General features: G+C 39.6%; 3 protein-coding genes, 1 long non-coding RNA gene, 1 other non-coding gene and 1 pseudogene across 40 annotated transcripts; 3 read left to right on the top strand and 3 right to left on the bottom strand.

The window, feature by feature from the left end:
- Nucleotides 1–6,036: 6,036 nt before the first annotated feature.
- On the bottom strand, nt 6,037–58,323 carry BEND6 (BEN domain containing 6). 2 transcript variants are annotated; one of them, XM_073810896.1, is made up of 8 exons: nt 57,773–58,323; nt 43,039–43,136; nt 38,899–39,044; nt 32,519–32,696; nt 19,095–19,315; nt 17,375–17,567; nt 16,054–16,190; nt 6,038–7,241 (listed from the first exon to the last, which is right to left on the bottom strand). In XM_073810896.1, exons 3-7 carry the CDS (start codon nt 39,016–39,018, stop codon nt 16,063–16,065), a joined length of 840 nt encoding a protein of 279 aa, XP_073666997.1. In that variant the 5' UTR covers nt 39,019–39,044; nt 43,039–43,136; nt 57,773–58,323; the 3' UTR covers nt 6,038–7,241; nt 16,054–16,062. The 2 variants fall into 2 exon arrangements, with proteins under 2 accessions (XP_033719590.1, XP_073666997.1); XM_033863699.2 differs by lacking the exon at nt 43,039–43,136 and having other exon boundaries at nt 6,037–7,241.
- On the bottom strand, nt 54,525–54,650 carry LOC117314023 (small nucleolar RNA SNORA18). The gene has a single exon (XR_004528710.1). It is a non-coding gene; the product is annotated as a small nucleolar RNA SNORA18 (small nucleolar RNA).
- Nucleotides 58,324–58,485: 162 nt separating the features above from the next.
- On the top strand, nt 58,486–556,237 carry DST (dystonin). 30 transcript variants are annotated; one of them, XM_033864472.2, is made up of 104 exons: nt 58,486–58,801; nt 59,368–59,402; nt 105,350–105,550; nt 156,372–156,579; nt 281,843–281,904; nt 316,391–316,480; nt 318,734–318,811; nt 320,485–320,577; nt 345,426–345,592; nt 365,904–366,016; nt 366,112–366,218; nt 373,359–373,478; nt 375,574–375,669; nt 376,163–376,290; nt 379,363–379,456; nt 379,749–379,903; nt 380,951–381,413; nt 381,495–381,623; nt 381,777–381,854; nt 381,933–382,094; nt 382,184–382,288; nt 384,920–385,015; nt 385,857–385,982; nt 386,584–386,736; nt 386,925–387,079; nt 387,286–387,412; nt 387,886–388,069; nt 389,002–389,159; nt 390,070–390,248; nt 391,181–391,319; nt 392,145–392,338; nt 393,512–393,674; nt 394,521–394,604; nt 395,319–395,426; nt 395,949–396,047; nt 399,604–402,258; nt 406,050–406,178; nt 408,409–408,497; nt 409,490–409,625; nt 410,724–416,180; nt 416,300–416,449; nt 416,590–416,805; nt 416,979–417,128; nt 418,511–418,744; nt 419,960–420,112; nt 422,189–422,422; nt 423,098–423,364; nt 426,405–426,953; nt 429,000–429,176; nt 433,976–434,099; nt 439,646–439,854; nt 441,073–441,390; nt 442,192–442,358; nt 443,989–444,145; nt 445,034–445,160; nt 447,616–447,678; nt 448,276–448,517; nt 449,397–449,526; nt 452,445–452,644; nt 454,090–454,585; nt 456,444–457,915; nt 473,197–473,358; nt 474,863–475,033; nt 477,419–477,585; nt 480,034–480,193; nt 480,392–480,718; nt 481,462–481,546; nt 482,886–483,127; nt 484,027–484,233; nt 494,902–495,021; nt 495,188–495,295; nt 496,984–497,202; nt 500,613–500,816; nt 502,087–502,318; nt 503,139–503,365; nt 505,006–505,128; nt 505,261–505,362; nt 507,417–507,518; nt 509,828–510,001; nt 510,317–510,472; nt 516,865–517,062; nt 517,408–517,536; nt 520,152–520,322; nt 521,165–521,320; nt 521,523–521,729; nt 524,793–524,912; nt 527,572–527,741; nt 529,276–529,435; nt 531,810–532,004; nt 532,513–532,641; nt 537,408–537,551; nt 538,214–538,402; nt 539,522–539,648; nt 541,619–541,782; nt 542,733–542,895; nt 544,445–544,599; nt 544,771–544,845; nt 545,746–545,763; nt 548,510–548,627; nt 549,526–549,597; nt 550,530–550,729; nt 551,316–551,426; nt 554,308–554,431; nt 555,216–556,237. In XM_033864472.2, the coding sequence occupies exons 1-104, from the start codon at nt 58,621–58,623 to the stop codon at nt 555,476–555,478; spliced, it is 25,977 nt and encodes an 8,658-aa protein (XP_033720363.1). In that variant the 5' UTR covers nt 58,486–58,620; the 3' UTR covers nt 555,479–556,237. The 30 variants fall into 30 exon arrangements, with proteins under 30 accessions (XP_033720363.1, XP_073666979.1, XP_073666978.1 ...); XM_073810878.1 differs by having other exon boundaries at nt 59,368–59,429; nt 409,490–409,613; XM_073810877.1 differs by having other exon boundaries at nt 59,368–59,429.
- A 72,674-nt stretch (nt 556,238–628,911) lies between these two features.
- Nucleotides 628,912–643,075, bottom strand: LOC109549340 (septin-2 pseudogene; annotated as a pseudogene).
- Nucleotides 643,076–670,028: 26,953 nt separating this feature from the next.
- LOC141279747 (uncharacterized) lies at nt 670,029–688,666 on the top strand. 3 transcript variants are annotated; one of them, XR_012334527.1, is made up of 4 exons: nt 670,029–670,643; nt 675,867–675,960; nt 679,442–679,581; nt 684,713–688,666. It is a non-coding gene; the product is annotated as an uncharacterized lncRNA (long non-coding RNA). The 3 variants fall into 3 exon arrangements; XR_012334526.1 differs by having other exon boundaries at nt 670,035–670,643; nt 688,365–688,666; XR_012334525.1 differs by having other exon boundaries at nt 670,157–670,643; nt 679,442–688,666.
- A 96,755-nt stretch (nt 688,667–785,421) lies between these two features.
- COL21A1 (collagen type XXI alpha 1 chain) lies at nt 785,422–971,772 on the top strand. Of its 4 annotated transcripts, XM_073810876.1 has the most exons (30): nt 785,422–785,605; nt 844,027–844,152; nt 849,238–849,789; nt 864,234–864,402; nt 864,494–864,710; nt 867,703–867,876; nt 868,952–869,029; nt 870,977–870,985; nt 871,286–871,369; nt 878,721–878,783; nt 892,187–892,240; nt 892,332–892,385; nt 904,359–904,412; nt 904,930–904,985; nt 905,548–905,599; nt 905,724–905,777; nt 923,209–923,262; nt 951,059–951,103; nt 953,274–953,327; nt 954,939–954,992; nt 957,861–957,914; nt 959,529–959,600; nt 961,283–961,318; nt 964,043–964,087; nt 966,773–966,805; nt 967,387–967,533; nt 967,623–967,677; nt 968,185–968,385; nt 969,195–969,272; nt 970,607–971,772. In XM_073810876.1, the coding sequence occupies exons 2-30, from the start codon at nt 844,065–844,067 to the stop codon at nt 970,792–970,794; spliced, it is 2,874 nt and encodes a 957-aa protein (XP_073666977.1). In that variant the 5' UTR covers nt 785,422–785,605; nt 844,027–844,064; the 3' UTR covers nt 970,795–971,772. The 4 variants fall into 4 exon arrangements, with proteins under 4 accessions (XP_073666977.1, XP_073666975.1, XP_073666974.1 ...); XM_073810873.1 differs by lacking the exons at nt 785,422–785,605; nt 844,027–844,152; nt 849,238–849,789; ... (3 more) ...; nt 868,952–869,029; nt 870,977–870,985 and having other exon boundaries at nt 871,097–871,369; nt 878,721–878,775; XM_073810874.1 differs by lacking the exons at nt 785,422–785,605; nt 844,027–844,152; nt 849,238–849,789; ... (4 more) ...; nt 870,977–870,985; nt 923,209–923,262 and having other exon boundaries at nt 871,094–871,369; nt 878,721–878,775.
- Nucleotides 971,773–972,697: the final 925 nt, after the last annotated feature.

Below are 972,697 nucleotides of genomic sequence, written 5' to 3'. Positions count from 1 at the left end.
GAGTTATGAGATTTTAAGGAAGGGTTTACGTAGGTGAAATGTCAGTGAAACTGTTCTGATAGGGTCAAAAGCAATTATAGGGCCGCGTGTAAAGAGTTCAACATTAGGTCTGGACTGCAAAGGTCTTGGTAACTTGGGAACTACAAATTAAGGTAGATATTAAATGATGTATCCAGGAACCCCTGTGCCAGGTGTGAGATATGAGGCTGGTTCTCTATATCAAAGAGACCAGCCAAGAGAGGGGCATTTCATTCTTACTGATACATTTTCAAAGAACAAAGTGTCTCATAGTCTGATTTTAGAGTACAAAGTTTCTCATTGAGCAAATAAGAAACCAGTAGTTATCAAAGTCACTTTGACTTTGTGCCGTATTTCTTTGGTAGAGATATTGTCCCTTGTTACTGTTTAAGCTGACTTTAATGTGTGTGTGATATTTAAGCCCAGCAGACATTTAATTTCTCGTCGGAGGTCCGTTTTTGCCAGTCTAAATGAGCACATGACATTATGTTCATAGGTGGTATTAGATACGACTGTTATAGTTTTTGCATTTTCACAAAGTGCACTTGTTCCAACTAAATTTGGGGCTTGTAAAAGAAAGTTGCGAACAGGAGGGACCTACCATGATGATCTCCCCAAAAGCCACAGGTAAGTTAACCATTTCTAAATCCCTTAAATGTCTAGGAGAGGGTTGCATTTAAAAGATTTTCCTAGGGGCTTCCCTCTGGGCGCAGTGGTTGAGAGTCCCTCTGCCGATGCAGGGGACACGGGTTCGTGCCCCGGTCTGGGAAGATCCCACATGCCGCGGAGCAGCTGGGCCCGTGAGCCATGGCCGCTGAGCCTGCGCGTCCGGAGCCTGTTCTCCACAACGGGAGAGGCCACACAGTGAGAGGCCCGCGTACCGCAAAAAAAAAAAAAAAAAATTTTCCTAGTCTGCTGGTAAAAGTTCAATAGAAACGCACTGTCATAGGTTGCCGTTGGGAGTTTTCCAGTTAAGCTCTTGGTAAACAGCAGCACGTATGTGCCTAGAGCCCAAATGTGCTCATGCCCTTCATTTCGGTAATTGTTGAGGGGATGGTCTTTTCCATTTAAGATATTCTAATAGGTATGTAGTGATATTGCATTATGATTTTTTTTTTTTTTTCCGGTACGCGGGCCTCTCACTCTTGTGGCCTCTCCCGTTGCGGAGCACAGGCTCCGGACGCGCAGGCCCAGTGGCCATGGCTCACGGGCCCAGCTGCTCCGCGGCATGTGGGATCTTCCCGGACCGGGGCACGAACCCGCGTCCCCTGCATCGGCAGGCAGACTCTCAACCACTGCGCCACCAGGGAAGCCCTGCATTGTGATATTTTTAAAAAATATGTATTTATTTATTTGGTTGCACCAGGTCTTAGTTGCGGCAGGTGGGTTCCTTAGTTGCAGCTTCAGGGCTCCTTAGTTGTGGCATGCATGTGGGATCTAGTTCCCTGACCAGGGATCGAACCCAGGCCCCCTGCATTCGGAGCAGGGAGTCTCTTATTCACTGCACCACCAGGGAAGTCCCCTGCATTGTAATCTTAATTTGCATTAACCTAATGACTAATAACGTAATAATGTTGAGCATCTTTTTATGTGTTCCTTTGCCATCGGTATGTCTTCACTGGTAGTGTCTGTTAAGACCTTCTGTCTGTTATTTAAATGAGTTATTTATTTTCTTATCGAATTTTGAAAATTGTTTATTTATTCTGGGTACAAGTCCTTAACAGATATGTGATTTGCAAATATTTTCTCCCAGTCTATGGCTTTTCTTTCCATTTTCTTAAAATTGTCTTTCAAAGGGAAGTTCTTACATTTGATGAAGTCTAATTTATCAATTTTTTTTTTTTTTGGTGGTGGTGTATCTAAGCAAGATTACAAATATTCTTCTTTGTTTTCTTCTGAAAGTTTTAAAATTAGGTTTTAATTTTAGGTCTGTGGTCCATTTAGAATTCATTTTTGTATATGATGTGAGGTATGCATATGTATATACCATTGTTCCAAGACCAGCTGCTGAAAAGAATAGTTTTCATTTGAATTGCCTTTGCACCTTTGTCAAATATCAGTTGTCCATATTCGTGTAGGTCTGTTTCTGAACTTTCAGTTATATTCTACTGATGAATTTATCTATCTTGACACCAGTACCACACCATCTTGATTACTGTAGTTTTGCAATAAGTCTTGAAATCAAATAGTGTTAGTCTTTCAGCTTTATCTTCTTGTTTATCTAATTGTTGTAGGTGTTTAACTTATCTCAACAACGTTTTGTAGTTTTCACTGTCAGATGTTATCTTGTATCTTGTATTTTATATCTTGTTATCTTATATATCTCGTCAGATTAATTGCTAAGTATTTCATATTTTTTGATGGTATTGTAATTGGTATGATTTCTCAAATTTCAATTTCTGATTGTTCATTATTATTACAGAAATAAAATAGATTTTTCTCTAGCTTTATTGAAATATAATTGACAAATAAAAATTGTATACATTTAGGTGTGCCACATGATGTTTCAATATTATTACACATTGTGAAAAGATTACCACAATCAAACTAATTAAGATATCTGTCAACTCACAGAGTTACCATTTTGGGTGTGTGCATGGTGAGAACACTTAAGATCTACTCTCTTAGCAAATTTCAAGTATACAATACATTATTGTTAACTATAGTCACCATGCTATCTGTTAGGTCTCCAGAACTTACTCATCGTATAACTGGAAGTTTGTACCCTTGGACCAACATCTCCTCATTTCCCCCACCCCCACAGCCCATGGTAGCCACCATTCTGCTCTCTGTTTCAACAAGTTCATCTTTTTTAGATTCCACACATGAGATCATGTGGTATTTATCCTTATGTGTTTGGCTTATTTCACTTAGCATAATGTCCTCCACGTTCATCCACATTGCTGTAAATGGCAGGATTTCCTTCTTTTCTAAGGTGGAAGAGTATTCCACTGTGTATGTGTACCATATTGTCTTTATCCAGTCATCTGTCAACAGACATTTAGGTTGTTTCCATGTCTTGGTTATCATAATAATGGTGCAATGAACACTGGAGTGCATATATCTCTTTGAGATACAGATTTTATTTCCTTCGCATATATACCCAGAAGATATATGCTAGATCGTATGGTAGTTCTATTTTTAATTTTTTGAGGAATCGCCATACTATTTTCCACAGTGACTGTATCAATTCACATTCCCACCAAAAGTGCACAAGGGTTCCCTTTTCTCCGCATACTTGCCAGCCCCTATTATTTCTTATCTTTTTTATAATAGCCATCTTAACAGGGGTAAGGTGATATTTCACTGTGGTTTTGCTTTGCATTTCCCTGATGATTAATGACATTAAGCACCTTTTCATATAACTGTTGGCCATTTGTATGTTTTCTTTGGAAAAATAAGGTCAGGTCCTTTGCTCATTTTTAGATTATTTGGTTTTGTGCTATTGAGTTGTATGAGTTCCTTATATATTTGTATGTTAATCTCTCTTTAAAGAGATTTGGTTTATGGTTTACAAATATTTTCTTCCCTTCTGTAGGTTGCCTTTTTGTTTTGTTGATAGTTTGCTGTGGCAGAAACTTTTTAGTTTGATGCAGTTCACTTGTTTATTTTTGCTTTTGGTGTCATATCCAAAAATATCATTGCCAAGACCAATGTCAATGAGCTTTTCCCCTACATTTTCTTCTATTAGTTTTTCAGTTTCAGGATTTACATTTAAGTCTTTAATTTAGTTTCAGTTAATTTTTGTGTATACAGTAAGATAAGGGTCCAATTTTATTTTTTGCATGTGAATATCCTGTTTTCCCAACACCATATATTGAAGAGACTATTCTTTCCCCATTGTGTGTTCTTGATGCCTATGTCAAAGATTAGTTGTTGATATATGGGTGGTTTTATTTCTAGGCTTTCAATACTGTTCTGTTGGTCTATCTGTTTTTATGCCAGTACTATATTGTTTTGATTACTATAGCTTTGTAATATAACTTTAAATCAGGAATTGTGATGTCTTCAGCTTTTGTTCTTCTTTCTCAAGATTTCTTTGGCTATTCAGTGGCTTTTGTGGTTCCATAGGAATTTTAGGATTGTTTGTTCTATTTCATGAAAATGCCATTGGGATTTTGATAGAGATTATAATTGAATCTGTAGATCATTTAAGGACATTTTAACAATATTATTCTTACAATCTATGAACAGACCAGTGGGGGTGTCCTATTTGTGGGGGTCTGCATGTGAGGTGTCCCAGGGGGCTGGTGGGCAGGCCTCCTGGTGGAGTCTGTCAGTCAGTAGGATCCTCAGCCCTTTGTTGAGTCTGGCTCCTGGTTTCTGTAATTCCCATCTCTCTTCCCTGCACCCAGCCTCTCCCCTATCTAGCCATGTCAAATACCTCGGGATTCTGGGTAGGCAAGAAAGAAGTGGACCTCTTAGGCAGCGTTCAGCATGGCTTGGGTGGACCAGCTCATTCACTACCTCTCACTTACCCCCATGGGAGAAATTATGGTCCAAGGGGGTTTCTCTTGGTACTAAGCTGTGCCACCTTGGGGGAGTGGTGATGTGGGTAAAGTGAAACTGTTCTTACCATCTTCAGTCCATCTATTCTTGGATTTTTTTGTTCAGTGCTGTGCTAGAACCTCTCTGCTGGACCCCTGGGCTCCCACAAAGATAGTCTCATCCATGGATGAAGATGATGGTAGAAAACTCCTATTCTGCCATCTTGCTGACCCGACAGCTGAAATACAATGATTTCTGTAAATTGATCTTGTATCTTGCAACTTTGCTGAATTCATTTTTTAGTTCTTTTTTTTTTTTTTTACACTTTTTTTACTCTTTAGTTCTAGTACCTTTTTGGAGATTCCCTTAGATCATCTGCATAGATAAACTTGTTGTCTATGAATAAAGACAGTTTTTCTGCTTCTTTTCCAATCTGAATACTTTTTATTTATTTATTTTTAAAGACTTTGCACATTCCACTGACTCTTTTTTTTGGTTGCACCAAGTCTTAGTTGTGGCAGACAGGCTCCTTAGTTGTGGCTCGCAGGCTCCTTCGTTGTGGCTCGTGGGCTCCTTAATTGTGGCTCATGGGCTCCTTAGTTGTGGCATGCATGTGGGATCTAGTTCCCTGACCAGGGATCAAACCCAGGCCCCCTGCATTTGGAGTGTGAAGTCATCCACTGCACCACCAAGCAAGTCCCCTGAATACCTTTTATTTCTTTCCTTGGTTTATTGAACTAGTTAGAAGCTCCAAAATAATCTTGACTATATGTGGTGAGAATGAACATTCTTGACTTGTTTCTGACTTTAAAGGGAAAGTATTCAGTCTTCCATCATGAAGTATAATGTTAGCTGTAGGTTTTAACTGCTTTGTTAATTTTCAGATTTGGGACTTCCTGAGACACGTTGACTTTTTGACCCTGTATTTGACTATAACCAGGGAACAGGAGCACTGATATTTGTTATTGACCCCCAGGATGATTAGCCCTGCCCAGGCTCCACCTCACAATGACCAGAGCCCACAGAATGAACATGGACATACACTTCCAGTGGATGGTCTATCAGGTGACCACAAAATTGAAACCCAGAGAGCAGACAATGACGTTGCAGACACTGAATTAAAAAAAATTCATCTCAGCTCTTATTTGACAAGCATATATGATCATTCAATATATGAAGCTTTTTATTTTTATATTTTTAGGTTTTTTTAATCTTTTTAATAAGTCTACAAATAATAAATGCTGGAGAGGGTGTGGAGAAAAGGGAACCCTGCTACACTGTTGGTGGGGAGGTAAATGGGTGCAGCCATTATGGAGAACAGTATGGAGGTTCCTTAAAAAACTAAAAATACAGGTGCCGTAGGATCCAGCAATTCCACTCCTGGGCATATACCCAGACAAAACTCTAATTCGAAAAGATACAGGCACCCCTGTATTATGTAAAGAAGCCATCAGCCTAGAAAATGATTTTCTCCCTGGATTTTATACATTAATAAGAAAAAAGCAAATACTTTTTATGTTTTCAATGGGACTTATTTATATTTAAGTAAAAATAGCAAATGTTAACATAAGTTATTTCCTTAAGAATATTTATTTTGTACAACCACATTGTTATCAAGCAACATTTATGGAATGTTCCTGGGTCCACAGTGCTGGACTTTTTAACCATCATAATCATCCTCCTTTCCAAGTTTGAACATGGCCTTGTGCACTGAAGAAGCATGGCTTGACATTGTACAGTTGTCACGTGTGACAACCTGATATCAAACGAGAGGCCTGTTGATAAAGAATGTTTTATCTTTTATTCATTTACAAAATGGTATTTGTATATATGTGTGATTACTAAACCCATATGATTTTGTTTTCAATTATTTTCTCTTCTGATACTATGAAAACAAATCAGTTAAAACTAAGCAATGTAGCAGTGTGATGTTTTGTATTACACATGCATATTTAATATACTTTGGGCAATAAAAAGAAGCATGTAAACAAACAAACATGAAAAAAGATTTTTTAAAAAGTTGATGCATTGTTTTAGCAATCATGAAAACTTGGGTTTATTTCTTTTTCAGGAGCACAGTGGAATAGTTTAATATTCAAATAAAAAGGTCTTGCTGTTCTAATTTTTTCAGATTCTTATTTTATACAATTTTATGTAACAGAATAATCCTGTAATCTTATTGCCAAAACTCTGTTACTTCATTAGATATGATTATCAGATTTTAGGCTGATTTTGCTGCTGTCATGTTTGTGAACATTGATTATTTCACTGTTTACTTTTCCAAACATGTGCTTATACTAAAGATCCAAAAGCTAAAATGGAGAGTCATTGGTAATAATAAATGTACAGGGATTGATTAGGACAATGATGAATCTTTGGGGTTAAAGTTTTTGTTGCTAGGGTAAGAGCTCTGATTGTCCTGTTAGTTTAGCTGTACAAAGGACCACTTTGGGGTGGGAAAGTGCATATTTCCAAGAAACCATATTGCATGCTCATGGGCCTGCTAGAAATTCTCTGGTTTGATGCCTCACTGGTACTGAGGGTGAAATCTACATGCAGCTTCTTCACAAGCTTGTGCTCCATCAGGGCAGCCCAACAATGTCGCAGGTTTCTCCCAGCCTGTCACTCACTGCACCTGTCCCTGTGCTCACTGCCAGGGAGGCTGCAGAGTCTCCAGCAAAATCCAATGTTAGATTTACTACTGAAGGTTCTTTTGTTTCAGGTAACTATAATACCTATAAAAAGCAAGTAAAAAAAAAAAACAGAGCAAATTTATGTTAGAGTTCTTATAGTATTTTTAACAGTTTTTAGGTTACAATAATATAATAACAGTATGAGTTATTTATCTTTGTGTCAACTACAAATTTTTGCTTAAAAATACAAAATTGTTAATAAGAACAATTATTGTTGAGGTGACTTAGGAATTATTTTATGATCTATTCAGAAGAATTCCAGCATAGATAACAACTAAAATATTTAACATATATTTTTATCTCACAAGACTTTTAAAAAACTCAAACACACAAAGGAAAATTAATGATCCCCACATACGCATCTTAAAATATTATCAACAATTCTGTTTGTCACTCTTTGGTAACACTTATTGATTGTTTAAGTATCAGGAAATTTCCCAAATCTGCCTTGCCTCTGTCATATATATATCTTCTTTATCCATTCATCTATCAATGAACACTTGGGGTGCTTCCATATATTGGCTATTATAAATAATGCTGCAGTTAACATAAGGGGTGCATATATCCTTTCAAAATAGTGTTTTTGTTTTCTTTGGAAAAATATCCAGAAGTTGAATTGCTGGATTTTATGGTAGTTCTATTTTTAATTATTTCAGGACTCTTCTTACTGTTTTGCATAGTGGTTGCACCAATTTACATTCCTACTGACAGTGTATGATGGTTCCCTTTTCTCCACAATTTGTTATTTGTTGTCTTTTTGACAACAGCTATTCTGGTAGGTGTGAGGTTATCACTCATGTGGTTTTGATTTGAGTTTCCCTGATGATTAGTGATGTTGAGCATCTTTTCATGTGCCTGTTGGCCATCTGTATGTCTTCTTTGGAAAAATGTGTGTTCAGGTCCTCTACCCATTTTTTTTAAACATCTTTATTGGAGTATAATTGCTTTACAATGGTGTGCTAGTTTCTGCTTTATAACAAAGCGAATCAGCTATCCATATACATATATCCCCATATCTCCTCCCTCTTGCATCTCCCTCCCATCCTCCCTATCCCACCCCTCTAGGTGGTCACAAAGCACCAAGCTGATCTCCCTGTGCTATGTGGCTGCTTCCCACTAGCTACCTGTTTTACATTTGGTAGTGTGTATATGTCCATGCCACTCTCTCACTTCGTCCCAGCTTCCCCTTCCCCTTCCCGTGTCCTCAGGTCCATTCTCTACATCTGCATCTTTATTCCTGTCCTGCCCCTAGGTTCATCAGAACCTTTTTTTTTTTTTAGGTTCCATATATATGTGTTAGCATATGGTATTTGTTTTCCTCTTTCTGACTTACTTCACTCTGTATGACAGACTCTGGGTCCATCCACCTCACTACAAATAACTTAATTTCATTTCTTTTTATGGCTGAGTAATATTCTGTTGTATATATGTGCCACATCTTTATCCATTCATCTGTCGATGGACACTTAGGTTGCTTCCATGTTCTGGCTACTGTAAGTAGAGCTGCAATGAACATTGCGGTACATGACTCTTTTGAATTATGGTTTTCTCAGGGTATATGCCCAGTAGTGAGATTGCTGGGTCCTATGGTAGTTCTAATTTTAGTTTTTTAAGGAACCTCCATACTGTTCTCCATAGTGGCTGTATCAATTTACATTCCCACCAACAGTGCAAGAGGGTTTCCTTTTCCCCACACCCTCTCTAGCATTTATTGTTTGTAGATTTTTTTGATGATGGCCATTCTGACTGGTGTGAGGTGATACCTCATTACAGTTTTGATTTGCATTTCTCTAATGATTAGTGATGTTGAGCATTCTTTCATGTGTTTGTTGGCAATCTGTATGTCTTCTTTTGAGAAATGTCTATTTAGGTCTTCTGCCCATTTTTGGATTGGGTTGTTTGTTTCTTTGATATTGAGCTGCATGAGCTGCTTATAAATTTTAGAGATTAATCCTTTGTCAGTTGCTTCATTTGCAAATATATTCTCCCATTCTGAGGGTTGTCTTTTGGTCTTGTTTATGGTTTCCTTTGCTGTGCAAAAGCTTTTAAGTTTCACTAGGTCCCATTTGTTTATTTTTGTTTTTATTTCCATTTCTCTAGGAGGTGGGTCAAAAAGGATCTTGCTATGATGTATGTCATAGAGTGTTCTGCCTATGTTTTCCTCTGTAGAGTTTGATAGTGTCTGGCCTTACATTTAGGTCTTTAATCCATTTTGAGTTTATTTTTGTGTATGGTGTTAGGGAGTGTTCTAATTTCATTGTTTTACATGTAGCTGTCCAGTTTTCCCAGCACCACTTATTGAACAGGCTGTCTTTTCTCCATTGTATATTCTTGCCTCCTTTATCAAAAATAAGGTGACCATATGTGTGTGGGCTTATCTCTGGGCTTGCTATCCTGTTCCATTGATCTATATTTCTGTTTTTGTGCCAGTACCATACTGCCTTGACTATTGTAGCTTTGTAGTATAGTCTGAAGTCCAGGAGCCTGATTCCTCCAGCTCCGTTTTTCTTTCTCAAGATTGCTTTGGCTATTCAGGGTCTTTTGTGTTTCCATACGAATTGTGAAATTTTTTGTTCTGTGAAAAATGCCATTGGTAGTTTCATAGGGATTGCATTGAATCTGTAGGTTGCTTTGGGTAGTATGGTCATTTTCACAGTGTTGATCCTTCCAGTACAGGAACATGGTATATCTCTCCATCTATTTGTATCATCTTTAATTTCTTTCATCAGTGTCTTATAGTTTTCTGCATACAGGTCTTTTGTCTCCTTAGGTAGGTTTATTCCTTGGTATTTTATTCTTTTTGTTGCATTGGTAAATGGGAGTGTTTCCTTGATTTCTCTTTCAGATTTTTCATCATTAGTGTACAGGAATGGAAGAGATTTCTGTGCATTAATTTTGTATTCTGCTACTTTACCAAATTCATTGATTAGCTCTAGTAGTTTTCTGGTAGCATCTTTAGGATTCCCTATGTATAGTATCATGCTCTACCCACTTTTTAATTGGGTTGTGTGTTTTTTTACTGTTTGATTGTATGAGTTCTCTGTATATTTTGCATATTAACTCCTTATTGAGTATGTCATTTACAAATATTCTTCTCCCATTCATTAGGATGCCTTTTTGTTGATAGTTTCCTTCATTCTTCCTTTTTTTCTCTTTTTCTGTTCTTTTCTTTGCTCTTCTTTTGCCTCTCTTCCCATGTGATTTGCTGACTCTCTTTAGAGTTACATTTGGATTCCTTTCTCTTTTTTGTGTGTGTATGTATTATAGATTTTTGCTTTTAGTTACCATGAGGTTTATATATTGTATATATACATGTGATTATTTTAAGTTGATAGTCTCTGAAGTTCAAACACATTCTAACAACCCTGCATTTTTACTTCCTCCCCAGCATGTGTCATGTTTCTGACATCATATTTACATCTTTTTGTTTTGTGTACCCCTTAACTACTTATTGTGGATATAGATGATTTTGTCCTTTAACTTTCCTACTAGCTTTGTAAGTGGTGGATATACTACCTTTACTGTATGTTTGCCCTTACCAGTGAGATTTTTTCCTTTTGTAATTTTATATTTCTAGTTGTGGTCTTTCTTTTACACTTAGAGAAGTCCCTTTAACATTTCTTGTAAATGTTAGTGCAGTTTAGTGGTGCTAAACTCTTTTAGATTTTGATTGTCTGGGAAGCTCTTTATCTCTCCTTCAAATCTCAATGAAAGCCTTGCTGAGTGGAGTATTCTTGATTCAGGTTTCTCTTTTCATCACTTTGACTATATCATGCCACTCCCTTCTGGCCTGCAAAGTTTCTGCTGAAAAGTTGGCTGACAGTGTTATGGAAGTTCCCTTGTGTACAACTAGTTAGTTTTCTGTAGCTGCTTTTAAGATTCTCTCCTTATCTTTAACTTTTGTCATTTCAGTTATAATGTGTCCTGGTGTGGACCTGTTTGGGGTCATCTTGTTTGGGACTTTCTATGCTACCTGGACATGGAAGTCTGTTTCCTTTCCTAGATTAGGGAAATTTTCAGTTATTATTGCTTCAAAAAAGTTCTCTCCCTCTTTCTCTCTCTCTTCTCCTTCTGGGACCCCAACAATGTGAATGTTAGTATGTTTAATGTTGTCTCAGAAGTCTTTTAAACTGTCCTCATTTTTTTTTTATTCCTTTTTTTTTGTCTCTTCAGCTTGGGTGATTTCCACCTCTCTGTCTTTCAGTTTGCTGTATCATCTAATCTACTGTTGATTCCTTCTAGTGTATTTTTCATTTAAGTTATTTTATTCTTCAGCTCTGTTTGGTTCTTCTTTATATTTTCTAAGTCTTTGTTAAACTTCTCACTGTGTTCATCCATTCTTCTCCCAAGTTTGTTGAGCATCTTTATGATGATTACCTTGAACTCTTTATCAGGTATATTGCTTATCTCCACTTCACTTAGTTCTTCTTTGGGTGTTTTATCTTGTTTCTTCCTTTGTCACCTCATTTTGCCTAATTCTCTTTGTTATTTGTATGGTATGTAACCTAATGGTAGGTTGGTTACATTTCATGATCTTGGAGAAGTGGCCCTTTGTAGGAGTCATTCTGTGGGGCCCAGCAGCACACTCCCCTCTGGTCACCAGAACTATATGCTATAGGGATGCCCCCATGTGGGCTGAGTGGGCCCTCTGTTGTGTTGGGGCTGACTACTGTGGGTGCCCTGGTACACAGGACTGGCCTCTGGTCCAGTTGGCTGCCAATCCCTACCTCCTACAGAAGCTACCAGCTGTTGGTGGGTGGGGCCACATCCTGGCACAGCTGGCTGCATGGCCTGGGGAGTCCTGGGGATGGTGCTGGCCCACTGTTGGGTGAGGCAGGATCCTGGCAATTCTGGCTGCAGGCCCAGGGTGTCCCAGGTCAGCTGGCTGCAAGACCCAGTGGGTCCTGGGGCTTGTGCCAGCCCACTGGTGTGTGGTGCAGGGACCTTGCATGCTGGCTGTGGGGCTTGGGGCTCCCAGTGCGGGTTCTGGCCTGCTAGTGGGTGGGGCCAGGCCCCTGTTCAACCTGAGGGTGTCCCAGGACTAGGGGTGACTGGCTGGTGGGCAGGTAAGCCCCAGCACTAATAGGCTAGAGGGAGGACTCCAAAATGGTGCTTACCAGTACCAGTGTCCTCATGGTAGAATGAGCTCCCAAAAGTGGCTGCTGCCAGTGTCTATATCTCCAGGGGAGTTCCAGTTGCCTCCTGCCTATCCTGGAGGCTGTCCAAGGTCAGCAAGTGAGTCTGACCCAGGCTTCTTTCAGATTGTTGCCTCTGAGCTGGGACTTGGAGCATCTGAGATTCTGTACCTGCCCTTCAAGAACGGAGTCTCTAATTCCTACAGCCCTCTGGCTCTCCTGAACGCAAGCCCTGATTTCAGAGCTAGATGTTCCGGGAGCTTACCTTCCTGGTGCAGGACCCTAGGGTTGGGAAGCTTGAAATGGGTCTTGGACCCCTCACTCCTTGGGAAGAACCTCTGCAATTGTGATTATCCTCCTCTTTGTGGGTCACCTACCCAGGGATGTGGGTCTTGACTGTACCACAACTCCGCCACTCCTACCCTTCTTGTTCTGGTTCCTTCATTATATCATTAGTTGTAGAAGGCCTTTTCTGCTAGTCTTCAGGTTGTTCTCATAGACAGTTGCTCTGTAAACAATTGTAGTTTTGGTGTGCCCCGTGGGAGGAGGTGAGCTCAGGGTCTTCCTACCCTGCCATCTTGGTGACCAGGAAATCATTTAAATCAGGATTTCTAAACTTTGACAGAACTGACATTTGAACTGGGTAATTATTTTGTTGTGGGGGCTGTCCTATATATTGTTGGATGTATAGCAGCGTTCCGGGCTCCTGTCCACTAGATGCCAGTAGTATCGCCCAGTTGTGACAACCCAAAATATCTGTGTTTTCAAACCCCCTCTTTCAGGGGCAGGGGACAAAATCCCTCCCACTTTGTTTGAGCACTGCTGTATTAGATCACCTTTAAGTTATGCGTATGTAATATTATGGTAGAGATTATGTAAACTGGGACAGCTTTGGACATTTCAGTAGAAGGCTGTTAGAACACTTAGTGGGATGTTATAGAGGTGATCTTCTAATATTCTGTAATTCTTATAAATAAAATTTTCTTTAGCTCTCGTAAGAAAACAAAAAATGGAGAAAGGTCAGAAAGATTGGCAACATCAAGCTCTAGGCAGAGTGCGAGCTGCTAGCAAGTTGAGGGCAGTCACAGGAGTGAGAACAAATAGATGACAAAGGAGTCAGGATGGGATTTAGCTCTTGCTTTCACAGAAATGAATCTTAGCAGGGAAATGGTTGTCCTTTCAAATGCAAGCCAGTGGCAACTTCGAGCTCAGTCCTGAGTGGAGGGCACAGTCTACCAGGGCCCCTGGTGGGGTTACTGGGCTTCCTGGATGTATTGGAATTTGTAGAAATCTACATGGTTTCACAGTACCTATTGCCTTGCTTATAGTAATGGGAGGACAGTTGTTTTTCCAAATACTTTTGAGGGCAGGGGGAGGAAGGGTATGGTTTGCCTGAATAAATGTGTTCACTTTAGGCTCCTATTAGTTAAATGAGCAAGAAGAGAAAAATATAGCAGCATTCCACCAGGTGGTGCTATATCTGACTCATTCACCAAGCATGGCTGAATTAGGTTTCCTGTGACCCTGTCTCTCCCAGTGTATTTTCTCAGTCCTTTTGAAATAATGTGGATTGAGCTATACTTCAAATGAAAGATATCTGCTGGTTGAAAAAAAAATTCCATTCTAGTGTTAATCTCTACTTCTGACTCAAAATATATGCATTTCTATTCCAAGGATCTATCTTGACAACCAAGCTCAGGCGCAGAAGGCGCTAGAACATATTGTGTTCATAACAAAAGATTTCTCCCTTTTTTCAATTTTTTTTTTTTTTTTTTTTTCGGTACACGGGCCTCTCACTGTTGTGGCCTCTCCTGTTGTGGAGCACAGGCTCCGGACGCGCAGGCTCAGCGGCCATGACTCACAGGCCTAGCTGCTCCGCGGCATGTGGGATCTTCCCAGACCAGGGCACGAATCCGTGTCCCCTGCATCGGCAGGTGGACTCTCAACCACTGCGCCACCAGGGAAGCCCTACCTTTTTTCAATTTTAATTAATGCTATCGCCAGGTGATTTGATAACACTGCGACTGGCTGGTACAAGCAAAACTGATATAAAAACTTTTTAACTTCAATTTCTTCAATACTCTGCTGACTTATCAGAGATGAATTTCATGCCTACCCTCATCAGCCTGGGATATAAAAAAGGCAGAGGTTAGGATATTAAAATGCTTTGCAGAGCTCTGAAATACAATGTGCTCCAGAAGACAGCCCTATGACCTGGAGGTCTGGTTACATGGCATTTAAACAGGGAACTTGGCCATGATACACCAGGACAACTGGATAGCCTGACATCAAACTGAGAAGTTCTATATATTCAATATACTGTGATAAACCATAATGGAAATGAATATGAAAAAGAATTTTTATGTATGTATAATTGAATCACTTTGCTGTATAGTAGAAATTAACACAACATTGTAAATCAACTATACTTCAATTAAAAAAACAAAACAAAAGAGAAGTTCTAAGGGCTCATTTAAGCAATTATCTCTTAACTGGCAAGTTGTGAGATTCACCATCTACTGAAATTTTTAATCCCTTGGGGAGAAAAAGGATACAAATATGTTTATCTTTTATAAATCTTCAGGTCTGTCTACCAGTATGCGTGAGCCAAGAGAAAGAATTCCCCTTCAGCTGTTATAAGTAGGTTTTTTGGTTATTTTGTTTTGTTCTTTTTAAGGAAGAGAGACTATTATTGACCCTCAGCAGAGGTAGCCTTAATTGAATAGTAACATACTAAGGGACCCTCAAGGAGGATGGGGCAGTAGTTAAAACAGTGGGTGGGGGTGGGGTGGGTCCATATCCTATTTAAAACATGGTCAGAAGAAAAAGACAAGTGACATGGTCTCAGGCGAAGAGCAGGCAAATGGAAATCAAAGATAGAAGTAAAGAAAATGGAAGGAAGACCTGCCCTCATGTTTTTATCATATACGTCTGTTTATCAATTAAAATATTAATAGCGCAACAATGCATATTTGTCATATATTTTCCATCAAAATAATGGAGAGGAAGGGTGACAACAGGTGGAATGGCCAGGACTTTGAGTTGCTAAAGCAAACACAAAGTTCCTCATCACAGGCTTGCCTAGGGCAGGGCCTGACCATAAAGTGTATTTTCTTTAGAACTCGCTGCAAACAAATATTTCTTCCTTTTAGTATTTTAATACAAACATATTGGTAAAAATCCTTATCAAACAAATACAAACTATAACAACTGACTTAAAGATTTAAAGACATTGAGAAGCAGGATGGGGATGGTAGAGTGCACTAATCTACCTCAGAGACCTCCTAAAGGTCTGTATTTCCCTTATTCTAGAGAAGCACTTCCTAAATTGCCACGTGTCCCTCCTTTGGCTGCTTTCTACCCCTCCCCACAAGTTAACATGTGTTGTGTGAAGAGAAAGAAAAGCTCCTTAGTGAAACACATTTGGAAAACACTCTACACTATATGCCCTTCTTAGAGATTTCTGGTGCACTTGGGCATATTTAAAGGGCATCAAAATATTTGAGAGGCTCTGGGAAAGGAGAATCCGTGTAACTGACTCAGCATTTCCCAAGTTTAAATCCCCATCCTGTCCCTACCTTCACCCCCAGGAATACTCATTAGCATCTCACAGGCCTCTAGTCTCCTCTAGTAGAGTGTTTGGGAAATGCTATTCCATAGATACAAGTATTGTGTCTTCTTGCTACATTGAAAGGATTGTGAAGATTTACAAGACTTACCGAAAGGATCTACTTAATATCCTGAGAGTTCAGATTTTTGCTCAAATATGGCTTCTTGGTACAATTGTTTAGCTTTTGCCCTATCATTCTCCTAATTGAAACATCATCTGTGTTGGGAAATAATTGTTTTGTGATTCCTGTAAAAACAACAACAAAACACAGAAAAACACTTTGTCAGAAGGATGTAGACTCACAGATGCAGAGAACAAACCAGTGGCTGCCAGTGGGAAGGGATGGGGGAGGGGCGATATTGGGTAGGGGGGTAAGAGGTACAAACTACTATGTATAAAATAAGTTATAAGGATATATTGTACAACTGGCAATATAGCCAATATTTTATAAGTATAAATGGAACATAAACATTAAAAATTGTGAACTACTATATTGTACACCTGTAACTTATATAATACTATACATCAACTATACTTGAATAAAAATAAATTAATTAATTTTAAAAAACCACTTTATCAGGCCTCTGCATCTTAAGGTATGAACTGAAATAAAACACCAAGCAATTCACATTATAATTTTGTCTCTATTTTGAAAAAGCAGCCCAACACCCATGAGATATTTAAATAGATGAATCTCTAGGCAGATTTTTCAAAGCAAAGCAAGAGATAACAAAAGTCTATATCATAAACTGAGAGCATACATATATGTCTTCCTATGGTACCATTCAGCTTTAACCTTGCTGCTTGCTCTGAATGCTAAGTGCCCTTGATCCAAAATGCTGGGAATTTATTTTTACCCATTCCCAACATCAGTTGAAACAAGCAGATTCTGACTGACTCTTTTCCAACTAAGAAATGATGCACTATTAAAATATAGAGAGCTGTGATTCAGTGAGTCCTTAAATTTGTTGGATATTTGCAAAAAAATTACTTGATAACCTAAATTATTATATTTAAGGAGGTTAATTAACTTAAAAACCATAAGTAGGATGGTTAAATTAACTCTGTTTTTTTCTGAGTAAAAGATAAGGGATATTTCTAACCAAGATAAGAAAAAGAAAATAAGACATAAACTGTTACTAAAATTTTGTTGGAAAGGATTTTGAAAATTTACTTTTCTAAAGCTATGAATTTTATGAATTCAAACTTTTCAGTGATATAAAATTCATTTTTATTTTAATAACCATTTTTAATGTAAAGTTGTTATACAAAATTCCCCATATATCATAAGAGGTTTAGGCTATCCTCAGATTTTTCTCTCATAGAAAAATAAACTTGAAGAATAAAAAAGATAATGAAAGAACAACTTAAAGTTGAATGGTAAAATAATTTCAGATTCATGTGACAATATAATACAAACACATTATCACCTATGATTTCTTGAACTTCATTCTGATTCATAGCTGGTTTCACTGCCTTGTCCCTTGAAGTAGAGGATTTTGCCCCCGTCAGGCTGTGTGTGGCCATGTATTCATTTGTGTAGAGCACTTGCATTAAATCATTAATAAACTTCTGAGGCTTGCTCTTGTTGCAACGGGCAATCTGCCATTTTTCAATCTTGAACTAAAAAATTAAAAATAATAATTGAAATAACTGAAAAAGGAAAGGAAAGGAATATCTGAAGAATATATTACTCATTGAATTAATACAGACCAGAAAACAAAACCAAGTCTTTAAGGTGATGTATGAGACTTTTAATATATATTGTACATTTCAGGGGTTAGAGTTAGATGTTAACTTTGAGATAATTCCCAACATATATGAGGTATTTGTTCTAGAGTGTATACAAATTCTTGTCATGTAATCTGGATTTGGTGCTTTAAGGATTAATCCATACTTAACATTTCCTACTAAGCATGGTAGCATAATAATGGCCCACTGACAATATTCACATCGTTATCCCTGTAACCTTTGAATACGTTACCTTATATGGGAAAATCAACTTTGTACGTGTCATTAAAGTACCTTGAGATGGGGAAAATATGCTGAGTTATCCAGGTGGGTCCAGTCCAATCACGTGAGCCTTTTTTTTTTTTTTTACACTTAAAATTTGTGTACTTTATTGCAGGTACGAATATGTATATTTACATACACATATAACTTTATGTTTATAAATATATACACACAGTATCTGGTACGTAGTAAGCACATCATAAATGTTAATAATAATAATGAAAATGGCTAACATTTATTGAGCACTCACATGAGCCCTTAACTGCTGAAGAGGGAGGCAGAAAGAAGACACAGAGGAAGGAGGAGAGAATAGAAGAGTGAGAGGGCTTTGCCTGCCCTGACTGGCTTTGAAGATGATGGAAGTGGACCATGAACCAGGGAAGGGGGATGCCTCTAGAAGCAGGAATGGCCTTCAGTTTATAGTCGACAAGAAAACAGAAAACAGGGAACTCGGCTCTAGAAGCATAAGAAACTGAGTTCTACAGCAACCCCCATGGACAGGAAACAGATTCTTCTCCAGAGCCTCCAAAAAGGAGAGTACCTGCCAACACCTTGATTTTACCGCATTTCTGACCTACAGAACTCTGAGGTGGTAAGTTTGTATTATTATAAATCACTAAGTTTGTGGGAATCTGTTACACAGCAAAGGAAACCAGTACACTAAGATTCAAATATTCTGAATGTTAGATAGTGAGCATTTAATTACTGCTCTTGAAGGCATAATTTCCCAGGCCGATTCTAACAAAACTTGTATTTTTAGCTTCTATTTCTTGATTAAGAGAAGTCGGGAAAGTAGAAGAATTGTGTTCTGCCAGCATGTACAGCCTAAAATTCACCTTGTCTCAATGATACAGTTTTATAACCTTTAATGCATAGTTGTCCTTCTGTCACTGGTTTAAGAATTTCCTAGTTTAATAACGTCATCATTGTCCACCATTTGACTTTAATTTTCTGAACTGGATATTCATTTCACAAATATTAGATTTATTGTAAAAGACTGTTTTACGTAGTCAGAATATTATGATTGACCTAAAGTTACATAAAGTGATCTGATAAGACAGTGATTATGTTGTACAGTAATTTTAATTTTGTATGTAACTGTATCCCAGAGAAAGATGGGATGGTCTACCAGCTGACCTGTTTCTCATCCACGTGATGCTCCTCCTCAGTTTTCAAGGAAATTGGTGAACTGTAATTAGAATTAGAATTACTACATGTGGAGGCAAATGAATCTGGTGAGGAGTTATTTGTTGCTCTCCAGAGGGTGGACGCAGACGTGGACAGGGTTCCTCCACCCTTGAGCAGGGCCTCCGCCATACCAACCAATTCTTCAAACTGGGTGACGGCCTGAGGTAAAACTAAAATGGCAAGAAAAAGTAGTACTTTACAAATACTTGGCATAGCAGCATAGATACATATTTTCTATGATGTGTATATGCATAGAAGTATGTAGACCAAACTGTTAACACTTGCTATCTTTGGAAAATAAACATGGTAAGAAGAATGGTTGGAACATATTTACTTTTTTTTTTTTTGGTGGTACGCGGACCTCTCACTGTTGTGGCCTCTCCCGTTGCGGAGCACAGGCTCCGGACGCGCAGGCCCAGCAGCCATGGCTACGGGCCCAGCCGCTCCGCGGCATGTGGGATCTTCCCGGACCGGGGCACAAACCCGTGTCCCCTGCATCTGCAGGCGGACTCTCAACCACTGCGCCACCAGGGAAGCCCTAACATAATGGTTTTAAGACTTGATTCTTTTTCTAATTGCTAATGATGTTATTTGAAGGTGTTTAAGGAGACATTACTGATTCTATCACCTTCCATCAGGCCAGTTTAAGTGACAAGATAAAATAAACCGTTTCTCACAGATTGAAATAAATTTTCTATGGCCTTAGTGCATGATTTGCCAAGGAGTCAAAGGCCATCAAATTAGTAAAAATTCATGGCCACAGTTCAAATCTATGTGTTCACATATTAAAGATGGATTTTGGTAATCAACTGAATGTTCTCTTTGTTCCTTTTTTTAAATGGAAACTTACACATTCAAAGCTTTCATGCCTCCATGTTAAATGGCCTTCTCTTGTTATATCTAGTTTCTTTCCTAAGGACAAATAACATTTTGTTGGAGTTGGAAGACACCTTGAACCCTGTGTAATTCAACTCCTCACTCTATGGTTGGGGGTAATGCCTACTGGAGAGGTGAAAAGACTGAAACTTTTTTGTACTTTTCTAAGCATATTATTGAGCTATATAATCTTTGGAATAATAGCTGATTGGAGACCTGAAAATCAGACATATTGATGACATGTCCAAATCAATACATTTAGTACTATGTTAGTAGAAAAATTTTTAAATCTGCTAAAGAAGAAAATCTTATTTTATATTTTTTCAATTAATATTTGCTAAGCACCTCTCATGTGCCAGACAGTTGTTCAATCAGCAATTATTTATTGAGCACTTAATAATATTAGACATTTATCTAGCTTCTACTCTGTGCCAGGCACTATTCTGGGAACTTTACTGATGTTCATTTGTTTACTCCTCATTGCAACTCTCTGAGATAGGTATTATCATTACCCGCAATTTACAGATGAGGACAGTTAGGCAACGAGAGGTTAAATAACCCATCAGGGTCAACTCAGTGAAAAGAAGAGGCAACATTCAAATTCAGACTCTGCCAATTCCATGCTATAAACTTCTATGTCATGCCAACTCTCAGCATTTGCCCACCACTCTGTTAGGTGCCAGGGATGAGACTGGGAGCAAAACCAGATGTGATCCTAGACTCTTGGAACTGGGAGGGGGTGGGGGTATTGTTTACCTAACCATGCTGTATGTAAAAATTTGGCCTGCTCAAAGAAGGTCTGGCCACCTGTCCTAACCGCCACCCACCACCCCCCAGTTCCTGAGAAGTAACCTCTCAACCCTTGAATTTCCCGAGCGATAGCAGGAGTGTCTTTGTTATTCATGGTGAGCCCCTTAGAACACACCTGATTTATGTTTATGCTAAGGAGTTTCTCAGGGTGGGGACAGTCACACCCAATAATCTTAGGGTAGAAGCTGGCCATAGCCAGAAAGCCAGAAAGACCATGTGGGCAATCAATCAGTGAATCAATCATGCTCACGTAATGAAGCCTCAGTAAAAACTTTGGACACCCAAGCTCAGAGAGCTTCCTGGGTGGACAATCCTCTGTGCATTTTGTTGTAACATATAAAGACTAGTAGGTAATATATCCTGAGGACAGAAGTTCCTCACTTGGAAACTAACCAGACTCTGCCCTATGTGTCTCTTCCAACTTTGCCTGGTTCTAATTTGTATTCTTTCCCTGTAATAAATGTAACCATGAATATAATAGGTTTTGGTGAATTAAATTTCTCTGGCAAATTACTGGACCTGAGGGTGGTTTTGGAAAACCCCTAAACTTGCAGTCAGTATCAGAAGTCTTAGAAGACTTGGCAGTCTAGAGGACTGTGCCCTTAACCTTGAGGTTTGGCTAACTCAAGGTGCATGCAAAGAAATAAAAAATCACAGTTGTTAAGGTCACAGAGGAGAGGCAAACAGCCTAGAGAGGGAAGGGCCACAGAGGGCTTCTCTTAGGAGGTCAAGATTGATCTGAAACCTGAAGGCTGAGCAGGAATTAAATAACCGGAGGGAATGAGGAGGTCATCAGAAGCATAGGAAACATAAGTTCTGTATTTGAGGAACTGAAAGAAGGCCAAAGCTGGAATGTAAAGAGAAAAAGGGAATTCTGCATTAAAGTGGGGTTTAAAGAATATTCACTGTTTTTTCTAATAATGAAAGTTATACATGTTCATTGGAATATATCCTTCTTGCCATTTCTATTTTTGTATATCTCTATTCATGTATTTTCTTTTACATAATTAGGACAATGCTATATGCATAGCATTGTATCATGGTTCTTTTTTCCAATTAAGACCATAAATTGAATATTTTACCTATTTTATTAAATCTTGGAAAATATGATCTTTTGAGGTCTAATTTGCTTAGAATCAAAGTCAAGATCTTATGTGAAGTCTGAGCAGAATTTAAGTAGGTAGAGGGGGATGAGTTTGACAAAAGGATATACCCAATTAGCTCACACTAATATGTTCGAGATATAGAACATTTCTGCCCACCCAGAAATTTGCCTCATGTTCCTTCCAAATCAGTCCCTGGACTCACCTCAGGGGAAACCATTAATGTGACTTCTTTAGTCAGAGACACGTTTTACCTGTTCTAGAATTCCATATAAACGGATACAAACAGTATATTCTCCTTTTTTTGGTCTGACTTTTTTGTTGTTGTTGTTCTGCATAATGTTTTGAGATTCATTCATGTTGTTGTGTCAGTCATTCTTTTTTCAGGAGGATGAATATTATTTTTATTTTTTATTGAAGTATAGTTGATTTACAATGTTTCAGGTGTATAGCAAAGTGATTCAGGTATGTGTGTATATATATATATATATATATATATATATATATATTCTTTTTTGTCGCTGAGTGACATTTCATTACATGGATACTCCACAATTAAAGTATCCATTCATCTGCTGATGGGTTATTTTCCACTTCAACACACGACTTTAAGGATTCCCTAATATCTCAAGGTATTGATGTCCTCTAATTTATTCAAATGCTCCTTTTATTCTTTTGGAATTTAGGTTGCTTCCAGTTTTTCTTGATTACAGACAAAACTCTTATGAACCACCTACCACACACATCTTTATATGCATCTCTGATCGTGTCAATGCTATAAATTCCTGAAAGCGTAACAATAGGCTCAGAGGTATAAATGTTTCCAAGACTCAGTTAATGTCATTGAATGGCTCTCTAAAAAGAGTCTTCCATCTTAAATGCCCACTAGCAAGGTAAGAAGTCAGCCACATCACTGCACCATCAACAAGAGGTGCTCATTATTAACAACAATATTCACTATTTTGATAGGTTAAAATTTTAGTACAATTATTTAAATTGTAATTATTGCAATTATTTGATTATTGTGAAGTTGAATACATATTTATTTGTTTATTGATTATTTGAACTTATTCTATGAGATACCTATTAGACCAAAGAATGTTAGTACTTTTTAAATTTTATGATAGCTTAGATGGTTTTTGTAAAGTGCTTATAGGAATGCCTAGTGCATTATAAACACAATGTATTAGCTATTGTTATTAATTCCTTAATAACACTTTAACCTTTATATCTTAAGCACTTTAACCTTTAATTTGTCATAAGTTGCAATTATTTTTCTTAGAGTATTTTAATTTTAGTACGTTTTAAATGTACACACTTACAATACACTTACAACTTACAACTAATAACTAACACTTACAACTAATAACAACCTGCTATATAAAATAAATAAAATAAAATTTTTAAAAAAGCACACACATATTTTTAGTTTTTACTTAATTAAAAGTAGCAGTCTTATGGAAGCAAACTAAGTGTCCATCGACAGATGAATGGATAAAGAAGATGTGGCACATATATACAATGGAATATTACTCAGCCATAAAAAGAAACAAAATTGAGTTATTTGTAGTGAGGTGGATGGACCTAAAGTCTGTCATACAGAGTGAAGTAAGTCAGAAAGAGAAAAACAAATACCGTATGCTAACGCATATATATGGAATCTAAAAACAAAACTGGTCATGAAGAACCTAGGGGCAGGATGGGAATAAAGACACAGACCTACTAGAGAACGGACTTGAGGACACGGGAAGGGGGAAGGGTAAGCTGGGACAAAGAGAGTGGCATGGAAATATATACACTACCAAATGTAAAACCGATAACTAGTGGGAAGCAGCTGCATAGCACAGGGAGATCAGCTCGGTGCTTTGTGACCACCTAGAAGGGTGGGATAGGGAGGGTGGGAGGGAGGGAGATGCAAGGGGGAAGAGACAGGGGGATATATGTATATGTATAGCTCATTCACTTTGTTATAAAGAGGAAACTAACACACCATTGTAAAGCAATTATACTCCAATAAAGATGTTAAAAAAAAAGTAGCAGTCTTTTCCTTAGTTCATTCATTTACTTTACACTTAGCAAGTCATTCAGATCAGTTAAATATTCACTCATATATTTCATACAGTTTAAACATCTTTTCACAAGTAAGTTTTTTTTCTCCCCGGATATATTTTTTTCTAACTTTTAATGTAAAAATTTAAACACACACACAAAATAGTAAACTCCCATGTACCCCATGCCCTAGTTTCCAACTCATGGCCAATCTTGTTCCACCTGTATCCCCACCCACTTTCTTCCCACCTCCAAAATTATTTCAAGCAAATCACAGGCATCATTTCATTTTATCTGTAAATATTTCCGTGTATATCTCCAAAGGTAAGAAATTTAAATATATATATATATAATATATGGTTTTATATATATATATAACCATAACACCATTGTCACAGCCAGAAATACTTAGCAATAGTTCTCAAATATCATTTAAAAAAAAAACCAAACTAGCAAGTGTTCAAATTTCTCTGACTGTCTCATTTTTGTTCTTGTCTTTAGCTTGTTTGAATCAGAATCCAAATAAAGTCCATACATTGCAATTAGTTGCTGTCTCTTTTACAAACTATAGGTTTCCTTTTCATCTCCTAGTTTTTTCCTTGCAGTTTATTAGTTGAAGAAACTGGGTCCTTTGTCCTGCAGGGTTTCCCACAGTCTGGATTCTGCTGATTGCACCCCTAAGGGGGTGTTTAACATATTCTTCCCTGTAGTTAGATCTAAAGGCTTGATCAGTGTTTTAACTTCCAGCAGGTGGCATTGAATGCATGGTTACCTTTTGTTGCGATATTAGCGGTCACTGATGATCACTGCCTAGATTCATCAGGGGTTGCAAAATGGTGATATCCTAATTCTTCATTTAGCTAGAATTCTACCAAGGGAAACTTTCTCTCATCAACTATTTGGCTACCCTGAGGTTCATTTCATATAATAATGGCAGGATAAATGCTTGATTTTTCAGTCTGTATTTGCCAGTTTTCAAAATAATGAGTTGGTTCTTTCAGATGACCATTAAGTTTTTTCTCTTTTGAATGAAGTCATGCATGTAAATATACATGATAACCAGTTGCCCTGATCATTATTATTGATGCTCCAATAATAATGATCTTTAGCCAGTGGGAATCTCTTCCAGTTGACACATCCACATGGTCTTTGCTGACCTCCTTGCTTTCTGGTAGGACAAGATTTTCATCTATATTTCCTGTTTGAGGCTCCTGACAAATCTTGTCCATTTCCTGTGCAAGTTCTGGAATTAGCCGTTTCTCCAGGGAACCCCAGCTCCCTTTAGTGGGGAACGGTATTTCAAGGCCACACCCAAGTGCTGGGAGTGCTCTTTGCTATTGGGTTCTTGTTTCTAGATCTCTTCGGTGAACAGTATTAGAATATACGTATTATTAATTTTTAAAGATAAAAATTCATCTTGTGTCAAAACCAGTACTCATTCAAATTCAGAACATGGAGTTTTAATTTAAACTGTACAGTTATGTTTTTAGTACGCCACATGGTGTGAAATGAGAACCTAACTTAAACCTGCCCCTCCCCGCCACATTGGAATATCAGTTTTCCCAGCACCATTTGTTGAATAATTCATCCTTGTCCTAAATGGCTTGCAGGACTCGCTATGTAAATTGTCAGGCCCATTGCAAATGGAAAATGCAGGACTCCTTGTTCAAAGCTTCTTCAGAATTTTAATATGGTGACAGTATTTTTAACCAGTATGGGGGCCTTCCTAGGAGCAGGGCCCGGTGTGACTGCACTGGTCATCCTACAGTGATAAGCAGACACTATATGGCACTCACCTTACCAGGTTCTGCGCTGAATACTTTACATGTCACCCAGGGAAGTACTTTTATCATTTCCATTCATCTCACACTCAGTTACACAGCTAGTAGGTGGCAGAGCCAGGATTTGAACTCAAGTGACTTGGCCCCTGTAAACCCATGCTCTTGTCCTCTGTGCCACAGTGGCTCCAGGACATTTCTTCCCTGTATGGGAGGTATTATCCAGGGATGTGTGTTCTGTTCCATCGACCTGCTGGCTCTTATCCTAGTAAGTTGCTTTTAATTATCAGAACTTTATATGAGTTCATGTTGACAGTTAGGCCCTCAGATTCTTTTTCAGAATGTTCTTAATTGATTTTGCCTATTTATTCTTTCAGGTTAACTTTAATATAATTATTGTCAAATTACCACAAAAATCAAAATCAAAACAAAACAATTATGGGCATTTGATTGGGACTCTAGTCAAACTGTGAGTTATTTTGAGATGAATTGGCATCTTCTCATCTATGAATTTGACGTCTCTCTATTTAGATTTGTGTATTTCTCCATTGACTTTTTAATTTTTCATCATAGATCATACACATTTCTTGTTAGGGTAACTAGTAGATATCTTATAGTTATTTGTAATTAATGTGTAGATTCTTTTTAATTATTTTTTTTAGGAATAAAACCAGCAATTTCTGATCTATAAGGAAATTACTGATTTTTTTAAAAAAATGGTAGATATTACATTTGGGGCACCTATTATGTACTAGGCATTTATTATTTTTTAAATACAATAAGGCTTATAATGAAAAATAGCAGTCCTCTGCCCTACCGCTCACCACCCTGGATTACCTACTACTCCTAGAGGGAGAACTTCTGATCCACTTACCTGTTTCTCTGGTAGTTACCTTCATAGTCTTAAATAATAATAAGCATATACAACTACTCTTTTATTTTTTCAGATTCATATAATTATTTATTGACTTTCAACTACGTAACATGACAAGGCAGCCCTCTTTCAACTCCTCCCCCAGCCACACAGAAACACACACACGCGGTACCCACATGTGCAAACACATACACACTCTTCTTCTCTCCATCATCCCAGGATAGTTGTAACACAACTGCTACTTCAATAAATACTGTGCTTACATTATATAGTGATGTAATTCTCAATTCCTTTCCTTTAAAACATGACTTTTTTCCTAGAGTTAAAATGATCTCATTTTTAAAAGCTTGCTTATTATTATTTAACTGTTTCTCTGACTTAAACATCTCAAAACTTCCTACCAGAGGTGTAAAATCTCCTTGCAGTATGTTTGGTAGATGACATCATGTCATCTATCAATTTCATTTTTTTTTTCAGTGATCTCTCTCCTGTAACCCCTGTACCTGTCCACCTCTAGACCAGCTGCTTCCAGGCTACTGTGGACCTGTCACCCTGGAGTGTCCCGTCACTATTATTCTGTGGCTACATCCTGTCCCTCTCCTGTACTGGACTACCTGTTTTCTGATTGACTTTCTAGATTCACTCTCTCATTTTGAAGGAGCACACCCTCCCTTAGCTTTTGAAAAAGAAAGCACAGGAAGTACATTGAGACTTCATAAGTATGAAAATATTATTATTCTGCCCTCACACTTGGTTGATGGTTTCACTGGGTATAGAAGTCTAGGTTTAAATCATTTCCCTTTAGAATTTTAAAGGCATTGCTCAATTATCTTAGAGCTTCCAGTGTTGCTGGTGAAAAGTCTGATGTCACCTGACTCCCATTCCTTAGCGGATAACATTGCTTGTTCTCTCTGAAAGCTTCTAGATTTTCCCTTCCTGGTGTTCTGAAATTTCACACTGTTATGGCTTAGATAAGCCTTTTTGCTTTTGGTGGTATCTTTTTGATGTGCAATAAACTTTTACTAATTACTACTTCAGTGATTCACTGGTTTTACTTTGGCTATTTCTGAAACTTTGACAGCTTTCTACTATATTTAAATGAACCTGGGCAAAACATAATTGATTTTTCCTTCTTTACTGAAATCTCATTAGTTAATAGAGTGGAGTTTTCGGCTGAGGCATTGTTTTCCCTGGGTATACATTCATTCTTTACAAATAGTGATAATTTAATACCCTTTTGCACAATAGACATACCACTTTTTTCCTTTTATATCTTATTGTGCTGGTCAGTTGTGGTCCACAAGATATGTTTCAAATGTTTAACACATGCACGTAGAGCACACACACGTCTGTCATTCTGAATGTCTAGAATGGCATATACATTCTGCTATTTTTCTTAGTTAGCAGGCTTTATAGACAGATAAACAGCTCTGATTCTTAGTTCAAAGAGGAATATTGCTGAGCAAAAGTTAACTAACCACTCTGCACTCTCCTCTCAGACCCCTTTCTTATTTGGATTATACATTAAATTTCAACTTTCTGACATCTTCCTAGTTCCCAACTGTAGCTTCACAAGGAGGCCTACTATGGCCATGATATTTTAAACTGTAAAACACCCCCTCTCCCTCAAATCCCCATCCTCCTTTACCTCTCCTATTTTTTCCATAGCATTTATCACTAGCTAACATATTGTATAATTTACTTAATTTTACTTAATTGTTATTTTTCATGATTTTGACTGCTTGCCTCACTGGAATGTGAGCTCTGTGAGAGTGGCGATCCTTGTTTTGTTCACTGGGTTTTCCTAGGTACTTAGAGCAGTGCCTGACATACAGAGGACCTTGTAAATATTGACTGAAAGAAGAAATGCATGCATGAATACTGCAGTGGCAGTTGGCAGTTCCTGACTCTTCCTGTTGCTTGAAGTCTAACCAATAGCCAACTTTACTTTGGTTTCTAAGGGTACATACTAGTGTGTGTGCATGCAGGGGGGCAGACAATATTAAATACAGAATAGAGTATGTAGACTTTTAAGTGCCAAAGAGGAAACAAAACGGGAAGGGATAAAAAAATGTTGCAGGGGGAGAGAGGTTGAAAGTTTAGATGGAGGGAGGAGGTCAGGGCAAAGATGAATTTACAGTGAAGATTTGAAGTACGTAGGGTGCAAACTATGTGGATATCTGGGGAAAGAACATCCCAGGCCAAGGGAACAGCCAGTACAGAGATGCCGACGTCAGGTCACGTCTGATGTCTTTGGAGGGAAAGCAAGTGGTCCGGTGTGGCTGGATCACAGAGAAGGATGGGGAGAGAGTAGAAAACAAGGCCAGAAAGGTATGTGGAAGGGAGGTGGCTGGATCATGTAAGGACTCAAAGATCATAAAACCGACTTCAGTTTTACCCCACGTGAGGTAGACGTGCACTGGAAGGGTCTGCAGAGAGGAGTGACGTGAGCTGGCCTACATTTAGCAGGATGTTCTTGCTGCTGTGTTGAGAGTGGACCACACAGTAGCATGAGCAGAAGTGGCAACACCAGTGAGGAAGCCACCATGATAACCTGGGTAGGAGATGCTGGTGGTTTGGACCAGAGTGGCTGTAGTGGGGGTGGTACAAAGAACTGTATTCCAGAGATATTTTGAAGGTGAAGCCAGTAGGATTTGCCAATGGACTGAGTGTAGGGTGTAAAAGAAATACAGAAATACAAGACAGCATCGTGGTTTTTGAGTTGAGAAACTGGAACAATGAAGTTAGCATTAACCGAGGCGAGGAAGAAAGAGAGGAGCAGGTGGCAGGGGAAGAGTGGGAATGTGGTCGTGGGTGGTGGTGTTTGTCTGAGATGCCTGCCAGTCTTGTCAATACGCAGTTAGCCCATGACTCTGGAACTAAAGGGAGAAGTCCAGGTTGGAGATAAGTCATAGTTATTGATGGATTTAGCACCATAGAATTGGATATGATCCCCTATGGAGTGAAAGCAGATAGAAAAGAAAGAAGTCCAAGGACTGAGCCTGGGGCATCATCAAATATTTAGAGGATAAGATGATGAAATGAGGCAGCCATATAAACTGAGACGGAAAGCTCAGCAGTGGAGGAGGAATGTGGTGCCCTAGAAGCCAAGGAAGGAGAGGTAGCCAAGGTGTCAGATGTAACAGGGCACTTAATGTGATCCTTGAGAAATGACCTTCGGGCTTAGCAATATGAAATGTTATGGGCTGAATTGTGTCCCCCCAAAAAGAAATGTTGCAGTCTAAGCCCCAGGACCTTAGAATGTGACCTTATTTGGAAATAGGGTCTTTATAGATGTAATCAAGTTAAAATGAGGTCATTAGAGTGGGCCTTAATCCAAAATGACTGACATCCTTATAAAAAGAGGGAAGTCTGGACACAGAGACAGACAAGCCCACAGTGAGGTCATCACATGAAGACTGGTCTTAATGCTGCCTCAGGCCAAGGATCAACCAGAAGCTAGGAGAGAGGCCTTCCCCAGCGCCATCAGAGGAAGCGTGGCCCTGCTGACACCTTGATTTTGGAATTCTGCCGTTTAAGCCACCCAGTCTGTGATACTTTATCATTGCAGCCCTAGGAAACTAATACATGGAGGTCATTGGTGATCATGAGAAGAGACATTACAATGGAATGACAAGGACCTAATTGAAGTGGGATACAAAGGGAATAAAAGGGGGAAAATTGAAAACAATGTATAGGGTCAACATGTAAGGAGTTTTCCTACAAAGGGAAGGAGAGAAGCAGGGTGGAAGGCAGAAAAGCAAATGGCCTGAGAAAGGTGGGTTTTTTTTGGTTTGTTTGGTTTTTTTAATGGGAGAAATAATTGTATGTCTGATGCTAATGGGATGATTCATTAGAGAGAGTGGGGAGGATCTCTGGAGCTCTGTCCTTGATCAGCAGAAAGAGGACGCATAGATGGACATACTGCCTTTGGCTGGACAAGAGGACAGGTCACTCATGGGTGACAGGAGAGGAAGTGGAGGTTAATACAAGCACAGGTGCAGGGAGCTGACAGTCTTTTCACATCCTCCAAGTTCTCCATGAAGCAAAGGCACCAGCTGAGAGTGAGGATATGGAAGGTGTGGGAAGCTGGCAGAGAGAGGAGAAAATGAAACAGCAACTCCAGAGTGAGGGACAGAGAGAAACTGTTCATAGTGATGATTCTTTTCATATACTATATTTTTAATATTATTTTTTGTCTGTGCTGCGTGGCATGTGGGATCTTAGTTCCTGACCAGGGATGGAACCCGCATCCCCTTAACTGGAAGCACGGAGTCTTAACCACTGGACTGTCAGAGAAGTCCCCTTCGTATACTATTGAAACTGATTTGCTCCTCTTGCATTTAGAATTTTCTCATCTAAATTTATGAAAAAAATGGATCTAATTTTCTTTTGGGGGGGGGTCCACGTGTCAAGTTCTGGTGTTAATAAAAACAGAGACAGAATCAATAGTGATGATTACTGAGCACCTATCATGTATCAGGCCCTGGTAAAGCATTTCTTCCAATTATCTAATTTAATCATCTTGGCAAGAAGGACATGAGAGATTGGCTCCACTGTGTAGATGAGGAAAGTGAACCTGGGGCTGAGGGCAGGACAGTGACAGGGCCAAGGCTTACAGCTAGTAAGCAGGGTTGGGATTCAAACCAAAGTCGGTGACTTCAAGATCAATACTTGAACCAGCAATGTATGCTAACTTTATCAACTAGCTTTTCATCTTACTCTACGTTCTGGAACAGATGGTATAAAAATAAGAACAATCTGTTCTTCGAAAATTGCAAAAGCCTCACCAGGAAAAACCATCAATTATAAAGATGCAATATTTAAAGCGTAAAAAATAAGGAGAGAATGGCTTGTTGGTGGAATAAACATCTTATTTCCATTCATGTGTGCCTGTTTCTACTTAAAATTAGGAGGCCTTCAATTTAATCAATATCTGTAGGAACTCATCTGAGCCATTACTCTGTCAATCTAGCTCACCACAATGTTCTGTCTCCTACAATTTCTGCCTCCCCAAATATTGTGGAATTGTCTTCTTTATTTCCACAGCCATTGCCCTAGGCAAGGCTGCCATCCTGTTAGTCCAATGACTGTAATACCTTCAAAAGTGGTTCTCCTCGACTCTCCTTTCTGTGCCCCTTGTACTCATTTTGTACACAGAAGCCAGAGGGATTTATTTTTAAAATACTCTGTGTATTTACTGTTTTATAACAGAATGCTGCCCCACATAGGATATATTGCCAAATATTCAGCTGTACAAAATAGTGCATGATGCCTAACTACAAGTGGAAAACATAATTAAAAAAAAAAAAACACTTAAACACAATATAGGATTCTGCAAAAAGGCATTATTCCAGGTTGTTTTTAATTTTCTTGGGCCTGTCTTTCCCCTTTATGTCTTCAGTGGAATGTGATTATTTTCCAAACCACTGCTCCCAACCCCAAACCTGAAATTTAATATGTGGAATCTTTAATTCCAGTAAGTCTATAAGAGATCACAACAGGCCCCATTTTCTAGTGCTTTCCTTAGCAGAGGAGAATGAGATAAGTACATCATGAACACCTTGACATATCTGTTGTCTTACTGATCTTTTCTCTCTAAGCCTATATTAAACACTCAATAAATATTTGTTGGACAGTATTAAATGAATATGACATTTGGTATTTTGTAGGAATAATCTAAAATTTTTTTATCAATAAACTAGAGGCTTCAGTAGAGTACATCCATATTAAATAATGTAATCATAGATTTTCTTAAAATGTGGTTTTTGATTTTTTTTCTCTAAGGTACTGAGTTTTTCATTCTTGACAGCTGATTTCAATACTTTCCCTCATCAAGTATTTTTCCTTTCATCTAAAAATGTCAATTTTCTCTAAGTTTACCTTGAAGCATGACCAAAGACTGTCGAAGGCGGCTGTTTTCTTTCCGGATGTTTGTTAGTTTTTGTTTCAGGCCTCTTATTTTTGTGCACAATTCCTCCTTCGACAATTCTGCTAGAGGGTCTTCATCCTCACTGGAGCTCTCACCGGGCAGAAAGGCATTTCCCGAATACGGGTCTCTCTAAAATACAAGGCAGGCACAACAAAAGCATCAAGGCAGCTCTCGTGGTTTATCCTGTGTTCTGGATGCTGCTGGGACTTAATTAGACCTACAGGCTCCTGCTTTTCCAGGAGGGGAGCTGAGCCCTTGCGAGTGATCTAGCCTCAGCTTGGTCCTCCACTATACAGGGGAACTCAGAATAAAAGAGGACATCAAAGTTTCACACACACACACACGTCTCTTTCAAAACAGTAATCAGGAGCTTCCCTGGTGGCGCAGTGGTTGAGAGTCCGCCTGCCGATGCAGGGGACACGGGTTCGTGCCCCGGTCCGGGAAGGTCCCACAGCGGAGACCTGTGCAGCGGAGCGGCTGGGCCCGTGAGCCATGGCCGCTGAGCCTGTGCGTCCGGAGACTGTGCTCCGCAACGGGAGAGGCCACAACAGTGAGAGGCCCGCGTACCGCGAAAAAAACAAACAAAAACAAAAACAAAAAACAGTAATCAGGATTCTGACTTTCAGCCTAACTTCAATGAAAAACACAAAGTAGAAAAATAGTATAACAGAGTAGAATCAACCAGACCACCATTCAGATCTTTGTAACTCATCTACGTCCTCCATTTCTCTCCCGACACCTCATCCACAGCCTCTTTGTTGAGACTATGCCATGAGGCTAATTTGGGGGTTTATTGCATCAGAGAAAGGAGAAAGATTTACCCAGAACAAAGCACTGACGTCTACCTTTTAGTTTCAAAAATATTTTTTAAGGACAGCAGGACAATAGTCCGAAAACGTATGCCTTTGAGTCGTAAAACCCAGGCTTTGTTGAGGCAGAAAAGAATTTTCTCAAATTACTAAGGTGGCCTTTACATTAATCCAAATCTGGAAAATTGGAGCACAGAAGGAAATTTATAAAGATCCAAATCTAGAAGCCTGGAGTATGATGTTTATAAAAATAAACTTTAGGGCTTCCGTGGTGGCACAGTGGTTGGGAGTCCGCCTGCCGATGCAGGGGACACAGGTTCGTGCCCCGGTCCGGGAAGATCCCACATGCAGCGGAGCGGCTGGACCCGTGAGCCATGGCCGCTGAGCCTGTGCGTCCGGAGCCTCTGCTCCGCAACGGGAGAGGCCACAGCAGTGAGAGGCCCGCGTACCACAAAAAAATAAAAATAAAAAAATAAACTTTAGAAGACATAAAGGCACATGTACACCAGAACACAACATTGTGAATCAACTATACTCCAATAAAAATTTTGAAAATAGAGAGAGATCAAGAAAGTTCCTGCTGAATAGGAAGCGAAGAGACCTCCTGGGGCCAGGCTGAGGAGCAGGAAGGACAGAAAGTCAGATTCCAGTGTCTGCTCTTCCTGCCCCGACCTTTGTGGGGAAGAGAGGTGGATCAACGGGGTTAGGGTAGATGATAGAAACATCCAGATGAATGAGGGGCAGTCCCAGGGCAGCAGGGCCAGCTCCGTGCTTCTCAGCACATCATAAATGCCCTAAAGGGGCCCCATGTCCAGCAACACCAGGGCAACACGGTGCCTTCTGGGCCACGGATCAGAAATGGACAAAATTGGTGTCTGAACAAATGGACCAGAGACAATGTCCAGACTCCCCAGAGCTCATGCAAAGAAGCTGGAGAATCCAGAGGATCCCTGTGTCCCGGTCAGGAACTGGGTAAGTGCTGGGGGAACTGGTGAACAGAGAGGCTACAGGGTGCCAAAACCTTACAGAAGATGGCAGCGGGTCCCAGCACAGCAAACGTCAGCAGATGGTGCCAACAGAACCCCCTGGGAGCTGGAGGGAATGCTGTGCCTCAGCAGTAACAGTACTGGACACTAAGGAAACACGCAGAAGACTTAGAGCCTGGGCAGAAGACCAGCAGTCCTTCCCCAGATGCTGGATGATACGTAAGACTCCTCAAAACTTGAAACACTTCCCAGGAAAAAAACAGGAAGTGGAGGAGAGTGAGAATCTAGTCTCCATTGAGACTTAAACCCTGAAGTGACTGAAACTATACCAATACCTCAAAGGGATTTTAAACACCAGAACACTCTAACTGGGCTTCCCTGGTGGCCCAGTGGTTAAGAATCCTCCTGCCAATGCAGGATACACGGGTTCGAGCCCTGGTCTGGGAAGATCCCACATGCCGCAGAGCAACTAAGTCCCTGCGCCACAACTACTGAGCCTGGGCTGTAGAGCCCGCGAGCGACAGCTACTGAAGCCCATGCGCCTAGCCTGTGCTCTGCAACAAGAGAAGCCACCGCCATGAGAAGCCCGTGTGCCGCGACGAAGAGTAGCCCCCTCTCCCAGCAACCAGAGATAAGCCCGTGTGCAGCAACGAAGACCCAATGCAGCCAAAAATAAAATTTAAAAAAAAAAGAACACTCTGTAATTCACTGTCAATGGACAAGTTCAAGCTTTCCCCCCTCCCCCTTTTCTTATCTAGCAGGGATGGAGAATTGAAAGCCAGATGAGATCAGTTATAGAAAATACAATTATATTTTTGTATGATCAGTAATGTATACATTCAACCTCACTCCTTATTTTACAAGTATACAAATCTATGTATGTATACATATTTCATTATTCCACTTGTGTGTGACATATATAATATATATAATGGTAATGAAAATTACTATTGTTCTATGTTGGCAAGTAGCTAAAGTACTCATACTAGATATATAAATCTTTAATAAAAAAACTGATGCATTTGGTTAAATAGAAACGAAATATTTATTTTAAAAAACTGAAGGATGCCTATTGAGATCATAGTTCTATGCCAAGTAATTGGGAAAAATAGAATATATGGTCTAGTTCTTGCAGCAATTTCCCACAAGAGAGAAATGAAATCAAGCATAAATCCATTTATAAGCATCATTGGAAGACAAAGTTAATAGACAATAGATTGGGATAAGATATTTGCAAAATCTAAAACCACATGAAACTAATTTCTACAGTAGATATGGTATATGCGCCAATCAATAAGAATGGAACAGGAACCCACCAGAATAGACTAAGAAACCCAACAGAAACTATAAAAACTCAATAGAGAAATGAACAGTGGCAGAGACTGCTGGCTATCACCAGGTATTTGTTCTCCCATTCTTCTACAGTAATAGGTTTTTAGCTCAGCAGATAGGTGTCAGCTAGATTACATTTCCCAGACTCCCGGACAGCTCAGTGTGGCTATGTGACTAAGCTTCCGCCAATCAAATAAGAGTAGAAACAATGTATACCACTACTGGGTCATGACCTTAGGAGGAATGGGCTGGCCTTCTCCTGCCTGAATTCTATTTTTGTTGGCAGAGACGAAGGCATGCAGGTGGGAGCTGGAGTAGTCACCTTGACCCAGAGACAGAGGCTGTGTGTTCAGGAAGGTAAATGAACAAGATAAGAGGGATCCTCAACATTTTGGCACTGCTACAGCAACTAGGACTGCTCTTGCTATTATATGAAAGGGAAATAAACTTCCATCTTTATACGGCACTGTGATATTTGGGTCTTTGTTACAGCCTTTACAACATGCATCTTAACTAATGCAGATTTTGGTACCTAGAAGCTGGATACCCAAAACTTGACATATGTTTGAATTACTTAGAGGTCAGGTTATGGTCAAAAAGAGCAAAGGTATAACATGCTGGAAGATTGTTGACTCTTGTTAGACCTTGGTGATGACACATTTGGTAAAACCGTCGCCTGCAATGCCTTGGAAGGCACACCATGTACTTATTGAGACTGGAAAAAGAATGTCTGTGTGTATCAGTGATTTCTTGTCAGTGCTAGCTAGTTTGCAGAAATGGAAGGCTTTCTCCTTCCATCTGCATTTAGAATGTAGCATGCAATTTAAACTGAGTCCAGTCATGTTAAATCTTCAAGGTTTGAAAAAAGTGAATGACGTCTACATCTAAATTGTAAGAGATAAGAAAAAAAGCCTGTGAACTCAAGGCTTTCTCAAGAGCTTCTCTTTAAGTGTTCTCTGCCAGACACTGAAATCCACCCCAACAGCAAGCCTCAGCTTCAGTGCATTATCTTCAAGCTTTTTGTTTCATATAGCAATTAAGTCACTGCCAAAAGTTGGAGAGAAAAGAGGCTGAGCAGCCGTAATAAAAGAGGAGAGGTTTCAGGCTTGTTTATGACCAAATAAGATCTCTGGCTGTAGCTACTTGCAATGAAACCAAACAGAAAGAAATAGTCTGGAAAGTTATTAAGTTTTTGAGAAACACAATTTGCAAAAGAAACCATACTGGCCTGCTAGAGCAGGTGACTATTTTGCCCTCAAGGAACCACTGGACAACCCTCCCCCTCCAAAACCTGCACCAGCAAATTGAAACAAGATATAATTTTCTCCCATCAATTGCCAAATATATGAAATAAGGACATACATGCTAAGTGTTGGCAGGGAAGCACAACATGGAATCCCTTATGCACTGCTGCTGGGCATGTGGACTGATGTGGACATTCTGGAAAGCAATTTCATTGTCATATGAAAGCCATTACTCACCCTTCTAAGTGTTTATTCCAGAGACATTCTCACGCTGTTTCTTAAATGGACATGTATGCGGACATTTATTTTGTCATTGTTTGTAGTACCAAGATGCTGGAGGAAATCTAGGTTTTCATCATTGGAGGAAAGGATAAGTAAAATGATGCTATGCTTTGTTAGACACAACGTATCATATATAATAGCAATATAGATGTTAAAAACAGTGCTGATTGAAAAGTCAAACAGATTGAGCTATATATTATGATACCAATGTACTACTAAATGATGTGTGAAATGATGGAGCCATAAGGTTGTACAGTGCAGCATGATTTGTAAACAGAAAAAGATTGGAAACAAGCCACATGCATGCTAGGGGACAGTGGGTGATGATGTACAAAAGAGAAAGTCCTTTATATACTAGTGGAAAAATTGTCAGAATACATTAAGTAAAAAAGCAATGTACAAAGCAGCCTATCTAGTAAGTTACTTTTTGTGCAAAAGAGGGGATAAGAATATCTATATTCATATTTGCTTTATTTGAACAAAGAAACACTGGGAGGATAAACAAGAAAGCCATAAATGTGGTTACATGTGGTAGGGGGCCAGGAGTCAGGAACAGGGCTGGTGGGGACAGCTGTGTGGGAGACTTTTCACAGACACGCTATGTAGATATACAGATATATAATTTTTAGGCTTTTGATTTTTTTATTACTCAAAACTTCATCTTAAATTTAGCTTTCTGACTCTGTGCTTGTGCCTTCAACACTTTCACAAGAATTTTCTGCCCCTCCGTAGGAAAGCATATATGACCGGTCATGGACATGCTTAGCAGACACGGACCCACCATGGGCCTGGCTGACATGTTTCGTTTCAGGAAACCTCATAAGAACTTTAGGTCTCACAGCAACAACTTCTCAAAGTCGGCCTGGGCACATTCCACATGCAGATTTTGGTGCTTTCCCAACCTTCTGGGTTTAAGAGTAAACAATTCTATTGCCAGGGGTTCGGGACAGCCTCGTTTTGTCAGAGGCCGTGTTGTGGGGCAGCCTAGGGTGTGCGGCATGCCAGATGCTGGACCGTTCTCAGTGCCTCCAGACACTATCCCAGGAGAGTAAAATATATTTTAAACCATGAGAATGTACAGTATGTATTTTAAAAATTAAATGAAAATACATGCACATAAGCACTCCATGTATTACAAAGACACACAAATAAAAAATAAAGGATAAACAGGTGGATAGTTTGTCCAAAGTGTAAGAGGAGAATGGGAGTGGGGAATTCAGATCAAAAAGGAATAAATGAATAAATACAAATAAGAAAGGGGCCCTGGCCAAACCTGTGATGAGGATGGGCTGCAAACTGGAGTCAAAAAAAAAAAAAAAAAAAAGCAATAAATTTTAGAAGAGGTGTTCCAATTTCTCCAGTGGTTTTGGGAGGAAAAAAATATTTTCTGCCAGTTTGCTGATCTTTAATGTCCCAGGATATCAAGGAAAGTTTGGACAATGTATAATTGGCCACACTTCAATAGAAGCTGGTAAAATGGCTTGTGAATATATTTCTAATTCAACTTGTTTAACATTAAAAAGAGAACATGAAATTTTATTCCTTCAGTTGAATAAAGAATTAAAGGGAAGAATCTATTAATACAAGAGGGGGAAATGCACTAATAAATTGTGAAAGGAATTATGGAATTATGGCAGAGCAAGGGAAGAAAGTACCACCACAACAACAGCACACCAACCTGCCCTTTATCCAGGTCACTGTTCGCATTCTCTGAGTCCATCGTCTCCGTCCTTTTCCTCTTTCCTTTTCTAAGAGCTTGGGTATTGGTAATTTCCTCTGTTTGCAAGATCTTCTGCATTTTCTTAGTTAGTTACCAAAGGTTTTCTGAAATTGTAGGAGGAGGGAATGCCCATGAGATGGTGCTACTCTGGACGTAGTCCAAAAGTTAATGTTTTTCCTTAAAATGAAAAACAAACAAAAGGATCCATAATATGTTTACAACTGTATGTTTCATAAAGGGACTAGCCACTCAAGTAAATTATTTTACTCAATACTTCCTGTCATTCTTTCTCCCACTGGCTAATTCAGGACACACTTTCACTTGGTTCAAAATCATGAGGATATCATGTTTTCAGAACGTGGGATACAGGAAGTTGTCATTTATAAAATCAAATAGTATAAATTTTTTCCATCTTTTCAAGTTTTTTCTTGTCAATCAGTTATGAGGAGTCTAAAAAACAAAGTAGAAACCTTGTAAAATTATGCAAATGATTTGAGGACTGAAGTTATATAACTTTAGGAAAAAGACATTAATAATAGCAGATCTAGGGTCTTCCCTGGTGGTCCAGTGGTAAAGAATCCGCCTTCCAATGCAGGGGATGTGGGTTCGATCCCTGGTCAGGGAACTAAGATCCCACATGCCGCGGGGCAACTAAGCCCACGCACCACAACTACTGAGCTCACGCATCTCAACTAGAGAGCCTGCGTGCCACAAACTACAGAGCCCATGAGCCCTGGAGCCTGTGCACCACAACTAGAGAAGAGAAAACCTGGTCGCCACAACTAGAGAGAAGCCCACATGCCTCAACGAAGAGCCTGCGCACCTCAACGGAGATCCTGCAGGCCTCATTGAAGATCCTGCGTGCCGCAAATAAGAGCCGAAGCAGCCAAAGATAAATAAAATAAATAAATGAAAATAATAAATAAATCTTTAAAAATAATAATAGCAGATCTCATCAGGACAAAAAATATTCCAAGGGAGATCAATAAGAATGGCCTAGAAATTTGTTCTGTTTTTTTTCTGAAAACTCTGAAGTTTTGAGATGGAAGATTTTCTTTGGTGTAAACTTAAGAGTAGCACCATAAAGAATGCAAAAAAATCTCAAAGGCAACAATGCATTTCATTAAAGTTTTAAGGTAGAATCATTTTTTCAAAACCTGATAAAACAGATGATAGTTTTTAGGTTTAATAGTTTTGAAATGATCAAATCTAGCTTTTGCTGTGTATGGATGATTCAACACTTTTGGTCATAGCACCTTTTTTTTTTTTTTTTTTAATATTTATTTATCTGCCTGTGCCGGGTCTTAGTTGCGGCACGCAGGATCTTCCTTGCTGCATGCGGGATCTTCATTGTGGCATGTGGGATCTAGTTCCCTGACCAGGGATTGAACCCAGGCCCACTGCATTGAGAGCATGGAGTCTTAGCCACGGGACCACGAGGGAAGTCCCTGTAGCATCCTTATTACTTGCATATGTTGGTTTGTTTTCATGAAAAGATATTTAATTATAAATAATAAAACTTTACAGAAGAGACTAGCTTAAAGGGAGTTTGACAAATATGTGGATTGTTGAGTAGAAGGTAACTATACTCTTTACCAAATTACACCAAGTAATCCTTTTAGAAAATATGGTTCTTTTACCTATTTTAAGAGAAATTCATTATTCTCTACTCCAAGCATAAAATTATATTTAGTCTTTCCAAGATTGCTTGTTGTGACTTTTTGAAAACTTACTTTATGTTTTCAAATACATGAATAGTGCTTCAGCTAACACATGGGACTGGACTGTAATATCTAACTCACAAATATCAGAGGTCTTACTTAGTATCAAACTTTATTAATAATTTCAAAGATACAAGCAATCAAAAGGCACAGGCAGAATGGGGAGGTCTAGGACATCCAGGCTTTGTAGGTTCTTCCTTCTAGAATAAGAGGTGAGGCCTCTAACTGAGGTTTGGGGGTCACCTCACACAGTGGGTGTGTTTAAGTCGTGACACTTCTCCATTTTATACCTTAGAGTTGTACAGCTTGCATGACCTTCTCCAGGGAGTTATAAATCCATAGATCCTAGGTATGTTTGCCATAGGCAATTTTAAATCAGGGATACACAGTTAAGAGCATTCCATAGACAAAAACTCCACTTGTAGCAAATATCATTCGTCTGTTTACTCAGAGCAAGGTCAACACACATTTTCTGTGAAGCGTCAGATAGTACATATTTTAGGCTTTGCAGGCCAAGGGGCAAAATCAAGGATATTATGTAGGTACTTATAAGCAAGAAGAAAATAGATCTTCACAAAAGTTTTATTCATAAAATTGAAACTATACTAATAATAATTGAGTATAACTTTTTGTCAGACAGGCCTACAAATGAGACTGGAATTTAAAAAAATATCTTGTTTAATTAGGGTTCAAAGTGTTCCCTACCATCAGAATTAATGGCAAATGCTTACTTGCCAATGCTGACCCATTATGAGATTTTATGAATTTTGTGACCTTGGGTTAGGCAATGATTTCATAGATATGACAACAAAAACGTTATTTTCATAAATGATACCATCAAGAAAGTAAAGACAACTTACACAATGGAAGGAAATATATGAAAATAGATCTCACAAGGGACATGAATACAAGATATATAAAGAACTCTTACAACACAATAATAAAAAGACAAATGCTCCAGTTTTTTAAATGGACAAAGGATTTAAACAGACAACACTTCAAAGAAGATATATAAATAGCAAATAAGCACAGGAAAAGAGGTTTAGTATCATTAATCACTACATAAATGCTCATAAAAACTACAATGAGAGGCCTCTTCATATGTACTAAGATGACTATAATCAAAAAAGACAGAAAACAAAGTTTTCTTAAAGATGTGGAGAAATTGGAACCCTTATATCTTGCTGGTGGGATTGTAAAATAGTGCAGGCATTTTGGAAAAGTCTGGCAGCTCTAAAGTTAAATATTACGTCATCATATGACACATCAATTTCATTCCTACGTATATACCCAAGAGAAGTGAAAGCATACATCCATACAAAAACTTGTACACAAACCTTCATAGCAGTATTAGCCATAATAGCTAAAAAGTGGAAAAAAACAAATGTCTATCAACTCATGAATAGATAAATAAAATGTGGTGCATCCCTACAGTGAAATATGATTCAGCAATAAGAAGAAAAGAAGTTCTGATACATGCCACAACATAAATGAGCCTTGGGAACTTTATGCTAAGTGTAAGACATCAGTCCCCAAAGATCACACATTGTATGATTCCATTTATGTGAAATGTCAAGAATCGTCAAATTTATAGAGTCAGAAAACAGATTAGTGGTTTCTTAGGAGTGAGAGATTGGGGGATTGGGGGAGGAATGCCTGCTAATGGGTTTCTTTCAATGGGGACAAAAACGTTTTTTAAAAATTGGATTGTGGTGTTGCACAAACCCTCTGAATAAACAAACAAACAAAAAACCATTGAAATATGTACTTCAAATGGGTGAATTGCATGTGAATAATATTTCAATACAACTATTTAAAAAATACATAATAGGGCTTCCCTGGTGGCACGGTGGTTGAGAGTCCGCCTGCCGATGCAGGGGACGCGGGTTCGTGCCCCGGTCCGGGAGGATCCCACATGCTGCGGAGCGGCTGGGCCCGTGAGCCATGGCCGCTGAGCCTGCGCGTCTGGAGCCTGTGCTCCACAACGGGAGAGGCCACGACAGTGAGAGGCCCACGTACCGCAAGGAAGGAAAAAAAAAATACATAATAGGTTCAAATATTTTCTGCAAAGTACCTTCTGATGAATAATAAAATGAATAACTGTAGGCTTTAAGGACCTTACATTTTCACAAGTTTTGTAAAATCTTCCAACAAACATTTCTCCTGCTCCACACACATTTTTAACCACCATCAATTGTATCAAGTCTTAGCAGATTCCACCCAGGTTGTACTGAATTAGTGCTTTCTCAACCTCTTTGGATATATTCTCTCCCACAGTTGTTTCACAGACTATTTATAATGGCTAATTTGTGAGTCACTCTAAATTAATCAGCAATTACTTCTCAAATAAATAAGAACTGAGCAATATCAGTAATACCTGTTGATTTGTCAAGAGCCAAGAAAAACTCAGTCATTTGCCGTGTGTTTTAATTATGTTGCTCCTGAAGTCCTCATTCCTTTGAATAACTGTTTTTGCTGAAAGGCAAATAGTCTTAAGTAAGTTTATTTTTTTCTGGGCACATGCCTTAAGCTACTGCAATAAAACACGATTTAATTAACTCACTATTGGTAAATGGCTTTCCTTAATTGGCTAACAAACAAACCACCCAGAAACTTATTTTGGTTACAGACTCATTTTTGTGAAGAAACTCTGCTGTGATATTTCATTTAAAATTTTCTAATTGTTGTGACTTGTCCTGTGAGTTGGATGAATACTGAGTTTGGTAATGTGACATATATATGTTTTTTTTTAAGCACAGGTATAGTGTCAGTGTATAATACACACAATGCTTTGCCGTCTAGTTTGGTGACAAAATAATCCACACGCCACTCTGCTTTAAAAGCACTAAGTCAAATTTTCTCTTTCTTTTCTTGCTTTGGCATGATTGGCATACACTGGTAGTAAAAAAATAAAATGCAGTGTCATACAATGGTATGACGATATGCACGACATTAAAACAATGTCAAATTATTACAATGGCATCACTGTGGTTTGTGCTGCACTGAGCGGGCTACCCCGTGTGGTCTCTGTCACAACTACTCAGCTCTGCCCTTGCACCATGAAAGCACACAGGCAATCTGTAAACACAGCAGTGTGGATGTGCTCCAATAAAACTTTACCTGTGGACACTGAAACTTGAATTTTGTACAGTTTTCACATATCATGATATGCTATTCTTATATTGGTTTTTTTCAAGTATTTAAAACTATAAAAAACATTCTTAGCTTATAGGCTGTACAGAAACAGGAGGCAGGCAGAGGGGCAGCAGCTTGCTGAACCCTGATCTAGGGGCTCAGTTATCACGTTGAAAAGGAATTCAGATGTGTCACATGCTTCCTTTTCTGTCATCCTCATTTCTCTTCCTGGCAAGCAGAACAACCGCTTTAACTTCTTTCTCCCCAGTGCCTTACTTCACTGCACATTATTACTAAACATTTAGAGCAGCACTTGAGAGACACAATATATAGCCAGTTAGATCCTACAGCAAATTGTTATTATTTGATAAAAGTGGATTTTGCCAGATATAACTGTTCACCATCACTAAATAATCAGTATTATTTAGTGATGGTAACAGAGCCAGAGTCCTGGTTCACAGGGGTTGCTGATAAGCCCAGGGTGGGAGAGGGGAGACTGGGAAGTTACTGATTAATGGGTATAGAGTTCAGTTTTGCAAGATGAAAAGCGGTCTGGAGACGGATGATGGTGATGGTTGCACAACAATGTGAATGTACTTTAGGCCCTTGAACTATACACTTAAAATGGTTAAGATGTAAATTTGATGTTATGTGTTTTTACCACAATAAAAAAGTTGGAAAAAAATTAGTTTGCAAAAATACAGATTTTGTAATATCCTAACTGTACTAAAATTTTCTCCTGCTGATATGATTTCATTAAAGAGCAAATCCTCAAGTTTCTTCACAAACACACAATTCATTCAAGACCAACCAGAATGGACATATCAGACCTCTTTTAGAAGCTCTACTTTTCAGTAGATTTCAGGCCACTGTTCTTACATCCACAGACAGGTGGGTCAAAGTTTGTACTACCTGCCAATTAGCAAATTCAGAATGGGTATTATGAATATGGCTCTATAATAAACACTACTAGTTCCTATAGTTGGTAAAAAAATTTACCATGGAGTTATCTGCCACTCTTTATTTATTTATTTTTTTAAATAAATTTATTTATTTATTTTTGGCAGTTTTGGGTCTTCGCTGCTCCACGCGGGCTTTCTCTAGTTGAGACGATCTCATTGCGGTGGCTTCTCTTGTTGCAGAGTACGGGCTCTAGGTGCCTGGGCTTCAGTAGCTGTGGCACGCAGGCTCAGTAGTTGTGGCTTGTGGACTGTAGAGCACAGGCTCAATAGTTGAGGTGCACGGGCTTAGTTGCTCCATAGCATGTGGTTTCTTCCCGGACCAGGGCTCGAACCCGTGTCCCCTGCATTGGCAGGCGGATTCTTAACCACTGTGCTACCAGGGAAGTCCCTGCCCTGTTTTATATTTTATTTATTTATTTATTTTTTTGCTAACAGAAACCATTTGATTAATTCCCAGGTAGTTGTAAGGGGCAAGATTAAATATAACCACAGCCATGAGACTCTCCCAAGATATGTGGTTGGATGAATAACATGTCAATGACTTTCAATTTTTTTCCAATCTTTTGTAGCTCACGGCAAAATATACATTCTACATTTTGATCCAGAAAACACACATACACACATACACCCACACACAAAAAACTAAAACAAAATTTCAGAAAACATACTCACTTTTACTGCATGTAATGTATTCTTTCAGATTCTATTCTATCTACTGTATTTTATTTCATTTTAGTAAGTGCTGACTGATCACAGCATGTTAAGTTGATTTCGCAGCTCACTAATGGGTTATAACCCATAGCTTGAAAAATGTTCTAACCAGCCTCCAAGTTATGGAAAACATGTACGAGAAATAAGACATAGAGAACAGAGAACTTTGTAATTAATGAAAGCAAATGAAATTAATAAAAATATAAATTATTAATGCATTTAGGTTTACTTTTAATATGTCAATAGTACAATTAATGCAGGAGTTCAAAAATACAAAAGCTGCCTCTGAAATTCTAAGAAACAAAAGGCACCATATATATATTTTTAAATAAATATTCAGCACTTTTTTTTTTTTAGATGTTGGGGGTAGGAGTTTAGTAATTTATTTATTTATTTTTGCTGTGTTGGGTCTTCGTTTCAGTGCGAGGGCTTTCTCTAGTTGTGGCAAGCGGGGGCTGCTCTTCATCGCGGTGCACGGGCCTCTCACTATCACGGCCTCTCTTGTTGCGGAGCACAGGCTCCAGACGTGCAGGCTCAGTAGTTGTGGCTCACGAGCCTAGTTGCTCCACGGCATGTGGGATCTTCCCAGACCAGGGCTCGAACCCGTGTCCCCTGCATTAGCAGGCAGATTCTCAACCACTGCACCACCAGGGAAGCCCGAGGCACCATATTTTTAAAAAATAAATTTATTTATTTTATTTTTGGCTGCGTCGGGTCTTCATTGCTGTGCGCGGGCTTTCTCTAGCTGCGGCGAGCAGGGGCTACTTTTTTTTTTTGCTGTGTGGGCTTCTCACTGTTGTGGCCTCTCCCGATGCGGAGCACGGGCTCTGGACGCACAGGCTCAGCGGCCATGGCTCACGGGCCCAGCCGCTCCGCGACATGTGGGATCTTTCCGGACCAGGGCACGAACCCGTGCCCCCTACATCGGCAGGCGGACTCTCAACCACTGCGCCACCAGGGAAGGGGCTACTCTTCCTTGTGGTACGCGGGCTTCTCTTGTTGATGAGCAAGGGCTCTAGGCACACAGGCTTCAGTAGTTTTGGTGCACTGGCTTAGTTGTTCCGCGGCATGTGGGATCTTCCCAGACCAGGGCTCGAACCCATGTCTCCTGCATTGGCAGGCGGATTCTTAACCACTGTGACACCTGGGGAAGCCCAAGGGACCACATTTAAGGAAACTAAATGAACATCAAAATATCATTCAGGTATCTCACCTCCCTTTGTATTTAAATAAAAATTCTGTTATGAATTAAATAAAAATCATGAAAGGCAAGTACGGCACTACAATAAAACTTAAGTACCCTTTCAAATTGCCGAAAGTTTTGGATTGTTTTCTATACATATCGGTTTTGGAATGTACAGACATAGAAGGTCCTCTTCAGTACTCCAGTCGGAGTATGAACTGAAGACTCCCCTCTAAATGAGTTCCAAAGTGCCAGGAAAAAAGTGCCAACATATTTCTAAATATCCAGTGGCTGGTTTAATGTTCTCTGTAAAATGGGCTACTAGTTTCAGCTCAGCCTTTGGCAAGGCATGGAGGAGGGACATGTCCATATTATTATTTTTTAATTATATATACACTAGAAGAAGGCAAATCAGGATAGGAATGGCTCTGAATCAATTACACTTCAATTTTTTAAAAAATTGAAACTCTACCAAAAAAAAAAAAAAAAACCACCAAAGATCAGAATGGCTGTGAAGGGTTGGGCGCCCTCTCCTGCAGCAAGCACAGCGCTCTACTGAGCAAAGCAAGTGCTTCCTTATCAAAGTGTTCTTGACTTCTGGAGAGAAACTACAGGGTTTTACTAATATCTATTAGGGAGCATTTCAACTCACTCTTTTTCCTCACGCCAATTCCAAATGCCATCTAACGTGTTTTCAATTTCCAAGTTGTTCCAGAAATACTCCAACTAAAAAGATGATCAATATACTTTAGGATGATACGGCAATGCTGCCAAACTATGATTGCATGGCTTAGACTGATTGGAGACTGTGTGTGAACCTCAGAAACACTAAATATGTTTGAGGGACTCTAGACCTGAATCATTTTCAACTTCCTATGATGAGAAAGGAAAGAAAAACAGTCTCATCAGGCCAGAGTTTGTGGATGCACTTTTACTAAAGCTAATTTAACCAATGAGCTGTGATGTCATGCACTGTCATGCATGTAACCATTATCTAGGAAAGGAATTCATTTAGCTCCCCATCCTGCCCTACCTGACATCCTTAGATCTTTCCAATCCTGTCTCCTTCATTTAATAACAATAAAAATATAGTTAATATTTACTGAGTACTTACTATACCATTCAAAGCATTTAACCTGTACTACCTCATTTAATTCTCACCATCGTGCTCCAGGGTAGGTCCAAGGATTATTCACACTTAACAGATGAGGAAACTGGGGCCCCAGTGGACCCTGGCAACCAATCCCAGTTGCTAACCCATAAGAAGGACTCGAGCCAGAAGTTAGAAACTAATCATCAAATCAGCTTTTCAGCAAATTCTATCACCTCCAGTAACTAGCTTTTGCTTTCTTTGCTTGATGAAGCTCTTACAGGGCCCTCCTTGCCAAGTTCTGCCTCGTAGTCCCATTTCCCCAGAGACTGGAGTCTTGACAGGATCATCAGAGCTTCTCAGGACTCTCATCCCACTCAGCCACAAGGGCTGGAGACCCTCTCTTTGCCCCTCTGATCCCTTCTCCCCCCAATCTTTAAGCTGCTCTCTAAGCCTGGAGGTTGACACGCTTGGGCTCCCTTGCCCTCGTCCCAGCTGGGTTCAGCCAACAGCATGTCCAAGCAGGAGATCAGAGGGAAGGAGAACAGGGAGTTAGGAGGATGTATCCTCCTGCCTCCCTTCCTGTGGGGTTGCCTTGTCTATGTGACCCTCTCGTGTCAGGTTGCGATAACCACTTCCTGCCCTTCCCTGTAAGCCTACAGCTGGTGACATTTCCATTATGACGAGCCCCGAGGTACAGCACTGTTCCTCCTGGTTTGCCTACATCCGGCTGCTATGGTCAGAATGGGTCCTCCCAAAATCCATATGTTGAAATCCTAACCCTCATAGGTTATGGTATCAGGTGATGGGGCCTTTGGGAGGTGATTAGGTCATGATGGGGGGAGCTGTCATGAATGGGATTAGTGTCCTTATTAAACAGTCTCCAGAGGGATCCTTGGCCCCTTCTGTCAGGTGAGGACACAGTGAGAAGTCAGCAGTCTGCAGCACGGAAAAGGGGCTTCGCCAGAACCCAACCATGCTGGCACCTGATTTAGGACTGCCAGCCTCCAGAATTGTGAGAAATACATTACTGTTGTTTATAAGCTACCCATTCTCTGGTATTTTGTTACAGCAGTTTGAACAGAGAAAGACACGAACTGCATCATCTGAACCAGAGTCTCTCTGCTGCTCCTGACCTGGCAGGAAAGCCAGATGCCAAATAGCTCAGCCTCTGTCTCATCTGTAATGAGACAGTGAGACCAGCTCATTTTCATCTCGATGTGGTCAGGAACAAGACACCTACAGCAGAGAGATAATAGTGCAGAAATCAGAGGCTGAGAGCGTTGGAAGATAATCTTCACCTGCTCCACAATGTCACCTGTCCCCTCAAATGTCTACGAAAAGCCTGTAGCCACATAGAGAACAGACTTGCAGTTGCCAAGGGGGAGGGGAGTTGGGGGAGGGATGGATTCGGAAGTTGGGGTTAGCAGATGCAAACTAGTATATATAAGAATGGATAAACAACAAGGTCCTACTGTAGAGCACAGGGAACTATATTCAATATCCTGTGATAAACTATAATGGAAAAGAATATGAAAAAGAATATATATATGTATAACTGAGTCACTTTGCTGTATAGCAGAAATTAACACCACATTGTAAATCAACTATACTTCAATTAAAAAATAAAAAAGCCTGTAGCTGTATGTGTGTGTGGGACCACCTGCAAGTCTGCACAAAAAAGTATATGCAAAACTCAGAGGGACTCTGGATAAGTTTTCCTATGGTTCTAGGGCCTCCAAAACCTTTTCTGAGGAATATCAATTTTTGTGAGTATTTTTCTCCTTGGCTATTCTTATGTTATTACCTGTCCCCATCCTTGATATTTATGTGCCTTTTCCCCATTTATCAGAAACACAAGTGCAGTGTCACGCTTAAAGAAGAGTAAGAACAATGAAGAAGAGTAAGAACAATTTCACATTTTTTTGATTAATGTAGAACATTCTATCCATCTTGAAAGTTGAGTGCAAGATGAGATCATTAAGATTTTTGCTTTAAGGAACCATATTCTAGAAAATTAATAAGTTTCAGACCAATTTTTAAAATTCACAAAATGTAATAATTTTGATGCAGGAATCAATGCCTATGCATAAAAATCAGGAGTGATGCAACTTTCAAATATTAATTTATCTTATCAGTTATAACATGAAAGGACAAGCTAATTTCTCTTTGAAATATCTGCCATGTTAATATCGTATACTAATGAAATTAAGTGTATACCATTTACCAATGTGTCTATTAATTTTGTACTTTAATAATCTTGAAAGTTTAGGTCAACATAATCTGCTGAGTCACATATTTCAGATAATTTACTTAATCAATCATCTTAACTGCTTTGCCCTCTCATCTACTACCAATATTAGATACTAATATTATTTCAATACAATATTATTACTACCAATTTCTTGCTCTAATATTCTTTTGTATCCTGTTGAAGCAACATTACATTCCCTGATGAGGAAACCCAGGACATGGTCCTGTACCCTGTGGGTGAGGAGAAGTAAACAGGGACCATACCAGCCGACTCCTGGGGTTCTGGTGCCCCTTAATCCAGGCACCTAGACCCAGACTCCATCAGCTCACCTGGGGCAGACCGCCAGGACATGGGGGACACTAACTGTGACCCTGCAGTGTCTGCTCAAGGTGGGTTCCTGCTTCACTGCAGATGGCCCCAAAATGAAACTGCAAAGAATAGACCCAGAGGGATCTGAGACGCTCAGGAAATTGTGGTTCAAAGGCTGTCTCTGGGTGGAATGCATGAATATTGTACAAAACCCTTCACAGCCTACGGGGTCAGCAGGGAACCTGGAGGAGATAGAACCACCAGACGGAGAGAGTAGGACACCCTGGAAACTGGACTTGCCCACTGGAGTGAGGAAGTCCCATGATGAAATAACCAGCCTTTTAATGTGATGGAATGTGATCACAGTGACAGGACATGGGGATCTAGTGTCCTGGGAATATGGGGGGCGGGGTTCACAGGCACGGCAAGCGTGGGAAGCCCGAGACAGTGGGTGGATGGAGCTCAGCCACTAGGATGGGTGGGCGGTCTTCCACACCACAGGCAGGGTTATCCTGGTAGGATCCAGGGCCCCAGCTCCCAGGTGTCCGGGGAAGGCTGGATGTTGAAAAGCCTCACAGCTGAGGCTTAGGCAGGATGTAGGAGGAGTGTCTGCTACATTCACCAGGATATCCAGGAGTAGTTTCTGGGAGCCTGATACTACGTCCTTGCCTCTCTTTTAGCCTTAAGACTATGGAGATCCTTGCAGATTCAGCTGAAGACTGAATTCTAGGACCAGTGTTTTTCGCTCAGAATGGGCTTATGCATTCAAACATCTGGATGGTTGTGGAGTGGCCCTAGATCGTTAATACAGGCTTCCCTTCTCAGGGCTGAAACTGACATTCCAATGAAAGTTACAGAGTGAACTCTCTTGCCCCTCTCCCAATCTGTTTAAACTCTCGGGAAGACAAGGAAACTCAGAGAACACTGTCTCCACTTAGCCGTAGGGTGGGCGGTGTTCGCCTGCATTGGGGAAATGTCCCTGAACTTGTATAGGTTAGAGCTGAGTGCTTCCTCAGCTCATCCCAGGCTGATGGTGCTCCAGACCCTTCTCCCAGTCTCAGGGGAGGCACTTAGGTGACCTGATGCCGATGGATGAGAGAATGATTTGATGCTGCAGAAGCCTTGGTATCTGTGTGGATTTGTATGGTTTTGAGGATTCTCTTTTTCTTTTTGGTAATAACTCCTTAAGAACCTGGTGAAAACTATGGACCATGTCCCTCTAAAGAGAGTCACAGTTTTACATATAATTTCAGGTCCCTAGAATCCTGTTCGTGAATTCCAGGCTAAAAGCTCCTACAGCAGAGATAAGACCAAGAACAGGCTTTAGGTTTTTGGCTTTCTTCTTTGAAATGTAAACTTTACTGGATTCTAATTCAGTGAGTTTGCTATTTGTTTCCCTGTCTTACTCCATAAAGTATTTTGGAACCACAAAGACATTTTAAGACATATTTTTCTTTCTGTTCCTAAATCCATGAGATGTCATTACACTGGGATAATTTCAATACTCTCTGGAACTGTGTGTGTTTGAAACATCTTTTACTAATTTTCGGTTACTCATCCCATTTTCCTTGATACGCTTGCTATCTCTGTTCTCTTAGTGACATTCTTTCAGGCCATCAGCATGCTGATGCATTAGCATACAAAGCTACTACCACAAAATATTTAACGCAAAAGTCCTACAAAAAATTATTGTAAGAAATGGAGATAATTTAGCTATTAAATATTGCTGTTGTTTTATTAAGACAATCTGGAATTTAATTCATAAACATCAGTTAATCAAGAATTTATTCATCTCATAACATATTTACTATGTAACTTATAAACCTCTTACCTTACTTTTTTCCCTTTTTTCACTTAAGAATGTTGAAATGCTTGTAATGAACATGGCAACTCTTATCTTGGATCTAGAAGGCAATGACTTCTGCTTTCAAACTGGCTTTGTAAGTTGCCCATTCTTAGAAATGGTGGAAATATTTCACACTATCTGAATAATAATGAACAACACTGCACAGTGATTTATAACTCTGAGAGCTTTATAATTTGATTTATGAACAGCTCTCAGATTTTCCATTGGCAGTTCATACAACTCTGAGTAAACTTTCTGGCCAAATGACTCAGTATTTTGCTGTATGACTAATCCCACACTCATTGTGGAAACTGGAAATGAATTCTATTTGCTTGTGGATAATAAATGATTACTTTACAAAAACTGTCTGCAAAGCATTATAGAGTAGATGAATTCAATTATACTGATGTTTTTAAAGTCTCAAACTCAGCAGACTTTTTTGAGAAGTCTGTAATGTTCACAAAAAAGAACAACCCCTCCCTCCAAGCATTATCATGGATTTTGCCACCCATAGGATAACAAATCCTAATTAGGCTCTAAAATTTCTAAAACATTAAAAGAACAATTTGGGATGATGTCATTTGAAATATTTTCTCTTACAATGATGCCTTTAAGTTATTTTCCAAGTTTTTATTACTGTAAAATAAAGTCCTTTCCTGGGATATATTTGCTGCAAAGATTTGATATTATTGCAAATAACAATTGTTTCTCCTTCATAAATGCAAAATTTAAAACGACAATAGTGATGCATCTGTATGATGGCTCCCCTGATTCTGGTGGCTGGAAATTGCCTCCAAGATTATGTTAGTTGCTGTCGGTGCTCCCAAATGATGTAGCTCCTTGAACTTTCAATACAAGAACATGTATATGGTTGGCATAGGCCCTGGTCTCAGACTGCCATGAAAACTATTTGGGAATAAACAGGTATACAACATGTTTCCTCAGATTCCTCCCAATTCCTTTCATGCCATTGATTTCTGAGAGTAAAAAACTTCACTTAGGATCAAGAAGGTTGCCAGTCCAAAATCGGTATGATTTACTTCAAATCATTTATTGCTAGAGCCATTCTTACCCAAACTTTTGGTTTTCAAGGGGGTAATATTCCAATGGAATGTCTCTGTGTGATTACCAGTTGGGTCATCTACTACCTTCTATCGAGGTTTGTAATAAACGCTTACAAACAGCCAGAGCTACATTCCAAGGCATTCGTTCTCTTTCCCTAAAAATCCTTCTTCTAGTCTGAGCATTAGTAGCCAGGGCTGGTGGGGAGGGGCCCAGGGGCAGGGAGCCATCACAACCAGTCAGGGTCAGTTTTAATTCTGCAGAGTCAAAGGCAGTCTGAGAGCAGAAAGAACTGGTCTGGGGGACCCAGGGAGCATGAGGACAAGTATCTAAACCACAAATGCATTGGAGAGGTCACCTTCTCCCCTCCCTTCAACTCTCAGTTTCTCTCCCACTGCTGGCTCCATCTCCCAAGTTGTACCCCTGTCCTGACAAAAGCCCATGTGTTGCCCTTTACTCAGGCTTTACTTGCATTTCTACCCATGCATTCTAGAGTTAAATTTCACCAAAGACTGTAGACAGCGCTCTTGCCTCTTTCCCACGTCCTCGTCCCTCTCCAATCCACTCCCGTCCGGGTTCAGCCTCTCCCACTGCGATGAGCCAGTTCCCCGGAAGGTGTGCAGAGGGCTCATCATCACTGGTCCTCAGTCCTCAGGCTCCTTACCCCAGATGTGCATCTGTCCTGGGAACCCCTGAACTGGAAGCACTTCCCACGTGTCATCTGCTCTCCTTCTCCAGTCCACAAGGGGAAGATATCTCCAAAGCTCTGATTCCAGCTTTTGGTTTTTTTTTTTTTACTTTCTGCACAAAGTGTAAAGGTTTTTTTCTTTTTATTAAATTATGTGTAACATAGGCAAAATTATTTCAGTCAATAAATTTTTAAGGAATTTCACATGTTCTGATTTTTTCCACTGCCAATCACATTTGTTTCACCAAAGCCAGAACCTTCAAGATAAGGTAGCCCTTGCAAAAAGAAGTTTTGCTCAATCCACAGTTGTCATGTCAGTCCGTCCACAATCCTTTTAGTTGGGCTTCTTTGATCTCCAATGGAATATGGACAAACTTCAAAATTCCCCACCTGTAATCTTTGGGATCCAATTTCCTCAAGCAGTTTTCTTTAGGACCATGTTTAGGGTCAGGAGATGGATCTGCCTGGTTCTGAATTTTAGATACCCTTTAAAAATGCATTAAGTTCAAATCATATTCACTCCTAAGCTGTCACACCCTAGAACAGTAGAGATCATTGGGATGTGCCAAATACCTAAGATAAAAAAAGTTTTACTGTTTGGCTTTTCACAGTTCACTTGTCAGCTCTGTCTTGTAGTTCTTCCCCACAGATCTAACACATAGTTCTAGGAGTAAAGGAAACCACATAGTTACTCTACGAGGCGGTTCCAGCGATGCAGGTTTACAGAAAAAGCCCCATCAGGGCTTTTTCTGATAGAACTGATACCAGTTCTTTCTACACTTTCTCTTCCATAGTCATTTCGTCCACATCAGTGACTTCAACTATAATTGATGTGGGTGATTCCCATCTGTCTCTGGTTCTCAGTCTCCAGCCGTGTTTTCATGGGTAATTTCACACGGATGACCTTCTGACACCTCTGCCCCTCAATGGGTCTGAAACTCAGTTTGTCACCTCTGCCTTCACAACTCTTCCTTCACCTGAGCCCAAAACGTGAGTCCTCTGCAATCCCTGCCTTTCCCTCAATTGGTCACCACACAGCTTAGATGGATCCTTCTCTTCTTTTCTATATTTCTCCCTGACCCAGACATCAGGAATTTGTGCCATAACTTCCTACCTCTAGGGAGGTACTGCAGAAGATGTTTCTGTCATGTTATTAAAGCCCCTTACTCTTATCTTTGGGAGCAGAATGACTCAGTGATGAGGGGCCTTGGGGAGGGCCTGGGGCCACCAATGGGCAGGGCTGGTATATAAAAGGTCCCTCCTCACACACGGTCCTGCCTCTTGCTCACTCGTGCTGCAGGCCTTGTGGATTGGAGAGTGTCAGGCTCTTTTTAGCCTCTGGTCTTCAGGTGAGAAGTAGTACAGGTAGGGTTCTTTCCTGCTTTACTGTTGGGAAGGACTGTAATTCTTTAGCTGTGACTGGGCGGGGGTGAAGAGTTAGTGGAAAAGGAATAAGACGCCCCATTTTGGCTTTGAGCCTAAGCTATGCTCTTCAATCTGACTTCACCCTGAATAGGGTTAACATTTTAATTTCCTTTCAGTTCCTCGTGTGTGTTCTCAATTTGGTTGAGCATCTAAAGGGAAAAAGGGCTGCAGGGTGGACCATCTTCTACATACCAGATACCAAACTCTCTTAACTAATTTCCCCAACTCATTTGTCTTCTCTTGTGTGACAGTGCTAGCTCACTATCATAAAAAGTCAAAAAATTATATATACTTTTCCATTTTCATTTTTTCATTCTTTGGTATGAAAGATTTGGCCATGGACTTTCCTCCTCCACCCCTACCTCCAAACTTTAAATTTGTGAATTTGATATAATGTCAATTATTATTTTTTAATGAAAATCTATCAGAAAGAAAAGGTATGAATTTTACTAAATTAACTTCCAAAAAGGATTGATTGGTTGATTTAATATTTATTGAATTCCACAACGCATTAGCATCACACAAACACACAGAAAGAAGCAATTAATAACATGCCATTTGGAGAAGGGAGTGATAAATTAGCAACAAACAAAGCAGAAAACAATGGAACCTAAATACTAAATTCTTTCAACGATTTGGTTTGCTTATTATTATTATTAGTATCCTTGAGATAACTGATGCAAAGAACAGAAATGAACGCATCTAAAAAGAAATATCTATAATCCTACTGCAGGGCAGTTAAGTATTTGCCTGCCAAAAGAGATAAATGATGTTCTTGTGTGCACTTCGAACTTACAAATGGCTGCAGCAAGACTCAGAGTGATAACAAGTTGTAACTCAAAATCATAATTGCTATTTAGTTGCTTTCTGTTGTTATAAATGCACAGTTTGGGGCAAAATGGTTACTATGCTGTATTTGCGGTCTTCGGCATGTTTCAAGGATATTTAGGGCCATTTCAGCTCACTCACAAATTTTCCTCAATAAGTATAAAGTAACGATGACCTTCCTCATTAGTTATTTCTCCCAATGTTTGCAAAAGGTTAATTCAGTTTTGTTGTTGTTTTAAATTACTCCACCAGGCCACTGTGAGGCAATGCGGTACAGAATTCTTCCTTTCCTGTTGTGCCCCACACGGCAGGCTCCCAGGCTTCTCCTCAATAACCCCTGCACAGTGGATGGCAATGTGGTCTCCCACTGCAGTGGCTGCGGTATCAGGAAACCTTTGAGCGACCTGCACAAATGCAGTGCTACCTATCAGGCCCAGAGCCAGGGACCTTGTAAGCCCATCCTGCAGGCACTCTGATTCACCATTCTCACTTTATACAGCATCTGCAAGCAAGGTCCACCTTCAAACCAGAACAACTGAATGAGATAATGCTTATTTTATCATAGGAAACAAGATGTACATAAGAAAACTCAATCCATTGTTTCCCATGGTGATGAATCTGGCATTTAAGATGTGCATTATTCAATGCCTTTTTGAGTGTCCTTTAATGCTTACACGTGGTAATACGTTAAAGGCCTTAAGAACATCAATGGTAAGCCTTTATGCAGAGCTGAATAGTGTATTTTGTATAGTTAGAAAACCACACTGATCTTGAGATCCTACAAACAAATAACAAAATTAAGTATTGTCATCGATTTTTGAACTGCTTTCCGGAATTTTACAAAATACTTTATTAAGACACAATTTCTTCAGTCTCCGAAATATTCCAGAGTCCACCCTAGTAGTTACTAGCAACTCCACAAATGCAGTAATGGGTTACCTTGTCACTATAATTGCAGTTTCTCTACGCGAGCAAACAAAACAAGCAAAACCCAGCCCCGCACGGGAAAAGCCAGCACTGGCTCGGGAGCAGCAGAAGGCGACAGAACACCGGCCGGCTGAGGTCACTGTCGCAATTGGTCCGGGCCAGGTGGCCCGGCGGCCGCAGGGACAGAGGCCACTGCAGCGCCCCCGCCGCGCCTCCCGCGTCCGCACTGCGCCAGCGGCCCCAGGAAAATCTCCAACTGCAGGATTCCTTTTGCTGATTACGAAGAAAGGGGAGGGGGCAAGAGGGAGAAAGGGAGTGTGTGCGTTTTGAGTGTGATAGATCACTACTTCCTCACTCGCCCTACAAAATCTCTCCTCAAAATATTTACAAGCCAATCTCCAACTTCCTCCATCTGCTGGTTCCTCAATCTGAAATTGCCTCTGCCTCCAATTGCACTAAAGGAGGCAAGGTTTTAGGGTCAACATGGATACAAGAGTATGCAAAGTGCCCCCTTCTCGGCTGAGTGACAGAGTTCAAGTCTGCAGACCCGAGCGCTCCGCCGGGGAGCGCGCCCAGTTCAGGGGGGACGGACGGGACGGGCCCCCGTTCCGGGGGACCCCAATTCCCAGGAAAGGCCCTGCCCGGGGCTCACGCTTCGGCGTGCAGGAACCCCCCGCAAGCAATAGCTCACCCAGCTGCATCCTCCGAAGCCCCAGCCTCAGGGTGGGGCGCGGGGAGGTGGGAAGCAGGGGCAGCACCGCCTGCAGGCTCCAGTCGGCGCCTCGCGGTCTCCCCGTGGCTCCGGGGCGCCCCCTGTCGCCGGGTTTCCAGCGATCTGGGCACGGGAGGCTGGAGAGGTGGCAGCCCGGGCGTCCGGGAACGGAGGGGCGCCCGGCCCGTGCCCCCCGGACGGTGCGGACCGGCGGGCGGCCCCGCGGGATGGCGCTGGACGCTCAGGCCCGGGCGCAGCCCGCGGCTGCCGCCGGAGCCGTAGCAGCCATGTCCGCGCGCCCGCGCTGCCGCAGCCCGGCCGTGATGTCATCCGCTGAGCCCCCGCCGCGACGCCCCACGCCCGCCCCCCGCGGGCCGCCGCGTCCCCGCCCCGCCCCACGTGCTCCCGGCTTTGGGGATGCAGAGGCCGGCGGTGGCCGTGGGACGATGCGCAGAGCCCAGGTGGCCCCGTTGCCGGCGGCGCTGCCCCTCCCCGTCCGCCGCGTCTCCGGCGGGGCTGCGCCCGGGGGCTGCGCACGGGTGGGGGCGGGGGCGCCCGGGGAGGGCGGGGTGGGCTACCCGCGGCCAAGTCCGTGCCAGGTCGCCGTCTGCTGAGTCATGGCCAGCGCTGCCCGCAGCCCGGGCTCACTCGCGTAGCGCGGCGGACGCGAGTGCGCAGCCATTGGGCCGGGCGCGGGGCCGCAAGCGTCGGGCATGACGCGCTGAGCTGCGCTCGCCCGTGCCCGCAGCTCAGCGTGCGCCCCGCGCGGGTGCTTGTGCCGCCGCCCTCCAGCCCCGCCGGCAGCCGCCGCCGCTTCGCCCCGCACCATGATTGCCGCCGCTTTCCTCGTCTTGCTGAGACCCTACAGCATCCAATGTGCCCTTTTCCTCTTGTTGCTTCTGCTGGGCACCATCGCCACCATCATCTTCTTCTGCTGCTGGCACCGCAGGCTCCAGAAGGGGAGGCATCCGATGAAATCGGTCTTTTCGGGTCGTTCAAGGAGCCGAGGTAAGACACCCCGCGACGGGCTTACTCGGGCCGGAAGGAATCTTTAAGCCGATTTGAAGAGGGAAGCGCGCTCTCTGGCTTCCGCGCTGCTCCCTCTACCCTATCCACGCCCGCTCCCCTAGCCCAGTGCGTTTCCGTGTTTAGCGTCCCTGTCCCCCTCCTCGGGTCGGCCGGATTGGGGTGACCGCGGGAAGCAGATCGCCGGGAGGTGGGGGGAACGCACCAGATGCTTGGTGTCAGTGTGCTTAAGCCCTGGGGATGGCTGGAGCGCAGTCCGGGCTGCGGCAGCCTCGTCCACCCCCACCCTCCGGCCGGCGCTGGACCGTGGAGCATGGAGAGTTCGGGGCTCCCCAACTCCCCCAGAACTTTCCCTGAAACTTCTCGCGGAGAAATCACCTAGAGACCGATGGCCTAGTAAACAGCCCTCCCAGCAGGCTGTCCCCACTGCGTTAGAGGCGTCCGGAACGCGCCTCCCCGACCCTCGTCCCCCGGGTAAGTCGTCCGTGACTCGGCAGGTGAAGAACAAGGAGTTAATTGACGTCTCGTTTTTCTTTTTTTTTCCGCAGATGCTGTTTTGAGATCACACCACTTTCGTTCCGAGGTAATTTATTTAGCGCGCACGCTCAAGGTCAGAAGAAGTTCTCTTTGCTGGGTACCAATATTAATCATATGGGTGTTCAGAAGCCAGTAGGGCGTTGAATGGCGAGCATGCTACCCCCAAGCCGAAAGGGACGTGTTTCCTTTTAAGTGACTCCCCAGCATGAGTGCCTAGTGAACGGTATTGGCAGATCTCTTGTGTCCTGGAGCCGCTGTGCTGGAAGGGGTGAGACAGCCCTTAAAAGCGGCCAGACCTTAGGAACTGAGCCTCGGGATGGATCTCAGTTTCCTTGACAATCTATAAATCGCCCGAAGCTTTCTGGGTGCAGGCAGCTGGCGGCGGCTGTTCACTTGGGTATCTAACCTCAGCTGGGAGCTTTTAGGGAGCTGGTGCAGAGCAGTTTGATCCATGTGCATTTTCCTTTAGACTTTCAAGTTTATATTCCTATTCACCCGGAAAGAGCTCCATGTTTTACTGGGGATGTCTGATGATTTTTGCAGAGCGATGGTGGTAGTGATCTGGCTTTACTAACAAAACGTGGACCATCCCTCCATAAACAGGTGACCTGGCTTTGCAGCAATTCAGTGGAACTGTTGTAGGACTAGTTCCGCTGGAGATAGACCAAAATGAGAAACACAAGCTCTCCCTGACCCAGCATTTCTTGATGAATTTCCAGGCCAACCCTCCACTTAATGCGAGATGATTGTCCCTCTTTTCCCACGAGTTTCACACAGCCAGGAGGGTGCTGGTAGCAATGTTTGATGCCCTTTGCTCATTTTAGCAGAGACTTCATAGTTAGAAACGCTCCATTGACTTGCCATTTACCTGAAAAGTTATTTTACATTTCATTTCACTAGTTAATCCAATGTTTTATTCCACCCTAGATGTTTGATTGGACTCTGGTTGCTTGATAGCTTTTACTGCATTACTATAACATCGTTATAATGTGGCACAATGAATAATTCTACATGGAACCCCAGTGGGTGAGAACTATTAACTCAATTTAGGACTGTAAAGAGAATAAAATAACCAGTCAGATAATCAGAGGTTCCATTGCTGCCTTTACACTAACTAGCTGTGTGGTGCTGGGAAACTCTCTCAACTTCTCAGCCCTTCAACTATAAAATAGGGCCAATAGTACCTTATAGGGCTGTAGGGGGAGGGCAGGTTTACCAGTAATCATGTTAACAAAACCCCACTTAGTTCATAGTAGCTATTCAGTACTGGGTAGGTATCATTACATTTTGTAAAATTGAATTAAAAATGTGTAAAAATAAAAGATCTGTCCACAAATCTTAAAGTCTTTATTAGATTAATTCAAAGTTATGTGAAACAGCATAAGCTGTGCCTGTTATGAACCAACACTTTTTGAATACTTGATTAATTTAATAGAATAACCCATTTAGAGGTGACAAAAAATAAATCACAGCCAGGGTGCGAACACCAAAATTTAGGATTTTCATTTTTAAAGGAAATCACCAGTCCAGTACGTGTAAATGATAGAACCAGAATAAGAATCCTGTTATGGGTTGTTAGATTAGTCATCAAGTGTTTCAACTAAAGCATAGGCAGAAAAAATGAGATAGGTCTACGTTTTGTCTAGTTATCTGTCAGTTAAGCATTTGTCCTGAGCTTGCATTTGGTTAGGAAAGCTGGGAGTGATTGTTTAATGCCATAGCTCATTTCACAAGATTCCTGGTACAGGTTGACATCCTGTGTGTGCTTCGTATTTGCCTTGTCTGCCGGGCTGGGAACATCATGACGGCATGGACCAAGTCTCTCTTGTTTAGCGCTATATCCCCACTGCCTGGTGTATAATGGGCTCTTAATAAGTATTTATCAAATGAGTGAAAAATTCTCTGTGAGTGCCAGTTCTTGTAACTGGGCAAATACAACTCAGAATTGGGCCAAAAAGAAAAATGCACATTCTCAGGACGTTGCTCAGAATTCAGCATTTGCTGAATCCCAACTCTTATTTTATCTTTCTAGACTTTAAAACATTGCCCTGGAGTTTGTGTTAAAAAATGTAAATCACTAATTATAACAAAATGTATTTGGTTAGATTTTTTTTTCTCAGAAAGTTCAATGCAGTATTAGCTTCATTTGTTGATAGGCCCCCCATGTTCCTTTTCATACCAAGTCCCTGGGTTAAACTACTCAAAGAATGTCATTTTATAAGTAAAAATCGTGAGACTGTTCCATGAGAATGTCATATTTCATCATTGTTTCATGTTCGCCACAAATAAGACATTTTCCTCTACGGAAAACAGAGGGGATTTTTTTTCCTTCTCCGTTTCTACCAAAATGCCATTTCCAGCAGGATTTTCTCCTTGAGAAATACCTATGAAGTTTTTGGATTCTAGCGTGTTAGAAAATTAGAACTTGTGTCACATAATGGCTATTCTTGTTGCTTTGTAGCAGTAGCTGCTGCAAAATAAGTATCAAAGAAAATGTTTTGATTTTCCTACAAGTTATAGTCCTGTCGAGTATTCTATTCCTCATCCCAATCTCAGTCAGTAGATAATTCACTCTCAGTATTGCCGTGGCTGTCAAATGAGGAAAATGGGTTTAGGATCTGAGGACTTATTTTGAAATGTGAAAGAGCTTTGGGAAAGCCCTGGAACACATGAGGAAGTTCAGTTAGCTCTTGGCTGCTTTGCTTGGCGGAGGATATTGCTTCTGCTTTCCACACGTCCAGGAAAGTCCAACTGGAGAGGAAATTTCAGGATGTTTCTTCCCAGGTAGGGAGAGAAATACTTCTCCACGGGGGAAACCCTGGCATCAGGACTCAGTGTGCTTTGGGGAAGTTCTGCAGCAGGAAAAAAAGCCACGTATCTCTTGTGAGGGGCTGCAGCTTTTCCCCCCTCACTAAGTGGATAATAAACACCTTTCTTCAACTCAGTTTCTTCCTCATGAAGCTAGAAATAAATGATTCAGAGATTTATGAGATGTTTGGGAACCATAACCACCAACAGCCCCTTTTTATTTTCATATACTTGCAAACTCATCTCTACTGGCTTAAGAGTTCTCTAAGTTTTAATAATAGCATATGAGAATGTAAAATTATTAATCTACTCAGCAAGGGCTCAATCTCCAATTCTCTGACAGATAAAAGGCCCAGTTAGATAGCTAGAAATATGTGCTTTGTATATGAAAATAAAATACTTGTACCATATATATAGTAATAAACAATATATATAGTGATGAGAGGTGATTTCACATGGAGATGGGACACAGTCTGGAAACCAAGTGTTCATTCTGGGTCTCTAAGAAGGATACTTTTCCTGGGGACTTAATAATGTTTGATGCTGTGACTTTACACAATGCTTAACTGTTTCCCTAGATGCCTGTGGTGAAGATCAGACAGTGACAGTCCTGATTTTAAGGAAATCTCGGAAAGTGATATGGGTAATTGAGGTACCATTAGATTACAAGAAAGAACCTTGTGAGCCCTTCAGTAGAGTGAAGACAATTACATATAATGCCCTTGGAGAATACCCAGCATGAACAGTGGTACATGATCCCTATTCATCAGCTCGGTGGAATAAGGGCAGCCTTGTTTGATATCAGCAGAGGCAGGAGGGTGTTTTGTGTCCATCAGGATTGAGTAAATATCTTCACTTCCTGTTTAAGGGAAAGGAACCAAAAGAGTTAACTCTAGTTAACTCAAGCGAGATAAGGACTCAGTAAGACAGGAACCCCCAGCTACATTTTGTCTGCTGTGTAGTGTTTAACTGTGTCACTCACAGCTCAAAGAATCATATGCCCAAAATTCTCAATGAAAGAGAGAGGCTAAGTGGAGTGAATTTTTAGTGGCGATTTCTTACAAAGCTGAATGGGCAAATCCTTTGGGTTTTTCCAGTAATTTTCCACGTTATCGTAGATGAAAGGATGGTCCACACTGACCCTCTTGGCCTCATCATGTTTCCAGAGAATCCCTGCACCAAACCATGGAAAAATGGTCAGTGGAATACCCATAGTTCACAGCTTGTTGTGGAATTTGCATCTTTCATTAAGGGTTACTCAGTGGATTAGAGAAACTGATAGTTTATTATTTAGTTCTCTTTTACAATTAGGTTATCTTTATAAAGATAAAGATAAATAAATAAAAAAAATTTATTTATTTATTTTATTTATTTAAAATAAATTCTTTGCCTAGAGTTAAATTCTAGGTCTAAGTTAGTTTATGCTAATTAAATCAGTCTTAAGTTGAATTCCACACATGATACAGGGTTCATTTTGTTTCACACAATTATTTTAAAAACAAAATTTACTTTTTCATCCTTTATGAGGTATGATATTAGAGGATAGGAATAAGAATGGGTCTGAGGTGTAGTCCCTGCCTTGACGATGACTTCCAGGTCACTCCCAATATCAGTGCTGAAATTTTATAGTTACTGGTTTCTTCTGCTCCAGTAACTGAACTGACATCCAACTATGAATCACAAATCTGATGGGAGCATCAGAGGCCAAGCTGTGCAAGTAAAGCTAGTACATTTGTGAAAAAGACAAATTCACCCCATTCACCAAAGTCACTACCACCATATAATTTACCCTTACTTCAGCTACGTGGCAACAAAGCAGAATGCTAAAAGCAAAAGAAGAAGAAGAAGAAAGAAAAAAACCCACTTTTTTTTTCATGCATCCAAACCTTTTAAATCCAGTCTAGATGAAAGTGGAAACAAAAGCTTTTTCGGAGAAGTCTGAAATCTTTGTCTAACCTCAAGGGTTAGGAATGACTCTTTTTGAGATTGCAGTTACAACATAGAAACAGGCTAATAACAAGTATTGGTTTAATGAAAGGATTACAGGAGTAAGAGTTCAAAGTCCTGGCTTTGGGTTCCAGCTCTGCCACTAACAAACTGTGCTGTCTTGGTCTAGTATTTTAGGGTCTCTGAGATTCAGACTTTCTGTTTTCACTGGTAACATGAAGATGATCTCTGAATCTCCTTCAGAGTAAACAGGCCCTGTTTCTGCTATGTGCAAAAAAGCATCCTGCTAAAAAAAGGCATCATGTAAAACGTGATTCCTTCTAGGAACTGAAGGCAGGTAAAGATAAAGATATAATTAGCATAAACACAAAGTAACAAATTATGTATAGAAAAGGAATGGTTGGAATACTTCTGATGACATGATTGCTTCTGGCTGGGGTGATCAGAGAAGCCTTCCAGGAGGGGGTGATATTTCTGCTGCAGCATGCAGGCTGAGTAGTACCTGGCTAGACAGACAGGGGCTCAGAGCAAACCCCCAGGCCAGCAGAACCGCTTAAGAATAGGCAACGATTAAGGAAACACACCTGTTTTCAGAGCTCAGAACACGCCAATATGATTAGAAGAAAGGGGTCTTGAGATCACATCAAGATGGAAATATAAGTAGGTGCCAGCTATAATAAAAAATAATTTTTGTGTACCACTTGACAGCTGACAAAGGCTTTGACAGAACATTATTTTATTTGAATGCCTTAGGAGGGCACCTGCTGTGAGCCCTCTCAAGAGAAGGAAAGACTTTTGATTTCTTTTCTAGTAACTATGGCCAATCAGCCTGATCACTCTTTTTTCTCTGTTACGGAGAGTGGAGAGTTGTGGCCTCAGCTGCGGAGGCCTGGGACCATGATTGGCTGGGGGCCTTTCTGGTCACGCCGAAGCTGTACTCTTGCAGCGCATTGCATGTTTCAGGTCTAGTGCTCAAGCATCACTGCGTTATATTTGACTGCAGACACCATATGTCCAGGGGTTTGTGACAACCTGCTCCTGTGGTCATTACAACTCCTAATGCAAAGCATAGTAAATTTGCAGGCAATTTATTATGTACAAGGCTATGTAATATATTACAGTTTTTAAAAGTATTTGAAATGTGTCTCTGCTTTTAAACTTCTTCCTTGAAGAAAATCCCTCTCCCATAATAATCTGAATGTCTATTTCCTTCTCAAATCCTCAAGCCTAGCCCTTCGCCCTCAGCCAGTGACTTTTGTCTCCTAACTCACAGAGAACAACTTCTTGCCCCTACAAACTAAGTGGCATCTTAATCTTCCCTCCCAGCCCAAGGAAAACTTCATCTGTCCTCCCTATGGGTATTTTATGCTTATGCCATGAATTCCTTGTCTTCCTGTCTCTTGGGAGCTGTTCTGTGAGTCGTCCCCTCCTTTCTCTTCTGATGCTCCCTCTCTCCTGGCCCCTGTTTCTAACACATAAACATCATAGGTGCGTCCTTTTGAAAACAACGTAAACCTCCCAATACCACCAGCTCTTCTCTTAAGAAAAGTTCTCTGAAATCTGCCATCTCCTATTCCTCGCCTCTCATTTACTCCTCAATTTAGTAAAATCTGGCTTCTGCTGCTACGACTTGAAACCACTCACCCTTAGCTCAACATTGAGTTCTAAATTGTTACATCACATATTTCCACCTTAGGTTTAATCGACTTATCTTGCATTGGACTTTGTTGGCCACTGATCCCTTCTTGAAACTCTCCCCCACCCGCAACCTTTTTTCTCTGGCCACGGCTCCCTCTGTTCCTGCACTGGACCCTCTTCCTACTTAGATGTTGACATTCCCAGCGTATTCCCTTGCTCATAATTTTTCAAATAGCTTTATTGAGATATAATTCACATACTATACAGTTCACCCATTAGAAATGTATCATTCAATGATTTTTAGTGTTTACAACGTTGTGCAGCCATCACACAATTTAAGAAGATGATGCAACAATGCAGTCATGCATTGTTGGTCAGCTTCTGGCTGACTCACAGTTTGCCTCTACGTGGTCTGTCCTCTTCCATCAAGCCAACCCAGGCTGGTTCACATGCAGTTAGATTCAGGTTCCAATAGCAGCAAGACTGGAAGTGCACTAGGCCTCTTGAGGTCTAGGCTCTCAGCTCATAGACAGCCTCTGCTCACACATTGTTTTGGGGAGTGGGGGAAATAGAGGGCTGATGGGAGAAGTTAAATAGTGTTGTGGCCACTTTTGCAATTTTGTAGCTAATCTTTTGATTTATGTTTAGTTTGCTGCTGTCTACTATCTCTAAAACACTCATTTTAAGCTTTTTCTGTCGTTTTCCCTGGGCAGTCTTTTCTAATACCTTCACTTACATCTGTATAAAAATTACTTCCACCTGAAATTTTTAAGCCTAACCATTTCAACAATTTTGGGGGCTATACTTTCCAGTTTTAGAATATTTTCCATCACCCCAGAAAGATTTCTCATGCCTGTTTTCCACTGATCCCTGTTCCTACCCCTAACCTGCAAAACCATGAATCTGCTTTTGGTATCTGTGGATTTGCCTTTTCTGGACATTGTATGTAAGTGGAATCATATAATAGGTAGTCTTTTGCATCTCTGGCTTCTTTCACGCATGTTAATGTTTTCTAGGTTCATCCATGTTGTAGCATGTATCAATAGTTTGTTCATTTTTATTGCTAAATAGTACTTTATTCTATGACTATACCACACTTCATTTATCCATTCACCAGTTGATGGACATTGGATTTTCCCCCAATTTTTAGCTATTATAAATAATGCTGCTGTGGATATTTGCTTGAAATCTTTGTGTGGACATATGTTTCTATTTATCTTGGGCAGATACCTAGGAGTAGAATTCCTAGCTTGTATGGTAAGTATGTATTTAATTTTTTGAGGAAATTGCCAAACTGTTTTCCAAAGTGGCTGTTCAGTGTAACATTCTCAACAGCAGGGTATGAGGGTTCCAGTTTCTCCACATCCTTGACAATACTTGTTATTGTCTTTTTGATCATAGCTCTTCTAGTGGGTCTGAAGTGGTATCACTTTAGTTTTCATTTGCATTTCCCTAATGACTAATGATTTTGAGCATTTTTTTCGTGTGCTTGTTAGCAGTTCAGAGATCTTAGTGAAATGTTCAAATCTTTGCCCATTTTTATTTTATTTTATTTTATTTTTTACTTTATTGAAATACTGAGTTTCGAGTTCCATCTTTAAAAACGAAATGGGCATTTTGGACAATACATTTGTTACAGAAACGAAATAAAATGGAAAGTTCTAGCAAACTAAATAATCTTCTTAAAGAAATTTCCTCCACTGCAGGAAATCTTGCATAGTCTCCTGGCCAGTCATCTGGAGCAATTCTTCACATAATTGATGATTTTAATTTAAAATTTAAGTATTCAAATTCTTTATGTATACCTCTTAAGATTTTCTATTTTTTCTTGAGTCGGTTTGATAATTTGTGTCTTTCTGGAAATTTGTTCATTTTATCTAAACTGTCTAATTTGTTGGCCTAATAGTATTCTCTTTTGCTCCTTTTAATTTCTGTAGGGTTGGTATTACTTTTGTTGGTTCCTTTTGTGTTCATCCAGCCAGAAGGTTGGGGTTTGCTCCCCTATTCGTTGCACACTTCTGTGACTGTGCTTGTGTCCAGGACCAGGTGGCAGGAAGAGAGGGAAAGAATACAATGGGAGTTTGTCCTAGTTTCTTGGGATCAGAAAGGAAGGTTTCCTTCCTAAGAGTTTTATTTTCTCCTCCTTTGGGATTTCTAATGTCACTGCTCGTGGGATTGCTTGAAAGCTGAGGCTTAAGAGAACTCAGAGAAGAAAAAGATGGGGGATTTCTGCACTCTGAGTCTTAAGAATTCTCTTCTTCACTCCTCAAGCCAGAATGAGGGGACTTTTCCTGGAGCTGTCTCTGCCTCAGCTCAGTACCCAGCTCTGGGTTTCAGGCTGAGCTGCTTGCTTGCATTCAGTCTGGGGGATACTGGAGAGCAAACATGGCAAACTCATCACTGGTTTGGTGGTACTTCGAATTCTGGCCTTTTTACTTTAAGCCTCTCGCTACTCTTTGCTTTTCAGGATCCTCAGAAGCTACTCAGTGCATTCTGTCCAGGTGTACAGCCATGCTCAGTGGGAGGCATGTGATTGTTCTAATTTATTGTAACCAGAGCCAGTCTGTTTAAAAAAGATTTATTTATTTATTTATTTATTTATTTTTGGCTGCACTGGGTGTTATGGCACACGGGATCTTTGTTGAGGCATGTGGGATCTTTTTTAGTTGTGGCATGTGGGCTCATAGTTGAGGCATGCCGGCTCATAGTTGCGGCATGTGGGATGTAGTTCCCCGACCAGGGAACGAACCTGGGCCCCCTGCATTGGGAGTGCGGAGTCTTACCCACTGGACCACCAGGGAAGTCCCAGAACCAGTCCGTTTTTAATTAGTCTATCCACCCTCCACCTTAAGCCCATTGCTTTCCTTCTTTTATTATTTAGTTTTTGGAAAATCTCATAGCATTTTGCCATCTAGTTAAGATGAGGTTGGCAGAAATGTGTATTGCTACATATAACTCACGCAGTACTGAAGAGTCCCCCTATTTCATTATTATGCAGAATTTTTAGGAATCTAACTTCAATACATTGTCATTTGAAAAAAATTTCTTTTTGTTCAGTCTTGTCATTCTCCAGATTTTCTGGATTTTCCACTAATTCTTGAAAACCAAATAGATTGCAATACCTGCAGATTTTATTTACAAAGAGAATAGAACTCTCACATTAAGAAGTAATTTATCAGGGGCTTCCCTGGTGGCTCAGTGGTTAAGAATCCACCTGCCAATGCAGGGGACACGGGTTCAAGCCCTGGTCCGGGAAGATACCACATGCCACGGAGCAACTAAGTCCATGCACCGCAACTACTGAGCCTGTGCTCTTGAGCCCACGTGCCACAACTACTGAAGCCTGTGTGCCTGGTGCCTGTGCTCTGCAACAAGAGAAACCACTGCAATGAGAAGCCCACGCACGGCAACGAAGAGCAGCCCTCACTCGCCGCAACTAGAGAAAGCCCATGCGCAGCGAGGAAGACCCAATGCAGCCAAAAATAAATAAATAAAATAAATTTATATAAAAAAAGAAGTAATTTAGCAATAGACTGTTAGGTTTCAATAACTAACTGACCAGCTCTGGAGAATCAAATCCCTGACCTGACCCAGCCTGTAGTGGCTGCAGCGAGGAGGCAGCAGGCCTCTGCGAGCATTTCCAGCAGATCCAGATTGTAACTCTCTTGTTTTGAAAGCTGCTGTAGGGCGTCCTGAAGGAATTACAGATATATTTGGGAAGATTTGGTGAGATGGTCCAACTTTTGTTTTTTTAAGTGAGTAGTCACAAATAGAAACTTAAAATTTTTAAAAATAAAATAATAATAATGAGGTCTAATTAATTTCTACCGTTCTGAAGTCCTTCTACAGGATCTTAACTGTTGGTGGACATTCTGAGAATCTCATGAAAGCTCTGGTCCACATCTCCAGAAAAATTAGAGCTACATAGACGTATACTTTCTCACATACTTTCAGGTGCCTTCAGGGGCCCTCTTCATGCTCATCTGTGGATCCTGGGGCAGAGGTAGACCCCAGTTAAGAACTCCTGCAGTGAACTGACTAGATATCCTGCCTAGTTAGGGTCGCTCTGGGCAGTGCCTTGGCAGGGCGGATTGAGCTCAGGTGTGAGATGTGGTAGAAAAACTCCTGTAAATTACCCGTGATACTTGGAGAAATAGTAATTCACAAAGTTGTCCCCAGTCTACAACTTGAAATGCCAGCTCAGATCTTTTTCCTGTAGCCAGGAGGTAGGAGGTACCCTTCAGGCTGATGCGATTGCTCCAAGTTTGTTTGTTTGAACTGAAGAAGTGTGTGTTCAGGAATATACGGGGCTACAGAAGCTCCCTGGAGAGATGTTTCTCAGCTCCCCCCCCATCATGCTGCAGTGATAGGGCCGCGTGAGAGGTGTAGTGGGGAGGGTCCTGACCATACAGAGAGGTGGTAGGGAGGGTCCTGACTTAGGCATTGAAGACCTGTGGTCAAGCCTGTTCCTTAGCTCACCTTGAGGGTAAGTCACTTATTATTGCTGAGATTCCCTTTCTCTTTGGGTAAACTAGAAATAGCAATGCCTGTTCTTTTTTTTTTTTTTTACAATTTTATTTGTTTATTTATTTTGGGCCATGTAGCATGTGGGATCTTAGTTCCCCAACCAGGGATCAAATCCGTACCCCCTGCATTGGAAGCATGGAGTCTTAACCACTGGACCACCAGGGAAGTCCCTCTGTCTTTTAACAGGACCTGTGAGAATCAGTGACAGTAATATATGTGATTTTTAAAATACCTAAGCCACTCAAATGGAAAGATAAAGGGATGCATAGCATAATAGCTATGACAGAATGGCACCTTCATTCACCATGCGTTTATTCACTGCATTAGATGATAGTAAATACCTATCATCTAATACCACAGGACATATTTAATTTCCCTGTGCTCCTGGTTGGGAAAATGGCCCTTCTATCTCTCAAATACTTTTTAGAATCTCCTCATTGTATATAGAAGAGAGAATAAAAGGAAGTTTGGTGATACAGAAAGAGAAAGTCAAATGATTTGTGTGACATTTAGGTTGGAAAGATCAGTAATTGAGTAGTTTATATTAGTTTTTTTTTAACATCTTTATTGGAGTATAATTGCTCTACAATGGTGTGTTAGTTTCTGCTTTATAACAAAGTGAATCAGTTATACATATACATATGTTCCCATATCTCTTCCCTCTTGCGTCTCCCTCCCTCCCACCCTCCCTATCCCACTCCTATATTAGTTTGTAAAATGATAGTCAAGGGGAGCAGGATGCTTTTAGGCTCTTCTGAAAATAGTGAGATCTCACCCTGCTCTACATCCTGTGCTGGAGATGACCTAGTTATGGGGAATGATAATAGCTGCCATTTTCTGAGAGTGTGCCTGTCTTTATAGATGTTCTATCTCATTTAATCAGCCCTTGCCCAGTGACTCCCAAAGCTGAAATCCCAGCCTTGGCTCTTTTACCTGCAGAGCCCATGCTCATAGCTACCGAGAAACAGGAAAGTGGGGCTGAATTACAATGAGCTGAACTGGCATTTGCCCTTCCTAAGGTTCATAGGGATCAGTGTTAACTTACAGCCTTTAACCTTGAAAACTGAGAATAACCTTTGAGCTTGCTCTTCAGGACTTAGAGATAGTGGTAATTGCCATCTGAAAGCAGGGTGGGGACTCAGATAGAAGCAAGTTTTCTTTTTTTATTAATTAAAATTAAATTAATTAATTAAATTTTGGCTGCGTTGGGTCTTCATTGCTGCATGTGGGCTTCTCATTGCGGTGGCTTCTCTTGTTGTGGAGCATGGGCTGTAGGTGCGCGGGCTTCGGTAGTTGCAGTACACGGGCTCAGTAGTTGCGGCTCACGGGCTCTAGAGCGCGGGCTCAGTAGTTGTGGCTCACGGGCTTAGTTGTTCTGTGGCATGTGGGATCTTCCTGGACCAGGGCTCGAACCCGTGTCCCCTGCATTGGAACGTGGATTCTTAACCACTGTGCCACCAGGGAAGTCCCGGAAGCAAGTTTTAACTTAAAGAAGTAAGGTTCTCTGAGCTCCACTTGTTAATTTTTGAAATCCTCAAAGAAATGAATTTCCATTATTTAATCTATTTTCTGAGAGCTTTTTTCCAACATATTGGAATTTACATTTCTGAGTTATAAGATACAGAGCAATAAGATTATAACAACATGCAAATACAGTGCATTTTCTCCATTATTGTTAGAAAGAAAATGTGCTGGTGTTTCCACAGATGCAGTCAGTGTATTTGTTAGGCTGAATTCCCCCTCATTCTGGGTCTGCTGGTTACATTACCGACGTGGCAGAACAGAAGAAAGCAAAGGCTGAATTTTAAGTAACATTCCTAGTTGTTTAGACTCTCTTAAAAATATTCGGAATACCTAGCTATATGTCTGAGTCATCTGCTGTACTGGGTGGGAGGTAAAATTGGGAAATTTTGGCTGGCTACTGCTATGTTACAATTTCTCTAGAAACCTCAAGAAAATAATGGACTCAAGCATGCCTTGAGCTTTTCTCTGAGAAACTATGGCAACGGGCCTTTTAATTAAAGCTGAAGTAGTGTGTGTAGCTTAGGAAAACAGAGAGATGCTGCCAACTGATAGGGAGAGTGTACAAGAATAATCCAGACAACTAAAAAAAAATTCATCTTAAATCTGTTTGGTAATTCTTTGTTCTCTATATTGTTCAAAGAAATGGTAGGAAACTTTTTTTACTGGATATCAGTATTTGACTTTGGAAATGTTATATATATATATATTTAAGAGAATATAGTTTCCTGATCACGTTTTTTAAGATTATTGTTCAAATGAATTTATATTTCCTGAGTACACGTTAACTGACAGATGGAAGGCCAGCCCGGAGGGCAGCCAACCTAGGGTGGTCACAGAATGGATGCTATTTCCATTTTGATAATGGAGGTTGTTTACATGCCCCAGTGGAATGCACTGGTGGGTTGAATATCAGCAAATTAGTAAACTGTTCCCCTCTTGAGCTGAACCGTTGACAGCCCACATGCTAGAATTTATAAACTCAGAGCATACCAAACAGTAATTTAAAAAACAGAAGCTAAATGGAAAAGCAAGAGTTGCCATTTTTCTCAGATCAAAATCTGTGTTGTGCTAACATGTCCCCCTGCCCCAGTGATGGAAAGATTTTATCACCCTCTTTGCCAGAAAGAATTTGAGTTTATGCCTATTGTTTTGGTACTTCCAGTCACTCTTAAGAATGTACCTGTTTGGAAGATGAATTGTGTAGTCACCTGATAAGGGCAGTAGCTGGAGAGGGGAGGGGCATCTGATGAAATACAATGTCGTGGTGACAAACATAAAGCTGGGGACAGGGAAGGAACCGGCTCTTACGATAGTCTGTTATCTGGTCTCCTTGCCTCTGGTTCCAGTCCGCCTCTTGCTATACTGTTGGCAGAATTAGTTACCTGTAGTCAGATCTGACTTCCCACACTGTCTGCCTGCGAGATTAGTAATTTTTTTGCAGCCTCAGCTCCAACCACCTCCAACGGATGCATACCCTAAACTCAGACAAGGCTCAGCTGCCTCATGTTCACTGTCCTGTGTTTTCATACTGTTGCCAGTGCTGGAATTCTACTCTTTTTTTGGTGTGTGTGTGGCAATTCCTACTCCTACTTCAAAAGGAGGATTAAACATTGCCTCTTTCCTCCGTTTATCTCACAATCCTCCTTTAATCCTCCTGAACATCTCCCTCCAGGACCAGATGAGGACCCCAGGTGTGGGGACTGACACATCTGTCTTCTCAAAGCAGGTACTGTGTGCTTTTCATCTTGTTTCTCCATAGCCTTGTGTGGCATTTGGCGTGTGATGGGTCCTTACTCACTGTGTGTTGAATATTTGATGTTCGGTAAATGTTTGATGAAACGATGAATGGGATTAAGTGGGTAAAATAGTTGGAGTCACTAGGGCACATGTGAGAAAACACAAAGTATTTGAAATTTGGTTCTGCTGTTTTCCCTCCTCTTTCTCATCCTCCTTCTCCTCTGGGTACCACTGCTCTCAGGCTGTTTTTTGGTTTCCCAGAGCACTTTCCTCCGCATCTAATAGGCTTGCCCTATCCCAAGTGCCCCGATCTCCTGCAACACCCTTTCCTCCCCAGACTTCTACCTTCAACTCCAGTCAGAATGCCATTTCCGTACTGAAGAATGCAGCTAGACATAATTAGAGGATAATCACGTCAACCTAATTCATTCCACGTTATAAAAGACTGACAGGGAGGCCCCAGGAAGTGTCTGAAATTTGGATTTAACAATACACGGGGTTGCTTGTCTGTTCAAATTTCTGACTGAGTGTATTACCTTCCCTTTCATGCGGTATATTAATGCCCTCTCTACACAGGTTTTTATGCCAGGATTTTGGATTATGTTACTCAGTCATGACAAAGGAATATTTTGAGAGCTGCCTTGCCTGTGACCCATTTCAGTAAAATTACTGCCTTTGTTCAGCAGCATTTGTCAATAATTTGAACACTTTTTTGCATCTTTTTTTTTTTTTTTTTTTTTTTTTTTTTTTTTTTTTTGCATCTTTTTTTTTTTACATAAATGAACATTGGAAAAATGACTGCTGATGCTGGTGTTGGGATATTAAATCTCATACAGCTGATGCACTTCGGACAGAGATGTACAAAATCATCAGGTGAGGCAAGAGAGTCAATTCTTAGCCTCAAATGTCTGCTCATGGAATTGAAGGCCATCTACAGTCTTTTATTACATAGGAAAAAAAAAGCCAAAGCAAGGGACCTGTCTGGAATTCTGGAACTCTGTCCTTGAAGGTTGTGTGTAAAGGGGGAGCTATTACTAAGGATTTTTTATCTTATGTTTTAGTTTCTGGGCCTCCAACCTAAATATCTCTTACGTGACTTCCTCACATTTCATTTCTTCTGTGCTTTCACAAACACATTTTGTACAGAGGAGGGGCTGCCTGTAAAAGGTAAGGAAGATGTGCCCGGGTTTCCTTTAAGCTGCCCCCTCTTGGATGTTATTAACTCTTGGTTTAAACCCTCCTAACAGCTGGAATCTCGCCAATACCTTTGCTACAACTAATTTAGTAGATCCCGAGGTCAGGGCCCTGTAAGCCAGGCTGTGGCATATGCCCTGGGTTGGGTACTGGCACCCACAAGGGGAGGCCAGAGGCTCTGCAAACCATCACCACTTTCCTTACCTGTTTTCCTTATCCATCTGGGAACCACCAGAGCCTAGAGGACAGCTTACTCTGGACCATTGGCTCTGAAGGGCTCAGTCTAACCAGAAGAGTGAACCCAGCTGACTGAGAGAGGCCTTCCATCAGAAACCTTGGAATAAAATCAAGTTGAATAAGACCTGCCCCTACCTTTGAAGAGCTCTCTTTTTCTTCTTCTTTTTTTTTTTTAATCTCACAGTGATGTGTAAGCCGATGAGAAATTTGTCATTCATTGAAGTTAGTGTGAATGCTTCCTTTCTTCTCTTCTTTGGCTGTACCTGTATTTCCCCAAGTTTCTGTGTCTTGGGTGCAGAGTCAGGGTGTAAACTGGGATTATTGTGTGTGTGTTTTTTCTGACTCTACATGTAAGATTTTCATAATGGGATTGGGGGAGTGGAGAAAGGTAACAGGAAAAACTTTTTGTGTGCTGGTGTCTCTTCCCTGTGGGATTAAAGATTTAGTTTGGTAGCATTTGCTGTTACTGTTTATTTTAATATTATTTTAACTTTCGCATAGGTATTCAAATATTCAATAGTCAAAAATTAGAACATATAAAAATATATCAGTGAGAATTCTTTATCCCATTCTTGTTCCTCACTTTTTAGGAAATTTAGATAACCACTCTTCTTAGTTTCTTGTGAATCTTCTCATTATTTATTTTTCTATATATGAGGAAGTAGAAATTCATTTTATTTTTCTCTTATATGAATAGTAACTGTGTATGCTATTTGCATCTTGTTTTACTCAATGCACCTAGCTGAACTTTCCATTAGGAGTATTCTATTTCTTTTTATGGCAACATAGTATTCCATTAGATGCAAGCATATAAGGCAATTAACCATCCTCCTGTTACTGACACTTGGGAATTTTCTAATCTTTCGTTGTTATAAACAATGCTTAAATGTAAAACCTTAGTCATTTCACATGTGTGCAAATATTATCTGTAGGATGAACTCTCAGAAGGAGAATTATGGGGTCAAAAGTTAATATATTTCCCTTTTGATAAATCTTACCATATGGCCCTCCATAATGGTCTGGTTTAATTATTGAGGCTTCATAACATGTTGTAGTCCTCTCTTATTAAAATACACTTTTGCTTTGCTATTCTTTTGAATGATTTCTTTCTTGCAGGTTGTCTAATTCTAAGGAAAAAGACAGTATTTTTATTTGAGACCACATTAAATGGGAATTTTGCTAAAGGAGAATGGAATCTTTATCATTTTGAGTTTTCCTGTCTAAAAACTGGTATCCTTTTCTATTAGTTCAATTCTTCTTTTGTGGAGGAGTGTTTTTCATGTAGTTCTTTCACATTTTTGGTTAAGATTATTTCTAGTATTTTATCTTTTTGGTTGTGGTTAAAAGTGAGTCTTTCTTTTCCATTATATCTTCTATTTGTAGTTCTGTACAAACAGTTGGTTTCATTATCTTAATCTTGTAATCTTCTAACGTACTTCATTATTTCATGGTTTGTAGTACTTCTCTGTGGTGTCCCTTTGGGTTTTCCAGGTATAAAACACATCGTCTGAGACTAGAGATTATTGTACATCCTCCTTTCCAACTTTCACATTTCTTATTCATTTCACTTGTATGTTTGCATTGGCTAGGACATCCCACAAAATGTTAAGTAATAGTAATAAGAGTAGGTAACCTTTTCCTGTTCCTGACTTTATAAGAATGTTCCTGGGGTTTCCCTATGAAGCTTTTGGGTTGAGATAAATACATTTTATCATGCTTCAGAAGTATCCCTCTGTGCTGGTTTACCCTTGGCCTCCTGGCTTCACCTCGCCCTTGTATACTGTACTCCGGTGTGGAGCTGGGGCTCTGTAGACCACATTTTCCAGATGCCTGTGATAGCTGCTTCCCAATGGGATCTGTCATTAGGAGGGAGGAACACTTCCTGTCTCCTCTGCTCCTGGCAGAGGTGCCCAGTAGAGGCTCTCAGCACAGCCTCCAGCTTTTTCTCTAGACTTTGAGAACCAGCCTCACCTCTGCGCATAGGTACAGCAGCCAGGCTGTGTCCCTCCCTGGAGGTGTGAGCCCTCCCCTGAGCCCCTGAGGGGCTGACGGCACCTGAGCAGTGGGCTCTTCTCACAGGTCCGAGCTCCAGCTTTGTGGGGCCTCTCCTCTGAGCCCCGACATTCTTGTAACCTGATTGCTTCCCCTCCCTCCAGCTCAATGGGTGTTAGTGGCTTCCTGCAGTTGTTATCGCTAGGTTAACATTCTACCGTTCCAGTCCTCTAGCACCTGTTTCACCAATTCCCTTTATTAAATCCCCTGTTTTGAAATACTTTCTGCTTTCCCGAAAGCACCCAGTCTGATGACTCATCTGTTCCTGTTTTATTGAATGTTTTTATCAAGATTGTTTCCTGATATTTTTTCCCCAATGCTTTTTCTGTGCCAATGGAGGTGATTGTGTGTGTGGTTTTTTCTTTAGACCCGTGAAATATAATAATGGATTTTCTAATGCTGGACTTTTCTTGAATTACTGTAATAAATCTCCCTTCATCATGGTGTACTTGTCTCATGGGCTGCTGATTCTACTAGCTGATATTTTCATTAATATTTTTGCATTAACATTTGCATATGAGACTGGTCTGAAGTTTTCTCTTTTTGGGTGGTCTGTGTCAGGTTTTCATTTCAATGCTGTTAGTTGCTTTGTAAACGTTTGGGGTTTCCCATGTTTTTTCTAAGCTCTGGAACCATTCAAATAACATTTAACATTAACCATTCCTGGTTTCTGTTATTGTATCTCATTTTATTTCTTAAAGTTTGGTGGCATTCCTTTGTAAGATTCTCTGGGATTGGTGCTTGTTTGGTATCATATAATGGGAGATCTATGATGTCTGATGCTGCATTAGCTGAGCTAGTTGAGAAAAGGTTTTGTGGGTGCCAGAGCTGATCCAAACCAAGCTGTGAAACCCGTAGTGTGTCTTTGGTGCCCTTTTAATCCCATGATCATTGTACTCATGTCTCTAAGTAATTCTCCCTCTTACCTGCTCCTCTTTTCTGTCCTATTCTGATGCCAGTCCCTGCTGAGGTTTCCTGCTACTAACTGGTACAGTTTTGGGGATATGACCCAAATGCTTACATTTAAAAAAATTTTAAATTTATTTTATTAAAGTATAGTTGATTTGCAATGTGTTAGTTTCTGGTGTAGAGCAAAGTGACTCAGATATATATATATATATATATATATATATTTTTTTTTTTTTAATATATATTCTTTTTCATTATGGTTTATCACAGGATATTGAATATAGTTCCCTGTGCTATACAGTAGGACCTTGTTGTTTATCCATTCTGTATATAATAGTTTGCATCTGCTAATCCCAAACTCCCAGTACTTCCCTCCCTGCCACCCCACCCTTGGCAACCACAAATCTGTTCTCTATGTCTGTGAGTCTGTTTCTGTTTTGTAGGTAAGTTCATTTGTGTCATATTTTAGATTCCACATATGAGTGCTATCATATGGTATTTGTCTTTCTCTTTCTGACTTCACTTAGTATGATAATCTCTAGGGCCATCCAGATTGCTGTAAATGGCATTATTTCATTTTTTTTTTTTTTTTTTGCGGTACGCCGGCCTTTCACTGTTGTGGCCTCTCCCGTTGCGGAGCACAGGCTCCGGATGCGCAGGCTCGGCAGCCATGGCTCATGGGCCCAGCCGCTCCACGGCATGTGGGATCCTCCTGGACTGGGGCACGAACCCATGTCCCCTGCCTCGGCAGGCGGACTTCCAACCACTGCGCCACCAGGGAAGCCCTATTTCATTCTGTTTTATGGCTGAGTAATGTTCTATGGTATATATATGCCACATTTTCTTTACCCATTCATCTGTTGATGGACATTTAGGTTGTATCCATGTCTTGGCTATTGTAAATAGTGCTGCTATGAACATAAGATTGCATATATCTTTTTGAATTATAGTTTTGTCTGGATATATGCCCAGGAGTGGGATTTCTGGATCATATGGTAGCTCTATATTTAGTTTTTTAAACTGTACTGTTCTCCATAGTGGCTGCACCAATTTACATTCCCACCAGCAGTGTAGGAGGGATCTCTTTTCTCTACACCCTCTCCAGCATTTATTATTTGTAGACTTTTTAAAAAAATTATTATTTATTTTCTTTATTCTTTTTGGCTGCGTCGGGTCTTAGTTGCAGCACATGGGATCTTTGTTGAGGCATGTGGGATCTTTCGTGTGACGCTCGGGCTTCTCTCTAATTGTGGCCCTCAGGCTTCTCTCTAGTTGTGGCGTGCGGGTTTTCTTTCTCTGGTTGTGGCATGTGGGCTCCAGGGCGCATGGTCTCTGTAGTTGTGGCTCGCGGGCTCCAGAGCGTGTGGGCTCTGTAGTTGTGGTGTGTAGGCTCCAGAGTGTGTGGGCTCTGTAGTTTGCGGCACACGGGCTCTCTCACTGAGACTCACGAGCTCAATAGTTGTGGCACGCGGGCTTAGTTGTCCCGCAGCATGTGGGATCTTAGTTCCCAAGCACACATCGAACCTGCGTCCCCTGCGTTGGAAGGCAGATTCATTACCACTGGACCACCAGGGAAGTCCTTATTTGTAGACTTTGTGATGATGGCCATTCTGACTGGTGTGAGGTGTATACCTCGTTGTAGTTTTGATTTGCATTTCTCTAGTAATTAGCGATGTTGAGCATCTTTTCATGTGCCTGTTGGCCATCTGTATGTCTTCTTTGGAGAAATGTCTATTTAGATCTTCTGCTCAGTTTTTGATTGGGCCGTTTGTCTTTTTGTTATTGAGTTGTATAAACTTTTTGTGTATTTTGGAAATAAAGTCCTTGTTGGTTGAGAAATGCTTGCATTTTAATAGCAGAATCATGAATGTGGTCATGACAAATTCTTGGGTCCTAGTACTTCATTTTCTGTGTCCCCTCTGTCTTCTCTTTTAGGTTCTCCAAAAGTCTGAGGTGAGGCATAAGTGTACCAGGTTGGGGAGAGTGCATCTTCCCATGGACTCAGTTAATAAGTTTTCCACTCAGGAACGTTAGGGGGTCCCCAGCCTTCTTTAAAAAACCCATCAGGGTCACCACGTAGCTACCTTGGAGTAAGTAAAGGAAAAGATGGAATAACACCTTGTCAAGTTTCTGATCTCAACCCTAGCCTCCTATCTCATCAATTATTTTCACTCTTTCTCTGGCCAGCAGGCCTTTCCTTGCCCTTGACTCGTTTTTGAAGCTGTGACCCTGGCTTCTCACCCAGTGCTTCCCTCCCGCATGAACTGACCATCTCCTCAATTGCTGTGCAGTGTCTCCTGAGCACGCTTCATGTTACCTTCATTGCATCCCTTGCTTTACGTCTCCATTCCCCTCTGGACTGGCCACTCCTGGGCTGCGTTCTGTGTCTCTTCACTTTTGTTTCCAGGGCTTACAGTGCTGCACATAGGAGGCCTCAAATATCTTAGTTGAATTATTGAATAAATGAAACCCAAGTAAATGTGGACACAAAGAAAGATGGATAGCAAATGGATAAATGGACCCTGAAGGGGCTTCAATACCATGTGCCAGAAACTAAAAGGATTTTTAAAAATAGTTCACTTGCAACTGTATGAAAGCAAACATGGTGTTTTCATTCAGAGGGAATTTAATTTATATTTGATATGTTTACATTGCGGATGCTTTCCTGGCAATACACGTTTTAAATCTGCTTACTCAGAAGATGTACATCAGAATAAGTCAGAAAGACAGTTTTCAAAATCTAAAAGCCTCTGGCGGCTTTTTAATAATACACCTTTTGTATCAGGAAATTTGTGTTTTTCCTTCCTGCTTCAGGGAATGATGATAGGAGAGGTAAGGGACACAAAGGGAGTGATACGGGGGCTAAGTATAGATCTTTGGGGAGATGGGCTGACCTGAGAGTGGAGGATTAAATTGAGGGGTTTGCGGGAAATCAAAGCTCTTTCCATGATGCTGCTTCCACCTGCAAAGTGTAAACATAAATAGAACATGGGATTAGGTTTTGCTTGAATGTGTTCCCATCTTGAGCTGCTGGAAAAATTTTATCTTATTTTATTTTTTATAAATTTATTTATTTATTTTTGGCTGTGCTGGGTCTTCGTTGCTGCGCATAGGCCTTCTCTAGTTGCGGCGAGCGAGGGCTATTCTTCCTTGCGGTGCGCGGGCGAGGGCTATTCTTCCTTGCGGTGCGCGGGCTTTTCATTGCAGTGGCTTCTCGTTGCGGAACATGGGCTCTAGGTGTGCGGGCTTCAGTAGTTGTGGCACGCGGGTTCAGTAGTTGTGGCTCACGGGCTCTAGAGCGCAGGCTCATTAGCTGTGGCGCACGGGCTTAGTTGTTCCGCGGCATGTGGGATCTTCCTGGACCAGGGCTCGAACCCGTGTCCCCTGCATTGGTAGGGAGATTCTTAACCACTGCACCACCAGGGAAGTCCTGGAAAATTTTTAATTGGCAAGTGCTGTTTGGATGACAAAGGGAGGAATTTCAAATTCCTTGGACCCACTTTAGGCACAGAAATTATTCCAGACCATCAGAACACTGTTATCCTTATCTTACGGCTCCACTAATGCTACCTGCCCAGAGTACATCCCAGTGTATTCGTGTGTTCTTTATTCTTACTCTCTAGGTAGATATTTTACGTGCCAGTTTTTCTTATAGATGTACTAAATTATGTTTAGTCATGCTGAATCGTGTAGGGACAGTTTTGGAAGAGATTTGCACATGTGTCTATGCTTATTATTGAATTGTATAAGTGGTCAAAATTAATCTTTATAAAGAGTTTAGCATCACTCCAAAATGAAGGAAAATTATTTGATGGTGACAGTATGAATTTGCTGATTTGATAACTTGGCTTCACAGGTGTTTTTCTTTTTCACTTTATCCACTGCGATAGAAGAAGATTAATTCTTTTAAAATATTTTATTTATTTATTTATGTATTTATGTATTTATTTATTTATTTTTGGTTGCATCAGGTCTTTTGGTTGCACAGGATATTCGTTGAGGCATGTGGGATTTTTCGTTTCAGCGTGCAGGCTTCTCTCTAGTTGTGGCCTGCGGGTTTTCTCTTCTCTAGTGGTGCTTGGGCTCCAGGGTGTGTGGGCTCTGTAGTTGTGGCGTGCAGGTTCCTGAGAGTTTGGGCTCTGTAGTTTGCTGCACACAGGCTCTCTGGTTGAGGTGCGTGAGCTCAGTAGTTGTGGCGTGCGGGCTTAGTTGCCCCGTGGTATGTGAGATCTTAGTTCCCTGACCAGGGATTGAACCCCCGTCCCCTGCATTAGAAGGCAGATTCTTTACCACTGGACCACCAGGGAAGTCCCAAAGAAGGTTAATTCTTACCTGTAAATCAATATGAGTGCTTCATTCTACCCACCAGAGCTCATTTCTGTCTTCTCTTGGTGGGGGATGAGGGCTGTGGGTGCAGGATGGAGCCTGTAGGGGGTTGATCTTGTGGTTTCTTCAGACAAAGTGTCCTCCCCTCATCCCCAGGGAGACGCTTCTCCTCTCCACGGGCACACAATGTGGACACCCCTGCTGCCTCCTGTCCTTGACATCGATGCACACTGGATCCCAGTAAGATCCAATAAGGCTTTAGCTGAATGCTCCAAAACGCCGGGGGTGGGAGGAGAGAGGGTCAAGGCTCTGTCAAGGGCCAGCCCAGGCCTTGCTGCCCAGACCTTTGGATCTCTTTTACCCTTTAACTCTCATTGTTTTTTGGTCTCTCTACATCCTAAGCACAGGTGCTTTCTCTTCTTGTCTTTGTCCTAGACTTTGTATCCCCCCTCCCTCCCTCACCCCTAGCATCAGGCATCCTGTGAAGGTCGGTGCTTTCTCCTTTTCTCATTCTCTGAGAAGGGCAGGGTGAGCTCTGGCTCATGACTGCTGGCTTTGACAGTCTCTGCAGGGTCTAGATGAGAAAGTCACACTCTTCCTGCTTAATGCTGCTTTGACTGTATATTTTTGTGACCAGTTGGCCTCACATTACTATGCTAAGAAAGCTTTTTAAATTAGCCAACCGTAAGGGTACCCAAATGAATTATCCTTAATCCCTATAAAAAAAAGTACATACAAATACAATGTCAACCAATTCAATCAAAGTTTGGCATGAGGTGGAATGTTGTGGTCCCCCTTCTCCTTCCTCATAAGATTAAGGGAATAATTTTTTTTAAAAGCAAGCATTTGAATTTTGGCTTTTCCTTTAAACTCAAATGGCCACATATAGAACTCGGTAACTCTCACAGTGCCCACAGAAGTGTGATGTTCTGTTCTGTCGGAGGTGTTCTAACCATACAGGTGAGAGAATCAGCCCATTCCCATCGTGTAAGAGCAGAGCCTCTCATTTTAGCCTCCCTTGATTTGATTTTTTTTTTTACTGCGATGAGAAGTTATTTAGGAACATTTTAGGGCACAGAAGACGCGGTGAAGTGAGAGACCGTTTCTCTACTGTGGAGGTAGCCCATGCTTTTGATGATTACATTAAAATAAGTGAGATACGTGTTCAAAAACAAGAAAAGATCACTTTTCTAGTTTGGACACTTTCAGTGATAAAAAAAGTCTGGCTTTCTAGATATGTTTATTGCCTTTGTCACATTTCCTTTTTTTTTTTAACATCTTTATTGTGGTGTAATTGCTTTACAATGGTGTGTTAGTTTCTGCTTTATAACAAAGTGAATCAGTTATACATATACATATGTTCCCATATCTCTTCCCTCTTGTGTCTCCCTCCCTCCCACCCTCCCTATCCTACCCCTCCAGGCAGTCACAAAGCAGCGAGCTGATCTCCCTGTGCTATGCGGCTGCTTCCCACTAGCTATCTACCTTACGTTTGGTAGTGTATATATGTCCATGCCTCTCTCTCGCTTTGTCACAGCTCACCCTTCCCCCTCCCCATATCCTCAAGTCCGTTCTCTAGTAGGTCTGTGTCTTTATTCCTGTCTTACCCCTAGGTTCTTCATGACATTTTTTTTTCTTAAATTCCATATATATGTGTTAGCATACGGTATTTGTCCTCCACCAAAAAGTATATTAGTAGAAACCTAAGATGACCAAAGCTGAGAGGAAACAATATAAATTGTGTCAGCAAGACACTGTCCTCTCAGATCTTCTTGTTTAAGCATATTAAGAATGTCCTTGAACACAGGAAAACCGGAACTCTTTGTGTGTGTGTATATATAAATACATATCCGTATCAGTATAAAAAAAGGTAGAATTAGTCTCCATCCAGTGGTGGTCTGGAGCTGGCTTCTATCAGAAGGGGAGCCACTTGTATGCATCTCTTTCCCATTGTGTGTTCAACGTTCAGAGACATCATGGCCGCGATGGGAATATTTACACCATGGAAATTGGCAAACACTCCATCATAGACTCCCCCCCCACCCCTGCAACCAGTGAGCCCGTTTACCAGCAGCCACTGTCTCCATCTAATCTAGGGAAAAAATCAGATATTCCCAAATAAGCACCTGCTAGTTACAAGATTGGTTATTGGAAAACAGAACTGTAACATAAGCCAGTTAATATTTCAGTGAAATGCTTATTGAATTTTGTATATTTATTTTTATCCCTTTATCTTACCCAACTCAATGATTTCTGACAGTTTTTTAATTGATTGCTTAGATTTTTCTGCTACTCAGACACATTCGTAAATGATAACTTTGACTTTTTTTTTTTTTTTTTACTAATGCTCACACTATTTATTTTTTCTGTCCTATTTCATTAGCTATTGTCTCCTAAAATTTTTAAAATAATTGTGATAGTGAGTACCTTTGGCTTGGGTTTACTTTAAGGTAATGCCTTTACTGTTTCACATTTATCATAATGTTTGCTGTTGATTCCTGATAGGTAATCCTTTTAAAATTTAGGAAGTTTCCTTCTATTTCCATTTCACTCAGTTTTTCATCAACAGTTGCTCTTGAATTTATTTGCAATTTTGTTGTGCCTATTGATATCATTATTTTTTCTTTAACTTATAACTGTAATAAATTATGATGATGGGTTCCCTTTTGTTGAATCAGCCTTTAATCATTGGAATAAACTGTTTCATCTTGGAATGTTATTGTTTTCACTCACTGCTTTAGTTTTGGTAAGATTTCATTCAGGATCTTTCTATTTAGCTCCCTGTGTTAGATTGGTGTAGTTGTTTCTTTTCTTGAATTTATCAAGTTTTGTTTTTACTGTGTTAGCATCTTGAAATTAAGAAAAAATTTCATATTTTTCTATTCCTTGGAGTAATTTGAATGATAAAGTAATTATCTGTTTTAAGGTTAGATAGAACTTGAAGGTGCCCCTTTTAGCATAAAGTATATGAGAGTGTGAACTGAGTCAGTGCTGTTGGGATGTGTTTCCTGCCTCTGTAAGTTGACAGTCATTCTCCCGTTGTCCTCGGATTCTGTGGAATAAATAATGTTTTGTAGCCATTCTTCTCTCTGTGGTTCATCAGGCTATTGGTTAGTCCTTCCATCAAGGATATCCATCAGGTTGCAGTTAGTTTCACATCTCTGTTCTCTGTTTCTTCAGTTGTTTCTTTCAAGGTGTCTTGAGTCTTTGTGACACTTCTACTTTGTTATTCAGTGTCTCCTATTTTGTTTATCTTGGCACACAGGTCTAGAATTTTCACTGGCACACTTCTTGGTCAGTAATTGTGGGTCAAAACTTTTAGCCAGAACACAAAATACAGACAGACCAGAGTGGGATAATTGTTATATGTTGTAGTAGCATGTGCTTAATATGCTACAAAACCCTCTGTGACTGGGAGAGCCTATGGCAAAGTGCACTGGTGCTTATCAGCTTGAAGTGTAGGTACTGCCTGGGAGCTACGCTGGCATATAGCATATGGGAAACACAGAAATTTAAATTGTTAATGGCGGTAGGAATTTAGAGTATATATATATATATTTTTTTTTTTAATATTTATTTTTAATTTATTTATTTTTGGCTGAGTTGGGTCTTTGTTGCTGTGTGAGGGCTTTCTCTAGTTGTGGCGAGTGGGGGCTACTCTTCCTTGCAGTACATGGGCTTCTCATTGCGGTCGCTTCTCTTGTTGCAGAGCACAGACTCTAGGCATGCGGGCTTCAGTAGTTGTGGCACATGGACTCAGTAGTTGTGGCTCATGGACTCTAGAGCACAGGCTCAGTAGTTGTGTTGCTCTGCAGCATGTGGGATCTTCCCAGACCAGGGCTGTAACCCACGCCCCCTGCATTGGCAGGCGGATTCTTAACCATTGAGCCACCAGGGAAGCCCTAGAGTATATTTTAAAAGGGATATATATGTATATATATCAGGGGTCCCCAACCCCTAGGCCATGGACTGGTACCAGTCCGGGGCCTGTTAGGAACTAGGCCTCACAGCAGGTGGTGAGCGGTGGGCCAGTGAGCGAAGCTTCATCTGCTGCTCCCCATTGCTCGCATTACCTCCTGAACCATCGCTGCCCTCCCCTGCACCCTGTCCATGGAAAAATTGTCTTCCACGAAACCAGTCCCTGGTGCCAAAAAGGTTGGGAACTGCTGATATATATAATCTATTATTTTAATTAATATTATAATTAATATTAATTTCCTTGAATACATACATACTCATAGATTTATATCCATATATATCCCTTTACATAAAGGAAATTATTTTAGAAACAAACTATAGTATAATAATTCAGTGCTCTGTGGGTGGAATTGAATGGGGGCCATGTGAATAAGTCTTTATGCCTAGAACTTTATTTCATGTTATAGTGTCTATCCTCTTTAGTATATTCTATGATTATTGGTCCATTTAGATTTTTCTTCCTCTTTTATATGTTTGTTTTTTTTGTTTGTTTGTTTGTTGTTTTTTTTTTTTGGCAGTATGCGGGCCTCTCACTGTTGTGGCCTCTCCCGTTGCGGAGCACAGGCTCCGGACGCGCAGGCTCAGCGGCCATGGCTCACGGGCCTAGCCGCTCCGTAGCACGTGAGATCTTCCCAGACCGGGGTACGAACTCGTGTCCCCTGCATCGGCAGGTGGACTCTCAACCACTGCGCCACCAGGGAAGCACCCTCTTTTATATGTTAAAGATAAATATACAAGATAATGAAGGTGTCCTTTTCTACCAGTAGTCCTCACAAATTTGCCTATATGCTCCCCAGTAAGATATAAGTATGTACACTCAATATATATATGTATTCTTTTATAAATTATATATACATACCTCTATGTTAATGTATTATGTATATTATATATTATAACAAACTTCATTTGGAGAAAAATGTAAACACTCTTAATTTTTAAAAAATCTTTGCTTAATACTGTGTAATTCAGCAATTCAAATGTCAGTTATTTTAAGCTCAGTTTATTTTAATATTTGGTTTTAGCCATTGTTATAGTTGAAAAAGATAACCGGAAAAATAGATTCAAATGGAAAAAGTGCACTGGTAACTGCTCTTACTAAAGATGACATTCATTTTTCAATTTCATTAGCTGATTATGCAAAATTATTTTAAAATAAAATTTACTAGTAAATTTTCATTTTTCCTGATGTCAGTTTGTTTTCTTATAAATGAATCTGATGGAACTGATTTTTGTGTTTTTAACAAATGATGCCAAAACTCACTGAAAATCTTCATTTGGGTGGTTTTAAGCAGATTGAAGAACTCTCTTGAAAAATTTAAAAATCTGTAAAATTAGAGCTTTTCTAGGTAATAAACTTACATTTTATAGGGGAGCAAAGTCCTGTGTTAGTAGAATTGTGTCCAAATATCCATTTTCAAAACACTTAGTCTACAAACTTAAAACAGCAGTTACTTTCTCATTTGTTATTCAAACATCACCTTTATTTGTCTGATTTGTTTGGAAATATCTGCTACTCATGGCTTCCTGTCATTACTTAGAGTTAGAAATTTTGGAATTCTTGTCTTTCTATGATATGAAACAGCGGAATTTGCTTTTAAATTTGATGACTCTTTTAAATGCCTTTAAAGATAATCAATACAAGTCTATGGTACACAATTTTTACGCTCATTTTTATACTAAGAACTGTGACTTTTCCTCAAAGTTCATCCTTCCCTTATTTTTGTAATATAAATGCTGCGGTTATAACTGGGCATATGGTGAAATAGCGACAGCCTCCATTTCTCAGCCTCTCCTGCAGTTTTGTTCAGTTGGATGTTAGCAGAAGTGATGCACGCACGTTGCAGGTCGAGTCCTTCAGAGAGAGTTGCTTGTCTCCTGTGGTACCTTCCTTTCCTCTGTTTGGAAAGGAATTGTGGTGGTGGGTGACCAAGTTCAACCATGTGGACAAGGCATGCCTTTGGGGAAGGCACAGCAGCAATGGAGTAGGATCCTGGTCCTTGGCTGATCTCATGGGTTAGAGGCACCTGGCAGCCGCAAGAATTAGCCGCGAGGAAGATGAATTTCTATCTTATTTGTATCACTGTAGTTTTGGATTTATTTGTTACAGTAATGGGCTTGTATTTTACTGTATTTTTCAGCTCATTAAAATGTAGTATAAAGAGTATATTCCTATTGTTTTTACAAAAATTTTTATGTGTTTCTATATTTTTATAAAAATAACCATGTTGATTAAAGTGGAACAGAGCAGATTGTTCAGCTATATGTCCAAGTATATGTAGAGGTTTAATAAACGATAAAAATGGCATTTTGAATCAAAAGGGATGGATTGATAGTTGCTGAGGCTAGGTGGTGGGTACTTAAGAGTTCTTTATACTCTTTTGTTATCAACCTGGGTCGTTGGACTCTTTAATCAATAGAAATTGATAAGAGGCCAGACAAGAAATTCAGGCAAGGCCTTATTGGAGTTCGAGCAGCAGCAGGAGGGAGGGAAAACAAGTGACAGGTGCCCTTGCTCACTCCCTGAGGTGGAGCAAGCTGGTCCCTTAAATAAGGTTTGGGTGGGGGCAGTTGGATGGCTGGGGCCAGAGGGTTGGCTTAGGTGGCTGCCCACCCCCTTGGTGGTACCCCCCCTTGGTGACGCAGGGATCATGTGCAGTACCCTGCTTTTGCTCCCGGCACCTCAGAAGTTGATTCTTGGCCGTTTTGTTTCTTATTGTTCATAATTTGCCCCAACTGGGCATGGGTGTAGTTATTTTTAGTCCTTTATAGTTTCTTTGTATATGTTGCAGGAGGAGATGTTTGTCCAGGTGCATGTGCAAGTGTTCAGGTAGAGGGCCCCAGGTCCCAGCTTACCTGACTTCTACTTTGTTTTATATATTTTGAAATTTTCTATAATAAAAAATAAACATTTAGAAAATTAAAAATAAATAAAATAAACTCTGGAGAAAGAATAGATAATTCAATGGGTGATATTACCCATTGGAAGTAAAGTTAGTCTATACTTCACACTATACTCAAAAATTAATTTCAGATGGATTAAAAATATGCATGTAATTAATTCCAGATGGATTATAAATGTGCACGTAAAGGAGGTAAGGAATCGAAGAAGATATAGGAGAACATTTTGTAATCTTGCAAGCTGGGAGAAACTTCCTAGGAAAAAAACAAAATTTACAAGTCATAAGGGGGGGGGATGGTTAAATTAGGAGTTTGGGATTAAAATATACACACTACTATATATAAAATAGATAACCAACAAGGACCTACTGTTTACCACAGGGAACTCTATTCAAGGAACTATACTCAATATCTTGTAATGACCTATAATGGAAGAGAATGTAAAAAAGAATATATATTCATATGTATATGTATAACTGAATCACTTTGCTGTTAGCTCCTGAAACTAACACAACATTGTAGATCAACTTATTATTTCAATAAAAATTTTAAAAAAAGAACTCATAAAGGAAAAGATGGGCAGGTTTGAGTAAAAGAATTGTAGACTTATGTACTGTAAGATTAAAAGGCAGGTTGTAACCTAGGCAAACATACTTGCTGCATATATAGCAAATAATTGTATTCGTATTATATAGAAAGCTTCTACAAAAAAAAAAAAAAAAAGTGGCTTCCCTGATGGCGCTGTGGTTGGGAGTCTGCCTGCCGATGCAGGGGCCACGGGTTCGTGCCCCGGTCCGGGAAGATCCCACATGCCGCGGAGCGGCTAGGCCCGTGAGCCATGGCCGCTGAGCCTGCGCATCCGGAGCCTGCGCATCCGGAGCCTGTGATCCGCAACGGGAGAGGCCACAACAGTGAGAGGCCCGCGTACGGCAAAAAAAAAAAAAAAGCTTCCACAGAAGCAATATGGCACATACATACAATTTGTAGAAAAATGAGTAAAGGATGTGAATGGACAATTCAAAGAAGAAAACAAAAAAAAGGCTGATAAAAATATGAAAAGATTTCCATATTTTTTTACTAATAAAAAATACAAATTAAGACTTGTTTTTTACCCATCAGACTGGCAAGAAATAAAATGATTGATACTCTCCAGTGTTGATGGGGATAGGAGGAAACAGGGCTTTCAGAGCATTGCTAGAAATGTGGTTGGTTCAGCATTTTTAGAGACACATTTGGTGGTGTCTTTACAATGTAATTTTTCTGTGGCCTGGTAATTCCATTTCAAAGTAAAGATTTAGTTAAAGATATATATATATACATCTTGTTTATTGCACTGTTTATAAAAGAAGAAACCTGAAATATCCCATATTTTAAACAATAGGAGTATAGCTAACTAAAGTATGGCATACCAGTATACTGGAAAATTATTCAGCTGTTAAAAATATTGTAAATCTGAAATGCCATCTCTATCATTGTTAGATAAAAAGAGCAAACTGCAACCCAATATGTATAGCAAGATCTTATTTTTGTGAAAAATTATTGTTTATTTGTCTGTAAATATCTGTGTAAGCATAGGAAAAAAATCAGGATGTTATTTACTAACTTCCCAGGTATTACTCTGGAGAAATGTGTTTCGAGGTACAAAACAGGGACATCCATTGATTTATATACTTTGAAAAGAGTGTGGTATACTTGTTTGGGAGGGTTTAACTTTCTAATTTGTTCTTGTCTGCAATTTTTAGACAACTAGATCTTTAAAAAAGAAAATCAAACCCCAAACTTAATGAGAATGGACTTTGTGCCATGTTCAGGTAGGAACAATGAAGGACAAAGGAAAAAGAAGCCTGTTTCTGGCTTCATATCCACAAATACATTTTAAATGAGTCAAACTGTGGTAAATGCTGTTTTTTTTTTTAAAAAAAAGCCACATTGAAATAAACACCACTTTAATCAGTCTACTGGGAAAGTCAACAGGATCATATGATCTAGGTTAAAAAGTTCCTAGCTCTTGCCCAAATAACTGCAAGAGGGAGTAACTAAATCTCTTTAAAGCTTTTAGCTACTATTCAATAACATCATCTCAGGAAAAACAGTCAGTACAAGGTGACTTCTAATGCAGAGATTTTGCTGATGTCCCTGTGATATAGGTCAAAGACAGAGCAGAAATGCACCGTAAGTGATGCCGCAGCTACCCCCAGACTGGACTAGCTCACGTTTCTCAGTGTCTGATTAGCTGTTTTTGTTTGGCCCTTGGTCCTTTTAGCTCTCTGCTCCTTCTCTCTCTCTCTTAGTATCAGTTATCAGAAGATATTAGGTTGTGAAAACAATTTTTTTCTTCTTGCTGATGAGTCGGTCTTCAGGGTAAGCAGACTTTGAGAGTAAATGTGCTGCCAGAAAAGCATTAAAGACTTGGAACACAGGCCAAGTACACATTCAGTTAGTTTCTTTGGGGGCAAAGGTTCAACCTTCAGAGTATGATTGGGAGCGCCCTGCTCATCCCCAGTGGGGACTGGTGATACTTCGGAGACATTTCTGATCATCGCCTTGTGTGCTGGGAGCTTGTACCCATCGAGTCTCTGGCTTTCTTCCCAGGCATGTGCCTGGGGCTTGGTGCTGAGCTTGGCAAGCATCCATCCCCTACTCCTGTCCCAGGGCTCAGTAAATGCCTCCTCCACTTCCCTGTGCTAGTGCTGTAGCTCACCTTTGGGACTTGAAATCCTGCCCTGAGCAGTGGGCACTGATCAATCAGAACAGGTGCCGACCGAAGGCTGATGACTTTTAATTGCTAGACCCTGGGGGAAGTTCGGGAGCTCAAGAGTGGGAAGGAGGTGGGCAACAGAGAGGACACCCAGGGGTCTTGGGGCTTCTACCCCTTAGGGCCACCGAGGCCCCACTCTGCCTGAGCTAATCAGCCGGTGCCCTAATACTCTTGCACACCCGACTGGAGCCTCCCACGGCTGTGCCCACCCACAGGATCTTTGCCTGCATAGACTCGTGACCCTTGGCAGGCCTGGTTGCTACACCATCTGTCTCATGCCTGAGTTGTCCTGAGTCATATCAGCCTCAATTTAGGAATTTCTCACGAAACAATATCATATTGGGATTAAGTTGGACCTTAAGACTAAGCTGTTAATTTAGAATAGCTTGTTGGGGACGCTGTTGATATAACTGTACTTGTAAGGTTAATTTAACCACCGTTCTTTCTTTGTGTAGAGTGTTAGTTATTCAATTTGCATACACGCTTAGGTCTTTTATTTTGTCTTGGTCATACGTAGTCCGCTGCCCTCGCCTGTGTCTTGAGTGGTTTCTGCTGCACTGTCTGATAAATGGACTTTAGTCTCTTAAAGACTCTGATTTTGTAACAGGTATTGAAGATGCTTACGGATACCCTTGAAAAGACTGAGTGACCACTTGCTAGGACTTTGCTGTGACTTGTTGCAAATGAGCACAAGTTGGATTTTTCCTCCCTTTCCTATTTTCCTTCTTTGCTTTCACATCTTCGTTTTCTCCTGCACACTCAGTGAGCACACGACGTCACGTCTCCTCTGCCTTTCCTCCCCGTGCCCTTTTTGTTGTTCCTTTGGGCTGCCTCTGGGCTGCCTTCTTTCTTAGGACTGATGTTTATGACCTCTGCTTTGTGTGACTGTTCACCACTTCAGTCATCTCGCTGTTTGGGTGCTGTTTGGCATCTTAGCAACTGGCAAGTTGTAAACACTTCACAAAACATGCTTCCTGTTTTATATTATCTAGCTTTTTATCTTGAAAAGGACGGTGTCTCTGGCATATTCCTATTTTAAACTGACTATTTAGTAGACACAGTGGCTGGTTACTGTCTGTGAGTGGGTAGCTCAGAAAAGGCTGCCTGCAAGCCGACCGTGCTCAAATCTAAAGAATCATCTGTGAGACTCCCTCAGTGTGTAATTACAAAGGCTGGGTTATGATTTGCTGGTTGCTTTGCTATTTATAGACACTGCCACTGCACATGACTGTCTGCTCCCGGGAGCTCCGGCTGCAGGAGAGCAGATGGCAATGACTCTCCTGTTTTGCCCTCCTTAGCCTTGCTCTAGACCTCCATCTACCCCCCACCTCACTTCCCAGATGCCTGCTCCTTCTCTATCCTGATGCTACCTGTGTTCGATGTACATACTCCCAATGTTTTGCTGTTGCTGTCATTTTTATACTGATGGATTTGCTGTCCCCAGAATCTCTTTACTGTTGATTCTTTGCTGTCATTGGATGTTAAATATGGCGCATCAGCTGTTGATGGCACTGCTTAGGAAATCAGACTTCATGTTTGTTGCAGGTCAGTTTCCCAGGGAAATAGACTTTGAGATGAAAATTACCGTGCACTTGCGGGGAGGGTGCCCTCAGGAAGAACACTTAAAGGGAACAGGGAAGCAGGATCCAGCAGAGGAGGAAGTTGAATTGTGATGCATATGCACCAGAGGCCTCAGCTGATCCCACAGAGTGTTCTGGAGCTGAGGGACCCTTCAGAGTTGTTTCTAACTGAGGCAACGACTCGCCATTTCCCCTGACCAGCGTTCGCCCTGGAAGAGGGGGTGATGGTGGCCAGGCAGCTAGTGCTCAGGCTGAGGGTAATTCCCACATAGGGGTTCAGCTAAAAGCCAGGGGCTGCCAGCAGTCTTAGCATCTGGCTCATGAAGCTGGAGTTTGGGTGGTGCCCCACAGCATCCACTAAAATGCCCTTTTTCTAGTTTTGAGTAAGTAGGTGCAATTTCTACCCTACTTTGAACTTGATTTTAATGTGAACGTAATGTAGGTTCCACATTCTGAGTCTTTTAAAAGCCAAGCATACTTATATTCTTTTTATGGTTCATTTTGGTAAAAAAAAAAAAAAATGATGATGAATTCCATCAACAAGGCTAGTTTCAACAGAATAAGCCTTGCCTTACTGGACAGCCACTGCCCATAAAATTCACTGTCACTCTGTGCTGATGGCTTTATCTCGAAAAACCAAAGCAGGAGGTGGGAATGGTGAAGGCGTGAAAGCTGTCTTATCAAAAGCTGTAGGGTTAATAAATTTGTGCAAACCTTTGGCTTGGTGGTTACAGTCCAAATATAAAAAAATTGTCGGGGAATAGGCATAATCCTTATAAGAAAATAATGCAGGTGCATCCTTTGATAATATCATCTATGTGTTTGATGAAACAGTGTAACAGATGTTGTTAAATCTGCCTGTGAAACCACAAACAGACGGAGTAGACCAGGCTGCCAGAGGGATATTAGACTAACCTGTATATTTCACAGACCAGGTTGTTGGGGCAGAGTACAGATTAGCTGACCCAAATGGCCGAGTCAGAGCTACTTCTCAGCCTATGAAAGAGGCAGAGTGCTCCAGGCCCTACAGGATACTGCAGAGCAGGGGCTGGCAAAGATTTTCTGTAATGGACCCCCTGTTAGAGATTTTTGACTTTGCAAGGCATGTGAACTCTATTGCACCTACTCAACTGTGCTCCTTTCTAGCACAGAAGTAGCCATGGGCAATAAATGGGAGTGGGCATGGCTATATGCCAATATAACTTTGCAAAAATAGATAGTGGGTCAGACCTGGCCTGAGGGCTATAGTTTGCTGACCCCTTATGGCGAGGGCAGGTCTGGTTGCCTGAAGGCTCAGTCGTAGAGCAGATACTTGCTAAGACTTAGGCAAACTTCTAAGTGTATATTTTTCTTTAATCTGTAAAATGGCATTAAAATATTTACCTCCTAAGAATACTACAAGAAATAATGAAATAATGCGTGCTTGGTTTTTGGCACATGGGAAATGCTTGATAACTGGAAATTATTATTATTTACGCAACTCTAAAGAGTTAGAGTTGGGTGAAGTTAACCAGCTGAACAGTGTTGGGAAAGTGTTTGATAAATGAGGCTCAAATTATGTTTGGCTGTGTAACAAGACGTGTGTAGGGAACTCTTTTTGTCTTAGTTTGTCTGAGGCCCCAGGAGTTGTAGTTGGTGAGGCTCACACTGCCAGAGAGAAGAGGACTAACAAAGGAGGTGGCTAGCTGGGGAATTGGTTTTGCGACCAGCTCTATGGCAGAGTCTGCTGCACTCACTGACACCGGTGTGTTCTCTTTGTTCTGGGCGTGTGGCCTAACCACGTTTTTCAGCTTCCCTTGCAGTTCATTGATTGCCCACATAAATAGGTTCTGTTTAATGAAGTGCGAGAAGTCATGGTTGCTGTTTGCAGGCCTGGCCGATGAACACCATCTGCACACAATCCTGGCTCTTTTTCCATAAACTGACAATGTGGAGAGGACATTGGGCACCTCACGAGCCACAAGGTGGAAGGTGCCTGGTGCCCTGAATGACTGTGTGAAGCAGAGTGGCTGTCCCACTGGCTAATCCTGTGTGACTGTGCCCTGTATCATTTTTTTTTCTGAAAAAGAATATATATTGGGCTGGCCAAAAAGTTTGTTCAGGCTTTTACGTAAGATGGTTAAGGAAAACCTGAACGAAATTTTTGGCCAACCCAATGTATGTATAAGTATAATTGAATCATTTTGCTGTACACCTGAAACTAACACAACATTGTAAATCAACTATACTTCAATTAAAAAGTATACGAGTATTGCTACTCCAGCTTTCTTTTGATTTCCATTTGCATGGAATATCTTTTTCCATCCCCTCACCTTCAGTCTGTATGTGTCCCTAGGTCTGAAGTGGGCCTCTTGTAGACAGCATATATATGGGTCTTGTTTTTGTATCCATTCAGCGAGCCTGTGTCTTTTGGTTGGATAATTTAATCCATTTACAATTAAGGTAATTATCCATATGTATGTTCCTATGACCATTTTCTTTATTGTTTTGGGTTTGTTTTTGTAGGTCCTTTTCTTCCCTTGTGATTCCCACTTAGAGAAGTTCCTTTAGCATTTGTTGTAGAGCTGGTTTGGTGGTGCTGAATTCTCTTAGCTTTTGCTTGTCTGTAAAGCTTTTGATTTCTCCATTGAATCTGAATGAGATCCTTGCCAGGTAGAGTAATCTTGATTGTAGGTTCTTCCCTTTCATCACTTTAAATATGTCATGCCACTCCCTTCTGTCTTGTAGAGTTTCTGTTGAGAAATGAGCTGTTAACCTTATGGGAGTTCCCTTGTATGTTATTTGTCGCTTTTCCCTTGCTGCTTTCAATAATTTTTCTTTGTCTTTAATTTTTGCCAATTTGATTACTATGTGTCTCGGCATGTTTCTCCTTGGGTTTATCCTGTATGGGACTCTTTGCACTTCCTGGACTTGGGTGGCTATTTCCTTCCTATGTTAGGGAAGTTTTCGACTATAATCTCTTCACATATTTTCTCAGGTCCTTTCTCTCTCTCTTCTCCTTCTGGGACCCCTGTAATGCGAATGTTGTTACGTTTAATGTTGTCCCAGAGGTCTCTTAGGCTGTCTTCATTTCTTTTCATTCTTTTTTCTTTGTTCTGTTCCACAGCAGTGAATTCCACCATTCTGTCTTCCAGGTCACTTATCTGTTCTTCTGCCTCAGTTATTCTGCTATTGATTCCTTCTAGAGTATTTTTCGTTTCAGTTATTGTGTTGTTCATCTCTGCTTGTTTGTTCTTTAATTCTTCTAGGTCTTTGTTAAACATTTCTTGCATCTTCTTGATCTTTGCCTCCATTCTTTTTCTGGAAGGTTGCCTATCTCCACTTCATTTAGTTGTTTTTCTGGGGTTTTATCTTGTTCCTTCATCTGGTGCATAGCCTTCTGTCTTTTCATCTTGTCTGTCTTTCTGTGAATGTGGTTTTTGTTCCACAGGCTGTAGTTTTCCTTGCTTGTAGTTTTCCTTGCTTCTGCTGTCTGCTGTCTGGTGGATGAGGCTATCTAAGAGGCTTGAGCAAGTTTCCTGATGGGAGGGACTGGTGGTGGGTAGAGCTTGCTGTTGCTCTGGTGGGCAGAGCTCAGTAAAACTTTAATCCACTTGTCTGCTGATGGGTGGGGCTGGGTTCCCTCCCTGTTGGCTGTTTGGCCTGAGGCGACCCGACACTGGAGCCTACCTGGGCTCTTTGGTGGGGCTAATGGTGGACTCCGGGAGGACTCACACCAAGGAGTACTTCCCAGAACTTCTGCTGCCAGTGTCCTTGTCCTCATGGTGAGACACACTGCTCCTCTCTAGTTGTGGCATGTGGGTTTTCTCTCTCTAGTTGTGGTGCGCAGGCTCCAGGGTGCATGAGCTCTGTAGTTTGTGACACATGGGCTCTCTTGTTGAGGTGCATGAGCTCAGTAGTTGTGGTGCATAGGCTTAGTTACCCCACGGCATGTGGGATCTTAGTTCCCTGACCAGGAATCAAACCCATGTCCCCTGCACTGGAAGGCAGATATTTTACCACTGGACCACCAGGGAAGTCCCAGCAATCTGTGTTTTCATCAGCTTTCCTGGAGGATCTGACGCTTGATAAAGTTTGAGAACCACTGATTAGGTCATGGAAATTCCTATGGCAAATGCACACTTCAATGTACAATGTTCAATGGCTCAAACAAAATAGATGTATATTTGTTGCTCATTTAGAGGTGCAGGTGGTTGAACAGGTTGGCAGAGTGGCTTCCTCCAGGCAGTTATTCAGGGACCCAGGGTGATGAAGTCACTGCCATCTTTAATACGTGACTTTCAAGCTTTCTCTGAAGGTCATCCCAGCCCAAAGAGAAGAGCGTGGAGAAATGGCTGTAGGATTTGTTTATGGGCTGGGTCCAGAAGTGGCATACATGTCCGTATTCCATTGGCTAGAACTCAGTCACATGGCCCTGCCTACCTGCAAGGGAGGCTGGGAAATGTAGTCTAGCTTGTGCCCAAGGAAAAGAGGCAAACAGATTTTGGTGAGCAGCTAGGAGTCTCTTTATGGACATTTCTGAGGTTCTCTGTATTTTGGACCTCTTTTATGTCACAAACCCCTTTGACAGGTTGAGCTCATGGACTCATTCTCAGAATGTTTTTAAATGCATAAAATAATAAACAGAATTACAGAGGAAACCATTTAAATTGAAATATAATTATAAATTGTTAAAAAAAATTTTCACCTAGAATTGCCAAATCAATCTTGAGGAAAAAGAACAAAGCTGGAGGCATAATCCCTCTAGGCTTCGGACAATACTACAAAGCTACAGTAATCAAAACAGTGTGCTATTGTTATAAAAACAGACATATAGATCAATGGAACAGAATAGAGAGCCCAGAAATAAACCCACACACCTACTGTCAATTAATCTTCGACAAAGGAGGAAAGAATATACAATGGAGAAAAGACAGTTTCTTCAGCAAGTGGTGTTGGGAAAACTGTACAGCCTCATGTAAATCAATGAAGTTAGAACATACCCTCACACCATACACAAAAATAAACTCAAAATGGCTTAAAGGTGTAAACATAAGATATGGCACCATAAAACTCCTAGAAGAGAACGTAGGCTAAACATTATCTGACATAAATTGTACCAATGTTTTTTTAGGTCAGTCTCGCAAAGCATTGGAAATAAAAGCAAAAATAAACAAATGGGACCTAATCAAACTTATAAGCTTTTGCACAGCAAAGGAAACCATAAACAAAATGAAAAGACAACCTATGGACTGGGAGAAAATATTTGCAAATGATGCGACTGACTGACAAGAGCTTAATTTCCAAAATATACAAGCAGCTCATACAACTTAATAACAAAAAACCAAACAACAAAATCAAAATATGGGTAGAAGAGACCAAAGAAAACATACAGATTGCCAACAGGCACGTGAAAAGATGCTCAACATCGCTAATTATTAGAGAAACGCAAATCAAAACTATAATGAGGTATCACCTTGCACTGTTCAGAACGGCCATCATCAAAAAGTCTACCTATGATAAAATGCTGGAGAAGGTGTGGAGGAAAGGGAACCCTTCTACACTGTTGTTGGGAAAGTAAATTGGTGCAGCCACTATGGAAAACAGTATGGAGGTTCCTCAAAAAACTAAAAATAGAGTTACCATGTGATCCAGCAATCCCACTCCTAGGCATGTATCTGGAAAAGACAAAAGCTCTAATTTGAAAAGATACATGCACCCAGTGTTCATTGCAGCACTATTTACAGTAGCCAAGACATGGAAACAGTCTAAATGTCCATTAACAGATGAATGGATAAAGAAGATGTGGTATATATATCCAACGGAAAATTACTCAGCCATAAAAAAGGGTGAAATAATGCCATTTGCAGCAACATGGATGGATCTAGGGATTATCTTTAACTAAGTGAAGTAAATCAGAGAAAGACAAATATATGATATTACTCGTTTGTGGAATCTAAAAAATAGTACAAATGAACTTATTTATGAAATAGAAACAGACTCACAGACATAGAAAACAAATTTATGGTTTCCAAAGGTGAAGGGAGGGAGGGATAAATTAGGAATATGGGATGAACAGATACACACTACTCTGTATAAAATAGGTAACCAACAAGGACCTAGTGTACCCCACAGGGTACTATACTCAATATCTTATAATAACCTATAATGGAAAAGAATCTGAAAAAGAATATATATATGTATAACTGAATCACCTTGCTGTACACCTGAAACTAACACAACAGTGTAAATCAACCTTACTTCAATTAAAATTACAATTAAAATTTTTTTAACAGAGCAATATATGTATTTATTAATGCATTAAATAACAAGATCTAGTGACAGATTTAATAATTATTTTGATTTTGAAGTAACAATGAATATAAATGATATTTCAAGATATCTTCAGCCACTATAATTTAATAGTTAAATATCTGTGATTTCTTTTAGGGGCAAAAGTCAGATATTGCTAATAATACCAGGTTTATGGCCTGCATTTATAATTGAGGGATATGCTAAGTTTGTTTGTTTTTTGAAATTTATTTAATTAATTTATTTTTGGCTGCATTGGGTCTTTATTGCTGCACGCAGGCTTTCTCTAGTTGTGGTGAGCCAGGGCTACTCTTTGTTGTGGTGCATGGGCTTCTCATTGAGGTGGCTTCTCTGTTGCGTAGCATGGGCTCTAGGCACGTGGACTTCACTAGTTGTGGCACATGGGCTCAGTAGTTGTGGCTCTCGGGCTCTAGAGCACAGGCTCAGTAATTGTGGCACATGGGCTTAGTTGCTCCACGGCATGTGGGATCTTCCCGGACCAGGGCTCGAACCCGTGCCCCCTGTATTGGCAGGCAGATTCTTAACCACTGAGCCACTAGAGAAGCCCTATGCTAGGTTTTAATTAGAGTTTAGTGAAAATAAAGACATATTTTTCCCCATCCGAGTTCATTGATTGCCTGCTCCATCTCCCTTGAATTTTATCCATGGATTCAAGAACTTCTGCTCTATACTTTATTTCTAGCCTTGGATGAGGAGAATCGTAGGGTTTTTATGGGGCATTACGTGCTTTATAAACAGCAGCTTATTGAGCTTCATAATATTTGAATATGGTAAATCTATGTCTTTACCTATAAACCTTAGCTTTTCAGGTACACCAATAACACAAAAACAATTCTATATAAAATACTTATTGCATTAAGTTTCCATTTGTTCAGATGCTTCATCAGTAAACTGGATGGTGCTTTGATCTTATATAACAATAATTCTTCCTTGAAAATGTTAACTTTTTCAATTTCTGCCTGACTTATCTAAAATGTTTATAGACATTTCTTGTTTTAATCAGTCAACATATGTTCTGAGTATATGTAGAAGATTAGCTCTGAATGCATTACTGCCTTATAACCTCCCTACCTAAGAGCAAAGTGGAGAGGGCACAGGTTTGGAGTTAGAAAGACGAGCTTTTCTATTTGTGAGTTTTGGCCTTAGGTAGGTTACTTAGTCCTGGTAAGCCTCAGTTTGGTTGTCTATGAAGTGGATATAATAGGCTTAGCACCTAAATGGTGCTTAGTAAATTATTGCTATTAATATCTTCTCCCTTTTTTGACAGTCTAAACAAACAGCCTGGTTAAGTCTGAGTATTTGATGTGTGAGGAAAATAGCTAGCCACGTGAAACCTAACAGAAAGAGTGTGCATCAGGGGTTTTGTTTGCAGGCAATGGAATTTGACTCTGACTTAAACCAAAAGAGAATTTATTACAAATGTATGGTAGAATTTACAACCAAAACTGAATTGTTATAACAGAAATAGGCAGCTTCAAAAGGTCTTTGGTGCATCCACTAGACTGATGAATTCCTTCTGCTATTTTCAGTCTTTACATCCCTCTGCTTAACATTCAGTGTCCAAGCAGAGAGGCTGCAATGGGTTAATCCTTGACCGTGAGCCTCCCTGGGAACTATACCAGGTTATTGAGAGGGAAGATGTAGAGTGGGCTGTGGAGAACCTGGACTTAGCTGTGTATCAAGACTGTGCATCTGAGAAGTTACTGCCCAAAGGGTGCTGATAAAACAGGGTGGCCTAAAGACATGAAAGCAACCTAAATGTCCATTGACAGATGAATGCATAAAGATGTGGTAAATATGTACAATGAAATACTACTCAGCCATAAAAAAGAATGAAATAATGCCATCTGCAGCTACATGGATGGACCTAGAGATTATCATACTAAGTGAAGTAAGTCAAAAAGAGAAAGAAAAATATCATGTGATATCACTTATTTGTGGAATCTAAAAGATGGTACAAATGAATTTATTTACAAAACAGAAATAGACTCACAGACTTAGAAAATAAACTTATGGTTACCAAAGGGAAAAGGGAGGGAGGGATAAATTAGGAGTTTGGGATTAACAGATAACATACTACTATATATAAAATAGATCATCTATAAGGACAAGTATACGAGTATAGCACAGGGAACTATACTCAATATTTTGTAATAACCTACGTGGGAAAAGAATCTGAAAAAGAATATCTATATCTATGTCTATATCTCTGTCTATGTCTATATATCTGAATCACTTTGCTGTATACCAGAAATTAACACAACATTGTAAGTCAACTATACATCAATCAATAAATAAATTTAAAAACAGTGTGGCCTAAAAATGGCAGAAGTCCACTACCAAGAGACTGCCAAGTTCCCATCACCTACTGGTTGAAGGGCATCCGGGCAAGATCAAATGGCTAGAGGGAGAAATGGACTTTATACTGACTCCATCAAATCCCGTTAACACCTGTGAGAGCTTATAGCACCACCTACTGTTTTAAAAGAAAATTTCCTTCTGTTAAAAGTCATGGCTTATTTTTTATAGTATTTAGGACAAGCAAGTGTAATAAACCCCAAACCAATAATTATCTGCAGTGGTTTAGGGAGATTAAAAAAACGCCTGCTCAGCAATGACTGTGTGCTGTTTGCAGTGTTTGTGATCATAGCTCTGAACTGCTGGCAGGTGAGTTGCTGCTGTAGCATCCAGGAAGTGAAACCATAATAATGAGGGGGTCCATTGACTACTTACTGTCATCTGTGTACTGTTCTAAGAGGCTGATGTGGACTATCTCATCTAAATACCATGTAACTCTACTAGAGGGGGAATACTGTATGCATTTGGCAGAGGAAGAAGCTGAGGCTCAGAGAAGTAACTTGGCCAAGATCGTACACCTAGTAAGTGGGAGAGCTGGGGTTCTAGCCCAGACAGTTGGACTCTCAGGACAAGTGCCTGGGATTCTCTAGAGCAGGGAACTCTCTCCTGATGACCAGGGTGGTTGGTACCTCATGTGTCTATCAGCAGGGCACACCTGCAGTGTGATTCATTTTCCTGTTTACATCTGATTAATAACACACTTTTGTCTTTAAGAATATCTTTTATTCACACAAGCAATATACCTAATAATCATAACCAACCCTTATATATCGCTGTGTGCCAGGCACTTTTCTAAGTACTTTACATTTATTAATTCATTTATGCTTCTCAACATCCCTATGAATTAAGTACTGTTTTGAATCTCCATTTTACAGATGAGGATATGGTTCAGTAACTCTTCAAGGTCACATAACTAGGAAGTGACAGAGGCTGTGTGTCAACCCAGATAGCCTGGCTGCTTGCTGTCTGTGTACTGCCCTGTAGTGTTTGTAAGAAGTTATTTTAAAATAGTCCATGTGTATTTGGATATAAGATAAATCACAGAGGTGTGTATGATGGTGCTCAAATCTTAGAAAAATGTGAAGGTGGAGTGAAAGTGAGAGAAGTTTAAGAAAGACTGATTTAAACAGTTTCTAATTTTTATTGTAAGCAATGCTTGAATATCTACTTGGGCCTACTTGCTAGAGTTTCTCCAGAGTAGATACAGGGGTGTGGATTTACTGGGTTATTGTTCTCCAGAATGACTGTACCAACATGTTTTACTTTTTTTTTTGGTCACTATAAGTGAGTTTTATGTAGTTTTCCTAAGAGTTTCTAGAATTTGTAGGCCCTCGAGGACTATTGGTAATAATAGAAATTAAGTAGAATTTGGTTGTTTGTTACTCCTAAGAGCATAAGAGAAGGAGAGTCTGCATATTTACCTAAGAAATATGCTTATCTCACCCCACTGTGGCAGAAGCTAGTGTATCATCAGAACACTCAGTTCATTCCACCAGAGCACAAGTTTCTGGAAATCAGTGCCACCTAGTGGTGACTAAACCCCTCAGTAGCTATCAGAGTGTGGTGTATGTGTGCCTGAGTGTGTGTGGGGAGGGAGGGCGTAGGGGGAGGACATCCAGGAAACTGCATATTTAAAAAGCAGCCCGGCTTAGCCATTGGCCCAGTTTCCCCTTCTCCATCCTTTTCACGGCACCTGCTGCACAGCCCTGGGATTACATGGGAGTCTGGACATGTTCTGGGCCTGTTTGGGGTTGAGGACCGCCTTCCCCCCAGGCCTGCACACAGAGGAGACGTGGAAACAGGCTCATGTGTTTGGGGTAAGAAGAAAGTGCCCAAACTGTGACCTCAGTTTTGCCAGATCCATTTGCATTTCCTCCCTTGTTGATTTCTGTTGACCTCCGCCCTCCTTTGACTTTGTGGCTCACCTGGAACTTCTGTCTTTTTCTCCTTCATCCTCAGCCTGGTGTCTAGGGCCCCATCATCACACCGCAGATTCTCACCTCGTCCGTTTGTGCGCTCCCCTGCATGTGAGTGTGCACATCATCGAACAGTGTTTCTTATTGCTACATAAACATTCCATCCATCCATCCATCCATCCATCCATCCATCCATCAATCCATCACTTTACTTCTTCATTCTTGACTTATGTTGTTTCCTTGCCTGGAACATAAATTCTATCCCTTCTCCACATTCCACTGGTCCGCTGAGCTCAGCTTCATCGATTGATTCCTCCTGTAGGGTCTGTCTGCACCTCGCGCCCTCCACTGCCCCTCACCCCGCGTCGCCCATCCCAGTCTGCTCGTATACTCTGCAGCAGACTTCTGCTCTGAAGCAAATCGTCAGCTACTCCAGGACAGAGGTTATTTTATGTAATTCTTTGGTATTTTCCAAAACCGTGTGCATGTTCCCAGATGCACAGCTGAACTTGTTTCCTTGCCCAGCGAGTCGTCCTTATACTCACCATACTGTAAAAAAGAAGGAAAGTTAACATTTCATTGAGCACCTGGTATCTGCCAGATGCTATTCTTAGAATTTTATGTCTAAGCATAGTATCTGCTTACGTTTGCTTTTACATCTGTTACGTTATTGAAAACCTAAAAACCCTGTGAGGAGAATGTTATCCATTTCTTAGGCTGGAAAAATTAGATCATCAATGTTTAATAAATGTGTAGCTATAATGAACAGGTCAGCATTTAGACCCAAGCCCATCTGACCCCCCAAACCCATACCGTTTGCTGCACTGTCCTGCGCCATTTGGTGTTAGACCCTCCCTTTAAGGTGTTTCATGATGATGCCTTGCATTCCTGACTTCCTTCCTGCACAGTCCACTTCCAGGGGAGCAGAGCATCCTTTTCCCTGGGGTAATACTGGGTCCTTTCCCTGTACCATCCTGACGCCCACCTGGAGTCCCCCTTCTTCACACTTAGTTTGACTTATATCCACATAAGTAAAGTAGTATGCCTGCCTACTTTTTTTTTAAACTAGCATTTCTGGATTAAAACATCTCTTAAGGTAGAATAACTCTGGGTCCCGGAACACGAGATGCTTTGCAGGACACACAAACCTTGCTACACTTTGAGCTCACTTTTTGAGTGGTCAGAGAGCTCACAGAGCTGGTGTCTTTGGACGTCTCTGTGCAACTAGCCCCAGAGAACTGCCCAACTGACTCAGGACCAATCTGCATCTGTTCGCTTGTGTTTCCTGCCCCAGGGATTCCGAGCCAGCCCTCGACACCTTAGGAGACGGGCCGCAGCGGCTGCAGCTGCCCGGCTGGAAGAAGCCAAGCCTGCCGTGGAGGTTCACCACCAGAGCGAGCAGGAGATCTCAGTGAGGAAACGAAGAATCAAGAAAAGCAGCCGCGTCCAGCCAGAATTCTACCACTCCGTCCAAGGCGCTTCCACCAGAAGACCTGTAAGTAGGGAATTGTCTTTTCAAAGAATATTAAATACATTGTCACATGGGGTGGTCCTTCTCTTAGTCTTCAAAAATGATCAGATCGACTTTAAGTAATTCAGTTATTCTCTTATTGTCCCAGCAAGTAGTCGGGAACTCACGTGAGTGCCAGCGAGGAATGTGGTTTCCCAGGAAGCGCTGGTCAGCGGTGGGCAGGGATATTGAAAGCTGGTGAATCCTGACCACATGAGAGTGGGGTCTAGAGCCCGGATGGGGCCATGGAGTAACCCAGCTGAGGCCTGCAGTGGTGAGAGCTGAGTTGGCGGAGGCGGGTGACAGCAAAGCAGCATCGGGATGGTGAGGTGTGGAGGGAGGGGCCGACCCCCTCATCTGCAGCTGTCCTCCAGGTGATGCTGAGGGAGCTGGCCCCTCCGGGTGGCTTTTATGTTGCTCCCAGGCGGCACTGCTGTCCTCTTCTAGCAAGTGCCCTGGGTCAGCCGAGCTGCCTTACCAGTTACCAGGGAAGTTACCTGAATAGTTACCTGGGAAGCTTGGTGCCCACCTGGTCTTCACCCCTTCTCCTCTCCTGAGCACACTGTTCCATGTGCTCTGACCTTCTGTCTTGGTTGGGGCTCTTACACAGGGACTCGTTGCCGGGGCTGTGACAGTTAAGAATTTGGGGCTTAGACACTGACATTTAAAAAACTTTCAAGGAGTATTTCATGACTGCAGTAATCTTGCATTGCTTCAGCATTAAAAAAAAGTTTCCCTATGAGTCCTTCCTGTGCTGTGGAGAGCCTATGACTGTCGTGACTCATGCCAGCTGAGGGGAGCCAGCAAGATTTGATGTGATAATACGTCTCTGTAAATTATTAAGATAAATTATTAAGATGGGGCCGGAATACCACTGTGTTTAAACTTCATTTTCTGATAATACGTCATCTTAATTATTAAGATGACAGTTAAGGATTTGGGGCTTAGACACTGACATTTAAAAAACTTTCAAGGAGTATTTCATGACTGCAGTAATCTTGCATTGCTTCAGCATTAAAAAAAAGTTTCCCTATGAGTCCTTCCTGTGCTGTGGAGAGCCTATGACTGTCGTGACTCATGCCAGCTGAGGGGAGCCAGCAATATTTGATGTGATAATATGTCTCTGTAAATTATTAAGACAGACCTGCCCTTCTGTGGGGTAACTGTGTAGCAGACGCATGTGGAGTTTGCGGCCAGGCCAGTGACAATGGGAAGAAACTGAATTCCTTTACAGAAGAGGTCCTGTTTAGCCAATGGTAAAATAAACACATACTTAGAGATGAGAGCCTTCCTTTCATGATTGAATAAAACAAAGGCTAAGTAGAATTTGGTATCTACGCGGAGCAACAGGAAATTGTAGGAAAATTTATTCATTCAACAAACGTAAGCTTTTTTATACAGGAAATAAGAGATGCACAGGTATGTATTAATAACTAATGGTTATTGAGGACTTACTTGTATAACTGGAATTATTCACCTTCTGAATGATGAAACTGAGGCCCAGAGAGGTAAATAACTTGCCTAAGTTGACCCAGTTGTTTGGGGGTAGAGTCTAGGCTTTGGGTCTAGGCAGTGGACTCCAGGGCCCCAGCACGTCCTCTGCAACCTTCTGCCTTCCTGCGCCCCAGCACCTCACCACTGAGTCCATGGACAGACACGCACACGAGTAAACGGAGTGCAGGCCTGTGTTAGGGAAGTGCTGCCGTGGACCGTGCACCCGGCATTAGGGAACATGGTGCATGGCCAGAAATACTTGCAGAGAAGCAGACGCCTGAGGCGCGTCCTGAAAGAGGAGGAGTTGATCCGGTGGGAAGTGGAGGGAGGCGTCTCTGACGAGGAGAACGTGTGCAAGAGCACAGAGGCATGACGGCGTGGCAGGCCCGGGGGACAGCTCGAGGTGGTGCTGGTAGATGAGACCAGGGTCATTAAGGGATACATTATGCTGAATCGTTGGGTTTATCTTCTGTGACAGGGCTCTGTTGAAGGTAGGGAATAGGCACATTGTTTCTCCTGCTCAGAATCTAGCTAATTCTTTCTTCTAATCTCCCTATGTGGATGGAGAAGTACGTGATCATCATCAAAGTTTAGGAGCCCTCCACCCCCCCTTATTCCCTCCTGAGCACTGTACCTAACTGCCTTGGTAATAAGACATAGTTCCCATGCCTGGTAACTCTGCCCTGGAACACCTCTCCTTGCTCTCTGTTTGCCTGGAGAATTCCAGTTCACCTCTGAACACTGACTCGAGATCAGGCGGCTTGTTCAGGAAAGTCTTTTCTGATCCTTCCCATCAGAGTGAGGTGCATTCTGCTTTGGTCCTTGGCCCTTTGTACAGATCTCCAGCAGCGCAGTTACTCAAGTGAAAAAGGCAGGCCCTGTAGTGAGATGGACACGGGTTCGACTCCCGCTCTATGTATCTGGCAGGAAACAGCTGGCACCATAAGAGTTTAATGGAAGGACTGTTTCCAGAAGCATGCGCAGGGCTGAGATGCTCCAGCAGCCTTCAGGTGGAACCTACCTACCTATCTACCTACCTTCCACCCCTTGCCTGCAGGGGTGGCAGACGGCAGGGGCCTTGCTGGGTCCTGGTCAGAGGGCTGGAACCAAGGAAGCAGCCTTCCCCAGGAGCTGTGGCCGAGGCGTGCAGCCCGGCCAGAACCCAGTGAGTCAGGAAGGGGGCCGGGCAGAGTCACCAAGGATGGGCAGAGTCTGAGGGGACAGACAGGGACCCTGGCAAGTAAAAAACATACGTGATCATCTTTGCCGAGCTGTTCAACTCCTCGAGACTCAGTTTTCTTACTGTGAAGTGATAATAACAACGGCGACCTCACTGAGGGGTGAAGATGAACTGACGTGTGGAATTAGGTGGCCTGCTTGGCATAAATACTCAGTACATGATAATTCCTTCCTCTCCTTCCCCCCCAGACCTTGACTTCCTTGGGGTCCACATCGTCTGGCCTAGCATATTTCCTGGCATATGACATCTGATGCATTTTATTGAACAAATGAATGAATGATATTTATACATGACGTGTAGGTTAGGCACTATAGGAATTCAGAGAATGGAGAGGTTTTTTTCTTTTACCCCCGAAATAAGGTGGTTAGGGGGTAACTACTTAATGGAAGAGACAGGATTGAATTGGGCTTAATTATGTGTAGGAATTGGAGAGCCAGCAGACGTCAGCTCTGGGAAATAGAGTAAGCAGAAGTGCTGATAACTGTTTGGCTGGATGTGGGGGATTATGAGAAATGTACAAGATAAAGCTGGGAAAAGTGATGGGGCCGGAATACCACTGTGTTTAAACTTCATTTTCTGTGCTTCATGGAGACCCTGGAAGAGATGAGTAGCATCATCATAGCAGGATTTTAGGAATTAAACCTGAGCAGGCTGGGTCAGAGGGGAGCAGGACAGGGCCGGGTCAGTAGCTACTGCAGAGGTCTGGGTGTCCGGTGATTAGGACCTGAGCTTGGACATTGCCTGTAGCTCTCTGCCGGCATCTGGTGGTCACTGCTGGTAGGGAACCTGAGGAAAGCCTTTGCCCTCTCCTCTTCAGAAGGATCGTTTGGAAGGGAGCAGGGTTAGAGGACAGGAAATAGCAGTGGAGGCTGCCTTGTTGCTAGGGGCAATAAAAACATTCCAGGAGCTTCTTTGGGGCGGGTAAAGCTCACTTCCTCCATCTGTGTGCTTCTCCTAGGGTCATTGTTTTGTAGACTGGAAATCGTCAGAGTTGGTGGCAGGAGGCTGTTGGCTTCGTATGTCATGTGATTCCTGCTTAGCCTCTGCTGACATTTCCCTGTTTTCATGCTGTAGGTGGACTTGAGCTCCGGCCTTGGGTCCTCTTCTGGGTTTGGTTAGGTGCAGCCAGTAGGGCCAGCACATGAGCCCGGAGCCTGTGCCTTTTCCAGCTTACACAGTGGGAGGGAGAGGGGGCACGAGTCAGTGTCAACTCTGATGGTGGCCTGGAGATGAAATAAAAATAAATCAGCTGTGGTGACTCAGGATTATTTGAATGACTTTATGTGAAGCACTCCAGGCGTTTCTAGCAGCAGTCTGAGTAAGAAACAGGCCCACGAGTCAAAAGACTGACACAGGACGTAGCAGCGAAGGAGATGACTCAGAAGCTGTGACAGTGCACTTTCAGCCAGGAAGCGGGCCCCGAGCCACATGGAATGCATTATACTTTAGCATCTCCGGCTGCTCCAACCTAGTTACTTTTTCTGAATTCATCATTTGTACTCCAACGTGGCTATAAGAATTAGTAACGGAGATCCTAATATAAACATAATTAGTAATATATGTGTTTTCTTTGCTCCTCTTTTGAAAAATGAGATGTTTCTAAGAGTGAGTAAGCCAAACATTTATCCTGATTTTCTCTTTTAGGTCTTGGGACTTATCCTATATATTGAGACATGTCACTGGAACATTTAGGAATTTTTACCACCTTGGAGCAGAAAAGATAATTAGATCCACATCTCCCTTGGTTCTTTAGTATTTTGACATTGCAGTTGGGTCTGAATCCTAGAGCTTGAAACATCACCATCATCACCACCATCACTGGAGCACTCACATCACTGCACGCTCGCTACCTCGGCAGCCCACAGGCAGCAGGTGTCTCTGTGCTTCCCTGTTTTCTCCCCTTTCATCTTCCCAGCAGTTCTCTGGGGCAGGTGCTCACTCTCCGGAGGAGGAAACCTGTCAACATCACACAGCTGGTGGATGATGGAACGAAGATATAAACCCAAGTGTTCCGACCGGAGCAGTTGGAATAGATTCAAATGATCATGTTTCTAGGCCTAGAGGTTTATCCTAATGAATACTTTCATCAGTTTGAGTCTCAGGTTTCCTAGCTGCATAGAAGTTTTTTAACTTTTGCGTCAATCAAAACCTATTTTTAAATGGTACTGGAAAGCATAGATAAGCCCCAAACCTCACTCTTGCCATGCTTTTCGTTCAGCCTCTCCTCCTGGGGCAGAGGACCTGGGAGGCAGCAAGAGTCTTTCTACCTAGAGCCCTCACTTGAGCCTGTTAATGTAGAACAAAAAGGGGAAATCAAAACTTTAGAGCACCTGAAAATAACCAGGCACCCTGACTCTGTCCCTGTTACATTTCACTGATTCCAGTTTTGTGCACATGTCAACCCCATCGCCTGCATTTCCTGGACTTAGAGTCTCTGACACTAGCTCATAGAGGTGAAGGACTCTCTGATTAAAAACTGCCAGCGCCCCCAGGTACCGGCCAAGCGGTAGCCCTCTCCCTGTGCTGGCAAAACTGAGGCCCACGAGCTTCTGTCCTTCACTCTGGGGCTCCTGCCCCCAGTAACTGGATTATCAAGCCTGATACATTTTAAAAAAAATTTTATTGAAGTGTAGTTGATTTAATGTTGTGTTAATTTCTGCTGTACAGCAAAATGATTCAGTTACACACATATATATATATATATATATTCTTTTTCATATTCTTTTCCACTCTGGTTTATCACAGGATATTGCATATATTTCCCTGGGTTATACATTAGGACCTTGTTGTTTATCCATCCTTATATAGTAGTTTGCATTTGCTAATCCCAAACTCCCAATCCTTCCCTCTCCCACCACCCTCCCCCTTGGCAGCCACAAGTCTGTTCTGTATGTCTGTGAGTCTGTTTCTGTTTTGTAGATAGGTTCATTTGTGTCATATTTTAGATTCCACATAGAAGTGATATCATATATTTGTCTTTCTCTGACTTACGTCGTTTATGATAATCTCTAGGTCCACCCATGTTGCTGCAAATGGCATTATTTCATTCTTTTTTATGGCCAATATTCCATTGCATCTATGTACCACATCTTCTTTATCCATTTATCTGTCAGTGGACACTTAGCTTGTTTCCATGTCTTGAACCCGGTACTTCTGACTCAGGCAGGCTTAACGCAGACAATTGGCGGTCCTGCTTTCTGAAAGGTGAACACTGGGGAAGAAGCTGGTGTGGCCTGAGGGGTGGAAATCAAATTTCCAGTTTGGATATGTTAAGTCTGAAATATCTACTAGATTTCCTAGGGTCTGGATTTCATGGGGTTGTCAGTACATGGATATTATCAAATCCAGGAGACTGATCAGGATAACCCAGGAAGTGAATACTGATAGAGAAGGACGTTGAGGGCTCAGTTGGGGTCCTCCAGAGCCAAGAGGTTAGGAAGAGGACGGAGGTGCCCTTTAACTTCTGATGCCTTCCTTCAGAAAGACAGATGCAGAGAGCAGATTGGTGGTCGCCAGAGGTAGGGGGTGGGGGTAGGGGAAAACACAATTTAAAAAAGTACACACAACTGAATACATCTGTTGTTTTCAGTGACACAGAAAAACAAACCCTTGAATACACCAAAAAAAAAAAAAAAAAAGAATGAAAGAAAAAAGGAAAAAAAATTCCAGGTGGCTTATGCAGAGGTGGGTCCAGGGCTCTTGACTTTCACTGAAGGATGTTCGCCTTCCGCCAAGAAAGGGCAGCATGGCAGGCAGAAACTTTAAAGAGCAGCAGAAAAGGATTTCCCATGCAAATGCATTACTCCTCCCCAGCCTTGCCTTTTCTCCTACCAGACCACTTCCTTGACCTCACCTTCCTTTTCCTTCCGTTGTTGGATTTTGTTTTCGAGTCTTGGGGAAATTTTCTGTTTTTCTCTTTGCAGCTTAGGTCATTGTAAGGCTGCAAGATACTTTGGAACATTGCACAGTTATTTATTTATTTATTTATTTATTTGGCTGTGCCAGATCTTCGCTGCGGCACGTGGGATCATTAGTTGCGGCATGTGGGATCTAGTTCCCCGACCAGGGATCAAACCCAGGCCCCCTGCATTGGGAGTGCGGAGTCTTACCCACTGGACCACCATGGAAGTCCCTTTTGCATAGTTTTTCTTTGTTTTAAATTAATATTAACAGGTTTCAGGCCATCTTTGTAGTCGGGAGCCTGCTGCTGTGTAGAAAAGACTAGCCAGACATCCTTGATCTTGTTGAGAATGTAGGATGTTTCTCTGTCCCTTTCCTGCTTAGGTTGTTCAGTGGTCTTCCCTTTCCCTTTCCTTTTCCAGTGTGTAGCCCCATGCGGCTTTATTTGCATAACCTCAGGACACTTCTCTTTCTGGGGAAGGCTTGCTTACAGCTCACACCTTCCTTTGGGTTAATTAATTGGTGAATACAAAGCTCCTAAAGGAAATGTTTGTTTCCTTTTCCCTTTGGAGTTCTAGATAATGAACTGAATGAATAAAGTCAAATTTCTTTTGCTAACTGCTTAAGAAGGATTTTGTGGAATAATGTCCATTCAGCTTACTGAGTCTGTGCTCATTGCTACACCTCCCTTACAGGACCTTACCAAAGGTTTCATTTATTATAAAACTGCTATCAGTAGCTATAAGAATAATTGGTGCACAGGATCATGCGGCGTACATGGTCTATATTAAATGAATGGTGCTAATATAGATAGAGTTTAGTTTCTCAAACAACTCATGAAACCAAAATGAACTTGGTGAAGGGGTTCATGTGCTCTGCTTGGAGAAAAATAAACACATTCTTCTAACTCATGATTCTTTTCAAAGCCAGCATTTGACTGAAGCAAGGCCTGTTGCCATTGTTTTTGTCTTTCTTGTACTCAGCACCACTTGCTGTCTTGAAAACCTTAAACTCTTTAAGCTCCAAGGAAATAAAACTTACAGAAAAAAAATTTAATTAATTAATTTTTTATCTTTTTATTTTTGGCTGCGTTGGGTCTTCATTGCTGTGCACGGGCTCCCTCCAGCTACGGTGAGCAGGGGCCACCCCTTGCCACGGCCTGCGGGCCCCTCACCACGGTGACCTCTCCTGCTGTGGAGCATGGGCTCCAGGTGTGCTTTAGTCTTCTTTTTTTTTTTCCAGAAAATTTTTAGATAGCCACTTGTGCCTTCAAAATTTCCATGGATGGGGTGGATAAAAGAGCTGAAAAGATAGCTCCTTTAGAGATGGTCTAGTTTATTTCTTTACTTCTAACCAGAACAGTCTTTACTTTATTTCTAACCTAACCAGAATGTTAAAATGTTCTGGGAAGATGGGTATAAATTTCTTTATTTTAAAGGACACAGCTCTTCCCTTGGAATTCTGTTTGATGTTTAACAGCCGTGTTTGCCTGGGGTGACTCCTTGACCTTTGCCTAAATCCTGTGGTTTACAACTTAAAACCATTTCCTATTGTACCACCTGTGAAGAGGTACTGTGAAAGATCTAGAGCTTGTCTCTCTTCGTCCAGTGCTTTCAATGATGAGGTCTCCACTTGTCTGATGGCTTGTATTCATAGCCAGTTCATTGTACTTGAGAATCAAAGAGCTGCTTCTTTTCTGGGCTCATGGTTCCATCTCTCTGGACCTTTTCTCCTAGACCTAATTCTCCGTTCTTCCAAATATCACTGTTGTGCTCCTCTCAGCCCCCTCCTGGTGAGTGGCAAGAATCCATCTGATTTCTCTCAATAGTGCCTCTCTCTTTTTTTTTTTTCCCAATTGTGAGGTGATGAGTGTGGTTCAAAAAAATCAAACTGTGGAAACTGAACAATCGAACATATCCAAACAGAATTTAGTTTGTGCCTTGGGAGAAAAGTGGTCAGTTCTGGAAACGACAGTGATGTTTCAGGAAAACTGCTGCTTTGCAGTAACTCTTGTGAATGAAAAATGCCACCTGCCATATTAGTAAGCAAAAGATGTTGCAGCCATCAAGCCATCACATTACAGCCACCTGACAGTGAGCCCTGGGGGAACTCAGGATGGAAACAAAGAATGCCTGCCATCTAGCAGTCAGTCACTGCAGTCTCCCCTCATTGTGCACCCCCCCAAAGGGACTCAGGATGAGAAAGCACAGGATACTGGCCCCAGATAGCTGAGGTACATATCAAAGGAAGATTTCAGGTAGCCCAGACATAGGCTCTTCCCATACGTAGAAAAGTGCTAAATTCCTTAACTTGAGATGTCTGGTTTTCTTTATTAACAATAATCTTTTGATATTCTGACTACCTGGTCTTTGTTGCAAAAACTCCTGTATATCCTGGCTCCCCGCTTGCCTCTTTGGAGCCGTCCCTCAGAGCTAGCTGAGAGGCTGTGTTGCTGGATTAAGTCCTCAGTTTTGTCTGCTGAATATAACATAACTCTCAACTTTTAGGTTGTGCATTTTTTTCACACTTCATATTTTGAAAAGTGTGTTCATATTCATGATCTCATTTAATCTGCACAAGCAACTTGTATCTTGAATGGGGCTTAATATTGTTAACCCAGTCTGACAAAAGTGAGTTTCAGAGAGTAAGGACTGGCCCAGGTCATCAGTCTAGATGGAAGCAGACGTCCTTTGTCCCTGCCGTCTGTTAGGAAGAGCTTCAGCTCCAAGAGCACTTGGGGATTGGGTGGGAAATTTCAGGGACAAGAATATAGATTCCAATAGACTGGAGGAATTATGCATGTTTTCATCCTGACTCATTCCTGAGGAGTAGCTATATACCTTTGAGAGCATGCTCACAGCCTGCATTATCTGTACCGCTACCCCAGGGTACCAATGTATTGGCAAGTCCGCTTTGGTCTAATACTACCAAGTCCATGCCGCAGCCTCCACACTTTGTGCTCGGTTATCACATGGTAAAGTAGCTAATTAACTCTGATGCTGGGGAATATCCTTGACCTGTCAGCACTGACCTCCCACTGCGTGCAGCTCAGCATCTCTGTGGTGGATGAAGATCAGATACCTAAATTAATCTGATGTTAAGATGAGGTTTAAATACTTTTGTGTACTGTTCCTGGGAATGTGGAATGGTGCAGCTGCTCTGGAAAACAGTATGTCAGTTCCTCAAAAATTAAAAATAGAAATTGTAAGGTCCAGCAATTCTACTTCTGGATATATACCCAAAAGAATTGAAAGCAGGGTCTGGGAAAGAGATGTTTGTACACCCATGTTCATAGTAGCATTATTTGTATTAGCCAAAAGGTAGAAGCACCCCAAAAGGTGCATTGATGGATTAATTATAAACAAAATGTGATGTATCCATACAATGGAATATTATTCAACCTTAATGAGGAAGGAAATCATGACACCTGCTGCAACATGGATGGATCTTGAAGACATTATGCTGAGTGAAATAAGATAGTCACAAAAGGACAAATATTTCTCTGTGAGGTTCCTCGAGTAGCAAATCGTAGAGACAGAAATTGTCAGCGCAAGTTCCTGTGCCTGACGCACAGTGAGGCCAAACAAACGGAAACATCGGAGTTTGGAGCAGAGAAAGGTTTATTGCAAGGCCATACAAGGAGATGAGGTGGCTTGCCCAGAAAAGCCTTGAGCTCCCCGAAGGGTTTTGGCAAAGCATTTTTAAGGACCAGGAGAGGAGGGGTCTCAGGGTATGTGATCAGCTTGTGCACAGTTCTCTGATTGGCTGATGGTGAGGCAGCAGGGTGGTGTCACAGGGGTTAACATTATCAGTCCTTAGGCTCCAGGAGGCCTGGGACTTGTGCTCATGGTCATCAAGTAGTTCTTCCATTTAGTAGTGGTGGTGGGGTTTCACATCTGCAAAACCACTCAGGAAATTTGCATTAAATACTATTATCTAGGTACTTCAGAGAGGAGCTAAAGCGGAGGATATGGGGGAAGGCCTGTCCCAGGAAGGCCCCATAGGGTCCTGCTCTGTTACAAAAGTAGAATGTCGTGGTTGCCAGGGGCGGGGAGGAGGGAGTGGGGAGTTGTCTGATGAGTATGGCCTTTTAGTTTTGCATGATTAAAAGAGTTTGGGGGAAATTCCCTGGCGGTCCAGTGGTTAGGCCCGCTTTCACTGCCGTGGCCCTGGATTCAGTCCCTGGGTGGGGAACTAAGATCCCGCAACCTGCATGGCGTGGCCAATAAATAAATAAATAAATAATAAAAGAGTTCGGAGATTGGGTGCTCAACAAGGTGAATGCGCTTAATAGTACCGAACTGTATGCTTTAAAAAGGTTAAGATGGTAGGTTTTACGTTTTGTGTATTTTACTGCAATTAAAAAGAAATTGAGTTTAAACAACAGCTGCAGGCAAGGAGGCAGAAGAGTCACAGTAAAGGTTCACAGAATAAGGGCCCAAATGATAAGAACATCAGAGAAGATACATTTAGCTTATTTTAAATAAAAAGCTCATGGAGTGTGAGAAACACAAGGTAGCAAGGTACAAGTAGCAACTGCTAAGGAAAGACTCACTTACTAATTGGAGGATGTGTTCTTATATACATGGTGCAGGCATGACTGTGGATTGAATGTCACATGTCAAGACATGCTGTTTCATATGCATGAAATGACAGTTGCTATCATTCTTAGAAAAGAGAAACTCCTTAGAATGTAAAGTCTTAGTTGAGGTTTTAAGGGCTATTGTATAATACATTTGCATGAGTTAAAATATTGTACTCCGGGATAAGCAAGATTGATCTAAAACAATGTAAACTTGCATTTTAAGTCAAAAGATTGTGGGCTTCCCGGGTGGCGCAGTGGTTGAGAGTCCGCCTGCCAAAGCAGGGGACGCGGGTTCGTGCCCCCGTCCGGGAGGAACCCACATACCTCGGAGCGGCTGGGCCCGTGAGCCATGGCCGCTGGGCCTGCGCGTCCGGAGCCTGTGCTCCGCAACGGGAGAGGCCACGCCGGTGAGAGGCCCAAGTACCGCAAAAAAAAAAAAAAAAAAAAAAAAAAGATTGTGTTATTTTGTGATCGGTTTGTGTTCTTGTGTCAGAAAAACTTCAGAAATAAAGTAGATATGTTGATGGTGTTCAGAGCCAGGATTTTCAGTTGGGAGAGAGAAGAGATGCAGGTGTGAAATCAGGAAAGTTAAGTAAATCCTTAATTGAATTGGAAATATCAGTTTGAACACACAGTGAGGTTTTTTCATTAAAAAAAAAAATTTCCTGGCTCTGCCCACTGAACAGGACTAGAAATAGTGACCAATCCAGTAGAAATGCCCATACAGTATTACAGTATCCTAATGTCATTCCTTTTTAAAAATTAATTCATTTTTTAAATTGAAGTATAGTTGATTTACAGTATTATGTGAGTTTCAGGTGTAGTGCATAGTGATTGAGTATTTTTGCAGATTATACTCCATTGTAGGTTATTACAGGATAATGACTATAATTCCCTGTGTCATTTCCTTTTTTTCTTTTTATTGGTGAATTTTATTTATTTATTTTTAAGATTTTTTTTTCTTTTTTTTTTGGCTGCACCACGTGGCATGCGGGATCTTAGTTCCCCAACCAGGGATCGAAACAGCGCCCCCTGCCTTGGAAGCGCGGAGTCCTAACCACAGGACTGCCAGGGAATTCTTTTTCTTATGGAAACAAATCCAGGCTGTGTCTTGGGTCAGGTTCCTTAGGCACAGCCTGAGAGGCTGTAAGTGATGTATTGAGGGGGAGGGTCAGGAGAGGAACAAGGGAAGCAGGGAGGGTGGGGGCAAAGTCAGATGCTGGCTTGGCAGGGGCTGGCTCTGCCTGGTCCTGCATTGGCTCCAGGGAACCAGTGCACAGAGTTCATCTCAACTGGAAGCCAGCCTTTTGTCCCCAGCTGAGTTAGTCACAGGCTCTGGGCTCCTGGAGAGGGAGGGTGTGAGGAAGCTTGGGGTAGCCCAGGGGAATGCTGTGAAGAAGGGGCAGCTGTGAGCCATTAGGGTCAACAGCTGGATAGAGGGATGGAGGGATGGGTGGCCAGGCACTCGGCAGCCATCACAGGCTCCTTGGAGAAATGGCTGATTCCAGGTCTAGAATGAGAAAGGGAAGATGAGCCCGACACACCTTTTTTTTTTTTTTTTTTTGCCTTTTATTGACAACTCTTTATTTTTTGAAATTTCAAACTTACAAGTTCAAGAGTAATAACTATGAACAGTATAATCTTCCTCTAGATCATCAGTAAGCCTTTTGCCATTTGATTTCTCTGTACACATAAACACACACACACATTTTTGGGAACAGTTTGAGGAAGTTGCACACATTATAACTCTTCATCCCTAAATACTTAAAATATATATCACCTAAGAACAAGGACTTTCTCTTATATGTTACATTTCAGTTATCAAATTCAGGAAGTTTAACATTGATTCAATACTATTGTCTAACGTGTACCTGTGTTCAAATTTTCCAGTTGTTCCAGTATTGGCCTTTGTTTTTTCTATCCAGGATCCCATTCTACATTTAATGGTCAATAAACTGACCTCTTTACTTAGTCTCCTTTAATATACACACTGGCTACCAAGTTTGGAACCATAGGAGAGTATGTAATATGTGGTTTATTAATATTACATTAAGATACATGTAAAGTAATAGTACCTGTTTCAAGACTTCATAAAGCCAGGCACATCTTGTCAAACCAGAAGACAAGGAAGCATCAAAGATTACTGTGGTCTTGTCAGAAGAATCAGGAGTTAAACTTGGAGAGGCTCCTACTGCCTAGTCAATAAGAATAATGATCACAGTGGATTGAATATCACATCAGTATATTTAAAATCCGTGATATATGACATTTCAAAAAAAACCAAACTCTCATTGTTGACCTTTGGAGAATGCTAAGTGAACTAACTCACTTTTCTGGAAAATAATAAAGAGAAAGAATCAAGCATTGTCGTGTCTTTGCTGTAAGAGTTTATTCTACATGGTAATCAAATGGTGTTGTGGAGGGAAGGAGTGATGGAATTCGATGTCACCACTTTGCAAATCCAGGTGAATAATGACCTAGACTGGGATGGTGATCGTCAGTGACGCTGACACTGCAGGAGAGACATCAGGTGCCTGCTGATGAAAGGACCGGTAACAGTATCAAACTGCTAGTACTAATTACAGAGTTACACAGAACATAGGGTGGAGCTATGTGTTAGGTGATATATTGAAGACAGAGTTAGCAAAATGCAGACTCTGGGGAACTTCGGGGCAAACACTCCAATTTCTTCGACGAATAAATTGTAAGAAATAAAAAGTAGCAGGAGTAATCTATAGATTAAAAGAGATTGAAGGGACCTACCAACCAAATGTAATGTTTAAGCCTTGTTTCAATGAGCAAACCAAATGTAAAAAGAATTCTTGAGAAAGTTGGGGACTGATTGGATATTTGATGGTATTAAGAAATTTATATTAATGTTTACATTGGCAATGGTTTTGTGATTTTGTTAAAAAGTCATTATCTTTTAGAGATATGTACTACAGTATTTAGCAATGAAATAAGATCCCTGGAGTTTGCTTCAAAATAATCCAGTAAGGGGCGACGGAGAGAAATGTGGGTTAGGGTCTGATTCAAACAACACTGACCAGGAGATGGTAATTGTTGAAGCTGGGTGTGTGTAAATGGTAGTTTTAAAAATTTTTCTATTGTTGTATAAACTTGAAATTTTTTATAATGAAAGGTTTAAGACCTTTAAAAATAAGAAACACATCTTCATTTAAAATTTACCTCATCAACACTTTGCTTCATCAAGTCCCTCTTCTGGCTTTTGTTTTCCATAGAGTGAGCCTAAATTTTTGTAAATATCATTTCCAGACTTCAGATATTTACTTAGAAAATTTAAAGTATAGTTGATTTACAATGTTGTGGTAGTTTCTGGTGTACAGCAAAGAATGTACATATTCTTTTTCATATTCAGATATTTACTATAAGAAGGTTTTTAGAAAGACAGAAGGGGGCAATATTCCCATGGCTATCTTTTGATGCTTTTTACTTCTTTTTTCTTTTAACGAAGGACTATTGGCATATTTGTTGGCTTTTTACTTGGAACATTTTATAAAACCATGTTCGTGAATGGTGGGAAAATGTGCTTATTATTTAAAATTTAAACAACTACTCTAAAACAGATGGGGCAATTATATAGGCATATTCTTCCATTGTAATATCTGAAAGCTGATTTTTCCCTGAGATTGCTATTTTTGTTCTTCGTAGATTTATTAATATGAGAACAATCATTATTGAAACAAAACTAACCCGAAGCCAACATGCCATCACATGGCATGACTTTGTCTTGCTGAAACTCAAATAATACCTAGTCTTACAGTCTTTTCATAGTAAGTGGAATTCTTCCATTCCAGTATTACTTTACTACAGCAGATTGCACTTATGTCTTCTCACAGAGCTCATGAAATTTTGATGAGGGCTGAAATGTGAGCAATTGAGTCGCCTAATCGATTTGAGTTAATCTTTAGTATTGACATCACGTTCCATTATGTGACTCTGCTCAGGAGATGGTTTTCCGGAGGTAGATTATTGCTTTCATTTTGCTGCTCATATTTGTACTTCTTTGTTGCTAAATAGGGCCATGAGCTGATCACATTTCCAGTTCTGTTCAAAGCTTACTTAAGACAGCTTGAAACTCTCATTAACTCTGTGAATTTTATTTAGCCCTATTAGAAATGGGCATGGATAATTGAGAATGGATTATAATTTTCAGCTGCTTTGCCAAATGCAAACCCCCCCCAAAACAAACAAAAAAACCACTTCTGTTTACTTTTGCTAAACTGGACAGCTAAGCGTGGATCTTTAAGAAGCAATGGAGTTCTAACAGGATGTGTGCTTTCATGCTATTAATTTTTACAACTTGCTACTGCAGAAAAATAATTCTTTTTAAATAGGCAGCATAAGTGTTGAAAGTGAGCTCCTTTCCTATTTAGCTGTCAGAGTAACCTTTCCCTTGAACCGTGATTATAATCAGTTGTGACAGTTCACTATCAGCCTTTCCTCCTCCTGCGTTCCAAGAAGGTTAAACATTTTTGAGCATCAACCTTTGTCCCGAGTTCAGAAGGATAAAAATTATCTATTCAACCTGAACATACACTTTTGAGTGGGGTTCCATTGAGCTCCTGGGAATTTTAAAGAAGGGAGGTCAGAAAAGTCATTCATTGTTGGTACCTTTTCCATCCTTTTGTTTGATGCTCTTTGTTTTTTGGTCTCTGTGAAACAGATTAGCCTCCCATTTATTTAATAAAGTGTGAACTAGACTTGATTTTTTCCACTGATGACAAATTAAATTTCACCAATAAAAAAAATCACATGGTTTAGATATATGATTGTTGATTGCTTTTGAGTTGTGTTATTATCTGTTCTCAGGAGTAAAAAATTGAGTATGGCTGGAGAGTTTTAGAATTCTGTGGTCCATGGCCTGAACCTTAAAACCTGGATGCTTCCTTTTTTAATATAAAAATAAAATGGGTCTGAAGGTGGAGGCAGAGTGGGAAGATGAGTCAGTTGGATGTCAGGCATTGTCTGATTCTTCTGAGAGTTACTTGGTGTTTGCTTTAAATTCTTAGTTATTTTCACTGGTTCTTTTTGTTTCCCTAGGTATATATAATTTGAGTAAGAGAGTATTTTATATTGCTAGGCATTGTATAAGCATCTTATTAGCTGATGTTTTAAAATCTCTCTTTCCCTAATTGTGGAGCCAAGTAAGTTGAAAAACAGGACAGTACTGCTTTCTTAGAAACATGCGAAAATTGTCTTTACAAAGCCATTGCTTCATTGTAGTCTTGTCTCTGCTCTGACTTTAATAATGAGAATAATGGGAACTATATTCAATAGCTTGTGATAAACCATAATGGAAAAGAATATGAAAAAGAATATATATATATAAATATATGTATAACTGAGTCACTTTGCTACACAGAGGAAATTAACACAACATTGTAAATCAACTATACTTCAATAAAATTAAAAAGAAAAACCTAATGAGAGGAATGATGTCTCCTCAGAAGAAAAAGACTGGACTTTGTGTTCTAAGCCTCAGCCCTAGGGAATTGTGGGGTTTCAATAAATGTTTAATAATGAACCTCTGATCGCCCTCTTTTCTGAATAGTTATTGCTTAGTCATCACGGAGTAAGAGAAAGGTGAGAAATCAGGGCGAGGAGGCGTGGAGAAAAGGAAAATCATAGGCTCAGTTATCATGGCAAATAGCCAAGTTAGATTGTAGTTTATATATCCAAATGTACCTTTCTTGAGACTTTTGAAAGTCATCTGTTCATCCTGGGACCCGAAGTTTGAACATTTGTATATAATATGCTACAACAGTACCTGGTTTATTAGCAGGCTGGGCCTAATTTAATTTTGCTTGAGCTAAGACAAGCTTTTGAGCAGTGTAAGCAGTCTGATGGAGATGCTGAGAGTGTGTGTCCTGGAGCCACATGGCTGTGTGAGTTTCACTTCTGGCTTTAGCACTTCGTAGCTCAGGGCTGTGGGCGCTGTGACTTCGTTTACCTCCACTGGGCCTCGATTCCTCAACAATAGAAGGGCGGCCAATAACTTCAGCATGTTACTGTGAGCATCGTCTTTTCATTGTGCTCAAAAGAATACTTGGCACATAACAGTGCTGCATCTGTTTACTCCTTTTCCTCATTGACATCCTGGCTTGGGATAGGGTTCCAGATGGATTGGATCCTGGAGACATGGAGGGTGAGTGACATAATGCCCCAAACTCCAGGACTTTCGAGTCTCATGGATGTGGACAAACAGCTTTTACAATGTAGTAGGATAAGGGTGTTCTAGGAGAGTATTAGACACTTAGCTCTAAGAAGGTCAGCAAAGGCCTCTTGGGAGAAGGGGTTGGTGAGCTGAGTAGGGAGGGACTAATTGAAGAAAGAGGGACGAGCCTTCCCAGCAGAAGGAGCTGCATGCTTGAAGGAGCAGGAGAAGGAGAGAGCTCTGTCCCTTCGGAGAGCTGGGAGCAGTTCCTAGTGAAGCTGGTGTGGAGGGTGAAGCTGGGTGGGTCTGGTCATGAAGGACCCTGCTTGTCCTGCCACAGAGTTCGGGCCTTTATCCTTTGGCTCCAGGGTCCCTGAAGGGCAGTGAGGAAGGTGGGATGATGTGTTGTGATGGGAATTACAGTTTAGAAAGATTGGTGCCAGTCTGGCGATTGGATTGGAAGGGACAGGGTTAGAGTCAGGGAGACAGGTGCTTTGGTCTGAGTAAGAAATGATTAGGGCCTGAATTAAGATAATAATAGTGCAGGTGAAAAGAGAGGAATGAATTTGAGAGCTATAAAGGAGTAGAATAAATAAAACTTGGTAACAAATAATATGAGGGGTGAGGAAAAAAGAGAAATTATATATCTATAATATATATGATGATCACATATATATAACTCATATATACATATTTCTTTTTTTATCTTTATCTCTCTCTATATATTTGGTTTCTAGCTTTAACAAATGAATAGATTCTAGAGTTTCTCACTAAAATGGGATTAAGCAAGATGAGAGGCATAGGGTGGTGTCCGGCGGAGAGCTATGTTGGATTTTGTGTGTGTTGATCTTGAAGTGCCTGCCGGAGACCTGAGCAGTGACGTCTAGGAAGCATTTGGGTATTAGAATACGGAATTCCCGGGAAAAGAGAAAGTTGGCAAGAGAGATTACATAGTCACTTGTTGTTAAAGCTGAGAGTGAATAGATTAGTCGGGGCTGTAGAGTGAGAAAAGGAGATGAGATCCCAGATACTATGCTGAGATTCCACGTAATAATATATGAGGGTATACACGAGGGTTCAATGGTGGAAGAGAAAGTCATCAGGGCGAAACAAACAGAAGAAGCAACCAGAGAAGAAAACCAGGGAGAATGGTATCATGGGGACCAAGAGAAGAGTGAATTCCAGGAAGAAAGTGGTAATGATAGAAAATATTAAAATATTAAAATTTAATTTATATTTTTAATTAACAAAACATTATTGTTAAGAAGGGTGAAGAATGAATTTGTGCTCTGGATTTAAGCCACAAAGAGGACTTGTGTGTTTTGCAAGGAGGAAATTTTAGTTGTATTTCAGTGGGTTAGAGTACACGGGACTTTTGATTTCAAGACAGCAAGTGAAAACCATCTGATTCTTCTTGCAAAATCACTCCAAACAACAAGGCCAGCAAGACACTGAGACAAAGTCAGCGTTTGATGAGCCTGAGAGACACTTGTAATCTTGAACCACAACAGATGAAGATAAAAGAGAATGGAGAAGGTGAACGACTTCTCCAAGAAGAGGACTTGTTCACAGGGAATCCAACCATCAGCCCTCCCAGCATCCCGGACCCGTCAGGAGTAGGAATCATCAGGCTTTGTTGCGGGCGGAAGTGAGGTGGGGCCTGCAGATAGGAATTGTCGAAAAGTCTCCACAAGGAACATCGTCACTAGGCACCTTCATGACTCAGTCAGACACCTTCTTCCTCATTCCCGCAGGGGACGAGAAGTGTATTTTCTGAATTGAGTCAGAGAGGCTGTGGACTCGAAAACAGGCACTGAGGAAGGTGGGAGTGAATTGTGGGCATGAGTAAATCTGATAGGGCTTCTGCTCCTTTACCCCCATCCAACTCCCACACCCCAGATGCTGGCCTCCAGGCTTATCCTTCCTAGGAGGGGACTGGAAGACACAGAGATGAGTGGGTCTCTTATGAAAAGGCCAACTGCCACCTAGTCTCCTGGTCATGAATCCCCTGGTTGACAAAAACTTCAGTCCTGAGTGTGAATGGACAGCTAAGCATCACCAGAAACTGGAGAAAGCCTCCAACATAAAGGAGAGAGAAGGGACTTCCCCGGTGGCGCAGTGGTTTTGAATCTGCCTGCCAATGCAGAGGACGTGGGTTCGAAGATCCCATATGCTGTGGAGCAACTAAATCCATGTGCCACAACTACTGAGCCTGTGCTCTAGAGCCCGTGAGCCACAACTACTGAGCCTGCGTGCCACAACTACTGAAACCCATGCGCCTAGAGCCTGTGCTCTGCAACAAGGGAAGCCACCGCAATGAGAAACCTGCACACCGCAACGAAGAGTAGCCCCCGCTCGCTGCAACTAGAGAAAGACTGCGCACAGCAACAAAGACCCAATGCAGCCAAAAAAAAAAAAAATTAAAATTAAAACTAAAATTAAAAAAAAAAGGAGAGAAGAACAACAAAAATCCCGACTTTATTAAAAGAGGAAAAAAGAGGAACTCAAAAGAAAGAGTGACGATATGGGGAGCTGAAGGAAATTCCTAACCATTCTTAATGTCCTGAAAAGGGTAAGAGAAGATATTGCATCTATTAAAGTATAATTTTCAGAAAATTAAAACATGACCTTTATGCAAATATAAAATGAGCATGCATTAAAGATTTTATTCAACTCATTAATTAGTGGGGGAGCCAGTCAGATAGTAAGATCAATTCAAAGGAGAATCTGAGGGACATATATAATCAGTCAAGAGTGCAGAAATGAATCTGCTAATAGATGCAAAACAGGTTGATATCCTATAGGGGGATAATGTGTAATATTGAGGTTATCATTTTTATAGGGTAGAAATTAAGTCCATTAGATAGATACTGGACAAAACTCATTTGCATTGCTTTGGACAAGAATCCTTTGCTTTACTTCAGTCTTTTATGCTTATAGGGATGTAATAGCCTGGTCTTGTGCTTCTCAAAATGTGGTTCCTAGTCCAGCAGCCTCAGAATCACCTGGGAGCTTGTTCTTTGTTTTTATCTACGCATTAAGAAATTCTGGGAGTGGAGTCCAGCAGTCTGTGTTTTGGCAAGCCCTCCAGGTGATACTGATGCATGACGAAGTGGGACAACCACTGGTTTAGTCAACAGAAAGTCAATCAGAGGTGCCCATTCCAGAAAAAGGAACCCTCCTATACTGTTGGTGGGAATGTAAATTGGTGCAGCCACTATGAAGAACAGTATGGAGGTTCCTCAAAAAACTAAAAATAGAGCTGCCATATGATCCAGCAGTCCCACTCCTGGACATTTATCTGGACAAAACTATAATTCAAAAAGATACATACACCCCTATGTTCATAGCAGCACTATTTACAGTAGCCAAGACATGGAAGCAACCTAAATGTTCATCAGCAGATGAATGGATAAAGAAGATGTGGTACATATATACAGTGGAATTCTACTAAGCCATAAGAATGAAATAATGCCATTTGCAGCAACATGGATGCAACTAGAGATTATCATACTAAGTGAAGTAAGTCAGACAGAGAAAGACAAATCCATACGGTATCACTTATATGTGGAATCTAAAATATGACACAAATGAACCTATCTATGAAACAGAAACATATAGACAGAGAACTTGTGGTTGCCAAGGGGGAAGGGGGTGGGGGAGGGATAGATTGGGAGTTTGGGATTAGCAGATGCAAACTATTATATATAGGATGGATAAACAACAAGCTCTTACTGTGTAGCACAGGGAACTCTATTCAGTATCCTGTGATAAACCATAATGGAAAAGAATATGAAAGGAATGTGTGTGTACATGTGCAGAAAAGATCCTCAGGGGTCAGGGAAGGGAGGGGGCACCAACCCATAATATGTCCTGCCAACCTCCCAGAGACTCTTGCGCTGGAATCCATCTTGGCTAAAAGATGCACGTGCACATCAGATAGGGCCCTGAGTCAGACCGGATATGAGCAATGAGCAAGATGATTGGCTAGAGGAAACCTGGAAAACTGCCCCCATATAAGCAAGTTAAGCCACCCCAAAGCACAACTCTCTCTCTGAGCCCACTCATGTGTCCTTTTCATATGTACTCTGCTTCTAATAAATGCTTTACCCACTTAAAAAAAAAAGTATGTGTGTGTGTACATAACTGAATCACTTTGCTGTATAGCAGAAACTAACACATTGTAAATCAACTATATGCCAATAAAAAAAAACAAAAGAAATCATTAAAAAAGGTGCCCATCCCTACAGAATTAGATAATCCCCAGAGTGTTCATTGGACAGTGCTCCACACTCCATTGAAAGAACAGCTAATAGGCTTTTTTGCTTATTTCCAAGTCTTGGGCACATTTTCCTGACACATCCATGAAGGAACAACAATATGGAATTAAAAATAATAAGGAGCCATCAAAAAAGAAAAAAAAAAGAACTTCTGGAAATTAAAAATGATAGTATCCCCTCCCCAGGTGATAGTTGAGGAAATCTTCCAGAAAGTAGAAAAACAGACAATAGGAGAGAAGAGATAAGAACATTATAGAATGGCCCCAGGAGAGCCCATATCTGAAAAAAAGGAAGAGAGAAGAGAAAAATAGGAGAAAATTATCAAAGAAAGAAAACAACAACAAAAGTTCCCAGAGCTGTAGGATATGCATCTTTAGATTAAATAGATTTACTGACTGAGGGAGGAGGGGGAGAGACAATTACAAACTACTATACGTAAAATAGATAAGCAACAAGGATTTAGTGTATAACACAGGGAATTATACCCAATATCTTGTAATAACCTATAATGGAATATAATCTGCAAAAAAACTGAATCCCTATGCTGTATACCTGAAACTAACACAATATTGTAAATCAATTATACTTCAATTTTAAAAAAAGAAAGACTTATTGAGTGCCTAAAACAATGAATGAAACAAAGACCGATGCAAAGGCACATTAATATAATTACTGGATGCTAGATCCTAGATCTAGCATTTAGGATTTAGCAATTAGGATCTAATTATAGGATCCTAGATCCTATAATTACTAGATCCTAGAAACTTAGCGAAAAAGACAGAGGATGAGGAAGGATGGATAAAGCAGGGCACAGTAAGGGAGGAAGGGGGAGGGAAGAGGACATCAGATACAAAGAATGACTTGAAATCAGTGCACTTATTGTGTATAAACTATTCCTCAGCAGAGTTGATTTAGAAGAGGACACCAAGGATGAGAGAATAGTTTCCTTGGACTTAAGAACAATATTGGAAGCTTTAAGATGATGGAGCATTGCCCTTGAAATTCTGAGGGAAAATGATTTCCAACCCAGAATGTTATATCCAAGCTGTCAATAAAGTGTGAGGATAAACATCTTCATTCAGGCTTGTAATTCACCAAATTCCTGTCAAGTGAACCCTTTCTCACAAGATTAATGGATGATGTGTTCTCTCAAATGGTAAAATAATACAAGAAGGAGAAAGACACGGGATCCAAGGAATATTGCATTGCTGATACCCACCCATACTGTTGTGTATCACTGTGGAGTTGAGGTCGGAGGTAGATGGGCCTCTGGGCTGAGCAGCTGGAGTTCGTCAAGCAGAATAAATTGGAGCTTTGTTTTCCCTGGGCACTCCAAGGACAAAGCTAGTGGCAGGAGTTGAGCTCTGAGGGGGAGTAAAGAGATAAAACGACCACATCTATCTCTACTGAAGTCAAGGAAACCTCCCCAACTGCACATGCACAAGAAGGCTCCGCGGGGGTCAAAAAGGGAGGGGACACCATCCCATAATACGTGTTGTCAATTTCCCATAGGCCTCTGCGCTGGAATCCATCTTGGCAAAAAGAAGCGCACACATAGCTGAGAGGGCCCTAGGACAGGTCAGGTGTGGGAAAGAAGCGAGATAATTGGCCAGAGGAGAACAAAGAACCAGAAGAACTGACCCATATAAATGATTTAACCGCCTGTTTATTGCACTCCTCATTCAGGAGGATGCCCGCACTCTTCTTTGGGTGTGTATCTCTGCCTTGCTTCTGTTTTAAGTAAACTGTTTCTCTGTGTGCTCTCCCACATGTTGTGCTGTGTCTCTAATAATAAAGTTTGTACCTGTTTTTACAGTTTTTGCCTCCTTGAAACATTCTTGCTTTCAAATGGGTGTAGGAGCCAGGGCCACTTTGCTTCTAACCTTTAGCCCCTGGTGGCCTAGCAGCTAGGATTCCTAGTTTTCACCCAGGCTACCCAGGTTCAGTTCCTGGGCAGGGAGCTAAGATCCTGTTTCAGGACTGTTCACTGCTGTCTCTCTGAGAACAGTGTCTTCATTTCTACTTTTGTGTGAAAGTCCCACAGTTTGTTCACACTGTCTTGTGAATGGGTGTTGGTTTCCAGGCCTTTACTCATTTGAGTACTACTTTGAGTTTTCTTGTACGTGCCTCTTAACTCTCCCTGTGCAAGAGTTTTTCTTGGGTTTGTGCTTAAGGGAATTGCTGGATCCTAGAGGAAACATGGAAATAATGCCAAGTTTCTCAGAGCACTTACCCCACTTAATACTTCATCAGCCACATATCGGCAAGCAGGAGGAGCCACGTTCTTTTCAGCACATCATTATGTAAGATTTCAAAAGTTTTTGCCAGTTGGATACAGGTACTATGTTATCTCATTGTGGGTTTGATTTGCTTTATTCTGGTCACTAATGATGCCTTTTTTTTTTTTTTTTTTTTGCGGTACACGGGCCTCTCACTGTTGTGGCCTCTCCCGTTGCGGAGCACAGGCTCCGGACGCGCAGGCTCAGCGGCCATGGCTCACGGGCCCAGCCGCTCCGCGGCATGTGGGATCTTCCAGGACAGGGGCACGAACCCGTGTCCCCTGCATCGGCAGGCGGACCTTCAACCACTGCACCACCAGGGAAGCCCCATGATGCCATTTTTTAGTAGGTTCATTAGCCATATGTGTTTCCACTCCTGCAAATATGTCTGTCCATTTCACTTGTCCTTTTCCTCGTTTGGTGTTTGTGCTTCTCTTATTGGTGTGTAGGAGTTCTTTATTTCTGTTCACTGGGTTTGAATTTCAATTATACTTTTCATTGCTTGGTTATTTTTGATAATCTCATTTTCTTAACTCCTACTTTTGATACACTTTTCTTTAAAAATATAAAATACATTTATTTTATATTTAATATCTGGTAATTAATCTACAGATGCTTGTGTCTGTTGTTTCTGTAGTCCCACCAGTTGTGTCCTTATCTGTTCTGCAACTTTGTAAAAAATGAGGTATAATTGATATCCAATATCTTAGTTTCAGGTATATGACATAATGACTCATATTTGTGTATATTGCAGAATAATCACCACATTGGTCTAGTTGACATCTGTCACCATGCACAGTTAAAGAATTTTTTCTCTCTGAAGATGTATTCTTAGCAACTTTCAGATCTGCACTACAGTATCATTAACTATAGTCCCCATGCTCTGCATGACACCCCCGTGACTTATTTCTTCTTTTTTTCTTTTTTTTAAATTGGAGTATAATTGCTTTACAATGTTGTGTTAGTTTTTGCTGTACAATGAAGTGAATCAGCTATATGTATACCTATATTCTCTCTCTCTTGGACCTCCCTCCCACCCCTATCATCCCACCCATCTAGGTCATCACAGAGCACCAAGCTGAGCTTCCTGTGCTTTATAACAGGTTCCCACTAGCTGTCTTTTACACATGGTAGTATATGTATGTTGATCCTAGTCTCCCAATTAGTCCCATCCTCCCCTCCCCCCACATGTCCGTTCTCTACATCTGCATCTCTATTCCTGCCCTGCAAATAGGTTCATCTGTACCATTTTTCTAGATTCCACATATATGCGTTAATATATGATATTTGTATGACAGACACTAGGTCCATCCACATCTCTACAAATGACCCAGTTTCGTTCCTTTTTATGGCTGAGTAGTATTCCATCTTTATCTATTCATCTGTCATTGGACATTTAGGTTGTTTTCATGTCCTGGCTATTGTAAATAGTGCTGCAATGAACATTGGGGTACCTGTGTCCTTTTGAATTATGGTTTTCTCAGGGTATATGCCCAGTAGTGGGATTGCTGGGTCGTGTGGTAGTTCTATTTTTAGTGTTTTAAGGAACCTCCATACTGTTCTCCACAGTGGCTGTATCAATTTACATTCCCACCAACAGTGCAAGAGTGTTCCCTTTTCTCCACACCCTCTCCAGCATTTATTGTTTGTAGATTTTTTTTTAACGATGGCCGTTCTGACTGATGTGAGTTGATACCTTATTGTAGTTTTGATTTGCATTTCTCTAATAATTAGTGATGTTGAGCATCTTTTCATGTGCCTCTTGGCCATCAGTATGTCTTCTTTGGAGAGATGTCTATTTAAGCTTTTGCACAACAAAGGAAACCATAAACAAGATGAAAAGACAACCCTCAGAATGGGAGAAAATATTTGCAAATGAAGCAACGGACAAAGGATTAATCTCCAAAATACACAAACAGCTCATGGAGCTCAATATCAAAGAAACAAACAACCCAATCAAAAAATGGGCGGAAGACCTAAATAGGCTTATTTCTTTTGTAACGGGAAGTTTGTACCTGTGGATACCCTCACTCACTTTGCCCACCTTTTTATCACGAGCTTTCCTTGGCTGCAACTTTGTGGTCATTTTTGAGGCTTGGATTGAAGGTACATTTTTCCAGAGAGGATTTTATTTAATTTCTGCCAAGCTTTATTAACCCCAAGAAATGTAAAAATAAATTCCCAGCATCAAAGCCCTTCATCCTGTGGAGGTGTGTAATTGGCCACAAAACACACCTGAGAACCAGCCTGTGCTTTCCTACTCTGTCCAGTCTCAGGCTTGAGACAGCCCACTGTCTGGCTATCTCAGGGTGCTTTGTTTTGTTTTCCGAATGCGTGCTTTCCCTGGCTTTATTTGCGAGTGTTCCAGCCAGACTTCCTTGCTTTTGTCTCCTGCCCCTCCCCAGGGGCTTTGCCATCAAAGAGAGGCTTTAGGTCACAGGAATTAGCGAATCATCTCTGTGATTGTGCTTTTGCTTCATCTCTCTGGTTTTGAGTATTGACCTTACTTTCCTGCCACCTCACTGATGCATTAAAATAACCATAATATTATGGTTATCTTATCCATAATTTATAGGTATTGTGTAGTGGAAAGGCTTGTTAGGATGTCATATCTGCAATAAATCTGAGAAACCCTTGTCTTATTTTTGTGTGACTAGAGAGGTTCCCCCAAATGGGTCTCTTAGATCAGAGCTACATGTCCCCAAAGTTCTACCCTCCATCCCTATAGCTGGGTTGTGCCATCCTTATATGTCCAAGTATGCCCTGCCCACCATCCAGGAGCCAGGGCATGACTTTTAATTCTCATTTCCAGTATAGCTTCATTTCCCTTCCAGCTGGGCAGTATGTTGAGGCAATTGCTGCTTCTCTCATCTTGAAGCAGATGACACAGTACCTTCATTTCCCGCAGCTGAATTCATGCTTACAGAGGGTACTGAGAAGGACTTCAGTGACTTAACTTATTTTCAAGCCTCAAATCTCAGTACAGATTTGTCATTTCAGTTGGGCCAAATCGACTTCCTAACGGCACAGTGTTTGTTATATTTTAGAGTTGAACATAAAAACCTCAAGTGGAGAAAATATTGATGTAATATTTTTATGACCAAAAAAATGTAGATAAATCATGAAATAGTAATTGTGGTTGTGAAGCTATTTTATTTATTAATTTTTATTAATTGTTTTTGGTAATGAACAACTTTGTGAAAAAAATGTTGTAGTCCAAAAGGCACCTGTTTTCAGAGGGGAGGATGATTTATGGGATTAGGAGAGGGTATTTTTCGTTTTCTTACGTGTGATACTCAGTACCTGATAACTCTGATTCATTAGCTTTAAAATTTGGTTCAGGATAAGTATATACTTAGGCTCTGTTTGAGGACAAAACATTAAAATGACTGGAATTTGGGCAGCAAATAAACTTTAGAGATGATGGACTCGTGGACAATTTAGGGACCTCAAAAATCATCCAGCCCAGGTTGCCCATTTGAGGAAATGAGGCCCAGAAAAGTGACCTGAGATGCCAGACATCATATATCTTGTGACTTTCAGACCCACAACTGGAAACAGAACCCCTCTTTGAACTCACTCTCTTGTGTGTTGGATTGTTTCTCGGTTTATATGCCCAGTTTAGCTAAACATTTCAAATTCTTTATATCTATAAATTTTTAAAAATGTATATTTATGTTTTGTAAAATAAACTAACCCCCCCACTCCACGTTTGAAATTAATTTAGAAAACCCAGACATCTTACATTAAAAAAAGTCTACAGTAATCTTTGGTATTTATGAGAGTATTAAGCAGACAACACAGATGCCTTAAGTTTATTTCTAGAATACGTGTAATCACCATGACTCCGGGCAAATTCATCTTGTTATTAGAGCCTACGAATCAGGAAGTCTGAGATGTAGACGTTTCAGGATCCTGGGGAAGTGAAAAGTGGCTTCTGAAGTGAGAATGCTGCTTTTTATGAACAAAGGACTATCATTATTTCCCGTTTTTAGATCCTCTTAAAAACTGTTTTGGGACATCATTAGCTCCAGAGATAACCATGAATAAGTGAAACCGTCCAAGAAAAGAGGCTGCAAAGACACGCAGACCTTTCACGTCGACAGCATTTTTATTGGTGCTAGTTAATGATAACAGTAGCTGGCATTTCTCAAACACTTCCTGGGAGCCAGGAGCCGGGCTCACTTAATCCCAACCGCAACCCTAGGAAGTCGATTCTCTTTGTAGATTAGGAAACCAAAGCTCAGAGCAGGTCAGTGGCTGGTCCACAGTGTGTGGCAGGTGAATGGTGAGGCGGGCGTGGGGCCAGTGCCTTGCGTCCCCCAGGGCTGTGTCTGACCTCGGGTCTCTGATCCTCCTCTGTGAGCTTGCTGAGAGCGGTTTCACTTCTGCTGTGTGGTTAGAAAGTTTACTGTGGGTTGTGACACTAGGTGATGCTTTGAACCTCTTTTTCCAAGACAAGCTTCAGGGCAAGTCTGACAGGCAATGATTGTGGGAATCATGGAGAAGGGACTGATATTTAGTGAAGGAAATCAGTATTTACTGAGCACGTACTGTGTGCTGGGCAGGACAGATGCTTTTGCAAATTCCACTCATTATTTATGTTTCCATTCCACAAATACTGACTAAGCGCCTGCTATCGGTTTGTCACTGGGCCAAGAACTGGTGACCAAACCAGGAAGAAAACAAAGTCCCTGTACTCCTGGAGCACATTTTCCAGCGGGGGAGACAGACAGCACACAGATTACCATGGACGTGTACAATGTGTCAGGTAACAGGTGCTGTGGGGAAGTTGAGGGGTGTGGAGTGATGGGGGGTGGGTAATGTTATCGTATCAGATTGTTTGCAAAGAACTTTCTTTAAAAAGATGACATTTGAGGGCTTCCCTGGTGGCGCAGTGGTTGAGAGTCCGCCTGCCGATGCAGGGGACACAGGTTTGTGCCCCGGTCTGGGAAGATCCCACATGCTGCAGAGCGGCTGGGCCCGTGAGCCATGGCCGCTGAGCCTGCGTGTCAGGAGCCTGTGCTCCGCAACGGGAGAGGCCACAGCAGTGAGAGGCCCGTGTACCGCAAAAAAAAAGAAAAAAAAAAAATGACATTTGAGTATAAAGCTAAAGACAGACTATGGGGCACAGGCTTTGGGGTTCACCCTGAGCTCAGTGGGACATCGCTGGAGGGTTTGAGGACAGGCCTGGTGTACTCTGACTGGTGCTTTTAAAGACTCAGTCTAGCTTCTGTGAGGGACCTGGGGTAAGAACAGCATGGCTCTCATTTCTTCATTGCCTACTATGTGCTTTACATCTATCACTTCTGATCTTTTCAGTAAATCCCGTTGAATTAAGTTATTAACTAAGATAGGAGTGAAGAGCTCCCAGTGGCTTAGAAGTTTGATTAAGGCTGCACAGCTGTCTGTGACTGTAGGACTCTCTATCCAATGGTTTTGGTGTAGCTCTTTAAAATGACAGCTGTCATTTGGAGTGTCCTCCTGTGCACTAGATTTGGTCCTCAGTACCTTGGGTATATTCCTTTTCTGTAACAACTCTGAGAGGTATGTGTTATTCCCAATTGTAGATGAGGAATCCAGGGTTCACAAAAGGTGTGACTTAAGACTTCCTACAAGGCCACGTAACTAGTTAAGTGGCCGAACTGGGACTCGAAGCCCTGATCTGTGGGCCTTCTACTTCATAATGGAAAGGCAGAGAATTTACAAAATTGTGAACAATTTTACTCTTTTCACCCTTCTACCTTTTCCCTGTGGCTTTGATTGCTTTCAGGTGATCCATACCATTGTTTTTTGGGGGAAATTGCCTACGGTACTAATAGCCTAGGGAGCTTTTATGTGTTTTATTAACCCCCCTGTACGTATGTGCAGTTTACAAGCCTATCACAAGGAGAGGAACACTGAAGAATGAGTTCCTAATAGAAGGATTTCAGACACTGTGGCACCAGGTTTGGTAGCAGATCTTCTGACTCCATCAGATCGCATGAGAGATTGTGTTCTCCCTGGACAGTCAGAAGGCAGGAGAGAAGACGAGTCCGTCTGTCTGTATGGCTCAACAGAGTGGGAGCGAGAGTCTGAACTCTGAGCCAGGGAATCAGAGGAGAGGATGGTCACATCTGAATTAAAAGCATGTACCTCAGGCAGTGTTTCTCTTAAGTTGCGATCTGAATTAGGACCAGGCTGTGGTTCTGTTAGGACAGAGACTCCTTCAGCTCCTTGAATCTCTGTGAGTCAGCACTGGCTCTAGGGGAAACGGTGAGGCAGACAGAGTTTATATTGCTTTACATCTAAGAGCTTCCATGTTCCCTCTTCCTTTTATCAAAATATCCTTCAGGATGTACTCTCATGACCTTATTCACACTAAAGGGTAAATGACTGATATCACTTACTGTTTCCTGTCTATGAGAAGCTGGATTAGAAATAAAAAACTTTAAACTAAAAGAATGAATCTTTAACAGTCTTTAGAGTTACCATATGATCATGCAATCCCACTCCTGGGCGTATATTTGGAGAAAACTATAATTCGAAAAGATACATGCACCCCAATATTCATTGCAGCACTATTCACAATAGCCAAGACATGGAAACAGCCTAAATGTCCATTGACAGATGAATGGATAAAGAAGATGTGGTATATATACAGTGGAATATTACCCAGCCATAAAAAAGAATGAAATAATGCCATTTGCAGCTACATGGATGGACCTAGAGATTATCATACTAAGTGAAGTAAGCCAGACAGAGAAAGACAAATATCCCATGATATCACTTATTTGTGGAATCTAAAAAAATGATACGAATGAATTTATTTACAAAACAGAAATAGAATTACAGACAGAGAAAACAAACTTATGGTTATCAAAGGGGAAAGAGGGGGAGGAATAAATTAGGAGTTTGGGGTTAGCAGATACACAGTACTATATATAAAATAGATAACCAACAATAGCATGGAGAACTATACTCAGTATCTTGTAAAAATCTATAAGGGAAGAGAATCTGAAAAAGAATATGTATGTATAACTGAATCACTTTGCTGTATACCTCAACCTAACACAACATTGTAAATCAACTACATTTCAATTTAAAAAAAAAAGAATGAATCTTTATTGCTGGAATTTTAGGCTTCAGTATGCAGGTGATGTGAAGGGAGGTGAAAAAAATCTTCAAGTCCTCAAAAGGATATACTTTTTATAATATAACTGTCTATGATCATTGCTATTCTAACTACTTTCTACCTGGCTTTCATTTTATCGTTTCACTGTAGGATGAAATGCTGTAAAAATGTAATGAGGATCATGTGCAAGTCAGGCATTGTATTAGATGCTCTACATGCATTATCTCATTTTAATGCTGTCTAATATCCAAGGAGGTGGGTTTGATTCACCGCGTTTAGAATATGGGCAAGTAAGAGAGACTAAGTGACTTTCTTATGGTAGTTTGGGTGGTGAGCATGGGGCTGGAGGAAACACCTCCTACCTCAGCCTGGTGTGGGTCCTACCTGGTCTTCCTTCCCGGGAAATGTGAATTATATGAGGTGTGAGTCAGGTTAGTGTTCTCTAGAGAAACAGAACCCACGGGACACACACACACACACACACACACACACACACACACACACACAGATTTATTTTGAAGAATTGTCTCACCTGATTGTGGGGCTGGAAAATCCAACATGTGTAGGACAGTTTGGCAGCCTAGAAATTCAGATAAGAGTTGATACTGCAGCCTTGAGTCCAAATTCCGCAGAACATCAGGCTGGCCACTCAGGTAGGGTTTCTGTGTTGCATTCTTGAGGAAAATTCCTTCTTTTTCAAGAAAGCTTAGTCTTTGCTCTTAAGGCCTTCAACTGCTTGGATGAGGCCCACCCACACTATGGAGGGGCTTTGCTTGAAATCACCTTTAAAAAATATCTCTACAGCAACATCTAGACTGGTGTTTTGCCAAAAACTGTGTGCCGTGGCCTAGCCAAGTTGACACAGAAGATTAACTATCACATTAATAAACAGTGGTTTTCACTGAATAGATTTTTTTTCAAGTTACATGGGATTCTTTACCGGCTAACCTTCCAGCTGGTTCTTGTTGTGCTGTGGATACAGACACAGGACCAGTTTAGGAGGAAGTGCAGTGGGGCCACCAGGGAACAACTCTTCATTTCTTCCATGGCATGTATGTGTTTCTGATAGGAGTCATCGTATTGTTTTCTGGACACAGATGTCAACTTAAAAAACTTCTTGATCTTATGTTATTGTTGGAGGGAGCTCTCAGACTGGCTGGGAAAGCACCAGTTGAGAAGGAGAAGGGAGAAAAACCCTCAATCAATATTTCAGAGTCAGAAGTGCAGCTGGGAAGGGGAGGAAGGTGGGGTTGGAATTCACAGAAATCCCAAGTGTACAGTATGACTCATGGTGTGGGGACACAGGATTTGATAAGAACACCGTGTGGTCAGCTCTGTGAAAGAGGGAATGAATTTGCTTTATAAGTGCAGGGGAAAGAGTTTGCCTGTTTTCTTGTTACAGACAATAGATATCAGAAAAATTATGGGTTTTGTTACTATTTTTAAAATTTTATTGAAGTCTAATTGATTTACAATGTTGTGTTAATTTCTGCTGTACAGCAAAGTGATTCAGTTACATATATATATATATATATATATATATATACATACATTCCTTTTCATATTCTTTTCCATATGGTTTATCACAGGATATTGAATATAGTTCCCTGTGCTATACAGTAGGACCTTGTTGTTTATCCATCCTATATATACTAGTTTGCATCTACCAACCCCAAACTCCCACTCCATCCCTCCCCCACCCCTCCTCCAATATTGTTATTTCTGTGTTTTTAAGTCGTGTAATATCATGATTCATAAAATGTTACAAGAAATATGTGCGAACAGCACATCCGTTAGCTTCTCCAGTACCATCTCCGTGTGAAAGGGGACAGTGAGCCCGAGGGCAGCACATGACTGCTGTTCGTGTGCGGGAGGAGGGGACGAATGCAGGATGCTTTGGTGCACATGATGCCATCTCAGCAAAGCCTTGCAGCATCCCTAAGGACTGGGGGGGGGGAGGGGGGGCAGGGCCTGAGTGGGAGGGAAATGCAGGTGACTTGGAGGGTGATGACCATCCAGCCTTCTGCTCAAGCCAGTCTGGGTCAGCATGCACTTGGTGGTTCATTGGAGGGCTGGCCATCTCGTGCCTCCTTGTATGACAGGCCTGTGGCACCCTCTCATTTCTCCTCAGCCCGCCTCTGGCTCCCCACTGGTGACACTGAGGCCTGACTCCTGACCCTCCTGCTTCTTCCAGGTGACTGCCTTAACCTCTTCCCCATCTGCAGTAGCCCAGCCTGCTCTCTCCTTCCCTTCCCCCCCCCAAATTCTTTTTGGTTTTTAACATCTTTATTGGCGTATAATTGCCTTACAATGCTGTGTTAGTTGCTGCTTTACAACAAAGTGAATCAGCTATACATATACACATATCCCCATATCTCCTCCCTCTTGCATCTCCCTCCCACCTTCTCTATCCACCTACACCCTCTAGGTGGTCACAAAGCACCAAGCTGATCTCCCTGTGCTATGCAGCTGCTTCCCACTAGCTATCTATTTTACATTTGGTAGTGTATATATGTCCATGCCACTCTCTCACTTTGTCCCAGCTTCCCCTTCCCCTTCCCCGTGTCCTCAAGTCCATTCTCTACATCTGTGTCTTTATTCGTGTCCTGCCCCTAGGTTCTTCACAAACATTTTTTTTTTTTAAGATTCCATATATATGTTAGCATATGGTATTTGTCTTTCTCTTTGTGACTTCACTCTGTATGACAGACCCTGGGTCCATCCACCTCACTACAAATAGTTCAAATTCATTTCTTTTTATAGCTGAGTAATATTCCATTGTATATATGTGCCACATCTTCTTTATCCATTCAACTGTCAGTGGACACTTGAGTTGCTTCCTTGTCCTGGTTATTGTAAATAGAGCTGCAGTGAACTTTGTGGTACATGACTCTTTTTGAATCATGGTTTTCTCAGGATATATGCCCAGTAGTGGGATTGCTGAGTGGTATGGTAGTTCTATTTTTAGTTTTTTAAGGAACCTCCATACTGTTCTCCATAGTGGCTGTACCAATTCACATTCCAACCAGAAGTGCAAGAGTTTTCCCTTTTCTCCACACCCTCTCCAGCATTTATTGTTTCTAGATTTTTTGATGATGGCCATTCTGCCTGGTGTGAGGTGATACCTCATTGTAGTTTTGATACACATTTCTCTAATGATTAGTGACGTTGAGCATTCTTTCATGTGTTTGTTGGCAATCTGTATATCTTCTTTGGAGAAATGTCTATTTACGTCTTCTGTGCATTTTTGGATTGGGTTGTTTGTTGTTTTGATATTGAGCTGCATGAGCTGCTTGTAAATTTTGGAGATTAATCCTTTGTCAGTTGCTTCATTTGCAAATATTTTCTCCCATTCTGAGGGTTGTCTTTTGGTCTTGTTTATGGTTTCCTTTGCTGTGCAAAAGCTTTTAAGTTTCATTAGGTCCCATGTGTTTACTTTTGTTTTTATTTCCATTTCTCTAGGAGGTGGGTCAAAAAGGGTCTTGCAGTGATATATGTCATAGAGTGTTCTGCCTATGTTTTCCTCTAAGAGTTTTATAGTGTCTGGCCTTAACATTAAGGTCTTTAATCCAGTTTGAGTTTATTTTTGTGTATGGTGTTAGGGAGTGTTCTAATTTCATTCTTTTACATGTAGCTGTTCAGCTTTCCCAGCACCACTTATTGAAGAGGCTGTCTTTTCTCCATTGTATATCCTTGCCTCCTTTATCAAAAATAAGGTGACCATATGTGCGTGCGTTTATCTCTGGGCTTTCTATCTGTTCCATTGATCTATATTTCTGATTTTGTGCCAGTACCATGCTGTCTTGATTACTGTAGCTTTGTAGTAGAGTCTGAAGTCAGGGAGCCTGATTCCTCCAGCTTCGTTTTTCTTTCTCAAGATTGTTTTGGGTCTTTGGGGTCTTTTGTGTTTCCATACAAATTGTGAATTTTTTTGTTCTAGTTCTATGAAAAATGCCAGTGGTAGTTTGATAGGGATTGCATTGAATCTGTAGATTGCTTTGGGTAGCAGAGTCATTTTCACAATGTTGATTCTTCCAATCCAAGGACATGATATATCTCTCCATCTGTTTGTATCATCTTTCATTTCTTTCATCATTGTCTTACGGTTTTCTGCATACAGGTCTTTTGTCTCCTTAGGTAGGTTTATTCCTAGGTATTTTATTCTTTTTGTTGCAATGGTAAATGGGAGTTTCCTTATTTTCTCTTTCAGATTTTTCATCACTAGTGTATAGGAATACAAGAGATTTCTGTACATTAATTTTGTATCCTGCTACTTTACCAAATTCATTGATTAGCTCAAGTAGTTTTCTGGTAGCATCTTTGGAATCTCTATGTATAGTGTCATGTCATCTGCACACAGTGACAGCTTTACTTTTTCTTATCTGATTTGGATTCCTTTTATTTCTTTTTCTGCTCTGATTGCTGTGGCTAAAACTTGCAAAACTATGTTGACTAATGGTGGTGAGAGTGGGCAGCCTTGTCTTGCTCCTGATCTTAGTGGAAATGGTTTCAGTTTTTCACCATTGAGAATGATGTTGGCTGTGGTTTTGTCATATATGGCCTTTATTATGTTTGGGTGAGTTCCCTCTATGCCTACTTTCTGGAGGGTTTTTATCATAAATGGGTGTTGAATTTTTTTGAAAGCTTTTTCTGCATCTTTTGAGATGATCATATGGTTTTAATCCTTCAATTTGTTAATATGGTGTATCACGTTGATTGATTTGCATATATTGAAGAATCCTTGCATTCCTGGAATAAACCCCACTTGATCATGGTGTATGATCCTTTTAATGTGCTGTTGGATTCTGTTTGCTTGTATTTTGTTGAGAATTTTTGCATCTATGTTCATCAGTGATATTGGCCTGTAGTTTTCTTTCTTTGTGGCATCTTTGTCTGGTTTTGGTATCAGGGTGATGGTGGCCTCGTAGAATGAGTTTGGGAGTGTTCCTCCCTCTGCTATATTTTGGAAGAGTTTGTAAAGGATAGGTGTTAGCTCTTCTCTAAATGTTTGATAGAATTCGCCTGTGAAGCCATCTGGTCGTGAGCTTTTATTTGTTGGAAGATTTTTAATCACAGTCTCAATTTCAGTGCTTGTGATTGGTCTGTTTATATTTTCTACTTCTTCCTGATTCAGTGTTGGAAGTTTGTGCTTTTCTAAGAATTTGTCCATTTCTTCCAGGTTGTCCATTGTATTGGCATAGAGTTACTTGTAGTAATCTCTCATGATCTTTTGTATTTCTGCAGTGTCAGTTGTTACTTCTCCTTTTTCATTTCTAAGTCTATTGATTTGAGTCTTCTCCCTTTTTTTCTTGATGAGTCTGGCTAATGGTTTATCTATTTTGTTTATCTTCTCAAAAAACCAGCTTTTAGTTTTATTGATCTTTGCTATTGTTTCCTTCATTTCTTTTTCATTTATTTCTGATCTGATCTTTATGATTTCTTTCCTTCTGCTAACTTTTGGGTTTTTTTGTTCTTATTTCTCTGATTGCTTTAGGTGTAAGGCTAGGTTGTTTATTTGAGATGTTTCTTGTTTCTTGAGGTAGGATTTTATTGCTATAAACTTCCCTCTTAGAGCTGCTTTTGCTGCATCCCATAGGTTTTAGATCATCGTGTTTTCATTGTCATTTGTTTCTAGGTTTTTTTTTGATTTCCTCTTTGATTTCTTCAGTGATCTCTTGGTTATTAAGTATTGTATTGTTTAGCCTCCATGTGTTTGTATGTTTTACAGATTTTTTCCTGTAATTGACATCTAGTCTCATAGTGTTGTGGTCAGAAAAGGTACTTGATATGATTTCAGTTTTGTTAAATTTACCAAGGCTTGATTTGTGACCCAAGATATGATCTGTCCTGGAGAATGTGCCATGAGCAGTTGAGAAGAAAGTGTATTCTGTTGTTTTTGGATGGAATGTCCTATAAATATCAATTAATTCCATCTTGTTTAATGTATCATTTAAAGCTTGTGTTTCCTTATTTATTTTCATTTTGGGTGATCTGTCCATTGGTGCAAGTGGGATGTTAAAGTCCCCTACTATGATTGTGTTACTGTTGATTTCCCCTTTTATGGCTGCTAGCATTTGCCTTATGTCTTGAGGTGCTCCTATGTTGGGTGCATAAATATTTAGAATTGTTATATCTTCCTCTTGGATTGATCCCTTGATCATTATGTAGTGTCCTTCTTTGTCTCTTGTAACATTCTTTATTTTAAAGTCTGTTTTGTCTGATATGAGAATTGCTACTCCAGCTTTCTTTTGATTTCCATTTGCATTGAATATCTTTTTCCATCCTCTCACTTTCAGTTCTAAATACTTCTCAACCCATCCTCTCCTCTCCATCACTGAGAACAGTGGTATAGCTCAGGTGTCATCATTTGCTGGACATAAGGCCCTCATCTGTCACCTGCTTCCCCAGCCTCACCTGCGGCCACTTTTACTGGATCTTCCTAAGCACCCCATGCTTTCCCCATGTCTGGTTCTGGGGTACTGGCTGGAGAACTCGTGGGTCTCAACCACTTTCTCCCCTCTTCCCACTGTCTCCTTATTAGTTACCTTAATACCGTTTTGGAATAAGGTGGCAACAGCAAGCAGATAAGTTCCCTTCTTCTCTGGTTCTAGAGTCATTCAAACAGCCTTAAGATGAAAACTGGTGCTGGAAAGGAGGAGATTGAGCAGGAGGTGATTTTGTTGGTGGGCTGTGTGTGTGAGAGAGAGAGAGAGACAGACAGACAGACCCTTAAGGTATTTCTAGCCCTCCTTGGCAGGGCTTCCTCCTGAGTCTCTCCTCCCTTGGGACCTGCTGCCGAGGCCAGGCTGCTGAGCCAGTGGCTCCATTTGGCAGACAGTTGTGGGGTCCACTCCTGAGACTGGGGTTCTGAAGTCAGGAAACAGGCAGTGTCTGCAGAGTGAGTGTGAAGCTTAGTCTACAAGATAGACCACTTTTTTTCTCATCTCAGCTTAGTTTCTGACTCTCAGTCTCCCCTCTTGCCGCACCTGGTGGTTCTCACTTCTTCCACCTCCACCTTGGTGTTGTGTTAAGGTTCTGGGGTCTTAGAAAGATGCCAGAGTGGCAGCGGATAGGAGGGAACATGTGTGTCTCCAGGTTAGGGTGACCCCCCCGCCCCTGCCACCCGTAGCTGCTCCCCAGGCCCAGGAGGCCACTCCAGGTCACTCTCAGGACAGCATTCTTTTGGAAGGTTGACCAGTAGTCTGTCCCCTGGACACACCGGGCACCGCCTGTCTCTGGGGCATCTTCTGGGATTCAGGAAGCTCCCGTCTCCAGGATCCACAGATGCTCCCTCTAGCCTAAGGGCACAGTTTTTAGGCTGGGAAAGTCTTCTGCTCCAGAGCACTCTGCCTTTTTCTTTTTTTTGGAAGTCAGAACTTTATTACTAAGGAGAACTTTTTTTTTTTTGCCTTAGGCATTATTTTTTTTAATTGAAATATAGTTGATTTACAATGTTGTGTTAATTTCTGCTGTACAGCAAAATGACTCAGTTATACATATGTATATTCTTTTTCATATTCTTTTCCATTATGGTTTATCACAGGATACTGAATATAGTTCCCTGTGCTATACATTAGGACCTTGTTGTTTATCTGTTCTGTACGTAATAATTTGCATCTACTAACCCCAAACTCCCAGTCCACCCCTCTCCCACCCCCTCCCCCTTGGCAACCACAAGTCTGTTCTCTATGTCTGTGAGTCTGTTTCTGTTTCATAGGTAAGTTCATTTGTGTCATATTTTAGATTCCACATATAAGTGATATCATGTGGTATTTGTCTTTCTCTTTCTGACTTACTTCACTTAGTATAATAATCCCTAGTTGCATCCATGTTGCTGCAAATGTCATTATTTCATTCTTTTTTATAACTGAGTAATATTCCATTGTGTATATATACCACATCTTTATCCGTTCTTATGTCGATGGGTATTTAGGTTGTTTCCATGTCTTGGCTATTGTGAATAGCACTGCTATCTGCCTTTTTCTATAACCTTAGCCTCAACAGGTTTAGGTTTGTGGAAAATAAAAGCCAGGTATGCATGCAGGCTGTTTCTGCTTCCTGCCTGGACACCTAGGGTTCCTAAAAGTGAGGAAGATTTTCAGATTACCTTCAGATAGAGAGATCTGTTACAAAGACCAGAGGACACCTGGGCGGCCCTTATTGTAGATGTAGGGTCTTTGGACTACATGGTTGTTCTGCCTGGATCTGAAGTGTTCTGGGGTTGGGATCTTTGGGAAAACTCAAATATCAGTGAAGGGCATTTGGAATGCACGTAGCACTGTGATTGGACTGGGTTGCCACCCTCCAGGTTGAAGCATCCTGGTTGGGCAGAGGTTCCCATTCAGCCAGCTCTGCGGCAGTGGCTCTCCTTGTGTCAAGCCCTGCTCCCTGGTCCCACTTAGGTGTAGCTCATGGCACAGGGTTATTTTCACTGAAAGCACATGGAGCCATGGAGCCAGCCCTGTCTTCCTCAGGCGGTGGAAGCCAGGTACTTAAAGTTTCATGGACTTGGCTTCGGTTCAATAATAAAAGGTTTTTTTTGTAATGAAAAAGTAATTCTTCCACTTCATTGCAGTAGTAACTGAAGTGAGAGAATGGCTTTGTATAAGCTGTTATCCGGAGTCTCATTAATGAAGACATGTAATGAACATGAAGGTGTAAAGACATAGCCTTGCTTATGTTTCAACAGGGAAAAATTGGATAGAGTTGCTTTTTTTATAGATCGTGTTTGTCTAAGTTTTTGTTGTGTCTCCAACAATGGAGACAATGAATTTAAAAGAAAAAAAAATTGAATTTAAAAGAAAAAAAAAGGGAATTCCCTGGCTTCCCAGTGGTTAGGACTCCACGCTTTCATTGCCGAGGGCCCGGGTTCAATCCCTGGTCGGGGAACTAAGATCCCAAAAGTTGTGTGGCGCGGCCTAAAAAAAAAGAAATAAAAGAGCAATGCATTGAAAAGATACAAGGGCATCCCAAAGGGCTGAAGGCTCAGTAACCAAGGTTGGGAAGGACAGATGTGGGGACGACATGGGTCTGCCTCCTGAGAGCGGCTGTTAATGTGACCTAGTTCGAGTCACTTCCAGTCTCCGTGTCTGTTTGTTGTTTCCAGTTTCCTGGAGTGACAGTCGTATAGGCTTAACTGGACTTAATGCTCTGCCCCTGGATCACACAGCCTTCTCCCCACTCCCCACCATCTTCTTATTAGTTACCTTAATACTACCCATTGTGGAATAAGGTATGATAGGGTAAGGATGTGAATAGGTAATATCACGTGATGCTCAGGTTTGCTGAATGGTCTCTGTGTGTTGGGCGCTTTTCAAGTATTGCTTATTCTGCCATCCCCACAGCCCTGTGTCTTATGTACTGTTGCATCTCCTATTTCTTGGATGAGCAAAGCAAAGCCCAGAAAGGCCAAGCAGTTTTCCAAGGTTGTAAAGCTTTTCCCCGACATTCAATACTTGGCAGGTCATGCACATACCTTTAACTTTATGGCTAACAGTGTGGATGGTAGTTGGGGTTTGGTCTCTGCAAACATCCTGTGCTAATACCTTAGGGTTCCGGGCGTGATCATAGCCCACGTCTTCTTACCAGTGGAAGTCAGAGCCGTGTCCTGGCTGTCTGAAGAGCTTGGCATCCAAGCCTCCCCCTGACCTAGATCAGGGTGGGAGGAACATGTGGGGAGCAGGCTTGTGCATGGGGAGGGGCAGGAACAAAACCAGAGGGCTCAGCAGTAGTTGGGGGCGGGGTGGTTCAGCTAGATTCACGGAGCTCATGGGCCAGCACTTCCAGAGTCATACAGTGGGTCCTGTTTCCAGGGTTATTGGGGATGGAGCAGAATGACATCAGCACAGGGGCATCAGTAGGAGTGGCATCACCCATTTCTGTTTGACACTAATTTAACTGAGATCTTTGGTAGCCTTCTTCTTTTGGTTTTGTTTTGTAGCCTCCTCTTCAGTTCTCTTCTCCTTTATTTGTAAACTGCCAGCCCCTTTTATTGATTACCATTATACCTACATTCCTCCCCCCCCATCATTTTGTAATCTCTGAGTGCAGCAATGTCACCCCTGCCTTAATTTATGGCAGGGGCCCAAAGTCAGATAGGGGCAGGTGTCATAAATGGATAAAGAGGCTGGTAAGCTCTGTATCAGCCTGGAAAGCATGCATTCCTTCTAAAAAGGGGAAACTACCTCTAGGATCTGTATTTTCATGTAAAATTCCCAATTTTTAAATGTTTGCCAATAGTTAGTTTTTAAAAGTGGGCAGGCCAAAGACATGGAAACAACCTAAATGTCCGTGGACAGATGAATGGATAAAGAAGCTGTGGAACATATATGCAATGGAATATTAGTCATAAAAAGGAATGAGATAATGCCATTTGCAGCAACGTGGATGCAACTAGAGATTATCATACTAAGTCAGAAAGAGAAAGACAATACCATATGATATCACTTACATGTGGAATCCAAGATATGACACAAATGAACTTATTTATGAAAGACTCACAGACATAGAGAACAGACTTGTGGTTGCCAAGGATTGGGAGTTTGGGATTAGCAGGTTCAGACTATTATATATAGAATGAATAAACAACAAGGTCCTACTGTAGAGCACAGGGAACTATATTCAATATCCTGTGATAAACCAAAATGGAAAATAATATGAAAAAGAATGCATATGTATGTATAACTGAGTCAGTGTGCTGTACAGCAGAAGTTAACACAACTTTGTAAATCAACTATACTTCAATAAAATAAATTCTAAAAAAATAAAATAAGGGACTTCCCTGGCGGTCCAGTGGTTAAGACCTCACACTTCCACTGCAGGGGGCACAGGTTCAATCCCTGGTTGGGGAACTAAGATCCCGCATGCTGTGCTGTGCAGCCAGTAAATATAAAATAAGATAACTTAAAATAAAATGGCAGGCCAATACAACACGTCTCTCAGCATTGCCAGTTTTGGATGATACTGTTGGAGGCAGGCAGGTGGCAGGGAACACCTGCATCTCCATCCTGGCTTCCAAAGGGACCAGAGATGTTCCAGCCTGTTCCTGAATCAGCCCCTCTCTCCTAATTGACTTTAGGGTATAAACCATATTTTTATGTATGTATTTATGTTACTCAGCTGGAAGACTTATTTTTTCAGCCTAATACATGAAGATAAAATGATAATATTCAATTATAAGTTGGCTCTCTTATCACCTTTACTTTCCCAATTGGATGTTAAACTCCTCCAAGGCAGAAGCTTATGGGTGCTTAAGATATATTTTTAATTGATTGATGTAAATAAACATGTTTGAAATAATAACATTAAGTATTCTCTAGGTAAAGAGATGTTTTCAGTGTTTGTTGGTCTTCTTAATGTGTTTCTGTGTTGTGGGACGATTTTCAGAGTTATGTTTTGCTTTTCTTTTAGGCACATTATTTAAAATGTCCTTCCTCAGGAGTGTTCCTTAGGTCATTTTGTCTTCAAGGGGTTAAACACATTATCTTACATTTTCCTTAACTCTCTTCTTCTATACCTATATCTTTGTGGTAGAGATGGTTTTCCTTGGGATTTCTAAAATCAGATAATGTGCTCTTGCTTTTGGACTTATTTCCAAATAAAAAACTAGTATAGAATAATAGTCTTGGGCCAGATTGCATACTTTTATGCAATTTGCAGGTGCTCAAATGCAAACTATTATTTTCTTTTTCATATTCTTTTCCATTATGATTTATCACAGGATATTGAATATATAATAGTTCTGTGTGCTATACAATAAGACCTTGTTGTTTATCCATTCTATATATAATGGTTTGCATCTGCTGATCCCAAACTCCCACTCCATCCCTCCCCTATCCCCCTTCCCCTTGGCAACCACAAGTCTGTTCTCTGTTTGTGAGTCTGTTTCTGCTTCATAGATAAGTTCATCTGTGTCATATTTTAGATTCCTCAAACTAGTTCTCGATGTCTCTATTTATATAATTTTAATATGATTTCATTAAGGTGGACTTGCAAAAAAATTTGTGGTACTTTTGAAATATTTTTACAATTTTCGTACAGTTTCATGTTTTGATACTTAACATGGTCTTTGTTTTATTTGTCCTCTGTTTGGAGAGAGGATTTGTGGAAGTGTGAGAGCACCCAGGACCAGAGAATCTTGGTGTTGGAAGAACAGGGAGTCAGTGTGACGTTCTCCTCAGTGAAGGCTTGGTCCCTCGGGTAGGAGGGAGCTCCCTGCCCCCCACAGCTGTCCTTTCCTCTTCTGAGCAGTTGTATCTTTTTGGATGGTTTTTCCTCATTGTGAACTGACACCTATTTCCTGGTCATTTCCATGCTTTGAACTGAATTAAGCACAGAGCAAGCCTAACCCTTTTGGGCTCTCCACATCCATGGTAAGATCATTGAGGGCTGTGAGCATGTTGTGTATTCCTCTCAGGGCCTGGGACCACATTCTAGGGCACTTGGGGGTCCAAAGGACCCAGATGGAAATCCAGGCTTCACCTTGGACTGACAGAATGGCTGTGGACAAGTGACTTAGCCTCCCTTTAGGGGAGGTTTCCTTATCGGATTATGGTGAGTATTAAATAAGATAGTGAGTGAAAATACCCAGTGCAGCCCCTGACTGCAGTCACTCAATAAGTGATGCGGGGAGTTAGAACTTGCTGGTTAAACTGAAAGGAAGGAAGTCTTGCAGAATGCCTTAGAGCTGAGCCAAGACAGCCTAGAATCCAAGGCCAGGCTCCTCGGGAAATGAGTCTTTGGTGCTTACCTTGTAGAGCGTCCCACACAGCTGCCGGAGAGTGATGAGGAGCACTTCCTCCTTTCTGGATCCCATCAGTGAGCCCGGTTGCCCCGGAAACCTAACACCAAGGAACACTCTAACCAATGCACAGTCTTATACCCTAGAGAGTGTAAGAGAGAGAGAGTTTGTGTCCTGAATCCCAGCGCTCTTCTTTCAGAGGCTGATGAACTGGGCTTCTCCGTCCAGAAGGAAACCTTGGTTTTCATTCACTCTCTCCCCCCAAACTCCTCCCTGATTCAGATGCAAGAACCTTCCAGCTTCCCCTCCCTTTGACCACTACCTCCACCGTCTTCTGTAGCTTCACCAGGCTCCCCTTCCTCTTTGGGGTATGGCTCCTGCAAATCTTCCCTAAAAGGAGAGAGTGAAAGCCAGCCTAGGCCCGGCCAAACCAGAGTCCCCCCTTTACTATTTCAAGGTGGCTTCCAGTTAAGAGGCTGATTAGGAGTTATTTATTTGATGAGCAAGTACCTGAATTGTTCAACTAGTTTTGAAAAAAATTTAAAACTAAAACAACAACGCAGCCCCCAAAGTTTTCCTTAGGTCATTTTGTCTTCAAGGGGTTAAACACATTTTCTTACATTTTCCTTAACTCTTTTCTTCTGTGGTAGAGATGGTTTTCCTTGGGATTTCTAAAATCAGATAATGTGCTCTTGCTTTTGGACTTATTTCCAAATAAAAAACTAGTATAGAATAATAGTCTTGGGCCAGATTGCATATTTTTATGCAATATGTAAGAAGTTAGTATTTGTACTTAGCGAACCAACGGAATTTTAAACAAAATTAGATCTTCACTCACTCTAAATTTTGGTGGTTTCTTTGGATTTATATAAAATGTAAAAAATTATGTGATATTATACTAACTTTGTGTTCACTGGATTGTGTAGTAAGTGGATAACACAGAGGTGCGTTTTAAATATTCTTCCATCTAAAACTGTGATCTGGACAGAAGCAGGCACATCACCTTGCTCTGGGGTCCCCTTGAAGTCGGTCCCTTGCTTCCTCCAAGTTTCTATGAGGAAATGCTATGGGAAATTACTTAGCTGGGTGCTGTCACCGTGGATGTAGACCCGGGTGATGTGATCTTGTGAGAACAGGCCTAGACTAAGCAACACTTACAAAAAAAAAAAAAAAAAGACCTTGCTCTGTGTTTCCCCAACCCTTCGTTTTGAAAATATTCAAATTTATAGGAAAGTTGGGAGAGTAGTACAGTGAAGCCTTACTGTTAGCCTATTGCCACATGCCAATATAAACACAATTCTCTGTTTTTATTGAAACAACTGAGAACAAGTGCAGACAGCACGAATAAGGATGTGTTCCTACATAACTGAAATACCATTAGCACACCTTAGAAAATTAACAGTAATTTCCCAATATCAGCTGATAAACAGTCCATGATCCAGGTTCAGATTCTCCCCATGGTCCCTAACATGTCTTTTCAGCTTAAAAAGAAATACAGGCTCCCATCAAGTTTCATAACTTTGTTGTTATGCTTCTGTTTTCTTTTTAAATTTAGAAGAGTCCCTGCTTTGGGGGTGTGTATGTTTTGTGACATTGACCTTTTTCCTTTTTGGAAGAGACCAGGATAATTATCTTGTAGAATGACCCCCAATCTGGATTTGTCTAATTGATTCTTCATAGGCTTTTTATTTTTACTTTTTGGTTAAATTTTTGGAACTATGCTTACAGAAATGTGCATAAATCTCAGGTATGCAGGTTTGTGAAATACCACGTTCCAGCCTCTGGGATTCTGGGAGCCTTATCTGGAAGCCTCCCAAGACCTTATCTCTGCACTTGTTTCTTGCAGCTTGGGGCAGAGGCAACTTCCTGGCACTTTCCTCTGGTTCATGGTACTGAGGCTGGGCAGCTTCCAGGGTAGGCAGCTCCATTGTACTAGTCTCAGATCCCCCACCGGGGTTTCAGTTAGAGGAGTTATTGTTTAGTTCCCCTTCTAAAAATGTCACATTATGTAATTATCCTGGCTTTAGGAGATTTGGGTTGTTTTTATACCACGTGAATGAATTGGCAATTAGGAAAGTCATTTTAAAGCTTTTGGTGATCTAATTCAATTGTTCAAACTGCCTTAATAAGTAGGTTGTAATAAGACACAATGCTTGGGTTTTTAGTTTCTCACAACCTAGTGTTTTTTTGTTTTTGGTTGTAGAGATCCAGTATCAGGCCAGAGGTATTTCACAGTCCTTTATTTAAAAAAAAATAAAAATAAAAAGCCAAATATTAAAAACATGATGACCTGGGCCAACTTTGTCTTTACTATCCTAATTACCTTTCTCCTCTTCTGAATACTCCACATGCTTTCCCTTTTTTTTTCCATTTTCAACACACATGCCAAATGGGGTTGACAGTTCATGGTTGTAAATTGGGGGCTTAACCCGGGGCAGTGAATTCCATAAAATCACATGCAAAGTTTGTGTGTATTTGCTGATGGGCTTTGATCTGAAGAGAGGCTTGCCTAGATTTCATCAGCTTTTCAGAGGTGTCTGTGAGCCTCAAATAGTTAAAAACACTGGCTTAAATAATTATTTCCTCCTACAACCTTTGATATTTTCTCTGACCCTTGACGTAGTATCTTCTTCTTCTTAGTAATCTTTTTGTGTACTATTTGTTTTGGATTAAAAAATTATAAGGAATACAACTAAATTCATTCATAGTATTAGTCATCACCCAGAAATAACTGCTGTTTACACATTGGTAGATAGTTACCTATCTACCTATCATGTATCTACCTATTCATCTATAAATCATCTTACTGTCTGTCTGTCTACACACACACACACACACACACACACACACACACAGATATTTTTTTAAAGGAATCATTCTATATGAACCCTTCCCACTTTGCTAAATGTAGATCAATAACATTTTTGTTTAATTGCTGCAGGGTAGTCCATTGTATGGATATACTGTCATTTATTTAACCAATCTTCTATCATGGACATAGATATTTATATTTTAATAGGAATCAAACCTTAAGCAACAGGAGTAGAGGAAGAGACAGGAGGAACTCGGGGTTTTGCTGGTCCCAAGAGCCCACTTCCTTTGTCTTACCTTCCAAGCCCCACCTCAAAGGTTAGGCTCTGGACTTTGGGTCAGAGAATATGTTTGCTTTTTCCATAAGAAAGGAGAACTGTACTTTCACACTCATTCCTCTAACCCCCAAAGGTAGAGACGTGAATTGGCAAGTCATTTGAAATCAATAAAGAATAGTTTTAGAGGGTCAATTGACTTCAAAGCAGCTTCATTTTAATCCATTCTCAGAGAAAATAATCTGAAAAAGAATCCTCAAACTAACACAACATTGTAAATCAATTATACTTCAATAAAAAAAGAATTAACAACAAAAAAGAAACAAAAAAAAATCGGCTATCTGATCAGCCAGTTTGCCTGATACTAGGAAAGAACAAGTTAGTGACAGAATTTACAGCATCCCACCTGGAATGCTTATTTTATGAACTCTACTTTATTCATTGATATGAATGCCACCGACATAACAGTGAATGAAAATTTATTAAGATTCCAAATATAATTTCCCCAAATTTGAAGACAGAAACCACAGACAACCTTTCATTCACTGAAGTAAGCTCATTTACTGAATCACACACTTGTAGCCTAAAAGACTAAATTCAGTAGCCCTTAAAAGGTGGCCAATTTAGTCTCTACCTCATTGGCTGCTAAAGAGCCAACTTCAAACAAACACTACCGAGAAAAAAAAGAAACTTCAAATTAAATAAAGCAACCAAATAAGCCTAAAAAAAAAAGAAATTTCTATACCGAAGAGTGCATATGTCTAAAAATTCAAGTGAATTAAAAGGTAATTCTCAGAATACAAAACATAAATGATAAAAAAAATCGATCCTCACTTTCCAAGGTTCAAATGGGCCTAATTTTGTATAGTTTACCTTATATTTAAAAAGTCTTCATGAAAATTATTGTGGGGAAAAATTGAATACTTTAATGGTTAAAATGCTCGAGTCACGTAGCCAGGGGAGAGACTTTGTTGGGTATAAGTCAGCGTGCTTTTCCTCTGTCTGCGTGTGTCCGTATTTCCCTGTGCCATGTTGTTGAAAGAGGTATTGCCGATTGTCTTGTCTTCCTTTCTCTCTTATCCATTTACCAAGGACACGTCCAGATTAGAGGCTGCACCATTCAACACCCTTGGGTACAGGGTAGTAACTGTTCCCATCTGGCTATGTGTGATGAGTGGTGTTTATGTCATGGCATAAATCACATTTTGCTGTTCCATCAGCTGAGATGCTAACCATTAAAAAAATTTACTCTGTCTACAAAAATCAGTAACCAGGGATTTTTGTATGGGGGCAGTCCTTTAACAGTTATTCCCCAAGTCTGTCTGTAAAGATAAACAATCAAATTACTATCCTCACTGAAAGAGTATAGGAAACAACAAGAAATACAAGCTCACAGATAAAAGATGACCTTTCATAAGGACAGGTAGGAAGCCATTTTAAGGAAGACAGAAGGCAACCAAGGAAACCCAATACCCTTTTGAAAAAGTCTTTAAGAATGTCATCCTTTTTCACCAATCCAGCCAGCAACACAGCCTCAGGGAGCTCAAGATGAATTTTCAGAAAAGCATGGAAAATAAAGTAGGTTGATAGCATCCTGTGACTGACTTAATGCTCCTCACAACTCTCTGTGGACTCCAGCGAATACAGAAAATCAATTTTATTTATTTGCATAGTACATGATTGCCACTAGGAAAACACACAAAATCTAAATAAGTTAATAATTAACCAAGGTGATGACATTTCATGTAAAGTAAAATGGAAGACTGCTTTTTTGGGGAAAGAATAAAGCTAAAGGTAAATCTTAGACACTTTACAGGAAATAGTATGTGTACTTTTAAAATGATGGTGTTGGGTTCCTTAAAAAACTAAAAATAGAACTACCATATGACCAGCAATCCCACTACTGGGCATATACCCTGAGAAAACCATAATTCAAAAGGACACATGTCCCCCAGTGTTCATTGCAGCACTATTTACAATAGCCAGGACATGGAAACAACCTAAATTTCCAACGATAGATGAATGGATAAAGAAGATGTGGTACATATATACAATGGGATATTACTCAGCCATAAAAAGGAACAGAATTGGGTCATTTGTAGAGATGTGGAGGGACCTAGAGTCTGCCATACAGAGTGAAGTAAGCCAGAAAGAGAAAAACAAATATCGTATATTAAGACATATATGTGGAATGTAGAAAAATGGTACAGATGAACCTATTTGTAGGGCAGGAATAGAGACATAGACGTAGAGAATGGACATGTGGACAAGGGGTGGAAGGAAAGGGTGGAGTGAATTGGGAGATTAGGTTTGGCATAAATACACTACCATGTGTAAAATAGATAGCTAGTGGGAACCTGCTGTGTAGCACAGGGAGCTCAGCTTGGTACTTTGTGATGACCTAGATGGGTGGGATGGAGGGGTGGGAGGGAAGTCCAAGAGGGAGGGGATATAGGTATTCATTTCATTTCATTGTAAAATTTCATTGATTCATTTCATTGTACAGCGGAAACTAACACAACATTGTAGAGCAATTTTACTCCAAAAAAAAAAAAAAAAGACCAAAAAAAAATGATGGTGTTGGCCAGTAGAAGTGAATAAGGACTGTCATGCCTGAATAGATGGAGGCGAGGTCCTGATTCACTTCTGGTTTATTCCACACGCCTTGGGATGTTGTCACACAGCCTGTTTTTGCTGTGTCACCACGGCTTTTGTGAGCAGCCCAGGGTTTCTACTCTGATGGGAGCACACCACTGATTCCTGCCTGCCACCGGCTTCGTAGGAGTCTGAGGCTGCAAGTTCCATTTCAGGAATTCGAGTTACACCAGTTTTGCATCTTGAGCCTCAGCAAAGTTCTAAATGGGGAAGTGAAGATTTCCCTTGGATGCTTTATCTTGTTTAGAACTCTGTTCACAGCACAGATAGTCAGCATCCTCGTTTCCATGGTAAGCTGGTGGCTCCCTGAATCATCACAAACTTAACTCAACCAAGGAGGAAGAGATAACGTCTGGTGCCTTTTCCCTGTGGGGAAGACAGACCCTTTAATGCGAGATACGCCCTGCAGACCGGCTCCTGTTCCTGGAAGGGAGACTGAGGTCAGGCCAAGCATGTGGGTCAAAGCCTCACGTTTCTCATTTCACTGTGTAATGACCAGGGGCAGAGGGGAGCTGCTGCATCATTCTCATTTCCGTCACTGGCAGCTGTTACTTTGCTAGTAGTTTAAATGATCTCAAGAACTCTAAGCTGAGTTCAGATGTTTGTTTATTGGCACTGCCTTTGGCTTCTGAAAACAGTCTTTTGTGTCCTCCTGGTCTTCAGAAAAGGCTCTTCTCAGAATCAGCCCTTCCTCCCTCCTTGCTCTCTTCTGGGAGCCAGCTTCAAGCTCAGGAAGAAAATTAACTAAAGGGGACGAGGGGCTCAAACCTGGTTAGAGGGGAGACTCCGACTGGAAACGGAAAGGAATTGGGACTCAGCATCCTGCGTTTGTGCTTTGTTTTTGCAACTTGGAGTGAGTTGCGTTAATGAATTAAGCAGCAGGCTAGTAATGGAAAATATCGGTCCTGGCCTGGTGGGGGAGCCAAATACTATAGGTTTGTAACAGGAAGGCTGTGGATTCTGGCTTCATTGTTGGGCCAGTCATTTGTGAGCTGGTGGCCGGACCGCAGGCCACACACTTGGGTGCAAATCTTCCATGAACCGGAGCTGCCCGGGGCGTGTGGCCGGTGTCGGAGCCGTGGCCCAGGGAAGATGGTGAGCCTTGGGTGTTGGTTCTGGTGTGGGTCCCCCCGTCCGCGCTGAAGATGATGCAGGATGCCGGACTCCGTTTGGGGGCAGGGAGGGGGCTGCTGAGATGGACGAGCCGATGTGAGTGTTTTGCTGTTGATGCTTTTTTTCTGTGTCATCCCCTGTAGAGTTCCGGGAACGCATCCTACCGCTGCTCGATGTCTTCCTCTGCGGATTTTTCCGATGAAGATGATTTCAGCCAGAAATCTGGCTCTGCATCTCCAGCTCCTGGAGATACCTTACCCTGGAATTTGCCTAAACATGAGAGATCGAAAAGAAAGATCCACGGGGGCTCGGTGCTGGACCCTGCGGAGAGGGCAGTGCTTAGGATAGCAGGTAAGAGCAAGTGGGGGCGGGGGCAGGGGATAGAGGGAGGTGCGAGGAGAGTTGCGGAAATTCACCCATGGAGTCCCCGGGGGCCCTGTCTGGCTGGGAGCTGATGCGTTGGGCAGAGATCTGCGCTCAAGGTGGAGAAGGAGGATGACCATGTTTACTTTCTGTCCTGATTTATCAAAAGAGCGATTGGCCCTGCCTGCTGGTGACTAAGCTGTTTGGCCCTGTCTTCTAGTTGGAGGAATCGATACCTTTGAAACCAAGGGGATATTTACAGGCATCTGCATTGAAGTTTCCTATTTATGTGCAGTCGCCACCGTGCCAATCTGAAAGTATTAACTCAGTGATTCCCGGTGTGTTTGCTGGAAGCTTCGTTTCCATGTTTGCATGGGAGCTCTGAGCGACCACATTTAACGGGGGTGGGGGGGTAGATTCCCGGGTTCTGGTACCCAGAATTGCGGAGGGTATTTTAGCAACCTGGATGCGGTTTTGTGTGTGTGTGTGTGTGTGTGTGTGTGTGTGTGTTTAAGTGTAGCATCTCTGTCAGCATCATGTGTTTGTAGCAGCTTCTGCCCCTGGTGCTCTTGAGGGTTTAGCCATCATGCATCCCTGATTAATTAATACCTGGGAGGGGCCAGTGTTTCTGTTACCCAGGGTTCCCTTGCACTGCCTTTAGGTCCCAGAAGTGATGGCTTGTTTTACTTGGCTGAAAGCTGAGCCTGCTGTGGAAATCTATCCCCCTGCCTGCAGTGCCTGTGTGGTTTGTGTGTATGTGAGCTGTGCTTTCTGGGGTGGTTGTTCCTCAATTTTTTTTTTCTCAGAAATGGTAATGGGGTAGATTGGGGTGTGCCTTCGGGAGCTCTCTTGCAAAGGCCAAAGGCCAGGTGTTTATTGGAGTTGGTTTCTGCAGTGGATCGGGCCTCTCTCCCCTCCCCCACTCTCTCCCCCAGGCCCCTTCCCACTCAGTTTCTTTTGCCTCCCACCATCATGCAAAGTTGGTACTTGTACTCCTTCGGGGGTGGGGGTGGGGGCTGGAGGGGACTAGCTCAGGTCCCAGCCATCATGGTGGCTGAGTCCCCCTAGTGTCCCCCAGTGGGATTTTCTGATTACGGGAAAAACAAACAGGGCCCAGCCAGCCATTCTCTAGTCCAGGTTTCTGGGGCAACAGCTTTGAGCTTCTTCTGGCTTCTGTTGTGAGATGCTGGCTGGTCTCACCCAGGCCTTCAAAGAGGAGGATGGAGGGGGAGAATGGGGTGGAGGGAGGATGGAGACAGCTTGGGAGCCAAGTGAGAGTGGGCAGGGGTGGCCTGGGAGAGGTGCAGAGCTGGGCGAGTACCAAAAAGTGTTTGGCCACCGAGGCCTGATTCCTTGCCCTGTCAAGATACCGCCAAGGGAGTGGAGGAGACAGTGCCAGAACCAGGGTACCAGATATTTGGCTCAGCAGAAAGGGAAGATGGGTGAAAGGCGGGGGCGTGAGAAATTGCTGGGGCTTTGTAGAAAGCCTGGGATGCCTGTCCTTTGCGTTTTTACGGAAGGTACAAGATCCTTCTGTCTTGAGAGTTTTGATAAAGGTGGCAGAGACAGGTATTTTGCTTTTGGTAGTGAAGGAAGGTTTATGAGAGAAGGAAGGGCATATGTTTGTCAGGGGGAATGAGGTTATATAAACTAACAGACAGGAAGTCAGGAGAGGCTGGTGGTAGTAGTGGTCGGTGTACACTGACGGTAGGGAAGGAATGGAGGACCTGGGGGTTCTGCTGGGTGCAGTGGACAAGCGGGTGCTGGGGTCAGTAGACTGTAGGCTCTGGGAGGGCAGGGGCCATGTCTTACTCGTTGTAAAAGGTTTACTATGAAGTTACTGGTAGTTGGTGCACTGGAGACCTCTGAGTTACATACTTTTAAGATTATATCAATTCTTCAAAAATATAACAAAAGAAAATAAAACAACAAACAGAATACGCAGCCCTAGTATGGACAGGTACTACTTACTGTGTTTAAAATAAATATTAGTAAATTTGCTGTTGCCACACAAGTCATAATCATTTCATCACTGGCCCCAGCATAGGCTCAGGGGCCAGTCTGCAAATATGTTTCATTGTCATGTGGCTAAACTGTGAAATCCAGATAGATTTTGTATTAAATTTGCCACAGATCATCCAGTGTGAGGATAAGGGAACAGGGCATCTGAGGGCATTTGGTGCAGTGGGTAGTTGGAAAACATACCATTCAGATTTCAACTTCTCAGGCATTTTCACACTTGGCCTGAAACTCGGCTGATCGGTGAAGTTCATCCCTAGTAGGAGACGGGGCAAGGGTCAGAAATGGTGTGCGGATGTCCATCCATCATGTTCGTTATTTAGTAATAAAGGAATTGAAAGTCTCATATTTTTATTTGTTTTTAAGGTCATAAAAATAAAATAGAATGAAAATGTCTAGAGTCAAAAAGACCATATGGTCAGGGGGAATCCCTTAAGTCATTCACATTTGATACATATTTATTAAGCCTCTGGAATAAAATGAAGATAAGCACACAGTTCTGCCTTGAAAGAAATTCTAGTCTAACATGACCATGGATGTGCTGTGAGACAGTTACAACACGGGTGAGAGATTAGCTGTAATGGCTGTGAGTACCTGTATTATTTGAGGGGAGATTTAACTAGCTTGATGGACTAGAGTGAAAGGGAAGGCCACTACCGAGGGATGGAGCTACAGGAACACAGCAGGGAGATGGGTTCAAATGGAAACTGCAAGTCATCTGTGTAGCTAAAGCCTGGGATTTGTAGGGAAGAGCAGAAACTGTAAGGGTGCTTTCGGGCAATTCCAAGGAGATTGGACTATTTATGCTGTAACTGGTGGGGAATCACCTGAAGATTTTTAAGCAGTGCAATGACATAATCAGATGTACATTTCTGAAAGTCTTTTTGGTGATGGTGTCACATGTCTGATACTTATATATTTAAAAGTGCTTTTGCATTTATTGTAGTATCTTCATTTTAAAATCTGAGACTATAATATATATGCCCTTCTGATCTCTCAGGGTCAAGGTGAGAATGACATGGTAAGAAAGGGGCTTTGTACCCACTGTAAATGCCTTTAACATCATCGTAAGACAGATCTGCTGTTCTTACTCGCGGGATACTGTAAGTTGGGGTTTTCAGTCTTGAAGTGCCTGTAAAGGTACATGGTTTGTTAGTGACAGTGTTATTATTATTGTTATTTTTTGCGGTACGCGGGCCTCTCACTGCTGTGGCATCTTGCGTTGCGGAGCACAGGCTCCGGACGCGCAGGCTCAGCGGCCATGGCTCACGGGCCTAGCCGCTCCGCAGCATGTGGGATCTTCCTGGACCAGGGCACGAACCCGTGTCCCCTGCATCGGCAGGCGGACTCTCAACCACTGTGCCACCAGGGAAGCCCAGTGACAGTGTTATTTTAAAGTATGGATGTTGGACCCATGTGAATTCTTTGAAGTTAGAATGTAAGGACCTTGGCAGAGTCAGACTTTGGACTTTAATTCTTCCTCTATCATGAACCAGTTGTGTTTTCTTGGACAACTTACTGAACATTTCTCAGCTTCATTTTCTCTATCAAAAGATCATGGCTGTGGCGATTAAAGTAGTAAATGCAAAACATTTTGCAGATTCCCTGGCACATGGAAAATGCTCTGTAAATGACAGCTGACTGATGGCTGGATGCTCTCATAAGCACCTAATATGTTATTTCATTTAGGTTTCCCAACAATTTTATGAAGTAGGTACTATTATTTTCTCCATTTTTCAGTCCAGAAATCTGCTGAGAGAGGAGAGATTCTTCCCAAGGTCATAGGAAGTGGTTGAGCTAGGATCTGAATTCAGGCCGTCTTGACTCCAGAGGCCAAGCTCTTAACTGCTCTGCTTTTGCTGCTTCCCTATGGAATACACTATTATTATTAGCAGATTGATCCTTTATTATCTTTCCAAGAATGCATGGGGTAAAGGCTGTTTTTACCAACAACCCCAAATGCTGCTTGTTCATTTTGACTAGTTCCTTCAACAGACAGTTAAAATCACTGCAGTGTGCACTGATTGTATTCACAAAACTGGGTGCTACTGGGTGTCAATTTCTGATGAAGGATCAGACTATGCCCTTAATGACCTTACTCACTGTGAGGGAGACAAGACAGTTTTGAGAGATCTCCATTTGTATATATGTGGTCTGTATATGGGATGACTCTTAGGGATAGAATTGCTAACCCTTTCATTTCCAAAAGGTGTCCCATATGATATCTGTTTGTTACTTCATGAACTAATGTATACATAAATACATGCCAAGTTGCAAGAAAACTCTAGTGATCCTAAAGGCTTAGTGGATCAAACTCAGATCAGTGGTCAGGACAGAAAAGAGAAGTGTGGTCTTGCTCTGTTTGGAGTAACAAAAATAGGCCAATTACTGATGAGAAGTAAAGCTTTCCAATTCTAATTCAAGTAAGTTTTATCAAGCGTATACAGTTTTCCAAGAGTACTCATTCCCATCTAACAATTGATGGAAAATGATCCAGATTCACATCATTGAAAAAGAAAAAAGAATCATCAAGGACAAAAAGTCAGTACTTATGAAAGAAGAAATAGGAAGGGGAGATGTGGGCAGAGGTGAAGTTGTCATAAATCAGAGAGTCAACAATGAGATGGTTCATCTAATAATCATAACAACAACAACAGCTAACACTTATAAAGTTATCATAAAGTTGAGCTATCACAACTTTATGATATGATGATATATGATGAACTTTATTTTATTTTTATTTTTTTTTTGCGGTACGCGGGCCTCTCACGGTTGTGGCCTCTCCCGCTGCGGAGCACAGGCTCTGGACGCGCAGGCCCAGCGGCCATGGCTCACGGGCCTAGCCGCTCTGCGGCATGTGGGATCTTCCCGGACCGGGGCACTAACCCGTGTCCACTGCATCGGCAGGCGGACTCTCAACCACTGTGCCACCAGGGAAGCCCATGATGAACTTTATGATATGATTATCCTGATGAAGACAGAAGAAGTAACTTGGCCACGTCACATAGTCAGGAGCCAGGATTCCTTCCAAGGCCGGCTGACTTCTGTCAGTCCTCTTAAACACACCTGTTTACATGTCTGGGTACCAACCGGTTTCTCCAGTGGACTCTTAAAACTCACCACTTTAGTATATGATACATGCCAAAGCGAAGGGAATTGGACCCATTTTACTCACATTCAGTGGAGAATAGTGCTATGTGGGGTGAATAATGGTAGGGAGAAGGAGGGAGGTGGCAACGTGAGACGGGTGCTGTGTATCGACTCGGGCTGTGGCCGCGGCAGATGCGCGGGCCGGCTCTGGGGGGCGGAAGGGAGGGACCGCCGGCTGGTCCCCGGGCCGCGGGGCGGCGGGCGCGCAGGCGCAGGCGTCTCCAGGCTGTCAGGACCCCCGCCCGCCCCCAGATGCGCCTGGGGCGGGGACCCCCGGCTCCCCCCACCGCGCTGTCCCAGCGACCTGGTCCTTCTGTGACAGCGGCCGGATCGAAGAGTATTTCCCACTCTTCTCCCGGGAGCCCCGCGGGGGCTGCGCGCGCGGGTGGCGCGATCCGCGGCTTTGTTTCCCAGGCACCTGTTGTGGGTCCCAAATAGAAACCTCGCCCTTGGGACCCGGGCCGGCCAGCCAGCGTCCAGGGTGGGCGGGCTTGGCCGCGCGGTGGACCGGTGGGCGGGCCGGAGAGGGGCCCGGGCGCCGCGGCGCTGCCTGCGGGAGGGGCCGGGCGGCGCGGGCCGGAGCCGAGCCAGCCGGGGCGCTGACCGCCGCCTCGCCCCCTCCTTTCCGCCCTCCCTCCTCTCTCCCCCGCTGTGCCCTCCCTTCCTCTCCCCGGGGCGCGGGCGAGTGTCTGCGGCGCGGCGGCCAGGAAATGCCGCAGATGCGCCGCGCAGCATCCCGGGCGGAGGCAGCGCGCGCGTCCTCCCGGCTCCGAGCAGGCGCCCAGCGCAGAGCCAGGGTGGCGGCCGCCTCGGCCTCCGAGGGTCCCGGCTCCCGCAGCCCTCCGCCTGTCCCCGCCGGGTCCCGGGCTCCTCAGCGCGGCGTGGCGCTGCAGGTCGCCGCCCCCGGGCTCGCCGAGATTGGCCGCTGCTGAAACCTGAGAGGACTGTGGCTCCTGCGGGCCGGGCGGCCCCGCACCCGCGGCCCGCCAGGGGACCTGGGCGTCTCCCCGGCCGGCTCTGGCTCTGCTCCCCCGGGTCTGCGTCCCCGGCTCTGCGCCCCCAGCTCTGCGCCCCGGCGCTCTCCCCCAGCCTGCTCTCCTTCCGCGTTTCCATTACCAAGGCTGCATCTTGCTGACTGCGATCCTGTCCGGGGTTCGAGCGGGAGAGGGGAATTGGCCAGTCGTCGCTTAGGTAAACTTGGGCATGGCGGGGTACCTATCCCCAGCCGCTTACCTGTACGTGGAGGAGCAGGAGTACCTCCAGGCCTACGAGGATGTCCTGGAGAGATACAAAGGTATGTGGTTCCCCGCGCCCGGGCCGCGGGGCTTGGCAGGGACCAGAGGGGTGACCGTCGCCTTTGCTTAACCCGAGCCACCACTGCTTGGGCACAAGTAAACAGGTGTCTGGACCAGGTGCCTTGGGAATGGACCAGGTCTTTTTGGGATGGAATTCCGTACCCCAGCGCAGGGAGGGTGATGGGGTGGGCGACGGCCCGTAGACGCCCTAGGACGAGCAGTACGGTGCGGGGGAGGGGTTTGGTTTCCAAGAAGCACGTTGCGTTTTCTCTCCCCTGCAAAAGCTTTTAAGCACTACGCATCATCATAATTCTTCCTGGGAGGGTGGAGACCGATTAATTCTCCATAGGATTACTAAGGCATTGCTGCTCTTGCTTGGTATGGCGTATTGGTTAACCCGATCAAAAAGGTCCTTGGCTTCTTAAATAAATGGACTGTTTCACCACTGAGAGCATCACCAAATCATTTTTCTTAAAATGATTTTATATGAAAAAAGTTTATGGTTTGTGACTATATATCTATTCTTACATATGATAAAGATTACTTGATAGCGTGATGCATGAAAGACTTTCGTCAGTGAGTCTGTGGTAAATTTAAACGTAAAGGAGTATATTTTGAGATATTTTTCTGCCTATCCTTTATGTTGGGGAAATTCTACGATAAATAGTATTGATATTTTAGTATCATGTTTATTTTGACTTTATAGTTAAATGTGACGTTAGATAAAGAGCATCTTCTCATCTTAAAGGGTATTTTTGTCTCTGGAAATTATTTTTCAGTGTGTCCAGACGGTCTCCTAACTGTGGCTTCTAAGCGCTCCACACCCAGGGGTAGCTCCCAGAGCCTTAATATATTCATGGTGAATAGTGGCCTATTTCATCGGTTGCATTCAAGTGGTTTTGCATCTTTTGAATATTTGCTGTCGTCTTAAGAAACTCAATTTCTGTAAATTGAATGGGGATTGTATGGTTAAAAATGCATGTATCACTAGTTTTCTATCTGTAAAAAATAGAAATATAGAATCGCGAACTGAATAATTAAATTCCAAATCCCCCCAGAGCTCAAAATCTACCCATGAATATATTTCATCTCCTTCTAGAACATGTTTTATTATTGACATTCCTTTAATCCATGTAGAATTCTGTAAACAGCACAATCAGAATTCCTTTGTGCCAAGACTCTATTGTGTATGACACTACCACTGAGCAAGTGCAATGATATTTTAGGCTAAAGCACATTTGTAGCATCTGTGTGTGTGTTCATGTGCAATACACTCATGTTTACATCTGTCCTCCCATTTAAAAATAAGGTTCTTAATAAGTTGTTCCAGAACCTTAAAAATGAGAAATATTGCAATATACTAATAAACCTCATGGAAGATGTACACCTATGCTCTTTAAGGTCAGAAAGAAAAATGTCTGAAAGTTTGAAAGTATGTACCTTTTTTACTTTTGAAAAAAATGATAGCTGTATGAATTTTTGTCCCATCAAGTTTTACCTCTGACACGTGGGTGATTGCAGGTGACTCGGAAAACAGACATAACTGAGGTGATTTGACTTGCCTTGAGGAAGTGGATGTTATTTAAAAGATGGTTTTTATTTGCGTTTGGAACTAAAGGGAAATTGAAGACCTGGAGGCCATTGCAGTCATCACTACACTTCATTTTAATTATAACCTAATGATCAGTATTGCACTTACATGTACACTTTTTCAAACATATAGTCCCGAATTTCACCGAAAAAGTGAAGGTCGTTTCCTTCGTTTTCTTTGTGGTTTTAAAATGCTTAGGTCATCAATTTGTCCCCGACTTTATAGATGTTCTGTGTTTCATCTGGTCTTGGAAAGGAGAGTAAGAGTATTGGCCAGTGTATTACGTGGAAAGCTAGAGACCTGGAAAACTCATCGTTTCCGGATGTGTTTTGAAGCCGGTTATGGTTTCCCATCAGTATCCAATTCGATGACTTCATTACAGAGCTTATTATCCCGATGACTTGCTGTGGGGGCTGATCTAATCAGAAAAGAATTGTAGGCTTTGAATAGGGAGTGTCAGTTCACTCAACTCTCAAAGTACAGTTGTTGCATTTTCTAAAATCATGCATTGTTCAAAACATTTTCCATTCCCATTTGAACGTAAGAGAGCTTATTTTGATTTTCATTTCTGCCCGAGTTCCTTGGTTCCAGGATGACTTTGCATTTGGCTGGAGTGTTATCAGGTTGCCAAGTGATCATATGCCCCAGCTGTTGAATGTGTAAGTGGTGGGGTCAGCTGTAACAAATTCAGAATCTGTGACAGAAACGTAGAATTACAATAACCTATAATGTTAGCAGTTATGACTGTTAGGTTTAGAAGTTGAGAGTTTAGTCTTCAGATGGCTTTGGAAGGACTTCAGACCTATCCTTCTGGAGCAAAACAAGAATAGCGGCAAGTGAGCGAGCCCTAATTATTTATGGTGTGGTCTATTCTTGGGTCTTACTTTGGTCCTTTACTTCTGAGTGAAAATAGGCAACTGTTTGCTGAATTAGAATAACACAGAAAGAGCTATTTGCTGCAGAGAAGGATGCAGTGTCCTGATTCATATTCCAATCCCTTTGCTTATAAAATATATTCATCGCCAGGATATTCAGGGCATCTGATTAAAAAAAAATCTCATTACTTCAGCAGATTACCACAGTCAGGGTGAATAAAGGCATTTACTTTCGAATAAAACATATTTCTTTGTTATTGTTTATGCTAGAAATTGCCCATGTCAGTGGCTTTCTTTAATATCTATAGTGAATTATGCAGTTTATTTACCATGTAAATAGAAAACATTTTTAGTAGGTTAGCACAAAAGATGCAGAACATCCCTCTTGTCTTTCCTGTCAGTATAAGGAAACTAACCTACATACTATTATTATAATTATTATATATTATTATATTATCAATATTAACTAGATGTCACTCTAATCTATGAAATTCTGCTGTTTGAGTCTATCATTGGAAGATTTTCTTTCCTCAACACATTGTTACTTTTTAAAATTGATACTTAGTGTGAAAATGAGATCATTAATGTGAACCCAATAAATTTTATTCTATACATTTTAGACTTAACGGACAAGGAAGGTAAATTATTTTGGTCCAAGAAAATGGATATTTTTCCATTGACCTGGAAATTAATCAGTTATCCCCAGACAGCTATAAAAAGGGTTTCATTATTATTCTCTATGAAAGCTGAGTGGCAGATTTCTTACTTATCTATATCTGTATCTATCTATCTATCTGTCTATATATCACTAAAAAACCCTCTTCGATTAAGAAAAAGGCAAAATGTTCTGTTTCTCATGAAAATGTTGAGGAATTGCTAAAGCAATTGCTAAAGTCCCTTCTCTCATTAGAGCCGTGTGATTCTGCTTATGCCCATGGTGACAAAATGAACTGAGAACTACTCACAGCCAGTAGTTTTCATTTTCACTTCAGTTTTACCTCCTTAGGTAGATATGTGAATGGTCAAAATCCTGTCTTTTACTGTGTAAATTAACTCTGGTGCCGGTTGAATTGAAGCTGGAGTGTAAAGGTTTCTTTACTTTGCTTCCTTCATAAGTGTGACCTCAGTGGTTTTCAGCTGGCTTTAGGATTCTGCAAAATCTTGATTTCAGATTTCATCTCCTCCTGGGGCTTCATAGTCAGTTGTGTAATAAGTGACCTTTAACAGGGCTATATCATAATAGTGTTGCATTGTAGCTAGTTATGACAGTATTAGTCTGAGCTTTTTTCTTTTAAAAAATGAAATAGGCTTAACTGGTAATGACTGTTAGTTAAGATTGTGTTTGGCTGTTTGTAGCAGAAACAGATGATAGTGTTTTCTTTTTCTCAGGGACTGAGAGGCCTCAGGTAGGACTGGGAGGGCTGTAGCGCACCTCTATTTGCCAGTAGGACCCAGACTCCTATGTTTCTTCTTGGCCACTTGTAGTACGTCATGTGGTTGTTCTCTCATTACAAGATGGCTGCTGCTCTTCCAGCATTTGTGTCTCAATTCCAGATGGAAAGAAGGGGAAGTACAAGGACAAAGGACAAAAGATCCAGACAAGTTGATTCAGCCTCCTTTTAAAGATCTTTTTTAGAAGCCCACTTAGCAGTTTTTACTTGTATTTCACTGGTCAGAACTGTTATAGGGGCCACTGCTGTCTGCAAGGCAGACTAGGAAAATAGACATTTTAGCTGGCCCCACTTAGTGCCCTGAACAAAAGTGAAATTCTGTCGGTAAAGAATAAGGAGAGAATGGATATCGTGTTTGCAACCTGCAATGTCTGTCCTGAAATTGGAAACCTAAACTCTGGACGCATTAACAACCATAACACAATGTTATGTGATTTTGCTCTAGTTGGAGAGAATTTGAGAGCTCCCTTGACATCTCTGAGGATTTTCCAGATGACACAGTTGAGTGTTTTATGATATTGCAACATGGATTCGAAAAGTAATTTCCACTAAATAATTAGGATTTAAATCGGCCAAAGATCTTGTTCATTGCCTTACACTATAAGGAACACATATCAGTTCAGGAATGGTAATGGGTTATTAGCTACTGTTAGTGAATTTAACTTTGAACCCAAAACATCACACTCATGCTCCTTTAGTTTTTTTTTTGTTGTTGTTGTTGCTGTTCTGGTTTAACCTTATATGGTTATCTCAACATTTATTTAGTCAGGGACTTTAAAAAAAGCTTTATGCTTTTAAAAACTTTTTATTTGAACAATTTGGAGATGCTTGTTTTTCTCGTGTAATGACGGTTTCAGGTACTAAATGATATGTAAGGAAAGGTGGTGAGAGCAATTTGTCTTAATGTTAATCTGCAGCCAGGCAGAGAAGTGTTCGTGTTTCTGCCTCTGGGTCCCGTGTGCCCAGCAGCCTGGCTTTGTGGTGAGCTGGGGGGTTTGACCAAAGCATCTCGAGACTGAGATCCTAAGAACATCAGAAGCTACAGAGGTAACACAGAGATGGAATTTCTAGACTGTCATGTGTTCCTTTCCATTTTAACTCCACAACAGAGTATACAAATGTATAAAACACACTGAGGCTGTGTTTTCTCCACTGTATATTCTTGCCTCCTTTATCAAAGATAAGGTGACCATATGTGTGTGGGTTTATCTCTGGGCTTTCTATCCTGTTCTATCTTTCTGTTTTTGGGCCAGTACCATACTGTCTTGATTACTGTAGCTTTGTAGTAGAGTCTGAAGTCAGGGAGCCTGATTCCTCCAGCTCCATTTTTCTTTCTCAAGATTGCTTTGACTCTTCGGGGTCTTTTGTGTTTCCATACAAATTGTGAAATTTTTTATTCTCGTTCTGTGAAAAATGCCATTGGTAGTTTGATAGGGATTGCATTGAATCTGTAGATTGCTTTGGGTAGTAGAGTCATTTTCACAATGTTGATTCTTCCAGTCCAAGAATATGGTATATCTCTCCATCTATTTGCATCATCTTTAATTTCTTTCATCATGTCTTATAATTATCTGCATACAGGTCTTCTGTCTCCTGAGGTAGGTTTATTCCTAGATATTTTATTCTTTTTGTTGCAGTGGTAAAAAGGAGTGTTTTCTTAATTTCACTTTCAGATTTTTCATCATTAGTGTATAGGAATGCCAGAGATTTCTGTGCATTAATTTAGTATCCTGCTACTTTACCAAATTCATTGATTAGCTCTAGTAGTTTTCTGGTAGCATCTTTAGGATTCTCTATGTAGAGTATCATGTCATCTGCAAACAGTGACAGTTTCACTTCTTCTTTGCCAGTTTGGATTCCTTTTATTTCTTTTTCTGCTCTGATTGCTGTGGCTAAAACTTCCAAAACTATGTTGAATAATAGTGGTGAGAGTGGGCAACCTTGTCTTGTTCCTGATCTTAGTGGAAATGCTTTCAGGTTTTCACCATTGAGGACGATGTTAGCTGTGGATTTGTCATATATGGCCTTTATTATGTTGAGGAAAGTTCCCTCTATGCCTACTTTCTACAGGGTTTTTATCATAAATGGGTGTTGAATTTTGTCGAAAGCTTTCTCTGCATCTATTGAGATGATCATATGGTTTTTCTCCTTCAGTTTGTTAATATGGTGTATCACGTTGATTGATTTGAGTATATTGAAGAATCCTTGCATTCCTGGGATAACCCCACTTGATCATGGTGTATGATGCTTTTGATGTGTTGTTGGATTCTGTTTGCTAGTATTTTGTTGAGGATTTTTGCATCTATGTTCATCAACTGACAAAGGATTAATCTCCAAGATTTACAAGCAGCTCAATAACAAAAAAACAAACAACCCAATCCAAAAATGGGCAGAAGACCTAAATAGACATTTCTCCAAAGAAGATATACAGATTGCCAACAAACACATGAAAGAATGTTCAACATCATTAATCATTACAGAAATGCAAATCAAAACTACAATGAGATATCATCTCACACCAGTCAGAATGGCCATCATCAAAAAATCTACAAACAATAAATGCTGGAGAGGGTGTGGAGAAAAGGCAACACTCTTGCACTGCTGGTGGGAATGTGAATTGGTACAGCCACTATGGAGAACAGTATGGAGGTTCCTTAAAAAACTACAGATAGAACTACCATATGACCTAGCAATCCCACTACTGGGCCTATACCCTGAGAAAACCATAATTCAAAAAGAGTCATGTACCAAAATGTTCATTGCAGCTCTATTTACAATAGCCAGGAGATGGAAACAACCTAAGTGTCCATCATCGGATGAATGGATAAAGAAGATGTGGCAGGGCTTCCCTGGTGGTGCAGTGGTTGAGAGTCCGCCTGCCGATGCAGGGGACACGGGTTTGTGCCCCGGTTCGGGAAGATCCCACATTCTGCGGAGCGGCTAGGCCTGTGAGCCATGGCCACTGAGCCTGCGCTTCCGGAGCCTGTGCTCCGCAGCTGGAGAGGCCACAACAGTGAGAGGCCCACGTACCGGAAAAAAAAAAGAAAAAAAAAGAAGAAGATGTGGCACATATATACAATGGAATATTACTCAGCCATAAAAAGAAACGAAATTGAGTTATTTGTAGTGAGGTGGATGGACCTAGAGTCTGTCATACAGAGTGAAGTAAGTCAGAAAGAGAAAAACAAATATGGTAGGCTAACGCATATATATGGAATCTAAGAAAAAAAAAGTCATGAGGAACCTAGGGGTAAGACGGGAATAAAGACACAGACCTACTAGAGAATGGACTTGAGGATATGGGGAGGGGGAAGGGTAAGCTGTGACAAAGTGAAAGAGTGGCATGGACATACATACACTACCAAACGTAAAATAGGTAGCTAGTGGGAAGCAGCCGCATAGCACAAGGAGATCAGCTCGGTGGTTTGTGACCACCTAGAGGGGTGGGATAGGGAGGGTGGGAGGGACGGAGACACAAGAGGGAAGAGATATGGGAACATATGTATATGTATAACTGATTCACTTTGTTATAAAGCAGAGACTAACACACCATTGTAAAGCAGTTATACTCCAATAAAGATGTTAAATAAAAAAAAAACAAAGAACGCACTGAGATTATTTGCCTCTATAAGCCTGGTGTTCGAGTGAGAAGATTTGTAGTTTGCAATGTTTAGTATTTCATATTAATTTAAAAGAAACTCAGGTGCTTCTGTTACATGGGGCCCCTCTCTTTACAGTGGCTTTTGAAGAAAGTCTCCTGTGTTCATTTTTCAGCTCTTACTAATTTAGAGCACATATCTGCCTTCTACCAAAGAGGAATTTCAGGCAGCTATCTGCTGAAGTATATCATTATTTTATAAGCAATCAAATAAGGCTTTTATATATATTTTTGGTTTATCTCTTTTTTTATTGGAGTATGGTTGATTTACAATATTGTGTTAGTTTCAGGTATACACCAAAGTGATTCAGTTTTATAAATATATAAAACTCCGTATATATATCTCCATTCTTTTTCAGGTTCTTTTCCCTTACAGGTTATTACAAACTATTGAGTGTAGTTCCCTGTGCTATATAGTAGGTCCTTATTGTTTATCTGTTTTATATATAGTAGTGTGTATGTGTTAATCCCAAACTTCTTATTTATCCCTTTCCACTCCCCCATTTCCCCTTTGGTAACCATAAGTTTGTTTTCTATGTCTGTGAATGTGTTTCTGTTTCGTAAATAAGTTCATTTGTATCATTTTTTTTTTTTAGATTCCACATATAAGACATAGAATGTGGTATTTGTCTTACTCTTTCTGACTTACTTCACTTAGTATGATAATTTCTAGGTCCATCCTTGTTGCTGCAAATGGCATTATTTCACTTTTTTTATAGCTGAGTAATATTCCATTGTATAGTCTATCCCTTTAATGCAATTTTATTTGCTATAGTTTTCCACCCTACTTTCTTCTCTCTCAGAAGAGGGAGCAAATAGTTCTGCTGGGGTTGGGTGCTGGGGAAAGCTTTGTCCTTTGAGTCAAATGGGATTTTACCCTGAGAGAGGCTGAAGGCAGCAGGGCGGGAATTCTCAGGAGGAGGGGCTGGCAGGGCTATTCCATTTCATTAGCAGAACCCATTTGGAAAGTTTGGCTGAAGTGCACAGTAAGCTTTAGTAGGTTTTAGGGATGGGATTGGATGGAGGTTATGGGAAGATGGATACAGGTGAATATGGAGGGTTATGTTGGACCAGACTGAAAAGAGCCTGGGATGCCACAGCCAGCACCGAGTTTGGGGTTTCTTCTCTAGGCAGGGAGGGGAACTCTAATGATCCTTGGCAGGATGTTACCAATGAGATCAGTTTTAGGGAGATGACTCTGGTAACGGTGTGGATGGTTGAATGGGAAGGGAGACTCAGGAAGCAGGGAGACAGGGCGGGAGGCCACCGTAAAATTGGGGTGGTTTGAATGGAAGGCTGGATCGAGAGAAACTTATTTCAGAAGCCGACAGCATGGCTGATGGTTGGTTCTGTGTGTGGGGACAGCATGGTGTGCAATGACTTCGTTGTTGAAGTTGTAGTCGAAGATACTTGGAGTGTGTTCTTATTCATTTGTAAAAAATCATTTGTAGTATGTGTTCATTAGAAAATATGGTTTTGAGTTTTAAAAATTCATTTAAAGCTGCTATTAAATAGACATTAACTTAAGCTATAGATAGATGAATCCAGTAAATTCAGTAAATGCATAAATATTTCTCAGAAAAAAAGAAAATATGGTTTTGAAACAGCAGTTTTTTCTTTTTTTTCTTTTTCCTCTATTTTTAAATTGAGGTGTAGTTGACATAACATTAGAAACAAATTCTTAATATTAATCATTGCTAGACCTTCCTTTTTAGAGAAATGGAGTCAGTGCTGTTTGCTTGACCTTGGAAATACAGCCATAGAGTGACCTAGAAAACTGGAATGTTCTATTTAATGTAGGTTCCTGAAGAAATATCTTACCAGTCTTCTTGTTGGCAATCCTCTCAGCATGATTTATAGTATCCTAGAGCAGTGAATCCGTTTTCTAAAAGCAAATAAAATGATTGGTTTCAGAACCTTTTTAAAAGTATTAATGATTAAAAATCAATCTTTTAATATGTTTCAACAACTTTTTTCGTTTGGTTTTATTTCAGAACGTCTTAATTTATTTGTTGTTTTTTTCTACATAAACTCCAGGAAATTTTTAGAGTCAGTTTTGTTTGTTCTATAAGAAGGTCAATGGTTCTATGATCATTTACTATAAGGTCTAAGCCATTCTTGAATTTATGTGTTAAGTGTTTAATTTTTAACTTAAAATAGTCAAAATACTAGCTACCACTTATATTCCTACCTACTTATATGACAGGCACAGTGCAGGGTCTTGCAAATGAGTTATCTATTATTTATAAGTCTCGTAACTCTTTATCTTGACTACAACTACCACTGTTTTGCCAATATGGACATTGAGGCTTAGAGAAGTTAATTTTCCTGAAATCATATAGCTAAAAGCGGTAGCAGTGACATTTGAACATCAAGTGTATATTCGATATAAACTACGTATTTTGAGTTTTGGTACATTGACCAGGAAATGTTGCAGAAATAGTGTTTATAAGCATACTTTTTATTAGAATTATGATTTTGATTAATACTAAAACTTTCTGAGTTGTGTTAAATGGATACATGAAATAAAAATTAATAGTTTAAAAATCTATAGAGATTTAGTTCAATTCAAATATTAAATAGACTTTGGAGCTTGAACTGTTGTATCTTAGCTGGACTATAAATTCTAATGAGTAGATATCCATGAAAAGAAAAGAAAATTTTAATATGAGCTTTTCCAGTGTGTATTTAGGTTGAGGAGATTTTTGAAAATAATTAAATTTTGTAAATGTCACTGATGAATGTGGCTGCTTTGATACATGCCTGAGATGTTTCCTGGAAAGAATCGTCAAAGGGAGTTGACAAAGTCCCGATTTTTCTCTAGTGGGTGAAAATATTTCCCAGTGAATCCTGGTATTAAAGACATTATACAAAGATATCATTGTCTCAGTGAATTAAAGACATGCCCCTATATTCAGTATTACAGTTCTCTCTGCTGGCTTTGCCAGTGTGACAATTTGTATTCTTGATGTCGGGCACGAAATGATACTACTTGGTGGCTTACTTCCTGCAGTGAGAGGCACATCTCCTTCACTCTCTACCTCACTGGGTTAATAAAGGTGGGATAAAATAGGGCATATGAAGTCTTTTGAGCAGTAGAGATTACATAGTCAGTCAGTGAATGAGGAAGACCTAAGAACACAAGTTCTCTGCTCCTAGGGCAGTAGCCTTAAAAAAATAGACTTTTTAGAGCAGTTTTTTAGAGCAGTTTTAGTTTTATGGAAAAATTGAGGAGAAAGTACAGAGTTCTTCAGTACTCCCTTCCTTCCCCACAATTTCCCCATTTGGTATTTTGCATTGGTGTACATTTGTTTTAATTGATGAACCAATATTAATACATTATTATTAACTAAGATCCAATTTGCATTAGTAACATTGCGCAGTTCTTTCTGGGCTCTCTATCCTGTTCCATTGATTTATGTGTCTGTGTTTGTGCCCGTATCATACTGTTTTGATTACTGTAGCTTTGTATATGGTCTGAAGTCAGGGAGCCTGATTCCTCCAGCTCTGTTCTTCCTTCTGAAGATTGTTTTGGCTATTCAGGGTCTTTTGTGTTTCCATACAAATTTTAAAATTATTTGTTCTAGTTCTGTGAAAAATGTCATCAATATTTTGATAGGGATTGCATCGAATCTGTAGATTGCCTTGGGTAGTATGGTCATTTTAACAATATTAATTCTTCCAACCCCCAAACATTGTATATCTCTCCAACTGTTTGTGTCATCTTTGATTTCTTTCACCATTGTCTTATAATTTTCTGAGTACAGGTCTGGTAGGTTTATTCCTAGGTATTTTATTCTTTTTGATGCAATGGTAAGTGGGATTATTGCCTTAATTTCTTTCTGATTGTTCATTGTTAGTGTATAGACATGCAAGAGATTTCTCTATATTAATTTTGCATCCTGCAGCTTTACTGAATTCATTGATGAGCTCTAGTAGTATTCTGGTGGTGCCTTTAGGATTTTCTGTGTATAGTATCATGTCATCTGCAGACAGTGACAGTTTTACTTCTTTTTTCCCAATTTGGATTCCTTTTATTTCTTTTTCTTGTCTGATTGCTGTGGTTAGGACTTCCAAAACGATATTGAATATGTACAGTTCTTTGGGAGTTGACAGATGCATGTCACGTGTCCACCACTGCAGTATCATATAGAATAGTTCAACAGCGCACAGATCCTGTGTTCTACCTGTTCATCCTCCCCATGCCCATACCTCTGGCAACCCCTGATCGTTTTTTGTCTCCATGTAGTTTTATCTTTTCCAGAATTTCCTGTAGTTGGAATTGTACAGTATGTAGCCTCTTCAGACTGGTTTCTTCCACTTAGTAACATGCATTTAAGTTTCCTCCATGACTCTTCATGACTTGATAGCTCAGTTCTTTTTATTGTTGAATAATATTCCATTGTATAGATTTACCACAGTTTGTTTATTCATTCACCTTTTGAAGGACATCTTGGTTGCTTTCAGCGTTTGTCAGTTTTGAGTAAAGATGCTTAAACGTTTGTGTGCAGGTTTTTGTGTGGACATAAGTTTCCAACTCCTTTGGGTAAATACCTGGGAGTGTGACTGCTGGATCATAGGTAAGACTGTGTTTATCTTGTAAGAAACTGCCAAACTGTCTTCCACAGTGGCTGTACCACTTTTCATTTCCCCCAGCAGTGAGTGAGAGTTCCTGTTGCTCCACATCCTCACCACCATTTGGTGTTATCAGTGTTTTGGATTTTAGCCATTCTGATAGGTGTGTAGTAGCATTGAATTGGTTTAATTTGCATTTCCCTAATGACATATGATGTGGAGCATCTTCTCATATGTGTATTTGCATTTGTATATCTCCTTTGGCGAGTTGTCTGTTCAGATCTTTTGCCCACTTTTTAATTGGGTTGTTTGTTTTCTTCCTGTTGAGTTTTAAGAGTCCTTTGTATCTTTTAGATGTCAGTCCTTTATTACATGTTTTTCAAATGGTTAGTAGTCTTTTTATTTTTTTTAAAGTTTACTTAAATGTCAATTTTATTAATTAAGTTTGAGTTTTGAAATTTTAATTCCATTTCAAACATTTTTTAATTTTTATTTTATATTAGAGTATAGCTGATTTACAATATTGTGTTAGTTTCAGGAGTAAAGCAAAGTGATTGAGTTATACATATTCATATATCCATTCTTTTTCAGATTCTTTTCCCATATAGGTACTACAGAACATTGAGTAGAGTTCCCTGTGCTATACAGTAGGTCCTTGTCAATTATTTATCTTATATATAGTAGTGTGTATATGTTAGTAGTCTTTTTATATTCTTACCTCCTCTTGACACTTTTGAACCATTGCATATTATAGATATTATTTAAATAAATAAGGCCCTGGGTATTTCCTTTCATATGGGCATGTTATTTATAAGTACTGTTTTGTTTTGGGTACGTACACCCTGTGGACCTCGTAATGTGGACTTGCATGGGGTGGCTCAGAGTTCAGCAATCTGACAGTTTGCTTTGGTGTATCTACATGTGCTGCTGCTACAGTTCAGGTATCTGGCTCGCTGGCAGCTATGACGCTTTATAACACTTGAGTCTAAAATTAGTTGAACTGTTCTATTTTAAGGATAGGCTGACATTAGTAGTCTAGGTCCTGCAAAATATGGAAAGTTGAACTCTTAGGATAGTGAATTACTTCTTTTAAAATGTAATCAGAAGTAGGGTTACATAGATAGTAGTTTGTATAATTTTTTAGAGAATTTTTGTGATGGTGATTTGATTATAGCCTGGGTGTCATGCCATATATATATATATATATATATATATATATATATATATATATATATATATAAAATGTCTAATAACACAAAGTTTTATGTTACCACCTAGAATTAAGCAGCAGGTAAATGATCATATTTGAGTTTTAAAACCGTGAGTTATGAGGTACAGCAAGATTACTTGATTTTCTGTTTTGATTGTTCATTTTGTGATCTTTGTGATAACTTTATCTGCATAACAGAAACTAGAGAATATTGAAAATACTTGGTAAATAAAAAGCCAAGTGGTGAAATTCAGAGTTTGATTTTGCATATAGAGTAGATTTTATAATCTTTTTAAGGGAGGGCTTATGGTTATGAAGGCATTTGTAGTATTACTTGAATGTGTCTTTCAAGCAATCTCAGAAGCTAGAACAACTTAGTTACTACAGATATCTTAGTCTTTATACTTTTCTTTGAAGAACAGAAGAAGGATTGAAGAATTCTAAATTACAGAAAGCAAAATGCAAGGGTGCTTTATATTTCTTGTGGAAAAACAGATGTACTTAATCTCCATGCTTTCCCATTTAGAAAACTATATAGAAGTTAAAATTTGTGCTTCAGTAGAATTAAAATAAACAGAATAAAATACTTCTGTAATTAGTCTTTCATTGAAAACATTCAAGCAATATTGTTCCCAACCTCATCTTTCTCATATTTCTCATCAGTAATTAATTGATTACATGCTCAGTTGCACAAATTACTGTGTCACTTGCACCCTCCCCAAGCCTCCATCACATGTTCTAATCAGTTTTCCTTAGGAAAGCTGGACAGAGAGGAAGCACTGGGGCCAAGAAATTGATCTTCATCAAATTGAAATATGTGGTTTAATTCTAAGGTTATTGATCATATACTTAAAAAATGTTCAGAGGAACTTGGGCCTGTGGAAAGACGAGGAACCCAGGCTACAGGGCTGTAGCCTCTGGAAGAGCAGAGATGGGTGAGGATGCACGGCCAGCTCCACGCAGTGTAAGTCAGAGCCTCAGAGAGGACCCAGCTGAGCATCCAAAAGTCTAAGGAGTGGGGCTGGCCTCTGAAGGGAGGCAGATACCAGTGGGAGGAGGCTCTGTGTTGTGGGTGAGGATGGGCAGTGTTGGTGGAGGGTTTTCTGCACCTGCCTTTTCATCTGCACAGTCTGACCTTGCACTTCCTGCTTTGCATTGTGGGCAGAGTATTATCATAATGATTTAATCAATACTTTAAACCAGACAGATTTTGTTTGTAGGTAATCAGTGTTAAGCTGTAAATTTTATCCTCTGCTTTTAAGAACTCTGAATATATTATCAAATATATTATCAATACCATGAATATATTATCAAATCTGAGGCTTCAGTCGTGAGAAATAACTTTTAGGCATGGCTCAACAAATGTAAAGACTGATTGAGACAGCTTGTTTTTTGAGGAAGGCCTGTATTGCTATGAACTTCCCTCTAAGAACTGCTTTTGCTGCATCCCATAGATTTTGTATGGTTCTGTTTTCATTGTTGATTGAGACAATCTTAACACGGTGTAGGAAATTCTGAGTTAGATCGATGATCATAATTATAACACCTTGCATATTGTTTGTATTTTTATATACATGTTACAATTTCATTCTTACGCCTCCTCTCTGAGATAGGTAACATAAGCGTCAGTTCCCTTATTTTGTAGCCAAGGAAACTAGGTTCCCATGATTGCATTGACGGGTGGCCGATTGGCATTCTGGCAGCCAGTCCACAGAGCCCTCTACTTTTGGTAATTGTGGCCCATCTTTATATGCATTCACAGTTTATTATTAACGTATAGATTATAAGTAATGTATGTGATGAGAGGTGAATAGTCTCAGTTTAAGTAAACAGCTATTGAATATGTCCTGGAATTATTGGTAGAGGTCTATATTTAGGAAGGAGATAAATACAGTTTCCTTTTTTGTGTAACTTTGTTTTGGGCTATCCTTAATCTATAAACTTCAGTGAAAAATTCTCTTGCTGGCTATTGGGGATTTAGGTACCTGAGGGAAAAACTCTGTTATCTTTTACTTCCATTGTTAATTGAAGCAGCTCTTAAAATTATAGGGTTTTATGTTTAGACAGAAAAACTATCCCATTGACTAAAGGTATAATTTCTGTATTAGTGGAAAAGGAGGAACTATGTAAGTTTTGTGTGGAATGTGAGAAGAAAAATCTATGACAGCATGTTTGCAAAATAAAGAAATGGACAAAATGGGAACAAAAAATAATCTGTAGTTCCATTATCCAGTATACTAATTAATGTTCTGATATATTTCCTCTCCTTTTCCATTTCTCTTTTCTCCTTAATATGTAACATTTAAAAATTTGGACCATGTATGTAAAACTGTATCCTGCTTATCTACTTAATATATCATGGTATTTTCTAATGCTATTAAATATTGTTTCAAAATATTTTTAATGACTGATGCATGTATTCTGTTATGGATAGTGATAAATAATGTCATGACACCATTTAAGTAATTTTGTATTCTGATGGATTTGGTTAATATTACTACATTGGTATCATTGGATCTAATTACAAGCTTCAGAAATAGAAGTTTTCAAGATCAGAAAGAAATCATATGGATTATATAAGCCAGTTAACAATTAACTGTTTATAAGATACTGCCTAATTCATGACTGAGTAGATTCTTGAGTTGTAGATCCAATTAAAAAATTCTAATCAGTCTGAATTCTAGAAATTCCACAATAAAGGAAGCAGTGACTAATAATGTAGAGATCTGATTTCTATTCCTGGATCTTGATATTAACTAGCTAGTATTGGATGGGCTTATAAATTAAAGGAATGATTGCGTCCTCATCCTATCATACTTTCCTTAATGAATTAATTAATCATTTATTCATTTAGAAAGCATTCATTGAGTGTTTCTTGTGTGATAGTAAGTATGCTAGATCCTTAGGGTGATCGACATAAGGAAGTCAGTGGTCTTTTATTTTTCTTGTAGAGTTGTGGACGTATCACTTTATTCTGATGTGATGATCTGTCTGGTTCTCCTTGACATCACTCTCTGACATACTTTCCATTTACTGTTTTTGGCATCCACGTCATGTTTTATTTGAGATGATCACCATATTCGTAGTTTTAATTTATTTATGGAACTCTCATTGATTCCTTTTGAAAACCTTTTGAAAATGCCTTCAGGACTTTTGATATAGGCTGTAATCGTTGATTGCCTTTACCTTTCATTACTTGTGCTGGTCTTCAAGATTATACTCTTTGTTAATGGTACTGAATTTAGCAGTATTTGGGGGGACTAGGTTTATTGGTAACATTGACTGAAGTAGAACTTTGGAAGAAATTGATAATTTAAAACCTTTTTTACTTTCTTCACATGCATTAATGATATGTAAACTTGGTGCCTTCGAGTGTGTGCAAATGACCTTTTTTGGGAGGTTTTAAAACTGTTCTCTGTCTTAATTGCTGTGTGCTGTACTTGTATGTCTAGCTCTGCATTTCTTCATTGTTTGGTTAAATGATGGCCTTATACAACTTGAGAAAGGCCTAAATGTCGTCCCCTCTGAGGCTTCTTCTTCCATCTCTAGTTAAATGGAAGATTTCTCTTGTACTTTTAATTCTTCACTTTGGGAATGAACGTGAACAGAAAATTCCTGGTTGCCCATTCTTTGAGTCTGAGGTGAAGCTCCCCCCTCAGGACTGGGAACTGTGGCTTTCAGTTTTGAATGCCTTCAATCTGGGGAGTTGCTTAAGCTGTTTTGATTTGTTTTTCTCTTCCCTCATTAACCGCTCCCCCCACCAGTGAACAGAACTGTACAGTAAGTCCCCCGCATACGAATCTTCAAGTTGCGAACTTTCATACGAACACACGTTTCAAAGATGCAAACGTGTGTTCATATATCCAGTCACGTAAGCTAGTTCACGTGTCTGGCATACATTGTCACGTGCATGCATCCTCTACAGGTGGTTGTGCTTTTGTGTACTTTACTGTACAGTAGTGTATAGAGTACAGTATCTTTATTTCAAGCCCAGGATGTCCAGAAGCAAGCATAAAAGTAGCAGTGATGTAGCTGGTACTACTGTACTTTTCAAGGTACTGTACTGTAAGATTAAAAATGTTTTCTTTATTTTTTGTTTGTTTTTTATGTATTATTTATGTGAATAGTATTATAAACCTATTACAGTACAGTACTGTATAGCCAATTGTGTTAGTTGGGTACCTAGGCTAACTTTGTTGGATTTACGAACAAATTGGACTTAAGAATGAGCTCTTGGAGTGGCACTTGTTCCTATGTAGGAGACTTACTGCAGTTCTGCATCTAACCCTGATTCTGCTCTCTTAACGGCCCATCTTTGAGAATTACTATTGCTTGTGGTTGATACAGAGAAAAGATAGAAACGGTGAGTGTGCTGATTTTCCTTCCTTTCATTTTATACTGGAGAAAGCTGAAGTCCAGGGAAGTGGGGATCAGCAGAGGGAAAAGCAAGATCTGCATTGAGGTCTCCTGATCTCTGCGTCTCCACACCACTCTGTCTCCTTTTCTGCTCGCTGGTAGATAGAAGAGGTGCTTTCATTGGCTATGTCTAAGCCACTTATTGAAAAAGCCATGCCTTATGAGAGAATTAGTAAGGAAATTAATGTAGAAGAAACGAGTGGAAAAAGTGAAGCACCAGGGAGCCAGAAGTAGTGTGGTAGTGTCATTCTAGACATGCAGTGAAAGGGATGCTGAGTTTTCAGTGTTGCATTTGATGTTTATGGACTTCGGGGACCAGTGGGATGTCAGTGAAGATAAATTGCATGCAGCAGGCTCATCACTGTTCTGGAGCTTTAAGAAAGAGATTAGGCATAATATAAATTGGATTCATACCATGCAGTTAAAATATTCCTCCATTTTGAAAGGTTCAGTGACAGTTTGGCTGCAGCTTTGGGTCAGCGTGTGGATACCTGGCTGTTTCCTAGTTAGCTACAGGGTTCAGGCTCCAGGCAGGCAGATCTGGGCCACCGACCACTCCCACTCTTGCCCCTTCCCCATGACCTGCCTTCTGAGGGTGTGTGGGCATCTGGGGAAATCACTTCTGCTGTGGATCAGGACTGACAGAGGAGGAGGTGATGCTTTATGACCTCATTTCTAGTCTGTGTCCAGAGTGGGAGCGGCAGTGGAAGGGATGGGAAGTTTGGGTTTGCTCACACCCCAGAGGGGCATGTGGTGTGTGTGGGGGGTTGGGGGTGTGTGTGTAGAAGGGAAGGGAATGGAAAGAGGAGAGGGAGCTTATCTCTTTGTGTTTCTGGGAAGTTGGAGGTGTAGGTTTTAGGTGAATGGTGGCCTGACTCCATTGCCCATCTTTGGTTCTGTGTACTTAACATTTACATCCCCCATACCCTGTATGCTCAGGTGTGCTTCTACTGCCTGGTCCAAGCTCCCCAGCCCCCCTGTGACAGCAGCAGGCAAGTATGTGGTTGGGAGGATGTGATTTGGAAAGTGTGTTTCCAATAGGAACATGCCTATTGTATGTATTTATTAAAATTTATTTTTTATAGATCCAGTGTTATATATTTTAATTATTCTAGATAATGACTCCAAAATGTCAGTGTATGTTGTACAGCAATAATGTTGTTTTACCATTTTCAAAATTAAACATAGAGCTTTGTACTACCGGGGTTATCTAATCTTTATTTAAACAGCATTTTTAAGAGAAAATGTGTTCTAAGTTGGTTGTTTGGAATTTACAAGTAAATTTCTATAGTAAAATTTTCACTGGCAAATATTTGACCGGGGGTAGGTCTAGGGAGAAATTAAAAGGATTTTAGAAAAAAGTTAGAAACAGTATTTTTTTAAAGTTAGTAACCACTTTTATTCTTATTACCATCTTCCAAAAGCATTTAGTATAACATCCAGGACTGGCAAGGAGGGGGAGGGGCAACAGTACTCCATGCATTGCTTCTGACATGTGCTTCATTACCATCTTTGTGGAAAGGAGGTTGCTGCTGAAGTCACACCTACTGTGACCCCAAATTTCAGCATCTTCCCTACAGGTAGAATTCAAGATATTTATTGTGGCATTGTTTATGATAGCAAAATACTAGAAACAACCTGAATGACTAGGGGATAGTTGAATAAATTTAGATACTTCTGTACCTTGAAGTGTTAAGGAATTGGTAAAAAATATGAGTTAGATGTCTAATCATTGACCCATAACATTTTACCGATGTATTATTATTATTTAAAAATATATTTATTTATTTATTTGGCCGTGCCAGGTCTTAGTTGCAGCACACGCGATCTTCGTTGCGGCATGCGAGCCCTTTAGTTGCAGCATGCAAGATCTTAGTCGCGGCATGTGGGATCTAGTTCCCTAACCAGGGATTGAACCTGGGCCCCCTTCACTGGGAGCATGGAGTCTTAACCACTAGACCACCAGGGAAGTCCCCCAATGTATTATTAAGAAAAATTAAAAGGCAGAGGAATAATGTGTATGGCATTTTTATTAAAAAAAAGGAAAAAGAAAAAAATTTATACTGAAACATAGGGAGAGAGATGAAGGTTAGAAACCGAACTGTTAACAGGGTTAACTCCAGGGGGTAAGATTTTTTTTTTTCAATCTCGGTGTTTGACATTTAAAAAAAGTAGCTATTACTTCTGTAATAAATATAAATACCACCACAAATAAAGTAGAACGTTTAAAAGAAGAAAATTATTAAATATTAGCATGTATGTGATGAAACAGTGCTGGTTTTTGAGAATAGCTTCCTCCATGTGAATCAGACAGGTATAATTTATAAGCAACATTGTGGGTATTAAGTGACATTCGCTTAATAGACCATCTGGCACTTTCATGAACAATTTACAGACTTATGGTTTGTGTGGTCCTTATGGCTGAGGTGGTTCATTATGATCTCAGCTATCATTCTTAGCATCTGATTTGATCAGACACTTGCAGGCAAAGTCCAGTGAGGCGAGAAGGTGCTGACTCAAATAGTCAGGCAGATGGAACCATGGTCTCTAAGGAGTGCTGTCCTTAGCCACAGTTCTGTTTGTTTTCTTATATGGCTTCATTTTTTACTCATTTATTTAACAAATTATCTGAAAATGTATTGAGTGCCCATGACATACACAAAGATGGAAAAAAATGGTGTTGCTTTTTGTTTTAGGAGATCTCAGTCTGTTGGGGAAAACCAGCAAGATGAATTCTGGAACAATTACAATGCTGTATATGCAGTATGAATAAAGTATCCATTGAGTGACTTTCTTACACCCTTTACCTGGTGAGGCCAGCATGCCCTGTATTTCTTAGCTTCTCTCATAAGCTTTTATTTCTCTGACAAGCAGGAATACAGAAGCTATAGGAGAGCCCTGTTACAGTACAACATTTTCTTTTTCTGTGGATTGGAATATAACATAACCCCAGGGTTAGAAGGGAATACCTAATACTAATAGATGATATAGATATACAGCAGGGAGACGGAGGAAAATGAATTGCATATTTGTTTATAGGATCATCACATAAGGGAATATTGAATAGTTTTGACAAGTTGGGAAACTATAGCAAATATTTTTTAAGTCTTTTAAATATTTCTAGTGCTTATCATGGTACTTGGAATATTGTAAATGCTTAATAATTATTTCGTTTTTTAACTGATTGAATGAATGAATTTCTATTGAGTGTTTGGGCTTTAAGATTTTCTGAATTCAGTTTCTTAATAAAGCTAAATAGAGTTACTCTGTCCTAAGGTTCATTAATACTTTCTTTTCAGTTTCTAATCTGTTGTTAATGCTCTGCAGTATATTTTTCATCTCTAGAAGGTCAGTTTGGGTTTTTTTTCACTTCTTTTGTATCTTCTGTGTCTCTCCTTAATATGCTTATGCTTTTCTCTATCTTTTTGGACACGTGGAGTATATTAATAATAGCTGTTTTAATATCCCAGTCTACTGCTTCTACTTTTTGTGTCATTTTCTGGGTCTGTTCCTTTGATTACTGTTTCTCCACATTATGGTCACATTTTCCAGCTTCACTGCATGTCTGGTAATTTTTTGTGTAGATGCCAGACATTGTTAATTTTACTTAGTTGGGTGCTGAATTTTTTTAATCTTCTTTTAAGTGTTTTTGAGTTTTGTTTGTGATACAGTTAAGTATTCACAATAGACTGACCCTTTTAAGGTTTGCTTTTTAAGCTTTGTTAGGCAGGACCAGATCTGCTTTAGCCTAGGGCTTATTTTCCCCACGACTGAGGCAGCACCCTTTTGCATTCTGCCTGCTCTTTTCTGGTGGTTCTTCACCTGGCTCTGGTAGTTTCCTTATACATATGTACACACCTCAGGTAAATGCAACCCCTTGTGTATCTCCAGACGTGGCCTTTGTGCAGCTCTTTCCTGTTCTCTGCACTGAAATTTCTGATGGTCTTGACCTCCTCAGGTGAGCTGTCTCCTCCTCTGAGAGAGACCACCTTCTCCCTCCCCGACCCCAGTTCCCCCAGCGCCTGCACTGTAACCTGGAAACTCACTCCACGCAGTTTGCTGGGGTGGGGTGTGATAAAGGCTCACCTTGTTTGTTTCCCTTTTCTCTGAAATCACTGTTGGCTGTTCTGTCTATTGTGTAACGTCCAAATCTGTGGTTCCATAAATTTTGTCTCTCTTTTTAGAGACAAATATAGTTGTGTCAAGTGGGAGAATGAATCCAGTTCCTATTCCTCCATCGTGCCCAGAGGTGGAAGGTCCTCCTTTTCTCTGTTTTTATTTTTTTTTAATTTATTTATTTTACCTATTTGTTTTTGACTGCATTGGGTCTTCATTGCTGCATGCAGGCTTTCTCTAGTTGTGGCAAGTGAGGGCTACTCTTCATTGCAGTGCACGGCTTCTCATTGCGGTGGCTTCTCTTGTTGCAGAATACGGGCTCTAGGTGCAAGGGCTTCAGTAGTTGTGGCACACGGGCTCAGCAGTTGTGGCACACGGGCTCAGCAGTTGTGGCGCATGGGCTTAGTTGCTCTGTGGCATGTGGAATCTTCCTGGACCAGGGCTCAAACCCATGTCCTGTGCATTGGCAGGTGGATTCTTAACCACTGTACCACCAGGAAGCCCTCCTTTACTCTTTAAAGAAGGCTCATGTGCATATAGCTTGTGCATAAATTTTCTTTTGTCACAACTAGATGGATTATAGAAATGTAGACTTAAAACCCTCAAAGTCCTGCATATACAGTTCATCTAAACGTTTATTATGTTCTTTCTGTTTGGTGGGTACTCTGGACTTGGCTGGTGAAAGTTTGGGAAGGAAAAAGCATGGTCCCAGTTCATGTGTTGCCTTCGTGTTAGTATGACCCTGAGACGAGAGCATCATTATACAGCCAGAGAATGAAGACATGACACATAGATTTCAGTATTTTCACATTAACATAAATGTTTCTATTTATGTGATATTTAAACTTGAGTCAGTTTAATAAAAGGATGTTACCATAGTCAGGTGGGGAGGAGGGAAGGATTCTTTTTTTAGCAACAGCACATTTACTCAGAAAAATAGAGCAGAATCATAGAGCTGAGATTGCATCATTTAGTGTTTGCATTTTATGATTGAGAAGAATTGGGCTCAGAGATATTAAGCTCTTTGAACTAGATAGAACTGGAGCCCAGGAATTCTACTTTGTAGCATTTCCCACTTAATCATACTGTCTTTGTACTTCGAAGCACCCAGATGCATGTGCTGTACTTCTCTTCTTCCTGGGCCCGACCACGTAGTGTGAGTCTTAGGGCCCAGCAGCCTGTTTTCTTGCAGGCTTTGTTCTGTGCTGTGTAGATTCTGCCATACTTTTGGCTTGAATTGGAACATTTAGTTGGTCCCTCTGAACACATTATCCTGTATTGCATTAGGTCCTAACAGAGATAGACACTGAGCAGTTGGGAGACAGTTGAGTGCTTGACCATTATTCTGGAAGTTTATATTTGTGTTTCAGCCGGAGTGACTGTTTGATATTGACTTGACTTGCGAAGTAATGTCAGAAGGTCAAAACAATTTTCAGATATGTATTGATTGTATCTGATGACGGTTTGGCACTTGACTTTTACCTCCTTAAGGTGGCCTTCGTATTGAACCATGGCAAATTAGTCCTGTTATTTTTAAAGAATATTGACTCCATCTGGCTTTGGCAGTGCAGAAAAGGCAAGACTGGCATAGTTATACACAAGGGTATGTGGTTCTTTGGGGACACAGTTTTGAAAAGGAACCTGAACTTGGCAGTCAGGTTTGTATACACACTACCACGTAGGGACAAGGAGACTAGAGATAACTAACATTTTGATTTGCCACCCTTTCTTTTTTTCCTGTGAAAAGGAAAGAAATGAAAGATGATTTATTATAATAAATCTGTAATAACAGGCAGTAGTGTGCTGGTAAATTTTTGACAACCGATTCTTCCAGGATAAAGTCTTGATTTATAGCATTTGTGCTTTTCCATGGTGTAAGTATTTTCACCATGATTGATTTCAGGGTACCAGCTTGACATCACTGAATGCAGAGTTGGAAAGAGAGGTATAGTATCTCACCATGACCTGGTGCTTCCACCATGCAGGTGCCATAGATGTAAATAGTAAAATGTAGTGACATCATTAGTAAGTGACAAGTTGTGAATATTTATTATCTTGGTTTTAATGTAACGTGTTTAATTGTAGCTTTAGGTAATTTAATTTTTTAATGATGGCTGTAGTTAACAATTGGCTAACAAAATTCTGGAAATTCAGCAGTTCACTCAAGCTAGCCTACTGCTGAAAATAGGTAACATTTATTGAGCACATACTATCTGCCAGGCATAGTCTAAGTGCTCTGCATGAAGTATGTCATCTTCAGATTAACCCTATGAAGTAGGTGCTTAGATAATCTCCATTATGCAGTTGATAAAGTGGAGGCACATAGAAGTGTAGTAATTGCCCAGGTCATGGTTTGAGGGTAGCTGAGCTGGGGTTCAGAACCAGGCCACCTGTTCCTAGAGCCTGTCCTCTTAACCCTCTTGCAGTACTGCCTCTTGAGGTTAAAGATATTCTTGAACATGAGGCCATCGTAGCTATGATAAATTTTAAGTAAAACTACTCATTCTTCAGAGTTATTTTATGACTTGTTTCAGTAATTGTTTAGATTTGATTTGAATTTTCATTTATGATAAAGTGTTACTGTCTTTAACATATGAAGTGTTTATGTAAATCAGCAAGAAAAGCAGCACTCTCTCCAGTAGAAAAACAGCCCAGTGATTTCAATAGGCAATTCATGAGAACTGGCCATGGCCTGTGGGCAGTGAAAGCAGGGACAGTGTCCATTCTCCTCTCTGTGATATCAGTCCCAGCCTTGCAGAATACCTGACCCAGATCAGGGCTCCATAAAGACCATTTTATTCCTGTTAATTTTTTACGTGTCTTAATGAAGCATATATAAAGATTTCTTGACCTTTTCCTTATATAAGGCTATTTTCTAATGTTGCCTTAATTAAAGAAAGGAAAATTTTCAGGAAAGTGTTTCTTACTGTATTGTTAGAGACATTTTATTATTAAAAAATCCTAAGTTCAAACAAGGATGAGGAGGCCTAATCAGTTTTTTTCTTAATTATAATTAAGAATCAGTATATGCTGTTTTATGTAATTTCAGTATGTAAAATTGATATTCCTAAATTTGAGACCTAGTGGAATTATGAGAAATTGCTATGAAATTTCTAGAGCCTTTAGGTTACAGGTAGTGAAGTTTTAATGCATCGAGCTGCTTATCTACAAACCTTTTTGAGGAATGCACAGTACACCCTGGACCGTTCAGAGACTGATGTTTCACAGTGTGTCTTTTCTCAGCTTTCCATCTCTTCCTTCTCTCTGGAAGATGTAATTTTGGCCACCTCTGAGCTCACGGGGACTTCTGAAGGATGTTGTGAATTACCTTGAGATATGGTGAAACATATCAGAATAATGTTTTTGGGTGCTGACAGCTGAATTTTGGAGATTAGGAATTAGAGCTTTTTGAGTTGGTTTGAAAAAAGCGTTTTGGTGATGTTAATAGACTTGTCATCTCTTGGTGTGGGCAATCAGGGACTTACAGTAGTATTTCCTTCTGAAGATGGAAAAGGCAGTAAGGGGAAGAAGAAGGAAAAGGGACAAACGTTGATTGAATGATGGTGACCCGGGGTCAGATCCAGCCCAAGTGTGTACATGCATTACGATTAAAATGAAAGCTGTCTTTTTCAGCACCTGGGGGAGATGGCGTGGAGCGGGTTCCTTTAGAAAGTATACAATTTACTGAAAGGTAATCATATTCTCTCTGTCAGGGCTTACGTATCAGAGCACTTGAAACTCTTGGGGTCTGGACCCTTCTCTGTATTCCAGAAACCTCCCAAATAAGGTTGGTCAGATTATCAAGTTCTTTTTTTTTTTAAGCTGAAGTTATATTAATTTATTCTGAGTTCTGTGTTGATGAACGTATCTGATTGACTATGCAATATGTCTAACTGAAAAGAAAAATTATTACTTATTAAGTGTAATTCATTTGGGAGGTGGTGAAGGGTGGAGCACAGATAGAGTAAAAGGGGTGTTAAATCCTGCAGAGGTTAATGGCTCTTCTCCTTCGGTCTGTCCTAGTCACTCCTCCTGCCATAGACTAGCCCATCACAGGTAAAAACACTATGCTTTACTCCGGTACCTGTTTCCTTTGCTGAGTCCTCAGGAGGCAGGAACCTTTCCTTCCTACCCTTACTTTTCCTCCCTCCCGCCCTTCCTTTCATGATAGATAGCACTCGTTCTTGTTAAAAAACAAAAAGGGCAATTTTCTCCAGAAGGAACTGGTGTTAGTTTCCTACTGCTGCTGTAACAAATTACCACCAACTTAGCGGCTTATATAACACACATGTATTATCAAGCAGCCTTGGTGGTCAGCAGTCCAAAGTGGGTCTTGTTAAAATCTAGGTGTCAGCGGAGCTGTCCCTTCTGAGTGTTGGAGGGGAGAAGAATCTGTTTCCTTGCCTTTTCTGGATTCTAGAAGCTGCCCTCTTTCCTTGGCTCATGGCCAAGCCACTTCCACCTCTGTGTCTTTGTCATATCTACCCTCCCTCTGTGAGGACCCCTGGGATGACGCTGGGTCCTCCCAGGTAATTGGAGGCTGATCTCCCTGTCTCAAGGCCTTTTGACCTTTTGCAAATTCTCTTTTCCATGGATGGTAATGTATTTACAGGTTCTGCAGATTAGGGTGTGGATATCTTAGTTTTCTAAGATATCCTGCCACAGAAATTTTTAGAACTTTCTGATAAAATACCAGATAGCACAACTTCTTCTATATTAGTTGATCATAATGGAGACCAGAGATGGTGTCCTCTAACCTTTAGAAAAATCATCATGATTTCTTTTAACACATAAATATGATTTAATTAAAAAAAAAGTATGACAGGGGCTTCCCCTAGTGGCGCAGTGGTTAAGAATCAGCCTGCCAATGCAGGGGACACGGGTTCAAGTCCTGGTCCAGGAAGATCCCACATGCCACGGAGCAACTAAACCAAAACTACTGAGCCTGTGCTCTAGAGCCTGCGAGCTACAACTGCTGAGGCCACGCGCCACAACTACTGAAGCCTGCTCGCCTAGAGCCCGTGCTCCGCAACAAGAGAAGCCCCCGCTCACCACAACTAGAGAAAGCCCACACGCAGCAACAAAGACCCAATGCAGCCACAAATAAATAAATAGATTAATTTAAAAAAATTTTTAAAAATTTAAAAATGTTTGACAAATATGGCTAATGTGCATTGTGCTGTTTTGAGTTAAAATGGGGGAAAATATTCAAAGGAAATATGGAGTTTGGAAATACTGGTATTTGGAGTTTAGTGATAAAATACTAAGGCTATTAAAAAAAATGAAACATCAGTCCTGCAGTATCGCATCAGAAGTCTTATTCTCAGAAATTGCTTTTCAGTTATCCAAATACGTATATATTAAGAACATCTTTCACCTTCATCTGAAAAGCAAAATAAACCGTTTCTTCTTCTACTTCGAATATATTTCTGGAAATGCGACATTTGAAATTAAGGGAGACATAGACTAACAGACGGGGAACTTCGAGGCTTGTTGAGTGTTTCCTGCTCACCAACCTGTGCGAGCCCTCACACAGGTGGGGGACTCTTTTGGCCCTTTATTTTATAGGTGAGACTCGTTGATAAACTGTCAGGAGGCCAACGAGCAACCTGCATGGTTGTTACTGGAGGCTGTTGCCACACGTCAATGTGCAGGCCTGTAACGATGCTTGTGGGACACAGGTGAGGGCTGTCACATGTGACCCAGCTCTTGGGGGCTCTGCCAGCTCACTGTGCTTGACCTGTGTAACGTGAAGGCGAGGCAGCCTCCTCTCCTTGTGAAGCAGGGTGTGTCTAAGGGGCTGTAGAGACGCGGGTCTCACTGTCCTCCTGCAGGAGTAGTGAGCTTCTTTCCACATTCATTTGGCTTTATGGGATGCTAAAAAATATCAGGTAAGCTGTTTCCCAGGGATCATAAATTTCCATCCGTTCATTAACCCCTCATTCCCTGTGACTTTGTTAGAGAACTGAATTCATTAAAAGGTGATAAAAAACTGGAGCAAAGTCAGCAGGCAGTTTTAGGGAGAAAGGAGTGGGCCTGTGACATGGATGAGACCTTTTAGGGTGTTAATTTCTCTCTCCTAAAGTTACCCTTGTGATCAAAACTCAGGGATGCCCTGTACAGACATTTATTATTGGAACCATAAATTCTCATGGAAAGCAGAGGAAGAAAGAAAGATGAAGTAAACTACTCAGTCCTCATTTTGTTCAGGGTTGGGGCAGGAGGCCTTAACCTTCGGTCATTTTACTACCCAGCACCTAAATCAGATGAAGGAATTATTGTGTCCTGAATGTCTGTATCTGTTTAGATGCTAGCAAATATTTGTTAATAGGTTAAAATACATTTTATGTAATGACTTTGCAGTGCTTTTTATTTTAATATAATTGATACTATTATTTGAGTCATTGACTAAAATATTTTTTATTAGTTTTTTAATTTAATTTTTATTTTACATTGGGATAGAGTTGATTTACAATGTTGTGTTAGTTTCAGGTGTACAGCAGAGTGGTTCAGTTATACTTACGTATACATATATCCATTCTTTTTCAGATTCTTTTCCCATATAGGTTATTAAAGAGTATTGAGTAGAGTTCCCTAAAGAGTGGGAAATCGGATGTTTACAATATTTTATAGTTTACTTTCAGGGTTCGCTGTTCCAGTTCAACCTCATTTGCACTCCCCTTGTCCTCAGCAGTGGCCTCAAGCCCTCAAGTTAGGAGAGGTGGAGGTGCCTGGTTTGGGGCTTCAGGGGATCTTCCATTCCTCTTTGTGGGGATCGTCTTCAAAGGGCATGTGCACAGACCTTTCACCCAGTTCTAAAAGTGGAGCACTCCCACTGTGCTGTCAGAATTGCCTGAATCAGTCACACTCCTTTTTGGCGAGATGTGGCAAACGCATGTCAGCTGTAGACAGTGCTTAATTGATTTGGCCAGTCAAGACATCATATACAAGACATAAAGCTGTCTTGTCCTGTAGCAATAGGATGGGTACAAATACCCACAGTTTTAAATTTGAATTTTTATACATTGTTTCAATGGTAAGTATGGATAAAATAAAAATACGACTTATTACATAGCACATTAGAGAGGGCTGTGTGTGCTGGTCCTATATATGGATTGTTTTCTGTTCCTAGTCTTGTTCCCTCCCCACCTTTCCTCCCTAGGCTGACATTTTTGTAAAAGATACGACTTGCCAGGCACTCTTAGATGCTTTACACATGTTATTTTGCACAACGGCCCCACCAGGTACGTTTCATCCTTCCCATTTTTCAGATGAGGAAATGGGTATGCAGAGAGGGTGAGGGACCGGCCCAGCATCTCCCAAGGTCACACGGGGATGTAGCGAGTGGCAGAGTGGTGATTCCTGCCCCCGTATCTCCTGCCTACACTGCTGTCTCTACCCCAGTCCCACTTCTGTTTTATAATGTCTTGCTGTAATTTTGTAAGTAACCTCAAATCATTTTTGGAACATGGTGGGGGTATCACTAACCAAACAGATGAAACCTTGCAGCGTATATGTTGCCCCTATTTTTGTTCAGTAATATTTTGATTGAGCAACTCAGCTTCTTAGGATAGCATGAGATACATTGACCAAAATATACCTCTAGAATCAGCCTTGGAGTCCTCTTAGATTCTGGCTGATATCAGATTGGTTTCCCGTTGTTCAGGGTTTGCTTTGGGTAGTTGTGTTGTGTGGTCAGTTAGGGTTTCTTTCGCAAAGAACACAGCTGTGAGTGTTGTTGACAAGTGCTGTTGTGAGCGGGGCTGAAGGGGAGGTGGCAGTAAAGTGTTTCTCTGGTCTGTCGTGGACTGAATAGGTCAGATCCTGCTTGGAAGGACTGTCAGTGGCAGGTGCCGCTTCTGTCACCAGGATGTTCTCTACTCATTTTTAATGCAGTGACAGCCCCAAATAGAAGCATTCTGTCATTCTCTCAATCCGTCCATTTGTGGAAGGATTTTGATCAAAGAGTGCTTTTTGCTTCTTGTTTATTTAGTAAGACACAGCGTCGTATTTCACATAGAAATACCCTGTGTAACAGTAAAAATAAAATTTAAAGGGAAATAGCTCATTTTCTTTGCTCATTTTTCACAGACATGAATTTTATACTTCAAAAATGAAGTCATATAGAAGCACACTTTCCCTATGTTCACTTATATTTACATAATAAATGTAATAATAAATCATAATGAGTAATTTAGTTTGTGTGTTGATATCATTACAGTTATATTCATGTCCTTAATTATTTTCTCTTTGGGAACCAGCTTGAGTTAGTGATACAGAAAGCATGTTTAGTCTCAACAACTTTAAAAAATGAGTAATGAAAGATAGTGATTTCATTTATGTTATTTGAGAAGATGGGCTGTTGAGGGATAAAAGAGCTGGAATATTTTTAGTGTTTGTAGTTTGTTTAGGCAAATACATATTTAAGTAGCATAAGAATTAAATATATTAAAATAGGATTTAAAAATATTTGCTTCATAAGTGAACAGCTCAAATGAAGCGAGTATAGTTGCATCAAGAGATGTTTAAATGTATGTTATTCTGAGGTTTGAAGATACTCAGACCATGTTGTAACTGTTTCTATTCAGTGTTTCACAGAAGAATTTGAGGTCTTCGATGATGTCCCATATTTAAAACATTAGTCAACTTTATTTAGCATAAGTGTTTTAGAAGATTAGAAGTTATTTTTTTGGCAAATAGATTTTGGTTTAGATTTGCCCTTTGAAAAATTTTGCCCCTTATCAGCCTTACATCAGGATTTTTTCTCCTTTTGTGGAATATAGTTTATGTTTTGGGGTTACATTTTCTTCTGTTTTTAGACTTTTTTCTGAAAAAAAATTTAGACCTATTAGTAAATTCTTATCTTAATTAGAATTAGTTATGATCTTTCTTAAAGCAGGTAAAAACATTTGAGTTTCTTTTACTTATTTTTTATTATTTTATATTTAATTGAAGTATAGTTGATTTACAGTATTATATGAGGAGTTTATTTGTAAAAGTGTAATTTTAGTTTCTAAGCAATTAAAAAAAAAGCTTAATTTAAAATTAAGTAACTGGGCTTCCCTGGTGGCGCAGTGGTTGAGGGTCCGCCTGCCGATGCAGGGGACACGGGTTCGTGCCCTGGTCTGGGAAGATCCCACACGCCGCGGAGCGGCTGGGCCCGTGAGCCATGGTCGTTGAGCCTGCGCGTCCGGAGCCTGTGCCCTGCAACGGGAGAGGCCACAACAGTGAGAGGCCCGCATACCAAAAAAAAAAAAAAAAATTAAGTAACTGACTCACAGATGTAGAGAACAGAATTGTGGTTGCCGAGAGGAAGGGGGCTTGTGATGGATGGATTGGGAGTTTGGGATTAGTAGATGCAAGCTATTATATATAGAATGGATAAATAACAAGGTCCTACTGTATAGCACAGGGAACTGTATTTAATATCCTGTGATAAACTATAATGGAAAAGAATATAAAAAAGAATATATATATATGTATAACTGAGTCACGTTGCTGTACAGCAGAAATTAACACATTGTGAATGAACTATATTTCAATTAAAAAAATAAATGAAATTAAGTAACTGTTTAAAAGATATGCCTCCCACATTGTATATCTGCTGAGGACCTTTCTTAGACTTGTATCCATCACCATAATCATTAAGAAGTGCTGTATTTGTTGTTTTCTTAGCAAGGAGCTTGTCTTCCTAATCACATTATCTATTAGAGAAGTAAGTGCTTTTGTCTGTTTGCAACACAACCTTGAACTTGATGTATCAGATTCTGACAATGAAGGCGTCCTCTGACAGGTCACTGCGTTTACCTGGTAAAGGGGAGAATGAAGTTGACAGCTTCATTACCAGCTTGTAGACCACCCCCGCCCCCCCCCCCGCCTTTTTCTTTAAAGAACGTTCAGTATCTAATTAACAGATGGGTTTGTTTCCAAGTTTCTTGTTAAATTCACTTTCTGGACCTTTGCACGGTTCCTTATTGCTGTTTAGGAAACCAGGGCAGCCTGTTGATGGTGCTACAGCCTCCTGTGTTTCTATGGGAGAAGCAGACCCTTAGTTCCATTCTTAGTCAGACACCTGGATGCATGGCCCTGCCTTGCAGCCCAGCCAGCCAGCCTGGGTCCTTCTGGAGCAGGTGGAGAAGGGCTGGCCCCTCTCTGACCCCTCCCCATGTCTGCCACCTGAGACGCCCCCCCAGGGCCCAGTGCTTCTTGCCTCCTTGGGGCTGGGAATGTGTCCCCCACCGCACCTTCTCCCTGGCAGCTGCAGGGGAGGCAGGGCTTCCTGCTGGGGAGGATCCCTGTAAATTGGAGGTTGTCCCGCCAGACGAGGGCTGCCTCTTATTCTGTTTAATTAGACATACCATGTAGCAGGAGAAATAAACCACGTGGAGTCAGCCCTTGTTGGTCGCTGTTTGTATATTTTCCAGAATATACAAACAGCTCATACAACTCAACAACAAAAAAACAAACAACCCAATTGAAAAATGGGCAGAAGACCTAAATAGACATTTCTCCAAAGAAGAAACACAAATGGCCAGTAGGCATCACCACTGCTAATTATTAGAGAAATGCAGATCATAACTACAATGAGGTATCACCTTAACACCAGTCAGAATGGCCATCATTAAAAAGTTGGCAAACAACAAATGCTGGAGAGGGTTTGGAGAAAAGGGAACCCTCTTACACTGTTAGTGGGAATATAAATTGGTACACCTTCTATGGAAAACAATATGGAGGTTTCTCAAAAAACTAAAAATAGAGCTACTGTAAAATCCAGCAATCTCACTCATGAGCATATATTCAGACAAAACTATAATTCAAAAAGATACATGCACCCTATGTTCACAGCAGCACTATTCACCATAGCCAAAACTTGGAAACAACCTAAATGTCCATCGACAGAGGAATGAATAAAGAAGATGTGGTATATATATACAATGGAATATTACTCAGCTATAAAAAAGAATAAAAAAAAACATAAAGGGGACTTCTCTGGTGGTGCAGTGGTTAAGACTCTGCGCTTCCACTGCAGGGGGCATGGGTTCGATCCCTGGTCAGGGAATTCCTGCATGGCTTGTGGTGCAGCCAAAAAACAAACCAACAAACAAAAAAACCCCAAAATAATGCCATTTGCAGCAACATGGATGCAACTAGAGATTATCATACTAAATGCAGTAAGTCAGAAAGAGAAAGACAAATACCATATGATACCACTTATACATGGAATCTAAAATAGGGCAAAAATGAACTTATCTATGAAACAGAAACAGGGACGTGGAGAACAGACTTGTGGTTGCCAAGGTGGGTGTCTGGGAGAGAGATAGAGTGGAGTTTGGGATTAGTAGATGCAAACTATTATATAGAGAATGGGTAAGCAACAAGGTCCTAACATATAGCACAGGGAACTATATTCAGTATCCTATGATAAACCATAATGGCAAAGAATATAAAAAAAGAATGTATATATATGTATAACTGAATCACTTTGCTGTACAGCAGAAATTAATACAACGTTGTAAATCAACTATACTTCAGTTAAAAAAAAACAACAACCCACTTGGAGTCAGGATACCTGGAATTATCCAGTTGCTGCTGTTTCCCTGCTGTGAGACCTTGGACACATCATTTAACTTTTTTTTTGGTGGTTGTAGTTAGTGTGTCTGCTGAGTAGATTGTATTAGGTTACCTCTAATGTTCCTTCCTGCTTTAACATTGCAATGATCTCATAGTTCAGAAGGGGGTTTACAAATGATTGGTTCTTGAAAGTTAGGAAAACAGGATTTTTTTAACATAGAATACACAAACGTTTACCCATCATTGAACAAGAAACTCCTTAGAATTAGGATGTTTAGAATTGAGTATATAATGAATAACTGACATTATAATCTCAGTGTATTACTAATGAAATGCCACGATGTCTGGTGGGGCTGATCTCATATTGTACAGAAATATTGATATTAATATATCAGTAATATCTAAAATATGCTCTTTTAGCTGTTTACTGAAAGTACAGGTTGTCATTCTTTTATTTTCTGTAACCTAACATATTAAGTGCTCCTGGGAGGCAAACATGTAAGAAAGTGAAGTAATATTTATCTATAAACATGTTTAAAATTCCTAAAAGTTTGCAGAATTTAAGTGGTTCATGGAATTTCTTATGTAAACGTGAAGCAGAGAAAAGATTTTTAAAAGTTAGACTCTTGTGATTGAAAAACGATTTAAAATATGATCTCTCTCCTTGTGTTCCTTAATTCAAGGTGGTAAACATCACTGACGCTTTATGTTGGCAGAGGACGAGTTATCTCTGGAACATTCACTGTGATTTTACCAGCTGTCCATGTGGGAGGTGGGAGGTTAAACTAAATGTTTGCTGACATCCACTAACAATCAATTTGTATTTAAATCATTTGCATTTTTTCCTTTCAAGTGGAGCTGTGAGGGATGGTATACTGGAGGCTGTAGTTTGTTGGGTTTCTAATTTTTTTTTTTTTTTTTTTTTGCTGCATGCGGGCCTCTCACTGCTGTGGCATCTTGCGTTGCGGAGCACAGGCTCCGGACGCGCAGGCTCAGCGGCCATGGCTCACGGGCCCAGCTGCTCCGCGGCATGTGGGATCTTCCTGGACCGGGGCACAAACCCGTGTCCCCTGCATCGGCAGGCGGACTCTCAACCACTGCGCCACCAGGGAAGCCCTCTAATGTTTTACTGCATAATACATTAATTATAAGGTGGCAATATTTAAAAATTTAATTTATGCTACCACCCAGATGGCTAGGCTGGGAAACAGGGTTGTTTAATGTAGTCCTGAAAGGTTTGTATATCCCCTTTCAGACAGCACCCTGACTCTGGAGAAGATGCTAGAACCCTCTAGAAGTTAGCTTTGCTCAGGGAGAGGCAGTGCAGGGCTGTGCCCTGGGGCCGCCCCATTCCTTGCATGCTTGTGACTGGGGAGACTGCCTTGAAGGGGAGAGATGGAAGGAATTTGGGGTGGGGTGGTGTCCTGGAGCCTGGAGGGAGGGCAGAAAACAGCAAGTCATGGGGGCAAAAGAGGGATTAGTGTCTCCCAAGAGAGGGATTTGAGAGGAGTGACCAAGAGTGGATAGAGGTGGTCATCACACCATTCTGCGTCCCAGCTGTTGCTTTGGCCCCCAGATGGCCTTGTAGGGCGGTGGGTGATGGGGAGGGCCATGCAGCACCAAGGGACCCACATCACACAGTCCGGCATCTGCCGCCGTGTTGGGCCTCATGTAACACATTTGCCAACCAACCATTATTCAGAAATTATTGAGATCTTCATCACTGACTAATAACCACAGACTACTAGCAGGTGGTAGAAAATGTTGTCCAGTGTCTATTATTAGATTGTGCTTCATCTGCTAATTATAAAAATATCAGTGGTTCATTGTTTTTAATCTCTCAGTTAAAGCTGACTAAGGGAGACTGTTTCTTACTGGTTATGGGAAATCATTTTAATATATAATTTGAATAGCAGTTAGTAAATAGAATGATATTTCAGGCTAAGTAGCCACATCTGTAGTTTTATTTATTAAAAAATGTTGGTTAGATTCAATTGCACATAATTTCATTATTTAATTTAGGAAATTATTGCAAAATATTATCCTTTATTTCTTTATAATTATGGAAAGCGTATTTTAAGGGTTTTTTCCTCCACTGTCTTGGATTTTGTTAATTTGTGATTATGGTTTTCTTTGTTTTTGTCTCAAACCATTTATTTCTCTTTGTCCTTTTTGTTCCCAGACTTGCTGGAGCATTTAGTAGCAAGTGTTAATTCTTCCAACAGACCTAAGCAAACTTTTTGTATCTTTGAAAAAAAAAATCAGTGTGGGAAAGTTCAGTTGATTTCTTAAAGTACAGATTTTCAAAAGTACTGTTTCTTATACTTAAAAAATAGATAGAGGGAGAGAGATTTTAGTAGGTTTGGATGGGTGGCCTAGGAGTCATTGGGCTGTTACTCGGATGAAGGCATCATAGCCCAGGGTCTAGGTTTAGTTTTGTGGGAGTAGAAACTGAGTCTTATTCATGCTCCCCGCCCAGGGAGAATGACTTTTTCTGGGTGAATGAACTTTCAGGACACTGATGTGTAAACCAGAATGTCAGTTTATTAATATACAGTGAAAATAATCCAGCTGTCAGGTGGATTGGACTTTCGTGCTGGATTGTCCCCATCAGAAAAGCTATAGGAGAGCTGTGCTGTACATGGAAGTGGGAATTACATAGATCATTTTGAAGAGCAAAAATTTTTATTTTGATGACGTCCAGTTAATCAGTGTTTTCTTTTGTGGTTCATCTTTTGATGTCATATTTAAGAAGTCTTTGCCTAACCCAAGATCATAAAGATTCTCACCCATATTTTCTTCTAAAAGTTTTATAATTTTGTCTCTTCAATTTAGAACTATGGTCCATTTTGAATTAATTTTTTAAAAGTTAATTTTATTGAAGTATAGTTGATTTACAATCTTGTGTTAATTTCTGCTCTACAGCAAAGTGATTCAGTTATACATATATACACATTCTTTTCATTTTGAATTAATTTTTGTATATGATGCTGGGTACATAATGCTAGTTGTTCCAGCACCATTTGTTGAAACGACTATCTTTCCCCCACTTGGTGACCTTGGCACCTTTGTTGAGGATGTATTGACCACGGATGGTTGGGTCTTTCTGGTCTGTTCTTTTCCAGTGATCCGTGTGCCTAATTTTATGCCACTCCCACACCATTTTGATGATTCTAGGCTTATTAAGTGTTGAAATTAGGTAGCACAAGTCGTACGACTTTGTTCTTTTACAAAATTGTTTTGGCTTTTCTATTCCTTTCTATTTCCATATACATTTTTTGATCAGCTTGTTCATTTCCATAAAGAAGTGTGCTGTGATTTTGATTGTGATTGTATTGAGTCTCTAGGTCACTTGGGGAAAATTGAATGTTACCAGTGTGAGCCTCCTGATCCATGAACGCAGTATTTATTTAGATCTCCTTTAATTTCTCTCAGCAATCTTTACAGGTATAGTATTTTAATGGGTAGCAGAGCATAGACTGTGAAGTGTTCAGATCATGGCTCTGCAGTGACCATGTGATGACCTTGGGCAAGTGACTGAGCTCCTGTGAACCTTGGTGTCCTCATCTGTAAAATAGGGATAGTGCCTCGTGATTTCGTGGAAGGGTTAGATGAAGTAATGTACGTAAAAGGCAGAGTCCAGTGCGCAGTAAAAGTTAGTTGTCACCATCGCTGTCCCTGTTGTCCTTAATGCCCAGGCTGCCCTTGCTCAGCCCCCAGTCGGTTTGGGGCAGCTGCTCGGGCCCCCTTCCTGGTTGCATGGCTGGTGACCACTGCACCTGCCTGCTCTTCGGGCTCTCAGTGGGTTTTCTGACCTTCTCCAGTGGGTCCTGTGGCGTCTCTTTCTTTGTACTGTGTTCATACCATTGATTAGACCTCAGCTTTCCTTCACGTTCAGTCCAGTCTTTTCCCGATTTTCCAGTCTCGGTCTCTGCTTTTGCTCGGAAGATTTTGTCCTAAGTGTTTTTCTGTCCCCAGTGTGCGATGAACCCTCCTATCATGTGTTGGATGAGTTTCGCTTGTGGAGTCTGGGGGCTGCCTCACTCCCCATCACCTGAGTCTCCATTTGAATGTTTTGTAGATTGTGTAATAATTTACGTTGATTAGGATAGCATATTTTAAACGTTTATGCAGGATATGTATTTGTAAATTTTGCCTCATTTTTGGGAAAGTGGGGAAAAGCAGGATGAGATTTTTCCGTATTTTTCTTCTAAAATGTTTTAAAGATGTGAATGCTGTCATAGAAAATAATTTGATGTTGTCTGAGTCAGCTTGTAGTTTTCGTGTTCCTTCCAGTTGTCCGGATCCAGGAAGCCTGCTGTTTGGGAGTTAGACCCTGCCCTCTTACCCCATCCCTGGGGGGTTTACTGGTGGCACTGTCCCTCCCAGGGATGATCCCAGGGCAAGGGTCATGTCTGCCTGTGTGCACATACTCAGGAAGAGTGCTCTGCATTCAGCACTAGATATTCTACTCTTTTCTGAATCGTCAGATATTATGATGTTTATTCAGTATTGATTTTATTTATTTATTTATTTAATTGAACTATAGTTGATTTACAATGTCGGGTTAGTTTTAGGCATACAGCAAATGATTCAGTTATACACACACATATGTGTATATATGTGTGTGAGTGTGTGTGTGTGTGTGTATGTGTGTGTATTCCTTTTCAGATTCTTGTTCATTGTAGGTTATTATAAGATATTGAATATAGTTTCCTGTGCCATACAGTAGGTCCTTGTTCTTTATCTATTTTATATATAGTATTGTGTATATGTTAATCCCAACCTCCTAATTTATCCCTCCCCCACTTCCCCTTTGGTAACCATAAGTCTGTTCTCTATGTCTCTGAGTCTGTTTCCGTTTTGTAAATAAGTTCATTTGTATCGTATTTTCTGATTCCACATATAAGTGATATCATATACTTGTCTTTCTCTGTCTAACTTTTCAGTATTGTTTTTAGAACAAAATATGCTGCTCCCTAACCATGTAATTCTGGGCGAGGCATGTATCTCATCTGTGCTTGCTTCCTTATTTCTAAATGGGGATAAATGGGAACTCATACCCATCTGTTTTGAGGATTACATTGAGTGAAACTCTCAGAACAGCGCTGGACCACAGCAGGTTCTCAGTAAATGTTGGCAGCCTATTTTATTCCAGTTCTTTGAAGAGGGACATCCTATATTTGCTTTGTTCAGTAAAAATCATTTAGCCAAATTGATGGTTTAACTAGTTGTTTCATTGTTTAACCATTCTGCTTACATAGGAAATGCTGAGGGTTTTTTCCATTTAAAATGTGAATGTCCTTGTTTTTACCTCTGAGCTCCTGTAGTAGCTCAGAGATAGTCTTTTGACTCCATGGTGCTATTATTTTTCAAATACTAGGTCACATCAAGTTCAGTTTTATTTTTTAAAATAACATGGAAATTTAACATTCAAATATTGAACCTGATTTTCCAAAGATCCTGTGTTTCACCTTGTGAAACAGAACTGGATTTCAAAGCCATTGCCATAACTTGTTCAAGATCAGAAATTGTCTAAATCCTGCAGATTACCGGATTACAGATGATCTGTCTGATTACCATCCATTCAATCCTTAAGGTCAAAGCTAGTTGTAGTTAGAGCCCCTGGCCTGTTTTGGTACTTAAGTTTTCAGTGTATATACATGAGTGTAGCCTGTATCTTGATAGCTGGTTTCACGAATGAAACCTGTAGTTTAAATGATACGTTGAAATTCATGCGGTAAAGAAAATGACTAAATTGTAATAATTTGGAAGACTGACTTTGATCACATGTTCGGAGAGTCAGTGAGATGGGGTCTTGGCCTTTGATCTCTGTTCTTTGCGTTTATGTGATGGGAAAACTGTCTCCCTTTCCAGCGCCCTGATTCCCACTTTAGATAAATGGTTACAAAGAAATTGTACCTGTGCTGCCAGACTCCCCATGAACCACACAAATCCCTGTGTATTGCATCCTGGGGAATTGTCTTAAATTTTTAACAGAGGAGGGTGACGTCTTGGAATACTCTAAAGGTCTGGGTCTCCACACTGTTAGTCAGTGTTTGATCTCTTGCTCTGTTAGGATGGGTGTCAACTTGCTGGCCAATTTGGCCTGCTTGTAAGATTCATATCAGGGGATGGAACAGCATTTCCTCCTAGCTTTCTCATTGAAAGAGGTCCTGTCTCTGGCAGTCAGGGAAATGTTTGGTAGATGTTCGAGAATTTTATCAAAAGAAAATAGCATGGATGAACTTCCATAGAAGATGCTTATACTCAGAGTATTTAATTTAAGACGATCCTATAAATTCTTCCCTATTATATTTTGCAGTCTCTTGAACAAATAGAAGATGCTTGTACTCAGATTATTTGATCCTATAAATTCTTTCCTATTATATTTTTCAGTCTCCTGAACACTTAAGAGACTGAGGGTGTATTTAAGCAATAGTGTCACTGTTATAGAGATTAAGGAGGGGAAAGTAAAAAACAGTTCCCCTGGAAAACAAAGGAAGGTATCAACTAAAATTGTAGCATACATTTAAAAAAGTATTTCCAAAGGAATAGGCTAGCTTCAAACAGTTAATGTCATTACCCATGTTCTAGAGTTAATGGTAGATAGGCCATAGTATTAGAAGAGTACCAGAGTTTTATAATCTTAGCTCTGCCAGTTTACCTCTCTATATTTACTTTCCTCACCTGCAAAATATGGTTCATAACCACTTACAGGATTTTTGTGGGAAGGAAATGGGATGATATAATACATAGCAAACACCCCCAAATGGCCACTATTATTGCGTAGATTTTCACGTCTGCGACAATAGAGTATTTTGGATCATTTGTCAGTATTGTACTCATACTGTGTGATATTTCTATGTTCTGGGCCTTCTTAAATATAATGATTTGCTTCTTTTCAAATAGAATTTTGACCTTTTCAAAAGTCTGGAATTCACAGAAGACAAGGAATTTTCCAGCACTCCATGAATGGTGATGTTTATATTGGATTGGCTGGAAGCCAGGTGGCAAACACCATTGAAAAGGAGACATAAATTTTTCCCTTTACAAGAGGCTGCATGGTGCCCCTTGCCTGCCCTTGCCCATGGATATCAATGGATGTTATGTGTGTAGAGCAAGGGAAAGGTCTTGCTGCTAAACGTAGGGCCATGTGCTCTATGAGATAAATTAGTATGTTCCCATGAGCTCATGTTTGTCCTAAAAGGTGTCTTTGTCTTGAGGTCCTTAGAGTCTAGCTAGTAGTAAAGAATCAATATTTGGTACGATTTTCAGTGGTTAAATGTTACTAGGATATACTGAGTTTGTCAAAAAACTAGTGGTATTAAAGCCCAAACAAAAATATTTATTAAAATTTTACATGTCAACACTTTGTTAAAGTGACCTTTGGTAAGAAGTTAATTGTTGTTACAAAATTTGAAAGATTGATTTAATTAACACAACACTGCAAATCAACTTATACTTCAGTAAAATGTAAAAAAATAAAAATTAAAGGTTGAATTAAATCTTTTTCCCAAGAGTTTTAAGATAAGTGTACTTGAACCCATAAAGTTAAGGAAAAATTTTCTCATTGTCCCTGGAATCAGAAAATGTAATTCTAATTATTTATAGAATTCTAAAATTTAAATATGTTCTCATTGTCATTTAATTCATGTCATAATTCATTCTACTTATAATGCTCAGTTTTCAAACCCATTTTCTGACTATTCCTTAAATATAAAAGATAAGTAGATTGATGAAAAAACAAATAATCAAGAAGTAGAAATGGGAGTGGATATTAAGAAATTAGAGATCAGCTTTAGTTTTTCCCTTAAGATTTATTATGTGACATGTATTAGCAAGATTAGAACGTTTGGTAAGTTTTACATTGTTGTTTCTCCAGACTAATTATAACTTTTTTCCCTAGAGTTTCTCAAAAATTTCATTATATACAAGTCCTTTATGAACATGTCAAGAGTCTTTGATTTCTCCATGTTATTATAAAGATGAAGTTGCATGATCTAGGGAAAAAGGAGGGTTTTAATTCTTTTCTGGACATTTTATAAGATATGTCTTTTTTATATATATTTATTTATTTTTGGCTTCTTTGGGTCTTTGTTGCTGTGTGCGGGCTTTCTCTAGTTGCAGCGAGCAGGGGCTACTCTTCATTGCGGTGTGCAGGCTTCTCACTGTGGTGGCTTCTCATTGCAGAGGACAGGCTCTAGGTGCGCGGGCTTCAGTAGTTGTGGCACGCAGGCTCAGTAGTTGTGGTGCATGGGCTCAGGTGCTCCGTGGCATGTGGGATCTTCCCAGAGCAGGGCTTGAACCTGTGTGCCCTGCAGTGGCAGGTGGATTCTTAACACTGCGCCACCAGGGAAGTCCCAAAAGAAGATATTTCTGATCCTTGTCTAGCTTGTGAATAATATATATTAAGCAAATACATACTTCGGGTAGGGAAAACAGTTTATAGGGCTCTTCATATCATTATCTTATTAGATATTCTCAAATAATGGAATTTGCTCATTTTACAGCAAAGGACTCAGAGAGGTTAAAATGATTTGTTTTGCTTTAACAGTTGGCATTGCTTAAACAACTTTCTCCTGAGTGTAAGCAAAAAACAGCCCTTGAGACTGGGAAGATGTGTAAATGCATTGTTAAATGCAGCATTGTACTCTGGATGGGATCCTGGAACAAAAAGAGGACATTAATGGGAAAAGTACTGAAATCCAAATAAAGTCTGGAGTTTCATTTTTTAGAAAAAGTATAAGGAGTTAAAAAACTGGGGGTGGGGAAACACGAGGCAAATAGTGTGAAGGCAACTGAACAGATGAAAATATCACATGTGTGCAAGTAGATACAAGACATTTTTATTGTACTGTTGCTTTTAATAGGGAAACTTTGGAAATAGCCTAAGTGCCTGTCAACATTATAATGAATAAATAGAGGGTGGTGTAATTGGGCAGTGAGTGCTACATATTAGGAAAATGAGCTAGAATTGTGTCAACAGAGGTAACTCTAAACTTAATGTAAGTAAATAAAGTAAGTTACCAAAACAAGCCTTCTTTTTGAATATTTTTAATACACTTTCTTTATACTATGTGTCCATCATTACAAAATCCAACAGTACAGAGCATTTATAATGAAAATGAATAGTTTCAGCTCCATTTCTTCCATTTGTCTTTCCCTAAAAGCCATTTGGAATCGTGTCTTGGTTTTTCTGGTGGTTCCTTCCAGGTCTCTAAATAGGATGTTTTTGATGCTATTTTAACAACTATACTAACTGTAGACATTTTCTGTTAATTCCTGTTATGATAGATGAAGAATTACCCTGCTTATAGAATTCTTTTTTGTAATTTAGGGTTTTTTTAAATTTAATTTTTATTTTTTTAACATCTTTATTGGAGTATAATTGCTTTACAATGTTGGGTTAGTTTCTGCTGTATAACAAAGTGAATCAGCTATACATATATACATATCCCCATATCTCTTTCCTCTTGCATCTCCCTCCCACCCTCCCTATCCCACCCCTTCTAGGTGGTCACAAAGCACTGTGCTATGTGGCTGCTTCCCACTAGCTATTTTACATTGGTAGTGTATATATGTCCATGCCACTCTCTTACTTCGTCCCAGCTTACCCTTCCCCCTCCCTGTGTCCTCAAGTCCATTCTCTATGTCTGTGTCTTTATTCCTGGCCTGCCCCTAGGTTCATCAGAACCACTTTTTTTTTTTTAGATTCCATATTATGTGTTAGCATATGGTATTTGTTTTTCTCTCTCTAACTTACTTCATTCTGTATCACAGTCTCTAGGTCCATCCACATCACTACAAGTAACTCAATTTCATTTCTTTTTACGGCTGAGTAATATTCCATTGTATATATGTGCCACATCTTCTTTATCCATTCATCTGTCAGTGGACACTTGGGTTGCTTCGATGTCCTGGTTATTGCAAATAGAGCTGCAGTGAACGTTGTGGTACATGACTCTTTGAATTATGGTTTTCTCAGGGTATATGCCCAGTAGTGGGATTGCTGGGTCGTATGGTAGTTGTATTTTAATTTTTTAAGTAACGTCCATATTGTTCTCCATAGTGGCTGTGTCAATTTATATTCCCACCAACAGTGCAAGAGTATTCCCTTTTCTCCACACCCTCTCCAGCATTTATTGTTTGTAGATTTCTTGATGATGGCCATTCTGACTGGTGTGAGGTGATACCTCATTGTGGTTTTGATTTGCATTTCTCTAATGATTAACGATGTTGAGCATTCTTTCATGTGTTTGTTGGCAATCTGTAAATCTTATTTGGAGAAATGTCTATTTAGGTCTTCTGCCCATTTTTGGATTGGGTTGTTTGTTTTTTTGATATTGAGCTGCATGAGCTGCTTATAAATCTTGGAGATTAATCCTTTGTCAGTTGCTTCATTTGCAAATATTTTCTCCCATTCTGAGGGTCGTCTTTTCGTCTTGTTTATGGTTTCCTTTGCTATGCAAAAGCTTTTACGTTTCATTAGGTCCCATTTGTTTACTTTTGTTTTTATTTCCATTCCTCTAGGAGGTGGGTCAAAAAGGATCTTGCTGTGATCTATGTCATAGAGTGGTCTGCCTATGTTTTCCTCTGTAGAGTTTGATAGTGTCTGGCCTTATATTTAGGTCTTTAATCCATTTTGAGTTTATTTTTGTGTATGGTATTAGTGAGTGTTCTACTTTCATTCTTTTACATGTAGCTGTCCAGTTTTCCCAGCACCACTTATTGAAGAGGCTGTCTTTTCTCCACTGTATATTCGTGCTTCCTTTATCAAAAGTAAGTTGACCATATGTATGTGAGTTTATCTCTGGGCTTTCTATCCTGTTCCATTGATTCTATATTTCTGTTTTTGTGCCAGTACCATACTGTCTTGATTACTGTAGCTTTATAGTATAGTCTGAAGTCAGGGAGCCTGATTCTTCCAGCTCCGTTTTTCTTTCCCAAGATTGCTTCAGCTATTTGGGGTTTTTGTGTTTCCATACAAATTGTGAAATTTTTTGTTCTAGTTCTGTGAAAAATGCCATTGGTAGTTTGATAGGGATTGCATTCAATCTGTAGATTGCTAAGGGTCGTATAGTCATTTTCACAGTGTTGGTTCTTCCAGTCCAAGAACATGGTATATCTCTCCATCTGTTTGTATCATCTTTTATTTCTTTCATCAGTGTCTTATAGTTTTCTGCATACAGGTCTTTTGTCTCCTTAGGCAGGTTTGTTCCTAGATATTTTATTCTTTTTGTTGCAGTGGTAAATGGGAGTGTTTCCTTAATTTCTTTCATATTTTTCATCATTAGTGTATAGCAATGCAAGAGTTTTCTGTGCATTAATTTTGTATCCTGCTACTCTACCAAATTCACTGATTAGCTCTAGTAGTTTTCTGGTAGCATCTTTAGAATTCCCTATGTATAGTATTATGTCATCTGCAAACAGTGACAGCTTTACTTCTTCTTTTCCGATTTGGATTCCTTTTATTTCTTTTTCTTCTCTGATTGCTGTGGCTAAAACTTCCACAACTATGTTGAATAATAGTGGTGAGAGTGGGAAACGTTGTCTTGTTCCTGATCTTAGTGGAAATGGTTTCAGTTTTTCACCATTGAGGACGATGTTGGCTGTGGTTTTGTCATATATGGCCTTTATTATGTTGAGGTAGTTTCCCTCTGTGCCCACTTTCTGGAGAGTTTTTATCATAAATGGGTGTTGAATTTTGTTGAAAGCTCTTTCTGCATCTGTTGAGATGATCATATGGTTCTTCTTCAGTTTGTCAGCATGGCTTATCACATTGATTGATTTGCGTTTATTGAAGAATCCTTGCCTTCCTGGGATAAACCCCACTTGATCATGGTGTATGATCCTTTTAATGTGCCGTTGGATTCTGTTTGCTAGTATTTTGCTGAGGATTTTTGCATCTATGTTCATCAGTAATATTGGCCTGTAGTTTACTTTAATTGTGACATCTTTGTCTGGTTTTGGTATCATGGTCATGGTGGCCTCGTAGAATGAGCTGGGGAGTGATCCTCCCTCTGCTATATTTTGGAAGAGTTTGAGAAGGATAGGTGTTAGGTCTTCTCTAAATGTTTGATAGAATTCGCCCGTGAAGTCATCTGGTCCTGGGCTTTGGTTTGTTGGAAGATTTTTAATCACAGTCTCAATTTCAGTGCTTGTGATTGGTGTGTTTATATTTTCTACTTCTTCCTGGTTCAGTGTTGGAAGGTTGTGCTTTTCTAAGAATTTGTCCATTTCTTCCAGGTTGTCCATTTTATTGGCATAGAGTTGCTTGTAGTAATCTCTCATGATCCTTTGTATTTCTGCAGTGTCAGTTGTTGCTTCTCCTATTTCATTTCTAATTCTATTGATTGGAATCTTCTCCCTTTTTTTCTTGATGAGTCTGGCTAATGGTTTATCAATTTTGTTTATCTTCTCAAAAAACCAGCTTTTAGTTTTATTGATCTTTGCTATCGTTTCCTTCATTTCTTTTTCATTTATCTGATTTTATGATTTCTTTCCTTCTGCTAACTTTTGGGTTTTTTTGTTCTTCTTTCTCTGATTGCTTTAGGTGTAAGGTTAGGTTGTTTATTTGAGACGTTTCTTGTTTCTTGAGGTAGGATTGTATTGCTATAAACTTCCCTCTTAGAACTGCTTTTGCTGCATCCCATAGGTTTTGGATCATCATGTTTTCATTGTCATTTGCTTCTAGGTATTTTTTGATTTCCTCTTTGATTTCTTCAGTGATCTCTTGGTTATTTATGAGTGTATTGTTTAGCCTCCATGTGTTTGTATGTTTTACAGATTTTTTTCCTGTAATTGGTATCTAGTCTCATAGCATTGTGGTCGGAAAAGATACTTAGTATGATTTCAGTTTTGTTAAATTTACCAAGGTTTGATTTGTGACCCAGGATATGATCTATCCTGGAGAATGTTCCATGAGCACTTGAGAAGGAAGTGTATTTTGTTGTTTTTGGATGGAATGTCCTATAAATATCAATTAATTCCATCTTGTTTAATGTATCATTTAAAGTTTGTATTTCCTTATTTATTTTCATTTCGGATGATCTGTCCATTGGTGAAAGTGGGGTGTTAAAGTGTCCTACTATGATTGTGTTACTGTCGATTTCCCCTTTTATGGCTGTTAGCATTTTCCTTATGTATTGAGGTGCTCCTATGTTGGGCGCATAAATATTTAGAATTGTTATATCTTCCTCTTGGATTGATCCCTTGATCATTATGTAGTGTCCTTCTTTGTGTCTTGTAGCATTCTTTATTTTAAAGTCTGTTTTGTCTGATATGAGAATTGCTACTCCTGCTTTCTTTTGATTTTCATTTGCATGGAATATCTTTTTCCATCCCCTCACTTTCAGTCTGTATGCGTACCTATGTCTGAAGTGGATCTCTTGTAGACAGCATATATACGGGTCTTGTTTTTGAATCCATTCAGCCAGTCTTTGTCTTTTGGTTGGAGCATGTAATCCATTTACATTTAAGGTAATTATCTATAGGTATGTTCCTGTTACCTTTTTCTTAATTGTTTTGGGTTTGTTATTGTAGGTCTTTTCCTTCTCTTGTGTTTCCTGCCTAGACAAGTTCCTTTAGCATTTGTTGTAAAGCTGTTTTGGTGGTGCTGAATTCTCTTAGCTTTTGCTTGTCTGTAAAGGTTTTAATTTCTCAGTTGAATCTAAATTAGATCCTTGCTGGGTAGAGTAATCTTGGTTGTACATTTTTCCCTTTCACCACTTCAAATATGTCCTGCTACACCCTTCTGGCTTGCAGAGTTTGTGCTGAAAGATCAGCTGTGAACCGTATGCCGATTCCCTTGTATGTTATTTGTTGCTTTTCCCTGCTGCCTTCAATATTTTTTTTTGTATTTAATTTTTGATAGTTTGATTTGTATGTGTCTTGACGTGTTTCTCCTTGGATTTATCCTGTATGTGACTCTCTGCACTTCCTGGACTTGATTGACTATTTCCTTTGCCATATTAGGGAAGTTTTCAACTATAATCTCTTCAGATATTTTCTCAGTCCCTTTCTTTTTCTCTTCTTCTTCTGGGACCCCTATAATTCGAATGTTGGTGCCTTTAGTGTTGTCCCAGAGGTCTCTGAGACTGTCCTCAATTCTTTTCATTATTTTTTCTTTATTTTACTCTGTGGTAGTTATTTCCACTATTTTATCTTCCAGGTCACTTATCCGTTCTTCTGCCTCAGTTATTCTGCTATTGATTCCTTCTAGAGAATTTGTAATTTCATTTATTGTGTTGTTCATCAATGTTTGTTTGATCTTCAGTTCTTCTAGGTCCTTGTTAAACGTTTCTTGTATTTTCTCTATTCTGTTTCCAAGATTTTGAATCATCTTTACTATCATCACTCTGAATTCTTTTTCAGGTGGACTGCCTATTTCCTCTTCATTTGTTGTGTCTGGTGGGTTTTTACTTTGCTCCTTCATCTGCTGTGTATTTCTCTGTCTTCTCATTTTGCTTAACTTACTGCGTTTGGGGTCTTCTTTTCGCAGGCTGCAGGTTTGTAGTTCTCGTTGTTATTGGTGTCGGCCCCTGGTGGGTAAGGTTGGTTTAGTGGGTTGTGTAGGCTTCCTAGTGGAGGGGACTGGTACCTGTGTTCTGGTGGATGAAGCTGGATCTTGTCTTTCTGCTGGGCAGGATCGTGTCCGGTGGTGTGTTATGGGGTATCTGTGACCTTATTAAGATTTTTAGGCAGGCTCTGTGCTAATGGGTGGGGTTATGTTCCTGTCTTGCTAGTTGTCTGGCATGGGGTGTCTAGCACTGGAGCTTGCTGGTCATTGAGTGGAGCTGGGTCTTAGCATTGAGATTGAGGTCTCTGGGAGAGCTTTTGCTGTTTGATATTATGTGGGGCTGGGACATCTCTATTGGACCAATGTCCTGAACTCGGCTCTCCCACCTAAGAGGCTCAGGCCTGACACCCAGGTGTGGCACCAAGACCCTATCATCCACATGGCTCCAAACTCTGGATTTCCACAGTCCAGAGACCCTCCTTTCTACATCTGTAAATTAGTTTTAATTTTTATCAAAATTGTTCATGTTTATAGTTTAAAAGTCTACACTGCTTATTATAGAAATCAGTGCCTTCTTTAACCACTCACCCCACTACCCCAGCCATTTTTAGTATTAAAATCATGTCATTACATAACATGTTTGTGGATGGACTTTTTGAGTTTCTGTTTCATGTGTTGTCTGTTGGGCTCTTTCTGTGGAAGGTGAGTGTCTGTTCCCCTCCCCACCCCCGGCCATCAGATGCATCCCGCCCCATCCTCTGTCCTCCTGGTGTGATCAAGTCATTCATTTGTCCAGATCAGTATATTCTGTGTTCACAGTGTTGTGATGTAGTAAATGCTATTCACAGCTGAGGCACGGAATAATTGTGATGACTTTTCCTTCCGTGGACAGCTTTTTGTGTTGCCTGGAGTTAATAATTGTCTTGTTTTTTGCTTAGTTTTCTATGTACTTATCTCACGTATTGTCTCCCAGTTATAATTTTCTCTCAGTACATTCAGATACATAGTTTTATCTGTTTGGATACTGTGCTCTGTTCTGGATCAGTTGACCTGTGTCCTGGGTTGCTCAGCCATCATTCAGGGACCATTAGTCTGTCCCCTGGTTGGATCCCTGTTTGCAGGGTCCCATGCCTTCCTCTTTCTTGCTTTGCAGCCAGGCTTTGGTCTACTCCCTTCTCAAGAAGCACCCTGAGGAAAGCGGCAGGGAGGATAAATTTTGTGAGACCTCAGGGGTCTGGAAACTTTTATTGTGTGTTACACTTAATTGCTAATCTCTAGGTTGAAAATAAGTTTCCCTTCACAATTTTGAAAGTCTGATCTGTTGTCTTTGGGCTTTCACTATTGCTGTTAAGAAATCTCAAAATCTTTCTCCCTCCTTGTCTCTCTCCTTTTTTTTTTTTCTGAGCAATTTTAGGACAGTGATTCTCAACCCTGGCTCCTCGTAAAATTGTCTGCAAATTTTGACCAAATCCTAGTATGAGAGATTTTGAAATAATTGATCTGGAGTGCAGCCCAAACATAAGTATTTCTGGAAAGTTCCCTGGTAGTTGTGATATGTAGCCAGGGTTGAGAACCTCTGTTTCAAGGTTCTTGTCTTGAATACACTGACTTTTCACAGTACACCGCGATGGGGGTCTCTTCATCCATCGTGCTAGGTGCTTGGTTGTCCCATTAATCTGGAAATTTATGTCCTTTAAATTTGGGAAGGTTTTGATTTTCTTCCTTCAAGTTCTCCTGTTCTATTCCTCTGCTTCTATCTTCTGTTTTCTTTAACTTTTTCCTTTTTGTTTTTTTAAATGATTTCCTCAGTTTGATCTTACAACCTTTACATTGAGTTTTTCTTCTTTATTGTATTTTTATTTTCCAAGAGTTTACCTTTCATGCTCTGAATATTCTGTTTTTATGGACTCCTATTCTTACCCACCCACCCACGTATTTATTGAGATGTATGGTAATTGACATATACCATTGTGTCAGTTTAAGGTGTACAAGGTGATGATTTGCTATATGTGTATATTGTGAAAATATTATCACAATAAGATTAGTTAACACATCTGTCACCTTACATAGGTATCTTTTTTTGTGTGTGGTGACAACACTTAAGATTTACTGTCTTAGCCGGAGGGATGGATTGGGAGTTTGGGGTTAGTAGATGCAAACTATTATATATGGAATAGATAAACAACAAATCCTACTGTATAACACAGGAAACTATGTTAAATATCTTATGATAAACTGTAATGGAAAAGAATGCGGAAAAGAATGTATATATATGTATGACTGAACCACTTTGCTGTACAGCAGAGATTAACACAACAGTGTAAATCAAGTGTACTTCGATAAAGTAAATTTAAAAATAATACTCTCTTACCACCTTTCAGGTATATTATGCAGTATTGTTAACTATAGCCACTATGCTGTACATTAGATCCCCAGAACTTATTCATCTTATAACTGAAAGTTTGTACCTTTTGACCAATACCTCTCCATTTCCCCCACCCCTGGCAACCATCAGTCTACTCTCTGTTTCTGTGAGTTTGTTTTTGTTTTAGATTCTACATGTAAGTAAGATCATATAATATTTTTTCTCTGTCTGACTTATTTTACTTAGCATAATGCCTTCAAGGTTCATCCATGTTGTGGCATATGGTAGGCCTCCCTTCTTTTTAGGGCTGAATAATATTTCATTGTATACCTCACATTTTCTTTATTTATTTATGGACACTTAGGTTGTTCCCATATCTTGGCTGCTGTGAATAATGCTGGAACAAACATGGGGGTGCAGATAGCTCTTCAAAATAGTGATTTCATTTTCTTCTGATATACACTCAGAAGTGGGATTGCAGGGTTACATTTTATTTTTTTGAGGAACCTCCATACTCTTTTCCATAGTGGCTGCACCAATGTATATTCCCACCAACTGTGCGCAAGGGTTCCCCTTTCTCCACATCTATACCAACACTTGTCTTTTGTCTTTTTGATAACAGCCATTCTGACAGGTGTGGTGATACCTCATTGTGGTTTGATTGGCATTTCCCTGAGGATTAGCAATGTTGAGTATCTTTTCATGTGCCTGTTGCCGTAGATGGCCTCCTATTCTTATTTTATGGATGCAATGCCTTCCCTCCTTTCCAAAGATGTTAATAACTTTCTGTTAAGTTTTCACCTCCCTTCCTGGCTCTTTTTCCTCTAAGTCCATTTTTAAACATCCATCATTTGTTTCAGTGCCCTCCTTTCCTGTTAGAGGCTTTCCTCAGTGCTCTTCCTTGGCTGCCTGCTTGCTCATGTTTAAAAGGTGATCGTGAAGCTCTGTGTCAATTTTAGCCTTTCCTCTGGGGTGATCTGGCTGGGCCACTGCATCAGGGTGGGGGTGGGGGAGTCCCTGCTATCAGTGTCTTAGGGTCTTTTCTCTTGGGCTGCTCAGATTCTTCAGAGAATACGGTTTTCAGCTCCAGCTGAGGGAGCCCAGTGGGTGGAAGGTGGTGGGAGGATGTCCAGTTTTTTTTTTTTTTTAATGTTAATTTTATATTGGAGTATGGTTGATTTACAGTGTTGTGTTAGTTTCAAGTGCACAACAAAGTGATTCATTTATACATATACCTAGGTCTATTCTTTTTCAGACTCTTTTCCCATTTAGGTTGTTACAGAGTATTAAGTAGAGTTCCCTGTGCTATACAGTAGGTCCTTGTTGATGATCTGTTTGTATATAGTAGTGTATACATGTTAATCGCAACCTCCTAATTTATCTCTCCCCTCCAGCCTTTTCCCTTTCATAACCATAAGTTTGTTTTTTAAGTCTGTGAGTCTGTTTCTGTTTTGTAAATAAATTCATTTGATAATTTTTTTTAGATTCTACATATAAGTGATAGCGTAGGATATTTGTCTTTCTCTGACTTACTTCACTTAGTATGATCATCTTTAGATCCAAGAGGATGTCCAGTTTTTGTGTGACCTCCTTTGTCATCTGTGTCTCTCGTGCAGATGAGACCCTGTCTCTCTAACCCTCTCTCCAGGGGATGAGCCTACAGCCTTTTTGTCAGTTGGGCCATCATGGAGGGAGGGGTATCTGCTTCTGAGGCTGTCCCTTCTGTTTCAAGGCCCGCCCCCCTTCCTTCCAGAGCTACCTGGTCCATTAATTTCTGGTGGGGACCCAGCAGGGTTTATGAACCAGGCTGCTTCTGCTATTGGCTGAGGATTCAGCTCTTTGTCTGTCGGGTCGGGCATCACCAGTTCTTTTGCTTTCTGGCTTCCAGATCTTGTTCCTTTTTTTTTTTTTTGAATTTTATTGAAGTATAGTTGATTTACAATGTTTTGTTAGTTCCTTCTGTACAACAAAGTTACTCAGTTATACATACATATATTCTTTTTCATATTCTTTTCCATTATGGTTTGTCACAGAATATTGAATATAGTTCCCAAATCTTGTTCTTAACAATTCTTTTTCCTTTCTCCTTGTTTGTAGGGGGATATCATAAAAGTAAATCCCCTTACTGTCAATGGTAGTGCTTTCAGGAGAGGAGAGGAGAGCTGGGAGGTCAACCTGCCCTATTTAATCAGAACTGAATAATGTGATTGTGACAAGTGAAAGATAAAGAGATGGTAAAAGGCTTCAGATTGTCATAATGATTCGACTTTGCACATCAGCTCTGACCTCCAGTCAGGTTACTTGGTGTATAAGTGTCTGCAGAGACCTGGCAGGAGCTTATGTTTGGTGTTCTTTCGTGGTGGATCTAGCTGCCGTTCGTTGGACGGAAGAGTTAAATTTGGAAAAGTTATTTAAACTCTTCTGCTGCAGTGAAGGTTGACAGCCGGTATTAAAATAAAATGTTTAGTTTAGAAACCCTAAAAATGCTGTGTCGGTTTCCACCAAAAGAGCTTACATTTTCTCCTTAAATTACTTGTTGACTGTGGCATTTTAAACATTTTTTTCCACAATATCAGGTCTACCTCACCCAGATGTCACAAAGAAAATTTAGAAATTACAACTCATATCGATTCTTTTATTGTATATTTAAAATAGAAACTGTGTAATGTAATGTTTCATTTTAAGACCTTTTTCTTCCTTTAGGGAATTGATAACAGCATCTCAAGGAACTTTTAATAAGAATATGTTTTGGGTGTAAGTTTTTGTCATTACTTACATATCAGGGACAATGTGTACATTCTTCACTGCGTATTCTTTTAAATTGAGAAAACCAGTGTGAAATTAGGCTGTATTTGCTGAACTAAGAAAAAGCCAGATTTTTAATGTTTAATGTTTATACTAACCAGAAACTTCCTTTTTCTGGTAAATATTTTTCTCCTCTTCAGTGTTCTTGCCTATCTCAGAACCTCTTTTGGTTGTTAAAATTCTCTGTGGGTGGTTTGTTTTCCCTCTATTTTATTTCGCAAAACTTAAAATCTGTAGGAAAGTTGAAAGAAGAGTTAAATGAACTCTGTGTATACCCTTCACTTAGGTTCACTGGTTATTAATATTTTGGTGACTTTGTGCTCTGTCTCTATATTTTTAATTTTTATTGAACCATTAAACATTGTTTACACATCATGCCACCTTGTCCCTAAATAATTATGTATGTCCTCAGAATATGGACTTTCTCTTACATAATCAGCATACCATCTTCATCCCTAAGAAAATGTCTGTAATAGTAACTAACATATAACACACATTCTTCCCTCATTTTTCCCAACCTTTAGCTCTCCACCCTCCCCTGGCCCCCAGGACCCCAAGATCCAGACAAGGATTACATATTGCACTTGGTTGGTATATATCTTTAGTCTCATTTTATTCTAGAAAAGACCCCCTCCTCACCAGTTGTCTAAAAGAATGTTCCACATCTGTATTTTTATTATGATCCTTGCTTGATTCAATTATTGTAAAAATTATGAACATTTCTTTCTCATTGATGAGCTGGTACTCTTCTGTAAAGAATTTTCTTCTCCCCACCCCCTCTTTTCTTTTTTAAACATCACTGTTGACTCATGGATTCTTTTTTTTACTCAGTGTGTTAGAATCCATTACCATTGCTATTCTTTTTGACGCTTAAATTGTCCCAGTTTTGGCTAGTGGGAGCCCCTTGCAGCCGGCTTCTGTGTCTTTTTACCACATTCTTGTTAATCTTGAAGCATCCCTTTGCTTTCTGGCACAAGATGTTTACAGCTCACCTTGTGCTTTACATGTCCCAGACCTGCAATCAGTTCTCTCTCTAAGGAGTCCTGGTTTATTTCAGTGGCGATTTGTTTTCAGAAGTTGAGATCTGGGTGCTAGATGTGTTTATTGTTACCTGGTTACCACTGCTTCTAGCTCCTTTCAATGGAAAATAGCTAGGAAATAGATACCTGTTTTCAAATCGTAAGTTTATTAATGATGGTCACTATTTGAATCTGGTATCACGGGGTTCTTCTTTGGTTCCTAACAGCATTTGTATATTTACCTAATTGCTCTCTCACAGAATAGTGCCTCTGTTTCTACATCTCATCCTTAACAGTCTTATTGGGTTTCAAGGTACAGAGACTCGCCCAGGCTACCTACAGGAAAAGGATGAAAGGATAAAGGATTTAGTGTAGGGATACATGGTGGCCCGGATCTAAGGCAGCTTTTGGCATCAGCTGCTTCTGTCCACCTGCTCTCTTGGCCTTGGTTGGTATTTCTTTTTCGTTCTAGGCATCCCTGCTTCTCTTCTCCCACCTTCAGCCTTCCCAAGTGTGGAGGAATTTATCAGGCTGATTATTTACCTGCTCATCAGTAGCATCTGTTGGATGGTACCTTTGGTATTATTGGCCAAGGGCAGGGCGGTGGGATTTCTTTTCTTGAAAGCATCTGGCTGCTTTCTCCTGTTCGGGCATTGTAATCACTGGACACTTTCAGGTTTTGTGAACTGGTACAAACTGGCTTTTATTTTTCTTAGAATGGCTGTATATTCCTTCCCCCAGAAGTATGGTTAATGGTGTATTTATTATTTTTTTTCTGCGGCATGCGGGCCTCTCACTGCCGTGGCCCCTCACGCCACGGAGCACAGGATCCGGACGCGCAGGCCCAGCGGCCACGGCCCACGGGCCCAGCCGCTCCGCGGCATGCGGGATCCTCCCGGACCGGGGCACCCGCGTCCCCTGCATCGGCAGGCGGACTCCCAACCACTGCGCCACCAGGGGAGCCCCGGTTAATGGTGTATTTTAAGCTCCTGAGTAATTTAGAAAATAAGGTAGTAAAACGTGTCTAGTTTCCAGCTTGCCAACTAGCAAACTGTAGTCTCTTTCTGAACAAATGGAAGTCAATACACAGGGCAGATATATTTAGCTACTGACGACATCTTAGAGGGATCCCAAAGGAGGAAAAGGGTGTGTTTCCTCCCTAGATTTCTGAATGAGAAGAGAAAGTAAGTGCCCAAAGTGTGTGAACTTGATGTTCTAAGAAGAGTAATTTTTAAAAAATCTATTATAGGTGTTAGTGACTGAGGATTAACAAGACAATTTGTGAAATGTAGCATAAAATAGTGAACATAAGCTTTCAACTTAACAGACTTAAGTTCCAAATTTGGCTTGGCTTATTCACACTTTGTGACATTGGGTAGTTGACTAATGCAGTCTGAGCCTCAGTTTTCCCTTTTGTAAAATAGGCATCCTAACATCTACTATCTACCATAATAGGTAGTAACTGTGAGAAATCAGAGAGGATTAGACCAAAAAATTTTTATTAACCTTACTTTCTTATAAGTCAGAAATCCCAGCTCTGGAGAAATAATGGATCCCCAGTGAAAGCAAGTAAAAGCATGGCCAGGAAGGGTAGTAGAAGGACCGTCTCTAAGATGTGTGATCTGGACACCCAAGGAGCAGCAGTGAGAGAAGTTGGGGGCAGCCCTGGCTGGAGGTGGACTTGCTGGGCTGCATGGTGGAGGCTGGAGCCAGACACCTTGTTGGGGCAGGTGAGGTGAGTTCCCATTCCCACCAGTGACTCTTTTTTTTTTTTTTTTTTTTTTGCGGTACGGGGGCCTCTCACTGCCGTGGCCTCTCCCGTTGCGGAGCGCAGCCTCCGGACGCTCAGGCTCAGCGGCCATGGCTCACGGGCCCAGCCGCTCCACGGCATGTGGGATCTTCCCGGACCGGGGCACGAACCTGTGTCCCCTGCATCGGCAGGCGGACTCTCAACCAGTGCGCCACCAGGGAAGCCCCCACCAGTGACTCTTGAGTGACTCCATGCTCAGTATGGGAGCTCCAGGAGCTGAGAGGTGGGAGGGGTAGACTGTCTCATCCTCCACTCCCCCCACCCAGGGAGATGATGTTTGTTAGTTTTTCTTGCCTAGTGTGTGATTTGTTTCTAAAATGTGTTGAATGCCCTCACAAGTGGCACATTCTGGTCTAGCCAGTAAGTGGAAGTGGTAGGCCATGTCAAGTGGCATTACCCTCTGTCCTTAATTGGTGTTCTTTGTGCCAAGGACTTCTCCCATAGAGTTTCACTGTGTTGATGAATATTTGTAAATAAGCACAATATTTTATATGGCAGCAGCATTCACAATAGCCAAGAGGTGGAAGCAACCCAAGTGTGCATCAACAGCTGAATAAACAAAATGTTGTCTATACAGGCAATGCAATATTATTCATCCTTAAGAAGGAAGGAAATTCTGACACCTGCAACAACATGGATGGACCTTGAGGACATTGTGCTGGGTGAAATATGCCAGACACAAAAAGACACATACTGTATGAGTCCACTTATATGTGGTACCTGGAATAGTCAAATTCATAGAAACAGAATTACCAGGAATGGTGGATAGAGTGGGGGCAGAAATGGAGGAGTTGTTTAATGAGTATAGTGTTTAAATTTTATGAGATGAAAAGTTCTGGAGGTTGGCTGCACAGCAATGTGAATATATTTAACACTAATGAACCATACCCTTAAAAATGGTTAAGATGGTAAATTTTATGTTATACATTTTTTAATAAAATAAAACACAGGAGTTTAAAGATACTGTTTGTATTTATATACAATAGAGATATGTGTATATGTAAACATGCACTAACATATGTATCTATATATGTATGGTTATAATACACAAATATTTAAAAACTAGCGTAGACTTATATGTATTTCATATTGTGCTATTTCAAACAGTATTTCTAGAAGATAAAAGGCTAAAAGATACACAGACTAAAAATGATACAATCTTTCCACAGGTTAATGTACATATTCATGTTGAAAAAATTTAAAATTTTACTTTTAAGAATGTATTATAAGGGAGAAGTCGGTATGCATAAAGGTTTAATAAGGGTATTGGTTACAGCACTATTTATAATAATAATGAAAAGTTGGAAGCAATTCTAATTGCTAATTGGAGAATTGGTTAGATTATGGTGTATCCATCATTTCATTGGAATAGATGGTTGTGGAGATACATCTTGACATTGAAGGATATCTTGATTCTGTTAATACTTGAAAAAAATGTAGGTTTCATGTATAAATGACAGAACTCAAGATTCTTTACATACTGTGCTGTAGCCATTGTAACAGAGGGATTCTCTTGATTATGCAAATTATTCTAGCCCTTTTTTCAAAAGCTGGACACCAACTAATAGTGTATTTTATACAATTCAGTATTTCATAAGCTTTTGCTACTCAAAATATTTGAGGAGGAAGAACTTAATAACATCTTTCTTTATGACTATATAATTAAATTAAGTGTTGTTCAGGTCTGATTTTTAAGAGAGTGTATATTTTATGAGAGTTGCCTTTCTTTCCTAATATTCATTTATCAGGTTAACATTATTCACTTGTACAGAGAAAGTTATTAAACAATTCCATGTTAGAATCTCTTCATAGACATGCTTCTTTTTCTTTCTTTTTCTTTAACAATGGCATTTATTTGGTCATTAATAATCAACAAATAAGATGATCAAGAAATACCCATGATTAATTAGTGTGCTTCTCTGTAAGCTTTGAGTTTCATTCTGAAGAGATGGAAGTCTAATTTTATCTTTTGTGGTATATGTTACAGTGTTTTATATTTTTCCATGCTAACTCTGGTGAGAATTGCAGCCTGTCTTAAATAATGAAATACTTAAGCCCATAAAATACCTAAGCTATTTTGTGCAGTGTCTATGAATGCAAAGCATTTAGTCTAGTTTGTTTTAGAGAAGCCTGACCTTCCAAGTCAAGTCTTGATTTAAGTGACCTTGGTTAAATTACTGTATCTCTCTGAGCATCAGTTTACTCATCTGAATTTTAACTTTTGTAAATAAAGTATTGTTCATCTGAGGTGCATTTATCTTAGGCAGTTCACTGTACATGCCCAGTTGCCGGGTTCATTGTGCCATCTTGTGCTCTGAGAGTTTGAACATCCTCATGCCTCACTTACAAAATGGGAGGAGTCATTGTATGCATTTCATAGAGTTATTGTGAAGTGGATGTGAGTTACTGCATGTCGATTTCTTGGAAGAGTGCCTGGTAACTCAATCATGCGATAAATGCTATTGTTATTATCTTAGTTCAGAATCTGTGATGGTACTTTACAATTTAAAACTTTTAATGTTTCAGTAAATAAGAACTTACCAATTAGTGGATATATATATATATTTTTTACTATGCAACACATCAGGGTTTCAGGGAAATTGCGCTGTGCCTAGTCATCAATTTAGATTTTGCTTCTCCAGGGAGCTGATGTCCTATTGCAGTAGACTAAGATCAAAAAAAGGAGCAGAAGATTCCTAAAAATCAGGATTCTGTCTGACCTTGGAGTTGAGAACTTAGGCTGTTTTCTCCTGAAGATTCTGATGGCCATCAAGTCCTCCTGAACCCATTTTCTCAGCCCTTGCTTTCTGATCCTCTAGTGCGGGAATTTTAAGAAGGCAGCACATGGCTCACATTCAGGCGATGGGGGATGTTCTGCCCCATCACTGATGGACCTTTGGTTTCCGTGCTTAGGACAGTTTGCTATTCTTAGGTACATCTCGGGTTAAAAATGTACTAGGACTGGGATGCTAGGAGCATGATATCAAGGGAAGGAATAATCCAGATCTTCAAGGCTTGGTGATAAATGCAGAAATCAGCAAGTAGGTCTTTGGCTCTTGTCTTTGGACTGATCGGGAACTCCAACACCGGAACGTGGTCAGACAAAGATTAGGGTTAAATGCTGAAGAATTTAGGGTTGTTACCTGCTAGTAGAACAAACACATGTTTATCAAATGCGAGGGATCACTAAGAAATGGGTGAATCTGAAAGTTGTAAGGATTGTATCTTATCACAAGCCACATCTTGGAGGGGGGATGGGATCACATCCTGGAAGCAGCTCTTGTTGCTTTTTCTTTTTACAAGATTTAAGACCCAGGGCTTCCCTGGTGGCACAGTGGTTGGGAGTCTGCCTGCCGATGCAGGGGACACGGGTTCGTACCCTGGACCGGGAGGATCCCACGTGCCACGGAGCGGCTGGGCCCGTGAGCCATGCCCGCTGGGCCTGACCGTCCGGAGCCTGTGCTCCTTAACGGAAGAGGCCACAGCAGTGAGAGGCCCGTGTACCACAAAAAAAAAAAAAAAAAAAAAAAGATTTAAGACCCAGAGGCACTTACTTTAACTCATGTGTGACAGGCACTGAGGTGAGTGGTGAGGATGAGCAGATGATTCCCTAGAGGCTGAAGGATAATGGCACAGAATGAACATGTAGGTGTAGATGAAGAGGCTCATAGCTGCTGGGTGTCCTTCAAGTATAAGGAAACCGGGCTAAGAGCAAAATAACAAATGAGGAAGACTCCGTCAGTAGACCTCCAGATCTGTAATCCTTTTGTTATATTCCTGCCTCAGTTCTGTACAATGAGACCCTGGACAGTTTTGTTTTCTTTTTGTTCTAATTCATGGTATTGCTTAGAGGAGGCAGAGATGAAGGGAAGACTCCCAGTTCCTTGGAATCCAAGGACTTCTTAGACTGACTCAGTCTCTGTGATTTTACATCCATGGAAGAAATTGGCCGTCATGAAATAGGCACAAGGAATATGGATATTTAAATTGTTAGACTTTCGTTTGCATTTTTATTTTTTATTTTAAAGTTTTTATTTTGTATTGAAGTATAGTTGATTTACAGTGCTGTGTTAGTTTCAGGTGTATAGCAGAGTGATTCACTTATACATGTACATATATCTATTTTTTTTCAAATTCTTTTCCCATTTAGGTGATTACAGAATATTGAGTAGATTTCCCTGTGCTATACAGTGGATCCTTGTTTGCATTTTAAAATATTCTAACACGATGCAGCAAAATAAATGGTGATTGTTTCCCTGTTCCCTGGTGGGGGAGATGCTTCTTCCCCATTCAAGATGTGTGCTTCACATGGTGGAGATGCCATCATGTAGCCCTCCCTGTCCGTTTCAGGGGAGTAGAGGTAGCCCAGCCTGTCTGGTGAGTTTGGGATGAAAAGGCAGGCATGTGCCCCCTCCCCCCACTTTCTCCTCTGTGTGTCACCCCCCCACCCCACTCCCCCACCCCCCCCGGCTGCCAGTGCTACAGGGACATGCGGTCCCACCCCCAGGGCACCTACTGCCTGCAGCTGGGAGGTCAGTCTGTTCAACCAGGGGGTGGGGTTCAGTGTTTGGAAATCACCTCCTTGTCTGCAGTAAGCAGTGGCCTCCGGTTTAGGTTTTATGGGGAGTAAACGTGACACTTCGGTCTCCCATTTGCCTTCTCGTTTCTCTCCTCTTATCCATCTAGCTATGTTATTTCTCTTAGTGCTCATCAGGTTTATTTCATTTCTGAATTGGTTTAGAGTTTGGACAGGAAACAGTGTTTCTCCTATTTGCTGGCTCTCCTGAAGACATAGATCCTTGCTTTCCTTATGCCTTGCATTTCTGAGTTGAATTCCATGCCATTTATGATTTGTGTAGAGAAACCACAATTCATTCAAGTAAAGTATTAGGAGCCATTGCCAAGGAAAGAACAATCAGCTGTGAAGGTGCATGTTCATCTCTGCATGAAGATGATCAAGATTCATTCTTAATTTCTAGTGAATTAATCTGTAGAGCGTAAAGGTCCCTGTGAGTGCCTGTTAGTACTGGCCCAGATGTTCCACTACCATAATTATCAGTAACATTTCAAATGAACTGTCATGATGTCTATATCCTTGAAACTTACTTTCCTCTAGGTCTTGATTTGACTGTGATCTTTGGAGAGACAATTTGTTTTTGTAATACTATTCAGGATAAAATCTCTGGATGTGATAAAGGGGGTTTAGTGAGCAAGAAAAGTTTTTTAAAGATTTTAAAAATAAAAATGAATAACAGGTTAGTTTTTAGTATAAAGGTTTAGTATAAAGCTTAAGTTCAGAGTCCTCTTTTTCACTCAGAAAATAAAAAAATTAATCACTTAGGAGCTCCTTCAGGGTGGTTTCTTTGTGCCTTTGTCATGTCCCCTATGCTTTGTGTTTTGAGTACTACCTTCCTTTTCTGACATGACCGAATGTTCTAGGCTCATTTTGTATCTTCCCTGCCCCAGCCTTGGAATCAACCATTTCTCCCAGGAGCCTTGGTTCCTTTTTTCAGAGATGGTTTGAGAAACCAGTATCTCAGCACTGGGCCTTTGAAATGTTTTGTCATCTGATTTTAAGAGTACTGCTAGTATTTTGGAATCATATCTTATAAAACGTTAGACTGGTTTTCAGTTATTAACTGACATAGTTACTGGTGGGACTTCGGTGGTCCAGTGGCTAAGACTCCGAGCTCCTAATGCAGGGGGTCCCGGTTCGATCCCTGGTCAGGGAACTAGATCCTGCATGCTGCAACTAAGAGTTCACATGCTGCAACTAGGACCCGGTGCAGCCAAATAAATAAATAAATATTAAAAAAAAAATAGGTGAAATAGTTACTGGCACCCGCTATATGCATAATTATGATGGTTATAGTTTCGTTTAGAGGTAAGAAGGAGATATTTAAGGTTAAGCTTCAAATTATGTGAGCTGTGGGATGCTGGCTGTGCTTGCGGCTGTGACCAGAGGCTCCCTCCTTGCTGAGCAGGGTTGGGGGAGGCTTCTTTATTGCGGTGAACCTTTGACTAGTCCCAGCCCCGCTCAGCTGTAACCTTTTTTTTTTTTTTTTTAATTGAACTATAGTTGATTTACAATGCTATGTTACTTTTGCTGTACAGCAAAGTGATTCAGTTATACATATATATACATTCTTTTTATATTCTTTTCCATTATGGTTTATCACAGGATATTGAATGTAGTTCCCTGTGCTATACAGTAGGACCTTGTTTTTATCCATCCAGTGTAAAATAGCTTACATCTGCTAATCCTAAAACTCCCAGTCCAACCCCCACCCCCCCCCCAGCAACCACCAGTCTGTTCTCCATGTCTGTGATTCTGTTTCTGTTTTGTAGATAGGTTCATTGTGTCATATTTTAGATTCCACATATAAGTGATATCATATGGTATTTGTCTTTCTGTTTCTGACTGACTTCACTTAGTATGATAATCTCCAGTTGCATCCACGTTGCTGCAGATGGCACTATTTCATTCTTTTTTATGGCTCAGTAATATTCCATTGTATATATGCATCTTCTTTATCCATTCCTTTGTCGATGGACATTTAGGTGGTTTCCATGTGTTGGCTATTGTAAATAGTGCTGCTATGAACATAGGGGTACATGTATCTTTTTGATTTAGCTTTGTCTGGATACATCCCCAGGAGTGGGATTGCTGGGTCATATGGTAGTTCTATTTTTAGTTTTTTAAGGAAACTCCATACTGTTCTCCATAGTGGCTGCACCAACTTACATTCGCACCAACAGTGTAGGAGGGTTCTCTTTTCTCCACACCCTCACCAGCATTTGTTATTTGTAGAGTTTTTAATGATGGCCATGCTGACCGGTGTGAGGTGGTACCTCATTGTCGTTTTGATTCAGCTGTAACCTCTTCTTTCTCTCATTCTTGAAAGAGCTCCATTGTTGCTTCACCTGCTACCCTCAGCACTGATCACACTGTTTGCATCTGGCTTTCCCAAGAATCTGTGAGCTCCTTGAGGGCACGGATTGTGTCTCACCTTTGTATAATCTTTAGCACAGAGTATAGTAAATGAGTACTTCTGGGTGTTATGGATTGTGAATGAACTGAATTCAGAGAATCATATATACAGTATTACAGAATCGTTCCTGAACGATATGCAAGTTTGAAAAGCTGAGTAAATATACCAGGTTCAAATGAAAGTTCAAGATGGTAGTAAGAGTCACTGACCTGATCCGGGGTTAATGATTACATGAATGTCCTCACAGTTCTCTGCTGCAGGACTTGAGGAGGTGGCTGGGAGTTGGGAGACTTTGCCAGAGGAAGTGACATTTGGTTTGGTTTTATTTTTTTCCTCGTTAGTGATTTTAATATGATAATATTTTGATATATTAAATTAAATTATTTCACTTGTTTCTTTTAAAAATTTTTTTATAATTAATTTTTATTGGAGTATAGTTATTTACAGTGTTGTGTTAGTTTCTACTGTGCAGCAAAGTGAATCAGTTATATATATACATATATCCACTCTTTTTTAGATTCTGTTCCCATATAGGTCATTACAGAGTATTGAGTAGAGTTCCCTGTGCTGTACAGTAGATTCTTATTAGTTATCTATTTTATGTATAGTAGTGTGTATATGTCAATCCCAATTTCCAAATGTTGTGTTAGTTTCAGGTGTACAGCAAAGTGATTCAGTTACACATATACATATATTCATTTTTTTTAGGTTCTTTTCTCTTATAGGTTATCAGAGAATATTGAGTAGAGTTCCCTTGTTGGTTATCTATCTTATATATATATATGTAGTAGTGTGTGCATGTTCATTCTAAGCTCCTGATTTATCCCTCCCCCCCCATGTTTCCCCTTTGGTAACCATAGGTTTGCTTTCTATGTCTGTGAGTCTGTTTCTGTTTTGTAAGTAAGTTCATTTGTATCATTTTAAAAAATTAGATTCCACATATGAGTGATATCATATGATATTTGTCTTTTTGTGTCTGACTTACTTCACTTAGTATCATAATCTGGTTGGTTTTAAACATGGACGGGGTGTGGATGGGGCAATAGTCAGGAATGGCATGAGTGGGAAACGCAAGGCTATTCCAGAGGGAATTGGACAGGCCTGTCTGCTGTAATAGAACATTCCAAAGGGGGCTGGAAGGCTGGAAGGGTAAGTTGGGGTCATGGGGGCGAGCTGTGTCAAAGCCGGCTGGAGTGGCTTGGTCTCAATTAAGTAGCTCTTGGGTAACCGTTGAAGATTTTGAGCAGGGGAATATGGATCAGAGAGAAATTCTAGAAAGATTCATCCAGAGTAGAGGTTGGAAATTGGTAGCTCACAGGCTGAATCCAGACGGTATGTATGTTTTATCCCATATACTGTTGTAAAATTTTAAACCAATATTTAAAAATTGGGAAATCTAAAAAAAAATTCAGAGTCTAGGCTACTCTTGAAAAAACAAGCCATCTGGTAACACTGGGCCCACATGCTCCAAGGTGACAATTGGCAGAAACTGAGCAGAAGATGCCCCTTAAGAAGGTCAAACATCCTGACCGTCACCCTGGCTCCCCACATCCCTATTACCTTGAACTTAGCCCACATCACCTAGGTAGGTCATCGACACTGCCTGCGTGTCTCCTGTGTGTATTTGAACGTGGGGTCCTTGGTTCAGAGGTGTGTAGATGGCAGCCTTTTGTGTGTAGGGTGTAGGCTTTTGTGGTACTTGTAATGGTGAGATACAAGGGACCAAGGTCTGGGTGGTGGGAGAGGAAGTGAAAAAAGTGTATGTATGGATGGTTATATAGGACACATGGTAAAGAAAAAGTTAACTGGTGACCGATTACTTATAAGGGCCAGGAGGCTGAGAAAAGAATGCAAAGATAACTGTATCAGTTTTCTGTTCTGTATAATAAATTTTTTTAATTGAGGTATAGTTAATTTACAATGTTGTGTTAGCTTCAGTGTACAGCAAAGTGATTCAGTTATACATATATATATATATTTTTTCATATCCTTTTCCATTATCGGTTATTAAAAGATATTGAATGTAGTTCCCTGTGCTATACAGTAGGACCTTGTTGTTTATCTATTTTATATAGTATTGTGTATATGTTAATCCCAAACTCCTAATTTATTCCTCCCCACCACCTTCCCCTTTGGTAACCATAAGTTTGTTTTCTATGTCCCTGAGTCTGTTTCTCTTTTGTAAATAAGTTCATTTGTATCATTTTTTTAGATTCCACAGATAAGCAATATCATATGATATTTGTCTTTCTCTGTCTGACTTCACTTAGTATGATAATTTCTAGATCCATCCACGTTGCTGCAATGTTCTGTATAACAAATTACTCAACAACCTAGAAGCTTTACACAATCAATATTTATCATCTCACCAGGCATCTGTGGGCGACTTAGCTGGGAGTCTGTGGCCCCGGGTCTCCAGCTCAGCAGGAGCCCCCAGAATCCACCTCCAGGCCCCCATGTGCTTGTCCAGGCCTCAGTCCTCGCTTGCTGTTCCCGGAAGCCACATGTGCTCACAGCAGGGCAGCGGGCTTTCCGGGGAGCCAGAGACCCAAGAGGAGGGGGAGAGAGTGGGCCCCCGGGAGGATGGCTCTGTCGTTTGTAACTTAACCTTGAAGTGATGTGTCATTTCTGCCATTTGCCGGTAGTCACACATGGGAATAGACTACAGGCAGTGTGAACTGCGGAAGGTGGGGAGTACCAGGGTGACCCTGGTGGGATTATTGGGGGGCACTGGCCACCACAGTGACTCTGACAGACCACGTACCCTTGCCTGCTGCCTTCTGAGGGCTCTGTCCCCTGTATGTGATGCCACTTTAGTCACCCTGGAACAAAATTATTTGTGATTCTAATTGTTCTGTTCTGCTAACTGACCCTGACTGTCATTGTTTACTTTTGATATACTCATAAATCTAAAATAAAAATAATTAGGAGTTTTAAAGATCATGTCATTCATTCCCTTATTTTTATAGTTTTTTAGAATTGAGAGACTGTGAGATAATGAGTTGATCAGAGTCACGTGACTGAAAATCTAGTAACAGACAGCAGACCCTTGACTTGCAGGAGAATGTGATTTGGCCACAGCCTCATACCCTCCAGTACAGGGAGCATTATTACATAAAAACGTTACTTTAAGAAACTTCTCATGATTCAGCTAATAAATAACTTACGTCTTTTGGAAATCTTATTTTCCCTGCAGTGAAAGAATACAGATGTTATATTGAAAATTTACCTTGTGTCTCTTAATGTGTACATTTGACATTTGGTTTTACCAAATGATAAAGTGCTTATAGAGCAGAAGTTGGTTAAATGTCTAAAATTATACCTACTTTAAAATTTGAGACTTGGATGGGTCAGCATTCTTTGCCTTGCCTAACACTGATGTTTAAAATAGCCCAACCCCGCAGGATAAGGTGTACTTTTTCCTGCTTCCGTTGTGATTTCTCTTTCAGAGTGCATTTTATTAGTCATGCTGGTGTTCCTTTATTTTCTCACTGGAATACTAGCACTTTACGTATAAGTCACTGTCCCATGATCTTACAGGCCGGAGTACTAGCCTAGTGACTCTGATGTAATTATTGCAGTGGGGTTCTTCTCCAGGTTTAAAGTTTTTAAGCTGAAGTTAAAAAGTCATGCCTTCCCTAAACTTGTAGGTAAAATTTTGTGTTCGTTAACCATGTACTAGGTGCATTTGGAAGAAAGCCCACAGGTTTCATCAGATTCTTGAAGGAACCTACGATCCCCAAACTACTAATGACTCCCAGTATTTCATGCAGTTTTGTCCCCTAGGTGTGATTAATTTTGCTGTTATGTATGTGTAGTTTGTGCACAGATATTTCTGATTTTCGGATCGGAAAATGGAGTCTCGGCATTTTGCCCATAAATACTCAAAACCAAAACATGACTTGAATATTTTGACCCAGGGGTTTTGCACTTCTTTGATGATTACTTATATATTTAGAATGGTTAGAAATAATAATTTTTACAATTTAATGTTTTATATACGTTTTAATACTCTACATTCAGTTCAGGAAATTCTAGTGTCTCCTTAAATGACACCACATTCTTTAACTATTACATTACAGACACGGCCAGAATGTCAGTTGAACAACTGCTCTTTGCAGACAATTTTAGTCACATAACCAGTGTGAGGATTAGTGTTAGTCTAAATTGGGGGCCCCGTGGAAGAGAATTTCTGAGCTTCTAAAGTAATACCCAGTTTTCTGAGGTAATGTTTATCATTCTCTTCCCTTTTAAAGAGACTTTATTATCTAACAGGAATGCTGTTAAGATGTCTCCTGGTAATTGTATAGTCAGAATCATTTTAAATGATAAGTTATTCTGGGATGTGGTAGCTCTAAGGTTGTGTGTATGTTGTCCAGAAGAGATACTTTTATAAATAGAGCTCTCCTTTCTCCAGCTCCTACCTTACTCCTCAGTAATTTAGTTTCCTGGCTGGTTATTTATTTGTTTCCATGTTTAAAGGCATCAGGGTTTTACCAAGAGTCCCATTTTAAGGGTGCAGCCAAAACTAGTCTGGGGAACGTTTTAGTTCATCTTTTCAAACCCTTATTACCTTGCAGGACTGAGTAAATCAAGCATGGCAGAGTTATGTCCTGTCAGTAGTGGACCCAGCTCTGGGAAGATGTAGGGAATAAAATAGGGCATCTCACACTCTGGGTTTTAATTTCTTAACAGGCCTTAAAGTTAGGGGCAATTATGATCTTTTTTGATTAAATTAGGCTGGTTTCCAGCTTAACCACTAAGTTATGTTTATTTTATTTTCTAAATTTTATTGCAGTGTGGTTGATACAATGTTGTTAGTTTCAGGTGTGCAGCGCAGTGGTTCAGTTACACATATATCAATACATATATCCATTCTATTTCAGATTCTTTTCCCATATAGGTTATTACAGAATATTGAGTTCCCTGTGCTATACGGTAGGTCCTTGTTGGTTATCTATTTTATATATAGTAGTTACGTTTATTGTATCACTACCTCTGAGAGCTTGAAGGTAAAATATAGTACAAAAATTATATCATACTTTATGGTGCAACACCAGGACCAGGAGGCCCTGGAGTCTAACAGTCCAGGTGTGGAAATCCTGGCTGTGCCTTTTTTTTTTTTTTGCGGTACGCGGGCCTCTCACTGTTGTGGCCTCTCCCGTTGCGGAGCACAGGCTCCGGAGGCGCAGGCTCAGCGGCCATGGCTCACGGGCCCAGCTGCTCTGCAGCATGTGGGATCTTCCCAGACCGGGGCACGAACCCATGTCCCCTGCATCGGCAGGCGGACTCTCAACCACTGCGCCACCAGGGAAGCCCTGGCTGTGCCATTTTTAAGCTGGGACTTTTTGTTATTTATTTAACTTTCCTGTACTTCAGTTTGTTTACCAAATTTATGGCTTCTTGGTTACTATGGTGTCACTAAACTCCTTTATCTGCTCTTAAGGAGTCTAGTATGGGGCAGACATTGATGAAATCATCACATACCTGTAAAATTATCACTGGAGTAGGTGCTGTGAAGGGCAGATTCGTGCAACCATGAGAGAATGTGATGGAGTTTGATGGAGGGAAGTCAGTGAAGGAATATTGAAAAGTAACACTTAGCTTGAATTTTTGGAGTAATTGTATTGCTTTCCTTACTCGTGGTTTTTGATTTTTTTATAGTTTTTTTAAAATATAAATTTATTTATTTATTTTTGGCTGCATTGGGTCTTTGTTGCTGCGCACAGGCTTTATTTAGTTGCGGCGAGCAGGGCCACTCTTCGTTGCGGTGCTCAGGCTTCTCATTGCGGTGGCCTCTCTTGTTGTAGACCATGGGCTCCAGTAGCTGTGGCTCGTGGGCCCTAGAGCGCAGGTTCAGTAGTTGTGGCGCACGGACTTAGTTGCTTCTCAGCATGTGGGATCCTCCTGGACCAGGGCTTGAGCCCGTGTCTCCTGTATTGGCAGGCAGACGCTTAATACCGCACCACCATATTTTTTTTTACTTTTAGTATCCTTCTTCTGTGTGTGTCATCTGAGCTCCATTTTGGAAGTGGGCAGGATATGGATAATAAAGTAATATGAGAATAAACATTTTGAGGGCAGGAATAAATTTTTTAAATTGATAGACTTTTAGAGCACTTTTAAGTTTACAGAAGAGCTGGGCGTAAGGTGTAGAGAGTTCCCATGTACCCCATCCACCCCCACAGTTTTCCTTGTTGTTAACATTTTGTGTTAGTTGTGGTACATTGATTATAATTGATGAACCAGTAGGGATATATTATTATTAACCAAAATCCACAGTTTACATTAGGGTGTTGTAAAGCTCTGTGAATAGAGATGCGTAATGTCTTACACCTACCATTACAGTATCATAGAGATGCATTTCACTGCCCTGAAAATCCTCTGTCCTCCGCCTGTTTATCCCTCTCTTCCTCCCTGCCCTCACTGATCTTTTTTGTCTTTATAGGTTTGCCTTTTCCAGAATGTTCTGTAGTTGGAATCGTGTAGCCTTTTGTCTTCATTCACTTAGCAATATACTATTAATGTTACTCTGTATCTTCTTGTGGCTTGATAGCTCATTTTTTTTCTTTTTTAGCATTTAAAATGAAAAAGAATAAATTTAGGGGTTTCCTGGTGGCACAGTGGTTGAGAGTCCGCCTGCCGATGTAGGGGACACGGGTTCGTGCCCTGGTCCGGGAAGATCCCACATGCCGCGGAGCGGCTGGGCCCGTGAGCCATGGCCGCTGAGCCTGCGTGTCTGGAGCCTGTGCTCTGCAACGGGAGAGGCCACAACAGTGAGAAGCCCACGTACCACCAAAAAAAAAAAAAAAAAAGAAAAAGAATAAATTTATACCTTGTTCACTCATTTTTTTCTTACTGCAGAATAATATTCCATTAAATGGATGTTTGTTCATTCACCTATTGAAGGACATCTTGGTTGCTTTTAATTTTTGTCAATTATGAATAAAGCTGCTATAAACATTCATGTGCACATTGTGTGAGGGCATGAGTTTTCAGTTCATTTGAGTAAATACCTATGAGCATGATAAATGGTTTGTATGGTAAGACTATGTTTAGCTTGGGAAGAAATTGCTGACCTGTCTTCCAAAGTGGCTGTACTATTTGCGTTTCTGTCAACAATGAATGAGAGTTTCTGATGCTCCACATTCTTATCAGCATTTGGTGTTGTCTAGTGTTTTAAGATCTTGGCCATTCTAGTAGGTGTGTAGTGATATTTCTTTGTTGTTTTAATTTGCAGTTCCCTGATGACATATGATGTGGAGCACCTTTTCAGTGCTTATGTGCCATTTGTGAATCTCCTTTGGTGAGGTGTCTGTTCAAATCTTTTGCTGCTTTTCAGTTAGGTTGTTTGTTTTCTTGTTGAGTTTTAAGAGTTCTTTGTCTGTTTTGTATAATAGGCCTTTTTTAGATATGTATTTTGCAAAATATTTTCTCTCAGGATGTGGCTTGTCTTTTTGTTCTCTTAACAGTGTCTTCTGCTGAGCAGAAGTTTTAAATTTTAAAGAAGTCCAACTTATGGCTTTTCTCTCTCATGGATTGTGATATTGTATTTATAAAGCCATCACCCAATCCAAGGTCACCTAGATTTTCTTCTGTGTTATCATCTAGAAGTTTTACAGTTTTACATTAGGTCTGTGATCCATTTCGAGTTAATTTTTGTGAGAGGTCTGAGCCTAGATTCACTTCCTTTGCATGTGAATGTCTAGTTCTTCCACACCATTTGTTGAAAAGATTCTCCTTTCTCTGTTGAATTGCCTTTGCTTCTTCTTCAAAGATCGGTTGACTTTATTTGTGTCGTTCTATTTCTGGGCTCCCTGTTCTGTTGCATTGACCTGTTTGCTCTCTCGCCGACACCACACCATCTTGATGACTGTAGCTTTACAGTAAGTTTTGAAGTCGGGGAGTGTCACTCCTCCAACTTTGTTCTTCAGTACTGTGTTGGCTGTTCTGGGTTGGGATGGTTTTTTTATACCTCAAGAATAAGCACTTTGTAAATATTATTTGTCGAGAATCTTTTTTCCAATAGAGCAGCTATAGTGATCTTTTAAAAACTTAAGTCCGATCTGTTATTCTGCCAAAAATCCCTCCAGTAGTTTCCCATTTCAGTGAGGGTCAAATTGAAGGTCCTTGAAATGACTTGCTGGTCCTCCAGTTCCCGGCTCTCCTGTTCCCTCTCCAACCTCATCTCTTCCTTCTGGACACCATGGCCTCCTTGGTCTTTCTTGAACACACCAGGCGCACCTTGTCTTAGGGCTTTAGCAGGGCTGTTGCCTCCACCTTGAATGTCTTTCCCCAGATGTCTGCATGGCTAAGTCCTTCATCTCTTTCAAGTCTTATTCATATGCAGCCTTCCCAACAATGATCTTTCTGATGATTTTATTTGAAATTCCAGCTTGCCCTTCCTCTCCTTCAACCTCTAAACTCTAAACCAATCAATTTTTTTTATTGGAATAAAATTGCTTTACAATGTTGTGTTAGTTTCTGCTGTACAATGAAGTGAATCAGCTATATGTATACCTATATCCCTTCCCTCTTGGACCTCCCTCCCCCCCTTACCCCCCCTCCCATCTAGGTTGTCACAGAGCACTGAGCTAAGCTCCCTGTGCTATATAGCAGGTTCCCACTAGCTATTTATTTTACACATGGTAGTGTATTTATGTCAAACCTAATCTCCCAATTCGTCCCACGCTCCCCTTCCCCACTGTGTCCGCATGTCCACCCTCTACGTCTACATCTCTGTTCCTGCCCTACAAATAGGTTCATCTGTACCATTTTTCTACATTCCACATTTATGCGTTAATACACAATATTTGTTTTTCTCCTTCTGGCTTACTTCACTCTCTATGATAGATTCTAGGTCCATCCACATCTCTATAAATGACCCAATTTTGTTCCTTTTTATGTCTGAGTAATATTCCATTGTATATATGTGCCACATCTTTATACATTCATCTGTAGATGGACACTTAGGTTGCTTCCATGTTCTGCTATTGTAAATAGTGCTGCAGTGAACATTGGGGTACATGTGTCGTTTTGAATTATGGTTTTCACAGGGTATATGCCCGGTAGTGGGATTACTGGGTCATATGGTAGTTCTATTTTTAGTTTTTTAAGGAACCTCCGTACTGTTCTTCATAGTGGCTGTATCATTTACATTCCCACCAACAGTGCAAGAGTGTTCCCTTTTCTCCACACCCTCTCCAGCATTTATTGTTTCTAGATTTTTTGATGATGGCCATTCTGACTGGTGTGAGTTGATACCTCATTGTAGGTTTGATTTGCATTTCTCTGATGATTAGTGATGTTGAGCATCCTTTCATGTGTTTGTTGGCAATCTGTAAATCTTCTTTGGAAAAATGTCTATTTAGGTCTTCTGCCCATTTTTGGATTGGGTTGTTTGTTTTTTGATATTGAGCTGCATGAACTGCTTGTATATTTTGGAAATTAATCCTTTGTCAGATGCTTCGTTTGCAAATATTTTCTCCCATTCTGAGGGTTGTCTTTTGGTCTTGTTTATGGTTTCCTTTGCTGTGCAAAAGCTTTTAAGTTTCACTAGGTCCCATTTGTTTATTTTTGTTTTTATTTCCATTACTCTAGGAGGTGGGTCAAAAAGGATCTTACTGTGATTTATGTCATAGAGTGTTCTGCCTATGTTTTCCTCTAAGAGTTTGATAGTGTCTGGCCTTACATTTAGGTCTTTAATCCATTTTGAGCTTATTTTTGTGTATGGTGTTAGGGAGTGATCTAATTTCATACTTTTACATGTACCTGTCCAGTTTTCCCAGCACCACTTATTGAAGAGGCTGTCTTTTCTCCACTGTATATTCTTGCCTCCTTTATCAAAGATAAGGTGATCATATATGTGTGGGTGTATCTCTGGGCCTTCTGTCCTGTTCCATTGATCTATGTTTCTGGTTTTGTGCCAGTACCATACTGTCTTGATTACTGTAGCTTTGTAGTATAGTCTGAAGTCAGGGAGCCTGATTCCTCCAGCTCCGTTTTTCATTCTGAAGATTGCTTTGGCTATTCAGGGTCTTTTGTGTTTCCATACAAATTTGCAGTGACTTCTTACCATAGTTCTAGGATGGTAATTTGAAGATAACACTTGCAAGTACTAAGTGTTGGCATTTTGGTGTTCATAACTGTTGTGAAACAAAAACTATTCTTGAAAAACAAAATTGGGGTGGAAATGGCATCTGCAGAGATGTGAAGTGGCAAAGGTGGTAGAGGCTTGGCTTTGGAAAATCTCACTGAAAATGGGTTTCCTGCCTGACCTTCACAAGCATGATGAGCATTTTTGTAAGACAGTAAGATACTGGAATGTACAGATCAGGGGGTCTCTGAGATTGTGGACCACAGCCCAGTCAATCTACAGATGATGAACCCGGGCCCAGTGACTAAGCTGAAACTGCCCATCCAGCAAGCCAGTGGCCGGCGATCACACACAGACTTGCTGAGTCTGAATTTGGTGTCTTTTGCTTCTTCCCTTGCCTGCCTCTTTCCTGACATTCTTCCTTCCTTCCTCCTTCCTGTCCTAATTTTCTTCCCTTTTTTTTTTTTAACCAAATATTTGAATATCTTCTCTCTGCTGGGCAGTGTGCTTGCTGGGAACATAAAGACAAATGAAACAAGATCCTTGCTCTCAAATTGTGTTGTGAGCTGTGAGGCGGCTGGGCTTCTTTGCAGAGACCTGAGCCTGCAGTTGGGGATCCCAGGCCACTGGTGCTGAGGGAGCGAGGGAGGCCAAGAATGTGATGGCACCGAAGTTGGAGAAGAGTGGTAGTGACCAAAGGAGGTGGCCGAGCAGAAGAGCAAACGTTATTTGCTGTTGAAGTGGTTTGACCAAAAAAAAGAAACTTCAGGCATCTGAAGATCTGCTTTTTGCTTTACTTGTTGGTCACTTGCATTTTTCATTATAGCCACTAGGGGGAGCAGGACAATTGGGCCTTGACTTTCAGAGAGGCTCCTGTCCAGGTAGGAGTGGTCATACCAGGACTGTGTCCCTGTGTCTCTTCACGGGGCATCTGGGACTGAGTGTGTGTGTGTGTGTGTGTGTGTGTGTGTGCGCGCGCGCGCGCGTGCGTGCATGCTGGGAAAGGCTTTGCCTTTAAGGAACAGGTCGGTAGACTGGCAGGGGACTTCTTATTGACCTGTAACTACTGTTAGGTTGCATTATTATTAATATGTGTATTTAGTGCTCAGTTACATTACATTTTTGTTATAATAATAACAAAAATATTCCCAAATCTTAGGTAATTGTGTACTTACTGTAAGTACATTCTTGAATGGTAAACAATGTAGGTGTTATAGCACTAGAGTTCTTTGTTTCTTGAAGTAAATGGTAGTTTACAAGGTGAATCCTTTAGCCTTCCTTCTTTCTCTTTTTCTCTCTATCAATTAAATTGATCTTAGAGAAAATCTAGGACATGTTGACTTGATCCAGGCAGAGAGAGGAGGCACTTTGACATAATTAGGCAAATGATCAGAGGGATGAGGCCTGAATTAATGCTTATGTGAATATGCCTAGAATATGTAAGGAGAAAATTAGAACACATGGCCACAGATGCCAAATTCCTAAGGATAAACAAGGAGGAACTACTTTCTGTAAAGGTATTATTTTCTCATCAATTTGTTTTACCCATGTAATGGGACATAGTAGGTGTTAAAGTAAGTGCTTGTTGAGTGAGTACAATAATCAAGAAAAAATCACTTTCGTTTTGTTTTTACTGTGTCTTGTTCAGCAAACATTTATTGAGTGAATGACGCTGAAAGAAAGGAGTACCAAGGAGGTAAGGCAGGATTCCTGTATTCGAAGAGGTATGCTGAAGAGAGACAGCCATGCACAGGTAGTATTAAGGGATGCAGTACGAGCTATGAGCAGAGGTAACCATGTTTAAGGTTTGCAGATGGCAGCTTGGGGTCTAGAGCCTTGAGGAGCTGTGTCTTTGCTGGGGGTGGAGGAGGTAAGCAGACCACACAAGGTGGCTTCTAAAGCCGCTTCTCACTTTCAAGTTATGTGAGTCTGTTTTAAAATTTCCACACCATTGCCTACGGTTGACATCTGTGCCCTGAGTAGGCAGAAGACTGGGTAACAAATAGAAATTGCTTTTGGGGTTTCAGATGCTCGGCTGTAAGGTGCCTTAAGTAGTCATCAATGAGTACTGAAAGCAAAAGCTGTATTCAGTTCATAAGTCCAGTTTCTGTATACAGTTATTTGGTAAAAAGTGATTGTGATATAAGATCTTATTTCTTGATTTGAAGTGTCAGTGAGTGAAAGCCTGATTAATCCTTTTCTGAGTTGTCAGAAGGGATTTAAGTGCCATTGGTGAGAGTTCAAGCTTGTTTTTTCACAGGTTTTAACCTGCGGTGAAGATGCCAGGACCCTAGCCCAGACCTGTATGAATCTTTGAAGGTGAAGCTTAGGCATCTGTATTTTTAAGAAGTTGCACAAATGACTTTCCCAGCTTTATTGAGATGTAATTGACATATACCATTGTGTCCATTGAAGGTGTACTACGTGCTGATTTGATACACTTGTATATTGCATGGTTAAAGGCATTTGGTACCAGGGTGATTTTTGACTATAAGCAAGTATTATATTTGCCCCCGGCTCTTGCCTGTAGGACAGCAGTGAGATTGAATTCCCTAGACCACAGTACATACTTCCATGACATCTTGTGAGCAGTATCTGACAGCTACATTCGATCTACGGGTACAGCTGTAATTCCCATTTAGTAATTAGCCAGAGAGAAGCCATTGAAAGAGTATATTGTTATTAAAGGCCACGTCGACTTCTGATCTCCCCATTTCCAAGAAAAGCTTGGGATTTATGGAAATGGAATATTTTTCTTTAATAATTTTTTGCTTGTTCTGTTACATAATTTTAGGCATTTTGTGTTATTTTAGTGGGTAGCTAATATTATGATGGAGAAAGACCTTAACATTTGGAGCATGCAGATGAAGCGGTATGTGGGAATTTTTTGTATGACTTTTGTGACTTTTTTGTAAGTCTGAACTTATTTCAGAATTAAAAGTTAAGAAAAAATTGCAAACGTAGTATCTGTAAGTAGATTTGTAATATACAGTGATTGCACATCTCCATGTATTATGATGGGTTATACTTGAATTTAGGGAATGAGAGTCTGTCACTTTCCCTATATAAGAAATTAAGACAGAACTGGCTTTTCTCTATGTACTAAATTCATCAGTTAAGTCCTTTTTCTGTACTCTTGTTTGGAAGTATCATCTTTCTATAGTCAGAATCTCATTTTAAGCATGAATTAGTCTATATCTTTGTTTCTGTAAGGAGCATGTGTATAGAGAACTAACTACCCCCTACTTCTTTATTTTGGTAGTAGATTTTCTGAGATACAATTCGCATACTATATACAATTCAACTGTTTAAAGTGTACAATTCAATGTTTTTTAGAATATTCACAGAATTGTGCAGCCATAACTATAATCAAATTTAGAATATTTTTATCACCCCCAAGAGAAACCCTGCACCCTAGGAGAGTTGATCCTTCAATGAAAGACTATTGCTATGATGGGAACACCAGGGATGCAGGAAGGACGTGATTGACAGTTAACATCTGAATGACGCTCGCTGTGTGTAGGAGAACCATCCTTTGATTTTATTTATTTATTTATTATTTTACATTATTATTTCTTTATTGGAGTATAATTGCTTTACAATGGTGTGTTAGTTTCTACTTTATAACAAAGTGAATCAGTTATACATATACATATGTTCCCATATCTCTTCCCTCTTGCGTCTCCCTCCCTCCCACCCTCCCTATCCCACCCCTCTAGGTGGTCACAAAGCACCTAGCTGATCTCCCTGTGCTATGCGGCTGCTTCCCACTAGCTACCTATTTTACGTTTGGTAGTGTATATATGTCCATGCCACTCTTTCACTTTGTCACAGCTTACCCTTCCCCCTCCCCATATCCTCAAGTCCATTCTCTAGTAGGTCTGTGTCTTTATTCCTGTCTTACCCCTAGGTTCTTCATGACTTTTTTTTTTTCTTAGATTGCATATATATGTGTTAGCATACTGTATTTGTCTTTTTCTTTCTGACTTACTTCACTCTGTATGACAGACTCTAGTTCCATCCACCTCACTACAAATAACTCAATTTCGTTTCTTTTTATGGCTGAGTATTATTCCATTGTATATATGTGCCACATCTTCTTTTTTTTTTTTTTTTTTTTTTTTTTGCATTACGTGGGCCTCTCACCTTTGTGGCCTCTCCCATTGCGGAGCACAGGCTCCAGATGCGCAGGCTCAGTGGCCATGGCTCTCAGGCCTAGCCACTCCGCGGCATGTGGGATCTTCCCGAACCGGGGCACAAACCCGTGTCCCCTGCATCAGCAGGCGGACTCTCAACCACTGCGCCACCAGGGAAGCCCTGCCACATCTTCTTTATCCATTCATCCGATGATGGACACTTAGGTTGTTTCCATCTCCTGGCTATTGTAAATAGAGCTGCAATGGATATTTTGGTACATGACTCTTTTTGAATTATGGTTTTCTCAGGGTATATGCCCAGTAGTGGGATTGCTAGGTCATATGGTAGTTCTATTTGTAGTTTTTTTAAGGAACCTCCAAACTGTTCTCCATAGTGGCTGTACCAATTCACATTCCCACCAGCAGTGCAAGAGTGTTCCCTTTTCTCCACACCCTCTCCAGCATTTATTGTTTCTAGATTTTTTGATGATGGCCATTCTGACTGGTGTGAGATGATATCTCATTGTAGTCTTGATTTGCATTTCTCTAATGATTAATGATGTTGAGCATTCTTTCATGTGTTTGTTGGCAGTCTGTATATCTTCTTTGGAGAAATGTCTATTTAGGTCTTCTGCCCATTTTTGGATTGAGTTGTTGTTTTTTTGTTATTGAGCTGCATGAGCTGCTTGTAAATTTTGGAGATTAATCCTTTGTCAGTTGCTTCATTTGCAAATATTTTCTCCCATTCTGAGGGTTGTCTTTTGGTCTTGTTTATGGTTTCCTTTGCTGTGCAAAAGCTTTGAAGTTTCATTAGGTCCCATTTGTTTATTTTTGTTTTTATTTCCATTTCTCTAGGAGGTGGGTCAAAAAGGATCTTGCTGTGATTTATGTCATAGAATGTTCTGCCTATGTTTTCCTCTAAGAGTTTGATAGTTTCTGGCCTTATATTTAGGTCTTTAATCCATTTTGAGCTTATTTTTGTGTATGGTGTTAGGGAGCGTTCTAATCTCATACTTTTACATGTACCTGTCCAGTTTTCCCAGTACCACTTATTGAAGAGGCTGTCCTTTCTCCACTGTACATTCCTGCCTCCTTTATCAAAGATAAGGTGTCCATATGTGCGTGGGTTTATCTCTGGGCTTTCTATCCTGTTCCATTGATCTATATTTCTGTTTTTGTGCCAGTACCATCCTGACTTCAGACTAGACTACAGAGCTACAGTAATCAAGACAGTATGGTACTGCCATCCTTTGATTTTATCAGTCGTGTTGGAATCTTTATGATTCTTTGATTCTTTTTTCCTTAAAAAGGTAGTTATAGTTTGTGCTATATTGGTGTTTATTTACCTGGTAGGTAGATTTTGGGTTAATCTATATCTGAATTCTGTTTCTATAGGATATGTTTACATTTTCATTTAAAGGTTCTGAATGAATATTCCTTTGATTTTTTCTGTTAGAATCAGGTTCCTTTTGAATCCATTCTGTCACAGCTGAGAGGAATATCTTGAGTTGGTGGTCTTTAGTGATTTCCTACCTTCATCTGGACTCGGAGCCCGCAGGGTGGCAGGGGCCAGTGTGACCTGTCTGTCAGCACAGCTTCTGGCTTCCTCCTTGTCTTTTCCTCCTCTGTGACTCCTTCAGTGACTCAAAGCCAGAGGTGGTAGCTTTCTGGTCGAGCAGTTTGGATACACAGCCATAAATTGCTTTATTGCTTAATAAAGGTTTTTAAAAAACCCTTATTTAAATACCAAACAATTTTGTAATGTAAGTCATCGTAATGCCATTTAAGAAAGCAAATGGGGGGCTTCCCTGGTGGTGCAGTGGTTGAGAGTCTGCCAGCCGATGCAGGGGACACGGTTTCGTGCCCCGGTCCGGGAAGATCCCACATGCCGCGGAGCGGCTGGGCCCGTGAGCCATGGCCGCTGAGCCTGCGCTCCGCAACAGGAGAGGCCACAACAGTGAGAGGCCCTTGTACCGCAAAAAAAAAAAAAAAAAAAAAAAGAGAAAGCAAATAGAAACATTTCAAAGCTGTGGTGCATACCTTTTTGACATATAGGGCCTATTGTCTTCCTAAAAGGAGGGTTAGTTCTTCCTTTGAGGGTCTCCTGCTGTGCAGAATAAAAGGTGTTAGCTTATCCCTTATCCTGTCCTGTCCTGCGGTGGCTTAGGAAGTGGTTTTGTAGACTTTTGTCATTTTTCAGCCATCAGCACGTCAGCAGTGCCCACAGAGGCCCTGGAAATTCTCCTTTGTCTCTTCAGTGCTGGCTTATCATGGCAGAGATGGCCTCTCAGCATCTGGAAGCAAAGGAATCCGCCATCATTCTTGGACTCTGCAAATTGCGTAGTTGTAAATCGTTGCTCTCAGTCATCAGCTTTCAGTTTGGAAAGCAACACAAATTTGTCTCAACAAGCAGAGTCGTTTCCCTCTCTCCCCATCCTGCTTTTCCTGTGATAACTACTATAAATGTTTTATTTACATTCTCCCCTTAGTTTCTCATAAAATGTATGAAACCACGCATTCATACATTTTTATTTTACATGCACACACACACACAGTTTCTTTCGAGAAACAAGATCATACTCTTTTTGCAGAGTATTTTTTTAAATTAATCAGTTTATTTATTTTTGGCTGTGTTGGGTCTTTGTTTCTGTGTGAGGGCTTTCTCTAGTTGCAGTGAGCGGGGGGGGGGGGTGGGGGGGCACTTTTCATCGCGGTGCGTGGGCCTCTCACTGTCGCGGCCTCTCTTGTTGCGGAGCACAGACTCCAGACACGCAGGCACAGTAGTTGTGGCTCACGGGCCCAGTTGCTCAGCGGCATGTGGGATCTTCCCAGACCAGGGCTTGAACCCATGTCCACTGCATTGGCAGGCAGATTCTCAACCACTGCGCCACCAGGGAAGCCCCTTCAGAGTATTTTTTTTAACTTACCACTTAAAGGAGGAAGGAAAAACCAACACATTATTTTCTAAAAGGCAGAAAATCTTTTAGCTTCTTTCTAGTTTCGTCAAATTTTCCCTTAGCAATTAGCATCTGGTTTACCAGAAAGATTTACTAACTATAAACCGAAGCATATATACCAGAACCAAAAAGCTAAAATGTAAGAGAAATTTAGACCAGTGTACCCACCCGTTTAACTTACTGTGGTTGGAACGGAGCATTTTCTTCCCTGTTACACTTTTCTTCTGTTTTCTCTAACTCAAAACATGGTTTATCAAAACCTGGAACTTTGGGAATATAAAGCTCTCCCCCTTATTTCCTCTTTCTATTTGTCTGTCAGTTACCTACTCCTAGAAGAGTCTATGGAACCAACTTATTATTCTGAAAACTTGAAATAAAGGGAAAGAATCAAGCATTTACTTGTATGAACTGTACCTATACCTCAGGGCAAAAAAATTTAATGAAAGTAAGATATCTTTATAGAGATAATTTAGCTTTCAAGTGAAGAATGAGTACAACATCTAATGCTGTCTCGGCTGCTAACTTACAAAAAAGAGATAACCAGGTTTTATGTGCTTGAATCTCACCAGTGGTCTCCATCCAACTTCTAATTTACAGGAAACATTAGGAATATTCTAAATGACACCATGGGGATGCAGTCACCAAAAGTCAAATTTGGGAAACCATGGGACAAATACTCCCATTACTTCAACAGATAAGCTGCAAGGAGATAAAGATGGAGAGAGAGGAGGGGATCCCATAGATTGGAAGAGACTGAGGACACGTATTTGGCAGCTGCAGTGTATGGACTCACCAAGACCCTGAGTCAAAGGAAGAAACGGGAAAGAAACTTACAGATGCTTGGGGAAGTTTGGACGCTTTGTTTCATGATATTAATGAACTGTACTGTTAGAGATAAATGCTGAACTATTCCTGATGAAATAACATGCTGTCTGAGATCTACTCAGACAGTTTTTGGTGGGAAGGACTAGGTGGGATATTGATGGACCAGGGTGGTCTGTGCATTGATAATGGTTGGAGCTGGTGATGGAGATCTGTGCATCCATACATGGCAGCTCATCGTACTTTTCTCAGTATTTTCATTCAAATTTTTCTGTAAAGTTCTTTAAAAAAGATCTTTCCTAGGCAGCTAAATGCATAGTCATCTTGCAGGTGAGGTCTCCTTTAAACTAGGTAATAAACCTCCTTTAAATTATGTTCTACAAACCACAAACACAACTCTTTAAAAAATTTATTTTTGTTTTATTTTTTATTTACAAACTTTTTTATTTTATATTGAACTATAGTTGATTTACAATATTGTGTTTCAGGTGTACAGCCAAGTGATTCAGTTATACATATACCTATATCTGTTCTTTTTCAAATTCTTTTCCATTTTAGGTTATTACAGAACTTTGAGCAGAGTTCCCTGTGCTATACAGTAGGTCCCTGTTGTTTATCTATTTTATATATAGTAGTGTGTATATGTTAATCCCAAACTCCTCCCCTCCACAAACACAACTCTTAAGTTCAGTTGCTAAATACAGGTGGACACCTGGGAGAAAGATGAACTCCAAAGCCTCGTGGAAAAGCAGTGCTGGCCCTACTTGACCACTGTGTTGTCACTGGTCTGTTCCAGCAGAAATCACCACATGGACCCTTCGAGGACCATGTTAGTCTGCGGATGACACAGCGTTCTGCTGGCCGCTCTGTGATGGGCAGATAAAGGCAGTGGAGAGGATGCAACATGTTGGCTTTTTCTTGAGAAAAATATAGTGTGTGCCATCCAGCAGCAGCTCACGAGATGGTCTAATTCTAGCGCCCTGCTGTCAAAGAGAATCTGTGCTTTTCTTTTTAAGTAAATATTGCCTCTATTGTCGGTTGGTTAAAACGCCAGCATAGTTGGATACAACCTTTTGAGGTGGGCTTTCTGTGATCTGGGAAGGAAACCGTGGAGAGGTTGTGGGGTGTGCCCATTCATTTAGTGAGTCAGTGGTCCATGAATTGAAGAGGGTCTAATGCAGGGGTCCCCAGGCCCCGGGCTGCACAGCAGGAGGTGAGTTCTGGGTAAGTGAGTGAAGCTTCATCTGCAGCTCCCCATCGCCCGCATTACCTCCTGAACCATTCCCCCCCTCGCACCATCCCCTGGTCTTCCATGAAACCGGTCCCTGGTGCCAGAAAGGTTGGGAACCACTAGTCTAACGTACACTGTGCCAGGCATGGTATTTAGTCCTGGCATCTCTGGCGGTTGGTTCCATCTTATAGACATGGGCGAACCAGGGTGCAGGGAGGGTTGGTTGAGTCACTTCCCTCAGGTTGCACAGCTGGGAAGTTGTGGAACTTGATTTTAACTTGACCTGTTTCCGAAGCCCTTATTTTTCTGAATTCTACGTTCATAGATTTTGATATTAAAGTATTCTCCTCTGGGGACATATTTCAGAGTTGTATGTGGTTTTGCATGTATTTTGAGATGATCAGACTTTCACAATTTTCTGTGAAGCTAATGTGCTCTCAGAGGTTGGTTTCTTTTTTGTTTTGTGGGGACATAAAGGAACCAATCTTCCTTTTACACGCTTTGCTGTGTATGGGTTTGGGGAGGTAGAAATCCTATTGTCTGTTGATTTTTTAAAAAAGAATAATGGGGCTTCCCTGGTGGCGCAGTGATTGAGAGCCTGCCTGCCAATGCAGGGGCGTGGGTTTGAGCCCTGGTCCGGGAAGATCCCACATGCCGCGGAGCAGTTGGGCCCGTGTGCCACAGCTGCTGAGCCTGCGCTCCGGAGCCTGTGAGCCACAACTACTGAGCCTGCAAGCCACAACTACTGAGACTGTGAGCCACAACTACTGAGCCCATGAGCCACAACTACTGAAGCCCGCGCGCCTAGAGCCCGTGCTCTGCAACAAGAGAAGCCACCGCAGTGAGAAGCCTGCGCGCCACAACGAAGAGTAGCCCCCGCTCACCTCAACTAGAGAAAGCCCACAAGCAGCAATGAAGACCCAGTGCAGCCAAAAATAAATAAATAAAATAAATAAATTTATTAAAAACAAAAAAGAATGACGTATCCAGTGTGTACTAAATGATTAGAATGTGATGTGATTCTGTGAAGCTATTAGATTTGTAAGGATTTGCTTTGCTTAGTTGTACGTAGATGACAAGAGAGGCAGCGGAGTGGGTGATTTCCTTGGCCTAGGGTGGGGTCTTTGAGAGGCTTCGGAGTCATTTAGCACATTCGCATCTGGAACTCTTTGTTTTCAGGCTGCAGTTTCTCGGCTACATCAGCATCCTTATTGTCTGGGCTCAGAAACCCCACAGTGCCCCAAACCAGGAAGGGGAATTGGCAGCATGCAAGTGACAGAAGAATTGTACTGTATTGGGGGTTTCTGGTATTCATGAACATTTTTTGGATGAAGAAAATATGCCAATCACTGATAGTATAATATACGTTATAGCTACAAAGTGATTCTAGTAGTTACAACATTAGTTTCTTGAGATAGACATTGTTGTTACTCGTGTTTGATGATTTATTTTAAAATATTGGGGTATATTAGTATTTCCTAAAATTTTGCCTCAGAGACCCACAATAACAGTGGCTTAAAAACGATCACTTTTGTTTGCACTTAGGTGGATGTCCAGACTGGTGTGCTACTCAGGGTCACGTACTGTGGTAGTTTTAAAACACCTGTGCAGTTCCTTTGCTGCTTTTCCCATTGAAGGGTTGGTTCTTGTCTCCTCCCCTTCAATCTGTGGGTCACCTGCTCACTTGTAACCAGTAGACAGTGGGGTCAGTGATGCTACATGACTTGTGAAGTTAGGTAGGAAAGGTGATGCCGCTTCTGCCTTGTTCCCTGGACCCCTGAGGCCACCGTTCTGTCAGGCCACATGCCGAGGCCACCTGTCAGTGGTCTGCCTGGCTGCTCCCCAATTGAGGTCCCAGCTAATAGTGAGCATCAACCACTAGACATATGAGTGAAGTTGCTTCCGCGTGATTCCAGCCTCCAGCCGTCAAGCCATTCTAGCTGTTGAGTTTGACCAGCTGAGGTCCAGACATCCCAGAGCAGAGACAAGACGTCCCCCTTGTGCCTGGTTTGAATTTCTGGCCCACGGAGTCCGTGAGCATAATAAAATGGTTGTTCTACAGAGTTCAGTGTTGGAGTCGTTTGTTACCAGCACCAGTGACTGGGACAGGGGCCCAGGTGTCTTCTGTCACCTTGCTTTGCCTTCCTAGGTTGTTACGCTTGCATGGTTCTGAAATGTTTTGGCCACCACAGCTGCTTCCCAGTCATCTGGACCAAGGATGTACAGAAAAGGCACTGCCTTTCCCCTGAAGGACACGCCCCAGAAGTAGCATAATCACTTATGCTCACATCTTGTGGGCCAGAACTTAGCCACAGCACGGCCACATCTAACTCAGGGAAGCCTGAGAGGGATGTATTTGTTCTTGGTGATCATGCACCTAGCTAAAAATTAGGGGAGCTCTTTCTTTCCTTGAGAGAGAAGAGTACATGTAGAGTTGTGTTGGCTTGATTATACTAAATTCTTTTTTTAAAAACTGAAGTATAGTTGATTTACAATGTTGTATTAATTTCTGCTATACAGCAAAGTGATTCAGTTATACATATATATACATTTTAAAAAGTATTTTTTCCATTATGGTTTATCATAGGATATTAAATATAGTTCCCTGTGCTATACAGTAGGACCTTATTGTTTATCCATTCTAAATATTATAATAGTTTGGATCTGCTAACCCCACACTCCAAATCCATCCACCCCTCCCCTCCCCCTGGCAACCACAAGTCTGTTCTCTATGTCTGTGTGTCTGTTTCTCTTTCGTAAATAAGTTCATTTGTGTCGTATTTTAGATTCCACCTATAAGTGATATCATATGGTGTTTGTCTTTCTCTTCCTGACTTACTTCACTTATATACTAAATTATTTACTTTGTACTTTGTAAATGGTGTCTGTTTCTTTCCTAGGAGATTTTCCATTTCAAAGAGCTCTCAGTAGCAGATTTGCTGGAAAACTCTGTATTTTGGTTAGGATTAGAATCAGCTAATAATTATGGTATTTTACAAATGAAGACAAAATAACAGCGACTTAACAGGAATGAAGTTTACTTCTCTTTTATGTAGAATCCAGGGCTGGCTCAGCACAAATACTGGAAACACCACCACTGTCAATAACCCAGGCTCCTTGAACCTTGCTCCTGCAGGAGCCTTAGGGAGCTGCCTTGTGGTCCAGGATGGCTGCTTGAACTTCATCCATCAGGTCAGCTTCCCAGCCAGTAGAAAGGAAGAAACAGGGAAGAAGGGATAGAGGGGAACCAGGTATCTTTCAAAGAAAATTCGTAGAAGTTGCCGTATGACACTACTACTTTAATTCCATTGACCAGAACTTCATCATTTGGTCATGCCTGCCGAAGGAAGCCTGGAAAGCGTGGTTGCTATTTCAGGCAACAGTGCGACCCATCAAAATCAGTTTCTATTACTAAGGAATCAGGCTCTGCTACACTCTGTCCATTTGGGAAGAACTATCATCCATGTGATATGCTGCAACATGGACAGAAAATGGTTAGAAAATGCACAATAAGGGCTTCCCTGGTGGCGCAGTGGTTGAGAGTCCGCCTGCCGATGAAGGGGACGCGGGTTCGTGCCCCGGTCCGGGAAGATCCCACATGCCGCGGAGCGGCTGGGCCCGTGAGCCGTGGCCGCTGAGCCTGCGCGTCCGGAGCCTGTGCTCCGCGACGGGAGAGGCCACAACAGTGAGAGGCCTGCGTACCGCAAAAAAAAGAAAAAAAAAAAAAGAAAGAAAATGCAGAGTAAGATTTTGTTGATCTACGTTTGTGTTCACATGAGGCTCTCAGCCGTTCCTCCCCCATCCTTTTAAACACTTGGGTTTGTAGGGACATCTGATGTTTACTGGCCGACTACACACGGGCTGTGTACAGACTGTCACTGTTTTAGCTTCAACCCTCAAAGCCTTTCCTGAAAAAGAACAATCCCGTTTCTAGTATGTACATAATAGGGCTGTCTGTCACTGTCTTTCAGTGGTCCAAAGTTGCTTTGTTTGAGGTGCTGCTTTTCTAAAAGTGGACTCTTTTTTTTTTTCTTTTTTTTTGCTCCCTGGAAAGATTTTTCCCCTTTGTTTTAGAATTGAAATAGTCTGAATGACTATTTTAGCCATTTCTGGCTCAAGACTGAACTAGCTGTGAGACACTGATTCTTCCCCGGACCACGTACAGTGGCTACAGAACTTTTGTCTTAAGACCTCTCCTGAGAAAATACCATGACTCTTTGTTGTTCTCTGTAAAAAGCAACTTTCCTGCCTGTGTAGCAGGGTGGAAAGATTTGATTCACAATTAAACTTGGAAATGCAAAGAAAATATTTTCTTTCAAAAGGGAACCCTCCTACACTGTTGGTGGGAATGTAAGTGCAGCCACTATGGAAAACAGTATAGCGGTTCCTCTGAAAACTAAAAATAGAATTACCGTATGATCCAGCAATCCACTCCTGGGCATCTACCCAGACAAAACTCTTGCTTTGTTTTTGTTTTTTTTTGCGGTACGCGGGCCTCTCACTGTTGTGGCCTCTCCCGTTGCGGAGCTCAGGCTCCGGATGCGCAGGCTCAGCGGCCACGGCTCACGGGTCCAGCCGCTCCGCGGCACGTGGGATCCTCCCGGACCGGGGCACGAACCCGCGTCCCCCGCATCGGCAGGCGGGCTCTCAACCACTGCGCCACCAGGGAAGCCCCAGACGAAACTCTTAATTAAAAAAGATACATGCGCCCCTATATTCATAGCAGCACTATTCACAATAGCCAAGATATGGAAACCACCTAAATGTCCATCTACAGATGAATAGATAAAGAAGGTGTGGTGTATATATATATATATATATATACACACACACACACACACACACACACACACACACAATGGAATATTACTCAGCCATAAGAAAAGAACAAAATGGGCTTCCCTGGTGGCGCAGTGGTTGAGAGTCCGCCTGCCGATGCAGGGGACAGGGTTCGTGCCCCGGTCCGGGAAGATCCCACATGCCGCGGAGCGGCTGCGCCCGTGAGCCATGGCCGCTGAGCCTGCGCGTCTGGAGCCTGTTGCTCCGCAACGGGAGAGGCCACAACAGTGGGAGGCCTGCGTACCGCAAAAAAAACAAAAACAAAAACAAAATAATGCCATTTGCAGCAACATGGATGGACCTAGAGATTATCAAACTGAGTGAATTAAGTCAGAAAGAGAAAGACAAATACCATATGATATCAGTAACATGTGGAATCTAAAATATGACACAAATGAAGTTATCTATGAAACAGAAACAGAATCACAGACATAGAGAACAGACTTGTGGCTGCCAAGGGTGAGGGGGGTGGGGGAGGGATGGATTGGGAGTTTGGGGTTAGCAGATGCAAACTGTTACATATAGCATAGATAAACAACCAGGTCCTACTGTATAGCACATGAAAGTATATTCAATATCCTGTGATAAATCATAATGGAAAAGAGTATGAAAAAACCTGAAAATATTTTCTTTCATTTTCTAGCTGCTCTGGTTGTTCTCAGTGAGTCTCACCTCCTGACTAGTAGAGAAAATGTGCAAAGTTGAACCTGTTTTTAATCTTAGTTTGGTGTGCTCACGTGAACAGTCTCTGCGGTCCTGTGTCTCCTGGTTAGGAATGCTTGGTCTGGTGGGTAGCACCCCCCCCTTTTCTTCTGGGCACCTGTGGGGCGGGAGGTGGCTTCTGCAACCTCGCCTTCCTGGGGAAGCAGTGTGCCTGCACCACCAGAGTCTTTATCCTGCCCTTTTAGTGCCTCTCCCTCCCAGTGATGCCTCTTCCCTACCTGATGCCTGGTGCTCTGTTGGCCACTGATTCCAAGTCAGTAACCATGAACTTGGGGCCCATTGTTGTGGCTCAGGCCACATCCTTCATTTACTTGACTTCACCTGGGATCCCTTGGGGCCTGCAACCCCTGGGAGGTCTGGCTGGGAGCTCCCTTGTTCTCGTCCCACGTGAACTGCTCTGTAGCCCAGTGACAGAGCCCCTTCTTCCTGCCAGGTGACCTCTGGCCAGCACCCCAGCCAGGCTCACAGGTCCTGCTGTGTTCAGTCTGCACCAAGTAGAACCAAGGGTCCCAAATAGGGAGGAAGGCCAGGAGCTGCCTTCTGCCTCCAATGACTCCACACCCCCTCCTCCCACGGCCTGGACAGGGGAAGTTGTTCTGGCCCCTGACTTCGCCTGTCTCCCACAATCTGTCCATTTCATAGCCCACACCGTGCTCCTTTTTAGCTGGCCCTGGCTTTACTGTCAGACTGGAAGGGTATCTTTTCTACCCTGGAGGAGACTTCTGTGAAATCCTGATGCAACGCAGGCAGTGAGGGGAAAGGAATAAAGCAATTTGTAAAATTCTCTAGATAATAGCATGGCTAGCAGAGTTATGTAGTTTTGCTGAATAATCCCAGTTTGTAAATTGGAAGTGATTCTCCATCTTTTGGTAGCATTTCTATAATTTCTTTTGTTTTAGGGTAATGAACACTTTATGTCTAGAGGCAAAGGAGAACATATGAATATTTTTCAAAATATGACACTTGTTTTTTTTTTAATAAGTATTAAAAAACATGTATTCTTGAACAGTGATTTGGATGGAAGTAGTGTTCTGAGAAACTTTTTTTTTTTTTTTAGGATAATGAAGCTATTTTAGTATTATTTAAAATAAGAACAACCTTTAAACCTTATGAAGTGGGCAATAGGGGAGAAGCACGCCTTCCTGAGAAGGGTCCTCCGAGAAGGGTCTTCTCAGGGGCAAAGGCAGCAAGGGTGGGTGGGCAGGAGGGAGTGCAGGCCTGGATGTCAGCGATGCTTCCTCGGGGCAGGCTCTGCAGGTAGGAGAGGTGGCTCTGGGGCTTGGCAGCTCCTGGCTGGAGTGGAGGGAGCTGGCCTGGCGGTCCGTGCCAGTGACTCAGGCAGGGGTAGGGCAGGGGTCAGCTGGGGAAAAGAAATGTGGGTTTGAGTGTCAGGAGGAGGTGGCCCTGGCTCTCAGGACTCAAGGGGGATGTCAGGCTGCAGGAGGCCCAGGCCCGGGAGTGCTGATCCGCCCCCATCTCTCCAGCGAGGCTCTGTGACTGTGCCCTGGGCGGGTGGGGGGTGGGGGGGGCCTCACAGCAGGGTGGGCGGCAGACGGGGAAGGCTCAGGCAGGGCTGCTAATCAGGCTGGGGCTCAGTGTCCTCTTCTCGGAGGCGCTTGCACCCGGAGCAGGTGCTTCTTCTCAGAGGCCCCGGCCTGGGCACAAAGACAGGGACCACTCCATTCCTCATCACGGGCCGGAAGGCCGACAGCCTGGGCTCGGGGCTCTCAGACCTGAGAGGCCCGTCGAGCCGCCTTTGTCCTTCCTCGCGTCGGCTGAGGGCACTCGGCGCGGTCTCCATGGCACAGGGGTCTGGGGACTCCTGGCTGGGCGGACACGGGGACAAGCTCCTTAGGCTTTCAACGGGGGGGGGTACGGATGTCCACCGGGCTCTGCGTGTGGCAGGAGAGGCGGGCATTGCACCGGGACCTCATCGTGAAACCGTTGCCATGGCCGGAAAACCCCAGCCCCGAGGAGGTGCGGAGGGGCGGCCCGCTGGGAAAGCGCCTCCAGCCCTGGGGCGCCGAGGACCTGCGGACTGGGTAGTACTTCCAGCGGCGCAGGGCGGCGGGGAGCGGCCGCCTGCAGCGGAACCAGAGCTCATGATCCTGGCGGCGGCGGCGGAAGGACAGGATTGGGCGCCCGTCCCGGCCCATCGGGAAGCAGGTGCCGTGGGCGGACCCGGTGCGTGGGAACCATGGGCACTGGCACTTCTGGGTGTGGGCTGGCTGCGTGGCCTCGGCCGTGTCCAGGTACATGCTCAGGTAGCTACCCATGCTAGCGGGTCAGCGGGGTCGGATTTTCGACGGGCTTTGGCTTCTGGGAGGCCCCGAAGTCTGTAGACGCGAAGCTTACGGCGCTAGGCGACCGTTGGCATCGGGGTGTGTGACGGTTCGTGGGGCGTCATAATCTCTAGGCACGAGGTTCTGCGCGAGCCAGGCCGGGGCCTCGCGGACCCACCTGGGGCCTTGCGAACCTGGGGCCTCGCGGGGCGCCCCTGTGTTCTGAGCACAGGGGATCCTTCAGCTCCCACTGCGGGCCCAGGCGCTTGGCTCTGGGTGGCGGGAGAGCCCTCCACTTTTTGCCCTTGACATTTAAAGGGAGAAAATATAATAATTTGTACCAGGTCCTGAAAATTGACTGAAGGGCACTCTCTTTCATTACTGTAAAAATGAACAAAATGCACTTGAATGCTCCTTTAAGGAAAAAGAGCAAATTTACTTGTATTTCTGCAGAGGCTGTGTTCTTCTTCTAGAATGGTTGCTAATGTCACTTTTCGTAATTTTATTCTTTTTTTTTTAACATCTTTATTGGGGTATAATTGCTTTACAATGGTGTGTTAGTTTCTGCTTTATAACAAAGTGAATCAGTTATACATATACATATGTTCCCATATCTCTTCCCTCTCGCGTCTCCCTCCCTCCCACCCTCCCTATCCCACCCCTCCAGGCAGTCACAAAGCACCAAGCCGATATCCCTGTGCCATGCGGCTGCTTCCCACTAGCTTTCTACTTTACGTTTGTTAGTGTATATATGTCCATGCCTCTCTCTCGCCCTGTCACAGCTCACCCTTCCCCCTCGCCATATCCTCAAGTCTGTTCTCCAGTAGGTCTGTGTCTTTATTCCTGTCTTACTCCTACGTTCTTCATGACATTTTTTTTCTTAAATTCCATATATATGTGTTAGCATACGGTATTTGTCTTTCTCTTTCTGACTTACTTCACTCTGTATGACAGACTCCAGGGCTATCCACCTCATTACAAATAGCTCAATTTCGTTTCTTTTTATGGCTGAGTAATATTCCATTGTATATATGTGCCACATCTTCTTTATCCATTCATCCGATGATGGGCACTTAGGTTGTTTCCATCTCCGGGCTATTGTAAATAGAGCTGCAGTGAATATTTTGGTACATGACTCTTTTTGAATTTTGGTTTTCTCAGGGTATATGCCCAGTAGTGGGATTGCTGGGTCATATGGTAGTCTCTATTTGTAGTTTTTTAAGGAACCTCCGTACTGTTCTTCATAGTGTTTGAACCAATTCACATTCCCACCAGCAGTGCAAGAGTGTTCCCTTTTCTCCACACCCTCTCCAGCATTTATTGTTTCTAGATTTTTTGATGATGGCCATTCTGACTGGTGTGAGATGATATCTCATTGTAGTTTTGATTTGCATTTCTCTAATGATTAATGATGTTGAGCATTCTTTCATGTGTTTGTTGGCAGTCTGTATATCTTCTTTGGAGAAATGTCTATTTAGGTCTTCTGCCCATTTTTGGATTGGCTTGTTTGTTATTGAGCTGCATGAGTTGCTTGTAAATTTTGGAGATTAATCCTTTGTCAGTTGCTTCATTTGCAAATATTTTCTCCCATTCTGAGGGTTGTCTTTTGGTCTTGTTTATGGTTTCCTTTGCTGTGCAAAAGCTTTGAAGTTTCATTAGGTCCCATTTGTTTATTTTTGTTTTTATTTCCATTTCTCTAGGAGGTGGGTCAAAAAGGATCTTGCTGTGATTTATGTCATAGAATGTTCTGCCTATGTTTTCCTCTAAGAGTTTGATAGTGTCTGGCCTTACATTTAGGTCTTTAATCCATTTTGAGCTTATTTTTGTGTATGGTGTTAGGGAGTGATCTAATCTCATACTTTTACATGTACCTGTCCAGTTTTCCCAGCACCACTTATTGAAGAGGCTGTCCTTTCTCCACTGTACATTCCTGCCACCTTTATCAAAGATAAGGTGTCCATATGTGCGTGGGTTTATCTCTGGGCTTTCTATCCTGTTCCATTGATCTATATTTCTGTTTTTGTGCCAGTACCATACATTCTTGATTACTGTAGCTTTGTAGTAGAGTCTGAAGTCAGGGAGCCTGATTCCTCCAGCTCCGTTTTTCGTTCTCAAGATTGCTTTGGCTATTCGGGATCTTTTGTGTTTCCATACAAATTGTGAAATTTTTTGTTCTAGTTCTGTGAAAAATGCCAGTGGTAGTTTGATAGGGATTGCATTGAATCTATAGATTGCTTTGGGTAGTAGAGTCATTTTCACAATGTTGCTTCTTCCAATCCAAGAACATGGTATATCTCTCCATCTATTTGTATCATCTTTAATTTCTTTCATCAGTGTCATAATTTTCTGCATACAGGTCTTTTGTCTCCTTAGGCAGGTTTATTCCTAGATATTTTATTCTTTTTGTTGCAATGGTAAATGGGAGTGTTTTCTTGATTTCACTTTCAGATTTTTCATCATTAGTGTATAGGAATGCCAGAGATTTCTGTGCATTAATTTTGTATCCTGCTACTTTACCAAATTCATTGATTAGCTCTAGTAGTTTTCTGGTAGCATCTTTAGGATTCTCTATGTATAGTATCATGTCCTCTGCAAACAATGACAGCTTTACTTCTCTTCCGATTTGGATTCCTTTTATTTCCTTTTCTTCTCTGATTGCTGTGGCTAAAACTTCCAAAACTATGTTGAATAAGAGTGGTGAGAGTGGGCAACCTTGTCTTGTTCCTGATCTTAGTGGAAATGCTTTCAGTTTTTCACCATTGAGGATGATGTTGGCTGTGGGCTTGTCATATATGGCCTTTATTATGTTGAGGAAAGTTCTCTCTATGCCTGCTTTCTGCAGGGTTTTTATCATAAATGGGTGTTGAATTTTGTCAAAAGCTTTCTCTGCATCTATTGAGATGATCATATGGTTTTTCTCCTTCAATTTGTTAATATGGTTTATCACATTGATAGATTTGCGTATATTGAAGAATCCTTGCATTCCTGGAATAAACCCCACTTGATCATGGTGTATGATCCTTTTAATGTGCTGTTGGATTCTGTTTGCTTGTATTTTGTTGAGGATTTTTGCATCTATGTTCATCAGTGATATTGGCCTGTAGTTTCCTTTCTTTGTGGCATCCTTGTTTGGTTTTGGTATCAAGGTGATGGTGACCTCATAGAAGGAATGTGGGAGTGTTCCTCCCTCTGTTATAATTTGGAAGAGTTTGAGAAGGATAGGTGTTAGCTCTTCTCTAAATGTTTGATAGAATTCGCCTGTGAAGCCATCTGGTCCTTAGCTTTTATTTGTTGGAAGATTTTTAATCACAGTCTCAATTTCAGTGCTTGTGATTGGTCTGTTTATATTTTCTACTTCTTCTTGATTCAATGTTGGAAGTTTGTGCTTTTCTAAGAATTTGTCCATTTCTTCCAGGTTGTCCATTGTATTGGCATAGAGTTACTTGTAGTAATCTCTCATGATCTTTTGTATTTCTGCAGTGTCAGTTGTTACTTCTCCTTTTTCATTTCTAAGTCTATTGATTTGAGTCTTCTCCCTTTTTTTCTTGATGAGTCTGGCTAATGGTTTATCTATTTTGTTTATCTTCTCAAAGAACCAGCTTTTAGTTTTATTGATCTTTGCTATTGTTTCCTTCATTTCTTTTTCATTTATTTCTGATCTGATTTTTATGATTTCTTTCCTTCTGCTAACTTTGGGGTTTTTTTGTTCTTCTTTCTCTAATTGCTTGAGGTGCAAGGTTAGGTTGTTTATTCGAAATGTTTCCTGCTTCTTAAGGTGGGCTTGTATTGCTATAAACTTCCCTCTTAGAACTGCTTTTGCTGCATCCCATAGGTTTTGGGTCGTTGTGTTTCCATTGTCATTTGTTTCTAGGTATTTTTTAATTTCCTCTTTGATTTTTTCAGTGATCACTTCGTTATTAAGTAGTGTATTGTTTAGCCTCCATGTGTTTGTATTTTTTACAGATCTTTTCCTGTAATTCATATCTAGTCTCATGGCGTTGTGGTCGGAAAAGATACTTGATACAATTTCAATTTTCTTAAATTTACCAAGGCTTGATTTGTGACCCAAGATATGATCTATCCTGGAGAATGTTCCATGAGCACTTGAGAAAAATATGTATTGTGTTGTTTTTGGATGGAGTGTCCTATAAATATCAATTAAGTCCATCTTGTTTAATGTATCATTTAAAGTTTGTGTTTCCTTATTTATTTTCATTTTGTATGATCTGTCCATTGGTGAAAGTGGGCTGTTAAAGTACCCTACTATGAATTTGTTACTGTTGATTTCCCCTTTTATGGCTGTTAGTTTTTGCCTTATTTATTGAGGTGCTCCTATGTTGGGTGCATAAATATTTACAATTGTTATATCTTCTTCTTGGATCGATCCCTTGATCATTATGTAGTGTCCTTCTTTGTCTCTTCTAATAGTCTTTATTTTAAAGTCTATTTTGTCTGATATGAGAATTGCTACTCCAGCTTTCTTTTGGTTTCCATTTGCATGGAATATCTTTTTCCATCCCCTCACTTTCAGTGTGTATGTGTTTCTAGGTCTGAAGTGGGTCTATTGTAGACAGCATATATATGGGTCTTGTTTTTGTATCCATTCAGCCAATCTGTGTCTTTTGGTGGGAGTATTTAGTCCATTTACATTTAAGGTAATTATCGATATGTATGTTCCTATTCCCATTTTCTAAATTGTTTTGGGTTCGTTATTATAGGTCTTTTCCTTCTCTTGTGTTTCTTGTCTAGAGAAGTTCCTTTAGCATTTGTTGTAAAGCTGGTTTGGTGGTGCTGAACTCTCTCAGCTTTTGCTTGTCTGTAAAGGTTTTAATTTCTCCATCAAATCTGAATGAGATCCTTGCTGGGTAGAGTAGTCTTGGTTGCAGGTTTTTCTCCTTCATTACTTTCAGTATGTCCTGCCACTCCCTTCTGGCTTGCAGAGTTTCTGCTGAGAGATCAGCTGTTAGCCTTATGGGGATTCCCTTGTGTGTTATTTATTGTTTTTCCCTTGCTACTTTTAATATGCTTTCTTTGTATTTAATTTTTGACAGTTTGATTAATATGTGTCTTGGCGTATTTCTCCTTGGATTTATCCTGTATCGGACTCTCTGTGCTTCCTTGACTTGATTAACTATTTCCTTTCCCATATTAGGGAAGTTTTCAACTATAATCTCTTCAAATATTTTCTCAGTCCCTTTCTTTTTTTCTTCTTCTGGAACCCCTATAATTCGAATGTTGGTGCGTTTAATGTTGTCCCAGAGGTCTCTGAGACTGTCCTCAATTCTTTTCATTATTTTTTCTTTATTTTGCTCTGTGGTAGTTATTTCCACTATTTTATCTTCCAGGTCACTTATGCGTTCTTCTGCCTCAGTTATTCTGCTATTGATCCCATCTAGAGTATTTTTAATTTCATTTATTGTGTTGTTCATCATTGCTCGCTTTCATCTTTATTTCTTCTAGGTCCTTGTTAAATGTTTCTTGCATTTTGTCCATTCTATTTCCAAGATTTTGGATCATCTTTACTATCATTATTCTGAATTCTTTTTCAGGTAGACTGCCTATTTCCTCTCATTTGTTAGGTCTGATGCATTTTTATCTTGCTCCTTCATCTGCTGTGTGTTTTTCTGTCTTCTCATTTTGCTTATCTTACTGTGTTTGGGGTCTCCTTTTTGCATGCTGCAGGTTCGTAGTTCCTGTTGTTTTTGATGTCTGTCTTCAGTGGCTAAGGTTGGTTCAGTGGGGTGTGTAGGCTTCCCGGTGGTGGGGACTAGTGCCTGTGTTGTGATGGATGAGGCTGGATCTTGTCTCTCTAGTGGGCAGATCCACGTCTGGTGGTGTGTTTTGGGGTGTCTGTTGCCTTATTATGATTTTAGGCAGCCTCTCTGTTAATGGGTGGGGTTGTGTTCCTGTTTTGCTAGTTGTTTGGCATAGGTTGTCCTGCACTGTAGCTTGCTGGTCGTTGAGTGAAGCTGGGTGCTGGTGTTAAGATGGAGGTCTCTGGGAGCTTTTCGCCGTTTGATATTACGTGGAGCTGGGAGGTCTCTTGTTGACCAGTGTCCTGAAGTTGGCTCTCCCACCTCAGAGGCAGAGCCCTGACTCCTGGCTGGAGCACCAAGAGCCTTTCATCCACACGGCTCAGGCTCAGAATAAAAGGGAGAAAAAGTAGAGAGAATTAGTAGAAGTAGGAAGAAAGAAAGAAAGAAAGAAAGGAGAGAATGAAGGAAGGAAGGAAGGAAGAAGAAAAGGAAAGAAAGGAGGGAGGGAGGGAGGAAGGAAGGAGGGAAGGAAGGAAAAAAGACAGAAAGAAGATACAGTAAAATAAAATAAAGTATAATAAAGTTATTGAATTAAAAAATACTTATTTAGAAAAAAAAAAGGGACGGATAGAACCTTAGGACAAATGTTGGAAGCAAAGCTATACAGACAAAATCTTACACAGAAGCATACACATACAGCCTCACAAAAAGAGGTAAAGGGGAAAAAATCATAAATCTTGCTCTCAGAGACCACCTCCTCAATTTAGGATGATTCATTGTCTAAAGGAGGGAAGGAAGGAAGGAAGGAAAGAACGAAAGAAAGAAAGAAAGAAGGTAAAGTATAATAAAGTTATTGAAATTAAAATTAATTATTAAGAAAAAAATTTAAAAAAAAAACAATGGACGGATAGAACACTAGGACAAATGGTGGAAGCAAAGCTATACAGACAAGATCTCACACAGAAGCATACACAGACACATTCACAAAAAGAGGAAAAGGGGAAAAAATTATAGATCTTGCTCTCGAAGTCCACCTCCTCAATTTGGGGTGATTCGTCGTCTATTCCTGTATTTCACAGATGCAGGGTACATCAAGTTGATTGTGGAGATTTAATCGGCTGCTCCTGGGAGAAATTGCCCTTTCTTTTCTTTGTTCGCACAGCTCCCGGGGTTCAGGTTTGGATTTGGCCCCGCCTCTGCGTGTAGGTCGCCGGAGGGCGTCTGTTTTTTGCTCAGACAGGATGGGGGTTAAAGGAGCCGCTGATTCGGGGGCTGTGGTGCACTCAGGCCGGGGGGAGGGAGGGGTACGGAGTGCGGGGCGAGCCTGCGGCGGCAGAGGCCGGCGTGACGTTGCACCAGCCTGAGGCTCGCCGTGCGTTCTCCCGGGGAAGTTGTCCCTGGATCCCGGGAACCTGGCAGTGGCGGGCTGCACAGGCTCCCCGGAAGAGGGGTGTGGATAGTGACCTGTGCTCGCACACAGGCCCCTTGGTGGCGGCAGCAGCAGCAGCCTTAGCGTCTCCCGCCCGTCTCTGGGGTCCGCGCTTTTAGCCGCGGCTTGCGCCCGTCGCTGGGGTTCGCACTTTTAGCCGCGACTCGCGCCTGTCTCTGGACTTCCTTTAAGCAGCGCTCTTAAACCCCTCTCCTCGTGCACCAGGAAACAAAGAGGGAAGAAAATGTCTCTTGCCTCTTCGGCAGGTGCAGACTTTTCCCCGGACTCCCTCCCGGCTAGCCGTGGTGCACTAACCCCTTCAGGCTGTGTTTAAGCGCCAACCTCAGTCCTCTCCCTGCGCTCCGACCGAAGCCTGAGCCTCAGCTCGCAGCCCCGCCCGCCCCGGCGGGTGAGCAGACAAGCCTCTCGGGTTGGTGAGTGCTGGTCGGCACCGATCCTCTGTGCGGGAATCTCCCCGCTTTGCCCTCCGCACCCCTGTTGCTGTGCTCTCCTCCGCGGCTCCGAAGCTCCCCCTCCACCTCCCGCAGTCTCCGCCCGAGAAGGGGCTTCCTAGTGTGTGGAAACCTTTCCTCCTTCACCGCTCCCTCCCACTGTGCAGGTGCTGTCCCTATTCTTTTGTCTCTGTTTTTTCTTTTTTTTCTTTTGCCCTACCCAGGTACGTGGGGAGTTTCTTGCCTTTTGGGAGGTCTGAGGTCTTCTGCCGGCATTCAGTAGGTGTTCTGTAGGAGTTGTTCCACGTGTAGATGTATTTCTGGTGTATCTGTGGGGAGGAAGGTGATCTCCGAGTCTTACTCTTCCGCCATCTTCCCAGCACCCCTCGACACTTGATATTAAGGTGTGTGGAAATTTCACTGTTCTTTTTTAAAAAAAATTTATTTCAGTATAGTTGATTTACAATGTGTTAATTTCTGCTGTACAGCAAAGTGGCTCAGTTATACATACATATATTCTTTTTCATATTCTTTTCCATTATGCTTTAACACAGGATATTGAATATAGTTCCCTGTGCTATACAGTAGGATCTTGTTGTTTATACACTCTATACATAATAGTTTGCATCTGCTAATATCATGCTCCCGATTTCCCTGGCGGTCCAGTGGTTAGGACTTGGCACTTTCACTGCTGTGGCCTCGAGTTCAATCTCTGGTCAGGGAACTGAGATCCTGCAAGCTGAATGGCATGCCCCCCCCAAAAAAATGTCCAAATCAAGCTCCCAATCCTTTCCTTTCCCACCTACCCTCCCCCTTGGCAAACACAAGTCTGTTCTTTATGTCTGTGAGTCTGTTTCTGTTTTATAGATATGTCTATATGTGTCTTATTTTAGATTCCACGTATAAGTGATATCATATGGTATTTGTCTTTCTCTTTCTGACTTACTTTGCATAGTATGGTAATCTCTAGGTCCATCCATGTTGCCTCAAATGGGATTATTTTATTCTTTTTTATGGTTGAGTTGTATTCTATTGTATATATGTACCACACCTTCTTTATCCATTCATCTGTAGGTGGACATTTAGGTTGCTTCCATGTCTTGGCTATTGTAAATAGTGCTGCTACATAGGGGTTGAATTATAGTTTTTTCCGGTACATGCCCAGCAGTGGGATTGCTGGATCATATGGTAGCTCTATTTTTAGTTTTTTAAGGAACCTGCATACTGTTCTCCAGAGTGGCTGCACCAGTTTACATTCCCACTAACAGTGTAAGAGGATTCCCTTTTCTCCACACCCTCTCCAGCATTCATTAAAATTTCAGTCTTCTTAAACTTGGCATCCTCTAAGTCAGTCTCTTTGCTGGTAGTTAAAGCAAGAATATGGGGTTTGGTGATCCAGAAACGGGGTTCAAGGCCCGGTGGCCAGGTGGGTGGAGTTGGATAAATCGCTCTCGTCTATTAGGGCCTCATTTTTTTGCCAGGAAGTGTAGTGTGCAGTGTGGCCTCACTCATGCTCATTCCCAGCTCACGTCTTTTTGTCCCGGGGCGACTTCTGCTGGTGGTCCTTCTACCCAGAGGGTCGCTGCTCCAGTGCCCACAAGTCTTCACAAGTGCTCAGGATGACGCTGGCCACCCTGCCCTGGTTCCCCTTCCTACTTGTGGTCAGTAGGCTTCTCATTCTGTGTCCAGTATCCTGTTTTCTGTTTTATTTCCTCTGTAGATATGAAATGCCTTGATGGCAAGAGCTATAGTTTACATACTTATGTCATACGCCACAATATTTCTATATCATAAGCTCCTTAAGTCCTTTCCACTTCTTATATATTTCATGCTTTTTGGGGTATTTTCTGTAGTTCTGGGGCACACTTTGCAGCTGAAAAAAAATAGGCATTGGTTGGTATTACCAGAAATTAGTGAACTAGAAAGGACAATCCGATCATATTTACTTTATAATCCTATTTTTTATCTGATATCTTTTGGATTCTGAAAAGGACCCAATCTCTGAATAAGTTGTAACTAGCTGAAGTTATTCAGGACTTATAAAATAAAGAACATACATCTCAATTTAAATACTTTTACCATATGTAGTTTTGACTGAAGTATTTTTAGGTTTCAGAAATTTATCTTAGGACTCCGAAGTCATTTCTTTTATCACACTAAAATATTTATGCCTCCGAGGTATTTTTTGACAGTTGGTTTGTGTGACTCCAGATCTAAAATATGTGACGTTTTGATTTTGGTGGCCATGTTTACATAGCTCTTGGATCTTCTCAAGGACTGTATCCTCAGTTACTGTAATTAAGCCATCTCAGATTTCACATATATTTAGCTAATAAATATTCATGAGGCTCAGGGGAGGATAGAGGAGATGGCCTATGTTCAGAGTCAGTTGAGCACATTACTCTTCAGGCCCTGTGGTGGATGATGTGCTAAAGTAAAGTAAGTCTAGATCTCTCAGCGAAGAGTGCAGACTCCAGAAAGAATGAGTCCTACAGACCCCATCTGCAGAAATAGAATTTAAAAATTGTATGGATATAGAGAACGAACTAGTGGTGGAAGAGGGAAGCGGGGAGGGGCCAGAGAGGTGTAGGGGATGAAGAGGTACAAACAACTATGTATAAAATAAATAAGCTACAAGGATATATTGTACAGCACAGGGAATATTGCCCATATTTTACATTAACTATAACTGGAGTATAACCTTTAAAAATTGTAAATCATTATTTTGTACACCTGTAACTTGTTTAATACTGTACATCAACTATACCTCAAGGAAAAAAAACTATCAATAAAAAGAAAGAAAAATTTTATGAAGTCAGACAAAAATCTGGCTTTATTATGAACGTCAGGGTATTTATACTTTTAAAAAGGTCAGCATCTACAAATAAGCTTTATATTTCTTCTGTTGAGTTAATTTCTTTGAAAAAGTTTCACTTTATGAAAGTTATAGTATTTTCACTTAGAGGGCATGTATCACGATTTAATACTTTCATTTATTTTTCATTCCTATTGCTAAAAGGTACAGAAAGTTTTATTTTTTTTGTAATTGAAAATTTTATTATCAGTAGAAGTGCATTTCTGAAATGGTTAGTTTAAACAAAAAGTTCTGTTTTAAGAAGCATTACTGTGTTCTTTGATGCATTTTGGAGCTGTGGGCATTTAAGTGACTTTGCTGTTGCACTGTTCCTGGATAATCAGACTTGTTTTTCATGGCAATAGTAACCTGATCAGGGTCGAGTTGAATATGTAGCCCTGATTCATGTCCTATTGCTACTCCAAACTTCATTCTGTTCACTTGCGCTCACTCTTTTTGTATCTTCTTAAAAATCTTCTCCAGAGAAAATTGGTTAACTTAATTCAAAAATAGGCTCAAAAATTGGTTACTAGAGGTAAATCTGCAGTTTCTGAAGCGGTGTGAGATTAGCAGAGGCTCTCCAGGGTGCTTCTGATGGTGCTGTTGGTTAGATTCCAGCCCTGTTTGAGGTGAGTGCATTTAAATCCATCCCACAGCACTAGGAGGGGCTCCCATTTTATGCTAAGTGTTCTTTTAGCTGTGTGGCTTTCATGATTTCTTTTTAGCCTCTTTACAGGTCTTTGAAATGGGTGGCATTTTCTCCATTTTACAGATGAAGAAAATAAATCTTAGGGAGTTTTACTAACTTGCCTCACCCCACAGAGTTAGTAGCAAGAGAGGGATTTGAGGCCAGGTCTTTCTGCCTTCAAAATAGGTGTGCTTTGAAACCGCCTCTCCGAGGTTGTAAGGAAAATTGAAGTTCTGTTCACTGTTCTTGATGCCTTACCCAGCTCCTTAGCTTGTCCTGTCTTTATAGGCCTCTGTCCTGCCCAGTCGTCCAGGACTCTTTTACACGCATCCTGTACTTAATCCACGCCTAACATCACACCTTTAATTCTCTCAGGATTTTGCCTTCTCCCTGATCTATCTTCTGTGAGAACCCTATTGGTTCCAACCGTAACACTCTCTGCCTCCTTGCCCCCTACATTAAAAACACATACAAACGTAAATCAAAGAGATGAACCAAAACAGAAGAAACTCAACCTTAATTGTAGTAGCACAAGTTGCTACGATACTGTTGGAAAGTGCCCAGCCTCCATCAGCAGGTGAGTGAATAAGCAAACTGGCAGGTCCATATGGTGAAATGCCTGTCAGCCATCACAGGGAACAAATCATGGATACACGCAGCAACACGGATTAATCTTAAAAAGCTAGAATCAAATAGGTTCTATTTATGTGAAATTTTAGAACATGAGAAACTACGGTGATAAAAATCATGTTGCCTATGGGAGGGGTGTGGGGATAGACTGCAAAGGGGCACAAGGGGGTGGAACTGTTTTCTCTCTTGTTTTGGGTGCCGGGCATAGGATGCAAACAACTGTCAAAACTCTCTGAACTGAACACTTAGTATTTACCTGTTTTATTTTGTTAGTTAAACCTCGATTTAAAAAATGAAATGAAATCAGGCTAAGGTCCTTTTGCATAATTCTGTCATAGCACTTGTCAGGCAGTTTTGCGAAGTCTTGGTTCTGGGCCTCTTTCCCGCTGGACCGTGGTAGGTGTGGGGCTCTTCCCATTTTGTAGCACCAATGCCTAGCACTTGCCTGACACCTCGTGGTATTGGGGAAGAAGAAATATTCCTCTGCTCTTCTAGGTCTGGCTGGTCTAAGAATTAAGTCGATAGGAAATAGATTAACAGGAGAAAATCAAACAAAATTTTAATAACGTGTACATGGGAGAGACCCAAGCGAAGTCCTCCCCTTAAATACCATCTTCAGCTAAAGACAGAAGAGGATGTTGGGGGTACTGGTTTGGGACTTCAAAGGGGAGGAAGGCAATTCCCATGAAGATGGAAAGGCAAAGGTTTGATAAATGTTTGCTGGGCCAGGCAGAGGCAATGGGACACAGAGTGGACTCTGACCTCTAGGCCCTGTTCTTCTGACCACACGTAACCCATATTCTTTGCAGATAACTCTGGAGATTCCTCTGTTCTGGGAACAGTCCATCTATCTGAATTCTTCAGACAGTTAGGGGGAAGGTCAAAGTTTCTTCCTGAGTCTTGTTTGGGCCTTGGTTGTTTTCAGCTGGAAAGAATCCACAGGCCAAAGAGACACGTTGGGTTGGCAAATTTTGTTCCTCTACTCTGGGTTCTCAAGAGATGCTTGTTGAATGCATGGAATGCTACCTTCTGAAGAAGCCTGGCTCATTAAAAAAAAAGAGTAGGTTTGGAAATAGTGGGGGCCCCAGGAAGAGGTTTAATATGATCTTTAGGTGCCTGGAAACCTAAGCTTCATGGGAGATGTAGTTCAAGCCATTATGAATTTAAGTAGTTACAGAGATTTGCATACAAAAAAATGGAGACTGAGTTTGTATATTTTTAGTGGTTTGCTTTGAGTGTTTTAGTCTCTAAATGTCAGGTGATGCCCAAAGTTTAAACTAACATAATTTCTCTAGTCATCTCTCCATTTTTTTAAGGAATAGGTTTGGGCTGGAGCAGATCGCTGAGTCACACCTCTGGCCTTAGGGACCTTGAAAGAACTTCATTACTGAAATAAATTTGAGTTTACAAATTTCATTTCAGCAGCCAGGCAGAGGGACTGAATGCTCAGTTGATTTCTGGCTAATGAGCCACATGGTGGTGCTCTGCTTTCTGGGGGAACCCAGTAGCTTTAAATGGAAAAATTCCCCAGCATTTTAAGTGTCTGCCTGAGTCTGGCGTTTCAGTGTCAGCCACACGTGTTTAAGGTGACACCAGGAGGAGCCAGGAAGGGAAGGTATAAGATATTTTTTTAAAGTATTGTGCAAATTGAGAGGTTCTCAAAGCAAAACTCTCACAATAATGCCTGCTACACAACTCTTCCTTCCATTTGTAAAAAATAATGTATATTCCTTGAAGAAAAATGGAAAGAAAATAGTGATGTTGTAATTGGTATATTCCATGTCCTGGAAACGGTACATTGTTTATTTAATGAAAGCACAATCATTTTGTGGCCATGCCATAACTGAGTTGCTCACTTTTCTGTCCTTGGATATTGAGATTATTTCATATTTTTCTATTAATAGGTAATAATTAAATACCTTTATACATTTTGAGTATTTATCAAGCAAGAATTATATTTAGTGGTTTTTTTGGTCATTAGCAGCTTTTTATTGTTACCCTCAATTTACAAATGAGGCAAAGAATTTGTAATTATCTAAAACTTATATGGCCAGAAATTTGTAGAGCCACACATAATAAACAAGAGAGCATGGCATAGAAGAAAGAATGTATTCTTTTTTTTAAATTTATTTTTTATTGAAGTGTAGTTGATTTACAATGTTGTGTTAGTTTCAGGTATATTTAGCGTTGAGATGAATATTTCCTTATGTAAAACGTAGTCTGAATTTGGATTTTCTATAGACTGTATTCTAAAAGCAGGGTGTCATCAGAGATTGTGGGGCTTGATCCCAGATTCTCTACTAATCCAATTAGTAGGAAATATAAGTATATAAATTTTATTTTATTTTATTAAAAAAAAATTTTTTTTGCAGTATGCGGGCCTCTCACTGTTGTGGCCTCTCCTGTTGTGGAGCACAGGCTCCGGACGTGCAGGCTAAGCGGCCATGGCTCACGGGCCCAGCCGCTCCACGGCATGTGGGATCTTCCCGGACCGGGGCACGAACCCGTGTCCCCTGCATTGGAGGCGGACTCTCAACCACTGCGCCACCAGGGAAGCCCAAGTATATAAATTTTAGATTAAAAATCTTATATATTAGGAATATTTCTTCTCTATTGATTTTCTTATATTCTCACTTGAAATATTGAACATACTCAGGGAGAAACAGGGACAGGAGAGAAGCAGGTCCCTTACCTTTCTTGCCTTACTGTATTCCTTTTTGACCTTGACCAAATAATGTCCCGTGCCTTAGTTTCCTCCCCTGTGAAGGTGGTGGAGTAATAATAGACCTCCACGGTGAAGATATCAAATGCTTGGGGCAGGGCCTGGCACAGGAAGTGCTGTATAAATATCAGTCATTTTCCATCTATGTCAGAATGCAAGAATATTATGAACATTCTAAAGGCTCCTTTATCACTGTTGCCAAATTCCCAAAGATCATACCAGTGGGGTCTCTCATCAGCACCACCTCAGGGTGCCTGTTTTCCCACACAGAATCAGCTATTAGCAAAACTTCCTTGTGAGCATCCATCGCCATTGGCACGTGATCATTCAGTTTCTCCTCTTTTCCCTTGGAGCCCTGACTTTCGTTGTATATCATTAATAAAAGTGTGCACTGACTAGCTTCTTATATTTTCTTCTTCTTTTTAGGGACTAGGATAGACTCATTGCTTTCTCATTAAAGATGGGTGGAGGGGTCAAGGAAGTGGAAAGTTTGGGACCACTATTCTAACAGTAGATAATAAAGGTACGTAGAGTATTTAAAAATGTTTGGAAGGATCTCTGAGGGTCCACTTCTTCAAAATTTGCCTTTGGTTTTCAAGGAAAAAAAGCTGGTGGACAAAGCAAGAGTTCTGCAGAAAGCAGAGGCATGGAAATGATCAACCCAAGGTGATACTCTAGTGGGTAACTTGGCGAGAAGCTCTTTGCTCCTCTGACTTCAGTCAGAGCTATTTTATGTCTGTCTGGGTCATCTGTGATGTTCTGGGTGAGCTCTGGTTGGGAGAATGCAGCCCTGGCTAACTCAGGTTTGAAGGTCTTCTCTGTGCAAGAGGAAGTAAGGCCGAGGGAGAACTCTCCTGGCACCCCAGACATTTAGTCATCTGCCTGCCTCTCCTTTTGCTCATCAGTGCTCCTGGGAGGGATGTGGTGGTGGTGATGGGGTGGTGGCAGAGCCTTTCTGGGATGGGTTGGGTCACCTGGTGTGTGGCTCCTAAAGCCTACCAGGGCATGCTTGGTGATCCTGTAACTAAGGCACATGTCCCCACGAGCTGTAAACTACATTTAAATAAAGCGAGGGAGGGAGGCACAAGAGGGAGGGGATATGGGGATATATGTGTACATGTAGCTGATTCACTTTGTTATACAGCAGAAACTAACACACCATTGTAAAAAAATTATACTCCAGTAAAGATGTTAAAAAAAAATAAAAAAACAGCCCCCCCAAAAAATGAGGGTGTAATTAGACTAACATTAATTCTGTTTTAACCAGCAGCCCTGCTCTGTTTTAAGTTGAGTTACTGCCATAACTTACGCAGACAAGAGAATAAGGAAGCTTTTCTTTTTAATTGTATCTTCAAGTGTTTCAGAGGCCTGGAAAAGTTTGTCCATTTCTACAGACCTTAAAATCCTGACTTTTCTTTCCATTTAGATGAAAAAATAAATAAAAAATCAGTATGGAAAGAAAAAAAGAAAAAAAAAAAACCTTGAGCAGGAGGCAGTCTCAGTGTGAAACAAGCCTAGGTTGAAGGTTTCCCCAGGGCTTCAGAGTCTTGTCTTTGGTGATCTCCACCTTCTTATCCCCGCTGCTGACTCACTCTGTGTCTGGCCGGGCTGTTACAGGAGGGAAAATGTTGTGCGTGTGAGTCACCCATATTTTCATGGACTTGGGAAGTTAGTGTAACACAGACAGAGAACTGCAGAGACTTTCTTTCCTGCACAGTGAATCAGAACGGCAGCAGTCAGCTCGAAGACAGCACTTACCTTCCAACAGTGTAGCTGTAACTGGAAGGTTCTTTATTCTCAGGTGGGAGAAAGATAAAAAGCAGATACTAGGAGTTTTATGTTCAATTCTTGGCCAATCGTGAGAACAGATACCAGTAAATTCTTCTTCAGAGCAGAACCCATAAGCATCTGGTACTGTTGATCCGATCCTGTTGGTCCGCAGCCGCTGTCCTGACAGCGGAGCATGTGATCTGATCATTGATGGGGACGGGGCAGCAGATACACAAAAGGGTGTTTGTGGGAAGGATTTATGGGGTCTATTGTTCTCCATCATCTATGCCTTAGCTTACTTATCACATTCTACCCCTGTGCTATTTCTGGATTCCTGACTATCAGCACAAAACCAGACTGCATTTTGCTCCATGGCAGTTAAACTTCGACCGAGGATGCCCTCCAAGCAGGGTAATTTCTGAGTATTTTCTCAGTTACTGATTCTTCTTTCAGAGACTCTCTAAAGACTCATCCTTTAGTATCCCAGCCTGGACAGCCATCCTCTGAAGAGGTGTCACCAGCTGCCCCTGCTGTTCTTCTCCCGGCCTCTGACTCCTCCCCTTTTCCCACCTCCTCCCCTCCCCGCCCCTCCCCCCTCTCCCTGTCCCTCCCCCTTCTCCCTGTCCCTCCCCTCTTCTTCTTCCTCCCCCCTCCCCCTCCTCCTCCCTCCCCCCTTCTCCATCCCCCTCCCTCCTCTTCTCCCTTCTGCCCCCAGCAGCCTAAGAACAAGCCTACCCACAGCTGAGGTGTTTCTCTCCATCTTTGGATCTGAGTTGGGGGTGCTCCGGCTGTCTGTCTTTTCCCTGTATCTTCCGTAGAGTCTACCGGAGTATTGAATACCTAATTGAATAAAATAACTTGAAACACTTCTTTCCTCACAGTTATTGTTAATAGTAATACACAGATACATCTTCCTTGTAAAAGACTGAAACACTCCGTCTAGAAATAATGCAGAATGAAATGTGAAATTTATGACCCCAACCCCCTCCTCTTTTAGCTTTCACTCTTACGATGAAATGGCTTTCTCAATTTGATGTGCCTCTTTTATGTGTATTTATTATTTTGCATTTTTTCCACTTAACTGTGTATCTTGGAATCTTTTTATGTCACTGTGTACAAGTTTTCCCTTATTAATATTCTAGAAGGTGGGTGAAGTATATATAATTCATTCATCTAGCTTCCTATTGACTGACATTTAAGTGGCTTCATATATTTTACTACAGTAAACATTCTTATATGCTGATCATATATATGCAAGTGTTTCTTTAGTTTTACTACAGGTAGAATTGTTCATACAGAAAGTTGTATGCATTTTAATTTGTAGTGGATCCTGACAAATTGCCCTCAAAATTTTTTTTGCCATTGTACACATGGGGCTGCCTGTCTCTGCATTAGTTATTGTCATTCTTATAAAATTTTTGCCAGTATGAAATCATTTGCTTCACGTGCATTTCCTGATTGGAAGGCTGGGGAAGCCTTTCCCTGAATCTTTTTCATTCCTTTGAATTGTGTAGTTGGGGAGGGGCTGCCTTTTTTTCTTACTGAATATTAATAGGACTTATTCATCTATTTTGGATATTCTTGGTGTGTATTATATATGTAGCATATATTTTCTTTGTTGCTCATTTTTTTTTAAACTTCATTTATAGCATCTGCTTTGTCAAATTTGTCAGCCATTATATGTCTAGTTTCTTTTGGGTTTTGTAACTTGTTTTTTTTGTTTGTTTGTTTTTTTTTTGCGGTACGCGGGCCTCTCACTATTGTGGCCTCTCCCATTGCGGAGCACAGGCTCCGGACACTCAGGCTCAGCAGACGGGCCCAGCCACTCTGCGGCATGTGGGATCTTCCCGGACCTGGGCACGAACCCGTGTCCCCTGCATCGGCAGGCGGACTCTCAACCACTGCGCCACCAGGGAAGCCCTGTAACTTGTTTTGAAACACTCTTCCTACCCAACTATTTATAAAACATAATTTTCTATACTTTCTTATAAATGATTTATTTAGAATTAAAAATTTTTTATTTAAAATTTTTTCTTATTCTCATTTCTAATATTGTATAATTTCCGCATGTACTGCCAGGGAGCATAAATCTGAAGATTTTATTGTACTGTGTTTCTGAGATGTATTGTCAGTTCCATCTCCTTTTTAAGCTGCCTTCATTTCCTTGGCAGAAGGTTTAAGGATTTCTGAAAATGTAAAGAGCTTTTCTATGAAGATTATCATTTAGATATGCAAATAACTCCTTTTTAAATGTGTTTTTTAATGATGCTTAGATCTAGCACAGAAGCAGTAGGTTGATCATGCTCTGATCAAGGAGGGATGATGATAGAAAATAATGTCAATTTCATTTAGATTCAGATCTTAACAAATAATAGTTATAAAAAACAAATGCTAAGAAAATCATCAGCATGGGGAATTTAAATTGATAAAACCAGTAATGAGAAAAGGACAGCCCTAGAGTTTTTGGTGCTGTCATTTCTTGTAGAAGAGAAAAAATTCTGTTTAAGCTAAGAAGAATTGAACCTTGAGAATGAGAGAAGAGAACCTCTCTCCATCAAAGTGTTAAAGTGTGTCTTTGCATCATGCAAAAGCCCGAGGTTTGCTGTGGCCAGAAGTAAAGACAGCAGATCTGGAACAGGCTTTCTTATTGGGAGAGCAGCTATAGGCTTGAAGTATTGATATATGGGACTTTGGAGTCGTGACTAAGCTAAAGAATTACTGGGAAATAACACTGGTATACTTTCATTCATGATGTTTTGCAACCTTTTATAAAATGATGGATAGATCAATGGCATAATTTTAGTGGAATTGTCCTGAAAAGTCTTGCTTTTAACAAAATGGGGTAGGGGTGGGCGTGGCTATGCTTCAGAGATGTTCAGTTTCTTCCTCTACATCCGTGGTCCCACAGAAGCAGGGCACACAGACCAATGGGTGAACCAGAAATGGACATCAGCTGTACCTCTGTGCTCATGGGAACATGATGCTTCTGTGGGAATATTTGGGAAGCGTTTTCAACCAAAACAGGAGCAGGGACTCCCATCTCTTATCCATTGCACCTCCAACCTCCTGTCCCAGTGATGTTGGCCGAGACCACTGTGGGTGAAGGTCCTGTCAAGTGGGCAGGGCTGTTGTTACTGGGATGAGGCCAAGGGGCCCCAGGTGATGAGGGGTGAGGCTCACGGGGGGCCTGAGGGGTGATGATGGCAGCAGGTCTGACCCCCTCTCACCCAGCTCCCTGGTCACAGCTGGACATTGTCTTTCAGTTTTCAGGAGCTAGTCTTCTCACTGATCCCAACTATTTCTTCCAGCCAGTTTTCCTTCTTCTGTAATGAAAGAAATCTTACAGCTTTTCCCCTGTTGTTTTCACTGTATTGTATTACAGAGCTATTTCCCAGCAATAGCGGGGAAATTGCCTAGATCCCCTTTTTCCTTTTCCTTCCATCTTTTTTTCCCACAAAACTCCACCACTTCATCTTTTCTTTTCCCTCCCTCCTTTCCCTTCCCCGCTTCCTCCTTCCATCCTTCTGTTCCTTCCTTCCTTTCTTCTTTTTCTCTCTCTCTTTTCTTAGATAGAGCCTTTTGCCAAGTGTTTCCCAGTCTTCTTCTAAAATTCACACCTGACCTTTATTAATAAATGCAGAAGTCTCGTCCTTATCCTAAATTCTGACCTCCTTGGGAACCATCCTGAGTACCTTCCTCCACTCTCTACAATCACTGATGTGCAGAGTGTGAATTACATCTTTTGTGTATCCCCACTACTGAAGATTCGGCCAAGCCTCAGGTTTTCCTTTCTGTTAACTTATTTTTTAAAAGCTAGTACTTTGTTTTCCGAGTATGAAATTATAATATTGAACATGCTTTTGAAAACTGCATCTTCTCCCCACCCCCTGCACTTAGTAGCTCTGTGATCCCAGGCAAATGTTTTTCATTGCGGAGCACAGGCTCCGGACGCGCAGGCTCAGCAGCCATGGCTCATGGGCCCAGCCGCTCTGCGGCATGTGGGATCCTCCCAGACCTGGGCACGAACCCGTGTCCCATGCATCGGCAGGCGGACTCTCAACCACTGCGCCACCAGGGAAGCCCTCAGGCAAATGTTTAAGCTTCAAGTGCCTCGGGTCCTTCTGTGAGTGGCATGATCCTATTATGGTTGTGTGAGGATGCCATGCCGTCTGTGTTACATGCGTGTAGGTGAAAACAGTACCTGGCACATAGCAAGTGCTCCGTGAGTGTTTGCTATTATTATTACCCTCTTTCAGGGAGATAGGTAGGCTTAGGCTTTTTGGTAGTGGAGGTCAAGGCTCTGAAACAGACAATTGGAAAGGGAGAGAAAGTGAAGGATACTTTAAACTTTTGCAGAAGTTGATATACAGTCTATTTAGAGTAGAGTTAGAAATCATACTTGAATGTTTCAAAGCACATTCAAAGCTACTGTTAATATGGCATTGTCTCTTCCCTCGGCATGATCAAATTGGCTGATTCCCTGTTGCCAAAAATAAGTAGTGATCATTTCCTGTTTGTTGTTTGTGGAGTTACTGTTTGTACAGTTTCTGTTTGGGCAGGTCTGTTTGTGTAAAGTCTCAGGCAAACAGTTGTGCTGGGGACACTTGGTCTGGTGCTTCTTTAGAGCAAGGATTCTCATTTCCTGACATTTTTCTTCATGCTCGAAAGTGAAGTCCTTATAAGCTGGAGACTCCTTGTTTTTCCTGCATTATTAGATTGGGGGCTCTGTTATTTGATGACATAGAAAAGTTCTGTTATTTGATGACATAGAAGAGAAGTGGGTTTTAGAATCAGATTTCAGATCCCACTTAGGCTGTGAAATCTCAGGCTAGTTTCTTCATCTCCCCAAACCTTGTTTGTTACATCTTTAAAATGAAGATGTACCATCCAGGTCAAAGAATCGTTGTGAGATTCATGTGGAAATGTGTGAAGGTGCAGAAAGAAATACCTGATAGTGGTGTTTCCCCTGAAGGAGGTGTGTCTAGCCTATAAAGTTGGGCTTCCTAAACCACCTTCATCTCACACATATCAGGCATGAGTGAAACTAGTTGAGCTGGTTGTTGTTTTGTTTTTTTTATCCCAGGGGTATCCTGCCTGGGGTGTTAGAGGAGGGAATGTGATGAGCTGGTGCAGCAGTGAAATCTAACATCCGATTGGTTTGCCTCGTTGCAAAAAAGTTAGGCAATCAAAACTCTCTTTTTAAGGGATTTCATTTGAACAGCTTTAAGCGTCAAAGGAGAAAGAGATGATTTAGTTTCTTTTTAGTAAGTGTTGTCTGCGTCCCCTGCAAAATAGTGGCGGAGGCTGGCTGGCTTTGCTCATGTTTGTTTAAAAGGGGGAGTGGACTGGTTGTCAGCTTGTGAGTGGGAGTGTCTAGTCAGTGTTTTCCTTTCTACCCAGAAACTTACCAGGACTCTGACACATGAGCTTTGGTATGGAAAGTTTAGGGAGCTGCTGGACCGATTTCCCGTGCAAGGATGGGGCAGGTCCTGAAAGATGATGGCGACTGGAACGCGAGGCTGGTGGGGCTGATGTGCTGCATGGGTCAGTAGCCTACCCGTTATCTCACTTTCGTGCCGCTGGATTGGAGAGGGAAGTTGCAGGACCTGAGTGGGTTCGCACAGCGGGGCTTTAGCAGACTGTGGGGCACCTTCTGGAAATCTGGACAGGCTCCCGTGACAACTCCTGAGGCTCCCTGGACAGAACTTCCCCCTATTGTTGGGCATAGGATATGCGTTGAAATAATAATAGTTATTTTGTGTGTGATATGAAGTGGGTTTAGCTTTTATTGGAGTTTATTAAAGACCAGTCAGTGTAAGTTGTAATAATTGGTGCTCTTTTTGTACTTTTTTATTTGTTTTTTTCAAATTCTGTTATTGTTTGCATTCTGTGTCCTTATAGAATGTTCAGCCATGTTGTACTTTACAAGTTGATCGTACATGTATATTTTCACTTAAAACGTACTCTCTAAATGAAATAATTTTCCGAGAGGGATGTTATAAAGCTTCATTCAGAAAAATAGATGGATAGTCTGTAAAACCAGTAGGATTAGTTAAAAACTCAGGAGTGATCTTTCCTTTTTGTTGTCTTAGCAGCGTCGCCCTAAATATAAATCTCAGTGTTAGGCAACCCTCACTGAAGTGAAATAAAGAACCATTACGAGACTTGGAAAATTAGATGGTGTCATCAGGAATACTCCCTTTTGAAATAATGTGTCTGGAAAGCGGTAAATCACAGTCTCCCCAGGCTTAAAGTCCTGGATTGTAAGTTGCTTTCCTGAAGAAAGTTGAGCGCCTAATGTCCACATTAACTCTTTCCTCATTCTTGTAGCATCGTGGGAAACTTCACGTGTTAAAGAACCTCCCTTGGCGTACTTGAAGGGGAATCATCTAGGTTTATTGAAGTTTAAAAGAAAAGATTAGGTTGTTACTGTTAGAAAACAGTATCAGAATCTATGAATCACGTGTTATTTAGTTCACTTTAGTCTTTGTACCTTAGCCAGTACTTTAGCTGTGGATCATAATCCCGAGGTATGACCTCAGTATTAACCTGCTAAACGTTTAGCTCCCACCTTACATTTTCAGCAGTGCTTTTGAAAAGCTGCTAGCAACAACCACAACAAAACCTCAGTGATCAAAAAAGCCATTTTATGGTTGTATAATTTAAGTGAGTTTCTCATTATTTGATCCTTCGATTGAATCAGCTTTCTTGATCTACCACGTGGCTAAAAAATTAACCATTAAGAGATTAGTTTTTAAGAACGTGTGTTCTATTCTTCATGTTCCTTAAAATATAGGACCGTTTTTTATTAATTTAGAAAGAAGTAAATATATATATATATGTACATATATATATATTTTTAAAGGACAAATCAGAATTTAATAATCATCAAATATTAATTAGATTGCTTCTAATTTTTCCATCATAAATTATACAATTAACATATCAATGCATATGGCTTTTCACAACCCAAAAAGATATATTTTATTTTTGTAAATTTATTTTTTAATTGAAGTATAGTTGATTTACACTGTGTTAATTTCTGCTGTACAGCAGAGTGATTCAGTTATACATATATATACATTCTTTTTTTAAAATAAATATATTTTATTAACCATTATGTACCAAGAGGAGTTTGTATAATACACATCATATGTTAAATTTAATGGGACAGAGTAAATTTGTTAAGAGTTCATATTATTATGTGCTGATTCAATAAATTAATAAAATTTTGGTAGATAGTTATAGGAATGCTTTTCATCTCATATTTCATAACTTGATATGGAAGCTATCTATTCTTGAACAAGAATTTTTAATAGTACATTTTGTTTTTTACTTGACGATTTAACATTAGGGTCCTAGGTTATTAATTGGATGGTATTAATGTGAATATTGCCTAGGAAGTACTCTTTTTTTTTTCCCTCACTCTGTTTTCTTTGCTGGAGGTTAGAAAAGCACTGCCAAAATGTGATAGGAGCCCTAGACTTTGTTGAGGAGGTTCCCTTGTTTGCACTCGCTTCTCTGTCCAAAGTCCACAGCCGTCAGGAGGGCCTGGCTCCCCAGCACTGTCTGTGATTGGGATGTGCTCAGTACTTCCTTTTGAAAGGAAAGGTGGTAGGATCTTGGGGTAGTGGAAGCAATTCTGGGGGGAATCACGACACTTGAGTTCTAACTAAGCCTCTTTCAATCTGAAATTATGAGATCAGGGTTTCTTTTTTTTAATTAATTTATTTTTATCAAATTATAGTTGATTTACAGTGTTGGGTAATCACAACACAGTTTTTTATATGTAAAACTGAATCACTGTGCTGCACACCTGAAAGAAACTGAATGACTGCGCTGTACACCTTAAACCAACACTACATTGTAAATGTATTGGGTTGGCCAAAAGTTTGTTCGGCCTTTTCCATAACATCCTACGGAAAACCTGAACGAACTTTTTGGCCAACCCAATATTATATCTATTCTTTTTCAGATCCTTTCCCACATAGGTTATTACAGAATATTGAGTAGAGATACAGTAGGTCCTTGTTGTTTATCTATTTTATATATAGTAGTGTGTATATGTTACTCCCAAATTCCTAGTTTATCTCGACCCCCCAACCTTTCCCCTTTGGTAACCATAAGTTTGTTTTCTATGTCTGTGAGTTTATGTCTGTTATGTAAATAAGTTCATTTGTATCATGTTTTTAGATTCCACATATAAGCTGTATATGATATTTGTCCTTCTCTGTCTGACTTACTGTACTTAATGTGATAATCTCTAGGTCCATCCGTTTGACTGCAAATGGCATTATTTCATTCTTTTTTATGGCTGAGTAATATTCATTGTATATGTGTATCACATCTTCTTTATCCATTCATCTGTCAGTAGACATTTAGGTTGCTTCCATTGTTGGCTACTGTAAACAGTGGTGCTATGAACATAGGGGTGCATGTATCTTTTTCAGTTATGGTATTCTCTGGATATATGTCCGGGAGTGGGATTGCTCGATCATATGGTAGCTCTATATTTAGTTTTTTAAGGAACCTCCATACTGTTCTGCATAGTGGCTACACCAGCTTAAATTCCCTAATTATTAGGGAAATGCAAATCAAAACTACAGTGAGGTATCATCTCACACCAGTCAGAACGGCATCATCAAAAAGTCTACAAATAATAAATGCTGGAGAGGGTGTGGAGGGTTTCTTTTTGCTGGAGAAGTCTGCACCAGGGCTGGCTTCTGTCTTGCTAATTAATCTCCTTGCCCTCCTTCCAGCCCCACTTGCCTGTGCTGGACAGGGGTGGCCTTTCTCTCCTTTGTACTGCTTGCATGGTGAGTGCCACATCCTTTGCTCAGCTGGCGTGCTTGTCACACTGCCTTCCTGTCAGGTGCCCTCTCTAGGTGACAGCTCTAGAGAACAAGGGCTAGTGCTCTATCTGTCCAGTCTAGGGGGCCCAGCACTACACAGCACTGGGCTCATCCAAGGATCTGATGGATGCTGGGATGAGTGAGGGAGGGAACCTGGGACTAGTAGATTGCTTCTCTTTCTTTGTTCTTGCCTTACATACTAATTATTTAGGTTCATTCTGACCTCTTTAGGAATAGCAAGTCTGAAAGACATTTACGACATCATTATTACTTTAAGAGATACAGTAATATGTACCACTGTGTCTAAGTATATAAGGAATTATACCTTGTTCTCCTGAGTAGGATTGTCCTTTGGGAAACATAATTAATTCACATCATGGGCATTTGTTTGTTGAGTGCATAGAAGCATCATGGCATCTACTGTGGGTAGACAAAGATGACTGAGGTCGAGATCATGCCCCAGAGGGGCCAACAGGGGAATTCATAAATATTTTGTGGATGATAATGTTGGTTAACAATTATTGATAAAATTGGTCTTGGCGGAGTAGTTATATGCAAAGTGCCTGGGGATTTTATGTTGGGGATCGGGCAAGTTTAATAATTTCAGCATAAATTCTGAGCATTTATATTCAGATTTAGCAAACTTCTGTCTTCTTGGTCAGCTTTTCCAATTTTTAATACCCAAAGTGAAGTCCAGAATGAGACTAGAGGTTTGGGCACTGAAAAGGAATGTGTTATTGGCGGTACAAAATGCAAGGCCCTATTTAGGTGCCTTTTGGGTTCTCCCTGATGGTGATGGGGAGTGGAAAGGTTTCAAGCGGATACTTTGGAGAAGAAATGCTTGTGAAATACAAGGGAAATTACAGGGTCCCTCCCCTGCCCTTTTCTTGTTGGCATTAAAGGGTAAGAGAGCTCTAAATAATATGCCATCACTGGGTAGCTTTGCAAAGAATCGAATCTGAACAAGCCTTTGGATTGCTTTACTAAAATTTATTTATCCATTTTTTAAAATCATTGAACATTTATGTTTTTTCCTAAACTTTTATTTTGAAATAATAACACTGATTTATATTCTCATAGATACATTTTGTGCACAACCATGATGATAGTTTTAAGATAAATTTTAGAAGTGGACTTACTGGGAAAGGGTATTAAATATAATAATACCCTTTATTATTATAAAGGGTATAAAATATAATTAAATATATTTTTAAGGCTTTTGATATTTATTGGCAAATTGTCGTAGAGCAGCACTGTCCAGTAGAAATTTTTGTGACAGTGGGAATGTTCTGTATCCGTACCCTGTCCAGCGTTAGTTAGTGCACACTTGAATTGTGACTGGTGTTACCAAGGAACTGAATTGTTAATTTTATTTTATTTTGATTAATTTTGGTTTGAAGTTAAATAGCCACATCTGTGACTAAGGGCTGCAGTATTGACAGTACAGGTCTAGGAGATCTCAAACAAATTACATTTCCACTAGCCATATATATATATATGCATAAGCATATCCACAGATATATATAAATATATCTGTTCCCTGTGCCCTCGTCAACATGAATTTTTTTTTCATAAAATCTTGACAACTTGATAGGTGAAAAAGCTTATTTTTATTCTATATTATTATTTGTTAGTGAGGTTGAGTACCTGTGGGCATTTACTTTTTTTCATTTTTAAAATTAATTTCATTTCATAAAGTTTTAATCATTTTCATTGTCTGCTTTTGCCCAGTTATACATTATGTTCATCTTATTCTTTTTTATTTTTATTTTGTATTAATATTAGTAATCTGTGTCTCAGTTTACAGATATTTTTCCCAGTTGACATATTTAAGTATTTTTCTTTATGTTTAAATTAGTGTAAAGCACGTAAATACTTTTCATGAATAGGACAAGCATTTTCTTTTTTTCTTCTTTTTTAAAAATTTTATTGGAGTATAGTTGATTTAAAATATTGTGTTAGTTTCAGGTGTACAGCAAAGTGATTCAGTTATACACATACATATATTCATTTCTTCTCAGATTCTTTTCCCACATAGGTTATTACAGAATATTGAGTAGAGTTCCCTTTGCTATGCAGTAGGTCCTTGCTGGTTATCTGTCTTATATATAGTAATGTGTGTGTGTTAATCCCAAGCTCCTGATTTATCACCCCCCCACCCATGTTTCCCCTTTGGTAACCATAAGTTTGTTTTCAAGATCTGTAAGTCTGTTTCTGTTTTGTAAATAAGTTCATTTGTATATTAAAAAAATTAGATTCCACATAAGAGTGATATCATATGGTATTTGTCTTTCTCTGTCTGACTTACTTCACTTAGTATGATAATCTTTAGGTCCATCCATGTTGCTGCAAATGGCATCATTTCATTCTTTTTTATGGCCGGGTAGTACTGCATTGTATATATATGTACCATGTTTTCTTTATGCATTCTTCTGTTGATGGACATTTAGGTTGTTTCCATGTCTTGACTATTGTAAATAGTGCTGCTGTGAACATTGGGGTGCATGTGTCTTTTCGAATTACGCTTTTCTTCGGACATAGGCCCAGGAGTGGGATTGCTAGATCATAGCATTTTCAAAGAAACTTTCGTTCCATTTAAAGTAGTTTATGGGGCTCAGGGATGAAGAATGAGAAGAGAGAGAGATGAAGAGAGCGAGGCCTATCTGCCCCTAGGGAAAGGATGGAGATGCGGACCAGGGGTGGGAAAAGAAAGAGGACCACGGAGAGAAAGAAGAGCCGGCCCCAGATGTAGAGTGGAGGGAGGAGGACACAGGAGAGTGGGGTTTGCTGCCTGGGAGCAGGACGGGGAGGGAGTATGGCTTCCAGCATCCTCTCTAGATGTTGGAGATTAGGATTTCTTTGAAATAATAACTTGATGAACCGGAACGTTCCAGTGCTCTTCCTCCTACATCATAAGACCTCCCCTCACCCTTCTCTGCACCGTGTCTAGTAACCAGGACAGTATCACTCTCTATGGCAAGGATCTAGTGGGGCGTTTTGTTGTTACCAGATCGTTCAACACAGGGAATCTAGGAAAAAAGCAGCATGGTTCGTGATTAAACCAGTGTCCACTTCCAGCCAGAGGACCTGAATTCAGTCCTGCCTTTTATCACAGCTTTAAGTCTTTTTCTGAATAATCGTCGACAAGTCCTTTGACCTCTTGACATCCTGGTTTCCTCTTATGTGAGATGGGAGTGACACTGCCTCCCTTCCCTCTTGTGGCAGTGAAGACCAGCTGGGATGTAATCTGTGGTCAGGTGCTTTGGGAAGTTCATGCAGGGGCTCAGTGGAGGCTGGTGGTGGCGGTGGAGGTGAGAGGACTTCCTGGTGGTGGTGGCGGTGGGGATGATGCAGCAGAGCGTGTGGAAGGCAGTGCTGGCAAATGCCACACTGGGAAGAGGCCAATCTTTCTCACAGGTAGTGTCAAGGTGCCAAAACTTACCAAGAAAATTCAAGTGCACCAAACAGTACTTTTTGAACACCTTACTCTTCTTTATTTGCATAGTGATAATGAAAGTCTCCTAGTCATAGATTTTTACCAACCTTCTTTTATATCTTTTTTCCCCCTTCCAGATGAACGGGACAAAGTTCAGAAGAAAACATTCACAAAATGGATAAATCAGCATCTCATGAAGGTCAGTGTATATTTCTTTTGCATCTTGGAATTGTTTTGCAGGTTTTAATTTATTGTGCAGTACTTGGTTGTATGGCTGTGAAGCACAGCTTTTCCGTATCAAGTGGGAAGTTTCAGTTCTAGAGCATTTCACATGCATTTCAGGCATCTGTTATTATTTGGTATATGGCCTGTGGGTCATGATGGGGGTGGTAGATGAGTGCCCAGTGATTGCAGTGTCTTCTGTGACATGAGTAAAACCTCTTATTATTGGACTCTAAAAAATCTCAGCAGGTTAAGAAATATGTAAATATTTACGTGTTAGGGCATCGAAAAACTGCAGTTCTCAGTAATGTTTTTTCCTCTCAAGATTCCAAGCAAGTTCTGGCATCAGATTTATGCAGATGGCAGAGAGTTAGGTGGGACTAAGGATGGTTTATTTAAAAAAAGAAGAAAAAAAAAAAAAAGGGACTACCCTGGTGATCCAGTGGTTGAGACTTTGCCTTCCATTGCAGGGGGCGGCGGGTTCGATTTCTGGTCAGGGAGCTAAGATCCCACATGCCTTGCGGCCAAAAAACCAAAACATAAAACAGAAGCAATATTGTAACAAATTCAATAAAAGACTTTAAAAGTGGTCCACATCAAAAAAAAAATCTTTAAAAACAAGATAAAAAGGACGGATTACAGACAGAAGTCTAGACAAATCAGTTTATCTCTTGTATTTAGTATGACCCAGAGATTGGTGCTTATGTGTATGTTTCTCTGTGAAGCAGTTAATAGTTGTGGTTCTTAAATTAATATTTATTTGTGTGCCATGGGTCACTTTGAGAATCTGATGTAAGCTCTTCCAAAAAATACACATGTGCACAACGTTTGCATACAATTTCATGGAGTTATTGGGTCCCAATTCCAGTAGAATTATTGGATCGGTGGGACCCAAAATAACTCCATAAATCTCAGCTAAAGAGCCCATGGGATTTCACAATTAACTCTTAGTCACTTTCTTCCCCTTTTATGGACAGTCCTGAAGTCGGAGAGAAGGTAATATTTTAAATCTGTTGTTTGGGACCTGGAAAGAGTTTTCTCGCATAGAAACATTATGTTAATGTGGTTATATCCCTAAGCTATCCTACAGATCCTATTCAAACCATCATGTACCCTAGGGGGATGGTGCCAGTACTGTAATAGCATTTAATAACCTTCTCTAAAAGCGATTCTTATTTCAGGGAGCATATCAGATTACCTGAGAGACGTTTTAGTCCCCTCTCTCTCATCACCCATGGACAGAATCCTTTTCCCGAATCTGTTACATCCTTCTGGGGGGCCATGTCATTCACCCCCCAACTGAGACTCACTTCCGTAAGGATTTCTGTTACTACTGGGATTTCTGTTACTAATCCTCCGATGTGTTGGCTGGAGATGAAAGGTGGAGACCCTCTGCTTTATGATGCTCTCGTGAGGCAGTGTCTTGTGAATTCTGAGGAAGGTATCACACCAGCAGTTTACCTGCCTTCCCCCAATCTTTTGTGTCCCACGCACTCCGTGTAAGCAGGACTCTGCTACAGGCTAGGGCAGAGGTGGGCTGATGCGAGGGTTGCATTGTGGAACGTTGGAGCTGAAGGCTCTGACAGGACTTCCCCATCTCTGAGCTGAGTCCAGGGGGAGCGAGGTTTTGGATGAAGAGATGCCCCTTTGGTGGTTCCTGGCCTGGCAGTCTTTGTGACTGTGGCCATCTGGGGGTGGCATGTTGGGGACACAGAGGCCTTCCCCGTGTCTTTGGGAGTGTAAGTCACAGTGTTGGCAGTGGAGGGTAGAAACCCATGAGGATGACTCCTGTGGGAACGCAGCACTGGTACAAGACGGATGTTCCTTGGGGACCTACTGGGTACTGGGCGTGTTGGGCTGGGCCACTCACCTTACGAGCAGCGTGTAAATTGGATGAATGCGTGTAAGGAAGCTGCCTTTGCTCAAAATTCAAAACACTAGTTGAGCTTTTTGAGGACAAGTCTGCATTATCCACTCCTAGGGCTCATCATGGGGCCTGGCAAGAGTGTTCTCACCATGTGTAACGCCCATGGCAAGTTTTAAATCACTTAATCCTCCAACAACCCTCCAAGGTGGTTTAATTTAGTGATTAGGCCCACAAAGCCAGCACAGTCAGACAGCAAGGGTTCAAATCCTGATTTACTTGGAGTATGTGACCTCTTTTTTTGATAAAATGACACATCTAGAAGATTTTAGGCTTACTTCTGCTGCAACCCAGTAAGAAATAGGAAAATAAGTATTTTATGTACAACAGCCGTTAGATAGATGCCAGTCTAACTAATTAGGGTTATAATCAAATTAGCTTATTTGTTTCTTGAAGTAGGGCAGAATTTAAAATTCACTCTTACTGAAAAATTGTGCACTGAAATTTCTGACCCAAAACTCACATATGTGAGAACATAGGTTTTTTTTGTTTGTTTGTTTGTTTTAACATTTATTCTTTTATGTCTGGAAGCTAGAGCATTACCCTCAAGTGAAGAAAACTCATCAGATATCCCTAAACGTTTTGGGGCACCAGGCTCTTCAGGTTTGTGTTGTGAGTTGACCAGAGAAAGGCCAGATTTCGTGTCATCTTTTCCACGTTTCACCTACATGATGATAAGAGGAATGTTGGATACTGTCGCTGTTGGGGGCCATTTGGTTGTAACCCAATTAGTAGGAAATGCAAAGTAAGTAAATGGATTTTAGATTAGAAATCTCTATATGAGAAAGAAATATTTCTTCTATGTTGATCTTCTTATATTCTTCCCTTGAAATATTGAACATATTCAGGGAGAAACAGGGACAGGAGAGAAGCAGATCTCTTACCTTTCTTGCCTTACCTTATTCCCTTGCAACGAATGAAAGTATGTTATTTGAAGAGTTTTTCATAAAATTAGATTATGTTATATAAATGTTAAGGGAAAGGGTGACCATGAAGAACGAGTCAGCAAAATGAAGGAAAAATTGATGGGTAAAGAGAGAAAAAAAGTGGGAATAAAATCATTTAGGTAATATTCGAGTAGTTTTATGTGTGTACTCACTCTGTTTTGTCATTTTAACTGTAGACCTTCTCCTTAAACAATGGGGAAGGGAGGGGGAAAGGGGATTAGAAGAGAAAAGAGAGAAGAAGGGGTGGAGGAGGTTAAAGGGGGAAAAGAGGGGAAGGATGCCTACCTTGTGCCCTGTGCTGCCCCCCATAGCCCGGGAGTTGTATGCTGGGACCAAGTTCTGGAGACTCTGCCCTGGGCTTATTAGCTGCCTGGACTGCTGACGCAGGCCAGAGTGTGCTCCCCATCTTTTGAAATAATTCTTAAAAATTTTGACCTTTCTAAGTGATTATTTTATGTGTTTATTGTGGTTTAATATTATGTAATTATTTTACCCAAGTTGTGGCTCCAAGGAGATCTGTTGTTAGTAGTTCTGCTCCTTTGGGCAGTGAGGTGATTGAGAGCTTAGTTCCACAACAGACCTTCTTCACTGGATTTTCCTTTTCATTTGATAAATAGTATATTTTGTCTTTGAAAGAAGACTCTCCTACAAGGTTGTCAGTCTGGGAGATGTAAGGCAAAGATGGAAGGTAGACAGCTCTGCACTTTATTATTGGTGTAACCGTAACCTTTTCCGCCCTTATCTGTAAATAGTGGATTAGTGTGAGGATTTGATGAGATCGTCCATCTAAGCATAAAGTATGGTGCTTGGCAGATTGTCAGTGCTCAGTCAGTGAGAGCTGGTGGAAGAGTGGGCTGATGTGGATGGCTGCAAACCAAATGGTAAAGCAGGGGCGGGGTGCCTCTCATGCCCTGCTACCTGCCTTATCCAAATCTCTTCTTTACCTCAAGTACTTTCCCTCTTAGTACATCTGTTTTAGAAAAAGCTAGGGTCTGGGGGTCAGAATCTGTGGGGGAGATAGTTTGGCCGTTTTGCCTTGGAGTCCTGCTGGGTCACTTGAGCCGCACCCTCTCTACACACCCCTCCCTTGTGGTCTGTGGGTTGATCTTGGGGGCCCAAAGGCCTGTTTTGCTCTTCTCCCACATACTCCCCTCGCAGAAAAGGTGTCTGTGAAGACTCAGCACACTCCTGGTCCTCGGTTGTACCTTCACTTGGACTTGCGCTTGGAGGATAGCTTTCGAATTGTCCAGTTTGCTTCCCTGATTTAAGGGAGGGGGCACCCGCCACAGCCCCTCCTGGTTTAGCTGCATCAGAAGCCACATAGCGAGAGCAGGACTTGGCTGGGGGCCCAGGTCAGCCCTGGGCTCCTTGGTGCACTGGGGCGTTTTGCAGATGCCAGCGGGTTCCCCTTGGCTGTTAGACTGTTTACTTTTCTCCACTTTATACTTTCAGGTATTTGCTAGTTAATCCCCGTGATTTAGGAAGTTAGGATTTATGCAGCAGTAAACTAGCGTATACCCAGTGCCCAGGGGATGCTTCTAGCAAGGTCAATTTTTAAAAGTTTATGTGACTGAGAAAAGTAAACATCGTGGAGCTTTTAGATGATTGCTTAAGTTACTATTATATCCGTATGTGTAAACACTGTTTCCTTAAAATACTTGGTTAGGATTTTTTAATATAGCTTTTTCTCCAGAAAAAAATTAATATAGACTTATATTTATCAGAGCTAAAATTACATTTGTTTAAACAGTTTGCTTAATTAAAACTCATGTTTGTTGGTGAGCAGACGTCTTTGGCTTTTTTCCAGATGTATCTAAATTTTAGTGCTCTGGTATTTCAGTTGTATGACTAAGCCTGTCCCTATTTAAACTGATTGTTCTGGCAAGAATGTTTTCCTTTTGATTCATCATTCTGCAAAATATATTTAAGGATGAAGCCCAGTTAACACATCACATCTGCTGCCTCTACAAGATTCTTCCCATGCTGAATATATTGGATTGTTTACCTTGCAAGTTATGATCTCTAGGTAAACTATGGTTGTCAGAAACAATTATGTATTATTCTTTAGCATAATTTAAATTATAGTACTAAAACATGAGTTGGTTGTTATTGAAAATACCTGTGACTTCAGTTAGCTAAATTTTACCCAGAGAGTTGTTCTAAAGTATAAAATTGTTGGCCTTCTTCTATTATTTACAGTATTTATTTATGCCCATTCTACCTATGGCACTTTATAAACTAGAGGGTCTTAGGTCACTATTTAATTTTTGTTATTCCTGATCACATGCAGTTCTGTCTTGCTGTCTAGAAACTGATGAGTATATATAACAGATGGCACCCAGATCTAAGTACCAATGATGTAGCTTTTGCCTTGCTCTGAGGAAACAAGAAGAAAGGAAGCTCTTTATTTTCTGAAGCACTTTAAAGATCAGAAGATTCCTTTTTAACTCATTGTTTGCCTGGGCCCAGAATTAGAACTTGAGCTGTGAATGAGAGGCTGCATTGAAGAGGAATAAAAATTTAAGGGGATGAAAAATTTTTGCAAGATTGAAGTCTGGAGAATTCATATAATGTGCTTTACTTGTGTTGGATCCATCTAAATAACCGTTCATGGTGGAAATATATTCTTCAGCACTGGTTAGCTGTACTGTAAATGTATTAATTAACATTGTGTAATTGGATGTTTGGTCTGAGTTTTACTTTATTGATACATAAATGCATTTGGAGAGGAAGAGACCCTGGATTCCATATTGAACCACACCCTCTTAGTAACCTGCTTGGTTACCACCTGTGAGATACCCAACTGATGATTACACTTTTATCTCTGTTCCATCTTGTCTTTGGAAAGCTTGATTTACTTACAGCATAGACATCCTTTGCACACATTGTAAAGGCAATGACTTCATGGCCCTGCTGAATCAATCACACTGTTCTTTGTTTTGTGATTTGGTGGCTGGGAGGAAATGTAAATCCCCAAGCTGAGAACACAGTGATAACTTTTAGGGAATAGGAAGAAATCTCTATTTGCTCTGTGTTCTCGACCATTGCATACTTCTTGAGTAATTTTACCATTTGTGGGCACAGATGAGAGAGGAAAATTTTTGAAGCATCGACTTTTAAAGGGCTAATGAAAAATACCTTTTCTGAAAGTATAATGCAGGTTGTGGTTCTTAAAATTGGCAAATAAAGTATTTTTTCGAGACCTTAGACTTATACACGTGATTCTTAAACTTTAGCTGCATCAGAGCCACTTGGAGGGCTTGTTAAAATAGATGGTTGGGCCCCAGCCCAAGGCTTCATATTCACTGGATCTGGGGTGGGGCCTGAAAATTTCCCATTCTAATAAGTTCCAGGAAGTTGGGTTTCTAACAAATAGCTGATGCTGCTTAGCTGGGGCCACACTATGAGAGCACCTGTCATAGATAAAATGATAAATATTGTAATGAACCATCAGTTTCATTTGATATAACCAACAAATATTCTGATAATGTTTAAAAAATAGTAGTAGCTATTGCACCTCTACTGTAGGCTATGTTTATTAATTAATAATAAATTTAAAAATTAATTTATATTTACAATATTAATACTATTACTACTAATAGCTGCTAATATTATTTGAGAGCAAACCACATGCCAGGCTGTCACTTTCACGTCTTAATGTATTTCTCACAACAGTTCATATGGACAGGACCTATTTTTTTAAATTTATTTAATTGAAGTATAGTTGATTTATAATGTTATGTTAATTTTTGCTGTACAGCAAAGTGATTCAGTTTTATATATATACACACACACACACAACCATACATTCTTTTCATATTCTTTTCCATTAAGGTTTATCACAGGATATTGAATATAGTTCCCTGTGCTCTACAGTAGGACCTTGTTGTTTATCCATCCTATATATAATACTTTGCATCTGCTAATCCCAAACTCCCAATCCATCCCTCCCCCACTCCTCTCCCTCTTGACAACCGTGAGTCTGTTTCTGTTTTGTAAATAAATTTATTTGTGTCATATTTTAGATTCCACATAAAGTGATATCGTATGATATTTGTCTTTGTCTGATTTACATCATTTAGTATGATCATCTCTAGGTCCATCCATGTAGCTGCAAATGGCATTATTTCATTATTTTTTTTATCGTTGAGTAGTATTCCCTTGTATATATGTGCCACATCTTCTTTATCTATTCATCTGGATCCTGACTGTTCTTAATCCCCACGTTACAGATGATGAAACTGATGCCCAGAGAGGTTCCATAATTTCCCCGGGTCACGTAGCTAATAATTCTCAGGATGTATATGGAAAATAAGGCTAAGAGAGAGTACACCTGTCTGAGGAGGAAGGGAGGATGACACCCTAGTCTGGCTGTTTCTGGATCTTGTTCTCTCTCTACTGCACTAAATTTTTAAGGATGAATTTAGTGATCAAAGCTAAAGGGGGAAGCTGAGCTTATGACGTGACGTTTAAATTATTTCTGTTGTGGTGTAAGAGATAGTGTACGTACTAGAGGAAGGGTTGAAAGCTTTTGGAGGAAATGTCTGGTTTAAAGCCTCGAACTGTAGAATATAGAAGCAAATCAGGTTTTTGTAAATGTGAAAAAATAGTTGACTTGGTAATCTTGACAACTTCAAGATTGTAAGAGATAACATAGAGGAGTGTGAAGTCACCTGCTAGTATGTAGGTGACTAGTAGCTTGGGATTGAGAAACTCTGAATATCTTCTCATCATGAAGAATAACAATTTCTTTGTGATAAAATTCCTCATCAATAAAAAAAGGTCCAGAATAACACTCAGTTCACTTTCAGCAGGGCTGTGTTGAACTTTGGTATAAGCAGGGCTGTATCTGAAATACAGTTTAGAAAGTACTGTTTTCATGCAGCTTCCTGTTTTGTTGGAGGCATTAAATACATTTGTGTAAAACCATTACCAGTTATGCCAGGCAGCATAGGATGAAGTGCCAGAATGAGTAGGAGACAGTAAGCGTTTTACGAGATCAGAGCCAGGAGACTTGGGCGGCCCTGAGTAGTCAGGGACTGTGACAGGGTAGGGACGTTGGCTTAAGCTGGGTGCAGAGGAGGGGATGGGCTGGGGCCATGTGCCGTGCGCCTGATGTACTGGACCACTAGGGTTTGCTGGAAGGAGACCAGGTTGGATAGAAATGGTGAAGCCACACCTGAAACTAACACAACATTGTCAGTTGACTATGTTTCAGTAAAAATTAAAAAAAAAGAAAGAAAGAAAGAAATGGTGAAGCCAGGTAAGAAGCAGATGTGATGGGTTAGCCAAGGATGTCATTGGAAGTTTTTGAGGACACAAGCAACGTAACTGGCATTTTAGGAAGAACTGTGAATTTCACACATAGGCATTAAGGAACTGGAAGTAACTATATTGAGAATTCTATGAAGGGACTGACTGTGTTTGCTGAATGAGGGAACCTACAGGGAGGGGACTACAGGGGCCTCTGTCTTAGTTCTTTCCTTTGTTTTGTAGCAGGTACTCAGATGGAGTTGGAGAATGCCTGCTGATCAGACTATAGGTTGGAAGGATACTTAGTGTAATAAATAGATCAAGAAAGCTGGACCTCTAGTCTCATCAAAAAGACAGAACTTAATGGTGGACAATGTAAAGTTCTGCTCAAAGATTGAAAAATTTCCCTGTAGGACACAGAAGGTCTGGTGGGGCAGCGATTCATGCAATCAGAGCTGGGGGGTCCTGCTGACTGCAGATTGACAACAGTGATGCACCTGCATGCAGTCTCAGGCCGTCTTAGCAGAGCTGAATATGCTCTGGTCAGCCCACATCCAGGGTGTTTTGTTCAGGTCATGACAGTGAGTTTTAAGGGACAGTCAAAAGGAAAGTGACCACAGGAGGCAACCATGATGGTAAGCGTCTGGAAACCATCTCTCGGATGAGGGATGACAGAGACAAGTGGGGAAGGTGGCTTTGAGAAGAGAGGATTACAGAGAAATGTGTTTTCAGATATTGACAGGGTAGTCATATAAGAAAGAGTGCAGTTTGGGGTTTCTTTGATCCAAAGATCATGAATACTTTCAAGTTTGAAGATTTAAATTCAGTATAAAACCTCTCTCTAAACATCCGCAGTGCCCAGTAATAGGCATTCAGTTAAGTGTTTTTTGATCTAAGGATATATTATTAGTTTCTGATGGCTGCTGTAACAAATTACACACACTCGGTGACTTAGAGCAATGAAACCTATGCTCTCACAGTTCTGGAGGGTAGAAGTCTGAAATCAGTTTTTCTGGGCTGAAATCAAGGTGTTAGCAAAGCCATGCTCCCCCCAGAAGCTCTCGGGGAGAATTCCATCCTTGTTTCTTTCAGGGTCTGGTGGCTCCAGCATTCCCTGACTTGTGGCCACACCATTCTAGTCTGCCTCCGCGGTCACAGCGCCTCCTCCTGGTCTATGTATGTCAGGTTCCCAGTACCTCTCTCTTTTTTTATTTTTATTTATTTATTTATTTTATTTTATCTTATTTTTGGCTGCATTGGGTCTTTTTCACTGCGCGGGCTTTCTCTAGTTGTGGCAAGCGGGGGCTACTCTTCGTTGCGGTGCGCGGGCTTCTCATTGTCGTGGCTTCTCTTGTTGCAGAGCATGGGCTCTAGGCGCGTGGGCTCAGTAGTTGTGGCATGCGGGCTCTAGAGCTCAGGCTCAGTAGTTGTGGCGCACGGGCTTAGTTGCTCTGCAGCATGTGGCATCTTCCCGGACCAGGGCTTGAACCCGTGTCCCCTGCATTGGCAGGCAGATTCTTAACCACTGCACCACCAAGGAAACCCTCCAGTGCCTCTCTTTTATAAGGACGCTTGGAATTGGATTTCGGGCTCACTGGGATAATCCAGGATAATCTTCCCATTACAAAATTCTTAACACATCTGCAAAGACTCTTTTCCAAATAAGACAACATTCAGTTTCCAGGGATTAGGACCTGATATCTTTGGGGCCACGATCATCCTATTACATATGAACTATTAAAACTGCCTGGTGTGAAGTCAACCATGGTTTCATGGGACAGGCACTCCCCAGCCGTTATGAAATTTCCACCAAAATCCTGTGGAGACGTAGTTAGAGTCTATCAGAGATGGAACAGAAATGGTTCATGCATTGGTTGGAGGGTGGACTAGGTGGTGTCAAAGATGCTTTCCAAGCAGACCAAGATGATATAATCATATCATTTGTTTAGAGCAGTGGTCCCCCACCTTTTCGGCACCAGGGACTGGTTTCTCAGAAGACAAGTTTTCCACGGTCGGGGGGATGGGGGGATGTTTCAGGCCGTAATGGGAGTGATGGGGAGTGATGGGGAGAGGCAGATGGAGCTTCGCTCCCTCGCCTGCCTCTCACCTCCTGCTTTGTGGCCTGGTTCCTAACAGGCCGCAGACCGGTACCCGTTGGGGATCCCTGGTTTAGAGGACAAGATGTGCGTAATACTAATTAACAGAGATAGACCAGAGATTTATTTTTATATTTTTAAATTGTTGGAAATAATTTTATGCTTTAACAAGTTGTAAAAGTAAAAATAGTACAAGGAACCCTGCCCTGGTATGCTCTTTACCCAGATTGACTCTTGTTGACATTTACCCTGTTTTCTGTATCATGACCCCGACACGGTGTGCGTGTGTGTGTGTGTGTGTGTGTGTGTGTGTGTGTGTGTGTGTACTTTTTTATCTGAACCATGTGGGGGTAAGTTCTATACCCCATGGCCCTTTCCCCCTCAATACTTCAGCATTTCCCAAGAGTAGGGATGTTTTTTCATAACCACACATTTACCCACTTCATAAAGCTATGCTGCTTTACAGTCTGTTTTCTATGCCCCAGTTTTGTGGTTGGTCCTTTACACCATTTCCCCAGGACAGCGTCCAGGTCATGGTCAGCGTTGTATTTAGTTGTCATGTCTCTTCATTCTGCTTTAACTGGGAACAGTTTCACAGCCCTTTTACAGACTTTTATGACATGAGCACTTTTGAAGACTACAGAGCAGGGGTTTATTTATAGAGAATGGAGGATGAGTTAATAGTAAAATATATTTTGAACTTAAATCTATTTTATGACAAGAAGACAAACCTTTTTTTCCCAGGGAGAGTCATTTAAGTAGTTACAAGTGATTTTAGTGTTTTTTTGATATAGTAGTGAATTACCTTTTCAAATTAAGAACACCAAAATTTGACTAATTTCATCAGATAACTTTAGTTCCATCTTGTGGTCAATTATAATTTTTCTTCTTCTTGATTTTCTTATTGTTATTATTATTACTTGTGCTCCCAACACTGCCATTTTAAATGTTTAGGCTGTGCACGTGCTGGACGGGATGCATAACGTGGGTTGTCTGGTTGAATCCTTGTTTAACCAGTGACATTTGGGAAGCTCAGGGAACACCGTTAACCTGCCCAGCGTGAAGGGGCTGGAATGTGGCAGAGCTGAGGGTCAGTCCTTGGTCCTTCTGGGGCCACAGAAAAACTCTGTCATCCTGCCCCATTTTGCCTCAGTAGAGTCACAGGGCTAAAGAATGATCAAGAAATGAAGACACAGAAGTAGGGGTAAAGCACTATGCTGATGTACGTTGCTGCTTTCCTCAGTTCTCATCTCTCCCAGCATTACTTCAAGTCTTTACCATGATGGTTCAGCCATAAATTTTTATTTGCATTCTTCTCTAATCAATACACTTTGCAAGAATTTAGAGATATAGATTAAAATATATGAAAAAGCCAAGCAGCATTCCTGAAGGTGACAGTTTAATCAGAGAAGGGCACTTGACTAAGGCATTTTTCAAAGAAAAAATTACACTTTGATCAGCAGTGCTGACACCTCCTAAGTCATGTTATATAGGGCTTTAACTCAGCGCACGCATTCTTTTTTTTTTTTTTTTTTTTTGCGGTACGCGGGCCTCTCACCGTTGGGGCCTCTCCCGTTGCAGAGCACAGGCTCCGGACGCGCAGGCTCAGCGGCCATGGCTCACGGGCCTAGCCACTCTGCGGCATGTGGGGTCTTCCCGGACCGGGGCACGAACCCGTGTCCCCTGCATCGGCAGACGGACTCTCAACCACTGCGCCACCAGGGAAGCCCCAGTGCACGCATTCTGTAGTGGGTGGATTTCAGCAGAAGACTTGGCTTGTTGTTTATACTGGACTCCAAGCCGCATGAGGACAGCCCTGTGTTTGTCTCACTAAACAGGGCTTCTCAGCCCCAGTGCAGTGCCTGATACACTGTTTCCCTCAGATCCCTGAGGAATTTTTTGCTGCATGAGTGAATCTGAAACCAGATGAAACTTTCCCTCCCTAGTTTATAATACAGAACTGTGACTACTGTGATGGGAAAGTAAAAAGTGTTGCTTTGTTGGGAGTGAGATAAAAGTTAGTCTGGAAGAAAAATAAACCTGTGATGACTTCCTTCTTTTAAAGCTGAAGATACCTATTGGGCTACAGGGACAGAAACTGAGGCCCCAAGTCAAACAGGAGTATCGTCAGCACCATGTTTTGATCATCCTTCTGAGGCCTCTGCTTGTTTTTTCCATGGCACAATTCAGTTTCTCCATTCGTGTTGGTGGTAGGAAGTTTACTCATATTAATAGATGAGATTAATGTATTTATCTAAGGTTAAATACATATAAATAAATAAATACATATAACAAAAATATAATATAATAAAAATAAATTAAATACATATGAATAAATAAGAATACACATAATAAAAGTATAATATAAAAATAAATTAAAGGCATATAAATAAATAAGTAAAAAAATAAATTAGCTTTGCCATACTTACCCACCGCTATTTTCCTCAGTTCAGAATTTAGCAGGTATTGGCTAGAGCTAGATTTTCCTCACTTGGGAATTCTCTAATAATATACTGATAATATTAGTAGATTCTCTGTAGCCTTATTGCAGGTAGGGAAGGAAGAAGAAATCTTTTCCTTCTACGCTTCTACGTTCTTGGTTGGGCTGTAGAACAAAAGACAGATTAATAAGAGAAAAGCATACAGATGTATTTCATAAGAGTTTTGTGTGATCCAGGAACCTTCATGAGGAAATGAAGACCCGAAGAAACCGTTAAACCTGAGTGTTTTTAACACTAGATTTGATGCAGGGTAGAGGGTCCTTGGGAAAATGTGACAGGACAGAAGGGTGTGAGCTGAGAGTAATAAACTGGGGAAGCTTAGGAAGGCCTGTCTGTTCAGATTCTTGTCACCTGCAGAGATAAGGATGTTCCTTTCCTCCAGGTACAGGGAGGGCACCTCTCACATGAGGGTCTCATGACCTGCTCAGAGGAGAGGGGGGTGGGGGGAATGACAGAGCCCTGCCAGCACCTGCTGTTTCCCAGCTCCTTCAGCTTAAAGAAAACATTCAGTCTGTCCAGGTGCCCTGTTTGGGGTAGTGTATCCTGAGCCCTGTCATGCAGGTGTGGCTAGGTTTCTTTGAAGGTTATCTAAGATGCTCCTTTCCATAGAATCTAACAGAAAGCCCTGTTTCCGGGCCCTGGTCAGTGTTTGCTGTGCTGCAAACCTGAGGGAAGATTCAGAAACTGGTTTAAAAGGGGCTGATAAGGAAGAGAAGTAGGAGGCAGAAACCAGTGATGAGAGAGCGCAGAGGGGCTGTGCTCTGCAGGGTGGGTAGGGGAGAACTTGACACAGAAAGTGGTCGGGGTGTCAGGGGCTGCGATGGGTCACATTGGTCTGGCCTAGGAGGTTGGAAACAGTTGCCTATATAATACAGTCATTTGATCAGAAGCCGTTGGAGCTGGGAAGACTATTGTGTACGTCTGAAAGTGCTAAACTAAATGCCGATGACCTGGGCTGTGGATTCACAGTGCTAACGTATTCTGACACTGATGTCGGCTTAAAGAATTTCTTTTTTTCCCTTCTTCCAGTTTTATTGAGATATAATTGACGTACAGCCCTGTATAAGTTTAAGGTGTGCAGCACAATGATTTGACTTGCATACATCATGAAATAATGATCACAATAAGTTTAGTGAACATCCATTGAATCATACAGATATAAAATAAAAGGAAAAAAATTTTTTCTTATGGTGAAAAGTCTTAGGATTCACTCTTAACAATTTTCATATATAACATACAGCAGTGTTAATTACGTTAATCATGTTGTACTTTACATGCCTAGTATTTGAGAGTTTTGTTTAATTGAGATGATTGACGTGTGGTCATAGGCTCAATTCAGTGCAGGTTTTTAACTGTTCTTTTATCTGTTAAGGATTCACGTGTGTATTAAAGCTACACCACCCTAAGTGATCATGAAGGGTATAAAGCTGGTAACAGCTGTGGAATCTAACAAACCTAAGTTTAAAGATGCACAAATTTGGTCAAGTAATATGACTTTTTTTTTTTTTTGCATACGCGGGCCTCTCACTGTTGTGGCCTCTCCCGTTGCGGAGCACAGGCTCCGGACGCGCAGGCTCAGCGGCCATGGCTCACGGGCCCAGCCGCCGCGGCATATGGGATCTTCCCAGACCGGGGCACGAACCTGTGTCCCCTGCATCGGCAGGCGAACTCTCAACCACTGCGCCACCAGGGAAGCCCTAATATGACATTTTTAAGGCTCTGTGTCCTTAGCTGTAAATTAGTTATTTACATTTACCTGACAGGTCAACTCAATTACTTTATAATCTTGAAAGTACAAATATACGGACAAATATCTCTCTTATTGATGATTTCCCTGAGTCTTCACGTGCTCTTGTCACTTCACTTGAATAGTTCCCCTCAAATGACGTGTTCTAAGGAGTTTTCATATTATTGGTTCAATTTATATCACATTAGTCTAGGTTAATGTTTAATCTTTCACTTATGATGTATTCATGTAAGACGTTCATTTTTTTAATTTTAATTTTTTAATTTTTAAGTTTTTAAAATTTTATTGAAATATAGTTGATTTACAGTGTTGTGTTTCTGCTGTACAGCAAAGTGATTCAGTTATACATATATATATTCTTTTTCATATTCTTTTCCATTATGGTTTATCCGAGGAGATTGTTTTTGGTTCCCTGTGCTGTACAGTAGGACCTAGTTGTTTACCCATCCTGTATATAATAATTTGCATAAGATGTCCACTTTTAACAACTTTTTTTTTACCTATTTTATTTTCAATTAAAAGAGGGATACGGGGCTTCCCTGGTGGTGCAGTGGTTGAGAGTCCGTCTGCCGATGCAGGGGACACGGGTTCGTGCCCCGGTCCGGGAAGATCCCACATGCCGCAGAGCAGCTGGGCCCATGAGCCATGGCCGCTGAGCCTGCGCGTCCGGAGCCTGTGCTCCGCAATGGGAAAGGCCACAACAGTGAGAGGCCCGTGTACTGCAAAAAATTAAAAAAAAAAAAAAAGAGGGATACGTTTCACAAATGAAAGTAGCAAAAGATCTACCTTTTTTAGGATTTTCCAACGAGATGTGTATGATATGGTATACAGGAAATACAGAGCATTACTAAAGTGCTGTTGCTTAATATTTACGCATGGTATTGAGATGCATTTGTGACAGAATCAATAACTGAAATAAATGTAAGAACATCTACCAGCATAATATGGACAAGAATATATTTTTATTTTAATTACTTCCTCACAATGCATTTTATTCATTCATTGCCAAAATTTTCCAATTCCATTGGAATGAAAACAAAATTGATCCAGGAGTATGCCAACCTTTACGTGTCCATTATAGGGGTATGGGAAATGATATTTATTGGCAACCAATAGGTCTTTTAAAATTTTTTTTAAAAATTAAAAAAATTTTTTTGACTGCGCCATATGGCATGCGGGATCCTAGTTCCCTGACCATGGATAGTTCCATGTCCCCTGCAGTGGAAGTGCAGAGTCTTAACCACTGGACCACCAGGAAATTCCCCCCACATGTCTTACATTAGGAACTTTTAAATATATTATTTTATGGCTTTCTTACCTGCTTAAAGAGTTTCTTTTCAAAATTGTTCAAGTACTGTTGTTTGTGATTTAAAAAAAACTCTCACGGAAATATACTACTAGTTTTCAAATAAAGTTTAGGGACACCGTGGCATTTGGGATCAGATCGTTTTTTGATGCTACGAGTTTACACAGTCCTTCACATATGTCAGTCATTTTTAGAGAACTACATTTCCCCATGTGGTTGAACTAGGGTACTGGGCTGCCCTTGATGCAATCTAGTGCTTGTCCTGATATACTGATGTTAAGAGCTTAATTAAGTCCTGAGATCAAGGAACCATAACACACTAGAGTGGCCCCCGGACTCCCATAGAGGTATAGGTTTCAAACATTGCTCTGTTTCTCTGTTCATTTCTTACACTCCCCCCGCCGTTTCCCCAGAGGCCCAGTGCGTGAGTGTGTCCTCCTGACTCTTCGCGTTCCATCCTGGACTCCCAGGGTAGCTGGTCTCTGTGAGGGTCTGGGGGAAGCCCTGATGGAAAAGACTGATGGGCACCAGATTCATTGCAGTCCATAAATATGTCTATGGTGGAATCTCAGATAGGCTGGAGGAAAACAAATGCCTGGGGGCAGGGCGGGTAGGAAGGCAGCATAGAAATAAGCTAGTATGCCTGTAGTCTGTCCTGGTGGGTGGTTTTTCTAAGCTAGTCCTACTTGTTGCAACATCTTCCCTCACTGTGCTGTGGAGCCCAGAGGAGGTGGTGCAGTGTGGTGGTTGAAAGCACGGGCCCTGGACTGAGCTGCTTGGGCTCACATGCTAGAGATGTGTGACCTTGAACCTTTTTTTTTTTTTTTTTTTTTTTTGGATTTATAAAAGCCTCTCCCTCTTTTTATTTTTATTTTAAAAAATTAAATTGAAGTGTAGTTGATTTATAATGTCGTGTAAGTTTCAGGTATACAGCACAGTGATTCGGTTGTACGTGTGTGTGTGTGTGTGTGTGTGTGTGTGTGTGTGTGTGTGTGTATAAAATTAACTTTGAACCTTTCTAAGTTTCTGTTTCCTCATCTGTAAAACAGAGAATAGTGCCCTCTTTAGAGACGTTTGAGATCATCAAAGAGCTTCAGGTTTGTACTCCTCTCTTCCATAACAGTGGCACTGGTGGTCCTGATGTTTGCGTTTTTATGGGTTTGAGTCATATTATTGCCTATATATTGACAAGAGAGGACGGCCAGTATGTACAGGGGCAGTGTTTTTTTTTTCTATTTCGGTGTTGGATGCCAGTTAGATGGTGAACTCTAAATAAGAGAGTGTGTTTTTCATGGTCTGGCTGAGGCCCGTGCTAATACCTTTTTCCTTCCTGTGGGTATGGCAGTTGAGGTGAGATGCTGTGAGTGTTGGCAGCCCACTGGATTATTTGTGTGCTATCACATCGCTGGTTGAGTTTAGCCTAGATAAAGTATTCCACAGAGCAGTGCTTTAAAATCTCCAAAAAACAGTACTACTTAATAAATTCTTAAAGAATAGTGTAAAAATTCCATTTCTTAGATTTAAGTACAGTTATACCAAAAAAGATATAATATAGGTGCCCTGACAGTTTCTAAAAGTAGAAATGTTTCCTATAGATCTGTTGTCCAAGTTAATGAGTTTCAGGGTTATCCTTTTTCTAATCTCACAATATGTTATTGTTCCCAAATGTTTTAAACATCTAACTCTTATTATACATAAGCTTAAAAAACTTAAGAAGCCGTATCTGCAGACACTTTGATGTTACTGAGCATTGTATATAACAGAACAATTTTTAAAAGTCAAGGTATAGTTGATGTACGATGTTATGTAAGTTATAGATGTACAAAATAGTGATTCACAATTTTTAAGGGTTATACTCCATTTATAGTTATCATAAAATATTGGCTGTGTTCCCTGTGTTGTACAGTATATCCTTGTAGCTTATTTATTTTCTATATAATAGTTTGTACCTCTTAATCCCTTACCCCATCTTGCCTTCTCCCCTTTCCTCTCCCCACTGGTAACCACTAGTTTGTTCTCTACACCTGTGAGTTTATAATAGAGCAGTTTTAATGTTTCTTCTTGGTTGTTAAATTCCAAACTTTTGTCTTGTAAATTAATTTCTGATTAAGACTTTTCTTGCTGGATTTAAAAATTAATTTTCCAGAGTTGACAAGATCAAATAAAAACATATATATATATTTTTTTTGCCAAGGGCAGCATTTTTCAAACCAGCTTCCCAGGGACACCAGTGTTGTGAGATGCCTTGTGGGGATAAAAAGGTTTCCTTTGCCAAGAGAGGTTGGAAAGCAGCCTTCCCAGATTGAAGAGATTTACGGTACATATTAGCATATTAAAGACTGAACTTTTGTGGTAAAGAACCCTGTTAATTCCAGTGTTTCACAAATTCACTTGGTCATGGATTCTTTTTATCAAAGAATATCTATTAACATCCCTTTGAGAAATCCTGCAGGAGAATTTTGGAAATGACTGCTTTTAAGCAAGTTTAATTAATTTTGTGTTAATTCGAATCCCAGATTTGGACAGGATCTAGTTAATTTGGTTGTCATTGCAGGAATGTTTTCTCACAGCCTTTCTTATGGGTCATTGGTTTTCTAATTTATAGATAACTTACACTTTTGGTCTACTTGAGTTGTAGCTGAGCTATGTCTTTCATTGCCCAGGATTTGTCTGTTATAACTCTCACCCTCTTATCTTGGGACAGCCCCTCAGAATGGTATAAAACACATAGGTCAGCTCTTAAATATGTGAAGAAATTATTTTGTCCCTTTCTTAAAACTTTTCTGTCAATACTTCCATCTCCTTTATTTCATTTTTATATGATAGGATTTTTGTCATATCTTTCTTTTTCTAGCATGTTCTGTTTGAGTTTTTACTTTTGAAATTGTTAAGATCCTTGAGTTGAAGGCAGAAAATGAGTTGAAGGAAAGTCTACCCAGTAATCACAGCTGTATAACAAGAGCGTGGGCCAAAGTTATCTACTCCATGTGTCAACTCCTTTTACATTATCTGTGACCTTCCACCTCCCTACCTTTGTATGTGTTGACCTGTTTACCTGTTTATTTACCTTTACGGATTTTTTTCTCCTTTGTCAAAGGATAACTCCTTTAGTCTTAACCATTTTCCAGTTTTTCTACAAAGAACAAGTACTGATTTTATTTTCAGAAAAGAGCAAGATAATGTTATTTTGTAAATCTTAGTCTTTTCCACTCTGAATTTGCTATGGGAAGGGAAGGCAATTGGATAATTCATCTCCTTTGCAGGAATGGCCTGATAATGACTAATGTGTTGCTATTCCTAAGGGTATTTGTGTTTCAAATATCTTGGTGATAGTTCCGGTGGGAGGTCTGCAAATATGGCCTGAGGGCCAAACCAGGCCACAACCTGTCCTTTGGAACAGCCCATGAGCTAAGAATTATTTTTACATTTTTAAAGAATTGAAAACAAATCAAAAGAGGAATATTATTCGGGTACACATGAAAATTATATGAAATTCAAAATTCATTGTCCATAAATAATTATACTGAACCCAGCCAGAGCCATTCGTTTATATATTATTGTACCACGTGACCCTTAAATCCAAAAATATTTAACGTCTAGCTCGTCACAGAAAATATTTGTGGAGCTCTATCTCTGGGTGAGGTTTTGTATATATTTAGGGTAAGATTTTGTGTGTATTCACTTTCCTCCAAATCCATTTGTGAAGATGGCTTTCTTTTCCTACATGTAAGGCCAGCTATGGTTCTGTGAATGTAGTTTTATACCATAGCTGCAGTGACCTGAAACAAATTAGACTGCCAGATATTTCTCCAGCAGAGATGGTTTATTCAAGATCTGCAGACAATTGCAGTTCAGGGCCTGCAGCCTTGGGGAGCAATGTGCAAGTCCCCACATGGCAAGGGAGGGAGCTGCTTTTATAGAGTGGAAAGGAAGGTGGGAGGGCTGTAATTAACAAAGAGTCCATGGCTTTTCATTGGCTGAGCCTTCGCCAGCAAGGAAGATAAGCCTTCTTCCTGTTGGGGTCTGCTGTCATCACAGGGCTTGAGAGCTCCTTCTGCTGGTCTCCTGACTCTATTTAGTTGAGGTTTTTGTTTATTAATTTTTTTACAGCTCCTTTGCTGAATCTGCTTCCCTCTTTGATTTACTTAACAAAATGGTATTTGAAAAGGCCAGCTCAGTACATTGCTTTATTTCTTAGGCAAAATTTTCTTTCTGTGATAATCCTCTTTGAGTCAAGATGTAGTCATGAAAGATACACCCACTTCAAATAAGAGTTTAGTAAGTAAGCTGATGAAAAGCCGAGAAAATGTGTCCCTTGTGATCTAGTTGGGAAACAGATCTAATTTGAGGGACATCTAATTTGTCCCTCAAATTAGATCTGTTTCCCAACTAGATCACTGGGTAGCCCTTTAAATTTGACTATTCCATTTACTCTTTGCTCTTCTAAGATAGATTCTCCTTTTTCCTTTAGATGAAAGGTTTTGTAGTGGTTGGCATTGCCAGCTTTTCCAGCTTTATTAGTATTATGATTAGTCCTTTTATTTAATTAAATATTAATTATTTTTGGAACTTTTTTCAATAAATACAAATTATACATGCTTTTAAATGTATTTCTGTTGTGTGTACTTCCAGATTAGAACAGTCTGACATCCTGTCCGATATTCTGGGCACTGTTATTAATTCCTGTTGAATTGTGATGAGTGTAAACATGTCCCATGTGCAAACATTTCTGCCACTCAGTAACTCAAAGGGAATGTGAGTTAAATATTTTTAAGAGCAGCTTTTAGGAGATATATTTTACATACCATAAAAATCACTTTTTAAAAGTGTATATAAAATTGAACGATTTTTAGTAAATTTATAGAGTTGTGACATCATCACCAGTCTAATTTTAAAGCACTTCCATTGCCCTGAAAAGAAACATGGTGCTCATTTGCTTTGTTCTTCCCACTCCCCTCAGCCCTAGGAAACCACTGATAGCTCGAGAGATTTGCCTTTTCTGTATATTTCACATAAATAGAATCATTATGATATGTGTTTTTTTGGCTCTGGCTTCTCCCACTTAGCATTGGGTTTTTGTTGTTGTTTTGCTGTTGTTGTTTTTCGATGTTTGTCCATGTGGTAGCAGGTATTCATTCATTTTTATTGTCAAGCAGTATTCCATTCTATTCATATATCACGTTCTGTTTTTCTGTTTAACAGTAGATTGACATTTGGGTTGTTTCCACTTTTTGGCTATTATGAACAATGCTGCTATAAACATAAACATACAAGTCTTTGTATGAACACATGTTTTCATTTATCTTGGATATTCATCTAGGAGTGGAATTGCTGGGTCATTTGGTAAATCTAGTTAACAGTTTAAAAAACTGCCAAACTATTTTCCAAAGTGGTTGCACCATTTTGTATTTCTACTAGCAACGTGTGAGGGTTCTGGTTTCTCTAAATCCTTGCTAATACTTGTTCTTGTCTGTCTTTTTGATTTTAGCTATCGTGTTTCTCTAACAAGTAATGACATTTAGCCTCTTTTCATGTGCTTATTGGCCATTTGTATATCTTTGGTGAAGTATCTGTTCAGATCTTTGCCTATTTTTTAGTTGGGTTATATGCCCTCTTATTACTGAGTTTTCTTTTATCACTTATGCTTTTGGTGTCATTTATAAGATATCTTTGCCTAAGCCAAGGTCGCAAAGATTTACTTGTATGTTTTCATCTAACAGTTGTATAGTTTTAGCTCTTATATTTAGGTCTCTCATCCACTTTGAGGAAAAGGTCCAAATGAATCCTTTTGCATGTAGATATTAGTTTCCCAGCGTCAGTTGTTGAAAAGATTTAACACTGAATTGCCTTTGTTCTTTCATCAAAAACCAGTTGTCCATAAATGTGTGAGTCTATTTCTGGATTGGGTTCCATTGATGTATATATTTTTACCAAAAACATTTTTTAAAAGATTCTTTACTAAGTCTTGAAATTTGATTTATATGAACACCATTCTGTCATTGGTCATTTATCAGACCAGTTTAGATGGGTCAGGGGGAACACTTAGAAGACTTGGTGTTCAGGAATGGCGGTCTCCCTCTGCGTGTTAGTCCTTCAGCAGCATTTATTTAACTCCACCTGTGTGATAGGGCATGATGCCAGGTACTAACTCTCACAGATGCCGTGGTGGGCCTTGCAGGCAAAGACAAATCCCCTGCTGGGAAGTAGGTGGTGGAGTTCATAATTTTATTTCCTGAGTTTCTCTTTTTTCCCCATCACTGGGCAGGCACTCAGGGGCCCACAGCCGAGGGCAAGGCTAAGGTCACAGGCAAAGTACAGATGACTAATCTTTTATTTATTGAACAAAACTTCTTTGACAGTCTACTGTGTGAAAGGTAATGTGCAAAGCATGAGGCATTTATAGTGAGGCCCTAAGACACAGCTCTGTCCTTTTAAGGGGCTTATGCTTGTGTATATCATATATGTAAAACTATTGTTTAAGGAAAATGATGATCGGTGTCTTGGTATAAACCAAGGAATGTGGGAAGGCAGAAGAGGGAAGCCTTCATGGTTTGGGCAACATTAGAGCTTGACCTTGAAGGAAAAGTAAGATTCAATAGCTGTAGGAGGAATGGGACAGAACAGCATTTTTGGTAGAAGGAATAACCATGAAGCAAGCAGAGAAATACCACCGACAGTGGGGGCTTTGAGAATATGACCTCAACTATTCAGCCAACATTCCTTTCAAATTCTCTTAGCTTTTGGGACTGGACATGCAGCTGTCCCGTTAAGGCATTGGGACCTACATGTCCTGCAGTGTACCCACAGCTGTGTCCTGGGTTCACCTTTGGAAATGTGGCCCCTGATTTGCTAGGTGGTACCTGGTTCCAGCCTACTCTTGGTGAAATGTGTCTGTTTAAAAGAGAGGATGCTCAGAACAGGGGCTGGAGGGGAAATAGCGTCCACTTAGATTTTAGGCTTTAGTATGAGATATACATGGGCATCGCCTCTGATTCTGGTCGTGAACACCTGCGCGGAGTAGCCGCTGAGCATTTGTGGTCTATGAGTCTCTGTCGAACAGGTTGGCATCTGGAAATTTGGCAAAATTGTAATGTTGTTTAGGAGATTATCACTTTTTAAAAATTGAAGTATAGTTGATTTACAATGTTGTGTTAATTTCTGCTGTACAGCAAAGTGATTCAGTTTTACATACATATACCTTCTTTTTTTAATAATTCTTTTCCATTGTGGTTTATCATAGGACATTGAATATAGTTCCCTGTGCTATACAGTAGGACCTTGTTGTTTATCCATTCTATATATAAAAGCTTACATCTGCTAACCCCAGCCTCCCACTCCATCCCTGGGAGGTGATCACTTTGATGAAATTGATGGCATCTTTGCAAGTTTGAATCTTCCCACAGAAGATATAATTCTGTGGCAGAGATTCGTTTCAACAACAGCATATATAACATTTGTCAAAAGTTTTTTTCATTAAGTAATTAATGGAATAATCCAGTATTTATGATTCCCTCCAAACATATCTGTTTCCTAGATATGTTTAGCAGTGGTTTTAGTTTGGAAAATATAAATCATGGTACTGGGGGCCTTGGAGTTTCATCTGGATTTAAGGAAACATTTTAACAGGCAAGAGGTTTTAGGTATTAGCATGGATGAGAGCAGAGACAGAGGAATTGCATCGTCTGGGGGTGTCTTTAAAAATAGTTTCCGTGTTCATCTCCCCATTGCAGTTGTCTTGGTCATAATCCTGGGTTATTTCAAAGGTTTAATGAAGAGGATGCAACCAGTTGTTCTCAGTTGTTTACTTGTAAGGACTTGAGGACATGGGCTTATGTTTAAAGAAGAGTGAATTAGTTGCATGTAAAGTATCAGAGAGCATCATGGTATTAAGGCCTCAGAACTATAAAATGTGCTCCTGAGAGACCCCTGAGATTTTCCATTCCTTGAGACTTCAAAAGACGTGAAGCAACCATTTGTGTCATCCCCCTTTGGAAGTCTCTCGCCCAGTGTTCTGAAAGCAACGAGGGAAGTGCCCGTGTTGGTGTGACCAGAAGGCAGCCCTGCTCACCTGCTCCCCCGCCCTGGCGCCTTACCCACAGTATCTGCCCTACTCTCTCCACGAGGGTCCCGCTTCCTCCCCAGCCTGCAGCCTGACTCATGTTATAACCATTCCAGCAAGTGGCACACAAGTGGCTAGTCATCCTCCGTGAAGGAGAAGTTAGTCCTTGAGGGCTCAGTTGGTTCTTGGCTTTTCTGTGTGCCCTGTGATTGTGCTTCTTTTTGCTATAAACAGCTATGTTGTAAAAGGTATTTTATTCATTTAAAAAAATTTTAAATTGAAGTATAGTTGATTTACAATATCATGTTAGTTTCAGGTGTACAGCACAGTGATTCAGTTTATATATATCTATATATATATGTAGATATGTATATTCCTTTTCAGATTCTTTTCCCTTATAGGTTATTACAAAATATTGAGTAAAGTTCCCTGTGCTATACAGTAGGACCTTGTTGGCTATCTATTTTATGTATAGTAGTATGTACATGTTAATCCCAACCTCCTAATTTATTCCTCCCCCACACCCTTTTCCCCTTTGGTAACCGTAAGTTTGTTTTCTATGTCTGTGAGTCTTTTTCTGTTTTGTAAATAAGTTCATTTGTATCATTTTTTTAGATTCCATATTTAAGCAATATTGTATGGTATTTGTCCTTCTCTGTCTGGCTTACTTAGTATGATAATCTCTAGGTTGCTGCAGGTGGCATTATTCCATCCTTTTATATACACACACACACACAAAAACACACAACACCCCCCCACCCATATCTTCTTTATCCATTCATCTGTTGATGGACATTTAGGTTGCTTCCATGTCTTGGCTATTGTGAATAGTGCTTCAATGAACATTAGGGTGCATGTATCTTTTTGAATGATGGTTTTCTCTGGATACATGCCCAGGAGTGGGATTGCAGGATCATATCGTAGCTCTATTTTTAATTTTTTAAGGAACCTCCATAGTGGCTGTTACCAACTTACATTCCCAGCAACAGTGTAGGAGGGTTCCTGTAAAAGGTATTTTACATGGTGCCAAAAGGAAAGAGGACAGTTCCTATTTGGGGCAAGTGTCTACTTCATTGTTGAATTACTGTGGAACAGGTTTGGCATTGACAGCCTGTAGGGCATTTGAAACAAGCCCCAAGGAGATGATTCAGCTCAAAAGTGTTCAGTAAGCAAAGTTTTTGTCACTCCCCTCTGTCCCTCTCCTGGACTCTTCTCTCCCCACTCAACAGCTGCTGAGGGTCCTCCTGCCCCCTCCTCAGTGTTCAAAGCTCTTACTCTGGACTGCTGGGTGCCCTGCGGTGCCTCCCTCCCCCTCCTCCAACCCCCAAAGTTATTCCTTCTTATCGCCAACCATGGTCGAGGCTTCTTTGAAATGGATAATAGACAGGTGTTAAGAAGAAAATCAGTCTGCTAAAGTGACTTGGCATGAAGGGGCAATGACTGGTATGTTTCTCTATTCCAGGAGCTGTCTTTATTTTCATCTGGGAACTGGATATATTTACCTGAATGCATCTCTAGTTTCTAATAATTAATCTGAACCTAACTTACGATGTTGGAGTCATTAAGTGGGGGTTTATTGAGGATATACACATTTTTTGAACTAGTTGTAAATTTTGGTCATGTCTGTAACTTAAATGAAAGTTTAAGAAAATAATTTTACATGATTTTTCTTGAAAAATATGCACAATTCTGATTCAAAACTTTTCCCGTAAAAGCTAGAATTTGACAATACAGTGGAATCTGTTTAAAATGTTGCTGATAACGGAGCAGGACTTTGATACTGTAGCTATGGGTTACCTGTGTCAAACAGGCTCATTTTACATCCAGTTCTGTTTTTAGGACTTGACACATATGAGCTCATGTAGTGCATCACTGGTTTAAAAGTATTCGGCAGAGTTGTCATCATTTGTCTTGTTACATCACTGCAGTCACACATTTACGTTTATTTCAAAATTTAGTTTCATTGACTAGCTTATTAACTATTCATTAGAAGTAAGTGATTCTGATTCCCATTTTCCCAGCTTTTTCTTCCTTTTGCCCAAATTGTGAGAAGGTGAATGGGAAAGAGGTGAATATAAAAATGCCAGTGATTGGTACCTTTCCTTTTCCTTGTGTTATCATTGAAAACTGTTCTGATAGATTAGGACTTGCTGTGATTTCTTGAAGTGATAAATAGTTTAAAGAAAGGTTTATGTAAGTAGTGAGCTAGGAAGATAGTTTATAAACTTTTAAAAGGAGAGGCCCACATCCTCCTGCCAAAACATCGCTGTATTTGACCCTCAGGACAGTCTTGGGCAGAAACATCCTTTAGTCTCATCTGAAAAAGCCCCCTCCTACCTTTTAAAGCCTACATGGAGTGGATGACGCTGATGTCTTTGTGAACCCATGCTCCTTTGTTTGACATTGTAGTATAGAGGTTGTTTAGACCACATCTTTCTTTTTTTTAATAAATTTATTTATTTATTTATTTTTGGCTGTGTTGGGTCTTTGTTGGTGCACGCGGGCTTTCTCTAGTTGTGGCGAGCGGGGGCTATTCTCGTTGCGGTGCGCGGGCTTCTCATTGGGGTGGCTTCTCTTGTTGCAGAGCATGAGGTCTAGGCGCACTGGCTTCAGTAGCTGTGGCTCGTGGGCTCAGTAGGTGTGGCTCGCGGGCTCTAGAGCACAGGTTCAGTAGTTGTGGTGCACGGGCTTAGTTGCTCTGCAGCATGTGGGATCTTCCCGGACCAGGGCTCAAACCCGTGTCCCCTGCATTGGCAGGCGGATTCTTCACCACTGTGCCAGGAGGGAGGTCCCTAGACCACATCTTTAATGAAAGTTAACTTCAAAAACAGTGGGCAGATACAAAATAATTAATATGCAGAGTAATTGATTTCTAAGTTCATTTTTCCCTTTCAATTACATTACTTATAAGTGTTTAGCACCAAGGCCTATACAGGTCTGCAGGCGATAAAAGATCCACAGGACAATGGGGAGACATGGGCAAAAATAGATTTTTGTCTGTTTTCCTGTGGACTGAAGGGAAGACCTGGAAGGAAAGGTAGACCCAAATCAGACCAAACCAAACCAGAACCAGCCACCAAACCCCAAACAAATTGTTACAGAAAAGAGCTTCTTGCTTTAAAATTTCTAAAAATCGGAATCGCCTTTTGTAAAGGTTCCTACGACAATGGTGAAGCTGTACAGAAGAGAGTATAAGAAGTACCTGGGTGAAACCGTGACTAAAATGCCCCCAAATCATAAAGTGTTTATCAGTAAGAAAGATGCTCTTATTTTATTTAACAACCTATAGTTCTACCTTGTAGTGAAAGACTAGAGAAGACCTTGTTGTTTTTTGCTTGTTTTTTAATTGATTGTAGATCGTCAACCTGAAAGCTTAAAAGAGAAATCTTCTTTGTCCAAGAACTAATCAGGTCCAATATGGAGTAGACAGATTATTTGTGCTACTTAGGGCCAACACTGATTTGTTTAAAACTCTTCATTATTTTATTCATTAATACCCTATGATGTATGACGAATATCTTTATTTTATGGTTAAAAAACAGTGAAGGAGGTAAGTTATGTATGGCCTTAATGCTGACCTAATATACTGCCTAGGAAAAAGCATGATCACCTTTTTATTACATCAGATAAGGATATTTCCCTTTTATATTTACCTGCACCAATTTAGAATTTATGGTAATTTAGGAAGAGTCTGAGCTGTGGTTTTATTTTTTCACCATTCTTAAAGAAATAGTACTGAAATAAGTTTGTAATAACTGTTCAGATAAGGCACCTAAGTGAATACATTGTTTTGAAGCATTTCTGTCTATTTTTAAAGCATCAGTTTACTTATCAATAATTTATATGGTAACATATTAATAGAGTAGGACTTGTAAGGAGCTCTCCCAGGAGAATGTGGTTGCTTATTTTTCCTGAGTGTGTTTGTTTGAAGTCAAAAAATTACATTGAAAACCGTTTTCACTTATAGTTTTCCCTGAAGCTGACTGTCCCCTTTCTCTCCGCCTAAGGCACTGAGGCGCTCTCACTTGGGACAAGCCTTCTTTTATTATTTATGTGGCTTTCTAAAGATAGGGGTTGTTTTCCAGAATACTGTGTCCTTCAGATGTAGGACTGCTTTAAGAGAGGCCTGGCAGTCCTTTCTGGCATTTTGCTCCTTGCTGCTGGGTTGGGAGGCTTGCATTTTACCAGTGGCCTCTGTTTGTTCCCCCCCGCCCCCCCTTCAGCCGAGATACCTTTCCTCCATCCTTGCCTACAGATTGGACCTTTGGGGGCTTTATCTGTGCTTCAGGTTTGCTCAAGATAGTTAGAAGGTTTATATTGGTCAGATACTGTGTCCTCATTCTGCGTGGAAGCCTTCAGTGGCTGTGTTTGCTTTGCTCAGGGAAGGTCTGTCCTTGTTCAAGTGGCAGGTCAAGCCCCCTCCACGCCCTGGCCCCCTTCCACCCTCATCCCCTACCTCATGTTTCCTTGGTTCACAGGCGCTTTCCTTCCCTGAAACTCACCCTACAGCTGCATGCACCCTCACCTGGCTCTTTGTTCTGGTTCTGTCTTCCGCCTGGAACACTCCCATCTTTGTGGGGGGACTTCTCAGACTCCAGACCCCTCTGTAAATTTCTGTCATACTAGCCTGTGGGCCTCAAGAGGTGGCATGCTCTTATTCAACTTTGCACCCTTAGAAGTCAGTTGATACCCTGGCATACGATGGATGCTTACTAAATATTTGGTGACTTGAACTGAACTGCAGCTCCACTGTGGCAGCAAGTTTAGGTATGGGAAGTAAAATTTTTGTGGAATTTGTCTAGATTGACATCAACCACTGCAGAGTCAGACTTTTGAAAGGTATCCTTAAACATTACATAAGCAGCTATATGATGATCTGATCTTCAAAGTTGAATTTGATTTAGCCCATGTAAAATCAGACAATTACAAGTTAACAAAATAAAAATTTTGAGTGGTATTTTGAACAGTTAAACCATTTAGATGATACAGACCTGGCATGATATACTCTGTTCTCTATCAAAAATAAAACGGAAGTATTTAGTATGTCATCACCAGGACCTTGTTTGGAATCTCAGCCTAACCTCCTTCTACTTTTATTTCCCTTCCTTAGGAAACTTTTCTTAAGCAAAAGATGAGTGCCCTCTAGGGGTGAACTGTAGGTGCAATGCTGTACACATGTTTTAAAAAACACTGCAAAATTCTGGAAGTATTGTATGAAATATAGAAAAGGATGCTTCATCCCTGTTACGTAATTCAAGTTATATAATTTAACCACAGTGTCTCAAAGTGCTTTCACGTTGCTCATCACTTCCTCGAGCACTGTTTATTCAGACAGTTTTTTGTCCCACAGGGAATATCCAAAATGGGAAGAAAGAATGTTTTATTAAAAAGTGAAAGCGGAAGGTTGAGACTGTTGGCAGTTTGCAGTCATCTGTGAAGGAAAGTTACCAGGCCAAATATCTATGACACAGACTTTGGACAAAATAAAAGGCTTTTCTGTGTCAGCTTAACTATTTAATCCCTTCCTTTTTTCATCCCCAGTTGATCACATGATCAGATATTTCTCCCCAGTTATTTCCACGCAGTTCATCCATTACCACTCCTTCCCCATAATGTTAATTTTTTTCTTTTTTTCCATAATGTTGATATTTAATTTTTAATTAACATTCTCTTTTACCCTATTCTTTTGTGGTGAAGAAAATGAGCCATTACTTATAAAGCACTTAAACAGGGTTGGATGCCTAGTAATAACTCATCTTTTATATATTTTTGTTTATTTTTGTTAATACTGGTGGCATTTGTTTTATACAGAGTGATAAAGATGAGAATAATGGTATCTTACCTTTATGTAGTGTTTTTCATATACAGTATTTCTCTGGACCTTCAGAATGATCTTCTGAGACAGGAAAAACAAGCAATATTCCATGATAACCAATGACTCAGGATGTTTTCAAGCATTATAGAAGCTAAATTATTCTATTTATGTATTTTTTTCTAAAATTCTTAAGAAATTAAGCCAGAAGCCTTAAGAGTAGCTTTCCGTTTTACATATTTTCTCTTTTAAGTTGACACATTGATTTTTTTAAAACAATGACAATTTTATTTTCAGATCACAGAATTTTTGTTCTCTGATTTGAACTCGAGGCCTTCTGTTTTCAAACTTTCATTTTGCAGGTGAGAAAATTGAGGCTCAGAGAGTTTGGGCAGTTGGTACTAGTTCATGAGACCTATGGCAGAAACATAACTAAAATCCTTTTTTTTTCCCCTTTATAACATGCTTTCTCTTTTCCTAACATGGTTTTACTTGGCATAATCTTCTTCTTCTCTAAACATGCCTAATTTGATTTTTCTTTATTGTTGCATAAATATGATGGTGGAAAAGGACACCTTGCTGTGGAAAGTTTCCCTGATGTAGATGGTTTGGTTCAATCTGGCAAGTTGTGAAATTGCTTTCCTGTGAAATATGTGTTCAGAATCATACCCATCTTTTTTTTTTCTTTTATTGAAGTATAGTTGATTATAATGTGTTAATTACTGTTGTGTATCAAAGTGATTTGGTTATACATATAAATAGTTCTTTTTTTATATTCTTTTCCATTATGATTTATCATAGGATATTGAATATAGTTCTCTGTGCTATACTGTAGGACCTTCTTGTTTATCCATTCTATATATAAAAGCTTACATCTGCTAATCCCAAACTCCCAGTCCATCCCCCCACCAACCCTCTCCCTCTTGGCAACCACTAGTCTGTTCTCTATGTCCGTGATTCTGTTTCTGTTTCATAGATAGGCAACCACAAGTCTGTTCTGTATGTCTGTGACTCTGTTTCTGTTTCATTAGATAGGTTTATTTGTGTCCTCTTTTAGATTCCACATATAAGTGATAGCATATGGTGTTTGTTGTTGTCTTTCTGACTTACTTCACTCAGTATGACAATCTCTAGTTGCATCCATGTTGCTGCAAATGGCATTATTTTGTTCTTTTTTTATGGCTGAGTAATATTCTATTGTATATATGTACCACGTCTTCTTTATCCGTTCGTTTGTCGATGGACGTTTAGGTTGTTTCCATGTCTTGGCTATTAATTACACCCCATCTTTAACTGTCCTGAAGTGAGAAAGACAGAGGAAGTACATGTGGATTGAAGTGTGACTCAGGCAGGCCTCAGTGGGTAAAGGGGACCAGAGTGCATGGCATACTCAACTCTGTGTGTTGGTTACTGCCCTGCGGGACCCCATCCTGACCGTGCACTTGTGTCCTACTGTACCTTCTGAAGATGTCAGACGTGCACTATGGAGTTGTCTATTTTGAGGGATTCAGCAGCTGGCCAAGGGTCAGGAGCTGCATAATATTGTTTATATATATGTGATCTCTCATGTCCCTGCTCAGGCTCTTAGAGTTAGTCTGCTTTCTGGTTACACTGGAGATACATAGAGGAGTACATAGATTTCAATGCAGTGATGTGCATGAAATTCACAAGCTTAGCTCCTCTGCCTTGTTTTTTTAATTGAGGTATAATTGACAGATAACATTGTATTGGGTTCAGGTGTACATCATCATGATTTGATATTTGTATACATTGCAATATGATCACCACAAAACTCTGTAGTTACCATCCATCACCAGACAAAGTTACCTTTCAGGATTTATTCTCTTGGCAGCTTTCAAGTATGTGCTACGATATTATTGACTATAGACACCATGCTGTACGTTACATCCCCATGACTTACTTATTTTATAACTGGAAGTTGGTATGTTTTGATCCCCTTTGCTTGTTTCACCCACTCCCCATACCCCTTCCCCTCTGGCAACCACCATTCTGTTCTCTGTATCTGTGATTTTTGTTTTGTTTCGTTTGCTCATTTGTTGTTTTTTTAGATTCCACTTATAAGTGAAATCATATGGTATTTGTTCTTCTCTGTCTGACTTATTTCACTTAGTCTAATTCCCTCAAGGTCCATGTTGTTGCAAATGGCAAGATTTCATTTTACTGGCTGAGTAATATTCCACTGTGTATATATCACATCTTCTTTATTCATTCATCCATCTATGGACATCCTCTGTCTTGTTTTCAAGTAGGCCCTTGGGCTTATAAATTCAAGCTCATGACTTGGAATGAGGCCAGGTGAATTCTTACAGTGAGTAGTATGTGAGTAGAAAATTAAGTATTAGTGCTCATTTCATAAAGTTGCTTTTCTGCACACATGTGTGTCATGGATGTCATAGATTTGTTCCTGAAAAGATCCTTGGAAATTGGTTCATCTCTGAAATGTAATTGAGTACTTCAGGGGATTGTCATTTAATGGTATTTATTGAATGGAAGGTAAATACTGAGTTGGCCAAAAAGTTTTTTTCCGTAGCATCTTATGGAAGAACCTGAACAAACTTTTTGGCCAACCCAGTATTTAATGGAAGGAATAATCTCTTTGTAACTTATTTGGATATGTATAGATTTTCTAAATAAGGATTGCCTGAAATGTGTTATGATATACTCTTTTTTTTTTTAGAAAAATGAAGTATTTTTGAGCTTTCTATTACTGTTGTATCTTGTGACACCAAAGAGTCAGCTGATATTCCTTGGGAATTAGGAAATCAAAATAAAAATGTCAGCTTGTGAAAATGGGGACACTTGGTTAAAAGTAATTTGACTGTTTCAGTTTTCCTTGCCACTTTATAGGTACTATTGGAATTAGCAATTACTTAGAGCTGTTGGGCCTGAGTTTAATGCCTATATTTTTTGTAGTAATGATGCATAGATGGATAATTGAATATTAAATTAATGGAATATTAAAAGGTTCTGTGACTTAGGCAGAAAGTCCCAAAATACTGTTATAGGAGGTGGTAAATTTGATACGAAACTCTTAAGGGAAGTTTTTTCTTCACTAATCAAAAATATTTTCTGACGATAAAACATACTGCAAAACATGTAGATAGTCAGTTAAGATAATAAAATTTAGCTTCTTTTTTAGACCCAGAAGACTTACCCATCAAAGCCTTGCTTCTAGTTTCCATTAGGCCCTTTCTTGCTGGTTGCTCTGTAGTCAGAGAGTTTTGACTATACTTTGGATCTCTGTATTACTTTCTGCTGTATATTCACCTGACATTTTGCAAGCGCAAAGGAGTTTGACTCATGTGTATAAACCTCCAGAGTGTACCACACAGACAGGGAGCATGTAGGGCTGTGCCCAAGTGATGCAAGGGGGATGCTGGTCTCTGCCTCTTTCTGGACCACTTCCTTGACTCCTTTCCTGAGCGCAGCGCAAAGTAACGCAGCCCAGAATCACCCAAAGATGAGAACGTGGAGATGAACCAGCCCACTGTGGGACAGCCATTCTCACAGCCTGCTCTGTCCTTGTCTGTCTGGCAGACACCTTACAGTGGGCCAAGCATTCATTCACAGGAAGTGTCCCTGCGTGGCCAGCTAGCAGAGTTTGGGGGAAATCTTTGGTGGTTTGAGCTCTAAAATCAGAAACTTAAACGAGGCCTGTTAACTTGCAGCTAGTGTAAATGTGGTTATGAAAACCCTCCAATGGAAGGGGTAAATTAGGAGGTTGGGATTAACATATATACACTACTATATATAAAACAGATAATCAACAAAGACCTACTGCATAGTACAGGGAACTCTGCTCAGTACTCTGTAATAACCTATATGGGAAAAGAATCTGAAAAAGAATAGGTATATGTATAACTAAATCACTTTGCTGTACACCTGAAACTAACCCAACATTGTAAATCAAATTACTTAAATGTAAAGTAAAATATTAAAAAGGTATCAAAAAAAAGAAAGAAAGAAAGAAAACTCTCCACTACAGGAAGATTTACGCTGTGCAGAAGAATTTTGGACAGAGGTCTTATGACCTCACATATATGAATTTTAAAAAACATTTTATTTTGAAATTACCATAGACTCACAGGAATTTTCAAAAACAGTATACAGAGTCTCATGTACCCTTTCCCCAGCCTACATCTGTGGATTTTTAAAGTGTGGAGTGTGTGCCTCTGGCATCCTGGATTTTGTGGCCCAGAGATTAGGAAGACCAACCGGGGGATAAAAACTCACCCCTCTTGCTGAGGTGGCTTTGGTTGCTGTATCAGGAATCATGATTCAGGTCAGGGCATTGCCTGTATTTTGGAAATTGTAACTCTATGTAGTTGTCCAGATTTTTATATATTCTGTTGTGTTAAAAATTTAACAGTTTTACTTGTATGAATTATTAATCTGAAATTTATTTTTTTAGTTTTTAAATTTTATTTTATTTTTTTGCGGTACGCGGGCCTCTCACTGTTGTGGCCTCTCCCGTTGCGGAGCACAGCCTCCGGACGCGCAGGCTCAGCGGCCATGGCTCACGGGCCCAGCCGCTCCGAGGCATGTGGGATCTTCCCGGACCGGGGCACGAACCTGTGTCCCCTGCATCGGCAGGCGGACTCTCAACCACTGCGCCACCAGGGAAGCCCTAAATTTTATTTTTTAAGTAGTGAGAGAATACTAATATTTTTAAAAACACTACATGAGTGAACACATGTACATGAAGGAATGTTTTCTCCTTGTCCCCTTTCTTGTTTGAGTCTTAAGGGTGATCTGGGTTCTAGGTCCGAAAATTTTAAATTGCTTTTTTCTGTGTAGGTTCGAAAACACGTGAATGATCTCTATGAAGACTTGAGGGACGGACACAATTTGATCTCTCTTTTAGAGGTTCTTTCAGGAGACACCTTGGTAAGTTTTAAATTTCATAATTTATTTTGAAGAACATGTAATCCTTTTTGCATATGACTAATTTGTTTTCAGCACAGACTGTTCAGAGTTTTGCAGCATTCATCTTTTGAGCTGCTGTGAATTCTGCCTGGAAAAAGTTCTGGTTAGATTATGAAGCATTTTCAGACTTTAAATGCTGTGCATTCTGGAGATGGAAGTACTTTGATGACCTTGCTTACATAATCAATTCTATAATTAAAATACTACTTCTGTTCTTTTTTACCTTTGGGTTTTTTTTTTTTTCTTATCAGAAGTTAGATGCATAATATAACCCCCTATTAAAAGACTCACAAATAGCAAGGAAATAAGCATCACTTTCTGACAGATGGTCTAACCCCCTCCACAGGTGTCATCTCCTTTTTTGTGAACATTTCTCCCCCTTCTTGGTTACCTGGTCTCCTTCATTAAGTTCTGTTCATGCTCTTCTTTTCATTTCTGGTCTGTCTTGTGTCTTTGCTGTCCTATCTTCTGTCTGTTATATTCATTAGCCAAGGGAACGAGATTTTTTGAAGACCTTACGATTGGTGAGTGCCACAGAAGCATGCGAATATGAACAGCATGAGGATGTGGAGGATGAGGATAAGGGGGTAGGTGTCGCCCCCGTAACTCCACTAACCTAGCCTTACATGCGGTGAGCGCTAACACAATAGTGTAACCCACGGGTTTGGGCTCCTTTTTAGAAAACTGTAGAAAGGACCAAAACCCGCAGGGAGATGGATGTGTGTGTACCAGCAACTTGGACAAAGGACATATTTTCTCTTTAAATTTATTTCTGTATTTCTGTGCACTGCATGGTATTCGAACATATGTGGTTAAATTACAGGAGGGCATTTGAGCTAAAGAAATTTATATACCTTTTGTATAAGTATGGAAATCTTACAACCAGCCCACTAATTTTAATGCAGATCTGTTCCACTTCTGAAATTAATATTTCCAACATAACTGTCTTTTGTTTTATTTGAAGGAACTTACGGACATTTATTTAATGTTTAAGATTATGCTTTAAATCATTCCTACTGGCAGTAGGTATTTGAGGGACATTCTTTACCTACCTTATATGTCTCGTTTTATTTAGGGGGGAATACTTAAAATGCTAGAATCCTGACAGGGCTCACAGAGCTGTTTAATCCCGGTGACACTCAACTGACTCAGCCTACCTTTGCAAGACAGATGTGCTTCTTTTGTCATCACGTCCCTAGAGCCCCCTGATTTTATTAGAATTTGTGCTTTTGTGGATCCAGTGGGGAATTCATCACCATCATTTCTCCTGTTATATGGAACTTATTTTCCCATTCTGTGGTCTGCTGTCTGTTTTAATTCTGCTGCCTTTGGCTTCAGCAACCTATTCATGTTTGAGCAGCTCAGCTGTCAGTTTTCTTTTTTCTTTTTTTTCCCTTTGGAAGATATTATGTGGTAAATTTCAGCTCCATTCTTTGCATTTTTGTTGAACATTTTCTCAGGTCTGTTTCCTTACGTTTTCCTTCTGCTAACTTGTGACATTTCTTAAGGGAAATGGCATCAAGGAAAAGAGTTAACGGTTTGTCAGTTTTCCTGAGACAGCAAATCATCACGTCCATCCCCAAGCAGTGTAAAACTATTAGCGAGTCCAACCGATTTTGTGCAAAACGAAAATAAAATAAAGAGGAAATATATTACATGGCCTTAATTGCTTTTCTCTCTTCCTCTATCATGGCTAAGTAAACCTCCACTGTCTTTCTCCTTCTTGGTGATTTTTATACTAACTGATGCTACTTTACCTCATTTTCATTAACATGCCATACATATATGATTATAAAAACCTTCTTGATTTAAAGTTTATTAAGAAGGCAAAATGGGGAATGGTATTTAATTCTTTTTGTGCATCTGTAGCTAATAACTGTAGGCTAGAATTATAAGATAGTGAATATGAAAAGTGTACATGTTCCGTGGTATTTTCTCTTTTTCTTTTGTTTAAATATTTGGAATAAAGGATCTGTTTAAAATAAAATAATACTCAGAAAAATCCCAAGTTTAAATTCAATCTCAGATAATACAAAAAATTTAAAATATCATTAAAATATTTAATGGATCTACCCAAGCAGTAAATACTGTTTTGACATATTAAGATGAGCATACAGTATATTTATATAGGATATTCAGCATACGTGTATTTAGCATGATCAGTGGTATCAGAAAATACAGTGTTTTTTATACCCTGCATTTTTCTATTCTTAGCCCAGAGAGAAAGGTCGGATGCGTTTTCACAGACTACAGAATGTACAAATTGCACTTGACTATTTGAAAAGACGCCAGGTATGATGTTTTTCAAAGATTGTAATCATATAAACATACGTGACTGAATAAATATGCATAGGACCATGTCAGGGAATGAAAAGGTTAAAGTTGACTGTGAATTATAATCATTAAACTTGTGCTTTCATGAGACAGATGTTTTAAAATGTTTTTAAACATTTGTTCCAAAGAAAAGGAGGTTAATAGTAGGTGTAAGTGGCTACATTTCCATCTGAATAGGAGCTACTGAGTTTTCCTTCTGTTGGAACTGGACTGCTTTTGCCTAGGAATTTAATGACATTTTAGTAGCAACAGAATGTTAAGAATGTCTATGAACAGTTCTTAGTAGTGGGGAGACAATACTTTATTTTTTATTAAAATTACCTTATTTTTATAAAAGATAGTTAACATAATACTTTTAAAAAACTTGACATATGTATTTTTAATACATAGTAGTGAGGAAGCAATAGCTTATTTTTTATAAGTAGATACAACTGGATAATCTAGAAGTAGTTAAAAATAAAACAGTTCTGACAACAATCCCTGACTGGCTTGAGGTTTCAGAAGAAATGATGGAAAAGAATGAACAACGTATTGGATTTGATCTTGATTTGGTAGCATTGTGTATTATAGAGATATAAGGCAAATAATTGGTAATTTTCAATTAGTAGAAAAAGGAGGAATCAAAGAAACTCAGGATAATTGAAAGTTACTGAAAACAGTGAGAAATCAGAGGTGGCAACAATTTCGCTTTTTAATGGAGTAGGAGGAAGAGAAGAGAGGAGGCAAGGAGGAGCAGGAAACACTGTCTGTTTATTAGTCCTTCATTTAGTTTATTATGGCATCAAAGTGCTTTTAGTTATTAAATTCTAGCAAATACTCAGTGCTTATATTTTAAATGATATTGGTATTTGCCTTACTCTTCTTTATTCTAGTGGAAGTTTACAGAAGGATTAATGGTTAATTATGTCTCCTTGTCGAAATATTTTTGGCAGTGATTTGTCCAGGAAGTAAAATGTTAGGTATCATTTTCTTGAATTCATGATAGATATTTAATTCTTTTACCAGGAAGTAAATGTTAAATATCATCCTTACATTTATTTACCTGAATGCATAATTGGGCAGTTGATAAGCTTTAAGTCTGATTATTGTATTATTTTTAAAGTTTTGAACAGTCTTCCAAATGTCCAGTGAGTTATATAGTTACTTATCTTGGTAGCAATCTGTGATAGACAAATAGAATAATAGTGCTAGTTGTTTTTTTTAAAATACTCTTTATGACCGAAGTGTAAGAAAGTTGTTAAAATTATTTGGTGGTTCAGAATAGTTTCCTACTTAATTGTAAAATAACGCTTGTTTTCAAAAGGCAAAATTATTTCTAATTTAAAAATCTTAAGTATTTAGGACTTTTCGCTTGAATTGTGTTTTTTGTTTTGACAAGTGTACTTTTAATACTTGCTGTAGAAGACAAAACCAAAATAATATTGAGGTTTTTTTCCTTTGTAGTTTCTCTATAATTTGCAATGGAAATGAGTGGGGATGGGGGTAAAACAGTAATTTAAGGATTACTGTTATTTAAATTATTCAGGCTTTTTTTTTGTATCTGTAATTTTGAATCACTTTTATGTAGATAAAAATAACTCGTGCTGGTTTGAAAAATATTTTGTTTTATCTCTTCTTCACATACAAAACAGGTGAAATTAGTGAACATTAGAAATGATGACATAACAGATGGAAATCCCAAATTGACTTTGGGATTAATATGGACAATAATTTTGCACTTTCAGGTAAGCCTGATTTTCTTAACTGTCATTTCTTTTAGCCTCATTGCTAGTTTTCAGGTGGTTCATGTGAAGGGTGAATTACACATTCACATCCAAAGGAGGAAGATAAATTTCAGGCTTTCTTTCTTTCTTTTAAAATTTAATTTTAAATTTTATATTGGAGTATGGTTGCTTTACAATGTTATGTTCGGTTCGGGTGTGCAACAAAGTGATTCAGTTATACATATATCCATTCTTTTTCAGATTCTTTTCTCATATAGATTATTACAGAATTTTGAGTAGAGTTCCCTGTGCTGTACAGTAGGTCCTTGTTGTTTATCTATTTTATATATAGTAGTGTGAGTATGTTAATCCCAACCTCCTGATGTATCCCTCCCCCCACCTTCCCCTTTGGTAACCGTAAGTTTGTTTTCTAAGTCTGTGAGTCTGTTGCTGTTTTTAAATAAGTTCATTTGTATCATTTTTTTTAGATTCCACATATAAGTGATATCATATGATGTTTAGGCTTTGTTTCTTAAACAATATATTTGTATTGTTCCTCTCAGTAACATGCTGCTAATGAACTTGGCATCTCATTTCGTGTTGTTGAAAGCTTAAAATACTTGTAATCTCAGTGTTCGAAGACAGAGATTCCCTTTTTTTGAATGTAGCCACATTTCTTTGTTTATTGGCCAGCATTACCTGATTTAGATACATAAAAGTTTTATGATTCAATCCTTATTTAGAATGGGTTTCGTTGATATTACAGTTTCTCAACTATGCCTGCTGTTTTCTCCTAGTTTTGTAGACACTAGGTGGCAGTATCGTTCTCATAAAGACATCTCTTGAACTAGAACCATCCACGTTTCCTGTAGAGCTCCACTTTCTCAAACTAGGTTTAAGGAGAGTAAAGGCAAATATATTAACTATGAATTATTATCTAATTACCAGTGCCAGTTAAAGGTTGATCTTGATCTTTGGTTTTTATAAAATGATGCATTTTTAAAAAAATCATCTTCATTTGATTTAGGGTGAGTCCTAGTTTTGGAACTGGCTTTGGGTTTGTCAATCCCTTGTGTGACCACGCAGCATTGTGTGTGCAGCGCGCAGAGCCTGGCCTGTAGTGGGCACACAGCAGGTCTTACTGATTGACAGCTGTGTGGTGGACCTTGCAGGAGGAAGAGAGAACTTGCCAACTTCAGAAAGGAGCTGGGGTTTTGGACCAAATTTTGGGAAGAAGAAGACTTATTTCTAATCTTTAAAAAATTTGACTGGGATACAGGGTTCGTAGGAGAATGTAGGTGGAAAATAATGTAGTCAGGGCTCATTTGGGAACAGGATAAATCTGGCAGGGATGGACAGGTATAGGAAGTAGAGTCTTGTAGGTTCCAGGACCTGGACAGGCAACAGAGTTGCAGCAGTAGGAATTTGGAGGAGGAGACCCAGGTCCCAGGAGACCAGGTAACCAGGTGTCAGCCTGCCAGACGACAGGGCAGCTAATACAGGTGAATGTCCACTTAGCTGTGCTATTGATGGCTGGGAGATCCAGTATCAGGAAGTGGAAGCAGGACCCTCATTACTAGAGGACCCCATCCTTAGGGGACCTGGGGTACTGAGTACTTACCCAAGGCAGGGATTTGGTCATGGAGCCAGACCCCAGACCTTGTTACCAGCACAGGTGAAGTCTAGCTAGAACTGGCCAAAAAAGCAGATTTCACATGGTGTTTCTCAGCAGCTTTCTCAGGGATCCAGAACTTATAGGGTTGAAAATGCAAGAGCCCCATATAGGGAGGTTAGAGGCCTGTTGGATGGAACCAATCCCATAGTTACTGACAGCTGGTGATACAGGCTGAGTCTGGATTTTGAAGGTCAGAGTGGGAACCCCTGTGGGGCACACCCAGGCTCTGGAGGGAGGGAGAGCTGAGTGTCATCGTTGGCTCTTTTATCTGTAGCCATGAAGGCATCGAGCAAGTCACCTAACCATTCTGTGGGCTCCAGTAAAAAAAATCAGAAATGATCACAGACCACAGTCAGGGGTATAAGCTGAGAGGCTGAGGTGGTGCCCTCCGCGTGGAGTGATAGAGGCCAGGCAGGACTCAGATGGGGAAGAAAAGTTGAATCCAGGGGGTGGTGTTTTGAAGAAAGAAAGGAAGGGACTTGGTGACAGAGTGTGGAGGATGAAGGAAGGGGATTAAAGATGCCTCTGAACGGTTAAGCCTGGGAGATAAGAACCAGTAATGGAGGTGAGGGTAAAGGGAAAGGTGACCTTCTGCGTGAGTTTGACGTTCTGGTGGGATACCCTGGGCTTCTGTCTGCTGAGCAGCTGGAAATGTGTGAGCAGAGCGGAACTGGGGAGTCAGAGGTACAGGTGATAAACCTGGGAGTTTCCAGAATACAAGTGGTCCTTGAATCTGTCAGAGAGAAGGGATCTTCAGAGGATCCAAGGGAAGAGCACGTGTGGAGAAGAGCAGAGAGCAAAGGACAGAAATTTGGGGAAGGCCCATGATTAGGGGTGCAGGAGGAAGACGTTCCATCTGGGGAAACAGAAAATGAACAGTTGGAGACCTCTGGCTGGCAGCTGGCATCCAGCTGGCAAAGCCTATCTCTAATATCAGTGAGCATCTCCCTTTTTCTCTAACACCTTTCTGATCCTACAACACTCCTCTACCTCCCTCTTTTTATTTATATTGAGATAGATTCATCACAGCCCTAGATGATAGTTTTACCAACATTCTCCCAATAGATAGAGCAGCATTCTTCATGTCTAATTGTAGTAACAAGAAAATGTAGTATTGACTAAACCAAGGGAAGATAATTGCAAGTAGAAAGGAATGGTGAGCAGTGTGAAATACAACCGGAGAGCCTGAAAAAGTTAAGATTGAGTACGGGTTAGTAGTTTTGTCTAGGAAAAAGACATTGGGGACCTTGGAGAAGGTCCCCCCAAGTTCCTGGGAGAAGAAACCGGAAAGTAACAGACCAAAATGTGAGTAAATGGTTGGAAATTAAAGGCAGTATGGTTAGACCCTAAATTGAAAGAATTGTAAAGCAAAAGATCATTCAAAAAAGAATTACATATTAAGAAAGCTCTTTGGGGTTCAGGTGTCTTTGGAGGACAGAAGAGGACTAGCCACAGAAGTACCAAGGAAGTTTTGTTTCTTTTTTTTTGTTTCTTTTTTTTTTTTTTTTGGTGGTACGCGGGCCTCTCATGGCTCAAGGGCCCAGCCGCTCCGCGGCATGTGGGATCTTCCCGGACCGGGGCACGAACCCGTGTCCCCTGCATCGGCAGGTGGACTCTTAACCACTGCGCCACCAGGGAAGCCCGTTTCTTTTTTTTTAACATTTATTTTATTGAAGTATCATTGATTTACAGTGTTGTGTTAATTTTTGCTATACAGCAGAGTGGTTCAGTTGTACACATATATACATTCTATTTCATATTCTTTTCCATTGTGGTTTATCCCAGGATATTGAATATAGTTTCCTGTGCTATACAGTAAGACCTTGTTGCTTATTCATCCTCTATATAACAGTTTGCATCTGCTAATCCCAAACTCCCAAGAGTTTTGCTTCTTAATATGATCCTGTGGCATATATTATGAAATCCAGTGTATTTTAGGACCTGAGTTACAAGATATTATGACTGTTAAATTATCACCAGTATTTAAAAGTTAGACCAAGATTTATTTAAAATGAAACATATAAATTTTTTGGTAAAATTAAAATTTTCCTTTTCATTTAAAGAAATACTTTTCTTAGTCCTATGATAATTTAAGATTAGAATGATTTTACTGGTTATGCCAAGACAGAGCCTTATTTATTGATTTAAAAATATTTGAGCATTGCAAATTGAATATGTTACAGAAGGTAAGCATTATCAATACAGTAATCCTGTATTATTTACCATACGCTAGATCCAGAGATACTAATTGTTACTGACCAGGGTTCTTGGCCTCCTTAATCAATAGAAATTGACTAGAAACCAAACAAGAAATTCAGGCAAGGCTTTATTGGGGCCCCTGCAGCAGCAGGGGGAACAAGCAACAGGTTCCCTTGCTTGTTCTTGTTCCCTGAGGCGGGACGAGCTTGTTCCTTATATGGGGAGAGGGTAGGGGTGTGTCCAGGACTCAGGCTGAGGGGTGACTTAGGTGATGTTGAGTGCAGGGGGCACATGCCCGTATCCTGCTTTTTGCTCTGGGCTCTTCAAAAGTGGCAGTTGGGTTTTTTGGGCTCTTTGTATCTTTTGTCCAGAATTTGCCCCAACTGCAAAATGCACACAGTTATTTTTAGTCGCATATAGTTTCTTTGTATTTTGTTGCTGGAGGAGAGGTGTGTCCAGGTGCAAGCACTGCAGCACTGCAGCAAAGCCTGTCTCATTCAGATGATGAAGTATATTGTTCTATACTTGGGAGACTGCTTGTAAAACCGACTATAATCTGGGGTGATGAGTCTATCACAATACAAATAAGAATAGGGATGTAGAGGAGGGTGTGTTGTGGTAGGATTAAGAAGGTCTTAGAGAATAAAGGAAATTATCACTGATGGGCTTTGCAAGAGGAATGCCAGTTACCAGGCAGAGACTGAAGTGGGGCCATTCCTGGGGGAGGGAGCAGTGTGCAGTGGCCTGAAAATGGGCATTTGCTTTGTTTGGCAGGGCTGGAAGCAATTGCAAATCACTGGTTTCGCCTCTATCATCGTGTTAGTGTAAATACCAGCCATTATACTTTGAAATTCTCTTGAATAATGTTCCATTGCCAGTGAAGACATTGAAAACCAAATTAAAAAGAAACAAACCAACAAACCTGAAGCTTTATTTTTACCAGCTTGTCTTCTAGGATATTCAGTTATTTTTCTGTTGGAGATTAATTTCCCCTTGAAATGATTAAGGAAAACCTCACCATGCAGGTCTGTTATTGACAAATATCAGCCACATTGCTAACTTGACTATTTAATTGAATATTTTTATTTAGAAAAATGAGTTCCATCTTTGATCAGTCTAAAGACAACCTAAAGAAAGGCAATTATCAATTTTCTTTCCATTTTTTAAGATAAATTTATTTATTTAATTAATTTATTTTTGGCTGTGTTGGGTCTTCGTTGTTGCGCACAGGCTTTCTCTAGTTGTGGTGCGCGGGGGCTACTCTTCATTGCGGTGTGCAGGCTTCTCATTGCAGTGGCTTCTCTTGTTGCGGAGCACAGGCTCTAGGCATGCGGGCTTCAGTAGTTGTGGCTCGTGGGCTCTAGTCAGCTTATGCAAAAGACTAGTCATGCGATACTAATTTCCTTTTTACCATATTGATGACTCAGTGTTAGAAATATGCACACTTTAGGTCATCGGGTTCCATACTGATTTATTATGTATACACCATGGCCCTGGTAAAACTGTGTAATATTTAACTAGGGTACAATTATAAAAGTTACAAGTAAAGTTCAACTGCCTTAATTCATGTATAAGTACACACAGATGTTTCTTCTGGCTAAGAGTTCCATGCTTTAAATCATAAAATTGATCAATTTCCTCATATGAAAATCCTAATGATCATAAAAAGAGAAATGGCTTGGAAATTTGTCATATGAAAAGTATGACAAACTATTCGAAGAGACTGATTTTAGAAACAATTTGAATAGAGTGTTTTAGGCATTTAGCATGTATTATCTCTCCTTCAGCTGTTGAATCATCCTGTTCTTTTTTTATGGCTGCTGTTTTTGAATAAGAGTCAGTACAGTTTATAGAGGTTTTTGAGCCCTTTTTTGGGGGGCAAGTGCCAACATTAGATTGTGTTTCTTAAGAAAAAAAATTGTATGGTGGAGAATCTCTGAAACTAAATTTGAAAGGCACTTTGAAACTAAGTTTGACTGGGATTTGCTTTCTGTTTGTGCTCGTGTTTGCTGAATCACCAGTGGTTCCAAAGGTTAATTCAAACTTTGGTAGTGTAACCGCATTTCAGAAAACTGAAAGTAAAGCAAGGATCAGAATTTTTTCGTGCAATAAAGTTAAGGGTTTGCCTTGAAAGCTCATCAGCGTGTCATTTGACAGTGAGCAGTGATGTTTGTCTAAGATGATTGGTGGCCAGAAGTAAGCCACGGGGTGTCTAATGAGACCCAGGGACCGGCTGGGCAGGATGCCACGGCATTTCTTGCGGGTGCCTTTCTCATAAGCAAAATGGCCTCATGCTGAAAAGGATGGTCATGAAGTCTGAGGAATTAGACTGCATGGAGATCTGAGTAAGCCCTGGCTTTTGAAATGAGTGACACTGAGCAACTGTGATTTCCTGCAAATCACATGGGGAATGTCTGTGGATGTGTCCGAGCGGAGAAAGAAGAACAATATTTAGATCCTGCCAAAACTCCTCTGAGCCTTGAAAAATATTCTGCTGGAAGAAGAAAATACTTTAGAAGAGAACCGACCAAGAAAACTGTAGGTGACACAAAGTCAGGAGAGCCAAACCATGAAAATGAAGGGAAGAGGAGTAGCATCCTGGTCTCCAGGGAGCAGGCAGCCCCCTGGTCCAAGGGGCTGGTGCAGGAGGGATGTACCAGCCCCAGCCTCACTCTGGAAGCGTGTGTCCAGCATGAGACGGTGAGCAGTCGGTGTCATCCTGGGAGCCCTTCTCCTCCTCAACACCAGAAAACAGAAGTCAAAGTTAGTGAACTAGAGGAAAGGATTTCAGAAAAAGACAGCACTCCCTACTGTGCAAAGAGGAAGGACCATTTCAATGATGTCAACCCAAGAGAAATAACATTCCAGAGAAGAACTGATAGTTTTTCTTTCCAAAAGGCAGCCAGCTTAAATTCCATTCACTGTGGTACAGAGAGAGTGCTTGAAAAAAGTGGGTTTTCTGAAGACCCATCAAAAAATGACTGCGGTGTTCAAGAAAAGCAAAACATGGAGAGATCTTGCCCTCATGCAACACATCATTTCCAGTTTGAAAAAAAGAGATGTGCTTCCCTCTGTGATAACGTGTCCTTTCCTTCCAAGGACACAAGTGGAAAGGAGGTAAGTGCAGCACAGAGCCTGAGTTTAACGTGCAAATAAGGACTCCAGGTGCTCACACCTGGCTGAGGTTCTGTAATTTGTCCTTTGTAAACATTCTTTTCATATTCATTTATGTGAAAGCTGTAGAGTTCTTGGTGCATTTCATTTGTAGCCTTAGGTTTGATTACTATGATTTTATTTTTGGTGGTACATTCTTTAATCCCACCTTTATTTCAAACCCTATACATTTTTGTTACTGTTGGAAGACTCAGTGAACCACTGCTCTAAGATAACGCACGTCTTTTGAATTTCTGTAGTTCATGTGTCTTGACTTTTCCGATGGAATAGCCTTTGGAAACAAAAGTTAAATCAAAAAGCAGTTATGACAAGACAGATGTAGGGAGGAGATGCTACAATGATCAGTCAGCCCTGACCTGCTGATCTGTAAGTTTGATTGCTGATCCAAAACCCCAATTCTAGTTCTCTGTCCGTTTCCATACACAGGGACACTGACATAATTGCTTTCAGTTCCGTGTGTGTATCTGTGTATGCTTCTGTGTGTGTGTGTGTGTGTGTGTGTGTGTGTGTGTGTGCGTGCTTTGGGGGTGACAGGCACAGATGAAACTTCCCAAATCTATTCTGTCTCTTTGTTACGTGAGTTACTCCCCGGCCAAGTCTAAAATCAGAACTCACTTGGGCAACGGGTCATAGGAATCTGAATATGACTCAGGCTGCCAGGAAGTTGTGATCTTTATTCCTAACATGGATATTTAGCTTTAGACAAGTTGCTTCTCTGGGGTTTTTACTTGTCTTTAAAACGTAAGTGAATATTGATTTATTTGCCTGAGAAGTGCATCACCCAAGCAACGTCCTGTACGTGGTACCACTTGGCAGCTGATGGCTTTTTCATTTAAGCTGTTCCTAACTTTGCCTTTTAGGAAAAAATCTGGACGTTAAGTGGTATATGGAACATGAAACATTCATGGCAAGATCGTTGTATTGCTGGGCAGAGATCCTTGACCCAGTGGTCAGATGAGGTTTTAGTAGGGTCTAGGTGTGCAGTCATCATTGGCCTTGGCCGCTTGTCCTCCTGAAGCTGGCTCCCCTGTTTGTATCCACCAACGCGGCTTGCCAATGTTATGTCGTGCATTCTATTTACATTTTACAGTGGTTACATTTAAAAAGAAAGCATCCGGTCTAGGCCTTGTCTATGTAGGCCTGGCATGAAGGTCAGTGAAAAAGAAAGCCGCTTGGCTGCTGTGTGTTTATGAATGTAACCACTTGCTTTGCTCACATATGTTTTCCATCTGTTTTTTGCATAATTTGGCTTCAAGTAAGCCTCACATGTTTTCATTAGTGGAAACTCATAAAATCTGTTTCCTAGTGGTGCATAAGCCTTTTTTCCCACTTGAATTATACTCATGCCAAGGATTTTACCCCTTCTTTCTACTTTGTGTAGCTAATGATTTTTGAAACTTCAATAGAAAATACATGTGAAAATAGGTCATAAACCTGTCAGTCAGATTTGTTAAATAATTGTGATATGGAGGTACTTAAAGCCTCTTATCTTCTAGGGAAATGCTGAATGAGATAATCCTTATTTTTTTTCACTTTTTAAAATTTTTTTATTTTATATTGGAGTATGGTTGATTTACAATGTTGTATTAGTTTCAGGTGTACAGCAAAGTGATTCAGTTATATATTTATATATATCCATTGTTTTTCAGCTTCTTTTCCCATTTAAGTTTATTATAGAATATTGAGTAGAGTTCCCTGTGCTATACCGTAGGTCCTTGTCGATTATCTATTTTATATATAGTAGTGTGTATATGTTAATCCACAACTCCTAATTTATCCATTCCCCCCACTTTCCCCTTTGGCAACCATAAATTTGTTTTCTAAGTTTGTGAGTCGGTTTCTGTTTTGTAAATAAGTTCATTTGTATCAATTTTTTTAGATTCCACATGTAAGTGGTATCATATATTTGTCTTTCTCTCTCTGACTTACTTCAGTTAGTATGATAATCTCTAGGTCCATCCATGTTGCTGCACATGGCATTATTTCATTCCTTTTAATGGCTGAATAATATTCCATTGTATATATGTACCATATCTTCTTTATCCATTCCTCTGTTGATGGACATTTAGGTTGTTTCCATATCTTGGCTATTGTAAATAGTGCTGCTATGAACATTGGGTTGCATGTATCTTTTTGAATTATGGTTTTCTCCGGATATATGCCCAGGAGTGGGATTGCTGGATCATATGGTAGCTCTGTTTTTAGTTTTTTGAGGAACCTCCATTTCTGTTCTCCTTAGTGGCTGCACCAACTTACATTCCTACCAATAGTGTAGGAGGGTTCACTTTTCTCCACACCTCCTCCAGCATTTATTGTTTGTAGACTTTTTGATGAGGGATAGTCTTTATTTTATCTGAGGAGTTTGATATCTTAACTTCCCCGTGGTCCAGATAAAGACTGGTGGCAGAGTCAGACCAACAGCTTGGCTGCTCGTAAATGCACTCTTCCCGGTACTTTGGAGGTGGACTCTGCCTAATTATCTTTGGTTAGAACTGTGCACGGCCCTCTTTATCTTGCATTGGGTTCTCCATTTTTCATTGCAGAATTGGATGCAAATGAGAGCTCTCAGCCCCTTCACTAGTATTCCATCCCAGAAATGGCCTGTTAGCCAGCATTCCTTTGCAAGACATTGTCCCTTCAAAATCTTTTCCATATCTTCTCTATTTGAGTCATTTTTACTCATTCATTTGTGTGTGCACGGTTGGGCTCAGTGACGTTTGGGTTAATCTCCAAAGTAGAATATTGCACAATTCTTTGAACTTATCTTAAGCTTAGACTTAGTTTAAGCCTCTGACTTGAACTTCCCAGGTCCTGTGATATTTGTCATTCTTAGTCTAGGTGACCAGCCCACCTCCTCTTTAATCCTTGCCATCGTAAGCCAACCTCGGGTGGCCCTCCAGGCCCTGGGGTTCTGTGGAGCAGACTCAGCCGCCCCTTCTTGGGCATCTACTGAATGTAAATCTCATAACCTGTGAAAACTTCACTAGGGTAAAGAGGTGTAAGTAAACAAAGGAAGCATCTTAGATTTGCATATTGCTTTGGAAGTGGAAAAACACTTTCAGACACGTTGTGTCTTTTGATCATTCTTAACAAGTGTATTAAATAGGTGAAATAGACAGTTCCTCTTTGGAAGGAAGAAATGGAAACTCAGGTTAAATAAGGTCCTTAAGGGAACACAGCAGATGGGAGTAGCTGAGTTTAAATGATGACACAGCATCCTACTTTGATGAGCTGTCAGAGTTCTGAAGGAGATGCTGTGAACTTGGAACAGGGGTTGATGTTTATAAGAGCTGATGTTCATCTGGGGAGGATGAGTGTTGCCAACAGAGGTGGCAGAGGCAGAGCACGTTTGGGGACAGGGAGTGATGAGCTCAGGGTCTGCACCTTGTGCAGGGCCCCTTCTTTGTCTGACTCACATGCTTCCCGGACTTGTGACGGGGAGTCCTGCCTTTCCCCTCGAGCTGTGCCCGCAAAGCATTCTTCTTCTTGAGTTTCACAAATCCCACCTCTTCCCAGTCTTGTGATGTTGCTCTCAGCCAAGATTGTTGTTTTCTCTATTTATAGGTCATTGGTTCTCTAACAGACCACATGTAAGTGTCACCTAAGGAGCTTTTAAAAATATAGGTGCCTGGGGACTTACCAATGGTAAAGAATCCACCTTCCAGTGCAGGGAATGAGGGTTCAATCCTGGTTGGGGAACTAAGAACCCACATGCTTGGTGTCACCTAAGCCTGTGTGCCACAACTACTGAGCTTGCGTGCCTCAACTAGAGAGCTCACCTGCAGCAAACTAGAGAGCCCACTTGCTCTGGAGCCCACGCACCACAACTAGAGAGAGAAAACTCGCATGCCACAACTAGAGAGAAGCCTGTGCACCACAACTGGAGAGAAAACCTGCATGTCACAACTAGAGAGAAGCCCGTGCACCACAACTAGAGAAGCCTGTGTGCTGCAACAAAAGATCCTGCGTGCTGCAACTAAGACCCGATGCAGCCAAAAAATAAAAAACAAAAAAAAAGATAAAGAAAATAAATAAATAAAATAAATATTAAAAGAAAAATATAGGTGCCCGGATGTCAACTCTAGTGATTCTAATATAATGGATCACCGCGGGCCAATGATTCTGATGGTCAAGACTGTGGCTAGGGTGCTCGTTACTCTTCATATTCTCAAGTGGACCCCAGGGTCCCTGTGGTGCTAGAATCATCTCCAGATGAAGCTTTACCCTGGATTTAACTGTATCAGAATATCTTATGACGGAATGTGAGAGCACTGCATATGTTTCAGGCGCCCTCTCACATGTTTCTTGAAAACATGCTAAGTTCTGAGAACCAGCTTCACCCTTCATTTTCTCCTCATCATGGGTTTTCTGACAAGCAGCGTGGATCACGGGCCTGGAGGCAGGAGGTGTGAGTTCTCGCCAAGCTTTGCCACCAGAGAGCTGTGTGCCTTGGACGCCTTCTTCATTTCTCCGGGTCTCGGCTTCATTTTCCAGAAAAGGAGGATGTGAGACTGGATGACGACACGACTGTTATTAGGCATGGTATTTGTGGAGTCCTACTGCATGCCAGACACCCCCCACTGTGCTGTTTAACCATCATGAAATGGTTCTGTTGTTTGCTGCACTTACAGAGGAGGACATAGAGCCTCAGGAGACGTAGTGACTTGCTCAAGTCACTCAGCCAGGACGTGGAAGGGCTTGGATCTCACCCACAATTATCTCCAAGCTGAACTTTGAACTGATGTCATTTCCCTACCTTTCCCCACATACAGCTCTTTCACTTTTAAATTCCTACAAATCCATGCATTTCATTGCATACCTTTCTGTTGAGTGTTTTCACCCCTTCCTCCATCCGTCACTTCTTTGATTCCTCTACCAAACATTTATTAGGCACCTGTTATATACTGAACCAACACTAGGCACTTATATCCCATTGTTTGTTCATTATAAATGATGGGGACCGTGGCTATAAACTTAGTCACCTGAAAGGCTTTGGGGATGAGGATGCTTAATATAGTTGTTCCCCCTTTACCTGCAGGGGATACATTCCAAGGCTCCCAGTGGAGGCCTGAAACTGGATAGTACTGAACCCTCTGTGTATGTACTGTGCTTTTTCCTGTACTTACATACCTATGATAAAGTTTATACATTAGGTACATTAGGAGACTATCCAAGTTGCCAGCATCACTGCTTTTGCACTTTGTTATTAAGTTATTAAGTAAAATAAGGGTTCCTTGAACACAAGCAGTGGGATACCGCAACAGTCAGTCTGATAACCAAGACATATACGAAGTGACTAGTGAGATGATTCCTGTTGGGGGTGGGGCAGACCGGTATGGTGCAAGATCTCATCCTGCTCCCCAGAATGTCGTGCCATTTAAAACTTAAGAATTGCTTATTCTGGGAATTTTCCATTGAATATTTTTGGACCGTGTTTGACTTTGGTTATTGAAACCACGGAAAGCAAAACTGTGGATAAGGGGGACTGTTGTCATTTTAACGTCCCACCCTGTCATATAGCTGTGTTAACTACTGAACACTAAACTCTTTTCATGTTCCTTTTCATCCTTTGGTGAACTGCAGTAAACAGGGCAGTGACATACAGGAGAGAAGCCAAGGAGGAAAGGGTGGCGAAGGGTGTGGATAGTGTACAAATTACATTATCAGCATCTGAGTAATGATGGGTTAGATATTTTCATTCATTGACTTTCTAAATTATAAAAACAAAATAATTGAGAGGTATCTCAAAATGTTAGAATAATACATTAATATTCAACCTCACTGAAATGTAATATTTATTCAGTATTTTTTTCTTTAACCAAGTCTTCTGTGAATCTTAAGCTATAGAATCGTGCTTAGAATTCAAGGACTAGGGTGAAATCTAAATATTTCTACTTTTCCACGGTAGCTTTGCTCTATAGATCTTGAAAGCAAAGGTCATTTGGTTTATAGTTGACTAACATTTCTTTCTGAACCATTTCATCTTTTTTAATGAAAATGAGTTTATAGATTTTTAAATTTCTAGTCTTCATTTGGATTTCATGACCCAGTTTGTGAAAGTTTAGTTATAAAATCATTGCACAGAATTGGATCTCTATCAGCAATAGAATGCCTCTATCTTTTCAGTTAAATGAAGGACATGCCAAGTTTAAAATCCTTTACTATACAAGAAATATAGTCATATCTGTGTTAGTTTTCCCCCATAATTTGAATAAGAAATAAATGAGCATTTGCTAAAGGTAGCCATCAACGTAGAGCATTAGCACTTGAACTTTATCAACTTTTTACTTTTATCCTCAATTTAACTCTTCCTTTTAGGAAGGCAGTTTTTAACCAGATAGCATTTTCAAAATATGTGTGCTGTCTTTACAGTTAAGAATATTTTGTGGAGCCTTTTCACACATTTTTGAAACTTGGAAGCAGACTCTAAAAATGTGTTGATTACATTGGTTTCTGCCAAAATAGTTGAAACATTGTTAAAGAGATTATCTTTGGAAGCAAACATCTTGGCTTGGAAATATTTGAGTGTTTTGACACATTCAATGTGGAATTTGCTTTTGCCTGAATACAGTGTCAAGCAATGTGAGCAAAAAAATGTAGGGAATAATCCTCAGTCTGGTGTAGTCACTTCCACTCATGTGGGGCAGGCACCATTCTGAACCAGGTGTGCGTGTCGGCATCTTGATGAGAGGAAACCAAGGCCCAGTAAGCGGTGGGGTCGGGGATGGAACATGGGTCACCACCCTCTACAGCTCTGCAACAACCTTGCTCCCAATGATAAACTTTCACTCTTGAAATAATTATGTTAAAAGAGGTGGAAGCATCTTGAGATCACCTTTTCCAACCTGCTGCTTTCATCCTTGTTAATACCTGAACTCTCTCAATTAGAGTATAAACTGTCGTTTATTTTAACAAAACTATATGAAGGAATTGAAATTCCCTGGATGATACTCGGGACTAGCCAGTAGGGATTTGGGTTCTGCAGGGAGAACATTTGACAACTACCATTCCCATATCCACTGTGTATCCCTTAAATCAGTTTTTCCTTCTGTAAAATGAGCTGGTTCATTGATAGATAAAACTCTTCCTGAAATGCTGTAGGGCGTCGCTACAGATTGGGTGTAGCAGAGGAAAGGGGACTTAGGAGCTCTTGAGTCAGAGGACTTAAAATTTTCTTTTTAAGTTTTATTTTTTTAATTGAAATATGGTTGATTTACAATGTTGTGTTAATTTCTGCTGTACAGCAAAGTGATTCAGTTATACATACATTCTTTTTTATATTCTTTTCCATTATGGTTTATCACAGGATATTGAATATAGTTCTCTGTGCTACACAGTAGGACCTTGTTGTTTATGCATTCTATACATAAAAGCTTACATCTGCTAATCCCAACCTCCCACTTCATCCCTCCCCCAACCCCCTCCCCCTTGGCAACCACCAATCTGTTCTGCATGTCCATGAGTCTGTTTCTGTTTTGTAGATAGGTTCATTTGTGTCCTATTTCAGATTCCACATATAAGTGATAACATATGTTATTTGTCTTTCTCCTTCTGACTTACTTCACTTAGTATGATAATCTCTAGTTGCATCCATGTTGCCGCAAATGACATTATTTTGTTCTTTTTCATGGCTGAGTAGTATTCCATTGTGCATATGTACCACATCTTTTTTATTCATTCATTTGTTGATGGACATTTAGGTTGTTCCCATGTCTTGGCTACTGTGAACAGTGCTGCTGTGAACATAGAGGTACATATATCTTTTTGAATTATAATTTTGTCTGGATATATGCCCAGGTGTGGAATTGCTGGATCATATGGTAATTCTATTGTAGTTTTCTGAGGAACCTCCATACTCTTTTCCACAGTGGCTGCAACAACTTACATTCCCACCAACAGTGTAGAAGGGTTCCCTTTTCTCCACACCCTCTCCAGCATTTGTTATTTGTAGACTTTATTTATTTATTTTTGGCTGCGTTGGGTCTTCGTTGCTGCACACAGACTTTCTCTAGTTGCGGCGCGTGGGCTTCTCATTGCGGTGGCTTCTCTTGTTGCGGAGCACTGGCTCTAGGCTCATGGGCTTCAGTAGTTGTGGCTCACGGGCTCTAGAGCACAGGCTCAATAGTTGTGGCACATGGGCTAAGTTGCTCCACGACTTGTGGGATCTTCCCAGACCAGGGCTTGAACCTGTGTCCCCTGCATTGGCTGGCAGATTCTTAACCATTGTGCCACCAGGGAAGTCCCTGTAGACTTTTTAATGATGGTCATTCTGACTGGTGTGAGGTGGTGCCTCATTGTAGTTTTGATTTGCATTTCTCTAATAATTAACGATGTTGAGCATCTTTTCATGTGCCTATTGGTCATCTGTATGTCTTCTTTGGAGAAACCAGAAGACTTACATTTAATGCAGGTCATACTTCCCATGTCTGTGAACTAGGATGGTTTCTTGTTCTGAGGATTCAATGAAGTAATATGTGGGAGAAAGACAGGAGGTTGTAGGCGCTTTATAACTTCTGTCTCACCACTGTCTTCTGCTCCTGTTAAAAAGGGGACACATGTTGTGACCATCTGTTGTGAAGAGCACTTCTTTCTTTCCTTGGACATAAGGTATCCTTCTGCACCAGCTGAGCTGCCTCTCATCCCCCAGGTCCATTCTTCTTTTGACTGTTTCTTCAGCAGATGTTTAGTGAATACCTGTAACGTGTCAGAGAGTGTGTTCTCTAATTCCACCATTAGCTTAAAATTCTGTCAACCTCTTGGTTGACAGAAATAACCCCTGGGAGGGACCGAGTCGTAAAACTAATATGTTTATTTGCAGCTCAGTCCAGATGCATCCAGAGGGCCTATTGCAGCAGCTCTGGGAGAAGAGGAAGGACGTGAATCTAGGGACAGCTCTGCTGCTCTGTGGCGAGGCTGGCAGTCAAGGGCGTGTGTCTAGTCTAGTGAGGGAACCTCTGTGAACCCTGACGTTTGGTTCCTGTGAGAGATCCAGGGGTGGGTCCTCCTCTGAAAATGAGAAGTGTTCTCTGTAGCAGCTGCTTTGCCAGTGTAGAGGCTAGGAAGCTCCAGGGGAAGGGTCTTGACCTTAGGGTTGAGGGGAGCTGGGGGCTACCCCTAACCCTAACCCAACCCGGGTGCAGACATCTCTCCAGCATTGAAGAGTGAGCACCCACTGAGCTTCCTGAGGAAAGATCAGTCTGAGTTGTACGGGTAGATTTCTTTTCTAAATATGAAGGAGAGATTTCACTCTCCTCTTGCAAATTCTGAGTTGGAATTTAGGAGACATAGGTCCATCCCCTCGGCCCCTTCCTGTTCGAGTGCTGAGACCCTGGGCCAGTCCCCTCACCTCCTTTGGCCTCAGCTTGTTCACCAGTGAAACCAGGGAGTTGCCAGAGGGCTTTGTGACCTTCCAGTTTGAGTTCCTCGGATTCCTTAATCCTTTACTATTTTTATAGCCTCTCTAAGTTAAATTTCTCAGTTCTCTTAACCTCAGAGACATTGCCTTTCTGGTGTCACATGTCGATTATTTAAATAGTAAATTTGATTAACTTTTTAACCTTTTCAATAAATTATAGTTATTTAAAAAATTTTTTTAAGTTGCATATTTGCCTAGTATAGAATAAAATAAATAAAAATGTGAATAGTCTCCTAGGGAGTATGTGCATCAGCTTTGGAAGTTGGCTGTTGGTGTGCCCTCCCCTCCCTGCATGCCAGAACCATGACAACATCCATAAAAATCAGGTGTGGCTGTTGCCCAGTCATCTAGTGCCATTGACTTTACTCAGAGGACTTCCAGGCTTGCAGCCTCAGCTGACCAGAATCAGGAGGCTGTGGCGATTCCCGCAGCAGGTAGCGGACCAGTCCGCTGTCAGCTGGGAGTGAACTCTCAGATGGGGGGTGATGGCTTGTTTTCTTCCACTGAAAAGGCATTTCAAGGCTATGTCCTGGGTCAAGTTTATGAAACTGTTTTACAGAAATGATTTCGATGACACTTAGGTAATGTGGGGCTCTCACTTTTTTTTTTTTTTTTTTTTTTTGCCATCCTCAAACGTTTTATTGACAGCAAAACTTCCGGCAGTTGAATGTGAGCCACGTGAGGGTGGTGGGCGGGGGCTTGCGAGGCAGGGAGGGAGATGGGCAGAGGGCTCCTGGCAGGGATGCCCCTCCTCCCTTGGGACACTGTGAGGGGCATGGCGGTGGCTGTCACGGGCTGGGGGGGGCATAAATAACACTGTGTGCAGGACTGGGGCAGCAGGAGGGGGAGCGTGGGGCAGCCACCTCAGAAAGGCCCACCCAGGCCACAGAGACACCCAGGGACGTGGGGCCACGAGACACAGACATGGGGACACGTGGGGCCAGGAGTACGCAAAAGGGGGTGATGGGCGGCTGGAGACACAGAGGCGGACACACCCAGAGAAATGGGGATTGGTCAGGGCTCTGGAGAGTAATCTCCGGGGCTGGGCTCACCGCCCGGGCACTTCTGGGCAGTGGTCGGGGTGTTTGGTGATGATTGCAAAGTGAGCTTAATTGGCAGCCATTTACTTTCTAAGATGACAAGGTTTACATGAGAGACTAAAACCCATTCATACCAAATGAAAACGTGACACGTTTTTCTGATCTTTCCTCCCCGCCTCCCCCACCCTCCTCCCTCCTCCCTCCTCCCTCCCTCCTCCCTCCTCCCTCCCTCCTCCCTCCCTCCCTCCTCCCTCCTCCCTCCCTCCTCCCTCCTCCCTCCCTCCTCCCTCCTTCCCTCCCTCCCTTCCTTCCTCACCCTTCCCTCCCTCCCTTCCTTCCTCCCCCTTCCCTCCCCCCTCCTCTCCTTTCCTCCCCCTTCCCTCCCTCCTTCCCTCTTTCCTCCTTTCCCTCCTTCCCTCCCTCCCTCCCTTCCTTCCTCCCCCTTCCCTCTCTGTCTCCCACCCCTTACTCAGCAGATGGTAAGTGAGCACCTAGTCTGACCACGTTGGGCAGGGTATGGGGAGGATGTTCCAAGGGGAGAAGTAGCCTGAACAGAGGACCCGAGGAGAGAGGGAGTGTTTAGTCCGCATGGTCTGACGTTCGTATGGTTTGATCGTGGAATAGAAGGAGAATGGCTTGGGTCTGGGCAGACCAGCCAAGACTGACCTGGATTAATGTGCCTGCGGAGTGAGAGCAGGGCAGACGTGGTCCAGTGCAGCTGGTTAGGAGGCTGTTACTCGTCCCGACACTGAGGCTTAGTTCCAGAGGAAGGGGAAGCTCTCCTGAGCCCGGTATTGTTGGTATTGACACTGGAGACTAGAGGCGATGGTCCTGAGTAAAGATAATAGTTGCTTCAGCTCATCGTTGGCCATGGGGAAACAGAAGAAATGGGGCTATAAGACCCTCTTCTCCCTTGAAGACAGTCTTGGGGCAGCTCATGCATCCCTGGAATCAGGTACTTCGGTCTCCCCAGGTTCGTGGGGAATTCGCAGATGAGCAGGTTTGGCAGAACTGCTGCCTCGGCAAGGTCAGGGTGGGGAACTGGAGGAGAGACCGATGACCCTGTGCCGTCTCTCAGCGCCTCATCCCCTCCTGTGCCCACCACTTCCTCTGTGATGTTCCACCAACCGTCTAATTTCCTTCTTTCCTGAGAAAACAGAATCATGAGCAAGAACTCCCTCCCTTTTTATCTGGTCACCTCTCCTTACTTTTCGTGGAGTGTTTGGGGTGGAAGCCAAGTCTGGACGGGTTGAGGAGTAAAGATAATAAAGATTATAAAACACAGAATGGTTTTTTTCTCCAGTTGCTTTACTGAGAAGAGAGTTGGTGCTAAGTACAGAGGAAACTGGGTTTATGAGGGTTATTTGTTTTTATTTATTTTAGGATGGAAGAGCCTTGGGCATCTTATATACTCAGAGCAAAAGACCCAGGTGAGGGGAGGGTCACTGATAGTGAGACCCCCACCCCAGGAGGTGGAGGATTCACAGGAGGGAAGCAGGTCAGGAGGAAGCAAAGGTCAAGGGTGACAAGGTGGGACAGTGAGGGGGCTCTTATGTGTGTCACTGTTTTCTCTGTAAAGAAGATGAAAAAGTGATGCCAGATGTGGAAAGAAGAGGGGGTGGGGTACGAGTTTCAGGCATTTCGGGAAGAGTTGGCAGAGATGCTGTGAGGGATAGAAAAACCAGCTGTTTAGGACACTGAAAAGAAAAGGCAAGTTTCCTGGAGCCCCCGGCTGAGATCAGAGCTGGGATTCGTGGAGGCAGTAGTCCACGTGGTGGTATGGTTTCCTCTAGTTCAGGTGTATACTCAGGGCAGGGGTGGAGAAGACTCAGGGCAGGGTTGGAGAAGACATACCGCTGCCTGGATCAGGGTTGAGGTTTGGCTGGGTGGTTGCAAGGTGAGGACGGAGTGAGGGAGTTGAGGATGGTGGTTGAAGTGATGGATCATGTGGTGCAAACCGAATGGAGAAGGAGGTAAAGAGAGCAGAGGGCTCAGAGACGGGGCAGAATCAGGCCAGTGGAGGAATGTGAGATGTTGCTGAGCCTGGTGGTTGGTCCACCTGGAGTTAAGGAATGAAAGTACTGGAAGAATGGACATTGCTATCAGAAGGTACAGACCTGAAGTGGACTAAGTTGGGTTCAAGGTGACAAGATCCAGGCTGTGGCCACAGGTGTGTGTGACCGGCTGACATGGAGGGAAGACAAAGGCCTGTGAGGATGGGGCCCTGGATGCAGACGGGGACAGCCAGCCCGGTGTCAGACCGCTGGGGAGTGTGGGTCATCTTGAGGACAGCAGGAAGGTGGTGGCACAAGAGTGACCTGCTGTGTGAAGGCAAGGTCTTTGTGCCCATGGATAATGGTTTGAAAACTACTGGTTTTCACTGGGAGCGTTCGAAACACATGCCCTGCCCGTGGGCCCGGTGGTGTCCAGGACTTGAGTTAACGCAGTGCAGTGGCGGGGCCTGGGTTTCAGTAAAAAGGCAGAAGCGGGGCAGGGTAATGATGCTGAGGCGGACTTGGTTTCCCGTGGAAGAGATACTTCCGGAAAGTTGGGAGTGGAGACAGTCTGGGTCTGGGAGATGAAGCAGAGATGAAACGTGGCCGGAGAGGCTCAGTGAGAGGAAGAACTTGCACTTGGGGGGCAGCAGCAGTGACCCGGATGAGAAGCATGAGGGCTTCCAGTTTCGAAAGGAACTTGGGTCTAAACGATCTTGTTTGTGTTAGATGCGAGCTGACAGATCGCTGGTGAGAGGCTTGAAGCAGCAAATACTGCTCATGAAGTTGTGGGAGAAGCTGACATTTGTAGAGTTTTCTATCTGCCAGGTCCTGTGCTGAGATAGTGCAGATTATCTTGTCTAAACTTTAGAACTGCTCCAGGAGGAAGATGTTATTATGGCATCATGTAAGTTTTAAAAATGAGGAGAATCTTTTCTTTGTTTTAATTGAAGGATAGTTAATTTACCATGTGGTGTTGGTTGTAGGTGTAAAGCAAAGTGATTCAAGTATACATATATTTATATATATTCTTTTTTAGATTCTTTTCCATTACAGGTTATTACAAGATATTGAATAGAGTTCCCTGTGCTGTACAGTAGGTCCTTGTTGTTTATCTCTTTTATATATAGTCGTGTGTATCTGTTACTCCCAAACTCTTAATTTATCCCTCCCCCCCTTTCCCCTTTGGTAACCATGTTTGTTTTCTATGCCTGCGAGTTTCTTTCTGTTTTGTAAATAAGTTCCTTTGTATCATTTTTTTTAGATTCCATAAATAAGCTATATCATATATTTATCTTTCCCTGTCTGATTTACTTCACTTAGTATGATAATCTCTAGGTCCATCCACGTTGAGTAGCTCTGGGTCTTATTCCTCTTAGTGGTTGCAGTTGGGATTTGAATGCAGGCATCAGGAATTGAAACCATCTCTGCTCTCTGTGTGCCTCCAGGATTCGAAGGGAGGAGCTGTGGTTACTTCCTAGAATCCCACGTGGCCTGCCCTTGATGGAAGAGTCAGGCTGTTTTGCTGAATGCACAGATTTTACATTAGGAGTCATGAGTGGCAACGGCAGACTTAACAACGTTTAGCGTTTGGTTTATTTTGCTTTTTAATTTTGTTTACACCGTATCATGAAAAGTTTGATAGACTCAGATAGGTAGTGGCTAGTGGTAACAGTATATCTAAAAATGCCTTGATTTCCCTGTGGGGTTACTACTCAGTTAATTGGAAATCCCAGGAGAAGCTGAAAGACTAAACGTGATAGTGGTCTTCGATATGTTAAAGTTTGGTTCAGAACATATTTGAAATACCCTTTAAAACTATAGCTTTTGAATCAGTGTATGCATGTGTAATGGTCTGATACAGTGTGTGTGAGAATAACGTGCTGAAATATGATTTGGGAACTTTCGGGAACTTATTTAATAAAATATATTATTTTCTCCTGGTTGATGTTTAGCCATATTCAGACCTCTAAACTCTTCTTCTTAATATCTTTCCCTGGATGTGCTGGGCAGAGCTGCAACTATTAAACTTAACCCTGTGGTTGAAATGTTTTGGCAGCCCTTGTTAATAGGTAGTTACCTTTGTGACTGGACTGGCGTGGAACGTTCTTGACCCGGCAGAAACCAGTCCCCGCCTCTGCCCAGCTATCGCCCCTTTCTTCATATAGCTATAAATATCACCCACGTAGCTCCTGTGTTCTTAGGGTTCCCAGAAGCAGCTGATTTTATATATATATATATATATATTTTTTAATTTTATTGAAGTATAGTTGATTAACAATGTTGTGTTCATTTCTGCTGTACAGCAAAGTGACTCAGTTATACATATATACATTTTTATATACTTTTCCATTATGGTTTATCATAGGATATTGGATATAGTTCCCTGTGCTATTTATTATACAGTAGGACCTTGTTGCTTATATCCATCATATATATTCTAATTTGCATCTGCTAATCCAAAACTCCCAGTCCATCCTTCCCCCACTCTCCTCCCCCTTGGCAACCACAAGTCCAAAAGAAGCTGATTTTATAATCTGTAAAGGCTCTTGTGAAATTTTGCATAGAGGTTCAACTTTTCATTTACAGTTTCCTAGATTCGTTTCTCTGAACCTTGTTTTCAGAGATTTCAGTTGGTCTGAGGCAACAAATTTGAAAACTTTTATCTTTTACTCTTTTCCTAAGAGAATTGGGAGAATAATAAAGCCAAGTATTTGCTTCTCCCTTTGTCAAAAAAAAAGAATAACCATAGCAATAAAATAGCCAACAAATTGAAAGTGTACTTACTGTGTGCCAGACATTACTCTGTGTCCGTGTTGTTGAATTTACACAACACAGTGTAATGACTGTTATCATCCTTGTTTTACAAGTGAGAGAACGATCTTAAAGCAGATAAGTAACTTGAACATGTAGGTGGTAGAGATGGGATTTGAACTCCTGGGATGTGCTGGAAAGGCTTGCCAGCATGATTTTAGGGCAGAATGTCAGTTGGAAGTTGGGCGATGTTTCTGCTCTTTTTTTTCCCCCATGTTTTAAAAAAAAAATTACCAAAGGGGAGAGGCGGGGGGAAGGATAAATTAGGAATTCGGGATTAATAGATATACACTACTATATATAAAAGAGATAACCAACAAGGACCTACCTTATAGCACAGGGAACTGTACTCACTATCTTATAATAATCTATAAGGGAAAAGAATCTGGAAAAGAATATATAAATATGTAACTGAATCACTTTGCTGTACACCTGAAACTAACACAGCCTTGTAAATCAACTATACTTCAATAAAATGAAAACAAAAACAAACAAAAAGAAATCCTTCCCATATATCGTATATAACATGTTCATGCACACAGTTCTTTCCTGTGCTGTGGAGATGAGCACAGATTCCTAGGAAAGATGACTAAATTGAGGTACACCTGCACTTTCAAATACTGGCCCTGTGTGGGGAGCCTTGCTCCAGATGTGTCTGGTTGTGAGCTCCCTGGAACGGCTGTCTCACCCAGTACCGGATGGAGAGAGGCGTGTGGGCCTATATCCCTTCCACGGGGTGCTGGCAGAGCTGGTAGGCCTAGGGTGGGCTTAACTGCCACGTGTTCCTTCCCCACGTCCCTGGGTTGGCCTCTAGTCCTCTGGCTCCTGGAGCAGCGGTAGGAATAAAGGGCTTTCTGTTTGCACCAAGCAATGGCCAGTGTAAAAGGCTTTCTTTGTTTTATTTTTTTTTTTAAATGTTATTGAAGTATAGTTGATTGACAATGTCATGTTAATTTCTGCTGTAGATCAAAGTGACTCAGTTATTATACATATATATTATTTTTCATATTTTTTATTATGGTTTATCACAGGATATTGAATATAGTTCCCTGTGCTATATACAGTAGGACCTTGTTGTTTTTCCATTCTATGTGTAATAGTTTGCATCTGCTAATTCCAAACTCCCAGTCCATCCCTCCCCCACCGCCCCTCCCCTTGGTAACCACAAGTCTGTCCTCTGTGTCTTTGAGTCTGTTTCTGTTTTGTAGATAACTTCATTTGTGCCATATTTTAGACTCCACATATAAGTGATATCATTATGGTATTTGTCTTTCTCTGTCTGACTTAATTCGCTTAGTATGATAATCTCTAGGTCCATCCATATTGCTGCAAATGGCATTATTTCATTCTTTTTTTACAGCTGAGTAATATTCCACTGTGTGTGCACGCATGCGTGCGTGTGTGTGCGTGTGTGTGTGTGTGTGTATATATGTGCCAGATCTTCTTTATCCATTCACCTTTCTAGACTAAGGGCTATCTTTGGTCTGGGTTTTCTACTTTCAGTTGCCTGACTGCCTGTTTGGACCTTTGCCTTCTGTGTTGTTTTTACAGTGTCTTAGCCTCTCAGAGTTTAGACTGAAAAGAGTCTTGAACATTATCTGCTTCTGCCTCCTTCCTCCTCATAGATGAGAATGTTGACTCACAGATGTAAAATGACGTGTTCAAAGCTATGGGACTAGCGGCCAGGACTGGGGCCAGTGTCATGACTTCAGGGATTTTCTTCCTGGTGCAGGATGACTTGCCCCCCCCTCCATTTTGCTTCCCATCTGACCCTGGATGGCCGCCTGTCCTCTTGATCCCCTGGCTTTGCTCCTGCACTGGCTGAGGGAACAGTTTGCCGGTGTTACTCCCAGTTTGGAAATCACTGTGTGACCCCTGCCGAGGTCACTTGGTGCCTTAATGTCATCATCAGCAGGTTAAGTAGGACCCTTATCAAAGGGCGACTTGCAGATGTAAATCGTGTGAACTGGGGACCTGTTTTATTATCGTTTAATGGAAGAGACTTTAAAAAATTAATGAAAACAAAGTATAGGGAAAATTATTTGATAAAAGTTTCCCATTGAGTAAGCTGAATGAGGATTCATGAGAAAATTAGAGAGACCTCAAGCCAAATTGTTATGTAATGTGGTTAATTGGAGAGGGTGCTGTTTTCCTTTTCTGTTCTTTACACAGAATACCTGTTGGATCAAGTTCTCTGCAGGCAGTAACGTAGATTAATTTGTAGGTTCTGCTTTGATCCATTTGAACTTGGAAAAACATGTGCTTAAGTTGTTTGAACAGATCTAATTAGTAAAGTGGAATGGAGAATTTTCAACACTGGGACATTTTGGAATGAAAAATAAATGAGATGCTTGGGTTAAATCTGACTTTTCCATCTGTTAACCTCTTTGAAACTCAGTTTCCCTATATGTAAAATGGGGAAAATATACTCCTCTTACAAGTGAGAGTTAGGAGGATTAAGTGAAACAGCACTTGTAAAGTGCTTGGCACATAGTAGGTTCTTAATCTGTGTTAGTTTCCTTCCTTCCTAATGGTTTAATGTTTTCTGTTCCATTTAGATATCTGATATCCATGTTACTGGTGAGTCAGAAGACATGTCTGCAAAAGAGAGATTGTTACTGTGGACACAGCAGGCCACAGAGGGTTATGTGGGGATTCAGTGTGAAAATTTCACCACCTGCTGGAGAGATGGAAAACTATTTAATGCCATCATTCATAAATACAGGTATGGAATTTGTTGGGTTTTCTCCCCCTTTGACAAATCTGAGAAGTGTTTCTTTCATTTCCAAATTTTAAAATAACCTTTTATTATTAGACAAGCACTGAATGTGTATGGCAGAACATTAGAAATACAGACAAGTGAAAAAACAATCACATTTCCTCTACCCAGAGATCGTCACTCAGATACACAGAGCTATGGTGTGTCTTTGGATTTTGTCAGTGACTTAGTGGAGAGTAAGCTCTGATACGTAGAATCTGTAGGTGGAGGACCAAGATTGTGTATGTAGAGAACTGATGATTAGTGAGGTCAAGGTTCAGACTAAGCCTCACAAGTTTCCATATCATAGCGTCCTCATCTAGTTACTCTAGTAAGCAGCTGGGTTTAACGATGGCCAACTTCGGGATGGTAATCAGTTTCCCGGTGAGAATTGTTAACCCCAAGATCTGAGTTAACACTGATGTAGCACCTACTAAGTGCCAGGTGCTGTCCTAAGCAGTTTACATACGTTCATTCACTCAGGCCACACAGCATCCCTAAGGGAATCTTGTCCTCCCTGAGTTACAGACAGAAACTGAGACCAGAGTAAATACTTGCTTCAGGTCACAAAACCATCGAGTGTCAGGCTTGGGATTCAAACCCAGGTACTTGCCTGTTGAGTCCACACTCCTATTGCCTTACAAAAAATGAAATTCCTGGAAATTCTTTACTGAAAATGATGTTTTGATCTCCGTTATTTTTCTTAGTTTTGCAAGGATTATGTCATGTCGTTGAAGAACTGAATATCTTCCCAAATAGAGTAACTCACTGAACTGACAAACTTATTGGATTGCAATAAAAACAATAGGCGGAATAGGTCATATTTTGATAACTTTCTGCATGTGAGGCATTCTGTTAAATGCTTTCCTTATGTTATCTCACTCATCTCCCAGAGTCCCATAAAGCAGGAGCTGCTGTCACCCACTTTTATAGATGGGGAACTTCAGGTTAGCCAGGGTCACACTGCTAACAGCTTGCAGAGCTAGATTCTCACCCAGTCTGTTTGCCTGGAACCCCATCTCTCCCTTTCTCTTTCTTCCTTTCCTTTCTCTCCCCTTTCTCCCCACTCTTTTTTATTTTGGAGACTTTGACATCTATAGAACTGAACTGAGTCTCCCATGGGTCCACACCCAAGAGTCCCCTTTAAGCGCTGTCATAGTCTGCTTCCTTTACAGGACAACATTTCAGTAGAGGTAGGTGTAGATTGCTGAGTTAAAAAGAAAATCCTGTGCTTGCCCAGAGTAAAGTGCCAGCTCTCCTTGAGGGACACGGTGCCAAGAGGGCTTCATGGTCACAGACAGTGTGATGATCACACTGTGTCCCATGTGACTTAGAACACAGGCCGTCAAGTCTCACCTGTTCTGTACCTGGGGTGGAAAGGTCTTCTTAGCCTTTGAATGACAGTATTTGGATTGTTACACCAAAGGATGTGTGTCACGATGCATTTTGAGGGTGTGCTCTGCTCTCTGAAGTTTTTTAGCTTAGAAGCAAAACATTTAGAAGCCAGCTATTCTTCTAAAATAATTGACTTTTAAAAACAACTGATCTCCAGGCATTGTCTCTTCAATACTTAGGAAGGATTATGAGTACCAATTGGTATATACCTGCTGTGCGTTTTTATACTTAAATAAGTCACTGCTGTGTCACAGATCCTAAAATTTCCTGTTTAATGTTACAGAACTCACGTTGCTTTAGGAGAAGATTTGGATCTTGTGGAAGTGATTTGTTTTGAACTTTTATTTTGACAGAGTGATCATTTTAGAACATTGCTTAGCTTTAACTTTTTTTTTTTAATGGAAGTATAGTTGATTAACAACGTGTTAGTTTTAGGTGTACAGAAAAGTGATTCAGCTGCATATGTATCTATTCTTTTTCAGATTCTTTTCCCTTATAGGTTATTATGAAATATTGTGTAGAGTTCTGTGTACTGTCTATTTTGTATATAGTAGTATGTTTAGCTTTAACTTTGAACTTGGATTTCCTAGTGTGCTTTGTTTTCCCTTGTTGGAGTTCATGGTAAAAATACTGAATATCAGGTTTAAATACTTCGAAGATATCTTTGTTGCTGAAGTTTTGTTCAGTTACCCTATGCCTAGAATTACTGTGGTTTCTTTTACTAGAAGAAATCTTTCATCTGTAGAACTGTATTTTTTGTAAGTTCTTGGGCCTTTCTCTTTACTTAAAAAACAAATGAGTACTTTTTTTCCCTAGTATGTGTAAGAATTAAGCAGGTGGCATTGAGCTCCACATGGTTTTCTTTGGTGAGAGCCTTGATTTACTCTAGGAACAAAGGAGACAAAGTTATGAACAATTATGAAATCACTGTTAGCGGATTTTTGGCTATTGGGCAGTACTAATCACATTTAGAGAGTAGTGTTTTACTTAGCAATTGTTTTTACTTGATAATTATTCTCTTAAATTTTGTAATGTATTTATTTGGATTCGCTCTGGAAATATACCCACTTCATTGGGCTTTTTGGATTTTTTCAGATAAAAAGTTTTATTATTTATATGAATTTTACTTGACTTCTGTAATAAAAATCATCTGAGGTGGCACATGGGTTTGGTTTCTACTCAGATGCCAAGTCTAACCATATAGGATACTTTGTTGAGAAGGCCCTTAAGAGGGAAGGAGGGCTTCACAGGAAACAACCTCGTGATTGAGGCAGTGGATGGAAAGAGGGTTATGGTACTCCGATGTGACAAGGTCACCTGCAGTAGATAGAATGCGAGAGATTTCTCTGGAGATGAGAAGGAAAATAGTGTTTATCATTTAAGAGTAAACCAGTATTATTTGTAATAACTGATTTAGTAAGGTTTTTGTGTACAATTGTCCCCTGGTATCTGCCGGGGGGGTTGGCTTTAGGACCCCCGCAGATAACAAAATCTGTGGATGCTCAAGTCCCCTACGTAGCATGATGAAGTGTTTGCATATAACCTCACACATCCTCCATATACTTTAAATCATCTCTAGGTTACTTCTAATACCTAATACAATGGAAATGCTGTGTACATAGTTGCCAGCACACGGCAAATTCAAGTTTTGCTTTTTGGAACTTTCTGGAATTTTTTTTCAAATATTTTTGATCCATGGTTAGTTGAATTTGAGGATGCAGAAACCGTAGATACAGAGGGCCAACTGCATTTAGTATCTTCTAAGATTTAGAATTAAGATCTGAAATGGGAAGGTAATAGCATCCTTCAGATTCTGTATTGATGTGAATACTGTCAACAGTTGTGAGTCAAGCACGTGATTGTCTAGCATATTTCTATTAGTGTCCCCTTATACATTATGACTTTTGAAAGTGGAGAGCGTGTTTGTTAACCCCAGTAAACAGCACTTTACTAACAATTTACTAACTTTTATTCTAAAAGTTCCATAGAAGCTTAATTTTCTAAAATTCTTTTTTTCGAAAGAACTACTATATGAAATAAAAATGAAGAGAAATTTTCATAAGACTGATTTATAGATGTTACACACTAAGAATGTTCCATGGAGGTAAAAAGAAAGTAACTGTCACATAGCAGGTACCCAGGAAATAGATGCAGAATGTTGACCAGGTATTAATTCCTGTCCTGCCTGTTTTTAATATATGGTAGCTTTTAAAATTATCACAGTCCTGTGAAATAGATGGCACTATTTCCATTGTTATCAATTTGTTATCAAATTGTTAAATTATTAAACTGAGGCTCAGAAGGTAACTCACATGCTCCATATCACATACACTTTTAAATAATGGAGGTGATTGCTCTGGGTTCTCAAGTCCTCGTATACTTCCATGTAAATACTTAGGTAATTTCCTGTAGGCAGACTGCATATCAAGAAATGGAACTTTTGGCCAGAGAAGCTGTGGTAGTGCATCCTTGAAAACTAATGATATTCAGCAAAGACATGTGAAAATTCTTGATGGATTTAAGAAATTGTTACCTGAAAACTGGGTTTGCCTTTTGGTGGGTGTCCAGCCAAAAGACACAACCAAACCAAAGATCGGGAAGGATTTATTTTACTTGCAGCAAGTAAGGAGAACACTGGAGATCTTTCCAGAAGCAGTGTCTCCACAAACAGCAAAATTGGGGAAGTTTTAAGCTAGCAGTACATGCATATTCATGAAGGGGCTTGGGTGGTGGACAGAGCCCAAGCTTTAGTTGATTGAAGTCACAAGGGTCAGAAAAGGTCACCATCATTATCCCTTAGGTTCTAGTTTATCTGGTGGTTGAGCATTTCAGGCTCATCTTCACCACTGAAACAGAACTGGGAATCTTTACAACTGATATATTATCTTTGCTATTGTTACTTCTCTTGCCTGATAACAGGCAATGTTTCTGCTTTCTTTTGTTCCATTAAGATCATTAATTACTGAGATCTGTTCAAGGGCAAGCACTGTGGCGAGTCTTATATCACAAAATGGCTTAGACCAAAAATGGCTCCTCTTACATAAAGAAAGCCGTGCCTGGTTCTCTTTCTCCGGGGACCCCCCTACCCTATCTGCTTACAAGATGACCAAATGAGCAGTATCATATATAACTGCCAGCTAAGATCTTGGTCCCTTGTAAGAAATTAATGAGGACAGCATTAATTGTTTAACTTAGAATCAGCCATCTCTGAAAATAGCATCACCAACAACTGTAATGTAGTGAGGAAAGTTGTAGATAATAAGAGAACATTAAAATACTTAGTACCAGTAAGAGGAAAATCACAAATGGACTATTCTGTAGTTTTAGTGTGTCGTGTTATCCTACAGAGGGTGGATAGCCTGGATTGTGCAATGGATAGTGATGCTGAAAACTCAGCCTCTGTGCGCTGGTGCCAAACTGAATCTCAGAGACAGGGTTTTGGGTAGGGTAGGAAAGAATAGCTTTATTGCTCTGCCAGGTAGAGTAGGAAAGAATAGCTTTATTGCTCTGCCAGGTAAAGGGGGCCACAGCGGACTTGTGCCCCTCAAAACTGCGTGTCCCATCCCAGGAGGATTTGGTGAGGAGTTTTATAGCAGTGGTACAAGGGTGGGGTTGCTGATAAGATTAGGGTGTGTGCAGGGCCTGCACTCCTTTAATCTGGTCGCAGGTGATCTCCTAATCTTGATTAGCTTCTCTGGTTCCTTTAATCTGGCCTCAGGGGGTCTTCTCTGGAATGAAGAATGCTGACACCTTCCATTTATTGGGGGTTTTAGTTCTGTAAAGAGCTCAAAGATATTGATACCTGTATCCCTTGAGGAGGAACCAGGACGCTGCCCCAGGGCTGGCCCTCTCTTGTCTCTGCATCCCCCTCCCTTCCCTGATTGGCAGCTGTTCGAATCTGCCCTTTGGGACTCAGGGAAGATCATGGAGGCTGTAATCTGTTCCCTACAGACAAGAGACGCGGGACAGAAAAGCTTCCTTGCCCAGGAGCCCCACAGGGTCCTGCTCGGTTTCAATAGTAAGGATGATAAAGTAATATGATTTAGTAGAAAAGATTACAAGGAATGGTTCTGTGGGTTCTATTTAAATAGGTCACTGATAAATACATTGTTTTTATATTACTTCTGTCTTAGGAAATTCTGTTCCTAATTCCTTCTAGGCACGTTTATTTGTTATATTCAGTTTTCCATGCAAAGGGTTACCATATATCTATACTAGTTTCTGCTTGTTTTGTCTATATAGTTTAAATTTTCTTTAAAGCATATTAAAACCTTTTCACCAAAAATCACAACTGGTAAGATATCTTACCTTACTTTTCATTTGAAAGAATGACAAAGCAGACTTGGATTTGATGGACTTAGATGACAAGCATGTCACAAGAGCATTTGATGAGTAAGGAGCTTAAAAGCGAGAGAGGATGAAGTAGAATTAACTGAGAACCAATAGCCAGGGGATTCTAGGAGTATCCTCTAGACACCAGATTGGTAAGTCACCAGGAGTTAAGACACACACAGAGGAGTGAAATTCCTGACAGTAGCACACGTTCTTTAGAGGCAGGTGTTAACAGTAGAGGGTTCAACTGAGACTTCTGTGCTCTCAAGTATGCTCATACACACAGGAAAATAGACTTTTTCCTTTCTGAGAAATAAAGCTCTGATTTCCAGCTTGAATTCAGCCCCCAACTTGTCTGACTTTATCAGTCCCTGCCCTGGAACACTGATGAATGCCAAGTTCCAACTCAGCAGCGCCCAGCATCACTCAGCGTGAAAACATTTCTGTCCGACAGGCAGAGGCAAGAATGGGCACCCACGGGCCAGAACAAAGAGCACAGACTGTGCAGTGGGGCCAGGCGAGCCTCAGGTGGCCACACGTCAAGATACTAATAAGTATGTCAGGACTGAAATGCTGAGGGTGTTTTGTAGAGAAATTATTTCAGCTCACTAGTTTCTGCTTGTCCTCTTCTTGTTCTTAATTTATCGCATTCATTTATTTAACTCTCCTTTTCAAGCCCCTGGCATTCTTTTCACAAGCATGTTTTAAATCTATTACCCAAGTAAGACAACATTTTTGGAACAGGTTGTGTTTTAGAAGCATGCCATTTAAATATTTTCTAATTAGGCAGCCAGGAATTTTTCACTTCTCTGAGTGTGCAGTTGGGTAGCAATGATTTTTGTTCATTGTGTTCATTTGGATTTAGAATTTAATGGGACCATCCCATAGCATTCTATTAATTCTTTAAAGACGCTGTAATTGGGAAGGTTAGGCTGTAAGGCCGTGGTCAGAGTCATCTTCTTTAATAGGACCTGGAGGCTGTGATTCAGCCTCTTACCTGGATTCAGTCACACCTTACAAGCTATACTGGATTGGACTGGTTTAATACTGGGAGGAGGCCCTTTAGGGTTTGAAATGTTCCCATAGGAAGTTGGATTAGTGTTGACTAGGGATTCTTTCTCTCTCAGAACCTGGTCTGCCCTCAGGCTGCAGAACCCAGAGGTACGAGGGGGTGTGTGTGTGTGTGTGTACACAGGTAAGGTTTGTATGGCCATGGGCTAGACACAGACAGAGTCTTGATGGTTGTTCATTTTTTAAAAAGTCACAAACATTTCAGTTTGTGAGGCAAAATCAAATTGCTTGTTTACCTTACCAAATAAACTTAAAACACTTGAACTCTGAGGGCATACGTGGGTGACTTGTAAACATTATCACATTTTAAAATCCATAGGGAGCTCACATGCATGGCTGGTAATGCATCTGTATCCACGAGAGGCATGTGAGTTAGTGTTCATATCCGGTGACCTTTTTTAGTATTCTTCTGTGTATTTTTTCTGTGTATTTAGAATACTAGCGGGGAAGGAGGCCGGTGTCTTGAGATAACAGAAGAGAACGTGCCTGTCACACCAGATTTAGGAAGCATGTAATAAATGTCAGTTTCCTTCCCTCCCTCCAGGCTGCTGCTGACCCACTAATAACAGGGCTGTGGCTAGGAGGCTCGGGAGAAGATGGGCTTTGATTAAAGCCTCCCCTTACTGCGAACCTGATGCATTCTTCCTTCATCAGCTTCCCCTCAGCATTCTCTGACCTTCTCCTACCCTGAGATTTCTCCTGCAGTGCAGGACCAGTGGCTGTGTGCTCTCCATCTCTTGTTTCCTGATAGGTCCCTCTGTTTTGTTGCAGCACCTCTTTTATTTTGGCTCATTGATAGATTCATATTCTCATGTTATTCTCTGAAAGAAGTAGTTTACTATTTTCTCCCAGAGTAAATAAGTTGATTCATCCCACACACACACCCCTTTTTTTTTGTGGGGGAGGGTGGTATCTAGCCCCTAGATTTACTTACAATTTACTCTCATAAGGTCACTTAAATATAGGAACTGAAGGAGTTACTCTGTCAAAATCAATACTATTCTCTATGTTTAGTAAAGTCTGTGAGGCTGTTATGGGGTTAATTGTTCTTTGTGAAGAAGTGAGAGTTATAATTTGTTAGGTATCTTCTAATGTCTCACGTTAGATTCTAATCTTGAAGTCCTAACAAAGCTTGCTGTGAATTATAGTGTTTCTTTTCTTTTTTTTTTAATTTCTTTTTTATACTGGACTGGAGCATAGTTGATTAACAATGTTGTGTTAGTTTCAGGTGTACAGCAAAGTGATTCAGTTACACATATACATGTTTCTGTTCTTTATAGTGTTTCTCATTCTTTGCTTTCTGCCTTGTTGGTAGGAGAGAGTCACTTTGTAGGAAAAAAAAAGAAGAATATTGGAAGTAAATTCATACATCTCCTTTTGAGAAAAGGGAAAGTTACTTTTATAGCTTGTTGCTACCTTGGAGCTCTTGGCTTTGTTTCTTCAACACTATGTACCCAAATATGAGCATAAAGGACTGTCTACACCCAGTTACACAACTGTGGGTGGGTCTCCTGCACATTTGTAGTTATTTGCTGGGGGAGGGGAAGGACCATATTATAGGTCTTTTTTTTTTCCCTCTTGAGGGGAAGGGGCCGAGGTGAGATGCTTTTTCCCACCAATAAGAACAGTAAGAATATGCTAAGCCTGAACACGATTTAGTCCAAACAGTCATCTTCAGGAATTTGTTACGGTGACTGTCCTGCCATCATAGACTAAGTGAGGCATCGTTAATGCATGTTTGTGTTGTGTGATGTATCTGAGAGCGGATGGAAGTGACACAGGTGGCTTCGTGCATCTGTGTGTGAGTTGGTGTGCTGTGTGCTGAGCACAGAGGTTGGGCTAAGACTGATGTCTAGGTGAATGGAGTGGGTTTCTCCCTCCTTCCCTCCCTCTCCCCTTCCTTCCTTCCTTCCCTCCCTCCCTCCCCCTTCCCTCCTTCCTTCCCCCCTTCCTTCCCTCCCCCCTTCCCCCTTCCCCCTCCCTCCCTCCTTTCCTCCCTCCCTCCCTCCCTCCTTCCTTCCTTCCTTCCTTTCTTCCCTCCCCTTCCCCCTTCCCCCCCTCCCCTTCCTTCCTTCCTTCCTTCCTTCCTTCCCTCCCCCTTCCCCCTTCCCCCCTCCCTCCCTGCATCCCTTTCAGCTCCTTCCGTACTGCTGAGTACACACCAGTTTCCCAGCAAAGCCTGACCTGTCTGAGCCCAGCTCTCTGCTTGCTCTGTGCCTGTACCCAGCAAATGAAGCACAGTGGAGAAAGTCCAACTTCAGGGTGTATTCCCAATCTCATGGTTCTGCCCAGCCATCTCTTCTATACATGTTAATTCACCCCTTCTCTCCCTCACACCCTCTGTCCTTCCTCACTCCTGCTTTCAGAGGATTTTGAGGCCAGAAGGTAGAAAGTCTTTCTTTTGGCTCCCAAAGGTACAAACCTACCTTCCTCTACATCCATCTCGCCATCTTTTCCCTGGTTTGATGGGCGTCCTCCCTCCACCTGTCCAGGGCTGTCCCCTCCTCCCCTGCTCTGGACCCCATCCCAACTGTTGCCTCAGAAACCTTCTTTCTCCTTCTAGTAAACTTTTCTCTCTGAACAGATCTTTCTCACTGGATTTTAAGCCCACTGAAGCCTCTTCATTAATAAAACAATTAAAAAAAACCTCTCTCAACCCCATGCTTTTTTCCATCTACTGCCATAGACCATTTCTTTCCTTAAAGGGGAAGACTTCTCAAAAGAATTGTCCGCACCCTCTGTTTTCATTTCTTCACCCCATACTTATTCTTCAACCCACTTGAATCTGGCTTCTGGCCCCCAAATCCACCAAAACCACTTCTTCTAGGGTCATGAGTGATTTCAGGATAAATGGGGGTATCCAGGACACATTTTCCAGGCCTCATCTTATTTGTCAGTATTTGACCCTACTGACTGCAGGTATCTTTTCTTCATGAAATGCTCTTTTTCTTTTCTGGCCCCACCCTGCCCTGGTTTTCCTCCGTTTCCTGGACCATTCCTGCTCAGGACCCTTTCCACACTCAGACTGTCTCACAGGCTGGTGGACATGGGAATTCTTCAAGGTTGCCTGTCTGCCTTTCTCTTCGGTGTTGACTCTTGTCCGTACCTACACCCCTGGCTCTATGCATTTGACCTTCTGTCTCCCAGCCTGTCCACTTCTCCCCACTGCTGCCACGTTCTTTTGCAAGTCACCCTGACCTCTCCCTGGATTCTCTGGGAGTACTTTCACCCTTTTACATTTCTTCTCTGTCTGACGTCAGAGCTGAAAACTTAATCTCTTAATCCTCCTTAATGCATTTTAATAGTTTTCCATCGTTCTTGGGAAAACGTTCAAAATCCCTTAAGAAGTTCATGAGATTCTGCATCATTTTGGATCCTGCCATTCATCCAGCCTCGTCTCTCCCTGTGTCCCCCTGCTGCTTGCTGGCTTGTGGCCAGAGCACTGGTCCCCTTGTACGCACGCTCCCTCTAACACAGTGCACGTGTGTGCTTTTGCCTCCTGTCTGGTACTCTTCCACCAGGTTTTCTCCTGGTTTCCCCCCAGCTCCCTTCAGAGCTCTGAGCTCTCCATACACAGAGTCCAATATTCTTTAAAATTTTTTTTAATTTTGTTGAAGTATGGTTATTTATAATGTTTTGTTAATTTCTGCTGTACAGCAAAGTGATTCAGTTATACATATATATATATTCTTTTCCATTTTGGTTTATCACAGGATATTGAATATAGTTCCCTGTGCTATACAATAGGACCTTGTTGTTTATCCATCCTGTATATACTAGTTTGCATCGAAAAATGTGCAGAAGACCTAAATAGATATTTCTCCAAAGAAGACATACAGATGGCCAGTAGGCACATGAAGACATGTTCAAAATTGCTAATTATTAGAGAAATGAAATCAGAGTCCTGTATTCTTAATGCCTTACTGCCAGGCACATAGTAGATGCTTATTAAATATTGAGTGAATGGATGAACACCTAGTTTGTTGCCTGGGAAGGATTATTTATAATTAGCATACCAAAGCACCACATTCTGCTTCTCTGATTACATTGTGTTACATTGTTTGTGTGCCCATAGATAACTTCTTAATAACTTCTGTACATTGCTCTGTATACTTAGTTCCCCAAGTACTTTCATATGGATCTTCTCTTGAGACTTTGGGCAAATCAGTGGGGTTTTTCAAACCATATGGTGCAGCAGCCCCCAATGCCCTCCCTCCACCCCATACACATTTTTTGTAGACGGGAAGTGTGACACAGGTGTCTGGATGTGTGTTCAAAGTCAAAGCAAGTTAGGACTAAATCACAGCCCTTTGACTTTTTCCACCTCAGTATAGACTTTTTCTCTCAAATATGTAAAAATTTGTCTTTAATAATTTTTGGAAACTTTAAAAAACTGTGGTAAAATATATAGTCAACCCTCAGTATCCATAGGTAATGGGATCTGCAGATTCAACCAACCAGGGATCAGAAATACTACACGATCTGGGGCTGGTTGTATCCACTTATGCCGAACTGCCTATACAAGGGGGCTTGTAAAGGACTTGAGCATCCGTGGACTTGGGTGTCCTTGTGGGTCCTGGAACTGATCCACCGTGGATACTGAGGGACCATGGTACGTAACGTAAAAGTAAAATTGGCCATCTTAACTATTTTTAAGTATACAGTTCACTGGTATTAAATACATTCACAATATTGTACAACCATCACCACCATCCGTCTCCAGAACTGTTTTCATCTTGCAAAACTGAAACTCTGTGCTCATTAAATAGGAACTCCCCCTCCCCCTCCCCCTAGACCCTGGAAACCACCATTCTACTTTCTATTTTTTTTCCAGCTAAGAAAGGAAATTGTGGCTCAGTGTCCTTTCAGATGATCAGATATCTCAAACCACAAGGTTTATTTCAGTGGTTTTGATTTTATTTTTAAAACAATCTGTTATGAATCATGGACATAGAGAACAGACTGGTGGTTGCCAAGGCGAAGGGGGTTGGGGGGAGGGATGGGGTGAGAGGTTGGGCTTAGCAGATGTAAGCTTTTATATATAGGATGGATAAACAAAAAGGTCCTACTGTATAGCACAGGGAACTGTATTCAATATCCTATTATATTCTGTAATGGAAATGGAAATATATATATATATATAAAAGAATATATATGTATAACTGAGTTACTTTGCTGCACAGCAGAAATTAACACAACATTGCAAATCAACTATACCTCAATAAAAAAATAAAAATTAAAAGTTAAAAAATATGTTACCAAATGGTATCTTTTCCCGAAGTCATCATTTTATAGTGTCTTCCAGAGTTAGACCAGCATGAAACACCCCCCTCCGCCACTCCAGGCCTAAGTGTGTTCTTTGCCTCTAGATTTAAACAGTAAAAATCAACACTGGAAAAGAATGAAAAGGTTTGCTGTCTCCTGGTTGAGGGTATAAGGCATGTTTGTGATTGTCCTGTTTGTCTTGTTATATCTGATATTATTGAGGATTTTTTTTCCAGTACAAAATGTTAATAATTTTGAAAGGAAAGATTAGAGACTAGGGGAATTCTAAGATGGTTTAGTTCCCAACTTCCCTGATAAGATTCACCTGGAGGAAGGGGAGAACCTTGTTAAAATAGAGATGACCAGGCCTTCCGCAGTCTGGATCAAACCATTCCAAGTACAGGAAGCGTTCGTATATTCGATGAATACTTGTTTTGTTAACAAGCTGGAACTACATCTTAATGCTTACAGTTTATTTTTCTGAGTATGCCAGTGTGCGCACATACACTTTGTGGTGTTTCTTTCTGGGAATTACCATCATTATCATTTTCCCCAGTAGCAGAAGCATGAATTCATCTGTATTTTCTTTATCCTGATTTTTCAGCTTCATACTGGACACGACTGTTTGATGAGTTCTCAGTGTATAATGCCAGCAGAGTGCAGCATTTTGGCTCGGGCTTTGCATGGAGACAGAGCTGTGTTCAAATACTGACTGCTCCTTGTCAGATTCTGCCCTTGTCCAAGTTATGTAATGTCCTTAAGCTTTAGTTTTTCCGTCTGTAAATTCAGGACAATAACACACCCTGCTGCTCAGGGTTGTCAAGAAGATAAAGTGAAACAGTGCCTTTAAAGCCTGTAGTGCACTGCCTGCCACATAGTAGGTATCAATACATATGAATCCCTGTTGTTGTTTTGTGACTGTTATTATTTTATAAGACATCCCAGCTGGGAACATGGCCAAAAGCTGAAGCTGAGTGCACATGAGAACATGAGAAGGGAGGATTCAGAGCCCAGGAGCAGTAATTAGTGCTTTTGAAAATGTTATAATTGATCCCTTGCATGTTGTTTTCACCCCACGCCTATTTTCCAGATTGTTTTCAGTAGAGAAAAGCCCTTGGGAAACCTCAAAACCATGTGTATTTGTTTGGGTGATGGAGGAGCTGTGATATCGGATCCTATTCCCTATGGATTTTGATGAGGATTTCAAATCCTGATTGGAAGCCTTAGATAGTGGCTTTGTCTGTAGAAATTAGTGAAAAGAAAAGGATCAAACCTAAAATGGAGACTATCTCCAGAAATTTGAATTAGTGGTACTTTTCAGTCCCCAAAGCTCATCTGTTCCTTTATTATCCATTCATTCTTCAAGTATTCATGTGCTGGGCATTAGGCTGGATATTGAGGATAGAGATGTGGATAAAACATGGGTTCTGCCTTCAGGAAGCCTACAGTCCACTGTGAGAGATGGACAAATGCATAGTTGTAACAAACTGTGGTAACTACAGAAATAAAGGTAGCACAGAGCACTGGAAACAGAGAAGAGCATTTCCTGGAGGAGACGGTGGTGGAACCAAGTCTTGCAGGAGAATTTGAGTTGACCAGGTCGTGTCATCTCGTTGGGGTGAAGTGTGCAGTGGACATTTCCTGAGCAAAGGAGAGATAAGAAAAACCTGATGTTTTTGTTTTGTATTAATGGACTCTGCTTCTCTCCCTCATGTTTGTAAAAGGGAAATTTCTCAAACAGAGGTTGAGGGTTCAGATCCTGGGTAGCCAAGACTTAAGTCTATACTCACTCCATAAATGACTGCTGAGTGCCAACTGAGAGCCAATACAACCCAACAAACTCTATGAAATTTCTTTTTATATGTACCATATCTTTATCCATTCATCTATCATGGACATTTAGGTTGTTTCCATATCTTGGCTACTGTAAATAGTGCTGCTATGAACATAGGGGTGCATGTTTTTTTTCTTTTTCCTTTTTTTTTTTTTTTTTGCGGCACACGGGCCTCTCACTGTTGTGGCCTCTCCCGTTGCGGAGCACAGGCTCCGGACGCGCAGGCTCAGTAGCCATGGCTCATGGGCCCAGCCGCTCCACGACATGTGGGATCTTCCCAGACCAGGGCACCAACCCGTGTCCCCTGCATCGGCAGGCGGATTCTCAACCACTGCGCCACCAGGGAAGCCCTTCCTTTTTTTTAAAGTGAAGTGTAGTTGATTTACAATGTTGTGTTAATTTCTGCTCTATTGCCTCTGCTAATGGCAAGCTCCCACTCCTACACTCTCCCACCCCCCACCCCCTTGGCAACCGCCAGTCTGTTCTCTGTGTCTATGAGTCTGTTTCTGTTTTGTAGATAGGTAAATTTGTGTCCTATTTTAGATTCCACATGTAAGTGATATCATACGGTATTTGTCTATTTCTGACTTACTTCACTTAGTGTGATAATCTCTAGTTGCATCCATGTTGCTGCAAATGGCATTATTTCATTTTTTTATGGCTGAGTAATATTACATTGTGTGTGTGTGTGTGTGTGTGTGTGTGTGTATATATATATATATCACATCTTCTTTATGCATTCATCTGTCAATGGATATTTAAGTTGTAACAAACTCTATGAATTTAAATCTTTTTTTCCATACTTTGGAAACAAATCCTGATTTGGACTTTGACTATTGATATTTCTTATATATGTCCTTTCAGCAGTTGTCACATTTTTGGTTCAGGATTTGGTAATCTTGTGTCTGCACTACTGTATTCTTTTCTTAGCTAACTTTTATCAGTGCCCTCTCTGGTATGTTCCGATGGCAATTTCTAAGGACTTTCTTTCCAGGTATTTTGACTTTGCTTCATGCTCCTTGTAGTTGGGCTCATTGGTGTTGGACGTGATAAAATATAGAAGCCTAATCTTCAGCCATTTGTGACACTAAGTCAGATTTTCTCTCAGAATCATATCTAATACTTATGTGAGCTAATATGTTAGTAAAGTGTTTGAGGACTGCAAAGTTACTTGGGGTGTCTATACCAAAAAATCTCTTATAGAATTTTAATGTTCCATTAGTTTGGCTATCAGTGTGGGTGATGATATCTTTATATTTTATACACACACACACACACACACACACACACACACACACACACACACACACACATACACACATCTCTCTCTCTCTCCAAATGCCTCTATATACATAAATACCATACATATATATGTATATATGCTTGTGGGTGTATATATATCTTATTTTGTCCAGGGAGAATGCACTTTTAAAATGGGTGTTGTATGCAAGATAAGCATTACTTTTATCCAAAATTATTTTGCATTATGACAGTTACTGTTTCATTTGATACCTTTTTGTCCTGTATTTTTGGGAATAAATCAAAGACACTAAGCATGCGTAGAAGTGGTTTGCAATTTTTGGCCTTTCTTTCAACTTCATCTTATGGCCTTATCTTGGTTTTATATTTCTAATTTAAAATGTATGTGACCATCTCTTGTTTTTATTTCTTTGTAAGTTGTTTTTACTCATTTAATGGGAAAAAGATGGGATATAAATATGTTTTAAAAACTGCTATCCATGATGATCGAGTCATTGAGAAAAGATTACAGTATCATAGAATAATAATACAAGTAAGAGTCACAATGGCTTTTTTTCCATAAAAAGACTAGTATATATTATTTTAGTGGCAGAGGATTACATTATACGATTTTCAGTGGTCTTCAGTGAACAGGGAAATTACACTAGTTAACACTCAACTATCTAAACTAATACAGGAACTTCACTGCTCACAGCCTTTGCTTAGTCAAACCTCAGATGGGAATAAAATTTCCTGTGAAAGTGCCCCAAAAGGGAGATGTTACAGTGAAATGGAACCTTTAGAATGAAAATAAAAATCTTCTGTAGGTGGAAAATAGTTGAAGTTTTTAAGGGTTATATGATCCCAGTGAGGTGATGAAGGAGAAAGAAAGGTAGGTCACAGCACATGGGACTTCTGGAAGCTCCAGACAACTGAGGAAAAGCAGGATGGGAGACTGAAACGGGACCCCAGGGGAGGGTAGAATTATGACAACTTGGAGGCTGCTACTTTTTTGCAGTAGTTTTAAAAAAGCATTTTCCTTCATTAAGATTTGTCTACTGCAGTCTTTCAGTGGAGGAAAACCATTGCAGCTTTTGTGCCATTAAAGGGTTAAATATCATGAAAAAAGAGGTGACTTACCCCAGATTGATGCATTACACAGCTGCTTTTGTGCTGAAACAACTATGTCATTCTGAAGGAGGTTTTATGTTTTGTTCTCTCAGTGGAGAACTAAATTCTTCAATGACTTTATTCATTCTCGGGGATTACTCAGTGTTTACTTTCTTTGCTAATGGCAGGCTTTGCATGGTAACGTGCCCTTTCTTGTCGGGAGATTTGGCAAACTCAGAAACGTTGGTTTTTTATTTCTTTAAAATGTCAGAACTTTGTGGACGCAAAACAATTTTTTGAACTTCAGAGGTTTGTTTTTGTCTAGACTATCATCCACACCTGTTTAGTAATCTTGAAGTTGGAAGATTCTTCAAAATACTTCTGTGTGAATAAAAAATGTTATTTTTAGGTATGTCATTTACCTATGTTGTTGTCAGTAGATTCATAGTTCGTGTAATCAATGTGGGTTCCCTTTTCAGTGATCATATTGGTGGTAATGTGAAAAGAATTAAAGAATTTCCAAATAATTCCTGGGAAATAGGTAGGTAGGTAGTTACATTTCAAGGTTATGAACACTTCTCGACTTCCCTGGTGGTGTGGTGGTTAAGAATCTGCCTGCCAATGCAGGGGACACGGGTTCGATCCCTGGTTCTGAAAGATCCCACATGCCGCGGAGCAACTAAGCCCATGCGCCACAATTACTGAGCCTGTGCTCCAGAGCCCGCGAGCCGCAACTGCTGAGCCCATGCACCACAACTACTGAAGCCTGTGTGCCTAGAGCCCATGCTCTGCAACAAGAGAAATCACTGCAGTGAGAAGCCCACGCACCACAATGAAGAGTAGCCCCAGCTCGCCACAACTAGAGAAAGCCCACGTGCAGCAATGAAGACCCAACGCCACAAAAAAAAAAAAAAAAAAAAATCAAGGTTATGAACACTTCAGAGGGCTATAAAACTGTGAGTAGATTTCTTTGGAGGTCTGCTTTCTCATCAGATAAAAATAAGAGTACAGATTTCTGTTTCCCTCCCTAAGATAAATGATATATTTTCCTCATGTAAACAGTCTTCTCATAGTATTCAGAATAATTGTGTTTCATCCTCCCATACTACCTCTGAGCCCTCCCACTCTTTCTGCAGACCCTCAAAGGGTTATTTTGAGAAAAGCAGATTGCCCTTGGAGGTTGGAAAGAGAGCCTTTCCTTAGATGTTGAGAAACAGGTTCTTAGAGATTTTAGAGGTGGGTGCCACTCTTTTTGAAGACTTTACTGTTTTCACATTTGTTTCTGCATTTTTTTAATGCTTTGGTTTTGAGAGGAAAGTTTCTTGACTGGCTTCTAGCCTTGAGTTAAGTTTCCAGCTACTGTGTTTTGTCACTTTGTATTCAAGGAGTATTCAGGAAGTCTTTTCTTGTCTTATGTGTAGATAGAGCCAGCCTCAATTATCCCTGTGGTTTAGAGCATCATGGAAGTCTCACAAATTAGAAAGAGGTGAAATCTGGGGTGTGTATGTGTGTAATGTGTGCTCGTGAAGATATAAGCTAATGCTTATTTTAGTCTTTCATTTATGGTTCAATTTACTAACCAACCTACTTACCAATTTATTGGTAGATATTTATTAAGTGTCTACAATGTATACGCCACTCTTTATCTCAGCAGAAGGATAAAATACAGAGGTTCATTAAAACCACATGGTTCTTGCAGTCTTAGAGTTGACCAGTCAGGAGAAACAAGATGTGCCTGCACATTGAACAGTGAATTTAGAGTACAAAGAAGTATGTGATTATTCCAGGTGCCAAATTAACTGACACAGGCCCAAGACTATAAAGAGTTCAGGGAACAGAAGGGAAAGAAATGAGGGCTGGAAAGATGAGTGAAGGCACCACAGAGGAGGTGGGGCTTGATCTCTGCTCCCAGGATGAGAAGAAGTTGGATTAGATGGATGCTTTTGAGGTAGTGGGGTTTAAACAGATTGAATGCGACACATATTCATATATTGAGTAGGCCAAAAGGTTTGTTGCTTTTTTGCATTAAGATGCCTCTAATAGCGCTTAGTTGTCTTTAACTTCATTCGAAGCAATTTTGTTAGCTTGTATTGTGACAGCTATCATATCAGCGTGCATTTAAAAAAAAGAAACTTGTCAAAATTGGTGAATTTTTGTGTAGCCATTTTAATATTGAAGATGGAAGAAAAAAAGCAACATTTTTGGCATATTATGCTTTATTATTTCAAGAAAGGTAAAAACGCAACTGAAACGCAACAAAAGATTTGTGTAGTGTATGGAGAAGGTGCTGTGACTGATCGAATGTGTCAAAAGTGGTTTGTGAAGTTTCATGCTGGAGATTTCTCACTGGACAGTGCTCCACGGTCGGGTAGACCAGTTGAAGTTGATAGTGATCAAATCGAGACATTAATTGAGAACAATCAACCTTATACCACGCGGTAGATAGCCAACATACTCAAAATATCCAAATCAAGCATTGAAAATTATTTGCACCAGCTTGGTTATGTTAATAGCTTGGATGTTTGGGTTCCACATAAGTTAAGTGAAAAAAACTTTCTTGACTGTATTTCCGCATGCGATTCTGTACTTAAACAAAATGAAAATGTTCCGTTTTTAAAACAAATTGTGATGGGTGATGAAAAGTGGATACTGTACAATGATATGGAACGGAAGAGAAATGAACCACCACCAACCCTACCAAAGGCTGGTCTTCATGCAAAGAAGGTGATGTTGTGTATATGGTGGGATTGGAAGGGAGTCCTTTATTATGAGCTCCTTCCGGACAAACCAAACGATTAATTCCAACAAGTGCTGCTCCCAATTAGACCAACTGAAAGCAGCACTCGACAAAAAGTGTCCAGAATTGGTCAACAGAAAATGCATAATCTTCCATTAGGATAACACAGGACTGAATGTTTCTTTGGTGACCTGGCAAAAATTGTTACAGCTTGGCTGGGAAGTTCTGATTCATCCACCGTATTCCCCAGATATTGCATCTTCGGATTTCCATTTATTTCAGTCTTTACAAAATTCTCTTAAATGGAAAAAATGTCATTTCCCTGGAAGACTGTAAAAGGCACCTGGAACAGTTCTTTGCTCAAAAAGATAAAAAGTTTTGGGAAGATGGAATTATGAAGTTGCCTGAAAAATGTCAGAAGGTAGTGGAACAAAACGGTGAATACGTTGTTCAATAAAGTCCTTGCTGAAAATGAAAAAATGTGTCTTTTACTTTTACTTAAAACGTGAAGGAACTTTTTGGCCAACCCAATATATTCTGATCATGAGGAATTTGTAGACTTTGCTGAAAGTTTATACATTAAAATTGTTATATTTTCCTACATTTGCTTTTGGCACACAAAAGTTTCTGAGAGAAGCGAGTGTCGACTGAAAAATGTACAACCTAAAAGTTGAGAGTTGTGTTTTATTTGGTGGACAAAACTGAGGACTTAATCCCGGGACGCAGCATCTCAGATAGCTCTGAGGGACTGCTCTGAAGAGGCAAGTGGGGAGCCAGCAAGTGGGGAGCAACAAAGACCAGGGAGTTGGAATATCAAATGATTACTGTTAATTAAAGAAAAGCAGACATCTCAAGTTAAGGAATTTAGCGCTTTTCTATGGGAAGATGCAAGAGTCTGGGCTTACTGAAATCATTCCTTTGATATGCACCTCAGCAGTCTGGGGCCAGTATCCTGCTTTTCTCATTCTGAGTCTTCTCAGGGTGCATCATCAGGGGTGACTGCAATGTCTAATGGTTTGATGGCGGGCATCCTGTTTCCTTCCTGAGTTCCCTTAGGACTCAAGGTCGGGGTGGCTGTAATGTGATGGCTTCAAGGCTGCAACATCCTTCGTTTACTGATATGGCAGGGGGCGTTTTTAGTTCACAGACTGGTAAAGACTGGATGAAAAACTCTGTATTTCAACACAGGCTTCGTAATAATATTTGCAGGAGTTGTTATGTCAATAGGTACACATGTAATTTCATGTTGAATTGGCAAGTGAAAAACACCATTAATATGGTGCCTTTTTTCCTAGGCCGGACCTGATAGACATGAATACTGTTGCTGTTCAAAGCAACCTTGCAAATTTAGAGCACGCTTTCTATGTAGCAGAAAAAATCGGTGTTATAAGACTTCTGGATCCTGAAGGTGAGTGATTATTTTGACCAGATGTCCACGGGCTGGAAAGTCTGATACAAAGTGATTGATCAGCATTTTGAAATAATTCATGTTGCTGCTTTTAGATGTTGATGTCTCCTCACCTGATGAAAAATCAGTAATAACTTATGTATCATCTCTCTATGACGCATTTCCCAAAGTCCCTGAAGGTGGTGAAGGCATTGGTGCAAACGTGAGTATTGATTTTTCCATTCTGAAGCTGCTGACTCAGAACTGACTGAATTCTCTGACAGTGCTTTTTACAGTTTTTTAAATATGACTTTTTAAAATTGAAATATAGTCGATTTACAATGTTGTGTTAATTTCTGCTGTACAACAAAGTGATTCAGTTATACACACACACACACACACACACACACATTCTTTTCTTTAATGTTACTTTCCATTATGGTTTATCATAGGATATTGAATATAGTTCTGCTGACTTCAACCTCCCACTCCACGCCTTCCCAAACCCCCCTCCTTTGGCAACCACAAGTCTGCTCTCTATGTCTGTGATTCTGTTTCTGTTTCATAGATAAGTTCATTTGTGTCATATTTTAGATAGCACATATAAGTGATATCATATGGTATTTGTCTTTCTCTTTCTGACTTACTTCACTCAGTATGACAATCTCTAGGTCCATCCACATTGCTGCAAATGGCATTATTTCATTCTTTCTTACAGCTGAGTAATATTCCATTGTATGTATACGTGTCACATTTTCTTTATCCATTCATCTGTCAATGGACATTTAGATTGTTTCCATGTCTTGGCTATTGTAAATAGTGCTGCTATGAACATTGGGGTGCATGTATCTTTTTGAATTAGAGTTTTGTCTGGCTATACGCCCAGGCATGGGATTCCTGGTTTTTATATATATATATATATGTAGTTTCCTTTGCTGTGCAAAAGCTTTTAAGTTTCATTAGGTCCCATTTGTTTGTTTGGTTTTTTTTTGTTTGTTTTCATTTCCATTACTCTAGGAAATGCATCAAAAAAGGTCTTGCTGTGATTTATGTCAAAGAGCATTCTTCCTGTGTTTTCTTCTGAGAGTTTTATAGTGCTCAGTCTTACATTTAGGTCTTTAATCCACTTTAAGTTTATTTTTGTGTATGGTATTAGGGAGTGTTCTAATTTCAGTCTTTTACATGTAGTTGTCCAGTTTTCGCAGCACCACTTATTAAAGAGACTGCCTTTTCTCCATTGTATATCCTTGCCTCCTTTGTCATAGATTAGGTGACCATAGGTGTGTGGGTTTATCTCTGGGTTTTCTATCCTGTTCCATTGATGTATATTTCTATTTTTGAGCCAATACCATATTGTCTTGATTACTGTAGCTTTGTAGTATAGTCTGAAGTCAGGGAGCCTGATTCCGCCAGCTCCCTTTTTTTCCCTCAAGATTGCTTTGGCTATTCAGGGTCTTTTGTGTCTCCATACAAATTTTAAGATTTTTTTGTTCTAGTTCTGTAAAAAATGCCATTGGTAATTTGATAGGGATTGCACTGAATCTGTAGATTGCTTTGGGTAGTATGGTCATTTTCACAATATTGATTCTTCCAATCCAAGAACATGATATATCTCTTCAACTATTTGTGTCATCTTTGATTTCTTTCACCAGTGTCTTATAATTTTCTGAGTACAGGTCTTTTACCTCCTTAAGTAGGTTTATTCCTAGGTATTTTATTCTTTTTGTTGCAGTGGTGAATGGGATTGTTTCCTTAATTTCTCTTTCTGATCTTTCGTTGTCAGTGTATAGGAATGCAAGAGATTTCTGTGCATTAATTTTGTATCCTGCCACTTCACCAAATGCATTGATTAGCTCTAGTAGTTTTCTGGTGGCATCTTTAGGATTATCTATGTATAGTGTCATGTCATCTGCAAACAGTGACAGTTTTACTTCTTTTTTTCCAATTTGGATTCCTTTTATTTTTCTTCTCTGATTGTGTGGCTAGAACTTCCAAAACTATGTTGAATAATAGTGATGAGAGTGGACATCCTCGTCTTGTTCCTGATCTTAGAGGAAATGCTTTCAGTTTTTCACCATTGAGAATGATGTTTGCTGTGGGTTTGTCATATATGGCCTTTAATATGTTGAGGTAGGTTCCTTCTGTGCCCACTTTATGGAGAGTTTTTATCATAAATAGGTGTTGAATTTTGTCAAAAGCTTTGTCTGCATCTACTGAGATGATCATACGGTTTTTATTCTTCAATTTGTTAATATGCTGTATCACATTGATTGATTTGCATATATTGAAGAACCCTTGCATCCCCTGGATAAATCCCACTTGATCATGGTGTATGATCTTTTTAATGTGTTGTTGGATTCTGTTGGCTAGTATTTTGTTGAGGATTTTTGCATCTATATTCATCAGTGATATTGGTCTGTAATTTTCTTTTTTTGTAGTATTTTTGTCTGCTTTTGGTATCAGGGGGACAGTGGCCTCAAGGAATGAGTTTGGCAGTGTTCCTTCCTCTGCAATTTTTTGGAAGAGTTTGAGAAGGATGGGTGTTACCTCTTCTCTAAATGTTTGATAGAATTCACCTGTGAAGCCATCTGATCCTGGACTTTTTGTTTGTTGGAAGATTTTTAATCACAGATTCAATTTCATTACTTGTGATTGGTCTGTTCATATTTTCTGTTTCTTCTTGGTTCAGTCTTGGAAGTTTACACCTTTCTAAGAATTTGTCCATTTCTTCCAGGTTGTCCATTTTATTGGCACAGAGTTGCTTGTAGTAGTCTCTTATGATGCTTTGTACTTCTGCGGTGTCAGTTGTAACTTCTCCTTTTTCATTTCTAATTTTATTGATTTGAGTCCTCTCTGTCTTGAGTCTGCCTAAAGGTTTATCAGTTTTATCTTCTCAGAGAACCAGCTTTTCGTTTTATTGATCTTTGCTATTGTTTTTGTTTTGTTTCTATTTCATTTATTTCTGCTCTGATCTTTATGATTTCTTTCCTTCCACTATAGCTTTTGTTTGTTCTTCTTTCTCTAATTCCTTTAGGTGTAAGGTTAGATTGTTTATTTGAGATTTTTCTTGTTTCTTGAGGTAGGATTGTATTGCTATAAACTTCCCTCTTAGAACTGCTTTTGCTGCATCCTATAGGTTTTGGATCGTCATGTTTTCTTTGTCATTTGTCTCTAGGTATCTTTTGATTTCCTCTTTGATTTCTTCAGTGATCTCTTGGTTATTTAGTAACGTATTGTTTAGCCTCCATGTGTTTGTGTTTTTTATGTTATTTTCCCTGTAATTTATTTCTAATCTCATAGTGGTGTGGTTGGAAAAGATGCTTGCTATGATTTCAATTTTCTTAAATTTACCGAGGCTTGATTTGTGACCCAAGATATGATCTGTCCTGGAGAGTGTTCCGTGTGCGCTTAAGAAGAAGACGTAATCTGCTGTTTTTGGATGGAATGAATTATAAATATCAATTAAATCTATCTGGTGTATTGTGTCATTTAAAGCTTGTGTTTCCTTATTAATTTTCTGTCTGGATGATCTGTCCATTGGTGTAAGTGACGTGTTAAAGTCCCCCACTACTGTGTTACTGTTGATTTCCTCTTTTATAGCTGTTAGCATTTGCCTTATGTATTGAGATTCTTCTATGTTGGGGGTGCATATATATTTGTAATTGTTATATTTTCTTCTTGGATTGATCCCTTAATCATTATGTAGTGTTCTTCCTTATCTCTTTTAACATTCTTTGTTTAAAGTTTCTTTTATCTGATATGAGTATTACTACTCCAGCTGTCTTTTGATTTCCATTTGCATGGAATATCTTTTTCCATCCCCTCACTTTCAGTCTGTATGTGTCCCTAGGTCTGAAGTGGGTCTCTTGTAGACAGCATATATTTGGGTTTTGTTTTGGTATCCATTCAGCGAGCCTGTGTCTTTTGGTTGAAGCATTTAATCCATTTACATTTAAGGTAATTATCGATATGTATGTTCCTATTACCACTTTCTTAATTGTTTCGGGTTTGTTTTTGTAGGTCCTTTTCTACTCTTGTGTTTCCCACTTAGAGAAGTTCCTTTCACATTTGTTGTAGGGCTGGTTTGGTGGTGCTGAATTCTCTTAACTTTTGCTTGTCTGTAAAGCTTTTGATTTCTCCATTGAATCTGAATGAGATCCTTGTGAGTAGAGTAATCTTGGTTGTAGGTTCTTCCCTTTCATCACTTTAAATATATCATGCCACTCCCTTCTGGCTTGTAGAGTTTCTGCTGAGAAATCAGCTGTAACCTTATGGGAGTTCCCTTGTATGTTGTTATTTTTCCCTTGTTGCTTTTAGTAATTTTTCTTTGTCTTTAATTTTTGTCAGTTTGATTACTGCATATCTCGGCATGTTTCTCCTTGGGTTTAACCTGCCTGGGACTCTCTGTGCTTCCTGGACTTGGATGGCCATTTCATTTCCCATGTTAGGGACATTTTCAACTATAATCTCTTCAAATATTTTCTCTGGTCCTTTCTCTCTCTCTTCTCCTTCTGGGATCCCTATAATGCTAATGTTGGTGCGTTTCATGCTGTCCCAGAGGTCCCTTAGGCTGTCTTCATTTCTTTTCATTCTCTTTTCTTTATTCTGTTCCGTGGCAGTGAATCCCACCATTCTGTCTTCCAGGTCACTTATCCGTTCTTCTGCCTCAGTTATTTGCTATTGATTCCTTCTAGTGTATTTTTCATTTCAGTTATTGTATTGTTCATGTCTGTTTGTTTGTTTTTTAATTCTTCTAGGTGTTTGTTCTTTAATTCTTCTAGGTCTTTGTTAAACATTTCTTGCGTCTTCTCAATCTGTGCCTCCATTCTTTTTCTGAGGTCCTGGATCATCTTCACTATCATTATTCAGAATTCTTTTTCTGGAAGTTTGCCTATCTCCACTTCATTTAGTTGTTTTTCTGGGGTTTTGTCTTGTTCCTTCATCTGGTACATAGTCCTCTGCCTTTTCATTTTGTCTGTCTTTCTGTGAATGTGGTTTTCTTTCCACTGGCAGCAGGATTGTAGTTCTTCTTGCTTCTGCTGTCTGCCCTCTGGTAGATGAGGCTCGATTGCTGGATCTTATGGTAATTCTATTTTTAGTTTTCTGAGGAACCCCCATACTGTTCTCCATAGTGGCTGCACCAATTTACATTCCCACCAACAGTGTAGGAGGGTTCCCTTTTCTCCATACCCCCTCCAGCATTTGTTATTTGTAGACTTTTTAATGATGGCCATTCTGACCAGTGTGAAGTGGTACCTCGTTGTAGGTTTGATTTGCATTTCTGTAATAATTAGCGTGGTTGAACATATTTTCATGTGCCTGTTGGCCATTTGTATTTCTTCTTTGGAGAAATGTCTGTTTAGGTCTTCTTCCCTTTTTTCGATTGGATTATTTTTTTTGCTGTCAAGTTGTATGAGTTTACAGTTTTTAATTATCAAATATTTTTTAAAGGATTTGAGTTAATAGGTCTCTTAATTTAGAGATTTTCTTTTTAAACTTACTGCTGTTTTACAGCTGCCCTACTTGGTATCCTTCTCTGCAGAGAAGGTATGCAGAGAATATCTCACTTTTGAAATCACTTTCAAGTTTTTTAACTTACGTGGTCCCAGGAGGAAAGGTAGCTCTGAGTTGGTTTCTCATTTAAAGGTGAGGCCCGAAGGAGGGCGATTTGATTTTGCCAAATTAACGGAGCTTCTTCGTAGCAGGACACAGTCTCTGACGAGTAGCTTTGGGCTCTTTATTTAGTCCACTGCTTCCCAAAGTCTGTGCAGTTCATTTCAGCGGTGCGTTTTGTGCTGGTCCTGCTGACAAGTGCTGTGCATTTCTGGAGGACAGGACACCCTGTACATGACGTGCATTTGGGGGGACCCCCCTCACCCTGACTTCTCCTCTCCTCCTGCAGATTTCTCCTTTATTCTGTCTCACTTTGAAGGTTTGGGAGCTCCCCTTTTGGGTCTCTTATTTCGCCTCTGTGTGCTATTGCTTGAGGCTTGTTTCCATTCTCTCCTCATGTTCTTTCTCACAAAGGCTGGTCCCCAGGTGACTTGGTCCCATGCTCCCCCTCTGCTCCAGTGTCTGCCAGTGACTCAGGGTTGAGTGTTGCTCCAAAATGTTATTGTGGCCGTTCCTTGCTTGGTCTTCTCACTGCCTGTACCCAGTTCCTCACTCTTATCCCTTCACTAGAATGAGGATGAGAGCTTTCTTTTGGCTTACTTTCTCCATTGTTTTTCTCTTCCCATGAACTCTGCACATTGTCGCCACGTGAGCTAGAAAAACTTCCGTGGCTCCATGTGGCTTGCAAGGTTCAACCCAGTCTAGATGTTCTGACGTCCACAATTCTGCCTTTTATCAGTTCTGCTTACCCACATCATTCCCCACGTGAACTGTTTGTGGTGTCCGGGGCATTTCTGTTTCAGAGTCCTGACTCCCTTGACCCCCATCCCCCATCTTTTCTCTGCTCCTTCTGCCAGCCACCAACAATTACTGGTCATTGTACAACTGCTCAGGGATTCCCTCTCCCAGGAAACCTTCAGTGATCATTTTGAGGCACATTTATGCTCACCTGATTCTTACCTCAGCGCCTCACATGTACATACCCGTTTCCGTTATTTCAACACTTCTTAAATGCTGCTTTTCGTTTTGCGTAACTGTTTATATTATGACTCTCTGAGTCCTCATCTAGACAGAAACTCTTTGATAAAAGAGATCATGTCTTGAAGTATTATATTTTTATTACAATGCTTAGCACAATGCTTTGAACATCATAAGCAGTCATCAAATACTTAATTGAGTAAGGCAGTTTACAATTTTCCAGTCTCCTCCATTTTAAAAAAAGTTTGCCTAACAGTACTTGAATCATCCCACATGTACATTTCCTCTAGTTTTCACTCCTGTCTGGTTTCCTATGTATCGCGTAGCTCTTTGACTTTCAGATATAAGGTGGACTTAGAAAGGTTGGCAGAGAGGGCAACTAACCTGGCTTATGCAGGCTATAAGCCTTTTGAGTGCCTTTCTTGAGTACCTGGAAAACACCCCAAATTGATCACAGTGTTCTTTTTTTTCTGCTACATTTCAATGCAGCCTCTGAAGCCTTTGTAACACAGTGCTTCAGGCAGCCTAGATCCCTGGATCAGAGCTGGCACTCCTTAGGCTAGTCTTAGTGGTCAGATGTTGATCGTGTGTTTTTAAGGCTGTTTAAGTGGAAAGGATTGGGACCGGGTGGAAAGGAAGAAAACATGGAGCTGGTCCTCTCCGTCAGGCTTAAAGCCCTGCAAATCCACAGAATGACCTCTGGCCAGATTGTGTTAGACGTGAATGTTACAATCTGCAGATATAGACCTTCTCTGCCATCTTCTCGTTGTAGGATGTTGAAGTCAAATGGATTGAATACCAGAATATGGTCAACTACCTCGTCCAGTGGATCAGACACCATGTGACCACTATGTCCGAGAGAACATTTCCTAATAATCCTGTAGAACTCAAGGTCTGTGTCCCTATAGAAGTTAAGTAGGATTGAGTTTATTATTAAACTTTTAAATAATGCTGAAATGGTTCTGTCATTTCAGAAATTGAAGAAAAATTGCCCTTGGCAAGGTACTAATCATCAGGCAAATTATTTATTCGTCTCCTATTGTACAGAGAAAATGAAAGTCAACATTAATAATTAAAAGATAATAGTGACAACATCTTAAAGAAATTTGTAGTCCCTTTGGTTTGAATTGTTGAGAGTTTTAAGGTTTAATTTGGGAAGGTTTCTGGAAGTGACGTTGCCAGATTCTTTTTGGTGCCTGGGAGATGCCTGGAGACAGCAGATGGCTGGGGCACGAGGGGGGGCGGGAGCTTGTGCAATGCGACCGTGGCAGGGCCTGTGCCTGTGGTCACATCCTGTTAAAAAACAGCCTCAGAGGCTCCTGTGGTACGGCAAGAGGTACATACCGTCTTTCACCATGAGTTCGAAAATACATATCTGACTCCCAGAGTAAATGAGTTCCTGGTTTAGTAGAACATTTACTACTACCTAAGAACCTGGGTCCATCTCTTTGAGCAGAGACATTATAGAAATATTAAAAGATAGTACAGATATAGAAACGTATTGAAGATAAGTTGTCTCATTTTGTACATTGGGATTTGTCATAGCAAAGTAGTGTACTTTATTTCAAGAAATGGGTAATGCGAATATGAACAACAAAGTCTAATTCCTTGAATTGCAGACTTTGTTTTCTGGATCAGACTAGCATTGCAAAAAACGGTCCTAACCCAGGGTGGGCCCTGTTAACGTTAGTAATTGTGTCCATGCGTCTATACGGAACATCTGTGGAATAGCTTTTATTCATGTTGCCACGGGGAACTTGTCCTTGGCGCAAAGTTCCTTGGCGTGTGTCGATGTGATGCTGTTTAAGTTCTCTCTGAAGCTGTTTGTGTGATGTCTCCCTCTGTGGCTGGAACCTCTCCTGGCAGGAAAGCTTTCCTCCCCCTTCTATCAGCATGTCTACTGTGAACAGTGGGTAGCCCATGATGGCATTCCGTGCTTATTCACCTATGGACATCCTGAAATGGTGCATTTTGAGTTTAAACCAATTTTCAGATTTCAAGTTCCATTTATTTCCAGATGGATTCCTTTTGTCCAGACATTTGAGTAAATTCTTGCTGGCTTCTGATTAATACAGATTCTTAAATTATTAAAGAAGTTCGAGTGACTACACAGATTACTGACTGTTGCCTGGGATAGGACGTGATACAGGAAAAAAATATATTGTGGGGAAATACCAAATAATTTTATTAGCCAACAAAACATTAAATGGAATCCTTCAAAGAAATGTGTCTGCCTGAATGTTTGCAGGGACTTGTCTTAAAGCAGCATGAATTAGGATGAAATAATTAGTATACACTTATTAAATGTGGAGATGCTTTATCAACATAATTTTTATAAGGTCCTTGTTAATAAATATAATAAACATATCTAAGAGATTCCCAAGTTAATATCTATAAATTAGATAGAATTTAATTATATGGTTCAAACTTTTATAATAATAGCAGCAACCAATAGCATCTGTCTCGTTTACTTATAAGATCTGCTTAATTTGGCCAATGGGATATTGAAACAAAATTTTAGTCCTATCTATCTGATGAGAATTCTGTTTTCAAGGATAGACCATGAAATAGAGGAGAATACTCCCCACCCCTTTTTATGGGAATTGCATCAGATGATTTTTCCAAAAACTAAAAGCTAAAGCACGGCATTTGGGAAGTGGATCTTTTAAAGTATGTATTTTCTTGTTTGGATAATGAGAGATTGTCAGTAGAGCCATAGTAGATACTGCTGTGGTTTTCACTATCCGGATGGCTGGGTAGCCTATGTTGAATCAGGACTCATAGCCATAATTACACCCTCCTCAGATCCCATACAGCCTGGTTACCGACTGGCTGGGAATCAGCAGCGTCCTTGAGTGTCTGTTTTATAAAGGAATGCCACCGAGGGCACGCGACAGAGTAAATAGCGTTTGAAGTGGTGACATTATGTGATAATGAAAACAGGTCTTTGAAGTTTGGCCCTTCATTTATTTTCCCTTTCTTTTTAGGCACTTTATAATCAGTATTTACAGTTTAAAGAAACAGAAATTCCACCAAAGGAGACAGAAAAATCAAAAATTAAACGCCTGTATAAATTATTAGAGGTAAGCAGAAATTTCCTTTGTATTGTCAAATGTAATATTTTAAAAAAATTTTATTGAAGTATACTTGATTTACAGTGTTGTGTTAATTTCTCTTGTACAGCAAAATGATTCAGTTATACATATGTGTATATTCTTTTTCATATTCTTTTCCATTATGGTTTATCACAGCATAATGAATATAGTTCCCTGTGCTATTATATAGTAGGACCTTGTTTTTTATCCATCCTATATATAATAGTTTGTGTCTGCTAACCCCAAACTCCCAATCCATCCCTCCCTCACCCCTCTTCCCCCTTGGCAACCACAAGTCTGTTCTCTGTGTCTGTGAGTCTGTTTCTATTCCATAAAGTTCATTTGTGTCATATTTTAGATTCTACATATAAGTGGTATCATAAGGTATCCAATGTTATCTTTAATAATATACCTTGATGTAAGAAACATAATTTTTTACGTCTTTGCTTCACATTAACTTTTTTGTTGTTGTTTTCTCTAGATTTGGATAGAATTTGGACGCATCAAACTCCTTCAAGGTTATCATCCCAATGACATAGAAAAGGAGTGGGGAAAGCTCATCATTGCCATGCTTGAGAGGGAGAAGGCTCTTCGTCCCGAAGTGGAAAGGTGAGTGGGGATGGCCTCTGCCCTGGGTGTCCAGTGGGAGGGGTCAGCCTGTGTCATGGAAAGAACTTAAGCTTTGGAGACCAACATTTACCTTTTTCATTCACTTGGCTGTGTGACCTTGAATAAGTCACTTAGCCTTTCTGATTCTCCATTTTCTTATCTAGAAACTCTTCCAGGAGGTTTGAGGAGGGATCGGTGAAGTAGTGTTTGAAGAGGGCCTAGGTTGGTGTGTGAAATCTCATCTCGTACGATGGTTACGGTTTTAAAGCCAATCAGGATGACCCATGAGAATTTCTCCAACTGACTTTAAAGTTGCCAGGGCCTGGATCCAGAAGTTCATCCATACATAACATAGACTAACCATGAACTTATCTTGTTTCTTGTTGTATTTGTGGCTACGGCCCTCTTTCTACGGGGCAGTGAACCCTCTATTTGAAGGGCAGTGAGGCCGCTTCTAGAGAACACTTAGTAAATGCTAGCTTAAGTTCCCTCTCTGCTTTTTTGCCCTGAAAACATCACTGACCTTCATCCTTTCTCTCCCGCTACACCCAGCTGCCGGGGAAGGTCCTGCTTGGTCTTCAGGACACATTTGTTGGATGGATGTGTCTCTGGGGTAGTCCTTACATCCCAGCCTGACTTGTGGTGTGTGGGGCTTGTGTGGCCTGAGTCCATAGGGCTGGCCTTACAGCCTGGGGACCGGTGGCCAGGCCAGGCATCGCCCTCAGGCCCGACTGGCCCCACGCCGCCTCACTTCTGCAGTGCGGTCACGCCGTCTGCCTCTCAGGAGCTCTGACTTGCCAAGGTCCCAGCCTCCCCCATTTATGAGATCTCTGCACTGTCTGATCCTTTGGCTGGGAAGTCTGTTTCATCCCCTCTTCACTCCTCGTCTTTCTCAGATCTCGGCTTCAATGTAATTTCCTCCAGAAACTTTCCACAGTCTCCCAGGTTGGTTCAGACGTCTTGGTGATAACCCTCCTGTTTATATGGATTGCTCCTTCATAGCCGTCATCTCCGTTGTAATTTTGTATTTGTGTCTGTGATTGGTTAAGGGCTGCCCATTTTACAGTTGTGAGCTCTAGTAACGTGGAGACAGATTCCTGTTTTTGTAGTTCCTCGTGTCGCCAACACTTAACACCCTGCCTGCTATCAGTATCCTGATGCTCTCTGCGCCTCCTCGTAACTTCCACATGGAAGAAATATGAACTAATGTGTTGAAGATACAGGGGCAGGTCTAACTTGTCAGGCCTTTATTAAATCACTGATGACACTGTTGTTAAAGCAGCATATTCTGTCTACATAACTAGATCATTAGAACCAGAACAAGCTCGAAATACCCAGGATGAACCTTTTATGGAGGAGATAATTCTGGGTGGTTCAGATGGGATGCTCAGCCTCTCATCGGAAAGAGTAGAAAAGGATGCCACAGAAAGAGTACGCAGTAGATTTTAGTCGACAGAATAGCAGCTGGATTTTAATATATGTTAATGAAAGAATGCTATGGTTAAGAGTTCGAGGTCTAGGAGCCAGTCAATCCTGGATGAATTATTAGCTCAGTGTACAAGCCCTGTAATCTTAGATTCAGTAACCTCTCTAAGCTTCAGTTTCTTCCTTTGTAAACAGGATGTAATAGGACCTACTGCATTTGGTGGTTCTGAGTGTGTCTGTAAAATGATTAGTTAATTTCCTGGCATGTAACAATTGCTTCAGAAATGTTAGGTGCTGGCTGCTATTACTATTTGTGCTTTTCTTTTTACTAACTATATCTGACATGGCACTCTCAAATTTCCTTTTCTTGCCTTGTGAAAAGAACAGTATCTACCTCTAGGTGGAGAAGCAACAGTTTGGCCTTGCAGTGTTAGGGACAGGAAAATATTTAGGAGCTTGGCTGATTCAATGCCTTCATTTTTCTTGATGCAACAAGTTTTTTTTTGGCATTAACTCTGTATTGCAAAATAATAGCTGTGCAGCGTGGGAGTGTGTAAAAAACAGATGCGAAAGAGCCAATGATCTTAGGCCAGGTAATAACCTATAGGAAGGAAAAATAAGCACAGACAAATTAAATTTGCAAGCATTGCACTGATATTCTTCTTAGCACTTTGGCTTTTAAAAATGTAAAGTAACGTCAGTACGATTAGACCTAACATTCCTGGGAGCTCATCCTATAAAGAAAGGTAAACGGACAATTTTCCATTAATTTAACCTAATCAACAAACACCGTGGTGGTTAAAAAGGAAAAGTACTTTGCTTCTCCTCAAACTCATTTGTTTATAGGTGCTTGTAAGTATCAGTTTTTAACCCTGTGTTGTTCAGTACAGACCTGGCCTTTTCCAAAAAGCTGTGATCAGGATCTGATTGACTCTTTGTGTTCTTTTAGCTGACGATTTGCCGGAATAACCTTTTCTAATCGTACCTGGGCTCCTGGGAGGCATCACAGTTGTTTTTGAGGCAGTTGCAAATGGATGACTCTTGGTGAAAATATTTGGCAAGTCTTCTCCAGTGACGCCCCAGTCAGCCTGCCTTGTCCATACTTGTAGGGCTTTAGTGCAGGCTACAAAAGGCAGACCTCAGCTAGTAAACCCATGGCTCTAGGCGAGATTCTTCTGAATAGCTATCAGTGTATTATTTGCTGTGTGTTGAATATGCACGTTGGAGCATATTTAAGGAGCCATTAAAAGCTGTACCATTCAGCCGCCACTCTTCACTGTTAGAAGTAGCGCTTTTTGTAGACCTTCTACTTTTGAGTCTACTTTTAATGGTGGAAGAAAGAACATCATTGCAAGGATAAGAATGCACAGCAGTAGTTACAGTTACCGTAGCAGTGATTCTGTGTTTAGTAACACGACTAGCACACGAACCAATCTTGATTCAAATGAAAATTTCCTCTCAGTTCATTGTGGTCCAACGCTGATCAATTCCTGCATTAGCTTTGGCAATGAATCCTTTGATGGACACAGGTATGGAGTCATTGGTGTGGGATTGTGTTTTTTCTTTTGGTGGGCTGCATTTTTCAGGGATGGCCAACTCTATGACTTTAGAGGGAGAGGCTTTATTTTATCTCGTTCCTTCTTTTAGATTGGACATGTTGCAGCAGATTGCCAGCCGAGTTCAGAGGGGCAGTGTCATTTGTGAAGACAAACTGATGCTTGCTCGAAACGCTCTCCAGTCTGTAAGTTCATTTCAGGAGCTGGTGGGATTGCAGTAGGTGGGTCAGTGTGTTCGGATGAACTAAAACTTTGCATAACGTTGGGTAGATTGGTCTACTGAAACAAAGTTTGTTAAAGATTATGATTACTTTGCTTTCTTGAGGGAAAACATGTTTTTGAAGCAAAAGGGAAAACAGAGAAAATCCAAGTAGCTTCTGTTCTAATACTTCGAGTTTTATATTTGAGGCTAGTTTTGAAACTTGTTTAATTAATTAATTAATGTAGAATTAATATTGAGTTCTTTTAAAAATACAGGATTCTAAAAGATTAGAATCCGGGGTGCAGTTTCAGAATGAAGCAGAAATTGCCGGGTATGTCCTTGAATGTGAGAACCTTTTACGCCAGCATGTAATTGATGTACAGATTCTTATTGATGGAAAATACTACCAGGCAGACCAGTTGGTACAGAGGTAAGAGTGCTTGTTGGTCAGCCCTGTCCTTCTGGGTGACTGTTTCATGGCACCTGCATTAAGAATTTAGAGTGTGACAATTTTATGAAATATTTCTTAAGCTCTTTTTTGTTGAAAATGTGTGTCATGTTAATTCTGTCATAGTTGGGTGTGTTTAGTAGGTTTTGTTCTTCAAAGGTAAGTAATAGAAAAAATTTTATGATACATATAATATTTAACTCTGTAGTAACTAACATACAGTTGAAATATTCATGTGTGATATTTGAAAAAGGGACAGTATGTGAAAATTATCTTTTAAGTCAGCATTTCAGTTTTCTGTTTATCTTATCATGAAAATGTTCCTAATAAAGTATTGGAAGAAATATATGTGCATAAACATCTGTATCTCTGAGAAGTAGGTTTGGGAGTAGGGATGGAACCTTTCAGGTTGAATACTATATATATTATATATGTAAATATCTAAATACATGAGATATATAAAGCAAAAATTATAAATGATGCTTTGACCCAGTAAGTCCACTTTTAGGAATCTATAGTAATTCTAAATATAGAAAATATCTAAATAAATATAGGGAAAAAAGCCTTTGTTCATGTCAGAAATATTTTATAGTAACAAAAATTTGGAATCCTACATGTCAAATAGTAGGAGAATGATCATATTATAGTGTAGTAATTGTGTTCATTATAAAATATAGTTATAAAAATCGTGATAATATGCAGAGTACTTATAGTACAATATTCAGTGAAAAAAATTGTGATGCAAACTTTTATCAATGTGATTACAATGACATTTTAAAATAGACTTTATTTATTTGAGCAGTTTAGGTCTATAGAAAAATTGAGTGGAAAGTCCAGAGTTCCCATATCCCCCCTCAAAGCCCCTTCTCCTGTTAGTAACGTCTTGCACTAGTGTGATGCATTTGTTACAGCTGATGAGCCAATATTGGTATGTTATTGTTAATTAAAGTCCCTAGTTTACATTAAAGTTCACTCTTTGAGAAAAATGCCTCTTATATTATAGCTTATCCCTTTTGATTTTCTTTTCAGGGTTGCAAAACTGCGCGATGACATCCTGGCCTTAAGGAATGAATGTTCCTCAGTGTACAGCAAAGGCCGCGTGCTGACAGCGGAGCAGACGAAGCTCATGATATCAGGAATCAGTCAGAGTTTAAACTCAGGGTTTGCACAGACCTTAAATGCCAGTCTGAACTCAGGGCTGACCCAGGGTCTAACGCCTTCCCTGACCCCATCCAGCGTGACCTCAGGCCTGTCATCAGGGCTGACTTCTCGCCTGACCCCATCTGTCACTCCTGCATATACACCTGGCTTCCCATCAGGATTAGTTCCAAATTTCAGCTCAGGAGTGGAGACAAATTCCCTGCAAACTCTGAAGCTGATGCAGATCCGAAAGCCCCTTCTCAAGTCGTCTCTACTGGATCAGAATTTAACAGAAGAGGAAATCAACATGAAATTTGTTCAGGATCTTTTGAATTGGGTTGATGAGATGCAGGTAAAAATATTTACTTTACCTGAATTTCAGGCTTTATTGCTACCAGTTTCTTTTTCAAACCTTATATCTTTCTATTTAAAGGTGCAGCTGGACCGCACTGAATGGGGATCAGATTTGCCAAGTGTTGAAAGCCATTTAGAAAATCATAAAAATGTTCACCAAGCTATTGAAGAATTTGAATCTAGCCTCAAAGAAGCTAAGATCAGTGAGGTATGTGCATTTGAAATCTGTATGTATTTCATCCCAGCTTCTGTTCTCCTCTTTCTATAAAAACCCTGTTGCAACAGGGTAAACGATACATTGCTTGTGAATCAGAATTCCTTAAGATTCCTAACCTTGCCATCTTTTTATCCCATGTTATAGATCCAGATGACGGCACCTCTTAAACTAACTTATGCAGAAAAGTTGCACAGATTAGAAAATCAGTATGCAAAACTCTTGGTAAGTTTTTTTAACTTCCTGTTCCCTTTACCTCTATGTGGCAAAGACACGATTCTTACAATGATTCTCCTTGTAAAGAACACATCCAGGAATCAGGAACGGCACCTTGATACACTCCACAATTTTGTAACTCGTGCAACTAATGAGCTTATTTGGTTGAATGAAAAAGAAGAGGGGGAAGTTGCTTATGACTGGAGTGAAAGAAATACCAACATAGCCCGGAAAAAAGATTACCACGCTGTGAGTATGACTTCTGTAACTAGATGTTAAAAATGCATTTCAGGTTTTATCATTTTCTAACATATTTCTTGCTTGTTTCTTTAAATTAGGAATTAATGAGAGAACTTGATCAAAAGGAAGAAAATATTAAATCAGTTCAGGAGATAGCAGAGCAGCTGCTTCTGGAAAATCACCCAGCCCGATTAACCATTGAGGTAAGTCAGAAAGTGTAATAGTCACAGTGGAATACAGACATTTGATTATTACCCTTCAGATTCTTCTATTGTTGATAAATTGAAAAATGCAAACTATCAAACTTCTATTATAACCTGAATCAAAAAGAATGTTTCTGACAGATCATACTGATTTGCCTTCAGTTCTGCTGAAGTGTGTCACCCACTCATCACTTCCAATAAAGGTACTTTGTCAACCCCTGTGGCCAAAGAGATGTAGTACAGTAACTGTAAAGGATCTTGTCTTGACAGGCTTTGAGGTTGATATTTCTTCCTAACCATATGACACTGCCCCAGCGATGTAACCTTACTCGGTCCCATTCACTTACCTAAAATGGGGGAAATTGCTTCTAACCCATAGAGTTGTGTGAGAAGAAGAAGAATGTACTCTTACTATTTAGTTCAGTTCTTGGTACACAGTAGGTTTTCAAGAAGTACTAGTTATTATTTAATTTACTAATTGTATTCATGATCCGGTTTTGTGAGGTGTTTCCTCAGGGTGTAACACACACATTTCAGACCCAGAAGGGGAGGGTTGACCTAGGGTTTATCAGGCTGCCTGTGGGGTGGTGGGGGGTGGGGTGTGTTTACTTTTGGGGCCTGATATCTACTGGTTAGAGTTAGTGACTGTCTGAATGTGCAGGGGGTGATGTAAGAGGGCGAGAAGCATGTAACATGGACAGATGTGGTGTATTTCCAGAGGAAGAAAAATGAAGCTATGCTTAACAATGGGACACGCAATTGAAGAAAGGAATCTGAGAGTCTTTGTTCACTGAAATAAGTCTTCGTGACACAAAAGGTTCATAAAATTCTAGGCCTCACTTGGTGCTCTTGGGAATATTATAGGTGACCTTCTTTCATATAAAAATGTGGTTTTCATCCCCAGGAAATGCTGCATAGGAATGTTAAAGACACAGAAGGTAGGGTGGCACCAGGGAAAGGAAATTAGAATCATGAAGGGTCTGGATATACTTTTCTATGATGATCAACTAAAAGTGGGATAGATATTCTTTGGAGTAGAGGCATGAAAGCTGTTAGGAAATACGATTGTAGGTTGAGAATTTTGATGGGAATGGAAAATGTGGATGTGAACCTGATTACTTTTAGGTAGAGCTGTTAGTCTAATTAACTGAAAGTCTGGAACAATAAAATTAAGCCGTAGTTGTCCTTACGATTCCATGGGCCCATCCAATGTCTTGTGGGCAATGGATAATAGTTAATTATTAACTCTTTTATAGTTTATGTGAAAAAGAAACTAATAATCTGACCATGCATGATGTATCTTTTATAGCCAATTTACTCAAGTAGCTTAATTGGAGGGAGCAGGTAATGTGATCCAGATGTGTTGCCAGATTTCCAGTGCTGCCTTATGCATTCCACCCAAAAAGCTGCCTGGACAGAGCTCAGCAGGAGTGTTTTTTCCAGGAGGAAGGACAGGCTTACATAAGACAGTCATTAGAGCATCAAGGGCGCCCTCTTCCGGAAGCCAGTGAACTGAACCTTAAATATGAAAGGGTGTTTCTTGCATATTTTCTAGTAAGTAGGTGTCTTTTCTACAATATTTTTGCTCTCAGGAAAGAGACACCAAGTGGTAAATAAATATTCAAGTAAAAACGTATGAAATAAAAATTCCTAGTATTATCTTTTCTATTTTTAAATTTTTGGCCGTGTTGGGGTCTTCGTTGCCGCATGTCGGGTTTCTCTAGTTGCAGTGAGCGGGGGCTAGTCTTCGTTGCGGTGTGCGGGCTTCTCATTGCGGTGGCTTCTCTTGTTGCCGAGCACGGGCTCCAGGCACGTGGGCTTCAATAGTTGTGGCACGTGGGCTCAGTAGTTGTGGCTCATAGGCTTAAGTTGCTCCGCAGTATGTGGGATCTTCCCCGACCAGGGCTCGTACCCGTGTCTGCTGCATTGGTAGGCAGATTCTTAACCACTGTGCCACCAGGGAAGTCCCCCTAGTATTATCTTGAATGTAATTCCAGAATTACACTAATAAGGGATTGCTTATGCCCTTTTCCACCCTCCCCAAACAGTCCCAGTAAAAACAAACAAATAAATCACCCCCACCCCTGCCAAGAGCTTCCAGACTAGTTTTGGAAGCAAAGACAGAGAAAACTACAGACCATGTATTTTTGTGTCAGGAGGGGTATTTTATGATCCAGTAATAGAAAAATTCAGAAAAAAGAAAGATGGAGGAAAATGTCATGAAAGAGGCATATCTGAAGATGCCATACAGGCAAGTGTTGGCAGGTGGAGGGTTGGTTTTCTAAAAAGCTGGGATAGCTTGCATCCATTTCTAATATTAAAGAGGTTTTCATGGACAAACAGCCAGAGCTAGCTTTTTCCATATATTTTAAGAAAAAAATGTCAAGAAGCTAAAAATTTGAAAGAAAGTGACTGGACTGATTGAAAAATTTATATTTAAACTTTTAGGGCTGGCTTTGTACAACTGGAAACTCATAGTTTAGAGGGACATTTGACTACCCCGATTTTTCAAGTCTTACTCTGTTAAAGAATTCTTATCATCTATGTAGACACTAGAGTTTTTTATGCTTGAGAAGTAAGTCGTGTGTCTTACTGTCCAGACGGCAACAGTGGCTATGTTTTACCTGTCAGGCCTACCGAGCGGCGATGCAGACGCAGTGGAGCTGGATCCTGCAGCTCTGCCAGTGCGTAGAGAAGCACATAAAGGATAACAGCGCTTATTTCGAGGTATGGAGGCAGAATCACCATGTCGATCGATGGTATTGCAATTTTGGCTGAGTTACAGAAAACATTTCCATAATGTACTGTTAAGATGCATGTATGTAGTGTTCAGGGGAAAGAAACCAAAATGTTTTCTTTGTAGGGTATAGGGATATATGTTCTTCAGGGTAAATGGAAGCATTCTAGTAAGGAAGAAATACTTTAAAAATGCTTAAAATGTCAGAAAATCTTAATTTTGTCCATGCTTCTCTTATTAAGGAACTATTTCATTACAGAGAGCTTTCTTTCTGTTCTTCAGAAATTTTAAAATATTCTTGGAATTTCACCCCTGATTAACAGTTGTTTGGACCCTAAAGTGAAATAGAAGCTCAGTCAAAATAATATCGAACCAAAACCACAGTATACAGAGAAACTTTGTTATATATATATGTATATATTATTTTTCATGTTCTTTTCCATTTTGGTTTATCACAGGATATTGGATATAGTTTTCTGTGCTATACAGTAGGACTTTGTTGTTTATCCATCCTACATATACCAGTTTGCATCTTCTAATCCTAAACTTGCAATCCATCCATCCCCCCCCCCACCTTCCCTCCCCCTTGGCAGCCACCAGTCTGATCTCTATAGACATAAACTTTGGATGGACAGTTAGAATTCATTCATCATCATCCAAGTTCAAGAATTGGTGTTTGGTTAAAGGAATGATTTTGGCTAAGTTGTCTTGTGATCATATTCTGTTCCCATGTAGGAGGGGTCCACACAGGGCTCTGGTACTCGAAACTGACAACTCTGGGCTTTGCTGACATTACGTACACTTTAACTGCCAGTTTTCATCTTTCCTTAGTTTTTCAATGATGCCAAAGAAGCCACGGATTACTTGAGGAATCTAAAAGACGCCATTCAGCGGAAGTACAGCTGTGACAGGTCCAGCAGCATTCACAAGCTGGAGGACCTCGTTCAGGAATCAATGGTATGAACAGGAAAACCTGCAAGTTTCATCAGTGATGTATAGTGAGGACTAGATTAGTGCTTTATTATATTTTCTATGTGCAGAACTTCATGTTTCATTGGTACTCTTGATATTTCTGCCTCAATCAAGCATTTAAACATTCAGTTTTAGTGTTTTTTGGTAACAAATACAACAAAAGTGTTTTTCATGTGATTGCCTGAATATTTTAAAATGCTTTCACTGTGTTGTGTGTGTCTGTGTTTAGTCATTCATTCCATAAATACTTGTTAGCATTTCTGTATCCCAGACACTATTTTAGGTGCTGGGGATAGAACAGTGAACAAAACAGACAAGAATCCTGCTTATATGCCGGGGATGGGGCTCAATAAACATGATAAATTAGTAAATATACATAGTATGTTAGATAGTGGTAAATGCGAAGGAGGAAAGAAACAACCAAACAAAACAAGGGAAGAGAGATGTCAGCGGGGGTGGGGAGGGATTGAAAGCTTAGACCAGGTGGTCAAGGAAGATTCTTCTGGAGAAGTTCGTTTAGGCAAAGCCCTAAAAGAACAGAGTGCACACGTTTTTACTTTTAAAATCCATCTGATTTATTCCCTAGGAAGAGAAAGAAGAGCTTTTGCAGTATAAAAGCACAGTCGCAAGCCTGATGGGGAGAGCAAAAACAATCATTCAGCTGAAGCCAAGAAATCCTGACTGTCCACTCAAAACTTCTATTCCGATCAAAGCCATCTGTGACTACAGACAAATTGAGGTACTTTAACTCCTAGAAACAGACCGGATTCTGGCATTGTTCATATATTTAAAAAATGAGGTCATATTGCTCATTAGTGGTAAAGTTTTCCACCTCAAAAATACAAAAAAAATCCCAAGATTGGATGTGGAAAAAGATGAGTACCACAGTGACCTCATCTTGTTATTCTGTTCTTCTTTTAAAACCAGATAACCATTTTCAAAGATGATGAATGTGTTTTGGCGAACAACTCTCATCGTGCTAAGTGGAAGGTCATCAGCCCCACTGGGAACGAAGCCATGGTCCCGTCTGTGTGCTTCAGTGTCCCTCCTCCAAATAAAGAGGCGGTCGACTTTGCAAACAGGTTTGTGCACACTAACTCCAGATGTAGGCCTGGCTGTGGAATTCTCTGAAGGTTAAAGAAACAATCAGTGCTTTGACAAGGCTCATAGGATCAGGAGGACCTAGAACTAGGAAACCTAGTATATGTCACAAACACAAAGAAAAATTGTAGCATGTGTTCAGAGGGAGTGGAAAGGCTGAATCTGAGTTTTCTTTCGTATATTTCAGAATTGAGCAGCAGTATCAGAACGTCCTGACCCTTTGGCATGAGTCTCACATAAACATGAAGAGTGTGGTCTCCTGGCACTATCTCGTCAATGAAATTGACAGAATCCGAGCTAGCAATGTGGCTTCAGTAAGTATAAATCTGCACATCCACCTAACCTGTCCAAAGATTTGGGCCCCTTGTCTCGAGGGGTGGGTTTTGTATTTTCTCTGAGGTAAGATGGAGTCGAGCAGATCCATGATAATAGTCATTCATTCAATGAATATCTGTCCTATGTCTGCTGTATACGAGGCATCTTCTAAGGACTGGGGAATCTGGAAATCCCATACTTCATTCAGGGCTTACATTTTCATTGGGAGACATGGATGGTATAGTGTTTGGGCATATAGAGATGGGTGTAGTTTGATTTCATTTATTAAATTTTATAGTCTTGTTTTTTCTTATCTTTTAAAACCTAAGATTGTAAATGAAGAAAAAATTAATTTCCAGTGGTTTTCTATTTATGACTATTAACATAAACTCATGTCCCATGAGACCCACTTGAGATCTGTCCTTTTGAAATTTTACTCTTAGTTCTATAATGGATCACTGGTCTTCTTTAGATAAAGACAATGTTACCTGGTGAACATCAGCAAGTTCTGAGTAATCTACAGTCTCGTTTTGAAGATTTTCTCGAAGATAGCCAGGAATCCCAAATATTTTCAGGTTCAGATATAACACAACTGGAAAAGGAGGTTAATGTGTGTAAGCAGTATTATCAAGAACTTCTTAAATCTGCAGAAAGAGGTAAAGCATGGGAATCCTTGCCTTTTTTTCTCCATGGGTGTTTAGTCCAGGCTATTTTCTGCTATCAATGGGAATCTCAGTCTTAGGTATATTTTGTCAATCCACCTGTAATAGGTAGAAGCAATGATTGGAACATTAAATGCCTGTTTGAGGTAGGAAGATTCAAGGAGGGATTCAGTTATTTCCAAATGATGAATTAATAAAAAGATGTCAACCAAGTCGTATGACAATGAATTCTTAGTGTATCTACTTTTAAACATTTTCACTGTTTTGCAATGTAATGTTCAGAGTGATGATCTTTTAGTTTCAGAAAAGTTTCAATTATTTTTCCGTATACCAAACTTGGATTTTTTTTAAGACTTTTTCTTAGAGGAGTTTTAGATTCGCAGCAAAACTGAGAGCAAAGGGCAGAGATTTCCTATAACCAAACCTGAACTTTATACAGGGGTTGAAGGAAAAGATTTTGTCTTGTTAACTTTTGTTAAATATAAATTTTATTCCAAACACTTGATATAACTTAGAGACCAAAAAAACTTAGTAGTAATACTCTATTTAAAAAATTTTTAAACATTAACATAATCTTTACCTTTCATTGTAAAGGATTTAATTTAGTTTTTATTACTAATCTGCTACTAACATAATTCACATTTTTGTGAACACAAAACAGAGCAATATATTACTTTCCTTAGACATCATAAATCAGATATTGGTACTTTAAGTGGTGTTGGGGAAATTTTATTAAATCTTCATAAATTGTAATGTCCACGATTTCAAGATTTATATCCTTGGGGTGGATTTGTGGTGATAACTGGTAACATTAGTTTGACTAGCTGTGTTTTAGTAGTAGTAAAACTGCCGTGTTAAATCATGAACGAGAACATCCAAAAGATAGAAAATGAGGTATTTTCTAAACATTACATTTGTTTTCACAGAGGAGCAAGAGGAATCAGCTTATAATCTCTACATCTCTGAAGTCCGAAACCTCAGGCTTCGGCTTGAGAGCTGTGAAGACCGTCTCATCAGACAGATCCGCACCCCCCTGGAGAGAGACGACCTTCACGAAAGCGTGTTCAGAATCTCAGAGCAGGAGGTAAGGCTGAGAAGCGCGTGGGGACAAGATTAGCACAGATTACTGTCTTAATGACCTTTACTGTCGACTCTGCGACCTCTCACACGCTCCCTTTGCCAGGGGTCACTTGGTGAGGTCTGCCTATGTACTTAACGCTGATGGCAGACGAGGATTCTGTAATGCAGTTCTCTCTCTCACTTGGGTAAACACAGGAACACGTGCTTTCTCACCCATTTATGTGGAGGCTGCGAGGGCTTCTCACAGTTTCTCACCTGCTCGATGCGCAAGCGCTGAATTAGATGTTTGGGCCCGAGGAGATGGACAGTGAGGGAATGATTGATTATGAAACTTGACTGCTTTGGCTTCATTTCTTTGATAAAGTAAAAGTAAAGAGTATGTAAATGTCTTGCAACTAGAGATGATCATACTAAGTGAAGTAAATCAGAAAAAGACAAATACCGTATGTTATCACTTATATGTGGAATCTAAAATACGACACAAATGAACATATCTACAAAACAGAACCAGACTCACAGACATAGAGAACAGACTTGTCGTTGCCAAAGGGAAGGGGGGTGGGGGAGGGAAATACTGGGAGTTTGGGAGTAGCAGATGCAAGCTATTATATATAGAATGGATAAACAATAAGGTCCTACTGTATAGCACAGGGAACTATATTCAATATCCTGTGATAAACCATGATGGAAAAGAATATGAACAAAATGTATGTATGTGTTTAACTGAATCACTTGGCTGTACAGCAGAAATTAACACAACATTGTAAATCAGCTACACTTCAATTAAGAAAAAAGAATACGTACGTGTTTAAGTTAAGGGTCATAATGGGAAATGTGTATTTTTAAAGTGTTTGAAGAAAGAGACACCATCTGGAGTGATAGCCTAATCCTCATGTTTGTTCTCTGTTGTGTAGAAACTAAAGAAAGAGCTGGAGCGACTTAAAGGCGATTTGGCCACAATCACGAGTAAATGCGACGACTTTTTCAGTCAAGCGGCCGCCTCTTCCACGGCTCCCACCTTGCGATCCGAGCTCAGCGTGGTCGTCCAGAGCATGAACCACGTCTATTCCATGTCCTCCACCTACATAGAGAAGTATGGAACCACTGCCTTAATAGAAATCATCTAAACTGGCTTCATAAAAGTGCCACTTATATATATAGGCTGTTTAGCCAAAAATGTTCATTTTTAAGAATACAAAATATTTTTCTTAATAACAAATATATTAAATATTTCTGTGGACTTATGATGCATCTTCATGCTGAAAGGGAATGTGAGCCCTCAGAGACTAGAGCATTAATGATCTTCCCACATGTTGCCTGTAGTTTTGGTAGCTCAGCTGTTGTAGCCTATAGAACTTTCCTCCCAGGCTTGGTCTAAATTAGGTTTGAAAGAAGCCCCTCTGCTGTTGGAATCTCCTGCTGAAGACCACTGTGGGGGCAGGACATGGGTTCTGTTAGAAGACCGTTAGCAGGATGTTAATCCTTTTTTAAAAATTTTATTGAAGTATAGTTGGTTTACAGTGTTGTGTTATTTACTGCCGAGTCACCGCTACAGAAAAAGTGATTCAGTTATACACATATATACATTCTTTTTCATATTCTTTTCCATTGTGGTTTATCCCAGGATATTGAATGTAGTTCCCTGTGCTCTACTGTAGGACCTTGTTGTTTATCCATTCAGTATATAACAGTTTGCATCTGCTAACCCCAAACTCCCACTCCATCCCTCCCCTAACCCCCTCCCCCTTGGCAACCACAAGTCTGATCTCTATGTCTGTGAATCTGGTTCTGTTTCATAGATAAGTTCATTTGTGTCATGTTTTAGATTCCACATATAGGTGCTATCATATGGCATTTGTCTTTCTCTGTTTGACTTACTTAGTGGGATGTTAATCTTGTAATAAAAGTGTCAGTGTCTCGGGATGAAGACCATGCTGCATCATGCACCCTCATGGTGCTTTGGGACTGTATTGTGGGAAAATAAACACTTACCAAAAGGGGGTGTTGTTTAATTCTCTTTTTCAGGTTGAAAATTGTCAACTTGGTGTTAAAAAACACTCATGCTGCAGAAGCCCTTGTAAAATTCTATGAAACTAAACTGTGTGAAGAGGAAGCAGTTATAGCTGACAAGAATAACATTGAGAATCTAATGAGTACTTTAAAGGTATGCCTTTCACTGCTGGCTATTTTTTAAGATTATCCTTTAAAAGTATTTCTCTAGCACTTGGCCCAGGTCTTCAGACATCAAGCATTAAATACCTGAACTTGAATACATTTCTGTCCATTCCATGTCCTGTCTCTGTAGTACCATGGCTTACTGTAAATGAGTGTGTTCATTCATTTTTAGTTTGAGGTGAGTTCTTTTCATTTGAAGTTTGGATCTTTTTGACAGTAGGTTTTTATAGTCTGTTCATGTCGGCAGCAAGAGGAGTTGAAGCTAAAAAGTAAATTATTGGTAACAGATTTTCTTGTGGAAAGAGGCAGTTATTTTAAGAAATCAAGATGAGTAGAGTAGTTAATCTAAGAAGGAAAAAGGCTGATAGTTATACTCGTCTGTTTCTCTTCTTCCATTTATAAAGCTCTGAGTAAAGATATTGTAAACCAATTGTGAGAAGTTTTCTCAGTGATTTTTTAATGCATGTGTTCATTTTTAAACAATGAGATCAGTAGATATTTAAAAAACAAACAATGAAAAAGACTTACCGAGGTAGCAGACTTGCTTATGAAATATATTTTATTTTATTGATGTGCAAATTTCGTTAGACTGAACTCTATAAAACTGTTGTTTTTTTTAGGTCAAAGTACAGTCAAATATTGGCAATTTTATAAGGTTCAAGCTAATGTAATATTTTGTATATGAAAGATATTCTTTCCATTGTCTGATTTTATAGCAGTCATTTGTAAATGAATGGTAAAATTAGGTGAATAATGTGTTTACACAATGAGCGGTTGATACGTTTTTGTAACTTTATAAATTGATCTATTTTAGCAATGGAGATCTGAAGTGGATGAAAAAAGAGAAGTCTTCCATGCACTGGAGGATGAGCTACAGAGAGCAAAGACCATCAGTGATGAGATGTTTAAAACCTACAAAGAGCGTGACCTTGACTTTGACTGGCACAAAGAAAAAGCAGATCAGTTGGTTGAGAGGTGGCAGAATGTTCATGCTCAGATTGACAACAGGTTAGCACCCTTTTCATTCAGTTTTAGCTCAGATTTATTCTCTGCATTCTGGGTAAAGTCTAAATGTATTAGGCTTTTTACTTCCGTATGTAATTCATTCCATAGAGTTAATTTCCATATGTAGTTAATTGTGTTAATTGCAAGAGCTCTGTCCAATTACATTTCTTTTTTATAGGGTGGCCTTTAGTAAGATATTTAACTTCCAAGTAAGTTATTTTTCTGTTCTGTGTTATTACAACTGTTTATGTACTCTGGCATTTATATAGTTAATCTACTTGCCTTTTCTGAAGGAAAAAACAATGTATTCTCTAATTATTAGAGAATTCTCTAATTATTACCACTGGTAATATCAAAATAACCATAACTTAGTAAGAGGAGGGTGGGTCATGCATTTCCTAGGGCCGGATGTAGCATCTATACTAGACAGGAGGCGTAAAGAAACTGAAATGTCCTAATGCTCATTTTAATCAAAGAGACAAGAAAGTCAAAATCATTTGCCCACTGACTGAAATAAAAAAGTGAAAAGAAATGGGATGGTTTTGGGGGCTCATCTTAAAAGAAATGGAATAGTGTTCCTTCTCATTCATTTTTTGTTTTTATTAATGCAGCTAAAATGCATTTATTATATAGTACCATTTGTGAGAAATAAATTATGTTTAAATATTTAGTATCTAATCTCTAAAATACATGATCTGTAGGTTTAATGTAGTGGTTTTAAAATCATAGAAACTGGGGTGTTTAATCACAGTTCCTAGAAAGTACCCTCTGAGTCCATGTTGAACCATTCATTGCTACCATGTCATTTTTTCAGAAGTGAACTGCCATTGCTGCAAACTTTAGGTCTTCAAGACTTGCTGATTGATAATTACTATGGTTAACTTTCCAGTTTTCCTGCTTTTTAGCTTTAGTCTCTCGGGCTTGTCCCTAGAATAATCAGTACCGATAAATTGCACAAGTCCTGGAGAAAAAGAATTTGTATTCAACCCAAGGCAGTGTAGGTGCCCTTGGAGATGGGCCTGGGATGCTGTGGCCTCGAATTCTCGACACACCCCTGTTGTTGTGCTTAGTGCATCTTAGGACAGTAATACTTTGTCCCTCCCTTTTTTTCTACACCTTCCACCTTCCTATTGGTTACTCTTGGAAACCGTGACTATTCCTTTGTTAACCTCTTAGGTTACGGGACTTGGAAGGCATTGGGAAGTCGCTGAAATACTACAAAGATACCTATCACCCTTTAGATGACTGGATCCAGCAAGTTGAAACTACTCAGAGAAAGATTCAGGAAAACCAGCCTGAAAACAGTAAAACCCTAGCCACACAATTGAATCAACAGAAGGTGTGTAAACACAGTTCCTTGTGCTAGGGTTGTGTCTGCATTTGGTCACTCAGACCTTGACCTTCCTTTCTCTTGTTAGTAAGATAAGTCAGCAACTATTTCAAGGAAGGCAGGGAATAAATCAGAAATGTTAAAAATTTGCACTCAAACCTACATCCATCCCTTATTTTGATTTAAGAAAGTTGCATGTTGCGACAGTTCAAGTTTCTAATGATCCTTTAATCGTAGGTATGGAAATCTCTCTGGTACTTTGCTGGCTGCAATAGTTTCATGGGATCCTAAATTTAAAAAAAAAATGGTTAGTCATAGAAAATTAAACAGCCACATGTGACCAAGAGTTAAATGCTTTGAGATTTTTGTTCCATCTTGAGGGCCAGTAATTTCTAGCTCTCTTTAGATCAGGATTAGGTGGGGGATAAGGGTTTCAAGTCTACTTGTGGATAATTCCCATGGAGTTTAGTAATTTCTGCTTTGGAAGCCTCATGAGGGGGTGTCACATAGTGGCTTAATCTTGAAAGCTTGGACTTTACCCAATGAGGCAGATGACATTAAGTGCAGTGGGGTAGAGGGAATTCCCTGGCAATCCAGCGGTTAGGACTTGGTGCTTTCACTGCCGAGGGCACAGGTTCAATCCCTGGTTGGGAAACTAAGATCCCATAAGCCATGTGGTGCAGCCAAATAAATAAATCAACCAATAAATAAAGGCTACAATTAAAAGAAAAAGTGCAATGGGATAGAGAGCTGTAGTCTTAAGTGATGTAGATATTTCTTAGTGCCTGAGATCTCAAGTTGTTGGATAGTATAGGGTTCCTTGTCCTTTTTCTCCTAACCTGTGTGTGCTTATAGATGCTGGTGTCTGAAATAGAAATGAAACAGAGCAAAATGGATGAGTGTCAGAAATACGCAGAGCAGTACTCCACTGCAGTGAAGGTGAGAAGACCAGTTCCTTGCATCAGATTTCATGTTCAGATATTCAGGGAGGTGCTTCTACGGTATACTTTTAAAGCCTTTGCAGGTCATTCAGTCTGTGTTAAAAAGTGAAACAGAGAATCTTCACTTATCTGTTAATTCTTTATGAAAGTGTGAGTCACGTGATGACTCCTGGTTCTTTCATTCTCTCTCTGTGTCACACACGTGCACAGCCTGGCCACACCCCCATGTGCACCAGAATAAAATGTAGCTCTGTAATCCGCCTCTTACCATTTTGCTTCCCCTCTCCCCTCCTTGCTGGAGTGTTCCATGCAAGTATTGCTGGAGTACTCCATGGAAGTATTGCTGGAATATTCCATGGGAGAACGTCTACCTTGTGCTCTAAGTCACCACACCTCAGCTTCACCCATTCAGATCTGGAGTCCCGTTTCCTAACTAGAGGAGAGGGAGGCTGAAAATAACTGGCACGCTGTCCCTATATGTCTCCATGAACTTCTAAAGAGACTTAGGAACTTTCCTGGCCACCCTAAATGTTTCTGATTTTTATTACCACCTTGGAAACATGTCAGGATTGGATTGATTCTTGAAAATGTAGTTTTGCAATATTTTCTTGACTTATTCAGTGAAAGTAGATGCCCTTTCTCTGCATCAAATCACTATAGAATGAAGGGTTAGTGCTTTGCTTTAATTAATCTTACCATTTCCTTTATACAGGACTACGAATTACAAACTATGACCTACCGGGCTATGGTGGATTCACAACAAAAGTCTCCAGTGAAACGCCGGAGAATGCAGAGCTCGGCAGACCTCGTCATTCAAGAGGTGATACCCGTCCAGAGATGGGGAGGGTGTAAAAGAGAGAAGCAACACCTTAGCAATTTTACATTTATATATTTGTATTGTGGTAAAATGTCCATAATAGAAAATTCACCATTTTAGCCATTTTTAAGCATACAATTCAGTGGCGTTCAGTACATTCGTAATGTTGTACAACCTTGAACACAATCCATTTCCAGAACATTCCATCATCCCAAACAGATGCTCTCTATCTATAACAATGCATCTTATTAAGGGTTTTAAAAAACCTTTGAAAATCTTCATTCAAGATGAATGAATTGCAGAGAATAATAAATGTGTATCATGATCAAATTTAGAAGAGGATTTTGCCATCACTGTGGTTTGCACAGCAGTAATCTCGTTCCTACTCGGTTATCATTGCTGGGGAGTCGTGAACTTCCCTGTCCCATAGACTAGTTAATATTTTAATTATTACTCAAGTGTTCATTCAGCTCATTTAGGGCAACTGGAGATTCTGTTTTTATTTTTATTTTTCCTTACTTGCAGTTCATGGACCTGAGGACCCGGTATACGGCTCTGGTCACCCTCATGACACAATATATTAAATTTGCTGGGGACTCATTGAAGCGTCTGGAGGAGGAGGAGGTAACCATTAACCATGGGCAGGTTACTGAAAAGGAGCCACGAGAGGGTTTCATGATAAACTCACGTGGTTGAGAGCTGATGTATGAGTGATTAATTATAAAATTACAGTGAAAAACAGTAGAGGCGTAGGATTTTTTGGTTTGTTATTAAGATTCTCTCGAACTGAAAAACATTACAAAAAAAAAAAAGGAACAACCTTTTTGGAAAAAAAATTTTTTACTCTAGGTCTCTAGTATGAGAGCGTTAATGTCGTTAAGTGGTTCTATTTAAATTATGGAATGTTGGCAGTTTAGCAGAATGTTTTTCAGTTTTCTCACAGTTGAGAAGTATTGTTCTTTGAAGTATAGTTACTACTGTTATGATATCTGCAGAAATATTACATAAACACATTTTTTTATGCATTTTAAATTAATTTACATCTTCAAGGATTTAAAACATGAAAGCCATTAAGTTAGAAGTAGCAGGTGTTTATACAAAATGGTAGTACTTTTTAAGAATTGTGGGGGGGGTTATTTTGTTTTTGTTTTTAGTTTTGCCAAAAAGATATGGTGTATATTAAAAAGACTAAGTACCATTCTAATTTGGAGAACTTCAGTGCCTTTGATTATGCATTTAAAATATATTCAGAAACAGAAAGAATAAGGAGTTATTTATGGAAATATATTTTCATAAAACGCTATTGTATCTAATTTTGAAAGTATGCTCTGCTCTATTATCTTAATACGCTTTCTGTTCCTAACCTCAGAACAGACAAAAATAGTAAACCAAATGCTGTAGTAAGTAAATTGTGGGGCATTAGCCATTTAAATTAGACCGTTGTTGAAATTCTGTAGGTGACTGTACTTAGTATAACTCCATTCATATAATGAGAGAACCAAAATGGTAGTAAATGTCTAATAGATGTTGCTTTCTTAGTTTCTAAAATTATGACCGCTTTTGTAAACTACTTTTGTCTGTTCAGAGTTAATAGTTTTCGGCAACTAAATCACTAACATGGCTACTTGCAAGTCTTTATAACTAACTTCCTTTGGGTTTAGAAAGGAGAACCAGAATATTTTCACATTCAAATAATTGGCATACACTTCTCATCTATGAAGGAAAGTCCATATTTTTTTACATTCTTAATTTTTAAGAGATACATATGATTCCATTTTAAATGGTATACAGATCTTTTAAATTGTGTACTTTGTAGTTAAATGTAATATAAATAATTTAAGCCCTTCCCTTTCTTACAATGTATGTCTGCACATATATGAGCCAATTTGCTCAATGTATCTGATGAAGTAGAATAGTAGAAGTTGATAGAACCAAAAGATATTTCAAAAAGCCTGAAATATATCCAAAATTATGCTTGTCATCCTTTGAAATATAAAAGATTATGTTGAATTTAAAGTCAAAACAATGTAGCTTATGGAAGACCATGCAAAGATTATTATAATTTAAAGCAAATTTTAAAATTCCTTGTTAAAAATTCACCACTTAAGGATATTAATAATGGAATATCTTACAAAAGATACATAGCTCAGTTTTCAGATTCCAAAGAGTAGTGTTTCTGAAACTGGGTCTATCTATACTCACATGAGAGATCTTGGTCAGAGAGCAGAATTTTCCATGGTAAACATGAAATCAAAGAGGGATTCAAGTTAATTTCAAAGATAATACCAAACTAGTTACAGAAATATTAGTAGAGTGTCTGTAATAGATAGGTGGATAAAGATATTTCTCCAGTCTTTGTTGATCACAAAATATATTAAATGTTAATTGCTGAGATTAAAGGACAGCATGTCTCCTTGGGGAACATTTAGATAAAACTTGAAGTTATTTTTATTTGAATAAGTTTGAAATATACAAGAAAGCAAATCAGCAATAGGACTAAATTGTTTCTAGTAATTTTTCTAATATTTGCTAAAAAATTCAGAGTTATCCAGGCAACATGAGATTATTATCAGTCACTAAAATGACTCCAAAACACTGAGAGTTTAACAACAGACATTTTTTTCTGAGAGAATTTTCATTTTTTTAAACCTTAGAACATGACCAAGAAAAAAAGGGAGGGACTCACAACTTCTGAGCAACAGCTAAGTTTTAAACAGAGTTTGATGAGGAATTGAGAAAGACCCTTTTAGAAATCATCTGCTGAAAACATGTTGAACACCTAATGTGTAAGCAGATAGAATGCTTCAGTATCACTGAGAGTTGACCCTGATAAGAAAATAAAGAAAATAGAACACTAAATATTGCAGGCTGTGATGAGATTTTTTTTTCATATGAATTCTTATTAAAAATCATATTTAGGTTAGCAAAGGAAACATCTAAAATTCTCATCAAGATTATTGGGGATCAAGAAATGAGAGGAAGAAAAATAAGATGCATGGTCTATAATACAAACTAAATTCTTGAGATTTACCAGGGCTTTTCCATGAAAATAAAATCTGCTATTTAGAATAATTTCCCTCCTTTTGTTTAAATTATTTCTAACTATGATGATTTTGAGCTGATGATATGACACTAATAACCTTATGGTATTAATAAAGAGAAATTAAATTGTGATTATAAACTAGCCCTGATCATGTTCTGTAGTCAAGTGTATTTCTCCCAGCTGAGATTGATTCTGTAATCAGTAAACAAATTTTCTTAATTGGATCTGAATCCCTAAGTACACTTTTACAAGCATTTATATTTAACAAATATCTTTATGTTTATGGAGTATCTGAAGGTTCTTGTCAAAGTGCATTCATATGAGCCATGTCATTAAGGACAACAACAAGATCAGTGAGTATATGAAGCACATCTTTTCTAAAGCCACCAGGGACTATAGGTGCCTTTGCATTAGCAATTCTGACTATTGTAAGTATCAGGGCAAATATAAATTAGTGAGGCATTTGATTGTAGAAATTACAGATTTTTATATAATTTTCCTCCTTCCATATGTTAAGTATTATTTCCTCAATTGGCTCTCTGTTCCAAAGTTCTGTATCTTGCTTCTTTCACCATTAAGACAGGAGAATGTAAATATCATTTCAAATTTCCATTGGGCTAGAAAATGAAAACTAAATTCTCTAATGTCATTCAGTTCCTATACATCGTATGTTCTTCTCAGCCCACAGGACTGAGTTGTGTGTGAGAGCAGAAAGAGAACTGTTGTGAGAATTTTGGTTCCTACTTTGTCACTTGCCTATTGTGTGAGTTTTCAAAATTATTTAACCTCCCTAGACCTCAGTGTCCTCATCTGGGGTGAGGGTCATACTGTAAGGTTCCTTCTTGCTGTAAAATTCTGAGCTAGCTAATTTTAAAAGCAGAATTATTCCTAAGAGACCAAAAAAAAAAGAAAGAAAAGATTCCTTGATTTAGAAAACCTGACATGCAGGGTTTTTTGTCTTCTCCGACTGTTGACTTTCTGAAGCTTCTTCTCTGCAGATGGTGGTGGGGTTGGTGGTGGGGTTTGTTCTGCCTTTGGTTTCACTGGTCTGTGTAAGTCCTTTCATGAGCATGGCTTCAGATTCTTAAAGACAGATTGGAGTCGAATGGGTTTGACCCTTCTGAACGTCTCTCATAGATGAAAAGGTGTCAGGAGGCTTCTGAGCACGGGGTGTATTCAGATCTGCTCCAGCGGCAGGAGGCGACGATGCTGGAGAATCGCAAACTCACGGGGAAGATAACAGAGCTGGAGAGGATGCTGGCTGAGCTTGAGAAGCAGAAGTCCCGGGTTGAGGAGGAGCTTCCAAAGGTCAGGGAGGCAGCAGAGAACGAGCTGAGGAAGCAGCAGAGGGATGCAGCGGACATCACCCTGCAGAAGATGCGGGCGGAGGGCGAGGCCCAGAGGTACCGCCGGGAGCTGGAGGCCGTTGAGGGGGAGAAGGAGGCGGCGCAGCGTGAGCTGGAGCGCGTGCGGAGGCTCGCGGCCGAGGCCGAGGCCCAGAGGGAGGCCGTGCAGAGGAACCTGAGTGGCTTCCGGAAACAGCTGGAGGAGCACACCGCCACCAGGAGGGCCCTGGAGAACCATCTGAAGAGGAAAGACTCCAGCCTCCACGAGGTGGAGCAACAGAAAGATAAGCTGATGGAGGAACTAAGGAGAAAGAAGGACCACGAAGAGGAGCTCCTGAAGCTGGTCGAGCAGATGGAGAAAGACCTCACGTTCCAGAAACAGGTGGCGGAGAAACAGCTGAAGGAAAAGCAGAAAATTGAATCGGAAGCCAGAAGAAAAATAATCGAGATGCAGTGTTCGTACAAAGAAAACCCACTGCCAGCTTGTACGAGCACCCAGGCTGAGGAACTGAAGCAGCAGGTGGATGAGCTGACAGTGGCCGATAGAAAGGCTGAGAAGGACATGAGGGAGCTGAAGTATGAACTCAGTGCCCTGCAGCTCAAGAAAACTTCATCGGAGGAGAAGGCTCGCTTGCTCAAAGAAAAACTGGGTGAAACCAGCAATGCACTGAGATGCCTCAAGCTGGAGTTGGAAAGGAAGGACCAGGCGGAGGAGGGGTTCTCTCGGCAGCTCCGGGAGCTGGACAGGCAGCTGAGCCAGACCACAGGGAAGGCAGAAGAGGTCAGGCAGGAGGCCAATGACCTTAAGAGGATAAAGCACAACTATGAGCTAGAACTGGAATCTCTGCAGGAGGAGAAAGGAAAGCTGCAGAGGGAGGTGGACCGGATCACCAGGACACAGGCCATCACCAAGAGGAGCATCCAGCATTTAAATTCACAAGTTACTTCTTTGCAGGGTGACAAGGACTTCTCTGGCGAAAGAGCACGATCCTGCCAGAGAAAGTCAGATCACCTGAAAGAACAATTTGAGAAAAGCCACGCGCAGTTGCTTCAAAATATTCAAGCCGAAAAGGAGAATAATGAGAAAATCCAAAAGCTTAAAGAGGAATTGGAGAGAAGTAATGACTGTGCAGACACACTAAAGCACAAAGTGGATGAGCTCACCAGACAGAATAACGAAACCAAGTTAATGATGGAGAGAATTCAGGCAGAATCGGCAAATGTGGTCTTAGAGAAACAAGCCATCCAGCAAAGATGTGAAGCACTGAAAATCCAGGCGGATGGTTTTAAAGACCAGCTTTGTGCCACAAACAAACACTTGCACAAACAGACGAAAACGGAACAGGATTTCCAGAGGAGGATCAAATGCCTGGAAGAAGACCTGGCCCAAAGTCAACATTTAGTGAGTGAATTTAAGCAGAAGTGCGACCAGCAGGACCTCATCATCCAGAACACGGAGAAGGAGGTGCAAAGTCTGAGTGCTGAGCTAAGTGCATCCAAAGAGGAGAAACGCCTTGGGGAGCAGGCAGTGCAGATGCAGTGGGCACAGGTGCAGGACCTGAACGACAGATTGAAAAAGGTGCAAGACGAACTGCACTTAAAGGTCCTAGAGGATCAGGTGACCCACAGGAAGATGGTTCTGTTTCAGGAGGAATCTGAGAAATTCAAACGTTCTGCAGAGGAGTTTCGGAAAAAGATGGAAAAACTGATGGACTCCAAAGTTATCACGGAACATGATATTTCGGGCATCCAGCTTGACTTTGTGTCTCTCCAGCGGGAAAACTTCAGGGCACAAGAGAACGCGAAGCTCTGTGAAACAAATATCCGAGAACTTGAGAGGCAGCTCCAGCAATATCGTGAGCAGATGCACCGAGGGCAGAATGGGGAGGCACCTCACTACCAGAAATGTCGGAAGCTCACAGATGAGCTGGTCGCCCAGAAACGGGAGGTGGAAAACCTGAAGCAAAAGATGGATCAGCAGATAAAAGAACAGGAGCATCAGTTAGTGATGCTCCAGTGTGAAATCCAGAAAAAGAACCCAGCCTTCAAGACACATCTTGAGATGGCAGTGAAGGAGTATCAGCGCCCAGGGGACTTCTCCTCCTCTCCCTCCATGGCCAGGTCCCCTCTACAGAGGTGGACTCAGGAACCACAGCTTTCGGAGGAAAGATGGCAACATCGGGGTGCTGAACAGATGCAGAAGGAGGGCCAGGGCGGGCCATCAGGGGCTCCGGTTGAGAAAGAGAAGAGTCAGCAGTGTTACTCTGAATACTTTTCTCAAACAAGCACCGAATTACAGATAACTTTTGATGAGATGAACCCTGTTGCAAGACCGTCAGAAATCGAGAAGCTAAGAAATCAAGGTCTGTACAATTCCAGACACGCTGTCAGGTGTCAAGATGACAAGTGTGAAATAGACCTGGTGACGCTTCTGGCACCCTTAGAGGTATACCCTGGATTCTGGAACCTTGTCAGCTACCCTCTGTCAGGTTTCCGCTCTTGTTTCCTTTCTCTGCTAGGCTACATTTTTTAACCGTGCTGAATGTGAGTGGCTCTTTGTAGTCCAACAGAAAATCATGCTATCATTTTCTAGTGATTTACTTGAATCTTTACTACAAACTACAGTCTTCAATTTTTAAATGTTTGAGATGAAAAACACAGAGGTCATGGCTATCCTGTCATATCTGTGGGATTCTATTCCGAAAAATTTGACCCTAAAAAAAAAAACTAGAAAAACCAAGCAGTTAACTTTAATTTCTAACACGTTTTGTGGACAGATTTTACCTCCTGTCTTTTTTAGACATAGCATTTTAATACCTTAATTGTCATCTAAAGTTTAAACTTCAGACTGTCAAAATAATATTTCTTGTTCCTGAACCCTCTTGGGCTTGAAAGTGTTCTTCTCTTATCTCATCTTTGTTATTCTAGGAATTATATTTGGATTAAGAGTGGGTAACATGACAATGTTCTTTAGATGACTTTTAACGTCTTATAAATTCCCGTTACAGATAGCTAAGAACAAGCAGTATGCTATGCACACAGAAGTCACGGCATTAAAGCAAGAAAGGAGCCCAGTCCCCGGTGCTGATGAATGGCTGCTTGAAGGGTGCAGGGCACAGGGTGGACTCAAAAGAGATTTTCTTAAGAAGGGCTCAGAACCAGAAACCTTTCAGAACTTTGGTGGTGATCATGCATGCTTGGTCAGGGATGATGAGTTTCAGTTCCAAGGGCTCCGGCACACTGTGACGGCCAGGCAGTTGGTCGAAGCTAAGCTTCTGGACATGAAAACAGTTGAGCAGCTGCGACTTGGCCTTAAGACCGTTGAAGAAGTCCAGAAAACTCTGAGCAAGTTTTTGACAAAAGCCACCTCCATCGCAGGGCTTTACCTAGAATCCACAACAGAAAAGATTTCATTTTCCTCAGCTGCCAAGAAAATCATCATCGATAAGATGATGACTTTAGCATTTTTAGAAGCTCAGGCGGCCACGGGTTTCATAATTGACCCCCTTTCAGGGAAGACCTATTCTGTTGAGGATGCAATCCTTAAAGGTGTGGTTGACCCCGAATTCAAAATCAGGCTCCTTGAGGCAGAGAAGGCGGCCCTGGGGTATCCATGTTCTTCTAAGACACTGTCAGTGTTCCAAGCCATGGAAAATAGAATGCTTGACAGGCAAAGGGGCAAACATATGTTGGAGGTGCAGATTGCCAGTGGGGGCGTCATCGACCCCGTGAGGGGCATTCGGGTTCCTCCAGAAGTTGCCCTGCAGCAGGGGCTGCTAAATAACGCCATCCTGCAGTTTTTACATGAGCCATCCAGCAACACTAGAGCCTTTCCCAATCCCAATAATAAGCGAACCCTGTATTACTCAGAGTTACTGCGCATGTGTGTCTTTGACGTAGACGGGCAGTGCTTTCTGTTTCCATTTGGGGAGAGGAACATTTCCAATCTCAATGTAGCGAAAACTCACAGGATTGCTGTCGTCGATACTAAGACAGGAGCAGAACTGACTGCCTACGAGGCTTTCCAGAGAAACCTGATTGAGAAAAGTACCTACCTTGAGCTGTCAGGGCAGCAGTATCAATGGAAGGAAGCCACGTTTTTTGAGTCCTATGGGCGTCCCTGTCGTGTACTGACTGATACTAAGACAGGATTACAGTTCAGTATCAGCGAGGCCATAGAGCAGGGAACCATTGACAAAGCCTCCATCGAAAAGTATCAGGAAGGCTTCCTCACACTCACAGAACTTGCTGATTCCTTGCTGAGCAGGTTAGTCCCCAAGAAGGACTCGCGCAGTCCAGTGGCAGGGTACTGGCTGACTTCTAGTGGGGAAAGGATCTCTGTGCTAAAGGCCACACGTCGGAATCTGGTTGATCGGATCACCGCCCTCCGATGTCTTGAAGCCCAAGTCAGTACCGGGGGCATCATTGACCCTCTGACCGGCAAGAGGTACCGGGTGGCCGAGGCCTTGCACAGAGGCCTGGTGGACGAGGGGTTTGCGCAGCAGCTGCGGCAGTGTGAGTTAGTCGTCACGGGGATCAGTCACCCTATCAATAACAAAGTGATGTCAGTAGTGGAAGCTGTGAGTGCAAATATCATAAGTAAGGACATGGGAATCCGCTGTCTGGAATTTCAGTACTTGACAGGGGGGCTGATTGAGCCCCAGGCCCAGGCCCGCTTGTCGATTGAAGAAGCCCTCCAAGTAGGGATTATAGATGTCTTCATTGCTACAAAGCTCAAAGATCAAAAGTCCTATGCCAGAAACATCCTCTGTCCTCAAACGAAAAGAAAGTTGACTTATAAAGAAGCCTTAGAAAAAGCTGATTTTGATTTCCACACAGGACTTAAACTCCTAGAAGTGTCTGAGCCCTTGATGACAGGGATTTCCAGCCTCTACTATTCTTCACAATAGGACCTGTTTATAGAACCAGAGTCAGGGGTGATGCTGTCTAGTTCTTCTGCTTTGTCCACAGCTTGATGGTATGAGATCCACGGCCTAGTAATTGTGTGACATGCTTGAAGCACTGTTAATTTCTTGAGGGCTGGAAACACCTGACTGCTCAGAAGAGAGAATACTTTTAATTTAAAAATTTTTTTAGATAAAGTTTTATTGGAATGCAGACACATTGTTGTGTACATATTGTCTTTGGCTACTTTTGGGTACAAGGACGGAGTTGAGTAGTTCTAACAGTAACCATATGGCTCACAAAGCCTAAAATATTTGCTCTCTGGTCCTTTCCAGAATAGTTTGCTGTCTCCTGATCTGGAAGAATTTGCATCACTCCTTTAGACTAAACGTGAGGAGGCTTGGATTTTAGACTCCATTCTGCCCAAGAGAGAATACTTTTAAAATGGAAAATAACAAAAGATTTACTGCTCTTCATAATGGTTCCATTTAGCTTTGAGATTCGTTTTTTGACTCCTACCCAAACTAAATAAAAGTATTTTACCTGGAATATGGGATAAGCTTGAGGATCTCCAGCGAGTTTACAGCATCCTTTCTTCAGAACTCTGCATCACTGCCTGGATCCAGCCTGGTGTCAGGGTTCCCATTTATTAAATGATTCATTACACTCACTGAAAGAGCACTTAAAAAAGAACCGTGGAATCGCAGAGGAAAATGTAAACTTGTTCTCACATCCGTGAGGCTGTAGTGTTTCAGATTGCCTTGAAAAATGAACATTTTTAGTTTTTCTGTATGTCGTAATCTTCTTTACATATTATATTTTACCACCATCTCCCATTTCTAGTTACGACTTTGTAATTAAAAGCAGCATTATGAATGGGTTATGTGTTGGAGGAGAGGGAAGGTTTTTCTTCGTTCTATGTATTTTTTGTTTTGTGTAGACTTTATTCTTTCAGCTTTCCATTGTCTGTTACTTTTCTGTCATGACAGTTATGATTGTAATGCTAATGCAAAGGCAGCAATTCAGATTTCTTTTAGTGCTTCATGAATAAAGTTGAGTTTTTAAATGTGTCATATTAATAGACTAGCTAGGAGGTTAGGCTGATCATTCAAGACTATTTCTCACAGCTTGCTTTGCTACCATAAACATTTTGGAAGTACATCTGCTACGTGACGTGTTGAATATGGTAAAAAATGAATAAAATATCTCGATAACCTGTGTGTGATGAAAAAATATTTTTAAATCCTTGTTTTCTGTGGAGAGATCACTTTAATGGCTCGGTAATTTACTGGAATATATCTTTTTTTTTTTTTAACCACTCACACCTGTCAGAAGTCACTGGAAGAAGAAAAGAAAGAGCATGTTGAAAAAGCCAGAGAATTACAAAAATGGGTATCAAATATCAGCAAGACATTGAAAGACGGAGAGAAGGCTGAAAAGTCTTCCTTCTTTAAGCAAAAGGTACTCACCGAGGTCCTGGTATAATAATAATGATAATATCAATAATTATAGTGGGGAGAATTTACTGAGTTGATACAGTCCACCTAAAAAAAAAATCCTTTAATTCTTTAGTTTCCCCCATTTCTATATGCAGTTATAATGAGGATCAGAGATGTTAAGTAACTTGCCCAAGGAATCACAGTATGTGGCAGAAGAAGCTGTCTCTGCTTCCAAAACCTGGACTTCATCAATATTAGTCTCACTGTTAGTCAACCAATATGTGGGACTGCTTTTCCTCACAGTGAGATCTGCTTCCTGATCGCTTTGACGAACGTTGCAGGAGAGCAGAGTCACTCTGTTTGGTGCCCTGAGTACATTCATGCACTCTGTGTCATAAAGAGTTGCAAGCTCGTTCTTTGAATAGAAACAAAAAGTTTCAAGAGCAACAAACTGCAGACCAAGATGTTAACATTTGAGGATCGCATTTAGTTGTGCTTTTCTGGGTCTTTTCTATTTCCGAAAGAAGTGTTCTCCCATCATCCACTGGAAATTCTAGATTCTTTCCCTTCCCTAAATGAAATCTTTAGTTCTGTAGGCTGTGTTCTGAACCCCACTACTTGACATAAGTTGAGTGCCGCATTTCGTGAGATGTTACTGCTCTGAGGTGTCCTTTGGGCTGTCCCACCTGAAGCTCTTAGGGCACTGAGTTAAGCAGTTTTGCTGCTGCTACTGATAATGCTGGAATTGCTACTATATTTTAAAAAATAAATTTCCACTAAGTAAGCAGTATTTTTCTCGATTATGTTTCCTTCACTGCCCTGCTGCTCCTGCCTGACCTGTGGAAACTACAGAGGCAATCATTAGCTTTCCCTTCCAGCTCTGCATCAGTACACACTTGTCATCACTTGAAACAGACATTTTTGACATAATCCAATAACAGAAAGCTTCAACATCTTGTCTCATTTCGCCTATGGCATGAGGCAGATGAACCTTATTTGAGGTTCCCCCGGGAGAGGTTTATAGACCTGAGTATTTACTTGAATTCTCATTCAGTTGAAATAAAGCCAGCTTAGCTCATAGTCTAGCAAACTACATTTTATAGAGTGTGGGGGAAATAAGTTGGAAAGGAAAATTACATTTAGTGTTTTAAACCCAAAACCTTCAAAGCAATTTTATGCGAGTATTTAGTTTAAAACATTTTCTTCATTTTCCCCCTGTCAAATAGGAAAAGAGGTAAAATAGGGACACAAACTTAAGGATTTCTTGAGAGAACAAGTTTCTTTTCAGGAACGTGGTTTATAAACGCTTGGTATTTCCTCATTCTGTAGTTCTAAATTCTCCAAAATTTTACCGACCAGTGTTAGTTTTAGACCTAGCAGACATAGAAGTAGAGAGATACCTTTGCAATGCAGATCATGGCCCCAGTTATAAATCTTAAATAACACTCGATGGTCTCTCTGTTGAAGGATATTTAAGGTAATTTGATGTCAGTAATAAATGTGTCTTTCAAAAAATCAGTATTGCCTCATGATTACCTATAGCCATGAAAAATAGACTTTAGGCTGACTCTCAGTAGAATACGTCTGGGGAAAATACACCTTTTCATTGTCCCATCATTTCATTTCTGCTCACTTAAAAGAATAGCATTTACTTTCTGATAGTAGGTCTTCAGAAATGATACAGAGAGGAATTAGGAGAAAGTAAACAGGTCAATTTTATTTCTCTGTCACAGGCGACTTTTGCAAGTGAAGTCCTAGTAATAGAAATTATTTAATCTTGACCTGCAAACCTAGAGAGGAATACTTCTAGAGAGGAATTTTTTTCCAAAGGAGCTTTGTATCCAGGAGCTTGGGGGAAGGAAGGGAAGGTTTTTGTTCCATGTTCATGTATCTTTTTGAGGATGGCAATGTTCTTCCAGTGCTGAACGTCTGGCCACCTGGGGTATCATTAAGGCATTCTCTATTCGTGGTTGGGCTGGGACAAATGCAAGAACCATATCACGCGGTATTATTATTTCCTCGTGGAAATGATGGCCTTAGGGTTAGAGGGAGGGACTTTCCTTCATCGTGCATTCTCAAAAGCAGTCTTCTTATCCAGGCCTGTGAACCAGTAATAAGTGATGGGTATTTACTCAGATCACCTGAAAATATTCCCATCGTGTGGGTCTTGATGAAAACTTGGAGTTTGTTTAAATGACTGTTGTGTCATCTTTGTGAAGGAAGAGCTTGAGTGTGTTTTCTTTACCTCGCAGATTTCCAGTGAGGAAATATCAGTCAAGAAGGAACAATTATCTGAAGCACTGCAAACTATGCAGCTCTTCCTGGCTAAACACGGAGACAAGTATGTTGGTTTTCATTAGGTCTTTTATTTGAAGTAGGGGAGTGGTCTTCAAAACTCTTAGCAAAGTAGAGGATGGTAAATTGCAATGTAGAGTTTAAAACTGGGACTCAATCACAAATTTACTTATTAATATAATAACCTAAGACTATAAACTTGGCTATTTAATTGTCGCTTTTCATCAGTCTTGGTCTTTACCAAAATCCTGAAATGTACTTACTACCCCCATATATTGCTGATGAGGAAACAGGCTCGGATCTGTAGCTAGTGAGTAAAGATGCCAAGCCAAGTCTTGATTCTGAGTAGTACTTACTCTCCAAGACGTACCTTTTGGAAAATGTGTGTAAATACGTTCTTCATTTTCTTAGCTGAGAACTGTGGCAACTTAATTTCTTGTGGTTTGGTCCTGCTTTTTGCAACAAGGCACTTCATATATTTCAGCTAATGCCTCAGACAGGGAAGGAATCTACCCTTTTCTTAAATATTGTTTGTCATCTTTAGAATTACTCTAGAATGATTTTATGTTGTACCTTAGGTTAAATTTATAAGGAAATTGGGTTAATTTCCTTATAAATTTCCTCTTTATTCATCCTTCTGCTTGAACAAGTTTCATCTTGAGTCGTGGTACCTTACTTGTCCCTTTTCCATGTTGGAACTAACAATGGGATCTTTCCCTCTGTCAGACCACAGCAGTTGTTATTTTAGAAATTTGTATATGCTAGAGAGGTGCTGATATATTAGTTTACACTCTTTTCCTTTAGTCCTTTTCCAGGCAAGAGAAGGATTCCTGGATGTTTTTAGGGTCATAAGGGCCATCCTTAATTTTCATATACAACCATTCTAAGACCTGAGTAATCTGTATATGAGATTATATTATATTTTATGACCCTATGCTAATTTAGAAAAGTATTCTTTGCAAAATCATCGAGGCTAGTGTGTCATCTTTATCACTTGAAGACTTATATTCGTCTTTTCATACTTTCTGGTTATTTTAGAATGACAGACGAAGAAAGAAATGAATTGGAAAAACAAGTGAAAACTCTCCAAGAAAGTTATAATTTACTCTTTAGTGAATCTCTGAAACAACTACAACAATCACAAACCTTAGGAGATATAAAGGTAGAGGAGAAGGTAATGTTATTTATTTAGAACATGAGGCTGTTTTAAGACTTTTAGTTTAACTGCATGATTGTAGAAATATATGTCAATGACAAAGAAATGACCTTGAGTTGTGTACATGGAAGAAACATGGGTGGGGTTTATTTAAGTACTAGGAGATTTCAGTGTTGTTCATTAAATGCAGTCTTACACTTGCTGTCATCAATTTCTGTGACATCTTAATCTCTGCCTTGCATGGTAAAAGGAAGGAATCATTCATTTTTCTAACTCTTCTCTGTCAAAGCCATTCCTCTACTGTTATATAGATATATGTTATATAGATATGATAGATATTCTACTATATAAATATGATGGTATAAAATAGTCTGTGAGTCACCTCTAAACGTGACATTGGAGTATTAGGGGATTTGTCTGATTTTCAGAGATATCCATGAGATTTCTTTGAGAAATACTGGGCCATATGTTTTAGCGAGGATGCTCTAGCATCTTCTTAAAATATAACAGAAATAGCTTAAAATTTGGCCTATCCTTAAACTTTTAAAACTTGACAACACATATTCAACACAAAATCCAGTGTTCAAAAAGTTATCTTTATACTCAATTCCCTCACTCCCTGGAGTACTTTACATACTATTTGTCGTATTTTGAGGGTATGTAACGATTTTCCTGGCTCATGGGTTTTGGCTATCTGTGAAGAAGTCTGTATGCTGTAAACATCAATAGCATGGGGTTTGAAACTCTCTCTTGTGTCAGGAGACTAATCTCACCCGATTGCAGAGAGCATGGTTTGCCTTCTAGGTGTGTGTCCTGTTTCCTCACCCTCATCATTTCCTGTGTCCTCACTAACCTTCTTAATGTACACGATATGAAGTTTTCAGTTCACAGATGCATGTCGTTTTCAAAGCTTTATCACATCCTGTGCTCTCGAATAGATCACTGACATAGATCACTTGTGCATTTGAGCTGCTTAACACTCACAGCCTTGCCGCGTCTTGGTAAGTAGAGGATTTTTATGTCGAAGTGTCTTTTTTATAAGAAAATGCAAACTAAGTTTCATGACGCTCTGCCCACCCTCGTGTCACTGACTGAGACTTCATGCTTTCCTTTCAGCTGGATAAAGTCATCGCAGGCACCATTGATCAGGGCACGGGAGAAGTCCTTTCTGTCTTTCAGGCCGTGTTAAGAGGCCTCATTGATTATGACACGGGGATCCGATTGCTTGAGACCCAGCTCATGATTTCTGGGCTTGTTTCACCAGAATTAAGAACATGCTTTGACCTCAAAGATGCCCAAAATCATGGCCTTATTGATGAGCAAGTTCTTAGCCAACTCCGAGAACTCAGTGAAACGAAGGAGATTATTTCTGCTGTGTCGTCCACCACAGTTCCAGTGCTGGATGCTCTGGCTGAAGGTGTGATCTCAGAACCCATGGCCATCAGAGTTCTTGAGATCCTGCTTTCCACAGGCTCTCTCGTTATTCCGGCCACAGGAGAACAGCTGACGCTGCAGAAGGCTTTCCAGCAGCACCTGGTTTCCTCTGCCTTATTTTCTAAAATCCTGGAACGGCAGAATCTGTGTAAAGATCTTATCGACCCCTCCACCTCTGAGAAGGTGTCTTTAATAGATATCATGCAAAGAAGTATTTTACAGGAAAACACAGGGGTGCGGCTTCTGCCTGTGAGGCCACAAGAAGGAGGCAGGATAACGTTAAAATGTGGGAGAAACTTAAGCATTTTAAGGGCAGCTCACGAAGGCCTCATAGACCGTGAGACCATGTTCAGGTTACTGGGTGCGCAGCTGCTTTCAGGAGGTCTGATCCATTCCAAGTCTGGTCAGAGAATGACTGTAGAAGAAGCCGTGGCAGAGGGGGTGATGGACAGAGACACTGCCAACAGTATCCTCACCTACCAGGTGGAAACAGGCGGAATCATCCAGTGCAACCCCGCCAAGCGTTTAACTGTCGATGAGGCAGTCCAATGTGATCTGATAACGTCCAGCAGTGCCCTTCTGGTCCTCGAGGCTCAGCGAGGCTACGTGGGCCTCATCTGGCCTCACTCTGGGGAGATATTCCCTACATCTTCTTCCCTGCAGCAGGAGTTGATTACCAATGAATTGGCGTCTAAGATCCTGAACGGCAGGCAGAAAATCGCTGCTCTTTACATTCCAGAAACATCTCAAGTCATTGGTTTGGACGTTGCCACGCAACTCGGAATCATAGATAATCACACAGCATCGATTTTAAAAAGTATAACGCTGCCCGATAAAATGCCAGATTTGGGAGATTTCGAAGCTTGTGAAAATTCCAGAAGATGGCTCTCTTTTTGTAAATTCCAGCCATCCATGGTCCATGATTACAGGCAAGAAGAAGATGTTTTTGATGGAGAAGAGCCAGTGGTGGCTCAGAGCTCAGAACAAACTAAAAAATTATTCCTGTCTTATTTGATGATAAATAGCTATATGGATGCAAACACAGGGCAGAGGCTTTTGCTGTATGATGGAGGCTTGAATGACGCTGTTCAGATGCTCCTGGAAGGCTGTGGTGCAGAAATTGATGAGAACACGCCTGTGAAAGAATGTCTTGATGTCATAAGACTCCCTGGCGTATTTCTGAATAATGCTGCAAGTAAAGAAACGAGTGAAAGTACAGCTACACCAGGTAGTTTTGATAAATGTCATTGCAGAGAACCTAAACGTAAAGGAACCTCTGAAAATGCCATAGATGAAGAGTTTCAGGAACTGGGAACTAACGTTACCAGGAGTGAATTTCGCCAGTCAGAAAACGTGGCAGATATACTGGCAACTGATTATAAAGTTAAGGATTCATCCAGCCTGTGTGTTCCTAGTTTGATATCACATTTAACAGAGCCTGGACTTGCTGAAGTTAGCCTGCTCAGACAAGACTCTGAAAACAGACTTGAAAACAGTGAAAATCAAAGCCAAATAGAAACAAAGGGACATGCAGATGAATGTAGTCATTCTAAAAACCTTCAAAACTTTGCAAGTGATTTGATAAGTCCTATAGTAAAATCAAAAACTAGTAGAATCTGTGATTTGAATGAAACGGTGAATGAAGATAATATTAGCAGGGATTCAAGTTTCTTGGACTATTCCCCCAGGCTGAGTGCCTTGTTAAGTCATGATAAACTGAGGACCAGTCAGGGAAGTTTTCATGATGTACACACTGCAGAGAACAATGGAAATAAATGTGAAGCCTTTACATTGCCATTCAGTGACCAAACCATGTTATCGGGTCAAAGAATAAGAGAAAAATTTCAAGACCAGTTTCTGGGAATTGCAGCTATCAACATCAGTTTACAGGGAGAAAACACCGTACAAAAATCTTTCGGTATTGGTTGTAGTAATCCTCAGGTACAAGATCAGAATGATGAAAAAATGCTTGCTGCTTCTCATCAGGAACCCGAAGACGAGCAAAGTGAGTCCACGGTGGAAGGGTCCTCCTGTGCCCTGCCCCTGAGGGGTGGTAGTCATCACATCAACATGGCTCACATTCGTACCCCATCATTTGAAGGGGCTGTCAGCGCCAGTGCTGGTGACTATGAAACATCACTGCTGGGTGATCAGCAGAGCGACACAGAAACAGATACAGACAGCGATGCTGACTTTTATGACACGCCCTTGTTTGAAGATGATGACCATGATTCCCTGCCTCTGGAAGGTGATGACCATGGTTGTCTGCAGCCCAAGGACTATGACACGCTGCCGGAGGAAGATGACTGGGCCGCTCCTCCTGGAGAGGCTTTTTATGATGTTTCTAAAGAGGATGAACATTCTTTGGGGACCCAAGGGGGACTGGTTGATAGCTTAGGTGTGAGGGGAGAAGCACAGTCTCTGCAGGATTTTCTCATAGTTGCTGAGAAAGCAGAATTCGATTCTGGTGAAAGAATCCATTTAAATTCACTTGCCTCCTATGAGGTGAATGGACGGTTGATGGAAATCGTATCAGAACAGGACAGCACAGATGACCTTGAAGGTGATGAGTCTGACTCATTGACTGACCATGAAATTGTAGGAAGAAAAGAGAGCTTCAGGGCTCCATTAAATTCTGAGGATGCTGGCTGTTGGAGAGGGAGAGAAGAGTACGTAACTGGGCAAGAATTTAAATCTGATCCCGATCGTTTAGATTCTGTGCAAAATGAAGAAAGTTATGGGGACTCAGAGTGTGACAGTAATGATCAGGACGACGATGATGACGATGGTGGTGGTGATGCCAAAGAAGAAGGAGCAGGAGGTGAGGATGGAAAGCCCGTGTGCCAGGACGAGACTGAGGGTGTGGATGTCCCCATGTGTGTCACCACTGCACCCAAACCGGGAAACAGCCATGCAAGTCAAAGTAGCAATAAAACGATTCTCCCGGATCAAAAGCACCATCATAGTTCTTTGGAAAAACAGCAAAGTGTAAATGTTTTGCAGCCAGAATCAAGTAGTAAAAGTAGCTTGGTTCCTGAAAGAAATAACCTTCCAGAATATGCAACTGAGGTTGTTCGAAAAAACAAAGATCTGTTGAATCATGAGATGGTCCTTAAGGATAAATTGCTGTCTGTCATGAAAGACACTGAATCGGAAAACGCTTTAAGCCCTGTTGGTGTTTTACATAATACTAGTGTCGGTTCAACTTCTGAACTAGCGAATGATCTAAAGAACACAGGGGTTAAGTTGATTCAAGGGCCAGAATCTATGGACTCTGTGAAAGGTGGAAATCCATATTATGAGAATGTGACACTTCAGGGTGACTCATCTTCTGATAAAGACATTTGTTCTGAGCCCAGTTTAATAGTAAAACCTGTGGAGGAAAGCCAGTTGTCATCCAGAGTCTCTGTAACTGACCAAGATCCTCAAGGCAATGGAAAAGATCTAATTAAAAGGAGAGCTGACAAAAACAATATACTAATAGAAGATGAAACATTGGTTCATAAAATGTGTGCAGGTAAAGGAGAAGTGCTTATAGAAGGTCCTGTAGAAGATAATAAATGTCTCAGACTTTTGCCCAGTAAAAGTACAAGGGAGAGTCTTGATTTAGTTAATAGTCCATTTCCGTTCCCACACATCACACACAGTGAAGGACATAATCAGGAAGGAAGCCTTAAAAAAGCAACAGTAGCCCTTAAAGATGAACCAAAGAATCTGCCAACAATAGTTAGCAAAAGTCCCGTTCAATTTGAGAATCATGAAGAAATTTTCGATTCCTCAGTTTCCCAAGTGATCACTGATGACATGACTTCAGACATGACCTTGTCTGAAAGGAATACAAGGATTGAGAAAGATTCAACCACCGATGGACCTGAAAAAGAGCTTGATCTGTTTACTTATTTAAAACACTGTGCTAAAAATGTGAAAGCAAAAGACATACTGAAACCAAATGAAGATACCCCAAGCTGTATTCTAGTAGCTTCCCCTCCCAGGAATGAGCACGTGCAATTAGGAGTTAATAATGTGAAAGAAAAGGCAGCTCTTGCCCAAGAAGACTTACCTCCAAAGGAGATGGTCCAACAGAAGGATCTTCCTACTAAAGAAAGTGTCTCAGAAGGAGGATCAGAAATTCCTGAGTTCACACCAGAAAGAGATGAAAGCACACCTTCAGTCTTCCCTCTTATAGATGCCGAGGGCCTTGGGAAACATACAGATTTTGTGCAGTCAGAACTCTGTGCAGATGGAACAAGAAATAACTCCAGTAACACTTTAAACACTGACTGCTCATCCTTAGAAATTAACAGTGAGAAAGGAGTAATTGAGCAACAGGCACGAAAAGAACCAGCCTCATCTCCAGGAGTCCAGGAAAACGAGGTTCAGATTCCTGAGTTATCTCAGGTCTCCACTGAAGATGTCGAGGACATCTTAAAAGGTAGATTGAAAGAAGGTCATACGAATCCTCAAGAGCTTGGAGAACCTTCAGCCTGTGCAGATACTAACATTTCAATTCAAAACTTAATTAAAAGAGTTAGCTCATCATCATTGGTAAGTGAAGCATCTGGTGTGTCTGGCGACTCTAAAACCAGTGACTATGGTGTTTCCCCCATGAATAACTCGCCAGAACTAAAAGCAGAGGGCAGAGAGGATCCGCTCTGTACTGCAAACCTCAAGTCTGAGCTGCTTCTCGATATACTTAAGCAAAATCAGTATAGCCAGAAAATTACGGGAGCATTTGAATTGATGAAAGAATTAACTCAAATGGAGTGTGATCTAGAGAAAAGAGGTAGGACATCTGAAGTTCTTCCTCTGCAACTTGAAAATGTTTTCTGCAAGCTGCTTGCTGATGGATATTCAGAGAAAGGAGGACAGGGTGGAGAATTGAATCAAAAATCATCTACAGCTTCTGAGATGATGGATGAAAAGCCACACATTCTTGATGATCTTAACAGCAAGAGAGAAAAACCCCATTCCCTTAATTTACAAAATATGAAAGAAAATGGACCAGAAAACTCTCCTGTCTGTGCATCAGCATTGCCAAGAGGCAGGAGGCTGGAGGAGCTATGCGCTGAATCCCCAAACCATTTGGAATGTATTTCAGGGTCAAAAGACATGGCTTCTGGAGACAGCTTGATGGAACAAGTAAGTATACTTTACATTTTATAAGGAAGTAGCTGCATTTGGGAATAATCCCATACATTTTATTTGCTTGAAAATCTGCATAAAGCCTATTGAATTAACATGTCCACATTTGTGTTTAGTTTTCCAATGAGCTACAACAGTGTTTACAGCACAGATCAAAGATGTGCGAGTATTTGGCTTTGCTTCAAGATATGAGGCCTCCCTTAGGTAACCAGGAGTCTCTGGATAACAATCTAGAAGCTTTGAAGAACCAACTTAAACAGCTAGAGGTAAGAATTGTCTGCTGCCGGTTATGGAGGGTAGTCAGCTGATATTAATTTGGAAAATTAAAAAGAGCATTTTTATATTTTGAATATTAGTTATATTTGTGTTTCTCACTAGGTATATCTGGGATGTGTATTTTTTGCAGACATTTGAATTGGGATTGGCTCCAATTGGTGTGATTTTAAGAAAAGACATGACGCTGGCAGAAGAGTTTTTAAAGTCTCTGCCAGGTGACTTCCCCAGGGGACAGCTCGAGGACCTGAGTGTAAGCCTCCAGAGTCTGCAGACGGCCTTCTCCTCCCTCCATGCCTTGTCTTCGGAAAGAATGAACCACATCATGATGGCTATCGACTCCGAGATGGTAGGTACCAGACCGTCTCACGTTGAGTCAGAACTAGTGTTTGGGAGAAAACTGAGGGTTTGAAAATTTAGTCATAAGATGATAAACTGTTAAGCTCTTAACACAGGATCATTATTTGTAGGAATTTGAAATTTGGGGACAGACAGAAATGAACATGCAATTTTATTTTCTAGTCTAAACTAGCAGTTGCCCATGAAGAATTTTTGCACAAACTTCAGTTGTTCTCACGTTGGATATCAGAGATGAGCACATCTGTGAAGGATGTGGAGGTCATGATGGTTCAAAATACTGGACACGTAAAGCAAAGCTTGGAGTTTCTCAAGGCAAGTGTCAAAGTCAATAAGACCAAGTACATCAGAAAACCTGTGGATTGAATGTAACAAAGGTTTAGAAAAAATGTGACTTTGCTGAAGCTATAAAGGATTATTTCCTTTTTCTCTAAGAGGTGTTTGTTCACAGTTGACTCAGCTATAAAATAATCACAGCCTTACAGATGTCATTCTGATGAGGTCCCTGCAGACTTTATAAAACTCTTACTACCACTGCATGTTGAGGTTGGTATTTATGTATTTATGTATGTATCAGTCACATAAAGACAATCATTTAAATCAGTCCTGTAGCTGCTTCACGGTATTAATCATTTCTGTCATGCCTTTCTTCCCCAAGTTCTTAATGTGAACAGCATCCCTCATGAATGGCGGGCAGTGACACTCCTGGCCTGCGAGTCAGAAAACTGAAATTCTGGCCTACTGGATTTATGTTTTAAATTCCCATGGTCTCGTGTATGTGCTGCCACAATTACATGGATATTATAAATATTAGCAAGGAATATATTTTTAACATCTTTATTGGAGTATAATTACTTTACATTGTTGCGTTAGTTTCTGCTATATAATAAAGTGAATCAGCTATATGTATACATATATCCCCATATCTCCTCCCTCTTGTGTCTCCCTCCCACCCTCCCTATCCCACCCCACTAGGTGGTCACAAAGCACCGAGCTGATCTCCCTGTGCTATGTGGCTGCTTCCCACTAGCTATCTATTTTACATTTGGTAGTGTGTATATGTCCATGCCACTGTCTCACTTCATCCCAGCTTACCCTTCCCCCTCCCTGTGTCCTCAAGTCCATTCTCTACATCTGCATCTTTATTTCTGTCCTGCCCCTAGGTTCTTCAGAACCATTTTTTTTTTAGATTCCATATATATGTGTTAGCATATGATATTTGTTTTTCTCTTTCTGACTTACTTCACTCTGTATGATAGACTCTAGGTCCATCCACCTCATTAGAAATAACTCAATTTCATTTCTTTTTATGGCTGAGTAATATTCCATTGTATATATGTGCCACATTTTCTTTATCCATTCAGTATTTTAATGTTGTTTCCCTTCAATGTGCTAAATGTACACAAGTTAGATCTTTACCTTTTGGTGGAGTTACATTTCAAGTAACTCTGCCAGACAAGGTTAATATATTCTGAGAGGGATTATTTTTTAATGTATTAATGACCATAGTATTGAAATAATTTCATCACTACCATTCAGTACGAATGAATGGCTTGACTCAGTGAATTGTGAAAAAATGTCAATAAAAGCTTGAATCCCTGATAGAAGAAGCATATTTATAATAAATGTTATTGTTAATAGAAACTTTCTATTGTGGCTTAACTCGCTGTTGGTAACTCATACTACTTTTTTCACAGAATGTGTTAAAAGACCTCGGACACACCAAAATGCAGCTGGAGACCACTGCCTTTGACGTGCAGTTCTTCATCTCTGAACATGCACAAGATCTGTCTCCCACCCAAAGCAGACAACTGCTGAGGCTCTTAAATACAACTCAGAAGGGTTTCCTTGACGTGCAGGAATCAGTAACTACCCAGGTGGAACAGTTAGAGGCTCAGTTACAGCTAGAACAAGATCTCGATCGTCAGAAGGTCCGCCTCTCTTTGCGGAGTGGGAATTCTTGGTATTTAGGTCTTCAGTGTGAAACCTGTAATGTAAACCCTAAGGGTTGTGGATAAGAGAAGACAGGAGAGATTTTCTGGACTGGTAATGAGTGAACAGGGTATAATATAGCGATCCTACAATATATAAAAGTACTGTGTGCTATAAGAAGGCTATAATTAGTTGCTTTTAATTTTCATGACCTCCCTCAAACTACTGTTTTCAGAGGAGAGTTTTGATTTTTTTTCTAGGAGGAGGAAATGTAGATGCATTGAGAAATTTCTGGGGATAAATTGATGAACATGTGGATAGAGAAGGTTAAGGGTATCTTTTCCCTTTGGGAGGTGGGTGGGCATGGCAGGGTAGGGCCAGGCTCTGGAGCCAGGCTGCCTGAGTTTACACCCCATTTATACCACTCACTTGCTGTGGGACCCAGGGCAAGTCACTGAACCAGTTTTCTCATTGGGAAATTGGAAATCATAGCAGTGCTTGCCCGGTAGTATTGTGGGCACCGATGAAAGAAAGAATTTAAAACCCTCAGGACCTTGCCTGGCATGTGTCAGGCTCCTAGTCAACATGATCTATGGCTATAGAATAAATAACTAGTATGTATATAAAAGGAAAACAAAAGATGCAAGTAATGACTGAATTAATCTCTTAGGGTGATTTAACGAATTATATTGAGGTGGTCCATCCAATAGCAATAATGAGCAGAGGTGGGGATGGAATTAGCCACAGTGATTAAGGAGAGATATTGCGTGCAAGGCTCCTTTGATCACTTCTGGAAGCACAAGCATGGTCTCCAGCACGGTAACCTGTTTACACGTATCGAATATTTTAACAGACAAATCACGACTAACTTCTGTTTTGATATCATTTTGCAGAATTAATTGTGTGTGTCGCAGGTTTCAAGAGCTTCAGAAAGTGGGATGTTTCTTCCTGTCAGTCAGAAGCTCCATCTCTTACACATATGCGTGGCCAGTGTTCTGTTGAGCTGTCATCCAAACGGGATCTCCTTCCTTGTACATGAGACATGCTCTCACTTTCTGTGTACCTTGCTCAGCGTGTACCCCACTGCTATCATGTTTACAGCATACTTAGGAGAGCTTACATAGAGGAAGCTTGCAAAATGTGTTCTCGTAAAGAGCTATGACAGTAGTGAGTTGGTGGCCACATTCACGAGGCTTTGCTTTTGCTCCCTTCAGATGGTGGAGGAGCGTCAGCAGGAGTACAGAGAGAAACTCCAGGGCATCTGTGACCTCCTCACCCAAACCGAGAACCGCCTCATTGGTCATCAGGAAGCCTTCATGATTGGAGATGGCACGGCTGAGTTAAAGAAGTACCAGTCCAAGCAGGAGGTAGAATCTAGCTTTGCATTAGTGGGTTGAGTTGATGTTAAGACTGATTACAAGTATTTGGAAAGCAGTTCAGGTTATTGGAAAGTAGTCATCATTTTAGCTTTTCGGAGGCAAGGTGCACCCAAGACGCCCCCAGACCTGAGCTTGAAACTTTATACTAAGAGTCATACGTCCAGCTCCAACAAGCCAGGTAATTTTCCTGGCTTTTTTTTTTTTAGTGAGACATCGAGTGGAGGCGATATAAAGGAGATTTGATAGTGGAAATACCTTGTGTGATGAGTTAGAATTTGGATCTGTTGAAGCCCAACTCACTTGCAAATCAGGAGACATAGCCATGAGTTTGGGTTCTTTTTCTCTCTTAACCCCATCCTATTCCTTTCATTGTTCTCTGGAATTTGTTTTTTTTCACTGAAGGAACAAACAATAATGACAGATAAAGTTTTATTTTGGTGTCAGGAGAAAGAACATTCTCACTGTAACGAGATCATCCAGTCCCAGACTCTACACATTGTCAGCTTTGTACCTTAATCTCTCTGGGCCTCACTGTCTTTGCTCAAACTTCCACTGCCATGTTATTGTCAGACTCAAATAGATATTTTATGTAAAGTGACCAGCACAGTTAATGTCATATAGTAGTGGCTCAGTAAAGAGTGTCTCTTTCTTTATTAAAAAATATTTATTTATTTTAAAGTATAGTTGATTTACAATATTATATTAGTTTCAGATATACAACACAGTGATTCAACACTTAATATTGGGTTGGCCGAAAAGTTCGTTCAGGTTTTCCTGTAACATCTTACGGAAAGACCAGAACGAACTTTTTGGCCAACGCAATAGATGATACACCATTTAAAATTATTCTAACATATTGGCTTCATTCTCTGTGCTGTACAATATATCCTTGTATTTTTTTGTATTCTATACATAGCATTCATGGATTAGAAGAATTGATATTGTTAAAATGTGCATACCACTCAAAGAAATCTACAGATTCATTGTGATCCCTATCAAAATACCCATGACATGTTTCACAGAACTAGAACAAATAATCCTAAAATTTATATGGAACCACAAAAGACCCCAAATAGCCAAAGCAACTTTGAGAAAGAACAAAGCTAGAGTTATCATACTCCTGGATTTCAAACCATCCTACAATGCTATAGTAATAAAACAGTATGGTACTGGCACAAAAACAGACACAGAGATCAATGGAACAGGATAAATAGCCCAGAGATAAACTCACACAGCTATGGTCACTTAATCTACAGCACAGGAGGCAAAAATATGCAATGGGGAAAAGACAGTCTCTTCACTAAGTGGTGCTTGGAAAACTGGACAGTATCTCTTTCAATTCAAATACTTCCTAGAAAAATTTGGGGAGGCTTAAAATAAAACTATGGAGAAAAACAATATGCAGAGTTAAACATAGTACTCTATAGAGAATGAAAGTGTAAAGGAGGAAAAATTACATAAAGAACTCTAGACGAAGGAAAGCTGTAACTGTTAAGGAGAGATCTTACTCTGAGCTTCCTAGCAGCTAGGGCAAAGAAGCAAACATTTTATTTTATAGAGCTCTGGTATTTAGAAGAAGTCATCATCTTAGTATAGAAATTACATTAGGAATAATTTAGCTCATAACTTTGAGAACTATTTGTTTTTATCCTGAGCAGCAGATATATGTTAAAATTAAATGTTTAAAAACAGAACATATAATATTACCATGTGTTTAAAAGCTTTTATAAATGTACTCACATAATGTAAAAAAATCTGGTATGTGCAAATATGTATAGATTACATATATAAATACTTAATTGTTTTCAGTGTTTTACAAACCACATCCATTTGTTAAACTTGCAAATCTCATACCTTTCTTTAATGTTCTCTGAGGTTTCAAATTATATTAAATATTGTGATTTAAATAAACCAACTCAGATTAACAGAGTATTGAATATGCTTTAACAACCTGTATGTGCTAGATTCTTCTCTGCCCCCTCCACCCTGTTTTAGAATTATAATTGTGGAAGAATTAAATAGGTAGTAATTTACTAAGATTTTATTTTTCTTTTGTGTTATAAGGAATTACAGAAAGATATGCAAGGAAGTGCACAGGCATTGGCAGAAATAGTGAAAAACACAGAGAACTTCTTAAAAGAGAGTGGTGAAAAACTGTCACGAGAGGATAAGGCTCTGATTGAACAGAAACTTAATGAAGCTAAGATAAAGTGTGAACAGCTTAATTTAAAGGCGGAACAGTCGAAAAAAGAGCTGGATAAAGTTGTGACGACAGCAATCAAGGAAGAAACGGAAAAGGTCCTTATTCAAATATGTGGTACCCTGTTCTTACGGCTTTGTTGAAAATGATGAGTGTAACAGCGCCTTGATTTATTATGTGGTATCAGGTGGTCGTAAGTGATGATTAGCACCAGAGACTAGAATTCTGGGTTTTCATGTAGGCAATTGACCAAATACTACAAAGTTTGAAGAATTGGCTTTGTTGAACTTTAAAAAAAAAAATTTTATTGAGGTATAGTTGATGTGCAATATTATATGTGTCAGGTGCACAACATAGTGATTCATAATTCTTAAAGGTTTACTCCATTTAGAGTTATTATAAAATATTGGCTATCTTCCCTGGGTTGTACAGTATATCTTAGTAGCTTATTTATTTTATACATAATAGTTTGTAGGCTCCGTTAAACTTTTAAAAACAATTTAAGTGGGATTGTCAGGCTTTCTACTTGTGAAATGTGTGAGGTCCATTAAGTACAGTTAAAACTTTGGAATGTGTTTTTAAGAACAGTGGAAACTTCAGGGTAACTGCCTGTTGCTGTAAGGCTTAATTTCAGTGTGTTCAGTTTTCATTGTGGGTCTGGTTTAATTTCCCTGCTCTGATTTTCAATGATCTAAGTATTTGCTTTTGGAAAGTCTTAACACTCTTGCCTCGGCCCACATTCAAGGTTATCTATTGTGACCTTTCCTGCCCAGGTTGCAGCTGTAAAGCAGCTGGAAGAGAGCAAAACCAAAATCGAAAACCTTTTGGACTGGTTGGCAAATGTTGACAGAGACTCAGGAAGGGCAGGGATGGAACAGAAACAGGTCATTGAACAGAACGGGACTCATATTCAAGAGGGTGACGGCAAGTCGGTGATGGGAGAAGAGGATGAAGTTAATGGTAACCTGTTGGATATGGATGTTGATGGGCACGTAGCGACCACCCAGGAGAACCTGAACCAGCAGTACCAGAAGATGAAGGTGAGTGGTTTTAAACAGATGATCTTGTTAAAGTCTATTTTCAGGTCTGTAAAGACAGGAAGCACTTAGCACGTGAGTTATCTTTTCAAAGCTCAGGGACCCTTGAGAGTAAAGTCCTTGTTTTAGGGTCATCAGTATGTCCATGTAAGTTATCGTGAGAATTCTAAGCAAGTGAAAAACAGTGGGAAATACATCATTGGATGTGGTGTTCTTCTCCGTGAAGCAGCGTTGTAAGGAATTAATAGAAATAACAATAATAGCTAATGTTCGTAAAGCAGTGACAGTGGACCAGGCACTCTTCAGAGCTCTTCCCATCCTGACTCATTACTGTGTTCATTTAGTTCTCCCCACCACTCTGTCAAATGAGAATATCATTATTATGGTGATGAAATTATTATTATTAATGTTATTCTCATTCTCATTTTACAGATAGGGAAGCTGTAACTTACAGAATGAGGTGTCTTGCCTGAGGTTACACTTCTAGTAAGGGGTGGAGTTGGGATTTTAAACTAGGCTGTGAGCTCAGTCCCTCTGCTAAATTCCAGCCCGGGCTTGCTGTGCCCTCCTGAGTTTACTCAAGTTCTCTCCAGACTTCAGGTCATCTTTTTGGTGAAGGCTGTGGCTGAGAAGAGGAGTGAAAATTCACTGCATGAAAAATCTAGGGCTAACATTAATGCTGCTACAGGAGCCAAGGGAACATTTGAAAGCCATTTTTAAAGAGTCACATAGTTGATCATTTTATTTCAGTGTGTGGCTTTTGATGGGCAGATGCCTGGGCCTCGGGAACATTTGCAATTCTGTTGTTTGCCTCCGAGTCTTTGTCTTTGGAGTCTTGGGAATAGAATGCCCTCTGTGAAGCTCTTCTAGTACAGGAAGTAGAAAGGAAACCAGAAGAGCTGGGATATTCATTACATCACAATTTCAAGGGGCTATTCCAGAACCTGACTGTAATTGGGTCTTAAAATGAAAAATCTAATGAATTCCTAAAGGAACCTGTGAGTCAGGTACAAAGGAGTCAGGAAAGGTTAGTAACTTGACCAAAGGAGTGAAAAATACCAGGGTGGACCCAGACATACAGGTGCCTTACCGGAAACACTTGTTTTTAGCCACAGCATGAAGTTTGCCTTCTGAACTTTTCACTGCTAAGAGTATGAGAATCTGAAAGTGCTTCACAAATTCCTGCTCTCCTGGCAAAGTGGAGAGATGGCCCAGAGGCTCGGGAGACACGAGGGCTCTCGTACTAACTCTCTGCGCTACGTGTTCTGGGCCCAGCCTGTCTCCCCTCATCTGTAAAAGGAAGGGATGGGTCAGGTGACTTTATAGGTATTATATACATCTGTCTGACCACGGAGATGGTGTATGAATATAATTCAGATACCGAAGAGAGAGAAAAGCCTGCGGGAGAAAAGTTATTTAGACAAAAGTATTTGTCCTGTGCCCACTGTGTGTCAGGTGCTGTCACAGACAAGGGAAAAAGGATTGATGAGTGTTCTCGGCTGGCGGCTGGGATCAGACTTCGCGGGAACAGCTGTCCCACAGCAGTGCTTCTTGGCCCTTTTCACTTGATGGCATAGAATGATATTTTCTCAACCCCTGAGTGCTCTGTTCTAGGTAGTGAGCAAAGTAAATTCCCTGTCTTGGTGCTTGCCTGCTGGGGGGTGACGATAATAGGGCAGGCAGTAAACATCCAAATTCTGTGGGATGCTGGAAGGTGGTAACTTTTTGCCAAGTTAGGTACGGGTGGGCAGATGGGGTGGGACCACCTTTCAGGGTTAATAGCCTCGTCCAAGTAGGTCCACATGGGGGGATGAGATTCCTGCAAAGACTCAGAGGAGGTAGGGGTTGCAGGCAGGTGTCTGAGGGGAGAGCTGGAACCAGACAAGAGAGCAGCTAGAGAAAGAGGTCCAGATGTGCCCGCGGGTGGGGGTGGGGTAGAGGTGGGAGGCCGAGTGTGTGGTGTAGGGAAGGGGGAGGGCCAGGTCGGAGAGGGAGCTCGGAGGTGATGGGATCAGGCTGTATGGCTCCACTTCAGACATTACAAGAAATGTGGAAAATGGCCCAAAAGGATTACTATGCTTTTTTTTTTTAATTGAAGTATAGTTGATTTACAATGTTGTATTAGCTTCTGCTGTACAGCAAAGTAATTCAGTTATACATATGTATGCATTCTTTTCTATATTCTTTTCCATTATGCTGTTTACCACATTTTAATGGCATATTGGGGTGGATGGAAGAAGCTGGTTATGGCTGGAGAGGAAGGGACTCTAGCCACTGAGGCCCACACGGCTGAGGGCTGAGGGCGGGTAGCTGTGCACACCTGTGACCTTTCTGCCCCACACCTGTGACCTGCCAGACGCTCTGCTCTTGCCTCCAGGGTGGACTTTGATCCCTGACATGTACCGGGCTCAACAGGCAGCATTCTCTGTGTGCGGTTTCCTGTGCTCCTTTCAGCAAACCTGTGATGTGTAGGGTTATTGTCCCTTTTTCCACATGCAGGAAACTGCGACCCAGTCAGCTGAGTAGCTCCAAGATGCTCCTTTATTATATGTGTTCCTTTAACTTCCTTTGGGCTTCTCCGAATGTATGTTGTTCTTGCTTACTGATGATCGTAGTGTTTTTATAGGTTTCAAATTATAGATTCTTTTTTTCCTATTAAATATCTTTTCAGGATCATTTCCTAAGAAAAAATACTGTACTTCCGTGATCAATAATTAGGTAAAGACATTGACAATCCCTTCAGGGGGCTCGTAGGGAAGGGATGAGTAAAATGAGAGCAGATTGTAGATGCTTGTTTTAAGGCTGGAACAGAAATTCGTTCCATTTTTTCCAACCTTCTCAAAAACAGTACTTTCCAGAGAAGATTGGAAATTTTAAAATTAGATTTTAAAATTAGCTGCTCACAAAGCAGCTTTTGCTTTTAGGAAGTTCACCATTAAGAGGGAAACAGCGGGCACCCTAGACAGGTTGATGGGAAGCAGGCCTGCGGGTCCTGGGTCTGTGGGTCCTGCATCCACATGATGCCTGATCTGCTCTCCCGCAGGCCCAGCATGCGGAGCTCGCGGCCCAGCACCAGGCTGTCCTTGTGGCCACCCAGGCGGCCCAGGCCTTGCTGGAGAAGCAGGGCCACCACCTCTGCCCGGAAGAAAAGGAGAAGCTGCAGAGGAACGTCAAGGAGCTGAAGGCGCATTATGAAAGCGCGCTGGCCGAATCGGAGAAGAGGATGCGGCTGACCCACTCCCTGCAGGAGGAGCTGGAGAAGTTCGACGCCGACTACGGCGAGTTTGAGCAGTGGCTGCAGCAGTCAGAACAAGAGCTGGAGAACCTGGAAGCAGGTGCCGACGACCTCGGTGGTCTGACGGCCAAACTGAAGAGGCAGAAGAGCTTCTCGGAAGATGTCATTTCGCACAAAGGTGACTTGAGGTACATCACGATCTCTGGGAACAGAGTGTTGGAAGCAGCCAAGTCTTGCAGCAGGAGAGAGGGAGGCGGCCGGGCTGAGCAGGGCCACCTGGATACCTCTGCCACCCACAGGGAAGTCCAGGGCAGGCTAGACCGTGCCACTGACCGCTTCAGGTCCCTCTACACGAAGGTAATTTCATTTTTTTTAAATTGAAGTACAGTCCATTTACAATGTTGTGTTAATTTCTGCTGTACAGCAGAGTGTTTCAGTTATACATATATATTCTTTTTCATATTCTTTTCATTAAGGTTTATCTCAGGATATTGACTATAGTTCCCTGTGCTATACAGTAGGACCTTGTTGTTTATCCATCCTTATATAATAGTTTGCATCTGCTCATCCCAGACTCTGAATCCTTCTCTCCCCACCCCACTCCACCTTGGCAACCACAGGTCTGTTCTCTATGTCTGTGAGTCTGTTTCTATTTCCTAGATAACTTCATTCGTGTCATATTTTAGATTCCATATATAAGTGATATCATATGGTATTTGTCTTTCTCTTTCTGACTTACTTTACTTACTGTGATAATCTCTAGGTCCACCCATGTTGCTGCAAATGATATTACTTTGTTCATTATTATGCCTAAGCAATATTTCATTGTATATATGTACCACACCTTCTTTATCCATTCATCTGTCGGTGGACATTTAGTTTGCTTCCAAGTCTTGGCTATTGTAAATAGTTCTGCTATGAACACAGGGGTGCACGTATCTTTTTGAATTATAGTTTTCTCAGGGTATATGCCCAGTAGTGGGATTGCTGGGTCATATGGTAGCTCTATTTTTAGGTTTTTAAGGACCCTCCATAGCGGCTGTATCAATTTGCATTCCCACCAACAGTGCAGGAGGGTTCCCTTTTCTCCACACCCTCTCCAGCATTTATTGTTTGTGGACTTTTTGATGATGGCCATTCTGACCGGTGTGAGGTGATACTGCATTGTAGCTTTGATTTGCATTTCTCTGATAATTAGCGATGTTGAGCATCTTTTCATGTGCCTCTTGGCCATCTGTGTGTCTTTGGAGAAATGTCTATATTTTTCCTTCCCATTTTTTGATTGGGTTGTTTGGTTTTTTGTTGTTGAGTTGTATGAGCTGTTTGTATATTTTGGAAATTAAGCTCTTGCCAGTTGCGTCGTTTGCAAATTCCGTAGGTTGTCTTTTCATTTTATTTATAGTTTCCTTTTCTGTGCAATAAGGTAGTTTCATTTTAAGGCATGAGGAATCTGTGCGTGTAGTTTTCGTTCTGTCCTCTTTAGTTTTGGAATTAGAAGCAAGAAATCTGAAAACTGAAGCAGGGAAAATAAAGTATTTTCATCCTACTTCCCTCAGTCTTATTCATCTGCTTTACTTCTGAAAAATATGTTTAAAGATTAGGAACGTAAAGTTATTTATTAAGTTCATTTGGAGTGATTTCCAGGCAGCCCTAGCTGTAAAACTCTGTAATACCTGTTTTGCCCAGCAGGTGGCGAGTATATTTTGAGTCTAAACAGAGTGGTTTGCTGTTTGCAGCCTCTGAAGCTTGAGAACTGAAGCCTCCTCTCAGATAATTCCCTTCACAAGGAATTCGCTTTACACATATATTTGGTCTGTGTATTATTTTAATACTTAATAGCTAACAGACTGTTTCAATTTTATTATTCTCGTGGACCAGTAAGAGAGTTTTGTTTTAAAAAAAGCAAAACTGAGAAAACATGTCCCTGTTTAGAATATAAGCTGACCAGGCTGCACAAATGTCTTGAAAAGCATCGTTGGCTGTTGGCCTTGGCTTCCTTCTGGTCTAGATTATTTGCCCTCCTTGTGTCTTGTGCAGCATATAGAAGTGATTTATGAAGCATCTTGAAAACCTTTCCATCTGATGCATACTATACACGTGGTGTGTAAACTCCGTGGAGACGAGCCCCCTCTGATGATTGACACCTAAACCCTTCATTCTGGATTAAGATCCAGCCCTCATGCAGATGTTTTTGAATTGGTTAGTTTTTGACTTGTTAGAGGAAGCATCTTCCTATAAAGGAGAAAATCTTCACCCTACAGTTTTTGCTCACTTTGGTTGAAATCTGGTGTTTTACAGGTGGCGAAATCTGGTGTTTTACAGGTGGCGTAACCCATAGGTCCTGAAGATTATATATAAAAGCAGTGGATTTTAATCCCCACCCTTCTCTCTTTCGATTTTCAGTGCAATGTCCTTGGGAATAACCTCAAAGATCTGGTGGATAAATACCAACACTATGAAGATGCTTCATGTGGGCTTCTCTCTGGGCTCCAGGCTTGCGAGGCCACGGCGAGCAGACACTTATCTGAACCTGTTGCCGTGGACCCTAAAAATCTGCAGAGGCAGCTAGAAGAGATGAAGGTAAAGAAAAGAGGGAAAAGAGAGATCCAGCCCCAAGGTAGTCCCGTGGAATGCCCTCCGCTCTCCCCCATTTTTGTGATCATTCCCCCAAGGGCAGGGGAGGAAGGGATGGGAAGATGTGTGTCTCCCTCTGGGGGGAGTTACAACTTGACGTCTGTTCGTTTCTCTTTCTTCTACTGTGGTTTAGCTGGTCTGACATTGCTGTCATGGTTCGTATTCCCAACCTCCTCATCCCCAGACAAAGACCAGTCCTGCCTGGGCCACTTGTGATCTTTACAAATACGAAATTATTTTTCGTATTTTATATTGGAGTGTAGCCGATTAACAATGTTGTGATAGTTTCAGGTGCACAGCAAAGCAACTCAGCCATACATATACATATACATGCACCCATTCTCCCCCAGACTCCCCTCCCATCCTTGTTCATTGTCTTCTCCTGCATTACCACCAAGCTCCACAGGGCAGATGCTTGGTCTGTTTTGTTCACTGCTGTATCCCTGGGCCCTTGTAGGTCCTTGATGAACATTTGTTCATGAATGGACCGGGGGACGGAGAGGGTGTCACTGTCACACTCCGTGTGGGTTCCTGTTGGGTTACCCCCAATTCACAGAAGTACACACTTCAGTTATCACCTTTCCCACTTCTCAGAGAGGCCACCTGCCCTTTTGAACATTCAAACTTGATGGGGGAATTGTGTAAATATCTCAGCCCCACCCACAGTGGCAGAGAGAGTCTAGCCATTTCTTACATTCCAAGCATATTTTAAAATCCTCATGTGAGGGGAGAGAAGTTTTGAAAAATTTTATTCTTCTTCCATGTGACCAATAATTTTGAGTTTGAAAGTTTCATGTCTTAAATCTTTTCTGTACTTCCTTTTAGCAGGTGGGTAGCAATAGCTCATTTCTGCCTAGATAGAAAGCAAACACTGTAATGCCAGTGAAACTACTGCCTTTCAGAATTTGGTTGCATCTGTTAGTTAGAGTCAGAAATCATTATTGTGCGTTAACAAGGGAAGCAGATACCCTACTGACTTAGCTTAATGTTAGGTATTGCCTGAGACCAGTGTCTTCTGGCTGGAAGAAAGCTGTCTTACCCTGGGGTGAACTGTGGCAGGTTAAGGCCAAGCAGAGAGAAGTGGGAGGAAGTGTGGGGTGAAAGGAGGAAAGAGGGGCTGGGGCCGAAAGGATGGAGAACTCTGTGTTTTCCTGGGCTGGAGTTTACCCAGCGCTACACAGGCACCAGGGCCATGTCCTGGGCCAGGTCAGCCCTGACGCTGATGCAGCTTCTGCACTTCAGGGGTGCATTTTCAGTCTGGAGGCTTTTTTTTTTTTTTTTTTTGGTTTGGTTTTTTCTCTCTCTTTCCGACAAGCCCAAGAACAGATCTGTCTTAATGAAGCTTTTGGTCCCCACGGGATGACGGGTCCAAGGGCAGTATATGTTGGCAGAGGAGATGTTGTGACATAAAGGCCATTATTTTAATAGGAACTGCCAGGAGCGGCATAACTATTAAGATTGCTTGTATTACATTTAATTAGGAAGTTAGGTATTTTTAGCATCGGAAACTGTGAAATAGACATAGCACATTTTAAGTTAGGTCTGTATTAACAAACTGATTTACATCCTGTGTAAAAGTAGTTTTAATGTAACTAAAAGAAAAAAAACAAACAAAAATTAAATGAATGCTATGGCTTTTTAATGAAATGGAAACATGGATTAATTCTAGAACTGGAATACTACCTTGGTATGTGCTGAGGAAAAAGACTCCTCTAGTTCTCAGGCAGCCAAAGAAATAGAAAAAGAGTGCAACGTCTCAAAGGAGAATTAATTCCAATTAAGCCGCAGCATAATTTTAGAATTAAATGCGTGATTAAAGTTGTTCCTGGCATATGGATGTGTTTTCCGCAAAGATGATCTCAGCAGGTAGAGAGGATACATTTTTATGAGGATTAAGGAGTCTCCATTTCTTTCATTTTATTACCCACATCTTACAATCATTTTTCTTTTAACAATAATACAAACACATAAGACTACTACCAAACAATCAGTCTTTTCTACATTTACAATACTCACTTCTACTTATATTCTGTTGTATGATAAATGTAATTTGGGACACTCAGTGGGTACATTTGAAATATTTTTGGCCAATAACACATTGCTACTAGCATGATTTTTAAAGTGGCTGTTGGCTGTGTTGTCAGCAGTCTGATACCCCTGGGCTAGAATGATGCTCTTCATAATCAGTGGACAAAACTAGATTTTAGCTTCATACAAAGCACAGAAAGGCAGGATCCTGGGACCCTTCTAGAGGTCTGGGTTTGGAGCCAGGCATGGGGCCAGGGAACATTGACAACATCAACCTTCCAGGCTTGCTCTGATCTCTGGGAGGGTGATGAATGTCGGGAAACTTTTATGAGCTGGACGAGTGCCCACGGCTTTGTCAGCTTCACCCTTTTCTGGTCCAGGCTGGAGACCAAGGTCATCATCTTGCAGTGTTCCCTGTCACAGATGCTTCTTTCACGTTTTGATTTCATTGAAATCCATTAAAAACAATATATGGCACCCATTTGAATACTTTAATTTGCAGTTTTGTCCCGAAGTAGTGTTATAAACCACTACCACAGCTAAATTAAAACCTGATAACGTTAGGAACTAAAAACTACTGACTCTCTTGAACATAATTATGAAGAGAAAAGGCATAGGATGTTTTGAAGAGAAGAGGTGAAGAAGAGATGCTTTTCTTGTAATCCATTTCTAAGTTTTAGGATGGTAGGTAGGGCCATCTTTGGTACTAGATGTTTTGTAAAACCATGATCACTTTTAAATAAATTTATTCATTCAAAGACATTTATGTTCTAGGCCCAGTGTTAGGGTTTTAACCCCTTTGTGTCTTCAAAAAACCTATCTCTGTCCTTGGGGAACCCACATTCTAAAAAATAATTTTTGGAGGTGCCTTTAAATTTATTTCATTTCCTGTATAACTGTGTGATGCAAATAAGCTGTACGTGTGGCTTAGACTTCAGTCCGTTTATAGGTAAAGTTCCTATTTTGAGGAATTTCTTACACTTAACTGCAACTAAACTTGTGGGAGAATTTCCCAAACTGATGCAGATTCTTTGGCCTCTGAGAACAATTGTAGGATCTGGTATTCAGATCACAGATCCCATGCTGGTCATAGATTGTTGGGCCTTTGGACATATGCACAGCTGCCTGTATATTATCACAGTTTCTTGGATATGAGAATTAATTGAGGAAAATTTTGCCATTGGCTTTAGACATTTGCTTTTTTGTTGTTGTTGTTGAAGGCTGAAATGGAGGGGGATCTTTTAAAACCTTACACTTGATATCTTCATTTATTTACTTATTCATTCAGTTGTTTATTCCAGAAACTTTCGTTAATGCCATGTGCCCAGCACTGGGCTAGGCAGTGATAATAGAAAGCTGAATACTATCAATTTCTAGTTCTCAAGGAGGTTCCAGTTTGATAGAAGAGACAAATCAGTGCAGTGTTATTCACAGGGCATGTGTGGGAACTTCTGGGGGCAGTGCTCCAACTCGAGGTGAGGAGAGACAGGGAAGAAGGCCTCCCAGCTGAATGTTACAGGTAAGAGCCAAGCTCAGGGTCGCCTCCCAAGGTCTGTGTGTAGAGATGCTAGGGCCTTGGGTCCAGCAAGAGCAAGTCGCTGAGGGATAGCTGTGTCGTGGGATGCTTCTGGAACAGGAGGGGGAGAAAGATGAGATTGAAGATAGAATTAAGAAATAGATTCCTTTGGACAATTGATGGCAGGCTCCAGTATCCCCTTTATTCTGAAGCAAGAGGAAGCTATGAACGATTTTAAGAGGGGAGTGGTGCAGTCAGGTATGTGCCTTCCATAATACATATCAGGGGCTGTATGAGGGGAGAGACTGGAGGCAGGGGCACAGTTAGGAGGCTTTTTCCAGTTCAATGAGAGATTGTCCTGTAGTGATTCAGATATACAGAACCAGAGCCATATTTGAAAAAAATATTAAGCAGGTGAAATTGTCAGGGCTTGCTGGTTGGTTTGCAGGTGGGAAGGAAGGAAGAGGCTCAGGTACCACCTGGGTGATGATGCAGCCCCAGGAGGATGCCCAAATCCACACCTTCCCCAGGACCTGCCCCAGGGCCACCCCATAGAGGAGGCCCCTCCTCCCTTCCCAGGTCCTCCCCCCTCAACCTTTTTCTTATTCATCTTTGGCACTTACCACTTCCTGCCTTAGACTAGAAGATCCCCATGGGTAAGCTTTGTGTCTGTTTGATTTTTGTATTTTCACAAAACGTAGCAAGCTTTTTTGGAATTTGTTAGATGTTAAGTAACTTTTGTTGCATTACGGAAATAAATATGACTCAGCATTGGGTCAGGATGTGTAAGTCCTTAATTATCTCCTTCCCTGGAGTCAGAAATGGTCTCAAAGGGGTTCTGCTGCTTGTGTGTTTTTTACTTGTCTTTGTTTTCTGGTGGTTGTGGGGGTATTGTATAGAGTCTGGGAGTGGGATTGAGGGGAACTCAGGCTGAGGGTGGAGGGTTTCAGGATCAGGAATCAGGCCGGTTATCATGAGCATATGCTGAGGGTTTATTCCAGGACTGAACTTGAATGTTCCCGACTGGCTGATGGTTTTGCTAATGTCACTTTATAACTGGCCTTATTCTAAGAATTCTGGGGTAAGCTTCTACTGATGACAAGTCTGCTCTGTCCAGTTTATCTTACTGTGAATCTTTTTTTCGTATTGGAAATCTGTTATTTAGTCCTACTGAATATAATTGAGGCATTCAATCCTCCAGGCTCTACAGGGACAGATATCAAGTCAGCAGGTGGCTGTAGAGAAACTGAAAAAAACCGCTGAAGTGTTGTTAGACGCCAGGGGATCTTTACTTCCTGCCAAGAACGACATCCAGAAAACACTGGGTGAGTGGCATTTCCTCATGTCTGGTCTTACATGTCCATTCTAAATGCAGGTCTCATAGTAGATACGGAGACATCGCTCGCTAGCATATTCTGCGTCACTATGTCCTTTCACTGTGAAGTGGCCCTTCTCGGTCAGGGCAGAGGCATGCCCTCCTTGGCAGGTGTATTAGGATCTTGGGAGTGGGGACTGGGCTGTGTGGTTTGCATACCTAAATTTTAATTTTTTATTTAGAAAATGTAGCAAAAACTCTTTTTAAAAATTTTAATATTAGAGTATAGCTGATTTACAGTGTTGTGTTTAGTTTCACGTGTACAGCAAAGTGATACAGTTACACATATACGTATATCTATTCTTTTTCAGATTCTTTTCCTATATAGATTATTACAGAATATTGAGTAGAGTTCCCTGTGCTGTACAGCAGGTTCTTGTTGATTTTATCTATTTTATATATAGTAGTGTGTAATTTGTTAATCCCAAACTCCTAACTTATCCCTCCCTGCTACGTTTCTCCTTTGGTAACCATAAGTTTGTTTTCGAAGTCTGTGAGTCTGTTTCTATTTTGTAAATAAGTTCATTTGTATCATTTTTCTTTTAGATTCTACGTATAAGTGATATCACATGATATTTGTCTTTCTGTGCCTGACTTACTAAACTCAGTATAATAACCTCTAGGTCCATCCATGTTGCTGCAGATGGCATTAGTTCATTCTTTTTTATGGCTGAGTATTATTGCATTGTATATATATATATGTGCCATATCTTCTTTATCCATTCATGGACATTTAGGTTGCTTCCATGTCTTGGCTATTGTAAACAGTGCTGCATGTATCTTTTCGAATTATGGTTTTCTCTGGATATATGCCCAGGGGTGGGATTGCTGGATCATATGATAGTTCTATTTTTAGTTTTTTGAGGAACCTCCATACTGTTTTCCATAGTGGTTGTACCAATTTACATTCCCACCAACAGTGTAGAAGGGTTCCCTGTTCTCCACACCCTCTCCAGCATTTATTGTTTGTGGACTTTTTGATGATGGCCATTCTGAGCGGTGTGTGGTGAATACTTCGTTGTAGTTTTGATGTCCATTTCTCTTAACAACTAGTGATGTTGAGCATGTTTTCATGTGCTTTTGGTTAATGTCTTCTTTGGAGAAATGTCTATTTAGATCTTCTGCCCAATTTTTGATTGGGTTGTTTGTTTTTTTGATACAGAGCTGCATGTGCTGTTTGTATATTTTGGAGATTAATCCCTTGTTGGTTGCTTCATTTGCAAATATTTTCTCCCATTCTGTGGGTTGTCTTTTCATTTTGTTTATGGTTTCCTTTGCTGTGCAAAACCTTTTAAGTTTAATTAGGTCCCATTTATTTATTTTTGTTTTTATTACTCTAGGAGATGGATCCAAAAAGATATTGCTACTATTTATGTCAAAGACATAAATCGTTCTTTGTTGCAGACATTCAGAAGACTATGTTTTCTTCTAAGTGTTTTATAATACCCAGCCTTACATTTAGGGTTTTTTTATTTTTTATTTTATATTAGAGTATAGTTGACTTACAAAAAACTCTTTATGTATGCAGCAGTCACAGAAAGTAGAACCTAACAAGATTCTGTTGGTTGATGGGATTCGGCCCAGCTAGACTCTCAACCTAAGGCCAGAACAGACTCAACAGACTCTTGCAGGGATCTTCTTGTCAAAAGCAGGAGCCAAGGGGTTAGGAGGTTGAGATGTTCCTGCTTCTCCTTTTCGTGGGGTCTTTGAGTGGCCTCACAGGGTTCTTCCGTGATCCTAGAAACCCTGTCGAGTTACAGCGATGCTTTTGCGTCCTCTCATGTTAGGTGGTGCCTTTCTTGAGGAAAGAGCTATTGTATATTACCTTTGTATCGACTCACAGTATTTAGTTTAAACTAAACGCACAGTGGATTATCAATTAACATTGTTTATTGTCTTATTATATTTTTTGTTTGGACTTTGCTACTTTTCCTATATTTAATGTGTGGTTTCAGGTTATTAAATATTTCTCAGTGTGAAATAAAAACTTTAACATAGCAAATGATTAACATACCTTTCACCCCAAGAGAGCTGGCATTAAAATCTGAGTTGAAATTGTAGGTAAAGAGAAGGATGAAGCTTTGCTCTTCTAAAACCACTCTGTAGAAGTCAAACCTTTTTCTTTCTTACATTCAGAATCTTTTTTTTTAATTTATTTTCAGATGATTTGTTTCCAGCAGTGTATGATATGCTCCTTCTAACCTACAGGAAAAATATTTCATCTTATTTTGCCCAACAGGATTTCGTATTCAAAGAGGCAAAAACCCTCGAGGTGAAATATCAGTAATATGACATAAAGTCCTGCACTGTTTCAAGAAAATGTAAAAAACAACCAAAAAAATTTATACATTTTCTGTTACAGTATTTCATCATGGATTTAAACACTGATATAGTGCAATTTTTTATCAATATTTTTTAAAATAAATTTATTTTTATTTATTTTTGGCTGCATTGTGTCTTTGTTGCTGCTTATGGGCTTTCTCTAGTTGTGGCGAGCAGGGGCTACTCTTCGTTGCGGTGCGCAGACTTCTCATTGCGGTGGCTTCTCTTGTTGCGGAGCACTGGCTCTAGGCACGTGGGCTCCAGAAGTTGTGGCAACGGGCTTCAGTAGTTGTGTCTTGTGGGCTCTGGAGCACAGGCTCAGTAGTTGTGGCGCTTGGGCTTAGTTGCTCTGCAGCATGTGGGATCTTCCCGGACCAGGGCTCGAACCCATGTCCCTTGCATTGGCAGGCGGATTCTTAACCCCTGAGCCACCAGGGAAGTCCGTATCAATATTTTTTAATTAAAGTATAGTTGATTTACAGTGTTGTGTTAATTACTGCTGTACAGCAAAGTGATTCAGTTGTACATATATATATATATATATACATTCTTTTTTTAATATTCTTTTCCATTATGGTTTATCACAGGTTATTGAATATAGCTCCCTGTGCTATACAGTAGGACCTTGTTGTTTATCCATTCTATATATAAGAGTTTACATCTGCTAACCCCAACTTCCCACTGCATCCCTCCCCCAGCCCCCTCCGCCTTGGCGACCTCCAGTCTGTTCTCTAGAGACATTCAGAATATTTTGATCGTGCACCTTGTCACGTAATTTTCAGCATGTGTATATAGATGCTCAGAGATGCACATGTATTTATTAATTACATACACCTATTGCTATCTTAGCACATTATGTACATTATAAGACCCCAAAATATAAAATGTTAAAGTAGATGATAAAACCGCGAATGATCCTGTATCCCAGAGCACTGTCTTCACCTCCCACCTTGGCAACCACTGCTCTTGGGACAGGGGCTTGGGGGAGAAAAGACGATTTTATATGTAATTCTGGTATTTGAAGAGGCATTTTGACACCTTCCCATTGTTAACTGTACACAATTTCACTTTCATTTGTTTAAAATCCATGTTACATTATTTTAAGACTACAGCTCCTCTCTGGCATAGTTTTTTAGGAATATGTGAAAGATATTTAAGATATAGAGGAGTTTCTCTAAGATCTATTTGACTTCTAAGAAAACCAACCACTTAAAAAAGTAACGTTCTTGGGCTTCCCTGGTGGCGCAGTGGTTGAGAGTCCGCCTGCCGATGCAGGGGACACGGGTTCGTGCCCCGGTCTGGGAAGATCCCACGTGCCGCGGAGCGACTGGGCCCGTGAGCCATGGCCGCTGGGCCTGCGCGTCCGGAGCTTGTGCTCCGCAACGGGAGAGGCCACAACAGTGAGAGGCCCGCGTAACGCAAAAAACAAAAAAAACCCAAAAAAAGTAACATTCTTAAAGTAAATTTTGTTTGTCCCTTTTTCTAAAATATTTTTTAATTACTAAAGTCAAGAATTTACTTCAGTGACAATATTTTATTACTAAGGAGTCCAAAAATAAACTAATACAATGTGTTAACTAAAAAAATTTTTTTTATTGAAGTACAGTTGATTTACAATGTTATGTGTGTTAATTTTATTAAAATAGCTGACTTTGCTTGGGAAATCACTTACCATAGCTAAACAGATATGATGGTGCCCTGTTGAAGCACAGAGCCGCCCATTTGAGAAACAGCTCACCTGCCAATCACAGCCTGCAGTTCAGATGATCTGCTCTGTGACTTTCAAATCAGGCTGTACTTGAACCCGCTGCTTGTCTGCCCTCAGCATCTTGGTGCATATTAAATTCTGTCCCCTCCCTGTTACCCTTCTCACGGGCTTCATTGTGTTTTCGTGAAAGGAGCATAATTGTCTCTTTCAATCATCCAAGCTTAACCTCTCAATTCAGTGAAAATTTGTCAAAGTGTTTTCTCATGATATAATATTAGAACAAGCAAAAAGAAATATTGTTTGTTTATATGGATTATGTACCATGAGCCAAACATAAGCATGTAAGAGATTTCATTTTTATAGAGATGTCAATATTTTCTTCCATTGAAACATTTTACAGTGTATCAGAAATAATTAAAATTCTTTTCAGATTCTTGGACAGTAAGTGATAAATTGATGATTAAAAACATTGTTTTCCAGAGAGGTGGAGTCGGCGGAGGGAGAGGTGAATACATTAAAAACTACTGTTCTTTGAACTTCTCATTGGTCTTGCAGCATAGAATGTAGGTTGTTAAAATATAGAGCTTTATATATGAATGAAAACTAGCCAGAAAGGTTTTTTTTTAAAAGCATCTTAAGTCTTTAGAATTGAAAGTAAAGTTAATCTTATCTGAGACAGGTCAGCCTCCTAACACTGTTTATTTTTCCCTTTGCCTGCTATTAAACTTATCAAATACATTCTATCTGTGTTATCTTAGAAGCATCATCTCAACCTTCTGTATTTTATGTGAATTTTCATTGTGTGTTGTCTATTTTTTCAGTACATTTGCATCTGCTAACTTCTGTGCGTTTGAGTACTTTACTTAGGATGTGAAGGATGAGAAAAACTTAAATCTTTGTGTGCGTGTGTTGTGTGTGTGTGTGTACGTGACAGAGAGAGCATGAGTGAGCAAGAAAGATCGAAATAATTTTTATGTGTAAAGGTTAATTCTTAATTAATCTTTATAAGAGTATATTGTTTCTTGAGATTAGCTCTGTAAGACTGTCACCTTTTTTTTTTTTTCCATGTAGTTATCAAGTGTGGCTAATTTGAAAAGTCAGGTTGAGAACCAATATTTACTCCAAAGATTGGCTGTTTGGATCACATTCATTTCTCTGGACAATTCAAATGTTTATGCATCCAAAAATCTTTTTTTCAAATGAAGATTATACACACACACACACAATTATATTTACACATATATACTATTTAAAAATTTTTAGCTTTTTATTTTCCACTAGGATCTTTTCTTTCTTTTTTCAGGTTTTGGTGGTGCTCTGATGATGCATTATGAATTTATCATTTCAACCTTTTTTCCTCTTCCAATTCTAGTGTAGTAATTTTTGTGACTCTCCTTAGTGTGTTTTGCAAAGGAACGGTGCAAAGAGAACTTAGTGGTTAAAGTTTCCCAATCCTTTTGGACTAGGTGACATTGTCGGGAGATATGATGACCTGTCCAAGTCTGTCAGTGAACGAAACGAGAAGCTGCAGATAACCCTGACCCGCTCTCTGAGTGTGCAGGACGGCCTGGATGAGATGCTGGACTGGATGGCGGGTGTGGAGCGCTCGCTGGAAGAGCAGCGCCCCGTGCCCTTGAACTCCGCCGCTCTGCAGGACGTCATCAGTAAAAACATCGTAAGTGACTTCCAACAAACCACTTTTAGTTGAAAATAAACCCAGCATCTCAGGTTATTCAAAAAGTGTGGATGTTTTCATGCTCTGCCCATATCAAAGCCTTTCACTGATTTTCACTACACATTTTCATCCCTAAAATTCATATATCCTGGGTTTTTCCATGTGTAGACATAAACCTATATATGAAGAACTTGAATGTTCTTGTTAGTGTAACATTATTTGCTCTTTTATCTGTGTATCTTCCTCAGCATATGAATCGTGGGTTATAAAGATCATTCTAGATGGCAGGGACCAGAACCTTATAATTCTCTTTAAGAAAAAACACAGACTTATTCTTCCCAGGAACTTGAACTGTATATACTATTGGGTTCTCTTGCTAAAACAGCACTGGAAATTTGGATAAATTTAAAATAATTGTTTGAAAGTTACTAAGAGAGTAGAGCTTAAAAGTTTTCATCACAAGGAAAAAAATTGTAACTGTGTGTGGTGATGGAGGTTACCTAGACTTACTGTGGGGATCATTTGGCAATATTTACAGTTATCGAATCATTATGTTGTACACCTGAAACTAATATAGTGTTATAACATTGTTATAACAGATAATTTTATACATATGTCAATTATATCTCAATTTAAAAATTGTAATATATTGAAAAAAATATAGTAAGCTCCAAGGATGGGTAGATTTAAGAGAAATTTAAGGCGTAAAGAGATGTCTCCTGAATATAAAAACATGGAAAGTAGCGCTTGCATAGAGACAAGTGTGCGAAGCGATTTTCTGTGGAGCAGAGAGGGACTTCCCTCTGTGTACTTTTCATGAACATCACTCATGGTACAGGGCATCCCCGCACACCGGGTCCTGTTTGTTCCTCACGGCTTCAGCCAGCTGCCCAGGAGGTTAATCAGATCAGTCTTGTTGTTGTCTAGCCTTTGAAAAATCAGGACCGTGGATAATCCCTGGGCTGCAGGAGATCCCGGGGTTACTGAGTGGCGGCTGTCTCCTGCCTCGCCAGGGCAGCCAGCCAGCTGTTCTCCAGTCTCCTTGCGGGGACTGGGGATGGGATTCCTCCAGGGACCAATCAGCTTGTCTGTCACTCCCATTAGCTTCCTTAGTCACAGGTGGCTCAAACTTCTGTTGTTCTGAATAGTAATTTTTACAAGTCTGACGTTATTTGTAAATATCATTATGTTACGTGTGTGGTATTTGGTTCATTTCAGTTGTTGGACCAGGACATTACGGGGCGGCAGAGCAGCATAAATGCCATGAATGAGAAAGTGAAGAGGTTCACAGAGACCACAGACCCGTCCACCGCATCCTCGCTGCAGGCCAGGATGAAGGACTTAGCCCTTCGCTTTTCAGAAGCAAGTCGCAAACACAAAGAAAAACTTGCCCAAATGGAGGAACTCAAAACCAAAGTGGAGCTGTTTGAGAACCTCTCAGAAAAGCTCCAGACATTCTTAGAAACCAAAACCCAGGCTCTTACAGAGGCAGACGTGCCTGAGAAGGATGTTAGTGAGTTGTCTCAGTTTATGCAGGTATGTTTCCCATGGAATTCACAAGACTGATCAAATATATCAACAGCTAAGGCAAGCACATACATTTATTGGCAGAGTTATGATTAACAAGCATCATTTTAATTGCTGATGGATTGGTTAGATCTATGCTTTCCTCCTTTAAAAACTTCAAAGCTCATCTTCTCCTTGAAGCCTTTGGTCATTAATCAGAAGTGAACACCATCTCTCATTTTCTGTATATCATAGGTGATATACATATCTTATTTCAGAGCCCACAGAGGCAGAATGTAAAGAGTGCATATTTAAATTAAATTAAACTGTTCTCTTTCAAACAGCCTGCCTGCATGTTTGTTTCTGCTTAGACCATAGGCAGGATCATTCTGTGAAATTCTGAGTGGAGCCATTCTGGTCCCATACTTACATCTTGATGGGATGCCCTTTGAAGATCTAGCAACACCTTATACTTTTTTAAATTTTTGTATTGAAGTATAGTTGATTTACAATGTTGTGTTAATTACTGCTGTCCAGCAAAGTGACTCAGTTACACACACACACACACACACACACACACATATATATATATACATTCTTTTTCAAATATTCTTTTCCATTATGTTTTTTCATAGGCTATTGAATATATTTCTCTGTGCTATACAATAGGACCTTGTTCTGTATCCATTCCATATATAAAAAGCTTACATCTGCTAACCCCAGCCTCCCCCTCCATCCCTCCCCCAAGCCCGTCCCCCTTGGCAACCACCAGTCTGTTCTTTATGTTCGTAGCAACATCTTATATTGATGAAATATCTAAATGCTTTGTAGGAATCAACTTCTGAACTGCTAGAACGCAGGAAAGATCTCGAAGTTTTGCAGAATCTCTTGAAGGAGATCTCCAGCCATGGCTTGCCAGGGGATAAAGCTCTGGTTTTTGAAAAAACAAATAATTTGTCAAAGAAATTCAAGGAAATGGAGGATACTGTCAAAGAAAAGTAAGCACCACTTAAGAAATTGGATTTTATTCTACTTGATACTAATTGGAATGCATGATTTTTATTTAGTTATGTAGCTACCTGAAACAGTTTTTGGAAACTTGAGAAAAAGCTTAGGGCTACTTTATAAGTACTTTAATATTGATAAATTTTTTGCTGTTAAAACTAAGTATAGTTTTTGTTAAAGTATTTAGGAGGGAAATTCACCACTTCTTACATGAAAGTATTTATAGAAAGCACTGTGTAAGGAAAATGGTGGTGGTAGTGTTTTACTGAAAGTAGTCTAAACTCACTGTGGTCTGAAGGCTTTGGCTATTACATTTTTATTTGCAAAGGCAGAAATAACCTTGAAAGATAGCCCATGGTTCATTGCTTTCTGGGCTCCGTTCAGAAATGATGCATCATTCCAGCATAGTTCTGGATAGTTCTGGATGGCTTTTTTTTTTTTTTGTAAAATAGTTTCCTTTTTGAAGAGTTGTAGATCAGACATGATTCCATGAACAAACAAGGTAAGAAACAAGAGAATGAACCTAAATTAAGGTAAAAAGCTGTACAGGGGTGTGAGCCTTCTGATTGAGTTTTATATTTCTGATCTCGTGCTAGTTGAGAATATACATCTGGTTTTGCCAAAGTTCATACAGAAGCCACCCAAAAGATAGAAAGTAGTCATTTCTCTTTCAGCTGTTATTCTTCGTCATTTCTTTGGAATTGTCTACCTAAAACTTTTGAGTGCTGTCTGGACTACTCACAGAGCTATCATTTCCATCCTATTTAATTCACATGGCGCAGAAGAAATATTCTTGATTTCTTTGGGTAAACTCTAGGTTGTTTCTTCTGTTAGATGGGTCCAATTATAAAACCATGTGGTCATCGGTGATTAGTTTACCAACCATGTACTCTCTGCTAGTAATCCACACACCTGCACACGTGCACATGCCATCTACATGGTATCCAGTTACCAAATCTAACTGTCCTCATAGCTGTACCTGTGCCAGGCGTGTGCCCTCCCTCTGTGTAGTGTACAGAGACTGTACAGAGAGATCCGTATAGTTCACTGTGGAGCTTTCTGAGTATCCATGGGGGAGGTGCACATTAAGTTCTGCATCACTAGGTCTCACCTCGTTTTTGGAAACTCAAACCTGTCCTCTCTCTCTGTAAAGACCCAGTTTACCCATCCACTAAAGTGACTGTAGTGACACTAGGTGGCGCTGTGTTTCCCTTATGTTAGTGACTTGTGTTTCCCCTCTGGTTCTCAGCCTGCTGGTGTTTAGCACCATATAAAGCGGACAGATAAAAGCTCACTGGCTCTAAATCATGTTAAAGCTGTTTATATGGCTTTAGAGTGTACATAGCATTATAGAGTGCCGTTACACATGGGTTACAAATATCTTAACTGTTCCTATCTTGATCTACAGACTTTACTGAGGAAATAGACAAGGAGTAATTTAGCTGGTTTCACTTGCCACCTATGAAACCTTTCCTCCTGTATCTGAGGATTGGAGTGTGCCTGGGGGAAGATTTTTTCTTAATGTTAAGCTTGAAATGGGCATAATAATTTACTTTTTAGTAATTAGTCCTTTGGAGTGTCTCCCTTTGTGGCTTAAATTTGTCAATGATGTTTGTGATCTAGAAAAGAAGCTGTATCTTCTTGTCAAGAACAGATGGATGCCTTTCAAGTTCTGGTTAATTCATTAAAGTCGTGGATAAAAGAAACCACAGAAAGAGTTCCCATTGTGCAGCCTTCTTCTGGTGCAGAGGATTTAGGGAAATCTTTGGAAGAAACTAAGGTGAATCACTGTCCATGTCTGATAAGAATTTCTCATTTGCTTGTGTTAGGAATGAGAGGTTTCCTTTTATCTAATAGCACATAAGTTAGAGCCTCATGTATGTACAGTGTATTTTGGTGGTATTTGGAAATCATGACGGGTTTAACTGATCCTTTCGAAGAAGGACACAGACTTTCAGTTAATTTGCTTTTTTAAAGAGACGTATTTGTGAGTTGCTGACTGGTCCGAGTTTCTTTCCCCACCACATCTCTACTTAGTTTATTTTTTATACCATTTTTCATAATGTTAGTAAAAGATCCTTCTCTTCAACTCAGCATTTTGCTCTAGTTTGGATATATCACTCTAACCAGTATTTGAAGATGGAAGTTATTTGAATCTCTAGTGTGTGAGTCTTGTCATCTGACTCAGTCATAAAACTTATGACCAGTTATGGCAAGTTTTCCACTCCAAATTTGTGGAGTTGTGTGTCCTTTAAAATTCATTGAAGTTTTGATGATTAAAATTCACTATTAAATGGAATTCTGAATTTCCATTTTTTAAAATTGTTTCTACTACCTTTTTTTTTTTGTAACTTGGCTGTTACCTAGTACAGTTTTGCAGACTTACAGTTGACAGTTACTTTGGAACCCGTGGCAGCTGGGACTAGCCTGGCTTCCACTGTGGCTGGGAGCAGAATTCAGGATGGACCCCACCCCACTCCTCACTAATAACAGTGTTAACAGTCACTTGGACCATTGGAACAAATAGAGATGCTGTCCTTTTCTTCCATCCCATAAGTCAGAACCCACAATCATCACTGTTTTAAGATATGTTTAAGACATTGAATTATAATGTATAACTTGGAAAAGATTACAAAGACTGAAAAATAATGTGTTTTTGTATCTCCAGAAATTACAAGAGAAGTGGAGCTTAAAAACACCAGAGATTCAGAAAGTCAACAACAGTGGGATCTCACTGTGTAATCTAATAAGTGCTGTGATGACCCCTGCAAAGGCCATAGCAGCAGTTAAGTCAGGTAAGTGCTTTATTTACATTTGTGGTAAAACCCATTGGGTTTTACCAATGAATTGGGTCCACCCATGTTGATTTTATTTGTGTATGTTATTTTTAAAAATTAATGCATAAAATAACCTCAGAAACACGAAGGGAAAGTGACAAGAAAGATGGCATCTCTAAACAACCTAAACGCTGCCACGGAAAAGTGTCTGTTCTGGTCAAATTTCAGATCTCTTAGGTTTCATCTTATTAAATACTACAATTTAAAATGTAACCAAATTCATCTGTAAGAATAAGGAACATTATATTGGGGAAGGGGAAAGATCAGATTCCAGTTTGTTTTTACCTAATTGATGGGGATGTAGAAATTCTATTTGAAATCTTTTTTTTTTTTTTTTTTAAACTTGTGCAAGTCAAATGATCAACAGCAAAGTACAATAGCTCCCATGGCTAAGCCCTTCACTCTTTTTTTTTTAAAGAAGATGTTAGGGGTAGGAGTTTATTAATTTATTTATTTATTTTTGTTGTGTTGGGTCTTCGTTTCTGTGCAAGGGCTTTCTCTAGTTGTGGCAAGCGGGGGCCACTCTTCATCGCGGTGCGCGGGCCTCTCACTATGGCGGCCTCTCTTTTTGCGGAGCACAGGCTCCAGACGCGCAGGCTCAGTAGTTGTGGCTCAGGGGCTCATGACCAGGGCTCGAACCCGTGTCCCCTGCATTAGCAGGCATATTCTCAACCACTGCGCCACCAGGGAAGCCCCTGAAATCTTTGATAAAGAAATGAGTCTGGTCTCCTGGGAAAGAAGGAAGTAAGGAAAGAGAACAGGTTCTTTTCTGTTGAGTGGACCTCTCTTAATTTCTTCCCATCTGCTTTATTCCTTACACTATTCCCAAAGAAAACAGTTCTATACTCTGTTAGCCAGCATGTCTGAATCACAATCTTACCAGGCTTCTCAACAGAAAGGGAGAGTCATGTATAAATAATGGTTCTAAAATTAAGTTGTGGATAGAGTTTTAAGTTTAAAACATATTTATATTTGTTGTCACTATCAGGTTTAAATAATCCAAGAGAAGACCAAAGGCAGATCTCATATCTTTATTCTGAGGGTTTCTGACGATCCTCTGTGGTTTATCTGCCCTGCTTAGCCCCCAGCTGTTCCCATTGTGAGGCTGATGTTGAGCTGGGCCCATCTCCACCCACTGTTTATTCTGCTCTTTTAATCCCATTTCAGGCAGTCCTCATAGTGTAGTGTGTGATGATCTCTCCTTTCTCTCCTAATCAGATTTCCTGAAATGTCAAGGTTTTTTGTTTTTTTTTAAAGGAAGGGAATTCTGTGGTGTTTTACATTAGTTCTTCATGCCCATTCTATATTAGTAATAAGTAAAAAGTATTTTTTTCCTACTCTTGACACCTCCCAAGCATGGTAGGAATTAATCTCGAGTATCTAAAGGGTATTTTCACTTCCATCTGAAAGACCACGGTGTGTGTGATTTTTTTTTTTTTTAAGGGACAAAACTTTAGATTAAGATTCAGATATTTAAATGTTTTTGTTTAGGCTTGTTCGTGTGTGGTTAGTTTGGGGAAATGTTTTTGTGTTTTGGATAGAGAGCCAAGGCATACTAACATGAGAAGGTCTAATTGATTTTTTAATATTCTGGTTATGAAAAAGGAACCAGTGCTAGGTGTTTATGGAATTAAAGAGAAATAATTACTATAGCTCACCAAGTAGTTCCTATTTGCTAGGCAGTAGGGTAACTGTCTTTAATGCCCACAGTGGTCTCGCGAGATACGTGTTATTCTCCCCAGCAGTTTGGTGGGATGGATTCACCTGTGCAGCCTCACAGGAAGTCATTAGTGAGGCTGGGGTTTAAGTTCAGGTGAGACATATGCCAGGGCCCAGGTGCCCCAGCCACTGTACCTCCTTCCTCTATATTGATACAGTAATGGTTTCTTTTACTTTTAACTTTTCTCTCATGTCTTTTTACCTTATTCCGCCTCCATTAAACCCATGAAAACACTGTAACTACAGCAGACAATTCTCAGTTTCTTAACTTGAGACAGACATTCTTTTGTCCGTCAGGCATTTATGCTTCAAGCAACACACATAGTGACCAGCTTCTGTGCTTCAGGGACTGTATCACTAAAATAACTTCAGCTTTAAAGCAACCTTATCCCCAAATTTTCTTATAAATTAATAGTTAATGATTAATGTATATAATATAAAGTTACTGAAACTCTACTGTTTAAGTTGATCATGTTATGACTTTAAGAATAAATTTTATGCAAAAGAGAGGATATAGCTTGATCTTTCAGACCTTCATTTGATTTTGAAATTGAATCATTATTTTACATTTTCAAATAGTAATAACATTTTAAAAGAATTAGTGTTTATGGCATTTGCTTTAATGCCACCTACTATTAATATATATAAAATACAATAGAAATCTATGATGACTTCAGTTTTAATATTTTTGCAGGTGGAGTAATATTAAATGGTGAAGGAACAGCCATAGATACTCAGGATATTTTGGCAAATAAAGGTAAATGGTAACTTTAAGTGCTTATTGATTAAGTTACTTGGTCTGGTGTTTTTTTTTTTTGAGAGAGAGAGAAAATCTTTTTAGGGATGAAAAGTAGTTATATCGAAATTTCAAACTTGAATTAAAATGGTATGAGTATAGTCATGTTCTCCATAAATAACATGTTTATATAACATTCCATGCAATTTTGTTCATCTGAACTTAATGAAATCCAGTAATTCAGCTTGGCATTTGGTTTATGTTTCCTTCTTTCGGGTTAATTTGAGATATTTTCTCACTTGGGATAACATTATTTGAGCTATTTTTTTTTAATTTGTTGCCTGAGGAATTAATAAGCATCATTTCATGATTTGGGGGTTTTATTCCATTTTAAATATCTATCTCATTTCACTTGTATTATGCAGTGTACCTAAAGTATTTGTCATTAAGTAGCATTGTAAGATGATGTAACATTTTAGTTCTAAAGACTCTATGACTTTATCATAGTAGACTTAATATTGACAAAATAGAAGGAAATAGCACGTGAAACAAATTTTTATTTCTAGAGCTCTAAACACCCTGAAAATGTGTCAATATAATTTTTCTTCTTACGTTTAGGATTAACATCCATTAAAAAGGATATGACTGACATAAGCCATGACTATGAAGATCTTGGCCTCTTACTTAAAGACAAAATAGCCGAACTGAGTACCAAACTCTCCAGATTGCAAAAGGCTCAGGAAGAATCAAGTGCCATGATGCAGTGGTTACAGACAATGAACAACACTGCCACAAAATGGCATCAGGCACCTACACCTACGGACACTGAGGCTGTGAAGAGTCAAGTTGAACAGAACAAGGTATCTTCTGTGGGTCCATTTACCGAAGATGTGAGAGAACAGATTAGCACTCAGAACTGAGCCCTGGGGGTCAGGAGCCCCGTTCTGGTTTCTGGCTCTATAACCTTCAACACATAGTTCGCCAGCTTTGTTGAACATGACTTTTTGTAGAGATTGATGCTAATAGTCACTTATTTTTACACACAGATGTTATAAAGATGAGTGAGCTGTTGGGTGCAAGCAACTTTGCCACCTTCAAATTAGTTTAAGTCTTGGATTTTAACCAGTACTTATTGGAAAAGATGTATTTAAGGGCTAAGTGTATTAGGAATCTGTTCTGTCCAGTATAAAATAGGGGAGCTCATGCTTTCCCTTTGTTTAATACGCGGTATTTCTTGCTACAACTGTCAGGGTTGGGAAAACGGTTTTGCACTTTGGCAATGCTGGCAAAAATGTCTCCAGATGACTAACTTATCTTTGAACTCTGTAACGTGTTGTCCAGAAAAGTGCTTATTTGCTAGTAGTCTCAAATCTTGCAGCCTTTATCAAGACTGATTTTCTGATTAATTACAATCATACTGAGGTCATTTTCCTTTTTTTCCAAAGGGATTTGAGAATACCTTGAAATTCTTTCTTCGTGATGGGATGAGGGTCATTATCTCTGTAGCTCTAGCATTCCTCCTTGGGATTCTGTTATCAGCTAGTTGAAGAATAGTTACGAAGAGGAAAAGAAAATATAATTCACTGCTGAATCCAGTCCTCACTCACTTCAGCCTTTAACAGTGGATTGTTTCCCCTCTTTTGGTCATGTTGGAGAAAAAAGTGCTCTATTGAAATTGTGTTTTTGTCTTTTGATGTTGACATACTTTAATGAAGTTACTTTTTTTATTTCCTTGTTAGTCATTTGAGGCAGAACTGAAGCAAAATGTAAACAAAGTGCAGGAGTTGAAAGACAAGCTGACGGAGCTGCTGGAGGAGAACCCAGACACTCCGGAGGCCCCCAAGTGGAAGCAGATGTTGACGGAAATAGGTATGTTACCACTTACACCAGAGGCCGTGAACAGAAGCACAGTCATTTTTTAAAAACCATAATCTCTATCAGAAAACATCTATCCAGCAATCTCACTGACTTTGGGATTTGTTTCATGTTTCAGAATCGATCTTTGCATATTCTAAAGTGTCATTTCATATTATACGGTGCTAGGCCTTGGCATATCTTGTGTTTTTCTCACTAAACACAGTAACGAAATTTATGTTTATGAAGAAGGTAGATACCAGTTGATAGAATGCTGTGTATTGAGTCACATGTTTTCATTATGGTTTATTTTTTATTAGGTTTTGGGTGCTTCTAATTTTTTATGATTTGTTATATTTTAGTGTGGAGAGTCCTTTTTGTTTGCTTTTCTGGAAAAGCTGGGTGCCTTTCTCCACCATGGAGTTCCTGATGGGACCCCACCAGCCCCTGTTTCATGCTGCTGGTCCCTTTCCCAACCAGCCTGAGAAGGCTGCTCCCCACAGGAGTCTGGGGGTTTGCTCTTTACCCAGAGTCCTCCTCCCATCTCCATCCTGTCCCTATATAAACTGTTCCTCGGAGATGCAGAATTGCCTTCACAAGCCCTGTTATCTTATCACCCCTTTTCCTTATTGTAATGATATGGGAGTGAGTGTAAGACAGTGACACTCATTTTCCCTACTTCATAGTATTTGGAGAATTCAGTGAGTTAATGTGTGTGCAGCTCAGACAAACAGTATCGGGCACATACTAAGTATGTTTAACTATGACTATCACAAGAATCATTTTACTTTGAATTGTTCCATTATATTTAGCTAAATCTTGTCCTTCCTTTAGAGTCAGATATGCTGTGATAAATTTAGAAGTTTCTAAGTACGTTTTAGTTTAATAAGAGTCATCCTTATACATATAACTGCTTCACTTTGCTGTATACCTGAAACTGACACAACATTGTAAATCAACTATACTCCAGTAAAAGAAAAAGAGTCATCCTAAGAGATCTTAATGTTGAAAGGTGTATTTAATCCAACAATAGAGACTTCTGTTGCATTATAATTAATTGGGCCCTAATTCAGTGGTTGTCAGAATATCAGAATTACTCGAAGGAATATTTTCAAGACATCTTAGAATAGCGGAGGGAGCGAGGAATGCATATTTCAGAAAAGCTTCCTGATAAGATTTTGATATTTCTCCTTCTCCGTTTATGGTTGGAGTTGCATTATCTCATTATCAGATTGTGATTGACTAGAACACGCCGTATAGTGTGACATTGTTTAGGTAAACGTTTCAGGGGCTGGGCTCTATGAAAAGCAGCTCTTCAGTGCATTACACTAGGTGAAAAAAATCTGTCAGATCAGCTCTTCACACCGTCAGTGTTGAGTGACTCATGTGTTGAGAGATGGTCTGTAATTCTGGGCTTCAAGGAGCATGCCGTCCTCAGGGCTGGGGGAGCAGGCAGGGCATCCTAGTGGAGGGTGAGACCCAGTGGGATCATGAAAGTGGGATGGGGCAGGGACAGAAGGGGAGGGATGGAGCATGTGAGCTGTGGGGCCCTTGTGCGCCCAGCCTGTTGCGATGAGGACATGTGATCAGCGGGCAGATGAGGGCTTCCTCTCGGAGGACAGACCTTTTCAGATGAGCACACGAGGGCCCTTTTGTGGGAGACCCTGGAGGTCAAGCAGAGGTCATCAGATTTTGCCGTCTAGTTGGTGACGAGTAAATTATTGAGGGGTTTGAGCCCAGAAGTGACATATTCAGTGACGTTTAAGGGAAATTATTTTAGAACCAAATTCATTGCAGCTGAGGATCACGAATCGCAGGTAAGCTGGTTAGAAGGCTCTTGGTCTAGGTGTGCAGCTCTGGAAAGGGTGCTCCTGGCAGCAAGAGCAGAGCATCCCCTGGGGACATGTTAGAAATGCACATTCAGACATCACTTCAGACCTGCTGATCAGTCCCTCCAGGGGTGGGCCCAGCACCTGTGCGACCAGACCCTCTAGGGGTCTCTGATGCAGCTCCAGCTTGAGAAGTACTGGTCTTGGCAAAAGATGGTGAGGACCAATGTGGAGTTGGGTATTGGGAATGGAAGCACTGTGTTTAAGGGTTTGTGATTGAGGATATAGGAGAGTCATGAAAGAACATCCTGAATTATGGCATTTCATGACATGCATGAGAATAACCTTCAAAAGAAGTCTAAAAGTCGGAAAAACCTACCCATTTTGATAGGAATATCATGAGTTTTTTCCTCCAACATTGAATTTAAGGGGTTGGTGAGATTTCCTATTGTAACTTCTGAGCAGTTGGCTGCTGATGTGTGATTTGCGTAGAAGAGCATGGCTGGGTGTAGATACACACATTTGGGAGTCACTTACCACCATCTGGTCGTTGAAGGTTTGCTATTAAAGAAAAGGATACATGTTCATTGTTCTAGTGGGTCAGTTCTAGTTGAATAAACAGACTCTGTAGGACTTCTAGAAGGAATGAGGGTTCTCAGGAATATTCCATAATCTACAGCATCTTCCATCAGATTCAAATCTATTTTTCTTACACTTCAGTTGACACAAACCATTGGGACCATAAAATCTGTATCATTAAATGCAATTAACGCACAGGTTAGTCTTTAATTGACTATGTAAGGAGAGCCCTGTCCTACAATCTTCATAGATACAGTTGTATTAAATGTATAACAAACAAACATCTGGGCTTCCCTGGTGGCGCAGTGGTTGAGAGTCCGCCTGCCGATGCAGGGGACACGGGTTCGTGCCCCGGTCTGGGAAGATCCCACATGCCGCGGAGCGGCTGGGCCCGTGAGCCATGGCCGCTGAGCCTGTGCTCCGGAGCCTGTGCTCCGCAACAGGAGAGGCCACAACAGTGAGAAGCCCACGTACCGCAGAAAAAAAAAAAAAATCTGTTTCATCCTTTATCTTTTTTTCTTCTAGATTCTCAGTGGCAAGACCTCAATCAGTTAACAGTTGATAGACGACAGAAACTGGAAGAATCCTCAAATAATCTAACCCAATTCCAGACTGTGGAGGCTCAGTTAAAACAGTGGCTTGTGGAAAAAGAACTGATGGTCAGTGTCCTTGGGCCCTTGTCGATTGACCCAAATATGCTGAACACACAAAGGCAGCAGGTGCAGGTGAGTCCTACCTGACTTAACAAGACAGATGTTTTCATTAGAAATACATTACCTTTGATGGTATGTGCTCTGCCTGTCTCGGAGGGTTTGTAATGTGTCAGATGCCCACGAGGTACTGTCGTGAGGCTGGCGGGAAACCCCCAGAGAAGCAAAGCTCTGGAGCATCCCTGGAGCATCCCTGAGGGGTCCACTGAGCCCACGAGTATGGTCAGGTCCCTTGATCGTTTCAGTCATATTGTGGTTTGTAGAGACCCTGTTAAAGAGGACTTTCTTTGAAGTATATTAATAACATACATATTAATAACATATGATTGCATAAGTAATAACATTTTTATGAGAAGCTAGTATATTGTTTAGAAATGACTCCTTTGAGGTTTTATTCATTTTGATTGTGGTAGTAGGTAATGAAACTTATAAAGCTCATGCAAAACATCCCTGAGTCGGGGAGACAAAGTAAGAAGAGAAAGAAGAAGGGAAGAAGAGGAGGAACCTTGAAACCTGCAGGGTTAGTTAGACTCATCTAATTATGAGCAGATAAATCCACAGGGGGAGAAACATATGTAAATTGTAAGTCAGACGTAGTCGCAGGCGCTCCGCTGTGGTCTCGGTGGGCTTTCTTTCTGTGCAGGTGGTGGTTTTGGAGCATGGAAGCTGATCTGTACTCTGAAAATACACAACAGTCTGGGTAGTTGAGTCACATGCTGTCCTAGGCATGTATGTTCTTCATCTGAATAGATGGAAACAACAGATATAAAGAAACATTTGAGGAGAAGTAATTAACCATAGTCTCCCAGAGATAGATAAAATATTCTACTAAAAGAAGGACATTTGGGGATCATTCGTTTTATAATGAAAGCCAGTGTGAGCCCGCACGCTCAGAGCGACATGATTTATTGGCTAAATCTTTACAAAAAAGACTGTAAACGTCGATTTTATGTTTAAAAAGAACCTTTGTAAATCAATACACCATGAGTTTGTATATCCTAACACTGTTATCACTGTGTATTTCCTTTGGTGTAAAATGCTATAGAGCATTTAAAAAAATCCTGTAAAAAGAAAAATGCAAATAGGAAGAAATCAAATTGGTGTTAGTGTGATGTAAACTTGTCTAAAAGCAGTGTTTCCCTTTGTGTGTGAAAATTTGTGCATGAATTTTTGTTCCTTTTCCCCACACTAGCAAAAATATTTATTCTCTTTTGTCTCCCTTGGGGGATATTATTTTAGACAAAATGTTAATCTCTGTGAAGCACCATTGCTCTTTGGATTAGTATACGATAATTGGACTGCCTTTGAAATAAAAGCTAGGAAAGCAGTAACAAAAATAAAATAAAAACTAGATAATTAACTACCATTTCTGTCTGTTTAGAAACTTAAAGGTATGTTTTCTGTAATTAATTCTCTAGTCATTTGTGTGTTTATTTGCCCTCATCACCTCTTTACCTTAGATTCTCCTGCAAGAATTTGATACCCGGAAACCTCAGTATGAACAGCTAACAGTGGCTGGTCAGGGCATACTGCACAGACCTGGGGAGCACCCATCTTTCCACGGGATTGTGAAGGAACAGCTAGCAGCTGTGACCCAAAAATGGGACAGCCTCACAGGACAATTGAGGGACAGATGTGACCGGATCGACCATGCCATTGTTAAAAGCACCCAGTATCAAAGCCTGCTGAGAAGCCTTTCCGATAAGCTGGCCGACTTGGATAATAAACTCAGCAGCAGTGTGGCCGGGAGCACACACCCTGACGCGATGAACCAGCAGCTGGAAACAGCCCAGAAAATGAAGCAGGAAATAGAGCAGGAAACGAAGCAGATCAAAGTGGCCCAGGCTCTGGGAGAGGATCTGGCAGCCCTGGTTAAAGAAGAGTACTTGAAAGCTGAACTTAGTCGGCAACTGGAAGGCATCTTAAAATCATTTAAGGATCTTGAACTAAAAGCAGGTTTGTGTGTCTTCTTTGAATGCATGTATTTCCTGGAAATAGGGATCAGTGAACTCCCTATTTCCAAGCTGTTGGGGAAACCAGGCCCCTAAAGTGAACCTGCCCACAGTGAGAGGTGCATGCAAGGAGGGTAGATTTGGGTTCACATGCACACACAGTGTTGCAGGGGCGGGGAGTTCTGCACAGATAATAGGCGGACCCCGTGCCGGCAAAGTCCACTTTGCATAGGCCCATGGAAACTTCGGGTACTCCAGATTAGTTTTTACAGACTTTCAGACATAGAGAACAGACTTGTGGTTGCCAAGGGGCAGGGGAGGTAGAAGAGAGATGGAGGGGGGAGTTTGGGATTAGCAGATGCAAACTATTAAAAAAAATTTTTTTTATTGAAGTAGAGTTGATTTACAATCTTGTGTTAATTTCTTCTGTACAGCAAAGTGACTCAGTTATACATATACATGCATTCTTTTTTAATATTCTTTTCCATTATGGCTTATCATAGGATATTATATAGAATGGATAACCAACAGGGACCTACCACATAGCACAGGGAACTCTATTCAGTCTCCTGTGATAAACCAAAATGGAAAAGAATATGAAAAAGAATGTGTATATATGTATAACTGAATCACTTTCTTGTACAGTAGAAAATAACACAACATTGTAAATCAACTATACTTCAATTTAAAAAAACCGTAAAAAAAACAAATTGGTTTTTAAAGGTGTCAGTGTTTATGCTATGCGACAGTCTTGTTTCACCAGAAAAGGAGACGACTACAGTTATTAAAAAAGGCTTGGCATCGTTTTCTTGATAACAGCTAGTTCGTCTGGCTCCATCATGGAAGCTTTTCCAGAGAAACGTGTGAGAGAGAAGCATTATGCACGATTTCCTCTCTCGCCTGCTGTAGCCATCACTCTGTGGCCGCTGAGCCCAGGATGGTCCAAGACAGCAGCAGCAGTTCCTGGGCCCGAGAAGGGCAGGCCAGAGGAGAGCCCGTTAGTGGCTGTTTGTCATTTGCCAAGTAACACTAGGCACTCAGTTTATATGTTTTAATAATTGATTGGATTTGTTTACTGATCATAGCAACCGTTTCAGACTTACTCCTTGATTTTGACGTGATATGGATAGCAAACATTACCTATGATGATTACAGTGATGGTGACTATTGTTAGGAACCCTCTTCCGTGACAGGCATTCAGCTCAGAGCTTTACTTGCACGCACTGTCACCTCATTCCCACGACAGCTTCTATCAATGTTGCCAGCTCACACTTGGGGAAATGAGGCCCAGAGGTTTAATCGTTCACCCTAGGCCCTCCAGCTCTTGAGAGGCTGAGTTGGGATCCAGACCCATGTCGTCCCCATGGGCTGCCTTACATTGCCTCCATGATAGGTAAAAATTACACAGGTGGAGACTTCCCCGGCGGTCCAGTGGTTAAGAGCCCACGCTTCCACTGCAGGGGGCACGGGTTCAGTCCCTAGTTGGGGAACTGAGACCCTGCATGCTGCAGGGCCAAAGGAAAAAAAATCACACAGGTGGAAAAGTCACATTTAATAAGAGATTGGTTATTTATCAGCATCACCTAGAGCTTTGAACAGTTGTCACTTCCCCGCCCTAGGATGGAGGTGGCTCTAGTATCCAGCCTCTATTGTCTCTTTTCTTGCCATAGTCCTCACCTCTTGCCCTTCCCCCACCGCCTTTGTCCATAACGTAAGCGCTTTTGTCGTTCTCATAGTCAGTGCTAGTAGCCCTTGCGTTTAGATTATTCTGTGTATTTATTTGGTGGTTTTTCTCTTGGCTTTTTGCAGATTTATTCAACATTTTGATGTAAAATAAACATGTCTGTGGTTTTATTTTTTAGAGAACCATGTCCAGCATCTTCAGTCAGCCTGTGCCAGCTCTCATCAATTTCAGCAAATGTCTAGAGATTTCCAGGCTTGGCTGGATACCAAGAAGGAAGAACAGAACAAATCTCCCCCGATATCAGCCAAAGTCGAGGTCTTAGAGTCATTAATGAAAGATCAGAAAGACTTCAGGAAAACTTTGACCGCCGAGTCTCACATTTATGAGAAAACCATGGCAGAAGGTGAAAACCTGTTACTAAAAACACAAGGGTCTGAGAAGGTAGCGTTACAGTTACAACTGAACACGATTAAAACCAACTGGGATGGATTTCAGAAGCAGGTGAAAGGAAGAGAAGACAGGGTGAAAGATTCACTGGAAAAAGCTCTCAAGTATAAAGAACATGTGGAGATGCTCCAGCCATGGATAGACAGGTGTCAAAACAGCCTCAAGGAAATAAAGTGTAGCTTGGATCCTGCTGAGACAGAGAAATCTCTTGCCCAGTTAAAGTCTCTGCAGAAGGAGAGGGACCAGCACTTTGGGATGGTGGAACAGCTAAACAGTGCAGCCAGCAGCCTGCTCCGTGTCTGTGAAGTGGACAAAGAGGCGGTGGCAGAGGAGAAGGAATCCCTGCTCCAGAAGTTGGACATGGCCACCGAGCAAGTGCACAGGAAGAAATTCTCTCTGGAGAACATGGCCCAGAAATTTAAAGAATTTCAAGAAGTTTCCAAAGAAGCTCAGAGGCAGCTTCAGTGTGCAAAGGAACAGCTAGATATGCACGACTCTCTGGGGCCCCAGGCTCACAGCAGTAAGTCCCTGACTGTGTTGCAGACTCAGCAGAAAGCCCTTCAGACCTTGAAGCCTCAGGTCGATCTGGCCCAGGGGCTCGCCCAGGACCTTGTGGCGGGGGCCTCCGACTCCAAGGGCACCTCCGAGGTTCTCCTCCAAGCAGAAGCCTTAGTCCAGGAGCACAGCGCCCTCAGCCAGCAGGTGGATGAAAAGTGTTCCTTCTTAGAAACCAAGCTTCAGGGCATCGGCCATTTCCAGAACACCATCCGAGAGATGTTTTCTCAGTTCGCGGAGTTTGATGATGAGTTGGACAGCATGGCCCCAGTGGGGAGAGATGTGGAAACGCTGCAGAAGCAAAGGGAGGCTATTAAAGCCTTCTTGGAGAAACTGGAAGCGCTCATCGCAAGCAACACCAATGCCAATAAGACCTGCAAGATGATGCTGGCCACGGAGGAAGCCTCTCCTGACCTGGTCGGCATCAAACGGGACCTGGAGGCTTTAAGCAAACAGTGCAACAAGCTTCGGGACCGTGCACAAGCCAGAGAAGAGCAGGTGGAAGGGACCATCACGCGCCTTGAAGAATTCTACAGCAAACTCAAGGAATTTTCTACTCTACTCCAGAAGGCTGAAGAGCACGAGGAGTCTCAAGGCCCTGTTGGCATGGAAACAGAGTTGATTAACCAACAGCTTGATGTGTTCAAGGTAGGGAGTGCTTCCTTTGTACTCTGCGTTTTGGTTATTCAAAGACATTACTGATCGGTATAGAAGGAGATGGCCTATTTTGTAGCATCTTCAAGTAGGATTGTCATGCAGTGTTGGAGCTTAAATGAGAATCCGTGGGCGGAGGGGATATCCAGGTACGTGGGGTGAGTCCAAGCTTCCTGGGGCTTTGGGCCCTCATGGGATAAGGCCTGTGATGAATTAGGAGGTCAAAGGGTGCTTGGAAAGCTGGTGTCTGTTTCTGATGTCACTCACAGCTGCCCTCTGGAGTGACCACGTCCGTATTTTAAACTCAACCGCGGAGGCCCATCCATCACATCAAAAGTGTGTTCTCTTCATGTTTGCGTCCCAGCATTTTCTTTCATGGTGAATTATAGTCTTTTCCTGCTCTTTCCCTTTTTATAGTCTTCTCCTCCTTCTTAATTGAATTTCTTCCCCAAGTTCCTATTTTAAAAGGCAGGGGTAGAGTTCCTTGTTGTAATCCTGGCCCCAGACGATTGGGAGTAAATTATTTCTGATGGGACTCTGAGCGCCTTGGGGCTGAGAAATGTGTACCGACTGGCAGCACCCAGTGATGCCTGATGATGGAGTCGGAGGAGAGGGTGGGCCAGGTCCAGGGTCAGTGATGTGAATCCGCTTAGGGTAGCAGGTGCAGAACTCGCATCTCGTTGGAGAGAGGGTCACCTGCACAGGGAGGGTCCTAGCTGTCCAGCCTTTGCTGCACAGGGCTGACAGGAACCTGTAGGGTTGCAGGGGATCCTGTTCTATTCATGAGGTAAGTTTTACTTTCCAGTAAAGGCTGCAGTGATGCGTGAAGCATCAAATAGGATTAAATAGAAACAGAATTTGCAAAACAACAAATCATTTCCCAGGAGAAATGAATATAAATCAAATAGACCTCCTGAATTCTGTGCTGTTATACTTGACAAAGTCTTTCCTTTGTTTCTCTTTCGTGGTGTTATTTTTAGGTGACTGAAGTTTGAAAAGTAACTTCAAAGTAGCTTCTTTTTCTTCTTTGTTATATTATGGTTGTTTGCTGTTTATAGAGTGCCTTTGAAGCCCAGTTTCTTCAGGGATTAAGAACCTGTGGTTCTGTATTTGGGTCTTGATTCTGGAAGGAGAAGGAAGCTGCCTCACTGTTGATTTAACTTCATTGCCCTGTCACACTTTCACACTGTGGTTTGCAAAATAAAGATTTCATATAAGAGAGCTGTCTGTTAGAAAAACAAAGTTCTGTGACAGTTGCTGCTTGGAAGACAGGGGGTAGGGGGGTGCTTAGGAGTGAGTCTCTGGAATTTTCTGTGGGACCTGACAAAGCTTGAACGCTTCCATGACAGTGATCAGGTGGTCTTTGTACTGATGAAAGTTGAGCATGCTTTTGTGAAATGTTATCATTTCTTTGGGTTTTCTGTGACTTTGTTTAGAAAAAGAGAGCAGGCCTTTATCTCTCTTCACTGCTTCAACTACTTATAGGAAAATGAGCAAAAGTAATAATATCGGTGCTGCTGCTTTGTCCACGCCCCCTCTTTGGGTCCCCAGGCATGAGGACAGTGAAAAACATGGCTCTGTTGTGGAGAGGTCTTCGGAAAGGAAGCAAAAGCAAGGGATAGGAGGGGCTCGCTCACACGTTGCTTTGAAATTATTTTGCAAACTGAAAAGCACTAAATAAGCATCGTTACTGTTCATGGTTACACAGATTGCTTTATTTGACTGTGAAGAAAAACAAAGTGATCATGTCTTCTAAAATAAGCCACTTGGCGTGCTGTGTCTATGTGTTTTCTCATTACTTTTTAAGGAGTTGACTGATTTTAATGAAATTCAGTAATAAAGAATATCATGACATACCCTCAGTGTCTTGAGACCCAGTGACTGAAATGAAAGTTTCCAAGTAGACAGTCATCTGCATTTGGTATATGCCAGTGCCCTAGGTAAAAAACAATAAGAATATTATGGTAAATATGCTTACACAATCACTGATTCTCTTTTCTTTGTGTGTGTGTTTGCCAGTGTATGTTCTAAAAACTAACAGTTACAACAGTTAACATTTATTATGGGCTTAGTGTGTGTCAAGCATGACTCTAGACTGTCTTTAATCCTTTTGACAGTCCTGAGAACTGGGTACTGTCATTATCCCCATCTTATTGTAAGGAAGCAGAGACCCAGGGAGGGGAAGTGACTTTCCCAAGGTCACACGGGTAGTAAGTGTCAGAGCCTGGATGTTTTGGTGGATATAATGCAGTGTTTTGGTCAACTTTATTCATCACGTTGTACATCTTACACTTCTCTGGGAAATTTTCAAATCATCTTTGCTGGAGACTGATTTGGGTGGCCTGAGTAACCAGCCATTGTTGTTGGTTTGTTTGTTTTTCTGATTTTTTAAAATTGAAGTATAGTTGATTTACAATATTGTGTTTGTTTTAGGTGTACAGTACAGTGATTCAGTTTTATATATATATGTATATATGTGTGTGTGTGTGCGTATATATATATATATATATTCTCTTTCAGATTCTTTTCCCTTATAGGTTATTACATAATACTGAGTATAGTTCCCTGGGCTATACAGAGGTCCTTTTTGTTTATCTATTTTATATATATTAGTGTGTATGTGTTAATCCCAAGTTCCTAATTTATCTCTCCCCACCCCCCACCTTTCCCCTTTGGTAACCATAAATTTGTTTTCTATGTCTGTGAGTCTCTTTCTGTTTTATAAATAAGTTCATTTGTATTTTTTTTTTAGATTCTGCATAAAAGCAATATCATATGATATTTGTCTTTCTCTGTCTGACTTCACTCAATATGACAATCTCTAGGTCCATTCATGTTGCTGCAAATGGCATTATTTCCTTCTCTTTTATGGCTGAGTAATATTCCTTTGTATATATGTACCAAATCTTTTTATCCATTCATCTGTCAATCAGCCATTGTTTATTTTAACCCAGAGCACCAGGAACACTCACTTAAGGAACGTGTTCTGTAAAGCCAGACACTATGATAACAGGAGGTGAATGTGTGTGTGTGTGTTGTCTTAGAAATGTATCTCTAGATGTTGTGATGAGGATAATGACAGTTACCACCAGCACCAAACATTTCCTTGTCTTAGTGATTATGTCATTTTTGATTGAAGTTGTAAATTATCTCAATTCAGATCTTCACTTAGTTTTTGTTGGAGATTAAGCTTTGGTTGGACATTAGTTTTGTTTTGTTTTGTTTTGTTTTGTTTTTTTTGCAGTACGCGGGCCTCTCACTGTTGTGGCCTCTCCCGTTGCGGAGCTCAGGCTCCAGACGCGCAGGCTCAGCGGCCATGGCTCACGGGCCCAGCTGCTCCACGGCATGTGGGATCTTCCCGGACCGGGGCACAAACCCGTGTCCCCTGCATCAGCAGGTGGACTCTCAACCACTGCGCCACCAGGGAAGCCCATGGACATTAGTTTTAACATAATATTTTAGGAAGATTTTAAAAATTGCTTTAAGTGGAATAATTTGCATTGAGTAAAAAGCTAGTATTTTGCTATTTTATAGTTTCTAAAAATAAAACAGAAAAGCACCGAAGTACTGGGTCTATTTTCATTACAGACTTCGAAATATGATGCAGTTTGACATGACTCTACCTGGTAGCTTCTGTTTAACCTAATGTCATGGGTAAAATCTTATGACAGTTTTTCATACTATAGAATAAGCTGCCTTCAGAGTCTTTCTGGAGCTTCATAGCTGTTACCCAGTTACTCAGTCGGGGTACGTTATATTCACTGGGAGCATAATGGATTATTTAAACTAGGTAAGACAGACCTCTTGGGTTCCATTCTTTTTTCCCCCCCCCCCTTAAACTTAACCTAGGAAACAGCAGTTAATGTCCTTGACGGGATAAAATTAATTCATGTTTAATACCAACACAAACATAATGATTGAAAACAAATGCTGTTCTGAACCAAAAGTCCTAATTCACTGTCAGTGAAAGCTATTCGAAGTTTCCGAAAAGAGATTGGTACTACCCTTTATGTTACTTTAGCTAGGTTTTTAAACAATGTGGATTGTTTTCCTGCTTCTAAATATTAGTCATTGGATTAAAATGTCTAAAGACTGAGGTATTTTCTATTACTGTTGATAACCCAGAGTACCGTTTTTCTACTTATACTTCTGTATTATTGCATTAAATTCTGTGTACACTGTCATAAATTCCTAGGCAGAAAGGAAAAAGTCCCCCTATCCCTACCTCCTGTTAAAGATTCCTGCTCAAGATTATCTTCAAATCTAAACTACATTATCAGGTAATATTAACGTTTCCACATTTCTATTTTATTTTTCAAAGACATACCAACTCTATACAAGGAATAGGTGCCACCCTTCCTATGATGTCATCAACAGCCAATTATCCCCACACTGAATTGATTTCATTTCAGTGAAGAGCACAGAAACTTGATGTTTTAGCGAACATATACAGTCACATCCCAGCTAAATATATGACCCTCCCCAGCTCCATCTAGGCCGTGGTAAAAAGTTTTACCCACAGCCTGCTTACTGTTTTTTCTGGCCACTCTGTTGCTTCTCCAGTTGTCATTCGGTTTGTTCCCACAAATGAACACATCACTGGTACAAGTCTCTCTGAACCAAAGATTTCTAAAAGCAGGGAATTTTTAAACCGAGTTGAAACCAGAGACAGAGACCGGAACACATGTAATTGTGCTGTGATAAATGTTCTCTGGTCCAGGGGAAGGCAGTGTGGAACCCAGGCATCCTCCTGAGCATGTTGGGTGAACTAGAATGCCAGGCGCCATGAAGCTGGGGAAGCCGGGAGGTTTGAGTCCTAATTGTAAATGGTATGGCTGAAAAAAATCAATTTCCAAGTATCCTCTTAAGATATTTATTAAATGATCCTACAACAACCTCTGTAATGTCACCATATTTTTAGAGATAAAATTAAACTGTCCAAAGAATGCTTTAATAATGATTTCTCAGTGGCCCGTATTGTTACATAGAGGTCAATGACAAATTGTTCTCTGTTTTTGTCAAAAACAGGAGCAAATTCAGTAAAGCTGTCGCAGAAGAGGTTTTTCTTGGGGAAATATTCTTACTTGACTGGATTTTTGTTAATGAGCCTGTGTTATCAGGGAGGTTTCGTAACACCTTCCTGTGGTATTTTTAAAGGTGACAATGTTTTCACTATAGAAACTGTACTTTGATGCATGGGCTTTGTAGGAAGGTCACATTATTCAGTCAGCTATATCAGAGTGGCTTTAAGATGTTAGGAAGAAAGAATATCACCTATGCTGGGCAACACAGAAGGCCCACCAAAGCAGAGGCTGCACGAGGCCACTACGATGGCGCTGATGTGATGGCAAGGTTCGTAAGACTCCATGGTCGCACCACACACACCAGCAGAGCCAGTGGGGCCTTCTTCCTACTCCGAAAGGCTGTCCTGGTGGGGAACGTGGCACGAGGGCTCTTTCCATGTTTGCTTCTAACTAACGCCATGCTCTTGGTGTCATGTGGCCTCTTAACTCCTATGGCTTCATTTAAGATCCAGGAGTTAGACGTAGGAAACAAACTTACGGTTACCAAAGGGGAAAAAAGGAGGAAGGGAGGGATAAGTTAGGAGTTTGGGATTAGCAGATACATACTACTATACTATATAAAATGAACAACAGGACTTACTATAGCACAGGGAACTATATTCAATATCTTGTCATAAATGGTATATATATACTATATATATTCAGTTATATGTATATAACTGAATCACTTCTTTGCTGTGCACCTAAAGCTAACACAACATTGTAACTCAACTATATTCCAGTTTAAAAAAAAAAAAAAGATCAAGGAGTTCATGTAGGTTGTTCTGAATGCAGTTCCAGCCAGAGATTTTATACCAGGGGATTTTTTGGTGGTTTTGTTGTTAACTGGATAAATTTGTATCTTCATTTTAAAGTGGTTCTCCCCGCCACCCCCAGCCCAGACACACCCACCGGCACACACAAAGCGCTAGGCTATAGCATCTCCTGTCATTATCATGGGCCTTCCTTAGATAAAAGGAGATCTACATAATTTATTTTACTCTCATGGAAAGTTGCTTAAAGGGGTGTGTGTGTGTGTGTGTGTGTGAGAAACGGGAGCAGAGAGGGAGGAATTTGCTTTGTTGTTTCGAAATGATGCGTTGGTTTCTGGATAAGAAAATTTGATGGGTTAATGTTTTTTAAATGTTTCTCTAGGTCTGTAATCATTCATTAAATAATAGCTTCGGGTAGGTAAATGCTGTGATGGTAACTTCCAGGAAGAAGAGGAGTGCATATTACAGATCCTCCTTAACATTCAAGATAAATTCCCATCAAGATCAGTCACCCTGTTAAGTGTTTCTGAATTTGTTTGCTTTTGTCATGGGGTCTGAATATCCTATTTTCCTTCAAATATAAATTATTTTCCACTGAAATAAATAGCTACTGCATGTTCATCTGATGACTATCCTTGAAAACCCTTGACCCATTTATGTGAAGCTGTTTATCAGTTTATCAGAAAACTAAGAACACAGGTTGCTTTCCGTTTTCCTGAGCTAATGGCATATCAATTTTGAAAGAATAATAGAAATTGTTGTTTCTAAGGCCTAGTTTTGTACTCACAGCAAAAAAAAACCACATCTCTTGTTTGGCTTCTAATCCATATTTCAGGAGCACCTGGGCCAGGAAGATACTTTGGTCAGTTTTTATGGATAATAGTGCATTTACTCACAAACATTGTCCATTTACTGCACTTGAATTTCCTAATATCTCTAGCCTTTCAGCTCTAAAAACTCCATGTTTCAGTTGGTAAAATTAGTCTTTTACCTTTTCTATGATGTGGATCATTGTACTTTGTGGTAAGATTTTTCAGGAACTTTTCTTTTAAAAGGTTTAATTTAATTTTAGAAATATAGAATGAGAAAATTATACTGTTTTGCTTATAATTCAATTAGCATTTGTGTACTTTTCTAAAATCATCTGCCTTTAGAAGATTTTTTAACTGAATCACATCTAGTAGGCTGTGTAAAGTTATGTTTTGAGACCAGTTTAACATTGTGATTTCTGTATGTATGAAATAATACTGTTGACTACTTTTCAGAAGAACCTTACTCATTTTATTCATTGTGTATTTCTCTCTTACGAAAATGTGAGAGAGCTAGGTATCACGATTAGCGTTTAACACAGTTCAGTACATCTCGATTTTACTAACTTTAGAGACCATAGCATTGAAAGTAGCTGCATAAACCAAATTTAGGAAGAAAAGTTCAGCCAGTCCAGTTCTGCGCTAAATGTGAGTTCTTTTATGTTATCCAGATAGATCTTTGGAATCTGATTCCAAGTCACAAAGATAAATATACAAGTTGTTGTCATCAATACCAATGTAATATTAAGAGTACAAATTTCAATTTGAATCAGAATCTATTAGGATCGTCCTTTGTAGAGTTAGTTGAAATCAGCTTAATAAAATAGGAATTCAATTATTAAATAAATGGCACATCCTTAAACATAATCAACTAGAGGACATTTTCCCATAGCACTTCCTGCTTCCCAGCTGTACTCTGCTCACTTTCTCATCCATATTCTCCACTTTACTGTAAGCCATGAAGGGGCGGGGGTGCTGCATCTCTGGGCACCAGCACTTTGCCAGGGCTCTCCGTGCTGTTTGGTAATAGTGGGCACTGTTTGATGAATGGTTGAGTTTATGAATGAATTGTCTATGTAGCTTTAAAAGTGTACTATCCACATGAAATGTGAGGTTGCTGTTCTTAGCTTTACAGAAGGTTAGAAGACTAGAATAGAATTGTGCTAATGATCCAGAGTTAGAGCCTAAGTTGGGCAGAATTAGGGCCATTTTTTCTTATGAAAAGTTCTGGGAGGATCTCTGTTTAGAGAAAGGCCCTGGTCCACATTCTGTGGAAACTTTATTATTCATGTAGCCATGAATAAATAGCTTATATGGGAAGGGAGTGGCAACTGACAGTCAAACCCTTAGTTTCTGCTGATTCCAGCCTAGGGCACGACCCACTGTTCAAACGTGGTAACTGTGGGCACGTTTTTCTTTGTCTTATGATCCACATGTCACAACAGCCTGTGTGATTAGACAGGATCAAGTGCTTGTTGCAGTATTTCACTTCTTGACTCTGAAGAGTGGGCATTGATATTATCATGTTGATGGGTTGTTTATTATGTATATATTCCCTTCTAGTTGGCTATAGATATTTTTTCCAACTTCATGATGGCCATATACTGAGTTGTATCTAATAATTGTTGAATGGGTGTGTAACCTGTAGAGTTCCAGTTATGGATAGATTTTTTTTTTCAAAGATTCAGTTCTTAGGTTTATAAAAATCATTTTGGAATATTTTCTTATGAAAGGTAAACAAGGTCCATCCCACATCTTTTCTGTAAAGTTATCAGAGAAAGTATAGGGTTGTTTTTAATAGAACTGTCTTCACTTGGGGCCAGCACAGTGTTACTTATGTTCAAATGATTATTTTGTGAGATTGAGGAAAGAAAATCTGCCCTCTATCTGCTACTCTGGCACGGTTGCTTATTTCATAAGATAAGGAATGGATAGATTTTACTTTATTTAAATGAATCTATGAAATTTCCCCCCCCCACACACCCAAAGGCTAAGGTTTGGCTTGCTGAGTTAATTTTCAAACAGTATTTTTAAAGAGTGTTTATTCAGTAGATTAAAAAAAGTGGGTGTGATTTTGTTAATGAAACATCCAGAGTCATTTAACTGCCCTTGATCTTTGCCTGAGTCTTGCATCAAATTCAAGAGGAATGCATGCTTATTAGTAACGACTAATATTCATGTCCGCTAATATTCATATTCTTCTTCTCGAAGAAGCTTAGGAATAATTGATTCTGGAGAACAGTTCTACTTGAACTTGGGTTTTGAAAAGAATGACACAAAAGTCGACTTGAAAGTGATGCGCGCTCTGCATTTGCAGACACTAAACGTCTAAGAGTCCGCAGCTGCAGCGCACGGGAGTATGGTTTCATCAGAAGGATGGGGACCTGTTAGCCCTTATCCCTGTTTCCTATTCCCAGGGGTGCAGTCCCGGCGGGGCTCCTGGTGTCTGTTCCGCCTCTGCTCGCCCCTCCCCCACCTCCCCAGTTACCAGATACGCGAACCCGCGCCGCCCTCCCCGCGCCTCCAGGACCGGGTCTGGTTCGCGCTGATGTCACCACCAGGCGGTTGCCTCGCAGCCGCCCGCCTCTGGGCACCTCCCCCTCAAAGGCTCGAGGGCTCCCGGCCGGACGGGGCCGGAGTCCGGGGGATATGCCCACGGAGTCCGGTCTCGGGAGCGCGTAGCGGCGGAGTGGGAGCCCGGGCCCCGCGGCGGCGAGGGGCGCGCGGTAGATGCGCCCCCGGGAGCGCCCGGGCTCGGGACGCCCGCCCGCCGCCTCCAGCTGCGCCTTTCAAGGCCGGCGGGGTCCCAGCAGCCCGAGCCTTAGAGGAAGCCCGGAGCTCTTCTCTGCTGCAGTTGCCTCAGGTGGATCCGTCGTCTTAAGGAGGATCAGATAAGAGTCTTTGAAAACGGCTTTTTTTTTTTTTTTTTTTAGGGGAGTTTATAGTACACCGTGCTTTGTGTTTACTTTAAACGGTCGCTGGATTGTACTGGCCTGGCCGCCCAAAAGCCTATTTTTTCCTCTTTGGATAATTCTGAATAGTCTCGAAGAAGCTTAATATGGGTAGAAAGACTGCCTTTCGAATCAAGATTATTTATAGCTACTCCCAAAAAGAGTAAAAGAAAATTTGAACTTTCTTACCGCATTAGACTTAACTTATTTTTCTCTGAAGACTTGTTCTGTGCCTTCATTGGAACAGTCCATGGTCCCTGGGTTTGTCTTTTAAGTTTCTGAACCTTGGTTTATTTATAAAAGAGATGGAGTTTTGCAGGCCGTCTTTAAGTGGACTACAGTTAACCAGAGCACTGCTGAAATTAACATTCAGCCAGCTAAGATGCTGGCTCCTTTGGAAATGTTAACCTGGAAATCTCAGATGCAAAATTAGAATAAAAAGGGAAATGGACCGACAATGGAATGTTCTAAGTGTTTGAGCCACTGTTAAGTGCATTATTTGGTTTCTTTTTTCTGTGTTTTGGAGTATATGAAAGGGAACTCTGGGGGCCTTTCTGGATAGGAGGAGGAAGGAGACTTCTGTTCTCTGCTCATGATGCACTTTATTTTTGAGAGTCATTCTCAAACCACCAGGTAAAGGGAGGGTTGCAAAGTAGACCGGTGCCCTGCTGCTGGCCTTAAACACCTCATCTATGACGACGTGTGTTATGTGAGATGCGTCCTTGGGCTGGAGACACTTTATAGTTCTGTTCAGAAGTGTGCTTTGCTGAAAGATGCATTGCCTTATTTCCCACTTTCTGTGTCAAGAGCTGCAATATTTGTTTTAACTGTCTCCAAAATGGGCAAGCCGCTGAGCAGACCGGACTGTTTACGTCAGAATCCCCCCTGTGTAGGGAAGGGTGAGGAAGAGGAGGACCTCAACATCGAGGACTGTTACGTCCCGCAGCGCTCCATCTACGACACGGTTAGGCTGAATGAGCAGATCGACTCTGGTTCCAAGGGGAGCCTGTCTTCCAGGCATTTCACAGATCGGACTTTACCCTACAGTCACAGAACACTGGATGTCAGTTCTTTATGCTCCAATGGTGCCCTTGCTTCTTCCAGTGCATTTGAGCTGAGAGGCCGTGAAACTCACAAACTCGATGAAAAGATGATCTTTGATGCCCTCAAACTAAATAGCGATATCATCCGAAGCACAGGATTACCCAAAGCCAAATCTCACGCAGAAAAGAAAGAGCATAGACGGTCATGGCGAATGTTCGTCCCAGCCAATTTTATGGATTATGCAAACAAAAGTGAAAGCTCTTTTGTTGAACCTCCTGATCTGTCAGATGCTGTTACCAAGGCTGGCAAGTGCAGAGGGGGTAGTAATTCTCTCACGTCGGAGGAGGATGACTCTGGGTTATGCAGTCCTCCAGCCGAGAGGGAAGAAAAACAGGGCATTTTACCTGGAGACCCATCCCGAATTAGAAGCTTGTCTTCTGCTGAAGATATTCACATAGCAGAGCAATATAGACCCTTTTTTTCTGTTAATTCCATCAGCGAACAGAAAATTCCCTTGCTTTCATGCAGAAGCGCCCACCTTGATGACAACTTCAAAACGATTTTACATGATGTTTCTCCACCAGAGGAAACAAAACGTGTCAACGGTCAAAGGGAAATCCGTGGTGAAAATTGCTGCCTGCAGAATGATGTCAAAGAGAGCACTCTTAAGGCTGACCCATTCATTTTGCCAAGAGAGGGAGAAAACAAGTGTATTTCTAACCCCAGAGAAGAAGGAAAAACATATGGACCAGGAGAATTACAAAGCACAGCACGAAGTAGGGAATTTATGGGAGGTTCTCCTGAGGATTTGCCTCTCCCTCACACAGATCTGGGGGGAAATGATGTAGATGGGGGTAGCACAAGTTTAGTAGAAAACCTGACATTATTGACACAATACGATTTGGAAGAATCCAACGTAGCATCTCAAGAGGACATGGAGGCTCCCCTTTCTGCCCAGGAGATGGAGGCGATCCCTATGCAATGCTCCCCCAAATTCAGAGCAGTAAGAAAGAAAGCCACTGCCCGAAAAACAAGGGCCCGGGCAGGAACCTTGGACCCTGTCTGTAATGGCTTTCACTCAGTTCAGGTAATTAACGGAGATGGGAAATTCTGTGATGCCCAAGGTCTGTGGTAGTGTTGTCAAGTGGCCATTGGTGTTTCCAATCATGGTCAATCCGGTCTTGTCTTTGGGGGGGTTTGACTAGTACCCTACCAGATGACAGATATTGATATGATCATAACAACAAATTAATTAGGGACCGTTTTTGAGGAGCGTGATTATCCCCAGCTGTTTGGAGTCCTGCTCCTGGTTGTAGAGACGGTGGCTGTTCCCTTTCATTTGAATGCCTCCACTGTGAATTTATGTTAGGCTTAGGCTTTTCCACAAATTGTGGTTTAAGACCCAGCCATTTAAGGGCAGTTATATTGGATTTATTAAGCTCGAACGGGCTTAGGAAGGTACCAACACAGTATTGTTTTGGTCTGAGAAGTGCTTTCCTCAAATTGAGGACTTTTTACACCTTCTGAAAATATTCTCTAAGTAGCTCTGCATGGGGGAGAGAGGTAATTGTGCTGTATTTTGCCCCTCACTTGTATAGCCCCTCACTTTTGGTAAGTGGTGAGTGAGGTAAGCAAGTAAAGCGTACTGCCTTGTAATAGGGAGAGGTTGGTTGTCAAGCCTGTAATTTTTTTCTTCCCACTTAGATTGAAGTTCAGCTATTTTGGTCCTTTTCCTAAGCTCTTCTGGTAAACTTTGCCTCAGAGGTAATTTTATTTTATTTTAAGCTTCTCTTGTGTTTGTGTACTCATGGGTTAGATTGGGGGGAGAGTCTCTCTTCCTAGGTATTTTGTTACTGAGAGATAAGGAATTTGGACACTATCAGTCTATGAAATAATTGCTCTAATCAGGGATGCCCTTTCCATGAGGTTGCATTAAATGGCATGCTAGTTTGAAAGCTTAGCAGAGTACTTTTTCTTTTTTACTGTATTTTTACAGTTTATTTGTAGAAAGTAAACTGTTAGGAGTATATAGATTCTTTAGTAGTTATCTTTTTTTAACCTTAGTGTATTTTTGTTAGCACTTGAGAAAATTACCACAGACTCACCCAGAACTACGCTGATAGGCAACCCTGAAATTCATTTCTTTAAAACCAAGTCCAGGGATTAAGGCAATTTACTGGAACGTTTTTATTAGGTTTTTGTTTTGTTTTGTTTTGCCCTGAAAATTAGCTGTGAGGGAGAATAAAACTTTCCCCTGCATCCTTATGTATCAGACAAGTTCCTGGAATTAAAAATGTAGCAGTTTCCCTCCCCCCTCTTTTTTTTGGTAAGTAGTAAAACATATCTACAGCTATTAGTTCCTAGAAACAGTAACTTGGAAAGTGGTATAGAAAAGAAGTAGGATCATAGCACCAAATTCTGTTTTCACTACCTTCCTGTAAGTTTCTATTGACTTATTAGGTAAATTATTGTCTTTTTTAAAAATCATGAAAGACATACGGTAATTTTTTCCCAATGATTTGGGGAATTCTTATAATTCTTTGTTTATGTGTAGTTGACTTTTTATACTGAGTATTGTTATATAGAAACAATTAGCCAGTGTGGAAACTGTCTGGATTTTCTGTGGAAGAAGTTTGGGCTTTTTGCTAAGAGGGGACTTTTAGAAGAGATGATCATTTATTTGTTTGCTGTTCTTTAATTTACTCATTCATACTATAACACAGAAGTATCCTGTGTGCTGGGCTTGCTCCAGAGTTGGCAGAGTTTGTCTCTGGCAGCCTCTACATCTTTCAAAATTATTTTCCATACTGTGCCTGTAATTTTTTCTTAAGTCCTATTTTGATATTTGTTTTTATTGTTTTCATATATTCTGTTTAACTGTTCATTCACTTGGACTGTTGATATACTTATATAGTGGCCTGTTGTATAATGACTCAGCGCCCCAAACCTTGTCTTACCTTAATCTCTAGCTGAAGCTTTCCTTCCTAAGTTAAATTATTTGCCTTCCTAGCATCCTTCAAGCCCTATATTAAAAACATTTGTATTATCTGTGAAAGAATTGATGTACCCCCCCAGTATTATCTATTGAGGGGTTATCATCATATACCCCAAGATATAAATAAAATTTTCTATGCTGATATTCATTTGGCAAATCATTAACAGGTCCATATTACAAGCTAGGTACCGTGGTAGGTCCAGGGTATAGAACGACTATAAGGAAAAGAAAAATTTATGCTTTCGTGGAACTTGCATTTTACCCTAATACATTAATTAGATCTTTTGCCAGTTACAGGCAGCGGGGCCTATAAGTTGGGTGGGATGGAGAGTCGGCAGGGAGAGTGCTGGAAAACTGCTGACAGAGCAGGCAGTGATCCAAGGGTGACCAGGGTTGCTGTGCCGGCCCTGTGTGATCAGATCCGTGGGGTGAGGCCTCCGTGCATCCTGCAAGCCCGTCGGCATCTTGACAGGCGTTGAGGGGCTAGACGTGTAGGAATCCACACTATTGCAGTGCCCATCTACCTCTTTTTTCTGTTTCTTTCCCCGTATTTGCCCCTCTGGCTCACGTCATCTTCTTGTCAGTGACCTCCATTTCCAATTTGAGTCTCAAATGTCATTTGCCAGTTAGCAGCAGGCATCCTTGGAAGGGCCTATAAGGATTCTTGCCAGGAAGGCTCATCTTGGGCCCTCGTTACCATTTTGCTCCTTAGCATTTTCTATACCTTCTTTTTTTTTTTTAATTGAAGTATAGTTGACTTACAATGTTGTGTTAATTTCTCCTGTACAGCAAAGTGACTCAGTTATACATATACATACATTCTTTTTTCTATTCTTTTCTATTATGGTTTATCACGTATATTGAATATAGTTCCCTGTACTCTACAGTAAGGGAACTCGTTGTTTATCCATCCTATACATAATAGTTTGCATCTACTAACTCTAAACTCCCAGTGCATCCCTTCCCCCACCTTGGCAACCACAAGTCTGTTCTCTCTCTTTTAAATTAATTAATTAATTAATTTTTGGTTGCATTGGGTATTCGTTGCTGCGCGCGGGCTTTCTCTAGTTGCGGCAAGAGGGGGCTACTCTTTGTTGCGGTGCATGAGCTTCTCTTTGCAGTGGCTTCTCTTGTTGCGGAGCATGGGCTCTAGGTGCATGGGCTTCAGTAGTTGTGGCTTGTGGGCTCTAGAGCGCAGGCTCAGTAGTTGTGGTGCACGGGCTTAGTTGCTCCACAGCATGTGGGATCTTCCCGGACCAGGGATCGAACCTGTGTCCCCTGCATTGGCAGGTGGATTCTTAACCACTGCGCCACCAGGGAAGTCCCACAAGTCTGTTCTCCATGTCTGTGAGTCTGTTTCTGCTTCGTAGATAAGTTCATTTGTGTCATATTTTAGATTCCACATGTAAGTGACATCATACGGTATTTATAATTCTCTTTCTGACCTGAATGGTTTTGATAATATTGTGAATTTATATTTAGTTTACTTTCTCATTATTATTCATAAAGCAGCTGTAACACATGAATAGGCAACAAAAATCTTTATTTCTAATAATCTATACCTGATGATTGGACAGATGTTTATATTTGGTGGCTGTTAGGTACTATAATTCATATAATTATTGTTCTTTCCAATGCAGGTGTTTCAAAAAGAAGAGATTGAACCCTTGCAGGTTAAACAGCAGGATGTGAACTGGCTGGGTCAAGGCCTCATTCAGAGTGCCGCTAAGGGCACCAGCACCCAGGCCTTGGAGCGGGACCTGGACAATGCCAGTGCACGATGGAAGACCCTCAACAAGAAGGTGACGTTACCACCCCCTTTGCTGTCATTTCTGTGGATTGTTCTTCTCCAGCATTTGCTGTGACCACCAGTCGTATTTCTAGTAGCCAAGCTTCCCTAAACCTGCCTGTTCCTTGACATCCCCATGAACTGATAGCCCACCCTAGATGCCCCCAGGGCTTGCTGGGCAGCACAGAAGCAGGAAGGACCTCCCCCACCCACTGCCCCCACGAGGATAGGGACCTGACCGCACAGCTGTGACGGCAGGCGGCCAGGATCCTGGCCCTGGGCTGGTGGGAGCACACGCACCTCCAAGGGCACAGGGGCTACTTGGCTCCATAATCAGTGTCCCATAGGGATCTGGGCTCCCTGTTGCCAAATCCTTTACTTATTTTGCAAAGAACTTGGAACTCTCACTTTTTATGTGAAACCTAATTTTCAGATGTCAGCAACTCACTCCATACTGTGTAATAGGTCACACAGTACAGCTCTGTGTCTGTTTGCCCTGGACTAAGGGTTTGCACCTCGCTATAGATCATTAAGTCCAAATACTATTTTACTGATAAGATGTAGATCCCACCTTTTTCTAAATGCCCATGATGGAAAACACTGGAAAATAATGCTCTGATATCTTAAGAAGGTGACGCTGACGCACAGTGGCAGCTCTTTATGTGACAGAAATGATCAGAAAAGGATTTCGGGATGGCAGTGCTCATCTAGTGGTGGTCGTGGTGGGGGATTGTTCTTGGAGTTTTCCTTGCGTTGAAATGTGAAGCAGTGGCTGGATCTCAGAATGACATTTATCCTTCTTTAGAGTTTGATTCATACCACAGCACTCCTCAAATACAACTGGGATGCAGTGTCAGGTGTGAATACTTTCCATGGAGCTTAAAATATCTTGCCAACTACTTTTTCAGCCCAAAAAGAAAAGACCTTTGAGGGGGCAATAGGATATCTCTATGCAGAACACAGAGACTCCATTTACTGGGCGACAAAGGCGCTGGCTTGTCAAGAAAGGACTCTATAGAGCTTGGATCTAGCAGAATTTAATTGGATACTTCATAGTTATTTTGCCTAGCAGAACGTAATTCTGATTCTCCCCACAATAATATTGTTGTTTAAATCTTAGTCTTTAAAAAAATATTCAACAGTAGGAAATAAAGAATGAATCCCAGGGATAATGATAAAAATGAATAAGGCACTGTTTCTTTCAGTAACCTTAAAATATTTGAACCATTCATTGCTAATCATAAATGTATTGGATACTTCCAGAATCTCAAAGCCTTCCCCTTTTGCACTGACTGGTTGAGATGGCAACCTTATCTCCTTGGCTTACTTGCTAACTTTGCGTTTGCCTCCTTTCCATCTGTATCCTGCCCACTAGCAATGCTTTGGGTGAATTTTAAGTGAGAAGGAAAAGAAAATTTGTGACCAGATAGGAAGATGAGCGTGGAAGTGTTGGCTGGTGGGCAAATTTCATTTTTCATGAATGCAGTAGATAACTGGGGATCCCTGGTGCTGTTCAGGTGGCCCAGCGAGCAGCCCAACTGCAGGAGGCCCTGCTGCACTGCGGGAGGTTCCAGGATGCCCTGGAGTCCCTACTCAGCTGGATGGTGGACACCGAGGAGCTTGTGGCCAATCAGAAGCCCCCATCGGCAGAATTCAAGGTGGTGAAGGCCCAGATACAAGAGCAGAAAGTAAGTTAGCGGAGCTTTCGTACTGTTTCATGTTAAATCTTAACAATGAGAGTAAAAGTTCACCTTGTGACTCTCTTTATTTGTGTTAATAGGATATCCTCGTTAACTGGTAATCAATGCTCTAGACATTGTTTTGTTAGTCATTCAACAAATATTTGTGGACCATCTGCCACAGGTCAGCCATCGTTCCAGGTGCTGGAGATATATCATTGACTACAAACCATAGACGTTCCTCATCGAGTTTAAGGTTTAGTGGTAAGGGAGGAACGGGGAGAGAGAGAGACAATAAACAAAGTAAACACGTAAATGGTGTTACATTAGCCATCGATAAATAACACTGGGATGGGAGATAAGAGTTATTAGCAAGAGACAGAGTGCAAGGGTGGGGGACAGGAAGTGCTGAGTGGAGGGGTGTGTGTGTACAATTTTAAAAAATAGTGTAGTTGAGTTCGAAGACATCACTTACCGAAAAGGTGACTTCGAACAGAAATATTGTTCTCCTGTGTATTAGGTTGATGCACATGCAATTGCCTATTTTGTAGAGTCAGTATGGGCAGTTTGTTATGGTTCAGCCTGTAGTGACATGGCAGAGAGTTGATTCACATACGCTGAGAACCATACTGCTGTGTCTTTTGATTCAGCAAATATAGGACCCAGTTGGAAAGACACTTCTTAGAGGGATGGTCACTACTTGGGGCCACATGTACAATTTTTGTGGTCATTAGGAAGCATTTAGTGACCTGTCCAGTATTGATTTGTCAGCCATGACTTGAAATGACACGTGGGGGGGTGGCACCTGGCACACAGCACACTGATAAGGCTTCTCTTTAAAAAGACAGGACCTTTAAAAGGAAGAGACTGGATTAAGAGGCTTAATTGGGTTTTGACACCCAGTACTACTCTCTCTAAAAATTCTTCGAAGACTTTAGTATCTTGGGAAATTAACTTATTAGAAATAGATTTACAGGTATGGATTAAAGAAATATAACAGGAAACACATTGCATTTGTTTGATTTTTGAAAAAATATGGTAATATATAATGATATGTAATAAAATAATATATATGTATAATTTATATAATGTAATAAATATATACTATAATCTGGTGTTAAATATAATAGTATAATTGCTACCATTCACGATTTAAACATTTATTATTTGCCCAGAGTTAATGAACTGTGCTTAGCCAACAAAACCTGTCTATTGATTTTGCTTTCTTAATTGCTAGAAGCTGTTCGTTAAAGTTTACCAAAAGTAATCCACTTAATTGTTCTCTTTACTGCCTAAACCACTTGTTGTACTTTGATTTTATGATGGCTCTGACCTGTGTCAAGAGAGGGCATCTCTTCCCCTTCTCTTTAGCCCTGTTCCCCTCCCTTCCTGCTGTGGTGGCCTTGATCCCAAAGTGACAGTGAGAAAATACCCTTCCACCTTGTTACTTCTGGGTGACTGTCTGTGCCTTTGGTCCTTAGGCATCAGTCAGGGTCAGGTTAAGGAAGCAGTGCGGTACTCAGCATTCTGTACACCTGTGCCTTCCTCACTGCTCTTCACACAGGGCCTGGGGATTGCACTTATTCCTGAAATACTTGTTTTGATTCATTGAAGGAAGGGAATCCTGATTTCTGGCTACCTATGTCAAACACTCCCTTCCAGGTTTCTCAAAATGAAGCATTAAATTGAAATTTTTTCCACGGCTCAATCCTGAAATATTAGTCTTCCTTAGCCAGCTTTGGGGATTTCTGACATGTTTCCCCCTTGGTTCATTGTGGAAATGATATTTAAAGGCTCTTTTTAGTTTTCATCCTCGTAAAGAATTTTAGGAGCTATCTTACCCCCTAAAAGCAACCAAGAGCCTCTAGTTGTAGCCTCACTAGCTTGTGAACTTGGTCTGACTTTCAACTTCCCTTCTGCGTTGGATTGTTTAATATGGGGAAAGGTTTTGAAAACAGCAGTGATTTATAATGACCTTTTCTATCTCAACGGGACAGATCACTGTTGATTGTTTAGGGCATTCCCATTTCATTATAATAATTGGGATCTTGCGCTCTCAGTGCAGAGGAGTTATCCTAAGTGGCACATTCTACTCCATTACTTCATATTAACAAGTTAATAACGAATGGTTCAGTGGCCTTATCAATATTTGTTTTATTTAGTATGAAAAGCCGCCACCGCAATGTTTGACACAATAATAATGAATCATTAAACAAAATGAGTTTTTTTGAAAAAATCCTACTTCTCAGGTCCTTTTGTATGTGAATCCACACAAAGTTATTTTTGTTACATATCACAAGTACTTTGTGTATGTTTTCCATATGTTGATAAAATTATCGCTTTGTTTCCTTTCTTTTTATTTATTTTTTTTTAAATTTACTATTGTGTCTTAAGCTTCTCCAGAGATTGTTGGATGACCGCAAATCTACTGTGGAGGTGATCAAACGGGAAGGAGAAAAAATTGCCGCCACAGCAGAACCTGCAGATAAAGTGAAGATTTTGAAACAACTGAGTCTCTTGGATAGCAGATGGGCGGCCTTGCTTAATAAGGCTGAAACAAGGTAAATGCTTCCAGTCTTTGAAAAGAGCACCAATGGCGTTCATACTGATTTCTTGTATTTTGGTAATGCTTTTCTTCAAATTGTTATTTTCCTGTGTTTATCATGTATGTGAACATGGGGGGCAAGGGCTATGGCACCTCTGTCTTTATTCCCCCATGGGGATGTCCTGTAGTCTCCAAATCTATCCCAACTCTTAAGAGTATTTACTTTGGGGGTCATTCGTTCATTCATTTATAACGTAGTTATCGCCTGCCTACTGTGCATCAGGCAGAGCTGGGCCTTCCGCAGGGGTGCGCTGGTCAGATCATCCCTGCCCTCAGACAAGGGACAGCCTAGCAGGGTTTCGTAGCCATTGAAGACTAATGACAAATGTGATGGTTCAAAGTGAAACCTGGGCACAGGGTGCTGTGGAAGCAGAGAACAGGAGGAACCTGGCCTGGGGCAGGAAAGTGATAGCTAAGCTCTGTTTTAAAGGAGGAGTGGGAGTTATCTGGGAAGTGAGGCAGGTGGAGGGCACTGTGACGTCTACCAGGGCCGGAAGCTGGAGCGTGGCTCCACCGGGCTTCATTACACTTCGTTTTTTTTCTTTTTAATTTTTTTAATTGAAGTATATAGTTGATTTACAATGTTGTATGAATTTCTGCTGTACAGCAAAGTGACTCAGTTATACATACATATACATTCTTTTTTAAAATATTCTTTTCCATTATGATTTATCATAAGATATTGAATATAGTTCTTTCTTCATTCTCTTCACTGGCACCACATTGACCGATGTCATGTTGTAGCTACACTGAAGTGTACACTGGCTGGGTTGGAAATAGATGAGCCACTGAAGAGAATGAGCATCTCCATACATTCCTACCTTCTTTGGAACTAAGATGGTGCAGAGAAGAGTTTGTCCAATCTTGAATTACGGAGTAGAAGGAGTTATCATTCTAGGACCATTGAATAAGGGGCTCCGAAGGAGGCTGGAAGTTTCATGTTATTCTTTAATGTGTGTCAGTAGATTATTCCTTCTGTGTAATGCCCCAGAATTACTGCCATGGGAGAGACTCTCAATACTTTTTTTTAATAAATGAAAGTCTAGATCTCTGCTTCACTCCCATGACTGTCCTTTTTTTTCCCTAAACCTTCCTCACAGCAGTATTAAGTGGAGGGATGGTGGTGATGCTACGATTCACACACAGACTAATAGATTCCCTTACAATTTAAATCATAGTCAATTAAACCTAGTTACAAAATAGTTCTTTCTAGTGATTCTAGGTGATTGGATATTAGAATTTTTAAGAAAGAGTCATAAATAGTGATCATCCAGAAGTCAAAAATAATGTAGTAATTTTATTCATTTTTTTAAAAAGATCAAATGTATTTCAACTGAAGGTTTTAAAAATATATGCATGTGTAATTTGTGATATGAAGGTATAGAAATTATGTTCGGTAGCATGTGCCAGTTGTCCATAATTCCCTTTGTCCCCATAGAAAGCTCATTTCTCAAATCATGTAATTCTCTAAGAATTAAACATGATAACAGGTGAAGACAGCTGCTCTTGGTCCCAGCAAAAATAATTCACAGGATTGGATACAGCATCAGGTCCTCTGTATACAGACCAGCACAATCACTTGCCGTAGATAAAAACCAAGGACCGTGCAAGTAGGTTTTAACTTACGTGGGACCTTTTTAAGGGAGGAAACAATGGGTTTTCTAAAAGCATTCAAACTCTGTTACAAGTTAAAGTCTGAGGAATATTTCTCCTCTTTCATGATATTTTAGTCCATAAAATATTAACTGTTGCCTTGGGGAAATATACCTGACAGTGTACTTTTTAAAGGAGGACTCACTAGTAATTCCAGCACAGGGGATGCTATAGTTATTCTTCAAAATTTGAATCTAATTTTGACCATTTGATTAAAGCAATTTCAGTAACTGATGCTCCGATTGAAGTTAACTATTATATAAAGCACAGAATATATGTTCAGTAAGTATTACCTATTACTATCATTATTATGGCTACTATTGTTATTATAACATTACTATGATTATACCTATTATTATTGTAAGTATTACAACCAGGTTACTTAAGACTTTCACAAGATTTAGGCCCTTGAGGTTGATGTGTTGTTCAGCTTTACTTTTATTTAATAGGAGAACTATTTTTTAAAGTTTTTCATAGTTTTTTTTTTTTTTTTTTTTTTGGCCATGTCACGTGGCTTGTGGGATCTTAGTTCCCCGACCAGGGATTGAACCCCGGCCCCCGGCAGTGGAAGCATGGAGAATAGGAGAAATATTTTAAAGTGTCCTCTCCATGTGAGAGATTTTAATTTTAATGTTAGATGTTTTCTACAAAAACTGTTTGGAGTGGAACACGGGAGCATGAATGAAGATTTCTGTTGACAGTTTCCCACGTTTCTCATCCCTGAATGACCTTCCTCTTGGCACGTTTTCAGGAATCGTCAGTTGGAAGGTATCTCAGTGGTAGCACAGCAGTTTCACGAAACCTTAGAACCACTGAATGAGTGGCTGACAACCACAGAAAAGAGGCTGGCGAATAGCGAACCCATTGGAACCCAAGCATCCAAGCTGGAGGAACAAATTGCCCAGCACAAAGTAAGGTTCCCATCACACGTTAGTGAGATCCAGTTTTCCGTGCCCTTTGTGGTTTTATGACATGCATTTGAGTTTTGTACTGTTGTGTGATGCATCAGTGCAACCTTAGACCCATTTCATGTGTCAGCTTTTTGTTCAATTTATGTTGTCATTTTTATTTGTCCATTCTTTTTGTTTCCTTTTTTAAACTTTATTTAGGCCTTAGAAGATGACATCAACCATCATAATAAACATTTACACCAGGCCATTAGCATTGGCCAGTCCTTAAAGGTTTTGAGCTCCAGGGAGGATAAAGATATGGTGCAGAGTAAATTAGACTCCTCTCAAGTGTGGTACATTGAGATTCAAGAGAAAAGCCACGGCAGGTCTGAGCTTCTCCAGCAGGCTCTGTGTAATGCTAAGATTTTTGGGGAAGATGAAGTGGAGCTGATGAACTGGCTGAGTGAAGTGCATGACAAGCTGAGGAGGCTCTCGGTCCAGGATTCCAGCCCTGAGGGGCTGTGGACACAGCAGGCTGAGCTGCGGGTATTTTGATTTATTTTACTTTATTTTTTCATTTCAGTTGTCCTCATTTTCTCAGTCTTCGTTATTTCTGTATTATTTTATGTTCACTATGATTTAGGTGAGTTGCTGTACTCAAATAAGACATTACCTATGTATACAGTGACTTTTTTTAAATTGAAGTATAGTTGATTTACAATGTTGTGTTAGTTTCAGGTGTACAGCATAGGGATTCAGTGTGTGTATATATATATATATACACACACACACACACCACACATATATATATATGTGTGTGTATATATGTGTGTATATATATACACTTTTTCAGATTCTTTTCCCATATAGGTTATTACGAAGTATTGAGCAGAGTTCCCTGTGCTGTACTGTAGGTCCTTGTCGTTTATCTATTTTATATATAGTAAGTAGTGTTGTATTCAGTTACTTTTAATGAAGTCACATGTAAGAAGAGATTTAATTTATCCAATAGCTGGATTGTTGACTTTTATTTTGTTATTTCATCTTTGTATACAAAGGCCCATAATTAACCAGTACTCCAGTGTCTCCACATCGCCCATTTTTTGAAGAGGGGAGTGAATTATGATAGGTGAACTGAGACATGGGCACAGTGGTGGTAAAAAGTTGGGTAAACATGAGAACAGTGAGGAATATTTGAAAAGGTGTTTCCTCAAATAAGATTAACTGATAATGCCAATGCTTATTTAAATTTCTTTTCCCCCCGCATGAAAATGATACCTGTGTTTTAGGTTCTGCAAGAGGACATCCTACTCAGAAAACAAAATGTAGATCAGGCCTTACTAAATGGTTTAGAACTACTTAAACGAACAACAGGTGAGATACCTTTCAAATCAAATCCTCATGACGTGAGTATTTTGTGTTGCTTTCAAAATATTTTAGAGATGGGGGAAAAACACAAAGCACACTCGAATTTTGGGGCCACTCCAAGATTTCATCCTGGAGAATGCTTTGAAGGCCGACCGAGGGGGTTTTAGACTATGATTTCATTGTTTTTCTCATGATCTCACTGAGTTTTTAATGGAAGTTTTGTGTATTACTCATAACACCAAGCATTGGTCAGAGAATCCCATGGCAGAGTGACATTAGTTTTCCACTTGTGGAAGGCAGTTGTTCTAGATGAGCACATAGGTTGTAGACAGCTTTTTAAATTTTTAAGATAGATGGCATTCAGTGACACATACTGTGACTATACCCAGGTTTCATATCTCTGTGCTTGAACTCACCAAGAAAACAGATATTACCTTGTTTTAGTAATTCCTTTGGCTGTAGGAATGTCCCATTGTATTTATATCCAATTCGGCACATGTGTGTGGTGGGGGACAGGTAGCATTCATTATGAATGGGAAGAATTTGATATAGTATCGAGAGCCTTGCACTTGGACTCTGAAGCCCAGGACACAATTTCTCTGTGTGTCTGAAAATTAAATAGAGGCAGGTGAGGATCTATTGGAATAGTGCAGGTGAGTTTATTATTATTATTATTTTTTTTTTTTTCTGCGGTACGTGGGCCTCTCACTGTTGTGGCCTTTCCCGTTGCGGAGCACAGGCTCCAGATGCGCAGGCTCAGCGGCCATGGCTCACGAGCCCGGCCGCTCCGCGGCATGTGGGATCTTCCCGGACCGGGGCACGAACCCGTGTCCCCTGCATCGGCAGGCGGACTCTCAACCACTGCGCCACCAGGGAAGCCCTGAGTTTATTATTTTTAACACACACACACACATGCATAGATTATACATATATAAATGTATGTATTTGGCAGTCACTATTCTAAACATTTTGCAAATATAAACTCATTGAATTTTTATCACAACTTTATGAAGTAGGTTCTATTCGTAATGATAAGTAACCAGGGGCACAGAGAGAGGTGAGGTATCTTGTGCAAGGGAGTAAGCCACAAACTCAGTATGCAAACCTAGGCAGTTTTTAACCCCGATGCTTGAAAACGGGAAGACCATACAAATAGTTGCAAAGGTGGTGCATTCCACATAGCCCTTTACAGTTTTTATATTTGCATTTTCAGAACTGTTTACACTCTCCAGATATCCTCAGAAAAATTCAAACCTAGGAAAGGGCTTTTCTTGGGTCAGAACTTCTTTAGCTGAAGAACTCTTCTTCCCCTTTCACGAGATATGACATGCCTTTGAAATTCTAGGTGATGAAGTTTTAATAATTCAAGATAAATTGGAAGCCATTAAAGCGAGGTACCAAGACATCACTAAACTGAGCGCGGACGTCGCCAAGACCCTGGACCAGGCACTGCAGCTCGCGAGGCGACTGCACTCCACGCACGAGGAGCTGTGCGCCTGGCTGGACAAGGTGGAGGTCGAGTTGCTTGCATACGAAACGCAGGTTCTGAAGGGAGAAGCCTCCAGCCAAGCACACGCGAGGCAAAAAGTACGCTCCGATTTATACACTCTTTGGATCTGCTTGTTATCTCTCAGGGAGCCTTATTCACACAGGGGCAAAGTGATATTTATCACGTGTCATTACTAATATACTTACGGATGCCTTGGTGGACGTGGACCCAACAGAAATTGGCAGCAGATCAGCTATTTAAACTTTTAGGAGCCCAGACGTGAAAACAGCATATTGTCATTTGTTTCTCGAATCTTATAGAAACAGAATGATGAAAACAGAAAAAGAAAATGATCACTGTTTCAGAGATACACATAATTTGGTTAGAATAGTGGTACCTTTATAAGATAGATGCCAAGCATGAGGTGGCTTTTCTAATTATATTGCAAGAGTGGTATTCTCTCACGCTGATCATCCTTCTTAGAGTTGTCCGCCTCGGTTTTTATCATCCTGAAGTACGATCACACATGGGTGAAGGCAGTCCGGGAGGTCAGGTCCACTGAGCCTATAATGATTCAACTGGGATGATTTAAAGCCAGTGTGTCCTTGTTTTGAGGGTCACTTGATTCTGGTTTGGACTTTCCTCTTTAGTTTTCTGGTACCTGATTACTTCAAGGTTACCAGCAAGCTGGATTAACTCGCTGGGTTAACTTGCCAGGTTCGGGTTCCCAATTTTTAAACATTTATATTACATTTCAAAGCTAAAGTCTTGCCATGTTGACCAAGGAAGTGTTCTTCGGAACTTCTCAGGGAACACTTTCCTTTCTGCAAAATAGCTTTAAGTAACCAAGGGGTATAGAACTGGGGTAACTGGCACTAAGGTGATCCATGCATCACGTTGGCCTGTGAAGGACTTTAGCCCCAAGGACAGTTAGAGGAGAAGCCCGTTCAGACTTGGCGTTTCCCACAAGTTTTTGTTTTCTTCCTTCTGTTTCCAGGAGCTAAAGAAGGAAGCTAAGAGCAGCAAAGCCCTGCTGGACTCCCTTAACGAAGTGAGCTCTGCTCTCCTGGAGCTGGTGCCCTGGAGGGCGAGGGAAGGGCTGGAAAAAATGGTGGCCGAGGACAATGACCGCTACCGCTTGGTGAGCGACACCGTCACACAGAAGGTGGAGGAGATTGACGCGGCCATCCTGAGGTCCCAGCAGGTAGGCGAACACTTGGGCGTCCGGGCAGTTCGTTTCCTCCACTTGCTCCCAGGGCCTCCACCTGATCAGAGATGATGGTGGGTGGTATTTCCATTCATTGGTTATGCTTCCACAACGGAAGGAGTTTGAAAAGCATTTAGCTGGGGTACTTGGACATCTGAGTGCCGGGCAAGGCTCATCTCTACATTGTTGGCAGCCATCTACCTCCTGGTCTCCCAGGCTCAGCAAGTCAGCCACCTGCAGGACTAGCACCGTTCTCCTGCCGTCCAGACAAAATGCCTTTTGTGTACATGTGTGCATGCTGCTCATGTTAATTTTATGCCCTGGCTGCGTCTAATCTGTGTGTGAGTAAATATTTTGAGTTATCGTGTAAGTCACTATTAACTGTTCCTTGATGTACATGGCAAAGAAAGGCTGAATTCTTTCTAAAAAGGAAACAGTTGTGTTGGTGATGTATTTTTTTTCTGAAGATGACTGAAAGGGGAAAAAATGATCGTTGCTGACCTGTCTGCAACTTGTATGGTTGCTGGTTCCAGAGAGTTTTATAGACCCCACCCCTTAGCCACAGCTCTCTCAGAAGACTGTGGGCAAAAAGGGGGGGGGGGGGTCCTGGATCTAGAAGCTTGTAATACATGTTTTGATTAACTTTTATGGAAATCTCTGAATATTTATATTAAGTCATCAGCCTCTTGTTGCAGACTTGCTCTGACAGAGTTAGTAGGGTTTTGCTGTGTACTGTGGAACAGGGCTTGGGAAGGTGGATGACTCAGCCTTTGCACATCCCAGCCAAAAGCAAGAAACACAAATCAAGCAGCTCGTGTAGAGCATCCAAAATTCATTCTCTAAGGTTGCCGTAAAAGTGTAATTTGTCTAGTTCTAAAACATGGCGCCTCACTCCTCATTTCAGTGCCGTGCTCTGGAATCACAAAAGCCGATGGAATACAACGATAGCAAAAGGCCTGCCTCAGACATTTTTGTGAGGGAGGCCTTCATGCCTGAGGAATGCGTTTGCATGGCTCTGTTTTCAAAGTTTGGAGGAATTTGTATGCCTCATTATCATAGGATAATAAGCGTGTTTATTTGTGAAGTTTATTCAACTATTTGAAAAGAGTTGGATTGTTTTTCACCAAGATTTCTTTCGACCTTTCATAGTTGGCACTGAAGACTTCTCTAAATAGCACGACAAATATTCTGTCCTCTTGGGAGTAGAATTTTCTTGAGAAGCTGACTGTGGTCGGCTAGTTTGGGGAAGGAAGACAGTAATAAGGGTGTAACCAAACCGAGGTTCGGCTGCTTACTGCTCATAAGCCAATAACTCGAGAGGCAAGTGTCAGTAGAAAGGAAAGTGCTTTAATCAGAAAAGCCAGCAGTCTGGGGAGAAGGTGGACTTGTGTCCAGAGACCAATTCTGAAGATTCTGCTCAGCCATGACAGTTTGTAAAGGGAAAAGAATCTCAGTGAATCATCGAGGCAGGAGGTTGGGTTCTGCATCCTTGTCCATGGAGGGCAGACTGGCTGACTCTCTCTTCCCATGTTATCTTGCCCCCATGATCTCCTGCAGGATTGCTAAGGGGACTGTTGGGGGTAGAGAGCTAGTCATTTTTAATTGCTTAATTCTTCATTCTTACTTCTTAAAACGTAGGAAAAGAATCCACAGGTTAGACAAGGCATGGTGCGCTTTCAGGAGAACGTAAGTCAGGAGTTAGTTTCAGTTGCTTAGTGATCGCATTCCTATAATTAGGTTCTTCTAAGGTTAGAAGGGAACAGAAGTGGGCAAACAGGAAAGGGGCAAAGGAGCTGCTTTCAAGGGCAGGTGACAGGCTGAGCGCCTACCGGTTTGTAAGCTCTGCCAGGTGCCAAGGTCATTAACTGTAGCCCAGTTCTATTCAGAGTTTTGCAAATGTTTTCCACAGGTTGGTCTGTGTTTTCTCGAATCTAAAACATATACCCTGTGGGAAAATAACAATTATTGGGGTTTTTTTCCGGATAAAATCATTCCTTACTGAAAGTTTCAAGACCTTGTGAAAGAATACAGAAAAACTCGTGGAAGCAAAAACATGCAAACACTGTGGTCTGTATCCTTCAAGCCTTCCTTGTGAGAGAGGGGGAGATTGTTTAGTAAAAGTATCTCACTACCAGTAGGTCATAACTAATATTAGTGCTATTGATATATTAATATCTTCTGGTTGTTTATATGTATTTATTCTGTACTTGTATGTGCATTCCTTTGAAATGCCTGCAAGTCAGCCCAATGGAATACCTCCAGTAACAAAGAAAACCAATAAAATTCACTTAAGCCAATTTTAAAAAAAAAAGGAAAGAGGAGAATACCTTTCCATTAAGGCTGAGATGTACCGTTTAGAGCTGGGAGGAGCATATGCAGTGTGTGGGGAGGTGACCTGCCTGGGGTCCCACAGCTAGTGTGTGGTGGAGTTGTAACCAGGACTTAATCCTGGTAGATTAAGGTAGATCTCATTCTACCTCCCTAAAGGGACTCTTTATAAATCAGGCAGAGAGGAAAAATCCTAAGGAAGGAGGTGATCCATTTTTTTCTAACCTCCTTCAGTAATCCGAAGGAAGGCGCCATTATTGCAGCAAAATAGAAGTATGAGGATATTTCCAACCGTAAGGCCTGTGAGACTTGGGCAAGTAAACTGAAAGGATCAGGAAATCTCTCTCTCTCCCTCTCCCTCTCCCTCTCTCTCTCTCTCTCTCTCTCTCTCTCTCTCTCTCTCTCTCTCTCTCTCTCTCTCTCTCTCTCTCGGCAAATTTAAGAACACACTGGTACCTGTCTTTCTGGTTTGGCAGAGATTTAGTTTTGCACTCAAAAGAATAGTTTCTAAACTCATAATTAACAAGTTTAGAAAGGACCTAATATATCACTGAAAATTGTTTTATAACCTTGCCCATTTATAGATGTTTGGAATTAGGACCAGAGTACAGTTTGATACTAAAATACTTGTTTTCTCTTTATCCAGTGATAATGTATCCATGAAATACAAAAGGAATGGTGCAAAAAAAATCTTTAGACTTGGATATGAACTGCATATTTTGTATGATTTGTTTTACGTTGTCTAAACAAATCATCTACCATTCTGTTTCTTCTCCACCTGAACCGTGGACATGATCTGACAGCAGTCCATCTTTTTCTGCATACCTTAGGCACATCTTGTTTTATTAAGAGCTACTCCTTCCAGATCCCTCCCCTGACATACCCAACCACGAGTGATGGAGTGAGGATATGGGCCTTGCAAATGACTTGGTAGTTTTTAAATTTATAGATTTGATGCTTTGTCCCCGAATAACCGGACTAAATTCAACTAGATTGAAAATAACTGAATGTCCTGTTTTCCAAGCAGCTTTCTCTTCAGATGTTTCCATCTTTTGACATTAAGATTGTTTATGTACAGGCCTGCCTCCTTTATACTGGTATAACCTGCATTTTGGAATTCAGCAACCATGTAGGGACATTGTGAACAGTCAGGCCACCATCACAGAGGGTGTTGATTGACATGGAAGATGTCAGGCAAACGTGGAAAAGGGCTGAGGTCTGAAGAGAGGAGGGAAGGGGGCATCCAGATACCTTCTCGTTAGTGTGTGCTTCATATCCGTCCGGTATACATTTAGTTCTCAAAAAACTTCTGATGTGACGTGGTTAGATTTTTCATGTTAATTCTGTATCACATAGCAGTTTTGAAAAGATGTGTCACTGAATTTTGAGATCATAGGGCCAAGAGCCTTAGGTAAAGTAGAGTGATGTTTATTATTATTTTGGAAATAATGGAACAGCCTCAATTATTGGCAGATGCCTGAGGACGGTGTACATTCATTGTGACCAGTTAATAAGCTCCTGAGTCTGACTCTGCAGATTTGCAGGCATCAATATTCTGAAGAGGATTTTTTTTTAATTGGGCCCATTCATAAGTTTTAAGAAAAATCTGAGTGGAATAAGGCAGCTTAGTAAATAGTGATTGTGAGCTTTAGAAAAAAGCAAAACAGCTGCCTCCTTCTCACAATGCCTGCCATTATCTGAGTTAGAAACTGTGGGTATTTTTGCATGTTAAACCTACACAAAGTAACCTAGCTTTGCTGCTTTCTTTCTCTAATTGCTCACTGCACCAAATGACCCATGTGGAAATGGGGAAAGGAGCTTTTGCTTGAAAGACGTACAGACTTACAGCCTGAATTCAGATCACTGTGATTGTTTAAACCCCAGAGCATTTTGTTGTCCTTTGCCTCTTATAAATGTGCAATTATCAGAAGGTGCTAAAGTGTGTATTTCACTGGGTCTGGGCATCCCAGGCACTCTCTGGGAGTTCTAATTGCCTTCCTTATTTTATTGGGCCTTCATAACCCCCCAATATAAAGGCACATGGGTGCAATTAAAATAAACAGTTCATTGGGTCATGAGGGATCAGCCTGGGAGAAAAATAACACCAATTAATTTCTTTTAAAGAACTAGAAGGAAACCTCCCCCACGGAAGTGAGATTTGTTTACGGCGGGAAAATATGGGCTGGGTTATGAATAATGTGAAGAAAAATGGAAGGAAATGCTAATCAAAAGAAAGCAAGCGCTAAGACCCTCGCCAGGGGAAGGGAATAATAGGATGTCCTGGAGGTTAAAGTTTGCTTATCACTCTGTCTTTCTTAAACCTCTGCTTCCACGCAAGAGAAACTTTCTAGATAAGTACAAAAGCAGTTTGTCAGACATGGGAGAAACGTTTAAATAGTAACTGAAAACCCACCACTTATTGACTGTTGTGGTATTTGAGCCGATATTGGTGAAATCCCATGAATATTTTGAGTGACTGAACCCAAATTGTGTACAAGCACGAGGGATGTAACAGGGCAACCGCAAGTATAGGCTCTGGGGTCAGACCACCATGGTTTGAATCTCAGACCCGACATTTACAAGCTGGGTAACCTCTGGTGAGTCAGTTAACCTCTCTCTGCCTTGGCTTCCTCGGCTGTAAATGGGATTAGTGGTAATACCCACATTATGCCCTTTTATCCTGACAGCAACTGTATATTCTTGCATGTTTAAGCACTTAGAACAGTGTGTTCAGTAGAATGTTGGCAGTTACTGTTTTACAGTGTGTTTTTCAGGAATATTTAGAGATTAGCCAATTAAAATGTTTTTCACCAACTTGTAGGAAGTTTCTGAAATACTAGTTCAACTATACTAGGAATTACAGTAGCTGGGGTTGATGATTGGACTCCAGGGATGATGCGTATTAGAATATTTCCCAGGATGCAGTTAAGGATGCTAACACTCTCTACAATTCATTTGAAGTTATTTTTTTACTACTTGTATGAGTAGTAAACAAATTTATTAAAATTTGGTATAGGGCGCTTGCTGTCCATGTTACTCACATGTGAAATAAGCCATTTCATGGTCTGTTAGAAATACTCACATTAAGTAGTTGTTTGAAAGAGTCACAGACCTAAATAAAAACGCCTTGCTTGACTGTAAATTGCTTCATGTAGACCCTGGGACTACTCCTTTCATTGTTGGACATTAAATATTTTCTAATTTAATAAAAAACCTTTCAAAGGACAGAGGGAAATTTCTGCTTAAAGTCTTGTTTTCTTTTAGCAGAGCAAATATTTGCCTTGGTTCAAGAAACAGTGTTTGAGTTTCAGCTTTGAGTTTTGGCAACTTGGATGGTGTCATCATACTGGTTTTCATTGGATGCTTTTTTTTTTTCTTCCAGAAAGTATCATCATACTGGTTTTCATTGGATGCTTTTTGTTTTTTTTCTTCCAGAAAGGGAGACTTATTATTAAACTAATATTAACACCAGCAATCTGCCTTTCTTTATGAGCACTGTCGTATAAATCCTAAAAATAGCCTGAACACAAACAAGAGGGGTGGGGGCATCACTTTATTTTTTTCAGGGACCAGTAGAAGAAAAACAATTCCTGTTAAATTTTATTCTTGATATCTTGCAACATTTGCACTCTGGTAGAAAGGGCTGTACTATTTTTTCTCAGTTTTGTGCTGAGCGCATCACATAGTAGAGCTTTACCCTGGAGTTCCACCATGTGCGGCTTGAAAGCGAATGATCAGACTCTTCCACTTGTTTGTTGTGACGATTTCTTTTTCCACATCTGAAGCTGCTGAATTAGTTGATGAAATTTTTTTTCTTTCACATTGATCAGCAATTGCTAATGAGTAGTTCCATTTGAAACTAAGTCATGTAACAATTATTGAACCAGATGAAGATAGAGTTTTTCAAATGGCTTATCAAGATTCCTTCTGGAGTCCACATTGTTCTGACTTGTCCCCGTAGCAGCAAAAGTAATGAATTAGTGGGCAGAATATTTATTAACACCACTACGTGCAAATCACGAGGCGGCTTCAGAAAACAATGCATGCCGTTATGGGAAACATAGGAAAGAGAAGGACTTCTGCTTGAATATATAAACGTGTGGAGTCATTTTAGAAGTACTGCCCCTATGGGGGAGCTCGCCCACTCTGACGACTGAAGCTCTGCATTTCTGTCTGGAGCAACTTTGCCTGTCAGCGATCTTCTCAGATGTGTGACACTTGGAGGAGGACCCATGGGATATGTGTCCAGTCCTCACACATGACAGTGTGACGGCTGTCCCGACACCAGGGGAGTCTCAGAGCAGCCTGACTTTGCATGATTTTGGGTTAGATGTTGGTTTATATTCAGATTTTGTTTGGTAGCACTTCTAGAGATTAAGTAAAGGTCTGTTACACCGTATCTTCCTTTTCACATCTTTATGCCATTGGTTTTTAAAGGTAAATGTAAAAGTATTATTTAACCCCTGTTATACTTCTGCTTTGGCCCATATTTAGATGATTATCTAATTTTTTCCTATCTAAACTTGTTGACTAAAAGAACTTGACCTGCAAATAGCTTTAGTATTCATTTACTCATTCATTACTTAGTAAAGGTGAAAGCAAGTGGGTTCATGATAGGTAGAAAAAAACGTAAACAAATAATAATTCAGTAATATTAAGAATTTTTCACTTATATAATTGGTAATTTTTTACCTGTGAGATTGGAACCATCACAATGACTTAATCAGTGCTGTCTTTTGTGCTAGGCTGCCCTGGCAGGTTATGCCCTTATTAAGAAAAGTTCACTGATAAGCTTGACAAAGATAATTAAAGAATAAATTATGTACCCCATTTTGATGAGGGGATAGCCAAACTCTGCTCGTGGGAATATGAATCAGTACATCCAGGGCAACTTGGTAGCATAGATCTAAAAGAGAAAATGCAAACAGGACTTACAGATGAGAGGTTACCCACGCAGAGTTATTTTTTTTTCAATTAACTTCTTTTAAGTTAACTGTAGATTCACATGCAGTTGTAAAACAGAATACAGAGGTCCCGTTGTATCATTCACCCAGTTTCCCCAGTGGTAGCATCTTGCAAAATTATGGTACAACGTCATGAGCAGGGAATTGACACGGCTGCCATCAAGACAGGGAATGTTTCCGTCACAGGGACCCCCTCATGCTGCCCTTTTATAGCCACACCCGTCCCCTCTCCCACCTCTGCCTCTTCCTCAATCCTGGTCACAAATCTGGTCTCCATTTCTCTAACTTTATTATTTCAAGAATGTTTGAGTACTTTCCAGCCACAGCCAATTTTTCCTCTCCTTCTGGGACTCAGTGACTTGAACTTTCTTTTATTATAGTTCCTCAGGCCCTGGGCTCTGTTCATTTTTTTCAGTCTATTTTCTATTATTCAGGCTGGGTGATTTCTGTGATTCTGTTTTCTGCTTCACTCATTCTTTCCTCTGTCCTCTTCCTTGGTCTCATCCACTGAGTTTTTATTTCAGTTATTACATTTTTAAGTTCTAAAAATTTCCATTTGGTTCTTCTCCATATATTCTGTGTCTTTGCTGAGACTTGCTATTTTGTTGCTGAGGCCTTCTAATTTTTCCGTCATTTCCACTGCGTTTGAAATTGCTCATGGAACATTTTTATCATGGCTGCTCTAAAATCTGCCAGATAATTCTCACATCATCTTCTAGGTATTAGCCTCTGCTGATAATCCTCTTTAATTCGGTTTGAGTTCTGGGTTCTCGGTGTTGTGTGTCTTGGGTCTTCATTAAGCCTTCTGTTTTAGCCGGCTTTCCTGACACCGCTCTGGCAGAGGCAGCAGGGATGCTGCCAGGGTGGGGGGAGATCCCAGGTCCCCCAGGCAGCCTCGTGGGACACCTAAGGGTAGGGGGGGGCGGGCACCGCTCACTGCTGGGTGGGAGTGGGAGTTCCAGCTCCCTGACACCATGGTGAAAATTCTGACTGTCCACAGGCTTTCCCTGATGCCACCCTGAGGAGAGGGGGAGGTCCAGGCTCCCCATGTGGTCTCCACTGACCTGGGAGCAGGGGTCTGTGGTCGCCTGTGGGAGTGAAAGTTCCAGCTGCCGACTTCGCTGACATCACCCTGGCAGGGGTGTCGGGCCCAGGCTCAGGAGGGTGGAAATCTGGGCTCCCCATTCAGCCTTGCTTGGCAGCAGTGGGGGGAGGCCAAGGCTTTTTTCTGTGGTGTTTGGTTGGAGTAGAATGGTTATTGTCTATACGTTTTCTGTGTTGCAAGGCCGCCCCTTTCCTGCTCCTTTGACTGGAGACAGGTTTTCCTGGGGCTTTTTCTGCACCTCTGGGTGCTCCTGGGTGGCAGTTTCTCCAGCATCCAGTCCAGGGTATGGGAAGCCAAAGAAAACCCAGGGAACTCACCCCCGTGCTTCTCCTCGGGTCCAAGACTCATAGCAGCTCTGCTTTCTTCTCTCTCCTCCCAGAGCCTCCTTGTATGCGTTGTGTATAATGCCCAGGGCTCTGAGATGTACTTGTGAGATAGGGTAAAAGTAGGTCTACCCCATCCTCCTGTGAGTCTGCGGAGTGTTGCCTAGTGTCTTAAAAGTATGAACTGTTTTCCAGTTTAGTTCCTTACCCCCACCCTTGTCTCTCCTCCCTTAGTTATCCCCTGACCCCAATCTGGATTTCCAGGTGCTCCTGAAACATTAGAGGTTCTGGCAGTACTGGACTTGAAAATCACAACGTCCACTCCGCTTCACTTTTCCCACTGAGGCTTTGTTAGTTACCATTTATGGTTGGTGCTGTGGTGTCACTTGCCCTCTGTACTCATTTATGGTAACTGGAAGGCATGGGGTTTATCTGATGCAAGGTATTGAAAATGTTCATGCTCTTTGACTTAGAAGTCAACTTCTAGGAATCTACCCTAAGGAACTAATTAGAGATGCCAACAGAGATTTATATACAAGGATATTCGTTACAGGCTTGTTTATATAATAGTGAAAAAATGCAGGGAACCTAAGTGAAAATATCCAGGTATGCTAGAATACAATGATGGAATTTTAAAAATCACATTTAATGACATGGGAAATGTTCATGATAAATGAAAAAGCAGGATATGAAACTGTTTATACAGTATTATCCCAGAGCTTTCTAAATCTCAACTTCTGGAAGAAAATTCACTAAAATACCAACGGTATTAACTCCAGCTTTTAATTTTCTTCTGTATATTTTTCCATACTTCACAAATTTCTACCATGAATTATTGTTATGCTCAAGAAAAGAAAATCTCTTGAAATATTTAAGAATGCTCTTGAAAATGTTTTCTGCTGTTATTAAATGAGATGTAAAAGAATGATACATGAGACATTTGGGGGTATACTCTGCATACATAGAAAGGTATTTCCCATATACACACAGAGTAAATAAATGGGAATATGTCATTCTTTTTGCTAGGGATTTTGTACTTTGATAACAGCATGCTACCTACATATCATATTAACGTGATAAAGTGAAGGATGAAGTGATTTAAAGATGGTGTCCAGGGCTTCCCTGGTGACACAGTGGTTGAGAGTCCACCTGTCGATGCAGGGGACACAGGTTCGTGCCCCGGTCCGGGAAGATCCCACATGCCGCGGAGCGGCTGGGCCCGTGAGCCATGGCCGCTGAGCCTGTGCGTCCGGAGCCTGTGCTCCGCAACGGAAGAGGCCACAACAGTGAGAGGCCCGTGTACTGCAAAAAAAAAAAAAAAAAGATGGTGTCCAGCTACTGACTTTTATAGCTTTTCAATTTGTATAGTATTTTTTTTCCAGATTTCTTTCCATGTCAGAAAGATGCAGAGTTCCTCATTTTCTTCAGTTGTTGCAGTACAGGATCATGAGCACACTATGATTTTTTTTGTTAATTAATTTTTATTGGAGTATAGTTGCTTTATGATGCTACGTTAGCTTCTACTGCACAGCAAAATGAATCAGCCATACATATACATATATCCCCTCCCTTTTGGATTTCCCTCCCATTTAGGACACCACAGTGCATTAAGTAGAGTTCCCTGTGCTGCACAATTTGTACAGTATTGTTAAAGAGAAAATCCTTACCACCACCAGAGAGAAGGCAGCAGTATTAGCTGTCCTCACATCATTAATGTCATGTTATGGATCCAGCACGTTTTAAGAGGTTGTGTTTACTTTCTCTGTGGAAAGTTCTCCTTTCTTTATAACATCAGTCACTATCATGGATTATTTCAGGTTGCCATGAAGAGACAAGCTCACATTTTCCATTTGTGTGATAAGGGTATTTGAAAGAAATGTAGATAGGTATTTCTCTGGCACCAGTTACAGGAACTTGCTGACCTGATTATTTATCTTTTGTTTAGTTTGACCAAGCGGCTGATGCAGAGTTAGCCTGGATTAGTGAAACAGACAAAAAATTGACATCTCTGGGTGACATCAGGCTTGAGCAAGACCAGACCTCCGCTCAGCTGCAGGTTCAAAAGGTGAAGGCACACATTTCCAGTTGCATCTACATGGTTTGTCAGTGTGCTCCAAGGAAATGCACTTGCATGATTGAATGTAACTTGGTCATTTTAACTGCTGTGCCTAATTGTTTTTGTTTTAGTCATACACTCTTTAAAAAAAAAATCTTTGTTTTGGTAAATACAGACATTCACCATGGAGATTTTGCGCCACAAGGATATTATTGATGAGCTTGTTAAATCTGGACATAAAATCATGAGCACATGCAGCGAAGAGGAAAAGCAGCCGATGAAGGTATGATCTCGTCCACGTGACTGATGTGAGACTTGTGAGCAAACAGCATGTGTGGGGCTTTCACTCTGAGAAAAGCGCTTTTCCTTTATCCACAGCTGCTGTTTAAACAGCTAAGTCATTAGTTTCAAATAAGGCGTTTTTCAAGCTTATAGAATAAGAGTGAAAGGAATACTCCTTAAGGGAATCACCCTGGGGATAATCTTTTTTAATAGACAGAAAAGCTGTTAAGGTTTGAGTCCTTGAGTAACTGGGATACATTAAGCATCCAATTAATGTTCTCTGTATTATCACTGTTATTATCAGTATAAATTGTTATTCTGTATGTCAGCTGTTGTTTATTGGCTTCAGGAACATTGGGGCCGCTGGAGCTGAAACAAAACTCAAAGTATGTGGTTCTCCCTAACTGAAATTCATTCTGTATAAAGTTACAGTAATCTGTATAGGAAAAAAAGGAGCGGAATCATTAAGGAAGTATTCAGTTTATGTAGTTTTAACGATCCTTTACATTGATGGAAAACCAGCCATAAATAAAAATGTTTAGTTCAATTCATAGTCAGACATCTGAGAAGCCTAAAGAAATTAATATATATTAATGCTTCTGGTAGGAAAATATCCCATGGCAAAAACAATATATACAAATGTATATGCGTAAGATCACATTTAAAAGACGGTGCATTGTTTTCAAGGTATACCATAGGCAAATAGTAGACTGTGCACTGTATATTAATACTTAATCTTTTATTTAAATACTCTACAGTGGCACTTCACTTGTTTATAATTTAATCTTTCCTTTATTATTTTTGTGAAGGTTCTGGTGTGAAAAATACAGATGATCATGAGAGAATTTTTGTGTTATTCTGTGGTTTATTGGATTGCTGTTGTGCTTTATCTTTTGCTTTTGGATTATGAAGTGAATTTGTACCATAATCGAGATCTCTGTGACCACCCCATAACATCAGTGGATAGCATAATGTTCTATTTTGCTTCTCATCTATTTAATTAATTTTGCTGACCAGCAGCTCCTCTTAGAATTTCATTTGTGAAAGAGAGTCCTTATGTTTTAACAGAAAGTAATGTCAGTGTTGCCAGGCTCATGCCAGACCTTTCTCTCACCTAGAAGACCTAGAAGAATGGCTGGAGAATTTTGCTTATTATGTTTGGAGAGCTCAGTGTCTTAGTCATAAAAACTTGAGGCTTTTTATTTATTCTTTTTTTTGTGGTTTTGTCACCTAATTTTTTTTGTTTTTGAGAAGTTCTGCATGTCATCAAATCCCCTGATTTTTGACAACTGCATAGAAATCCACTGCAGGAATATATCATCCTTTATCAGCCTGATCTCCAGTTGTACTTTCAAGACATTTTTTACATTTTTGCTATTTTCTACATGTGTATATGAAATTTTTTTTATTGTAGTAAGAACACACCATTAGCATACAATGGAATATTATTCAGCCTTGAAAAGGAGGGACTTCCTTATGCAACAACATGGGAGGGCCTTTCTTTAATTTAAAATGAACTTTTATACATAGAAGCAATTAAAATCGAACTAGCCTCTGTTCATTTACCATGCATTGTTGAGTGCTTACTCTGCACCAGGTATATTGTGCTGGACAAGCATTCTGGAGTATATATATGTGTTCCTTGGCCTGCCTGCCCGGTTAAACACATTTTGTCATCTGATTTTCTAGAAAAAACTGGACAAGGTATTGAAGAACTATGATGCCATCTGCCAGATAAACTCAGAGAGGTATCTGCAGTTAGAACGGGCACAGTCCCTGGTTAACCAGTTCTGGGAAACATATGAAGAACTTTGGCCGTGGCTGACAGACGTACAGAGGATCATCACTCAGCTTCCTGCCCCTGCCCTGGAGTACGAAACCCTGAGGCAACAGCAGGAAGAACATCGTGTAAGCTTGGTGCCAGAGAGTGCTGGAGACCCCATGGAAAGAGAATCACGATTTTTAGGGTGTTTCTAATGCAGACACCTTCTGTGATGAGGAAGTTTTAGCGTTCTGGTCTGCACAGTTTGCTTACCTCCGAGTTGCTGCCCTGTTGTCCAGTTTTGCAGTGGGACGACTCATGTGGGCAGGCACACTGTGTATGTCATCATGATGTCACAGCTTTTACCCAGTAGTTTGCAGTGCAAACTGAGTACAGAAACAAAATCATTGTTTTAAAATGTTAGAGAAATAAGCTTTCGAAGTACTTTCAACTGATCATGTTGAATTGCTTTCAGTGTACACTAATTTGACTAATATATAGTGGTTAGAGCCATCCAGAATGTAAGCAAAATGTAGCAATACATGGAAGCAACATCAAATAGACAAGGACATTGAGCTTGGAGAAAATGTACGCTATAACAAATACGTCAAAATAGCATTGTTGTAAAATCGAATTCTGTGAAAAGGAAAAAATGCTGAAGTTTAAAGACAAATTGTCCCCCCACTTTTTTTTTTCTTTTCCTTTTGTACATGGAAATATTTTGAAGTTCTCTGCTTCTATAAGTTTACATGAGTAAACAAGAGAGTATATTTCCATCTACAAATATGTCATGTTTTAAACACATAAAATGGCATTATGAGGCCCTCATTTCAGTAGTCTCCGAAATGTTAATGTAGCTTAAAATTTTGCAAGGGTTTAAGTGAGAGGATTCAAGACTGTCAGAAGAAAGTCTGGAATTCTTGTTATTTATGATCTTGTGAACCTAGTTGCTCTCCCAGATCTGCACAAGATGTACCCTGAGACTTATCATTGTGTGTGTGCGTGTGTCAAGTTTAACTCAGAATATATTACATCATTGTTTGAAGTATGTAACATACTTATTAATCTTATTTGTTTACTTTTTTAGTGTATTAACATTGAAGAATATCTCTAAGTATTTGTTTAGAAGAGCTTTAGAGAACACTTTAATGCAAAATGGAAATTTTATGGCGTTCTATCTAAATAATTCAGTGGGAGACTTATAAACTATGTATAATTGAATTTAATTTTAGTAGAAAGGTTATTTTTGAGAGAAATCCTGATGCCTACCCACTGAATGATTTTTAGTATAAAATGTTTCATGGATTTCTTCTACTCTGAAGTGAGATCTGAATAGCTGTTTTCTAGCATAACATCAAATAGGACAAAAAGGATCATTATTGCATGGAATATTTCAAAATTGAGTTAATTTTCTTGTTTGGCATTATCTTTCAGTTCTCAAAACAAATGTATGATCTTTATTTAGAAAGGGAGCTTCAAAACTTCGTAGCCAAGTCTTCAAATTGTTCAAGCTAAATTTTACAGAATATTTGCAGCATTTCTTCTGCAACTCTACAGCATCCTCTTCACTGTTCTTGGGAACATCTTCTAGTTCATTCTAGCCAGGAATGAAAAATGGCCCCGAGAGCTGTGTTATAAATAAATGGTAGATCTCTTTTAAGTTCACATTAAGTATCTCCAGCATGAGTGGACTCTTAGGATAGCTGCCAAGAATCATTTTGTTACCTATGAGGCGAAAGACATCTCCTGCTGGGCCCTTTCTCCATGTGCACACATCCCCAAGTAGGTATCCCGTGGCTTTTTTCTTGTCTGTCATGGAATGGTCTTAAGAAGGCTCATCTGGCTACCTCCCAGCAAAGGTGTCTCATGGTGATGCTGCACAGGTGAGATCTACTTAGACTCCAGGCCACTCAAGAACTTTCAGCAGAGATTCCTTACTTTACTGAGAGTCTCTTGGTAATCAAAGTGTGAGCTTGTTTTCAAACATGGCTTCGAGAATGTTGAAGCCAGAGCTCGTGTGACACGTTTCTTCCCCATGAGATTGCATGGTGGCTGGTCTTACTGTCACCGCTTCCATTCTGTAAAACAGCATGAAGATACCAAACAATGTAAAACACAAGTAGGAAATCACAGCGGGCTGTGTAGATTCAGTAGACGTTCCTCCTTTTTTTTTTTACAAATTGAATTTGTGTTTATTTAGCTCTTTTCCAAAAGAGTTTTGAGACCGTCTTCAGAAAAACTTCAAAAATAGGGATAGTACATTGGGGATTGTTCATGATGTAATGAACCAGTTTTCTCAACCACTTTGGAAATAATTTATGTGACTGATTTTAGTGGCACTTTTAATAAAAATCCAGGTATGTGGCCGTCCTGGTGATTCTGCTTGATGAATGATGGAAGTTAAAATATTTACAGGGAAAGATCGCTTTCCTCTAGACTGTCTTTCCTGAATATAATTTCTCTCAGAGAGGCTTTTCTTAGGGGCTGGATAGCAAACAGTTTGGAGACACATCTTCTGGTGAGGACGAGAAACTGCTGATTAGGGAACCTCATGAATAATGGAGTACAGTAGAGGGCACCTCAATGCTGCACGGAGGTCTGCCCCAGAGAAACCTGCAGGCAGTCACGGGAGACCCTGGATTCCGTGGAGTGTAAAGATTCCAGATTGATCCATTTCCCTAGAAGGAATGGGGCTCCACCTGGATTCCACGCCCCCTCATTAGCATCAGTATCATTGTCTCTCTTGATTAGATGATACTGTATTATGCATAATATTCATAGGTCACATATTTTTCCTTAAATACACTTTATAGATAATGCTCAGTATACAGCTGTGTATTTGATGGATTGATTATCCTTGCAGCCATTAACATTTAAAAATAAATACAGATAGATTTGTTTATGTTTATATATCATACATATCATATATGTACATAGAACAGACTCACAGATATATAATGTAATATATATGGACATATTTTGTATTGGTTTACATATAATGTAATGACAATCCCTTGGGAGCTTAAATCCCCCTAACTTAGCTTTATCTGTCATTGTTCTCTCTCATCATTGTGTCTACCTTCTACTGTGCTTTTTTCCTCTTCCTTTCTTCCTCTCCCTCCCTCTCCCTTCCTTCCTTTTGAATAACTTTTGTATGTATCATGAGTGTGCAGAAAGGAATACAGAGAGTTATGGCTCGGTCTCTGTAGGTTGGGATGTAGTGAGTTCATAATCCTTTCATGTAATATGACCCTTGGCTAATACTCTCGTCAGACTGTACTGCTCTCGGTAGGAAAGGCGTAATGAAACTGGGATTCATTATTTCACTCATCCAGCATTTTTGCATGTACCCTGAAAAGGACTTTGACATGACCAGACCGTTGTTTAATCTTTGTGTCAGGGGATCTCTCCCTGGCAGAGGGTTGTGCGTTCAGTGCCTTGTGACGAGAGGGTGTTTGTGTGGAGTTTCTTGCCAGCTGGATGCGCTGCGGATGTTGACAGCTGTACTGTGGAGGTGTGCCTCTGAGAAACTGAGACGCTGTTTGCTTTGTTATAGCAACTGCGAGAGTTGATAGCCGAACACAAGCCGCATATAGATAAGATGAACAAAACTGGGCCGCAGTTACTGGAATTGAGCCCGAGGGAAGGGTTTTCTATCCAAGAGAAGTACGTGGCTGCTGACACTCTCTACAGTCAAATTAAAGAAGATGTCAAAAAGCGGGCTGTGGCGCTGGATGAAGCCATTTCTCAGTCTGCTCAGGTAATGCTTTGCACCAGCAGTGCGATGGTCTCCCCGACAGCAGAGTGTGGAAAGACATTTCCCGGATGTGCTGATTCAATTCCAGCTAAAATTGTTTCACTGCATTAACTCTGAGTATTGACGTTTTGGTCTCTGAGGTGATATTTGCCAGTGTCCGATCCTTATATTTCTCCGCCTGCTTATATATAAATAAAACATAATTTTCAATGATTTAAGAAGCATACAGCTGTCATCGTTGTCCAGATACCTAAATAAGTGCCCATCCAGAGTAGAATGCAGTGTTTACCATTGGAAGAAATGAAAGAAAGTGTTACTATCATCATTAATGAAACATTCCCAAGACAGCAATAGAAGAAAGACTATGAATGCTAGGCTGAATAAGAAGGAAAAAATTTGCAGTTGGAAATCGATTTTTTTTTTTTTTTTCGTTTTGAGAATACCTTTTTCAAGAAGTTGATTTGCAGTTACCTACAGATTTTCCGTTTTGAAGGTTTTGGTTTTTATCGTTAGATCACTGGCATGAGAGCGGTCCATTTTCTGTAATCCTGACCGATAATTCCTTTAATGTTGAGCATAGTGTGGAATCTATAAATGAACAAGTGTTCGTAACTTTGCTTCATTGTCTGTGGTGCCTTTGCAAGTGGAAATTTAAAATTCTTTCATGGATCTGACTATGTGTTTGGCCAGGAATTAAATATAAACTTCCATTACAACCTCAGGAAGGTTTCTGTTTTTTTTTTTAATTTTTAAACATTTTTTAGTTCAGGAAACTTATAACTTAAGAAATCCCTTTCATCTCATCAAAACTGCCCATGAATTTTACATTTAATAATATAACTTTTCGAGGATGCCAAAATAATCAGTAAAAGTGAATAAAACTATCAGTGTTGATAGACAAACACCCAGATTATTGAACCTAATTTTCAAAGTTAATTTGAATTATGGTAAGATGAAGCACTAGTAAAATGCTGCTGTCAAGTGGTCCAATTATATATTAACATATACAGTTTCTTAATGAATTTACTCAGTTATTTGCAAGAAGCAGTCCCATCCCCATAAGCAGTGTGACACGGAGAGGTGCCTATGAGTTGTGATTTTAGGAATGTCTTCACACACCAGCTGGATATAACTCTTTGGATGGATGTGTTCACAGAAGGGCCAAGGTTTCATTCTTGACTGTGACATTAGATAGGTGTGTTATCATTTTAAATCCCACCCTTGGCCTCACAGGTCTTTTCCTCCATAAATGGCCCTTCTCTTTTACTCCCAGTTCCACGACAAGATCGACCAGATCCTGGAGAGCCTGGAGCGTGTGGTGGAGCGTCTGCGGCAGCCGCCTTCCATCTCAGCAGAGGTGGAGAAGATCAAGGAGCAGGTCAGTGAGAATAAGAACGTGGCCGTGGACATGGAGAAGCTGCAGCCTCTGTACGAGACCCTCAGGCAGAGGGGAGAGGAGATGATCGCTCGGTCCCAGGGCACTGACAAGGACATATCTGCCAAAGGTAATCCTTTCAGGATGAGGGAACCACTGAACTTTACTCAAAACAATTGTGAATGTTCCTTGACAGTCCAGTTGCATATCAACATGCCAGATTTTAGAAAAGGTATTGCAGATGTGACATGTTTGGGGTGGAAGGGCTGTGCACACCAGTCCCTTGTTAATGTCTTCCTGTGTTTGTGAAATCAGTTGAGTAACTACAACATGTGCCATGATACAAAAACCATATGTTCTCTGGGCCCTTTAAATCAGTTGGTTAAGCATAATGCTAGTAAGACCAAACCTAGGGGTATTTTTTCCTCTGACTACCCTACTTTATGTCATGGGTACTCTGTCCCATAGCCACAGAAATGGCAACCAGGACCCTAGCCAAGCACCTTAAATGTCTGAGCTGGGGTCAAAAGGAAGGGCCTGTGCAGAGGTCAGTGGAAATTCACGGTAAGAGGACTCTAGAAGTAAGCCCAAAATATGTATCCTGCTTTGTTGTGTTCCTGCGACTAAGCAGATATCTCTATTCTTGATTTGGAGAGCGTAAAGAATATACTAGGGCCAGCCTTGGTGAACTCAGGTCTCCCCTGAGTTCACATGCCTCTGAGCATTGTCTTTTGTCAGGAAACCTTGGTTCCGGAGGAGCAGGACACCCTCAGATCCTGTATTTGCCTGGAAAGGCGGTTGGGCCCAGTGATACCCAGTAGACTAGGCTCAACCCAAATTTGGTCCAGGTTTAGATCCTTGGAAAATTGAATGATTGTTCCTGGGTGAATGAGAACGTTGTGCTTTATTGCTTAAAGGGTGTGTCTTTTTGATATTGTTCTGCTCTGTAGCTGTTCAAGATAAGCTAGACCAAATGGTTTTCATTTGGGAGAACATACACACACTGGTGGAAGAAAGGGAAGCCAAGCTACTGGATGTGATGGAATTAGCAGAGAAGTTCTGGTGTGATCACATGTCACTGGTGGTCACCACTAAAGATACTCAAGACTTCATCCGGGATCTGGAGGATCCTGGGATCGATCCCTCGGTAGTAAAACAACAGCAGGAAGCAGCAGAGGTAAGCAGAGAATCTCATTTAAAGTTTAAAAAATAGGGCTTCCCTGGTGGCGCCGTGGTTGAAAGTCCGCCTGCCGATGCAGGGGACACGGGTTCGTGCCCCGGTCCGGGAAGATCCCTCATGCCGCGGAGCGGCTGGGCCCGTGAGCCATGGCCGCTGAGCCTGCGCGTCAGGAGCCTGTGCTCCGCAACGGGAGAGGCCACAACAGCGAGAGGCCCGCGTACCAAAAAAAAAAAAAAAAAAGTTTAAAAAATAAGTTGTGGTAGCATGAATGTTGGATTCCTTTGGTATAAATATTTGGAATTACACTATTAGAATTTATATTTGGTCCTGAAAGTGGAATGCACAGAGATGTAGTAGGGGACAGAGTCCACCCACAGGTTTCCCATGGAGAATGTTTATTTAGAAAGTTTCTCTCCATCCCCATTGTTTCTGCCTTACTTCAGGGGCCTCGTCATCTCTCTTTCTTGCCTAAGAAAGTAATCTGAGCGGTACCCCTGCCTGTGGAGTCTCTTTTCCCACCAGCCTCTAACCTTTTTGCCCATTGTCCCTCTAGATCTCCTGCTGGTTAAAAGCCCTCAAGGCGTCCACTGCCTACTGCCTAAAGTCCAAACTACCTGGAACACAGTATCAGCCTTTTCCATCCCAGCCTAGCTCAGGCCTGTGTTTCCAAAGTCATTTTTTTTCTACTGCTCCTTTACCAAGCTCCTTCTCTTATGGCTTTCTCTGAAGCTGCCGTGCTCTTTCTAGCGTCTGAATCTTTGCACATTTTATTTCCTTAGCCTAGAATATCTTTCCTGCCACTCTCCTTGGCAGATCCCACTCAAGCTTCAAGGTTCAGTTGGGTTGCCAGCCTCCACCCTCTTGTATACTCAGCTGAGTTAGTCCATCCGTATAACATTCTCATCACGCAAAGGACTTAACGCAGAGCATGACTTATCGTTGACTGTACCTCTGTCTTTCCCAGTGGACTCAGAGCCCCTTGAGTGGAATAGTCATGTCTAATTTTCTCTGTATCTCCGATGCCTGGTTTGGGGCATGTTCATCCTTGGTAAATAAATGCATCTTGAATGAATAAGTGTACTTAACCGAGAAAATGAAAGCAAGGTAGAATACTGCATTTCTGTCATAGTTTTTGTTTGTTTGTTTGTTTGGTACTTTACATGTCCTGGGGTAAAAATGAAAATCTAGAGTTAGATTATCCTAAATCTACTAAGCAAATTACATTAATTTGTGTGAGGTCTCTGAACTCATATGATACTACGTCTATTTTAAATGTGTGTTGCCAAACTAGTTGGTTTAAAAAACAAAAACAAAATGGCTTTCCATGCTTTTCAGTATTGTCGATTTTTTTTTTGAAAGACTTATTCTGGTATATGTTACATGGAATTATTTCCTAAATACTGTCTTTATAATAAGCATTTGACATTTGTTCCTCAAAGGACACTGATTTTTCTTTAAAATGGCTCTTGTGTTCCCTTGTTGAAAAAATTTAGTGCCAAAACTTAGAAAACAGAATGAAGAAAATAAAAATTGATTACAATCCTGCCTCCTAGAAATAACTACCATCAATGTCTTGTGCATCTTTTTAGTTTCATTGTGGTTTGGCTTTAAAGTAAGGCTGTCATTTCTTATTCTAGGTCATAAGGGAGGAGATAGACGGATTGCAGGAAGAGCTGGATATGGTTATTAACCTGGGTTCTGAACTCATTGCCGCTTGCGGGGAACCCGACAAGCCCATTGTTAAGAAGAGTATAGACGAGGTACAACCTGCATATTTTCTACTCTTATCAGAATGGTTTTTTAAAAGGATTTTTCTAACTAAAACATATTTGATAGAAGTAGTCGGAAACTTAGCATATGATACTGAAAGAGTTCTAATATTTACATTGTAGTTAAATTCAGCCTGGGATTCTCTAAATAAAGCTTGGAAAGACCGGGTGGACAGACTTGAGGAGGCAATGCAGGCTGCTGTTCAGTACCAGGATGGACTGCAGGTAAGGCTTACAGGGTCTCCTGGAGGGAGGGATCAGGTGATAAGTGATGCTTACAAATTCACGCATCAGTATGTCCCCGGAGCTGCAAGTGTGATGCAGTTAACTCACCTGCTTCAATTCATGCTTTGCCTTTTCGAAGAGATTTCTGACACTGGAGATATGTACAGATTCATATACACCCCTAAACACATTCTTATACACACATTCAGTGAAATTTACTTTGAAGAGAAATATTTTAACTTTTTAAAGTGAAAGTCACAGTATTTTTCATAAATGGCTCAACACCAGACAGTGAAATGCAGCTGAGTCTGAGCTCTGCTCTAGAGTCGAGTGGAATAAAATGAAAGGAGTAAACACTATCTAAAAATGTCACTAAGTGTAGCACAAGTCAGATGTAAAGAAATTTGATTTGAAGCCAGTGTTCCCGGTGAACTAAAATAGATTTCTATTTTATTAGGTCATAATCTGTCTTGCAAAAAGTGTTTTCTTCTTTCCCATGTATATAATTCCTTTTAATGGTTGTTTTTCACATCACTCAAGGGTTCTCATTCAGTTCATTAACTAGTTTTTAAGTTTATTTTTTTAATATTAAAAATTCTCCTGTCAGTTGAGGCCAACTCAGGGATATTTCTCTCCCTACCTTCCTTAACTTTATTCCATTTCCTAACAGAGTGGCAGCAGTTGAATCCTTCATCCAACCATATGGAAAAGGCCTCTCTAAGTATTTCCATAACACCAAGAGAATATTATTTTTAAAGCTCAGATGAGAACATCTTTTCCCTTTTATTAGGCCACTTCATTTCTATATTTATAAAAATAAATATCACAAGCCCAGCTTTATGCCAGCAGAAAAGTGTTTTGAACTTTGCAAATATATAAAAAATTCACTACAAGTGACACCTTATTATAACCCCCCCACTCCTTTTTTTTTAACCAAAGTGATAATTTATTGGTTGGATAGCAGTGGCCAGTAACCAGTCAAGCTCTACGTCCATCTGTGAGGCCAGATCGTGATTTTCAAATTCGTTTGGTGGGTCACAGAGGTTGTATCCTCTCCTGGGGCTGGAGATGGCTCTGCCACCACTGCACCCGTTAGCCCCAGGAGGTCAGGGTCACAGCTGGACACGAAGGCTTGTCTCATCACCGTTGCTAGAAAAACAAGGCCCATCACAGGTCCTGCTGGTCCTAGGTCAGTAGCATCACATGTGTGGGGATGAAAGGCAGTGATGGATTAAAAGAGCTGTAGGTAAGTGTCCAAAGCTGCAGACACTCCAGAGGTTTCAAGGTTTGATTGTAAAGTGAAAGGCATTTTATTTCCCAAGTTGCTGCTCACGTTCTTAGGGTTTATCATGATCAGTTTAAACTACCAGATATTTCCCAAGGTTTTTTTTCTCAGTACTGTATGGCCTGGCAACTTCATTAAATGGCAGAATAATTTTGTGTATTCAGAACCTGAAAAAAAAAAATGTGAGTGGAGCCTTTTTAAAAAAGATTGTTTGTGTTGCCTAAAACGAACAAGAAGATAGGAGATTTTGAAGTTTTGTCGCAGTTCATAATAATGGTCTTAATCATTATACGTGCAGGATTTTAATGCTAATCTCAGTAATACAGAAGAGTTTACTTGAGACAAATTGTTTCACGTGCCAAACAGTAAACTTCTTGATTATTTGAATGAACAGATGGGTTTGAATCTTTTTCTCTCAATATATTTATACAATCTGCCTTTTAGGCAGACAGAGTACAGAGAATTTTATTTTGTGTGGTGAATTTATAAAACTTTTTTTTCAAATAGACTTTTCTTGCAAGTTCTCAATATTCTAAGATTCTATTCAAGATAGAATTTCTTCTACTAATTTGGATGCAAAATTGGAGGTTTCATCTATTTCATATTTGGGATAACTGTTCCAGTATGTTGCCACTTTTACCTTATTTGTAAAACAGGCTCATTGCTTAATATCTTTACAGATTTATGATTATACTTTTCTATTGCACTTGAGGTGTTGTAGTAATTTCAAATATACTGTTATAATAACATGACCTAACGTGTTTTTCAGGCAATATTCGACTGGGTAGATATTGCAGGTGGCAAATTGGCTTCATTGTCTCCAATTGGAACAGATCTTGAAACTGTCAAGCAGCAGATTGAGGAGCTGAAGGTATGGGTAGGAGCTGAGAAATTCATCAAACGTTGCATTTTTAAGTTCTTGATTCATGGGATGCTTTATGCAAATTTATTTTATATAATTGAAGTGTTACATTTTGATTATGGAACTGGTTTAATATAGTGCCTGCACATAATAGGTTATGTATAAGTGCTCGTTAAATAAAGGATACAAAATACTAGTAGTTTTTCTTACTAAATCAATTCCTGTTCATTATAGAAAAATCAGAAAAATGCAAATTAGCAAAACAAAATGTTATGTAACCAGAATCAAGCACTCGTAAGATTTGATTTATAGCCTTTCATATATCCTCATACTGGGTGTAGGATGAGGTATGGGGGCGTGCGTGCGTGTGTGTGTGTGTGTGTGTGTGTGTGTGTGTGTGTGTTTGACATATTACATATGTATACTATACTGTAAGGATTTTTAGAACTTTATTATTCTGTAGTGTGTTATTGTCACTGATACATATACAGCAACATTTCTGTTTTCTTTGTTGTGTTCAGAGTAATTCAATTAGTCCAACAGGCTAAAGAAGGATCCCGTGAGTGGATGGGATTGGATGGGATCATAGTGTTTCCCAAAACGTTTGTTTTGTAAATGCTTGTTGTTTCCCATCTGCTTTCCTCTGTAATTTTTTTCCTTTGTGGTTCTTGATCTCCAGCTGTGAAAATGGCTGAACCGTTTCCTCTGAATTCCTCTGTGCTGATGCTCATTTATCAAAGTGGGAGCAACTATTTCCTCCCTAATTTTAAAGTCTCTATCTACAGAGACATCACAGCCCTTTCAATGAACTCTACTAGATTTTTACATAAAATTATTATCTGGCTTTAAAAGAGTAGCATTTTTATCTCTAAGTGTGATATAGAATATTTCATTTAGAAAAAAATTGTTTCTTCTTGAGAATTTTACTGTTACCATCATTAGATGGTGATTTTTTTTTTTTACTCTGTCTGCTCATGTAGTAAACACATGATATCCTTTATGTACAATTACAGGTGTGGAGGAGGGGTTTTTTTGGGTTTTACATATATCTCAGCAGTTTTCATACAGCACACTGGATGAGGTGCTTGCCCTTAAATCAGGTGTCTGAAGTTGCATCTCCCTTCATCCACTTACTAACCAAATGGCCTCAGAAAATTTGTCTAACTGCTCTCACTTCTGTGTCCTTAGCTTAATTGGGGATAAAATGATTTTCTTTATAAGTTTATTGAGAACAACTTGACTATAGCAAGTGTTCACTATGCTTTTGTTATTATTTTTAATTATTATTTTAACTTGCTTGAAAAAAATTGATACTGCTTAGCCATTAATTCTTTATTATTTAATTATTTACTATTAGAGATTAAAATCAATACTTTATGAAAAGACAGTTTCCTATTACATGTAACCACTGGCTAACCTGTATTGGTTGGCAAAGCCAGGATTATTACCTACATGTCATTAAGCACCAAGTGAGAGTAATGTTATTCTGAGTCAGTGCAAAGGATAAATAAATACTAATAAACACAGCATAGCAGGGAATTCCCTGGCGGTCCATTGGTTAGGACTCAGCACTTCCACTGCCGAGGACCTGGTTCGATCCCTGGTCAGGGAACTAAGATTCCCGCAAGCCGCATAGCATGGCCACAAAGAAAAATAATATAAATAAATAAACAAACACAGCATAGCTACAGAAAACACAGAGCGTTCAGTGACTGCAAGATGTGTGTGTGTTTTGAGCAGGAAATAATGTGAGTTTCTTAGAGATTTTTTTTCTGGGTTTCATATATGTAAATATATATTTTGTTTTCTTCTTTCCTATAATTTCAGAACTCATTTATTGAATATGTATAATTAGACCCTGGAAGAAGTTCATCCTTGAAATTTGTTAGTTCTTTATTGTAGAGAACAGAAGTGAAATAGCAAAATTATAAATAAAAAATCGTTCCATCAGAACACGTTGAATGAAAAGATTTCTTTTTTTTAATTTAATTTTTATTTTATACTGGAGTATAGTTGATTTACAATGTTGTGCTAGTTTCAGGTGTGAGAAAAGGTTTCTTTTCATCATTTTTTATCTACAGTTTTTTCATCAGTAAACCCTGTGTTAGATTTTATTCCTCTTCACCCCACCCCAATAAAAAGTGTGAATTAGAACAAACATCTAACCTGTAGAATTTTTGTTTGTTTAAAGTTACTGAAGAGAACCTGCTGTATAAAAATACAAATAAAATAAAATTCAAAAATTCCAAAAAAATAAAAAGATAAAGTTACTGATGTATAACAAATTTTCCTTGTATGCCTCCTTTTTTAAAAAATAGCAATTTAAGTCAGAGGCGTATCAACAACAGATAGAAATGGAGAGACTGAACCATCAGGCAGAGCTCCTGCTAAAGAAAGTAACAGAAGAAAGTGATAAACACACTGTTCAGGACCCACTGATGGAGCTGAAATTGATATGGGACAGTCTGGATGAGAGGATCATCAATAGACAGGTAAATACCAATTTCAGGTTCATATAATAATGTAAAATAACTGTTAAAAAGTAAAATTAGGGGATCCTGGACATAAACTTCAGAAGCCCCTAAATTCTTTTATTTCCTTGGAACTTTTCCTGCTTCTCACATGCTGTTTTTTTAACCACAGAGTTTCAAACTTAAAATATATGAGGATATGATGATCGGGCTTCATTGGATTTGCTTAAAGACTTATGCAGCAGGAAGCAATTGAACAGTTCACTCTTGTTTTATAAATGTGGGTCATCCATCCTATCAGACTCGTGGATCGATTGTCTTCCTCTCTGTCTGCAGCACAAGCTGGAGGGCGCTCTGTTAGCACTGGGGCAGTTCCAGCACGCACTGGACGAGTTGCTGGCGTGGCTCACGCACACTGAGGGCTTGCTCAGCGAACAGAAGCCTGTCGGAGGAGACCCCAAGGCCATTGAAATTGAACTCGCCAAGCATCATGTACGTAGCTGTTACTGCATCCTCTCTTTCTTCTCTCTGCATTTCTAGTGTCACCAGATGTTTCTGGTCTGCTGATTTTTTAGGCATTTATGGTTTTAACCCATGTTCCTATTTGACATTGGCGACATAAGGTTGAACTACTTAAAATGCACTTCTTAAAAGGTGATAATCAGGCTTCCCTGGTGGCGCAGTGGTTGAGAGTCCGCCTGCCAATGCAGGGGACACGGGTTCGTGCCCTGGTCCGGGAAGATACCACATGCCGTGGAGCGGCTGGGCCTGTGAGCCATGGCCACTGAGCCCGCGTGTCCGGAGCCTGTGCTCCGCGACGGGAAAGTGATAATCAAAATGTTTTTCTCATTGGTCAAGGCAGTTATTGTCAAAAATAGCAAGAATGGGGAATTTTTGGCTAAACGTTAGGAGGACTGCATGACCAACACTGGAGGTTTAAATTTCTGATTATACCTGTGCTTGGATGAAGGTAACATAGTTTTAAAAGCTGTTGGGGGCAGCCTGGCAAGTCACAGTTATCCTGCAGGCTCTGTGCGTGTTTCCTCTGGTCACCCTTCCCTCCACGCGTCTCTCCCTTGCTGTGTTTTGGCTTGTCATATATTTCTGTCTGTCTGTACATCTCTCATCATGTTGGGGTTTGTCCTTCTGTTTCTTTCTCTTACTTTTCACTGGCTTTTTGTGTCTTAGTCCTTTTCTTTCCGAGGTAGTTTTTTAAACTATTTATTATGTTTAGAAGAGTTTTTACATGTCATGTACTTGATTGAAAGCTTATAAGTGGAAATTTTTTATCTTGAGATATATGCAAAATAGTTTCATATTTTGTCATCTTTGTGGCACTTGGTTGATGATTATTAACAGAAAATTCCCCGTCTTAAGTCAACGAGGCTTAATGAATAGAATTTATGCCCAGTAGAGTTTATCCTGACATTCAGCAGGCTTTCATAGAACTTTTAACATACACATTATAGTGGTGTCTTACTTAAAGTTAGGTCCTTAATCCTAATCTTAAATAAGTTTTCCTTGATTATCATATAGAAACATTTGATTATTTTACATATTAACAGCATTTTAAAATAAGAGGTTTATAGCGCTTTAAGATCATGATATTTTTGATTATTCTTGCTTTAGTTCTTCTTCCTTCATGTGTTTCCCCACAGTAATTGTTCCCTAATTTAAATTTTTCTTCCTTTTTTACCTCTTTCTGTCTGTATTTATAATCATTGCCCAGCCATATCTGATTAAGCAATTAGGACTTATTTTGCATCATTAATATTTGTCCTCATTTAATATCTATATTATACCTTTGCTAAGAGCAATAATGACCAGTCACACTGACTCTGCATGTAACCAAAATGTTTATTCTCATAGGGTGAGTTTATAGCATTTACATTTTCATAAACTCAGCCATTGTCCTAAAAGTCACATACATCAGTGACAGGAACTTTGTAGAAGATGGTAGAGGTGGGAACATGCGGCACCCTGGTCCAGTTATTTTGGTGGAGATGAGTTAGGGACCTTTAGTTTCCTTTAGTCAAGGATATTTTCTCCTTCCATTTCTTTCTTTTTAAAAAGTTTTATTGAAGTATAGTTGATTTACAATGTTGTGTTAATTTCCACAGTACAGCAAAGTGATTCAGTTATACATATATATTCTTTTCCATTATATTTTATCACAGGACATTGAATATAGTTCCCTGTGGTATACAGTAGGACCTTGTTGTTTATCCACCCTCCATATATACTAGTTGGCATCTGCTGGCCCCAAACTCCCAATCCTTCACTCCCCACTCTGATTCCATTTCTGAAGGTCAAAGTTCAAGGACTCAGAATTGCCAGCACAATTGCTGGAGGAAGGGAGGGAAGATTCCCATCCCTGTCCCGCCTTCTTCTCTGGCTCCTAGGCCGTGGCTTATGTAGCAGGGCTCTGACCATTTATAAGAACGAATTTTATAGAATTATCTTTTATGTTTTGACTGTGAAAATATTTAACTCTTACCTTTTGAAAGTGGTGCCTACGTTAACATATCCAAGTACCTGCTTCTTATAAAGATCACTCCTTACTCAGTTGATTTTATAACTTTTGAAAAACCTCCCTCACCAGATGCCTCAGAACACAAGTGGATGGAGTCAGAGAAGCAGTGATCAGGGACGGTTCGTGCCCTTGCCTGAAATCCTTCTGGTCTGGGTTTCCCAGATGTGGGTTGTCCCTCCCAGGACGACAGATGACACTCCTCTTCTCTCCTGTTGCCAACCCGAGTCTGAGTGTAGGGGGAAGGGTTATCACAGACTTTTACCAACAATAGAGGAAGATTTCTTCTGGTTTCCAAAAGCATAGCAGTCTTCTTGAAAGGAAACTGTTACTAAGCTGTATTTGTTCTTTGAGGTAATTCTTTTCAGTATAAGAAATTGATTTTTTTAGCCTGCAGTTGTTTTTTGCACTTACCACTCTTGCCCCATGTTAGTGCATTTAAGTGTTATTAATCTATTCTTATATTCCCACCGGATAATAGAATAAGAAGGCATTATTTACTGGGATCTGTCATAGGCATTTCATATCGTATTTTCTAGTAAGAGAACAGCTAAATCGTGGAATGCTGGACTCACGTATTCCCCAGTAAATGGTGAAATCTCTTTCCCTTTAATGTTAGGGCCTCCTGGGGTTCATTCCTGTCACCTGAGCAGTTAACTCTAGCACCCTTAAAACCAGAGATGATAAAAGGGTATTCTGTGGGCTTCCCTGGTGGCGCAGTGGTTGAGAGTCCGCCTGCCGATGCAGGGGACACGGGTTCGTGCCCCGGTCTGGGAGGATCCCACATGCCATGGAGCGGCTGGGCCCGTGAGCCGTGGCCGCGGGCCTGCGCATCTGGAGCCTGTGCTCCACAACAGGAGAGGCCACAAGAGTGAGAGGCCCCTGTACCGCAAAAAAAAAAAAGGTATTCTGTGATCATTTGTTTCCTTTTTTTTTTTACATCTTTATTGGAATATAATTGCTTTACAATGGTGTGTTAGTTTCTGCTTTATAACAAAGTGAATCAGTATTACATATACATATATCCCCATATCTCTTCCCTCTTGCATCTCCCTCCCTCCCACCCTCCCTATCCCACCCCTCTAGGAGGTCACAAAGCACGGAGCTGATCTCCCTGTGCTATGTGGCTGCTTCCCACTAGCTATCTATTTTACGTTTGGTAGTGTATATATGTCTATGCCACTCTCTCACTTTGTCCCAGCTTACCCTTCCCCCTCCCCATATCCTCAAGTCCATTCTCTAGTAGGTCTGTGCCTTTATTCCCATCTTGCCCCTAGGTTCTTCATGACCACTTTTTTTTTTTTTAGATTCCATATATATGTGTTAGCATACGGTATTTGTCTTTCTCTTTCTGACTTACTTCACTCTGTATGACAGACTCTAGCTCCATCCACCTCACTACAAATAACTCAATTTCGTTTCTTTTTATGATTGAGTAATATTCCATTGTATATATGTGCCACATCTTCTTTATCCATTCATCTGTCGATGGACACTTAGGTTGCTTCCATGTCCTGGCTATTGTAAATAGAGCTACAGTGAACATTGTGGTACATAACTCTTTTTGAATTATGGTTTTCTCAGGGTATATGCCCAGTAGTGGGATTGCTGGGTCATATGGTAGTTCTATTTTTAGTTTTTTAAGGAACCTCCATACTGTTCTCCATAGTGGCTATGTCAATTTACATTCCCACCAACAGTGCAAGAGGGTTCCCTTTTCTCCACACCCTCTCCACCATTAATTGTTTGTAGATTTTTTGATGATGGCCATTCTGACCGGTGTGAGATGATATCTCATTGTAGTTTTGATTTGCATTTCTCTAGTGATTAATGATGTTGAGCATTCTTTCATGTGTTTGTTGGCAGTCTGTATATCTTCTTTGGAGAAATGTCTATTTAGGTCTTCTGCCCATTTTTGGATTGGGTTGTTTGTTTTTTTGTTATTCAGCTGCATGAGCTGCTTGTATATTTTGGAGATTAATCCTTTGTAAGTTGCTTCATTTGAAAATATTTTCTCCCATTTGGAGGGTTGTCTTTTCATCTTGTTTATGGTTTCCTTTGCTGTGCAAAAGCTTTTAAGTTTCATTAGGTCCCATTTGTTTATTTTTGTTTTTATTTCCATTTCTCTATGAGGTGGGTGAAAAAGGATCTTGCTGTGATTTATGTCATAGAGTGTTCTGCCTGTGTTTTCCTCTAAGAGTTTGATAGTGTCTGGCCTTACATTTAGGTCTTTAATCCATTTTGAGTTTACTTTTGTGTATGGTGTTAGGGAGTGTTCTAATTTCATTCTTCTACATGTAGCTGTCCAGGTTTCCCAGCACCATTTATTGAAGAGGCTGTCTTTTCTCCATTGTATATTCTTGCCTCCTTTATCAAAGATAAGGTGACCATATGTGCGGGGGTTTATTTCTGGGCTTTCTATCCTGTTCCATTGATCTGTATTTCTGTTTCTGTGCCAGTACCATACTGTCTTGATTACTGTAGCTTTGTAGTATAGTCTGAAGTCAGGGAGCCTGATTCTTCCAGCTCCGTTTTTCCTTCTTAAGATTGCTTTGGCTATAAGGGGACTTTTCTGTTTCCATACAAATCGTGAAATTTTTTGTTCTAGTTCTGTGAAAAATGCCAGTGGTAGTTTGATAGGGATTGCATTGAATCTGTAGATTGCTTTGGGTAGTATAGTCATTTTCACAATGTGATTCTTCCAATCCAAGAACATGGTATATCTCTCCATCTATTTGTATCATCTTTAATTTCTTTCATCAGTGTCTTATAATTTTCTGCATACAGGTCTTTTGTCTCCTTAGGTAGGTTTTTTCCTAGATAATTTATTCTTTTTGTTGCAATGGTAAATGGGAGTGTTTTCTTAATATCACTTTCAGATTTATCATCATTAGTGTATAGGAATGCAAGAGATTTCTGTGCATTAATTTTGTATCCTGCTACTTTACCAAATTCATTGATTAGCTCTAGTAATTTTCTGGTAGCATCTTTAGGATTCTCTATGTATAATATCATGTCATCTGCAAACAGTGACAGACTTACCTCTTCTTTTCCTATTTGGATTCCTTTTATTTCTTTTTTTTCTCTGATTGCTGTGGCTAAAACTTCCAAAACTATGTTGAGTAATAGTGGTGAGAGTGGGCAACCTTGTCTTGTTCCTGATCTTAGTGGAAATGGTTTCAGTTTTTCACCATTGAGGACGATGTTGGCTGTGGGTTTGTCACATATGGCCTTTATTATATTGAGGTAAGTTCCCTGTATGCCTACTTTCTGGAGGGTTTTTATCATAAATGGGTGTTGAATTTTGTTGAAAGCTTTCTCTGCATCTATTGGGATGATCATATGGTTTTTCTCCTTCAGTTTCTTAATGTGGTGTATCATGTTGATTGATTTGCGTATATTGAAGAATCCTTGCATTCCTGGGATAAACCCCACTTGATCATGGTGTATGATCCTTTTAATGTGCTGTTGGATTCTGTTTGCTAGTATTTTGTTGAGGATTTTTGCATCTGTGTTCATCAGTGATATTGGCCTGTAGTTTTCTTTCTTTGTGACATCTTTGTCTGGTTTTGGTATCAAGGTTATGGTGACCTTGTAGAATGAGTTTGGGAGTGTTCCTCCCTCTGCTATATTTTGGAAGAGTTTGAGAAGGATAGGTGTTAGCTCTTCTCTAAATGTTTGATAGAATTCTCCCGTGAAGCTATCTGGTCTTGGGCTTTTGTTTGTTGGAAGATTTTTAATCACAGTTTCAATTTCAGTGCTTGTGATTGGTCTGTTCATATTTTCCATTTCTTCCTGGTTCAGTCTCGGAAAGTTGTGCATTTCTAAGAATTTGTCCATTTCTTCTAGGTTGTCCATTTTATTGGCATATAGTTGCTTGTCGTAATCTCTCATGTTTCCTTTTTAAGAGTGCTAATTGTAAAACATGGCAATGTATTAATTTTATATTTGAACATATAGCAATATATATCTTCGAAATTGTTTACTCAGGACATGAAAATTAAGTTCAATTAAAGTGAGATTGAATCAAATGAATATTTTTAGAGCCTTTTAACTATAATCTCTATATACTTAATGTCATCAGTTTCAAAACTCTTCTAGTGGGTAGAACTAGCTATGTTCTCAACATAATCATTTCAGGGAATGTTGGTAGATTGAAGAGATACCCAATAAAGCTGCAAAGTTAAGGGAAAGGAAGTTCTCCATTTTAAAAAGTTCATTAGTACTAAAATTCTATGTATATGTTGTAGCTTCAGAACGTTTCATAACCAGGAAATAAAAGAATTGCATTAGAAGCGATGCTAGCATGTTACAAACTAGCGAACATATTAAGTGTTAATCTGAATATTTTCAGGTGCTCCAAAATGATGTATTAGCCCATCAGTCCACCGTGGAAGCCGTGAAGAAAGCAGGAAATGATCTAATCGAATCAAGTGCCGGAGAAGAAGTCAGCAACCTTCAGAACAAGCTAGAGGTTTTGAATCAACGCTGGCAAAATGTTTTGGAAAAAACAGAACAAAGGAAGCAGCAGCTGGATGGTGCCTTGCGCCAGGTGAATGAGAGAATAAATCCTGAAACTTTTTGGTGCCTTCAAGACCAAGATGACATGGCATTTCTTTTATTGGTTTTCACACCCCTGTTTAGTTTTTATACTTCAAGGAGAAGAGTAAAAAAAAGTGGGATAAAGGACAGAGCTGAGAAGAACACAGCTCTCCAGTTCTTAGCATGATAGTTTTATTGCTGGTTCTCCTGCTGAAGAAAAGCAAGTGGTCCAGAGGCCCCTGCCCTTGTTCAAAATGCATGGAGAGGCTTAGCAGGCTGGGATTGTTTAAGCTTCATTTTTGGCTTCAAAGTGACCATATCTGGGGTCCAAACTTGAACCTCTCTCTCACTCCAGGCTAAAGGGTTCCACGGCGAAATCGAGGATTTGCAACAGTGGCTGACCGACACAGAGCGCCATCTGTTAGCATCCAAGCCTCTGGGAGGTTTACCGGAAACAGCCAGGGAACAGCTTAATGCCCACATGGTAACTATATTATTTCCTACAGCTCTAGCCTCAGATTAAGAGACTGACTATTTTGTGTAGGCCCTGGTGATAAACAAACTGTGGGAGAAGGTTTAAGGATATCCAGTTTTGCAGCAGAAATCTCTATATATAAGTGCTAGAAACACTGTTGATTAAATTTTTAAAGTCAGAACCTATTCTTTATTTTAAAGTTTAGTGTGTCAGTGTATGAAAAGAGGTTTTAGCAGTCTAGGCAATTTTTAGAAGCAGACCTTCCCCCATAAAATGATAAACTTGTATGGATAGTAATATAACATTGGGTAAATTATAAACTGTGGCTCCTTGAGTGGAAAGAAAAATCCCTAAAGGAATCAAAATGGACTTAACAATTACTGCTGTGAGCATGAGATTCCCACCCAGTTTCATGGAAGGCTGGAAAATATGTTCTTGTTCTGTGAAAACGAAGTTACATATTTGCTCCTTTTAATGGTGATGGGGCCGTATCTTCAACCTCACACCCACCAGCTTTGGATAAGAGGAGGCTTCTGTTTAATTGTCTGACCCGGAGCATCACATCATGCCTGTGGGCTGTTCCCGCCCAGAGTCTGTAGCGCTGTCAACTCTTAAAGATAAGGAGGAAAAATAATGAAACTTGAGACTCTGGCTTTCTTTCCTAGAAGTATGGGCTGAGAAATTAAATTTAGACTACATTTGACCTATTGACATTTCCTATTCGTGTCCCATCATAATTTAGCTCTAGAAGTTCTAAGAGAAAACAGTCTTTTTCAAATGTTGAATGCTTCTTAGGAAATAAAAGTAGAAGTACTTAGGGATTTGGCAAAAGAAATGGGCCATTGTACGTGAAAGTCTGTACTCTTTAGTCATGCCTAGTGTTGTTGTAAGATCTTACTAATAAAACTGCACTTGTTGGGAATAATTTTGAATTTGATGATTTGGAGAGGAAGTGACCATCTTGTAGGTGGAGTGAAGAAATACAACAGAAGTAACATCTTATTCATTTCACAATTGCCATGAGCAGTTAAAATGAATCCTATTAATCCTATAGAGAATTTCCTAGAATCTCTATTCCTTCTTTTAGAAAATCATTGTGTATGTCGTTTTCTTGTTGTTAATATGTTGTTTTCTTGGTGCTACAAGGGACCCATTTGTTCACTGAAAAAGTAATTGACTAATTAACTCGGGAGCACTTGTCTTTTCCATAAAATCTGGCTGTCTTCCAGATACCTCCTTACTTTCCTAGAAGTACTTGCATAGCTATTACAGTCCATTAAGTATAAGTTTAATGAATTCTTGAACAAACATGCATGAGATGGTTCTCTAATAAACAGATATTTTTAAATGGTAATTTAGAAGAGTGTAAGTAAAAAGTTGGAAAGCAAAGAGCTTATCTTTAGAATATTTTATTTTAGAAAAATATTACTTATCAGCATATTTGGTTTGGGTAGGATGTTTGCTGATATCATTTGCCAGATTATAGAATTCCATGATTTAAGAAATTCTAAAGAGTTACTGATACTTGTAATACTGTTTTAGTCATGTTCTTTTGATTTGGTTCTGTTAGACATGAAGGAAACTAGAAAACTTGGAGTATTACTGTTTCCTGAGATTTAGCTGTATTTAGAAGCTTTGCTTTGATTAAAAGCTTTCAGTGGGTGATATTGTAAATATGTTGAGAGAGGGATTTTTTTAAGGTTTAAGAAATTACAAAGTTTTGAGGCAATAAAAATATTCTAGAATTAGTAGTGATGGTTGCACAGTCTTATGAAAATACTAAAAACACTGAATTCTAGACTTTAAAATGCTGATTTTTATGGATTATATCTCAATTTTAAAAATTAAAAAGTTGGAAGTATTAGATAGTATGTAATTTTTCAGTGGGAGCTATGATTTGACTCACATTGTAATTGAATCAATGGAATAGAACTGGTCTTACTTTTGACGTGAGTGTAACTGGTGTTTCATTTATCTTAAATTCTAAATTTGTTTAAGCAGTATTTTTATACTCTCTATAGAAGATACACACTGCATTCTAGTTGAAAGCTTTAAAAATGTTATAACTGAGAAGAATATTCATAGGACCATAAGTTTGGCTACTGTGATTCCAAAGTCTGTGTCATCAACTTAAATGTCTTACCGTACTGGGTCTTCACCTTCTATCTACTGTGTGTCTTCTGAGCATAGAATTAAATTATACCAAAAAACCAATATTACAGTTGTTGTATTGTGTTCCGAGGAGAGACTTAGAGAACCCATTTTACAGAGAAGGAAATCGAGGCTCAGGGAAGTTACGTTACTCTCCCAAGGTCACAGAGCTGATTGGTTACTGTACATTGAAACCTTTCTTGATAACATTTAACATTACTGCTTCACGTGTGGGGTGGATTGATAACAATAGCACCATTTCTAAGACTTCTTGGTAGGCAGAGTGTGGCTATAGGTTTAGTTGTTCTTTCAGTATAGTGGAAAGTTTGAATGTGTCAGGGTTATTCTGTGTGCTGGACGGTGTTGAGTATATAATAAGGGGCTTGGGATTGATGACATGGAAAAAGAGCTCTGAGATTTTGTTCTCTTAAAAATGATATGACTTGCGGGGCGGGGGGGATATCTCCATTTAGGAAATCTGTGCTGCCTTTGATGTTAAAGAAGAAACATATAAGAGTCTGATGCAGAAAGGCCAGCAGATGCTTGCAAGATGCCCCAAATCTGCAGAGACAAATATTGACCAAGACATAAATAACTTGAAAGAAAAATGGGAATCAGTGGAAACCAAGCTCAATGAAAGGAAAGTATGTGCCTTGATGAATATCATAGAATGAATGTTTTCATTGTTTCATTTCATGGGTCTTACCTTATCTCCGAGTAGAATTGTCAGTGGAACATCTAATGATTCATGTTTAAATTTTCTTTGTATACGTTTGGACATTTCATGGGCTCAGCTGAAAATAGTATTCTGTCTTAACGCAGGAGAACACAGTTGAAGAAATCTGTTCAGACATAGATAAAGGTATATCATAGGTCAAGTGTTAACTAGGTATAGTTTAAATCTGTGAACCAGTGGAATTCTGGGTGGTTAAGTAATTCTAATCACACTTATTAAGCAAAAGGCAGGCTGTATGTCTGGCGGGAGTGGGGAGGGAGGGAGACCAAGAAAGTGAGATGATTGTACATATAATAAGCACTTACATAACAAAAATCCATGAGGGAGAATTAAAAATCTTGCTATTTAATGCTATAAAAATGATAGGCTAGGAATACTAGATTATATGCCCTTGCTGACAGAGCATAATGTATATATATTTCATAGTATTTTGACCTCCAAAATGAATTGTATGCATGTCAAATTTTCTTTTTCTAGATTCTATTTAGTAATTCTCTGGTTAATTGTCCCCAAACCACAGTTTTAGTGTATATTAAAATTGTTTTAGCTGCAGTGAGATGCTTCTCACTAAACTTGAAGGGGCTTGGTTAGCCAGTATTCAAAAACTGTTTGGGGGATATAGACTATGCATAAATAAAGTATGGATGGGGAGGAAATCTGCCAGAGAGTGGTTAAACTTGCTGGGGCGGGGAAGGTGGGGAGGCGGGAAACCTTGAATACCATGAAATACTAAATAATCTGTCTTTTCAGGTTAAACTGGAAGAGGCCCTCACCTTGGCAATGGAATTCCACAGTTCCCTCCAGGACTTCATCAACTGGCTCACCCAGGCGGAGCAGACCCTAAACATGGCTTCCAGGCCAAGCCTTATCTTGGACACCGTCTTATTTCAAATTGATGAACACAAGGTAAGCTGCATCCCGGATGGACAGCACTCCCTTCTCAGACCTTTTTAGACATCAGGCTGTTTTAATGGCAAAAGCATAAATTTGGTAGTTTGAACACTTTCTTTTGTCCTTTGAAACCAGCTTATGATCCTGGAAGTATTTTCAAGATAGATCCATTTTTCCTTTGTTTCTGATTGTACCCACCTCCCTTTTTTTGGGAAAGGTCTTTGCCAATGAAGTAAATTCTCACCGGGAGCAGATCATAGAGCTGGACAAAACTGGAACCCACCTGAAGTATTTCAGTCAGAAACAAGATGTCGTTCTCATTAAGAATCTGCTTATCAGTGTACAGAGCCGCTGGGAGAAAGTGGTCCAGCGCTTAGTAGAAAGAGGAAGATCTTTGGACGATGCAAGGAAGAGGGCCAAGCAGGTAAACCTTTATAAAGATCCTCTGAACTTGGCAATGAATCAGGTCTATGTTATGTTATTAAATACACGTTATGTTATTAAAGTGCTTTTATGGCAGGCTGTGCTTTGTGTAACGATCATGGCGTGAAGCCAAGGTGTTTATTTCCTAAAAAGGCCATGGCCTCAGTTTGGATGATGACGTCACTTTCTGACCTGGCAGCAACTCCAGGCCCTGGGGACCAGCCTTGGAAAGACTGATCATATCTTGATATCACAGATGGACCGTTATCATTGGGGCCCAAAAAAGGGCTCCACAGTTTTGTTGTTGGGTTGGTTGGTTTTCCTTGGCCTTTCAACCTCCACTCTCATACTTAGAGTGAGGCATTCTGCTTTTTTATATTGCTACTTGTGTTTAGTTCCAAAACCAGACTTTCTCATGTGTAGCCCCCAGACAGCTTTCTGAAGGCATACTCTGGGTCTGAGCTGGTTGTTTCTCTTCACCTCTCCAAATCCGTACACTTGTTGGCAGGGCTTCCTTTCTTCTCTAATATTTGGATACAGCTTCATCCCACCTTTAAATTAACTGTTTGAATCTTGGGGGGCTGCTTTTTTTAATCTAGAGAATCTCACATGGAACTTTCCTTCCTTCCTTCCTTCATCTGTTACTCATATTCTGTTCTAGAGTAAACACAGAGAAGTGCAGTTATGCATCTCTGTACTCCAGGGAAGAGGAAGATGCACCCACCTTGCTTGGCTTATATCTTTGATTTTTACTAGGAACTTCGTGTAATAATACTGAGGGTGAATTTTATAATGACTCTTTCTGCCCCATTCCATTGCATTTGTCCAGCATTGGTGTTCGGCGCAGTCATTTGGGGAGCTAGGCTCGGCTGGGTGATGCAGAGGATGACCTGGGAGTCCAGTGTTTCAGCATTTAAAGCTGTCCAGCATAAAATGTTTAAAGGCTGGCGAAATGACACATTGCCCTGTGATTGGATTACAGGCCACATGTCTCTTTTTGAGGGGGAGGTATGGTATGTCCCATGTAATAAACGAGTTTCTAGAATAGAATCGGTCTCGGATGTTTTTTTAAGACAGTCCTCATGCCAAGCCTGATGTTTTTCTTGCCGTGTGTGCAGCCCTGTCGTCTGTAGTGGAGGCATTTTGAGTTATGAACATCTGATTTACTCAAGTCTCATGGATACCAGTAGCCAGTCGGCCACCCTCTTCCTCCTTTCTCTATCGAGTCAATTTTATTTTCTCAGTCTGTTGAATTGAATTGATAAGGATTCTCCACTGTTCTCGGTGCAAAAGGATGGCATTTCTTCTATTTGTACGGCTTCTAAATAGTTTTGAGAGCAGGACCAGCCTCAGAACCTGTGCATTTGTACCATTGTACTTACCATCCAGTTGTTATAAGCTGTACTGTCTGTAGAAAGACAAGCTGACAGGGACTTCCCTGGCGGTCCAGGGGTCAGGACTCTGTGCTTCCACTGCAGGGGGCACGGGTTCAATCCCTGGTCAGGGAACTAAGATCCTGCATGCCAAAAAAAAAGACAAGCTGGCATCACTAGCTGTTTATTTATTTATTTGTTCTAATACCTCAGGTTTTGGCTCAGATCTTGGCTGTAGTTCTCTGACTTGGGCAATTTATGTGCCTATTCTGGCCTCCCTGTTTTCATGTCTAAGTTGATTAGATTTGTGGGAGGGACGTGTAGGGAGAGCAGGTCTCTAACAAGACAGTCTCCAGTGGACCCTTGCAGCTTTGTGATTCTGTGCTCTCACTGTGCTTAGTATCAAATGTCTTTTTGTTATTTCACTATTAATGTTCTTTGATATAAAACAGTTTTTATTTTGATTACTTAGGTTTTTGTCATGTATCTGTTCCCTTTAATTCCTTGGAAGAAATAATTTATAACTAATTTTCTAGTTTGGTATCCAAAAATAGTACCTACTATTTCTTTATGATAAGCAGAAAAGAGACCACAGCTGAAATCAAGTATATATAGCACCGGAACAGTTCAAGGCTTTAGACGCGAAAGATAATTGTTTTGTTAGAACTCGAGTATTGTGGGTGCTCTTAAGTATAAAACCAGTATGTGAGGCTCAGGCATTGATGTGAGGATTTGTATAGCAGCAAGAAAGATGTTGAACTGTCTTTGCATTAAATAGGAACGTAATGCCCTCTTTTTGTTAAAGTGAATTTACAAACTTTATCCTTTCCCTTCTCCCTTTTTGTACCTCTTTCTTAGCATAAGAATTAAACACCACCTTAGAAGTAAATCCAGATCTGTCAAGAGACAACAGTGGAAGCTTACATTATTATTTTTTTAGTTTTATTGACATATAGTTGATTTACAATGTTGTGTTTAATTTCTGCTGTACAGCAAAGCGATTCAGTTATACATCTATCTATTCTTTTTCATGTTTTTTTCCACTATGGTTTATCCCAGGATATTGAATATAGGTCCCTGTTCTATATAGTAAGACCCTGTTATTTATGCATCCTATATATACTAGTTCGCATCTGTTAATCCCAAACTCCCACTCCATCCCTCCCCCACGCTCCCTCCCCCTTGGCAACCACAAGTCTGTTCTCTATGTCTGTGAGTCTGTTTCTGTTTTGTAGATAAGTTCATTTGTGTTGTATTTTAGATTCCAATCAGAACAGCAGACAGAAAACCAAATGAAAAAAAATGAAAAGCAATGTAAGAGACCTATGGGATAATACAAAGCATGCCAGTCTACGCTTACATTATTTATTAAACAAAAGAAAGGGTGGGACGTTCTGCCTGATGCTCCCTAACTGCTTCTAGGCTCACTTCTATTTTTGTTAAAGCTGACATGTTTGAATGAGTTATAACAAAGTGACCACGGGGCATGACCACAAAAGCTGAGCGTCAACAAGACATTTTGTAATCTGCTGATGAAAATATTCTTTCTTGTTCTTCTTCAGGGAGAATTTTGAATGTATAATTGTTAACATTTTCATTAATATCAATTTCTGTTTAGAAATGTACTAGATTTCAAATCTAGTGAGTATGCCTGAAAGTTTTCTGGACAAAGATGTGAATTTCTTTTACAGTTCCATGAAGCTTGGAGTAAGCTTATGGAGTGGCTGGAAGAGTCAGAGAAGTCTTTGGATTCTGAACTGGAAATTGCCAACGACCCAGACAAAATCAAAGCACAACTGGCACAGCATAAGGTGGGTCTGCAGTTAAGAAAAGCACATTGTATCGTTGTATATCTCAGGGTCACTTTTAAATTCCTACCTGATTGTGTATTTATTCACCACTGGAGAAAAAGGCTGTCCAACGTGGACCTGTATTAAATTTAAAACCAGTTGCCCTTTACATTGGTCAAGTGCTCATTCCATTATGATTCCAGGGTTAATTGTTAAAAGAAAACTCACTGAATTAAAACTGGAAGTCTTCCGCAGTCTAAAACACATAAAGGACTTCTAGAGGCCGAACATTGGCACTTCGGTTTATCACAACTGCCTTGTCTTGTAATTTCTTTCATAGACCAAATGCCATGCAGAACATAATTATGTACTAAAAGGAACGTAGATTTTGCCATATATATTCCTACATACAGTGCAGTGGGGAAAATTGGTTGCCACTTCCTAAATTGGTATTACTGTGTATGTGTGTGAAATTCCACCCCTCCCCTCAAAGACACATAGTCACTGGCTTCCTTGTGTAGACAAGAAGATATGGAGACACTGTGTTTTATATTTTCTGCCTTTTATATTCCTACCACATGCCATTCAAAGAACATCCCTCCCCCCATCCTCCCCAACTCTCTTGAATTTGGGTCTTTCTGTTATTCTGTTTGTAAAGTGATCATCGGCCCTCAGGGTGAGGATGTGGGTAAAAGGAGACCGTCCCTGCAAACCATTTTACAATCTTAGGCATCTACATATAAATCATTGCTTGAAACATGATAGCTTTTAAAATGCTGGAAAAGATTGAATGATATAAGTTTTATCATCATCAGAACATTCTAGCCCTCGTGTTCATCCAGGCTGGTTGCTTCCGTCAGTGGGCCTGACCAGCTGCAGGGGTCAGGATCCTAGGATGATGGGGGAACATGCTGAGGTCCTTTCTTTGGCTGGATGAGGGCTTACGAGTGGCTTGTCCTGATGGCCCCTCTGCCTGGGAGCTGCCCCATCTAGCACTGGCAGCCCAGAGATGGTGACCAGCACCCTTTCCCGTCCCCTCCTTCTCAGAATAGAATGCCTTATGTGAACTTGAGCATAGACGTTGTGTTACATAGTCTGATGAAAGCATACGGCATATTTAAAGTAGAGAATCCTGGAAATAAGAATGTGTGAAGAACCCTATTAGATTTCTTTTTCCTAGTGAGACCTGTCACCAGTCACCATTTCTCTGAGATAACAGGGTACGTTAAGCCTATCTTAAAAGAAGTCTTTTCTGTTCATCGTTTGGATACTTTTTGTCTTTAAAAAGTTTGACTCTATCCTGTATTCAGCTGTAACATTTGTTTTGTATAAGAAAATCTGTGTCGATACCATGATTCTAAAGCTAGCGTTCTGTTTCGAAAAACGTGAAAAACATAATAATTACAGAAAACAGACTACAGAAATAGTGACATATTGTGATGGGATTTATTGCCAAAAAATTCCCAGATGTAGTTGCCTCCTATTATAAAAGATATATAGTGTGTGGTATTAGTGAAACACTTCAAGTGTGTAACATTTTTAAGGCAATACAATTTATTAGGTAATTGTAACCTCGAGGTTATTTTGGGAAATTACATTTGCATAGCATTTTACTGCCTGGGGTGATTCTGATGTGCTACCAGGATTGAGAATCTCCATGTTTGTGTTTCCTTGATATTTTATGAGCTTTTAAGCTGCCCATGAAGTTGACCTTTTTTCTTCTCATCACTGAGATTATGTATTCAATAGCAGTTGTCTTACTCTTTCTATTAAATGTTTACAAACACCCACAAAATGCAAGATGATGCTAAGGGTCCTACAGAGATAATACCCCTGCTCTATGAAAGCTTATAATTGAGTTATATAGAAAGATTACAATTCATCCCTCCCCCACATGCGTATATACACACACAGACATGAAGGGTTCACTAACACTGTAAAAGCTGAAAAATACAGGTGTCATATTAGCCATGTAGCTGTTTGGTAGTGGAAAGTCATCTATAGACCTTCAGAGACTTGGGTAGGGCATTGTGGATCTGAGGAGGGACGTGGCCTCCCCAGGTATGCCTAGAATGAGTGGGTCCAAACACAGAACCAAAGCTATGGTTCTTTTCCCCTTATCCTGGCTCACAGATAAAATACATGTAACATTACAGTGAGAATCCAAAATGTGTGACAGAAAATCTTTTTGACAATAAAAAACAACTGTAGTAAGTTTATACATTACTGGGTCATTCTGTGTCCAGACTGGACCCATACTTACTTATAAAGTATTAGCTACATTTTCCTCTCTGGGCTCGTGGGTCTCTCAATAGTTTATTAGCAATTCCACTTTACCATAACTATTTATACTGTTTGTAGTTTATGTCTACAAGAGATTCAGGATTTGTTTTGCTTTGAAATTGGTTTTTTTTTTGATACTACTAGGTGCTCTTAATAATAATAGGTGCTTGATAATAGTAGGTGCTTAGCTTCTGCCAAAAGTTAATCCTTCCATTTGAAAGTTTAAAGGTTCTTCTCTACCCTGGTGTGTTCCCTGTTGAGTACGCACTACACCATGTGACTTGATGATGGCTGATGTCTCCATTTATTTAAGAGGAATGCCTTTTTCACTGTCTCTTACCTATTTGTGTATCAATCCCAAGTAGAAATGCATGCTGCTCTCTTGTTGGATGTACAGGAGTTTCAGAAATCCCTCGGAGCCAAGCATTCTGTCTACGACACCACCAACAGGACTGGACGTTCTCTGAAGGAGAAGACCTCCCTGGCTGACGACAACCTGAAGCTGGATGACATGCTGAGTGAGCTCAGAGACAAGTGGGACACGATCTGTGGGAAGTCGGTGGAGAGGTGAGATGCGCCTGACAGCCGCTCACTCACCTTGCTGGACCCCTGGCAGCTGTCACGGTCCTGGCGCTCTGCAGGCAGGGTTTGGAACCTTGAATACACACCTCCTTTGCCTGGAGAATGTCTGCTCATCCTCGATGCCCCGCACACACAGTGCCTCCCCCAGAGGCTTTGCTGTTCAGTATTATTTACATTTAAGTGCCCGGTTCATTCAAAAATGACATCCTTCTCCAAGCCTCCCCGCATATCACATGCGACTACAGCGCCTGCCTTCGGACTGGTCCCCAGGTCTGCCATGGTCCTCCTCAGTCCCGTTTCCACATCACCAGTAGGCCTGTCTTCTTAAAGTATAAGTGGGATCTTGTCACCCCCCCCTTCCCCCCAACCCCGCTTCATACCCTTTAGGGACTAACTCTTGGATGTGGATTAGGATACAGGCCCCGTCACTGTGGCGAGCAGGGTCCTACCAGCCTGACCCCACCCACCCCTTCCCAGTCTCCCTCCTCCTCACTACACTTCAACCATGAAGACCCAAAATGTTAAAAAAATGTTAAAGTAGCTAAGAAAGTTAAAACAGTAGTTGAAGAGTTCACATATCTTATACATGTTTCCAAATTTTTCATTGATCCTTAGTCTCATTACTTTTGTCAGTATCCAAATTGAATAGAATATCATATTCCATTCTAGGGAACTTCATAATAAGTTTTTAGTGTTAGTCTTTGTTGTTGTTGTTGTTGTTGTTTTGCGGTACACGGGCCTCTCACTGTTGTGGCCTCTCCCATTGCGGAGCACAGGCTCCGGACGCGCAGGCTCAGCGGCCATGGCTCACGGGCCCAGCCATTCCACGGCATGTGGGATCTTCCTGGACCGGGACACAAACCCATGTCCCCTGCATCGGCAGGCGGACTTTCAACCACTGCGCCACCAGGGAAGCCCTAGTGTTAGTTTTTCAGAATCAATAAAATCTTCTCTCAGAAGGTTACATACTTTTTACAGTGTCCTATAAATGATTTCACGACAATTCATATGGCATTCTTGAAAAGATAGAAAGTCACAGTGATGAACAGATCCATGAGTGGCAGGTGTCCGCCGTGGAGGCAGACTGTGACCAGGAAGAGCCAGCCTGAGGGAGATCTGGGGTTGATAGACTGTTCTGGGTCTTGACTATGGTGATGTTACATGAACATATACATGTTTTAAAATCCATAGAACTGTACACCCCAAAGGTCAAACTTACTGCATGATACTATAAAACACAATTTAATTGAAAAGGCATATTTTTATGACGAAACTAAAGGGCCCGTGAGGTGGTGATGAGGGAATTTTCCTGGAACAGGTGCCATGGATTTAAGCAATGAAAAGAAAATTGGAGAGAAGTTTGTTATTTTCTAAGGAAAGCAGAGAAACAGCAGTGAGTCCGAATATACTGCTTTTCCTCTTGAGGTCTGCTTAGCCTTCGTGGATGTTTTTTAGATGTTTGGATATAGAGGGCAGCTTTTTTGTTGCTCAGATTGATTTATTCCATTTTTTCCCCTAGACAAAACAAATTGGAAGAAGCCCTCTTATTTTCTGGGCAATTCACAGACGCCCTGCAGGCCCTCATTGACTGGCTGTACAGGGTTGAGCCCCAGCTGGCTGAGGACCAGCCTGTCCACGGAGACATCGATCTAGTGATGAATCTGATCGATAATCACAAGGTATTGTTATCTGGGACATTTTATTTTATCTTGCTTGATTATTCTGAATGTAGAGGGAACTGTAACCACTTAATTTAGCTTTGTAAAAATCTACAGAGTATCTGTCATGCTACATAATAGTCTTTAATACTGAAATATGTGACATTTGAGGAGAACAAGGAAGCCAGCTTTAAAAGTGATGCAGGAAAATTACTTCAGTATCAGTGAAATACTTTGGTTTTAAATTTCCCTATCCGAAACCTTGCTAGAACTTGAAAAGTGATTTCATTGTCTGGCACTTTAAAACGTTTTTCAAGAATGTTTTAGTATCTTTTGTTATTCATTTAGGTAATTATGTGATATAATTTAAAATCGTTCGTTCGGTGACCTGGAACTAGGTCATTGCTGAAGTGCTAGATGTGTGACATGATCTGTGGGGGTCATGATCAGCTGCTTCTCTTTTTCTCAAAAACAGTTTTAACCTTGCCCCTTGACCTGTAGCAGTTTAAGAGACAACAGCATATGCCATTAGGGATTCAGTTATTACTTCAAGAAAATTGGTTTCCTTGCCGTCTCCTGATATGTATGTCAATCTGTTGTACAAATCAAAGGTGGTATTTGAGACGTCCCAGAGATATACTGAGTGTAAGGTCCTAAACTGTGATCAAATACTGTTACAATTTAAAGAACCTTGAAAACAGCATGAGGCCCGGTACTAATGTAGGATGGTTGGCTTTATATATACAATTTTCTTACAGCACTACACTTGAATTCATGTCATATTCCTCTCTATAATTTTTCAGTTCAGAAAACGTATTTCATTTTAGAATGTTCTCTTTATACCTCCCTGCTTATGCTATTTTGATCTTACCTGTTCTTTTTAAAATAATTGATCCTTTTGCATATTTATTTCCCCTTTTCTCGTTCCATTATCTCATTATACCCATAGAAGAGAGTTTGTTATGTTTGAACATTAACAGAAAATGAGAGAATAGATGAAGAACATTGATCTGGCCTACAAACATCTTAAAAACTTTAAATTATGTTGCTTTGCCTATATTGAAACAAATGTTTTGTGCATGATTAATACAAACTTTTGCATCCCCTGGCACTCCTTCAATGACTGATGAATAATGTAATGTTACTTTGTACATAAATGCCATTTTTAGAAGCTCACTGTCTAAATATTTACTCCCCTAGGCACTTGGCTGGTTTTTTATATACTAAAGGTCAACAAGAATGAATTAATCATTCAGCATTAGTAATACAATTGGAAGCCCCAATAAGAAGTTTAAGTATACAAAGTACATTGGAAAGCCTGCTCAGAACCGTGGGACTAGTCCTGTCACAAAAGGGGGAGTTAGACGCTGTACCTTGTATCTGTGTGTTTGTGCATGTGTGTTTGTTCATGTGTGTGTGTGTGTGTGTGTGTGTGTTTATCTCTGCGGGCACACCTCATTTAACACTATCAGAGTGAAATCAGCAAAGAACTCATCACACTGTTTCTGGATTATTTTCGACAGTCTCACTTTTATGAATGGTCTGAGTATCAGAATAGAAACTCATGGATAGAGTCAGAAGGATAAAATGTGCTTGGTAATATTCATTTGTGATGATTTCTTAGACGAATAAGCTGATTTTAGTTTATATATGAAGTTGGTTATTTGAAAGATCTGGTTGCAGACAGACTCTTGGGTCAGAAATGGATTTAGTCTGGGACCAAAAGAAGCCACTTTAACCCTTGGCACATCAGAGTTCATCAAAATTGGGTGGGAGAGAAAAATAAAAAGCTTTTCCTCCAAGGTGACAGATTAAGGAGTCAAGCCTCTAAAATTTGACCTTATGGGTTAGTGCCCAGGATCCTGTGAAAGCTACAACAAAGGATTGTTAGAGGAAAAAAAAGAGGATGTGCCAGCCCTGCTGTTGTCTCCAAGGGCTGCTTAGTTACCGGTCAGTCTCTTAGGTGTGTTTGCTGATGGAGAGCAGTGTGGTGGCCAGCACACACTGGGCGCACACAGTAATGATTCCAGAGGGATTGGGACACCCTCACAAAGTATCACAGAAAAGAAGTTGTGATGCATTTTTGCATGGGATTGAAATAAAGAAGGGTGACCACCATTCTTTAAGTCCAACATGTCATTTAAAAAATAACATTCACTCAGGAAAACATTACAAAATTGAGGAGCAAATTGATACAAGCCTAGACTTGACGGTGCCCTCACAGGAGCGGTGTGTCTTGTCTTATTTTCTGCAGATTCTGCGGAAAACGTGGGTCATTAAACTGTAGGTCTTGGAGAGCCATACATGATGTTATGTGCACATACATATTTCATATAGTATGTCTTACTGTTTGGGCTTTGTAATTTAAAATTAATTTTTTAAAATTTGGTCTTAGGTCTTCCAGAAGGAGCTGGGGAAGAGGACCAGCAGCGTGCAGGCCCTGAAGCGCTCGGCCCGGGAGCTCATAGAGGGCAGCCAGGATGACTCCTCCTGGGTCAGGGTCCAGATGCAGGAGCTGAGCACACGCTGGGAGACAGTGTGTGCACTCTCCATATCCAAGCAGACCCGCCTAGAAGCAGCTCTGCGCCAGGTAAAGCCCTGGGGTTACAGCTGCTGGGTGTGCTGACAAAGATCCTGCACCCCCAACAGGAACCGCTGTTCTGAAGGACCACAGGGCTCCTGTGTCTCAGCCAGGATAGTCATGGGGAGGAAGTCCTTAGAGCATCATTGCGTGGGTCCGCTCCCCGCCCAACTCCTCCCCAAAGAATTTAAATGACTCAACAGAGGGAGGCTTTCTAATCTTCCCGTAAAAGTGCTGTTTGAGTCTTTTTTTCAGCTAGAATGTATAATGGGCTGCCATTCATCTCACATCAGATTGTTAAAATGGTGAATTATTCTTCACATAGGCCTTTTTGACGGATTAGATGTTTTCTTACATTTGTAAAATGCAGCACCATGTATCTTTATCTTTTTAATGGGAATAATGGATATAATGAATCAGTTTAAATTTAAGACTTTTTTTTTCCATTGAGAGGAAGACTTGACTCTACTAACAAGCATGTTTGGGAATCTTTTTTGGGGCGCATGTGAACCATTAGGCAGAGGAGTTTCACTCGGTGGTCCACGCCCTCCTGGAGTGGCTGGCGGAAGCGGAGCAGACCCTTCGTTTCCATGGCATTCTCCCAGACGATGAGGATGCTCTTCGGACTCTCATTGATCAGCATAAAGTGAGTTACATAAATGCTCAGTAAAAATAAGTGAGAAAGACAAACAAAGTAGAGAAAATGGACTCATGATTGCAAATACCAACTGCATGAATATCTTCCTTCCTGAGAAGTAGTGAAAGATCTGGTATGTTTGAGAATTTATCTGTATCCTCCTTCCTTACATAGGTGTGTCCCCATGCAACTACGCACATGTGTGTGTGGCTATTTTTGTTTTTTAATGTCGTCTTTATAGAAGGTGGTTATTTTAAAACTAGTCACTCTGAAGGAACCCTCCTAAACTGTTGGTGGGAATGTAAGTTGGTGCAGCCACTGTGGAGAACAGTATGGAGGTTCCACAGAAAACTAAAAATAGAGCTGCCATATGATCCAGCAATCCCACTCCTGAGCATATATCCAGACAAAACTATAATATACTTCAATTAAAAAAATAAAATAAAACTAGTCACTCTGTTTTCCTATCTCCAGGAAGCACATTTTTCTAGGGAACTCTTTGGCTCCTGAGCAAAACTGGTCAATTTTGTTGCACTTAGATGTGCATTTCAAAGATGAAACTTCCTTACTGAGCAGTATGACATTTATCAAATCATAACCATTAGAATTGTCAATTAATGATTTTTACCTTTGTAAGCAAGACAAGCAAGTAGTTTAATAACTGGTCTTCAAATTTTATTTTTAAACCTCTGCCAATTCTGTTTTTAATCAAGAGCTGCTTTAAATTCTTTTGAGAAGTAACCCATTTATAAATTATAAATAAAAAATGGATTATGTAAGTAGATATACTATTAAATAATTAACCAGGGCTTCCCTGGTGGTGCAGTGGTTGAGGGTCCACCTGCCGATGCAGGGGACACGGGTTCGTGCCCTGGGCCGGGAAGATCCCACATGCCGCAGAGCAGCTGGGTCCGTGAGCCATGGCCGCTGAGCCTGCGCGTCCGGAGCCTGTGCTCTGCAACGGGAGAGGCCACAACAGTGAGAGGCCCGCGTACCACCAAAAAAAAAAAATAGTTAACCAAGTAAAAATCTGGCCGTTGAATTTTCAGGTCAAAATTATTCCTGTGGCGATGCATAGGACTAGCAAAACCCTTAAGAGAGTGGTCCAGAGAGTTCTTAACAGATAATTTTTTTAACCTTTGACTCTAAAAGTCAGGAGTTAGCAATGCTAATACTCAGTGTAGTATTCTTCCACCTGGGGTGTAGTGTTCTGAAAATTAAGTATCTTGAGGGTTTTTTTCTATTCTTTTTTTTTTTTTTTGAAGTATAGTTGATTTACAATGCTGTGTTAATTTCTGCTGCACAGCAAAGTGATTCAGTTATACACATATATACATTCTTTTTTTAAATATTCTTTTCCATTATGGTTTATCATAGGATATTGAATATAGTTCTCTATGCATTACAGTAGGACCTTGTTGCTTATCCATTCTATATATAAAAGCTTACATCTGCTAACCCCAGCCTCCCACTCCATCCCTCACCCAATGCATTCCCCCTTGGCAACCACAAGTCAGTTCTCTATTTCCATGAGTCTGTTTCTGTTTTGTAGATCACTTATATCACATGATATAAGTGATATCATACGGTATTTGTCTTTCTCTTTATGACTTACTTCACTTAGTGTGATAATCTCTAGCTGTATCATGTTGCTGCATGTGGCATTATTTCATACTTTTTATGGCTGAGTAGTATTCCATTCTATATAGGTACCATCTCTTCTTTATCCGGTCATCTGTCAATGGACACTTAGGTTGTTTCCATGTCTTGGCTATTGTGAACAGTCCTGCTATGAACATAGGGGTGCATGTATCTTTTTGAATTATAGTTTTGTCTGGATACATGCCCAGAAGTGGGATTGCTGGATCATGTGGTAGCTCTATTTTCAGTTTTCTGAGGAACCTCCACACTATTCTCCATAGTGGCTGCACCAATTTACATTCCCACCAACAGTGTAGGAGGGTTCCCTTTTCTCTACACCCTCTCCAGCATTTGTAGACATTTTAATGATGGCCACTCTAACCCGTGTGAGGTGGTATCTCGTAGTTTTGATTTGCATTTCTCTCATAATTAGTGATGTTGAGCATCTTTTCATGTGCCTGTTGACTTCAGTGTATTTAGTATTGATGTCAGCATTTCCTATAAACGGTAAAGGATCTTTTTAGTACCACTGAATAAGCTGGTGTTGCAAGGTCAAGTTGGAAATACATAATTAATTCCATTGTAGCATGGGTGACATCATCTTTGGTGACTTCTTATGTTAATTACGATGCTCTCTCAATGATGGGCTGCTTACGCTATAGCAATGAAATATTGCCTTGTTGTTAATAAAAGGGATGCGAGCTTGTATAACATTATCTGGAGGAATGAAATGCTGCATACACTTTTTCAAGTTGAAGCTGGCCTGTAAGAGCAGGAAAATTACATCACATTTACTGTACATTTTTGATTCAGTTAAATATTTTGAAAATCTAGTTTATGTTACCATAGGCTGACCATCAGCTGCTTTGGGTTCCACTGACATACTAGGGTTTGGATGTCAAGAGTGTCCCCTGAAGCCCAGGGTGCATATATGCCCTACAGAACCGAGGCTACCTGTGGTATCACCACCCTCACAGCAGGGCCAGGAAACCCCCAGAAACATCAGGAGGCAGGCATCCCGGGAGGGGTACTGGTTTCAAGAACAGCTTATCTTTAAACATTTTAAATTAGCATACAATTGCATGCAATTTTATAAAGTGCTTCTCTGTAATAATAATATTTTGCAGTGATATTGTTCGTTCTGTTTCATTTCTTTTGCTTCCCTTCACACATTCTCACCAATAGAAGAAAAACAGAATATTTAATTTCTTAGACTAGAGCCCTCTCAATATAATCCAACTTCTAAAATTGGCAGATTTTCCCATGTGAGCACAAACCACTGAGGCAGCACTCAGACTGGCCTGGAAGAGCCCGGGGTGCTGTCAGGAGTTGGTACCCAGTCCACAGTGTTTCCAGTGGGAGCTGGGCGCCCAGTGTGGGAGTGATTAAAAGTACATGATTGGATCAGCTCGCCTCTGGAAAAGCACAGCTGTTCTTAACCTTCTGGTTTTCTCTTCCTAGTAAAGTTTGTTTCCTTTCACTTAAAAGGGGTCTGTTTTGGGGAAAATTAAAATATTTTTAAGGTAGGTCATGACATTTAAAAAGTAGGTCATCAAAGTCTGTGAGTCTGTTTCTGTTTTGTAAATAATTTCATTTGCTTATGGTTACCAAAGGGGAAAGGTGGGGAGAGGGATAAGTTAGGAGTTTGGGAGTAACATATACACAGTACTATATATAATATAGGTAACCAACAAGGACCTACTGTAGTATATAGCACAGGGAACTCTGCTCTACTCAGTGTTCTGTAATAACCTATATGGGAAAAGAACCTAATCTGAAAAAGAATGGATATATGTATATGTATAACTGAATCACTTTGCTGTACACCTGAAACTAACACAACATTGTAAATCAACTATACTCCAATATGAAATAAAAATTAAATTAAAATAAATACATAAATAAAAATAAAAAGTAGGTCATGTTAGCAGAGTAATTGAACCTGGACTCCCCAATGGTAAAAATGTGGAAATAAAGGTTAAAAAGCATTTATTCACTCACACAGGTACAAAATTGAATAAGACACAGTCTTTTGATCTTGTGGACCTTAACAATCTAGTAGCTGTGCATATAAACAAAATATTTTATTAGAGTGAAATGCCAAGGTAGGAGGCGTATGACAGCTGCTTCAGAGGTTTAGAAACAAAAGGTCACTAGATGTGAACACCTATACTTTCTGACCCCCTGGTTACACGGCGTGGGTAACACAAGTGCCATCCATCCCCTGGCACCCTTGTCAGGTGTGGAAGGAATCCTTCTTAGTGTGGGTTCCAGGTAGATTGGAGGGGTCAGTGGATGTTTGAAATTCAGTGCAGGGTTTGGGAAGCATGTGCCCCACAAGCATGTGCCGAAATGCCTCACATTTTGGGGGGCAAAAGTCCTCATTTTTTAGCCCCGCTTTCAGAGTTCTGTGATCCATGAATCTGTGGGTACAGTTCTGATGGTAGAAAGTAAAGTATGTGAGACATTTATAAAAAGGTTGATTTGACAGCCTTCCAAAGCCTGTTGAGGTGTATTCATCCTTCCAGGGCTGAGAGTGGCTCTTTTTACTGCCCTTTAAGGGACATTTTTCCCAGAGGCTGGCCGCTGTCAGGCCCACTTGCTCCAGACTCACTCGACTCCTTCCCCACTGGACGCTGGGCCTTCTCTCCCACAACCCAGGCCTTTCTAGTTCCCTGCCAGTCTGCTGTCTTCCTTGGCACTTTTTGGATACACATTCCTATCATCCCTGACACGGTTAATGCTACTTTGAATACTAACCTCCTCGTCGTATTTGCTAGAACGTTTTTTTTTTTTTTTGCAATCCATATTGTTTCTATCGCTGGCTTAGTATCTGTCCCAATTCTTGCCTCTACGAATATAATTATAATGTATTCAAATTTAGGAGAGTGTCTTTTTTGTTTAATGTATTTTGTAAAGCATGAGATAGTATCCTGTAGTTGGATCTTGAGATAGTGTGAGAAGGTACTTTATCCGATTACTGTCCCTTCTCCTCCCTTAATTCCTCACTCGGTGGATGATTTCCAGCTGTGAATAAACCAATGTAAGTTCTTGCTTATTGGTTTAGCTCTGACAGTCCAGTGGACGTTGCTGGCCTTTTAGTTTCAGCCTGTGCGTCTTTGTTTATGCTGTAGGAATTCATGAAGAGACTGGAAGAAAAGCGCGCTGCCCTCAACAAAGCCACCAGCATGGGAGACTCCATCCTGGCCATCTGCCACCCAGACTCCATCACCACTGTCAAGCACTGGATTACCATCATCCGGGCCAGATTCGAGGAGGTCCGTGCATCTCAGTCCATCTTTAGAGCAGCTGGAGCTTTGAGAGTCAGGGGAGGGGGCGTGGAAACTCGGGCAATTAATGACGTATTTATGGCTGTGGGAACCTAAGGGCTTATGTTCTCCACAAGACCATTCTTCTGTGTGTTACCTCTCTCTGCCACCCACTTTTCTTTAAAAAGTTACAAGCATTCTGCAGCTATGTCCCTGAAACTATGTGGTTCACTGTAGGACTTTCTGTCCACTTCCAGATCACGTCTGTTGAATAGGTTTTTCAGAGCCGTCTATGCTTGTGGAATGAATTGCACACACAAGTGAATTCATTCTGTATTTAAGATCTTAGCTATTTTTATTTCCACTCTGTGCTACACAGAGTGAGCATATGTGATTCTTCAGGGAATGCATGTTTGAACTTAAATTAGCAGGCAAAGGGAAGCCTGGGTGATTGACGTACATCTAAACTTCTGAGGGTGACAGCCATCACAAAGGGCTCCTGGGTCCTCCACAGGCTGGGTCTTGGTACCACTGATGGGATCTAGAAAGACCAGAGAGTTATGGATCTAGCCTGGGATGATCCTAATTTACATTTAAGTGTGGTGTATGTTACATCAGTTACATTATTCACTGAGATGGAAGAAATTCAGAGCAGTTGTTTTCTCCATCAGGTACTGGCCTGGGCAAAGCAGCACCAGCAGAGACTAGCCAGTGCCCTGGCAGGACTCATCGCCAAGCAGGAGTTGCTGGAAGCCCTGCTGGCCTGGTTGCAGTGGGCTGAAACCACACTGAGCGACAGGGATAAAGAGGTCATCCCTCAGGAGATTGAAGAGGTGAAAGCCCTCATTGCAGAACACCAGGTAAATAGATGTCATCCTAACCTGCCTTCTCAGACACTGTCTTTGCTTCACACTGTACTTCTCAGAAGACTGCTCTGTGCTTCTTACCTTCACTTCCTCAGACACACTCCTCAACTCCTCCACCGAGTTTCTGACGCCACTGCTGCCCTGGAGCTTCTCTCTGGAGAGTCACTTAGTTTTGCTGGTGTCTCCTGCCCTGTGTGACCTTCCCACGCTCCTCCCTTTCGGCCCCATCCATGGAGCTGTGCTCGCATCTCAGATGGGCTCCCCCCGTCCCTGTGCTGTGCGGCTGCTTCCCACTATTGCTGTCGTATTTTGATAAACGTATAAGATATCGATGCCTGTGATGGCCCTGAAGTGTCTCTGTCAACCGAGGCATTAAAGTGTCAGTGTCCTCCAGTGTGACAGACATTCCAGAAATGTGTTTCTTCACTTCTCACTTTTTTCTGCCTTCTCCTTTTCCCATCACTTTTCACCAGTCTCTGCCCTTGCCACAGATTCCAGATACAGGGACACCTGGTCAACCATGATAAAAAGTCCAAGGAGATGAGATAAATGGCAACATAGTCAAACCTTTTAAATGTAAACTTGAACCTGAATGACTTTGACCCTCCTTGGTAGAGTAGATTTATTGATAGGGATATTTTAAATGTATCCACATTTATGTGGATATGCTTTATGTCACTGTATATCAAAGCCATCTTAAGTATTTCAGATATGTAGGTGAGATGTGTCGCAGGAAAGCCCTAGAGACACCCCAGCTAACTCGTTCCTTTGTAGACAAATGCTCACTTTAAGATTCTTCAGGGAGAGCTTGGAAGCTTGGTCCTGGCTGGTGCACAGACAGGTTGTGTTCCTCATGCAGCTGCTCCCCCTGTGGTCTTCAAATAAAACAAGTTGCTTTTGTAACACTGTAGTTACTTATCACCTATTAACATTTTGTAGTCTGTAAATACTGTATTATGATGGTTAGATTTTTTTTTATCCTAGATAAAACATGTTTTATTCTTTTTTCAGAAATGATAGTATGGTCCTTTTATCTTCTCGTTTTTAGTTCATTTCTAAAGATGTTTTTCTCTGATATACTTGTATCTAGTTGACATCATTTCTTTCTTTCAGACCTTCATGGAGGAAATGACCAGAAAACAACCTGACGTGGACAAAGTCACCAAGACCTACAAGAGGAGAGTGGCGGACCCCTCCTTACATTCCCACATTCCGGTCTTGGATAAGGGGCGAGCAGGAAGTAAGCAGTGGCTAATTTCTTTAACATGAGGATGGTTAAGCAAGGAAGTTAGTTTCCTTTTATTTTGAGTTATGGTTTGACATTTTGGAGCCATAGGTGATTCTACATGAGCTCTCAATCATAAAAGGTTTTCTTTCTTTTTTTTTTTTCATTAATTTATTTATCTTTGGCTGTGTTGGGTCTTTGTTGCTGCATGCGGGCTTTCTCCAGTTGTGGTGAGCGGGGGCTACTCTTCGTTGCGGTGTGCAGGCTTCTCATTGCAGTGGCCTCTCTTGTTGCAGAGCACGGGCTCTAGGCATACGGGCTTCAGTAGTTGTGGCACGCGGGCTCAGTAGTTGTGGCGCATGGGCTTAGTTGTTCCACGGCATGTGGGATCTTCCTGGACCAGGGCTCGAACCCGTGTCCCCTGCATTGGCAGGCGGATTCTTAACCACTGTGCCACCAGGGAAGTCCCATAAAAGGTTTTCTTGAAAGAATATGTGGGCTAAGTATTATAGCAACTTATTTAAAAATAAAGGAAAGGATAAATCCAGGTCTCTCTATGTGTAACTTTATTTGCTCGAAGTGTATCTTTCAGATTAGCCAGAAGAAATCAGGAATAACTTTCAACAAGAACAGAAGTCATCACCCCCTTTGAATTGACTCATTCTGCTTCTCTTATATAAATAACCTTAAAGTGGAATGGAACAAGAATGACCATGACCTGGATAAAGTTCATGACCTAACTGTTCACTAGTAACCAGCAATCTGATAGATTTTCCTCATGTTCATTTGACTTGAGGCTCTATTTACTGACTTCTCAGGCTGTCTTGACCCAGCGAAGTGACATTAAATACAATAATAGCTAGCTCAGATAAGATTTAGAAGCAGCACAATTTATACCAGGCAGTTTGTATATTTCTGAATGGTGCCTTACTAAAGAAAAGTGGTTTTGGATCTGTCATAGTCGTGTCTTGCACAAGGAGGCAGGGTAACAAAGTTGTTAGGAACTCTGGACACAGACTGCCTGGCTGTCCCCACCCCTCAGCATCTGGGAAACGCAACCTTGGACACGTTACTTGAACCCCTTCTGAGCCTCAATTTCCTCATCTGTGGAAAGGGAGAATTATAACCTCATTAGACTATGGTGAGGACTTAATGAGCTCGTGTATGAAGTGCTTAGCATACTTCCTGGAATACTGTTAAATGCTCAATAAATATTAGCTATTGATATTTTTATGTAACTCCATGGGAGTTAGGAATTCTGGGCAAATCTCAGCTTGGATGCTAACTTCCTATGAAAGCTTAGGCCAGTGATTTATTTTTCTAGGTCACATTGAACGATTTAGTTAGATGAGGAAACTGCAGTGAGATAATTGCTCTGTGAAGTTATAGAAACTTGTGAATACTAGAAAGAGGGAGGAAACTTTAGGAAGGCAGTAAATTAGGATATGAGACGATGCACAGGAAACACACAATCTCAGTGGAAAATGGACCTGGAAGAAGGCTGGGACCGTAATCACACACTTCCGTACTTGATTGGGAATTTGTCGGGTATCTTGGTCTGACTCTGGCGAGCCGCCCAGTGCCTCCTGCCCTCCTCTCAGCTGGGTTTGCCCAAACTGATTCACATGCACTGCAGTGCCCTGGCAGTAGCAAAGAGGAGGACTGCAGGATGCTTCTTTGTCATTGAAGTGGTGCGGATTTTAGGCTGGAAAATGTTTGAAGCATAAATGTATTGAGAGAACTTTCCAGTATTTCAGGGCTCCCGTCAAGAATATTTCTCTGCTGTCTCTGAACGGTGTGCGACCCTTGTTAAGTAAAACACATTTGACCCTGATATCGTGCATCACCTAAATTAGGGTGTTTCTTCACATCATAGCTAGTAATGAAGTTGATTCAGTCTGAACAAGGAACAGTAAAGGTCAAGCCTTAATGTATTTCAAAACCCTGGAGACTTTGCCATCCTAACTCAAGTTATGTTTGAACAGGAAAACGCTTCCCAGCGTCAAGCTTCTATCCCTCTGGGTCACAGACACAAATCGAAACCAAGAATCCCAGGGTCAACTTACTGGTGAGCAAGTGGCAGCAAGTCTGGCTGCTCGCCTTGGAAAGGAGGAGGAAGCTTAATGACGCCCTGGACAGACTGGAGGAGGTGAGAAAACTCTTACATTGGGTACCATATTGTCATCTGCCCTCATTCACCGGAACACATTGCCAAGGTCTTGATTTTTTTCAACGTTTCTAATAATAGATAAGAAAACTCTTGATGTCTGAGTGCTTATTTTACTTCTAAAATTAAAGCCACAGGTATGAATGTTTTTATGGGGGGAAAAAACCCTGATATATGGGCCTTGGATTTAGGGAATCAAAGTCAAAAACAGGTATGTTGTAACATAATCAGGAGCTGACTCAGTCGGAAAAGATCTGGCTTGACGTATGTTTGCTGACAGCATCTTCTGGCAACTATAATCATTTATAATGCAGATCATTTATTCATATATACTCTGTGATCTGAAGTTTAGGGTGTCAGATTCTAGAATTGGTAAATTTTTAGAAGGTGAGGAGTTAGGAGCGACTGGTGGCAGAGACGTGAGGGGTAATAAGATAGGTAAAATCGGTCTTGTTCAGCTGGGCCTGCTCCCTGGGGTACAGAGCTCCTGTCACCTTGGGCCACACCACCTTTGTGAGTTCGGCATTATCAGAAATTTTCAGTGTGACTTTTTGAGGAGTTTTGTTTCCTCTATTTGTAAAGAAAAAACAGTGACAGTAACAGAATAAACTTTAGAGAAAAAATGTTCAAGTCCCCTTTGCAAGATGATACCTTTCCTGGAGGGAATGATCTGTGTGTTACCTAGAGGATCATTAAAAACGTTATTCATATTGTATAAGATAATAATTTTTATTATCTAGAGGATCATTAAAAATAACATTATTCATATTGTATAAGATAATTTTGGTTATCTAGTGGATCATTATAAACATTATTCATATTATATAATTTTTGTTATCTAGAGGATCATTCGAAATAACGTTATTCATATTGTGTAAGATATAATTTGAGCACAGCAGTAACTCAGGCAAAATGCCTTTTGCCCTCTTCAGCTAAGGGAATTTGCCAACTTTGATTTTGATGTCTGGCGCAAAAAGTACATGCGATGGATGAATCACAAGAAATCTCGAGTGATGGACTTCTTCAGGAGGATCGATAAAGACCAGGATGGGAAAATAACCCGACAAGAATTTATTGACGGGATTCTTTCCTCAAGTAAGTCCCAAGAGAGGTGGCCATAACAGATGTAATTTTTAAAGAAAATAAGCACAGTTTAAAATTGTGGAGCCAGTAAACCTGTGTTACTAATAAAACATCACCTTTAAACTTGGCTGTGAAGTCATTGCCCTCAAAAAAAAAACAAAAAAAACAAAAAAACTGTCCTTAGTTAAAATTTATGGCTTTGAAGTCAGGCACCCTTACTAATTGTGTCACCACAGATAAACTCCTTTTCTCCACTGGAGCTGTGTCCCTATTTAGTGTAATCAGGTTAATAATGCTTAATTCTTAGATTGTGTCGCCTGGCATAAAATGGGAAATCAGTAAATGCAAGTCAGTCTCTCTCTTTTTTATTTTAGTTCACATTCTGATCTAATATTGTCATTAGTAGGAAATTAGAAGGCTATAAAAATTCTAAAGGTATGTGCCCCCTTCTTGTTTGATAGATTTTTTTTTTTTTTTTTTTTTTTTTTTTCGGTATGTGGGCCTCTCACTGTTGTGGCCTCTCCCGTTGCGGAGCACAGGCTCTGGACGCACAGGCTCAGCGGCCATGGCTCACGGGCCCAGCCGCTCCACGACATGTGGGATCTTCCCGGACCGGGGCACGAACCCGTGTCCCCTGCATCGGCAGGGGTACTCTCAACCACTGCACCACCAGGGAAGCCCTGATAGATTATTTTGATCACATGTATGTGATTTCTCTGGCAGATGTTACTAGAAGCACTCTTAAAGTAAATTTCATGTAAATTATTCCTTAAGTGGTACTTGAACCATATGAAATTTGCTAATATTAAACAGTTTTTAGCCTAGAAAAACAGCCATTTCGTAAGATTCATCCTAATAGTAGTTAAAGGTAAATTTAGGCCACATATGTAGTGATAGTGCTTGTGTGATGTAAATCAGGTTTTTGTTTTTGTTTTTTTTAAGGATTGTAATATACTTGATCATCCTAATCATTTAACTGGCCACACTACAATTAAAATGTGCGATCGAGAATGTCTTACGGCAGAATTAACAAGTTAATGCTATTTACTTTTTCTTTAAGACGTAAATCTTTTTGTAAAATGTTATTGTAAGTAGCAGCTCTTACCAACTTTCATTGCGACCAGAGTATGACATATACTGAGAATATCTTAATTATCACTCATACGTGGAATCTAAACCAAAAGTGAAACTCACAGAGATAGTAGAAAAATAATTGCCAGGGGCTGGGAAATGGAGGAGATAGGGAGAGGTTGGTACAAGGGTACAGATTTTCAGCAATAAAATGAATAAGGTCTGAGTATCTACTGTACAACATGGTGACTGTGGTTGATAACACCATATTGTATAATTGGAATTAGCTGAGAGAGTAAAATTCATTCTCACCCAAAAAAACCCAAAGAGTAAAAGATAAACATGTGAGGTGATGGATGTGTTAATTAACTAGATCCCTCCACAATGTGTGCATGTATCAAATTACTATGATTACAGTTTAAATATCTTACAGTTTTATTTGTCAGTTATTCCTCAATAGCACTACTTACCATTGTTTTGAAAATGTTAGAGTTCCCTACCAGTCGTCTGGAGATGAGTGCAGTTGCAGACATCTTTGACAGAGATGGCGATGGATACATCGACTACTATGAATTTGTAGCTGCCCTTCACCCAAATAAAGATGCATACAAACCTATCACTGATGCTGACAAAATTGAAGATGAGGTACTCATTACCTTTCCACCGGGTAGAACAAGCACTGTGTGTTCTGCCCAGATACCATGTACAATTCATGCAGTTGTTTTATTTCCATGTTTAGTTGTTGCGTACAGGTTTTAAGGATGCCACGATGTAATATTAATGTGAAAGTGACTGTTTTATCATTGCTTCTGGCAGGTGACAAGGCAGGTAGCTAAGTGCAAATGTGCAAAACGATTCCAAGTTGAACAGATTGGAGATAACAAATACAGGGTAAGTTTTCAAAATAGCTGTGTAGTTCTTTCAAAGGATAAAAATTAAAAACTTTGTCTGCATTGTTTCCCAGGAATGCCAGTTATTTATTTTTACCTTCTATCAAATATAATGGTATATGAAATTCCATCTTTCGTCATTTTTAATGATATAAAGATAGCTTGCATTTTGTATATTAGGACATATCTCTGACATGTATGATACATCCATTCAAGGAGAAAAATATTCACAGAAAAATACATCTCATATATTTGGGTTGCTTCGAATTACTTTATATTTTATTGTGATTAGAGGTAAGTTGTCATATTTTCAGTAAAAAAGCTTTTCCAAGCCAGGAAATGAAGTTAAAATGTTTACTTATTTTTGTAAATGTGAAAAAGAGGTAGTGTTTTCCACTGATGCAGAAATTTAAAAAAATTTACATCTCAGTAACTCAGTTCACCTTCTTTAGAACAATTACTTGAAGACCCTTGTGACTTTGTCACTCTTTCTCTATCTTTTTTCTCTTTTTTTGGAACATCTCTTATTTGTAGTAGCTAGATAGGAAATGTGCAGAGATTCCCTCCTACAGTATATTACTTATAAATGAAACATTATTCATTTTGCTTTTATATTTCCACATTGAAAAATATTCATCTACATATTTGAATTTTTAACTTAAATTTGAAACCCAAAAACTTTCACAAAAATTTGCAAAGAAAAATTTCTGATTATTTGGTTTGAAGTTGAGAAAAATGGGTACCTGCACATCTCTAAACTAGATACTATATCCAGAAACCCAAAGTGTGAGCATGTGTGTGTGTGTGTGTGTGTGTGTGTGTGTGTGTGTGTGTTCTAGTCATATAGAAAGTTTCCTGTTGAACTAATTATGTCTTTCTTCCATTTTTCATTTTTTATCAGTTCTTCCTGGGAAATCAGGTATAAACCAGTGGAATGTATTCTCAAGTTCCCAATAATTTTTTTTAACTTTAATTCATAGTCATTAAAGCTTGCCCTGGCCAATCTTTCCCATGCTGTCCCCCTAGCTACTACATTGTTGGTTGGCGTGGTGTTTCTGTATACGCTATGAGTGTCCTTGATCCAGGACTCTTTTTTGCCTTGTGTCTCAAATGAGGAGATTACCTTTAAGCAAACCAGATAATCAACTGTAGCTGGGCTGGGTACAGTGTTACAAATGCAATTTTCAGTTCCTGTCTTTAATAATACTATTCTCATCTATTGTATACAAGTATTCATTGCAACACAAAGTTGATTGTCCACACATCTCTGTGTGGCCTCGTTGGTGTTTGGCCATTGAAGCTGTATGCCCTCGTATAAGGTAGCTAGTGAAGGGCCAGCATCCAGCCAGTGACCTGGAAAAACAGCGCAGGGGAGAGGTCACCATGGCACTTGGCCACGGTGATGTGATCTCTCCAAAGCAGCTGTTTTCCCTGTGCCCTAATTCATTGATTTAGGGCTTTGCATCCTGAGTAGAAACTTTAACTCTGGAGGTTTTAAATGATGTCATTCCTTTTGAGGAAATGTTTCTCTTATAACTTACACAAAATCTTAGTCATACTTTATGTCATTTTGACCTCACATTTAAGTCAAGATAAATTGTCCAGGACACTGCATCATGATCAGAATTTTAGAACTGAAGACAAGAGAAATCAGATTTTGATTTAAACAAGGAGAGTTTTTTACTCTGTGCTTTTGGAAAGAACCATGCTATTTATAGTACCTGACCATATCCTATTAGCTATTATTCTGCCCCTCAGTTTCTAAGCCATATTACATCTTAAGTTTCAAATTACCTATTCTCCCCATTTATTGCAAGCAAATAATTTTTTCAAATAAAATTTTCAGTTATTTTGAATAGATGTTTTGAAAACTTCCATAAAAAGGTACTTTTCCGTTCTTGTTATTTTCTGAGTTAGTAATTGGGATAGCATCTTTTGTTTATGGAAAGGATGAAATATTTCAAAAGATTTAATTCACAGCACAAAGAACAACATTAGGGTCCTTTTTTTTTTTTTGGTCTCACAGTTTAGCTGTTGAGAAAATTACGGAAATTCTAAAGACAATGGTAGTTGTCATAGAATACCTTCTCAAAATAAAATTTAAAGTCATTCATGTTTATTATAATGGAAATAATTGAAATATCTCTATAAAATATTTTTATATTCTTTATATGATGATATAAATAAATATTTATATCCTTAAAACTTGTTTTGAACATAGTCTTGGAACAAAAGCGTATCGTCTAATTATCTGGTTCCTTAAGGGTAATTTTCTTTAAATCCCCTCCTTTCCCTTTGCTTATTAGCAGCACCAAATTTTTTCTAACAAAATAAATATGCATTTTGATTTTTAAATTTTAATTTACATTTCTAGAGCAGGTTCAACTACAGGAAAGTTGAAGTCTCAAGGCTTAAAAACCATTTTAGAAAAAGTGATGTGAAAAGGTTTGATGTAAACGCCTGAGTCCCACTGGTGCGTTTTACATGCTTTCCAAGTCCTTTCTGAGTTTCAGGGTCTGGAATGGTTGGCTTTGTCCTAGTGTTCTCTTCCTGAAACTCAGTGTTAAAATTTATGAAAAGCAGCAGATTGTTTCTACTTCACGTTTTCTGTTTATCCCTCATGAGCCCAGACAAGTAGTCACAATTGTATGTTACCTGCCTTAAAAAGAAGCTATTTATGTCTACTTGACTGTTCATTTTGCTATGGTATCCACCGGGCTGGCAACCATGAAATTCAGTCTGGTGGTTTTTATAAGTTGGACACGAGCTTATTAGAAATGATTTAAAAGTATAAAATCATTTCTCATGGGCTTTCGTAATAAATAAACCTTATGATCAGAAACTACCTGTAGTCTAGACGTTTATTCAAGACCTGCAGAATCTGTAGTGTATATGATTGGAGATCCACTGAAAGGGCAAGAAAAAGACAAGTGCTTCTCAGTGTCAGCAATTTTGGTATATAGAGCTTTAAAGAAAAGCCTTTTAGATTTGAAAGCTGTATCATTCCTAATGTGTCAGTGACTGTTCTAATATTACAGTAATCTAAAAATGGCACATGAATCCAGCCTTTAACAAATTAGCCTACCAGATCATTAGTGATGCAGAAGTTTTATTTAACCGTGAAATTTTTATTAGTCATGATTATTTACTACTTTATCTCTCTAAGTCAGAACTGTTTAGAGAAAACAGAATGAGTTTATAAAGATTTCTCCCACGGATTTCAGTGGAAAACAGTTTCAGGTGTAAGAGGAAGTTTTCATGAAGAAGAATCAGAGTTTATTAAATTTTCTTTAGAATCATCTTACCTCCTGGAAGCCCTGGGCAAGTGGGCCACTGCTTATTTTCATGGCTGTGTTTAATCTCTAGAAACATTTTCCATTACTGCCTTACTAACGTTGTTTCCGTCATAAGAGAGAAAAATCATTTTTAGAAGAAAGCTTCAATATTACTGTGATAACCTTTGTTATCTTTTTCCACACTATTTCCTTTGGGCTAAATCAGCATGCAGCCGTCTAACGCAGATCATGATAAACCCCTTTCTCTGAGATTTTACTAATTGCTGCGAACTAAACCAGAAGTTAGAGTTGGTTGCTTACGCAGATCGCACCTCATCCTTTGAGATTTCCTCTTGACAATTAGAGGGTCTTCTTTCTTCCTCTTCCCAGTTTGGAGACTCCCAGCAACTCCGGCTTGTCCGAATCCTGCGAAGTACTGTGATGGTTCGTGTTGGAGGTGGATGGATGGCCCTGGATGAGTTCTTAGTGAAAAATGATCCTTGCAGGGGTAAGGAGATACTTATGTCAAGATAATAACACCACGAAAGTATATCGATCTTGAATTATTTTCCAGCATCAAAAACACAGTGGGGCTAATTTTGGTCATTTATTACAGTAAGGAATGTTTCACATTGGTCTGTCAGCCTGAAGTTCCCAAAGAACGTGTGGCAATTGTGTAAACCGTGTTCCTCTCATAGTTTTTTTTTACTTCTCCTGGATAACTAGGAGACTGGGAGGCAGGAAACACTAGAATAGATTTTCCTTTGTGAGGCGTTCCCATCTGCAAGTTTCAAAATGAGCAGTTCTACCAACCAGGGGAAGGATTTCCTCTGTCGTTAAGTAGCAAAGTAAGGGGAAAGAAAATTGAGCGACGAAGATTGAAGATACCGTACAGTAAAAGTTTAAAAGCAGAAGTTTTTGTGAAATTAGGGGGAGGCGAGGAAAGCAGTATTGAAAACTTTTTTTAAATAATGAACTGCTAATTTGACTCTGAATTTTGAAGTTACAGATTAGAGCCTTAACAATATGCACACATAATATACCATAGCTCTCAGGTATCTGGGAGTGCGTTCCCAGCAGCCAGTCAGCAGGCCTTCCTTCTATATTTTGGAAATAATGCAGCTGAAGGTAATGCAGCTCCATTTACGAAACAAAGAATTGAGAATGCAGAGTGTTCTGTGGGGTAGCCTAGGAAAGTTAGCTCAATTGGGGTGAAGCCTTCCAAATACATTTTTCATCCTGAGTCAGACCTTTGAGTGTTTCCCTTCGCAGGGCCAGTTTTCTCCTAAATTGTGCGCTAAAGGCCCAATCTGAGCAACCCTTGCATAATCAACTACTGTACTTTGTTTCTTCTCCTGCTAACAGTTTTCTTGAATGTGATTGGTATCCTGTGTCATTTCTTCTAGTTCATCATCATGGGAGTAAAATGTTACGTTCGGAATCAAACTCTTCAATTACTACTACTCAGCCTACTATAGGTTGGCGACCCCTCTCTTTGCCTCTCCCCTCTGACCTCTCCTCTTTCCTACTTTGACATTCTTGCTTTAATCGTTTTGTTTTAAAATAACATGCTTCATCCATCGCGTATGGCTTAACTCACATCCAGCTGAGCTGGTGCTTCCAAATTGAAATTCTGGACTTTCAACACGCTTCGGGTGTTGCAAATGTAGGGGTTGTATAAGTGATCAAACACAAGCTAACACCCTGCACACGGGGTTCTGGTGGCGCCTTCTCCGAGTGCACGTGTGTTGGTGTGAGTGTTGCATCACAGATGACCTCACGGATCCTGGGGTCTGCTGTTTGTTATTTTGCATGCTGTAAAACCAAGTTTTTAAGGCATAAAATAAAAATACTAGCCGCCTCATTGAAAGTGCAAAACCTGAAAGTTTCTGTGTCGTCGTCATGATTAACAACCCATCTCTCATTCTGTGTAATTGTCCAATTAATCCCGATGGTGAAAGACTGGCAATTTCCTGACCTCGGTAGTACACGCAAAAGACACAGTCCCCGCCTCCCTGGCTTGTCCCCTCAGGGTGGGGATGGCATAGTGAAACCCTGCAGGCATCAGTAGTGGGTGGATTAACAATATTTGAGCATGAGCTTGTCATTTTCATGCTGACTCTCTCTTTAATAGTGGTTACTCTTGGCTGGTGTCTAGTGTTAGAATAAACACACTTTTATTTTTTTCTTTCCCCAACTGGCCTGTATCCGAAAGGAATGCATTGTAAAGGAATGCATTTGACTTTTTGTGATGCTGAGTTGGAGTTGGCATGGCAAAAAGGTGTTCTTGCAATCCTCCACGTGGTCTGTGGCGCCAGATGGCAGTTTTCCCCTCCCCCCCGCACCCGACTGAGCCCCTCTTTTTTTTTCCTTCCTTTCGTTTGTGTGCCTTGTGTGTTCCGTCATCCAGCTAAAGGAAGGACAAACATGGAGCTAAGGGAGAAGTTCATCTTGGCGGATGGAGCCAGTCAGGGAATGGCTGCTTTCCGGCCCCGGGGCCGAAGATCGAGGCCCTCATCTCGGGGAGCCTCGCCCAACCGGTCCACATCCATGTCCAGCCAGGCTGGCCAGGCGGCCTCCCCACAGGTCCCTGCCACCAGCACACCCAAGGTAGAACTCGTTTCCTCTTCCTCTGCGCTCACTGTCTAGAGTATGCTTTTGAATGTTTGGGGGGGATCCCTAGAATTTGTAGGACCAGCTTTCTCCAAATGTGTCCCTTCTCACAATATGGAAGATGAAGAATTAAAAAGTGTGTGTGTGCGTGTGCACGCGTGCGCGTGTGCTTTTGCCCTGTGGCCCATGTAAAGACGATCTATTTAGGGGCTTTGGTTACCTTTCAGATTGTTTTTTCTTTTTAAAGCTTCATTCATGTTTTTGGTGTATATGATTTGCCATCAGACCTTTTCTATTTGTTTTTGGTTTTTTATTTTTAAGTTTTGAATTTTATTTTATTTATTTTTTATACAGCAGGTTCTTATTAGTTATCTATTTTATACGTATTAGTGTATACATGTCAATCCCAATCTCCCCATTCATCCCACCACCACCCCCGCCGCTTTCCCCCCTTGGTGTCCATCTATTTGTTTTTAATGATGATCATTCTTACTGTGAAATGAATGGCTGTGAATCTCTCTTTCCGTGGCTTTGTTTTTTTATCTGCCGTCCTTTACGTTTGATTTGCCATTGTTCCATACAGATTCTCCATCCTTTAACACGCAATTATGGTAAACCCTGGTTGACAAACAGCAAGGTGTCAACTCCTTGTAAACCAGCTGAGTGCTCAGACTTCCCCATGTCATCTCCAGAGGTATTGTAAGGCCCCAGATTCCAGCCTAACAGCCGCCTTTAACTGAAACGATCACCTACTAACACTGCTTCACCTCACCCTTAATAAATGTACTTTTGATAATACGTCGTCTTTTTACAGACTTCTATATAATAAGTCTCAACCCTAGGAACGTGAGAGTAAGGGGTGAACACAAAAGACGGTTTATAGCTCCTCAAAGGGCGTCAGCCTAACCTAGTCACCTCTGCAGGCTCTCAGCCTTTTTTGTTTCTCTGTTCTCTTTCTCATACTTAATTTTGCTTTTCTCCCCTGGGAGAGTGACATACAGGAGATTATACCCAGACCTAAGTCAGGTTTCTTTTCAAGCTGATGGTATGCTTTTGCTTCTAGACATAATTTGGGCAAGAAATGCTGTAACCCTTTTTAGGTAAGAGTGAGAGGCAGTATCATTTGCAAGAGAATCACTTAAATTAAAAGAATGTGGACTGAGTGTTCTCTCTGGGCAAGGTCCTTCTGACTGTCTGGTATGTCTATTTCTGCCCAAGAACACTGGGTGGATGAGACCCAAGCCTTTTAGTTACCAGCGCAAGGGGCTGGGGCTCGGATAGGCAAAAGGTTATCTGTCATTCTCAAAAGGTATGTATCTTTATTAGACTTAATGATTTTTTTCAGGACCCTCTCACTTTTTTAGATGACATGCTATATGGGGATAAGATATTTAGGAGATATAAAATTTGCCGAGATTAACTTATATATCAGATCATTTATATTCAATTGGAAGTCAACCATACGTCTTTTAAAGAAAGTTCTCTGTAAAATGATAAACATAGGCACCAAATAAATCACATATTTGATTAGAATCACCATAAGGAAGGGAGAAAAATCCCTAAAGAACTGTTATTGAAACCAAGGAGGTATTTCATATTAAAGGCAAGGACTCCTGGATAAAACTAATTTAGTACCTCTCAAAAGCCTTTTATGCTTTTCAAAACTCTTATCTGTTATGTAACCCTCACACTCATAATGAGAGGTAGGCAGAGAAAATGTCATTGCCCTCCTGACTCAGATTGAAATGATGGAAATGGAAATTGCAGATGGTGGTATAGAGTTGGGGCAGAAGCCCATTCCTCAACTCTTCCTCATCCCCCAGCCCCTCATTTCTCCCCCTTCCCTCAAGTGAGTGATGTTAATTTCATATGTTACGTCTGAGGCGTCTGTCGCTTCTGATGGATCTCTTGTAGCCAAAACTGAGAGCAGTTGAAGGAACCTAAAGTGACATGTTTGCTTTAAATATTCAGGGCTGTGCTACTCTGTTCAAATTTTTGAAAAGTGGAACCCCCCCCCCCCACAAATTTAAGTCTATTATTTTGGCTAATACAAAGCTAGGTTTCATTTCAAATAGCCTCATGAGGCAAAACAACAGTATCCTTCTATGGAAGGGTCTTTAAGAGCACGGGGTAGGTTTGTGACTATAAAATCAGAATATCAAGGCATCTGAAAAGAATGCTCTTGGTCCTTCATGGTAATGAACTGTCATCTTGAGTGATATATTTCATCACCTGTGAGTCCTCACTCTCTCCTGGGTTGTTGAGATTCTGAGTTAGGAATTTAACTGGAGCAGAGCTGTCAGAGTTCGGGCAAATTACTGCCCTCTTCAGGCCCTCCTCTTTCACAATTGTGAAAAAGTGAGTAGGTAAGTGTGAGGATTAATTGTGGTTAGACTAGTGAGAGTATTTTCAATGCTTAAGCATCTTTTTTTTTTTTTTTTGGCTGCGCTGAGTAGCATGCAGGATCTTAGTTCCCCCACCAGGGATCGAACCCCTGCCCCCTACCATAGGAGTGCAGACTGGGCCACCAGGGAAGTCCCAAGTATTATATGTATACGAATTCTATATAAATCCTATATTTAAATGTATGTAGAGAATACATATGTAAATGAATTATGAATATCATTAATATTAATAAATTGCAACCCTGATATATCTAAAGGTCTTACATATGCTTTATTATTAAACATTTAAAACTATTTAATAAAGGAAAATTAATTTTTCAAAAAGCATATGTAATTGTTTAGATCTGTTTCCTCCAAACAGCTCCCTGACTGTGAGTTCATTGAGGAATATGATGTCTTTATACTTCCCAGATTTGTTTTTGTTTTTTGTTTTTTTTTAACTTTGGGAGAATTTCCAAAATGTTGTAGTGATCCAGGAAACGTGAATGATTTTAGATTTAGAATAAAATGTCATAGTTGTGATTACTTTAGACATTCTCTGCAAACTCCTGTAAGAATTTTAAGAGAATCATCCCCAAACATTGCCTAGGTATCTTGTAAGGACCGTAGACAGTGACGGAGCCAAGAGAGGAAGTGACATCTTACCAAGTTACAGAATGTCGCTTTTTTCTCTTTTTGGCAGTTATGTTTGTTTAAATGGTGGCTGTCTAGGCATTCCTTATTTTCTTCCTGTTCAATTTCTGTTTATTTATTTCTGTCTAGTTCCCTAAAAACCTTGCAGGCAGCAGAGAGTCCAAGCACGATTTTTTAGAGGCCAGTCTTCTCTCGGGACCATGCAGCCACCATCATCTTTTTGGCTCTACTCTCTCAACTCTGTGATAATTCACTGACAATCTGAAAGATACTAACATACTCAGAGTTTGTCTGTGTTTCCTCGGGGACTCTCCACTTTTGTGTTTTCTCTCCAACATGAATTCATTTTCTTTAGAGGGGTCCCTCTGAATCTAGGGAGAGAATAAGAAATTAGTGGAGAAAAGCAAGTGAGAACCCCATGCCTCCTCACCTCCTGAGTGTCTAGTGGAGGGTTCCCACCCATCTGTGAAGTGGTGTCAGTGGAGAATCACGGGACAGGAGCAATATCTGAAATGTCTTTTCCCTGATTCGACACAGGGAACGCCGATACAGGGAAGCAAGCTTCGACTTCCGGGATATTTATCAGGGAAAGGCTTCCACTCCGGGGAAGACAGTGGCTTGATCACAACCGCAGCTTCCCGAGTACGGACACAGTTTGCTGGTGAGTCTGCTGCGTTCCATCTCTCGTGGCTTTGCAGTGTGATCTGAATATGAAAAATCCCATTTCTTCCTAATCGGGGAAGACAAATCAATGCTGCTGTATTCTTCTGAAATGACAAGTGGTCCCAGTCCTCCATCAAAGGTAGGGGATCAGTGAGCCATGGGCATAAGGGACTCAAACATCCCTTTTGGAAAGTACCAGAGAAAGATGAGACAGTGACTGTGGAATTGAAGAAAAACTGTGGCAGGATCTACCCCTTCTGACCAAAAGTCTGGCCTCCTCTGCTGCTTGGAAATTGCACTGGGTTCTGTTTGGGGTGGTTGGAAAAACCCAGCTGCACTGGCCCTGACCCCGGGGTCAAGCAAGCCTGAAGCTTCTTTAAACTTTCAAGTCTTTTGTCTTCAATTCCTTTGTGCTTCGAATTACTTATCCTAGGCAAAACTTGTGCTGTGCGTTCGTACTGCACACGTCCCTGGGTTATACCTGCCAAACTTTGGAAAACACAGTCTCAAGGGATATATCTATTCCTTATGTCTGTGTGTGGTAAATGGAATTCCATTTTAAGTGGGGTAGCCCCCAACCTGCTTTTTGTTTGTAAACTGAGCTTTTTGTATATTTCATCTACTTAGAGTGGGAGCAAGGCCATGAAATCAACATGTATTTCTTGAGCGCCTACTGGGTGTCCAGAAAACTGACTGAGGTTAAACGGTGGCACTGAGTTTCAAGAATCGGTGGCAGCTGGATGCAGTAGGAAGGGTGACCCATCTCTGCCCTCTCTCCTCAGATCCCAAGAAGACCCACAGCCGACCAGGAAGCCGAGCTGGCAGCAAAGCTGGTAGCCGGGCCAGCAGCCGCCGAGGCAGTGACGCATCAGACTTTGACATCTCAGAAATCCAGTCCGTGTGCTCTGACGTAGAGACTGTCCCCCAGACACACAGGCCTACGCCCCGAGCAGATTCTCGGCCGTCCGCAGCCAAGCCTTCCAAAATCCCCACACCCCAGAGGAAATCACCTGCCAGCAAATTGGACAAGTCCTCCAAGAGATAGTGCAGTTGGTTCTACCACTGTCCTTCCTAAAGCCTTTACTATTTAAGTCTGAAAGATGTAACATATGATGTAGAGACTATTGTGAAATAATGCAAGAGGTGAGTTTAAAGTTCTGCAGATGGCCTTATTTGTGTATTTGTCTTTTTCTTTTATCTGTATAATTTGGGTCAGATAGTCTGGGGTTTTAGTCACATCCTCCATGAGGGGGGAGAGAGTTTGATAGGCACTAACGTTTCTGCACTGAGCGTGTGGAGCACACCTGAGATCACTATACCTGCAGGTAAGTCCACGACTTCCCGACAGCCAGCCCTCCACTGGGAGCTAACATGAAGGATACCTCAGGACACCTTCTTGCTTCTCTGGAAACTCTGAAAAGCCAAAAGACACCCACAGCGATCTATTCCAAGATGATCTAAGTGTAAACTGCAAGATGGGGGGCAAAAAGACAAACACACCCGCCGCAGTTCTTAACCTTGTACCTGACGGAGAACTCACAGAAAGTTCCTTTCTGCACCTGCCCATGCTCTGAGATTCCCAGACTCTTGCGCGTTTCTGTGCCATGGCTTCACCTGAGGCCAGAGGCGTCCTGGACGTGAGCCCTCTTATCCTGTAAGAATATCATCATAAAGTGCATTCATGTAAATGTGAGGTTTTCTTTTGCTTGAGTGGACAGTAGCACCTGTACCATTGAACTCATTTTGTATCAAAGCAAGTTTGCTTGCAGAAAAGCTATGAAATAAAACATGTCCCATAACTACATTGCTATGGAATTAATTTTTTTCCCCAGGGAAAAAAAGTCAGTGTATTTTTTTATGAGCAAATATCCATTTGGAGTGACCAAACGAGACTTAAAAATGGGTTTATTTTGATTTTCTCATCTGAAGTAATCATGTTCTGGTATTATATCTATATTTAATATAAACCTTTTAATTTATTATGTATACTCACATACTATAGGAAGATATTAGTATGCATTTAATAAAACATATTCACTTGAACATATGGCATACCTGATTATTTAAAGTGAACTTTTTCTGTTTGCTCTAAATAAAGCTTATATGGACGATCTCTCTTTACTAACAGTGTGATAGGCTAAGTTTGGGGGACAAAAAACACAGGGATATAATACATAAGAAATGATAAAATAACATTAACCATTCTATAAATATTTTTAATATGTACCAACCATGTGCCAGCCTCTGTTGGTGACACTGAGGCGCTCTTATATTCAAGGGGAAAAAGCTAATAACTAAATCACTAAAAAACATGAACTGAAACCAGGGGATGTATGACAGGGTAATGTAGTTACATTCCCTCCTGTGTACATTTAAAAATCAAATGATAAAATTTTCTTAACTATAAAAATGGCATCAAATATAATTAGAAGAATGGCAGATGGTTCCTTTGGGTATGACCGGTCACAGTTCTCCCTGTGACTTTGTAAATTCATTTCAGCACACGGCATTGGTGGCATTTGGGTTCAGGAGTTAATTAAGATAGTCTTGTGTTTTCCCCACGTGGTCTTTTTCATGGAGGCCAGCGTTGAATTGAAGGGCCTGGAGTCTCCGGAGACAGAAATTAGGTGCCGCTTTTAAGTGACTCCTTTCTCAAAGCATGGGTCTCAAGTGCATGCCCTTGATGGGAAGGGTGATTCTAACCTATGGGACCACTTGCTGTAATTCATGCGTTTGATTGTAAACACCTCATCTGAGAAGGCAGCTGAAATTGCTGTTACTCCTTTGGTGCTTTGCATAGGATCACATTTCCATTTCAAAGACAAATTTAAGGGAATAATTTTATCTGGGCTCATTTGAATGCTGCCCCTGATAAAGAGCTAGGGAATTTGCTTTTTGTAGTAGGAAGTGGTGAAAGATACTTCGAGAGTCCTAAGGAACTGCTTCCAGCTACCAGCAATTGTCCTCCTGGGGAGCTTTTCACACTTTGATGCCTGATATTTGTTTCCTCTTGAATGTTTGTTTCCCAGAGCCTCAGGCTGACTTCTGAGGTCCTCCTGGAAGTTTCCCTCCTCTTCGCTACACAGTTCCTTCTCTTTTCTTTTTGTCTTTCTTTCTTTTTTGTTTTCTTTCCTACTTTTTATTTTAAAAACATGACATTGGAATGAATCGCAATGCTAAACATCTTAAAGATTGGCTCTGTTAGAAGATAAACTGAGGCATACTAAGAATTTTTAGGAGATCTACGAAACAGACACAGACATAGAGAACAGACCCTGTGGTTGCCAAGTGGAAGGGGAGGGTGGGGTTAACTGATACAAACTATTATATATATGGTGGATAAACAAGGTTCTGTACAGCACAGGGAACTATATTTAATATCCTGTGATAAACCATAACGGAAAAGAATATGAAAAAGAATATATATATAAAATGGAATCACTTTGCTGTATAGCAGAAATTAACACAACATTGTAAATCAACTATTCTTAAATTAAAATTTTTATTAAAGAATTCTAAGAGTTTACTTGAGCAAAATCCAGTTCCAATCAGGCAGCGCCAAACCGGAAGTGGTTAGGAGTCCACCAACAGGAGAAAAAGCAGAGGCAGAGCCAGGAAATTATTGAATGGCTGTCACTTAGAGCCCAGTTGACTGTTTGTGATTGGCTGTCCTTAGGCTTTGATTTCATAACCTCGAGGCATTTACAGAACTAGATTTTGGTTTTTGTTTTTCTAAGCCCCTGAGGCATTAGAGCCACTTGGATCTAAAGGCCTCCTTGTTTAATTAATTGAACGGTTCTTAAGCGTTAAGGCAACTGAATCATGGAGTCGATTTTTTTGCCTTAAAAATAAATACTAATTCTCATGAAAAAATGGAGTGCAGAAGGGGATGGGCCTGGACAAATCTCAGATCTGGTTCCTTTTATGGCAAATAAGGGTGGAGGGGCTTGGAAGTGCCCTGTTGGCTGCTGGGGTTTGACCCGTAAAACAATGAAAAGGAAGAGAGGCAGGGAAAGGATCTTGTTTCCTTTTTGATCATTTTTTAAGCTTGCTTCACGTATTTGCAACAAGGGAAATCGGGATGAGGTACAGTCATTTACTCCTTTTTGGACAACGTGGTTTGAAATGCTTGTGCTTTTTTGTCAAACAAGTGATCTGATAGCACCAACCATACGTTTGCAAGTGCCCAAGCTACTGTGTGTGTCTCATGAGGTGGCCGCCTGGCCGGGAACTTACCTCTGGGGGCCCATGAAGAAGGCAAGGACACTAAACTTGTCTCTTAGTACTTTAGTAACTAGGTTTCCTTGAGTCTTGTTAGGGGTTAACTTGATGGTCACCAAAATCTACTTGGATGTGAATAGAGTCATAGATGAGTTGTATGGCTTTGTGAAGTATCTGACCTACCCTGCCCAACTGTACAACTTTGGTTGACTTCATATAATTTTGGTGCAATGGAGATCTTGAATATCTTGTCAGGATAAACGACAGCAAACATATGGAATCTTTCTGGCTTCTGCTTCCTATGTGCTAAATTAAGAACACATGCAAGGCACCCTGACTTCAGACTATACTACAAAGCTACAGTAATCAAGACAGTATGGTACTGGCACAAAAACATAAATATAGATCAAAGGAACAGGATAGAGTGAAGTAAGTCAGAAAGAGAAAAACAAATACTGTATGCTAACACATATATATGGAATCTAAGAAAAAAAAAAAGGTTCTGAAGAACCTAGGGGCAGGACAGAATTAAAGATGCTGACGTAGAGAATGGACTTGAGGACATGGGGAGGGGGAAGGGTAAGCTGGGATGAAGTGAGAGAGTGGCATGGACATATACACACTACCAAATGTAAAATAGATAGCTAGTGGAAAGCAGCCACATAGCACAGGGAGATCAGCTCTGTGCTTTGTGTCCACCTAGAGAGGTGGGATAGGGAGGGTGGGAGGGAGATGCAAGAGGGAGGAGATACGGGGATATATGTGTGTGTGTGTATATATATATATATATATATATATATATATATATATGATTCACTTTGTTATATATATATCTGATTCACTTTGTTATACAGCAGAAACTAACACACCATTGTAAAGCAATTATACTCTAATAAGAAAGATGTTAAAAAAAAAAACATGCAAAGCAAAATGTGTTCAAAGCAATTTCATATTCATTTACCCACACTTTTATTGTACCCCATTATTTGAAATTAAAGACTGCATAGGAGATGAGAATAAAAAGAGATTAAAAGTTTTCAAAAGTTATCCTCAGATAAAATATTCTTTTAAAAGTTCCTCACCCTAAAAGAGCGACTTTTGCCCCAGGGCAAAGACCAGGAATTTCAGTTGCCACAGCCTTATAGACTCTATCTTTTCTGCCAGTGGGTTCCCTACTTCTTTGACAGCATATTTCCAGCAATAAGAATTTTCTGAGCAAACTCTTCCAATGTGTTTATCAGATATTTTTTGCATATATTATCATTAGCTAATTTCTCAAGGTTCAATATAATCTTAGTGTCAGATTTACACTTAACAACACTGGTGTAGGAATATATACTTATTTCAAATAGTCTTGACAACTTTTTGGTCCAAATCTTGTCAAATCTGATGAGACCCTCCCTGGTTTAACTCATGATGTGACTGGGGGGGGCTTGTTCTAGGAGTGTCTTCTCTGCTTTTTCCTTCTTTGTTTCTTGCATTCTAAGTGTCTTAAATCCATAGTTTATTTGCAGGGATCTGTTTAAGCCACATTTGGTAAAGATTGTTTTGTTAAAAAGAGATGATAAAATGTGTTCATTCACCCTGCTTGACACAGTTAAAGTGCAGTCTACCACACATGCTGCGAGAACCACTGTGTCCACCTGTCACCTGGGGACACAGACACAGAGGATGCTGTGGGTGCCACCATAGGGCACATGTTACTGTTGGTCTGTAGTATGTCCATGGAGGTTGATTTCCTCCCCCTCCTTTTAGGTGAAATGTAAAACAGACATCTTGTTTTCATGCCACATCTGAACTTAGAGATCACTGTTCTACACTCTTTCTTTCTCCTCTGTTCCCAGTTATGTGAGAACACACACACACCTGTGCCAGCAGTTATATGTGATTATCTCCCTGCTTAGGTGTTCTCTGAAAATTTGAATTTAGTTCTGGCCCTTGTTACCTCTCACTTGTGCTACTACAGGACTGCCTGTTTATCGCCTCACTTTCAATGTCTTCTCCAGATGTTAGGCTGGAGGAATTGGTCCCATGGGGAGGGACAGGCCTTTCGATAATGAAGGACCAAAAGAAAGGGTGGTTAAGGTGGGAAAAGAGATACCCTTTAAACTTACACAGTTCTGTACGTCAGTTATATCACAATAAAACTGGAAGGGAAGAAAAGATGGAAAAAGAGAAGTTAAGGGAGTTACATTACCTAACTGCACTGACTTATTTCTCTCAGCAAATTAGAAGCCAGGGTGTCCTGCCTGGAGTTAAGGAAAAGGTCATAGGTTATGGTGTTTGAGTTGAGCCGAAAAGGTTTGAAATAGCTGAGACCGGGGACTGTAGTTACCCTGACCTACAGAGTGCAGCTGGGTGTAGGAACAGAGGGGGCAGAAGGTTAATTGAAAGTTAAGAGCTGAAATCAAGAGGTTTACAGACAAGCAAGAACTGAAAGAATTCAGCACCACCAAACCAGCTTTACAAGGAATGCTAAAGGAACTTCTTCAGGCAGAAAAGAAAAGGCCACAACTAGAAAGGAGGAAATTACAAAATGGGAAAGCTCACTGGTAAAGGCAAACATACAGTAAAGGTGGGAAATCATCCACACACAAATATATCAAAACCAGTAATTCTGAGAGTACAAATGCAGGATATTTGAAATCATTCGAAATTAAGAGATGAGCAAGTTAGGGAGCTTCCCTGGTGGTGCAGTGGTTAAGAATCTGCCTTCCAATGCAGGGGACCCAGGTTCAAGCCCTGGTCTGGGAAGATCTCACATGCTGCGGAGCAACTAAACCCATGCACCACAACTATTGAGCCTGCGCTCTAGAACCCGTGAGCTACAACTACTGAAGCCCACATGTCTAGAGCCCGTGCTGTGCAACAAGAGAAAACACAGCAATGAGAAGCCCGTGCACCACAATGAAGAGTAGCCCCCGCTCGCCGCAACTAGAGAAAGCCCATGCACAGCAGCGAAGACCCAACACAGCCAAAAATAAATAACTAAATAAATTTTTTAAAAGATGAATAAATTAAAACAGTCATATACATATAGATTGCTATACCAAAACCTCATGGTAACTGCAAGCCAAAAATCTATAACAGATATATACACAAAACAGAAAAAGGAATCCAAACACAACACTAATGATAGTCATCAAATCACAAGAGAACAAAAGTGAAAAGGAAGAAAAAAGACCTAAAAAACAAATCCAAAACAATTAATATCACAATAAGAACATACGTATCAATAATTACCTTAAATGTAAATGGATTCAATGCTGCAAACAAAAGACAGACTGGCTAAATGGATACAAAAACAAGACCCTATATATTCTATCAAACATTTGGAAAAGAGTTAACACTTATCCTTCTGAAACTATTCCAAAAAATTGCAGAAGGAACACTTCCATACTCTTTCTAAAAGGCCACCATTACCCTGATACCAAAACCAGACAAAGATACCACAAAAAAAGAAAATTACAGGCCAATAACACTGATGAACATAGACGCAAAAATCCTCAATAAAATACTGGCAAGCCAAACCCAACAATACATTAAAAGGATCATACACCATGATCAAGTGGGATTTATCCCAGGGATGCAAAGATTTTTCAATATCCATACATCAATCAATGTGCTACACCACAATAACAAATTGAAGTATACAAACCATATATGATCATCTCAATAGATGCAGAAAAAACTTTTGATAAAATTTGACATCCATTTATGATAAAAACTCTCCAGAAAGTGGGCATAGAGAGAACATACTCGACATTATAAAGACCATATACTACAAACCCACAGCTTACATTATACTCAATGATGAAAAGGTGAAAGCATTTCCTTTAAGATCAGGAACAGGACAAGACTGTCCACTCACACCACTTTTATTCAACATAGTTTTGGAAGTCCTAGCCACAGCAATCAGAGAAGAAAAAGAAATAAAAGGAACCCAAATTGGAAAAGAAGAAGTAAAACTGTCACTGTCTGCAGATGACATGATACTATTTATAGAAAATCCTAAAGACACTACCAGAAAGCTACTAGAACTCATCAATGAATTTGGTAAAGTTGCAGGATACAAAATTAATAAACAAATCTCTTGCAATTCTATACAATAAAAACAAAAGATCAGAAAGAGAAGTTAAGGAATTAATTAAGGAAACAATTTACCATTTCATTTACCATCTCATTTACCATTTCATCAAAAAGAATAAAATGCCTAGGAGACAAAAAATCTGTACCTACCTATGGAGGCAAAAAATCTGTACTCCGCACACTATAAAATGCTGATGAAAGAAATCAAATGTGATACAAACAGATGGAAAGATATACTGTGTTCTTGGATTGGAAGAATCAATATTGTCAAAATGACTATATTATCCAAGGCAATCTATAGATTCAATGCAATCTCTATCAAATTACCAATGGTATTTTTCACAGAATTAGAATAAAAAAGTTTTAGATTTATATGGAAACCCAAAAGACCTCGTATAGCCAAAGCAATCTTGAGAAAGAAAAACAGAGCTGGAGGAATCAGGCTCCCTGACTTCAGACTATACTGCAATGCTACAGTAATCAAAACAGTATAGTACTGGCACAAAAACAGAAATATAGATTAATGGAAGAGGATAGAAAGCCCAGAAATGAACCAACATACCTATGGCCAATTAATCTACAACAAAGGAGGCAATAATATACAATGGAGCAAAGACAGTCTCTTCAAAAAGTGTGTGCTGGGAAAACTGGACAGCTACATGTAAAAGAATGAAATTAGAATATTCTCTAACATAATTCACAAAAATAAACTCAAATTGGAGGAAAGATTTAAATGTAAACCTGATACTATAAAACTCCTAGAGGAAAACATAGGCAAACACTTTTTTTTTTCTAATAAGGAAGGTGGAGAGTTCTCCTCCACCTTTTTTTTAAATAAATAAATTTATTTATTTATTTATTTTTGGCTGCATTGGGTCTTCATTGCTGTGCACAGGCTTTCTCTAGTTGTGGTGAGTGGGGGCTACTCTTCGTTGTGGTGCATGGGCTTCTCATTGCAGTGGCCTCTCTTTGCACAGCATGGGTTCTAGGCATGTGGGCTTCAGTAGTTGCAGCCTGCAGGCTCAGTAGTTGTGGTGCACGGGCTTAGTTGCTCTGTAGCATGTGGGATCTTCCCAGACCAGAGTTCAAACCCATGTTCCCTGCATTGGCAGGCAGATTCTTAACAACTGTGCCACCAGGGAAACCCGGCAAACACTCTTTGACACAAATCGCAGCAATATCTTTTTGGATCCATCCCCCAGAGTAATGGAAACAAAAACAAAGATAAATAAATGAGACCTAATTAAACTTAAAATCTTTTGCACAGCAAAGCAAACCATAAAAAGAAAAGAAAACCTACAGAATGGGAGAAAATTTTTGCAAACGATGCAACCAACAAGGGATTAATTTCCAAAATACCTAAACAGCGCATATAGCTCAATATCAAAATAAAAAAACAAAAAAACAACCCAATAAAACAATGGGCAGAATGTCTATATAGACATTTCTCCAAAGAAGACACACAGATGGCCAACAGGCACATGAGAAAATGCTCAACATCACTAATTATTAGAGAAATGCAAATCAAAAGTACAATGAGGTATCACCTCACACCAGTCAGAATGCCCATCATCAAAATGGCCACAAATAATAAATGCTGAAGAGGGTGTGGAGAAAAAGGAACCCTCCTATACTGTTAGTAGGAATGTAAATTGGTAGAGCTACTATGGATAACAGTATAGAGTATCCTCTAAAAACTAAATATAGAGCTACCATATGATCCTGCAATCCCACTCCAGGACATGTATCCAGAGAAAACCATAATTTGAAAGGATACATGCACCCCATTTTTCATTGCAGCACTATTTACAATAGCCAAGACATGGAAGCAATCTAAGTGTCCCTCGACAGATGAATGGATAAGGAAGATGTGGTACATATATACAGTGGAATACTACTCAGCCATAAAAAATAATGAAATAATGCCATTTGTAGAAACATGGTTGGACCTAGAGATTATCACACTAAGTGAAGTAAGCCATACAGAGTAAGACAAATCTCATATGATATCCCTTATATGTGGAATCTAAAAAATAAAAAATATACAGATGAACTTATTTCCAAAACAGAAAGAGACTCACAGAATAGAAAACAAAATTTTGGTTACCAAAGGGGAAGAGGGAGGGGAGGAATAAAATAGGAGGTTGGGATTAACATATACACACGACTATATATAAAATAGATAACCAACTAGGACCTACTGTATAGCACAGAGAACTATACTCAATATTTTGTAATAACCTATGAGGGAGAAGAATCTAAAAAAGTATATATAGATATAGATCTATATAGATATAAAGCTGAATCTCTGTGCTGTACACGTGAAACATGATATTGCAAATCAATTATACTCCAATTAAAAAAAAAACTTTACCCAAAAGAAAACTCCAGTACCAGTTGTATTCTTTGGTGAATTCTAGCATTTAAAGGAAAAAAAAAAAAACAAATTTACAAAAATCCTTCTAGAAAATAGAAAAGGAAGAAACACTTCACAATTCATTCTATGAGGCATCACATTGATACCAAAGTCAAAGGCATTATAAGAAAAGAAAACTTTCAGTATTTCTTATGAATGTAGGCACAACAATCCTTTAAAAATTAGCAAATTAAATACAGCAGTATATGATAAGAAAAATACATCATGACAGTTATGGACTGAATTGTTTTCCCCCCAAATTCATAGGTTGAAGCCCTAACCCCCAATGTAATGTAGTTGGAGATAAGGCCTTTAAAGAGATAACTAAGGTTAAATGATATCATAAAGATGGAGCCCTAGAGACATGAAAGATCTCTCTCTCTCTCTCTCTCTCTGCACATGCACAGAGGAGAGACCATGTGAGGATTCAGCAAGAAGGACCATCAGCAAGCCAAGAAGAAAGGTCTCACCAGAAACCAACCCTACTAGCATCTTGATCTTGTGAGGAAATAAATTTCTGTTCTTTAAACCATCCAGTCTGTGCTATTCTGTTATGCCAGTCCTAGAAGACTAATACAATGACCAAATAGAGTTTATCCCAGGAAAGTAAGGTTGGACTAACATTAGAAAACTAAGCACTTTTTTTTCACTATATTAACCAATTAAAAAATAAGAAAAACTGTATGATAACCTCAACAGATGCAGAAAAATCATTTGACAATCTTCAAAAATCACTCATGAGAACAAATGTTTCAGCAATGCAGGAGTGGAAAAGAACTTTCTCAACCTGATAAAGAACAGCTAACATTATACTTAATGGTGAAAGATTGATTGCTTTCCCTCTAAGGTCATAAATGAGGCAAAGATGTTCTCTCTCACCACTCCCATTCCACATCTTACTGGAAGCTAAGTCCAGTACAAAAGGGTAGTAAAAGAATAAAAGATGTATAGATTGGCAAAGAGGAATGAAATTATTTTAATTCTCAGGTGACAACATTGTCCACATAGAATATCCTATGGAATTTACAAAAAAGCTACAGGTGACTTTAGCAAGGTCCCTGTATATAAAGTAAATATGGAAAAATCAGTTGTATTTCTACATACTAATAGTAGCTGAAAAACAATACAAATTATAATAGCAAAAAACTAAAGTACTTAGGGATACATTTAACAAAACGTACAAAAATTGTACACAAACTACAGAACATTGAGAAAAATGTAAAACAAAAAGTGGAGAGATGCTATATTTATGGATCAGAAGAGTTAATATTGTTAAGATGTCAATTATCCTCCAATTAATCTGCAAATCTAATATAATCTCAAGCCAAATTCCAGCAAATTTTCTTTTGAGGAAATTGATAAGACTTTCTTAAAAAAAAAAAAAAGAGGAGCTGGGGTTTTTTCAGTCAGGCTCAACGGGAAGAGCAAGGGATTGAAGCAGTGGGAAGAAGCAGAGGGGGTAGGATGGAATCAAGTTTTAGGGTACCCAGAGAAAAGAGTTTGGGAGGAAGGCACACTGTGGATAGGTGTTTGGATCAGGTTGGTGGAAGGCTAGAGCATTAGGGCTGAGAGCACAGGAAAAGATGTATGACCAAGAGGGACATATTTTGGGGCATTGTCTAAGGGTTGCAAGAATGTGAATTTTGGTGGCCTCAGCATTTCATTAAAAATTAGTCTCAGCTGTTCCAAGTCTGTTGATTTTTATTGTGCTTGTAGTTGAATCTCCATGAAGAAAGCAATAATAGTCATCTCATAGGGTGGGGGAGTGTGGAAGGGCCTGCATTTCAGCTGGGATTGGTTGTGCTTCAAAGCTCCAATGAGGCTGAAGTGTGTGCTTGGCTTTTCAATAAGACAGAAATCTCAGGAAAATGGTTCGTTGATATATGCCTATTAGATCTGGCTGTGGGCATGACTTAAAAATGGATTACCATAAAAACTACATTTCTGAAAGAAGGATTAAGTAGGTAGAAAAATGTACATGGTTATGTTTTTGATTCCTAGTGTAGAAAAGTTTGTTTCAAAAGTAACCAGTCAGTGGATGTGGGATCTGGTCACCGAGTCACAAAATACCTGCTTGAGAGCTGACCAGTGAATTCGGAGGAACAGAATCGGTTTGAAGCAATGTCTTGAGATATAAAGTATAAACTTTACAATGCCATATCTGATCATGGATTAATTTAGAATTCTTTCTCATGGGTAATCTTCTGCTTTTTTAGGTTCTTGATTATGCCCAGATTGATTTTTTAAAGTCGGTTTTGGTTTATAAAGCTCTTCACATGAATATATATCTTATATGAGGTTCCCAGCCAGTCATTGAAATAGTAGATAAGTACTATTTGAATTTTACGGATAATTTAAACAAAGCTAGAGAGGCTGTTATTTCTCCAGGCTCACACAGCTAAAAATGACCCAGTAGATAAATATTTTCCTGCCGAGACCAGTAATCATCCCACTACACCTCACCATTACACCAGGGCCTCTGTGCTCCTAAGATGGTGACTTCATAAGGAAGGCATGGTCACGAACTCTTGGGAACCACACCACATCTGCATTTTCCAGAGACACAAGCTTCACCTTGAGATAGGTTTAGACTTTTCTCTGGAGTGCTGGAAGTGTCTTGGGTTCCATAGCTAGATTAATTTTCCATTTTTTCATGTCTCATCAAATTATCTCCTTCCAAAAACGTAGTGACCTTTTAAAATTGGTTCACTGAGTAAGACGGTCTGCTTCGAGGCAGCTAATATTTAACACTATTTTCTCTCTGACCATCAAAAGATGTGTCATGAGTTCCCCTGGGAAGTGGCTTCATCAGTTAGTTGTCAAAGAGTCCTGATTCCTCTTGCTGTCAGATAGGTATCCTGAATGACTTAATGCAAATGAAACTTTTGAATATTCTAGTTTTTGCTTAAGTTCATTGGTAATATATATGGATAAATGTTGGAACTCTTCACTGACTATGTCATGGTGTAGTGTTTTAAAAATTTATTTTATAGGGAGTGTGGGAGGGAGGGAGACGCAAGAGGGAAGAGATATGGGAACATATGTATATATATAACTGATTCACTTTGTTATAAAGCAGAAACTCACACACCATTGTAAAGCAATTATACCCCAATAAAGACGTTTAAAAAAATTTTATTTTAGATGTGGAGGCATATATAATGTGACCTAACCAAAAAAGTTTTAATAAAAGTATACAAGGAAGGATGTACATTTTTCCTGCTTCAGTTTTGGTTAGTTTGACTACAGGGCTTTATAAGGTGGTCCAAGGCATTTACCTTGATTCTATCACTCAAATATATTTCAAATCATATTAGTTCTTTTTTTTTTTTTAAAGATTTAATTTTATTTATTTTTGGCTGCATTAGGTCTTCATTGCTGCACTCGGGCTTTCTCTAGTTGCGGTGACTGGGGGCTACTCTTCCTTGCGATGTCTTCTCTTGTTGCGGAGCACCGGCTCTAGGCACACGGGCTTCAGTAGTTGTGGCTCATGGACTCAGTAGTTGCGGGTCACAGTCTCTAGATCACAGGCTCAGTAGTTGTGGCTCATGGGCTTACTTGCTCCATGGCATGTGGGATCTTCCCGGACCAGGGCTCGAGCCTGTCTCCCCTGCACTGGCAGGTGGATTCTTATCCACTGTGCCACCAGGGAAGTCCTGTTAGTACTTTCTTTAGTGTATATTCTTTTGTGTGTATTCTTTTGCTTACTCTTACTCTCACACACCTCTGAAAATGTATCTTTTAAGTATCAGTGTCAGAATAATTTGTTTTTTGTCAAAACATGTTTGAAATGTAGTTAATTCAGTGAAGAATTTTTATTTAGGACATTCCTTTGATTTATATTGACTGCATTTGGGGAGTAGGATACTTTATACATTCAATGATACATTTTATTATCAACTTCTGATGATAATTTTACACTTGTTAGTTACAGAAAGTGTAGTAAATACATAAAAGTAAAAAGAGTAAATAAAATCACCTATCATCCCAATACTTGGAATAAATCACTGATAAATTTGAGGGGTGATCATTATTTTGAATTTCTGATGTCATACTGTATTTCCATTTTGGTATCTCCAACTACATATTTAAAATTAAAAAGGCCAAAGGCATTGTAAGTTATCCAGTTATTTTAGTCTTTAAAACTGGAAATAGGGTGATACTTGTATTGCTTTTTATTGCTGGACAACAGTTGCCTGAGAACTCAGTGATTTCAAACAACTTATTTCGCAGTTTGTGTGAACAAGAATTCAGGCAAACTCGTCTGGGTTCTCTGTTTCAAGGTCGCTTACAAGGCTGCAGTCAAAGTTCCAGCTGGGGCCACAGTCATCTGTGTCTCATTTCATTTGAGGCAGGATTTATTTTCCAGTTCACTCCTTGGTTGGTTGGTTGTCAAGATTCCATTCCTCGTGGGTTGTTGGACTAAGGGCCTCAGTTCCTTGCTAGCTGTTGGCTGGAGGCCACCCTCCTCATTTCCTTGCCACATGGGCCACTCCAGCATGGCAGTTTGCATCATCAAAGTGGGCAAACCAAGGAGGCAATAGAGTCCAAAGTCACAGTCTTCCACAACCTAAGCTTAGAAATTATGTCCTATCACTTTAGCCATATTTTCTTAGTCAGGAGCAAATCACAAGGTCCAGCCTACATTCAAGGGCAGGGGCCTGAACCAGGAAGAAATAGCAAATATGAACAGACAAATCACAACTACTGAAATTGAAACTGTGATTTAAAAACTCCCACAGACTGAAGTCCAGGACCAGATGGCTTCACAGCCGAGTTCCATCACACGTTTAGAGAAGAGTTAACACCTATCCTTCTGAAACTCTTCCAAAATACTGCAGAGAAAGGAACATTCCCAAGTTCATTCTATGAGGCCACCATCACCCTAATACCAAAACCAGACAAAGATACAATGAGAAAAAGAAAATTACAGGCCAATATCACTGATGAACATAGACACAAAAGACTTCAACAAAACACTAGCAAACTGAATCCAGCAACACATTAAAAGTATCATACGCCATGATCAAGTGAGATTTTTCCCAGGGATGGAGGGATTCTTCAATATATGGAAATCAATGTGATACACCACATTAACAAACTGAAGAATAAAAACCATATGATCATCTCAATAGATCCAGAAAAAGCTTCTGACAAAATTCACCATCCATTTATGATAAAAAACAAAAAAACAAAAACAAACCCAACTCTCCAGAGAGAGAGTTTGGTAAAGTAGCAGGATACAAAATTAATACACATAAATCTCTTGCATTCCTATACCTAACAATGAAAGATCAGAAAGAGAAATTAAGGAAACCATCCCATTTACCATCGTAACAAAAAGAATAAAATACCTAGGAATAAACCTACCTAAGGAGTCAGAAGACCTGTACTCTGAAAACTATAAGATACTGTTAAAAGAAATCAAAGATGACACAAACAGATAGAGAGATATACCATGTTCTTGGATTGAAAGAATCAATAATGTGAAAATGACTGTACTACACAAAGCAATCTACAGATTTAATGAAATCCCTATCAAAATACCAACAGCATTTTTCACACAATTAGAACAAAAAACTTTACAATTTGTATGGAAACACAAAAAACCCTGAATAGCCAAAGCAATCTTGAGAAAGAAAAACAGAGCTAGAGGGATCAGTCTCCTGGACTTCAGACTATACTACAAAATTACAGTAATCAAAACAGTATGGTGCTTGCACAAAAACAGAAATGTAGATCAATGGAACAGGATAAAAAGTCCAGAGATAAACCCACACACATATGATGACCTAATCTCTGACAAAAGAGGCAAGAATATACAATGGTGAAAAGACAGTCTCTTCAAAAACTGGTGCTGGGAAAACTGGACAGCTACATGTAAAAGAATGAAATTAGAACATCCCCTAACACCATACACAAAAATAAACTCAAAATGGATTAAAAATCTAAATGTAAGGCTGGATACTTTTAAACTCTTAGAGGAAAACATAGGCAGAACACTCTCTGACATAAATTTCAGCAAGATCATTTTTGATCCACCTCCAAGAGTAATGAAAATAAAAACAAAAATAAACAAATGGGACCTAATTAAACTTAAAATCTTTTGCACAGTGAAGGAAACCATAAACAAAACAAAAAGACAAGCCTCAGGATGGGAGAAAATATTTGCAAATGAAGCAACTGACAAGGGATTAATCTTCAAAATATACAAACAGCTCACTATCCAAAAAAAACAACAACAAAAAATCCAGACATAAAATGGGCAGAAGATCTAAACAGACATTTCTCCAAAGAAGACATACAGATGGGAAAAAAGTATGTGAAAAGATGTTCAACATCACTATTAGAGAAATGCAAATAAAAACTACAGTGAGGTATCACCTCACACCAGTCAGAATGGCCATCAACAAAAAAAATCTATAAACAATAAATGCTGGAGAGGGTGTGGAGAAAAGGGAACCCTCCTACCCTGTTGGTGGAAGTGTAAATTGATACAGCCACTATGGAGAACAGTATGGAGGGTCCTTAAAAAACTAAAAATAGAGCTACCATATGATCCAGCAATCCCATTCCTAGGCATATGCCTGGAGAAAACCATGATTCAAAAAAGATACATGCACCACAATGTTCACTGCAGCACTATTCACAATAGCCAGGACATGGATGTAACCTAAATGTCCATCAACAGAGGAATGGATAAAGAAGAGGTGGTACATATATACAATGGAATATTACTCAGACATAAAAATGAATGAAATAATGCCATTTGCAGCAACATGGATGGACCTAGAGATTGTCATACTGAATGAAGTAAGTCAAACACAGAAAGACAAGTAGCATATGATATCATTTATATGTGGAATCTAAAAAAATTGTACAAATGAACTTATCTACAAAACAGAAGTAGAGTCACAGATGTAGAAAACAAACTTATAGTTACCAACGGGGAAGGGGGGAGGGACAAATTGGGAGACTGGCATTGACATATATACACCACTATATATAAAATAGGTAACCAACATGGACCTACTGTATAGCACAGCGAACTCTACTCAGTACTCTGTAATGACCTATATGGAAAAAGAATCTAAAAAACAGTGGATATTTGTACATGTATAATTGATTCACTTTGCTGTACACCTGAAACTAACACAACATTATAAATCAACTATACTCCAGTAAAAATTTTAAAAATAAAAATTATGGCTTTCCCATGGAAAAAAAAAGTATGACACATCAAAAGTCAATGACTTGTTCAACACAATCTAGATCGGAAGAGGAATGTTTCTTCAAAACTCTACTAAAGAGTTACTCATAATAATACTGGGAAATGAGCCACACAAACATCTGAAACAGGTTAGAGTACAAAAGGGCATCAGTGGCTCCCTAAAAGGACAACAGAGAGGCACAGGGCTGTTAATGAACAGCATTCTCCAAATACGGTGAGAGGGTGGATGGGGGAAGTAATGAGAACCACCTCAGCCCATCTTGGTTAAATGTTGCCTTGCCTCATTCTTCTTCTCTGAATCCCCTCCCCTTGTAATGCTGGACCCTCCAAGTTGCTGTTACATGGACACATTCGATTCTCTCCACTGGGGACACCCAGTTCTCATGGCTGGGGTACATGTGCTTGTGGTCATTGGCACACAAGTGTGCCTCTGCTGACCTAGGAACTCCCAGGAATTAACTAACTGGTGGGGGTTAATCTCATTCACATTTTCTTCCAAGGGATTCCACATATGCAGCACACACATTTTAAAGACCCATACTCTTATGAAGCAGGGGAAAAAAGTTTGGCAGCAGATAAAACGTGCCTCTAGGCCCTCCCCACTTGTATCATGTCCGTGTGTGGTTTGACATTTGATTTGTGCCGGTGAGATCACATTCATATTCAGAGGAACTGTTTCATAGGGTTTCCTAGAAAACACCTTGTGAACAGGCAGTGTTTTGTGTACTTCGAACCAAAGTTCATCCAGTAAATTTTATATATAGTGAAGCAATGCTAGTTGGAGATTTTTGCAGCAGCCATGAGCCAGCTTGCCTATGAATTACTGTTAAACAGTCCATAAACAATTGAGATAGCACTGTTCATACCATATACATACATACATTGGCTTTCAGAGGCCAGAGTGGTTTTTTGAGTTTTCATTACTTCTAGAGAAAAGCCAAAAGATACTGACGCCATTTTGGAGAGATTGACTCCTCGCATCCCCCACACACTGTTGACAGTCCTGAAAGGCTGGCAGGAACCGGACATTCTTGCATGATTCTCTGTGCCAAAAACTATGTTTTCTCAATTTTCATCCAACCCTTTCAGGAAGGAGTTATCCCAAACTGCTGGTTAGGAATAACCAGCAAGATCACTAGCTAATAAATTAATAATAATAATTAGCTAATAAGTTTACCAGCCCTGTTCTGGCTGAACCAAAGTCTATGTGGTCTTTCCATGGCAAGTACTATGTTGTGTGAGCCATTATTTTTCAGACTTATTTTTTGTGTCCTGGCCCACATCTTATTCATCAGTTTCTTGTCTTACTTGTTCCTAATTTGAGTGCTTTAGCAACTTAAAAAACCTAAGCATATATTCTCCCCCATCCTGCTTCTCCCACCACCACCAACAACAAAAATGAAACAAAACACATATTTTAAAAAATAGAATTCACCCAGTTTATGCAAACATTCCTTCCCTGAGAGTGACATATGGGGAGAGATCAGAAAGACAAAGGCAGAAGGATTTAAGATGCCAACCGGGAAGCAACAAGAAATGTGGGTCTTTAACACTGTGAAGTCAAGTCAAATTGCGGAACTGGTTTGTGCTCAGCTTTGCAGGAAAATCCTTGGGTTTAGAGGATAATATGTAAACACTGTTTAGGATTAGGCTGAATTACGGTTCTAAGTGGGTGGAGGAGTCCATCTTCTGTGCCAAGAATCAGTGATCTTGGTTTAGAGTTCCCTCCTATCTCTTTGACATGTGGTGCTTGGGTGTCTTAAGATTGAGGATGGCTTCTGGAGTGAAGCATCTTTTTCTTGCCCACTGCCAGGTAGCTGCTTTCAACCTGGGTATATGGCTATAAATGCAAGAACTACAACATGATATCATGTGAACCTACCAACAGGTTTGTGGGAAAATACTAGGGAAGAACAATCACCTGATTCTAGTATACATTCTAGAACACATATTTGAAAATGCAAAATAAATCTTATCTATTTTTATACAGAACTCAGCATACTGCAAAGACCATTGATATTTGTCATTTACCTTCTGGTCATGCCTCCCTGTGAGGTAGATTAATCACTAGAGTGATTAATCACCTGGTCACCCATGTTGTCTGGTAATTGACCTGAGTGATGGTGACCAAACAATTGCTGATAAGAACGCCCCCCCCCCCCACACACACTCCAATATAACTCTACATAGCGGGGATCTCTTTTAGTTTTTAAACCTAAAAGTCCTTAGTCATTCTTGGGTTTCTATATCATGGAGTATTTAAAAAACAATTAGAAGGAGATGAAGCATTAGAGGAGTGCGAAAGCAATCTGGACATGCAAGATTGATGACCTACATGCAGAAGTGGAAATTTAACAAGTTTTATAAATGGGAATGAGAAAACCAAACGTAGGATATAAGGTAGTTTTTTCCTCTTATTTATGCAATGGATAAATTTGAGTTGACAGCTCAGTGGCAGTCGGTTAATGATGTGTAAATGACCTTGAGCTACATTAATAGAAATGCAGTGCCCAGCACAGAGGAGTTGGAGGAAGTCCTGCTCCACTGCGGTACCTCATTATAAGATGTGGGCACCCTGACGCTCTGCAGGTGAGGGGCCAGGATGCGGTTCTGAGCCATATCAGAAACGGACATCATAATATGAAAGAATGAGATTTTATGTGTGTTTTAACAGAAATACGTGCAAGTTAGTTATTCCAAAGAAATCTATTTTTGCAAGAAAACTACACAGCTTGTATCCTGCTTACTTGAATTACAACACATTAGTGAAATCACAGTTAACAAATTACTTATCACAAGTTTGATGACAAAATTCTCTTAAACTTTTAAGTGGAATAACAAATCATTTTCTGACAACTAACTTTTATTCTTATAAAAAACAAACATACTCTCAAGGTTACAGCTACTGTAGTTAAGAAATAACTATTAAAACCTCTGAATATTACAGGAATACTCTTTATACTTTTAAGATGACAGACTTAGGGACCTGACTTCATGAAGACTAGAGACCGAATATATGTAATCAGCTGGTAAACATCCTCTAACCACTTCTCTGACATTCCTCCCCATCCCCTAAGAAAGGGGTAAGAGCAATCTTAGTATTTTACCCTTGTGAAAACAGTCTTCTCTAGATTTCTGTTATTATTCAGAATTGTGGAATTGTCGCCCTTTTCACTGGGCTGAATAACATTCTGAAGGACCACCAGTGCATAGAAGACAGATCTTTATTTCACCACGAGAAACAACTCTCTATCCATTTCAGCTGCCCAAAAGTGGCTGCTTTGGGAGAAGAATTGCCAGAAAAAATACAGGACACCAGCTAAATTTGAATAATGATGAAAAAATTTTAGTATAAATAAGTCCCAAACATTGCATTAGACATTCTTATACTAAACATCATTCACTGTTTATCTGAAATTCAAATTTAATCCTGTATTCTTATTTGCTATATCTAGCTACCTATTTGGAAATGGTTGTATTTCCAGGTGCTGTGATTAAAAACACTAATGATTACATGGAGATGTGATATCAAGATTCCAAGAGTCAGAGAGTACAGTTGGGGTTGTATGGAGAGTGGGGTCCAGATATCATCTTCATGGGTGTCTCCTTTGAGTTCAGAGCTGGGCTAGGTGTTGGGGGGAGGGACCAAATGACTCTACAGTTCATGACTTTGACGGAACAGTGGCTTTTTATGATCTTTCCATTTTCTTTGTTTCTTGTTCCTTTGGCAGGGTCAACTCACTGCTCTCCAGCCCCTAGTAGGTCCAGAGGACAGTGGAGAGTGCAAAAGAGAATGACATTTTTCTCCTTATTAATATTTCTTGAACGGTGTTGGTGGTGGAGATCCTTGGGAACACATCTACATGGACGATTGTGTTCCTACCAGGAATTCTGGAATTTTCACAACCAAGATGCAGCATGTCCAATAGATTTTTCTGTTTTGTTCCCAAAAGAATATGGCATAAGAAGAATTCTTTCTAGAGAAGGAGATTAGAATAAATAAATTCTGGCAGACTCTCCAAATCACATAAGATAAGTTAAAAGTTGGCCCTATTTTGAGGTTGACGAATCCATTGCTTTGGAAACATTTCTTAATGTTTCTGAAGAAAACACTTTAGAAGGATTCTTGCTTAGTGGATGCCTTACAGTATATAGTATTAACGATCTGTCACATGAAATCCTGAAGTCACTCCACACTGATAATTGACAAACAAAAGTTCAACTGAGGCCCTTTTCAAATTTGGTTCTCCCACGCAGGCTGATCTGTTTACTGGAGACTGTTGTTAAGACTGTAAAAACAATTGGTCTGGGTGCTGGGACAGAGTGCAGGCTGCCCAAGGCATGAAGATCCAGTTTGCATATGCTTGCTGATAGTGATGTTGCTGTAGATGTATTTTTAGGTTACAATGATGAAGAAAATGACAATGCCCCCAGAAAGTTGGGGCCACAGTCATAATGTCTTCAGGGAACCAATATACAAGAAAAATACCCAATTTATGAAATGTTTTCATTATTTTAACTGGTAGAAACCGGCTTTCCCTTAAAATAAGACTCTGTTAATGTTCCCTGAAAACTGAAAAATCTGACAGTACAAGAGAGAATTTAAAATATATATACTTTTAGGAGTTTAGCCAAAGATGGTGGAGTAGGAACTCGAGCTCGCCTCCTCTCACGAGCAAAACAAAATCACAATTAACTGTGGAACAACCATCAATAAAAAAGACTGAAACCTACCAAAAAAGATATTCTACATCCAAAGACATAAAGAAGAAACCACAATGAGATGGTAGGAGGGGCACACTCACAATATAATCAAATCCCATACCACCCAGGTGGGTGACCCACAAACTGAAGAATAATTATATCACAGAAGTTCTCCCACAGGAGTGAGAGTTCTGAGCCCACATCAGGCTCCCCAGCCTGGGGGTCTGGCATTGGGAGGAGGAGTCCCCAGAGCATTCAGCTTTGAAGGCCAGTGGGGCTTGATTGCAGGAACTCCACAGGACTGGGGGAAAGAGAGATTCCACTATTGGAGGACACACACAAAGTCTCATGCACACTGGGACCTAGGGAAAAAGCAGTGACTTCATAGGACCCTGGGCCAGACCTACCTGCTGGTCTTGGAGGACCTCCTAGGGAGGCAGAGAGTGGCTGTGGCTCACTGTGGGGGCAAGAACACTGGTGGTAGAGGTATTGGGGAGTATTCATTGGCATGAGCCATCCTGGAGACCAACATTTTGGCATCAAGACCTGGCCTCACCCAACAGCCTGTAGGTTCCAGTGCTGGGATCCCTCAGGCCAAACAACCAACAGGGTGAGAGCACAGACCCTCCCATCAGCAGAAAGGATGCTTAAATACTTCCTGAGCCCACAGCTGCTTCTAACCAGAGGCCTTAACATGGCCCTGCCCGCCAGAGGGACAAGACCCACCTCCTCCCACCAGGAAGCCTGAACAAGCCTCTAGACCAGCCTCACCCACTAGGGGGCAGACACCAGAAGCAAGAAAACTACAATCCAGCAGCCTGCAGAACTGAGTCCATAAACACAGGTCAGAAACTACCCTGGGACCAGTTGGTCCCTGGCCCTTGGGTGAGGAGAGAGGAGTGTACTCCTGGGACACATAGGACATCCCCTACAGAGGGCCACTTCTCCAAGGCCAAGAAACACTACTAACTTTTCACATACATAAAAATACAAATAGACATTTAGACAAAATGAGACTGCAGAAGAACATGTTCCAGATGAAGGAACAAGATATAACCCCAAAAGAACAACTAAGTGAAGGGGAGATTAATAATCTACCCTAGAAAGATTCCAGAATAATGATCATAAAGATGATCCAAGAACTCGGGAAAAGAATGGATGCACAGAGTGAGAAGTCACAAAAAGTTTTAAGAAAGAGCTAAAAAATATAAAGAACAACCAAACAGAGTTGAAGAATTCAATAACTGAAATGAAAAATACACTAGAATGAATCAATAGCAGAATAAGTGAGGAAAAAGAATGGATAAGTGAGCTGAAAGACAGAGTGGTGGAAATCACTGCTGTGGAACAGAAAAAAGAAAGAAAAGAAACGAAGACAGTTTAAGGGATCTCTGGGAAAACATCAAATGCACCAACATTCACATTATAGGGGTCCCAGAAAGAGACAAAAGGCCTGAGAAAATATTGGAAGGAATAATAGCTGAAAACTTGCCTATCATGAGAAAGGAAACAGTCATCCAAGTCCAGGGCCCACTGAAGAGTCCCATACAGGATTAACCCAAGGAAGAACATGCCAAGATACAGAGTAATCAAACTGACAAAAATTAAAGATAAAAGAGAAAATATTAAAAGCAACAAGGGAAAAGCAACAAATAATATATAAAGGAATCCCCAAAAGTTTATCTGCTGATTTTTCAGCAGAAACACTACAGGCTGGAAGGGAGAAGCATGACATATTTAAAGTGATGGAAGGGAAAAACCTACAACCAAGAATACTCTACTCAGTAAGTCTCTCATTCAGATTTGACAGAGAAATCAAAAGCTTTGACAGACAAGCAAAAGCTAAAAGAATTCAGCACCACCAAATCAGTTTTACAACATGCTAAGGGAAATTCTCTAGGCAGAAAAGGCCACAACTAGAAACAAGAAAATTACAAAATGGAAAAGCTCACTGGTGCCAGCACATTGCCAACATGCAGAGGCAGGGCTGAAACCATAGCTGAGCCCCAGGGGCTGTGCAACTTAAGAAGTAGGGCTGAAGTCTCTCCTGGCAGCTGTGTGAGCTACGAATTTACACCTCCACTGCGAGCTTTCCACCAGGTTTGTAAACTCAGCACCTGTGGGACATCTGAATGGAGAAAGTGTGCTCCTGGGGCGGGGACGGGTCTGGCCTTAGCAGCTGTGGGCTTTGTAGGTGCCTGCAGATGGGCTGAGCCAGGGTCTGGGCTGCCTCCATAGCTCCCACGGTGGGTCCAGCTGCATGAATACTGCAGTCCTGGGACCTGACTTCAGTGGATCTGTGCTAGTGGCCTTGTGAAAACAATGTCTGAGGGACACCAGGGCCAATTGCCAGCATTCCCACATTTGAGGCAGGGCTGAGGGAAGTGCCAACAACAGTGTACTTTATGAGCCTGAGCAATAGGTGACAGGCAACACAACAGAGTGCACTCACCAGTGTGCAGCTCTGGTGAGGGATACTCAGTGGCTCCTCTCTCAGTGCGGGAGCTCCAATTCTGCCTACTTTGCACTGTAGCTCAGAAAAGCAGCTCAGAAACAGATCTGGGAACTTCCACTCCAAACTAGTCCCCAACAGGGCTGTGACAACTACAGAGCAAAGAGAAGGACGCACTCAACATCCAGTGCAGGTTTTGGTCACCATAACACCAGTCACACCACCTATCAAGGGGATAATGGCCAGCACACAATGAGGAAACACGTGGCAGTCATCCACACTAAAAACAGCCCTCACACCAAAAATATTAAACCCACACAAGCTGCACAGTGACACTTCCACATAAAAGTAGCTCTCTAAGACCACAGTAGATAATTGTTTTTCCTAAACTCACAGAGTAAGAGAATAATGAGTAAAATGAAGAAGCAGAGGAACCACTCCCAGTTAAAAGATCAAGAGGATTCCCCTGAAAGAACAAAGAATGATACAGACCTCTTCAGTCTAATAGACACTGAGTTCAAAAAGGAGATAATGAAAATACTGAAGGAATTAAGAAAGGCTAGCAACAGAAATTCAGAGTACTGTAAAAAGGAACTAGAAACCATAAAGAGGAGCTAAGAAAAATTAGAAAACTAATTCACTGAGACAAAAGCTGAGTAAAGGCAATGAATAGCAGAATGAAAAACGCAGAAGAATGAATAAGTAATCTGGAAGATAGTATAATGGAAATCACCCAATCAGAACAGCAGATAGAAAGCCAAATGAAAAAAAAAATGAAAGCAATATAAGAGACCTATGGGATAATATGAAGTGAGCCAACCTATGCATAATAGAATTCCAACAGAAAGAGAAAATGGGATCGAAAATGTATTTAAAGAAATTATGGCTGAAAACTTCCCCAAACCTAAAGAAGGAAACAGATACCCAAGTACAGGAAGCACAGAGGGTCCCAAACAAGATGAACCCAAACAGACCTATGCCAAGACATATTATAATTAAAATGGAAAAAGTTAAAAAGAGGCAGCAGGAGAAAAATAAAGAGTTAGTTACAAGGGAACCCCCATAAGGCTATCAGCTGACTTCTCTACAGAAATACTGCAGGCCAGAAGGGAGTGGCAAGATATATTCAAAGTCCTGAAAGGGAAAAACCTGCTCTACCCAGCAAGATTACCATTTAGAATAGAAGGAGAGATAAAGAATAACTCAGATAAGAAAAAAATAAAAGAACACAGCAGTACTAAACCTATACTCAAAGAAAGGTCTTCTCTAAATAGAAAAGAAGCAAGAATCTATAGGAAAGAGAAAAATCACAATTAGAAAGTAAATCACTTAAATAAGCCAGTATACAGATTTAAAAACAATAAAAAATAAAATTTTGTGAAAGCAATGATAACTATGATGAACAGCAAAAGGATAAATATGAATATGTAAAAGGAGACATCAAAACCATAAAATGTAGAGGAGGAGAGTAAGAAAATGTAGATTTTGTTTTAGAATGTGTTTGAGCCTATATGACTATCAGTCTAAAGCAAATAGATACAGTAATGGGTTAACATATTTGAAAAACAGGATAATTACAAATCAAAAACATACCAAAGAAGTCATAAAAACCAAACAGAAGAGAACACAAGCATAATACAAATGAAAATCAAGCCACAAAAGGAAAAACAAAGAGAAAAAGAAAGGAACAAAGCAGAAACACAGAATCAACTTAAAAACAAGGTTTAAAATGGCAACAAATACATATCCATCAATCATTACCTTACACGTCAATGGACTAAATGTACCAATCAAAAGACATTAGAGTGGCAGATTGGATAAAAATATGCTGACTACAAGAGACCCACTTTAGGTCAAAAGACACACATAGATTGAAAGTGAGGGGATGGGAAAAGATATTTCATGCATACAGAAATGACAAGAGAGCGGCAGTTGCAATACTCATATCTGACAAAATGGACTTTAAAACAAAGGCCATAAAGAAAAATAAAGAAGGACACTATACAATGATAAAAGGATGAACATAAGAAGTGGATACTACATTCATCAACATATATGAACCCAATATAGGAGCACCCAAAAGCATAAATCAAATACTAACAGACATAAAGGGAGAAATTGGTGGGAGTACAATAATTGTAGGAGACTTTAACACCCCACTCACATCAGTGGACAAACCTTCTGGACAGAAAATCAATAAGGCTACAGAGATCCTAAATGATACAATAGAACAGTGAGATGTAATTGAAATTTTCAGGACATTACATCTCCCCAAACCAGAATACACATTCTTTTCAAGTGCACATGGAACATTCTCTAGGATTGACCACATACTACGGCACACAACAACTTTCAACAAATTTAAGAACATAGAAATGATTTCAAGTATCTCTTCTGACAACAATGGCATGAAACTAGAAATCAACCACAGAAAAAGAAATGAGAAAAAACCCATTACATGGAGACTAAACAACATGTTACTGAAAAACCAATGGGTCCATGATGAATCAGAGGAAAATAAAAAATACCTTGAGACAAATGAAAATGAAAACACAATCATTTAAAATCTATGGGATGCAGCAAAAGCAGTTCTTAGAAGGAAGTTCATAGCGATACAGGCCTTCCTCAGAAAACAAGAAAAATCTCAAATAAACAACCTAACCTATCACGTAGAAGAATTAAACACAGGAACAAACAAAATCTAAAATCAGCAGAAATAATAAAGATTGGAGAGGAAATAAATAAAAGAGGTATTAAAAAAACAACAACAGATAAGATCAATAAAAACAAGAGCTGGTTCTTTGAAAGTGAAAAAAAATGGACAACCTTTTGCCCAGGCTCACCAAGAAGAAAAGACAGGGGACCCAAATAATATATGAAATGAAAAAGGAGAAATAACAACATATACAGCAGAAATACAAAATACCGTAAGATAATACTATGAAGAATTATATGGCAACAAATTGGAAGAAGTGGACAAGTTTCTAGAAAGATTACAGTCCACCAAAACTGAATCAAGAAGAAATAGAAATTTGTACAGACTGATGATAAGAAGTGAAAAAAGAATCTGAAATAAATTTTTTTTAAAAGCCCTACAAACAAAATTTCAGGACCAGATGGCTAAATGGGTGAATTCTACCAATCAAAGAACATATACCAATCCTTCTCAAAATCTCCCAAAAGATTTAAGAGGAGGGAACAATCCCAAAGAAATTCTATGAATTCACTATCACCATGATAACAAAACCAAAAACACTACCAAAAAATAAAATTACAGGCCAATATCTTTGATGAATATAGGTACAAAAAAATCTCAGCAAAACTTTAGCAAACCAAATCTAACAAAATATTAAAAAGATCATACACCATGACTATATTGGATTCATCCCAGGGTCACAAGAATGGCTCAACATACACAAATCAAACAATGTGATACATCACATCAACAAAATAAAAGAAAAAAACCACATGATCATCTAAACAAATGCAGAAAAAGCATTTGAAAAAATTCAACATCCATTCATAATTTAAAATCTCTTACTAAAGTGAGATTGGTAACACCCCAAACCTAGGTTTTTGCATCCCAAAACCTATGGGATGCAGCAAAAGCAGTTCTAAGAGCAAAGTTTATAGCAATACAACCCTACCTCAAGAAACAAGAAACACCTCAAATAAACAACCTAACCATACACCTAAAGAAATTAGAGAAAGAAGAACCAAAAAACCCCAAAGTTAGGAGAAGGAAAGAAATCATAAAGATCAGATCAGAAATAAATGAAAAAGAAATGAAGGAAACGATAGCAAAGATCAATAAAACTAAAAGCTGGTTCTTTGAGAAGATAAACAAAATTGATAAACCATTAGCCAGACTCATCAACAAAAAAAGGGAGAAGACTCAAATCAATAGAATTAGAAATGAAAAAGGAGAAGTAACAACTGACACAGTAGAAATACAAAGGATCATGAGAGATTACTATAAGCAACTATATGCCAATAAAATGGACAACCTGGAAGAAATGGACAAATTCTTAGAAAAGCATAACCTCTGAGACTGAACCAGGAAGAAACAGAAAATATAAACAGACCAATCACAAGCACTGACATTGAGACTGTAATGAAAAATCTTCCAACAAACAAAATCCCAGGACCAGATGGCTTCACAGGCAAACTCTATCAAACATTTAGAGAAGAGCTAACACCTATCCTTCTGAAACTCTTCCAAAATATAGCAGAGGGAGGAACACTCCCAAACTCATTGTACAAGACCACAATCACCCGATACCAAAACCAGACAAAGATGTCACAAAAAAAGAAAACTACAGGCCAACAACACTGATGAACATAGATGCAAAAATTCTCAACAAAATACTAGCAAACAGAATCCAACAGCACATTAAAGGATCATACACCATGAACAAGTGTGGTTTATCCCAGGAATGCAAGGATTCTTCAATAGATGCAAATCAATCAATGCGATAAACCATATTAACAGACTGAAGGAGAAAAACCATATGATCATCTCAATAGATGCAGAAAAAGCTTTTGACAGAATTCAACACCCATTTATGATAAAAACCCTGCAGAAAATAGGCATAGAGGGAACTTACCTCAACATAATAAAGGCCATATGTGACAAACCCACAGCCAACATCATCCTCAATGGTGAAAAACTGAAACCATTTCCACTAAGATCAGGAAAAAGACAAGGTTGCCCACTCTCACCATCATTAGTCAACATAGTTTTGGAAGTTTTAGCCACAGCAATCAGAGAAGAAAAAGAAATAAAAGGAATCCAAATCGGAAAAAAGAAGCAAAGCTGTCACTGTTTGCAAATGACATGATACTATATGTAGAGAATCCTAAAGACTCTACCAGAAAACTACTAGAGCTAATGAATGAGTCTGGTACAGTAGCAGGATACAAAATTAATGCACAGAAATCTCTTGCATTCCTATACACTAATGATGCAAAATCTGAAAGAGAAATTAAGGAAACACTCCCATTTACCATTGCAACAAAAAGAATAAAATGCCTAGTAATAAACCTACCTAAGGAGACAAAAGACCTGTATGCAGAAAATTATAAGACACTGATGAAAGAAATTACAGATAATATAAACAGATGGAGAGATATACCATGTCTTGGACTGCAAGAATCAACATTGTGAAAATGACTATACTACTCAAAGCAATCTACAGATTCAATGCAACCCCTATCAAACTACTAATGGCATTTTTCATAGAACTAGAACAAAAAAATTCACAATTTGTACGGAAACACAAAAGACCCTGAAGAGCCAAAGCAATCTTGAGAAAGAAAAACGGAGCTGGAGGAATCAGGCTCCCGGACTTCAGATTACTACAAAGCTACAGTAATCAAGACAGTATGGTACTGGCACAAAAACAGAAATATAGATCAATGGAACAGGATAGAAAGCCCAGAGATAAACCCATGCACATATGGTCACCTTATTTTTTATAAAGGAAGCAAGAATATACAATGGAGAAGAGAGAGCCTCTTCAATAAGTGGTGCTGGTATAACTGGACAGCTACATGTAAAAGAATGCAATTAGAACACTCCCTAACACCATAAACAAAAATAAACTCAAAATGGATTAAGGACCTAAATGTAAGGCCAGACACTATAAGACACTATCTTAGAGGAAAACATAGGCAGAACACTCTATGACGTAAATCACATAAATCACAGCAAGATCCTTTTTGACCCACCTCCTAGAGAAATGGAGATAAAAACAAAAATAAACAAATGGGACCTAGTGAAAGTTAAAAGCTTTTGCACAGCAAAGGGAAACATAAACAAGATGAAAAGACAACCCTCAGAATGGGAGAAAATATTTGCAAATGAAGCAACTAACAAAGGATTAATCTCCAAAATTTACAAGCAGTTCAATATCAAAATAACAAACAACCTAATCCAAAAATGGGCAGAAGACCTAAATAGACATTTCTCCAAAGAACATATACAGATTGCCAATAAATGCATGAAAGAATGCTCAACATCACTAATCATTAGTGAAATGCAAATCAAAACTACAATGAGATATCACTTCACACCAGTCAGAATGGTCATCATCAAAAAATCTAGAAACAATAAATGCTGGAGAGGGTGTGGAGAAAAGGGGATCCTCTTGCCCTGTTGGTGGGAATGTAAATTGATACCCTCACTATGGAGAACAGTATGGAGGTTCCTTAAAAACTACAAATAGAACTACCATATGACCCAGCAATCCCACTACTGGGCATATACCCTGAGAAAACCACAATTCAAAAAGTCATGTACCACAATGTTCACTGAAGCTCTATTTATAATAGCCAGGACATGGAAGCAACCTAAGTGTCCATCGACAGATGAATCGATACAGAAGATGTGGTATATATATACAATGGAATATTACTCAACCATAAAAAGAAACGAAATTGAGTTATTTGTCATGAGGTGGATGGACCTAGAGTCTGTCATACAGAGTGAAGTAAGTCAGAAAGAGAAAAACAAATACCGTATGCTAACACATATATGGAATCTTAAAAAAAAAAAAGGGTTCTGAAGAACCTAAGGGTAGGACAGGAATAAAGATGCAGACATAGAGAATGGACTTGAAGACACAGGGAGGGGGAAGGGTAAGCTGGGACGAAGTGAGAGAGTGGCATGGACTTATAAATACTACCAAATGTAAAATAGATAGCTAGTGGGAAGCAGCTGCATAGCACAGGGAGATCAGTTCAGTGCTCTGTGACCACCTAGAGGGGTGGGATAGAGAGGGTGGGAGGGAGACACAAGAGGGAGGAGATATGGGTATATATGTATATGTATAGCTGATTCACTTCGTTATAAAGCATAAACTAACACACCATTTTAAAGCAATTATACTCAAGTAAACATGTTTAAAAAATAAATAAGTAAAAAATAAAAGCTATTCATGACAAACCCACTTCCAATATCATACTCAGTGGTGAAAAGCTGAAAGTCTTCCCGCTAAAATATGGAACAGGACAAGAATGACCACTCTCTCCACTTCTATTCAGTATAGTATTAGAAGTCACAGGAATCAGACAAGGAAAAGAAATAATATGTATCCAAACTGGAAGGGAAGAGGCAAAATTGTCATTTGCAGATGACATGATATTATATATAGAAAACCTTAAAGACTCCACACAAAAACTACTAGAACTGATAAAAGAATTCAGCAGTGTAGTAGGATACAAGATTAACACACAGAAATTGGTTGCATTTTTTTACACTAACAATGAAATACCAGAAATGGAATATAAAAAAAAAACCTTTAAAAATCATGTTCAAAAAACTACTTAGGAATAAACCTGACCAAGGAAGTGAAAGATTTATATGTTGAGAGTTATGAAAACATTGATGAAGAAAATTGAAGGTGATTTAAAGAAATGGAAAGATATCCCACACTCTTGGATTAGAAAAATGAATGTTGTTATTATGGCCATACTACCCAAAGCAGTCTACAGATTTAATGTGATCCCTATCAAATTAACCATGACAGTGTTCACAGAACTAGAACAAATAATCCTAAAATTGAGATGGAACCACAAAAGACCCAGAATTGCCAAAGCTGGAGGCATAAGCCTCCCAGACTTCAGACAATACCACAAAGCTACAGTAATCAAAACATCATGCTATTGGCACAAAAGCAGACATGTGGATCAATGGAACAGAATAGAGAGCCCAGAAATAAGCCCACACACCTAATCTTAATTAAAGATTAATTAAGTCAATTAATCTTTGACAAAGCAGGCAAGAATATTAACAAAGAAAAGACAGTGTCCTCAGCAAGTGATGTGTGGAAACCCCACCCAGACAGCTGCATGTAAATCAAGGAAGTTATAACACTGCTTCACACCATATATAAAAATAAGCCCAAAATATGACACCATAAAAGACATAGAGAACAACTTCTAGAAGAGAACATAGGCAACATTCTCCAACAGAACTCGTAGCAATATTTTCTTAGGTCAGTCTCCCAAGGCAATAGAAATAAAAGCAAAAATAAACAAGTGGGGCCAGTTAAACTTGCAAGCTTTTGTACAGCAAAGGAAACCGTAAACAAAACAGGAAAACAACTGACAGACTTGGAGGAAATATTTGCAAATGATGAGACCGACAAGGGCTTAATTTCCCAAATATACAAACAGCTCATACAACTCAACAACAAAAAAGAAAGCAACCCAATGGAAAAATACATAAGACCTAAACAGACATTTTTCCAATGAAGATATACAGATGGACAATAGGCACATGAAAAGATGCTCAACATCACTAATTATTAGAGAAATGCAAATCAAAACTACAATGAGGTGCCACCTCACACCGCTCAGAATGGCCATCATTTAAATTATTACAAAAAACAAATGCTGGAGAGGGTGTGGAGAAAAGGGAACCCTCCTGCACTGTTGGTGGGAATGTAAGTTGGTGCAGCCACTATGGAAAAAAGTATGGAGGTTCCTCAACAAATTAAAAATAGAGTTGCCATATGATACAGCAATCCTACTCCTTTGCGTAGGTCCAGACAAAACTATAATTCAAAAAGATACATGCACCCCTATGTTTATGGCAGCACTGTTCCCAACAGCCAAGACATGGAAACAACATAAATGTCCATTGACAGATAAATGGATAAAGAAGAGGTGGTACATATATACAATGGAATACTACTCAGCCATAAAAGAGAATGAAATAATGTCATTTGAAGCAACATGGATGCAACTAGTGATTATCATACTAAGTAAGTCAAAAAGAGAAAGACAAATACCATATGACATCACCTATATGTGGAATCTAAAACATGACACAATTGAACTTATCTATAAAACAGAAACAGACTCACAGATATAGAGAACAGACTTGTGGTTGTCAAGGGAGAGACAGGGTAGGGGTGGGATGGACTGGGAGTTTGGGGTTTGTAGATGCAAACTGTTATATATATATATAATAGATAAAGTTCTACTGTATAATACAGGGAACTATATTCAATAACCTTTGATAAACTAAAATGGAATATAGAAAAGAATGTGTGTGTATATATTTGTAAAACTGAATCACTCTGCTGTACAGCAGAAATGAACACAACATTATAAATCAACTATACTTAAATAAAAATAAAATAAAATAAAATGTGCCTGCAATGCCAAAAAACAAACAAAAACAAAATAAAACAACACAGAACCTATGGGACACAGCAAAAGCAGTTCTAAGAAGGAAGTTTATTGTGATATAAGCTTACCTCGGGAAACAAGAAAAATCTCAAATAACCCAATCTTACACCTAAAGCAACTAGAGAAAGACAAACAAATAAAGTTAGTAGAAGGAAAGAAATCATGAAGATCAGAGGAGAAATAAATAAAAAAGAGACTAAGAAAACAATAGCAAAGATCAATAAAACTAAAAGCTGGTTCTTTGAGAAGATAAACAAAACTGATAAAACTTTAGTCACACTCATCAAGAAAAAAAAGGGAGAGGCCCCAAATTGATAAGTTAGAAATGAGAAAGAAGTTATAACTGACATGAGAGAAATACAAAGGACAATAAGACACTACTACAAGCAATTATATGCCAATAAAATGGACAATCTAGAAGAAATGAACAAATTTTTAGAAAGGTACAATCTCCCAAGACTGAACCAGGAAGAAATAGAAAATATGAACAGAACAATAACAAGTACTAAAAATGTATCTGTGATTTAAAAATCCCGAACAAACAAAAGTCTAGGACCAGATGGCGTCACAGGCAAATCCTATCAAACATTTATCAAACACATATTTTTCTGAAAATATTCCAAAAAATTGCAGAAGAAGGAACACTTCCGAACTTATTCTATGAGGCCACCATCACCCTGATAACAAAACCAGACAAAGATACCACACACACATACACAAAAGAAAATTATACGCCAATATCACTGATGAACATAGACACAAAAATCCTCAATAAAATACTAACAAACCAAATCCAACAATACATTAAAAGGACGATGCACAATGATCAAGTGGGATATATCCCAGGGATGCAAGGTTTTTCCAATATTCACAACTCAATCAGTATGCTACACCATATTAACAAATTGAAGAATGAAAACCATATGATCATCAATAGATGCAGAAAAATCTTTTGTTAAAATTCAACATAAATTTATGATAAAAACTATCCAGAAAATGAGCATAGAGGGAACCTACCTCAACATAATAAAGGCCATATATGACAAACACACAGCTTACACCATACTCAACAGTGAAAAGCTGAAAGCATTTTCCCTAAGATAAGGAACAAGATAAGGATGTCCACACATGCCACTTTTATTCAACATAGTTTTGGAAGTCCTAGCCACAGAAATCAGAGAAGAAAAAGAAATAAAAGGAATCTAAACTGGAAAAGAAGAAGTAAAACTGTCACTGTTTGCAGATGACATGATACCATACATAGAAAATCCTAAAGATGCTACCAGAAAACTACTAGAGCTCATCAATGAATTCAATAAATTTGCAGGGTACAAAATTAATACACAGAAAGCTGTTGTATTTCTATACAGTAGCAACAAAGGAGCAGAAAGAGAAATTAAGGAAACAATCCCATTTACCATTGCATAAAAAAGAATAAAATACCTAGGAATAAACCTACCTAAGAAAGCAAAACTCAAACCCTGAGAACTATGACACTGATGAAAGAAATCAAACATGACACAAACTGATGGAAAGATATACTATGTTCTTGGATTGGAAGAATCAATATTTTCAAAATGACTATATGACCCAAGACAGTCTACAGATTTAATGCAATTCCTATCAAATTACCAATGGCATTTTTCACAGAACTAGAACAAAACAATTTGAAATGTGTATGGAACCACAAAAGACCCCAAATAGCCAAAGCAATCTTGAGAAAGAAAAGCGGAGTGGGAGGAATTAGGATCCTTAACTTCAGACTACAATGTAAGGCTACAGTAATCAAAACAGTATGGTACTGGCACAAAAACAGAAATGTAGATCAATGGAACAGGATAGAAAGTCCAGAGATAAACCCACACACCTATGATGACCTAATCTCTGACAAAGGAGGCAAGAATACAGAATGGAGAAAAGACAGTCTCTTCAACAAGGGGTGCTGGGAAAACTGGACAGCTTCATGTAAAAGAATGAAATTGGCACATCCTCTAACACCATACACAAAAATAAACTCAAAATGGATTAGAGACCTAAATGTAAAACTGGGTTCTATAAAACTCTTAGAGGAAAACATAGGCAGGACACACTTTGACTTAAATTGCAGCAATATCTTTTCAGATCTGTCTCCTAGAGTAACAGAAATAAAAACAAAAATAAACAAATGGGACCTAATTAAACTTAAACCATAAACAAAGCAAAGGAAACCATAAACAAAACAAGAAGACAACCTACAGAATGGGAGAAAATATTTGCAGATAATGCAATGGACAAGGGATTAATCTCCAAAATATACAAATGGCTCATATGGCTCCATTTCAGAAAAACAAAAACCCAATCAAGAATGGGCAGGAGAACTAGACATTTCTCCAAAAAAGACATACAGATGGCCAACAAACACGAGAAGATGCTCAATGTCGCTATTAGAGAAACGCAAATCAAAACTACAATGAGGTGCCATCTCACATCACTCAGAATGGCCATCATTTAAATTATTACAAATAACAAATGTTGGAGAGGGTGTCAAGAAAAGGGGACCCTCTTACACTGTTGGTGAAAATGTAAATTGATGCAGCCACTATGGAAAACAGTATGGAGTTACCTCAATGAACTAAAAATACAGTTTCCATATGATCTGGCAATCCCACTCCTGGGTATATATCTGGGCAAAACTAATTTAAAAAGATACATGCACCCCTATGTTCACAGCAGCACTATTCACAATAGCCAGGACATGGAAACAACCTAAATGTCCATCGACAGATGAATGGATAAAGAAGAGGTGGTATACATATACAATGGAATACTACTTAGCCATAAAAAGGAATGGAAAAATGTCATTTGCAGCAACATGGATTTGCCTAGAGATTTTCATACTAAGTGAAGTAAATCAGAAAGGGAAAGACAAACACCACATGATATCACTTATAGGTGGAATCTAAAATATGACATGAATGAATTTATCTCAGAAACAGACTCAGAGACATATTGGACAGACTTGTGGATGTTAAGGTTGAGGAGGGGTGAGGGAGGGATGGACTGGGAGTTTGGGATTAGTAGATGCAAACTATTATATATAGAATGGATAAACAACAAGGTCCTACTGTATAGCACAGGGAATTATATACACTATCCTGTGATAAACTAAAATGGAAAAGAATACGAATAAGAATGTATATATATGCATAACTGTATCACTCTGCTGTACAGCAGAAATGAACACAACATTGTAAATCAATACATCAATAAAATAAATTTTAACGACCTTCAAAATATCACCAAACCGAATCCCAAATCCCACAATACATAAAAAGGATTATACATCATGATCAAGTTGGATTCCTCCCAGGGTCCCAAAGCTGGTTCAACATACAAAAAATCAATAAGATACACCACCTCAACCAAAGAAGAGGCAAAATCCACATGATCATTTCAATAGAGACAGAAAAAGCAAATGATAACATTCAACATCCATTCATGAGAAAAACTCTTACAAAGTGAATATAGAGGGAACATATTTGAACATAATCAAAGCTCTTTATGACAAACCCACAGTCAACATAATATTCAGCAGTGAAAAGCTGAAATCCTTCCTGCTAAAATCTGGAACAAGACAAGGATGGCCACTCTCACCACTTCTATTCAATATAGTATTCAAAGTCCTCGACACAGCATCCAACATGGAAAAGAAAAAAAAGTACCCAAATTGGAAGAGAAGTGGTAAAACTGTCATTATATGCAGATGGCATGATGCTGTATAGAGAAAACCCCAAAGACTCCACACAAAAACTACTAGAACTGACAAACGAATTTAGCGATATAGCAGGATACAGGATTAACATACAGAAATCTGTCACATTTCTTTACACTAACAATAAAATATCATAAAGGGAAAGTAAAAAAAACAACCCCTTTTAAAATTGCATCAAATTAAAATAAAATAAAATATTTAGGAAGAAACCTGACCAAGGAAGTGAAAGACTTATATGCTGAGAACTATAAAAATATTGATAAAGGAAATTAAAGATAATTTAAAGAAATGTAAAGATATCCATGCTCTAGGATTGGAAGAATTATCTATAATATTTTTTAAAATGGCCATACTTCCCAAAGCAGTCTACAGATTTAACGTAATCCCTATCAAATTACCCATGACATTTTCCACAGAACTAGAACAGATAATCCTAAAATTGATATGGAACCACAAAAGACCCAGAATTGCCAAGGCAATCCTGAGGAAAATGAACAAAGCTGGAGGCATAAGCCTTCAAGACTTCAGACAATACCACAAAGTTACAGTAATCAAAACAGCATGGTGTTGGCACAAAAACAGACATGTGGATCAATGGAACAGAATAGAGAGCCCATAAACAAACCCACACACCTATGATCAATTAATATTTGACAAAGGAGGCAAGAGTATCAATGGAGAAAAGACATTCTCTTCAACAAGTGGTGTGGGGAAACTCAGAGAGGTACATGTAAATAAAGGAAGTTACAATTCTCCTTCACACCATACACAAAAACTCAGAATGGCTTAAAGATTTAAATATAAGACATGACACCATACAACTCCTAGAAGAGAACATATGCAAAACATTCTCTGACAGAATTCATAGTAATGTTTTCTTAGGTCAGTCTCCCAAGCAATAGAAATAAAAGCAAAAATAAAAGCAAACATGTGGGATCTAATCAAACTTATAAGCTTTTGTACAGCAAAGGTAACCATAAACAAAATGAAAAGACAACCTAAGACAAATATTTCCAAATGATGTGACTGCCAAGGGCTTGACTTCCAAAATATACAAACAGCTTATACAACTCAACAAAAAAACAAACAAACAAACAACCCAATCAAAAAATGGACAGGAGACGTAAATAGATATTTCTCCAAAGAAGACATATAGATGGCCAGTAGGCACATGAAAAGATGCTCAACATCACTAATTATTAGAGAAATGCAAATCAAAACTGCAGTGAGGTACCACCTCACACCAGTCTGAATGACCGTCATTAAAACGTCTACAAATAACAAATGCTGGAGAGAGTGTGGTGAAAAGGGGACCCTCCTACACTGTTGGTGCAGCCACTTGGAGAACAGTATGAAGGTTCCTCAGAAAACCAAAAATAGAATTACCATATGATCCAGCAATCCCACTCTGGGGCATATATCTGGAAAAAACTAATTCAAAAAATATATGTGTCCCTATGTTCATGGCAGCTCTATTCACAATAGCCAAGACATGGAAACCTAAATGTCCACTGACAGATGAATGGATAAAGAAGAGGTGGTACACATACTCAATAGAATACTACTCAGCCATAAAAAAGAACAAAATAATGCCATTTGCAGCAACATGGATGGACCTAGAGATTGTCATACTAAGTCAAGTATTTTAGAAACAGAAAGACAAACACCACATGATATCACATATATGTGGAATCTAAAATATGATACAAATGAACTTTTTTACCAAACATAAACAGACTGATGGACATATAAAACAAAGCTTATAGTTATCAAAGGAAAGTGGGGGAGGGACAAACTAGGAGTTTAGAATTAGCAGATACAAACTACTATATATAAAATATATAGACTACAAGTTCCTACTGTATAGCACATGGAACTACATTCAATATTCTGTAATAAACTCCAATGGAAAAGGAAGTAAGATAAAGAATATATATATTTATATATAACTAAATCAGTTTTTTGTTCATCAGAAACAGCATTGTAAATCAACTATACTTCAGTTTTAAAAAGCACACTGCTGAGTCATGGTTGTTCTCATTACTTTAACTCTTCATAGTATGTGTGAGACCCTCCTCCAGTTTCTGCATTACATGGCACAATAGTGAGGGAGAGATGGAAGTTAATAAATTTGCAGTCTGCTGAAAACCTCCATTATTTAAACGCCCCTGAGCACTGAGAAATTTCTTCTCCTCAGGGCTGGATATTTTGTTACCTGCTCTTCCCAGGGGTCCACCTGGTTTCACCTGAACCTGGGTAGTTTCCCTTTTAGATGATCAATACTTCCACCCACTCTTGCACTCTGAAATTCACCTAATTATGCTTTAAATAACATGTCCTGTTCTTTTCAATCTTTCTTTCTCCAGCCTGCCTACATCAGCTATTCTCAATTTTGGCTGCACTTTGGAATCAGCTGGAGAGATTTTTAAAGACTGACACCTGAGTTCCACACCCAGAGGCTTTTACTCAGTTGGTACATTTGTAGCCTGGGCAGTGGGATTCTAATGGAGGGAGGGGCCGGGCTGAGAACTACTCACCTAAATTTTTGGAACAATTCATTAATCTTATTAATGAATGGTATTAATACATCTTCTTAACCTCCCGTCTGTCAATAGTATCCTAGCGTGGGATCTCTGAGGGTTACCACAGGTGGCTCTCAGAGGTCTGGTCCTCTGCTAATTATCTTCTGCATCCCAGGTTTCTTCTATGATTTACTTACAAGTCCCTTTCTTAATTCCAGCTGTAAAAGGAGTGTGCCTCTTTTTTTTTTTTTTTTTTTTTTTGGCCTCTTCTGTTGAGGAGCACAGGCTCTGGATGCGCAGGCTCAACGGCCATGGCTCACGGGCCCAGCCGCTCCGCGGCATGTGGGATCTTCCCGGACCGGGGCACGAACCCACGTCCCCTGCATCGGCAGGCGGACGCTCAACCACTGTGCCACCAGGGAAGCCGGAGTGTTCCTCTTTTGACCTTTCATATCTCTCTAGCCTGTCAGGAACAGAGTAGAGGAAAATATCTTTCCTACCTGACCTTCAACTATTTTTACAGGCAAGAATACACACTGGCAAATATTAGGTTCAAGGCTTGTTGGAAAACCTCTGGAGCCTAATTTCTATGATTCTAAAATTCTAATAAAAGTTACCTATTTCTAAATATATCCATCTGGCAGCTGCTACATTAAAGACACATATGCAGCTGGAAAGGCAAGAAACTTTGAGTCCAGCAGAAAAAAATTGGGAGAATGTTGGGTTGCACCCCGCAGGCCTGCAAACCTTGTGGCTGCCCAGCCTCAAGACCAAAGAAGATAGGAGACCAAAGAGATAGGAGACAGTGTCAGGGACATCACTGGTTAGCACATGGAGGTGTCTTACCTGTCTGAAGCAAGGTCCTGGAGCGACACTCCATCGAGCACGGGAGCTGGTGGGCAGGGCATGGCAGCCATCTTAGCTACTTGGGGAAGGAGGAGGCTTCCACATATTGGGGGAATTGATGTCAGGTGGGCTCATCAGTTACCACAGAAACCAGTGGTTGCAGCGGGGGTGGGGGGCCGGGGACAAGCATATAGGTAGTTACTAATTGAACCCTATAATTAAGAGGATTGGATAGTCATGTGAGTGAAGCAGGGACTGGCTGAGCAGGGGGTGTACAGAGAGCAAGAGAACAGCCATCTTGAATGGCCTGACCACACAGAGGAAGACTGGCAATCTGAACACTTTGAAACTAAGTCAATTTCCCTCTTTGGAGACTTCAGAATTCTTTGTTCTTATGTCAATTCCCATGATTGGCTTCAGGTGTACCATCTCTAGAATCTGTGATTCAGCACATTAAAAAATTTTTTCTTAATATTAATTAGGGTGTTTGGACTGCTTATTGATAAGAGTAGGAAGAAGACCTTTTCTCCAATGTCTTCCCCTCCGCACTTATAGGTGCTGATTTGTGGAAGTTGTCTTTGCTTTAAGTCCTAACAGCAGCCCCGGTTCATGTTGTTTGGGCCATATAAGGACAGAAGGTGTCGTGATAGACATGCCTCTAGGTAACAAGCCATTAGGCCAGAGCTCTCCCATAAGTCAGAGGTTAACGTGGTTCAGCCAAAAACTGTAATTAGTCAAGATGCAATTAACCTGCTAACTGGAGCCCTTCAACCCTATTTCCGTGGAAGGAGTAAAGGGTTGTCTAGTCTCTGCCATGTCTTTGAGGCCCTTGTCAGCTCAGGCTGCTATAACAAACTACCACAGACTGGGAGGCTTAAACAACAGACCCTTATGTCTCACAATTCTGAAGGCTGGGAGGTCCAAGATCAAGGTGCCAGTAGGTTTAGTTCTTGGTGAGGGCTCACCTCCTGGTCTACAGATGATTTTCTTCTCCTTGTATCCTTACTTGGAGGAGGGCAGAGAAGCAAGCCCTCTCATGTCTCTTCTTCTAAGGGCACTAATCCCATTGTGAGGGCCCAACTGTCATGACCTAATCACCTCCCAAAGTCTCCACCTCCTAATACCATCACAATGGGATTAGGGTTTCAACATGTGAATTTGGGGAGGACACAATATGGTCTATAACAGTGCTTTTCTGTGCTCTGACTTCATCAGTTTCCAGGAACCCTACTGATGTTATTCATTGCTGTCCACCTGCCAGCCTTCCAGCCTACTCTGGAATCCACCATCACTGCAACTGATGGACAATCAACAACTTGGGTTAGACCTACCCAACCGCTTACCTCTGTGCCCCACACATTGAGTTCCTGCCTCCAGCTGAGCTTCTTCCCGGGTCACATTGCTGGGCATGGAGCTTCAGAACCTGTCCCATTTTAGTGACTCAGACCAATGCCCAGCCCCACACTGGCCTCATCCTGCTGTAGGTGCACATGCCCATGCCTGGCTTTGTGGTGATGAAGAGCATCACTGTGGAACAAGGCTTTAGGGTTTAAGTTCAAATTATGCTCTGTCACCTGCTGTCTGTGAGAACTTCCCAAGCCTCCTTTTCCTCAGGAGCAAAAATTGAGAAACAGAAGTTACCTCATAGGGTTGCTATGAGGTTTCAATGAGAGAGATCATATAAAGCCATTGGCACAATGCCTGGCACATCACAAGTGCTCAGTAAATGCCGTAAATATTATCTGCATTATTTCATTTGCAAGAAGCATAAACTGACTCAATCTAACTGTAGAAACAAAGGGGCTTGTTGAAAGGATTACAGAAGAACTTCACAGAATCTATCACAGGAAGGACAGACAGGTGTCGAGGAACTGGGAAGTCACAGACACCCAATCCATGGCTCTCTGATTCCATCTGTCTCTCTGTGTGTCATTTCTGCTTCTTGCTGCATTCGGATTCCTGGCTGCTGATTCTCTCTGAGCACCTCCTTTCTCAGCTTCCTCCCAGCCTGAGATAGAGATCAGTAGTTTTTCTGGAATATCCATTTTTCCTTTTGGCTTTTAACAACACATGTTCTCCCAGCAAGATTGTATTTTATGGACTCTGTTGCAGCCAGGTGTGGCCACGTGGCCAGGTTCTGGTTTGGTGTGGAAGCATTGTATGCAAGTTTCTGATTATAGAAAGAGGCATGCTCCTTCCTACATCCTCCTGTCTGGAACAAGGATATGGTAGTGGTGCATATCTAAGGATGATAGGTTACAAGATCAAAGGAGCCTGGGTGCCCAGCAATGAGGAGTTGTTATATCAAGTCTGGACTATTTCTGTTCAGACTATTACTTGAGAGAGAAAATTTCTGTTACCTGGAGAGAAAAACCAAGGTCTCCTATTTTGTTTAAGCCATTTTATTTTTGTCTTTATTACAGTGATTGAATCTGTGTCCTAATAGATGAATCATTTGCTCTCATTGGCTTCTGACTTCGGCATCCCTTGGCCCAAAAGAAATATTACTTTTAAGTGCAGCTGCTCATCATTATCCAACTGACTCAAAGTTTTAGTTTCCATTTCCACATTCTGATGAAAAGAAATCTGATTGGCTAAGCTTGTGTGAGCAGTCTACCCTGGTCCAATCATGTGTGCCCGCCCGGGGCTTGGGGTGGCATGTCAGAGGATGAGGGCTGTGTGGTGCAGAGAATTCCTCTATCCAAAGACTATCAATGCTGCAAGATCATTAACAATAGGATATGGATATTCAGGTAATCATTGGCATGCCTAAAATGCTGAGATGCAACACAAATGTCCAGAAAACAGGCTTTTGTTGATTTTTTAAAATACCTTCTAGGATAGGTCAGGGATCAGGAAAGAGTCAAACTAAACCCCCAGAACCCCCTACTTTTGCAGGACTGTATAATTATCACTGAATAAAGTAAATATCCTACATAAATAAAGAACTCAAATCAACAAAACACGCTCAACTATGTTTATTTATTGAATTGACAGAACCTAAAATGTATACTTACAGATTTTATGCATATTATAAATATTTGTACAATAAATTAACCTGAATTAACCAGAAAACTCAATATAGTCAGGTATTTTGTACCCTGGGAAATTTAGGTTGTTCAGATTTTGCCATCTATGGAGTTGCTTAGCTGTGATATTGTCAAAATGTTTTGATGATAATGTAATTACCTGGGTACAGTAGGCACATTTAGCTCCCATAATTTCATATTCAGGTTTACATGTCATATCGTACTTAAACTCCAGATCAATATCAAAGGAAAATGTGAGATTATTGGGGATACAGTCCTTGAGATGCTTTTTCTCTAGCAGTGAAGCCATTTTACTTCCACCAAGCCTATTCAGTAGCATTTCCAAAAGTGTGTTCTTCAGACCACTGGGACCCATAGATACTCCAAGAAAAGAGGCATTCCATTGTAAAATAAATTTGGAAAATACACTGCAATTTAGAGTTCCCTCTTGGAGACTCACAATGTTATGCATAAATAAGTCTCTGAGGCATTCTGCTGAAATGAAATATTTCACAACTGTTGAACATTGTTTAATCCTGTGTTTCCCCCACAATTCACATTTTGGAAAATGCTGTGTACATGTACCTATTAGCATCGGGAAGGACAAATTCAGTGATGAAGCTGTGGATAGAACTGTAAGAAACAGAGCTCTGAGTAGCGTGATCAGAGGTGACATTGCTCAAGAAAGACAACATTTTCATGCTTTGAAGCTGTGAAGGGCTATAGACAGATCTAAATAGAACAAAAGTTGTGAAGAGGTGTATATTAATCTTTACCACCAGAGTTATGTCCATGCATAACAACACAGCCATTTGTATTATACTTGATCATTTATAAGGCAATTATGTATGTATATAAACTTTTACTTTATCTTCATATTAACCCCAAGATATAAAGTGTTACTCCATTATGAAAATGAGAAATATGAATGTCTGAGTGTTTAATGACTGGACCGAAAACAAGAGGACACACAGCAAGGAAAAGATGAAGGTGAGATACTCTGCAAAAGAAAAAAAACAGGTGATCTTCAAATAAGTTTGGAGAGGCACAATACACAATAGACCACTGAACATTCTAAAATATCACCAGTAGAAAAACTCACCTTCGATTTCACCTGGCATTTGCCAAACCTCTTTGCCTGCAAGACCCTTTTTAAAAGTTACTTTTTCCCATATTAATTGCCTACCAACTTTCTGTGGAATGCAACTTAGAGAATGGCTGTTCATTTTCATGAACATTGCTTTCTTACTGGCCAAAGACAAGAATCATCATGGCCACAGATGTCACATAAATCATGGCTTGTTAGCCCACACTACATAAAAATCTATGAGAATTCCTGGAACTGGATTAAAGTTTACCTTTGTGGTTTATATAAAGGACTTATCAGTCCTTGCTAAGTAATTAGCATCAACCTGATCTCCCTCCCAACTGCAATTTGCCCAAATTATTCGGGTGTGACTAAGCTCATAGAGGTTTCTGTTGTAAGTCCTTTCCAAGAACTGAGCCATGTTGGCAGCTACCATGGGTTGCTTCAAGTATTTGGAATCTTATATACCTTCTGAAAAATAAATGGGAAGCATGGGCCAAACCTTAAAAATGAATATTCCAAATGAAAACAAACTGATAACCATACCCAGATGTTAATTCAGTGAATGCATCTCACGTGATGCCATTGTAACAGCAAATTCCAAGTTTTTGGGAGGCTTCAAGTCTTCCTGACTCCAGTTAAAAGTCATGTGCCCTTTGTTGGGGAGGAGCTGTCTTTCAGGTGCCATATTTCATTAGATCAGTCTCCAAGCAGACTATGAGAAGGATAATTCCACACTGAAAGATAATTCCAGGAATGGTACCCAATAGTGTACTGTGCAAAAGCAAATACAACAAGGCATATAAGCCACAAACTAAACCCTGAAAGCATTTTTTGGGGAGAAAAAGTTACTGCTACTTCACTTCTTTTGATTCAAACTTTCCTTTAATTCATATTCATTCTAAGTGACTGAACAGAATAGCAGTAACTCGGAAGGAATGTTCACATGTCTGATCTTTTAAGTACTTTTTTCAAGCTTTACTGAGATATAATTGACATATAACACTAGGTGTATAACATGTTGATTTGATACACTTATACATTATGAAATGATGACCACAGTAGCGTAAGTTAACACCTCTATCACCTCACATAATCACCATTTTTTTTCCTGTGGTGAGAACTTTTAAGATCTGCTCTCTTAGCAACTTTCAACTATATAATACAGTATTGTTAACTATAATCACCAAGCTGTACATTAGATCCCTAGAACTTATTCACTGAATACAAAATTGTGTAAGTTCAAGTCGTACAATGTGATGATTTGATACACATATATATTGTAAAATGTTTTCCACAATAAGGTTGGTTAACACATCCATCACCTCACATAATTACCATTTTGTCGTTGTTACTATGGTGATAATATTAAAGCTCTACCATCATAGCAACTTTCAAGAACCCAATCTAGTGACCATGCTTTACCCTTAGGTCTCTGGAACTTATTAATTTTATAACAAAGGGTATAAGTTTATACTTTTTGACCAACATCTCTACATTTTCCTAATCTCTCAGCCCCTGGAAACCACCATTCTGCTCTCTGTTTCTATGAGTTCAATGATTTTAGATTTCACATATAAGAGATCATACAGTATTTGTCTTTCTCTGTCTTACTTATTTCACTTAGCATAATACCCTCTATGTCCATACATATTGTCACAAATGGAAAAATTTCCTTCTTTCTCATGGCTGTGCATCTTCTTTATACACCATTCATCCTTTGACAGACACTTGTATTGCTTTCATATCTTGACTATTGTAAATAATACTGCAGTGAACGTGGGAGTGCAGATATCTCTTCAAGATAGAGATTTCACTTCCTTTCAATTTATACCTAGAAGTAGGATTGCTGGATCATATGGCAGTTCTATTTTCAATTTTTGAGGAACTGTCATACTGATTTTCATAGTGGTTGCACCAATTTACATTTCCACAAATGGTACACAAGGGTTCCCTGTTCTCCACATCTTCACCAGCATTTGTTATCTCTTCTCTTTTGGACAGTAACCATTCTAGCAGGTATGAGGTGATATCTCATTGTGGTTTTGCTCTGCATTTCCCTGATGATTCGTTATGTTCAGCACCTTTTCATGTGTCTGTTGGCCATTTGTACACCTTCTTTGGAAATATGTCTACTCAAGTCCTCTGCCCATTTTTTAATTGGATTGTCTGATTTTTTTCTCTTGAGTTGTCTGAGTTTATTATATATTTTGGATATTAACCGCTCACCAGATACATGATTTACAAATATTTTCTGTCATTCTGTAGGTTGCCTTTTCATTTTATTTTTCCTTTTGCTATATGGAAGTTTTCTAGGTTGATGTAGTCTCACCTGATAATTTTTGCTTTTGTTGCTTGTACTTTTGGTGTCATATCTAAAATATCATTGCCAAGATAAATGTCAAGGCGATTTTTTCCCCTTTTTTTTCTTGGAGTTTTATAGTTTGAGGTCCTATGTTTAAGTCCTTAAAACATCTTGAGATACTTTTTGTGAGTGGTGTAAGATAGAGGTCCAATTTCACTTTTTTGCATGGGAATATCCAGTTTTTCCAGCACCATCTATTGAAGAGACTGTTCTTTCCCCCATTGTATATTCTTAGCTCCCTTGTCAATTATCAGTTGTGTATATGCAAGGGAACTGTGTGTGCCAGGGTTTATTTCTAGGCTCTCTATTCTGTTCTATTGGTCTATGTTTTTATGCCAGTGCCATACTGTTTTGATTACTATAGCTTTGTAGTATAGTTTGAAATTAGCACGTGTGATGCCTCAGCTTTCTTCTTTCTCAGAATTGCTTTGGCTTTCAGATTCTTTTGTAGTTCTATATGAATTTTAGATTTTTTTTTCTATTTGTGTGAAAACTACCACTGGAATTTTGATAGGGATTGCACTGAATTTGTAGACTGCTTTTAATAGTATGGACAATTTAACATTAATTCTTCCAATTCATGAACATGGGATATCTTTCTACTTATTTGTGTCTTCTTCAATTTGTTTCACCAATGTCTTACAGCTTAGTTCTTTGGTTAAACTTATTCCTAAGTATTTTATTGTTTTTGGTGCTATTGTAAATGGAATTGTTTTCTTTCTTTTTCAGAAACTTCAGTGTTAGTGTATAAAAATGTAACTAAAAAAAAAGAAAAAAAAAAAAAGAAAAAAAAAAACTAAAAAAAAAAAAGAAAAAAAAAAGGGCTTCCCTGGTGGCGCAGTGGTTGAGAGTCCGCCTGCTGATGCAGGGGACACGGGTTCGTGCCCCGGTCCGGGAAGATCCCACGTGCCGCATAGCGGCTGGGCCCGTGAGCCACGGCCGCTGGGCCTGCGCGTCCGGAGCCTGTGCTCCGCAACGGGAGAGGCCGCGGCAGTGAGAGGCCCGCGTACCGCAAAAAAAAAAAAATGTAACTGATTTTCATGTGTTGATTTTATACCCTGAAACTTTACTCAATTTGTTTATTGGTTTTAACAGTTTTTTGGTGGAGTTTTTAGGATTTGGTATACATAAGATCATGTCATCAGCAGAGACAATTTTACTTCTTCCTTTCTGAATCTGATTTGGGTGCCCTGGAAGCTGCAGAGGTGGTGGCTGTCAGCATGAACTCCTGTACTGGATCTCCCCGTGGGTATGGACACAGCAGTGGAGGCTGGTGTCAGGAGTCAGGCCAGGGGTGCACAGCCAGAGAGGCTAGCTTCAAGCTCACGCATGGTGGTAGAGTCAGTCACAGGGTTTCTAAGCTTGCATTTTGCACTCCTAAAGCTGCAGAGGCCTGGGCATGCCGGCTGCTGGTGGGGATCCTGGGCTCTTGTGGGGGTAGGAGCCCTGGAGGGAGTGGGGAGCAATTCATTGGCTGCTGTCTGCTAAGGCAGGTACTTGGGGGGTGAAAACCCATTGAAATCTGAAGGGGGGCGCTGCAGGAACTGTGCTGACCTTTGCTTTCTTCAGTGGTGTAAGCTGCTGGGCTCCTCTGCAAAGTAGGTCACTGGGGACGACAGTTGCTCCTACTGTGTGGCTGATAATGGTAGCCCTGCTCTCTCCCTCGTTCCTATTGTTTCTATCTCAGCTTTGCTTGTCTCAGGGTGGGGTGAAACCCAAGACAGTTCCTTGAAAGGCTGGAGAAGCTACTCGATCTCTCTGCCCGCACTGTCCCCACAAGGGGAACTCTTTGCAGCTGGGGAGTTCCTTCTGGGCGCTGAGCAATGTTGGCCTGGGGGGTGGGGTGATGCAGGCAAAATGATGCTGTTCTTCCTCACTCTTCCTTCCCTTTATGTGTGGTAATTTTTAGCTGTTTTGTTCCTCTGTGTTTCTGAGGTTTCTTAAGTGGACCCTGAGCTCTCCTGGAGCTGCTTTTGCTTGTGGATAGCTGTCTCATTGTTGATCTTTGTGGGGGCACTGGAGGCTGAGGTTTACTACTTTGCCATCTTGGTGATGTCACCACTTAAATATTTTAAAATAAAAATCCATAGACCTATAATTTCTTCTGTTTTCTTAGCTTTGTCTCCCCTATATAACTGACAAAGATAGAATGGCACTTTATTATAAAGTCCCTCAACTTTTGTGAGCCTCAGTTTTTGCAAACCTAAAATGAGAGGATTGGACCAGAAGCATTTAAAGCCCCCTTGTTTTATAATGTTAGTGTAGTACCTGGCCGTGGTGGGTACTGGATAAATACTCATTGAATAATTCCAGTTATTCAATCACATATTCTGACCTCTACCAAGCACAATAGTTCTGCCATCTAGCAGACCCAGGCTAATGCCATGGCTCCACAATTTATTAGTTCTGTGAACTTGAGCAAATTATCCTCTCCAAGTCTCCGTGGATATATATGTTATACATTAACAAATGCCCACACCATTATGTTAGTAGAGGGTGAGGTGAGGCATCCTCCACAGCCCTCAGTGCAATGCTCCATCCAGAGCAAGCACGCAACAAATAGTTACAGCTATTATCATGTTAATAGGTACTTATGAGAAATAATTGTCCCTAAAGGCTCTGTGGGAATTCTCTGAAAGTTTTGCAAGAATAGTTCTCTTTATGGATGCTTTTCTGCCTCACATGGCATCCATTACCCTGGGGAATGTGTTCGCGGTCAGAAACTTCTGACATCTCCATGTTCGTGGTACCTAGAAAATCATTTGCCTCATTATGAATGCTCCCAAGTTCTTCATCTCCACCTTGCCTTCTTCATCTCCACACACTGTCTCTGCCCCACTTTCACCTGATCAACTCCTGTGCATCCCAGTCTTGACAGCATTGTATCTTGCCCTTTCCTGACCACGGCACTTTACCTCTCTCCTGGCTCTGAGTCTGAATGTGAGCTACTTGACCATTATGATTTTGACTATATTATTTACTACCTAAGCACATAATAGGTATACAACAAATATTTGTTAAATAAACAGATTAATAGTGTATCCACTGCTATTCTTTATTTTAGGAAAGTTTGGTCCTAGACGTTTTAAAATACAAAGACAGCCACCAGGTCTAAGCTCTTAGAGAAATTCATGGATGTGGATTATCCAAAGATCACAAGGTTGACTCAGAGATTAATTTTTTAATTTAGTCTTTCCATTTTCCCACTCTTTTCTCCAGCTTCTATTGGATATGGCACAGTGATAGTTCTGTCTGATTAACACACAGCCTATCTGTTTTATCTTTCCATTAAAGAACCTGAGGTTGGATAAGCATTTGAGCTCCAAAGCTTGCCTTCTCTGTTGTAAAGTGACACAGAGGAAATCTAGAAGTCGTTAAGTAATCACTTAGGTGAAACTTATGTTGATTTGGTACCATTTGTACAATTTGTTAACAGTCAGGAAGACTGAATGTGCTTGTCTGCAGAAAGTAGCTGAAGTAAACTGCAAGACTAATTTGTTTTAAAACACAGAATCTTCCTTTGCTTTAAGAAGAAGAGATTTCACCTGTCTTTAGGTCAGACTTTATTGGTTGTTAAGGCTGATGATTTCTGAGAAAGAGGATCATCTCTTTTAATATCTGTGTCTAATAAATCTCCATTCTTTGGAAATTACATTAGGAAGTCAATTTATCTGAAAGCTAATTCCAAAGGAACATGTTTTGGCTTGGTTCATCTTTAATATAATAAATAACCTAAAAAGAATATTACCTCTACTAATGTCTTGTTTTCAGATGCTTTTACCTGGATATATAATACGCAAATAGAGTTTATCAAAACCACTAACATGGTTAAGATAATGTTTATGCAGTGGTGAAACTTAATTTAAGCTAGAGGTCTGTGCAGCAGTCTGAATGGCATTGCGAACTTAGAAATAAGAGGAGGGGTCTTGTCAAGGAACAAGGTCACTTATTCGCTCTTTGTTAAGCAGCTACTTTGTGTTGGATATGGCACTATGCTCATGATATACAATTCATTCATTCACTTATACATTTCTTCAAAAGTTATGCATTGAGGGCTTCCCTGGTGGTGCAGTGGTTGAGAGTCCGCCTGCCGATGCAGGGGACACGGGTTTGTGCCCCCGTCCGGGAAGATCCCACATGCCGCGGAGCGGCTGGGCCCGTGAGCCATGGCTGCTGAGCCTGCGCGTCCAGAGCCTGTGCTCTGCAACGGGAGAGGCCACAACAGTGAGAGGCCTGCGTACCGCAAAAAAAAAAAAAAAAAGTGATGCATTGAATATAGAGGTTCTATGTGCAATTCTAGATGCTGGGAATAAACAAGTCACATGTGGTCCCTGCCATCAGGAAACTTATGTGATGGAGGGAGATGGAAAATATAGATGTGTAAGAACCTATGTGCTACAGAGTAGATCGTCAAAGAGCAACATGAAGACAAAAGCTAATCTTTCAACAAAAAATATGTAAGTAGAAGTCACTTAAAGCAAAAACAATAGTAATGTCTTATGGGGGGCTTATAACATTTGTAAAAATAAAATATTAGAAAACAATAGCACAAAAGCAGGAGGAAGGTAAATGAGATTAAACTGTTTTTGCATTATTCATGAAGTGGTGAAAATATTAATTTAAGGTAGATTGTACTTAGTCAAGAATGAGATACATGTTATAATCTTTAATTTAATACAAAATGCTTAACTGAAAGCTAACAGAAGAGATAAAATGGAATACCGAAAAATACTCGATTCATTAAACAGGAGTTTAGAAAGCAGGAACAAAGGAGCAACAACAAAATAAATGGTGGTTAACTGAAACAAAAAGCAATATAGTAGACTTATACTCAAATATGTTAGTAATTACATTAAACATTAGTGGACTAAATACTTTGATTGAGAGACCAAGATTGCCAGACTAGATTTTAAAAATTATCCCAAATATTTCCTGTTTGTAATTTACGCATTAAATATAAAGACACAGGGTGAAAGGAAAAGGACGGTAAAAATATACTATGCTGACACTGACCAGGAGAAAGCTGGTATGGCTATGCCTATCAGAGAAAGTACACTTTAAGACAAGGCATATTACTAGAGATATAAAGAAGAGCATTTCATAATGATACAAGGGCCAATTCAACAGGAATGTATGTATCTAATAATATATACTTAAAATATATAAAACAAAATAAAAGAACTATACAAATCCACAATTATAGATGTAGATTTTAAAATACCTCTCTCAGTAACTGCTAAAATAAGAAGACAAAAAGCCAGTATTCCAAAACTGTAGGAAACATATTCTTTATAAATGCCCATGGTGGAACAGTCACCAAAATAGACCATATGCTGGAACAAAAAGCAAGTTTAAACCAATTACAAAGGAAGAGGGGAAAGCGGAGTAGGGTGAGGGTGGGGCGGGGGGAGGAGGAGGAGGAGGAAAGAGAAAGAAAAAGAAAGAAAACATTATTTACCAAAATTGCCCAATTAGAAAGTGCCAGCCTAAATAATCCTATGTATATTAAAGTAGTTGAATCTGTAATTTAAAATATTCTCACAAACTCCAAGTCAAAACAACTTTGCTGATGAATTCTTAAATATATTTTAGGAAGGAATAATACCAATCTTAACTGTAATCTTTTAGAAAACATAGGAAGAGAGAACACTTCCCAACTTACTTTATGAAGATAGTGTAACAATGAGACCACAAGCTGACAAGGAGATAAAAGAAAGGAAAACTATAGGCCAACATAGCTCATAAACATAGAGAAAAAATCCTAAACAGAATATATATATATATATATATATATATATATATATATATATACACCATGCTCATACATCAAAAGTTAAATACGGTTATTAAGTCATTTCTCCCCAACTGATATATAGATTCAATGCAATCCTAATCAAAATCCCAACAGAGGTTTTTTGTTTTTGTTTTGGTAGAAATGTACAAGTTGAAGCTAAAATTTATATGGAAATGCAAAAGACTTAGAATCCCAAGGGAGTCTGAAGAACAGAATTGGAGGACTTGTACAGTACCGAATTTTAAAACTTATGAAACTATAAAACTATTGTAATGAATTCAGTAATGTATTGACAGAAGATAATCAAATATACCAAAGGAACAGAATAGAGAGTCCAGAAACAGACTGTCATGTAGAAGGTCAACTGATTTTTAGCAAAGGTACCTCTGCAACCAGTGGGGAAATGACAGTCTTTTCAATAAACTGTAATGAAGCAATTATATATATATATATATATATAAAACTTTGACTTGTAGTTCACTCCATACACAAAAAATATACTTGAAATGGATCACAGACTTAAGCATGGAAAGTAAAACAAGAAATCTCCCAGAAAAGAAGCATAGAAAAATATCTTTATGAAGTTCAAAAATTCACAAAGTTAATTGATAGTGATAGAAGTTGGAAAGCAGTTACCTTTAAGGAGACTGTGGTTTGGGAGGGGGCAGGGGACCCTCTGGGGTGCTGGAGTGTTTGTTCCAGATTGTGATCTCATGGTTGTAAGCATCTATGTGTATATACCACTCATCACCCTGTACACTTAGATTAGGTAACTTTACTCAATAAACAAGTAGAAATAAAAATTACCAAATGCAGCAAAAAATAAATCTCCATGGAAATGAGAAATTATTTTGATATGTGTTTTCCTCTTCCCACCGCCCACTCCCACACTCCCACCCAAGGTGGACCCTTGTCAGTTCCTTTTCTCTAGACTGACCAAAACACTTTAAAAAAGGATTTAAGGTACTAAGTCTAAGTTTCTGTGAGATTTCCCCTTGGTTCTAACTCTAAATAAACTCAAAAGATGTTCTCAGATAATCTAGTGACTTGGGAAAAACCCAAAATTATATCAACATTGATGAGAGAGCTCCTTGAATAAAATATTGACATCAAACCAAGGCAAAATTGCTTGGGAGTTAAGTCACCGAGACATATTCTGGGAGTTACATAGGCACTAGGCTAAGCCCAGGGAAAGCCATAAAGATGAGCTGTGGCCTCTTCCTTGTAGGGGTTCACATTCTAAGAACAACAACCAAGGTTTATATAGCACTTCTTGTGAGCAAGGGATTATTCTAAGTCCTTTACCTGTATTGATTTACTTCATTTTCCCAAGAACCTAATATGGTGGGTCATCAACCCCCATTTTACAGATTACAGTACTGAAGTACTGAGGGGTGAAGTAATTGATCTAAGATCCCACCGCTAAAAAAGGGGTAGGGCTAGGGTTTGAACCCTGGCAGGCTGGTGCTAATCCATGTTTGTTACTCCCTTTTGTCCTGTATCAGAGTGAGTGCTTCCTCTCCCTGAGCGTTGGGTAGGAGTATTTTGGGGGATAAGGACCCCTCCTTGAACTCCTTCAACGCCCAAGAGCAGCCCATGCTGAGGGCCCTGTGTAGCCAGGAAAGGGCTGCCATCTCTCCCCTCTCTGGACTGGTCTGCAGGGTTGGGCTCTGGGTCCATATTCAACCTCTAAAATGTTGGATGTTCTGAGCCAGGTGTCCTGTACACCTCAGGTTTAGAAGTCATATTTTACCTCAGATGAAGCAGTTTCTCATTCTAGAACCTCAGCCCCATGGCACGCAGGATCACTGACTAACATCTTCCTAAGGGTATTTCTGGGGTAGGCTGGAAACGGAATCTTCCTCTTGCCAGCACACAGGCACTGCAGATGGCATTGGCCAAATTCCCGGTGATTAGATTAATTTGCCAGTACTACCGATTCAAGGCTTATTTTGAACTTGATTTTATTTTGCTATATATGCTTTGCTTATTTCCTTATCAGTGCTGTAGTTTTTATTTTTCTCAAAATTACACAAGTCTTTTCCCTGAGGGGTCCGAGAGGCACCCACTAAATGTGAGCTTTTTTGTTCATCTTCGATTTTTAAAAATTGAGTTATATTTGAGACACAACACTGTGTAACTTCAAAGTGTACAACATACTGATTTGCTGCATTTACATTGCAGTTGTAGCATTGCCTAATACCCCTATCATGTCATATAGTTAGCATTTCTTCTAGTGTTGGGAACAATTAAGGTCTAGTATCTTAACAAGTTTAATGTTTATAATGCAATTTTGTTGTCTGTAATCACTGTACTCGGTATTAGGTTTCCAGGATTTATTTATATACTAGATGCATCTTTGACTTTTGGCACAGGGCATTGTCTTTACATTTTTGGTACAGGGTTTCTCAACCTTGGCACTAATGACATTTGGGGCAGTGTAAGTCTTTGTCATGGGGCCTGTCCTGGGCACCGCAGGATGCTTGACAGCATCCATAGACTCTACCCACCTGATGCAGTATCACCCCACCCCTAGTTATGACACCAAAAGTGTCAACCGGGGAGGGGAGAATCACCCTGGATTGAACCGCTGCTTCAGTCATGGTTCACTGCAGAACGAAAGCCACGTACAAAGTCCCGATAGCACATTTCTATACAACCCTCTCCCCCAGTGCAAATGGTGGGTACCTGCAAGCTCTTCTCATGGATGGTTGTGGGCTGTCAAGAGCAAAAACTCATGTGCTTTTAGCCCTGGGCCTGGCACATAGTCTGTAGAGAATATTTGTTGGATGAATGAAAAAAGTGACTGATGAATACAAAAAAATTCTTTATAATGCCGTGAATTTGAGGCAACTGGATGTCAAATAAGCCCCAAACTATGACTGGCTTGGTTAATTTCACACTAAATTTGTTGCCTTGAATTCATTTTGTTGTGTATTCATTCGTTCTTTGACTCAGAAAACACTTCTTGAGATCCTGCTATGTGTAGGCAGCCTGGCTTGTTGGTTCCTGGCCAGGCACTGGTGCTGGATTGTCTAACCCTGACACTGCTACATGTGGGTTTTGGGACCCCAGGCAAATTTCCTGCCCTCTCTGTGCCATGGCATATACCTTATGGAGTTAATATAAGGATTCAGCTACTGAATACATGTACACTGTTTAGACTATTCTCAGATACCCAATAAGTAAGCCCTATATGTGTTTGCTGTTACTGTGCCTCATCGGGAAGGTAAAGAGGGATGAGGTACAAAGATGTGCATCAGGACTTCTCTCATTTGAGGCAGAATATAATACGTGTTATAAAAGAGGATCACACTAAATGTGAGAGAGAAGCACGATCACACCAGTGGAGGATGGAGAAAGAAGGGGTGGCTTCGTGATGTGGAGACATTTGACTTGGGCCTCTGGGGATGGGTGGGTAAGATGGGAAGCCAGGCCAGGGGTGGTTCTCAGGAGGAACAACAGCAGAGCCAAGTCGTGGGCACATGGGGAGGGAATTCTGGTGGTCCTGTTGAGTCAACTCTGGGGAGGTGACGGGAGATAAGTCTGATAACACAGGGTAGGCCTGATGGAGGGTTTTGCGTGAGATTCAGTTTGTTCTTCATGACACAGCAGTGAAAAGTCTGAAACCCAGGCCCCACTTTTGTTACTTGCAGCTTGGTCCCAGGCACATCATGAAACTTCTTCAAGATTCAGATTTCTAACCTTAAAATGGAAAAATAATGCCTACCTCACAGAATTGTTATGAGAATTAGTATAAGTAAACTATATAGGGGGAGTGATCAAGATGGTAGAGTAGTAGAACATGGAGCTCACTTCCTCCCACAAATACATAAAAAATAGACCTACTTATGGAATGGTTCTCAGAGAACATCTACTGAACGCTGGCAGAAGACCTCAGACTTCTGAAACGGCAAGAAAACCTCCATGTAACTGAGTAGGACAAAAGAAAAAAGAAAAAAAAGAGAAAGGAATCGAGATGGGACCTGAGCCCCTGGGAGGGAGCTGTGAAAAAGGAAAGGTTCCTGCACCCTGGGGAGTCCCCTCACTGGTGGGGAGATCAGCTGGGATGGAGGGGGGAGCTTCAGAGCCTTGGAGCAGAGTGCAGCAACTAGTTTGCTGCAGCCAGAGCAGAGGGAGAACTACACTGTCAGTGCTGCCCAGCACTCCCAGGCCTGAGACTTGTGTCTGCCAGTGCGGGGCAGGGCAGGGAGGAGCTGGGTGCTGAAGCTTGGGCTTGGAAGTCGGACTAAGGGAAAGGACTGGTGTTGGCTGCATGGAGACAGCCTGAAGGGCTGGAGTGTGGGTGCTGCCACAGCCAACGGTGTACATGGAGGAAGCCCAGGCCCGCCATAGAGGTGAGACACCATTGTTGGGGGGCACACAAGGGGAGGGGTGGGAACCGCCAATGCAGCCTCTTTCCCTGCATGTGTGCACTCTCAGGGGACGGTATACCGCCTACATGAGCTCTGCAGAGGTGGGCTCCGGTAGTGTGAGCCAGCCATCACCACCACTGTGGGCTCTGAGGGCAGGCGTGAGCCACCGCCATCATAGGCTCTGGGGGAGGGTGCCAGCCGCCACATCTGCACAACCCCCATCAAGGGGATAATGGCCAGCACACACTGAGGAAAGAGGCGGCAGACATCCATACTAAAAACAGCCCTCGCACCAAAAACATTAAACCCACACAAGCTACACAGCGATGCTCCCACATATAAATAGCCCTCCAATGCTACAGTAGATAACTGTTTCTCCTAAACTCACAGAGTAAGAGAAATATAAGCAAGATGAAGAAGCAGAGGAACCATTCCCAGTTAAAAGACCAAGAGAATTCCCCTGAAAGAACAAACAATGAAACAGACTTCTTCAGTCTAAAAGACACCAATTTCAAAAAGGAGATACTGAAAATACCGAAGGAATTAAAAAAGGCTGTCAAGGGCTTCCCTGGTGATGCAGTGGTTGAGAGTCCGTCTGCCGATGCAGGGGACGCGGGTTCGTGCCCCGGTCTGAGAAGATCCCACATGCTGTGGAGCGGCTGGGCCCGTGAGCCATGGCTGCTGAGCCTACATGTCCGGAGCCTGTGCTCTGCAATGGGAGAGGCCACAACAGTGAGAGGCCTGCGCACAGAAAAAAAAAAAGGCTATCAACAGAAATGCAGAGTACTGTAAAAAGGAACTAGAAACTCTAAAGAGGAGCCAAGAAAAATTAGAAAACTCATTTGCTGAGATGAAAGCAGAGCTAAAGGCAATGAATAGCAGAATAAATAATGCGGAAGAACGAATAAGTGATCTGGAAAATAGAATAATGGAAATCACTCAATCAGAACAGCAGACAGAAAGACAAATGAAAAAAAAAAGATGAAAGCAATAAGAGGCCTGTAGGATAATATAAAGTGTGCCAATCTACGCATAATAGGGATTCCAGAAGGAGAAGAAAGAGAAAAGGGGATTGAAAATGTATTTAAAGAAATTATGGCTGAGAAATTCCCAAACATAATGAAGGAAACAGATATCCAGGTGCAGGATGCACAGAGAGTCCCAAACAAGATGAATCCAAACAGACCTACATCAAGACATAGTATAATAAAAATGGCAAAAGCTAAAGAGAGGATTTTCAAGGCAGCAAGAGAAAAAGAGTTAATTACAAGGGAACCCCCACCAGGCTATCAGCTAATTTCTCTACAGAAACATTGCAGCAAGGTAGCAGGACACAAGATTAACATACAGAAATTGGTTGCATTTCTTTACATTAACAATAAAATATCAGAAAGGAAACCTAAAAAAACAATACCTTATAAAATCACACATACACACACACACACAAAGAAAACCTCAGGAATAAACCTGACCAAGGAGGTGAAAGACATGTGCTGAGAACTATAAAATATTAATAAAGGAAACTGAAGATGATTTGAATAAATGGAAAGATATCCCCTGCTCTTGGATTGGAAGAATGCATATTTTTGAAATGGCCATACTACCCAAAGCATTCTACAGATTCAATGTGATCCCTATCAAATTACCCAAGACATTTTTCACAGAACTAGAATGAATCATCCTAAAATTGATATGCAACCATAAAAGACCCAGAATTGCCAAAGCAATCTGAGGAAAAAGAGTAAAGCAGGAGGCAGAACCCTCCCAGACTTCAGACAATACTACAAAGCTGCAGTAATCAAAACAGCATGGTATTAGCATAAAAACAGACATATGGATCAATAGAACAGAATAGAGAGCCCAGAAATAAACCCATACACCTACAGTCAATTAATCTTCAACAAAGGAGTCAAGAATATACAATGGGAAAAAGATAGTCTCTTCAGCAAGTGGTGCTGGGAAAGTTGAACAGCCGCATGTAAATCCTGAAGTTAGAACATGCACAAAAATAAACTCAAAATGGCTTAAAGACTTAAACATAAGACATGACACTGTAAAACTCCTAGAAGAGATCATAGGCATAACATTCTTTGACATAAATCTTACCAATGTTTTCTTAGGTCAGTCTCCCAAGGCAATAGAAATAAAAACAAAAATAAACAAATGGGACCTAATCAAACTTACAAGCTTTTGCACAGCAAAGGAAACCATAAACAAAACAAAAAGACAACCTATGGAATGGGAGAAAATATTTTCAAACGGTGCAACTGACAAGGGCTTAATTTCCAAAATATACAAACAGCTCATACAACTCAACAACAAAAAACCAAACTACCCAATTGAAAAATGGTCAGAAGACCTTAATCTAAACATTTCTCCAAAGAAGACACACAGTTGGCCAATAGGCACATGAGAAAATGCTTAACATGGTTAATTGTTAGAGAAATGCAAATCAAAACTACAGTGAGGTACCTCCTCACACCAGTCAGAATGGCCATTACTAAAAAGTCTACAAATAACAAATGCTGGCGAGGTTGTGGAGAAAGGGAACCTTCCAACACTGTTGGTGGGAATGTAAGTTGGTGTAGCCACTGTGGAAAACATTATGGAGGTTCCTCAAAAAACTAAAAAGAGAATTACCATATGATCTAGCAATCCTACTCCTGGGCATATATCCAGACAAAACTGTAATTCAAAAAGACACATACACCCCGATGTTCATAGCAGCACTATTCACAATAGCCAAGACATGGAAACAACCTAAATGTCCATCAACAGGTGAATAGATAAAGAAGATGTGGTACATATATACAATGGAATACTACTCGGCCATAAAAAGAATGAAATAATGCCATTTGCGGCAACATGGATGGACCCAGAGATTATCATACTAAGTGAAGTAAGTCAGAAAGAGAAAGACAAATACCATATGATATCACTTATATGTGGAATCTAAAGTATGACACAAATGAACATATCTACAAAACAGAAACAGACATAGAGAACAGACTTTTGGTTGCCAAGGGGGAAGGGGGCTGGGGGAGGGATGGAGTGGGAGTTTGGGATTAGCAGATGCAAATTATTATATATAGAATGGACAAACAACAAGGTCCTACTGTATAGCACAGGGAACTATATTCAATATCCTGTTATAAACCAAAATGGAAAAGAAGATAAAAAAGAATGTACAAAAAAAGAATATAAAGGGCCTAGCACAGGGTCTGTAAGCAGCATTAATTATTACTATTCTACAATAGGGTCTGGATTGGAAAAGAAAAGAAAGAGACGAGAGAGGCAGAAGTATTCAGGAGGAGACAATGCCAGCTGACTTACGTGGGTCTCTCCCAAGCCTTGTTGCTAACAGAGCTAGTGGTGATGGCTGGAACAGGAGACCGGATGACACTTACTTAACAAAACAAAGTATGCTGACTGAGTACCTCATGCTAGGCACCTCTGTACACAGGGGATTAAATAAGTAGGGTCCAGGCCCTGCCTTCAAGGAACCCACATTTCAGTAGGGGAGACAGACCTGACAATTAGAAATAATGATTCTGTAGGCCATTCTGCCTCACCCTCTGTGAGTGCTATATAAACACAGGAAGGTGGGGTGGGCTCAGGAGAGGGCTGGGATGTGGGCAAAATCTAGGTACCGTTGAGCTGACATTTTTGGCTCAGCTGTCATATGGCTCAGTCACTGGGGGGAGGGAGAACATTGAAAAAAAGACCATCGACAAGAGATAATGAAAAGAAATCGAAATCTTTCCCACCTTCTGTCCCCAAAGACCAAGGTGAACAGGGGAGAGAGGGTGGAGGGGCGTGTGGTACTTTTATAAAGCACAGGAAGGTTTTTTTTTAAATTGGAGTCTAGGTGATTTACAATGTTGCATTACTTTCTGCTGGAAAGCACAGTGAATCAGTTATACATATACATAGATCCACTCTTTTTTAGATTCTTTTCCTATATAGGTCATTATAAAGTATTGAGTAGAGTTCCCTGTGCTATACAGTTGGTCCTTATTAGTTATCTGTTTTATATATAGTAGTGAGGAACATTTCTGTAAACTTCTTTTCCCTCCTCGTATCCACATCCAAGTTCTCTACTACTTCTCTTTCCTGACTCTGACCTCATCTCCAAAATGGGCACCTCTAAACCCAGCTGATGCACTCTCTTCCCTCCTGTACTTCCCCAGCACAGCCCTTGTCACATGGGCTGGTTTCACCTCCCATGAGTCTTTCATGTGTTTTCGTTCTCACCACTGCCCAGATGTGATACCAGCAACGGCCCAGAGCTGATCAAGCCAGTCAGTATCATTGCTAGTTGGGAAGGTGGCCAAGGAGAGTGGAAGGATGACCTAGAATTCTCCTTAGAGGTAGAGACAATGAAAGAGGCTACAAATATGTATTGACTAGTGATTTTTGATACTGTTTTAAAGAATGATTGAGTGACTTTTAAAAGAGAGAAATTTGAATTTTCCACATTAGCTACCTTTTTGGATGATATGTATTGACACAGCACAAGGGAGCTGCCTGCCTCTGATTGAACTGTAAGATGGTACCAGCACTTTCTTCTGTTATTACACTGACAATGACCTCTGGACAGAGATGGCCAGGAATCCACCTGCAGTGGAAGAAAGTTTGGGTTTATCAATGCGTTCAACGAAGGCAAACTTCACTCCATGGGGAACTGTGGGGCATCTCAGTAAGTGGAGATTAGAAAGAATTTCTTACAGGGTTTGGGCTGGTGGTAGGTGATTTTGGTGAGGGTTCAAGGAAGCAGGGTTTTATTCCGGATCAGATGCTGTCAGAAAGCAGAGGTAACTATGATTGGGTGGAATTTTCTCTAGAAGGCACAGAAACATACCTCCCAGGGCTTCAGTCACTATCCTGCTAGCGCCTTGGTGCATAAAGCCAGGGTCTGAAAACAGCAGAGGAAAGAGTCTCTCAACTCGCTTATTTTTGGAGGTCCTTTAGCTAACCCTCATTTCATCTCTAGTTCTATAACTAGAAAGTTAAATGGAGTTATTTTCTTAGTCGCAATGAGACTTGTCCCACAATGAAGCCTTTCTTATTTTTAATTTTTATGGAGTCTTTCCTATTTTTAATTTTTAAAAGTCATCCCAGAGGGGCTTCCCTGGTGGCGCAGTGGTTGAGAGTCCGCCTGCCGATGCAGAGAACGCGGGTTCGTGCCCTGGTCCGGGAAGATCCCACATGCCACGGAGCGGCTGGGCCCGTGAGCCATGGCCGCTGAGCCTGCGCGTCCAGAGCCTGTGCTCCGCAGAGGGAGAGGCCACAACAGTGAGAGGTCCGCGTACTGAAAAAAAAAAAAAGTCATCCCAGAAAGTGATAGATGGTCTTCCTGGGCTTGGCCACAGTTTGCCTCCAGATGCAATTTCATGGCTTACTGGGTAGGTTTGTGGTCGGCAGGACAGTAAATGAATCGCTGTAGCAGGCTGTGACTGTTCTGTCACCTTGGGCACAGTCTCCTCTTAATGTTCCATGGAAAACATTTTCCTCTGTCATCTCAGCACATCTCCCTTTGAGTTAAATATTTGTTTGTGAAATTCCCCTTTTGCACTTACTCTATTTGTGATACTGATTCTTTATTTTATTTTTTTGCGGTACGCGGGCCTCTCACTGTTGTGGCCTCTCCCGCTGCAGGGCACAGGCTCCGGACGCGCAGGCTCAGTGGCCATGGCCCACGGGCCCAGCCGCTCCGCGGCATGTGGGATTTTTCCGGACCGGGGCACGAACCCGTGTCCCCTGCATCGGCAGGTGAACTCTCAACCACTGCGCCACCAGGGAAGCCCCTATGATACAGATTCTTTAAACACCAGACTGCCAGCTTCATCTCCTCACCATGCGGTCGTCCTTTAAGGAAAATACACGAGGCTTTCCACAAATAGCCTGTAATGCGTGGTGTGCACTGCACAATTCTTGACCTCCTCTTGAACTCGACGACCAGCGTGACTGTATGCCTTTGCCAAGGTTACCGCGTACAACTCTGTTATTCCATGGCTCAGGGCTGCTGGGGGACGGTGATTCTCAAGGAGGGTTCAGTGCATCTGTCACCTCGTGTCCCCAGAGGATCAGTCAGACATAGCTCTCTCAAGGGTTCAGAGCCTTCCCTGGGCTCATGAGTGGACTTACAGACAGAGGGCAACAGAATCTCTTAAACTTATGTTTATGCGTTTATCATTTGAAGGACGCTAAATGCTTTTGTATCTTTTAAATAACAGACTGAGAATATTTCATAATTCTCTTATCATTAGGCTTTTGACCAATAAATCTACCCCATGTGATACCAGATGATTCTTTCTGGCCTTGGAATGAGATTCCTTTCTAAAACTGTAAGGATTGCAGTTGCAACCAGGTCCTTGATGAAGTCTGCGGGTCCGAGCGGCTTGGCACCCGTGCTTGGCTTTCTAGCGTCCTTTGGGTTTTGTAACTGAAGCCAGAGCTTATCTAGCATCCAGATTTCAGAGAAATAGAAACAGCCTCCAAGCAGCGGAAGGAGCAGAGGGGTGAGGCTTCAGTGCTCTGAGGGCTCTGACGGCCCCTCCAGAGTTAAGGCAGGAGACCGAACGGACCATGGTCAGATCACATACACAGATGGAACTCTGATCCTCAATCTGCCATTGAGGACTGGACCAATGAGGACCATTCCCGAAGGCCCGCCGATGCTCTTATGGCCCCTCCAAGGTGAAGGGATTCTATCAGCCCCAAGGAAGCAGTAGGACTTCTCAGTTTAGAGTCATTTCCAACGGCAACCCCGGAACCTTGTACACAAGGAAGATATTCTCCCAATAGGCCTTATCGGGGCGGGGGAGGGGGTGGTTGTAGTGCAGAGGGCGTCGGCAAACGTGCGCATGCTCCGTCCTCGGAGCATCCGGGGAACACCCTAGTACTGAGCGTCGGAAAGGATACCTTTAAACGAAAATACAACCCCCCCGCACTAAAAGTTCCCTGTGTGATCTAGCAGGGTCAGTCTAAAGAAGTCGTCATGCTAACCAACCATGCCTCTATCACACTGGGTAAATGTTTTAGTAATTAAAGTGAACCTGGGAGAATGGAACTTGTACAGAATCAGCAATTTTGACAAAAGTTTTGCTGTGTGGAGGCATCCGAGGGGTAAGAACAGTACTAAAGTAGATTAATTATTTTAGATTACTAGTTTGAACTGACGCAGAGAAGGACAGGTTTTCCCCTGAAGAGACGACGCTTATTTTTTCTCCTTTGCCAGCTGTGCCCATCCCCACAGGACGAGCTCCTAGAGGGGTTAGGTCCCTCTTCAATCACCAACCAACTTTGCCCCTTGGGCAAGTTGCCTCTCTGGGCCTGGGTTTTCTCATCTTTAAACGTGGTGAAATAGTACTAATAGGTAACATTTATCGAACGCTTGCTCTTTGCCAGGCAGTTTTAAGTATATCATATCTATTAACTTACAGAAGCCTGACAACAAAGTTAACTTCACTTTGCTTTTCCAAGATGTATGTATGTGTGTGTTTAATCTTGAAATTTTAAATAATTTTACTAACATCGAGGAACTGATGTATGTATTCAAGTGAAAACAAATGTACTATGCCCTGCACATAATGAATCTGCGTGTGATAAATGGGTGTAAGAAGTACTGTGATGTTCCTTGTTGTTCGCTGGATTTATAGTGAGTGGAAATCTTACTTGAGAAATACTTCAAAGAAGCCTGATTTTTTCCCATTGTGAATTAATAAACTTTCCCCATACTGTTGAGTAGTAACCTGTCTCAATGTATTAGTTTTTGGGTCTTGCTCCTTCAAAAAGTTATTTAAACCTCCTTGCATACTTAATGCAGCACAGAGAAAAACTAAGCTGTTTGCTAATGATGGGCCCATAACCAGTTGGAAATATGTAAAACAGTTATATTGTGTTTATGAAGATGTTAGTGACAGGAGGACAGGGATTTTGTCCATTTCTTTTCCCACTGCTGTGCTCCCATAGTTTAGAACAGTGTCTGGCACATTGTAGGCAATGAACATTTATTGAACGAATGAATGAATGAATGGGACAGCAGACAGGAATGCACACTCTGTCTTTGTAGAATTGCTTTAAGCAGAGATGCAAGAAGCTTAAGTCTGTTGTTTTTTATCAAATGAATTAATGCAAATGAATGAACGAATGTTGTTTATCGAGTGAATGCCCATTAAAGAATTTTGAAAATTGTGAAGCACTATAGAAATAGAGGGTGTCACTTTTATTTCCTGCTGGGTAAGTGGTTGGAAAAAAAGGTTCTATAGGGAACAGTATCCGGCTAAGTTTGTTCTGAGTTTATTTAAGGAAAATAATCAGAGCACTGTATTCTATTTGAAAATTGAAAAGGGTCCAGGAAGTAAAATGTGAGGAAAATCTGGCTTCTCTGATCGTTTGCTGAGTGTGTGGCAGATGTCTTTGTAATTCAGCATAATTGTTTTTCCACCCAAAGCCAATGCTAATCTTTTAACAGCTTCTTACCACATTAGACTCAGTCTTTCACTCTATCAATTCCATCTGAAGAGTCAGTTTCATCTGTTTGAAAGAAAGCAGAATGACATTCACCCAGATGCTCCAGGAAGTGCAGGGAAGCTAGTTAGGTCACAGTCCTCTATTCCTAACTTGATGCGTTGAATGTTATCCCAGCAACTAGCTGAAACCCATGACGTCCCAATACCACCTCTGACTGTTGGGCCCCTACTCCATGGTTTTTAAAAAAATTTATTTTATTGAAGTATAGTTGATTTACAATGTTGTGTTAATTTCTGCTGTACAGCAAAGTGATTCAGTTTTATATATATATATATTTTTCATATTTTTTCCATTATGTTTTATCAGCATATTGAATATAGTTCCCTGTGGTATACAGTAGGACCTTGTTGTTTATCCATTCTATACATAATAGTTTGTGAGCCTTGTTGCCAGTGTCAACAAGTTGATCCAGTTCTCTGTAGACACCCCCACCATGTTCAGTAGTCCACTTAAAGAAGCATACATTGTAGATCTCAATGTTGATAATACACAACTGGTGATTAAGTTGTTTATTGCCCTTTTCCACCGGTGATTGTAAAATGTGATTTATTTAGAATTGAAATCTCTTAAGCAAACTCTGTGAAGTTCTCTTGGTTGGGGAGAACTCTATCCTTTTGTTACATTTGCTTTTTTTCTTTTTAAATTTATGCCTCCCTACTTTATCCTTAATTCTATCACTTCTGGATAGTTCTTTTTAAAAAAAGTATTAATTGTCACTTTTTTTTCTTTAAGCCCTCAACATGAATGGAAGTAATTAATCAAATGGTTATTGCCCACAAGCTCACTCTGCAGGAGTGCTACTTGACGTCATTGGTAATTATTATAACTTAGTTTCCCAACTTTTCCCAAAGATATATCTTGAGATTTTTTTCAAGAAATCTGGCCCTATTTCAGATGATGTTAAGGGAAATTTTATGAGTGTTGTGGCCTAGGGATGTTTTCCCCTTTGGTTTAGCTACTTATTATACCCTGGTGGTGGGATTGTGAAAATACTAGCAAAGAACAAAGACTCAAAGAGGAATATCCCCTGGGTAAAGGTCCTCTGGATTACCCTCTGAACACATCAGGCTGCTGTCTGCTGCAAGGATCAGAAAACCCCAACCTAATTGTCTTGAAGAATAAGGGAATTCCTTAATTCACATCACAAGGTGTCCTGAGGGAGGGCAGGTTTCAGACACTGTTTGTTAGGTTCTGTCTGTGACACTCTTGGCCCCACCATCCATTGAGGGTAACAAGAGCCTACAACAATCCTAGGCATCACCTCCAGACATTGCCCAGAGAAAATGTGGGTCTTTTTTTCTGTATGTCTTTTGAAGAGCACGTCTTCCCATGCAAACTCCAGCAGACGTCTCTTGGTGAGTGAGTGGCCAAAATTGCATGATAAGACCATTCCTAAAGCAATCAATAGCAAGGGGACGGGATTGCCATGGAAGGTTGGTGAAGCCTTTGGCTTTCTGGCAGAAGCAGATTATTCCGATAAAATTGGGGTTTAGTGTAGGCAACCAAGAGCTTCAGCTGTGCCCTTGGAGGACCATCAAGGGAAGAGAAGAAATTTAAATAGAGTTCTTGACGTGTTCCAGGTGTATGTGTGTAGGTCTGAAAGAGACAAAACAGTCTGTTAAACATTTGAAGTCGAGGAGCATTAGGCAAGACACTAAAACACTGGGATTACAGAGCTGAAGTAAATGTATATCTTGGTCCTGCCATCCAGGAGAGAGTTCTAACTCTAAAAGGTTTGGTAGCCTCAATTCATCTTTCAGTTAGCAAACCAGTAAATAAGACAAGTAGAGAAAGAGCTTCGGGGGAAGGGGGTGCTAATGACATTAGTGTAAATAGAGCTTCTGAATGGATGGAAGATTTCATTTATTTTTCCAATTGCCCTTCCCCACTATTTAAAAAGTATTATTAAATACCCTCTTGCAAATTATCCTGTCCTGGGTACTGAGATAGATCAGTTAAAAGATGACTGATGGAATTAAAAATGCACTTCTACTTTGCCTCTGATTAATGGCTTGTTGGCTGCGAGGTGGGCTGGCTGGGTTCTGACCCATAATTCTGAAGGTCATGGTGATTACAGGTATGGGGTGGCTTACAGCCCTCTCCTCTAAATGGCTGTTACAGAAGTACCTCTTAAGTGCTAAACCATTTGACATGCCTTTTATCATATCCTTATGACTCTGCATGTGACTAATATGTGCTTTTTCTGATTTTATTCTTACTTATTTTTTAATTCCTTTGGGAGTCTTTGTTTTTATTTAATGTGGAAAAACATTAAAGGAAGCTTCTTAACTAATAGTGAAAAATAATTTCACAGTATATTCCTGCTTACAAGGGCTTTTATTGAAAAGAGCAAAGAAACTGAGAGGGCTTTGGTGAAATTCAATTGACTACAGGCTCAAGTATGGAAAGTAGTACTTTCTGAGGTAGCGTTTTACCTTTTTCAAAGTATAATTGGGGAGGAGAGGGTAGTTTTGCAATTGACCAGTTCTAGAAAGGCTGAAAAATAAAAAAAAAATTCTTCTCTGTTGTGCGTCTGGCAAAATCTTACTTAATTTCTTTCTTTTAGGTAGGGATGCCTGCCAACGTGCAAAAAAGAGCACCTTAAATATTCTTCTGCATTTTATAACTAATGTGATTTGGCATCCCTTGATTTTGGCAGCAGGTTATGTGAATTGCAGATCACCAAAGAGAGCGATTGGTGGCTTACTCAACAGCCAGTTAATGTACAACTGTGAAAACTCACTGGTTCAAAGCCACTCCGGACTAGAACTTCACCTAATGCTTCTTAATTTAGTGGGTTTTTTTGTCTGTGTGTGTCTTTAATATGTCTCACAACCCTAACATGGACCCTTGCAAATGACTCAAAATCTGGGGAAAATGCTAAGAGCAAACATTCATGTACCAGATTCCATGGGGCCTTCATCATTTTTAATGTGAAAAGAATCTGGTTTTGGTTTCTTTCATCTTTTATGGCCAAATTGGGTCCAGAAGATGAAACCATGCACCAACACTTTCTGACTCAACAGCATTGGTAATGGAGAGGAAATGCGTAGAGATCAGATCTGTGTGATCAGATGTCCAAGGTAGAGGTGAATTGTTTTCCTTCATTCTTGAAACAAAGAGAGGAACACTGTCTTCAGGTCTCAGAACTACTGAGGGCAGGAAATAACTTCAGAGGCTCAGAGTCTGGCTGTCTTTGAGATCTGCTTGGAAGGGTGACCTGCATGAGAAGGTGTAATGGCATACCCCATGCCCACAGTCCCCACCAAGGAAGGCCCCTTGGGGGAGCAGTAAAGCCCTTTCAGGTGTCTGCGTATTTATTACCTTTCCTTCAAAGGAAGCGTTCTTTTTCTTTTGCGGTACGTGGGCCTATTACTGTTGTGGCCTCTCCCATTACGGAGCACAGGCTCCGGACGTGCAGGCTCAGTGGCCATGGCTCACGGGCCCAGCCGCTCGGCGGCATGTGGGATCTTCCCAGACCGGGGCACGAACCCGTGTCCCCTGCATCGGCAGGCGGACTCTCAACCACTGCGCCACCAGGGAAGCCCAAAGGAAGGGTTCTTAAATTGTGATATGTGGATGTCCAGAAGATCCATAAATGGGCTTCAGGAAGTCTGTGGAACTCTCTGGAATTTTGAGTTCATTTTTTCTTGGTAGAGAGATCTTTATTTACATCAGATTCTGAAAGGAGTCCCTGTTCATTCTCAAAATAAAGACATAGTCAAGACATTCTGAGCTTCTGTTTTAAGGTTTCTCTCTTCTTGTGTAAAGTTGAATATTGAATAGTGGCTAGAATTAAGTGAATTCTGAATATATATATGTATACACACATACATGTGTGTATATATTTATCTATTTATGTTTCTTTTAAAAATATATATTTTAATCAAAGTTGTACCTATTTTCAAAGTCAAACAGCTCCACAATGTTCATTATAAAAATAAAGCACTGCCTCTCACCACCCCCATCTCTGCTTCACAGGGGCAAGGACTTTCAACTTTCTTAGCTATTTCTTTTGGAGTTTACCTCCATATTTCTAAATAAAATGACTATACTGCGAGTCTTGGTTTTCGCAGTGTTAGCTGTTACCTATTGACGGTCCACTTACAGAAGAGGATATAGGTGTTATAGCTCTCCCCACCCCCAGATAGGCAGGGGTCTTGCAGGTGTTTGCACACACAAGTATACACACACTCGCACAACCACCCACCCCCATTCCTCCAATATACTTATAGAACAATATTTGGTTAGCTCAATATTCTTTGCTTCCATTATTATTCCCATGTAAATTTTATTCATACCTGGGTCACATAGTATACTGTGATCACATTTCTTATTTTGTACAAATTTGTTTCTCTTGGAGCTAATAAATTTGTTAGTGTTCGAGAAAAACATCCTCAAAATAATTTTTTAGTGTGTCTTTTTCTAATTTATCCCCAAAACTCGCTTCCAGAGACATGGATCTTCTCTCAAAACGTCCTTACCTATCACGTCGTCCATCACGATTATCATTTCTTGGAGAAAAGCTCCCAGAGCCTGTGTCCATGGCCAATCTCTGGGTCTGTTGCCCTTGGGTCTGTTTTCGTCATCACCTTGCACTCCTCTCATCTCTCTTCTGATTGGACCACCTACTGGACGGAGTTAGGCTTTCCATTATCTTGGTTTGCTCCCTTGGTTTATTATAACATATTTTTTGATAATGTTCCAAGAAAAGTTGCATGCATAATAAATGTTTTGAGAGTTTGCATGTTTGAAAATATTTTAATCCTGCCCTTACAATTGTTAGGCTTATTTTAGAATTCCAGGTTTAAAATGATTTTCCTTCAGTACTTTTGAAAATATATAAACAGTACTTTATTGATTAAGAAGTTTAGTAGATATACATTTGTGTAAAATAAGTAGTTTCCAACGTACATTTTTATAGGTAGATATTAGTAATATCTTGGTAAAATAATGTAATATAATGAACAAAATCATTTTTCTAAATCTAGGCAGCAAAACAATGACATAAAAACTATAGCTTCCCTCACCCTCATAAACATGATTAAATGTTAACTTCTGCTGAGTAGTAATTTTACTGGAGCATCACAAGGCTTAGTTCATAGTGGTCATTTACAAATAGATAAAACAATTTAGTATAATTAACAAATGTCAAAATAATTTTAAAAATTGACCTATGTAATCTACTGAAGTCATAGAATACTTCCTCTTGTAAGAACATGCATAATAACTCAAATATAACATATTGATATAGTTCCTAAAGGTAAATGCTAAAAAGTTCCTTAAAAGGAAACCATATCACATTTGACCATTCATAGTTACTCGAGGAAAAATGTGCAGTATTAATGAGAAACGTGAGTATTTTTGAAGTAGTATACCTTCAAAGCTAATATTTTTAACTTATCCTTTTTTTAGTTTTGGTTTGACCAAATATAAAACAAAACTCCCACCCTCTCCTTAAATTGAACTTCTTTTCAATCTCTATACCTCCCATTGATGAAAATGCAAATCAAATAAACCAACACCCACTGCTGTCTTTACTCCCATTAGTTCCCTTATCATATCAATTTTGGGGGACTAACTTGAAAATATCAGTAGAAATGTTGAAAGAAAGCAAACACTTCGAATTTCAACTCCCATATTAGTGTACTACACAGTAAGGTACACTAAAAAGGAAAAAGGCCACATTTTGCCCACAGTAGGTGAACATCAGTACCTTTGACCTTTGGCACCTGAAATCTACTGGCGTTGATTTCAGATACATCTTATTCTTGGACAACATATGGAAAAATTTGTATTACTCAGAATGAAGGAAATAACAGCGGATGACAACAGGTGAGACCATCCAAACACGACACAGTGATCACTACTAATCTCATTCCATCAGAAAACTATCCAAAAAGGGAACAAAGTCCCTTTTTGTAGGTACCAGGGCTCCATTTGGCCAAACCCAGAAGAGCATCCTGGGTCTGGGATCTTGAAGACTAACCCCCAAATGAACCTAATGAATAATGCTGAGACTGATCTTTAAAATGGTTTTGCAACAGGCCTATTAAAGCTTTTAAAATTCTTTTAAAAGAGAGAACATTATATTCAAATTTAGTTAATGAAAATATAGTTTACTGACTCTCTCATTTTGTAGGTAAGAATCCTAATTTAAAATCCAATAATTGGAGCTTATAAGCTATTTTGACTTTTTTCTGTAACACAATGTAACCAATATTAACTTTTGAGGAATAAACATTTTAGAAGATTATAAACTAAAAATGGCTTAGAATGAGTTTACTCCAATTGCTTTAACTTTTAAAATTATTTGGCATCAGAATCCAGAGTACTTTTAAAATTACCCCATGGAAGCCTCTTTTTTTTTTCTCCAAAGCTATTTAAGTATGATTTTTCTCATTATATTGTTTTCCATTGTTTTACTTGGTAAGCGGATAAGTGTATAGGTAAATTATCTGTGTTGAATGGTAGCTGCAAGCTGGCTTTAAGTGTTGTGCTCAAACATACACAGTAAGAACCAAGAAAGAGACAAAGTGGGACTGCATGCTCAGTGATGGCCTCATCCCAGGTCCCATCAGCTAGTCTTTCTGTATCAGTAGATAGACATCTTGCCACTCAAAAACAACTTAAAATGAATTTTTTTTAATTAAAAAATTTTTTTTAAATTTTTAATTGAAGTATAGTTGATTTATAATGTATTAGTTTCAGGTGTACAGCAAAGTGATTCAGTTATATATATATATAGATATAGATATAGATATCTATATATATTCTTTTTTGGATTTTTTTCCATTATATTACAAAATAATGAATACAGAGCAAGAAAAAGACATTGAAGAACTAAAGAAGCAGCCAAGTCTCCTCTCTCAGGTCAAAGGGGTTAAGGATGACCTGAAAGATGGGGGTGTGCCCATCTAGCTTTAATAGGCTCTATAGATATGGAAGTGGACTTAAACTCTTTAAGCTAAATAGTAAACTGGAATGTAAATTTTCAATCTTTATTAGGGTATAGACAGTATAACTCTTAATTGTATTTAGTAAGCCTGTACAAGCCTGTACAAGTCTTGTTGTTTATCTATTTTATATACAGTAGTGTTTATATGTTAATCCCAAACTCCTAATTTATCCCTCCCCCACCCTGTTTCCCCCTTGGTAACCATAAGTTTGTCTTCTATGTCTGTGAATCTATACCTGTTTTGTAAATAAGTTCATTTGTATCATTTTTTTAGATTCCACATATAAACAATGTCATATGGTATCTGTCTTTCTCTGTCTGACTTAATGAATTTCTTTTCTTGATATAAATCAATAGTTCTAATCAACGATTAGCTAGTTAGGTCTATTGACCTCAAAGAAGTTAATTATTAATGATACTGTCTGAGCAGTTATTGAAAACCAATTCCAGCATTCATGGTTAAATAGGAAGAAAAATGAAAAGAAATTTACAGCACAATTAAAAAACATAACAATGATGAATAATGTTAAAGTACTTTTTTAGAAAAAAAAGATGCTTTTATCTTTCATCTAAAAATGAAAGCAAAATTAAATTCCACAGGAACTGTTAAAAGGATGAACATTCTTCCAACAACTGCATGAATAACAACATTCCTGCTCTGGCGGTTCCCTTACACAGATGCTCAGGAGCACAACCATCTCCGTTTCCACCCTGCATTTGCTTTTGCATCTGTGTCTGCATTCATGAAATTCACTTGCATTTATCTCTTGCATGCAACTAGCATTTCCAGCAAGGTGTGGTCTTTATTCAGATCCTTGCTTTTTTGTTGTTTCTCTTAAGGCTTTCATAGTGAAAGTCCTGGGTTAGCCCCTTGAGGTCTGCGGGTGGGCGATGAGTTCTGTGCTCAGCTACTGTCATGTTGTCCTGGGATCTTCATGCCCACAAAGCCCCACGGAGAGCAATGACTTCTAACCCCTCGCCATACATGTCTATCTGCACAAATTGGAATCCGAGACTCAAGGGAGCCTAGTCTGATCTTTAAACTCTTCATCTTCATCTGATTCTTCTCCTAGGAAGTGGTAAACTTTGATGTTATGTTTTTCAATTTTATCAAGAATCTATTTCTTCAATGGCGGTCATTTTATCACTAAGGTTGTCAACTTTTGCAATTACAGATACAATAGTTCATGTGTATTATCTTCATAAATTTAGCTTCAAGTAATTTAAGTTCATGATCAGAAGATGAAAGTATAAAAACAACAATGCATCGTGTTCTCTGTGATATGACCGTCTGTTCAATACATGTTCATCACACAGATAACATTTGAACTGCTCATCAATGTAAGAGATAATATTCAACCCTGCAGTTGGCTATATCACCATATCTTGGTGTAACCACTGCTGTAAGTCACAGTTTGACCCCTTCTCTCTCTTTGATCTTAACTCTTTAAGCCTCGATTTGGAAAGTTTTTTCAATTGTCTCTGTTCCATGTAAAATTATTTTGTGTTGGAGATCAGTCAAGGGTAGTCTATGAGCATGGATTTTTAATCATCAGTATGAACTAAAAAAGCACTTTCACTGGACTTGATTGGGAAGATTTACAAATGCAAAATAGTCAAAAAATTCTGGATTAGTAAGTAAACTGAGCAGCCTGCTTGAACATCTTTTAAAAAGTTTGGTGGGTCAGCAGAGAAGTCAAAGAGTGGATGCCAACTGACTGAGCCACAGACCCCACTGGCATCTGTGGTCATGCTTTCAAAAATATTAAAATAACAGATTTATTGAGATATAACTCACACATCCATTTAAAGTACACAATCAAGTGGTTTTTAGTATATTCATAGGGTTGTGTGGTCATGACCACTATCTAATTCCTGAATATTTCCATTACCCTCAAAAGAAATCTTGAATTATTCACAGTCATTTGCCACTTCCCCCAGCCCCAAGCAAACACTAATCATCCTTACGTTTGTATGAATTTGCCTATTCTGGACATTTCATGTAAATGGAATCATAAAATATGTGCTTCTTTTCTGACTGGCTTCTTTCACTTAGCATATGTTAGCAAAGGTTCATTCATGTTGTAGTATCAATAATTCTTTCCTTTTTATGGCTAAATAATATTCCATTGTGAGGATATTGCAATTTTGTTTACTCATTTATCATTTAATAAACATTTGAATTGTTTCCACTTTGGGGCTATTACAGATAGTGCTTCTATGAACATTCAAGTACACGTTTTTATGTGGATGTATGTTTTCAGTTCTTTTGGGTCTATGCCTAGGAGTGAAATTGCAGGTCATATGGAAACTCCATGTTTAGCAGTTTGAGGACCCACCAAACTGTTTTCCAAAGGGGTTGTACCATTTTACAGTCCTGCCAATAATGTATGTGGGTTCCATTTTCTCCACAGCCTTGCTAACACTTGTTATGGTCTTTTTCATTATAGCTAACCTAGTGGATGTGAAGTGGTATCTCAAGTGGTTTTGATTTGCATCCCCTAATGACTAATGATGTTGGGCATCTTTTCATGTACTTATTTTCAAATTTGTACATCTTCTTTGGAGAAATGCCTATTTAAATTCTTTGCTGGTATTTTAATTGGGTTATATGTCTTTATATTGTTGAATTGTAGAAATTCTTTTTATATTTTGAGCACGTCTCTTATCAGTTATATGATTTGCAAATATTTTCTCCATTCTGCGAGTTGTTTCCTCAGAATTTTGAAGGCACTTCTTCATTGTCTTCTGGGGTCAAGTTTGCTATTGAGGAGCCCAGTGCCATTGTAATTCTTTTTTTTAATGGATTGAATTTTTTTTTAATTCTTGATGCTTTTTATGTGATATGTTCTCTCTTTCTCTCTCCTCCCCCACCTTCTCTCTCTCTCTCTCTTCCTCTCAGCTTTTAGGACTTTCATTTTGTCTCTAGTATATACTAATTTTTGGATAATGTACATTAATGGTGGTAATAAAAAATCCATTGCGTTCGGAGACAAATATTTTTATTACAGTAATTTCCAAATATATGCAAAAGTAAAGATAATAGTATAATGAATGTCTACATACAATCATGTTTAATCATATAGATTAAACAAGTACAACATTTTGCCTGTCATGTTTTATCCATCCCCTTCTTTTAAATTTTTTTGTGGAATATTTTAAGGGTAATGCAAGATATCCATTATTTCACCCATAAATTCTTTAATATGCCTCTCTAAGAGATGAGTTTTCTTTTAACATATTTATGATTTCATTATTACCTGTATAAAACTAAATAATACTGCCTTAATATTATCCAATTTTCCATTCATATTTGCATTTCTTCTAATGATCAAAATTTTTACTTACAACTGGATAACATAGCTTATTCAATCATTCTCCTATTGATAAACATCTGGATTGTCATCAGTCTTTTATTACTACAAATAACTCTATAATAATTATCCTTGTGCGTATGTCATTTGGCATATTTGCAAGTATCTCTTTTGGATACAGCCCTGGAGTGGGATTGCTTGGTCTAATGGTAAATGTATATATATTTTGTTGGATATAGACCAATATCTTTACATGAGTGTTGTGTAATTTTGTATTCCCTTGATGCAAAAATTATTCTGGAAACACATGTCCTTCAATTCTGGGAAATTTATTGAATTCTTTCTTTGATCATCTTCTCCTTCTCTTCTCTTATCTCATTTTCTGGAATTCCCAGTATTGGGTATTTTCCTTTCTATCCAGCTCATTTTATTTTGTCATCTTTTCTCTCCTATTTCCTGTCTCTTTTTTTTCCTGGGAAAATTTTCTCCACTCGATCTTCAAATTTGTCTACTAGATTTTAATTCCATCAGTCATATTTTAACTTTCAACAGCATTTTGATTCCATTTTCTAGATGTTTTCTTTTGTTCTCATTTTGGTGATTCAACTTAATTTCAATCAACCATTTTCATTCAACAAATATTAATTGAGCATCAGTTATTATGTCCTAGGTATTATTCTCGGCACTACAGAATTGGCAATGAATAAACAAACAAAATCTCTGTCTTAAGGAGCTTACAATCGAAAAGGAGCTCACAATCAAAAACATTCAATGTGTCAATCAGGTAGTGATAAGTCTCTGAAGAAAAATGCAGACTCAAGGAAGGCTGAGAGTGACTGGCAAGAGGGGAAGTCAAAACAGGTTTCAAAGGCAAGGTGAGATTTGTGAATAGACTAGAAAGAAGTGAGGAAGTAAGATGTGATATTGGGGAAGAGTTTTTCAGGCAGAGGAAACTGAAAGTACAAATGTCTTGAGGTGGGGATATGGGAAATTTAAGGAAAGTCAAGGAGACCAGTGTGGCTGGATCGGGATGAGTAAGGGGGTGAGTGATCAGAGGTGAAGTCAGAGAGGAATCAGGGGTGTGAAATCATGGAGGATTTTGAGTACAGGGAAGGCATGGTCTGACTTTTACACTTGGAAATTATTGCTCTGAACAGACTTGTGGTTGCCAAGGGGGAGGAGAGGTAGGGGAGGGAAGGACTGGGAGTTTGCAATTAGCTGTTCAACATATTATATAAGGATGGATAAACAACAAGGTTTTATTGTATAGCACAGGGAACTATATTCAATATCCTGTGATAAACCATAATGGAAAAGAATATGAAAAAGAATGTATATATATATGTGTAACTGAATCACTGTGCTGTACACCTGAAACTAACACAACATTGGAAATCAACTATACTTCAATTTAAAAAAAAAAACCTAAAAAAACAAAAAACTATGGCTCTGACTGCCTGGTGGAGAAGGGACAATAGGAGAGCAATGGTGAAATAGAAGGAATGCTTGGGAGGCTGTTGCAATAGTGCAGGTAAGAGTTGATGGTAAATTGGACCCGACTAATAGAGCAAGAAGTGGCCAGATTCTGAATATACTTCAGAGGAAGAGCTGACAATAGTTGCTGAGGAAATTGAGGGCTCAAGAATGGATCCAAGGTTTTAGGACCAAGCATAGGAAGGGAATTGTTGCCATTTACTGTGACGAGGACAATATAGGAAGAGCCAGGTTGAGAGGGAGATAAAAAACTCGGTTTCAATCATGTTAAGTTTGAAATACATATTAGAGATCCAAGTTCATTTATCAATAAGGCAGTTGGATAGATGAGTCTGGATTTCAAAGGAAAGGTCTGGACTAGAGATATAAATTAGGAGTGATCAATAGCCCATGCCATTTAGCGAGAAGGAAAGAAAAGAGCTCATGCCATTTAGAGAGAAGGAAAGAAAAGAGCTCCAAGGACTGCATCCTGGACATTCCAACATTCAGAGATTGGGAAGGTGAGGAGGAACCAGTAAAGGAGACTGATGAGGAGTGGTTGGCAAGGTTAGGAGGAAAACTAAGAGAGAGTCCTAGAAACCAAGAGAAGAATGCTCCTGGGGAGAGGGAGGGATTAACTGTGTCAATGCTGCAATTAGAGGGAGTAAAATGAGGACTGAGTACTATTTCACTGACAACAGAAAAAGCTGTTCTGATTGAGTAACAAGGGCCAAAGTCTAACTGTAGTGGATTCAAGGGAGGATGAAGGAAAAGAATTGGACACAACTAGTATAGATGCTGTTTTGTGAGTTTGCTGAAAGGGTGGCAGAACGATGCAGTGACCGCTAGGGACAGATAGGAGTTCAAGCGTGTTTGTACCTCCTCTCCCTCTCCCCCTGACCCACCCTCATTTTTAATTTGAGGGAAAATTGATGATGCAGAATAGAGAGAGGGCAGTTGCAGCACATCTGTTCTTGAGTAAGTGGGGGTGTGGAATTCATAAATACGGAAGGAATTGGCCTTGGAGTGGAGCTAGGACCACTCATCCGTTTTTCATGAGAGTAAAGGCAGAGTGGATGGGCACAGATGCAGGAGGCCAGGAGATTTGGTGGTAGTAGCTTGTAGACACCTTCTTCTGACTATATCTCTTTATTTGATGAAATAAGAAGCAAGGACATCAATTGAGGATAAGGATGGGGATGGAGATGTTGTAGGTTTGAGGAGAAAGGAAAATGTGTGAAATTTTTATTTATTTATTTATTGGAGTATCATTGATTTATAATATTGTGTCACTTTCTGGTGTGCAGCAAAGTGATTCAGTTATACATAAATATATACACATTCTTTTATATTTTCTTTTAAATTATGGTTTATTACAAGATATTGAATACAGTTCCCTGTGCTATACAGTAAGACCTTGTTGTTTATCCATTCTATATATAATAGTTTGCACCTGCTAATCAATCCCAAACTCCCAATCCATTCATCCCCCACCACCCCACCCCTTGGAAACCACAAGTCTGTTCTCTGTGTCTGTGAGTCTGTTTCTGTTTCATAGATAAGTGCATTTGTGTTGTCTTTTAGATTCCACATATAAGCAATATCATGTGATATTTGTCTTTCTCTATCTGACTTACTTCACTTAGTATGATAATCTCTAGGTCCATCCATGTTGCTGCAAATGGCATTGTTCCATTCTTTTTAACGGTTGAGTAATATTACACTGTATATAAGTGTCATATCTTCTTCTTCTTTTTTATTTAACATCATTATTGTAGTATAATTGCTTTACAATGGTGTGTTAGTTTCTGCTTTATAACAAAGTGAATCAGTATTACATATACATATATCCCTATACCTCTTCCCTCTTGTGTCTCCCTCCCTCCCACCCTCCCTATCCCACCCCTCTAGGTGGTCACAAAGCACTGAGCTGATCTCCCTGTGCTATGCAGCTGCTTCCCACTAGCTATCTATTTCACATTTGGTAGTGTATATATGTCCATGCCACTCTCTCACTTTGTCCCAGCTTACACTACCCCCTCCCCATAACTTCAAGTCCATTCTCTAGTAGGTCTGTGTCTTTATTCCCATCTTGCCCCTAGGTTCTCCAAGACCTTTTTTTTTTTAGATTCCATATATATCTGTTAGCATATGGTATTTGTTTTTCTCTTTCTGACTTACTTCACTCTGTATGACAGACTCTAGTTCCATCCATCTCACTACAAATAACTCAATTTTGTTTCTTTTTATGACTGAGTAATATTCTATTGTATATATAAGCCTCATCTTCTTTATCCATTCATCTGTTGGTGGACACTTAGGTTGCTTCTGTGTCCTGGCTATTGTAAATAGAGCTGCAATGAACATTGTGGTACTGGATACTTTTTGAATTATGGTTTTCTCAGGGTATATGCCCAGTAGTGGGATTGCTGGGCCATATGGTAGTTCTATTTTTAATTTTTTAAATACCCTCCGTACTGTTCTCCATCATGGCTGTATCAATTTACATTCCCACCAACAGTGCAAGAGGGTTCCCTTTTCTCCACACCCTCTCCAGTATTTATTGTTTGTAGATTTTTTTGATGATGACCATTCTGACTGGTGTGAGATGATATCTCATTGTAGTTTTGATTTGCATTTCTCTAATCATTAATGATGTTGAGCATTCTTTCATGTGTTTGTTGGCAGTCTGTATATCTTCTTTGGTGAAATGTCTATTTAGGTCTTCTGCCCATTTTTGGATTGGGTTGTTTGTTTTCTTGATATTGAACTGCATGAGCTGCTTGTAAATTTTGGAGATGAATCCTTTGTCAGTTGTTTCATTTGCAAATATTTTCTCCCATTCTGAGGGTTGTCTTTTCATCTTGTTCATGGTTTTCTTTGCTTTGCAAAAATTTTTAAGTTTCATTAGGTCCCATTTGTTTATTTGTGTTTTTATCTCCATTTCTCTAGGAGGTGGGTCAAAAAGGATCTTGCTGTGATTTATGTCATGGAGTGTTCTGCCTATGTTTTCCTCTAAGAGTTTAATAGTGTCTGGCCTTACATTTAGGTCTTTAATCCATTTTGAGTTTATTTTTGTGTATGGTGTTAGGGAGTGTTCTAATTTCATTCTTTTACATGTAGCTGTCCAGTTTTCCCAGCACCACATATTGAAGAGGCTGTCTTTTCTCCACTGTATATTCTTGACTCTTTTATCAAAGATAAGGTGACCATATGTGTGTGTGTTTATCTCTGGTCTTTCTATCCTGTTCCCCTGGTCTATAATTCTGTTTTTGTGCCAGTACCATACTTTCTTGATTACTGTAGCTTTGTAGTATATTCTGAAGTCCAGGAACCTGATTCCTCCAGCTCCATTTTTCTTTCTCAAGATTGCTTTGGCTATTCAGGGTCTTTTGTGTTCCCATACAAATTGTGAAATTTTTGTTCTAGTTCTGTGAAAAATGCCAGTGGTAGTTTGATAGGGATTGCATTGAATCTGTAGATTGCTTTAGGTAGCATAGTCATTTTCAAAATGTTGATTCTTCCAATCCAAGAACATGGTATATCTCTCCATCTATTTGTATCATCTTTAATTTGTTTAATCACTGTCTTATAATTTTATGCATACAGGTCTTTTGTCTTCTTAGGTAGATTTATTCCTAGATATTTTATTCTTTTAGCGGCAATGATAAATGGGAGTGTTTCCGTAATTTCACTTTCAGATATTTCCTCATTAGTGTATAGGAAAACAAGAGATTTCTGTTCATTAATTTTGTATCCTGCTACTTTACCAAATTCATTGATTAGCTCTAGTAGTTTTCTGGTAGTATCTTTAGGATTCTGTATGTATAGTATCATGTCATCTGTAAACAGTGACAGCTTTACTTCTTCTTTTCCAACTTGGATTCCTGTTATTTCTTTTTCTTCTCTGATTGCTGTGGCTAAAACTTCCAAAACTATGTTGAATAAGAGTGGTGAGAGTGGGCAAACTTGTCTTCTTTCTGAACTTATTGGAAATGGTTTCAGTTTTTCACCATTGAGGATGATGTTGGCTGTGGGTTTGTCATATATCACCTTTATTATGTTGAGGTAAGTTCCCTCTATGCCTACTTTCTGGAGGGTTTTTATCATAAATGGGTCTTGAATTTTGTCATAAGATTTCTCTGCATCTATTTCGACGATCATATGGTTTTTCTCCTTCAATTTGTTAATATGGTTTATCACATTGATTGATTTGCATATATTGAAGAATCCTTGCATTCCTGGGATAAACCCCACTTGATCATGGTGTATGATCCTTTTAATGTGCTGCTGGATTCTGTTTGCTAGTATTTTGTTGAGGATTTTTGCATCTATGTTCATCAGTGATATTGGCCTGTAGTTTGCTTTCTTTGTGACATCTTTGTCTGGTTTTGGTATCAGGGTGATGGTGGCCTGGTAGAATGAGTTTGGGAGTGTTCCTCCCTCTGCTATATTTTGGAAGAGTTTGAGAAGGATAGGTGTTAGCTCTTCTCCCAATGTTTGATAGAATTCACCTGTGAAGCCATCTGGTCCTGGGCTTTTGTTTGTTGGAAGATTTTTAATCACAGTTCCAATTTCAGTGCTTCTGATTGGACTGTTCATATTTTCTATTTGTTCCTGGTTCAGTCTCAGAAGGTTGTGCATTTCTAAGAATTTGTCCATTTCTTCTAGGTTGTCCATTTTATTGGCATATAGTTGCTTGTAGTAATCTTTCATGATCCTTTGTATTTCTGCAGTGTCAGTTTTTACTTCTCCTTTTTCATTTCTAAATCTATTGATTTGAGTCTTCTCCCTTTTTTCCTGGTGAGTCTGGCTACTGGTTTATCAATTTTGCTTATCTTCTCAAAGAACCAGCTTTTAGTTTTATTGATCTTTGCTAGTTTCCTTCATTTCTTTTTCATTTATTTCTGATCTGATCTTTATGATTCCTGTCCTTCTGCTAACTTTGGGGTTTTTTTGTTCTTCTTTCTCTAATTGCTTTAGGTGTAAAGTTAGGTTGTTTATTTGAGATGTTTCTTGTTTCTTAATGTAGGATTGTATTGCTCTAAACTTTCCTCTTAGAACTGCTTTTGCTGCATTCCATAGGTTTTGGGTCATCCTGTTTTCATTGTCATTTTTTTCTACATATTTTTTGGTTTCCTCTTTGATTTCTTCAGTGATCTCTTGGTTATTAAGTAGTGTATTGTTTAGCCTCCATGTGTTTGTGTTTTTTACAGATTTTTTCCTGTGATTGATATCTGGTCTCATAGCATTGTGGTTGGAAAAGATACTTGATACAATGTCAATTTTCTTAAATTTACCAAGGCTTGATTTGTGACCCAAGATATGATCTATCCCGGAGGATGTTCCATGAGCACTTGAGAAGAAAGTGTATTCTGTTGTTTTTGGATGGAATGTCCTATAAATATCAATTAAATACATCTTTTTTAATGTATCATTTAAGGCTTGTGTGTCCTTATTTATTTTCATTTTGGATGATGTGTCCATTGGTGAAAGTGGGGTGTTAAAGTCCCCTACTATTGTGTTACTGTTGATTGCCCCTGTTATTGCCCTTAGTATTTGCCTTATGTATTGAGGTGCTCCTATGTTGGGTGCATAAATATTTACAGTTGTTATGTCTTCTTCTTGGATCAATCCCTTGATCATTATGTAGTGTCCTTCTTTGTGTTTTGTAATAGTTTTTGTTTTAAAGTCTATTTTGTCTGATATTAGAATTGCTACTCCAGCTTTCTTTTGATTTCCATTTGCATGGAATATCTTTTTCCATCCCCTCACTTTCAGTCTGTATGTTTCTCTAAGTCTGAAGTGGGTCTCTTGTAGACAGCATATATACGGGTCTTGTTTTTGTATCCATTCAGCCCATCTATGTCTTTTGGTGGGAGCATTTAATCCATTTACATTTAAGGTAATTATTGATATGTATGTTCCTATTACCATTTTCTTAATTGTTTTGGGTTTGTTATTCTAGGTGTTTTCCTTCTCTTGTGTCTCCTGCCTAGAGAAGTTCCTTTAGTATTTGTTGTAAAGCTGGTTTGGTGGTGCTGAATTCTCTTAGCTTTTGCTTCTCTGTAAAGATTTTAATTTCTCTGTCAAATCTGAATGAGATCCTTGATGGGTAGAGTAATCTTGCTTGTAGGTTTTTCTCCTTCATCACTTTAAATATGTCCTTCCACTCCCTTCTGGCTTGGGGTGTTTCCACTGAAAGATCAGCTGTTAACCTTATGGGGATTCCCTTGTATGTTATTTGTTGTTTTTCCGTTGCTGCTTTTAATATTTTTTCTTTGTACTTAATTTTTGATAGCTTGATTAATATGTGTGTTAGCATACTTCCCCCTGGATTTATCCTGTATGGGACTCTCTGTGCTTCCTGGACTTGATTTAACTATTTCCTTTCCAATATTAGGGAAGTTTTCAACCATAATCTCTTCAAATATTTTTTCAGTCCCTTTCTTTTTCTCTTCTTCTTCTGGGATGCTTATAATTCAAATGTTTGTGCATTAATTGTTGTCCCAGAGGTCTCTGAGACTGTCCTCAATTCTTTTCATTTTTTTTTTCTTTATTCTTCTCTGCAGTAGTTATTTCCACTATTTTATCTTCCAGGTCACTTACCCGTTCTTCTGCTTCAGTTATTCTGCTATTGATCCCTTCTAGAGAATTTTTAATTTCATTTATTGTGTTGTTCATCACTGTTTGTTTGCTCATTAATTCTTCTAGGTCCTTGTTAAACGTTTCCTGTATCTTCTCCATTCTATTTCCAGGATTTTGGATCCTCTTTACTATCATTATTCTGAATTCTTTTTCAGGTAGACTGCCTATTTCCTCTTCATTTGTTAGGTCTGGTCAGTTTTTCCCTTGTTCCTTCATCTGCTGTGTGTTTCTCTGTCTTCTCATTTTGCTTACCTTACTGTGTTTGGGGTCTCCTTTTCATAGGTTGCAGGTTCGTAGGTCCCGTTGTTTTCGGTGTCTGCCCCCAGTGGCTAAGGTTGGTTCAGTGGGTTGTGTAGGCTTCCTGCTGGAGGGGACTAGTGCCCATGTTGTGGTGGATGAGGCTGGATCTTGCCTTTCTGGTGGGCAGGTCCACATCTGGTGGTGTGTTTTGGGGTGTCTCTGGCCTTATTATGATTTTAGGCAGCCTCTCTGCTAATGGGTGGGGTTGTGTTCCTGTCTTGCTAGTTGTTTGGCATAGGGTGTCCAGCACTGGAGCTTGCTAATCATTGAGTGGAGCTGGGTCTTGGTGTTGAGATGGAGATCTCTGGGAGGTTTTTGCCATTTGATATTTCGTGGAGCTGGGAGGTCTCTTGTGGATCAATTTCCTGAACTTGTCTCTCCCACCTCAGAAGCACAGCCCAGACACCTGGCTGGAGCACCAAGAGCCTTTCAGAAGCTCTGAGGTCTTCTTGTACTCACACATTTTATAATAAAGGACAGGGACTTCCCTGCAGTCCAGTGCTTTGGAATTCGTGGTTTCAGTGCAGGTGGTGTGAGTTCAATCCCTAGTCGGGGAACTAGGGTCCCCCATGCTGTGCGGTGTGGCATGGCTGTAGGTAGGAGACCTCAGTTCCTTGTCACATGGATGTCTCCTTAGGGCTGCTTGAGTGTCCTCATGACATGGCAGCTGGCTCACCCCAGGATGAGTGATCTGGCCTGCAGTCCCCAGAACTGTCATGGCTTCGGCTGCTGGGGCCCCTCCAGAGCCGGCAGCCTCAGTGAGGCCACCCTCCCCTCGGGCTCTGGGCAGTTCAGTGATGGTGGAGGGAAGAGACCCCAAGCCAAGAGTTCCAGCTCTGTGGAAATGCAGGCTCCATTCTCCATATCTTCTTTATCCATTCATCTGTTGATGGACATTTAGGTTGTTTCCATGTCTTGGCTATTATAAACAGTGCTGCTATGAACATAGAGGTGCATGTATCTTTTTGAATTAGAGGTTTATCTTGGTATATTCCCAGGAAGGGGATTGCTGGATCATATGGTAACTTTATTTTTAGTTTTTTGAGGAACTCCTTACTATTTTCCATAGTAGCTGCACCAATTTACATTCTTACCAACAGTGTACAAGGGTTTGAAAAGGTGAAATATTAACCTAGGAAAGTAGGCGAGGAAAAGGAAGAAAGAAGGGTGTTCGTTCCGCTAATCAGCACTAAAGGCCCAAGTGTGGTTACTGATACCAAATTTAAATAAGGTCAGTCAGCCTGGTTACCTCATTTTCTTCCAGCCATGGTCAACTGCATAGGTGCACATGTGGAATGAGTGGAAATGGGGTTTGGCTGAGAGAGCTGGCAAAGTGAGAGAGCAGGGTATGGATGCAGAGTTGTGATGAAGTGTTCTGGGGGCAGGGGAGCTGAGGAAATTGTTGCTTGGAGGAGGGAAACTTAAGGAGCCAAGCAGCCAGGGTGTTGGGTAGATGATCTCCATACTGACATGCCAAATGTTACAGCTGGTTTAGTGCTGGAGAAAGGGACCACAAGCCAGGTGCTAAGATCTTCATGGAATGAGGGGAAGTGACCTTGAGATAGTCTAATAAAGGTGGTGGCTGACGGAGTGTGAACACTTGAGCTTCAGAGGAACTTCAGAGAGGTGTTAGGCAGGAGCAGACAGAAATGGAAATGGTTAGGAGGCCCCGTGGTGCAGGGGATGTGGGAGGGAAAACGGATACCACCTGCATCAGGCATGTGGAAAGCTATAGCTTTAGGAGAAGCCAGGTCTCTTTGAGGGTCAGAAAGTGAAGGGAATTTTCAGAGAAGAAATTGACGATGTAGGGGTTTTGCTGGTGATGGAATTTGTATCTAATCCCTTATTCCAGAGGTCAGAGTGGAGGTTCACAGCTAGGAAACAAAGGGTGGGAGAAGCAGTTTAGGGAATTCAATGCCATTGGGCTGAGTTTCTTGTGCTGTTCTTCTCAGTGACTGAGGGACACAGGCTCAGGCCTAACAGTAGTGGAATGTCGGTGGAGGGGGGGATAGTTTCTGCCATGAGCACAAGAGCTCTATGGGATCCCCTAAGGTGCATGGAAGGTGGTGCCAATAGTTCATGTGGGATCTCTCCAGAAAGGGATGTTCTTACAGGCAGCACAGGATGCTCTGAGGGACCTCTGTTCACTCAAGCCAGTGGCTCTGCCCAGGCCAGGGAGAAGCAGCCACTGGAAGGGGCTCAGGCTCCTTCCACCTCTTGGACAGCATCTCTTCCTATCACTATGAGTATGTCATTTACAGTGTGGCTTGTTGTTGTTTGTTTGTTTCTGTTCCCTACACTGTCTGTGTTCCTCAAGGTTCTTTTATCCTGTTTGTTTTGAACTCTGTTTGTAGGACCTGAGGCAAGAGTACCCATGGAAGCCCACATACTACATTTCTATCAACATAAAAAGCATAAATAGAGCTAACAAATTGCTAATAAAATATGTTCTAGACTTGTGGTTGCCAAGAGGGAGGGGGTGGAAGAAGGATGGATTAGGAGTTTGGGATTAGCAGATGCAAACTATTTTATATAGGATGGATAAACAACAAGGTCCTACTGTATAGCACAGGGAACTATCTTCAATATCCTGTGATAAACCATAACGGAAAAGAATATTAAAAAGAATATATATGTATATATATATACATATATATGTATATATACATATATATATATAAATATATATGTGTGTGTATATATATATATATATATATATATATATAAACTGAATCAATTTTGCTATACAGCAGAAATGAACACAACATTGTAAATCAATTATACGTCGATAAAAGAAATTTTTAAAATATTTTCTATTCTTCTACCTGACTACTATACCTTCATAATAACTTGGAAATCCAGGGTCAAATTTAAGGTGGTAGTCATATTGCAATATATGACTGTATCTAATGAACACATACACCTTAAACATACACAGTGTCAATTCTATCTCATTAAAAAAATCAAATTTAGAATTCTTGAGGAAGGATGCACCTTTCAGTATGCACCTCTCCTGAGGCCCACATGTTTTCAGTGTCTCTCTTTCAACGCCTCCAGAGACGACACCTCCTGTCTTTTACCCGAGTGCTGTAAGGCCAGCCCCCAGGCTACTCTGGGTTGGAAGGCAGGTCTAGATGTCTATTTCTCTGCCTAACTTTTGTCAGATTTTTCTTTTTGATTCCCCACCTAAACTCCACTCGAAGCCCTTAGCGTTCATCCATTCTGCCTTGATTTGATTTGCTTCTGGATCCCATACCCCTTGCCGGCCCAGTTTTCACCTTTCACAAGTCTTATCCATCTGTTTCCCAGCTTCCAAGATCTTTCTGCTGTCATCTCTTCTATGATTCTCTTTGTACTACCATGTTTATTCTTAAAATTATTTTTTCTTACTGTCATTTTAGTGGGCTTTTGGAAGATAGATGAGATAAATATGTTGCCTCAATTGTGACTGGAATTATTAACCCTTCTTTTTCATTGGTGCTGACCCTCTTACTGGCATGATGACTATGGTGAGCTACTGCATTGGTATGTGTGATGACAGCATACCATTTGAAAAGAGAAATACTTGGAGTCTCTATGTTTCAACACAGTGCAAGTTTTCAAATGTTTTTCACTGACCTAATTTCTTGACTGAATCATTTCGTTTATTTAAGCACAATAGTTGAATAAGAGGGCTGAGAGTCAGATCAGGTTTGGAGGAATGCTTGATTCTCCAAACTGTCTACAGAGTTTAGTGGATATTTATTTTGTGTACCTCCCACAATATACCACCATTTTCTGGCAATCAGTTTGATCTTTCCATGGGAAATACCCCTCCCAACTCTCTGTCAAAGTGTTTGGATGGGCTTGGATTCAGGAGATTTACATGACCAGACTTGTTCAATGGACAGGTTTCACACTCTGGCCACAGGGGTTGGTTCAGGGATAAGCACCTGATCCAAACCAGTCCAATGTAGCGAGAGATTGAGACTGAGGCCTGAAGATACTGCTTGTACCTATAGCCCTTATGTCATCAGTACCTGAAAATCTGCCCTTGGAGTTTCTGGTTATTTGAACCAATGAATTTTCACTTGGTTAAATTTGTTTGTTTTGGGTTTCTGCTTTGTGCAACCACAGGGGTTACAACCAAAATGGAATATATACAAGGCTTTGTGTGAGAGAGAGAGAGAGAGAGAGAGAGAGAGAGAGAGAGAGAGAGTGTGTGTGTGTGTGAGAGAGAGAGAGAGACAGAGAGAATTCCAAGACATCATTGATCCTTCTCACTTTCTTAAATATAAATATAATGCCATTGTGCTTGTAGAAATAAGTAAAGCTAAATTGTTCATGTGAATATTGACTTTTTTATGTGTGAATAAAACAAGAAAGCACAATGCTAGAGGTATGACTCTTTGATAAAGTTCCTTTCAGAGTCTTTGAGGATGATTTCATCTAACACTAATGGCTCACAGGGGGATTTCAGAGGATAGGAAAAAAATGAACCTTACATGATCCCACCAGATGTGGGATAAGGGAATAATTTTAGAATTTAAATAACAAGAAGTGCCTCTGGTGTGCTTCTAATGTTTCAGTATATGCAAATTAGATTTTATATAATGCATCTCATACTGTGGCCAACAACGGAGCAAAATTGAACTTTAATTGAAAGCAGAGCTAGAGGAAAGCTGGACTGGAAAGCACAATCTTCAGTTCCAACAAAAGTCATTTACACTGCGTATCAAGACTAGGCCATACTTTCAAACAAAATAAGAAATAGATCAATAGAAAGGAATTCATTCCAAAGAATGGAAGCAGATTGAGAGGCACAGTGTAAAATCTTGTATATTTGGTAATCATTCATACATAAGAGAAATTGTTATGCACGATTTAAAAAATTGTCCACAGCAAAGCAGTTAATAGGCAAAGGAGTAAAATAATGCTATATTGAGAAGCACAACTGCTATGAAATACTGTCAGAACAGACATCATTTTGACATGGATCCTGTTATTTTTTAAATTACATTTTCTCCAGTTTTTGCATTAGATATCAGCTGGAATCATAATCCAAACAAACATAACACTGAAACCTAATTATAGGATTATAGAATGCTTCCCCTCCCCTCATACCTCACTACTATTGATACATTGCTAAATGTCTATTTACAACAGTTGCTTTTACCCAGTACATCATTCTAGGCTATCAAGGAAAAATTACAAGACATACCAAAAGGCAAAAAACACACTTTAAAGAGACAGAACAAGCATCAGAACCAGACTCAGATAAAGGAGAGATGCTGGAATGATCACACTGGGGATTTAAAACAACTATGATTAATATATTAAGAACTCTAATGGATAAAGTAGACAGCATATAAAAACAAAAGGGCAATGTAAGAAGAAAGATGGGAATTCTAAGACAAAAACCAAAAAGAAATGATTGAGATAGAAAACATTGTGACCGGAATGAAGAATGCCTTTAATGGGCTTTTAGTAGACTGGACATAGCTGAGGGAAGAATCTCTGAGCTCGAGGATGTCTCAATAGAATGCCCCAAAACCAAAAAGCAAAGAGAACAAAGGCTGGGGATAAAACCAGAATATCCAAGAACAATGGAACAACTACAAAAGGTTTAACATATGAGAATGGGAGTACTAGAAGGAGAAGAGACAGGAACAGAAGAAATATTTGAAACAGTAATGACTGAGAATTTCCCCAAATTAATGTCAGACACCAAACCACAGATCTAAGAATCTTAGAGAACACCAAGCAGGGTAAATGCAGAAACTAACAAACCCCTCAAACTCCCCAAACCTACAACTAGGCATATATTTTCAAACTACAGAAAATTGAAGATTAAGGAAAACTCCTGAAAGAAGCCAGAGGGGGAAAATATTTTATCTATAAAGCAGCAAAGATAAGAATTACATCTGACTTCTCCTCAGAAACCATGCAAGCAAGAAGAGACTAGAATGAAATATTTAAGTTGTTGAGAGATACCCGTCACCAACCAACCTAGAATTCAGTGCCCTGTGAAGTCATCCTTCAAAAGTGAAGGAGATATAAAGACTTTCACAGAAAAACAAAAATTGAGGGAATTTATTGCCAGTGGACCTGTCTTGCAAGAAATGTTAAAAGTTCTTTTAGAGAGAAGGAAAACGTTATAGGTCAGAAACTTAGATCTATACAAAGAAAGAACATCAAAGAAGGAATAAGTGAAAGTAAACTATAAAACTTATTTTTCTTATTCTTAAATTATCTAACAGTTAACAGTTTCCCCCCAAATAATAGCAATGAAACCAAAAGCTGCTGCTCTGAAAAGATCAATAAGATTGATAAACCTCTAGCTTGGCTAACTAATAAAATAAAGTGAAAACTCAAATTGTCAATAACAGAAATGAAAGATGGCACATCACTACAGATACTGTGGGCACTAAAATGATAATAAAGAAAGACTAGGAACAATTCTATGCCCACAATTTTGATAACCTAAATAAATCAATTCCTTGAACAACACAGTCTGCCAGAACTCACACAAGAAGAAATAAACCATCTGAGTAGACCTATATATATTAAAGAAATTGACTCAATAATTAATAACCTTCTAAAATAGAAAGCACCAGTCTCAACTGGATTAACTGGTAAATTCTACCAAACATTTAAGGAAGAAATTATACCAATTCTCTAAACTTTTTTTTCAGTAGAAGCAGAGGGCATACTTCTTAATGCATTCTATGAGGGCAGCATTACCCTTCTATCAAAACCACACAAAAGCATTACAAGAAAAGAAAACTAATATCTCTCATGAACATAGATGCAAATATCCTCAATAAAATACTAACAAGTCAAATCCAACAATGTATACAAAGAACTATATACAAAAACCAAGTAAGATTTATCCCAAGTATGCAAGGCTAGTTCAACACTTAAAATTAATTTATGTAATCTGTCACAGCAACAGGTTAAAGAAGAAAAATCACATGATAATATCATTAGAATTAAAAAGAGCATGTGACAAAATCCAACACCTATTCATGATTAAAAACTCTCAGTAAACTAGGAACTAGAACTTCCTCAACTTGATTAAAAAATCTACAAAAAGTCTACAGCTCATGTTATAATTAAAGGAGAGAAACTCAAAGCTTTCAGCAACACATTGGAAGTGTTAGCTAATGCAATAAGAAAAGAAAAGGAAATAAAAGGTATACAAATTAGGAAGGAAGAAATGGAACTGTTTGTTTGCAGAGGACATGATTGACTATGGAGAAAATCTGAAAGAACAACAACAAAAAAAACTCCTGGAACTAATAAGTTACTATAGCAAGTTTGTTGGATACAAGTTTAATATACAAAAGTCAATTGCTTTCCTAGATACGAGCAATGGACTAATCACAATAATGTAAAAACACAATACCATGTATATTAGCACTCCAAAATGTAAAATACTTAAGTACAAATCTAACAAGATCTATATGAGTAAAACTATAAAATCCTGATGAAATAAATCAGAAAAACTAAATAAATGGATATAAATTCCATGTTCATGGAGAGGAAAACTCAATACTGTCAAAGTGTAAGTTCTTTCCAACTTGACGTATACATTCAATGCCTTCCTAATCAAAATTCCAGCAAGTTATAATGTGGAGATTAATAAACTGATTCTAAAGTTTATATGGACAGGCAAAAGACTCAGAATAGCCAACACAATATTGACGGACAAGAACAAAGTTGGAGGATTGACACTATCTGACTTCAAAGCTTACTATAAAGCTAAAATATAATCAAGACAGTGTAGTGTTCACAAAAGAATAGACAGATAGATTAATGGAACAGAATAGAAAGTGCAGAAATAGACCCACATGATTACAGTCAACTTGTTTTTGGCAAAGGAATGAAGGCAGTACACTAGAGAAAAAGTAGTCTTTTCAGCAAATGGAGCTGGAACAACTGGACATCACATGAGTGTAGACACAGATGATACACCCTCCACGAAAGCTAACTCAAAATGGGTCACAGACCTAAATGTATGATGCAAAACTATAAAACAGTTAGAAGATAGCATAGAAAATCTGAATGACCTTGGAATTGACACAGACTTTTTAGATACAATACCAAAGGTATGGTCCATGAAAGAAATAATCAGTAAGCTGAATTTCATTAAAAGTAAAAACTTCTGTTTTGTAAAAGATACTGTCAAGAGAATGAAAACACAAGGCACAGACTGGGAAAAAAGACACATCTGATAAAGAACTCTTATCCAAAATATAGGAAGAACTCTTAAAAGTCAACAATTAAAAAAAAAACCCCTGATTAAAAAACGGGCCAAAGACCTCACCAAAGAAGATATATAAATGGCAAATAAGCATATCAAAAGATGCTTCATATCCTGTATCATTAGGGAAATGCAAATTAAAACAAAAAGCAGAGAGAACAACACACCTATAAGAAAGGTCAAAATCCAGAACCCTGACAACACCAAATGCTGGTGAGGATGTGAAGCAACAGGGACTTTTATTCATTACTCGTGGAAATGCAAAGTGATACAGTCACTTTGGAAGACAGTTTCTCAAAAAACTAAACATGGCTTATCATATGATCCAGCAGTCATGTTCCTTGATATACAGCCAAAGGAGGTGAGAATTTATATTCACACAAAAACCTGCACACAGATGTTAAAACATCTTTATTCATAAATGCCAAAACTTGGAAGCAACTAAAATGTTCTTCAATTAGGTAAATGAATAAATAAACTCTGGTACATTCAGGTAATGGAATATTAATTACTGCTAAAAAGAAATGAGTTATCAGGCCAGGAAAAGACATGGAGGAAATTTTAATAAATATTACTAAGTGAAAGAAACCATTCTGCAAAGGCTACATACTGTTTGATTTCATCTATATGATATTCCAGAAAACACAAACCCATGGGGACAGCAAAAGGATCAGTAGTTGCCAGTGGTTGGTGGGAGGAATGGAGAAAAGGCAGAGCACAGAGGAGTTTTAAGGCAGAGAAACTATTCTGTCTGATACTATAATGGCGGATACATGTCATTACACTCTGAATATACTCTGTATGATATTATAATGATGGTTATATATTATTACACATTTGTGCAAACGTATAGAAGGTACAACACCAAGGGTGAGCCCTAGTATAAACTATAGACTCTGAGTGATTATGATGCGTCAGTGTAGGTACATCAATATAACAAATGTACCTCCCAAGTGTTGATAATGGGAGAGGCAGTGCTTGTGGGAGCACATGGGAAATCTCTGTGTCTTCTGCTTAATTTTGTAAAATTTCATAAAAACTAAAGTTTCTTTTAAAGTATCTAGGCCACTTTTGCAGTAGATAGTCTAAACCTTAAAAATACATATCCCTTTCACCCAGAAATTCTATGTTTCTGAAATTATCAAAAGAAAACAGAAAACTGTAATCATAGGGTTATCTATATAACAAAGTAAATGGTTTAAATATCTGACATTGAGTGACTGGAAATTGGTTAAATAAATTATGATAAATCCACAATGCAACTCTTAAAATCATGCTGTTAAATTATTCACTGATACAGGAAAATACTCATGACTTGTTATGTCCATTCCAACAAATGTTTACTGCCACAGAATGTATGCATTTTCTTTAATAGGTATATTTCAAGAATGAGATGGGCTATACTGCACACAATAGAAACAGATGATTAGTGTTAAAAGATTTTCACAACCTTTCTCAGAAGTGATTCATACTTCCCTTTTTAGTTATTCAACTATTCATTTAGTTGCTAAATTCCCTGGGGTTTAAAAACATGCTCAGAAACTCTTTGACGTTCCTCTGAGAAGATGAATTCCAGTTTGCCCTCTCCGTGTATATGGGCTGGTTCTAGTGACTCGATTCTAAAAAGTGTAATGTGGTGGAAGTGATGCTGTGTGCTTTCAAGGCCAAGTCATAAAAGTGACACAGTGTCCCCCCAACCCCAGGCAGTACACAAGCTTTAGGAACCCTAAGTTGACATGTAAGAAGTCCAGCTCACCTGAAGCTACCATGCTGGAGACAACATGAGGGCAGAGCACATAGAAAACAAGAGGTGCCTGGGAACATCCAATTGTTCAGTCTCAGGTCTTAGTCTTCCAGCCCAGGCACCTGGCGTGCAAACCAGGTGGCCTTCAGATAATGCCACCCCAGCCTTTGAGCTGTCCCAGCTGGCGCTAAGTGGAGCACAGACAAGCTGTCCCCATCAAGCCCTGCCCAAATTGCAGATTTGTGAGTAAAATAAATATTGATGTTTTTAAAGCTACTAAGTTTGGAGGTGGTTTGTTATGCAGACTTAGATAACTGGAACAAACCCTCACCAGCCAGGCAGGTTACAAATGTATGAACAAATGTACAAAGGTATGATCAATCTTTCTCTCATGAACGACTTTAGAAGTACACAAAACAAAAACCTGTTGCCAGGATTATATTTGGGTGGTGGAATTAGGCAGAATTTTTGGCTATTTCCTTGTACTTTTCTGTGATATACAGATTAACTGAAATTAGTAATATAGTTATTACTTCTATCATTAGAGACAGTCAACAAATGAATAGATGAATAAATAAATAGGGAAGGATGAATCACTTCTGAAAAGGCAGTGATAACCTTTTAACACTAATCACCTGTTAATAGGGTGACACAGTATAGCCCATCTTATCCTTGAAATGGGCTTATTAAAAGGTACATCTTCAGTGACAGTCACAGTCTGAACTCTCTGGCTTCATAGAGCTGAATCTCAGCTTAGGAACCACGACCTGGGAGGAGAGAAACACAACTCCAGGTGGCCTCCTAGTAACTTGCATCCACAGGAACTGCCATTAAACCTATTTTCATCAATATTTGTGTGCACTGAAAAAAAAATAGCTGTTCTGACTCTGGGGGTTCTGGGTATTTATGATCATGTTATTTATCCTTCATATAATGACTCATGGAACAGAGAAGTCCACAACACTCAGATGGGTGTCTTATTTACACCAGCTTAAGCTGGTCATTGGTCTAAAGTGCATTCCCCAATGTGCCAATTCCAGGAGAAGATTGTGGAAAGAGAATAATTAGTCTTATCTACACACAGTTCAGATGCTCCTCACACAGAGGAGAAAATATGAAAATAGTGTAGCTTCTTGGCTATTTGTGCTGGGATTGTGTAGAGCATTTGGTTGGTGATGACATTTGCTTTCTATTTCCACAACAAATAAGGCAGTCAAACGTGTTGGGGAAGCTGCTTTTAGTAAAAAGTAATTAACATTTTCATCCCCAGGGAAAGATGTCATGGTCACAAGAGGTCTAGAAGAATGGGGCAGTGCTTGTAGTAACCTGTGAAAGTGTGTTGCATATTATTACTATGTGAGGATGAGGACAAAATGTAGACAAGAGTATGAAATTTATCCTTGCTTTCAGAACTCTGGAACACCGTCCATTTTAATAATGCTTGAGGCAAGCGTGAGCTGGTTTCCCAGCACAACTATAAATAGCTTGTTCTTTAGTCCAAGTTCAAGCTGCAAAGGTATTCTTTGGGCATTCTCTGACCAGCTGTGCCCATCCTCTCAACGTTACAGCAATTTCCTCCCCTTTCATTTCCTTATATTGTGAAAATACTTGCTGTAGTGTGACACCAAGTGTTCTGGAGAATGACAGCATTCACTTTCACTTATTTAGTGACTACTATGTGCCAGATACTAAGTGTCTTGTGCATATTAAATATTTACTTAATCCTCCTTATAGCCTTGTGTGGTAGAAAACACCATTATCCCCATTTTATAGATGAAAAAACTAAAGCAAAGAGAAAACACGCCTAAGACCACCCAGCTAGTATGCAGCAGAGCTAGGATTATAAAGAATGAAATGATAAATATGCTATCATATGTTCAGCACTTATTATGTAGCAAGCTCTGTGCTAAACACTTAAGGTGTGTTAAGAAAAATTATCCCAAACTTGGAAATAAGGCAAAATGATGACAGCATGTCTTTTCATGCTGGAATATTGTCTAACAGGACTACCTAAAGATTATCTAATTCTCTAGACATACATCTTTGTTTGACTTCTCATTTACTATTGATTCAGGCCCAGGAGGAATTAGATGCCAACTTGTAGCAGACTGATACATTTCAAATAATTTTTGGGTGGCAGAAATGCAAATAATTTCCATAGAAAAGATAACCCCAAGTATTAAGTTTTATTACTCTATAGGACATACCAGTCTAAAAATAATTTAGCAATCTTATTGTAGCACTTTTTTTCATTTATTATGTGTATCAGTCTCTCACATATGCCTTTGAATCAGCTTTGTGACCCTACTGGTTTCCTCATTAGTGAGTTAAATAACTGTGTCTCCCATTCAGTATAGGTTTGAAAGATAGTCATGTTTTCAACATTTGGAGAATTATACAATCTAACTGCCACCAAATCCAGTGAAGTAGATGATGTGGTTTTCCCTGTTTTACAAAGAACCTGAGGATTGAAGAGGTCAAATAGCAGGTCTAAGGTTTTACCTTAATAAGGAAAGGAGTTGGAGCACAGATCTAGGGCTGCCTGATTCCACAGACTGGGTTTGAATCTATGTGTTCAGTTCCCTGTTTCTGAGTTGTTGGTGGCAGGGCCTTGCTCTATTCATTTATATAAAAGAGCCTGCCATCATAGACACTTGGTAAATGTTTGTACAAAAATAAATTCCAGAAATAATCTTAAGTCTTTTTGGAACAAGATAGAGTATAAATTAAAAAAAAAAAAAAGGAAACCATCCATCTCCAGAGGTGATCTAAAGCTACTGCTTTGAAACTCTCATTTCAGCTAATGGCTTAAAATGTTCTAATTGTCAGATTTTTCTTTAAGGTTATTTGGAGTTGGGAAAGTTAGTCATACTTAGGATAATGTTCTTACTAAGATAAGGTTCTTACTGAGTTCTTACTAAGGGTGAGAACTATCTGGTCACTAAGTCCCAGCTTGCAGTCCTTTCTCTTGACTCTAGTGTAGTAACAATCTCTCCACTGGAAAATGAGGTGTTTTCTCTTCTTTTTATTTTTCAATGTTTGGACTTGCCTGTTGTTCTCTCCTAAATGCTTTTGAACCTGTAACTAGTTGCCTATCATATTACTGTTCTCAGATTTTAAACAAATCCCTGGGTGACTCTTATACACACTCAGTAACTGGCTTGATTAAAACTCTGAAGACCTCGGCTCCAGTCCTTCATTTTCTGAACAAATTACTACTCAATTTTGTGTTTCAATTTTCTTATTTATTTAAAACAGGAATAATGGCATTTGCCTTGAATCAAATGATGTTGACCAAACCTCCACGAAAGTTGGTAAGACAAGGTCCTGAAATCTCTCAGGAGGGATGTGCCTGGGGGTCAGGCTTAGGTCACCTCTGGAAGGCAGAATTGAATTGCTGGGTTTAGCAAAAGGAATTAGCAGGAAGTGATGAACTATTATTATAGGAATCCACAAAAGGGATTCAACAGTGTATTTGGCTGGTAGAAGAAAAAAATCAACAGACTTGAATCTGAATCAATAGAGACTATGCATCTGAAAAACAGGGAAAAATATGAAAAATGAACAGATTTTCAGAGTAATGTATTGCATCAAAATATGTGTAATGGGAATACACAATACACAAAATATGTGTAATGGGAATACACCTCTCCAAAAGGAGAGGACAGAGAAGAGGCAGAAAAAAATATTCAAAGAAATGGTGACTGAAAAATTTCCAAATTTGATAAAAACAAAACATTAACTTACTCTTAAAAAAGTTCAATAAGCCCCAAGAAATTTAAAACCAAATATATCCACACTCAGAAGCATCATAGTTAAACAAAGAGAGAGAAAATCTTGAAAGCAGCAAGAAAAAAGTGACTCTACAAATAGAAGTGAATTCCATAAGGTTAACAGCTGACTTTTTGTCAGAAACAGTGGCATCTGGAAGAAAGTGGGATAATATATTCAATGAATCTTATTGATGACTGAATATTTTTATCATTCCCTGTGTTGCCTTTGCTTAAATTGTGGGTAGCGATGTACTGGAAAAAAACTTGTCAACCAAGAACCCTATATCTAGCAAAATATCTTTCAAAAATGAAGGCAAAATAAAGATTTCCAGATAAGCAAAAACTGAGAGAATTCACTGCTAGCATACTTGGCTTATAAGAAATACTAAAGGAAGTTCTTGATGCTGAAAATATTTTAAGCAAGGGAGTAGTTCAATTTCGCATAGAAAAACAACATATATGGTAAAGGTAATTATGTGGATAGCTACAAAAGAAAGTATAATTATATATTTCTTTTTTTTTTTTTTTTGCGGTACACAGGCCTCTCACTGCTGGGGCCTCTCCTGTTGTGGAGCACAGGCTCCAGACGCGCAGGCTCAGCAGCCATGGCTCACGGGCCTAGCCGCTCCGCGGCATATGGGATCTTCCCAGACCGGGGTACGAACCCGTGTCCCCTGCATTGGCAGGCGGACTCTCAACCACTGCGCCACCAGGGAAGCCCTATATATTTCTTTTTGAAACTGGTTTAAAAATTGCACAGAACAATATCTATGAAATTATACTGTTGGACCTATAACATATAGAGGTATAATTTATTTGACAATAACAGTACAGAGGAGTGGGGGAGAGGAAATGAAACTATATCTGAGTAAGAAAGTGAAGCCAGCTGGTAACTCAAATTCACAGAAAGAAATGAAGAGAATGAGAACTGGTAAATAAGTCAGTTAATATAAAGACACTATAAATATATTTTTATCTTTAGACATAAGACTATATAAAATAATAACTATAGCACTGTATTCTTTGCATTTGTAACATACATAGGTTTAATGTATCTGACAGTAGTAACACAGCAAATTAGGGAATGGGAATAGAGCTATATTGGAGCAAAGTTTCTGTATATTATGGGAATTAAGTTAGTATAAATCTGAAGTAAATTCTAATAAGTTAAAATATTACTGACCCTTGAGCAAGCACTAATAAAATAACTCAAAAAAAACCTTAGGGATTCCCTGGTGGCACAGTGGTTGAGAGTCCACCTCCTGATGCAGGGGACACGGGTTCGTGCCCCGGTCCAGGAAGATCCCACATGCCGTGGAGTGGCTGAGCCCGTGAGCCATGGCTGCTGAGCCCGCGCGTCTGGAGTCTGTGCTCCGCAACGGGAGAGGCCACAACAGTGAGAGGCCCGCATACTGCAAAAAAAAAAAAAAAAACCTTAAAAATCATTAAAGGAATTTAAATCATGTGCCAGAAAATGTCCACTTAATGCGAAAAGAACACAGTGAAGGAAAAATGGAGGAACAGAAATGACCTGAGACACACAGAAACTATAAAGCAAAATGAGACATAAATCCGGCGACAGGCAGACCTTGTTTTATTGTGCTTTGCTCTATTGCACTTTACAGATGTTGCTTTTTTTTTTTTTTTTTTTACAAATCAGAGGTTTGAGGCAACCCTGCATTGAGCAAGCCTATTGGTGCCATTTTTCCAACAGCACTTGCTTATTTTGTGTCTCTGTGTCACATTTTGGTGATTATCACAATATTTCAAGCTTTTAAATTATTATTATATTTGTTATGGTGATCTGTGATCAGTGATTTTTGATGTTACTATTGTAATTGTTTTGGACGCCATGAACCACACTCTTGTAAGACCATGAACTTAATTAATGTTGTGTGTGTTCTAATTGCTCCTCTGAAGGCCATTTTCCTGTCTCTCTCCCTCTCCTTGGGCATCCCTATTGCCTGAGACACAAAAATATTGAAACCAGGCCAATTAATAGCCCTGCAATGGCTTCTAAGTGTCCAAATGGAAGGAAGAGTCATGTGTCTCTCACTTTAAATCAAAGGCTAGAAGTGATTTAGCATGTCAAAAGCCGAGATAGGCAGAAAGCTCCTCCTCTTGTACCAATGAGTTAGCCAAGTTGTGAATGTAAGGGAAAAGTTCTTGAAGGAAATTAAAGGTGCTACTCCACTGAATACACAATTAATAAGAAAGTAAAACAAGCTTATTGCTTTTATGAAGAAAGTTTTGGTGTCTGGATAGAAGATCAAATAAGCCACAACATTCCCTTAAGCCAAATCCTAATCCACAGCAAGGCCCTAACTCTCTTCAGTTCTAAGATGATTGATAGAGGTGAGGAAGCTACAGAAGGAAAGACTGAAGCTAGCAGAAGTTGGTTCATGAGGTTTAGGGAAAAAGCCATACCCATAACATAAAAGTGCAAAGTGAAGCAGCAAGTGCTGATGTAGAAGCTGCAGCAAGTTATCCAGAAGATCTAGCTAAGATAATTAATGAAGGTGACTACACTAAACAACAGGTTTTCTATGTAGATGAAATGGCCTTCTATTGGAAGAAGATGCCATCTAGGTCTTTCATAGCTGGAGAGGAGGGGTCAACGCCTGCCTTCAAAGCTTCAGAGGACAGGCTGACTCTCTTGTTAGGAGCTAATGCAAGTGGTGACTTTAAGTTGAAGCCAGTACTCATTTACCATTCTGAAAATCTTAGGACCCGTAAGAATTATGCTAAATCTACTCTGCCTGTGCTCTCTAAATGGAACAACAATGCCTAGATGACAGCACATCTGTTTACAACATGGTTTACTGAATATTTTAAACCCATCGTTGAGACCTACCGTTTAGAAAAAAGATTCCTTTCAAAATACTACTGTTTATTGACAATACACCTGGTTACCTAAGAGCTCTGATGGAGCTGTACAATGAGATTCATGTTGGTTTCAGGTCTGCTAATGCAACATTCATACTGCAGCCCATGAATCAAGGAGTAATTTCAACTTTCAAAGCCTTATTGCTTAAGAAATACATTGTGTAAGACTATAGCTACCATAGATAGTGATTCCTCTGATGGATCTGAAGTAAATTGAAAACATTCTGGAAAGGATTCGCCATTCTAGATGACATGAACACTTTTGATTCATGGGAAGAGGCCAAAATATCAAAAAATCTTAACAGGAGTTTAGAAGATGCTGATTCCAATCTTCATGGATGACTGTGAGGTGTTCAAGACTTCAGTGGAAGAAGTAACTGCAGATGTGGTGAAAACAGCAAGAGAACTAGAGTTAAAAGTGGAGCCTGAAGATGTGACTGAATTGCTGCAATCCCAGGATAGAATTTGAACAGATGAGTAGTTGCTTCTTACGGATGAGCAAAGAAAGGGTTTTTCAAAAAATGGACCTATTCCTAGTGCAGATGCTGTGAGAATTGTTGAAATGACAGCAAAGGATTTAGAATATTACATAAACTTAGTTGATAAAGCAGCAGCAGGTTTTGAGAGGATTGACTCCAATATTGAAAGCAGTTCTATTGTGGGTAAAACAGCATTGCATGATACAGAGAAATCATTCATGAAACGAAGTCAATTGATGTGGCAAACTTCATCGTTGTCTTATTTTTAAGAAATTGCCACAGTCACCCAACCTTCAGCAACCACCACCCTGACCAGTCAGCAGCCACCAACATCCAGGTGAGACCCTCTACCAGCAAAAATATTATGACTTGCTGAAGGCTCTTGGGTGATGGTTAGCAATTTTTAGCAATTAGGTATCTTTAAATTAAGCTATGTACATTGCTGATTTAGACACAATGCATTGCACACTTAATAGACTACAGTACTGTGTAAACATAACATTTTTATGCACTGGGAAACTAAAAAATTCCCTTGACTCTGTTTATTGTGATATTCACTTTATTGTGGTGGTCTAGAACTGGACCTGTGATATGTTTGAGGAATGCCTGTATGTCAATAATATGTGAAATATGAAGGAATAAAACAATCAAATCAAAAGGTAGTAATTATCAAACTGGTTAAAAAAAAGAAGATCCAACTATCTGCTGTCTAAAAGAGACATGCTTCAGATCCAAAGAAACAACTAAGTTGAAATAAAAGGATGGTGCATGTTTTTTGGACACCAAATACATGTTATTTCTCATATCAATTCTCCAATTCTCTCATACCAACTGGATGTCCAACAATTCAATCCTGTTCTGACACTACCTGTCTGAAGTTAGCATCTTTTCCCAAAAGTTAAAGGGTTTAGATCCCAAAGCGGCTTCCACTTCAAACACCAGCCGAAGTGGGGTTCCCAGGCAACCCACACATCTGCCCAGCTGACAACAAATTTGAAGTTTCCACTGATCAGCACCCTCACCACCCCAGTTTCAATAATTTGCTAGAACAACTCGTAAAACTCAAGAAAGTGCTCTACTTACTATTATAGTTTATTATAAAGAACGTCAATGAACTGCCAGAAGAAGAGGTAGATAGAGTGGGGTCTGGAAGTGTCCCAAGCACAAGAGCCTCTTGGGTGTACCACCCTCCTTGCAAGTGGATGTAGTCCCCAACTCAGAGGTTCTCCAAACCCCGTCATTTAGGGGTTTTATGGCCATTTCATTATGTATGCATGATTGATTAAATCATGGGCATGCGTGATTGGACTCAGTCTCCAGCTCCACTCCTCTCATCAGGGTTTGGGGGTTAGGGCTGAAATTCCCAACCCTCTAATCATATGGCTGGTTTTCTGGCAACCAGCCCCCATCCTGAAGCTATTTAGGTACCACTCCCCCCTCCCCTCACCAACCTGAATCATTCCATTAGCATAAAAAAGATGGTTAAGTTCCAAGTGTTTTAGGAGCTCTGTGCCAGGAACCAGGGACAAAGACCAAATATTTATATTTTTATTACACCACAGATGGAAAAAGATATTTCATGCAAGAAGCAACCATAAGAGAGCTGGCGTATCTATACTAAGATGAGACAAAATAGACTTGAAGACAAAATGTGGCTAGAGACAAAGGACATTTTATCCTGCAAAGAGGAGTTGGTGGCTGGGAAGAAAGGGAGAGTCAGAAGTTAGGATGCTTGCTTCCCCTATAGGATGGTTCAGGAACTTGGCCAGCCCCAGTATGAGCAGTGCCCATTAAGGCAAAAATGTTCCAGGTATATGATCTGGGGAAGGTCAGATCAGGAAGAAGACATTGCCTCTAATACCTTTCCTCACCAACCTCACAGTTCAGCCTGTAACTTTAATCCTGGCCTCCCTGTGAACCCTCAGTGGAGATGATTTCCTGATCATGCTGAGTCATAAAAAAATGCACATTTTATATCTTATTAGGAATAAGATTGAGAGAATATAAACTACTTGGTCAGATGGTAGTTCAATTTAATGGTTGACTGGAATTGTGTGCCTTGAAGATGACTAAGCTGAGGAAAAGAAATGAACAATCATGAATGAATGGGAGAAAAGCACTTGAGAAAATGAAAGCTATTTTAATATAGCTTATGGAGGGCAAAATTCTTTCATTCTTTTGCTATCTTAATGACATAGTGATAATAAAACCAAAGGATGCATCGATCTTTCAAAAAAGATGTTTTATTATGAGTGTGTGGGTTTTAGTGCATAATGTTATATAAAATATTATATCATGTGTTCACCATACCACTATCAAATGGGATTTAGTTAGCATTAACACAGATGATAAATTTATCACTTCTGTGTTTTTAAAGTAGGTGCAGTTCTTGCTTGTTGAGATTACACCATACAAATCTATTTTATGAATTAGATTCATTCCTAAATTGTGAAGAGAAGATTGTATAATGAACAATTTCCTGGTGATTCATGCACAGCTCTGAAGAAGCATTCATTTTGGCTCCAATCAAGTCAGGTCTAAGGTAAGTTTGGAAGAATGACAACTTTGGCATTTTTCTGTAAGAATGGAGAAAACCAGAACCCAAATCACAGAAATTGCACATTATAAAATCTGTGACTCCCAATGTAACCTTGGCCTTTCTTATCAGGGAATTATGCTACTTTAAAATGAAACTTTTATGTCTTTAATTGGGAATTGGAGCATTGGCTTATTTCCATTGTGCAAACTTTAAAATAATTCCCATTAAAATCTGTATTCCTGTTTTGATAGGACAGTAGGCTTAATCAGGGTGACAAATCTTTGGCACTTGGTTGGTGTAATATTATGTAAAACACGATGACTGATATTTAGAGGCTACATTGGTTTAAATTAATTACTTCAGTTAATTAGCAATTAATTTTAAATAAATTGAATTGTTTCCATTTAACATGTGTCCTGTCTCAGCTGTCCCTGCACTGAGAAAGCCTTATTCTCAGAAGCAGTTAATATATGACTGCAACATTTTATGGAGCTCTGAGTAAATTTCACCTCATAGGCCTCCTTGATATTTGCAAGGCAGAGTCCCTCTGAGAAGAAATGTCAGTGCCGGGTGCATTCAGGGTGCCTGGCCCTGCCCTCCCATTTTACAGATGAGGATCGTGGGGCCCTTTGAGTCTCCCTTTCCTTTAACCCCCAAGTTAACTGGTCCCTAACATCTGACAATTTTGCTTTCTGAATTTTTCTCTGGTTGGTTTCCTCTTCTCTTTCCCCATTCCCATGGTTTATCCATGGCTTCATCAGATTTAATCTGTAAATCTGGTTTTCCTATTTTCTTTTCACTTCCTTTAATATTTCCTTCACATCCTCCAAATTCAGTTATTTATAAAGCAAATCTTGAAAAGAGACTCAGCATCATCGTTAGTCGTTAAGGAAATGCAAAATCAAAACCACAGTAAGACACCACCAGACACCCACAACATAATACACACACACCAACAAAAACAGAGAAGAACAAGTGCTGATGAGGATGTGGAGAGATTGCAGCCCTTATACATTGCTGGTAGGAATGTCAAACAGTGAAGCTATTGTGGAAAACAAGCTGGTGGATTCTTCAAATTTAAATAGAGTTACGATATAACCCAGCTATTCCAGTCCTAAGAATATACTCAAAAGAACTAAAAACAGGCACTCAAACAACACAAATATTCATAGCACCACTCTTTACATTAGCTAAAAGTGGAAATAATCCAAATGCTCATCAAAGGATGAACAGTTAGACAAAATGCGGCATATCCATACAATGGGATATTTATGACTCAACCATGAAAACCAGTGATGTACTGATACAGGCAACAACATGCATGAACCTGAAAAACATGCTATCTGAAAGAAGCCACAGAAGATAACCGATTGTATGATTCCATTTATATGCACTATTTAGAATAGGTAAATCTATAGACACAGAAATAAGATTAATGGTTGCCAGAAGCTGGGGCGGGGGGAATGACTGCTTCTTGGGTACAGAGTTTTCTTTTTAGGTGATTCAAATGTTTTGGAACTTGATATACATGGTGGTTGTACAACATTGTGAATGTACTAAATGCCAGTGAATTGTGCACTTTAAAATGGTAATTTTATGTTACAGGAATTTCACCTCAATAAAAAAATTTTTTTACGTGGATGAAGGAGGCAGAAAAGGTCAGAGTGATGCCAGCGTGAGAAGGACTTGACTCGGCCTTTGCTGGCTTTGAAGATGGAGGAAGGAGTCATGCGGTAAAGAAGCTGGAAAAGGCAAAGAAATGGATTCTCCTCTAGAAATTCCAGAAGGAACTCAGCCCTGCCACACCTTGACTTTAGCCCAGTAAGACCTGTGTCAGACTTGTGACCTGCAAGATAATGCGTCTGTGTTGTTTAAGCTGCTAAAAAAAGCCATGTTAAATTCCCTTCCTTGGCACCCTCATAGCATCCCGGATGTGTGGCTTTCCTTGCAGTTGGCTCTGGGCTGATTATGTGTAGCTTGTGGTCAAGGCATACCTTTAAACCCCAAGGCCTATACCACACTCTCCCAAAATTCCTGCATAGATAGTGCTTATAAAAGTTTGTTGAATATCAATGGACAAAATTTAGTCCAGAGAGGTGAAGTGGCTTATAGGGAATTATTAAGAGCTGGGAGTGAGTCTTCTTTCCAGGCTGATGCTGTTATAAGCTGCCTAATGCAATTCAGCAAGAAGGACTTTCCTGCAATTGTATCACATATTTCTATTCAGGATGTGTTTTTTGTGGACCAGGACACTCTAGGAAAGTATTACCTTTTCTCTCTATGCTCCCTTTCCCCATTGTTCCACAAGTGTGGATGTTTGTTTTGGCTTAGAGAAAGTTTTTGTAATTAGGCCGGAAGCAGAAGTTGCCAGTGAGATATCTCTCTTTCTGGCTTTTGTGTTTTCTAATGCCTCAGATTTGACAGGTTTATGCTGAGCTCTTTTAAGGACAATCTGAGGAAGAGAGATTTTTTTCCCTTAGATCACAGGAGAGAAATGGGGTGCGTGTGGTGGTTGCACCTTAGGCCCTGTACCTACTTCTGGTGCAGAAGAAAAGAGCAAAGAGATTCTGTTTAAGGAAGCAGGTGGCCTCACCCATGAGGACATCAGGGTGCCGTGAGAAACTGACCACCATAAGGTCCTGACATTTTGGATCCTGGTGTGACTGCATGCTAGAGGGGTTTTGGAAGGATGGATGCCACACAGATTGGCAGAAAAGGGGCTAGGAATTGTATTTCATTTAATCTAAGGGAAAACATTTTAAAATGAATATTTCTTGCATCTTTGAATTTGTGGACTAAGATCCATACTCACATGTGGATAAATGGAATAAAAGTATCAAGCTACTCAGAGGTGGTCTAAAAGATCCTCCTGCTCTCTAATAAGAAGTCCTGTTCTGAGACTTCCCTGGTGGTCCAGTGGTTAAGACTTGGCGTTTCCACTGCAGGGGGCACAGGTTTGATCCCTGGTCAGGAAACTAAGATGCCCACATGCTGAGCAGCCAAAAAACAAAACCTGCTTCAACATCTGAAATGATCCCATTGTAGCTTTTTAAAAATTATGATGATCCTAAAATTACTGAAGGAGGCAATGGTGCAACTGGAAGGATGATTAAATAGGAAGTCAAACACTTGGGCTGTTCCCAGGAACAGGACCAGATGATGAAGGCAGTAGCTGGCCTTCGAAGGTGACCCTTCGGGTGGGTGCTTCTTCGGCCCATTTCCTCTGCCAGGCTCTGAAATAAGGTCAGTGTTGGCAGGCTTCTTGGGTCCTTCTCAAAATCTGTGTGAGGATCTTGGATGGGTATCAAGAGACCTATTCTGCCTCTGGATACCTGGGTTAGAAGGGTGGGGAATGAATGTGATAATAAAGCATGGAGTAGTTGATCAAACCATCCATCACCTACGAGAACAGGGCTCCAAGGAACAGTAATGGGAGGAAGAGGAGCAGGAAGTTGCTGGAGAGGTTAGGACCATGGGTACTATTTGAGGTGGGGCTGGGGGCCACGTGGGGAAATGTGTGGCCACACACAGGCTGTTCAGAACCAACATGGGAGCACCAGCCCCTTGAGTCAAGGAGGGGTTATGCCCTAGTCAGCTTGGGCTGCCACAGCAAAACACTGCAGGCTAGGGGCTTCAACAATAGACATTTATGTCCTCACAGTTCTGGAAGGCTGAAGTCAAGGTCAAGGTGCCAGCATGCTAGGTACTGGTGAGAGCTCTCCTCCTAGCTGCAGATGGCCCATCTTGATGCATAATCACATGACCTTTTCTCCCTGTGTGAGTGGAGAAAGCCAGAGAGTGAGAGCAAGCCAGCTTTTCCTCTTCTTATAAAGCCACCAATCCTGTTGGATTAGGATCCCACCCTTATGACCTTATTTAACTGTAATTCCCCCCTAAAAGCCCTAGCTCTAAATACAGTCACATTGGGGATTAGGCCTTCAATATATGAATTTGGGGAGGACACAATTCAGTCCATAGCAGGCAGAAAGAGAAGGAGGATGGTGAAGGGGGAGCAGAGAACCTATTCTCCAACCCTTCCTCCGGTGACACCTGCTTCTTCAGAAGACTGTCTTCTTTAAGAACAAGGGCAAATCCACTTGGTTTGTCTATAGAATTATGGGAATGTGGAGAAAATACAGTGCTTTTGTTCATGTGAAAGACAAATAATTCGTAAAAATCAATAGTGAATTAGAAGGGAGGACTTGAGTATTCCAAGGCACTGAAGTTCACAAATGTGGGATTAATCACCAACATACCGTGAATCCAGTGGTACCAAATCATACATGATAAAGCTCACAAGCCCTGAAGGCGTGGCCTGCTCATTGACCTACTGGTGGTAAACTTGACTGCTGGTCAAACCAGATGCTTTTACAGTCTCCTTATTACAGTTCCATATCCAGGTCATCAGGAATAATTTGCAAGTAGGTCACAGATTCATATCTGTTGCTGAAGTCAAATTACTGGCCAAGAGGACTGTGGGCCAGGGGAAGTTTTGCCTAGTCCATTGTGTAAGGGTGTTGCTATCAGAGTCTGAAAATAGGCCACCAGCTGAGATTTGACAAGCTGAGGTGCTGGAACTGTGATTCCAATTTGGAGTCATTTGTCACTTGCAACTTCATTAAAATACAACTTGTGGACTCTCTTAGCTGAAAATTGACAAAATACTCCTCACTTTGCCAGAAGGTAGGTCTTCATTCTTTTGAGGGAAGATGATTACTAAAAGCAACATTTGTAGCTTATGTTGGGTGAAGGTAAATGTGACACCACAAATAGGATAATATTCCTACTGTAAATTATGTAGAAATGGAATTAAAAGCTTTTATTCATTTCATGCATGTAATTGAGGTCATAGACTCATGCTGTCCCCAAATAAATATTTCAAGGGCAAAAGTGAAATAGTACCCTGGGAGTCTAATTGCTCCTCTTTGAAATAACTGTCATATAATCTCTCTTTACCTCTCTATTAGGTGGGCTTTATTTGAGTGGATGGAGAGATGGCTTGTTTCTGTTTGGGCAGAGGTCTGCAGACCAGATGACGGGTAATACCGGGACTCAGGTGTTTATAACTCATTCATTTTCCCGCTTTTAATTAAATCGCAATAACCAGAGGCCTATAGTAACTATAACTTCATAAATTAACCACATAAAAATAAAACAATCCTTGCCAAAAAAAAATAAGCAAGATGAAAAGACAAATGACAAGCTAGACACAATTATTGCAACTTATGTCACAAAGAGCTAATTTCTTGAATGCCTACATCATTCAAGGTAGTTAATGTTCTAAAAAGTCACTGTGAACACCATCTTAGCAAATCCTGAGCCATTGCTCCTGGGGAAACACAGGAGTCGTTTCCTGATAGCTTTTGGTCACAACATTTTTGTCAACCAATCAATATATAAGCTAACCTGTTTTATGTGTGTTTCTGTTTAAAAACACCTTATTTAATATACTCACAGCCAACAGCATTATAACTCACGCCTGAATGAAGCTTGTCAAACACACACATTTTATCCATAGGGCACTTCACAGCCGTCTTGCTCTAAGGAACACTAGACAGACCTTAGCACTGCACTTGGGGGGCCATTTTAAATAGCCAAATCACCAACTAAAAAACACAAAGATGTAAAAGTGCGGCATTAAGTAGACCATGAAAAGGACATTTTTTATTGTATGGGAGCTGAAACAAGAAGGCAGGGCACAGCCTTGCTTGACCTCAGCTGTGCACATTGGGTGACAGATTTTTCCCCTCTGTGCGTATCTGTGAATGAACACAAAAGCACGTTGAGTATTGATTTGGGGATTACAAAAAACTTTTAACAAGGGGATGAATTCACCAATCTGGAATTCATAAGTGAGATCTATTATATATATAAAGAGTTTATAAAAATCAATAAGAAAAAGACCAGCTGCCCAATAGAAAATGGGCAAAGGCCATGAAGAGAGTAGGAAACACAAATGACTCCTAAATGTATGAAAAGGTGCTCAATATCTCTCATATTAAAAGAAATGCAAATTAAATTAAAATTACATTGAGATGTCATTTTTAAATCTGTCAGATTAGTGAGGATGGAAATTTTTGTTAAAATACTGTGCTAGAGAGGCTGTGAGGGCATAAGTACTCTCGTATTCTGCCTGTGGGGGTGTAAAAAGATATGATATTAAATACGAGATCACTTGTTCCTTCACCTGCCAATTCCATTTCCAAGAATTCATTCCATAGATGTATTTGTATCTGTGCAAAATGACACACATACAATGCTATTCACTGCAGCATTGTTTATAAAGGGAAAAGTCTTGATAATCTAAATCAATAACTCTCTGGTTAAAGGAATGGAACTTACGTTGAAATGCTCCCTCTCTGCTGGTTTATGCCCTTCTGCATATAAAGATTCCCATATTACTCTTATAAAGGAAAATTCTCTTCCCTTTCCCTTCTTCCTTTCTGGTTACTGTCATATCTTATTATTCTACCTTCTTTTCTCACCCAAGATGCCTGAACACAGGTCTCTGCATCCTGCCTCCTTCCTCCTTTCCCTCCTTACTGGGGAATTCCCAGGCCCCTGGGATCCACAGTCCTGCTCTTTGGAAACTGCTCTGACAGAGGTAATCAATGTCTCCTCTGATGTTGCAGTCAATGGATGAGTTTCAACCATTATCTTAAAAGATTTCTTCTTAGCGTCACACTCTTAACTAGTCCATTCTTTCCTCTTAAGGTCCCCACTTCTGCTACGTGGGCGGCATGACTCCACTGTTTCACTCCTACTTCTTGGTTACCCCTTGTCAGCCCCCATTTTTCCTTTAATCCATTAAACACTCGTGTTCTGGGGAATACACCAGCTCCCCACAGCTCTTCTCATCCTAGTTTTTTCCTTTGAAAATCAATTCAAAGAGTTTTGACAAATGTCTACACTCATGAATCCACCACTACAGTCCGGAAGCAGAACCATCCAACAATGTTTCTATTGCTGCGTATTCCTCCATCTGATCCGTGACTCCAGCAACCAGTGAAATTCACGTTTGGTCACTACTAATGTTTGTGATTTCTAGAACTTTATATCAGTAGAATCATACACTATGCACTCTTTTGTTTCTGTCTACTTTCACCCAATATAATGTTTTGATTTATATTGTTTTTGTGTATCAGTAGTTGGTTTCTTTTTATGGTGGAGAACTACTTCATTGTATGGATATGCCACATTTTGTTTCTCCGTTCATCTCCTGATGGCCATTTACGTTTTCTAAAGCCTGTTAGGATATTTTTTTCAAATCTTGTTCTTAGTGCCATCTGCTAATCTTTTCATTCATCTTTTGTCATTTACTATATTACTTGGATATGTAGTTACTTTATGTGCTACAAAAAAACCAAAAATATGATGAAAAATATATAAAGGACATGTATAATTACTTAGGAATAAATTTTTTCTAGTTTTTAATGATTTGAGGAATACCTCGTTTTATTGCACTTTGCTTTACTGGACTTCACAGATAATTGTGGTTTTTCACAAATTGAAGGTTTACGGCAACTCTCTGTTAGGCAAGTCAACCAGTGCCATATTTCCAACAGCATTTGCTTAGTTTGTGTCTCTGTGTCACATTTTGGTAATTCTCACAATATTTCAAACTTTTTAATTATTATTATATTTGTTATGGTGATCTGTGATCAGTGATCTTTGTTGTTACTACTTCAACTCACTGAAGGCTTAGATGATGGTTAGCACTTTAAAGCAATAAAGTATTTTTTAAGTAAGCCATGTACATTTTTTTTAGACATAATGCTATTGCACACTTAATAGACTACAGTGTAGTGTAAACAGCTTTTATATACACTAGGAAACCTAAAAATTCTTGTAACACGCTTTATTGTGATATTTGCTTTATTGAGGTGGTCTGGAATCTAAACCATGATATTTCCAAGGTATGCTTGTATTTCCCAAAGGAAATTGCTTCAATTAAGAATGTGTAATCTTTTCCTCCAGAGGTCACTTTTATCTCTGGGTTATTTTGTCACTTTGATGGCAGCAACAATGAAGATTTCTGTAGAAATACATGCTGACATATAAGTAAACCAGAAGCCTCTGACAAAGCTCTTCCTTGATTCGAAGAAATGGTACAAAACATTTACAGGAATTTCAGTTATAAAGGTTTATAAATGAAGTGTATGGTTGTCTGTTACCCAATTGAAATGTAAGCTCTTGGAGACTTTTATTAGTTTTTTTTTTTAACCAATTGAAATGTAAGCTCTTGGTGACTTTCATTAGTTTTTTTTAAGTGACAGTCATCTCTTCTCACCCTTTTGTTGTTTCCTAAACAACCTTGGCTACTTTCCTAGCTTTATTAACTACCGACATGTGAACAGTTCCTAAACCTCATCTCCAGCGGTGAATCCTCTACCCCATGCATATATTAATATTTTATGTCTCCACTTGGGTGCAATATAGGAACACGTCTGAACTGAATACAACGCCTCTAATATCCTCAGTTCCATTCTTGTTCTCTTCCTGTGTTTGAATTTATCCATTTGCACACACCCCCAACTCACCCTAAGCCACATGTGGTCAATCGTTAAGTCTTTCCAAGAATGTTCTGACTTTGCATCAGTCATGGTCCCAGCAGGAAACTGATGGCTTGCTCACATGGTGTAATTAAAGGGTGTAAAAACCACTGTGTAAAGGAGCAGTTCCCCTTGGTTTGGGGAAACCAACAAGGATGGAGCCGTGCACAGCAGAGAGCACCTTCCACCCTGGTCCTGAAGGGTACAGAGAGGGGGCAGTGAATAGGACCCCCAGAAAGTGGGGGGACAGAGGAGACTGCCCGATAGGGGCTGTGATGTCCTGGGGAGGGAAGCAGGGAAGCAAATTCTCAGACCTCACTTCATTTTCTCTCTTTTCTTGGTGCCTCCTACAGGAAGAAACCACTGGAAGCAAGCAGACAGGGGTCAGTGGATGCAGTCCGATAGCTCAGGCTTCTAGGTCAGTGAGCAAAGTGGAGCGGCCTGGAGAGCAGACCTGGAGAGCCAGACAGAAAACATCCAGCACAGACTCCTTCTGCAGGGATGCAGCAGACAGCTGTTACTATTTATATTAGGGTTTTACTGACCTTGATGTAATTAGTGCATGTTGCCTTTCTCATTCTTTCTATCCTATTCTCTTTGGTTCTGGTTTTCTCCCACTTTTCTTCTAAACTGGCTTTCTGCCTCCGACTGGCACATACTTCCCAAGAGTTTTAGCATCCACTCGGCATGTGGCAGGGGTCCTGCTCTCTGGGGCACAGTGGCACTATGTGTTGGTTGAAGCTGTATATTTCCCTCAGCAAAGGTCGGTTTCCTGGCAAACTTCCACCAGGGGAGTTATCTTCCCATAAGACTCTTGAGAATATCCCTATATTGTTGGTGACCTGAAATGGATAGATAATCAGGAAAGGGGGAGGTGAGGATTTTGTTTAGAAGCTGTGATTTCCTAATAATGTCTCGGTGTGACTAAACATCTTGTCTACAAACTTTCATCAATTTGGAGACAAGAAAACATAATATATCTTATTTTGAGAAATTCCACACAAAAGAGCCCTTCTGCTTATCGTATTTCTTCGTTTCTTCACTTTAAGGTGTCCTATTATGTTCTTCTGAGGAGGTGCAACTAGCAAACAAGACCTCTCCTTTCAATTCTTTGCAGTCTGGTATTTGTGAGTTTTAAAAGACTGGTAAATAATTCGGGAATATTCTATAGAAAAGGAGACCGTTTATCACACACAGCTATTTCCTTGGGGAAATGTCACCTCCTCCATCCACAAGGTCCTTGTCAGGACATCCTTCATGAGCTCCACGGTCAACTTCCCGAGGCTGGGACAGTCATAAAGTCTCATTCCTCTCGTGACATGATTGGGGGAGGGGTGGCTTATGACCCCCCCCCCCCCCCCGCAAGGACCAATAAGATCCTTGCCTGGATTGATAGAAACTCTTAAAAGAAAGAAGTTCCTTTTCATCTGGGGTTGTTCAGCTGGGTTGGTGTGACTCTGGAGCAGCTGTTTGCAATCAGGCTCTTATTTGCAAGCAGTAGAAACCCACTCTGGATAATTTAAGCAGAAAAGACATTTAGGAAAATGTCACTGGGTATCAGAAAGAATCCCTAGGATGGCTGGAGAATCAGGTACTGTTGCCAATAACTGGGAATATGGCCCCCAATTATGCCCCAGGACAGGTCCGGTGAGGACACCATTGCCACCGCAGCTGAGCCCCAAGGTCTCCAGACTGCAGAGCCGACACTGAGCACAGGACCCCAAGACCACCAGAAATGTGAGCTCCTCAGGGAGAAGCCCACTCCATGTTCCTGCTCTTCTTTCTTCTCTCTTTCTTTGCTTTTTCTGTGTCTAGTTCCAAATGTAGGACGGCTGTGTTTGGTCAGTGTCACCTGGGTTACATGCCTGAGCCCCAGCTGCAAAGGCGTTTGGGAAATGAAGCATCTGACATCATCAGTTTCTGCAAAGGGAGGGCATGTGCCCCGCTGAGACTCAGGACGTGGGAAGGTCCCTAAAGTGAGAGGAGTTCCAGATGCTATGGAACAAAAGTCACGGGACAAGCAGTCTGCAGAACTCAGCCTAGGTAGAGAGGGAAGAAGAGCCAAGAAATAGAGAGACAGACAAAACCCAGATGACATGATTGAAGCCTCTGACTCTAGATGTGCTTCAGCCTTTAAAAAAAAAACAACAAACCCTGGCCTATTTATGTTAGCCGATGAATTCTTCTTTTGGCCTAAGTTACAAACTCCCTTTTGAGTTGAGCATCTGTCACTCGTCAACAAGAACCTCCTGCCGTATATGGTGCTGCTTTCTTATTAGTGTCGAAATCATATTCTTGCCTCTTTATTGGGGCATTTTTCCTGAGTTTCCTCTGCCAGCACCTTCTGAATACACTTGATTTCTTGGCCTATGGGCAGGCCTGGGGGGAGGAGGAGGGAAATTACCCTGCCCGCCAGCCAGCCCCCTTGTGGGGGTGTCTGCCTCATCTGGGGACATGCTCCCTCCCATTCAATCCCCCAGCTTTTCTCTCACTTTTCTTCAGTCTCCCGGAGCTGCCACTGGAGGCTGTCAGCCAGCTGCACTGATGGGAGACTCCTCCTTGAAGGGAGACCCAGCAGCACCTGTCCCGGTGAGGGTGCATGGAATTGTGGATGTCTTTCTTGCTGCCTCATGAGGACACCTGACCCAGCAGTGATGCTAACGCAGAGGACAGAAGCCCCTTGGTGAGTTGAATGAAGAGCATTAAGGACAGTGTTTGAGGTCCTGGATCCAGCCATGCTTGAAATCCATTCTTGGGCTCTTCTGTTGCATTAACCAATAAAGTCTTTCCTTTTCCTTAAAAAAAAAAAAAGAATATTATTCTCAGCTGGCGAGCCTGTGAGAGCCATGCTCTGTGTCCAGTTGCAGGATCAAGATGCCCAGTTTGTCTCTAAAATGTGTGGGTTTGTTCAGGGGTCTGTCTGTAAGCACAGGACCAGGAGTCAGATCCTTCCCCTCCAGGAACTGGCATATCTGGGCCCTGTGGAACTAGTTTTTGAGTGTAGGATGCACCCCAAAGATTTATCTTCTGGAGGAGTGCATGTCTTGGAGCTGTGCCCTCAGACTCCAGGGCAGACCTCTTGCTGCAGTTCCCCCTTCATCCTCTGGTCCCCCTACTTCTTGGGCTTGCCCTGGTCACAAGGGACCTTGTAACAGGGAAGAGCTAAATCAGACTCCACGTTGGATCTGTTTCTTTGACTTTAACCTTTGCTTTTCGTTGCTTTTGTTATTATAATCATACATAATGGCCTGCCTCAGGGAACCCTGCCCACCTGTTAGTGCCTGCAAGAAAAAAGAAACTAACACATCCTCTCACAGAGGCTTGTCATTCCAGGAGATGTTTTGTTTTGCAAAAGGTCATTCCTTTTACTTTACTTCCTCACCACCTCTCCCTCTCTGATTCTATGAAAGAAACTGGCATCCAGACTCAGATAAGATGGTTTTTCAGAGACACTAGTCTGCCATCTTCTCAGTCTGCTGGCTTTCTGAATAAAGTCGTATTCCTTGCCTCAACACCTCATCTCCGATTCACTGGCCTGTCATGCAGCGAGGGGAGCAAGCTTGGATTCGGTAACAGTGTCACCTCAGCTTCACAGAGCAGGATGGGGGTGAGGGCTGGACACTCCTTCCTGTCTGTGTGATGCCTTCCCTTCTCTGATGGCACTGGGGGTGAGGCCTTGAGACCTTTGGTCCAGGAGAAGTGGGTGAAAGGTAAAGGAATTTAGGGAACAAAACGGGGGAAGTCTAATATCGGAAGTCTAATATCTCCTTGGCCTTCCAGAATGTAGACCTTCCTCCTGGATGCCTGAGACACTCTGTGGAGAGCCTGGCTCCCTCATCCCATCTACCTGGGAGGCTGGAGAGCAGATTCTGTACATATCCAGCATGTCTGGGGTTTCTGAGAACTGGCCCCTCAACCCCAACTGTCCCTTCCTAGGGAACTGTGATAAATTTCGGACTGCCAGGAGCTGGCGAACGGGCAGAAGAGGGAAGGACAGGGTAAACCTAAGCTGGGCTGGCCTCTCCTCACTCGCTGGACCCCGAGGCACCTGAGCCCTGCCACACATGTGAGCTGATGAGGCCTTTTGTTGTCAGGAAGCAGCTGGTGGGCTATGATGCAGCCGAGCCAAAGCCAAACGACTCTTAAGACATCCCTTAGCACAGGGAACTCTGTTCAATACTCTGTAATAACCTCAATGGGAAAGGAACTTGAAAAAGAATAGGTAGATGTATATGTATAACTGAATCACTTTGCTGTACACCTGAAACTAACACAACATTGTTAATCAACTATACTCCAATATAAAATAAAAATTAAAAAAATTAAATAAAATAAAAAGAAAAGACATCCCTTATCTTGCCCCACCTTGGCGTCCGCATTTAGACTCTAAATCCTTTCTCTGTTTTTGTATTTGCAGTGAATGTACTGAGTAAATAGCAGATGCTAAGAACTGAGTGATGATATGTTTTTAACTCTTCAAACATGGGGATGGCATCTAACTTCTCTCAAAGCCTCCAAACTCTGGGCTATCACACACTTGTTGGCTGCATTTCCCTTTGAACCTAGAAAGTTTTCAGCAGAGGTCGTGGTCAGCAGGTGGTGTGGAGCCCGCAGAAAGTGAAAGCAGGTTTTGACAACGACCTTTCCATTCTTTTTCTTTTTTACATTTTTTTTAAATTGGGGTATAGTTGTTTTACAATGTTGTGTTCGTTTCTACTGTACATCGAAGTGGAGTTCCCTGTGCTACACAGCAGGTTCTTATTAGTTATATATTTTATACATATTAGTGTATATATGTCAATCCCAATCTCCCAATTCATCCTCCCACCCCCGCTTTCCCCCTGACCTTTCCATTCTCTAAGACTTTTCCTTTGCCCATAAAAAAATTGTAGATTAACCTGATAGCAATATGTAAATCAGCTGTCTGCTTCCTCTCATTTTCATCCATTGCTCTGCAAAACCCATCCTTCCTCTGGAAATGGAAGGAACTGATGTAATTGTTCTCTGCCGAGGACAATGTAGGGATTTGGGCTCCTTGCCAAGTATGTTTCCTGCCAGGCCCACTCCTTCACTCGGTTTCGGTTTAATTATGAGCGATTGTTTGGGCTGTGATGTGAAGAAATATTAAAGAATGGAACAAAAAGAAGAGCAGAGTTCAGAATATCCTGCTGTAACTGATTCATGGTTTGGCAAGAACTCTTCACTAGATTTTATGCTTCAGCCTTGTGATGGGATCCTAGGGAGCAACCTTGCCATATAAGCACATAAAGCCCAATTCTCTGGTTTATTTTGAAAAGGGCCAAGGGGAAGCATTTGAGAAATGCAGGAATAACATCAGCCAGCCACGGGGTGAAGTTCTGTGTTAGTCATGGGCAGTGCCCTCCTCCGAGGGACTGAGGTTATTTCAGACTGGACATTCGCACCACCTATATTTAGCTGGTGTGTCACATTTTACTACTTAGTTTTCATATATTTGACAAATCTCCCATTTTGCAGGAAGGCTCTGATCAGTTCTCATGGTTTGTGCTCAGGGAGGGACGTGGAGCTGAGCCCTGGGAGGAAGGTGGGGACAGAGGCTTTTATTCCAGATCTGGGGCTGAATCAGGCAGCCCCGAAGCAGAAGCATCAAGTGACCCCTGATGGGAGAGGGGATGTGGGGCGAGACAGTCTGAGGTCAGACCACAGGGGCATTTATTGTTTCTGTTTGTTGATTAATAAAGTAAAAGACTGTGAATGAAACATGTCACCTGCCATATCAGTAAACAAAGGATGTTGCAGCCATCAAGCCATCACATTATAGCCACCCCCACAGTAAGCCCTGAGAGGGAAATCAGGATGGACACAGGATGCCCGACATCAAACCCTCAGACACTGTAGCTGCCCCCTCCCCAAAGGTGCACCTGGGGGGACTCAGGATGAGAAGGCACAGGATACTGGCCCCAGATAGCTGAGGTACGTACCAAAGGAATGATTTCAGTGAGCCCAAACTCTTGCGTCTTCCCAAACATAGAAAAGCGCTAAGTTCCTTAACTTGAGATGTCTGGTTTCCTTTAATTAACAGTCATCTTTTGATGTTCCGACTACCTGATTTTTGTTGCAAAAACTCCTGTATGTTCTGGCTCATCCTACCTCTTCGGAGCCGTCCCTCAGAGCTATTGGAGAGGCTGCCTCCCGGGCTTGAGGTCCTCAGAAAGTCCTCCGAATAAAATGTAATTCTCAACTTTTAGGTTGTGCCTTCTTTTTGGTTAACGAGGCAAATACAGAAAAGCATAAAAAGAAATTTCAAATTGCCTTGTCCCCCACCGCCTGGAGATAACACCTGCAAACTTCAAGGCTTTCTCTGTGCATAGATTTGTGAATAATTACAAACATTTAACTAAACTGTTTTGTAAAATACTTTTTCAATTAAAATATATCATGAGCATCTCCTTTGTTATTCATTCAAAGGAGGCAAGCTTTAGTGAGTGGAGATGATTGAATTTAATAGCTGTACAAGCACTCTGAGAGTTAGGTTTTGTGTAAATGTATATTGTGTTTTTATTTATTTTTAACTTTATTTTATATTGGAGTATAGTTGATTAACAGTGTTGTAATAGTTTCAGGTTGTGGTTGTTTAAATTGTGTATTTGAAGATCACTGAGGTTGAGCAAATTTTTTTCGTATTTATGGCCATTTATGTAATTCTTTGGTGAACTACCTAGTCATATCTTTGTCCATATTTCTATTGGGGGAGCTTGGATTCATCTTAATCGATTGGAAAGATCTCTCTCTGTTTAACATATTAACACATATTTTGCAGTTTTTTGCCTTCTTATTTTGTTCAGTGTTTTTATTTTTAATTAGGAAGATTTACAACTGTATGCGGTCACATACATTGGGTTTTTTTTTTTTTCCTTTATCTTTTCTTCTGCTTTTATGCCCAGAAAAGCTCTGGGCCCTGAGAGTGTGTACTTTTCACCCACTTTCTTCCAGTTTTTCCACAGACACAATTTTACATTCAACTCCCTCTTACATCTGGAATTCCTTTTGCTGTGTGATATCAGGATGGCTTTGAATTGTCCTTGCCTTTGTGGAATATTCTTTTCTGTCTTGAATTGATTTACATCTGTTCTCATACCATGACCACAGTGGTTGAACTCTTATAAATTTATAATGTGCTTTCATATCTGAGGAGAAGTATTCCCTCTGTTTTACTATTGTTTTGGAATTTGCTTGACTGTTTATGCCAGTTGAGCTTCTTTTGATAAATTTTGTCAAATTTCCTTTGGAAAATTTTCCTCTTCAGGAACATAATGTTTCTCTCCATTCCTTATATTCTTCCTTGATATTTTTGTAGTTTTTCTCACCCACATCTTAACACAGGTAGTCTGTGGGGAAAAAACAAACAAAAAATTAATTTAGTGTTAAAAAAACCAGCTTTGGGTACAATAGAATGCAATAGCTGATAATTTCTTATTCTACAGGCCACTTATGCGCTATTGAGGTATTCTGAGCCCTCGTAGAGAAGAATGATTTCTAATATCTGAATATGGCACAGCAGGAGTTTTAAAGGATTTTTCTTTTTACCAAATGTGTCAAACAAGATCAGATATTTAAAGCCCTCTATACTTCATTGTGTTTACTGGAAAATTTTAATAAGCTTTCATGTTATGATCTTACATATCCAATGAGAAAATGAAGATAATCCTTCTATTAACGGATTATCCCTTCTTTACAAAGCCATCAATGATTAAAATAATTTTTTAACTTAAAGAATGTTTCAATTGAATCAAAGTGTCTAGTAAATAAATATGACTGAAGCAACTGCTTCTTGATGTTCAGCTCAATAGATATTCTGGAGTTATAATTAGTGCTTGCTTGCATTGACTTCTAAGCGATTTGTACTCAACCTGGTTTGTTTCCAAAGATGGAAGAAAATACTGTGCTGCCCATTCTACAGCAAGGGATGTACAAGATTTGTACTAGAGGATGTTGACATGCTTCCACCCAAATAGTTACAGGTAAGTGAAATGAATGGTAAACCAGCACATGTTTGAAGACTATTGTGGGGGATGAGAATCAGGTACCATTGAGAATTTGTCTTCCTCAGCACTGTTGAGAATAGGAACAGGAAATGCCCCAGGTGACACTTGCTGTTAGGGAATTAATGTTAGGAAGAGACCTTGAAGCTTTGTTCCCAAGAAATATAAACAAACTTTCCCTGGCAGGTGAAGGCAGATCATTCTGAAACAAAGGAAGGTGTGAATGAACTTTGATGGGAGTGAGAAGAGAGTATGGAGTGAGAACCTGGTTCCAAGTATGACCACTGGGACTCTTAATCATGTGACAAAGTGGTTGCTGCCCTGCATGTCCGCTTCCACATCTTCACCTAGAGTCCTTTCAGCCACAGAAAAATCAGACCATTTAGTCTTTAGATTTTTCCACTGCCACGAGTAAAGTTGTACCAACGTGCATCTCATCATCCATCTAAAATCACTGTAAAAATGACATTTTAGGGGCTTCCCTGGTGGCGCAGTGGTTGGGAGTCCGCCTGCCGATGCAGAGAGCGCGGGTTCGTGCCCCGGTCCGGGAGGATCCCGCGTGCCGCGGAGCGGCTGGGCCCGTGGGCCGTGGCCGCTGGGCCTGCGCGTCCGGAGCCTGTGCTCCGCAACGGGAGAGGCCACAGCAGTGAGAGGCCCGCATACAGCAAAAAAAAAAAAACAAAAAAAAAATGACATTTTAAGGCTTCCCTGGTGGCGCAGTGGTTGAGAGTCCGCCTGCCGATGCAGGGGACACGGGTTCGTGCCCCGGTCTGGGAGGATCCCACATGCCGCGGAGCGGCTGCGCCCGTGAGCCATGGCCGCTGGGCCTGCGCGTCCGGAGCCTGTGCTCCGCAACAGGAGAGGCCACAACAGTGAGAGGCCCGTGTACCGCAAAAAAGAAAAAAAAAAAAAAAAATGACATTTTATCTCTTTGTGATGAATCTACATACCTACAGGACGTCCCTTTAGTGTCTATAGATGCAGAGATTTCAAATTTGATTTTTATCTAGTGCATGAATCATAAATTATAGTTAAACAAATAAGGGAATAATTGTAAAGGGTGAGTTTCTTCTAAAATTATTGATCTTAATGTTTAGAGTCATTTATAAAGTATGAAAATAGAAATACTCTGCACATACCAGCCCACCCTCACCTTGTTGAGTCATAGGAGAGATGGTTGAGCAGTTCCTGATCAGAGTACTGAGATTAGTACAAATTTGAAATGCTTGATTTCACTGAATAGTGTTTTAGCTAAAGCAATTATACTCAAATGCTCATGGGTATTATGATACACAGTTAAGAATTATTTCACTCCCAAGTAGTAGAGAACTGGATGAATGGGCTTACATAGTGAGGACATTTATTATCTCATATAACAAGAGGTCCAGAGGAGATGCCTCAGAGCAGGCTGGTTCCCTGGCTTCATGCCCTGGAGTCTTCCTCTCTGCTCTGGCCTCAGTGTGTTGGCAGGGGTTGAGCATCTCCCCTCACTGTCTCAAAGCATCATTTCCAGACACAAAATTATCCTGTGGAAGAATATGACTGTTTTCTCTTATTTCTGTTTTTTGAGAGGGTGGAAAATGTTTCCAGAAGTCCCCAGAAGACTTGCCCTCACATCGCATTGGCCAGATCCAGGCCATGTACCTACCCCTAAATGAATCACTGACCAGGGAAGTAATATGACCATTGTGGGCTTAGGCTAATCAGGGTTTACACTCTGAATTACATGGGGGATGAACAAGCAGACGAAATTGGGGTTATACCAGCAAGAAGGAAGGAAGAGGCTGTTGACTGGACAACCAGCATTAGAAAGTGATTTCCCATATACCACACATGCAGGATAATCAAGGAATAATGGCATTTTCAATCAGTTTTAAATATTTTAATATTGACTGAAGTAAAAAGGGAAAGCTACTAAAATTACATGTTTCTGATGTGCCGTTAAAATTTGTATTTATTTGGGAGCTCACAGAGACCTTACATCTTGAAATTTTAAGTTCCTAATCTAGGTGTATCTTTGAGAAATTATATTTTTTTGCTAAGTAAATTAAGGTAGAGTGTATACAAGTGCATTTTTAACAGTACAAAGAACACCCCCAGACCTTAGAAGTGCCTTTAGTCCGTCGTGGTTCTCCTTCTAAGCACAAATTGGCCCAGTGGGAATGAAACCTCTTACAAACTATTGCTTCCTCAATTGCTAAACTCACTGTGCTCTTTTTCTTGCCATGAAACAATTTTCCACTCATGGTACTGTGGAAACACTCATCTGGAAGAAACCTGCGTTTGTCCCTTTGAGAGGTGCTGGTCTCGAGTTCAAACCAATTCCCATCAACCTAATTGCTCCTGCCCCATGGCCTCAGGAGTAAAGAATTTTCCCTTTGTTTGCAACCTGATGGAGGGGCAGGGCTCCCAAAATGTATTGTTTGCAAGAGAAGAGAGAAATATGACTATACAGGACATCCTCTTCTTGGTTTAGTTGCTTTTCTGGCACTGCTGGGTTCTACATTTGGATGTTGCTGCATTTTACAAAACATATTTCTTTTCAAATGGGAGCAGCCCATGCTCACTCAGCTTCTGAGCCATTGACATGATCTCAACCAGACACACGTCAGATTTTCCTGTTGTAAGACTTGGCCTTCAAAGCTAAAAGCCTGCCCCTGCACAGGCCCAGAAGTCTCCTCGATTTGCAGAGGAGGTGTCATGGGAGAAATGAGCCTGCACAGGCTCAGCTGTGGAAGGCTAGGCTGTACTCAGGGTTTCATCTGTGAGTCAGACTGTCCCACCTTTTAGTCCTTTTTCATTTCCACATTTCCTCCTATTGCAGTTTTCCTATCTTTCATCCTTTTTAAAAAAATCCCTTTCATTCTATCCAAATGTAATCTCAGAAAAGGAATCCAATAAACTCAATAACATACAAAGTAAATGCTACAAGGTTAGAAACACATTTGCATTCATCCTTCCCTTGAATTTTCTATTGAGACAAACCTTTAAGTCAAAGGATACATTTCCAATTGTGACATTTTTGTCTTCAAAAAAAGGCAGTAGAAAGCTTTTCTTTCTTTCCTGTTTTCTTGTTTTTCTTATTTGAGGAGTTGGAATTTTTCCTGGGCACCCTGAAATCCTCCCATATACTGAGGTGTCTTCCGAGTATGAGAGAGGGGGCTGTGAGGAAGTGAAAACAGACTGGGAAATAAATGATTGTTAAGATGATGTAAAGGTTCAGAGTCCAATCCTCAGATCAATGAAACTGCTCTATGGCAACCCAGCTCCCCACCCTCCCCACCTGTGAGGCTTTGACAAATGAGGACCATGAGAGCATTTTACGGCCACGTTGGGACTCATGGGCTTATAACTTTGGGTGATCCTTTGACTTTATTAGCAAACTAGACTATTGGGGATAAAGTTTAGATTAGGAATATGTTAGAAAATCCTAAACACTGTATTTATGTCTTACCTACAGCCAAAGTAGAGTGGTGGCAGCTTACATTAAAGAAGATGTGGTACATATATACAATGGAATATTACTCAGCCATAAAGAAGTATGAAACAATGCCATTTGCAGCAATGTGGATGGACTTAGAGATTATCATACTAAGTGAGGTAAGCCAGACAGAGAAAGGAAAATACCATATGATATCACTTATATGTGGAATCTAAAGTATGACACAAACGAACTTATTTACAAAACAGAAATAAACTCACAGACATAGAAAACAAACTTATGGTTACCAAAGGGGAAGGAGAGGGGAGTGATAAATTGGGAGTTTGGGATTAAAATATACACACTACTATATATAAAATAGATAACCAACAAGGACCTACTGTATAGCACAGGGAACTATACTCAATATCTTGTAATAACCTATAATGGAAGAGAATGTAAAAAAGAATATATATATTTGTATATATATGTATAACTGAATCACTTTGCTCTACACCTGAAACTAACACAACATTGTAAATCAACTATATTTCAACAAAAATTAAAACAAATCTCAAGCAATAAAATAGCAAAACCATTAAAACAAGAGAAAAAAAAAGATTCAAGAAAAAGAAGTTAAAGCGTAAGAGTTGTTTTATACCAGAAAATTATTTATATTAAACTATTCTTTGGAGCATAAAAATTAGTGCTGACCTTAGACTCAAGAAGCAGGTAAGGGGTATACAGTTCTCATGATCTTCCTTGATAATCCATCAAGAGGGAAAAAGAAAGCCTAGCTCTCAACTCAGGAAGGAATCTATCATGTAGGATTTTATATGGGGAACTGAACATACAGAAGAAAAGATGATTTATTCCTGGAGAGTCATTTTTGTCAAATGTGGATAGCTATTTAAAATATTAAGAGATTTGAAAAGTTTGGGGACAAAGAGTTTTATGGTGAGCTGCAATTGGTTTTTCCTGATAGATTTGACTCTTGAGATTAAAGGAGGTAACGGAATCTTTTTTTTTGGGATACGCGGGCCTCTCGCTGCCGTGGCCTCTCCCGCTGCGGAGCACAGACTCCAGACGCACACGCTCAGCAGCCATGGCTCACGGGCACAGCCGCTCCGCGGCATGTGGGATCCTCCCAGACCGGGGCACGAACCTGCGTCCCCTGCATCAGCAGGCGGACTCTCAACCACTGCGCCACCAGGGAAGCCCCTAACGGGATCGATTTTAAGAACCTCAAAAAATGTTTTCTGGAATGTTGCCCAGGCGCAAGGTTCTGGGGAGATGCCCCGAGCACCCCGGCATCCTCTCTTGGGGAAAAGGATTTTACACAACCCCATGGGGCTGTTCAAGTATTCAATTTGCCAGCGACTCAGAAACAAAAATGGAATCAAATGCTTTCTTGAAACTTATATAGTCCCTCTCGTATAAGCCTGAAAAGGTGCCCAATAATAGCTATGGTAAACAATTGTGCCCTGGGCATGAGAGAGCAGACCGCTTGGATTTCTGAATCTTTTTTTTCTGGGCTCTTGAAAGAGAGAGATAACGTCTAGCAAATTGGGTAGAGTAAGTTCAGAGCTGCTTTTGCTGTGTAATCTTTACTCAGGGAAAGCAAATTGTAGCCCCAAAGCCATCCAAGAGAAACTGAGAGGCACCCAGCTCAACTGTCTGAGAACTGGGCAAGGCTTGTGATGGGAAAGCAATGCAGCACAAAGCCCTTTCACCTGCTACCCTGTGATGCAGATGGTTTGCTATGGACCGAGATAAGTTGGATTTATGGGAGGGGTCTCCCCAAAGGGTCTAGCACACAATCCTCTCTCCTGGTCAAACAGGAAAGTCATTCATCTGTAAACAACATCCAGGAGAAAATGGCCCTTGAAGATGGTATCTGGGCAAAAGCATTGTGTGCTGGTGAAAGAAACTCCTTGTTTCCATAGAGGTGGAGGAATCATTGAGGCTTCTAATTCTCGTCTGCCTCTTTTCTGAAAGGTCACTGCCTAGATTTTCTCATTTACAGCACCTGACACGGCTACTTCTGCCAGGATTCATTAGTACCATCTCGATGATTCCCTTTGCCAATTAGAAAGAATTTCACCTTAATGAGGGTCTGGGACACTAAACGACTCAACATTGCCAGCTCAAGTGACAACTGGGAGAGACATGCACATTGTCAAAGACATAGATGTTTGTTTTTCCCAATCTAATGAAATCATACAGCCTCATTATGCTCATAATGCATTTATCTTGGCAGCCAACCAAGGGAATGCTTGTTGATTACATCAGCCATCAACTCAGATGTTCAATACAAGCTCCGAGTTAGGCCAGGTCAGTACAGTTCAAAAGATCTGCACTGGCCAGTAATTACCTTCCTTTTGATCTAATTACTGTTCTGACTTGTCAACTACTAGGATATGGGCATTGCTTTTAAATCAGAGATTCTCACATTCCTGCTATAGTTCTCATCCTGGGAGGGCATAGCCCCCCGCCACCGCCACCCCCAGGGTGTCTGGAAATGTGGGGGGGTGCATTTTGGATTGTCCCAATCAGATTTTAGTAGACAGGGATCAAGGATGCTAACAATATCGGAACATGTAGGACAGACCCATCCAAGGAAGGACTGCATCACCCAAAATGTCTCAGGTGAGAAATATTGCCTGACATCTACCTCTCAGACTTGGGTTGGGTCCTCTTAGGGTCCACTTATGTCCATGTGAAGCAAATCTCCTGAAATACACAACCAACTGGTAATGGCACAGGTGACCAAATTCAAAACATCTCTCACAGTGAACTATGGTACAACAGAAGTCACCTTGTATAAAGCCACAAAGACACATATTTAAGTCTCTCATATTTGCCAGTGGTGTGACTTCTGCCAAATGTCTTAACGGCTACAAGCCTTGGTTTCTAGGTCAGTAAAATGAAGGTATAAAAACCTACCTCACATGGCTGTGAGCATTAAAATAGATGATGAGTGTGTGATCACATGATATCTATCATGTCTATATGGCCTGAGGCTTCTGCTCTCTGGGACACTGACTTAGAAAAAAGAGACCTCAGCCTGGTCCCCAGAAGGTCAAGGGTCTCACAAAGCACACATTCATTTATTAGTTTGGGAAGACAATCTGTCCCTCCACTCAGGGCTGCACATAACAGGGGTCGCCATTCATATCTCATGAAAGAATTCTCCAAGAAGTTACCACCAGGGCTAGTCTCCTCTGGCCTTTGGTCTTGCCTGGCCCTGGTAGAGATTCAGGGTAGAGAAGTTTCAATGGAACAGGGAGAGAGGCAGAGCTGTAACAAGCCCTAAGGACTCAAGGGCAATGCAGGGCAGGTGCTTTCTGATAGGCACTGATCTGGCATCTTTGTCCAAACATACAGACACCCAGGGTCTTGCACAACCACAAGGGAAGGGCTGGGACTGAGGGGTGGATCCACGCAGATCAAGTCTAAAAGCGGCAATGGAGGGCCGGCCCCCAATGGAAAGGACAGAAAAGTGTCTTGTGGGGGGTGAATAGGAGGAGGAACAGTTCCTTCAAGGAAAGGCCCCCATGGGCTGCAATAGAGTGGACTCCAAACCTGGCCACCATTAAACACAGGGCCGTTGCTACTTTGAATAGATTTAGTAACAATCCCAATGTTTTAAACCATTCAATCCTTTACAGATCTGTTACTTATGTTGGTCTATTTATACCAAAGGGGAAAGCTGGGGAGGAGGGATAAATTAGGAATTTGGGAGTAACATATACACACTACTGTATATAAAATAATCAACAAGGACCTACTATATAGCACAGGTAATCTACTCAATATTCTGTAATAACCTATATGGGAAAAAAAATCTGAAAAAGAATATATATATATATATATATATATATATATATAAAATGTATATATATGTATGTATAACTGAATCACTTTGCTGTACACCTGAAACTAACACAACATTTCAAGTCAACCACACTTCAGTGAAAAATAAATAAATAAAAATAAGTAAATAATTGTAGAATTTTAAATGATTGGTTAGAATAACAAAATAACTTATTATTTTATTTAAAATTACAAAACAGTACTTATTTATTGTAGAAAATTTAGAAAACAGTTAAGCAAAAATAAGAACATTTAAAGCACTTAAAGTCCCACGGAGAGAGAACCATGATGAACATTTCAGTGAATTTCCTCCAGGTGTTATTACTGACATAGAAATAATAAAAGAAAAAGACTAACATCACACTTTAGATGCTTTCTTCTTTTTTCACTTGCAAGACCAAATCTTTCTAGTTGGGCTGGTCATCTGGTGAGTTCAGAGGGTGCTTCTGTGTGGTGTGAGATGGTGAACGGGTCAGGGGGCGGGGTGGGAGAGGGTTTCCAGGGGAAAGTGCTCATTGTGTGCCATTGACCTGGAGACCTGATTCACATCCGCCTGGGGACCAGGAGGCGGCTGTTCCTGATGGGAGGCCAAGTGGCCGGGGAGCCAAATGAAAAGGTTACGTCTGCTTGAAAACAACACTCAGGGCCCTCCTGGAAGAACCCTGGCCTCCAGCTTTGCTTCCTGGTTCGGGCTTCAGTAGAGCTGGGACTTTCAGAGGCTTCAAAAAGATACCAGTGGTCTTTGTGTTGTTTATGTTGGGGCAAAGCACATCCCCCACCCCCACCCCCCACCCCCGCCCCAAGCAGCTTCTTTTTCTCCCTGTAACAACCTTGTATGAACATTTTCCCCAAGCATTGGGAGATCTACATCATTTCAAATGGATGCCTGGTCGTCCACTGAATGTATTAGAATAAGGGAAAAGAATTTCCTATTGTCGAGCATTTAGCTTGTTTCCAACTCTCGACTTGTTTTCAAATAGTGTTTGTCATGTTAAAACACAGTTTAACATGTTTGTCATGTTAAAAATAAAGTTAAGCAAATAATTGTGTAACCTGAAAACAAAATTATGATTAATAAACACCCTGGTTATTCATGTATGAGACAGAGCACAAACTAGAAGAAACACCAGAGATGGACACGCCCCTGGCTGTGCTTTTGAAGGACGTAGTTTAATCTCTTTTTGTTTACACTGTAGGAAATTGAGAGGTAGCAGAGCTAAACTACTTGTTCCAATCACATGACAAGTGAATGAAAACTACAGGTTTCTGACGTTCTGTCTTGTATCCTTTATCTGGTTAACGTTTAAATTCAATCGTGTTAGATGTAATAATTAAATAAATAAGAAAAGAAGAAGATGGGAGTTGCTGCTAATAATTCCAGCATTAGGGACTTCCCTGGTGGTGCAGTGGTTAAGAATCCATCTATCAATGCAGGGGACACGGGTTCGAGCCCTGGTCCGGGGAGATCCCACATGCTACGGAGCAACTAAGCCTGTACACCACAACTACTGAGCCTGCGTTCTAGAGCCCGTGAGCCACAACTACTGAGCCCCCATGACACAACTACTGAAGCCCTTGCACCTAGAGCCTGTGCTCTGCAACAAGAGAAGCCACTGCAAGGAAAAGCTGGCACACCACAATGAAGAGTAGCCCCTGCTTGCGACAGCTAGAGAAAGCTCACGTGCAGCAACGAAGACCCAGCAGAGCCAAAAATAAAAAATAAATTTAAAAAAAGGTTTTAAAAAAATTCCAGCATTCTATCTACCCAAGGCCTATAGAAATATTTTTTTGTTATTCAAATATATTTCCATTTATTTCCAAGGAATGGTGCCCTGAAAAAGTACCATGGGTATTTGTTCTCTTCAACCCACACCATTTTTAAAATTAAATAAATAAATAATTAATTAATTCTAACAACTTTATTGGAATATAATTGCTTTACAATGTTGTGTTAGTTCCTGCTGTATAACAAAGAGAATCAGCTATATGTATACATATATCCCCATATCCCCTCCCTCTTGCATCACCCTCCCACCCTCCCTATCCCACCCCTCTAGGTGGTCACACAGCACCGAGCTGATCTCCCTGCAGACCCACACCATTTTAATTTTAAACCTTTTCAATGCCTTTTATATTCGTGCAGCCAACTTTTTGCCAAGAGAGTTTCACCTGTCCCATTTCCTGGTCCTGTCTCCTGTGATTTAATTTTGTTTCTGTGAACTCTGGCTGCCAAGTCACTTAGGTTAGTGTTCAGGTTCAGAGCACTTACTGTGTCAGGGATTTCTTTTTTAATTTAATAAAAGAGGCTTTTTCACATCTTTCATCAGGTTTGCAATAATCTCAGGCACATCCCTAAAGGTACAGCCTCTGTTCTCCCTTACATTGTGGTTTGAATCTCACTGTTGTGACACCAAAGTAGTCCAGGCACATTCCTAAAGTTGCAGCCTCTGTTCTCCCTTACATTGTGGTTTGAATCCCACTGTTGTGACACCAAAGTAGTCCAGGCATCTCCCTGTGTGACCCGGAAGAATGCTGGGCCTGATGCAGGAAGCATTCTCCCCCCTCCCTGCCCTCTGTGCCCATCACTGGTGTCTGTGAGGACCTCCAATTCCAGGAGGATGACCTAGAATCCTATCAAAAAATCAGAGCTGCAATACCCCTTCCTGTCATTCTTTTAAGGATAATTGATAGACATTCTTTTATTTGTGATGATTTATTCACAGCAAAAATAAAATTATTATTCAGTGGTGTTCTGGGCACATCACATCTCTCTAGTTTTTTGTTGGTCAGTTTGCAGTGATGTTATACTCAGAGAGAACCACAGATTAGATTAAGGAAGAGTTCCGTTTCCCTTGATGTGGGACTCAAGATGGGACTTCAGAGGCGCCGGCAGTTCTTTGTCTTGCTTCTCAGACTCACATAATGGAACGTAGATCTTAGAAAGGATCCCTCTGCCCAAATCACCCGGTTTAATTTAATAGGCTGCTTCATCAGGACTGGGAGACTTTATCTTCCATCCTGCATTAACATGTCCATTCCAAGCAGTATGGAAAAATGGGACATGACTCAGGAAGAAAAATTTGAGGATGTGCTCAGACATAGCTTTTAGAAAAATCAATGACACATGTTGTAATACATCATATTTTCAGGGTTTAAAAACATAACTTTATTAATTAATATAATAAAAGGCTTACAAGACATAAACAGAAAAAACAAACACCCTGATTCCGTGAGCTCAGCTGGTGAACCAAGAGCAGAAGTATTATGAGGCTCTTTGCTGCCCTCTGGCGGTTGATCATCTCTATAACACAGACCTGGCTCTGGCTATTTGAACTAGCTTTCAGAAACTATTATCAGGGAAATTCTTCTACAGAGTAATTTTGATGTGGAATGAGCTGGTGCATTCTATAATAACTTTTGGCAGAAAATTATACTTTGGAATTGATAATCAATTAAACTTCTTATTAAATTCTATGAAAGTTGTAATAAAAATTATTTAGTATATTATAGGTAGAAACTTAATATTGAAAGACTATAAAATGTGGTTTGCTTTAGGTAAACTTCTGTTAAATAGAATTCTTCTGACATTCATAAGGGAAAATACTCCATATTGCACTGTTGTATAAAATAGAGCTTCCACCCATATTTCCATTTGGCCATAACAGGTGTTTTCCATTGGCCATAACAGGTATGCAATTTAAAATATTATTAATAAATGTCACTTCTTTTCCCAGAATATTTGGAGATATTAGATATTTTCTTTTCTTCTTTAAATTGTATTCTTTGAGTATCTTTCCTGACATGGGGCCATGTTTGGGAGAATTTCATACTCTTATGGTGTTCCTTTCTTCCAAATTCCTTTAAATTTCAGTGAGACGATATCAAAAGTGCTAGAATCTTAAAGACATACCAGGCTGAGTTATGGGCATGTAAGCTAGTGGGTTAGAGCTGTTTTGCTTTCTAGTTCTCTTGTCTTGCCTCCTAATGCTGTTGGGCTCCCTACCACATAGACCTAATAACCTGGGAGAGAGGGTAAGGAAGGATGTGGTTCAAATCACACTTTGGGGTCATCATTATTCTAGGGTTCAAATTCACAAATGAAATCAATAACTTTAAAAGGACATTGATGTGTAAGTTATAATCTAGCATCATCTGTCCCACACTTGATTTGGGGGATTTTTTACATAATAAATTTACAGATGATCTTCGAATGTTGCCTCTTGATTCAACCAGATTTGACAACCATAAAGTCCTAACAACAACTTCTACAGTTTGTTGAGAACCAACTAAATTCTGAGGTACTCTTGTGGCCTCCTCTGTACTGTATTCCCTCAAATCAAAAACAAAGGTGACATACACCATCATTTTGTGTATCACCAAGGAAGGAAAAAATGTGCAATTAAAGTATTACTAAACACGTTATTATCACATAGAGTTTTTGTTGTGTAAATGTAGAAAGAGTTGTTTTGGACTTAACTAAACGTTGGTTTACTTCATCACATATCGCTCTTGTGCTTATCTAAGAAGGAAAGTACAAGCAAATTCAATGGGTTAAAGAATCCTAAAAGTTTTGTTTTCTTTGATTTTTTGCATTCAGAGTTTATTGAATCACTTCTCACTAAGAGCTGTCGAGGTTCTTGCTTCTCTAACCATTATAGTCTTCTGTACCTTTGAGAATGTAGGTGACACAGCATTTCTTCCAAGTTGCTTCCTTATGACCCCTGGGATTTCCTTCCCCAATGCTGACACCTTTTCCGCTAGGTTTGGTTTGGTGTTTTCTTAAGTGTCAGCAGAAGGTTTTCAGGCAACAACCAGGACCCACACTCCTTCCTTGAACAATTCTGCAATGGTCTTTGACTGGAAGTTAAGTTGCCAGTCGTGCGAGGAGGGTTAACAGCAAGTTTGCGCGTGGACAGACCGTGACATCAGGATTGTGACTGCTCCCTTTCTGATGGTGACCTAAGATGCTGTAGATTGAGATGCATTCCCATTCTGGAGGTGCTCAGATGTGGGGGAAACATGCTTTTCCAAATCAGTGAAGTGTGGTGTGGTACCCTTTAATCCTGATTATAACCCTGGGAGGTAGGGATTGTTTTCTCTGATTTACAGATGATTCTGTGAAGCTATAGCCCTGAAGGAAGATTCCAGAACACAGAGAACAGACTCTATAAAGAGGGATGGTTGCCTTGAAGTAACTAGAAGAAACAAAAAGTGGTTGGACCAGTTCATGTCACCTGACATCATGTACCCTGTTTTCAAAGAAACATGTTTATTATGAATGATGTGTTCAGAGGACCCAGAAAAGAATTTCACATGATATTGCAGAATTTGCAAAAGCTCTGATAAAATGTAAATGGCCTTTGATTGTGACTTCTGAAAAGCAAATAAAGAGATGTTCTATAACATTTTTGCATCGTATCCTGAAGCAAAATCATTGAAGCTGCAGTGACTGCTTCAGGATCATGAGACTGGGCTGTTGACGTTATATTTGTAAATGGGCAGCAAGGCTGCTCCCTGGAGAAATTTTAATCATCTTCAGCAAAGATACAAAAGCCTCTTCAGAAGTGTACAATAAATGCTGGAGAGGGTGTGGAGAAAAGGGAACCCTCTTACACTGTTGGTGGGAATGTAAATTGGTATAGCCACTGTGGAAAACAGTATGGAGGTTCCTCAAAAAACTAAAAATAGGGTTGCCATATGATCCAGCAATCCCACTCCTGGGCATATATCCAGACAATAATTTGAAAAGATATGTGCACCCCTATATTCATAGCAGCACTATTCACAATAGCCAAGACATGTAAAAAACCTAAATGTCCATGGCAGATGAATGGATAAAGAAGATGTGGTATATATATACAATGGAATAAATACTACTCAGCCATAAAAAAGAATGAAATAATGCCATTTGCAGCAACATGGATGAACCTAGAGATTATCATACTAAGTGAAGTAAGTCAAAAAGAGAAAGACAAATACCATATGATATCACTCATGTGGAATCTAAAATATGACACAAATGAACATATCTGTGAAACAGAAACAGACTCACAGACACAGAGAGCAGACGTGTGGTTGCCAAGGGGGAAGGGGGCTGGGGGAGGGATGGAGTGGGAGTTTGGGATTAGCAGATGCAAATTATTATGTATAGAATGGATAAACAACAAGGTCCTACTGTATAGCACAGGGAACTATATTCAATATCCTGTGATAAATCATAATGGAAAAGAATATGAAAAAGAATATATAATATACATACACATATAAATGAATCACTTTGCTATACAGCAGAAATGAAACACAACATTAAAAACCAACTATACTTCAATAAAATTTTTTAAAAAGGAAAAAAAAAATGGTTCATAGCAGGACTTGGTGGCTAAGGAAACCATCCTATTGAAACAAGAATGTGTCAACAAATTTTCTGAGGTGGCTCCAAGGCACTGCTTGAGGAATGTAAGCTGCTAGCAAGCTGTCAACATTTGGCCTCAGAAGATACCTTTTATGAAGAAATCACGTCATTACTCCACAGGGTAGTCATTGTTTTAAGTGGGCCACACTCCATGCAGCTCAGCCCTTTCTCGTTATTGTAAAGACATTGTGTAGAAGTGATATCTTTTTATCCCCTGGGGGACATTCGGTAGTGTCTATGGACAATTTTGACTTTCACATCTGGTGGTGGTGCTGGTGGTGCTATTGGCATCTAGTGGGTGGAAAACAGGGAGGCTGCTGACTATCCTACTGTAACCGAGCAGGACCCTATGGGGCCTTCCCAGGATAGACTGCTCTCCCCATGTCCTCTGACTGCCTCTGGTTTGTAGAAAAGCTGTAGTCTCCCAGGCTTCCTCTGAGTCACAAAAGACTGCTCAAGAATTAATGATTGAAAGGATGTGAACAGGTAGTGACAAATCAGCAGTTGGGCCAGGAGAACTGGTAAGAATTTAAACAGTAAGTTGGTCATATGACAGTCACAGAATCTTTAGTTCCTCCCTGAATTACCTAGTATGGGATGCATATTTCCTGAGTTGCTCTACAGAGGCTAAAACCCCCACCAGATGGAAGCTAACTACTTGATGATCATGAGTACATAGCTCCCAGACCTACTGGAGCTTGAGGATTGATGATGTTAACCCCTGTGACACGGCCCTGTGACCTCACCATCAACCAATCAGAGAATTGTGCATGAGCTGATCACACACCCTGTGACTCCCCTCCCTCACCCGGCCTTTAAAAATGTTTATGTAAAACCCATTGGGGCGGGGCTTCCCTGGTGGCGCAGTGGTTAAGAATCCTCCTGCCAATTCAGGGGACACGGGTTTGAGCTCTGGTCCAGGAAGGTACCACATGCCGTGGAGCAACTAAGCCCGTGTGCCACAACTGCTGAGTCTGCGTGCAGCAACTACTGAAGCCCGAACGCCTAGAGCCCGTGCTCTGCAACAAGGGAAGCCACTGCAATGAGAAGCCCGCGCACAGCAACGAAGAGTAGCCCCTGCTCACCGCAACTAGAAAAAGCCTGTGTGCAGCAACGAAGACCCAACACAGTCAAAAATAAAAATAAATAAAATAAATAAATTTATATAAAAAAAAAAACAACCATGGGCGAGTTCGGGTCCTTAGAGCATGAGTTGCCCCATTATCCTTGATGGGCCCTGCAACAAACCTTCTCTGCTCACTGTGTGTTGGGCACATGAACTTGTGTTGGACAACAGTACAAGTCATAAGACAGCCTCACAACACAGAATTATCAGGCCCCAAATGTCGATGGTGCTGAGGCTGAGATTCTCTGGTCTGGCCCCTAATTGTCCGTCAGCTCCCACAGTTAGCATCCCTTCTGCAAAGCCCATCTGGGTGTCTCTCCTGTTAGCACACTGTGCTCACTATCTTCACAGAGCTAACACAGTTCTAAAATCAACTACATTTCTTTACCTCTCTTCACCTTATTCTTTAAGTTCCTTGAGGACAGGACTGTAATTTGGTCACTGTTGTGTCCTCAGACACTGGTACTGTGCCTGAGTGTATTAAATTGTTACTAATCCATGACAGAAATCCAATTAGAGCTCTCTTAGGCAAAATAAAGAATCTCAGGAAATGAAAACCCCATCCTCAGCGAGGTCAGGGATATAGCTGGAGTTCAGGATGTGGACTGAAAAAAATGCACAACCTCAAAGTTGAGAATTATGTTTTATTTGGGGACCTTACTGCGGACTATAGCCTGGCATACAGCCTCTTGGATATCTATGAGGGTTTGGTCCAAAGAGGTAAGGGAGGACCCAAGATATATAGGTTTTTTTGCTGGGAAAAAAACCCCATATAGTCAAACATCAAAGATTACTGCTAATCACAAAAAAACCCCCAAGGTATCTCAAGTTAATGATTTTAGTGCCTTTCTATATATGGGAAGATGCAAGAGTCTGGGCTCATTGAAATTATTCCTTAGGTATGTATCTTAACTATCTAAGGCAAGTATCTTGTTTTTCTCCATCCCGAATCAAAGGAGTTGTGTCGGGTCATGTACAGAATGAAAGGGTCCCTCCCTCAGATTTCAGCCACATCCTTGAGTCCCCAGCTCCCCACTGACTGGTTATTCTGTCCAGAAAGATGAGATTTTCTTAGAGTTTTATCCTCCTGTGGGTTATGCAGTTACAAGTGACCGGGCCCGCCCTTAGGAGAGGCTGCAAGAGACAAGAGGAAGGGAAAAAATAATGTGAATTTCTCCCACCCTCTTTTCACAATAGTTTTTCCTGTATCTCTCTTAGCATCAGTCACTCTGCTACAGAAATATCTGTGAAAGTGAATATATTCACTTTCTTTTGCAGTGGCCTCCAGGAGTACAATAAAAGCCCTAGAGGCATTTAGCAGAGCTGCCAAAGTTGCATAGCGCATCGGCTCTTTACATAGAACTGGGTGGCTGGTTATTTGTGTAGAATCTATGACTCCTGCTAGGATGTCAGCTTCACTCCTGTGCTGTCACAGCTGTGTCTCTAACAGGTGGCACATGGCTGGGCACAGGGTGGGTATTAGATAAATATTTGTTGTCATCTGTTCCAGTGACAGACTTCAGCACCCTAACCATTTAAAGTTGAACTACAGAAAATTATTATTATTTTTTATGTGTTCCATTTTGATGCAGTCTATTTATTATCAAAGATTGTGTAATGTGTGTTTCATGGCCAATCTCAGACTGTGTCATTCTTTTAAAAATTTTTTTACTTTTATATTGGAGTATGGTTGATTTACAATGTTATGTTAGTTTCAGGTGTATAACACAGTGATTCAGTTTTATATATATATATATATTCTTTTTCAGAATTTTTTCCCATATAGTTTATTACAGAGTATTGAGTAGAGTTCCCTGCGCTATACAATAGGTCCTTAGTAGTTATCTATTTTATATAGAGTAGTGTGTATATGTTAAACCCAGTCTCCTAATTTATCCCTCTCTCCCTTCCCCTGTTTTCTATGTCTGTGAGTCTGTTTCTGACTATAGAAAATTACATTTCCGAAGTTTAAAAATTTATTAATGAGCTAATATAGCATTAGGCAAGTGTCTCTGTTATCCAAGACAGAAACGGGGACCTGGGCTGGCTGGCTGGCTGGGCACCCCTGATGTGAGGACTCAATGGGAACGTCCCCTCCTTCCCCCCACCTGGCCGCATGCTGGCCTCTCTGGTCCAAAGCCCCAGGTTTGGGGCTTGTAGAAAGTAAACCCAGCTGGTGGGGACTGTTGGAATACAATTCTGGTCTATACACAGCCATGTTTACAACCTCTTCTTCTAGATTGCTAATTGAGTCATCTGGAGGAGAGCAATGAAATCTTAAAGCTCTTTGAGGAAGGTCCAGAAAACAAACTAAAGTGAAACATCAGCAGTGTTCTGGTTGGGTAATATTTCCCTGAAATGTATTTAGCTTGCCTTCTGTTTTTTCATTCAGTACATATTGCTTGTGCCTATTTTGTGAGAGGCAACATGTAGCGCACTGTGAGGGATAAAAAGAAGTACTTATTTAAAAAGCTATGGCCACTGCTCCAAGGCCAGCTAGTGTTCTGCCAGCTAAGTGCTCTGAGAGGCTGACAGCCCTTTCTCCACCACCGTTTCTGCCCCTTCTCAGGGCCCTTCCACCCGCCCACGTCTCCTTCTCAGGCAGTCTTATCCCTGCTAAGTCGGTGGTGGGCCATGGAACACTGGGCGTGCTGTCCCTTGCCCCCCAATTTGGAGTGGATCAGAAGTGTGTCCTGGATCCTAGCTGGACAGTTTGATTCCTTTCCTGATGATTTTGAATTGGGAACAAGTTCTGAATTTGGCAAAGCTTCCATGCCGATGTGCGCTCAGATGGGAAACTGCCTTTTTTTTTTTTTTTTTTTTTGCCGTACGTGGGCCTCTCACTGTTGTGGCCTCTCCCGTTGCGGAGCACAGGCTCCGGACGCGCAGGCTCAGCGGCCATGGCTCACGGGCCCAGCCGCTCCGCGGCATGTGGGACCTTCCCGGACCGGGACACGAAGCCGTGTCCCCTGCATCGGCAGGCGGACTCTCAACCACTGCGCCACCAGGGAAGCCCGGAAACTGCCATTTTGAGCAGACTCTTGGGGCCAGTGGCTAATTAGTAAAGAAAGTGTATTATCTACACAGCAGAACAAAAGGGAGAAGAGAAGGGAGAGGGGATCTGAGGAAAGAGTCCAAGTCGGCCTCTGAGAGATGGAGAGAGAATTCTGCTTGGTTCCTAATGTCCCCCACAGGCCAGTTATGCTTCTGTCCTTGGATTCCAGAAGATGCCGGATTCCTTATGGTTAAAACTCCTGTTAGTGCCAACTTGAGTGGTTTTCTGGGTTGTTTTCTTTTAACAATGAAATTCTTCTTGATTAAAATGAAAAAAAAAAAAAGAAATACAAGCTAAATAGAAGTATAAACAGTAATGTAAAAGAAGAACCAGCCAATCATTGTGACTGGTTAATTCAGAAGATGGGCATATTAATTTTACATCTTCTCTAAATTATCGCTCAGCTCCCCCTCCCCACATTTCTAAGAATGAAAGTTGAAAAGCAGTGTCCTGAAATGTTCAATTATTTTATCTCTGATGGATGACTTAAAAAAATTTAATTATGTAGGAATATCTTTCGCCACTTTGGTGATAGCCCTTAGCAGCTCCAATGTCCTTGGTCAAAAACCACTTGCTGGCAAGAATGCAACTTGAGATAATTATGGCCTTTGTGCACTGAGTTTATTTTCTGAAGGTTATTTTGATTTATGATGACTCAGCTCCTCAGTCTATGTGGTTAACTTTTGGGGGGGTGGGCCGGGGGATTGGTCTTCATGTATTACCAAGCTCTGTCTTCAAAAAGCATGAAATTAAAGGAACCATAGTTCCTTTTCTTACCTCAATTCGTTTAACTTTCTCTGGGTGTTTAACATGAAGGTTCTCAACAAGAGAGCTCCTGTCTTACTAAACTGATAATTATCAAGGTAGTGGGTTATTGTCTAGGCTTATTTATTTATTTTTTTAGTGCCCTAGCCAAGGATTAGAAATAGTCCTTTTAATTTGTCTTCTTCAGTATCTCTTCTTTGACTTTCTCTGCTTTAGGACATTTTTTCTCCTGAAGGAACCCTGCAGATGAAAAGTCTATTTGCCCTTCCTCTCTTAGTGATAGAGGCATGTGTAGCATCTTTATCTTCTGACCTAGCCAGTCTAAACTTTTATGTTGAATATTTATCTCTTACCTTGCTCCATTTTCTGAAAATTCAATGAAAACACCGGTCCCTTTTGCCTTTCTGAAATTATAGATACATTGTGTCATAATACTTGTAGTAAATTCTGGTTCAAACAAGAAAAGTCTCCAAAAGAAGAAATTACAGAGTTGTAAAAGACCACCCCCTGTCATCCCACAGCAGGGAAGTTTTCCTGTTATCTAATCCCAGGGTGTTCAGAGGGCGGCTGGCCCAGCCTGTTTTGTCAGGGAGCCCATACTTTTTTTCCTCCGCCTTTCTCACTTTTTCTTTTTCTTTCCTTTTGTTTTTGGTTTTCCTACTTAAAAAAAAAATTTTTTTATATTGGAGTATAGTTCATTTACAATATTGTGTTAGTTTCCGTTACACAGCAAAGTGAATCAGTTATACGTATACATATATCTATTCTTTTCCAGAATCTTTTCCCATGTAGGTTATTACACAGTACTGAGTATATGTTAATCCCAACCTTCCTCACCTTTCTGACTGCCCTTCTTGGTCCTCTTCAATAATCAACACTTTCTGTCTCCCAGCGAGTTGTTCTTTCGCACTGGCCTCTCTCACTGCCCTGGAATTCAACCCAGCTCAAACTTCCCATGCTAAAAAATGATCTCTCCATTCTCATTTTACCAGAAATCTTACATTGGTTGGAAAAATTTCAGATGACTGCAATGTTTCCCAGGTGATTCTGATACTGATCAGGGTTCTTGGCCTCCTTAATCAAAAGAAATTGATTACAGGCCAGACAAGAAATTCAGGCAAGGCTTTATTGGGGCCCCTGCTGCCCCAGGGGGGAGCGAAAACAAGTAACAGGTGCCCTTGCTCGTTCCCCAAGAGGGGGTGAGCTCGTTCCTTATATGGGGTGAGGGTAGGGGTGTGTCCAGGGGTTGGGCCGGAGGCATGACTTGGGTGGTTTGCCCACCCCCTGGAGGTGTTGTGTGCAGGGGGCATTCAGAGTACCCTGCTTTTGCTCCCGGTACCTTGCTTTTGCTCCCGGCTCTTCAGAAGTGGCCATTTGGTTTTTTGGGTCATTTTCTATCTTGTTGTCCATAATTTGCCCCAACTGCACATGCACGCAGTTATCTTTAGTCCCTTACAGCTTCTTTGTATTTTGTTGCTCGAAGAGACGTTTGTGAGGTGCAAGCATTGCAGCAAAGGGTCCCAGGTCCCAGGCTGTCTCACCTATGAGCAGCCCACGTTGGGAGCACTTTTGTAAACTGTAGTGTTTGAAGGCTGGACAATAGGACTTAGGGAGAGACTCCATCACACAGGAGAGGGAGATGTGGGGGAGCAGGGCAAAGAGGTCAGACAGGGGTGATTTGACTCCCTCCCTAGGGTGCAGCCCTGGCACAAGGGTGGGCAGGGGGCAGTGAGAACACCCAGAAAGGCTGGGTGTGAGGATGCCTGGTGTGGGACTTAGTCATAGCTTCTCAGATGGTTCATTGGAGAATGCCAAGCCTCATAGGGGAGACTTGTACTCAAGGTGATGCTGAGCCTGGGGCCACCTGGGTGCTATTTTAGAAATGTCCAGGAATGGGATTAAGTGGGTGGGCCAGAAGGAAACCCCGCAGAGCCCCTCACCCTTCAGTTTGGTGCAGCAAAGGCAGCTGGGAGTTCCAGGGACACAGGGGGTTACAGAGGGGGCAATAAAATAAATTGAGTGGAGAGGCCTGAAGGGACTCCCTCAACTGAGGTTGAGTGCAAGGACCCCCTGCTGGGAGCTCTGCAGGATCACTGAACATGACAGTAGGTAGTATCATGGTCCCCAAGAGACCAAGAGGACAGGGCTCTCTCTGGGCAGCATGCCAGCAAAACCTGGAGGGTGGATCTTGTCTGAATCCTCCTGCTACCCCGAGGATAGGAACGCCTCCCCTCCATCCAGCCACAACTCTGAGAAGCCCTCCCTGGGAGTTGGAATTGGAGTTGAATTAATATTCACCCCAAACCCATTTAGACCAGCACACTCTATTTTAAGCCTGAAGATACTGAATTATTTTTCATTGTCGTATGTATGTTTTTCTTCTGCCATCAGTGAAAGCAGGAATGAGAGGGCCAGATGAGAACAGTTATAGATAATAAAGAAAATTATGTTTCTTATATGTTTGGGCTGAGTTATGTAAATGTGTAAGATAAAATTGGGTTGGTCAAAAAGTTCAATCTTACGGAAAAACCCTAACGAACTTGTTGGCCAACCCAATACAAATAATATAATGAACTCAGATATTGACCAAGTCGAGCTAGATCATTTCCCAGTACTATTTCACATAAAGTAGCTTTTAGCACAATGGAATAGTACTCAGTCATGGAAAAGAAACTGCTGATGCATGTAACAACATGAATGAAATTCAAAAACAAGCAACGAGAGAGTACATGACCCCAAAGTACATGCTGTATCAATCCCTGAATATGAATTTGAGCCACAGTTAAAACAGGAAGTGGGGACAGAATCAGAACAGTGGTGACCACTGGGGTGGGGGTGGTGATATTGACTGGAAATGCATGAGGGGGCTTTCTGTGGTGGCGGGTGTGTTCCATGTGTTGGTCATGGTGGTGGACATATAGATGGATCATATGTAAATGCCATTGAGTTGTCCATGTAAGAACTGGGTATTTTATTGTATATAAACTATAATTCAAATAGTACTGAATGAAGTAGGAAGTAGATAAAGAAAACAGATCTACTCATTTTTCTCCCAAAGACTTGGGTTAAATTGTTGAAATCTAAAGCTAAGTGTTGAAAAGTAAATGGTGCTGGATAAAAATATATGTGGTGCTTGAATCTGCCCAGGATTGACTCAGTCAGTCAAAGAGAAGACAGGGGTTAGGCATGAGCCATCAGGAAAATGTGTTTTCACCAAAAGCCCCTGTACCTCCTCTGACATCTTCTCTCTCCCTTGGAAATTTTTAGATGCCATTATGTTACCACAGCATTTTTCCAAAACTCTCCTCCTGGAATTGATTTGTCTAAAGACACACTGGCTCCTTTAAAATCAAAACCAAGCTGTCAGCACATCCTAATGGCATTTTTTGGAGGGAAGACTGGGGATATAAGTGGTCCTGGAAGATGCAGGGATCATGCCTGTGTATGTTCTGAATCCTTTGGAAATTTGCTCCTTTTCATTGTGGTGCCATGGAGACAGTATTGGATTCAACATCACAGAGATATAAGTTCAGAACCTGAATCCGCTGTTTCCTTTCATGGTGATCTTGGGAAAGTTGCTTGGTCTTTTAGAAACTTAGTTTCTTCTTCTGTCAAAAGGAGGACAGATTGTGCTATGAAGATTAAATTGCGTCATATATAAGTGTTTGGCATATGACAAACTCTCCACAAATGAGTACTCATTATTATTGTTATTATAGGATTGCAAAAGACCACCTACCCAATAGCACCATCAGTCATGGACCTTAGTGCACACAGTTGGGCTCTTTTGCAGTTTTCTTCCTTTCTCTACTCCCAACTCAAATGCTAGTTGCCTGACATGAGGGCTGCATATAGCATTTTATCTCCCTTGTTACTTTATAAGGTGCTTAAAGGAAAAGTCTCTTTTCTGTTCACCTGTGCACCCCACAGAAGGTCCAGCCCAGTGATTTATATAGGTAAACAACTAATGTTTGTTAACTTGAAAGATTCTTTAAAAATACTCATGTTTTAGCAGAAAAAATATTCTATTAATATATTTGCAATGTTTTACACAGTAACCTCTATTAGTTTATCATATCAACTTCTTAACACGAGAGAGCATCTCCCGAAGTTATGAAGAAGATAACTCCAACAGAGACTTCATGGGAGGGGATGGTAGTGTCTGGGACTGATACTAACCCTGTGTCTTAGTCATCTATTGCTCTGTAAAAACCTCCCCCAAACTCAGTGGCTTAACACAGCAATAAATCATTTATTATCCTTCACAGACAGTGAGAACCGAGAATTTGGGAGCAGCTTGGCTGCATGGTTCTGACTTGGGTTCCTCATGAAGTTACAGTTAAGTGTCAGAGGTGGGCTGCCGTCATCTGAAAGTTGGACCGGGGCTGAAGTTCCACTTTCAAGGTGCTCATGGCCATCAAGTTGCTCCTGGCTGTCAGTGGGAGGTCTTAGTTCCTCTCCATGTGGGCCTCTCCACAGGGCTGCTTGGGCATTCTCACATCATGGCCACTGGCTTCCCAGAGGGAGCATTTCAAGAAACCCAGCAGAAGCTGCAATGCTTTTATGCTCTAGCCTTGGGAGCCATGCAACATCATTTCTGCCAGATTCTACTGGTCACGGTGTGAATGCCAGCTACCCAAGGGCTTGGATACCAGGAAGTGTGGATCACTTGAGCCAGCTTGGTGGTGGGTGCCAGATTCTGGCACAGGAGTTAGGTAGCTCCTATTCCATACACTTCCTGCAGGATGGTGGGACCTTCTACGTTTGATACCACTTGCAGGACTGCTGTGTTGTACAACTACAGGGCCTTGGTTGGCATCCGAGCATGAGTGCCCTCTTGAGCTGTGTAACAGAGCAGCCCACTGGAGAGCCCTTGTAAGGCCAGCTTTGGAGGGGCTTCTGAACTGGAATAAAGGGGCTAGATATTAAAAAAGAAAAGGGCAATATTAGAAATACCCTTCAGTGGAGTAAGCTTCCTGAGGGAGGACTTTTTTTTGTTCTCAGCTGTATCCCCAGAGTCAGAACCAGTAACTGGCATATGGTCGATTTTCAAAAATATATGTAGGATAAATGAATGAATGAGTTTGGAATTTGCTTAATAATTGATCTCTAGTACAACTTATTATAAAAAAACTATGGGAATATTAGTCTGTTATATAAATATACATACAATAACACATTCTTAACCATTAATGTTCAGAAAAGCTTGTTTTGTAGTTAGATAAATATTACTTAATTTTTTACTTAAGTATCTGAAGAATTTAGTTTTATGAATTTTTTACATAACATTTTCTTGTGAAACATTTCTTTTCTTTTCCTTATTTGTATAGCACCATCATGGAAGAAAATAGAAAAAATTGTAATTTTGTTGGAAACATTAATTCTGGAAACAGAATTTTTGTTTTCATTTTAACAGTAAGTTTTAAGAAATTATTACTATTATATGATGACGGGCATACTGTGGGAAAAGGTGCTTGGTGACACACACAAGAAAGATAATTAACTCAGTTGCTTCATGCCAAAGACTATAGGAAAAATAATTTTTGTATCCCTATAATATTGAGTAATGTATTTTGTTTGAATAACTTGAGCCGCAAAATTAAAACGTAGGAGAACTTTGACGGCAAATTTGAACTCTGAAATTGGAGTTACTCTTCACAATGAAAACTGGCTGAAATCAACAGTCCAATGTGATTGTCTCTCAACTTCTCTTTGGTTTACGATTAGTTATTGTTGTGAAGGTGACTTTGCTCCTGAAGTGGACAGAAGCATCTGAGATGGGCCAGAGAAACCCCCACCTCCATCCCAGCAAAGCTGTAAAGAGCCGCGGGCAAAAGCAGGTGAACAACACTCCCCCGATGAGAAAGAATAGAATGTGGTTAAAGGTAGAGTTAAGCTTCAGCATTTAAATTGTGATGGAAGTTGACAGTTATTGCTTCCATATGCAAGAAAAATGCATTTTTTAAAAGCTTGGTATTAATTATTATCGGGGGGTTCTGGAGGTTATTATAACAGACTAGGAAGGCAGGGGTAAGTCTCAGGTCTTCCCTGGCATTGGTGACCCACCACTCCTCAAGGCAGAAGGCACAATAGGACTCCCAGGATTGTGGATCTTCTCAAAGACCAGATACAGACATTTAGCAACTTACCTGCCTTGTCTCTCTGGGCGGCCCCCATGGTGATTACTTTCAAAGGAAATCCTTCCTCTCAGCCTTGGGGATGCTTCACAGGTGGGTCCACAAGAGTGCAAATGTCACTTTCCTGGGGCTGTCTTGAGAAGACATCCCAGGCTCTGTCCCTGGACAGACAAGGGAGTCCCTCCTGTGGCAATTTCTGCCTTAAAACTTCATTTGAATTGCCAGCTCTGGGTTGTCAGCAGTGGGTCCCACAGTCCCGAGCTTCAAGAGAACCTCTTTCCTGCTGAGGAACTGATTAGGGTCCCAGGAAGGTTCTAACTGGAAACGTTCTCCAGGATTCCTGCTCCACACGGGTTGAGAGCTAAGAACAGTAACCCCAGGGGTGCAGACCTCTCAGTATGATGTGTTGGCAAAATTATGCCCGTGGAAGAATGGAGATTCAGATGATGGTGCCACTAGTCTCATTAAATTGCAGGAGACTTGGCTTTACAAAATTTCTTTTTTTAAATTTAAAGTTTTTTATTTACTTATTTATTACTATTCTTTAAAAAAATTTTATTTTATATTGAAGTATAGTTGATTTCCAGTTTGTTGTCTCAGTTTCAGTTGTACAGCAAAGTGATACAATTATACATACACATATATCCATCCTTTTTCAAATCCTTTTCCCATTTAGGTTATTACAGAATACTGAGTAGAATTCCCTATGCTATATAGTAGGTCCTTGTTGATTATCTATTTTATGTATAGTAGTGTGTATGTGCTAATCCAAACTCCTAATTTATCACCCTCCCCCCACCTTCCTCTTTGGTAACCATAAGTTTGTTTTCTAAGTCTGTGAGTCTGTTTTTGTTTTGTAAATAACTTCATTTGTATTTGTTAAGATTCCACATTTAAGTGATATGTGATATTTGTCTTTCTCTGTCTGACTTACTTCTACAAAGTTTCTGTGTCTCCATTTCCTTTTCTGCTAAAAGGAGACAATAATGCTAATTCTAAATTTCTGTTTTCTACCCATAGTATTTAGTGGCCAAGCCACATTAGAGTGTTTTCCCATCTGTAAAATGGAAGTAGAAGATACATATGCCGGATGGTAAAATTTTAATACATGTGAAATATTTTATAGAGGGTAATGCAAGGTACATGCACTGATTTTGTCTCATCAGGGCAAGTCAGCTTAATCCTCTTCCCCCAGGATTCCTCTGCTTGCTCCCGTGGAGCAGTTGACTAGAGGATGCATGGCTAAGTTTCATCCTCAGGTCAATGGAATTAATAATACAGATGTTAGGATGAGCTGAAGTAAAATAACCAACACTGAAGTGGTCTAGATGGAGCTCAATTCTGCAGTAAAAATAATCCAGGATGTTTAAAGCAGTTTTTCTAACACAAACCATGTACATACATGTTTGGAATCAAACTTTTATTTTTCCTGAAGTTTGCTTGCTCCTGACTTACCCTCTCCTTCCCCAAGTTAAGGCAGAAAACAAGTTTTTTTTTTAAAGTATTTATTTGCAAAAACTAGAACCTCAAATTAGAACACATGTGCAGAACTTCCAAACCAGAGTCCAACATAACTTTGTTTAACATTATAAACAGTGGAACTTGGGCTTCCCTGGTGGCGCAGTGGTTGAGAGTCTGCCTACCGATGCAGGAGACACGGGTTCGTGCCCCGGTCCGGGAAGATCCCACATGCCGCGGAGCGACTGGGCCCGTGAGCCATGGCCGCTGAGCCTGTGCGTCCGGAGCCTATGCTCCACAACGGGAGAGGCAAAAACAGTGGAACTCTGTCATATGTTATTTGGAGCAGGGGAGGAAGAATGACCATTTTAAAAGTCAGGCACTGTTAATGACACTTCAGGGGAAGAGATTAGCATTAGAGTGAATGTGAGACTGTGATTTTAAGTTGGTGAGAAGTAGATGGGACTTCTTAATTTTAATACCTACAAATGATCCCAAACCAATGGGGTCTCTCCAAAATAAAGTTAGAAGTTGATAAAAGCAGCACATGGAGAAAAAGAAAACTATTTTATGTTTGTATTTCACTGAATTTAGACACATCAATAAGTTGGTTACACAAGCAGCATCTCATTTTATCCTCAAAGACATTATCCTCGTGTCCATTTTACAGACATTAAATCTGAGGGATGGAGAGAGGCATGGCAGGGAATGGGATGGTGGTTGAGAACAGGAATTAGGAGTCACAAAGTTGAAGCATTTTGATACTCGTAATTCTCAGTATGGTGTAATTTTCACACCTGCTTGTTTCAGTCCTGCCTGTTTATGGGCAGGACTCCTTGAAGAAATCATTTATTTTCAGAGGAATATATTGTTAAAACCAAAATTCAACTGAGTCCATTTTAAAGATCTTATTGGCTTTGTTCAAAGCTTCATGAATCTGTCAGCCTCCAGTCCAGCAGATGGAAAAGAGCTCGGTGGAGCTCTGTACAAAATAAAAGACTTTGATAGGCCGAAGGGAGGGGAAACAAGAAACTTACACTGGACAAAAGAGCAGAGAGGTTTTGGCAACGTCACTTCCCTTTAGGGGATGGCAGGGTCTGTCAGGAGGATTACGTCACTGGAGCTGATCAAGTGATGTCTGATTGGTTGGTTTAAGATTCCATTTCTGGGAGAGCCAAAATTGTAGTGAAGTCTCAGTTTGTTAGCAAAGGGCTTAGCATACACGACTCTATTTTGGGCCTGTTGTCTTATTTTTAACAGTACCGTTCCACCCTCCAGCCTTGTAGGGTAGAAACGAGGGCTGGAAGATCTTGGAACATCTCAGACCTTCAATCAGTGGTTGTAGCTGTAACTGCAATTGTTATTATTATTTTTTTAATTTCAATAAGTTTTACTCAAAAGTATGTGAACTATAACACATTAACTATTATAATATACATACTCGTTTAGGATAAACTCAAAAGAAATACATGCTTAAAGTACATGACATGTGAGACAGTGTTACGTGTACTATCAAATTTTCACATAAATGTTAATGCTATGTTATTTTTATTATTAATGTAGTAGAGCCCTCGAGAAACTCATTCTAAATAACAAAGAGGTTCACTGCCCAGGACATTTTGAAAACTGTGGACATCCAGTATTGCCATGCCCACTCATGGTTGTTATCTTGGTAGGTCAAAAAAAAAAAATTCAGGAAAAGTGAGTTTGTCCAGCACATTTGAAAGAGAAGGTGAAATAAGACAAATCTCTTGGAAAAGCTAAGATCGAGCTCAGAACAGTCCTACCAAACAATTAAGGAAGCAGAGGAGGACACATGTAGATTTAAATGTGGAAAAAGGCATAGAAAGTATTGATATTTACTTGGTCCAAACAAAGCAACTGAGGCCATCTTGGTTTTGCCAAAATAATTGGATGAATAATGATCCATCCATTGTTTTGGACTAGACAGAACCAAATAACTGGGTTGTCAGGCTTCTTTCTCCCATGTTGACCAAAGTACTGGCAATGAGCAGACACAACCTCAATCACAGGGAGGGCTACCAAGGAAGATCGCTTTACAGATACTTTTATTGGTTCTAGCTAACGATAATGGTGGTAACTTGAATCTGTAGCGCTCCTTACAAAGTATCCTCACATGCGTGATCTCATTTGGTTGAGACTGATCTCAATTTGTGTTTTTCAGTAATTCATTGTTACCTAGCCTTGAGGGGAAAATGGTCACTGGGAAAAGTCATTAATCTTGGAAATGTAAACAATCCCTGAGGCTTCTTCAGGGCTCTGAGGGAAAAAAAAATCTTTAATAGAACATTTTCCTCTCATGTTTATCCTCCTGCCTTTTTTTTTTTTTTTTTTTTTTTTGCGGTACGCGGGCCTCTCACTGTTGTGGCCTCTCCCGTTGCGGAGCACAGGCTCCGGACACGCAGGCCCAGTGGCCATGGCTCACGGGCCCAGCCGCTCCGCGGCATGTGGGATCTTCCCGGACCGGGGCACGAACCTGTGTCTCCTGTATCAGCAGGCGGACTCTCAACCACTGCGCCACCAGGGAAGCCCCCTCCTGCCATTTTAATTTCTTTTTTTAAAACTTTTTTAATGACTTTTGCATATTATTTATTTATTACTTTTTGGCTGTGTGGCATGTGGGATCTTAGTTCTCCGACAAGAGATCAAACCCGTGCCCCTTGCGGTAGTAGCGGGGAGTCTTAACCATTGGATCGCCAGGGAATTCCCTGACATTTTAATTTTTTAAAATCTCACAAAGTGAATAGAATCCACACAGATTAATTCAAGAAAACTGGAAACTTTTTGTATCTTTCTGCGTAACTAGAGAATCTGACTGCCCGGGTTGGAACCCAGCCTTTATCCTTTTCTAGATGTGGGAGTTTGAGCAAGTTACTTAGCTGCCTTGAGCCTCAGTGTTCTTATCTTAAAATGATATGAATTGAAATGAATTCATGGCAGGGAATTCCCTGGAGGTCCAGTGGTTAGGACACGGCACTTTCACTGCCGAGGGCCGAGGTTCATTCCCTGGTTGGGGAAATAAGATCCTGCAAGCCTTGAGGCACAGGCAAAAACAGAAAAAAAAAATTCACGGTGTATCCCAGTGGTTCTCAAACTTTGGCAGCATCAGAATCAGCTGGAGGGTGAGTCAGTCAGTAGAGGGGAGAACAGAGAATTTGCATTTCTAACATGTCCTCAGGTGAGACTGATGCACTTTGAGAACTAATTATGTAACTATAGTGCCTATCAGAGGACCTGGCACACTGCGAGCATCTGATAGATGTTAGCTGTCATCCTGTTTTCCTCCTTCTCATCATCATTGCCATCACTATCATCAAATAGATAATGAAAGGAATCAATAGCAAGGCTGTCCCCAAACTCTCATGGTTAAGATAATACAATTATTATTTTATTATTAGGCCTCCGGAATGGAGGCATCTTCCAGTGTTCCTGAGCGATTACCATGGAACAGACTAGACCAGGTATCCTGGCAGGCCTCCGCTGTGGGCAGCTCGCTTGGCTTATCCGTACAGCTGTAGAAATAAACCAAGACCAACCAAATGAGAAAAGCAAAGGCTATTTATTCTGATCCCGTGAAAGCAAAGGAGTCAGCCATCATCACCTGCATTTTGGCAGAGACTTAAAGGCAGACAGAGGAGTGGGCAAGCTTCAGTGTGGAAAAAAAGAAAGGTTTCAGGTGTGCCCTGATTGAGGCTGGGGCATGGGGAAGCTGTAGGGGGACTCGCTAGAAGCAGGACATCCTGTGATTGTTTAGGGTGTGTATTTGTTTTTCTCTGGTTGGTCCGAGGTTGTAAGCTGTCAGTTCTTAAACAAGTCCTGGCCATTTGGGGCTGATTGTTACAGAAGTTATTGTTTAGCTTCCTGCATTGTCCCTAGCGATAGCAGTCTGGCTTTTCCTGCAAGTCTGACTTAAAGCAGTCTGGCTTCCTGGGCTGTTGATTGTAGATAAGGGCGTGGCTTCCTGGGCAGACTGCTGCAGGTTGTGGGTCAAGATCAGTTTTATCTATGGACTGGTTATTATCCTTTTTATCTTCAGTAGAAGATGCAGAGACACTACAGGGAGAGGAAGTCTTGACTGCGCTGACTAGTGATCCAACCCATGTGGGGCTCGTAATCTTTATCACAACTCACAGAATAGCTCACTTTTGAATCAGTTACTGGCGAGCCTAATTGGCATTACTCTATCCAAGGAAATGACCCATTCCTTGCACACTGGGCTGAACCTACCAAAACCAGGGAACAGATTCTATCATTTAATAAATTATAAGCTGATGCCACACAACAAGCTTCTCATTGGCCATGCAGACATTCTTTCATGGGCAACAACACAACCCCATTCTAATTTACATTTAACTTATGATTGTCTTGCTCTGTACAGCTCCTTGAAGCCACCACACCAGGGTCTAGAAGTAATAATGCCATTGTAACTCAAAATTATTGTGTTTTCCTTGTGTGCCAGGCTAATGGGTACAAAAGTGCTTTACATATGGCATTTCACTTTATCTCCATAGCAATGACATAAGGTGGTCAATGGTTCTATCACTCATTTCCAATGAGTGTGAGGGTGGGTTTCTCCACACTAACAATTCTAGGAACGACAGCTGGGTGTCCTACAATTTAACTCAATTCTGACGCGTCTGCCATGTTATATCCACAGATTAAGGGCTCAGTCCTATAAGACTGCTTTTCCACGCCCACTTCTATCGCCAGTTGAAAGCCCAGGTTGTTACCTGTGTTTCTGACAGACTGACTATAAATCAGATGTTCCCTGACCCCCTCTCTTGGGGGCAACTATTTTGCTAGAGCAACTCCCAGAACTCAGAGAAACATTTTACTTACTAGATTACTGGTTTATTATAACAGGTTGTAACTCAGGGACAGGCAGATGGAAGAGATGCAGAGGGAAAGGTGTGGGGAAAGGGTGCAGATATTCCATGCCATCTCCAGGCATCACTCTCTTCCCAAATCTTCATGTGTTCACCAACCAGAAGCTCTCCATATCCTGTCCTTTTGGGTTTTTATGGAGGCTTCATTGCATATGCATGATTGATTAAATCATTGGCCGTTGGTGATTGATTCAACCTTCTGCCCTTCTCTCCCCCTGGAGGTCAGGGGATGGGCTGAAAGTTCCAGCCTTCTAATCACATGGTTGGTTCTTCTGGCAACCAGCCCCCATCCTTAGGTGCCTCCCCAAAGTCATCTCATTCCTATAACAAAAGACATTTATATCACCCTCATCACAAGGGTTTAGGAGCTCTGTGCAAGAAACAGGGATGAAGACCAAAGATGTGTTTCTTATTATTAATCACAATGTCACAGGTGGGTAGTATCTTTGTCATGCTAATGAGTTTCTGATTTAGCCAGGCTGAGATTATTTAAATTCTTAAAGTTCACAGGTGATGGCAATGCTGCTGGGGGAGTGGGGGGGATTGACAACTTTGAGACCCAGAGCAAATGGACAAGTATGTACATAATCAGAAATTGTGATTAATGCTGCAAACAACAGAGAAGATCCAAATTTGACTGTCAGAGAAAGATCTTTCTGAATAAGCGACTTTCTGTCTACTCCCTCTTTCTGCAGCCTTTTGAGATATGATGACTCTTTGCTGAAACTGGGCTCTCAGAATATAGTGATGATTCTGTGGCACTTTTAAAAAATGTTTCTGAAAGGCTAACTCACAGCAGGGAATCATGAAACCAGGGAATTTAAAACTGGAGGCTACATCTGGATGTTCTCAGGACTCACAGACCCAAGTAGTTTCTCTTCTCCAGAGTTGTCTTTACATTCATCGTCTTAAATCTCTCTGTAGTGTTTGGCCCTGAGGACTAACCATCTGGAAGCTCTCCACCATTGGAGTTCATGCACTTGGCTGGTTGTCTTTTATTTATTTTACTTTTTTCTCTCTCTTCTTTATGCCCTATTCCCTAACAGTGGATGCCCACTAAGATATGCTCTAAGTTCTCGGTTCCGGCGTACATGAACTAAACTCATTTTCCATTTGTATGATTTTAAATAAAGTCTTTCAGATCTCCATTCCCAGATCTACATTTTACATCCCATCTGCCCCACACTCCAAGCACAGGGTGTCTTCATCACCTACACCTACCATGTGGAATCTGGAAGAGGGGAAGAGGCTGGAGACCCAGGAAGCAAATCACACGATTGATAGAGGAAGATCCCTGATGAAATGAGAGGAGTTGGGATTTAAAATGTGAGTAGAGAGATTATCATTGGACCAGAGGAAGTTCAACTTTTTACCTAGATGAGTATGGAAGAAGAGAAGGCCAGGGCGAATTGAGGATACGTTTGTAAGTGTGAGGAGGGGGTTGAAGCTGTGAGATCTCATATTTTTCAGTGAATTATGACTCAAAGTCTTCTGACACTGAAGGTGAAGATGGCAGGGAATAAAGCTTGAAAAGAGAAGGAGAATTAGACCTTAACTGGCAAAATCTACAAGAATTGCTGAGCACAAATAGTTATCTAGTAAATACCTACTGAGTTATTCATACCATGACTATATTTTTATGATGACGTTTTGAATTAGAATTAATGTTTAGCTTATCACCTAAAGTTGCTCTGGGAAATAGCATTTGATTTAATGTCAGTAAATTTTTTTTAAAAAAGATTCCCCTTTGATTACAGGTTATCTTTCAAGGTCCTTTATATTTTTGTTCCAACTTATCTCTCTAACATTAATTTTGACTACTCCTCAACGTGAGTCTTTTCTTTACCATAGGGTTTACTCTTTTATTTCTCCCCAGTGCCTTTCTGTCTACATAATTTATTTACGTATTTTCCTGGGTGGAATTCATTAATTTATGAGCTAATTTATATCAATTTCACTCATTCAAAAATGACAATTTAGTACCTGCGATGTGCCAAACATTTGATAGGTAGGAAGACTAGAAATAATAATAGATAATTCCTGACCCCAGGGAGTTCATATTGTATCCGGGAGATGGAAGTAAAACAAAGAAATAGCATGCAATAAGTACCCTGAAGCACAGTGGTTGAGAGAGTGAGATTTTAATTGTGCCTTGAAGAATGAGCAGGAACTTTCCTAGCAGGGAGAGAGGGCGGTTGGGGAGGGTTGCTCAGGAAAAGGTATGTTGGTCAAAGGTCAGTAACATGAAAACATCAGCTACGTGGAGAGCACTGTGGGGCTGTGGACGGTGTGGGGAGGGGAGCAAAAGAGGAGTCATCTGATACTGGGCTGGAGAGAGAGGAAGAGGCACTGTTGTGGAGGCCCTTGTGAGAAAAGGAGCCAAATAGACACTTTAAGGAAGACAAGAGCATGACGTCTGGGCTATGTAAGTCTGGCAGGAGTGTATAAGGTGATTTAGAAGAGGAGAGCCTGAAAGCATGGCAGTTGAGTGGCTATCATAATAGTTTATGTTAGAGGTTGGCAAAGCTGCTCTGTGAAGGACCAGGCAGTAAATGTTCTTGACCCAGTGGGCCTCATGTGGGCTCTTTTACTACTCCACTCTGTTGTTGTGTGGTCAAGGCAGCTGTAGACAGTTCATAAATGAATGGGCAGGGCTGTGTTCAATTACAAATGGCAAGGTAGGGGGGGAGATGAGGTGTAGGAGAGAGTGTCTTAAGTTAATTCTATGAGTTCTAACTTAAGAGACTAGCTGATTATGACACCATTTACTGAAATAGAAAACACGAAGATGCAAACTAGTTTACATAGGATGGATAAGCAACAAGGTCCTACTGTATAGGTCAGGGAACTGTATACAGTATCCTGTGATAAACCATAATGGAAAAGAATATGAATAAGAATATATATGTGTATAACTGAGTCACTTTGCTGTACAGCAGAAATTAACAGAATGCTGTAAATCAACTATACTTCAATTAAAAAAAAAAAAGAAAGAAAACACCAAGGAGAAGGATCAGGTTTTTGTGGGAAACCCATCACTTGTTTTTACCAAGCGTGAAAAGGGTAGGGTGGGAGGAATTGGGAGATTGAGTTTGACACATATACACTATTGATACTATGTATAAAATAGACAACTGAGGGGAATATAATGTATAGCACAGTGAACTCTACTTAATGCACTGTGGTGTCCTAAATGGGAGGGAAATACATTTAGGATTGAGAAGGTTGAAATAGGAGTATACTATTTTAAGATTCTTACATGATTTAAGTGGTATATCATTTGAAAGTAGATGATAATAAGTTAAAGGGGTACACTACAAACACTAGAGCAATGACTAAAGTAATTTTAAAAGCATTTAGCTAATAAACAACAAAAAGGAAAATGGAACCAAAAGAAAATACTCAATCAACTTTTTTGTTAAAGGCAGAAAAAGAGTAAGATAGGAACAAAGAATAGATGGGACAAAGAGGACATAATAATTCTAAAAGTTTATGTACCTAATAACGGAGCTTCAAAATAGAACTGATAGAACTACAAGGAGAAACAGACAAATCCACAATTATAATTGGAGAATTTAATACCTACCTATTAATAATTGATAGTACAAATAAACAGAAAGGATAGGAAAGATTTTAATAAGACTATCAACTAACTTGACCAAAATGACATGTAAAGAACACTCTATCCAACAATAGCAGGATATACATTATTTTCAAGTGCATACAGAACATTTGCCAATATAGATCATATTCAGGGCCATAAAAGAAGTCTCAACAACTTTAAAAGCATTCAAAGTATGTTATCTAACCACAATGGAATTAAATTATAAAACAATAACATAATATCTCTCAAAAATCCTTAAATATTTAGAAATGAAACAACACACTTTTAAATAACCCATGGGTCAAAATAAAAATCAAAACTGTAATTAAGTAGCATTGTGAACTAAATGAAAATAAAAACATAGCATAACAAAATTCATGGGATGCTGCCAAAGCAGTACTCAGTGGTGAAATTCATAGCACTAAAATGCATATACTAGAAAAGAAGGAAAGTCTGAAATCTGTGACCTCAGCTTCTACCTTAAGAAACTAAAAAAGAAGAGCAAAGCAAACCCACATTAAGTAAAACTAGGGAAATAATAAATGTCAGAGCAGAAATCAGTGAAATAGAAAACTACGAAGCAATGAAAAAAAATGAATGAAAACCAAAACTAGTTCTTTGAGAAGTTTAATAAAATGGATAAAGTTTTAGCCAGACTGATAAAGAAAAAAAGGAAAGGAGACACATATGGCCAATGTTAAGAATAAGAGATGTGACATCACTATAGATGCTACAGAGTACATATATCAAAATGATAATAAAGAGATATTATGACCAATTTTATGCTAATAAATTCAATACCTTGGATGAAATGGACAGCTTCTCTGAAACATACTACTAAAGGTCACTCAAGAAGAAACAGATATCCTGAATAGCCTTATATCTTCTAAAGTATTGAATTTATAGTTAAAAACCTACTTACATTGAAAACTTCAGGTCTAGGTGGTTTCACAAATAAATTATAGAAAACTTTTAAGGAAGAAATAATACCTAATTTTACCCAATTTTTTCGAGAATGCAGAAGAGGGTTAATACATCCCAATTCTTCCATTCACCCAACTCACCCAGAATTACCCTGATACCAAAACGAGATGAAGATATTACAAGAAAAGAAAACTACAAACTAATATTCCTTATAGACATAGAAGTAAACATTGTATAGAAAATTTTAGCGAATTAAATGCAACAATTTATAAAAAAGATAATGCATCATGGCTATGTGGTTCAACATTAGAAAACCAATGTAATTCACCAAATTAATAAACTAAAAAAGGAAAACCGTATTATCATCTCAGATGCAGAAAAAAGTATTTGAAAATATATAACTTCCATTCCTGATAAAAATTTTTGAAAAAATAGGACTGGAATGAAATTCTCTGAATCTGATAAGATGCGTCTATAAAAAGCAGTTAACATTTCTCTACTATTAAGTAGAGAAATGTTGAATGATTTACCCCTAAGATCAGTCATAAGCCAAGGGTGTTCACTTTCACTACTTTATTCAAAATTGGACTGTTCTTGCATTGTAAGTCATCTAGATTGGAACCACAAGTCTGTTCTCTATGTCTGTGGGTCTGTTTCTGTTTTGTGGATTAGTTTACTTGGCATACACAAAAAATTTATTAAATATTTTATTAAATATTTTTAATATTAATTATTTAATATTATTTAAGTTTTACTACTGAAACTTGAAATGGCAGTAGATACACATCATTTAGTCATGGTAGTGATGGGTAATAGCTCTCATTGTTGAGCCTGTACTATGTGCCTGATGCTATTATGAGCAATTTGTAGATGGATGTTGCTTTTCTCATTTTAAAGCTGAGATTAGATAGGTTCCATCACTTGCTCTAGCTCACATGGCTGGGATCTGAACCCAAGCTTATTCTGGCCCTAAACCTAGGCTCTGAACTATATGACCCTTCTTTTTTGAAATTGTCTCCATGAAGCCAGACTCTTGCTGCTGCTGGGGATTTGGATTAGGCCAGCCCAGTAATCAAGGTGCAGCAGCTGTCCCCCCAACAAACACATGCTGTGGGCTCAGTGAGCAGAGCTTGTTGGTTAGTATTTTTCTCCCTACTTTACCATTTGATAGCATGCTTTTCAGTTGTATATTTAAAAATAGTAGGTGGGAAAACATATTTGAATAGTAGAGATCAATATTTACAAAGTAACTCCTTTCTCTCAAGAATTTGAAAACTTTTTAAGGAAATAATTCTAAACTTTTTAGAGTTGTCATCAATGCTGCAAGATGATTTTGTTAGATAGGATTGAAAGTGTTTCTGCCTTTGGTATGTTTGCAAACGTACAGCTCTCATCACACTGAAGGAAGTTTGGTTGTTCTGTGACTCATATTAATGCTTCAATATGACTTGCCATTCATTCAACAATATTTCCTGGGCTGAAGAATTTGTAAAACATGACAAGAAGAGTCTCTATGTGATTTTTTTTCAGTGCAAAAGACAGATCTATAATCAGCAAATTGTTGATGAATTGTAGCACCTGTGAGTTGTCTAGAGTAGGTGAAGTACTTTATTATGCTGTACTACTCTTGTGATTGGGAATGTCTTAAAACTAATGGCAAATGAAAAGAAAATTATACACTGATTTTGGTCATACAAAATTATTCTGTGTTGTACGTAGTGTTCAGTATGCATATTGTCATATCAAATTTGAATTGGGTTAGATCAAAAAATACTTGAATTGGGCTTCCCTGGTGGTGCAGTGGTTGAGAGTCCACATGCCGATGCAGGGGACACAGGTTCGTGCCCCAGTCCGGGAAGATCCCACATGCCGTGGAGCAGCTGGGCCCGTGAGCCATGGCCGCTGAGCCTGCCCGTCCGGAGCCTGTGCTCTGCAACGGGAGAGGCCATAACAGTGAGAGGCCTGTGTACCGCAAAAAAAAAAAAAAAAAAAAAAAAAAAAAAAATATATATATATATACTTGAGTTTCTCATTGAAAATAACTCAAATTTTAAAGAATAGTTGACCTTAAAATTATTTGCAGCTGTTACTGTGAAGACAAGTTTATATACTTGGTTTATATAACTATCAATTTTTTGGACTCATTTAATGAAAGATCTAGAAATAATTCATGAATTGTTTTGGGGGTAGGTAAATCATGAACCCTTTAAAATACGAACATTAACATGTTTGTTCCTAAAGGCAGAACATGAGCTACACTTTGAATCAGAATGCCAAGTGTCTGCAGGTACTCAATTAATTATTTTCCATATTTGATGTTGAAATTGGGGGTTAGGAGAGAAAAAAGAGTTTTCACACGTAGAAGATAAAGAGGAGCATTTTGCGAAGTTTGATCCCGAGCAGAGCCTAGTCTGTGCTGAGAAAGGCATGAGGCTGTCTTTTTAGATAAGAAGTCATTAAAGCTCATGGCTTAGGCTGAGCAGTTTGTAGAGGATGGAGGATCTAATGAGAAAATGTTCTGGATTTTGGTGGAGGAAGGGGTTCTGCGGTCTGGAAAGCAATGAATCTGCTTAATTTAGACAAAGCAGGACTTAAAGACATTACATGAAGTTAGGGCTGCTAGCAAAGATGACTCATACTACTTCTTCAGTCACTTTCTGAAAATCATGTGATGATTATGAGTCATAGAAAATGAATTATCAGTGTAATGATGTGACTAGAACTAGGAAGTAGGTTGGACAAATTTCTGTATTGTTAACAACCACTGTGTTGAGTTTCCAGGTGCCCGGTGGAAGTAACATTGGGGATAGATTTAAGTGTGCTTGTCTAGTCTCTATTAGCACTAAAACAGACCTCTGTTGCATACCATCACTTCTGATCTGGTCAGGTAGAAATGAATATGTGCTTTTAACTGAACAGATGAGTTGAATCAATAGTTATTTTATTAAGGGTTTTTCAGAATTTCTTCTCTAATTTAATCAAAGTAGTTACTTTGTTGTTAATAAATGTTTTGAAGGATTCTAAGAATTGTTTCAACTGATCATCAGGTAAGATTATCAACCAGCAAGGAAAACAGGGCTATCATTTTGATTTGTGATGCTATAATGTGATAATTGTGATGCAGTATCACTAAATTACAATTAGATTAGCTTTTAGAATCTTTCCTCTGGCAAGATTTGAGAGCTTAATTAAATTAGGAAGAAGGCAATTTTATGCAAGGGAAAAACAATGGGTATGCTAGAACTATGGATACATGGCAGCTGTTGCCGTTATGTTCTGACTTGGAGAATTGGGATTATTCTGTTGCTTCTAACTCAATGCATTTTTATAATTTCCCAAGCTGTTTGAATTAGTATATGTGAATTACAAATTATATTTTTAATATAATAAATGTAAACTAATTGAAGAATCCAATTATTCAAAGTTACTGTCATTGGTTACTTCCAGAAAGACCAAAAGGGTTTCAAGACTTAATTATCTTTTCATGTCTTATATATGCACTTAATTAAAATGTGTGAATAACTTCAATCATGAAAGACAAAATATCTAATTAAATATGATATTAAAATAGAACCATGCATTTCCCCAGATTGCTCTTGCTTTTTGTTACAGTTTTTTTTTTTTTTTTTTTTTTTTTGGTACGTGGGCCTCTCACTGCTATGGCCTCTCCCGTTGCGGAGCAGAGGCTCCGGACGTGCAGGCTCAGCGGCCATGGCTCACGGGCCCAGCTGCTCCGTGGCATGTGGGATCTTCCCGGACTGGGGCACGAACCCCTGTCCCCTGCATTGGCAGGCGGACTCTCAACCACTGCGCCACCAGGGAAGCCCTTGTTACAGTTTTTCATCAGTTATCACAACTAATATTCATTCGATGTCTGTTGGGAGAATGACACAGTCACATAGGGGTTCTAAATTATTGTAGCAATGTGTTAGAGTTGGGTGGGGCACAGTTCCATGGCTGTCTAGATGTGGTGGGGCATTGGTTCTGTCTTGTTTTCCCTTTCCAGGTGTGGGGGTGGCCTCTGTTCCATGCCACTTTTCTGGCCAGGTATCTTAGGACCCACTTGCACCTCCAGTTCAGGGCCAGTGGATGGAGAGATTGCCCTCTTAGAGGGTTGCTAAGCGATGCGTTGTCCTCACTTTGCCCCAGTCTATGGACCAGATGCTGACTGTTTGGGTTAAAGGAGAAAACCCTTAATTCATGATCATTTAATCTCTGAGGGTTTCCTCCTTTAACCCAAACAGTCAGTGTTCAGTTCCTGCAGCTGTGAGGAAAGTGCCAGGCCCTTGGACTAGGGCAGGAAAAAAAGGGATCATGGGCTGAGACGGGGAGCAGAATGAGGACAGGAGATTTCCAGCCACCATGGCACAAGCCCAAATCATTGTCCAATTGCCCTTCTCCTGCAGTCGAGCGAGCAGCCCAAGGATCAGCTTGAATTGTCTGTCAGGAATTACACTCACCTGTGCCTCAATGCATTGCTGAAGTTTCACCTGGCACCTTGGCTTAAATATACACAAAGGGTCAAACCTTTCATCTATAGCCAACTACATGATTGTACAGAGAATCCAATAAGAGGAAACTAAATGGAACACCTGGTAAATTTCAGGTTTCTAAGAATCAGGGATAGAAACTGCTATGAAGCAGCACCTGGGAACAGCAGTATGGTGCTTTTCAAGAACTTTGCTGGGGCTGAGATCTACTTGCAAGCTCACAAGTTAGCCTGCCACAGTTTTGGTGATGGCAGCAAGGCACAACTTCCGAGTCAGAGACAAAGGACTTTATTATTCATAGCACAGCAAGCAGCAAGTTCGAGTTAGATCCCATTGCCCAAAGTTCCATGGAACCAATGTGTTGGGTCCAGATTGTGCCTATACACGTGGTAGGTCTCATTACAGGAGAGAAACCCTGAACTTAGGGAATCCAAACTTTTTCTAATAGACAACTAGCATGCCTGCTCCTTGTCATGGAGGCAGATACCATCTCTAATTCCTAGGACTGATCAGTATATAAATATCTTTGAAAATAGTCTGGGTGCTCCCCTGGTGGCGCAGTGGTTGAGAGTCCGCCTGCCGATGCAGGGGACACGAGTTCGTGCCCCGGTCCGGGAAGATCCCACATGCCGTGGAGCGGCTGGGCCCGTGAGCCATGGCCGCTGGGCCTGCCCGTCCAGAGCCTGTGCTCCGCAACGGGAGAGGCCACAACAGTGAGAGGCCCGCGTACCGCAAAAAACAAAAACAACAAACAAACAAAAAAAGAAAATAGTCTGGAACAAAGGGCAATCAATGCCTCTGCTCATAACATGCAGGCACATGAGAGACCCATGGAGAACTGAGTCCCAACTATGTCACGATGATGACCTGTGTTTAACTAGAAGTTTTGCAGTTTCTATCAGTTCTGTACTGCTAATGGATGAGCCATTTAATGTGCAGTCTATAAAATGTGGTTTTCTCATCTGTAAAATTTAGTCTTCTTTCAGCTAATATTTATTGAATGCTCCCTGCATCAGAGCACTATTCTAGCACTTGGAATAAAGCAATAAATAAAGCAGACAAAAAATCCCTGCTCTTGTGGAGGTTATATTTCACTGGGTGTATATTGATAATTCTAAAAACCCAAAAATATAGAGTGAGTCATAGATATTCACGTGCTGGAAAAAAAATAAAACAAAGCAGAGAAGATGGAGAATCCTGGGTGGAGTGTTGGGTGAGAGTGCATTGCCTTTTAGAAAAGTTAACAAACTTTTAAGGGTTTTCTAAGGTGACAATTGAGTAGAAATCTGAAAGAAATGAAGGTACAAGCCATGTGGATATTAAAGGAAAGAGATTTCCAGGTAAAGAAAACAGAAAATGTGAAACCCAGAGACAGGTTGGTGATTGGTGAGCTGTAGAAATCATAAGGCAGTAGGGAGGATGTTTGGCTGGAGTGGATGGAGTGAGGGGAAAAGAAGTACAAGAAAATGTTAGAGAGAGAGAAAAAGAGAGACAGAGAGAGAGAGAGAAAGGGGGAGAGAGAGGGGGGAGGGAGAAAAGGGGAGAGAGAGAGAGAGAGAGACAGAGCGCGAGCGAGAGAGGATGAACTGTTTTCACTGAAGTATTTTTGGGGCAGAAGAGAACTAGAGAGATTGAGCTGGAGAGATAAGAGGGGCTGGTCAGAAAATGCAGTGTTTGGAATTGAGATTATGGAGAGATTCATATTTGTAATGGCAAACTTGCCACTGGTGTGGCCTTGGGAATAGAGGGCTGAGAGAGGAGGAAGGACATTGTCCACTGAGGGGAGGCGGGAGGTCAAGGAATGAAGAGTCTGAAGTATTGGAAGAGTCATCCACATGGATTTTGAAATTTCTCCAGGTTATGACAGGAGTAACTGGTGTGTAAGGAACTAAAATCTTCTCACAATGAAGAGGAATTGCTGAAGGGTCTGTTGCTTACTAGTACAAGGAGGCATTGCTGTGCGACAGGGGGTTACAACAGGAAGCCAGGGTGTTTTGGGAGAATTAAAGATATGGAAGGTTAGGAAACATTTTGCCAGGCACATAGTAAGTGCTCAATAAATCACTTTTGAACTTCCATTTCTTAGATGTAAAGAGCTTGGAACTCATTACTCCATCCTTGCAACAAAAGAAAGCTGAACAATCAGAAATCAATGGCTTTTCTTGATCCATCAGATAATGGAGGTTGTGGGATGAACCACCACCCTGAGATCTGGAGAGAGATGAATTCAGACAGTCATGACTGGGATCTGCTTACCTGGAGCAGGTGCCGCTAGAACCGTGAGGGTAGGAACCCTTAAATGATCATTTTGATGAGTTCCAGGAGGTGGAGTGTGGGCTAGAATAAAAGTGAGAAACATCTGGGGGCTGCAGTCTTCATCTCCTAGATGACATTCTGGAGAAGTAAATGGCCTCCATGAATAGACTGGGCTTGAAATTTGGACAGTCAGTAACCCAGTCTGCTGCTCAGAACTCTTCATGTTAAATCTCTCGGTATTTTTATAAAACTATAATTCAGAAAAAGAATAACCTGCTTGAAAATGCAAGCATGTAATAAAGGTATCATTTGACTCCATCGCAGTTCAAGGACATGCTCATGCAGTGGCAATAGGGGAAAGGTTAGGGACCATGTGCAAAACAAAAACTGGTTCTAGCGACATGGCGATTCCTATGGGTGCGCTTTTAAGCTCTTTTTTCAGAGGGAAGGGAAAATGACTCAATTGACCTAACTCAGATAATTGACAAGATCCCTGTGTAAGAACAGAAGTGAGGAGGATGGGGGGAGGGGGGAGGGAGGAAGAAGAGGGAGGAAGGGGAGAAAGGGATAGAGGGAGGGAGAGAAATCTCAAACGAAGGTAGGGACAGCTCTTCGAGGACTAAGAATGGTAGTTTGGGAGTGGGAAAGATTCAACCCAACCCAGATCTAAAGATGGGCCTTTTAAATGGCCCCTGAGGAGAAGGAATCAGAGACCATCACTCTGCATTTTCCTCTCATATCTATTCCTCCCATCAACTGGATGATTCTCTCCACAATTCTGAATTAAAATTTCAGAATAAGAGCACCTCATTGGTGCAACCATGCACCCTTGGCCACGCTTGTGTAGAGCTTTTGTATCAAGCTGTCTCCAGGCTGGTTGGCCTGGCTGTGGGTTATCTGTTCTCCTGGGATCCAACCAAGAAGTGGGGGGCGGGGGGGTAGGCTGAGGAGGGAGAGCTGTCACAGGTGGAGGACATAGGCTCCCTGCACAGGGAATAGCTCAGAGCCCTTTGTGAAACAATAGCCCTTAAAAAGGAGCAGAATGGAGCTGTTCTGTATTGTATAATCAGACATCAGGAGGAAAAGAAAATAAGTCAATTTTTCGAATTTATAATTCAGGCACTTGCCTTGTTTATAGGCAGTCAAAATGTCTACAACATTTATCATGCGAGCATTAAATAATTCCCAGCTGGGGGCTTCCCTGGTGGCACAGTGGTTGAGAGTCTCCCTGCTGATGCAGGGGACGCGGTTCGTGCCCTGGTCCGGGAGGATCCCACATGCCGCGGAGCGGCTGGGCCCGTGAGCCATGGCCGCTGAGCCTGTGCTCTGCAACGCGAGAGGCCACAGCAGTGAGAGGCCCGCGTACTGAGAAAAAAATAAAAAAACTTAAAAAAAAAATTCCCAGCTGCACTGATTTTTTTTTTTTTTTTTTTTTTAGTTATATAGTCTGTGTTTTCAGTGACACCCCATAATACAGCTAGTGCTCAGATATTCCGGTGATTACATCATGTGTACAGGTGAGATGCCAAGTACCAAAAATCTCTATCACTGTACTGCCCTCTAGTGGTTTACTCTTGGGTTTACAGTTAAAGCCCTGCCCTGTTGTAGAAAGCAACCTTCTGCCCTAATTCCAAGCTATAAAGGAAACTCTGTTTTGTCCCATTTAAAGACTGCACCAAGAGCCATAATATCACAATATCTATCTAGTTCTTACCCTAAGAAAATCACAAACTAGGCCCATCACACTCCAGTGGAAGATCCTGCATTGGATACCAGGGAAGCTGTGTGTTTTGAACCTTAAATGCTGGTCGATGTTGTTAGAATAAAATAACGTAAGGAATGGAACAAAGTTTAAGACCATTGAATCCAATCCAATCATTTTACAATGAGAAAGCAAGTTCTAAGATTTAAATATCTTGGTCTACTGCAGACAATTTACAATAGAATTTAGCTTAGAATCCAAGTTTCCTGCCTCCCAGGCAGGGAATCTTTCTTTTACAGAACCCACATCATACAGTCACACTTATTCAATGGGAAGACAGCCCAAGATGGAGGTTCAAGATGTTATCAAGAAAAAAGGTGTGGAGGGCTTCCGGGAAGATGGCGGAAGACTAAGACGCGGAGATCATCTTCCTCCCCACAGATACACCAGAAATACATCTACACGTGGAACAACTCCTACAAAGCACTTACTGAACGCTGGGAGAAGACCTCAGACCTCCCAAAAGCCAGGTGGATGAAAGGTTCTTGGTGCTGCAACCAGGAGTCTGTGCTGTGCCTCTGAGGTGGGAGAGCCAACTTCAGGACACTGGTCCACAAGGGACCTCCCAGCTCCACATAATAACAAATGGCGAAAATCTCCCAGAGATCTCCATCTCAACACCAGCACCCAGCTTCACTCAACGACCAGCAAGCTACAGTGCTGGACATCCTATGCCAAACAACTAGCAAGACAGGAACACAACCCCACCCATTAGCAGAGAGGCTGCCTAAAATCATAATAAGTCCACAGACACCCCAAAACACACCACCAGACGTGGACCTGCCCACCAGAAAGACAAGATCCAGCCTCATCCACCAGAACACAGGCACTAGTCCCCTCCACCAGGAAGCCTACCCAACCCATTGAACCAACCTTAGCTACTGGGGACAGACACCAGAAACAACGGGAACTATGAACCTGCAGCCTGCAAAAAGGAGACCCCAAACACAGTAAGATAATCAAAATGAGAAGACAGAAAAACACACAGCAGATAAAGGAGCAAGATAAAAACCCACCAGACCTAACAAATGAAGAGGAAATAGGCAGTCTACCTGAAAAAGAATTCAGAATAATGATAGTAAAGATGATCCAAAATCTTGGAAATAGAATAGACAAAGTGCAAGGAACATTTAACAAGGACCTAGAAGAACTAAAGATGAAACAAACAATGATGAACAACACAATAAATGAAATGAAAAATACTCTAGATGGGATCAATAGCAGAATAACTGAGGCAGAAGAACGGATAAGTGACCTGGAAGATAAAATAGTGCAAATAACTACTGCAGAGCAGAATAAAGAAAAAACAATGAAAAGAACTGAGGACAGTCTCAGAGACCTTTGGGACAACATTAAATGCACTAACATTCAAATTATAGGGGTTCCAGAAGAAGAAGAGAAAAAGAAAGGGACTGAGAAAATATTTGAAGAGATTATAGTTGAAAACTTCCCTAATATGGGAAAGGAAATAGTTAATCAAGTCCAGGAAGCACAGAGAGTCCCATACAGGATAAATCCAAGAAGAAATATGCCAAGATACATATTAATCAAACTGTCAAAAATTAAATACAAAGAAAGCATATTAAAAGCAGCAAGAGAAAAACAACAAATAACACACAAGGGAATCCCCATAAGGTTAACAGCTGATCTTTCAGCAGAAACTCTGCAAGCCAGAAGGGAGTGGCAGGACATACTGAAAGTGATGAAGGAGAAAAACCTGCAACCAAGATTACTCTACCCATCCAGGATCTCATTCAGATTTGATGGAGAAATTAAAACCTTTACAGACAAGCAAAAGCTGAGAGTTCAGCACCACCAAACCAGCTCTACAACAACTGGTAAAGGAGTTCTCTAGGCAAGAAACACAAGAGAAGGAAAAGACCTACAATAACGAACCCAAAACAATTAAGAAAATGGGAATAGGAACATACATATCGATAATTACCTTAAATGTAAAAGGACTAAATGCTCCCACCAAAAGACACAGATTGGCTGAATGGATACAAAAACAAGACCCATATATATACTGTCTACAAGAGACCCACTTCACACTTAGAGACACACACAGACTGAAAGTAAGGAAAAAGTAAGGAAAGTATGGAAAAAGATATTTCATGCAAATGGAAGCCAAAAGAAAGCTGGAGTAGCAATTCTCATTTCAGACAAAATAGACTTAAAAATAAAGACTATTAGGGCTTCCCTCGTGGCGCAGTGGTTGAGAGTCTGCCTGCCGATGCAGGCGACATGGGTTCGTGCCCCGGTCCGGGAAGATCCCACATGCAGCGGAGTGGCTGGGCCCGTGAGCCCTGGCCGCTGAGCCTGCGCGTCCGGAGCCTGTGCTCCGCAACGGGAGAGGCCGCAACAGTGAGAGGCCCGCATACTGCAAAAAAAATAAAAATAAAAAAAAAATAAAGACTATTAGAATAGACAAAGAAGGACACTACATAATGATCAAGGGATTGATCCAAGAAGAAGATATAACAATTGTAAATATTTATGCCCCCAACATAGGAGCACCTCAATACATAAGGCAAATACTAACAGCCATAAAAGGGGAAATCAACAGTAACACATTCATAGTAGGGGACTTTAACAACTCACTTTCACCAACAGACAGATCATCCAAAATGAAAATAAATAAGGAAACACAAGCTTTAAATGATACATTAAACAAGATGGACTTAATTGATATTTATAGGACATTCCATCCAAAAACAACAGAATACACTTTCTTCTCAAGTGCTCATGGCACATTCTCTAGGATAGATCATATCTTGGGTCACAAATCAAGCCTTGGTAAATTTAAGAAAATTGAAATTGTATCAAGTATCTTTTCTGACAACAATGCTATGAGACTAGATATGAATTACAGGAAAAGATCTGTAAAAAATACAAACACATGGAGGCTAAACAATACACTACTTAATAACGAAGTGATCACTGAAGAAATCAAAGAGGAAATCAAAAAATCCCTAGAAACAAATGACAATGGAGACATGCCGACCCAAAACCTATGGGATGCAGCAAAAGCAGTTCTAAGAGGGAGGTTTATAGCAATAAAATCCTACCTTAAGAAACAGAAAACATCTCAAATAAACAACCGAACCTTGCACCTAAAGCAATTAGAGAAAGAACAAAAAACCCCAAAAGTTAGAAAAAGGAAAGAAATCATAAATATCAGATCAGAAATAAATGAAAAAGAAATGAAGGAAATGATAGCAAAGATCAATAAAACTAAAAGCTGGTTCTTTGAGAAGATAAACAAAATTGATAAACCATTAGCCAGACTCATCAAGAAAAAAAGGGAGAAGACTCCAATCAATAGAATTAGAAATGAAAAAGGAGAAGTAACAACTGGCACTGCAGAAATACAAAGGCTCATGAGAGATTACTACAAGCAACTCTATGCCAATAAAATGGACAACCTGGAAGAAATGGACAAATTCTTAGAAATGCACAACCTGCCAAGACTGAATCAAGAAGAAATAGAAAATATGAACAGACCAATCACAGGCACTGAAATTGAAACTGTGATTAAAAATCTTCCAACAAATAAAGCCCAGGACCAGATGGTTTCACAGGCGAATTCTATCAAACATTTAGAGAAGAGCTAACACCTATCCTTCTGAAACTCTTCCAAAATATAGCAGAGGGAGGAACACTCGCAAACTCATTCTACGAGGCCACCATCACCCTGATACCAAAACCAGACAAGAATGTCACAAAGAAAGAAAACTACAGGCCAATATCACTGATGAACATAGATGCAAGAATCCTCAACAAAATACTAGCAAACAGAATCCAACAGCACATTAAACGGATCATACACCATGATCAAGTGGGGTTTATTCCAGGAATGCAAGGATTCTTCAATATACACAAATCAATCAACATGATATACCATATTAACAAATTGAAGAATAAAAACCATATGATCATCTCAATAGATGGAGAGAAAGCTTTCAACAAAATTCAACACCCATTTATGATAAAACTCTGCAGAAAGTAGGCATAGAGGGAACTTTCCTCAACATAATAAAGGCCATATATGGTAAACCCACAGCCAACATCGTCCTCAATGGTGAAAAACTGAAAGCATTTCCACTAAGATCAGGAACAAGACATGGTTGCCCAGTCTCACCATTGTTATTCAACATAGTTTTGGAAGTTTTAGCCACAACAGAGAAGAAAAGGAAATAAAAGGAATTCAAATTGGAAAAGAAGAAGTAAAGCTGTCACTGTTTGCAGATGACATGATATTATACATAGAGAAGCCTAAAGATGCTACTAGAAAACTACTAGAGCTAATCAATGAATTTGGTAAAGTAGCAGGATACAAAATTAATGCACAGAAATCTTTTGCATTCCTATACACTAATGATGAAAAATCTGAAAGTGAAGTCAAGAAAACACTCCCATTTAGCATTGCAACAAAAAGAATAAAGTATCTATGAATAAACCTACCTAAGGAGACAAAAGACCTGTATACAGAAAATTATAAGACAGTGATTAAACAAATTAAAGATGATACAAATAGATGGAGAGATATACCATGTTCTTGAATTGGAAGAATCAACATTGTGAAAATGACTCTACTACCCAAAGCAATCTACAGGTTCAATGCAATCCCTATCAAACTACCACTGGTATTTTTCACATAACTAGAACAAAAAATTTCACAATTTGTATGGAAACACAAAAGACCCCGAATAGCCAAAGCAATCTTGAGAACAAAAAACGGAGCTGGAGGAATCAGGCTCCCTGACTTCAGACTATACTACAAAGCTACAATAATCAAGACAGTATGGTACTGGCACAAAAACAGAAATATAGATCAATGGAACAGGATAGAAAGCCCAGAGATAAACCCATGCACATATGGTCACCTTACCTTTGATAATGGAGGCAAGAATATACAGTGGAGTAAAGACAGCCTCTTCAATAAGAGGTGCTCGGAAAACTGGACAGGTACATGTAAAAGTATGAAAATAGAACACTCCCTAACACCATACACAAAAATAAACTCAAAATGGATTAAAGACCTAAATGTAAGGCCAGACACTATAAAACTCTTAGAAGAAAATATAGGCAGAACACTCTATGACATAAATCACAGCAAGATCCTTTTTGACCCACCTCCTAGAGAAATGGAAATAAAAACTAAAGTTAACAAATGGGACCTAGTGAAACTTCAAAGCTTTTGCACAGCAAAGGAAACCATAAACAAGACCAAAAGACAACCCTCAGAATGGGAGAAAATATTTGCAAATGAAGCAACTGACAAAGGATTAATCTCCAAAATTTATAAGCAGCTCATGCAACTTAATAACAAAAAAACAAACAACCCAATCCAAAAATGGGCAGAAGACCTAAATAGACATTTCTCCAAAGAAGATATACAGACTCCCAACAAACATATGAAAGAATGCTCAACATCACTAATCATTAGAGAAATGCAAATCAAAACTACAATGACATATCATCTCACATCAGTCAGAATGGCCATCATCAAAAACTCTAGAAACAATAAATGCTGGAGAGGGTGTGGAGAAAAGGGAACCCTCTTGCACTGTTGGTGGGAATGTAAATTGATACAGCCACTGTGGAGAGGAATTTCCTTAAAAAACTACAAATAGAACTACCATATGACCCAGCAATCTCACTACTGGGCATATACCAAGAGCAAACCATAATTCAAAAAGAGTCATGTACCAAAATGTTCATTGCAGCTCTATTTACAATAGCCCAGAGATGGAAAGAACCTAAGTGTCCATCATTGGATGAATGGTAAAGAAGATGTGGCACATATATACAATGGAATGTTACTCAACCGTTAAAAGAAATGAAATTGAGCTATTTGTAGTGAGGTGGATAGACCTAGAGTTTGTCATACAGAGTGAAGTAAGTCAGAAAGAGAGAGACAAATACTGTATGCTAACACATATATATGGAATTTAAGAAAAAAAACATGTCATGAAGAACCTAGGGGTAAGACAGGAATAGAGACACAGACCTACTAGAGAATGGACTTGAGGATATGGGGAGGGGGAAGGGTAAGCTGTGACAAAGTGAGAGAGAGGCATGGACATATATACACTACCAAACGTAAGTTAGATAGCTAGTGGGAAGCAGCCATATAGCACAGGGAGATCAGCTCTGTGCTTTGTGACCGCCTGGAGGGGTGGGATAGGGAGGGTGGGAGGGAGGGAGACGCTAGAGGGAGGAGATATGGGAACATATGTATATGTATAACTGATTCATTTTGTTGTAAAGCAGAAACTAACACCCCAGTGTAAAGCAATTATACTCCAATAAAGATATTAAAAAAAAAAACTTAGTGGCATAGAGCAACATCATTTATTAGCTCAACATTCTGTAGGTCAGCAAGAAAAATAAGAAAAAAGGTGTGATACATTAAAAAAGAAAATGCATCCATTCGTTGTTTTAAGGGAGGGGAGGATATATGCTCTTTCTCTTTAAGGAAAATAATGCAGTTTAAAAACATTACCTTCTTTATTGATTCCAGAGCATTTTCTGGGCAAAGCAGGAGAGGAGGAGAAAATAGACTGAATAGGGTAGAGGCAAGAGGGGAGGGTCTATAAGAATTCCCCTCTACATGTTTCTGACCTCAGGTGCTCTTTCTTAATCAATGAATAGATTACAAATGTGAGTTGGCTGGGGCAACCATTCCCTTCTATCAGGGATCTGAATGGCTATGTTATGGACTGAATTTTATCCCCTTGTCCCAATTCCTATGTAGAAGCTGTAACCCCCAGTTGACTGTATTTGGAGATAGGCCTTTAAGGAGCTAATTAAGGTTAAGTGAGGTTATAAGGATGGGTGGTCATAAGGGTGGGTTCTTAAGAGAAGAAGGAGAGAGAGAGAGAGAGAGATCTATTTCTCTGTCATGCAATGACATGGCTAGAAGGCGCCATATGCAACCCTGGAAGAGTTCTCATTGGAACTTGACCATGTTGGCACCCTGTTATCATTATTTCATTAATTTTACAAATTTTGGAAACTAAGGCTCAGAAGTTAACTTACCATCCTTGTAAGGAGTGGAACTGCTAATCATACCAAGGTCTGTGTGATTCTGAAGTCCGAGATCATTCCTTCTGTGCTGTACTTTGGTCATGTTAGCTCTTTAGCAGCTGCCTCCAAGCTGCAACCTCTGCCCTGCCCCACCTTGAGTAATCCTGAGAAACCAATGGAGATTCACTAAACTTGGTGTAGTAGTCATAACAATTAAAGACATGTGCTGTGGGGCTAGTCTTCCCAGTATTAATGGCTATGGATTCCACTCACTCATTTCTCTGATGCTTTTGCCAGTGTGGACCAAGCCTCCTTGAAGAGCTCTCTTCCTGTGGTGTCCATGATACCAATTTCTGTTGGCTGCCTTTCTTCCTGACTCTTCCTTCCTTGCCCCTTCAAGGACGTTCTTTCCTCGACATGCACGTTAGCAAAATTGATGTGCCCTAATTGTGTCTATCTATTGTTCTTTTCTTTTAACAATCTCATGTACTATGTGTTATTGGGTTTTTACTACCACCCATATTCTCCCAAGTAGCTTTCTCTTTCTTTCTTTTCTGTATTGAAGTCTCTCCTGAGTTTCAGATCCATGTATCAAGTATATGCTGGATATTTCTATCTGAATCACTAATGGATACTTCAATACTAATTATACATCTGAACTTAGAAGTTTTCATTCATTAAGTGTTCTTACTCAAACTCATCCTTCCCTAACCCAGAAATATCAACAACTTCCCAGTCACCCCAGCAAGAAAGCTGTGGACAAGTCCCAATGTTTTTCTTCTACCCACTCTTCTTTATCCAATCAATCATCAATTTCTATTTATCACCTAAATAACCACAAACTCCGTCCCTTCTCCCCTTCCCTACTGCCATTACTCTAGTTCACAACCTCTGCATTGCTGGCTTGCATTAACCTTCTAACTCATCTCTCTGCTTCCATTACTGATCCACTTAAATCTTTCCTACCACAGACAGACTGAATAATCTAAAATGCAAATATGACCAGTTGGAAAGGAGAACATTCAGTCTCTAAAACAAAGTGCATAGGGTCCTTATAATATAGTTGCTGCCTTTCTTTCCAGCCTCATTTCCAGTCACCTTTATATCATACACCATATTCCAGGTTTGCTAAATTTTTTATAGTTCTTTGTTTATATAAGTTCTGTTAGTTCTTTATGCTCTTTTCTCTGTCCATAACTCACTACCCCTCCAAACCCTCAGCTCTAACCCTCACTCAGCAAGAATGATGCCTATAATTACCTATCTTTTTCAATACTCTGTTGAGGTGTCATCCCCTCCAAGAAGCCTTCCTGATATCACATTAGGCTGGGTGCCCTTTCTTTGTGCTAACAGAATCCTGAACACATTCCTCTGCCCTTGGACCTATCACTTCATCTGTCTTCTCTATTCACTCCTCAAGGGGAGTGGAATCAGAATTCAGCCCAATGCTTAATGGGTCCTAATAAACATTTGTTAAACTGAAGTATTTTAAGGGCAAGGGTTTTTTTGTCAAATTTTTCAGTTTCAATATCTTCTGGGCCACTGTTTATTTTTACAGATATATGCATATAGGTATCCCCCACTTTTTAAAAGTTCTTGTTACACCACTTGACTTTTATGAAAGCCCTATATTAGTACCTGTGTTCACCAGTCAGAAGAAATCTAAAGAGGATTTTTACTTTGGGAAAAAATGTGAAAATCGAAAATAACATTCAGCATTTGTTTTGCAACAGCCATTATAGAGGCAGTGTGCACCCCAAACAGTCAAAGTGGTACCACCAAGCTCCTTCCTGGGGACCCACACTCAGCATCTCAGCATCAAGCTGTCAGAGCTTTGAACTGTCTGTGAGCATCTGTGCTTGATCTCGATTTATTTTGTGTATCCTTAGCAAGGTGTGTCCCAAGGTATCAAAAACACCCAAGAAATCCGGTTAGTGTAAAACTAGAGATAATTACTAGTTTGGATAGTAGTAAACAAAATCAAGACATTGTACATGCTTGAAATTGCCTGCATTTACCATTCATACTATTTACACAAGAGAAGAACATTGAAAGTTGCCAAGCTTCCTATTGGTTTTGCTAGTATCAAAGTGGCCTCCTTTAATCAGCATCCAGTAATGGAAAAAATGGAAAGTCTATTGCTTGAGTGGGTTGACAGGTATCCAAAGTGTGGTGTCCTGTTATCTTATACTTAAGGAGAAATCAATCAGTCTTTTAATAAACTGAAAAAGAAAGCCCTGGACAATGGTGGGGAAAGTGTTGTGAGTGAAAAAGGTAGTTAGGATGGTTTGATTGGTTTTTGAGGAGAGGGAAGCTTTATGGCTTAAAGCTTCCTGGAGGGAGTGTTTCAGCTGATACAGAAGCTGCCAGGAAGTCCACAGAAGAACTGAAGAAAATAATTACAGAAGGTAGTTACTCATCTAAACAAGTTTTTAAACTGTGATGGAACTGCAATTTATTGGAAAAAGTTGCCAAACAAGACATTTATTTTGATATATGAAAAGCAGTCTCTGGACACAGGCATCCAAGAACAGGTGTGAAGCTGAGTCCGGCCTCTGTACCCCAACACCGAATTAAATCTCAGAGACAGAGTTTTGGGTGAAGTAGAAAAGAATAGCTTTATTGCTTTGCCAGGCAAAGGGGGCCACAGAATGCTAATACCCTCAAAAACTGTGTGTCACAACCTAGAGTGGGTAGTGAGGAGTTTTATAGTAAGGGTCCAAAGAGGAGGGTGGGCATGGTCAGCTCGTGGACACTCTTCTGATTGGTTGGTGGTGAGGTAATTGGGAGTCAGCATCAACAACCTTCTGGTTCCAACCAGTCTGGGGTCTACGTGCTTGTGGGCAGCATACAGTTAACTTCTCCCACCTGGTGGGGGTTTCAGTATCTGCAAAACAGCCCAAAGATATTGTTACGTGTATCCCTTGAGGGAGAACCAGGACCCTGCCCCAAGGCTGCACTATTGTTTCTTGACTGCTCCTCCCTTGTCTCCACATCCTCTCCCTTCCCTGGTTAGCAACTGTTTGAACCTGCCCTTTGGGACCCAGGGAAGGTCATGGAGGCTGAATGAAGCCTATTTCCTGTAATCAAGAAAATGGGGGACACAGAAAGGCTTTTGTGTTCAGGAGCCCCACAGGGTTCTGCTCAGTTTCAGGTTTACCCTGATGTCTATTATCAATGCCACTTGTGATGCTGCCCTTAGGCATTTACTAGTGTGCCATTCAGAAAATCTGAGGGCATTTAAAGACATTGGTAAGAATACACTTTTCTGTTGTGTTTTGTTCACATTCAAGCAATTGGAATATCCAAGTGATTGTTTCTGAGTACAAGTGACCCTTGAACAACATGAGATTGAACTGCAGGGGTCTACTTTTAAGCAGGTGTTTTCAATAAATACTACAGTACTATACAATCCATAGTTGACTCCATGGATGCAGAACCATAGATATGAAGGTTATACTGCAAAGTTATACTTGGATTTTGACTGGGCAGGGTGGGTGTCCCCACCCCCATGGTCATTAAAGTGACCACTGTACCTGAGTGAACACACTAGCCCTTTTGTTGAAAAATACCATAGAGAAAATGACCTTGATAATAGATGTCTTCTGATTGTCAAAATTGTGCTGTTCCTCCACTTGGCATGACCAAGCATGACGATAACATTTGTGTTGTGTTCTTACTGCAGAATATGAGGTTGTTGCTGCAGCCAAGACCTAACAGCCATGATTAAGGCTCACTATTTGCAAACTGAAATGCATTTTTTTGTTAAGTGCCATTGAGAGACAGGGCAACTCTGAAACATCTTTACGAGAGATCTGAAAAGAAGACAATATAAAATGGGCAGTCACCAATCTTGGAGATGCTCTTGGTAGGCTAACAGTCTCCATGAGACATGACTTTTGGAGGAAACTATCCCAAGCAGTGAATGATTTTAAATGCTTCGAACCAGCAACATTAAATAGGACAATAGTGACTTTGGCTACTGAGGCTAGGTTTGTGGACGTCAGTGATGATGATGTTGAAGAGGTTTTGGCATCCCATGACCACGGAATGACAGAGGAAGAGTGGATGAAGTTGCAAGAGGAAAGGACACAAACTGAAACCAAAAACAATAGTGGACATCCAGAAAGTGAAGTCTTCCAGGGGCAGAACGAGAAGCACTGCGTGCGATTTCGCCAGGATCGACGGTGATGCAAGGATTGCATCCCTTTGAAAGGGCGTGCAGATTCAGGGAGGTTTGCAAGATGTTTTTAGTGCATGCAAAGGATTGCGTGCTAGGAAAATGCGTGGCATTAAACAGGGAAGCATTCTATCCTGTGTCAAGCCTTCCACACCAGCCACTGCAGACAACGAACCTCGAACTTTGACATCAAGTCAAGAGACAAAGAAAGTGCAGATGTGAGTGACCTGCCTGCCCTGAGGGGTTCAGACAACCCTGAGATGAGATGTTAATAGATGACCCCCTTCCTGTCTTTCCTACACTCCCATCTCCTGTACCTCCCGCCACCCCAACCTCTGATGAGTAAGCCTCACACACCGCCATCAGCACCGCTCAGCCTCCCAGCCTGCTAGCTGTGCTCTGGATGCTGGTGAGTGAAACCACACTGCACGTACATTATTTCTACTTGGTACAGGCTGTGTCTTTATCATATCATTTCTGCTTTTACTATATGGTAGTGTTATTTTATGTTTTATGTGCTATTTGGTATGATTCGGTAGGTTATTTTGGGGGTTTGGGAATGCTCAAACACTTTTTCATATAAATTAATAGTAGTTTCTTCTTTATTTTATACCATTTCTGCTTACAAAAGTTTTTAGGAACGCTCTACTTTTGGGAAACCAATATATATATACATATATATATATTATCTGTATATGTATATATTAATTACAATTATTAATTATATAAGACAATTATATTAATTATAATGCAATTACTTTGTTATTCTATTATCAATATAATTATAATATACTAATTATATAATTATAATACAATTATTAATTATATTAATATACATACATATATATGTAGATGTACATGTAATATACATTTATAATATATAATGTATGTATTGATAGAGCTATAACCACATTAAATAACTGCTGTCTTCAAAAACACAGTAAAACTCTTATAAATATCCAGAGCTATACTACAGATCCAGTTGAAGGAAAATTACTTTGTCAGAGTCCAGTACACTCATGAAAACATGGATTGTAATTTTTCTTTATCCCCATTATAAGGGGTCCCAGCAGCATTCTTCTCAGTGTTCTTTATCCTTTTCATTGTTTATCTGATAAGGAACCAGAGAAGACGTTAAAATAAGGAGGGTGGCACTGCACGGGCCCAAGTGACTCCCTGCCAAGGGGCTCTGATCTGGACCACTCCCATCATTTTATCAGGAACACATGTTTTCAAACAAATGTTCTAATGTAACAACTCATATCCTGGAACGAGTTTCTACTCACTAATCCAAGAATTGTACTCTCTGGTTTATTCTTTTTACTTGCGATCTTTGTGCTTTTATCTTGGCCAGGAAAAGAGTCATTGTATTTTGTAGAACTGATGCTTGATGGGTTAGCGTTAGGAGTTTTGGAAGTTTTCTTTTTATGGAAATGGTATTTTAAAATAAATGGGCATTTCATTGTGAAACCCATGTCATGTCTTTAAAACACTGATAACTGTTTATTATTCCTGGCTTTTGTGAGTTGAGTCTATTAATTTGCTATGTCTGTGCCAAGGTTCAAAACCCATGTTTTAAATGTCTACTCCTAAAGTGTGCTCATGGGCCAAACAAACAGCTTTCTGGTGAAAGAAAAAAAATTAATGTCTATACTAATATGAACAGATGTTTATATGGTGTATGGTATATTTTAAATATTCTAAAACAATGTAAATATTAGTAATAGTCAATCCACAAATATATTAATGAATACATATTTCTTCATTTGTTCTGGACATACCCTTAGCATTGGATGGTAGGATTTGTGCCGTAAGACTTACTTAACTAGTCAAACACATTTTTCTGGCTGCAATTATGTATTTGTAAATGGCCTCCAAGTAATTTTTATAGGATTAAAAAGAAAGACCATTCCAATACCAGAATACATACATTTAAATAAAATTACTGGTCAGTAATGGTTCTATTAAATAATTATGGGGCACAGTTTGCACTGTGGTGAGTTGATTTCTACTCTGTGAGCCTCCCTGCTTGTCAGACCTTCACATGCCTTTCTGACATCTTGGATCTTGGATGGATATTGGCATTATCTGGGGAACATTTAAGATATTGATATTCAAACTCTTCTTCTAGAGAGTCTAACCCAGTTGATTTGGATGGGCATTAGTATTTTTAAACCCCCCCCCCCCCCCAGTGCATTTTGATGTGCGGACAGAATTGATAATGAAAGGCTGATTGTGATTAACAAGTAATTGAAGGTTAAATGGAAGCTTCTGCATCTGCCCCACCCCCCTGTTCTCCACCCTGGCTGAGATGGTAAATCAAAAGCATGTCACATCCCAGGAGCATGGTAGAAATTAATGCCACTCTTAGGGATCTAGAGCCAGGTGGCCCAAGAGAATTTTCTGTAATGATGGGAATGTTCTATACCTACTGTGAACTAAGAATGCCACCTGCCATATCAGTAACCAGAGATGTTGTGGCCATCAAGCCATCACATTACAGTCAACCCCCTCCCCACAGTGCCCCCCCACCCCGGGAACTCAGGATGGAAGCAAAGAATACGTGCCATCTAGCAGTCAACTGCTGCAGCCAACACCCGACGTTGCACCCTGAGGAGACTCAGAATAGGAAAACACAGGATACTGACCCCAGATAGCTGAGAGGCATATCTCAGGAATGACTTCAGTGAGCCCAGACTCTTGCATTTTAGAAACGCTCTAAATTCCTTAACTTGAGATGTCTGGTTTCTTTAATTAACAGTCATCTTTTGATGTTCTGACTACCTGGTCTTTGTTGCAAAAACTCCTGTATATCCTGGCTCCTCCCCTACCTCTTTGGAGCTGTCCCTTAGAGCTATCTGAGAGGCTGTGTCCTGGGCTTACGTCCTCAGATTTGTTCACCGAATAAAACATAACTCTCAACTTTTAGGTTGTGCTTTTTTTTTTTCAGTCAACACTATCCTATCCAACAGAGCACCCATTAGCCACTTGTGGTTGTTGAGTTCTTGACACGTGGCTAGTGCAACTGAGAAAGTGAATTTAAAATTTTATTTTTAAAGTTTAAATTTAAATAGCCTCTTGTGGTTAGCAGCTCTGTACTGGACAGTACAGTTTCTAACGGATGCAGAAGTGGTAAACTCTGTCATATTTCCAAAAAATAGTTCCTGATGTCTCTGGTTAGAAGCAATCTTGTTCCTATCTGTACTTTTCCTATTGCTGCTGTAACAAATTTCCACCAGCATAGTGGCTTAAAAGAATGCAAATTTAGGATTCTAAGTTCTTAGGTCTGGAGATTCTGGAGGTCAGAAGTCCAAAATGGGTCTTACTAGGCTACAAGCAAAGTGTTGTCAGGGCTGTGTGCTTTCTGGAGGCCCTAGGAGTGAATCTGTTTCCTTGCCTCTTCCATCTCCTTGAGGTTATCTGCATTCCTCAGCTTGTGGCCCCTTCATCCCTCTTCGGAGGCAGCAGTGTAGGGTCTTCAGATCTCTCTCTGACTCTGACACTCCCACCTCCCTCTTTCACTTAGCATGACACTTCTGATTACACTGGACCCACTTGGGCAATCCAGAAAATCCCCTCATCTCAAAATCCTTCATTTAATCACAGCTTCACAGTGCCTTTTGCCGTGTAAGATAACATATTCGCAGGTTCCAGGGATTAGACTGTAGATATTTTTGGGGAGCCATTGTTTAACCTATTCCACCAGTGTTTCTTGTCCCACCTTGCCTGATATATAGTTTCTTGTGTGCTTTCCTATCCACTTCCTTGAAAGCAGCAGGTGAGTCTCAATGATTTCAATCGCTGGGTTAAAGCTGTGGCTTTCATACCACAGGTGCTCAAAATATGTTTGCTGGAAAGAATTGATTAAAGAAATAGACATATACATACTACAGTATATAAGATAGATAACTAATAAGAACCTACTGTATAGCACAGGAAACTCTTCTCAGTACTCTGCAATGACCTATATGGGAAAAGAGTCTAAAAAAGAGTGGATATATATATATGTATAACTGATACACTTTGCTGTGCAGTAGAAACTAATGCAACATTGTGAATCAACTATACTCCAATAAAAGTTTTTTAAAAAGAGGATGGAATAGGACAAATAAAAAAATAAAATAAAAGAACAGAGTATTTGATAGATGCTGACTGAGTGAATGAGGCAGCAAGGTGGATCTGATGCAGCAAATTAATTTTGAGAATTTCATGCCTTGAAATATTCACCAATCGATCAATGGACCCACAGAACAGATTTTGGAGCAGTATTCATCACTTGCCAATCAAATACAGACTTAAGAATTCTGCCCTGGTCTGTTCATTTCAGCTAAATATGTATCTTAGGCTAATGCAGGCATGAAAGCCACAGCCTGTTTGCCTGGTTCTCTAGGAATAAAGTCAAGAACAAAGAGGGTGAAGGGATGTCTCCTGATGCATTTCATAATATCACCAGAACATTTAAAGATCAATACCTTATTTGACAAAGGAAATAGTATATGAAAATCTATATGATTACTTTATTAAGGCTTTATGTCTACGGGAACAATTTAGGTTTTTTAAAAAGACAGTCCAGGATAGAAAATGTCCAGTTTGATTATTATATCCACAAAATTTAAACATATACAAAGGTAGAAGGATCATATAAGAGACCCCATGCTTACACAACATCACCTCGCTTAGACAACTGTCTACCCATGGCCCATGTTGTCCTCATCTGTGCTCGTGTCACCTCCTCCACCCCAACCCTATTTTCAAGCAAATCCCAGAATTGTATCTTTTTTTTTTTTTTGCGGTACGTGGGACTCTCACTGTTGTGGCCTCTCCCATCGCGGAGTACAGGCTCCGGACGCGCAGGCTCAGCGGCCATGGCTCACGGGCCCAGTCGCTCCGCGGCATGTGGGATCTTCCCAGACCCGGGCATGAACCCGTGCCCCCTGCATCGGCAGGTGGACTCTCAACCACTGCACCACCAGGGAAGCCCCCAGAATCGTATCATTTTATCTATAAATTTATTCATTTATAAACACATTTGGGCAGATTTTTTAATGAATTTCCTCTTATTCATGCTGGCTTCCTGCACGTTTTGGCCACTCCATCATCTTGCTGAAATTTACTGTCTTTTCTTTACCTTATATGGAATTTTGTACTAAAAGACAAAACATAGCAACTAAACATAGAAAAGGCTAAGTTGGCCAGGCTTGTTGAATTTTCCTATTATTTTAATTCGTGTTTTAGGAAGTAGCTGACAAAGTGGAAATATATGAGATTGCACATGAGTTAAAACAATATTTGCATTTTTATTTAGGAGAAAGGAAAGGTCTTAACCACAGGGAAAATATGAGTGAAAAACCAAGCTCTGCTCACTTTCATTTCAGGAACATATTAAATGTTAAGGTAAAACATGTATAATCCAGTTTGAGAAGACACATAGAGAGCTCCCAGGATTAGGGGATATTCTGAGGGAAAACTTCTCATAGGAAGAATTAAGTGAAGGCAAAACTAGAAGTGAGAAACAAGATTTTGTTGAAGATGAAAGTTTGGTCAGAAAATATAAAGCTGTATAGAATACAGTTTCATAAAACGTGAAAATACGAAATGTTTCTTTTGGGCACTACAGTCTTCTCTTTTCATATATATCTGTATACAGTGATTGTAAATGGCCTTCCTCACTACATTAAATATGTCAGTAAAAGTGCACATGATCAGGGTTGGCTGGATTGGAGATGATGATAACACCATTGACAGTTGCCTCTGTCTTTCTGCCATTTCTTTCTGTCTTATTATCTTTAACTATCAACCAGAGCTAATTTATTCACTCAATGGACATGAGTCACAGTACTTTATTCGTAAGGATACCAATTAAATACTTGGAGAATGAAGTAAAATCAATTTCTCCTTTTTCAAACCCAAATCTAGCATTCTAAAATTTATCAAGCTGAAATTCCCTGTTATGTCACTGTTCCAAAGCAGAAAGTGTCTATGCACCTGTTCCATTCATAGACTCATAATGATTTTTAGCTGAATAGAATATATGAGGTGATCTGATTCAGCTCCATGTTTGGACCCAGAAGTCTCTGGATTAAATGAATTGCTAAAGGTCACACAGTTAAAAAATGTCAGTTCAGAGACAAGAAACCAACTTTCCTTCCTTCCAGTTGGTATGCCCATCCCAAATATTATAAAAGATGAAGTGACAAATGAAGAAAATTATTTGATTCTGTTAACTATGGTGGTATACGAATCTGTGCTTTAATAAAGTGACTTTGAATAAAAGTTGTTTCAAGAAGTTATGTGAGTTTTAAGGTTCCCTTCAAGCTCTAACATGATGTATTTATAAGAAGAGGTCCTAGTTTGCATTTTTTTCAAAACAAACAACTTTTTATTGAAGTATAGTTTGTTTACAATGTTAGTTTCTGGTATATAGCAAAGTGATTCAGTTATATATATATTCTTTTTCAGAATCTTTTCCAAGAAAAGTTATTATGAGATATTGAATATAGTTCTCTGTGCCATACAGTAAGTCCTTGTTATTGATCTCATTTGTATATAGTAGTTTGTATCTGTTAATCCCAAACTCTTAATTTATCCCTTTCTCCCCTTCCCCTTTGGTAACCATAAGTTTGTTTTCTATGTCTGTGAATCTGTTTCTGTTTTGTAAATAAGTTCATTTGTACTGTTTTTTAGATTCCACATATAAATGATATCATATGGTATTTGTCTTTCTCTGTCTGACTTACTTCACTTAGTATGACAATCTGTAGGTCCATCCATGTTGCTGCAAATGGCATTATTTCATTCTTTTTAATGGCTGAGTAATATTCCACTGTGTGTGTGTGTGTGTGTGTGTGTGTGTGTGTGTGTATCACATCTTCTTTATCCATTCATCTCCTAGTTTGCATTTAAAAAAATTGAACACTATATTTTTGCATAAACTAACATAATAAAACTTTGCCAAATATTTACAAAAGATAAAATACAAATAGAGGAAAGAAGAGGGGGTCAGGAGTCTGCTCTGGTCTTTATTTTTTTTTTGATATTAGCGAAGGTGATGATATGTTTATACTTGTGCTAAGAACATCAATCTTCCCACATCCTCAGCTTTTGCTCTGAAGACTTCCTAACCTCCCGGACTTAATTAAAACTTGGTTCTACCTTGACTCTACTACCTGCCCATCCACCACCTAGACTCAGAGCTGAGTGTGGAGGGGGTTCCCCTTACTCCCCATGACTATGTTTAGATAATTTCTCCTCCATCCCAGACCATACATCCAGCTTCCAATCGCACATGTAGGTTTTTTACAGGTATAGCAAAATCAGCTGTTCCCAATGCCCATCTGTCTCATCCCACTGTGGAATCTACCTGTGTCCTATGTTCACTGTCTCAGAGGACAATGCCCCAAGTTGCAATTGCCCAAGACAAAACCTGGGAACCATACTCGGCCCCTCCCAACTCACCACATTCAGGCAAATTCAAATTCTGCTGATTCTACCAGATAAATATACCTCCAGTCTGTTTGCTGCTCTCCAAACCGATGGCTCATATTGTGTCCAGTCACTGTCATTTCTTTCATGACCTGGGGCCATAGCATCCCTCACCTTTAGACTCGGACCCTCCTAGTCTATGTATCTGCTTGGTGACAATCTCATGCAAGGGAGTTTTTTCTTTTAGCATCCATACTGCTTTCATAATAGAAATTGAACATCAGGACAACCAAAAGATCTGCTCACAGTAACACAACTCTTGGGTGTTAGAACTAGAGATTCTGACTCCTTACTAGGGTTCCATTAACTTCTGGATGGCCCTTCTGCAGGTCTTGAGATGTGTGCATCTCCTAAGGATAAACAGTGCAAAACCGAGGCCTTACCACAGGATAAAATTATAGGAGGCTCTCAACTTTTAAACACTAATATTCAGCTGCTCAAAGGACAAATTCTGAATCATAATAACAATATTTAGATGCCATTAGTCTACAGTGCTGTGACGTTTTGAGAACCATAACTTCATTGTGTATAGCTTGTTTCCACTTTCCAATTTTTATTTTATTATCATTACAAATCATGCTTGTTGTTTAAGGACTTTAATTTTCAAATTGCTACTGAGTTATTCTTTTGTCAGTTATAATGATCAGTTGCCCATGAAGTCAAATAAAAAGAAATTACAATCAATGAAAGAACATAGTAAATATCTTCATTATTCTTGGCTACACTTTTCCCAGGTCAGAATTATTTCACATATGACAGAACATTAACCAAAGTGAAAATATGTATGTTGCCCCACATACAGGGACCTGCCCATTTTTGCAAGGGCATTGGCTACTGCTCACATTCTAAGGTCAGTGAAAAGTAATCTCATGTTTCACCTGATTTAAACTGGAGAGAGTAAACAAAACAATGGAATGAGTAGTGGGGCATTTTGAGATATGCAGGTTTTGGAGGGGACTTATTGAGCCAACTTCAAAGGGCAGAGATTACAGAAACTAGTTTTTACTTATCCAGGGTTTTATTCATTCTGTGTAACTCAAGTTCATTGTAACTTGATCTATGTTCAGTATTTTTAAAAATCAAAGTATGTTGTCATTTTGGCCTATTTTTAACGTCCCCCTCCCTTTAAAATTTAGAAAATATCTGCGTCCGTATTGGATCTCTGTGCGAGGTTAGCAAATGCAGTGAGAAATTGGGCTTCATTAAAATTTAAAACTTCTGCTTTGTAAAGAACACTTTTAAAAGAATGAAAAGGTAAGTCACTGACTGGGAGAAAATCTTTGCAAAGCACATATATGATAAAGAGCTGGTATCCAAAATGTATAGACATCCCTAAAATCTCAACAGTAAGAAAAACAATTTGATTTAAAAAAATGAGCAGAAGGTCTGAACAGACACTTCACCAAAGAAGATAAACATATGAGGAGATGATCAACACCATATGTCATTTAGGGAACTGTAAATTAAAACAACGAGTTGCCACTACATAACTATTAGAAATGGCCAAAATCCAAAAAACTGACAACACCAAATGCTGGTGAGGATGTGGAGCAACAGGAACTCTAATTCATTGATGGCAGTAATGCAAAATGGTACAGCCTCTTTGGAAGACATTTTGACAGTTTCTAACAAAGCTAAACATACTCTTACCACATGATTCAGAAATCAAGTTCCTTCGTATTTACTCAAAGGAGTTGAAAACTTATGTCCACACAAAAACCTGTATGTAGATATTTATAGCAACTTTATTCATAATTGCCAAAACTTGGAAGCAACCAAGATGTTCTTCAATAGGTAATTGTATAAATAAACTGTCATCTATCTGGACAATAGAATATCATTCAGTGATAAAATGAACTATCAAGCCACAAAGACAGAGGGGCCTTAAATGCATATTGCTGTTAAAGAAGCCAATCTAAAAATACTACATGACTACAACTGTATGACATTCTGGAAAAGGACAAACTATGGAAACAGAAGAAGGATCAGTGGTTGCTAGGGATTCAAGGGGAGGGAGGGAGGGGTGAATAGGCAGAGTACAGAGGATTTTAGGGCAGTGAAACTCATCTGTATGATACTGTAATGGTAGATACATGGTATTCATTATACATTATCAAACCCATAGACTGTACAACACAAACAATGAACCCTATGTAAACTTTGGACTTCAGTTAGTAATGATGTGTCAGTAATGCATCAATTGTAAGAAATGTATCACATTAATGCAACATGTTAATAATAGGGGGAACTGTATGAATGTGTGTGTGTGTGTGTGTGTGTGTGTGTGTGTATGTGTAGGAGGAGGAGGAGGAGGGGGGTAGATGGAAACTCTGTATTTTCTATTCAATTTTCTGTAAACCTAAAAAGGAAGTGTGTGAAATTACATTTCTTCAGAAGATACATTATGAAATTTTGAATATTATATATTGTTTCCTTTGTAAAACAACTTTGCTGAGGTATAATTGGTATACAAAGAATGGCACATATTTAGTATATACAATTTTGTGAGTTTGGACCCATGCAAACACCTGCAATACCATCACACGGTCAAGATAATAGACATCCAACACTTCCCAATTTCCTTGTGTCCCTTTTTTTTTCTTTGTGGTTAGAACACTTAACATGAGATCTGTCTAGCGCCTTCATAAATATTGAAGTGCACAGAACTGTATAATTAACAATTATAGGCACACTGTTGTACAGCAGATCTCTAGAACTAATTCATCTAGCATGACTGAAACTTTATATCTATTGAACAACTCCTCATTTAATATCCAAAATATATAAGATGTTTAATATCTCCTCATAGAATGGGAGAAAATATTTGCAAACCATATATCTGACAGGCATTTTTTTCTAGACCCTTTAAAAGTTCTTGTGTAGAGTTGATTAATTGATTGAGTAAAAAATTTGACTGAAAGGGCAAAAAAGTTAGGCCATCACACATTTCTGTAAACTCACAAAGATAGCAGAGACTTGCTACTTATTTCAATCTTGCCCTCTTGTATGATTCAATATCAAAATATAAATTGAACTGATAATTTTAGTTAGCTTAGGAAAGTGAAGATAGAAGTTTGGAATGATTATGATTGGTAGAGTAACAAAATAATTTGGGGTCCAGTTTTGGTTCAACTAAATTGCCATTTCAAATCAATTTCCTGGTTTCATTTTAATTGAGTTTGATTTACCACATGCAGTTTTCACCATATGCACTTTGCAGTGCACCGGGTAAATTCCAAAAGAAGCCAGCACATTTCAGCTGATATAGTTCAAGTTCAGTTGAAACTTAACACAGTAGAAGCCTTTTTCCTTTTCATGAAAGTTTTTCATGCCTGAATGTACTTTGTGTAATTAGCCAACTGTTTGGAAATTGTCATCTAACTTTCACTTATTTTAATGAAATTTAAAAATCCAAATAATCTGCTTTTGTGTGTCTTCTCAGTCTTCTTAAATTTTTCTTAATGCTTCTTAGGTTTCTCTGATAATTTTCCTTTTTAAATCCAGAGCAGGATTTCTATGTTTGTTAGTAACTGAATTGGAGCTGCTTAAGGAAATGAGAATATCAGGAGAGTTTGTATGTATAACCTCGTGTTTTATTTCATTAATTATCAAAAATTAATGATAAATTTATAAGATGGTATAACACTGGGGGTTTTTTTTCCTTTTAATATAGGACACCTGGTTTCTTCATAATGAATGTATGGTTATTGTGAGTTACACGTTTTTGGTTGTTGTTCTCTGAAGAATATCATATAATATTTTTATCAGCATATTTACCCATCAATTTACTCAAATAAAAGAATTCCAAAATGTCATACGTCATGTATGTCATGTAGTTTAAAGAACTTGAAGATCTCACAATCCATGCCTGATAAAACTTGTGTGGAAAAATTACCCCATACACAAACAAAAACGATCTGATAAAATCAAGTTGTTTTCGCAAGCCATTAGCACAAATGTGAACCTTTGAATCAAAATCATTGACACTTTTTACATGACTCAATTTTTTTTTACTTCAAGTGGAAAGAGAATTTTTAATGTTTGGAACTAAAAACTGAACATGTACACATATGTGGAATTGTTAGTGTTTCTTTAAGCTATGAAGAATCTCCCCACATTTGAAAAAAGTCATTTTGTTTTCATTCACACTTTCATTAATGTGTTCTCATTATAGAAACATCCTATGTTTCCACTCATATAAAATTAAATATGTATGCATATATAGTTATATTAACCCAGATGAGGGTTAATATTCCATTTTAAAGGAACTTTTAATACACTTCTTAGAAGGATTGGCAATTTTCAGGAACAATTACAACATAACGCAAATCAATCAGGGTGATACACCACATCAACAAAAGAAAAGACAAAAACCACGTGATCATCTCAATAGATGTGGAAAAAGCATTTGATAAAATTCAAGATCCATTCATGATAAAAAGTCTTACCAAAGTTGGTACAGAGGGGACATATCTCAACATGATAAAAGCTGTTTATGACAAACCCACAGCCAACATAATACTCAACAGTGAAAAGCTGAAATGCTTAAGCTTTGAATGAATTCAAAATGCTAGACTTCACAATTCAAGTGTAAGCCTAAAAGTCAGCACATCCACTGGGGGGCAGAAGCGCACCAGGAACGCTCACAAGCAGACCAGCCCTGGAACACAGGGTGATGCCCCCAGGAGAAGATGCTGATGCTCCCAGGGAGGACATTGCTGTCCTGTGACTGTCTCCAGCTACGCCCTCTGCGGGCTCACCCACCTGCTCTCCTTTGTGGCAACAGGGCTCATCTGCAGGGTGCCTGGGAGAGCGAGGCCCTCAGCTTCCAGCCAACAGGGCTTTCTCGGAGAGAAGCTGAGATGCCTCAGTATTTGAGCTCTTGTACCACTAGTGCCCTGGCGAGTTAAAAGACCCTGAGTCTCCTTGAGGGTCCCTCTTTTGTTGATATTAGCTGCACAACTGAAGTGTTTGAATTTTACTCAGTCATTTAAGGAAGGCAAAGAAACAAAGGGATGACAAGTTGCTTTTGTTTGTAATACTTTGAAATAGCAGGGGAAAAACAGACAAGGACATACGTTCCTTTTAAGAGAACACAAAGACTGTATTCATCTCTTTCTCTCATTGAAAATACTCTTTACATGTAAGACAAGAAACCACACTGAAATAGTGGTTTGTATCCTTGGCATTAGGGAGAGAATGGTGATTAGTTTAAAGTCGGAGTTGCTGCCAAGCTACAGACTAACTTGGGATAACTTGTCTAGAAGTCAGCATAGATAAAAGAAGTGACCATCCCTAAAGCAGGACTCTTACTATGATGTGCATGGGGATCCCCTGGGGATCTTGCTGAAATGCAGATTCTGAATGAGTAGATGTGCCCATGATTAAGCTATATTTCAGAGCCAGGTATTCAGACAACCTCAGGAGAGAGAAAATAGTCCCATTGTGTGCTTGCTGGGTGAAGAAGCAGGCTTTGTTTTCCTTTTAGGTCCTGGAAGTTAACTGCAGAGTGTAAGGCTTGCTAGTGTATGTACAACCTGCAAGGATTCTTTCAGAACCCTACGTTGTCCCATTGTGTATTGTTGGCAAGCACTCAGGTGTCGCTCTCAAGAGTGACAGTTCAAAAAAAGCAGCAGACTCACAGATCTAGAGAACAAACTAGTGGTCACCCATGGGGAGAGGGAAGGGAGGAGGGGCAATGTAGGGGCAGGGATGGAGAGGTACAAACTATTAGGTATAAAATAAGCTACAAGGATATATATCCAATGTGGGGAAATACAGCCAATATTTTATGATAATTATAAATTGAGTATAATATTCAAAAATTGTGAATCACTATATTGTACACTAGTAACTTATACAATATTGTACATCAACTATACTTCAATTAAAAAAAAGAATGACAGTTCAAAGCGGAGAGAAAGCTGATCTTTTTCTCTGAGCCTCCTTTTAGCTGCTAGCATGCTACTCAGTGCATCTCAACCAGTTCCCTGAAGGAACTGGTTAACTTCAGGGAGAATGAATGAGGGCATGCTAATGAAGAACAATTTCCATTGGCTGGACCTCTACTATGTGCTGGGTGCTTTGTTGAGGACTCTAGATATATCATTTTTAACCCTTTGAGGGAAAATTTGTTAACTCTGTTGTAAAGTTAGTGGGACCAAGACTTGGAGATCATAAATAACATGCCAATGTTCCATAGTTTATAAGGGTCAGAGTTTGTGTCACTTCAGAAAATGATATCCTTGGATATCGTTAAGAATATTAAGGATTTCCATCCCAGCAATGATCTTGTGTCAGTTGCAGTGGCACAGGCGCTGTGATGTCAACGTTGGAGCTGTAACAGGATTGCTGACAAGCAACCATAATGTCTTGCATCCCTGTACTGTATCATTGTCCCTAGCGTTGTGCTCCCCCCACAGTGTGGGAGCTTCCCCAGGCTCCCGCTGCTCTTGGCTTGCATGGTACACTGAATCCCCATGCAGAGATGGAGTGGCCGTGGCGAGCATTTGCTTCCTCAGCTGTTCTCTTGGCTCTTCCATTGCCTCTTGTCCTCTGCTAGCCCCTGGCAAGTGAGCGTGGTGTGCAGACAGGCAGTGTATCTTCAAAGGCAGCAAACACCAAGTCATTTGAAAGTTCATCTATCTCTAGAGCATGGTTGCAGCAACCATTGTGATGATTCCACCAAAATCGTAACAGAGTTTCTTCTTTCCTGTTATTTAAACTCTACCAGATCTGCCCTTACTTACACCCTAGGGCAGTGTTTTCCACACCAGAAGTGCTGTGAAAACCCTAGTGGGCCATGAAGTCACATGACCAGCATTTCCTTTTTTGAAAAAAAAATGAAATGCACTGGAATAGAATTTGAGAATATCAGAGAGCATTCTGCGCAGTGTTATTTCATGGAACTTTTGCTCCATGAATATGTTTCTATGTGGGGCCTGCACTCATTTCCTGTTGCTCCTGCAACAAATTGCCAAACTCTTTAAGGCTTAAAATAACACAGATTTATTACCTTTTAGTTCTGTAGTTAGAACTCTCATTGTGCTAAAATCAAGGTGTCTGCTGGCTTTTTCCTACTGGGGCTGCAGAGAGAGTCCAGATCCAGGCCTTTCCCAGCTCAGGAGGACGCTAACTTTCCTTGGTTTATGCCCACCCCCCCATTCAGAGCAGCAAAGGTGGATTGAGTCCCTTTCACAGCACATCACTCTGACTTTCTTGTCTGGTCTGCCTCCTTCTACTTTTAAGGCCTCTGTGATCACAATGGGCGCACGTAGCACATGGGTAACCCAGAGTGGGCGCCTTGTCTCAAAGTCAATTGATTAGAAGCTTATTTCCCCTTTGACCTTTAACTAACATATTCAAAGTCCTGAATATTCAGATGTAGACTTTTTTTGGGGGGCCATTATGCTACCTTCTACAGGGCTACAATGTAAAAGGGTTTGAAAAATACAGCCTGATGATCAATTATTCTGCCTCAAACATAGCAGGTGGCCTTGAAGTGCTTACCTGTAGTGGTAGACCAGGTTCAAGTTCATGCCTCCCACCTCTTTGATCCTCAATCTGAGGACTATTTTTGGTTTCTACTAACCTGGCCGTGGCCAATCCACTCAGAAGCCTGACTATTGGCCGTAACTCTCCACTTTCTATCTATTCTTTTCCTAAGAACACTTAGGATGATACTGTCACATGGAACACGGAGGTCAAATCAGCATTGTCTTTAAACAAAAAGTCAAGGAGGAAATGAAACAAGGCTACTCTTTTCATAAAAGTAAATCCAAACTCTTGCTCCTGAGACCCTTCCATCTCTCTGTGAATGTTCTTTTCATCTCCATCCATGAGGTTATGGACCCTTCTCACACTTGCACACCCCTTTACATCATGCACTCAAGGGTCATCAGCTTTGAGAATCCCTGTCACTCTATGAGATAAGCAGGGGTTATCAGCCATGGATTTCAGTTGGGAAAAAACAAGATATTAAGTTATTTGAATAAGGTAGACATACCAATGTAGAAAAGTGTGTAAACATTTTGAGTTAACTTGTATTCATTGAGTACTTATTTTGGTCTCAGCTGGGTGCCAAGTGCTATGGGAATATGCAAGTAGATGCCATGGTACCAGTCTCATGGAATTTATAATCTTGTTTGGCAGGTAAGATGTGCATGTGTGTACTCGTGCCTGTGTGCACGTGTGTGTGTATGGGTACATGGACATGTGAAGGTGTGTGTGTGTACGTGTGTGGATGAGTGCGTGCATGTGTGCGTTTGCAAGTATGTGTAAGCACACGTGTATGTATTTGTGCGTGTGCACATGTTAATGTGTGCCCGTGTCAGTGTGCGTGCATGCATGTAACTGAGCGTCAGTGGTAGAAGCATACTCAGGCGTGGACATGCAGCTTTGAATCAAACTGACTTCTCCTCAGTTTCCCTTTCAAGGATGTCCTCTTCTCTAACTTGCTTTGAACACGGCCTGTTTAAACTTTGCAGAAAATCATACCACAGCCTAGTTAGAAGCTGAAACACTAACAGGATTTCTGATTGGCCAGTTAATTAAAACTTATCAAGGGAGACTTTAAGTCCTTTGCTCTTTTTGACTTTTCTGTTTCCTCTTGGAAGAGTCAAAAAGGGAAAAATGTGGACTGCAGGAAGAAAAGAGTAAGCAAACTCTGCTTGGGATGCAAACTTTATTGCAAAGAGTGCCTGCACGATGGTGAGAAGGTGGGATGCTAGAGAGGAGGGTGGGGGGTAATGCGGCCCCGGAGGAGGGGGTGAAGGGCTGGGAAGATCACTTGGATTTGCGGGATAGAGAAACGGGAGCCGCAGGATGTTGCTGGCTGAGAGCATTTTCATCTAAATATTACATCATATGAGCTCTTTCTCCTCCGTCTTCACGGGAGCGGCTGCCGTGGTCCATGCCCTGGAGCTACACACCCTCCAGATGATCGGTCGTCTGGATCAAGGCTCAGGTAGCCTGGCTCGAGGGCATTGCTCCAAAAGATCAAGTCGTGCTCGTGGCAGACGGGCCCTAGAGGATGAGGCTGCCCCAAGCTGGAGTGGGGTGGAGACTCTGACACCCTGGAAGTAGCCGACTGCATTGGTTAGGTCCATGGTTCCCTGGCCCGGGCTGGGAAAGGAAGAGGTCAGACTCCCAGGGTGGCCAAACAGGAGAAAAGAAGAGCGTCCAGGCCAAAAGGCGAATGCAGAGCCAGCGCTTTGTCAATGTGGTGCCCACCTTTGGCAAGAAGGAAGTCCCCAATGCCAACTCTTAAGTCCTTTGTAATCCTGGCTTTCTCTAATAAAGCCACTTAGCTCCATCAAAAAAATAAAATATTACGTCACATGGATATTGGAGAAGACTTTTCACTAATTTAATAGAATCACTTTTTTAGCATATGTTTTCTTCTTGGTGTCCTAACCAAAAAGGAATGAGAAGATTCTACTTCCTGTTTAATGTATATATAAGTACAATTCCTTCACAAATGAATATATGTATATAATATATGTACTTACATTTAACCAAGAATAAAACCATTTGGAAACTAAAGTTTTTAAAAATATGAATTCCTTGTGTTGCCTGCAGAACAAGCTCAGAGTTCTATCCTGAGGACATGATATTTTAAGATCTTTTCCAGATCTAAAATATACCAAGCTCGGATAATGTTAAAAAGAGGCAAGAGCCTGACATCTTTACTGAGTGATACTCTTTAACAAGAGGCTATTTAAGATCATGCCTAAAAGCTGAAGGAAAATCCTCCTGGTGATTTCAACGAATTAGAACACATTAAAGAAAATTTATTTTAGTCAAGTATAGGTGATTTACAATGTTGTGTTAATTTCTGCTGTACAGCAAAGTGATTCAGTCATACACGTATATATACATTATTTTTCATATTCTTTTCCATTATGGTTTAACCACACGATATTGCATAGAGTTCCCTGTGCTATACAGGAGGATTTGTTGTTTATCTATCCTGTATATAATAGTTTGCATCTGCTAACCCCAAACTCCCAGTTCATCCCTCCTCCACCCCGCCCTTGGCAACCACAAGTCTGTTCTCTATGTCTGTGTCTGTTTCTGTTTTGTAGATAAGTAGAACACATTTTTAATTGAGCTCTTATTCTGTGCCAGGCTTTATGTTAAGAGCTGGGTGGGCAGGAAGGAGGAGGAGGAAGAGGTTAGATGTAAAGATGCAAATGCTTGGCATGTAAAAGGCACATAATAAATATCCACTGGACAAGACCCTGCAGTGGATTGACTCATTTTGTGGGGGAGAGGAAGGGGAGGCACTAGGGAGACATACACAGAAATAAGTGGAGATAGATAGAGACTAGATCAGTGGTTCTCAACATTTGCCTGCACATTGGAATCACCTGGGAACTTAAAAACAATACTAATGATCAGATGCCACTCTGAGTGAGTCTGATTTACTGGTTTGAAGGCAAAGAAAAGAGGAGGGAAAACCATGCCCGAGGTCCCAGGAACTTGGAAGAACAAGGCAGTTGGAGAAGTTGGAGAAGGATGAGTGATTTGGAGTAGGTAAAGTGCAGGGTGAGATGATCTTAGCCAGAAGATGGAACTTCTGGAAAGAAGATAGACAGGCGAGGGGCTTCCCTGGTGGTGCAGTGGTTAAGAATCCGCCTGCCAGTGCAGGGGACACGGGTTCGAGCCCTGGTCCGGGAGGATCCCACATGTCGGGGAGCAACTGAGCCTGTGTGCCACAGCTACTGAGCCTGCACTCTAGAGCCCGTGCTCCTCAAAGAGAGAGGCCACCGCAGTGAGAGGCCCGTGCACCACAACGAAGGGTAGCTCCGGCTCGCCACAACTAGAGAAAGCCCACATGCAGCAATGAAGACCCAACTCAGCCAGAAATAAATAAATAAATAAATAAATAAATAAAATTTTTTTTAAAAAGATAGGCAGATAGAGTTCAGCTTCTGAATGACCTGGGTTGCCATTGTAATGAGATGGATTTTCTTCTGCAGCCATTGGAGAGCCAAGGAAGAATTGTAAGGAAGGGACATCAGGAGGTATGTACTTTGGAATGGTAGTGCTGGAATGGGTGGGGTTCATGGTTGGGGAGGGACAGACACCATTGCCAGGAGGCTATTGCATTGGTCCAGGTGAATAAAAGCTTTGGCACTGGGAATGGAGATGGAAAGCCACATTCCGTAAACCCTTCTGGGACAGACTCACACTGTCCTGCTAACCAACTGGCTGCGGTTGACAAGGAAAAAAAGAGGATCCCAAGAAAGCACTAAATTTTCCAGACTATGCTTTCAAATATAAAGATTCCTTTTTAACATCAACTAAGAAACTTCAGGCATCCACATCCTAGTAAGTACAGTTTTAGTATCTGTTGATTGAGAAAATCAGAATAATTGGCAAGCTTGCTCCAGCTGGGGAGGGGTGTGTGTGTGTGTGTGTGTGTGTGTGTGTGTGTGTGTGTGTCCTGCTCTGCCTTCTTGAGACTGGATCTTTTTTATTGGCATTTCTGAGTTATGGCACTCTCTTCAGCAAGGTTCCTTAACAACATGGTTCCTCCTACAGAAGGCTACTCACATTTGTGTGTGGTTTTCATACGTTTGTCTCTTAGAGAGCACTTACTCCTTATTTGTGGTCCTCTCACTTATCATCAACCATTATTCCTATTTTTCTGTCACTGGGCACCAAGTGACAGAAAGGATTTGATTTTGGTCTATGTCTTTCTTTAAAAAAATAGTACGTGTTCATTGTAAACACTTATAAAAGGTAGAAGAGTTGAAGAAGAATTATTCATATCAGACCTCTCTCATACTGTTAGCATCTTAGTTTCAAGTATGCCTTTGGTTCATGCTTATATTTATTAGTAAAGTTTAGAGATGGCTTCCAAAAGGATTTTTATTCTCCCTCTCTATTTTTTCTCTTAACCTTGGATTATGATAATTTCTCCACATGATTATATTTGTTAATGAGATATTATTCCAATAAATCGATTAATAATTTTTTGACTAATGCACCTTTGTTGGACTTTATTTTTTTTCACTTTTACAAATAATGCTACACTGAGAACATTGCATGTAAATCTTGCAAAGTCTGATTCCCTTAAGACAACTACTTAAAAGGGGGATTACTGGGTTAAGGTATGTTTCTTTTTGAAGATCTTTTATATAGATTGCTAAATTCCTTTTCAAAGATTTTGAGCACATTTACTGAGTGTTAGAATATATTTTTCTTATCTTCATAATATATTTTTAAAAATACATCTTTATTGGAGTATAATTGCTTTACAATGTTGCCTCTAGGTCCATCACCTCACTACAAATAACTCAATTTTGTTCCTTTTTATGGCTGAGTAATATTCCATTGTATATATGTGCCACATCTTCTTTATCCATTCATCTGTTGATGGACACTTAGGCTGCTTCCATGTCCTGGCGATTGTAAATAGTGCTGCAATGAACATTGTGGTACATGTTTCTTTTTGAATTATGGTTTTCTCAGGGTATATGCTCAGTAGTGGGAATGCTGGGTAATATGGTAGTTCTGTTTTTAGTTTTTTAAGGAATCTCCGTACTGTTCTCCATAGTGGCTGTATCAATTTACATTCCGACCAACAGTGCAGGAAGGTTCCCTTTTCTCCACTCCCTCTCCAGCATTTATCATTTTAGATTTTTATATGATGGCCATTTTGACTGGTGTGACATGATACCTCATTGTGGGTTTTTTTTTTTAACATCTTTATTGAAATATAATTGATTTACAATGTTGCGTTAGTTTCTGCTGTATAACAAAGTGAATCAGCTATATGTATACATATATCCCCATATCCCCTCCCTCTTGCATCTCCCTCCTACCCTCCCTATCCCACCCCTCTAGGTGGTCACAAGCACTGAGCTGATCTCCCTGTGCTATGCAGCTGCTTCCCACTAGCTATCTATTTTACATTTGGTAGTGTATATATGTCAATGCTACTCTCTCACTTCATCTCAGCTTACCCTTCCCCCTCCCTGTGTCCTCAAGTACATTCTCTACGTCTGCATCTTTTTTCCTGTCCTGTCCTTAGGTTCATCAGAAACAGTTTTGTTTTTTAGATTCCATATATATGTGTTAGCATATGGTATTTGTTTTTTTTCTTTCTGACTTACTTCACTCTGTATGACAGACTCTAGGTCCATCCACCTCACTACAAATAATTCACATTTGTTTCTTTTTATGGCTGAGTAATATTCCATTGTATATATGTGCCACATCTTCTTTGTCCATTCATCTGTCGATGGACAATTAGGTTGCTTCCATGTCCTGGCTGTTGTACATGTCTGTCTGTACCTGGCCTGGTACATGTCTCTTTCTGAATTATGGTTTCCTCAGGGTATATGCCCAGTAGTGGGATTGTTGGGTCATATGGTAGTTCTATTTTTAGTTTTTTAAGGAATCTCCATACTGTTCTCCATAATGGCTGTATCAATTCATATTCCCACCAACAGTGCAAGAGAGTTCCCTTTTCTCCACACCCTCTCCAGCATTTATTGTTTGTAGATTTTTTGATCATGGCCATTCTGACTGGTATTAGGTGTGAGGTGATACCTCATTGTAGTTTTGATTTGCATTTCTCGAATGATTAATGATATTGAGCATTCTTTCATGTGTTTGTTGGCAGTCTGTATATCTTCCTTAGAGAAATGTCTATTTAGATATTCTGCCCATTTTTGGATTGGGTTGTTTGTTTTTTTGATATTGAGCTGATGAGCTGCTTGTATATTTTGGAGATTAATCCTTTGTCAGTTGCTTTGTTTGCAAATATTTTCTCCTATTCTGAGGGTTGTCTTTTCATCTTGTTTATGATTTCCTTTGCTGTGCAAAAGCTTTTAAGTTTCATTAGGTCCCATTTGTTTATTTTTGTTTTTATTTCCCTTACTCTAGGAGGTGGGTCAAAAATGATCTTGCTGTGATTTATGTCATAGAATGTTCTGCCTATATTTTCCTCTAAGAGTTTGATAGTGTCTGGCCTTACATTTAGGTCTTTAATCCATTTTGAGTTTATTTTTATGTATGGTGTGAGGGAGTGTTCTAATTTCATTCTTTTACATGGAGCTGTCCAGTTTTCCCAGTACCACTATTTGAAGAGGGCTGTCTTTTCTCCATTGTATATTCTTGCCTCCTTTATCAAAGATAAGGTGACCATATGTGTGTGGGTTTATCTCTGGGCTTTCTCTCCTGTTCCATTGATCTATATTTCTGTTTTTGTGCCAGTACTATACTGTCTTGATTACTGTAGCTTTGTAGTATAGTCTGAAGTCAGGGAGTCTGATTCCTCCAGCTCCATTTTTCTTTCTCAAAATTGCTTTGGCTATTCAGGGTCTTTTGTGTTTCCATACAAATTGTGAAATTTTTTGTTCTAGTTCTGTGAAAAATGCCATTGGTAGTTTGATAGGGATTGCATTGAATCTGTAGATTGCTTTGGGTAGTAGAGTCATTTTCACAATGTTGATTCTTCCAATCCAAGAGCATGGTATATCTCTCCATACGTTTGTATTGTCTTTAATTTCTTTCATTAGTGTTTATAGTGTTCTGCATATAGGTCTTTCTCTCCTTAGGTAGGTTTATTCCTAGGTATTTTTTTCTCTTCGTTGTAATGGTAAGTGGGAGTGTTTCCTTAATTTCTCTTTTTGATTTTTTGTTTTTAGTATATAGGAATGCAAGAGATTTCTGTGCATTAACTTTGTATCCTGCTACTTTACCAAATTCATTGATTAGCTCTAGTAGTTTTCTGGTGGCATCTTTAGGATTATCTATGTATAGTATCATGTCATCTGTAAACAGTGACAGTTTTACTTCTTCTTTTACAGTTTGGATTCCTTTTGTTTCTTTTTCTTCTCTGATTGCTGTGGCTAAAACTCCCAAAAGTATGTTGAATAATAGTGGTGAGAGTGGGCACCCTTGTGTTGTTCCTGATCTTAGAGGAAATGGTTTCAGTTTTTTACCATTGAGAATGATGTTGGCTGTGGGTTTGTCATATATAACCTTTATTATGTTGACGTAGGTTCCCTCTAAGCCTACTTTCTGGAGAATTTTTATCATAAATGGGTGTAAAATTTTGTCAAAAGGTTTTTCTGCATCTACTGAGATGACCATATGGTTTTTCACCTTCAATTTGTTAATATGGTGTATCACATTGATTGATTTACATTTACAGAAGAATCCTTGCATTCCTGGGATAAACCCCACTTGATCATGGTGTATGATCCTTTTAATGTGCTGTTGGATTCTGTTTGCTAGTATTTTGTTGAGGATTTTTGCATCTATGTTCATCAGCGATATTGGCCTGTAGTTTTCTTTCTTTGTGACATCTTTGTCTGGTTTTGGTATCAGGGTGATGGTGGCCTTGTAGAATGAGTTTGTGAGTGTTCCTCCCTCTGCTATATTTTGGAAGAGTTTGAGAAGGATAGGTGTTAGCTCTTCTCTAAATGTTTGATAGAATTCTCTCATGAAGCCATCTGGTCCTGGGCTTTTGTTTGTTGGAAGATTTTTACTCACAATTTCAATTTCAGTGTTTGTGATTTGTCTGTTCATATTTTCTATTTCTTCCTGGTTCAGTCTTGGAAGGTTGTGCTTTTCTAAGAGTTTGTCCATTTCTTCCAGGTTGTCCATTTTATTGGCATATAGTTGCTTGTAGTAATCTCTCATGATCCTTTGTATTTCTGCGGTGCCAGTTGTTACTTCTCCTTTTTCATTTCTAATTCTGTTGATTTGAGTCTTCTCCCTTTTTTTCCTGATGAGTCTGGTCAATGTTTTATCAATTTTGTTTATCTTCTCAAAGAACCAACTTTTAGTTTTATTGATCTTTGCTATTGTTTCCTTTATTTCTTTTTCATTTATTTCTGATCTGATTTTTATGATTTCTTTCCTTCTGCTAACTTTGGAGGTTTTTTTGTTCTTCTTTCTGTAATTGCTTTAGGTGTAAGTTTAGGTTGTTTATTTGAGATGTTTTTTGTTTCTTTAGGTAGGATTTTATTGCTATAAAATTCCCTCTTCGAACTGCTTTTGCTGCATCCCATAGGTTTGGGGTTGTCATGTTTTCATTGCCATTTGTTTCCAGGTATTTTTGATTTCCTATTTGATTTCTTCAGTGATCTCATGGTTGTTTAGAAACATATTATTTAGCTTTCATGTGTTTGTAATTTTTTACAGTTTTTTTCCTGTAATTGGTATCTAGTCTCATAATGTTGTTGTTGGAAAAGGTGCTTGATATGATTTCAATTTTCTTAAATTTAACGAGGCTTGATTTGTGAGCCAGGATGTGATCTATCCCAGAGAATATTCCGTGTGCACTTGAGAAGAAAGTGTATTATGCTGGTTTTGGATGGAATGTCTTTTAAATGTCAGTTAAGTCCGTGTGGACGAATGTGTCATTTCATGCTTGTGTTTCTTTATTTATTTTCATTTTGCATGACCTCTTCCCATTGGTGTAAGTGGATGTTAAATTCCCCTACTATTATTATGTTACTGTCGATTTCCCCTTTTATGGCTGTTAGCATTTGCCTTATGTATTGAGATGCTCCTATGTTGGGTGCATAAATATTTAAAATTGTTATAGCTTCTTCTTGGACTGATCCCTAATCATTATGTAGTGTCCTTCCTTGTCTCTTGTAATAGTCTTTATTTTAAAGTCTATTTTGTCTGATATGGGTATTGTTACTCCAGCTTTCTTTTAATTTCCATTGCATGGAATATATTTTTCCGTCCCCTCACTTTCAGTCTGTATGTGTCCCTAGGTCTGAAGTGGGTCTCTTGTAGACTGCATATGTACAGATCTTGTTTTTGCATTCATTCAGACAGTCTGTGTCTTTTGTTTGGAGCATTTAATCCATTCACATTTAAGGTAATTATCAAAATGTATATTCTTATTTCCATTTTCTTAATTGTTTTGGGTTTGTTTTTATAGGTCGTTTTTTTTTTTTCTTGTGTTTCCCACTTAGAGAAGTTCTTTTAGCATTTGTTGTAGAGCTGGTTTGGTGGGGCAGATCCATAATGTTTTATAATGGTAATCAAAGTTTCTTCTGACCTACACTGAAATTGTTTTAAGCAAGAAAGATTAATCCAAAAAAGTACATCTATGCTGAGAAAGCCATGGGAAAAAGCAACCATGGGAAGAAAACATGAATAGGGTATTATATAGCCTGGTAAATGGATACAGCAGATTCTTATATTTTTATATTAATGAAGGGAATCACTGACAAATATTTTTTAAGAAGTAGAGTTTATTAACTCAGTGGCCCTTCAGTAGGTTTGCCCCATGATTTTGGGTGGCAAGGAATCTTACTTACTGAGTAAGGAATGATCATTTTTGTTGGCGGAACATAATTGATCATCCAGATAACTTGGGCCCAGGTAATATCCTTCTTTGAAAGATAATTCAAATCAACCTATACATTTCTTGGGAAGCCTTGAAAATTTGTGAAGCTAACAAGTGTCTGGATCTGGTTTATTTAATCTAAGACACAAACAATGCATCTGGCAGATGTCCTCATGCTGTGCCTGCTGTTCTGACCACAGAGGAGCTTTCCCATCGTGAGTTGTGCTGGACACACTTCGAACCATTTATATCATGTATCTGGCATCCATAATTCATCTCTCTGGCCACACATGTTTTGTAATGATAGGACAATAGAAATATGGCTCTAGTCTTTGTACCTTTGTTTGCAACCTTCTTTTCTCCCTGGGAATATTTGCTCTAAAGTCATTTTCTCTTATTATGGAAAAACCATGCATGTAGGAGAAAATGAAATCTTATTTTAAAATAAAATTTACCACCATTCCCCAACAGTCACTTATATCTTGTTCACCCTTTCCAGCTTAAAAATTTCCCAATTTTTTTAATCTTTCTTTCAGGGTTCCAACAAAATCCTCACTGATACCTATAATACCAAAATTCTGATGGTAAGCAAAATTTCTGAGGTGTTTCTCTAATCTGGGAACACAGAGTTTTGTGTATGGCCTCAATCAGTAGTTCCTTATTCAATATGCCTGGAACTATAATTTGAAGGCACTAGAGCTTTTAGAATATCTCCAAACTATTTAGAATGGAAAATTACCACTTAGAAAATAGCAATCCTAAAAACCCACTCTGGACATGTCACCTCCCTAAACAACAGAAATGTTATTCAATATATTGAAGAAGATTTTTCTAAGAGTTTCTAGAATTCAATATTTCTCCTTTTTGAATCTCCAGATTATTATTATTATTATTATTATTTTGCGGTATGCGGGCCTCTCACTGTTGTGGCCTCTCCCATTGTGGAGCACAGGCTCCGGACGCGCAGGCTCAGCGGCCATGGCTCATGGGACTAGCTGCTCTGTAGCATGTGGGATCTTCCTGGACCGGGGCATGAACCCGTGTCCCCTGCAATGGTAGGCGGACTCTCAACCACTGCGCCACCAGGGAAGCCCTTCCCCAGATTATTTTTATCACATCTTTTTATGACACTTAAACTTTTCTTGGGGTATGGGAATTATTTCACTATAGGCTTTATCTCCCAAGGCCGGGCACCATCTGATTCACACCTCTGCTTAGCCTTCTGTAACTGAACACAAGTTCCTATGCCCAAGGCACAGTGAGGCTGAACAAACTGAAGCGTTGGAGTCTGGATCAGAGAAAGTTTTATTTCAGGGCCATGCAAGGAGATGGGTGGTTGTACCCCCAAAACCCCATACTCCCTGATGGGTTTCAGCAAAGCACTTTTAAATGTAAGGTGAGGGAGGGGTGTGGTTAGTTGTTGCAAAGTTCTTGGTGCAGGAATCCTTTGTTCTTGCATCTGTCCATGTAGGTCAGGTCAGAGAAGACCAGTGTTATTCTCTGTTCTGCAATTTTTTTATCTATATATGAATGGAAAAGTGTTAAACCTTTAAAGGTCATAGCCTTGAGAATGGGCTGGCCTGTATATTTCAGGCTATAGGCAACATTCTTTTACAAAAGGTACAGAGCCAGCATGACTAAGCACAGGCAACAGAGCTCAAAGGTTAAAGCAAAAGGAACAGATCTAATATGGAGTCAGATTTGTTCTTCCCTATTACATTTCCATGTAGTCTGTGCTCAATTAGTGCAAGGATTGGGGACTTCCTTAATAATACTGATTTATCATTTCTTATCTTTTCAACCTTAAACCAAGAGATAGCCACGCAACTCAGAGGTCCTGAAGGTGCTGTCCCAGGTTAACAGCAGGAGATATTGACTAAGGATAAAGAGGACATGGATAATTTAGTACAATAATGGCAAAACATTCACTGCTTATGATGAGGAAGAAATCAGCAGAATTGGACATTTTATTTTTACAAAACTCTGAAAGTATTCTTGAAGTCTAGATCTCACATAGCATGAGTGCTTTTTGGGTTGAAGAACCCGTTGGTGGTGGTTGGGGATGAAGTTTCTTCCTTAATTTTTCTCATTACTACACTATTTAAAAAAATCTTTCTTAGTGCCCTCCCATAGTTTTTACCATGTGTGCGTTAAATGTGAAATGGCTTTGTATAAAAGTAACTTTATAAGTGTTATTTGACATTGTTATCCATTTAAAGGTAACTATATTCAAAGACATATAAAGGCTCCCATTTTCTTTCTTTCTGTCAGAGCCACCATGACAGGATGTGGTCCTGTGTCTGAAGTCTTCCCAGCTGGGGACACCTGGGCTGTGAAAGCTGCAGAGAATACAGAGGGCAGGGATGCTGAGGTACAAGCATTGTAGGAGAGAGATTATGGTGTGGTGGAAATATGCCTTATAGTCAGAGAGACTGGGGTAAGTTATTTCACCCCTTTGAGCCTCAGTTTCCTCCCTTGTTGAACGGTGATAACAAAATGTCTCTCATATGCAAGATCATGGGTGTTAAGTCCTGACCTGGTCATACAATGTGCAAGACACAAGGTTTACCATCCTTCTTCCTTAGATGCCTGTGGCCTTTGACTGGGTTTCATTCAGCATATTGCAGTCACCTCCTAAAATGCTGAGTCCTTCAAGGGTAGGGATTGTCTCTGATCTGCTTTCCATCTCCAGTGACCACTTTAGTTCCCAGCAGAAATTTGGAAGCTCTGTAAGTGGCAGTTACACTGAATTACACTCAATTGTGTAAAAGAATCCACAATAATATCAGGCATTTGGAGAAGCTTTGGGAAACTTGGAAAGAAGAACAGAACAATAAAAGCCTGGTCCTATGCCACTGATTAAAACTTATCTGGATAGTTTGGGGCTTAGTCAATACCTGTTGAATGAGTGATATTAAAAAGAACATTTGTAAGTGAGCACCATAAGAAAGGTAAGTGGAATGGAGATTAGGGGACCTAGCTGAGGGCTTGGCATGTGTTGGACACTGAATAAACAGTCACTGAATCCATGAAAAAGTGATTAAGTAAATAGAAGACATACAACTAACTCATGGATGGTAGTTAAGTAAAACATTATTTGGAAGGTAATGAGTGTAGGGCAAGGTGGTAACCATTTGTATGTCACCTGCATTTTGTGTGTGTGTGTGTGTGTGTGTGTGTGTGTGTGTGTGTGAGTATAACAGGGAGAGAGAGGTTGGGGGTGGGGAAGGAAGGAAGGAGGAGGGAAGGGATGTCCAGATGAACCATTGAGGGGATTGAGTGATTTATCAGGCTGAGTTTCCTTTCATTGCTGTTAAACATGAATTCAGGTTATTGAAGGAGGTTGGTAGTCTCAGAGACAAAGGGAGAATTCTCACCTGACTCAGACAGTGAGATACAAAGCTATCTTGGTGGACAGAGGAAGAGACTGCCCCTTGTTCTTGCTAGCATCTCTTGTGAGCCCAGCTGCTTGCAGACAGTATTGTTCACCAGTGTAAATTAAGAGAAAGGAGAAAAGCTTATTTGATTTTTAAAGCAATCAAATGAACAGAGCTTTTATTTTGCACCTGAGGTTTGTGAGTCATCTGTAAGTATTTCCAGTGTTTTTCCTGCACAAGCCTGCAGTTATCAAATCTTGCAACAGGCTCTGAATGGTTCTCTTGAGGACTGCAGCAGAGAGGAGTGGCTGCTGCCTCCTGGCTAAGAGAAAGACACTCTTCGCCCTGCTGCTGCTCTACGCGATTCCAACAACTACCGGGGTCCGGGCAGAATTGCCAGCAGCCAACACTGCTGCCAATAAGCCCAGAGATGCCCCTCACCCTTCTTCTACTGCCACGAATCCTTGGCTCAGGGCTAAGAACTTGATTCTCCTGTCTAAGAACTGGGAGATGAGAGGATTCTATTACTATGTCCAGGGAGGAGGTGGTTAGAGAATCGGAGGTCTTCAGGTGTTTAGGGGGGCTGTGGAGGTTCACTTGGTCCCCAGGCATTGGCATGATGTGGGGAGTCCCTTCCATTCCCCAGCCTCAATGTCTTCATCAGGATTCTTGTAAAATGTACAGCGCTTTTCATTGTTCTTGTGAAATGTACAAAGTGGTGTGCATGCTCAGTGTGTATATTTCATACTGTGCAGATTTGGAGGCAGGGGGCAAGGGCATGGGAAGAGGGGAGCCTCCTGGGCTGTGATCAGGAGTTTGGCCTGTTGTGGGGACAATGGGGTGCAGAGTTTATAGGCTCCTCTGCAGGCAGCACATCCTGAAAGGAAGGGACAAGGAGGGATAAACCTACAAGAATGGACTTCTTTCTTTCTCTCTCCAACACCCACTCCCGTCACATCTCCTGTTCCCTTTTGGCTTCTACACAGGCCCGTGTCAACTCAGATGCTCGTTGAGATCATGAAGTGTAACCCCCAGGCAGTTATTTCAGGGTTTTTCAAACACCACTCCATTGATTCTAGCCTATTCACATCAGCGGAGATACGGACTTAATACCCAGGGGGAGGATGGCGGGGGTCAGAATGCTAATGGGAAAGGAAGATGAAAACTGCTGGGGCTCGTTTAATTTTGTGTTTGCCAAATGGAAAACATACAAAAGAAAACTGCAATCTAAGCCACACCAAATATCCATAATTGTAAAATAAAGTCCAGATTGAGGACAGAAATTGCCACTTTGAACAATATTATTCTTTCATGCTCCAACACATAAAAGATGCTCCAGAGGTCTTTCATTTCGACCAGAATTATTTAAAGACATGAGAATTCACTTAAAATCACTTAAGTAGGATCCCTGTTGCCTTTGTTTAATTAATACAATATCATTCCCTTGTCAGGTGTATAAATATTAGTCCGTGCCTTGTTCATCACCTTCACATCTTATCTGAATTCACAAACAATTATTGGCATTGCTGTAGTCCATGTGCTTATCTGGAACTTATTTAGTATTCTCTAGTTGTTTTTTTTTTTGCGATACGCGGGCCTCTCACTGTTGTGGCCTCTGCCGTTGCGGAGCACAGGCTCCGGACGCGCAGGCTCAGAGGCCATGGCTCACGGGCCCAGCCACTCCGCGGCATGTGGGATCTTCCCAGACCGGGTCATGAACCCGTGTCCCATGCATCGGCAGGCAGACTCTCAACCACTGCGCCACCAGGGAAGCCCAGAATTCCCTAGTTTTAACAAGGATATTTAATGTCTGAAATGACTTACCCAAAAGGTGATTAAAAAGTAGTAGGTGGATTTCTAAGATCAAGGAGTTTCAGGACATTTAAAAAATCTGCTACACGGTTGTAAAGTATTTACATGAATTGGCATATTTTTATAAATTATTGTTCCAATATTAATAGAAATGACTAGTGCATATGATACACATGACACGTACATAGTGGTGATAATAAAAACCCTCTTGATTAAACAAAATACCTGTTAAAGTTTTGCCAGTTGTGGTAACAAACAAGTCTCCAGATGTATAATGGGCCAGAGATCACAGAGGTTAAATTCTCACTCATGTAAAGTCTGAAACAGGGAATCTTGATTGGCAGGGAGCTCTCTTCCAAATTTTGATTGGGAACCCAGGTTTCTTCCGTTTGGGGGTTCTCCCCTCTTCAACAGTGGTTTCCCAGGTTGCTGGGCTCATCACCATCAAATCAGTGCAAAGGGAAATAGGAAGGATCACGCACAAGAGTTTTCTCTGGATCAGGAACAATCCATTGGCTAGAACTCAGGCTGTGTCCTTAGGACGATAAGGATGCAGGTTTGATGAAGAGCGAGACAGTTTTTGCCACCTTAGCCCATTGCTAGCACTCAATCAGTTTTGACTACTATTAGTATTATTATTTTGAATGTCAATGTAGGCTTTCATAACATCTTTATATTTCAGGAGATATGAAGGATAAAACATCTTGTGTGTATGAACGTGTGCCAAATTGAGAACCAAGATTGGTAATCTAGATCCCTATTTGTAGGAGAAGTTGAAGAGGACACTCATGATCTGTTCTTTAGACTGAAGTCAAGCTTAAGTTAACTGGATTTTTAAAGTAACTATGAACATTCAGGCCTTGGCTGTATGTTATGGAAAGTATATAGACATGACTGTGTCGATAGGAACTATTAAAGTCAACTTCACAAAGGAAAAGAATGGTGAAATTGTTTCCTTTTCTTGGACATAGTTTGATGGAGATAATCTTCATCAAATACATTCTTTAAGGAATAAAAATGATTCTTAAAATGAGTTAAATAAAGCACTGTCCTTTATTATTCATTTCCTTTAGATACTATAAAAGAAAATGTTACATGTGGGTAGAAATTCCTCATATCTATTTATCTATCTTTCTATCTGGGTATGTATTTATGATCTATGTATGTATCTATGTATCTATCCTCTATGTATGGATGGAGGCATGCATGTATCATCTATGCATGCATGAATGTGTATATGTATGTATGTGTGTTTGTATATATATGCATGTGTGTATATATGTATCTATTATCTATGTATGTGTGTACTGTGTATCTATCTTCTAGGTATGTATGTATGTATGTGTCTATGTATATATACATGTATTTATGTATCTATCTGTCTAAATGAGCCTTACCCGAAAAGATTCATGTACTCAGGTACTTTTTCTTTCAAAGGAGAGCAGCCATTTTGGCATAACTGGAGATTTTGCACTGCAGCTGGAGCAGGAGTCAGCAAACATTTTCTGTAAAATGCCAGGTAGTAACTCTTTCAGGCATAGAAGGTCATCCAGTCTCTGTCAGTTGTAACTACTCAATTGCGCTATTTTAGTGTGATAATATCTGTAGATAATGTGTAAATAAATCCTTGGGACCACGTTCAATAAAGCTTTATTTACAAACACAGGCAGCAGCCTGGATTTGGTCTGTGAGCCAAGTTTACAGACTTCTTGCTCCAGAAGGTCAGTACTTTCTAAAAAGTTTACATTTGCTAATTTTATGTTAGATGTTTATGACATTTTTGAAGTTGATATCTCTCTACAGAGTTTAGAATTTTACTTCGCTTTGATTTTTCGTGGGAAGCATCACCATGATCTAAGATAACATTGACTAATTCACTATGTCTTTTGTCATCAGCATTAATGAAGCTGTATGTCATCATTGTGTTGGATGCTCTGTTAAACCACAGGCCTGGAAAGGCTACTGGTTGCCCAGAGTCAAACTGCCCCATTAAAAGCACTGGGAGAAAGTCTTCAGTGACTGCTAGAGAAGATCCCTTTAAGCTTTTCTTATTAAATTTAGTCTTTAATGAAACTTTATTTTTTAAATTATTAAATTTAATTTTATTTAATATTATAGTTGATTTACTATGTTGTGTTAGTTTCAGGTATACAGAAAAGTGATTCAGTTATACATATATCCATTCTTTTTCAGATTCTTTTCTCATTTAGTCTATTACAGAGTATTGAGTAGAGTTCCCTGTGCCATACAGTAGGTCCTTGTTGATTATCCATTTTATATATAGTAGTGTGTATATGTTAATCCCAAACTCCTAATTTATCCCTCCCCCTTTAATGAAACTTTAGTTGTAATATTTGCTTAATTTTCTTCTCACTGGTAGATGGAATTTAATTTTCTTACTTCAAAAGTCTTTCACTGTAAGACTCCAGGTAGCATCAATCATTTTATTTCATATTTTCAAACTATCTATGAGGGGATTGTTTCTTAAAATATTGTCATCTGCAAGTCGAGTGAAAAAATACAAAACAACCCTGTGCACCCAGCAGAAACCTAGAAAGAGACCTAATTAAATTAAATGATACAGGTGAAAGTAGGCCTACTGCCTAGTGAATTAAGGTGGTGTTATCTGTCACATATGGGAACCATCAGATACAGAGTCTTTAAATAAACAGATTTGGAATTATGATACCTCTAGAATTCATGTATGTATCACATGTTTTGGAACTAGACCTTAGTCTTACCTTGCAGTGGTGTGGGGGCCTCCTTGTCTCTCCTTGGGTTAGGCCCTTCTCTAGGTGGGGGTGGGGAGAAAGGAAGGGAAAGAATGGTGTCTTTGTTGTAGCCCTTGAGATGCTGGTCCCTGCTTTTTCTTGGACTAACACTAACCAGCCTCTGGTGACTCATGTGTGAAAAGCAAGCACACTCTGGCTCCTCAGCAAGAACTTGCATGATTCTACAATCTCTTCCAACTCCCCATGTAGCATCTGCCCAGGGCAGGCCACCCCAGAGCCTCTGGTGCCTGGGGTTCCCATCAGGAGTTGTGGGATGTCCACTTGACCCATAGGGAACTACACATTCCTTATTTTTCCAAGCAGCCTGAAGACTGTTTCATTGCCAACCCTATCTTAGCCCTATCTTGCTCCAGCTGTCTTCTCCTCCTGCTCAAATAAGCACAGTGGGAAATTGACGAGACCTCTGTGGGAAGCAGACACCCACTGTGAAACGAGGTGCCAGCCTCCTCTTCATGAGGCATCTCCAAACTCTTGCATAGTCTCTCCCTCCCTGGTTGGTGAGAAGTACCTTCCCTTCCCCATGTGTAGATAAAAGAAAGATCCATCAAGAACCACTGATGACTCCTGGGCAGCACGAAAGTCCTACTCGACATCCTGTTTCAGTGTTGGATGAGGTTCATCGTGGTGGTGAAGGATCGAAGTGGATAGATTAGAAATATTTGGGACATGATATTGACAGGACTTGGTGAGTAAATTAGCAGAGTAGATTAGGTATAGGGAGTAAAGGAGATGGGGATGAGACAAGGAGAACCCAAGAGTAGGGCAGGTTGGGGGTTCATTATCACAAATTCAGGTTTTGGTATGTTGCGTTCTACATGCTACCGCAGGCACTGAGATGGAAATATTACACTGGCAACTAGTTACTTGTGCTTCAGAGGCCAGGTCTTGAAGCAGATATGCATCCATGAGTCTTGTGAATAAGGTCTTCTAGGGAGACAGTCTAGGGTGAAAAGAGATGGTCTAGAATTGACCTTGGAGGAGCTCTGACAATTAATATTTGGTGGAAAGGGATAGCATTCCAAGGAGATGGAGAAGAAGCAGTCAGAGGGGTAGAAGGAAAACCAGGAGATGGTTTCCAATGTGGTCAAGATGCTTAAGTCAGAGGGAAGTGCTGGGATCGGGAGTGAGTGGTGGATGGGTGACTTGTGTTTAGCCTAGTTATGCCACTTCCACAGATGCAGGAGGACATTAACTAAGTGGAAATGCAAATGCAAATGGAAGCAGTATGGAACTTGTGGATTTTTCTGGAATGTTCATGCTTCTAAATAAAAATTCATTTCAGCTGTTTGCTTCCCATGTGTGTTATAATCAATTCCAGAGAGATTTCATTTATCATAAAGACAATGATTTATGTATCACAAGGGAAACATTATAAACCGTGGGATAGTCCCATTAAGGAATATACTTTTATCCTTTATAGATTTTTAAAAATCTTTGGGTGTGTGAGTGTGTGTGTGTGTGTGTGATTCTCTTTATAAAGCTAATGTTATCATTTGATTTCTAATAGTGTCTCTTATGCTATGTGCTGGGTTAATGATCAAATATCAAGAAAATGTTTAAATAACTGGTTGAATTATATAAAGCTTATTATAAAGAGAATGGTAAGCAGCTGTTTTCCATTTCTCCTGATAGAAAACAAGAACACAGCTTCATCTCAAGCCATAGAAACTTGGGTAACAGAAGAAAAATGGACTTTTGCCTAGAACAGAATGAACAATGGCGGGTTCCTGGAGTGTAGAATAACACATGGCTTAACAGGACCATGATTTGGGGACTTTTTGGGGCATGTTCTTGGCTTCCATGGCTGTGGACATTGCTACAAGTGGGACTTCCTTTTGAAATACACACAGTTCTTAACTTCTCTGCTTTAAGCATCCATCCACCCTGAAGTTGGCAAAGCTTCTACAGTCTGATACCAATGTACTTTTTAAGCCTTATTTCCCATTTCTCCCCTCGGTTCCCTATTTCAGGAAAACTTCAGTCTCCAAATATGGCCTTTGTGCCACTTTCAGACTTTTCTCTAAATCTTTGGAATATCTGACTCGATGTCATTTCTACCATGGAAACTTCCAGAACACCCAAATAAAATGTGACCTCTCCTTCTTATTGATTTCTTCAGGCTTTCTTGAAATACCATTTATTTGAAGCTTATTCATTCTTTCAATAAATGTTTATTGAGTATCGATGGTGTCAGGCTCTATATTTGTGATGGGTGCTGGGATAAAGCAGTCCTTTCTTTTCTGGAGTTTGCATTCCTGTGGCAGGCCAGTGGTTGATGACTCCATGCTTGGAGACCAGTTTTCCTGGTTTGCATCCTGTTACTCTCGAGCTGTGTCATCTTGTTGAAAGTTTTGTATTTCTAGGCATCAGTGTCTTCATCGGAAAACTGGAAATAAATCACAACTACCTGAATTAACCAGACACATGTCTTCACCTTCCTTTCTAACTGGAGCTGTCCTGGTGACATCTTGTCTTCTTCCCCTGGGCATGGAGCCAGGCTGTGGCCACAACGATAGACCTGGGTCCTGCAGAGTGGCTGCTTCTGGTCTAATTGGAGCTGGGATGGACTTTTCAGAGATATAGCAATTAGTTCTCTTCTGCCTCTCTTGAGTATCTCTTGATTTCCTGAAAGCACCCAGCTTGTTACAAAGACGTGGCCAGCTCTGTATCAACGTCCCTCTTATATGTCTCTCTTCCTCCCTGCCACCCTTGCCCTCTTCTTACCCTCCTGCTTCCCTGGCATTGCCCACCTAATACAGGGCTAGCGTATATATTTTGGGCTCAGGCTGTTTTCTAAGGGAAGCTTGGATGAGGATACCACTTCAATGGCTTATTGTGAGGATTTGAAGGGAAGTGCCCAGAACAGTACCTGGCATAGAGTAGATGATAAACGCTAGCTAGTATTCTTGTGGGAAAAGTAAATGAGAAAGGAAGGTCTAGGTTTAGGGAAGGAGGGTTCTCTGAGGATCTTCAGAAGAAAGGCTGTCTAAGCCAAGACCTAAAGATTGAGTGGATGGGACACATACACCAGGTGGATAGGAGATTGGATATGGAGATTGGGATTGACATATACACACTACTATATATAAAATAGATAACTAATAAGAATCTACTGTATAGCACAGGGAACTCTTCTCAATACCCTGTAATGACCTATATGGGAAAAGAGTCTAAAAAAGAGCAGATATATGTATATGTATAACTGATTCACTTTGCTGTACAGCAGAAACTAACATTTTAAATAAACTCTACTCCAATAAAATTTTTTTAAAAAAAGAAAGCCTGAGGATAAGAAAGAGGCTATGTTTGAAATGGATACATTAATAATTAAAATTCATGTCTGCTTTATTCAGTTATGGTTCCTTGTATATTTGCATTTTACAGGACAGTAAAGTTGATCTTTCCCAGTCCTCTTGTAGTTCTGGATAATGACATGTGAGGGTTGACCTGTGTCACTTCTAGCTGAGGCAGGGTCAAGTTCAAACGCTTCCTCTGCCTCAGGGATTAGAGACCACGTGCCCCAGAGGGATGGCATATGAGCAAGAAAGAATCCTTTGTTGAGTTAAGACCTTCAGAATTTGGGGGCCGATTTGTTATTGCAGCATCACCAAGCATATCCTGACTAATACAGCCATGAATCTTCCTGGTCAAAATGATAGCTCCTGGATCGGGGCCATAACTGGGGTGAGACAAGAGAGATGTCCATGGTGCAAGATGAGAGGAGGCACTTACTCTCAGGTTTATGCGAGTAAGTGACATCATGACCCAGGCAGAGTGAGCAGGTGGGAGGTGAGGTCTGAGAAGTGTGGCTTTGAAGACCATTGGATCATCTTTGGATTTGTGGTGAAATTATAGTTTACTCCTTATTTTCTATAAAGTAAGGCAAAGAAATTTAAAAAACCAGAAGACTTCATATAGACATTGAAAACTTGCTTTCATTATTTAAAGCATGGTTGTACTCCCAAAAGTGGCTTCTTTGAGAAGAAAATTATCCTTTGCTTCCACTTTCTAAACAATCCTCACTGGAGATTCCACTTTGTCTGTCATAATATAACAGCACTTCAACCTTCCATTGAGTTATTTTCACCTAAGACTTTCTTATGAGTTAAGTCCATAGTTACAGAAGAACCACTCTACCAGGTATAGAGTCATTTCTTGAGGGAGGATGAAAAATAATTTAGCTTAAGCCTAGATTCCTGAATAATATGCTCCTGTTAAACCCTTTTCTTATTTGTTCTAACTCTCTTTTTCACTGTTGTTGAATTTGAAACAACAAATTTTACTGTGTGTGTGGTGGGGTAGTAGTGGGTCACGCCTACACTCTGGGTTAGAATCCAAATGTTCATGTGAGAAAGTATGTCGTGCAAAATGCCCAGAACGAATCCAGGATATCGTATTGTGGCTTGGAAACTAACAAATTCCAAACTGGCCAAGCATTTCTTTGAAGTTTAGTTATTATGGGCACATATTTGCCATCTGAAATAATTTGTTTTGTGAAAGCTATCCTAAGCAGCAGCAATAGTCTCTTCTGTGTCTTTTGTAGAAACTTGCTTTTGGGGAAAGTACATATTTTTCTAAGAAGTTATTAATTGACTTAAGGGTCCATATATATCTGTCCTTGGTGATTGGATAGTTGAAAAATACTGCCAAAAAAGAAACAATAAGGGGCATTCAGAGAAGACTCTATATTGGATGTGCTCAATTCTTAGAAAAATAAATGCAGGAACATCTAATCTCACCACAGTTGGATACATATGTTTTTGCAGATGGAATGTAATTTTCCAAAAATGTCAGCTGTGTACGTCTCGTAAATACTAAAAACATATGCTAATTTTTGACAGCAGCCAAGGAAAGCCACGGGGCCTTAAATTTAAATTTAAATACACACTTGGTGAGTGAGCCCTCAGCAATGATGGGAATGTGCAAGAGAGATGGCACAGGTGGTGCTGAGTGGGAGATTGTGGAAGGAAAAGCAGCAGGTGGAGAAAGAGGGAGCTAAAGGCACTCAGAGTCCTGGTAGAAATGCAAATGGCAGCAGTGCTCAGGCAGCTGGGTGGATGCAGTTGATCCCAGGCCAGGACTGTGTCTGATTCATAGTCTGAGACCATCACAGTCCAATGCAGAATGACTTGAGGGATGCTAGAGAGTATTATCCCATCCCTTCTTTCTAAATCAGCTCTTCTATTGGCCAGGGCAGGATATCCCCAAGAGTGTTCCTTGGGAGTGCAACTTCTGCTAGATGTATTGGATGTTTATGTGTTCCCATCAAAACAAAGGGTAATGGGTAGAGTGGGGGGAAGGGAGGCTGAAAATAAGTTTGGGATACAATGAGTTGAACAAAGTTATATGGGGATCTTTACTTTTGGACTTTGCAAAGCCATATATATATAAATTGTGAGTCTCTGAAATGGAATATTGTATGCAGCATCTCTCAAAATGATCTAAACACAGATTATTTTTTTCCCATGCAATATCTCATAGGACAAATGTTCGTGAAATATGCTTGGGGAATGTTGGCTTGGATGCCTGAAATTTGCCTGTCAGCTAATTACTCAATTGAGTTAAGATATTAAGATTCCAAACCTCCTTTTAAAATAAATATAAAGCTATTTCCGGAGGTCCTGCAGAGTGAGCCGTTATCTGGTATACACAACACAGTACTGACAGCAAGGGAGTGGTTGCTTGTTAACTGAGTCAGTAACAGGTGAGCTGGAGATGAGGGAATGGGGCACGCATGTGGGCTTTGACTGGCAAGCCTCTGAGGTCGGAGGGGTGCGTCTGAGATGCTGGGCTGGATGTAGGTGAGGTGAAGAAGTTGGAGGTGTTACCATGCCAGCCTGGGGAGTGAGGGCTGCGGGCACTTGCTGGGGAGAGGCGGAAGGGTGTCCCTGGCTGGGAGAGAAATGAAAAAGCAAGGGAGACAGTCTTACTTTGGGGATACGATCTAAGTATTTAAAAGGTATATGCCCCTGAAAATAAATGAATTGTCAGCTTCTGTTGAAAAAAAAATTGGTGTTGTTTAAAAGTTATTCCTAAAAAACAGTGTGAGGTTGTCAAGAATTTCAGCATGTCCAGAGTTTCTGAGTAATGTCTAAAGAATGAGAAAAAAAAAGAATCTTCTTTTTTTTTTTGAGGAGAACAAAAAAGTTCTCCTTAAAATATCATTTTTAATCATAAAATAACATGTACTTATTGTAGAAAAATCCAAAAATATAAAAAGTAAGATGAAAAGAAAAATCATCCTTATCATCCATAATCTCTCCATCTAGAAAAAACTACTATAAATCTTTTAGCATATTATATTCCAGTCTCCCCTCCCTCCCATCTCTTTACCTTTTTACTCTCCCCATTTCTCAAATTGTGTAGTTTTGACTGATATTGAATATTGAACATAAAATTTTTATAACTTAATTGAAGGGTTGGCAAATCTGGCCTGCCACCTGTTTTTGTAAAAGCCCTGAGCTAAGAATGGTTTTTACATTTTAAAATTGTTGAAAAGAATCAATAATATTTCCTGATATTTGAAAATTCTATGAATTTACATTTCATTACTAAGTTTTACGGGGACCCAGCCACACCCACTTCTTTGCTGTTTCTGTGCTGTTTTCCTGCCACAAAGACAGAGAAGTAGTTGGGACAGAGACAGCAGGGTCTGCAAAGCCTAAAATATTTACTCTTTGGGCCTTTTGAGAAAAATCTTTGCTGACCTCTGGTTTAACCAATCCACAATTTGGGGGCTTCTGTTTGTTTCTTTGTTATTCTTTTGCCCATTATAAATAATATTTTAACTGATATCTTTGCACATAAGTTTTTGCCTACTTTTCTGGTTATTCTTTTTTATCCTAAAAACCTGATTACTGTGTCAAGAGGTATGAATATTTTAAGGCTCCTGATGTATACATGTCGAATTTCTTTCCAGAAAGCTCAAACTAAGTGTTACTCCCACAGGAAACATACAAAAGCTGCACAGATTTTCCTTTTGGCAATATAATCTCTGTACTACCCTGCCTTAAACTATTTTCAATTTAATAATGAAACAGTATTAGTCAAGTCCAGCCTTGCTGGTCATGGATTTGCTGGGGAGTAAGTTTCACATGCTTTATAATTTTTCTTTCTCCTTTCAATGCAGCCCTGACTGCTCTTAACACTTCCTGTCGTGAGACCTCATACAACCTGCCTGCTTCTCAGTCACTGTAAACAGGAGTGTTTAATGGAGAAAGGGAAATAGAAGATTCACCAGAATTTATGTCTGATTCTGTGTAAATCTAGGTTAGGTCTCTTTTGCCTGTCTACATGAATGTACTCGTATTTTGTATGATTGATTTTAGAATCAGCCTTCCAAATTCCACCTAAATATGCTCACACCCATTTCTCCTTCAACTGATAAATATGCTTGCCTCCTGCACAGGGAAACATTGTTAGTTTCACTCCCATGGGGAGCTAAAAAGTGTGTAGCTGTGCCCATGCCAAGGGCCTAGTGACCCTCATTTTCATGTTATTTGGTTGGAGAATGGATCTTCAGGCTTCAAAGTCTTAAGTTTAACTTTTACCCATCCTTAATGTGAAACTAATTTATGTTCTAGAGCATTGGTCCCCAACATTTTTGGCATCAGGGACTGGTTTCGTGGAAGACAATTTTTCCATGGATGGGGGTGGGAGATGGTTCAGGTGGTAATGCGAGCGATGGAGAGCGGCAGATGGAGCTTCGCTCGCTTGCTCACCCACTGCTCACCTCCTGCTGATTCCTAACAGGCCGCAGGCTGGTACTGGTCCATGGCCTGGGGGTTGGGGACCTCTGTTCTAGGGAGTACAGTTTTTTTAAATTTATTTTTTATTGAAGTATAGTTGATGTACAATGTTTCAGGAGTACAGCAAAGTGATTCAGATATATATATATATATATATGTACATATATATGTTACATTATATATATGGTACATATATATGTTACATTATATATGTAAGTTACATAAATAAAAGACTATATATATATTCTTTTTCAGATTCTTTTCCATTATAGGTTATTACAAGATATTGAATATAGTTTCCTGTGCTATACAGTAGGACTTTGTTGCTTATCTATTTTGTGTATAGTATTGTATATCTGTTATTCCCAAATTCCTAATTTATCCCTCCCCTCCTTTCCCCTTTGGTAACTATAAGTTTAGGTCCCAGGTCCCAGCCTGTCTTAGAGGGACTGGGGCTAAAAAGTGTTATAAGACCATTGAATTAATTGTCTCTAACCATTTTATTTTATTATTATTTTTTTACAGCACATCATATTATATCGCATTATATCATACATAATATGTACTACATACTATAATACATATATTACATTAAAAAAAATTTTTTATTACAGTATAGTTCATTTACAATGTTGTGTTACTTTCAGGTGTACAGCAAAGTGATTCAGTTATACATACATATACACATATATATACATTACATATATATCTATTCTTTTTCAGATTCTTTTCCCATATAGGTTATTACAGTATACTGAGCAGAGTTCCCTGTGCTATACAGTAGGTCCTTGTTGATTATCCATTTTATATACAGTAGTGTGTATATGTCAATCCCAAACTCCTAAGTTATCCCTTCCCCCCATCACCTTTCCCCTTTGGTAACCATAAGTTTGTTTTCTAAGTCTGTGAGTCTGTTTCTGTTTTGTAAATAAGTTCATCTGTATCATTTTTTTATTTTTTTAGACTCTGCGTATAAGTGATATCAGTAATCATTTTAGCCTGGTTTTAAGCTAGTTGTCATCTAGAGAATCTCATTCCTTTACTCAGCAACTATTTAATGGGTTAGTCTCTACTGAAACTATTCTTGAGCCCCTTAACTTTTCCTTTTCAAAAAAATCAGAAAAAAATCCTAGGGAGACTAGAAGTATCACCTTTCATCCATCCTTACATAGACTCCATCAGTGACTAGATGGGGGCCTTGGGCGAGGATCTTTCCCTCAGCTGAGCCAAGCAGATCTCCCAGGATCGTCACAGTTCAACTTCGCAGGGAGCCTGTAGAGATGGTCCTATGCCGGCCTCCTGTCTCAGGGACCAGCTGAGGTGAGGGTGGGCCTGGACCTTTTGTAAACCTTATTTTTAGCAGGTGCATTGTGGCTTTCTCCAATTCAGGCTCCAAGGCATTCTCAAACTTGAACTTTCGGAAGGGCTGAGGGGGAAGCCACATCTCTCCTGTACACAGATTCTAGCAGACGACTGACTCTGCCTCAGCAAAGTAATTTTGAGTAACGGTATCTCTGAAGCTACGTGCAGCCAGCCAAGTCTTCATCCCGCCCTTAGCACCCCAGGCGGCTTCCCAAGTATGCTTTCAGCCAGGGAGAAACCTCGGCGGCAGAGCGTGAGGAAGAGATTTCTCTCCCTGTTCCTTACAAGAGGACGTCATGCAGGCAGATTGCCTAATTTATGATGGCAAGTTCTAGAGAGAGCATCTAATAAAGAAGGCACATACATCCTCAAAAAAAAGCCAGGGCTCTGGGGCAAGATCCGCACGAACACTAAGTACACACACACACTCTCCCTTCGAAGGACAATGATGAATCTAGAAGGTTAGGAAAGAAAGATTTTATACCGAGCACTGAAAAAGGAAGTGATGAATCTAGAAGACAGTCTATTAAATTAGCTATGATTTACAGAATACGGGAAGTAGGAAAAAATGCAGGTTATAATGTATGGTTGTAACTATGATGTGATTGTCCCCACAGAGGACACAGAGGCTCAAGTTCTTTAGATCTGGAAAGACAGAGACATCATTTCATCCATCATCCTAATTTTTTCAATGACATATGATGAAATATCTATTAAATATGGTCAAAGTGACCTTTATAAAAAGCATATGGGGGACTTACCTGGTGGTCCAGTTGTTAAGACTTCACCTTCTAATGTAGGGGTGAGGGTTTGATCCCTGGTTGGGGATCTTACCACATGCCTCGGGGCCAAAAAAACCAAAACATAAAACAGAAGCAATATTGTAACAAATTCAATAAAGACTTAAAAAAAATGGTCCACATCAAAAAATCTTAAAAAAAAAATCTTAAAAAAAAAAGCATTTGGAATGAAACAGAATTAAAATTTAAGAGACTGAGTGTTGAGTCATTTACCTGGGGAAAAAATGCAAGTTGGATAATAAATGACTGATGATGACAGAAAAAATGTCTAGGGATTATTAGTATGAATTGGGAAGCTAACAGTATAGGATTGTTTTTCTTTTTGAAAGCAAGCAGCATACTGTGGGATGTCTTCTCCAAGTCATCACTGATAATTTTCTGTGTGAATTATTACTTGGGAACTTAGGCAGCACTTGAAGAAATCTCAGAGGCGTGCTAAAAAAATGACTGGAGGAATAAAAATATGGCCTTTAAGAAAAGTTAAGGAGGAAAAAAGAAAGAGAAGATGGCGGAAGAGTAAGACGCGGAACCTTCCTCCCCACAGATACACCAGAAATACATATACACGTGGAACAACTCCTACTGAACACCTACTGAACGCTGGCAGAAGACCTCAGACCTCCCAAAAGGCAAGAAACTCCCCACGTACCTAGGTAGGGCAAAAGAAAAAAGAATAAACAGAGACAAAAGAATAGGGACGGCACCTGCACCAGTGGGAGGGAGCTGTGAAGGGGGAAAGGTTTCCACACACTAGGAAGCCCCTTGGCGGGCGGAGACTGCGGGTGGCGGAGGGGGGAAGCTTCGGAGCCACGGAGGAGAGCACAGCAACAGGAGTGCGGAGGGCAAAGCAGAGAGATTCCCACACAGAGAATCGGCGCTGACCGGCACTCACCAGGCTGAGAGGCTTGTCTGCTCACCCGCCGGGGCAGGTGGGGCTGGGAGCTGAGGCTCGGGTTTCGGTCGGATGCCGGGAGAGGACTGGGGTTGGCAGCGTGAACACAGCCTGAAGGGGTTAGTGCACCACAGCTAGCCAGGAGGGAGTCCAGGAAAAAGTCTGGACCTGCCGAAGAGGCAAGAGACTTTTTCTTCCCTCTTTGTTTCCTGGTGCACGAGGAGAGGGGATTAAGAGCGCTGCTTAAAGGGACTCCAGAGACGGACGCGTGCTGCGGCTAACTGCGCAGATCCCAGAGACGGGCATGAGACGCTAAGGCTGCTGCTGCCGCCACAAAGAAGCCTGTGTGGGAGCACAGGTCACTATCCACACCCCTCTTCCGGGGAGCCTGTGCAGCCCGCCACTGCCAGGGTCCCAGGATCCAGGGACACCTTTCCTGGGAGAACGCATGGCGCACCTCAGGCTGGTGCAACGTAACACCGGCCTCTGCCGCTGCAGGCTCGCACCGCATCAACACCCCTCCTTCCCCCCGGCCTGAGTGAGCCAGAGCTCCCGAATCAGCTGCTCCTTTAACCCCGTCCTGCCTGAGCGAAGAACAGACGCCCTCCGCCGACCTACATGCAGAGGCCGGGCCCAATCCAAAGCTGAGCCCAGGGAGCTATGCGAACAAAGAAGAGAAAGGGAAATCTCTCCCAGCAGCCTCAGAAGCAGCGGATTAAAGCTCCACAATCAACTTGATGTACGCTGCATCTGTGGAATACCTGAATAGACAACGAATCATCCCAAATTGAGGAGGTGGACTTTGAGAGCAAGATTTATTATTTTTTCCCCTTTTCCTCTTTTTGTGAGTGTGTATCTGTATGCTTCTGTGTGAGATTTTGTCTGTGTAGCTTTGCTTTCACCATTTGCCCTGGGGTTCTATCCATCCATTTTTTGTTTTACTTAAAAATTTTTTTTTCTTAATAATTATTTTTTAATTTAATAACTTTATTTTATTCTATCTTATTTTATTTTATCCTCTTTCTTTCTTTCTAATTTTTCTCCCTTTTATTCTGAGCCGTGTGGATGAAAGGCTCTTGGTGCTGCAACCAGGAGTCTGTGCTGTGCCTCTGAGGTGGGAAAGGACACTGGTCCACAAGAGACCTCCCAGCTCCACATAATATCAAATGGCGAAAATCTCCCAGAGATCTCCATCTCAACAGCAGCACCTAGCTTCACTCAATGACCAGCAAGCTACAGTGCTGGACACCCTATGCCAAACAACTAGCAAGACAGGCACACAACACCACCCATTAGCAGATAGGCTGCCTAAAATCATAATAAGTCCACAGACACCCCAAAACACACCACCAGAGGTGGACCTGCCCACCAGAAAGACAAGATCCAGCCTCATCCACCAGAACACAGGTACTAGTTCCCTCCACCAGGAAGCCTACACAACCCACTGAACCAACTTTAGCCACTGGGGACAGACACCAAAAACAACAGGAACTACGAACTTGCAGCCTGCAAAAAGGAGACCCCAAACACAGTAAGATAAGCAAAATGAAAAGACAGAGAAACACACAGCAGATGAAGGAGCAAGATAAAAACCCACCAGACCTAACAAATGAAGAGGAAATAGGCAGTCTACCTGAAAAAGAATTCAGAATAATGATAGTAAAGATGATCCAAAATCTTGGAAATAGAACAGAGGAAATGCAAGAAACATTTAACAAGGACCTAGAAGAACTAAAGATGGAACAAGCAACGATGAACAACACAATAAATGAAATTAAAACTACTCTAGATGGGACCAATAGCAGAATAACTGAGGCAGAAGAATGGATAAGTGACGTGGAAGATAAAATAGTGGAAATAACTACTGCAGAGCAGAATAAAGAAAAAAGAATGAAAAGAACTGAGGACAGTCTCAGAGACCTCTGGGACAACATTAAACGCACCAACATTCGAATTATAGGGGTTCCAGAAGAAGAAGAGACAAAGAAAGGGACTGAAAATATTTGAAGAGATTATAGTTGAAACTTCCCTAATATGGGAAAGGAAATCAAGTCCAGGAAGCACAGAGAGTCCCATACAGGATAAATCCAAGAATAAACACTCCAAGACACCTATTAATCAAACTGTCAAAAATTAAATACAAAGAAAGCATATTAAAAGCAGCAAGGGAAAAACAACAAATAACACACAAGGGAATCCCCATAAGGTTAACAGCTGATCTTTCAGCAGAAACTCTGCAAGCTAGAAGGGACTGGCAGGACATATTTAAAGTGATGAAGGAGAAAAACCTACAACAAAGGTTACTCTACCCATCCAGGATCTCATTCAGATTTGATGGAGAAATTAAAACCTCTACAGACAAGCAAAAACTGAGAGAGTTCAGCACCACCATACCAGCTTTACAACATATGCTAAAGGAACTTCTCTAGGCAAGAAACACAAGAGAAGGAAAAGACCTACAATAACAAATCCAAAACAATTAAGAAAATGGGAATAGGAATATACATATCAATAATTACCTTAAATGTAAATGGATTAAATGCTCCTACCAAAAGACACAGACTGGCTGAATGGATACAAAAACAAGACCCATATATATACTGTCTACAAGAGACCCACTTCAGACCTAGAGACACATACAGATTGAAAGTAAGGGGATGGAAAAAGATATTCCATGCAAATGGAAACCAAAAGAAAGCTGGAATAGCAATACTCGTATCAGACAAAATAGACTTTAAAATAAAGACTATTAGAATAGACAAAGAAGGACACTACATAATGATGAAGTGATCGATTAAAGAAGAAGATATAACAATTGTAAATATTTATACACCCAACATAGGAGCACCTCAATACATAAGGCAAATACTAACAGCCATAAAAGGGGAAATCAACAGTAACACATTCATAGTAGGGGACTTTAACACCCCACTTTTACCAATGGACAGATCATCCAAAATGAAAATAAATAAGGAAACACAAGCTTTAAATGATACGTTAAATAAGATGGACATAATTGATATTTATAGGACATTCCATCCAAAAACAACAGAATACACATTTTTCTCAAGTGCTCATAGAAAATTCTCCAGGATAGATCATATCTTGGGTCAAAAATCAAGCCTTGGTAATTTTAAGAAAATTGAAATTGTATCAGGTATCTTTTCTGACCACAATACTATGAGAGTAGATATCAATTACAGGAAAAGATCTGTAAAAAATACAAACACATGGAGGCTAAACAATACACTACTTAATAACGAAGTGATCACTGAAGAAATCAAAGAGGAAATCAAAAAATCCCTAGAAACAAATGACAATGGAGACACGCCGACCCAAAACCTATGGGATGCAGCAAAAGCAGTTATGAGGGAAGTTTATAGCAATACAATCCTACCTTAAGAAACAGAAAACATCTCAAATAAACAACCTTACACCTAAAGCAATTAGAGAAAGAAGAACAAAAAAGAAACCAAAGTTAGCAGAAGGAAAGAAATCATAAAGATCACATCAGAAATAAATGAAAAAGAAGTGAAGGAAACGATAGCAAAGATCAATAAAACTAAAAGCTGTTTTTTTGAGAAGATAAAGTTGATAAACCATTAGCCAGACTCATCAAAAAAAAAGGGAGAAGACTCAAATCAATAGAATTAGAAATGAAAAAGGAGAAGTAAAAACTGACCCTGCAGAAATACAAAAGATCATGAGAAATTACTACAAGCAACTCTATGCCAATAAAATGGACAACCTGAAAGAAATGGACAAATTCTTAGAAATGCACAACCTGCCAAGACTGAATCAGGAAGAAATAGAAAATATGAACAGACCAATCACAAGCGCTGAAATTGAAACTGTGATTAAAAGTCTTCCAACAAACAAAAGCCCAGGACCAGATGGTTTCACAGGCGAATTCTATCAAACATTTAGAGAAGAGCTAACACCTATCCTTCTCAAACTCTTCCAAAATATAGCAGAGGGAGGAACACTCCCAAACTCATTCTACGAGGCCAACATCACCCTGATACCAAAACCAGACAAAGATGTCACAAAGAAAGAAAACTACAGGCCAGTATCACTGATGAACATAGATGCAAAAATCCTCAACAAAATACTAGGAAACAGAATCCAACAGCATATTAAAGGGATCATACACCATGACCAAGTGGGGTTTATTCCAGGAATGCAAGGATTCTTCAATATATGCATATAAATCAACGTGATACACCATATTAACAAATTGAAGGAGAAAAACCATATGATCATCTCAATAGATGCAGAGAAAGCTTTCGACAAAATTCAACGCCCAGTTATGATAAAACTCTGCAGAAAGTAGGCATAGAGGGAACTTTCCTCAACATAATAAAGGCCATATGTGACAAGCCCACAGCCAACATCATCCTCAATGGTGAAAAACTGAAAGCATTTCCACTAAGATCAGGAAGAAGGCAAGGTTGCCCACTCTCACCACTCTTATTCAACATAGTTTTGGAGGTTTTAGCCACAGCAGTCAGAGAAGCAAAGGAAATAAAAGGAATCCAAAGCAGAAAAGAAGAAGTAAAGCTGTCACTGTTTGCAGATGATATGATACTATACATAGAGAATCCTAAAGATGCTACCAATGCTAATCAATGAATTTGGTAAAGTAGCAGGATACAAAATTAATGCACAGAAATCTTTTGCATTCCTATCCACTAATGATGAAAAATCTGAAAGTGAAATCAAGAAAACACTCCCATTTACCATGGCAATAAAAAGAATAAAATATCTATGAATAAACCTACCTAAGGAGACAAAAGACCTGTATGCAGAAAATTATAAGACACTGATGAAAGAAATTAAAGATGATACAAATAGGTGGAGAGATATACCATGTTCTTGGATTGGAAGAATCAACATTGTGAAAATGACTCTACTACCCAAAGCAATCTACAGATTCAATGCAATCCCTATCAAACTACCACTGGCATTTTTCACAGAACTAGAACAACAAATTTCACAATTTGTATGGAAACACAAAAGACCGCGAATAGCTGAAGCAATCTTGAGAATGACAAACGGAGCTGGAGGAATCCATCTCCCTGACTTCAGACTATAGTACAAAGCTACAGTAATCAAGACAGTATGGTACTGGCACAAAAACAGAAATATAGATCAATGGAACAGGATAGAAAGCCCAGAGATAAACCCATGCACATATGGTCAGCTTATCTTTGATAAAGGAGGCAGGAATGTACAGTGGAGAAAGGACATCCTCTTCAATAAGTGGTGCTGGGAAAATTGGACTGGTACATGTAAAAGTATGAGATTAGAACAGTCCCTAACACCATACACAAAAATAAGCTCAAAATGGATTAAAGACCTAAATGTAAGACGAGAAACTTTCAAACTCTTAGCGTAAAACATAGGCAGAACACTGTGTGACATAAATCACAGCAAGATCCTTTTTGACCCACCCCCTAGAGAAATGCAAATAAAAATAAACAAATGGGACCTAATGAAACTTAAAAGCTTTTGCACAGCAAAGGAAACCATAAACAAGACGAAAAGACAACCCTCAGAATGGGAGAAAATATTTACAAATGAAGCAACTGACAAAAGATTAATCTCCAAAATTTACAGGCAGCACATGCAGCTCAATAACAAAAAAACAAACAACCCAATCTAAAGATGGGCAGATGACCTAAACAGACATTTCTCCAAAGAAGATATACAGATTGCCAAGAAACACATGAAAGAATGCTCAACATCATTAATCATTAGAGAAATGCAAATCAAAACTACATTGAGCTATCATCTCACACCGGTGAGAATGGCCATCATCAAAAAATCTAGAAACAGTAAATGCTGGAGAGGGTGTAGAGAAAAGGGAACCCTCTTGCACTTCTGGTGGGAATGTGAATTGGTACAGCCACTATGGAGAACAGTATGGAGGTTCCTTAAAAAGCTACAAATAGAACTACCATATGACCCAGCAATTCCACTACTGGGCATATACCCTGAGAAAACCATAATTCAAAAAGAGTCATGTATCAAAATGTTCATTGCAGCTCTATTTACAATAGCCCGGAGATGGAAACAACCTAAGTGTCCATCATCGGATGAATGGATAAAGAAGATGTGGCACATATATACAATGGAATATTACTCAGCCATAAAAAGAAACGAAATTGAGTTATTTGTAGTGAGGTGGATGGACCTAGAGTCTGTCATACACAGTGAAGTAAGTCAGAAAGAGAAAGACAAATACCGTATGCTAACACATATATATGGAATCTAAGGAAAAAAATGTCATGAAGAACCTAGGGGTAAGACAGGAATAAAGACACAGACCTACTAGAGAATGGACTGTAGGATATGGGGAGGGGGAAGGGTAAGCTGTGACAAAGTGAGAGAGTGCCATGGACATATATACACTACCAAATGTAAAATAGATAGCTAGTGGGAAGCAGCCGCATAGCAAAGGGAGAGCAGCTCGGTGCTTTGTGACCACCTGGATGGGTGGGATAGGGAGGGTGGGAGGGGGGGAGATGCAAGAGGGAGGAGATATGGGAACATATGTATATGTATTACTGATTCATTTTGTTATAAAACAGAAACTAACACACCATTGTAAAGCAATTATACTCCAATAAAGATGTAAAAAAGAAAAGTTAAGGAACTGGGATTATTAGAGTTTTTAGTAAAATATATTAAATAACTTCAATATTTTCAAACATTTCTCATTCTTTCTTTATCTCTGTCTCTCTCTCCCCACCCCCCCACAGACACACACAGATGCACACACACAGAGACACATACACAGAGACATAGTGACACACACACCCATTGGAACTTGAAACAATTATTTTGTTATATATTGATATATTAACGTCAAAGTTAATGGAAATTGAACTCTTTATTACCTTCCCAGCCTGTTACTAACAATTTCTATTAAGAATTCAGGGACTTGTAGAATCCTATTGATCGGACTCTATTTCCACGTTTTAATCGTAACTCAAAGGAAAACCAGTCCTGAATATGTACTTTCACTTCAGATACAAAATTTCAGTCATAGATGAATGAACCAACAAAACATTTATTTTCCTTCTACTTTTGAAGATGGCTGTGTATAAATGACTCCAACACAGAGGCCAACCATGTCTCCACTTCCTTCTTCACTGGGAGAACTAGAATGAATCATCTTTTGAAGAGTTTCTGTGGGAAAAGGCCTCACAATAAATCATTGGTTAGAAATAGGCTAGTTTCTCACTTCTATGTTAAGGTTTAAATCTGAGGAAAGTTGAATTTGCCTGTCAGCCTCAAAATAAAAATATAAGAAATTGTGACCCAAACCCTGGGCAACATGAATCATTCAGTGTTCTCTTGGCCAGGAACACTTGGGACTCTGAAATTGAGGAAGAAAGAAGCTATAAAATAGAAAGATTATCTTCAAACTCTCTTGGACTGCACTTTTGTGTATACTTGTAATTTTCATTCTTGCATCTTTACCTGGCAATGTGAGGGTCTTATAGTTGGATCTAAGAACATGCCCTCAGAAATAAAACATGCAGATAATCGAACCCAACTAGAATATAAGTCAAATTTCCTTGGGTTTTTAAAGTGGCTTACAAAAATATCCATTATTGGTGCTTGGGTTTTTAAGGGGACTTATAAAAATATCCATATTGGTGCTAAGCTGTGATATTAAGCTTTGATAGTATTTAAAGTTATAACTGTAAGCAGGACTTAGACATTCTGTTTTCTTAAGGGTCTTTCATCTCCAGAATTGCTTTGGGTGTTCAATTTAGGGCTCTTGCAGTTGACAGCAACAGAAACCCAAGCCAAATGAGCATAATGAACACAAGAAGGGTTTACCCAGAAGTAAGGCTAGTTTCAGGACCCTTGGGCTTTTTGCATTAGTTTCATTCCTTTGTGCGGTAAATATTTGTTTGTACTTCTCATGGGAATGCATTTTGCTATCCAGGTCTTCATATTGGAAAATTATTAAATATTCATTGATATGACCCATGAAGAAACATATTTACATGACAACGGACTCTAACAGGAATGTCTGAATTAATGGATGAGGGAATGTGGGAAACGGTGAACATTCCGAGATGTTTATGTCTTCCCTGAATTCAGTAGGATTCAGTTATTGAATGAAGGCATTTATTTTCTTCTGATTTGTATTTTACTTTATTAAAAAAAAATTAAATTGGAGTATAGTTGATTCACAATGTTGTGTTATTTCCTGCTGTACAGCAAAGTGAATCAGTTATACACAGAAATATATCCACTCTTTTTTAGATTCTTTTCCCATGTAGGCCATTACACAGTACTGAGTAGAGTTCCCTGTGCTATACAGTAGGTCCTTATTAGTTATTTATTTTATATATAGTGTATATATATCAATCCCAATCTCCCAATTTACCCCTACCCCTCTTACCCGCTGGTAACCATAAGTTTGTTTTCTACATCTGTAACTCTATTTCTGTTTTATAGATAAGTTCACTTTTACCCTATTTTAGATTCCTCATAGCGATATTGTACAATATTTGTCTTTGTCTGACTTACTTCACTCAGTATGACAATCTCTGTTCCAACCATGTTGCTGCAAATGGCATTATTTCATTCTTTTTTATGGCTGAGTAATATATCATTGTATATATGTACCACATCTTCTTTATCCATTCAACTGTCCATGGACATTTAAGTTGCTTCCATGTCCTGGCTATTGTAAATAGTGCTGCAGTGAACATTGGGGTGCATGTATCTTTTCAAATTATGGTTTTCTCTGGATATATGCCCAGGAGTGGGATTGCTAGATCATATGGTAGCTCTATTTTTAGTTTTCTAAGGAACCTCCATACTGTGCTCCATAGTGGCTGTACCAATTTAACAGCATAGGAGGGTTCCCTTTTCTCCACACCCTCTCTAACATTTATTTTTGTAGATTTGTTTGTAGATTTTTTGATGATGGCCATTCTGACATGTGTGAGGTGGTACCTACAATGAGGTATTTGATTTGCATTTCTCTAATAATTTGTGATGTTGAGCATATTTTCATGTGCTTACATAGGCAGGACACACTTTGATATAAATTAGAGCAAGATCCTTTTCAATCCACCTCCTAGTGTAATGAAAATAAAAACAAAAATAAACAAATGGGCCCCAATTAAGCTTAAAAGTTTTTGTCCAGCAGAAGAAACCATAAACAAAATGAAAAGACAACCCTCAGAATGGGAGGAAATATTTGCAGAAGAAGCAACCAATGAGGGATTAATATCCAAAATATACAAACAGCTCAATATCAAAAAAACAAACAACCCAATCAAAAAAATGGGTGGAAGATCTAAATAGACATTTCTCCAAAGAAGACATACTGATGGCTAAAAATGAAGGCATTTCTTTGTGAAGGTTCTCCCCTGGGGAGAAATTAATTCACACATTCATTCAGCCCAGATTTATTGAGCACCTACTATATTCCAGGTATGGGTCTAGCTGCAGAGGATAAAGCTGGGATCAAGACCAATTCCCTGTCCTCTTAGAGCTCACCTTGAGACAGATGCAAGACACAAGAATGACTTGTTAGTAAAATTTCAGATAGAGATCTGTTGAAAATAAAGTGCGGTGAGGGGATGGGAATGGTTGTGAGTGGCTCCGTCTGGAGGGGGCCAGGAAGAACTTTCTGGAAGGGACATTTGTGACATGAATGAAGAGAAGCAGGCACCTGTAATAAGGTCTGGGACAGAGTTTTGGAGGCAGAAGAAATAGCAAGTGAGACTAGAACTCACTGCTGTGGATAAGGAAGGGCAAAAAGTCCCATGGGGGGCGGGGCGGAGCAGCGTGAGAAGTGGGGCGAGTGATGGGTAAGAGCCAGCTGGGGCCAGAGCACGTTGGCGGGGAGGGGAGGGCGGCGGGTCTAAGCGCATGATTGTTAAAGAACTTTCTGGCTGCTCTGTGACCGATGGACTAAAAGGGGCAGAGCGCAGAGCATCCCCTTATCGGTCACCTTATTCCAGACCTTCCCTGTCACTCCTACGTCCTCGAAGGTAACTGCCTATTTGAACATGAACTTCCCCTCAGGTTTTCCGGCAGCTTAGGTCAAAGGCAGGTCCACCAGTCAGCTGCTGGGCGGACCAAGTGACTGACCCTAGAGTCCAGAGGCCGGGCAGGGGACCTCCTTGGATCCACGCAGGTGATGCTCTCAAGGTCCTGCCTCCCGTCGTCGCCCTCGTTCTTTCCATCTCTGGGTGGCCTTGGCCTCTCCTCCTTCCCCGGAGTGCCTCAGCCCGCTTCTCCCCAGTCCTAGCGGGAGGAGAGCTAAGCTGACTTCTACCAGGGTTCCCTAGGAGCTTGCACTAAGGATCCAGATCCAAAACCCACCCTCTGGCCGCTGCCCTCGGAAAGGGGGCGGGTGGGGGCGCGAACCTTATCTCGGGCTCCGCCTCCAGGGGCCGGGAGTGTCCCTCGCGCGCTGCACCGGCCGCCACGGGCAGACAGACTCCGGGCTCCGGGAGGGCTGCTGATCCGCTCTAGCCCAGGTCGTGTTCAGGCCGCGACCGTTCACTCCCGGGACACCCCGGGCCCACGCGGAGCGCGTAGCGGCTGCGACGGCACCCCTGACAAGGGACGCGCGCCAGGTAAGGTGGTACCTCCTCCTCCAGTGTCCTCGCCCGAATGACAAACAGGGGACTTCAGGCTGGCCCTCTCGCGGCTGAAGTTTCCAGTTTGCACTCCCGAGGGTGCAGTTTCTTCCCGTGCGCGCGGAGGCGGTGGGTGAGCTGCGAGGTAGAATCCGCGCCCAGGCTGGAGGCTGGGACGCAGGATTTGTCTGGCAAGGTTACTGGGTGGTCATATAATCTTGGGAGCCTGTCTGGGTTCTGATTTCTGTTTGGAGTGTTTGGCCTCTGGGAATGAATAATGCGCGGTGATTTACACCCCTAAGCTCAACCCCCTGGTCCTCGGTCGGTCTTTCTGGAAGGGGCTCTGTTGTCCACACGTGGGGCGCGAGCGCACGGGGCGGTGGGCTGCACGGTGCCCCCGAGGCTCTTTGAGGCTGCTGCCCAGGAAGCTCACTCAGGGGAGCTTAAAAAAATCTGGTGCTGCGGCAGCACCCGGATCAATTAAATCAGAATCTCCAGGAGTGGGGCTCAAAACTTCCCAGGTGATTGCTAGGTGGAGTAGTTTGGGAACCAGTGAGTGACGGCCGTGGTTTTCCAAGGAAGGAATGGGAGGGTTTCTGGACAGCAGCGGCAGCGTCACCTGGGAACTTTTAGAAATGCAAAATCTGGGGCCCGCCAAGGAGGCCTAGACCTCCTGAATCTGAAACTATGGAGGTAGGGACCCAGCCCTTTGTTTTTTCTTGGACCGTGCAGGTGATGCTAGCACTTGCTCACTTTTGAGAACTCAGGGCTGGATCTCAGTGGAGGGAAGGGCAGACACCTTCGAATTCCCCTTCAGAGGGAGGAGGGAACAGATCCGTTTTCAGAAAATCTTGGGTATTCATCAGTAGGATTTTGCCCATATTAAAAAAAAAAAATACTGTGGACTTTGGAGGATCCTATAAAGGGCAGAGACTTAGCCATCATCTCGAGCAATTTTTTGTCATAGAGAACTTTTCCTTTTTTTTTTTTAGAGTTGAAGCCAAAGAAGAAATGTACCTAAGAATCTCCTGGCTGTAATAACATGAATGTTTGGCCCCTGATTCGATGCTCCCCATCACCCCTGTCATCAGTGCATGCTACAAGGCTCATATAAAGTATTTTTTAAAAAAGCAATTGGAGGTTTCAGGGATTCATGCCAATTCTCCAGAGTGAAAGAGAATTCAGCATTGCAGGTCTATGTACTCTCTGAGTGGCTCCTTTTTTTTCTTTTTTTTTTTTAAAGGATCTTTTTTTTTTTTTTAGATGTTGGGGGTAGGAGTTTATTAATTAATTTATTTATTTTTGCTGTGTTGGGTCTTCGTTTCTGTGCGAGGGCTTTCTCTAGTTGTGGCAAGCGGGGGCCACTCTTCATCGCGGTGCGTGGGCCTCTCACTATCGCGGCCTCTCTTGTTGCGGAGCAAAGGCTCCAGACGTGCAGGCTCAGTAGTTGTGGCTCACGGGCCTAGTTGTTCCGCGGCATGTGGGGTCTTCCCAGACCAGGGCTCGAACCTGTGTCCCCTGCATTAGCAGGCAGATTCTCAACCACTGTGCCACCAGGGAAGCCCTCCTTTTTTTTTCTTTTAACAGAGATCTGAGATTTCAAAATTTTGGCGAAAAAAAATTCCAGCTCTTCCTAAGTCATTATTACAGAAATAGAATGACTTTGCAAATAGGCTTAAATGGATTCAAAAATCTGACGTTGGATAAAAAAGCTAGAATAGGCATGACTGTGGTCCTAGAACATGTGTGCTGGGTGAACACTGCTCAGTGTACAGAGACTTCCTGTGCAGAGAACATTTATTTTCCGTGCCAATTTGTAATGAGGTAGAGAGACCTTTAAGGGACAGGTCCTAAGCTTGTGTTTAGATGCTGGGGGGAAATATAGGTAGTGGTGAGGACTAGGAGCCTGGATCTGAGGCCCAAGCTGCAGGTTCAAGACCTACTCTTCTGCCTCTCTGTACTCTGGGGCAGTGGCATAACTCTGCGAGCCTCACTTTCCTCATCTGTAAAATGGGGACTGCAGTAGTACAATGCATACTTCATAATTCTCATGTTGTCAGAGTTAAAGGAAATAATGCTTCCAGCATAGTCAATGAAATATTTATTAGCTCAAAATATGCACACACAGACACACACACACACTTAAAACAAAACAAAAACCTAATCCCCAAACACTTTGGAATGAAAACTGTGTTGATAACATGGTCGCATATTTTATCTACACATATTTACATACCAACCTCACCCTTAGAATTTACAGTTTTTCCTTCTTACTAGAATGTGAGCATATGGATGTCCTCCAATTATCTTCCTAATTTTATTACATGTTTTATATAGAAATTTTTAGAAAAATATTTTTAGTAGATTATCTTCAAGTCAACAGCGCAGTTATGTATCTACTCATTGTCTGTGGTAAAGAATTTTACCATCTGGTGGAATTTATAATCTAGTCACATTCAGATATAAATAGTCTTAAAATCTGGCTCTCCAGAGTATCATTCCTTATAAAAGAAAATTCAAATGGTAGGCATGGCATGCTGTATCCCCCAAGAGAACCAGTTTAGAAGTACTATCTGGTGTTTCCTAGGTAATTAAGAGGGAGAAAGAAATGAAACCTTATTCAATTACATCGAGGTTTGTTCAAGATAATGTAAAAGAAAGCAAATTGAGGACACATCAAGGGCTAAACTGGCAAAAAGGATAGGTGAGGTAGTTCAAGTGTCCTTTTCCTCCTTAAATGCAATAATTTCAAAATGCTTCAAAACCACATACAGAAAAAGCAGTTTGATTGGAACTGATCTGGATGATCCTCTTAGGACCAAATAGTTCTAGTAAAAAAAAAATTATGGGTATTAATTCCAAAAAAGATGCCAAATGATTCTGTACTTTGAAATGAGTCTTGATTCACCTTTAATTTCAGTTATAAATTGAATATTAGATTTCGAACTTAGGGTGCCTTTTTAGGACTCATCTCCCATCTTTAAATGTAAGAGGTTGTACCCTTGCAGTTTCCAATCTTCTGTGACTTCTAGAAGACAAAACATAATGCAAGTTTCAGCATATAAACATCTTAGTAACTCCTCCATTCAGGAAATCAGGTCTTCATTAGGACACTTTTAAAATTACAATGTAATATTATTAAATTCAATATAATAAGAATGTAAGGTTATTAAATTAAATGTAATTACAATTTAATGTAAGTAGGGTTTTCTCTTAGGCTCACTATGTATTGAAATGAGGAGTGCCTCTGGGCATGAAAAGGGAAGATCAGAGGCACCTCTCTTGATGGAAAAAATGAAGGCGTGTGGAAGCCAGTATCCTGGATAATTTAACTGAAGAGCTGAGCATCTGTGATGTTGCAATTCAGCGACAAGATGTGGCGGCCCAGTGAGTGGTCAATTAGGAATGATCACTACTGCAATGCCCCACAATGATTTTGTGATTCTCCACTTGAAGCCACAAATCCTGGGGCAGAGATAATCAAAAACAAGTTAGCTAATTGCATTTATTTTTCATAATTTGGCTCACTTGGAAAGATCTTGATGGCTTTCATTTCAGTGCATTTATTTTGAGGGCCCCATTTGTTCCAAAGTTGATGGTTTTACCACTAAGGCCAATCTGGAAAGTCTTGTGAGTAAAAACAAATCACAGGAAAGGGCTATATGTTTTTATTTTGTATTTATTATCTTTGGATTATATTTCTCAGCATGCAGTAGTAATTCTTTAGTTTGATTCATTAGCATTCTTGTGGGAAACAAGTTGAAATATTTATTTCTGGCAAGTGATCCAGTCTCGCACAAAGAGAATTAGCCATGGAGGCTGAGTTCTCGAACTTTCTCCATCTCATGGTAAAGGACACTCACTCTCAATCCAAAATGCTAAGCCTTGAATCCTGACTCTGTCACTTACTAGTTGTTTGAACCCGGACAAGTTGCGTAACCTTTCCTTACTTCCGTTTCCTCATTAGTAAAATTGGGGTAATGGTACCTACATCAGTGGGATTATCATGAGGAGTCAATGAGTTAATGTCTCTAACGTTCTACCAACAGTGCCTGGCTCACAGTCAAAGCTTAATAGGAATTTGCTCTTCTTTCACCTTGGACGTTAATAAATAGTTTAAGCTGAAACTCTCTTTTCTCTTTTCACCTCTGAAAATTGGATCCTGAAAAGGCAGTCCTAATTTATGTTATGTTCATTTGATGCTTTTTCTGTTTTAGCTAGTGGGAGAATTTGCTTCTGAATAAGTGAAGTCCTTCAAGTTTCTCAGAAAATAATACAAGCTTTTGAACAACATTCTAAAGCTTCCCAAATGCTGCTGCTGCTGGCTTGAGACCACACTTTGAGAATCACTGCTTCACTCCACAAGTTCCCAAACTGAACTGCACACTGGAATTACCTGAGATCAGTGTTCTAGCATGTTGATCCTCAAACTGATTAAAAAGTTAATCAGTTGGGTTAATTTATTGTGAAAGTAGTAATCATGTGCTTTGAAAAAGAGAGGCTGTGTAACAGTACACATTAACTGTATACATGGAATTCCCGTATACTGATAGAATTTTTAGGGATATTAGAATTTGTTTAATCTAAATGAGGAAACAGGGTCTTGGAGACCTCATTCTTGGCTAAGGGCTCAGGAATAGTCAGTGGTGGCACCAGATGACAACAGGTTTCCTGTGTTCTACTCTGTACATTTTTCATTCAACTACCTTGTCTTCTGAAAACAGGTAATGTGACAGAAGCACATAATCCAAGATAGGGTGTCCTGGGAATGCTACTCACCTACCTGTTTCCCTTGACCGAGTTTGATTTCAGGGTTATTAATTGAAAAGCTTTTCTAAATGAAAAACCACTGACACCAATATGGCCAACTTGTAAGAAAATAAACCTATAGCTATCAATTGTGAAAAGGATGATTTTTTTTCCACTAAGTTTACCATTTCTAAGGATTCAACTGAGTTTTACCTCTTTGCTGTTTCTTTAGCGTTTTGGCTTTTACTAATGAAAAACTCAGAGATATCTTTGAAAATTTCAGGAAACATTGAGAATTTTCTCAAGTCCAAGTTTGGTGACCTTCTGGGAATCCTGCCAGTTGCTTGTGTTTGATTCACTGTATAATTTTTGTTTTGACTTGTCTTGTTTTGATCTAGGTCAATATAGCCATGATTGCAGTGTTATGTTACCCGTTAACTGTTTGATTTTACAGTTATTGGTGTCAAGAAGAAAAGATTAAGGACCAACAATATTTTCTTTTTAAATTCAAAGTGAAAAGAAGTTCTAGTGAAGTTTGAGCTTTATAGGAAGTTCTTCTAAATATATTTTTCAGAAATTTAGTCTTTTAACTTTTTATTAGGTAACTTTTTATTAGGTAAATAAAAACAAACACTCGGAATATATGTCTTATATTTTTATGTTAACTTTCAAATCCACATGTGATTCAATGATTGAAACAACTTATTGAATTACATACTTTTAGAAATGGTAAACCTTGCTGTTTATGTATTTTTCTACTTTATTAGGAAGAGAGAGTTTGATTCTACCTCGAGGTCATGTCTAGGCACATACCAGTACCCAGAATTAGATAGAATGTTAAAGATAAGGCAGGGAGGAACATTCTTTGTAAGTGTTCAGCCAATTATCACATAGCGCTGAAGTGCCTACCCAGTGCTTGGCTATCCCAGGGGGATTCAGAGAAGTTGCTATGTTCGGTTTAGTAAGTCTATTAATAGCCAATTGGCAGTTTTCTTTTTTAAATGGAAAAATCCCTTTAATATATTATAAAAATAACATTTTGTACATATTTTTAAGTGAAAAAATGTATAAGGCAAAAATGGTTTTGATTTAAATTTAGAAAAATCAGCAAGCATGGCATGATGTGTCACTTTGTTTCTTCTCAAATCATTTTTGATTCCCATTTAACATAATGTCCTGAAGCAATCTTTAGAAAGGGTTGAATATGAATTAAAAAAAATCTCTTGAAATACAGTTGATTTATAATGTTGTGTTACTTTCAGTTGTACAGCACAGTGATTCAGTTATGTATATGTTCTTTTTTAGATTCTTTTCCATTATAGGTTATTACAAGATATTGAGTATAGTTTCCTGTGCTATACAGTAAATCCTTGTTTATTTTATATATAGTAGTGTGTATCTGTTAATCCCAAACTCCTAATTTATCCCTCCCCCCTTTTCCCCTTTGGTAGTCATAAGTTTGTTTTCTATGTCTGTAGGCCTATGTCTGTTTTGCAAAATAAGTTCACTTGTATCATTTTTTTTTAGATTTCACATATAAGTGATATCATATGATATTTGTCTTTTGCTGTCTTACTTCACTTAGTATGATAATCTCTAGGGCCATCCATGTTGCTGCAAATGGCATTATCACATTCTTTTTTATGGCTGAATAATACTCCATTGTGTATACACCACATCTTCTTTATCCATTGATACACTCACCCTAATGTTCAGAGTAGCACTATTTACAATAGCCAAGACATGGAAGCAACCTAAGTCTCCATCGGCAGATGAGTATGATTTGAATTTGTATCTTGGCAAGAAGTGGAGAGGTTATCCCAGAGAGAGGCACTGCAGAGAAGAGAAACACCCACGATCCTGAGAATGCAGGCAACTCCGTTACCTCCCTGTAGAAACTCCCCCTTTCCCTCGGGCAGTTTGCCTTTCCATCCTTTCACAGTTCCTTCGCTTTTCATTCCCTGTTCAAATCACTTGTTAAACAGCACCTCTGGACTAAGGTTTGAAATGAGAGAGAATAAAAGATGCACTGTGGGGGGCAGTGATGCCACAGTAACTGTCTTAGCTAGAATGGTCTAGGCATTTCCTACTTAGGTCCCTTTGGAATGAGGAGGGAGCGGAGGTGAAAAGTAAAGGTGGGATTCAGAGCTCTTGATGGAATGTGGAGGTACATGGAACGTTATTCAAACTCCTATATATTTAGTGGCAGCAAGCATGTCAGTGTGGAGTGTGAGCAAGGAAGTACCCACAACCTAAGTTATGTGTCATTTCTGTTCTACTGTATGAGTAACGGCATGGTAGAATAGTATTTATATATGAAGTACTAAATAAATAGACACCCTCATTATTTCCAAGAAGGCTATGGACCAGGAAATGGGAAACCTGGTTTCTCATTCCAGCCCACCACCAACTTACTAAGTTGGTAGCTTATCAGAAAAACCTGCAGTAAGAGAGAGCTGAGAAGGTGTGATTGTAAAGGCTTAGTCTTATTTCATTTTGCTGTTCACATATTTTTCTTTTTCTTGGTGAAAAGCACCATTTGAGACCATCATGGAACATGTAAAGAATAGCAGATTAGAGCATCTGTGCCCAGAGTTTAAATCAATGTGGAGTAGCATCCTTTAGGGAATTAGTCTCCTGAGAAATATAGCATTCATTCCTAAAATTCCTATAACAATGTTCTTGAATGTTCACTGAAGATGGACGTTACTGTGAATGAGAAATAATGAAATAACAGATCTTTTTATTTCAAGAAAATTGTATTTTCCTTTTCATGAGGCCTAAACAAATTTTTTTTGGCCTCCATATGGGAATTATGTTAAAAATATTCATTGGTCTTTTCAACACTTGAAAAAAAAATTTCTGATTCTTTCTTAATTATGGGTTTTGTAAGGGGAATCATGTTTATATGAGTAATCAAATTATATTTTTGAGCTCAAAATTGCATGTTTCCCAAAATGTTAACAGTTGCATTTGGGAGGTAGCACGATAGATATTTTCTTTCCTGCTTTTCTTTGTTTTCTCTATTTTTTAATACATATGTATTACACTTATAATGCAAAGATAAATGCATAACTACACGCTTTGTAGAAGGAAACATATGAAATGGTAATTTTGAATTCCCATACAAATGAGAGAGAATGATGTTGCAGTGTGATTCATTTATGTTCTTATAATTCACAAAGTACATGTTGTGCCAGATGAACTTTGAAATACCAGACACACTAATAACAGTAAAATCTGGCTAAAATTACACAAGTAATTTTTCTTAAAATCAGAACATCACTTTATTACTCCTTGTGAATGCCAAAAGAATATTATGTACTCTAATACCTTAAAGCCATTGAAGATTATAGCTGAGATTGGGGTGGGCTTTATGTAGTTATGGCCCTGACACTTGGTACGTGTGTGACCTTGTGCATGGTTTTTAACCTTTTAAAGCTTAATTTGCCCATCTGTCAAGAGAGGCTCATAGGACCTTCTTCATACTGTGGTCAGGAGGAGTAAATGGAATAATGCACATGAACCCTTTAGTATAGTGCCTGGCAGGTAAAGGTCCTCAAATTTGCTCAAATTATTTATTATCATAAGTATTCTCCCTACTTCTAAGCTTGTTCACACGTGTGATTTGGATATCTACCTTGTGGAAAGTGGGTTGCTTCTTCAGATGATGCTATCCTCTGGGCAGCCTGGGTCATGGAGGAGAGGCAAATCCAGATTTTTACCCTTCTCCACTTGCGCTGGGAGATGCAGGGGAGGGTGTCTCCTGAAGCTAGCAGTGTGCTAGGGGTGATGACAGAGGCTTTGGAGAGCAACTCCTATGACTCTAAGTGCTGGAGTCTGGGAGTCTGGCACCCTTTGCCATATGGCATGGTCCCTGGTCACTGCGATTGATGTGGGAGGTTGAGGGTGTCCTCAGGTCTGTCTTGCAGCTGCAGGTGGTTTTTCATGAGCTCCTGGATTTTAGCAGTTGAAGAGGTCTCTTTGGTCAGGACCCTGGATTGTCCGTCTTAGGCTCTGGGAAAATCAGAAGATCGCTTTGTCTCCGGGCAGAGTTTCAGTACCCATTTCCCTCCTCAGCCAGGGGCCTTTGTGCAGCTGCAGCCCAGACTCTGGTACATCTGTATAGGATATACATTAATTCATCTGTCTGGCAAACAGCTTCTCCAGCTCTTTGTATAGATTAATCTAGATCCTAGGGATGCAGCAAAAATGAGACATGATCCCCATCCTCAAGGACTCACATTCTGTTTGTAAATTTCCCCATGACTGCTTGGTATGTCAGGGTTGGTTGTTATACCCCAGAGCTCCTAACCCTAGTCCAATGTTGCTCCCAGTAGAGTGCTTCAAGGGGGGTGAAGGGGTTGACTTCATATGTTAATTGCTCCCACACCCACTAATCTGAAGGTTTATTATTAGGGTCCCTGGTTGGATCTATGTTTTCCTCAAAACTGCGATGAGTTTTACATATATAACATGCATCAGTAAGTTTCTACAAAGTGTTTAGACTAGGCACATAGTCTACCAATCCAAAAACTAAACTAAGCAAAAGACCATGATGAACTGAATTGAATTGACTGAGGTTTGACAGAAGGAAGTTATGGAGATACTGGGAAAATCAGACTCGATTATTTTTAGACTACACATGTCAGAGTCCTGGAAAAAAGTGTAAATATTTTTGAGCTCTGATTCTTCTCAATTAGTTAATTAAATGAATGTCTGGCCAGTTACCAATATAGGATATTGAGAGCCATTTGTGCATCTGTGTTTCCTTAACTGTGCCTCGAAATAATTTTAATTTTTAGCTGGATAGTGTAATGTCACATCGGACACTTTTTGGCCAGCCCTTTAACTTCATTAAATGCTAAGCTTGAGTAGGGCAATGATTTTGTGCATTTTAAATGTTTCTACGTTGTCTCGGATAAGGCTGCCAAATTGAATTCCACATCTTCCTTCTAGTAACCTGCCATGTTTTAGATCTTTGGGCCTAAAGTAGTCTAAGTAAGACTAGTGAAGCAATTATGATTTCATATTTTCAAGCTTGATATGAATACTAATGACTTTAATTTAAAAATAAATGTGTGCACGCTTTCCTCTTTATCCCTTCTTCCAGTTTTTCCCCAAAGATGAGCACATATCATAAAGGTAGCTGCAAGAAGAAACTTTTTCGTTTTCCTTTCTTTCATCATTTTCATATTGCCAATCCTCAGGCAAGGCCAATCTACTTTACTCCAGACAGTGTCCTCAAGGAATCCGATTGTTACAGGACAGCAATCTTCCCAAAATTCAGTGAAGAGGAGACATAGTCCTGCTTCTCCAGAGTGTAAGACTTTGCTACTATTACTCTAGACTCTAGAGAATTTCAAATTTTGACTTTATTTTTCCTTCAAAATCTTTCTCCTGGGATTTCCACTTTCTCAGAGCTGTCTATTGATATATGCTAAGGCAAAAGGGAAGACGGTGTATTTTATTTTCCGCAAAAGCAGCGAGAATGGGTTTCAGTTTCTATAACCATTGTCTTCATTAGGGAGTTGGGAAGTTTTAAATGCAAAATAAGGAATTTTGATATATCAAGAGGGCAGAGGGGAAACAAGAACTCCCAAGGAAGCTGTTACTGTGTCTTTCATCCCATCACAAGGAGCTGTTGATAACTATAAAAACGTTGATTTTGTGCTATATGGGAAAAAAGTGATGAGTCAGCAAGTTAAATTTCAGTGGCTCCCTGGGTACCGAGCAGACTGAGGTTGGCCGTGGTCCCAGGTTGCTTATGATACGGTTGGGAAATGCACTATTTCAAATATAATTTTGGGGAGCAAATAAGACTCTGTAACTGAGCTCCAAATGGTCTAATAGTGGAGGTAGGCACCTTGGAAGACATGGTCTGTTTTTGTCATGATTTGCTTCATGGAGGATGTATGGCTTGAACCTGCTTTTGAAGTGTGGTTTAGTTTACACACACACCATAGTCAACCTAAATCATAGGGTTGGGAATTATCTTACAAGTAATTGTTGTTTATAATACAAATGTTGTTTATACCAATGATGCTTGATGTGTTAACCCCCCCATAACAAAACTGATGAGCACATGATCTCCAGTCTGGTCAGCCTTCCCTGGACACACTGAGTTTTGATTCTTTCTGGCCATTGGTTGCTGAGAAGAAAGGGTGTAGCCCTGTTCTTTTCTCACTGTAGCCCAAGCTAATTTTTGGCAGCCAGCTCACACTAACAACTTCAGTTTATCATTAGCTAAGGACTTTTTGTCTCTTCAGCTCTCCTGCTGTTTGGACAACAGATTCCTTTTAAGCATTCCACAATCCAGATTTTGGATCCCAGGATTTTTATGTGTTTCTTTGGAATTTTGTCTTATTGCCGTTGTCCCATTATTTATCCAGGTGAGATCTTATCCACAGGCTTTCATTCAGTCAGTTAGAGATCTTTCTCAGCTTTGCTTTGTCTAGAAATTTGATTTGCAGGTCATCATTTTCCTCGCTTGAATTGTGAATAACCAATAAACTGGACAGGGCGCATGCCAGAATTCTAAAACATCTCACTAGAAACCTCCTACATCTGCTGCTACTCTCCATGGGGGAGCCATTTGATAAGTTTTATATCCAAATTACATTTATGTGCTTTTACTTTTGAAATACCATTAAGTACGGTATTCTACAGGTCATACTGTACAGCACAGAGAACTCTACTCAGTATTCTGTAATAACATATATGGGAAAAGAATCTGAAAAGGAATGAGTATATGTATATATATAACTGAATCACTATGCTATACACCTGAAACTAACACAACATTGTAAATCAAATATACTCCAATAAAATTTTTAAAAAATTAAAAAAAAATGAAATGAAAAAAAAGTACAGGTCTGTTTGATGTGATTTATTCTTGGCACTTGACAAACATCGTGTAATGTTTAGGACTCATTCCTTTTGTAAGTTTTTGTAAGTGCATGCTCACAAACAGGAGTGAGGCTTAGAATATCTAGCAACCAGAAAAGCCAGGGCATCAGCCTCCCAGCTTGGGCACAGGGCAGTCAGAAAAGATGGCAGGGCAGCACTGCTTCCTGCCAGCTGACACTGTTTTAAACCCTCAGCCTTGGGGGTTTACCAGAGGCATATGTGCTCTTGACCTTCAGAGCTATTTCTTTTCTCCTCTCTTTAAGTTCCTGATGTTTATTACTCAGACCCTGAGCACTGGTTTATATTTCACAAATTAAGATGTGTTGTGAAAGAGGCTTAGAACTGAGAATGGGTATGGCTTGTTTAAGGAGCTTGATGGGAAGAGAGGGCTTAGAGTGGGGAGAGTAGGAAATGAGATATTTTGGTACGAGGGGCCTGGAGCCCTTCCATAGAAAACGGTCACTGAAGCAGTGAGGGTGTCTTTGTTTCTGGGCAAGGGGCAGTGGCCAATTGGCTGAGCACAGATCTGTTAATCACAGGCCAAAAAGAAAAAGTCCAGAAGAAGAAGGCCAATCAAGACAAGGGATATCTTTCAAGAGATCACTGAAGAAAAATTGCCAAGGGCACTGTAAAAGCATTGATTATCTCAAAGTAGAATAACTCTTGTGGAGGGTATGATCTTAAACAGAGGGAGATAAAGGAGCAGGGTATGGGGTGTGGGTGAGGGAAGCCATTCATTTGGGAGATAAGGAGATCATTGATATTCAGGTGAGAATTTCCATTGGTGATGAGGATATAAGCACAATTTTACTGACTTTTAGAAAAAAATGAATGATGAGCTTTTGAAGCTGTAAGACGTGTATAATAATTGCTTGCAATGTATGGTCAGTGGAAAACAGTAGGGAAGAAGCTAGAAGAGGCAGATTTAAGCAGAGAAACATAACCTTTCTGCCTTTCTGGTTACCATTACAGTTTCATTGTTACAAAATATTCCTTCATTAAAGAGAATACTTAATATGTCAGTGTGAATGCACATTTCCCCCTTAAGTACCATACTGCACTTGGAAAACCTTTGTGGCTCTATTATTCAAGTGCTAATTAATTTGCGGAATATCCTCCAAGTAAAAGTACAAAGATTTGTGTTCCTCCAATTTTAGAAATATTCAGTCCTGGCCATCTCTGAATCTGTGAAGGGGAAGGGATTTTGAATATAAAGAAGAAGGAGGGTAGGTATGAGGAGGCACTGGAGGAGCTGTGGAAAATTTTCTGTGGGCCACTGTGAATTCCAAATATGACCTTCCAGATGGTTCTAGGCTATCATTGTACCTCACTTTAATACCTGAGCTACAAAGGGGAAAGGGGGGTGGGGAGAGGGATAAATCAGAGGTTGGGATTAACAGATACACACTACTATAAAAATAGATAACCAACAAAGACCTACTGTATAGCACAGAGAACTATACTCAATATTTTGTAATAACCTATAATGGAAGAGAATCTGAAGTTATCTATATCTATCTATATATCTCAATCTCTGTGTTGTATACCTGAAACTAACATGATACTGTAAATCAACTATACTTGATAACAAAATTAAAAAAAAAAACCTAAGTTAGAGAGCTCTTCTTCCGTAACATTTGCCTTGTGTTTATTTTATGGAGTTGGTATTCTTATTAAAAGAAATATGAGAGGGAAGAAGGTTTGTAACACATTATTCAGGTTATTGTCAACTCATTCACAGAGATGATACATTTAATAGGGGAGAACAGAGTCTGGCATTAACTGTGGACTGGCTGGTGTGCATGTTGTGGTTCCAGGCTCCTCAAAAGTGTCTGCGTTGAGCTGTACAATATCAGTCAGTTCCCATGTAACCAGCATCCATTTCTCTTTCTGTCTGATGGCCTGAGGGTCTGAGAGTCTGAGGTTCATTTGGTTGGTGGATCTGTCAGTTGGGTTATCAATTTCACTGCCTCTTTATCTTTCTTTCTTTCTTTTTTTTTTCTTTTAGAAAAAGTATCTCTAGAAGTGTTTATTATTGTACTATTTGTAGAAGATATAGAAAATATCCTAAATGTTCAGTACTAGAGGGAAGATTGATATTTTCATTGATTATGCAACAGCATTAAAAATGATGTTTGACAGTAAACATGTCTTTAGATATAATAGGTAGGAAATAGTAAACAAATTAATATACAGAAATGTTCATGTCAAAATATTCAGAGAAAAATGGATACAGTTTTAGAACTTATTTCTTAGGAAATGGATCTTTTATAAATATGAAATATTCCTTTCTTGGCCCTGTTTAATACTTTTTTGCCTTCAATTCTATTTTACGTTGTGTACCTATTTAGTTTTATTAGCATTTGCCTAGTGAATTATTTTTCTGCCTCTTTATTGTCAACATTTTCTGTCACTGAATTTTAGGTGGGTTTCTTGTAAGAAACCCATATATATGTGGACTTAAAGAAAGCCCACAATCTGAAATATTTCTGAATTCTAAAGAGTCAAAAGTAACTCATTGAATTTTGTTATGATTGCTAATATGTTTGAACTCTTTTTCTTTATATTTTCCATGTTTAACATGCTTTCTTATTCTTTATTATGATTGTAACTCTTAGTTTTTCTGTCTTTGTTTGGAATTAATTTTACTTCATTTTCTTCCTCTACCAGTTATTTCTGGAAGTTATATTCTTATTTATATAATAGTGATTACTATTACATTTCTTTATATCAACTAAAACTTGTATTTTCCTACTAATAGCTGTTGGTATCTATCCCCCTCCCCCAAGATAACTTACTTGTTCTATTTACATGATTTTTATCACCTTCACTGCACTCCATCCCCCATTCCACAACCAGCTCCCAGTTTGAGGGCTTGTGTTTTATTTCCAGAATGTTATTAATATTTTTCTGGTAACGATTTTAGACTGAAGTTTATTTTGAAGGAATGGTTAGCAGAGGCCAGCAAATTTTGTTGATTTAAAAAATATTTCTATCCCACCATTAGCTCTTAGTTTTATCTTCTTGTAATTTTTTTTGAAGAGAGTGAATAGGCAGTAGAGTTTTGAAGAGTTCAAATGTTCAAAATATCCAAAAATGAAAGTTTCTTTGGTTAAGTCCAAACCTATTTCCTTCAGGTACAGCAGAAACCAACACAACATTGAAAGTAACTGTATTCCAATAAACAAAACAAAAACCAAACAACAACAACAAAAACTATTTCCTTCAGAACTTTGAAGATTTTGATCCATTATCATTTAGCTTCACTTTTGTGATAAGAAAGCTCTAGAAATCTGAGTTTTGTTCCTTTTAGATATCTTCCCCATTCCTGCCCCCTACCACTCAGCCTTACAGAACCTCTTAGGATGTTTTGCTTTATCCTTTGAATTATGATTTTTCACCAATATTTGTATAAAAGGTCTTTTTCCTCCCCATTCAAGAAATTTGGTGCTTGTGAGACCCTCTCAATCTGAAGATTCAAATTTTATTTAGCTCCAAAAGCTTTTATTTTACCTTTTCTTCCATTATTTCTACTTATGTGTCATTGTATTTTTTTTTTCCTTCTGAAAACTCTTTTTTAATATTTTGTAAGATCTGTGTCCTTTGCATTGCGGTCTGGTAGAATTCTTCAGCTTGGTTTTCCATCTAGCTACTTCCCTCTTCAATTATTTTCACATACATCTCTGAATATATTAATATTCATATTCAAATATTCTTACACATATCTCTAAATATATGAATGACATTTAAGCTAGTCTGTCTTCTTCAGACTGTTATTAACTCTTTCTATGGGTGTTAGTTACTACACCTGCTGAGTTTGTGGGCTTCCTCCACAGTGCTGGTTTTTATTGTTCACATCTTTGTGTTTGCAGTTTTGTGTTTACTACCGTACAGGTTTTTTTTTTTTTCTGTTTATTGTAGCTTACTGCTAATGACTGTGGGTTGGGCAACATACTGGTGCCATGTCATCTGGACATGGCTATTTTCTGTTCCTCCTGGGTTTGTTCGTGGCACACCTAACTGAGACTGGTTCTGCCCATCCAATCCAAGAGCCCAGACTCATGGCTTCCCAGGGATCCAAAGGAAGAGAGCTGCATAATGTCCAAGAGGCCATGTTCTTCCTCATCTGCACAAATCACTTCCTCAGTCTGAGAGGTATCCATCTCTGTCAGGGTGTTCTTCCTCCTCCTGCTCTGAGAATCCTTTTTCTTCCAGCTCTGAGCAACGCTGTTCCTCTGACCTCCCCAGCAGTATAGGCAATGGGGTTCTGAAAGGGTCACATCCAGTGTTACTCTGACAATATTTTAAAGTACCTGTAATTGTGGAAAGGAACAAAAGTCATTTTGGCACCTGCTTTATTACTTCCTCTCTGAAGTGAACATTCTGGACCAAGCAATATCTGGATAGCCATAATTGCTCCTTGGGCTCTTGGGTGATATGGCTTTAGGGATATCATTTGCAATTTCTCGTGAACAGCATTTGGATGCTATAAAAAAAGAAGAACATCTCCTTATGAACAATGTCTGACATATTGTAATTCTGAGTCTGCACTTGGCACTTGCTAGAGAAATGTCAGTTTTCCAGCAAGAACAAAGTCCAGTGCAGCTGTTTCTGCTTTCACCATGGAATTTGGAAGCCTGTATAAGAGATTTTAACCAACCAGTTTGGGAGTGAACAATGAGGTATGAGATTTTCCCACCTTATGAGTTTCTTGCATTGTAGATGGCAAATTTGATAGTAATGATACTATCTTGAGTTCGGGTATTATGATACCTTTTAGAGCTCCTTTCTGCAAGAATTTTTTATAAGTATTTAATGACAATGTCACTTCCTATAATTCATCACACATAACGTCACACACACACTCGTCTCACATAACAGGGATTTAAAGATATCTTTTTAAACATTGCACACTGTTCTCGTTTGCCAAGGTGTGGACCAAAATATTTACAAAGTAGAAAGTTTTCTAGTTCTCTTGGGTTGGTTTTTCCCTAGGAAAGTTTCATATTTACTCAGTTTGAGGTACAGTATTGTCACTTTCCAGAATACCAGGCATAGTTTTATTAAACCGTAAGAATAAAACACATTTCGATGTCCAATTGCACATCCTCCACCCACACCCCCCACTCTCTGCCATTTAAGAATATCCGGACTAGTTCTCTCTGCCATCCCAGTTGGCAGAAAATCAAAATTCGACTGTGGTATTTGTTTGCTAACATTTGTGTGTGTGTGTGTGTGTGTGTGTGTGTGTGTTGAGGAGAACAATGTAAAATAGTTTAAGAAATGCTACATTTTAGGATTCAAAACCCTACTGCAAGCATTCAGTTGGATTTGTGTAGTACTTGTCATTTGTTTAAAAGGACGACCATTTTCACGGGATTATTTTTTGGTCTGATAACTTAGCAATAACAAAAAAAAAGCTTTCATGGAGAGAGAATGATCAGTGACATTGTGCATATCTTCGGAGCTCTTTAAATGTAATAGAAATAGGTATGCTAATTTTGATTACAAAATACTAACTTAGAGAAAATTCAGAGTATATTTGATCTAGTAGATTCAGTTTGGAATAATGGAAAGAAATAACTTTTTGGAGGGATTTGTTTTAAGAAGCTAATTGTTAACCTTGTATTTAATGGAATAAATAATTCGATAAATCATTTAAGAGAACAGAACTGTGGGTAATTTGAAATGGAAGAGATCCTCCAGCTCACTCCTCTCTTCCCCTCTGTTTTGATAGAGGAGATACTGAAGTCCAGCCAGCCTTGTTTTCTTGCCCAGATTCCTATGGTGTCTTCGTGGCCTTGCTGGGTCTGGGATGCAGATGGTCCAGCTGCCAGTACAATCCCTTTTTCCCCACACCTAGCTGAATAAGGCCAGGAAGGAACTGAATATTGTTGACTCATCACTTTTAAACAAGTTATTGTTATTGAACTCAATATAATGCTTCTTTAATTGGCAAATGCAGATGTTCCTCATTTTCCATGCCAGAACTTCCTCTTATATGGTAAAAAATTGCACACTAGTGTATTTTTGAGGATGGGCTTTTCATTTTCCATTCTTTTAATGCAGTTAATCATGTTTTATTTGGTTCTCTTGAATGTCAGGATGGTAGATTGTTCACGTTGGCTCTTTTCTTTCCTCAGGAAACATCTCTGGCATACCTAGTGAGGTAGTGGAGCCATCTGGGAGGTAAAAGAAGATTGTACTGCATGAGATATTTATTTGTTATTCTTGGCTGTTTAGCAGTCATTTCCCCCATAGAAACAAAAGGCTGGCTTTTGGACTGGCAGGGCTGTGAAGGGTACATAGGAAAAGAGCATGACAGTGTATTTGGGGAAAAGGGTAAGGACACACTGAAATTTGTTGAAATTCTTGCATTTAAATAAGCACTTACAAACATTTCACATGGAAGATAGAAAGTAAGAATTAAGATGAATTCATTTTGGAAAGGAGAAATTTGAAACCAAATAGATAAATACTTCATTTCCCTCATAAACAAACACATAGAATGTGCATATTTCACATTTGTATTTTCTTAGTTGAAGATAAAAAGTAGAATATTGGAAATTTGGAATATTAAGTCTGTGACAAGGAGTGAGATGCAGTAGTTATTTTGCAGTTTTGAAATATGTGCTCTGCCCTTAAACATCAAAACGTAAGTAAGCCTGATAAAAATCATACATGACAATAAGGTAATAGCAATGCAAAGTAAAATAATTTTTATTACCATTCATCTTGGTCAAGGGTGCCATTTAAATTAATATAAGAATTGTATATATTCCTCACCAATATAATTAAGCTCTGTAGAATTAAGGAAAATCTTTTGAAGCTTGAAATTTTTTATTTTAGGAGAAATAAAAAGTCATGGAATTCTTAAACCTTGGAAGGTGCTAAAAATATGTCACTTCATGATGGCATTTCTTTTTAAAAAAATTTTATTGAAGTATAGTTGATGTACAATGTTGTGTTAGTTCTGCTGTATAGAAAAGTGATTCAGTTATACATATATATACATTCTTTTTAATATTCTTTTCCATTATGGTTTATCACAGGATATTGAATATAGTTCCCTGTGCTATAAGGTAGGACCTTGTTGTTTATCCATCCTATATATAATAGTTTGCATCTGCTAATCCCAAACTCCCAATCCTTTCCTCCCCCACCCTTTATGGTATTTCTTAATTGATTTATTATTGAGAGAACATTATATTAAAGAAAGAGTAAAACTTGGACTCAGTTCTTTGAGATTGATACTGTAGATGTAATACCATGTTTCCCTCAGTCTTCCATGGTAGTCATAGAACACTGGATTAAAAGAGCCCAGTGTGGATATTATTTTGTTTCTATGTCTCTGGCTTAGTTGGGGCTCTGTAGAACAATGACTTTAAAACTTTTTTTTACAGGACCCATAGGAAGGTATTTTATATTGTGGCACATCTGTATTATTTGATAGATGTATACCAAATGTTTCATGATAAATATCTACCTTTTCTACATGTATGATGTTCTGATATTTTCTCTTCCATTCATTCTATTAAGAAAACACTGGTAATGACCCACTAAATTGTTTTCACAATTGACTGATGGATCATGGTTTGCAGTTTGAATAACTGCTGTAAAAGTCCTCCATAATTTTTTTTGGGGGGGATGATGAATTTGTAGTTATATGTGATTATTATTAACTTTGTTTGCCAAATATATTTTGGGTACATGATCGGTTGACATTTCCTGACCCCATGTTAGTTCTGGTCAATGAGTTCAGTGGAAATCAACATATGTTTCTGGACTGGAACATTTAATTGCTGGTTCGAGACCCCCCCAGAGCTCTTTATCTCTGTCATGGAAAATGGCCATGCTCCTTAGAATGGGTCTGAAAGTGAGTAATGTGGATTAGAGCCTGTAGCCAGCCCCCAGTGGACATAAAATATGAGTAAAAAATAAACCTTTGTTGTTAAAAGGCACTACAGTTTTTGGATATATTTGCTATTCAGTGTAGCTTAACCTTTCCTGTTCAGTAGATGATAATTCAATTACGTGTTGTGCCGGTGGGAAAGAACCTCCATTTGAAATATTAACTTTGCCTAAAAACACATAGAAGTTTAAAAATAAGTTAATTATTTCTGATTTTAAAACAATATGTGTTCTTTATAGAAAAATTGGGAAACCATAATAAAAAATTACATATTCATGATGCTACTACCTGGAAAACAATTTTGACATTTTTATGAAAGCTATATATATATATATATATGTACATATTTACAAAATTAGCCTACTATGTAGTTTTGTTTTTTTCTTACTTTTTTTTATGTCATTAAATATTCTTGGAATACACAAATATCATGCCTCTGTATATATGTATATCCATCCTATAGATGAACCAGGGTTTATTAAGTTATTCTTATACAGTTAGACATTTTAGTTTGGTTTAATAGAGTTTCAATGTACTAAAATCTCAGCCCTGGGCACCCAACAGCAAATAGTAAGCCAGGGTAGGACCCGCACCCGCTAATGCTGCTTTGCGTCAATTGCATCTTCTCATAACCCCACTCCTGGCACATAGTGGGTCTACATATTAGCTGTCAAGTAAACAGTTCCATATGTATGTACCTCATATGAAGTTTATACTTAATTTTCTAAAAATTAAGAAGCTTTTTATTTCCTCTCCTCCATCTCCCAGCAAACAATTAATTTGGTTCTGCTTCTGAGTTCTTTCGCTTAGGAAAGGACCAGAGGCTGGGTAATTCTCATTTCTCCCCTCCACACCGACATGATCCTGCACATGGCCTATCTCAACTCCTGAATTTCTCTCAACTCCAGTCCCACTCCATGTCCTGCCTCAGGTCCTCCTGACCGCAGAGGCCTTTCTGTTTTCTTGTACATCATTCTCTCTTTTGCTGCTACAGTGAAATTTCTAAAATGTGAACCAGACTATGTCTACTGAAAATCTCTCTGTAGAATCCCAGAAAGAGCTTTAAAGACAAAATCCATTGCTCTTCCCTTGATTTAAAAGGGCTTTCATGGATTGTTTCTTGAGGACCCTCTCCATCACTGTTATTCATTGCCCTCACTGCCTGCTGTGGACTGCATTGTGTCTTCTCCAAATTCACATGTTAAAGCCCTCACCTGTATTTGGAGGTAGGGCCACTAAGGAGAGAATTTAGGTTAAATGAGGACATAAGGGTGAGATCATAGGATTTGTGTTCTTAAATGAAGAGACACCAGAGGGTTGGTACCCCACCACCCAACACACACACAGCCAGCAAGATGGCAGCCCACCTACAGAGGGGTCTCAACGGAACCCACCATGCTGGCACCTCATCTTGGACCTCCAGCCTCCAGAACTGTGAGGGAATGTGTCTGTTGTTTAAGCCCCCCAGTCTCTGGAATTTTGTAATAGCAGCAGAGCTGATGAAAACACTGCCCCTCATTTCCTACAAGTACTTCACTCCAGAAATCTTAACTCTAGGAAAGCTGTTTCACTGAGCGCATCCTGCTCTTTAATCGTTTTCCAGGCATAATCAGGTACCATCTTCCTCTCCTCCTAAGGTTACCTACAAATCCCTGGTTCTCCTTCAAGTCAGAGGTCAGACTTTACCTCCTCCTGGAAGGCTTTCCCATCTCCCCTCCCAGGTGGAGTTAGGTCTTCATTTCTCTGAGCTCCCCTGGTACCTTACCTATACCTCCATTAACATCTCTCCTCTTCTATGGCAACTGCATAGTTGACGTCTTTCCACTGAACCCTACGTTTTTAAAAAATTTTATTGAAGTACAGTTGATTTACAATGTGTTAATTTTGGCTGTACAGCAAAGTGACTCAGTTATACCATATATATGTACATTCTTTTTCATATTTCTTTTCCATTATGGTTTATCGCAGGATATTGAATATAGTTCCCTATGCTATACAGTAGAACCTTGTTGTTTATCCATTCTATGTATGAGAGTTTGTATCTGCTAATCCCAAGTTCCCAGTGCATCTCTCCCTCCCCTCCCCTCCTCCCCCTTGGCATCCACAAGTCTGCTCTCTACATCTGTCGTCTGTTTCTGTTTCGTAGATATGTTCATTTGTGTCGTATTTTAGATTCCACATATAAGTGATATCACATAGTATTTGTCTTTCTCTTTCTGATTTACTTTTTGCTTAGTGTGATAAACTCTAGGTCCATCCATGTTGCTGCAAATGGCATTATTTCATTCTTTTTTATGGCTGAGTAGTATTTTGTTTTATATATGTACCACATCTTCTTTATCCATTCATCTGTTGTTGGACATTTAGGTTGTTTCCATATCTTGGCTGTTGTGAATAATGCTGCTATGAACATAGGGGTGCATGTATCTTTTTGAATTATAGTTTTATCTGGCTATGTGCCCAGGAGTGGGATTGCTGGATCATATGGCAACTCTATTTTTAGTTTTTTGAGGAACCTCCATACTGTTTTCCATAGTGACTGCACCAATATACATTCCCACCAACAATGTAGGAGGTGAACCCTACATTTTTAAAGGCCATTAATTATGCTTTTCCATCTTTGTATCCCCAATGCTTAGGATGAATGCCCCATTGCCTGAAATGGGGTGGCCATAAATATTGTTGAATGAATAGATGAATAATAGTGGTAAAAGAGTTATTCATGTATTAACTTTTATCTTCTGAAGATTTTTTTCCATCTCTCTTACAATCCAAACAACCAGACTTCATGTGTTCTCCTTATCAAAACCAGCTGTCAAGACAGGATTTAAAATTCATTTATACTGAAGTATAAATAACTGATTAACAGTTTATGTCTCCCAAGGGAATTTCCATTTTAACAAGAATAGAACTCTTAATCTACAAAAATAAATCTTTCTTGGTGGAATTTCAAGCTTAACAAGCATATGGGATTGGTTTTAATTGGAGCTGGGGGTGGGGCTTAAGAAGTTCTCTCTGCTCAAAATTCAGACCTTAAATGTGAGACCAGACCTATCACCTGCTGGCTCACGGAGGAGCTGGCATGTCAGATTACGCAGCAAATTCACTTTTGTTTCTATTGCTCAGCATGGATAGGATGAACCGCACATCTGGTAAACGTTTGCACATGAAATGTGTATCTGCCAAGCATTGTGGTTTCCTGATACATCCCCGTGGCTCTGAGTCAAGGTCACGAAACCAGCGTCGCAGAGTTTTGGTGATCTGGAACTGCATTCTGCTTTTAGTTATTGAGAAATTTGCTCCCTTGGTTTCTTTGAAGACCCTCCATGTCGCCATTATAGGCTTGGAAAAGCCTTTGGGTGATTCAGAGCCCATTCAACTGTTTGAAGCCATCCCACAGGGATGAGAATCTTGTCTCCTTAAAAAAAGATCTCTCCAGAAAATGTTTCTCAATTTTTCTCAATGACCCATTTTCATGTCTGATCTCTCATCAAATTTTCATTCTCTAAGAAAGAGTGGATATATGTATATGTATAACTGATTCACTTTGCTGTACAGCAGAAAGTAACACAACATTGTAAATCAACTATACTCCAATAAAATTTTTAAAAAAGTTTCATTCTCAATACTAGCTTAAATCTTGCCTAATTTAGCTTTGACACCTTGTTCTGTACTTCATGAATGTGAAGAGCATCTGATTTTCATATAAACTGCAATAGTAGAGATACCAAGCAGTAAATTATTCCATAAAAGCAAAGCAAACCAAAGAACACCATCACAAAAACAATTCAAGCTAAATTAAGTTAGGAAAATGGGGTTTTCTGAATACAATGTGACTCAAAGCAGACCTGCTAGTTAGCAAGTCTGCTGGTTAGACTGGAACGCTAACATTTTGGTGTTGTTTATATTCTCAACATCCCCAATGAATTCTGTCCTGAAAAGCCAGATAACATCAAAATAATTGAGGAACTGGTTTATTTTATATTGCTTTAATTCAGAAAGCAGTTAAAACATTTCATAGTAGTTATCTTTTCTCCTCCAGGATTATGAAGGAGAAGGACAAATACTTCTCTCTTGAAAAGTGGAATCATTTAGTAGATGCATCCATATAAATTCAAGGATGAGGGAAATTTGGTAGGAAGTTACCTTTCACTAGTTTCTAGAAAGAAATAATATAACATTACAATTATTCCAGGTGAGGGAATCAAAGTGACTGATCTTGGTGTAGACTTGACTGAAGCTACCCAGTTGGGTATTCTGCTATGCTTGATTGTTTCAGTATTTTTCTATTTGGTGAGTGAATTATCAATTGGTAACTTTTTGGATGTTGGGTTTGAAAAGTACAAGTCAAGACATATGGATTCTTTAAACAATTCTGTTTAGTATTTGTATTATATAAACAATTCTGTTTAGTATTTGTACTCTGTCTATTCTTGGGAAGAGTATTTAAAATATGACAGAAAAAAGCACAAAATAGCAGGCATAATACTGATGCTAACTTGTATAAGTATATACCCCTTGAAAAATATAAGATGTTCTGTTAAATGATTAATGTATTTGAATATTAAAAGCCATGAATATATTTAAAATTTTCAAAATTTTGCCTGTGATTCATATTGGTGATCCCTTCTTGCCACCTGAAGTCCTTTTTTTAAAAAAGGTCTTTTTGTGCTGAGTCTTGACCAGATTCTTGTATAATGTAGTTGATTTTCTTTTCATTAAGTACCTGAAAACAGTACCTCCTTTGGCCAGGAAAAAGCTGAAAATTCTTCCAACTGGCAACCTGAGGCAGCCAAGTGCCAGGGCTCTGTGGTCAGAGTAGGTTTTGGTTGCTCACATTCTACCAATTACTGTAGGTTCTCTCTGTACTTGAGCAGAGAATGTAGCTACTTAAAGCCTTCCAGTTTCCTTACTTGATGAACCAGTAGCAACAACTGAAAGTGAAGCTCTGTAAAGGGTTTCTGAAACTTTGAGTCATTGTCTCACTCAACGGCAGGTGTTCTGAACCAATAGTGATCAGTTGACCCAGTGGTGAGATAGTTTCTCATCAGCTCAGGGTTTCAAAATGATTTAAAGAAATGGTCATTTAGTACAGAGGAAGTTGTTTGCTTGAAATAGCAGCTTTATTGTAACTTGCATAATGTTAAAGGAAAATGGAATCTTTTAAGGGTTTTCTGGGGGGAAAATTTAAATTGTGGCTTCGAAGGAGTCAGTGGTGTTTAAACAAATTTAGTGGTTAGAATGATCATTTTTGGAGTTTTGAGGAAAAAAAATCCTGGAGGGTTAGGATTTTGTCTTTTTTTCTCTGTTTATTGACTTCAGTAGTTGTGTTATGCTATAATTTACGTTGCATGGTGTCTTACTCAAGAGCCTGCTATCCTCCATCATTGTCAGTTCTGAGAGAGTTAGGAAAAGTGGTTGGCGTGATTTGGTTCACTAGTCGTGATGTTTAAAGCAATACTTTTTGTTAAATACATTTATTTAAATAATGGAGTTACATAGAATGGGATACTAGCTATAACATTTCAGCATAGTTGTCCAAATGAAATCTATCAATAATATGTCATTATTTTCATCAAATGGCTCATCCTGATGTGTTTTCTCCAGTAAAGGACTTGGTAAAATAGAGCAGTGTTAGGAAAACAATAGCCCATAGTGTCAACTGTTTTTATGTTTTGATTGTGTCAAATCTGCTGATTTTTAGAAACAATCCTAATTTTGAGTATTAAATATGATTTTTTTGTTTATGTCTACCATGTTCCAAAGAGATTGAGACTTGTTAAGTACCAGTCACTTATTGAAATAAAGTGTGTAGATATCAGAATGAAAAATATTAAAATAGTCAGTATATTTTGTTTTAATTGTGCCTAAAAGTGTAGACTGTAATGTATACCTTTGCTAAAGAAAATTGTAAATCTACATAATAAATAATGGAGTTCAGTTAGACACAGTAATTTGGCCTCTTTAACCAATAATTATTGTGTGTCTACTTTGCTTACATCAAAAATTGTGAAGAGTCTGAGATTTTACCCTACATGCAATCTAAGAAGTTAGTCTGCCATAGTTTCAGATTGGCAGACTGGAGACTCTTGGGTCAGAGATAAAGGACTTTATTATTTACAACACAGCAGACAGTATGAGCTTCATATTTGCATTGGTTCCTCTTGGTCCCCTGAGTCCCATGAGAGCAATGTGGAGGGACCCAGGTAGATGCTGCTTACACAGTGGTTTATGCCACAGCTGAGGAACTCTGAGCTTAAGAAATACTTTTAATAAAAAGGATGCTAGAAAACTTGCCCAACATTTGTACTGGAGGAAGAAATCATCTTTACTAAACCAGTCAGGAAACAAACCCCTCATCTCAGGAGGGAGGTACTATCTATCACCCAAGGCTATTTGAGATATTCCCAGCATCCTTGGAAATAGTCTGGACAAAAGCTGATTCAAGAGGCATAGAAACACCATGCAGAATTGTCTTTCAGTGCTTTACAGTTAAAAATTAAAATTCAAAATTTTAATATATATCAATTAATTTAGTTCTGATCAGGTGGAAATGTTTTTGGTGATTGTCCAGAGGAACCATGGTGCATTTTGTTACTCTGGCATTGGCTAATGATATCATATTCCTGAGTATCTTTGATTTAAAGGTAGTTTACCATGAATACATTATGCAACTATAGTTTTACACTGATTAAAAATGTTATAGAGTTTTTGAAATTAGAATTATTCCTTTACCTGTGAAAATCAATGTAATAACTGTACCAGAAACCATTTACTGGTGGCCTCCAGAAAATTTTACTGCACTTTGTTCGCCAACATATACAGAAAATGACATAAACCTAGTACCTAAATTCCTAGAAGAATTTCATATAATTTTATATTAAAATTTAATGATTTAGTTTCTTGGAAAAGCAAATAAACCAGTATTTCTGCAAAGCATGTTATAGAATAAAGACTACTGCCTATCACATCCAAATAAAGCATGAATAAAAATATAAAATAAGAAATTACAGGCCTTTTCCTTCATATTGCCTTCATGGAGGACACATACGCTTCAGTGGAAAGGGAAAGATAAAATCAAGAGTATAGAAGAAAACATGTTACTGTCCTCCCTTCCACTGTGTTACTGTCACCGTCAGCCTTTCTTCAAATGAACACAACTAATACATGGATTGATTATCATGGAAAGTAATATTGGTAGGACTACTGTTTATGCCAGAGATGACTGGCCACACCATAGCTTAGCTAGGGATTGCAACAGTTTTTTTATTCTGAATAGACCAAGGATATATCTTTCCTCAATATGTACCTTTGCAGCATTTAATGAAATATAAAGGACTTCCCTGGTGGTCCAGTGGTTAAGACTCTGCGCTTCCACTGCAGGGGGCACGGGTTCGATCCCTGGTTGGGGAAGTTCCACATGCCATGCAGTGTGGCAAAAAAACAAAACAAAGAAAGCTCTCAAAAATAAATTGTAAAAAATAAAAAAGTAATAAATAAATAATAAAAATATGAGCCACTCACGTGGGATCTCTTTGGTATGAGAACAAAAATGCAAAGGATGGAAAAAGGAAAGGACATAGAATTACTGTAGTTCACTCACCTACCATTGCCAAAGTCATCAAGTAAGCTTAGTTTTTTGAAATCTGGTAACTCTAATCTGTGTGATCCACTTTGAAATTCCTCCAAAACCTCTGAAAGTCCCTTTTTTTGAAAAAAAAAATGGGCTTAAACTGAATGAAAATATATCCAATTGACAATCACATGAAAATCCTCTAGGCTCAAAGCCAGAGAATCTTTTTGTACCTGATTTTTTTCTGAACCTTAAATGTAATCAGATGAATTTTTGTTTAGTACTATCCTACCCAGCTGATTTAAATGAATAATACATCTTCCAAGGAGAAATCTGCATTTCATCACAGAGATGGATTACATGCCTTAAACTTTACTCCGTAGAGAGCAGTATTTTGTATTATATTCTTTAAATATACTAAAGATTCAGATAATATAACAATTTTATTCTAGGCATGATATCTTAAAGCTTTGCAGATGTATGGATTGAGAAACATGAAAAATATAACCTCCATTATCATGTGAGTGAAGTATAAAAAAAATTCTTATAGGCAACATTATTATAATGTTTTACAATTAGTTGACTGTGAAACCAGAATAAAATAGAAGGAAAATACTTTCAATTTTAAAAGGACTCTCTTGTTCATGGTCAAAAAATGAAAAGCAAATACAAGCGATGGAACTGTGTGTGGTAGGTTTCTTTATTTCCTTTTAAATTATTATTATTTTTTGAAATATCGTATCTACTGTTTTAAGAACATTTGATTCTGAAATACAAGCAAAACCCCAGAAACCCTGATAGTAAAAGAATAGAGCTCATTACAAGTCTGAAACAGAAAGGCTAACCAACAGATTCTTTTTAATGTCTTAAAGTGTTGTTTTTACCCGATTGCTTTATTTTTGTGGCAAATGATTATGAACATGGTGGTTGACTCCTAGTATGAAATCTGAGACTTACAAAGTTCAAATGCAGTTTCAATCATCAAGGTCTTCTAAGTGCCAGTCCTTGAGGCAAGCCCTGTATTGACTAAATCGGTGATTTTCAGTGGGGTTGATTTTGTCCCCTAGCCATGTCTGGGAACACCTGTAGTTGTCACATTTGGGAGGGGGTACTACTGGCATCCAGTGGGTAATAGTCCAGGGATGCTGCAAACATCTTAAATGCATAGGACAGACCCCGTGTTAAAGACTAATCTGGTCCCAAATGTCCAGTGGTTGAGAAACCCTGGACTAAATAAATAGTAGTGCATTTACTGCATAAAGAGGAACCACAGCATATCAATTAACAAGAGGCAGACTTTTGCCTCAAAACCAGCATTAATGGGTGTGGTAGAAAGCAGGGGACATATGGCCTCAGAGGGAATTCGCTCAAACTTTTAGTTCTCCCTTTGTGTGACTAGGCTTTTAAAAATCTCTCTGAGGCACGCTGTGCTATTGTAAATGGAATCAATAGTATAGTTGCTACTTCAAAGGCTTATAGGATTAAGTGAAGTAATGTATTTACTTGCTTAGTCCATTGCCTGGTTTTTATAGGATCTCAGTGAAGTTAGCTATTATTCAGGAACTATCAGGAAGAACCTCGTAGCAGTTAGAACTGTCTAAAGATTGATGTTTAGGAGGCAGCAAGTTTTCCTGTTCTTGAATAAGTTCAAGCAGAGTGTGGACAACATCTTGTGTTCAAGCAGAGTGTGGACAACATCTTGTGTTCCTTCTGACTCTATAAAATGTTCCATTTTTCTTAGTATTACAAGACTATTACTAGCTAAAACATAAAATGATTGGTTTTCCTTGAGTCTTTAAGAAATTTTAGGTAAGGTTGAGTAAGCATAGACAGCACTGATACCGTTAACGAAAGCAAGTTTGTGTGCCCGACACACAGGGAGGCCTAACAATATTGAAATGTCAGAGTTTGGAGCAGAGAAAGGTTTACTGCAGGGCCATGCAAGGAGACAGGTAAATCGTACTCCCCAAAGCCCCAAACTCCCTGAAGGGTTTCAGCAAAGCACTTTTAAAGGCCAGGTGAGGGAGAGGCGTGCTTGGTTGTTGCAACCTTCCTGGTATAGGAATCCTTTGTTCTTGCAGCTGTCCATATAGGTCAGGTCACAATATTCCTGCAAACCTCCAATGAGACAAAAGTTATTCTCTGTTCTGCAACTTTTTACCTCTATATGAATGGACCCTTAAAGGTCAGAGCCCTGAGAATAGGCTATCCTGTATATTTCGGGCTATTGGCAACATTCTTTTACAAAAGGTGCAGAGCCAGCATGACTAAGCACAAGCAGCAGAACAGATCTAATATGGAGTCAGACTTGTTCTTCCCTGTTACAGTATTACTCAGTGATATTAAACTTGCTTTGTATTTTGATACTGAGATGATGACTCTCATTCCTTGCATATATGTTCCCTGAGTTCCGTCTGCTAACTAGTGTTAATTATTTGCTTGGATTCCCCCAGGCTATTTTCTGTGTTTCTACATCATCACATTTCTTTGTACATCTATTGTGTGCCCCTTGCATAGTATTGATACAAGTCATGGCTGGCTATTTATCTTACCATCTAACATGACATTTATTGAATTCCCCTGTGTGCCAGGTGCCATGTAATGCACTATACATGTGTTATATCATTAGTCAGACAGGCAATAAATGTTTGTTGAGTGAATAAATTAACAAATATTTTAAGAATAAACACAATTTTAATTAAGTCTTTACTATGTATTATGTAGTATTATTAAAAATCAAAAAAATGGTACATATCAGCCCATACCCTAAAAGCTCTTAATTTTATCGTAGAAACAGGATGTATTCATAATAACTTCCTCTACACAGTTAAGTGCTTTGATTAAAATGTGATTACTACATCCTCATAATACCTTAGTGCTTATCAGGCTTTCAGTAAATGTCAGGTATTAAATAAATCAGGTACTTGATAAATGTTTTCTCAAGAAAAAAATAATAAAGTGCCATTCAGTGGATAGATCAGCAAAATATTCATTGCAATAAAGGTCAGCTACTTGACAAATATTAACTGTGTATCATAATTGTGTAATGAAATGGAATTTATCCTGATGATATAACAAAGGATAGATATGCTTCAATAAAGCAATAGATGTTGTATTGAAATTTTTGCTAATTACATTTTTGTAAACCAAATCAGATTTCTTTCTCTTAAATGATTTAAGTTTGTAACAGCTTTCACCACTTTGGCTTGCAAACTCTGCCCATGTAAGTTGACTTTTCAAAGCAAAATTATAATGGGGACAACCTCCTTCCTGTAGAATGGTTTTTCTCCAAGAGTAAAGTGTCAGTTTGATGACCCTGCCATTAACCTAATCACTGATTTTAGTCAGTCACTTGGAGTACTTAAATACATACTTAAACCTAAACCAATTTAATTTTTTTCTTCCTGCTTTATGTGGACAGTAGAAATACTAAACTTATGTCTGAGATAAAGACAGCACAAGAAGGAGAATCCCTTTAGTGTTACTTCTGAAAATAATAACAATTTGAAGATTTAAAAACAAGTATGAAATAGAAAATACCAGTTCAAAAGCCCCAAACAGATGTGCTCAATATTTTATACTATATGCAACATAAAGAAAGGAGACATAATACTCCAAGAATTAAAAGACATTTCAAGAAGTTATGTAACAACCTTCACTTCATACAAGGAAAAACAATTATTTTACTTTAAAAATTAATTAATTAATTAATATCCGTGGCTGCACTGGGTCTCTGTTGCTGTGCACGGGCTTTCTTTAGTTGTGGCGAGTGGGGGCTACTCCTCATTGATGTGTGCGGGCTTTTCATTGCGTGGCTTCTCTTGTTGTGGAGCATGAGCTCTAGGTGCATGGGCTCAGTAGTTGTGGCTCGCGGGCTCTAAAGCGCAGGCTCAGTAGTTGTGCACAGCAGGCTTCCCAGACCAGGGCTCGAACCCGTGTCCCCTGCCCTGGCAGGCAGATTCTTAACCACTGTGCCACCAGGGAAGCCCAAAACAATTATTTTAAAATGGTGATAGGAGCTACAGAGTACTATATATCTGGTGTTTTCTCTGTGATTGAAATAGATGAGGGATGCATTTTATTTCCGTCTAAGAGGGAGATGTTACCTTGTAGATATATAGCAATGACAACCCATATGGTGATTTTATTGCACAGTTAATTTAAGGAAAAGCTTTTGATTTTAAGAGGTGTTGGGAAGGTACTAAGAACAAAATAATGATACGATGAACAACTTTCATGAAGTTATTCTGATGTTTTACTTACAGTTTCTTTTTTTTACAAAGAAACTGCTTTTTTTTTTTTTTTACTTTTATGCCTGGAAATAATATTAGAGAACAGTTAGACGTATAAAACTACTGAATATTCATCAAGTATGTTTTCTCTGTACTTTGAAAGCATGGTACCTTAGAAAAGTTTGGGTACCTTTCTAGTATTTTGTACCAAGCTAGTGTTCTATAAATTTTTTTTTTTGTGGTACGCGGGCCTCTCACTGTTGTGGCCTCTCCCGTTGCGGAGCACAGGCTCCGGACGCGCAGGCTCAGCGGCCATGGCTCACGGGCCCAGCCTCTCCGCGGCATGTGGGATCCTCCCGGACCGGGGCACGAACCCGTGTCCCCTGCATCGGCAGGCAGACTCTCAACCACTGCGCCACCAGGGAAGATCCTATAAATATTTGTAATGCGTTCTTCTTTAAAGAAAAAGGTACTAAATTGTATTCAGATAGTTTTATATTACAGATCAAGGACTGGGTATCTTCTCATTTGGGGATGCAGAATATTTAATACTTTGTATAGCATGTCACCATATGAGAAACTAAGATTATCACCTTTGGTCCTCATGGTCTAGGATTGCCTCCTATCTCTGGATGCACCTGTGGCCTCCAGCTCTTAGAGGGGCCCTATGACCAGGAGGATCAGGGATCTTATGCTTGGCAGAGCCTGGACTAGAGTGCAATGTTTCTGCTCAGTCTTAAGGAATGGGTGGAGTTTTCTTCAGGTATCTTGAGATACTACAGGTGTATAAACCATAGTCTGACTACTACAGGTTGCTTCTAGAACAAGAATATTGAACCTTTTCCCAGTTAAGGGGGGCAGTATGGTAGATTGGGGAGAACCCTATTTGGGAACACAGTTTCTGATGTTGGCTCTGTCACTGCATTTAATATTGGTTAGAATATTTAACCTCATTGAGTTCCAACTTCTTAAACCAATGAAATTGGGTATGAGGGACTTTCTAGTACCTTTCAGTCCTTTGGTTAATTTTTCTTAAGAGCCATTCCCTTTATTTTTCCCTTCCTATGGAATTTCTTGTTCATTCAATGTATTTAATGCATACTCTTTTGAGTGTCTGAGAAAAGTCAATCCTTGGTTGTCACTGCTGTGGTGCCTACAGTTGGACTGGATTTCTATTCTAACCTTGTGATTAAGTTAACTGAGATAAAGTCTGGATTTCACTAGTAATTTGTCTTCAGATGACCCAGCCGTGGGACCCCACCAAATGGAGTCCAGATAGAAGACACCATTCAGTGAAACTTATATAGTGACCATTCATAGAAATCTCATATTAATTAAAAAACTAACATCATACTTCGATCACTTTTGAGACTATTCTCCAACACTAGTTCTTCTTATTTTGGAACTTAATATATTTTATAATTGACACTCAAACTCTACACCTTAAAAAATGGACTGGCCGTATTTTTATAAGAACTCACACATTTGAAGAATATGTGTACCACTGAATATGATATGTTTGATTAATATAGGAAATACTTGTAAGTTGCTTTGGAATATGTAATTAGGGCTCTTCTTCTAAATACACAAATTTATTTTCTCATGTTCTTAATTTTCAGAAGGAAATGACTGTAATTATCTTACAATTTTAAAAATAATATGAAACAGAAACAGACTCACAGATACAGAGAACAGACTTGTGGTTGCCAAGGGGAGGGGCAGTAGGGGAGGGATGGATTGGGAGTTTGGAATTAGCAGATGCAAACTATTATATATAGGATGGATAAACAACAAGGTCCTACCTTATAGCACAGGGAGCTATATTCAATATCCTGTGATAAACCATAATGGAAAAGAATATGAAAAAGACTATATTTATGGGGGCTTCCCTGGTGGTGCAGTGGTTGAGAGTCCGCCTGCCGATGCAGGGGACACGGGTTCATGCCCCAGTCTGGGAAGATCCCACATGCCGCAGAGCGGCTGGGCCCGTGAGCCATGGCCGTTGAGCCTGCGCGTCCGGAGCCTGTGCTCCACAACGGGAGAGGCCACAAGAGTGAGAGGCCCACATACCGCAAAAAAAAAGAAGAATATATTTATGTATAATTGAATCACTTTGCTGTACAGCAGAAATTAGCACAACATTGTAAATCAACTATACTTCAATACAATTTTTAAAATATAAAAAATAAAAATATGAAAAATGTTGAGGCAAATGATTTCATAATTTAACAGGTTTTTTGTTTACAAATACAAACATGTGGAAGAATGCCGCTTAGCTCTCATGTGTTAAGAAGTTTTGACAGGGCTTCCCTGGTGGTGCAGTGGTTGAGAGTCCGCCTGCCGATGCAGGGGACACGGGTTCGTGCCCCGGTCTGCGAAGATCCCACATGCCGCAGAGTGGCTGGGCCCATGAGCCATGGCTGCTGAGCCTGCGCGTCCGGAGCCTGTGCTCCACAACGGGAGAGGCCACAACAGTGAGAGGCCCGAGTACCGCAAAAAAAAAAAAAAAAAAAAAAAAAAAAAAAAAAGTTTTGACAATGTCAAGAAAATATAGCTTCAAGACTCTGCAGGTGGTTAGGGATGGGACTTGACCTATAGTCAGAGGCAGTGAATAACGCTGACCCAGCACTGGCTACGTCCAACTGTCCACCCTCACATCTGTGTGAGGTTGACTGTGGTCAAGAGGCTCTGTGAGTATTCCAATGGGAATTATTGGGATAACAGAGTACAGAGTAGAAGGAGAGAGAATGGGATTCTTAGCATTTCTTTCAGTCATCCTAGTGTGGATTGGGTTTTAAGTCATCCTGGGCCAAAAATGAAGTTTATGTGTATGTGAATAGGGAATGGATATCTTTTTTCTGTTTTTATATTTTGTTGTATTACCTTTTGGCTCTAGTTGGTTTAAAATTTCAAAGCTAAAATATACATTTTATAAAAATAAATTCTTCTCCAAATATAATAATGTTGATCTTCTCTATGTAGTTGGATGGTATCTGGGCTGGCTAGGTTGGTTGGTTGGAACATGGACACTGGTGTGGGAAAATGTCCCATGTGCCAGTTGACTTTGTAGCCCTCCACAACTGCATTCTGTACACTCTGTCCTAGTCAATTGTTCCATAGATGTGTGACCCCAAAAGAAATCATCTCAGAAGGTGCAGGGGGATTAGCATAAATCTATCACCATTTTGAAAACAAATAAAACTCAATACCAGTGGTGGATGAGCCATCAAAATATTAACTGATGGCCTCTAACATGTAAAGCATAGTGTGGGAATTAGTGGTTTTAAACCTTGCCCTCTAGGAACTCATGTTACCAAATGCAAGTTCATGTGCCCAGAGCACAGTGAGGCCAAAACGTCTGAGTTTGGAGCAGAGAAAGGTTTACTGCAGGGCCATGCAAGGAGACAGGTGGATAATGCCCCCCAAACCCCAAACTCCTCAAAGAGTTTCAACAAAGTATTTTTAAAGGCAAGGTGAGGAAGGGGTGTGGTTGTTTGTTGCAAACTTCCTGGTGTAGGAATCCTTTGTTCTTGCAGCTGTCCATGTAGGTCAGGTCACAATGTTCCTGCAAAACTCCAAGGAGACAAATATTATTCTCTGTTCTGCAACTTTTTATCTCTGTATGAATGGACCCTTAAAGGTCAGAGCCCTGAGAATAGGCTATCCTGTATATTTCAGGCTATTGGCAACATTCTTTTATAAATGGTGCAGAGCCAGCATGACTAAGCACAAGCAAGAGAACTGATCTAATGTGGAGTCAGATTTGTTCTTCCCTATTACAATCTTGAGAATTGCATTGAATTTATAGATTAATTTGAGGGAAAATGTGTCACCTTTATATTAAGTCTTGCCATATCAATGCACTTATTTTTCCATATATTTAGAACATTTTGTCCTTCATTTATAATTTTGTCTTATTCACCTAGATGTGCCATTATTTTTACTGCTACTGTGAATAAAGTCTTCAAAAATACATTTTTGAATTTCTTGCTGCTAGAATAAGGGATGGTATTTGATTTTAAAAAGCTCAGTTTTGTATGCAACAACTTTGCTGAACTCTGTTGTTATTTTAAATTATTTTAATGAGATTTTTAAATTTAGGTAATTTCCCCTAATAGTGTTGATAATTTTATTTCTTTCTCAAACCTTACACCTTATTTTTATCTTATTTTCTTAGATAGAATGTTTAAATGCTAAACAGAGATGATTGCAGGCCTCCTTGTATTACTTCTGACTTTATTCAAAGAGAATTCTTCTAACATTTTACCATTAATTATTATGGTTCCTATTGGTTTTTGGCTTTGTCATATTAAAAAAAAACTTGTCTTTTTATTTTAAAATAAAGAATGGGTATTGTATATTTCAATATAATTAATGTATTTAAATTCCCAAATGTTTCTTCTGCATCTATTTCAGTAGTATGGTGGATATGAAATGATAACCTCCAAGCCTACAACGGTGACAGTGGATGTAGAGTACAGAGTCTTGAGGTTTTTTTTGTTTGTTGTGAGAGAGGATGGACAGAAAATAGCTTTGGGAAGATACTCATGGTTCTGATTTAGGATAGCTGGGTAAATAGCAGAGTCATTACTTGAATAGAGAATAGAAAGACAATAGCCATTTTTCAGGAATAGATTTTGAGCTCACTTCAAGATTTGTTGAAACTTTGAAACTGAGATGGATGTCGCTGTATAAAAGTTGATGTTCACTAGACTTTTGGATATAATTATTTAAAAATGGACTCTTGAATGAAAGAGTGAAGTGTGCTCTGGAGATAAACATTTGTGATCCAGTGGTATTAAAGTGGATGTTAAAGCTGTAGGGGAGGATACATTTCTCCAGTGAGAGTTTGCAGAATAAGAAATGTAGAGACTCTGGCTAAACTCCAGGAACCTAAACACACAGTGGATAGTAGGAGGGACTCTCAGAGCAGTCTGGAAATAAGTCACTTCCAGGGTGAATGATGTCAGGAAGACTTAGGGAGAAAGGTAAAAAAAAAAGAAAACAAAAAACACCTGTATGAGCCTAACACAGAGAGGTTAAGAAAGATGGCGAGAGAGAGTTGATTTACTTAGGCAATTAGGAAATCACTGGTGCCCTTGACAGGAGCAGTGTAGCAGTAGCACCTGGAGTCAGACTTTGGATTGTAGTGGGTGAAGCTTTATCAGGAGGTGGGGAAATGGAGGAAAACAGATGAAGACCTTGCTCATGACACTTGGACATGAAGGGAAGGAGAGAAAGCATGCATGCAAGACAGTCAAGGGAAGAGTGATCCTTTGAGAATTAATTGTTAGTTTCCCAGCTTTGAAATTGTTGGGTGGATAAAGCCTAGAAGGCTCAACTTTAGTTACGTATGATTGTGAGCTGGTTACTGGATGTGGTGAAGAGCTGAGCTAGGTTGTGTGACTGGACAGGTTTCTTTCCCTTTCTTTCTTTCTTTTAAATATTTTTTATAGTTGATTAGCAATGTTGTGTTCATTTCAGATGTGCAGCAAAATGGTTCAGTTATACATATACATGCATCTATTCTTTTTCAAATTCTTTTCCCATTTAGGTTATTACAGAGTATTGATCAGAGTTCACTGTGCTATACAGTAGGTCCTTGTTGGTTACCTGTTTTTTATATAGCAGTGTGTACATTCAGAGTTGATTGTCTGGGTACATATTTGCCTGGGCTTTGACTCTTCTGACTTATGTCTGAAAGCATAGAGTCATGCAAAAGAAATTCATAAGAAGCAAATGCAAAGGCTGGGGCCAATCCCTGTATGACAGTGAAGTCCTTAAATAAGAGTAAAGCCTTTAATGAAAGTAAAAAAAATAGGACAAAAATATTTTTAAAATCATTACTATAAAACATAAACATTTTGGTGACTTATTTGTGGCCGAATATGCCCGTGATCAAATGGATCTCTAATTTGAAGAAAATAATCTAAATGAAAAAAAGTAGCCTTGCTGTTTGGGATAGGATTGTGAGTCTATTTTGGTTATCATGATTCAGTGAAAGCTGTTAAACCCACAGACTCTGCTAGTCTGTAATAGAGGAAGTCTTTGTCCTTGTTCTTGCTCTAACATTAGAATCAGAGGAGAACCATATTCTAGATTCTGTTTATTCTGGCACAAGTTAGTTCATTGGATTTGTTTCCAGTTTAAATAATATCTTTGCCAGGTGAAGTTAGTAATGATTAAAGAAATTTAAAGATATGTCTTTAATCCAGTGAGGTGATTTCTATGTATTTAAATATTATTTGAAAATGATATTCATGATAAGATGGGGTAAATTTTTTTAAGTTGCCACATTTATTTTTATAGTTGAAATTAGCCAAAATTGCCAACTTAAGTTGGGCTGTAACAAACCATTTCAGGGTTTCTATGGAAACATGATTTCATCCCGTCTATGAAAACCCATTTTGTTTTTTCTCCTTTATCACGGAACTTGAATCGCTGCAATGTTTTTCCTGTGAGTCCCACTCCAAGAAAAAGAAAACAGGTTTCCAATTAGACAAAAATTCACTTTTTGCTCATTAGAGTTTAACTCTAAGGGACTTTCATCTAGGGTTATAAACCATGGCTATAACCTCAAATCTTTCCTATTTAGGTATTAATATGCATTTTTGTTATTTCTGTATTGTATTTTTTTTACTGTATTGTATTTTTAAATACTCTGGTCAACCTCTAGTTAAAATTGTTCCAAGTTATGTGAAAATTACTTCATACTTCTAATATCCTTATATGGTATCTAGCTGATTTACAAATCTCCAGTGAAAGAGCTGTAACATTCTTGTTCATTTTTACTTTCTCCCCATGCCTACCCCAAAGCCTGACACAAGTTTATTCTCAATAAATTCTTATTGAGTCAATGATGCTACAAATATTTCAGTGCCTTCTGAGAACTTAGTGCTGTTGAGGGCTCTGCAGGATACAAAAGACATAAATAAAATACTTTCTTGTTTGTAATTAGGAATCTAGGGAGGGTAAAGAGTGAAATGTAAAATGCCTGTGACTCGCTATTTAACCTCACATGAGTGAGTGTTTTACTATCTCATTTAATCTTTACAATAGTCCTAGAAGGGGTGTTTCTTGTTTCAGATGAAGAAACTGACTAAGCAGGGTTTGAGAACATGCCCAAGCTAGTGATTGGTGGACCAGGGTTTGAATACCAGCCCTGCATTAAGTACACGTACTAGTTGGAGAGACGATTCTTCTACACAGAAAACCATTAGTGAAGTTGGAGATGTTACTGGTTGGGAGGAGCTCAGACAAGGAACGATGAGGTGGATGAGAGTAATCATGAATAATTGTAAGTGAAAGCACTATTTACTACATGGTGAACTTTAAACTGTATCTAATCAACACTGCATATTTGTATTTTATGCACTGGAATATAGTATCTTGGCGCTGATACTTGTTTCTTAAATGTCTATGATTTGTTTTTTTGTAAAGCAGCAATGCAATAGTATAATTATACTTTTGTTTAACCACATGCTGCAACTAAGGAGTCCGCATGCTGCAACTTAAAGATCCTGCATGCCTCAACGAAGATTCCGCATGCTGCAACTAAGACCCAGTGCAGCCAAAATAATAAATACATAAATAAAAATATTAAAAAACCACAAAGGAATACATGTAAATTGATTTTGATGATTATCACAGATGCATAGAATTTCAGACTGGTCAATCCTTTTCTTTTTATAGAAAAGAAACCAAGTCTCAGGGAGCAGTTCCAGCTGATTTTTTTCTTTCACTCTTGTTTAAATTCTTATGATGGCAGAATCATGCTAAATATTGTCTTCCAACACCCAGTCTAATATTTTTAAGCCACATAATGCTTTCACTCATTGATTTGTAGCAGATAGCTATACATCATTAATGGATAAAGATAATTCTAATAATGTTTGAGTATATATCCTTTGTTTTCTCATGCTTTGATAAGCTACTGTAGAAATATCTAACTATGGAAACCATGCGTGTAACATCTTTATACAACATATTCTTAGAGATCACTAAGAACTTTAAGTACTGTATTAAATTAGATGACAATGATGCTTTGTGTTTTTTCTTTGCCTATTTTTTTTTTTGTGTGTGTGCCTTTTCCTTGGTGATATTTTGTTTCTTTGTCAATGACTTTAAATTTTAGTTTTTCCCTGTGTCTTCTCTTGGGTTCCATGCTAAGTGTCACACATTTTTATTTTCCGTGATTAGTTGTTTTCCTTGAAAGGGAAAAATTGTAAGTTCAGAGAGATAATTATAATCATATTCTACTTAACTGCTGTCTTTATCAACGTGTTATTTGTCTAACAAAACTAGAATTTCTTCTGTACACCTAGAATACCTCAGAGTAGGATCAGTTATTGTATTTGTAGCAAAACTATAGTATAAAATCACTTAAGTGGTTCATATTCATTATAGAAATATTATTTTGTGAGGGGCTCTGTTTCTGACTAGCAATTAATATTAAATAATATATCAGTGGTTAACTCTCAATAGCAGTCATAGAGCCATGATAATTCAAAATAGAAGAATAATGATCTAAACCTTTAAAAATGAACCTAAGTACACAGTACATATCAATTATATGAGGTCCCAAGTTACTATAATGCATTTCCAGGAAACCCTCTAGTGTATCATAACTACAGTTTGAGTATAAGGAATGTTAATGAAATGCTTACACTAATTCTTTTAGAATTAAGAATGATTTAGGAGTAAATTATTCAGGTTAAACCAAGTCTCTTAAACTCTCCAGGAAATTTGAATTGGTGCTGTCCTTTTCTCCAGTGTTCACTTGACCATTTTACAATCTTTGAAACTCATCAAACTTAGTTAGAAAAATCAGTAAAATAACTATTCAAATAGCATCATGCTTAGAATTGCTGATGTGAGCATAAACAGTCATTGAGTTTTGATAAAAGTATAGAGGTATTTTATTAATTAGGCAGCTTTAAATTAGTTCAATTTGAAACTAGTAACTGTGAGAGGGGGGCAACTTAATGAAGAAAAATAAATTTGAATTTTCAGAGAGTGACCCACTGAAGTAACATTTGTTTTAAAAAAGGGAGGATAATTACACTAATTACTATGCATATCACATATACATTTAAGCTACAGCCCTCCCAATCCCTACCCCCAATTTGGTTAATTAGTTTAGAGTAGAAACACCGCAAACTAGATGAGGGTTTTTTTCTTTTTTTGAATGGAGGTAAATACTTCAATATATTGCTTTCTTCCCTGCCATGGCTGGTGTTTGCATTACTATCACACATGCTCTGTTAGTACAATGCTGCTATTAGCCTCATCTAGGAATTTCGTGGCATATTTTTTAGTAAACTCTGGCCATTAAAAAGATTTAAAGTAAGAATAAGACAAAACAAACTGGGTTTACTATTCATCTTAGAAAATATTTAGAATAGACAATTTATGTTCTGGATACAATTTTGTGTTGATTATATCTGTTACAAATATTTTCCCCACTGGGTGGTTTATATTGATACTTTTATTATATCTTTTTTTCTTCAAACACCTAAGAAGCTAAAGCAAAAAAACCACCATGCTACTATCACACCCAATGAATTTTTAAAATGGTGCATATCATCTAATACCCAGTCCATGTTCAATTTTGTCTGTCTCAAAAGTATCTGCAGTTTGTTATTTAAATCAGGATTCCAACAGAGTCCACAACTGCATTTAATTTAAGTCCCCTTACTTTTATTTTCTTGCCACTTATATATTAATTGCACAAGTTTTCACTTTCGCTGATTCCATCCTCTTGGTGTCATTTAATAGATGCCTGAATTTCTTATAACTGGGCGGATACAGAGAATTGAGTAGATTCAGGTGTTACTTTTTATTTACGAAAAATGATTCACAGGGATTCCCTGGTGGTGCAGTGGTTGAGAGTCCGCCTGCCGATGCAGGGGACACGGGTTCGTGCCCCCGCCCGGGAAGATCCCACATGCCGTGGAGCGGCTGGGCCCGTGAGCCATGGCCGCTGAGCCTGTGCGTCCGGAGCCTGTGCTCCGCAGCGGGAGAGGCCACAACAGTGAGAGGCCCGCGTACCGTCAAAAAAGAAAAAAAAATTATTCACAGATGGACATGTGCTTTTATTAGGTCATGTCTGGAGGAACATACGTCTTATTCTACTTTAATGATGCTAAGGAAGGTGAGTGGGTTCAGGTGTAGTCAAGTAATGCATCTGTCCTGATTTCCTCTCTAACCTTTCACCCAGTCATATCGGCACACCGGTGATCCTTGCCTACATCCATATTTCATTAGTGGTTGCAAAATATGATTTTCTAATTATATTCTTCTGGCATTTATCATTAACTGTTTTATTACCCTGAAGTATTATCCATGTAGGAAAAGTAGGACAAATGCTTGATTCTTTTTATTTGTACCCTAGCAACCTCCAAAGGTGACCAATGGTTGTTTTCTGTTTTTTGTATTTATCATCATGAACTCATAGGTTTAGTAAATTGTTGTACATCAATCCATTGTAGTAACTATTATTTTTAATGATCAGACGGTTTTCTCTTTAGCTCATGGGAGCCCCTCAACTTAGCTCTTGGGTCCTTTGGATCTAATCCCAGTCGCTTTTGAGACATTCCTTGTTTTTAGAATGACAAGATTTCTCTGTCTCATGTCTCATGTCCCCCAGATCTGGAATCTGCTATTCTCCCTAAACAGCCTTGTTTCTTTTGATGGGAAATGGTATTTAGAAATCATAATTGGAGTGCTAGAGTTGCTTATTGATGATTTTCTTCATATCACTTGAACATTAATTGCTTATTTCCACCCATTTTCTTTCACCCCGGCTCCTCTTTTATCTATCCATTTATTTTCCATACATTATCCTGTATTGCTATTTAGCTTTGTAAATGCTTACATTTTATTTTCTAAGCAGGTAAACAAGGCACAGCTAGGACTGGAACTCACATTGCATGACTTGTTATCCAGCATTCTTTTTTGTGTATCATAGAAGAATTGGAAGATTAGGAAGTTGGAGAACAATTTGACCTGAGTTCCAAGATTAAAATATTATTAGCTTTCCCTTTCTGAATGATGTCTTTGCTTTCCTGATACTTTATTGTAAAAATTAGAGCTGAGTTAAGAAGAAAAAAATAATAAAAATTAGGTTAATATATGTTAATATAAAAGGAATTTAGGGATAGGAAAAAGAGCTATATTTATAAGCACAGCATAAAATTACTAACAAAATCCAATGGGCTGATTTTAGTGGATTTGCTGGCATAGGCAAATAAAGTACACTGTACTCCATGTTCCTTGACTATTTTTTACTGGTCTCATTTCAAATGATTACACAGACATGTATATTTTTTCAGTGCTTGAATATTTAGAAGCTGCTATGGCTTCTAAAGAAGAGATGGGATTTTAAACCTCTCCATCAAACTACAATAACTCTACCAAGTTACTGCCATTTCACTTTTTCTTGTGCAGCTTTAATGGACGCTATATGATATACTCTATAAGCAGAACAAGAAAGCAGTCATCCACTCTGCAGTGTGAGAGCAAACTGTGCAAAATGTAAAATAAGAGCTTCTTGGAATCCCTTAGCCTCCTGTCTATAAAATGGGGATTTATATTTACCTGTCTGGCTACCATATTAGATTTTTGTTTAGAGAAGTATGATAACAAATGTCAGTTGTTTAGTTGACCATGAATTGTTTACACAATCAAGGTGGCATTGATTAATTACATATTTTGGGGGGCATATTTTGACCTATGAAATTCCAAAAATTACATTTAGTTCTGTTGTTTTAATGATCACTCAAACGAACCAAACTTTACATACATACATATGTACATGAACCCATTCTTTTTTCTTTTTTAACATCTTTATTGGAGTATAATTGCTTTACAATGGTGTGTTAGTTTCTGCTTTACAACAAAATGAATCAGTTATATATATACATTTGTTCCCATATCACTTTCCTCTTGCATCTCCCTCCCTCCCACCCTCCCTATCCCACCCGTCCAGGCGATCACAAAGCACCGAGCTGATCTCCCTGTGCTATGCAGCTGCTTCCCACTAGCTACCTACCTCACGTTTGGTAGTGTATATATGTCCATGCCTCTCTCTTGCTTTGTCACAGCCTACCCTTCCCCTTCCCCATATCCTCAAGTCCATTCTCTAGTAGGTCTGTGTCTTTATTCCTGTCTTACCCCAGGTTCTTCATGATATTTTTTTTCTTAAATTCCATATATCTGTGTTAGCATACGGTATTTGTCTTTCTCTTTCTGACTTACTTCATTCTGTATGACAGACTCTAGGTCTATCCACCTCATTACAAATAGCTCAATTTCGTTTCTTTTTATGGCTGAGTAATATTCCATTGTATATATGTGTCACAACTTTTTTATCCATTCATCCGATGATGGACACTTAGGTTGTTTCCACCTCTGGGCTATTGTAAATAGAGCTGCAATGAACATTTTCGTACATGACTCTTTTTGAATTATGGTTTTCTCAGGGTATATGCCCAATAGTGGGATTGCTGGGTCATATGGTAGTTCTATTTGTAGTTTTTTAAGGAACCTCCATACTGTTCTCCACAGTGGCTGTATCAATTTACATTCCTACTAACAGTGCAAGAGGGTTCCCTTTTCTCCACACCCTCTGCAGCATTTATTGTTTCTAGATTTTTTGATGATGGCCATTCTAACTGGTGTGAGATGATATCTCATTGTAGTTTTGATTTGCATTTCTCTAATGATTAGTGACGTTGAGCATTCTTTCATGTGTTTGTTGGAAGTCTGTATATCTTCTTTGGAGAAATGTCTGTTTAGGTCTTCTGCCCATTTTTGGATTGGGTTGTTTGTTTTTTTGTTATTAAGCTGCATGAGCTGCTTATAAATTTTGGAGATTAATCCTTTGTCAGTTGCTTCATTTGCAAATATTTTCTTCCATTCTGAGGGTTGTCTTTTGGTCTTGTTAATGGTTTCCTTAGCTGTGCAAAAGCTTTTAAGTTTCATTAGGTCCCATTTGTTTATTTTTATTTCCATTTCTCTAGGAGGTGGGTCAAAAAGGATCTTGCTGTGATTTATGTCATAGAGTGTCCTGCCTATGTTTTCCTCTAAGAGTTTGATAGTTTCTGGCCTTACATTTAGGTCTTTAATCCATTTTGAGCTTATTTTTGTGTATGGTGTTAGGGAGTGATCTAATTTCATACTTTTACATGTATCTGTCCAGTTTTCCCAGCACCACTTATTGAAGAGGCTGTCCTTTCTCCACTGTACATTCCTGCCTCCTTTATCAAAGATAAGGTGTCCATATGTGCGTGGGTTTATCTCTGGGCTTTCTATCCTGTTCCATTGGTCTATCTTTCTGTTTTTGTGCCTGTACCATACTGTCTTGATTACTGAAGCTTTGTAGTATAGTCTGAAGTCAGGGAGCCTGATTCCTCCAGCTCCATTTTTCGTTCTCAAGATTGCTTTTGCTATTCGGGGCTTTTGTGTTTCCATGCAAATTGTGAAATTTTTTGTTCTAGTTCTGTGAAAAATGCCAGTGATAGATTGATGTGGATTGCATTGAATCTGTAGATTGCTTTGGGTAGTAGAGTCATTTTCACAATGCTGATTCTTCCAATCCAAGAACATGGCATATCTCTCCATCTATTTGTATCATCTTTAATTTCTTTCATCAGTGTCTTATAATTTTCTGCATACAGGTCTTTTGTCTCCTTAGGTAGGTTTATTCATAGATATTTTATTCTTTTTGTTGCCATGGTAAATGGGAGGGTTTTCTTGATTTCACTTTCAGGTTTTTCATCATTAGTGGATAGGAATGCCAGAGATTTCTGTGCATTAATTTTGTATCCTGCTACTTTACCAAATTCATTGATTAGCTCTAGCAGTTTTCTAGCATCTTTGGGATTCTCTATATATAGTATCATGTCATCTGCAAACAGTGACAACTTTACTTCTTCTTTTCCAATTTGAATTCCTTTTATTTCCTTTTCTTCTCTGATTGCTGTGGCTAAAAGTTCCAAAACTATGTTGAATAAGAGTGGTGAGTGGGCAACCTTGTCTTGTTCCTGATCTTAGTGGAAATGCTTTCAGTTTTTCACCATTGAGGATGATGTTGGATGTGGGTTTTTCATATATGGCCTCTATTATGTTGAGGAAAGTTCCCTCTATGCCTACTTTCTGCAGGGTTTTTATCATAAATGGGTGTTGAATTTTGTTGAAAGCTTTCTCTGCATCTATTGAGATGATCATATGGTTTTTCTCCTTCAGTTTATTAATATGGTGTATCACGTTGATTGATTTGCGTATATTGAAGAATCCTTGCATTCCTGGAATAAACCCTACTTGATCATGGTGTATGATCCGTTTAATGTGCTGTTGGATTCTTTTTGCTAGTGTTTTGTTGAGGGTTTTTGCATCTATGTTCATCAGTGATATTGGCCTGTAGTTTTCTTTCTTTGTGACATCCTTGTCTGGTTTTGGTATCAGGGTGGTGATGGCCTCGTAGAATGAGTTTGGGAGTGTTCCTCCCTCTGCTATATTTTGGAAGAGTTTCAGAAGGATAGGTGTTAGCTCTTCTCTAAATGTTTGATAGAATTCGCCTGTGAAGCCATCTGGTCCTGGGCTTTTGTTTGTTGGAAGATTTTAATTCAGAGTTTCAATTTCAGTGCTTGTGATTGATCTGGTCATATTTCCTATTTCTTCCTGATTCAGTCTTGGCAAGTTGTGCATTTCTAAGAATTTGTCCATTTCTTCCAGGTTGTCCATTTTATTGGCATAGAGTTGCTTGTAGTAATCTCTCATGATCTTTTGTATTTCTGTAGTGTCAGTTGTTACTTCTCCTTTTTCACTTCTAATCCTATTGATTTGAGTCTTCTCCCTTTTTTCTTGATGAGTCTGGCTAATTGTTTATCAATTTTGTTTATCTTCTCAAGGAACCAGCTTTTAGTTTTATTGATCTTTGCTATTGTTTCCTTCATTTCTTTTCATTTATTTCTGATCTGATTTTTATGATTTCTTTCCTTTTTCTAACTTTGGAGTTTTTTTGTTCTTCTTTCTCTAATTGCTTTGGATGCAAGGTTAGGTTGTTTATTCGAGATGCTTCCTGTTTCTTAAGGTAGGATTGTATTGCTATAAACTTCCCTCTTAGAACTGCTTTTGCTGAATTCCATAGATTTTGGGTCATCGTGTCTCCATTGTCATTTGTTTCTAGGTATTTTTAAATTTCCTGTTTGATTTCTTCAGTGATCACTTCGTTATTAAGTAGTGTATTGTTTAGCCTCCACGTGTTTTTATTTTTTACAGATCTTTTCCTGTAATTGATATCTAGTCTCATAGCGTTGTGTTCGGAAAAGGTACTTGATACAATTTCAATTTTCTTAAATTTACCAAGGCTTGATTTTTGACCCAAGATATGATCTATCCTGGAGAATGTTCCATGAGCACTAGAGAAAAATGTGTATTCTGTTCTTTTTGGATGGAATGTCGTATAAATATCAATTAAGTCCATCTTGTTTAACGTATCATTTAAAGCTTGTGTTTCCTTATTTATTTTCCTTTTGGATGATCTGTCCATGGGTGAAAGTGGGGTGTTAAAGTCCCCTACTATGAATGTGTTACTGTCGATTTCCCCTTTTATGGCTGTTAGTATTTGCCTTATGTATTGATGTGCTCCTATGTTGGGTGCATAAATATTTACAATTGTTATATCTTCTTCTTGGATTGATCCCTTGATCATTATGTAGTGTCCTTCTTTGTCTCTTCTAATAGTCTTTATTTTAAAGTCTATTTTGTCTGAAATGAGAATTGTTACTCCAGCTTTCGTTTGGTTTCCATTTGCATGAAATACTTTTTTCCATCCCCTCACTTTCAGTCTGTATGTGTCTCTAGGTCTGAAGTGGGTCTCTTGTAGACAGCAAATATATGGGTCTTGTTTTTGTATCCATTCAGCCAATCTGTGTCTTTTGGTGGGAGCATTTAGTCCATTTACATTTAAGGTAATTATCGATATGTATGTTCCTATTTCCATTTTCTTAATTGTTTTGGGTTCGTTATTGTAGGTCTTTTCCTTCTCTCATGTTTCTTGCCTAGAGAACTTCCTTTAGCAGTTGTTGTAAAGCTGGTTTGGTGGTGCTGAACTCTCTCAGCTTTTGTTGTCTGTAAAGGTTTTAATTTCTCCATCAAATCTGAATGAGATCCTGGATGGGTAGAGTAATCTTGGCTGCAGGTTTTTCTCCTTCATCACTTTAAATATGTCCTGCTAGTCCCTTCTGGCTTGCAGAGTTTCTGCTGAAAGATCAGCTGTTAACCTTATGGGGATTCCCTTGTGTGTTATTTGTCCCTTGCTGCTTTTAATATGCTTTCTTTGTATTTAATTTTTGACAGTTTGATTAATATGTATCTTGGCATATTTCTCCTTGGATTTATCCTGTATGAGACTCTCTGTGCTTCCTCTACTTGATTAACTATTTCGTTTCCCATATTAGGGAGGTTTTCAACTATAATCACTTCAAATATTTTCTCAGTCCCTTTCTTTTTCTCTTCTTCTGGAACCCCTATAATTCGAATGTTGGTGCGTTTAATGTTGTCCCAGAGGTCTCTGAGACTGTCCTCCATTCTTTTCCTTCTTTTTTCTTTATTCTGCTCTGCAGTAGTTATTTCCACTATTTTATCTTCCAGGTCACTTTTCCGTTCTTCTGCCTCAGTTATTCTGCTATTGATCCCATCTAGAGTAGTTTTAATTTCATTTATTGTGTTGTTCATCATTGCTTGTTCCATCTTTAGTTCTTCTAGGTCCTTGTTAAATGTTTCTTGCATTTTCTCTGTTCTATTTCCAAGATTTTGGATCATCTTTACTATCATTATTCTGAATTCTTTTTCAGGTAGACTGCCTATTTCCTCTTCATTTGTTAGGTCTGGTGGGTTTTTATCTTGCTCCTTCATCTGCTGTGTGTTTTTCTGTCTTCTCATTTTGCTTATCTTACTATGTTTGGGGTCCCCTTTTTGCAGGCTGCAGGTTCGTAGTTCCTGTTGTTTTTAATGTCTGTCCCCAGTGGCTAAGCTTGGTTCAGTGGGTTGTGTAGGCTTCCTGCTGGAGGGGACTAGTGCCTGTGTTCTGGTGGATAAAGCTGGATCTTGTCTTTCTGGTGGGCAGGTCTATGTCTGGTGGTGTGTTTTCGGAGGTCTGTGGACTTATTATGATTTTAGGCAGCCTCTCTGCTAATGGGTGGAGTTGTGTTCCTGTCTTACTAGTTGTTTTGCATAGGATGTTCAGCACTGTAGCTTGCTGGTCTTTGAGTGAAGCTGGGTGCTGGTGTTGAGATGGAGATCTCTGGGAGATTTTCGCCATTTGATATTCTGTGGAGCTGGGAGGTCTCTTGTGAACCAGTGTCCTGAAGTTGGCTCTCCCACCTCAGAGGCACAGCACTGACTCCTGGTTGCAGCACCAAGAGCCTTTCATCCACATGGCTCAGAATAAAAGGTAGAAAAAGTAGAAAGAAAGAATTAGTAGAAATAGAAAGAAAGAAAGAAAGAAAGGAGGGAGGGAAGGAGGGAGGAAGGAAGGAAGGATGGAGGGAAGGAAGAAAAAAGAAAGAAGATAAAGTTAAATAAAATAAAGTAAGATAAAATATAATAAAGTTATTAAAATAAAAATATAATAATTAAGAGAAAAAATTTTAAAAACGGACGGATAGAGCCCTAGGACAAACGGTGGAAGCAAAGCTCTACAGACAAAAATCTCAGATAGAAGCATGCACATACACACTCACAAAAAGAGGAAAAGGGGAAAATATCATAAATCTTGCTCTCAAAGCCCACCTCCTCAATTTTTGATGATTCATTGTCTAAAGGAGGGAAGGAAAGAAAGAACAAAGATAAAGTAAAATAAAATAAAGATATTAAAATAAAAAGTAATTATTAAGAAAAAAAATTAAAAAAAAAACAAAAACAGACAGATAGAACCCCCGGACAAATGGTGGAAGCAAAGCTATACAGACAAAATCTCACACAGAAGTATACACATACACACTCATAAAAAAATGAAAAGGGGAAAAAATCATAAATCTTGCTCTCAAAGCCCACCTCCTTAATTTGGGATGATTCGTTGTCTATTCATGTATTCCACAGATGCAGGGTACATCAGATTGATTGTGGAGCTTTAATCCTCTGTTTCTGAGGCTGCTAGGAGAGATTTCCCTTTCTCTTCTTTGTTCTCACAGCTCCCAGGGGCTCAGCTTTGGATTTGGCCCCACCTCTGCATGTAGGTCGTCGGAGGGCTTCTGTTCTTCGCTCACACAGGACGGGGTTAAAGGATCAGCTGACTCGGGGGCTTTAGCTCACTCAGGCCGGGGGGAGGGAGGGGCACGGAGTGCGGGGTGATCCTACAGTGGCAGAGGCCAGCGTGACGTTGCACCAGCCTGAGGCGCGCCATGCGTTCTCCCGGGGGAGTTGTCCCTGGTTCCCGGGACCCTGGCAGTGGTGGGCTGCACAGGCTCTCCGGAAGGGGGGTGTGGATAGTGACCTGTGCTGGCACACAGGCTTCTTGGTGGCGGCAGTAGCAGCCTTAGCGTCTCATGCCTGTCTCCGGGGTCCGCGCTTTTAGTCGCGACTCAGGCCCGTCTCTGGAGCTCCTTTAAGCAGCGCTCTTAATCTCCTCTCCTCGCGCACCAGGAAACAAAGAGGGAAGAAAAAGTCTCTTGCCTCTTTGACAGGTCCAGACTTTTACCTGGACTCCCTCCCGGCCAGCCGTGGTGCACTAACCCTCTGCAGGCTGTGTTCACGCCGCCAACCCCAGTCCTCTCCCTGCACTCCGACCAAAGCCCGAGCCTCAGCTCCCAGCCCCGCCCGCCCCGGCCGGTAAGCAGACAAGCCTCTCGGGCTGCTGAGTGCCGGTCGGCACCGATCCTCTATGCGGGAATCTCTCCTCTTTGCCCCCCGCACCCCTGTTGCTGTGTTCTCCGCCGCGGCCCTGAAGCTTTCCCCCTCCGCCACCCGCAGTCTCCGCCCGTGAGGGGGCTTCCTAGTGTATGGAAACCTTTCCTCCTTCACAGCTCCCTCCCACTGGTGCATGTCCGGTCCCTATCCTTTTGTCTCTGTTTTTTCTTTTTTCTTTTGCCCTACCCAGGTACGTGGGGGGGGGTTCTTGCCTTTTGGGAGTTCTGAGGTATTCTGCCAGCGTTCAGTAGGTGTTCTGTAGGAGTTGTTCCACGTGTAGATATATTTCTGGTGTATCTGTGGGGAGGAAGGTGATCTCCGCGTCTTACTCTTCCGCCATCTTCCTGGAAGCCTCCATGAACCCATTCTTAATTCTTTCACTGGTTTGCCAGCATTTTGCCTTTCTCAATTCTACCTGTCCCAATTGATGCTTCCTCCTACCACCTTAATGTTAAAAATATAGAACACAATAGGGGTGTGTGTGTGTGTGTGTGTGTGTGTGTGTGTAAAAATATGAGGACCAGAATTTCAGTTTCCCCACCTTTTCCTATTTTACAATTTAGTTCAAAGACAGAGCATATAAAGAAGCATGAGTATTAGTGTCTCAAGAGGGGACTATTTTTAGTCTGCAAATTTACTTGAAGGTTTTACAACCAAGCTCAGCAACCACATTTTGAGATGGCATTTTTCCTGACAGTCCCTCGTTTTCAAAGCTTTTATGCATTCCTGGTGGCTCCTCACGTGAATTCCCATGCCTTTCCAGCCAGTGGACCCAATGAAAGATGCATTCATTGCAAGGAGACAAGGAAGTTGCTTTCATTTGTACCCACTGTTCTCAGAAATTGACTTACAAGTATTTCTTTTGATTTTAATAAAATATTAGTGACAGTGGCAGTGGAATATGATATGACAGATAAATTTAGGATATGGAAGAGAGATGAAAATTAAAAGAGGATAATTATCAATTGATCTCGTTTCTCTGAGAAACCACTAATTCTTAAATTTTAGACAGCTCTTTGATTTTGAAAGTGGGATGCTCTACTCAATGTGAAAACCTCATCATGATGCACAACTGCTTCACACCCTCCATGGATTCACTTTGCATTTAAGGGAAACAGTTCAAAATGTAACATACCTCATGGGGTCCTGCTACCTCCCTGCAGCTCCTGCCCTTCCTCCTCTTCCTCCCTCACTCCTTCACTGACCTTCCTTCTGTTCCTAGAACAAGCAAACTTGCTCCATCCACAGAGGAAAGTTTGGTTCCCAGTTCCTAGCAAGGATGGCTCCTTCACATTCCTTCAAGTGTCAGCTCACAGGTCATCCTTTCAGATGCCTTCTCTGAGCTCCAAATTGAAAGCAGCTCTTCCTCTGCTCCTGGCCCAAGTTTACATTATTGTTTTCATTACTTTATAGCATCCACTACTATCTGAAATGATCTCACTCAATCATATATTTAAAACCTGGCACATAAACTCCATGAAAGCAGATTCCTTATCTAGCTTATCTGGGTCACTTCTGAATTCCCAGCACCTAAAAGAGTATCTGTCACATAATAGGTACTTGATAAATGTTTGTCATTGAATGAATACAGTGGAAAGAATTCTGGAGTGAGAGAACCTGAGTGTAAGTTGTGAGTCTGTTTCTTAGAGACAAGCCGTGTTCTCTAAGTCAGCCTTATTTTCCTCAAACACTTGCTGAGATTAAATGACATAGTGTTGTCTCACACACTGTACATTGTAAATGTTCCTTATCACCATAATCCTATGAGGCTGTAGAATATGGATTCTTGTCTCTGTAGTTGAAAGAAAGATTACAGATCACCAGTTTCATCTCCTTTTTTTTGAACACTAGAACACTATAAGAAAGATATGAAATTATAGTGGGTTGGGAGCAGTGTTAAATCTATAATCTGGATTGCCTGGTGGATGGATAGTTAGTCTAGTGTATATTCCTCATTAGCAGGTGAGCTCAGTTTAAATTCCTACATTCCTACATTTTGTTAAAAGTAATTTCTTTTTTCGTCATCCACGAAGAGCTCTTTATTTAGCATTAAAAAGTTAAAATTTTCCAAAACAGAATTTTCTATGTTGAAAGATGGCATATGTTCCTATATTCCTTAGAGGCCTTCATTCAAATGAACGAGCTTAGGTGGTAAACCAAACCTACTGAATCAGAATGTGCATTTTAATGAATTTCTAACAGATTTGTATGCATATTAACATTTGAAAATTGGGGATGCTAAGGTTGCCTGACTACTCTCTGAGTAGCCAATCTTTAGAAATTTTTGATTGTAGCGATTCTCTGACTTATGCTTTCCTATTTGGGGTTGCTAACTTACTTCTCTACTGGGGGAATAGGAGTTTTTTTTTTTCTTTTCTTATCATTTCTGCATTGCCTTATACCAGAATTTCTAGAACTTTGGTGGACATTAGCCTATGGGAAGCTTTTTACTTTATTTTATTTTAAATGTTTGGCCCTTTCCTTGCCCTGCAATCTGAAGCTAATGGGTAGGGCTAAGGCATCCATATGTTTAACAAGCTCCCCAGGTGATTAAAGTAAATGGTAAAACTTGATATGCCTCCGTTTATATGCATCGTGCATAAGCATATGTACAATTAAATAGCCGTAAAATATATTTATGAAGTATATGAGTTATGTTTCAGTGGTGAGGTAACATGGTGGCAGTATTTATTTAATGCCCTTTTCATATGGTCTACATTAATGATATAGAATAGAATACAATCTAGAATATAATACAAGTAAACAATTCACTTTAGCCCAAGGATTATGAAGGAATTAGATACTATATAGAAATAATGAGGATATTTTTTGTAGAGGAGCAGAATAACTTAATTTTGAGGCTTTTGGGGAGGAAATTAGTCAGTATTTATTAGTACACATAGTTGCCATAAAACAGTACATCCTGGTGATGACTCATCAAAAATGCTTCTCACTGACATCTTTTGACCTTTATAGCTCTTTGTCCAGAGGGCCAGCCTAATTTAAAAACTGACAATGATGATTTTGGACTTACTGTTTTTCACTGAGATATAAATTATATACAACAGTTTATATAGTTTTTAAGCCTTCAGCCTAATGGCCTTAGACAAATTTATGCACACCAATATCATCACTGCAAATGTAGACTATTTCTAACACCCAATAAGTTTATTTGTGCCACGTTCCAGTTGACTTCTCCCATCAAGAGCAAATGTTTCCTGATTTCTAACACTGCAGATTAGTTTTCTATCTTGGGACTCTGTATACCTGAAATCATGCTTTGTGTATTCTTTTGTGTTTGGCTCCTTTCATTAAATGGAATGTATTTAAAGTTATTCATGTTGTTGGGTATAAAGAAAGTTTGTTATTTTTTTGTTGCTCTCTTCCATTATGTGAATATAACCACACAACTTGTTTATCCAATATTTTTCTGTGGATAGCATTTGAATTATTTTTAGTTTGGAGTTATTATGAATAAAACTACTATAAACACTGTTAAAGTTTTTTTGTTGGCACATGTTTTCATTTCTCTAGGTTATATACTTAGCAGAAGGATTACTAGTCATAGTTTAATTTTGTAAGAAACTGAACCTAACACTTCTCTGAAGGGGTTACATCATTTTTCACTCTGACCAAAAATGTATGAGTTCCAATTTCTCCACATAGCCTCATAAACATTTGATACTGTTTTAGCCATTTTAATTTTAATTAATTTTGGCCATTTTAGTGGGTGTGAAATGATCTTATTGTGGTTTTAGCATACACTTCTCTGATGACTAATGATGAGGACCATTTAATATGCTTATTGGCCATTTCTGTATTTCCTTAAGTAATAATTTAAAAAGTCTGTTGAAGACCTTTACTCATTTAAAAAATTGGATTGTTTTCTTTTTTATTGTTGATTTGTAGGAGTATTAAAAATATATAATCTTTATGAGAGTCATTTTTGTAAGTATTTTATTCTGAATATTGACTTGTTTTCTTAATGGTATCTTTTAATTTTGGTGAAATCTAATGTGTATCTATTTTTAAAGTTGATAGTGTTTTTTGTGTCCTAAGAAATTTTGCCTAATCCCAAGGTTGTGAAATAGTCTCATGTTTTCTTCTAGAAGCCTTATAGTTTTAGCTTTTATACTTAGATATATGCTTCGTCTAATTTTTGCATATGGAATGAGATGGGATCAAGGTTAATTTTATTGTTTATCCCGTTGATCCAGCACCATTTACTGAATTTCCTTTCCTATTCAATTACCTTGACACTTTTATTGCAAATCAACTGACCATGTAAGTGTGGGTCTATTTCTGAACTCTATTGTGTTCCATTTAATATATTTATCCCTACACCAATACACACTTTCTTGATTCCTATAGCTAGATGACTGTAAGTCAAAATCAGATAGTATAAAGTCTCTCACTTAGTTCTTCTCAATCATGTTTGTTTTTTATGCAGATTGTTCTTCTTCATTGAAGATTGTTCTTCTAATTCAAAATCAGTTGCATTTTATAAGAATTTTAGAATGAGTTTGTCAATTTCTTTTAGAAATCTGCTGGGATTTTGACTAGGATTGTGTTGAATCCTTAGATCAATTTGAGGATAAAGATGGAACCAATATTGAGTCTTTTAACCCATGAATATAGATTTCTCCACTTATTTGCTTTCTTTAATTTCTCTCAACAATGCATTATATATTTTAGTGTAGAGGTCTTTCACATTTTTCATTCACTTTATTTCTAAGTTTATGATGCTTTGGTACTATTGAATATATTATATCCCCCCCACCATTTTGTTGCTATTATATATAAAAAAAAAAACTATTAACCTTGTGTCCTGTGACCTTGCTAAATTCACTTATTAGTTCTAATAGTGTTTTGGTAGATTTCAAATTTCTATGTAGATAATCATGTTGTCTGTAAATAATTACAGTTTTATTTCTTCCTTTATAGTCTTTATTTCTTATTTTGAATATGGCACTGGCTAGGACTTCCTGTACGTTTTTGAATAGAAGTGATGTGAGAATATATCCTTAACTTTTTACTGATTTGGGGGAAAAAGCATTCAGTCTTTTACCACTTAATGTGATCTAAGCTGTAGACTTTTCATAGCATTTTATTTTGGCCTCATACTAAAAGTTGAGAAGAGTTCCCTCTTCTTCTATTTTCATTTAATGTTATTTCATAAAAATGTTTGATTATTATTTTTTTCCTTAAATGTTTGTAGAAATTACTGGTGAAACTATCTGGCACTGGAATTTTCTTTGTGGGAAAATTTTTGGTTAAAAATTCTATTTCTTTAATAATTTCAGTTTAGGCCAGTTTCAATAAATAGTGTATCTTAAGACTTTGTCCATTTCATCTGTCTACTTATTATCCTTTTAAGGTCTGTAGGCTCTGTAGTGGAATCTCCTGTTTCAATATTGACTTAGGTAATTTATGTTTTCTGTCTTATTTCTTGATTATTCTTGCTAGGATTTATAAGCATATTTATTTGTTCAAAGAATTAACTCTTTAATTTTATTGTTTTTCAATTTTCTAACTCATTGATTATAATTTTTGTTCTTTTTTTCTTCTTCTTTTTACTCTTTAGTTTTAATTTGTTGTTCTTTCTCTATTTTCTTAAGGTGGAAGCCTAAATATTGATTTTTCATTTTTCTTCTTTTCTAGTATATGGTTTTAAAGCCAAAATTTCTCTCTTAGTAGTGCTTTAACTGTATCATAAAATTTTGATTTTTTAAAACAATTATTGATCAGTTGAAATATTTAAAAATTTCCCCTCTGATATTTTTTTAAATCATAGATTATTTAGAAGTATATTGGTTAATTCCAAGGATTTTGGGATTTTTTTCCTTTTCTAATTAATACCATTTAGGTCAAAGAACATAATCTGCATGATTTCATTTCTTTGGAATTTGAATCTTGTTTTTTCTCCAGCATATGGTCTATTTTGATGACTTTCATATGCATTACAAAAGAATATATATTCTGCTGTTGTTAGGTGGAGCATTCTATGAATTGTCAACTAGGTGAAGTTGGATGATAAAGTTTTTCAAATCTCTGCACTGTTACTAAATTTTTTTTATCTACTTCAAAAATCATTGAAAAGTGGATGTTTAAAATCTCACATTATGATTTGAATTTGTCTGTTTCTTTAGTTTTTTTCCCCATTTTTTCTTCAGGAATTCTGAAGCTTTATTATTAGATATCTACATATTTAGGATTTTTATATCTTTCTGATCCATTGCCTATTTTATTACCATGAAATTTCCATTTAAAATTCTTATTGTTGTTCCTCCATATGTCATGTGTCTTTTTTTCTCTGGTTTGTTTTAAGAATTTACTCTTTTATTTTGACTTTCAACTGATTATGATATACCTAGGTATGACTTACTTTGTATTTTGCTTAGGGTGTGTTTGATCTGATTGTTGGTAGCTTTTGTCAATTTGGAAAATTCTTGGCCATTATATTTAAAAATATTTCTTCATTCACTTTCTCCTTTCCATCTGAGAAGCTAAATCAAGACCACTTGATACAGTCCCACGGATTTCAGATGCTCTGTTCCTTTTGTTTCTCACCCCTCTTCCCCTGACTTGGGTTTCATTTTGGATACTTTCTATTGACTTATCTTCAAGTTTACTGATCTTTCCCTCTGACGTATGCATGCTCACTGCATGATTTCTTTTTTGATATATATTTTGATTGCAAGCATTTCACTTGTATCTTTTTAAAAATAGTTTCCATCCCTCTTTTGAAATTTCACATATTTTTGCAATTGTTGTCCATCTCATTCATTAGATCCTTTAACATGTTCATCATAGCCTTTTTATAAACCCTGCTTAATACTTCTGACATTTAGATAATCTCTGGATCTGCTTATATTGAGTGTTTTTCTCCTGATCAGACATAAAACTTTGTTTCTTCTCATATTTTGGGAGACCCTTGGGAGATTTCTCTTAGCTTGTCAGGTTTCCAGCTTTTTGTATTTGAGTTCTGTTTTTCTCTTTTGTCCTTTCTGCTTTTTGAGATATGTCTCTCCACTGTAGTGAAGGACTGGAGTACCTTGGAGGGACTTTTCTCAGTTCTGTGGCTTCTCCCCTAACCCTCAGCAAGACAAGGATTTGTATTTGACGAATTCCCTGGGGACTTGAACAGGGAGAGGGAAGGAGAGGATCTCTCTAGACTGTTTTATACTGCTTTCAATATACTCTGTATTACTTGTCTATTCCGTGTACCCAGTTAAGGCTCCTGGGGAAGAACTGCTGGCTAGGGGCATCCTTGCTCTGAGGCTGGGACCCCTTGGGATTCTAATATGTTACTCCAGCTTTGACTGGTTGCTTCTGTACTGTAGCAAATTCTTCCTCCTCCTGAACAGGGTTCCCTTTCTATTAGGGACAAAAGCAGCCTTGAATCTTTTCTGTCCTATAAAATATTAATAACTTTTGGAATTTAGCTCTTTTAGGTTTCTTTAAACCCTGTCTTTTCTGCTGGGTTTTAAAAGCCTATAGTTTTGTAGTTTATTTGACATATTCTCATTGTTGAGAGTGACAGTCTTTGGCAATGTTCCACATTCTAACCAGGAGTGAAGTCCTTGGACTAACTTAGAAAACATATTAGTCTCACAACTGAGTGTTGGTGAATTAAATAAAATAGATCTTAATGTTTATAATACAGCCCATTAAAAAAATTAAATCCTATTATTCAGCTTTATCCTATAGATATTTTTTACCAGATACCCTTTGAGTGTTTCTTAAATGCAAATACACATTTAAAAGAAGGATATGTGCTACCACTGAGATAATAAAAAGAATGTGATAGCCCTCTGCAGGCTATGCTAAAACGGGAATTCTAGTAAATATTATGAGCAAAACTTAAAGTTTTAGAAAAGTTTTTGCTTTTCCAAGATGATTATGAATTAGAAACTTATCACGTTCATCCTCAGCTCCCATTCATTGTTGTCTTGTATTATATATTTGAAATGTGGTTATTTTGGGCACATAAGTTAATTTTAAGGTTAGCAAAAATTAACTGTGCTTTGACTGGGTATTGCAATTTAAAAATTCAAACTTATGATTGTTAGGTATTTGTCTTATTTTTCTAATATATTTAACTTTCTTTTTATTTTCTCTTTCTTTTTAGGAATCCTAAAACCAAAACATTAGAACAAAAACAGAAACATGGCTCACCATATTACATTTCTTTGGATAATTTTGGTCCTGCTTCTTCAGAATTCTGTATTAGCTGAAGATGGGGAAATAAGATCAAGTAAGAACTATCAGCATTGTCTTTTTGTTATCAACATATTAATTATGGAAATCAAATTAGAGGAGCTCTAGCAATGGCTTTAAGGATCTTATTCTTATTGTCTTTGATGCTGTGATTCCCTAAAATGAATGAATTGCTATGTTACACATTAACTAGGAGGAAAAGCTATCAGAAGTCATTTTGAGAAAATTCTATGGTAATAGTGCATTTTATTGACCCAGGCTTTGGAATAAACACTCTGGTATTGAGTCCATGTTCAGCCATTTATATAAGCTTCATAATATGGTGATAAAGAAAGTACCTCCCTCACAGGATGGCTATCAGGACCATCCTATGAGCTTATCTCATAAAGATAATAAGATAATGCATATAAATGACTTAGCATGGTGACATTCAGTAAGTGGTGACTGTTATTCTGATTGCCTGTAGGAAAGCTTGCATGAGAGAAGTAGGCCATCCTACTTTTAAAAAGACACTTTTAAAAAGATAGCCTACTTCTTTTTAAAAGTGTGCTTATATGCATATTTTAAAACTCATAAACATAAACCCCCTAACTATAAATGAATTATGGTTTCTCTAACAGTTAAATCAGATGATTTGACAATTTGATTCAACTTGGCTTAAAATTAAAAAAAATAATATTTAATGTTTGCATAACCCTTTTATTGTTTAATCCACCCAAGCACCTTATGGGGTAGACACTCTTTGATTTTTGAGTGGGAAAAGAGATGCATAAAATGTATGGGCCTTGCATAGTGTCATACATCTGGTTGGAGCTGTAACTAGTATTTGAACACTTCTTTTCATCCTCAGTGCATTCCCTTCCTATGACACTGGTGATTCACCTCTCTGAGGAGGAGGTTTCTTGGAGTGGTATTTTGTCTGCAATTTATAAATGGCAGTACTTGCTTTTGTGTCCATGCTCTTGGCTAACCTTGCAGTTATGAAATATATGCCCCATGGCTCTGGAAAGGGGTAGAAAGGGCCAAGAATAACCCTGTAAGAATTTCTAACCACTGAATCGAGTGACACACAAACACTCGCAGGTCCAGGCAATAACGAGCCTCATAGCATCGAGGAAGGGCAACCTCGAAGAGTCCTGCAAACACAACCTTCCTGTCCTTTTGTCTCTCTCACGAAACCCCAATAAAAGCATAACCCTGTCATCCCTGTTCAGCTTCCAAAAATAACAGGAAAACTTCATTCCCTTGGGTTAGAAAATATGCATTTGGGCAGAATCCCATTTTTGCCATCCCTACCCTGGCGTCTGGCAGTGGTCACCATGACAGAGGTTGTTGGAATAGTGTCCCTCACACCCCCTGCACTGAGACACCATCTGCCATATAGCATCTTAAGATGGTGTCATAATCACAGTTATATTTGTGAGACAAACCCATGTTTTGGCAATTTTTTTTCCTGAGGGGGTTATCTTCTTGACTGTGTTACATGTTCACCTGACAATGGTGTTTACTTCTGCTAGTTACTGTGATAGGTGAGTTGAGATAATGGTGAAACTGAGGCCTCTTCATAGGAGCTTTGTCATCATCCCAAATATGCAAGTGGACAAAGATAAGGAAAAGAATGGAAAGGAAGGAGAGGAAAGGAGGAAGTGAGGAAGGTAAAGAGAGGGAGAGATTGGTTGATTGACTGATTTACTCCAAGGAGTTGCAGAAATACTAATTGTCACCAAACATTTTTTTCTCTGATACTGATCCTTGCAATTATAATATCTTATTTGCAATATATACAGAAAATAAACCATCCTTATTATAACTTTAAATTGGGCATCCAAACACTACTTAAGGGAGACCATTAACCTGAGTAAAACCACAGGATGTAAAATTTGCTATCTCATTACCGTGACTCACCTCATCCTCTTCTAACTCATCATGTCCAAGGACATGGATGGGATCCTTGTCCCATGTAGTATTTTGGCTGCTTTGAGCACAGAAGTTAGAGAAGAAGGCAGCAAGTACAGCTGTTCCTTCCTGTTGGCCACTTCAAACTGATAGAGATAGAGTAGGATAATTAAATAGTCAGTTTAGAAATCCCACTAGGGGATTAAAGACAGAAAGGGAATTTTAAGGGAGTTTGGGAGACCTTTGTAAGCTAATGACCACTCAAGAAAAGAATCCAGTAACCTAGCAACAATCTACCCTACCTTGAAGGAAGACCAGGTGCATCCAAGTGCCAGGCACACTCAAGCCACAAACCCTGATAGTTAAAATACTAGACAATAGATATGGGCTCTGAATCTTATTACATGAAGTCAGGGAGTTAATAGTCCTTGCAGAGTAGCGTTTCTGCATGTAACCAAGACAGAAATAGAGGTGAAAAGGGAAAGAAACCAGGTGAAAGGGGATATTATACCCAAACCTGAGATGAATTACCATATTTTAGTATATGTCCCCACCCTTTTGCTAATATACATATGATTTAAATAGTGCCATGGCAGTTAGACCTGGTTAGACCATATAGGGCCAAAGGAGGAACTAGTGATATGAGTCTTGACGTCTGCCCAAGGACGAGGAAGATGGTGGTCTTCTCCCCTCCCCACTTTTTCTTTGATTATAAAAATGTAGCCCTCTTTGTTCCTGGGGCTCTTTGTTCCTGGGGTTGCGCTCCCTTGCCTGCCTGCTTATCTCTCACAAGCGTCCTATGCCAATAAACTCACTCTTTGCCTTCCACTTTGCCTCACGCTGAATTTCTTCTGTGAGGAGACAGAAGAACCTGAGCTTCAGTAAGTCCTGACCCCAGGTGAGTGGTTTTAATCCAAAGACAGTGGTTTCGAGTCCCCTCCTAGTCAGGGATTACGGGTTCAAGTCCCAGTCTGAGGTGTGGGTGGGTTCAAGTCCTACCCGAGAAGGAGTGCAGTTTCAAAACCATTGGAATTACCCAAACAAACCAGTTTGTCTTTGGGGCTATGTCTGTCTCTCTCCTCTGGACCTTTGCACTTGCTGCTCCCTTTGTTTAGAATGTTGTCCTCTTGACCTGGTTAAACCTCTGCTTTCTGATCTCAGCCTTCCAACAAAACTGCCCCTGGCTTGACATAGTTAGGTTGCCACCCTCTCCTCAATGTTCTCATAATTCTTTGTACTTTCTCTAACCAGCCAGTTGTCTATCTTAACTAGGCTGGGAGCTTTTTGAGATATCTCAGGTATGTCTGAAGCCAGTACCTAGCATGATATCAAGAACAGAACAGGTATTCAATATATACATACTGAAAGAATGAGATAGAGTTAGAAGCATGTTGTGTACTGTGGAAAAGAGAGTTAAGGAAATCTTTTTTTTATTGAAGTATAGTTGATTTACAATGTTGTGATAGTTTCTGCTGTACAGCAAAGTGATTCAGCTATAAATATGTATACATTCTTTTTAATATTCTTTTCCATTATAGTTTATCATAGGATATTGAATATAGTTCTCTGTGCCATACAGTAGGACCTTGTTGTTTATCCATTCTATACATAATAGTTTGTATTTACTTATCACAAACTCCCAGCCCATCCCTCCCCCACTCCCCTTTCCCCTTGGCAACCACAGGTCTGTTCTCTATGTCTGTGAGTCTGTTTCTGTTTCATAGATAAGCTCATTTGTACCATATTTTAGATTCCACATATAACTGATATCATATGGTATTTGTCTTTCTCCTTCTGACTTACTTCACTTAGTATGATAATCTCTAGATCCATCCATGTTGCTGCAAATGGCATTATTTTATTCTTTTTAATGGCTGAGTAATATTCCATTGTATGTATGAACCACATCTTTATCCATTCATCTTTTGATAGACATTTAGGTTTTTTCCGTGTCTTGGCTATTGTGAATAGTGCTGCTATGAACATAGGGGTGCATGTATCTTTTTGAATTAAAGATATAAGCCCAGTGGGACTGCTAGATCATATGGTAACTCTATTTTTAGTTTTCTGAAGAACCTCCTTACTGTTTTCCGTAGTGGCTGCAAAGAAGTTTTTTTTTCTTTTCACAAGTGCTTAGAACTTGTCTGGGTATAACTTACACCACAGATAGTCTTTTTTTTTTTCCTGGTAGAACTCTAAGATGTGCTGATCTCATGTTTCCTGGTATCTTGAAACAAGAATCTTTACAGAGAAAGGAATAGCTTTATGCCCTTGAACATAGATTCACTTCACACGAGCTATTGTTTTGGCTACATTTGTGACTGAAGATGAGCATTCAGACCTTTAAACATTCATCTTGCATGTAGTGCAAGAGTGACTGCTTTCATAACCTTGGTTCATTTACATTTTCTCAACTATATCAAGAATGTGGGTCTTTGCTGGCTACTTTTGTCCTGAAGATAGCAGAAAGTTTGTTTATAATTTCTTACCCCCATTCATTGGTTTACATAAATTTTTATAAATATTTCAGGTTAGCATTGAACTAAACATATTTCACTGATAACTTAAAGCAATGATGTTAGTCTATAGCCGAAAATCATTCATTTATTAAAATTTTTTGTTTTCATTTATTCAGTGGAGAAATACAATAAAATGTTGCTTTATAGTAATACCTGCCCCTACAGAGCTATCTAGATATCATATTCATATACAGCATCCATTTTTTATTCCCTATTTTTATTTTTTTTTATTTGGCCACATGGCACAGCATGTGGGACCTTAGTTCCTGGACCAGGGATCAAACCCATGCCCCCTGCTGTGGAAGTGCAGAGTCTTAACCACTGGACCGCCAGGGAAGTCCCTATTCCCTATTTTTAAAGCTGAATCATTAATACTTAAATTAAGACAAGCTAATTAAAAAATATCAACAAAAATCATAGCCCTCATTTATAAAGAATTTTCATAGGCTAGTCAGTGTGTCATAGTTAATCTTCACAAAGCTCTTATGAACTGGTTACTATTATCTTTTTAAGAAAATTTAGCATTATTGAGATATAATTGATGTATAAAATTATAAGATAGTTAAACTATACATTGTGGCGACTTTATGTATATACATGTGAAAGGATTCCCCCTGTCTGGTTAATTAAAAATCCATTCATTTAAAACCTCTAATTTTTGTTTTTTATGTAACACATATACTCTGATGGTTTTCTTTTTCACTTAGGTTGCCGTACTGCTCCAACAGATTTAGTTTTCATCTTGGATGGCTCTTACAGTGTTGGCCCAGAAAACTTTGAAATAGTGAAAAAGTGGCTTGTCAATATCACAAAAAACTTTGACATAGGACCGAAGTTTATTCAGGTTGGAGTGGTTCAGTATAGTGACTACCCTGTCCTGGAGATTCCCCTTGGGAGCCACGAATCAGGAGAGAATTTGATGGCAGCTATGGAGTCCATACACTACTTGGGAGGAAACACAAAGACTGGAAAGGCCATCCAGTTTGCCCTTGATTACCTTTTTGCCAAGTCTTCACGATTGCTGACAAAGATGGCAGTAGTCCTTACGGATGGTAAATCCCAAGATGAAGTCAAGGATGTGGCAGAAGCAGCAAGAGACAGTAAAATAACACTATTTGCCATCGGTGTTGGTTCAGAAACAGAAGACGCAGAACTTAGAGCTATTGCCAACAAGCCTTCATCTACTTACGTGTTTTATGTGGAAGACTATATTGCAATATCCAAAATAAGGGAGGTGATGAAGCAGAAACTTTGTGAAGGTAAGCCTTAATATAATGTGGAAACAGTAATAATGATGCTTTCTTACATTTTGGTATAACCTGTTCATTTGGGAACTGGGGAAGATGGTTATATTTAATGTCAAATTATTTAAGTTAGAAATGAGGTGAGCACACATTTTTGTGCTATATTTTTCTGGATAAATTTTGTTTTTAGAAACAATTGCTTTCTTATAAAATCTACAATTGGGAAATATAATATTTTGTGTTTTCTTTTCAATTACAATATGTTTATTGTGGAGATGGTAGAAAATAAAACACCTAAATAATTAAAATATATGTAAACCACACATGGTCATATCACTCCTGTTAACAAGTTTTTGTCTTTTTCATCCTAATCTTTTCTTTTTTTGATTTCAGTGTGTCTGAGAGTTTATTCATGTGCCTAAATAAGGATAATATTGTATATATAATTTCATACTCTATTTTCATATTATTTATACTCTTATTGTGTATATAATTTTAATACTCTTAATATGATAGTGGAAAATCTTTTAAGATAATCTATTTAATTTCTCCATTTTTGTATGTTTGGTTTATTTCTAAGTTTTTCTAATACAAATAACAGTGAATATTCCTCTACCTAATTCTGAATGGGAATCTGTCATCATTTCTTCAGAAAACAAAGATCAAATTACTAACATTTTTAAAACTTTGGAAGAATGTTAAAAATTCCACATGAGAAAAACTTAAATTCCCACCAGCAATGAGGGAACATTTGAAAATATAGTACTTACCAGTCAATTATGTTTATATCATTTCATAAAACTGATTTCATGTGTATGATAGGTCCCCATGGGAAAGTTCCAGTTTTTGGTAAACATTAATCCTATTAGTGTATAGACATGCGTGTGTTCACATTATTTTGGGGGAAGAATAATTTATTCATATCTTTTATTTTTAATATTATAGGCATTTAATATACTATATACCTAAAAATAATGTTCATGTAGATGGAAATACTTTTTTCCCAGTTTGCCTACAAAATAATATACAAATAGGTTGGTTCACATTTGATAGAAAAATTTCTAAATGATTGTGGCTTAGAAAACAAATTAATTCCTTCATTTTCTTCATATTTGGGAGGTATGGTAGAGAAAAACATTTTAAAGCTTTTTGGATTATTTCTTTTAAAATGCATGGAAATATTAAACAACTACTTCAAAACAAAGAGAAAAAAAGCATAGAAGATTAAGCATTTTCTTTAATAAAACTTTAAAAAAGGTACTAACAAGTAAGTACAAATGGTCATTACAGTTATTCTTTTTATGAATCTCTAACAGTAAGACTGTGTTGACTTTTGTTGTGTTGAACAGGTCAAAGGGATTTAGATTTTTAATATGTTGTTAGAAATTTTTGGCTTTCAAGCTAGGTATATTTTATTATTAAAATAGAATTTTCATGGTGAAATTTCACTTACCATTCACCTTTTTTCTTTTTTTTATAAATTTATTTATTTATTTATGGCTGCGTTGAGTCTTCGTTGCTGCACACGGGCTTTCTCAAATTGCGGTGAGCTACTCTTCGTTAGGTTAGGGGCTACTATTCGTTGCGGTGTGGTAGCTTCTCTTGTTGAGGAGCACAGGCTCTCGTCACGCGGACTTCAGTAGTTGTGGCTGATGGGCTCAGTAGTTGTGGCTTGCAGGCTCTAGAGCGCAGGCTCAGTAGTGTGGTGCATGCACTTAGTTGCTCCGTGGCATGTGGGATCTTCCAGGACCAGGGCTCAAACCTGTGTCCCCTGCATTGGCAGGTGGATTCTTAACCACTGAGCCACCAGGGAAGTCCCACTTACCATTCATCTTAATCCTAAAATTTAGATTTGATTAAATATGTCTGTTTAATATTTGCTTCAGAGAATTTTCCTATAGATCTGTATTTTGGTAAATGCATTCTCTCTAGATAAAAATTTTTAAAATACACATGAAAGAGTTGCTGTGTGAAAACGGGTAAAAATTCTTTCAGCTAAAATGTATGATCTGTAAAAAAAAAAATCAAATTCGAAATCTTGCCAAATATTTCTTCAACTACACTCAGAAAAAGAATGTAAGTAATGTCTGTGTCTATTCAGTTCGCATGTTCACTGTACAATAGACATCTTTTAAAATGTACTTTTTGAAATTGTACTTGTGGGAGATATGGGCTTTTTTGCACTTGACTTTTTGTACTGTATTAGATTATGATTAATGCACTAAATTAATGCATTGCTGTATTGCAGCTTCTTCAAATCATATAATTTGTGTTTGATTATTTAACAAATTCATTTTTGTTTTGGACAAATAGTTAACTTCTACTTTGAGGTGTTTAGCATATAGGATTACTATTTCCTAATATCATTCCCTTTTATACTGTACTGTGGTTGATCCATGATGTACAAAATATTATCCACCTCTTTGTTCCCACATAGATTATTTCATCTTCATGGACCTATTGTTTCCTCGGAGGTGTATTCTGCAATACACTGCTTATTTCAGGATCGCCTAAAAGTGATGTGCAATGATTTCTTTCTTTATCTGAGAGTCTTTCTTCTAATTTGAGCTTAGTTTGTTCTTTCTTAGTTCTTTGACTTGTAAAGTTAGGCTGTTTATTTGAGATCTTTATTATTTTTTAATGTAGATTTTTATTGCTATGAATTTCCTTCTTACTGCTGCTTTTGCAGCATCCCATAAGTTTTGGTATGTTGTGTTTTAGTTTTTGTTTATCTCAAGATAATTTCTAATATCCCCTTTGACATAATGATTGTTCAAGAGCATATTGTTTAATTTCACATATTTGTGAATTTTCCAGTTTTCTTCCTGACATTAATTTCTAGTTTCATTCCATTTTGGTTGGAACATATACCTCGTATGATTTCAATCTTCTTAAATTTGTTAAGACTTTTTTTTTGACCTAACATGTTATCTATGCTGGAGAAGTTTTGTTTGTACTTGAGAATAATATGTATTCTGCTGCTGTGGTGGTGGTGGGTGGTGGTGGGTCGCTGTTCTATATATGTCTGTTAGATCCATTTGGTCTATAGTGTTGTTCAAATTCTCTGTTTCCAGATCTGTTTGCAGACACATCTTCTGTCTGGATGTTCTATCCATTATTATAAGTGGGGCATTCAAGTCCCTTACTATTATTGTGTTGCTGTCTATTTATCCCTTCAGTTTTGTCAATGTTTGTTTGCCTCATATATTTGGGTGCTATAATGTTGAGTGCATATGTATTTATAATTGTTATGTTTTGCTGGCGAATTGAAATTTTTCATTGTATAATGTCCTTCTTTGTCTCTTTTGACAGTTTTTGACTAATATAAGTGTCACCACCTTTGTTCTCTTTTGGTTAGCATTTGTATGGAGTATCTTATTCCATCCCTTTGCTTTTATCCTGTGTGTGTCCTTAATTCTAAAGTAAATTTCTTGCAGATAGTATAGATCTTGTTGTTTTTTTTTAAGTCCACTTAGCTACTCTATACCTTTTATTGGGGATTTTAATCAATTCACATCTGAAGTAATTACTGATAAGGAAGTATTTAATACTGTCATTTATTGTTTTCTGACTCAGCTTTTTTTTAATCGCTCTTTTCTCTCTTGCTGTCTTCTGTGTTTCATTGATTTTTTTGTAGTGACATGCTTTGTTTCCTTTTAAATATACTTTTGCATATCTTCTATAGGTATTTTTTTTGTGGTTACCATGGGGGTTACATAAAACATCATATAGTTATATCAATCTATTTTAAGTTGATAACTTCAAATGCTCTGTATTTTTGCTTATTCCTGCCCTCTTTACACTTTTTTATTGATGCCACAAATTACATCCTCTTATATTGTGTATTCATTAATACAATTTCACATAGTTTATGCTTTAGTCTTTTAACTTCTGTATCAGAATTAAAAATGATTTAAATACCACTGTTACAGTATTCTGAGTTTGTCTATATATTTACTTTTATCAGCAAGTTTTATACTTTCCAGTGCTTCTGTGTTGCTGTTTAATAGTCTTTCCTTTCAATTTGAAGGACTTCCTTAGTATGTCTTATTAGGCAGGTCTAGTGGTAATGAACTTCCTCAGCTTTTTTTAATCTGGGAAAGTATTTATTTCTCTTTCTATTTTGAAGGACAGTTTTGCCAGATATAGTATTTTTGGTTGGCAGTTTTTTTTTGTTTGAGCACTTTGAATATATTATCCCTTTCCCCTGTGACCTGTGAGATTTCTACTCAGAAATCTGGTGATTGTGTCATGGGGTGCCCTGTACATAATGAGTTGCTTTTGTCTTGCTGCTTTCAAAGTTCTCTCTTTGTCTTTGGTTTTCGACAATTTGATTGTAATGTGTCTTGATGTGGATATCTTTGAGTTCTTTAATCTGGATGTCCATTTCCTTTCCTAGATTTGAAAAGTTTTTGGCTATTATTTCTTTAAACAAGCTTGCTTCTTTCTTTCTTCTTCTTCTGCAGCTCCCATTATCTATATATTGGTCTACTTGATGGTGGGCATAAGACATGTAGGCTTTCTTCAGTCTTTGTCATTCTTTAAAATTTTGCCTGGATAATTTCAAAGGACCTGTCTTCAAGTCTGCTGATTCTTTCTTCTACTTGATCAAGGCTGATTTTGAACCCCTCTAGTCAATTTTCCAGTTCAATTATTATTTTCTGCTCCAAAAATTTCTGTTTGGTTCTCCTTTACATTTTCTGTCTTTCTCACTTTGTTGATGCATCATTTTCTTGAGCTCATAGAACATCCTATGATGTCTATTTTGAATTCTTTGTCAGATAATACACCTCCCTTTCTTTAGGGTCAGTATCTGGAGAGTTATTTTGTTCCTTTGATTGGGTCATGTATCTCATAGTTTGTTTCAAGATTCACACATTTGAAAAAACCGATACCTCTCCCAGTCTTTACCAACTGGCTTTGCACAGGGGAAATCCCTCAGCAATCACTCTGGCTAGAGATTCTGAAACCTTTTTTGGAGGGATGTGATTTCTCTGGAATTGTGTGAGCAATTCATTAATTAGAGAGACTGGTTTCTTTTTCAGGAGCTCATAATCTTTCACTCCCTTTGGTATCTGTCCCTTTGGTGTCTGTCTGTAATACTTCAAGTTCTCTAGTTCTCTAACCACAAGTTTCCCACTCCTTTGTTCTCAGTGGTCATCAGGTGTCCAGGTATGCTGGTTCCCTGTCAGCACCCTTAGTCAGGCAAGACCAGTATCATTCCTTCAGGCAGCACTTTGAAAATCTAGAATGCTGGATACATGCTCCACTCTTTTCTCTTTCTGAGGGAGAAGTCTCAGGTTGTGTGTCTTCTCCTGATCATGCTGAGCCATGCCAGCCACAACAAGCCACCCTCCCACTTTTATTTGTTCTGAGCAGTCCACAGGTATCCAAATGATTCTGGTTCCTTCAGTGCTGCAAATGAGGCAAGACAAGCTGAAAGCTGGAGCATTGGATGCATGCTCCACTTTTCTTTTTCCCTCCTGAGGGAGTCATTATAAGCTAGAGCATCTCTCCTGGCACTTATTTGTGTCAGCTTGGAGAGGGACTGATGTGGTAAGGTAAAATTATTCTTAATTACCTGTTTCATTGAAGCTGTTCTTGGCTTTGTGCTCACCTGGGGAACTTCAGCTTCCTAACCGGAATCTCACAAATGTATTTTGGTCCAATCTGTGTTTCAGTGGGAGAATATGGGTTGGGACTTTCTATTCTGCCATCTTGCTGACTTCACTCCTCTGTTCTTTTTATGAGTCAACCAGGCATGGGCTTGGTGCAACAGAATGAGGAGGGAAAAGAAAGTAATTTCCCCTTGTTCTCTGGAAGATACCTTCCTTAGGTGTCTTCAAGGGCTTCCAACAGCTTGTGGCTTGAATGATGGGGTTTCAAGGCCCATATTTTGATTCAGGTGAGCTGAACTTGCCTGTGCACAGGTGTGGGTAGTTAAAAGAGCAGGTCCTGGAAAACTGCCTGTGTATTCTTACTGTTCCATTTTCCACTATCTTGACTTTTGGATGAAGCAGGAAACTTATCTATTTCTTAAAAGAGTATATGGTGTTCACTCAAGAGGGACCAGAGGTCAGAATTAGCAATTAGCTGTGCAAATGTAGCCATATCTTGAGAGACACAGAGAAAGATAAAGAGAGATAGAGATAAAGATAGAGAGAGAGAGAGAGAGAGAGAGAGAGAGTGAGAGAGTGAGAGAGGGATACCACTTGTCCAAGTGGAACTTTGGTGTCTTTCATTCCAAAAACTTAGTGACATTTTTCCCTCCAGTGCTTTCCACCATGATGCACTTTAACTTGGAATGATGTTCACGACTTCTGAATTTCTTTTTCTCTCACCGAAAATTATTCATATTTTCTATGACTCTTTGCTTGGTGATTGCTGGATAATTTGATTATCTAATTTAAGTCTTATAATACTTTATAATACTTTGTAATAATGGCCTGGTATATTACTCTACCCTACTCAGTTTAACTTCCATTTCAGTAGAAGACATAAAAGGTAAAGGTACACATATCAGGTGCCATGGCCAGGACAACTGAGTTGTTTTTGGAGGTAGTGAGTATTTTAGCTTACATGATTTCATAACATGTATGTGATTAATTTGTCTGCCCTCACATGAAACTCATATCCTTCCCTTCTGCCTCTCCACTATTGGTACACATATGCTTGAATTCACAACCACAGAGATGGGGCATGGAAAAATGAGAGGTGGGAGGTGGGGTGAAGTTTGGCAGATGGGATATGATGGAGTATAATATTTCATTAAACCTCATAGAATATTCAGGGGAATAACTTTATATTCTATCTGTAGATTAAAAGAATTTAAATCTAATCTGAATTGGTGACAATCTACATTGTCAAGGGCTTGTAGTATATCCAAAAATATGAATTTTCCATTCATTTAATTAGAGAGGCTAGAGCAATGTTTCAAATAAAGGAATATGATATGTTTATATTTTATGTGCAAAGCGATGTTTGGGTATTAAATTGGAAAATCTAGGATGACTATCGCATGATTCAGAAAATATACAAATTATAGCATACAGACTTTTCTCTCAGTGTTTATGATCGGATCTAGATGCAGCTGTATAAGTTAATTATTTCTAGGAAAGGAATAAACAAGAAAATATTCACAATAATTTTCTTAGGAATATTTAAAGCTTGTATAAAATGCTCATTCTCCCATCCTTTCTCTCTCTCTAAAATATGATGTATGATAGCTATCACCTAATTACCTATTTTATGCTCATAACAGCTTCAACCTTTTTAAGTGACAGTTGGCATGCCAGTAGAAGTGAAAATTGGTACAACCACTTTGGGAAAGTCTTTGACATTATCTATTAGGACAAATGTACTGCTATCTTATGAAACAGTAATTCTATCCTAGATATTTAACTACGAGAAATAAGTTCATATGTTCACCAAAAGACTATTCAAGAATGTTCATAGCAGTTTTATTTAAAATAATCCCAAACTGGAAACAACTCAAATGATTGCCCACAGAAAAATGGATATAAGTACATCATAGTATAATTCATATAGTAGAATACTACACAGCAATACCATCAACAAAAACCACATCACTCTTATGTGCAAAACCAGGGATAAATCCACAGGCATTATGTTGAGCAAGAGAAGTCAAATTTTAAAAAAAGATACTGCATTGTTCATTTATATTAAGTTCAAGAACAGACAAAACTAAATTAATCAATGGGGACAGAAATCATAACAGTGGTGGCTTCTGGTGGTGGTGGTTATCCTCTGGGAAGGATCATGAGGTTGCTTTCAAGGTGTTAGACAGATTCTGTGTCTTGTCTGAGGCTAGCTATGTGAGTGTAGGCATGTGTGGCAATTGAACTATTGTATACTTGAGATTAAGTCATTTTACTGAATGTAGGTTGTATCTTAATAAAAGAGTTAAAAAAAATCAGTAAGCACAATGTCTATTAAAGTAAAGCACTTGAATGTTTTTTCTTTAAACCTGAGTCTGTATGAATATGGTGGTCCAGCCCAATCTCTGGAGTCAGAACGAGATCCAGGTTTGATTCCTGACTTTGTCAACATCACTTTCTTGAAGTGAAATCTTAGGCTAAGTGGCTGCCTCCAACCTTGGTGATAGAGACCTTATTTTATCTCATTTTATTTTTTTGCAGTTTAAATAATAGTAACATTTATTATCTCATACAGTTCCTGTGGATCAGGGACATGGGTGAAGCTGGGCTGAATAGTCCTGATTCAGGTTCTCCCAAGGAATTGCAGTCAAGATGTCAGTTGAGGCGGCAGACCGCTGAAGGCATGACTGGGGCTAGAAGGTCTGCTTCCAAGGTGACTCACTCACAAGATTGGTGAGTCAGTGCTGGCTATTGGCAGGAGGTTTCAGTTCCTGGTCACATGGACGTCTCCAAGTTGCTGCTGGAGCATCCTTGCAACATGGCAGCTGGTTTCCCCTGAAGTGAGTGGTCCAAGAGAGCAAGGGGGGGGCTGCAGTGTCTTTCATCGTCTAGACTTGCAAGCCACACCCCTTCATTTCTACAATATCCTACTGGTTATGAAGGCTAGCCCTGTCAGTGAGAGAGACCACATCTAATGAATGTTAATATCAGTATGCTAGATATTAGAGCAGCAGAGGAACATGTTAAGATGCATCGATGTTTGTTTAAAAAAATAGAGTTTGTATGTTAAAATGATGCATAAATGTAATATCTGACAAAAGTTCTTCCAATTCAAATTAAAAATGGAAAAGAAAAGGAGTAAAGAATGAGTTACAGGAATTGGACACAGACTATTGTCTGGATACGTGTAAAGGCAAGACACACTACCTTTCTTCATCTATAGTATTTGGTCAGAGGAAAAAATAACTTAGAAACATTTCAGACTTCCCTGGTGGCACAGTGGTTAAGAATCCACCTGCCAGTGCATGGGACATGGGTTCGAGCCCTAGTCTGTGAAGATCCCACATGCCACAGTGCAACTAAGCCCGTGTGCCACAACTACTGAGCCCATGTGCTGCAATTACCGAAGCCTGTGTGCCTAGAGCCCGTGCTCCACAATAAGTGAAGCCACTGCAATGAGAAGCCCACAGACCACAATGAAGAGTAGCGCTCGCTCACCGCAACTAGAGAAAGCCCACGCGCAGCAACGAAGACCAAATGCAGCCAAAAAAAAAAAAAAAAAAAGCATTTCATTACATAATCAATGGCTTTACAATGAAAAATGGCAAAACCAGATGAGTTGTTCTGTAATTTTGTAAGCCTTTAAAATTGTATTCTCCTTAGCTATTTTTTAAGGCAAGGATGGGTTTCCATTTCTTATATTTTTTTCTTAGTGTTGAAAAATAATATCTTCTATGTTGGTGAGGCTACTTACTGGTGAAAAAAATTTTGACTTTTCTGGTTTGTGCATAAGTTGTACTTAAGGCTAATTGGAGTTTATTGATCCCATTGACTCACCACTGAAAGGAGTGTTATAAAAATCTACACTTACTATGTCCTACTGTCAGCCATGCGTTTGGCAGACATCTTCCTCTGATGAAGGATTCTAAATCAACCTATATTTCAGGACAGTGGGATTACTTGCTGGTAAAAGAGAATGAGATCATTCAGTCATGTGATGAGAAAAGAAACTTTGTGAACTTGGGCTTTAGTAAGAGAATTTCTGCTTGGATAATTTATTTCAGATTTGCTATTGTTATTTTAGTGTATTTCCAATATGATGGGATGGAGTCTAACTTATCACAATCTTGGTGAATGTGCCTCCTTTTTTATAAATTTGTACATGATGTTAAAGTCCATGGTGATATAATAGACCTTCAGGAAGGCAAATGTTTTAAATTGCCACTACATGCCATTGAGGATTGTCTATCTTTGGCACCTATACTTATGTTTGCCTTACCATTAAAACCAAGTTCAATCCAGGAAAGTTTAAAGAAGCTGGCTTTCACAGACCTAAACTGTACCAGGGGCACCGTAGACAACTATGTTTTATTGGATTATCGGGTCTGGATCACTAAAATTACTTTTGGTCTCTGACCACAAATCTCCTTATAAAATTCCCAGTTGTCAGTTAAAATATGTGACTTCTGCAGAGGGTGGACTTACAAACAATCTTGCAATTGGATTAAGTAGGCACTTATAAACTAGGCTAGGTGTGATCTGGAATAATGTGTTCATTATTAATTAATGTAATAGTCCCCCTATCATATTAACTTATAAGTAGAAAGCTGTAGCTAGACACATGTGATTTCCCTGGTTAGACTCAAGAGATACACAGTTTTTGTGTTCTTGTCCATGGCAGGATTTTAAATAAAACACATTTTTATGATCCTAATAAGACTGAATTACTTATACTACTAAGCCCTGGGATTTAACAGAAAAGCAATTATTACTGGACCTCAGTGTTTAAAGTAAGTGGACTAATGTGTGCTCCACCCCAGAAAGTGTTCCTTTTCTGAATACTCTCTGAACATATTAGAGTCAAATAAAATTATAACTGTGTAGTCTGTGTAGGAAACCATTTGTGAACTTAAGGCTTTGAGGTTTTTCTTTTGGTTCTTGCTCCTGAATGCACTCCTTTAAACTAACTTGCTTTATCTAGATTGTTCTACTTACCTGTTGTATGTGTTATAGCAAGTCCCAACTGACTCTCTCTTAGCATTTGATTTTCCTGGTACTTAAAATGACAGCTTCCAAGTTCCAGTTTTTAATTCCAGTATCCATTCCCCTCTCTGTATGTGTTTGTATAGTTATACATAGATTTCTTTTTTCCTACACAATAGGGAAGTTAATTATTGACCTCTGTTTCCCTAGAAGTTTGTGGAAGAATTGTTGGTTGGCAATCAAAGTAGCTTTTTATATATGGAAACTTTCTTTTATCTGTTTCCTCTAGCTAGGTATATGCAAACATACAAACTGTATTTGAGCATTTTAACTATATTTTACTTTTCAGTTTCCATGTGTAAGGGTATTTTATTATTCTTGTAGGTGAGCAAATTTGGAAGAAAAATTATTTCTTCAAAAAACTATGGGTGTACCAGGGGCTGAGAGGAGAGAGGAATGGGGAGTTATGGTCTAATGGGTACAAAGTTTCTGTTTCTGAATAATAAAACTTTTCTGGAAATAGTGGTGATGGTTATACAACATTTGAATGTAGTTAATGGCAATGAATTGTACACTTAAAAATAGTCAAAATGGTAAATTTTATGTTATGTATATTTTACAATTTAAAAAAATTGAAAGCCAAAAAAAAAAAGAAAATATAATTATCTAAATACATTTCTCCTAATGAGATGTACTAAGTGGTAATGAAAATGTGGCTGTAACATGATTGTTAATTTACATTCCTGATTTCACGAACCATGCCACACTGTTTCCTATACAATTCTGGGGATTAGAATACAGTGCAAAAATTTGATTAAAGAAAAAGGATGAACACAATACTTGCTTTATCCCCCCCACGTGCATGCTATTTTGAAGTTACAAAGCATTTTTACATACTTCATCACATTTGATCCCAAAAAAATCCCTGTGAAGGAGATCATTATTCTTATGTCACAGATGAGAAGCCAGAGGTTCATGAGAGGTTAAGAGAGAGGCTGAGGTCTAAACCTCAGATTCTGGTCTTCAGTTGGAGCTCTTTGTTTACCATCTTATAACTTCTCTTTTGTACAGTAAATCAGAGGAGCAATTCAAATCTGAATATTTATATGATGTCATGTTTAACACATTTTCTTTTCAGCTGAACTTCTTTCTTTTGCAGTTTTAAATCAAGTGCATTTGAAGTGAGGCCTCCTATTGTTCTATATTACCCTGCCCCCTGCTAGAAACAAACCCTGCATCATAATGACAGGAAAAATTTAATTTAGTTTATTGATTTATGATTTCAACTCAGTCATACAGTATTATTGGGACACTTATTTTCTGCTTCTTATGTTTTCATGTGGAGGGACTTCAGCCAGACTGACTTTTTTTTAATAAGTCATCTTGATTTTATATTAAAAAGTTTTAAAATTATAACAAATCTCAGTTTTAAGTAGAGATGAAAAGGTTTGCTAAATAAAACACTAGTCCAGTAATGTAGTAAAGGAATAATATTTGTCAGAATAGGGATTATTTCAAAATGCAAAGATGGTTTAATAGTGAAGTCTGATTTGTCACTCTTCTGCTCAAAATTCACCTGAATTGGCTTTTTTCTTGATTCAGGCAATTTCTTTTTGGTTCTCATTCTTCAAAACTAAAACCGATGCTGCAATGAGTATATAGATTGACTTTTCTGATCTCTCTGCACCTTCTTTCACTCTTTACCACTGATGAGAAGAGGCATTTTCGGATAAGGGAGTTTGATAAAAGAAGCTGGTCCTAGCTGGCGAAGTGCCTTAGATGTTCTTCCCTTTGGATCAGCAGGTCTGTGGAGCTGGTGTTCCCTTTCCGCTTTAGATCATATGTGAACTTAACAGGCAGTCCTGCTCCTGAGGTGGGTGGGGATTGAATCAGCCCTGCTGGGCTGCCAGGCGGGGGTGGTTAATTACAGTGTACAGTCTCATCAGACTCACTGGATCACGCCTCTAACCAGCATCTTCTGTTTGCCTGGTTCCTGTATCTTCCCATCAGTTAGCTCTAAGCTTCCCAGAGGAAGAAGAATGTGGTTGAATAGGTCCCTTCAAAATTCAGCACCCTCAGACCTGAAGATGAAAATACCCCTCCTTTCCCAGGAACACATCTACTTTTATTTATATCAAACCTTTATTTTATTTCCAATATTAATGTTTCAAATGTCCATCAATAAGTATACAGATAAATTGTGATATATCCATACAATGGACTTCTAATCAGCAGCAAAAAAGAATGAACTACTGAAACACACAACCAGAGTGGATCTAAAATAATCATGCTGAATGAAAGAAGCCAGACAAGAAGGAGTACATACAATATGCGTCCATTTTTTATAGAACTATACGAAATTCAAACTTATTTGTAGTGACAGAAAGCATATCAGTGGTGCCTGAGAATGGGGATGGGAGTGGGGTAGTGAATGGTGACAGACAGAGATTGCAACGAACATGAGGAAACTTTTGGGGGTGATGCATATGTTCGTTATCTTGTCGGTGGTGATGGTTTTACAGGTGTATACATATGTCAAAACTAATCAGATGGTAAACTTTATGTTTAGTTTACTGAGTATCAATTTACCTCAGTAAAGCTACTTAAAAAACAAACAAACAAACAAACAAAAACTCAGTATCCTCAGACCTGAAGAGGAAAAATGCCCCTCCCTTCCCAGGAATACAGCTAATTTTATTTATATCAAACCTTTATTTAATTTCTAATAGTCTATGGTACAAGTTATGACAGTATTATTGGGCTAACAAAATTCATCTCTTTACTTTTTACTGTTTTATAAATATGATATTTTTCCCTTTTCTTAATGTTTTGTAAGAGAGTGATTATCTTAAAGTACCTTTAGTGGAGTTTGTTCTTTTATTCTCTTAGCTGCTCTATAAAATATAAGCAGTCAGGCTCAATGAGTATGTTATACGATGGCCTTGGAAGAATCTGAAAATATTGCAACATTCCTACAGTATGACAGTTTAATAGCATTGCAACCAAACAGAATTTTCCACATAATTTGAGACACTGGTTTCCCAGAGAATTGAAAAGCGTATCACATTTTTATAATTTATATAAATGACTGTATAACTAATAAGAACCTGCTGTATAAAAATATAAAATTAAATTTAAAAAAATGACTGTATAATGCAAACCTTAATGATTCTTCTTAAGGAAAAAGTCTTTATTCATTTATAAATGTGATTAATATAATATATAATCTGATTAATCATAGATGAGATAATAAGCCCATTTGAAGATTTTCCATGAACAGAAAAGATGTACAGTTAAGTTTTTTCCAGAGTGAGAGAACCAAGATATTTGAACTGTAGGATTATAAACTGCTAGAACTGGAAAGAACATTGGGAACAACACACATTTCTTACCCTTCAAATGCTGGGAATGCAAGAAAGCAATCAGAATTCATCTCCTAGATCCAAGAAATTTGAGAGCATTATTCAAGGGTGCGTGACTACCAGCAAATCTTGGATGAGAATCATGAATCCTGCTCCAGCCCTCTCCTACTGGCCAGGTGTTAAGTTGCCTCATATTCAAAATAGTGAAGTGTAAATTTCAGCATAGTGTTGCCCTTAAAACAATCCATGAACAAATGTGCCTTTTACATTTCTGTTTTTTTTTCATCCCCTTTTAGGGAGAAAGAAGGCAATTGAGACTTCATTCTCAAATACCAAATACACTCCCACGTGTTTTCTCAGAAATGCATTTACATACATATGTGTGCATATAGAAATTTTATAATTCTATGTTCTTTAATATTCCTCCCTTGATTTTCTTTTTGTTGAAGTAACCCATGATTAATCAACTTCTACCCCTTTTGCTTTTGCTTTATAGAATCTGTCTGTCCAACACGAATTCCAGTGGCAGCTCGTGATGAGAAGGGGTTTGATATTCTTTTAGGTTTGGGTGTAAAGAAAAAGGCTAAGAAAAGAATTCAGCTTTCACCAACAAAGATAAAAGGATATGAAGTGACATCAAAAGTCGATTTATCAGAACTCACAAGGTAAACGTTATGTGTCGATACAGCGTTTTCTTGATGTTTCTGTAGACATGTTGAGAATTCTTTAAGCTCATACATGTTCTTCTTTTTCCAGCAACGTTTTCCCAGAAGGTCTTCCTCCATCATATGTATTTGTCTCCACTCAGAGATTTAAGGTCAAAAAAGTGTGGGATTTATGGAGAATTTTAACCATTGACGGAAGGCCACAAATAGCAGTTACTTTAAATGGAGTGGATAAAACTTTATTATTTACAACAACCAGCATCATTAATGGCTCACAACTGGTCACCTTTGCTGACCCTCGAGTTAAGGTAAAGATGCTTGGGTATGATTTTGGTATTCACGGGGAATGACCATCAGGTTTGTGTGTTTTGGGAGAGGAGAGCCATAATTTGAACCTGACTGAAAAAATATTGATTTCATATTTTAATTTTGCTTCATTGACTAAAAGGAACAAAGGAAGAATATTTGTTTCTTTTTTAATTGAAGTAGAGTTGATTTACAATGTGATGTTAATTTCTGCTGTACAGAAAACTGATTCAGTTATACATATATATACGTATTCTTTTTCATATTCTTTTCCATTGTGGTTTATCACAGGATATTGAATACAGTTCCCTGTGCTATACAGTAGGACCTTGTTGTTTATCCATTCTATACATAATAGTTTGTATTTACTAATCCCAAACTCCCAGCCCATCCCTTTCCCACCCCCCTTTCCCCTTGGCAAGCACAGTTCTGGTCTCTGTGTCTGTGAGTCTGTTTCTGTTTCATAGATAATTTCATTTGTGTCATATTTTAGATTCCACATATGAGTGATATCGTATGATATTTGTCCTTCTCTGTCTTATTTAGTTCACTTAGTATGATAATCTCTAGGTCCATCCATGTTGCTTCAAATGGCATTATTTTGTTCTTTTTTATGGCTGAGTAATATTCTATTGTATATATGTACCACATCTTCTTTATCCATTCATCTGTCGATGGATATTTAGGTTGCATCCATGTCTTGGCTATTGTAAATAGTGCTGCTAGGAACATAGGGGTGCATGTACCTTTTTGAATTATAGTTTTGTCCAGATATATGTCCAGGAGTGGGATTTCTGGATCATATATGGCAACTCTATTTTTAGTGAAAATTTGTTTTTTAATTCATATGAGATTAAGGGGTGCAGGAACTAACATTTTTGAGTGCCTGCTTCTAGGTGCCAGGAACATTTAATTATAATAATCACCCAAGGAAGAAGCTATTGCTCTCATTTTAAAGATAAAATACCAAAGTTCAAGGATATTAAATTCTCTTTCCAAGTAACATGGCTAGTAAGTGGTGACATCAGGAATTTAATTTAGGTCTGGTCACTTTCAAAGTCTGTGTTTGTCTATTTTGTACTGCCATGTCCTACAGGATATTGAGATAAATTCATATTTGTCAGAACATTAAATACAGGTAGGAAATATGTACAGAATTCACATTTATTTGGATGACAGCTTATATTCCCAAAAGGAGCATATATTTAATAAAATTCATAAACTAAAAGTGTATTTTTCAAGTCAAATGTGTTCAGAATATAGATGCCATGATAAAATCAATTACATTTTGATTATTACTGTAATTATGATAGTCAAATTGTACATTATATAATTTAGGAAATATACAAGGCTGTACATGAAATTATGCATTTATCCAATTTCTTCATTTGGTAAGCAGAATACATTTTTAAAAAAATTGTTGTCTACTATTTTCGTTAAAGGCAATGTGCTAGGTTCTGTGAGAAATGACAAATGAATAAGGCATGTTTCTAATCTTCAAGGAATTTATTTATAATGGGATATTCAGTGCTTCTGGTATCTAAAAGAAGTACGAAAAGTTAGTGGACTGTGGAAGGAAAAGTGGATTCTAATACAAAATGTGGGCCAGTCTTCATAAATGAGATGGTTTTTGGAATGTAGGATGAAGGATGTACAGGATTTTGTTGGAGAGAGAGAAGGACACGGAAGTTAATGGTTCATTATTGAGTAGTCATGTGTGGTGAAATGCAGGGTTTTTATTTATAGAATAGAACGTGGTGCCCCCTGTGTTTGGAGTATAAGATACATGAAAGAAAAGCTAGAAAGGTATAAGCTCAGTTTGCATGGACGTGGGAACCGTACAAAGGGTTTTGCATTTCAATCAGTGGATGACGGGATTCCATCAAAAGGTCTTGATCACAGGCGTGTCATGGTCAAAGTAGCTCTCTCCTCTCCTTCTTTCCCTTCTTCTCTTGTAAAGAATACTTTTGACTCTTTCCTGGAATTGGACTAGGTCCTAGGAATACAGAAATTAATAATATTAATTCTAGTAGAGGTAAGAAGGTTGGCTTGGAGAGGGAAGGGATAGGGATTGAGATGTGTTTGAAAATTATTCAAATAAAACAAGACATCTATGAGCCTAAATTATGGCAATGAGAATGGCAATGGAGAAGTGAATTTGAGTCGTGTTTAAGACACATCCTTGGTAGAATTTTGCATCTATTTGTTATGGCAACTGAGGGAAGGGGAAAGAGGTAAAGGCACTTGTATGGTTTAGAAACTGAGGATACTATTATCCCAGGGAAATCGGGAGAGGAAGAAAGTTTGGGGGATAGTTCAAGTTCATTTTGTTACATACTCTGTCAGACTGATTGTGAAACTCCTGGCAAAATTATTCTAGCCAATGTTAGAATTATAGGTACCATATGTGAGAAAGAGGTCCAGGATGTCAATGTGGATATGGGAGATATTCCATAAAAGTTATAACTGAACTGTTGGAATGAATGAGATCATCAAGGGGAGAATGGAAAAGGTGAAGGACCGACCTGTGGGGAATGCCCTCATTAAAAGGCAGGTTGAGGAAAATGAACCCTCAAAGAGATAGAGAATGGACAGTTGTAGAAGAAGGAATGAAGGTGATCAAGATGGTTTGAATCACGGAAGCTGAGACCATCAATGCGGATGGACTAGTTACAGGGTCCACAGTTGCCATGAAGTAAATAAAATGAGGGAATGAAAGAAGCCACTTGGATTGGGACATTAGGAACTTATCTGTGACCTTGAGGGAGTTGTTTCAGTAAATACTTTGGTACAGCCACTTTGAGATGTGAAATGGAAATGCAGCTAGGGATTAAAATAATTGCTGGGTGGCCTTTGAGACCCAGCTTGGGTCAGGGTGAGTTAGAATATGATACGATCAATCTGGGTGGTATGGATTTACACTTGATGACAACAAAGAAACGAAAAGATTGTTTGGAACTCTATTTATGAATCTGCTGTATTTTCTTCCTACAGACATTATTTGATGAAGGCTGGCATCAAATTCGTCTCTTAGTAACCGAACAAGATGTAACTCTGTATATTGATGATCAACAAATTGAAAACAAGCCCTTACATCCAGTTTTAGGGCTGTTCATCAGTGGGCAAACCCAAATTGGAAAATACTCTGGGAAAGAAGAAACCGTTCAGGTGGATAAAAATGATCTGCTTTTCGTATTATATAAAATGGAGCTTTGGTGATAGTATTTATTCCATTTAACTGTATTTAACTTAATTGCTTTAAGAGACTTAATGAAAATGTGGTCAGTTCATTAGTGAAATTGTGTGTGTGTATGAAAATGAAAAATCAAACAATATAATAATTCTTAGAAATTTGTTCCCCTAGGTGCAGGGTAGAATCTATGTTCTTATGGACCATCAATTTCATATTTCCCAGGAGAAGCATAGAATATATCATGAATTTGGGAAAGGATGACAGCTGTGATCGGGGCTTGTAAAAATTTCTTTGCAGCTGTGAGGATAAAATTAGATTAATGCATGTCAGTGTTCTTCATAAACAAAACGGTGACTATTTTGGTATCTCTTTAAACTAGAATATCTGTGTGCAGGTTGAGAAGTGTGTATGTAAAAGATAGCCATTTCTTGAAAAATCCTTTATTTGAAAAGGTATGTCTTTCCTACTCTGTTTCTATTAAGGGAAGACTGTGTCATATTCAAATGTAGGATTACACATATGGTCTCTATGTATGAATGTTACACGTCAAATTGTAGTAAATATTTAAATAGTGACAGGTGCTGGGCTTACTCATCACACAATACTCCGTGCCAAGAACTAAATCGCTGAAACTAAAGATGGTTTCTTGACCTGACTCTGTGCAATCAGGGATGTGAAGAGATGTAGGGTAAACACAGAAAGCCTGGGAAAGCTTTTAAGTTGTCTAGGAAATGCCGTCTAGATGAGCTCTTAATAGAAGGATACTACAGAAGCTCCACTGGGTTTCCCAAAGAAGTCAGAGGTTTGTTTTTGGTGCTAGGGAAGTTTTTCTTAGGAGTTTTGTTGCGTCACATCTTTACATTATATGTTAAGTATTTAAATTTTGTATGTTTATTGCTTATTGTATTTTTATTGTTAACGAAGCTAAGTGTTTCGATCTATATTTTATATGATTGCTAACTACACTGGCTGCTTCTGTGTATGTGAATTGCTTTTATAAAACAATTTGCTTGGGCCTCAACTTTTACTTGATTGGTTTTATGTTTCTAGTTTGATGTCCAAAAGTTACGAATCTACTGTGACCCAGAGCAGAACAACCGGGAGACAGCATGTGAGATTCCTGGATTTGTGAGTACGATGAATTATATTTTCCTAAGTGTTGCTTCAGTACTTTCAAAGCAAGAAATAAAACGCAGATAATATACGAGCTTTAATTTAACATATAGAGTTAATTTGTTTCTTCATTGTCAATGCAAATAAAATGACACTGATTAAAACATATTTTGAGGTTCATAATTGAAATAAAATTATAATGCGTACAAGTGTAAATGGAAGACCACGGGAAATATTTTCTCATCTCAGATTGATTGTTCCACTACTCAAGTGAAGCAGGGATAGACCTGCTCTAGAAAAACGTAGAATTCGTTGTCTGAATGTCCAGTAAGTAAAATACATTTCTATACTTTATTAAATGTGTGGGTGAAATACCTCACGTGGCACAATTCTGAAGAATGGAAAATTATTCATTTTCCTGTTTACTAGCACGTTTTCTCAAACCATAATGAGTATAAATTTTTCTTTTTGTTGTTGTTGCCACCCAAGTAGGATTTTCTTATAATTCTAGGATATAAGCAAATTTCTATTTATTTAGCTATTTTCATTAATGCGTTAGGAAGAAAAAGATTATAAGCTAAAATGTTATATAGAGTCTGATCATATACGTGTGTGAGTGTGTGTGTGTGTGTGTGTGTGTGTGTGTGTGTGTGTGTGAGATCAATCCCTTTTCCCCTGGGCAAGAAACAGTATATTGTTGCTAGTGAAAATAAGGTAAAATGTCATAAAACTTTTTGACAATGTGGATTTCCAGTCATATTTGAACCCTACGTAGTTCTTTTCATTTGTATAGTCATGCTGTCATCATTTTCTTATTTCCTATCAAACTGAATAAATTATGGATCCATAGTCTGAAAATTTGAGGACATAGAGCAGCACATTTGAAGGATCTGTAATAAAATCAAAGATGGAAGCTTCTAGAAATGATTCATTCTGGATTTTCTACTTAAGTAGTTGTTTAAACACTATAATATTTATTTTAGATACTTATAACTTGGAATATAAATCTCTCCTAAAAGCATTAAGAAGTTATTTCATTTTGAGAGTCCATTGTACATACTTGATTTATTGCTATTTCTCCATTGATGTTATGCCATGACTATGACCCCGCATATAATAGAAGCATAAAGTGAGATTGTAGATTCTGTGTTCTCACATCCACTTTTCTGTGTTTTTATGGCTCCTTCCTCACTCTCAGGTATGACTTTTTCAGGCTTGTTTACCCTTTTCATCTTCATTGCCACCTTCTCATTTTCTGATCTAATCTGTTATTGTTTGGAAAGATTATTAACCTATTTTAAAATTGTGTGTCATTCAGTAAGAAATAGATGGCTTAGTAAGAAGCTTTTCTAAAGTAAATTGCATAAAATTGAATGCATGCACGGGCTTCCCTGGTGGCGCAGTGGTTTAGAGTCCGCCTGCCGATGCAGGGGACACGGGTTTGTGCCCCGGTCCGGGAAGATCCCACATGCCCGCGGAGCTGCTGGGCCCGTGAGCCATGGCTGCTGCGCCTGCGCGTCCAGAGCCTGTGCTCCGCAACGGGAGAGGCCACAACAGTGAGAGGCCCGCGTACCGCAAAAAAAAAAAAAAAAAATTGAATGCATGCAGTTTGCGACTTGCTTAGATGTGTTTTGGCTTTTTCTCTGGTTCTTAAGTGATTCCCAGAAAGTTCAAGAGAGCGTATAAACCCCACATTGAGGTATTTTTGTTCTTGTGTGGCTGTTATACCAAGCACACTCTCCATCATTGCTAATTTCCTTCCTTTATCCTATTATAAATGTGGGAATAACATAAATAGGTAATGTTTTAGTATCGTTGCAAGCAAATGTTTTAGCTCTTGCTGGTTTTGATACTTCATTTATCTCTACCCTGGACAAGGAAATATCTGTAAATTAAGAAGATAATTTAGACATTTAATTAGAAACATGTCTTAAAACACATTTGTTGTTGTTTTTCTTTCAGAACGGTGAGGTAGGCCTGGATACTATTATTCTCCTTAAGGTAGTATTTGCATTGTGGGACTGTTTAACTTCCTTCCAACAATTGTAAGTATGTTAGATAAATAGAACCCATCTTTATGTAGTTTGAATGTATCTAGTATTCATAGCTTTTTTGTGATTCTGAATTTCTTATTGGATTGGACTAAATAAAATTGGACAGTAAATATAAGATATCTTTACCATTTCACACACACATATAGACATATACAGGCATATGTGCACATATGTATGTGTCTTGCCATGTGCCTTTATCTCCATTTTTGTCTTTTAGTGCTTCAATGGTCCCAGTGATGTTGGTTCAACGGCAGCTCCCTGTATTTGTCCTCCAGGAAAACCAGGACTACAAGGCCCCAAAGTGAGTAATACCTAACATGCTACTTTTGATAAAACACACAAATAAGAGCTGAGTAGACACCAAATTCCTAATCACCATTGACTCTGTTGCGAAATGTCTGCCTAATACCTTAGAATAGTTTAAAATGTGAATTTTAGTGATTTTTTTAAAAAGTGATTCTAATCTGTAATTGCCTTTGCACCTAAAACTGATACCACATAAGGTGAGGGAGTGTTATTTGTTTGCTTGTTTGTCTGTTTGTTTTCTCCCCTAATACCACTACTGTATCCCAAGAATGATACCTCCTTACAACCTGGTAAAAAATGAAGAAAGGTCATTTGTTAAAATACGTTCTAAATTCTTAAATGTCTAAATGCTTATTCTGTCAAAATGATTTTCAGATAGAAAAATGAAGTAAAAAATTTAAAGTTGGTTTGAATGTTGTGTTTGATGTCCAATTCTAAAAAGAGAGGCAAGTGTGTATATGTGTGTGCATGTGTATTGATTTATTTATTTTACTTAATCATGTAATAATTACTTTTAGTCATATTCATACATGCATATCTCCCAGTTACATTTACATATTTATTTGTGTGTGTATCTGTATATATATTATTTCTGTGTATATGTGTTATTTGTGTGTGTATATATATGAAAACATATATTCAACTGTGTACACATTTGTATATGATTGGAACCATGATGTGCATACTATTTTATAACTAGTCACTTTTTAACATAACAAATACTCTGAATATGTTTCTGTATTATAAATATGAATGACTAAATTTTTTAAAGTAAGTTGATACTAATCGTGGCATCCCTTAGACATAGCCTAAGATACTGAGATGTCAAGTGGTTTGTCCACTATAGATAAATCTTGTTTATTTAATATTATTTTAAAATATCATCTAGATAAAAATAATGTCTAACTTGAAAGCAAGTATGACTTCCTAGCCAGAAAGAATGTTTCATGTATTGCTCATCTGTTACTTGAAGTGACCATAATAAATTCTGTTAAATGAGTTGTAATGTTCATTTAGATGGAATTTTCTGAGAGTTTTAATCATCACAACTAAAAATTTTCAGTTTTTAGACTGGTAATCTGAGAGTCGGATTCTTCCTAACTTTTGTGCATGTTTCCCCATCTATTTTCAGTTGATAGTTCATAACCTACTTCAAACCTAGCTGTTAAAATCAAGAAAGAAATGCAATTTAAGAATTAAAAGAATGGGATTTCCCTGGTGGTGCAGTGGTTGAGACTTCGCCTTCCAATATGGGGGTGTAGGTTTGATCCCTGGTCGGGGAGCTAAGATCCCACATGCCTTGGGGCCAAAAAACCAAAAACCTAAAGCAGAAGCAATATTGTAACAAATTCAATAAAGACTTCCAAAAAAAATGGTCCACATCAAAAAACAAATCTTAAAAAATAAGAAATAAAAGAATACATTCAATACTTCATTCAAAGTAAATCTGTTTGGCTTGGAACTTCACTTCATTCCATTATAATCAATTTACTATTGTGAACAATTTTTAGATTGCCTTTAGGAAGGTTAATCCAAGTGTTCTTCTATTAAAGTAACCATGTTATTTAGGATGCCTGATACAAAGGAAAAATACCTATAAGATGTTTCTGGGAGAAATTACCTTGCAAGGCAGCATGGTGTGACCTACCAGCAGACTATCTTTTGAAACATAGTTATACAGCTTATTCAACTTGGGTTGTTATACATAGAAATGATTTGATCTGCAAGAGATCAGAGTCCTATGACATCTGATTTCTCTAAGCCCAGAGGGCCTTCCAGCCCCTCAGGCCACCCCCAGAGACTCTAAGGGGCTGTCCACTTCCAGGTGTGGGGCACCTGATGCCTCTCATGTTTCCTGATTCATCATTAGTGATCCATTAGGCATCTTGAAGTGACACCAATTTTTATGCCTGTATGTTTCTATAGCAAATTTTTAGCACACCCTTTGTCTTATCTGGGAAAGCCTCTGATTTTCAGTATTTCCAAGTTTCATGTGTTCCTCATTTTCATTCTCTTTTCTTAGTCATCATCTAGCCCCACTGCCACCTACTACTTTAAGTGAAATTGCAATTTTCCACAGATCTTCAAGTTGGCGTGCCTTCTTAATCTGCTTTCCATTTTCTTCAGAAAATCTGGCAGGAGGACAGGACACACACACACTCTTCCATCCTTTTAGGGCTCTTTCCCCTGGAGGTGGTTCCTTACCCACATTGGAGACCTGCATGTGAAAAACAGAATCCCTAGCAACACCCTGAGTTGTTCCTCCTTTAGAGAATTTCTGGCCCGGGAAATTGATACAGTTTTAATTAGTTCAACAGAATCAGAACTAAAACAGATGAATGGATTTTACTATAGATCCAACTGAGACGTATTGGCTGTTTTTGTGAGATGCTCTCTGGAAAGTTTTACAGATTTCCATCAAGCAGACTTACCTGTGCAGGAGAATCTAGTCTTCCCATTAGCCAGAAATTGGGTTCTCGGAGCTGAGAGTTTGGTCATGAAACTGAAACAGAGGAGAAATTTGTGTGTGGATAGGTGGGTAAGTGCTTATTCTAAGATAAAGTCGGTCATCTGCTTCAAGTTCTCTCAATTTCCAACAAATATGACATGCCTATTGCAAAACCAGGTTAAATTAACTAAGGTATCCCATACTTGGACTTTTCATGGCATTATAACTATTTAATATGCATAGAAAAATATATTTGTCATGGGGCTGTGAGCCCCTGTATGCTGGCTTATTTATTCTGTGTCCTTAATGTCAAAGGGAGTGATTAAATTAATGACTCTCTGGGAATGATTTTTATATGCAAACACTTCACAACAAGGTTAATACAAACTAAATTCTCCTTTGGAATTCCACTGTCTAGCACAGTGCTTAATAATAATATATTTTTTATGTAAAAATTTATGAAATCATTGAAAAAATAAGGTTCACCCCTCCTCCTGATTAACCTATATGGAATACCTTTGTTCTATGTGAAAGATCCAGGCAATCCCCAATTTACAAACAGCTCCCTTCCAAAAGACCTATCCATGCAAATGGCAGCTTCTTCTCCCACTTCATAGCTGGAGGAACATTTATGGGGACAAACTCCCCACATTTGATCTAATCTTAAATGTTAGATCTATGAGTGCAGAAGTGGAAAGAAAGCCTTTTTTTCCCTTTTTTTAGCAAGGAGCAATTTCTTAATAACTTATTTTCTCTGAAATACCATTCTTTCTACAACTATATTGATGCCCTTTGTTTCACTCTGATAATTCTTCTGATTAGAGACTCCTTTGGATTATCAAAGTAGCCTCTGTCTAAAATACAAAAGCCTTTGGAAAATTTCAGGAGCCTTTGGGCATTCACATTTTTATGTTAATTTTCCCAAACTAAATGGATTCCTTCTAGCTGAAGAGAATGTTTGAGTTTTGAGGGAGGGGAGAGGTTGGTTTTGGAGAAAGGAATAGGTCTTAGGTCAGATACTTTTGTGGAGGCCGGCCAGTAGTTAGTCTGAAGGCACAAGCATTTTGAGAAGAGAGCTTGAAAACATGGGATTTGGACCTACGAGATATTTGTTTTAGGTGAGCAACTTAAAATATTAGCTTACTTTTGAAAGCTTTACTGTTTCTCACTTTAATTATTCATATTTGCACACACTTGCAAGGCCATGTGCAGGGATGTTTTAACTTAGTCCATGATGTTTCCATTCCTGTCAGCAACTCAGAAATCCTGTGGCACAAAATCAATTCATCATAAGTAAGAATTGCTTTTCAGCTGAATACTTATTTTTTTCAATTGCAAATGTTTCAACTAAATTAGAAGAAAGCAGATTGAGAATTTAGTCACAGTTATATAATTATAGGTCATATGTCTAATTTGATGTATTTGGAAAATTTTTTCCATGTTAAATTTGCTAGCTCTCCCTGGGTTGGGTTCTGATCAGTGTATGCATTTTGATGTGGGCAGAGAGAGCAGTGTTTAGGAGCATGGAGTCTGGAGCTGAATTGACTGAGTTCCCATCTCTACTGCTGCTTTGTGACCTTGGGCAAGTTACCTAACCTTCCTGGGTCTCAGTTTTCTTATATGTAAAATGGGAGCAGTAAAATTACCTGCTTCATGGGGTTATTGTGAGGATTAAGTAATTTAATGCATGTAAATCTCTTAGAGCAGTGCTTAGCATATAATAAATAGTCAGTAAAAGTTGGTTTTATTACAGTAATAAAATTGAATTTTTATTCTAATTGGGCTTCTCTTTGAAAATCAGTTAGGGTTTTACTTTATTCTTCCAACAACAGCAAACCTACCCGAGTTTTTGCAAATAAACCAGTAGGGCAATAGTCAAAATAACCAGTAAAACCTACTAGAAATAATAGAACCTGCAAAAGAGATTATTTTCCATCTTGGGGCTGTTGACCTGTGCCTTAAGAAGTCACACTGGATTTATCTTGTGGATGATTTTTTTCCCTTGGAAACTTAGTTTTGATTCATTTAAAATATTATTGTTAAGTATATTTTGTACTTTTATGCAGCATAAAAACACAAATCCCGTTTCTTCTCATGCCAAAGTTTTATTTCAGCCTCATCATTGTAGAAGTTAAAGCCTCTCAGATCCTTTTGATGTCCTAGATTTTGCTGATAATTAATATTCTGCAAGTAAAGAGGTCATTAACAGGAGATTGGATCTGATTGGAAATAGTCAGCAAATAGTTACTGAACTTCTACTTGGTACCCAGCATTGTCCAAAAAAGGAGAAAATATTGACCATGTTTTCAAGGAGTCTCAATCCAAATGATAAATGAAGACCCATCAAGGGAAAATTTTGAGAAAACTCTTGTTATGAATAAATGATCAATGATATGGGAGCTGCTGTAGCATTTCAGTAGAAAAAGACATCAGGAGAAAATGCAGTAACAAGGAAGGTGCAGTGATTGGAAATTTTGTTATATTAACTCAAATGGAAAAGGAAGAGTCTTCCCAGAAGTTAAAAAAAAGATCGAATCTGTTGAAAGGCAGTGAGGCCAATCTGAACATAGTTAAATAAAAATGGCAGGGAGGCCAGAGATTAGTGTGGAACCTCTCAAAATAAGAAGAAAACAATCTAACACCCTAGGGGCTTCCCTGGTGGCACAGTAGTTGAGAGTCCGCCTGCCGATGCAGGGGACACGGGTTCGTGCCCCGGTCCGGGAGGATCCCACATGCCGTAGAGCGGCTGGGCCCGTGAGCCATGGCCGCTGAGCCTGCGCGTCCGGAGCCTGTGCTCCGCAACGGGAGAGGCCACAACAGTGAGAGGCCGGCGTACCGCAAAAAAAAAAAAAAAAAAAAAAAAAACCCCTAGAGAACAGGAATGCTGCTCCCTTAATGTTCAGCTGACACTGGGTGTCTTTGGATTAGAATTACAAATTGTACCTCTTCAGCAAGAAATTACATGTTCCTGTGTTATTTTTCTCCCTGGATTTACAGCTATTCTTTTTCGATCTCTTTTAAAAATGGCATTTCCCTTCTTCTCAGCCTTTCCACAAGCTAAACCTCTTGGGCAATCGTAGGTGAAAAACCCATCCTTTCTTCCTTGGTTCCTTGATAGAGTTCACACAGTTCTTTCCATTTTTCCTGTTATGTTTCAGGAACAAACCTCCCTCGCCAGTAACCTGAAGTAGAATTTCAGATCAGCGTATTTGGCTCTGTGCAAGTACCCTTAGCACTGGTGTTTAGTTAATGTATAATCACTGTGGTATGTGTGAATGATTACTTGATGTAGCTATGAAGCACTGAATTGAAATCAGTTGTCTGTCTGTGGTAGTTTACCAATACTGATGGCCGAGACGTGATGTTTTTAGGGGAGATACCGCATGTGGACCTCATGGACTCCATAATACATGGATATGATATTATCATTATTACTACTACTATTATTATTATTATTTTGGCTACACCCCTCAGCTTGTGGGATCTTAGTTCCCCGACCAGGGATCGAACCTGCACCCTCGGCAGTGAAAGCACAGAATCCTAACCACTGGACCACCAGGGAATTCCCTCATATTATGTTTTGAAGTATTTCTTAGAATTAAATTATAAAACACCCTCACTTCACAAAAAATGTTGTTTTCATTGCCCTTTTTCATGGGTGGTGACCATCTGATTGGTCAGTACTGACTGTTGGGCCTGGGCTCGTTGCCAGGCTGTATGGAATAATGTTCCTTGAAGGTCTCTGGTTTGTTAGGACAAAGCTCCTTTTTTAGGTGTGAAATGTACTCAGGGACTCTGGGGGTTGTGCAGAGTTCTTTGGCTTGGGCCTCACTTTCATGAAAATATTCAAATCTAGAAGTTTATCATTATGTTAAAATGAGATTATAAATTAGGCAGAGACACACTGACTGGACTGAAAGAAATAACTGTTGTGCAGCTATAAACTTGAGTCCCACAAGGAAGATCACATAGCCTATGGGCTTTTTTAAAAAAAATACTTTTTTTTAAGGTAGAAATTATTTTTGTTTTTTATTGAAGTATAGCTGATTTATAATTTTGTGTTAATTACTGCTATACAGCAAACTGATTCAATGAAACATATATATATACACACACACACACACACACACACACACACACACACACACACATACACATATACACATTCTTATTCATAGTCTTTTCCATTATGGTTTATCACAGGATATTGAATACAGTTCCCTGTGCTATACAGTAGGACCTTATCGTTTATCCATTCTATATCTAATAGTTTGCTCCTGCTAATTCCGAACTCCCAATCCATCCCTCCCCCACCCCCGTTCCCCTTGGCAACCACAAGTCTGTCCTCTATCTATATCTGTGAGTCTGTTCCTGTTTCATAGATAAGTTCATTGGTGTCATATTTTAGATTCCACCTGTAAGTGATATCATATTAAAAAATAATTATCAATTGAATTATTATATCATAGGTCATGGATATCTGTAGTGTAACATCTAGAATAGAATTAAATCTATAGATTTCTCAGTGAAATACTACTGTCGTTGAAACCATAGTTGTTCTGACATTGCACAGTTTGTTCAGAATTCTAAAAATGTCTCTTGCTATAAATACTGATGTTTTACATCAGTGAAAAGTACTTTCCTTGTTATACCTGTTGTGCTCACAGAATTAAATCCCTGAAAGTTTTACATAATAAAAAGCCTTTAATTTTTAAGGTAGATATGATAGCATTTTTCTAACCCTATTTTGGGATTTCCATCTTTGTTTGTTTATTTTTTGTTTGTTTTTCAATATACAAAAAGCTGCAAATAATGGAATTGGCTTTGAACCTTGATGGACTCTGGCTGAATCAGTGTGGTTGGTTGTTTTGGACTGAGAACTTTTTTTCCTCTCTAGGGTGACCCTGGACAGCCTGGGAACCCTGGATACCCTGGACAACCTGGTCAAGATGGTAAGCCTGTGAGTACTGAAAGCTTAGTCATCTCCAGTACTGGGATTATAGGGTCAATGTAACATTGCACTGGGCGAAATTCAACAGGCAGGGAAGACTTTACTCAACACTGTTGTAATAGGGGAGAGAGGCTCAACTCCACACAGCTGAAACAGGGGGAGGGAGGCCTCCTGAGGGCTGGGTGAGCTGGGAGAAAAGTACTGGAGGACTTTAAGGGGAGATTGATCAATGGGAGGAGCAAATGGGGTTATTCCTGAGCATGGCAAACGTCTTCCTCAAGGTTAGACCATCTGTGTTTGCTACTTGGCACCTGTCCAAGTTAGGGTCATCTCCTCTGTTTCCTTAATGGGTTTTGGGGTGCTGTTTCCTTAATGGTTCCATTTCAACGGGATGGCTCTCAGGTCCTGGAGAAAGACCTGGGTTGTAAAACTGGCAAGAAGCTTTTAAAAAGATTTACATCTCAAAGGGGCAGATAAAGAATTTATGGTTGATTTTCAGTTTTCTAAAGTAAATGCTGTAGGAAAAGGGAAATCAGGGGTGTAGACTTGGGAGGAAGGCCGCTAAAGTTTAGTCAAGCTGAGGGCCACATTAAGGCTAGCTTGGTCAGTAGAAGTAGTGTTCTAGTCTCCTTTTAGGTATCTTCACAACTGCATACATCTTTGCTACATTAAAAAATTGCCCAGTGAGTTCTCAATATCAATGAATATATGGGCTCAGAAATCCTTTTATTTTTTCCCCTTCGTGCCTTAAAGTTTTCAAGTTAAAGATCTTTCTAAAGGTGATGTTATTTTCCTCAGAATATGTGCACTGGAGTATACTTATAATCTGACTTAAACAAATATCCTCTAAGGTTCAAGAGAATTTTAGGGATATTTATGAATTAAGGAAACATAAAGCAAAACCACTTTAAAGCAACTTAGGCAAATTTTTACAGGTAAGTCAGCATATTTATCACAGTAAATAAACATGAGGTAATAGCTTTTGAATGTTAAATAATTGTCGCCAAAAAAAAGTATCTCCTGGGAGACTTTATCACAAGATGTTAACTCTTTCCATGAAGCATGGGAAGGTTTATACTGTGCGTCAATAATTTTCAAGGCAAGAAAGAACCACAGGCCTCATGTTAAACCACCAGCACCCCAACCATCAGGATAGAAGGGAGCTTGTTCAGTCCCTGAGAGAGGTTTGCTGACAAATTTAATATAAAAAATGCAGCCAACTTTCAAAGTGGCAGTGTGCTGGCACCTTTCACACCCGTGTTGCATGGAAAAGGGGTTAAATATACAGGTGAGCCTCTCTGAGAGAGATGTCAAAGAAAGGAGTCTGAAGAGGTGACAAAGTGGTGGCCAGCCTGGAGCTGAAGCACTGCCAGGAGATGGGGGTGGTGCTGTTGAGCCGACTCCGTGGGATTCACTCCAAGTGTGATGGATCCATGAGGGGGCCTGCAGAAAGGAAGTGACATGGTCTGACTTACTATTTAGAAAGATAAATATGAATATTCTGTGGACAGCAGATTATATGTGTCAACTGAAAAAATGCACAACCTAAAAGTTGAGAATTATGTTTTATTCGGCGGACTTTCTGAGGACTTCAAGCCTGGAAGGCAGTGTCTCAGAGAGCTCTAAGGGACTGCTCGGAAGAGGTGAGGGAGGGGCCAGGATATAGAGGGGTTTTTGCAACAAAGGTCAGGGAGTCCAAACATCAAAAGATTACCGTTCATTAAAGAAAACCAGACATCTCAAGTTAAGGGATTTAGTGCTTTTCTATGTATGGGAAGATGCAAGAGTCCAGGCTCATTGAAATCATTCCTTTGATATGCACCTCAGCTATCTGGGGCCAGTGTCCTGTGTTTTCTCATCCTGAGTCCCCTCAGGGTACATCACTGGGGGCGGCTGCAGTGGCTGAGGGCTTGATGGTGGGCATCCTGTTTCCATCCTGAATTGCTTCAGGGATTGCAGTCTGGGTGGCTGTAATGTGACGGCTTGATGGCTGCAATATCCTTTGTTTACTAACATGGCACGTGGCATTTTTCATTCACATGGGGCAAGAGTGGGGGCAGGAGGCCATGGAGGAGGTTATTTCAACATTCTGAGTGAGAAGTAAGGGTGGCCTGGATTAGGGCGATGTGCTGGAAGAGAGAAGAAGTGGTCAGAGTCCGGAGTATTTTTTAATGTGAAGCTGAGAAGAATCCCTGTCAAGTTAGATGTGAGGGCTGAGAGAAAGTGCCAAGGAAGCCTCAGAGGATCTTAGCTTGGGCAGCCGGGTGAATTGTGGTGCCATTTCCTGAGCTGGGCGACACTGGCAGAGATGTAAGTTTGGGGGGAGACATCGGGAATGCATTTGTGGACCTGCTGAAGGTGTCTCCTAGGATATTAGAAACAGGAATCTTGAGTCAGGAATGTGTCGGTGAATGAAAACACACAGTTAGGACTCTGTAGCATGTGGATGTATCTAAGCCTGCCAGAGCCGATGAGATCATTCAGGGAGTAAGTACAGATAATGGGAGAAGAGAAGGGGGCAGGGAGTTGAGCTTAGGGCTCTGTTACAGAGAAAAATAGGAGGAGGATCCAGTTGAGGAAATTGGGAAAGAATAGTCAGTGAAGTAGGAGGACCACAGGGAGGGTGTGGAATCCCAGAAGCCAAGTGCAGAATGCTTTTGAAGAAGGGAGCCATTCATTGTGTCACTGCTGCCATGAGGTTGATAAAAATGAGCTCTGTGCCTAGACCATTGGATTTGCTTGATAGAGGTCATTAGGGACCTTGATAAATGGGGTTTCAGGGAAAAGCAGGATTAAACAATGGGTTCAAGAGAGACAGTTGGAGATAAAATGGTAACAGTGAACATAGATACTTCTGAGGGATGTAATGGGGAACAGAGAACTGGAGCAGTAGCATGGGGAGGATGTGGGATAAAGGGGTTTTTGAAACAATAGGAGATGTTAGAACATGTTTATATGATGATGAAAATGAGGCAGAAGGGGAAAATTCGGTGATTTGGGAGATAAGGGATATTTACAGGAAGAAAATCCTTGGGTAGGTAAGAGGGCATTGGTTCCAGTCACAAGAGGAAAAGTGTGGCCTGGATAAGAGTCTAGGCAGTTAAAGCTTCAAATGGGGGTTAGAGGGCCAAGCCAAAAAGTACAGAAATTGCTAGGTGCAAGGATAAGAAGTTTATCATCAGACTGATTCTATTTGAGTTGAATGAAATGAATGGATTCCAAACCTAGCATCTCCCCCTTTTGCCTTTATCTTCAACTCCCATTATGTGCCAACACTTGCCTTGTCGTTTCTCTTATAACCCATCCCTTTCTTGCGATAACTGCAGGTGTCATGTGACCTTGGTGAATTCCCTCACTGCAACCCCTTCATCCCGCTGAAGATACTGCCCGAGGGCCTGGGGGAGTTCTGCCCTGATCATACTGAGGGGGATGGGTTTTATGAAGATGAGCCCTCTGCCTGGAGACCCCTTCCATGGGACATGCTCTCTCTGTTGCTGGCAGCTGCAGTGCTGTCTCAACTCCAAAGCAGAGACACCTCACATGTCGACTTGTCACCTGCTGGCCTCTTGTGATGACACGGAGCTCCCCTGACAGCACTGCCAAATTATTTAGGCTTTTGTCTTTCTAGTGGTGCAAAGTCCTAGGCAATATTGAGAGGTGAGTGCCTTCCACAGGCTATCAGCTCTAGTTTGCCCTTTTTGCCATGAATGAAGTACTGGAAATTAGTTATAATTAGCTTGATACAATAATCATGGATATTATACTCTGTGACTCTCATTTAAGCTATAGTAGGCTTATTGTCTCATCTCATTCAGTACATGTATATTTGTGTTTTTGTGTGTGTGTATGTATAGATATAGCTCTGTAGTATCTGACATTAGATGTTAGATGCTATTAGGTAATATCTGATGTTAGAGAAAGAAGAAACCTACTGTAGTAGACAGAATAATGTCCACATCCTAACTCCAAACCCTGTGAATATGTATGGTACCTTACATGGCAAAAGGGACTTTGAGATGAAGACATTTTCTTGGTTAATCTGAGTGGCCCAGTGTCATCACAAGGGTTCTTATAAGAGGGAGGCAGGAGTATCAGTCAGAGAAGGAGATGTGGTGGGTGATGGAAGCAGAGATCAGAGGGAAGCAGCTGTGAGCCAAGGAATGCAGGCAGCATCTAGAAGCTGGGAAAGGGAAGGGACAGATTCTCCCCTGGAGCCTCTTGACGGAATTCAACCTCCCAGTGACACCAAGAATTTAGCTCCCTAAGACCCATTATGAACTTCTGACCTCTGGAAACATAAGTATGTGCTGTGTTAAGCCACTCTGTTTGGGGTAATTTGTTACATCAGCAGTGGGAAACTGATACACTACCCCAATACTGTTTACCTAAAGGGATGACTTTTTTCTTAAATATCTCCCTTTTCCCTTGTCTTTTTCCCTCTGCAGGAGATAAGAGGCTAGGTGACCAGGCAGGAAGAGTAAGTGAGCCTGGGAGCCAGAACAGCTGAGGGTCATTAGTGTGTGTCCAGGGCCAGCACAGCGGGAGTGGGGCAGTGTGGGTGGGGCCTCTGGCTGGTGATTGAAGCCATCTGGCCAAGGAAACTTGGATGGAACAATTCTAAGGGAATTCTGCTTTGTTTGGATTTGGCTCTGTGCAACCCCCCTCAATCAGTAATTTGAATCTTTTTCACATAACCAGGCCAAGTCAACTGAAGCTTTAAATAGGAAATTATTCCACTCTGGAGAAATACTAATTTTCATAAGGAAAATGCCTTCAACCAAAATTAAAGAACTATTTTCAAATCCTTCCACTGCTTTCTAATTTCTCTATCAGTTAAATAGCTTCTCTCAGCACAGTATCTGAGCATATTACTATTTTACTATTTTATCATTATCAAAAAAGAGGCAGAGGAAATATTTATATATCCTGTTAGGTACTTCAGAGTAGTACAGCTATGAAAGGCACTGCACTGCTATGACATTGATTTTTTTTTTTAAAGAAGGCCATTTATAGAAACATAATAGGACTATTTTATGATTTTGTAGAAGTTTGTATTTTTATGGTGCTCATTTCCATCTCTTTTCTGTTGTCATTAATTACTCTTCATGAAGGAAAGTACTTCCCTGAACCTAAAGCCCCAGCTAGTTGTTGGAGAGATCTGGGGCTGTTTTGCCTTCTTCTTTGCTTTTGAAAGTTGGTTTGCTTTTATGGGCCTCAGTCTTTTCATCTGGAAAATAAGAAGGTTCTCTCCAATGCTGATTTTCTAAGATTTCAGTAAAGTCATATTTGCTAAGAGAGAAAGGTGGGCTAGACCAAGCTTCAGCATTTTGGAGATGATTTTCCATATTGGCCTTAAGAACTGACTCAGGAAGCCTGACCATGCACTACTTCCAATAGACAAGAGTGCACTGGTCAGCAGGTCAACCTCAGTGATGCAGTGCCCCTTTCCATCCCCACACCCATCAGTGTGCCCCTGGATGGTCCAGAGATGCCAGAAGGGGCCCACTTTCTCTGGGGGATTAAACCTTGTAGAAGTGGTAGTCAGCACAGATGGGGAATTTCAAAGTTACAGGGCCTTCTCAAACCACACATAGAGAGGTGGGGCACATACTCGAGATGAAGGTGTAAGGTAGGTGGGAGGAAGGAGGGGCCTCCTAGAGCCTTCAGGCCCTTGTGACCACTTGACTTTGGTTTCAATTGGAGTGAACTCAGGAGCCATGGGAGGGTCTTGAATAAAGCTGTAATGTGACATAACTTATTTGTAAAAGAAATGACTCTGACTTCTGAGTTGAAAATAGATGTTAGGGCGATGAGGGCAAAAACAGGGAGATGAGGACAGGAGGCTCTTGAAATAATCCAGGAATGAGATGAGGGCGACTGGCGTCAGGATGGTAGGAGCGAGGGGAAGGGAATTGCCTACACTCTGGGGATATTTTGAAGTTAGAGCCCCCAGGATTTACTGATGTATCAGATGTGAGTTTGCAAGAGAGCAGTCAAGGGTGACTCCAATGAGATGTGGTAGAGAAAATCGGGGAAGGGGAGTCAGGAGTTTGCCTTTGGATAGATCATATTTTTATGTTAGACGTTCAAGTAGAAATTGTAAGTGGGTGATTGAGGATAGAAGTCTGGCATTCAGAGGGAGTTCTTTTTGTGAACTGTCCTTTCTTGTATTTTGCGTCTCAATTAATGCACTTCTTATACATTAAGATAATGAATCCTTTGCTATAGATGTCAATAGTTCTTCTCTTTATTTGGTTTACAAATTTGGTTTTAATTTTTAGAAAAGTAAAATTCCCCCACAATTAAATATTTTCTCTTGCTGTTTCTTCCAGTGGTCTTTTTTTGAGCATTCGATACTCTATGTTCATTGATTTAATATGATTTTCAAGAATTTTTGATTCTTGATTTCATTTTGGGAATTTATTTTGGCATTTGGGGTGACATGACGATCCAAAAAGCTCTGGTCAACTTGGAGGATGGCCATTCTAACAAACTGAAATTCAACCAGAATATTTGCCTGTGAGGCGGTATTTAAACTTAGCCTTGTCAAAAGAGGAATTAACATATGTAATGTGTGGCCTCAAAGTCTGATGCAATTTTTGGTCTTGTTAGTAATATGTGATGTATGTATTATGGAAGACTACAATCCTGCTTTTGGAGTGTTGGATTTGGTTTGGGATACTACACTTTAGGAGTACATAGGATCTGGAATTCATTCTGAAGAAGAGAGTAAACTCAGAAGACAGCCGGCGGGGTGTCGGGGGGGCAGTTACTGAGCTTCAGGTGTTATCCCAGCAAAGATGCTCTTCTCAAATTCTAAAATCCTCCAGAATGGTGGTAGAGAGAAGGAGGAAAGGGAGGAGAACTAGGCTTGTAGAGTAAGTTTGATGGGGGGTGGATAATTAGTAATAGAACAATAGGACCCAGTAGACAAGATTTTTATGCTTTCCTCTTTCCTGACTCTGAACTGAATATGGTACCAACTGTGGACTCAGTCTTTTAAGAGCTGTGGGGGTTTGGGGTCCAAGTGCCACGAAGATGAAGGACCTGGAAAATGAGATACATTAGGTTACAGGCCAAAGAAATGGCTATGATGTAGCTTGGAAAAAAGAATAACAGGAAGTGGCCTCATTATGCAGTATATGAAACATCCTTCTAGAGAGAACAGTTTCCACCTGAACTCACTTCCCTTCAGTCTTGGTTCTTTACCAAAAATGCTTATGGTCTCCCTGTCTCCGCTGCCATTAAACAACCCCCCCCCCCCCACACACACACCTATGAACGTCTCACTGATAGATTAAAATGTGGACCATTGGGCTTCCCTGGTGGCGCAGTGGTTGAGAGTTCGCCTGCCGATGCAGGGGACACGGGTTCATGCCCTGGTCTGGGAAGATGTCACATGCCTTGGAGTGGCTGGGCCTGTGAGCCATGGCCGCTGAGTCTGTGCATCCGGAGCCTGTGCTCCACAACGGGAGAGGTCACAGCAGTGAGGGGCCCGCGTACCGCAAAAAAAAAAAAAAAAAAAAAAAAAAAAGAAAAATGTGGACCATTTGTGTCAAATGAAGTATCCACTGCTTGGGCAGTTTATCTTCCTTTTCTCTAATAAAACGTTATTTAGAACTCATCTCTTCTATAAAGTTTTCCTAGACAAAGCTTAGTGGATTAGCTACTTCATTTTTCTTCAACACACCCCTTATGTAAATCTTATATATGGATCTTTCCATGTTTATGTCATGCGTCTCGTAAATAGATTACATTATATTTTATACAGGTAGTATATACAATAATAATAATATGTACATAATCATTACATGTATATGAATGCTATCTGTATATTTAATTAAATTATTCAAGGAATTGTTTGGTGGCACACCTAGCACTTGTGATTTTAAAGGTCAATTCATGCTGACATTGTGTCTTCTTTTGATTGTAATCTTTATGAATGCAGGGCTGTTTCTACTATTATTTTTAGAGCCCTAGGTACTGGTGACTGGTTGGACTCAATATTTATATATTTGCTTATTTATTTATTCTTTCATTCATCCACTCACATACTAGATATTTGTTGGGTGTTCTTCTAGGCTAAGGGACTATAGCAGTGAAGAAAACAGAAAAAATATCCTGCTGTTTTGAATATCACATTCCACTGGGGAGAGAGAGGTAATAAATTCATAATTATAAAATAATAAATACGTAAATAATATCAGATGGTGGGAAGTACTATGAAAAAAGATAGGACAGCAAGAGAGAGAATGAGGTTTAGCTCTTGGTCATCATCCTTTGAACATAAAGCATAACTATAGAGATTTAGGGTGGGAAATAAGAATTACTAAGAAGGTATCAGTTAACTTAAAAAGCTGTGCATTCTCCTTTTGAAATAATCTTAGTATAACTTTAAGTGTAGCTTCACTCAGGCAATGAGGCAGTTTAGCTAAGTTTAATTGCATCTGTGAATCTGAGAACAGAACTGTATCTGCAGAGATTATTTGTCAAAGGCAGGCAGTGTTTTCCTTTCATGTGCAAAGCTCAAGTCTGATTGTGTGAGCCCCTGATTGAGTGGCTTGGATAGAGATCAAAGTCCTTCATCAGACCCACAATGCTGTGTGCATAGCCTCCATCCTCCCATTTTGGTCCTGTTTTGCAGGCTGCTTCCTCATGCTCTCTCTCTTCTTTCTTCTCCGTGGATGTGTCTCATCCCGTCACACCGCAGGACACGTTGAAGTGCTCCCTCTGCTGCACTGTGCTTCCTTGACTGTTCCTTTGAGCCTGTGTCTTCCGGAAGCTTCCCCTGACTGCTACCCTTTGACTGTTATGGCATCACAGTTCTTTCTTAGATCTCAGTGCAGGTGAAATTTTACAGATACTCATGTGATCTATTACTCAAATAATTTGAGCAATCAGTTAAAGCCTATAAACTCCTTGACTCATAGTTGGGTTAGGTGACAAACAAACTAGTTTCTGTAGTAGATATACCTGGAAAGACAGATTTATGAATATTCTTAGAATTTAGCTGTGTAGAGTTATAAACCCTGCCAGTGCCTAGAGGAATCCACAGTGCACATTAAAGTATACACTTAATTTTGGTTACCTAGTTACCCTGGCTGGGTACATAAGAGACTCTGTTGGAACTCTGGGAAACATTGAAGAAAATTATGTAATAGTATAAAATTTAAATCACCTTCTTATATTTTAAAAAGGAGAGTGACATCCAAAGAGATTTCTCTAGATTTCATTCTCTTTTTTAAGTTTAGAATATTTAAAGGAAACCAATGACTCTATCCTCACTACTGAAACAAACCTGTACACTTAGATTGGCAGAATATTTTATGGCATGGTTAGAACTGGGCTCAGAAGAGACTGTGACCTTTGCACATTTGATGATTTTATTTTCTTAATTTCCTTTTCAAAGCTATACATCTTTCCTGGAGCATCGGAACTCTGAATCATGGAAGAAAGTAAATTGATTCTGTATTCTTCAACCCTACAATTTGGCAGCGAGAATATTTTTTTCCTAAAAATGACTCATTTACAAAGAGACTTTGTGTGAACATGGAAAAGACTTACATACTCTCAGAAATCTTGCAGTTGGGGGTAGGGTGGGTATCTGGGCCTGCTAATAATTGCGAAATGGCAAAATTAATGTTGAACAGGATTAGTTGGTCAATGATCATGTGAAAGTTACAGTTCTACAAGAAAAGACAGACACTTTTATACTCAGAAAAAGAAAAACTCAGTAAGCTATATAAAAAGCTTATCATTTTTCCTGTTTTAGGGCATTTTTCTTGTTTTAATGTACCCTGCTATGAGTCAACCAATGTTTTATTTTTTGCTCCTCTCGGAAAGTGTTCTGTGTTGTAATATTCCTCACCGTTAACCTTTATTTTCCTGATTTTTAGTCCAAAATTTGTTGTTCTGAATTTCATCCAATTTCTTCTGGTGATTTGCCCTGGGATCTCCCAGCTTGAATGTGGTTTTGGTTTTTCTTTATTTTGTTGCTAATCACGCTTCCTCTAGCTTCTAAAATAATCATTGAATATCTTGATACAACTAAGTTTTCAAGAATGCATCTCATCGTACATTAAGAAAACAACAGGCTGGTTCTTATAGTGTGGGAAGCATTGATTATTCCTGTATTGCAGTTCTTCTAAAGACAAAGCAAACAGGGCCATTAAAAAATACACAGAGACCTTGTTCACACGTTCAGCAGTAGATCTGTATGCATTCTGAAGAAAGGTTGTCATGATGTGATGCCCAGCCATGGCATTCTTCATGCTCTAACGGTGGCCATTAAGACTACAAAATAACATTCTGCAGAAGTGTTCTCATGGCTTTGCACAATAGTCACTGAGTCTGAAGACAAGAAAGAAGCTCACCTTTACTGAGTTCCTTATGCCTGCCAGACTTTTTCACCTGATTCCATTTATTTCTTTTCAGAAGCAAAGTGGGTATTATTATCCTAGTTTATGGTGAGAAACTGAGGCTTAGCTAGGCAAAATGACTTAGCCGAAGTCCCACAGAAAGTCAAGGGAGGAAGAAAAATTCAGCCCCAGGTCTTTTCCAATTTCAAACTTCATTGCCTTTGCACTTCACTGTGCTGCCTCCCAGGATTTGGGGATGTGATGAGTCTGCCTGAGGCCACATTATAAGTCAGAGGTGAGCTGGGAACATTGGGGCATCTCCACATTGCTTTAATCCATTAAAATATGATGTGCCCTCTCTAACAAATGCAACACGTTCCCTTATTTCTTCTTCGAAGGGGAGAGATGGCATGGCAGCTTCTTTTTTTTTTTTTTTTTGCGGTACGCGGGCCTCTCTGCCGCGGCCTCTCCCGTCGTGGAGCACAGGCTCCAGACGCGCAGGCTCAGCGGCCATGGCTCACGGGCCCAGCCGCTCCGCGGCATGTGGGATCCTCCCGGACCGGGGCACGAACCCGTGTCCCCTGCATTGGCAGGCGGACTCTCAACCACTGCAGCACCAGGGAAGCCCGGTATGGCAGCTTTTGATCTTCTACAAAAGATTAACTTTCTGAAAAAAAAAGTAATAAAGCAGATACGACATTTGGCTTAACTTTTGGAAAAAATGTGAAAGAAAATAATTCATTAAATGCGAACTTTGCTGATGACCAACCATTTTGATACATAGTAACTTTCTTTTGAGGAATTTTATGAACATTCCTTTCCTCTGGGTCTTCAGAATTCTAACCAACTTAAAACCAGTCTGGCAAATGGACTCCCTTGAATCCGATGAATTGTTCTAGAATCCTAAGATTGGATGTGCCATGATGCATTTTCTGATAAGAAGGTATTTCCACCTGCTCTGTCAACTTACTAGTTACGCAACTTTTGGCAAGTTCTCAGTTTCCTCATCTGCAAACGGGGATAATGTAGAACCTACATTAAAGGGTGGCTATGAGGATTAAGTGAATTAACATATATGAAATATGTAGTCTGGAACATGATAAATACTATATAAATCATTGTTATATTATTTATTCCAGTTACAATAGCATGTTTCAAGTCATGTCGGACTATCCAGAGGGTGCACATGGGTTTTGAAGGATCTAAAGAACATCCTAGGAGGTGGCATTTATAAGTAACCTGGTTCTGTGTAGGCGTCTGCTAGCAGTGACAGCTGAAATACAATTCTAGGCCCATCTGATTCCAGAGTGAAGGAGATTCAGTGATAACTAGACCGGCAGAGATACCAGGCTGAACAAACTGTGTAGCTTGACTTTCTTCTTTCTCCTCACTGATCTTGAGAACGTGAGCCACGCAGTATTACTAACAGTTTCAATTTGCCACCGGAAGCAGCTCAAGCAAACGTGATTCCTTGGAGAAAGAGAGTTTTTTCACACTTGCGTGCAGCATGGATGACTTGGAAGTGAATTCTTCCAACGTTTGATTAACAGAATATGTAGCAGATGCTCTGTTCAATGCTAGAGATATAGAAATAAATGATACCTGGTCCCTAATCTCAAGGGAGCATAATCCAGTGACACAGAGACAGTGCCAGCCCAGAGAGCAGATGATGAGTTTGAAAATTGCAGGTTGTTTTTGTATGGAGTATAAAGAGGTTGCTTATGAGACTCGTTCACAGTGAAGTAAAATGTTTAAGGATGGGGCCAATGGACTCGAGAAATATTTGAGTTTGAGGAATACAGGAGAAAACATAATTATGTGAACAACTGAATGGGGAAAGGCTGATGGTTGGTTATGGAAATTATATAGTCATCCTCATCCTGGGAGTAGCTGAGAGCATTTTATAAAATGAGAACTTCAAGTGCATATAAAAGGAGAAAAACAATAATCTAAGACTGATCTTTCTGGGACAACCATTAGTATTGCTATTATTGTTAGTATAGCTAGCAAAGAATAGTAAGAGGAATATTTGAAAATGGGACTGGAAAAGCAGGGAATTCTGATGTTTCTGAAATTACAGCTAAAAATGTACTGACAAGTGAGTGGGTGAATACAAAGATCCATGCAGACACCCATGAATAGCCACATGGAAATGAAGGTTTTAGATTCAAGAATGAAGATGTTATTGGAAACATTAATGAGATTTGTGTAAGTAACTCTTGACAACAGAATACTGTACCCAAACAGTAAGATCCGAGGAAGATGGGATGTGGATAAGAGAAGTAAATGTTTGCAGGTGCCAAGTGGTCCAAGTCAACCCAATATTGAGCCTGGTAAACCTAGATAAATGTTGAGGGACTGCAAGTTTGTTTTGGAGTTTAGTTGCCGTGTGCTGAGTGAAGATTGAATACTTTGCCTCTGTCTGAAAAAGTTGTGCTGTTTTACCAAAGCTCCAGATTCTGGAGGGATGTGTAGGAAGAAGTGGAGATGAAAGTGACCTCAGCAGATGGCTCAGCCTTGGAAGGTGTGGCGACATGTCACAGCCATGTTCGGGGGGTAGACTTTCTAAAATGGGCAAACCAAAGGCTGTTATAGACTTACCTTGAAGAATAATATTCATCCAGGTGTAGTTTATTCCAGAGGTTAACTCGGATGGCCATAATCAGGTAGTTTAAAAATGTATTACATTTGTTTAATCCTCCAATCCTAGATGTTTTTCTTTTGAATACATTGAATATGTTTCTAATGTGCAGAACATTTCTCCAGCAACTGTGAACATTGTCTCTCTATTTCCCTCCCAGAGCCTTCCTTTTAATCAAAGCATTTCTGGATAATTTTATTGAGTTAGAGATATTTCAGACCTTTTTTCCTAAAGACTGAAGGATGTGAATTCCTTATTAAGCATTTTGCCACTTTGTTATTTTGGTTTCTTAAACAGTCACGAAGTGAAGTCATAAGGTGTGAGAAATGTGAGAAGGAATGAATTCTGAAATGGAGGGCTGCTCTGTGTAAATATGATGAAATATTAATTACTTCTTGTTTCCTCTTCTTCAGGGATATCAGGGAATGGCAGGATCACCAGGTGTTCCAGGATCCCCAGGAATACAAGTATGTGATCTGTATATACATATTTTAGAAATACCATTTCTAGTGAACCAAAACACATAACTAACAGAATTTTATTTTGTGGTTAATTTAGGGAACACGAGGACTACCAGGTTATAAAGGAGAACTGGGGAGAGATGGAGAAAAGGTAAATATGTACAAGCAAAGGTGTGTTCAGTTGTTTTAGTCACTCAGAGACAAAGGATGCAATCTGTGATGACTCCCATTCAATAATGTTCGTCTTGGTGAATGCCAAGATGTCAGCTCAGAAATGTGTCAGTGGCTGTTGGCTGATCAAGCTCACAGGAGGCTTTTATCACTAGATCAAAGTGGTTATCACTAGATGACCACTGTCAGATGGCACAGGTATTGGCATTGCCCTGGTACCATGTTCCTTCTCTGTGATTAAGCTCTGTAAGGAGCTACCTTCTTAGAGGGAAGAGCATTATGTGAATGGAATGTGTTCCCGTGTTAGCCGCAGACAGCCATATGTCCATCTCCACAGCAGAAATCTATCTTAGCCTTACTGGACTTCTCTCTCTTGTAAGGATTCAGTGGGTACAGACAACATTTGTCTGATTTCCTTTTTTACAGCTCTGAGATTTGCCATGTTCTTTAAATATGTTCAATATTTTAGTACCTCCCCAGGGATCTAGTCCTGCATCCAGGTAGCTGGTCCACATCCAAGATGCCCATTGGATTTGCTCGAATCCCCATGATGATTTGTTAGCTTAATTCCTAAAGCACAGTCTTATTTCTATGTTCTTTGAAGGCCTTCTGTTTGCTCTTGATAAAAACCTGAACTAATTTTCTAGCTCCAATTCTTGCAAAATGATTGCCTTTTAAAAATAATGTGCACAGAATTCACACTTGAGAAACACTGATCTGGGCTCTGTCTATTTTATGTTTTTCTGGTTGCTTATGCTGGTTATAGAAAATTGTAGCTGCTCAAGTACCATCTCTGGATGGACCCCTGGAAGATCTTATGATGGGTCTACTGCTTTCAAACTGTTTGATCTTGGCACGTGACTTGATGTCTTTGAATCTTATTTTCTACATTGACTCAGTGGGGATTTCTTTACAGATTTGTTGTAAGGATTAAATGCGATAATATATGAAAAATACTTAGTGTGGTCCCTGGTACAGGGTTTTCCTTAAATAAATGCCTGTTGTTTTGTTGTTCTGTTTTGCTTATCAAGGAGCGAGGTTGTGGTTGGGATGTCACATGGGGTGGGCTGGCATGTGTCATGGGCAAGAAATGTTAGAGCAAACAGAAGGGTTAGTGTCTGGAAAAGAAACAGAGAAGATGGAATGTCAGGACAGCTCTATAATGTGGGGAGAGCCAGGGAAGGCAGAACAACAGCAATAATTGATAGAACTCTGGAGGAAGTGGTACAAAATCCTCTTTTCTCCTCAATGGCCCTGGGCCTCTATGAATCTTTTTAGCCACTGGCAATCTCTGCCTATTTAAAATGATGGAGGTGCATCTTAAGAGGTGCTGAAGAGCACGCCAGGCCCACAGGAATGGAGATGTCTTATATTTGTATGTTCTGGAGGTATCATGAGAGACCTCCAACCTCCTCTAGGAGAATGGGGGATTCCACTAGGAAGGTGTGGATACCTGTTCCTAGGAGACCACATACCAGGCACCTCACCCACATTCTAGTCTACAAGATTGTTGCTGTTTCTTTAACATTCTCACAAGTAGCCTGATTTGGGGATGTGGGGAATATATAAAAGTATGCATGTATGAATAAGTGTATTTAGGAGTGGATGGGTTAATACATTTATTTGTTTTTGTGCTGACTTGGGTTTTAGAGACCCAAAATAAAAAGGAGGATTTTTATTCATTTATCTTAAAAGAATTGGAGTAAAATACCTTATTTAAAAGTAAGAACAATAATCTATGAAATAGAAGCAGACTCATAGACATAGAGAACAGACTTGTGGTTGCCTAGGGAGAGAGGGATGGATTGGGAGTTTGGGATTAGCAGATGCAAACTATTACATATAGGATGGATAAACAACAAGGTCCTACTGAATAGCACAGGGAACTATATTCAATATCCTGTGATAAACCAAACTGAAAAGAATATGAAAAAGAAGTGTATATATATATATATATATATATATATATATATATATATATAATCACTTTGACATACATCAGAAACTAACACAACATTGTAAATCAACTATACTTCAATAAAACAAAAATTTTTAAAAAAGAACAATACTTCTATTAGTCACATCTTAAGGTAACTGCTGTATTGTTTTGGGTCATTGCACTCTGTTTAAAATAGTACTTTTACAAAGCCACACATTCTATTAAAGAAGATAAGGTGAATAAGATGTATGTTTATGTAAAGTTCTTTGTTTTCAGACCAGTAGTGATTTCATTCAGTGTCGTTTTCTGAAGTTCATTGTTTGGGTGTCAGCTCTGATTGACACAGTCATTGTGGGCCTAAAATCACCACATGCTGCTTCTAAATTCCCTCCTTACATTCCTTCTGGCTGCAGGGATTTCTTTATTTAGAGCTACAATAATTTAGTGAGTTAGTTAAAGGCATTTCCTTGGGTGTTCCTCTAGAATACAATTTGTTAATTTTCAGAAATGGGAAGGTTGAAAACATACCCTGGAGATGGCCTTGACTTGTGATTGCTCAGGGCATTTTTTCCAGGCATAACCCATGGCCTTTAGGGGATTGTTCCACACTGTAATGTTCTCTGTTAGGATATTTTCCCAGAATAATTTCCATTTTGTGGATTTCCACTGAAACTCCCATAGGAGTTTCCACTTAAGATAATTAAAATTATATTCACTTTCTTGCTGACTGTAACCTTTGTTCCTCACACATCAGAAAATAGAATGTGTATAGATTTTGCATGGGGTTTTTCTTCCCCTGAATTTACAAAATTAAAAGGACCCTTTATCCACCAAATTGTCTTCAATTGGTAACTCATTTTATAACATGCTTTAGAGATATTCCTTGGACTCTAAGAAATACTTTAAGTACTTCAAAGAACTTCCTCAGCTTTAAGGAAACCTAATATATTTAAATCGTGTGGAGACATATATATATATATATATATATATATATATATATTTTTTTTTTTTTTTTTTTTTTTTTTTTTTTTTTTTTTGCGGTACGCGGAGCACAGGCTCCAAACGCGCAGGCTCAGCGGCCACGGCCCACGGGGCCAGCCGCTCCGCGGCATGTGGGATCCTCCCGGACTGGGGCACGAACCCCCGTCCCCTGCATCGGGAGGTAGACTCCCAACCACTACGCCACCAGGGAAGCCCGAGAAATATATTTTGTTAAAACTTACATTAAACTGGGTTGGTTTTTATGGGTTTTCTAATTGAGTATTTCTAATTGTTTATATGGGTTTCGTAATTGAGTATGAAACTTTCTATGGCAATGCAATTCTGGAGACACAGGAAGTATTAATAATTTTTTTAATCTAGCCAGATTTGTACCAACTCATCACTTGGTTTCTCTGGGTTTAAGAAATAAAATATATTAATTCTATCTAAGGTATCCTTATGGAACCAATTATACATTTTGTTTAGTTTCTTCATTAGAGTGTTAAACATTTGAATTGTCCTTTCAAGATCTCACTGTCCCGTTGCTCTCAGCATCCAGAACAGAGTATCATGTAATGAGCGAGCCTTTCTTACATGAATAAACCCCATTATCTGCACTTTGAAAGGCAAAAGCTGAAGTGATGTTATAGCGATATCTATTACATAGTTGGTCATAATCAAGGAACTCCAATATATATGTTGAGAGAACAGTAATAAAGGACCAAGCTGAAAAGTGTTATTAGAGAATAATATGTAAAAAATTTAACATGCTAGTTGCTTTATTTCTTGCAGAGTTCCTGAAGACAAAAAAAATAAAACAAAGCCAGTAATGACATAAGAGGGAGAAATAGAACTAACTTAGGAAAGTGGTCATCTTTCTCTTATTTCTAGAATAGAGAGAGTAATCTACCCGTGTATCTTTCTGATAGCACCATGACCCAAACACGGGGTTATGTGTGTGTGTTTTGCAGGATGGGGAGGCTTAATGCAGTGACAGGTTCCAGGCTGTGCCCTGTTTTCAGACTGCTTAACCTTCCTAGTCATACTTCTTAATCTCTTTAAACCTGGTTTCCCAAATCTAGAAAGTGGGACTATAAGTATTTCTTCATAGCCTTGCTGTAAAGACTAAATAAAATCATGCATGTACCTGGCCAAAATTAAACACTGTAAGTTAGTGATGATGATGATGATGATTATGGCGATTTGTAAATGTTTCCAAAAATATCTTTCGTTTATCCCTTATTGTTTCTCACAGTGTTGAAGTGCCCCTTATGAAGCAATCAGACAGGAATTCCCTAAACCTCTTCCCACCCCACTTACTCTCTTTGCTGTGTGTGTACCTATATTCTACCCTCTCTTCTGTTAATATGGATGAACTGTCCATGTATAATGTCCAGCCCTCCTCTGTGCTCTGGGTCTCATCCTTCTCCATTACTTTGTGTTATTCATTAGCCCCTCTCTTCTGTGTCGCTAGTTTTTTCTTTCTTTTTTAAAAAGTTTATTTTATTCCTGTCCTAAAGACGCAGACGTAGAGAATGGACTTGAGGACACAGGGAGGGGGAAGGGTAAGCTGGGAAGAAGTGAGAGAGTGGCATGGACATATATACACTACCAATGTAAAATAGATAGCTAGTGGGAAGCATCCACATAGAACAGGGAGATCAGCTCGGTGCTTTGTGACCACCTAGAGGGGTGGGGTAGGGAGGGTAGGAGGGAGACACAAGAGGGAGGAGATATGGGGATATATGTATATGTATAGCTGATTCACTTTGTTATACAGCAGAAACTAACACACCATTGTAAAGCAATTATACTCCAATAAAGATGTTAAAAAATTTATTTTATTGAAACATAGTTGATTTACAATGTTGTGTTAATTTTTGCTGTACAGCAAAGTGACTCAGTTATACACACACACACACACACACACATACATATATATATACACATATACAGTCTTTCTCATATTCTTTTCCATTATGATTTATCACAAGGTATTCAATATAGTTCCCTAAGCTCTACAGTAGGACCTTGCTGTTTATCCATTCTCTGCATAATAGTTTGCATCTGCTAATCCCAAACTCCCAACCCCTTCCTGCCCCACCCGCTTGGCAACCACAAGTCTGCTCTCTATGTCTGTGAGTCTGTTTCTGTTTCATAGATAAGTTCATTTGTGTCATATTTTAGATTCCAAGTATAAGTGATATCATATGATATCTGTCTTTCTCTTACTTCACTTAGTATGATCATCTCTAGTGTTGCTACAAATGGCATTATTTCATTCTTTTTTATGGCTAAGTAGTATTCCATTGTATATGTACCACATCTTCCTCTCCTCCCTTGAGTTTTTTATTGTAATATTATTAAATATAAATGTATATGAGTTTAAATGTATGTGTCAAATATATATACATATTTGTGATAAGCATGGCAATAATTGATATATTGGTATAATTAATGGTATAATTCACATAATAAATAATAAAATATTATTAAATACATATCTACACACTCTTTTTTTCTAATAAATATTTTGTTTCATCTGAATCTGGAGAAATTGTGAAATTGTTACAAGCAGGAATTTTTCAGAAAACTTTCCCTCCTTCTTATGGAAGGAGTGGTACCACATTTTCCTTCTTTCCTACCTCCTTTCCTCAGAGGCTTTTCTTCCAAAGCAGCAGGGCCTCCCAAAATGTTTTCTAAAGTCAGGCTTGGTTGAGCATCCCTCTGTCTGTCCATGTGGTGCTGATCTGTGTGTGCTCAGGTTTTCACTACTTCTGTGGATGTTTTTGCAAAGTTTTGATTGTTTTCTGATCTTTCAGCCTCTTTTCTTTTAGGGCCCTATAATGGATTCAACATCTCAGTTTATGGTGATGAACCATTCATTCTATGTCCTGCCTCATTTCTTGGCTGCTCTGCTGCTTTCTGTCCTGTTTCCTTTTTCTCTACTGGCATCATTGGGAACCTTACAACTTTTATTGAATTTTTACAGGATGCTTCATCTTGGTTCTAAACTCTTATTTCTCATCTTCATTTTGGGTGTGCTCTGTTTTATGGTCATTGATAAACTGTGGCAGGGACCGTATATTAGGAGCTTAGGAATCTACTTTTTTCCTAGACCTGAGTAGTCCAATGGTGATGCCCAAACCCAAGGGGTTAGAGAGGGAACATTTTAGTAGATTTAAACACTTCCCAGGAAATCATTATTTGTCCTGGTCCTGTGTGACACTTAGTGGTTTTTAAATGAGAAGAGAAGGAACAGGAAGATGTGTAAGGCTTTTGACATGTTGGGTGCTGAAGGTGTTTCCTGTTGTGTGTACGTTTTTCTGTTTTATTTTAGACATGTCTTGTGTGGATATTATCCACATGCATTGCCTATCACATGCCATCCTCGCAAAAAGTCCTATGAGGTTAGTAGAGTAAGTCATGCTCTGCCCGTTTTACATTAATTGTAAAGTAAATGAACCCTATTGTACAGTTTTGAAACTGAGAAATGAGGAACTTCAGTCATCTGTCTGAAGTTACTCAAGGATCAGGGGTTGAAATAAAATGTCTGTATCTCAGTCTGGCTTTCTTTTCCTTTCTTTTCACCATATTTTTCTGCTTTGGCCAGAATTGTTTTTAATAGTGTGATTTCCTCCTCTTTTGCACTATGCCTGCACCATGAGAAGGCCCAATGCCTGTGAGCAGCTGAGGAGGAGGGGGAGGGGAGGGGGAGGGAAGACGGAGAGGAGGGGGAGGAGAGGGGGGAAGAAGGCGGGGAGGAGGGGAGGGAGGAGGAGGTTGGCTAGATGAGTGATGGTTTGAACTGATTGTGCCATGATAGTGGATTCATAGTCTTACTTTTGCATGTGTACCTGTGAGATGTTTCCTCCATGTCTCAAAAATAAAGGCTTTAAGAAAGAAAAAAAAACTCTCTCAAGGGAGGAGGGATAGTTCCCTGTAGATTGTAGATTATCAAACTTTTAAACTGCAAAATCTTTGCAGTGAAAGTCTTTGGGGCATGTAGTCCCATATATATGTATGAATTATATGCTGTGCTACTGAATAAAGGATTATGTGCATTGAAAACACAGACACACTGAGAAATTTTGAAAGAATGAGATTTTTAAAATATTAGTTTTCATATTCTCTTGCTACTCAAATAAATAATCTTGATGTAACTTTGGAGACTGAGACTCTAGATCAACCTGTGAGATTGGCAGGCTCATCAAAGGCTTGTTATCAGTCAGGAAGCTTCGAGGCAAGCTGGGGAAAATGGAACCAACTTACTGCAAATCTTGGATTCTCTTTTATTCTAATCTCTTGTAAACTCAGTGGGAATCAAGAGTGTGACTCCTCAAAACAATTTTTTTATTGGAATTTTCTTGGAGGACTCAAGAGTGTTTACTATATTTTAGAAAATGAAAGTATTTGCATATTCAGTAAATTATCATTAATCACAAGCGAGACATCAGCTAGGATAGAGTAGGTTATGTTGCAATAACACACAAATGCCAAATGCCAATGCCTTAAAACAAAAAAGGCTTATTGCTCATCAAACTGCACACTTATTAGCAGACTCAGGCTAACAAAAGTTTCACCCTCTAGATTTTAACTAATTACAGTAGCAGGTCCCTAGAGAATCAAAGAGTGGCTCATAAACCACTTCCATTCATCTTTAATTAGCTAGAGCAAATTTTGTAAACCACACCAACTTCAAGAGTCAGGAAAGCATGATTCCCTCCACCTCCCCATATGCTTAGAAGTAGAGAGAATCTGAATATTGATAAATAATAATCATGTCTACTAAGACGAAATAAGAATGCATCAAGAACGGATTTTTTTTCAAAGAGATTGGTGTCTAATAAAGCACAAAACATATACAAAGTAACTATTTTAAGAGAGTAAATGTTAAGTGCCAAAGATGAGAGTTGAATAAAACTCTAGGAGTTGAGAGGAAAGTTGAAAATTCAAAAAGGCTTCATGAAAGAAATTGTAAACCGAAGGTTAAACATAGATACAGACTTATAGGGGCTGTTCTTACCCAGTTTAAGAAGCCTCTAACTTAGGGAGGCTGTGGTTCCTTACCATACTGTGTGTGTGTGTGTGTGTGCGCGCGCGCGCGTGCGCGTGTGCGTGTGTGTATTATCAACAAGACTGTATGAACATCTTTGTATATATTTCTCAGTAACTTTCTCTGAGTATAACCACAGGAAAATTTCCCAGAAGTGGAACTGATTAGAGAATCAAAGCGTTAAGTTCATAATTAAATTTTGAGGCAAATTGCCTATTTACCTTCCAGAAAGTGTGTACTCCCCCAACAAGTGTGTGAAATATCTTTCTTCACACCCTTATCAGCACTGAATTTCATTAAATTTCTGATTTTCATCAATATATGTTAAAAATGGTACTGGTTTGATTTGCAATCATTTATTAGTGAAAAAGGTATAAAGTACCTGTCATATGATTTTTGAAAATATTGTTACTTCTCTGTAATTTGCTTTTTATTTATATCCTTTATTTTTTCCTACTGGGCTGTTCATCTTTTTAAAAATTGATTTTTATGTGCATGTCATAAATTGTGTGAAAATATTTTTTTCTGGCTTATGTGTTTTGATTTGAGTTTTAGAATTTTAGACATACAGAAATTTTAACTATTTATATATATATATATATATATATAAAGTTTTACTTCTTTTCTCCTATGTTTGTATCTGTATAGAAAGGTTCAACATTCTAACATTTTGAATATAATTACTCCTGCTTTAAGTTTTGGAATTTTCATTATTTTATATTTTAATCTTAAAATTTTTGATATTTGGAGTAAAGTTAGATGAGTATTCATATTTTCCCCTTTCTTCTCCTAAAAGGATAGCCAGTTGCTAAACAGTATTTTTGAAATTTCACTTTTTTTCTCATTTATTTGAAAAACCATCATTATCACTAAATTTCCATTCTCATTTGGGTCTGCTGTTTTTGCCTTTCCCTTCTGTTCCATTTACCTGTCTATATCTTCTCCACTGCCAAGCAGTTTTAATTATTGTCACTTCATAATATGATTTAATACTGGCAGGCCTAGTCCTTCCTTATTATTCTTTATGATCAAAATTTTCTTGGCTATTCTTACATGTTTATTTTTGCAGATAAAGCTCAGTATCTTTTCTTCAAATTTTTTTGGGAATTCCTATTTATGTTTTAATTAGGATTTCTTTGAATTTATGGATTAGTTTTAGAAGCACTGACATAATTTCAATACTGAATTTTCCTATTCAAGATTATGATTTATCTTTCTTTTTATTTCAAACTTAAAACTCAGTGGAATAATATTAAAATTTTATTTTTTATTGGTTCTCAACATTACCTAAGTTTATATGTAGGAATTTTTATCTGTTTTGGTCCTGTTATAAGTGGAACTTTTACTTTAATCTATTTTTATATTGGTTATTGTTTATAAATATAAAAACTATTTTGTATATTAATTTTTAAGACAGCAATTAACTGATTTCTCATACTAATTATTTCAGGGTATTAGGTATGTTGGCATATTAGACATGTAATCATAAATAAAGATAATTTGTTTTCTTCCTTCTAGGATTTACCTCTCTTATTTTTATATTTTGTCTAAACTCATAGGCTAGTCAAAACTGGCTAGAAAAACATTAAAAATAGTGGTAATACTGGGCAACATTGTTTTTAAATTTCAAACAGTCACAATCTCTTTTAGTCCAGGTTTGTGGCTCTTTTGGAAGAATAATTCTCTCAACAGCAAAATACATATTTGTAATTTTGTATCTTTGACTTTTGATTCCAGCCAGTAACATCATCCACAGTCCTGTTTTAGTCATGGCCCTTTCTACATTAATTAATTAGTGATTAATAATTTCTCTTTCTTGAGCCACTATGTCCATCTTGAGAGAATGTTTTGGACCCACCTTAACTGATTTAGAGAATTTGAGAATGGTGTTTATGGCCACACTCTTGATTGGTCCTTCAACTGAACTTCTTTTAAAGGCCTTCTCCAGTTTCATTATTTACCTGTCAGAGATGAGAAAAAAAAGGTGTATCCTCCCAATCCCAGTATCTGGGGACTTGGTCTATGCCTTCTAACTATGACTTGCAAACTGGCCGATTCTTTTCTGAGCTCATCTCTTTTATAGTTACCTTGTCAAATACAGCCAACACTAATTGATTCATGATACCAACATTCTTTTTTTCTCAGTTCTTTAGCTATGTTTATTGGAGGCATTATTTGCCTTTGCAGTTTATTAAAAGCAAAGTTTTTTAAATCAATTTTTCACCAAAATCATAAAATCAATGATTCCATGAATCATTGTATTTCCAACCTCCAAAAATTATTTTTCACTGCCCACTACCTAGTCCCAAAGCCATTGCCAAATGTATTTTTTAATGTTATTGTTTGGCAGCCTTTTTTTCCCTAGTATACCAATTTTTATATTAATTAACTTAGGCTAAGTTTTACTGCAGTAACTGATGATCCAATGGCTCAATGGCCAACACAAGAGCATTTTTTTGTCTTTCATGTTACGTGCCTATTGTAGATAGATGTTGGCTAAAATTTACCGCTTATTTGCTACCCATTACTTTTAAACCTTGGACACAACTTGACTGAATGTATTGTGTTTGGGTCACACTTTCTCGTGTTTTGTATTTTGTAGGTATTGTCTTAGTATTCCCCAAGCATTTTGCTAAATTTCTCTGCCCCTCCCCCATTTCATTGCTGTGTGTTAACATGGATGCTGTTCCTTTTATTTTACTTAAAAATCTTGCTTATGACTATGTGGGTAGCTTTGTCCAGATTATATATTTTTTTGGTTCCAATGTGAGTTGATGCTCCTGGTCTTTTCAGTTCATCTGAGATGAGTTTATCTTATCTCCAGGAAAATAAAGTTTGAAGATGGTGTCTTCTATAAACTGTAGCCAGAGAAGGGAAGTCTTAGCTGGGACTTGGTTCATCCTTAAAGGGAATCCTGCTTTGCCCCTTTCTTCTGTACTTTTATTAAGTACTCATTGCCCAGCTAAGTTCCATCTTATCAAGGTGTATCTTAGTCTACCTGGCCTTCACCTGCTCATCTCAATTCAGCCTGAGTTAGCACAGGTGGTTCTTTCACCATTAATTTATTAGATAGTGCTGGAAACTGAAAATGGAGTAGTAATGTTGCCTTTGAAGGGTTCTATACCTTGAATAACTGTGTCACTCTTTAAAACATGTGGATAAATAACCCTCATTAAATTAAGATTTCTAAGAATTACATCCATCATAGATAACTGGTCACATCCTCTTCTCTCCCTACCAGACAAGCTAAAAAGATCATGAATTGTTTGTAGGTAATGTCTTAATTTGCCTAAATAGTAGTGAACTGACCCAAATCTTGCTGTGCCAGCCATTGGGCTTCCTTAACTGTGTCTTGACAATTAAGATTTTTGAATCTAAGGCAATAGCACCCAGTATGTCCCACAGAAATAAGTCTTAAAACGATGTCCACTAAATATCAAGCTGTTGTGATTTTCTCCATCTCTCTTCCTTTGGAGAGATGGCCTTTCCTCTTCATAAACTCATCTGGATAGATACCTACTATGAGCAATTTCCTAAGATCAGCAATTGGAAGAAAATTCCACAGAATCCTAGAGTGTTTTGAGACCTTCAGCTCAGGGTTTGTCCTCACTGAGCTGGGACCTCAGAGGATGGCTCTCTCCACAGAGTCTTGGCACTTGATCATTTCTATTAACTCCTAGGCCTTGCCACTGTAAGAGCCTAAATATTTTTAGAATAGGTGGCTACTCTCTAAGGGTGGAGTCAGCATTGCTGATGAGATTCCCCTGGCCCAAAATACTTTCCTTCTCTGATTATAAATGAAACCCTGATAAATGAGGATTGGTCTTTCACAGGGATAGGGTTTTAATGTAGATGTGCACTGAACAGTTTGCAGATTTATTTCCAATGAATTTTGACAAGAATGAGGTGGAAGAATATATGTTGATTTTTTTTTAGACTGACATGTGTTTTCTTTAATTAATTTGTTTTATTTTCAGGGTGACCGTGGACTTCCTGGTTTTCCTGGGCTTCATGGAATGCCAGGATCAAAGGTTGAAGAAATCTGTTCTTCTTAAAATTAAGCAATGCCATATTTTATTTCAAATTGAAAGTACTTTATGTTATAAATGGGTTATAAATAAGTGTTGATATATAAATTAAAGTATATTAAAGTAAATGACTGGGTTAAGATTAATAATCATAGTTTACATAAAGCTTTTACAAATTTCCTTTAAAATTTTCAGCCATAAATCTTATAGTATTTAAAAATTGATGAGTAGTTTTCATTATATAGAAATTCTCTTAACTATAAACCTTTTACTATAAGGTCCTGTTATAGTAACAAATGCCCTGTTTTTTCCTTGCTTTTCGTTATAAAGCCTGGGAAATAGGACTTTTTTAAACAAACTTTAAATAATTTATTTCTATTTTATTTTGATGTGGGCATATTAAACTCTGTTGTTTATAATTGGAATTGTTTTTTGTTTAATATATAAGTGAAATATTAATTTTAGAGAAATTAAAATATTAATTTCTCTGAAATTCAGGATTTATATTTTTATCTTTTAGGGTGAAATGGGTCCCAAGGGAGATAAAGGATCACCTGGATTTTATGGCAAAAAGGGAAGTATAGATCCCAAAACAAAGTATCCATATTGAACTTTCAATACAATGGAAATAGAAAATTTGAATTTCAGTCCCAGCCCACTGTTGTAGCAATTAGCTTTGTTCACCTTTCTCAGGGGATTTATCCAGAACAATGGAAAAATAACTGTTGACTGTTATGCATGGTATTCTATAAGAATACTTTGTGTTATTGAGCCTTCTGAACTTTAAAAATACTTACAGAGAGATTCCTTGGAAGTGATAGCTGTTTAACAGTATCCATTGAGAATCCTATTTTTTCACATTGAAGGAAATGTTTAGTCTCTTTATATTTAAGATGCTCATTGCTTTTTACTTTTGCCAAGTAGTGGTTTCTGTGTTTAGATGCTTGTAATTCTGCATCCATCTTATCCTCAATGTCACGTGTCCTGGTAAAATAATGCTTTGCTGAAAGCTGCAGGGTCAACGCAAGCTGTGGTTCTATGAATTCTGTCACTCCATAAGGAAGTTAGCTTACTTTCCTATGTAAGTTCGAGTTGGAATTTTAACTCCAGGGTTAAAATTTTTATTTTTAATACAGGGTGCAAAAGGTGAAAAGGGGAATGCTGGTTTTCCTGGCCTTCCTGGACGTGCTGTGAGTTTGACAGAAAAAGTTCTTAAGTATTTTACTTTAAATAAAATGTAACCTCTACTATCTTCTTTTAAAAAGAAAAATTAACGCAAAAAATATATTAAAATACTTGTATTTATTTTTTCAGGGAGAACCAGGAAGACATGGAAAGGATGGATTAATGGGTAGCCCTGGTTACAAGGTATTTACAAAAAAAAAAAAAAGATTTCTGTAACTTGTGAGTGAATATGAGAAAAATGTACAGATATTAGACTTTTTAAATGTATGACATTGGTATAAAATGAATGAACTAAAAGTTGTTTTAGTGTAATTTTAAAATGATTCTAAATTTATTTTGAGTCTATCATGAATTCTTCTGTGTTGGAAATAAAATCCCAGGATATTAGAAGGTTGAGCTTCTTTGATGAGCCATTCAGATGGGTTTGTTTGGTGGATTAGAGGCAGAAGTACTTGGCTGTGTCTCCCAAGGGATTACATTCTTTTTCAGAGAGTAGGGACGGAACCCTTAACCCTAACAATTTCAACTTTAACCCTGACAACTTGTGTGGTGTGAATATGGGAGAATTAGAGCAAGAAGAACAGCAAAAGTGTCAATTACTCACCAATCCTGAAAAAACTCAAAGGCATATGCCCTTACAATGGTGGGTTAACATCATCTTATTCTTACATAAAGAAACTTTTTTGGGTCAATTATCAGATAGAAACAGGCTTTCTATAGTGTGGCTTATTAAATAAAAAGACATCAGGTAGGTATATGTATTCAAGTCAGTGTATCTAGAATGAGCCAACAATCCACATCATTGTCCTATTGTACGTTGTTTTGTTTTTGTTTTTTTTTGATCCCTAAGGAGAGAATTTGTGTAAATCCATCAACCACCAAGACCACTTGATCAAGCATTGGATTTTGAGATGTCATAATTTTTCCTAATGGTCAGCACTTTGAAGGCCAAACTTGCTCAGAAATTCAGTCCAAATTTTCTTGGTCTATAGATGTTTTCCCTTCCTTTGGAAACATTGTCCATTTTTTCACTTAAAGGTTATGAAAGTTCTCCAAATATCAATGATTCCTTAAAGATTATAGATAGTACTTCCTGAATGTAAAATATGGGGGCCCATTTTCAAGAGCTTAGTCATGTGTTGTTGTTAATTATGTTTCACTGGTTTTGTATTTTATTTCCCATTTGTTTGTTGATTAAACAGATATTTATTGATATTTATTAGGTGCTGGACATATAGAAGAAAACAAAACTCTCATGGAGCTTATAATATAGTTTCTCTATGTTAGAGAACACAGATTCTTCTCCTTACCTGAAGATTAGGGATTCGTCTAATTTAATTTTTCTTTGTCTTCTGTTGTTAAAAGGCCCTGTACCCCAAGAAATGAGATTATACATTTTTTGGGGTGGTAGAGTTTAGAGAATAGAAGCGAGTTGGAATTCCACCTCTCAATGACTTTTTCTAACTAGCTGTATGTCGTATGTCAAATTCTTTGACCTTCAGTTTTCTCCATTTCAAAAATGGAGTAAATGTTACCTACTTAGAATGGTATGGTAGAGACAGAGTAAGATAAAGGAATAAGTGTTCAATAAGGAATTCGTTTACTGCCTATTTTTTGATTTGAACATAGACTTAAGGTGCCTTTTTGAGCTTTTTTTAAAAAAACACTTTATTGAGGTATGATTGACATACAAAAACCTGTACATATTTAATGTAGGCAATTTGGTGAGTTTGTATGTAAGTATATGCAGTGAGCCATTACTGCAATCAATGCCATAAACATATCTGTCACCTCCAAAAATTTCCTTCCTCTCTCTTATTATTATATTAAAAAAAATAAATTTATTTATTTATTTATTTTTGGCTGCGTTGGGTCTTTGTTGCTGTGTGTGGGCTCTCTCTAGTTGCGTCGAGTGGGGGCTACTCTTCGTTGCGGTGCACTGGCTTCTCAATGCGGTAGCTTCTCTTGTTGTGGAGCATGGGCTCTAGGTGTGCAGGCTTCAGTAGTTGTGGCACATGGACTCAGTAGTTGTGGCTCGCGGGCTCTAGAGCGCAGGCTCAGCAGTTGTGGCACACGGGCTTAGTTGCTCCACTGCATGTGGGATCTTCCCGGATCAGGGCTTGAACCCGTTTCCCCTGTGTTGGCAGGCGGATTCTTAACCACTGTGCCACCAGGGATGCCTTCTCCATGTCTTTTCATGACTTGATAGCTCATTTCTTCTTAGTACTGAATACTATTCTTGTCTGGATAGTCCACAGTTTATATTTCCTTTTTGGAATCTTTGGATAATGAATCATACCTAATTTTCTCTGACCGTATTAAAATCTATTTTCTTCCTCCCACCCAGATTTTTGTTTTGGAATTTTTCAGTCCTACAGAAAATTGAACCTTATAAATATATGAACATTTATTTCTATAATTTTTTTTTGTTGAGCCACTGGAAAGTAAATGAGACACTGTGCATTTCTCTCCTAAACACTTTAGCTTATATCTCCTAAGAATACTTTAATTCCATCATGATGCCCAAGAGATTTAAAATCAATACAACACTATTTTCTAATATAAGCCCATATTCAAATTTTTCTAATTGTTTAAAAATTGTTCTAAATAGCTATTTTTTCACCTGATACAATCAAGATTTGTGCACTGCATTTGGTTGTGTATTCATCAGGGTTGCTCCAGAGAAACAAAACTAATAGGATGTGTGTATGTGTGTGTGTGTATTTACATTATTTATAATGTATTTGTCAATATATAAATGTATATTTATATACCATATATATCAAAATAAATATTTATATTTTCATGTGTGTATATATATATATATTTTATATATAGAGGGGTAAGGGGGTGTTGGTGAGGGAAAGGGCGAGGGACAGGGAGGGATGGGGATTGATTAATTGATTCATTCATTCAAAGGAATTGTCTCATGCAATTTTGGGGGCTCTGCTTTCTGTCACTATAGTTTTACCATTCTCACAATGTCAATTAAATATAATCATACTGTATTTAGTCGTATGGATATATGACAGTTGGTTTCTTCATCTATCAGCTGATGAACATTTGAATTCCTATATTTGGCATTTATGAATAATGTTGATATGAATATTCTTATGCACATCTGAGTTGAACAAGTTTTCATTTCTCTTGGGTTGATACCTAGTAGAATTGCTGGATTGTATGGTGAGTGTATGCATATTTAACTTCCTAAGAAATTTCCTATCTATTTTCCAAAGTGGTTTCATTCTTCTCTATTGCCATCAGCAATTCAAGAGAATTCCGGTTTTACCACAACCTGCCAACACTTAATATTTTGTATTTTAGCTATTTTAGTTGGTACATAATGGCATCTCATGTGGTTTCAGTTTGCATCTTTCTGATGACTGACAGTGTTGACATCTTTTTATGGGCTTGTTGGCCATTTGTATATCTTCTTTTGTGAAGTATCTATTCAAAACACTCGACCATTTTAAAAAACTTTGGGTGGTCTGTCTTCTTATTGATGAATTGTAAGAGTTCTTTGTATATTCTGGATATTGGTCCTTTATCAGATATGTATTTGTGAATATGATCTCCCGACCTTTGGATTGCCTTTCTTTCTTAATGGTATCTTTTGATGGGAAGAAGTTTTTACTCTGGATGAAGTCTAACTTCTTAAAATATTTTTCGGTTCATGCCTTTTGTGTTCTATTTAATCTTTACCTAACTTAGGGGCAGAGATTTTCTCGTATCTTTTCTTCTAAAAGAAAATATTTTCAAATTTTCTAAACGCACATATAGAACATCATATTTTCTAAAACTGTGTCATCTTAGCTTACGAATTTAGCTCTATGATCCATTTTGATGATTTTAATTTCTATGTATGGTGTGAGGTAAAAGTTAAGGTTCTTTTTTTTCCCCTTTTGGAGACCTGTTTTTTCCAGCACAAATTATTGAAGAGACTATCATTTCCCATTGAATTACGTGAGCATTTTTGCCAAGTATCAATTAATCAATATACGTGTGAACCTATTTTTGGACTCTTGATTTTGTTCTACTCATCTATACCTCTATCGTTTTGTCAACAACACAGTCTTGATTATCGTAACTTTAAATTAAGTCTGGGAATCAGTTAGTATAAGCATCTAAATTTGTTTTACTTTTTAAAATTGTAATAGTCTAGGTCGATATAAATTTCATATAAGCTTTAGTATCAGCTTGAAATTTTCTTACCAAAAACGCCTTCTGAAACTTGTTAAAGAAACTTTTTAGTGTGGAATACTTTTAGATTTACTGAAAAGTTGTAGATAAATAGTACAGAGACGTTTCCTTATACACCTTACCCAGTTTCTCCTGATGTTAACATCTTATATTACTATGATGCATTTGTCAAAAGTAAGAAATCAATATTGTCAAATTGCTGTAAATGGAACTCCATACTTTATTTGGATTTCATCAGTTTTGCCTCTAATGCCCTTTTGCAGTTCCAGGATCCAATCCAGGATACACCACATCGCATTTTTTTTTGTCGTGCCTCCTTAGTCTCCTCTAATCTGTGATGATCAGTCTTTTCTTACTTTTTATGACTTTGATAGTTTTGCAGAGTGTTACGTTTTCTGTAGAATGTCACTCAATTTGGGTTTGTCTGATTAGACTGGAATTATTTTGGGAGTGGCAGAGAAGGATAACACAAAGGTCAGTACCCTTCTCATCATATTAGAGAGTAAATACTATCCACATATCTGATCATTGGTATGTTAACCTTGGTCCCTTGGTTATGGTATTATCCATGTTCAGTTTACCCATGAACAACGTGGGGGTCAGGGCCACTGACCCTCCCCACAGTTGAAAATCCTAGTATAATTTAAAGTTGGCCCTCTGTATATGTGGTTCCTCTGTATCCATGGATCCGAATCCGTGGATTCAACCAACCAGGGATCACGCGGTACTATACTATTTATTGTTGAAAAAAAAAAACGCATATAAGTGGACCCCTGTAGTTCAAACCTATGTTGTTCAAGGGCCAAATATATTTGTCAGGTTTCTCCACTGTGAAGTTACTGCTTTTTCCTTTCCACATTCCATTTGGAATCGAGTCTACAAATCCAGCCCCTATTCAAGATGGGGAAGTATCAACACAGCATATCATTCCACTTATGTTGGTTTTCTTTAATTTACCTCAGCAATGTTATGTGGTTTTCAGTGTACATGTCTTGTATGTCTTTTGTTAACTTAATACCTGAGTATTTTATTCTTTATACTCTTACGAATAGCTTATTTTTAATTTATTTTTGTTTGTTGCTAGCATATGAAAATACAATTTGTTTTGGCATATTGATCATATATCCTGCAATATTACTAAATCTGTTTATCAGTTCCTGCAACTTTCTTTGTAAATTCCTTAGGCTTTTCTGCATAGATGATCATACTGTCTGCAAATCAAGACAGTTTTCTTCTACTATACCAATTTATATTGATATGACTTTATTTTAATAGTTTTATTGCACGGACCCAGCCCTCCAATACAATATTGAGTAGAAGTGGTGAGAATGTACTTCCTTGCCTTGGTTTCTGACAAGGTGGAGAACGTTCAGTCTTTCAGCAGTGTTACTTGCTGGTTTTACATAGAAACCCTACATCAAGTTGAGGAAATTCCTTTTTATTACTACTCTCTCGAGCATTTTTTTTTCTTTTTAATTATGACTAGATGTTGAAATTCATCAAAAACCTTGTTTACATTTATTGAGTTGATTATATAGTTTTCCTCCCTTATTTCCTTAATATGATGTATAACATTGATTTTTGTATGTTGTGTCAAACTTGCATTATTGGGATAAACCCCAATTGTTCATCTTATATTATTAATCTTACATATTGTTGGATTCAATTTGTAAATATTTTTTTAAAAGACTTTTGTGTCTATGTTCATGAGATATATGGTCATTAGTTTTCTTGTGATATTTTTGTATGGCTTTGATATCAAAATAATACTGTCTTCTATTTTCTGAAAGAGTTTTTATAGAATTGGTATCATTTCTTCCTTATACGGTACAATTCATTAGTGAAGCCATTTGGACCTGGGCTTTGTGGGTGTGAGGAAGATTTTAATTACTAATTCAATTCCATTGCTAAATATTGGTCTATTTAGAGTTTTTCTTTCTTCTCAATTAAGTTTTGGTAATTTGTACCTTTCAAGGATATAGTCCATTTCATTCAATTTTCAAATTTGTTGCCATATTTTGTTTATAATGTTGCATTATTCTTGTCCTTTTGATGTAGGATTTGTAATGTCCTATCTTTCATTCCTGATATTATATATTTTGTAATAATGACTTATTATTGGTAGTTACAGTTGAAATCAAACACTACAGGGTTTTTCCTTCATCTGGGCCTGGTGCTTTTTTGTTGAGTTTTTTCCTTGATAACTTCCTCTTATCTCTTACATGAAAATTTCTTGGCTTAAGCAATGATAATAAACTTCATATTCTTAGAAAATTAGCCATTCCATCCGGATTTTTCAAGTGATTTCTATCAAATTATGCAAATTCCTCTCATGATTTTTAAAAAGTTTTCTGTTTCAATGATTATTCTGTTGTTTCTTTGAATATTTATACTTTCCCTTTCTACTCTTTTTTGTGTGATTATGTAAGCTTTTGGTTTCTCTACTATGTTGGTTTTTATTTAAAGATCAAACATTGTAATTTAATTAGTAACTTCATTGATATTTCCAGTTTTTTAAACTTGTTAATCTATATTCTTTCTATCTTTTTTTCTTATATTTTTTCTATATTTCATAATTGGGAATTAAATTTATTTATTATCATTCTTTCACTATTTTTTGCTCTTAGTATTTAAATTATAATTTTTTTTCTGATCATTACTCCAGTTATACCCCCTTGATTTTAATGTGTAATGTTTCCATTAATATTATTTTTTAGAATTTTTGCAATTTTGGTTTTATATTTGTTTTTCCAAGAGTTATTTAAAAGTTAAAAAAAGTTTTTTTTAGGTTGAGAGGCATTTAATTTTGATTCTGTTATCAATTTCTGGTCTTCTTACACTGCATCAGGAAATATTATTTGTATAATTTCTTCTTTATGGGATTTATTGAATTTTAGTCTTTGAACTATTATAACTATTATAACTACTATAACTATAACTATTATAACGATAATTTTAGTCTTTGAACTATAACTTAAAACTATCAGTTTTCAGGAGTGTTCCCTGTGCATATGAGAAGGTGAATCTCTATTTTGAGATGTGAAACTCAGTACCCATTCATTAGACCTATTTCACTGACTATCTTTTTGAGATCATCTGTATACTTAATTTCTGGTTTGTTTGACGTGCTTTGGACAGAGTGTGATTTGTTAGTGTCCCTCTTAATGCATTTCCATCTACTTCTCCTTCCATCTTCTGTTTCATGACGGATTTTATATTGTTTGTTGCATAGTTATTTGCAACTGTTATAACTTCATTTTGAATTGTGGCTTTAGCATTATAAAATGTCATTTTTGTCTCCTTTAATAATTTTTAGCTTGGATTCTGCCTTGTCTTTACCAGGATTACATTCCTCCTTTCTGATTATTTGGATTGTTTGCAGAAACAATGCCCATCCTGCTGTCGTGTAGCTTTAAGCTTTTTGAATCACTTTGTTGTAGTTGTTTCTCTTCTATCAAGCATAGAATTGGTCTTTCCTTTCTAAAGCAATCTGAAATATTTTTATTATTGACTGATAGGATTGGTCTTATGTCTGCATAATGATTATGTTATAATTTTATTATACTTACTCTGTGCATTATGCTGTATTTACTGTACTTCTTAATGTGATCTATTATTTTTTCCTTTTATTTTCTTTGGGATTTAGGAAAATTTGTATATTTTTCTCAGTGGTCTTTTTTTTCTTGCAGTTTTATTGAGATAATTGACACAGCACTAAGTTTCATATTGTGAGATGTTTACCACAATGTTTGGTGAACATGCATCAACTCATATAGATACAAAAATATAGAAAAAAAAATTTTTTCTTGTGATGAGAACTCTCGATCTACTCTCAACAACTTTCAAGTCTACTATATAGCAGTGTTAACTACTAATGGTCTTTATACTAATACCTTTAGTAGTCTATAAAGAATACATTTTAGAGTTCCTTTATGCCCCCTTTGCCTTACTTAGGCATATATTATTTGTTTTGTTAACTTTAAATGATACCCTATCATCTATGTGGCAATTAATCAATTTACTCTATTTTCTTCTTAATTATTTAATCATACTTTTACTTTGTCAGATCATATAATATTTATAAACTATTTTTCCACTCTTTCCTCACCTTTGTTTCAAATTTGCAATTAATATATTCAGTGTTCATCAGCAGCACCTTCACCAATATCCCATAGTCATCATTTGGGCTGGATGAAACTTCTCCTCTGGTATATTCCTTAGGAAGGGCTTGTGAATACAGTATTCTCTGAATTCTTATATTTTAACATGTTTTTCTATATTCTTGTTACTTTAAAAACAGCCTGACTGTCACTATTTTGCCATTGCCATTATCCCTTTAAACCCTTATCTGCTGCTTTTCACTGCTTTTCTCTGAATTTCTTTGAAATGTTGCTTCATTGCTGTCCTGTATGTTTCTGAGACCAACGTAATTGTCTTTCCCTTGTAAGTGGCTATGTCTTTTTGTATGAAAGCCCACAGTGTTAAAAAAAATACTTTATGTTTAAAGTTTAATAGTATAAGTTGTGTCTCAGAATTAAGAATTTCAGTTATCCCAAATCCTGTCAATAAGTAGATTCAGGACTATTAATTCTGGACTGTTCTCTTGGATTATAGTTTTAAATAGACATTCTATTACATTGTTTTTGTTTACATCTAAGGACTCCAATTATAGACATGTCAAGACTTCTTTGAATGTCTTCTACCACTATCACTTTCTGAATCTTTATATCCTTCTTAGATGGAAATATTAAGAGAGATAAAGGGAGAAAGTGACAATAATACAACAATATTAGGGGACTTTAACTCACCAATTGCATCAATGTAAGATCATTCAGACAGAAAATCAATAAAACAACACTGGTCTTAAAAGACACCATAAACCACTATATGTAATAGATATCTATAGGACATTCCATCTAAAAACATCAGAATACACACTGTTTTCAAGTGCACATGGAATCTTCTCTAGGGTAGATCACATGCTAGGCCACAAAACAAATCTCAACAAATTTAAGAGGATAGAAATTGCATCAAGCAATTTTTCTGTCCACAATAGTATGAAACGAAAAATCAATTACAGAAAGAAAATGGGAAAAACACAAACACAGAGAGACCAAACTTTCTACTAAAAAACCAATGGATCAATGAATAAATCAAAGAGAAAATCAGAAAATATTTACCTTGAGACAAATGAAAATGGAAACAAAACTTTCCAAAAGATATGGGATGCAACAAAAGCAGCTGAGAGGGAAATTCATAGCTATATAGGCCTTCCTCAATAAGCAAGAAAAATCTCAAATAAGCAACCTAATCTACCACCTAGAAGGATAAGAAAAAGAAGGACAAATAAAGCCCAAAGTTAGCAAAAAGAAGGAAATAAAAAAGATCAAGAGGAAACAAATAAAATAGAGATGAAAAAAAGAAGAAGAAAGAAAGAGAAAATCCCAGAAAACATCAATGGAAACAAGATAAAGAAAACTGATAAATCTTTAGCCAGGCTCACCAACAAGGAGAGGATCCAAATAAACAAAATAAGAAAGGAAAGGTGAAATAACAACTCACAGAGAGAGAAAAATCATAAGACAATACTATGAACAATTATACACCAATAAATTGGACAACGTAGAAGAAATGGCTAAATTTCTAAAACGTACAGTCTCTCAAGACTGAGTCAGAAGAAGTAGATGATTTGAACAGACTGATCACTAGAAGTAAAATTGAATCTGTAATAAAAAAAAAAGAAACTTCCAGTAGACAAAAGCCTAGGACTGGATGACTTCCCTAGGGAATTTTAGCAAACATATACAGAAGAATTTATACCTATCCTTCTCAAACTATTCCAGAAATTTGAAGAGGAGGTAACACTCCCAAATTCATTCTATGAGGCCACCATTACCCTGATGCTAAAATCAGACAGTCACTACAAAAAAAAAAAAAAATTTACAGGCTAATATCTTTGATGAATGTAGATGCATATATCCTCAACAAAATATTAGTAAACTGTATTCAACAGTACATAAAAATGATCATACACTATGATCAAGTTGGATGTATTCCAGGGTCACAGGAAGCTTCAACATATACATATCAATCAATATGATACACCATCTTAACAAAAGGAAAGACAAAAATCATATGATCATCTCAATAGATGCAGAAAAAGCATTTGACAAAATTCAACATCCATTCATAGTAAAAAACCCTCTCATCAACATGAATATAGAGGGAATATATCTCAACATAATAAAGGACATTTATGACAAACCCACAGCCAAAATAATACTAACAGTGAAAAGCTGAAAGCCTTCCTGCTAAAATCAGGAACAAGACAAGGATACCCACTCACACCACTTCTATTCAACATAGTATTGGAAGTCCTAGCCATAGCAATCAGAAAAAAAAAAGAAAAGAAATAAAAAGCATCTAAATTGGAAGGGAAGAAGTAAAACTGTCACTATTTCCAGATGACATGATACTATATAGAGAAAACCCACAAGTCTCCACCAAAAAGCTATTAGAACTAATAAATAAATTCAGTAAAGTTGCAGGATTCAGGATTGATGCATAAAAAGTCTGTTGCTTTTCTGTGTACTAATAATGAACTAGCAGAAAGAGGAACCAAGCAAAAATCCCATTTAAAGTTATACCAAACAAAATAAAATGCCTAGGACTAAACTTATCCAAGGAGGTGAAAGAATTATACTCCAAAAGCTATAAAACATTGATGAAAGAAATTGAAGATGACACAAAGAAATGGAAAGATATTCCATGTTCTTGGATTGGAAGTATGAATATTGTTAAAATATCTATACTACCCAAAGCAATCTGCAAATTTAATGCAATCGCTATCAAAATACCCATGAGATTTTTCACAGAAGCAGAACAAATAATCCTAAAATTTATATAGAACCACAAAGTTCCTTGAATTGCCAAGATTACCTTGAGAAAAAAGAACAAAGCTGGAGGTATCACACTCCCTGACTTCAGACTACACTACAAAGTTACAGTAATCAAAACTGCATGGCACTGCCACAAAAACAGACATACCGATAAATGGAACAGAACTGAGAGCCCATAAATAAACCCACACTCCTATGGTCAAAGGAATCAAGAATTTACAATGGAGAAAAGAGAGTCTCTTCAATAAATGGTGCTGGGATAACTAGACAGCTACATGTAAAAGAATATAATTAGACCACTCTCTAACACCATATACAAAATTAACTCAGAATGAATTAAAGACCTGAGTGTAAGACCTGAAACCACAAAACTTCTAGAAGAGAGCGTAGGCAGAACTCTCTTTGACATAAATCATAGCAATATTTTTTGGATCTGTCTTCTAAGGCAAAAAAAAAAAAAAAAAAAAGTAAAAATAAACAAATGGGAACTAACTAAACTTAAAAGCTATTGCACAGCACAGGAAACCCTCAACAAAGTGAAAAGGCAACCTATTGAGTGAGAGAAAATATTTACAAATGATATGATGTGCAAGGGATAAATATCTCAAATATATAAACAGCTCATACAACTCAATATAAAAAAAAAACCCAATTAAAAAATGGACAGAAGATCTGAATAGACATTTCTCCAAAGAAGACATACAGATGGACAGCAGGCACATGAAAAATGCTCAACATCACTGTTAGACTAATGCAGATCAAAATCACAATGAGATATCACCTCATATCTGTCAGAACGGCTATCATCAAAAAGAACACAAATAACAAATGTTGGAGAATATGTGGAGAAAAAGGAACACTTGTACACTGTTGGTGGGAATGTAAACTGATACAGCCACTTTGGAAAACAGTATGGAGGCTTCTCAAAAAACTAAAAATAAAATTACCATGTGACCCAGTAGTTCCACTCCTGGGTATATATCTGAATAAGTTAAAACACTAATTCATGGGGGCTTCCCTGGTGGCGCAGTGGTTGAGAGTCCGCCTGCCGATGCAGGGGACACGGGTTCGTGCCCCAGTCTGGGAAGATCCCACATGCCGCGGAGCGGCTGGGCCCGTGAGCCATGGCTGCTGAGCCTGCGCGTCCGGAGCCTGTGCTCCGCAATGGGAGACGCCGCAACAGTGAGGCCCGTGTACCGCAAAAAAAAAAAAAAAAAAACAAAAAAAAAAACACTAATTCAAAAAGATATATGCACCCTGGTGTTCATAGCAGCACTATTTACAATAGCTAAGATATAGAAGCAACCCAAATGTCCATCAACAGATGAATGGATAAAGAAGATGTGGTGTATATACACAATGGAATATTACTCAGTCATAAAAAAGAATGAAATTCTGCCATTTGCAACAATGTAGATGGACCTAGAGTGTATTATGCTTAGGGAAATAAGGCAGAGGAAGACAAACACTATATGTTATCACTTTTATGTGGAACCTAAAAAAATAAAATAAAAGAATATATAACAAAACAGAAACAGACTCACAGACATAGAGAACAAACTAGTGGTTACCAGTGGGAAGAAGGAAGAGAGGAGGGGCAAGTTATGGGTAAGGGATTAATAGATGCAAAATACTCTGTGTAAAGTAGACAAGCAACAAGGATATATTGTACAGCACAGGAAATATAGCTGTTATTTTGTATAACTTTATAAAATTTGTATAACTTTAAAGAGAGTATAAACTATAAAAATATTGAATCACTATGCTGTACACTTGAAATTAATATAATATTGTAAATCAACTATATTTCAAAAAAATAAGTACATAGATGAGAGGGAAAAAGACATGAATATATAATTCTCAAAACCAAAAAGATGTAAAATGGCTCTTAAATGTATGAAGATGTTCAACTTCACTCATAATAAGACAAATACAAATTGAAACCATGCTAAGATATAATAACCCACCCATTAGTTTGGCAAAAGTTCAAAAGCTTGATAGTACAGTCTGCTTGGCAAGGCTGTGAGTAAACAGGCATTTTCATACATTGCTGGAAGCAAAGCAAAATAGCAACCCTTACAGGGATATGTGACAATAATTGTGCCAGGCAGAATTGAAAGTGGCCACCACCTCCTGGTGCTCCAGCCTTTTCATAAACCCCTACCTTTGAGTGTGCCCAGGACCTATGACTTGCTTCTAATCAACAGATGTCACTCCTGTAATGATGTTACATTATGAAAAGCTCCACTTAGAGCCTGCTTGCTCTGGGGAATTTCCTTGCTGGCTTGATGAAGTAAGTAGCCATTGGTGGCAATGAAACAAATTCTGCCAACAAAGTGAGTGAATGTGGACGAAGATACTTCTGCAGTCAAGCCTCTAGATAAGAACACAGCCCAGCAGACCTCCCAATCAGCACCTTATAAGACCCTACACAGGGGCTTCCCTGGTGGCGCAGTGGTTGAGAGTCTGCCTGCTGATGCAGGGGACACGGATTCGTGCCCCGGTCCGGGAAGATCCCACATGCCGCGGAGCGGCTGGGCCCGTGAGCCATGGCCGCTGAGCCTGCACATCCAGAGCCTGTGCTCCGCAATGGGAGAGGCCACAACAGTGAGAGGCCCGTGTACAGCAAAAAAAAAAAAAAAAAAAAGACCCTACACAGAGAACTCAGTAAAGCCATGCCCAGACTTCTGGCCCCAGAAATTATGAAATAATCAATATGTGTTGTTTCAAGCAGTTAAAAAATAATTCACTCTGCCTAAATTATAATGCCAAACCATAGTGGTACAAATTAAAAAATAATATTATTTGAAAAGAGTGTATCCTGAAACAAATCATACGAGTAAAGAACCGTTAAAACTCCCATTCTTTGGTGGCAGCAGACTAGCTAACTTTTCTGGATCTCTCCTTCTGTTTCTAGAGCTGTGCAAGGCACTTTCACAAAGGCTCTTATTTTAATGGTCACACACCTTCCACCAGATTTTGAGGATTGCAATGGCCACAAACTAAATTAGTCCCCATTCTTTTATTTTTTTCTGGGTGAGTACCAAAGACCACCACATGAAAGGAAATACACAAGCAATGCAAGTTTCACATCTCTGTTTTGGGTTAAATTTGCTTTTTAAAAATAACTGGTTTCTTGTGGAATAAATCATCTTTGACATTAGCTGCAGAGACTGGATTGAGGAATAATGTTAGCATGACACTTTCTCAATTATCTTATATCAAGAAGGAATTAATAATAGAATGGCAAAATGATAAATTAGAGGTAAGGACATGCTATATGCCTTTTTCTCTACCAGCCAAACATATTGGTTTATACCAGGATCTCCAGGTCATAAAAGCAATCAAGTGATCAGATTAAGTTCTGGTTATAGTATTGAATTTCATATACTAGTTGTGTATCACACTGGATAATTGTATGGAAAATGACTAAGCAGAAATCATCCTTTCATATCCGAATGAAACATTATTAAAAGAATGAAGAAAGAAAACAAAAGAATGAAGAGAACATTCCTACATAAAGATTACTGGCCATCATCTTGTAATTACACTGCATAATCTTCCAACAGCATATGCGATAGCCCTACCTGCAAATGTTTTTCCCATTTCCTTTATCTTCTCAAAATCGAATATTTAAGAATAAATCATCCATTCCTCCTTCCTTGATGTGCTCCAATGGTTGTAAAGCAGGGAACATATAGTCTTACATATATTCGTATATTGTGTTCAGCACTATTCTAAGTATTCTGGGTGATTAAACAAAAAACAAACAAAAATACCTCATATGGGATGTGTTTCTTGCCTTTAAAGAATGTGCAAGCCAGGAAAACAGTTCCTACATAGAGACACCTACTGAACAATGATCTAAACTACAGATTTGCTTAAGTAAGATGGTCACATATGACAGTACCTGGAGGTGAGAGAAGTTAAGCGACCTAATGACTTACAACTCTGCCATCGTTCTCAAATCATCAGAATTAGCTGTTCACATAAATTTCTGGGCCCTGCCATGCAGAGTTTCTGACTCAGTAGGTCTGCAGCAAGGCCTGAAAGTTTGCATTTTGAAGTTCCCAAGTGAGGCGAAGCTGATCTGGCTGGGTTGGGGACCATCCTTGAGAACCACTGACACGGGTGATTCCACCTGATGTTATCAAATTGGTCCCGCTGTTACAAAATCAATACTCATAAAATGTTGGTAGAGAGGAAAGTTGCCTTTAATCAGAATGCCAGCAATCTGGGGAGATGATGGACTCAGTGTCCTCCCAAAAACCACCTCCGAAGATTCTGCTCAGCCATAAAAGCTTTTAAAGGGAAACAGGAAGTAATCTCAGTTAATCATTGGGCTAGGGGGTCAGAGTGGTTGCCATCCCCCACTGTATGCCAGCTTGAGTGCAGACTTGTCAACTCCTCGTGATCTTTCTTTAGATCCTATCTCGTTCACACGGTTTGCAAGATTACTGAATGGGAAGCTAGGGAAAAGTTCTGGTTATCTGGTAATTACTTATTCTTCATTTCTACTTCTTTGATCTACGGAAAGAACCAACAAGTTAGGCAAAGTATTATGTGATCAAAAGATTTGAAAGGTGTGCTAGGGCCAGAGATGAGTAGAGCACAGGGGTGCCTGGTGTAAGGTTAGTGTCAAGACAAAGGGGTGCCCCCTGCAGAAAGCTCTTTCCTGCAAAGAGTTTTTTCCTGCCCGAAGCTACTTACACTGACTACTGCTGTGAGTGTCGAGTTCAGGATTGTTATTGTATAATTTCCCTCTGGCATTAGGACCTGCCATAGCCCTTTTCTCTAATCGTTTAGGCTTTTTAACTTGTGGCTTTTGTGAATCTAACATCCATCTCTGTTTCTCTGATATTTTCATAAGATTTTCTGTAGAACCGTTGGGTAAGCAGGACCTCCCTGCGCTCTAGTTTGGTTAATTTACAGGAAAACATTATCCTTTTCCCCTTCTATCCTCAACTGTCATCTAGTGTTTGTAAATAAAATTGGAACAGATGAAATATTTGGCTTTAGCTGGTATTTCCCTGTGCTAATGAATTGCAAGGATTCATAAAAGTGGGGGAAGCAGTGTTTATATAATGTGATAAGGCTGGATTTTTTTTCCTAAGGGCTGATTGTGTTAGCCAAGTATTATTGGTTCTTCCCTCTGTGGTTCATTTTGTACAATTTGGGGAGTTCATTAGAATATGAAACTATGGAAAATGGTGTTGGCATATGCTTCAGCACATGTATTCTGAGATCTTTTCCCCCTTAAACTTATTTTGACTCAGGTATTTGAGTTAGTTACAAGAAAAATATTTTCGTTTTTGTTTTACTTTCTCTCTTGCTCTCATGTAGGATGAAATGTTCTCTCTGGTACAATGCCAAGTGTGGCACAATTGTTTGCAGAGAACTTTGCTTGTTAAGATGTAATACTTTGCTGAGCAGACACACAGTATCAAGGCTCTTGATGACTGATAGATTTCAAGAAGTCTAAATGTTTGAGGGTGTGTGTGTGGTGTGTGTCTGTGTCTATTTCAAGGGACTCTCCCCAACCGCTCTTTATTTTCGTCCAGGCATTTTAATAACTGTATTGATCTGTGGATATTATACATTTTAGGATTAAATTCAGCTAATACTTATTGTTTTAGTAGGCATAGTGTCAGATACGTTTTTACATGCTAGCAATTGATTCATTTGGGAAAAACTTAAAGCGTTCCAGAAAGTGGGTGTAAAATAAGGTGCGTAAATAATTCGAGCAGAGTAATTTGAAGATATATAACTGAAAACTATTATAATTTGAACAGCTACTTAAAATACACGTTTTAGATGTTTATTTTAAATAGATACTGGATTAAAGTGCTAAATAATTTCAAGTAATAACCTATAAATAGCTGCATTCTTAATGAAAGTTTTCTTTTGATTTTAAAATGCAACTCTTGAGAGGCAAGGTCACATTATGTCCGACAGGTGAAAAATTTTAAAGTAAAAATAAAAATAGATATGAAAAAGACTGATATAAATGTGATATAAGTCACATTTACTTTGAAGAGAAGAATAATCCTATTCTCATAAGAAGTATACAAGTACCCCAGTTATTTTATAACAACTCAATTATCTGCTGTCATGTATAGATTTGATATTTATATAGTCACCTTATGAATTTCAGAATGAGTTATCTGATGTCAGGAAAAGTTGATATCAATAATCCAGACAACAAGGACCTACTGTATAGCACAGGGAACTATATTCAATATCTTGTAATAAACTATAATGGAAAAGAACCTGAAAAAAATATACATAAAACTGAATATATATGTATAACTGAATCACTTTGCTGTACACCTGAAACTAACACAACATTGTAAATCAACTATCAATTTTTTAAAAGGAAAGGAAAGGAAAAAAAATAATGCAGAAGTAATTTTTGTTTTTGTCTATATTTAACATGCTTTAGTATGTAATGTCACATATTATTTTAGTGAGCATATGTGCAAATGGAATTCTCTATTTCTTTTTATCATTAAAAGGGAGAAGCAGGACCTCCAGGTGCTCCAGGGCAGGATGGATCACGGGGTGAGCCTGTGAGTACCTTCTTGATTCAGTTCTAAAGGATGACGTCCTTCTCCTGTCATAAAATTCTTTGACTATTTAAGTTCTCCTCCCAGATGCCCTATGCTTGTTCAGTGACTTCCAGACTAGGATTGTAGAAGTTCTTTGTGGAATACTGTAAAATATTAAAATATTCAATCCTCTTTTACAAACTGGGAAGAGTTTTGCTAGCAGGAAGTTTATGTGATGAGTCTAAATTACAAAGTTCTAAAAAAAGACAAGCATGGTGCTGAGACAAGGAATTATGGCAGTGAGATAGTGGAGGTTATTTAGATACAATCTCTCCTCCTAAACCAGCAGATAGAAAACTGAGAGTTACTGAGTGAGACTTTATCCCCTCTCCCGCCCCACCCCATCAGCTCAGAGAAGGCAAGAAAAGATCCCTTATTCCTTTTTCTCTGAGTCCTCTGTCTTTCCTGCTGAATGGTGGAGAGGAAGCCAGGTTTGCTGTGCCAGGAGATGTACTCTGTTAGGAAAGTAATCAGTAGATTTTGTGTCTAAAGTTTGCCCATGTTATCTGTATATAATTCTTCTGGGCTGTACTCTCTTCCAACTAAGAACATATAGCATTATGTTATTCTGTTATTTTGACAATTAATGAAAACTTGGTTGTTAGTAATATATCTCATGAAGATTGATCTTTACCATTTATGAAAAAGCTTTGAAAACAGGAAAAAAAAGAAAGTTTATGTATTTGGTGATGCAAAGATATGAAGACTCTTGGGTTGGGTGTGGATGCTGGTTTTAAGTATTTGTAATGAGTGTTTTGGCCCCACTAAAAAGGATATATTTACTTTATATGTTCTATAATGTGGCAGCCAAGAAAATTAGTGGTGCTTAAGTTGGAAGGATGGACACTCTTAGGAAAAATGCTTTAAAGCTAATTAAACACAGCTTATAGTAGCCAGATGGTGATTCATTTCTGCATGCAGATTGGTAAATATGAACACTAACTCTTAGAATTCAAATTGAGGACAAAGGATGTATTTCATTGGGAAATGATTACATTACTTTAAAGCACAATTACATGTACATGCCTGTGCTTTGAAATTTAAAGGCTGCTATTGGTCAATCCTAAGAGTAATTTAGTCCTTAGGGTAATTTACATTCTAAGTGACAAATGATACCCAGTTGACTTCAATCCAGGTGATAAACTCAGTTCTAACACTTGCTGGATTTATTAGAATTTGTTTCAACTGTGTATCACTGTGTTTAAGGATTATAATCTTTTAGTCATTCATTCAATAAGCATTTACTGTCTGCTTTGTGCCAGACATTATATTAATTGAGGAGAAAATGAAGATGAATTTGTCAGGGTCCTGCCCTCAGGAGTCAGATGTGCCAATAGATGCAAATATCGTATAAATGTTATAGAGGGAGGTGCGGGAGGCTTGCAAAGTTGTAGGAGATGTATATGATGCTAAATGAGTTTTGGTACATCATTGAAAAGGATGCATTCTTCTTGTTTAATAACCATTTATTGAGATATGATTCACATACTACTGTATAAAATTTACCTATTTAAAAAGTATAAGGATACATTCTTAAACAAGATGTTCTCTTAGCCAAATTGTGGAGTATAAATAGGAGTTGTCTTCTTGTTTGCCCCCTAAGGCAGAAACCTGTAACATGTTCCAAAATACAGAAATGAAAGAAATCGTGATACTTTGGGAAAACTGAAATTACGTCAAATTGCTTAGGATAGATGGAGGGGGTGGGATAGCAATACTAGATGAGGTTGCAGGGGTAGGGAGAGGCCAAATCAAGAAAGGCCTTGTATGTCTGTGCTATTTGGACTTAAATCTGAGAGTAATTGGAGGCATTCAAAGGGTCTAAGTAGGGAAGCGAGGTGTTCAGATTTAGAAAGTTTTAGAGAGGTCACTTGACAGCAGAAAAGAGAATGGGTAAAGGGGGGCAGATGTGGAGGGCAGAGCCCAGCAGCAGGCCAGCTGAGCCCTGCCACCTCCACCTCCAGCTAAGGCAAGAATATTCAGAGTTGGGAAAGGGAGAGTGGGACTGATCTGAAATGAACTAAAAAAGCATCAGCAGAGCTCAGGGATCGATTGGATGTGGGTAACATGAAAAAAGATGACTCTCAAAGTCTTGCTGTGTGGATGGAGGCACAGGAAGACCAAGGAATAAACAAGAAATAGAGCAAGAGGAATTAATTTCGTCTGGGGAGGTGATCCTATGATATTTTCACGTGGGACAATAGCAAAGGCATTCAAATACGAGGACTATACTTTGCATCCTTAGAGTAGACATGGAAACATGGGGACTAATATAGTTCCGATGAGAAATGGTCAGATTCAAGACAGTTTTAGAAGAATTTCTGTGAATACTAGGTGTAGTAGGTTGAAAAGTGTTCCCCCCACCAGGATATCAGATCCCAATGACTAAAACTGATAAATGTTATCATATTTGAACAAAGAATATTTGCAGGTGTGATTAAATTAAGGGTCTTGGGGAGATTATCCTGGCTTGTCTGAAGGGAGGCTGATCTAATCAGTTGAAAGTCCTTAAGAGCAGAACTGAGGTTTCTCAGAGGAGGCAGTGAAATTGGAGTGATGTGGCTGCAAGTCAAGGAATGCTGCCAGAAGGCAGAAAAGGCAAGGGATGGATTCTCCCCTAGAGCCTCTGGGGGAGTACAGATTTCCATCCTCCAGAGCTGTGAGAGAATAACATTCTGTTGCTTTAAGCTACCAAGTTTCTGGAAACTTTTTACAGCAGCCATGGTAGACGAGTACACTGGGCTTCTCATCTAGTCTAATCTTTAACAATCATTTATGTAATGAATCTATGTAAAAAGCCTCTGAGACCTACTGATACATATCAAACTCTTTGTAGCACATGTGTTGATCAAAAATATTTGGACTTAAAGCAAGTAGATAAGCAGGTTTAAATGACAATTTGGTTAAATGTGAGACTCCTCAATCACTAATATTTTCTGATTCATCAGTTTGTTAAACTGTCATGTTTTGCAAAGCTTCTTTTGTCCACTTCATATTTTTCTACATCTTTGCATTATTCTATTTAGTAACTTTTAGCCCATATGTCTTCTCTGTACTATTATTCATCATATTGCAAAATTGGAACAACTTAAATGTCTGATACTTAATGTATTAGGTATGTAAACTGTCATGTAAAAATATAATACTCTATGAATATGTATGCATAAGGAAGGATCTACATGGCAAACATGTGGTTTAATCATGTTTTGGTTACTTTGTTTATTTCCAGCCATGTTGCTTTTTGATGTCTGTTATGTTCCATTTTTTGCTTGTCTGTGTTTTATTTTCTCCTGTGAGCATGCTATTGCTTTTGTAATACATTACTTAAAAATTAAGGCATGGCTTTTGAGTGTTGGGCAGTGTTTCTTTGTTTTTCAAACATATTAAGCTTGTCAGACTGCATTTCCATTTTTGTGCCAAGGAATGGAGAACCATCAGATTGCTTCAAGGAATGCTCAGTTGTTGGAAATGTGTCTTCCTAACTTGCAAAATCATTCTGATTTTACCTTGTGCAGTTAGGTGGATGGGGAGACAGGGCAATACAGGAGCAGCAGCACACCAAATTTACTCATAGTTGTAAAACAATAACTGCACACATTCATTTTTGATCAAATCCGCTTATCAACCAAATTATCACATTGAACAGCTACTTGGCTTGAGCCAGTGGTTGTTGACCAAGTTACCTGAACTGTCATCATTTCCCCTGATGTTCATCATAGCTGTTCTATGCTGGTCCAAGCCCGATGACGTCCTGTGTTTAGTGTAGCATTTCTTCTCAGGCGTCTGATCCATCAGATCCCTAGTTTTCTTTTTTTATTTTCCTTTTTTTTTTTTTTTTTTTTGGTGGTACGCGGGCCTCTCACTGTTGTGGCCTATCCCGTTGTGGAGCACAGGCTCCGGACGCGCAGGCTCATTGGCCCTCGCTTACGGGCCCAGCCGCTCCGCGGCATGTGGGATCTTCCCGGACCGGGGCACGAACCCGTGTCCCCTGCATCGGCAGGCAGACTCTCAACCACTGCGCCACCAGGGAAGCCCAATCCCTAGTTTTCTGATCACCAGCCCGCCCACTGTGCACAGGGCATGATGACTCATGGTGAAGACTTGTAGGCAGGACTTGGGTTCTACTCTTGGAGCTGAGATCCTTGGAGCCCCATGAAGAGAGAAAGGATGCCACATTTCCTGGACCTATAGAGGTGAGCACATCTTTCTTAGTTAAGGATGCCTTAAGTCATTTTATTTTGGACACTTTTGCTGTATCATTTTTCCAGGGATGCAGATGTGGGGATCACGGTACTGTATTTGAGGACATTGGCTCATAGAGGCTTTTGTTTCCTTCTCCTCATGCCTTTCAAATTCTTTAGAAAGGCATGCCTTTCTAAACCATAGCTTACACTTGTCTTTATGGTGTGTGTCAACTACTGAGGCAGTTCAAGTCGTCATTTAGTTAAGAGACAAGTAGATCTTTTCTTTAATCACCTTTTCTATGGTGCAATTATGTGATATGCCATGTTATGCATAGAGGTCAAAGGCATAAAATCCTTGGGGGAAGTCAATGTTGACTTGCTGTGGTGGTTTCCCACGTGGAATAATCTACTTTGTTACACTAGCTTTGTGGAGGTGTCTTTATTTACCCACTTCACTGTATTTTTTTATTTCGATTGAGGAGAAAGGTAGGAGGAAGAAGCCCCACTAGTTGTGATGCTGTTCTTACTTGATTTGCAATTGTATGGCAAGCTTTTTAAAGTCGGTACATGTTTGTAAGATTTTTTTTCCCACTCCTCTTTCAGGAACCAGGAGGGGCACATCTTCCGTATGTGTTGAGTGAAAGAACCTTAACCTGATATCTGCCATTAGGAATTTCATATGGCACTTAGTGTGAAGGCAGCCCACATTTAACAACTAAGAAAATTTGGAAAATTCAATTGTATTTATTATTGTAATAATGCTAGTTCCAGGGTTATGTTTTAAAACCTGATTGAGAATAACTCTTAGAATGCATTTTGAATTAAACAGTGTAAATATCCAGTTTATTTACAGGAGTGACTACATTTGTAAGCAATATCTACAACTTTTTGGTCTCCCAAAGCATGGCATTTGGCATTGTCATGACTGCAAAAATATTATATGTTTTTCTTTAACCTTACTAAGTAACTGTTGGCCCATTATCTGTACAAATTAATCAAGTCCCACTAGGTTTACTTATGGATCTGTTTCTTTTCTACCATGAATGATTTTATTGATATAGTAAAAGCAGACCACCATCAAATGACTTTAAAAAGCAACATCATGGATTTTAAATTTAGAAGCTCAGTGCCTATGGTACTGATCATTGTTTTACTGTTGTTCTGAAGAAATCTTTTTAACTGTGATCATTGTAAAACCATTAATAAGCATTAAAGGAATACTTATATGAATCTTCTTTATTCATTTCTTTGTAATTTGAAAGAGGCTTTATTGAACCTTGAAATGACAAGAGGAATTAATTCAATCGAACGTATAAAATGATGCATGATTAATTCTCAGAACAGGTGACATATCCTCTGAGTCAATAGAATGTTATTGCTGCTTCCAGGGGCTCTGTGTTCCCGTTGGCATGGGGATTGATGATGCCCATCTCTGTTTTGAAGAGAGTGGGTGAGAGGAAAATTGGTACAAGATATTGAGTCTAGATTTCAAGCTTTTAGGACTTCGACTTTAAAATTATGTTCTGTAGTCATATGGGGGCCAGGGGTGGTTTTGCACACTTTCATTAAAAACCTTTGGTATAAGGTCCTTATACGATATTCTTGAACTAGTCCAAATACGTTCTCCATTTTCAAAACATGAAAATACATGATTAACAAAACAGTGTTGTTCAAGACAAGGCATATTTTATTTTAATACTCGGTTCATGATCCATATAGATGGCTATGTTAGCAGATGAAATTAGAGAGTTTTGCACTCAATCTACTTTCATGAGTGTGGAAATTATGTTTTTTTTATATGATTTGATTAATGTACCCTTTGGTAACTAGATTGTTTCATTCTAAAGATCTCTTTCTTGGTTTTTATGTTTAAAAAATATTTTCAAAATGCTTCAGTGTGTACCACACTGAACACTACACAAATGTTTGATGCCTTTGAAAGTTGACACCAGAAAATCACTGATGTTCTAGGTGTGTTTAAGTGATGTAAAAACACAGATGGGGAATTTCTGGGAAAGAGCACTTGAAAATTTTTGCTTATATCAAAATACATTTTTATTTCTGAGAATCAGGGAGGCATCTAATAATTAGGTAACTGATTGCCAATAGTTCTAGATACTTAGATATCTATAAAATGACTTTTGTAACTTTGAATACTGAACTGAAGTGTTCCATTTTTTGAAGTAGAAATAGTTAAGTCATAGGTGTGTTACTTGGTTTTAATTTTGTTTCTTTAAAAGATTACGGCTTTGAAATGCTTTTGGCAAAGATACACACTTTGGGGGTTGTAGGAAAAAAACAAACATGGTATGTTTTAACAAAAGATTATATTAATCACGAGTAGACTAGTATTTATGAATACATTCCAGAAGTTCTGTAGTACTCTAATGGTTCACAATGAATTTAATCCAATGGAAATTATCAACACGAGATAGAATATAAATTTCTTTTAGTAAGTAATTAGAACATAGGCACTAGACTTTTTCAATGAAAATATTTCTTGCAAATGAAATATAAAGAGTAATTTGATGAACTAAAATTAAACCAGGGGAAAGGAGTTGAATGATGATTTATTTGTTCTAAGAACTATGAATAATTTCTTTGTTGTGATAGAATTTGCTTCCTTTCTGCTATCTACATAAAAAGAAGGCACTTACTTGGTGGATTTAGGTGAAATGTGAAGAACTTCTGAACAATGTATCTCAAAAAGGGATTGAAACCGCCAGTAGAGAGCTTTAAAATTGTTGCAGATTCTTATTGAGACGTGTAGTCAGGTGCTAATATTTGCTGAACAATCACAGAATGTACAGCATTGTACCAGGTAGTTTTGGATGGGACATTTATTCTCCAGTTAGAGAAGTAGAAAATTCACTCAAGAAACATACTGTACAGAGGTGTATATCAAAATCCTACAGTGGATTAAGACTCTTAAAAGCCATTAAAGACAAGTGAAGTTAAGGGCTTCCCTGGTGGCACAGTGGTTGGGAGTCCGCCTGCCGATGCATGGGACACGGGTTCGTGCCCCGGTCCGGGAAGATCCCACATGCCGCGGAGCGGCTGGGCCCGTGAGCCATGGCCGCTGAGGCTGCGCATCCAGAGCCTGTACTCCGCAACGGAAGAGACCACAACAGTGAGAGGCCTGCGTACCGCAAAAAAAAAAAAAAAAAGACAAGTGAAGTTAATCATGAAAGGCAGACTATTAAGATTTTTGATGAAGGTTTAAAGACTGGTAGGAAAATGAACTGTAGTAGTTTTTAACCAGAGGCATATGTAAATTATAAGAAAATTCAATTGGTAGAAAATTATAAATCAAACAAGAAAACACCTTGATAACTATCCTAGCTTAACCCTCAACACAAATAATTTTCAAGGGAGCCTTAAAAAAAATAGAGAGCACTGTGATTCAGAGAACTTTAGCCAGAATCACCAGAGGTGGCTATTAAAATTCAGTTTCCTGGGCCCATCCCCATCCTAATGATTCAGAATCAGGGACTGAATCACAGGAAACTGCATTGGTTTTTTTTTTTAAACATCTTTATTCCAGTATAATTGCTGTACAATGGTGTGTTAGTTTCTGCTTTAAAACAAAGTGAATCAGTTATACATATACATATGTTCCCATATCTCTTCCCTCTTGCGTCTCCCTCCCTCCCACCCTCCATATCCCACCCCCCTAGGTGGTCACAAAGCACTGAGCTGATCTCTCTGTGCTATGCGGCTGCTTCCCACTTGCTATCTACTTTACGTTTGGTAGTGTATATATGTCCATGCCACTCTCTCACTTTGCCACAGCTTACCCTTCCCCCTCCCCATATCCTCAAGTCCATTCTCTAGTAGGTCTGTGTCTTCATTCCCATCTTGCCCCTAGGTTCTTCATGACTTTTTTTTTTTCTTAGATTCCATATATATGTGTTAGCATACGGTATTTGTTTTTCTCTTCTGACTTCACTCTTTATGACAGATTATACGTCCATCCATCTCACTACAAATAACTCAATTTCGTTTCTTTTTATGGCTGAGTAATATTCTACTGTATATATGTGCCACATCTTCTTTATCCATTCATCTGTTGATGGACACTTAGGTGGCTTCCATGTCCTGGATATTGTAAATAGAGATGCAATGAACATTTTGGTACATGACTCTTTTTGAATTATGGTTTTCTCAGGGTATATGCCCAGTAGTGGGATTTCTGGGTCATATGGTAGCTCTATTTTTAGTTTTTTAAGGAACCTCCATACTGTTCTCCATCATGGCTATATCAATTTACATTCCCACCAACAGTGCAAGAGGGTTCCCTTTTCTCCACACCCTGTACAGCATTTATTGTTTGTAGACTTTTTGATGATGGCCATTCTGACCAGTGTGAGATGATATCTCATTGTAGTTTTGATTTGTATTTCTCTAATGATTAATGATGTTGAGCATTCTTTCATGTGTTTGTTGGAAGGCTGTATATCTTCTTTGGAGAAATGTCTATTTAGGTCTTCTGCCCATTTTTGGATTGGGTTGTTTGTTTTTTTGATACTGATCTGCATGAGCTGCTTGTAAATTTTGGAGATTAATCCTTTGTTAGTTGCTTCATTTGCAAATACTTTCTCCCATTCTGAGGGTTGTCTTTTCGTCTTGTTTATGGTTTCCTTTGCTGTGCAAAAGCTTTGAAGTTTCATTAGGTCCCATTTGTTTATTTTCTTTTTATTTCCATTTCTCTAGGAGGTGGGTCAAAAAGGATCTTGCTGTGATTTATGTCATAGAGTGTTCTGCCTATGTTTTCCTCTAAGAGTTTGATAGTTTCTGGCCTTACATTTAGGTCTTTAATCCATTTTGAGTTTATTTTTGTGTATGCTGTTAGGGAGTGTTCTAATTTCATTGTTTTACATGTAGCTGTATAGTTTTCCCACCACCACTTATTGAAGAGGTTATCTTTTCTACACTGTATATTCTTGCCTCCTTTATCAAAGATAAGGTGACCATATGTGCATGGGTTTATCTCTGGGCTTTCTATCCTGTTCCATTGATCTATATTTCTGTTTTTGTGCTAGTACCATACTGTTTTGATTACTGTAGCTTTGTAGTATAGTCTGAAGTCAGGGAGCCAGATTCCTCCAGCTCCGTTTTTCTTTCTCAAGATTGCTTTGGCTTTTCAGGGTCTTTTGTGTTTCCATACAAATTGTGAAATTTTTTGTTTTAGTTCCGTGAAAAATGCCAGAGGTAGTTTGATAGGGATTGCATTGAATCTGTAGATTGCTTTGGGTACTATACTCATTTTCACAATGTTGATTCTTCCAATCCAAGAACATGGTATATCTCTCCATCTATTTGTATCATCCTTAATTTCTTTAATCAGTGTCTTATAATTTTCTGCATACAGGTCTTTTGTCTCCTTGGGTAGGTCTATTCCTAGATATTTTATTCTTTTTGTTGCAATGGTAAATGGGAGTGTTTCCTTCATTTCACTTTCAGATTTTTCATCATTCGTATATAGGAATGCTGAAGATTTCTGTGCATTAATTTTGTATCCTGCTACTTTACCAAATTCATTGATTAGCTCTAGTAGTTTTCTGGTAGCATCTTTAGGATTCTCTATGTATAGCATCATGTCATCTGCAAACAGTGACAGACTTACCTCTTCTTTTCCTATTTGGATTCCTTTTATTTCTTTTTCTTCTCTGTTTGCTGTGGATGAAACTTCCAAAACTATGTTGAATAATAGTGGTGAGAGTAGGCAACCTTGTCTTTTCCTGATCTTAGTGTAAATGGTTTCAGTTTTTCACCATTGAGGATGATGTTGGCTGTGAGTATATTGTATATGGCCTTTATTATGTTGAAGAAAGTTCCCTCTATGCTTACTTTCTGGAGGGTTTTTATCATAAATGGGTGTTGAATTTTGTTCAACAAAATTGTTGAATGCTTCCTCTGCATCTATTGAGATGATCATATGGATTTTCTCCTTCAGTTTGTTAATATGGGGTATCAGATTGATTGATTTACGTATATTGAATAATCCTTGCATTCCTGGGATAAACCCCACTTGATCACAGTGTATGATCCTTTTAATATGCTGTTAGATTCTGTTTGCTAGTATTTTGTTGAGGATTTTTGCATGTATGTTCATCAGCGATATTGGCTTGTAGTTCTCTTTCTTTGTGACATCTTTGGTTTTAGTATCAGGGTGATGGTGGCCTCATCGAATGAGTTTGGGAGTGTTCCTTCCTCTGCTATATTTTGGAAGAGTTTGAGAAGGATAGGTGTTAGCTCTTCTCTAAATGTTTGATAGAATTCACCTGTGAAACCATCTTGTCCTGGGCTTTTGTTTGTTGGAAGATTTTTAATCACAGTTTCAATTTCAGTGCTTCTGATTGGACTGTTCATATTTTCTATTTCTTCCTGATTCAGTCTCGGCAGGTTGTGCATTTCTAAGAATTTGTCCATTTCTTCCAGGTTGTCCATTTTATTGGCATACAGTTGCTTGTAGTAATCTCTCATGATCATTTGTATTTCTGCAGTGTCAGTTGTTACTTCTCCTTTTTCATTTCTAATTCTATTGATTTGAGTCTTCTCCCTTTTTCTCTTGATGAGTCTGGCTAATGGTTTATCAATTTTGTTTATCTTCTCAAAGAACCAGCTTTTAGTTTTATTCATCTTCACTATTGTTTCCTTCATTTCTTTTTCATTTATTTCTGATCTGATCTTTATGATTTCTTTCCTTCTGCTGACTTTGGGGTTTTTTTTTGTTCTTCTTTCTCTAATTGCTTTAGGTGTAAGGTTAGGTTGTTTATTTGAGATGTTTCTTGTTTCTTAAGGTAGGATTGTATTACTATAAACCTCTTAGAACTGCTTTTGGTGCATCCCATAGGTTTGGGGTTGTCCAGTTTTCATTGTCATTTGTTTGTAGGTTTTTTTTTTTTTTAAAGAAGATGTTGGGGGTAGGAGTTTGTTAATTAATTAATTTATTTTTGCTGTGTTGGGTCTTCGTTTCTATGTGAGGACTTTCTCAAGTTGTTGCAAGCGGGGGCCACTCTTCATCCCGGTGTGTGGGCCTCTCACTATCGCGGCTTCTCTTGTTGCGGAGCACAGGCTCCAGACGTGCAGGCTCAGTAGTTGTGGCTCACGGTCCCAGCCGCTCCGCAGCATGTGGGATCTTCCCGTACTGGGGCACGAACCCATGTCCCCTGCATCGGCAGGCGGACTCTCAACCACTGCACCACCATGGAAGCCCCGGAAAAGATACTTGATACGATTTCAGTTTTCTTAAATTTACCAAGGCTTGATTTGTGGCCCAAGATATGATCTATCCTGGAGAATGTTCCATGAGCACTTGAGAAGAATGTTTATTCTGTTGTTTTTAGATGGAATGTCCTATAAATATCAATTCAAATATCAATTCAATATCAAGTCCATCTTGTTTAATATATCTTTTAAAGGTTGTGTTTCCTTATTTATTTTCATTTTGGATGATCTGTCCATTGGTGAATGTGGGGTGTTAAAGTCCCCTACTATGATCGTGTTACTGTTGACTTCCCCTTTTATGGCTGTTAGTATTTGCCTTATATATTGAGGTGCTCCTATGTTGGGTGCATAAATATTTACAATTGTTATATCTTCTTCTTGTATTGATCCCTTGATCATTTTGTAGTGTCCTTCTTTGTCTCTTGTAATAGTCTTTTAAAGTCTATTTTGTCTGATATAAGAATTGCTACTCCAGCTTTCTTTTGATTTCCATTAGCATGGAATATCTTTTTCCATCCCCTCACTTTCAGTCTGTATGTGTCCCTAGGTCTGAAGTGGGTCTTTTGTAGACAGCATATATATGGTTCTTGTTTTTGTATCCATTCAGCCAGTCAATGTCTTTTGGTTGGAGCATTTAATCCATTTACATTTAAGGTAATTAGTGATATGTATGTTCCTATTACCATTTTCTCAATTGTTTTGGGTTTGTTATTGTAGGTCTTTTCCTTCTCTTGTGTTTCCTGCCTAGAGAAGTTCTTTTAGCATTTGTTGTAAAGCTGGTTTGGTGGTGCTGAATTCTCTTAGCTTTTGCTTGTCTATAAAGATTTTTATTTCTCCATGTAATCTGAATGAGATCCTTGCTGGGTAGAGTAATCTTGGTTGTAGGTTTTTCTCCTTTGTCACTTTAAATATGTCCTGCCACTCCCTTCTGGCTTGCAGAGTTTCTGCTGGAATATCAGCTCTTAACCTTATGGGGATTTCCTTGTGTGTTATTTGTTGTTTTTCCCTTGCTGCTTTTAATATATTTTCTTTCTATTTAAGTTTTGATAGGTTGATTAGTATGTGTCTTGACATGTTTCTCCTTGGATTTATTCTCTATGGGACTCTCTGTGCTTCCTGGATTTGATTAACTATTTCCTTCCCATATTAGGGAAATTTTCAACTATAATCTCTTCAAATATTTTCTCAGTCCCTTTCTTTTTCTCTTCTTCTTCTGGGACCCATATAATTAGAATGTTGGTGCATTTAATGTTGTCCCAGAGGTCTCTGAGACTGTCCTCAATTCTTTTCATTTTTTTTTCTGCTGTGCAGTAGTTATTTCCACTATATTATCTTCCACATCACTTATTCATTCTTCTGCCTCAGTTATTCTGCTATTGATCCCTTCTAGAGAATTTTAAATTTCATTTACTGTGTTATTCCTCACCGTTTGTTTTCTCTTTAGTTCTTCTATGTCCTTGTTAAATGTTTCTTGTATTTTCTCTATTCTATTTCCAAGATTTTGTATTATCTTTACTATCATTATTCTGAATTCTTTTTCAGGTAGACTGCCTATTTCCTCTTCATTTGTTAGGTCTGGTGGGTTTTGGCCTTGCTCCTTCATCTGCTGTGTGTTTCTCTGTCTTCTCATTTTGCTTAACTTTCTGTGTTTGGGGTTTCCTTTTCTCAGGCTGCTGGCTCATAGTTCCCGTTGTTTTTGGTGTCTGTCCCCAGTGGCTAAGGTTGGTTCAGTGGGTTGTGTAAGCTTCCTGGTGGAGGGGGCTAGTGCCTGTGTTCTGGTGGATGAGACTGGATCTTGTCTTTCTGGTGGGCAGGTCCATGTCTGGTGGTGTGTTTTGGGGTGTCTCTGGCTTTGTTATGATTTTAGGCAGCCTCTCTGCTAATGGATGGGGTTGTTTTCCTATCTTGCTAGTTGTTTGGCATAGGATGTCTAGCACTGTAGCTTGCTGGTCCTTGAGTGAAGCTGGGTCTTGGTGTTGAGATGGAGATCTCTGGGAGATTTTCGCCGTTTGATATTACGTGGAGGTGGGAGGTCTCTTGTGGACCAGTGTACGAACTTGGCTCTCCCACCTCAGAGGCATAGCCCTGATGCCTGGCTGGAGCACCAAGAGCCTTTCATCCACACGGCTCAAAATAAAAGGGAGAAAAAAAAGAAAGAAAGAAGATAAAATAAAATAAAAAAAGTAAAATAACATAAAATAAAGTTATTAAAATAAAAATAATTATTAAAAAATATTTTTAAGTAATTAAAAAAACAAACACAGAGAGAACCCTAGGACAAATGGTAAAAGCAAAGCTATAAAGACAAAATCACACACAGAAGCATACACATTCACAGTCAGAAAAAGAGAAAAGTGGGGAAAAAAAAATATATATGTATATATATATCTTTGCTCCCAAAGTCCACCTCCTCAATTTGGGATGATTCGTTGTCTATTCAGGTATTCCACAGATGCAGGGTACATCAAGTTGATTGTGGAGATTTAATCCGCTACTCCTGAGCCTGCTAGGAGAGATTTCCCTCTCTCTCCTTTGCTCGCACAGCTCCTGGGGTTCAGCTTTGGATTTGGACCCGCCTCTGCGTGTAGGTCGCCTGAGGGCGTCTGTTCTTCTCTCAGACAGAACTGGGTTAAAGGAGCAGCTGATTCGGTGGCTCCGCCTCACTCAGGCCGGGGGGATGGAGGGGTACAGATGCGGGGAAAGCCTGCATCGGTAGAGGCCAGCGTGACGTTGCCCCCGCCTGAGGCACACCACACGTTCTCCCGGGGAAGTTGGCCCTGGATCACGGGACCCTGGCAGTGGCAGGCTGCACAGACTCCCGGGAGGGGAGGTGTGGATAGTGAACTGTGCTTGCACATAGGCTTCTTGGTGGCTGCAGCAGCAGCCTTAGCGTCCCATGCCCATCTCTGGGATCCACGCTGATAGCCGTGGCTCGCACCCATTTCTGGAGCTCCTTTAAGCGGCACTCTGAATCCCCTCTCCTCACCCACCAGGTAACAAAGAGGCAAGAAAAAGTCTCTTGCCTCTTCGGCAGGTCCAGACTTTTTCCTGGACTCCCTCCCGGCTAGCCGTGGTGCACTAACCCCTTCAGGCTGTGTTCACGCTTGCTTCCAGTCCTCTCCCAGCGCTCCGACCGAAGCCCGAGCCTCAGCTCCCAGCCCCGCCTGCCCCGGCGGGTAAGCAGACAAGACTCGGCCTGGTGAGTGCCGGTCGACACCGATCCTCTGTGCAGGAATCCCCCCGCTTTGCCCTCTGCACCCCTGTTGCTGTGCTCTCCTTCGCGGCTCTGAAGTTTCCCCCCTCCGCCACCCGCAGTCTCCTCCCACGAAGGGGCTTCCTAGTGTATGGAAACCTTTACTCCTTCACGGCTCCCTCCCACTGGTGCAGGTCCCGTCCCTATCCTTTAGTCTCTTTATTTTTTCTTTTGCCCTACCCGGTACGTGGGGAGTTTCTTGCCTTTTGGGAGGTCTGAGGTCTTCTGCTAGCATTCAGTGGGTGTTCTATAGGAGCAGTTCCATGTGTAGATGTAGTTCTGATGTATTTGTGGAGAGTAAGGTGATCTCTGCGTCTTACTCTTCCGCCATCTTGAAACTCCTGCTCGGCAACTGCATTGTTAATGGCTTCCCTATGTGGGTCTGATGTAAAGTTTAATAACTAGTGAAATTTAGGCTATGTTACAGAATGATCAAAAAAGAGGAATATGAAGGTAGTAGAAAGACAAAAGTCACCTACTCGAGTAGGTTAATTAATGTCACTAAATTTAATTTTAGTGACATTGGTAGAGGAAAATGGAATCATGATATCTTATTATCCTTTTAGGCCATATGTGCTTTAATATCTTTCTGTGGCTAAATAAACTTCAATATTGCCATAAATGAGACTAAGAAATTATATTTCCAAATAGATTCAGTTCTCTTGGTATGTTTAAAGTACCTTATTCATTTTTGACAAACTCACAATTCTGTGTTGTACAACAAAGATGCATCTATATGCAATTGAACAAGACTAAATTTGTTTATATGAGGATAGATAAAGATAGGAATTTGGTCATTTAAATTTGTTTTATTATATCTTCAATTTTACATGAGTTTTTAGGCTATCAATTTTCCTGGAAATTTACTTTAAATATTATGTAGTATTTAAAGATATAACAATCTTTAGATCTGATGTATTAACATTTTTATTTGGGTAAAGTTAACCACTCTTACTGTAGGGAAATAGGTACATTCTCCCTGGTAAGGCTAATCTTGTCAAATGCCAAATTCCTAGCCTTTTTTTTTTTTTTTTTATGAAAGAAGTTGCTTCTTAAACACAGTGTTGTCCTTTCCTAAGAAATATTGATGCCTTTGTCTAACAGTGTATCCTTAGCAATGTGTGAAAAATTGTCCGTGGAAATAACCTCCCAAGGCATGAAAACTAAGCAAATGTGTTATTAGTCTCTGAGGTCACAAGTGTGAGTCATGTTAAGACGCTTCCAGCATTGATCTTCCAGCTTGCAGTATACTTCTTGCTCGTTGTTTTAGATTTTTTGTTATTTTTCTTTTAAGCAAATGATAGCTACAACCATGAAAAGACTTGAAAGACTGATGTTTAACGATAGTTTCTTGGATGACTTAAGTGTGAGGAAAAAAAATCTGAGAATTTTTTGAAAGATAAAAATTTTACAGGTTAACTATTATTTATTGTACATTTTAATTATATTTTATTCTATAGTTATATTTATTCTTTTTATTTATTATTTATATTATTTATTATACATTCTTATTTATTTAACTGCTCTTAAATGGGCAAAAAATAAAGAAGTTGTGTGGTAAGTTTGAAAATCTGCCTTCACTTACCCAAATCCTATTCCCATCACCAAAGATAATAATGAATGTTACTCATTCAAAGAGGTTCTTTCTAAACTTTTTCTTTGCATATGCAATGAAAGAAGATTAGAAGTAAAGTTGAAAATATTTTTTAAAAATACATAAATAAAGCACACATTTTTTAAATAAAAATTGTGTCCACTGAAACTTTAACTTCACAATATTATGGGCATTCTACCCTATCTGGTTATAAAAGAAAATATAAAATCAATCTCATGTCATTTTGTTTAAGCATGGATGCATTTCATTCAACTTCTATTGATGTCACGTATGTTTTCCTTGCCTGAGGCCACAGTCAGCCCCCAAATTTTTCTTCTTTTAGGATTAGGGTTAGGGTTTTATTGCATAAAAAAGGTTATGCAATATTTTGGGGAAGGAAGTATTCCTGTAAGTCGAATTTATGACTTCAAAATATAGCCTATGCTTTATTCCTGATTTTAAGCAGGAATATCTAGTGTTTCATCAAGTATGATGTTTACAATTGGTTTCTGATTGATTCAGATTCAGGTTTACAAAGTTCTGTTATATTAGTAAGAGTTTTCACTAAATAATGCATGATAAATTTTACAAAATGCATTTTTAGTATCTTTTGAGAAGATTGTGTATTGTTCTTCCTCTAAATTATTAATATAGTAACTTGCATGAACATAACATTGATTGGATATACTTCTTGATGTTCAACACTCATTGCATCCTGAAACAAGCCCTATTTAATCATGCTTTACTTTTGTTCATGTGCTGCTATATTTGATTTACTAACATTACAGTAACTCCATTTGCACTTGTATTAACAAATTAGTTTAGCTTGTAGATTTCTTTTTTAGATATTATTCCTGACTGGTTTTGTTATTAGGGTTATGATGGTCTCATAATTTGGATTTCGATGAGCTCCATCTTTTTTAATGCCCTGGATAAGTTTAAATAACATGGAAACTATCTGGTCCTAGGATATCAGATAATATTTCTGTGGTAGGGAAAATAATGACTCCCCCTCCCCCAAAAAAATATCCATATCATAATCCCTGGAACCCTGGAGCATGTGAATATGTTACCCTATATGGTAAATGAACATTGCAGATATAATTAAGGTTAATGACCTTGAGAGGAGGATATTATCTTGGATTATCTATGGGCCCAAACTATTCATGACTAATTAAACGTGGAAGAAGCTGAATGAGGAATGGGTCAAAAACATTCAACTTGAGAAGGACCTGACCGGCCATTGCTGGTGTTGAAGATGGAGGAAGGGGCCATGAACCAAAGAATGTGGATGCCTCCAGAAGCTGGGAATGGCGCTCTGCTTGCAGCCTTCGAGAAAACGGAGACTTTGGTCCCTTCAACTGCAAGGAATTAAATTCTGCCAGTAACCTGAATGGACAGGAAATAGATTCTTCCCTAGAGACTTCAGAAAGCTGTGCAGCCTTGCCAACTCCTTGAATTTAGCTCCGTGCTGGACTTGTGACCTACAGAACTGTAAGAAAATAAATGTGTGTTGTTGTACTTTTCATGGGTTAATAGAAAAGTAATATGAGTTCCTTAAATTTTTTTCCTTAAGTGAATCTATCATCTCATTATTTTTCAATAGGAAAAATGGAGATATGTATTACATAAACATAAAAAGATTCACAATGGGCTGAGTTACACAATGAAAAATACAGTGATTTAGATGTAACAGTATAGATAGACATAATATTTCAAAAATATGAGGTTATAGAAGTTAGCAAATTAGGTACAATTTTCAAATAATTGGTTATTTACTTTTTACCATATAAATTAACTAAGGTTAAAAATTCATCTGTTTGTTTTCTTCATCAAATTAGCTTCACCTTTGATTTGGTGTTTTAAAATATTTTTGTTTGGTGACTTCTATCATATGTGAAATTGCAAAAAACTTAAAACAATTTGCAGATTTCTCTGAAAAATGGCGTACAACTTCTACTTAGTTACTGAGTCAGCTAGAAAGGTCTTTGAAACATCCATTTTCAGTTTTCTCCTTAAGGAGAAATTCACCATGATTTGTTTTGAGTTATACAGTAACATTCCATGGACCCAAAAGTATACTCTGCACTTTTCAGGTTTTCGGAGGGTCAAAGTTAACTTTAGAACAACTCTGGTATGATTTTGGAGTTTTTTTTCAAGTGGAATTGTTTTTCAGTTTTACATACATCTACATGCATATGTTCCTTTAACTCACTAAAGTACTTCATGTGCTTGATCTCAGTTGACCGATGTAAAGGGGTAAATTACTTTCCCAGATTTGGGGGTTCAGGGCAGTTATGTGACTTTCCCACTATATGGCAGTGCAGATTCTGTCCCTGGCACTCTCAGTCCTCTTCCCCACATCCTCTGGGTTTTCAGGTATGTTATTTTAATTTGCTAAACATTTTTCTTTTTTTTCTTGTCTTGAAAAATGATATTTTTACAACAGCAAAATTGGTTAGAATATCTTCTTGGCTTTAATAAAAAATAGGAGATTGGGATTAACATATACACACTACTATATATAAAATAGATAACTAACAAGGACCTACTGTATAGCACAGGGAACTCTACTCAATATACTGTAATAACCTGTATGGGAAAAGAATCTGAAAAAGAATATATATATATATATATATGTATATACATATATACACACACATATATACACACATACACATATATATATATACACACACACACACACACACGTGTATCTTCACTTTGCTGTACACCTGAAATTAACACAACATTGTAAATCAACTACATTCCAATAAAAATTTAAAAAGAAAAAAAAATGTAGAGATGACTTTAAGTGCAAAAGAGAAATGCAAGTAACATGAAGCAACTTTGCATGACTACCAGGTAGTCTTCCTTCCTATGATAGCCCTGGTCTCATTCTGTAACTTACTATGTCAAACTGGTGGTACTTCTGTTGTCTATAAACACAAGTAGGTCAAAAATATTTACCAAGGCATTTTCTATTAAAGTTATTTATCTTCGGGTAATTTGGGCCCAGTCCCATCTGAGTCCTTGTCTGTAGGCTGGGGAGAATAAATTCACCCATTATTACTTAGGTTATTTTTTTCCCCTTAAAGATGAAAGGGAGTAGTAAAACTGTATTAAAGTATTAAAGGGATAGTAAAACTGGTAATTTCCTTATTAAGGATTTATTGCAAGTACTTGTATATTGGTTTCTTTTTGGTCTGGCAGCTATGATTTTGAATTACTTCTCTTTAGAGTTATCTTACCACAAAATAATCTTTTGTACATCATTCATGATGATCTGTCAGTTAGTGTGGAATTTAAAAAAATTGGAAAACATTGTGGACTTACATGTTTGAAGCTTTTAGCCATATTTCTTCCTGAAAAAATAGTAATGAAATATACTTACGATGTTTAAAAAGCAAAAGTTATTATAGTATTTTTCCCTTTTAAAAAATGAAGTATAGTTGACATGGAATATTACATTAGTTTCAGGTGTACAATATCAATATACTATATTACTATTAGACATTTATGTACATTATGAGTTGATAACCACAATAAGTCTAATAACCATTCATCACCATACCAAGTTATTACAACATTATTGACTACATTCCCTGTGCTGTACAATATATCCCCACATCCCTGTGGTTTATTTATTTTATAACTCAAAGTTTGGGACCCTTAATCCCCTTCACCTACTTTGCTCAGCACCCCACCTCTCCCCTCTGCTGACCACCACTTTGTTTTTTGTATCTATGAGAATTTTTATGTTTTGTTTAGTTTGTTCATTTGTTTTGTTTTAAGATTCCTTGTATAAGTGAAATCATATGATATTTGTCTTTCTCTGTCTGACTTATTTCACTTTAGCATAATACTCTCCAGGTCCATCCATGTTGTTGCAAATGGCAAGATTCCATTCTTTGCTTGTAGCTGAGTAATATTCCATTGTGTACACATACCACAACTTCTTTATCCATTCATCTATTTATGGGCACTTAGGTTGCTTCCACATCTTGGCTGTTGTAAATAATGCTGCTGTGAACAAAGGGATGCATATATCTTTCCAAATTAGTGTTTTTGTTTTCTTTGGATAAATACCCAGAAATGGAAGTGCTGGATCATATGGTAATCTATTTTTAATTTTTTGAGGAACCTCAATACTCTTCTCCATGGTGAGTGCACCAATTTACATTCCTACCAACAGTGCACAAGGGTTCCCTTTTCTCCACATCCTTACCAACAGTTATTTTTTGTCTTTTTTGTAATAGCCATTCTGACAGGTGTGAAGTGATATCTCATTATGATTTTGATTTGCATTTCCCTGATGTTTAGCGATGTTGAGCATCTTTTTATGTGTCTGTTGGTCTTTCTTGGAAAAATGTCTATTCAGGTCCTCTTCCAATTTTTTAAATGCATTATTTACTTCTTTTGGTGTTGAGTTGTATGAGTCCTTTGCATATTTTGGATATTAACCCCTTATCACATATATAATTTGCAAATATCTTCTCCCATTCAGTAGGTGACATTGTCAATTTGTTGATGGTTTCCTTCTGTGCAAAAGCTTTTTAGTTTGATATAGTCTCATTTGTTTATTTTTGCTTTTGTTGCCCTTACTTGAGGAGACAGGTCCAAACAAATATTGCCAGGACCAGTGTCAAAGAGCTTACTGCCTTTGTTTCCTTCTAGGAGTTTTATGGTTTCAGGTCTTACATTTAAGTCTTTAATCCATTTCCAATTCATGGTGTAAGAAAGTGGTCCACTTTGATTATTTTTCATGTAGCTGTACAGTTTCCCAATATCAGTTATTGAAGAGGCTTTCTTTTCCCCACTATATTCTTGACTCCTTAGTTGTAAATTAATTGACCATGTAAGTGTGGGTTTCTTTCTGGGCTCTTTTGTGCCAGTACCACACTGTTATGATTACCATAGCTTTCCAGTACAGTTTGAAATCAGGGAGCATGATACCTCCAGCTTTGTTCTTCTTTCTTAAGATTGCTTCAGCTATTCGGGGTCTTTTGTGATTCCATGTAAATTTTGTTTGTCATATATGGCCTTTCTTACGTTAAGATATGTTCCCTCTATAACCACTTTTTATAGATAGGAACATTTGTTCATTTACATTTTTGTGTGTGTGTGTGGTACGCGGGCCTCTCACTGTTGTGGCCTCTCTGGTTGCAGAGCACAGGCTCTGGAGGCGCAGGCTCAGAGGCCATGGCTCACGGGCCCAGCCGCTGCATGGCATGTGGGATCTTCCCGAACCGGGGCACGAACCTATGTCCCCTGCATCAGCAGGCGGACTGTCAAACACTGCGCCACCAGGGAAGCCCCTTTGTTCATTTACATTTAAAGTAATTATTGATAGGTATACTTATTGCCATTTGGTTAATTGTTTTCTGGTTGTTTTTATAGTTCTTCTCTGTTTCTTCCTCTCTTGTCTCTTCCCTTTGGATTTGATGGCTTTCTTTAGTGTTATGTTTGCATTTCTTTTTATTTTCTGTGTATCTCTTACAGGTTTTTGGTTTGTATTTACCATGAAGTTCATATATAACAACGTATGTATATAGCAGTCTATTTTAAGTTGATGGTTGCTCAAGTTGGAGCACATTCAAAAAGCACTACATTTTTACTCCCCCAACCATGTTTTATGTTTTTGATGTCATATTTTACATCTTTTTATTTTGTGTATCACTTAACTATTTTAGATATTATGATTTCACTGCTTTTGTCTTTAAAATTCATACTAGCTTTATAGTCGGTTGATCTACTACCTTTACTATGTTTGCCTTTAACAGTGAGATTGTTTTTCTTTCATAATTTTCCTGTTTCTAGTGATGACCTTTTTTTTCCTATTTAAAGAAGTCCCTTTAGCATTTCTTGTAAGGTTGATTTAGTGGTGATGAACTCTGTTAGCTTTCACTTATCTGGAAACTCTTTATCTCGCCTTCATTTCTGAATGATAACCTGGCAGGGTAGAGTATTCTTGGTAGTAAGATTTTTTCCTTTCAGTACTTTGAATATATTGTGCCAGTCCTTTCTGACCTGTAAAGTTTCTGTTGTAAAAGCTGATAGTATTATGGAGATCCCCTTGTGTGTAACTATTTGCTTTTCTCTTGCTGCTTTTAAGATGCTCTGTTTAATTTTTGATATCTTAATTATAATGTGTCTTTGGATTCATCTTATTTGTGACTCTATGTGCTTCCTGGACTTGGTGTCTTTCCTTTGACAGATTAGGGAAATTTTCAGCCATTATTTTTTTGAATATATTCTCTATCCATTTCTCTCTCTCTTCTCCTTCTGGAACCCCTATAATGCAAATGCTAGTATGCTTGATGTTGTCCCAGAGATCCCTTAAACTATCCTCATTTGTGTGTGTGTGTGTGTGTGTGTGTGTGTGTGTGTGTGTGTGTGTTTTGCTGTTCCTATTGGGTGATTTCCACTGCCTAGTCTTCCAGATCACTGATTCTTCTGCATCCTCTAATATGCTGTTGATTCCCTCTAGTATATTTTTCACTTCAGTTATTGTATTATTCTGTTCTGATTGGTTCTTTTTTATTTTTTCTGTGTCTTTATTGAAGGTGAAACTGAGTTCAACCATTCTTCTCCAGAGTTCAATGAGCAGCTTTAAGACTGTTACTTTGAACACTTTATCTGGTAAATTGCTTATCTCCATTTCATTTAGTTCTTTTTCTGAGGTTATGTCTTCTTCTTTCACATGGAAGGTATTCCTTCATCTCTTCATTTTGCCTAAATCTCGATGTCTGTTTCTATGTATTAGGTATAACAGCTACATCTCCTGACCTTGAAAGAGTGGTCTTATGTACAAGATGTCCCATGGGACCCAGCAGTGCAGTCCCCTCTGTTCACCAGAGCCAGGTGCTCCTGGAGTATCCCCTGTGTGGGTCACATGTGCCCTCTTGTTGTGATTGGGCTGTGATTGCTGCAGGCACCCTGGTGTGCATGGCTGGCCCCCTGGAGTAGGAGCTGCTTTGGAGGAGAGCTGGGGCAGTCTGCTGGGTATGATGGGGTGGGAGCTGCTTTAAAGGAGCTAGCCTGGGCAGGTCCTCTGGGGAATGCTGGGCTGGGACGCATGGTGTTAGCTAGGTTGATGGCGAATGACAGAAGTGGTGCCCACTCGCCCCCCCAGGCCAGCTAGGTAGAAGGAGAGTAAAAAAGAATGATGCCTGTCAGTGCTTCTGTCCCCAGAGGAAGTTCGACCAGATCCCTGTCCTTCCAGCACCTGCCATAAAATTAGTCAGTGAATCTCCTTCTCCTATGACCCAGATACTTTTTAAGCTGCTGTGTCTGTGCTGGGATTTGGAGTGAGTGTAACCCCACTGGTTTTCCAAGCCAGACATTATGGGGTTCATCTTCCCAGCGCAGGGCCTCAGGATGGGAAGCCTGACATGGGACTCACACCCCTCACTCGCCAGGGGCATCTCTCCAGCTGTGATACCCCTCCTGCTTGTGGGTCTTCACAATGCAGATGTGGGTTCTAACTAGACTGCTTCTCTGCCTCTCGATGTGTGGACTTTTCTTTTTGTTCTTAGTTGTAGAAGGTCTGTCCAGCTAGTCTTCAGGTTGTTCTCAGAGATGGTTGTTCCATATGTAGTTGTGGTTTTGTTGTGTCCATGAGAGGAGGTGAGCTCAGGATCTTTCTAATTTTGCATCTTGATCCTGGAACCCCACAGTAGTATTTTTCTATAATCAAAGTCAGCCAAACATGAAGAGGCAAGGATAATGAATGAGGGGCAATGAAAACCTGTTGGTGCCTCCCAGTGGGAAGCCTTAGATTGCCAAAGTCATCTTGAATACAGTGTAAACTTTGGGGAATGAGGTAGACAAAGGCAAGGTGGAAAGACATGTTAAAAAAAAAAAAAAGATATCCTCAAAATGGAGGAGGACAAATTTTGAGACATGGAAAAGAATTGACTTCATCTATTTTGTAACTTTCAAAGGTCAGGGAGGAGCTGTGAAAAGTCATGAAAATTTGTTCATTTTAGTCCCAGCACTGAGCTAAGTGCTTGTGAGAGCTAATTCATATAATGTAACAACCCTGGAGCTAAGTTCTATTATTTTTTCCCCACGTATAAGATGGGGACACTGAGATTCCAATTTAAATAACTGGCCTGGAGTCAATCAGCACGAGATAATTGGCTAGCTGACTCCAGCATCTAAACTTTTAACTGCCTCTTCTATGCTCTTTATTAATAATGAGTGTAATCTTTGTAGCTAATAAGAATGATACTTTCAACATATGTGTTTTGTATTCATTGCATCTTTAATAATGAACAAATCACTTCTTGATATAATAGAAGAAAACATAATATGCTTCTAATATTTTGACAACTGTATGATATTAAATATCTCTACAAGTGTGTAGAAAGGTTGAAATTTTTGATTTAAAAATACCATTAGTTGATTAGATTTGTTTTAAGCACATTGAAATTATTGCATTACTTAACAGCAGATTTGATCCACGACGCTCTAATTTCAGGAGTAAAGTATTCCATTGCATGTGGAAAAGTATAGAGTGATATCCTGTCTTTTCTAAGTAATGCATCATAGACACATTTCCTTCATTATAAAGTGGTCTCTAGGAAATAGGGGCCAAACCCTTTATTCTAAATTATGCGTGTCTGTTTTTAATGACTTTTTTGTTATACAACAATGGTTTAATGGTTACAGAGAAGCTTCTAGAACAGTTTTTCATGCCGCATTCTTTCACCACAACATTACACAGGATTTTCCATTTGACTTTCTGCTCTTCCTGAAATCCAAACTGAAATCACAGAAATGGAGGAAATATGCCCCTTTATTCTCACCAGATGAAATTCTTGCTTCTGTCTTTACTTACACATGTTCACAGTTGCCTGAACTCAAAACCACACAGGCCGAAAATGAAATATAAAATAGTTTGCTTGGAAAAACTTTTACCCTATGAAGTAACTGTTGCTAAATACTTTTGGATCAACAAACTGGTAACTTTCAAATGGTTTTGAATAATATTTCTACTAATGTAAAATTGGCAAAGTTTAGTCAATTTCAATGAATGTATTGGGAACCCAGGAAAATATTTTCTAGGAGAATTTTATTAACTAATATAGCTCTGAGTGATTTCAGTTCTTCTGGTGAACCTCTCTCTCAACAGTTTTTTATTCTATGCATGCTCATGGCATTATATTAGTTTTGCCAAGAATTGCTTTTATAATCAGTTTTACATTTTGTTTTTTAATATTATATAGTTTTATATATTTTTTGCTTGGTATTTATAAAATATTTAGTAGTTCTTGGTATAGTTGGACCTAGAAGACATTATGACTTTTTTTCATATCTATGACATCTATTCATGTTTTATTAACTTATGAACATAGGCAGTAGGAAAAGGAATCTATTTTTCTCCTAATCTGAGATCCCCCCAAATACTCTCAATATCGGATATGTTGAAATAATGTAAGATTTGTGGCTGTGTCCTAATGAAGACCATACTCAGAATTAGAATTATTCAGATAAAAGGTGTTAAATCAAATTCAGGAAGTGACCTGGGTGGGGGGGTGCTCTCAAGATCTGGGAAGTGAGGCCAGGGCACTGCTTGGGCATAATTTTATTTTTCCCCAGAGTGAGAATATAGCCTTGCTGACAGTGGGATTGGCTGCAAAAACAGGAGTAACTAATTCCTACTAATATAGATCGTGTAAGAGCATAGAGACTTGAATAGGGTTGAAACCTTAAGTAACAAAGAGTTCTGTGCAGCATGAAATTCAGCTTCTCAGGTCTGAGAAGTATCGGGGCAATTGCAGGATCACTTTAGAGATTCTTGGAGCCAAGCAACATGGCATTGACACAGCTGCAGAACCATGTATGGCCACCTTGTGTCTGATAAGATTCTACAGACAGATTTTATTTGAATTTTATTTAAATTCAGAACTTAATCATTATGGTGAGTTGGTATGAGTGTGTATTTGAATGGGAGCTGGTTCTGGGTGGTTTCATCCCAAATCATGGTCTATTGAAATGGAAGCCTTTATTTTGAACAATATTGACTTTGATTGTGTTGACAGTATGCATTTTTTGCCTTAGAAAGGATACAATTCGTTTCACTCTGTTCTCTTTATACTCGTAACTCAATTATTTACTCTAGCTTTATGTTTAGAGTGCTGATAGGGTATTCTGTGCTCATGTTTTATAATGTAACTTTAAATTTTTATATCGTTTTATGTTATTCTCTAGTTAGTATGTTTATAAAGCAACCAGAATGCTTGTCCCTTATTGATGGGTTTTGCTCTCATACAACTTTTCTCTGCGAAGGAGGTAGTGCCATGGAGAACTAATTGAGCCAAATAGGATCAAACTGAATTCCAATTTATCATTTAAGTTTGGATCTTAAAACTAGAACTGTGTGCCATATCTTGTACCGTAATTGTGGCTACCACATGGACCAGTATTGTATTAATAGTCAAGATTTGAAAATCAAAACAATGGCAGACTTTCCCTGTTGTTGAAGATACTTGATGTAGTTGCCCTGATTTACTGAGTACCACTGCTGTTCTTTGAAAGCCCTGAAGATGCAGAGAGCTTTCAAAGAAATACTGATGGTGCCCAATTTCCCTGTCATTTGAATTTCCTTTTCTGCCAAAGTCAATACATATATATATACATAAACAAATGTTATTCATTATTTCAATTGAAGTATCATCAAGAAAGGAGCTAAGAAAAATGAATAAGAAATAAAAATTAATTAGTACCATCTCTGTTTGTTTGGGGTGATAAATGATCGTTTTGGAAAATGCAGTGAATGACAATAGAACTGCTTTCCCATTATTAAATGTGCTCATGTTATTCTCAAATTCAGACAATTAGCATTAATTTTCTCTGAATCTTGCTAGAGAACTCATACATTTGGGCTCAGCCATGTGAAAGAGTTCTCTCTTTCTTTCTTTCTGTCTCTCTACAAACTGGTCTGCATATGCTCCACAATTTTATCAGCAAGGGAATCATTAGGAGAAAGATTGCCATATCTTATACAAGGAGTTAGGTTCCTGGGTGTTTCAAGGCTCAATTTGGAGGAAATTATTTAGTTTCATTAGTTTTCAGTTATGGTGGTGAGACTATGAGGGCCTTTGGAACTGTTGTACTGAATCTGAACTCCTATGATTTGACAGTCTTTTTGCATTAATCATTATAAGTAACATAAGAAAGTGTTCAAATGAAATATCCTTCTTATTTTATCACTTATGTTGGTCTGAGAGAAGAGCCAAGATTAATATCTTCATAGCTTCTTTTTTTTTAAGCCAGTATTTAAAACTTTAAATATCAGATGTATAATAATAAATCTCATAAATTTTTCTTTTCCAAAATTTGATTAATATAAATAGTGGTTTCATGTAGTCAAGAGATATGTTTGATGATTTGCATTATTTACAAGTTAAAACTCCAATTATGGCCTATTCTTCTTTAATGATACAGTCTAAATTTTTTAAATTAAAAATCTACTTTATTTCTTTTTAGGGAATCCCAGGATTTCCTGGAAACCAAGGATTAATGGGACAAAAAGTAAGTGCTAATGAAAGTTGAAAGATTTGGGCCTAGAATCTGATTATGAAAAGGGCAAAGTGGTGATGTCTCTTCACATAGAATACATTTTTTACCACATTCATGGCAACAGTTAATGGTTCAAACATGATATAATTTCAGAAGCTATTATTTTGACCTTACAATTAGTTTTTGTTGTTGTTTTATACAGATATGAATTTGGATTTACATACATGCTTTCTATTTTACTTAGTTACTTTCTACCTTGTGCTCTTAGACCATACTTTTGGGAAAATTGTACTACTTACTAAACTGTATTTTTAGAAATTCTTTTAGTACAAATACTTTGGTTATAAACTTTCAGTGTTTATTCAATTACCAGTATGTTTTTGAGAGAGGATTTTGTAGAGTATACAATTCAAGATTGATGATTATTTCCTCTTAATACACTGAAATTTTTCTACTGTCATCTCCTGGCTTCCATGGTTCACTATGAAAAATCTGCTCTTGTTCTAATCATCATTCTTTTGTAAGTGACCTGTTCCTTCTTTGGGGATTCTTTTAAGATATTTTATTTGTTTTTAGTGTTCTTAAAACTCACTGTGATGTATCTAGATATGGAATTCTCTTTATTCATCCGGGTGGGAATTTAGTTTGCTTCTTGGCTCTGTAGAATTATTTCCATTATCTCTGGAAGACATGAGCGGTTAATCTCCATGCTAATTCTCTTCATCTTCTGCTCTTCCCTCTTTCTGGAATTCTAGTTAGACATATTTTATTCCTTTTAATTTTGTCCTCTACATCTCTAAATTGCTTACTTCCATATCCTAGATTCTTAAATTCTGGTTAAATTTTTTGGATATATTTTCCAGTCTATTTATTCTCCCTTTACTGTGTCTAATCTGCTGTTTAAGCCATCAATTGATTTTTTTAAAAATCTAAACAATCATATTTTTCATTTCTAGAATTTCAAATTTTAATAACATCTTTTTATTCTTTTTTTTTATGGAAGTATAGTTGATTTACACCATTGTGTTAGTTTCAAGGGACAGCAAAATGATTCATTTATATATATATATATATATATATATGTGTGTGTATATATATATATATATATATATATATATATATATACACACACATCCCTGTGCTATAACATCTTTTTATTCTTGATAGTCTAGTCTCTTGTTCTATCTTCAGTCCTAGTAGTTTTTCATGATTCCATTCTTTCATTTGTAAAGATTTCACATGTAGTTCTAAATTCTCTTTCTAGTCATTCTGACAGCTGCAGTTCATTGTTATTCCTCTTGATTCTCAGTCTTGTGGTTTTCTGCCTCTCCTGTCTTAATTGTTGATGCTGAGCTCATTGCTTCATCCTAGTTAGTGGGCGTCCTGTCAGCCTAACTGGGTCATGGAGAGCCTCCTGCTGGTAACCGCGGGTACCATTTCAGTGCCCTTTGAGGGTCCTGAGCCATTGTAGGTACTAAAGGTTCCTGCCCTCTCCCCATAGCTGGCCCAGTGTTCAGTTTCTTAAAAGCTGAGCATGTCCCCTCAGACACCTTCAGCCCTCTTGTTTCCTGCTGCTCAACTTCTAGTGAGGTTTCTGCACACTTCCAAATCCTCATAATCACAATCATAACCGAGAGTATATTTTATTAAAGTGAGGGATCTTTGAAGACTTCTCCTGCTTCTCAAAGAGGATATTCTTTCCAGGGTTGTTGTTCTGGAATCAGAAAATCCCTTGGAGCATCAGGTCAGCCACAATCCCAAAATCTGAAGTCTAAATGCTATTAAACTGTGTCCTAATTTTTCTTAATCTGTACTTACTATCATAGCTCTTAAATTATGGTAAATAAGAAATTTTTTCACTTGATTTTTTTTCCCTCTGTTGTCTCACCTCACCAACAGTATGTGAACTGCTAGGTCTTCCTTTGAAAGAATAAGAGTGCCGCTCCTGATTTCCTAATGAAATATTTTCCTTAATAATTCCACAGACCCTAGGCCTACATCTTTAAGATGTTAGATTCCTGATTTTTTACCTTGCATTGCTTCGTCTTACAATATAGGAAGGAAAGGCAGACACATTGGGCTGATTGATATTGAGTTTTCATTTCATAATGCTTTCGTAGGAAATTTCTAAAGATGAATTGATACTCTACAATTTTAAACTTGATCTGTATTTGATTTTTAGGGAGAAATTGGGCCTCCAGGACCACTAGGAAAAAAAGGAGCTCCGGGGATACCTGTATGTTAATGTCATTATTATTACTGGGGTGTTTGAAATATTGTCATTATGTACCAGAGGTTCTTATTCTGAAATTCACAAAACTGGTGGGAGGATTCAGCAATGAGAATTTTGGGATCCACAAATTCCATGCATTTGTATGAAAAAGATTATGTTCATTTTTCTAGAGCAGTCTAGATTTCTTCAGATTCTCAAAAAGTTGGCTACCCAAGTAAGGATTAAGAACGCTTACTGTAGATAAACCAGAAAACAAATATTCTAGCTAAAAAAAATACTGAGTACCATGAGAAGATCTAAAACTCAATAAATATTCTTTGTTATTTTTTAGAAAATTTACAAATTTAGTACAGTAATGAGGGAGAATATATTCAGAACAGGTAGTATAGGAAGATCCTAAATTAGTGAACAAGTAATTTTGGAAGTTTGGGGAGTAAAGGGACATATGAGTATGATATTAGAAATTATGATAATCCTATGGTGTATAGGACTCCATAAAAAATTTCTAAAAGTAAATTGTTAGAAGCAATGTGTATTTTAATCTATGAATCAAATTGCCTGTAATAGCTTTTTTTTAAGTAAAAAAAATGGACAGTTTATGATCTTTCATTTAATTATGTAAGTTAAAAAAGCAGATATTTTAGCCAGTGAAAAGATTTGATAAGATCTTGGTGAAAGATTTGAATGGAATATTCTTCCTCTACCTCCATCATAAAGACCAAATTATTTTTTCATTGAAATATTAAATGAAACTTGATTATTTACCAGTATTTAAGTTAGCCTCCAGAAAGTGAAGGCATTGACTAGAACTTCATTGAACTTCAAGAATATCTATATTTAATATTTCTAATATTTCAAACACTATGTTATGACTAGTATATTTTACATTTTATAGTTGTAATAAATCTGAATTGATAGCAAACCATAGTAGTGATGACATGCTGTTTTCAATGTGACTATACTGAGATTCTGTTTTCTGATAATACTAATTGAATATTTTTTTGCTCATCACATTTCCTTTGCTGTGATTAAGAGAAAGCAAATGTTTTTTATATATGTAATAGTATTTAAATGGAATCTAAATTAAATTAGTTCCTTGTTGCTAGAATAGTTATCAGTGTCTTATTTTGAATTATATGGTTACTAAAAATATGGCCATTTGTAACTTGAATAGACATTCTTACATTCAGAGAAATTATTAGATTTTAATTCTTTAAAATCATTATTCAAGAAAATAGAAAACGTAAGTAAAATTGACCAAAATAACATCTATGAAGTAATCTAATTCTTGGCCATCATGAGAAAGGAAGAAAGTAGAGTGTAGAAAAAAGAAACTTTTCTTTACATTTGTCTCTTACTAGCTCTCCAGTCATTTTTGCTATTTGTAGGTGATTTAAGCAACCAAATTATAAGGGCTTTGCCAGCCTTCATGTTATCTTGCATAGTTTGATTCTTTATTATCCTTTATTTGGATGTGTGTAGGGATGTTTCCCATATCTTGCATTATATTTTAGTGGATTGATTATGATGGTAAATGTATAACTTGAAAACTGATTGAATATTTTAAAAATATTATTCTCTAAATTGCTCTTGCAATTTCCATTTAAAATGTAGGGTTTGATGGGAAGCGACGGCTCACCAGGTCAGCCTGGAGCCCCAGGATCTAAGGTAAAGAAAATTAACTTAACAAGATTGAGGGCTTTGTGCAAAATGACCATTTAGGTACTTCAGTCAAAGTTTTAACTACATTGATTTTATTTTGAATGTGGTTTGAAGTCTATGAACAAGCACTTGTAGGAATGAAGTCTTAGGCAAAAACTAAGCATATAAAACACGCTAATGTAAAGCAGGCCTGGTTTAAGCTGGAAAAGGTCCAAGATCCTGCATGACTCAGCCCTCTTCCCTTACTGGCAGCTCAAGGGACTGAGGAATACCCAGAGCTCTATGGGGCTCTGTACCCAGCCCACCATCTAGAGTATCTGTAGTGACCACTGAGGGTAACTTTACCAACTTCCAAGTCCTCTTCTTGGTTTTTTATTTAGTGGAATGTATGTGGAATTTTTATTTGTAAAATGCCTTGTAGTGAGTTTTATCCTCCCTTGGGACTGTGGATAAGATGGCACATTATCTCAACTTTCACATTTAAAAAGTAAGGCACGCTTGACAATATATTTAGGTGTCAGGTGAGGTTATTCTTAAGCTAGAACTGGCACTCTGAGTACCATGATTCAACCGTTTTCTAGGTCTACAGAGTCATGTGTAAGAGAATTTCTTTTTATTAGAGGATCAGACCGGGTACCTTCTGGCTCAACGCAAGAAACTATTCTTGACTACTTAATAAGTAGATTCTAGGATAGCCTTCTGAAAGGAAGTGACGGAATTGCTGTTTTGGAAGCATTCAACCTTTAACTAGACCAGGGAAATAGATCCTGGCATACAAAATGAGTACATGGCCTAATCTACTCTACTTTTAATTCTAAAGTACCTAGAAAGAGATAGGATAAAATGTCATTGGGAGCCCAGTGATTAGGGAAAAGTAGCTGCCGTCTCACCAGAGGTGGACCCTGTGGGTGCTTGGAACACTGTGAGTCCTAGCAGTAGTAAGTGTGCACTTGCCAAGTGGAGGTTCTCCATCACGTTGCAAGGTCATGCTGTAAGAAAAAATAGAGTAGTTGTATATTCCTTAAATAACTGGGTACAATGGACTCTCCCATGATGTTCTGGATCCTCTAATTCTTAAGAACCCAGCCTAAGATTTCGTCAGCATTTTTAATTAGCCACTTAGCATCGTTGGCTCACACTGAGCTGGAGGTCAACTAAACCTGCTAGATTTTCCATAAAAGACGTTAGAACAATGTATTTGTGGCATCCACCACTTGGGTAGGTCTGCTGTTGTGGCTGGGGAGTCAAGTGGCTGATTCTAACATCACAGTTTGTTTTTACATAAATTACTATAAAGTTTGATTTCCCTCATCTTGTCCTTCTACGATTATTTTGTTAAAAATAGATTAAAGATGTTAAAATTATACCTCTTAAATGTAATCTTTTCAGTGAAACATTTCAACTTGTTTTCATACAGTATATTACCTCAGGTCTTAGAAAGTTTTTCTGCCAAGGACCAGATAGGACATGTTTTAGTCTTTGAGGGCCATATAATTTCTGTTGCAGCCACTCAGCTCTGCTATTGAAATGTAAAAGCAGCCACCACGGTGTGGATGTGCCTGTGTTTCGTACAAGTTTATTTACAAAAGGAGGCATTGGGCTGACTTAGCCCACAGGCCATAGTTTACTTGCCTCTATGTTAGTTGACAAAACCCTCTGGTTTTGTCAACTAATATATTTGTGAACTATGCCTTCAGTAACAATTGATATAAATTCAAGAGTAAGACTAAAAAAGCTTGTTAAGAAAGGCAGGGATGAGGCTGAAATTCTGTGGTAGATCTTTAGAAAACTTCCAATTTAGATTATAATACCTCTTTGTAAAATAGCTGTTGAACCATTTATAAGTCTGTTTTACCCTATCATATTCCAGTTTTATAAAATATTATCTAAATGACATCAGGGTATATTAACATAATCAGGTCATGTAGCTTTTGGTAAGTCCTGTCACCTCTGAGTTTCAGCTTAATCATTTGTAAAATTAGAAAATTTAAGGAACCATTGTTCTATGGTATAATCATGCTTTTATGTGCTAAATGCTTTAATTAAGTCCAAATAGTATGCTCACGTGGTTCTCAACATGAGCTGAGAATGAAAGTGGTTCCCTTTACTGATCAGTGAGCCTGACCTGGCTCTGGGTGATCATCGCCCCCCACTTCTAGGTATCACACCAACCTCTTTAATTATAGGTTTTTGCCAGACATTGATTGGGTTGTGATTTCAGGTGTCCAAGTATATTTTGAAAGCCAGAACCACCACTGACAATCTCTCCTGATGATCCAGGAGGCAGGTTGTCTTTTATAACCAATCCTCTTTTCCTATCTTACATTCTTTGCTCTGACAACTTGGTCTTGCTTTCCAAATGTCTGTTAGCAAGGACTGCACTGGAATCCTGAAAAAGAATGCAAACTAAAAGTTTTCTGATTCATGCTTCTTCCAAAAGCCACTCAAAAGTGCATTTGAGGCTAATTTTCTTTTTTCAGTTGCATACTGAAAATGAGTCATACAGAGAAAGCAAAACAGAGAAAGATGAAGATTTCCAGCCTAGAAGATGCTATTAAGATACATGGGTCTGGCTTGTGCAGCACAAAGACCTAGCTAATTAGTGCCAGTCCCTAAAGATTGGAATCTCTCTTTTTACTTCGAGCTGCCAGCATCAAACAGGCTGGTAGAAAGCTTTATAAATATGCGGACTCACTTCCCTGCTTGAAAGAGTTTTTCTTAATAAATAGGCTTCACATATAGATTCTATATTTCAAATAATTGGAAAGTTGAAAATGCAAAAGTTGTTTAAAATGTATTCCCTTAAGTGTCTGTATCAGATATATGGTAATGACTAAATTCAAAAAATTTCAAATGGCTTTGATGCATTGACAGGGAAATAAAGGTGAACCTGGACTTCAAGGGCTGCCTGGGGCTTCTGGGCTCAAGGTAATTAATTTGTTTCGAAGCATTTGGAAATGTTTTCAAAGAAGTATGAGTTCCTCTCATTATTTGATGAGATTAACATTTGTATCCCTTAAGAAAAGATAGATGAAGTGAAGGATTACCTTTTAACATAAAATTAGGGTACCTGAAAGCCAGTGGTGAATGTGGGCCAATTTCATTTCTGTTTTTTGGATATTTTATCATAGTTTAGGTAATAAAGGCATGAAATATGCTTTAGTTTGGTTTTTCTAGAACTAGTAAAATTTGGATGCTAATATGAACATCTTCTCTGGTTCAGAGAATATCACGCTCTTATGTGGCTGAATGAGTGTGTGTCTCCCCTGGTGGTGCCGTTTCTTTGTTTGCTGATTGATGGGACTTTATTTTCAGTCTGGGAGTCACAGTTGCCTTTACCAGTTTCCTCCAAACCAAATAGTTGATGTTTATTTCAATCAGATGTTCAATTCTCTTCTAGCCTTTAAAAATCTAGAGTAATATTCAACAGCTCACAGTGAGCAAAGAGAACAGAACTTAGTTTCTACAGAAGAGAGTTGTTTTTATTTAATATGACAGAGTTTGGGACTAATGGTAAAGCAAATAAAGCAAAACCAAAACTCCATGAAGCATATTCAGGAGCATGTCCTATCTCTTAAAATTTTAACCTAAATATTGTTGATACATCATCATCATATACTTTCACATTGTAAGTCTCTTTTAAAAAAGGAAATAATCCCTATGACATGATAGGGAGTAGAAAAATTGAGTTAAGATAACTTATGGACTATTCCTTGTTCTGAAAACAGCTCAGGAATTTATGTCTAAGAAAATAATATTCCATATATATAAAGTAAAAATCATAAATTTGCATATCTAACTACAAGGGTGTTCACCCCAATATTATTTATAAAAATAAAAACTGTGAAAATGAATGTTTAACAATAGAAATTTTATTAAATATGGTAAATCAATATAGTTGAATACTATTCTGTAATTTAAAATTTAAAAAAACATAATGGCATATAAAGAACTCAAAATATTAATATATTTTGAAGTAAATGATTATGTTTACTTAAGTTATGCATACACAGCACGTTTTAGTATCTAAGTTGTGTATGTGTTTGTGAGAGGTAGAGGGAAAAGTATATAACCAAATAAAAATAGTGGGTAATGAGATTTTCAATAATTTTATTACTTCTATTTACTTACCAGTTTTGTAACAATAAAATAAGTCTTTTTAAAGGAGGATTATGAGAAAAAGCAATTTCAAGAGGATGGGAAAGTATTAGTAAATACAAAGAGAGATACCTGTGTTTATTATTTTCACTGCTTTATTATTTACTGTTGACATTATAAATATAATAAAAATACCAAATGTTTATAAAGTTTTAAAATATGATATGATCTCAGGATTTCTTAACTAGCAAAGATAGGAAAAAATATAAGAAGTTTTATTGGGACTTCAGTGAACTTTACTATTCTTTACTATTTCTATAGTAATAACTCTAACAAAATTTTTAACTATCAGTTTTCAATTTGAGATGTATATAGAGATAAAAACAGTGGGGTTTTTCACAAGCAGTAAGCCTGTGATCTTCATCTGAATTCTGTGTTACTTAGGGAGAACCAGGAGCAGTGGGTCTGCCAGGAGAACCAGGATACCTGGGTTTACCTGGAATTCAAGGGAAAAAGGTATGATATTTAGGACATATAATTCAATGTTAATCAGCTATTACCATGTAAGTTTTCTTTTTGTGCTCATAGTGTAGAAGGGCCAATTATGCATTCAGTGATGAGCTGACCTATGTATTTGGTGTACATATAATGTGTTCAACCTCATGCTAAGAGCTGTGGCACCTTTCATGTCCCCACATAGGTACTGTCTCCTAGATGAGGATCTTCGAAGAGACAGATCAAAAAATATAAACGTACAATTAAATAATATCTTGTAAATTCAGATTGTTCTGTGGTCAATCCAGATGTGTCAAGAACTTTTTAGGGAAAGTATTCCATGTGAGGCACTCTTACCAAAATGTGAATATCACTCTTACCAAAACTGGGGCAAAAGTCTGAAACAATAAAAATTACAGCCAGAATGCTTGACCATGGCATTCCTATCTGTGAAACAGTTATATTACATAATAGTTCACTTAAAATTAATTTAAGGACTTTAAAATACAAAACATATATATTCATATAAAATGTTTTGGTGAGATAAAACAGCATCACTTTGGTTTCTCTCTCTCTCCTGTTAAGTAAAGAACTCTGAGCTGTATCTATACAGATATTATTGTTGGCTTGAAGTCTTTGAGCAAGAACTGACTGCCCACCTGTCAGAGAAGTCCATGCCCCTGCAGATATATACAGTTCAGGTTAAGAGTGGATGTGTTGGCTTTTTTTCTGCAAAGGATACAAACTGTTATGTCTCCATCTTTGTATTCCTTGCTCTTTCACTTTTTCTACCATTTCATTTTTTCTATCCCTCATGTATTATCTGCTCAGCCCCTAGATTACTGTACCTAGTGTGATCCCTTTTGCCCTGATGAGCGGCAGGCAGTACTTGCTGACACAGGAATGACCCTCACAGCAGCAATTAAGTGTTAGACCATCAGTGAATATTAAGTAAACTACTGTGAATATGTTTGGATTTAGAGAATTTCCTTGTTCAGAAACCTGCCAGTTAAAAGAAAATCTGTATTTTATTCGCTGTAAACACAAAACTCTACTCTTTATGTTTGGATAGGATGGTAGAAAGGAAATTTGGAAAGAGCGTCCAAGTTCAACCTTGGGCAAATGCTTACCTTTCCTGATCTGTGGGTACATTATAAGAACAAAGACACTGAACTAGTTGGTTTCAAACATCTCTTCTAGCTGAGAAATTCCAGGAAACAATATTATGGAATATGAATTTCCCCCCAAAAGTTAATTTTTGAAGCATATGTTTTCTAAAATACTTTTTCAACATTGTTTTATTTCATTTTTTCCTATAAATTTGTGGCCATTATTAGCTTAATAGTAGAAGACTTTTCAGTTTGATTTCATAAAACGAGATTTGTCAAAATATAGTCCTCTCTTTGTTTAACTTCAGATTGTGATCAATATAGAAAAGTTTTCTTCTTCCTTATAAAATAGAAATTGTAGTTAATTTTCTTTTGAATGTAAGAGCACAAGAAAGTATTCATTTAGAACATCATCTTGACATAATGTGTTTTTACTCTCTTCTCAAATACCATGTTGGAGTCAACTTTTGTTTATAAGGCACTTGTCGAATTTGCATGAGACCATATATTTTTCTTGGCAGAAGAAAAGCATGTTTATTTGAAAGGATACAGAATATATGACATTATGATACATATTAGACGGCCTTTTTGCAGGGGGACAAAGGAAATCAAGGCGAAAAGGGCATTCAGGTATGTTACTGGCTTATTTTATTTTTTTGGCTTGGCAAAAAAACTCAGGGCTTCATTCTTTTTAATTCTTACATGGCTTTTCCAGCTCCTTCCTGTTTTACTGTCAATATCTGTTAAATCCCAGCTTTCTCATTTTACTAAATTTCTCAAAACACATCAAATCTAACTTTAACATTCGTCACTACACCACTATTGTAGGAAACTTGGGAACCAAGTGATTCAACAAAATAACATACGGATTTTATCACATGCTTGTAATATATATTTATTTACATATTTTATGGTGTGTTGGTTTCCACAAATGATTTGACATGGCTTATGGCATAAATAAATTTGATAAGAAACTGTTAACACTGTATATAAAACATATTCAAACTAATAAACAGAAGGAGAGTTATACCAGAAAATTAGATCAGGCTGAGGAAATCTAGGGAGATTTAGAAGGACGTTTGGTTTTGGGTGGCTTAGCAACAAAGGCAAAGAGGAGAACTATGCTACAGCTTTGGGAGATGAGGACAGTTTCACCTCAGTCTGAGTGGCCCTCAGATGGTTTTTTCATTAACTGAAGCCTGACCCGTGAGTAGGACGCCGCTGGCTGAATCAGTGACACTGATCAGGAATAAACTATATCTGTTGGTCTTTCAGTCTTTTAAGTTCTAGAAATGTAAGACTTTTCCAATCATCAATTACAAATCAAGTGTCCAGACAGTACTTTAATGATGTTTTTAAGATTGCCAAGCTCAGCTATAGGGGTTTCCCTGGTGGTCCAGTGGTTAAGAATCTGTGCTCCCAATGCAGGGAGCACAGGTTTTATCCCTGGTCGGGAACTAAGATCCCCACATGCTGTGCGGTGTGGCCAAAAAAAAAAAAAAAAAGTTCAGCTATAGTGGATGAGTCTTGCTACGTAAAACACTTTGCAAAATTCGCAGAACTTTGAAAGCTCCAGAATATCTGGTGGCATAAAAGGAAATTTCAAATTTAGGTAATAATAGCATCAAAATCTGCTAAGGTCACAGTCTGAACACTGTTTCAGACAATGAAACTTGAACTAAGCCCCTTCCCCCCATCCCACTGTCCTGACCATTTCTTGTCATGGGTCCTGGGTGACTGTAATATCCTAACTGGTCTCCTTGAGTTCAGTCTACCCCTTCCCCCCACACTTTTACCAGCATCAGTAACTAAGTTACACAACTGCTTAGGAGTCCTTCAGTGATGCTCCACACACATTTCAAGATAAAGTCCAGCCCATAAAGTGCCTCCTTGTTGGACTGAATCTTCTTTAGTCTTATCTCTTTGCCAGTCTACCCACTATTATCTGCTCCTGCCCTGCTGCTTTAGCTGGAAGAAATTATACACCTCTGTCCTGTGTCTTCTCTCCCTGCCACACCCCCGTCTTCTCGAGTTGGGTACCACTTACACATCCCTGAGGGCTGCACTCAAGGTGGAGTCATTTTTCCTACCCTCTTTATCAGATGCCCCACCGTATGTCCCAGTAGTATCCATTCCAGATATATAATTATACACTGCATCCTTATCGACCGTATTTTCATTATTCTTTTTTAATAGAATTCCAATAGAATTTAGTTGTATATATTTTTATTGATATAATTAACATATAACATTGTATAAGTTTAAGGTATACAGGGCACAATGTTAATATATAATAATGTATAAGTTTAAGGTGTACAAGGTGTAAGTTTAAGGTGTACGAGTTTAAGGTGTACAAGTTTAAGGTGATATAATTAACATATACCATTGTGTAAGTTTAAGGTGTACAAGGTGCAATTTATATATTGCAATATGATTACTACTGTAAGGTTAGCTAACACCTTTATCATGTCACGTTAGTTTGTTTATGTGTTGAGAACAGTTAAGGTTTAGTATCTTAGCACTTTGAAATTTAGAATTTAACTGCTTATTAAAGAGATTAATTGCTTAGCTTTTGCACCACACAGTAAGCAACTTGAAGGCAACATGGGGACACTGCAACAGTGTCCCTACAGCAAATAGGGCCCCTGGGAATTCATTGATGTAAGTAAGTAAATGAAAAAACCTCTATGCAGGAGTGATTTACAATTTCAGTCACTAGATCTTTAATTGATTGTGTATCTAGGTGTATGTTTTGCTAGAAACTGCTAATTATCCTGTTCAACATAGGGATGAAATAGTAGAGTATCAGGGTCTGGCCCAATGTCTTATACAAGGAGGATGTCCCAAAATATTAATTGAATGGACAAATGTGTTTATATCTTTATTAATTTTTTCTCTATTTGTCCTAATTTAAAGATTTTCATTCAAAATGTATTTTACAGTATATTTTTAGTTTAAAAATGTCTTTCAAGTGATCTTCTTGCCCTCCATGTGTATAATCAACACCGAACATGAATAATGTCATTGAAATTAAGAAAATGACCACAGCCACTGGATTTTTAAATTATTTTCATGCTGTGAACATGGACTCAGCAGAACATCCTCAACTGTCTAACATTATTTACATGTTCCCCAAAGTCAGTAGTTCATTCCTTGTCTTTATCCATTTTAGCTGTAAGATTAGGTTGACGTTCCTCTCACTTCTTTTTTTCTTCTCTTACATCATTTTACATATTTGCATCACTGCTCTTGTGACCTTTCTTCTAGATGACAGCACAGTACATAGTTTGTGTTGTATATGTGATTGCATCATATGTGTGCAAACTAATGAATAACATTTATTCAATTTTAAAGGGTCAAAAGGGAGAGAATGGAAGACCAGGGATTCCAGGGCCACAGGTATTTTTTTTTATGGAAAATGAAATAATGAATCACATAATGAACCCCCTGAGAGAGGGTTACTTGCAAATAAAAATGGGTGGGGAGAAGGGGAGATGTAGCCTGCATTCTAAGTGCATTCTAAGTGCCCAAGGATGAGAATTCTAGTGGTGATGGTGATCACAACTTTAATCTTTTGATTTATATTTTCATTTTCCCATGCTGATACTCTCAGTGGCTGTGAAACTTGATTTTCAATGCTTTCTTCTGACCAAGTAAATGACTAAAGGTAGACAGTTCCACCCATTTCTTGGAGTAGTATTGGCCCAAGGCAGCCATACATGGCAGCATCTCTGTACCTACTGTTGAGTTTTGATTTTCTCCTTGAAATGTGAGTAGTTGAGGCCATACATAGTGAAGGAATGTCCTTGTTTCTCTCTAATTTGTTCAAAGATATAATTTACTACACTAGAGATGAATTAAAATGCCATCTTGAAGAACTGTGTTATGCAGTAGATACATAATAAGATTGCCTTGCTTCTTCCTTGACTAAACTCTCCTCATGAAGCCATGTTTCGGTGAGATTGCCAAGTGGCATGTAGGTTCAGTCAGAGCCATATTGGACAAATAAAAGCATCCAGCTGGGCTTCCCTGGTGGCGCAGTGGTTGAGAGTCTGCCTGCCAATGCAGGGGACACGGGTTCGTGCCCCGGTCCGGGAAGGTCCCACATGCCGCAGAGCGGCTAGGCCTGTGAGCCATGGCTGCTGAGCCTGCGCGTCCGGAGCCTGTACTCCGCAACAGGAGAGGCCACAGCAGTGGGAGGCCTGCGTACCGCAAAAAAAAAGAAAAAAAAAGAAAAGCATCCAACTGATTAGGGAGTGTGGGTGGGAGAAAGATTCAGTGATTACACTGACTCTGGAGGTAGGGGGATAGAACTGTGAGGTGATGGCTCCAAGGACAGGGGTCTCTGGGTCCCTTGGAGGAATGGGGGAGACCATTGGTGTAGGGAGCAGTCTTTGAAAGCACATGACCCCAAGGTTGTGTAATATGGAGGGTGAGTGTTACATGTCAAAAAGTTGAGAACTTAGAAGTGAACTTCAGAGCAAGGATCACTGAAAGGAGAAATGGACAGAGTTTGCCTGCATACAGTTATGTGCAATACAAAAGGTCTTCATTTTCCTGTCCCTTCACTCCACTCACACCACTGGGTGACAGTCAGCTCTGTCCCTATTCCCCTCTGACCTGCTCTGTTTCCCTGCGTTAATCACACAGCATCTTTAAACAGCTCTACTCATAGGAGGACCCTCACCCCTTCATCCATCACCCTCCACAACCCAGGCGTTTTACCCCAAATTGTTATTCACAGTAACTCTCTGATAGAAGGATATTTTCTTTGGATTTTGAGTTCACAACTTGGTTAGCTCACTGATTGACAGATGACACTCTCTGCAAGTTTCCCCTAACTTGTTTTCTTTTATCTCACTTCTCAAGGAAAAGAGGAAGTCTGCTCCCCCAAGGCAGGATTTGGGTTCCCTAGAAAGCTTCTGTCCTGGGTGTGTTGGAAGCTGCGTTTTCCACCACCAGGAACTGAGTCTACAGGGAGAATGGCAGGGGGCGGGGTGGGGGTGGGGGAGCAGGACAGCCATTGCCTCTCAACAGCTGAATAGTTGTCCCAATCTCTCAAAGTAAACAAAGTCCTAGTTAACTGTCGTCCTACCAAGGGCTGCACGTGTGTGATTTTTCTGGCGTTCACATTGTGAATGGGGTCCAAGCGAATGTTTCCCTCATGAAATCATCTTAGTGGATTCTCAGATGACAGCTGTTTTCAGTTTTAGCTCTCATTTGGTTCTAGTCCAGAGAGCTTACTATTTTATCTTTCCTCTTACTCTGGCTCCATTTGTAATATTCTGTCTGGTAGAAACCCCTGCATTTCTTCAGAAACTTCCATATTTAAAGAATGGCCTTACAGAGAGTGTTTTACTTGCTGATCGACGTTTTTTATACATCTTTATTGGAGTATAATTGCTTTACAATGGTGTGTTAGTTTCTGCTTTATAGCAAAGTGAATCAGCTATACATATACATATATCCCCATATCTCCTCCCTCTTGTTTCCCCCTCCTACCCTCCCTATCCCACCCCTCTAGGTGGTCACAAAGCACGGAGCTGATCTCCCTGTGCTATGTGGCTGTTTCCTACTAGCTATCTATTTTACGTTTGGTAATGTATATATGTCCATGCCACTCTCTCACTTTGTCCCAGCTTACCCCTCCCCCTCCCCATATACTCAAGTCCATTCTCTAGTAGGTCTGCGTCTTTATTCCTGTCTTGCCCCTAGGTTCTTCATGAGCATTTCTTTTTTCTTAGATTCCATATATATGTGTTAGCATACAGTATTTGTTTTTCTCTTTCTGACTTACTTCACTCTGTATGACAGACTCTAGGTCCATCCACCTCACTACAAATATAGCAGAGGGAGGAACACACACCCAAACTCACTCTACGAGGCCACCATCACCCTGATACCAAAACCAGAAAAAGATGTTACAAAGAAAGAAAACTACATGCCAATATCACCGATGAACATAGATCCAAACTGAAAATTAAAGTTTGATTAAATGTGTGGTAAAGGGTGCATGCCACATTGCTAGTACTGTAGCTTGCACATTTACTTATTTATTTATTTTTTCCCTATTAATTTTCAAAGGGAATTCAAGGCCATCATGGTACAAAAGGAGAGGTATGTTTCTTCATGTATTATGCTGTCTGTTCAGTCCTCATGGCTTGATTTTTAATACTGTATAAATGTAGCTATTGACATCACAAACAGAAAATATCTTTCATGTTCTTTAGTAGTTCCTAAATAGAGATTTTCAGAATATGTAGATTCACTGAATTAGGTATGAAATGTTACATATTTGCCAGTAATATTGATTCTTCTTCTAAATTAGGAGCTAAGTTTTTCTGCATGTTTCTCAATGAAGAATATTGTGTATTTCTACATCTATCTCTCTAGGATTTAAACTCCTTGGGGACAAGACTGTGTCACGTTCATCATTGTATCTCTGGCACTATGCATATTGCTTAATCAATATATGTACTAGGTAGTGGTTATTTGTAGGGTTGGATGGATGGATAAATGACAGTTTAATATAATATGAAATTTCCTTCCTGATCAATTACAGTGTTTCCCAACAATTTCCTATATAACTTAGATATATGTTTATATATTTTCATATCCATATCCTTAAGACTTTTATGATGCATTTATACCTTCTGAAATATTTAAATAGAACTTTTGAAGATTTCTTTTGTTTTTAGAGAGGTGAAAAGGGAGAGCCTGGTGCCAGAGGTGCCACTGGACCCAAAGGAGAATCTGGAGTGAATGGTCTGATGGGGCCTACGGGTCCCCAGGGGCAACCCGGGGAAGCAGGTCCTCAGGGACCCCCAGGACTAGATGGGAAGCCCGTATGTATTCTGCTTCTTTCACAGTTTTCATATTTCTGTTGCTTTTTACTTGGTATGTCAATGTTATAACCCTTAATAATTTGATGCAGGGGAGAGAATTTTCAGAACAGTTTATTCGACAAGTTTGCACTGATGTATTAAGAGGTAAGTCTCCAACATAGAGATTTTGATAACTTTCAAATTTCAAAAGTAATACAAATTCTTTGTAGAAATTATAAAAGATATAAGTAAGATGAAGAAAATAAAGGACATTTATCAACCTCTCGTTTTTATTTTCCAGATAAGTATTTTTATAAAGGTAAAATATTATATGTACACTTTGTAATCTTTTTAATAAAGCAATTTATCATTATTTCACCATTGATTAAATTTTCTTCCCTGACATAATTCTGGTAATTTTATTCATAATATGACATCTATAATTTAATTTACCAGTTTCTTTTAGAGGGGCACTTCCTTTTTTCCCTTACTTGAAGCAATTGCCACAATAAAATTATTGCACAGAGCAATGGATATTTCCATAGTTAAATTTCTAGAAGTGAAATTATTGGCCAAGAGATATGTATCTGTAAATTTAGAAAAAATATGAGTGATATTATTAATGCCCATTCACCATTTAAACATAAGGGATGGGGTTTCTTTGCTTTTAAGCCCAGCTACCTGTCTTACTTCAAAGTGGAAGAATTCAGAGTTGTGATCACTGCCAGTCCCAGCGTGGCTCTCCTGGTATTCCTGGGCCACCTGGTCCCATGGGCCCAGAAGGTCCCCGAGGATTCCCTGGTTTGCCAGGAAGAGATGGTGTTCCTGGATTAATGGGAGCTCCGGGACGCCCAGGTGCCAAAGGATTAAAAGGTACTTAGTTTGTATGTGTAAGCAAATAAATAACAGAAAAGGGTATTTTTTGTATTCACATCCTAAACTTATTTAACAGGCAAGAGTTCCTGTTTGTTTTCTTGAAGACAAAAAATTTTTCTATCCCTAAGTCTTTAAATAATTTGTCAACTGAGTTAAAGAACAATCATTCTATTTCATGAAAGAATATCCTAAAGTCAAGAGAGAGGTCAACGTTATGAAGCATGTGAACCTGTAAATCAGAAAATGTTGACAATGTACTTAGAAATTTTGCTTGAGTCTAATTAGGTCTTTAAATAGAACATCACAGACACCATTTCCTTTATTTTGACTTTGGTTACTTCTGTAACCATATTCAAAATTGTTTTCTATAAATTTCTATAAGAAAAATGATGTTTTGCGACCAAACTTCCTAATAGCCCACAACTTACTGCTCTTTGTTTTTGAATATTTATGTGAAATGTTGGTTGATAATTCTTTCCTTTTAATTTAATATTATAGGAACAATTTAGATGTTTCATCAAAGTAATAAAAGAACAAGTATGAGTAACAAAAAGAGCTAATAATTCCAAACCATTTTCCTTTCTTAATATTTAATCTTCATTAAGTTTTGCTAGACCACTGATCATTTTATAAAGTTTCGCTTCAAAAATTCTGTGTCCTGTTAACAATAGTAAATAGGTGGCTGGCTAATTTTTAAAGATTTATTTTTCTTTTAATGTGTGTATTAACAGCTTTGAAAGAAACAATCTAGGAGGAAGTGATTTTATGGGAAAAGTAAGCTTACTCCCCTCTCTGACACTCTGCAGGCTTACCAGGACGAAATGGGGCAAAGGGGAGCCAAGGGCTTGGGTACCCTGGAGTACAAGGTCCTCCTGGTCCCCCAGGTATGAACTGATGATGCTCATAAGTGTTGCTGCACATTTTACGTTAAGAAAATCATCATAAATCTCTGTCCAAAGATTTGAAACCAAGACTTTCGTTTCCTTTTTTGAGTGATTCACATTCAACACATTGAGCTCTAACTACTAGAAGTTTTATCCTATATTATATCCATTAATCATTCAGGATTCTCTCTCACTTATCATTTAGACTCCTTAGAATACCACTCCTTAGAATAGTTCTCAGATGGTTCCAAGTTGCCCAGGCCTACCTAGTGTATATCACCTTTAATCTTTATGATTCTCAGGGAAGCAGAATAATGCTGAGATGGACTTGTAAGCCAGCCTCTGCTAGCTGCATTATTTAACTTATCCGTGTGTCAGTTTCCTCATTTGTAAAATAGTGATGAGATGTCTTTTGCATCATGACATTGGTGGAAGATTAAATGAATTAATACATGTCATGCTATCAGAACAGTGCATGAAAAAGTTATGTTTTCAATAAATGTGTACTATCATTATTATTTTAGATGTTATTACTGCTCAAGGCTTTTGGGTGGATCAAATGATTTAATACTTTGTATGTAAAGCATTTTGAACAACACCTACAATTGTAGCTTAGTGCTGAATAAATGTTTAGTAGTAGTAGTAGCAGGAAGTATTAGTGGTAGAAAGTGCCCAGTCCACTCTGCTCCATCCCTAAACCTAAATATTTTGTTTTTGTTATTTTGGGTCATCAACTTTAAAAGGCCAATATCTTGAGTTAATTTTTCTTTTTTTGAACATGCTAATTGAACTAAGTTATGGTTCACAAATTAGTGTTATAATACCTCTGTGTATTGATTACTAGTATACTATGGTAATGACAATGTGTTTCCTTGTGGAAACTAAAATATATATATATATGTATATAATGGAAATAGTCATTTTGACTACAAATATGGCACAAAAGTGGCTTTATTAGAGTTTTAGCTTACTGATATATTTATAATAATTTTGGCAATTTATAATAATATTGGCAAAAGATAAGCTGAGAGGAAGAAATAGTTTGGACAATCCACAAATTGAAATATTAGAATGTTAGCTCTGTGTCTTCAGCCGCAGCATGATTGCATATTAACATAGCTTGGCCTAGTTTTACAAAAATTACTTTTGGATAGTTCTTTTCAAAATGGAAGGTGTATAGAATTAGCAAGAGGATACCTCCTCTTTTCACCTTAGTGCAAATACGTAAAAGTTTCAAGGGAGTCTTTTTACCAGTTTACATGTTTTGCAGATTCAGCTGTGTCAGCAACAAAACCAAACTCATTTGTTCATGTATTGCTAATGTCCCATCCTAGGTCCAGAGGGCCCCCCTGGAATAAGCAAAGAAGGTCCTCCGGGAGACCCAGGTCTCCCCGGCAAAGACGGAGACCACGGAAAACCTGGAATCCAAGGGCAGCCAGGACCCCCGGGCATCTGTGATCCATCACTGTGTTTTAGTGTCATTGTCAGAAGAGATCCCTTTAGAAAAGGACCAAACTATTAGTGTCTGATGCCTCATTCAGCAGCCTAGGCATGGTGCTCTTCTTTTGTGGTCTTTGCATCTCAGGAAGATAACAACAGTAATCCCTTGAAAAGAAACTCATGTACCTCGGTGTTTTTATTATTGTTTCTTTCCTTAATGAAAAATATAGAAAAGGTCACATATACCGATTTTAAAGGCTCCTCAGTTCTTCAGAGCCTTTAGATTAGTAGCATTAACTAAATCTCAAGGGTTTCTTGTAAGTCCATTCATTTTAGTCAAAGTCAAATATAAAAAAACACCATTGCCTGTCAGCCAGTCAGTTTCAGTCACTGTGAAAAATTTCACATTCAGCCTCCATGCAGCAGAGTATTTGAGTTCAACTTCCTGTCTGTGTGAATTTCATGTTTCATAGCTCATAGCTCACACTTCTACATTAGTCCAAACGTGCATCTGGACATGGGAGATGAGATCAGGGCTGATATTCAGTTTGGGAACAGACCGTATTGGCATATCAGCCCTTACTCCAGTGTCTGTGCTTACCAGACAGTGGTGATGGACTGTTGGGGTTGTTCAGTGTTTTGAATATCACCTCTGAACATTCTGGAAAAAAAGTTTCACTGGACCTGGTTGATATGTTCAAAGGAATGGTAAGTTCAGAAATACCAAAAAGACTTTCTTCTTCATACTTGCTTAGTAATTGGAATGTTTGTTGCATGCCTTCATTTTCCATTTCAGTTATTACATGTGTACATTCATATATGTTAACTTTTATTGTAGCAAAGCTAGTGGGAATCAATGCTCTAGTTGACAGGAAAGGTAACTCCACAAATCCTAGGATGTCTTGATATTTTTAGCAGACTTTAAAATATTATAAACAGTCTTTGTGTACTGTACTTAATGCTTTTGTAAGGAACATAATTTGAGATATTCCATCTTTATCATGCTCTAAATTTTGTTACTTTGCTTATTATTCAAAGTACAATAAAGTTTTGAACAGGCCTGAATGCAGTGTCTTTTTTTATACTTAATTTTAACTGATTCTTGAGTATATTATCCATTTGACATGGTCATTTATTCAATGGGTATAATTTATTAAATTATTTACCTTATTTTTAAATCACTGATTCATATGAAATAAGAACTTAGAAATTGGGTTGGGTGCTCCTCACCTAGATGGGTACAGCATCTGCTTCCTGGCCCAGGAATGGCTGGTAATCAGAGTTTAGCTTAACTGATGATGTGTCCTTCTGTGACTTTGATGAGAACCTTGGAGGCGACTGAAGCCCATACATTAAGCAGCTGAATTAGCTTAAGGCTTGTTTTGATGTTCTGTCTCCAGCAAAGCCCCAGATATTTGTTAGACCTGACCAACTTACTCCTGGTAATTATAGCATTTCCTGGTAGACCTGGTGAAGGGGCAGAATAGGAACTTCCTTCTGCCCCTTGTTCATTCGACCAGCTTTGAGCACATGTGATGCTGAAAACTTGGTCTCTATGTACTGGTGCCAAATCGAATCTCAGAGACAGAGTTTTGGATGAAGTAGAAAAAAATAGCTTTATTGCTTTGCCAGGCAAAGGTGGACACAACAGGCTTATGCCCTGAAAAACTATGTGTCCCAACTTGGGAGGATTTAGTGAGGAGTTTTATAGCAATGATTCAAAGGTGGGGTTGCTGATAAGGTTAGGGTATGTGCAGGGCCTACACTCCTTTAATCTGGCCTCTTGATGAGCTTCTCTGGTTCCTTTAATCTGGCCTTAGGGGAGTCTTCTCTGGAATGAAGAATGCTGACATATCCATTTATTGGGAGTTTTAGTTCTGTAAAGAGCTCAAAGACATTGTTATGTGTATCTCTTAAGGTGACCCTGCCCCAAGGCTGCACTATTGTTTCTTGACTGCTCCTCCCTTGTCTCTATATCCCCCTCC

This window comes from Tursiops truncatus, chromosome 10 (genome assembly GCF_011762595.2).
Source record: "Tursiops truncatus isolate mTurTru1 chromosome 10, mTurTru1.mat.Y, whole genome shotgun sequence".
Classification (NCBI taxonomy): domain Eukaryota; kingdom Metazoa; phylum Chordata; class Mammalia; order Artiodactyla; family Delphinidae; genus Tursiops; species Tursiops truncatus.
Note: the sequence above shows the minus strand (reverse complement) of the source record. Positions and strands in the feature narration are given on the sequence as shown.

Excerpts from the sequence above, each read along its gene's own strand:
- BEND6 (XM_033863699.2), bottom strand. The coding sequence starts at position 39,018 with ATGCAGAAGATCTTGCAAACAGAGGAAATTACCAATACCCAAGCTCTT. Across the intron at positions 17,568-19,094 it reads ATCACGTGGATGAGAAACAG|TTCAAGATTGAAAAATGGCA; the intron begins GTCAGCTGGTAG and ends TTAATTTTTTAG. Across the intron at positions 16,191-17,374 it reads TGAAGTTCAAGAAATCATAG|GAATCACAAAACAATTATTT; the intron begins GTGATAATGTGT and ends TTGTTTTTACAG.
- DST (XM_073810877.1), top strand. The coding sequence starts at position 58,621 with ATGATTGCCGCCGCTTTCCTCGTCTTGCTGAGACCCTACAGCATCCAA. Across the intron at positions 406,179-408,408 it reads CTTCCTTCTTTAAGCAAAAG|ATTTCCAGTGAGGAAATATC; the intron begins GTACTCACCGAG and ends TTTACCTCGCAG. Across the intron at positions 417,129-418,510 it reads AAAGCTTGGAGTTTCTCAAG|AATGTGTTAAAAGACCTCGG; the intron begins GCAAGTGTCAAA and ends CTTTTTTCACAG.
- COL21A1 (XM_073810876.1), top strand. The coding sequence starts at position 844,065 with ATGGCTCACCATATTACATTTCTTTGGATAATTTTGGTCCTGCTTCTT. Across the intron at positions 951,104-953,273 it reads AAGGATTAATGGGACAAAAA|GGAGAAATTGGGCCTCCAGG; the intron begins GTAAGTGCTAAT and ends TTTGATTTTTAG. Across the intron at positions 964,088-966,772 it reads CAGGGATTCCAGGGCCACAG|GGAATTCAAGGCCATCATGG; the intron begins GTATTTTTTTTT and ends TAATTTTCAAAG.